Below are 1,153,433 nucleotides of genomic sequence, written 5' to 3' on the forward strand. Positions count from 1 at the left end.
TGAGGGCAGGGGATTTCATTTTATTATGTATTTTAAGAAATTGAGGTGAAATTTGACATACAATGTTATATTATTTTCAGGTGTACACCATAATTATTCGGTAACAGTATATATTATGAAGTGATGAGAGCATACTATTTATTCACTATTGCGTTGATGACAGGCAAATGAGTCTTTATGAAAATTTTGCCTAACTTTAGGCATGTGAACTCCAGAGGACAAGGGAGGCTTTAAACTCAGATTCCTTCCAGATTAGGCAAGTAACAAGTGTGAAGTGAGCCAGGTGTAAAACAAAAACGCTGGGATAAAGCCTACCATAAACCATAGAATAAACACCCCATAAAAAAAGCAGCAGCTGTTCTTCCAGCCAAGTGTTGTCCTGCAGGAGTTCTAGATCTTTTAAGAAAGCCAGAAATCCCAGGTGGATGTGTGTGTGAATATTAAAATGTTGGCCAATCACAACACTTACAGAAAACATTTGGCCAGTAATTTGCATCTTTCACTACAGAAAGAATCTATCATACACCCAAGCTCTGAGTGAGCATAAAACAAGGAACAAGTTGGTAGCTAACAGTCTCAAAAGTCTGGAAAAATTCCATCTTGCGTTATGACCTACATTTTTTTTTAAATGGCTACTCGAGTGGGGATGGTCCCACCACCTTTGTGGTAGTGTGCAATTTAATTTCCTAGGGCCATCTGAGGACTGAATGAAAATATATTATATGACATCACCCCCCACTTCCCACCAAGGCAAGCCCTGCAACAATGTAAAACTGGTGAGGCTGTCTGCTGCTCCTTCTATGCCACCCCACATACCAACTTTTCAGTGTGTGCCTCCAATCTGCCTTCATGGCTCAGCTTGCTAACTGGGCCACTGCCTGAGTCCATCTTACCAGTAGCAAGTAGTTCTCAGCTGCACATTGGAGTCATCTGATATGATAGGTAGAATAGTAGTTCCTGGAGATGTTCTTGTCCTAATCCCAGAGACCAATGAATTTGTTACTTTAAATGGCAAACGGTAATTAAGGTAGAAAAGCCAATGCCAGATTGATGTGATAAAGACGGTTGCTGGCTTTGAAGATGGAAGGAACTCCGCAGCCTCCAGAAGCTGGAAAATCTAAGAAAACTTTTTCTTCCCCAGAGCCTCCAGTAAGAAATGAAAACCAGTCAGTAACTTGATTTTAGCCCTGTGAAAAGTTAAGAAAACCTTTTCTCCCCCAGAGCCTCCAGTAAGAAATGAAAATCAGTCAGTAACTTAATATTAGCCCTGTGAAAAGGTAAGAAAACCTTTTCTCCCCCAGAGCCTCCAGTAAGAAATGAAAATCAGTCAGTAACTTGATTTTAGCCCTGTGGGACTCTATTTCCAACATATGCACTATAATAAGATAATGCCTTTTTTGCTGTTTTCAGGCATTAAGTTTGTGATACATTGTTACAGCGGCAACAGGAAACATACTGGGAAAGGTGGGGGGGTTAAGAACATCTAAAATCTACTCTTTTGGCAACTTTGAAATATAAAGAATAGTAATATTATCTATGGTCACTATGTGTACATAATATCCCCATGACTTGCTTATTTTGTAACTGGAATTTTACATCTTTTGATCCCCTAGACCCGTTTCACTACCACTGCTGCCACCCCCTCCCTCTCCCCCCTCCCCTGGTCCTCTGACATCCACATAGAAACAAGATTATACGGTATTTATTGCTCCTAGATTTATTTATTTATTTATTTTGCTTAAGCATAATGCCCTCAAGGTCTATCCTTGCTGCAAATGGCGCTGCTTTGTTTTTTTTTTTTCATGGTTGAAAATATTGAAAATATTCCTCTGCATGTGTCTATCTCACGTCTTCATTCATTCACTTAAGTTGTTTCCATGTGTTGGTTATTGTAAATAATGCCGCACTGAACATGAGAGTGCAAATATCTTTTTGGGTTAGTGTTTTCATTTTCTTTAGAAAAATATCCAGTGGAATTGCTAAATTATAGGTAATTCTGTTAACATTATTGAGGAACCTCTGTGCCATTTTCCATAGTGGCTGCACCAATTTGCATTCCCACTGGGAAACTTAAAAATAAGGCCTGGGCCCTACTATCAGGTATTTTGATTTAATTGGTCTGGATTCAGCCTGTGCATCAGAATTTTTAAAAGCTCTCTAGCTGATAATGTTGTGTCACCAAAAAGTTGAGGCCCATTGAGGTAGAGGTTCTGTGAGTGGCTATGGTCTTAGGTAAGGAGAATGAAGTTGCTATTCCCATCAGTAAATAGCAGCTTGGCTCTGAGATGGAAGCAGTAGCAGTCACTTGTTAATTTTGTTGTTGTTGTTGTTGTTGTTGCTATTTCTTGGGCCGCTCCCGCGGCATATGGAGGTTCCCAGGCTAGGGGTTGAATTGGAGCTGTAGCCACCGGTCTACGCCAGAGCCACAGCAACGCGGGATCCGAGCCACGTCTGCAACCTACACCACAGCTCACGGCAACGCCGGATCGTTAACCCACTGAGCAAGGCCAGGGACCGAACCCGCAACCTCATGGTTCCTAGTCGGATTTGTTAACCGCTGCGCCACGACGGGAACTCCTCACTTGTTAATTTGAATATGCTCTTCCACGTTGTCTAGGAAAAATTGTTGAACCTTTACTGACATTCACAGTTAACTCGGAACACTCTCTGACACCAACTAGGTATCACACAATTCAATTCAAATTTGACACCACCTGCCTGTGGTTAGTGCAGACCACACAAGGCTACCTCCCCTTCTCCCCCACCCCGCCCCAACTGCTTCAGATGCCAGTCTCCAAATTTCAAGTCCAAGTAGTCGCCTGTGCTTTTGACCAACTGGCTATAAATCCAAGGTTCCCATGATCCTCTCCTCAGGTTTGATAATTTGCTAGACTGGCTCACGGACCTAAGAAAAACAGTTGGAGATTACCAGTTTATTATAAAAGAATACAACTCAGAACAGCCAGATAGACAGTGCAAGATATGTGGGAAGGGGTGTGGAGCTTCCATGCCCTCTCTGGGCACCTCCATGTGTTCCCCCATCCAAAAGCTCTCAGAATCCTGTGCTCATGGGAGTTTATGGAGGCTTCATCATGTCGGCATGATTGATTGATTATTAACTGCATGTCCAGCCCCTCTCCCGTCCTCAGAGGATGAGGGGGTGGTGATAGGGACCAAAATCCTAGCTACAATCATGGCTTTGCTACTGACTCAGGTTCTTGAACTTTTTAATCAATAGGTTGTTAACAGGCCAGACAAGAAATTCAGGCAAGGCTTTATTGGGACTCAGTGCTGTAGCACGAGGGAGTAAGAAAAACTACCAGGTGCTCTTGCTTGTTCCCTGTGGTGGGTGGACCAGTTGGTCCCTTAAAGGGGGTGTGAGGGCAGGGGCCAATTGGTGGGTCAGGCCAGAGGGGTGGCTTAGGTGGTCTGTGTGCAGGGATCATGCTCAGTGCCCTGCTTTTTCTCCTGGCATCTCCGAAGTGGCTGTTGGTTTCTGGTCTTTTTGTATCTTGTTCATAATTTGTCCCAACTGCCCATGCGTGTAGTTATTTTTCGTTCCTTATAGTTTCTTTATATTCTCCTGCTCGAGGAGACGTTTGTCCAGGTGCAAGCACTACAGTAAAAGTTCCTAGATCCCAGCGTATCTCAGCTGGGTCTCTTTGGTGATCAGCTCCCAACCAAGAACCTACCAAGAGTTGCCTCTTAGAACAAAAGTTGCTCCTATCATCCAGAAAATTGCGGGAGTTCTGTATCTGGAACTGGGGTCAGAGACACACATGTATATATAGGTATATTATTTCACACACCTATACGCTGGTGCACACCTCAGCTCTTTGCCCTTTGAGTGGATGACAGTAGGGTGAGGAGTTGGCTTATGGTATGTGGTGATTTCTCCACATGGCAGCCACACTTTCTATTACAACTAGGCCCTGGGGTACGTCCTAAGGACTGCTTATTGAAGTTCAAAGAGTTTGGTAGAGTACACCATAGGTAAACCAGTTTTCCTCTTGTAGCTTGGCTTGCCTCTTTGTTTCTACATGTTTGTCAACAAGTAATGGTCAATAGGAAGCAGAATTCTTGAGGTTTTCTTTTTTTTTATATTCAATAGGCATTTTTGTTTGTTTGTTTATTTGTTTTGAGAGGCTGTTCTGTGCCAAGCACCATGCCTGTGCTGAGGATATAGATGGAGGAAAGAGCTAACAGCTCCTGCTCTTATACAGCTCTCTGACAAATTGCAACACCTTAAGGAGTTTTGGACTCCTCCTGCCCACCCAACACACACAAGTTTGGAGGAATGCATAGAAGATGGTCAGGTGTTTGCTAAGAGTCTTTTTAGATCCTTGTTAGGGGTCAAGTCTCAATAAAAACTGCCTCCTTAAAGTGATTGAAGGGGTGACAACTGTTTTGCTTTTCTGGCTCAGGTCTGAGCTGGTTCCTATGCTTCCCAGTAGATGGCACTAGAAATCACACATTTTGGGGTGTCTATAACATTTCCTTGAGAGGGGCACAGCTCTTTCAAGGACATGTTTCACCTGAACTATATTTCTTGCTTCTTTCTCTCATGTCTGAGGACAAACTCCTAGTTTGGCTATTTTTCTCTCTCTACCCAATACCCTACCCATTCTGCTCTGTCATCATCGATCTTTTTTCCGTCTTATGCACATAGAGGATGATTTTTCTCCAGTTGAGGACTACAGGGGGGAGCATTGCTTGGAGGCAGAGATCCTTTTGCCCCACATGCAAAGAGCAATGGGATGATGCTAACAGGATGTGAAAGAGTTTAAATCGAGGAAGTGCATGAGAAGCAAAAATATAATATATATCTGGGCCTGAGCTGGCACCTCAAATTTCCTGCCAAAATGTAAAGCCATTTCTAACACAGTAGTGAATCTGTAGGTAAGGGAAAGGTTGGCAAAAACAAAATTTGATTGAAATAATGGATTTGGGTATTTTTAAATGTAAGCCTGCCTGAAGTGGGTTGAACAATGGCTTCCCCTCCCCAAGAAATACCCAAGTCTTAACCCCTGGAATTTATACTTGTGACTTTATTTAGAAAAGGGTCTTTGCAGCTGTAACTAAGAATCTTGATGTTCCTGTCATAGCTCAGTGGAAATGAATCTGACTAGCATTCATGAGGATGCAGGTTCGATCCCTGGCCTCCATCAGTGGGTTAAAGATCCGGCTTTGCCGTTAGCTGCAGTGTAGCCTTGGATCCCGAGTTGCTGTGGTTATGGTATAGGCTGGCAGCTGTAGCTGTGGTTTGACCCCTAGCTTGGGAACCTCCATATGCCTCGGGTGCAGCGCCCCCCCCCCAACAAAAAAAAAGAATCTTGAGATTATTCTGGATTGGGAGCACTAAATCCCATAAGACCTTAGAATCGAGGGGGAAACAAAGACAGGAGAGACTCACAGGGGAGGAGACCATGTGAAGACGGAGGCAGATTGGAAAGATGCGTCCACAGGCAAGGACCTTACTAAACCCACCAAAAGCAAGGAAAGGGGCATAAAACGATTCTCCTTTAGAGCCTCCAGAAGGAACCAACCGTGCCAACACCTTTAACGGGCCTTCTGGCTCCATTTTTGTAAAAGGATAAACTTCTGTAGTTTTAAGCCACTTGGTGATAATTTGGTTTGGCTGGCTCTGGAGAGGAATGCAATTGCCTAAATGGGTCTTGTTTGTGTTGCTGCACAGAACCAGAGATTGTTTGGTCTCTGGACCATGTACTACCCACAGATGTGTTTAGTTTAGCCTTCATAGGACCTTGTATGTAAAATCTGGATTTCTGGCTTCTTTGGAAAACTTAGAAGCTCTGGCAATGCCAGACTCACATTCTCACTTGGCGAGAACAGGTGACCATCTATCCCTTTTAGATCAGTCATATTTGCTACAATCGCCACTGCTCCCTATATACCTCCTTCATGCATTTATGTTACACACCTGGTCCTGTGGGCATTCAAGAATGTAGCTCTGATCTATGCATCAGGGCTGGCAGGTTAAAAGACCCAATCCTCTCCTTTAGAATAAGAGAAAGTAAGCCCCTAGCTTTTGTAGTCAGTACTTAGGGAAGATTTTTATAGAGTAGAACTGGGTAAGAGATGGTTCTAAAATTTGGTTGTTTAATAAAACCACATGGAAACCATTTACCATTTACCTATTCTGAATCACATCCCAGACCTACTGTATCAGAATCTTGGGTATGTGTTAGGAGTGATAGAGCAGGGCAGGAGAGGAGACCAGGAATCTGCATTTTTTTAAAGCTCTCAAGTAATGCTGATAATAAACAGGCTGTAGAACAGCTGCCGTAGGGTATTCTAGATCGAAAAAAATGGAGTGTCGATTTCTTATTCCACCGGAGATTTTTGAAGCATGTTGTTTTTGAAAGTCTTTTCTCAATAAAATTGGGATGATTTGCAGTGTTTTGCAGAGCTAAGGGCTTGAATGTATTAAATTCTTTGTATCTAAGTCTATCCACATGAAAAGAGGCCAAAGTAGATCCTTTAATAAAAGCACAAAAACTAACAGCTGAGAAGATGGTCTTGTGGACTTGTTGACCTGCTGAGGGGGCCTGCAGAGTATCGTCTTCCAGGCATAGTACTGGTTGGGTTGGGATGTAATTTACAACTCTGAAACAACTATTTCTAGCTTTTCTGCCTTAATATAAGGCCTGGATCTCTACCAGCCTCCCGGGAATGATAGTAGATCACCAGAAGGAATGAAAAAGGAAATGTGAGTGTATTTAAAGAAAGTTACTGGGTAAAGTGAAGTTACCATAATTATGATCAAGGGAGGTTACATTTGGTGATTGTCCATTGCATTGCATACAAATTTAATTCACTGATAACTTATTAAATGATTTTTCAGTAAACATCTATTGACTGCCTACTATGTGCCAGGCACTGTTCTATTGCACTAGAAACACTGCAGAGAATAAAAGTTCCTGTTCTCATCAGTGTTATTTGATGATAAAAAAAGCAAAAGATAGTTTAATTTGTATGTGTTAGATGCTTTTCATAGAAAGCATGATTTTTATATAGATTATATTAATTAATTTTAAGGCACCTATGTCAACATGTCCTGCAGAAAATTCATGTTGACCTCGCACTGAATGCTATTAGTTCACCAAAGCCAAGAAGGGCAATTTTCAATTTTAAATTTCAGGGGTAGCACCAATTGAATATTTACATACCTACTGCTCTCTGTGGTGTCTTATAGCTATCTCAGCATCTACTTCTCCACGGGAGAAAGAATAAGCCTTAGCCATTTGGAAACTGTACAACAGAAAAATTTGCTACATAAGGCCCTCTAAATGGGCTTGGGTCTCCAAAGCACCTTCTGGTTATCACATGGAAGATCCAGGTCTTAACTTCCAACCCAAAGCTGGTGATGTTACTCTTAACGTTGGCAATCGCAGCCAAGGTGGGGAAGGCTGGTTAATGTGTTACAAGTATAGACTGGACTGATTCCAGGTCATTCATTCATGAGAAAGGGCAGAACCAGGACTAGAACTTATAACTCTTGGCTTCCATTCTTGTTCTCTCTGCAATACCACGCCCACCATCTTCTGCCTTTGAGCATAAGAGTTTAGAACCCTAACAGCATGAAGATCTTACAACGTTACTACTTTGCTATCAAATCAAGATTAAGAGACTGGAGTTCCCGTCGTGGCGCAGTGGTTAACGAATCCGACTAGGAACCATGAGGTTGCGGGTTCGGTCCCTGGCCTTGCTCAGTGGGTTAACGGATCCGGCGTTGCCGTGAGCTGTGGTGTAGGTTGCAGACGCGGCTCAGATCCCGCGTTGCTGTGGCTCTGGCGTAGGCCGGTGGCTACAGCTCCGATTCAACCCCTAGCCTGGGAACCTCTATATGCCGCGGGAGCGGCCCAAGAAATAGCAACAACAACAACAACAAAAGACAAAAGACAAAAAAAAAAAAAAAGATTAAGAGACTGAGAACGGTTGTGATGCCCTGGCAGAGTGCTTGATAAGCCCAAGAAGTGAAGCAGTAATGGAAAGGCATTGGTGTAAAAGTTATGTGTTATCAAGACCCAGAGCTGTATTGGCTCCAGCTGTTGCCAGTCAGAGCAGAGCTCAGCTCACTCAGAACCAAGGCTTCAAGTAAGCATTTCAAGGCACTTGTTCCCTCATAATTAAAGTCAGCCCTTTAGGAGTTCTTGTCGTGGCTCAGCAGAAACGACTCTGACTAGCATCCATGAGGACACAGGTTTGGCCTCGTCAGTGGGTTAAGGATCCAGCGTTGTTGTGAGCTGTGGTGTAGGTTGCAGACACGGCTTGGATCCTGCGTTGTTGTGGCTGTGGTGTAGACCAATGGCTACAGCTCTGGTTAGACCCCTAGCCTGGGAACCTACATATGCTGCAGGTGTGGCCCTAAAAAGAGATAAAATAAAATCAGCCCTTTAGGATTTTCCTGAGCATTATGTTCATGTAGTTGAAATGAACTTATGTGACAGCCTACAGAACATTGTGGTCTTTTTGGACGCTTTTTGAAGGTAAGAATTTAGGAAAATACTACAAACTCACGATAACCTTATTTTCAAGCTATCTGAAAGTGATGAGAACACTCTGAAAAACCAATGTTTAAAGGTGGTGGGGAGCCACAATCACAAGATAACTTATGTTTTCCTAATGTGTGCACTTAGATTGCTCTCTTGGAGATAATTCTCAGAACTCTTTTAGCTTCTTATGATGAGGTCTTCTTCCAATGGATGTACCCCAAACCTCCTCTTTCCCACCAGTCTACAAGTTCAAGTGAGGCCATAATAATGAGATGCAGATTCCCCCTTTACTTAATCATAGGGTTCTATCCAATAAACCCATCGTGAAAAATATCATAGGTCAAAATGCATTTGGAGATTTCCCGTTGTGACTCAGGGGGAATAAACCCGATTAGTATCTGTGAGGATGTGGGTTTGATCCTTGGCCTAGCTCAGTGGATTGGGAATCTGGCGTTGTCAAGAGCGGTGGTAGAGGTCAAAGATGTTTCTTGGATTTTGCATGGCTGTGGTATAGGCTGGCAGCTGCAGCTTCAATTTGACCCCTAGCCTGGGAACTTTCATATGCTGTGGGTGCAGCAAAAAGTGCAAAAAATAAAAAGTGCATTCAGTACACCTAACCCACCACACATGACAGCTTAGCCTAGCCTACCTCAAATGTACTTAGGGCATTTATATTTAATGATTTTGCCCAACTGTAGGCTAACATAAAACCTATTTGATACTAAAGTGTTTTCACCTATGTAGTTCACTGAATGCTGTACTGAAAGGGAAAGACAGAATGGGTGTATGAGTGCAGAATGGTTGTGAGTGTATGGGGTTAACACCATGATGGTGAGAGCTGTGGTTTGATAACCTTGCCCAGCATCATCAGAAAGTATCTTACTACCTATAGCTAGCTTGGGAAAAGATCCAAATTCGAAGTCTGGTTTCTATAGAATTCATAGCATTTTGCATCATCGTAAAGTTAGGATATCATAAGTTGAAACATTGTAAGCTGGGACCACCTGTAACCATTAAAATTTCCTAAACTTCTTTCTTCTGTTTGTATAGTGAGTCTAAGCCCCACCCCACACCATCGGCTGGTTTTTAACATCGTTTCTTAACCTTCTGCTCTGGTCTCCCTCAGTCTACTCAGCTGAGGGTGGTCTGTACCCATTCTCCTGTTCTCTCCTTGAGAACGCTGGCCCCTGCCTCTCAGCACTCATGAAGCTGCAAAACACTCAAGATGCCGAAATGGCAAGGCATCGCCTCCCACCCTCTCTGCACCTGAATCTCACTGGATCCTGTGCGGAAATGGGGAGGATTCCTCTCTGTCTCCTATTTGTGGCTGTATTTCTTCATCTTCTAAAACAGTGCTGCTGGGGTCCGGGCTAGGTCTTTCAGGGGCTCCTCAGCTTCTGCCTGGGGTGGCTTGGGGTGGTACCAACTTCTCTGTACCAACTTTGCCTTCACAGACTCTACTCTTGCCTCACAAGTAAAGCAGCGTCTGCAGCCTTTAGATCTAGGCCTTTATCTGACATACTGGGGCCTCTTGGTTTCCTCTTTGTCAAGGTTCACCTGGGACCTATAGCAGATGGGGAGCCAGAGGTCACCATGCAGGTAAAAAGGAACAGGAATAGAAACTTTGCTCTTTCCCTCATATCTTCCTTCTTTCAGTGTTTATCAAGTACTAGCCACACGCCAAACATTAAGCTGGGGCAGTAGATAAAACCAAGAACCTTACATTTTGATAAGCCACTGAATTGGGTTAGATTCCCAAAGACAATTGCTCTGGGAGTTGAGGGTGGAGAGGAGAGATGACAGGCTGGCTTCTCTCACTGCCTGGCTCTCAGGAGATATTGATGATACAGAGCTGCCAGCTTAGGAAAATTGAAAGCCAGGATGACTAAGCAGTTTAGCTCTTCAAAAATGGTTTCTGCCTTTTTTTCTGGTGAGAAAAGATCCCTGCCCCCTACCCCAAGCCAGGAATTAAAGTCCTATTAGTTTATAGCTGTAAAACATAGTTCTTAAAGAAAACTAACATTTACCTATGACCTTCTCTGTGGGAGTACCATACAAATATTTTGTAATTTTTTTAAGAAGCGGCTTTATTGAGGTATAATTGACAAACAACTAACTGCACATGTTTAATTACACAATTTGATAGGTTTTAACATCTGCATACACTCATGAAGCCATCACCACAATCAAGATTATGAGCATGGCCTTGACCCTCAATTTCCTTATGTCTCTTTGTAATCCCTTGGTCCCAAGTCTTTCCACCCTTAGTCTTCTCATCGAGCAACCAATTGTGTTTTCTCTCACTATAGATTAGTTTATATTTTCTAGAATTTTAGCAGAATCATACAATATGCCCTCTTTTTTGTTTGACTAATATCACTCAGTGTATCTTGAGATTCATAACGTTATTGTGTGTATCAATAGTTAATTCATTTTTGTTGATGCGGAATATTCTATTTGGAAGTTGTTTATCCATTCATCTGTTGACAAATATTTAAGTCATTTACAGTTTTGGTGATTAAAAATAAAGCTGTTATGTTTAAGTTTTTGAATGGACATATGCTTTCCTTTCTCTGAGGTAAATACCTAAGGGTAGAGTGTCCTATAGTAAGTGTACATTGCACTTTGTAAGAAACTACTAAACTGTTTTCCAAAGTGATTGTATTATCTTACATGTTCACCAGCAGGGTATGAGAGCTCCAATCACTCCACATCTTTGCTACCACTTAAGTTTGGTCAGTTGCTTAGTTTTGGACATTTTAATAGGTACGTAATGGTAATAGCTAATGATATGGAACATATTTTCATGTGTTCATTTGCTGTGTGTGCATCTCCTTTGATCAAGTATCTTTTTTTTTTTTTTTTGGTCTTTTTGGCATATCTTGGGCCACTCCCGCGGCATATGGAGGTTCCCAGGCTAGGGGTCGAATCGGAGCTGTAGCTGCCTGCCAGCAACGCAGGATCTGAGCCGCGCCTGTGACCCATACCACAGCTCACGGCAATGCCAGATCCTTAACCCACTGAGCAAGGCCAGGGATTGAACCTGCAACCTCATGGTTCCTAGTTGGATTCGTTAATCACTGAGCCATGATGGGAACTCCTGATGAAGTATCTTTTCAAATCTTTTGCCTATTCAAAAAGTTAGCTGTTATGCAGTTTTTAGAGTAGTTTGCATATTCTAAGCTTGTGTTTTTATCAAATATTAAGATTGGCAAATTTTCTCTCAGTCTGTGCTTTATCTTTTCCTTTTCTTAACAGTATCTTTTAAAGAGCAGACATCCTTTATTTTGATGAAGTACAGTTTATCAATTTATTCTTTTATGGATTGTGTCTTTGATTCATTTCTAAGCAATGTTTGGCAGCTAACTCAAGGTCCAAAGATTGTCTTCTCTCTCTAGAAGTTTTATAGTTTTAGATTTTATATGTAGGTCTAGGATTCATTTTGAGTTAATTTGGTATGTGGTATGAAGTACAGATCAATTTTGAAATATATATTTATAAATATCCAATAATTTCTGCACTCTTTGGTGAAAAGACTATATTTTTCTTCCAAAATTGCCTTTGTACTTTTGTCAAAATCAGTTGTTCAAATATGTGTGGGTCTATTTCTGGACTCTATTCCATCGACCTGTTTGTCTATCTTTATGCCAGTATCACTCAGTCTTGATGACTATAACTTTGAAATTAAAGTCCTGAAGTCAAATAGTATTAAGTCCTCCCAAACTATTCTTTTTAAAGTTGTTTTGGCTCTTGTAGGTCTTTTATGTTTCCACATGAATTTTAGAATCAGATTGTCAGTATTCACCCACAAAAGTAAAGTCTTCTGGGATTTTGATTGGGATTATGTTGAATCAATAGACCAATTTAAAGAGAGTTTACATAATTAAAATACTGAATCTTTTGATCCAAGAACACAGTGTATCTTTCTATTGCTTAGGTATTCTTTAATTTCTCTCAGCAATGTTTTATATGTATATATTTGTCTTTTTAGGGCTGCACCTGTGGCATATGGAAGTTCCCAAGCTACGGTTTGAATCAGAGCTGTAGCTGTTGGCCTACTGCACAGCCACAGGAATGCGGGAGCCAAGCCATATCTGTAACCTACATCACAGCTCGCAGCAATGCTGGATCCTTAACCCACTGAGTGAGGCCAGGGGTCGAACCCTCAGCCTCTTGGATACTCATCGGGTTCATTACTCCTGAGCCATGACAGCAACTCCTGTTTTATAATTTTTAATACACACTTTGGTCACATTATACACTTTTGTCAGATTTCTCTCTAAATAGTTTATATTTTTAATGCTATTAGGCAATATTTTAAGTGTTAAATTTCTGTTTTTTGCCAGCATAGGGAAATACTTAGATTTTTGTATATTGGGCCAAAATATCCTGAAACTTTGTTAAACTCATTTACACCAGTGGCTTTTTTTTTTTTTCTAGATTCCATAGGATCTTCTTCATAGACAATCATGTCACCTGTGAGTAGTGAGCTTGACGTCTTCTTTTCCAATTTTAAGCTTTTTATGTTTGTATTGCCTTATTGGACTGGCTAGAATCTCCAGAACATTGTTGAGCAGAGTTGGTGAGAGCAAATGTACTTACCTTGCTCCTGCTTGTGGGAAAAACATTCCGCCTTTCAACGTTATGTATAATGTTGGCTGTAAGTTTTGCAGAGATACCCTTTATCAGGTTGAGGAATTTGCCTTCTACTCAAGTTTACTAAGATTTTTTAAAATAGCAGAAATGGATGCTGGACATTTTCAAATAGTGATTTCTGTTCCTTTTTGGTCTGTTTAATATGACAAATTATATTAGTTGATTTTTTTTTAACCAGCCTTGCATTTCTGGGATAAATCCCACTTGGTTGTGATACCTTATCCTCTTAAAATATTGTTTGATTTGTTTTACTAAAATTTTCTTCAGAATTTTTACATTGATGTTCATGAAAAATAGGAGTCAATACTCTTTTCTTCTAATGTCTTTGCTGTTTTTGCTGTAAGTGTAATGCTGACTTTGTATAATGAATTGTGTACTCTTCCCTCCATTTTAATTATCTGGAGGCATTAGTATAGAATTAGAATTTTCTACCTCTGGTACAACTCATTGGTGAATTTATTTGAGTCTGGAATTTCCTTTTGTGGAAGGGTTTCAACTACAAATTAGTTCCATTTATTTAAGAGATATAGGGATATTCAGGCTTCAAAAATTTTTTTTTCAATTTTTTAAAGTTTTATTGAAGTATAGTTGATTTACAATGTTGTGATAATTTCTACTGTACAACTAAGTGACTCAGTTATACATGTACAAACATCCATTCTCTTTCAGATTCTTTTCCCACATAGATGATCACAAAATATTTAGTAGAGTTCTCTATGCTATACAGAAGGTCCACTTTGGCTAATCATTCCATATACTTTAGTGTGTAAATGCTAATCTCAAACCCCTAGTCCATCTCCACCCACTACCCCCCCCATCCCCATCTCTCTTGGTAACCATAAGTTTTTTTTCAAAGTCTGAGTCTATTTCTATTCTTCAGATAAGTTCATTTGAATCTTTTAAGATTCCACATATAAGTGATATATGATATTTGTCTTCCACTGTCTAACTTCACTTAGGATGATAATCTCTAGGTCCATCCATGTTGCTGCAAATGGCATTATTTCATTCTTTTTATGGCTGAGTAATATTCCATTGTATATATGTACCACATTTTCCTTATCCATTCCTCTGTTGATTGTCATTTAATTTGCTTCCATGTCTTGGCTATTATAAATAGTCCTACAGTGAACATTGGGGTGCATGTATCTTTTTCAAGTTATGGTTTTCTCTGGATAAATGCCCAGGAGTGGGATTACTGGATTGCATAGTAGTTCTATTTTTAGTTTTTTGAGGAACCTCCATACTGTTTTCCATAGTGTTTGCACCAATGTACATTCTCACTGACAGTGTAAGAGGGTTCCTTTTTCTCCACACCTTCTCTAGCATTTATTATCTGTAGACTTTTTGATGATGGCCATTCTGGCTGGTGTAAGTTGGTACCTCATAGTAATTTTGATTTACATTTCTCTAATAATTAGTGATATTGAGCATCTTTTCATGTGTTTTTTGTCCATCTGTATGTTTTCTTTAGAGAAATGTCTGTTTAGATATTCTGCCCATCTTTTGATTGGGTTGTTTGTTTGTTTTTTTTTTATTTGAGCTGCAAGAGGTGTTTGTATATTTTGCAGATTAAGCCCTTGTCAGTTGCTTGATTTGTCAATATTTTCTCCCATTCAGTGGGTTGTCTTTTTTGTTTCATTTATGGTTAGGTTTGCTGTGCAACAACTTTTAAGTTTAATTAGGTTCTATTTGTTTATTTTTGTTTTTATCGTCATCGCTCTAGGAGATGGATCTGAGAAGATATTGCTGTGGTTTATGTCAAAGAGTGTCCAGCCTATGTTTTCCTCTAAGGGTTTTATAGTATCTGGTTTTAAATTTAGTTCTTTAATCCACTTGAATTTATTTTTGTGTATGGTTTTAGAGAATGTTCTAATTTCATTCTTTTACATGTGGGTGTTCAGTTTACCCATCACCACTTACTGAAGAGACTTTTCTTTATTGTATATTCCTGTCTCTTTGTCATAGATTAATTGACTATAGGTGCTTGGGTTTATTTCTGGGCTTTCTATCCTGTTCCACTGATCTATATTTCTGTTTTTTGTGGCAGTACCATACTGTTTTTGATGACTATAGCTTTATGTATAGTCTGAAGTCAAAGAGCCTGATTCCTTCAGCTCCATTTTTCTTTCTTGGGATTGCTTTGTCTACTCAAAAAATTCTTCTTAAATGAGCTTTGGTAGTTTGTCTTTAAACAAATTTCTCTCCCCTGCTATGGAGACTCCAGTTATATGCATCTTAGGATTCTTCAGGTTGTTCTATAGCTCAGTGATGCTCTGATCACTTTTTTTTTTCATTCACTTTCTGTTTTATTTTTTACTACTCCTATTGTTAGGCCTTCAAATTCACTCACATTTTTTCTGCCGTGTGTAATCTGCCATTAATCCTATCCATCATATTTTTCATCCCAAATACTGTGGTTTTCGTCTTTAGAAGTTTGATTTGGGTCTTTTATATCATACATATGTCAAACATATTTAACATTCCTCTAACTTCTTAAACATGTGAGGTATAACTATAATAATTGTTTTAATGTCCTTGTCTATTAATTGTATCAGCTGTCTTTTTTTTGGTATTGATTTTGATTCTCCCCCACCCATTTTATGAGTTGTTTTTTTCTGCTTCTCTTCATGCTCGTTAATATTTGATTGGATGCTTCCTTCACATTGTGGATTTTACATTGTTAATATTTGATTTGATGCTTCCTTTCACATTGAATGGATATATAAGTATACCTATAAATATTCTTGAGCTTTGTTTTAGGACATAGTTAGGTCACTTGGAAATAGTTTGATCCATTTGAGTCATCTTTTAAGGTTTGTTAGTCAGAAACACAGAAGTATTTTAGTGGAAGTTTGATTTTTTACCTTACTATTTAGGTAATATCCTTCTGAATAATTTACCTACTGCTCTGTAAATTATGAAGCTTTCCTTTGGGATTAAAGAACTCTTTCTGATCCTATATGAACTCTTAGGATTGTTTTCCCTAATCTTCACAGTTCCATACTGAATACTTGAAGGGCCTATCTGCCTTGCAAACTCTGGTCACATGATCTCTCTGGAGTCCCATTTGTATCTTGAGCTCACAGAGTTGACCAGCCTGCACATTGATGCTGTGGCCTAGGAATGCTCTTAAAGCAGTAAGATGGTTCTATCCTAGGGCTCACATCATTCATTTCCCATCAGCCATGAGTGGGTGAGCAGGTGGGCGGGCTGGCCCTGGCTGTGGTCAGAATGTTTCTGGAATGGATTTTTTTCTCTTATTGCCTGATGTCCAATGTCTTGAAAACCATTGTTTCATATATTTTGTCTTGTATTTCAGTTGTTTGAAGTGGGAGAGAAAATTTGGTCTCTATTACTCCATTTTGTTGGAAATGAATATCCACAATGTATAACTTAATCCTGATAACCTTACTTTACAATGAGTATTTTTTTTGAATGTTTGTCGTATCTTTATTCATAGTAGTCCCAAACTGGTAACAACATGAATTTTTTCCACAGATGAATAGATAAACAAGTTGTGTTATATTCATACAATGAAAAGTGGAATGAACTACCAATACATGCAACACCATAGATAAAACTCAAAAAAACTATACTCAGTGATAAAAGCCAGACACAAAAGAGAAACTACTAGATGATTCCCTATCTGCTTGAAATCTACAGTAGATGGAAGTAATATATATCACTGTTTTCCTAAATCAGGGGAGAATTGGGATTAACTAGTAAGGGGTGAAGAGAACTTTGGGGAGTGATTAAAAAGGGCCTATATCATGAATTGAATGATGCATTTTTCAACTGTACACCTAAAATGGGTACATTCACTTTTTCAACTTTATTGAAGTCAAAATACTGTACCATTCTCCCTTTATACATTTATAGTTTTATGATTTTGAGTAAGTTAAACAACTGAGCAACCATTACCCTAAAAGTTCCTCTCCTTCCCATATGTAGTTCACCCTCACCCATCCCCATCCCTGATGAATCACTGACCATGTTTTCACCTCTACAGTTTTGCTTTTTCTTGAAATTTCATGTAAATGAAATCATGAAACACATAGACTTTTGTATCTGACTTCTTTTCATTCAGGATAATGTTTTTCAGGTTCATCCATACTGTGGCCCACATCAGTAGTACCTTCCTTTTAATAGTTGAATAGTACTCTGTTGTATGAACATAGCACATTTTGGCCATCCCTTCTACAATGATTATTTTTTTAATCCCCATTTTTTTTTTGGTCTTTTTGCTATTTATTGGGCCGCTCCCGCGGCATATGGAGGTTCCCAGGCTAGGGGTCGAATCGGAGCTGTAGCCGCCGGCCTATGCCAGAGTCACAGCAACGCTGGATCCAAGCCGCGTCTGTAACCTACACCACAGCTCACGACAACACTGGATCGTTAACCCACTGAGCAAGGCCAGGGACCGAACCCGCAACCTCATGGTTCCTAGTCGGATTTGTTAACCACTGCGCCACGATGGGAATTCCTAATCCCCATTTTTTACATGAGAAAATTTTGGTTCAGAGAGGTTTAGTTCTGAGCTAACTAAAGGTAAACCTGGGGCTTAAATTCAGGTGTGTTTCTTTCCAAAGCCTGAGTTCTTTCTACTCGGTCAGGCTCAAAATATTGTCTGAAAGGCACTCAGGTCAGTCTCTGACTTCAATGATAAGTACGATCTTGGCAAGTCATACAAATTTTCTGTGTCAAGGGAACCTCTTACTTGCTCTGTTCCAGAGCTCCTCTTTAGGTCATGACTGACTCGTCTTCCTATAGGCCACATATTTTCAGGCTGGTTTCCTGTGCCCTTTAGAGCAATAACCCTATCCAGTAAAGTTATTTTCCTTTAAAATTCATCCTCCCTCAAGAGCTTAGTGCAGTGCCTGGCACAAAGAAAGGTCCTCAATAAATGCTTACTGAGTGAATAAATCAATGGGTACATGCATGATTGACTGGAGAAAAGGGTTCTGTCCCCTTTTGGCCTTCTCCCAACAATGACAGCAGGAGGGTCCCAGGCCGCTGCAGTCCCTGGGCACCAGTGGAATCACATTGACATCAGCCGGCCCAGGGTCTGGCTCCATTACGTCAAGCAGGACCTCTAGTTCTCTTAAAACTCTTCCTCTACCCCAGTAACAGTACTTTTGAATCTTAGAAGTGTTCATGAAGGAATAACTGCTAAGTATTTTGAAATTTTGGGGAGAAAAGCATTAACTAGCGTTATATAAATAGAAGGCAGTAGTTTTTTGTTGTTGTTGTTCTGTCAGTTCATAAACCAAGGTCTGAAATTCTGATTGTACTAGTTTTGGACTGTAAACGTCACCTGTTAGCAACAAAGTCATGCAATTCTGAAAAGGATATTTTTCTTCCTAGGATCCCTCTGGCTTAAACAGCACCTGCTGACCAGGTGATGAGATGATTCAGGGTCCCCTTCTGCACACTCAGCCATTACAAGGAACACTTGCCTCCTAGGAGGTTCTGAGCAGTCCAGTTGGACAAAAAGAGGAGAGGCCAGTAAAGAAAATTCTGCTTAATTTTCCCCATGCGTTTCTTTTTTTCTTCAGGCATGGTGACATCCCCATTAATGCTTGATACCATAGAATGGTTAGTTTCAGAGGCTCACTTTTAGAACCCTTGGGAATCTAGTTAAATTTAGCTGCTGTTTATGGAGGATATGCTGCATGCCCAGATTAGTGCTCTTATAGATTATTGGTGGTCTTTGGCTTTCTGTTTGGAGGATGTCTCACTCCTGAATTCCTCAGTCTGAGAAGAGAACACTGAATAACACCTTGGGACCTGGGAGGGTCAACTTTGGAAAGAGACTGGTATCTTAAAAGCTGCAGATAGTTTTAGAAATGCCCAAAAGATTCTCTGTCCTTTCTGATTTCCTGAAAGGCTTGAAGATGCAAGTGTTTGGAAATTAGTTCAGGTAAATCCAATAAAATACATACTATGATATAGGTACTTCAATTTGTATTTTAATTGCTTATTATAATTGATTCTTAAAAGTGGATATTTAATGTGTGTTAGTCATATCTACATGTTTATGCATTTCATACTTATAGTAGTTATTTGACATAGATGGTAGCATTTTCTCCATTTCCCTCAGATGAGGAAACTGAAAAGTGTTAAGCATTTACCAAACAAGTTAGAAACTGATATTTAATTAAAATTTGGTCTTCTGATTCTAGTTCCAATGTTCTTCTTGCCATACCCCTTTCTCTCAGTGGGATCTCTTTATGGGCCAGTAACGTTTGCTTTAGCTCTGGGATTTACCTAACCATAGGGGGCAGTACAGGTAGAAGATAAAGCACTGACTTTGGCATTAGATAAACCTTATTTAAATCCTGGATCCATCACTTAAAAGCTTTGTGACTTTGAGGAAATCACTTAACTTCTCTGACTCTGTTTCTTTACCCATAAAGATACAAGCACCTGCCTTCCAGGATTGTTTTGAATATTCTGAGATATTATGTATATAAATACTTGGCACGCTAAATACACCGGGAGTAACAATTACTAGCCCTACAGTTCCCATTTTTTCCATGTGTCCTCTCTTTCCACTTGAAGCTTCATTCCATAAAATCTTCCCTTAGATTCATGAAGTCTGAGATAACCTCTTTTTTTCTGAGTTACTTCAGCATTTACAACCTCTCCTGTTCAATTTAACAATTGTTTTATAATCTTAGTCTCAGTCTCTGACTAGTTTGGAAACTTTGGGGAACCACTGGACTAGGTCTGAGATCTCTGTATTGTCTAGGTGTTGAATACATCCTAGGTATGCAATAAATTCCGGAGTGCAATGGCCTAGATTCTTTGGTGAGTAACTCTGGTAGTCACAGCAGAGAGCAGAAGGCAAGCTGTCCCAGTGCCATCCGTTTGTACTAAGATGTCCAGCTCCTGTTGTTGTAGAGACTAAGAGGATAGAAGGCAGCCTTTGTGTGTCCCAGCACACCTGGATAGGTGATTTGGGTTCTCTGTCTCATCTCTAGGTTTCTCAACCCATCATGACCTATGCACTGAGGCAAGATGGCAGAGAAACCAAACCATGAGTTTCAGAGCATCGGACTTTGAGTCTCACATTCATTCTGACTACCTTTGCATCCTGGGGCAAGTTTTGTCAGCTCTCTGAATCTATTTGCTCATTTTGAAAATGGGGATAACGGTCCTTTCCAGGGCTGTTGTAAAGATAAAATGAGCTTTACTTGGTGGAAGTGTTTAGTAAATGGTATTGTGCTATAATATGTTTTTTAAAATTCGTTTTTATTAAGGATTTGGATCCTGTTTTCACTATTATAAAAAGACAGGGAAGAATAAAATGAAGTAAATAAAAAGAGAGCTGGCTTGGAGGTAATCAAGTTGAGCTTATCTAGAGTCAGGGAAAAAAGGTGAGACCATTTTGGGGGAAGGGCACCCAAGGATACTAGCAAGTTTATGAGCCAAGTGCAGAGAAGGTCCCGGTCAGAAAAAGGCTTCTTTTTACAGAGGCCTGGAATACGGATGCAGCTAAGATGGTTTGAGGAATATGAGGTGGAAGAGCAAGAAACAGTCATGATCTTGAGGGTCAGAGCTAGAGAAAGAGCCTGTGGAAGGAATAGAACCTGTGCTAACCCAAGGGGCCACGTGCCAGTGAGTGGTTGATATTAACCAAGCATATTATATACTAGGCACTGTGGTAAGTATTCCACAGGCTGCATCTCATTTAAGGTTCACAGCCACCTCTGCAGGCAATACTGCTGTCCCTGCTTTACTGGTGAAGAAACAGAATCTTAGAGAAGTTAAATCATCATAAAATCTGAATCTTGTTCTGCCTGAATCCTAACCCTGAAACATTATGTCCTACTCTCTTGAAACATGTGAACTCATATCTATACTTAGTTTGTTTCCCTACAAATATCTTACTTTGGAGTGAAAACGACGTCTGTATGTGAACTCACCAGGGTATGCAATCTGGCAACCTGGGTTGGGAGGTTGTTGCCCTGGAGAAGAGGAAATGCGGAAAGCCACAAGTCTAGAGATGCACACACACACAGATGCACAGACACACATGTATACTTCACTTCATTTTTGTTGATTCCTTGGTCATCGTGGCAGCAACAATTTACCAAAGGCAGTGATGAAAACGCTGATTAGCAGAGAGCAGGTGGAAGGTGGTGAATTTTGGACCGGGGACTGCCCTGTAGGAGCCCCATTTCTTCTCAGCAGTGTGGGTCAAGATCACAAGCTGTTCCCTGAGGCACGTTCACCTCTTCCTGGAACAGTGATTATTTCCAGAGCTCTGCAGTTCTTCTTATACATCCTGACCATCTCCTGGGATGTGACCCTAATATTTCATTCTTCGTACTGTTTATTAACTGAACATGACAGCATAGTTGGATAGGATGGGCCTCGGAGAGAAAGATTTTCTTTTTTAAAAGAGCTGAAAGAATCATTTAATCTCCATGTGAAACAGATTTCTCGATTTAGGCCTCAAATCTTCTATTGAATTTCCTCTTTATGGAAATCAACTGAACCAGGTACAGAGATGAATAAGAAACAGCCCCTAAGGCTAATGTGAAAATGTAAATGCAATACATTGTGATTATGACTAGACTAGAAGTTTCAACAATTAACCCTCCTTCAATTAGAATAGATAACAAAAATAAAGTCATGAGCTTTTCTGTCTCTGGAAGTTTGAAGCAGATGCTGGTCATGACTGGATTCTTGTGTCAGATGGGGACATGGACTACATGACCTGAAAATCGTCACTTTCTGGGATGCTAAGACTGTTGACACAGGAGCTACAACATTGCGGTAGTTCTGGGGTTAAGGCAGAAGCAGTATGGCAGATATTCCTGCTTACCTCCCCCCAGTTAATTCTCTTTCCTAAGAGATTTAACTTTGTTCCATTTATGCCCACCTTAAGCTACTCAGCTTGCAACTAAGGCTGGCCTTGTTACATAGTTCTGACAGTGAGTTGCAAGATCAAGTCACCAAGGTGGGGACTTCTGAGAAAGTTTGTTAAACGGGGCTGAGTCATGTGGTAAATGCCTTTACAGCTTTTACTTCTTGTCTTTTGTCCCTTCTCCAATTTTTATTTTCTGCTAGGAGCATGACTGATGCTCAGAGGTGGAATAGACATTTTGTGACAAAAACTACTTTGCTAAAGGTAATGGGACAGAAAAAGAGGAGAAACCTGTGTCTCTAGTGCCACCCCACATCCTCCTGAGCAGCCTCGATTCCACATATGGGAATGTTTTGTCAAGGGAAAAAATAAACCACTATTTAGTTAAATTGTTGTAATTGAATGTGTTACTTTTTGCCAAAGAAACTCTTCACTGATGTACACAATACAGCAAAAACTATTACCTGGATTTGAATTCCTTTTTTCTTTTCAAAGTATTGTTAACTTAAAATATTGTGTTAGTTTCTGGCGTAAAGCAAAGTGATTCAGTTACACATATTCTTTTTCATATTCCTTTCCATTATGGTTTATTATAGGATATTGGATATAGCTCCCTGTGCTATACAGTAGAGCCTTGTTGTTTATCTATTTTATGTATAGAGGTGTGTATCTGCTAATCCCAAACTCCTAATTTCTCCCTCCCCCACCCCTCATCATTTTGGTAACCATAAGTTTGCCTTTCATGCCTGTGAATATGTTTCTGTTTTGTAAATAAGTTCATTTGTGTCATATTTTAGATTCCACATACAAGTGATAGCATACAATATCCGTATTTCTCTTTCTGACTTCATTTTGTATGATAACCCCTAGGTCCATTAAACTCCTTTTTCGTCATCTGTTATCTTTGACATTAGGTAAGTTACATGCATCTCATGAAATATCCATCTCATCTATAATTGACATAGTACCTATCTTAAAAGGCTACTGGAAAAATTAAGTGAGATAATGTAAAGTGGTTGAGTACATTGCCCGATACATGGAATGACCTCAATAGATGTTTCTTTGGCTTTTATAGTTGAGTATTTCCTCAAGTTAAGCCCTTAAGGCTATTAGAAAAGATGCTCATTTTATGGATGAGAAGACTCCATAGCAGGGATGTATCCACTGATGTATGAAAAGAATTTATGTTTTTAACATTTCTATTTCGAGTGCATTTTATCTATAAGCACTAAAACACACAATCTAATTTATAAGTTAAAAAATTATTTTCTGTGCATAATTTAAAAAAAAGTTTGGAGACCCCTGCAACCATTACTTGTGCTGCTTATGAGAAAAAGAAATTTCTGGACCCCACTGAATCAGCAGCTCCATGATTCAGGTACATTCCTAGAAATTTTATTAAAAAACTGTCTAGGTGATTCTTACATTCACTTAAATTTTGGAACAATTAATAGAGGAATTTATCTTTATATCCCTGAAACTTGTGCCAATCTTCTCTAGAAGACAGAGCCCTTAATATTTTGTTCTTTTCTTGGATGCATATAGTAGCATAAGGCTGGCAGCTGCAGCTCTGATTCGACCCCTAGCCCAAGGAACTTCCATATGCCATTGGTGTGGTCCTAAAAAGAAAATAAATAGAGTGCTAATCTTAATTGAAAAAATATAACAGGATGTATCTTGCTTTCTTTTGATTTTTTGTCTGGAGGTAAAGAACTATAAAAATTGAAACTTAAGTGATGAAATAGACACATCAGCAGAAAAATGGCTAAGGGTACGGAATTGAGGGACAGGTAGACCTAGGCTCAAATTCCCTTTTTACCAATAACTGTGTGACTTTGGCTAGGTAACTTAACTTCTCTGAGCCTCTTTTCATCTGTAAAACACGCATGTGTGCATGTGCACACACACAGTTTCAGATTTTTTTTAAAGGGCCGTACCTGTGGCATAGGGAAGTTCCTAGGCTAGGGGTCAAATTGGAGCTGCCTCTGCCGGCCTACACCACAGCCACAGCAATGCCAGATCCAGATCCAAGCCACATCTGCGACCTACCCTACATTACAGCCTGTGGCAACACCGGGTCTTTAACCCACTGAGCAAGGCTGGGGATCACACCCACATCCTCATGGACACTAGTCAGGCTCTTAACCTGCTGAGCCACAATGGGAACTCCCAGATGACTGATACAACAATTGAATGGGGCAACCAAAGTAAAGGTCTTAGAACAATGCCCGACAGCTAGTAATTACTTAGTGTTGTTTCACTGAACATGTTAATATTCAACATGCTCTCTAGTCATCACAACAAAATTCCTGCAGTGGTACAGGAACTTACCAAACTTATAAAAACTGAAAGAGCCTCAACTAAGAGAAGAATTGAGGAAGAGAGACTGGATTAGAAGCCAGTCAGCTGAGAGTCCTTGCCTCTCAAATTGAATTTCTTGCTGAAGCTATAATTGGAAGACCAGAGAAACAAAGCTTTGGAGTCCTGGATTCCCTGTAAAATGATTAAAGTAAAGTGCAGTGTTGGCTGATGGCCGCATGCTTGTTATCTCAGAAGTGCAGCCCTTGTGAACCTCTATCTGATTCATTTTCAGCAATATGTTTTTTTTTGTGGGTGAGGTGGAAAGAGGAGAGATGACAGAAGGACATTGGTTGTATCCTCAAGTATTCTTTCCCATCAGTCCTCCAAATAGAATCCTAGTGCTTTTTAACTCACTGATTGCCAGGGAGCTGGGTGAAGAGGGGCATTGGCTTATTCAGCTTTTATGCAGCTCAGCACCCTGTTGACAACAATACGTGTCTGAGTCACAGGGGGTCAAGTGACTGCAGCTTCTCTGATGAGTCACTGTCTTGATTCCACTGATGTCTCAGTGGCTGGGGCTGACTTGTTTATTGAGAGCAATAGCTGTCTGCAGGTACAGACTCTTATGCTCCAGACCTCACCAGCAGAGCTAGCAGGCTTGATTGAGAGCTTTTGCACTCTTGCAAGGTCCTGATGCAGAACAGGTGGTAGGGGGGAAGCCCTATGTGATTGATTATGCCCCTTCTTTGGATTTGGTATTGCAGTGAGCAAGTGTTTTAGATTGGAAAACCAAAGGATTGAGCAAGAGGTTGAAGATGTGAACAGTACTAACAGACATTGCTTAGGATCCTAGCAAGATAGATGGCACGTTCACATTGGGCAACTGAGCAGCACTGAATAGAAAGACTTTTTACAAAGTGTAGGTGGGGTTCAGGGAAATAACACAGGATGGTGTGGGGTCTCTTGGAAAGCAAGAGTTGGGAGACATTACTAGGCTGAAGAAGCAAGGAGGAATTGAGAAGAGGAAAAGTATCGAGTGGGTCACCTGAGAGGAGCTGTGACCATCATTTAACGGTTGCAGTTGATGTTTGGTCAACCAACGGGAAGGAGTAAGAGGAGTAAATACCCAACCTTACTCTCCTTCCACTCTCCCTTCTTAAGTCCTTCCACTGGCCAAATCTAACTGGAATCCAGCGAACAAGGGGGCTATTGAAGTAGGCTATAGAGGTCAGCCTCCTGGGGAAGGGGACAGTTGGAAAAGGAGGCGAATGGATCTGGGGTAGGGGACAAACAAAATAATTAGAACAACTTGAAAGCTAGACATCCTAGGTTCCTCTCTGGTTCTCAGTTTTGCTCATTAATAAAGTGCCAAAATGACTCGACCTACTTTCTTGTGAGAGAGAAATGAGATAATGTAGGAAAAAGGTTTCTGAAAAAGCTCTGAAAAATTTTGTGAATATAAAGTTGTTGAATAGCTCCTATGTTTCAGGGAAGATAATGTCATAGTGACCAGAGTAAATTCCTTATTTCCAAGTTGGTTTACCAGCCTTTCCTGACACCCCAAACATGGGGCAAAGGTGGGTGGGCTATAAAAAAGGTGATGACAGATACAAGGCATGCCACTTCTCCCTCAAAAGCCTGTACTATAGTTAGAAAGATACAAAGGTGTGTGTGTGTACTTCTTTACATACATATGAAATGTAAAGAAAGATACTATGTGAATACATACACAATCCGGTTACATACGCGAAATGAAGCAATACAGTTAGGAATGGTTAGAACTGGTTGGGGAAAGTCAGAAAAGGTATTCCGAAGAATGGAGTTTGAGTTGGAAATTGGATCTTGAGGGTCCAGTCTTTGACTTGTCCAGGTTATTGAGTTGTTATTCTCTTCTCCTGTCTAGAAATAGGCTTTTTCAAAAAGAAGATGAAATATTTGAGTTCTTTCAACTTATAGCTTTGTTCTTATCTCCAGTGCTGGGCATGGTATTCTGAAGGTCCTCAAGAAGTGTTTGTTAATTGAATCAACAAAAGTATCTGTTATTTGTGCTTTCTTTTTTTGGGGGGGAGGAGGACGCCACACATCATGTGGAAGTTCTCAGGCCAGGGATTGAACTCAAGCCACAGCAGTGATAATCCGGATTCTTAACCTGCTGTACCACAAGGGAACTCCTGTGCTATCTTTTTAAGTGAGAGGAGAGAATATGACAACAGTGCCTCCCTTTAGCATTGGTCTCTACAAGAATTCTTCCAAGGGTGTTGCAAAAAACCACTGCAGGCAAAAGAGGAGCCACAGTGAGTGAGCTTAGCATATGCTTTTGATAAGTGATTTGCATAAGATTAGTGTGTGCATAGACTGCAATCTTAGAAATTTCCAGACAGAAAACAACGGCTCTCTGGAAGATGTTTAGTTTTTTAACGCCTATGATATGCCAGACATGTTTCTCTTCGTCGTCTTTTCTGGGACTCCATAGAAAGAGATGATAGTCTCCTCAAATAGTCATCAGGTTATTAAAAGCTTAAAAACAGTGTTCAGCGCTCAAGCACTTGTCACATAAATATTACTAGTCAAGGACTCAGGATGTAGCAGTAAAAGGGAATGTTAAAGTAACATTGTCCCAACTTCTTTGGGCAAATATCAGTGGCAATGATACTGGCATGGGACTGCTCAGAAACCCTGCTGTGAGTGCAGAAATCCTTGGCTCTCAGCCTATGGGGCACAACCTGGAGAACAGAGCCCTGGAGCAGTGCCGAGGCTTCTTAGGCTTTGAGATTGAGTCCACAGCGGGTAGGAGCTCTTGACACAGACTGTAGGTTGTGGCATAAAAGCAGTCTGTACCTCCTACCATCTCCCTGAAGAAGAAAGAGGAGAGTGTTATCCACTCAGAAGCCCTAAAGCTGCAGAGGGAGTTTGTTTTGACTTCTCCTCTCCCCCAGGCTCAGGGCTAAGAGTGTGCAAGGCTGAAGCCAGACTTCCTATGACCAAAGAAAACTTGTGTCACACCTCAGCATTAAACACAGGACTTCCAAGGCCTGGTAAATGACCGTAAATGATAGGGAGTATATATGCCAGGCAGGCCCTCCCTGTTGAATTTTTTTCCATTTTTATTGAGGTAAAATTGACATAATGCAGAAGTTACTATTCAGTACAATTCAGTGGCATCTAGGACATTCACTATGTTGTATAACCATTACCACAATCTAATTCTAAGACATTTTCATCCTAAAAAAAAGGAAAATACTCCATGTCCATTAAGCAGTCACTCTTTTTTCCCCTCTGTCCAGACCCTGGTAACTGGCAACCTAGGTTTGATCTCTATGGAATTACTTTTTTTTTTTTTTTTCCATTTCTTGGGCCACTCCCGCAGCATATGGAGGTTCCCAGGCTAGGGGTCGAATGGGAGCTGTAGCTGCTGGCCTACGCCAGAGCCACAGCAACGCGGGATCCAAGCCACGTCTGTGACCTACACCACAGCTCATGGCAACGCTGGATCCTTAACCCACTGAGCAAGACCAGGGATCGAACCCACAACCTCATGGTTCCTAGTCGGATTTGTTAACCACTGAGCCACAATGGGAACTCCCTGGAATTATCTATTTTGGATATTACAAATAAATGGGAATCTACAACACATGGCCTTTTATGTCTGGCTTTTTTCACTTTGCATAAAGTTTTTGAGGGTCATCCATGGTGTGGCATATATCATTACCTCATTCCTTTTTGTGGCTAGATAATATTCCATTGTATGGTTATACCGCATTGTTTTTATCCATTCGTCAGTTGATGGAAATTTGGGTTGCTTCTACCTTTTGGCTATTGTGAATAATGCTGCTATGAAATTTGTATGCCAGGTTTTTTTTGTATACCTATTTTCAGGTTTGGGGGTATATATATCTAAGAATTGAATGGCTTACTAATATGATAGTTCTATGTTTAGCTTATTGAAGAAACACCTAACTATTTTCCATATCAGTAGCACTGACTTAGAGTCCCACCATCCACGTAGGAGCGTTCCAATTTCTCCACAAATCTGCCAAGAAATTTCCCATTAAAATTTTTTAGCCATCCTATTGTGAGGTTTTTATTTGCATTTCTGTAGTGACTAATAATATTGGACATCTTTTCATTCCCTGTTTTAACTCAATGGAAATATTTTAAAGTTATACCTTTCTGCCTTTGAGCTGAACTATAGTATAATTTAGATGGTAAATTTTCATGAGTAGATTTCTTTAGCTCTCTGAGTCTCATGAAGTAGGCTATTTGAAAATAAATCCTAATAAAAACTCCCGGATGATGGTGTGGTTATAGAGATAGATGAAGAATATTTTCAGAAGCAATATTTATTAAAACTATGCTATTAATGGACCATTAATTTACTTTTTTGCTCTGAAGATTTATTTTAAATTCTGCCCTAGGAAAATAAATGAGACAAATAGCAAATCTCCCACTCCATGGGCTTGAGTATCTCTTCAAATGGGAAAACTTAAACTGTTGAGTTTCAGTCCTGCCTTTGTTGCTGAGTGACCTCTGACACTTGACAACACTTCTCTGACTGGTGTTTTATATCAAGACAACTTTCTGTGCCTCATTTCCCATTGGCTCTAGTGTGCGGGATGATGATGAGCTGCCACAAGTGTTGGCAGGTCCCTTGGGAAATTCCAAGAAGAAATTCACAAGTGAAATCATTGTGAGTTCTGAGGATCTTTCCATATAAGCCATTTGTTTTGATACACCTGGCTGGGACTGGATTCCTCCTTCATTAGGGCCTTTCCTTCTTTTTATGCTAACTTCTTGAGGCAAATGGACAGGTTAATGTGTTTCCAATTAGAAGAAGAGAAAATTGAGCATCCCCAGAATAGTCTCACATCACAGCTAGCTCTGTTAGCTACGAAAATAGGTCTACATTAAAACAGAGAAATGTGAAAAATGATATGAAAATAGAAACCATATTGTGTGCCACCTTCTTTGATAAGTAGGTTAACTCTTTAGAATTCTAAAGTTTAGAAGAGATAAGAAACTAAATAATATGCCACCAAGTTTCTAAATTGATTTAATATTGGCTTAGATATAGGGGTCATGTCTGTAATCAGGCCCTGATGGAGTTTTCTTGCTTGTAATTTTTTTCTTACTGCTAAAGCTCAACCTCTCATCCTTAATATTTAGCTTTTTCTCCCCAAATTGGGAAAATTCTGAAAAAATTTTTCAAACCCATGCCACAGCAGTGACCTAGGCCACTGCAGTGACAACACTGAATCCTTAACAAGGGGACACCTGAAGTATTTTTCTTTTTATCTGGCTTTTTAGGGTTGTACCTTTGGCAAATAGAAGTTCCCAGGCTAGGGACTGAATTGGAGCTGTAGCTGCTGGCCTACGCCACAGCTACAGCAACATGGGATCCAAGCTATGTCTGTGACCTACACCACAGCTCACGGCAATGCTGGAACCTTAACCCACAGAGCGAGGCCTGGGATTGAACCCATGTCCTCATGAATACTAGTCAGGTTTTTTACTACTGAGCCACAAGGGTAACTCCCTCATGAGATAGTTTTAACTGACTTTATACAAAAACAATTTCAGTCCCACTTTCAAGAATAATGATACTTTACTCATCCTGTCAATCGTACTCAGCTTTCTCTGAGTTAATCACTTGGTCATTAGGGTCTTTGGCTGGGGGCCCCTGGAAAGCTGAACATGCCTGCCTGAATGGAAATTATCAGAATAATTGTTTTTCCTGGAGACCCAGATATGTCAAAATGGTTATCTTTTTAGTCAGGAGAGAAGACTGATAAGGAGAGTTGATGGTGTCCAGGTCATAAGAAGTTTCCTAAAATCTGTTGTCTCTTCCCTGCCATCTTTTAACTCCTTTTAGCGACATTCTCTGGTCATTTTGCCAGGGAAATAAATCAGATCGATAACTAGTCACTGGATGAATTTGCTTTAGATGGTTAAATGTTTTTCTATGGATGAGTTACAAGAACTTTCCAGCTATGACCATTATATTTAGCAGAACTAGAAATTTCATTTCTGTAGTTTGCCACCTCTGGTTTTGTGTGTGTGGGCGTGTGCGTGTGTACGTGTGTGTCTTTTTAGGGCTGCATCCATGGCCTATGGAGGTTCCCAGGCCAGGGGTGGAATCAGAGCTGTAGCCACCAGCCTATACCAGAGCCGCAGCAATGCCAGATCCGAGCCGCATCTGTGACCTACACCACAGCTCAAGGCAAGGCCAGATCCTTAACCCACTGAGCGAGGCCAGGGATCAAACTCACACCCTCATGTTTCCTAGTCGGATTCGTTTCCCTGCTATGCCACGACGGGAACTCCCTTTTTTTTTTTTTTTTATCATCCGCCTCTGTGTTATCATAGTTGGATCTTACCATTCCTCTCTGAGACCTCAGGTGAAGTCTGCAATTGCACTGATTTTGAGCTGTCATTGGTCTTGAGTATTGTAAGACTGGGGCATATATTAAGAATCTAAACCAACTATAATAGAAAGAGTAAAAATCATTATTTTTAAAAAGAATATATAGTGAGGTCTCATTCCTCCTTCTTATTGGGATATTGCTTGTTCAACAGAAATGTTCTCTTCTTCCTAGTAGGGTTGCAGATAAATACAGGCTACCCTGTTTTGATTCATATTTTACCTAAATCTGGCAACTCTCCTGGGCACTTAGCTAGATTATACTTCCCAGTATTTCTTGCTGTTGGGGGTGGCAGTGTAACTGAGATCGACCAGTAGATCATTTGTAGAAGTGATGTGCCATTTCTAGGACTGGCCCATAAAAACGTCCCATGTGTGCTCCTGCATGTTTTTTTTCCTTTTTGTAATTGGGCTAGGATGTAAGTGGGCTAAACTTCTAGGATGACTTTGGAAACCAGATGTTGAATTTAGCAGACTGACTGCCTCGAGGAAGACCATCCCATAACTTACTCACTTTTCTGTGCTGTGTGTGCAAGAAATACATTTTTATTGTATTTGGACAGTTATATATTTGCAGATCTATTATATGTGTCACCTAAGTAGTTTACTAAACCAATATATATATGCAGTGGGTTAAGTAATTTTATTGGTAACTAAATTGCTAGATAGAGAATTTAGTATGGAACAGCTACCTTAAGACAGGAATTATTTATAACTTCTAAAAGCAATGCTGTTAAGTGTGTCCCAATAGGCTTTTGCTATGTAATCATTGACTCTAAACACTTAGTGGGTTAAAAGAACAACAACCATTTTATTATTTCTCTCAGGTTCTGTGGGTCAGGAATTTGGGAAGAGCTTGGCTGATCAGAATATTATTATACTGATGTTCAGGTCAATTGGTATTTAATGTGGAAACCCATCTTTTTTTTTTTTTTAATTTACATAGCTATGTAAGGCAAAGGGGATGGATGAAGGAATGGAACTTTTTTTTTTGTCTTTTTGTTATTTCTTGGGCCGCTCCCGCGGCATATGGAGGTTCCCAGGCTAGGGGTCGAATCGGAGCTGTAGCCACTGGCCTACACCAGAGCCACAGCAACGCAGGATCCGAGCCGCGTCTGCAACCTACACCACAGCTCACGGCAACGCCGGATGGTTAACCCACTGAGCGAGGGCAGGGACCGAACCCGCAACCTCATGTTTCCTAGTCAGATTCGTTAACCACTGTGCCACAACGGGAACTCCTGGAAACCCATCTTGTGGAACCCATAATTTATGCCGGGGAGGGAGGTTGGAAAGGTAGATGGTGTGATTCTGACCATCAGGAAGCTTATAATACTACTAGACTCTCTCACATGGATAGGTACCAAATAATATAAAATTCCTAGTTAAGGTGTTAAAATCATTCATTCAACAAATGTTTAAACATCTACTCTGTCCCAGGTACTCTACTGGGAACTGGATATATAACAGTGAACAAAAATAGACAAATTCCTTTCTTCATGGAGATTACTTTCAGGTGTGTGTGTGTTTGTGTGTGTGGAACAGATAACAAACAACTTTAAAAGTTAATATAGGATATTCATGTTATGCAGGAAAATAAAAGAGGGAAAGAGAATAGAAATTATGTGTGAGGGAGTACAATTTTAAGTGCAATGGTCAGGTAAAGTGTTCCTGAGAAAGTAACTTTTGAGCACAGACGTAGAAAGAAGTGAGAGGATAAGCCTCAGCATCATTTGAATAAAGAGTGTTTCTAGCAGAAGGAAGAGCAAGTGAGAAAGCGCCCATGGAGAAATGTGTTTGGTGTTTTTTAAGGAAGAATGAGGAAGTCTGTGGCTGTAGCAAAGTGAGTGAAGGAGAGAGCTGGAGATAAAGGCAGAGGGGAAGAAGGATATGGGGGTGGGGGAGTCAGTAAAGAAGGGCCTTGTAGGTCTCTTAGTCTGAGTAATATGGGATACCACTGGAGAGCTTTTTGAGGTAAGGGGCAACATATTGGGATTTATGTTTAAATGGATCACTTTTGCTACTGCATTTTGAGAATAGTTAGTAGGAGGATCAAGATAGAAGTAGGACGTTCAGACAGGAGGCTACGTAGTAATCTAGGTACTGGATGGCAGTACCTACACTAGGCTGTAGCAGCAAAGATGGTGAGAAGCAGTCAGATTCTAGATCTATTTTGGAGGTAAAGCCAGTAAGATTTCTTGATGGACTGACTCTATGTTGTGTGAGATAAAGATGAAAGTCAGGGATGACCATGTTTTTTGCCTTAAGCAATGGGAAGGAGGGAGTTTCCACTAACTGAAATAGGTAAGAAAAAAGATCAAATGCTGAGAGAAAGATAGTATGTTTATATGCTGATGGAATGATCCAACAGAGAAAGAAATTAGTGATGCTGTAAAGAAGAGAGAATTGTTGTAATTGAATAAAGAATAGAGTAGAATCTAGTTCATACATGGAGATCCTGTCTTAGGAGTTTGGATGGTCCATTTATAGAGAAACTAGGGAAGGCGGAATATATGGCCTAGAAGCTGGGAGGTTGTCTTGATAGGAGCTAACAGAATTTCTCTTATTATTGATATTTTCTGTATGAAATGGGATATAAATCATCATTTTAGAATAGGATGGGGAAGAGACAGGGAGGTCTGATGAGAAAGGAGAAAATAGGAGATTGTCATCTAGGAGATTGAGTGAATGGACCATGGAAAGGCAAATTACCAGGTATATTTGAGGGTCAGTTTCCTTATCAGCATCATGGTGTGTATTTTTTTTCTAGCCATGTTCATTTTTCTTGGGTATAGGTACAGGGTAGGAGGAGAGTTGGATTTTCCCAGGGCTGGGTTTTGCTAAGTAAGTGTGATAAACTGAGAGAGCAGCAGAAGGGCGGAGGGTATAAGCAAGAGAATGTTTATATTGATGAATCACGGCATTTAAACAGGATAAGGGAAGTGAGGACACAAAGAGGGTGAAAAACTGAACGAATGGTAGAAGTAATTGATTGTAGTTTCTAGTGAGTGAAGCTGATGGATTATTGCAGGTGGGCACTATTGTGACCTGGAAAGAGAAGTGGGTGTAGGTCTGAGTGTGGGATGTTTGCATCTGAGCTTATGGGTGTTTGTAGATTTTGGTAATGACAAGGCCTAGGGATTGGCCCAAGGGAGGGAGATGGAATGAGATCCATTAGAGGACAAAATCACTTGAGGGAGGAGAATGAGAACAAAGAGGACAATGTTGAAATTGCCATCAACTTGGAAATCACTAAGAATTAAGATAAGCATGTAGTAGAGTGGCAATGAGTCATGAACTGAAATCTTGAAAACATGAGGGAGAATGACCAAAAAGTTGGTAGATGCCTACAACAAACAGAGGTGGGGGTGTTAATAGACATGATGTAGATTCAAAGCTGGAAAATTTTAGGTAAAGACAATGGTTTAGAAGCCATAATGAGGAGCACAGAGCATACCTGTCTCACTTTTGCTCTGCAGCATTTAGGGTGCCTGGGGAAGACAACAGCTACTCCTTGAGACCTCTCCAGGAGTGACAGGGTCCTCAGGGGTGGACCAGGTTTCTGTTAGTAACTTTGGAGAAAAGTTGAGGATAGAAGAGAATTTATTACTAATAGACTGTGGGAGGGGGCAGATGGCACAGTGGAGGGATTTCAGGAGTAGGGGGGAGATGGAGATGAAAGAGACGACCAGACTTAGGAAAATAAGAAAGGCTCTATATTTAAAGATTGTTAACCATAGTAGGAGAAAGTTCTTTCCCTTGGCTGCTTCTGACTGATGGTTCTGTGAACTAGGGCTCTGCCTGCAGCAGGTAATGTGTGTCCTAGTTCTCTCCTGTCTAAAATGGATCTAGCTCTTAGAACAGAGAGGAGAAGCAGGTAATAAAAGAGCCCTGAGCCAACAAGGCATAATTAGACATTACTGTCCATCAGCTCTCTAACCAATTGCTCTAAAAGAGATTTCTGTGATTTTCTGGTTCTGTTTGGATTGAGACATCCGGGTAGGACAGAAAAATCATTGAAGAGCCCATCCCATTTGCTTGAAAGACTTGGCAGTGGAGACTAGCCTCTTTGGATTGTGAGAGAAATTGTGTCAGTGGATAGAGGTCCAACACCGACAGTTAGATCCTTCTCTGACTAGCCACTGCTGAAAATAGGTTTTGAAAAGACAAAGAAGGAAGATTTCCTTGGTGGCCTAGCAATGAAAGGATCCGATTGTTGCTGTTGTGGTGTGGGTTCAATCCCTGGCTCAGAAACTTCTGAATGCTGTGGGTGAAGGCCCCCCCGCCCCAAAAAAAAAGGGAGGAGAAAAGAAAAGGGATTTTTATTAGGTTAGATGATAAATGGCTCATCTGAAACATGTGCACATGTATTCACAGAAAACGTAACTGGTTTTTTTTGTTGTTGCTGTCATGGCCTCCTTGGCAGAGCTGTCATTTTGCAGATGTCAATGGCCTGAAGGAGGCTGCATCAGTGTGAGTGTGTGTGACAAATTCCTGTTCTGCAGCAGGATGTAAGTGGAGCATGCCCTAATGGAATCAGAGGCATTGTACACTGAGGTTGGAATTCAGTCTTCTCAGTTGAGTTTTTATTTTTCAGAACATATTTCTTCAGCAATAAAGTATTTTCTGGAAATTTTCAGCAATAAAAATAAATAAATTGCGTAAGAGTGAGATGGGGTTTTACCTTTTATGTGATTTTTTTTCCCTTTCTGTTCTCTCAGCATGTATCAGCCAGCATTTGTACTTGTAAAGTAATTGTTGTGAGAAAGGAAGAAATACAGAAAAAAAAAAATTTCTCTAGCTACTCAAAAGGAAGATTTTGAAGGTCATATAGGAAAGTACAGAGAAGATTTTATCAGAATGACTGGTGCATGAAATAGTGATGTGATCGTAAAATCCTGGGTCTGCCATTTTGATCTTGTTTTTCCAGGTTCAGCTATGACACCTCGGGGTGTTGACTTCTCACAATGAGTTACTCTTTGGCAGACTTGAGAAAGGACTCCTTCTTAAATCTCAAAATATTTTTTGAAGACAAATGAGAATGCTAGCTGGGGAGGAGGGTCAGCAGGCTGAGGAAAACAGGGTAGAGTGGGAGTTCCGCCTGAGTGGTCTTCAAAGAGAGTAGAGAGATCTCCATAGGGAGTGGGGATTTTTAGAGATCCTTGGTTCCAGAGATACTGGGTTGCTTTGCATAAATTTGACCAAGAATCTGAAAATTACGCTTGTGTCACTGGCTGCCTTGATTCTACTTTAAGCCCTTCTTAGCTATACGTGGAGAATAGCAAAAGTTATAAAGGAATTAAGCTTTGTTGTAATTTCTCTGTGAAAGTCAATCTTGGCCTGTTTTTTTTGCCACCTCTTAACATGCTGCTTTCTGGATATTTTTACTTATTTGTGAAAACTCATCTTGCTTTCCATTAATTTGTCATGCTTGATTTCTAGTGAATTGTTACTTTCACCTACACTTTCTGTTTGTTTTTTTCTGGGCTGATCCTAAGAGTGAACTCTTCCACAATTCTAATCTACCAGATGAAAGAATCCTAAAATGGATGAGCTATAGAAATTGTAAGATACTTGAAGATATTTTCACAAATAAATCTTTATCACATAAGTCACTTTAAAATTAGAGTTAATAAAAACCTTTTGGTAATTAATAAATTTAAAATTCCTATGTAGGTTTGGATAATTATAAATAAAATGTCTAATAGTCACTTGGTACTATGAGGTTTATAGAATATTTTAGCATTCATTATTTGATTTCACAATGAAGTCTATGAATTAAGAGGAGTGGACATTACTATACCCATTTTACAGGTGGAATAAAAGGACTAGGAGGGTGAATCACGTAGCCAGTAGGAACTTGTATCCCAATCTGCTGACTTAAGGTCACTGTAATTGAAATAATCTATAAAGATAAAACCTAGTCTTGTTTACAAGCAATATTTTACCATACATTCTAAAAAATTTATTTTTTAGAAGTTCTCATTGTGGCTTAGTGGTAACAAATCTGACTAGTATCCATGAGGATTCGGGTTCAATCCCTATCCTTGCTCAATGGGTTAAGGATCCAGTGTTGCTGTGGCTGTGGTGTAGGCTGTATAAAAAATTTTATACAATTTTTAAAGGTTACGCTCTACTTACAGTTGTTGTAAAATATTGGCTATATTCCCTGCATTGTACAATAAATCACTGTAGCCTATCTTACACCCAGTTGTTTATGTCTCCCACTCTCCCACCCCCTATACTGTTCCTCCCCCCTCCACTGGTAACCACTACTTTGTTCTGTCTGTGAGTCTGATTCTTTTTTGTTATATTCAATTTTCATTTTTTAGACTCCACATATGTTTTCCTTGCACTTTTCAGTCTTAATATTAGGTTGCAGATGCAGGTTCTACATTTTACTTGGTGCAAGATTTTCACATGGGGATCCAAGTACGGCCCCCTGAAGCACATCAGAGAACATCTCTGGAGGTTCTTAGCTGTGTGGCATTGGCCAAGCCACCTCATCTCTCTAATTTCCCTGTTTCCTTAACAGAAAAGAGGCTGGTGATGCTATCTTACTGTTAATGCTTCAAAGGTACATGTGTTTGTCCGATGAAATAACTGATGTGAAAAGGGTTTGTGGCTGTAGAGCAGTACCCAAAAGCTGTCAGTGTTGTTTGTCACCACTGTCTTTGGCAAAAGGTACAGGAGGGAGGGAACTGGAGTTCAACTGGGCCTCACATGTATGATCAGGGTTGAACTTTTCTAGGGTTTGCACTTGCTCTGTGAAATGAGAGAGGAGACCTGGTGAAACAAGCAAAGTTGTCTTAGGGCATTCTTACTCTGGCTTTATGAGGCCCTTTCCACTCTTTTCCCTGCCCCCTCCCCAATCCCCTCCCAGAGCTGGCCCTGTTGGCATATAATTTTTTCTAAGAGATAGTTGATAATAGCTTAAGGTATTTTTTTGCTCTTCTCCAAGGGATGTTTTCCCATTAACATAATACTTAGAAATCCCCTTAGAAGGACTTTACATTGACAAAATCTTAGAGTCATGCAAGCTTCTTTCGGGGGTGGGGGGGTAGGTTTTATATATATATATATATATTTTTGTGTGTATGTGTGTGTGTGTGTGTGTGTGTGTCTTTTTGCCATTTCTTGGGCCATTCCCACGGCATATGGAGGTTCCCAGGCTAGGGGTCTAATCGGAGCTGTAGCCACCGGCCTACACCAGAACCACAGCAACGCGGGATCCAAGCCGCATCTGCGACCTACACCACAGCTCATGGCAACGCTGGATCCTTAACCCACTGAGCAAGGCCAGGGACTGAACCTGCAATCTCATGGTTCCTAGTCAGATTCGTTAACCACTGCACCACGAGGGGAACTCCGGGGTAGGTTATATTTTTATGGATTATGGCTACCTACAACTAAGGTTGTCCCCAGACTTGAGACCATCATACTTTGTATTACTGTTTAATGTATTACCATTACATAAATGCCAGAGATTATTTATTTTTATTGCCATATATTTTATGTAAAACTAAATGCATCATACAGTTCAGTGCGTTTTGAGAGACATAGACAAGCACATAACCACAACCACAGTCAAGACGGTTTCCACATGTCCCCTCGCAGTCAATCCCTTGTCCCCACCTTCGACTCGAGACTACTTTCTGTCACTGTAGATTAGTTCTGCTTTGTCCATAATGTCATATAAATGTATTCACATAAGATGTAATGTTATATCTGGCTTGTTGATGCCATAGATATGGCCTAAACTTTAGGCAAACAAAATTCCATGCCTGTAACTACTTTCCTACAATTGTGACTAGACTGCAGTTTTGTGTACTTAATGAACTCCTGGCATATGATAGTCGATGGTGGCCTGGGCTTGTGACATTTTTGCTCTTTAAATCAGAAAGAAATGTTTCCTAATTTACAAATCTTAGTTATAGTTAACCAGTTATCTGCTGCCAGTGGGTGGCAAGTTTTGGGGATGGGGAGCTTGTGGACTCTTGCTTTTGCAAAGGTCTTTTAACCTTATGTTCTGCAACACCTTTTTTTTGTTGATAAGCTTGTGTGTATATAAACCATTTATGGTTCAATAAAATGTCATTCATTCACCTTTTTAAATTGTAAGAGTAATTCATGCTCTTTGTAGAAAGTTTGAGACATAAAAGGAAAAGGACAGTAATTTTTCCCACCAGACATTGTCATAGAGAATAACATTGAATTTCTTTTTTTCATTTTTAGGGTCGAACCCACAGCACATGGAGGCTCCCAGGCTAGGGGTCCAATCGGAGCTACAGCTGCCAGCCTACACCACAGCCACAACAACTCCAGATCTGAGCTGCATCTGCAACTCACACCACAGCTCATGGCAACACTGGATCCCCAACCCACTGAGCAAGGCCAGGGATAGAACCCACAACCCCATTGTTCCTAGTCGAATGTATTTCTACCATGCCATGATGAGAACTCCAACATTGAATTTCTGGGCAGATTTCTTTCTAGTTTTTTTCCCTAGACAAGGTCTTTTATGTAGATGTGATTATACTTTATGTAAAATTTTGTACCCTGCTCTTTAATATTTCCTTCACAGAATCTCTGTGTCATTAAAAAGGCTTCATAAACATGATTATAAATGGCTATTTATAGCATACCCTATATATAATTTTAATAATATATACATATATATGAGAGAGATTCATAATTCAATAAATGAGAATTAAAAAGCACTAGGGAATCTTCTCCTTTAAAAGGAGTCCTGTGTGATTTCTGTTCTACTTTAGTATATATGGATTATATTTATAGCAGAACAGTTATATCTACTTGATAGAAGGAAACAAAAACTGGCTGCTAAATCAGACTTAGGTGATATAGAGAGTTCTTCATAAACCTTCTCTCTTCATACTTGAAACCTGCCTATTGGTATTTCTGTCCTGTCCTGTGTAGATTTAGCTGTGCTTCCATGAGACTACTGGTGAGTTTCCATCTGCCACATCTCAAATTGACAGAAGTGAGGGGGTAGGAGACTGGAGTGACACTTTCAGACCTATTTTGCTTTTTGATGACAGCTGATGAAAAATAATGGACAATAAAACTGGGAGTCTTGACCTTCTCACCACTCCTCTAGGCTAAAGGAAAGAAGTCCTGAGAGACATAAGTGTCAGCTGCAATGGCTACACTATGGAAAGTCTGTATATCTATATTGGATGTTCACTGGGTTAAACAGTACTCAAAAGATGCCTGCAGACATTGCAGTAAGATATATAATCTATCCATGAGATAACCTTTGGAGAAAGAACTGAAGGACATGAGTGAGTCCTAAAAAATAAACAAAATACTATTGTCATCCAGTGATAATAACAGAGGACAACATGACAAATGCTTACATTTCCGTTCAGTTCTACTTCATGCATATTTATTAACCACTGGGTCAGGCACTGTGAGACATATGTGGAATGTGCCTGATTAAAAAAAAAAAAAGAATCCCTGAATTCATATATTCAAATGTACTGTTCTTTGATAGGTGAAATTATTGTTTCTGGGGATGTTTTTACCATTCCAAAATTTTCTTTTTCACTAATCCTATAGGATCAAAGCTCCACCCGTTATGGTCTTATTTAATCTTCCTTCTTCTTTTTTTTTTTGCTATTTCTTTGGGCCGCTCCCGCGGCATATGGAGGTTCCCAGGCTAGGGGTCCAATCGGAGCTGTGGCCATGCCAGAGCCACAGCAACGGGGGATCCGAGCCGCGTCTGCGACCTACACCACAGCTCATGGCAACGCCGGATCGTTAACTCACTGAGCAAGGGCAGGGACCGAACCCGCAACCTCATGGTTCCTAGTCAGATTCGTTAACCACTGTGCCATGACAGGAACTCCTAATCTTCCTTACTTCTTTAAACACGGCCACACTGGGGTTTAGGGCTTCAACATGTGGATTTTAAGCAGACACAGTTCAGTCCATAGCACGCTTGGAACACTTATTACAAATTCAGATCTTGCCGTCAAGGAGTTTGTCATTAGTTTTACTAGTTTTCTATGGCTGCTGTAACAAATTACTACAAACTTCATGGATCAAAACAACACAAATTTATTATCTTATAGTTCTGTAGGTTACAATGATTTGGGAACCAAGCTGAGATAGGGGATGAGGAAGAGAAAAAGGGAGTTAGAATGATTTCCAGATTCTGGACTGGGACTGGGTGGTAGTCTTACTGAGACAAGGGCCACACTGGAGGATGTATTTATTGGGATTCTTCTTTCTTTGATTACAGGTCAAACAATAAACAAATGAAATCAGGTTAGGCAAAGAGGGGGGTTTATTTTAAGTTTATGAGGGGAGGCTGATTCATGGAACTCATGGCAGGATTGTAGCTGAGCCTCAGAGATGAAGTAGAATGAGGACACAAGTATATTAGGACTTCTCTTTGTTCCTCTCTCTGTCTTATTTTTCTCTTTCTCTAAAGACCAGGATCTTTGCGTCTCCTTTCTGTTGATGAAAACATTACTAACCATAGTTTCAGATTTTACACTTTATCTGTAGTTCTGTCCTTCAAAGACTGATTGCCCCCCAACCCCATGAATTCCATAGTCCTTGGAAATAGGGCTCTGACTGATACAGCTTGGCTCAGTGCTCCCTTGGTGCATCAGGTTGTGGCCATAGCACAGTTGCCCTAGTGCTGTTTTATTGTCATGACAGCTCTGGCTTCAACCAAATGGTAGCTGGAGGAGTGATTCTTGGAAAAAGCATGCAGGGAGATATTCCAATAGGTGTCCACTTACCTTGGAGAAGATTATGTGTTCTGTTTTGTCTTTCTCTTCTAGCACTTTTTTTTTTTAAAGTTGAGGTATAATTTACAGTGAAATGTACAGATCTTATACGTTTAGTTTGCTGTGTTTTGGTAAATCTATACTAACACCCCGATCAAGATAGAGAACATTTCCATCACCTCTGAAAAGGTCTCTCATGCCTCTTGCAGTCGATCCCTATCCCTCAAGGGCAACCACTGCCCTGACTTCTATCACCATAGAATAGTTTTGCCTGTTTGAGAACTTCATATAAATGGAATCATATAATATGTACTTTGTCTGGCTTCTTTCATTCAACATAATGCATCTGAGATTCAGCTAAGTTGTTGCTGTATTGAAGTCTGATCCCCTTTGTTGCTGAGGATCTATTACTTGTATGCAGATAATCATACTTGTTGGTTCATTCACCTTTTGATGGACATTTGGGTTCTTAGTTTACTGGTTATTATGGACATTTTTATAAGTTTTTGTGGTCAGAGGGAAATTTATAGCATTAAATGCTTAGGCTAAAAAAGATGAGTTCAGCTTTGCATAAATTAAGTCAGAAGTACTTGTGGGACATTCAGGCAGTGAGGTCTAGCACAAACTGGATTTCAGTCCAGGCCCAGAAGAGAGGTGGGCAAGGAATTTAGATTCTGTAGTCTCTAGCCATATGTGTAGTTAAAGTAACCGGGAAGTCCTCATGTAGGTAGAAAGGCCCGTGAATTACATACTAAGGAGTATTTGAAGAGGATCCCTCTAAGGAGGCCCGTGGAAGCATGACTTAGTCTTTGTCTCTCCATCACCAGTCACAGGACCAGATATACAGTCATTTCTTGGTTTGCTAAATCTAAGAGAATAAGTGCGGAGTACATGGTTATGGAGCCTGTAGAAGGAGATTCAGTAAGAGGAGAAATGGCACGAGAATTTTCAAAGGACAGAATGAGTTTGGTAGACTGAAGAGGAGGTGTGGTGCGGAGCAAGAGGCGGCGCTAGGAGGACCAAACCTGTAAAGTTAAAAGATTAGGTAAGGTCAGACTACGCAGGTCCTGAAATGGAAGAATTTAGACCCCATCCAGCCCGCAACCCCGAGCGTGGGCGTGAGAACAGGCGTGTTTCCTTTTGGGAGGTGCACTCCGGAGGGCGTGCACTGCTGGTGGCAGCTGAGGTGCTTTTACTGCCGCTGCCACTGCGACAGTGCTGAGTTGTTATTGGTGGCCGTGCTTTCCAGTGGACTTTGGCTTCGTAGCTGTTGAAAGGGAACAGCGCCGCCGACTATTGCTGATTTCATGTTGTTTCCTGACCAAGTGTTGTTAACTCAGCCTATGAGTCTTGGTACAAAAGACAGAGGCGGTGGCATCTGGCCGCAGCTGGGAGGCAGTGCCTGCCCGCCGGGTTGGGACGTAGGGCTCGGAAGCTCAAGTCCGAGCAGCCGCCGAAGGCAGCGTGGCGGGGCGGTGGCGGAGCTGGAGCCAGGCCACGCCTCCACTCGCCCGCGCAGGCGCGTTTCGGGACCGTTGCTGTCAGGAGCGCACTAGAGGCCAGACCGCGGCGGGATCCGACGTCTGAGCTGGAACCGGCGGACTGAACGGAGCACGGCAGCTGCAGCTAGGGCGGCGCGGCCGGGGCTCCCCGCCAGGTCGCAGAGGCGAGCAGGGAGTAGCGGGCAGCCGTCGGCGCAGGCACAATGGGGAACCGAGAGATGGAGGAGCTGATTCCTCTGGTGAACCGTCTGCAGGATGCCTTCTCCGCGCTGGGACAGAGCTGCCTGCTGGAGCTGCCGCAGATCGCTGTGGTGGGCGGCCAGAGCGCCGGCAAGAGCTCAGTGCTCGAGAACTTCGTGGGCAGGTGAGGGCGTGGGGGGTGGGGGCGACCCCGCTCCGGGCCGTTGGAGCGTGGACAGGCGGCGGGAGCTGGAGGTTAAACTGCGGGCTGCGGCGTAAAGGAGGGCTGAGCAGCGGTGTCCGTGAGGCGGGCGGGGTCGTCCCAGCTCCGGGCATCCTCCGTCCCTCCCCGCCTGGTGGCCCTCCTGTCTGCCTTTCATCCTGCGATACAAAGCCATTTCCTCCCGGTCCTCCGGTTGGAGAGTCGGGGGAGGGGGTCCGCCCTGAGATCGACTTCCCCCGCCCCGTGCGCGTTGCGCGCCAGCCTCGGGCAGTGGGGCAGCCCTGATGCGGAGCGCACCCGGGGCGCTTCCCAGTCCTCCTCTCCTGTTTTCCCGGCTCAGCATCATCCTCCTTTTCCTGTCAGCCTCCCCGACCCCCTCTCCTAGAGGCTGGGGGTTTATTCCCCCGCCCCCCTCCCCCTTGGAGATGCTTTCCTTCTCACCCTGCTTCTCGGCTCCTCTCAGCTGTCTACTGTTCGAGACAGTCGTCGCCTGCCTCTAGCAGGGGAGGCGGGGTGGGAGGAGAAAGGAACCGTTTGTTGTGGTGAAGCTTTAACGGGCCGACGCTTCCCCACCATTCTCCTCTTTAGGAGTGGGAGAATAAAAGGTTGTGTGTTTGCGTGTGCACCTAGCCACAGCTCCAGGCATATGTCAGAGAAAGCGAGGCACAGATTCGGCGGGGGGTGGGGGGTGTAGACGTGGACATGTGTTGTCCAGGTGCCATGTCATTCCTGCATCATCTCCGAATGGACCAGCCAGCATCCTTCTCGCACTCTCTTCGCCCCCTCCCCCAGCATCATCTTCGGTTACCTAAGCTAGCTTTTATTTGTCCTGTGAGTCTTCAAGTTAACATGCTGTATCTAAATTGCAGTTACGTGTTTTGAGTGACTCTTAATTCAGAAAAATCTAAATAATTAATTTTTTAAATTGGGAATCAGCGTTTCTTCCACTGAACAATTCATGAGGGATTTTTACCTTAATGGCCTTGCCTGAGGAGTGCACACGTTTGTTAAGAAAAGCCCATCGGAAAGAATTAAGAAAGCTGAAATCTGTTTCCTAGTAGTTAGCAGGTAGAAATGTACAGCAGCTGAGAGAGTGGGCTGGAGAGGGTACAATACAGAGATTGTACTTCACTCTTTTTATTTGGCTGGTTAGTGATTTAGGATTCAGAAGGTCGCTGGGTTTTTGTTGTTGTTGTTGTTAAGGTTTGGTGATGTGCAAGATTTAGATAATTCATATCTCCTTTTGGAATGCTAGTATCCATAAAGTGTATATTCTTTTCTCTCAGATTATGCTCTCTCAGATGATACTCTTAGGGTTTTTTTTTTTTTTTCTGTTTTAACTGGAAATCTAAGAAACCTAATTAAGAGTGAAATTGCTGACAGTTGGCTAATGTCTTTAAGTCACAATCACTTTGCTTGGTTTTTATCATTAATTTGAATGATGAAAAAGGGATCATAAAGCATTTTGCCTTCGTCATCATAGACTTATGGTGAAGTGATAGAGGAATATGTGATTTCAAACATGTTCACACAGCAGTTACATACTCAAGGATTTTACTTTTTTAATGTATTGCCAATGAAATTCATTAAATTTAAAGTGGTATCCATAGGGATAGTGAGGTTTGATGACATTGTATTTTTGGGTTTTTAAATTCCAGAGAATTTAACAGGGTGCTTTAATAGCTATTTGAATACTTTTGTCTTTTAAACTAATACTTAAAGATTAAAGTTGTAAGTAATTCAAATGCATTGGCCATATTTTATACATCTTTTGTTGGATGAGTCTGTATATTAAATGCATTGTGGCAAGAGCATTTGAACCTAATGTCAGTTTTATGCACGTATCTTAATTCTGTTTTCCAGATTTTGAAACCCTAACACATCCCTTAATGTGATAATAAAATTGTAAACATTTTTCTTCATTAGCTGTACTCCTCAAATGAGAATTTAAAAAAAAAATCTGGAGGAGTAAAATATTTTAGCTTCAGCATATTTTTAGGATAGAATGAAAAATAGGAGCATCATAAATATATAAATCAGAGCATTTACCAGAATACATTAGTCATTTCTTATATTTTTTAAAGCTTTACCAATAATTACTGGTAGAATGTCAAATCAAAGAAAAGGATGGACATAAAGGGGAAAAAACTCATTTAAGAAATATAGCAAGGCTTTATTACCATAGAGATGACGCCTACCTAGCAGAGCTTGTATATTAGGAGAAAAATTTAATTAAAAAGGTCATTTGACTTTAATAAAGACTTCAATCATTGAATTATTGAGGAATCTAGTTTCTAATTATAAACCAACCTTAGGGAAAGAGGAATTCTCTACTTTGTTAGGAGATTCATTCTAGATGGAAAAAACTACTAGTATTATACTATAACCTTTTATCTTTTTGTTAGCCAGAAATTTTTCGATTAAGATAAGATCCTTTAAGAATGAAACTTTCCTCTTTTACATATAGCTGTTTCATTTGAAGACTGACCTCTGTGCAGTTAGCTAATGCAGTTATAAAACAAGGGGTCATTACTCGTGTAAATTAATAATGTTTGCTAATCATTTAAGCTTGTTCTCTTCAACATAATGATACATTTTCTCAACATTTAACAATCCATGTTTAGTGGACTAATCATCTCTTCTCCTCTCTGTTTGCTTATATTGATTTTTTTGATACCACCGAATGAATTTGCATGTGAATACGTTACCTCATTTAACTGTAGCTCTAAAATTAAATTTTGGGGTGATGTGTTTGAGATTGTATGAATAAAACGAGTTGTGAATGTACTACTTGTTTGTGATTTTATTGCTGAAGTGATGAATTTACATATTAATGTGATTTAGGATGAGTAATCAGATTGTTCTTTTGGATGTTCAGGTCAGATATACTCAGTGAGAGGCAGCTTAAGGTCTAATGAGTAGAAGCTGAGACTCATGGTCTGAATATAGGGGTTCACTAGATGGCTTGGGGTCTGCCCATTGATCTAGTGTGTACAGAAGAATTTATTCAACTACTTTTACATCCCTTTTTTTTTTAAACAGTGCAGTGAGATGATGGTGATGATAACAGCATTTATGGAGGGCTTCTTATGTATCAGGTGCTATTCTAGGTGCTGTAACATAGATAATCTCATTGAATCCTCATAAAACCCTAAAGAGGAAGGTACTCCTAAGAGTTGCATTTTATAGAAGAGGAAAGTCAGATTTAGAGAGTTTGAGTAATTGCTGAAGGCATATTTAGAGAATATGAATAACTTGCTGAAGGTGAATTTAATTTAACGTGAAAACAGTGGCACTACGATTCAATCTGAGGTATTTGGGCTCTATTCTTGTGCTGTAAAACCTCTGTACTATATTGAACCCCCTCCATATTGAGATTTGCCAATTCCTCTGATAAATACTTTGAACTTCTTTCTTTGATCACACTGAAAATCATCACCTAAATAAATAAGAAACTGCTATTATAAATTTTTTCGTGTTTATTTATGTATGTCTGCTTCATTTCACAGAGGGTTTGAGGTAACCTTTTAGGCAGAAGCAACACTAGTAAAAAGATAAGTATATTTCTTTACCACATTAGACATTCTTGAAGGGACCTCTAGGATGTAATTGGGTTTTTTATTTAAGGATGTGTTTAGAGGGAATATAACTTGTTTATAGAGGTGTTAAGTGAGACCGTACTAGTTGCTAATGTGCAAACATTTTTTTAATGATATACTTGTTAGAAACATTAGTTCTTCAGTGCTAATTTTATAGGCAGAGGATTCACATTATTTTATTCTAGCCTGAATGATAAATAGACTTTCAGTTTTGTACAGATAGGATAGGTTTTTTTTGATTAATGGGGGCCAAATAAAAAGTTAAATTGGCTGTGTTGAGAGAGTTCGTTTCCATGAGGAAATGTCAAATAATGTATATTTGATTATGAGGTTTCTAAAGATAATTTGCAGGAGAACCTTAAAAGAGAGCCATTTGATGCTGTTGTTGAACGGATATGACCAGATAATTTTTTTTTTTTCCATTTTACAATTGCACCTGTGGCGTGCTCAAGTTCCTGGGCTAGGGGTGGAATCAGAACTGCAGCTACAGGCTTGTGCCACAGCAACACAAGATCTGAGCCACATGTGTGACCTGTGTAGCAGCTTATGGCAATGTTGGATCCTTAATGCACTGAGTGAGGCCAGGGATCGAATCCATATCCACGTGGACATTGTTAGGTTCTTAACCCACTGAGCCACAATAGAAACTCCAGATAATTTATTTTTTGGTCTTTTAGGACTGCACCCAAAGCATATGGAAGTTCCCAGGCTAGGTGTCGAATCAGAGCTGTAGCTGCTGGCCTGCACCACAGCCACAGCAATGTGGGATCTGAGCTGCATCTGTGACCTACGCTATAACTGACGGCAATGTCAGATCCTTAACCCACTGAACAAGGCTGGGGATTGAACCCGTGTCCTCATGGGTACTAGACGGGTTTGTTAGTGTTGAACCATGACAGGAACTCCCAGATAGTTTTAAAAAAATCCAAAGACATTTATATGACTTGGACAGATACGACTTTATTCTTAAATCTTTTGACTGCTTTCAAGAGAGTATTTAAAAATTGAGGAGGTAAGAGTTCTCTAATTGCAAATAGGACTAAGTAGAACTAAGCACGGAAGCATTCATATTAATTAGTAAACTTCTTAATTCATAATTAGGTTGGTATTGAGGGGAAAAGATTATTTAAAATAGCAAAGCATCTGAATTTGTGTGTGTATGTGTGTGTGTATATATATATTTTTTATTGGTTGTGCCTGCAGCATGTGGAAATTCCCAAGCCAGGGGTCAAACCTGTGCTATAGTTGTGGCAATACTAGATCCTCAACCCGCTGTGCCACACAGGAACTTCCTAGTGAATATTTTTCAACAAATGGCTTCCAAATATTAAAGTTATTAGATAAATTGGTCCTAACAATAAAATATGATAATTGTTGAAAATCATACTTCATAGTCCCCAAGGATCTATTTAAATTATCAGAAATATAAACTTTGTTTCATCCAATAATGAATTGCTAAAACCTGAAGTTATGAAGATATTTTTGCCTAATTCACATTATGTAGGTTATCACAATTTTACAGTTGGAAGGATTTATAACAATCAATTTAATTATTAATATCTGACAAGCAAACAATTAGTAGAGGACTGGGTAGGATATCTGTTTTGAAATTTATATGATGAACAAATATCAAAAAATGCACTGGAGTTCCCATCGTGGCTCAGCAGTTAACAGATCTGTCTAATATCCATGAGGATGTGGTTTTGATCCCCTTGGCCTCGGATCCAGTGTTGCGCTGAGCTGTGACGTAGGTCGAAGACACAGCTTGGATCTGGCATTGCTATGGCTGTGGTGTAGGCCAGTGGCTGCAGCTCCAATTCACCCCCTAGCCTGGGAACGTCCATATGCCATGGGTGCAACGCTAAAAAGACAAAAGACAAAAAAAAAAAGCATTGGACTAACTTAAGAGTGAAGTTAGGCAAGCATAATTCAGAACTTTGAAGGAATGGAAACTTAACAGTGGGTTATCAACGGGGACCTGCTGTATAGCGCAGAGAACTCTACCCAGTATTCTGTGATAATTTATGAGGGAAAAGAATCTGAGAAAGAGTGGATATGTGTATATGTATGACTGGGTCACTTTGTTGTACAGCAGAAATTATCACAACCTTGTAAATTAACAATATTTCAATAAAACTTAAAAATAATGAGCCATGATAGAGTGTAGGCTATTGAGTTCTCTATCAACGAGACCTACATTTAACATATTAGGTATTTGTCTTAGGTAGTAAGTACTTTGTGCTGGGGCTAATAAGTAGAATTAAATTATGATGTTTTACTTATTATGATTAATTTTAAGAGAGGAATGCAAGCATCTATAGATGAGTTTTTCCTTTTCACCATAGCCAACTCAAGAGAACTCTGAGCCTAATGTACTGTATAAAACGATCTAATTTATTTTCTGTATGGCCACAGTTTTGCCTATATCTGATTCTGCTTTGCATTTTCTCACACTCATAATTAATTTTAAAATTCTGATGGATTATGTTAAACTAAACACATTTTTATAAAATGGAAGGAAGAAGGAGGACAGTGTTTGTTTAGCCTTACTTGATAGTAGGCATGGAGGCTGTTACACACTTTCCATGCCTTCTGAACCTTTGTTGTTTTCACATCCCGGTGTCAATAAGGGAGGAAACTCAGGGTTAGAGAGACAAATAATTTGTGCAGGGTCACATGGCTAGTAAGTGGCCAATCTGGGATTTAGTCTTGGATATGACTCTTGCTGATACTCTTGAGAAATATGGGCAAGTAAAGTCAATGAGTATGTATTATTGAGTTCTAAGTATACTGGATAAGAATATAGAAGGAAGTATGAATGTTTAGGAAGTGATGTCTATGTAAAAAGAGGCATGGCAGCAGAAGGAATAAAACCACAACTTTCAAAGATCTTGTAAAATGAAGGCAGTTGGGTATAATGCAGACTTAATGGAACAAAATATATTTCGTCAGTTTATTTTTCCAAAAAAGAAAACAATTATTAAAAACAACAGTTCTGAAATTGAATTGTGATATGATGGAAAGTAGACAATATTTGAGATACCAGTGTCATTTGGCAGCCAGTATCGTTTTAGCTCAAGGCTGCGTGTACTGAAGTATCGATGTCAAAGCAGGAAGGTGGTGATCTGTGTCTCGGTGTTTGACTTGATAACAAGGCATTGAATTTAGACTGTCACTTTATCACAAAGAGACACTGTATAATGGAGAGGGCCTGAGAGAAGAGGAGCAGGGGAAAAAAAAAAAAAGGTTGGAGAGATTACAAATATAACTGGATGCATTGAGGGCAGGATAGATCAGACCAACTAAGGACCTTTAAGGCACTAATACTTAAGGGAGGTGAATTGCATGTTCTTTTTTAAGAATAAAGTGTTCAGTTAAAGTGGAGTAAATGGAAAACAAAACGTCAAGGAAAACGTTCTAAAGGCAAACCTGAGGATAGAATATATTTAGAAAGAGAAAAGAGTAAAGGCAGAGGGAAGGTTGACACTCGATTTGCATTATTGAGTTAAACTCTGTTCCACAAAACGAAGAGTTTATTAATACCAGATTGGTGGTTTTTTTTTTTTTTCTTTGTCCTGGTTGGCTTAGCTTTTAAAAAATTTTTTATATATATTTTTAAAATCAGTAGGGAATACTGGCCGTTCACTAGGTTCTGTAACAAACTTGCTTAATTTTTGCTAACTTCTTGGAGCTACAGTAAGATACAGAGAAATGAGATTTGCCCAAGGTCAGAAATAGAATAACAGTTGAGTCCTGGAACTTGGTGTTCAGAACTGGGAGCCCTGTGGCATTTCATCCTCTTTTCTTCCTCCTGTTATTGTTTTAAAGTGACTGCCTTTCAGCCTCACCACCTCTCTTCCCATTCCCTTCCATTAGACCAGTCTGTCCTCTCCTTGATACTCCTCTCCATTACTTTATTATTTTTCTTGATGGTAGGCCAGCAGTAATAGTTTTTTTTTTTTTTCTCCTCCATACACAATAGGGTATGGAGACAGGGAGCAGGATTTTTCTTAGGCTTAGACCAGGAAATTTGGCTGAGATAATATACTCTAGAGTAAATTGTGACTGTTAGGAAACAAATGGGCTCAGAAGACTACATGAAATATTGTGGATGTTCTTGCATATTATTATTATTTTCCCACCAGGTAGGCTTATCTAGAAAGTTGTGCCTGGAATGGTCACTGATTGGCTTTGCTTAAACCAGGAAAAGCTTCTTAAAAGTTGTGTATAAGTAAATTATAGAAATGGAAAAGTTAGTGTTCAAAGAAATAGGTGAGATTTTTGGTAAATTAAAATACATATTTGAGTACTAAATCCTCACCTTTCAGTTTGCCTGTTTCATATCCTTACTTTTTTGTGTTTGTATTCTTTGAGCCCCATTGATGTCATAGAAATTATTTTAGCAATTTTAAAAAGCATTAATGTGTTAAATTCTTAGTGTTAATAAAAAGACAAAATAATTGTTGAGGAAAAGGATGATTTATTTAATCCATGATTATATAAATGTTGCAGGATTGCTTTAGATCTTGTTTTTCCTTTAACACGCCTGCTGAAGATGCTCTATATTCAGGAGTTAAAAGTGTGTGTCTGAGTGCTTGTGTCTGTCTCATTTTCTTTTCCCTTAGTTTCAAGGTCATGATATCCCCAGGAATAATACATACATACCTATTAGGAATGCACAGGGCTTCTGAGGGACTTTGTTGTCTGTCATTTCAATGGCTCGAAATTGAAAAGACTAATCCATTTAAATAAGTGATTTGGGTGTCTAATCTTATTTATGATATTTGTTTTCTTAGATCCTCAAAAAACAGATATTTGAAAAGGAGTCATATTCTGGTAATCAAGTCCAGGCTTTGCTGACTGGTGTTTCAGTCCCACTTCTGACTCCAAACTGGTTACAAACATGGGTTCTCAGCAAGACATTGAACTTCACTGGGACTTAATTTCCTAATTTGCAATATAGAGACAATAATATAGACTTCATTGTTTTATGTGTGAGTTCCAAGAAAGATGATGTAAAGTATATGGCCCAAAATAAGCATGTAGTAAATGATTGCTATAATGTTGTGATTTATGAGAAAAAATATATATTTTGTTGTTCACATGGCTAAATTATAATTCTCAGATATATTTGGTCTTCGTTCAAGGCTTCTGGCTCATAGCTCCCCAAAACTGTAGAATTTTCTAAGTGTGGAGAGTGATAAAGGCGTATTTTTTAGGTTAGTGAGGTGACTTTGGGGAAGCACCCAAGGATGGGAGCTGGTTGCCAGTGGAGCCAGTTTTGTGAGTAGAGGGTTGGAACTTTCAGTTTCATCCTCTCAACCTTTAGTGTGGGGAGAGGGGCTTGAGGCTGAATCACTTGCCAATGGCTAGTGATTTAATTGATCATGACTGTATAAAAAGTTCAAAAATACAGGTCCAGAGAGCTTCCAGGTTGGTGAACATGTAGTACACCTGGAGAGGGTGTGGAAACCTCTTGGCCTTTCCCTGTACCTTGTCCCATGCATCTCTTCCATATGGCTACTCTGGAGTTATATATATATCTTTTTATTTTTATTTTTTATTATTATTATTTTTTTTTGTCTTTTGTCTTTTTTGTTTTTGTTGTTGCTATTTCTTGGGCCGCTCCTGCGGCATATGGAGGTTCCCAGGCTAGGGGTTGAATCGGAGCTGTAGCCACCAGCCTACACCAGAGCCACAGCAACGCAGGATCCGAGCCGCGTCTGCAACCTACACCACAGCTCACGGCAACGCCGGATCCTTAACCCACTGAGCAAGGGCAGGGACCGAACCCGCAACCTCATGGTTCCTAGTCGGATTCGTTAACCACTGCGCCACGACGGGAACTCCTATATCTTTTTAAAATACACCACTAATAAGTAAAATATTTCTTTGAGTTTTCTGAGCTGCTCTAGCAAATTGATTGAACCAAGAAGGAGGTGGTGGGAAACTCCAGCCTGTAGCCTGTTGGTCAGAAACATAGGTAACGACCTAGCCTTGGGATTGGTGCCTGATGTTGCTGGAGAGGGCGGTTTTGTGGAACTGAGCTGTCAGCCTCTGGAATCTGATTTTTTCTCCAGGTAGATAGTGTCAGAATTGAGTTGAATTGTAGGACACCCAGTTCATGTCCAGAGCCCTGCTTGTTGTTTGGTGTGGGAAACTACCTCCCCATGTGGGAATTGGTGCCGGAACTCCTTTAATGGTTATTAGTTTTAGTCTTTTATCTAGAATGGACATTTCCAATTTTTTTTAAAACAAAAGTGAATTTAGGGAAGAGGATAGATAGTAATGTGTAATGTGCCCAGTCTGTAATAATGTTTTCAATAAAATGTTGCTATTAGTTTAAGAGGGTTTTTTTTTTGTTTGTTTGTTTTTTTGTTTTTGCTTTTTTTTTAACAGACTGGATATTTTCTATTTTGAAAGCACAAGTAAATTCAGGAGAGACAATAGATAGTAATGTGTATTTGCAAATTCTCTTGTGCATGTTGGAAAATTACATCTAACATCAAAATACTAACTCTTAGATCAGTCTAACAATGTATATTTGGGTCTTTTTTAAAGAAAGCATCACCCACATTTAGCAATACCTAGTGTGTTTGTTTTTTTTTAAACAGATATACACAACATAAATCCAGTTTGTTAACTCTTCCCTCCCAAGAGTTCCAAAGTACTTTTTCATTTACTCTTTTTTAATCCTTACAGTATCCCTGAGAGCATATTGGGGCATGTTTTGTTTTGTTTTTTTTCGGCTGTGCCCTTGGCATGTGGAAGTTCCCAGGTGGAAACTGAACCTACGCCACAGCAGCAACCTGAGCCACAGTGGTGACAATGCCAGGTCCTAAACCTGCTGATCCACCAGGGAACTCCCAAAGCCATGTTTTACTAAGCTTAATTTAAAAATGTGGGAGATCGAGCCTCAGAAAAGTGAAGTGATATGCTAAGGTTTAAATGGTGATTATTGGAGTTCCTGTCGTGGCTTAGTGGTTAACAAATCCGACTAGGAACCATGAGGTTGCAGGTTTGATCCCTGCCCTTGCTCAGTGGGTTAAGGACCTGGCGTTGCCATGAGCTGTGGTGTAGGTTGCAGACGCGGCTCGGATCCTGCGTTGCTGTGGCTCTGGTGTAGACCAGAGGCTACAGCTCCGATTCAACCCCTAGCCTGGGAACCTCCATATGCCGTGGGAGTGGCCCATGAAATGGCAAAAATACCAAAAAAAAAAAAAAAATAAATAAATAAAAAAAATAAAAAAGTAAATGGTGATTATTGGAGATAATGATCATAGTAGAATTATTAGCAGAGATAATAGAATTAAAATGAATTTTTCTGAAATTATTTTGATATTCTCCTGGACAATGAATTTTAAGCAAAGTATTTGATTCTGTGATAATGGAATAAACAGTTCTTAGCCTGTCTTTATCTTTTGAAATGTTAGATGAAGTTGTAGGCAAAGATGGGGATGAAAGTGGGAAAAACAACTGAGAGAGTCTGACTGGAGAAGCAGGACTACTTAGCAGGAGTATAAACTAAGGCTGAGATACAGAAATGTTCTACAGCCAAGGGATCAGGAAGTTAAGACAGAAAAATAATAGTGTCTGCAGAGTGTTATTAGACCTTAGGTACCAAAATCCTTGTAGTAGATGTCGAAGTAATACCCCATGGCTTTCTTTTCATTTAAAGATTTATATCCTGACTTGACTGACGTTTCCACAACTTGTTGACCTGCAGTTTTAGCTCTGAGCTAGTTAACTGGTTCCATTTAGCATTACATTATTTTTTGTGTTACTAGGTGTGCCTCAGAAGCTTTGTGTAAGAATAGCTTTGGATTATCCAGAGGAGGCTTAGAACTTTGTATATATGTGTGTTTGTTTCTGTTTTCTAGTTAATAAAACCGAGGTCCATTCTTTTCATTTATTTAACGGAGAAGAAAAGACCCAGAATTTATTTTCATGGATCCTAGCATTCATGATTTGTGTCCTACTTCTTGGACAGCAACCATTATGTGGTGAGACTTTTACACAGTCATCTAGAAATACCAACATAATTAACTGAGTACTGACTTCAGTCCTTGTAGATTCAATTTAAGAAACTTCATCTAGTCTCTTTACTTTATCCTAGAAAATACTTCATCTAGTCTCTTTACTTTATCCTAGAAAATACTTCATCTAGTCTCTTTACTTTGTCCTAGAAAATACGAAGTTGATTTTACTGATTTACTTCAAGTATTATATTCTCCCAGAGGATTTTTTTTTTCCAAGTCAGCGAAGAAGGGAAGTAGTGGAAGGATCAGGAGTCTCTTGCCTCAAGAGCAAGAGGGAGGATGGGAAGAAAGAAGCCTTGCTTAGTTGAGTGCCTATACCATACAAGGGAGATTGGAAGAAAAAACACAAATGGAATCTTACTGCTAAAGGAGTTAGGAATACTTGTGAGTTATTTAGTTTGAGGTGGATTTGATTTATACCCATGGTAGGTGTTTGTTAAAGAAATATCTGTTAAGCCAAGGCAACATGGCAGAAAATGAGAGCTGGGGTCGGAATGGTCTTTACTGTACAACTTTACTGTTGGAATGGTCAAAGAATGGTCTTTACTATGCTGGTCTTCTCAGCTCTCCCTTTCTGATTTAGAGGCCCCTCCTCAGTGGCCCTTGTTCATACTTCACTGTATGGGAATCTTATTATACAGTTGGCTGCCTTGTCTGTCTGTTCAACTGTTTGTATCTGTGTTTCATTTGTCATCAATAAATTGATTGAGAATGGGGTGGATGTTGTACTTAATCTCTGTTTTTCAAAATGTGGATGTGACCTATTAGTGGTACGTGATAACAATTTTTTTTTTTTGGCTGTGCCCATGCATGTGGAAATTCCTGGTCCAGGGACTGAACCTGTAACACAGTTGTAACCAGAGCCACAGCAGTGACAATGCCATTTCCTTAACCGACTGAGTCACTAGGGAACTCTGACATTTATTTGATTTTTGAGGGCAGGGAGTTGAATAAACTTGTTTGGTTGTAGGTAGAAGGTTAGATCAGTTGAGAAAGAATATGCTTGAAAATTCTATTAGCAGGCAAATTTATTCACTCAGTCATTTACAGTCATATTTTAAGAGTCCACCACATGCCAGAAATTGTGTGAGGCTCTATGTACATAGTACCTTCTTGAAAGAACTTGGTGACCTAGAAATGCATAAGGGTTGATATACACTGTGCTGTTGTCAGGGTAACCAGGCTAACAATTTTTATGTAAGGCATTTGTTGGAATGTAATTGACTGGATTATGATGATGTCTCCAAATATTTGAAGAGTTGTTAATTGGAGAAGGATTAGATTGACTCTGTATGTCCCCAGAAGACAGAATTAGAACACATGGATGAGAGTTATAGGCAGACAGCTTTAAACTTAACATTGGGGAGACTGCTCAACCCTGTGAAGCAGTAAATAAGTGTTCCGTCACAGAAGGATAGAGGCTGGGAATTGAAAGACTGACTGGCTTCTTGGTATGGTATAGATGGGAGGCAGGTTGAACCTTTTTGAAGGTTCTTTGAAGGTTCTTTTTAACTTAAAAGTCTGTGATTTGGCTTGCAGGGTGTCAGAGAGAAATCTGGCTTTAAAAAATGTGTGCTTTCTGTAGACTATTGCTGGGTAAATAAGAAATGCCAGACATATAAAAGGGTTAAGAACTCCCTGGGTCTAGACTTTCTGGGCCTTCAAAGAATAGTGTGAATGTAAAGAAACTAGAATCTCTCACTGAATGGTGAATTCCATGAAGCAGCTGTGGAGAGTGATGTTTTAGTGGTAAATTGTATTTATTCTTTGGAAAAAGAATGGACTAACAGCTTGATTTTAACGTCGTCTTTTCCTAACAATCCCACTTCCTCCTGTGGCATACTAGTATGGAAACATTAAAAAAAGAAAAAACCTCCATCATTTAGTGTTCTTTTTTATTTGTAAAATCTTCTGAGTCTAATACACATTGTAATTTCCTTATTCAGAACATCTTTTAGGGTCACACTTTCCTCTGTTCTCATTGTGAATATTGTGGCCTAGGTCCTCCCTTGACACGTGGATAACTGACAGCATCCTGCTCTTTCTGTTCCTTCATTTATCATTCATTCATTCCATGCTGATATTGTTGCTCTCGGTTTAATCCTCCAACACACAACTCTAATGCCTCGGTCCTTCTCAAGAACCTGCAGTTGTCACGCACCTTTCAAAATCTCTGGTTTTTGAAATCTTCTACCTGTCTAGCTTTTGTTTTCTGTTCCTCCCAAAAGTGTTTTCCTGTCACTTTTCTCATCTTTTCCAAGAAGATGTGATATCAGACAATTTGGGTGACTTTAGAGGTATCGTGCTTTGGATGGTTAAAGGAAAATATCCCATCTCCTTGGAGAGTCCAGGAAAGATTACATGAATGAGGTAGGGTCTGAAATGAGCATGAAAGAATAAGAATTTGATAAGTTGAGATGGGGGGACAGGGAGAGGTCAGATGACAGCCTTCTCTGACCTCTCTATGACTGAGGGATTGTTCACTAGGTTTAGTTCCATGTTTTTTTTTTTTTTTTTTTTTTTAGCACTTCAGAGTTTCTGACTGACTTCTTATGGTTTTTGATCCCAGATTCAGACTGCAAACTCTTTATTGGTTTGTACTATAGTACCTTGTGCAATTCTGTTTTAGGTACTAAATTTGTATTGAGTTTTCACTAATCAACTTGCTGACCCAGCTTAAGATGGGCTGGTACTGGGCATAAAGATCCTGGCTTTTAGAAAGATATTTCTATATAACCCTTACAGTATTGACTGTGTTTGATAAACTAATGCTCTTAGCTTCATTAAACTAATATTTGTAGCCCATGTGCCTTAGTTTTTGAGTTATTCATTCTCTCACTTGTACTTCTCCATGAAATTTTAATTTTTAAAAATTAGAATTGTTGATTTATAATGTTGTATTAGTTTTCAGATGTACAGGATAGTGATTCTTTTTTTTCAGATTATATTCTATTATAAACATTATATGATGTTGGATATAATTCTTTCATTTTCTTAATGATATAAATCTATGCATGATTCTCTTGTTTTAACATCTGTCCTCTTCAGCTGTTGGCTTAGCTCTTTCCCTCACTATCTTTCCAACCCTCACTATCTGAACTCTTGCTCTCTGAACCTAGAAACCAAATAGATTTGAATTAGAAGGGATAATTGTATTTGAAAGACTGGTCCACCCCAGCATTTTCCAGAGCAAATATATATGTGTACGATTTGCCTTTGTGTATATATGTGTACGATTTGCCTTGAGGAACTTGTCAAAATAAGGATTCCTGGGCTCCATTCATGGACATTAACTCGGGGGGTCTGGAGTTAAGTCAGAGGATTCCATGTTTTCAAATGCTCTTATGGTGTTCCTGATAAGCAGCCAGATTTGGGAGCTACTAATTATCATTTCCATCATTGCTGTTACTTCTGCAGCTGTGGGTAAGGAGTGAAAGGTCTTCATTTCCCATCAGTACACTGAAACTGCCTTTGCCAAGGTCACTGATCTTCAAACAGCTTAATTTACTTTCTAAGTATTTCTGAAATTGATTGTCTATGTTTAATTCCTACTACCAGTGATACTTAATTCCTGCAACCACTGGCCGAGTTTAAGTTGTCATCATTCATCTTCTGGACTATAGCAGTATACTTTATGCTTTCCCCATCTGTAACCCCAATCTAACTTCCGCATGACCATAGCATGATTGATAGGGAATTACAATTAAGTGGTGTCACTATGTTGGTGAAAACATTTAGGCTCCTAATGCTAACAGCATAAAATTTAAGATTCTTGGCATGACATAAAAGGTCTTGCATGGCCCAGTTTCTCCATTTTATCTGTTATGCTTTGATCCAACAGTGATTCACGCCCTGTATACATTCACCATGTCGTTTATACTTCTTTGCCTTTTTCTTGTGGATCCTTTTATAAGAATGGTATTATAATCCTGGAATAACAAAATAAAAACAATGAAGTTGGAAGGACCCACACTTCCCAATTCTAAAACTTGCTATAAAACTGCGGTAATCAGAACAGTGTAGTTCTGGCATAAGTATAGACATTTGAATCAACTGAATAGAATTGAGACTCCAGGAATAAACAATTACATTAATGGTCAGTTAATTTATGCCTACTTGGAGTGAATTGAGAAGGGAATGGGCAGTAAGTAGGGACAGAGTCTATAGACAGCTCTTCTGAGAAAAAGTTGGAGGAGGGTCTGGGGCTAAGGGAGGATATATTTATATATATTTTGATGGGAGATATTAGAGCATTTTTGTTTGGTAGTGGGCATGATCTAGGAGAAGACATAGATGATGCAAGGAAGAGATATAGGAGAGAGGGTCAGAAAAGTCTTGAGAAAATGCAGTGGGATGGAATCCAGAGGTTCTGTGGGGAAAGGCTTCTTTACAAGAGGAGGAGGCTTCCTTACAAGAAGCAGCAGCTATTCTTCTCTATTCTGTAGCTACAAGAGGTGCATAGAGTTGATAGGGGAGGATCAGGAAGTTCCAATTTGATAAGATGACAGCTTTAGCTAATGGTAGAGTGGGAAGGAGAGGGAGGAATAGAGAGAAGATAGGAAAATGTGGGCAAAGACTATCTGAGGAAATGGGAGTGTGAGTTCAGTGGAGAAATATATTCAGAACATATATGAAATTGCCCTTTTCATAATTCAAATACAGTTAAGTGGATTTTCTAAAATGAAAGTTTTATCAAGTTACTCTACTGTTAAAATCCCTGTTACCCAGCTTTTTAGTGTGATATACTGTTTCCCTCATGGTCTGCCATCTGCTTCTGTCTATTCTCCTCTCCTGCTGCTCCTCCCATTCACTGTGGTGTTTAGTCCTGCTGAACTATTTAAGGGTCCCTAGAAAGCATCAAGCCTTTTCATGTCTCCATGGCTTAACACATGTTCCTATCTACCTGGAAAGCTCTTTGGGTTCTCTTTTGCCTGCCTAACTCTACTTACCTTTCAAGACACACCTTTCATCTTTGTTGGAAGCCTTCACTGGGCTTACAAGTAGAAGCAATTCACTAAATGTGTGTGGAAAGAATGGAAAGGCTTAGAGCTCTGTTGAACTGATGATGAGCTCTTTGAATACAGAATTATCCAGAAAGGCAGTGTTGTGTGCACAAAAAGCCAAGGGCTTCTGAACTGAGTGGCCTTCTGAGTTTGTTTCCTCATTTTCAGAATGGGGTTAATATACATTACCTCAGTTCCTCTTCCAGAGTCTGAAAAGTGGGTTCTAAATGTCTAGGACATAGACTTCTCAATAAGTGATAGCTGTAAATCTTTGGTTAAGCACTATTTTTAAATGTAGCAAAACATGCCTAAGAGATTGTCTCCATTCAAGGATCACAAGGTCCCCTCCTTTATTTAAAGTGCTGCATTTTCTTGGCATGACACTTAAGACAGGTTGTGAAGACCTATAAGAAGGCTGTTTTTCCAAAAGGTAATATTTCTTCAGAATGACTTGTAGTTCTTCTGGTTAGGACCCGTGGGTGGGTTAATGGGGGAATGCATTTGGTGTAGAAGGAAAATTTGAATATTCACACTCTACCCTACATATTTTCCATTAAGGTCTCCAGCTGCCTGCACATTAAGGAGTTGTGCCAGTTAGGAGGACAGGACCTGGTAACTGGTTAAAAGAAGCTGACAGAGCTTATGATAAGGCTTGCCAGGGTGGAAGACAAACTCCCTGTGGTCTGTAGAACAGACAGAACTTGTGGAAGCATAGTGTGTTAAGTGGAGGCCCCTAAGCTTGGAAAAGGGGCTTTCCTTTTAGGCTGAAACTAAGAAAAGCGCAAAAAAGATCATAGTTTCCATACACAATATACTTTCACAGACATCTGTATTGGGAATGGGGCATAACATTTATTGTTGAATCGTCATTGTGTAGCTTGTTTATTAAGTAGCTTCTCTCTTTATAACTGATAGTTAAATCAAATACTTGTAAGTAGTGGTTTTTTTTTAAACACTTTGCATTATTATATTAGAGATGGTTTAATTTTCAGATTTTGTTTGCCAAAACTTTCTAATTCTTATTTGAAAAAAATTTTAACGTGTAGCTTGGAGTTTTAGAGTGAGAATCTTTGTGAGGCTAAATTTTGCTATAATGAAATAAATCATTCCTTAATTTCCTCTTTAAAACACTGATTTTAAAATTTAGCGGGTTATCTTAATTGGAGAGAACCATTCCTTTAATTCATACGAACTTAGCTATCACCCCTGCAAATAAAACCATTTTAAGCTTAGATTTTAAAGATTTTCTTTCCCACAGAGGATTTGAGATGGTTTCCTACAAATCATATTTATTTATTTATTCATTTTTTTTTCCAACAAATATTTATGGAGGTATTCTACACATAACATGAAACAATAAAGAGTAGAAGAGGCATGACCAGGAAAAAAAAAAAAAAAAAGAAAGAACTAAGATAAGACCAAGAAATGGAGAGGAGAAAATTTCCAAACATAAATATAATAGCGGAGTTGAAGACATGAAAACATGGGGAAAAGTGAAATATCACTTCATTTTATTAGAAAGGAGGAGGAAACATTCATAATCACGCAATGTCCCCTAGAGCTGAGTCAAGAGCAATTTCCTCTATTTTATAACAACTGATAGTAACTTTCTTTCTCTTTCTCTGTGATCCCGCCCATTATCAGGGTTCAGATTGCCAGGTGACTTTGGAATCTTGAGCCTGGATCCCATTCCCATATTGCAGATGCATGCTGGAATTTCAACTTAAATGCTCATACTTTTACTAAGAGATCATCATCTTCCCGGATAGCTCATTTCCTATGTGTGCTGCTGATTTCTCTTAATCAACAAACCTTAAAACATTCATATTTTCCTCATCTCTCCTGTCTCCACACCTAACTAAATGTGGGGGTTCTACTGCACCGGTGCCTTGGTATTCTGTTGGTGCCTTTTCATTTCTGTTGCTGTGGTCTCAGTTCAGAACTTAATATTTTATAGCTTGTTTATAGCCTTGGTTCTTCCACTATCATCTCCTGTCTAAATTATCTTGAATCCTCTTGCAAGAGTTTTGTTAAAGGACAACTCTAGTCATCATCAACTCCTTTTGCCAACATAATAAAATCCTCACTTCTTGGCATGACATTTAAAGCTCTCCATGGTCTGGCCACCAACTGCTTTCCAGCAGAGTCTTCTATTCCCTTCATTCATACACTGTAGATACCCTTCTCTGGAACATTCCTTGTACAAATTTCTTTCCATTGTGTCATTACCGATACTATTTCCTCAATCTAGAATGCGTCTACTCTTCCTGTTTTCCTCATTTAACTTCCATGAATGAAAACCTCCCTGAGTGTTTACCGTAGACAAAGGATGTGCTCGCTGTTGTGGATTCAGAGCTGAGAGTGATTACCCTTTCCCTCAAATACCTCATGGCTGTATCCAGAGGAATTAGTAAGTTGAAGTTAAAGTATTGTTTCCTCTATGAAGCCTTTCTATTTTCCGAGTTTAAACTGATTTTACTCTTTTTCATTTTTTTTTTTTTTTTTTTAAGCCCTATCTCCTATTTTTACAGCAGGCCCTATGGATATCCTGAATATTACAGTTTTATATGCCCCATGATGTTAGAAGCTTCTATGCACCACATTAGCTGCATACCTGACTAGTTTGTTGTGCAAATTGTTACTGGTTAACTAAGTGAAGAATACCTCTCTTCCTGCCTCTCCCATGATTACTTTATTTCACTGAAAAAAACCCAGGTTTTAATATGGATGTTTATGCTTTGAACCTAAAATATTTGGAATATAGAAGTCACTTCTGTTCTAGGCTATAATAGATCAGATCCATGGTTCATCCAGTCCATGATTCTTCTGCTAATTGATGCTAAAGTAATGTACAATGGGGAGATGCTGGGTACATGGTTTTACTTTCATACGTTAATCCTAAACTAAACACCAAAGTATTTTTCATATATATGGTAGTGTATTTTTCTGCCTTTCCTTTGCATTTATTTTTATTTAAAACTTTTTATGGCATAATATATACTTCATGTCTATAATCCACTTTGGAAATTATTAACCAGCCCCGTATTTACACGCTTGAGTGTCAAAGGGAATTCTTACTGTTCTAGTACTGGCATTTGTGGGTTCTACTTAAACGGTACCTTTGGTCATAAATCACATATTTATGTATCTATACTTACCGTATTTTATTTAGCAAAGTTGTCACACTTTTAAGACAGACCATTATTTTATATATAGCTAAGAAAGAAAGAAAATCCACTGTCATTTAAACATATGCTTTATCACTTAGAATTTTTGCTTTATACTTGCTAGAAAAGCTCTCAGACTTTAGAAAGATTTTTTTCATATGTCACCTTATGCATAAGTTGCAAGATATTAATAAATTGGATAATTACTTAACAAACTTCTTCACATTGGGTCTAACTCATTAATTACTCTTCAGTGCATGATGTTCGTGTTTTTCCACCCAACATCATTCCCCCTGCTGTGAAGAGTGTTGGTGGCAAACCTTTGAAAAGCACTTCTTGGTGGAATTAGAGTAGTGTTATTTCCTAAAAGATGGGATCTTTTAGAGCTGACTAGTTTTAGAATTCTTTGGTTCATGCCCTGGGACCCACCCTCTCTGGTGAGTGTGTCAAGTGGTGCCCTGAGCACAGCTCATGGCATGCCAGGCATTCATTTTCTCTCTGGTCAGCCCAGGCCAAGGGGCAGAAAGTGAAACGCCCTGAAGTACTTGGTACAAAGCCAAGTGATTTTTCCTGTTTTCAACCTCGACACTGTAGTCTGCGCATTGCGTGAATGAGTGGAAAATTTTGAGCAAGAAATAGCTTCTTGCCAGATCCATTTGAAATGCTCAAATCCACCTATTTAATGGCATCTTCATAGACATGCATAATTGAGTTAGAGGTGTCACACCTTAGCAATTTTTTAGTCAGAAAGAAAAGAGAATTAGCTCTCTTCTAAGTCAGCTGTGACTTGGCAATTTTAGTAAGCAAGGAGTAGCCTCTTTCTATTGAAAAACATTTTTAAAAAAATTTTTTCTCTTTCATTGATAGAGCAATTGCAGTATAAGAAGAAACAGAAGAAGCTTCTTGGTGTCCTTTATATAATTTTTCAGACTACAGTTGCAGGGCTAATTGTTCTTGCATATGCTTTTTTTAGGGCTGTGTATTTGAACATCCTATGTTTGGTCTTTGGAGAAAACCATTTTGTGAATGCTTTTAGGCACAAACTACTTACTGTTTCCCCCTCTGAATTAAGCTATGTGAAAACACCTGGCACATAGCCCAAGTGTTATTCCCTTTGTATTCTCCACCTGGTGATACCCTCCACATGCCTGAGGAACGGTCATCTCTTTGTTCACAGCCTGGCCACATAGGATCTTTGCAGAGTTCAAGTTTCCTGAGATCTCCAGTGTGTCCTTTTCACTCTTGCTCAAGTTTGCTTCTTCAGAGGCATTTTCTCATGAGGGAAGGAGGTCATTATATCTGTCACTTGTAGTTAACTGTTAAATTGTGCTGCTTTATTGTAGAATTTCTCTTCTCCAGTTTATACTAATCATGTTTTTTTTTTTTTTTTTCCTGTATGCATATCCACATAGAAACTTAAGTAAGCTCTTGACCTGAAATTTTCTGGTTGTTTATTTTCTCTTTATCCATTTACTTAATTATAAATGGATTCATGTCATGATTGATACTCATTAGTTCTCACTGAGATATGATTCTGGGTTATTATCACTAAAATATTTTACTGCTCTACCTTATTTTTATTGTTTGAGAAATTAAAACTAACGCTTATAGGGGACAAATTTTTCATGCTACCTTAGGATGGAAAATTGGTTTATTACCAGTTACTTCCGGTTTAATTTAACCTTCAACTAGTTAAAGGTGGAAAATGATAATTTTTACATGGGCTCAAGTTAAAGTTTTTAAATTGAAGTATAATTGATTTACAATATTGAGTTGGTTTCTGGTGTACAGCAAAGTGATTCAATTATATATATATATATATATGTATATTCTTTTTCTTTCTTTTTTTTTAACTGCACCCATGGCATATGGAAGTTCCCAGACCCAGGACTGAATCTGAGCCACAGCTGCAACCTACACCACAGCCACTGGGGATTGAACATGCACTGCCATAGACACAGTGCTGGATCCTTAACCCACTGGGCCACAGCGCGAACCCTGATAAATTATTTTTCATATCTGCTAATTAAAGTTAATTTTTAAATATGGGAAGTTCTGACATGTCCTGTAATTTGTTACAGTAGCTCATATCTGATATTCAGCTTTCTTCACTAGTCATTTAGATTTTAAAGCCATAATTAGGCACTATTGGTGGGAGTTACTAGAAGTACAGATTGTAGTGCCTAGGAAGACATAAATAGGCATTGAAAAGTTTACCTTGCAGTCAGGGTTCTGATGGCTTGCTTCTGGGCTTACTTAAATATTGGTACATTTGCTAGTATTTTTTCATTATTATGAAAATATTAAATTATAATGTCTGTTTGACATGAATTATCCCTTATATTCCTTGCTGGTTTAAAGTAAAATTTGGTGACATAATTTTTATGAACACTTTGTATATATTCATTAATAATACATGACTGAAGATAGACTTTAGGTAGCACCAACTGAAAGCTAATGTTTGTATTTTCATTGTCAGTTAACTGATGAACAGGGAGTTTTTAAAAACTCACTTGGAACTTGTAAACTTTTGAATTCTTTCATGCATTGTTCACTATTCTGCAGAAAGTTAACCTTAGTTGCCTGAAATAAAAAGTGAAGAGTTGATCTTCAGTAAAATGGTTTCTATTGAAATCTCACTATATACCAATCACTTTGCCAAACAGATTATGCATCAAAGATATATAGACTTATAGGCTAACAGTCAAAAGTTTGCAGTAGATATTCTTATAAGCGATGGGACAGAGAGGGCCATTTGGGGTGGAGAGAGGTCAGGGAGGACCATTGCTTAGAAATGGAGCCAAATAATACACAATCATGTATGTTCTCACCATTCTACGCCCAGTGCCTAGAGCCACAAGAACAGATAGATACATTGCTGTTAGGAGTCTGTTTATCAAATGCTGAAAAATTCTTCATAAATTTCCAACAAACAAACTACAGTCTTCTCTCAGTGTACATGGTAGTTTTATCTCCAGAAAATTCAATGTGTTGTCTAGGTTCTTGTTTATATATAAAACAGAATTAGACTCCACCTCAGATAATTTCACCTATATGCTTGGATAATTTCACCTACATGGATTTGTAGCAAAAGATGGGAAAATTATGCATGATGCAGGGTAGTTGTTTCGTGTGTAAGACTTCTAAAAATTTAGGATGTTTAACATTCCCAGTTCTGCAATCACTCTGAAACATTTCCATGAATTTCCAAATTGTACTCCCTTGACAACCAGTGCCCTAATGTTGTATCTGTGACTACGTAGCCTGTAAATCCTAATTTCCTTTTTTTGTTTAAATATTTTTGTTGTTGTTTTGCTTGTTTTTACCTACCAAAGAGAACATTTGAAATGTAATCTCCTAATAAGTCAGAAGTCATGCATTTATTAAATGTTTTCTCCGGAAAGATAGATTCTGTGGGTTTCAGAAGTATTAAATTCTTTGTTCCATTCAGTTTAGCCAACATTTGTTAAGCTACGTACCATGCAGGTCTGGGCTATGGCTTTTGCCCTCATGTAGCTGGCTGATAGCTCATCGGGAAAGTCAGTTGTATGGAGAATTTGAGAGATGATAAAGCCTGTAGAGAGGCTTGAGGGAAAGTTAGGGGAAATGACAGAGATAGTCACATATGAGTTAGGTATTGAGGAGTAAATATAATTTTAATAGGATTTTAAGAGGGTACTACTTTGTAACAGAAAGTTGAATTTGACATGACCTTTCAAATCTGTATAATTTATACAGACTTTGCAATGAGTTACCAAATAGATAAAGCTTCTTTGCTATTCCCATTTCTACTTTTTTTTTTTCTTTTTGCAGTTAACTTTTCTGTTTGTAGTTAACTTTTCTGTTAGTCTTTACTTCTTTGTATCTTGGTCTTCCCAACTAGCTTTTAGGAATGGGAACCAAGCTTTAATCGTCATTGGATCTCCCATAGTGCTGAGCACAGAGTAGCCACTCAGTGAATATTGGACACATAATTTATATAGGAATGAAGGGATTATTCTTAGCTAGTAAATTTTTCTGTTTATTTTCCTATTAGCATTTTTTAGGAAAAGTGAAGTCAAGATGCTGTATTGGGACAGTAAAAGATCAGCCGTAACCATTTTCAGCATGAAAGCCAAGGCGCAGTGGTACTCCGTCTCAGTTTGTAAAATCATGTTTTTTTTTTTTCTCCTAGTCTCTTTAGGTAACAGAGCATTTGGAAAGCTAGTATCTGCTCTGGAATTTATAGAAAGTGCCACTCAGGAGGTCTCTTTCTGAGTATCTGTTTCTCATTCAGGTCTAATTTGGACAAGATGTTCTTTCTCACTTTGGAGTCAGTTAAAGAGCAAGAATTATAGCTGTGCTTTTTAATAGTTAGGTAAATTTGATAATATTTATAAAGCATGTTATAAACTGTAACAAAAATGATTATTCTTTGGCTGTTATTAAGATTGAGGGAGGAGTATAATCCTAGCAAGGAGGAGCAAAGTAGTTATATAGTTACTCTTAGGGCCTGAGTCTTGTGTTTGCCATAATTTGTGAAGACACTTGATAAACTTTATGAACTCACATTTTATTGTTGTAGTTATTGGATGTGTTTGGATATTTAAAGATGTAATGGTGTTAGTCCTTTAAGGAATCAAGATGAATCATACTTAAAGATGGAAAGATCTTAAATGAGATTCAATTGCTGTGACATGTGATCTCTGTAGGTGACACATTTCTCATTAGTGCAAGGGTATGTATTCACAGGCCTGTTATAAGTTTTAAGGACACAGCTTGGCTTGTGATAGATTTGCCATCTCCATAAATGTTTGCTATAAAATATTAAGTTATTTAAAACCCAAAATTCAGCAGATACTTATTAAACACCTATTATGTGTTAGACACCATTTTAAGAGCTAGAGAACAAAGACCATAAAGGAATCAAAGATTCCTCTTCTCTAGGAACTCAAATTCTAACTGCAGAGATGGATAAGTAAGGGGTATAAGTAATTTACATGGCAGCTTACAGGATGTTTAGGACTATGGACCCAAGAAAAGATAAAAGCAAGGCATGGGGATCAGTACTTTTCCAGGGGGAAGAGACAAAGACTTGGAGATGACAAGATTATCTGTGTCTCCAGAGTTGAGAACTGGCATTGCAAGTGCCAAAATAAATTACTTAAATTGGCAGAAACTGGTCCCAGACAAAGAACAAATAACTTTGGGAGTTGGAAGCTGATGTCTCTGCAAGAAGTATTCAGCCCCTTTGGTCTAAAGAACAGCTATTATGCTGTGAAAATGCCTGATGTTCTTAACTCTTAGGCCTAAAACATGTGAAAAGTTACTTTCTCCAGAAAGTAAGAAAAATTAATATTCTTTTATCTTCAATGACGGTAAAATAAGCATTCCTAATCGTATTATCAAATCTTTCTTTAGGAGCTATTTCCTTTACTTCCTGATGGATTTTGCTCTAATCCAAACCAGAGGCACATTTATACACCTCTCATTATATGACATTATTATAGTGTTTTTTTTTTTTTTTTGAAAAAAGTTTCAGTTTTTCTCTTGAGTGTTACTTGACTACAGGAAAGGAATGTGAGAAGGCCTCTTACCACAGCTAAAGTAGCTATTAGGTTACCTTATTTATAAATGATAGACAGTTCTTGTCCTGGAATTCATTTGAAAACTTAACATAAAATGAGCTCAGTTTTTTCAGTTCCTAATCAGATGGCAGTTTTTCTATATTTTTAATATTGGATGTCACATCCATATACATAAATACAAACACATATGTATTTTTCAGGTCTCTAGGTTTTCAGATATAAAATTTCAGGTATAAAATAAAAATGCTATTAATTTATGCATATATATATTTTGTATAGATATGTTTGTACCCATGCAAGCATTTTTAGTAATTAAGTTAATTTGTCCTCTTAATTGTGTGAAAGAATTGGGGAAACCATCAGTGTTTATAATTAAAGTTTCCTTAAAATTAAATTAATTATGGCATCTGTGAAGTCAAAATCGTTTAATGTATCAGTGGTATCTGGGATAGTTCTTACATTTTTGATGTTGCAGTGAAAGAGTATGCAGTGAAAGATTGGATTTTCAAAAATAATTCGAGAGCTCTGATTTTATAATCAAGGTATGATACTCAAATGGATCATTGCTTGTCAAATTCACATGTGTGATTAGTGAGCCTAGATGACTTGCTGTCTTGCATTTATTCAGTGATTTCTAGAGTTCACATTTGCTTTGTCTGAATTGTGCATACTAAAGCTACTAAAAAAGCCAGTGCTATTCCATTGGACCTTCCCCCCTTGGCTGAAGTACTAATCGTGTCTCTTTTTGAAGACAAGTTGAAACATAGGATGTAAAAATCACACTTGCGAAAGTTAAGGCTGGACTTGGAAAGAATAGATGGAGCATTTACTAGCAGAATAGTGTTGTGCAGTGTTCAAGAGCATAGATCTGAGCCTGAACACCTGGTTCAAACCTTGCCTTGCTACTTACTAGATGTGGCCAATCTTGGGCTAGTTACTTAACCTTCTGGGCTTTAGTGTTTTCATCTGTGAAGTGATAATAATAATGGTAATACCTTCTAGAATCATTTTGAGGATTAATTGAATTGTTATTTGTAAAGCCCTTAGGACATAGTTTGTTAAATAAATATAAAAATAAATATCATAGTAAAAGTCTAAAAAGACAGACTTCATGTTTTAAAGAAGAATACTTAAATATTTACTGATAAAAACGGTGTGGTATCTGGGATTTGCTTCAAAATAATCTGGTAGGAGAGCGAGACATGGGAGTGAGTGAGAAAAGGGACGAAACAGGATTGTTCATGGGTTGATAATTTTCAAGTGGGATGTAGAAATGTTGGTTTATTACACTATTCTTTCTACTTTAAGCTTGGAATTTTCCAAATAAAAAGTCAAAACAACAAAAAAAGGCAGTTTTCTCCTTCCTATATCCTTTCATTCGTGCTTACTTTCCTTTCTTGCTTGCTTGCTTTCTCATTTTTTCCCCTCCCTCCCTCTTCATCATTCCTTATCTAAATCTGACACACTGTTGCTGGCTTTTTTGGTATCGCTCAAATGCCACCTACTGTGAAGCCCTCCTTGATAACCCAGCCACATCCCATCTCTCCTCTTCTGACTAGCCTAGCCCCAGGCCCTTCATGGGCTCGCTGTACACTACAGCTTTGGGATTATCCCCAAGTGTTTCTTTTTCTTCTTCTAGGCGTAAGCTCCCTGGGGGCTATGGATCATCATGTAATTCTTATAGCAAACACCTCGCACATCACATCTTAGTGGAACAAATGGCATTTGTTGACTGTAATTCAGAAGGAACATAAAGTTTGTGTCATAGTTGTTACTAAAGTACCATATTTCTGGATGAAAGATTATTAAGATTTTATAATGGTAGTTCCAAATAGAAATACTTGTGGCATTATATGATGTTTAGGGTATTTGATCTTTTCAAGGACTTCATTTGGAAAGTTAATGTTGCTTCAGGTTTTTAGCTAAGTTACAGAAATATCTTTTTAATTCTGGCATATCAGGGATCTGAACATGTGTGATATTTGTTTTTTATTGTACGGTTATTAAAAGTAAGATTTTCTTTTCATCTGTCAATCCACATTATTTTCTCCATTTAAAGACTTTGGTGATGCAAAGAAGAGTGTAGTGTAAAGTTGGAAAAAGTTAGTGTTGAAAACCTAAATCATAGAACTTTGTTTTGCTTCTGGGTATGCCTTGCAAACATAGAAATGCAGTAACCATACTTTTAGTCACCCAGCTCTCCCCAGTAGCACAGGTAAGGTTTTCATTAGATGTGTTCTTGAAACAGGGTATGTAAAACACATTTTGCTAAGTTAAAGTATATTTTAAACCCCCAAATTTTATGTCTATTAAACATGATTGTAACTGGAACCATTTTTATAAATCAGAGACTCTTTTAAAGCAAGAATTATAGTTAACCTCTCATTTAAATGTTTTGTAACTCTCCTTGTTTATAAGTTGAACTTATCCAGTCTTTTCTTTACACTAAATCTTTTTTTTTTTTTTTGGCTGAATTTAGTGAAATAAAACTCAAGGTAGCCAAGTAGTGAAATTGGGCTACCTTGAGTTTTACTTACATCTCCTTTCTATTTAGGTCCTCTATGGAGGTGCTAATTGCCAGTGAAATAGTTAAAAGATAATGCTAACAGCAAAGAGGAGTGCTAAAGGAAGGACACAGTCAATCTTTAAATAATAAGGTGTCTTAAAAAAAAAATCAAGAATGAGGTTATATTGCCTAACGGCATTATTGCCATGACTTTCTCAGTCGCAGTGGAGAGTGAGTCTCTGACTTTGATTTTCTCAACTCCCTGCTGCATTGCCTCCCCAGTGGCATGTTCTCATTAACCCAGTTCCTTGACCTTTAGCTACTACACTGAAGAATTCAAATTCACAAGAATTGAATTGCCTCATTCATATCTGCAAGGTTCGAGTCATGGTTAAGTTTTAGGCGGGATGTCTGATTATGAACAGGCTGCAAGTGAGAGTGGGTGTTCTTTAGTGAGGATGTGCACTTGCTAAGCCATATTGTATCATTCACTCCTTTACTCATTTAGCTTTTTCGTAGCACTAAGGACAGTAATTCCCAGTGTAGTCATTGTGACACCGTGTGCTGTCTTTGGCTGACTAATGAGATTCTGAGACAATTTAAAAATAGATTTTTCATTTTAAAAAATATGCCGCATGAAATTATTAAGAAGAATGGAGGAGTAGGTATTAAAGATAAGATGTCCAACATTTCTTACAAATAAGGATTACTAAATTTGCAGAAGCTTTAATGAAATTTTTTTTTTTTTGGTTTGTTTTTTACATGGATCAAGTAGAGGTATGAGAACTTTTCTTCCTCACACTTTCTTTGTGATAGGGACCTTGTTCCCTATTCTTCTGTATCCTTCCTTGGCAGTTAATAAAGTATTTTGTACAGATTAAATAATCAGGAAATATTAATTTAAAATTCTAATACATTTTTTGTAAGTTGGTTAAAATTCAAATTTGTTGGCAAATTGATAGGACTGTGGGAGTTTATTCATGAAAAATGCCTGCAACTGAAGCAGACTTCTCTCCTATACCAAGCATGCTTCTAGTAAAAGGATCTGTGTAACCACCTCTGTTTCTCCCATGAATTAAAGAATAGACTTGTGTTAAGTGACAGAGATAAAGGCAAACCCTGTTTATTCTATTGCTTTTCTGCTGAGTTTGAACCTGGAATGTACCATTGATCATCCAGGGCAGAATCAGATCGCCAAGGCTTTATTTCTTTTATATTATTATTATTTTTTTGCATGGAAAGGTATATCATTTGTACTTCATGGAAGGAAGAGTATTGCATTGATCCCTAGAGGTAATTGGTGCTGTTGGGACCTTTTATCAAGCAGATTCTTTTTTTTTTTTTTTGTCTTTTTTGCTATTTCTTGGGCCGCTCCCGTGGCATATGGAGGTTCCCAGGCTAGGGGTCGAATCGGAGCTGTAGCCACTGGCCTACGCCAGAGCCACAGCAACGCAGGATCCGAGCCGCGTCTGCAACCTGCACGACAGCTCACGGCAATGCCGGATCGTTAACCCACTGAGCAAGGGCAGGGATCGAACCTGTAACCTCATGGTACCTAGTCGGATTCGTTAACCACTGCGCCATGATGGGAACTCCAGATTCTTGATTAAAAAAAAAATTCTTGGTATATTTGTGACCTTTAAGGTCAAGTTATTTTTTTTTAAAATGAAAACAAACAAACATATATAAGTATATGAAAAAAACAGAAACATCCTAAGGAAATTTTCCAACTGAGGAGATCCTCTGTCATTATGGGAAATTATACTCTTCTGACCTTTATATAAATTTCCTAAAATTTTAACCTGGAGCCCTCTATATTTTTTTGTCAGAGTGAGTCTAGTTGTACAATAAAAAAAATAGATTTCGTGCTAATACATTTAATCTTTAACATTTTAATAATTCAGTTCCCCCAAATGAATGTACTTTTGGCTTATCTAATAGTTTGAATCACCTATATCATTCTGCCCATGCTCAGTTGATAACATGTATTCAGAGACTGGTGAATGAAAGGCACTGTTCTAGTTGTTCAAAGAAGAAAGGGTTGGAAGTAGTTAGAATGTCCTTTCTTGACTGCAGCTTTCAAACTTCAAATCATAACGAGTTTGAGTGAAAAATGACTCACTGTGTTGAGTAGCTGTGCTTTTAAAATCTAGGGTTCTTTTTGTTACTGCTCAGAGACGAGAATGAGGAATTACATGGTGTATGCAGTTAGTGCTGTCTACTGAGAGACCACTTTGGATTACTTTGGATATTTGAAAGCATGAAAGTGTTCAGACAGGTGTATATGTTTCCATGTAATTATCTTAATATTGTGTACTCAGGAGTCGATTGCAGATGCACATAATGGAAAGAAACCACTCTAGCTATATAACGAGAAAAAACATCTTCCAAGGGAATTGCTACCTTTGTTAAATTTAAGAAGCCAGGTACTCAGGAAGTCTCTTTGCCAACTTCTGGTTTCACCACCACTTTAACCACAACCAGGAGTCATGGAGCAAGTGTCGTCTTCTAGAACATTCTACCTTAGTTGTGATTCACAATCACACTGATGCCTGCCCTGTAAGCTTCAAAGCTGTTTGCTGCCTGTTGGATCTCTGCCAGCCAAAACACACCTTGAGTGCTGCTTCTCTTCCACTAAACTTGATTCTGAATTCAGGTCTTATAGAAGTGCATCTGAAACCTAAACAGCACTGAGAATGCTCGTTACAAGGGAGTCTGGAAAATGAAGATTTTGGCATTTTAGCCTCTGTATTATAAGAAATCAAAAGAGGAGACTGGAATAGAAGTTGAGCTAGCCAGTTGCTGTCTCTGCCACAAATTGTCTTTGTGTTATTCCTTATGATTTCTAGGAAATAAACTTAGAATTTGACTGATTAAATGAAGGAAATGTTTTTCAGATACAGACCTTGTGTGTTTCATTTAGATATCCGTGTAGACTTTTAAAACAGATTTTTTTTTAAAAAATAATCTTCTTCAGAATCTATCAGTAATTAGTAATTACATGGTCTGATATGACAGCTGGAACCCAAGTATCTAGGTATATTTATAGTTTGTATTCCATATGTCTCCTTTTTAGATTGTGGCTGTCTTTTGAAATTGAACTTTTCCCATTGGTGCTTATGCTAACGCATTTAATTGAGAATATTATTATTATTATTTTTGCCATAGAGAGCATTAAGTAGAGCAAATGGAGCACAAGCGGTATTAGTTTACTAACTTATTTAATTCTGTGACTTATGATATTGAATAGACGTTAAGTACAGTGTAGAATGTGTATAAGATAGAGCCCCTTCTTTAATGAATTTAGCATTTAAGTAAATGGACAATTATCATGCTATTTAACATGAAAATTCTTCTGTTCAGTTTTGTCTTTTCATGTAGAACTAGGCAGAGGGGCTGAGGGGTGTGGTTTTCAGCTATACTTGGAAATACTTATATGACTGGGGAATTTTCAGGTGAGATAATAGGAGACTCCAGGCAGAGAGCCAGGCTGGGCCACAAGTGGCACCATAGAGTTAGGCAGGGCCTCGCAAGAGCTGGAGAGTCAGATCGAAGGCCACGAGTGAGTTATTATTTTGTGTATGTTGCTAAAATGGCAGCTTTCTCCATACAGTGTAGGTATGCAAATTCCAGCACGCAGAGAGGCCCACTTTGATGTGTTGCCAAGCACCTTTGGCCTCTAGTGGGTACTGAGTGGGAGAGATTCCAGCCTCAGCCAAATCATCTGTTAGGAGAGCAACAGGATTAATGAAGGGATTTGTCCATCTCCTACCTTGATTTCTCCAGGGAGACAGTTGTGTTATTTGACCTGAAAACGTCACATAATGTTTTAGGAACCACATATTAGAACTTTCTAGAAAATAAATTTGTGGTTACCTATCAAAGATTATTTCTTTTTAAATATATTTTTTTAGGTCTAGAATTATTTTTGACCTTATTTATTTATTTATTTTTGCTTTTTTTTAAGGGCCGCACCCGTGGCATATGGAAGGTCCCAGGTTTGGAAACTTAGTAATTCTCTTGGGGTCTCTCATCTTAAACAAGCTACTTGGGCTTTTTTATTTTTTTTTGTCTTTTTTGTTGTTGTTGTTATTGTTGATGTTGTTGCTATTTCTTGGGCCGCTCCCACGGCATATGGAGGTTCCCAGGCTAGGGGTTGAATCGGAGCTATAGCCACCGGCCTACGCCAGAGCCACAGCAACGCGGGATCCGAGCCGCGTCTGCAACCTACACCACAGCTCACGGCAACGCCGGATCGTTAACCCACTGAGCAAGGGCAGGGACCGAACCCGCAACCTCATGGTTCCTAGTTGGATCGTTAACCACTGCGCCACGATGGGAACTCCTACTTGGGCTTTTTTACAGTACAGCCACAGGGGTTCCAAGAACACCAAGAGGGCAAACCTCTAATGTGCGAGAACTTGTCAAATTTTTACTTCTGCTACATTTGCTACTGTCTCATTGTCTGAAGCAAGTCATATGGCTGACCCCAGAGCCAGTGTGGGAGGGACTATCCAAGGGCAAGGATATGTGAACAAATGGGGCCATTACTGCAGCCTATCTACTGCAAGTTCCTTGGCATCAGAGTTACAACTTACCCATCTTTCTACCCTTAGCTTGTATTGTGTGTCAGGTATAAGTTAGATGCTTGGGAAATGTTGAACTGATCCGTGCAGTTATCTGATGACTCTAGCATCCCCCCCGCCCCCAAACTTGACTAATATCTAAGGTACAGTGACAGCATTAAAGCAATGCTCTGGGGTGCTAAGCTTTTGGAGATTGGCTGTTGATCAGTTAGTTGATAAGGAAAATCTATGGAGAGAAGGCGGGTGTACACTTGGCATTTTTTAAAAAAAATCTTAAATGGAATCCTAATGACCTTTATCTCCTAGGCAAAACATACATACTTTTATAGTTATGTTGTACCCTTATTTTTTTTTTTTTTGTCAAAGGATGCCCTTACTGTTCACTTTAATTTGATTTTATTCTGTGACACAATTAGGGAGAGAGCACACCGTTGTGTTTAGATTGTGTTCTCTAGAGTCAAGGCCTCTCTGAAGAATTCTTGAAATTTCCAATAACTAGCAATAGCACCTCCCTTGGATATAAGCAATGGGGACCTCTGTCCTAGTGCTAATACTTTAGAGGATCTTACTGTCTTTTCTCTGGCTTCATGGGGCTAGGCATTGGAGGGGTAAAGGATGTGCTGAGGTTGCGGGGGGCACATGCCCACCTAGAGATTAAACCCTCTCTCCTTCTAAATTATGTTCCAGGTATCTCACTACAAAATCCCTCTGCCTGAATGGCCTTAAATTGCTTTCAGAACCAATGTGGGCCTCTGCTTTTTTAGTAGACTTCTCCAATGTGAAGTACCTACCCCTCTGCCCCCACCCAGGCCCAAGAGATGGCCAAGGAGTAGCATTTGCTCAATGAGGGTTATGGAGCAGATGGATCTTGGACTTTGAGTTGGGGGCCCATGACCTGGCTTTGGAGGCTCCTAAGAGTGTGGGATGGAACGGAGAATGTGACGAAATGTTGACAGACCCTAGGATAGGGGCCACTTTGCCTTGGACTACAAAGATGGTGAGTGGTCTGATCAGGAATCTCAGAAGGCTGTTTGTTAATAATATGGAATCTTCCAGGGGAACAAGAGCTAGACTTTCCTCTGTGTTTTCTCTGTTTTGTTTTAACTGAAGTATATTTGATGTACAGTATTATGAATTGCAGGTGTATGATACATATACAGGTGTACAATTCATAATTTTTATTATTTAAAATTTTTTATTTATTTTTTTGGTCTTTTTTTTTTTGCCATTTCTTGGGCTGCTCCCGCGGCATATGGAGGTTCCCAGGCTAGGGGTCCAATCGGAGCTGTAGCCAGCAGCCTACACCAGAGCCACAGCAACACGGGATCTGAGCCGCGTCTGCAGCCTTCACCACAGCTCATGGCAACGCCGGATCGTTAACCCACTGAGCAAGGCCATGGATTGAACCCGCAACCTCATGGTTCCTAGTCAGATTCGTTAATCACTGTGCCACAATGGGAACCCCTACAATTCATAATTTTTAAAGGTTATACTACATTTATAGTTATTATAAAATATTGGCTCTATTCCCTGTGTTGTACAGTATATCCTTACAACTTATTTATTTTATACATATCAGTTTGTACGTCTTAATTCCCTACCCCTATCTCCCCAGCCCCGTTATCTCTCCCCACTAGTAACCACTAGTTTGTTCTCTGTATCTGTGAGTTGGCTTCTTTTTTATTAATTTCACTAGCTTGTTATATCTTTTAATATTCCACATATAAGTGATACAATATAGTATTTGTCTTTGTCTGGCTCATTTCATTTAGCATAAAACTCTCCAAGTCCCCATGTTGTTGCAAATTTTCTTTTTTTTTTATGATGATTTTTATTTTTTTCCATTAGAGCTAGTTTACAGTGTTCTGTCAATTTTCTGCTGCACAGCAAGTGACCCAGTTACACATACATGTATACATTCTTTTTTCTCACATTATCATGTTCCATCACAAGTGACTAGACATAGTTCCCAGTGTTATATAGCAGGATCCCATTGCTTATCCATTCCAAAGGCTATAGTTTGCATCTATTAATTCCCAAATTCCCAGTCCCTCCTACTACGAAATTTCATTCTTCCTTATGGCTGAGTAGTATTACATTGTGTATAAGTATCACATCTTTATCCATTCATCTGTCAGTGGACACTTAGATTGCTTCCATATCTTGGCAAATGTGAATAGTGCTGCTGTGAACATTGGGGTGCATATATTTTTTTGAATTAGTGTTTTTGTTTTTTTCAGCTATCTTCCCTGAAATGGAATTGCTGAATAAAATGGCAGTTCTATTTTTAGTTTATTCACAAACCTCCATTTTGTTTTCCTCAGTGACTGCATGGACTGGTATCTTCTGAATTCTGGGAGTTTTGACTTCTGAAATATAATGAGCTAAAAACTGATGCTTAACTTACCACATTTTAGGGCAGTAAATTAATTTGGTGTTTCTTTTTTGAAACACCAAAAATCATATGACTTCTGGAATATAATGAGCTAAAACTTGCTAAATAGATGCTTAACTTACTATATTTTAGGGGAGTAAATGAATTTGGTGTTTCTTTTGTGAGATTGAAAACTTGGTTCTTATTAATAGCTGAAAAGGAGCTGAAAAGTTGGTTCCTATTAGTATATGACAAATATTATGAAATTGTATTCTCTCTTTTAGGAGAACTGTCATGTTGTTAAGCTGCTTCCTCTATACATGGTACAGTCTTTGATTTGCAGGTTAAGGATTAGTGTCGAAAGCTTCACAGATAGTAATCCAGCAGGTACCAAGTACCTGAGACTTTAATGTTTGCTTATAAATCAGATGACAATTTAATGGGTACTTATGGAGGATACTACTAGAGGTTCATCATAATGAGGCATTAAAATAGTTTTAAGAAATGGAAAGCTTTGAGGACAAAGCAGATGCAGGAAACAATTTGGAGGACTGGTGTTACTGTGGCTAAAATGAATTTTAATGCTGCCTTTTTTGTGTTCCTGCCTCTCCTCTGCTCTTAATTTTTTTTTTTTTGTCTTTTTGCTATTTCTTTGGGCTGCTCCCGCGGCATATGGAGGTTCCCAGGCTAGGGGTCAAATTGGAGCTGTAGCCACTGGCCTCACCAGAGCCACAGCAACGCGGGATCCGAGCCGCGTCTGCAACCTATACCACAGCTCATGGCAACGCCGGATCGTTAACCCACTGAGCAAGGGCAGGGACCGAACCCGCAACCTCATGGTTCCTAGTTGGATTCATTAACCACTGCACCACGATGGGAACTCCTTTTTTTTTTTTTTTTTTTTTTTAAAGGATTCCCATGGTCAGTCACATCCTGCCTGGAAAATTACCTTTGCCTTCATCATTTACTTTATGCCTTTAGGAATTTAGATGATGTGGGAGATCCTAATAGAAGAATTGGACTCAAAGCTCATTGTTTTCTGGATGTGGCTTAAATTTGAAATAAGAAAGGGCAAACATAAATTTCAGTCTTTATAATGTGAGGATTAGGTTAAGTCATTAGTGGTGAACATATGTCTAGTAATTTCATTTGCATGGCATTTGATTAATGGCTTCATTATAAACATTTCCTTAGATTCATATAGCTCTCTTTAAGTCAAATTATTTTTGCAAGTTAGCACACAGAGTTGTCATCTTTTCTGGTTTGCTGTTTGAAAGAGTCATTACACATCTCCTTACTAGAAAGTTATTTCCCATTGGCTGTAGTAGAATTATATTTTACTACGTTGTGATTGGATAATAACATATTATCATTAAATACATGAGCAGGAGAAGGTAGATTTATCAGGCAGTTAAAATACTGGATATGTAATTGCTCTGAGGGAAAACCCAATTGCTTGTGGGTTGTAGACAAGGTGCTTCCTATTTTCTGCTGGAGATTCTAAACTCGATTAGATTCAGGTCAGTAGACTTTTGCTGTTACTCATAGAATCAGAATTATATAGAGAGAAGGGCTTTAGGAGTCATCTAATCCAACACAACACCCTCATCAAAAAAATAAAGATATTGAGGTGTAAGGTCCCTTGTTCAAGGTCACACTGTAGTCAGAATCCAAGGACTATAGCCATGAGTTAGTGATCATTACTTCTAAATACAGAGAATATCTGCTCTTTGTTGATACTAGGTATACATTCTGGAGGCAGAATCTTTTAAATTTTGTTTATTTTTTAAATTAATTTTTTTTTGTCTTTTTGCCATTTCTTGGGCCACTCCCACGCCATATGGAGGTTCCCAGGCTAGGGGTCTAATCAGAGCTGTAGCTGCTGGCCTACACCAGAGCCACAGCAACGCGGGATCCGAGCCGTGTCGGCAACGTACACTACAGCTCATGGCAATGCCGGATCCTTAACCCACTGAGCAAGGCCATGGATCGAACCCGCAACCTCATGGTTCCTAGTCGGATTTGTTAACCACTGAGCCACGACGGGAACTCCTAAATATGGTTTATTATTTAAAAGGTTTCACAGATTCATGAACAGTAAAACCAGTTCATAGCCTGTTGTTACAAGTTCTGTGGTTTGCCTTTATTATTATCAGGATATCTCAGGGTAGAAAAATCACCGCATTCTTTGTGAATCCTTTGCCAATGATTTGTGGGACCCATAAAAGATAGGTAAACTTTATATTTGTTTTGTTGTTAAACAGGTAATTCTTTCATAAAATCTCTTCTGTGTTTTATTATTTCTTTGATAATTTATAAACACTTTTATGCAGCTACATATACGTAAATGTGCATGCAGCCTGTTGATGTTAGAAAAGACTTGGATTTATTTCATTCACTATTATTCTATTATAACCAGATTGTTAAGTATCATTAGTATATATTGTCTGATACATAGTTTTTTCCCCTTTGTCTTTTATTTTTCAATAGGAACACATGAAACCTTCAAGATATGTGTAAAACAATCCTTATAATCTGATTTTTGGAAGTCAGAAAGGATTGTGATTCCATTATGCTGTCGGTAACCTGTTTTTGTTGTTGGTTTAGGGCTGCACCTGCATCATACGGAAGTTCCCAGTCTAGGAGTCAGATTGGAACTGCAGCTGGCAGCCTACCCCCACAGCCTTAGCAATGCCAGATCCTAGCCGTGTCTTTGACCTACACTGCAGCTCATCACAACACGGAATCCTTAACCCATTGAGCGAGGCCAGGGATCAAACCCACCTCCTCATGAATACTAGTCAGGTTTTTTACTGCTGGCCACCATGGGAACTCCTGTAATCTGTCTTGTATTTTAAGACATGGTAAAGAAGTTCTAGGTTATCTCCTACTTAAGATTTTTCTTTTTATCCATTAGTTTTCCTTTTTTCTTATTCTGTTTATATACTTAGAAATCAGCTAGTTATTATCATTATATACTAAGAATTTAGAGGAAGTTTTGTTTTTCTTTATGATTAGGAAAAGCATTTGTGAAATGTGAAAAAATAGTAATGTTATATTTGCAGTAGAATTTTGAAGTCGGTTCCCAGGGCTCTACAGTGAAAAGATAGTGGAGCTGGGAATAAAACCAAGGTCATATGAAATTCTTTTTTTTTTAAGAGAAAGGAGAAATATTGTCATTTCTCCAGAGAACAAACTCTGTAGCTATTAGAAACAATTAAGAGTTCTTAATATAGATTATAAAACTGGCATAGATGCAAGAAATAATAGTGATGGGGAACTTTTAGCATCCTGATGTTGGCTAGGAGTCTGATTCTGCTAAAAGAAGAGGAAGGCAGCTTAATGGAAAGGACCTTGAAATAGGTTACAATTTCCATTTGCCTGACTGAGGAAACTTAAGTAAAAATTTAACTGTTCTCAGCCTTAGGGTGCTAAAACCTCTCTTTCCAAACTTCTAAGGTTATTATGAAGTTCAAATGTGGTAAGGCATGTGAAAGCACTGAAAATAGTACTGTACAGATGTGAGTCAGCATAAAGCCAGAGCATCTGATGTATTCTTCTCTTATATGGTCATTACTATCCCTCTTTGAAAGGGTAAGAAATAGTGGAGAGAATTGCCATTGTGTATCTTTTAATGGCTGGCACAGAATGTATTGTACTCTGGCCTTAAAAGGAATTCTAGGAGAAGGTGACTTTAATAGACTTGATGTTAAGGCAAGACAGTACTGAGTATCATTTTTTTAAAAGTAGATTTTAAGAAGTTTAGAGAAAAAGTAGATATTTTAGAAGGCATTGTGAGTCATGAGGGCTGATGATACAACATGAAATTCTGATAACTTACTTGTGAATGATCTAAACAAGAGAGAAAGGTGTATGGACAAGGTGGTTATCTTAACAAAATCAGTGATATAGACAACTCTCTGAGCACAACATATATGGAAAATATACAAAATATCAGTGGAGGAGCATATAACTAAAGAAAAGTACAAGCATGGCATTTATTTAAAATGGAATTGGTGACTTTCTTGTGGTAGAATTGGCTTTAAAATATGCATTTAATAGCACATATTTCAGAGTTAAAACAATGGCTTTTGGCTACTTTTTTACTCTGACTGGAAAAGAATTTCATATGCAGGTTTAGGCAGGATAGTGTCAGGTAGGCTAAAATTGAGAATTAGCTGAAATTTATGAAAAGATTGGAGCAAACAAACTAGGAGAAAGCGCTCTTGTTTGCTTTTTAAAATTAAAGCTCCTTCCAGATGATAGAGAAGGGGATAACGCTGCTTATTAGGAGGATGGAAAGCCTCCTTAAAGCTATTCTTCACTAAAAATATATTAACAAAACAAAACAAAAAAATATATATTAACAGAGACTCTGCATACAAAGGATAGTTGTAGAAGGTGAAAGATTTGAATTTGAATATCTTATTTCTAGCATTACTATTTAATGTATTAAGTGTAGATGCTGTGCTTGCACCGCTATGTCGGTGTGTCATAACCATCATGATCTGAGTTTAAGTCTCATTTTATGTTCCTCTACTTAGGATTTACCAGCCATTTGTAGTGAGAATGAGCTCTGAGAACTATGGTATATGAAAAAATTTTGGTGAGAAAAACTACAAGTGTACCAGCCTCTGTTCTCCACATCATCCCTAATTCTTTGCAATAGGATCAGTGAATCTAAGGTACAATTCTTCAAATAACTAATCTTGAACAGTATGGAATTTGCCAAGTGGAGGACCAGAGAGAGAGGTAGTTGAACATTAAGGGTACCTTGTAATTTGCCTGGGAACCCCTAGTAAAATCTCCCTTCCAAAGCTGATGTGTGGTGCCTTAAGGTGAGCTGTTGACTAGGCTGTGCTTTCTCATTTACATTTTATGTTCAAATTCTTTACAGCTCAGGTCAAAAGAGAAGAATGGAGCCTGGGTAGCAACCCCTTTTGTGAGGATGTATTTAAAGCTTAGTTTGATATTGTACTGTAAGAAGGAAACTAAAAATAATGTTCAGAGTGGATCTATTTTCCAGTTTTATTTTAAGATTTGGCTTGTTAAAAGTTTCTTCAGTCTTAAATGGGAGTGCTTATTCTGTGAATTTATATCGAAGTAGCATTTCTGGCCAACCAGGAAAAAATGACTAGTTTGTTCATTTTCCTAGAAAACTAACAGATGCTTTCCTAGAGATAAAACGTAATGAAATTCATTTAAAATTGAGTTAGTGACTTTCCTATAGTAAAATTGGCTTTAAAATATGCATTTAACAGAACATATTTAAAAGTTAGAACAATGGCTACCAGCTGCTCTTTGAGCCTCTTGTATTAAAAAGAACTCATATGCAGTTTTAGATGTCAGTTGAATTAACCTATGAGCAACTTCCAGTGGGGAAAGACATCATTAAATTGGCTCTTTTTATCTTTTGACACAGCTCCTGCAAAGTGAGTTGGAGAATTATGAAGGTGACATAGTTGATGCTAGAATAGTAATAATACCTTCTAGTTTTGTATGTGTGTGTATGGAGGGGAAGGGTGTGTTTAAATCTATTTAGAAGGACATCTTTTTGGTCTTGATTATTAGACACCAGTCGCATAAGCAAAAAATAAAGTCATGAACCCTGAATTAAAGGTAAAATAGCAATGGATGTAGTTTCCAAGAGTCATGCCACATGGTTATTGGAAAATCTAATCATAAAAATATATTGGTTTCTGAAAATTTTCCCGTATAGTTGACTTTATATGTTTTGCAGCCAAATTGTGCTGAGATGGCCAACAACCCCCTCAAGAGAGGAGCATTAAAATAAAAAGATCACCGTGGTCAAAACATGAGATCTAAGAGCTTCCCATTTAGAAAGCTGAAAGTGGTTGATGCTAATGGATAGAATTAGAGCTAGGGCTGGTGATGATTTTGGTAATAATCATCATATGCAGTAAATTATTTGTCAATAAACTTAGAATTTTAGAACAGTTTTAGCTTTATAGAAATATTGCAGGGATAGTAAAGAGAATTCTCATAATAGTTTCCCCTATTAATTTTACATTGGTATGGTATATTTGTTATACTTAACAAACAATATTGATTTTTAAACATTAAAGTCTGTGTTTTATTCAGATTTCCTATTTTTTATCTCATGCTCTCTTCTATTCCAGGATCCCATCCAGGATAGCATTCTGCATTTGATCATTGCGTCCGTTTAGGCTCCGCTTGACTGTGATAGTTCATTAGACTTTCCTTGTTTTTGAGAATACTGATAATTTTGAGGAGTAGTGGTCAGGTATTTGGTAGACTGTCTCTTAATTGGGATCTAGCTGATGTACTTATGTGTTTTGGGGAGAAAGACTGCAGAGGGAAATTGCCGTTTTCATCACATCATGTCAAGGGCACATAATATCAACATGACTTACTACTTTTGGTGTTGACCGTTATCACCTGTCTGAGACAGAGCTGGCCAGGATTCTCCCCTTCCATACTGTCCTCTTTGGAAAGAAGTCACTTAAGAAGTAGGAGTTTTGTTTCACTTCCCTGAGGGTGGATTCTTTGTATAAGTTATTAGAAATTCTTCCGCATGGCAGATTTGTTTGTTCTTCTCCCTTTATTTCTCCACTCAATCATTTATTTAAATCAGTATGGACTCATGGATATTTATTTTATACTTAGGGTTTCAATCAGACACTACTTTATTTTGTGGCTCACTGTTCCCTTGGGAGCTCTTTTAGTTGGTTTCCATGTCCCTTTGACTCATCATTTGTCCCATCATGTTGTGTGTGTGTGTGTGTGTGTGTGTGTGTGTGTGTGTGAGTGTTCTGAGCACTTCCTTACTTTCTATCACTGTAAAATGCTCTAGGGTCGTCTTTTATATTTCCTGTTCTAGTCCCAGAATCAGCTATTTCTCCAAGAAACTCTGGTTCCTATTATTTGAAAGTGGTATTAGAAAACAAGATTTGGATGTTAGGTGTGCTCATTGCTACTGAGTTGCTTCTAGCCCTTCTCAACTGACAGAACGGGGAGATATGTATGCCTTTACTAACGCTTGTAGATGTACGTATCTATAAATATTTCTGTATGTGACCATCTGTGTCTATTTTAAACTAAATGAGTTCATACTTATGTCTTCAGCTCTAATCCATTACCACATGGATAATTGACCCTTTTCTCAATTAAGTTTTAAGTTATAAATATAGCTCATAATCCTAAATATGCAGTTATATTTTATATACTTGGTAAAGACTGTGACAGAACTGTAATTTTTCTCATAAAGTAGTTAAATGTTTACATTCCTTAATCCTCACCAAATGATTTGCATTTGCAAAGAATATGTTAATCCAAATATATCCTACCCAGCGTTAGACTTACAGACAGTGTTAACTATGCATTAAAACCTCATAGACAGTGTAGGGAAATCTTGCTCTCTAGGGCCAACCTCTCTTAATTATACTTAATGTACTGCTTGCTGCTTGACTTCTTAGAGTCACAGGTCTTTTGGACCATCTTAAAGTTATCTTTGGATCACATCTTCTTTATGAAATAGGATTACATTTCTTCATTCAATAAATATACTTTCGAGCATCTTCTGTATGAGTAAAGGGCAGGGTTCCAAATGGTAGCTCAGCCATCTTCTGGGTGGCTAAAATGCTCTTGGAACCCGTGACTCCCAGACTGCTAAATTTTAAGAGAGAATTAAAGAAAAATGACATGGATGTAGCATTGTCACCTTTTTATTTTGTCAAGTCTGGATATTAAAAATGAACTACCAAACAAATAAGACTTTGATCAGGTAGGATTTGTTTTGCCCCTTCCAAATGTCAAATTTAAATTGCATATTATGTTCTTTTCTCTAATTAATAAAAGCTTTCCTCCAATCCACTTTTATTTGAAGTCTTTTTTCTTAAACAACTTTAGCTATTATCCTACTCTACAGATGTCAAGGATAGACCTTTAATGAGTAGAACAGATGTCAGAAATTTGACAGTAGTGAATAATCATGTCTATCTCTTGTCAATCTTTTGATTCTAAGTAAGGGAAGATCTGTGGAGAATTGCTTCTTTGGGTGAAAAACTAGATTGGCTTATGCTATTCCATAGAGAATTATGGAATAATAATAATACCTGCTAAGTTAAAAAATGAATTCTCAAATCATCTTATTCGTTAATGTGAAGATACAGGATCTAGCATCAGACAGGAACTTCCTTTACTGTAACAATCTGGCATTTTCTACATTTTATAGATGAACATAATAAAAATAAGATATTCACCCTAACTGGCTAGTGGTAGAATTTAACCTTTGGCGTTCTGACTTTGTCTTAACCTTTTTATATATAATATAAAATATAATACATTGTTTATAATTTTATAAGAAATTATTTTAAAATCAGTACATTTCTCATTATCATTTTCATTTTGAACCTAGTTTCACAAGTAAGCATTTTTATCAGGTATGACAAGACAACATTTTCCAGACCTAGTGATCCAATAGATCTTGTACCATCACCTCTGAGACCTAGTAAGACTGAAATAAAAAAATTGTTCTAGGTCTTTAGGATAGAAATAAAAATTGAATATATTTATGAAGATACAGAGATTTATAGAATTTAATCAAGAGATGACCACTTTATTCTCTGAAACTAGTTTTTTCCTTATTAAAGATGTTCATTCAAGAATATTTTAGGAGTTCCCATCATGGTGCAGTGGTTAGCGAATCCGACTAGGAACCATGAGGTTGCAGGTTCGAACCCTGCCCTTGCCCAGTGGGTTGACAATCCGGCGTTGCCGTGAGCTGTGGTGTAGATCGCAGACGCGGCTCGGATCCCATGTTGCTGTAGCTCTGGCATAGGCTGGCAGCTATAGCTCCGATTCGACCCCTAGCCTGGGAACCTCCATAAGCCGTGGGAGCAGCCCAAGAAATGGCAAAAAGACAAAAAAAAAAAAAGAATATTTTAAAAACACAGATTAAGTGATAACACAAAAATCGGTTCTAGTCAGTTAGAAGTTAAGTATTTTTAACATTTTGGCCTAGATTTAGCTTATATTATACTGTTATGCTATATGATTTAAAAATGTAGGGATACATTTATTTTATGTAGAGAATACATTTTTTCATGTTATTAATTCTGTTATACTATATTTAATAATTATTAGTATTCAATGATGTGATGTCTCCTCTTTTTGACTGTTTGTATTATTTCCAATCACAGTTTCACTTTAGCTCTTGTTAATTCCACAGGAGGTTATGCTATTGACTCCTCTCCTGCCCCATACCAAGTATATGTTGTTTTAAAATCAGTTTTATAAAAACATGAAAGAAATTCTGTGGAAACAAAAAGGGAGAAGTATCTCCATATCGTAGTTTGTATTTCCAGTGGTATACCTAAAGGCATAATTGTTAACAAAGCCTTATAAAATTGAAAAATAAACCTTTATGTTAACTGCCTTTTTAGGCGGAAGGGATGATGAGTTGCATTTGAAGCTACAGTGAAGCTGTAGGGCAGCAGTGCCCTTAAGTGCAGGGAATCACTGCTCTGGGACATGGTTCGCTTGCCCCGCTAGGGTGCTGGCCAAGGCCTGTTTGCCATTAGCCCAGCTGAGATTGCAGTGGCCTCAGTTGTGTCAGCAGGAACAGAGCGGGCTTCATCTCTGCTCTTTGTCTCGGATTTGGTGCTGGTGTGCTGTCCTCGCTGCTGCCATGTGATGGCTCGTAAGCAGCCCTAGACACAGGATCTGTAACTCCTTTTGAAAGCTCTATTGTGAGATGCTGCTGAGTTTTAATGCAGAGGAGGTTTTTGCTAGCGTGTTACTTTTGGTTTCTTTCAAATGTGAATGTGCCTCCCTCTAAAGAATCCTAAGTAAGGAAGGCTCCTAAAGGTTGAATTAAACTATCCTTCCCTTCAAGCCTCCTATAACAGAATAGTAGTATAATAGAAAAGTAAATACTCAGATTTTTTTTTCTACTTTGCATTGCAGTTAATTACCCCGAGAGAGGTGAAAAATAAGAGAGTAGGGTGGGAATCAGGGAAAGTTTCATAGATGAAATGATATTTGAATGGGGCCATAAAGAATGGGCAGGAATTTTGAGAGTAGAAACAGATGATAGGAAGCACAGAAATGTGAAGTTACTTAGGGTTTTTTTTTTTAATTCATTCATAAAATATTGAGGGCCTATGATGTACCAGGAATTACATAAGGATGAATTAGATATGGTTTCTGCTTGACAGTATGTTTGGGAAGGTGGAAAATAAACAAGCATATATAGTTGGCTCTATCATATAGATTTCCACAATAGTATGGAGTTCAGAGTTGGCATGTCATAGCCCAGCTTAGGCAGAGTAACAAAAGTCTTGGAGGGCTGATAACTGAGCTGAGTCTTGAGGGACCTGTGAGCCAGGGGTGGGGAGGATACTCCAGGCAGAGGAAACTGCATGTGTAAAAGCGAAGATTCAATAAAGAAGATGGAACCTACCAGGCACTACAAAAAGTCAAGTGTACAGCAAAAGAAGAGGCTGCAAAGGGGAGGAGGATTGGCAGTAAATAATTTAAGGGCTAAAGACAATAAAAGATGGGGGAAAATCAAGGGTAACTTCTAGTTTTGCCCTTGGTTGATGGGTTGGTGGTGCCATTCACGATTGCAGGAGATGAACAAGGAGGAGTAGATGGAGACATGACTGTGTTTGGTTTGGGACATGATGAGTCTGAAGTCCTTGTGACATACTGATAAAAGTAGAAGTCTAGAGTTCAGAAGAGAGATAGAGACTGCAGCTACCTGACTGGGAACCATTAGCAGGGAGGGGCCGAAACTACTGGGAGAATGTGTTGAGTGAGAAGATGGCTGATGAAAACCCAGCAAGGACTAGACAGTGGAAGACACTGTGAGGAGGAGAGCAGTTGGGGGAAAAGCAGGAGGGAATGAAGTGAGGGAGATTAGCTGAGAAGAAAAGGAGAGCTGAAGAGAGGTCAGCTGTATTAAGTGTTGCTAAAAAAAGAAGGAAGAGAAATTCTGGGAGTTCCATCGTTTTTAGAAATAAGGTCATTGGTGATTTTGGCAAGGGCAGTTTTAAGCAGGAAGTAGAAGATGGACTTGAATTTCAGTGTTCCAGGCATGCCTTCAAGGTCAAGGAAGCATGGTCTTAGAATCGTCTTTTAAGAAACTTGGCCGTAGAGGGAGTGGTAAGGGCTAAGAGCAGGTGAGAGAGGACCAGTGAAGAATGGAGAGAGATGGTGGTATTCCTTTGCTTGTTTTTTTTCCCCAAGAATTTTTTTTTAATAAGAACCACTTGAGAGGGGAGGTTGAAAACAGAGGAGTCTGAGAGGATGTAAATTGCTGGATGGCTCAGAGGAGGATGACGGGAAGGCGGGTCTGAACACAAATGCATAATTGTACTGTGATCTTTCTTTCAAAGATGTGTGAGTGATGTTAAATATACATACATCTGTACACAGACTTTATTCTAGGTGGGCTTTAACTCTCTCTTTCGGTGTTTGTAATGTTAGCCCATTTCTAAGTCTTTACTCTTTTTGTGTTTTCCTCCAAAAGAATGAGATATGAGCTGTTTAGTTTTCTGTCATCCCCAAATTCTTCCTCTCCTTCATTTAGCCTATGATCTAAACAAATGTTATTTCCCCCGTAATATATATATATATATAGTCTTTTTGAGGGCAGCACCTGCGGCACATGGAGGTTCCCAGGCTAGGGGTCGAATTGGAGCTTTAGCCACCAGCCTACGCCAGAGCCACAGCAACATGGGATCCGAGCGCGTCTGTGACCTACACCACAGCTGACTGCAACGCCGGATGGTCAATCCACTGGGCAAGGCCAGGGGTCGAACCCGCAACCTCATGGTTCCTAGTCAGATATGTTAACCACTGTGCCATGACGGGAGCTCCTCCCCCGTAATATATTCTGATTAACCTCTGTAAACAACTAGAGGATAAAATTTTTTGACATATTCCTCTCTACCTTTAGGGACATGCTCCTTTCAAGTGCGAGAGATCCCTAGAGAGAGAATCTCATGGGTAAAGCAACTTCTTTGGGGAGGCAGTTTTTTAAGAAAAAGTGCAAGACTGGAAATCAGAGAATCTGACTCCAGCTTCAGCTCTGACACCAGTGAACTCCTGTGAAGGTTTATGAGGCCCTTAACCCCTCTTTGTCTCTTTCCTCACTTGTAACATTGAATACTAAGTGCATTGTACTTATGTCCTTTTCTGTTGAGAGAACTGAAATCAGTAACATATGTATGTTATCAATGCTTTGAAATGTACAGAATGCAGTGTTTATGAAAGAGGATATTATCCTACTTGTACTTCACCTGGCCAGAATTCAGAAATCCCGAAATTCATTGGTCCCTAGTAATGACAGTTTAACAACGTCGTGCATTATGTGTAGAAAGCATTTTCACATCCTTGAGTTTCATAGAGCCCTGAAAGGCAGACGTAAAGAGGCAAAGGTGAAGAATTAAGGGGGCTCTGCATAGCACAGGGAGATGTCGTACCCACTGTAAAACTCCTTCTAAGGGAACAGTAATAATAAAAGCTCACAATTTGTGTGGGATTATCAGGCTTTTTAAATATCTACAGTGGGCATTGCTGTGTTTTGGCATAATACAGTAATTGATGTTTCAAATGAAGACTTTATAAAAGAAATATTTAAATACTTGATAAATTAGTGATAGAGCTGATACCCCTCATGCAGATGGTAGATTGTATACAAAACTTGGTGATAGATGAGGGGAATATCAGGGAAGCATCATATTATCAGTTCAAGTTTACATTTCCATGGCACATTAAAAAAATTTAAGTCTGTACTGCCCTGTGTGTTCATAAAAAGGTTAATCAATTCAGAATTTTTCAAGAATAAAACAACCTTATCCCAGACTCTACCCAGACTCTATCTCTTTTGACCCCGGAGAACACATTATCAGCTTTAGAGTAGCAACTATTTGTCTAATTCTGAGTTACAGTGTTCTTTCCATTTAATATCTTTAATTGAAATAGTAGCCTACAATAGAAATTAATAAAAATCAAATGTGGAATTTTCATCAGATTTCTTACTCCAGTTTTAGATTTCTTTCACCAGTTAAAAGAAATGAGTATTATCCATTGAGAATTGGCATGAATCAAAATCAGACTTTTGTAAAATGAAAGTAAAAGCATTCATTATTGAATTGTGATAGCCCTGTTGACATTCAGGAAGGACAAGCCTTGAAACCACTAAGGTCCAAAATTCCTGACGTGAGAAATGTTTTTGTCTTTTATAAGCAAGCGTCTGAAATTTGGACAATGGATTAAAATCAAAGTAATGACTTGGAATGTTGATTCTGGAGAAGTGTGTTCAGTGGTGATAATCTTTGTTAAAAAGGAGAGACTATTTATTTGATTGATCAAAGACTTAAATATCTCACGATTTTACTAACAATTGTTTCAGTGAACATTTGCTACTGTCTTCCACTGAAACTGACTTGCTGAACATTCCATAGCCTTGAGACAGTCATGTCAGAAGCAACATATTTTGGCGATTGACTTATCTGCTGGTAGTGACAGGTTGTCAGGTGTTTTTAGGGATTGGACATATAAAAGTACTGTTAGTGGTTAAAAACTGCTTGTATTTTCTTTTCTTTTTTTTTTTTCCTGGCCACTTCCATGCCATAAGGAAGTTTCTGGGTCAGGGATCCAATCTTGAGCTTCAGCTTTTGACCTATGCCATAGCTGCAGCAACATCAGATCCTTAACCCACTGCACTGGGCCAGGAATCAAACCCCTACCACCACAGAGACAATGCTGGATCATTAATCCATGGTACCTACAGTAGTTACATTAAGAAAAAACCATTTATAGGGTTGAACTGGGATGAAAATGGGTTGATAGCATAAGGAGAAATTCTAATTGAAAAAAGATAACATTTTAATTTTATTATTGATTTCTCCTTTGTATTTGGTGCTGTCTTTCTGAATTTTATTTTTCCAGGGGTAACTTTTTCATATAAAGTTATGCTCTAAGGCGGATGTTGACAATAATACAGACTTATTTTTTTTTCCTTTATGTGTTACAATTTTAGAGAGCTTTCCTAAGCTCTCTTCAGGACCAAACCCTTATTTTCTTTTAATCTTTTAATCTTTTGTCTTTTTTTTTTTTTTTTTTTTTTAAATGGCTGTACCTGTGACACATGGAAGTTCCCAGGCCAGGGGTGGAATCTGAGCAGCAGCTGCAGCAACGCTGGGTCCTTTCAACCCACTGTGCCTGACTGGAGATAGAACCCACACCTCTGCAGAGACCTGGGCCACTGCAGTAGGATTCTTAACCCACTGTGTCACAGTGGGAACTCCTTAATCCATTGTGTTTTAATTGCAGCACATTGTTCTTTTTTTTTTTTTTTTTTGTCTTTTGTCCTTTTAGGGCCACATCTGCGGCATATGGAGGTTCCCAGGCTAGGGATCTAATCGGAGCTGTTGCTCACAGCCACAGCCACAGCAACACCAGATCCAAGCTGCGTGTGTGACTTACACCACAGCTCCCAGCGACCCCGGATCCTTAACCCACTGAATCTGCAACCTCATGGTTCCTAGTCAGATTCGCTTCCGCTGTGCCATGGAGGGAACTCCTGTAGCACATTGTTAATGTGGGGATGAAGACATTTTGATTGGAGGGTTTTTTAAAAAAATTTATTGGGGTATAGTTGACTTACAATGTTGTACTAGATTCAGGTTTACAGCAAAGCAAATCAGCCATACATATACATATATCCACTCTTTCCCCCCCCCCGTATAAGTTATTATAGAACATTAAGCAGACCGACCTCCCTGTGCTATACAGTAGGTCTTTGTTAATTATCTTTTCCTTACTATAATAATCCCATCCCTCCAGTTTATTTCTCCTTAATACCCATCCCTCCTGTCACCCTAAGTTTGACTTTGAAACCTGTGAGTTTCTTTTCTATAAATAACTTCTTTTGTATCATTTTTATCAGATTCCACTTATAAGTGATATTATAAAATATTTGTCTTTGTCTGATTTCACTTAGTATGATAATTTCTAGATCTGTCCATGTTGTTGCAAATGGCATTAATTCTTTTTATGGCTAATATTCCATTGTATATATATATTGCATCTTCTTTATTCACTCCTCTGTCCATGGACATATAGATTGCTTCCATGTCTTGGCTATATTTTTCTCTGGATATATGCCCAGGAATGGGCTTGCTAGATCACATGGTAGTTCTATATTTAGTTTTTTAAGGAACCTCCATATTGTTCTCCATAGTGGTTGTACCAGTTTACATACCCACCAACATTGTAGGAAGGTTCATTTTTAGCTACCCCCTCTCTAGTATTTACTGTTTGTAGACTTTTTGTTGATGGGCATTCAGACTGGTATGAAGTGATACCTCATTGTAGTTTTGATTTGCATTTCTCTAATTATTAGTGATGTTGAGAATATTTTCATGAGCTTTTTGGCCATCTCTCTGTCCTCTTTGAAAAAATGTCTGTTTAGATCATCTGACCATTTTTTGATTTTTTTTTTTAATGCATGAGATGTTTGTATTTTTTTTTTTTTTTGGAAATTAATCCCTTATCAGTTGCTTCATTTGCAAAGATTTTCTCCCATTCTGTGTGGTTTTTTTTTTCATTTTGTTTATGGCTTCCTTTGCTGTGCAGAAGATTTTAAATTTAATTAGGTTTCATTTTTTTAAATTTTTGTTTATTTTCATTACTCTAGGAGATGGATCTGAAAAGATATTGTGGTGATTTATGTCAGAGTGTTCTGCCTATGTTTTCCTCTAGAAGTTTTATAGTATCTGGCCTTATGTTTAGGTAATCCATTTTGAGTTTATTTTTGTGTATGGTGTTAGAGAATGTTCTAATTTCATATTTTTACATGTAGCTGTCCAGTTTTACCAGCACCACTTATTATAGAGATTGTCTTTTCTCCATTGTATATTCTTGCTTCCTTTGTCATGGATTACTTGACCTTAGGTGTGTGGGTTTATCTTGGGCTTTCTCTTCTGTTCCACTGATAGATATTTGTTTTTGTGTTTTGATTACCGTAGCTTTGTAGTATAGTCTGAAGTCTGCCATATATGACAAACCCACAGCTAACATAATTTTCAATGGTGAAAACCTGAAAGAATTTCCACTAAGATCAGGAATAATGCAAGGATGTCCAATCTCACCACTTTTATTCAACATTGTATTAGAAGTCCTAGCCACAGTAATCAGGGAAGAAGAAGAAATGAAAGGAATCTAAATTGGAAAAGAAAAAGTAAAACTGTTACTGTTTATAGATGACATGATGCTATACATAGAAAATCCTAAAAACACTGCCAGAAAATAAATAGAGCTTATCAATGAATTTGGTAAAGTTGTAGAATACAAATTTAGTACAGAGAAATCTCTTACATTCCTATATATTAATAATGAAAGATCAGAGAGAAAAATTAAGGAAACAATCCTATTTACCATTGCACCAAAAAGAATAAAATATCTAGGGGTAAACATACCTAAAGAGGCAAAAGACTGTACTCTGAAGACTACAAGACACTGATGAAAGAAATCAAAGATGACACAAACAGATGGGAAGATATACCATTCTCTTGGATTAGCAGAATTAATATTGTCAAAATTACCATACCACCCAAGATTTAGTGCAATTCCTATCAAATTACCAATGGCATTTTCACTGAACTAGAACAAAAATATTTAAAAATTTGTATGGAAACACAAAAGACCTCGAATAGCCAAAGCAGTCTTGAAAAAGAAAAATGGAACTGGAGGAATCAGCCTCCTAGTCTTCAGACTATACTCCAAAGCTATAGTAATCAAAACAATTTGGGTGGAAGTTTTAATTGAGCTTTGTATTTGAAAATTTAACTTTTAACATTTGTCATTTTTGGAAAAGGAGGTTTAAATAAGATTAAATTAAAAAAGAGATAATAGTGGAAACTCTACATAGGTCTTAAATACTTGAAACTTACAGTTTCCAAATGAGGCAGGTTGTGGGGGGGGGGATGCACTTAGGGTTTGAGACGGAAGTGCTATAAAATTTGGTTGTGATGATTGTTATACACCTATAAATGTAATAAAATTCATTAAGTAATTAAAAAAATGTTTACTGCCCCCCCCAAAAAAGAGTATAGGAACCAAAGAAACCATGACTTGACACATGTACTCCAATGTTCATTGCAGCACTATATACAATAGCCAAGACATGGAAACAACCTAAATGTCCATCGACAGAGGAGTGGTTAAAGAAGATATGGTACAAGAAAAAAAAATATGTGGTACATATACACAATGGAATATTAGCCATAAAAAGGAAAGAAATAAGGGCATTTTTAGCAACATGGAGGGACCTAGAAATTATCATGCTAAGTGAAGTGTGTCAGACAATGAAACACCAACATCAAATACTATCACTTACATGTGGAATCTAAAAAAAGGACACAATGAACTTCTCTGCAGAACAGATACTGACTCTCAGACTTTGAAAAACTTATGGTTTCCAAATGAGACAGGTTTTGGGGTAGGGTGATGCACTGAGGGTTTGGGATGGAAGTGCCTTAAAATTTGTTTGTGATGATTGTTGTACACCTATAAACATAATAAAATTCATTGAGTAATTAAAAAAATAAAATTAAATTAAAAAAATTTTGCTTAAAAACTATTTAAAATGAAACTAAAAATAGAACTAGCATATGACCCAGGAATTCCACTCCTGGGATTCTCAAATTGATTTTGGGGAGCAATTTCACTCCCCCGAAACATTAATTTGAAAAGATACATGCACCCTAATGTTCACAGCAGCATTATTTACAATTGCCAAAATAAGAAGACAACCTAAATGTCCAACAGATGAATGGATAAATAAGATGTGGTACATGTATACAGTTGTATACTACTCAGCCATAAAAAATAAAGAAATTTTGCCATTTGCAGCAAACGGATGGACTTGGAGCATGTTATGCTAAGTGAAATAAGGTCAGACAAATACAAATGCTATATGATATCACTTCCATGTGAAATCTAAAAAAAATACATGAACTAGTGATTATAATAGAAAATAAGCCAACTCACAGATATGGAGAACAAATGAGTGGTTACCAGTGGGGAGAGGAAAGGAGGAGGGTTAAGAAGTACCAACTATTTATAAAATAAGCTATGTCATACAACATATCCTTGTTTCTTGCTCACAGCTTCCAAAGCCTTGGAATTCCCTAAGTGATGAGAGCCTTAAAAGTACCTTTTGTTAGGTTTATGAAGTGACTTTTGGATTCCACCTAAGGATGGGGAATGGCTGTTAGGGAAACCAACCAGGTCTTAGGGGTTGGAACTTTTAATCACCCCTTGACATCAGAGGAGGGGTGGGGGCTAGAGGTTGGATCAGTCACCAATGGTTAAGGATGTAAGTGATCAGGGCTATAATGAAGCCTCCATAAAACCCCCAAAAGGACATGGTTCAGAGAGCTTTCAGGTTGGTGAACACCTGGAAATTTGGGTAGAGTAATACACCTGGCGAAGGCATGGAAGCTCCATGTCCTTTCTCCATACCTTGACTTTTGCAGCTCTTCTATCAGTCTGTTTCTGAATTATATGTTTTTATAGTAAACCAGTAATCTAGTAAGTAAAATGTTTCTCTGAGTTCTGTGAGCTGCTGTAGTTTGAACCCAAGGAGAAGGTTGTGGGAACCTCTGACTTATAGCATGTAGGTCAGAAGCACAGGTAATAATTTGGGCTTGCAGTTGGCATCTGAAGTGCAGAGGGGTGGGACAGTCTTATAGGACTAAATCCAATTTGTGGAATCTTCCTTGATTTCTAGGTAGATAGTGTCAGAATTCAGTTGAATTCTTGGGAATTCTGCTCATGTCAGAATTATTGTTAGTGTGGGAATCCCCTCATGTATCCCATACACATTAGAAATTGAGTTTCAGAACATTAAAAGATGCAAATCGTTTATATTTTATGGATATCTATTTTATTTTGGAAACTATGTTTTTGATTGGTCTTTTTTTTTTTTTCCTTTCTTGGCTGCCCTGTGGCATATGAATTCCCAGGCCAGAGATCAGATATGAGCTGCAGTTGTGACCTACACCACAACTGTGGCAATGCCAGATTCTTTAACCCACTGTGCTGGGCTGGGGATCGAACCTGTGTGCTGCAGAGACACCAGTGATCCTGTTGTGTCACAGCAGGAACATCTATGCTATTTATATCAAAAATTCTTCTAGAAAATGTCCACCAGATGTGACTTCCTGGGTCTTCTGTTCTTTAAATATGTCTCTAACAAATAATCATAGCAATAGGAAGAAAAGGAGCTCATGTATATACATTATTTAAATTGAAGTATAGTTGATTTTATAATGTGTTAATTTCTGCTGTACAGAAGAGTGATTTAGTTATACACATACACATATATTATTTTTCTATATTCTTTTCCATTATGGTTTATCATAGGATATTGAATATAGTTCCTTGTGCTGTGCAGTGGGAGCTTATTATTAGGAGCTCACGTTTATTGAGGTCTTGCCATGTGCTCTATGCATGTTATTCTTTCAACAACCCTTTACAGTGTGTGATGGTGCTTTTATTTTACAGACCTAGATCTTGAGATTTAGAGAGCTCATAGCCAGGGTAATATAGACTTGATTAGCATAGAGCTGATATTCAAGCCCAATTCTTTTTGGAAACAAAGTTTGTCTGTGTCCCACCACATTGCGCTACAAGGCAGAAAAAATTCCAGGCAGGTCTAGTTTTAAATACCCCCAGAATCTTCCACCTCTCACCACCTTCACTGCCACCACCCTGATTCAACTTTCCATGCTGTTTTGCCTCTTTTATTCTACCATCTTCTGTTTTCTTTACTTCTCTGTTTGACCCCTACAGTTTCTTTTTTAAAACAGTTTTATTGAAGTGTAGTTAATTTACAAGACTGTGATAATTTCTGTTGTACAACAAAGTGACCCAGCCATACATATTCATATATCCATTTTCTCTCAGATTCTTTTCCCACATAGATTATCACAGAATACTGGTAGAATTCTCTGTGCTATATAGCAGGTCCCCATTGGCCAATCATTCCATAGACATCAGTGTGTATATGACAGTCCCAAACCCCCAGTCCATCCCTCCCACTCCCCACCTGTCCCCTTTGGTAACAATAAATTTTTCAAAGTCTAAGCTGAACTGATCCTTTAAAATGAAAGTCACGTCAATAATTCCCAATTTCATAGAGAAGCAGGCCTCTCTTTCTTGCTCTGACCTAATCTCTGATTTCTTCCCCTTGCTCATTCCATTCTCCTTTGCCAGGCACACATCTCCCCTGGATCTGCACAGCTAATTCACTTCACTCCCTTAAGTCATTTTTTCATTGACTTAAACTGACCCGCTACTTAAATTTGCAACCCTGGGAATTCCCTTGTGGTGCAGTGGGCTAAGGATCTGGCTTTGCCACTGCAGTGGCCTGGGTTGCTGCTGTGGAGTGAGTGTTGTTTCCTGACATTGGAATTGCCAGATGCTGCAGATGCAGCCAAAAACAAACAAACAAAAACAAACCTGCAACCCCAATGGGAGTGAATATACAATAATCTAGGACTTTCAAGCCTCTTGATAAAGTTCTTTAAAACTCTAAAATTCTTTGCTTCATTGTTAAACAGTAACTATTTTTTAAATGTTGAAATACAGAATTGTAATATATGTAAAATACCACAAATGCACAGGAAAAATATTTAATAATGAAAAAATAATTTATGCTGCATCATTTTATACAATCACAACAATAATAAATACAAAACCTACGTAGACTGTCAAACATTAAATTTTGTGACATCTTCTGAGGACAGTCCTCATATTTTAAAGATGTAGAAAACTGGCTTTTACAGATTAAATGACATGTTGACATCACAGCTGGAACCTAAGCTGGTTTTTTGACCAGCGCTCTTTAAACCACCTCCTCTCTCATTTTTGTGATATTGCCTGCCAAGATCCCGTGTTGTCATATACTTTTATATGTGGTTTGGGCTGTTAAAGACCTCTTTTCACAAGGACACACTGAACTATAGACTTTTACTATTATTGGTTTTGTTACTTGAAATTATAATTGGAACAATTAGAGATGCGTCAGTGGAAAGGCCATGAAAGAGGGCCATTAAGTGCTAATAAATGCCTCTCCTCATGGGGATGGAGATCTTTTCTTTTCTAAGTATTTGAGCTCTTTTCACTGGTGCTTTTAAGTGGCTAGAAATAACACTTGCCACACGCTTGTGGAATACTCTACATGCCAGGGGATTCATTTCATTCTGTGTTTGAATTGAGTACACTGTGGTTGGAGAACTTTTGTTGGTTTAAGCTTTCATTCCATGTTTTGTATTAACCTTTCTCGTGGAAGCAGTAGAATAATACTGAGAATTTTAAGAGAACATAGTCTTTAGATGGCTCTTGACTTGCCAGGAAGCAGATGAGAAGGTTAAAGTTAAAGGTGTTTTGATATATTTTCCTTTTCATATTACTCAAAACTTTAGATACAGTGTGACAAACTAAATCCAGTTTATGCTAAAGTCACATGTAAGGCTAGGAAAAGTTCATTAGAGATACTTGTGACTATGGAGTATGTATCCTGAAACAAATTTGAGTAATTCATTACTAAATAGATTTCAGAATAACTTAATATTTTTCTAATAATAATAATAATAATAATAATGATAGCAACTAATACTTTTTGACCACTTATTCTGTTCTGTGTGTTACTATAAGTACTTCACTCTTTCTGCCTCTCATTTCAAAATGCAGAATTCAGAGCCCTAGAAAAAGCAAAAAGACAAAAAAACAAACAAAAACAAAAACAAAAAAAGCAAACCAAACAAAAAACCAAAATGCAGGATCCTCTGAAAAACAAATATTTCTGTAATTAATTTGGCAAAACTTATTTTGATCTAAGTGCATTTACTGGCACCTTTACCTGAGTGATATGAGGTTATTCACAGTTTGTCTTTATTTCTGTTAGTATGAATTTTCATTTGTTTTTTTGAAGATGTATAAGTCTGTTTGATTTGGGGGTGCTGCTTCAGATTTCATTTCACAATGTAAATGTCATGCATCATTTTACTGTTCTCAACTAAGAAAAAAGTGAAAAAACTTTTTAATTGAAGTGTAGTTATTTATAATGTGTTAGTTTCTGGTGTACAGCAAAGTGATTCAGTTTATATATATATATTCATTCTTTTTATATGTATATATATTTATTATTTTTCGTATTATTTCCCATTATAATTTATTACAGGATATTGAATATAGTTCCCTGGGCCATACAGTAGGACTTTGTTGTTTATGTATTTTATATAGAGTAGTTTGTATCTGCTAAACTCAAACTCCTAATTTATCCCTCCCCCATCCCCGTTCCACTTTGGTAACCATAAATTTGTTATTTCTTTGTCTGAGTCTATTCCTCAAATTAGAAAAAAATTGAGTTGCATATCACATTTGGCCACCAGCATTTAAAGGATTGTATTATCTCTACCCACTCCCTCCCTGATGCCAACTTACAGTTGAGGAAACTGAGCCAGTTAGGCAGTGGATTCTGAATTTAAACCCAGGCACTTTAGAACTAGCATCTGTGCTCTAAACCACTGCGCTATACTTCCTTAAAAAATAAATATTTAGGGAGTTGCTGTTGTGGCACAGTGGAAATGAATCCAACTAGGAACCATGAGGTTGCGGATTCTATCCCTGGCCTCACTTAGTGAGTTAAGGCTCCAGTGTTGCTGTGAGCTGTGGTGTAGGTCGCAGATGTGTCTGGGATCCCATATTGCTATGGCTGTGATGTAGGCCGGTGGCTACAGCTCTGATTTGACCCCTAGCCTGGGAACCTCCATATGCTTCAGGTGTGGTCCTAAAATAAATGAATAAATAAATAAATAAATAAATATTTAAAAGCATTTCACAGAAATAATTATTACATTATTTACCTAATAGATCTCCATAAAGTTAAATTCAGATTTGAATAGAATCACTCCATTAGAATCTCTGTTCTGTTTCCTATCTTAAATGGCATCTTAAACACTAATGACCATTGCTTTTTTTTTTTTAGTAGATTCTGACAGCTCTGAAAATGTTTTGTCTTCAACCTAATGATCTGTTCTTCTTTGAACTTTAAAAATTTTCAGAAGCTATGTGCTTGTTTTTAAAGCATGTGGGTCTTACAAGAAAGAGTAAACATTGCTGCTGAGACAAATGATATTTTGAGGTATTATATACTCTAAAGAAGGAAGCTGTCAAGCAGTTCAGTACAGCAGATAATTTGGACAGTAAAAAAAACCTGTCACCTTAGTCATGCACTTTCAGTTTGCTGATTACTGGTGGACATGTAGTTTACGTATCATTCATGGTATATGCAAATGGGTAACATAGTCGAATGGATATACTCAGAGAAATGTAGATTGAGAAAGTAATTCTTAGTTTACTCATTAATATGCCTTCTTTAGTCAGCAGAATTTATTGAGAAGTAAGCAGGAATTTTTTGAACTCTGTTATGTGCTTCCACTGGCTACTTGTAGTACATTTCAGGATTTAGAGCTATGAAAATATTTTTCCTAAATGTTCATTGGGAACATGGTTTCAGAGGTAACTTTTAAGATAAGAAATAGCTAAATATTTATGATGTGTATGTGTATTTTAAATGTATATGCATATATATCATCTGTTAGATATTGAGTGCTTTTCTTTTTTCTTTGGTTTACTTAATCTTTAAAATTTTTTATAATCAATGGATATTGGATCACAGAAAAAAGTCAGTTAAATAGACAAGAAAAAACACATTTCAAGTAAGAAAATAAAACAATAAACCACAATACATGATACCTATATCTCTAATTTGGAATGTTTGTGTATCTATTTTTTAAAAATCACCCCTTAAAACTTATCTTCCTAATATGTTGTTTTAATTCCTAGAATGCTGACTTTCTGTGCTTACCAAGTCACCAAGGAGCACCTCTTTGTGCCAGGGGCTGTGCTAAATACTAGCCTTACAGAAATGAGGTTCCTGTCCTAGGGAGTTTGTCTAGGGGAGGGGATATGACTAGGGCTCATGTTACCTTGGAATAAAGAGGAGGAGCATCTAAATATACCATCATACCTTTAAGGGTGAATTGGGTAAGGGCTTTTGTGGTAGAAGAGTCAACACAGGGGTCTGAAATTAGGGCGAAGTTACTTGGGGACCAGGAATAAAAGGTTTGTGAGGGGGGAAAGATTGGGTGAGGATTCTGTAGTATTAGAGAAGAAGCAGATTCAAGGATCTACTTAAATCCTTTCTTGATAGTTGGAAATCTGGTTCCCACTGACAAAAATATTGTCTGGTGTGGCTGTGGCTCTCTGGTCCACTTTAGTGGAGAAACTGACGTGTACCTTTTTGCTTTCAATTAAACACGTATTTTTTTCTTCCATCTTCTTAGAAAAAGTGAAAACAGGAGAGTATAGTATTGGCTAGGGAGACTTCTATTCTTATTCATGCTTTCCTTCCACCCCCCTTCCAAGAAACTGGCAATACACATTCAGGACCAAGGACAGTAATTGGTCAGTTCTCCAAGTTACGCCTTAGCAGAGGAGGGGTTTAAGTGGGCTGCCCAGACCAGCTTTGCCCTAGTCCTTGGATAAGTGTTCACTTGCCATTGTTTCTCACTGGGTAGGTCTTCCACATACAGGCCTTTCCTAACCACTGTGGTGTCAGGGTACAAGGGTCTGAGATAAATGTGTGGGCTTCATGGAAAAGGGGCACAGGGTGCTTTTCAGCTTTTGATAGCCAGGTATTAGGCCTGCTTGTCTTTTTTGTTTTGTTTTGTTTGTTTGTTTTTTTTTTGGCTCTTTAGGGGCGCACCTGCAGCATATGGAGGTTCCCAGGCTAGGTGTCGAAATGGAGCTGTAGCTGCCAGCCTACATCACAGCCATACCAGTGCAGGATCCTAGCCAAGTCTATGTGACCTACACCACAGCTTATGGCAACGCTGGATTGAACCTGCATCCTCATGGACGCTCATCAGATTTGTTAACCGCAGAGCCACGATGGAAACTCCTTTTTTTTTTTTTTTTTTAAATGGCTACACCCATGGCACTTGAAAGTTCCTGGGCTAGGGATTGAATCTGAGCTGCAGCTGCAACCCAGACCACAGTTGTGGCAACAGCAGATCTTTAACCCACTGCGCCAGGCTAGGGATCTAACCCACACCCTTCGCAGTGAGCGGAGCTTCTGAAGTTGGATTTTTAACCCACTGCGCCACAGTGGGAACTCCAGGCCTGCCTCTTAACTAGGCCATGTGAAGGTTACATATGGCCCAGCCTGTCTTTTCATGGTTATGAAGGGAATGTATTGGGGTTTGAGGCAGAGGCCCTCTGACCTTGTCCTTTCCACATACCTCTCTTCTAGAAACTCTGTGGGGAGGAGTAACTGACAGAACTGAATGTTTAGTATCCTGGGTTCTTGTATTCTTTGATCTGTAGCACATGTTCTTAATGGGGGTGAGATTGCCCCTGAGGAGGCAAAAATTGATTCTTGGGAGGCAAAAATCTTCTTTATGTATAAAGCATAGATGTACAAACAGCACACATACTGGTGTACAGGATATCTGTGGTATCGAATTTAATGGGCGGAATTAATGGGGAACATATCTAATAAGGTTTCTTAGGCACACAATAATAAAAAAAAAACAAAGATGAGAAACTTTATAAAGCATAGTGTCTCTCTTTTTCTTTCTCATGCTCTTTGTCAGGCAGTGCAAAGCTGGTTCAGTGGCTATATTGCCATCACTGCCCTGGACTCTGTCTTTTTTGCTTTGCCATTCTTCACCCACAGCTTTTATCTTCAAGGTTGCCTTGTGGTTTAAGACGGTTGTTGCAGCCTTGCTCTCACGTATAACTGACAGGGAGAAGAAAGAGAATGGAGGGGCAAAAGGTACACATCAGCTAAGTCAGACACATTTAAAGGAACTGTGCTGTCACTCAACAGCCTCTAATTATATCTTACTGAAATTTAATTATGTGGACACTCCATTTATGAGGGAGGCTGAGAAGTATAGGTTAGTTTGTTTATTTACCCATTTAAGTTGGGCACATTGCCATTCTCAACAAAACTGGGATTCTGTTAATAAGGAATAACAGGCAAATGAATATTGGGCAGGCAACTAACAGTCTCTTTAGCTGTCTCCTTGTCATCCATTTGCATGGCAGTTACCCAGGGTAAGGTATAATCTGTGATTTGAGATAGAATGACAGCTAAGTGCCTCTACTTGATGCTAGGGCTCATTAATCTGGTGCTTTAAATTCTTAGCAAACTGACTTGGTGAATAAGCAAACAGAATGGATTAAATACGAAAGCATTAAGTTTTTGAGAGTTTCCTAGTGGAGAGAACACGTGGTATTTGTAAACTGAGAACTGGCTTCTTCATTCAGTTTACAGATCTCTGACACAGAAACTTTTGCATTTTGAATGTTGCAATAGGAACCATTAATTATTGGTTAATTATACTTAATGAAAACATATTGCCTAGGAATTTTGAGTTTTGTGAATGAAAGGTAAATATTGAAATTTCTTAGATGTTAGTAAAAAATCATCGTGTTTCTTGTATTTGGATTTACAACTGTATTTTTCAAACAAAATCATGGTGGTATTTATCGAATACCTCAAATTATAGAGTAACTGATAGAAACAAAATGTGATCTTTTACAAAATCTGTAAGTGCCAATATTCTTACTGTGTGCCAAGAATTTAGGGGAAAAAAAGGAAACTGCAGTGGAAAATTTCCAATTAAATGTGTGGATTTTGGCATAATTACTTCCTTCAGCAATTAAAGTGGCATTGTAGTGGCTGGCAAAGCTCCAAGATTAGGGCACGCAAACACAAAGCCATTTTAACAGTGCCATTGTGTTCAGTGTGTGGAATACATGACCTCAGTGTTTCTTCAGGCAGAGGTACGCAGTATTTGGCAGTGATCTGCCTATCTCTGTTTTTCTCTATCCTTCTTTTTCCTCTTTTCTTTTCTCTCTTTCTATTTATTTTTATTTTTTATTTTTTAGTGTCAATATTATATAGGCTATATTTTATGGCTTTTTCATTTTTTAAAGTTTTATTGAAGTATGGTTGATTTACAAGGTTGCGATAATTTCTGCTGTGCAACAAAGTGATTCAGAAATGTATATACACACATCCATTCTCTTTCAGATTCTTTCCCCACATAGATTATCACAGAATATTGGGTAGAGTTCTCTGTGCTATACGGCAGGTGCCTATCTTTCTCTCTTTTTAAAATTAGGTTGTCATTTTTAAGAATTGTGAAATAATAATCCTACAGGAGTTATTTTGGAGGCACATAAAATTATATTTTAAGGATAATTTTTTTTAGGAGAGATGCCTCTGTTTTTAAGGAATGATTTTAAAAAGTGTATTGGCTCTTGGATTTTTAAATATATTGTTTCCTTCAAATTCTATTATGTGTCTTCAGATGTTCTGTACTATTGGCCTACCTGATGTTCTGTATTTTGTACTTTGATGAATACTGTTATATCTTAAGCATTCATAATAAAAATGTTATTAATTTAAATCACCTTGGCAAATGACTGGTAGATTGAAAGTTATTTTAACTGTTCTTGCTGTCATGTAAGATACCACTTCAGTTGCCTGTCTGTTGGGGAATCAGATATGTGAATGTTTTCCTTCCATGTTTTGAACATATAGGGAAATGGGAAAACATCCTGAAAGAGTAGGTGGAAAATGTTAAAAATATTTAATACTTGGGCACTGAAGGAGGCCCAGGGGGGTGGGGAACTGGGGTGAGGGAGTAGACATGTTAAGTAGACCACTATGACAAGTGTTTGCTGAGAGCTTAGGTGGAAGAATGGACGGGGGGACTTCAAAAAAGGCTTCTCAGAGAAGGAGATGTGAGGGTTGAAGACTAAGTAGGTGGGAGACCATCCTGAGCGGGGAGCATGCGGTATGCCAAGGAACATGCGTCAGAGTGCAGGTGCACAACAAAACTTCCACCAGGCGGGCTGGACCTTTTTCTGCTTTGTTTACAGTTTGGATTTCATGCTAAAGACAATGGGGAGTCATGCAATAATTTAGAGTCTAGAAATGATGTGATGGGACTTATGTTACTATTGAGGTTAGATTGGAGGGTGCTCAAATTGGATGTAGGGAAATTAATTGGGAGATTATTGTGGTAGTCTATATGAGAGTTAGTGGCACCTGGAGAGGCTATGGAAATAGAGAAGATGCATTTAAGGGATATTAAGGAAGAACCTGCTGGAATTGGTGACCAATTTGGAGCATGAAGATGAGGAAGATGGTGGATGAATGATTTTCAGGTATTTGGCTTGGCTGACATGTATGGATGCTGATGCTGTGGACTGTGATTGAGAACAAAGGAGGAGAAACATGTCAGATAGATGATAATGAGTTGAATTGTAGAGATTAGGTTTGAGACATCTAAGTGGAGGGTATCTAAGAGGCTAGTGTGACTTTGAGGATACCTCTGACTTCCATTATTTGACTTATTACTCTGGGGGCACCTTCTAGTCTTCTAGTTAGTTCTCCTTCTCTCGGGTGCTCATGAAGTGATGTTATTTTCCAGAGTCCACGTTCATCACTCTTCTCCACTCTGTTCCGACTCATCTATTCTCTTGACTTCAACAGCCTGCTCCATTGATGACTCACAAGTTATCTCTAGACAGGACTTTTATTCTGAGTTCCAGTTGCTCAGTCTAACCATGTACTTGTTGTCTTGATCTGGACAGTCTTCAGCTATCTAAAGATCAATATATCCTTACCTTCTCCCGTTTCTTTTATGGTATTGTATAGTCTGATGCTCAAGAACACAGATACTAAAGTTAGACTTTCTAGGTTTTAGTCCTGGATCTGTCACTTAGTAGCTTTGTGACCCAGAGAAAATTACATAGCCTTTTTGTGTCTCAGTGTCCTCATCTGTGATCTGAGAGTAACAATAATATCTACCTCATATGGTTGTTAAGATCAAATAAAAATGATGCCTGAGGAGTTCTCATTGTGATTCAGTGGGTTAGGAGCCTGACTAGTATCCATGAGGATGCGGGCAGGTTCAATCCCTGGCCTCCATCAGTGGGTTAAGGATCTGGTGTTGCCACAATTTGCAGCATAGGTCACAGGGGAGGCTTGGATCTGGCATTGCTGTGGTGCAGCCCTTAAAAGAGAAAAGAAAAAGAAAAAAAGAATGATGTCTTGCACATGGTAGACACTATATGAACATCAGCTGTAACCAGATCTTTCTGTATTTCCTCTTCTGGTTAACGGCACTGATATTCAAATAGTTCCCCAAACCAGAAATCTGAGATTTATCTTAGATTCTCCATATCATTTCATTGCACATCAAATCAATCATTAAATCCTGTCACCTGTCCATTCTCTCTGTTGTCTTCTCTCCATCTCCACCATCTCACTGCCTTGGACCTAACCTTTATCATCTCCTTCTTCAATGGCCTATACTGGTTGGTGACTAGTCTCCTTGTCTTTTGTCTTTCTCCTTTTCAGCATTCTCTGTGGAGTATCCCATGAACTGTCAATCTGATCACTTGAAACTCTTCAATATCTTCCTGTTTTCATAGGAAGAAAAAAAATACAGAGTTCCTGTTGCATTGTAGTAGACATGAATCCAGCTAATATCCATGAGGACACAGGCTTCAATCCCTGGCCTTGCTCAGTGGGTTAAGCATCTGGCACTGCATGAGCTGTGGTATATGTTGCAGACATGGCTCAGATCTTTCCTTGCTGTGGCGGTAGTATAGGCTGGCAGCTGTAGCTCTGATTTGGCACCTGGGAACTTCCATATTCCATGGGTTCAGCCCTAGAAAGAAAAAAAAAAAAAAAGAGGGGAAATACAAGTGAGGGCCTCTAAGGTCTCTTCCTGCTTCCTTCTTCAGACACTCCACCTCATCCTTTTATTTAATATTTAAAGTTCTTTAATGTTCTGTGTTATATAGATCTTACATATCTCTGCACAACCCAATGCCCTGTGGAATGCCTCCTACCTTATATCTCTCTGAAATAGTTTCTGGCTGGCCCCCTAAGCAGAATAGATTTTTCCCTGCTCTGTGTTGATACTTCATTTTATGTGGAGCTTAACATTGTACCTATGGTTATTGTAATCATTTACACATCATTCCCCTCTAAGACTAATATCATTTGGCTTTGAATGAATTAGCTACATGAATTAACTTATAGGAGGGTATGAGTTATACCTCTTGGCTTCAATCAAGGGCAGATGCTAAACATTTATTTACTGAACAGATCACCTGGTTAGTCATCGTTTACATCTATTTTGAAAAAAAGCATCTCTGTAGTTACTTTATTTGCTGCTAAGGGAAAAAATTCCTTTTAGCTTTGTTAGCACAAGTGTGCTCTCCTTTTAGACTTCCAAAGATCAATCATTTCCCGATGGAGAATAATAGTATTTCTTGGTAACTAAGTTACCAGAAGTGCCAATGAGAAATATTATCAAGGTGATTCTTAGACCGTAGCATGGGAATTGCTCTCTAGTTTTTGTGTGGGGAATCAGGAAACCATAAAAGAACATTGACTTATTGTCTGAAAACCAGCTGTTAAGACTGCATAACTTAATGCTTTATTGCGGTGTGTTGAGAGAAAAGAAAGGCATTTGAATCATAGCTGCTGTGTGGCATAGAGAGGGAAGCACACTATTCTTGACTAAAATCTGAACAGTCCAATCGTAAATGAGGTATTCATGCTAAAGAAGGGAGTCAGTTTAATACTGCTTACTTCCCAGATTGCTCTTCTCACTGTACCTTGAAGCCCATTTTGGAGGAAAATAGCACACAAATTTAAAATCACAGTAATGCTAAAAGTGCAGTCATTTTTCTGCATTAATTTAGCAAAGTAGTTTTTCCATAAGATGTGCTTACAGGAAAACCAACCACTTATTACACAGAAAATAATAAAATTCAAATGGATGATTGCACTCAGTGGCTAATGAATTATTCATAATTGTTTGTATCAGTGCCTTGCCTCCCTGTTGATGGAGGCAGGAAGGTGGATCTGAGCTTTGCAAACCAGTGCAGCTAGTCAACACCAAGGGGACAGTTCAGGTGGGGTTTGAGGTGCCTCCCCTCCAAACAGTATTCATGAAATGTTAAAAATTGTCTATAGGGGCTTTTTTTTAAAAGATGGAAGAATGCTTAAATATCAGGGAAAACACTCTTTGGCTGTATTGTAGCAGTGATAACAGTATGGCATTTTTCTGTGCTGCTTAATTTTCTTAAAAGTTGCCATATGTTGCATTTCATTTGATTCATAGGATTATCTCAGTTTAATAGTAAACTGAGATTTAGAGAATTTTGCCCACTCAGGGGCAGAACTGGGGCTCAAAGTGAGGTTACCTTATTTCATTTGAGGGCTCACTGCCTTAGCTTTTTACAGCAGGAGTGTGCTGGGCATATGGTTTTTATTGCTGCTGGATCACCAGAATGACATGAATCTTCAGGAGGCTAGATTAGTCACTCACTCTTCAGAAGAGAGGAGTTTTTCTGTTATGCTTTGTTGCACTCAGATACTCCTGTAAAGTCAGAAGAGACTTCCAAACAGCAGAATTTGGTTACCAAATCTTTTGACTTTTGGTGAGAATGTATGTGTTGGAGGTGGATTGGTGAGAGCCATGAAGGGGGCCAGTAAGTGTAAGAAGAAGACCGGATACCTGGAACCATTTATCACTCTCAAAGTTCTTGTTGCTTAATAAAAAAAAGTAGGGAAAAGTATTCGCTATACCTGTAGGCTTACTTTCTTTTTCTTCTTACTGCCACATTTGTGGCATATGGAAGTTCCCTGGCTAGGGGTCGAATCGGAGCTGCATCTGCCGGCCTATGCCACAGCCGAAGAAACTTGGGATCCAAGCTGCGTCTGCTACCTATGCTGTAGCTTGCGGCAATGTCAGATTTTTAACCCACTGAGTGAGGCCTGGCATTGAACCCGCATCCTCACAGACACTATGTTAATCCCCCAAGCCAAACGGGAACTCCTGTAAGCTTACAAGTTTATGTTTTAGCCAAATGCATGATAATTACTTGTTATTTAAAATGTTTGATACGTTCTGTTTTACTTTAATAATGTGAAAACGGATTGTTACTAAATCTGCATTATAAATGTATAGTCACAGGATGAGCTGAAACAGATGCAGCACAAAAGCATTAGGCAGCTAAATTCCTTCTTCCTTCCCTCCTTCTTTCCTTCTTTCTTTTCTACATTTTTTTTAAAGAAAATATTCTATTGATTTGTTAATGGCATTATTCAGACATTTAAGAACTTATATTTTTCTTTGGCATCCATACATCCTAAAACCTCATTCATGAACCTAATAACACAAACAGATGGCCTCCAGCTCTTTGCCCTGGGGTTTTGCTTTTTCTTTTTATACATTTTGATTCTCGAATTAACGTCTTTTTAGTTCTGCACACAGAATAGACTTTCTCCTTGTTTTGATTGAATTTTAAGAGAGTAATAAAACCATCCAAACTAGGAAATATTCTAAGATAGTTCCTGGAGAATATTAAAAGAGTATTTAATTATTTGTATTTAGATACTTTGAGAAGAAGAGAGTCGGTATCTCTCTTTTCTGTACTCCAGGATAGTTTATGTGCTCCCATCCTAATGGTTTTCTGTGTGAATGTATACCTTTATCTTCCCATTAGATTTCATACTTGTGCTGTCTAATTAGTACAGGCACATGGCCACATCATCTCTAGCACTTTCTAATTATTTGTTGAATAAATATTATTTCAGTCGGCATTTTTTTTAGAGCAAAAACAAGTCTGTAATTTTACTATTCTCTATTTTAGTCACATACTGTGACATTCCAAATGAAACTGACCCCTGGGAGTCAAGGAATAAGGTCATAACTTAGCCAAGAGGCCATAGAATTTATACTAGCATTTGCAAAATATGTAAGTTGTAAGTAAGGGAAATTTTATTAATTTTATTTCTGTAACTCTCTATTCTGAAGTATCAGTGGAGCTAAAGGCTTGGCTTTTGCAGCCTTCTTACTGGCCTTTACCAGGTGTATAAGTTGCTGTTCACTGAAATCCCATCTGTGTTGAAGCTCCGTTCTGCCACTTTTCCTACAAAACTCATAGTATGCCCCATGCCATTCATTACCCACTAAATTGTTGAGTAACATATCCCAGTTTAAGGCCAGTGATTCTCAAACCGCGGTGAGCTTCAGAATCCCCTGGAGCTTTAAGATTGTAGATGCCACATCTTCCCTAGAAAAATTTTGAAATCTGTAGGGTCAGTATGGATCCTAGGCATCTGTGGTTATAACACTTACTGGTGTTTCTGGAACCACTTTTCAGGAAAAATGCCGTTGAGTCAGACATTTATTTTGAGTGGAATGCTGTGGTTTTTTTAAAAAACGATTCCTCTTAGAAGTTGTGAGGCATTCTAAATGTTTAAAAACCATTACGGGTATGTTTATGAATTCTCTTTGACATTGCAGAATCAAAACCGATTTATGTGGAATTGCAGATGTAATTATAAAATACTTTCTTTGCTCCAGTTTTATTGGTTTAGTGTATATTCATATGCCACTTTAAATACAATCTTTATTAAAAATCTCTTTTTAATAAACTCTCATCTGTCAGGAATGAGAACAAAAAAATCAAATTACGGTATTTTTGTGCTATTAATTTCTGCATACACAGTATTTATCTACACTTTTCTGTATGACCTTTTATTGGAGAAAAATGTTAGGTATTTAGAAGATACAATGTAATGTGCCTTTATTTCCTCTTATAATGGTCACTATTTAATATTACTAATATTGAAGCTGGATGGAGTGCTGAATTTTTTAATTACCAAAGTGTTTAGGATTAATTTCTACATTAAATTTTTTGTACATGTTGGTTATCTGAAAAAAAAAATGAATTGACAATACACAGTAATTTAATGCAAACCTTTATTAATTTCAGATAAATGAATGAGTTACATATTCCAGTGAGGTCATTATGACAATGAAAGTGGATTAATATTCAATATAAGGACCCTTCCCCATCCCCATTTTTATTTTTGCAAATGTTTCTTTTATGAGATGAATTTAGCATTCTTTAGATATGTGATGCTTCAAAAGGTTGGAAATTAGGAGACTTACTGTGGAACTTGACTTATAAACTTATAGGTGATCAGAATTCCTTAAAATGCCTTAATTTATCCTTTTTTTCTTTTCTTTTTTTAGGGACTTTCTCCCTCGAGGGTCAGGCATTGTAACAAGACGCCCTCTGGTGCTGCAGCTTGTTACTTCGAAAGCAGGTAATGAATGTGGATGTTGCCACATGGATGAACATAGCCCATGGTACCTGTTGTTTGCATTCTTGAGTGTTTTTGTGCTGACTCTGCCATGGGTAGCTGTTTGTATTTCTGTCCAGAATGCTCCCTTCTTCATTGTTTTTTAGATTCCTTTTATTACATTAAAGGGAGAGTCTCACTTATTTTAATATATTTATATAATTTTACAGTATGGTATAACCACTAATATCCCTTTTGTATACTTCCTTCCTGTAGGTGTGTGAGTGTGTGTGTGTGTGTGTGTGTGTGTGTGTTTGGGAATTTTTAAAAAGTAATTTATTATTGGAGTTCCTGTCGTGGCCCAGTGGTTAATGAATCCGACTAGGAACCATGAGGTTGCGGGTTGGATCCCTGGCCTTGCTCATTGGGTTAAGGATCTGGCGTTGCCTGAGCTGTGGTGTAGGTTGCAGATGCGGCTCGGATCCCCCACTGCTGTGGCTCTGGCGTAGGCTGTAGGCCGTAGGCCAGTGGCTGCAGCTCCAATTGGACTCCTGGCCTGGGAATCTCCATATGCCGTGAGAGTGGCCCTAGAAAACGCAAAAAGATAAATAAAATAAAAGGTAATTTATTATCTATCTAATATCTGTATGCATATCTATAGTGTATCTGTATTTATATCCATTTCTGTAACTAATGTGTTATTTTTGCCCCTTCTTTAACACCGTGATAATTTGATAGGCAAATGAGCCCTATTTTTTTTTTTCTTTTTTCTTTTTTTGGTTTTTAATGCTTCATCTGTGGCTTATGGAAGTTCCCAGACTAGGGGTCGAATTGGAGCTGCAGCTGTTGGCCTCTGCCACAGCAATGCGGGACCCAAGATGCTTTTGTGACCTACACCACAGCTCACAACCGCTGGATCCTTAACCCACTGAAGCCAGGGATGGAACCCACATCCTCATGGATACTAGTGAGGTTTATAACCCACTGAGCCACAATGGGAACTCCCAATTTTATTTCTCAGTAACTGGCAATGTGGAATTTCTTTTGTGTGTTTGGTATTTGTATTTCTTCTTTTGTGAATTGGCTATTTTTATCTTTCCCAATTTAAAAAAAAATTGAACTATAGTTGATTTCCAATGTTGTTAGTTTCAGATGTTCAGCAAAGTGATTCAGTTATACATATGTATTTTTTTTTCAGATTATTTTCCTTTATAGGCTATTACAAAATAATGAGTATAGTTCCCTGTGCTATACAGCAGGTTCTTGTTGGTTATCTATTTTACATGTAGTAGTGTGTATATGTTAATCCCTAACTCCTAACATAACCATCTTTGTTCCTTTCCTCTTTGGTAACCATGAGTTTGTTTTCTATGTCTGAAGGTCTATTTCTGTTTTGTATATAAGTTCATTTCCCTCTAAGATTGGGAACAAAACAAGGATGTCCACTCTTGCCACTTGTATTCAGTATTGTACTGGAGGTTCTAGATGGGACAGTTGGGCAAGAGAAAAAAATAAAAGACATTGATACCGGAGAGGATAGAGTAAAATTATTTCTATTTGCAGATGATATGATCAAGTACATATAAATTTCTAAGGAATTCACTAAAAAACTATTAGAACTACAAACTAGTTCAGCAAGGTTGCAGGTTAAAAATAAGGATGCAAAAATCAATTGTATCTCAATACACTTGCAGTGCACAATCAAAAAATTAAGGCAAGAAAACACTTCTATTTATAGTGGCACCACACAGAATACACTTCTTAGGAATAAATTTAACAGGAGAGCAAAACTTATGCTCTGAAAACTACAAATTATTATTTGGTAATTGGAAAAATATCCCATGTTCACTGATTAGAAGATAATGTTAAGATGGCAGTACTTCCCAAATTGAAAGATTCAATTCATCACTATCACAATTCAGCTAACTTTTTTGATAGAAAGTATAGATATTTTAAACCATTTTTTAATGTAAAAAAATCTAAGTTTGATCCAAAGGAATGGAGTCAAATGCTATCCTTTGGAAAAAGTAAATTGCTTAAAGATCTGCATACTATTCTAAATTCTGGGGATATAGTAGTGACTAGGATGAAGTCTCTAGTCTGGTTATATAATTTTTAATGTATAGAAGTTTTACTCTTTATGGTTTTGTAAAATCTGTACATTTATGTTTAACAAAAAGTAAATATTTAGCAGAAATTTTTCCCTTTCATACTTTTAAAGTTTAATGTTTAGTCTGAAATTTATTTTCTTTCTTAAAAAAATTTTTTTAACGGCGACATCTGCAGCATATGGAAGTTCTTGGGTTAGGGATTGAATCTGAGCTGCAGCTGCATCCTATGCCCCAGGATTCTTTAACCAACTGTGCTGGACCACGGATTAGACCTGTGCCTTTGCAGTGACCTGAACTGCTGCAATTGGATTCTTAATGTACTGCACCACAGTGAGAATCCTAAAATTTATCTTCATGTGTGCTTAAATAATTTTTGCACAATGTCCTCTATCTTATATTATGTTCTTTCAGCAATCTCTCATTTTTTTTTTTCTGCTTTTTAGAGCTGCACCTGTGGCATGTGGAGGTTCCCAGACTAGGGGTCTATTTGGAGCTGTAGCCACCGGCCTGTGCCACAGCTGTAGCCATGCAGGATCCCAGCTGTGTCTGCGACCTACACCACAGCTCATGGCAACGCTGGATCGTTAACCCATTGAGCTAGGCCAGGGATCGAAGCCACAACCTCATGGTTACTAGTTGGATTTGATCCTGCCACAACAGGAACTCCAGCAATCTCTTAATATCTTAAGAGTTTTACTGCAGTGTTTTACTGGGTTTATAATTTGCTTTAATATCTGTCAGGGCTTATATCCCTCTCCTCATTTTTATTTTTATTTAGGGAGTCTTTTCTGTTTGTGTCAAAGTTTAGGATAATTTTGTAAATACAAAACTATTGCCACTAGAATTATTTTGATTTTAATAGATTCATTAGAAAATAATCAATATCATTAACATATTCATTATTTTTTCCAATTCAGGGATCATGCTGTTTCCTTTCATTTGCTCAAGTCTCCTTTTATTATTATTATTATTTAGCAAAATTCTTGATAGTCTTTATATGGCACCCATGTATTTCTAGTTAGGGTGTTCATAATTTTTTTCTTGTGGTTTGAATACGGATTTTTTTCATTCTGTTTTCTAACCTCTAATTGCTGATCTATGTAAAAGCTGCTGTTTTTAGTTTTAATTTTTAAATTAACTGTCCTAACTCTACATTTGACAGATTAAAATATTTTTAATTGATTCTCTTGGTATTTTAATTATATAGTAATTTAATTTGCATTTCTTAATTTATTCAACAAATACTTATCATGCAAATACTGGAGTAGCTCAGAAAGGACACATTGACCAGAATATTAATAAGTTCATTGCAGTGGGGGCTTTGAGTATCGACAGGGGAAAGAAGTTCTTACATATTGAGCTCCTTTGAGACGGTATGTCACATGCATCTTCCTTATACCTTTTTGTCAACAGTCTCTCAGTCTTGCCTCTTCTAAGCCCTTGACTGTTTTTTCATTATTTCCCATTAATCAGTGAGGATCATATCTCCTCTCCCTCCTGTCTTTTTATGCAAAGTGGACTGGAAGTTCTTCCCTCAGGGAAAACTTACTGTCCCTGTAATCCTTCAAGAACCTCAAAATGGAGCTTTTGCATTGCAGCTGATAGTTGCTGAGAACTGTCTGTACTCCGTTTCTTTTACCCTAAAGGCACTGTTCATAGGAAAGTCTGGGGTATCACTACAGGCTTGGGGTGATGGAAGGCTAACAAAATGAAGCAAGGTGGGGATATATATCTCTTCTCATGCAGTATACTTGTGCCTTGAGATGCTACCTGGGGTAAGTTCCAGAAATAATACTTTCTCTTAATAGATTCATTTATTCAACCAACGTTTATTGATTGATTCCTGTGTTACAGGCAAATATCCCTGTCAACATGGAGCTTATATTCTTGGAGAGAAACCAACAATAAGGGGAAAAAAAAAAGCCAAAACAAACATATGGATGTTAGGTGATAAAGAAAGTGAGCATTTAAGCCATATTTGTATAGGCATAGAGAAATTAGAAAGTTCTAAGATGCTTATATGTTTGGAGTTTAACAAGGAGGCCAGTAGGTCTAGAAGTAGAGTGAATGAAGAGGGGTAGTAGGAGATAGAGTAAGGAGGGACAGTGTTGCTGAAAAAAAAAAAAAAGCAGATTTGGTAGGGTCTTTTGGGCTAGGGACTTTGAAAGGGAACGCGAAAGAAGGATTAGACCCTTAAAGTACATGCCGTTGAACACAAGGGAAAGAAATGATAGAGCGATTCAGGGATTTCAGAGTGGGTTAGGATAATTTCTTTTACTCATGAGGAGGATGAAGGGATACCTGTTCTGTTGCAACCAAATGGGAAGGGAAAAATGTGAGAGAAACTACAGGTAAATTTATGCTTGTAGTGGAATCCTCATTCGGTAACTTTATTTTCTCTAGGAAAACTAGGAGAACAAGTATTTGCTGATAATTATTATTTTATCCTTTTATTTCCATTAGTATGTCACTCTAACGCCGTGTTGCAATGACCAGGACTTCCTGAACAATGTTGTGCCTCTTGTTTGATGAAAATACCTGTGTGTTAAGTTATGCATGTACTGTTTACTATTTGTTTTTTTCCTGGTAAGGAACTGTTTTAGTTCTGATTTTTAAAATTTAAAAATCTAATGAATAGGTATGTAACTTTACTGAGTCATTTTGACACTTACTGAGATGATTTTTTAAAAACTCTTGATATGTTTACCCTTAAATTTACAGACTTCTTATTTAAGATGCTTGTTTAAGCATTCTAGTATTCCTAAGATGCATTTGATTATAGTAACTTATTCTTTTATCTTACTGTTAAAGTAATTCCTCTAGATTACTTAGGTTATTTACATTTCTTTCTATACATATTTATCATTGTAAAGTTATCAAATGAAAGCCATACTCGTCAGCATAAAATAAATCAAGTAACTTTCTGTCCTTTGACTTTTCTTCTATTAGCTTTTGATACTCTTAAAAAGCCAGTGATGCATTTTGTTTCTGTTCCCAATTAAGGAGGGCTGCTAGCTTGATTTTTTTGCAAAAGGTTATGCCTTTGCCTCAAGGGTTCAGAGACAGCAGCCATGGGCAGTGAGAGCCTGGGTTAGGTTAGGCTTGAGGCTGTGGTTGTGCTGGGTCCAGAGGCATATAGGGAATATTCAGAATCATGTGGTTACTGAAAGTTCTAATGCATATATTTTCCTGCCATAACCCCTGAAACGTTCATAAAAGAATTGCTAGCCCAGGACAGTTGACTATAGAGAAATAATAATTTGCTGCCATTTTCGAGCATTAATTATATCTGAACTGTGCAATTTCCCCCCCCTGTCTTTTTAGGGCCACACCCAAGTCACATGGAAGTTCTCAGGCTAGGGGTCGAATTGAATCAGAGCTGTGGCTGCCAGCCTATGCCACAGCCACAGCAACGCAGGATCCGAGCTGTATCTGCGACCTACACCACAGCTCACTGCAACGCCGGGTCCTTAACTCACTGAGTGATGCCAGGGATCAATCCTGTGTCCTCGTGGATACTAGTTGGGTTTGTTACCACCGAGCCACGCCGGGAATTCCATGAACTATTCATTTTGAAAATATTTTAATTTAATCTTTACAAGAACCTTCTGAAATATTACAGTTCCTATTTTAGAAAAAGAGCCCCAGCAAGGTTAAGCTATTTGTCCAAGGCTACACTGTTGGTAGGATTTGGATTTGTTATTAGTATCTTCCTGTCACTGTTAATATTGCATTTTTTTTTTAAATAAGAAACTCAAACTGCTTGATTTATATTTGCAGGACATACTTCATATTTTTATATTGTATTTTTTATGTGAGGGAGCACAAATATGTGGTTATTAAATGTAGAAATTGTTTGGGTAATTCGTAATTATCTTCTAATTTCCAACAAAATGTCCATTCAGTAATATTTAACTGTTGTCTCCATCTTCTGCTGTACTAGTTGTGAAACCAAGCCAAAAATTAATTATGGATACTGTATTTTGTTCTATGTAATTTGTTTTAGGACCTTTAGTACTTAGCACAGAGGGCATTCCAAGAAAACACACAGTGTTGTGAGAGAGGTGAGAAAAATCACTTCTTTCATTAACATTTTTAAGTGAGGTCCTGGTAGTTTGGTTTTTGAGAGAGAGATTTCTGAAGTACGGCTTGGGAGGACAAAAGTTGGACAAAGCATAGGTAAGGTGTTGGGTGAGGACGACAGTGTCGAAAACAAGGAAGTAGGAAGGTCTTCATAAGACAAGAAGACAGTTTTCAGTGCCTAGGGGCTTCCTCTGGTACCATGCTGAAACTCGGTTATGCCAGCTCCTAAGATCAGGCTGTGTACCTGTCTTCCCAGTGATGCCATGGTGGTAGCTTGAAGTTGCTCATGGTGGAGGAATTTACGGTATAGAAATCGGCAAATGTTACACATCAGGACGTTTTCCCCCCTGCAGTGACAGCTGGTAAACATTTACCAGCATACCACTGGTTTCATTCTTTGCAACACCTGATCTTACTGTTTACTGGTTAAATGGCATGTCAGACTGAGAAAGCAAATGTGTCTGAGTGTAATATTTTGATGAACTACTGAGTATTTGAAAAGTTCCCCTACTTTAAGAAGTGGTCCGTTTGGAATTTGATATGCCCCCTGAAGGGGAGGGGTTTTTTTAAGACACCAGAATCCAAGTCATTCTCTGTATTAAAAGTTAAGGACTTATACAAGTAAAGCCTGTAGGTCATGGTTAAGGATAAATGGCTTTGTTTTCTGTGAGAAGTTTTCTGTTAAGATATTCCCCTAAATGCTATTATATTCCCTCACTCTCCTTTACTTCTATGACATTAATGAAAGGAAGGAAGGTATTAAAAATCAGAAGTTACAAAATGAATACATTAAAGGTAATTTTTCAAATTACTGAAATATTCTTTCTTTTGTGAAAGATTTCCTTTTTGCTGACACCTTTCATGTATGTCAAATATAATGTTAATTCATCAAAATTTGATTTACCACCTTGGCATTGCATCTATCAAACAATACAGCATGTTTTAAAAACTGGCCAAGGCTTGTCATTTATTAGAGAATTGTTACTATTAAGTAGTTTGGGTCCTTGGTTAGCATTGCTGTTAATAACCATTTTAATAAAAAACCTCAGTAACGGAAATCTGAAAATTTGTTTATGAGGCACCAGATAATTAACAGGAAGAGGTGGAGACACCAAGTTCAGGCAGCAGGTCTAAGAAGCAGCAGGAAGACTTGTGAAGGTGGCAAATCACTGTGGTCTGTGTCATGGGCTTCATGCTGGGGTCCGTTGTCAGGTCAGCATGGAGAGCACTCTGCGTCCTGGTAGAACTGAGCCAGCGGGCATTTGAGGCGATTACTTGCTGCTACAGTAGCCAAAGAATAATTAATTCTGGAGAAAAACGTTAACTTTTCATTGAGGTGAGATATTTTAAAAAGTTTGTATATTAGTTAGACTTTAAATCCTGATTTATGTGCAATGTCCGGGACTTGTTCTCTAGTTTATTTTCATTTTACTTAAAAGATTTTTTTTGACCATGCCCATGGCACGTGGGAGTTTCCTGGGTCCAGGACTGAATCCTCACCACAGCAGTGACCCAAGCTGTTGCAGTGTCAACACAGGATCCTTAATGCGCTACACAACAAGAGAACTCCATTTTTTTTGTTGAATAAATTAGACCGGCATATACTTAGTGGAAACATTCAAGTACTGTTTTGAATAACAACACTGGAAAGATTTTAAAACTACATACTCATTTTGTTTTACATTTAAGTATCTGAATTTAATTAAAACTGATATTTTAGAGTAAGTACAGTTTTCTACTGTACAGCAAAGTGACCCAGTCACACAAACATATATACACTCTTTTTCTTACATTATCCTCCATCATGCTCCATCATAAGTGGCTAGATGTAGTTCCCAATGCCATATAGCAGGATCTCATTGCTCATCCATTACAAAGGCAATAGTTTGCATCTATTGACCCTAGATTCCCAGTCATCCTGCTCCCTCCTGCTCCCCCTTAGCAACCACAAGTCTGTTCTCCAAGTCCATGAGTTTTTCCCTCCCCCCCCCCCCTCCCGTGGAAAGGTTCATTTATGCCAAATATTAGATTCCAGATATAAGTGATATCATATGGTACTTGTCTTTCTCTTTCTGACTTACTTCACTTAGTATGAGAGTCTCTAGTTCCATCCATGTTGCTGCAAATGGCATTATTTTGTTCTTTTTATGGCTAAGTAGTATTCCTTTGTGGAGATATATATATATATATATCTATATCTATATCTATCTATCTCACTTCTTCCTAATCCAGTCTTCTGTTGATGGACATTTGGGTTGTTCCCATGTCTTGGCTATTGTGACTAGTGCTCCAATGCACATGTGGGTGCATGTGTCTTTTTCAAGGAAGGGTTTGTCCAGGTATATGCCCAAGAGTGGGATTGCGGGGTCATATGGTAGTTCTATATTTAGTTTTCTGAGGAAGCTCCATACTGTTTTCCACAGTGGTTGTACTAATTTACATTTCCACCAACAGTGAAGGAGGGTACCCTTGTCTCCACACCCTCTCCAGCATTTGTTATTTGTTGACTTATTAAAGATGGCCATTCTGCCTGGTGTGAGGTGGTACTTCATAGTAGTTTTGATTTGCATTTTTAATATGCTTAAAGTACTGTGAAGATTCCTAGGTATCATTCAGAGGTTTTGATTCAGCAGGTCTGGGGGTATGGCCCAAGATTCTGCATTTTATTTTATTTTTTTTCCCCTAGGGCCACACCCCATGGCATATGGAAGTTCCCAGGCTATGTGTCAGATACAAGCTGTAGCTGCCAGCCTATACCACAGCCACAGCAACACCCCATCTGAGTCACATCTGTGACCGACACCACAGCTCACAGCAATGCCGGATTCTTTAATCCACTGATCAAGGCCAGAGATTGAACTGCATCCTAATGGATAGTAGTTGGGTTCATTACCCCTGAGCCGTGACAGGAACTCCTGGATTCTGCATTTTAAAGAACTACTTCTGGGTGCTTCTCAAGTTGTTGGTCTTTGGGTCACAGTTTGAGAAACACATATAACCATTTAATTATATCTCTGTTGTTTTCTTTTTCTAGATACTTTTCTTTCCTTCTTCCTTTTAATAGGATCTTTTTGTTGACGAATTTACCTGTCATTCTAAAAAAGTCACCTAGGAGTTCCCGTCGTGGCGCAGTAGTTAACGAATCTGACTAGGAACCATGAGGTTGCGGGTTCGGTCCCTGCCCTTGCTCAGTGGGTTAACGATCCGGCGTTGCCGTGAGCTGTGGTGTAGGTTGCAGACGCGGCTCGGATCCCGCGTTGCTGTGGCTCTGGCGTGGGCTGGTGGCTACAGCTCCAATTCAACCCCTAGCCTGGGAACCTCCATATGCCGCGGGAGCGGCCCAAGAAATAGCAACAACAACAACAAAAAAGACAAAAAGACAAAAAAAAAAATCACCTAAATGGATTTCTCACTGTAGTGCAGTGGGTTAAGGATCTGGAGTTGTCTCTGTGGTAGCATGGGTTTGATCCCCAGGCCAGTGCAGTAGGTTAAGGATCCAGCATTGTTGTAGCTGTGGTGTAGGTTGTAGCTGTGGCTTGGATTCGATCCCTGGCCCAGGAAGTTCTATGTGCTGTGGGTGTAACTTGGAAAAAAAAAGTTGTTTAAAACAACTGAAGTTGTTTAAATGTTTGGTCATGGCGTTTTTGTACAGGTCTAAGCACTGTGCTTTCAGTGTAACAGGTACTCATTCAATGCCAAACTGTTCTCCTGCTGCCTGGGCATCTAGCTCAGATAGCAGCACACCTGGCTCTGCTGTTTCAAGAGCCCCAGGATCTTCATAGACTGTCAGAGGTTGTTGATCTAGTAACACCAAGTTTTGTTGTTAACCTTCTAGGTGTTAATGGAGAAATGTAAAAACCATCCAGGTGAAATCTCTGTAACAGCAGGTGCATATACACTTATCCCTTGGAGCTGGGGTCCTCCTCCTTGATTTTTTGTAAGCTCTGTGGACTGTCACAGAGTTATCAAGCACATAATTTTAATTATGGAAGATATTAATATCAAAAATAAATTAGAAATATTTAGTGGGGGAGTTAGACAATGGGGGGAATGTTAGGTTTTCCGAAAAGTTGGAGGATCACTGGCATGGAAGGTATCAAAGGAATTCACCTTTTTGGAGGATGCTTTGGGTTATTTTTTTCATGAATATCAGACACCATATAATAAGTGAACTTCTAAAAGTCCTAGGTGGAACAATATTCTTGTTAAATGGATAGAGATATTATAAACATCTCTGGATGTTTAGGGAGGCTGTAAGTATATATTAAGTAGGGCTATGTTTGAAATATTTCCACATTTATAACTTATTTCATAGAGAGACCAAATGGTTCTCATAAACCTTGTTTTTGAGGGGAGAAAAAAGGTAGTTAATACTGTTTGGGACTTTTATCCAGACCTGTTTTGAATCTGGTTTGGTTGTTTTTTTCCTAGGTCACTGTTCTTTTATTTATTTTTTATTTATTTTTTATTTTTTTTTCTTTTAATATTTGTGTAACTCAAGAAATTAAACTTGTTCTTATGCATGGTTATTGGAATCTCACTGAGAATGACTGGTTATATTCATTTATTTTCTTTTTTCTTTCTGTTTTGCTTACAGCTCTCTGAAACTTATTTTCCATCAGTTTTCTCTTGTTACCCTCCCCCCTTTTTTCTCAGTTTAATCACTGGCTACAATTTACTCGTAGACTTAGAATTTCTAGTAGCTCACTTACGTCTGTACCTTCCAGTACAAGTCAACAGCAATTTTCACTCAACCCTCAAAATTTAAAGTCAAGAAGCTATACTCAGCTAACCTGACCCAGTCTTATTTCTTCATGGTACATGACTGCCTTTTAACAACACATATCTTTCCATTTAGGACAAAAATGACTAAAAAAAAAGATATTATATATTTCTCCTTAGAGAAATTGAAGAAATAATACATTTCAATAGAATTACCACTCCAGATTGTAAGGTTAACACTTGAGTTAGAAGTAATTTGTTATTTTTTAGGTCTTTCTATTTTAAGGAGAAAGTATTGAGGTTTGTAACTGCCTTGAGTTTCTAAGCCAAAAATTATAATTCTCTAACCTTAGACTCTTTTGGTCCATCAAATATTTGCTCCAGGCTTACGACTACTTAAAGAGGTTAAATGGAAGAGAGAGATAACATTCCTTAGTTTTGAGAGTTTTCTTTCTTTTCTCCTCTCTGCTCCCTTTTAAAAAAATGGATTGTCTTAAAATAATTGATATTGAAGAGGATTAAAAGATAAGCTGTAACATTAATACCTGTTTAAATATGAGAGGAGGAGGTATGATTTTTTTATCACTAAAAAATGTATAGACTTGGAATTCCCGCATTGGTGCAGTGTGTTCGGCGCGTCTTGGGAGCCCTAGGATGCAGGTTGGATCCTTGGTCCAGCACAGAGGGTTATTAAGGATCTGGAATTGCTGCAGCTGTGGCTTAGGTGACAACTGTGGCTGGGATCTGATCCCTAGCTTGGAAACTCCATGCGCCCATGGGGTGGCCAAAAAAGAAAAAAAAATAATTAAAAAAAATGAATAGACTTGTTTTACATAATGCCTGTGGCTACAGTCAGCTAATAATCGTTACTTAACTGCCCCTTACTACTCTCATTGTTTCCCTTTGGGCTTCTAACAACAGAAATCATAAATCACAGATGTCCTCTGTATTTGCATTTGCTAGATTAGTAAAGTAGTTGAGAATGCATTTTCTTTTCTTTCTCCTCCTCTCTGGCTTGTTTGACCCTTCCTGCTGCCATGGGCTGCATCCTCTTCTCTGTGTAACGCTAATGTCAGTAGTCACTTGATCAACAGTGCAGGATGAGTAATCTCATCTACTCTTGAATGATATGGTCTCAAGGTTTAAGAATCTGCTGGTTCTGTTGTCTGAACAGCATAGGAAAAGATCGTAGTTGAGCTATTCTGCTGGTTTATAAGATGGTTTTGTATGAAGTGAAGGTGTTTGTTTTGCAGAATGAACTAAAGTTACTTAGGTATTTTTCATTGTTAAAATTAAACTAATACAATTCAGTCTTCTGCAAGCTTGGTGGAATTTCTTCTCGTTGTTTTCCCAACTTATATTTGTTTTGTAAATTTTTATCTTCATGTTTTTGCCTTCATTCATTCATGTGTTCATTAAACAGATTTTTGGTCTTTTTGCTATTTCTTGGGCCGCTCCCGCGGCATATGGAGATTCCCAGGCTAGAGGTTGAATCGGAGCTGTACCACCGGCCTACGCCAGAGCCACAGCAACCCGGGATCCGAGACGCGTCTGCAACCTACACCACAGCTCACGGCAACGCCGGATCGTTAACCCACTGAGCAAGGGTAGGGATCGAACCCGCAACCTCATGGTTCCTAGTCGGATTCGTTAACCACTGCGCCACGACAGGAACTCCCATTAAACAGATTTTAATGCCCACAACGTGCCACACAGAAATTTCCAGTTTGTCTTGCATACCGTGTTTCTTCAGTTTTTTTTTTTTTTTTCCCCTGTTATTGGACTCTGGTTCGGATTATCAGTGTCGGAAAGTGAGACACATGAACATGGGGAGATCTCGACAAGGCTCTTTACTTCTGCAGAAGGGTGCGGGTACTCAAAAAGCACGTGTGAAGAAGAAAAGACCCTCCCTATTCATCCTTAACGCAGGTGATGTACCTGTCCCCTTCCCCTTGGTCAGGTCAGGGTGCAGATTCTTCTCGGTTGGCTAATTGAAACAAACTGTTGCTGGGAGAAGAGATAAAGAGGGGGTCACAGGAGGGCGTCTCAGCTGAAACTAGAGCAAAGTGGAGTAACCAAGATTTCCTTTGATAGAAAAGACATATGTTACTTTCCACACTGTTATTCTTAGCTTGACTAATATTTAAAGAGAACTTATTTTTTAAATCTTTGCACTGGATGAAATTGTCTCTCCCATTTAACTTTAATTTTTATTGTTCCATTATGTAGGGATTTGAGGTTGTGCGGTATTTTACAAGTATTATGAAAAGTAAGACTGATGCATGGATCTCTGCAAGGTGTGTTTGGAAGAAGTTTGAGTCTCTATTCTTTGGAGGGTCTTTAAGGCATGCCAACTACAATTTCCATTTTAAATGTCCATGTGCCCTTGTTATTCGCAGTCCTTTTGATCAAAACCCTTTTTTGACATGTATATGATATATCTTAACTTTTCATCATTGTATTTAACATTTCCTTTTACTATATACCTTCCTACTGATGTCCATATTAGGTTCTATGTAGGCTTTTCACTGACCAGCAATTAGTGCAGAATTCAAAATAAATATATACATTCTTAAACACAGGTTTATTTTGATTCACCAGGTAGATAGAATCTTGATGAGCTGTTTAAATTGTTGCTGACGTTTTAAATGTCTTTTAAATATATTGTATCTTTGCTAAATTGTTAGGTATTCATAAAAGTAAATGCATAAAGAACACTTATTACACAGATTTTTTTTTTTAGCACCATTTCTCTATTCACATGAAAGCTATTCCTTTAATTTCCCCCTCTGTTGTTACTCTTTCCATCAAGTATTTGACAGTGTGCCTATTCTCACCTGTCACACACCACAGCACAACCCGTTTTGTGTAGGGACAGTGCGTTATATATATCTTTGTACACCCCTCAGTAACCTAAAGAAGTCAAGGAGCCTAAGACATCAAATATCTTTCCCCAATATTTTATTCAGTAAATACTCAAGCCACTTGTATGGAATCTACTCTGTGTAGGATATGAAGAAATTATCTGAGGAAGGTCCACATACTACAGCTACCGAATGAGTGAGAATCATAGGTGTGAGTGTTTAGAGGTTGGGCTTGGGGAACACTCCTCACAGTAAAAATTGGCTGTTCTTTTTTTTTTTTTCCTTTTCTTTTCTTTTCTTTTCTTTTTAGGGCCGCAGCCACGGCACATGGAGGTTCCCAGGCTAGGGGTCTAATCGGAGCTACAGCTGCCAACCTACACCACAGCCACAGCAATGCCAGAGCCAAGCCTCATCTGCGACCTACACCACCCCTCACACCAATGCTGGATCCTTAACCCACTGAGCGAGTCCAGGGATCAAACCTGCAACCTCATGTTTCTTAGTTGGATTTGTTTATGCTGCGCCACGACAGGAACTTGAGGCTGTTCTTTTCTTTGTGCTTCCCTAGCCTCACATATAGACTTCTATCATGGAACTCATCTTGGTGTATTGTTAACTGATATATCAGTGTCCATCCTGCTAAGATCAGAGACCATTGCAGGAGGCTTGTTATCCTTATCTATAGAGCCACACCTGAGGTATTCTTTGTTTTACCCACATTACTAATTAGGAAGGAAATTTATATTATTGAATGTCCTTCACCAACTCACACACTTTTCTTATTTTTATGTCAGTGCTGTCTTTTTATGACTTTTAATAATATAAACAATAAAAAATAAGTAAGTTTCTTGTGGTTAAAGAAAAGCTGACAGGAATAAATACACATGTAATTGCATACATTTTTGCATAAGAAGAATTTGAGAAATGAGATTACTATTGTTTGTATTTTACTTTTTGGTTTTTCTTTTTTTAGGAGGTGATCTCTGTATTTTTGTTATACAAATATATTTGGATTTTTTGTTCATTTATTTGAGTTGATGGATACGTAAACGACTTAGAAGGCAAATACAGAGCAGATTTTGGACAAGTGGCTTGGGTATTTCCTGAGTAAGCTATTGGAGAAAGATATTTGATGTCTTGGTCCAGAATGTTTTCAAATGCTGCTTGCTTGATTTGGTTTTGTTTTGTCTTAAATGGAATGAGGCATCTGGGAGTATTTTTTTGCTTGGAGCCTGAACCTCAGGTGTGCGATCCAAGTTACTACTCCCTAAAGTACTGGCATTGAATTTAGCCTCTTCTCAAGGAACTGTGAGTTCTAGTTAGTTGCAAGTAAAAATGGTAGAGATATATAGAAAACTTTTACGTAAAGAAGTAAGTGGAATGCAAAACTAAAACACTTATTTAAGTAACACAAACTTAAAGAAATAAAATGAGAAGTGGTACCAGTGCAAGGGGATTAGATTAAATATTAGATTAATTGAAAATGTTCATTAATTCCGTGAATACTTACTGGGAGGTTCTCTATAACATGAAGTGAACAAGGTAGGCAACTCTTGATTTTATAGAACAATAAATACAATAAACAAAATTAAATCGGTAAATTACATAGTATGTTTGATAGTGTTAAATGCTATGGAATAAAAGTGCTCAAGGTAAAGGGATTGGGGTCATGGGTTGCAATTTCATATAGCTTTGGAAGGTAACAAAGGAGCCGAGGGGTGAAACATATGGCTGTCTTGAGGAAGAGCATTCTAGGCAGAAGCTAGAGATAGTACAAAGCTCTAAGGTGGGCATATGCCTGGCTTACTGAGGAAAAGTGGGGTGACTGACCAGTGTAGCCTCTGTCAGAGGACATTCTTGTTTTTGTGTGTAATGGTTGAGAATTAGAGGTTTATTGGTTGATTTCTTGTACTGACTAGCAGGGAGTAATCATTTATTCCATAAATGTGTTACCAATTTTTCAAAGAAGAAAAATTCAGTGAAGTATATTTTAAGGAAAAAGTTGCTTAAAACAGGGGTCAGCAAGTTTTTTTCTCTAAAGACCCAGATATTTTAGACTCTGAAGGACATGTGATCTCTGTCTCAACTGCTCAACTCTCCTGTTGTGTCATGAAAGTGACCATAGACAATACATAAATAAATGGGTGTGGCTGTGGTCCAATAAACTTGATTTATGGACTCTGACATTTGAATTTCATAGAATCCTCACACGCCATAAAATATTCTTTTGATTTGTTTTCAGCTACTTAAAAAATAAAAACTATTCTTAGTTTAGGGGCTATAAAAAACTGTTGGCAAATTGAGTTAGGTTCTAAGACCATAGTTGGCCAACCTCTGATTTAAAACACAATTAAGATTTTTTAATCAATATAGGACTTTATAGTGCTTAAGGGATATTAGTCTGAGAATCACTTATTATTGCTCAATTTTGGAAATAGATTGTTTTGGCATGGGTTTATATTAAAGTTCTAATCTCCTATAAGAGTATACTACATCATTGTCTTTTTTCCAAAAAAGGGTGATGCAAAATTAGAAGAAACATCCAATTATTTGCATTTTTTGGCTCATAGGGTTTTATTTAGGTAATAATTGATTAAATGGACAATATACAGCAGAGATGGATGGATGGATAGAAAAACAGTTCATAAATAGAAGAATTAACCATTAAAAAAGTGTTAAACTTGGTAAGATGACAAATTCAAATGTTTTATAAAGGAGGATTTCAGAAAATGAATTCTTGCAACCCATACTTCATAATTGAAGTCACTTTCTTAAAGATCTTAGTAGTTATGAGAGGTTATTTCAAAAATCAAAAATTGGTGATATTTTCTGATTTAACAGTGGAGGAGTATAGGAATTTGACGGTAGAAGCAAAGAAAATGAAGTGGTAGAAGTTGGATTGGTGACCTAAGAGGTTTTTTTAATGGTTAGAAAACTACCAAGAAGTGCATTTTGAAAATTATTTTCATTTTTTATCTTGCTCTGAAACAAGGGGCTAAGATTGGGAACAAAGTTGGCAGTGGAATAGTCTGCAGTTAATAATTTCCATATATTTTTAATTTGAGGTATTGTTTTTCATCTCCAGAAGTTCAATTTGCATTTGAAAAAATATTTCTCATTTCTTCCTCATCAACTTCATGGTTTCTTTTCTTGAATATATAGAATTCCTCTTTTTAATTTGTTTCTATTCCTCTTGATTGAATTTTATCTTGTATAAAGGTCATATTTTTTCTGCTTGTTTCGTGCCCGGTAATTTTTTTTCCCCAGGATTTTTACTTATTTTGTTGTTTTATACGATTGCACCTGCTGCATATGTAAGTTCCCAGGCTAGGGGTCAAATTGGAGCTGCAGCTGTTGGCCTACACCACAGCCACAGCAATTCAGGATCCGAGCCTCATCTTTGATCTATACCACAGCTCACAGCAGTGCCAGATCCTTAACCTGCTGAGTGAGGCCAAGGATCAAACCTGTATCCTCATGGATACTAGTTGGGTTCATAACCTGCTGAGCCACAATGGGAACTCCTGACTTTTTTTATTTTTTATTTTTATTTTTTTTAATTTATTTATTTTTTTAAATTTTTTGTCTTTTGTCTTTGTTGTTGTTGTTGTTGCTATTTCTTGGGCTGCTCCCGCGGCATATGGAGGTTCCCAGGCTAGGGGTTGAATCGGAGCTGTAGCCACCGGCCTACGCCAGAGCCACAGCAACGTGGGATCCGAGCCGCGTCTGCAACTTACACCACAGCTCACGGCAACGCCGGATCATTAACCCACTGAGCAAGGGCAGGGACCGAACCCGCAACCTCATGGTTCCTAGTCGGATTTGTTAACCACTGCGCCACGACGGGAACTCCTATTTTTTAAATTTTATTGGAGTATAGTTGATTTACAATTTCGTGTTAGTTTCAGGTGTATAGCAAAGTGAATCAGTTATACATATATCCATTCTTTTTCAGATTCTTTTCCCATATAGGTTTTTACAGAATATTGAACAGTTTCCTGTGCTATGCAGTAGGTCCTTGTAGTTATCTGTTTTGTACATGGTAGTATATATCTGTTAATTCCAAACTCCTAATTTATCCCCATCCCCATCTTTCCTTTTTGGTGACCATAAATTTGATTTTGAAGTTGTGAGTCTGTTTCCGTTTTGTAAAATAAGTTCATCTGTGTCATTTTTTATCATCTATATCACTTTTTAAATTAGATTCCACATATATATTTGTCTTTCACCATCTGACTTACTTTGCTTACTATGACAATCTCTAGTTCCACTCGTGTTGCTACAAATGGCATTATTTCATTCTTTTTTATGGCTGAATAATAGTGTATATATGTCCTACATCTTGTTTACTAATTTATCTGTTGATGGACACATAGATTGCTTCCATGTCTTGGCTATTGTGAATAGTGCTGCAGTGAACATTGCGGTGCATGTATCTTTTCAAATTATGGTTTTCTGGAGTTCCCGTCGTGGCGCAGTGGTTAACGAATCCGACTAGGGACCATGAGGTTGCGGGTTCGGTCCCTGCCCTTGCTCAGTGGGTTAACGATCCGGCGTTGCTGTGAGCTGTGGTGTAGGTTGCAGACGCGGCTCGGATCCCGCGTTGCTGTGGCTCTGGTGTAGGCTGGTGGCTACAGCTCCGATTCGACCCCTAGCCTGGGAACCTCCATATGCCGCGGGAGCGGCCCAAGAAATAGCAACAACAACAACAACAAAAAAAAAAGACAAAAGACAAAAAAAAATTATGGTTTTCTCCAGAGAGATGCCCAGGAGTAGGGTTGCTGGATCATATGGTATTTCTATATTTAGTTATTTAAGGAACCTCCATACTTTTATTCATAGTGGCTATAGCAATTTACATTCATCAACAGTGTAGGAAAGTTCCTTTTTCTTCACACCTTCTCCAGCAGAGGTTATATACTTTTTTTTTTTTTTTTGGTCTTTTTGCCATTTCTAGGGCCGCTCCTGCGGCATATGGAGGTTCCCAGGCTAGGGGTCTAATTGGAGCTGTATCTGCTGGCCTACGCCAGAGCCACTGCAACACGGGGATCCAAGCTGCGTCTGCAACCTACACCATGGCTCACGGCAACGCCAGATCCTTAACCCACTAAGCAAGGCCAGGGATCAACCCCGCAACCTCATGGTTCCTAGTCGGATTCACTAACCACTGAGCTACGACGGGAACTCTGAGAGGGTGTATACTTTTTGATGATAGTCATTCTATGAGGTTATACCTCATTGTAGTTTTAATTTGCATTTCTCTAATAATTAGTCATGTTGAGCATCTTTTCATGTGCTTTTTGGTCACCTGCCTGTCTTCTTTGGAGAAATATTTATTTAAATCTTCTGCTCATTTTTTTTTAAAATTGATATAGAGCTCATGCTTGGTAATCTTGATTGAATATTGGACATTGTGAATTTCATGTACTGGATATTGTTTTAGTAATTTTGGACTTTGTTCTCATATGCAGTTAAAAGGCATCCATTTGATCTCTTTGAAGCTTCCATTTAAAATTTGTTAGGATGGCTCCAGAGCAGACTTCAGTCTAGGGGCAAACTTGACCTCATTATTGACTTTATTTGAAGTCCCAGATATTGGTGGTATTTCCACTCTTGCTCATTGGAACACCAACTACTGCACGCATTTTGTGTGCAGTGTCATTCCTCCTACTCCTTTCTAGGGGTTCTTTCCTCCAAACTCCATATTGTTGTTATGTGCATTCACCGATGGGTACTCAGGGGACTCTTCTTCGGGTCTCTGGAATATTCTATGTAGCCACCTTCTCTTCAGTATTTCACTCCACAGAATTCTAGCTGCCTTGGCTTCCTTGAAATCCTCTTCCAAGTTAAAAGCACCAGATTCGCTACAATCTTGATGATGCCTCTGAGCTACTATACGGATATAAAGTCCAGATATGTTCAGGTAACTGAGGGTTTTCTGCCAGGCTGTAAGGTAAAGGCATCACCAGGGACTTTGAATTGCAAAAGGACTTGGATTTGGTAGTTGTCATGTTTAGAACTTCACATTAAAATGCACTTCCATTAGACTCTGCAGATGGTTACCACTAAGACGGCCGTGTTTGTCAGGGGATAGGTCAATCTTAGAAGAATTGCATCAGGACTATTTATTGGTGTTTACTTTATCAGCTCTTGGCTGTTGAAAAGACTCTGCCAAAGTTGGTCTTCTGAGCATAATGGCAGGACTAGTAGGGAAAACTCACTTGGTTCATGAGCCCTCTTCTCACTCTAAGGATTATACATCTATATACATCTATCTGAAATATGTGGCCTTGCTGCAGTTATTCTAACCAGAGTGGGAGTTAAATGTTAGCCAATACCAAGACTAAGAACCTCACAAGGATATAAACATATTACATAAGTATGTGGTTCATATCTATAATTTTAAGTTAAAATTAAGCTAATAATCAAGAAAGGGAGTATTAGATGAAAAAGCAAATGAATAACCCCTTGGTGATAAGAGCCATCCCATACAGAGAGTTGATATCTGGGGTACCACCTGTGTATTTCCGCAGGCCTGAAGGAGATGAGGGGAGCTCTGCTAAGCTAATGCTGGTTAATAAGCATCTTTTCCCTCTGACTTGTTGGCTAGATAATAAGGTAGCTATGAAATTCTGATAAGTGTGTGTGTGAATATGCTCAATACTATACAGTTCAGTGACCTGTCCATTACACGACCATTTCAGTTGGTGGCAGTGCTGGGATTACCATGCAATGACATCTATCAGAAGTGGGATAAGAGGAGTGGGGAGTAGATACCTGTTACTCTGATGGCAGCCTGGTGATAAACAGGTGGGGTTTGTGGTTCCTGTGGAGCAGGGGGCTGCATTTGGACTGAGGCTTCATTTCTTTTCTTTATGGCTTTAGCCTTAGGCTCAGCTCAAGAGTTGTAATTGATAGGACTTGTGTGTATGCCTGCTGTACTGCCCTTAGGTTAATTTCTCATGGCAAGTTTTGTGTGTATAGGGAAAGGGGTGTGCTTTAGCCATCAAGCCATCTAATTAGACTAGCCTTAGATATTTTAAAAAAGTGTTACTCATAGGTTGTGTTTTTAATTTCAATATGACAGGATGAGAAAAATCAGTGCTTCACAGCAAAGTCTTTTATTTGACTTTACTTTCAAAAGTTTATCAGTAATAATATTAGGTATATATAAAACAATAACTTTCCTTAGTGTTTATGTAGAATTTCAAAATTTATTTAAGATAAAATAATAAAGTAGTTAATGAAATTAAGTTTGTTTCCTTTGGCCCCAGCCTGGCATATCTATATTCATTTTTACTCCTTATGGTATCTCATATCTCCCAGGTGCCTGAGTTTTTGTATCCTATTTGTACCTGGAAAGGGTTCCCAAGAGCATCTGATAAGTTCATTTACACTCAGATACGAGTAACTGATACAGTTTAAAGTGTTAATATCCCAAAGTTCTTCTCATTTTAACAGAAAAAAAATGAGAAGCCTTGTATTATAGAATTAATCTCTCCTTGAGGAGTTTTCTCTTGGGAAGGAGAGAAGTTTTGTTTATTTGTTTTTAATCTGGAGGGGCTTTTTCAAGCTCTTAAGACTATACCAGCTAGGTGGCTACAGCTGTGCTTCTAGCCAAGGTTAGCAACTAAAGTAATTCCATCTTCTGTTAGTTCAGAATGCTTTGTAAATTATTTCTAACCTTTAACGTATACTACTTGTAGTAAACAGACAGAATTTTAATCTGATGACAGATGATGAAAGGAATATACCATTTTAGAGAAGTAAAATAACGTATTTGAAAATACTTGGAAAAATGTTAATGCGTTGTACAAACACATTTTTATTGGTGAATTGTTTCAGCCTTGACAATTTAAGCAGTCTCACTAAATTTTTAATCAAGGTACTAATTTATAATGGATAAGGAGAGTAGGAGAAGTAAATACTGAAATGTTTTAGAAATGAGTTGGGTTAAGAACTGTGGTACTTTTATTTGAGTGCCTAAGTTAAACCATTTTTTTTGGGGGGGGGGGTTCCGGGTGTTTGGGCATGGAAGAGTAATATGATAGACTGTCAAATGACTAATGCCAAGGTGAAAATGTCCACCTTTATATGTATAAGCTCACATCTGAATGAGCTTCTCATTGATCTGATCATTTTTAGAGAGAAAAAGGAAGGCAGCTCTTCTCTGATAACATGGGGAATTGAAAGAAGTGCTGCCAAGGAAAATAGCTGCTACCTGTTAACTGGTTCTGCTGAAACTCCTGCTAACATACTTCCTCAAACAAATGAGTTTCCTGAAGGAGCCAAATTCTTAAATGGTAATCTGACCAAGACACGCAGTAGCTCCTGTGGATAAAACAGAATCTAGATAGAGGAAGTACTAAGGTCAAGATTTGTAAGCTACAACTAAATTATGAAAACTATTCTACTTCCTAGTATTCAGGCATTCGAGAGCTCTGAAAATATGCTGTATTGTGTGACTTCCTCAATTATGTAATTTGTTTAGGCATATTGGTTAGGAAGTGAAAATATAGCTACCTCACTTAGATTTTATCTGTTTTTTGTATTAAAGAGGATATTCTTATTTATTATGATATTTTCAAAAGAAAAGAGCATCAAAGTTACTAAAAATTCATATCATGTTATTTTTTTGTAATTAAAGGGCAATCGTAGGCATTTACTATTTCATGAAATAAATAGCTGCCCCACTTGTAAAGTATTAATATGGGAAGTTGTGGAATAGGTTTGAGATATCACAAGATATTACTGATTGTTCCAGTAATGGAAGCACATTATTTTACCAATATATGCTCCTAGTTTTAGCTAAATGTGTGAATAGAAATGTTTGAGGTGGTTCTCTATCCAGGGACAAAGACCAGTAGTTAACAAGGGTAGGGTGGGGAGAGTAGAACTGCTAGTGACAGCATAATGAGGGAGGGCAAATAAGCACATGAAGAGATGTTCAACATCAGTAGTTGCTAGGGAAATTCGTATTAAAACCAGAAGGAGATGTCACTCTGTACGTCTTAGAATGCCTAAAATTAAAAAGACTGGCCATACGAAGTGTTGATTAGGATATAGAGGCATTGAAATATCCATACTCTTGGTGTCTAATGTAAAATGGTACAACCACTTTGGAAAACAGTTTGGCACTTTAAAAGTTAAAGGTACGGCTACTTGTATGACCAGCCATTCCACTCAAGAGAAACTGATGTGTTTGTCTTTACAAAGACGCAAATAGTCAAAAAAATGGAAACAGCTAAAATTGGGTTCATCAGCAGGTAAATAGATAAACATGTTGTGACATCCATACAATGGGATACAGCTCAGCAATAAAAGAGAATGAACAGTGGATACACTCAGCAGCATGGATGAATCTCAGAATAGTTATGCAGTGTGAAAAAAGCCAGTGCAAGAGTATATATTATATGATTCAAAAATTCTAGAAAATGGAGACCAATCTGTAGTGACAGCACATTAGTGGTTTTGGAGAAAGATGGTCAGAAGTTAGGCATTTCAGTGAGGAAACTTTTGGGGAGATGGATATGCTCTTTATCTTGATTGTAGCGATGGTTTCCTAGCTGTGTATCCATGTGTCAAAACATCAAATTGTATACTGAAAATGTATGCGATTTACTGTTGTGATGGTTAATTTTATGACATCTTTACTAGGCTAAGGGATGCCTAGATAGCTGGTAAGACATTATTTCTGGCTGTGTCTGTGAGAGCGTCTTCTGAAGAAAAGTTAGCATTTGAACTGGTAGACTGAATAAAGAAAATCACCCTCGCCAGTTTGGGTGGGCATTCCACCTTACCCTGTGTTTCTCAGGCCTTCTGGCTTGCACTGCAGCTATACTACCAGCTTTCCTGGCTTCCAGCTTGCAGATGGGTCTTTTCAGTTTCCATAATTGCGTGACCCAATCCTGCATAATAAATCTCTTTCTTACATCTATGTTGTACTTATCCCATTCCTCTGGAGAATCTTGACTAATACAATTATATATCAGTTTTATCTCGGTAGAGCTGTTAAAAATATGTGTTAATCTACTCAGTCTTTCTCAGTTTGCGGCTTAGTTGTATACAGAAGCCACTGCTTATTTGGGGGATGGGGAAAGGAGGGTATACCATGCCATCCTGCTCATGCTTTGATTTCTGTGCTGTTTCCTCCAAAAATGTTAGGTAATAAACACAATGTGACTAATCACATATATACTTTCCCAAGTTTAAATTCTCTTCAAGTCCCATTATCTGCTGAGTCCTTAGTTCAGACAATGAGACTTGGTGGTTGCTTCATTGGTTGTATTGATCCTGGCAATTGATCTTCCCTCTTGTTTATTTTGTTTTATTTTTCTCTCTTCACTTAAAACATGATGGCTGCTTTGATAGAACTCAACATTTTGTCTTAAGGTAGGCAAATCTTTTATTTCTGCCTATTTTCATGAATATAGGACTTGGTGCCTACTTGGTTATAAGTGGCAAAATATTGAAACAGAAACCAAATTTGGAAATATTTTACATGGAATGCTCTGCATTATAAAAGCTTTATATGTCATCTCTTTGCTTTTCTGTTCCCAAAGTGTGCTTATATTTGGCAAAAGCATTCTGATTCTCTGAAGCTTTGATTTATTTGTAAAGAAAGATGTTTCTGAATAATCAGATTTCTCAAGAGGCAGATTTTCTGCTCAGGCAGCAAAACTTGGCATAAGAAAATGGTATTGCTCATTTGTTGTGTGACCTTGGTCAGTACATTGCATTTGGGGCTTTAGTTTACTGTTCTTCGACGTATATGTGGTGTCCTAGTACTGCAAGCTAATTTTGTGAATTTTTTTGGTAGTAGTTTCCCAATGTATTCTCTTTTTTTGTTAGGTTGTGCATTCTTCATTCAGGGTCTTTTCTTTCTCACATATTGTGTTGTACCATACTGAAATGGCTTGGGTGGTAATGACAGTAATGCCTAATTAGAAAGAAGACATTAGAATAATAAAAAATTTGATGTCCTCTGAAAGTTAGTATACAAAAATCAACAAAAATTTGATGTCCTCTGAAAGTTAGTATACAAAAATCAAGTAAGTATTAATACTTACTTAATAGATTAAAAAATGTGTTTTCTTCTCCCCAGGTCAACCAGAACTATTTGTTTATTTGATGCATCACCACATACTTGTATAGTTTTCCCAGTACTTGTAAGGCCTGATGAGCCTATGGGTCAAGTAAAGCCATAGTTTCTGTAGTTGGGGGGGAGGGCGGCACAGGCAAAATTAACAATTCAGTGATAAGCTGTGTGTCTGCGATTCTAAATATGAAAGGAGTTCAAATTTGGTTTAAGTCACTGGAGAAGTTGCTGTGATCTGATCTGATATATACTTCAAATAAATAGAGGGGATGCTGGATGATGTTGTAGGAGGAGAGACAGAATTAAAGTTAGGTCTTGAGGGTGGGATACCTAGGATTCAGTGAGCAGACCTCTCCTTCCACATTGATGATGGGGCTGACTTGGCAGCGTGAGGCCAGGTTAGGCAGAATATTGGAAACTTGGTAGAGGAGTTTGGAATTTTGTAGCTAAAGGCAAAAAGCCATTCTAGATTTCTGAGCAGGGAAATATATGAATAAAAAAAAATTAAGAATCCTATTGTTAGAGAACCATTGACTGAAACTGCCCACCTTAGCGAGGCATGATAATAACTGCTTGCCTGAGTTGCCTCACAGCAGGAGGCCCTGATAGGGAATATGGTGCTGCTCTGAAAACTAATCAGGAGGGTTTGGGAGGGGCCAGTAGGAGGGAGGAGATGACTAACCTCCCAGAATCTTTGGCCCTGGAATCCATCTAGACCAAATATGGGCGAAGCAAGATGATTGGCCACAGACAACCCAGAAACTAACTTCATTACTATAAAACTTGAGGCTGTGAGCCATGAGGCTAAGCAGTTCTCCTGGGTTTCCTTACCCTGCTGTTCTTTGCCTGGGCACCCCTTTCCAATAAAGTCTTTGGCTTTGTTAGTATGTGTGTCTCCTCAGACAATTCCTTTCTGGGTTTTAGACAAGAGCCCACACTCAGGCCCTGGAAGGGTTCCCCGTGGCATGCTGAAGTTCCCGGCTATGGTTTGAACCCGTGCCACAGCAGTGACCCAAACTGCTGCAGTGATGACACTGAGTCCTTAACCCACTGCTCTACAAGGGATCTCCTGCGATCCATCTTGACCACTTGGGGAACTTGGCAAGTTCACCTGCTGATAGGACCATACCCAGTGGCTACTGCTGGGTAGCCTTTTGTCCCTGGTCTCTTCCTAATGCAGACAACTGACCAGAGTGCCCTGACTGGGTAAGGAACAAAGGACTTTGTTGACCGCTTTCCCGTTCCTTCTCCCTTTCTTTTCAACCCCCACCTATTTTACCCTCTTTCTTTTTTCTGTCCTGACACAGGAGTCTGGTTGAAGGGCTTCAGTTATCAGAGGGCTGGAGTCTGATTGCCTTTGGTGGGCAGAGAACTCAAATTCTGTTTTCTAGTTGGGCCGCGTTCCTGTCCTCTCTTCTTGTAAGCCCACAGAAAAGTTCTGTAATGCCTGGGCATCTGCAGGTAGTTGGGGAGGTCCGTAATGCCACCCTTTTTGTCCCTCCTCCTCCTCTCCTTCTTTCAATCTGACTTCCTTTCCACCCTTTGAAATCTTTGAAGACAGGAAATATTTCCGTTTACTCTGTCAGTATTTGGATCTGAAGTTCTGTGTCTCTGTAGGAGGTGTTCTGAGAGACTGCAGTTTTGTATTTAAGAGAGTGTGTGATTAGGATGGCCATGCCTGTATGTGTTTTGTACTTTGTGTTCTGTGTTGTGATTTGTGATCACATTAGTTTTGGGACAGGGATATTTTATTATAGGTTTATATTGAACTTGCTGTCCAGTACACTGCCCGATCTTTTTTCTTTTTCCTACTTTGCTTGAATCTTCTTCTTGTTATTGATTTAAGAGCGGAACTCTGCATTTATTACAATAGTAAATTTCTTTTGTTCATTTCACTGATGATTCCAGCCTCCTGAGTTAATTTTCGGTCCTGTTTTCTGTTTTCCAGTTTGGTTACAGTTCCTCCTTTGCAGTTGTAATAAGCTTACCATCTAACCATCCCAGATCTCTAGGGGAAATAGTGCTTGTTAGAATAGGTTCTAGGACCTTATGAAATAGTCAAAGACCTTGTTCCCCTCTCATACATTTCTTAACTGTCTTTGACTTCTGGGTGCCTGGTATTATTCCTTAATGACAAAATAGAAAATAAAATCCTCTTAAGGGATAGTGAAGTGGCTCTCAACCCTAATACTATTAAATCACTTTGCTGCTTAGGACTCTCACAGTCCCTGTGGGGGCAGTGAGATGTTACATGTGATCACCTTTCATTTCACTTAGCATGCTTGCTCTTTCCCACAAGAGGAGCTTTAGTCCTGAGTGATGAGTCCAGAAGATTCTAAATCATACCAGTTGGAAAACACTGCTAGAAAATGGATGATTTTTAATGAAAACATTTTCATATTGTGACATTTCAAGTAGGACAACCAGGATTGAGGAAGGGACCACACTTTGTTATGCAATTTTTTTTTTTTCTGAGATACCTAAAAATATGTTCTTAGCAGAGAGTTAATGAATTAACAGTGATTTGATGCTAGGGAGTTCTGTTTTAGTCAGGGATATTTAGCTTACTAATAAATAGTTACCACGATTTGAAGGTGGAGAAGTTCTGTTAGAATAGCTTAAATTGATATTCTCTTTTTTAAACACCTGTCTCAGCATGTTAAAAATTTGAAGTACTTATATGGGTAGTACTACTATGTAATAGCAAACTTCAACTTGTAGTTCCAGATGGGTGGGCTCTTAGCTCTTACTGTTTTATGAGTCAGTGAGTTGCTGAATAATTATCTCTTAGCCAGGGAGAAGTTACCATAAATGTATGGTCTGTATAAATGAATGGCTTAATGGCATGAAGGTTATGCAGAACTGAACTTTAGAAAATTTGACAAATACACATTTATATATAAAACACGATAAACCTGGTCATTTCAAAAATAATGCTCTAACTTTCATAGTTACACAGAATAATTATAGAATAAATTATTTGGTTCAATATATATTGAGTGTATTGTATGTTTCAGGCTCTATGGCAGATACAGAGGAGGCAGAAATGAATATGAGGTAATCTTGGACCTGTGGCAGTTCAGAGACTTAAATAGCACAGAATGGCCAGTAAAATGATAAAGCTACCATCATAACAATGGCAATAACCATAACTATAAGCATATCTAATATGACACTATAAAGTCATATCTCATTTTATTGCACTTAATAGATGTGAAGTGTGTTTTTTTTGCAAAGCAAAGGTTTGTGGCAGCCCTGTGTTGAGCAAGTCTTGGCACTGTTTGTCTAATAGCATTTGCTTACTTTATGTCTCTGTGTCATATTTTGGTAATTTTGGCAATGTTTCAAACTTTTTTTCCCCTTTTTTTCTCTTTAATTAAAAAAAATTTTTTATTGTTATTTCCCCCCAACACATTTTTTTCCCCACTGTACAGCATGAGGACCCAGTTACACATGCATGTGTACATAATTTTTCCCCCCATTGTATCTAGACATAGTTCTGTTGTAAGTATCTAGACATAGTTCTCAGTGCTACACAGCAGGATCTCATTGTTAATACATTCCAAAAGCAATGGCTTGCATCTGTTAACCCCGACTTCCCAATCCATCCCACTCCCTCTCCCTCCCCACCGGGCAACCACAAGTCTATTCTCGAAGTCCATGATTTTCTTTTCTGTGGAAAGGTTCATTTGTGTTGTATATTAGATACCAGATACGAGTGATATCATATGGTATTTGTCTTTCTCTTTCTGACTTACTTCTCTCAGTATGAGAGTCTCTAGTTCCATCCATGTTGCTGCAAATGGCATTATTTCGTTCTTTTTATGGCTAAATAGTATTCCATTGTGTATATATATACCACATCTTCCTAATGCAATCATCTGTCGATGGGCATTTGGGTTGTTTCCGTGTCTTGGCTATTGTGAATAGAGCTGCAATGCTGCAATGAACATGCGAGTGCAGGTGTCTTTTTTTTTTTTTTTTGTCTTTTTTCCTTTTCTAGGGCCGCTTCCTGTGGCACTGGAGGTTCCCAGGCTGGGGGTCTAATTGGAGCTGTAGCCACCAGCCTACGCCAGAGCCATAGCAACGCAGGATCCAAGCCGCGTCTGTGACCTACACCACAGCTCACAGCAACTCCGGATCCTTAACCCACTGAGCAAGGCCAGGGATCCAACCCACAACATCATGGTTCCTAGTCGGATTTGTTAACCACTGCGCCATGACAGGAACTCCCAGGTGTCTTTTTTAAGTAGAGTTTTGTCTGGATAGATGCCCAAGAGTGGGATTGCTGGATCATATGGTAGTTCTATGGATAGATTTCTAAGGTACCTCCATACTGTTCTCCATAGTGGCTGTACCAGCTTACATTCCCACCAACAGTGCAGGGGGGTTCCTTTTTATCCACACCCCCTCCAGCACTTGTTATTTATGGACTTATTAATGATGGCCATTCAGACTGTTGCGAGGTGGTATCTCATGGTAGTTTTGACTTGCATTTCTCTAATAATCAGGGATGTTGAGCATTTTTTCATGTGCTTGTTGGCCATCTGTACATCTTCTTTGGAAAAATGTCTATTCAGGTTTTTTGCCCATTTTTCCATTGGGTTGGTTTTTTTGCTGTTGAGGTGTATAAATTGCTTGTATATTTTAGAAATTAAGCCCTTGTAAGTTGTATCACTTGAAGCTATTTTCTCCCATTCTGTAAGTTGTCTTTTTGTTTTCTTTTTGGCTTCCTTTGCTGTGCAAAAGGTTGTTAGTTTGAATAGGTCCCATTGGTTTATTTTTGCTTTTATTTCTGTTGCTTTGGGAGAATGACCTGAGAAAACATTTGTAAGGTTGATGTCAGAGAATGTTTTGCTTATGTTCTCTTCCAGGAGTTTGGTGGTGTCTTGTCTTATACTTAGGTCTTTCAGCCATTTTGAGTTTATTTTTGTGCATTGTGTGAGGGTGTGTTCTAGTTTCATTGATTTGCATGTAGCTATCCAGGTTTCCCAGCAATTCTTGCTGAATAGACTGTCTTTTTCCCATTTTATATTCTTGCCTCCTTTGTCAAGGAAATAGACCATAGGTGTCAGGATTTATTTCTGCATTCTCTGTTCTGTTTCATTGGTCTATATGTCTGTTTTGGTACCAGTACCACGTTGTCTTGATGACTGTGGCTTTGTAATATTGCTTGAGGTCTGGGAGAGTTATGCCTTCTGCTTGGTTTTTGTTTCTCAGGATTGCTTTGTCAATTCTGGATCTTTCATGGTTCCATATAAATTTTTGCATTGTTTGTTCTAGTTCTGTGAAAAAGGTCATGGGTAATTTGATAGGGATTGCATTGAATCTGTAGATTGCTTTGGGTAGTACAGCCATTTTTACAATATTGATTTTTCCAATCCAGGAGCATGGAATATCTTTCCATTTCTTTATATCTTCTTTACTTTCCTTGATTAATGTTTTATAGTTCTTGGCATATAGGTCCTTTACCTTCTTGGTCAGGTGTATTCCCAGGTATTTGATTTTTTGAGGTGTAATTTTAAAAGGTATTGTGTTTTTGTATTCCTTTTCTAAAGTTTCATTATTAGTATACAGAAATGCGACTGATTTCTGAACGTTAATCTTATATCCCGGTACTTTGCTGAATTTGTTGATCAGTTCAAGTAGTTTTGGGGTTGAGTCTTTAGGGTTTTCTATATATAGTATCAAGTCGTCTACATACAGTGTCAGTTTTACCTCTTGTCTTCCTATTTGGATGCCTTTTATTTCTTTTGTTTGTCTGACTGCTGTGGCTAGGACTTCCAGTACTATGCTGCATGGCAGTGGTGAGAGTGGGCATCCCTGTCTTGTTTCAGATTTGAGTGAGAAGGCTTTCAGTTTTTCTCCATTGAGTATTATATTTGCTGCGGGTTTGTCATAAGTGGCTTTGATTATGTTGAGGCATGTTCCCTCTATACCCACTTGGGTGAGAGTTTTTATCGTGAACGGATGTTGGATTTTGTCAAATCCTTTTTTGCATCTATCAAGATGATTATGCAGTTTTTGACTTTTCTTTTGTTGATGTGGTGTATGACGTTGATTGATTTGTGTATGTTGAATCATCCTTGTGAACCTGGGATGACTCCCACCTGGTCACGGTGTACAATCTTTTTGATATATAGTTGGATTAGGTTGGCTAAAATTTTGTTGAGAATTTTTGCGTCTATATTCATCAAAGATATTTTCCTGGAGTTTTCTTTTTTGGTGGTATCTATGTCTGGTTTTGGAATGAGGGTGATGGTAGCATCATAGAATATCTTTGGGGTTTCCAACTCTTTCATTGTTATTACATTTGCTATGGTGACTTGTGATCTGTGATCTTATATGTTACTATTATAATCATTTTAGGGCACCACAAACTGTGCCCAAAGAAGGCCGACTTAATAGATAAATGTTGTGGGTGTTCTGAATGCTTTACTGATCAGTCATTCCCCCATCTCTCTCCCCTTGGGCCTCCATATTCCCTGAGATACAACAGTGTTAGGCCAATTAATATCCCTGCAGTGGCCCCTAAATGTTCAAGTGAAAGGAAGAATTACATGTCTTTCATTTTAAATCAAAAGCTAGAAATTATTAAGTTTAGTGAGGAAGATATGTTGAAAGCTGAGATTAGTTGAAAGCTAGGTATCTTGTGCCAAATAGCACAGTTGTGACTGCAAAGGAAAAGTTCTCGAAGGAACTTAAAATGGGTTACTCCCTTGAACACATGAATGATAAGCTTGAACACATGAGTGAGAGTGATAAGAAAGTGATGTATCTGATATGGAGAAAGTTTTTAATGATCTGGATAGAAGATCAAATCAATCACAACATTCCCTTGAGTCAAAGCCTAATCCAGAGAAAAACCCTGATCTCTTTGATTCTGTGAAGGCTGAGAGAGGTGAGGAAGCTGCAGAAAAGTTTGAAGGTAGCAGAGATGGTTTCATGAGGTTTAATGAAAGAAGACTTCCCCATGAAAGTGCAAGGTGAAGCAGTAAGTGCTGATGTAGAAGCTACAGCAAGTTATCCTGAAGATCTAGCTGAGATAATTAAGGTGGCTACACTAAACAATAAATGTCAGTGTAGATAAAACAGCCTTCTATTAATAGCTAGAGAGGAGAAGTCAATGCCTGGCTTCAAAGAACAGGCTGACTGTTAGGAGCTAATGCATCTGGTGACTTTAAGTTGAAGCCAGTGCTCATTTACCATTCTGAAAATCTTAGGACCCTTAGGATTTATGCTAAGTCTACCCTGCCTGTACTCCATAAATGGAACAACCAAGCCTGGATGACAGCACATCTGTTTACAACATGGTTTACTGGATATTTTAAGCCCACCATTGAGATCTACTACTCAGAAAAAGAGATTCCTTTCAAAATATTACTGCTCATTGACAATGAACCTGGTTACCAAAGAGCTCTGATGGAGATGTACAATGAGATTCATGTTGTTCTCATGCCTGTTAATACAATATCCATTATGCAGCCCATGGATCAAGGGTTGATTTTCAACTTTCTTTCTTTCTTTTTTTTTTTTTTTGGTCTTTTCTAGGGCTGCACCCATGGTGTATGGAGGTTCCCAGGCTAGGGGTCTAATCAGAGCCTTGGCTGCTGGCCTACACCACAGCCACAGCAATGCATGATCTGAGCCGCTTCTGACCTACATCACAGCTCATGGCAACGCTAGATCCTTAACCCACAGAGCAAGGCCAGGGATCGAACCTGCACCTCATGGTTCCTAGTCGGATTTGCTAACCACTGAGCCATGACAAGAACTCCTGATTTCAACTTTCATGTCTTATTATTTAAGAAATACATCTTTAAGGCTATAGCTGCTCTTTTAGGTGATTCCTCTAAAGGATCTGGGCAAAGTCCATTGAAAAACTTCTGGATAGTATTCAGCATTTTAGATGCCATAAGAACATTTGTGATTCATGGGAAGAGGTCAAAGTGTCAATAATAACACAAGTTTGGAAGAAGCTGGTTCCAACCTAATGAGTGACTTTGAGGGGTTCAAGGTTTCAGTGGAGGAAGTAACTGCAGAGGTGATGGAAGTAGCAAGAGAACTAGAATGTGGAGCTTGAAGATGTGACTAAATTGCTGCAATCTCATGATAAAGCTTGAAGGATGAGAAGTTATTTCTTATGGATGATCAAAGAATGTGATTTCTTAACATGGAATCTACTCCTAGTGAAGTTGCTGTGAAGATTGTTGAAATGACAACAAATAATTTAGAATATTACATAAATTTAGTTCATAATGCAATGGCAAGGTTTAAGAGGATTGATTTCAATTTTAAAAGTCCTATTGTGGGTAAAATGCTATCAAACAGTATTGATGCTACAGAGAAATCATTTGTGAAAGGAAGAGTCGATTGATGAGGCAAACTTTATTGTTATCTTATTTTTAATAATTGCCACACCCACTCCACCTTCAGCAAATAGCACCCTGATCAGTCAGCAGCCATCAACGTTGAGGCAAGACCCTCTAGCAAAAGATTAGGACTCACTGAAAACTCAGATGATGGTTAGCATATTTTAGCAATGAAGTATTTTTAAATTAAGGCATGTACAATGTTTCTTTATTCATGATGCTACTGCCTACTTAATACACTACAATATAGTATAAGCATAACTTTTATATGCACTAAGAAGCCAAAAAATTTGTGTAGCTTGCTTTGTTGCATTATATACCTTGCTGTGGTGGTCTGGAACTAAACCCGAAGTCTCTAAGGTATGCCTCTAGAAGAGAGATACCTGACATAACAGGTAAGGAGAATGGGTAGCATCAAAGGAAAATTTTCTGTTGAAGAGATGCCTAAGCTGAATATTAATGAGTAGAGTCTAAATAAGTGATGGTGTGTATGTGTTTGGAAGACCACAAAAAATGGGTGAGATATTCCTGGAAGTGAGTTGGAGCAAAAGCTCAGAGTTGAGAAATACAGTGAAGTTGCTGAACTATATAGTGTTCATGTAAGTGGGAGACTGGGGGGTAATACATGAGGAGCCTATGGGCAATGGAGAACCCTCAAAGGTGTTAGAGTGAGGTGAGAGAGTGTGGTCAGCCTTACATGCTGATGGATCACCATGATGGTGAAGAGGAGGGTGGACTGAACAGGGCAAGACTCAGAGCAAGACTCCGGGAGTAAGCTGCCCAGGTGACAGATGACAAGGGCACCTTACCTGGGGTTGGTGAAGATTTAGAATGGAGTCAAGAGATTTTTAGAAAATAAAGTCAGATATATCCACCTTACATATCTTTTGTTGTGTGTATCGAACAACATGTATTTCCTATTAATATTATAAATTATATATTTTTAAAATTACTAATTCTTATGAAGGAATATGTAAAACTAAAACTAGTTAATTGCGGCCATATGCTTTAACATGGATGAATCCTACAGGCACAATGTTGATTGAATAAAGCAAGTCCCAGGTAAATGACATCATTTTTGTAAAGCTCAAAAATAAGCAAAACTGGAGTTCCCGTCGTGGCGCAGTGGTTAACGAATCCGACTAGGAACCATGAGGTTGCGGGTTCGGTCCCTGCCCTTGCTCAGTGGGTTAACGATCCGGCGTTGCCGTGAGCTGTGGTGTAGGTTGCAGACGCGGCTCGGATCCCGCGTTGCTGTGGCTCTGGTGTAGGCTGGTGGCTACAGCTCCGATTCAATCCCTAGCCTGGGAACCTCCATATGCCGCGGGAGCGGCCCAAGAAATAGCAACAACAACAACAAAAAGACAAAAAAAAAATAAGCAAAACTAAACAATGTTTTGAGGTATTGTTTAGAGTTGCACACATGTGTAATCAATCAATATAAGAAATGAAATATTAAAAGCAAAAATTAAGGATGATGGTTATCTCTCACGGAGGGGGACATGAGGGAAAGGATATGGAATGGGGAAGTACATAGGTGGATGGAGTGGTATTGGACCGTTCTGGTTCTTGTATTGGAGGTGGGTTTATGGATGCTGGTTTTATTGTTATTAGTCATTATGTGTGTTTCATTAATTACCTATGTATTCTTTTGTATTATTAAATATTATATTAAAAATATAATAAAGGGAAAATAGGTTGAAACAAGAGCATGATATCTCCGAATTTCTAGCTTGGATTACTGGGTCGATGATGGTGATGTCAACTAAACAGAAAGTTGGGGGTTTATTTGGGGAAAATGGTATGCTGTGGTGCTTGAAGCACATTCAAGCAGATGGCTGTTCAAGTCTGCAGCTTGGGGGAGAAATCTCCGCTAGAAATGTAGATTTGGAGGTCACAGATATACAGTTGTTTGTTCAAATCAAAACATGGATGAAATTTCCTAGGAAGAAATGGGAAAAGCAGTGAATAAGAAGGGCATTCTAGGGAGCACCAGCATTTAAGTATCAGGAGAGAGAGAAACTCATGCAGAAAAGAAATGCATTGAAAGATAGGAGGAAAACCTAGAGGGGGCATCCTGAAGGAAGCCACTGGGGTATAGTTTCCTGAAGGATGGGGTTATTATCAGTGTCAGGTGCAAATGGGCCATTTAATAAGATGAAGCCTGGAGTTGAGAGGCTCTGCTCACTTTGGAGCTCTGTTTCAGAGTATTAGGGGCAGAAATCAACTGCAGTGAGGGGGGCACTGGGTACAGAAGGTGTAGAGGAATGTTTGCAGAAATATGATTGTACTGAGTTTAATACTGTCCTCCTAAATTTGTGTCAACTTCAGAATGTGACCTTATTTCAAAATACGGTCTTGTAGTCAAGTTAAGGTGAGGAATCAAGTAAAATCTCGGTTAGAATGGGTCCTAATCCAATGACTTTTGTCCTTACATGATGAGAAAAATTTGGACACAGACACACAGGGAAAATGCCATATGACAACAGCAGCAGACGATGCATCCACAAGCCAAGAGTGCCAAGGATTGCTGGCAGCCACCAGAAGCTAAGAGAATGTTATAGAACAGATTCTCCACTAGCGCATTCAGAGAGGGCATGGTTGTGCTGACTTTTGGAATTCTATACCACAGACCTGAAACAATAACATTTTTCTTGTTTTAAGACACCTAGTATGTGACTCTTTGTTAACAGCAGCCCTAGGAAACACATACACTGAGGGATAGCTGGAGTGCTATCTAGCTAATAAGGGAGCTCTGCTTATTATAGGATGGATGAGATGTGCATATTTTCAGAGCAAGAGAAGGTTCTGGAGAGTGGGAAAGGATAAAGATCAAGGAGAGGTAGGAAACACGTGGTAAAGCACAATCCTGGAGGTCCCAAGAGGACGAGGGGTCAAGAGTCCTGGTAGAGAGTTGACTTTGAAATGAAAACTCTATACTCTGTGACAAGAAGAATGAAGGCAGGGTTGAGTGAGGTAATAGTTAAGTTTGTAGGTAAGAAGACAGGAAGGTAAGAAAGAGCACTTTTGATGACCTCAGTTTTGTTAGAGGTAAATTTTGTTGAGCATGAGGATGTGGTAGGGGTGCAGATGAGGTTGGCTAAGTTACAAGAAGTAGTGGAGATTTGTAGTAGCTGACCAGAGACAACCTGTGATTGACAGTACTTAGCTCAGAGATCATTCATTTGTACCAAAGCTGGACTACACTGCTGTGAGATAGCTTCAGGTAGTGCTCAGACTCACAGTATCACAACAAGAAAAGTAACTTCTGGAGCAGGGGTTTTGTATGATAGATGGAATGAAGGCATAGAAGTGCAAAGGAGAAGGAGGAGGATGCTGGTGAGAGGATGGGTCACCCATTCAGCAGTGAATTTGACTGGCTAGAAAGGAAGAACAGAGGACAGAGGGAGTGAGAGACTTGAAAGAAAGGTTGTGGTAACAAGAGCTGTCATGATAGTAGCTAGAAACATGTGCTTTTGATCCTTCCATTTTCGACAAAGTATGGCCATTGTCATCTGTGAAATTGTAACATCATTATACTCAAAACTGATGTAAAATGGAAAATAATGGGTATTGGCGAGAGCGGCAAAATTGGAACTCTTGTGCATTACTGGTAAGAATGTAAAATGGTACAGCCACTGGAAAACAGTTTGGTGGTACCTCAAAAAGCAAACGCAGGATACAACAATTTGACTTCTGGTTATATACTCAAAGGACTTGAAAGAAGGGACTCAGACACACACTTGTACACCAGTATTCATTGCACTTGCCAAAAGGTTAAAACAATGCAACAGATGAATGGATAAACAAAATGTTTTATATACGTACAATAAAATATTATTCAGCCATAAAAATGATTGCAATTTGATATGTGTTGCATATGGATGAACCTTAAAATGTTATGCTAAGTACAGTAAAACAAAATAACAAATATTTTATGATTCCACTTATATGGGGTACCTAGAATAGCCAAATTCATAGAGACAGAAAGTGGAGTAGAGATTACCAGGGGCTGGGGGAAAAGAGAAATGGGGAGTTATTTAATGGGTACAGAGTTTCTGCTTAGAATGATGAAAAAAATCTGTAAATAGTGGTGATCGTTACGTGACATTGTGAATGTACTTACCGCCACTGAATTGTACAGTAAAAAATGGTTACAATCACACCGATTAGGATAATGAAAATATACTGGCGACACCAAATGCTGTTGAGGATGTAGAGCACCAAGAACTCTCATTCATTGATGGTGGGAATACGAAAGTGTGCAGCCGCTTTGGAAGACAGTTGAGGTTCTTACGTAACTAACCTGTACTCTTACCATAAGATCTAGCAATTACAATCCTTGGTATTTACTCAAAGGAGTTGAAAACCTATGTTCACACAAAACCCTGCACATGATATTTATAACATCTTTGTTTATAGTTGCCAAAACTTGGAAGAAACCAAGGTAGGTGAATGGATACATAAACAGGCACACCCAGATGATGGATTATTCAGTGCTGAAAAGAAATGAGCTATCCAGCCATGAGAAGAAAGATGTGGAGAAAACTTAAATATATCTTGCTAAGTGAATGAAGCCAATGTCAAAATGTTACATACTGTATGATTTTTAACTATAACTTCTGGAAAAGGCAAAACCATGGAGACAGTAAAAAGATCAGTGGCTGCCAAGGGTTGTGGGGGAGGGAAGGATGAATTCAGGCAGAGCACAGAAGATTTTTAAACTATTCTGTGTGCTACTGTAATGATGGATACATGTCATCATACATTTGTCCAAATCCATAGGATGCACACCAGGAAGAGTGAACCCTAATGTAAACTATGGAATGTTGGTGATTATGTGCCAATACAGGTTCATTGACTGGAACAAATGTACCACTCTGGTGGGGGATTTTGCTATTGAAGGGGGGGTATATGTTTGTGGGGATAGGAAGTTTAGGGGAACACCCTGTGTTTTCCATTAAATTTTTCTATGAACCTAAAACTTCTCTAAAGTTAAGGTTTTATTTTATGGTGTTTATTTTAAGGAGTTTCTGCTGTGGTGCATTGGGTTAAGGATCTGACTGCAGTGGCTTGGGTCACTGTGGAGGTTCGATCCCCAGCTTGGCACAATGGGTTGAAAGATCTGCTGTTGCTGCAGCTGTGGCATAGGTTGCAGCTATGTCTCAGATTCAGTCCCTGACCCAAGAACTTCCATATGTTGTGGGTGTGGCCATAAAAAAGTGGTTAAAATGATAATGTTATGTATATATTCTCACACATAAGCAAAACCCCTAAAATATAAAAGAGGTGTTTTTCAAAGCTGTTAATTTCATTAAGAATCCCTTGATTTGTGGCATCTTATCACATAATTAGAAACTATACTTGGTGTTTTGGGGGATGTATTATTTTAAGTGAAACCAGTAAGAGTTGAGTAAGCAGGACACAGGAGGGGTAGAAAGGCCTCATCTCACTGGGTCTCCTCACTGATTTCTCTCCCTTGGGAACCTTCACTGTGAGGCCCTTGGTAGAAGCCTCTGTTTTTCTGACCATCTGGTCCACACAGACACTCCCCGTTGGAGTCCTTGCCTTCCCTGGTGGCCTTCTTGAAGAACACGAAAATGTCTCTTGAGCTGCTTCTTTTCCCGTGCGGCCCTCATCTGGTCCATGGGAAATGCCCAGGCTTCCTGTCCTTTGCCCTGTTGCTGTGGTTGTGCAGCCTGGAAGGTCTACCATGGGATGAGCTTCCCTGGCTTGCCTGAACACTAGGTTCTTGAAAGGTCTGTCGCTTGGTATGAGGTATGGAATAGGGCACCTTCCCCCACTGCCCCTCATGGCTCCTGAATGGGGCCTGGGGGCTTGGTCACTAAGTTTTTCAAAGGAATCTCTTCAAAAATGCTCACTTATCCTCACCCTTTTATTATTATATTTTAATTTTTAATTTTTTTTTACTATGCTCACAGCATGTGGAAGTTCCTGGGCCAGAGATTGTATCCTTGCCACAGAAGTGATCAGAGCTGCTGTAGTGACAACATGGGATTCTTGTGCCACAGAGAACTGCTGTTATATTTTTAGAAGTGTTGAGGGGGCCCAAGAGGTATTAAAAAATCATATCTGAGGTATTTCCTGTGTCATTTCTTCCTATGGTGTTTATCTCATACCTGAAGATTTCCATTGTAACTAAAAATTCTTTTCCATGAGGTTGCAAGGGCTTGTTGCAGTGAAATGAACTAGAGACCAAGGCTCTTATATTTCCACTATGTCCTGGTTTTGTGACTTTGTAAAGAAATGATTTAAGCTTTTTGATGATCACTTCACATAAAATGGATTTGAGGATTAAAGATCGAAAGTACCTAAAGCTGCTTTGAACATTATACATGTGCTATACATGTGCAGAATGCTCTGTTGTTAGTTCAGAAGACTTTCTCTGCTGTTGAGGCTTCTGATGAAAATGATTCTGTAATCATGATACTCAGAACTTAATTTTTTTTTCTTTTTATACTAAATTGTTAGTCTTGAGGGAGTGTTAAGTGGGCATGGAAGTCCATTCTTACATTGCATTTGTTTAATAAGCTATACTGAGGAAAAATGAGAGTCGCTTTACATATTGTTTTAATTTTCCTATTGGAACACATAAATTTTTGCTATATCAAGGTAAATTTGAAGTACCAAATGCACAATTATATTGTGTAATCTAACTGTGCACTTTAGTGATTACTCCCGGAGCTTGTAGGGGCCTGCCTCAGATTCTGTCTGTATTCATGTCATTTAGCTTTGATGGAGGAAAGCCGTAAAACTAGTTAGAGAAAAATAATAACACTTATTATTACAATTATTTTACTAGATGCACTTAGCATATATGTGCTTACCAGGCACTTATCTAAGTGCTTTGCATATACTGACTTATCTTCACAACAATCCTATGAGGTAGCTGATGTTGTTGTTGTTATTATTATTATTATTCCCATTTTACATAGTAGGAATGAGACCCAGAGAAGTTATAGTCCACCCAGGATAATAATACCTACTTTCATTGTTGTTGTGGGTATTAACATGAGATAATGTATTGGTGAATAAAAGCTTGATGTTTGATTCTCAGTAGTTTATAATTTATTCTAAGGGTCAGAAGTTACTAATTATACAAGTCCATGTGACTTTGGACTTGCACGTGGGCAAAACCACAGATTGATGCTGAAACAGATAAAAATAAGCACCTTTTCTTATTTGGCCTATGTGATTCCTTTCTTTTGCATCCTACTCCTGTTTTTACTTCATATATGGATTATTTGGAAGCCCCCTAAATTGTTATATCTTAGAATAATTTTTTAAAGAAATCCAGTAACAAACTCAGAATTAATTAAAGAATAATAAAGGTGAGATCATAAATATTAAAAATTTTAAGGTTAACTTTTAGTAAATCTAATGTAATTAACCTTTATGAGATATTATTCATATTAGTATTACCATTTTACTTAGGAGGAACCTGAGGTACAGAGAAGTTATAGTTTAGCTGAGATAATATTACCTATTTCCCAGGATTATTGTCCTTATTAACAGGAGTTAATGTGTATTAGTTTATTTTTGTGTCTGTATTTTGCAACAGAGTAAGAATATGTGTATAAAATAAGTTTTTGGATTCAAATTCCATTCTAAATGTGATAAACAATTTTTGGTAAGATGTATAATTACCCTCCAAATTGTCTTTGAAATGAGTATGAATTTTATATACAATGCAGTTCCATTTCATATGGGTACAGCATTCAAGAGTTCTCTTATGGTGCAGAAGGTTAAAGATCAGGCATTGTCACTGGAGTGGCTTGGGTCATTGCTGTGGTACAAGTTTGATCCCTGGCCTGGAAACCACTCCTGTCCCCAATAAATAAAAATAAAATCTTTTTTTTTTTTGCTTTTTAGGGCCGCATCCACGGCATATAGAGGTTCCCAGGCTAGGGATCTGTTTGGAGCTGCAGTGCATAGCCACAGCAACATTAGATCTAAGCTGCATCTGCAACCTATACTACAGCTCATGGCAAGGCCAGATCTTTAACCCACTGAGTGAGGCCAGGGTTCGAATCCGCAACCTCATTGTTCCTAGTCAGTTTCGTCTTTGCTGCACCACGACAGGAACTCCTAAAATCAGTTTTTAAGGCCAAGATGGATTATAGTCAAAATCACCATTAGGACCACAAAACACAATACTTAAATATATGCTATTGTGTCCAGAATTATCTTTTTTTTTTTTTTTGGTCTTTTTATGGCCTCACCCATGGCATATGGAGGTTCCCAGGCTAGGGGTTGAACTGAAGCTACAGCTGCTGGCCTATGCCACAGCAATAGCAACACCAGATCTGAGCTGCATCCGCGGCACATGGAAGTTTCCAGGCTAGGGGTGCAATCGGAGCTGCAGCTGCTGAGCCTATGCCAGAGCCACAGCAACACGGGATCCGAGCTGCATCTGCAACCTACACCACAGCTCACGGTAATGCCAGATCCTTAACCCACTGAGCAAGGCCAGGGATCGAACCCGCAACCTCATAGTTCTTAGTCGGATTTGTTAACCACTGAGCCATGACAGGAACTCCCTAATTTATTTATTTTTATTATTCAAATAAATTTATCACATCTGTGGTTATATAATGATCATCACAATCCAATTTCACAGGATTTCCATCCCATAACCCAAGCACATCCCCCCACCCCCCAAACTGTCTCCTCTGGACACCATAAGTTTTTCAATGTCTGTGAGTCAGCATCTGTTCTGCAAAGAAGTTCCGGCTGTCCTTTTTTCAGATTCTACATGTCAGTGAAAGCATTTGATGTTGGTGTCTCATTGTATGGCTGACTTCACTCAGCATGATAGTTTCTAGATCCATCCATGTTGCTAAAAATGCTGGGATTTTGTTCATTTTAATGGCTGAGTAATATTCCATTGTGTACATGTACCACATCTTCTGGATCCACTCCTCTGTCGATGGACATTTAGGTTGTTTCCATGTCTTGGCTATTGCAAATAGTGCTGCAGTGAACATCGGAGTACATGTGTCTTTGCGAGTCGTGGTTTTCTCTGGATAGATGCCCAGGAGTGGGATTGCTGGATCAAATGGTAGTTCTAGTTTTAGTTTTCTAAGGAATCTCCATACTGTTTTCCACAGTGGTTGCACCAATTGACAATCCCACCAACGGTGTAATAGAGTTCCTTTTTCTCCACACCCTCTCCAGCACTTCTTGTTTGTAGACTTTTGGATGATGGCCATTCTGGCTGGTGTAAGGTGGTACCTCATCGTGGTTTTGATTTGCATTTCTCTAATAATGAGTGATGTTGAACATCTTTTCATGTGTTTTTTGGCCATCTGTATGTCTTCTTTGGAGAACTGTCTGTTTAGATCTTCTGCCTATTTTTTGATGAGGTTATTTGTTTTTTTTTTTTTGGTATGGAGCTTCAGAAGGTGTTTATAAATTCTGGAGATTAATCCCTTGTCAGTTGATTCACTTGCAAAGATTTTCTCCCATTCTGTGGGTTGTCTTTTTGTTTTGTTTAGGGTTTCCTTTGCTGTGCAGAAGCAGTCGTGTTCTTGACTACAGAATACTGTGCAGTTGAACGACCCTACAAGAGCATTCACAAGAGGAAACCTACTTTACTTTAGGGGTGATTTACATATAGATTTTGTGTTTGAAAGAGAAAGGATACAGATATTTTACACAGGTTTTTCTAATGTTTTGAAACTACTAAGAGGGGCTATCAAGTAATACGGCATATTTTCAAATCCGTTTTTCGTGTGATGACACATTTGGATGATCAAGTAGTTAATACATTGTTACTGAGATTATATTCCTTTTCTTTTCTTTTTTTTGGCTGTGCCTGTGGCATGTGGAAGTTCCAGGGCCAGGGATCAAACCCATGCCACATCAGCGACCGGAGCCACTGCAGTGACAATGCTGGCTCCTTCACCTACTGAGCCACATGGGAACTCTGAGATTATAATCTTCATTGTGATCCATGTGATATATTCATATTCGAGAACCCTCTGCAATGATTGAGCTTATTTTTCAAGCAAGATGATTTTTTCTCATATGTTTTTACTGATTGTGCTTTTTCTGACTCCTATAATTTTATTTTTTTTGAAAAATAATTGATTCCATGCATGTTTGAGCCCCTTTTAAAGAAGGTGAGTGTCCCTGTGAGTTTTCTATTTATTAAGCTCCTATTGAGATAATTGGTGTCTATTGCAGCTAAACATTAATTTACATGCAATTTGAGTTGGAAAAACCGTAATACTGGGTTTCAGATGAGAACTTTATTTTTTCTTTATAGGTACATTTTGTTTAGCATCATTTAAACTGACCACATACGAGTCTCTGCTGTGGCTCGGTGGGCAAAGAACTGGACATAGTGTCCATGAGGATGTGGGTTCAATCCCTGGCCTCCCTTAGTGGAGTAAGGATCTGGAGTAGCCGTAGATCACAGATGTGGCTTGGATCTAGTGTTGGTGTGGCTGTGGTGTAGGCTGCAGCTGTAGCTCTGATTTGACCCCCTGGCCTAAGAATTTCCATATGTGACAGGTATGGCTGTAAAGAAGAAAAAAAAAAAAACTGATCATATAATGCATTGGGTTTTGCTAAGTTATAAATGTTCTTATAAGAATCCCTCGGGATTAAATAAAAATTACTTAAGGTGGACCTTAAAATATTTTAAATTTACTTATCTCCATTTAGATAGGTCTAAAACTAATTGGCCAGTTCTATTAATTGAGTTTTCTTCATACTAGGGACAATATTTAGTTTTCTCCTTCCCTTCCTCCTTTCCTGTCTCTCTTCCTTTCCCTTTTTAAGTTTTCAAGAAATGATTGGATTGACTCTATTGCTGAGTCATAGAATAATTTTTGCAATTTATGAAGAAAAGGCATCTTGTCAGAGTTACTTTACATTTTAGTTTTATCATCAGTTTTGAATGTTATGCCCAAGAAATTTCACATATTCATATATTCTTTTTCATTTGTTCAGACTTTTATTGCAAAGATATGTACTCTCATTACCAAGCTATACCATACTGACTCTGACTACTTAGTGCTTGGTCCATAATTGATAATAAGTATTTTTGTATTACTCTCTACAACACTGAAGTGATTTTATCTAATAAGACAGAGTTTAGAGGAGATGTAACTCTCATTTACAAGAGTCTGTGCTTTTGTTAACATTTAATGCATTTAGCAGAGCAGGCATTCAGGAGAAAATTTCTGTGCTTTTAGCTAAACATGTTGTGTATGTATATGTGTGTGTTTATGCAAGCTTGGGCCAGAGGAGAAAACTTTGAGTAATGCTGCAAATACTGTAGATAAAAATTAAAAAATTAAATTGTTTTGTAGAAATTGACAGGCTGATTCTAACATTCTTAGGAAATGCAAAGGACCCATAGTAACTAAAACACCTTTAAAATATAAAAGCAAAGTTGGAGAAGGAACACTATCTGATTAAAACTTGTTACAGAGCTGCAGTAATCAAGGTAGTTTGGCATTGGTATAGACAAGTAGGTCAATGACACAGAACAGAGTTCAGAAATGGACCTACAGATATGCAGACAACTGGTTTTTGGTAAAAGTGGAAAGGTAATTCAATGAATAAAGGGTGGTATTTTCAATACATGATTTTGGAAAGATTGACTATTCATATGTAAAAAATGAACTTCTATTTATACCTTTCACCGTATATAAAAAGTTAAGTTGGCTTTCCAACTCATAATGACCTTCAGGAATTTGTCATGAAGACACTTGAGGAGCTTACCAAGTACATAAAGTTTTTTTTTTTTTTTTTGCCTTTTAAGGCCCTACCTGTGGCATATGCAGGGTTCCAGGCCAAGGGTTGAATTGGAGCTACAGCTGCTGGTCTATGCCACAGCCACAGCAATGCAGGATCCTAGCTGTGTCTGTGACCTACACCATAGCTCATGGCAATGCGGGATCCTTGACCCACTGAGCGAGGCGACCAGGGATCAAACCTGCAGCCTTATGGTTCCTGGTTGGATTCCTTTCCGCTGTGCCACGACAGGAACTCCACATTAAGATATTATTAAAATGTTTAGATGTAATAGTGCTGCTGACAAGTTGTTTGTAGAAGCTTATACTCATAGATAAAAGCCTTTAGTCAAGTTGCAGATGTATCTGGCAATATATATTGTAGTTTGATGCTGTCTTTGAGAATTTTTTAAAAATTGCATATTTATGCACTTGTAGTTCTAATACTGCTTAAATCTTACAAACGTCATTCCTTGTTTATAAGATTCTATGGGGAAATATTTTCATTTTGCAAATCTTAGACTTTCCATTTTATTTTTCTGTATAGCGAATTACTTGAACTTTCTGTATTACTCGAACTTTCTGTAGTACTCGAACTTTCTATATTGCTTGAACTTTCTGTATTACTCAAACTTTCATGACAAAGTCTAGTGTTTTACTCTTAATTACATATTTTTACTTTATTTTTTTTGTCTTACTAAAACAAGAAATAACATTGAAATATTTGCTGTTTCTGAAATTGTCCTTTCATTTACTCTTTAATACTGTAATAACTCACTTATTTGGAAACCTCTTTTCAGTTTTGCAACTTAGTTGTTTATCAGGAGAAGCTAAAAGAGCCTTATGCAGTCAAAATTAATATTACAAAGTCTGTAATATAAAGCTCATATTTTCAGGGTCATGACCTTACTCTGGGCATTTCCAGTCTTTATTTATTTATTTTTATTTTTTTATTTTTTTGTCTTTTTGCCATTTCTTGGGCTGCTCCCACGGCATATGGAGGTTCCCAGGCTAGGGGTCAAATCGGAGCTGTAGCTGCCAGCCTACGCCAGAGCCACAGCAACGCAGGATCCGAGCCGCGTCTGCAACCTACACCACAGCTCACGGCAACGCCGGATCGTTAACCCACTGAGCAAGGGCAGAGATCGAACCTGCAACCTCATGGTTCCTAGTCGGATTCGTTAACCACTGCGCCACGACGGGAACTCCCAGTCTTAATTTAGACTCAGACTATATATACTAGGCTATTGGACTTCTCAGTCTAGAGTAAAACATAAAGCTGCAAGTTAGAATGGGAATATGGCTTAAGAACAGATGCATTTTCAAGAGTAAGAAGTGACAGCTATAAACCTGATACAAGGGAAGAGACAATTTAAAAAAACATAAATATAAATTTTAAGTTAACAAGGCAACTGATAGTGAAAATCATTGAAATAACAAGAAATATTTTAATTCCATTATGTATAGAACTTCGTTTAAGGATAGAGGAAATTATATAATGCATACACGATTTCTGTAAGTGCCAGTACTTACTTTGCCTTTTCAACAGATCTTAAGACTATTGATTATTTTCTCTTTGAAACATATACTATTCTTTTGGCTTCCATGATGCCAAATACTCCTGGTTTTTGTTCTGTCTCTTTGGCCCCTTTCTCTCTTTGGCTAATGTGTTACCTTCCCCCCGGCCTTTAAGGTTTGCACCAACCCAAGGCTCCTTTCTGTGTTGTTTGGTATCTTCCCTTTAGGCAGTCTCTTCTACGCCCTGGCTTCTGTTAACAACTCACGCACCTTATGACTCTCATGTTTATAGCTCCTGGGCTCAACTCCAGACACTTATTTCCAGCTGATTGCTTGAAACTCTATTTGAATATCTCAAAGATGTCAAACTCAATATGTCAAAAGCCGTATTTATGATCATTTTCTTCTCAATACCCACAAACCTCAAGTATCTGCCAGGGTTTATTTGTTGATTGATTCATTCAGTTACTTATTAATTTATTATTTAATTATGTGTGTGTGTGTGTGTGTGTGTGTGTGTGTGTGTATATATATATATATATATGCCCAGTAGATGCAATTCACTGTTTTTGGTACTGGGAGTACACAAGGTAATTTTCCTGTTCTCATAGAGCTTATATTCCAGTGAGTGAAGACAGGCAATAAAAAGCAAGTAAGAAAATCTTCAGGTAGTGATTATGTGCACTGGAGAAAATAAACTGGATGATGTGATATAATGTGACTGAGCTGCTACTTTTCTTTGCCTGATCAAGAAGGCACTCTAAATCAGAGATGACATGTTGGATGAGAAGTAAATGACGAGAAGGAGCCACACTTGTAAAGATCTGGGCAAAGGGCATTCCAGAAGATGAGTAGCTTGTAGAGGGGCCCTGGGGTGGAAACAGACTTGGTGCTCTTGAAAAGCAAAAAGGAGGGTGTTATAGCAGAAATATTTTGAGCACAGAGGGTAGAAATAGTGTTACAGATAGAGGTAGGTAGGGGTCAGACTCTCTAGGACTTTGTAGCCTGGGGAGAAGAATTTGGATATTTCTGACTGCTTTGGAAAACTAATAAAAATTTTTATAAAGGGAGGGACAGCTGCCAGATAGAGAATGGATTCAGTGGAGCAAGAGTGGAATCAGGAAGACCAGTGGGATGCTTTTATGGTAGTCAAGGTAACAGGTGGTATCCCCTTAGAAGGAGGATGGTACAGTGGAGGCAGTGAGAAGACAGTTGTGAGAGAGAGAGCTGAGGAAAATAAGGATGTAAAATAACTCTGTCTTTTGAGTGCCTGATTTAGTGGTAGTTTCAGTAATTGAGATGTGGAAGGCTGGGAGGAAGGGTATGTGTCGATGTTTGGAGAGGAAGGCAATGGGGAATTAAAACTTTGGTTTGGGGCAGTTCCCTTGGGGCACAGCAGGTTAAAGATTTGGGGTTGCCACAGCTGTGGCACAGGTTTCAGCTTTGGCGTGAGTTTGATCCCTGGCCTGGGAATTACCACATGCTGTGGGTGTAGCAAGTTTTTTTTTTTTTAAGTGGCCAGAAAAACCCCTTTGGTTTTGGACATGGTAATTTTGAGATATCCGTTAGATGTCCAAGTGGAAATGCCAATTAAAGGTTAGAATTAGAGTGCTTGAGACATGAATTTGGGGAGATGTGCATATATATAAAATTTTAAAGGCCAGTAAATTAAATGAGAGAAAATAGGATATCCATCTAAGAGAGAGGCTAGAGATGACAAAAAAGAGAATAGGTCTAGAAGGAAGTCTAGCTGCACTCCAGTATGTGGAAGTGGAGAAGAAGAGGAACAATGAGCAAAAGATATGGAGAAGGATCCAATGGTGAGGAAGGAGAAAAGTCAGGAAAGTTGGAAGAATGGGAGTTAGAATATTTCAAGGAAGAAGAGGAAAATCATGTCAGATAATGCTGAGACTTAGAAGAATTATCCACTTTGCAATTTTTGGCCAAGTGCTTGATGCACTGCTTATTTGGTTTCAGTATTTAGAATATAGTTTATCTCTTGATTGTGTTTTATGTGGAAACGATGATTATGATATGGAGTTGATTTTTGTTACACTCTGAGCTCCTCCTGAAAAATTATGAAACTAAAATCGAGCTATGTAGGTATTGCAGCCTCTGAGTCTCTGATGATTATTTTGGGGACTCATGGTAGAATGTTCCATACAAATTCTTATTGCTGGAGAGATTTCTGTCACATGCTAGTCTTGGTCTCATGTGCCAGCACTATTCTGAGGCCACTTAATACTCACCAGTAGGCTCTGCCTCACCCATGCTTTAGAACAGCCCAGCTCTTAGGCTAGAAAACTATACAGGCCACCATTGAACAGTAAATATCAGGAAAGCATTGTTATTCGTCTCTTGACCCTGAAGTCTATGTGAGTGGCTTTGTATTTCTGTGTAAAAGGCTCTGCCTTCTATTATTTCATGACTGAATTCTCCCCTTGGACTGAATTCTTCTGCCTTGGACCATCAGGCTCACTTAGGTCTGGAGTTCTGTTTTGGTCCCCTCCTTTGACTCAGGAGTACCAGAGCCCTGATCCCAAACCCTAGTCTCTGTGGCTGATCTCTGATACCTGCTGGACCCACCTTTTGTCTGTGGTGACATCTTGGCCCTACTTGTTCCGACCCCAGCCCATTGTTCTTCATCCTCTGAGACCCCTATCTTTTACCCACTGTTGGACTTGCTCAGGTTGTTTGCTTCTTTAGATTTCTTCTTCCTTTTTTTTTTTTTTTTTTAAACTGCTAAATTCCCCTGTTTACCCTAGGAGACCACTGAGTTCTGCTTTATACCTGGGTCTATATAATTCATATGTAACTTACCCTGTTGATTACTTAACTACAGTTCTAGGCTCTTGGCTTCAATTTGGAAGGACTTGAAGGCTTGATGGAAACATTTTCCCCAAATTGCTCAGTGGAATGCAAAGTGGGCTTTTTTTTTTTTTTTTCTAAAAAAGAAGAAATCTATAGGTGCCCTTTACTCCAAATAGTATAGGCATCAGGGAAACATAGATGAGTAAAATGTAGTCTCTGCCTTTAAGGAAATATGTTTTTAAATGTAGTCATACTAGATGATTTTCATAGCCAGTGGATTCAGCTAGTTGCATTGAGAACCTGTGTCTCATGTACTCCATTTTCATTGGAGCCCTATGCTTACAAAACATTGCTATTAAAACATTTTAGGGGAGTTATCGTTGTGGCTCAGTGGTCATGAACCCAGCTAGTATCCACGAAGATGTGGGTTTGATCCCTGGCCTTGTTCAACAGGTTAAGGATCCGGTGTTACCGTGAGCTGTGGTGTAGGTCGCAGACCCGGCTCAGATCCTGAGCTTCTGTGACTGTGGTGTAGGACAGCAACTGCAGCTCTGATTCAACCCCATATGGGAACTTCCATATGCTGCGGGTGAGGCCCTAAAAAAGACAAATTTTTTTAGAAATAAAATTCTAGCTAAAGTGTCAAGGACCTAAGTTCTTAGAATAAAGATTGGCTAGAGGTTATATGTATGTGTTCCATAGTTATTTTTTCTACTTAACCTTGATTAATTGAAACATATGCGTATTTTCCCCATAGAATGGCCATATTGGAAATATTTAAATTCTTATGGTCATGCTGTGCTTTTCACAGATGACTGGAATGATGCCCAGGCTTAAGCCATATCATCCTTCCCCCAAATAATTTGTCAGCTGTTTAACCTAGTGTTATTTGTTTTTCATGATCAGCAGAAATGACAGTGCTAAAATGTTTTATAGGAAAAAAAGAATAGAGTGGTAGCTTTGATTTTTTAATATCCTCTCCCCCAAAATCATTTTTTGATATAAAAATGTATCTTAATGTTTGTTTCAAATGTAGGCTATTTTTAACATTGGGAAACCAGGAAAAATTTTAAAAACTTGGAGTCTTATTTTGTGAAACTGAAAACACACTATGGATTTCAGCAGAGAGGTTCTACTGACACTCAGTAGAATTTCATGGATGCATTATCAGGCTTTTAATGCTTATGTGCACATAGCCTTCATTCTTTATATGAGCTTGTGGCTAAGAGATTTAATCACTCTCTATTCAGATTGAACTTGGGCTGAAGCCTGGAATTGTTTGAGAAAGAGATCATTTATGTGCCTGACTACCAAGCATTCAGAGTGAAAGGAACACTGAGAACATGCCAAGAGAGCTTGTACCAGTGGAAATTGTACCTTTCTATAAGAAAGAATGTATCTCAGGACCATAAGATGAGATTCGTTAGGCCTTCAGACGTATTAGTTTACTATAGTATAAAAGTCTCAGAAGACACACATTTACCAGCTCTTAAAAAGTCTAGCTATTGAAAAGCTAGTGCAGCCTGTCCCATAGAGTTGGTTTGGGTGTTAGAATTTCCTTCATCCCCCAAATCCTGTGAACATTCTTCTTCAGAGGTGAGTATAGTAAGTAATTAATTGCTCTTGTGATAATCCTTTCCAAGACTTTCATCGATAATTTTGTCTTTGGACAGAAGGCGGTAAAGCGGTGACCTTTAAATTCTGCTTACTATGTTGCTAGTAGCACTCACCTTATTGACAGTGTAATCCTGTAGCGTGAATCGTGAAGTATAGTTATGGTTGCCATGCTTTTCTAATTGGAATGCAGTCTATGTGGTCTGACAATTATCCCTGTACTGTTAGTGACAAGAGGACACAGACCTTTGAGTCCCTGGATTTGGGAGGAGGACATATTAGAGGAAGCTCCTTTCTGTTAACTAAGATTAGATTATCCCTGAATTTTTCTATCCTATAGAAGGTATTATTTCCCAGGAAGCCCTTTGAGATCCATAGCGAAAGGGATTTTGTGGATCTTGCCCCATTAGTCCTTCTGATGTGCTGGGCAGGTGTGAAGGTTTGACTCCCAGTAATGGACATAGTTTAGACCCAAGTTGACATTCCTACTATGGTTATGCTTTGGTCATTGATTTAAGATCACTCTGTGGGTATATGTGTATGTGTGTGATGTATTTTGTGGTATAAACAATACTATTTGTAGAGCTTAACCAGTGAGAATACATGCAGAAATATATTTAAAAATGTTTTATTACAGTTGAAGTACAGTGTTGTGCCAATTTCTGCTGTACATCAAAGTGACCCAGTCCCTCTCTGTCACACACACACACACACACACACACACACACACACACACACACACACACACACTCCCTTTCTTATATTATCTTCCATCATGGTCTGTCTCAAGAAGAAATATTTTTTAAAGATGTAAAATGACTAGAAAATAGGATCAATCCCCATTTTCACCTGATGAATTTCATATGCTTCCCCCACCATCAGTTCTACCTGTTTGTCTCATCCATCAATATTCATTATTGTGTTTCCTTCCTGTTTCCATTGATGAACTGGTATGTTCCTTTCCAGTGCTTCCCATCTCCTCTTCCTGAAGACATCATTTCAGCATGTGTCCCTTCTTACTTGTGCATCATCAGCTCTCCCTCAGGACTGGATGAATACCATCAGCCTGTGAACATGCTATTAGTTTGCTCATCTTTATAAAACCCTCTCTTGACTTCATATCCCTCTCCTGATGCTCTCTCACTTCTTTCCTCTCCTTTACAATGCAACTTCTTAAAGGCATTGTCTACAACCAGTCTCCTTTTCCTTTCCTCCCTTTCTCTCTGATATCTATTCCACCCCACTCCACTGTAACAGTGCTTTTTCAGCATCCTGAAAGTCCCTCAGGTTGCCCAATTTTATGATCCATGCTTTGTTCTCATTCTTACCTGACATGTTGGCAGTATTTGATGGAGTAGAAAGTCTCCTTTCATGAAACATCCTCTTTCCATGACTTTGAGTCGCCTCTCTCTGGGTTTTTCTCCTATCTTGTTGACCACTCCAGCTTACTTTCCATTTCCTGACCGCTAAACGTTGGAAAACCAAGGGGCCAGTGCTCTGACCTCTTCCCTATCTAAGATTCTCACTTAGTGATCTCATCCCCTTGCCTAACTTTAACGAATTCCAAATATATATCTCTAGCTTAGACTTCTCTCTAAATGAGTCGCTCACATTTTCAGCCCCAAAGGCATTTTTGTGCTAATTAGAAAAAGCTACCTTTTCCTCAAGCCCTTGACTGCCATCTTCTGGAAAAATTTCAGAGTAGAAATTTATTACTTATCTCATGATACCAATGTGAATTATGCCTCTTTCAGCTGCTTGATCCTCAGCCATTAGCAGCGGTTCCGTTTCTCCATGTGGGTGGTGTGTAGTAGGTATCACAAGCTCAGTGGTTCCCAAACTGAACTCTTAATCCCCAGTCCCATCTTCCTGACACCTTTCTTTTCTTTTCTTGAATAGAAGTAGTCTTTTCTATTAAAAATTCTTCCCGTTGCTGAGGTCAAACTCCTTGAAGTTAGCCTCAACTCCTCTTTCTCCCATACCCCTCCTTTAATCCTTCAGCAAATCCTGGTGGTTTTTCCTTCAAATACCTCAGAATGTAACCACTTCTCACTACTCCCACTGCTCCCACCCAGGTCCAAGTTCTATCATCTCACTATTATTATTCTGATAGCCAGCTTCTTCTCTTATGCCTCATTGTCTTTTCTCAACACAGCAGTTCAATTAGTTATTTAAAACCTAGTTCACGTCATGTTTCCCCTTTACCCCAAATCCTCAAAGGGCTCTACCATTCATTTAGAGTAAAAACCGAAGTCTTTAAAGTGGCCCACAGGCCCTACACCATCCAGGTCTGTACCACAGCTCTGACCTCATCTCCCACCCCTCTCTCCAAGCTCTGTGCTCAGGCATGTTGCCCTCCTTCCTCTTCCTCTAATATATGCCAAGAGTGCCTCAGGCACCATGCCAGGATCTTCTTATGTAAAGCATGGCTTCTTAAGTCTTTGCTCAGATGTCAATTTATCGTATTGGAGAAGCCTTCCTCGACCAACACGTTTAATGAAGCGACTCCCCTTCCGCAGTATTTAGTATCTCCCTTCTCAGTTTTCTCCATAGCACTTATCGTCTGGCACATACATTATTTACTGTTTCATCTCGCTAAAATCTATGCTTCATGAGGCTAAAGACTAATTTTTCCCCCTGTACTATATCCCAAGTTTCTAAAACAATTCCTGACAAGGAACTCAATAAATAATAAAAGAATGAACACCAACATCCCTAAATCTCTCTGTGGAACCCTATCCTTAAAAAGACACGAAGGTTTGGAATGGTCCTTCACAATTCCAGTTTCTCAATTCCAAGATAAAAGCATTTTCAGAAGTCCCAGAATGAATTTAAAATCTAATTTGAAAACTGCATTGACTTTAAAGCTTTCTGGAAGGGACTTAGTTTCCCATAGAGAAAGCAAGTCGGCGCCATCTAGTGGCAACAAGAGAAGTATACATTTGTGTTACTTGAATTAGTGATTAGAAACATAATTGAAAAAGTAGTCTTTGATCCTTATTAATCTATGAGGATAATTACAGTGCTCTCAGGTTTACATTCTCAAAAGTTTTCATTTTCCACAGATATGTTGAATTTTGAAAAAGTACTGTCTTGTTTCTTCTAAATTATTTATTACTTATTTTTACTTCCAAATTTTTGTTTTTTAGGATCTGACATTCATTGTTCCTCTTTATTTTTCTAAATGTTTTATCCTCTACTTCTCTTTAAACTCTTACATGTTACTGTCCTAGCCACAGAGTGGGTAAATAAAGGCTCTATCTTCTAAGGTTTGATATTCTAATAGAAACAGCACCTCTGAGAGGAAACATCTGAAAGAACATGGCATATAATGCAGTGATCTCTTCAGGCCAGGCTTCTGAAGGCTACTGAAGCTTAATTATTGTGTATGCTTCCACCGTTGAGGCATGAGCTTTTGGGAGTCCTAGCTTGCTGTCGTTCAGGAAGTGGAACATATTACTGTATGGAGAAACGAAGACAGAAAAATATTCATGTCCACCCACATTGACAGGAAAGACAGAAATTAAGTAAAGTCTCTGACTGTCATGCTCACATTCAAAACGTTAGGTCATTACAGTTCTTTGGCAAATTAAAGCAGAAACTCATTAGTTCTACCTCAGGAGCCTGTGACCTTTCTAGTCCTGAGTTAGCTGGAGGGGGCCTGGGAAATTTGTGTCTGCCACCAAGAGGCCTGAACAATGATCAGACAAACTAAGAAAGGATGTGGGATAAGCAGAGGGTGTTGGGGGGGGGTAGGTGTGGAGAGGAACTCTGTATGCCAAAGCTCAGATTAGTCCCAGACTTTTCAAATGGGAGAGGACTTTTTGTCTGAGAAGCTCCAGGGGGTAAAAGTTGGACCAAGGAAATGTGATAAGAAAACAAATCTCATACCAACATTAAGAAACATTTTCCAATAAGGTTTTTTTTTTTTTTTTTTTTTCCCCCCAAAGAGATCAAATCCTCGGTTCCCCATCGGTGGGAAGGTCCAAGCAGAGACTAGATGAAAACCTGCCAGGGTTTTTTTTGACACTATTAAGAGTCTCTGATTCTCTGAATGACCTTGCTTTCTCTGTATACACCAAAACCCTCTTCACTCTTCAGTACTCACTTCATACCCCATTTGTTTTTTTGGACACTGCTTTTTGAAGCCATCTTTCCTATCTTTGTGTTTCCTTTCACTTTAGATCTAGATCAGCACTTACTTCATTCTACCTGTGTTCACTGATGCTAGGCTATTTGAAGACAGGGGACCACATCTTGTAGTTGTCTCCCTATTGGGCTTGCCATGTAGTAGGTGAAGGTTAAATATTTATGGTGGAGAATGGTAGATTGTTTCAGCTGATATCTGGGCCCAAGATACTTCAGCCCAAGATACTTAGCCTTAGTCTAATTTTTCAGCTAGTTGTTAGGGAAATTAAAATATTTGTTAAGTCTGTTCCCTTGTTAAAATTATAAAATTTTATAATTTTATAGTTCTCATAGTATTAGTTCTCTTTTTTTTGAGCTGTGTTATTTATCATACACTTGACACCACTGGAAGCTGATATAGAAGTTGATAGTACAACAGTTTTAAGATGTTTCTGAAATTTAAAAAAAACCTAATTTTATATTATGTAGTTATTTTAGAATTTTTCCTTCTGCCTATAGATACTGACTTTTTTTTTTTAAAAAAAAAAGATTGCAGGTAAATAGTTTTTTTGATATAATATTCTTTTTTCTTGAGAAAATGTCTTTTTAATTACAGAATTTTGTATTGTATTTTGAATAGTATATTTTAAAGCTAAAATGTTCCACATTTTTAAGAAGAATTAAGTGAACTTTGTTTCTAAATCTTCTTTCCTTCTGAAGCTAAATTTATATAATTTATCATTAGTGGTGATATTGAAAACGGACATGCTAATAGGATTAGTAAGTAGGCTTTTTGTGTATCCTGCATCTAATTTCTTTGACAATTGGTTGCTGTTATTTTATCAGAGGCCCCAAATTCTCTTTATTTAATAGGCTAGATGGTTTCAGCACTGCTTATAACACTTAATTGCTTCTCTGCAAATTAGAAAATTTAGCATTCTTAGCATTTGTACTATGTTTAATATTTCTAAAGTATTGTGCTTCTTAGTAACTGCTGTGTTCTCTAATTGTGATGGCTGAAAAGACAATATTAGATACTTTGACTTGTAATTAAAGAAGCATTGTTTCCTTGTAATTATTGCAAGAGTACATGAAATTTAGGTTGTATTAATTTATCTTTGTAGAATATGCTGAATTTCTACATTGCAAAGGAAAAAAATTTACAGATTTTGATGAAGTTCGCCATGAGATTGAAGTAGAAACAGATCGAGTAACTGGGATGAATAAAGGCATTTCCTCCATACCCATTAATTTACGAGTCTATTCCCCACATGGTAAGTAAAATAACGAAATTCCAAATTCTTGTCCTCGAAAATTTTCACTATATTAATCAATGTACATTATTTATGGACTATGGTTTGTTTTCTCAAAAAAATACCAAGTTTCTAGGGTTATGCTTAGTCACTTCTGTAAACAGTATGACCCAACAGCTCATCGATTTATTTATGGGGAGGCAGGAGGAGATGACTTTTAAAAGAGAAATTAATAATTCATTTAAAAAAGGTTTACTTTGAACTTTCAGAAGTCTAAAGAGATATGCATGAAAACTTCCATTTTTAATATCTTCATTCTTTGCAGAAGTCTTAGGGGTGCATGGTTCTATGGTCGAGTCTTCCCTCATGAATCTTCTTGCAGTCCTGTATATTCCTATTTAGTCTCTTCCTGAGGAATCAACTGGGATTTTTTTTTTTCCAGATTGTCAGCAGAAACTTATAAATCAGATAACTAGTTCATAACTCAGATGCATTCAAGAATAGCCTCCGTTCTGACTTATATTTTAGTGGGGCAGATTTTGATCTCTGATCTTATATCCAGCTCTGTTGCTTTTAAAAAGGAGCATGAATGACATACACTCAATTATGACTTCCCAAGAGGATATGATGGCAACATTTTTGTGTGCATAGAGAAGGATAGCCAGGTCAGGGCTGGAGTCACTGACTCAGTAGTGTCCTGCATTCCCAAATGGTGCTACAGGAATCTGGCTCTATAACCTGCACACTAACCTCAAGACCCCACGAGGTTAATGGCTTTCCAACAGACTACGTGGTCAATACTGTAAATAACATAAGATGCTTTTAAAGGGAAGCACAAATCTTACCCTGAGAATTTTTACACCATTTGAAGGCAAGGTGCAAGACTGAGAGACAGCATATTCACTTATTGTTCAGTATTTGAATTTAATCCCCCCCCCCCCCCCGGTTAAAGATATGACAGATCTCTGAGAAAACTATTAGGCATGCAAATCAGTACCTGTTAAATCATGCTGAAATGATCATTTGGCCAAGCACAATCATATCATAAAAACAGAGAAAACTTGCAAAACCATTTTGAATTCTGTTTTTTTGTTCTATGCATGTGAATTAGAGTTCTGCAGATACGTATAAAGCTCAACTTGTTTTATTTCTACTAAAACGATGATTCTGTGTTGTTGATATATTTCAGCCTTGAGGTTGTATGTAAGACCTTTTTTCCCCCTTTCTGCATAGTGTTAAATCTAACCCTCATCGACCTACCTGGAATTACTAAAGTGCCTGTGGGAGATCAGCCACCAGATATTGAGTACCAGATCAGAGAAATGATTATGCAGTTCATTACCCGGGAGAACTGTCTGATTTTGGCTGTTACCCCAGCCAACACCGATCTTGCAAACTCAGATGCATTGAAGCTAGCTAAAGAAGTTGATCCTCAAGGTGAGTGTGTGGCCCATAGATGAAAAGGAATTAGTTTAAAATTTTAAGAGTTGGGGTATAGTGGATATATTTCAAAGTAACACAAATTCTCATAATTTGATTTCATTATTAATTAGCAATTGTTAATATTAGATCTTTTGAATTTGAGTTAGAAAGAAAAATATATTTTTGTACTTAAGATGTAGAAAGAAAAATATGGGGACTATAGCCTAAATCTATATAAGTGAATGTAAAATTAATTGAGATCTAAGAAAATAGACATTTCTAATGTTATGAAGTACTTATTTTAAGATCTGATAAAAGAAATTTCTAATACGGAATTCAGATACTCCCCTTAGTTATTAAAGAGTTATCTGAATCTATTTCCAATAAAAACATCTTTTCTGTTTTTGGGTTTTTTTTTTCTTTTAAAGTAGGAAGTTCTTTTAATGCATGTAAGATTATTTAGTTTATAATTATTTGACATATATTATAAAAGCAAAGACCTACCTGTTATTGGCATTTAAGAATCTAAAGAGTCCCTTATTTATGCTATTGTTTGCTTTTTTTTTTCTTTCTCTGAGCTGAGTAATCATTTATCCACAGGGGACCTCAGTAATGGGTCTTTGCGTGTGTGTTTAAGAAATTATGGAAGGGCTATTAGCAGTGTGTCCTTTCAAGATGGAGATGCATCTTCTCCAAGTCTAGGAATTAAAAAAAAAAAAATAGTTTGCCCCATTTTCTGTGGTCTCTTTATCTGAAATTCTTATTGTTGTCATGTTAAAACACCTAGATTAAACTTTTTTTTTTTTTTTTAAATTTCTCTTTTATCAATAATTTGTCCTTTTGTTCTACTTTTTGGAAGGTTTACTCCTTTATCTTCAGCTCCTCTAATTAATTTTTCATTTCTGATATCATTTTAAAAGTTCCTACAGCATTTTCTTATTTTGTGAATGTCATTTTAATTTTTTAAAATAGCGTCATGTTCTTGGTTTCTCTAGTGCAATATTTTCTCTAAAGATTTTAATGAGAGCTTTTTGAGGTTTTCCTTTTGTATTCTACCATGTCTGTGAGTCCTTTTTTTTCCCCCTGGTTGTTTGTTTTGGTCATTGCCTTTGATGTCAGAGGCCTTTTTCAGATGGTTGGTGGTCTTTTGCTGCATGGGTAGATGTTAAGAGTAGAGCACTAAAAACCTGATAGAAGCTCTGCCTATGCCTGAAAGGGATTCAGTTGCTAATAGGCTTTTCCATAGGGTGCTTGGGCTGGGACCTGGTTGTTTTGTTAGGAAACTTTCTCAGCTGCTGTTAAATTCTTTGAGTATTTTCTCTTGAGCTGGTCTGGTATAAGCCTGATGTCCAGTGGTCTTAGGGTTATGAGGAAGAATTGAGTTCTTGGGGGCAGGTGGTGTGGTTCTCATTATTCAGCATGTAGACTTCTTAGTAATCCCTCTGCTTTCATAATGACTTTCCTAAAGGTCTTCTTGAGTCCAAAGTCCCCTCTGGTTCCTCCTCTTCTGAAAGTAAATATTCAGTGTTCTGCTGAGGTTGAGGAGGAATAACCGTGTGATTATGCAAGATAGGAAAAAGGTTCTGGTGGACCCTTAAATTTAACAGCCAGCTATATAATTTTTCACCCAGTTCTTCTATTTTCAATTCTTCCTACACTAGCCTTGGTGCCCTTAGTTCTTGAACCTTTGCAGTGTTCTGCAATAATGATTGGTTTACTTCTTGTAAACTTACTCGAACAAACCAGAGATTGGTCCTTAGAACGAAACAGGTAGATGTTCCAGATGGCTGGATGGGACTATCACTATGATTCCTTCTTCAGCACCAGTGGCTTGGAAGAGCCAGATGATGGATTGGGGCTGGAGTCTAGTTATAAACATGATGCTAAAAACTCCTGTCCCAGAGGCCTTCTTGTCCTACAAGAAACAAAACCAGATTATCTGATTGAAACAAAGATGGCGCTTCCATCAGTGGTTTTTAGCAAGTGCAGCACAATTCACATCCCTGAAAAGTCCACTCTCACTTCATGGAGGAGTACAAATGATATCTTCCAGTCTGTCTCCCATAAGTCTGTATCCAAAAAGTTAAATGAGGCTTTTTTCCCCCTGTCGTAGACCTGACTTATTTTACAAGCTTATTTTTATTAGCTACCACTTAAAAATTGCCCTGTGGGAGTTTCCACTATGGCTCAGTGGGTTAAGAACCAGACTAGTATCCATGAGTAAGCGGGTTTGATCCCTGGCCTTGTTTAGTGGGTTAAGGATCTGGCATTGCCACAAGCTGTGGTGTAGGTTGCAGACGCAGCTCAGATCTGGAGTTGCTGTGGCTGTGGTGTAGGCTGGCAACTGCAGCTCTGATTCGACTCCTACCCTGGGAACTTCCATATGCTGCAGGTGCGGCCGTAAATTAAAAAAAAAAAAAATTGCCCTGTAAATGTTTGTGAACTTACTCCAAATGACCCTCATTTTTTATGACTCATTGTAACTCCTGCTTTGTCAAAGATAGAACCTCATTACCCAAATTTTTTATATCCTGTATATGGTAGTCCTAAGAACAGATTTTTGAAAGTTTTGCTGACAATTCACAGATAATTTTGCAGATAATTGATAATTTTCCAGAAATAGAGAAAATACTGAATGCCACCATGTGCTACTTTCTTGTCTATTGACACTTATATAGTGATTGCTAAGGAGGACAAATTCATTGCCTGAAAGATCTTAGTAAGTGCAACTTTTGGTTTTGTTATTAGAAGTTCCTTGCTAACCTCAGGGTTAATTATTTATTTTCTCATCATTATTTCATTTCTCACACTCCTGAACACTGTTATATTCAAGAAGCCTGAGGTTTGTATGATGACTAGATCTTCACTAGAGACTCACTTTTGGCATTTGCAATGAGGCTTTGGCTTGTGCTAACATCACTCAAGTTCCCAAAGAAGAGGGTGAATTTTTGCCCAAAGCAATAGGGGTCACAATGTGGTAAAATAATTAAAATAGAGAAAAGAGGAAGCTGTAGGACTCTATGAAAGACGAGTTTAGAATATAATATGTAGAGATAGGTGTATTGGGGTTGACCTTGATGTATCCTCTGTGCCCTCCTAGTCATTCTATGGGAAGACTGAATCATTCTAATGTTGGATTCATAGGTCTAGTTTTCCTTATAATTACAACTTGGGTTAAAAGAAAGAAAATCAGTGACATCATCTTTGGTTATTTAGGTGTGTATTGCTTAATTTCACCATGTTTGTGAATTTCTCAAATTCTCTTCTGTTGTTTTCTAATTTCATTCCATGTGATGAGAGAACATACTTTGTATTATTTCAGTCCTTTTAAATTTATTGATACTTGATTTATGGCCGAACATGTGATCTATCATGGTGAGTGTTCTGTGTGCATTTGAGAAAAATGCATTTTCTTCTGTTGTTTGGTAGAGTGTCTGATAGATGTTTTTTAGGTCTATTTGGTTTGTAGTACTATTCAAATTTTCTGTTTCCTTCTTGGTCTTCTGTCTGGTTGTTCTCTTCTTGAAAATGAGACATTAAAGTCTCACATTATTGTTGATGAATTATCTATTTCTCCCTTCAATTGTGTCAATTTTTGCTCTATATTTTAGGGCTCTCTTATTAGGTATCTTTATACTTCTTATGTCTTCTTGATGGAGTGACCTTTTGATTATTATAAAATGTTCTTTTTTGTCTCTGGTAACAATTTTTATCTTAAATTCTGTTTTGTTTGATGTAGCTACTCTAACTCTTTTTTAATTCTCTAACTCTTTTGGTTACTATCTTCTTGGTGTATCTTTTTCCATCCTTTACCTACTTAGCTCCTTGAATATAAAATGTGTCTCTTGTAGACAGCATATAGTTGGATCAGCTTTTAAGAAACTCATTGTACCAATCAATATGTGCCTTTCGATTTGAGTGTTAATCCATTTCCATGTAACTACTTAATGTAGAATTTATGCCTATCATTTTTCTGTTTTCTGTATGTGTTATTCTTTTCTGTTTTTCTGTTTATTACTGTATTTTTGTTAAAGTGTATTTTCTAGTATATCATTTTAATCACCTTGTAATTTATTTTAGTATTTTGAAGTTATTTTCTTAGTGGCTGGCATGAGATTACAATTAACCTCTCATAACAGCCTGCTTCAGATGAATAGCAATTAAATTTCAACAGTATGCAAAATTTTTGCTTCTGTATAGCTCCATTCCCTCCCTTTCCTTTGTATTATGATTGTTCTACAAATGACGTCTTTATATATCATATGCCCATCAACACAGACATAATTGCTGCTTTTATGCAGTTGTTTGTTAAATTAGATAGAAAAAGTTACAATAAACTATATAGATACATTTATATATTTTTTATATTTACCTCTATACAGTTGTCCTTTGGTATTTATGGGGGATTATTTCCAGGACCTCCAGTGGATACATACCCCAAACTGCAGATGCCCAAGTTCCTTGTATAAAACAGTGTAGTATTTGAATATAACCTATGTACATCCTCCTGCATACTTTAAATTATCTCTGAATTACTTATAGTCCCTAATACGATGTAAATGATATGTAAGTAGTTTCTGGTGTGTGATAAATTCAAGTCTTCATTTTGGGAACTCTGGAAGTTTTTTTTTTTTTTTAGTATTTTTGATCTACATTTGGTTGAATCCATGGATGTGGGAACCATGGATACACAGGGTCAACTTAGTTAACTTTACCATGTTCTTTATTTCTTTGTGTGGATTGGAGTTACTGTCTAGTGTCCTTTCATTTTAGCCTGAAGGGCTTCAGTTAGTATCTGTTGTGGGGTAAATTTTCTAGTGAGGGATTCTTTCAGTTTTTATTTATCTGGGCAATCTCTTAACTTCTCTTTAACTTTTGAAGAAAGTTCTTAGTTGTAGTCTTTCTTTCACCATTTTGAGTATATCCCCTCACTGCCTTCTGACCTCTGTAGTTTTCTGATGCGAAGTCATCTGCTAATATCATTGAGGAGCCCTTGAACATTATGAATCTCTTCTCTCTTGCTCTCTGAAGATTTCCTCTTTATCTTTTGAATGTTTATGATGTTTATAGATGAATATCTTTGATTTTTATTCTCTTTGGAGTTTGTTGTTTTTTTGTATGTGTACATTGATTTTTTGGTCAAATTTTAGACATTTGCAGCCTTCATTTATTTAACTATTCTTTATTCCCCTTCTCTTTATGAGACTCCATTAAATGTATTTGGTACTTTTGATGTATCATACAGCTCTCTGGGGCTATGTTCATTTACTTCTTTATGTTTTTTCTCTTTCTGAGCCTCAAATGGGAGAAACAATCTGAATTCACCTGTCTTCAGGTTTGCTGAGTATTTCTTTTACCTGATCAGATCTGCTCTTGAATCTCTCCATGGAATTTTAAAATTCCTATTATTTCAGTTTCCACTTTCAGAATTTCTATTTATTTAAAATAACTTCTCTATCTTTATTGATACTCTATATTTGGTGAAACACCATTCTCTTCTTATTTAGATACGGCTTCCTTTAGTTTTTTGAACATATTTAAAATAGCTGCTTGAACATCTTTGTCTATTAAATTTGGTGTTTGAGTTTCCTCAGAGGCAGTTTCTACTGAATGCTTATCTTCCTGTGTATGAGACTTACTTTCTTTGCATGTCTTATAATATTTTGTTGAAAATGGAACATTTTAAGTAATATATTGTGGCCACACCCCAAATCAGAGTCATTTCTTCCCCCAGTGTTTGTTTTTGTTGCTGTTTATTATTGCTGTTGTGGTTATTATTAGCTTAGTAATTTTCCTGAATTAATTCTGTAAGTCTCTATTCTTTATTGTGTGTGGTCATTAAGATATTTACTCAAAATCTTCTTATTGGTCAGTTAATTATTGGACAAGATTTTCTTAAATGCTTAGGGTCAAGAAGTCTTCCAGCAAGTGCAGAAGGGTTTGATGTGCATTTTGGAATATGCTTTTAGTGCTCTGGCAGTTTTTTAGCTCTGCCTTAACCTCCACATCCTGCTTATGTAAAGCCTTAAGGTTAGGCAGAGGTGAGAGTTCAGGTCCTTGTGAGGTCTTTCCTGAGAATGTGCATAGTCCCAGACATACATGTGCCCTTCTAGATTCTAGATTATACAAAATTCAAAGGACCTTATGGTTATTTCATTCTGTGATTTTCCTTTTAAGTTTTTCAGTCACTTTTTTTTTCCTCCAACTGTTATTGCTGCCTAAGGCAGCAGTGATATTAAACAGTTACTACTGACTGTTTTCAATATACTTCATTGGAGAAAAGGCTATTTGTACTAAGCTCTGAGTCAGGGCCAAATAAAGAAAAGCTCTATGAATAGATATTTTTAGAGAATTACTAGGCAGGTTAAATAATTATAGTTCTCTAAAAGTCGTATTTTTGGTGTATTTCAACCTCATTTTGTCCCTTCCAGTAGTTGCTGGCTGCTGGCTTTCATTGTGTTTGTGAAAGGAGAGGGGAATGGGAATAAGGAAAGTTAAAACATCATGAATCTCTGTTCTTCTTGTGATCCAGAGTTTTTGTTGAATACATGCCCTTCAATTTGTTGTAATCCTTTGGTTACTCTTGAGAGTTCTGAAAAAGCTGATTTTGATAAATTTTTTTGCCAGTATTCTTATTGCTTTTATGGAGGAATGTTCTTTTCAGAGGTGCTTATTCCACCATCCCTTATTCCATTCCAGTATTCTTCATTTTAATCTTAAATAACTTTAATAATCAGGAAATTTTCATATAGAATACAGCTGAATTAGAATCTGGTTGTGACATCTCTTACCCTGTTAGTCTTCAGCATTGATTTGGCTGGCTTGGAAGTGACCTGTTTTCATCACTTCATGTATGTCTCTCCTGAAGTTTTACCATTAGCTAAAGACGATGACCTATTTAGATAATAGGGGGCCACTCTTTTTGTTTCATTTTGTTTTTCATTTTTTAAAGTTTTATCGAAGTATAGTTGATTTACAATGTGATAATTTCCTGATGTACCACAAAGAGATTCATCTATATATGTACACACAGAGGATGATTCTTAATTCAAGGTATCCGAATTGCAGTCTTATCCACCAAGGTACATAATTATATAGTTTTATGAGGGGTGGTCTATTTTAGGCAGTAGGTACTTTGCACTAAATTAAGCCTATTTGATATAGACAGTTCATTTTCACCTAAGCAGGACTCAAGTCTATTTGAATATATGCTTGAGAAGGATGTTTATGTTGAGATGTTAACTATATATTATTTGCATAATGTAATTAAAATAAAATCTTTTATAAAATAAATGTTACTGTAATGCTGGGATATAGCTATATATGTTTTATATAAAATAAGTTTCATGATGAATTATTCTAATATACATAGAATGTCACAAATTTATAAGGTCAAGGTCATATCTTACATCATTTGTGAAAAATGTCTTTACTGACTAAATGAGCATTTTTAGCAAAACCAAGGTGAATGGCTACATTATTTAAAAGGTCAAATCCCTATTGTTAAGAATTACATAATAATTTATATATATTTTTCCTGGTATAGGGATCTTAACTTTTCAAAGTACTCTTTTTTTTTTTTCTTTTTGTCTTTTTGCCATTTCTTGGGCCACTCCCTCGGCATATGGAGGTTCCCAGGCTAGGGGTCTAATCGGAGCTGTAGCCACCAGCCTACACCAGAGCCACAGCAACGCAGGATCCGAGCCGCATCTGCGACCTACACCACAGCTCACGGCAACGCCGGATCGTTAACCCACTGAGCAAGGGCAGGGATCGAACCCGAAGCCTCATGGTTCCTAGTGGGATTCGTTAACCACTGCGCCACGACGGGAACTCCTCAAAGTACTCTTAACATACCTTGGTTTCACCAGAATACTGTGAAGTTGGTTGGGGTGAGGTCCTATTTTGGGTTGAAGAAATTTACTCAGGTGACATACACAGTGTTGAATAAGATGCCTGCAATCACATCGTGCATTTGTGGTGGTCCCTTCCTCCTTATCTAGTGCTCCTTCTATTTCATCAGACCACACTTCAGTTAATTGCCTTGTTAAAGGGTATAGATGAAAGAACACAGATCTGTTACTTTCTGGTTGTATGTTCTTGGGCAGGTTATTTAACTTTGAATTTTATTACCTCAGCTCTAAAATGACATGAAATTATAATAAATCTTATCTCAAAATGTTGCTATGATAGTTAAATAAGATAAATTTATTTGTAAAGATAACTCTAACGCTAAATGGCTAGCCAAATGCTCGCAATTCTGACTGAAGGCCAGATGGCTGGGACATTACGGGATGTGCGTGTTCAATATTGTTTTGTATTTGAGGAATAAATATTTAAATCAGAATAAAAACCCAAACAAATGCTAGTAATACTTTCCTCTTGAAAATGTTCAAAGGATACTGCTTTGTTATCCCCACCCCCTTTGTTTAGGGCCACACTTGTGGCATACGGAGGTTCCCAGGCTAGGGGTTTAGTTGAAGCTGTAGCTGCTGGCCTACACCACAGCCACAGCAACACCAGATCTGAGCTGCGTCTGCGACCTACACCACAGCTCACGGCAATGCTGGATCCCTAACCAACTGAGAGAGGCAAAGGATCGAACCTGCATCCTCGTGGATCGTAGTCATATTTGTTTCCACTGGGCCACGACAGGAACTCCACTACTTTGTTATTTATTGTATGTAATTTATAGTAATAATAAACTTATAAAATAATGCGTCATTCTGTAATTCAAATTGCTGTCTATACTAATATAAATTAATTAGGCTTGATAATACTTAGAATTAGAATCATTTTGAATATTTTAATAATGTTTCATAAAAATAATAATAATTTCAAATTCACCTTCAAGTTACTAGATTAACTGTAGGTGAAAGAAGACCTTATCTGGGTTGGGGCTGGAAGGAGGGTTGTCCTTAATGTCTCTTGATGTATTTAGGGCATTGTGCCAGCTGCTGCTCATAAATTTAGAGTAAAAGGGGCAGACTAGAATTCTTACTATGGATTACTAGGATTCTCACCATGGAGAGACTGCACTGATTCCCCTAAGGAACATTTCCTCCAGCTATTTACAAATTCTACTCAGGTACATTAAGAATTCAATCACTGCCTTAGTGAGTTAGTTCATTAATTTGTTGTTCAGTAGACATTTATCAAGCATCTATTGATAAAAATGCTCAAGGTCAATAGTGTTAGTTCTAAATGCTGGATCACCAGTGGAGTATTTCGACTAAATAGATGCTTAGTACATATTTCTGATTATTTTTGTTGCTCTCCACTACTTAAAGAAAATGAGCTATTTGTTTGCATGGCATGTTCTCTTATGTGTGAGGTCATACAAGTCCCCAGAAAAAGGTATAGAGAGGATCTGCTTTATGAAATTAACATTTTCATATTTGAGGGATGTGATTTGACTCATAGCATATATTAGTCAAGTGAAATGAGTTGTATAATAACACCTTGTGTCATATATTATAACCTTAAATTAAGTTTCCTGTCAGGTAGGTGTCATTGCCCAGTTTTATATAAGAGGAGCCAAGCTTAGAGAAGCTGTATATAACTTGCTCACAGTTAGACAGCTGGTAAGTAGCAGAATCATGATATGAGCCCACCTATCCCTGATACTAGTATCTATCTTTCTCATGCAACTGTGTTTTAAACACTTTATTTGGGGATAATTATGAAGATGTGTTAGATTTTTGTAAAATTAGAGCTTGATCATGTAGTTTGATGGTACCAAACCTGGTGAAACATTGTTAAGTTGAATTAGGTTTGCTTTATAATTCTTTTTTTTAAGACAGAGGTTTATTAGAATATTCTGCATCAATGTGTTGTGACCCCTTGACAAACTTAAAGACTGAACTTCTAGAGCAAATATTATAAATGCTAGGTAAAGAAATGGTTTGGGAGAGTTCCTGCTTATATTTTCTCATGATTGCTCCTTCATTATTCCCCAAAAGCACTCAGTGAACATTATATTCAACTGGTTTAATGTGATTTTCACTTTTCATATCACTTTTCAGTATGGTTATGTTGCTTTAACTAATTATAAAAGATCATTGTAGTTGCTTATTCATTTATTCAACAAATAGTTAATGAACGACTACTATACGCCATGTACCATTTTGAGCATCATGAATACAGTTCGGCAAAACAAATTCTTGGCCTTGTGGAATTCACATTCTAATGGAAGAAACAAACAAAATGACAGATAAATGATTATTTTAATATCTGGTGGTGATGAGTGCTTCTGAGGAAAAAAGAGATAAGGGAAGAGAGAGTGATTGGGAATTTTAGGCAGACGGTCTGTGAAAGCAGCATTTGAGCAGAGAACTGCAAAGTGATGGAATATCTGAAGGTGGAGCATTCCAGGTAAAGGGGACTGCAAGCACAAAGAATGGGGAGTTGAACTGGCTTGACGTGTTAAGCAACAGCAAGGAGGCCATCTAGGGGAGAGCTCTGTGAGAGGAAGAGAAGTACTTTCAGCAATCAGAGTGGTAGGTGGGCCCAGATCATGTGGAGTCTTCTGGGCCATGACAGAGACTTTGTATTTTGTTCCAAGTGTGATGAGTATCCACTAGAGGGTTTGAGGGTAGAGAGATAAGATCTGATTTATGTTTTCATAGGTCGGTCTGGCTGCTGTGAGAAGAAATGGCTAAAAGAGGGGCCATGAGGGAGTTCCCGTCGTGGCGCAGTGGTTAACGAATCCGACTAGGAACCATGAGGTTGCGGGTTCGATCCCTGCCCTTGCTCAGTGGGTTAACGATCTGGCGTTGCCGTGAGCTGTGGTGTAGGTTGCAGATGCGGCTCGGATCCCGCGTTGCTGTGGCTCTGGTGTAGGCCAGTGGCTACAGCTCCGATTGGACCCCTAGCCTGGGAATCTCCATATGCCGAGGGAGCGGCCCAAAGAAATAGCAAAAAAAAAAAAAAAGAGGGGGCATGAGTATAAACAGGAGATCAGTTGGATTACCCCTTCAAAGAAGTTCAGTGGGGAGAGAGACGATGTGGCTTAGAATAACAGAGCAACAGTACAGAGGGGAAACCCTGTCAGATTCAATATAAATTTTGAAAGTAGAGCTGCTAGTTTACCAATGGCTTGCTGTGAGTAAAATAAAGGAGTCAAAGATGACTCCATGGGTTTTAACTAAAGGGACAGGTTAAATGGTGATGCCATTTAGTAAGATTGGGAATATTGGAAGAGAAACATGTTTAGGGGAGAATCAGGTGTTCTCTTGTGGACATGTGAAGTTTGGAATGTTTATTAGACACCTATGTGGTGTTAGAGACTGGAATTTAAGGGAGAGTGTCAAGCTGGAGTTATGACTCTGGGAGCTATCAGCCCAGACATGGTATAGTGAGTTGAATTGTATCCCCTCAAAAAATGTGTCTAAAGTCTAATCCCCTTGCCTCTGAATGTGTCCTTATTTGGCAACAGGGTCTTTGCAGAGGTAATTAGGTTAAGAATCTTGGGGGAGTTCCCATTGTGGCTTAGCAGAAACAAATCTGACTAGTATCCATGAAGACACAGGTTCGATTCCTGGCCTCTCTCAGTGGGTTAAGGATCTGGCATTGCCATGAACTGTGGCATAGGTCGCAGACACGGCTCAGATCCCATGTTGCTGTGGCTGTGGTGTAGGCCAGTGGCCACAGCTCTGATTGAACCCCTAGCCTGGGAACCTCCATACGCCACGGGTGTGGCCCCCCAAAAAAAACAAAACAAAAAAAAGAATCTTGAGATGAGGTAATCCTTGATTTACAATGCTTCCTAAATCCAATGTCTAGTGTCTGTGTAGGAGAAAAGACAGGGAGGTTTGGGAGAGATACGGAGAAGGCCATGCCAAGTTGGAGGCAGAGATTGGAACTAGGCTGGCAGCCAAGGAACTCCAAGAGCCTCCAGAAGTTAGGAAAGGCAAGGAAGGGTCCTCCTCTAGAGTTTTGTGGGAATGATTATGACCCTGCTGACACCTTAATTTCAGATTCCTGAGCACCAGAACTGTGAGAAAATAAATTCCTATTGTGTTTAAATCACCACTTTGTGGTAATTTGTTGTGACATCCCTAAGGAGCTAATTCAGATAATATCTAATTTTTTGAGACTAGTTGATAAATGTAGATTAGAGTAGGAAGACCAAGGAAGCAGTGCTGGGGCCCTCCGGTATTTTAGTAGTGGTGGAGGTGAGGAGAAAAAGCAAAGGGGACTGAGAAGTGGTAGAAACCCGAGTAGGTATGGTATTCCAGAATCCATGGGAAAAGAGGGTTTCAAAAGGACATTGTGGGAATCCCCTGGTGACCTTGCAAGTAAGGATCTGGCTTTGTCCCTGCTGTGGCTCACCATGATCGCTAGCCTGGGAGCTTTTGCATGCCAAGGGTGCAGCCAAAAACAAAAGCTAGAAGGACACTGTGATTGACTGTGCCAAAAGCTGCTGAGAGATGAAGTGGGTGATTTGGTAGGTCAAGGCCGATTCCATTCCTCAGACATTGTAAGGAAGCCCAATAACACTGTAAGAAATGACACACAGGAATTGGTAAGTATAGGGTAATAGGATTTCCCTTACATCGTAGTGAAGCGGTGCACCTAATAAAATGGCATAAAAGACAGTGAACATCCATATTTCTTTGCCTCTCTGACTTGCCTTGTCTCACAGCTATTACTCAGCTTCAGACTTATAGTACTCCTCTGTGAGGAACCAGGGAAGTGCTGAGAAGCTGAATCCATTCAGGCGCTTGAATTCTTGGTGTATAAATTCTTTCCATTGCTTCCTGGAAGATTAAGTAGTAAACAGAAAGAAAACAGCCTTGAACTGGGTCTAATCATCATTACTTTCAATTTTTGTATCCAAACCAGACTTCCATGTTCTCATCTAATGGAGATGAGGGTAGAAAATTAACCATTGGATTTGGTGCATGAAAGTCATTGCTGACCTTGATGAATAGGGTTTGGGAGGAGAGTCTCTTATGAGAAAGTTCAAAAGAAACTTGGATATAAGGAAGTGTAGACAGAATACAGACAGCTTTTTCAAGTTTTATTGTAGAGGAAAGCAGAAAAATGGGGCACTAATAGTTTAAGTTCAGGGGAATTTTTTTTTTTTTTTTGACCACCCTGTGGCATATGGAGTTTCTGGGCCAGGGATCAGATATGAGCTGTAGTTGCAACCTATCTGCAGCTGCAGCAATGCTGGATCCTTAACCCACTGTGCAGAACTGGGGATTAAACCTGCATCCCAGCACTACAGAGACATTGCCCATCCTGATGTGCCACAGTGGGAACTCCAAGGGAATGCTTTTTGAAAGATTGGGGATAATAATAGCATGATTGTGTGTTGATAAGAATGGACCAGAAGAGAGAGAAAATTGGTAAAGAAAATAGAGATGGCATAAATGTAGGGGAAGCAGGATAAAGATTGGATAAATAGATGAGACTAATTCTTGATTAAGGGAAGTGGAGATATTATATGGGGCACCTGTGGTAGTCCTTGCTGTAAGAGAACTGGATTGTTCTCCATTTTAAGAATAGGAAAGGCAGAGGATATGGTTATAGACAAAGTTGGTTAGATTGATTGGTGGAGAGAAGACTTTTAATATACTGAGTTTATTTATGATGGTGTAATATCCACCTATCCTGATAAGTTCTAATAGTCATATAGTTAAGACACCATGTTTACACTGCTGTTCAACATGATTAGAAGTGACACTAACATCTCTGTGTTTTATAGGTACTGCTATAACCTAGCTGAGCAGTTTGTCATGAAGAGGTACTCACACTTTCTGTATAAAAAGCAGAAGAGTTAGTCCCAACAATGATATTGATTTATTACTTGAGCATGAGTTCATTACCCATGAAGACACTCATTGTGCCTTTTATCTTTTGGGCACAGCAGTATTTTAGCATTTACCTATAAAGCTTGTTGTCTGCAATAACTGTTCAAAGCCCTCACTTAGGAGGCACATGTGTCTGGAAATTCCTTTTATGGTGACTTATTTCACAGCAAATGAATTTCATTTCTAAATCTAGCATGACCAGAGGTCTTCCTGAAGTATAAAAAACACTCCAAGAGGAGAGTTAGACCTCTTTGGGAAAGAGGGCACCATTTTCTCTTGAGGTGAAATTTGTGAATTGGTTAGAATTTACCAGGAAGCTGGAGGCAGACTTTTTTTGTTTTATGGACGTGTGTCCAACCTACCTCCTCGAGGTTTTGCCTTTCCTCAGGTCTCCCTCTTCAATCTGGAAAAAGTTAAAAGTCTGTAGGTGATGTAAGCTGATACTCATTGACCTTTGGCAACACTTAGCAGTTGCCAAAGCATTTACTTTTCTGTCTGGTTATGGAGATGCTAGAGGTGCTGTTCAGTCCAACAGAAGCGCCAAGCTTCCAGCCATTAAGCCAGCATTCAGAATATGGTGAATATATTTATAAAATGCAAATGTAAGAGCAATCCATGGAGAAAATCTATTTTCCAGCCAGTGTCTATGTCTTTGCAGCTCTTTTTTCCTAATTGGATTCCCATTTTACCTTGACATTCTTAGATTAAATTCTTGACCGTATTAAAAAGAATTAATACAGTTGTCGTTTGGTACCCCTGTGGAATTGCTTCCAAGAGCCCTCACAGATACCAAAATCCACGGATGTTCAAGTCTTTACATAAAACAGCATAGTCCACCCTCCTCACCTGAAGGTTTTCATCCACAGATATAGATGATGGACTGTAGATATTAAGTAATTGAATCAAGAGTACAAACCCTGATATTAATTGAGTCAGTTAATATTTGTGAAGCTATCTTATTCTTTAAGAAGAAATAACTTAGTGTGTTAACTCATAGAAGGCGTGTTTTGACTTCTTAAGGGATATGCTTTTGGGCTTATCTTTCACATGAGTGAGACTTAAATTTTCTTTTTCAAATGGAGAAAGTGCTAGAAATAGAGGCTAAAAACAAAACATTTGAACCAAAAACTTTGAAAAAGTTGTTTTACATCAGTCCTGCCCGATCGTTCTCTTAACATCTCCTATGTACTAGGCTTGAACAAGGATTGTGTTGGATGTCTGCTCTAGCAAAGGGGACCACGGATACACATGACTTTACAGTGCGATCAGGACTTTGATAGGAGGTATACGGACTATATCATTATAGTACTATACTCTGAAGTCTGAGAATTATAGATGCATGTTTCAATTTCATGTTTCTATTTTGCATTTGTACTTGAATTTCAGAGTTTCATGCATTCACAGCTTGAGTGAATATGTTGAATCTTATGTTAGTAATCAGCCCCTTTGCAAGGAGAGTAGTTTGACCGAAGGTTAATAAATAGGCTTGCCTAAGTGTAGAGATGAATTTCCATTTAAGCTTTAAAAATGCGTGTTGTCTTAGAATTATATCTAAGATTATATGTATACACAGAAATTATTGTATTTAGATTTATGTATATCATAGAAAAGTAAGTTGAACCCTAGAATTGGAAATGCAACAAAAAATTCATCCTATAGGCTTAAAAAAGCTTTTTTTTTTTTTTTTTTTTTACAAAAATGTGTTCTACTTGGTATACTGTTTTTATTGGGAAAAACAGAATAGCCTTTATTATGAATTTTACTCTGAAAAAGAAAGAGAATAGATTTAGGACTTGAATATAGATATGTCTATAAATATATATGTTTAATTCTTTTTAAAAATAAGAATGAGAGAGAAAAATGTGAAGCCATTGGCAACAGTGAACATGCTATTAAAATGGAACTTATTATTGTCATCAAGATTTTATCAGTGTGACAGACCACTAGTGTGGATTACTAAAACTGACATGTTCAGTGCTTTTACCACTGGGGGTCACTGTGAAGTCGTTGCTTGAACAAAGCTAAAATTTCCCTTTGTGGCATTTGAATGTAGAAATTTGAATGTGGAAAAGAATGACTGTTTATGAAAGACTAAATAATATAGAAGAAGTAAAGCATTCTTTCTTTCCCTCAGTTGCATATTACTGATAATGAATCTTAAGAATTTTCTTTATATTGGTATATGGATAACTGTTGCATTGCTAATCAGAGTGAAAATGTTTAATTAATGGGACTTTAGCTTTATAGAACAATTGTGTTCTCATAACTTTATGTTTCAAAATTCAAAGACATTTCAAACACAAGTAATAGTTACCTATGCAATTGAATCTTACTCTATTGAATATTGAATTCTGATATGGCCCCAGGCTTCTAACATTCCCATTAGCGTAGTAGCTCTTTTAAAAGTTGCTATAGAAACGTATTCTAGAATCCATCACCAGAATATCTGTTCAAACCAGATCTGTATATTTTGTTGTCTATTAAGAAAAATGTGACTATTAAAAGAAAACTCTTCTAAATTTCTATAAGATCTTTATTTTTCCTGGCTTTTGTAATCTCTTTGTTCCACCCTCTCTCCCTCGCTCTATTTTACTTTCCTTTCTCTTCCCTTTTTTTTTTCTGTCCAATATTTCTTGAATGCTTGCTATGATCCTTGAGTAGGAAAACTATTTCTTCCATTGAGACAAGCATGAAGTAAGAAATTTAGTACCTGTAGGTGGAGGTTCATTTTTAGATAACTGGAGTGTCATTTGAATAACTTATTACCTATAGATATAGAGTTTTTTTCTTTTACATAAGAAGCCAGGCTACAGGCTGAGAAAGAACTGGGAGACTGGGGCCGGGGATTGGAGGATAAGAGAGAAGGGGGTTGTATAAGATGTTTGTGGAGAAAGGTATTTTGGACAGCCACTGTGGGAAAAGAGAAGGAGAAAGTGGAACTCATTGAAGACTCCACTGAGGCCAGAGCCTTTTGCAACAAGCCTTAGGACTGGACTGTAGGATTCCCAGAAACACGTAGAAGCCAGGGATTTGGAGAGGCAAATACTCAGATTGTTTTTGGGTTAATGTTCTGCAGGATCAGTTGGATGAAAGACAAAGTGGGCAAAAGAGTTGAGTATATTTGAAAAATAATAGAAAGATGAACTGTGAAATCCTTGGAAGAAGGGAAGAAAGTGAAACCAAAAAGAACTTGTAAGTTTGGGGGGAAAATCGAATGGTTCAGGGTTGAGAATCTGGATAAGATTGAAGAATAGCAGTGCATTATTCATGGTAGGTGAGTGAAGGAATTGGAAGAATCGGAATTTGTGGTTAGAATATTAGAGTTTATGATTTAGAGCTGGAATAAATCCAGGTTATAAATGTCCAGGACGTGGTCATGGAAGGAAATTGCTAAAATGATGTGCAGGTGATAATCATTGAATAGAAGCGCTCAGGAAACTAAATACATGAGAAACGGATACCTCATCCTCATATACATTGATGCTGACTGGATAATGGTGGAACTAAGAGTGGTGAAGAAGACCATGATGCTGAAAGCTTCAATAACGTGTGTATGTGTGTGCATGCGCGCGTGTGTGTTGACAGTGGGTATCTGAGCGTTTGGTAGATGACAGCGGCAAGAACAGAGGGCACTGTAACCAGGTGATATAAAACTCCAAAGCAATATTTTTTATGAAAAGGTAGATGATTTTGGTTTGGAACAGAACTGAGGAGTAGGAAAACCTCATTAATCTTCATTCTCCTTTCCTTCACCTGAGGGGTATGAAGGAAAGAACTGGATTTAAATGAAGGCAAGGAGGTGAGAGCTATTGTTTGGACCAGAACATGAGTATATTGGAGTAATTTGGTAACAATAAAGACTGTTCCAGATGGCACAGTGAGAGGGTTGGCAGAAAGGCAGCAAGGGGAGAAGTGGGCAGCTGTCAAAATGGAAATACAAGCTGTTCTGCTGAAATAACTGAGAAGCATTCTTAAGAAATGTTGCCTTAATAGACATTACATTAATAAAAGCATAAGACGTATAAAAATTATGTTTGAAACAGTACAGCTTAGTGGTTAATTGTACAAACTCTGGAGCCAAACTGCCTAGGTTTGAATCTTGGCTCCACCTCTTACTAGTTTTGTGATCTTGGGCAAATTTCCTAGTATTTCCACACCTTAATTTACTCATCTGTAAAATGGGGATAGCAATGTAAGATTGTTATGAAATTAAATGAATTAATATCTACATAGTACTTAGAAAAGTACCTTGCACTTAAATAAGCTTTATAAAAGTATTACCTAAAATTAGTATGTTCCTATGGTTTAAAAGTATGTTTGTGGCTGTATAATATCAGACTAATAGTTATTTTTCCTACAGGGATTTCTGTTATAAAAGCCAATAGTTGTTGCATTTTCTGGAAGTTTATAGCTGTTAAATTGAAATCTTTCTCAGCAAAGTTAAACTTTGCTTTCTACTTTTTCTTACCTGTCTTTTAGGGTTGCCAACATTATCACTTGTCCAAGGCTCCTTACACATTCATGTGTTGTTACCTTTATATAACCCATGATGACGATGCGCAAAACCAGAGCCAATTGCATTACATGCAGTTGGGTGTATGGCGTGTGTGTGTGTATGTGAACCATGGTTTCTGATAATGGTGCCTCTAGCGATCTATATAATGTGTATCATGTTTCTATTTAGTAGGTCCCAGCAGAGCCCATGGCCTTAATAGAAACTTTTGCTGTAGGAGAAATTCCTATTCAGAAGAGGAGACATGACCCAAGAAGCTTGCATGTGGTTTGAAAGTGAAGGGTGATGTTAAAGGAGAGATCTTGGTGTTATCAACTAGTTCCAAGTTAACCAGCTGGAACTTCCGTTAAGTCTCCATGCGATTGTCAATAGAATCCCTGGATGGTGTTCTGAACCATAACACTTTGTGGTCAGCAGTCAACAGCTTGAGCTATCTGTTCAGGATTCCAAACAGTTTGCTGAGGGTTCTGGGTAGAATGTTATTGGTTATTGTCTGCAGTAAAACCCCCTGTAAGAGAAAGGTATGAGTGGAAAATATGTAATAGTCCCATGTCCACAACAGTGATGGAATCCTACTGGCATGCATTGTGAAGACGTCCTACCCTGGCAGTGAAAGAAGTTTCTTAATTAAATCCTAAATGTGCTTTCTGGGAGGAAGTCCCTTGTCCACTGTCCATTGGTCTCTCAGGGCTCTACCTTCTGGGAGTTTCTTCCTTGCATTTTCCTCCATGACATATCTGAAGTGGAACTGAGGGATTATGATCTTCTCCAGAGATGCACAGCTTTCATAGCCTATTGTATGCTTGTAGAAACTTGGAGCCATAAAAGTTGTTTTAAGTCTCAAACTGTCAAAGACATTTTCAGGCCAGGCTTTTTGTTTCTTTGGGAATGCAATTTCTTAAAAAGAAAAAACTTATTAAGGCTTAACTCTCTGCTTCTAGTTAATTCCACGTACAAATAACTACATAGAAGCTTTCTCCTAGACATAGATCTTAAATCTGTTTTGTTTGTTTGTTTGTCTCCTTGCCATGAGTCCTCTTCCCCCACCCCTCTTCTCTCTCTTTCACCTTGTGGTTACCTTGAGGCTACCTGGGTGAGGCTATAGGCTTGGGTAGGGTGGTATGCATTTTAAGTATAAAGTTTGATGAGATTTGACAAAAATATACATACATACAACTACCACCACAACTAAGATACAGAACGTTTCTATCATCTACACAGGGTCCCTTGTATTCCTTTCCAGTCAGTCCTACCCTAGTCCCCCACTCCCGGCTCCAGGAAACCGCTGATCTGCTTTTCGTCACTCACTATACATTAGATTTGTCTTCAGAGTTTTATATAAAATGGAATCATAGAGTAAGGACTCTTGGTGTCTAGCTTCTTCTGATCAGCATGTTTTTGAGATTCATCCATGCTGTTGCCTGTTTTAGTTTATTCTTTTAAATTGGTTAATAGTATTTCACTGTGTGGCTGTGCCACATATTGTTGATTTATTTACCTCTTGATGGAACTTTAGTTTTCTTTAATTTTGGCTGAGTACATATCAGGCTGCTACAAGTATTTATGTACATGTTTTCTATGTTCATATGTTTTTATTCACTTGGGAAAATAGTTAAGAGTGGATTTGCTGGGTAAGCGCATGTTTAATATTTTTAAGAAACCACCAAGCTCTTCTCCAAAGTGATTGTACAACTTTTATTCCCAGCAGCAATATAGAAGTGCTTCATTTGCTCCACATGTTGGTATTGTTAGTTTTATTTTAACTGTAGTCATTGTAATGCCTATGTAGTGGTATTGATTTGCATTTCCCTGATGATTCATGATACTAAACATCATTTCATGCCCTAATAGGCCATTTGTAAATTTTCTTTGGTGAGGTGTCTGTTCAATTCTTTTGTTTATGTTAAATTCTTCTTAATATTAAATTATGAAGTTTAAAAATTTCTGATGCAAATATTTTATGTAATGCAAATATTTTTCTCAGTCTATAGCTTACTGGTAAAATCCTTGCCATATCTTTTAAAGGGCAAGTTTTAATTTCGATGATGTACAATTTACTAATTTTAAAAATGTAATCTACATTTTTTATCTTAAGAAAGATTTGCCTAATCCAGATTTGCAAAGATTTTTGTCCTGTGTTTTCTTCTAGAAGTTTTGTAGTTTTAGCCTTAAATTTAGGTCTGTGATCCTTTTTTTGGTGTATTGTTTAAAATGAAGAAGGGTCAGAATTCATTATTTTCTATATGTATATACAATTATTTCAGCACCATTTATTTTGAACAGACTTTCCTTTCTCCATTGAATTACATTGGCATCTTTGTCCAAAACCAGTTACTTGGGTGTAATCTATAATACTGGACTCTATTCTGTCCAGTTGATCTGTTTGTCTATTCTGTGTCAATATCACTGTCTTAATGACTATAGCTTTATAATAAGCCCTGAGAGCAATTAATGCAAGTTTTATTCATTATTTCTTTCTTTATAATAGATACTTTGTATTTTCATTGGAATTTTTTTAATCAGCTTGTTAGTTTCTACAAAAAAAACTTACTGGGACTTTGTCTGCAATTACATCAAATCTATAGCTTTTACTGTCTGATATGCTAGCCAGTAGCCATATGTGGCTATTAAAGTTAAAATTAACTAAAACCAAAAAAATTAATTCCTCAGTCATGCCTCACTTACAGTGCTTAATAACTACAAGTTACTTATTGTCTTTGTATTGGAAAGCTCACATATCAGACATTTCCATTATTGTAGTAACTTCTGTTGAACAGTGTTGCTATGGACCAATTTGCAGAGAACTGACTTAATAGCGTTGAATGCCTCGGTCAATGAACATTTATTTTTTTCCATTTATTTAGGTCTTCTTTATGGTGTATTATAGTTTTCAGCAGACATGTCTTGCATGTATTTTATCAAACTTATGCTTATGCATTTTATGATTTGGGATGTTCTTGTAAATAGTTAAATTTTTTTTGTCTTTCCAATTTTTTGCTGCCAGTATATAGATACGTACAATTTATTTTTGTATTTTGACCTTATATTCTGTGATCTCAAACCACTTATTAATTCTGATAGCCTTATATTCTGTGGTCTCAACCCACTTTTTAACTATGATAGCCTTTCGTAGAGTCTTTAAAATATTCTACATGTACACTCTTGTTCTTTGAGAGTAAAGACAGTTCTGTTCTGTTCTTTGTAACCTTATGCATTTGAATTGTTATTCTTGCTTTGTTTAACTGGCTAGAACCTTTAGTATAGTATGGAATTGAAGAGTGAGAGTAGATAATTTTATTGACTTTTTCAAATAATCAGCATTTGGTTTAATTGTTTATGTCTATTATCTGCATTCTATTTCATTTATTACTACTCTTATTTCCTTACTTCTACTTCCTTTGGGTTTAATATATTATTCTCTCTGTAGCTTCATAAGGTTGAAGCTTAGATCTTTTTAAAGCTTTCTTATTTGGTAATAGTAATATATTAAGCTATAAATTTTTATATTTTTTATTAAAGTATATTTGATTTATAGGATTGTGCCAATTTCTGCTGTAAAGCAAGGTGACCCAGTCATTCACATGTATACCCACATACACAGTCCTTTTCTTATATTATCTTCCATCATGATCTATCCCAAAAGACTGGATACAGTTCCCTGTGCTATATAGTTGGACCTCACTGCTTATCCATTCTAAATGCAGTAGTTTATATCTACTAACCCCCCAAATCCCAGTCCATCCCATTCCTTCCTCCGTCTCATTTGGCAACTATAAGCCTTTCCCTTAGGTCTGTGAGTTTCTGTTTTGTAGGGAAGTTCATTTGTGCTATATTTTAGATTCCACATATAAGTGATATCATATGGATATAAATTTTCCTGTGAGTTCTTAATTAGCTATATACTATAAATTTTGATAAGTTGTGCTTTTGTTTTATTTAATTTTAAGTATTTAAAAATTTCCTTGTGACTTCCTTTTTGACTCATGGTATTTTAGACATATGTTGTTCAGTTTCCTAATATTTTAGCATTTTCCAGGTAACTTTCTGATAGTAATTTTGGTATGATTTTATTCCTTGTAAATACTGAGATTTATTTGTTAGTACTACATATGGTCCATTGTGATGTATGACCAGTGTGCATTTGAGAAGGCTATATTCTAGTGTTATTATCTTCTTCTGTAGATGTCATATAGACATCTATGCATATTCTTATTTGCTTATTAAAGGCATAACTTGAAATATTGCAGATTTAGTTCTAGATCACTGCAACAAAACCAATATTTGAATAAAGCAAGTTATACAAGTTTTTTGGCCTCCTAGTGCATGTAAACGTTATGTTTATGCTATAGTCTATTAAGTGTGCAGTGGCATTATGTCCAAAAAAAACTACATACTTTAAAAAATGCTTTATTGATAAAAATGCTAACCATCGTCTGACAATGCAGGGTTGCCACAAACCTTCAATTTATTAAAAAGTACACTATATGCAAGGTACAATAAAAGCACAGTAAAATGAAGTATGTCTGTATTTTCACATTTTATTTAATATCCTTGAATGTTTTCTGCATGTTTTTAATAGTTATTTTAATGTCATCTGTGAATTCAGAGTTTATAAATGAAATACTGTTAACTGATTCACTACCCCTCCCCCATTTTATGGTCACATTTTCCTTCTTCTTTGTATCTGGTGATTTTTGTTTGAATGCTGGATATTTTTAACTTTATTGAGTTCTGAGTTTTATTGTATTATTTTAGAATATATTGGACTTTGTTTTATCAGGTAGTTACATTACTTGCAGATCAGTTACATTTTTTGAACCTGATTTTTAGTTTTTTTTAAAAGGATGGGTCTGCAGTAACCTTTACTGAGGTTTGGCCCTTCTGGTATATAACTAAACAGGTCTCTTCTTTGCAGCATGTGGGGACTTAATGACTCCCAGCTCCGTGTGTGCTCTGGGAATTGTTTGGTTTAGAGCTCCCTGGCAGTTGTTTTTTTCCTAGCCTTGGGGGGTTTTACCTTAGGCATGCATGCATTCTGAGACTCATGGAGACCTCTATGCACATTTGTAGAGCTCTTTCTATTCATAGCTCCCTTTTATCTGGTATGCTATACTATAAATCTGTGTTGGCCTCTTGAAATCCAATTTATGTCTCTTCAACTAAGCAGGACTGCTGGAATCTCTTTGAATTTTTCCTCCTTGCATTGTAGTCCAGAAATTGCCTCTAAGTAGAAGCTGAATAATTGTATGACATATTTTGTTTCTCTTCTCTCAAGTATCATAGTCCTGTACAACCTGTTGTTTCATATCAGAAAACAATTGCTTAATATATTTTATCAGTTTTATAGTTTACAGCTGAAAGGTGAGATGTATGTGAACTGTTACTCTTTTAAGCTAGAAAAAGAAATTACTGAGTTCCATTGCTTAACAGAAAATTCTTAGTGGACCTTTGTTTCTCAGTCCTTTTAATCTATTATTTTCTTGAGTTACAAGAACAGTTAGCTTTTCAACCATTAGAAGACCCAGATTTCTAGTGTCTCTCTAGTCCTTTCTCTTTCTGCTCACACAATGATAAATTTCTTTCGTGAACTCATCTCTTAAATACTTTGTTTTAAGCAGCAAAGAACAATTAAGACAAACTAATATTCTATATTTTATTATAAACTAATATTTATAATTGCATTAGGCATTTAGCCTGCCTTACATGGGACAGGTTTACATAATACACAGCTATTGAGTAACATGAAACTTTCTAAGTTGCTATACTTGTTTCTTTGCTGCCTATCTTGCTAAGCTAGGTTTTCGTTATTGTAGTAGCTCTCTTCTTCTGAGTACCACTGTTTGTACTGATATACAGTAATAAATAGACTGAAATAATGTAATGATGCAAACAGAAGTGTCTATGTTGAGTGGATTTTCAGGGTAGTGTGGTGTTTCTTGTCTGTGACATCATTGGGATGGCCAGATACTTCTACTTGTCCCCCTCAAGGACTGAGGGATTTTGGTTATATCCAGCAAGTAGAAGGTGAAAGAGCTAGCAAGAGAACATGTGGGAAATTATATAGACCAAACCTAAACATGGCACATGTCACTCTGCCCACATGCCACTGGCTAGAACTCAGTTATAGGCATTTTATAAGGGATATTATAACTCAGTTTTAAGGGAGATTTGGAAATATAGTTAAGCTTTGTGCCAAGGAAGAAGAAGAAAGTGGATTGAGGTGGAAAAAAAACATGGAGACTTAAGTATACAGTAGTCCCGCTTATCCATGGGGATACGTTGTAAGACCCCCAGTAGATGATGGAAACCATGGAAAGTACTAACACCTATGTATACTATATACTATGTTTTTTCCTATACGTACATATTTGAGCTGTAAAACTAGCATGAATTTCTTTTTCCTTCACAATTTCATGGAAAAAAGATTGATACCATTGATCTTTGCAACCTTGGCATATTATTATTTTTCTTATTGAGAATTTTTGCCTTTTCATTTAAAGGAAGCACTTTACAGCTTCACTTTGGCATACCAAATTGCCAGCATCACTACTTTTGTGCTTTGGGGCTGTTACTAAGTGAAATAAGAGTTCACAAGCATTAAGATACTGCAACACTCAATCTGATAACCAAGAGGGCTACTGGGTAACGAACAAGTGAGATAAGCTGGACAAAGGGATGATTCACATGGGCTGATGGGGCATGATGGTGGGAGATTTCATCATGTTACTCAGAACAGTACTCAGTTTAAAACTTATAAATTTTTTTCCTGGAATTTTTCATGTAATATTTTTGGACCACAGACTGGTGGTAAAAGTGAAACCACAAAAAAAGGGGGAAACTGCTGAATATGGACTTTTTCTCTTTTGTGTTTTCATGCCTTAGTCTGTTTTGGAGCACAGATTCTCAGTGAAAGACCACTCTATATCTAAATTTTCTTATCTTTGAAGTAATTCTTTTTTCTTTCCTTCCCTTATCTCCTTTCTCCCTTTCTTCTGTTTCTCATCTCCCCTCCTTCTATAAATATTAAATCTTTCAAGTATTTGGGTAGATTCTGGGCCTGGATTGGTGAGCATAATAGAGTCTCTGCTTCCACAGCAACAGTAATTTTTGTGTTTTCTATTTTCTTAATATTTTGCCTATCATCACATGCAATAACATTACCGGATGACTCCTAAAGTGAAAACTGTTATTCAGAATTGTTGGAAGTAACAAGAAAATAATTTTAATGGAAAACTTATAGGAAAAAAAGATGAAACTATTCCCATTCATCACTGATTGCTTTCAGAAATAAAATATTCCACAATCTTTGCCAAACAGAAAGAACATTTACTTCAACTCCCCACTCCCCCAAATCCCACCAAAATCCAAAGCAAAAAAAAAAAAAGCATTAAAAAGGACATCTAATTTCCTAAGTCTGTTTTTAATTTTACTGTATACATGTTTACAGTAACTTTTCATTGATTTTGTTTTTCATTGCTGTTGTTTCAGTGTACACAGCGTTCCAGATTACTTTTCTGGCAACTGCTAATGTGGTTCGTGGCTTGGTTTTGTCCCATTTCTTAATTAGATGAAATAACACACTACTTATAATTTAGTTGCGTATATAAATGGAAGAAACAGCGATGTTCTTATAGGAAAATCACTCTGTTGACAACAAACCTAGGTAACATGGTAGAATGGCATCATATTTCTTTTTTTGGAATTTGTATTTCAATTCCTGTCTAAACCTAAGAAAAATAAGTATGCTTTTTAAACTCATTATTCTTTGATAAATAAACATTTATTGAGTTCCCACACTGTGTTTGGTTACCTATATTAATTGCTTGAAAAATGTAGATTAGATGTTGTCCTAATTCCTGAAGAGATTGTGACTTAGTGGATAAGACAGGCAAATAAGCAGATTCCTAGTGTCATATAAGAAATGTGATTTCACTGTACACAGAGAGCTTTCAAGGTGTAGAGAAAAGGTTTCAAACTTAGACTTGTGGGAGCCTGATTAAGGACATGCAGGAAAGGTCTTTAAGGTATTTCAAAGGATGAGTAGGAGATGACTGAAAAGAGAAGAATAATTGGAGCTGAGGGGGATAGCGTTATGAAAGTGAAGAGGCAAGAATGCATAAACACATGGAGAATTGCAACTCATTGAGTGTGACAGGAGTTTAGGCTTGGAATAGAGTTGGGAGGAAGTGGTGAGAAACAAAATTGGTAAGATCACAACCTTCATTTATTGAGTGTCTTTTTATGTACCAAGAACTTTCCGTGCATTATGTTATTTAATTTTCTTTAATTAATAGACTTTATTTTTTAGAGCAAATTTACAGGTTCACAGGAAGACTGAGCAGAAGGTGCAGAGTTCCCATGTATGTCTTGTCTCCACACATGCATAAACTTTCCAGTTACCAATATTTCCCACCAGACTAGTACGCTTCCTACAGTTGACACATTATTATCAGTCAGTGCTCTTAGTTGATGTTAGGGTTCACTTTTGGTGGTATACACTCTGAGTTTGGACAAATGTATAATGACGTGTATCCATCACTGTAGTATCACACAGAGTAGTTTTCACTGCCATGAAAAATATCTGTGCTCCACCTTTTCATCCCTGCCTCCCCTAACTCCAGCAACCACTGATTTTTTTTTTTATTGTCTCCACAGTTTTGCTTTCCCAGCAGGTCGTATAGTTGGAATCATACACCATATAGCGTTTTTACATTGTTGTCTTTCACTTAGTAACATGAATTTAAGGCTATTTAAATTTTTCATGACTTTTAGTAAGAACTTTCTGTCCCTTGCTCACTTCTTCCAGCTCTGGATTACTGATTTCCAAAGACTACCACTCTTTACCTTTTTAACTTTTTTTTGATATTTCTCTCCATATTTAAGGATTTGGCTGTCTTATATTCTTCTCCCATGCCCATACTTCCCCAATTCTACTAATATATTTTGGCAAATGAATATTATGATTCTGAAAATATTCACAACAGAGCACAGATGTGTTAAATTATGATTAAATTTCCTTTCTTGCATGATACTGCTTGTTTTTGAAGTTGATAGGTTTATTTTTGTTTTTTTTTTGCATAGTATTTTATATATCTATCTATGTGTTTCCAATCTCTCCTACAGAAGGTTGAATCTCTTAATACTTTCAGAAACATTGGGCTTCTGAATATTCTTTCATTTTCTTTCTTTTTTTTTTCTTGACGAGGGAATACGTCTCTTCAATAATCTTTATTCTCTTATTCTGATAGATTTTGATTGCTCTCCTGGCCTTATTCTGGGATCAACAACATCCTGAAAATTCCCATATTTTTCTGGCTATATTGGATTTCTTGCTTCCTGGATTTCATACCTACTCTTTGTTAGTTTATTCCCAGGTTTGGTGCGACACATCCTTTAGAAGTTTCAATAAATAAATAAAAAGGAGAAAGGGAAGTAAATATTTTGAGATTTTTGCATGTCTGAAAATATCCTTTTCTATTGTCCTGTTTTTGCTAGTTTAGAATTGTAGGCTAATCTTTCTCTTGGAATTTTGAAAACATTGCTCTGCTGGTTTTTAGTTTACAGTTTGCTGCTAGAAAGACTGATGCTATAATGATTGGCAAACTTTTTAAAAGAATAGCTTTCTTTTTTGGAGTTCCCATTATGGTGCAGTGGAAATGAATCCATCTAGTATACAGGCTGGATCCCTAGCCTCACTTAGTGGGTTAAGGATCCGCATTGCTGTGGCTGTGGTGTAGGCCGGCAGCTGTAACTCCGATTCGAACCCTAGCCTGGGTACTTCCATTTGCTGCAGGTGTGGCCCTTAAAAAAAAAAAGAAGAGAATAACTTTCTTTTTTAACTTCTTTGGGAGTTTTTTAGGATATTATATCTGTTCCCAGTGTTATGACTCTTATACTGATGTGACATGTTGTGTTGTTTGTATGTGTGAGTGTGTTTCGTGTTGTGTCGGGCACTTGACGGATTCATTCAGTCCCTAAATTAACCTTTCACTTATAGGACATTTAATTGACTAGTGTGTCCCCAAACACCCCCCAAATCTTTCTGCTTAGTGTTTTCTCTCTTATTGGAATACCGATTATTCAGATATCGGGGCTTCTGGATCATTTCTCTAGGTTAAAAAATTTTTTTCCTTTCCTATTATTTACACTTTTTCTTTTGTTTTCTGGAAGGGCTCCTAACTTTGCACTCCAACATTTTTGTTTTTGCACTCATGTTTTTAATTACTGAGAGTTCTTTTTGTTGGCAGATTCCCTTTTATGACATTCTATTTTTGTTTCATAAATGAGAAGACCTCTTCTTTCTCTCTGAGAATATTAATAAAAATAATAGAGTTTTCTTCATATTTTGTATTATCTTTGTCTTCTTCAAGTTCTGTTTTATAATATTTGTTTGTTTTGGTCTCATTAGAGAGTTTCCTTGGCTCTGTATTCATATTTAAAGGTGAAATATTATCAAGTGGTTGGAAGTTCTTTGTGAGTATGCTTGAATTATCGAATGATAGACTTCACAGCAGGATGATTTATTGGACTGTTTTAATTGTTCATCTGAATATCAATATCTGTGTTTTTCTCTTGTAATGGTTAATTTCCTTACATCATTGGTCCAATCTCTTGCTTGCAGTGGTTAAAGTCTGACAGCCATCTCTTTTTTGAAGTCAAATTAGGGAACTGGACTGGGAAGGGGGGGGTCCTGCCATTTTTTACTATGTGGAATTTTACTTAACCACTCTCTTTTAATACCTGATACCCCCTGACTGGGCCAGGTACCCATGAGTTCAGAGTTTTTCTGGTTCAATATTTCCAGAGAGTAAACTTGTACTGTCCTGCCAGAATGGACCAGGGCAGCTCCTTGCTATGTTTTCCATGGAAATTTGACGGAATTTCCGCCCAGTGCTTCTATTTTCAGATTCAACTGCCACCACCACTCTCGAGTGTTTTCAGAGCTATTGGTCTCCTAGTTTTTTTTTTTTTCTCACTTTTTCAAAGTTTTATTGAAGTATATTTAATTTACAGTGTTGTGATAATTTCTGCTATATAGCAGTGATTCAATTATACACATACACACATCCATTCTTTTTCAGATGTAATTGCGGTGTATGGAATGACTGTGCTGACAAGGTCCTGCTCTATAGATATATAGCAGGGGGAACTCTACCAAATATTCTATGATGATCTATGTAAGAAAAAGTTCCCCTAGGTCTTGAATCTTTTTGAGATGCTGTAATGTAAATTATTCAGCTTTTGGGCTTCCCCTATTGTTAGCTTTTTTGGGTATAGTTTTCCTCTGATCTGTTAAGTCAGTTAACAGTCATCCTGCTGGGTTTCCAGCTTCAAAAATTTTCTGCATTCCTCTCCCATTTTCTTCAGCCTCCTTGGTTTAAGCTTTTTAAATTGTAAAAAATTATTTTTACTGTGGAAAGCAGTATTTTGGTTAAAAGCAAGGACTCTGGAACCAGACTGCACAGATCCACTTCTTGTATGACACTGGGAAAGTTATTTAATCTCTCTCTGCCTTAGTTTCCTCATCTTAAAAAATTAGTAGTTGGAATACTTTTTAGGGTTAAATTGCTTAAGACATGTAAAGCATTTAAAAACCACAGCTGGTGGAGTTCTCTTGTGGCTCAGCAGGTTAAGAACCCAACATAGTGTCCGTGAGGGTTCTGGACTCACTCAGTGGGTTAAGAATCCCGTGTTGCCACAGTCTGCAGTGTAGGTCACAGATGTGGCTCGGATTTGGTGTTGCTATAGCTGTGGCATAGGGTGGCAGCTGCAGCTCTCATTCAACCCCTAGCCTGGGAACTTCCATGTCCTGCAAGGTGCAGCTATAAAAAGAAAAAAATGAAATAAAACCATAGCTGGTGTAATAAATATTAGCCATTGTTATTCAGGTGGTCTCAGGTAAAAGATAAAGGCTTGTTTTGAATTAACCATGTTTAATTGGAAATTCAAAGAAAGGCACTTAAAAAGATGAAGGTAAAAACGGTTCTTTTTTTTTTTTTCTAATGATGGAAGCAAAGAACAAATACAATATACCTGAAAGCTACATAAAACGTTTAGGTTTTTACGTTATTTTATTACCTTGGAGATCGTGATTTCCAACCATTTTATTTTACAGATGAGGAAAACTGAGACCCATAGAGTTAAGTGACTTGCCTTGAAACTAGAATCCAAGGTTCAGAATTCCTAGTTCAGTCTTCTTTCTATTAAGTCGTATTTCCTTTTCTAAGGAACAGTGAGTGAATGCTGTGAGACTTGTGATTTGATTTTCGGTAATGCCAGTATCTTATACCTAATTTTTTAATTTATTTATTTTTTTACCTCAAGTGCTCAAAATTGGGTCAATAATAAGCTTTGGTTTATGACACAGCCTCATCAATGGTCCATATGTAGTCTATTTTGGGGTTTATTTGTTTTAAATAATGGAATATATAAAAATTAAAACATCATCCATATTGTGTGCAATCCTTGGGAGGAAAATTTATATGTGTAATTTCCACATGTGTGTGATACAAAAATAAACTCATACATTTAAAAGTATTTTGGTGGTGCAGTTATTTTTTTCAACTGAAGTATAGTTGATTTACAGTGTTTTATTAATTTCTTCTGTACAGCAAAGTGATTCATCCATCTATGTACACACACATATGTATGTACATACATATACGCATTTTAAAAAATATCCTTTTCCATTATGGTTTATCACAGAGTATTGAATATAGTTCCCTGTGCTATATTGTTGTTATCCACTCTCTATATAAATTTTTGCATCTGCTAACTACAAACTCTTACTCCATCCCTCTTCCTTCTTCCCTCCCCCTTGGCAACCGTAAGTCTGTTTTCTATGCCTGTGAGTCTGTTTCTGCTACATGGATAAGTTCACTTGTGTTGTATTTTAGATTCTACATGTAAGTAACATCATATAGTATTTGTCTTTCTCTTTCTGACTTACTTCATTTAGTGTGATAATCTCTAGTTCTATCCATAACTATTTGTATTTTCTCTCTTAAATCAAAAGTTATCTTATGGATGGGTGATTTTGCAACTCTTTGCTTCATCCTGTTAAAATTCACCAGACTGGGGTAGCAGTGAATTGGAAGACAAAGTAAGATGGAGAGGGACAGGAAAAGGACCAGGAATATGAGTTCTTTGCAGTAGCATTGAGATATGTATCTCTGAAATTTGTTAGTCTTATGCAAATTGTGTAATGTTGGATTTGATTGTGATGTAGGTCTAAGAACCATTGGCGTCATCACTAAACTGGATCTTATGGATGAAGGAACAGATGCTCGGGATGTTCTAGAGAACAAGCTGCTGCCGCTCCGCAGGGGTAATGTACTGTGTCCTATATGGGACTTCCTTTGATGATGTGGCAGAGAAACAACTGGGAAACCAATGGGAGGCTGGGTTTTAATGCCTCCATAGTTGTGAGGAATGGATTTATGATTAGCTATACAGTTTAACCATGCATTTAGTTAGCCATTTAACATTAGTTATGCATTTCTACCACAGAATGGCACAGTGTTCCCAGATGACATATTAAAAATTACCCAAAGGGAGAACTATTCTTTAAAATAATAGGAGTAAAAGAACAGGAAAAGGAAGGGGTTTGACAGGAGGGTATAAATATTCATCATAGACTGCATGAATGTATAGTGTTCTGCTTTAAGTCTGACTTATTTACTTTTCCTGCTATATGACAAAACTGCTTAGAGATTTACTCTGTTTAAATGCACACACCTTTTAAGGGTAAAGGACAATATTTTGTTAATGCTAAAAAAATCTACATTAGCCATGTCAGATGGCCTTTGTTAAACACTGATGTTTCAAATTGAGTTTTGTAAAGGGATCCATTTTCCAGGCCCTAAATTAATTTTGCTTTTCTTATTTAGCCTTTAAAATTTCCCCAGAATAAGAAACCAATTTCCCCAGAAATAATGTCCCAAACTCCATTCGTGTGTGTTTTGTTTTAGGTTACATTGGGGTGGTAAACAGAAGCCAGAAGGACATAGATGGGAAGAAGGACATAAAGGCTGCCATGTTGGCAGAAAGGAAATTTTTTCTCTCACACCCGGCTTATAGGCATATTGCTGATCGGATGGGGACCCCACACCTGCAGAAGGTCCTTAATCAGGTAAAAACCTTTTTTAAGCAACAAGAACAATAATAAGATACACAAGCTCCAAATAAAATGTTGGAGCTAATATTTCTTACTTTTATATTCTCTTTTTGTGAAATAAGACATTTAGCTTAAATGATATAAACTAAAAATATGACTATGAATACTTAGATCCACACAGTTACTATTATAAGTAATCAGAATCCACCTTAATATTATTGAAAGAACAGTGTGCAAAACAGAAGTGCATATTTATTTAGGTACAGAAATATGTGTACATTTTAGCATATGTTTACTTATAATATGTAGTTGCTTTAAGGAGTCAAACATGTTTTAGAGACGGAACATGCAAGAACCATGATATTCTCTCAATATATTCGGTACTGGTAAACTGTTCTTAGATTACTGTTTTCATGCCTATGTTGGCATAAAAAAATATGAATAAACTTTAAAAAAGTGAAAAATCACTAATATGATTAGAAAGATAAAGTTAGAAACAAATTCAGTTATGAATACTGGAAAAGTAGAAAAGATATGATTGACCATTTGGTTACTACAGGTGACCCCTAAAATATGATATAATTGATTCTGATTGACTGAAAATTGAATAAATGTTAAACTGAAGATCTTTCATTTCCTGGATAATCATTTTCTCTTTATTGCTTCAAGGATCTTCATACTGTTTTTAAAGTTAGAATAATTTCATTGCTGGTTTAATGTGTACCGACACCTCTGACCCTGAGGGATTGTTATTATGACGAAAACTGGAAAAGATCATGGCATTTTTGACTAATTGAAAGGAATGTTATTATGGCTGGAGGGCAGAGAGTGGGGGAATGTGTTATAACATATGAATTTGGAGATGCAGGCAGCGGCCGTGTCCTGTAGCATTTGCAGGCTCTTATCCTAAGAGCAATGGGGAGTCAGTTATTCAAGGAATCTAAGAAGGTAAGAATCTAGGCATATCTACGGGTTAAAGATTATGGTGTTAGCAGATACTAAGATCAAGAGTAGACTTGAGAAGACTACTTAGGAGTCACAATGAGAATTGATGGAAGCTTGGTCTTAAGGCCAGTAGAGATGAAAAAAAAAAAAAAGATTTGAGGAATGTTTAGGAAAATTGAGAACTTGCTGTAAGATTAGCTCTGGCAGGTGATGGAGAGGTAATGTCAAGGGTAACTCCTAAGTTCCCACATTGTTATGAAGTCACCAAGATGGAAAACCCTGAAGGGAATATTATGTGCTTGATTTCAGATATGCTGAGGTTGAGATGTTGTTGACACTTCCAAGAGGAGAAGTCAGGGAGGTGATCTAACACATACATCCAACAGCAAAGCAGAAGAAATCTGGTCTTTGGATAACATGTTTGCAGCCATGGGTGTTTGATATTTATGGAAACCATGGATGGAATAAGATTGCCTTAGTAGAGAACAGGCAGTGAGCAAAGAAGAGGTGTAGGACCCAGATTCGAGGAATATCAATATTTGCAGATATTGTGGAGGAGGACAGTTTGGCAAAGGAGATAGAGAAGGTAAGTTCAGAAAAGTTAGGAGAAAAATGAGAGGAGCCAGACTTCTGAAAGCTGAGGAAAGAAGTGTTGTAGAAAGCCAAGGGTGGTCTGCGGTATGATTCAGCTATTGAGATATATGAGAAACACGGAAACCAAGCGTTTTGATTATTTACCACTCCCATGGCAATCAGCTGGCTGCTGGTTTCTTGTGGTTACTGTTACTCTGAGATTTGGGGGTCTGTGTCTGTGGCATTGCCACTGGGAATGCCATTGTCTCCTTTCTTTTGTTTTCTGCTTCAGAGCCGTAATAGCAGCATATGCCAGGGGAAAATGTGATAAAATGGCAAGGATAAAATATAGGTATGAACTACTGACAAAAAATTAGATTTCTTGAATAGATATATCCAGGTAACCTCAGATAAACATAAAAATGATTTAAAATCGTTCTTCAGTCAGTCTGAGTCTGTTTACTATTACCCTGACTTTTTTTCTTTTTCCTGCATTTTTTCCAAAGTTTGCATTCTCTTCTTCTCTTGATTCTGAGTTTATTCCTTAAGCAGTTCAAGCAGATGATCTTTTTCCCCCCTCCTTTTAATTTAGACTGTTCCTTAATTGCTTTGTAATAATATACAGAACATCAGGCAGCGAGCTAACCAGTCTGGGTTTATAGTCCTCCCTTTGTTCTTAGCTAATCGTGTATTCTTAGAAAATCACTTAGAGAATTTTTCATCAGATTGAGCTTGAGGTGCCAGTGGATGATCTCGGTGGAAATGCCAAGGTGATGGTTAATTAGGAGACAATCAGCAGTAAAGCTTTTTGTGTGGTACCTGAGGAAGGTGTAAGTCAGTACCACAGTTGGACTGGGGCCTAATGGTGGAAGGGAGAGGAAACACCTGCCTGAGCTACAGAACAGAGAGGAAGTTAAGAGCTGACAGGTAACTCTGAGCTTCACCAGTGGTAAGAGAACTCCGGCAGCACCCATAACTTGCCACTTCCTTCATTCACACCACACTCTAACTGAAGGTTCCTTTTGACAAGGTAGCTGATCTGATAAATCAATCCATGCTAAGGTGTTATTAGGCAGCCTAGTTGGTGACATGAGCTACCTTTTAACAGGGTATCCCAGACATAAAGAGGTAACCCAAGCGGGTGACTTTAGCTGAAGGAATTTTGAACATCATAGGGCAGTGGAGGAGATGGTTGGAGCTACTTCTCACTGCCTACTTACACAATTGGTCTCGTATGTGCGTATGGCCCCCAAAATTTTGAATGATCAGGAAAACAGTGAAGGCTGTTTCTGTCCTCTGAGTTAACCTGCGGTCTGTGATATGTGTGTATGATTTCGTTTTGTTTTATTTAGCAACTTACCAACCACATCAGAGACACCCTGCCCAACTTCAGGAACAAACTGCAGGGACAGTTGCTGTCCATAGAACACGAAGTAGAAGCCTACAAAAACTTCAAGCCAGAAGACCCCACCAGGAAGACCAAAGCATTGCTTCAGTGAGTCACCTTTCTCTTCCTGTCTTGAGCATTTTAAATTGATTTCTTCAGTTTGCTTTCTCCTTAGTCAATTTGTCATGCTGTTTTCTAGGTTTCATAGAAGCAGCAAGTAAAGTGTATGAAGCTTTGTGTATGCTTTATATTGGGCCTTGAATCATTGTTTTCGTGAAGAATAATTGCTGATCTTAATTCTATTATTATAAATTTAATCAATTGACCTTTCCTATACCCAGTTTCATTGTGTTTTTATTTTGGGGGCCAGTAAATAAGCAATACCAACAGTGAAAACTCAGCAGGTTTTTTTTTTTTTTTTTTATCCTTAGTCTTTACAAGTGGGCTAAGTTTCTGCTGAAAATATCATCTGGTCTCACTTTTACTTATTTTTTATTGTTCAGTTATTTCATGTCATCTATCTATGTGTATTTTTCAGTGCAATGAGAACCAAGGATTTAACTTAAAAAATACAGACAATAAGGGGACTTTTAAATTTCTTTTTACTTTTTGGTAATGCTTTTTAATGTAGCCCTTTAAAAGCACAAATGTGAAAATTGCCAAGTATCTTTTTACTTCTTTATGATCGTCCCTTCTTATCCTTGGGTTATTAGATTTATCCCTGAGGGTTCTTAGGTTAGGACACAGAGTTGTTGGAGAATTGCCAGCCCCTTATGTCTTTTACCCTCATTCCTCCTTTCAGCCCCCTTCAGTTCCATCTGTCCTTTTATCCTTGTGCTGCAACTTGCCTCAAGTCTCTCTCCAGCAGAAGACCCCCACTGACCAGCTTACTTTCCAGGACACCTGACGTCCATCTCTAAAGATGATGCTTGTCACTTCTTGTGACCCCTTACTCCTTCTGCAATCTTGTAATCAAAATACCCTTATTCTGGCCTTTAAAATGCACAACATAATTCCTTTTCTTTGTGCAGAGGTTTCTAAATGTTCCAATTACTTAAGTGACATATTAAATGCATCATTGTATCTTCATTAAAAAATTATCATATGTAGAAAAGAATTTTTCTTGGTTTTGAGTGTGTCCTAGTTTATCTTTTTCTTTTACTCTTGGCTTTGGTTAAGCTCCTATTAAAACCTCTTCAAGTTACAGAGAAAGGAAAATTATTTCTGTTTAGGCCCTAGGTCATCATCAAAAGAAACTGTTTTCTTTGCAAAGACTGGGCCTTGCCTCTGTAATTCTATTGGACTCAGATTATAATTTTCTGCAGCCAGATTCTTCCCTTGTAGGGAACTGATTCAGCTCCTTTCCTTTCTTTCTTCCTCCTCCCTCTCTCCCTCCCTTTCTACCTTCCATATTGCCTGCTCTTATCTCTGTGCATTACACTTGATGTCTGGCCCTGTGCTATCCACTGGGGCTTCAGCAAGGAATAAGATTTTTGCCTTCAAGAAGACGTCATAGTATAGCAGGAGAAACAGACATATAAGTAACTGTGTTAAAATCTGATAAGTGCTACATTTCTGGTAATTATAAAATATTAAGGAATCCCAGATGAAGAGCAGTTACATGGGAGTAAGAGTACGAATTCAGAGAGATGCTGAAATATGGGAGGAGTTTGTTAGGTGGCAAAAGGAGGTTAAGAGAATAGTGTGAACCTCTGAGCAGCTTGTTCTAGTCGACCAGGTGGCTGGGATATAGGATATGCAGAAAGCAGTGACTAGAGGTAAATTTTCAAAAGTTTCCCAATGTTCCTTACCTTTCCAGGTGTTTCAAATTAGATTAACATTAGCATATACATGAATATAGCTATATCCAATTATGGTCTAGATTTTCCGACCTAAATATTTGCAGTTACTTTTTTTTTTTTTTTTTTAAAGGGCCGCACCTACTGCATATGGAGGTTCCCAGGCTAGGGATCTAATTGGAGCTGTAGCTGCTGGCCTACTCCGGAGCTACAGCAACACCAGATCCTTAACCACTGAGCAAGGCCAGGGATCGAACTTACAACCTCATGGTTCCTAGTCAGATTCATTTCCACTGTGCCACGACAGGGACTCCCTACTTGCAGTTACTTTTAATTCATCCATGATTTTGATGAAAGAGCATAAAAGATGAAAATTTTAGATGGTTTGAATTGTGTTATTAGGTTTTGAATTTGAAAGTAGTGCCAGTATGTCAAAATTCGAGTTTCTAAAGCTAGTAATCACAAATACAAGTAGTCAGTTTTCCCCTATAATATATGTTTTTTGTATCAACCACCCTGAGGTAATTTATTTCTTCATTGACCTTATTGAATACCTCTTCTATGCTGAGCCAGGGGAAGTAAATAAAATGCATGGTCCTTGCCCTTAGAAGAGGGACTAATAAATGAACAATGGTGATACACTCTGCTAAGTGCTTTGTTGAAAGTATACTGAGGAAGCTGAGGAGGGAGCCCTTCATCCGGGTGGCAAAGAGTGGTGAAGGTGGGTAGGACCATGGGTCATGGGATGTTTCCTGGGAAAACTAATGCTCGAGCTGAGTCTTGAAGGACAGATGAAAGTTAGCCAGACAAAGAAGCACAAGGCAGAGCAGAAAGGAAAACAAGTGTAAAAGTGTAGAGACTTGGTGCATGTGGGGAACTGTGATACAGCTTCTTTATGGCTGGCTTGGAAGCTGAGTAGGGATGAGTGGTAAGAAACAGGGCAAACAGGGCCAGACCATGGAGAGTCTTAGGTGATGGGGTCAGGAGCTTTAATTTTACTAAACTCTGAGGAGTCATTGAAAAACAAGACTGGTGCTAGTTGTAAAGGTGCATGGGTGGAGGCCACAAATGTGCATTGTTTAGCACAGTGAGGTCTCTGATGCTGGGGCCCAGAAAGAGAATAGCTCATGAAGGGAGACTAAGTGATTGTGATGCCACAAGAGTCATGGCTCATTTGACTATTATACATCAAGTTGTATTGCTTAACTTTCATTCTTAATTTAGGTGTTTTTAAATACCATTTCATGTTTGCAACTAAATGGACAGAATGAATTTAATGACACAGATGTTTCAAATATATATTTAAATGTCTAAAATAAATCTTAATAACGTGTACTTCATATTGTTACATTTTGCATGCTGAATAGAGTGCAATGTTAATTCTGCCAGTAGGTGCCACTAAGAACCCCAGGAAAAGAATTTTGAGGGATAACTGTAGCAAATTAAAATGAAAAACATGAAGCCTTGTAACCTTAACTTGAATTTATTTCTCTTTCACAATTATAGGATGGTTCAGCAATTTGCTGTGGACTTTGAGAAGAGAATTGAAGGGTCAGGGGATCAAGTAGATACACTGGAGCTCTCAGGGGGTGCTAAAATCAATCGTATTTTCCATGAACGCTTTCCTTTTGAGATAGTAAAGGTTAGTACCATATATTGTTCTTTTTCCCTTTGTCTCATTTCATTTCTACGTAACTGTTCATAAAATGTTATGTGAGTGGTGTTGGACTAAGGTGATTCTTTAAATGAAAGCCTCCATACTTAACTAATGAAATTTAGAGAGCAATATTTTCTTACTGATTTTATTTAATGGAATTGAATGACATTTGAAATAATTCAACAACTGCTAATTGGTTCCTATGATATTTATTTATTGTCTAATTAATTTCAAAATATTTCTTGAGCACCTACTGTGTACCAGTGAGCTAGGTGCTGGGGATCAAGACAGAGACACCGTCTGGTGGGAGAAGGCAGAAAATTAACAAATAGGCAAAGTAGAAATATATCAAGTATATTATTATGTAGCATAGTGTGAGAGAAATGGGAGATGGATAGCCACTTTGGGTGGAATGTTCGGGCAAGGTCTCTCTGACTGCGGGATCTTTAAAGCATGACCAGAATGACATGAAGAGGTCAGCCGTAAGGATCTGGAGGAAGAAGGTTGTCCAAGGCCAGAAGTCAAAGACAAGGCCCTAAGGCAAGCACCCATATAGCAGGTGAGGAACCCTTGAGGCTGGTGCAGAACTGGTGAAGGAGAAGGTAGAGAAAACGAAATCAGAGGAAGAATGTGCCCAGTTTAGGCAGGGCTTTCTGGGTTGCTGTGAGGTGTTTACATTTAACAATGGGAAGTCAGAGGAGAGTTTTAAGCAAAGGTGTGACCTGATTTGGCTGGTGATTTAAAAAGAACACTATGTGGATTGGATTGTAAAGGGACAAGGGTGGATTCAGGAAGACAAGTAAGCTGAGTTAAACAGCAGGGGCAGAGCTGAGGTGGATCCCTTTCTGTGGGGCCTGAAACCTGTATAATTTTGGGGGCTCCCTTGAAGAAGAAGAAGAATACAAAATTATGAACACACAGGCACAGGTCTTGGAAGGAACTTATGCAAGGAAGAAGCCCTAAAACTTATAAACTTCTTTAGCTTTATAGTAAAAATGCCTCAGAAGAGAGGCTTGAGAGGAGAGGTGCATTTGTGATTTTGATAGTAATGGCAGTAGGAGTTGGTTTGATATGGGAGATGCAAGAAAGAGACGAGTCAAGATGACTCCCAAGATTTTGTCTTGCACAGCTGAGAGTTAGTGCCCAGAAGAGGAGGGGAACTGAGGAAAAGCTCAGTGTTAAGGTATGAATCAAGAGTTCTGTTTTGGGTATGTTAAGTTTGAAAGGCCCAATAGGCAGCCACATAGTTTTAAGGACCATGTTAATTGCCTCACATACGGAGGCAGGTGCTTATGTCTTGGTGTAGGAGGCTGATGGGTAAATAGACAGTTTCATTAAAATGTGCTGATATATAAAGTGATAAACTTCAGTACAGGGTGCTATGGAAACACAGCCCGTGAACATGAATCCCAGCCCAACAGTGTAAGAGAGCCTGGCTCCTGAGCTCAGTTAAGAAGGATGAACAGCTGGTTAAGCAGGAAAGGTGGGTGGGGGTTGGGGGCAAGATTGTTCCAGACAGAAATGGAGGAATAGTAAAGGCTGAGAGGTGGAGGCACAGGATGTGGATAGGGAACTAAAGTGATTCCTAAAGTGTGAGGGGGACAATGGACATGCAGAGGCTGGAGGGGCCAAATCTCAGAAGTCAGCGACTGAACCAAATTTTCTCTTGATGTCCCTTCTAGTTCTAAGTTCTGTGGCACTTTGATTCTACTTCCAAATAAATTTAAGTTACCTAGGACTTCTGGGAAACTTTTATACAGTAATCTATCCTGTATTGGATTGGCAAAATATTATTAATTTCCTCTTATAAAGAGGCTTTGCACTCAGATGGTTAAAATGTCCAGGGAGAAAAGATAACCATTGTTTTTTTTTGTCCTTTTAGGGCCGCACCCGCGGCATATGGAGGTTCCCAGGCCAGGGGTCCAATCGGAGCTACAGCTGCCAGCCTACGCCACAGCCACAGCAACGCCAGATCTGAACCATGTCTGCGACCTACACCACAGCTGACAGCAACACCGGATCCTTAACCCACTGAGCGAGGCCTCAGGGTTGATCAAACCCTCAACCTCAGGGTTCCTAATCGGATTCATTTCCGCTGTGCCACAATGGGAACTCTGAGATAACCATTGTTAATCTCAGCATAGCTGCACTGCTATTGTACATTGGGTGACACTGTTATTTGTGTGTTTGTTTGGAAATACCTTTACTACATTCAGCAAAAGAATGAAGAATTATATATTTCACATGAATGGCCAGCTTTGTGTCCAGAAGGCATCCTTTATGCATAGCACTCCTTATCTGTAATAGAGTTAAAATCCATTGCAGTAAAACTCCCAGAAATCCCTAATGTTCTGTGTTGCCTTGACTTTATGTAAACTGATGTTTTGACCATCTGGGTTTAGGTTAGGAAAGACATGAGTATCCATTTATTAATGATAGAGTCACGTTATTCTCATTCTTTAATATTCAACAATATTATTATTCAAAAGAATTGTGTCATAACTGTGGTTCATTTTACATCTGCAGATGGAGTTCAATGAGAAAGAATTACGAAGAGAAATAAGCTATGCAATCAAAAACATACATGGTATCAGGCAAGTGCTTCACATTTTCCTTGTCTTCAGTTCAAGATACTAAAAAAAAATTAATGTTTATAAATGGCTAGTCAAGTAGCCTTTTCATCATCTGAGCAGAGTAGAGTATTGAAGTTTGGTGAGAAATAGGAAATTCTCATTTGGGTTCAGCGGTAATTTCTAGTATGGTTATACTCCAGTCTTTTTTAGTTAAGCAACAAAAACCCTTTCTGCGCTCACAACACTGTGCTCTGAAAAATAGGAGATTTACTGATGAGCAGAACCTTGTTCTTCAGGGCTGTACATTTTAGGGATGGAGGCCAGATTTGCTCGTAAGTGATATAACTGATCATTACTTACCCAGAGACAGGACAGATTAATTTTGACCGGATTTATGAAGCAAGGTTGGGAAAGATTAATGAAGGTGGTTACAATAGAGTCAAACCTTGCCTGTTTAGAGAACAAGAATGATTTTAACAGGCTTAGGTGCCTGTGTGTATACACATGGGGTTGGGGGTGGGTGGTAGGAGGCAATGTAATGAGATGTGAGAGGATGGAGATTGTTGAGGCTGCAGCAGAAAAGAAGGGGTTGAAAGTGTAGGGATTACTGTGAGCCAAGGCATGGAGGTGGCAAAGGGCAACATGTATTCATTGAGCAGGGAACCATGTGTTTGGACTGGAGTTAGGAATGAAGATAGGGGGGCAGAGGGATGTGAAGCTGGGAGTAGAACTTTTGCCTAAATTCACCTGTGTGTAAAGTGGGATGATTCTTAAAAGAACTGGTATAAGAAAGTAAATGAATTTAAAGCACACATTTCTTGACTTCATGTCCAATGTAATGGAGCATAGGTTAAATTGAGGTGTCCTGAATTCAAGGTAAGAAGACTTAGGCTGCCTACTTCATGATATCTCACATGAAGGAGGGATCCCCAGTCTATTGGCTGGTTGTATCTCAGCTTCTGCCTCAGGGCCAACTCTACACTGTTTTGGAACAGAGGCAGATACAGCAAAGATGGACACTGAGTATGCATGTGATAGTGATTTTCCAAAGGAGTTATTCCATTTTCCAAAGGAGTTATTTCAAACTTTAGAAAGTCTGCTTGACAAGCCTCAAATAAAATAGGTAAATATGCATTCAGAAAGTAAAAAGGAGAAAACATCTACAACTACATCTGAAGCTTTTTTCTTAACTGTCGTCAGGTTTCCAAGTTCCCTCTCCCTCAAATCTAGAACACATTTGATATAGAAACTATGTCTTGCTCTTTAGCTGGGCAGAGCTAGTATTCCAACATGTCAATCTGATAAATGCAGTGGAACCAAATCACATTTTTTGAGGGGATCATAGAGTATTTTAATTTAACCCAAACAGTACTTTTACTTGGCTTTTACAACTCCTTACCAGTAACATTTTTGTCGAATATAACTGCAAAATCCCCATAATTCAGGACTGTAGATTTCAGATTTATGTGCACACTAACAGAAGAGGTTTGTTGTTACTATTATTCTGGAGTTAATTTGCCTACAAGATGATAAGATGTGCACAATGTCCTCTATAAGACCTACTAATAGTGTGATTATTTAAGCCCTTAAATACACTTAATTTGAAAAGTTTTGTTCCCAGTTGATTCGGTTAGATATTTGAATAATAGAAACCATCTTTACTCACTCACAGAGGACCTGGTGATCCTTCTTTGTTTTGCTAACACTGAGTGCCAGTGATGATCAAAGGATCCCTCCTTGTGGGGAAAGCAAAGATAAGTGCAATAATGACTCTTCCTACTACTGTAGTAATAGGTTTAAAATATGTGCCCAGACCACTGCAGTGCAAAATAGGATGTTGGAGTTTGGGGAAGGAAGACCTTGTCAGTGGCAGCACTGGAGAAGGCAAGCTATAGGAAGTGGTTGCTTTTGATCCAGTCTTTGAAGCACAGGTGGAATTTGGACAGACTGAAATTGTGGGAAAAGGTGAAATGAATATCATAGATGAAGGAGACACAAAATATGAGGCTGAATATGTTTGTGGAAAGGCAAATGGCCTGGTTTGGCTGAAACATAGCCTGCATGAAAGGAAAGAAGAAAATAACTACAAAGGAAGACAGGGGAAATTTTTTAATGCCTGACAAAACAAACTTCTTTCCCCAAAGAGGTACCATGAAATTGAATGTTGAAGGAGGAGAAGGTAATCAGATGAGGGGGAGTGAGGAGAGTCTAGAAGGGGGAGGATCAACTACCAGTACCTGGAGCCTGCATGACTTTGGGCATGGCACACATCAGGCGTCAGGGTCCCTCTTATTACAGCTGTTTCTCCATTGACCTTTTGTTTAAATGTGAGTAGTCACTTTTCACTCTTTATGAAACACATACGCACATATACACCTGCTTTCCTGAGCTCATGCACAGCAGCAGAAAAGCATTGTTATGATACCAGTTTGAATTAATTCCAGCAAAATGAAAAGATGCTTGATTTTTGTTATCATTTGTTGTTATTATAAATTCACAGTTTAGGCCTTCTGGCTCCCAAGCTGGTTCTACTCAAATGCCTTATTTTTCCTCCAGAACACTAGGGGCTCAAACTGGGAACCACTGAGCTCACTAGAGTATAGCTCTCCTGGAAAGAACAGATTGTTTAGTCCAGGAAGACTGCTATGTCAGTGTTCAAAAAGTGAGAATCATTTCCTACCTCAGGAAAGTCAAGAGAGGATTGCTTTTGGAATACTTTAAAAATGGAAATGTAAAGATAGGATACCATTTCTATTGTAGCATTCCTTTTTATTGCTGTGGAACACTGAGCTGAGACAAATGACAAATATTAGTTAGACGTTACAATCTGGACTTGAAAGCATTTTAGGAATTGGTTTTAGGTAATGGTAATTGTCTGTAAATGTATTAAAGATAATATTACAAATGATACTGTGGATATGATAAAAAAAAAAACTTTGTAACTTTTAAACAAGTGTATATGTGGAGTTCCCACTGTAGCTCATTGGGTTAAGAATCTGACTCATATCTATGAGGATGTGGGTTTGATCCCTGGCCTCACACAGTGGGTTAAGGATTCGGTGTTGCCTCAAGCTGGGGTATAGCTTGCAGGCATGGCTTGGATCCTGTGTTGCTGTGGTGTGAGCCGGCAGCTGCAGCTCTGATTCGACACCTAGCCTGGGAATGTCCGTGTGCCACAGGTGCGGCCATAAAAAGAAAAAAAAAAGTAAATAGGGTATTATATGCTTACTTTAAGTAGCATGCTAGTTAAAACATTTGTCAAAAGAGTATTGAATATCATTCAGTTTAAAATATCTAACATGCTGCTTTTTTTCTTATACTTAGGACAGGGTTGTTTACTCCAGACATGGCATTTGAAGCAATAGTCAAAAAACAAATTGTAAAGCTGAAAGGGCCTTCCCTGAAGAGTGTAGATCTGGTAATACAAGAATTAATCAACACTGTCAAGAAGTGTACCAAAAAAGTAAGTTTGAGTTACATAACTTTCCAACCAGTAACTACGTGGCTTCCCCATCTTTCCGACCCTGCCTCTCTTTCCCTGACCCCCTACTTTGTCACAGAAGGTTGTGTGTTTGCTCAAGAGGAAGGTAGGGAGAAGTACTCAGTGGGAATTGCTTTCATGATAGATGGGCATGTTGACTTTAACAACCCATTCCAAATAGGGTTACTTAAACCAGAAAGCATATAGAGTATATTTGAATCAGCTACTTGCATCACTGTTGTCTTAATCAGGTAAACGTCACTTTAGAACAATTAGGTGACTGCTCTAAGTCAGTTTTGCCGAAGGTGCACAGATGGGAGTAATTGATGGGGAAAGGGAATCATTGATACCGAATGTATTGAAAGGTAATTCTTTTCATTTTTAAATGAATTCCACTTGAACCTGGATGTTCTGAGAAGGGGTGTGGTAGTGAAGAGCCCAGGGTTTGAGGTCTGGTTATCTAGATCCAAATCCTGGCTCCACTGTTTACTTGCTGCATGACCTGAGTATCATGCTTAATCTTTATAGTCTTGTTAATGTCTCTGTGGAAACGGGCATAGTAGTAATAATTATAATAATAATATCACTGCAGTGAAGATTAAACAGGATGTTGTCTGAAACCGATGGGGCACTTAACGCATTGATTAACCACAGTAAGGGCTCAGTAAATGGTTAATTTCTCAGTGGCTACAGTAGCACTCAGTATTTTCCGTCTTGTAGTATGTATTGACTCTATGATGGAGAGCAGTGGGGGAGAGACTTCTCAATCTGGGGGCTCTTCACTGAGGAGCATGGAGGAATTGTACTGGATTCCATCCATTCCGTAGGGACACGAAAGGGGTGCCCTGTATTGGAAAATATAAAAAGAGAATTAGTGAGGATGTTAGGATAGGGTAGGCCTCTCCTTGTGACAGTTAACATTGTTACTTTGATCATTTTTTGAAAATAGGTATACTTTTAACTTTGTTAGCTTTGTTACGCTTCCCTTTCTGTGTGGCTTCTATGAGTGACCTCCCTGAAAAACTGGTGGTAAGAAAGACAATGAGAGACACAGAGCTAGAAATGAGTATGAATTTTGTTTCCTAGTTACCTGGCAGAAAAACTCAGATACAGAAAAGATGTAAGTACTGAAAGAGGAGAGCAGGTAAAAATTAGGAATTTAGGATTGTTAGTGCTAAAAGAAAAATGAGTTAAACAGAACTAGCTTGGGGACCAGAAGTGGCTCTAGAGCTTCAGACCCCTTTTCTAGACCTCTTAACTATTCCTTATTCCTTAAAGTCCAATTTTCTCTTCTCTAAGATAGGGAAAGCCATAGGTGTTAAGGAACTGAGGAAAGGTGAAAAAATGCAGAGGGAAGAAAAAAAATCTCTCTGCCAGATCTTCATTTGGAGCCTTGAAGCCATTTAATAATATTTCACATCCCCGCTGTCCTTGCCGGTACCTCAAAATGCAACCAGTCTCATCATCTCTGTAGTATTGGCCTCCTTATATCTGACTTGCTGAATTAACCGATAATTGCATTCTCTCCTTAAACACAGGGACTGGCCCCCTGAGCACACAGATGTCTCCTTTAGCTTCTCTTTACGTTGTCCATGCACTCCTGTTCCCACCTGTTAAACTTTTTCCCAATGGCCCATGGTGTTGTGGTTGTCCCCAAACCTGATTAGCCAGTTGTACTTATTATTTTAATTATGTAGTTTAAATGAAGAGTAAATAAATTGACCCACTAAGGAAAGACTTTGAATTTTGTTCCTATAAAAACTCAGCTTGGAAATGATTTGGTAAATGTTTGCTGCAAAGCTTTGCCTAGGTGTGGGTAGAACAAGGTTAAAAGGATGTGGGGGGCATTATAAAGATCTAGATGGGCTCTGCATTCAGAATATTTCCCAAGTGTCTTCAGGTTTCCCCTCTACTTTAAAGAAAGCAAAACTGGAAATCATAGATGAAGGATGTGGTTTATGTAAGACAGAAGACACATAACTACAGTCAGCAGATCCATATGCAGAGAACAGGCCTTGGCCTTACATCAAAAGATTGGCACATGTGTGTACATTTATGTTTTAAGTTATATAAAGTGTTTATGGTATGTATGAATCATTTTTTTTTATCATTTCCCATTGTAGCCAACTTACTGGAAAACCAACAGTCGGTCCTGATGGCATGGGATGAGACAACTTGTTCCCGGACTTTTTGGCTTTTATTCTTTGCTCTCCACTCTTTGAACCTCCCTTTCCATTAAGCTCTCTAGATCAGTGGTGGTTGTATATTTGTACTGTCTTCTCAAAAACATTTTATGTGTTGCCCTGAGTAAAACCCAGCTTTCTCCTTGAGATTATTGTTTATCCTGGAGCTCCCTTCACTGAAGGATATTTATTTGGCCCAAACTCAAAGAACCTAAGGTCCTGGATCAGGCATGGCCTACTTCTCCCTTTGTGGCTTCCAGACATTATTTGTTCACCTTCCTATAAAAGTCTCCTTTAAGGGCCAGGTATTACTAGCTCTGCTACCCTTTTCCCTTCTATTCACTGTCACCATCAAGTCCTGTTGACTCCTTGCATTCATCAAGGTAGTTAGAACATGGCTTACATTTTTCTCTCCATCCTAAATTCACTTTCAACTTGGGTGACTTCAGCAGTGGCTTATTTTTTTTTGTCTTTTTTTTTTTTTTTTTTCTTTTTAGGGCCACACCCACGGCATATGGAGATTCCTAGGCTAGGGGTCAATTGGAGCTATAGCCTCTGGTCTATACCACAGCCATAGCAACACCAGATCCGAGCTGCGTCTGTGACCTATACCACAGTCACGGCAATGCCAGATCCTTAGCCCGCTGAGCACGGCCCGGAATCAAACCTGCGTCCTCATGGATGCTGGTCAGATTTGTTTCTGCTGAGCCATGATGGGAACTCCTTGTTTTTTGGAGATCTTTGATTCCAGTGTTTCTCTATTCATTCCACACTAGCATCACACTTCCATGACTTTTTCTGGTCCTTGTCATTGTGGAAAAATATTCTACAAAGAGATTCTTCAGAAATTTCAAACTCAAAATCTAGGATTTTGAGAATACTGATTATCCCCTTCTACCCGCTTTAAGGTTTTAAATCTGTTGGAAAATTAGTAGAAAAGCTTAAAAAAATTGAAATTTAGTCTCCACTTTGCTGCTGATAAATCTAGATTGGAAGACATGGCTGGGTCTTGCTGCTGAAGTGGGAGCCCCCTGTTAGTTCTTCTCCAGCAATAGACCTCAGAGCCCACGGTGGTGGGGAGTGAGATGTGCACCCAGAAGCAACTCAGCATGTTTTGGCTTATTCACGTCGAGGAGCCTCTATAGTGAGAGTCTCATGTGAGCAGTGACATGGTGTGCCCACCCCACGTGGCAGAGAGCTGTGGGCCAACACCACCTGACCTATCAGCAGGCCATCTTTTATCTTTTCTCTTTTTTCTTTCCTGCAAGGTGGACAAAATAACCAGAGCTTCTCTCATAGTACTTTCTCAAGAGGGCAGAAATATTGGTGGAATTTCCTACTTTGTGAATGAGGCGTGAAGGATGTTGGGGAGAAGGAAGGGAGAGAGCAGTTCTTCCCTGTACCTAAAATTCTGCCACAGGCTCCTACCCTTTCAACTCTCTCTCACTCCTATAACCAGTCATTAAACTCAAAGAGACCTTTAGACCTTTGGCTTCTGTTTTGTTTTGTTTTGTTTTCTAGCTACCTGTTTCTTCCTGATTTTATTATCTTTTCTGACCATTGTATCAGTCTGGGCCCATCCAGAAGAGAGAAACCACACAGGAGTTTGAACAGGGAACACTTACTATAAAAAAAAAAGTATTAACTGTAACAGGAATTTAGAGAAATGAGGGATTGACTAGTAAGTTAAGAGCATGACTGATTATAGGGATAGAAGCTGTAAGGAGCAGGTGCTACGGAACATCCAGGGAAGAGGGCCCTGCCCAGGGCTAAGATTGGACTTCCTTGAGGAGGGCTTTCTGAATCACAGGAAAGTTGCTGGAGTGTTAGGCTGTTGAACATGCTGGAAGTCCGACTGCTCTCTGGAACATGCTGGGAGAGAAAAAGCTGTCCTCAGGGAGGTGTCTCACAGGAGGCACTCTGCTACCAACTGTTCAAGGTGGAAGTAGGGGTGTGGACTGGGGGACTGTGGCTGCCTTGCACTGCAGGAGCCTGCTCCAGCCTACTTTTTCCTTCTGCAGCACCTCTCCTGACAAAGCTTCCCATGGTGCCAGCCAGCAAATGAATACTACTTAAAGGGTCCAGAATTATTTTCACAGAGCGGGCAAGAAGGTTGAATTTGCAGCTGAGAGGCATCACACTGACAAACCAGTACATTTACCTTTAACTTTCTGATCTATTACTTAATTCCACTTAGATTAACTTTGCCACCCATTGAAGCTCTAAGCCTGGTCAAATTTGTTCTTTGTCTTTATGCCCCTATCCCCCACATTGCTGAAGAGCTTGGAGATAATCGCCTGTCTGTGTGGATTAGTGCCACAGTCTATCCAGTCTTCAGCATTACATTAGTTAGTAACTTCCAGTGATCGCCACAATAGTGAGGTTAAACTTTTAACACTCCAAGATGCTTTGCTTATCACTTTCAGTAATGATTTCACAGAGAAGATAGGGGCTACAAATGGGAATGTTGATTTCTAACCCCCAAATTTACCTGTATTCCCAGCCATGCTCCTCCTTTTCTCTGTCTCTGTGGAGGTATTAGTCTCGACCAAGGCTGGGCTTCTATCTGTCCTCTCGCATCCTTAAGGAACTTACTCTTTGGATTCTTCTGTTTTCTGAATCATCACTTTCTCCATCACATTTGAAAATAAATCAATATATAAATAAATTTATGTCTCTCAACTTAAAAGTAACAAAATCATGTCCTCTGCCTTATTCCTCTCCTTTTCTCCATGGCCAACCTTCTTGGGGAAAAAAGTAGTTTATGCTTGCTATATCTATACTTTCTCACCTCCAGTTAACTCCTTAACCCTCTGAAAGTTGGCTTCCATCCACCACTCTATGGAAATAACTTTGGCAAATGTTAACCAGAGACTTGATTGCCAGATCGAGTGGACACTCTTATTCCCCTTGCTGTATTCCACTCCCATTTTGAAGCTGATACCCTTGTCTCTTGGGTTCTCATCCATCTTTATCATGATTCTTCCTTCATCTCTTTCAAGAGTTTATCCACCTTTGCCTGCTTCTAAATACCCAAGTCCTGCAGAATTTGCTCCTGGATTTTCTTCCCTTCTCTTTCCCTTTCCCTTGGCAGATTGTATCTCCCATAGTTCAGCTACCACTTAAATCATTGCCGATTTTCACATCTGTACCCCCAGCCCAAGCCTCTTAATTGAAACTGTCTGCAGTCTACTGCAGCTACTTTCTTTTCTTATTTAAGGCCCTAAACAGTTTTTTCTTCTCAAACTAAATTACTCCAGTGGCCTCTTAAGTGATCTTACTACTTCTAGTTTGGTCATCTTCAAATTCATCCTCCTCACTGTTGTCAAAATGGCCCTTCTAAAATATGTGCACATATTTTGCCTGTCCCCTCAAAATTATTCCAGGGCTCCTTATATCTTAAGAAAGTTAAAATCATTCACAATTATGTTTAGTTTCACCATCTGATCCCTGAATCCAGCTACATCTGTTGTCACTTTTTGCTTGCTTTAGCCATTCTAAATGATTTGCGCTATTCACAAAAATTTTTGGCGCCTTTAACATTTGCACATGTGATTTTGTTTGTTTAGAAAATCTCCTTTCCCCTCTGTTCTTTACCTGCTGTAACCCTTCGATTTTTAAGATACAGCTCAATCATTATTTTTCCTGCAGGGCCTTGGTGAGCCATTTCCTGGTCTCCATGCTCACTCCCTTCTCAGTGCTTTAATTGTTGCCCTGTATTTACTCCTATCATAGCAATTATGATACTGCATTACAATTTGCAATTTATTTGTTTAGGAGAATGCCTCCTCTTGCTGATTTATCTTTGTATCCTAGACACCTAACACAATAACTAACTCTACATAAGAGACATTCTAGGAATTCCCTTCGTGGCTCAGGGATTAATGAAACCAACTAGGATCCATAAGGATGGAGGTTTGATCCCTGGCCTCGCTCAGTGGGTTAAGGATCTGGCATTGTGGTGAGCTGTGGTATAGGTCTCAGTCAAAGCTTGGATTCTGCATTGCAGTGGCTGTGGTGTAGGCTGGCAGCTGCAGCTCCGATTCGAGTCCTAGTCTGGAAACCTCCATATGCCACGAGTGTGGCCCTAAAAATACCAAAAAAGAAAAAAAAAGAGATTCTATAAATGGTTATTAACAATTTTAGATGTTCTGTAGTTATCCTGATACTAAAGAAATCTGTACTTGGTTTAAAAAGAATATTTTAGTCACTCCTTTTAAAATGATAAAGTTTGGACAGATTTTCTTTCAAATATCTATACTCTTCCTTATTCTGCAGTTTGGTGTTCTTGACTTTTGGCCTTACTCTCTTTTCCACTTCTTTTCCTTTAAAACAGGTCTAATTAAAGTCTTCTGCAAAGAAAAATAATCCTAATTAAAGTTGAGTATGCCAAGACTTAATTACTTGACCACTTTTGAAGATGAGCCATAGATAAGCTGACCATATAATTTATTGTCCAATACAGGAAATGACTGAGGTTGAAAGGGGGAGTGATTGATACTTTCACTGGAGTGATATGCCCAGGCAATCTGAAATGTATAGTTACTCTCACTGTACTGTGAATATATGTATAGAAAGAACTTAAACCAGTATTTTCATTTACAGTTCTTCCTGTTGAATTTCTTATGTGTAAAATATTTAACCTTTTTTCTTAAGCCACATAAATAAACATCAGTGAAAAACACAGGATTTTGTGTGTGTTCATATAACAAAGCTAACCTAGGGGAATACACTTTTTGGGTGTTTTCTCACTGTTGTCTCTGGGGCACTGGAGGACAAGACAGGGATATTCGAGTTTTATGAGCCATTTGGCTTCACTCCAGGGACATCTCAACTGTGGAATTTTTCTGGTGGGCATCATCTTTCAGCTGCTTTTCTCTACCTCCTCTTATCCAGAACTTCATTGCAGGGTCTTGAACAGCTTTGCAGGAAGCACTGAAAGGAACATCTTGTTTTTTTTAAACCACAGTTTAGCAACTGTGCCATTTATTGGACTCTTGGGAAGTTGCATTCTCGGATCACCATCATACCAATTAATTGATTTTTTTCCCCCCTGCTTAGAAAAAAGAAAAAGTTTTTGCAAGGAAACAAAAGAGATATGTTAGTTGTCTCTTAGAAGTATTGGGGAAGATTTTTCATTAAAAAGTGCTGTTAGAAGAAGTGCTGAATTTTGTGACATGTTAGGTAAGTAGCTATCTGGCCCTGAGTACACATAACTCGGTGAGTGAATCCAAAGACCTCATCATGGTTTTCAAGGCCCTGCATGATCTTTTCATCTCTCAACTCCTCCCGTCTCCTTCCCCACAGTTCACTCCAGCTACACTGGTTTCCTCGTTTCTTCAACAGTTCAGGGAGATGTGATGGCAAAAGCCTTTGCATTTCTCATTCTCAGTGTTGGAAATGCTCTCCCTCAAGATAGCTACATGGGTCGCATCCTAGCTCCTTTTAGGTCTCTTCTCAAATGCCTCATAATCAGAGTCTTCCTCTGACTTTTCTGTCTGTAATTGTACATGCCTCTCTTTGAGCACACACACACCATTCATCTACTAAACTTTTTCTTTGCAGCATATATGACCACATAATTTACACCATATATGTCTTTTGTTTTTGTTACTGTTATTGGACAGTAAAGGGACTTAGAGAACGTAAACTCTGGCAAAGTAGGGACTTGGTTTGTTAAGCTCATCCCTCTGTTCACAACCCCTAAGCGGCCAGGTTTTCAATAATAACTTTTGAATGAATAATTTAAAAGATATATATATGAATCATATTTCACTGATATGTCAGGTGTTGATCAGTTTGGGTAAAGTAGCCACTTGAGTACCTTCCACGAAAGTTCGTAGGTTGAAGTAGAATAGCTGGAAAGCATCAGGCTCAAGTAGAATTTTCTTTTAGGTCTGGATATTTCTGCTCTGGTTTTCACTCTGTACATAAAGACTTGGATTTCACTTCCTCTAATGCTGGCTGTCCAGTCAAACACTCTGTGCTGTGCTTTGCATACAGCAGATGTCTCCTGTAATGGGCCAAGTACTCGGGTTTCAAATCCAGCTGAGTATTAAAGTTTGAATCATTTATTGGGTTTTATATGAAAATCAGTCCTGGGACTTGACTGTTATGAGATAGGAATCTCACCCTTTAATTTCACAATTCTCTAAAAGATTAGTGATCTTTGCAATTAATTCTTAGTTTATAATTTACCCTGGCCCCTGCCTTTCCTCTTACCGTCTGTATGATTTTTCTTGTTCAGTTTTAAGCGCTCAATAATATGTCTACCAGAGATAAGTGTGGAAAGAATAGCAATGAAAACCTGATTATTGTCTTCAGATATTGTTTTGACCCAACACCAACCCCACCCTGCCCTCCTGGCTGGATGTTTTCTGAATTACTTAGACTATGGCTCTTCTGACTGCCTTTCAGCTTTATTTCACTCAAGGTTGGCCATTTAATTCCTTAGCATCTGCTTAATACCGGTAGCATTCTCTTCATTTCTCTGTTTAGAAGAAATGATGAGATCAGATATGTGATGGAGAACATAATAACTTCCCATATATGTTCTATCACAGACCTCACCATTTCTCTGTCATCTGTAGAAAACATTTAAGGTTTGGGATTTTTCCACTTGGAGAAGGAGGAATACCGCATTTCTTTCTCTCTGAGTACTTTACCCAGGGCCACCTGGATGGGATCTGACACTCTTCCCCTTTTTACCAAATTTACTTGGATCTTCCTTGGCTTACTATCTGCCACTCCTAAAGTATAGAATCCTGTGTAGCACTGGGAATTATATCTAGTCACTTACGATGGAGCATGATAGTGTGAGAAAAAAGAATGTATATATGTATGTGTGACTGGGTTACCTTGGTGTATGGTAGAAAATTGACAGAACACTGTAAGCCAGCTATAATAAAAAAAATCAGTATATATTAAAAAAACAAAAAACAAAACAAATCATTAAAAAGAAAAAAACAGAATTTTCCCAGTTACTCTTGTGCAGTTTCTTGATCTCTTAATACTAGAATTGTTGCTCATCTTTGATCACTTTTGTAAATGTGGATAGTTCTGTTTTTTCTTTTTTCGTAACAAATGTCTTGTGCCAAAATAGGTATTAACTTATGCTACATACAAATTAAAAGTCACCAGGGGTGTTTTGGTCAGATTTTAATGAATGTAAATGGAATAAAATTATTGTATGATTTATAAGCAGTAAAGCCATTACTGCTACTCAGTTTGTAGTGATTGGCCAACGTTGGACTGTTTATAACATTTTGATCAAAATAGAGCCTATATCTTTAGGTCAGCCAAACCAATCAACTCAAGTCATGCACGTAAAAGGTTTGTTCTGATTTTAGTTTATTTTCTCAGTCATGTTTGGTATGGAACTATGAACAGATGGTTACCTAATAACCTGAGTCTCTGCTTAAGGCATTCGACTAGTTACTCTTGAAGATATAGAAATCTTGCCTGGTCTTGTGCGTGTTCCAAAAGAAACCTAATAGCCTGCCTCTCATGATCTGATTAATCAATACTTAACCAATATTATATGTGTATTTTTATTATTGAATAGAAATGTCTTTCAAGTGATTTTTTTTTCCTCTAGGGAAAAATGTGGTCCATACTTAAAATTAAATTTTTATATTGAGGTCCCATCAAAATAATTGAACATTACCCTAAATAATACTTAAAACATTGGATTTTATTAAAACATGTTTTTGTATTTAAAACATTTATGGTGCTACTTTCTCTCAAGACATGTATAGTTAAAATTTTCTCTTAGAATTTATATTTAAAGTTTTGATTCCTAAATATGTATATATTATATTATTGTACCATTGAACCTTCCTTATTATTGAAGAATATTCAATATAACTATAACATAAGTAGATTAAAAAAATTAGAAGTAATTTTTTATTTACTAGATGTTCAGCTTTGTCTGGAAGCTTTCTTGTCATTGGTTAAACATCCAATTGTCTGACTCCCTCTCAGAGCAGATTTAGCCACTTACTGCTTTGTGTTTCTCCTTGCTTTTTATTAAATATTTCTCTTCTATGACAATTTATCTGTATAGCCAACTTGCTCCTCAAGACTGTAAGGTTTTATTATCAGATGCTTTGATGCAATTTGAGCATAGAGCTGGCCTATGGCAGATACCCAATGAATGTTTGTTGAATGAATGATGTGAAATATATTTAGGAATATAAAATTATTATTCTAATAGCAAAGCCTTAATTCATTGATCCTATATAAATCAATTTGCAGAATATTTATATAATTAATAAAGGAATCAAAACCTAATAGTGATTTATAAGTCAATATTATTTTGGCATATGTAATTAAATTTTTTATGACAAAATAAACACATTCTTATTATTATAAGTTTTTAATTCAACATCCAGAGCAAAAGGGACTGAAAATGATAATGACTTAAGTGGTTGAGGAAATTGGTTGAATCTTAAGAGACGTAGAAGAGAGGTGAGGGATTGAAGTGAGCAAATAGTCACCATCTTAATAAAGCTAAGTTGAGTGTCATGCAGACTGAACCAGAACTTTGCTAAATGAGCTAATGAATGGGTGGCAGAAACCCTACTCAGAAATCATTTTGAATGTCAGTAGGATTTTCTCTTTTTTCCTTCTTTCCTTCTATATGTGTTATGAAGACCTGAGACTGGAGAATTACGTTTGGAAGCTGGCAGTTAAAACCAGCATTTTAACTTTTACTCTCCAATAACCTTTTTTACACTTCTACAAACCTTTCAAGATCAACCAGTTAGAAACCATACTGGCTTCATTACTGCCTTTCAGTAATGCCTCCACCTTCCATGGTTTACTGACTCCTTCAGTGTTTCTCCTCCTTTGCCTCCATGAGGGCAGTTGTTCTAGTTTGTTCTCTTTCCCTTTTGTTTGACTTTGGAATTTAGTCTCATTTACTTCCAGTTGTCTCAGTTGTTTATACAAAAAGAGGGCTCTGGTGGGTTCCTTTCCTGGTGAAACTGAACTTTGAAAGATTATGAGACACACACACACAAAATCAATCCTCCTTCCAAGGGAAGTAAACAGGAGGGTTCTTAGATGTTTCTACTTCATGGGATACTTTTGTCATTTTGGTCTTTTCTTGACTTATTAGCAGCTGCATACTAGCTTGGGGTCCTTCAGCTATCAAGTATTTAGTTTTGAATAAATATTTATATTGCCACTCTTTGGTGTTTTAGACATAATCTGCTGTAATCCATTTTCTAAATGCTGCTCGAGGCATAACCATTTTACTCAGTGGACAACTGATTAGTAGTAATTGCTCGTGCAGTCACTTCTCTGCAGGAGTGTGGTTCTCTATTATCATAGCTGTCATCAAAAGCAGGTGTGCACTGGAGTGCAGAGGAGGAAGTTTCTCTGGCCTAGTGCAAACTAATGGTCAGGGTCAGATGTACCACCTCAGTTTGCATTTAGTTGAGGAGAAGGACAAGTATTCATTAGCTATCCCTTCCATACTTAGAAATTTTTTATATGCCTCACAAAAAATAACTCTTATGCTCTGTACTCTCAGAGTATAAGAGGAATTCTGGGATGATAGAGCTTTCCCTGGAGAATGTTTCTGAAACTCGAAATGGAAACTCCATTTGTATCTTGAAGTTATTCATGAAATAATCTCCTAAATGAGTACACATGTCAGGATTCAGCTAGGAGTCTTAGTAAGGGGGTCTCATGAAGAAACACCCGGCTGTGAATTTTGAGGTGACCAGTGCAGCTCTAATGGCGTAGTTATAAAACTACTCTATGTTCATTGTAGAAAAATGTAGAAAATGTATATAGGAAAAAAATTAGGTGTAAGCCCATCCTTCAAAGAGGTTGTCGCTATTGCTATTTTGTAGTATTTATGTAGATCTTTTTCCGCGCCCAGACGGCAGACTTACAGCATTAGGTGGTTTAGTGTTTATATGTGATTTCGATCATGATGATTCCATGAAGTAATACAGTTTGTCTTGCCAAGACACTGATGTGCATCACTCATGCTATAAAGTTGGTGTGCACAATGACCCCGTGACCATGGAGCAGTCACATCTCAGGGAGGCCTAGCTTACAGGTTAGAGGAAATACTATGTACTACAATGTTACTCAATAATTTTGGAATTTGTAAGGTTTTGGGCCTTGTTCTTAAAAGATACAAAGGGTGTGTGGTGGTGGCCTGTGACTATAAGTGTGTGTATACTTGTGTGTAATCTCATTATGTATTTGGTAGCCTGATTATCTTCACCAAATGTCGCATTATATACATTTTACCATGTTATTAGATATTATTTATAAATTAGTGTTAAAAATCAAATATTAGGTATTATTTGGAGTGGCTTATTATATCCCATTAGTGGACCTACCTTAATTTATTTAATATCATTGAATATTTAAAAAGTTTATAGAGTTATGTTTATTTGTATTATTGTTGCTATTCCAAGTAATACTGTGATGCATTTCCTTATTATTTTAGCTCAGAATCCAGAATTAGGTTGATGTATGTGTGTGTTTTAAGATTTTTGATACATATTGCCAAATCGCTCAACAGAAAGTTATTCTCATTGGCATCCCTTCAGCATGTTTAAACAGTGTTAGTCTCAGTGTATCTTTACCTGCATTAAGTCTTATAAAAATAATTATGGCAATTTGACCACATAATACCTATTATCTTTTTTGCATTATTCTGATGATTTGTGGAGTTTAATATTTTTCTTCTGCTTATTGACCATTTCATTTCTTTTTAAATTAAATCATGTTTTTTGCCTGTTTTATGAGACGTTTGTGTTAGTCTTATTAATTCTCAAGTGCTTTTCATAATAAATGGAATTATCTTTGCCCATCGTAAGCCATGGACTTACTCAGTTCTCTCCATTTCAATTGCTGTTGTCCCAATCCAAATCCCATTATTTTCCATCTGAATTGCTCCAGAAGCCAGAATTTCTAACAGGTCTGCAAGGATCTACCTGATCTAGCCCCTGTTTATCTTTCTAAAGACTCCCTCACTGTCTGCACTGACCTTCCTTTAATTCTCTTAGTACTCATTGTCCCTGTCCTTCAGCACCTTCATACATGTCTCTGTGATTGGCAAGCTCCAACTTTCTAACAGCCATGCCCACACAACTTTACCCAACTAAGCCCTCTTCCTAGTTAGGCTTCCTTAAACATCCTCATAGCATCCTTTTCTTTTCCTTCCTTCCACTGAAAACAACCATAATTCATTCATTTGGTTTTGCAGACTGATTTTTGGACACCTGCACAATTTAGATGGAGTAAGTGATTGGCATGCACTGTTTCTATAGTTTTGCCAAAAACATGCACACAAAACCACATCTATTAGAGACTTTTAAAAAATGATCTCTGTGGTTCATGGAATGAATCATCCTCAAAAAGTAATGGATAAGACCATGAAGTCTGGAGTCCAGGAGCTTGGATTGGGATCCTGGACCTGCCTGTTTTGAACTGTGTAGTCTTGGGCAAGTCACTTGACCTCTCTGTGCTTTACTTACCTCTTCTGTAAAGTGGAGCTAATAATCAGATCTATCTTTCATGACTGTTGTGAATTTCAAATGAGGTAATTCATGCAGTGTTTAGCACAGGACCTGGAACATGGTAAGCACTCTATAAATGTTTGTCATTATCCTCCTTTTCATCCTAATTTCTGTCTTCTGCATCTTTGAACTTTATTAAGTGCTAACTCTGTACAGCATAGTGCTTGATGGTGTCTGGGTGTCTGTTTTCTTTGTAGGGAATTCCTCTGCTGGATTTGAAGTGTTTCATCTCAGATAGTGTAGTTACTTGTGGTTGTAGTTTGTGGGGTCTCTCCTGTCACTCTGCTTTTCTTCTTTAGGATATTTACTTCTGCTTATAGAATGGTAATGCACGCCTTTTGGAATATAACATAACTTATCTCTGCTTCTTTTGGGGTGGTATAACTATTTGAGTATTAACACTCAGATCTCTTTTTTCTTGACAGCTGGCAAACTTCCCCAGACTCTGTGAGGAAACGGAAAGGATCGTTGCTAACCACATTCGTGAGCGAGAAGGGAAGACAAAGGACCAGGTGAGGAGAGGTCTTCCCTGGTGAGCAGGGTCCTTGAGGGAAGGATTGTCCAAGGATTCTCCAAGGTTGTCTGGTGGTCTTCCATCCCTGAATGGAAAAAAGAGAGCTGAGAACACCACCACATGTTTATCTTTACTTATTTATGAATTTTATACATGTGTTGCTATACTAACATGTTGTGTTAGTATAAACAAATATAAAGATTAGAAGGATGGCATTTAGAAAGCAGTAATATGCGTTCCATTAATTTTAAAATATAAACAAATATAAAGATTTAGAATATAAATAAAGATTTTAGATGGATGACATTTAAAAAGCAGCAATATGAGTTCCATTAATTTTAAAATATAAACAAATATAAAGATTTAAAATATAAACAAATATAAAAATTTTAGAAGGATGACATTTAAAAAGCAGTAATATGAGTTCCATTAATTTTTTTATTCAACGCTCCATGTATTATCATGTGCACCCCTAGCACGTACACACCCTGCTTTGAAAACCACTAATCCAGAAACATACCACATTTTTTCTTTAAGACAGGGCTTCTTAACTTTTAATGGGCCCACAGATGGGCACCAGGATATTCATAAATTCCTAAAATGTTTTGCAAAATGTTTAGTGTTTTTATTTTTTTTCCCTGAGAATGGATAAAGCTGTTTATAACCTTAACTGAAAAAGTAAAAATGTGTAGTAACAGCTCTTTTAAACATTTATAACTATTTCATAAATGCTTAAGGAGTGACCTTGAAATTGTCTTTGAATCTTTCTGTGAATTTGGAGGTTATTTTCAAGTTAAGAGAATTCATTAAAAGAGTTAAGGACTACATGAAAATAATAAAAGCTTCCTAGATTTAAGTGGATGTTTTCTTAGTTACTTATAAAACACTATAATGGGAAACACAAAGGTTTTCAGATGCTTTTCCATTCCAGGACACAGCTGTGAGTGTGACAGCACAGAGAGGACCCTGGACTCAGGCCATATATCTGCCACAAAATAACAGCATGTTCTTGAGCAAATCACTTCTCAGATGGTGATTTTCTCATGTACAGTGTTGAAATGTTGATCTATATGATATCTGAAGTCCACTATAAGATTTTGTGGTTCTTGGGTGAGTTGGAGAGGAAGAGAGGCAGAACTGGGGAAAAGGAGGAAGGAAAAATAGGATTGAGAGAGACAGACAGACAGACAGATAGACACTAAGCATGGGGAGGGAGAGAGACACATACCTCATGCCTCGGAGGGCATGTGCAGGGTTGGGGTGGGTATGGAGGAGAAAGTGAAGACGTAGGGATGGAGGCCCTGCAGGTTGGGGTGTTTGTGAATGACTGCTAACAATCTGCTGCTCTCTGCTTGAACTTTGGGATTCATCGCTGCTAGTTTTTATCATTGTGTTTTGAAAGTTAACTAACCATTATTCATAGTTTTCGCTTGTTTTTCAACTTTCCCACGCATGGAGTATTCACAAGAGCCAAAAACAGAGAAAATAGGCCTTGTGACTTAGTGGAGATAAACAAATCAATGTTAACTCATGAGCCTGCGAAATCAAGCTTAGGTCCAGATATACAACCTGAGACTAGAAGTTCCCCCCCACACCTAATGTCACAGCCACTGCTGGGCTTGAGAAAACTTAAGTTCTGGCATCAGCTGTACTTCTGACCTCAAGTAAATAAGATAACTATTTTAATTTGTGTTTTTATCCTAAAAATTCGAATGATAATGTATCCTACTTAACTCTTAGGATCCCGTGTAAAAACATTACTGAGGAAAAAGTAGTATAGTTATCTTTATTTTTAAAATTTAAAAAATTTTTTTGTCTTTTTAGGGCCATACCCTTGGCATATGGAGGTTCCCAGGCTAGGGGAAGCCACAGCTTGAATCGAAGCCACAGCAACATCAGATCAGAGCTGCATCTGTGACCTACACCATGGCTCACAGCAACGCTGGATCCTTAGCTCACTGAGCAAGGCCAGGGATCGAACCCACGTCCTCATGAATACTAGTCAGATTTGTTTCCGCTGAGCCATGATGGGAACAATGTATAATTATTATCTTAATAATCTTTGTCTTCATATCTAAATCAGTTGTTAACTTCATGTTTCATGTTTCACAATTTTTGCTTTACTGAAGTGACATATGCAAACATAGTATTGTAATTGACTCTGAGTTTCAAGTGCTTGAGTTCGAATCCAAGCTCTACCATTTACTTTCTGCGTAAACAAACAATTTATTTAATACTTTTACACTTCAATGTCCCCATTTGAAAGTGGAATTACAGTGGTAGTTAACTCATAGGCATTTTGTGAGGAAATAATCCAGTTATAGTTCTTAGTCTTTGTTAATTTTGTTTTTGTTGTTATTCCTAAAGAGGTAGGACACAGTAGATTTCAAGGGAAACTGGACTTTCTTCCATCTGTATTTCTGATATAGTGATTAATTCCTTCCCTAAGTGGGAGGTTAGGGATGGAATGAGCATCTTGCTTCTGTGTGACTATCTCGGGGGGCCTGGTCTAACTGTTAATCAACTGCCAGAAGAAGCGGGTGCTTGCCCCTTCTGACATGGACCTGTGGGGCCTAGTAAAAACATGTCTGTTTTTGGTAATGAGAACATGTCAGTTACATAGATCTCAGATTTGCATTCTGAACTCCGTGCTGCTTTAGGCCATAAGTTACTACTGAAGTAGCTGGTCAGAGAGTGACCCATTTCCTTAGGCCTCTGTACCAGAATTGCTTGAGGTATGCTCGTAGTATTTTTGAAATGGAAGTATTACCAACCTCTGCTCTGGAAACTTTGTGGGGGGAAAATTCTTTAGAATTAAAAATATGGAAAATCATAAATCTGTCTGTGAACTTTTTTCTAAAACAAAGGTTTTTTGAACATGGGTGTGTGCCTTGCTGTTATTCCAGGTGCTTTCATACGTGTAATTGCATACTGAAATGGTTGACTTTGTGGGTGATTACTGCTACCTGGGGTAGCTTTACTTTTCTTCAACTAAATATTCAATAAGCGTGACTGAGAAAAGCAGTGAGAAACTCTGAGAAAATGAAAAAATGAGAAAAAATGTACTGTTTTCCTTTTCATCCCCCACATGCAACGTGGCTTTTTTCCTAGGATGAACACAGACTCCCAGTTTCCAGGAATATGAAAGAGAACAGCCATAGTTGTTATTTTTCTTCCACTTTTTCCCTATACTTCTGTCCAAGTTAATGTGTGTGAACATCCAAGATACCCGTGACAACCTTTGGCAATGTTGAGAATTTTCTAGATATTTTGCTCTTTATGGTGGCAACAGTTTATTTGTGTTTAAATATTTTGGTTTATTGATACAAACTCCTGGCCAAATGGATTTGGGGTATAGTATTTACTAGAATCTGGCTTTATTATAGGGAGCGTAGAGGCAGTGCCACAAATAATCTAATAATGATCACTCCTCCTAAGTCTTCAGTTTTTTTTTTTTTTATTAAGAAACAGAACTCTATGAAACTTTTTCATAGAAATGTGATATTGTTGACCCAGTAGTGACTGGGCCTTGACTTTTTGTTTGTTAGTGAGGATGAGTTCAGGGTGATCCATTTACTCTTTTGTGGTAGGTCCTCTTGGGACTCACAGCAGGCTTTGGTCACATGGACCAACTGAGATTAGCCATAAAAGCAAAGGGTTAGAGCCCATAGCATTGGTTCGTGAGTGAGAAATAGTAGTACTTGGCCACATACTAATTATATGGGAATAAAATGCTCCCTTTAAAGCAACCTGTTCTTTAAGACTAGTAGATAGTTACAAAATGTACAGCCACAAATATTTATTAGGGAGTTCCCATTGTGGCTCAGCAGGTTAAGAATCAGACTGGTATCCATGAGATGTGGGTTTGATCCCTGGCCTTTCTCAATAGGTCCAGCATCGCCGTGAGCTGTGGTGTAGGTCGCAGACGCGGTTCTGATCTGGCATTGCTGTGGCTGTGGCAAAGGCTGGCAGCTGCAGCTCTGATTCAGCTCCTCTCCTGGGAACTTCCTTATGTGGTTGTTAAAAAAAAAAAAAAAAATTATCAGGCACCTGTTATGTGTAGTCATGCCAGATTCTGGGGATAAGATGGTGAACAAGACAAATATAATCTCTGCTTCCTTGTAGCCTATAATCTTTCAGGGAAGCAAAACAAACAAAATACCATACCAATAATTAATTACACATGTGGCAGACATGCAAAGAAAAGTATAGACTGTAATATGTAAAAAATGTAATTATGAAGTATAGACTATCTGAGTGTAATAGCATGATCCAGCTGGGTTTAGGTGAGGATGTGGGGTGAGGATCAGGGAAGGCTTTCCTGAGGAGGCACCATCTGTGGAGCATTTTATAGACTATGCGAGTGAATTGTTACAATGAGTGCTATTGATCCTAAGGAGGCTTTCTATTTATTTGTATATTGCCGTTTGTAGTTGATTGATGAGATGCTTCCCCTGCTTACCTAGAGGGAGCTTAAAGAGATAGAAGAGGAGAGGAAAAACAAGAGCTGCTATTGCTATTTTGTGGCTAATATGTGGTGTCTACAGGGTCAAGAAGCTCTGAGCAGCCCCTCCATGACCTTCTTGCCATATGATTTTTTAAATACACTTGTCTTTTTGAACATCATACCTACATTTCGGGGGAATAGAATAATTCTAGATTTGGTGTTTAAGTTGGCAAAGAGTGCATGCCTAAATGCTATAATGTCATTGTCATCATGTGCATTATGACTCAGATTTTTCACAAAGATTTTTAGTTTCTGAATTTAGAGTAAAAATTATGAGAGCCTAATGAGAAAAATTAATGTAACTTTTCAATCTAACTGAAGCATCCTTTTATTCTTATTTTTATTTATTTTTTTTAGGGCCGCATCCTTTTAAAAATGAAAGATAAATGATTTGCAGGCAATTACTGAATTTAGTGTTTGAGAATATTTAAGAGGGGTTTTCACTGAAGTGATTCTCTTTGACTTATAGGTACTGCTATTGATTGACATCCAAGTCTCCTACATCAATACCAACCATGAAGATTTCATTGGCTTTGCAAAGTACGTGAAACCCTTGATTGTCACACACATTCCTCCTGCTGGTTTGTCTCAAATGAACATTGTGAATTTCTAATACAACCTCACCATCTTTTAAGAGTGTATTCTGTGTCAGGATTAACTCTGAGTTAACCTCCTGAGGAGGTCTGAGCCTCATGGCCGTGGGGTCATACTCTCTGGATAAAAGAGTTGCTTCTTTATAGTGCAGCATGGGAAGTCATGTAACTCAGCATGTAGCTCAGATTCTCACTGTGTTTGGGTGATGATCTGCAGTTTGTGCTTGAGCTTCCATAGATAAGTACTAACTGATGCACATTTAAATATGTTTGGGAAAGAAGTTCCTTTGTGATGCAGCAGGTTAAGAATCCAGTGGTGTCTTTGCAGCAGCAGCCTGGGTCATTGCTGTGGTATGGTTTTGATCCCTAGGCCCAGGAACTTGCACATACTGCAGGTACCACCAAAAAAAAAAAAAATGTTCAGGAACAATTTCTCGCATAAATTTGAAATAGCAAGCATAAGTCATAAGATACAAGCTATGTGGGTATCTCTAAATCAAAATATAGAAGCCTATATTTATATACTATAAATATAGAAGCCTATATTTACATATTATAAATATATTATAATTATATATTATTTATATATTTTATAAAAAAACTGTCCTTTGTGAACTTTAATGTAATCTTTTTGGATGAACATTCTCTTTTCTATAAAGTATATTTTATATATGTTTAACTCGTATGATATTCTCACATACCTGTATTCTGTTATATTCTAATATTCCATTGTTGTATTCACAGATATTGTCAGGTAAACATTATTTAATTATTCAAGGTTGGTTATTTATTGTGTGACATTTTCAAGACCCTGAATTTACTATTTTCCCCTAGCCCTTTAGTGGAATCAATTTTTATTACTTTTAAAGAATTCAGATTCTAACTCTAAAATGTATTTTGTGGCATGTAGGTGGTTCCCACTTCAAGTATATAAAATAGTTTATTTTATATAAAATGTAAAGAGGCCTATGCAGTGCTACTTGTACTGTGCATTCAAGAACAGAGACAAATTAAAAAAACAACACAATGTAAAACTAGACAGATATAGTTTTAAATTTTGACTTAGAAGAAACAGATATTTAGATCATGTGATCTAAACTAAACAGTGGCCTAAGGAATTTATAGGCACGTTTTAGGGAGGAAAGTCTCAATTATCCAATGGAAAATTGTCTCATTCTAAACTTGGCCTAACCAGTAGTGTACATACATTTTGCATCCAAGGATTATTACTATTGTATGGCACATGAGTTTTTCTCAATTGTTTTCTGCCTGTGACTTAATGTGTAAAGTTGTTAGAACACAGTGATGAACAGGTTCCTTTCGTCAGTTGTCTTTAGAGCCACACTGCCCACTCTAACTTCTAGGTAGGTGTTTACTTCGCAGACATTTCACACAGACTTGCACCCCTCTCTTCTATTCCCTATGGCTCTCACTCTCTGCTCTTCTCATTTCCTTCTGGAAAATCACCAGTGGGAAGAAACCTAGACCTTGATATACCTTCTTGTCCCTAGGCCTGGAAGGGGGGGACCTGAGAATTTTCTACCTGGTTTTCTGCATGGTCAGTGAACTCCATGTAGCCTGTGCCAAGCTCTACTCTAGTTGCCATGGGAAAAAAATACAAGAAAAAGAAAAATGTATTTTGGAGATTGCCTAATAATTGAGAAGTATAGAGAAACACATGTAAAAATTTAAACTGACACATTCGCCATTTATTTCACTTGCTTTCTTGCGGAATTTAAAAGAAAAAGAAATCCTTGACTCATTTGAAATAACAGGAATGCTGCCTTTCATGTTGATTTTTATTGGTTACAAATGCCAATTCGATTCTTATAAAAATGTAGCAGATGTAGATATTAACTTGACACCATGACTTAAAAGTGAAAAGTTTGTTGCAGCACTGTCCTGTTGTGGTGTCCTAATTCAAAAAGGAAACATAGAAAAAAATCATAATCACTTTGGAAAGATCCAAGTTTTGAACATGTTTTGCAACCAGAGCTACAGTTTAAATTTCATCCCTATACTCTCCTCGAAATGTTTCCTCCCTAGATTACCCTTTTATTCCTTTTTGAAGATAAGTGGTCCAGAATTTGTTTTCTCCAATAAATTTTAATCTTTTCTGCCTCAGAAGCTGTTGAATCAAAATATTATATTGACTGGGTTTTCAAAGGCATATAATTTTGCAAATGAAAATACTTCAAGCACAGCTCTTTGGTACAGTCTCTCTGTAAGTCCAGTGACTGCCCTGTTTTTCCAGCAGTGCGATAGATGATGAACCTCTGTGATGTTGAGGGACTGTAAGGAAGCATTGTTCAAAATGCTTTAGAAACCCAGCAACTTTGCAAATTTGTCATCGAAACTGCACACCCAAAGTTCATTGTGAAGTACGGGTCTGGGAGTTAGTAGTCTGCATTATTTTTCTAGGGTTTGCCACTGATGAGGTTTGGGTTTTGACAAGTCACTTAGCCTCTCTGTATCTCAGTTTATTGCTCCATCAAATGGAATAATAAAACATTCCCTGTCTTGTATACCTTTCAGGATTGTTGAAAGATCAAATTAACGAAGTTATGTGAAAGTGCTTTTGAAAACTGTGGTGTAGTCTATAAAAGTGAGAAAGTACCCTACACATACACATATGGGAATTTGATTTTACAAGATGCACTATTTAACTTCATTATAGCATTTTTTTAGTGACTAGAGTATGATTGCCACTGAAAGATTTGTTTTTAGTTGTTGATGTTATCTCCAAATGTAATGTTTTGTGCTGAGACTCAAAGGTAAATGTTCTTTGCATTTGTATGCTCAGTTGGAGTACATTTCAGTGTGACATGGGATAATTATGATGATGAAGAAATGTTTATTTCAAAATCACTTTGAAGGGTTGTATTTTTTGTGTGCTTTTAAAAATTAAAAAAATATGGTTGTAGCTATAAATTTTAAAGTTGGCAGGGATGCTGTTTCCATCAAGGAAGAAAAGTCAAGCCATATTTGAAGACAATTATGTAAGTATTTTTAAGTTCTGAAGATAGAAGGTTAGTCTTCAGTTGAGGACAATAAGCGTTAGTCTCATGAGATTTTTAGAAATTTGCCAAAAGAGGAGGACTGCCCCTTGAATTTATAGGATGGTGATGTACAGAGTATTTTACACATGTCTTTTTTTTCAGCTGGGATGACTTTTTGTTCTAAAAATTACCCCCAAAAGGAAAACAAATTGCTAAAATTAGATTAACGGAAAAGTCTCAGAGTAGTGTTCAGATTATCTCCAAATTCTTCTTTCTGCTATTGAGTTTATTCTGCCCTGTTGACTATGTGGAACTTTTTTAATCTCCCAGCTATTTTTGTTAAACATGATCTATAAAATGTGTACCATGTGTCATGTGTCCAAGTAAGTGCTGCTGTGGGCTTGCTCGGAACTTCCAGATTTCTGAAGGCGTGATTTTTTTTTTTTTCAACTGTAATAGAGTTTCCAAACCTGAAAGTTTAGTATTCCATAAAAAAATGTCAACTTTTCTTGTGACTTAAGGATTTTAATTTGTCATTCTTCCCTGTTGGGAAAAAAAAAAAAAGCAACCCACAAAACCTACATTCTATTTTTCTTAACACAACATAATTAGGTTTTTTTTTTTTTATTATTTAAGAAAACAAGCTCGTCCAGTTGTTCCTTCATGTACTTCCCCTTTCTCAGTAGTCCTGTTGTTGGAATAGAAAGGCAGGCTTGTTAGCTGAATGCCTTGGGAAGTGAACTTTCACATTCTTGTGCTCTTCTCCATTTCCATGGGCACAGTTTGCCTTATTTGTTACTTATGAGTTACTAAGATTTATGCAGTCCAGTGGTTTAAGAGAAAAATGGGCTCCAGATACACACTGTTAGAATAACATCTCTATGCCACAAGCAGCCGACCAAGGTCTGTTTTTCAATCTGCTGAGTAGGTCTCAACACCTGTTTTCTCACAGTAGAAAGGATACAGTGTACAGATTTCAGTTCTTGTTACATGAGCACCATGAAAAGTCTATGGGTTGTAACATTCCTTATATCTCTTTCCTGATCCTCTGGAATGCCTCCATTACCATTTTACTAAACGCAGTATATGTGAACCTTGACATCAAATTCCAGAACAATCTTGGTCTTTCCCTTTGCATTCTTTTTTTATGTGTTTGTAATACATAATCATATTCCATTAAATGATGTTTCTAGTTCCTGTTCTTACATGAGAATGTTCTTTCTCTTGTGAAATTAAAACTTAGGTATTAGATTGTAACAGGATCCTTCCCTTTTTGGGGGGTCATACCTATAGCATGAAGTTGTTCCTGGGCCAGGGATTGAACCCAGCCACAGCAGTGACAACACTGGATCCTTAATTTGCTGCCACAAGGGGGTCTCCAATAGGATCCTTCTTTTGAGTCTTTTTTTTGTTTGTTTTTGCTTTTGTTTTCTTTTTTTAAGGGCTGCAGGTGTGGCATGCGGAAGGACCTAGCCTAAGGGTCGAATCATAGCTACAGCTGCTGGCCTATGCCATAGCCACAGCCATAGCAACAGCAACACAGGATCTGAGTCAGGTCTGTGACCTACACCACATTTCACAGCAACACCAGACGCTAAACCCACTAAGTGAGGCCGGGTATCGAACTCGCATCCTCATGGATGCTATTTGGGTTTGTTACTGCTGAGCCACGACAGGAACTCCCTTGATTCATTTTACAATTTAACAATTAAATGCTTCTTTGCCTATTGGGACTGCTATGAGGTAGAAATACAGGATTGAGCAACTTGCAAAGACATCATTAGTATCATTTGTTTAAATAAGATATAAATTCCAATGTTTCAAGTGTTATTTTGAAAATAAGTAGACTTCCACTTTTTCCTTTTATTCTCAAATCTGTTATTTTGAACTTTATCTTCATCCCTAAAATGAATCTTTGGAGATGAGTCATCTTTCTTTTAGAGGCCCCCAAGTTCTGCAGCGTTTTCTTGCATAATATTTAGCCTGAGAGGTCACTAAAGATCCTGAAGGGGCAGTCGATATCATGTAGTTTCAACTCCCTTTGGCTTCAATTTGATTGGATGGAGTCAAGCCTACATATGATAAGTTGCACTCTTGGGACTTTCAACAAGTGTTTATAATCTTCTTGGGATAATATAAAAGAATATTCTAAAAGAGTTTCTTTTCTCCAGAGCAGTGCTGTCTAATAGAACTTTCTGAGAAGATGGAACTGTTTCATAACTTGTGCTGTCCAATACAGTAATCACTAGTTCCATATGACTATTGAGTAGCTGAAATGTGGCTAGTAAAACAGAAGAGATGAGAAGAAAATTAAATTTTAATTCATTAAAATTTAAATTCAGATAGACACATCTGGCTACCAGCTACTGTATTGGATGGCACAGTTCTAGAATATGGTGAATCCAGCTAATTGCTCTGGGTCCTTTAATGAGCCATGCTTTATTGAGAGTTTGGTGGTCACCTACAGTGGTGGCTACAAGAGAAGAAAAAGGAGGTAACTCTGTTAGCTGCTATTAAACAAACCCCAGGGTTGAGGAATATACAGTCAACTCTTCTCTGTCACTGAAGTATGAAAGATAGATTTTCCCTCCCACTGATTTAGTCTGTAGGTTGCCATGTTGCTAGTAATTTCTCCTTCATGGTTACAACTGACATTTCTTTTAATTCCAAGTCTTCTCTACAAACTGAGCCTGGTAGTAGAGGGAGAGGTACACCTTGACCTTTGTCATGGAATCTGCATCTCTTGGGGACTCTATTTCTTTGATTCCTTGATCCCCATTTGGTTTGACTTAGAGTTGGCACTCCTCTTTCTTGTTTCTCACTTCTCTTTCACTTTTCAGCCCACTGTAGTCTTGTTTCTACCACACTACTCTATTGAGCCTGCTTTTGGCCCAGACCAAACATTTAATCCTTTGGACAACTGAGTCCTTCATGTGACACCATTACCTACTCTTGTTGAAGAGACTTAGTCCTTTGCCTCAGTAACCCTCTGCTGTCTCCTGGCTTTGGGCTTTCTTCTCTAGCCACTCCTTCTCAGTTTTATTTTGGGGCTCTTTATCCTTCAATCATGGTTTAAGAAGTACTTTTTTATCAGCATTCTTCTGTAGACTCTCTTCTTTTCTTACTGCACTGTCCCTGCTTGGTGTTATTCACTACGTTGGTTTCAGTTATCAGCTTTATCTGATGCTTCCACATCTGGATCTCCATTCCAGAGCCTTTTCTTGGCCTGTGTACCACATTCAACTACATACTGGTATTTCTACTTGCATATTCTGGGGAAGCCTCAACTCAGTATCCCTAAATTAAATTCATCATCTGATTTTATGATTTCTGCCTCTCTTATTATAATTGTTCCCTCTCTCTGTGGGTGGCAACTTCCAGTTGCTTAAAATAGAAAACTGAGTGTCATTCTTTACTCCTTGTTCCCTCATCTTTGTTTCCTTTCATCTTATCATATCCATTTGTCTCTACCTTTATAATATTTTTTGAATTTGTCTATTTCTTCCTATCATCATTGCTACTACTAAAGTTAGTCTTCTTTTGGTTGAGTTTACTACAGCAGTCTCCTTGCCTCTTGTCATGTTCTTTCTCATTCCTTCTGGGATTCCTGTTACTTTCAGAATAAAGTCTGAAATCATTAGTGTGGTTTCCAAGGCCCTGTAGAATCTGTCTTTTGTTTACCTCTTCAGCCTATTATTACTATTCCTCTCTGTCCCATCTGCCAACTCTGTGCTCCAGCCAGACTGGCCACTTTTGTTTTTTTACTTTATTTTTTTTTAAATTGTAGTACAGTTGATTTACAATGCTGTGTTAATTTCTGCTGTGCAGCAAAGTGATTCGGCTATACATTCTTTTTAATATTATTATCCTATATGACTTATCACAAGATACTGAATATAGTTTCCTGTGCTACATAGTAGGCCTTGCTCTTTATCCATCCTGTATATAATAGTTTATATCTGTTAATCCTAAACTTCTAATCCATCCCTCCCCTTTGGCAACCACAGGTCTGTTCTCTATGTCTGTGAGTCTGTTTCTGTTTCATAGATAAGTTCGTTTGTGCCATATTTTAGATTCCACATATAAGTGATATCATATGGTATTTGTCTTGCTTTCTGACTTCACTTAGTATGATGATCTCTAAGTCCATCCATGTTGCTGCAAATGGCACTATTTTATTCTTTTTTTGCAGGCTGGCCACTTTTGGATTTTGAAATGTAGCATACTCTTGCTATAGCACATGTCTATGGCACATTTCTTCAAATTATTTCAATTTCTTGTTGCAGATAAACATTAAGAATTTGATTATAAATAACCCTGGTATCAAAATACAATTGTATAAATATTAAGAAACTACCTTAAACAGTGCTAAGTAATCTCACTGGTGAGAAAGGTAGAAATGCCAATTAATGCAACATGCTGTTGGCCATCAGGGAGTTAGAGGCCTGCCTATAATATAATCCTGTTTATGGAATACAGACACAGACCAAAAGGTTGGGGAGTTTATGGGAAGGAGAGATAACTGGAGGTTTCTAAGAAGGCATAATTCAGAAATGATACTTGTTTTGACTTTGAAGGCTGGGCAAGACTCCAGCAGTCGGGGGTGGGGGGGTGTCAAGGCTGTCTGCTTCCTGTCTTCTCTGGTTCAGAGTCAATACTGCCTATTTCAGGAAGGTAATTTTTAATAAAACACTGCTTTGATCATGCTGTTTTCTGGCTCAGAAACTTTGAATACTTTCTGCTGCCTTCAGTGTAATGATCAAATTTTCTGTAATTGGCCAAAATATAGAATTATTGTACTAGGTGGCCTTTAAAGTCATTTATAAACCTTAGTCTATGGTCATGTAATTTTTGCCATTATAGTTTTACTTTCTACAACTTCCCTACATGCCCCATCTTTCTACCTCCTGGATTTTGCTTAAATTACACCATTCTCTTGAAATGCAATTGATTTTCTTTCTCTATTAAAATTGTGCTTTTCTTCAAGTGTTCTATGTAAGTCTCAGATCATATCAGACCAAAATGATCTTTATTGTCTCTGAACATTCAGAGTAATTACTATGCATAGAATTTATTTGATAAATGGTCACACACAACCCTTAGCTGTGGTTTTACTACAATCTTCTATTGCATATGCACATGGACATGCATAGAAACATATGTGCAAAAAATCTTTTTTGAAGATAACATGGATTATTTTTTTTTGAATGCCTTTCACTGTGGTCTTATTTTTATAAAAATTTAAACCTCTTGTATAGTTTCAAAATCATTATGTCTCAGAGCATTAAAGTAATTTGGTTTTATGTTTTTTAATGTTCTAATGACGTCTTCTACAGTGACGTGTATAGTACAGTTTTATATGATTAATAATAAGCATACACACACATAAAAATATATGGGGTAATTATATCTCACATTTGAAAGGGAAGCACATTTTTTGACATTCTAATACAGCCTCACATGTTTATTCTTATGGAGCTTATTCTTCATTATTTGTGTTTTGTATATCACTATCCACATTAAGTAAATTGTAGGCTCTGATTACAAGGACCATACCTTATGCATGTTTGTATTTTTCAAGTGCTTTGAAGATATTTGTTACCCTAAAATTTTTTACTTATGTCAAATTAAAATATTATATATAGGTGTGTTTTACAATATTGCAGAGGTAACCAATTAAGGACCGATCACCAAGAATATGTCCAAAGACTCAAACTAACTTGTAAGTCCTTATGTGGCTTTCTGAGAACACATTTTTAAATAAGTATTTGAAATACTCTCAGTTATCATTGCATTCCTAAGAATTATGATAAAGGATGTTTTCTAACTAGGCAGCTTATTTTTACTATGTGACTTATGGAGTAACTTTAAGTGCCTAAATACATCATTAAGAGCAGTGTCTTTGGATTTATGGGGCCTGTTGCTGCAAAAAGATTATTTTTTAGGTGAAAAGTAAAGGTAATTTAGTGTTTGTTCTAATGCTAATATTTGAGATTGGATTATAAAATAAATCTGTTTTCCCCCCGAATATTCTTACAAGTGATAGTTCCTAAATCTGCATTTTTGAGTAGATGGAAATTCTGTCAGTGGATAGTGTCTTCACCTAGTGTATCTCATGAGCTTCTGAGAGTAACTTTGCATCTCAAGGAATCTTGGATCTAAAAGGAACTTAAAAAACAGCTAGTGCAGTTCCCCCACCCCTTGTCTCTGTCTCTCTGTCTCTTAACACACACATGTGTTACAGCCAAGAAACTAAGGTCCATTTAGGTCATACTCTTTGCCTAAGGTGGCACAGGAGTCACAGCAATCTCTGTTTCTGTTGCTTTATATTGAGTTTCCTCTCTCTTATGTGAATTTTAAGGGAATCTGTATATAATTTGAAGGCCCCTAGAAGTTCACTGACTCCAAAATAAGCACCTGTAGTTCTGCCATAGTTTGAAGTTATCACTAGTAGTTAGTGATTTATTTTAAAATACTTCCTCTTTTAAAAACTCTAAAAATACAAGTATAATGCTTGGGAGAGACCGCCATACTCATGAAGAAGATATCACATTTTCATAGTAGTTTTCCCATTTCTTCTGAAAAAAGGGAAAAGCCTGGAGATACTTGGAGAAAGAAAGCATAGGATCTGAAGACTCAGGAAGAGTGGTACTTGAGACACACTCTGAGCATCAGGGCATGGTGGGCAGTCAGAGGGCAGTGTAGGCACATCAGACGCCTGAGCACAGACAGACACAACCTTCACCTCGTTCATAACCTCACCACAAAAACCTGAATAATTTGATTTGGATTATATAGAGAAATGGTTGGAAAAAGAGGAATTTCGTGGTGATTAAGGGAATTAAGCATTTAACTGAAGAGTAGAAAAATAACAAAAAGAAATGAGGAAAGAAGAAAGAAGCTAGATTCTGAAATTAGCAAATTGAAAAAGAAAGATACACACAAAGTATCTTCAGTTATCAAATACAGTGTGACCTTTCAGCACCCACCCCTTACTCACCCTCAGTTGAAAGTACTTATAGTTTTTTATGAGTTTGAGTGAAGGGAAGCAGCTTCAATACATCATGGGAGATTATAAAAGATTGCCATTTTGAACAGCTCTTCTAAGGTGGTGTTGAATTCTGACTAGCTGCTGAGCCATGATATTCCACCACTTTAAACAGCTGATAGATGGCTTTATCTCTTCTCTGTTTTAGATTATTTCATTGATCTGCAAAACAGCTTCTATAAACTGCTAAATTACTAGTTAGAGGGCTCAGTATCACTAGTTTTCTCAGAATAACCAAAATAGGTTGAGTTTTCTTGTGTTTATATGTGTTTACTCATGGACTCACCAAAAGAAACCCTTCGTTCTTTTGAGGGACAGAATAACACAGTGCCTAATCGTGAGAACTCGGGGGTTAAATTGTCAGGGTCATGTATGGCTCTTATCCCCTCTCTGCTCATGTTGTAATGGTGTCAAGCCTCATTGGATTTCTCATTCAACAGGTGATTGTTGAAGCCAACTATGTGCCAGGTAGTTTCTAGGCACTGTGGATATAGTAGTGAATGAAACAGGCAAAAACAGGCACCCCCTGCTCACAAGAAGCTTTGATTATGGAGAGACAGAGAGAAACAATACACACACACACACACACACACATACACAAATCAGCAAACTGTATAGTAGGTTTGAAGGTGAAAGATGACATAGAGAAAACTGGAGTAATATAAAGGGGATGCCAATCCTGGAGGAAGGGAGGGATTCACTTTTGAATAGGTTGGTCATGGTAGGTCTCACTGAAAAGACACACTTGAACAAAGACTTGAAGAAAGTGAGCCTCGGAACCATGCAGATATATGAAGGAAGTGTATTTTTTAGGCTGATGGAGCAGCTGGCATATAAAGGCTTTGAGGTGAGGTTATGCCTGGTGGGTTCAAAAAGAAAAAAAAAAATCAGTATCACTGGACCTTTCTAATGAATGAGGTGGAGAAGAGGAGGAGGTGAGTCAAAGAGGCAGAGAGTGGGGTCAAGGGCCTTGTAGGCCATTGTAAGAATTTTGACTTTTACCCTGAGTGTAATTGTATTGCATAGCAATAGAGGGTTTTGAGCAGAAGAGTGTCAGGAAACCACTTTTAAAAGTATCACTCTGGCTTCTGTGTTTAGAATAGATATTAAGGGGACAATGTATAAGCAGAGACTAAAGAATAAATGATTGCAACAGTGCAAGTGGGAGATAATATGGTTTGAACCAAGGTGGTAGCAATGGAAGTGGTAAAAAATACTGAATTTTAAATACATTTTAAGAAGTTGAGTCAATAGCATTTGCTGATGATTTGATGTGGAGGTGAGATAAAGAGGAACCAAGGATTTTGGCTTAAGCACTTGGAAATATGGAATTACCACTAATTATGAAGGGGAAGAATGTGGGTGGGACAGGATTTAGGCAGGACATCATGAATTCAGTTTTGGCAGATTAAGTTTGGATTACCCATTAGACATCCAAGTGGAAATGTTGAATTGTTGAGCATATATGAGTCTAGAATTGGGGAGTTAGGTCCAAGCTGGAGATGCACTATAGGAGTTTTTAGAATCCAGTGGAATTCAAAGTAATGAGATTATACAAGTTCACAAAGAGTTTGGGACCTGGAGTTAGACTACTTAGTACCAGCGTTTGTTTGAGTAATTTTGGGAAAGCCACTTAGCTTCTCTGTGACTCTCATTCCCTCTATCAGTAAAATGAAAAGACCAATATTACTACTTTACAGGGTTAAAATTAAGATTAAATCATTAATCTCTGTAAAGCACTTAGGACATGGAATATACTCAAAAATTCTTAACCATCAATTTGCAGTACAACTATTCTGTACCTGTGGTACGTCATAAATACTTGCATTGACTTATTGTTATTAATGCAGCAATACAGCATTTCTTCCTGTGGTGTATTATTTTTGGTTTGTGATTATTATTAATTGGTTCTAGAGGTTCCGCTGAGTTGGTATTGCTTCCAGAATGAAACTGACCTGGGTTTTTTAATATGAGCTCTGCCTCAGTTATGGATGTATTTTTATTGTCTATATTTTAGTATCTGTTACTTGTTTAGAAAAAAAAAAACTATGAGTTTCTTCAGTGCTGCTCTCCTTTGCTTTTCTCAGTGCTCAGCAGAGGAGCAGTCAGGTTCACAAGAAAAACACAATTGGAAATCAGGTAGGAATTGTTTAAAGGAATCAGTGCATGCATGCCCCCCCCAAGAATTTGAACTAAATTGCTTGATTGACTCTTTTTTAAAATGCAAATTAATCGTGTGCAAATTTTGCTGGAAATGCAGCTTTTTGCTTTGATTTTGCTTTTAAAGTTTTTGGAGTGAATTGCATTTTTTTGTTTTGTTTTTGTTTTTGCTACTTTATGCAGTTAACCGTATTGATTTATTTTAAATAACTTTTCTGCTATTTGCTCTGCTTTTCAAATTTGACTCTGTGTGTCCTACTTTGCTTGCTTACATTACCCCTAAATTTGACTTAACATCGAATCCCTGAGTCAGTTTAAGGTTAAAATATGGTGAGTAGTTGCATGAGCTTTCTGGTGCTGCTGACTAGTTCACACATTTGCACAGCTTGATAACAGTGAAGGGACAGCTCATAAAGAAGGCAGTTGTTGCATTTAAGATTTAATATCTGCCACACCAAATCCTGTTGGTTAATGAAAACGTTAATTCCTAAGAAGATCTGATCTTTTCAGTTTTTGTGTTTTGGGCTGACCAGCTGTCTCTGACTAATAGCGCTCTGCAGAGATTGCATTAACTCTGACAGTTTGCTGTTTCTTTTATGTTTTATGTGATAATGAATATTTGCATTGTTATTTCTTTTCAAGTCAAAACAATGATGATTTTATAGTTTTTTTTTTTAATTCAGAGGTACAATTATTGAACAAATTGAAACCTCTGCTCTAGAATTTTTTCCATTGTTTTGAAAGGAGAAGAGGTAATAACAGACTTTATTTTAAAAACTTTTTTTCTGAACTAAAGCATATAATTCTTTGCTATTTCAGGGAACCAATCTTCCGCCTTCAAGGCAAATTGTACGAGCTAAGTTCTGTAAGCTTTACTGTTGCTTTTTCATTTAGCTTCCCAAGGGCACAGTTTGTCTTTAACAGATTAACTCAACTAGCGCTTGCTACTAATTTTTTAAACTTAGATTGTCTTGTCATAACACCCTATCATTGAAATATAAATCCTCTTAAGAGGGTTCATCCCTTCACTGCTAATAACTTGCTGTGATTGAAAGGTATGAACTAGTAAATTCTAAAATGCTGTAATAATAAACTTTTAACACTGTGGGTGCTTTGATATTTCTCTAATTTTAATGAGCCTTAAAATAATTAAAATTATTAATGTCCTCCTTCTCTGTCCTTTTATGCTATGTTGTTATAAGGTGTATGCCTTTCTCTTCCCCTTGTATGATAATATTTCCAATAAATGTAGATGCACTTCTAAAAGGTGGGTGAATATTAAACATCTGATTTTGAAGTATCTGTTGACAAATGTATCTAATCCCAATTACTTGTATTTATTTTTTAAATAATAAAACAAAAAGCAAAATTATATCAATTTGTAATTTATATGGTTTTACAGCTGAAGTTTTTAAAATCAGATACAATATCGTCACTTAATGGAAGTGTAAAGATACTGTCAAATTATTAACATAGCATTAAAAAAAATTACACTCATTTCAACCATGGATGAAGCAGCCTCAAAGTCTTTCTTCCAGCAATGCTCAAGTTGAAATGAGATTCGAGGTTGGGTCTATTCCCTTCCTCATGATGTTTTGGAAGAAACAAACTTTGGATCTGGATACTCTTGGGTTCAGATTCTCCTCTGTCACTTAGTGGCCATTTGGCCTTGGACCAACTGAAACAGAGTTTGCCCCATTGTATGATGAGAGGAATAGAAAATAGCTCTGTAGGGTCATTGTGGGACTGGGAACTAGCCTACATAATGAGGTTTGCATTGGGGTACTGGGTATGTACTCTATAAAGTGTAGAAACCTTGCTCTCAGGAGGAAGGTGCTGCTTCTTGAAACTTTGGGGAAAAAACATGAAATATAAGAAAATTAGGAAAGTTATAAAATGAGAACAATGAAACTTTTGGGAAAATTAGAAGCCATGGCAAATTATTCTGAAGATTACAATGCCTAGAAATAGGCCGGGTGTAGTGTAATGGATCCATGTATAAAATTTTCCTCATGGCCAGAAGCTTTAGCTCATAGAAGTTTATACTTATTGGAAAAGTAATAGTCTGGTGGCATAAATGCAGACTTTAAATCAGACCTGAATGGAAACTCAAAACAGTTTTCAGTTGTATTGCTTCTAAATGCTAAAAATCATGCTGCTTGTGTTTCTGTGCCTTTACTTTCACTGAGTACTTCAAAGCCCATACATTATGGAAGTTTTATAACTCAAGATAATAGAATTGGGGTGAGTGTTATAATAGAATACAGATTCCTTTTCCAAAACTTCTGGGGCCAGATGTGCCCTGAAGGTAAGAACTTTCTGGATTTTAGAAGAGTATTTCATGTATCACATATTATGCAATATTCCTGTGGGGTCAAAGGCAGCACCCTGTAATTAAACGCATTGTATTTCTGCAGTGAAACAAATGAATAGGTACACTAAGTAAACTAAATGAAAGACATAAATATTTTCAAATCAGGTCAGGTTTTGCTGCCAGATTTGTTGTTTTAACCTTTTACTTTGCAAGTAAGAGGTTTATGAACCTGAATATCTTATTTTCCAGAATCAAATCCAATAATTAAAACACAATATAAATAATCCTTTATTGTTTTTTTTCCCCTGCTTAGCAGAAATGAACCATAATGACTTGAAACCATTTCTTTATGAATCTGAATAAGTGAGGTTGATTTAGGTTTGTAATAAAAAACAATTTTTGCCTATCAAGAAGCACAAAGCCAGGGAGCCTTGGAACCCAGCCTGCTAACTGATGTTTGCTTTTATGGTTGGTGGGGCTGAAATATTGTGCACTGCCTTGACAAGAGCTTTATCCATTCTGATATCCTCTTAGGGCTCCTGATTATAAGAGATGGCCATGCCGAATCTGTTATGAAATATTTTAGAAGGGTTTAAAGAAAGATAAATTCCTCTTTAAAGTCTAAATCCCCATTTGTTTTTGTCTGCCTAGAAATTTGTCTTCTTTAGAAGTTTTGCAGGCTGATGTCAACAAATGTATGGAAAAAAAAATGTGAGCACACAATTAGCCTAAAGTTGCACTGCCCAGAAATTTAAGCTTAAACTACATTCATCCCTTATCATATGTGTATTCGAAACCTATGGGTGTTAAAAGCTCTGGTAGATGTTAGAAGTGAATGATGAATAAATCATGGGCCCTTCTGTCAGGGCACTCATATCCCAGTGGGGATGATGGTAAGTAATAGAAGTCTGTCCCCCTTTTTTTTTTTTTCCCAAGGCTAACACCTTCTGATCCTTCAAGCCTCACTGTAATATCACTTCTGTAAGAGGCTGGCCCTGACTGTTGACTCAAAAGTGACCTTTCCTCCCTAATATCTTATCGTTATCTGTTATTCTGTTACTTGCTTATAATTTTTTGTTTTCTTTCACTAGGACCTAAGCTCCATTAAAGCTATTTTGTTGTGTGATGTTAAAAGCAGTGGGGTATCACTGTAAGGTTTTAAGTGCAAACAACATTTTACAGAGGTCATTCTGTCTCTAATGTGGAGAAAGGTTTTGAAGAGAGGATGAGGTTAGAAAAAGGAGACTAGTTGGGATGCTGTTGCAGACAAATGATTATGGTGGTCTGGGCTAGCTAAGCTCTGTGAACTAGATTTGAGGAAGAGCTGATGAATTCAGGAGACATGAAGTAAGAGGATTCTAAAGGATGTGTGATAAACTGGATGTTGAGGGGAAGGCTGGGGATTGTCTTCAGTGCTGTCCAGATAGCTGATTTAGGCACAGATGAGATGGTGGTGCTCTTCAAGGAGAAGAGAATCTAGAGAGAGACTTAGATTTGGATTCAAAGTGAGGAAGTGTAGATAAGTTGAGTGTGAGTCACTGTGGAAGACTGGAGTAAAAATGTCCAGTGGGAAGTTAAGTAAAATTGTCTAGACTGCAGAAGGGACAGAGAACTATTTATTTCCAAAGTAGTGGAGAACCACTGAAAGATTTCCAATAGGGAAGGGGTGCCATCTGATTTATATCTTGAAAGATCTGTGTATTATCCATATGAAGTGTTTGGGAGAATAAAACTAGATACATGGAAACCGGTGAAGATGTTTTTGAAATAATTCAGCTAAGAAAATACAAATGTCTGTAGCAGGAGGTATGTGGGAGGACAGATTCAAAATGTATTTAGAGGATGGAAAGAGTTAAAATGATTGTGGAATTGAGGGGAGTGTGTTCAGTTATTCTCCCAGGCAATGACTAAGGAGATCTCAGGACAGAGGGAGTAAAGGCGGAGGAGGAGTGGATTTCAGATTAGGTTGGGAGAGGTGGTGATTTCACTTTCAGATACATTTTTTTTGTGTGTGCCTATTGGAGGCATTGGTGGAGTTTGATGTTCAAGATTTGTCTAGACTGAAGATATGAATTTTATAGTTGTCGATGCGTACATTGTAGTTGAAGCCATGGAATAGATGAGACCACTCTAGAGGACGAGAGCATAGAAGGAAATGTAGGATTTAAAGGATTAAAGGAAAAAGAAGAGTTAGGACAGAACAAGGACCTGAAAAGGAGTCTAAGAAGTGGTAAGAGAGGTGGGAGAACTTGGAGAGTAGTAGAATGAGTGCCAAGGAAAGAGAATATTTCAAAGAGGATATGGTCAAGTAGTATTTCCAAGAACTCCAGAAACATTGGGTAAGTTGTCAAATGGGTGTACTGGTAGAAGATCCTGTGCAGTGTTGGGACCACCCAAAGTAGTACCAGTCTTCTTGGTCTAGTGAATTGCTTTTCTACTCCACAGATGGAAGGTAGAACAAAGTTGAGAAAGCAGATGATGGAATTAATACCCTGAACGAGGTTTTTCTAGGGAGGGAGGCAGCATGAGTTGATGAGTTAAAGATTCGAAATAAAAGGTAGATTGTATAATCTAACACAAATGGCTTTGACTGATATATTAGGGCATTAGTCAGGCGAGGTTAACCAAGTACCAAACAACCCCAGAATTTCAGTAGCTTAATAACAATTTAATTCACCCTGCTGTAACAATCCAGTAGAAGTCATGGGGCTGGAGTGGGGCATCCCAGCTTCACATGGTCAGTCTTGGGCCTTCATATTCTCTTTATTCTTCAAACAGCTGGGAAAAAGAAAGTAGTCTCAGTGAGAACGGTTCGAAAGGAACAGCCCAGAAGTGTCACACATCCTGTCCATTTCCATTCCATTGACCAGAACTCAGTCATATGGCCACTCCTAACTGCAGAGAAAGCAGGAAAAATATAATCTGAGCTTGTGCCTGGGAAAAAGAAAAGATGAAAGATGATGTTGACTGAAAATTAAAAGAAAATCTGCAAACCAGGGCACTGGGGTCTTTTTGAAATTAGAGAAAATTTGTACCGGGATTAAGAGGAAGAAAATGGTAGGATTGGAGGTTGATGTCAGTGAGTGGAATGTTGTATCTCAAGATTTAAGAGGGAAGAGAATGCCACCTTAAAGTCATAGATGTTTTTGGAATAAGAAGGAACAGACACCGGAGGATGGAAATGACAAAGGATAGCTACAGATGTTTTTGGAATGTTGTTTTTCTTCAGGAGGTCTGGGTGGTAAAGAGAAATTGGGATGAAATTTTCTAGATTTGAATGTGCCAGGACTTACTGAGGCCAGAAGAATTGCTGTGACATTTGTGACTGATAATCCAACTGTAAAAATCTAGAGCAGGAAGGCATTGCTGACTTGCTTCTTGGCCCAGACACATCCAACTGCAATTGTGTAACTAGGAAGACCTTTTTCTTAGGCAGGGAGCAGAGCAGGTGCTTTCAGGATACGTTCCAGTTCTGGGCTATCAGGGTATCTCCTAGTATTGGACTTGTTGTCTGTTTTGTTTCCTACCAATGTGCCTTCTGTTGATCTACTTTTAAAATGGAATGTGACTGGCTTTCCCAAACCTGCAAGTCTCCAGATAACTGGATTCTCAACATTTTTGAATTGTTAGACTATAAGTGAAAAAGACCTTTCTTATCAACACAGGATCTGTCCCCTCCCTACTTTCTGAAAGCTAGTTTTAGTAGACACTAGTCTCTTCCTTAGGACCCCCTATAGCTCTAAAATAATCACCATATTCCAACATTCTAAAATTTCCCTACCAAGTCTCCTAGTTCTTCAGTCTCTGAAAGTAATAGTTTGAGACCACTGTTAAAAGAGCTGAGAGTTTAATCAGCTATTTTACAACTGGGTAACAAAGATTGCAACTGGGTTACAATAGAGGGCTCCTCACAGCCCTCCTTCCTTCTTTGACCACTCAGCTAGTTCCAGCTTTCAGAATCTGTCACTTTTAATTCCCACACTCACTTGACTTCCTGGTACCAATATCTGTATCAGGATTCTTTCCGATGTAAATTTCAGAGGATCTCAATTTAAATGATCTTGGAGAAAAGAGAATTAATTAGTTTATAGGATTGAACATTTCAGAGATAAGAGTTAAGTACTGTTTAATGCATGGCTCAAATAGTGTCCAGACGAACTGATTGATTTGATGAACTGTGATGAATTAGATAAACTCCAGTTTTTGGTTTTGCTTCTTTGCTGTTGGCTCCATTCTTGGGCGCCCCCAAATTGCAATATGACAGCCAGAGGATTATCCTTCTAGAGGATAATCCCTAGTTAGAATCCAGCAGAAATAAACAATCTTTCTCCCAGAATTCTCAGAAAAACTCTCAAGGCTCACTCTGATTGGGCAGGCTTGGATCACGTGCTCATTCCTGAACCAATTACTGTGACCAGAGAATGAGATGTACTGATTGGCTTAGGCCAGTTCACGTGGACTAGAAGTCAGGATGGACTCCTTTCCACCTGACCTCAGAGCTCTTGTTAGAAGACAGAATAGATGCTGAAGGAGATGCATCAGAGATGATGGCTACAGGTACTTGTTGAACATTGTTTTCAGAGCAACTTAATTTGGATAATAGGATTCTTGTGTATTTTGTCTTCTTAAAATAATGTAAATTTTTTTTAACATTTCATTATTAAAACCCTATATTCATTTTTTTGATTAAATTTAATAATTTTCCCAATTTGTCCTGTGACTTTCTATCTCCTTCTTCCTCCAATTTCTTTTTAAAAAATAATTTTATGACTATACTAACTTAAGAAGTAGTATAGTGCAATGGCTTTTCAGAGCTGGAGTTGTGAAGCAATTACGTGACCAGGAGGAAATTATTTAATCTTCCTGTTTCTCAGGTTTCTAATTTATAATACGATGATAAGAATAGTAATTGCTTCATAAGGTTTTTGTAAGTATTAAATGAAATAATATGTTAGGTACCTAGAACAGGACCTGGCTGATAGTACATGGTACATAAAGTACTTCCTATTATTTTTGTTGCTGCTATTGTTATATATTTGTATCATTCTGTTAGTCTTCAAGAATGGTAGTAAAATATTTGCTTTTATTTACAAATTCAGATTTTTCCTCCTTGGAAGTGGGAAGAATGCTACAAAGCGACAATGAAATCTGCATATCCAGTAATGCTTCATTGATTAATTTTTATTGAAGCATACCTGATGTACCATATTATATAAGTTGCAGGTGTACAGTATAGTGATTAACAATTTTTAAAGGTTATAGTCCATTTATAATTATTATAAAATATTGGTTATAATCTGTGTATTACAGTATGTCCTTGTAGTTTATTTTATATGTAATAGTTTAATTCCCTTAATTCTCTCCCTCTAGATTGTCCCTTCCCCTTTCTCCTCCCTCTCCCCAGTGGTAACCACTAGTTTTTTCTCTATTTCTGTTTCTTTTTTATTATATTCACTAGTTTGTTGTATTTTTCATATTTTCCAAATAAGTAATATCATACAACATTTGTCTTTTGACAATAAGTATTTGACTTATTTCACTTAGCATAATACCCTCCAAATTTATCCATATTGTTACAAATGGCAAAATTTTGTTCTTTTTATGGCTGAGTAGTATTCCATTGTATATATATACCACATATCCTTAATCCATTGAGCAATTGATGGACACAGGTTGCTTCCATATCTTGACAGTTGTAAATGAACATTGAGGTACATGTATCTTTTCAGGTTAATGTTTGTTTTTTTCAGATATATACCCAGAAGTGGAACTGCTGGGTCATGTCGTAGTTCTAGATTTAGTTTCTGAGAAATCTACATACTGTTTTCCAGTATTTGTGGCTACACCAATTTACATTCCCAAACAGTCTGCAAGCATTCCCTTTTCTCCACATCCTCACCAAAATTGTTTTTTTTTTGTTGTTGTTGTTTTAAATTTTTTTCAAAAATTATTTTATTGAAATAGAGTTGATTTATAATGTTAACTTCTGCTGTGCAGTGAAGAGACTCAGTTATACATGTATATGTGTGTGTGTGTGTATAAATATATATGTATATAAAATACACACATTGTTTTTTAATATTATTTTCCTTCATGGTATATCCAAGGAGACTGGATATAGTTTCCTGTGCTATACCATAGGACCTCATTGTTTATCCATTCTAAATTTAAGAGTTTGCATTTACTAATTCCACACTCCCAGTCCATCTCACTCCCTTCCCCAACCCCCTTGGCTACCATAATCTGTTCTCTATATCCCTGAGTCTGTTTCTATTTTGAAGATAGGTTCATTTTTGCCATATTTTTTTCCCATTTTTTTTATTACTCAAATGAATTTATCACGTCTATAGTTGTATAATGATCATAACAATGTGATTTCACAGGATTTCCATCCCACAGCCCAAGCACATCCCCCCATCCCCCAAACTCTCTCTTCTGGAGACCATAAGTTTTTCAATGTCTGTGAGTCAGCATCTGTTCTGCAAAGAAGTTCCGGCTGTCCTTTTTTCAGATTCCACATGTCAGCGAAAGCATTTGATATTGGTGTCTCATTGTATGGCTGACTTCACTTAGCATGATAGTTTCTAGATCCATCCATGTTGCTAAAAATTCTGGTATTTCATTCTTTTTGATGGCTGAATAATATTCCACTGTGTATATGCACCACATCTTCTGGATCCACTCCTCTGTCGATGGACATTTAGGTTGTTTCCATGTTTTGGCTATTGTAAATAGTGCTGCAATGAACATTGGAGTACATGTGTCTTTGCGAGTCGTGTTTTTCTCCGGATAGATGCCCAGGAGTGGGATTGCTAGATCAAATGGTAGTTCTATGTTTAGTTTTCTAAGGAATCTCCATACTGCTTTCCACAGTGGTTGCACCAATTGACAATCCCACCAACAGTGTACTAGGGTTCCTTTTTCTCCACACCCTCTCCAGCACTTCTTGTTTGTAGACTTTTGGATGATGGCCATTCTGGCTGGTGTAAGGTGGTACCTCATCGTGGTTTTGATTTGCATTTCTCTAATAATGAGTGACGCTGAACATCTTTTCATGTGTTTTTTGGCCATCTGTATGTCTTCTTTGGAGAAGTGTCTGTTTAGATCTTCTGCCCATTTTTGGATGGGTGCCATATTTTTTTTATTTTATTTTAGAGCCACACCCATGGCATATGGAAGTTCCCAGGCTAGGGGTCGAATGGGAGCTGCAGCTGCCAGCCTATGCCACAGCCACAGCCACATAGGATCTGAGCTGCATCTACGACCTATACCATAGCTCACTGCAATGCTGGATCCCTGACCCAATGAGTGAGGCCAGAGATTGAACTTGTACCCTGACGGATATGAGATTCATTTCTGTTGCACCACAATGGGAACTCCTTTGCCATATTTTAGATTCCACATATAAATGGTATCATATGGTATTTGTCTTTTTCTTTATGACTCACTTCACTTAGTATGAGAAGCTCTAGTTGCATCCATTTGCTGCAAATGGCAGTATTTCATTCTTTTTTATGGCTGAAGAGTATTCCATTATATATATGTACCACATCTTAATCCATTCATCTGTGATGGACATTTACATTGCTTCCATGTCTCAGTTATTGTGAATAGTACTGCAGTGAACACAGGGATGCATATATCTTTTTTAATTATAGTTTTGTCTGGATATATGCCGAGGAGTGGGATTGCTGAATCATATGGTAATTCTATTTTTAAGTTGCTAAGGAAATTCCATACTGTTCTCCACAGTGGTTACACCAACTAACATTCCCACCAACAATGTAGGGGAGGGTTTCTTTTTCTCCACATCCTGTTAGCATTTTGTTATTTGTAGTCTTATTAATGATGGCCATTCTGACAGGTATAAAGTGGTATAACCAGGTGTGGTTATGGGTACTTTACACACATTAACCCATTAACTCCTCCCAATCACCTTAAGAGGTAGGCACCCTCATTATTTCAATTTTACAGGTAAGGAAAGTGAGACATGGAAAGGCCAAGCAATGTGTCCAGCCATACACATTCTAGCTGACAGCACCAGGATTCATCACATCCATGCAATTTTATTCTAGACCCTGTTCTCTTAATTACAGTGTTTACTGCTTCTAGTAGTTTGTAAATTGCATCAAGAATCTTATTTATTACTCTCAATGATGGCAAGCCACATCATTTCAATCATTCACTTTTTTATTTCTTATATTTTTTCTTAATCCAAAGCTGATTGATCCTTTGATCATTATGTAATGATCTTATTTGTCCCTTAAAATATTCTTCATTTTAAAGTCTATTTTGTCGGATATGAATATTGCTACTCCAGCTTTCTTTTGATCCCTGTTTGCATGAAATATTTTCTTCTGTCCTCTCACTTTCAATTTGTATGTGTCCCTAGAAGTGAAGTGGGTCCCTAGAAGCATATATATGGGTCTCATTTTTGTATCCATTCAGCCAGTCTGTGTCTTTTGGTTGGGACATCTAGTCCATTAACATTTAAGGTAGTTATTGGTATGTATGTTCTTATTGCCATTTTATTAATTGCTTTGGATTTGTTTTTGTTGCTCTTTTTTCTTTCCTTCTTCTCTTGTTCTCTCCTCTTCTGGTTTGATGACTATCTTTAGTGATGTATTTGAGTTGATTTTTCTCTGTTTGTGTATCAATTGTAGATTTTTGGTTTGCAGTTATTCTGAAATTGTGATATAAGTGTCTATATGTATATGAGATTGTTTTAAGTTATTTTTCTCTTAATTGCAAGTTCATCTCCCATGTCCTGCATTTGTACCCACCTCTTCTCATGATTTCTGATTTTAGTGGTATAATTGTGCATGGATGATTTTATATAGTTACTGTATATATACCTTTACTGGTGAGCCTTGTCATTTGTGGAATTTTTGTTTCCTGTTGCTGTCTTTTCTTTTCTGCCTGGAGAGGTTCCTTTAGTATTTGTTATAAGGCTGCTTTATTGTTGCTGAATTCTCTCAGCTTTTGCTTATCTGTGAAGGTTTTGATTTCTCCTTCAAATCTGAATGAGAGCCTTGCTGGGCAAAGTAATTTTGATTGGAGGTTTTTTCCTTTCATCACGTTAAGTATATCATGCCAATCCCTTCTGGCCTGCAGAGTTTCAGCTGAAAAATCTGCCGATAACCTTTTTGAGGTTCCCTTGTATGTTATTTGTTTCTTTTCCCTAGCTATTTTCAGCATTTTCTCTTTGTCTTTAATTTTGGTCAGTTTGATTAATATGTGTCTCAGTGTATTCCTCCTTGGGTTTATTTTATATGGTGCTCGTTGTGCTTCCTGGATTTGAGTGAGTGGTTCCTTTCCCATGTTAGGGAAGTTTTCAGCTATTATTTCTTGGAATATTTTTTCTGTCCTCTTCTCTCTCTCTTCTTCTTCTGGCACCCCTATAATATGGATGTTGGTGCATTTAATGTTGTCCCAGAGTTCTCTGAGACTCTCTTCATTTGTTTTCAATTTTTTTTCTCTTTTCTGTTTTACATCCGTAATTTCTTCGAATCTATCCTTCACCTTGCTTATTCATTCTTCTGCCTCCTGTATTCTACTGTTAGCTGCTTCTAGTGAATTTTTTATTTCAGTTATTGTATTTTGCATCTCTTCTTGTTTAAGTTTTATATCTTGTATGTCTTTGCTCAGTGTTTCCTGTAAGTTATCCATCTTTGCCTCCAGTTTATTTCCAATGTCTTGCATCATCTTCAGCATCAGCAGTCTAAAGTCTTTTTCCTGGAGGCTGAGAATCTCCTCATGGCTTAGCTGATTTTCTGGGGTTTTTCCTTTCTCCCTCATCTGAGTTATAGTCCTCTGTCTTTTCATTTTTATAGGTTTTTGGTGTGGTGACCTTTTTATAGATAATAGAGTTGTAGCCTCTCTTCCTTCTGGTGTCTATCCCCCTTGTGGCTGAAGTTGGTATGGGGGCTTGCTGTAGGCTTCCTGATGGGAGGAGCTGATGCCTGCCCACTGGTAGGTGGAGTTGATTCTAATCCCTGTGGTGGGTGGGGCCTAGTCTCTGGATGGGATTAGAGGCAGCTATGTGCCTGAGTGGTCTTTAGGTAGCCTGTTTACTGAGGGGCTGGGCTGTGATCCCACCTGGATTGTTGTTTGCCCTGGGGCTTCTCAGCCTGACTGACAGGGTGGGGCCAGATTTTCCCAAAATGGCCCCCTCCCAAGAAAGGCACCACTGCTGAATATTCCCGAGAGCTTTGCTTCCAGTGTCCTTCCCTCACAACAAGCCACATTCACCCCTGTTTTCCCACGAGGTCCTCCAAGAACTGCAGTCAGGTTTGACCCAGATTCCTATGGAGACTTTGCTTTGCCCTGGAACCCAGTGCGTGTGAAAGTCTGTGTGTGCCTTTTAAGAGTGGGGTCTCCATTTCCCCCAGTCTCGTGGAGCTCCTGTGCCCAAGCCCCACTAGCCTTCAATGCCAGATGCTCCAGGGGCTCTTTCTCCCAGTGACAGATCCCCACACGTGGGAGTTTGATGTGGGGCTCAGAACTCTCACTCCTGTAGGTGAGTCTCTGTGAATCAATTAGTTTCCAGTCTGTGGGGCTTCCCACCCGGGAGGTATGGGGTTGTTTATATCACAAAATTTCCCCTCCTACCTTTTGATGTGTCCTTCTCTTTTTCTTCTGGAGTAGGGTATCTTTTTTAAGGTTTCTGGTCCATTTGGTTGAAGATTGCTCAGCCTTTAGTTGTGAATTTTGTTGTTTTTAGCAGAGAAGTTCTGGTTCTATTCACCATCTTAATCCCATCTCCAATTGAAAGCTGATTGATTATGAATAGAATGAACTTGGGCTTGTGAAAATTAATCTGATTAATTTAGTAATATGGGCTTCTAGAGCAGAATAGCAAACACCTGGTGAATTACACAACAAACATTTCTCATAGTTCTGGAGGCTGGAAGTTCAAGATCAGAGTGCCAGCATGGCTTGGTTCTTGGTAAGGGCCCTCTTCCTGTTTATGTTCTCACATGGCCTTCCTTGGTGCATGAAGCGAGGGGTCACATGTCTCCTCTTTTTATAAGGGTATTAATTCTGTTGTGGCATCTCCATCCTCATGGTCTCAATTTACCCTCATTAACTCTCAAAAGCCCTACCTCTTAATATAATACCATCCCTTTGAGGGCTAGGATTTCAACATGTAAATTTTCAGGGATCACAAACATTCAGTTCACTGCCCTCATCAAAGGTGAAAAACTGTAATAGCTGTTCGAATGTATTTCCTTTTTGTCCCTTAATTCTATGAAAATATTTCTGGAAGGACCAATCCATAGCTTATGAAATACAACAAACTTTATTTTAATAAAATAGATGATGGAGTCCATGAAATCCACACTTGGTGACATGTATGATCTACTCTTTGTTCAGTATCATTTAAATCTAGACCTCTACCGGAAGTAGCACTTACTGTATGCATAATGATTTTTTTCCAGAAAATATAAAAATGGGCTTTCTGTATTTTTACAGCTAAGTTGCATCTTAACTGAGGATGTAGGGCTTAAAATCAGGGAGGAGAAAAATATTCTATCTTTTCAAAATTGCCTTGGAAAATCTCTTTCGTAGGCAGACTCTAGCCCCGCCGTTTAGCTGTGGTCTTTCCTTTGGGCAGTTGAAACCTGGTCTTGTTTCACCAGGGAAATGGGCACCTGGGCAAGCTAAGTGTTTCTCCTCCTGCCTCTCTCCTGCTATCTCATAGCCACCCTTTTCCCTTCCTGCTTTTCTCCCTCTGTCTCTTTTGTCCTCCCTGCCTGTCTTCCCTACCACTCTCTCTCTCTCCCTCGCCCGTTTTTTTTGAAACAAAATATGATGTATTTGATTCCAAGTAATTTAAATGCCTGTGTGATTTGAATTCCCTGGAATTTTTGTAACATGTAAAATTTTATTTTCTCCCACTATTATTAACCACTGTAATTTCAGACCTGAATGTTCCCCTGAATTATCAGATAAATGATAACTTAGTGTCTTCCTGTTTATGACTATTTTTAGTGTTTATGGACTTTGGGATTGTGTCATTTCCTTGGTCCGGGCTACGTAGCTCTCACTGGCTTAATTTCCATTTCTGTAATCTTCACTCCACATCTCAGAGAAGAAGTTTCCACTCTATTCCTACACAGTCACCTAGGAGGAGTTCCACATAAGTTCATACTATCTAGGCCATCACCAAACTTGCTGGTTTTCTCCCTCAGATGAATCTGTCTTGGGCAAATCTGAGAGAGACCCATGCAGGCCCTTCCTTCTCTCATTCCTGCCTATACCATCCCTTACTGCTCCTGATTCCAGGCCTGGGATGTGCCAGTGGCTAGCTCGTGGATGTCTTACCCAAGTCTCCTACAACTTCATTGTAGAAGAGCTGCTCCCATTTCCATTCTTTACCAACCACCTCATTGTCTAATACTTTAGCCATGGCTTTTTAAATAGTCAAGGATAGAGCTGCTACTCTAAAACAGCAGAAACCACTCCTCAAGTTTTCTTTAGTTCTTGCTTCAGTCTTTCCCTTATGTGCACCATATAGCTTATGTAGCACAAAATTTCAGCATAATCTGATTTTGAAGCTTTATTTTCATTTATTACACAAGAGATATGTGAACACATTTTCATTGTGGAAAAAAGTAACACAGGTCAGGAGTTCCCGTCATGGCTCAGGGGTTAACAAATCCAACTAGGAACCATGAGGTTGTGGGTTTGATCCGTGGCCTTGCTCAGTGGGTTAAGGATCTGGCGTTGCCGTGAGCTGCGGTGTAGGTTGCAGATGTGGTTTGGATCTGGTGTTGCTGTGGCTGTGGTGTAGGCCGGTGTCTATAGCTCCGATTAGAGCCCAGCCTGGGAACTCCATATGCTGTGCATGCAGCCCCAGAAAAGACAAAAAAAAAAAAAAGTAACACAGGTCAAGTAAATATACCCTTGACCTTTACCTTGTCCCATTCTCCTCCATAGCTATAACTAGTGTTAGCATTTTGGAGCATATATACATATATACATGAACACCCAAATTTGTACATACACAGATAAGCAAACGTTTACCTATGTATACACATATTTTAAAACATAAAACTCGTCACATATTGTACATATTTTCTGCTATAGTTGTTAGCTCCACAAAGGCACCAGCTTGCGTCTCTTCTGTTCATTGATATATCTGCAACATCTAGAACCTGGTGTATAGTAGATGCTCAGTAAATACATTTGAAGATGAACTTTATCCACTTAATGATATGTCTTAGAAATCTTTTCATGTAAGTACACAGAAGAAAATGAGATTTCTTTTACTGACATATAGTATCATTGTATATTCCACAATGTAGATGTGCCAGAGTAAATTTAACCATTCCTCTAAGGATAGGCATTTGTGTGGTTTTCAGTTTTTCCAAAACAATTGAATGAGTTTATAGAGCTAACAGCTATTTATGCAAGTGCCTGGATCCCTAGTACTGGATACTTATCATTTTATGTAATTATATAATTTTGAATAATCTGAAGGAAAGAGTACTATATTGTTTTGATTTTGTTTCACTAATTTCAAGTTATAGAGCAGCCTCTCAGATACTTAATAGACATTCATATCCTCTCATATGAAATGTCTGATTATATCCTTTGCTCATTTTAAAGGGTTCATTCATGTTATTTTCTCATTGATTTTTAGAATTTTTTGTAGTCTAAATATTAGTTTTATATTATGTATATAGTACAAATATGTTTATCACTTGTTTAACTTTTGTATATTATAAAGCAAAAATTATAATTTTGATTTAAACAAATTTAAAATTTTTGTGGCATTTTTATTTTATCATATTTTTTCTAATAGTTTTATAGGTTTTTACATATAGCCCTATGAAAATGAAAATTATTTTCTTAATGATCACATACACATATCCTATTAAAGCTCAGTAACTTGTATGTAATTTACTAGTGAGAGACATTTTTTTATGCATGTTGACCACGTGTTCTTTCCTTTTTTAAATAATTTTTTTTATTTTTAAATTTTTATTAAATAATAGTTGATTTAAAATGTGCCAATTTCTGCTGTAGAGCAAAATGACTCATACACATGTGTATATGTATATATCTACACATACACCACATATATATACATATTCTCTTTTATATTCTTTTCATCGTGGTCTATCCCAGGAGATTGGCTATAGTTCTCTGTGCTATACAGTAGGATTTATTGTTTATCCCTTTTTTTTTTAACTCAGTCAATTTTGTTACATTTGTATTTGTACAATGATCGCCACAACCAGTTTTATAGCATTTCCACCCCAAACCCTTGGCCCACTCCGCCACCCCCAGCGTATCTCCCTTGGAAACCGTAAGGTTTTCAAAGTCTGTGAGTCAGTATCTATTATGGAAAGAAGTTCGTTGTGTCCTTTTGTTAGATTCCACATGTAAGTGATAGCATATGACATCAGTGTCTCACTGTCTAACTTCACTTAGCATGATAATTTCTAGGTCCATCCATGTTGGTGCAAATGCTGTTATTTCTTTCCTTTTAATGGACGAGTAACATTCCATTGTGTATATGCACCACATCTTCTTTATCCACTCCTTTGTTGAGGGACATTTAGGTTGGTTCCATGTCTTGGCTATTGTATATAGTGCTGCATTCAACATTGGAATACATGTATCTTTGTGTGAGTCATGGTCTTCTCTGGATAGATGCCCAGGAGTAGGGTTGCTGGATTAAATGGTAGTTCTATTTTTAGTTTCTGAGGAATCTTCACACTGGTTTCCACAGGGGTTGTATCAATTTAGATTCCCACTAACAGTGTAATAGAGTTCCCTTTTCTCCATGCCCTCCCCAGGACTTACTGTTTGTAGATTTTTTGATGATGGCCATTCTGGCTGATATAAGGTGGTACCTCATAGTAGTTTTTTTTTTTTTTCCTCATAGTAGTTTTGATTTGAGTTTCTGTAATAATTAGTGATGTTGCACATCTTTTCATGTGTTTTTTGGCCATCTGTATATCATCTTTGGAGAATTGTCTGTTTTGATCTTCTGCCCATTTTTTGGTGGGATTATTTGTTTTTCTTGGTATTGAGCTGCAGAAGGTATTTATAAATTTTGGAGATTAAGCCCTTGTCAGTCACTTCATTTGCAAATATTTTTTCCCATTCTGTGGGTTGTCTTTTTGTTTTATTTTGGGTTTCCTTTGCTTTGCAGAAACTTTTAAGTTTAATTAAGTCCCATTTGTTTATTTTTGTTTTTATTGTCATTATTCTAGGAGGTGCATCTGAGAATGTTTATCCTTTTTAAATGTAATAATTTGATCTACTAACCCCACACTCCTTCTTGGCAATTGCATATCTATTCTCTATGTCCCTGGGTCTGTTTATGTTTCATAGACAGTTTCATTTGTCCCATATTTTAGATTCCATGTGTAAGTGATATCATATAGTATTCGGCTTTCTCTTTCTGACTTCTCTTATTGCATTTGATGTTGTGAATGGCATTATTTTGTTCTTTTTTATGGCTTAGTAATATTCCATTGTGTATGTGTTCCACATCTTCTTAATCCCTTCATCACTGATGGACATTTAGGCTGTTTCCATGTCTTGGCTAATTGTGAATAGTGCTACATTGAACATAGGGGAGCATGTATATTTTAGAATTATAAAAGCTTTTATTATGTTGAGACATGTTCCCTCTGTATCCACTTTGTAAGAGTTTTCATCATGAATGGACATTGAATATTGTCAAATGCTTTTTTTTTGCATCTGTTAATGTAATTGTGGTTTTTGACTTTTGTTAATATGGTGTATTACATTGATTGATTTGCACATGTTGAACTATGCTTGTAAACTTGGGATGAAATCCACTTGGTCGTGGTGTATGACCTTTTTTTATGTGTTGTTGGATTTAAATTGCTAAAATTTGGTTGAGAATTTTTGCATCTATATTCATCAAAGATATTGGCTTATAATTTTCCTTTTTTGGTAGTATCTTTTTAGGCTTTGGCATTAGGGTGATGATGGTTTCATTGAATATCTTTGGGAGTGGTACCTCCTCTTCAGTCTTTCAGAAGAGCTTGAGAAAGATCAGTATAAGTTCTTTGTATGTGTAGTAGAATTCCTCTGTGAAGCCATCTGGTCCTGGACTTTTTTTTTTGCAGAGAGCATTTTTTTTCCTTTTTAAATATAGATTCTATTTCACTTTTAGTGGTTGATCTGTTCAAATTCTTTCTTCTTCTGAGTTTTTTTTTTTTTTTTGCATTTTAGAGTCACACATGTGGCATATGGAAGTTAGGGGTCAAAAAGGAGCTGTAGCTGCCTGCCTATGCCACAGCCACAGCAACATCAAATCCGAAGATTTGAGCTATGTCTGTAGCCCACGCCACAGCTCACGGCAATGCCGGATCCTTAACCCACTAAGTGAGGCCAGGGATGGAATATGCATCTTCATGGATACTAGTCAGATTCATTACCAGTGAGCCACAGGGGAAGTCCAGAATTATCTATTCCTTCTTGATTCAGTTTTGGTGAGCTGTATGTTTCTAGAAAGTTGTCCATTTCTTCTAGGTTGTCAAGTTTATTGATGTATAATTGTTCATAATATTCTCTTACTGTTTTTTGTAATTCTGTGGTATCAGTTGAGATTTTTCCTTTTTCATTTCTTATTTTGTTTATTTGAGTTCTCTCTCCTTTCTTTATGGTGAGACTGGCCAGAGGTTTATCAGTTTTATTTACCATTTAAAAGAAACAGCTCTTGGCTTTATTGATTTTTTTCCTTTTGCTTTTAATCTCTATTTTATTAATTGACCTCTGATCTTTATTATTCCTTCCTTCTACTGACTTTAGGTTTTTTTTTTCTTCTTTTCTAATTCTTAATTTTTTTTCATTGAAATATGGTTGTTTTAAAACTTGTCAATTTCTGCTGTATTTTTAAAAATCAATTAATTATAGTTCCTCAAATTTAGTTTGTTTGAGATTTTTCCTATTTTTGGAGGAAGGCCTAAATCATGAACTTACCTCTAAGAAATGCTTTTGTGGCATCCCATAGATTTGGTATGGTTATGTTTTCATTGTCATTTGTCTTAAGGTAATTTTTAATTTCTTTTTTGATTTCCTGGTTGACTCATTGGTTTTTTAGTAGCATGTTGTTTAGTCTCCAAGTAGTTGTTTTTTTCTCATTACTTTTCCTGTGGTTGATTTCTGGTTTCATGCTGTTATGGTCAGAGAAGATGCTTGAAATAATTTCTGCACTCTTAAATTTTCCAGGTTAGTTATGTGCCCTGGAAAATTTAAGAGTGCAGTGTTAGTTATGTAGTCAATCCTAGAGAATGTTACATGTGCACTTGAAAAGAATGTATATCCTCTTTTTTTGGATGTAATGTCCTGAAAATATCAATTAAGTCCAACTGTTCTGTTGTATCATTTAGGATCTCTGTTGCCTCATTGATTTTCTGTGTAGAAAGTCTGTCCATTGATATGAGTAGGGTACTAAAGTCTCCTGTTATTGTATTCTCATCAGTCTCTCCCTTTATCTCTATTAAGTCTTTGTTTTATATATTTGGGTGCTCCTATATTAGGTGCATATAGGTTGACAAGTGTAAAATTCTCTTGTTGAATTGATCCTTTTATCATTAAGTAATGTCCTTTATCTTTATGGCCTCTGTTTTAAAGTCTGTTTTGTCTGATATGATTATTGCAACTCCTGCTTTCTTGTCAGTTCTATTTGTATGAAATGTCTTTTTCCATTCCCTCACTTTCAATCTGTGTGTGTTCTTTGTCCTCAGATAAGTCTCTTGCTGGCAGTATATTGTAGGGTCTTTTTTTTTTTTTTCTTTAGTCTGTCACTCTATGTCTTTTGAGTGGAGTATTCAGTCCATTGACATTTAAGGTAACTATTGATATATTATGTATTTATTGCTGTTTTAAACCTTGTTTTCCTGTTGATTCCATGTTTCTTCTTTATTCCTTTCTTTTTCTTTTTGTGCTTTGATGATTTCCTTTATTTTATGCTTGTGTCCTATTCTTGTGGTTTTTATGAATCTATTGTATGTTTTTGACTTATGGCTGCCCTATTTTTCGATGTTAACCCCTTCCTATCTGTTGACTTTAATCTGATAGTCATATAGGCTCAAACGCATTTTAAAAAAAGAGTCTAGATTTCCTTACTCTCATTCCCCATGTTTTATAATTTTGATTTCCTTTTTAGCATCTTAATGTTTATCCCTTTGCTGTTCCCTAGTGTTTATCATTGCTTTCATAATTTTTTTTTCCTTCTTTATCTGGGTACTGGCTTTTATAAGTGATTACTATCCAATTGTGATTTCCTCCTTCCTATGTCTTCTTATTTCTTTTCTCTTTAGAAGAGACCCTTCAATATTTCTTTTGGGGTATGTTTAATATTGCTGTGTTCTTTAATTATTGCCTGTATAAGAAATGATTGGTTCTCCTCCTATTAAAAATGATAATCTTGCTGGGTAGAGTATTCTAGGTTGCATATTTTTCTCTTTCAGAACTTTGAATATATCTTGCCACTCCCTTCTGGCCTGTGGTATTTCTGTAGAGAAACCAGCTGATAGCCTTATGTGGGTTCCCTTGTAATTAACTCCTTGCTTTCCTCTTGCTGCCTTTAGAATCTTCTTTAACTTTTGCTGTTTTTATTACAACATGTCTTAGTGTAGGTCTCTTTGGGTTCAACTTGTTTGTAGCCCTCTGTGTTTCCTGTATCTGGATATCTGTTTCCTTCTTCAGATTTGAAAATATTTTCACCCATAATTTCTTCAAATATATTTTCAATCCCCTCTCCTTTTTCTTCTTCTGGAATTCCTATTATGTGTAGATTGGCACACTTTATATTATCCCATGGATCTCTTATATTGCTTTAATTTTTCTTTTTCTTTTTCTTTTTTTTTCCTTTGGCTGTCTGCTGTCCTGATTGGGTGATTTCTATTATTCTATCTTCCAAGTCACTTGTTTCTCTGCATTATTCATTATTCTGCTCTTCACTGCCTTTCGCTCAGCCTTCATCTTGTCAAATGAATTTTCTAATTTTTCTTTATTCCTCCTTATAGTTTCTAGTTCCTTTTTACAGTAATCTGCATTTCTGTTGATAGCCTTTCTTAACTCCTTCAGTATTTTCATTACATCCTTTTGAACTTGGTGCATATTAGACTGAAGAGGTCTGTTTCATTGCTTGCTCCTTCAGGGGACTTCTCCTGTTCTTTTAACTCGGAATGGTTCCTCTGCTTCTTTAATTTGCTTATCTTTCTCTTATTCTATGAGTTTAGGGAAAACAGTTATTTACTGTAGTCTTGCAGGGCTATTTATATGTGGAAACATCCCTGGGTACATTGTGTGGGTTTACTAATTTTTGCTGTGAGGGCTGCTTTAGGTTTGGGTGTTTGCTATCTCTTTCCCTTTCTCTTTCCCCAGTGCGTGTAGTCCATTGTATCTGTTATCCCCTTGATAGGGGGCTTGCCCATGTGCACTTCCGGGGAGGTGGGGTTAAGGGGTTGTTCTCAGTTACAGTACCCTTGGCAGTTGTAGTGACCCCCAGGGAGGTGGGGGTTATGGGTGGAGCCTGGTCTCAGGACCCTCAGTAGGGGTTGCAGCAGTGGTATGCTGTACACACTCTGTGGGGAGTTGGCACCTGGTTTTGAGACCTTCACCACTGATTGCAACCCCTGAGGAGGTGGTGGTGATAAGAGGTGCCCAGTTGCAGGTCCCTCAGCAGTGGTGGTTTTTGGGGCATGCACATTCCCAGGGATGTGGGTGCAGTGGGCAGCACCAGTTGCAAGGCCCTTGGCAGCAGCTGTAGCAGCAGCAGGCTATGTGAACTCCCAGGGAGGTAGCAGTGGAAGATGGTGCCTGGTTGTGAGACCCTTGTTGATCGTGGCTCACATTCACCTCTGGTGTCTGAGATGGTTGCTATGGATTGCTCCCACTCCTATAGCCTGGGTACCTGGTACTCTGCTCCCTGAGGGTCCCTGCAGACAGAAAAGTAAGTTGCTATTGCAGTCCTGCCCCCTCCTTTTGCACTCTGCAGTAGCATCACCTTGCTTCTCTGGCAGGCCCAGGCTTCCTCCTACATACCCTACCCCCTCAGGCTGTTACTACACAGCCAATCCTAGTCCTCTCCCTAGAACTGACCTCCAAAGCCCAAGTCTCAGCACCCAGACCCCATCTGCTGTGGTGAATGAGTGTCTCATGCTGGGTGGCAGCACTAACCTCTGTGCAGCTCTCTCTTCATTTTGTCCTCCTCAGCCTGGCTGCTGCAGTTTTCTTCTAGGCTTTGAAACTCCCCCAACTCTGATCTCCCTGCTGATCTCCCTGCCTGTCAAGAGGCTTCCCAGTGTGCAGAAACCTTTCTTCTTTCACAGCTCCCTCCCAGGGCTGCTGGTCCCATCCTGATTCTTTTCTCTCTCTGCTCTCTTTTTTTTCCTTTAGTCCTACTTACATAGGTGGAGATTTTCTTGCCCTTTTGGAAATCTGAGGTCTTCTGCCAGTGTTCAGTAGATGTTCTGTGAGAATTGTTCTATATGTAGATTTTTTTTTAATGTGTTTGTGGAAGGAGAGCTCCACATGCTGCTCCTCTGCCGTCTTGTTCCAATCCCTCCCTAGTATTCTTCTTTTCTGAATAAAACGTTCATGTCTTTGCTTATTGTCTATTTGAATTTTTTTTTTTACTTTTTGACTTTTAACAGTTTTTTTTTGCAATAATGACGTTGATCTTTTGTCACATTTATTAACAATTTTTCTCATTTTCTTGTGTATGGTTTTTTTTTTTGGGGGGGGGGGCACACATGTGTGACATATGGAAGTTCCCAGACGAGGGGTCGAATAAGAGCTGCAGCTGCTGGCCTATACCACAGCCACAACAACGCAGGATCTGAGCTGTTTCTGCAATCTACACTATAGCTCACGGCAACGCTGGATGCTTAACTCACTGAGTAAGGCCAGGGATCAAACCTGCATCCTTATGGATACTAGTCAGGTTCATTACTGCTGAGCCACAAAGGAAACTCCTTTTGTGTATGTTTTAATTTTACTTACCAGGGTTTTTTTAGGTAAAAGTTTAAAACCAAGTTTTGTAGTAATACATGTTACTCTTTTTTTCTCTCACTTTTTCCATTGCTTTTATGTTTTGAGAGGTAGTGTTCACCTCAGGAACAATTAAATGTTCACCTCTGTACTTAAAGCATTTTTTGAAACCAGTATTGACATTTATCTCTGTAATCTATTTGGAATTTATCATGGCACATGGTAAGAGGTAAGGCACTAGCTTGATGGGCAGAGTGTAGGGATTAAGAGCCTGACTGCCAGGCTTCAAAATCTGGCTCTGCCACCCACCAGCTATGGGCAAGTTACTTAACATCTCTGTGCCTCAGTTTTCTCATTTCCAAAAGGGATGTGGTTATTACATCCACTTGTTAGAGTTAATGGGATTAAACACATTGGTTCATGAAAAGCGTTTTGTACATTGTAACAACTCAGTGATTTTTGGCAATGGCAATAATAATTACTATTAATTTGATTCCAAAGGAGCAAATATCTAAATATAATTTTTTCTTCTCCTTTCTTTTCTTTTTAGGGTCACACCTATGGCATATGAAATTTCCCAGGCCTAGGGGTCAAGTCGAAGCTGTGGCCACTGGCCTATGCCACAACCATAGCAGCACCATAGCTGAACTGCATCTGTGACCTACATCACAACTTCGGCAACACTGGATCCTTAACCCACTGAGCAAGGCCAGGGATCAAACCCACATCCTCATGGATACTAGTCAGGATCTTAACCCACTGAGCCACAATAGGAACTCCTAAATATAATTTTTGAATGAGACATACCATCATTCAAATGTGATTATATACTAATGGCAATAATAATAGTAATAATTGTAGCAGCTCACATTTCTTGCAAGCTAATTCTGTGGCCGGGTATTGTATTAAGTGTTCTTACATCAACATATGTAGTTCTCCAACAACCATGTAAAGTAGGTTCCATTATTCTATTTTATAAATGATGGAACAAATTTAGAAAAGTTAAATAGTTCATCCTAAGTCATAGAGTGGATAAATGGCAGAATTCTAGCCTCAGTCCAGGTTATGGACAAACTTTTATCCTAGGATCTGTATCTGGGTTTTTTTTTTTTATTCTGTCCTTCCATTTGTTGATTTTTGTGCGGTGACACATTTCTTAATTGTTGCAGCTGCCTAATACATTTTAATATCTGCTAGGTGATTGTCTTTCATTACTCTTTTTTTAAACAAAATGCATTTTGCTTTTGTAGATTACTCCATTATGTTGTCATGTCCCAAGGACAGTTCTATTTGAATCTTGATGAGATATTTGTATGAATTAGTAGGGGAAAAAGTCACATTTTTTCATGCTTTTTTATTCCATCTAATCAGATGATGATTCCTTCTGTTTATTATAATTCCCTGTTTTCTTCCCTTTAATATAGGTAAATTCACATTTCTTGTTAAAATATAAAATGACTGGGAATACTCTTTTGTTGTAATTAAAGATGGAATGTTTTTCAACTATATTTTCTAATTAGTACTATAAAATGAAAACTATTATTTTTGAAGCATTTATATTTGTGTCTGGAATTTACTAGATTCTCTAGTAGTTTTTAATTTAATTTTTGTTTTGTGAAATTGTATCTTTTATTTGTATTTTAATATAGTATTTTTTCAGAACATTATAGAATTTAGTGATTTTCTTAGCTTTTTTATTTATTTTTTTAAACCCTGTCTCTGCCACTTCAACTGGGCACCAGAGGACAGAGGACAGAGTTTTTTTTTTTTTTTTTTTGACTTTTTACCATTTCTTGGGCCGCTCCTGCGGCATATGGGAGGTTCCCAGGCTAGGGGTCTAATCGGAGCTGTAGCTGCCGGCCTACACCAGAGCCACAGCAATGCGGGATCCGAGCCGCGTCTGCAACCTACACCACAGCTCACGGCAATGCCAGATCGTTACTCCACTGAGCAACGGCAGGGATCGAACCTGCAACCTCATGGTTCCTAGTCGGATTCATTAACCACTGAGCCACGATGGGAACTCCCCAGCTTTTTAAAATCTTGATGGGAGTGTTTATGATTTGATGTTAGCTTTTTGTTTAAAATACATTTATTGTGATAAATTTCTCTATTCTTCTGCAACTGAGAGTTTCAGAAATGAGCCTTGAATTTCGTTGAGATGATCATGGTCTTGCATATTGAACAAATTACACATAATTTGTTATATTGATAGATTTACTAATTTATTATATTGATAGATTTATTAACCATCTTTGCTTTCCTATTTGGTCATTAGAGGGTGATTCTTTTGCCATTGAATTAGTTTTCCTATTTAATATCAGATTAATATATTTTACCTATAAATAGTTATTTATAAGAATAAATATAAATGAATAAGTGAAACAAATGCATGACTATGCAATACAATTAAAATTCCTAGTGAAAGAGAAATGTTACAGAAACTGAAGAGAAAAGAATACTATTGTATGCCTCATTCCTCATTGTCTCAATTTGCTTGCTAAAGCAAGAGGCTGAGCTGTTTGTTGAGAGCCAGGGGAGTGGGACTTACAGGTTACATGGGAATCTTAAGAAGATGGTGAAACTAGGTATAGTTACCAAATAGAATGTAAAGAGGAGCAAAAGGGCTTTTCAACTATTGGCCATACTGTGGTCTCACCACCCGTTCACACTCTGAGGCTCCAGTGTAGAGATGCTAATTTCTTTGATATACTGGTAGAACCCCACTCCTTTCACTTTAGCAAAGTAAGGGATTAGCAAAGAACAAGTCATGGTTCCTTTGTCTTTTCTTTTCTTTCTTTCTTTTTTCTTTTTTTTGTCTTTTTAAGGCCTCACCCATGGCATATGGAGGTTCCCAGGCCAAGGGTCCAATCAGAGCTGCAGCCCCCGGCCTATGCCACAGTCACAGCAACGCCAGATCCGAGTCGCATCTGCACCGGAGCTCACAGCAATGCTGGATCCCCAACCCATTGATCGAGGCCAGCGATCCAACGCACAACCTCATGGTTCCTAGTCGGATTCATTTCCACTGCACCGTGATGGGAACTCCCAGCAAAGAACAAGTCAAAAACCTCACTGACAAAAAAGGTGCCGTGGGATCTTTTGTTAGTGATGATGTCCTTGTCCTCTATCAGAAGATCCTTTTAAACGGATGCCACTGGTTCACTATCACAGTGAAAATAGAAGTAAACAGAAGCTGAGAAATTCTTGTATGTATTTCCAATAGAGCTCTTTTGTTACTTTTGTTCATTACTTCCCATATTGAAATCAAATCCACCCAACATAAATATGTCCCGAATTCACCACAACCAAGGCAAATTGCTATTTCTATCCCTCAAGCACAAATCATTTCATACTCAGTGCAGTAACATTATAGTACTTTTCCTGAGTTATAATATTTAGCCCAGGATCCTCAAAATGCAGAGACATCTTTACATTCTTAAGATATTTCATTGAGAGTCCTGAGATGTGTGTTCACGGAAAAAAAAAAAAAATGCTCGTGCTGACCATGTTGTTTAGACAGGAGGACTTGGCCATTAGCTCTGTGGGTTCCAGTCTAAACATCAGTCCTAGATCACTGCTTTGTTTTGAGTCTAATTGTCATGTACCTAAATGCCAGAGCATCTATCCCAGCATTAGTGTAAATTGCTGGGACTTTTTAATCATAATTTAAAAAAATTTTGTTTTGTAATGGGATAATTCCATTTGAGAATAATTGTATTTTTTTCCTCAAAATATCTGAGGTTCTCAGATTTCCCAGAGAGTAGCTTTACATGTCAGTTCAAAATTTTATTTGCCCTAAGTGCTCCACCTCTTTGTAAAGTTACTACTTGTATTCTCTCTTTAGACATTTCAGTGACGAGATCTCTCATAGCCTCTGTGGAATCAAATTAACTTTTCCTCAGGAGTAGTTTGTGTGGTATGAGAATATTGTGATTTAATCACAATAGTTCCAGTAGATTAAAAGAGTTAATGCTGGTCTCAGATTTATCTGAAAAATCCTGAAAAGAGAAGTGTGGGGTTTTTTTTCTTAGCAGCATATAAATAAAACTTATCAGGGCTGATCACTTGAACAAAATGTAAACATGTAGGGCTTTAGCTAAACTAAGAAATAAAGTGTCTTACCCCTAAAGTTACTATGAAATCTCTTTGACTCGGCACCCAACCCATTCCGACCTCAGGGAATTCTGTTAGGCTGAATTCTCCTGGATGAATGTCCCCACTCCGGGAAATGAGTGTCCTGGTTTCATAATTAAATCTAAATTCCTTGAAACTTTCTTTTGTACTGTGCTCTTGCCTCACCAAATAATTGGCTGGAGTTTTTGTCCTGGTTCCTGGTGAGGTTATTTACACTCTCAGCTTGTGATGGATGGCCCCTGTGGGTAGATTATTCAATGCTCTGCCATTTATGTTGCCTGGATAGAATGCTACTTGGGAATAGTGTACATAAATAAAAATGGACTTGAGAAATGTGAATTTGAATATGAAATTCAGTCATCCTAAGAATTTGTTTCTAATGCCTGTGATGATACTTTGTTTGCAGTATAATATGAATTTTTTACCTATGGAGTTCTACCACCTTCAGTTCCTTTTCTCAGTTTTAATTCAAGTCTCTATTGACTTTTCATAATTTTTTTATGAGAAAGCACTATCATAACTAAAATGTGAGTTTAATAGCAGTCATTTTATCATTTCCTGCCCCAGTTGACTAAATATCATCTTAATTAGGGTAAGAAATTTTTAGTGAACATTTGTGTTCAGTTTTTTTCTTTTCAAGAATCTTTTCCTTCTCTAGCAATTCTGGTCTTCCTGTTGACCTGCTGTAAAGTGGAGGAGGGGAAAAGGAAAAGGAGGATTTGTTTTTGAGAACTCAACTATCTATAAATGACTTCCTCTTGTTTGGTACATCCATTTGCAGGGTTTCATTTTCAAATGCCTGGTTGCAGGATCCATGTCCTGGAGGAAGGAACCGTGTCATCCTTCACTCATCCTGTGCACATAGCTTGACCACTGCTCCGAATATTATCTCCTATCACTTCTGGCATTTCTTGTGCTTCTCCCCTTCCTGAAGTTCATAATTCATGTCACTGATTTCCGGTGCATACAGAGTCAGGTTCTAGAAATATGAGACAATTTTAAAATTACAGATGCAAAGCCTAGTGTTTGAGCCAACATCTGCAACTAGTTTACGGGATTAAGCAAAATAGCTGCCTTGGATGACTGATATTTACCAGGGCCTCTCCATTTCCCATCAGGAATTAGAATGCCTGTTACTTATATGTTCTTCAGTTTTCAACAGAAATCAGGATTTCATCTGTTACATACCTCATTTTATTAAGTTTCCTCACAGAGTATCTTAAGTTACAGCCAATTTTCAATTAGTCATGATTAAGGAAGTCAGGAAGAATATGGGTAATTAAAATCCACAAATAATTAAAAGAATTACTTTAACCAGAATTCAACACTCTCTCCTAAAACTTTTTTGCTGAAATTACAAGCAAGTATAACATCTGATGTGATTTTTGTTTTGTTTTGGTGCAAACAGAAGAATCTGAACATGCCACTCCCTTACTTACAAGCACTCAAAAGTACTTCTGTAATTGAGGATAAAGTCTAAACTTTAACATCCATTATCCAAGGAGTTCCTGTCGTGGCTCAGCAGAAACGAATCTGACTAGGAACCATGAGGTTGTGGGTTCGATCCCTGGCCTCACTCAGTGGCTGGGTTAAGGATCCGGTGTTGCCATGAGCTGTGGTGTAGGTTGCAGATGTGGCTCAGATCTGGCCCCAGCCTGGGAACTAACATATGCTGCAGGTGCAGGCCCTAAAAAGCAAAAAAAAAAAAAAGAAAAAGAAAAAGAAAAAGAAAACCAAAAAAAACCATTATCCACTGCCTGTCAGCTTCTCTTCTCTTCTCTTGCCAGTAGCACTCTTGAATCCTGTGCTCTAGCAACAGTGACCTTGAGTCAGTGCCCTCAGTGGTCCCAACTCTTCCCTGCTGGTGCTTTTGATGCACTGTTACCTGTGCTTGGTGCAGCTTCCGTTTTTGCTTGAGTAGCATCTCCTCATTTTCCTTAGTTTATCACTTCCTTAGGCATGCTTTCTCTATCTTCTGTAGTATTTTCAGCCCTCTGCTGTATGTTCCCATGAGAGTCTGTCCCTTTCTCACTCACTATTTACCTATTTCCTTGTTTAATGTTATTTCCCCTGCTCGCCTGTAAGCTGAGATCAGGACCAGTAGTTACCATGTTCACTGCTATATTCTCCATGTCTAACTTAGACCCTACTCATGATGGGGTGTCCAAAAAATAACTGTTCAATGAGGGAAAGAATTATGTTTTTAAATCTGGAGGTAAATGACCAGAGTAAATGCTTTCTAAAATACTGCTATGTTAACATTCAGGAGGGAATATCTAGAATATATTAAAGGAGCTTATTAACTTTGAACATTACTTTTTGTCACCCAGAGGAAAAAAAATGGCTCTTAATTTATAATCGTTACCCAGAGATGAAATTGCTTATGATGATTATTCAAGTTCCCCCCTAAATACATCACCCCAAAAATGATTACATATAGCTCTAGAGTGTGATTCTGAATATAGTAAATTCCAATCTTATAAAGAAACTGATTTACACTTGATTTTTTTTTCTGTCTTTTTTTGCCATTTCTTGGGCTGCTCCTGTGGCATATGGAGGTTTCCAGGCTAGGGGTCAAATCGGAGCTGTAGCCACCCGTCTGCACCAGAGCCACAGCAACGTGGGATCCAAGCCGTGTCTGCAACCTACACCACAGCTCATGGTAACGCCAGATCCTTAACCCACTGAGCAAGGGCAGGGATCGAACGAACCTGCAACCTCATGGTTCCTAGTTGGATTCGTTAACCACTGAGCCATGATGGGAACTCCCGAATTACACTTGATTAAATTTAGAGCTACCCACTCAGTTTTGAATTGTATTTGCACTCCAGTAGATGCTATTGTCATTTTAGATAGGAGAGTTCTTCATTTATCATCTTTGATCTTTACTCAGTAGATGTCTCCTAGACATTGTGGCAGTACAGTATGCCTGCTACACATTTATAGAAAGCCCTTGGTATTGGTATTCCCCTTGGTTTAGAGCCTTTGACTAACCTGTGATGTACGGAAAGTGTAAGTATTTCAAAGGAGCATAAAGCACAGTTAGTTTCCACTTTGATAATAATACCTATCATTTATTGAAAATATACCAGATATCAAACATTCTGCTGAGTACTTTCATGTTGAATGAATGTTCATTCATCTCACTTAATAGTCACAACATCTAATTTGAAATTGGGACTATTAACTCCAATTCTCAGATTAAAAAAAAATGAGGCTTGGTTAGATTAAGCAACTTGCCCGAGTTCATATGTCTAGTAAATGGCCAAACTTACATATAAATCCCAAAGTCTATGCTTTCAACTTAGCTGTAATCTTATTGGGATAATGAGAGCAAAGCAAACACAATTGTTAGTAATTCAAAACAAGATGATGTAAGTACTGAATTCAGATAATGAATAAAATAAATATTCAGAGAAGAAAGAGATCCATGATGGACTACTGGAGCTTCTTTATTGCTTATTAAAATAGTATCACAAAAAAGGAAGTTCCCTTGTGGCACAGTGGGTTAAGGATCTGGCACTGTCAATGCAGAGGCTTAGGTTACTGCAGTGGCATGGGTTTGATCCCTGGCTTGGGAATTTTTATATGCTGTGGGTGCAGCCGGAAAAAAAAAAATAGTATCACAGATTCCATTTTTTTTCTTGGAATGTTATATTACCCAGAAAACTGATGCATGTTTTTGTACTTCTCCCTGTTACTCTCTGGCACATTTGATTTTTTAAAATAATCATATTGTCAAATTAGCTACCACTTTTTGAATGGCTGTTTTGTGTGGGGCAGTGTGTTAGGTGCTTTGTTCTTCAGAAATTCTTTTTAACTTGACAGGTTGAAGGACAGCACAGCTTCTTGCTTCTCATTATGGGCCCAAATTTCCATGATCTCCTTTAAAACATTATGTCTTTGATGTATATTTTCTTCATTGGTCAATTACTAACTTTAAAAAATTTTGGAAGAATTTTTTTCTACATTTAGAAGATATTTTGAAAGCATTGATTCATTGCATGAAATCGGGGTTGCATGGGCGACCTTCAACTTTGTCACTCATCCGTTGCAATCTGGCTGCTTCTCCTCTCCTTCAAGCCACAGAAACAAGGCTTGGGAAAGTTGTACAGCCAGCACGTATCATTCAAATATTGAATGTTTTCATGCCATTTCTAACTGCTCCCTCAAGTGCCTGCCCGTAATTATAGATGCTGAGTTTCTTCTCTTAGAAGTCCTCTAGCTTCCCCTTTATCCAGAAATTAGAGGCAAAGGTCTGGTTCAGAAAGCGACCTCCAGTACCCACCTCTAGCACTTGACCCCTTTACCCTTTCAGATTGGTTAAGATGATGACATAATAGTTAATTATTTTTAATATTTTCTCTTCAATAACCCCATATTACCCAAGCCAGTGAATAAGCTTTTACTTTGAATGTTACTTTTCCCCATGGTGTAATTTGACCTTTTCAACCCTTTTGCGTTATTAAAACATTCTCTTCTACTGACCTCTGTTCTTTCTCCCACCCTTCTAGGTTCTTTCTCATCTCTCTCCTTTGTAGGTTCCTCTTCACCCAACCCTTATCTGTTGGCTTTCCTTGAGATGAGATTCAGTGCTCAGTCTTCTTTTCTCGAGCTCTCACTTTATGTCATTTTTTTCATACCTATGGTTTCAGTCACAAACACTATCAACCATTTAAAAAATCAGAGTTTTGTTCGTGGCTCAGCTGTTAACAAACCCGACTAAGATCCATGAGGATGTGGGTTCGATCCTTGGCCTCGCTCACTGGGTTAAGGATCCGGCGTTGCTATGAGCTGTGGTGTAGGTCACAGCTGTGGCTCAGACCCCACGTTGCTGTGGCTGTGGCGAAGGCTGGCAGCTATATCTCTGATTAGACCCCTAGCCTGGGAACCTCCATATGCTGCTGGTGAGGCCCTAAAATAGCAAACAAAACAAAACAAAACAAAAAAAACGAACAAAAAAACCAATTCAAAAATCTGTGTATCTGTTGGTAACTTCTCTGTGGCAGTGGTTTATTTCATATGTTCTTTTTTTTTTGGCTGTGCTCACTTCATATAGAAGTTCTGGGGCCAGTGATTGAAGCCACACCATAGCAGCAGCAGGAGCCATAGCAATGACAATGCCAAAACCTTACCCTGCTGAGTCTCCAGGGAACTCCCACGTGTTCACATCTTGACGTGTCCAGACTAAACCCATGACTCGTTCCTTCCATAAAATAGTCCTTTTCCCCTCTCTCTCTCAGAGAATTTGCCTCCATAGGCTGTTCAGTTTCAGAAACTCATCCTTGACATCTTATTCGCTCTCATATTCCATCCCCAATTTATCACTGTCATATTAATTTTTTCCCTAAATACTCCTCAAATCTGTCCACTTCTTTATATCTCCATTTCCACCACTTTTGTCAGAGTCGGCATCATCTATGACTTAAGATTCTATCCTTAGGATTCTGTCTGATCTCCCTGCATCCTTTCTCCTATCTCTAACCTCTTTACTCAACCAAATCTAGAAAAGGGAATGTCTCATGATGCAAATCTTGTGTTGCTGCCCTACTTTAAACACTTCAAAGGCTTCCTGTTCCTCTCAGGATAAAGACCAAACTTCTTCACATAAATTATACGACCAAGCATGGTTTGGCCCCCTCTCCAGGCTTGTCTTGCATTAGGCCCACTCTCGCTTTCTGTGCTATGGCCATCCCATTCCCCACCCCCAGCCCACACCCTCCATATGTTAGTGCAAGGGCTCAGATCTTCAAGGATATACCTCATGCAGTCAGAGCTCTCTTAAAATACTAAACTACTTCTTGTCAGCACCAGCCACAGCTATAATTTCACATTTATCTGTGTGAGTCTTTGCTTAGTGTCTGTTCCCCCATTTGTCTGTAAGCTTCATGAAGTTCTGGGAATGTGCCTGTTTTTTTTTGTTGTTGTTGTTGTTTTCATTGTTGTTCTTTGTTTATCCTTGTATTTTTAGTGTGCTGCCCGACACACTAAATGAACTAATGAACTAATAAATATTGACAAAGGTACTTTTTTCTTCTTAAAGAAGCTCTCTGGATTCTTTTTAGTAAAATATCCAAATTCTACTCAGACCTTGCTAATTATATGGTATCTTTTCCTTTCTCTGTGTGTATTTTCGTCCTTGAATGTGAGAAATAAATGACGGGCTTAGTTCTTATTCTGTTTTGTATCATTTAGAATCTCTTCCACATGGAGGGTTCTCTTTAACTTCAAAGGAAGCTCTGCACATGGAAAAGATACACAGGAAAAAAAGTGAAAAAAGTAGAGCCCTGATTTTCATCATGGTTAATGGCCTGGATCTTGTTGAGGTTTAGGTGAATAAGTTCTGAGAATAAACAGCTCACTCCTTGTGAATTCTTCAGAAATAGCTGTGCATGTGGCAGAAATAATGCATAAACAAGCAGTTGGGAAAATTCTGGGTATCAATGAAAAAGGAAGAAATTCTTTAGGAGCAGTTTTGAGAATTGATGTAATAGCCTAGTGAGCCACAGAGGCATGAAAAATGCACTCATTATGTTAGCATGGGCCAATGTTCTGGAAGTAAGACTCAATGGAATGGGTTTCAGGTGCTTTTTGGGGGGAAGAATGAATGGACACTGATGGAGGCACCATAGAAGTAGTCCTTGTAGAGTTGAGTGGTCCAGAAAGAAAGTGGGAAGGGGGCTTATTTCATGAAACAGTTCTGTTTAACCTACAGAATTTCATTTATGTGGTTATACTTCAAATTTGTACTCGTGTTTTTAGGTGAAGCTTGATTTTTTACGAAGAAACTAGAAATTTCTTATATTTCTGGCAGCTGTATATTCAAAGAAAAAGAGGATTTGATATGAATATTAAATGTCAGCTTATTTACAGTCAGTTTTTATTGAACACTATTATGTGTTTTCACTCAGGTCAGCTCCTTTTTAAAAAATAATCAAGCTTATTTCACGATCATCTCCCATGTAATGTTCCATGTGCTACAGAGTTATCTCATAACCTGGTTATTTGTAATCTACCTCAGTTTTCCAGCACGCTGTGTTCATTATACATTAAAAGGAATCTTAAGTGATTGCCTCTCTTAAGCAAGCAATAACATGATGGCAACTTATTTTTTATTTTATTTTATTTTTGTCTTTTTGCCTTTTCTAGGGCTGCTTCTGTGGCATATGAGGTTCCCAGGCTAGGGGTCTAATCAGAGCTGTAGCCACTGGCCTACACCAGAGCCACAGCAATGTGGGATCCGAGCTGAGTCTGCAGCCTACACCACAGCTCACGGCAACGCCAGATCCTTAACCCACTGAGCAAGGCCAGGGATCGAACCCGCAACCTCATGGTTCCTTGTCAGATTTGTTAACCACTGAGCTATGACGGGAACTCCGCAACTTACATTTTTAATGCTGTGAATATTGTAGGAAAATATAGAAAATACAGGAAAATTGAAGGAGGAAATAAATATAACTTTATATCTTACCACTAATTTTCAGTCACAACTGACATTTTGTTATATACTACAGTCTTTTTTTCTATCTTTATATTAACAACTAGAACCAAAATTATGTGATATTTAATATTAACAGGTACTGATCTAAGATCTTTAAATCTATTAAATCATATTTTTTCGCAACAGCTCTATGTTACAGACATTACTATCCCGTGTTATGTAAGAGAAAATCGAAAGAGACTCACCCAGTGTCACCCAGTTAGCAAATGTTGTAACTAGGAGGCAGCTTACACAGTCTGACTCCAGAGTCCTGCCCAGTATTAGCACTCCCTGGCAAGAATGTTATCTCACATTGTAATATAGGTGTTCATTCTCAGCTTAATTTAACATCAGATGATTATATCATAATATGCTAACCAGTTACCAGCCAGGCAAATAGCTTGTTTCCAGTTGCTTGCTGTTAGAAACAGTACTGGAGCCAATATTCTGGTATTTGTTGTGAATTAAAGGCTGGGGCTCTGAAATCAGACAACCAGAAATGTTCTATTTTATGTGGGTGCTAAGGTGTTGAATCCTCTGAGTGTGCTCTGCAAAATGGGGCAAAATGGAAGGAAGCCTGTTGGCTGTGTGATAGGAGCCTAATTGTAGTTTTCTCATCTGTCACATAAGGAAAATATTACCTCCCTCAGCAAACTACTATGTGGATTACAAGAAATAATAGGCATAGAGCTCTTAGCACAATTCCTGGCACAAATAATGTTTAGTAAATGTTAGCTATTATTTTCCTGGAATTCCTAGAAGTGGAGTCAAACTGTATTCTTAACTTTGCCTATTTCAGATACTTACAAAACTCTGTGCTCCAGTTTCCTAGAAAGTTAGGTCTGTGAGAGGAACATCCAAGCAAAAATGTCACTTAGCCAATTCATTTGTAGTAGTATTTTATAGAGTCTTGAGAAGAAAACAGTATTTCATCAAATATTTGATTAATTTGAGTTTTTATTTGATTATTCTTTAAATCTCTCTAGATAGCCTTCACCTCTTTGTTTCCACAGCTTCTTTATCCTTTTTTTTTTTTTTGCTTTTTATTTATTTTTTTTATTTTCCCACTGTACAGCAAGGGGGTCAGGTTATCCTTACATGTATACATTACAATTACATTTTTCCCCCAGCCTTTCTTCTGTTGCAACATGAGTATCTAGACAAAGTTCTCAATGCTATTCAGCAGGATCTCCTTGTAAATCTATTCTGTGTCTGATAAGCCCAAGCTCCCGATCCCTCCCACTCCCTCCCCCTCCCCCTCCCATCAGGTAGCCACAAGTCTCTTCTCCAAGTCCATGATTTTCTTTTCTGAGGAGATGTTCATTTGTGCTGGATATTAGATTCCAGTTATAAGTGATATCATATGGTATTTGTCTTTGTCTTTCTGGCTCATTTCACTCAGTATGAGATTCTCTAGTTCCATCCATGTTGCTGCAAATGGCATTATTTCATTCTTTTTAATGGCTGAGTGGTAGTCCATTGTGTATATATACCACATCTTCCCAATCCAATCATGGGTCGATGGACATTTGGGTTGTTTCCATGTCTTGGCTATTGTGAATAGTGCTGCAATGAACATGCGGGTGCACGTGTCTCTTTTAAGTAGAGTTTTGTCCGGATAGATGCCCAAGAGTGGGATTGTGGGGTCATATGGAAGTTCTATGTATAGATTTCTAAGGTATCTCCAAACTGTTCTCCATAGTGGCTGTACCAGTTTACATTCCCACCAACAGTGTAGGAGGGTTCCCTTTTCTCCACTCCCCCTCCAGCACTCGTTATTTGTGGATTTATGAATGATGGCCATTCTAACTGGTGTGAGGTGATATCTCATGGTAGTTTTGATTTGCATTTCTCTTATAACCAGCGATGTTGAGCATTTTTTCATGTGTTTGTTGGCCATCTGTGTAGCTTCTTTGGAGAACAGTCTATTCAGGTCTTTTGCCCATTTTTCCATTGATTGATTGGCTTTTTTGCTGTTGGGGTGTATAAGTTGTTTATATATTCTAGAGATTAAGCCCTTGTCGGTTGCATCATTTGAAACTATTTTCTCCCATTCTGTAAGTTGTCTTTTTGTTTTCTTTTGGGTTTCCTTTGCTGTGCAAAAGCTTTTCAGTTTGATGAGGTCCCATGGGTTTATTTTTGCTCTAATTTCGATTGCTTTGGGAGACTGACCTGAGAAAATATTCATGATGTTGATGTCAGAGAATGTTTTGCCTATGTTTTCTTCTAGGAGTTTGATGGTGTCCTGTCGTCTGTTTAAGTCTTTCAGCCATTTTGAGTTTATTTTTGTGCATGGTGTGAGGGTGTGTTCTAGTTTCATTGCTTTGCATGCAGCTGTCCAGGTTTCCCAGCAATGCTTGCTGAGTAGACTTTCTTTTTCCCATTTGATGTTCTTGCCTCCCTTGTCAAAGATTAATTGACCATAGGTGTCAGGGTTTATTTCTGGGTTCTCTATTCTGTTCCATTGGTCTGTCTGTCTGTTTTGATACCAGTACCACACTGTTTTGATGACTGTGGCTTTGTAGTATTTCTTGAAGTCTGGGAGAGTGATGCCTCCTGCTTGGTTTTTGTTTCTCAGGATTCCTTTGGCGATTCTGGGTCTTTTGTGGTTCCATATAAATGTTTGGGTTGTTTGTTGTAGTTCTGTGAAAAATGTCATGGGTAATTTGATAGGGATTGCATTGAATCTATAGATTGCTTTGGGTAGTATGGCCATTTTTACAATATTGATTTTCCCAATCCAGGAACGTGGAATATCTTTCCATTTCTTTACATCTTCTTTGATTTCTTTGCTTAAAGTTTTATAGTTCTTGGCATATAGGTCCTTTACCTCCTTGGTCAGGTGTATTCTGAGGTATTTGATTTTGTGAGGTGCACTTTTAAAAGGTATTATATTTTTGTATTCCTTTTCTAATATTTCATTGCTGGTATACAGAAATGCAACTGACTTCTGAATGTTAATCTTATATCTTGCTACTTTGCTGAATTTATGAATCAGTTCAAGTAGTTTTTGGGTTGAGTCCTTAGGGTTTTCTATATATAGTATCATGTCATCTGCATACAGTGACAGTTTGATCTCTTCTCTTCCTATATGGATGCCTTTTGTTTCTTTTGTTTGTCTAATTGCTGTGGCTAGGACTTCCAAAACTATGTTGAAGAGCAGTGGTGAGAGTGGGCATCCCTGTCTTGTTCCAGATTTGAGTGAGAAGGCTTTCAGTTTTTCCCCATTGAGTATTATATTTGCTGTGGGTTTATCATAAATGGCTTTGATTATATTCAGGAATGTTCCCTCGATACCCACTTTGGCGAGGGTCTTAATCATGAATGGATGTTGGACTTTGTCAAATGCTTTTTCTGCGTCTATTGAGATGATCATTTGATTTTTGACTTTTTTTTTGTTAATGTGGTGTATGATGCTGATTGATTTGCGTATGTTGAACCATCCTTGTGAACCTGGGATGAACCCAACCTGGTCATGGTGTATAATTTTTTTGGTATGTTGTTGGATTCGGTTGGCTAAGATTTTGTTGAGAATTTTTGCATCTATATTCATCAGCTTCTTTATCCTAATCATAAGTTCATCAGATGTGAAAATCTATTTTTCACATTATGTCAGCCCACTAATAACACAACCTGGGCATAGTTATGTTGCTCTCATTTGTGATCAATGGGGCAGGGCAGCTGGTACAGTGTCTGGTCCATCATAGGCATTCAGTCCATATCGGTGACTAACTTATCAACTGTCTTAGGTGAGAAAGACCTCTGAGTGCTTTCCTGGATTAACTTTATCCCTTAAAACTGCAGTCATGAACCCCTTTCTTCCTCAGAGTGTGTGCCCTCTGTGGGCAGGCTAGCTCCCAAGTGGAATAGGGGAGACAATGGGGGAGGGGATGGCCCTGGACTACACTTCCTTTTTATCCTTCTAGATTTACCAGTCTGAGAAGTCACTTTCCTCTGTCACTTTCCTTTACCACGAGTGGAATGAGTGAGGAAACAACAGGAGTGCCTCTTCATCCCCCAGCCATTGGCAGTATTTCTCAGCTTTTCTTCACCTTTTATTCCATTGAGTTTTATCATTAAATCAGTGGTTAACTAGGGGTGTGAGTAGCCCCCTTTGGAGAAAGAGAGTAGCAGTCTATCTGTCCTGCTCCTGTCTTCTAGAAACCTCTCCTAGAAAGCAAATCATGGCTCCTTTGGCGATCCTCCTAGGACCACTAGTGGATAGAGGGCTCTGAGATGGGCCCAAATAGCGCATCAGTAAAATTCACTGCAAGGCTAGGTTGTACCCTAGGTTAAATGTTTCCTCCCTATTTTCTGTTTCAAATTACATGCAGCAGTATTATTTCACTAGCCTATCAGAGATTCTCCAGTGATCACGTGACATCATTAATATATTCTAATATATTATACTCAATAATAAAATGTTAACAAAATAGGCATGTCCTCAGTGTGACTATGAACTCTCTCATAATATAAGTTCTCAGAAAATAAAGTCCAAGGATTACATTCTTAAAGGAGTTTGCAAAGTCTAAGATGCTTCTGGAACATTAAAATCTTCTCCCAATTCTTGCTTTCTGGGTCTCAGCCAGAGGTTCTCTTTCCCAGGTGGAGTTGGGGTTTTTTCAGCAGCAGCAGCACACCGAGCTGGCCTCCATAAGAATGAGTTGTTCCTTCTAGGCTTTTGAAGTTAAAATAGTCTCTTATATTCCTGACTTCATAAATATCTCAGAGAGTGGGACACGAAAGATAATCCCAGCCCTTGTTCCACAGCCAGCAAATTAAACAGGACTAATAGATTCCCTAATCTTTACAATTATCTCAAGCTGCGTTGTGTTCCCAAACCCTTTTCTCAGACAGCCACCAACTATTGCAGACATTCAGACATATCTGAATGAGGAAGAAGGTAGACAGAAAAATATCTTCCTGGTTTTAGTCCTATCTTGCTGTCAGGTTTTTTTTTTTTTTCCTAGTTTATGAACCTATAAATGTACTGTGGGAAATCTCTTCCTAAGAAGCTAATTTTGCCACTATGAACTTACCTTAAAGGGGGAAAGCCACCCATACATATAATCTTTGAGAAGAACACTTAAAACATTGCTATTTCAAAGTTTAGGACTTTGTAGCCAAGGCAGCCCCAGTCACCAGGTCTAATTTGAGTTACCTTCCTTTCCTGTGCAGCGTCTTCAAAACCTTGTACTTTCCTTTTGCTTTTGTGTTTCCCCTTCTGTCCTTGTTACCTAATTTCTTCCTCTAAGGAGACTCTCTGCTGTTTTTATAATTAATATAGAGACAGTTTGAGAAGGTGTGCTGGGGTGGGAGGTGGGGTTGCTCTTGAGTCTGTAACTAGGCAGTACAAGTTAGGATGAGCTCCCCACAGTCCTCCTCACCGCTCCCCCCCCCCCCCCCCCGCCTGGGAAAAAGGATGGCACTGAAGGCAACTAATCCAACCTTTCCTACTTCCTACCTAATGAAGTAAAGCTAGAACCTCAGGAGTGCTCTGTGACATACATGTGAACCTCAGCTGCCTTACAGTTTAAAGGTAGTAAATCTAAATCTGTCTTCTGAGGCCCATCAGGCCCATATATGGAAAGACTTTTCTCCCTATAGTTGAATTCTTGCCCCAGGCACACTCATTTAGGAAAATCCCCGTTGGTCAAATTCAAGGATAAGCAGCCTATATCCAGTTGAGTGGCCTGCCTGACCTGTGCCTTTGCCAGGTCTTTGCAGCTCTGCTGTGATTACCATTAGCCCTGTGGTGTTTGAACTACCTTCATGGAAAAAGTTTCTCAGCTATGGTTAAAGCCTTTTGTAATCTACCAAAGTCAAAATATTTCTGGTTACAACCTCCACACAAGCTGCAACAGTTAAAAGCCAGATGCAGAGCTGAGAAAAACTTGTATGGTCTGCTATAAGTAAGGCCAAGGTCAAAACACCCTGCTTAAGAAGTTCAGGGCCCAGAGCTTTGGCTATATTAGAGCGTTTCCACATGTACTGTTTTCTTCCCATAATTTTATTCCTTGTCCATGTATTAATTTTATGATCCAGTGTGCTGGCCAGATGTTGAAGTCTGATCTTGTCCCTAACATAGATTTTGCCAAACCTAATAAGTCCTGACTTTTCATAGTGAGAAGGAAGTAACTAGAACATATACGCTATAGAGTAGGCTAGCTGATAGAAGGGGCTGGGCTACTCCACTCTCCCTGTTCCACTTTTAATATATCTGTATTTGGCAAAAGAAGCATGGGTGATATTTATAGCAATAAATATTAAAAAATGGTTTGCATCAAGCCTTACAAATAAGACATGCCCTTTTAGCTCTCAAGACCCCTGCCAGTCGTATAATTATGCTCTCGTTTACTTGAATACTTAAGACAGAATTCGATAGTCAAACACTAAGAGGCTGTAATGGCTATTGTGCTAAATGTTAATGGATTTATTTTTGTAGCTTTAAATTTGAATACAAAATTAGCATATCTTTCTCTATGAAGAGATGCCAATCACATTTATCTTAATAGTCTTTTTAAATTTTATTATTCTGTTGTCCATCTCTTCTTCTTTTTCTTCCTTACTTTCTTTTGTTTCGTTCTATTAATTTTCCCTTAGTATTCTTGGGTTCCTTTTTTTTTTCTTTTAGGGCCACACCTGCAGCATGTGGAAGTTTCCTGGCTGGGGGTTGAATTGGAGCTGCAGCTGACAGGCCTATGCCACAGCCGCAGGAATGAAGGATCAGTCTCCTCTGCGACCTATACCACAGCTCACAGCAATGCCAGATCCTTAAGCCACTGAGCAAGGCCAGGGATTGAACTGCATCTTCATGGATATTAGTCCAGTTCATAGCCCACTGAGCCACAACGGGAACTCCCTCTCTTAGGTTTTGACTATTTTCCCTTAATGCATGACTTTTCTTATCTCATTCTATTTTTTCCCTTGATTTTGTGATTTACCTGTCCCTCAGTTCTTTTGTAAAAATGTACATTAGGAATTACTTTTCTCATTTCTTATTTTGAGCTGTTTGTCATTTGGGGAAAAAAAGTCCATTTGTAGCAAATATGCCCACCCCCAGTGGAAGGGTTGGGATTAGACCAGAGCTTCTTAAACTTTTTATGACAGTTACTTGCTGACAGCATTCAGTGCTGAACACATTTCCATGATTCTTATGAAGGGATGTGGGCCATGTGTACTCAGTAGGGTAGCTGTAATCCTCTTTTTCTCCAAGTATGAAAGTTTATTGCAGTTAAAATGACTAATGTCATTGAATGTAATCTCTTCTAATTATTTTTTATGTCAATTCTTTGCAAATTTCATTTTAACCTATGTAAACCCTGTAACTCAATTGAATATAAGCACTGGACTAAGTGATATTTAATAAATATCCTTTTTGGCTATAACATTCAATACATCCAGAAGTAGTGGTGCGTCTTTGAGGGTTGAATCCAGCGTTGCCAATAAGGTCAGGGAATTTATTGCTTCACATCATCTTAAATTTCCAAAACTCTATTCCTGCCTTTATTTAGGTAGTATCTGCATTTTTTTTCCTTCCCCCATTTTCTACCTCCCTATTAGTCCCCTTTTGGCCGCATTTCTCTGCTTGGCCTAGATTAAATGGATAACCACCTATGTTATTCTCTTGCCCCAAACCCTGGACTTGGGTCACTTGGGTCCAAAAATTCAGAAGCCTGGATCATTTTCCAGTTTACCTTGTCTTTTTATACATCAAGTGTGCTGTGTGCTGCTAGAGCCAATAATGCCACCATGTTGCTTGTGTCCCTGCAGGTTATGGTCTTCGTTCTCAGCTTTTAGCCATTATTTTTAAGACCTTGTATTTTTAGAGCAGTTTTATGTTTATGACAAAATTGAAAGGCAGGCACAGAGATTTTTTTATATTCCCCCTGGCCCCACACATGTATAGTCTCCCTCATTATCAATATCACTGGCAGAGTGGTACTTTTTTTTTTTTTTTAATCAAGGATGAACCTACACTGCCACATCGTAATCACCCAAAGACCATAGTTTACCTTAGGGTTTACTATTTCTGTTGTACACTCTATGACTTTGGGAAAAAGTATAAGGATGTATATCTATCTTTTTAATATCAGAGTATTTTTAGTACCCTAAAAATTCTACATGCTCTGCCTATTTGTCTGTCCCTTCACAACTACTAATCTATTGTCTCCATAGTTTTACCTTTTCCAGAATGTCATATAGTTGGAATCATACAGAATCTAGGCTTTAAGATCGACTTTTCTCACTTACTAATATGTATTTAAGATTCTCCATGTTGGAGTTCCCACTGTGGCACAAAGGGATCATTGGTGTTTCTGGAGTGCTGAGACACAGGTTTAACACCTGGCTTGGCACAGTGGGTTAAGGATTTGGCATTGCCACAGCTGTGGTGTAGGTTACAACTGAAGCTCAGATCTGATCCCTGGCCAGGAACTTCATATGCTGTGGGGCAGCCAAAATAATAAAAATGAAAGTAAAGGATTCCTCATGTCTTTTTATGGCTTGATAGCTAATTTATTTTAGCACTGAATAGTATTCCATTATCTGGGTGTGCCATGGTTTATTTATCCATTCATCTACTGAAGAATATCTCATTTGCTTCCAAATTTTGGCAATTGTGAATAAAGCTACTATAAACGTATGTGTGTGTGTGTATATAAGTTTTCACCTCCTTTGAATACTAAAGATTGTGATTGTTGGGTCACATGGGGAGAGTATATTTAGGTTTGTAAGAAAACACCAAACTGTCTTCCAGAGTCCTTCCTCCCAGCTGTGTATGAATGCTCCTGTCATTCCACATCCTCACCAGCATCTGGTGTTGTCAGTGTTCCAGATTTTAGTCATTCTAATAGGTGTGTAGTGGTATCTCATTGTTTTACTTTGCATTTCCCTGATGATATGATAGTAAGCATCTTTTCATGTGTTCATTTGCCCTCTGTATATCCTCAGTAAGGTGCGTTAAAGTCTTTGACCCATTTTTAAATTGTTTTTTTTTCTTAATTGAGTTTTAATAGTTTAATAGTATATTTTGGTTAACAGTCCTTTATCACATATGTCTTTTGCAAATATTTCCCCCTAAATGTGTGACTTGTCTTCTGATTCTCTTGATACTGCTTTTTGCAGAGCAGATGTTTTTAATTCTAATGAAGTCCAGATTACCAATTATTTCTTTCATAGGTTGTGTCTTTGGTGTTGTATGTAAAGAAGCATCATCATACTCAAGGGCATCTAGATTTTCTCCTGTATTATCTTGTAAGAGTTTTATAGTGTTGTGCTTTGTCAATCGTTTTTGTTTGTTTGCTTTTACTAACTGTAGTTGTATTGTCTCTGTCATTTACTTACTGATTTCACACTATCCTCAAGCCTTCTTTCCACCTTCTCACCCTCCCTTTCCTATAGATAATTCAATCTGTTTGCTTATCAAAAGAAATGGAAAGGTGAAATATAACCTTTCTAAACCTTCTAACCTTTTCAACTCATAGGCCTTTATCTAACCTCAGCCTTCTACCCTCCAAAGCTTCACAGGATGAGGTAGCTCCATTCCTGTTCAGGGACAGCCCCTCCTTGTGCTTTTCATGTCATCCACTCACATCTTCTTTGTTCTGTTTCCTTTTTCCTGTATCACCAACCTCTTAGTCTGTACTATTATTTCTCCTCAAGTAATAAATATGGTTGCTTCTTGCCCATACCGAAAAAAAAAAAAGAAATTCCCAAATGAAAAAAACAGCAGGAGCAACAAAAACAACAACAAAACACCTCCTTTGATTCTGTGCCTATTCTGGTTTTAACTGGCTTTCATCCTCTGGAAAGAGTTCTCTTGAGTCATTTTCTCCATTTTTTACTTCTCATTCACTTTTCAACCAGTGGATTCTGACTCATCCCAGCACCTCACTTAGCTGGCATAGCTAAAGACACTGTGACATCTGCATTGCACTTTACATGTCCCTTTCTGTGCTGAACCTGACACTCCAAAGCACAGAGTCCTTGAAATTTGTTTTGCCTTTGGTTTCCATAACCTCACTGCTTGTATTTCTCTGTCATTCTTTTCTAGAGACTTTGCTGACCACCATTTTTTTTTTTTTTTTTTTTTGCCATACCCGAGGCATGTGTAAATTCCTAGGCCAGGGATCCAACTTATGCCACAGCAGTTGCAATACCAAGTCCTTAACCTGCTACACCACGAGCGAACTCCCTGACCATTTCTTAAATGTTAGTATTTTCCCCAAGATTCCACTATGAGCCACTGCTGTATCACACAGTTTTAACTGTCACCTATGTGAATATGCTGATGCCTAGTCTACATGTCCAGTCCTAATATCTCCATTTTGTTTCAGAAGTCAGGTCACACATAGTTGCCTGACGCTCTGTGTTTCCCACATGTGCCTCAGATTCAGCGTGGCCTTGGCTGAATTCATTGTCAATGCCTCCACTTCCAAAACTTCATGCTCTTCCTCTATTCCTCCTGATTTAGTAGCCACTTGAGTTTCAGAATGATTCTAGGACAGCACAATGTCCAATAAATTCAAGTCACATATATAATGTAAAAATTTTTCAATAACCACATTAAAACATAAAACGAGGCAAGTGAAATGAATACTGAGAACAGAACTTATTTAACCCAGTATATCTAAAATGTTATTTGAACTTGCGATAAATCTTAAGACGGAGATAGTTTATGTTTCTTTGGTACTAAGTTTTCAAAATCCAGTGTGCATTTTATGCTTATCACACACTTGAGTTAGAACTAGTTACTAGGGCTCAGTAAACATACTTGGCTAGTGACTACTGTACAGTGCAGTTCTAAAGTCTTTACATTCATCAATCCCCTTCTTGTATAGTCATAAGTCCTGTTGATTTTTATCTCCTAGTGTTTCTCCAGTAGATTTATTTATTTTTATGCTCTCTACATCATGGCTTTACTTTACACCTTAGTCATTTCTTACTTGGGTTATTGCAAATAGGGTACATAACCTAGTTTGTCTCAGGGAGCATGAAAAATTCACTGGAATGCAGGAGGATATAGTAGAACATCTGCATACATATTTTTATCTAGAAAATAAAACAGTTGAGATTTATTAGTATTTAACTGTCATTCTGTATCACAGAGAAGTCAATAATAAAGATATAAATGTAACAAAATATATTTCCCCCAAAATGAAAAAAATTAAAATATTTTGTCTTATATCATACTTTCATATTTCTTTGTGTATTTCTATGGATATATGCAGTTTATTATTACGATAGTCATATATACTTAAAAATCAATTTGAATATGCACTTGGAATTTGTTTTGGAACTGCCAAATTTTATGAACAAAATTTGGGGTCTACTGAACTGGATCCTCTCTGGCTTTACCCTATTCACCACTCCAGACTCAACTTCTTTGTCCCACCTCACATTTACTGCTTCGAAGTTGCTCTTTCATATTTTGTTCTTGTTTCTCCTTCATGGAAAATAAACAAACCAGCAAGCAAACTACTTCCTGACCTAACTGTAATTCTCTTCCAGGCTCTCCTGAGCTACCATGTGTCCAAGGAAACCTCTTAACATTTCTTAAGTTGTGTCCAGTGCTCCTTCTCTTGCTTAGAATACATCTTTTACTATACCGTTATATCGAAATGATCTCTTTATGGATCTCCGTCCCTTACAAAACTGTAAAACTCTTGAGGGCAGGGGTGTGTCATCATCACTCTTTTTCATCTTGACATGTGATAGGTTCTTAAATGTTTGTTTGAGTTCCCATTGTGGCACAGCGGAAATGAATCCAGTAAGTATCCATGAGGATGTGGGTTCGATCCCTGGCCTCACTCCTTAAGGATTCAGTGTTGCCGTGGGTAGTGGTGTGGGTCTCAGATGTAGCTTGGATCCCACATTGCTGTGGCTATGGTGTAGATCAGCATCTGTAGCTCCAACTCAACACCTAGCCTGAGAACCCCATATGCCTCGGGTGTGGCCCTAAAAAAAGCAAAAAAAAAAAGTAATGTTTGTTGAACTAAATTCATGACTCTTCTTGATGAAGCCAGCCTGTTATGTCAATGGGTGAAATAGTGATTTTTCTTATTGCAATTTGTGGAGTACCTGGAAGACTTTCTCTTTATCCAATGATGCTTGATAAAATTAAATAGTAAATACACTTTCATTAAATGCCATGATTAGTACACTCTTTGTAAGCCCTGATGGTGTGGGTAACAGTCTTATGTGGAGATGATCAGTTCCTTCTTACTAAAAATTAAATGAGATTATTTGCTCTAAGGAGAATGTATATGTGCAATAATCTTCAAACTTCTGTATGAATAAGAATCACCTTGGGACATGTTAAAATGTAGATTCTTGGGTTTTCTATCTATGTATTCCGATTCATTTGGACTTGCAGGTATCCCAAGTGTCTGTATTTTTAAAAAGCATCCCAATGATTATAATAAAGCTGGCAGAAACCATACTTGGAGAAGTCTCATTTCCTTTTTTTCTGAAGTAGAGGGAAGAAGGAGTAATTTTGAACATTGGAAAAAATTGCCTTAGTCTAGGCCTGAATGGGGTTTTATTTGGGGGTCTATGAAAGTTATAGAGTTAAAAAGGACACCGGGCACTTGGGAGATGCTGAAATACAGAATCAAGGGTGACAGGGACTGGGAGTGTGGAAAGAGGCTTGTAAGGTCAATAATGACCTCATCTTATTTCACTATTTTCCCTAGAATTGACTGGCCTTCCTTCTTCAACTAGAAAATTTAAAAATAAAACATAAATATAAATATAGAGATAAAATATTATTACTAAGGTACTTTAATTTTCCTTTAGGAACTGATACTTGGTCATTCAGTAGCAATTTTAAAAAATATTTTGGGATGTCTGGGATAGTGAACAATGTAGGTATAGCCTGATTTTTGACATTTTGAACAATATCATACAGTTCCATATAGTATTTAATTTCTATGACAACAGAAATTAGCTAGCATAGAGGAGACAGCGAACTATGCCATATGGAAAACAGAATTCAACTTTACAACAGAAAAAACTAGATTTTCACTTAAATGCCATTTATAGATAATTCCTATCAAATCTGTAATCCAAGTTGTTAATGTTTTAAAATTTAAAGGATGTTTAAAGATTTTTATGAAGATTCTATGAATGTTTTGGCTTGGCAAATAACAACCAGAAGTAGATGGATAAATCTAGACCATTTTAAAAACTCCAAACTTTTAATTTTAGCCAACCGTTTCAGCTTTCTCTTTCATTCAGCCTTCTTCATAGCTGTTAAAAAAGGAACTAATTGGTTGACTTGAGTTTTTTCTTTTCACCGTTTGGTGGCCAGTCTCTGGTGGAAGTCCTAATGAGATGTAAACTAGGCAAACAAATGGGCCAGTGGGCTGGAAGGGGATAAGAGACAGTGGGCATGGAGAGTCTATTGTTGTTCATCCAATCAACTAAGTATATTTTAATTGTAGTAGCCCTGCCATAAATAGGCCTGGCACAAACCTATTAGACTGCCTTATTTTGCTCCTGTCTGTTTCAGTTGCTCTGCTTTTGCCATTCATACAAGTCCACGATTTTGATTTTGTTCACGTGATGGGAGATTTCCTTCCCTCTGGTTGTCTGTGCTTTTGGAAGATATATTATTTTGAATACTGTAATAGAGGTTGAGCTTTGAGGGAACAATGCCGGTTTTTGTTTGTTTGTTGTGGTTTATGCCTGTGGCATGTGAAAGTTCCCAGGCTGGGAATCGAACCCTGTGCCACAGCAGTGACCGGGCTGCTGCAATGGCAACACTGGATCCTTAACCTGCTGTGCCTCAAGGGAACTCCATGCTGTTCTCATTGTATCTTGTATCTTGTTTTTAGCTAAGTGCAAGACTTGTGTTCCACATTGACTCATGTTAAACTAAATGTGCCTGCTGATCTGTGCTCTCTTGAAGGTGATTCGAAAGGGATGGCTAACCATCAGCAACATTGGCATCATGAAAGGAGGCTCTAAGGGATACTGGTTCGTCCTTACTGCTGAAAGCTTGTCGTGGTACAAAGATGATGAGGTAAGCCATGGATGTGATAGAACTTTTTAAATTAAAATGTTTCTATCTCAAATTAATTGATATTGCTGTGATACACAATTTCGAGACACCAGTGATTTTCTTTCAGTAAGACTTAGCTTGGGATGTTTGTTTGAGGAAATGTAGTTTTTTTCTTCAGAGGTTTTAAATTTTACAATAGTCCTGTCAGATATCTTTGATTTCTTTGATGTAGTCACATGTTTGTCTACCTGAAGAAATGGAATTATGGATGAGGAGTTGAAAACTTCCTTTTTTGTAATAATGGCAAAGTACCGATATAGTGAGAGCAATTTTTGTTAAATAATGTGTTGAGTATACTCAAGGTAATAGAGCATCATAAGAGCAAAATTAATAACAGTGATGCAGAATTAATAAAGCATTTCGGAATTATTGCTGTGACATCTGTATTAAATGACAGGCTTTTGAAAATGTCTAAATCACTAGTCTTCAAGTGAGTCCCAGATGATTGTTTATATGAATTTTTTTCTTTGAGAATTTGATATCTATGTAAAAGCATGAATTACGATAATTATGGTGTTCTGGTTCATGTTAGATGTTAATAATTTTGGTCCTGTGACTTATTACTCATTTAAATCTGATAGCTAGACAAGAACACCAAAAAAAAAAAAAATCAGTCTTGCAGAGCTATTAAAGTGCTATATAGTGATACTGGTAAATTTGGGAGGGCATGGATGGAAATTAAACAGGGTTTTGGAAATTTTAATAGCTCTGGCCTGACCTGAGAAGTTTTCGGTGCTTGTAATGCAGCATACAAACATTGGCTAAGGATACTCTGTGATAGCAAAATGATTTACAGGTGAGATTGTGTCAGTTGTATTTGTCCATAAAGGGCAATCCTTTCAGAGTTAAAAGTCCTTCTTCTCTTGGCTTGATTTTTTTTTTTCCATCCTTTGAAAGCTCTGAAACGTGCTTTTGTTGGTTATAGGAGGAAGAGGTTTGTGTCCTATGTAGTTCTTTGTTTCCTAAGTGCTGTAGTGTGTTGAATAAATATCAGATCATCCTTTGATGACCACTAAATTTTCTACAGTAGAGGAAATCTATAGACATGTCCAAAGAACTACTCAAAAGTGTTATTTCAGATTTTTACGTCATATATTTTACTGACTTCAGCCAAATGTAGAATTGGTCATTGTGAGTCTGAGCATTAGTAATGGTTTCTTTCCTGTGCCGGCTGCTTAGATATTTCTGTCTTTCTGTGGAAGCTCCAGTGTTTAAAGACCACAGCTGTAGGAACTCTTGGGATGCCTGCCTAGATAGAAACATCAGTAAATAGATTATCTTCTTTTGTTTTCAGTTGCCCTACTAGATCTTATCTTAGATACATTTTATTTACAAGGATTTAGATCCTCATGTATATACATTTCAATACATATTGGTCTTAGGGCCTTTCTCGGTTATTGTAAGGAAAGCAAAGGATTTTGCTGAGGAATCGTAATAGTAATAGCTAGTATTTTATATTTGTTAATCAACTCATTTAATCCACATTATAACCCTAAGGATAAGTACTGCTATTATTCCCATTTTTAAGATGAGTAAGTAAAGAAAAAAAGTTACAACCTTTTGAAGTCATTTCTATATAACTCAGTATCCCTTATGGCAGAACACTTGGTGTTGATGAGGATAACTAACTTGCCAAGGTCTCATAGCTAGCTGGGGGCAAAGCAGAAATTTGAGCACGGGCTGTCTGGCTCCAGAGCTTATGCCTTCAACCACAAATGAAGGTAAGAATCTCTGAGATGCTGGAGTTTTCCAAGCCAACCTCATCCACCGGGGATTTATTAAGATGAGTTCCAGGCATCCCAGCCTTGACCTTTCCCCGGGTGTTCCTATCAGGGGCTCTGAAGTCTTTGGGATTGGCTACTGCTGATGGAATGGGGCTTCAGGGTGTTTTTATGTTGGCTGTGTGGGTACTGAGACAAGCCCATTGGAAGGCACATGATACTCCCCGCAGGGAAGGAAAAGGCTTTGAGAGCATGGTGAGCTCATGGTCACCAGTCAGCCCTTCCTCTCTGCTATAAATTCAGAATAACTTTTTACAAAACCTCTGCCACTTAAGCTCCCTCATGAGCACTTGTTATAACACAAAGAAAATACACATGTACAGTTATAATATTAACTGAGTGCCAGGGAACATTTTATTAAAGATATATGTGATTGGGTGTGTTGGGGGGAATGGGTGGGATAATAAGGCTCCTCTGAAGAAAATAGGTCAGTGAGCTAGAAATTGATGAGGGAGGGACCTTTAGATTGGGTATTTGGGAGGAAGTAACATTGGAGCCGAGACTGGAATGATGAACTGTGTAGAAGATTGTGTTGATGAGTGTTCCATGGTGAGAGTATAAAACTCCCAGGGTGGAAGTGGACAGGAAGTCAGTGGCTGAGATGTAGGAGCAATAAGAGAGAGAAGTAGGAAACAAAATCAGACGTACTTTGTCAGGCTCCACCCAATGATTTGGATTTTATTTCAAAGATACTTGAAAGCCATTGGCCTGTATCAATAGGATGTGACCTGATTAGATTTATTTTAAAAAGATTATGCTGGGTGCTGGATTGGCCTGACATGTGGGATGGAATGTGTGTATGGAGGGAGTGGGTGGAAAGAATAGAAGAAGGGAGACCAGCTAGGAGATCGTATTGTGGTTCAGGCAAGAGAAGATGGTGGCTTATAGTGGCTGGAGAGGAAAGTTCAGTTTAGGGTAGCAAATTGATGGGCCCCAAACATCTACACTGTGCTCATTAGCTACTGTTACTCATTAAAAACTCTGCTCAAGAAAACAGGAAATTTTCCAAATGGTAATTCCTGACTCATGACCCCTGTCTTCAGGGTATTTGTGTCATCGGGGTAGAGGGTTCTTCCCCTGGAGCCATCTACTACCCCTTGGCTACCACCACTCAGTGGTTCTCTAGTTTTGTTTTGTTTTGTTTTGTTTTTTTTTTGCTTTTTAGGGTTGCACCTATGTGCATATGGCATATGGAAGTTCCCAGGCTAGGGGTCAAATTGGAGCTGAAGCTGCTGGCCTACACCAGAGCCACAGCGATGTAGAAGCCAAGCCACATCTGAGACCTACACCACAGCTCATGGCAATGCTGAATCTTTAACCCACTGAGTGAGGCCAGGGATCAAACCCACGTCCTCATGATCGCTAGTCGGGTTCGTTACCGTTGAGCTATGACAGGAACTCCCAGTGATTCTCTATGCTGCTCCGTTACTCTTGCCGGCGATTCCTCCCATCACAGACCACTTCTGTGCCTGCCATCAGGGAAAAAGGGAGAGGGCAGCACTGTTCCTTGCTCTTTACCAGTATTCAACAACTAGCTATTAGTGTCTGCTGAGCGCGGCTGCTAGAACGGAGGGTATGGGGAAAGGAGGTCAGGAGAAATGTCAGGAGGGTGGGCATAGAGATCATCTCTGGCCTCTTGAATTTGTACCCTGAATCCTCATCCTTTAACAGCAGTGTTTTGAGGATTCTTTGGGCCACACCTGCAGCTTGCAGAAGTTCCTGGGCCAGGTATTGAACCTGTGCCACAGCAGTGACAATGCTGGATCCTTGACCTGCTGAGCCACCAGGGAACTCCCCTCAGCAATGTTTTAAATGATGCTTAGATTTCGTACATATCTGGCTCCCATAGTTTAACTATACATAGATTAAACATACTTCTGTGGGCAACTTTGAAAACCCCAAATTTAGAATTTTCCTTTGTGAAAATAAGCATGAGTTCTTACTCAACTTTTGGAGTCAGTTTGTTGGTAAGTTGAGTGCTTGTACTTTGTTCCCATGGTATCTGTCACAGTTACACCTACATATTTAGGAAATCCTGCTACATGACAATATATCTCTTTTAGTCAAGTAAATATGACACTGTAAATGTTAAGTTAGCTATGGATTTATCATTTATTTAATAATAAATTAATATTAGGTATTCATGAAGGATTTCCATTTGTTTCTGTGTTCTTTCATCTTCCTACTTTCTTTTGTAATTAGACAGATATGTTTTCATTATAACCTAATTGGCTGTTGAATAAATAGCACATATTATGTCACGTTAATAGACAAAGTTTTATTTAACTTATGACAGGTTTGTAATAAGTGACTTATGAAATATATTTGTGATTAAAGAACAATGATTCATGCTATTTTTAGGGTGACATTAATTGAACAAAAGGCCTTATAGACCATATGCTTGGTGCATTGAAAAGGGTGAGGTGTTGGAGAATGTGAATTTGCTGTGACCAACTGTCAATATTGGGACAAAACAGATTTCTCTGAGCCTCAGTCTTTACTTACCAAATGGGGACTGTTGCTGACTAACTCGCCTTCATGGGAATTTGCGAGACTGAGAAATCATATATTAATTAGTATAGTTATAAACTTTTAGGTATCACATTCATATATTTATTCTTGTCATTGCAAGTAATACTATGCTCTGCTACTATAATGTTATTCTTTGACGCATGTCTTCTATTTCCAAATGTCTTTGTCATTTCATATTATGAGATATGATGTGTGGGGTCTGGGAGTTTTTAGCAGAGAATGGTAAGTTTCAGACAGTAACAGGGAACTCTGACCCCATTCCTTCAGTGAGACTTTTCCATGCTGCCTTCCTTACAGCCTGTGGGTTAGGGGTGAGAAAATCAAACTGGATGATTTCCTATCCAAGATCACAGAGACAACAACATGATAACCCTATGCAATAATTTTAAGCTAGAGTTGGCATGATGGTAATAGTAGAGCCCCAGCATTTTCCTGGTTTCTCCTCACTCTTAATGGATCTATCTACCCTACGCTTAAATTTTTGGTGGATTCATGAACACGCTCAAACATCTATGAACTGCACTTTTTGAACCATTATTCTACACTAATGTTATTTGTAATGTTACGGACAGATTATTTTATTTTATTTTATTATTAGGGCCCACCTGTGGCACATGGAAGTTCCCAGGCTAGGAGTTTGAGTTGGAGCTACAGCTGCCAGTCTATACCACAGTCACGGCAACGCCATATTCAAGCCACATCTGTTACCTGCACAGCTCACAGCAGCACCACATCCTTAACCCACAGAGTGAGGCCAGGGATTGAACCTGCATCCTGGTGGATGCTAGTTGGGTTTGTTATCACTGAGCCACAATGGGAACTTCTACAGATGATTTTAATAGAAAGGTTTCCACCTGTGTCCCAGGCAATATTATTTCCACATGTTATCTTCAGAGAAGCCATATAATACAATGTGGTTATAGAAAAAATAACTAAGCTATATACCTAACTATATGTGTTATCCTCTAGCATTACTCTAAAATTGGAGCTCTCTGCAGCACAAAAAGAAGTAGACCATGTTGTACAGGGTTAGATATTTTATGACTAATTACCTAGGAGATTTACCCAAACCTGACTGTCCTTCTAAATCATTCTCCAGTACCACCCAACTCTGAAATTCCGTCTACAAGTGGGCCTGGACACATCTCTAGGGGTTGCATAGGCCTCTTCCTGGGTTCATCCTCTCCAGGGCATTCTGTCACCGTGCATACCCCAATTCAAGGAGGAGCTGTTTATGGGGATCTCATATATCCCTTGGGATCTTAGATGGATGATATTCCGCTCCTTTGATTTTTATCAAAATAATAACATAAGGATATTTTTAGTTCTTATTTTTTACTATGAATCTAAAGAAGAATACAACAATTCAAACAACCTCAAATAGAATGTTAGCTGACCCTCTGCAAAGCAGTTTTTAATCAGTGGGGCATCCCATTTGGATGTGTCACTAGCAGCCCTCGCCTTGTGCTGGCCCAGGCCAGTGGGTGTACAGTGGCTTCTCTTTTTCTCTTCCTCTTCCTATCTCTCCCCTCAATGGTGTCAGTCTGGATTGTCCCAAATCAAGGTGTTTCCTCATTCTATTATCTATATCCATTAAGCTTTTCTTAGCATCTAGTCCAGGCTTCGTTGCAGGCTTAACTTTGTATATCCAAATTAGTCAGAATGCTCAACCAAACCCAATGGGCTTCTGAGTAATAAGATGCTCCCTAGTTCTAAAGTAATTGTGGTTGTAAAGAATATCTCCACTATTCATGCTGCCTGCTTAAACCTATGAAGCCCAGGTCTTAATCTAAATGATAATCTTGATGATGATCATCCCTGGCTAACATTTATTGAATATTTATAGTTTACCAGATGCTGAGCTAGGTCAGTCCTTGATTTACATTCTCCATTTTAGAAATGAAGATTGGAACTCAAAGAGAGTGAGTAATTTAGCCAGCTATTAAGTAACAGTGCTGTGCTCTTAATCACCTGGACATTGCCCAACATATATTTCCTGAGAACCTGTTATGTACCAGACACTGTCCTAGTCAGTAAGGATAAAATGGACAGCAAGGTACTTGCCCTTATGAAGGATATTTCCTGATAAAGAAATGTAAACAATGAGGAACCGCTATGAGATTCATATTACAAACTATGAAAAAAATAAATCCTTTGACTTAAGGAGTGTCTGGGATGGAAAACACATCATGGGGGTGGGGGGGGCAACCTTAAACTTAGTGGTCAGAGAAGATTGGTGTTAATACCTAGGGCAAGAGTGAGCCTGATGGATTTAAGAAACTGAATTGAGGGCACAGGGATGGGAACAAATAGAGAAAAGGACTCTGTAAAGATTAAGGATTTTGATCCTAAGAGTAATGAGAAGCCTTTGAAGTTTTTAAGATGGAGAATCACACAATAAGATTTAAAATTTTTATTGATCTTTTTGATTGCCATGTAAAGACAAAACTGGAGGAGCACAAAACTGGATTGGGGAGTTGTTAGAAAGCTATTGCTGTGGGATATGTAAATGATAATGGTAGCTTGGGCTGGGTGGAATCAAGGAAAGTGATAGAAATGAATGAATTTAAGAGATTTTTTCAAAAGATGAGAACTGACAAAACTTACTACATATGCTAAGTACTGGTTGTGTGTATGAGTTCCTGCTAAACTGTAAGCCTCTTGTGACACAAACCACTGTCTTGTTCCATGTTCTACCACCAATAGACAAGGCTCTGATAAGTGGCACTAAATAAATATTGGCTGAATGAAGATGTGAGTGAGCAAATAAATAATTAGGTACAGCATAATAATTCATCCTATCCTGGTTCTTAAGTGCCTAAACCAAATTATTGAATTACAGGGTAAAATGACCCTGAGAGGTAGATTGTCTTAAAATTTTCTCAATTGTCGTTGTTGAAGGTTAATGGATTTTTTTTTCTTTCTCCTCTGACTATATAACTTCCTAGATTGAAGATAATTTAAGCAGAAAATTTCCTGATGTCATTTTCATATATTATAAATATATTTTGTAGAGTTCTTTGAAGGGATTTAGAAAAGAGCAAGACATTGGAATAAAATAGAAACTATCATTTAAAAGGATTTCGAATTTAGGTAGTTTTATATTAATGCTTTAAAAAGAGATTTGGGAAAAAAGTGATGGCTTTTATTTAAAATACTACAAAAAAAGGGAGTTCCCGTTGTGGCCCAGTGGAAACGAACCCGACTGGTATCCATGAGGGTATAGAATCAATCCCTGGCCTCATTTAGTGGGTTGGAGCTCTGGTGTTGCTGTGATCTGCCGTGTAGGCTGCAGACGTGGCTCGGATCCTGTGTTGCTGTGGCTGTGGCATAGTAGGCTGGCAGCTGTAGCTTGGACTCGACCTCTAGCCTGGGAACTTCCATATGCTGCAGGCATGCCCCTAAAAAGCAAAATAAATAAATACATAAATAAATCCAAAATAAAAATTTAAAAGCATAGAATATTCTGATTCAAGGAGAAAAGAGTCCTATTTTTCTTTTTCTTTTTTTTTGTCTTTTTGCTATTTCTTTGGGCCGCTCCCGCGGCATATGGAGGTTCCCAGGCTAGGGGTCGAATCGGAGCTGTAGCCACCGGCCTACACCAGAGCCACAGCAACGCGGGATCTGAGCCGCGTCTGCAACCTACACCACAGCTCACGGCAGCGCCGGATCGTTAACCCACTGAGCAAGGGCAGGGACCGAACCCGCAACCTCGTGGTTCCTAGTCGGATTCGTTAACCACTGCGCCACGACGGGAACTCCCCTATTTTTCTTAATATCAATGAGAAAGATGCAAATGGTTGTTAAAAATATCTAAAAAAAGGGAACTGCTAATTTATGTATAATGAAAGCACATAGCCAATATTTATTCTCTTTATATAGTCCAGCATGAAGATTAAAATCATAATGGAATACTCCTAGGAAAGTAGAGTAATGCAACAGAAGCATTTCCAGTGGAAATGTACTAACCTTGCAGTATTAAAGAAAATCCAAAGTCTGCATTGAAATAAGGACATTCTTTGGACTCTTAAAAATTTGCAGGCCTCATTTTTGTGGGTTGAAGTGTTTGGATAACTTGATAAGGAGATTATATAATTCCCTTATAGGGATATTTACTTAGTATTGTTTTTATTATGTAGCTGTAACAGATGACAAATGTAACTTCAGTAATAGGAAGCAAAATGACAGCTACATCCCTGGATGGTCAAAGTTGTGAAACTGAGAAGTTATAGAATTCTTCAGCTCTTTCCATTTGCACTTATACTTTCAAGATTCTGTTTCTGGCTAGGTCTGCATGCTCCCCGTGATGAGGTCAGGATTGACCCATGATCACTAGTCACACTTCTTGATGGGTTGTTTTAGTTAGCCAAAACTTAGATATTTTTATTTTAAAAGTCTCAATAAATATAAAACTTTGAAACATTTATGTTACTTAAAATTCTTCATGAGTACAGTTGTGAGTGTGTTTTCTCACATACATAAGCTATCTTATGTTATGCTTTCTAATGTGGGGTTGTTTCCTGTAAACATTTCCACATCTAGTGTGATACGAAGATTTATAATTTTGAAAAATATATGGTATTATTCAACAAACCATAATGGTAAATTCTATTTCAAACATATTAAAAATACGAGTAGACCCAAATGCACTCCCTTATGTACATTATTTGTTGTGCTCAGAAGTTTATGATGGAAGAAAAATACTACTCTTTTTATTACCCTTTCCTGGAGGAGTAAAACTTTGAAATGTGCCTTGCTAAGTAAAAAAAAAAAAAAAAGTAATACCAGTAAGTTAACTTAATACTTTAAGAGAAAATTATTTGAAACGTCATCCTGGAGTGGCTCATTAAAGGATGACTGTGCTGGCCTCCTTAGCTTTCCCTTTGGAGTTCGGTGGAATGAAACAGTCTTCTCTAGGTTCTGGCCCAGCTATTGTGTCATCCCAGGAGCTCTGAAGCACTGTCCTGGCACTGCCTTGCAGGGTCCAGTAGAATGACCCATCTGTGGACTCCTGTCTGAGGCATTTGCTACAGGTTACATAAAGCGTTTAAAATTGAGTGATACTCTGCAAATATTCTGTGAGACATTTTAAAATTGTCTTCCTGTTTATATTTTACATTTTGTGAACTGTTGTTTAGGACTTTATCGCTAGTCATGGGACTCTTATTTAAGGTAAACACCTTCAGTGCACAGTGTGTTTTGCAGTAGGATATTTTAGCAGGTGACTTATTTCCTTAGGCCAGATTGTTAAATGTAAGGTTTTAGCCCTAATCATATTTTTACTTATTAGTTTTACCCAGTCACTGTTGTGGTGGTGGTGGTTGTTTTAAAACAACAGGTTTGGTAAAATATCATATATAATAGTAGAAATTTTGAACCTTGTGGAGATTTTAGCCTTAGGACAAAATCTCTCATTTTAAAACTGAAATATCTGAATAATAAATTTGCTTTAGTCGAAAATATAAACTTGAAGTGTTTAGTTAGATTAAAAAAAAACCAAAATTTTGGATAGTATCATGCAACATTTTTTAAAGCTTGACTAGAATCTTTCTAAGAAAGATGAAAATTAATTTTAAGTACTGAAGTTAAAACATTTTAGTGAACCAAATCAAGGTTGACAAATTTCTAATTTTACCCATCTCCCCACTATTTACCCTCGAGTATTTGAAATATTCATATAAACAAGCAAACCCTGGTTATTTCACTCTGATAGTTCACAATATGTAAACTGAAGTTTGGACGTTTCCTCAAAAGATATGGGAAAATATACACTACATATCCATTAATCCCTTTCCTTGTTTTTTTTTTTTTTTTTGAAAATTATTGAACAGTCTAAACATTTCAAGGATTTGAAAGTTTCCAGTGAATAGGACCATGTATTCTAAGTGAATGCATTGGCCCCGTAAATTCCACCCTTAGAATTGTAGTTCCTTCTTAATGAAACAATGGCAGTAATAAATCCATGTGCATCATGACACTTGGAAATATTAAAGCTTCAGTTTCAGCTTTCTATATATCAAAAGAAGAGAAGCAAACTATCCTGATACATTTGAAAATTATGTTGGAAATACTCTTCTAACTATGTTTTACCCAGAGCCAAACCAGGAGAGTTTAACTCAAAATACATAATCCCTTGAAATATTACCCCTTGGCTCTTTTTTTTTTCCCTTCCTCTTTCTCTTAAAAACAGTAACAAAAAATGGTTCTGGATTTTGTTTTATTTGCTAAAAATGTATACAATGTCAGATATTGACAATTTATATATTAGTATTTTATAGGAACCATAGTTCTTGGTGAATATATATATATGTATATATATGTGCCTATATTCGTGTGTTATGTTCTTGTATACTAAGTGATGTTTCAATGTTACAATCATTTTTGAGTTATTGTAATCAATGTGAATATCATGTTTTTTTCAAATCTGTAAACAAGAAGTCACCATAAAGAAAGCTAAACTGAATTGGAGTAGAATTATTAGAATCACCTACTCTTTGTCAAGCATCAGACTGAAGTTACATTATTTTGTTATATTTATTATGGGGTGCTGCAAAGCTGTGTACAATAAATGTCAAGGGTAATAATTTACTGACAACAATTAGGAAAAGAGAACTATAGAAAGCACAGGAACATTTTCAGAAATGGGTTTTATTATATTTCATAAGCACCACTCACTTTACTTTTGGTGGGTTTCAATATTTGAATCAAAAGAAAATAATAATAATAATACATACGAGTTAAGAAACCAACAGATTAAAACCCCAGGCCCCCACATCCCTCATTTTGGTTGTAGCTCTTGGTGTAGATGCTATGGTGTGAGGGCTGCTTTCTTTCAATGGCTGGTTGTCTTTCAGGCTGGGTTGTCATGTGACTGCCTGTCTGTGCCTGCTGTACAGGTGAGCGGATGTTCTGCACAGCAAGTGTAGACAGGCAGACACATGACAACTCCGTCCAGCCAGGCCCTTGGTTCCTTCGGGTTTCCTTTGGTCATGGGCAGATACAATCAGTCTGTTTTCCAGATTTGGTGATTTTGGAGGGTCAGGGGAAAGGGAGAAAAACACACAATAGAATTAAACATTAAAACATTATAGAACTAAAAACAAGTTAGACTTTTAACTTTATTCAGAAAGTACACTTATACATTTGTTCCAATGTACTAACATGGATAATTGACATAACAGAAAACTCACATTGAAATGTTAAGGAAAAAACAACCAAAAAAAAAAAAAAAACCCCAAACTAAACATAAGGTTTATTCTTAATTCCAATTCATATAACTACTGGCCCACATGCAGTCAGAGTTCAGAGTAATTGAACCAGATGTTTTTCCTCTTCGTAAAAACTCTGCATATTTTGAAACTGAAGTTAAAGATAAAGACTATGTTTATACATGGTTCTTGCAGTAGATAAGTACCACAACCTTGCTCATGAAAAAGAAACTTGTCATTTGCATGGAAACGTCATCCATTCTCAAAGTAATTAATGAGCCTAATGTATTTGACAATTCAACTAGCAGACTTTGGTATCTCATGCCTCGATGGTGGGAATTTTACAAGGGGTTGTATTTTTTTCAATATTTTATTAAGCAAGAGGAACTTATTTAAATTTCTCATATTCTTTTTAATGCCAAATTTTTAAGTATGGATGTGAAAACCAAATAAAGAGCAGTTGTGAGTTTAAGTTCTCCTCCTCTTAGTTAACTACAGGGCTGTACCATGAGTCAAAAAAAAGGATAAAAACTAAAAAGTTGCTACCCACAGGGATGCTCACAATGCATTTTGGACATTGTTAGTGTAATGTAGTACAAAATAATATCTTAAACACAGAAGAGGAAATTTCATTTCATGTCCAAAAAAGCAAAACTAGACCCTTTGGATAATTTCCTTATAATTCATATAAGAAAGAGTTAATGGTGTTAAATATACAGTCAGAAAATTTAATTCTGGTGAGTCGAGGATAATTCCATTGGTTGTTTTAATATAAATGATCAATTCATATAGAAGCGATATTTAACAAATCCTCCTGCCCTTTAAAAAATAAAATATCCAGGTAGTCAAAATGCCAATAAATGGAATTTTTTAAAAAAACAAAACAAAACCTTATCGTCTAAGGAGTATGGACTTAGGGATTTTTTCCTAAGAATTTTAAGGAAAACGCATAGTTTGTTATTTCCCTTTAATTGCAGAATTCTGAGAAAATAGCAAATAGAAAGTTTATAGAACGCAAAATAGTTTTTAGAGACTAAAGACAGTTTTCTACACATCTGAACTTTTATGTAGTGATTAGATATGGTACAGTTTTAAGAAAGAGTTGATCAATGCAACTTTCCATTTATTTGTTTAATTTCAAAAAATAAATGTTGATTCTGTTTCTGGTCATCACTTCTGAGTAGAGGACTTATTTTTTTCCTTGACAGAACCAAAAACATCAGTAAACTTGGCTGCTACTTAAATAATTACAAGGCCAAAGTATGCAAAAACAAATACCTTAAGAAACTAGTTATTGTTGCTGCATTCAGTGCAACAGAAAATGTGTATGAAGTGATTCACTTACAAAGAGAATATCGGTGGAAATTTAAAGTTACTATAATTCTGTATGGCTTTCCCTCTCTTTCCCATAAATAATTTGATCCAGTTAACTCTGTTCAATTAAAGGAATGGTGCATGCAACCTGAAAAAACAGAGAAAAATATTTGTGAGTTATGTTATCCTTTAATATGAAACAGTTCTATTAAACAAAGATACCCCAATATATTTGAGCCTGAAAAACCATAACTGCTTTTCAGGGGGAGAATTCTTGCTGAAAAGTGATTTTATTTTATTCATCAGACTTTTGGACAATTTATGTTTCTAATAGATTTTAAAAACACAATTTTAGTAAATTATGTGGCATACATAAATTTTTGTTTTTGTTGAACTTGCCTCTAAGCTTTTTAAAAATGTAGAAAACTTAAAAAGCATTTAAGATTTTTTTCTATTTTCTAAACGACACAATGAATATTAATTCATCATCACTGAAAATACTAGCTGAAATATAAATGGGCTATTTATATTATTATCATACCATGTAATTTTTAATATGGTTACTATTCCTTACTTCTTTCTTTTATTTATTACTTTAAGAGAGAAATGTTAAAAAAGAATAATTTTCTAAGCCTTCTACAGCAAAATTATACCAAAGAAACTCCAGGAAACTGGCTGTCACAATTCAGGAAATTCAAAATTAAGATTTAATTATTTTCCTTAATTTACTTCATTATCTCTATTTATTAAAACTGATAAAAATCTTGAGATCTTCACAAAATAGGTAAATATTTCTATCTACATGATTTGTAGCACACAACATTAAAAAGACAGAAGAAACTAAGTAAGAAAGTTTCAATCTTTATTGAGGAATTTCCTGCCTTCTCTTAGGTTAAAGACTGACTTCTAGCTATTTTAAGCTACAATTTATGAGAGATGATCTCTTATGTATTATTTAGATATTATTGAGATGGGTGGGATAGTCTCCTTAGAGAAGAGGACAGTGGGTTGTTTTTAAAGAGCAAATCTCTTGTAGAATAAACAAAAGCTTTGGCTTCTCTTTAATAATGATGGACGCTGGTGGATGAGTGAAGTTTTTTACATTATCAAGTTGTATTTTCTTTTTATTTCATGTATAATATCTTTAAGACTTCACCAGGGGTCGGGGGTGGGAAGGGAAGACAGGGAGGGGGGAGAAAATTCCTTCATTAGTTTTGTGCCTGAACCCTTTCCCACAGAGTGAAAAACGTGGGTGGTCTGTAGGGTGAGAAGTGGGGGTAGGTAGTCTATTTTGGTTTTTAAAAAATATAAACACATTATCTCTGCCAAAAGCTCAAATGCCAAGCAGGAAGGGCTTTAAACCAATTGACTGATTTTAAGAAAGTGATCAGTGTGAAATTTTGTCCCATTGTAAATAAACTTTCTTTGGTTTTGAGATCTATGGCTTAAAAAAGGGATGGGAGTTGAAAATGTAAATAAACATTTTCATATTGATCCTTTTCCAATTAACAAATGATTATGTTGAAGCTTAGTGGAAAAAAAATTCTTATAATTCAGCATCTAGTCTAATTTATCAATCACCATGCACTAAAATGCAAAATAGTACTGAGTTTCTATGAAGTACAGTTTGGACAGGCCTTGCAAGCAGTTGTGTTTTTCTGACGATGTACAATATTTAATTTTAATACCAACACTTACCATCATATCCAGGGTGGTTTTAGTTGAAGATATTCATTGTTGGTTAGTTTCCTCTGGAATAGATCCCATGATCCCTAAAATATTTGTATATTTCCTTATAAAGTAATATCAAAATAAAGTTAAACATTATTCTAATTATCCTAGAAATAGATAAAGTTATTTACGACACATGTATATACATGTTGGTATATATACTGGCGCATAAACTACCATCCTTCCTTCAGTCAGCAGTAGTTTTTAACGTGAGCTTTTACTTTTGGTTTTTAATTTAGTTCATACAGTTGAAAAATAAGTACTGTTCCTTCTCATTTATTAAAAGTTTGCATCAAAAATGGGTAGTCAGAACTCCAGGGAGAACGTGCAGGGGCTTCTCGGCTACCCCTCTGCAAGTTCATTCTTATGTTCCTACTCCTGTACTTACGCCAAGGACGCCCTCCGCTCCCCTCTGTCTCTAGACTAAAAGTCATCCTAAGGGAGAAAATAGCTGAGGAACCAGTGGTGGTGGGTTAGTTTCTTTGAAACAAAAGGGCCACTTACTATGAAAAAAGACATGTAAGTGAAACATACATGAAATGAAAGCAAGTGGGGAAATTCAGTCATTTCTATGGAGCAAAAAACTGAATAGAATTCCAATATTTGAGAAATCTTAAATATTGCCAAAGTACCTTATAGCTATTTTCTTTAGTAACTGTATCAAGTAGGAAAAACATATTTCTTGAAAAATAAGCTTCCTTAAGGTTATCTGAGTTTTTTTTTTTTTTCAGTTTTCCTATGTGAAGAGTAGATTTTTAAAATCTCATTTGTTCTATTAAAAATAATTAATATGTAAGTTTCCAAGGGACAATAGGAAAAAAAAAAAGGGATGACATTATTCTATCATCTAAATGGAGACAATAGCTAAAATAAATCCTTTCATTTTATATTTTAACTAAAAACCATGAATAAAATAAAACTTTTATGTTCTTTGTACCAGTTTTGAAATGATCAGAGGAGTAATTTTTAAAATAAATTTCTTTGACCAAAAGATAACTTGGGGAACCTTTGGTAAGAAAATATTTTGCCAAAGAGAACTTGTGAAAATTTCTGAATTGTGGCAAAATGTGTGCTTTAGAAAATGATGTGTTAAGGAACCAGTGTAACTTTACAGAATTAAAAGAGGACAAAAGAGGTTTACCTTCATTTTTCACAAAGGCCTATAGAACAGCCATTTTCATTATATAGAATTGTTTTGAGGGTAGATATAAATAGAGGCTGAGGCAGTAACATTTTTTCCAGAACTTTCTTTAAGGGACCCGTCTCTAAAGTTCAGCATGGATCGTATTGCAACCCAGACTTTCTCTATTATTCTCTCTATTGGGATTTCATTCAACTTGAGGGTTTTCCTCCCTCCCATCTTCCTCCCCCTCTCCCACCCTCCTTCACCCCCAGGACAGCTGGAAACTGACCAAAGAAAACTTTGCTTTCGTTTACAAATTCCTTTTTTATCAGTGGGTTTCTAGACAAAGTACCTTATCATTTTAAGTGCTCCGAGAAATAGATGCATTGTAAAATACAGCCACGAGGACTCAGCTGACCAGCGATTATCCGCCGTTCTTGGATTTTTAAAAAATGTAATACAGAGATATATATTGGGACTATCAGAAGATAGAGGTTTCTATTCCCTGATTTATTTGGTTGCTGACTCAATAAGTTTTGGATTGGTGCTGTTTTCTGGACCAGTCCCATCTGAATTGTCTGGTAGGCAAAAACCTGGCAGCTTCTTTCTTTTATTGTTAGGCACTATTATTCCTAATATTTAAAATTTAAGAAAAGCACTGTTCATATAGCATTTAAAAAATAGCACATATTCTTCACTTTGAGGCAAAATGGATTCAATCCTGGGATGTTAAGAGTTATATTACAGCACTCATCCAGATAAGTTTTTAGGTGTCTGTATTACTAACTTCAACAATTCAAAACTCACCTCATCAAATTATTCTTAAGTGTTTGGAGACCTTTCATATTTCATTCTGAAGTGGGAAAACCTTTCACCTTAAGACAATACTTGACTTAAATTTTTCAGAAGTTGAATAACATCTAGTAAATCTCTATGTACCACACATTATTGCTCTTTTAAAACTAAATGCAGGGCTATCCCTCACACATATACCTCAGCTTCTCTTGCATGTGAAAGCAAATCATTGGCTCCCCACCTAGGTTCTCCTGGTCACAGCCCAGGTGAGCAGTCAAGAAGGCCTTACCCACAGGTCTTCCCTCGAGCAGTCCTTTCTCGGCAGTGTCCCCGAGGGCGTCCTGGTCCCTAGTGTGCAAAACCTGTGAAGAAAAACACTGGATATGAGATTCAAAAAAGGAGCAAACAAATGTCTTCTCCTTGGAAACAGCAACTTTTGTCCCCAGCTGTCCATGGCGTTGCTTTCCCTTGCCCAGTCTAACCAATGTGCAGACTACTGTACAACGGCATTGTCCTGAACAGGTAGTCTGAACACTGGGGCGACGGAGCAGGATCTCCAGAAGCTTCCATCTATGTACTTAAAATCCTCTCCCGGTCTTTGGGAAAAGCCTCCCTTCCTGCAACAGGGGTTGCATTCAGCTTCCCCCCCTGAATTCTGCTGCCCTGACTGAGACTCAAGGGCTGTGATTTCCAGTCTTGACGTGGCACATTTGCTGCAGACTGGGGAACTGGCAATGAATTTAGGACCAGGAAAAGGGGGAGGGCTGGGCTGGAGAGTCCATATATGGGATGATGTCACCCTGGGGAGGTTTGGGTATGCGCTGTGCCGCTGGAGAGACCGCTAGAATCGCCTGCTCTCAGACATGGGTCTGTGCATAAAATGGTACCAGATGTTTTAGTGTAATGTTAAGCAGTCATTTCATCTTCAGGCCAGATTTTTTTCCTCAACTGGGCAGGAAGTGGGCCCCAGTATGGAAAAGCTGTAAAAAAAAAAAAAAAAAAAAAAGAGTCGAGATGTACAGTTCTGCTGTGGCCAACTGAAAGTGAGTTAGTGTAGAAGTACAAATTTGCTGTCCGATCCAGGCTAGAAAAGCAATTTGAAGATAGAGGGTAGATAAAAAAGTAAACAGAAAGTTGAACACTGGAAGCCAGGGCTCATTTGGAAACCTTTTTGAGCTTTCTTGTGGTACTTTATTTTCTGGTATTTCACTCGTCAGAAAGGGCAGATAAGTTCATTTTTTTTTTTTTTTCCTCTCTCTCTCTCTCTCTTTCTCTCTCTCTCTCCCTCTCTCCCTCTCTCCCTCTTTCTCCCTCTCCCCCTCTCTCTCTCTCTTTCCCTCCTCCTCCTGTCTGTTGGATCTGTCAGCGGCTTGCAGGCTGCTCTAGACTTGAACAGTAATTATAGCAACTTCCTGAAAGTGAAGCCCCCATGAAAAGTCTGGAGAAATGTTCTTTGTCATGGCCTCTCCATGAGTAATTAGTTCCACATGTGGCCTTCCTCGTTTCCCTCAGCGATTTTGGCTGGCTCTCCAAATGCTGTGCTATATAGCTTGACCTAAAGAAATGTAAAAGTTTGGATTTCAAGCCTCCTCTGTGAAATAATGACCCTGGTCTCCTAACAAATTGCCTCTGGTAGATCCATGCTATTAGGTACAGCACTGTTTTTCACTAGTAATTCCTGTTTCTGTGTTACTACTTTTGTTTCATTTCAATAGTATTCTGCTGCTTAGTTTTATCGCCAGTTAACTAAATCTGTTGAAATTTGCCAAGAACCGCTTGACCAAAGGTTGTACCATATCAGCCCACTGACAACTAATTTTCTTCTTTTGTTGTTGTTTTCATTATATATACTGTTGAATATTCTGAGTGTACAGGTCTCTGACTTTCCCTCCATAGTGTTCTGATTGAAATTCGAGTTGCCTCAAACAGGAGCTTGATTAATTGCCCTGCCATAAATCAAAATGTGAGAAAATTCCTAGGTAGCTTCCAAATTTGATTTGAGTATCCAAACTAAAAAAACCTAAAACTCTTTAAAGAATGATAGCCAAAGCAATTCATTTCTACTGACCTTCTGCAACACTTTTTAGAAGCAGAAAAATCTCTTTTAAATACATGGTGTTGAATATTTCAAAAGGCTTCAAGTGAGACCTGTCTTATGGCTTTCGTTTTCATTAAATGTCTTCTTTTGAATGAACATACCATTAAAGGGTTCAAAAGTTATTACAAGTCCTGCTTACCTGGAGAGGAAGATTAAGTAAGATAAAAATGAATTATCCAGCAGTTTAGGATGGAAATAAGAGATTAACATTAGGTACATCATTCATAGAAAGATTTAAATCATCACTGGAAATTCAGAGGGATTATCTCAGATCACTGTATCACTGCTTCCAAGCTTGTGTCTTCAGGGCCTATTCCACAGTGGTTGGGCCAGCCCAGTATGCCTCAACTTCTTTTTTTTCTCTGTTCCTGCTTTACAGTATGACATAATACTGGAAATATTAACGTGTGACTACATAGCATATAATAGGCTTATTACATGTGGATACCAACTTCTGTTCTTTTTAAATATCTATATGTTTATTCACAGATCACCATAGAAGAGCCACAAGCCAGTGGAACAATAGTCAGTTAAGAATCCAGCATTTCAGGTGTGGGCTTGTTTCAGCCACAAATAGTGAAAACCTTTCCTCTGGCCTCTTCTGTTTGTATTGATGAAACATGCCTTGGAAATTTTCAGTAAAACAAATGGGTGATTCTGATCAGCCCGCTCCATGATTTTATTTTAGTTCACATATCTATACTTTTTTCAAATATAGGAAAAACTTCTTTCTCAAATAGGGGTTTTTTATGACACTTTATGTAAGAAACTCAATTTTATCCTTATCTTTCCTGCTTTTGAAGCATATCAAGTGATTTTTCTATAAAAGCAATTGTAAAAGTTGTGTTGCCGTTGGCATATATGCCCATCTCACTGGGCTTCAGAGTGAACAGTGTTTTAGAGTTATTTTTCTTCCAAATAGTTCAACAGATGTTTATTGTTGCCTACTCATGTGCTAGTCACAGTGCCAGGGACTGGCATTAAGATTAAGAAGATATTCCTGCCCTCAAAGAGCTTGCTCATACTTACTTCTGTTAGGAATGGTAATCTATGATCAAGTTCAATCTAAAAAGTCTGCCATGCATTTATGGAAAGCCCTTGTCATTTGCTTGGAAGTGGCCTGAGGATTTTCTCTGTCTGTAAATTATTAGTTAAATTCTAAAATGTGATGGGCTCTAAAAAGCAAAGTTAGACACGACAAAGACTTGCCTTTGAGACGTGCCTAATGTTATTTACCTTGGTTATTTCAAAATGTATTGACCAAAGTGATTGTTTGAAGCAGTGGATGGTTTTTGGTGAGTGACTACAAAATTTGCTCTTTTTAAAAATGCCATGGAAGGAAAACACTGTTTTAGTTGGTTATCGTTCCCAAGCTTGGCATAATTTTTTTTTTCTTTTCTTTTTAGGGCCACACCCATGGTATATGGAGGTCCCCAGGCAAGGGGTCGAATTGGATCTGTAGCCACTGGCCTACACCACAGCCACAGTAACGCAGGGTCTGAGCCTCCTCTGTGACTTACACCACAGCTCATGGCAATGCCAGATCCTTAACCCACTGAGCGAGGCCAGGGATCGAACCCACAACCTTATGGTTCCTAGTCAGATTGATTTCCTTTAGAAATTCTCACATCGAAACCAGGACTGAGTCTTGTTTCTTTGTACTTGTAACTACTGTTTGCAACTAGAGTCTTTTGTGACATCATTGTATGCGTAGTTCAGATAGTGTTTATACAGCTTTTTGTTTTGTTTTGTTATAAGATTAGTACATGGGCATTATAAAAGTTAAATAATAGAAAAGATGTGAAGACAAAGTTAATCATCTTTCCCTCCAATCTCCTAACCTTCTCTGCTTTTTCAAATTAATGGCAACAGTTTGGTGTGATTTCTTTTACCCCCTTCTCAAAGCTCATTTTATAGCTTCTTTACAGATTAAAAAAACCTTTTACATACACTCTATCCATTTCTTATAATAACCTTGTGGGCTAAGTTTTATCAACAGTCCCATTTTATTGATGATGAAATTGAGGGTCAGCGAGGTTAAGCATATTACTTTGTGGAATTACAGTAAGCGGCAAAACTCAACTTTTTTCTAATTCAGAGGTGTGTGCTCAGAAGCATATTGTCAGCCCACATAGATAAATGTTTTCCCCTACTGAATGCTATAGCACTTACATTTCCTGTTATAATATGTCAGTTATCTGCTGCCTTCTTTTAGTTTTGTACTAAAATGTTATTATTATTTCACATATTTGGATTTTCCCACCAAATAGAGTATGTTAATTGAAGGCAGGAAAGATGTTTTTATACTTTAACTAGCCTAAAGTAAACTATTCAGTAATACATTCAGTCAACTATCCAAAGAATGAGTAAAGGCTACATAGTATGCCTTTGGTTTCTGATCAAACTTGTATCATGATAGTAATTCAAGAATTAAAGCTGTCTTATTTATTATCTTAAATGGAAAACATGGTGCAATTTTAACATTATATATACTGTAGTTATGTATTAGATTGTGCTTTTTTTTTTTCCCCAGAAGTAATTGCGAATATTGGGCTGGCCATATTTCCTTGCTTATTTTTGGCCTTCTAATCTTCTGGAAGCATCCTGTGTAGCTATCGGTCATATAATCTTGTGTGAAAAGCAGGATCTAACCAAGATGTGGCATTTCCTCTCTTGTTGTTTTCTCCTTCCCACTTTGTATTTGAGATAAAAATCTAGTTGACCCCAGTTCATTGCAAATTAGGGAAGATAGCCCCACTTAGTTTGACTTCATGTTGTGTGGATTAGCACTTTTTTTTTTTTTAATTGGAGGCAATGCTGTTTTCTAATTGCCAGTCAATTTCCTGTATTGTCAGGGCCTGAAAAGACTGGGAGATTTGTTGTAGCAAAGCTTTTCCCTTTTCTCTCCTTCCCTGACTCTCAAACAAATGGCTGCCTTCAGGTCACTGCAGTGAAGTGCCTTCTTAGCCAGAGATGCAACATCAGAGGCTGTAAAATAGAGGAGAAATAGTCCAAAAGAGTTAACAGATTTTTTTTCAGCAACTAAAAAAGAAGTTAGATTAGAACAGCTATAAATCATAAGCTTAATACAACTGATTTTACAGTCTTCAAAAAGCTTGCAAAAGGCAAACATTGTGAGAGAGTTGATTTTAAAACCTACATTTACTAATGCATGTTTTGTTTTGTGTGTCTCTAGAATTTCCATTGCTGAATCTGTTTATTTAGAAACCAGCCCCTCACCAATAGCAGTATATATTTTATGAACGTTCTTTCCTCAAATCAATTGAGAAAGATAAAGTTATGTCTTTGAGTTTTACTAACCAGTGGCGTGCACAGCAGCCATTTCTATATTTCAGTAACATAATACATCCGGCCGACAAACCTTACAAACTCTGGCCCTATTGAAAACCAGTCGCATGAAGGTAAATATATGATTTATGACTCCAGTAAAATTTGAAGCACTGTCTTAACATCTTTAGGGGGAGACAAGATGAAGGGATTGGAAAATTGGTGCTGGCCTTTTCAGGGAGATTTTAAGTGAGAGGCGTACTAGGAATGCAGTTTTTTGCCTGCTTCAACCCCCAAAAGCTGACAAGCATCATCTGAATGCTATGTGCTATGAACTCTCATCGAATTCCACGTTATAATCCGACTTTAAAATGAGTGTTGGCTCACTTGGACGAGAGAAATACGGTGTCCTGGGGTCACTGACAATTTTAGAATATTGACTCCTGATGTCTTTTGGCAACACCACTAGTTTATTTCCTTAGTACAACTCAGAAACGAGCATGCATGATAGCAAAAAGGAAAAAAAAATCTGTAAGTGCATCACATTAAGACTCAGAAACCCCATTTTGCAGGGGTAGAAAAGGTATCCTTTCTGTGGCTGGAGGTGCTAGCAAAGCATATTGGCTCTGTATATTCATGCGGAGAGCTTTCTGCTTTAACCAGAATACCTGCAATAATGCAGTAAGTCATTATAGAGGTTCCGAGTCTTTAAGTGATGGGAGACATACCTGCATAATACATGGCACAGTATCTGTGTTTTAGGCTTTATAATCTTTTGGTTTATCCAGAGGGAAATACAAATTATATGAAGTGCTAAAGGAATTCAATTTAACATAAATCTGTTTAGTTGAGAATATTATAGATGCCTTTACTGGCTTCCCAATTCTGTTCATTCTCTAGAGAATTTAAGGGATATATGAGACCATGTTAAAATACTTCTATGCATGTCACCATGGGAAGTTGCTTTACCTTTATAGACAAACAAAAGCACATGGTGTATAAATTTTAATGCATGCTGAAAATTTATTTATGTGTTTCAATTGAGTATTAATCACATATCTTTATAAGAGCACTTATTTGCATTTTAATCAACCAAAAATTGCTTCAGTTTGCCATGCAGAATGAGATTACATAACTTCATTGACACTGAGGACTGCAGTGCAGAAGCTGAAGAGAAAGGAAAGTGAACTGTTCCCTGTTTTCTTTTTGATGCCACTTTTTTTTTTGGGGGGGGGGTCACTTATTTTATACCAAGCCTCTGTGCTAGAGTTTTTCACATGTGACATAATGTAATCCAATAACCATGAAAGGTAGATTTTTCTCCAAGGTTGCAGATGAAGTGGAAGCTCCAGGAGGAGGCAGTGCAATGTGATGGTTTTGAAGCTAAAGGGCGTGGGTTTGAATCCTGGTTTCACGACTTACTGTTTGGTAACCTTGGCGATTATTTAACTACAGTATTCTGAGCTCTTGTTTCCTCATCTGTAAAATAGTGTTTCTCTGAAGACTGTAAGGGGTGAGAAAAGCTTGGATCAGGGCTGCCTGGAGAAAGGCCTCACTCATATAGGTTAGGTGCGGCAGTCAGGGTGCAGCCTGTCTGTCACCGTGATTCAGATACTGACTTTCTTTCTGTTCAAAACCAGCTCCTGTGACTCCAAAGCACAAGCAACAGCAAGTACTATTCTGGAAGAGAGTGTTATTTTCTTCAGTGCATTTGTAATCTCATTGGATAAATAAATCATTTGTGTGTAAAACAAATAAAAGTAAAAGAAAATACTTGATTCAGAAAGAAAGACAACAGGATTTTTTAAAAACACTGTAGTGGTAGAGGCTTCTTAAGATAACCTTTTGGAGAATCTCTTTGAAAAGCCAAAAGTAACCTTCCTTTCCTTTGAGTTTATCTGCTTTTAGCATAGTTTTGCACACATATAATAAAACACATATGTGTATATGAATGTGTAAGCATGTGTATGTATATGTGTACATATATATATGTATATACTTTGTAAAATACATGTTTTTAAAAGACTTTTAGATAGCTATATCTATATATACTTATAAACTAGACCAGATTTCTATATAGAATTACTAACATCAAAATCAATTCTTTTCCCTTTTTAAAAGCTAGAACATGGGCAGTGTTTTTTGTAATCTTAGATGTTAGTTTTAGCATGTGCACATTTCAGACTTTTCTAAAAAAAGTTGTGCCTGCCTGAGCTTTATAGCAACAGCTGAAGGTTAACAAGTGAAAATTAGTAGGAAATGCCTTCGTAATTTTGCAAATGCAACACATTAAGGGGATTGATTTCTCTACAGGTGAAGGTGTCACTGATTGCTTTAAAAACTGCTCACACACTTTGTGTAATACTCTTTGTTTTTTATTTGGGAACAATCAGTTTACTCCCAACCTTCTGCCTTGTAACAAACTGTTTTCCTCTAGTGCATGCTACTTCATTTCCATTTCACCTTTGTTTTTTCAAGAAAGAACTAGTCTTGCATTTTATTGGTCAGAATGGATTATGATGGCTTTTGAAATGCTGGCTTGTTTTGCTGGGTAACTAGTAGATTTTTAAATGTTTTTTTTTTTTCTTCCTTTCTTTAAGGGACCTGGACCCGACTCAAAATGTTTGGGGGTGGCCTCAGGTGCTGACTGGCTCAGTGTGTGTGTAAAGCTGGAGCCTATTCTTAGAGTTCACTTTGCATTTTCAGGGCTCATGAAATTACTATTGAGAAGCTCACTAAAGAACTAAAAGAACTTAGAGTTCTTTTTATTTTTTCCCTTCAAATTTTCTAAACAGAGAAAACAAGAACCAGAATAAGTGGTATAAGATGAATCCTGATTTTTCTAAAAGTAATTACTTGCCTTCTGCCAGTACTGAAGCAAGTGTGAGAATTGTTGTACTTACCTCCCTTTTTTTCAAAATTCCAGTGCATGAAATTTTCAGTACTACATTTCAGTTAGTTAATTTTTGGAAAGTTGTGTCTCCCCCGCCAACCTTTTCTTTTCTTTTTTAAACCATTAACAAAGTACGAGAAAGCTAATGGGAGTTGATTTTCCAGTGAATTTTGCCCTGTTTTCCAAATCAATCTTAATTTGAATTTCATCTTTGCCTTCTGATCATGAAATAATTGGTGTTAGTCACCCAGTAATACTCATATTGGCTAGCTTGGGTCCAATTTGTTAATGTGAATTCTAACTTCATTTTAATATTGTTTAATATGATTTTGCTTTGACAGTATTTTGTGTATTCAGACTCATTTAGATGAATGCCACTTCTATTGCATTCTTACACTATATTGTTTTCAGTGCATTTATCTGTTGTGTATGTATGCAGGTTCCCCGGATGTTTCAAATCTCCCACTTAAAACTGTTCTTAACATGGTACATATCTCTTTCACATTCAGTAAAGCAGACTTTCAGTGAGTTTTTTGTGTCTGTGTGTGCTGATGGAAAGTGTTTGGAAAGGCCATGGAAAACCTGTTCATTGTAAAATAATTGTCATAATATAGTTCCCTTTGCTTACCTATATCTATAGAAGTTTGGAATTAGCATTTATTGTGAAACCACTAAAGCCAAGTTGCTCAGTACCTAGAGCAGAAGATATTTGGTGATTTAGTATTTGTACAGATTTAATTAATTATACTTGATTTCAAAATTTCACCTTTCTTGTACACATTTCTTTGCTTTCTGCTTTCTTGGATACAACTGAGGTATAAAAGAGGGAGCACCAGGATTGACTGGTTCTAGTTCAGCTCTGACATTTTCTTATTTGTCAGATAAGGCAGGTTGGGAGGAGGTGGTTGGGAGAAAGCCTGAATTAGATGATAGTGACAAAATAAATTGGGATGTTCTTGAAGACATTTCTTTAACAACCCATACAGCAATTAGAGAATGGTCATGGTGCTGCCTTGGAGCTGGTAGATGTGGTGCTACAGCAAATAGCATTCCCACCATTGGTAACTTTTGTGGTGCTGTTGAATGTTTAAAGAGAGGAAAAAAAGAAAAACCCAAAAAACAAAAAAAACCACACATGAAAAGATGTTCAACATCACTCATTATTAGAGAAATGTGAATCAAAACCACTATGAGGTACCACCTTACACCAGCAGAATGACCATCATCAAAAAGTCTACAAACAATAAGCGCTGGAGAGGGTATAGAGAAAAAGGAACCCTATTACATTGTTGGTGGGAATGTAAGTTAGTGCAACCACTGTGGAACACACTATGGAGATTCCTCAGAAAACTGAAAATAGAACTACCATTTGACCCAGCAATCTCACTCCTGGGCATCCATCCAGAGAAACCATGACTTGAAAAGACACATGTACTCCAGTGTTGATTGCATCACTCTATACAATAGCCAAGACATGGAAGCAATCTAAATGCCCATTGACAGAGGTGTGGATAAAGAAGATGTGGTATATATATACAATGGAATGTTACTCAGCAACATGGATGGACCTAGAAATTATCATGCTAGGTGAAGTCAGTCAGACAATGAGACATCCAGATCAAATGCTGTCACTTACATGTGGAACCTAAAGAAAAGGACACGATGAACTTCTTTGCAGAACAGATTCTTATTCACAGACTTTGGAAAACTTATGGTTTCCAAATGAGACAGTTTGGGGGTAGGGGGATGCACTGAGGGTTTGGGATGGAAATGCTTTAAAATTTGGTCGTGAAGATTGTTGTATACCTATAAGTGTAATAGAATTCATCAAGTAATTTAAAAAAAAAGAGGAAGATCAGAGAATATTAATTAAACTAGCTGTTTTGTCAAAAGGCATGTGTTAATGTATCATACTCTATCTCTACCAAGTGATCAAAAGGCATTCAGAAGCACAGGCTTATTGTTAACTTTTGTTCCTTTCCTCTCCTCCTCTTTTCTACTTTTGTGTCTCCCTTCTCTACCCTTCCTCTGCTGAGTGTGAGGCTTTCTGTAGCTCTCCCCTCTTCTCTGCAGCCCCAATTCTTCCTGTTTCTTCTTTAGGAAACAGAATTGGAATTGAGCTACCAGTGAAAATATGTGTTAGACTGTTCAGTGAGATTTTTTTTTTCCTCTCCTTGAATTTTCAGTCAGATTAATTTAACCCTGTGTGTGCATTGCTTAAAAATAAATAGCTCCCAAACCAAATTGTTTTTATACTTTCCCATAGCCTTTAAAATAATTCTCCTCTGAAGCAGTGACTTTTTATTTTTTTTCATCACTGTTAAATGTCTTCAGAAAGGAGAAGAGAGAATGGTGGAGTTTTAGATTGATCACACCATTTTACTTTAAATTGACTTTCTCATGGCTCCAGAGAATATTGCATGCCAGATATTTCCACATAACCTTATAGACCTCATTATCTATTCCATCATTCATCCATTTGTTGTTTGTGATCTGCTGATTCATCTCAGACTTTTGCTTGACTTGTTCTGATGTTTATATTTCATCTTTTTCTCTTGATTATAAACTCCTTGAAGGCAGGGGCCGTGCCTCTAGTTCCTATGCTATACAATGGCTTCCCAAATGAAATAAGGTTAATAAACACATATTGATCAATCAGAGACTTTCTTGAATGTGAAGAGTCAAAGAAAGGAGATTCCTTCTTAAGTAAGAATCAAGGCCACCCCAAATCACCTTCCTAGATTACATTTTTAATGACTTTATTTACCTTTACAAGGACTTTAAATGTAAACTACATTGCAGAATGCTATAATGCTCAGGCCATTTGTAGTGCATTTGAGAGGGTGCTTAGAATGTGCCACAAAATGCTACAGATGCCATCTTACTTAAAAATCACTCAAGGAAGAATTTTTTAGATGAACGTCTGCTGGGAAATGACTGCCAGGAGAAATGTGGAAACCACATGAAATTCACTACATAAAGAAATCTGGTTTCCATTTCTACACTGCATTTTATGCTAGCAGGAAGAAGATAAACAAGCTGTTTAAAACTTAAGTGAATGGCAAAGGGATTAAATTTTAAAATCCTGTATCGTAAATGTATTTTGGAATTTGTGAAATTTAATCCCATCTCATAGGATCTTTTAAGAAAGGAGAAAATATGTTGAGTCTTCTAGTCTTAGATATCTCAACGGAAAGGATGAGTAATTTTGCTTCCCATTGATAAGTAGTAATACAACTGTAACATTTGTCTCAGTTGAAATTGAAACGAAAGTCTCATTCTAGTTTTTGGTAGGCAGACATTATTTTGAGAGTGAGAAAGGGAAGAAAGCAAAACCTCTTTTTGGGTTAGTTTTAGATAATTTCTTCTAGGGATAGGAGAATTTTACTCCACTGTTTTAACTTAGCTATGTAAAACTTGATATGAATAGGTGAGTGAATAGAATGGATGGGAGAAGGAGGGTTGAGTGTTTTTTCAGAAAAATATTCTGGAGGTTCTTTTTTAGTTTTCTACTTAGTAGCCCTTATACAATTTAAATATATTATAAAGTTTGCATTTAAGGATGAATAAACATGATTAAGATAAGTAGATTTTGAATGGTAAAAATGTTAGCATTTAAAGCATAAAGACCAGTCATTCACATTGTGACTTCCTTTTAATAAACATGACCAGACCATACATAACTATGTTTAGGAGGAACACACCTGCATTTCTGAATTCAGTGGGCCTTGTGCTTTGAAAACAAAAGCAAAAACAAAAACATGGGCTCAAGAAGATTATAAAATTAAGTTGATTATATACTTGAGTAGATGAAAACTTTTCCTTCCACAGCTTGTATTTTCTACCTTATGTTTGAAGAGGGAGGCTAAGTTGTTTAAGGTTTATTTTACATAGTCTTCTCTAACAGGGTGTTTGGAGGGGTTGTTTTGTTTTGCTTCTTACTATTTTAACTTCCAAAACTTTTAGCTGGCTCCATTTAGTAACTAATACATAATTTGTCTAGGCCTACATTCATAGCCAAGGTGTCTTATGTCCTTGGAAAGTGCCGTTTTTAAGATAAGATGTAAAAACAAACTTCTAGTCACTCCATTCATTTGTTCTCTCATTCACTCATTTACTCCATACATAAACATTCATCAGACTCCTACTATGTTACAGACACCACTGGAGACAGAAAGATAAATAACTCAGAATTCATGCCTTCAAGGAGTTTGTTTGACATGACTTAAAGGGCAAAAACAGTTATTAAAAAGAGAATGATTTCAGTCTTTTGGGTAAATATATATTAACAAAAATGCTCAGGTTTATCTAACAGTATTATATTATCTGTTTTTTTGTTTGTTTGTTTTTTGTTTTTGTCTTTTTGCCATTTCTTGGGCCGCTCCCGCGGCATATGGAGGTTCCCAGGCTAGGGGTCGAATCAGAGCTGTGGCTGCCAGCCTACACCACAGCCACAGCAATGTGGGATTCGAGCCGCGTCTGCAACCTACACCACAGCTCACGGCAACGCCACATCCCTAACCCATTGAGCAAGGCCAGGGATCGAACCCGCAACTTCATGGTTCCTAGTCAGATTCGTGAACCACTGCGCCACCACAGGAACTCCATATTATCTGTTTAAGTACTACTAAACTAGACTTTTTGTTTTTTGTTTCAAGTTAAGCAGTGGAATAGTGGTTGAGTGCATAAACTGTGGAACTAGATGGCCTGGCTATGTATCCAGCTCCACCACTTAACTTTGCTGTGTGACTTTGGGATTATTACTCGTCATCCTTGTGAGCTGTGGTGTAGGTTGCAGACACGGCTCCGATCCCACGTTGCTGTGGCTGTGGTGTAGGCCAGTGGCTACAGCTCCAGTCGACCCCTAGCACTTAATAAATGTTAGCTTCAGGGATGATTTTCAAGATATTAAACAACCAGTGCAGTAGGGGCACCAAACACCTAGAACTGCTGTTGGCTGTGAAATCTGATATAACCACACCAGTGTGTATGGTCCAGGTCCGCTCAGTTAGCCCCTATTGCTATTATTGTTTCTACTTAAAACTTCTGAACCAAGCCTTATGCCTCATCTCCATCCCATCCTGTGGACCATGACTCTGAGCCAGGCTCTGTGGAGCTCACAGATGTGGAGTTTCTAGGTGCCTGTGGCTCATATTTTTGAAGTCTTTTTATTTTTAAGTAGCTAGATTATGATAGTGTAGGCTTTATTCTTTTGGTTATTTTTTTCTTCTTTTTCTCTGCTTCTCCTTTCCATTACTCCTTCCCTCTTTCTCTTCATCCTTCCTCTCCTCCCTCCCTTCTTATAAGAAGAAAATAATATCTAAAGCTAGCTGCCTCACATTTTTTTTTTAGAAAGGATGTATACCATAAATAAATTTACCTTTTTTATAGTAATTGGTCAATAGTTTGTAGTTTGTAGAATGGACATAAGAGCATTGGGGGAAGTTAAAAGACATGGTATACAAAAGACTTTGTTATTTTGTGGTCATAATACCTGAGTTTAAACATTGCCGCTTACTAATTGCTTAACTGTAGTTAACTCACTTGATCTCTCTGTGTTACATTTCTCCAGCTATTAAAATTTGGATGATAACAGAACCTTTCTTATTGGGTGCTGTGACGATTAAACAAGGTAATACTTATCAAGCATTTAGAACATAAGTTTCCATACATTCATTTAATTATGCTTATTAAGCATTTAGGATATAGTTAGCATTGAATAATTTTACTTAATTTTATTCAGCAGATATTTAGAGTACTTACTGTGCACCGGATACTATTCTAGGCATTGGAGATACAACAGATAAAAATCCCTGCCCTTGTGACAGTGCAGTGCAATGGGAAAAAAAAAATTAAAGCAGGAAAAGGAAGTAGAGAATCTAGGGAATGGGTTTCAATGTAAAATAGGGTGGTTAGGAAACATGATAGTGAAGAAAACATGCACAAGTGGTGAACATGCGGACTGCTGGGGAAAGAGCCTTTCTGGTATAGAAGGAACAGACTCTGAGGCAAGACTATGCCTGAAGGTCAGTGGGCCTGGAAAAGGAAGAGAAAATAGGAGGAGGTGAAGTTGGTGCTAGAGACCTACTTCAGATCTAAGCCATACAATGAGTGACAGGCATAGAGAAGGGGGATCAGAGATGTACCAGAGAAGGCTTCTCAGAAGGGAAAGCTAGAAAAAAGACTTTTAGATTCTGCTGATTAAAAAAACAAAAGTTTTGGCTAATCTGGGAACCTCCATATGCCATGGGTGTGGCCCTTAAAAAAAAAAAAAAAAGGCTTTTGGGAGTTCCCTTTGTGGCACAGCAGAAACGAATCCAATTAGAATCCATGACGATGCGGGTTCAATCCCTGGCCTTGTTCAGTGGGGTCAGGGATCTGGTATGGCCATGAGCTGTGGTGTAGGTTGCAGACCCGGCTCGGATCTGGCATTGCTGTGGCTGTGGTGTAGGCCAGTGGCTGCAGCTCCAATTCGACCCCTAGCCTGGGAACTTCCATAGGCCATGCGTGTGGCCCTGAAAAGCAAACAAAACAAAACAAAACAAAGCAAAAAGTTTTGGAGTTCTGGTGTAGCTCAGTGGCTTAAAGACCTAATGGTGTCTCTGTGCAGAATGTAGTTTCAGTCCCTGGCCTCACTCAGGGGGCTAAGGATCCAACATTTCCATAAACCAAGGCATAGGTCACAGATGTAACTGGATCTGGTGTGGCTCTGGTATAGGCCAAAGCTGCAGCTCCTGTTCTACCCCAGCTAGGGAACTTTCCGTGTGCTGCAAGTGCAGCCATAAAAAGAAAAAAAAAGTGTTTCTCAGAGTTCCTATGTGGGTCAGTAGGTTAAGGGTCTGGTGTTGTCACTGCCATGGGTACAGGTTTGATTCCCTGGCCTGGGAACTTCTGCATGCTGTAGGCATGGGCAAAAAAAAAAAAAAAAAAATCCTAATTAATAGAAGCAAACCACTGATAAAATCTTTTTTTTTTGTCTTTTTAGGGTTGTACCGCAACATATGGAGGTTCCCAGGCCACTGGTCGAATCAGAGCTGTAGCTGCTGGCGTATGCCACTGCCACAGCCACAGCAATGCCAGATCCAAGCTGCATCCACAGCCTACACCACAGCTCACAGCAACAAGGATCCTTAACCCACTGCGCAAGGCCAAGGATCAAACGTGCATCCTCATGGATGCTAGTCAGATTTGTTTCCGATGAGCCATGATGGGAACTCCCACTGATAAAATCTTAAAGTGCAAATTTAAAATTTCTCTATACACTATATAGGTAAAACTCTATGAGGTTTTCAGAGACAAATAAAAATATACAATTAAAATAATAGTTTTGATGTATAATAAAAAAATTGATATTTAAAAAAATAAAAAGTACATACTATTAAATAAAAGATTCCCTAGCACTATAATTTTGAATTACAATTACAAGCATCATGGCTTGATAAACTCAATGTTGCTTTAAATATTAAAGTCATAATCTTTTGTGTGAGTAATCTCGATGTTCCAGTGGTTTTCTTCTTTATGCCCATGATCAAGCTTTAAACATGAGTTGTTTAAATTCAAAAATATATATGCACTCCATTCTTCACAGCAGCACTATTTATAGTAGCTAAGACATGGAAGCAACCTAAATGTCCATCGACAGAGGAATGGAAAAAGATGGGACACACACACACACACACACACACACACAGGAATATTACTTGGCCATAAAAAAGAATGAAATGATACCATTTGCAGCAACATGGATGGACCTAGAGGTGATCATATTAAATGAAGTAAGTCAGGTAGAGAAAGACAAATATCATATGAGATTACTTATTTATGGACTCTTAAAAACTATATGAACGAGCATGTTTACAAGACAGACTGAGAGCCACAGAAAAACACAATTACAGCTACCAAAGGGGATAGTGGGTATGGGGAGGAGATAAATTAGGAGTTTGGTATTAACATATACACACTGCTATATTTAAAATAGGTAACCAATAAGGACCTACTTTATAGAGTGCACACACGCACGCACACACACACATACACACACTGAATCACTTTATACAACATTGTAAATTAACTGTACTTCAATAAAACAGTAAAAAAATAAAAACCATAATCATAAGAGTAGTTTTTCTGGCTGGTGTGTATACCTGATTTCATACTCACCACTAATGGTACAAAATAAAGGGGCATATGAGTCAAGTCATTTGAATGGTCATGTGCTTTCTTTGGAAAATTCTCTTGCCATTTGAGACCCATTGGCATTACTAATTAATTTCTACCTCTTTTAGCTTTCTATTCTATGCAAAGTTATGCAAAACGGTGGTAGGATGGACAAAAGGGGCATCTCAAGAAAGAACAAGGACACTGTTAGGTTCATCAGACTATCAGATGTCCTCATTGGCTCATGTTTTTGTTTGTTTGTTTTATCAGGTAATCTCTTTAGATGACGCTATTGTGTTTCAGCTACAGTAAATTCATCTCACAGTTACAATCCAAGACTGCAGTGGTGAATATGCCCTGCCTCACATAGAGCTAAACTTATTTTTCACATCAATTGGACCTCCTCAAGAAATTAGCATTATGTATAAACCTGTTACTTGACCTTCCAAAAGTGAATGAGCTTCAGTTCTCAGTTGATTTTCATGAAATCTACTGTAAGAAGTGAATGATGTGTTCCTCAGTTGAGTGACACAGCATAGAATATTAGGAGACTTTTGGTTCTACTCCTGACTTCAGTATTATTCTGCAGCAGGAATTTGGCCATATGTGTGCTCTCTGTTAATGAATGTCCTGAGTGTCTCTGTAAAATAGACGCAAAATTTTTTACTAAGGGACTATACAAACTTCTTAGTCTGGTATGTACATTACTTTCAAAAATCATAACAATTACTTTATTATTAATAGGTTGAAATACACTGTTTAAAACAGAATGGATTAATTAACTTGGTTTAGAGACTGGATTATTTACTCTTTTTTATCAGTGATTTTGATGACTGAACTCAGAGTAAGTTCATTAGTCTTTGGATGATAATTAAGTAGTGACGTTATCCTCCTGTATGGTCTGAATAGAAAGTGGCACTTGTTTAGTTAAACAATTGAATAAAAAGTAGAATGCAGTTCAGGAGAAATGAATGTTGACACAGGGCTGAACAGAGCAAACCAAGACCCCATTGTTACTGTGGACCATTTTTTAGCTTAACTTCAGCATTACAGGACTCTTTTTAAGAGGTTTACCACAACATTAGAATGAAATAATAAGGATGTGAACTAAATCAAAAAGTATTGCTGGAATGGGGTGGATGGACGATATGATATATATCAACCAGAATAATGCTTCCCCTCTGCTTGGCATTGGCCACATTTATTTAATGAGACATGATTCCACAGATGAGCAGCTAAAGTGATTGGGCTTGTAATCTGGCAGGATGAAGATTGGGTCAAGGAGTGTAAGTTTAAGAAAGAAGTTGTTGTTTTGACTGGGGAAAAGCTTAACTAACTACCTGTAAATAAATTAGTTCCGTGTAAGAAGGATGTTCACCACACTTCATCTTCCAAAGGGAAAGTAAACAAAATAAATTAATGTAAATTGCTACCAGAGACTTAGATTGAGCGAAAGAAAGAACTCCATGGAAGCGTTTGCTGTTAAACCTCTAGGAAGTACTATCATGATAAGTTATGAATTTTCTCTGTTATTATCTTTTTAAAAATGGAGTTTATCTATCTGCTGGGATGATTACTTACCTTGTTTCTTAAAAGCATGATTTTCTAAGGCAGTTTTTTGGCCAAAGTGTATTAGCAAAGGAATTGAAAAATTGGCTCTGTCTTCATTGTCATTTTGTTAAATTTCTTGCTATTCATGTACTTCAAAGCATTCATTCAGCAAGTATATATTGGGCATGAACTTATGTTAGTAAATGTTTTTGTAGTAGTAGGAAATAGCAACATAGGAAGTTATTGTCATTGAAAAATGCATAATATATTGTCTAAACTCTGCTTTTTATTATTTATATGGAGTTTCATTTAAAGAAAATAGTCCAACCTACTATGCTCTAATAACATATCTGTTGTTGCTTAATTATCAGCTTTCAGATTTCTCTAAGAGAATTCATGATTTATTAGTTCAAAAAATATCATTTTTGGTCCTTTAAGAGACATAAGGGTTGCTTTCCAAACATTTGGCAATAAATTCTGACCTCTTGATAATGTTAGGTAGCTTAATGTAAGATGTTGTCATGGTAGCAATTGCTCAGAAACACAAATAGACAAAACACATAAAAGACGGCTTTCTAATGTATTTCTCCTGCTTTAAAAATATTGTAGTCAGGCGTGAGAAAGATACTTTCTCTTTGGATACCTTTTTACATTTTTTGAATTTTGAACTAAATGAATATATTGTCCATAAAATGTTACCTTATAATAGGAAACAATTTTTTAAATACTTGTTTTGTAATTAAAGTTTCTTACAGATTCTTCTTTCAAAGTGAAAAAAAAAAGGTTTCTCAGAGCAATTCAATCTATCTTAACCAATACTCAGATCATTACATGAGAGTGTTACTCTTTTCATTGTTTTCAGGGCTTCAAGAAAGGTGGCTTGAGTAATAGATGTAGAGGACATTTTGAGAATGAATACCTGTTAACTCTTTTAAATATTTTACCTGATAGAGAAGCATCTATCTTTTTCAAGGCACTTACATAAGCAAGTATCTGGTAGGATTCTCCCTCTTGATGCAAACAGGTGTTCTTTAGACTTTACATTGAATGAACCAATTTTTCAAATAAGAAAAGAAAGTATAGTTAGAAACAATTGAACAGTAGCTCTACTTCCTCATCATGATAAAGGGACAGGGGAGAAACTAACATTCTCTTTTCTTTTCTCTTTGAGAACTTTCTACGTGTCAGGTAATAAAATACAAGCTAAAGCAATAGGCAGTGTTAAGGCTTAGGGTGCTGTAACTTGGTATTATGACTAGAGGACCAGAAATACCCTAATCCTCCAGAGACCACAGCAGCCACTCCCCTAGTGGTTTCTGAAGGAATAATGGCAAAGAAAAGTAAAATAGCACCTCATTATTTGCTGGGGATTTGGCCACAAACCCCAGCACAAAGAACTCTGACCAGCCGGGTCAGACCACCTATCTGGAGCAGCCACTTTCCGGAGGTGGCGAGGCCTAATAGCTTCAAACTAAAGGAGACCTCTTCTAACCTAAAATCCATACTACGTTTTACCTCTTATCACACTCCAACCAGATATAAGAAAGAATCAAGGGAGACTGATGTGTTTGGACTTGGGGGAAATGAACCTTGGCCCTAAAGATGCCAAGTACAGGGGGAGGATGTAAACCAGAGGGAGAACCATGCACGTGCACACTGCTGGGTTCCTGTTTACCCTTTAGCAAGTGTGGCCCAGTCTACCATACCACAGCAACTCCTCCTCCTGGGTGGGTGTGGTGGGGACAGGTGGTGTGGGAGGAAGGTGGTTGGGAGAGTGGTCTTAAAGGGTAAGTTCTCCTAAGGGCAACAGGCTTGGCAAACGCCGACAGTGGTGAAAAGTAAATGAGCCACACTGCTGCTTTTGTTTCAGCGTCCAAGGCACACATCTCTTGTGTTTATACTAATGGCACATGCAACTCTTTGTCCTGAGGCTGAGGACTTGGCACAAATGCAACTTTGTCATTTCAACCAAGTTTACAATGTAGGCTCATGATCCAGTTTCAGTGATTGGCCATTTTCAGTCTATCCAAAGAAGCAATCTTTGTAAGTCTTGTTATATGGAGGTATGTGTTAAAGACCTAGCTGGTCTTTAACCAGATTAATCTTTCAAAAATACAGCTTTATTGGGTGAAGATGGATGGGAACTTTCTGTACTGTTTTTCCAACTCTTAGGTAAGTCTAAAATTATCTCAAAATAAAAAGTGTTTTTTGGTTTTTTTTTTAAAGTAGAAAATGAAAGACCAAGACAGTAATGTGTTTCAGGAGGAAAAAAGGTGAAAGTGTAAGTCTTTAAGGGAATAAAGATATTACTACATGTTTAATATATCAAAAAAAAAAAAAAAAAGCTTTTATGTTGCCACACTGCTCAAAAACTTGAGTGAATGAATTCCAGTAATTTATAGGATTCAGTTCCAGCTCTTTAGCCTTGGGATTCAAAAACCTTTTAACCCATGCCCCAGTCTACCTTTCCTATATGATAAGTTACTGTTACCTACCCTGCTGCAAATCTCTAGCCAAACCGGGCTCCTCGCTGACCTTCAACAGGGATATCCCTATAGGATGACCCCCATCCTTCTATCTCATGAAATCTACAGCAACCCTGTAGAGTACCTAAAATCTCACTTCTTCCAGAAAGCCTTCTCTGAATACCCTCAGTTCAAGGTAATATCTTGTTCTTCTGTACTTTTAAAGTCAATAGTACATCTAAAACTTTAATGCTTCTGTTTATTAAAACCTCTTATTTTTAATATCAATTTTATGTGTATATGTCTCATCTCTCTACTAGAATTTTTAAGCTGCTCGAAATCAGGACTTTATGTATTTTTGAAATTCCCCACATTGCTTAGAATATTTATTCATTCCATAAATTTTTATCAACTATCTTTTATGTGCCAGGCATTGTGCTAGGTGCTGGGAATATGAGGCAAAATTAAAACGTTTCTTAAGGAAGACTTTTTAAAGTCTTTTTAGGTCCTCACCTGTGGCATATGGAGGTTCCCAGACTAGGGCTCAAATCAGAGCTATAGCCGTTGGCCTATGCCACAGTCACAGCAACGCCAGATCTGAGCCATGTCTGCAAGCTATACCACAGCTCATGGCAACACAGGATCCTTAACCCACTGAGCAAGGCTAGGGATCAAACCTGTGTGCTCATGGATACTAGTCAGAGCCACGACGGGAACTCCAAGGAAGCCTTTCTTGTTTCCCCCTGGCCAACTTAGTTTTAGTATGTGCTCAATGAATGTTTGTGGATTTAATAGTTTGAATAATTTGGGAATTCCCATCATGGCTCAGTGGAAATGAATCTGACTGGCATCCATGAGGACACAGGTTCCATCCCTGGCCTCCCTCAGTGGATTAAGGATCCAGCGTGGCTGTGAGCTGTGGTGTAGGTTTTAGACATGGCTCCTATGTGGTGTGGCTGTGGCTGTGGCGTAGGCCAGCAGCTACAGCTCTGATCTGACCCCTAGGCTGGGAACCTCCATATGGTGCAGGTATGGCTCTAAAAAGACGAAAAAAAATTTTTTTTTAATAATTACACTTCCTCTCCCCACCCTACATCATTTTTTCATTTGCCATTTTAATTTCTTATGGTTTTATCTGAGCTTCTGAAAATGGAACTTACCAACTTGAATTTTCTTCTATTCTCCCTACCTTTGTGCTCTAAAATCCTGAAATGACTAATTGGGAGCTCAGAGAATGAATAAGAGCAACAAAGAGTTATGTCATCCAGAAATTAATATTCAGATCTGTATAAATGTCAATGGATGGAGTTTTTACTGGGTTTTAAACTGAAAATTGCTGATTACTTACTAATAGAAAAACCTGTCATGACTCTTTTACATAACTGAGGTCCTCACTTACTTCTAGGAACAAATAGGCACATAGTTTACTTTAGAAGAATTTATCAAAATCAGTGTACTGAAAACTTAAACCCAGCTACAGTTTCTTGGCTCACATTGCTCCAGAATATCTCAAAAGAAGTAAGTTTTTAAACTTGTCTTGATAACTTATATTACCACAGTAAGATTTTTTTTTTAAGTGCAATTTCCTGCAAAGTGCCGATTAATTCATGATGCTTTGAGGGTTTGAGTTCTTCAGATAAAAGACTACAAAGGGAAAGCATGAACATACCATTTCCGGGAATAATTACACTCTTAAGATTTCATGGATGTTATACTGCTTACCTGAACATTAGCAGAGCTTTGCCCTATTTCAGAACAAAACAAGCATTTCCTTATTGTTTTAACCACCTATCTATTATAATTTACTCTGCAATGGCTTGCAGTGGGTGCCAGGTGAATATTCGTTGAATAAATGCATGTCTTTTCTGATTATTAGTTGTTCATTATGATCTTCTTCTTGTTTTTTGTTTTTGTTTTTCTTTCCCAGTCTATTCTTGAAGGGTTAATTACCCTGCAAAGGAAAAAATAAGGAAGAACATCTTTTATTTCCCATTATGCTCCACATAGCTTCCTGTATTTGTTAACACAAAGGCTAGAAGGAACAGTCCATGTTTTAACAAAAGGTTCACTGATCATGGCAGGATGGATGCTTTAAATGGAGCTGAGTACACCGTTGTTCTATTATCAAGACAATTGCCTGATTGAGAACAGTTCTCTGGAAGAATTCCAAGTATGTGTCTGGATTGCCATAGGGTGCTGGGGTGATTAGAGTTGCTCATGAGCAACCCATGCCCTGGCTTGTCTCCACAGTGCAATTGAAGTATATGGGATCCCTGAAGGACATGACTTAGTTGAAAGTGTTCTCTTCCTGTTCTAGCCTCTCTTTGCCTCCTTGGAAATATTAAATGCACAGCAGATCTCTGCACTGGAAGCCCTAATAGGTTTGCAAGGTGTCCCCAGCCTTCTCCATATGGGACTAGCCCTCCATCCCCACAGTCTTAGTGCTCCTAGAGACCTGCATTGATGACCACTTATAGACATTTTAAAATCAGGTATAAGTGTATCAAGTTCTACAAGTCACGTTGCAATAAACGTTGGTGGATGAATTCACACTAGTGCTCCAAGAGATGAAAATTGGCATACGTTTTGGGATGAGTATGATTCTTTTGCATTTGAATTTGAAAAGTCTAGTGGCTCAAATATTTATAAGTGACTGATAAAAAGTCATAGGTGGTAAGAAAAAAAAATAGTGGTAGTCTTTGCCTCTTTTACTTTTAAATGATTATTCCCATAGCTCCGGTTTCACCTAACTGACAAGTTTTTGCCATAATATGTCTTGTTCAGTTATCATCACCATGAAATTTCTGTTATAAGACAGACTCCTTCCCTGTTTCTGCACTTTGTCCAGGGTGAAATTCTGTATCGAGTGGCATTTCCCTCCCTCCAAATACTTTTAAGAAAAAGAGTCTCTTTCAATTCTGCATCAACATGAGTGGGCTGAGGTTAGCATTGAATGGGTCAAACATTCTTTTATTTGCCCCTCAGGTTCCCAGTTACTCAAAGTCCTACCTTCCCTGCTATATTTCTGTGACTGCTGTTTCTCAGAAGAAAAATACTATGTTATTTTCACGAAATCATGAAGAATCATATAATCTTTTCATTCTCTCATCTGAGCTTAAATCTCAGCGAAAACAACTTTTTGCCTAAGGATATTTAGTTTTCAAGTGGTTTAACTATGGCTGACTTTTTGGCTTGTAAACTCTCTAAATGACCACTAATTCCAATAAGCCTTGTCCAAGCTGTCCTTTAAAATATTCTAGTTAATTTGAGTCCTGGCGATAAAAAGTTAATCTGGAGATAGTTACCTTGAGTTTGAGGGTAAGAAGAAACTTTAGAAAAGTCTTACATGACTTGAGAGAAAACTTCACAAATAAACCTGATTTAGTAGGAAGAGTGTATTTGCAGCTATGGATACAGACTCAAATTATTCCATTTACTGACTGGGTGACAATGGTCTAGTTGTTATTTGATGTGAACATCAGCTTTCATAGCTGTGAAATTATTTGTTGTGATATTTAAATAAAATACCTATACTTTTTTTTTTCTTCTTTTAAAATAAATTTGACTTTCAGTTTTTATAGCACCAAAGAACTGAGAACAAAACCAGTAATACATTGTTTTATAGTATGAGAAGAAAAACTTCTTGCAGCTCTGTTTATAAACTTAGTTTGCGTTTTTTCTAAGTATGTTTAGGAAGCAGATTTGGAAGGAGTTAGAAATCTATGTATTGCAGAGAAAATTAGCTTCTCCATAAATGTTTTCAGAGAGGAAGAATTAGTAGAAGAATATCACAAGAAAAGAAATGAGAGAGCTTTTTGGTTTTGTTCTATTTATGTTTAAATTCATATACATTAAACATTTGATTCATGTTAAATGCATTATTTTTTATGTCTTCACAGTAACCTCAAGTGGAGGTACCATTAACATTCTCCCTTGATAGATGAGGAAATAGGCTTGGAGAGTCAGGTACTGTACTTCACGGTCTCACAGCTAGTAAAATGGCAAAGCTGCTATTTGAACATGGGGGTGTTGAACTCCAGCTTTTAACAACTAACTGGGAGTGCAGAGGTGAAGTGGGCCTGGCTCTGAAGCTAGGCTACCACTTACTCACTATGAGACCTGGGACCTTAATCTCTCTGTGCCTCTTCAGTTTCATATCTAAATAATGAAAATAGGATTAACTGAGTTAATACATACAGAGCTCATAACATCTGATTAGCACTTCATTGTTAATTGGTGATCTCATCAGCGGTATTATTACAGTTATTTTCTAAAGACAGTCACATTGGAGTGATTTGTTTAAAATTTATCAGTGGCACATCATAATATTCTTGTTTGTTTTGGTTTTCTTGCTGAACGAGCCAGGGAACATTTGGGTTGGACCTCTACTCTCACATGAATTCTTAGATTCCATATTGGAAGAAGGCTGGTGCATTGTACCTTTTGGTAACCAAATCAGAAAGAAAGAAAATCAAATTTCTGAGTTACAAGGGATCATATCAGCTCTGTCTTCATTTTATGCTGATAAACTAAAATTAGAAAAAGACCTAACTGAGGTGATATTTCTACACTGTTGAGAATATAACAATGTTATTTTTCATCAGCCTGGAGATTTAACTTCTGCCCATCATTGAATGCACAGTTTCTTTCTGTATCTTGGTCTCATATTTCTGTTCCTTTTCAACATAACTTCTGAGAAATAGGGATTGATTAGTTTTGTGCCTCAAAGGATTTACCTCCAGTTGCTCCAATGAGTCCAAAGGAAGCTGTGAGGAACAGCACATAATTTCAGACAGAAGAGAGTTTGGGGAGTTCCCATGGTGGCTCAGCAGTAACGAATCTGACTAGTATCCATGAGGACACGAGTTTGATCCTTGGCCTTATTCAGTGGTTTAGGATCCTGCGTTGCTGTGAGCCATGGTGTAGATCGCAGACTTGGCTCAGATCTGGGTTTGCTGTGGTTGTAGTGTAGTCTGGCAGCTGTAGCTCCAATTTGATCCCTAGCCTGGGAACTTCCATATGCCATGGCTGTGGCCTTAGAAAAAGCTAAAAAAAAAAAAAATTTAAAAAAAAGAAGAGAGTTTGTAACTGATAATAATTAAGTAGTGATGATATTGATTCTTTTGCATCATACTTATTCTGTATTATCTTCTTTATTCAGGTTAAGTATTTTGGTTTTCTGGGAACATATAAATAATAGAATGATTTTTACCTAGTCATTATAATCATTTTACTAAATAATTTATTACTTTCTATTTAAACATAGAATTTAAAGTTATATGATAAATGTATATGAGTAGAATAAAAAAGTGAGGTTACCTGAGTCAAAATTTACCACTTTGGGTGGGATTGACTATGTAGAAGGAAGAGAAATACATTGGATATGTGGGTTTTTTTCTGAAATTCTTATTTATATGTCATTCAAAGTGGTTGAGTAGAGGAACTGTATACGGAATACCACTACTCTGCGAGACCTCAGTACCAGTTTTTCCTTGGTGGCAAGTGAGGAGATGCAAACATACTTTGGAAAATGTACTCATTTCAACCTTAGACAGAAAAAATAGGCTGATGACAATATTCAACAGTGTTTGTTAAATTGACTTAACCAATATTTGTTGTATAATCATCTAGAGTTGTGCTGATTTCTGTATCCAGATGATAGGTATAAGCAAATAGGGCAGTGCCAAGAAAAATCCTATAAATAGCAGTACCTGAGTCTTTATTCTCTCCATTGTAGAGGGAAGCTCAGAAGCGGAGATGTATAGTTATACTCCAGACACAAGAAATAATCTCAAATATAGAGGCTTGGGAACATGAAAGAGTGATATATTAAGGGCACTTTATGTGTGACTAGAGAACAGCACCCAGAGCTTGGAGTAAGAGGTGCTTGCTATTTATGAATGAATAAATATTTGTTGAAGAAATAAAGAGGGTGCCTTGAGAATGATGGGAAACGTGTGTGGAATGTGAAGGCGAGCAGGATAGGGAGCTTTACTATAAGAGCTGAAATTTATTCCTACTGGTAAGTGGTTCATAGCCAGCATATTGCTGCTTCCCAGTGAGGAAGACCACCTTCACAGGTGGGCTTCCAAGACTTCACTTTCTCATTTTTCTACATCTCTGAGTACATGCTGTTCTGCTGAGGTCTGTCAGCCTTAAGCTGAATTGTGGGTTTTGTGATGGAGTATAGAGAAGGATTACAGATGTAAATAGAGCATGTAAATAGATGGTGAGTCACGGTTGTAGGTGGGGGAGAGGTCTTGAGGGGGGTTGAACCAGGAAACAATGTGATCAGGATAGTGTGTTAGAGACTTTATTCTGGTAGACATGTGGAGGATGGATTTAATTCGGTTGAAACTGGACGTAAGGAGAATGTTTAAGAAATGAATGTTATTTGTTTGAAAAATGATGGATGCTGTAACTAAGGCACTGGCAATGATGACAGGGAGAAGGGAAAGGAAGAGATATTAGGTGGGTAGAACTGAGAAACTTTTGATTGTGCCATTGGATGAGGGAGCAGAGAGAGAAAAGAAAGAGTCAAGACTGATCCCAGGGTTTTTGTTTAAGCAAATAGGCAGAATGGCAGGGAATCTAGGAGAAGGTAAAGTGGTAGGAATGTTGGGGATAATAATTATTTTCATCTGGGATAAATTGAGATTCACAAATACATGAGCCATCTAGGTGAAGATGTCCAATTAGAGATTCAGAGTTTGGTCTCAAAGGAGAGATTTTAATACTGAAGGTAACCAGGGAGAAGTATTATATCAAGCAATGATTTCAGGATAAATTAAAAAAGGACTGAAACCATGGTTAGATTTAATGCTTTAAATTAATGATTAAAAGTATTAAAGCTGAGAATTTATAGTTAAGAGAATTCTTAGTATTCATGTTTGCCTTTAAAAGGTTCAATAGTCATTAAATTTTCTAGGCCTACAATTTTATATTTTCAAAATGAATATAAAAATGTATTCATCCTTAAATGGATATAGCTACGGTTTGTCTTCTGGATCATACAGCCGGGACCAAGCCCTCACAACAATATTTAGAGTCCACATACCTCAGAAGAAATTAGTGTCCTAAATGCTGAACTTTAAATCATGATGAAGCAATAGTGGTCTCATAACCTTATGTTATTAGAAAAACTAGATTTATTGATTTTACTGATAGAAATATTTAAAATGATGCGATACTTTACAGCATATGCTCTGTGGAAAATGAAGGGAAACTATTATGCTTTTAAATATTAGAGAATATTTCTTAAAGTACTATGGTTGAACCTTAAACAGATTTGATGATTGAGTATAGAATTGAGGGTTTTGTTTTTTTTTTTTTCATTTTTTTTTTCCTGGGCTTGAGTCCACCAGCTTGGGAAGGAAATATAAATTAATGGAGCATAACTTTAAATTTTAAATACAAGGTTTTGAGACTTTTCCTGCTTAACTGTGGATCCATTGTCAAATGAATATGCTCTGTTTTGAAATAAATGTGTCCATAAATGAATGGAGATTTGAGACCAAAAGCACTTTTTTCCTTGGCAACATCTGAGACTTGGATACCAGCTCTTGATTTTCACTGTTTTGTTTAGAAGAGACTGACAAGTTACACCTTGGTGATTTATCTTCCTTGGCTGACATTTTTGAACAAATCCCTTACTGTGTTATACTTAGAGTAGGTATCATGCTTAATGTTTCCTTTTCTTACTGTTTAATATTACTTGTTAACTTACCTTACATCGAAGAAAGAGTGCTCAAGAGTCCACTAAGAGAAAAGTCTAACGATAAAAGGTTGATAGACTCATAATGGTGGCACACAGACTCAAATAGATAATTTATTTTTTATTTTGTTTTGTGTTTTAATAAATGGGTGAAAGATATTGCTGTGTTCCAGGTTTACTCTAATAAAAGTACTTACGATATGCACTCACTATGGATATCAACAAGCACTTATTAAGAAATGAGATATCACAAAAAGGCTCAAAATGATACCATTATCTAAGTTGCTTTTTTTCTTTCAAGAAGGGATACTTAAATAGTGAGATTATTTACTTATGGAAGTACTGATTTTTTATTTTTTATTTTTAGGGCCTCACTCATGGCATGTGGGAGTTCCCAGGATAGGGGTTGAATCATAGCTACAGCCACTGGCCTACACCACAGCCACAAGAACGTGGGATTTCAGCTGCATCTGTGACCTACACTACAGCTCACGGCTCACAGCAGTGCCAGATCCCCGACCCACTGAGCAAAGCGAGGGATTGAACCCTTATCCTCATGGATACTACTCAGATCCGTTTCTGCTGAGCCACAACAGGAATTCCCTGGAAGTACTTTTTTTTTTTTTTTTTTTTTGTCTCTTGTCTTTGTAGGGCTGCACCCATGGGATTTGGACGTTCCCAGGCTAGGGATCTAATCAGAGCTACAGCTGCAGGCCTACACCACAGCCACAGCAGTGCCAGATCTGAGCCGCATCTGCGACCTGTACCACAGCTCATGGCAATGCTGGATCCTTAACCCACTGAGGAAGGCCAGAGGTTGAACCTGCAACCTCATGGTTCCTAGTCGGATTTGTTTCTTCTGCTCCATGATGGGAACTCCAAGAAAGTAGTGATTTTTAAAAATTCTTGTCTTGGTTCTTATTCCTCAGGATTGCTTTGGCAATTCTGGGTCTTTTGTGGTTCCATATAAATTTTTGGATTGTTTGTTCTAGTTCTGTGAAAAATGTCATGGGCAATTTGATAGGGATTGCATTGAATCTGTAGATTGCTTTGGGTAGTATGGCCATTTTTGCAATATTAATTTTTCCAACCCAGGAGCATGGTATGTCTTTCCATTTCTTTGAATCCTCTTTAATTTCCTCAATTAATGTTTTATAATTCTCAGCATATAAGTCTTTCACCTCCTTGGCAGGTTTATTCCCAGGTATTTGATTTTTTGGGGTGCAATTTTAAAAGATATTGTATTTTTGTATTCCTTTTCTAATATTTCATTGTTAGTATACAGAAATACAATTGATTTCTGAATGTTAATCTTATATCCTGCTACTTTTGCTGAATTCATTGATCAGTTGGACTAGTTTTGGGGTTGAGGTGTTCTATATATAGTCCTTAGGGTTTTCTATATATAGTAGCATGTCATCTGCATACAGTGACAATTTTGCCTCTTCTCTTCCAATTTGGATACCTTTTATTTCTTTTGTTTGATTGCTTTGGCTAGGACTTCCAATCCTATGTTGAATAACAATGGTGAGAATGAGCATCCTTGTCTTGTACCAGATTTTAGTGGGAAGGCTTTCAGCTTTCCTCCATTGAGTATTATGTTTGCTTGGGTTTGTTGTAAATGGCTTTTATTATGTTAAGCTATGTTCCCTCTATACCCACTTTGGTAAGAGTTTTTATCATGAATGAATGTTGGACTTTGTCCAATGCTTTTTCTGCATCTATTAAGATGATTATGTGGTTTTTGACTTTTCTTTTGTTAATGTGGTGTATGATGTTTGATTTGCATATGTTGAACCATCCTTGTGAACCTGGGATGAATCCCACTTGGTGGTGGTGTATTTTTTTTTTTTTTTTTTACATGCTGTTGGATTTGGGTGGCTAAATTTTTGTTGAGAATTTTTGCATTCATCAAAGATATTGGCCTATAGTTTTCTTTTTTGGTGGTATCTTTGTCTGGTTTCTGTTCTAGGGTGATGGTGGCATCATAGAATGTCTTCGGGAGTGTTCCTTCTTCTTCAACCTTTTGGAAAAGTTTAAGGAGGAAGAGTATAAGTTCCTCTTTGTATGTTAGGTAAAATTCACCTATGAAGCCAACTGGTCCTGGATTTTATTTGTAGGAGTGTTTTTTATGAAATATTCAATTTCATTTCTAGTGATCAGTCTGTTCAGTTGATCTATTTCTTCTTGTTTCAGTTTTGGCAGGCTGTAAGTCTCTAGAAAGTTGTCCATTCTTCTAGGTTGTCAAATTTGTTAGCATACAGTTGTTCATAGTATACTCTCATGGTTTTTTATATTTCTGCAGTATCCATTGTGATTTTTTCCTTTTTCATTCTAATTTTGTTTATTTGGGTTTTTTCTCTCCTCTTCTTGGTGATCTGGCCAGAGGTTTGTCAATTTTGTTTACCTTTTCAAAGAACCAACTCTTGGTTTTATTGATTTTTTTTCTATTGTTTTTTGAATCTCTGTTTTATTAATTTCCACTCTGATCTTTATGATTTCCTTCCTTCTGCTGACTTTAGGTTTTGTTTCTTCTTCTTTTTCTAATTCATTTAGGTGGTGGGTTAAGGTGTCTACGTGGGATTTTTCTTCTTTTTTGAGGAAGGCCTGTATTGCTGTGAATTTCCCTCTGAGCATTGCTTTTGTAGCATCCCATAGATTTTGATTGGTTGTGTCTTCCTTATCATTTGTCTTGATATTTTTTAATTTCCTTCTTGATTTCCTTATTGACCCATTGGTTTTTAGTAGCATATTGTTTAGTCTCCATGTAGTTAGTTTTTTCTCATTTCTTTTCCTGGGGTTGACTTCTAGTTCCATGCCATTGTGGTCAGAGAAGATACTTAAAATAATTCCCATACTCTTAAATTTGTTGAGGTGAGTGACAGAGCAGGAGGCATAACTCTCTCAGACTTCAGCCAATATTACAAAGCCACAGTAATCAAGACAGTGCGGTACTGGTACCAAAACAGACATACAGACAAATGGAACAGAATAGAGAACCCAGAAATAAACCTAGACACCTATGGTCAATTAATCTTTGACAAAGGAGGCAAGAATATAAATTGGGAAGAAGACAGTCTTTTCAGCAAGTGTTGCAGGGAAAACTGGATAGCTGCATGTAAATCAGTGAAACTGGAACACACCCTCACACCATGCACAAAAATAAACTCAAAGTGGCTTGAATACTTAACTGTAAGACAAGATACCATCAAACTCCCAGAAGAGAACATAGGCAAAACATTATCTGACATCAACCTTACAAATGTTTTCTCAGGTCAGTGTCCCAAAGCAAAAATAAAAATAAAAGCAAAAATAAACAAATGGGACCTAATCAAACTGACAAGTTTTTGCACAGCAAAGGAAACCAAAAAGACAACTTACAGAATGGGAAAAAGTAATTTCAAATGATGCAACTGACAAGGGCTTAATCTCTAAAATATACAAGCAGCTTATACAACTAAACAGCAAAAAAGCCAACAACCTAACGGAAAAATGGGCAAAAGACCTGAATAGACATTTATCCAAGGAAGATATACAGATGGCCAACAAGCACATGAAATAATGCTCAACATCCCTGATTATTAGAGAAATGCAAATCAAAACTACCATGAGATACCACCTCACACCAGTAAGAATATCCATCATTAATAAATCCACAAATAACAAATGCTGGAGGGGATGTGGAGAAAAGGGAACCCTTCTACACTGTTGGTAGGAATGTAAATTGGTACAACCACTATGGAGAACAGTATGGAGGTACCTTAGAAAAGTATACGTAGAACTACCACATGACCTAGCAATCCCACTCTTGGGCATATATCTGGACAAAACTTTCCTTGAAAAAGACACATGCACCCGCATGTTCATTGCAGCACTATTCACAACAGCCAAGATATGGAAACAACCTAAATGTCCATCAACAGAAGACTGGATTAGGAAGATGTGGTATATATACACAATGGACTACCACTCAGCCGTAAAAAAGAAGGAAATAATGCCATTTGCAGCAACATGGATGGAACTAGAGATTTCTCATAGTGAGTGAAGTAAGTCAGAAAGACAAAGACAAATACCATATGATATCACTTATATCTGGAATCTAATGTACAGCACAAACAAACCTTTCCACAGAAAAGAAACTCATGGACTTGGAGAATAGACTTGTTGTTGCCAATCGGGAGAGGGAGAGAGTGGGATGGATTGGGAACTGGGGGTTAATAGAAGCAGATGATTGCCTTTGTAATGGATAAGCAATGAGATCCTGCTGTATAGCACTGACAACTGTACCTAGTCACTTATGATGGAGCACAATAATATGAGAAAAAATAATGTATACATGTATGTGTAACTGAGTCACCTTGCTATACACTAGAAATTTGACAGAACACTGTAAACCAGCTATAATGGAAAAAATAAAAATTATTATAAAATAAAAAAATAAAAATTCTTATCTAATTCACATGGAGTCAGTTTAGCTTGTTAAAGCTTGCCACATTCTAATAAGACAACTGCCAAAGAATTATATTTGTAATAACAGTCTTTCTGTTTCATTTGCCCCACACTCTCTTCTGACTTTGCTCAGACACTTTCCAAATCATTGTCACTGCTTATACAGGATGTAAGGTAATATGACTAGATTAGCACAAATGTATTCTCACTTTTGGAAAAATAGCAGTATTCTGACTGTGAATCAGTCAGATTCCTTTTTGAATGCCTTTCAAACAATAGTCTTCTTGTATCCATTGCACGTGCATCTTGATTTTCCTCTTTAATTTTAAAAGTGATAGCACATAAACTGATATAGTAGGCGAATCATGTATTTGGTGACACAAAACTTACGGCTAATGATTCATTAATTAATAATTATTGAGTACTTAACTATAGTAACAGGTTATGCCATGGGAAAAACTGAGTAAAAATATAGTCCTTATTTCCTGAAGATCTAACCATATCATATGGAAGTATCCATTCGTGTGTGTGAGTGTGTGCGTGTGTGTGTAGCCAAGTTCCCAGGCTAGGGGTTGAATCAGAGCTGCAGCTTCCAGCCTATGCCACAGCTGCAGCAACACCAGATCTGAGCAGTGTCTGGGACCTCACCACAGCTTGTGGCAACAGTGGATCCTTGACCCACTGAGTAAGGCCAGGGATCGAATCCATATCCTCATGGATAGTAATTGGGTTTGTAACCCTCTGAGCCACAACGGGAATTCCTTCCATTCATATATTTAATTTCAGTGATATTAGAAATGCATGTTATTTGAAACCAAATGAGTGATATACATAGTATGTACAAATAAGAGATTGGAAAGGCAGGATCAAGAAGGAGGGGGAATAAGACATGGTGCTCATCTTCTCCCACACACACATCAAAAAAGATCTACATGTAGAACAATGTGCACAGAACGTCTACTGAACGCTGGCAGAAGACCTTAAACCTCCAAGAAGGGCAAGAAACCCTCCATATTACTGGGCAGAACAAAAGGAAAACAGAGAGAAAGAAATCAGGACGGGACCAGCACTCCTGAGAGGAAGCTGTGAAAAAGGAAAGGAACCCACACCCTAGGAAGCCACCTACTCATGCGGAGATCACCCAAGACAGAGGGACCTCAAAGCCACAGAGAAAAGCACAACAGCTAGACTGAGGAGGGCAAAGCAGAGAGAGAGCCGCAAAGACCATTGGTACCACCATTCCCGGACATCACTGCCTGAGATGCTTGGGCAGGGTCTGGGTGCTGAGACTCAGGCTCCAGAGGTCAGTTCCAGGAAGAGGACTAAGGTTGGCAGAATGTAGATAGCCTGAGGGAGCTAGGGTGTAGTGTGCCAAGGGTTTGGGAGCAGAGCGCCACAGCTGAGGGAACCCAGGAGAAGGTCTGGGCTGGCAGGAGAAGCAAGGTGCCGTTGTTGGTACAGTCAATGATCTCTCTACATGCCCATGTATAATCCCCTCTTACATTGTACCAGGGTTTTGATCTGTGTGACTGTGGTAGATTCAATAAAGTCCTGCTCCCACCTCCTTAGCCCAAACATGTGTGTGCCCTAATCTTTAGATCCTGTATATATGCTATATTATATGGCAGAAGGGACTTCTCAAAAATGATTTGTGAAGAAATTAAGGATTTTGAGCTGGGAAAATTATCTTCAATTATCTGGATGAACCCAATGTAATCACAGGTCCCAGTAAGAGGGAGGCAGTACCCTTAGTGTTAGGAATAAGATATAAGGATGGAAACAGAGGTCCAGAGAGGAGAGAGGATGCTACCCTACTGACTGGCTTTGGAGGAAGATAGAGGAAAGGAGTACAAGCCAAGGAATGTGGGTGGCTTCTAGAAGCTAGCTGGAAAACAAAGAATTCTCTCCTAGTACCTTCGAAAGAATAGTAGTCCTGCTAACTCATTTTAGACTTGTGCTCCCCAAAACTATAAGGTAATAAATTTGTGTCACTTAAAGCCACCAAGTTTGTTACAGCAGCAGTAGGAAAAAAATATATGGGCCAACAGAATATGGCAGAAGTAAAGGTATGTCACTTCTGAGACAATTAGATTATAAAAGACTACAGCTTCAATCTTGGGCTCGCTAGTTCTTGGATAACTTACTGTGGGAGAGGTCAGCTTCCATGTCACCAGGACACACAGGTGGCCTATGGAGAGGCCAATGTGGCAAGGAACTGAGGTTTCCAGCCAGTGGCCAATAAGGAAATGAGGCCTGTCTATCGCCATATGAGCGATCTTGGAAGCAAATTTCTGCCTAGTTGAACCTTCAGAGGACTGCGGTTCCACCCAGCAGTGTGACCGCAATCCATGGGAGACTCTGAGCCAGATTCACCTAGATAAGCCAATCACAGATTCCTGACCCACAGAAACTGTGAGATAATAAATATTATTTTAAGCTGCTTCGTTTGGGGACAGTTTGCTGTGCAGCAAAGGATAACTATATAGCGCTGAAACAGTAGGTTGAGGAGAGATTGTTGAATATTTGAATGCTATACTAATTGCTCAGCAGGGAACTCTTGAAAGTTTTTTTTTGTTTGTTTGTTTGTTTTGTCTTTTTGCTATTTCTTGGGCCACTCCTGCGGCACATGGAGGTTCCCAGGCTAGGGGTCTAATCGAAGCTGTGGCCGCCAGCCTACGCCAGAGCCACAGCAACACAGAATCCGAGCCGCGTCTGCAACCTACACCACAGCTCACGGCAACGCCAGATCGTTAACCCACTGAGCAAGGGCAGGAACCGAACCCGCAACCTCATGGTTCCTAGTCGGATTCGTTAACCACTGCGCCATGACGGGAACTCCTGAAAGTTTTTGATATAGGAAGTAACAATCTCAAAACAATAACAAGATTTATTGGTTTGGATATGTTAGAGAAAGGGGAGGTTGGGGGGAAGAAAAATAGATATAGTAATATTAGGGATAGTGAAATTAGATAGAGCAATGAAAGCCTGTTCCAGGGTTATGAATGTAAGAAGGAAAAGGAAAGAACACAGGTAAAACTATGAAAGAGAGAGAGAAACACACCCTGACATGCTATAGCATCCAATTGATGTTATGGAGAAATCAATGAAAAGTAAGAATAGTTGACTGGGTTTGATCATTAGTTGATCATTAATGATATTTAGGATTTCATTATCAATACGATGGTAAAGATAGAAGCCAAATTGAAGGAGGTCAAAGGGGTGACTTTCTGGAGATGAAATGGAATCAGCAGAATCTAAGTCATTCTTCCAGCTCCCTGGGCATGACTACATCACTGTATGTCTCAGTCCATAAAACAGAACAAAAATACTGATCTCTTGCTAGCCTAAGATACAAGGAGTGCTTTGAGCTGCCAGGCAATATACTATAAATACAGGACATTAATAGTAGATATCAGCGTGTACTTTGAGTGAAACTAGACTTGAGGATTGATGACTGAAATAGATGGTTTGTGGAGTCTACTTTCAGATTGTCATCTCTAATTTTGCATTAATATAAAGCATCCCCCCTTCTGGACTGGAATTCAGAGTTGTTGTTTATTATTAGTGGTGACTGTCATTTGTGACCTTTAGTTTATGTGTCATGAGGTGGAATTTAGTAATTGGTGGTCTTGCAAAGCTTTTCTGACTAGTCCTGCTGGGTCTCAATTTTGACAGGTTGTTATTCCCACTAGGTTTTAATCAGATGTAGAATTCGGCGTTTTATTAGTACTCTCACAGTCACATTCAGAAAACCAAAATAAATTAATAGATATGAACATGCTTTACAAAGTTGAAGAAGTCATGTAAGTACTATGTTTGTCATCATTATTAAAATGATTAGAAATATTATTCTATTAAAATAATATTGCAACTGCTGCATTCGAGATGTCATTGAAAAGCGATGGAGAAGTTTTTTGCTGTGGTTTATTTCAGCTTCTGTATAACTTCGAACTTTCTAAGAATAATATGTGTACAGGAAATATTTATAAATATATGTGCTATAATTATGCTATACTTAATCATTTGGATTGTTGGTGACTTGAATTCTGGACTTACCTTCTCAGCATAGTATGGATTCAATAATTTTTTAGATATAACCTGTACATACTGGGTAAGAAATACTTCTTCATATCTCACCTCTAAATCTCCACAATAACCTTGTCAGGAGGTGCTACTACCTTTTTATATGTAAAGAACTAAGGCTCTAAGGATTAATTACTTTTTGTCTATGGTATATGTAGCAGAGATTTGAATCTATCATTGGAGCACCGCAGTTAGGGAATGCAAACTCGGGCAAGGAAAGTCGGTTTGCTTAGTTAAAATATAATTGTGTCTGTAAATAGTGTATCAATATCACATCATGTCTCAGAGTCAAATTTGCATTGTTTTGGAAGCAGCATTGTCTTCTTTTACCAGATCTCTCTTGCCTTTAGCATGAACACCTGACAGTCTACCATGTAGGAATCTCATTTTTGTGAACTAATTCCAGTAACCTAATATATGTAAAGGGTAAGCTATTATATTTTAGGGGTTTTTAATATAGAGCCAGGAGTAGAGGGTAAGATGGTTAGTGATGTTTTGTGGAATCCAACATCTGTTTATGCTTCATGGCTCACTGATTTTCTTGCCAACCTTCATGTCATTCATTTGATCCTCACCATCATCCTTTGAAGAAGATAGGCCTGATTTTTTCCCTATAGGTGTGCATGTGATTTTCTGGGCAAACTTCAAATATGTCTACATAAAAAAGATTCTGATAGACAAAAGTCTAAGGACAAGCGTATCTAATGCAGTAACTGCAATACCTCTTATTGCTCACATATCTAAGACATCATTGTGGATTATAGTTTGTTTTAGGTGAAACTTCTCATCATTTAGCATAACTGAGGAAAACAGGGGAGTATAAAAAGTTTCTTTCCTTTTCCTGCAGGGATATCATGCATTTATTTGAGCCCTAATTATTACTCAGAGGAATCCTGCACATTTCTCCAGTGGTTGTGTTTTTGTGGAGAGTTGAAAGAGAAGCTGCCCATATCTTTGCCATGGTGGTATTACCAAATGCAAAACTTTGGCCCAGGACACTCTTCTGGGTTATGTAATGAGTGGAAATTTGTCCACCTATGGCATGTGTTGTTTACTTGTGAAAAGGTCACAATGTCTGATAGGCTTGTTTCCTAGTCATGTATGTAAATTATATCAAACAATGATAAATTGTCTAGTTACTAACATTTAAAAATCAGTTTTTCATTGTCAACCAGCATTTACTGAGTACCTGCCAAGTGCAGCTGTAATGCCAGGCTCTGGGAAACACAGCTCTTCCTCCATTTGGCTCATAATCTAGATTGTGAATTTCAAACATCAGGACAAGTGGTTTCAAATTTCATTTTTCATATAGTAGTTGTTTAAGTGTGATTGGTCTACTATTAAAAAAAAGCATAGCATGGTTGGCTTATAAATTACAGAAACTTATTTCTGAGAGTTTTGGAGTCTAGAAGTCCAAGATCAAGGCAGCTGGCCTTTCAGTGTCCTTTCAGTGGCAGAAGGTGTGGGGGAGTTCTCTGGGATCTCTTTTATAAGGGCACGAATCCCATTTAGTGGGGCTCCACCCTTACAACCTAATCACTCCCTAAAGGCCCCACCTCCTAGTACCATCACATTGGGGGTTAGATTTCAATATATTAATTCTGGGGGATACAGACATTTAGATCCTAGCAGTGGTTTTGAAGGCGTCCGAGATTTCTCAATATATAATTTGTAAAAAATGTTTTTTCACCATCTCTCAGATAAATGTGTTCTTTTGGCAAAGGTGATTTTAATTGTTGGAACACTTCCAGGACAAGGGACACACTCTGTTGACACCACGATCAGAAGAAAACAAGGCATACAATGAGGAGCCACAAACTCTTCATTGTACTCTTGACGAATCCTTTCGTATGCTTTAGAACAGTTGAGTTCATACATACATCTTTCTAGTAGGGCAATTCTCTGAAAGATTACACTACTTTCTTTATGTACAATGTCAGTGCCACAATATTAAACAGAAATGAAATATGGGTCTGTGCTTTCCTTCTTAAAAATGTGAATGTATTTCTCCATAGAGTTGGTTTGTAGCTCTCTGGCTATTAAAGCAGTGCCCAGCTCCAGGCCTACAGACCACTGACACACAATTAATCTCACAAATTTATGAATGCCAAAGCATGGAGCAAAATGAAAACAACTGGGGGAATGTTTAAGGGAAATAATTGGACTGTATCCAGATGTGCATGTGTAAAACATCACCCCTTAACTCCGCCCCCATATCCTGTCTGAAGACAGGATTTTTTTTTTTTCAAAAATAAACTGAGATTATTTAAAAGAAGTAGTGGTCTTTGACTGAAACCAAGGTGGCAAAGCCAGGCGGAACATTATCGTGTATGTTTCTGGTGTCTTTGATTTTTAATTATCTCAGTCTGCCTTATGGCTGTTCTTGGTGGCTGTTGCCACAACTTCATGCCTTCCATCTGAAAAATATGTGAGAGTTTTCAAGAATGTTAATTTTCTTGAGTTTGAGGTTGTCATAAACTATAAACTTTTTACTGTTAGAAACAGGCAACATTAAATTGTCCAGTATGGCGAAGGTTGTTAAGATGAGCAGTGAAGTGTGGTTACAAGAGAAAAGAAGTGTGAGAGCATTTATGGATTTTGTTTGTTGATTAGTCGAAGACCAGCCAGAGGAGCTAAAGAGAAAAAATAAAAAGAATTTGTCTCTATGCTGTTTAGCTCACTAGATAAAGCATAAAAATGGAGGTAATAGTGGTCTTGCATACATGAAATTAATTTAGGGCCTGGCATCACCAGGTATGGGAAACTACAGAGCAGGGATGCTCTGAGTAAGAATCTTTGCATGTTGGTATCCAACCATCACGTGTATCTTAAGTGTAAGAGATGAAGCAAGGGAACACCTTTAGTTTAAATGTCAAGAAATAGGTCCTTGAAAACAGTAACCAAATCCAACCACAAATCCAGCTAATTTCACTAAAGGAGTTTTCTCTGTAGACTTACTTTTCTCTTGCTCTTCATAAGAAAAAAGTAAAGATGAAATGAAATGGTAATGAACCTGCTTAGAAGTACTCATTAAGGTAGAGCACATAAAGACCTCCTGCCTGCATGCCTCTCTCTCTGCAGTCCCTGGAGACCTTCCATGGGGATTAGAACTCCCAGCCTCATTTAGGCATAATCTCGAGATTGGATTTCTGTTTTTATTCAGAAAGGGAAAACAAAGTACAGAAATTTTAAATACCTAATTTTTTATTCCACTTTAGAAAGGATTAAGGACCCCAGTTCTCAATGTTTCTGTAGTTGCCAGTAGATTTCTATCATAAAACTTCAATATTAGAATATTGTCAGCCCTTCATTTTTGAGGATAAGCATCGACTATTGAATATTCCAATTGTGCAATAATTATCCAGTCTAAAGCCTAATTTTAATATCATTATTGCTAAAAATAATTTCCATAAAAAAGGAATTTGTTCATTTTCTCAGCTCCTTTACCAAAGGGAACTGGATGGAGAAAGGCATTGTCCTGTGCCAGATTCCAGGGTCTTGGTGGGAAGCAATGGACCCAGCGAGGGAAAGTAGATGAGAAGATCGCTTGTTGATAAATATATATACACATACAGCACTTTCACTATACCATGCCTACTATTTCCCTCCATATCATCTCCACACATACCTGATAGGAATGTATTTCAGTTAGCCAGTTTCAATTTTCAATGTAAATGATTTCTGGGAATATTAGATATATTGGTTTTACCATATGTAAAATCTTACGAATATAAAATTTCATGATGTGGAAAATAATCCTATATTATCCGAAGTTTTTAAAAAAACAGTTAAATTAACATAAATTAAAGTTTGAAGTCTTCAGTGAAAACTTGGTGAATAAATACTCCAGTCCTATGTGTGTAGCAGTTTAAGAAAAATATAATGACTTTGAGTTTCAAAACCCCAATACAGTAAATATTACAGATGTTTTTAGTAAGGGTTGCTTGCGCTTGGTATGGCAGATGATAAAATCTTCAACTCCTGGAATGGCAAAACACATCAGTTGCCTAAAATCACTGGTAATTATTTGATAATTCATTCAAACATATTTCTGGAGAAAGAGAACAATGTTGTAGCAATGACTAGATTATGCTTAAAACAAGGACAACCACAACAACAACAGCAAAATCTGGGTTCTCGTGGACTCAGTCGTACCACTTAGTTGGTAAAGTTTTGCTGTTATTAGTTGCTTTGCTTCGGTGAGCCTGTTCTCTCTGTAATGAGATTGGGAGCTCCTCCTGCTCACTTCACGTATTCAGAATGTCATTACACTTGTTGTTGCATCCCTGCAAAGTCCTTTACCCCTCCCTACCACTCACCTAAATCAGCTCCTGCTGTAGTCTTCCTCTGGAAAACACCACCTTTAATCAGAGTTTTTTTGTTTGTTTGTTTGTTTTTTATTCAAGCCAAAAAGTTAGGAGTAATAAGTTAGGAGTAATCTTCCATCGTCCCCTCATTCCGTCCTAATCCATTGCCAAGTCCTGCTGATTCTATCTCAAAATGTGCCTCAAATCCACCTCTTCAGCCCCACTGTCACTAGCCCTGTCCAAGCTGTGGTCATTGCTCATCTAGATGGCCACAGTGCCATCATTATCTCCCTCCACTCTTTCCCTCTGCACCTGATCACATCCCAGATTGATCTTTTAAATGCAACAGTCAGATCTCATCTCTTTGTTGCTTAAAATATTCCAGTGGTGTCAGTCACCCTTAGGACAAAATACAAAATCTTTAATTTGACCCCCACACCCTTGTCCCTTACTTACTACCTCTTTGCCTTCATCAGCATTTCCTTGCCCCTCTCTCTCCCTACTCTTGCTACACCAGCCTTTTTCCCATTATTCCTTTGAGTAGCACTTCTTCCCACTCTAGGGCCTTTCAACTTTAAGATCCCACATAAATGTGGCCTTTTTCAGAGAAGATTTCTCTGATTTCCTCTTTCTGTCTAAATTAGACTTCCTTTGTCATACTCTCTCATGACACTTTCTTTTTTCCTTAGAGCACTTATTCTAGTATATAATTACTTACTTATTTGTGTATTTTTTTTCCCTGGTGCTAAACCCAGGGGGCTAAGATCCTTACCTCTATTGTTGGCTGCTGAATCTGGAAGGCAGACATACTGCCTGCATGTAGAAGGCTCTTGAATGGCACTCTGCCACGTGCTGGGAATGCAAAGTTAATTTTGCCTTAATGCCTGGCCTCAGGAAACTTACTGTCACTTTATGAGAAAGAAAGGTGAACAAGAATTACTTGGAATTATTCTGTAGCTCAGAGAGATCTTTAAAATGACTTTTAAGATCAGAAGAAATTTCTCTTTTAAGCAATTATACAGAAGTATTCTCATGTCTTAAGAGAAGTCTCTTCTCAGTGGGAAGGGATATTAATACTTCAGGCCATTAATTGATTACTACTGCTGGATTACACAGGAGCATCTATTATATTTTTAGAGTGGAACCTACCACTAAACCAGAAAATTTGCTAGCTGTATTAAGCATTTGTCACTATTTATTCTTTTGTGTGAATCTTTGTGTATATCCATGTGTGTAGGAACTTTATATCCATAAGGTTCTGTTCTTTGAGAGGGAAAACATCCTTTTTGGTGAATGCTGCTCTGGCTTCCAGAATCCCTTCAGAGGACAAAAGGAGAATGCAGGATGTAAGGGGAGGTATCTCAATCTAATATGGATATAGAAATAGATGTAAAGAATAGATTGCAATAGTTGTCTCTTTCAATATAAAGTATGTATAAAGTGAGCTGCTTGAATATACACAGCTCTGTGAAAATTTTTAAAATGCTCCCATTAAAGGATGTTAAAAATGCCTAGGACCTCAAGTGAGCCCAAGCACATTGATATGGGATTTTGATCTATATTCAAAATTTAGCATCAGACAACCTGAATATTAAGTAAAGAAAAGTAGTCACAAAACAAATATGGAGAATATTACATTTATAACAGTTTAAATTGTATAGCTTTTCAAAAACATACCTACTGTGTAAAATAAAACCCATCCATAGAGGTACAACCGTTTTTCCCACAGTGGAGAAGCTGGTCATTGCAAAATGGGGATTTAGAATTGATTTCATTTAGAAATTGAGAAATTTGGAAATGTTTATTCTCCCTGCTAAACATCGCTGATTGCTGTACAATTATAAATATAATAAAATTCATCGAGTTAGAAAAAATAAACATCACTCTCAGCACAGTCTGGCAGCATGGTGGGGAGATACCTCAGAGCATCTCCCCAGGCTAGGTGCTGAGGACCAAATCCCTCTTTCGGAAACTCCCCATTTCCAATTAAACCCTGCTTCTCTTCATACTGTCTACTTTATAAGACAAATCCTTATGGGAGGTGTAAGTCTGGGTGTAGGAAAGAAGGAGAGCATCTTAGAATTTATTGAGTACTGAATCTGGGCCATGCACTTGACATATACATTCCCTTGCAATCTTGTGTTTTCCCCATTTAAAAAAAGCAGAATCCAAGTCTGAGAGAGGTTGAATACACTTCCTGAATCCTCTTTTACATGAGTGAATTGCAGAGCTGAGATCTAACTCCCCAGTTGGTCTGCCTATAAATCCATGTTCTTTCCTTTTCATGCTCTACACTTACAGTAAATTAATTCATGAGATGCTTTCTCAACAGATGAGAGTTAAAACAGCAAGAGAGCACTATACATCTGGAATAGATGTAGCTGTGATTAAAAAAAGGGGGAGGGAGGGGACAAGAAAGCAGAAACGAGGCTGGAGCACCTTGACACAGTCCATAAGGAGTAGTTCCTCTGGGCCCTGCTTGTCAGTGGGTTTTGCTCTTTGCCTCAGGGGGCTCAGATAGACTCTGGGAACCAAGGTAGATGACACTGAAGGAAGCTCCTGATGTATCCTTCTTTATTTGCATAAGTAATGAGATTGAAAGGTTCCCTTGGTATGTGAATACCTGGAATTAAAAGACTACAAATAGGCAGATAGGCTGTTTACTCTAGCTTTCCTGTTTACATTTGTTCCAGCTGTATTCTCTCACTGGGAAGTAAAATTGGACTGAAGAGAAAAAAGATGAGTAGATGCCAAAGGGAAGTGAAACTCAATTTTGAAAGCAGAACCATTTTTACATTTAAGTTAAAAACTGTGGGTTTAAAACATGAAATTCTCTCTTGGAAACCATCATGGGTGGAGTGCATTTGTAACAGAGCTTCACCAAATTCATTCTATATGCTTGGCAGAAATAAGAGCCAAATTCCAAAGGGTCTCTAAGGAAAGCTAGGACACACTGAATTCAGAATTCAAAATCCCCTCCGAATAGAGGATTTTTAATGTTCGTGAACTTTTTTTTTTTAATCATTCTTTTAGAGTATTGTAATTGTTTAGCCATTTTGCAACATTCTACTGTATGTATATTGCAAATACTACTTCATAGCTAGATAAAAAAGACTACTAAATAATTGAGTTAAATCAGTTGACTTTAGAGATGGTTTTGAAACTAAAAATAAGATAATGTGGAAGAGTTTACTGATTAGTTCCATTATCATAATAAATTTATAGAAATGTCTTAAGCCATATTTTGATTTTTTTTGGTCTGAGGAATTTGGCCCATCCTCAAATAAAAATTATGCTTTAATTCCAAGTGCTCTTACTATGAACAGTTGTTGAATTTTACAGTGTTTTATAATTGGCTCTGCCTCTTAGTAAAACTTACTTGCAAGGTAAAATGACAGAGATGTGAGAAGCAAGGAAACCAAAAGTTGTTAATCAGTAAATGCAATAAAAATGAGAATAAGCAAAAATGTCATTTTAACTTGCTTTCTGGGAAGACGTTCCAGAGATTGGGGGATGACAGAACATCTTTTGACTGCTTAGGGTCCAAAAGGGAGTAAGGGCTTCAGACTTTTGAAGCTGTTTTTGCTTACAACCAAATTTACCTCAAAGTGCAGAGTTCATAAGAGTTAATTTAAATGTCGGTTACAAATTCCAAGAAATGTGGAGATATAAACCAGAAAGACAACATGACCTAGAGAGCTGAACGGGGGTTTGGGAATGTGGATTCTGATGTTGACTCTGTGTCAATGTTTTTGTTCTTTAACTTTTTTTTTTTTTAAACCTAGAAGTGTTGAAATACAGCTTCTATTCTGCTGACCCCCTTAACGTAGTTCCAAATGCAGATAAAATTGAGCATACTTACTTTTGTTTTTCTGGGGAATAATACAGAAGGACAATGTCCCCCTTTTTTGAAGGCAGTGTGGGGTTAGAGCAAAGTTACAGGCATTTCTGAGAGGTCTAGGATCCAGGCACCTGCCTATGGCACCTGCCTATGGATGCAAATGCTGCTACCTCCTGCATTTCCAAGGTACTTTTTGCCCTCTGGTGATGGTCATCAGCCCAGCAGTAGAAATCAGATTCATTTGATAAAAGTTTTTGGGGCAGCCTTTGCCAGCTTCTGAGTATACTCTATCTGTACTAGTGGTTCTTAAACTTTAGGTTCACATACCCATTTGAGAACATCATAATAAGAGTCATGGACCTTTTCCTTGGAGCATTGCACCCAGTCACAAAAAGACTTCCAAAAGTTCTCCAGCCTGGAGGCCTGTTTGTGGACCATGGATTGTAAGCCTTAGCTCCACAGGGTTAATTTCCCTAAACTCTGAAAACATCACCATCCAGATTATCTTTTCTAAGCAAAGAGCTACTCCTCTTGGCCATGAAGTCACCTTAATGGAGAAAGCAGACATCTGTGCACTGTAATCTGTTCTCTTCATATTCTGTCAATCTCTGCCTCTCCTCTGAGGTATCAGAAGACTCCCCCCGAGATCGTTATTTTTGCTAAGGTCTGGTCTTAGCTTTGAGCAGGTCTGTTTTTCTTCCTCCTCCTCTTTTTTTTTTTTTTGCATCAGAATTCTATCCATCTTCATGACCTGACCTGCTGTATTCTCTTCTCCCACCTGCCCTCCTTCAGCAGAAGCCCAGAATGACCACTCTGCCAGTGATTTCTAATGCCATTTACACTTGGTACAATCCATAAGGGTGATTATTCTCTTTTTTCTTATTTTTAAATTAATTGTTACTATGAAATATTCTAAATATATTTATATGAATGGAAAACAGAAATGCTACCTGTTTAAATAAATCTTAGCATTATGGCATATTTGCATCAGATCCTTAAAACAATAATTACAGTTATAATAAAGGTCTACTACACTGCTGTTGGGAACCCTTCTTCTTACTTCCCCAGTGGTAACTACTGTTGTTTCCAGGCATGGTTAATCCTTTACACTGACAATTTTTTTTTTTTCCCCAAGTGTAAATCTGATCTCTCCAATGAGACTATAATTCCTTGAGAACTTAGTCATAGTCTTCTTTTGGTTTGTCCCACAGTGTTTGGCTTAGTACTCAGGGTCTTTAGTAAATGACTATAGATGCATGCATGTTGGATTGTTTCGTTCTTGGCACTTCTTCGCTTTAAGGTTCTCCTCCATCTTCTTGGTTCTCAAGGATAGCTTACATCTTTTATCTGAAATTTCGGAAGACAGCGTCTTTCCTATTTTTTTCTCTTGTTTATGGAGAAAAAAACTCACACTAAATTTTACATTCCTCTTGGTATTCTGTTGCTCTTAACTTTTCCTGTTTCCTTATAAAAGGCATAATTCTTATTCTTTTGTCTCAGTTTATTTATTTGTAGGTGTGGGGAAATAGTGTTGCTTTAATTTACCTGGAGCTTTATTCAGATAGTATAAAATATATGTAACTGTGATTAAATAGACAAATTCATTTTATTCCCCCAAATATTGTTGCTTTACCTTTTATGTTTCTATGCTTGTAAAATACACCAGTTTGTCCCTCTTAGCAGTCCTGATTTACACTCATTTGACAGGAAAGCTAAATGGCATCTCAGGCAGCAGAGCTAGGGATGAGACTGTGGTCTCCAGATTTCTATTCTTTTCACCAACCATTATGCATTACTATAGTAGAATATTAGCTATAACAGCTACTAATCATTTTTAAAGATCTGACATTGTTTGGGGGTACTTTACATTGACTCCTCAAAGTAGGTAGTTTATCATCCTAAGTTACAGTTAGTTACCCAAACAGAGGCTCAGACTGAAAGGAATGGCTTAAAGACGTAGCTAGTAATTTGTACTACTAATAAAGACAATGATAACAGCTCACATTTTATAATGCTTAGCAAGTGTGCCAAGCACTAATCTATGGATTTTACAGAAATTAATTTACAATTACATTTTTAGGCACAAACTGCTATCTTCATTTCATAGATGAGGAAAATGAGCAAAGAGAAGTTAAGTTACTTGCTTAAAATGATTCAGCTGGTAAATGTTGGAAGGAATTTAAAATCCTGCTAGCCTGGTACCAGAATCATTGTGCTGTTACCTCCCACTCACGGAAACAGAATTTTAATCTTGAAAGTGAACATGCTTGTCATTGTGCCTCTAGACTCTTCTGCACTATAATTCCTTTTCTAATTTGTTATAAATATAGAAATATTTACTCAACTTTAGAGTTTTATTCTAGTTTCTCATTCTTTTGGCCTGGAATGTCTTTTACCAAATGATTATCTGATTAACCCTTTAAAACCCAGCTAGCCATCTCTGTTACTGTACCTGTGTTCTGGAGCTCTTTCTTCCCTCTCTCAAAGAGTTAACCACTCTGTTAGATATTCTACTTTTGAACCATAAGGTTGCATTTTAAAAAATCAATAGACTTTTTTTTGTCTTTTTTTGCCACATCCATGGCATATGGAGGTTCCCAGGCTAGGGGTGGAATCAGAGCCACAGCTGCTGACCTGAGCTGCATCCACCACACCACAGCAATGTCAGATCTGAGCTGCATCTGGGACCTGCACCATAGCTTGTGGCAATAACAGATCCTTAACCAAATGAGTGAGGCGAGGGATCGAACCTCAACCTGAATCTTTATGGATACTAGTTGGGTTCTTAACCTGCCCACAATGGGAACTCTGGAAAAAAATCAGTAGACTTTTTAGAATAATTTTAAGTCTACAGAAGAATTGAGCAGACAGCACAGAGTTCCCTTATATTTACTTTCCTTACACATTTTTTTTTGTAGTTTTCACATCTTTCATTAGTGTGAAACATTTGTTACAGTTGCTGAAGCAATATTGCTACATCATCAGCTGTATTATTAACTATTTTTATTAACTAAAGTGTATTGTTTACATTATGGTTTCACCCTGGTGTTATACATTCTATGGATTTTGACAAATGCCTGATACTGTGGATCCACCGTTACAGTTTCTGTGTTCTAAACACTCTGTGTCTCACGAATTCATCCTTCTTTCACTTCTCTCCTCCAAACCCCTGGCAACGACTCACTGATCTTTTTGCTGTCTTTATGGTTTTGCCTTTTCAGAGTGTCATTCAATTGGAATCATACAGTATGCAGCCTTCTCAGACATGCTTCCCTCAATTAACAATATGCATTTAAAGTTCCACAAGTTCCATAAATATGGAATCATAAGGTTCCACAAATAAGAAATAACATTTCTTTTTGTTACTGAATAACGTTCCATTGTATGGACATGTACAGTTTATGTATTCACCTATAGGGTAAGATCTTGGATGTTTCCTCACTTTGTCAGTTATGAAAAAAGCTTTCATAAACATGTGCAGGTTTTAGTGTGAATGTAAGCTTTCAGCTCATTTGGGTAAATGCCAAAGAGCATGATTGCTGGATCATAAGTAAGAGCATGATTGTCTGTACCATTTTGCATTCTCACCAGCAATGAATGTGAGCTCCTGTTAGTCCATATCCTCACCACTATTTGATATTATCAGGTTTTAGGAGGGGGTTTTTTAACCATTCTAAAAGTTATGTAGTGGTACCTCATTGTTTTAATATGCAAGTCCCTGAGGACATGTGATTTTGAGCTCTTTTCTTGTGCTTATTTGACATCTGTATTATCTTCATTGATGAGACTGCTTAGGTCTTTCACCCATTTTTATTTTTATTTACTTATTCATTTTTCAGGGCTGCACCTATGGCATATGGAAGTTCCCAGGCTTGGAGTCAAATCAGAGCTGCAGCTGCCGACCTACACCACAGCCACAGCAATGTAGGATCTGAGCCAGAACTGCAACCTACACTGCAGCTCCTGGCAATGCCAGATCCTTAACCCACTGAGTGATGCCAGGGATCAGACCCGCATCCTCATGGATACTAGTCAGGTTCATTACCACTGAGCCACAATGGGAACTCCTCACCTACTTTTAAACTGAATTGCTTCTTTTCTTATTGTTAAGTTTTAATTGTATATTTTGGATACTAGTCCTTTATTAGGTTTGTGTTTTGCAAGTATTTTCTCCTAGCCTGTCCTTTCATTATCTTTATAGTATCTTTCATGTAACAGATTTTTTTTTTAATTTAATGAAGTCCAATTTAGCTTTTTCTTTCTTTCATGGATTATGTTTTGGGTATTGTATCTAAAAACTCATCACTCAACCCAAGGTCACCTGTATTTTCTCCTATATTATTTTCCAAATGTTTTAGTTTTATGTTTTTCCTTTAATTTTATGATCCATTTTGAGTTAATTTTTGTGAAAATGTAAGATCAGTGTATAGGTGCATGTCCAGTCATTTCAGCACCATTTGTTAAAAAGATCATCCTTCCTCCACTGAATTGCCTTTGCTCCTTTGTCAAAGGTCAATTAAATGCTTTTATGTGAGTCCTTTTCTGGGCTTTCTGCCCATTCTATGATCTACTTGTCTATTTTCTCACTAATACCACACTCTCTTGATTACTCTAGCTTTATGGTAAGTCTTTTTTTTTTTTTGTCTTTTTTGCTGCACCTGCAACCTACACCACAGCCCACGGCGAACTGGATCCTTAACCCACTGAGCGAGGTCAGGGATCGAACCCGCAACCTCATGGTTCCTAGTCGGATTCGTTAACCACTGCGCCACAATGGGAACTCCTCATTTGCTTTTCTTATCTTATTACATTACCTAGGAATTCTAGCATGATATGGAATAGAACATTTTGAAAGGAAGTATTTTTATCTGGTCCAGATCTTGGCAGGATTCATTATCTAGTTCTTCTTCACTGAGTATGATGTTAGCTCTATGTTTATTGTAGGTATTTTGTTATCAAGTTGAAAAAGTTCCCCTCTGTTCCTAGTTTGCTAGAGTTATGATGAGTCAGTGTTGGATTTTGTCAAATGCTTTTTCTGCATTTATTGATATGATCATATGATATTTTTTTGCTCTCTAACTGTTGATTCAAGGGATTAAATTAATTGGTTTTTGAGTATTAAACCAATCTTTCGTAACTGGAATAAATCCCTCTTGATCATGGTGTGTAATTCTTTTTGAGCATTGTTGAATTTTATTTACTAATATTGCTTTGAGAATTTTCGCATCTATATTAGTGAGTGATATTAGTCTTTGGTTTTCCTTTCTTGTAATGATTTCATATGCTTTCAGTTTTAAAGTAATGCTGTCCTCGTAGAATCAGTTAGGAAGTGTTCTCTCTCTCTGTTTTTAGCAAGAGATTGTAGGGAACAGACATTATCTCTTCTTTAAACATTTGGTAGAATTCACCAGTGAAATCATCTAGGCCTAGTGCTTTAATTTTTGGGGAAAAGTTACTAATTATTAACTGAATTTATTTAACAGATATTGGTTTATTCAAATTGTCCATTTCTCTTTGTGTGAGTTTTAGTAGATTGTGTCTTTCACGGAATTGATTAATTACTCAAATATTCTATTTATAAACCAAATATCTACTTTTTATATGACATATTTCATACTTTATTAATGTATATATGTGTTTTCTTCTGCTAAAGTGTGGGGTTCTTGAGAGTACAGACTATGATTTTAAATTTTGCATCCCGAAGACTTGGTACAAATGACTGGGCCATTTCACTGAAGGTTGAATACGATGCCTGAAATTCTCCAAAATGGCAAATGGATATAATAACTACACACAAGAATACCACAGCTCTAAGAACATGATATTATATTATTAATGTTATAAACATTTTCACTTTATGATAGACTAAACTACCAGGTCTTTTTAACTGGTTTGGTTCTGTGGTAAATTTTAATGTTATCTACCCAGTTTACTGTTTGAGAGAAGGCTGGCTGATAGAGAAATCTAAAGTTAAAGGAGTGTAATAAAAAATGATAACATTTATCATTGCAGGAAAGATTAATAACATTTTAAGAATGTGATTCATCTCTTAACCCTATTTCTAGAAATTATCTGTTGCATAAAACAGAACACACCTGAATAGACACAATAACATATAACCTGAGCCTTCTGGGGAGAACTGATCATTAAAAATTACAAAACAGGAAGTTAGACTTGTAATTTAAACTTTGGCCTAGTCTTGGGCTATGATCAAATATTATGTTTGGGACAAAAAAAAAATGAGCTGGAAGTTCTCTTTAATCTCTGCTCTGATCTGCTAACTACTATTGTGTAACTGAGGTACCTTGTGTTCCCCAAAGGGTGAGCCACAGGCTGCTTTCTCCAGATCCCATGTTTAGATTGCTTGCAAGCCCTCAAGTGCTACATCCACTGAGACTCAGTGTTGCATTTCATTGATGTGTTCAGGCTCTTTTGGTCAGAGAAACCTAAGCGTAAACATAGTGCTGACAAGTCTGGGTCATGGAGCGGTTTTTGGTCGCTGAACTGCCCAAGCAGGTTATTAGGGAACAACATTTTAGCAGTAGCAGCAAGTTGTTTATGTGATATCTGATCCCAGACATTTTGCATGTGTTCAACACTATATGAATCTATTTTTGAGACTTACGATGATTATGGTAAACAATCAGATTTCCTGAGAAGTTGACTCTTGTTATTATTTCTCTTAGATTTATCGCACTATTCATCTGTATATCTTCTCTGTAGTCTATAAAGTTTACTTTTGTATAACAGTTTTTTTTTTTAAATAATACATGTTAAAAAATGTTTAGTTCCGGCATTTTATTAAATAATAGTATTCTATATGAGCTGGTACCAGAGTATAATGTTTGCGGTTCCTTAGTTGCAAAGCTGTGTGGTATAATTGATAAATTCTGATATAAGTTTGATTGCTAAATATGTTATTTATATAGTATGTAATATTTGCAGGGCTGTTTAACCAGTTTGATTTCGGTCACTATAAACTGGAACAAACTGTGTGCCATGTTTTTAATGGTCATAAAGACCTTTGATATTTTTCAAGTAAAGTGCCTTGTATGAAGGATTTTGTTGCCATTAGACACATATTTTGTAATAAAAAGTAAGCTTGACATGAGGCATTTAAAAAAAAACTAATCAAATTTGGGTTTGTGCCTTCAGTTTTGAATGCTTTTGTGTGTAACATTTCTCCACTCATATTTGTGTTCTTCCTCCTTAGATCTTTACCCAAAAAATGAGTATAGTGCTTTCTTACACTTGGCTCATAGAGGGTTTATGTCCTTCTGCATACTGAGGTTTTATTGTGATGAGAAAGATTTTCTTAGCAGTATGTAATATTTCCCAGTGCTGTGGCACATTTTGACAAGGACCATATGTGCTGCATTTCTTTTGTATAATTGAGCCATGTTGAGGAAACATCACAATATAATGGCCTTTGCGAATTTATTTTGAAATTTGAAACTGGTAAATGTTTTTCATTTTATTGTTTTTAATAACACTGTGTCTTCTAGGACCATAGCTTTTTTTGCATAAACTGATGCAAACAGTGTGTTAATTCTGTTCAAAAACAACACACCCAGTAGTGTTAATACAAGACTGAAGGGACTAATAGTGCCCCTAGAATGACAGTTTGGGGACCTAAGGTTAATTATTTCTGTATTTTCAGACTTGAATTCTTTCTACTTCAATGGAGTCAAATTTCTATTCCCTTGGGCATTGCTACTTGAATGACTTGCAGGCATCTGAAATCCATCGCATCCAAAACTCAATTTGTTTATTTCCGCCTTTACTTCCAGGCCCTGCAAACCTTTCGGTCTCCTACATGTTCTTTCTTAGCTGATAGCCTCTGTAGCTGCACAATTCTCCCAAATTGCAGACCTCCTCAGAGTCATCACGAGTAGATCTTTTTCTGCAGGCCCTACATCAAGTTGTCTTCAAATCTTGACCGTCCTTTCTATCTCAAATACCACCCTTCCTCTTGGTCTTCTGGCTTGGGTCACATTCTTACCATAACTCTGCTGGATAAAAAATAGAACAGCCCCCTGAATGTTCCATCTTCCACACCACCTTGTGATTCTTTTTTTTTTTTTTTTGACCGCCTCACAGCATATAGAGTTTCTGGGCCAGGTGTCAGATCTGAGTCACAGTTATGACCTACGCTGTGCCTGTGGCAATGCAGTTAACCTACTGTGCCCGCCCAGGAATTGAACCTGTGTCATGGTGGCAGAGACACCACTGATCCCATTGCACCATGGTGGGAACTCCCACATTGTGATTCTTAAAACATAAGCGTGATCCTGTCACTTCGCTGGGTAAAAACCTTTGTTGCCCTTTGATTCTCCATAATAAGAGCAGTGTTTTACAAAGTATGGGTTGCAAACTATTATTGAGTAGTGAGTTAATGTTAGCGACTTACGTGGAACTTTTTAAAGTGTCATAAATAAAATAGCAGAGTGTATCACATTTTATAAAGATATTGTTCTGTGAGACTCTGCTCTAGTTGTATTTATATAAACATGCATGTGTTCGGGTACTCTTTTATGATGTAAAATGTATATCTGATCATGGGTTATAGTCATGAAAGTTTTAAAAGTCATCAGCATAGAGAATAAAGTTCAATCCTTTTGTCAAAGCAATACAGTGACTTTTATAATCAGTTCAGTTTACCTTCCTACTGTCACCTCCAGCTGACTCTTCAAAAACACCTATCCTTATTTCTGCTTCAAGAACTCACCATATTTCCCTAGCATGAATTTTGCCTTTACACAAACTAGTTCCTTTAAAGGAAGTGGCAGTTCTAAAACTTTTCAGTTTAAAGAGGTCTAAGGATCCCTTTAAACTCTGAAGAGGAATTCAGCACTTCCCAAAAATCTTTGTGCGGACTATAGACTATATTGGTATATAACACACTGGAAAGTAAAATGGAGTATTTTTTAAAATATGTATTAATTTCTTTAAAGTAATAATAAATCCATTATGTGCTGTCCCAAGTAATATATTTTTGTAAAAAATAACTTTATTTTCCAAAACATATAAAATTAGAAGAATGACATTGTTTTGCCATTTTGCAAATCTCTTTTATGTTTGCCTTGATAGAAAACATGAATTCTCATATCTGCTTCTGCATTTAATCTGTCACTATGTGTTATTTAGTTCAAGGATATGAAGAAAATCCTGATTCTAACAGATATGTAGTTAGAAAAGGTTCAAACATTTTAGTAACACTTTCAAATAATTTTGTAGATATTCTTCTTTAAACTACACCCAAAACTCAACACGTGGTAATTTCTTAAGGTTAGTCATAATGCAGATCTGAAATCATACCAATTAACTTTTTCTCATCTCTAACATTAAAATAGACATTGCTTTATCTCATTTGCACTTTGAATGGATCTTTTACCTATGCATGATTTTGCAATGTCATGCAATGGTTATTTGGGAAATATCGGTTCTTTGAATGGTATGTAGATCTTCCAAAAGTTCATCTATTTTATTACACAATGTCAAGAAATCACTTTGGTTAATATCACCATGGATTGCATCAAATAAGACTTTAAGTCTTGGTAAACTGGCAAGCTTACTGTGGCAGCTGTTTTCTAAAAATTTTTTTTGTCTTTTTGTTATTTTAGGGCTGCACCCACAGGCATATGGAGGTTCCCAGGCTAGGGATTGAATTGGAGCTATGGCTGCCACCTATGCCACAGCCACAGCAACGCTGGATCTGAGCTGTGTTTGCGACCTACACCACAGCACAAGGCAACACCAGATCCTTAAGCCCCTGAGTGAGGCCAGGGATAGAACCTGCATCCTCATGGATACTAATTGGGTTTGTTAACCACTGAGCCATGACGGGAACACCTAAAATTTTGATTTTTACATAAAAGCACTCATTTTATGATTAGCAACTAATGCTATTACTTGTCTTTTCATGAAATGTTGTGCGACTGAATCAAAGTTTCCTGGAACAGTGACCTGACAGCCTGTGATACATTGGAATTACTGTAGTTTGTCTGTCAGTGATTCTTTTAAGTAAAAATTGTGTTCCATGGAAAAAGCACAACTCAAACATTACACAAGTGTTTTTCTTTGAAACACCTGTTGAACTGTGGGATATAGAAGGGTTCTGTGTACACTTCTTCATTTCTTCACACAGAATATTAAAAGGCCCATACTGAACAGTCAGAATTTTTAATATATATTTTTTATATAATTTTAATATATATGTATATATCGTCTTTTTAGGGCCACACCCGTGGCATTTGGAAGTTCCCAGGCAAGGGGTTTAATTGGAGCTGTAGCTGCTGGCCTATGCCACAGCCAGAACAATGTGGGATCTGAGCCATGTCTGCAACCTAAGCTCACAACAAGGCCGAATCCTTAACCCAGTGAGCAAGGCCAAGGATTGAACCTGTGTCCTCGTGGATACTAGTTGGGTTCGTTACCACTGAGCTGCAAAGGGAACCCCATAAAATAATTTTTACTAATTTATTAAGGATATTCCTAAGTGAATCTGACTCTGTTTTTTTTTCCTCAGTGCCTGGCATTGAGGAATATGACTGCTAGTGAAGTTTGGTTCTCAGGCTTGATTTTGGCTAAGGCATTGGCAGTTTTACCAGCATTACTCCTGTATCATCAGTACAAACATCAACACAATGAAAAAGACAATGAATGCATTAGTTATTATTAAAATAATTTTGGCCATGTGGGCCTTTCATGTAGGCATCCTGCAAGGGGTCTTGCTCATTCCCAGATAACTGTGGCTTATACTTTGAGAACTATTGATTTGAAATCTTCTCTAAGCTCTTTATTTGCTTGGAAAATTTGTCCTAAAATCTTAAGATAATGTTCAACACTCATGTCTTTGGTGAAGCCTCCTAAAGTGCCCCAGGCTCATTTGTCACTTCTTCTCTGAATTCTGCTTATAGCTCCTACTCTGTTTCTCTTTACCCATGAAGTACAGCTAGTAGGAGCTAGGGTTATTTCTTTCCCACTCTACAACGACTGGTGGATGCTCAGGGTATATTAACAAGCAGCAAGACTGCTCACTCTGTTCTCTATGCTGATTTTTGTTATTTTCCCTCAAGTCTGTCATGGAGTCAAAAGGGGAATAATTACTTGGCTTCCATTTTCTGAGGCAAGCAAGAACATTTTGCCAACATATCTTTAGTGCCATGCCCACAGGCATTAAAGAAATACTGATAGGACGCTTAAGGTTCCAGGGCCCATTTATAGTATTGATATCATGACGCCGATGTGACAAACACCAGAATCTTTCTGTTCAGTAGGGATGTGAACATTTCCCTGTGTCCTTTGGTGCATGCCTTGATACAGGTCAAGAGGAAATTTGGATAACTCTACCCTAACTGAAGCTATCCTTGGGTCTTCTAGTCTCCTATTAGATCAGTTTAATGGGACTTTATTTGACTATTTTTTAAACTTCTATTCCTTGCATTTATTCAGGAAACATTTAGTCAGCATCTTTTATGTGCCGGACACTATGCTAGGTGCTCAGGATACAAAGGTGAACAGGACATGACCTTGCCCTCCAGGTGATATAATAGGAGAATGGAAGAAAGGCATCTGGTTTTGGTTCTCAGATTATAGTGCTTTTATTATAATTTGAGAGTTAAGGGTTTTTCAAAGTATATTTTGTGAATAAAAGCTTAAATTGTAGCGGTCGTTTTAGATGCTTCTGTTGTGGATGTCCTTCTCTCCTTGTATTTAAACTAGTTTTGAGTTAGTTATTTGGAAATTCAAGGTTCAGAGTGAGGCTTCTAAAATAAAGGAAATCACATTCCTTATCACTTACAAAGTTATATCATAGTATCTCAGGATTAAACTTAAACCTTGTATTGAATTCAGGCTTTTTAGCAACACAGAGAAAGTATGCAGTTAAGTATAAAAAACCTTAAAAAAGAACACTCTACATTTGTTTACATTAAGAATTATATAGTAATATTGCTCAATATATATAGTTTTATGAAGCAAGTGGAAAAAAAAAAATCCTTGCCTGTCCAAAGAGCTCACTATTTATTTAATGAGGAGATAGACCAAGTAGAAAAAAATGTTTGTAAAATTCGAAGTCAGAATTATGATTGAGAGTGACTTAACTACAATTTGCAATTCATTCCCAAGGGTAGAAAGAGAGGAAGCCAAGAGTGAAGGCTACAAAGTAGACACAGCAGAGCTGCCGGCTTTCCTCTTTTGAGTTTAAGGACCTACTTCCAAAGTTAGTCCCTGTGTATTGTTCCTAGATCATATTTTGCTAATGTGATACCTAATTTTATGTGTCTACTTGACTGGGCTACAATACATAAATATTTGGTCAAACATCAGTCTAAATGTTGTGTTGAAAGTTTTTTTTTTTTTTTGAGATTAACTTTTAAGTCAGTAGATCTGAAAAAGCAGGTTATCCTCCATAATGTGGGTAGGCCCCATCTAAGAAGAGACATACAGACTACCTTTGGACTTGAGCTGCAACATCAGCCCTTCCCTGGGTCTCCAGCCTGACACCCTGCTCTGTAGATTTCTGACTTGCCAATGTCCACAATGTTGTGAACCAGTTCGTTAGAATAAATCTCTTTTCCTCTGTCTCTATGCCTATCTCTCCTTGTCTCTGTCTTCTCTCTCTGTCTGTGTGTATGCTTCTTCTCTCTTTCTATCTCTCTCTCTCTACACACACACTTTCAGAGCCTATTGGTACTGTCTCTCTAGAAAACCCTAGCCAATACAGCTGGCCTGTCCACATTTTTGGTCTTATATTAGTCTGGTGAGTAAGAGGCTGCCCTTAAGTACTGTCTAGTCCTTGACCCTGCGAAGCTTAGGCTCATAGAAATCATAATGATGTAACATTTCAAATCACAGTATGGATTTCAAATAACTTCAACATTTGTGCATAAAAACTGTTCCCACAGAAGTATTCAGAAGCGGTGAGCACTAGGGATGTGTGGGAAAAGAAAATATGTTAAACTACATGGACCATGGTAGAAAGGAAGTCCTGGGGGAGAAGTAATAGGAGGGAAGGCCCTCTTATAAGATGAATTAAACCCCCCAATTCATATGTTGAAGCTCTTACCCTAGTGCCTCAGAATATGAATGACTATATTTGGAGATAGTGTTTAAAGAGATGATTAAGTTAAAATGAGTCCATTAAGTGGACCCTAATCCAATATGAGTGGTGTCCTTATAAGAAGAGGAAATTTGGACATCAAAGATACATCAGGGGTACCCACGGAGAAAGGACCATGTGAAGACATAGCAAGAAGTCGGTGATCTGCAAGTCAAGGAGAGAGCCCCAGGAGAAATCAGTCCTACTGACACCTTGATCTTGGACTTCTAGTCTCTAGAACTATGAGAAAATAAATATCTGTTGTTGAAGCCACCCACCCTATGGTATTTTGTTGTGGCAGCCCTAGTAAACTAATACAGGCTCTAAGGGTGAACACTGATGACTTTTCAACTTTGCTTAAGGCTGGGCATGATCTTGGTGTGTCAGACATTTTTGTTCATCCAGAAGCCAAGTCAGTGGATCTCAAGAACTGCCTTGGATGGACTGCACTTGCTGGTCATGACTGGCTTAAGAGAGGCCAAGCTGATCGTTGCTATTTGCATTAAGGCAGGGAGGGGATTCTGAAACCCTCCTAGGGAGGGAACTCCAGTACCTCTCCTAAGAGCCCTGTAGCAACAGACGCTGAGTCTGACCTCCTGCCCAGGTCCTTGCCTACCCGCAGCTGCAGCTCTGGATAAGTCAGCTCAGGCCAGAGGCATCTCAAGCAGCCCAGGGATTTTTTTTCAGCCTAGTATTTTTGAGGCCATTTTTCATCACCTGGAAAATGCATTTACTGAAGTCAAGGTTTAAATAGCTAAAAAAAATTCATAAAACTGGATTTTTTTTTTAATATTTAAACAATGCTTTATTTTTTTAAATTATTTTTATTTTTTCCATATGGAGAACAGACTGTGGTTGCCAAGGGAGAGGGGGAGGGAGTGGAATGGACTGGGAATTTGGTGTTAATAAATGTAAACTATTGCCTTTGGAATGGATAAGCAATGAGATCCTGCTGTATAGCACTGGGAGCTATATCTAGTCACTTTGGAGTGTGATAATATGGAATTATTTTTTTAAAAACATTACTGATTATGAGATGATATAACCATCAAAAATACACTAGTCAATGATCACTTATTTGTTGCTTTGCCGTTTTAATAATAATTACATAACGTTAGTATTGTAGCTAACACTTATATTGTGTTTATCATATACCAAACACCTTTGCATTCTGAGCTCTTTACAGATGTTAACTTAGAAGCATTTTGACATAGACTATCTCATTTGATTCTTGTAATAAAGCTGTAAGTTAGACAAGGCAGGTGTTATTCCCATTTTGTAGATGAAAAAATTGCGACTCTGAAAAATTCAATGATTTCCTCAAGGTCACCCTGCTGGTAGATGGCAGAGTTTGAAGCATAATCCAGTTCCTAAATTAGTGCTTTTTCCAAATCTCTTCTCAGTAAATAGCATCAAATATTTTATAAACATAATCAAGAGCTTGCAAGCATGCCTGTCTTTGCCTCCTTAGGTTCTGAACAAAGAAATGTGAGAATCAGTAAGATAAGGAAAATGGCTATTACCGCCCTTTAAGACTGCTAACTTTCAGCCCTTGCAGGAAGGATTGGGAGTAAAGAATGAATTCCAAGAAGCACACTCTCTCTCACACCAGGAGCTGTATTGATTGGAGAACACAATGAAACTAAGCTGGAGCTAAAGCAAAAAGGGAATTTTAAGCCAATACAAGAATAATAAAGACATTATAAAGTTACATCTGAACAAATCAGAAAAACTATAATGGGAACTATGATAAAACATGAAATAAAAAGACTAAGAAAACTTTCTTTCACTTATTTCATTGGTTAAGATGGATTCGATTTACAGGAGGCAAAATATGTCCCCCTAAAACTATGCCTTAGAGAGAAGAAAAAGAATAACATATGTCTGTGCAAAATCTGAGTCTCTAACATACATCTGTATGTTCTTAATGATAGAAGCTATGTCAGTTGCTATACTCAGGTTTCATTCCCAGCCACAGCAAAAGACTCTTGTGAGGGAGGTTTAAAGCCAGACTAGGCAGAGAAAGAAATGGTTAAAGAGCACTTGTTAAACCCACTGATTTCAGCCACCATCCCTTAAGTCATAACTGCTGAGCAAATTTAAGATTGCTGTTGCAGTAAAAGGGCAGTTGAGTAAGCAGAGCTACCTCTTATTGTTTCCAAAAATTAAAAAAATATGATCATAATACTTTTTGATGATTTCAGTATCTGGGGAAAGGATAGACTCCACTCTGCCAGTAAAGACACTTAGGAAGCAAAATAACATTATTGCTTAACCAAAATCTTGATTAACTAATTGAAGCTTCAGACAGGAAAAAAAAAAAAAAAACCAACAACAGAGGGGGAAACTTTTCTGTTGCTCATCACTTGGTAATTACTATTATTTTCCATAACCTAGGCAACTCGGCTGTCTAAGAAACAAAATCCAGCTGAAACTGAACTTAAAAAAGTTTTCCTTTTACATTTTTTTAAGACCCAGAGCAGGATCGCTGTCATCCTAAAGTCCCTCCTGGATGTCTGGAAAAAGTCTTAGAGTCTGGGAGACATTCCAAAATATGTGCAGTGACCATTGCCACAGGCGTGAACTTCTTAATGCATTTTGCAGAAATCTCCACCACAATGAAAATGATTACTGTCTGAAAGGATTTTTTCCCCTTTTTTAAAATAGCAAGCAGCTAGAATATGCTTTTTAATATTTTATTACATCCTTAAATATCTCATGTGGATTGAATATGACTGGAGAAAGTTGCTGCTCTGAGTTTGATATACAATGTCTAGTTAATTTTTTTTTAAAATTGATATTTTTAAGTGAATGGATAAAGGAGATACTCTAGATCTATGAAGACTACACATCCAAAATTGTATTGATTGCTAAAACTTGAGTTTCTGTCCAGTCTTCTGCTGCAGATACTGAAATAAGGTCAGAGAATACATGTGAAGAAATGGCTTTTCAAGGAACAGGTGGAAACTGAAAAGAAAATGGAACCTGGAGTTTTGTGAGTCTGTCTGTCCTGTAAACATAGTATTTATGAGGATGGAGGAGGGTGTGGGAGGACTTGTTGTCATGTTTTTACATAATCAGATCAAATTGTTCAAATTCTGTAGTGCTTGCTATTCATTGCAGTGAAGCAAAAGAGTGAATTTGTAGGTAACAGGTGATAATATGGGTTTTATTCACCTAAGCAAATAATTGCAGCAGAAGTGTCGTCAGGCTTATTCTAATGTCACATAGAAAAAAGTCTGAGGAATCAAGAGATGGGAAAGTGCAGGAAAGATACTGGAATCATAATAAAGAAGGGAAATCAATTGTGAGATTTCTCATTCTTGTTTTCATGGCAGTTTCCATATTCCTGTGAGAAGCTTGAAGGTTGCTCTGTCTCTGGTATCAATCATACCTTAGCCAGACAGCAAACTAGGGCTGGTCACTGCAGCTGGAAGATTTCTTCCTGACAATGATTCATGCGAGCCAATTGTCAGAAGTTTTAAAGTTCTTAAATAGAAGCTGATGTTTGTCTTTTACTGTTGTGCAGTCACTGAAGAGATTTCATATATGAAATGGCTTTGCAGAAAAATAAGTCTACCCCTTATCTTTAAACAAGGCTTGCCTCAGAAATCTTCTACTCGTTCATGGGACATGACATTTTCTGAGTATTTCATGTTTCATGTACCTGTGTGATGAAATTCTTTTTCTTACAGTTACATAGGTTACCATAGGAGAAGGTATAGGATATGCTATTTCATAAGCCCAAACTTTATTTTACGTTGTCATGAGAGACTAAAAAGGCAGGAAAAAATTATGTATTTAATTTATGGTCTTTGAAATTATTCATTAACATCATGTGCTGATTTTAGTATATAAGAAGGGCTGGTCAAATACTTCTAATCCAGGCTGCACACCTGGGTTCAGAAACAGGAAAGATAAAAGGTGGAAGACCCCCTAGTCAGATTAGTATTGAAAAGTTTTTACTTCTTTATACCTCACCTGTCAACCCAAGCATCCTTCCATATGAAATCAAACATTTTAGCCTTGGAGCAAACCTTAAAGATCATAATAATCAAACATCCTTTTTGATAGATAGAAGAAACTAAGGCTTAGAAAGGTTGATTAACTAAGTTTCCCCAGGTCAAATAACCACTTGGAAGAAAATCAATCTCAGGATATGGGTTTGCAGCCTGCCAAGTCCAGGTTTCTTTCTTTTCTTCCCACACACTGTCCCCTGCACCTAACTTTTCCCTGAAAGGCAGGAAAGTAGTGGCAGTATCTCCACTGTTAGCATCATCCAGGCAGAGCAGTGTGCTCTTTTAGAGGGAACTTCTTGCATACAAACCAACTGTACTTCAGGCCAAGGGAACCAGAAATGACAGGCTTGCCTTACTTTACTCTGTATCTGCCTCAGAGATTACTTTTTTGAGAAAATGCTTTGACATGGTGAATTAAAAGGCATTGTTAGAAGTGGATACAAAGAGGATGGCATTTGGGGTACTGATAATGTTGATTCTTGATCTGGTGCTGGTTACATGGGAACTCCAGTTTGTAAAAATTCTGTGAGCTATGCATTTCTGGACACTTCAATAAGAAGTTTAAACATTTTATAGGATAATTAAAATTTGTTTTTAAGGAAAGCATGTTGGCATCAAAGAAATTGAATATTACTGGAAATTATTTACACATATGTTTTAAAAATTTAAAACAAAAATTTCAACAAAAACAATCATCATTGTTTGACATGACCAGAGTTACTATAGTAAAGGCAAATTTAATCTATTTTTTTTTCTGATAGAAAGTTTTTCTGGATGCTAGATCTTTCCTTCATAATGTATAAATGCTGAAAAAGAAATTTAAAAACAAAATCTGTTAAATACTTACTTTGTCTTCTTTTTATGGGAATTATTCTAAATTATAGCTAGCTCAAAGCTTTTTTCATTAGAACTTGTAATATATGTCTAGATATTTAAGAAATCTATTTCAAAACTTCATGGTATCCCATTATAATTTCTGTGGAGAAAAAGAAAACTTAGAAGTTGGCTTGGCTGGATAAAATATTGTTTTAGCTATTTAACTATTTTCATTAACAAAGAAATGTTTATGTATATATACAGACATATATATGTGTATACACACAACACAGAATTAGAATATGATAATTATACTTTACCACTAAAGCTCCATTGGACATATTTGAGTGACTTTGTGATGAGTCAGAAGCATTTTAGGATATTATAGCACTTTAATTATTGTATACTAGATCAATATTCTATAGCTATGAAAAATGGCCAGGAACAAGATGGAATATAAATTTGGAAGTAAATGTACTTAGTTGGAGAGACAGCAAAAATAAAGACAACTGTGTTTGCATAGTGAAGAAAAAAGCATAATAGTGTGTGTAGGTATAGAGAGACTGTTGAAAAATGAACTCATTAATTGTTGAAAATCAGCTATTCTTTTCAGTAGTATGAGAGAGAAAATAAGAGAATACTTGAAATCAATACATTTGAAATGAGTCTTCTTTTCTGTTTCCAACTTATAGTGGAGGGCATATTAATCAGAAAAATGATCAAATAGACAAAAATCCAAAAAGGATATCTTTAGCATAAGGTACCTGAGTGATCAATCCCTATTTAATATAGATTCACTGATGTTGAGAGGAACTAAATACTGTTAAGAAACTGAGGAAGTTCCCATGTGGTGCAGTGGGTTAAGGATCTGGCTGTAGGGACTAGGGTTCGATCCCTGGTCTGGGAACTTCTGTATGCCATGGGTGTGCCTCCCCCCAGAAAAGAGAAACTGATACCAATTTCATTAACAGTATGCAAATATTTTTATGTTTCAAATATACCTACTCAGCAGATATCAAGTAAGCACATTTAAAGTTGATCCTGTGTTCCCAGTAACTGGCTAATATGAGTAGACTGTTTTAATGGTAATTATTTGCAAGCTTGTTGGGCAGGGACCATTTCTACCACAGTTTTGAATAGCAGCCTGAATCCTGTTGGCTTCTGAAATATGTTAAATAGCAATGCTCTCTGGGGATGTTGGCATCTGGTAACTTTTCTTTGACATGCAAACTGAAATTTTTGGCTACAGTAGTTTGTGCATTTGTCCCTTCCACCCTCTCTATGTACATCAAATAAATCATGCTTACTGGAAGATAGAATGATTTCTGAATGTCCATGAACCCAAAGGGGAAGACGTTGACTTAGGGAATTTTTCAAGCTCCATTCTTTATGAAATATGTGTGTTTTAGATTAAGAAGCAACACAAAAGTTAAAAATCAGGGACCCAAATTTGCTAGAGAAAAATTTGGATGATTAAAGAATGAACTAAATAAAGCCAAATGGGATAGAGTAATAGCTAAAATAATACCACATTTTAAGAAGGATAAAACTGTAAATTTCCCCCTTCAAATTCTACTTTTCCATCGGTCGAGCTTAATAGTTGTTCATCTTTTCTTAATGACTCCTTATGAAACAGAGCCAGGGTGACTGTCTCATTGAAAACCTAGCCATAGAACCACTGTGGGAATTGTTATGCCTATGACTTAATTCTGATTTTGAACACATTGGCTCTTATAAGTCCTGGAGAGTTATAAAACCTTGAGCCATTTTTTCTAAGATACCTGATAATTCCATTGGTAATATACACTTAATGCTGTAGAAAAAAAAGAGGAAGGGCCAAGATCATCTGTACAAACTCTTGTCAGAGAAATAAAGGCCTCATAGGAGGACCTGAATAAAATCAAGAAATTTAGCCATTTAGTTGTTAAAATAAGATGTAGAATTCTAGAATTTACCCAAATATAGACCTTTAATATACTGAGGAATCATATTTCAGAATATTTTCTCCATTCCAAAGTCTTTTTTCCCTTGGAAGATTTGTATATATCTTATACAATTTGACCCTAAAAATGTTCTCCCTTTTTTTTTTTTTTGGAGTTTTTAGAGTCAACTCTGTGATAAAATTTGAAATATTTTGATGCCCTTATCAATAGTTTTATCTGAGACATGTTCAACCATAGCAGTGATTACCTGGCATATATTGTTGAGGCATTGATCTGCTTATTCCTAAAAAAAAAAAAATCCAAAGCTTCCCCCCACCCCAGTTTTAAAAAGCAAAGTCAAAACCTGGCTTCTTCGTTGATAATAGATGATTTAGTATGATCAGACAAAGGCTTCAACTCATCAGATTACATCAGAAACCAGATGTTTATTCTGGAGTCAAAGTTCAAAAGGTTAAAATGACTCGTAGACACGCCAAGCCAAATTAGAGAAAACTGATTAATTCCTGTCAAATGTTTCTTTCTTAGAAATGAAACTTAACTCCTTGGGCAAGTATAACATCCTTTTCACCTTTATGATCACCAAAATTTCGTTAGAGAAGAAATAAGAGAAACAATATATATGTATATACACACATATTGGACACACCCATGTGTGTGTATTTTTTTAAAATCTCATATTCCAACCACTCAAAGCAATTGTTGAATATGTATATCATCTTGATTTATACCCAGATTTCATGTCCAGGATAAGCCATGTTTTTCACATAAATATTTTCCCATATTAGAGATGTACCTAGATATTGACCATAACCGTGGATTCTTAACATGACATTAAAATTTCATTTCACTATTAGAAAATCATAATGTATTATTTTTTTTCACCAAATCCTTTCCAAGTTTCACAAGAACTTCATTTTATTAATTGAGCTGTTATATCTATGATTTTTTGTTTCAACGGACATGGAATCCTTCCTAGAAAAAAAAAAATGTTGAATTAGAATTACAGCTCAGAAGCAGTCACCCATACAGTCATACTAACAGAAGCTGTGAACTTTACTTGTCTTCTTATACCCATTCATATAATGTCACCACTATTCCCTGAAACATGGAGAGGCAGAGACTTCTTTCTAAGTTTAAATACTTTCTTTGATTCTCTTCTTGCTGCTGCAGCCTTTCTTACAGGAGCAGCAGTATAAGAGGCTATTTTTGGAAATCCAAAACCAAAACAGTGGTTGGGAAGTCATGTGTTAGGTGTGGTTAGGGCTTGTCAACCAGCTATGCTCAGTCCTTTACCCTCTGAAATATTTGAAAGCTCCTAGTGGGTCCTCTGATGTAGATGTGAGCAAAAATTCAATAGGACAAAGATTTAAATGTTCTCTGGGCTTCTTTTCTATTAGAGATGTATTCCCTGGTTGAATTTTGGCTTCACACTTTATTTTCTTCTGCTCACTGCCTCTTATTGCATCACTTATTTATTTTTTCATTCTTTCTTTCTTCTCCTCCTTACTAATTTTGTTTTTGAAAATTCAGTTCATTTCTTGCTATAGAATATTCTGTATGCTAGGCAGTGTTCCATTTCTGCCATGTTTTTCCCCCACAATCTGTCAACCAAACCGTATTCTATAGTTGACTTACCCTTGAGAAAGAGAAAAAGAGACAAAGTTTTTCAAACAAGTATATGAAGCAGTAGTGGGGGAATCACCGTGATTGCATTTGGAAACACAGACTTCATGTCTTCATTTAAAAAAAAAAATTTATGGCTGTATTGTGGTATATGGAAATTCCCGGGCCAGTGATTGAAGCTGAGCCACAGCAGCAAGATTCTTTCACCTGCTGTGCCAGGCCAGGGATTGAACCCTCACCTCTGCAGAGACCTGAGCTGCTGCAGTTGGATTCTTATCCCACTGTGCCATAGCAGGGGCTCCCATGACTTCATAATTTTTATCATCTTTTAAACTAGAGTGGTCAACAGTGTATATTTCCGGATGTGTATTGTGTGTGTGTGTGTGTGTGTGTAATTGTAGAATATTTTTCTTATTACCGAAACAGATTCTGGACTATAATGATATCATTTGGTCATCTGCTAATTGAAATAATTCCTGCATGTTTGAAGGCAACAGAGGATCTGTGAACTTGTAAAATTTCTTTATCTTTTATAGACATAATCATCATGGCAAACCATTACAGAGAGATGGATAGCAGGAGAGTAAAAGGAAAACAATAGCATATTGAGCCAGGCTCTTAAGAAAGGCAGTGGGTTAAGAATCTAATGTTGTCACTGCAGTGGCTTGTGTTGCTGCTGTGACACCAGTTTGATCCCTGGTCCAGGAGATTCTACATGCTGTGGGCACAGCCAAAATTAAAAAAAGAAAAAAAGAAAGAAAAACCATTAATAATAGCTATGTAGCTCAATCAGAATTGAATGGTGAGACTGATAGAAACTGGCTTGGGTTTGGATTAAGTACCTGAAGAAGTTGTTTTTGTTTTTATTATGTTACTCTGGTAAGATTAAAATTAACCTGAGTAAGGGTAAGGAGGACTGAGAAATTGATGTAACTTGTTTCATTGTAACAAGCTAAAGAAGATAAATTTTGCAAATTTTTATAAGCAAAACCTGGTTTGCACCTAACGTGAAGTTATTTGTAATCGTTATAGGACTGTTCACATAATTTACTGTGGAAACACTTATGTGTGGGTTTTGCAGCATGTGATATATACATATTACCTTTGTAAATTCTGAAAAGTTCTGAATTCTGAAACATATGTGATTCCAAGAACTTCAGATAAAGAATTATCAACCATTGGAAGGAAAACTGGAAGGGGAATTGTGAGTGAGCTAAAAACTTCAGTAGAGGAAATCAGTAACTATTTTGTAAAATGCTTAAATCAAGAAGTAAAAGTATATGCATGTTATATAGGGTTATGGACCAGACAATTTAGTTAGAAATTCAAATTAATTTCCCTTTAAAGTAGAGTGGAATGGGGTGGGAGATTTGCTTCTCATCCCATGCTCTTAGGAACTCTTTGGACTGTTATTGAATGCATATATTATTTAGGTTTAAATAAATTAATTTCTTCAACAAACTTGCTTTTTTGTACAATATGATAGGTGATATATCCCAAAAGGTAAAAAATTAAAAGCTTCAAGAAATAATATGCAAAATGGACTGTAAACAATAAAACATACTACAAAAAAAGTGATAATTTAGCTATGCAGAGAAGAGAATGACTCCTGTTTTTAGAACTAAGAGTGTAAGTAGCTGAAAAAGACTGTGTTTATGGGGAGATGGACCTGGTGGACTGTCAGGGAAGGAAGAGGGGAGTGAGGCAGAAGAGTCTTCAAAATGATGACTTGTTGGAGCTGAAAGGTCTCAATCCAAGAGATTTAAGAGGGAGATTGAAATGGGGGGAAAGATACTGGAAATTTTATAACGGAGAACATATTTCCACACCTTTCTGGTAGACAGGGAAAACCAATCTGCAGCTCCCTAATTTAGATCTGTCTTCAGACAGATCTAACAACAACAACAAAACCTATCTGAACAGCTTCTTATCTGTTAGGGAGGGGAGAAAAAAATGCATCTTCCGTAGGAAATCTAGGTTAATTAATTTTACTTTCAATTAGAAGACTCTGAAACATAAGCAAGAAGGTTTTTTAAGAAACTGAGTATAAAGTCAACTTTTTCTAGATTGCTAATTAAATGTATGACATAAGTGAAACATGGCTCATCTGACCAGGATCCCAAAGTAGATGAGCTAACTAAATCTCACAGGTGGTCCCTAAGGACAGCCTTCAACCCAGAATTCATTGCCCTAATCCAGCCTAAATATTTTAAGGGCGTGAACAAATATGATGAGGTCATTGATGAGAAAGGGTTCTTTGGTTCCATCCTCATCTTGGCAGCTGTGGCAGCTGTGATATCTCTTCAGACACCCAGATTATAGGTTAAACCCTCAAGTTGAGCCTTTGAGTTTTAGAAGAAGATAGAAATTTCTTGAAATAGCAGGCTTTTGATGCAGCAGAAATAATGGCATAGGACCTGTATGCAAAATGATTACAATGGGAGCAACCAGTAACATTGTCAATTAAAATAATATACAAAGACTTAATTTAAAAAATAGGCAATGAAGACAACTCTCCAAAGAGAACTTAACAACAACACAAAAAAATGCTTCAAGTCCATGTCGAGTTAAGAGTGTACATGGGAGTGGCAGTGAGGCCTCTGACAGGTGGCAGGGGAAATAAGTTGACAGATGAGCTTTACATTTCTTGAAAACTCTGTCTTTATCTCACAGTTCACAGAGGTGGATGGAAAGGGAGCAGATGTCAGAAACAGCAGTGCTTCTCAGGGAAGATTAAGTGGTAGAGGAAATGGAGATCACATTACCAAATAAGACAAGAAGGGAAAGCAGTGTGTCTAAATGGAATTGGATGGAATGGCCAGGTGGAATGTGAATCTGAAATTTGAGGAGATACCACACTAAAGCAGTGAACATCAAGCTATCACAATGTATCTGGTTGGGATTCCATTAATTGGTGACAATTATGGGTGCTTCATTTATTTGTTAATAAAATAGTGCCATGGAGGATAAGACAATTAAATTATTTTTTATTTAAGTATAGTTGATTTACAATGTTGTTAGTTTCTGGTATAAAGCAAAGTGATTCAATCATTTGCATACATTCTTATAGATATTGTTTTCCATTAGGGTTTATTACAGGATATTGAATACAGTTTCCTGAACTCTATCTATTTCATATATAGTAGTTTATATCTGTGAATCCCAAACTCCTAATGTAGCCCTCCTCCTTCCCTTTCCCCTTTGGTAACCATGAGTTTGTTTCTATGTCTGTGAGTCTCTTTCTGTTTTGTAAATAAGTTCATGTGTATGGTATTTTAGATTCTGCATGTCAATGATATCATATGATCATATTATGGTCATTGTATTTCTGACTTTACTTAGTATGGCAGTCTCTAGGTCTGTCCATGTTGCTGCGAATAGCATTAAGGAAAATTAAATTTTTAACTTTTAGACATGTATATTGTTTTACTTCAGAAATTATGGGAAGTTGAAAGTGTTGTTGCAATGTGTTGGAAAGAACTAGGATTTAGGAGGATTTGGGGTTAACATAAGAATTGATTAAATCACAATATGTTACTTTTCATTCATTCTTTCCCCCCTCATTCCACTTCCCTTCTCTCCCTTTATTTCTTCATCTGTTCTTATTGGGATGGGGAAAGTGTGGGAAGTCACAAATGTTATTCAAATACAATTTATTATTAAGGGTATTGCCCACATTATTATTATATAAGTATGGATTCAGTAAGCAAACATTTGTATAAGAAATGTAATCAATTAGATTCCTAGTCCACATATTAAAGATCTTTTCAACTAAAGGAACTTGAGGCTGGAATTTAAAAGACCTGACCGCTAGTTCTTAGATTTCTCCTAGTTAGCACTATGACTTCAGGAAAGTCACATGGCTTCTTTGGCTGTTAATTTCTGTAGATAGAAATTTGAGATAATATCAGATATTGAATGTTCTTGGTGGTTTGAATACCATAGTAAGTGGTGATTCTAGTTAAAGCAGATGGCATTCACTGTAATAATAGAAAGGGAAAGGATGGCTCCAAGAACAGAAAGTTATCTTGGTAAAGGGGTTCCTATATTTTTATCTATTCATTCGACTAATGCTAATTAGACATGAGTGTGATTTTCTATGCCAGGAAATGTGTTTCTTCCAGATATACACATTGCTCATTCTTTTGACTCCTTTAGGTCTTCACTTAATGGCCATCTTCTCATGAGGCTTTTCTTTTTCCCTATTTAAAATTGTGCATATATGCGCATACATACATACACAAACACACCACACCCTTTATCTGGAATTCCCTGTCTCCCCATTTTATGTTTTATTTTTCTCCGTAACACTCCCGATTTTCTTATATTGTGAAAATTCCACTTGTTTATTTCATTTTTTATATCCCCCCCCCACTAGAAAGTAAGATGAATGCAAGGAATCTGCTTTGTTTAGTACTGTGACTTTAACACATAAAATAGAATTTATTGCATATTCAGCCCTCAGTAATATTAAATTCTTGGTCATCAAATAGCTGAGGTATTCTAGACTGGTTGTGAGTATATTGCTTAACTGGGAATGGATAGGGAAACTTGGAAAGTCAGAGGTGGTAGTAGGTCCATAACTGTGATTTTCAAGTGTTCTGAGCAATAGGATCTTTGCTTTAGATGAAAACTTATGTAGAGGCTCTTATAAAAAGAGAGTAAGCACAGACCTAGTCTGAGTGAAGCAGGTGAATGGAATAAGGCCTACCCTGCTGCATCCTCAAGGTGGCCCCTAAAGAGGCTCTGAACAGATTTACCCAAGTTTACCTAATCTCAAAAACACTTGGATTACTTACTAAAAATATAGGTTCCCTGGCACCTCCCCTGGTAAGGAATGAGAGTATAGCAAGAAGTAGATAAAGAGGCAGAGGTTCATATCAAGGAAGGTGACAGTAGGTAACATGGAAGGGTAAGGATTTAAGAGGTCGAGCAGAAAGGTAGGTTAGCAAAAGGGCAGTGGGGTCTAGTAAGTAATTTTAAGGTGGTCATTCACACTTGTCTCCCACAAGAGAAGGATTAAATTAGATCTTGGTTTGGGTTGAGAAGCAGATATGTTTAAAAAGAGAAAAACAAAGCCATATTTAGGGGTTTGTTTTGTTGAATTTTATTATTGACAATGGCGCCAAAGAACCAACATACAACCGCTTGAACTAAATAGAACTTCAGAGCGTTCTAAACATTCAAACATGTGATGGAAAGAAAATTCCATTGGTCAAAGATCTCAGAAGAGACATAACTCACTCATTCATTAAACACTAGTACACAAACATAATCTAGAATAACATGTATTCATATTTTTTGTTTTTTCATATTAAAAAATAAATGTCTTTTTCTATCAGCAGAACGTAATCAATTATCTGATTTAAGTTCTGAAGCCTCTCCAGACACATCTGCAGGTCCCATTGTATACTCATTCTTTGGTGAAAAATTCCCATATATCCTATATCTTTTCACTCATCAATCCTTATAGTTCTTTGCATTCATAGAAATAAGTCTGAGTTTCTTCTGAGAACATCATATCCTCAAAACTGTATAAAATAGAGAATTCTCTTTTCCTCATTACCCTAGTTGCTTTTGGATGTTTCAGACTCTCAGCATCAAAATATCCAAAATGGAACTCATAGCCTCCCTGAACCCATGGCTTATCCCCATCTATTATTCCCTATCTAGTGAACATCATCTCTCTGTCCAATCTATCCACCAAACCCCTGTTAGTTTTCAAAATAGTTTTCCAATAGACACATTCTTCTTCTTACTCTCCAACTTCAGTGCAAACTACTGTTTTCTTCGTCCTTAACTCCTGTAATAGGTTCCTACCTGTTCTACTGTCTACTTCTTGCAGACATTCTCTAAATTCTTGGGAGTCTGCTCTAGGAGTAGCTCTGTCAGTCACTTCTTTGATGTTTTCAATGCCCTTAGGCCATTTCATCATCTTTTTATCAGGACCATTGAAGCATCCAACATCCCAGTTGCTATTCCAGCTTTTAGTCTCTGCCTTCTTCTATTTATCGAATATTCTAATACCATTTTAATCTTCATAGAGCATCCATATTTGCCGACTGCCTTGTTGCTTGTTGAATTAGATTCAAACTTCTTAATTTAGCATTCTCTTCACCAGAAATACCCTGTTCTTATACTTATGCCTATCAAAATACTGGTCACCCTTCAAGACTCTTGAAGCTTTTCCTGTCCTCCCTTCAGCTTGATGAGGCCATTCTGTCCTTTGAACTCATATAGACCCAATATTCTCTCTTACTATAGATGGTAGACGTCCTTGAAAGCAGAGCTTCAGTTTTATATCTCCACCTTGCATTGTCCCTTCCACACAGATAATACTCAGTGCACTTAGTGAATTTTAATGCATTTTATTGGAATGGTTTTTTAGGCCTTGAGTCCCAGAAAAGAGCTAATTATGCTATTCATGTTAGTATTCTGGAGTTCTGTAATAATCAAATGGAAACCACCCCACATATGAAAGCATAGCTTCACTCTGTTTTATTTCAAAGTAAGCCAGGTTCTTTTACCATCAGAGAGGAAAAAGGGGGATTAAGCTGAAATTAATGTTTTAATGAAGATGAGGCAGATGGTAAATTGACCCAAGGGAAGCCAAAAAAAAAAAAAATCAACTTGCCACATGTTAGCAACAGAGACTCTTCATGATTGATGTTCAGTGACTCGGAAATTCTCTTCAGGGCAAACTGCATTTTCACTGCTTACTCACATACATTCTGAGACGTAGATTAATTTCAAAACAAGAATTTAAAGCTATGAGAAACTTAGACATCAACTTAGTTTGTGTTTTTCAAACTTCTCTCTCTCCTTTTTTTGTTTTTAAGCATTAGAACACTTTTTTCAATCAAAATCTTCTGTGAAATTCCATTATATGAAATAAACAAAAATAGAGGGTTTTGGTTTTGGTTTTGGTTTTGGTTAAAGCAGGGTGGGAGCCAGGGATCCAGCCCTCTTGCCTTGGGGATCTCCAGTTTCCATATCAGCCCCTGAAGCATGTCCAAGGAAACCCTGGAATGCTGATGATGTAAATTGGAAAGCCAAGGATCTGCTCTCACCTTATGCTCCTTACGTGAGGATGCAGGTTCAGAGAGATTACATGACATGCCTAGACTTAGAGAATTGTTCTGTGGTAGAGCCAGGACTACAACTCAGTTTCTGCCCTCCAATACAATACTATCCTCCCATTTCACCATGCTATTCTCTTTAGTGGCACATACCTCCTTCTAGTCCCTCAATTTAGTTTTTATTTTTCCCCATGGCAGTACATTTGAACAAAAACTTCTGAAGTTCTTGAGTATTGTTATTATTATTATTAAACTATAGTTAATTTACAACATTTCTTCTGTTTCTGTCATGCAGCAAACTGACCCGATCACACATAGTTCCCTGTGCTCTACAGTAAGGCCCCATTGCCCATCCATCCCACTCCTTCCCCTGTCCTTCTGGGAACCACAAGTCTGCTCTCCTTGGCAGTGATCTGTTTCTGTTTTGTAGAAAGGATCATCTGTACCGTATTTTAGATTCCACAAATAAGTAATGACATATGGTTTTTGTCTTTTTCTTTCTGGCTTACTTCACTTAGAGTGTGAGAATCTCTAGTTCCATCTGTGTTGCTGCAAATGGCATTATTTTGTTCTCCTTTATGGCTGAGTAGTATTCCATTGTATGTATCTTCTTAATCCATTCATCCGTCAATGTCCATTTAGTTTGTTTCTATGTCTTAGCTATTGTGTATAGCACTGCAGTGAACATAGGGATGCATGTGTCTTTTTTCATGTCTGGATATATGCCTAGGAGTGGGATTTCTGGATAATATGGTAGTTCTATGTTTAGTTTTCTGAGGAAGCTCCATACTATTTTCCACAGTGGTTGTACCAATTTACATTCTCACCAGTAGTGAAGGAGGGTACCCTTGTCTCCACACCCTCTCCAGCATTTGTTATTTGTTGACTTGTTAATGATGGCCATTCTGACCAGTGTAAGGTGGTAGCTCATTATAGTTTTAATTTGCATTTCTCTAATAATTAGCGATGTTGAGCATTTTTTCATATGCCTATTGGCTATTTGTATGCATTCTTTGGAAAAGTGTATATTTAGGTCTTCTGCCCATTTTTCAATTGGGTTGTTTGTTTTTTTGCTGTTAAGTTGTATGAGCTGTTTGTATATTTTAGATATTAGGCCCTTGTCTGTTGCATCATTTGCAAAGATTTTCTCCCATTCTGTGTGTTGTCTTTTCATGTTTTTAATGGTTTCCTTTGCTGTGCAAAGGCTTTTAAATTTGACTAGGCCCCATTGGTTTGTGTCTTTATTGTCACTATTCTAGAAGGTGGATCAGATAAGATGTTGCTGTAATTTATGTCAAAGAGCATTCTGCCTATGTTTTCCTCTGAGGGTTTTGTAGTATCTGACCTTATATTTAGTTTATTTCAGTTTATTTTTGTGTATGGTGTTAGAGAGTGCCTTATTTCCGTTCTTTTACATGTAGCTGTCCAGTTTTCACAGGACCATTTATTGAAGAGACTATCTTTCTTCCACTGTATGTTCTTGCCTCCTTTGTCATAGATTAGTTGACTGTAGGTTCTTGAGTTTATTTCTAGGCTTTCTATCCTGTTCCATTGATTTATATTTCTGTTTTTGTGCCAGTACCATATTGTTTTGAAAACTATAGCTTTATAGTATTGTATGAAGTCAGGAAGCTTGATTCCTCCATTTTTGTTTTTCTTTTTCAATATTGCTTTAGCTATTTGGGGTCTCCTGTGTTTCCATGCAAATTTTAAAATATTCTGTTCTAGTTCTGTGAAGAATGTCCTTAGTAAATTGATAGGGATTGCACTGAATCTGTAGATTGCCTTGGCTAGTATAGTCATTTTACAATATTGATTCTTCCAATCTAAGATCATGGTATATCTTTCTATCCATTTGTTGTCTTTGATTTCTTTCATCAAGATCTTATAGTTTTCAGAGTATAAATTTTTGTCTCTTTATGTAGGTTTACTCCTAGATATTTTATTCTTTTTGATGCAGTTGTAAATGCGATGATTTCTCTGATTTCTCTTTCTCATCTTTCATTGTTATTATATAGAAATGCAGAGTTCCTGTCATGGCACAGTGGTTAACAAATCCAACTAGGAACCATGAGGTTGCGGGTTCGAGCCCTGGCCATGCTCAGTGGGTTAAGGATCCAGCATTGCCGTGAGCTGTGGTGTAGGTCACAGACGCGGCTCAGATCCCGCGTTGCCGTGGCTCTGGTGGAGGCCGGCAGCTACAGCTCTGATTAGACCCCTAGCCTGGGAACCTCCATATGCCACAAGAGTGGCGCTAGAAAAGGCAAGAAGGCGGAAAAAAGAAAGAAAAAAAAAAGAAATGCAGTTGATATCTGTGTATTAATTTTGTGCCTGCAACTTTGCCAAATTCATTGATGAGTTCTAACTTAGAAGTTTTCTGGTGCTGTCTTAGGGTTTTCTAAGTATAGAATCATGTCATCCACAAACAGTGATAGTTTTACTTCTTCTTTTCTAATTTGTATTCCTTTTATTTCTTTTTCTTCTTTGCTGTAGCTAGGACTTCCAAAACTATGTTTAATAATAGTGGTGAAAGTGGACATCCTTATCTTGTTCCTGATTTTAGTGGAAATGTTTTCAATTTTTCACCACTGAGAATGATGTTAGCTTTGGGTTTTTCATATATGGTTTTTATGTTGAGATAGGTTCCTTCTATGCCCACTCTCTGGAGAGTTTTTATCAGAAAAAGCTACTAAATTTTGTCCAAAGCCTTTTTTTGCATCTATTGAGATGATCATATGGTTTTTATTTTTCAGTTTGTTGATGTGGTGTATCACATTGATTGATTTATGGATATTGAGGAATCCTTGCATCCCTGGGATAAATCCCACTTGATCATTGTGTATGATCCTTTTAATATATATTTGGATTTGGTTTGCTAGTATTTTGTTGAAGATTGTTGCATCTGTGTTCATCAGTAATATTGGTCTGTGATTTTCTTTTTTTGTGGTATTTTTGTTTGATTTTGGTATCAGGGTGATGATGGCCTCAGAATGAGCTTGGGAGTGTTCCTTCTGCTACTTTTTGAAAGAGTTTCAAAAGGTGTTAACTCTTCTCTGAATGTTTGATAGAATTCACCTGTGTAGCCATCAGGTCCTGGACTTTTGTCTTTTGGAAGGTTTTTAATCACATTTTCAGTTTTGGTACTTGTAATTGGTATGTTCACATCTTCAGTTTATTACTGGTTCAGTCTTGGTAGGTTGTAGCTTTGTAAGAATTTGTCCATTTCTTCTAGGTTGTCCATTTTATTGGCATATAGTTCCTTATAGTAGTCTCTTATGATCCTCTATATTTCTGTGGAGTCAGTTGTAATGTCTCCTTTGTCATTTCTAATTATTTTGATTTGAGCCCTCTCCCTTTTTCCCCAAGGGTTTATCAATTTTATCAATTTTGATCTTTTCAAAGTACCAACTTTTGGTTTCATTGATCTTCTCCATTGTTTTCTTTGTTTCTATTTTATTTCTGCTTTGATCTTTATGATTTCTTTCCTTCTGCTAATTGTGGGCTTTTTCTGTTCCCCACTATGGAAAAGCCCAAGATGTGAGATATCCTGGAGAATGTTCCATGTGCACTTGAGAAGAATGTGTATTCTGCTGCTTTGGGATTGAAAGTTCTATTAAGTATCAGTTAAATCTCCCTGGTCTAGCGTTTCATTTAAGGTCTGTGTTTCCTTGTTGATTCTCTGTCTGGATGATCTGTCCCTTGATGTAAGTGGGGTGTTAAAGTCCCCCACTATTATTTTGTTATCTTCTAATATTTTCTCTGGCCCATTCTCTTTCTCTTCTCCTTCTGGAATGCCTATGATGTGTATGCTGGTACATTTAATGCTGTCCCAGAGATCTCTCAGATGCTCCTCAGTTCTTTTCACTCTTTATTTTTTTTCCATGGAAGTGATTTCCACCACTCTGTTTTCCATGGCAAATATTTCTTCTTCTGCCTCTGTTATCCTGCTGCTGATTCCTGCTAGTGTATTCTTCATTTCAGATATTGTGCTATCCATCCTAGTTTTCTTGTGCTTTAGGTCTTGTAGGTCTTTATTAAACATTTCTCATAACTTCTCTGTGTCTCCATTTTTTTCCAAGTTTTGGATAATCTTTACTATCATCACTCAGAATTCTTTTTCAGGTAGATTACCTATCTCCTCTTCATTAGTGCTTTTGTGTGTGTGTGTGTGTGTGTGTGTGTGTGTGTGTTTGTCTTGTTTCTTTGTCTGAAAGCTTTTTCTTTGTCATCTCATAGTGTCTAACTTTCTATATTTATTGTCCCCTTGGTTATAGGTATGTAGATGCAGCAGTTGGTGTCTCATCTTGGAGTCTCAGGGTGGTAGTGGCTCACATGTACCTAGAGCATGTGATGGAAACAGTGGTATTATGCTAATTCTCTTAAATCCAGGTGGCTATTAGGAACAGGGTTTGTGTGGGTATTGACTGTGGTTTGCAGTTCTCGCTTTTGTGGCAAGGGCTAGGGGTTCAGGGCTGGCTCTTGTGACCCCTCTTGCTTCTAGCTATCTCTCAGGAAGTTTTCCTGTAATTGTCAGCAGTTGATCTTGCAGTCCCTCCCTTTATCAGGGAGGCTCTAGGGACTTCTCTCTGTACCCTGGGGGCATTCTCTGTAGCTCTGGAGGCAGGAGTCACTCCTTAACTGTTGCTAAGAGGCTTTCTCTATAGCCATAAGGCCTGCACCCTTCTGGCAGTCCCTCCTCTACTGGGCTGATGGTAGAGTGCTCCCTGTAGCCATTGTGAAACAAAAGCTTTCAGCAGCAGATCCCTCTCAGCTCCTTTGGCCATGTAACATATGCTGCTTCAAAGTCCCCTGTTTGATTGTTGGCAGAGATCATGGAGATTGTGCTATTCCCAAAATCATTCTGCAAATCTGCTGAGCTGTTTGTGTGTCCTGGCTGTGTGCATTGTTTCCAAGTTCATTTTGCCCCTTCCCTGGGCCTTTTTAGGTTTTCTACCTGTCCATCTGGCCTTTCGTGACTCTCAGGATCCTTTGTGCCATTTCCAAGTTCACTTTCTCCTCCCATTATGCAGATTATGGCTTTATACCCGCCTACCAGGCCTTCTGTGACTCCTAGGACCTTTTGCACTGTTTCTGAAGTAGCTTTACCAGTTCATTGGGTTCTTCACAGCTCTCCACCTGCCCAGAAAGCTCCTTGTGGATTTCCAGGATCCTTCATGCTGCTTCCAAGATATTATTTCTCCATCCCCTAGGCAAATTATGGCACTGTGCAGACTCCCAGGATATTCCCCTGTTTCTGAGGTAATTTTCTCCACCTCATAGAAAGATTGCAGCTCCATCTAGGAGGCCCCTTGCAGAATCCCACCCCTCTGAGCAACTTCAAAAATAGCCTTCTCAACCCCCTAGGTAAATTGTGGCTCTCTGTTAGCTCAGGAGGTCCCTTGCAGAATCTTGGGCAGTCCATGTTGTTTCCACAGTCACCTTCTGTCTGCTAGGCAAATTGCAGTTGTGTGCCCACTCAGAAGGTCCCTTTCAGACTCCCAGGGTCTTTCCCTGTTTCTGAGCTAACTCTCTCTGTCTTAAGAAGATCACTGCTTTGTGTCCGCCTAGGAGGCCCCTTGCGGAATCCCGCCCCTCTGCGCTGCTTCAAAGATAACTTTCTCTACCCTCTAGGTAAATTTCAGCTCTGCACTGGGCCCTATGGTCCTTTGTGGACTTTCAGGATCCAGAATCTTTACGCTGTTTCTGAAATAACTTTCTCCACCCCCTATGCAAATTGTGGCTCACTGCTCAGGGGGCCACTTGTGGAATGCTGCCCATCTGCACTGTTTCTAAAATTGCCTTCTGTCCCCTAAGGAAAACAGGGCTCTCCACCTGCATACTGGGCCATCTGTGATCCCCTGAGCCTTCTGCACTGTTACAGCAGTAGCTTCAGTGTTCCCCTGCCCAGCTGCAGGGTGGTGTCGCACTGTTTGGGCTATTCCCTGGTTCCCTTCTTCCCCAAGGGTTCCCTCTGCTTGCTCCACTTTCTCTGTATTCTTAAGGGCTATGGGCTGCTCCACAACTTCTGCTAAGCAGCTACTGCTAGAGGGTAGAGCCCAGAGCTGGAGAAGCTGGGGTCTTGCAGTCTGAGAGCACTTGCAGGGGGTAAAGCTATAGTGGAGGATCCCACTCCCTTCTCTCCAACACCCCCTAACAATGGCACCTAGCCTCCAAGCCCAACTGGGGTTCCTCAGCTTACAGCTTCAAATGGGGTCACTCTAGCTTCTAGTCCATCCAAGGCTGTGTCTGCACTACCAATCCTAGATTTTCCCCAGCTTTTTGTCTGAGTATGATCTCCAAAGCTGGAGTGTCAGTTCCTGGCCCCTGTCCACACCAGCTTATGGTTGGGGAGTGCAGGGCAGTGACACTGACCATTTGTAGAAGACCGTTTCCATTTTAACTGCTTTGCACCGATTGCTGTGTTCTCCTCCAGTACTCCAAAGTTCTTCTTCTGTCTTGGCTGGTCTCCTCACTGGTTTGGGAGACTTCCCAGGGTACACAGTTTTTTTGTTTTTTCTTTTCTAGCTCCCTCCCAGAGGCGAAGGTCCTGACCTGCTTTGTTTCTCCTCTTCTCTCCTTTCTTCTTTTCCTCCCTCTCCTCCCTGTCTCCTTGGCCCCTGGAAATTACCATTTTCTTCTCTCAGTCTAAGAGTTTGACTGTTTTACATATGTCATATAAGTGGATTCAGCAGCCACAGTTCTGGGGATTATCCAAAAGATTTAAACTCAAGATTTCAAAGAGGTTTAGCATCCTAATGTTCATGGCAGTGCTATTCACAATAGCCAAGACGTGGAAACACGTGTCCATTGATAGGTGAATATGTGTATATGTAATAGAGTATTATTCAGCCTTAAAAAATAAGGAAATTCTGCAATATGCAGCAACATGGATGAACCCTGAAGACATCGTGCTAATCGAGGTAAGCCAGATAGAGAAGGACAGAAACTTCATGATTACTCTAATGCGAGGTATCTATAATGGTCAAAATACTTTATTTTATTTTAAAGTCACTTTTTATTGAAAACATCTGAGATTAGGAAGTCTTTAAAAATTCAAGATCCTAGCATCTAGGATAAACCACTATTAATCCTTCCTTTGGACACTTCTCTTTTGAATGTAAATGCATGAATTTATATAATTTAATATATATATTCTCTGAATATTACAGTTATTAACTTTTAGTCATATGTTGCCAGTTCTTTTTCTCAAATTGTTACGTGTTTTTCAGTCCATTATTTTGCCATGAAGAAATATTTCACATCCATGAGACACTTTATGTCTTTAGGTTTTGTGTCAAATATCAAAAATTAGGTTTGTTTTTGTTTTTAACTCCTATCTTACCAGAATCATCACTTAAACTGTACTCTTGGACTTTGAGTTTTTGACTCATCTAAAAGTTTTTGGGGGAGAGATGGAAGCCAGTTCTTCTAAAATGATTTATTCAAAAATCTGATTTGCAATGCCACCTGAATCACAAACTAAAATCTCAGATATGTTTCACTCTTTACTATGTGCTTTTTCTATTCAGCTGATCTGCTGGTGGATTTTTACAACAGACGTGTGATGTTTCTCACTATAATTTTTATATTAGATTTAAATTTTTATTAGAAGGTTATATTATTTCTGATTACATTTGTTCTTTTTTGTGTTTTAGAAGTTTTCTGGCTCGTCTCAACTGTTTATTCTGCCAATTAAATCTAGAATCATTTTGTCAGGTTACCTCTTCCAAAATTATACTGAAAAATTTCTCTAAGATTATATTATAGTTATTAAATTTTAGGAGAATTTACAACCTTAAGTATTAGAGTTTCCTCTTCAAGATCTGTTTCTCATTTTATTTTAGCTTTGTCGCTCAGCATAATTTTGTAAATTTATTCATACGGTACTGCACATTTCCTGTTAGATTTACTCCCAAGTATTTTCTCTTGAATACCCTACATTCATTTAGTGATTGATTTGAAGTACTATCTGACAAATTGAGTCTGCTGTGCGAATATGAATTTTTTAAAAATTTCCATTAACAGTTGTCACCAAAGACCTCTCCTTTTGTGATTTTACAATATGGATCACAGTTTTCCCAAACAGGTCAAATAGTACCTCAGACTCCTTTAAACAGTGGGTCATTTCTGGATAACATCCCTCACCCATATGTGCCATTAAAAAAAAAAATTTGGCCAAGATTTCACTATAAATTATTCAGAGAGTTAGGTTTTCATTATTTTTCTAGTCTTACCTAAAGAAGAAACACAAGTGGAAAGTCCTTGACTATGCAAACTCACTAGGGCTGAAAAATAAATACTCTAAATTCAGTCAAACAACCATTACATTTAATTCCCATTTATCTAGCAAAAAATTATTGAGGCTTTTATGTTCAAAGTTCTAAAAGTAGAAACATCACTCTGCAGACTCATTGTCTAGTTCTAAAAACAGATGAAACAAATAATTGAAATACATGTTCTGAACAATTAAATCTGATAAAGTTAGTGAGAGCTTGAAATCAAACGGCAGTTAAAAACCTAATGACTCTGTGTGTGCGTGTGTGCATCAGTAGCACTTATTTGTAACGAATAGCACACTCAGACAGAAAGATGCCTGGCTAAGGCAGGTTTCTGTAAGGTATAACTGTTAACTCTTTTTCCCACTCAACAAACAAAAATGTTGTCAGTAATGATGAGGTTAGCCCTACCCTATTTATAAGTTCTAATTCTAGCAATAACTTTTGGAATTTTAAAACTCAAGTGTTAAATAAAAAGATTTGGGGAGAATGATTAAGTTCATGGGTCTAGAGTAAGAGCTGTATCCTTTTTATTACATTGCTATGTATGTACATTACAATGAAGTAGAGTATAATAAAATATACACACTCACGCATGAATGTTGGGTTTCTTAGGTAAACTTCTAGCTTCTCCTCACTAAGCAACTGGTTGGGAGAATACTTCTTTCATTGTCCAAGTTGTGCTGATTCTTCTCTGTAAGCACCACAGTTTTCTCATCCTACACTGGTCTGTGCTAGGACATCACACTCTGTTGTTTTAAGTTCACTATTTCTATATACAGAAAACTCTCATCTTTTGATTTTGTACTTGTTCAGAGATCCATCTCCAGTGTTACTAGAGTTTTGTTTTGTGCTTTACTTCCTTCACTGGGGGAGTCAAAACTATGGGCCTGCTTAACCTGTCACCCTCATGATTGCTTTGCCATGTCGTGATTTTTTTTTTTTTTTTTTTGGTCACTTTCTATTCTGAGAACACTGTGTATGCTGAGCTCTATCCTGTGTGAAAATGAGCCACATTTTTTTTGTCTTTTTTGCCTTTTTTTTTTAGGGCCGCACCTGTGACATGTGGAGGTTCCCAGGCTAGAGGTCTAGTTGGAGTTGTTGCTGTCAGCCTATCCCAGAGCTACAGCAATACCAGATCCGAGCTGTGTCTGCGACATACACTACAGCTCATGGCAACGCCAGATCCTTAATCACTAAGGGATCCCAAGGATAGAACCTGCAAACTCATGGTTCCTAGTAGGATAGATTTCCACTTGCCATGACGGGAACTCCCACTTTTTTTTTTTTTTTTTCTTTGTGGGAATAAAGCTCTTGTTTGGCAAGCAAGCTAAAAAATTGTCTTTTCTCCATTGGACAGAATTATGCATGTGATCACACACCTGTGGAGTTCCATGAAATAATAGCCCCTTTTTAACACAGCAGGAGCTCTTGGTATTAACTATTTAACCCAGTTGATTTTTGAGAATTTTACTAAAGCTCTGCTTCCCTTTCATCTGCACAGTATGTGTATATTTACCAAAATCTGCATATTGTTTTGGGGAATTGATTGCTTTTCTAGGAACCCCCATGCTCTGGTGCTCTATTGACTCCAGGAAAGGACCCTTTGTTTAACCATTTCACTTCCACTATCATGTAGAACACATGCAGTTTGAAAAGTAGAAAAAAATATATGTACTAATGGAACGTTTTAATAAAGTTAGAATGTTCCTTTAAGTGAATGAGTGAATTTTTGCCTTTTCGAGGGCTGCACCCACGGCATATGGAGGTTCCCAGGCTAGGGGTCTAATTGGAGCTGTAGCTGCAGGCCCACGCCAGAGCCATAGCAACGCGGGATCTGAGGCACGTCTGCAACCTACACCAGAGCTCACGGCAACACCGGATCCTTAACCCACTAAGCAAGGCCGGGAATTGAACCTGCAACCCCATGGTTCCTAGTCACATTCGTTAACCACTGAGCCACTGTGGGAACTCCGAGTAAATGTTATTTTATGTGCAGTTTCTTTTTAAACAAAATTGCAGCCTGCGGGTTAAATATCCATGGGAATATCTCTCCCAGACATGCCTATAATATGTCCTTCTGCTTCTACATTCTCTCTTTAACTAATTTCAACCCAGTCCACGCAGGTTCTGTTCCTACTCTCCCCCAAAACACTTCTCATGGTTATCAGTTTCCTATATCTTGGCCCATGTAATGGTTACTTTTCTCTTCACATCTTACTGTGTTTCTTAGAAACAGCAAATATAAGTCACCTTTCCCTCCATCTTAGAACGCATTCTCCTCTCTTCCTGGTTTTTCTTACTAGCTCTAATATCTTTCGACTGCTTATTTCTCCTCTCTGCCTCCAAATGTTGAAGTGACCTGGGCCATCTCTTCTTCTCTGTCTACACACACACTCTCTAGCTGAAATAATCTAGGTTTTTTTTTAGCATTAAATACCACCTATATGCCCTATTTTTATGATTACCGTATCTCTAGGTCTGAACTCCAAATTTGGATATCCAACCACTTCGGGATATATATGTATGTGTGTGTATATATATATACACACACACACATATTTCAGTGTCTAATCAGCATCTTAAATTTAACTTTCCAAAACAGAACTCAACCTATGTTGTCCCATATTCTTTTTTTCCCCTTACTGTGTAATTGTTGCTAGATTCTTTAATATGTAAAAGTTCACTTTAGAATTACAGATGAATTTATTCCTACATAAGAGTTTTACAATTACAAATGATGTATGGGAACAAGAGTCTTTATCTTAGTCGTAGGCAGACATAAAAGTTCGCCTTCGATTTATTTTATTTTTCCCACACCCCTCTTACATCTAATTCAGCTTCCCTGATTGTCATTTTAATACCTAGGTTTTCTTTCTCTATTTTTTATTTTTCATAATGCCTTATTGAAAAGTTTTATTTTTTAATTCCATCCTTTTTCTAATCATCCTCCTAAAGGGATGGATTTTAATTCACATTAAAAAAAATGCTTATAGGAGTTCCCATTGTGGCTCAGTGAGTTAAGGACCTGATGTTGTCTCTGTGAGGATGTGGGTTTGATCCCTGGCTTGGCTCAGTGGGTTAAGGATCTGGCATTGCCTCGAGCTGTGGTGTAGGCTGCAGATGTGACTGAGATCCAGGGTTGCAGTGGTTGTGGCAAGGTCTGCAGCTGCAGCTCCGGTTTGACCCCTAGCCCGGGAACTTCCATGTGTTGCAGATGCAGCCATAAAAAGAAAAAAAAAATGCTTATAATTCCTAAAATGTTAAATATAGGTAAATGTAGAATATAATTTCTTATAAGGGGAACTTATAATTGATAGCTACTGTAATGCCAGTGTATAAGGTTATATTGAGGAACAGAGAGTTTGCAAAAATGGTTTCTAAACTTACATACTAAAAAAACTGGTTGTAATTTTTATGCATTAAAAAATTGATGTTGGAGTTCCCATCGTGGTGCAGTGGAAATGAATCCGACTAGAAACCAGGAGGTGTGGGTTCGATCCCTGGCCTCGCTCAGTGGGTTAAGGATCTGGTGTTGCTGTGAGCTGTGGTATAGGTCACAGACACGGCTCGGATACCATGTTGCTGTGGCTCTGGCATAGACTGGCAGCTGTAGCTCCGATTAGACCCCTAGCCTGGGAACCTCCATATGCTATGGGTGTGGCCCTAGAAAGACAAAAAAAACAACAACAAAAAAAGTTGATGTTATTATCACTACTGAAAATGAATTTAATATATCAGTTCAATTATATCCAGTAGTTATAGAGCGTGTGTCTTATATAAAGCTAGGAGCTGTAAACATAGAGAAAATTTAGAGTTACTTAAGGAGTTCACTGTCAAGGAGGGGAGATAGATAAATAAGTAAATAAAAAAGACAGCAAAAAAAGTACAATAACAAAGACATATAGGAGGTAAAGTGGAGACAAGAGGGTGTGAATGGCTGTAATGGAGAGGGTGTGTCCATCATGCAGCAGCTCAAGAAAAAAACAAAGGTGCTGTCCTTCATTTTTCCCTCTACCCAGTTCAAGTTCAGGATCTGCTTACTCTACCCCACGGGTTAAAAACCTCTTAAGAGACAGATAGTTAATATTTTAGGCTTTGCAGGCCACATGTGGTTGCTGTCACATTTTCTTCTTATCTCTCTTTTTTTTTTTCAAAACCATTTAACATAGTAAAAAATCATTCTTAGCTATGAACACAAGCTAGGGCCAGATTTAGCCCCTGGGGCTGTAGTTTGCCAACAACTGCTTTCCTCCAAAACCTTTTCCCAAACCCAGTCACTGCTCTCTTCAACTGCTATCCTAGTTGGAAAGACCACTGTCTTTTTCCTGCACTACTGCATCAGTCTCTTACTTGATTTCTTGATTCTACTCTTGACTCTTCCTAATTCACACTCCGCAAAGTGGCCAAAAGATCTTTTGAATTATATATATCACTTCCCATGTCAAGGAAGCCTTCCGTGATGAACCTATAAAAAATAATGCCTTGTAATATTAGTATAATACTTAAAACTGAGGGTTTGGTGGAAGAGAGGTGGTATTTCCAGAAGAGCAATATAATTCTCACCATTCTTTTTTTTTTTTAAGTATGTGCTACTGTTACTAGCACAGTTAAAATAAGAAGCAATCTGAGATTTATCTTTTTATATAATGAAATATAATTATCCTGAATAATGAAAGTAATTGATAAAATTGTAAATAACCATTGAATTTAATTGTAAATAACTCAGTAAATATTTAAGCTTAGCAGGACCAAGAGGAAGGTGGAGGAGGAAGGGGGCACAGGGCAGGGAAGAGGAGAGTACATAGTCTTTCATCTAAAGTGGGATAAAACTCAGTGTTTGTATCTACATTGTTTCTCTCTCTTTGGGTTGCTCTGGGTCTTCACTGGTCTGGTCCTGTCTGTGTTAAATTTTTTCTATGTTGTAAGTGAGCTCTATTTGTGAAAATCTCCACAACCCCTACTCCCTTCTGTTACTTTCTACCCAATTTTTGACAATGTCTTTTCTTATCCTTAACACCACTTTTATCTGCTTTGTTCTTCCTTCCTCTTCCTTTGATTCACCAATTCTTCTTTCACGAAGGGCCTAACCTGCTTCTGTCTTTTCCCAGGTGTGTCTTATTCTTCCACAGCACTATTTTTGAACCACACAGCTCAACATTTTACCAACTCACCTTCTTAAAGGAAGCAGATAACTGGAGTTCCCATCGTGGCGCAGTGGTTAACGAATCTGACTAGGAACCATGAGGTTGCGGGTTCTATCCCTGGCCTTGCTCAGTGGATTAGGGATCCGGCGTTGCCATGACCCGTGGTGTAGGTTGCAGACGTGGCTTGGATTCCACGTTGCTGTGTCTCTGGTATAGGCGGCGGCTACAGCTTCAATTTGACCCCTAGCCTGGGAACCTCCATATGCTTCGAGAGCGGCACTAGAAAAGGCAAAAAGACAAAAAAATATATATATTTTCAAGAGTTACCTTTTTAAATAATATATTCTTTTGCTCAAAAGATGAAAATGCTTTTTTTCATCTATTGCCTCTTTGTTCCCATAAAGTTAAGTTTATTTGTTTTAATTTTTCAGTTTAAGAATTGAGTTTGGGGAGTTCCTGTCGTGGCGCAGTGGTTAACGAATCCGACTAGGAACCATGAGGTTGCGGGTTCCGTCCCTGCCCTTGCTCAGTGGGTTAACGATCCGGCGTTGCCGTGAGCTGTGGTGTAGGTTGCAGACGCGGCACGGATCCCGCGTTGCTGTGGCTCTGGCGTAGGCTGGTGGCTGCAGCTCCGATTCAACCCCTAGCCTGAGAACCTCCATATGCCGCCGGAGCGGCCCAAGAAATAGCAACAACAGCAACAACAACAACAAAAAGACAAAAGACAAAAAAAAAAAAAGAATTTAGTTTGGGTCTTATTATGCCTGCTTTACATAGGGTGAAACTGAAGTCCAGAGCAGGAAGGCAGTCCCCTCAAGGACCCCCAGGGTGTGTTCCAGCCAGGGCTGGGCCTCGCAGGTCCTGTGGCCTAGAACTGCATTTTTTCTCCTGATCTTGCTGAGAGCAACTAGAAATTAAAGTAATTTCTAATTTCTGCTTCAAGTTATTTATCAGTCAAGGTCATTTGTTTTAGTTATTTTGACCATATCATCCCTTTGAAGAGAATTCCAAACACATTCCTCCTCAACCCATGTTTCTCAAATTTGAGCATAGGCAAACGATTTTTATTCGTAATATTACTTATGTACGACTACAAGTTTATGTTAACTATCTACAGAGGTAAAAGAATCCCACTCTTGGTTTTTAAAATCCAGTTAGTAGATTTCCCATTGTGGCACAGCAGAAATGAATCTGACTAGTATCCATGAGTGTTTAGGTTCGGTCCCCGGAATTGCTCAGTGGGCCTGGGGTCTGGCATTGCCATGAGCTGTGTTGTAGATCGAAGATGCGGCTCAGATACCGAGTTGCTGTGGCTGTGGTGTAGGCTGGCAGCTATAGCTCCGATTTGACTCCTAGTCTGGGAACCACCATATGCCAGCTCTAAAAAGCCAAAAGCAAAAAAAAAAAAAAAAAAATCCAGTTGCTAATAAACAGGACAAATGGAGTGAAAGGAGGGGCTTGGGATGTAGCAGAGAGAAATTTACAAACTAGGCAGCCAGAAAAACAGCCAGCCCTGGCCATCTTGGTGTGGAAATATTGGAGAAGAGAAACTGTCTGCAGTGGAGAAGTTTGAAGAAAGAAAACAAACCTTTCCTACTTTTTAGTTTCCTAGCCAATCTTGAGACGCTTGCTTATTTTTTTTTTGTTTAAAAACATATCTGTAATAAAAAGTAGATGATTCTTTAGTTATGGAATTTCATTTTCGTATATCTTTCAGAATTTGCACTCCCCACCAAGTTATTTCCTTGATCCATTCTGTGCAATCCAGTGTGGGAGTGAGGGAGAAGAATCAGTATTGCCTCTTGACCTTCGGTCAACATTTCCTCTCTCTAGCTATGCACCTAGTGGCGTAATAGTTCTGGATTTCCTACAAACCTTCCTTGAGTAGGAGAGCATAGTTTTTTATTTTGTTTTTGGTTTTTTTTTTTGACTTTTTAGGGCCGCAGCCTGTGGCATATGGAGGTTCCCAGGCTAGGGGTCTAATTGGAGCTGTTGCTGCTGGCCTACGCCAGAGCCACAGCAACACCAGATCCAAGCTGAGTCTGCAACCTACGCTATGTAGGCATGTAATTAACTTATTATTTTTCCCTCATAGTTCTATAGCTTACGAGTGTAAAAGCTTACTATAGTAAACATGTTGAAGAAACACCTTACTGTGTTTATGGATGGGAAGAGGATGGCTAATAAGGTATTCCCCAAGGGAAGTAAACAAACACCAGGAATCCCTGAATTCATTGACCTCTGCGTGATCTCTAATCCTTACACTCCCTATGAAGATGAATTATCACCTCCATATAGAGATAAAATAAGGCTTAGAGAAGTCAAGTAACTTGCCTGGGTTCACACGGTTAGTATCAGAGCTCCTATGTGAATTGTGCCTTAACTCCAAACCATGTGTGTGTCCTTTCTCCTGACACATTGGTCCTTGTTTCTCAGAGACTGGGAATAGAGCTGTCTGTGCACACAGTGAAAGCAGGGAGCACTTCCAGTTTAGGTAGCTTTAGTTCCTTCTAAAGGCCACTTCACTCTCCTTCTCTGGCTTCCCTCCGCTCACTCCTTTCTCCTTCCCTGTGCTGACTACTTTTTAAAAATCTCCCCTCCCCCACAAAGCAGTGGGGGAGGGTAGGAGTCATGATTAGGATTGAAAAGAAGAGCTATTGCTGATCTTTTCCACTTATCCAAGCCTGTTTCTGGGTAGACACGTGTTTGAGCCAATAGCGGTGCACAGACCACCAGCTGTGCTCAGAGCAACCCAGCCAAATGTTGTCTTAAGTCCACGGCTGCTTCTCAAAAGGCGCATAGAAGGGGCCCCTTTTTTCCGTTCCCATCTTGAGGCTGCACTCCTTGGAGCGCAGTGAGAAGGGCTCTCACTAAAGTACAGAGGGCATGATACTCAGCTCTCCTTTTCAAACAGATTGTTTCCTTCTCCGAAGGAGCCTCCTTGACTTATGTTAATATCAGCACAGGGATAGGGGTGTGCAGCTTAATGGTAAACAGAATTTCAGAAAAGCTTACTAATTTGGTTGACACACTCAGTTCTGTTGCTTTTTTCTTTAGTGCTGCCTCTTTTTGAATATTTCTTTACTGAAATGATAGGGAGGAGAGAGGAAAATTAAGCTTTGATTTTTGTTTGTAGCTTGGTGACAAATGATGGGGGTAAAATTTAAACCATTCATCTACTGAGTTCTGGGAATTGTCAGAGGATTTTATTTATACATGCCTTTCTGACCCCCATTTTCTCAGATAAGTAAAAATTATGCTGCATTTGTAAACAAGGTACTTTTATTGAGTTGAACTTTTACAAGAGTATGGTATCTTTAGCCAAAATAACCCTTTTATTTAATACAGTTATACCCAAAGGGCTATACCTGTAGAATTTTGTGTGATTAATAAGCGCTTGAAAGCATTTAAAAGTAAGCATAATTTCAGAGTTTGTGGGATCTCTTAAATCACTTTGTAATTTAACGTGCAACCATAGATGTCAAAATTGAGGGCTATTACTACGAAGATTTCATATCATATCACATATCTTTTCATGTAAACCAGTGATTATTCCACACTTGAAACTTTCCCTTTAAAAAAAAATAATAAATTGTGTTGCCTTGGAACTCAGAAAGAAGTGAGGAAATGAGACCATGTGGTATTTGAAATATGCTGATTTTAAAGTGCTTGCACTGTTTTGCCATGCTGAGTAAATTTTTTCCTCCCTAGTAACTGAAAAAGTATAAAACACAAACTAAGTCCCTATACTTGGCTTACTAGTAAAATTTGACCTATGAAATTCACTGCTATTGTAGAGATAGTTTATAATAGTTTATGAACATACATGCCACCAGGAATTTTTCTTTCTGTTTTATTCATATCTGTTAACTTAGTTTGTTTCTTACAAAGCTGCTCAAATATTCCCACCTACCCCTTGAATTTTCAAATTAAAATTTCTCATACATGTTATTTCTCATATATATAATTTTTTCCTGGCTAAAGACTCTTCCCTTTAGTGAAAAGTCCTGGAAATTCATAACTACGTGTCCATCTCTCTCATTCTCTCTCTCTCTCTCTCTCACACACACACACACACACACACACACACACACACACACACGCACGCACACACACACACACACACACACACACAACACCACTCAAACTCATGCTCATGCTCACACACATACTAACAGTCACTTCATATAGTTTCTTAAAATGAAGTATTAAAATGAGAAATGCTATTGTTGTGCTTTACTGGCTATTCGTTTTTAACTAAGATGATAATGTACGTTGACGGGATATTGCTACTGTATTTTCAGAGTTCTTAATTGTCAACAACAGAATCAACTCTACCTACTTTAAGCAGAAAAACCTTAAATAAGGAGGAAAGAATTGCTTAAAGAACTACTGGGAGGGAAAAACTATAGATATAGGCTGAGAGTCCAGCAGTGGTTCTCCAAATTGAATTTCAGAAATTGGGTTGTCAGGGAGCCGCTGTCTCCACCAGTCTGGAGGTGACACAACCAGGAAGTCACCCTATATTATATAGCCCCCGATCCAGAGCCATATCACCTCTGTCATGATCCAGGCCAGCAAAACAGGTGCTACAGACTCTGTCTCTCTCCAGTGTGGCTCATTTCTGAATCAAGTCATATATGAGCACAGCAGATTGGGTGAAACTCTGTCTCATCTGGAGCCCTTGCTATAAGAACAAGATTGGGAAGAAAAGCAGAGTTTTGAATTGAATTCAAACTTTACAAGGAGATTGGAACAGGCATTGAGATAGCCCATCCTCAGAATCCACTTCAGTTAAAGGCTGTGATATATCTAATCTGTGGTGATTATGTGCCATTCTGCTACTTAGAAATTTGATGTGTGAGTAAGGCTTGAGGAATATAGGACCTCTCCTGTAAGGTGATCAGGTAGCAAGCTGGCTTTTTCATTGAAATGTTAGGATATAGAGCATTTTCTCCGAGACCCCCAGGGAAGAACAGTCCAATGTCCTCCTATCTGACCTAGGCATAGAAATCAATCTAGTCACTGGAATTCTGGGGGAGGGCAGGAAAGGGAGCTGAAGGACAGCATTTCAGTATAAAGGCTTTCACTAAATTTTCTTGTTTTTATCCCATGTTCGCTGTTCACCCTGCCTGGTCTCCCTGGGTACAACATTTCTTTTGTTTTGTTTTCTCTAAGGAAAGCCTCTGGTTTTCTGCTGGGGGTAAGAAATGGACTGCCATGCTTAGGGAGGGGCCCTTTGTCATCAGTTGTTCTGTGTACTTCTGTATATAGCTCTCTCTGATCCTCCCAAAACTGTGTCCCTTGGTGCCCAGTACCAGGTGCCTCCAAGGGCAAGACAGGATCCAAGTGGGTGGCTTCTCCTCCATTCTCTCCCCCTGTAGGTATTAGGAGGCAATAATTCCTTCCTGTGTGCTGAGTTACTGAATGTTCCTCTGTTGGCTTTCTCTCTTCCAAAGATTTTGGGAAATCTCTTGTCCATTGTTTCCTCCCCTCCCATTTGCTTTCTCCTTGTGGATCAATATCTTTTTGGTCTTTTACCATTATTGTAGTGGGTCTGGGTGAGGGAAAGGAGATATATGCATGCACTCAATCTACCGTGCTTGACCATAAGTCCTTTATTTATTTATTTATTTATTTATTTATTTTCTTTTTAGAGCCATGCCCATGCCATATGAAAGTTCCCAGGCTAGGAGTCAAATCAGAGCTTCAGCAACACCAGATCCTTAACCTACCGAACAAGGCCATGGATCGAACCAGCATCCTCAGGGATACTAGCCGAGTTCATTACCGCTGAGCCACAACGGGAACTCCCATAAGTCCTTTAAATTTATTCTTTAGTTTGCTTATCATATCTGTCTTGTACATTGTTAATCTTATATGTACAAATACTCATGAATATTGCTTTAGATATAAGGATTAATGTGGAGATTAAGTGTAAATATTTAAGAATAAAATCATTAGTGTTCTCACTTTTGAATTATAAAAGTAACTTTTAGTGAGGGCTGAGGGGAGTCCACCTTTTGAGGGTATTAAATATACTTGAAATTATAGGGCAATGTATAGGCTAAGTGAAAAAAATAGTGGTATTGCCCAAGAATGCCATGAGGATGGAGGAGGGAGCCCTCCAGTGGGCTCTTATGGCCAGACAGGCTTCCTGGAGGAGGTGGAAATTTAATGAGACTCTGAAGAGAGAGAAGGAGCCAGGAAAAGAGCAGAGTCTCCAGTTGGGTAATGGCAATGTGACTGTATTTCCCTTACCCAATAGAGATATTCCAGTGTGTAGCTGCAGTTAAGGACCTGTGTGAATGCCAGGGTGGCAGCCATGAGACCAGTGGCGTATAAACCATGGAGTTTTTTTGGACCTACAAGGACAGTCCATCAAAAGGATATGTAGACAGTTTCTTCAGTTCCCAAGAGAAAAATCTAAGTAAGTACTATATACTTGCAACATGCTGGCTCACAGAGGTTGTTTACTATCCAAAATTTAATTCTAATTAAAGCTGATATTAAAGCCCAGCTAAAAAGGTGGGTAGTTTATGAGTTTCATACTTGTATATCTCTATAGTTAATAACTTCTTAATAGCAATAAACACCAGATTTTATTTTTCAACAGCATGTGGAACTAGTAATCTGGTATTCTCAATATTTTTATATCCTTTTTTTCTTTGCTATTTTGATTATTTTATAACTCACTCAATCATATCTGAGTCCTTAATCTAGGCAAAGCACCATGCCAGCCTATGAGGACACTTGGGCATGTGTGCATTCAACACTTTTTGGAATGTCACTATGCAATGAAAAATAATAAGGAAACAGTTGCTTCTCTCAAAGACTTGATGATTTGATAAGGAATTCAGGACACAGAGTAGCAGGGGAGCAAGATATGATTAACACAGAAGGATTAACAGCAGTAATATAGGTAATGATAGTAGTGGATGTGCTCTTTCCTTTAGGAATTTGCCTTGTATTTGGAAAGGCAGAGCATACACACACTTAAGTGAAACTTTTGAACAATCAGAAAATAAGACAAAAGCATACAGTAATGTAGTACAAACGAAGCGCTTGTGTTGGGGGGTCAGACTTGGGTGGGAGGAATCCCAGAAATGGTAGAGGAAGCCTAAGTGCCATGCCTGGCCACAGCAGGGGCTTCTGATTGTTCACGAGCATTGCATACTTGGGTGAGGTTTGGTGGGCATTGAAGTGCCCAATCAGGCGGGCAGGGCGTGGCAGAAGTGGTTTGAACTGGAAGGGTTTGCTATATTGAACCCGTGGTTCTGAGAGAGAGAATTGCTTGGTTGGAAGTGACCAGGAGCTAGATGGAGCTAGTTGGCATAAGGGACTTAAAAGGATGAGGAGAATCAAGTTCCAGGAAAACTGCAGGTGAGAGCATAACCCTGGTACTCTGGGAACATCTGAAGGATAAGGCTGGCTGGTGGACCAGACTCTGGAGGAAACCCAGGCCTGGTGTACTAGTCCTTAGTCCTTGCAACTGCTTTTCTTAGAGGCAACTTCAGGGTGAGAGAATGACTCCTTTTTAAAGGGCAGGTTTTTTTCATAGTCCCATGCCTGCTTCAGCTGAGGAGCAGTGCTTTCCATCTACTTAAAACAGTGGGCTTTGGTGTCAGAGTTTTTTTTAAAAGGATTCCATTGATTTAAAAATAATAAGTCAACAAATAGGATGGGGAAGAAAAAGAAGACAAAAATGAGACCTACAATGCTTGAAGAAAAAATGTCCATTGAGGTAGAAAGAGTAATATTTTGCAGGGGTTTTGAAGGAAGAGAAACAGAGTGGCAAATAGGCATCAGTAGTTGTAGTGGAGGAAATAGTATAGACAAAGAGAAGAAGATACGATTGGATGTGTCCTGTGTAGAAAGTGAAAATGCATTAACTTTCCTAGAAAGCTGGAGTCCCATGGTTGGTGGAGTGAGTATGCTGAGAAATTTGAATTTACTCTGAAGGACAATGCAGCGTCATCCTGGAAGATGAAGCGAAGTGAGGGTGGAAAGCATGATGAATATGTACGCTTTCATAACTCTTTTGTGTCAGTTTCTCAAATCACGACAGGCTTATGTTAATTTATGGGGGCATCACATTTGTCTTGGCCCTGATCCCCACCCAGAAACCCAGGATAATGTCTCCAGTTTCCCTGTTTGCAAACATTCTGGCCACAGTGTATCAAGGGAAAAAGAAAACTTTGTCAGGAAAAAAATATTGATCAACATCATTAACTCTTGAGCAATAAGCAGATTATAATAATTGAATGTCCCACAGTATCTCATGAGCTTTCAGTATTCTGCAAAAACATTTAGAGCCCCTGGATGTGGGATCTTCACAATTTGCACTAATCTATGGGCTACTGGCCTGTTTTTGGACTAGAGTCTTGGGTGCCCATCATTCTGCCTCCTCCTTTGCCTGGCACCTCAGTCCCACCCTTGTGGCCTCCACACATTATTGGTGTGGTTATGTCATAGGAATGTTTCGTTCACTGCTAGCAGAATGGTGTGGCACTGAGGGGGAACAAATAAATGTCAGCTTCTCAACAGGAGAAGAGACGTAGCAAATTAGGAGTATACCATATGGCAGTTGTGATAATAGAGAATATACATGAAATATTACTGAGTATGAGAAAAGGAGTGGTCAAAACTAGGAAACTTTGCTCTAGTGAAGCAGTTATTCTCAGCAGCATGGAAGGTTCTGTTAGTCTGTCATGGAATCTATTTCTCATCTGAGTATTAATTTGCCTGAGAAATATTGCCATGATGTTTTAAAATATTACAGCAAGCCAGTGAAGAATTATAACAAATATTACATATTTTAAAAATAATTTTGTCACCATTATTACATATTTCAAAAATATATTTGAGGAGTTACTTGGTGGCCTAGCAGTTAAGAACTCAGCATTCTCACTATTGTGGCTTAAGTTCAATCCCTGGCTGGAGAATTTCCACATGTTATGGGCACAACCAAATTAAATAAATAAATAAATAAATAAATAAAATATATTTGGTGCCCTTACTGGATTTTTCATGTATTTTCCCCTAATCTTTGTAATTTAATCTCTTTTATATTCTATTTTTAAAAACTTTACAACAGTTCTTACCTGTTCAGAGTAGTATATCTACTGCATTTTGTTTTTGTATTGTTTTAAAGTATGTTAGATTGTCACAGTATATTTATATGTTTAGGCCATGAGGGTTTTTTGTTGTTTTGTTTTGTTTTGTTTTGCTTTTTATGGCTGCACCGACAGCATATGGAGATTCCCAGGCTAATCCAATTGGAGCTACAGCTGCCAGACTATGCCACAGCCACAGCAACATCAGATCCGAGCCATGTGATCTACACTGCAGCTCATGGCAACGCCAGATCCTTAACCCACTGAGTGAGGCCAGCGATCGAACCTGCAACCTCATGGGTCCTGGTTGGATTTGTCTCTGCTGCACCACGATAGGAACTCCAGAGATTTTTTTTTTATGAATCAAACCAAATATATTGGTGTAGGTTAGTAAAACTTCACCTAACAAACTCTGTGATACTAAGCAAAAAACTTTAAATTAATTCAGAATAAATCTTTGAGGCATTAAAAATTTATTTTCATATTCACATCTCGTTATATCATTTTTTTTTTGTCTGTGCCCATAGCATGTGGAAGTTCCTAGGCCAGGGATTGGACCCAAGCCACCGCAGTGGCAATGCCAGATCCTTAACCCACTGTCACAAGGAAACTCCTGCTTTGATCATTTTAACATAATAGTATAGGAAGACATAATAGGAAAAATAGTATAGGTACAACATAGTTGTAAAATTCCATCATGTTGGTATTTTATTTGTGATGCACCATTAACAATCAACAATGTTGTTAAGCAACATCCGTTTATGCAGCAGTCTGACAACAACTAAAACACAAAAGAATTATAACACAATCCTTGCCTTCAGGGAACTTCCAATCTACTTGCAGAGGCAAGCTGAACATAGACTATAAAGGATGACATTTTTAATTTATGACAAAAATTATGGAAGATTTGAGAGCTATACAGAGGTCTATGACTTGCTGTAATCAGAGTAGGCTTCATGGAGGAGGTGGAACTTGACATAAATTTCAAGGCTGCTAGTATTTGCTTTCTTGCAGGCAAGAAGGCATTTTTTTTTTTTGTCTTTTGTCTTTTGTTGTTGTTGTTGCTATTTCTTGGGCCGCTCCTGCGGCATATGGAGGTTCCTAGGCTAGGGGTTGAATCGGAGCTGTAGCCACCGGCCTACACCAGAGCCACAGCAACGCGGGATCCAAGCCGCGTCTGCAAGCTACACCACAGCTCACGGCAATGCCGGATCATTAACCCACTGAGCAAGGGCAGGGACGGAACCCGCAACCTCATGGTTCCTAGTCGGATTCGTTAACCACTGCGCCACGACGGGAACTCCGCAAGAAGGCATTCTTAGCAAGTAGAAGCAATACAAGCAAAGGCAGAAGGGTAAAGCTAACCATGGTAGTCAATCTAAACTTTATAAAGGTTTAATGATCAAAAACAATGCCAATCAAAGCATCTTATACAGGTCCCCCCCCCATGGAATTTTTAATTAATTCTTAAAATATATGTGACTATCAAATATTTTACTCATCATTTGGCTTTGGTTATCAGACTTTCTCAAATCTAACAATTATGTACATTTCAATGACCCTATGCTAGGCATTATAATATAAGGAAATGAGGAAGGAGTTTTTTCATGTGGTTTTTTTTTGTTTGTTTGTTTTTGTTTTTGTCTTTTTTTCTTTTCTAGAGCCACACCCATGACATATGGAGGTTCCCAGGCTAGGGGTTGAATCAGAGCTGTAGCCACTGGCCTACACCAGAGCCAGAGCAAGCAGGATCCGAACCGCGTCTGTGACCTACACCACAGCTCACGGCAATGTCAGATCCTTAACCCACTGAGTGAGGTCAGGGATCAAACCTGCAACCTTGTGGTTCCTAGTCAGCTCGTTAACCACTGAGCTGCAACGGGAACTCTGAGGAAGGAGTTTTGATTTTATCCTTGAAGATTTTGTTGCCTTATTAGTGAGAAAGATGCACAAATAAAATGATTTAATGTAGTTATCAAAGCATAGCCACTCAAATATTCCCCAAGTTATTAAATTCTCTCCACATGAATCACTAATTTCCCATCCTTTGCATATGTAAGAGCTACTCCTTCACACACTTAATCCTCTCCTCATACCAATTTTAGCTCCTTCCAGCAACCAAGTTATATTGATGATGCTCTGCCACTTAGAAGCCATCACTGGGCACTTGCACTACATCTGTCCCTCATTGATTCTTTTGTTTTCTTTCAAGGTCAATGAACACATACTGTGTGGCTCTATCTTAATTCCCACCTCCTTCCGACCTGATTCCTCTGCTTTTACCACTCATAGTTAGGTTACTTCCATCTCAGACCAAACTGTTTCACACATTAATGCCTCCTTTTTTGGCCTTTTCTATTTCTCTTTTGTCTAACTCTTGCCAAGTTATTGCAAGGAAAAAATACTCTCTCTCTCATGTTCCCTCTCTTTGAACAAAGAATCCCGATCACCTTTGCTGCCTCCCATACAAATAGCACTGGTAACATATTGAGAAAAGAAAAGGCACTATGTTTAAAAAATGAAGAGGAGGAAGAGTTCCCATTGTGGCACAGCGGAAACGTATCCAACTAGTAACCATTAAGTTGCAGGTTTGACCCCTGGCCTCGCTCAGTGGGTTAAGGATCCAGCATTGCTATGAGCTGTGATGTAGGTTGCAGACGCGGCTCAGAACCTGTGTTGCTGTGGCTGTGGTGTAGGCTGGTAGCTGTAGATCCAATTCGACCCCTAGCCTGGGAACCTCCCTGTGCCATGGGTGTGAACCCACCCCCCCAAAAAAAAATAAAGAAGAAAAGAATGGTGTTAAATCAGTGATATCAGCTTTTGAAGGTTTTGATAGTATATAGAAATTTCTTTCTGAATCTCCACTAAAATATCTTTCTCTAGGAGTTCCCAATGTAGCACAGTGAGTTAAGAACCTGACTGCAGTAGCTTGGCTCACTGCGGAGGCTCAGGTTCAGTCCCAGCCCAGAACAGTGGGTTAAAGATCTGGCATTGCCACAGCTATGGGGTAGGTCACAGTTGTTGCTTGGATTCAGTCCCTAGCTTGGAAACTTCCATGTGCCACGCGTGCAGCCATTGGGGGAAAAAAAAATTTCTCTAGAATCTTGCAAATGCATCCTCAAATTTGTCTATTAAAGATAAAATGTTTAAAATACCAAATTCTACTTCTTGTTTATTTATAAATTTTGCAACAAACACGCTCAACTTTTTTGCTTTTCTTTGCAGTTGTAACCTACTTCAACAATAAAATTGACAAAACATTCTGAGTTCCACATGACAACCTTGACAGAAATTTTTTTTAATGTAGTGCATTTACAAGATAAAGATGTCTTATATAAGGTGTATAGGCATACGTTATTTTATTGTGCTTCACTTTATTGTGCTTCTCAGATAATGTGTGTATTTTTCTTTTTTTGAACAAATTGAAGGTTTGTAACAACCTTATGCTGTCAGATGATGGTTAGTATTTTTAAACAATAAAGTGCTTTTGTTTTTTATTTTTTAAAATTTTTAATTATTTTTATTTTTTATTTTTTTGGGGCCACCTCTGTGGCACGTGGAGGTTTCCAGGCTAGGGGTCAAATTGGAGCTACAGCTGCCAGCCTATGCCACAGCCACAGCAACGGCAGATCCAAGCCGTGTCTGTGACCTACACTGCAGCTCACAGCAACACCCGATCCTTAACCCACTGAACAAGGCCAGGGATCGAACCTGTGTTCTCATGGATACTAGGCAGATTCGTTTCTGCTGAGCCATGACAGGAACTCCAATAAAGTACTTTTAAATTAAGGTATGTACATTGTTTTTTTTTTTTTCTATATAATGCTATTGCATTATGCTCTACCTTACAGTGTAAACATAGCTTTCATGTGCACTGGGAAACCAAAAAATCATTTAACTTGCTTTATTGTGATATTTGCTTCATTGAGGTAGTCTGGAGATAAACTCTTAATATCTCTAAGGTATTCCTGTAGTAGAAAATGAATAGAATAGACAATACCTATTGTGTGAATTGAAAGGAGAGAGATGGGGAAGTGACACAGACAATTAAAAACCTGGGAAAACTTTTTTTTGCAAAAGATAGAATTTGAGCTCACCTCTGCATTTTAAACTGGTGTGATAGGGAGAAGATGAAAGGGTATCTCAAACTGGCCAAGGTGTATTTGGTTGAAAAGGAGACTTCTTATGGAAGACTAAAGGAGATTTTGACAAATCAGGATGGAACCAATTTATAGGTGTTTTTCAATTTCATATTAAGGAGTTTTGTGGAATTTCTTCCATATATAATGGAGAGCTATGAAAGTTTTGAGGGACTGTAATGAATCTGACAGAGTAGTTTCAGAAAATTGCCCTCCTTGGTGATGTTAGAGGAATTAGAAGACAGGAAGCCTACATCAGAGGTCATTTATAACCACACACTTGTGAGATGCCAGGGACCTGGATTAATGTAGTAGGAATGTCAAACAATGGGAGCTCTGACAAATGCTTCAAACGCAATGCAGCATACTCTTAATGTAATAGAGGAGGTGAAGGAAGACAGTACATTGGAAGTGGTAGTGAGGTTTCTGATTGGGTGACTGTGAGAATGATAAATAAACCTGATGACAGAAACCGGAGGTCAGAAGAGAAAATGGGATGGATGAGAAGAAGGAAAGTGATGATAGGTACATGGGCTCATCACTGTCAGTAAAAAGTTAATGTGAGCCATACTTGTCATTTTAAATTGTCCAGCAGCCACATTCAAAACAGTAAAAATAAACAGATGAAATTTATCTGTTTATTTGCTCCAATATATTCAAAGTAGTATCATCTCAACACCTAATCAATATGAAAGTATTAATGATGTAGTTTGTATTCTTTTTCTCATACCAAGTCTTAGAAATCTGGTCTGTATGTAACACATGGAGTACATCCTAGTTTGACTAGCTGCATTTCAAGTTCTTGGTAGTCACCTGTAGCTAGAGGCTGCCATATTGAACACTGTATTATTAGACATTTTAATAGAACTAACAAAGAATATGTAGCAAATACTTCAATTAAACTGGTGCTAAAGACTCACCACATTTTGGAAATTAAAATACTCTTTATCCTTTTCTGTTTCTTTTGCTTATTTTAGTTATTTCATATTCAAGATGTTCTTTTAGCATAACATATATTCCCAAAAGCACCAAGAATTTTAGAACTATCCCCAGTATGCTGTTTAATTACAGTCTCATTTAATTCTCCATCTGACTTACAACTTTAATTAAACAAATCAGTCTGAATATTCTTATTTCTTTGTCAGTCTTAAAACTTTATTACGAAATAATTTAGCAATATGTCCTCAAAAACCTTGGATAAATGACATTTAGTGCTTTGGAAATGAAACTACATTTTTTGTTTCCCTGTCTGCGTATGTGTGTATTTCTCCAGTGTTTAATGTCTGATGTAAACTTGTGGAGTTCACTATATGCTAAAGAATGCAGTACAAAAGGGAGCCTGCTTCTATAGAAAACATGCCAAGGACATTGTGTTCCATCTTTACAATGAAATGCAGATTTCCCGTTAAAAGGCAAATCCATCATTTCAAAAGGTTGAATAGGATGTTGCTTTAAAAAAATCCAGCTGCGTAAATTTAGGGCATTGAAAAACATTCAGTAAAAAAAAAAAATGTTCCTTGGGTTTCAACCATTTTCATTTAATTATGTATTGAGTAGCTTTTCATTCAGGCTATGATCTTGCCTGTTAGAATTCTATCCTAAAATAGTCTGACAAATCTGTCAAACAAGTTAGACTCAACTATGATTCTTCATTTCTTTAAATTATGTATTTTGCTATTAGAATATCCTTATGTTTGCTAATAGATTGTTGATTTTTATATAACAAATATTGGAATCTTCTTACAGTGCTTTGTGTTTTTATGTTTATTCTTGGGCTTCTCCCAGTCCCATTCAGTTTCTTTTATGTTTCTGGGGGTTTGGTTTTTGTTTGTTATCTTCTTTGAAGAACTTGCCTGCCAGGGAAGCCATTTTGTTCGCTAGCCAGCTTCCTTCAACTTCTTTAGTCATCTGTTTCTCTCTGCCTCACAAGTCTAATATGCTCTGCACAAATTTTCCATGATTAATTTAAAAATAAGAAGTGGCAAAGCCAGTGATTGTTCTTGCAGTGACACTCTCTGATGTCTGGAGAGAGCATGGCCTCACAAGCTGCAGAGGGAGCACAGGAGAGTGATGCTCCACACTACTGAGCTAGACAAATTCTCAAGGAAATGCTATTGGAACTGCAGGAGCAAAAAGGCTTATATCAGATATATCTGTACAATGCATATAGTTCCCACAGCCATTAGTAGTTGTTTATTAAAAGTCCTGGCTAGATCTCCATGCTCTTCTCTGGAGTCTAGACAGGCATTTCCTCAGGACTATCACCAGAAACATACAGAGGACTACTGTTTAACAAGGACTGTGCTAAAGTGCTCCAGGCAATAGATATTGACTAGATTTCTTAAACTGACTGGCTCTCTCCCACTATACTGGTTGTTAGGCATTTATACATATGATAATATTGCTCCTGGGCCAGTACTTAAAAGTAAATATTTCTAATAATTCTTTGGCATCCAATATGTTTTACTAAGATTAACTTGGTCTCATTTGCAGACCTCCGCTCTCCAGTGTCCATATTCTTCCTAAAGAATTAATTCTAAAAAGAGAATTTGTTCTAATTAGTATTAATTCACTTCAAAGGGGTTCTTTTTTTTTTTTTTCCTGAAAGAACTGGACAATTTAACCGAATAATTTTTTTTCTGGACCCACACTTATTCGAGACCCAAATGAAGGAAGTATTTTCTGTGCTTTGTAATAGTTTATAGGGGGTATTTCATACTAGGGTCCTTGTGCTTCCAGTCTCCTGCCAGCTCTGGCTATCAAAACTGCTTAGGCTACAAATAAAATATGAAATGAAATCCATCTGGCATTTCTCATTGAATTAGGACCAGAACATTTTTGTTAAATATTAACAGATGGCTAAATTTTTAATATCAAACTAACATTTTAAAACATCTAAGGGGACCCACATGAGGAAGAAAGGATAGATAACCATGTGTTTTCTCCATCCCTGAGCCCTTTCTTCCTCTGCACTTTCCCTCCCCTCATTCTTCTGACCCACATGTTGAGAACCATTTGTGTCTCCTATCTCAGATAATTTTTATTCCTTGGTAACTTGTATCACAATAGTGCGCAATGGTATCAAAATAACTCAGGTGATTTGTTGGCGCGATGGTATCAGAATAACTCAGGTGATTTGTTGCCATGGACATGCTTCAAGATCTTTTTCTCAATTCTCTCTCTCTCAATAGGAAAAAGAAAAGAAGTATATGCTTCCCTTGGACAATTTGAAAGTTCGGGATGTGGAAAAGAGCTTTATGTCTAGCAAGCACATCTTTGCACTCTTTAATACAGAACAAAGGTAAGAAGATGAAGCAACTCTTGTCTTTAGATTTTTTTCCCTTGAGTTTCTATGTGGTCCAAAGATCATATTTACAAGATTTCTTTTGGTCCCACCTTGAAATTTGTTAACTCTTAAGTTCTCATTTCATTTATTTTGTATTTTTAGATTGTGGATTAAAAAAATTTAAACTTAGAATAAAGAGGATCTTCAGGTACTAATTAGCCTTTCCAGCAGGCACCCAAATCATGATGTTTCCATTCTTAAACTAGATTTTGATACTTTAAAGTCTTCTTTGTCTGGAATTTATTGTTTGCATACATATAAATTACTCAGTTTTATTTTTAATAGTGTCTGTCTAGTATGGATGGATACCCTGAAGACCTTCTCATATATGTTACCACTAAATTCTTGCTTCAGTGAATAGAATTATTCAGTTAATGTGAATACAAATGTATTGCTCTTTACAGTTTTTCAAAGCACTGCTTACGTTCATTGCCTGGTTATTTTAACAATTAGGGTAAAAGAGTACTGTGGTTACCATTTCATAAATGAGAAATGTAACTCAGAGAGGTTGACTGACTTTCTTAAGATCACAAAATTAGCCCTGAAATTTGGACTGATTATCATGCAGTGCCATAGTTGTTCACTGATACTAAACAGTAAAGTTAAATAAACAAATAGGTAGGTAACAGAGGATAGGGTAGAGAGATGTAAAAAGGCTACAGCTAGACACAAATAGTAAAGGAGATCTTTTCCAAATGGAATTGTTAGAGGAAAAAGCTAATTAGTTTCTATGAGTCAGTTATTAAGAGACTGAGTCATCAGGTGGCAGGATCTAATTTTAACCCATCTCTCCAGACCTTTTATCTTTATTTAGCAGTGAAGTTTGTTGATTAGGTTCAGTGACTGGCCCAGGGTCAATCACACAGTAAATCAAAATAGGAACAACAACAACAAAAAAAGCCTCCTTCCTACATTCCCAGTCAGTTGCTCAGAGTGACTCATTATACAAAAATAGTTAGAAAAACCACAAGAGCAGAGCATTTAAAGAATCAAGGGAAACAAAAATTAAATACAACTCCCCTACCAAATACTGAGATGGAATTTTATTAAAGACAGTATTATTTGAGAGCAGCTTGCAAAAAGATACTGAAAATGATAAAGAATAAACAAGTTCCCTGGAGAGAGCAGTAGTGTGTCTTCCTACCAATCTCAGTACTGTTTACATACCTTCCTCAGAGCAGTGGGAATTGGGAGGTCCTAAAGGGATCCTTAGGGGTGTGCTCAGCCCTCTTGCCTGAACACAGGATAGGAAGAGTGATTACCAAACAGGAGGTCAAATTAAATTCGAGTTCTTGGTTAACCAGGAAAATTCAGGTTATAAAAGGGCAGAATATAAAGTGAAAAAATCAGACAATGGTAGAGCATTGGTTTAGACAAAATACAACTGTGAATTTTAAAGAGAACAAAAGACACAAAAATAAAAAAAAACTCTGGGCTTCTAAACATCTAGGTATTCTGGAATCCTAGACTTGTCAGAAGGTATTGAACTCTTTACCCACTTCTCAAGACCTTTCTGCAAGTATGTCCTGTCTACAGGCATTTTTGCCATTGCCTTTTCCTCTGAAATCTCAATTACTTTCAGTTATTTTTGTACTGGCCACGCCCTCCAATACAATGTTGAATAGTTGGACATCTTTGTTTTGTTTCTGATTTTAAGAAAAATTATTGCACAGTTTTATACCTAAGTATTTTCTGATAGGTACTGGTATCAGGTAAAGAAGATCCCTTGGATTCCTAGTTGCTGAGGTTTCTCTTTTAATCATGGATGGGTTTGAATTTTATCAAGTGCTTTTTTTCCCTCTATGATTTTTTCTTTAACCTGTTATGTGGTGAAATGTATTAATAGACCTTCATATATTAAACCATTCTGTATCTTCTGGGATTAAACCTAATTAAGTTATGATGTGTTATTATTTATTACATGACCCTGACTTAAGTTTGCCAGCATTTTATTTAGACTTTTGTGTCTATGTTCATAAATAAGATTTACCCACACATTTTTTTATACTGTCTCTGCCTGGTTTTCATATCAAGGTTCTGTTAGCTTCATAACCAAAGTGGAAATAAGTTCTTAGTGTTCTTTGGAACATTTTGTATAAGACAGGGATTAACTCTTAACTGATTGGTAGAACTCGCCCTTAAAATCATCTGTCTAGCCCTGATGGACAGTTTTAATAAATAGACTTTTAACTAGTGATTTAATGTGTTTAATAAATATAGATTTATTCAGATTTTCTATTTTTTTCCATGAGTCAGTTTAGACAAATTATATTTTTTGTAGGAAATTGTTTTTCTGTTCACTTAAAAATATATTAGCACCAAGTATTTCTTTTACTAAATGATTTTTATTTTTTCCGTTATAGTTGGTTTACTGTGTTCTGTCAATTTTCTGCTATACAGCAAAGTGCCTCAGTCACACACACACACACACACACACACACACACACACGCACACACACACACACGCATATATATATATATTTCTTTTTCTCACATTATTCTCCATATATTCCATCACAAGTGACTATATATAGTTCCCTGTGCTATACAGCAGGATCTCATTACTTATCCATTCCAAATCCAATAGTTTGCATATATTAACTCCAGACTCCCAGTCCATCTCACACCCTCTCCCTCCCCCTTGGTAACCACACATCTGTTCTCCAAGTCCATGAGTTTCTTTTCTGTGGAAAGGTTCGTTTGTGCCATGTATTAGATTCCAGATATCAGTGATATCATATGGCATTTGTCTTTCTTTTTCTGACTTACTTCCCTTAGTATGAGAGTCTCTAGTTCCATCCATGTTGCTGCAAATGGCATTATTTTGTTCTCTTTTATGGCTGAGCAGTATTCCATTGTGTATGTATATGACATCTTAATCCATTCATCTGTTGATGGACATTTGAGTTGTTTCCATGTCTTGGCTATTGTAAGTATATACTGGCACCAAGTATTTCTTAATGTTCTATTTTTTTCAAATCTCTGTTGTATCTAAAAAAAATAAAATATTTTATTTTTAATATTAATAAAACTTACATTTTTAACTCTGATAGCTCTCAGAATTTTATCTATTTCCGGAGAATTACCTTTTGCTTTTAATCCTCTATTGAATATATTTTATCTATTTCAAGAATATCTTCTCTCCATTTCCTAACTTCTATTTTCTCTTTGTTTACTTTTTAGCTCTTTTTTTCTAACTTCATAATTTACATGTGTAGCTCATCAATTTTTATCCTGTCTTTTTCTTATATGTGCTTATGAATGTATAGATTTCCCTCTAGGTAGTCTTTAGATGCTCATCACAAATTCTAAAATGTAATACTTTTGTTATCATTACATTATATTTCCTCTGATCTGTTCCCATAATTTCCATTATGATTTTTTTCTTTGAGTTGTTTAGAACTGTGTTTTATATTTTACAGTGCATGGTATTGTTTTGTTATTGATTTCTTTTTATATATATATTTTATTACTCAAATGAATTTATCACATCTGTAGTTGTGTAATGATCATAACAATCCAATTTTACAGGATTTCCATCCCATAACCCAAGCACACACCCCCAACCCCCCAAACTGTCTCCTCCAGAGACCATAATTTTTTCAATGTCTGTGAGTGAGCATCTGTTCTGCAGAGAAGTTCCGTCTGTCCTTTTTTCAGATTCCATATGTCAGTGAAAGCATTTGATGTTGGTGTCTCATTGTATGGCTGACTTCACTTAGCATGATAGTTTCTAGGTCCATCCATGTTGCTAAAAATGCTGGTATTTCGTTCATTTTAATGGCTGAGTAATATTCCATTGTATATATGTACCACCTTTTCTTGATCCACTCCTCTGTTGATGGACATTGAGGTTGTTTCCATGTCTTGGCTATTGCAAATAGTGCTGCAGTGAACATCAGAGTACATGTGTCTTTGCGAGTCGTGGTTTTCTCTAGATAGATGCCCAGGAGTGGGATTGCTAGATCAAGTGGTAGTTCTATGTTTAGTTTTCTGAGGAATCTCCATACTGCTTTCCACAGTGGTTGCACCAATTGACAATCCCACCAACAGTGTACTAGGGTTCCTTTTTCTCCACACCCTCTCCAGCACTTCTTGTTTGTAGACTTTTGGATGATGGCCATTCTGGCTGGTGTAAGGTGGTACCTCATCGTGGTTTTGATTTGCATTTCTCTAATAATGAGTGACGCTGAACATCTTTTCATGTGTTTCTCGGCCATGTGTATGTTTTCTTTGGAGAAGTGTCTGTTTAGATCTTTTGCCCATTTTTGGATGGGGTTATTTGTTTTTTTGGTATGGAGCTGCAGAAGGTATCTATAAATTTTGGAGATTAATCCCTTGTCAGTCGATTCATTTGCAAAGATTTTCTCCCATTCTGTGGGTTGTCTTTTTGTGTTGTTTAGGGTTTCCTTTGCCATGCAGAAACTTTGAGGTTTGAGTAGGTCCCATTTGTTTATTTTTCTTTTTATTGTCAATACTCTGATAGGTGGATCTGAGAAGATATTGCTGTCATTTATGTCAGAGAGTGTTTGGCCTATGTTTTCCTCTAGGAGTTTTATAGTATCTGGTCTTATATCTAGGTCTTTAATCCATTTGGAGTTTATTTTTGTGAATGGTGTTAGGAAGTGTTCTAATTTCATTCTTTTCCATGTGGCTGTCCAGTTTTCCCAGCACCGCTTATTGAATAAGCTGTCCTCTCTCCATTGTATAGTCTTGCTTCCTTTGTCATAGATGAGTTGGCTGTAAGTGCATGGGTTTAATTCTGGGCTTTCTATCCTGTTCCACTGATCTATATGTCTGTCTTTGTGCCAGTACCATGCGGTTTTTATGATTGTTGCTTTATAGTATAGTCTGAAGTCCAGGAGCCTGATTCCTCCAGCTCCATTTTTCTTTTTCAGGATGTCTTTGGCTATTCTGTGACTTTCGTGCTTCCAAACAAACTTTAAAATATTTTGTTTGAGTTCTGTGAGAAATGTCCTTGGTAATTTGATAGGGATTGCATTGAATCTGTAGATTGCCTTAGGTAGTATAGTCATTTCGATAATATTAACTCTTCCAGTCCACGAGCATGGTATATCTTTCCATCTATTTGTGTCATCTTTGATTTCTTTCATCAGTGTCTTATAGTTTTCAGAGAACAGGTCTTTTCTCTCTTTAGGTAGGTTTACTCCTAGGTATTTTATTCTTTTGATTGCGATGATAAATGGGATTGCTTTCCTAATTTCTCTTTCTGCTCTTTCATTGTTAGTGTATAGAAATGCCATCGATTTCTGTGTATTGATTTTGTATACTGCAACTTTGCCAAATTCATGGATGAGCTCTAACAGTTTTCTAGTAGATTCTTTAAGATTCTCCAGGTATAGTATCATGTCATCTGCAAATAGGGATAGTTTTACTTCTTCCTTTCCAATTTGGATTCCTTTTATTTCTTTTACTTCTCTGATTGCCATGGCTAGGACTTCCAAAACTCTGTTGGAGAGTAGTGGCAAGAGCGGACATCCTTGTCTTGTTCCTGATCTCAGCGGGAATTCTTTCAGCTTTTCACCATTGAGAATGATGTTCACTGTGGGTTTGTCACATATGGCCTTTATTACGTTGAGGTAGTTTCCGTCTATGCCCACTTTCTGAAGGGTTTTTATCAGAAATGGGTGTTGGATTTTGTCAAAGGCTTTTCCCGCGTCTATTGAGAGGATCATATGGTTTTGATTCTTCAGTTTGTTCATGTGGTGTATCACACTGATGGATTTCAAGATATTGAAGAACTCTTGCATCCCTGGGATAAATCCCACTTGATCATGATGTACAATCCTTTTAATGTATTGTTGGATGCGGTTTGCTAGTGTTTTGTTGAGGATTTTTGCATCGATGTTAATGAGTGAAATTGGCCTGTAATTTTCTTTTTTTGTGGAGTCTTTGTCTGGTTTTGGTATCAGGGTGATGGTGGCCTCATAGAATGAGTTTGGGAGTATCCCTTCCTCTGCAGTTTTTTGAAATAGTTTTAGAAAGATAGGTATTAGGTCATCTCTAAATGTTTGATAGAATTCGCCTGTGAAGCCGTCTGGTCCTGGACTTTTGTTTGTTGAAAGTTTTTTAATCACAGTTTCAATTTCAGTTCTTGTGATGGGTCCATTCATCTTTCCTATTTCATCTTGGTTTAGTCTTGGAAGATTGTACTTTTCTAAGAATGTGTCCATTTCTTCTATGTTTTCTGTTTTATTGGCGTATAGTTGCATATACTAGTCTCTTATGATCCTTTGTATTTCTGTGATGTCCGTTATTACTTCTCCTTTTTCATTTCTAATTTTATTGATTTGAGTGCTCTCTCTTTTTTGCTTGATAATAAGTCTGGCTAAGGGTATATCAATTTTGTTGATCTTTTCAAAGAACCAGCTTTTCATTTCACTGATCTTTTCTATGGTTTTCTTTGTTTCTATTTCATTGATTTCAGCTCTGATCTTTATGATTTCTTTCCTTCTACTAACTTTATGTCTTGTCTGTTCTTCTCTCTCAAGCTGCTTTACATGTAAAGTTAGCTTGTTTCTTTGAGCTTTTTCTTGTTTCCTGAGGTGGGCTTGTATTGGTATAAACTTTCCTCTTAGAATGGCTTTTGCTGCCTCCCTTAGGTTTTGGAGTGTCCTATCTTTGTTGTCATTTGCTTCTAGGTATTTTTTAATTTCCTCTTTGATTTCTTCAGTGATCCATTGGTTGTTTAGTAGCATGTTGTTTAGTCTCCAAGTGTTATGATTTTTGCAGTTTTTTTTCTTGTCTTTGATTTCCAGTTGTACAGCATTGTGGTCAGAAAAGATGCTTGATATGATTTCAATTTTCTTAAAGTTACCGAGGTTGGATTTGTAGCCCAGGATGTGATCAGTCTTAGAGAATGTTCAGTGTGCACTTGAGAAGAATGCTGCTTTTGGATGGAATGTCCTATAAATATCTCTTAAGTCCATCTGGGTTAATGCATCATTCAGGGCCTATATTTCCTTATTGATTTTCTGTCTGGTTGATCTGTCCACTGCTGTAACTGGGGTGTTAAAGTCCCCCACTATGATTGTGTTATTGTTCATTTGTCCTTTTAAGGTTGTTAGCAGTTGCCTTGTATATTGTGGTGAACCTATGTTGGGTGCATAGATATTTAAATTTATTATATCTTCTTCTTGGATTGATCCTTTGATCATTATGTAATGACCTTCTTTGTCCCTTAAAATACTCTCTATTTTAAAGTCTATTTTTTTCTGATATGAGTATTGCTACTCCAGCTTTCTTTTGATCCCCGTTTACATGAAATATTTTCTTCTGTCCTCTCACTTTCAATTTGTATGTGTCCCTAGAAGTGAAGTGGGTCTCTTGAAGACAGCATGTATATGGGTCTTGTTTTTGTATCCATTCAGCTAGTCTATGTCTTTTTGTTGGGACATCTAGTCCATTAACATTTAAGGTAGTTATTGGTATGTATGTTCTTATTGCCATTTTATTAATTGCTTTGGATTTGTTTTTATTGCTCTTTTTTCTTTCTTTCTTCTCTTGTTCTCTCCTCTTCTGATTTGATGACTATCTTTCATGTTGTATTTGAGTTGATTTTTCTTTGTTGGTGTATTGATTGTAGATTTTTGGTTTGCAGTTATTCTGAAGTTTTGATATAAGTGTCTATATGTATAAGAGATTGTTTTAAGTTGTTCTCTTAATTGCAAGTTCATCTCCCGTGTCCTGCATTTGTACCCACCTCTTCTCATGATTTCTGATTTTGGTGGTATAATTGTGCGTGGATGATTTCATATAGTTACTGTATATATACCTTTACTGGTGAGCCTTGTCATTTGTGGAATTTTTGTTTCCTGTTGCTGTCTTTTCTTTTCTGCCTGGAGAGGTTCCTTTAGTATTTGTTATAAGGCTGCTTTATTGTTGCTGAATTCTCTCAGCTTTTGCTTATCTGTGAAGGTTTTGATTTCTCCTTCAAATCTGAATGAGAGCCTTGCTGGGCAAAGTAATTTTGATTGGAGGTTTTTTCCTTTCATCACGTTAAGTATATCATGCCAATCCCTTCTGGCCTGCAGAGTTTCAGCTGAAAAATCTGCCGATAACCTTTTTGAGGTTCCCTTGTATGTTATTTGTTTCTTTTCCCTAGCTACTTTCACGATTTTCTCTTTGTCTTTAATTTTGGTCAGTTTGATTAATATGTGTCTCAGTGTATTCCTCCTTGGGTTTATTTTATATGGTGCTCGTTGTGCTTCCTGGATTTGAGTGAGTGGTTCCTTTCCCATGTTAGGGAAGTTTTCAGCTATTATTTCTTGGAATATTTTTTCTGTCCTCTTCTCTCTCTCTTCTTCTTCTGGCACCCCTATAATATGGATGTTGGTGCATTTAATGTTGTCCCAGAGTTCTCTGAGACTCTCTTCATTTGTTTTCAATTTTTTTTCTCTTTTCTGTTTTACATCCGTAATTTCTTCGAATCTATCCTTCACCTTGCTTATTCATTCTTCTGCCTCCTGTATTCTACTGTTAGCCGCTTCTAGTGAATTTTTTATTTCAGTTATTATATTTTGCATCTCTTCTTGTTTAAGTTTTATATCTTGTATGTCTTTGCTCAGTGTTTCCTGTAAGTTATCCATCTTTGCCTCCAGTTTATTTCCAATGTCTTGCATCATCTTCAGCATCAGCAGTCTAAAGTCTTTTTCCTGGAGGCTGAGAATCTCCTCATGGCTTAGCTGATTTTCTGGGGTTTTTCCTTTCTCCCTCATCTGAGTTATAGTCCTCTGTCTTTTCATTTTTATAGGTTTTTGGTGTGGTGACCTTTTTATAGATAATAGAGTTGTAGCCTCTCTTCCTTCTGGTGTCTGTCCCCCTTGTGGCTGAAGTTGGTATGGGGGCTTGCTGTAGGCTTCCTGATGGGAGGAGCTGATGCCTGCCCACTGGTAGGTGGAGTTGATTCTAATCCCTGTGGTGGGTGGGGCCTAGTCTCTGGATGGGATTAGAGGCGGCTATGTGCCCGAGGGGTCTTTAGGTAGCCTGTTTACTGAGGGGCGGGGCTGTGATCCCACCTGGATTGTTTGCCCTGAGACTTCTCACTGCTGACTGACTGAGTGACTGACAAGTGGGCCGTGTTTTCCCAAAATGGCCCCCTCCCGAGAAAGGCACCACTGCTGAATATTCCCAAGAGCTTTGCTTCCAATGTCCTTCCCTCACAACAAGCCACATTCACCCCTGTTTTCCCACGAGGTCCTCCAAGAACTGCAGTCAGGTTTGACCCAGATTCCTATGGAGACTTTGCTTTGCCCTGGGACCCAGTGCACGTGAAAGTCTGTGTGTGCCTTTTAAGAGTGGGGTCTCCATTTCCCCCAGTCTCGTGGAGCTCCTGTGCCCAAGCCCTACTGGCCTTCAATGCCAGATGCTCCAGGGTCTCTTTCTCCCAGTACCAGATTCCCCACACGTGAGAGTTTGATGTGGGGCTCAGAACTCTCACTCCTGTAGGTGAGTCTCTGTGAATCAATTAGTTTCCAGTCTGTGGGGCTTCCCACCCGGGAGGTATGGGGTTGTTTATATCACAAAATTTCCCCTCCTACCTCTTGATGTGGCCTTCTCTTTGTCTTCTGGAGTAGGGTGTCTTTTTTTAAGGTTATGGTCCATTTGGTTGAAGATTGCTCAGCCTTTAGTTGCGAATTTTGTTGTTTTTAGCAGAGAAGTTGAGCTCAAGACCTTCTATTCCACCATCTTAATCTCATCTCTTGTAATTGATTTCTAACTTAATTATATTGTGGGCAGAGAATATGGTCTAGTGCATGATGAATTTTTATAAGTAGTTCATGTATGCTTGAGAAGAATGTGTTTACTTAGAAGTATATAGTTCCATGAAAGTTCATTGAATTATACTTGTTACCTTATCCAATCTCTAGTGACTATCTTTTTAAATCTTGATTAATTCAAACACTTAACAAGTATATATTAGACAGCTGTTACATGCCAAACACTGTTCCATATACTTAAAATACATCCATGAATAAAATAGACAAAGATGATACATTTAGATTACATTCTAGAGAGGGGTGGTGGCAGGGAGAGAGGTAAAAGCCATAAAGAATGTAACTTTAATAGAAGGATGTTAAAAATTTCACTTCATGATGTCAGCTTCATTATTCTAGTAAGTCTGCCATTTTTTGCTTTATATTTCCGAGGCCAGTCTAAGAATCTACTATATTCTTACAAATTTGGGATTCTTTTATCTTCCTGGTGACCTGTAAAAAAATCATTTTGTGGAAACATTTTTTATTTCTAACATTTCTTTGCCTTAAAATTTATTTTGTCTGATTTTAATATGGCTAAACTACCTTTCTTCTGTTTAATATTTGCTTGGTTTATCTTTTTTACTTCCTTTTGCCATTAACTTCTCTGTGTTTTTATTAAGTATTTCTCTTATATAACAGTTGTAGGTGCATTTCTTTGCTTTTAATCTAACGTGAGATCTCTTTCTTCTAACTAGTGAGTTTATCCCATTTATACTTCTATTGTGATTACTAATTTATGGAATTTATTTGAACATCCTGTTTTAATCTTTGTCTTTACCCTGCCTTTTCTGTACTTGTTTCCCCCTTTTCTTTGCTGATTTATTTTTCTTTAATTCAGGTTAACTAAATTTTTCCCTTGGTTTGGAATTTATATATTTTATTTTTATTCTTTTAGACATCCCTTTAATATTTTTACCTTAAAGTTTGATGTTAATCACTCTACACTCTTTCCAAAATGACCTCAAAACAAATTAGCTCCATCAGTTATCTCCTAATCTCCATGTTATTATTACCCAGTATTTGAATTCCACCTTACATTTTACCAGCGTACTGATATTGTAAACTGATTCACACAAGCATTGCTTATTTAGATTTATTGACATGATTGCCAATTTATTTGTTCACTTTCTTCTTGCATCCCAGTGTTTAATTTTCCTTCGTTCTCTTTCACACTGAAGGATAGCCTTTAAAGATCCCTTTAGTGGGTGCTGCTTGATTGTAAATCTCAGTTTGGTATTTGGGTTTTTTTTTTTTTTTCACCCTCAATTTTGAATAATACTTTAGTTGATTATTGTATTATAGATTGGTAGTTCTTTCACCTCTTCCTTTGAAGTCTTTATTCCCTTATTTTCTCACTTCAGCTCGGCCAGTCTAATTACTGCTCGTTTTTTAGCTTCACCTGTGTTTTCTCACTGGATGATTTTAAGATCACTTTTCTCTTTGATATACCGAAGTTTCAGTATGATATGTTTATGTGTGTGTGTGTTGCCTTATATTTCCTGCTTGAGATTCATCATTTCCTAAACCTTAGAATATATGATATTCATAAAATCTGAAAATCAGTACATCATTATATATTTGACTCTTTTTAAAATTGAAGTATAATTGATTTAAAACATTGTGTTAGTTTCAGTTATACAACAAAGTTATTTGGTTTTATGTATATATACATACACGTGTGTATGTGTGTTTGTGTGCGTATATATGTTTATATGTATATATGCAGATAGATACTTTTTTCTGATTCTTTTCCATTATAGGTTATTACAAGATGTTGAATATAGCTCCTTGTGCTATATAGTAAATCACTGTTGCTTATCCATTTTATATGGTAGTGTGTATCTGTTAGTCCCAAACTCCTAATTTATCCCTCCTGCACTTTGCTTTTGGTAACTATAAGTTTATTTTCTCTAAGTGTCTGTTTCTGTTTTCTAAATAAATTCATATGTGCTATTGTTTAGGTTCCATGTATAAGTGATATCATATGATATTTGTCTTTGTCTGACTTAACTTCATTTAGAATGATAATCTCTAGGTCCATCCATGTTGTTTCACATGGCATTATTTCATTCTTTTTTATGGCTGGGTAATATTCCACTATGTGTGCATATATGTGTGTATACCACATCTTCTTTATCCATTTATATAATAATGAACACTTACATTGCTTCCATGTCTTGGCTGTTGTAAATAGTGCTGCTGTGAACATTAGGGTATGTGTATCTTTTTGAATTAAGAGTTTTCTTTTTTCCAGATACATGCCCAGGAGAGGGATTGCTGAACCATATGGTAACTCCATTTTTAGGTTTTTTGGTTCATTTTTTGTTTTGCTTTTTAGAGCTATACCTGCAGCCTATGGAAGTTCCTAGGCTAGGGGTCAAATCAGAGCTGCAGCTGCTGACCTTCACCACAGCCACAGCAACATGAGATCCGAGTTACACCTGCATCCTACACCACAACTCATAGCAACACCAGATCCTTAACCCCCTGAGTGAGGCCAGGGATCGAACTTGCATTCTCATGGATACTACTAGTCAGGTTCATAACCCTCTGTGCCACAGTGGGAACTCCCATTTTGAGTTTTTTGAGGAACCTCCATTCTGTTTTCCATAGTGGCTGTACTAATTTATATTCCCACCAACAATGTAGGAGGGTTCCCTTTTCTCCACATCCTCTCCAACATTTACTGTTTCTAGACTTTGTGATGGTGGTCGTTCTGACTGATGTGAGGTGATACTTCATTGCACATTTCTCTAATAATTAGCAATGTTGGCCATATCTATGTCTTAGGAGAAATGTCTATTTAAATCTTCTGCCCATTTTTCAATTGAGTTATTTGTTCTTTTGATAAGGAGTTGTATGAGCTGTTTGTATATATTGAAAATTAAGTTCTGTTTGGTCACATTGTTTCCAGATTTTTTTCTCCCATTGCATAAGTTGTCTGTTCATTTTACTTTGGTTCCCTTTGTTGTGAAAAAGCTAAGTTTGATTAGTTCCCATTTGTGTATTTTTGCTTTTATTTCTTCTCCTTTGGGAGACCGACCTAAGGAAACTTTGCTACAATTTATGTGAGAGAATGTTTTGACTATGTTCTCTTCTAGGAGTTCTATTTTGTCCTGTCTTATATTTAAGTCTTTAAGCGATTTTGAGTTTATTTCTGTATATGGTCTGAGGGAGTGTTCTAATAACTTCATTGCTTTACATGCAGGTGTCCAGCTTTCCCATCATTTGCTGAAGGGACTGTCTTTTCTCCATTGTCTATTCTTGCCTCCTTTAATGAAGATTAATTGACTATATAGGTGTGGGTGTTTATTTCTGGGCTATTAATCTATCTGTCTGATTTTGTGCCAGTACCACACTGTTTTGATGACTGTACCTTTGTAGTATCATCTGAAGAATAGAAGGGTTATACTTTCACCTTTGTTCTTTTTCCTGAGGATTGCTTTGGCAATTCTGGATATTTTTTGGTTCTGTATAAATTTTAGAATTGTTTGTTCTAGTCCTGTGAAAAATGTCATGGGTGACTTTGTAGGTACTGCATTAGAGTACTTTGGGTAGTATGGCCATTTTAACAATATTATTTCTTTCAATCCAAGAGCATGGGATATCTAAACATTTCCTTGAATCATCTTCAATTTCCTTTATCAATGTCTTCTAGTTCTCAGTATATAACTCACCTCCTTGGTTAGAGTTATTTCTAGGTATTTTGTTGTTGTTGTTTTGATTTAAACAGGATTATCCTAGCTGCATCTGCAACCTGTGCTGCAGCTTGTGGCAACACCAGATCCTTAACCCACTAAACGCAGCTAGAGCTCAAACACTCATCCTCACAGACACTATGTTGGGTTCTTAACCTGTTAAGCTATAATGGAACTCTGAATTTGGATATATTTTATTTCCTTTTCTTGTCTCATTGCTGTGGCTAGGACTTCCAATACTATATTGAAGAGAAGTGGTGAGAGTGGATATCCTTGTCTTGTTCCAGATTTTAGCAGAAAAGCTTTCAGCTTTTCACTTTTGAGTATTATGTTGGCTGTGGGTTTTTCATAAATGACTTTTATTTTGTTGAGATATGTTCCCTTTATACCCACTTTGGTGAAAGTCTTTATCATAAATAGATATTGAATTTTACCAAATGCTTTTTTTGCATCTGTTGAGATGATCATGTGGTCTTTGTCTTTTCTTTTGTCGATGTGGTATATCACATTGATTGATTTGAGTATGTTGAACCTTCCTTGTGACCCTGCAATGAATACAGTTTGATCATGGTGTATGATGCTTTTTATGTTTTGCTGGATTTGGTTTGATAAGATTTTGTTGAGGATTTTTGCACCTATATTCATTAATTATATTGTCATGTAATTCTCTTTTTTGATAAGTCTTGATTTGGTTTTGGTATCAGGGTAATGGTGGCTTTACTGAATGACTTTGAGAGTGTTCCCTCCACTTCAGTCTCTTGAAAGAGTTTGAGAAGAATTAGTATATAGGTTCTCCTTTGTTTGATGGAATTCCCCAGTGAAGCCATCCTAGACGTTTGTTTTCAGGGAGTTTTTTTCATTTGTTTTTTGATTTTTGGTTACAAATTCTATTTCACTTGGAGTGATTGGCCTATTTAAATTATCTACTTCTGGAGTTCCATCATGGCTCAGTGGTTAACGAATCTGACTAGGAATGATGAGGTTGTGGGTTTGATCCCTGGCCTTGCTCAGTGGGTTAAGGATCTGGTGTTGCCATGAACTGTGGTATGGGTTGTAGACATGGCTCGGATCTGGCATAGGCTGGCAGCTACAGCTCCAATTAGGCCCCTAGTCTGGGAACCTCCATATGCTGTGGGTACATCCCTGGAAAGACAAAAAAAAATAATAATCTACTTCTTCTTGGTTTAATTTTGGTGGGCTGTATGTTTCTAGAAGCTTGTCCATTTCTTCTAGGTTGTCCCATTTGTTGGCATATAAATGTCATAGTATTCACTTATGTTTTGTGTGGGTGTATATGTTCTGTAGTATCAGTTGTAATTTCTTCTCTTTCATTTCTTATTTTGTTTATTTGGGTCTTCTCTTTTTTCTCCTTGGTTAGCCCAGCCAGAGATTTTGTTTATCCTTTCCAAAAAAAAAAAGCCCTTGGTTAGATTTAGTTTAGTTTTTCTGTTTTTTTTTTTTTTAAAAAAAACTCTATTATATTTATTTCCTTGCTGATCATTATTTCCTTCCTTCTGCCAACTTTAGGTCTTGTTTGCTCTTTCTCTAATTCTTTTAAGTAGTAGGTTAGATTGTTTACCTGAGATTTTTTCTTATTTTTTGAGGAATACTTATATTGCTGTAAGCTTCTCTCTTAGGACTCTTTTACTACATCCCTTAGATTTTCTAAGGTTTTGTTTTATCATTTGTCTTGAGGTATATTTTGATTTCCTCATTGACCTGTTTTTTTTTTTTTTTTTGTATATTTTTTAGTCTTCATGTAATCATTTTTTTCTCATTTCTTTTTCTCTGGTTGATTTCTAGTTTGATCCTCTTGAGGGTAGAAAAGATGCTTGAAATAACTTCTATTCTCTTAAATTTGTTGAGGCCTAGTATGTGGTTTGTCCTAGAGAAAGCTCCATGAGTGTTTGAAAAGGTGTATATTGTGGTGTTCTTTTAAATGTAATGTAATGTCCTATAGATAGCAATTAAGTTTAACTATTGAATCATTTAGCATCTCTGTTGCCTTATTGATTTTCTGTTTGGAAGTTCTGTTTATTGATATCAGTGGAATGTTAAAGCCTCCTGTTATTGCAGTCTCATCAATTTCTCCTTTTATGTCTGTTAGGGTTTGTTTTATACATTTAGGTGCTCCTGCATTGAGTACATGTATGTTAATGTGTGTAATATCTTCTAGTATTGATCCTTTTCTCATTATATACTATCTTTATCTTTTTAATGGCCTTTTTATAAAAGTCTGTTTTGTCTGATATGAGTATTACTGTACCTGCTTTCTTGTCATTTCCATTTGCGTGAAACATCTTTTTCCACCTCCACCTCACTTTCAGTCTATGTGTGTCCTTTGCCCTGCAGTGGGTCTCTTTTAGGCAGTGTATTGTAGTCTCATGCTTTATTGTCCATTCTGCCACTTTATGTCTTTTGATCCATTGATACATTGACACTTAAGGTAATTATTGATATGTATTTATTGCCATTTTAAATCTTGTTTTCCAGTTAATTTTATATTTCTTCTGTTTCTTTCTTGTTCTGTATGTTTTTTCTTTTGTATTATAATTAAGTTCTGTTTTTGGTTTTTGTGAATCTATTCTATCTTTTTGATTTGTGGTTACCTTGGTTTTCAAGTATGTTAGCCATTATTGTATCTGCTTGCTTTAGACTGTTAGTCATATAAGCTGAAACACATTCTTTAAAAAAATCTAAATTTTCTTACTCTCCTTCCCCAAATTCTATTATTTTGATGTCTTTTTTTTTTACATCTTCGTGTTTATCCTTTTTGCTGTTCCTTGTAGTTATAATTACTGTTAGACTTTTTTTGATTTTTAAAAAAAAATCTGTATACTGATTTAAGTGGTTTAGTTTCATATTGTGATTTTCTCTTTCCTGTAGATTCTTGCTTCCTTTATATTTGGTGAAGACCTTTCAATATTTCTTTTAGCATAGGGTTAATATTCTTGTATTCTTTTAATTTTTGCTTGTCTGAGAAATTATTTTTCTCTCCTTCTATTCTAAATGATAATCTTGCTAGGTAGTGTATCATAGATTGAAGGTTTTTCCCTTTTAGGACTTTGAATATATCTTGCCACTCCCTTCTCTCCTGTAACATTTCTGTAGAAAAACTGATAACCTTATTGGGATTTCCTTGTAACTTTTTCTCTTGCTGCCTTTAGAATTATCTCTTTAACTTTTGCCATTTCAATTATGATATGTCTTGGAGTAAGTCTGAATTCATCCTCTTTGGGACCCTCTGTGCTTCCTGTACCTAGGTATCTGTTTCCTTCTTTAGGTTTGGGAAATTTCAGCCATAATTTCTTCAAGTATATTTTCAATCCTCTTTTCTCGTTCTTCTCCCTGTGTGATTCCTATTATGCATAGATTAGCATGCTTTATATTATCCTTTAAATATCATATGTTGCTTTCATTTTTAAATTTATTTTTCTATCTGCTGTTTTGATTGGATAATTTCCATTATTCCATCTTCCAGGTCACTTATTTGTTCTTCTACATTATTTAATTTGCTATTTATTGCCTCTAGTTTTCTTTTCATCTACGTGATTGAGTTCTCTAATTTTGATTGGCTCTTTTTTATAGTTTCTAGTTCCTTGTTACAGTGATCTGCATTTCTATTGATCTTCTTTCTTAATTCCTTCAGCAGTTTTATTACCTCCTTTTTGAACTCAGGGTTTGTTAGTCTGGGGAGGTCTTTTTCATTGTTCTTTCAGGGGATTTCTCTTTTTCTTTTAATTGGGAATAGTTCTGCTTTTTCATTTTACTCTGACCCTATGAATTTTGAGAACAGTTATTTATTGTGATTTTTAAGGGCTATTTTTATGTGGGAGTGACCCTGTTTAGATTATAAGAGTCTAATATTTCGGGGGCTTTTGGTATGGATGTTTGCTCCATTTTTCCTCAGGGTACGCTGGTCCTTGCCACCTTAATAGGGGATATATTTGGTGTTGTGGTGACCAAAGCCTACACTAGATGATAGGTGGTGTCTCTTCTTTGCTCTGTGGAGGAGGATACCCTTTTCTTGGTGTGGAACTCTTGGAGAAGAGAAACTGCCTGAATGGAGAGGTTTGAAGAAAGAAAACAAACCTTTCCTACTTTTTAGTTTCCTAGCCAATCTTGAGACTCTTGCTAATTTTTTTTTAAAGTTTAAGAATATATCTGTAATGAAAAGTAGATGGTTCCTTCACCCTGGGAAGCTCCATTGCTACCTGGGAGGTCTGGTTTAGTTATGGAATTTAATTTTTGTATTTCTTTCAGAACTTGCACTCCTCCCAAGAAATTTACAAGCAAGGCAGCCAGAAAAACAGGCAGCCCTGGCCATCTTGGTGTGGAAATTTCCTTGATCCATTCTGTGCAATTGGTTGTGGGAGTGAGGGAGAGGAATCAGTATCACATCTTAGCCTGTGGTCACATTTCCTCTCTCTAGCTATGCACTTAGTGGCATAGTTCTGGATTTCCTACAAACCTTCCTTGAATAAGAAAGCATAGTATGGTGAAGGAACCTTTCTTCTTTCACACCTCCTTCCCAGCAGCACAGGTCCTGTCCCAATTCTTCTCCATTTTCTCTTCATCTTACATGGGGATCTTTCTTGTAGCTTTGGTTGCATGAGATCTTTGCAGGCTTTCAGTAGGTATTCTGTGAGATATGTTCCATGTATAGATGTATTTTTGATGTGTTTGTGGGAGGAGATGAGCTTCATGTCCCCCTGCTCTTTCATCTTAATCTCTCTCCATATCTCTCTGACTTTTGTTACTTCTCTGTTCTTTCTTGTTTCTCCTTCTAGAGAAGAATTCCTATTAGACATGTATGTATTAAAACATTTCATCCTGTCCTTCATATTTTAAACTCTCAACCTTGTGCATATCTCCTTGTGGCTTATTTTGGGTTATTTCTTTAGTTCTGCTTTCTAGTTTACTCATATCTTCTTTATCTTTGAATAGGCCAGAACAATCTTGCTAGCAAACTTTCTTTGCTAGTGGACAGATTTTTTTTTTTCTCAATCTTTTCTTTTTCTGAGGATATGGCCTTTGAAGGGTCCTGGTTCTCACATAAATCCCAAGATTGTGTTTCCTATTCTTTTGTGGCTACTGAAATCCAAGCATTTTGGTTACTGAAACTGACAGTGGCAAAGAGATAAAATATATATTTCCTCTAGGCTTGTTTTTCCGCAATTCTAGATGTGTTGTAGGAAAGAATCTTACAATTTTCCATTCTGCCATTTTGGTTGAAATGAAATGGTCTTTTATTACATCAAAACACAAAACTATGTCCCTTACTTCTTTTCGAATGGAGAGTTTCATAAAAGTGAACCAGAAGGTCAACCTAGAAGTTCTCTGAGTTTAAAAACATGAATGTTTTACAAACAAATTAGGGAAGAGTAGTTCTTATTCTCTCATTCATTTTCTCAATAAATACTTATTTTGTTTTCATTCTAAAATGTTAGTCATTTCTGCATTATCAGCTCTGTATATCAGTATTGGTACTCTAAATGAAATATAAGATGTCATCTTGTTTTACATGACATTTGCAATCAGTGAGTGTCATACAATGTTCATTTTTCACTGATCTTAAGATAGAAATTTTAATAAATCAATAAAGAGATTAAAAATGTAGAAAAAGTAGTCTAGTTGAGGGGATCTTATACATGAAACAAATGGGTTATAGTGTATAAGGTAACATTTAAACAAATTTTGTGATCTTGTGTTCCATTCCAGTACTTAAGTGATGGAGGAGCAGAGAGCATAGGTTTTAGCCACAAGCAGTAGTCAACATCATAGTTTATTCTCATTGGGTCTTGGCATGAATTGATGGAGAGGAAATAGAAAGGAATATCCCAAAGAGGGAATAGTATTAGTCAAAGCAAATGGATGGGAAATGTTGCTTACTCTATTGCCAGTCTTTTCTGGATGAGATGAAGTTAGTTTCAGAGGCAGGATAAGCCCTATGTTAGAACAAAATTCCATTTTCTTCCATAGAGTATAATGAACTGGACTTATCCATGTAAGTTTATGTATTTTAATATTTCATGTAAAAGGAAAACCACATCTATCAAAAGCCCATATGCTTAGCAGAATTCTCTCAACTGTACTTGAATAATATTCTTTTCTCCACTTCCATTGATTCTGAGGTTATGTTTCTATTTTTTTTCTTTCTCTGAGATAAACTCTTAAGAGAAGTGTTCTCTTTTCTTGCCTTTAGATGAATTTATCCTTGATTAATTTAGCAGAGATTGTGTATGCTTCTGTTGCTTTGTATTCTTCATCCCTGTGTTCTACTGCAGTGTTTAAGATCAGTTTAGCCCTACAGCTGACCCATGTAAGATGCACTGGCCTAGGACTTAGAGTTTCTATGTGAATATTATTGTTGGCACCCATATAGATGTAAAATACCGTGGCTTTTTAGGGTTTTCTGAGACTTTAGAGATAATCTTGTCTGCCCTCCTGACCTCACAGGTTAAGAAGTTTTCACCTATAAGAGTTAAATGCTTTCCTCATGTCAAAAAGCAGTTGATGATAGAACTGGAACTCAGGTCTAATGTCTGCTGATCCAGGGCTCTTTCTGACACAGTCATTTTTTATATTAACTATGAATAGGAATTCCACCTAATATTTTAATTGAAACTGAATTATTCCTTTTGGTGATGGTATTTCAATTTGCTATTAGGTCTTACAAAATTCCGTGGAACAATTTTGAGTCTTGTTGGCAAAGCCCAACGTAGAACTGATCAGTACCCTTGCTATAGTTCTTGAAAAACTGTGTAAGCCATTGCTCCTTGTATCACAGCATTATTCTTAAGAGCTTTTCAGTTGCCATTTCAGTTTTTCAACATAAAGTTTAAAACAGTCATTCTGTAGCTCCCAATCATCAGGTGTATGAGAACTGACACATTGAACATTCTTTATTTATTTATTTATTTATTTTTGTCTTTTTTTTTTGCTATTTCTTTGGGCCGCTCCCACGGCATATGGAGGTTCCAGGCTAGGGGACGAATCGGAGCTGTAGCCACTGGCCTACACCAGAGCCACAGCAACGCGGGATCCGAGCCGCGTCTGCAACCTACACCACAGCTCACGGCAACGCCGGATCGTTAATCCACTAAGCAAGGGCAGGGACCAAACCCGCAACCTCATGGTTCCTGGTCGGATTTGTTAACCACTGAGCCACGACGGGAACTCCCTGAACATTCTTTTTAAAAAGCCTCCAGTGTCCAGGCGAATTAATATGATCTTCATGAGTCTAGTGACCAGGTTTTTGAGCCATTCTAAACAGTGTTTTAGTGCTAAGATTTTTATAAATGAAAGGAATTGTTACTAGTTGCAGTAACTTCAGCACTTGAAGAGAGTGAATTTCACACCTATCCTGATTTAGCCCACAAAAAATTCAGATAAGAATATGCACCCCCAGCCCTCCTCTGAGCCTTTCAAAGATGGCATCATGGATACCTAGGGAGACTCTAAGTTACAATATTTGGTTCTTAACCTGAATCACTTACAAAATCTAAGTTAAAAGATTCCTAAACTTCTTTATGGCGAGGTCTAAACTGAAGATTAGAATGTTCCCCCAGATTTTTGTTCCATTTGATTTTGTTAGAAATACCATGTTTTCTCTGGTGGAAGCACATCTCGATAATGCATTCACTGTGCTGGTCTTTGCTCTCCCAAGGCAGGCATTGGCTTTTAAGGTCATGCTAAGGTCCATTTGATCACAGATATGTCAGCTCTGGGAGCCAGCGGAGATCTGTGTCTGTCCAGGAGTGTTGTAGCACAAACACGTGGTATTTTCAGAGTACCCCTTGGGGTTGTCCAGCTCTGTTTTCTTTTAAATTAAGGCATTCTTTCTTTGTCGCTCCTTTGTAGCTTCAATTCAGGATATGGTTTATCAGCACTACCGTGTTCCAGTTCACCCCTCCCCCCTTTTTCCTTCAGAAAGTGATTTTAGGATGTTTGACTACTCCCCTCAGTCCCCAGCACATTGCTGACACTCAATAAATGTCAAATAACACTGCACTATAGCGAGTGTGGGCTCTTTAGGCATTCTGAAAGAATGGCTCTTTATTCTCATTGTTGAGTGGTATATTTTTCCAGTTGTTAGCTGCAAAGGAATTGGAGTTAGGTTTTCCATTTATATACCTTTATGGTTATGTTACTATATTCAGACGTGCTTAGAGTTTAAGCTGTTTGGAAAAGTGCTTAATTAAACAAATATGCTGTGAAAGAGGTGGTATGCAATGCCTTGTGTAAAAGGTCATGCTTTGTTGGTTGTGGTGGAGTGTCAAATCTATATTAAAAGGGAAGCAATTACTCTTCCATAAATAGGGATGGCACAAGTTCATATTTACTGGAAATTCAGTAGAGTAAAAACTTGTAGTATTTGGTACTAGGAAATGAAATATTGTGTAAAGAATACAATGCAATTAAGCTTGTGTTTGGAAGTTATTTTATTTTACCCTCGATGGTTGTCAAAAGAATGTTTAAGACATTCCTTATTGCCTCATAGAATACTGAGGATTGTTTATCTTCTGGATATTCTCGTTCAAGAATTCTTTGTCAGATGAAGATTCCGTTAGTAACCTGTCTTTCAGTCCAAGCTGAGTAATGCAGTGTGTGTCATCCTTCACTTTCTCATGGAGTGTAGATGGGTCATCTTTCCACATAGCTGCGTTTGTAATACCCTCTAACTTTGAGTACTTAGTGGAGGGGAAGAAAAGCAGTTTGAGAGTAAAAACTGTCACTCTCAGTTGACTTATCCAGTTCATTTACCCTTTCTGTACTTTTCTTCTACAAGATGTGATATAAAGATGTCATTTTCCCCATACTTAGTATTGAAAAAAATGCCATTCAGTATGAGATCAACTGGAGTCTGATGTGTTGTCCTGAAGGACACATAAGTAAACTGGTATTAATCAAGCATCAGTTTTATTTCTGTGAGAACTGCTTAGTGCATTTAAGTAACAGAATGTGTTAAGGCAACATTTTAACACCGTATCCTTCTTTCTAGTTTTAACACAACGTAAGTAAGTAAATTAATTAAAATGTAATACTATCATTGATATTTATCTCCACTGCTAGATTACTTTCCATGAGGGAGAGGTTGTTTGTCTTGATCATTGCTTTATCCCTAGAGCCTAACACAGCACCTGGTGATTGTGAGGGCTCATGACATGAGTGAATGGAAAAAGTAGATTAATATTAAATTTTCCCCTCTGTTATATAGAGAAAATACATATAATGCCAATTGCCAATAAAAAGTACTCTGTAGGTAAGCTCTAGATAGGCCTGTAGCCTCAGATCTGAGTGGGCTAAAAATGGAGATAAAGATGAAAACTCCTAGAGGAAATAGTTTTAGCACAAAAAGCAATCTCTCATTTAAAAGTAAGAACCTGAGGAGTTCCCTGGTGGCCTAGCAGTTAAAGATCCAGTGTTGTCACTGCTGTGGCATGGGTTTGATCCCTGGTGCGGGAATTTCCACATGCAGCAGATGCAGCCCCCCCCCCCCAAAAAAAAGAGTAAGAATCTGAGAATTTTCACTTATATACGAACTGTATAAATGGATTTTATTTGAATTTAATAGAACAGAATTCCATGGCAATTTAGGAAAAAATATATAGATGTTTTATTGTAAATCATCTCAACTTTGTTCCATAATCGTACTATTATTTAAAAATTTTTGTAGATATCTATACTCAGCTTTCTAAATCACTTCTTCAGCTCTCACAAAGTATTAACAAATTTCTCTTATATACAGAACTTTTGAAAGTTAGGAAGATAGCCAGAAAACAGGATTTTAGTTTTCTATTCACAAGATTTTGGTCCTTATTGTTTCTGCTGGAATTGTTAGGTTCATATGGGTCAGACAGAGATTTGAGGATTTTTGCAGAGTTATTGATTGTGAGTTCACAATATGACAGTAATGTTTATTTCCTCTATAAATTTAAAAAGATAAACCCTGAGCTTTCCCTGTCAAGCAGTTGGATAGGAGTACGTGTTTAGCAAGTCAATAAAAGGACACTTTATATCTTGAAAGCTGTTAAATTCAAATCTTTGAACCAAAGAACTCTGTTTTTGTGGCCATTCTCTTCCTTTGTTCCAGTCTCTCACTGCAAAGATATTTGTTGTCATATGGTTCTGATCTTGCATATTACAATGGTTTCCCAATTCTCGCTACTGCATCTTTTCCCTTTATGAGTATCTCTCTGGTTGTGAAATAGCATCATTAGGAAATCCTAGGTACATCAGAGAGGAGGGTCAAAATGTTTTCAAAGGGGAGCCTAGAGAGAGATGGATTGGAGAACCAAAATTGTCTACCCTTTTGATTTATTTAATTCATCAACTATATAAATACAGAAATCAAATATGATTTGGTAATATTTTTGTGAACTAAGTCTGTGACAATTGATTTCACAGCTAAGATGAATTCTCATGGAAGCCAACATAATTGCTTGAGTATGAAATGTCTGTGGCTTGAAGCAATCAATTTAAATTCTTTTCTTACTTGTTTTTAAATTAAACTCTGAAATGAAATAGGAGTCTGATGCCCTACTTGGATGACTGTTTCTGCCTTTTCTGAGGGAGAAAAATAGTAAGTTAGTGCTTTTCAGCTTTTTCAAATGTCATTAAAAGGCTTTGGAGAAATTCTTCATGCTTAAAACACCTGTGTGTAGTCCATATCCATTTTTCTAGGGGTATTAGGCATTGTTGCTCCCTGGGAGCCTTTGCGTAGTTCAAACAGAGGGATTGCTAGGCTAGACTCTGCCACTTAGATTCAGTTGCTTTCTTCTCCAGGATTTAAACTAGAGTTGTATCTTAAGCCATTGGTAGCGCCAGCAGAGATTTTGCTCAGCTTTTGAGGCATTTGTGTTCAGAAGGTTTCCATCCAAGGGCTGTCTTGATGAATGAGCCCAACACGGCTGTGTAAAGTTCAAGAACAAAAAGAAATTATGTCCTTCACAGCAAGTTTACTCTTCTTCTAGGATTTCAGAACAAACACATTGCCAGCTCCCCACCTACTTCCCGGAACAACTATTTGCTGATGGGCAGTCCCCTCCCCCTAATACCCCCTTCAGACAAACACTGTGGCTTGGGACAGACATGTGCTTCCATTTGGGGACCATAAATGACCCCAACTGGGTTCATTAATGATAGGAGAGCAGCTGCTAGTTGCAGACATGTTACAGAAAAATATATGCTTGGTTCTAAGACACAGCCTTTAAAAGAGACGCTGTAGTGGTTGAGCTGCAAGAGAAAGTCTGACACATCATCATTACAAGAGACGGTACCAATGATTCAATATTTTAAAATATGTGATTGTTTATAAATAAGACTGTATTGCTAGTTTTTGTTTAAAAATTAACATTTCCTTTGAAAACTAATTAGTCATGCTAAAGAAGTGGATTCAGGTATTAACTGGCTTGTCTCGCGCTTTTAAAGAATGGTTTACCTTCTGGTTATTTATGGTAAGAACAGAAATAAAGTGAGTTGTATGCTACAGCTTATGTAGTGTGGTGGTGATTTGGTGACGGTGGGGCATCCACAAGCTGAAGCCAGCAGGGCGATAGCCAAGGGTGCAGATATTTAAGTTAGCAACCTGCGTGGAGTGCTCTTAAGAGGTGAATAAACAGGGGTGTGAAAATTTCTCTAGCTGGGTCTAACTTGGAGGAAATTTCTAAACACTTAAATTTCTCTGGCAGTCTTAGAGGCCTCCCAAGAACAAAAGTAAGGAAAACTATGAGCATGTTTTACTGACTATTAGAATATCAGGTTTTTAGAGCTGACCTATACAATATTATATAACAATCTACACATTGAAGAAGAAACATACATCAAATGAGAGAATGAACAAAAAAAGTCTGAAAAGGGTTATTATTGAAATCTATTGCTACTTAAATCCAGTTACAATGAACAATGCATCTATGGCACTCACTCTCTGGCAGACACAATGTTTTCCATTATTACCAGTGTTACTATATACTATCCTGATTTATTACTGAGGCAGTAACACCTTGCCTAGAGGTTCTTGAATTTGAAGTTGTGGAGGGGGGGGGGGGAAGCCTTTAAATAAAAGTAATACACGGATATTTAAAGCTCCTTGAAAATCACCGATCTCCCTCAAATCATGCACTCAAGAATATTAATTATAAGCCTGTTTTTTAATAATATCCATTTACAAATCAGAAATCTTTTTGCGACCTAACATTGCATGTGTAATATATTTTTATTTTTCCTCAGTTGATTTACTGTGAAACCAACTTACCCATAAAGAATGTCCTTAGTGACTATACCTGCTGAGAGAAAATATTGTGAAGGTTTTAATTATATACCTTGCATATAAATTATATTATTCTTCCTTGGTTTGCTGCATTCAGAGGGAAACTATTTACTGGCATGTGCAATTAATTTTAATTAACACACACAGCCTTAGTAAAGGAAACTGACATGGCACAAGCCTTGGTAGAAAATGTTAGTCACACTCTGCAACTAACTCTGAGCAGATGCATGGTTTCATAAAGAAAATATTTACAAAGACTAACTGGAGCGAGTTTTTTCCTCTTCTTTTCTTTTTCTAATTTTGAAACCGCCTATGTTTATTTCTTAAAACCTGAGGAAAATACTATTCATATAAAGGAACAGTTTCAAAAAATGCAATTGCAGAGAGTAGTTTTGACTATTAAGATACAGTATCTGCCTTTGATATCAGTGTGTTAAATCCTCCTACTTTAAACCTCTTGTAGGTCAAAGAATGAGTGCTATATGTTAAATTACTAGATATTATCCCAAACTCATTTTAGTAATAGAACGATTTCGCATTAGAAAAGAGGTAAATGCTTGAAACTTGGTTGCTCTATTAGTGCCCTAAGGTAGTTTAAACATTTCTGTGTTTTGATGACACATTGTGATCTTTTAAAAACAAATTGGTCATCTAAGACCTATATCAAAGGCCTTCATTTTTTTGTCGATGACCCCTTTCCATTCTTAAAAATTACTGAAGACTTCAAAGAGGCTTTTGTTTATATGGATTGTGTGGATTAACATATCACAAATTCTGTAAGTCTGTTGACTTCACATTATAGCTTAAAATTGGTTATATTGAGAGTATTTATACCATGGAAATTGGCAAATGCTGCAAACCACAGCTTTCTGGAAAGTTAGTTGTTGAACATTTATTAGCACACTGCCAGTTATATCCATTGTTAACAATTAAAATGAAACATTAAAAATATTAAATTTAAATCAATTAAAAATAATAGTAATGAATCTGCTGCATATTAACATAAATACTGTGTTTTTATGGAAAAATATTTTTTAAAGTATCGGAAGAGTGGCATTATTTTTTACAATTTTGCAAATTTCTTTAATGTGTAGCTTAATGAAAGGCAGCTGAATTCTTATATCTCCTTCTGCTTTCAATCTGTTGCAATATATTGTTTTGATTGAAGTATATGAAGAAAATTTGGCCTCACACAGATATATATTTAGAAAGGGGAGAGAATTTTAATCGCCTTTTTGCATACTTGAGGATTTTCTTCTTTGATACTTCATCAAAATTCTACAAGTGATAGTTTCCAAAGTGTTAGTTCCAATGTGGAATCAAGTTATATTGATGAACTTTTTATATTCTGTTACCTTAATCCATTGGTCTGTTGTGCACTTTAAATGGATCTTTTACTTAAGAGTGATTTTGTAACATCATATATTTTGTCATTTAGAAGTTATCGGTTCATTGATTTATGCAGATCTCAATGTTTACACATTTCATTGCATGCTATTTAAAAATTATATTCATTAATATTACCATCAGTCTCATTGAAATGGGGAGCTGTCAAGCCCTTGGTAGGAGATACAATGTTTCCAAAATTCTAAGGCTAAATTTTATCATTGTTTGCAAATATTGTGTTATCTTTCTCTAAATGATGGGCTCATTTTGTTCATTTTTGAGAAAATTTCTGCCAAAAACTCAGGTTTTCTTAACTATATATTTACCATCAGACTTCCAAGTAAAAATAGCATCCTGTGTTTCAAGTACTGAAGTACAGTTTAATTGCACAACTGCCTTTGCTTGAGAAAACCACTTCAGTACGCATCAGAAGTGCTTATTGGACTTCCCATTTTTGACATAGAATATTACAGAGATGTATACTCAGGTTCTAGATTTAACAAAAATCAATATTTTTACTACTTCATTAGGATAGCCTTAAGCGAAACTGGCTTTTTTTTTTGGGGAACTGTCATTTCGTGGCAGTGAAGACTGTAATGATTCTCAGTGATTCGTGACACCGTCTTGATTGGTGCTAAGTCACCCATCCTTGCTCTTGCATCATCAGTGCAAATATTAACAAGCTTGTTGCAAGATAAATCATGACATTCAACAAAAATTAGTCTATATGTTTTACTATTTCAGCAACACTTGTTGATAAGTATTTGTATGAAAAAGCGAAGGTTTTTGAGAGTCAGTTAGTACTGATACCAGACAAATATAAATCATTCTTTAGATTTGTCCACTTTAAGGAAAAAGTATAATTCTACAGATGAGTTTCTTAATTCATTTCATGTTAGCAAACAAATCTTTAATTGGACAAGTTACTCTATCATTGGAAAATGACAGTAATTTATTTTTACTGACTTTTTAATCCAGCTGATGTTTTGTAATATCAAATACAAAATTTTTATTTATTAGCCTCTCAGCTATAGTGTGATCTTCTCTAGCTGTTGCAGTATGATGACTTATCCCATAAAATGCTTCAAGGACTTTTTCATTTCTACTTTGAAAAGCTCTAATAACCAATGTTTGGATTTCAAAGAACATATCATGTCTTTGTTTAAAATATGAGATTTTTTTTATATGTCCAATGGTTGGCCTCAAAATGATGCTGTAACTTAACTGGCATTATAATACTATTCAAAAGTGTTCAGTTGCATAAGACAGGAAGGTAAATGATAAACATCTCTAAAGCCAAAGGAAAGGAGAAGCTTTCGTCCTGCTTTTATTTCCTACTTATATACAACAAAAAACGTGTATTACATGTTTGTATATCTCCACATAGACACGAGGGAAACTTGAGGGTTTCAAATTAACAATTTACTAGATCATAATGAGGTTCCAAAGATTGTAGTGGGTATAAATGAAAATAGCTGTTAATACACAGTAGAAATACTGAGAAAAAAAAAGTTAATCTCTGAAAAACGCACATACTTCCTTTGAAAATTCTAGACATGAGAGTGCACAAGCTCATCTTCCATCACCACCTAAGTGATGACATCATCACAAGTCATCACAGCTTCTGGCAAACTCCTCTGTATATCCATAACAAATGAAAGTGAAAAATAAGCTGATATTATTATAAAAATTTTTTCACCTGAAAACCCCTGGAAGGGTCTCGAGGACTCCAAAAATCCCCAGGCAGTACTCTGAGAACTGCAAGTTAGGCAAAACATGATATAATGATTTAGTGGTATGACACCAATATAAGGTTTATTTCCATGCAGTGATGGTGTTATTTACTGCATAAATATGTCTATTGGTTGCTTCAAAACTTAGAGTTTTGAAGAACCAATTTGCACTGATTACTAGATTAGATTTATACACGTCCTACACAGTGTGTTAAAACAGGTGAAAACGTAACACATCTGGAAAGTCAAACTCGTTTCAGGCCAACTTGATAGATTTACTTTAGCAATCAAAACCACGCCATTCAGTCTCCTCTCACTCACCCCCTAAAATAAAATCCAAAACAGATATGGAATTTCCCAAACATTTGTTTACTCTCCTTATCTACCACTGCTCTTTTATCAGTGATATTGCTGATAAAGATGGTGCCAGTGAGGGGCATTATCAAATAGCTTTGGGTTAAAAAGGAGGTGAAGATGTTGGAAATGTGTTGATTTCTGAGCAGGCTGTGTGGAAATTCAGATGTGACTAAAGAGAATAGCCTTATCACCAAGAACATAGACACTTACCCTGCCCTCTAATTCTGTCCTAAAGTGAAAGGAACCAGGGCCTCAGTCCCAAATGAGAGAACTCCTTTGGTAATCTGGGAAAAGATATCAAATATACCCTTTCTTCTTCCCCTTCACTATGACAAGTTTGAGAAGTGATGAAAGGTAGGAAATATTGAGCTGCTGTTAGACAAGTTTTTACAAAATTCTATGTATGTAAAGGATTATTTGGTCAATACACTTCATCTTGAGTCAAAACACTCAGAAATATAAAGTAGAGAATTTTCTCCTAAAGCACAAATTTTCAAGCTTTCTATAGTAAAACAAAAACAAAAACAAAACTTAAAAATTTTTTTTTCAATCTCTTCAGACCAATATATAATGTCACTGCACAACCAATATTCAACTTAAACTGCGTGTGTCTCACCTCATGAGTTTGACAACAGCCTGACTGGTCTAAATCCTGCTCAATAAAACTCATCTAGCGATCATGGCTTAGATGTCAGGCAGTGTCAGGCTACTACAAAAGCTTCCAGCTGCTTCTTCTCAGGTTCCATACTTTAAATGTATTGCAAACCAGTGACAAGCAGTCACTCAGGCACTGCTCTGATGTTGGCCATCACAAATACAGGGTTGAATTTGCCAGACACACTCCCTTGTAGAGGTTAATTATTGTTAGACAGTTATGGCCTGTCATTTGTGTAGCTGTTGCTAGATACACAGTGGAGCTAGTTATAGTGGATGCTCAACAGATAGAATCATTCGAAGTATACATTATTTATGTCTCAGATTAGTGCCCATGGTCCAGATACTGATTTTGTCTTTTCCTATAAAACACAAAATGATGATAAATTACTGAAGAGACCAAATGCATGCAATGAATTCATTTCTAGTTTTTAAATTTTTTATTGAAGTATAGTTGATATACTATATTATGTAAGTTACAGGTGTGCAATATAGTAATTCACAATTTTAAAAGGTTACACTCCATTTATTGTTACGCTACAATATTGGCTACATTCCCTGTGTTGTTAAAATATATCCTTGTAGCTTATTTTATACATGATAGTTTGTACCTCTTAGTCGCCTACCCCTGTTATTGCCCCTCCCCTCCCCCTCCATCCTGGTAACCACTGATTTGTTCTCCTGTGGTTTCTTCTTATACATGAGTTGTAAATAAAGAGAAAGAAACATGAGGAAGATACTGGTCTTTTCAACTTTCCTAGTCTTTTTAAAACCATATCGCCCTGCTGACTTCTTTTGCCTTTCTCCAAAGAAGCAGTTTTTTTTCTAACACATGCCATGACTGGTGTAAGACTTTGAAAACAAATACTGATTTCTAGTCCTTAGAAATCCAGGTAGTGTACTTAAGCTAGAGGCCTGAGAAAGGAAACTGTCAGCCACTGTTAGTCCTTTAGCGCTCCTGGCTCCCCTGAGGACACCTGTATATAGTTTCTTAAAAATCATATGTTGTTGGAATTCTGATGGCCTAGTGGTTAAAGGAGCCAGTGTTGTCAATGCCATGGCTCAGGTTTGATGCCTGGCCTAGAAACATCCGCATACCATGGTGGCAGCCCCCCAAAATCATGTATTGTTATAAGATAATTTTCACTTCCCAACAGACTTATTCCCAAAGGGCATTTCCTTACCAAATCATTTTATCTTTAACCTGGCATTTTATGGTTTACCATTTATGTCTTAAGAAAAGCATGAAATTTATCTTAGGGAGTTGAATGATTCACATTCGGTATTGCCTTTCTAGAGGGTCTAATTCATAATGGGTAAAAGTGACTCTGAGAAAGATATAAGGTCATCATCAGAAAGATGTGTTTAGTATATTTAATATTTTTATGTATTACATATATTTTATGTTTTATACAGCTTTTTAAAAGTAGAATGGGCAACTTAGGAGTTAGCAAGCCTCCCCCATCGCCAGAGCACTTTGAGCAGAAGCTAAATAAAAACTTATTGGCTCCATCCATTTTGCTGCAAATGGCATTATTTCATTCTTTTTAATGGCTGAGTGGTAGTCCATTGTGTATATATACCACATCTTCCCAATCCAATCATGGGTCAATGGACATTTGGTTTGCTTCCATGTCTTGGCTGTTGTGAATAGTGCTGCAATGAACATGCGGGTGCATGTGTCTTTTTCAAGGAAAGTTTTGTCTAGATAGATGCCCAAGTGTGGGATTGCTGGGTCATAGTTAGTTCTATGTATAGTTTTCTAAGGTACCTCCATACTGTTTTCTATAGTGGTTGTACCAGCTTACATTCCCACCAACAGTGCAGGAGGGTTCTCTTTTCTCCACATCCCCTTCAGCATTTGTTATTTGTGGATGGCCATTCTGACTGGTGCGAGGTGGTGTCTCGTGGTAGTTTTGATTTGCATTTCTCTAATAATCAGTGATGTTGAGCATTTTTTCATGTGCTTGTTGGCCATCTGTATATCTTCCTTGGAAAAATGGATGGAACTAGAGACTCTCATACTGAGTGAAGTTAAGTCAGAAAGAGAAAGACAAATACCATATGATATCACTCATATCTGGAATCTAATATATGGCACAAATGAACCTTTCCACAGAAAAGGAAATCATGGACTTGGAGAATAGACTTGTGGTTGTCAAGGGGAAGGGGGAGGGAGTGGGATGAATGAGGTGCTTGGGGTTAATAGATGCAGACTATTGCTTTTGGAATGGATTAGCAATGAGATCCTGCTGTGTAACACTGGAAACTATGTCTGGTCCCTTATGATGGAGCATGATAATGTGAGAAAAAAGAATGTATACATGTATGTGTAACTGGGTCACCATGCTGTATAGTAGAAAACTGACAGAACACTGTAAACCAGCTATAATGGAAAAAAATTAAAATCTTAAAAAAATTTTTGTAACTTTCAAAAATAAAAATTTATTAGTAGAGGGATCATAATTTATCATCACTTTTGGGAGCAAAAGGGGGCACTATTAATAATTATTATACCTAGCAATAAACCAAGATGGTCTGCACCAAAGGGATGAATGGTCAACCATGTTGATGAGGTCATACACGAAAGTCCTGCCTCATGGGGAAACTTGGCTTAGGTGACCTCTATGGTACACCCCAACTTAACTACATAAAACCTGTTTTATTCAAAATGATTTCCCTTTAATTTTTTACGATTGCTTGTTTTGTTTGTAGTCACTAAATAGGGTGGAATGCAAAGTGCATTATTCAGCAGTAGAGTTTTAACTATGTTTGGCAAGATTTTTGTGTAAATCGTGCTGTACTTCTTTTAAACCTTTTAACACAAAAATTACACACACACAAATATTCCAATGTATATGTAAATTAAATTGCTAATTTATTAATGGCCCATTCTCCAGCTGTCCTTTATGAGTGAGAGTTAGTTTATTATTATTTTATTTTCTAGTTTCAAATGTGATACTTATTATTGCTACTTTCAGTTTGCCTCTGGGATTGTTCTTATGAATTGGAGGATCAGGTTGTTTCCAGTATCAGAAATGGAGATTCTCATTTTCATATTAGGTAAACTGGTGTGAATTATAATAAACAGTGAGAACTGAAAGTTAGACAAAGGGCAAGATAGTTTCTTTGAGAGGAAAGTATGCCAACTAGTCTGTGAGCTTTGGGGGAGGCTAAATATATGGCAATAAAGAATAATAAGTGGATATACAACATGAGGAGTATGGCTAATGTTTTATAATAACTATAAATTGAGTGTATCCTTTAAAATTATATTAAAAATTTAAAAACAAAATTAAAACAGAATAATCAATGGATAACTAAATATTTAAGTTTTCAAATAGCCATTAGGAAAGTTTCACTATAAAGTTTATGAAATTGAGTTTTTGTTTTTTTAACTGTAGCTAGGCAACTCTCTTTAAGGAAGTAGGCTGAGGGTGGAAATTAGCCAATGTGTAAGCACTTTATCAAACTTCTAATGTGCTGGGGTCTATGGTAGGGGTTAGAGGAAAAAAAATGATCCTTGTTCTCTGCATTCATGACTTTCATAGTATATTGGGATGAGGTGAGTATTTACATTCATAGTATAGATATACTATTCTCAATAAATGAGATTTCCCAGCATCCTAATTTCCTAGATTTCCATTGCACAAACCCATCTTAACATCTGTGTAAATAATCTGAAATACATCGCAAAAAAATTCAAATTCTGTAGATCTTTCTCCCTTGGGCAATGAAAAAACAATCTTTAGAAGACCTCACAGGACTTTAGTAATAAGCAGGAAAATGGCAGACAAATTGCAATGTGAGAAAACATGAGGTGTCATGTATTAGAGGAAAATGACCTAAACCCTTAAGACTCTTGGAATCTGGTTAAGTGGAGTGAGTACACAAAACCTAGGAGTCTCTGCTGACTAGCCCTGAAAGTATCTAGCAACATATTGATGCGCTGCAGCAAGTATCATTAAGAATTGAAAATGTCTGGCTTTTATACAAAATCATGGTGTTTTGTATAACATCACATTAAAACATCACATTAAAAACTTCTCAGTCAATTGCACAAAAACATAAAATGTCAAAAGTCGAGGTCTTAACAGGTGAACATTAAAATAATTGATGGGCTAGAATTACCTTGCCTATCATAGCAAAAGGATTAGGATGATGTATTCTCTAAAAATGAGAGATTTTTTAAGGTGTTGATGTCATTAGATTATGTAACTGTGATTTTCTGCCATGAAATTTTAAACGACTAGAATGAGGAGGGACCTTTGGATAAAAATATAGACTGCACGGCAGTCCTGTCAATTATAGACCTTAGTAAGATTACATTCACTTCAAGGAGTGGTGCAGCTACATCTCAAGCAATTTATACAAAATTATGGCTGTATCAAAAATTAGCCTGTTCCTGAAATAATGCATCTCTGAGCTTAGAGACTGATTGTAAGGGAGACCTCTTTGCCTTTTATGATGTTTCCTGCTTTCTCTCTCACAAGTGGAATGCTGTTGTAGATCCTAGATTTGACATAGAGTCATTCTTTTCTTGTACTCTGTTCCAAGTACAGTAGACTTAAAATGGCAAAGTGCTTATAAAAATTATTCTACAGTCTGTTTTCCTTAGATGTGTAAATGATTCTTTTCCTTGCCTAGGGTCGATATTTCCTAAATTTTTATCACAATTTATTATTTGTGGCCACTTTGCCAGGAGTGCATATTACCGTTACTATTTCATAATAAGTAACACATACAGTTGACTTCAGGGAAATGTTCAACTACTCATCCGTTGACATGCTATGGAAGAGAAGGCAAGTTTCTGTGATTCATTAGCCCTTTTTTTCATAAACACCCCTGCTTAATCCTGCCTTCAGCTAAAAATCAGGAGCATCAGCATGTGACTTATTGCATAAGTGTACAGACTCAGCCTTTGTCACATGGCACCACTGGTTTCACTGCCTTTCATGTTCTACTGTGTTTCCATGGTGAACCCTCAGCACATGCTGCCTAGAGAAAAACCCCAGCAGCTTGTAGTGATTGATTTTTTTGGAGGTTAAAATGTCTTTCTCCTGTAGTTTCTGTTATCACTGTGACTTCCTGGGCTATGAGGTCAGTCTCCCCATGCTTAACCTGAGGAGGCAGGCCAGATTTCTTGTTGCTGAGATTTGCTTTGCTTATTTTCACTAGCAATCTGGTTTTATAAACATAATCCTACCAGAATGTGTGTCATTTTTTTCCTTTCAGTGTAGGCACTGAATGAGTGTGCATGTTGAGAAAAGGGTTTTTGCGACATCACCTTTGGAGGGTATGATTCATTTAGGAGAAAGCTTGAGAATGATTATTTTTTTGCTGGATTGAAAACTAATAAGGAGCATTGTAAATTCCTTTTAATATACTGATGTTGATAGTAGAAGCTTATTCACTTGAAATATACAGGTTTTAAAAAAATGTTTAATTAATGAACTATGGTAGTAGTCTACTGTAATACCCAGTGCCGGGGCTTTTATGTCTTTGCCTAGGCAGTGTAGCATGTAGGTGTTTGTACTTGAATAATTTCCAAATCAGCACAGAACCACTAGCAAACTCATGACCTTGGTCCATTTAGACTGCTGTTGTCAATTCAGTCTTGATCTTCAGAGTGAGATGCTGAGTGCTTTGGTCACCAGTGTCACTGTGTTACAATATCGAGAGCATCCTTGCTCCATCCACACACTGGAGATCCTGACTGCATACATCCAACTCTTCTCTTTGTCCAGGACTTCACATTCATATCCTATCACCTACCTGTCATTCTTAATCTAGAACTGAACTCCCAGTCTCCCCAGACATGCTCCTTCTCCAGTCTCCCAGGAACACAGAGTCACCCTTGATTCCTCTCTTACCCACACTTTTCACAACTTCTTCCTCAGAAAAAATATGATGGCCTTCTTTGGAGATATATATATATGTGTGTGATATCTTCTTACCACCTCTGCCTCTCCAACCTCATCATCTGCTGCCTGGGCTTGTGCAGCAGCCTTCTCCTTGGTCTCTTTCTTCTCTTGATGTACTAGAGTTAGCATGTTCATCACACAGCTGCCAGAGAGATATTTCAGGCATAAATGAAATCCTGTTATACACCTCTGATTAAATTCCTTCAGTGTCTTGATATTACATTTAGTAAAAAAATCTAAACTTATTATTATGGCTTATGAGGCCCTTCATTACCTAGCTTCTGGATACTTCTCTGAACTCATTTCCAACTAACCTCCCCTCACCCTTTTTCACCATGCTCCAATAATATTGGCCTTCTTACTGTTTCTTGAATATGTTAAGCTCGATCCTGTCTGAGGGCCATCGCATTTGTCTGGAGTTTTCCTCCAGAAATTCGTACAAGTCTTACCCCCTTCTTCAATTTGTGACTCCTTTCAAATGTCATCACCTCATTTTCTGACTACCCTCTCTAAAAAAGCAATTGCATCATTCTGTCCCCTCTCCTGCTCTGTTTTGTGCATAACACATTACTTACTGATATTTTTACTCTTTTTTTTTGTCTTCCCCATTTGAATGTAAGTTTTGTGAAACAAGAATTTAATCTCGTTTGTTCACTGCTATATCCTCAGTGCCCAGAACAGTGCCTGGCATATAATACTTATTCTGGAGTGACTAAGTGAATGAATGAGTGAATGACTAACTGAATGGATTTTGGAGTTGTTTATTATCATCCTTGAGCTTGCTGCCTGATGAATTATTTCCTCAGTCTTAAGCTTTAGTCAACTTATATTTAATGGTAACTGCATGTTCTGTGAAGGTATTAAAAATCTGAATAATTGTGTAGAACTTTCTAGTTTATAATTCATTTTAGCATATGTTGATTTTGTTGAACATTAGGTAGCTATCTGACAGAGATTCCAGATTAATATTAGGAGGGTACAAAAAATAAATCCATGAAAAACTTGTAAGGAGAGACACTAAAACACGAAATTATTAAAGTTAATAGTATCCAAGTTTTGCATACACACACACACAATGAAATATGAAAGGAATAGTTTAAGTCAAGCGGTATTAATTAAGTTATCATGAAATACTGTTGTGAATGAGCTAAAAGGATTAGACTGAAAGAGAATTCCACATATGAAGACTGGAATATGGGAAGTCTTGGTCAAAGACAGAAAACAGTATTCAGGGAACAGCAAGTTTTGCTTTGATAGGAAGAAACTTTTTGTAACTGGCAGTTATGAAAACTGAATATGATAAGATTTCCTCTGTGTGTGATAATGGGGAGAGAGAATGTGTCAGCAGAATTAAATTGGAGAAAGTTTTGAAGGTGGTCTGAAAAAATTTTGAAGCTAGGAAACAAGGAACTCCTCCACATTTTTAGAAGGGAGTTGATAGTAGCAAGGAGAAGAATATGTTTCTAATGAACCACAGTGTAGACTGAAAGGAGGTGAGTTGAAGCACATGGAAAGGAGCCTGGGATGTTGTTGGAATGGTCTAAGAGATGGTAAAATGTCAGAGTTCCACATGGACCATCCACTTGGAATTGGTTTCCTTTCTCCCAGGTCCACAAATGAATCATCGCAGTGGCAATCTCTCAAGAGTCACTAGGAAAATGGTACCCCATATTGAGATTAGGTAACCTGTGAGCCAGTATCCCCATTTTCCTCAATTTAAGTATGGTTAAAACAGGCTGAGTTAGAAGGCAATGCATTTCCTGGTCCAGTTCTTTGCTTCCACAGAGTGTTTTAGAGCCCAAAGTGTTGCAAATTGTTTAGCACTATAAACTACTCTATAAATAGCTATTACACTTAATATAAGTAATAATGACTAATTTTTAAAGTATAGCAAACTAGATCTTAGTATTTTCTTTCTGAGTCAAACTAGTGTGCAGACTCAACTTCATAATTTACTATAGTACTGTTCTTGAAAGTTTGCTTCTTTATTTGATGGTATTGTAGTTTTTTCTTCATCAGTGATATTTTGAAACATATAATGTATTCTTTGACCGCATTTCTTTGCTCTGAGATTTTAGAATTATATAACATTGGGATTAAGAGACCAAGAGATGTCAGATTTCATCTCTAAGCAAGATCTGTCTAAATATATTAGCAAGATGAAAAATCTATTATACTTGCCTCCATGAGTGTTTATCCTAGTGTTTTTTACCAAGCTCTGGACAAAGAACTATGGAGGAGCTGAAGTTTGTGATTGATCTTGTCCACAGCTCATCCTCCCTGCTCATTCTGTCCACCTTCTTCTTCAGTATTTCTTTCTCTGTTAGTTACATCATTGCGACATTGCCTTGTGAACTAATAGCTTTCTCCAGGAACATTTGGGTTTTAATGGTAATTACTACCAGGTACCATGCTAAGTACTTTGCCTATGTTATTTCAAATCCTTAAAATCCCTCTTAAATAGTACTATCCTCAGTTACCAACAAGGAAATTGAGACTGAGAACTTGCGTAATTTGCTCAAATTTACAAAACTAACACATGGTTAACAAGTTCCAGAGTGAATGATTATAAAGTCTTTGCGTTTTCTGTCATATCATACAATGATTCTTATAGAAACCTAAAGCTCTCAAGAGTCAAAAGAATGAAACTTCCAGAAACAAAACTGGTTGGTGAAAGTTTTAATAGGGGGTAAAAATAAAAAAAATAGGTATAACTGTTCACCTATTCCACATATTTAAAAGTCACTCTGATTTTATTTCTATCAGGAGGCATCTTTAGTTAGACCACTGGGATGTTAGGCTTAAGTCTACCTGGAGATAATAGTCTCAGATTCCTTATTTGCAGATACAGTTCATCATTCTTGTCTGATAACTTTTATAGCCAGTATAAACCCACATGTATCCCTCATATGGAAAGAGAAGAAAAGGACAGTCCTCCAGCCTAGGCACGTGGACAGCTTAAGGGGCTGTCTCAGACTTGAGTTTCATCTTTGGGTCAGACCTTTTTTTATGCCCACACAGCTCCAGCTACATGGCGTCAACCTGTACCTGTTTACTCCAGAGCTTCTTTCTTCCCACCAGCCACCTTATATCCTTGCTAGCTATGAGGGAGACCTGGCTATCAGAGGTTTGCTTGAATTACTGGGAAATTCTTCCTCATGGCTCTGTGCCACATTTTCTCTGTTTTTCTATCAGCGGAAATGGCTAAAATGCAAGGGGCTTTATAGTACTACAGACAATGCTTTGCCTGCTAGTTCCTTGAAAACATTTCTGCCTGGCCTTTTAACCTCATCTGTCTTCTCTCAGTCACCTTGGAGGCTCTCTCAAGCTCCTTCATGGATGGACTCTCTCACTTTAGTTTCATTCCAAAATTGGGCACAGTGGTTGGCAGGACTTGGCCAATGAAGAGTACAGGGCAGCAATTACCTATGTTTTTTGTTTGTAACTGATTCTTGATTCCTACTTCCTGAAAGCTGTTTTAGTTATTCCTGTCTATTCTTATAGAAAACCATCTTAACTTTGATTTTATTGATATTTAGAGGGATCATTTTCTAAGTTTAGCAAGGAAAGAAATAAATCACACCAGGAAAAGGCTATGTTTTCTTCTTCCCCAGCTAAAAAGAGATTTGGGGTTGCCTTTGTGTTTTCCTTGTGGTTAAAAATGCACAATTGCTTGTTTTGCGATAGGGTTTTGTTCTGTGTTATATGCAATTTTCTCTTTTATATCTTTTTTCCTTTAAAATTAAATCCAGTAACATGTGAAAGAAAGTGAAGTAATCTTCACAGCTGCTGAGTTTTCCTGGAAGGCAAAGACATCTCAATTTTAAAGTTAGTCATAAAACATGAAATCATTGTTCTTTCAGACAGCTGTCCACTCATTTGTAGTGTCCATTTTTTAGCAGCAATTTTCAAAAGCCATGAGGAGCTTTGTAAAGATTTCCTTTATCTGGGTTGTGAATTATTTTCAGCCTTTTGAGTAATTGTTAAAATGATGAAACTTACTATACTAAAACAGATGCAAGGTTTTTCTTTTGTTGTTTAGGGGGAAGAGGGGAAATGTCATTGGGAAACTAGGACTTACTTGGTACCTTGATAGTGAACTCTGAATAAATGATTGTTAGTGTCTCAGCATTCCATTCACCATCAATTTTTGTATGTACTGCCAGAATATAAGCTTCATGAAAATAGGGTCCTTGTCTGTCTTACTTGCCAGGTGTCCCTCAAGGCCTAGCACATTACCTGGCACATAGATATTTATCAAACAAATACATCAATAAATTAATACCATAAGAACCATTATACAGAATAACATGTCATGTAACCAGTTACATAATTCGTTCATCCTTCCGTTATATTTTACATGACACCTGATGTGGAAGTCTTCCTTAATAGAAACTTTTAAGTTTGAAGATCTGTCTCACAGTCTCTACCATTTTTATTAGTTTATTATGGATCTTTCCACTTAGGATTTTATGTAAATCAGCTCTGACACTGTTCATATTTCTGCCACCTGTAAGAGTAATAAGTTCTTTAAACAGAAGGTATAGTTCAACTCAAATGATATATAAGTAAGCCTTTAGGGGAGCACAGAAAAGAGGATAATTTATGTAATTAATGTGACCTGGGGAAGATTCAGAGGAGGTAATATTTGAGTTGAGACTAAAGGATGAGTAGAAGTTTGCCAGGTGGTAAAGAAGGCAGGAGGACAGAGGCAACATTACATGAAAAGGCCCGAAGGATGAAAGGGCGTGCTAAGGATTCCTTGGTCATAGAACCACCACCATCATCATCATTACCTTCTGCATAAATATTACTTCTACACATAAGATAGAGGTTGCCATTGAAGCGCTTGATTATTTTCATTCTGATTTATTTTCTCTGAAGGGTCATTTATACCCATTATACTGCAAGTTTTGAGTGTACCTAAAATGGCTTCCCCAGACAATTCACTGAATAGCCAAGCATCCTGCATATCATATTTTTACAAACCCTTTCCAGCAAGGAGACTGATGTGTGTGTATACAATTTTGGGGCCTTAAACAATTTTGTGCACCTGGTTGTATGCTGCTCATCCCAGTCCTAGAGAACCAGTGAGGTGCTGCAGAACCAGGATGGAAGAGATGCTGGCTATCTGAGTGGAGCTACAAAGCATTGCAGAGTTCCCTAGTGCACCCAGGATAACTTTTTGTAGCCTCAGCATGAAGACCTGTCTTTCCATGTGTTAAAGACTCATACAAGGAGTTCCTGTCATGGCACAGTGGAAATGAATCCCACTAGGAATCAGGAAGTTTCAGGTTCTATCCCTGGCCTTGCTCAGTGGGTTAAGGATCTGGCATTGCCGTGAGCTGTGGTATAGGTCGCAGGTGCAGCTCGGATCCTGCATTGCTGTGGCTGTGTTGTAGGCCAGCAGCTGTACCTCTGATTTGACACCTAGCCTGGGAACCTCCATATTCTGTGGGTGCAGCCTAAAAAGTGAAAAAAAAAAGTGTCATGCAAAACTTTGAAAAATGAGTTCATTTGACTTTGCTATAACTAAATGTGATTAAAAATAATAATAACAATGTCAATACATAATACTCTTAGAATAATTTGAAAGACTTATTTTGTGGGGAGCCATTATGTACAACCATGCAAGTCTCTCATCCTTCCAAAATTTTTCTCTATTCTCTTTAATGGCATCTCAATACTGACCAAGTTATTCAGATATCCTCACCCCAATCCCAGTCTCCGAGCATTCTCATCAAAACCTCTCTAGATGTTTGGTGGCTATGAAATGAATCTATAAGTCCATATTATCTCACTTTGTTGGTTTTTGGCTTCTTGGCCCTTGCTATGACTTCTGGGATTAGATGGCACTTCTCCTGTGTTGGTAGTTACTCATAAATCTTATTTTTTATAACTTTTAAAATCTCTTTTTAAATTTATATAATAATTATTATTATTAGTTAGTCATTAACCCAAATAAAAGATCCTACATAAAATAAATCTCAAATAATACATGCTAAAGGGAACGAGACCAGGCTAGTGCAGACTGGGCAGCATTTTCTTCCTAGTTCATGATGACGCATCACATTGGGGACTGATGGCTGCCCTATATTTATCACTCAGATTTTATGTATGTATGTATGTATGTATGTATTTATTTTTAGTGATTTTTTTTCCATTATTGCTGGTTTACAGTGTTCTGTTAATTTTCAACTGTACAGCAAGGTGACCAGTCAGACACACACACACACTCACTCAGATTTTAGAAATGCTGAGCTTACACAGATCACTACCCCAACCTCTTCTGACCTAATAAATGGGCCAGAAAGAATAATTGTGGTTCCCTCTCTGCTTTTTTCACCAGTTGCTTTTTATTCCCTTATGAAGTTTTTTCGTTGCTTTGGGCTAAATGAAATTTGGATTGCAACAGTTTTTTTTTTTTTTTAATGACATTGTAATATTGGCTGAGTTGCCTGCTATTGGTTATGCCCAAGAAGACACATCACCTGTGGCTATTTGGCTTGTCCTCCTATGGGAAAATACTTAATGAGGCTAATAAGATGTAGTAAAATAAAATAAACATTCACATGGCACCCAGCATTACAGCCACATGTAATTTGGTTATTATTTATTATCCTGAGACACCAGTCTCACATCTCCAACTGCCTACTGGGCATTTTCGCTCAGAAGGCCTTTTGTCACTTCCTGTTTAACCCATCTGAAACCAAAACCACTATCCTCTCTTCAAAGCTATCCCTCACTGTTGGAGTTTTAGGAGGCCAATAAATCACAGCCTTTTGTCCCCATCTTCAGTTAAAGTTTGTTGTTGCTGTTGTTGCTATTTTCAGAACCACAGGAAACAAACAGATAAGGCATGAAACAAATAGGTCTAGATCTGTGGCCAGGTGTCTTGCTAATACTTCAGCCCCCAGTAATAAAAGTCACAGCTGAGCAACCATACACTTCTCCCAGGGCAGAGCTCACCAGAACATCTTGGAATGAGAGAGAGAAATGCATGTGTCCTATGGGCACAAGCTTGCTCAATTTCTCTTTTATAACATGCCAATCAAATCAGTCAGTTCTCCTCTTTTGCTGGGGAAACAATGAAGTCTGGGGAAGAAAGGCCAAGAGCAGAAGCACCTTCAAGAAGCCAGGAGATCAGTTTCCTACTAAGGAATTCAAACTTTTCTATTTTTATTTAGATTACATTCTTAATTTGTATGACATCAGATTATTTTAGCATTTGAGCATAAGGAAGAATATTTAGATATTAAATATTCTATATTGGGAGAATTTCCACCACTTATATTGTAATCTGCCTTCTTCATGAACGTTTTCATCACAAATAAGACCCCACAGCTACCACCAAAACTCATACTTTCAGCTTTTATCATGACTGTGATTAACATTGACATGGACTTGGCACCATGGCTATTGGCAGCCAGAGAAAGTCAGGAGTGATGGTGACTCAGCTGATTCTGCAGCTGCACTTACAGTAAGTGTGTTTTGCAATGCTCTTATATTTTAAAATATTTTTTCTAAAAATTAAATTTTTCAGTTTAAATTTTTATTTCTTCATTTTTTTCCTCTTTGTCAAGAAAAGAAAATATCAAAGATTGAACATCAAAGATTTATGCCCTTTATCTTAATACAATGGGAGTCATTGGTGGGACTGGGTTTGGTTGTAGAATGGAGAGTAGGAGAGAAACAAATATAGAAGTTAAGAGTTTTGTGTAGAAATCCAGGTGAAAGGTGATGGTATCCTGAACTAGAATGGAGGCAGTGGAGTTGAAATAAAAGAAATGGTCAGAAAGGACAGATTGGAGCTGAAATGGGGGAGAAAGAGACATCCAGAATGATGCTTATCTAGCACAAGCAAGTAGACAGAGGAAACACCATTTACTAATACAAGGAAACTTTGGAGGAAGAGAAGATTTGAGAGTAATATTTGGAAGGTGGAAATATCCAGAATGCAACTGTAGCTTAGAGGAGGGATCTGTGAGTAGTCAACTTATATTTGGTACTGAATGCAAGTGGTCTCTTGATTGTACGCCTGATAGAAAATTCTTTTAATTCTTTTAGGAAAAACCCTACTTGGTCGTTGTAGCTGGATCTTTTTCCTAGTATTGAGGTATAATTGATGTATAACATTTATATTAGTTTCAGGTGTTCAGCGTAATGATTTGACATATGTATATATTGAGAAATGAATACCACAAGTTGAGTTAACTTCCATTCTAATCTGTGGGAGGTGATAATCTCATTATGTTTTTAATTTACATTTCCCTGATGTTTAGTCATGTTGAGCACCTTTTCATGTACCTGTTGGCCAGGATGTCTTCTTTGGAAAAATGCCTATTCAGTTCCTCTGCCCATTTTTAAAATCAAATTGGTTTCTTACTGTTGAGAATTATGTTCTTTTTATATTTTAGATATTAACCCCTTAATAAATAAATAATTGACAAATATTTTCTCCCATTAAGTAGGAGAAGTCTTGGCTCCCTTTTTTAAATTAACTGGCCATGTCCGTGTGGGCATATTTTTAGACTCACTGTTGTATTGATCTTTGTGTCTGAGTTCCCCCCCACCCCCAGCATGTGGAGTTCCCAGGCCAGGGATCAAATCTGAGCCTCAGTTGCAACCTAAGCCACAGGTGCAACAATGCTGGATTCCTAACCACTGTGCCAGGCTGGGGATCAGCCCTGAGCCCCAGCACTTTCAAGACTCTGCAGCTGCCAACCCATTGTGCCACAGCAGGATCTCCTCTTTTTGTCCATTTTTTTTATGTTAATATTATGCTCTTCAGATTACTATAGCTTTGGACTTAGTTTGAAATCAGGGAGCACGATGCCTCTAGCTTTGTTCTTCTTTCTCAAGATTGTGTTGACTATTTCAGGTGATTCTTTTAAATATTTTGTAACTTTCAATTTCTACAGTAATTTTTAAAAATTTTACATCTTTATTCATAGGTGAGATTGTTTTATAGAGACATATCCCAAAGTTTGGTCCTTAAAGTATATACCTGCCTCATGAGAAGTTCAAGAAATAAAAAAGTCTATGGTTAAATAAACTTGAAGAATTTTGCTTAGCTTGTCCATTTCTTGGAGATTTAAAATGGGTATTGGCCTATTAATGTTTATGAGATGTCTTGCATAAAAGAATTTTCCCTTAAAATTTGGAAAGATAGACCTATAAAACTCTGAAGAAAAGTTTTAATTTTTTCCAGTTTATCATGTGGATATTGGTCAGTTGTGATTTTATGATTCTCATTTCATATTTTCCTAGAAATTGTATCTATCATTGATATTTATAAATTTACTATCATAAAAGTATATTTAGCACCTCTTAAAATAATTTAACTTCTCCCTGTAAAATTATGTCTCATTTCTGATTTTGATGTTTTTCTCATCTTTTATTTACTAGGAATTACAGAGCTCTGTTTTGTTATTTGATTCATCAAAGAACAGATCCTTAAGTTTGCCAATGATAATTCAGTTTTCTATCATTAGTTCCTGGCTTTATTATAGCCTATATTTTACTCTAATTAATTTTATGATTTTTTACCTTGTTAAATTCAATACTGACAATGAATTTTTGCTTCTTGTTTAATAAGATACACATGACTATGATTTTGCTTCAGAATAGAATTTTGGCTACGTATCTTAAGTTTCAGTCTAGCATATAGTGTTACTTTGTCTATGTAGCAGATAGTGTATAATTATACTTTTAAGTTGCTATTTCACATAATTTGGGGGGTCCTTTATTTTAAGTGGTATGTGGTTCTTTTTAACTTTTATCATAATTTCTGGTTTTTATTGCACTGTTTCTTACTATAAGTATATGAAATCAGAAATGTTCTCTGTGAGATATAAGGATAATTTATAATAATAGCTTATGCAATTTATATTATTGAAATTGCAGCTTTGATTCTCAATTTATTACATTTTGGTATCATTCACTCATTGTCAGTAGTTTTTGAAGTATTTTATTTTTTGTCTCTTTAGTGCCATACCCACAGCATATGGAGGTTCCCAGGCTAAGGGTCAAATCAGAGCTAAAGCCACTGGCCTACGCCATAGCCACAGAAACACGGCATTTGAGTCTTTTCTGTGACGTACACCACAGCTCATGGCAATGCCAGATCGCTGACCCACTGAGCAAGGCCAGGGATCAAAGCCACATCCTCATGGATACTAGTTGGATTCGTTTCTATTGAGCCATGACAGGAACTCCATTTTTGAAGGATTTTAGATGCCAAGGAAAGAGCGAAAGAGTAGTTACACAACAATATTATTTTGAGCACCTACTATCTAATGTAAATGCTGGAAATACATTGATGAACACTCAGCAGTCCGTCAGTGAAATTATGTTGCAGTTTTAGGAGCATGAACAAGGGAAAATGAACTTGGAAAAGTAGATCAGTCATGGCAAGAAGTTTGGATTTTTTTTTACTGGTCACAGTGGGAAGTCTCTGGAAGATTATAAACAAGATAGTAATACAATATATGATCACTGCGGCTTCTGTATGGAGAGCAGAGCAAGAGAAGTGTCAAGGAAATGTAACAGTCTTCCAGATGAGAGTCTACAGTTCGGTATAGAGGTCTGGAGTTATCTACATTTAAATAGTATTGAAAACCATTAGACAGAGATCATCTTGGAGAAAGTATAGACCATCAAAGAGCTTGGAGCATTCCCAAATTTAAAAGACTAACAAAGGAAGAGAAGACAGCAAAAGTTATTCAAAAGATGTAGTTAGGAGTTCTTGCTGTGGTGCATTGGGTTAAGAATCCGACTGCAGTGGCTCTGGTTGCTGTGGAGGCACAGGTTTGATCCCTGGCCCAGCACTGTGGGCTAAAGGATCCAGCATTGCCACAGGTATGGCATAGGTCACAGCTGCAGCTCAGATTCAATCCCTGGCCCTGAGAACTTCCATATGTCATGGGAGTGGCCATTAAAAAATTTTTTTTAGAAGTTGTAATCAGTAAGGTAGAAGTGTGGAAAGCAGGATAGCATGCTATTGCAAAAGTCTTAAGATAATGACTGAAGACAGGGAGTGATCGACAATGTCAAATGCTGCAGGGAAGGCAAATCACACCAAGACAAGGAATCAATCATTTGCTGTGGCAACATGTAGATCACATGACCTTGTTAAAGCCAGTATTTATAAAGTAGCAGGATTACAAATCTCACTGGGATGGATTGAGGAAAGAATGGGAGGGGAAAGAATGGGGAAAATGATTCAAGATAACTCGAGGAGTTTTGCTGTAAAAGCAAAATAGAAATGAGACAGTTCTTGGGGGTAAAGAAGGATTAAGAGAAAATTGTGTGTGTGTCTGTGTGTCTGTGTGTGTCTGTGTGTCCTAAGATGGTTGCTTTTGAGGCATGCTAGTATGCCATATGAATGATCCTTAGTAGAAAGGAAGAAATTGTTCAACTAGAAGAAAAAGGGAATGATTATAGGACGACATTAGAAGAGATGCAACCCATTGTATAACTTGAAGGTTATACAAAAGGAAGGCAGAACCTGTGGTTACTAATGCTGGTAGGGTGGTGGATTTGCTGGAAAGAAAATAGATCATTCTCATCAGATGGTATGTTTTTCCTATGAAGTATCAGGCAATATTATTAGCTAAGTGTGAATGGCAGATGGTGTATTAGAAATTCAAGGGAAGAAAAGGTATGAGGTAATCCTCTAGTACAGTGAGAAAGCATATTGATTACAGAATTATAGTAGGGAAGTCTGAAAAAGCTAGGTGCCCATTTGATGTTAGCAGTTATACATTTGAAGTGAGTATAATCATCACAGTTGTATAGTTTTTCTCTTGGATTCTTTAGCAACTTGAATGCAGGAGCTGAGTAAGACAATAATTCACTCTTAGTTTTATTAGGTGAATAAAATGGTGAAGGAATAGAATTTAAGGTTTGCAAGGTAGTAGTTATAATGCTAAACAGAGTGTTCACGGAAGGGAAGCCACAAGGAGGGTGATAACAAGTGGGATGTGGCAGGATCAGTGGATCAATTAAAAAAAAAAAGTCCACAGAGAGGTTGTTGTCCATGTTCAAAAGGGAGAATAAAATGGAAATTTGGTTTATGAGTTTATCATCCATATATTTTCTATAATTAATTATAAAATTGGTATTATATTTATTTAGAAGGGATATCAGTGATCAATAGGAACTTTCTTTTAATCTTGAAAACAGGTTGAACCAAACTCCAAAACTGATTTTTTTTTTTTTGCATTTTAGAGCCACCATACCCATGGCATATAGAAGTTCCCAGGCTAAGAGTCGAATCAGAGCTACAGCTGCTGACCTAGATCACAGTCACAGAAATGCCAGATCCAAGCTGTGTCTGTGATCTACACCACAGCTCATGGCAAGGGATCCTTAACCCACTGAGCAAGGCCAGGAATCAAACCTGCATCCTCACAGGTACTAGTCAGGTTCATTACTGCTGAGCCACAATGGGAACTCCCTAGACTGCAAATTTTAATAGAATGGAGTAGATATAATATACTTAGACCTTATAATAGTCTTCTGATACAGGCATGAAGGGAAATATACATGACTTGGTAGTCCATTTGTGATGGACTATGATTAAATCTTAAGTCTTACTGTTGATTCCGATTGGGTACAAGTTAATGGAACATGTAATTATCATCTAGGATCTTTTTGAGTTTTATTTCTAGGTCTATAATATGATTACTGATGACTCTGATAATGATATGGGAATATTATAAATATGCAGATAATGCAGAATAGGAAGAATTGTGAATATATTATTTGCCAGAATCCAGACTCAAAACATCTGAGCAGACTGATAAATAGGCCAAAACCAACCAGATGAAATGTAATAATGCTAAGTGTAAATCGTACTGTGTTTTAAAAAGTCTATGTGCATTCAGTCCAGGAGAGGTTTAGTTTTTTAGGAGGTCAATTGCAAAGGACCTAAAGGCAGTGAAAATAATGCATAAGAATAATTTTTATATTTTATGTATTTTACTTGTGTATTTACCTGATGCTGGACATGGTGTGAAATAAGATCTTCACGCATATAACCTTGTTTTATTATCATAGTAAGCTTGAGCTAGATATTATTATCCCCAAGTTATAGATGAGTAAACAGAAATTCAGAGAGATTTCCTTACCAATGTTAATATACAATAATAAATGGCACAGACTGGATTTCCGTAGGTGTTAATGATCTTTACTATATTCTACTACATTTTACTTAGTAGAAGTTTACTGTCCATAAAGCAGGCAAAAATTCCACCTAACTTCTTCATTGCTTATGAATAATTATGCATCCAGTGATTTGTGATCAATTGCTGGCATCTCATTTTCAGAAAGTCCATTTAAAATAGAGCAATTTCGCAAGAATGCAATAAGGATGCTGTGTTATCTAGAAACCTCTTCATATGAGAAACATTTGGGAAAATTGGCAAATGGGTTGACTTGGGGACTAGAAGACTTGTGATACACTTAATATCTGGTCTCAGCTGTTTGAAGTCTGTCAGAGGCAAGGAAATTGAACTTCACATTTTTAACATCTTATGATATGAATGAAAGACATACTTATGATATGAATGAAAGTTTTTATATGTAAAAATGTATATATACATACACATATTCAAAAACATGGGCTTATCATATGGTCATGTTGTCTTCAGTGTAATACCTAAAACCTTTTATCTATGGGATAAAATTTCTTATGCTCATTTTCAATATTGAGATGAATTTTGTTTTTTCAAACTGTCAGACACATAGTGCAGCTTGATTGCATAGTGAAATGATTTAGAAGCTCATATCTACATGATTGCCACTGAAATAGACTAAACAAAAAAAAATGCAGTCAGTACAAATTGCTGTGGGTTATCTATACAGCTACAGCATGTGGTGAGAACCTGGAAGCTACATCCACAGAATTTATGAGACTTCCAGTAAATCAACTCAGTTCAGTATTTTAGACCTGTATCCAACTCTCCTTGGATGTCTAGACACAGCCTAAGATGAGGCTTCAAAAATGGGTAAAAATGAAGCAGCCAAAGCCACCAGAAGCCTTTGACCCTCTTCTAATGTTTCAACCAGATAATTATTTTCCCTCTCAAGAATTTGGCTATCCTTTGAGGGGGAAAAAAAAAAATCAAAATTTTCCATGTGAAGAGCCCCTGAAAGGAAATACTCTGGAGAAAGGTCAATAAGAATAGGCCAAAGCTGAATTCTTCAGATCTGCTTAGAGAGTGTGGAAAGACTGTACCCTCTCTACTTTTCTCTTGCTTTCCTGCTGGCCAAAAGCTCCATGGCATTGGTCCAGCTTTGCCTTTACCATACCTTTACATCTTAAAGGAACTCATACAGCATAGCAGAAATGCCTCAGATGGAAACCTAAGCAGTAACTAAAAGTTATGGCAGAGAAGTAATTAGATAATTAAAAACTGATATATTTTGATTCCATCAAGATAATCCATTACCCTTTCTGCTCTGTAACAAATATATGATCTTTCAAATTTTTGAACAATGAACTGTCATGCTGGAGAGTGTATTTCCTTTAAAGATGCCCCACTTTAATTAAAATTACTCATTCTGCTTATTGTGTTTATCTTTCAAACTGTTTTAATCTTAGGTTTTCTGTAAAAAGGATCCAGTCAAAAATGAAAAAGTTGATTTTAAAACTAAGCACAGCCCAAGTTCATTCTGTAGTTCATTTATTCACTGATTCATTTGTTCAATACATTCAACTAATATTTGTTTTATGGAAGCTACATGCCAAGGACTATGGTAGGCTCAGGTTGGACCATATATTACCTGTGCAATTTTGGGCAAGCCACCTATTCTGTCTCAGTTTCTTCAAATGTAAAACAGCTGTATGTCCAACTTTGCAGGGTTGCTATGAAGATTAAATTCGGTGATTTCTCTTATAAAATGGTGAAAAATTAGAAGTTTCTCTTTTGTCTTTCTCTGTCCATTGTTATATTCAAAAAAAAATCATACAGAGCAGAGATAGAAAGTCTCAAAAAAAAAAAAAAGCTGGAAAGTGAAAATGTCAATAAACTATTTGCAAGACTAATGGAGTGAACTGGATTGAAATCCTGTGAGTGAAAAATAATGCTTTACCCTGAGTAAGAAAAATGCGACAAAACCATAAAACAATAAAAATTTCTTTGTTTACTGACTGAATCAATGTGAGAAATGTAGATACCACATCGACCAGAAATTCTTATAGCCAACTCTACTTTGAGACCAACTCAAAAAATGAATCCAAGAATTTACAAATAGGAAAGTTCAGGTGGAAAATGTCTGACGGTAAATATTTATTAAAGTTAAATATATGGAGTTCTATCTAAATAATTGCTTAAGTGTAACAACATTGAATACACAAGAAAAAAGAAAAGGATACTCTTAGAGAAATGTGAAAACAATAATTCAGAAATGATATCCTAGGTCAATATTTCTAAACATATTAGCAAATGTGATGAGATACTGTGGAAAATTAAACCTTCTAGATCTCTCAAGAAGCCAGGAATTATTATTTTATTCCTAAATTTTGTATACAGAAGTTTTGTTTATGGAAATGAATTCAAGAATGATTTGAGAAACTTTAATATAGTCATTTACCTAAAGAAATGAAAACCACTTAAAAAAATAGAAACCAGAAGGGCAATTTCATTTATCGATATACAAAAATGAAACAGTAAAGAGAAAAAAATGGAAACCAGACAGGCAATTTCATTTATCAATATGCAAAAAGCAAACAGTAAAGAGCATTTTAAAAAGGGGGCATAAGTCAAAATGATGAAACTTAACAGCTATAGCAAGAAATGAACATGATTAAAACTTTCTTAATTGTAGGATGTGATTTTCAAATTGGGATAAAAAAATAAAACCCTACCATATGTTAGCATTTATAACATTTTATTTCTTTTTGAAAAGTGGAAAAAAAAGAATGTAAGCAAAAGAGTAAAACAAAGATAAGTCAGGCAGAAGCGAGTTAAAAAATGAGAAATTACTATAATAATATACAAAAAGTATGTAATGAAATCAGAAGAACATTATTTTCATAAATTTATAAAAGTGCTCACCTCCCTAGCAAAAATATTAAAGTTTTGATGGAGAATTACTTTTAAATTACAAAATTTGCAAAGGTATTTTATAGGTAATAGTTACTATTTTTATGGGTGTGATGATGTTCATTATTCAGTATTTATTGAATACCTACTAGCACTTAGTTACTAGGATCTAGGAGTATACTATAATCAAATCAACACATCCAAGTATGCCTTCCGATATATGAAGATCTTATTTCATGCTATTCCATGAGATTTTATAATTTTCTTAATTTAAAAAATTATTTCTGGAGTTCCAGTCATGGCTCAGTAGAAACACCCAACCTGACCAGCACCCACGAGGACGCAGGTTCGATCCCTGGCCTGGTTTAGTGGGTTAAGGATATGGCATTGCCGTGAGCTGTGGTGTATTTTGCAGACATGGCTCAGATCTGGTATTGCTGTGGCTGTGAGGTAGGCCAGTGGCTACAGCTCCAATTTGACCCCTAGCTTGGGAACCTCCATATGCTGTGGATGCAGCCCTAAAAATACAGAAAAACAACAACAAAAAAATTTTCTGTATTGTATAGACTTTCTCCTAATGTGAATGGAGCATTTTCCCATTGCTATATTATTTGGTGTACTGAGAAAATGAATTGATTTTTGTATATTTGTCTTGCAGTCAATGTTATCCTTTTAAACAAGCATCTTATTAATTCCAGTAATGTTTTAGAAAAGCCACTTGGATTTTCCAATTCTTGAGTTATTTTTGATTATTTATAATTTTTAGGATTTTATTAATTACGCCTAGGTTCTTAGTTTTGACATAAGAGTGTATAAAATATTTGGGAGTTCACGTCGTGGTGCATTGGTTAAGGAATCCCACTAGGAACCATGAGGCTGCGAATTCGATCCCTGGCCTCGCTCAGTGGGTTAAGGATCCGGCGTTGCCCTGAGCTGTGGTGTAGGTTGCAGTCGCGGCTCCGATCCCGCGTTGCTGTGGCTCTGGCGTAGGCCGGCAGCTACAGCTCCGATTCGACCCCTAGCCTGGGAACTCCATATGCCGCAGGAAGCGGCCCTAGAAAAGGCAAAAAGACCAAAAAAAAAAAAAAAGTGTATAAAATATTTGATTTAATTTTCTCAATTTCCTATATATTTGGAGGTATGCATTCTGTCCCTTTGTGTTTGTGATCTTGTATACTTTTGTTTTCTCCCCTAATTAGGATTTTAAATGTATTATCTATTAGAAAAAAGGAAAATACTTATGAATGTCTTTATGCTTTATGTTATCTTAACATTTCCTGTTTCATTAACGTTGGCTTTAATATATGATAATTTCCTTGCTTGGCTTATTTTTTCATCATAATTTTATAGTTTCTATAGATGAATATTAACTTTTTTTCTTTTTTCTCTAAATGATGAACATATTCAAAGCCATAAATTTCCTACAGTCTTTGCTGTGTTCCATTGGTTGGATGTGATATGCTTACATTTTTTTTATTACTTTATAAATAATTTACAATTTTATTTTGGTTTCTTGTATAATACAAGGATTATCTAGGAATGTGTTGAAGCATTTTTTTAAGACTTTTTAAGAAATTATTATTTTCTTTTTTTAAGACCAAAGAATGTGATTTATACAATTTCTCTTTTTAAATATTTCTTAAAGCTAATGTTGTATATGTATGTAGATCCAAGTGTATGACAGATTTTTGTAAATGGTTTGTGGATGATGAAAAATCTTTATCTTCTATTTAAGCAATAAAATAATCTATTAAATTTATGTCATCAAATAGTACTGTTTGTTTCTTTTATGTGTTTACTTATCTTTGTTTACTATATCTAATTTGAAAAAAGCCGTATTAAATTTTTTTCATATTTATATTTTAATTAATTTTATGCAATAGTTATTTCAAGTTTATTTTAATAACATTTGCTTTATTTACGTATCTACTATGTTATTTGGTGCAAACAGGTTTATGAGTATTTTTCCAATCTTTGTAAAGTAATATCATTATGTAATATTTCTTTTTGTTCTATTTAGTGCTTTGAAATTGTTTATTCTGCTCAGTACTTTTAAATTCTATCTCACATATATTAATATTGCCATTCATACATTTTTATTTCTTTGTTTTGTGGTTGTCTGATATCTCTTTTCTTACTCCTTTAATTTTGCAAATAACATATGACGAGGCCTTATTTTCTTAAACCTAAATTAACTGTTCAGCTGAGAGAATTCAGTTCATTTTTATTAATTTAGCAATTAATATATTTAATGTTATTCCCATTGCCTTATTAAAATTTCTCATTTTATTTTGTTATTTCATCTTAATTTTTTGTTGATTTTATCAAGGCTGTTTGTTAATTTTTATTATTTTTCTTTATAATCTGGGAGTTCTGCTCTACTTTTAATTTCATTAATAATTACATTCATCAGTACATAGCCCTATTTTTCCATGAGGCAAATTATCAAACATTTCTCTCCCAAGACACTTTCTTCTCCTACCTTTTTTCTTGCCCACTTCTCCCAACAATATGAGACCTCTAGGATCTCTTTGCTTCCCCACTCTTGATCCTTCATTTATCAGAGGAGACCTTGGGAGCATCTTTATTTCTTTCCACGCTCCCCCAAGTTTTGGACTATTTGAATTTCTGTTGCAGTGTATCTCTTATACTTTAAGAGTCTTATTTAGTTCTTATGTTGCAACTCTTAGGTGGTCTATCATTATTTTAATTTGGCTCTATGGATATGCCAAGTTTTGTTGCTCACCACTGTTTTCACTTCTCTTAGTTTTTCTTCACCTTGAACACTCTCTGCAGGTTCACTCAGTGTTGTTACAATCCTAATACTGCATTAGGATCTTCCTCACATTGGCTATGTGGTGATATCCTGACTGGAGGTAGGACACTGAGTCTGTAGATCTAAGAGTCCATGAATATTATTTCATTACTGTCTACCTTTTGAATGTTCAGTCTAGTGCCAGTCTAATTCTTTTTCCTTTGTAAGCAACTTGCTGTTTCTTTACAGAAGACTTTGAAATGTTTTCTTTATCTCAGAGCTCAGGAATTATATTAGCTTATGTCTATGTGAGATTTTTTCTCACCGATTCTTCCTGAAACAGCACTCTCAATGTATAGATTTGGATCTTTCTAAAAATCAGGATGTGTCTTTTTTAAAAAAATAGTTTCCTGGGAATGCCCATCGTGGCCCAGTGGTACTGAACCCGACTAGTAGCCATGAGGATACAGGTTTGATCCCTGGCCTTGCTCAGTGGGTTAAGGACCTGGCATTGCCATGAGCTGTGGTGTATTTTGCAGACATGGCTCAGATTCTGAGTTGGTGTGGCTGTGGTGTAGGCTGGCAGCTACAGATCCCATTTGACCTCTAGCCTAGGAACTTCCATATGCCATGGGTATGGCCCTAAAAAGACCAAAAAAAAATTTTTTTTTTAATTAAAAACAAAAGTTTCTTTGTTTTTAATTATTTTTCTCTTCCCATCTTCCTTTCTTTTTCAAGAACTTCTATTATTTACAGGCTGGATGTTCTGAGTCTTTCCTCCATATTTCTCTTAATTTATATTTTTCTAATCCTCCTACTGGAACTTAAAATCTAATTCTTATCTCATCATTGATCATCTTTTCCTTAAACTTATGTACTCAATATTTTAACTTAATTCCAGACGTCTTTTTAATACCCTTTTTTTTCCTTTTCATATACTTATTATTCTTCCGCTACCCCCAACAGTTCTCTTTTGTTGATGGACTACTCTGATTGCCTTCTTTCTGTCTCTACCTATTAGACCTCTTTAGATGTCCTTTCGTTTCCCTTTGTTCCTTGTGGCACAGATTCAATGGCTGGGTACTTTAAATGCACTGGTCCCATGGGAAGGGACAGACATCTTAGTCATCATGGCCAGAATTAGCAGTTTGAGGCACCTAGAGAGAGACTTTCTTCTGCGTTAGGTTAGAGAAAACTCACTCCCTCCATGCTTCCTTAGGGCCAAAGGATAGACACACTCAGGGTCCTGTGATCATTGAGGGTCAGCTCTCCTAAAGCACTACACATGTTGGTCCTTGCCTTAGAGTTCTGATGTGGTCCAAAAGCTCTTTTCATAATATTGATGACCATTTCTAATTTGAATCTGGCATAGTATTTTAATTTTTTAAGATTATTGCTATATATTTTAAAGCCTTATGAGCCACTTAGACTTTTAAATTAGTTTCAAAAATTAATTAGACAATAACAAATCCATTCCTCTCAGAACAATTCCCCATCTGTTGGCACTCAGTGTATCATGTTTAAAGCATTCGTATTTCCTTCCCTTCTTATTTCTTAGCAGTGTAAATAATTCTAAATTCTTTAATTTTTTTAATTGTATAATACATTCGTGTTGGAATTTTCTAATTATTTTAAATATAATAAATGTGTTTTGTCTTTCTCCAGTTGACTGTCAGATAACTTTCCATTTGGACTGTCATTTTTATTATCATTGTTTGCAGGAGTATTCATTTTGAATTTGGTTCAAAACTGAAAGTATGATTTTTTTTTGACTCCAGGAATGTATACAAAGACTATCGCTTCCTTGAGCTGGCATGTGATTCACAGGAGGATGTAGACAGCTGGAAGGCATCCCTACTAAGAGCTGGGGTTTATCCTGATAAGTCTTTAGTAAGTTGGATATGTCTATTATTTTTAAATTATCTCTTATTTTAAAATTTATTAATAATTGAAATTATTAAGAAAACATAATTCTGCATACTATATGCTGGAGAAACTCATTATCATTTGACTTAATTAATTCATCATAGTTTTAACCAACACTTTGCTTGTTTCTTTTTATCCACTAGATTTCTGTTTTAAGAAGTTTATCAGTATATTCTCAACTTTGCCATAAAACATAACATACGTAGTCTCAAAGCAAGAGAGAGTTTCTTTGTTTTAATGTAAAATTTTATTTTCCTTCATACTCTATTCTACAGTTTGTTATAGTATTCATATAAGCAATTAATAACATTCTTCATATGGTCATAGCATATATGTCAATCATAACACTATTTCATATTCTTTAAAGTGTACTTTTTTTTTTTTTATAAAAAGCTACCTCCTATCATTATGTCTGTAGAACCAGCATCCAAAATTAAACTCTGGTTAATGTCATTGTGAGTATAAAAGAACAAAAAAATACTATATTGCTACTCCCACTTATCTTTATTAATATACTTCAAGTATCTTGGAGACACGTCTCTTCATTTGAGTTAATAAACAGACCTTCTATTTGTATTCTTTGGAAAATGTAATATTACACAGACTAGTCTGGATTTAAACGTCAGAATTCCCACTCAACATTTGTACACACACCATTAAAGAGGCTGCAGATGAGTGGCTCTCACTGCTTGCTTCCTCCTCCTGAGCAGTTGTACTATCCAGGTTCTCCCCAGAAGTTAAGAACTGAGACTTAGCTTTGAGGATTTAGTCCAGCTTGACCCTTGTGGTCCTTCTGTTAGCTCTGGATCAGTGATCATGCACAGGGTGGGTTATTTCTAGGCCCCAAATAGAGATGGAGTCTTCTCACGGGAAAGTCTGAGATGTGGGCACAATTGAAGCAACTCAAGGGGATTTTGGACCTGACCCTCTCCCTGAGGTTACACTGGAATTTAACAAAGTTCCAAGGGCAAAGGACAGAAGATTTGTGCCAAAAGCTTCTCTTCATTGCTGTTATTTTAGCTCTCACATAAACCCTTAATCCCATCTCAACGTACAGTTGACTGGTTACAACTAAAACAATGAACCCTCTATGACACACCTTCTGCCCTCCAAATGAGGTAAAACCAGACCCTTCCAGATGATAACCAGGAACAGAGTTATCTTCTGTACCACTTCTATTTTCTTTGTTAATTCTAATCATTACTTATTACTCTTTCTTATCCAGTGATGGTAGTGTGTTTAATTTCACAAACATGTATATATTAAAAATGTACATATACTTAATTTTTAATTCATTCATTTTGCAAAAGTTCATCAAGCACATACTTTTTGCTAGGCATCTTTCTAGGCACCAGTGATACTGAGGTGAAGAGTGAAGTCCTTTTCCCAAGAAACAGATGTTAAACAAGTGAACCAATAACTATATAATTGTGTAGTATAATTAATACTATAAAAAATCAATTGAAGGGACAGTGAGAGTGAGGAGAAACTGAGCTTTATTTTAAGTAAAGTTGATCAGGGAAGGCCCCTTTGAAGAGCTGACATTTGAGTAGGTTCCTGAAGGATGTGGGGGAGTAAATGATATGAAAGGCTGATGAAGAGTGCTTATGGCAGAGGACTAGCAAGTGCAAAGCCAGCTCAGTGTCTTAGAAGAGCAAGAAGAAATCAGTGTGTCTGGACACAATGAGGGCAAACAAAAGAAGTTGATGATATAGGTCTTGAAGAGAGTGGTGAGCATTTCAGCTTTATTTGGGGTGAGATAGGAAGCTCTTGGAGGGTTTCAAGCCAGTTAGTGACATGATAAGACATTTTTAAAAGAAGATTATGGCCAGGTGTTATGAGAAGCAGTACAACATGTGGGTTGAAGCACACACTTTAGCATGCAGCTACCTAAATGGAAATTCCTGATGCTCATATTACAAGCTGTCAGATTTGGGAGAAGGTTTTTTTCTTTCAAGAGTCCCATGTCTAAATGGAGATAATGAGAATCTCCTGAAGTATGGTTGACAGAGTTAAATGAGATAATGCAGGGAAAAAACTTAACTGGATAAACACAAGTAAGTACTCTATTTTTATTTATAATGATGATAATAAGTATTATATTTTTATCACAGAGTACTTACTTAAAGAAGTAGAGGAGAATTAAAGCACTGTGGACATTATAATACAGCCCATTGAGATTGTAAATACTTTATACTATTTTCTATCTTCCAGATATACTTGGTTATAAAAAATATCTGCCTGTGTGTGTATGTGTGTGTGTGTGTGTGTGTGTGTGTGTGTCTTCCTTCCAAGGAACTGTAATGTTTATGAAAGTGTTTTAAGTCATGATTTTTGTCAACTAAACTTATTTTAAGTGCACTAGACAAGTTTGCCTTTTTAAAAAATTATGTATTGCATCTCTTGTGAGGGAAAACCTGTCTTGGAAAAGCAAAATTACCCATCCCTCTGTGAAATGTTTTTATAAATCTGAATTTTCATGTTTCCATAAACATAAAAAGAAAATGATCAATGAAATATTTACTATTTTTTATTAGAATGCTCAATTTTAAGTAAATCTAGAGTTGCCCTACACAAAATGTTTTGACTATTTTCAAAGTTTTGTTTATTAACACACATTTAGTACAGTTACTTAGAAAATGAGACAAAGGAGCTTTTTACTACATGCCAAAGACATGACAGGAAATTAAGCTTGGCAATGTGCCATGAACGTTGCTTTTCTCAGTTTTCATCATAAACAATATTTGCATTTCTTATGCACCATGTATTTCTACAGGTTATATTACACGATTGCTTGACTTTAAATGGCAGCTAACTACTGAAGGAAATCTAAGTAGAATGCTTATCCAAACATTGCATTTCACGAACACTCTTAGGTTTGGGGAAAGTGATACTTTTAGGTACAGTTATTCCTAATTTAGAAATATTTGATGAAGAAGTCAGAATAACCTAATAACAGATGTCTCTAAGTAAATTTTTAGGACTTCTAGTGTTTTTTGTTTTTGTATCAATAAACCATTGAGTCAACAGCAAATCAATCAAAACCCACCCCAACAATGAAACATTTATGTGTCCAAATTGATATGAGTCTAGACTCAAAAACTACTTTCTACATGAGAAAATCTCTATTCTGACTAGAAAAATATTGTACATAGATCATTTTTCTAAGTTGTATAAGTTTGGCTTCATTTAGATAAGTAACCACACCCAAATTTTAATGAATTGATCTTTTGGACAATTTTTTCCAACTGTTTTCATAATTTTTATAACATGCTTTTCTTCATATCTTTTTCTGTCATGTCCTCATGAGAAATGTTTTTAATGTCGCTCATATCATAATATCCTGCTATCACATTCCTTCTATCTCTTAGGTCATTTCTCAGAGTTTTCTACCAATTTTTTTCTTTCTTTCCTCCCCTTTCACCATCTTCTCCCACTTCCTTTCTTCCTTTCATCCATCATTGTTATGGTAGACCCTAAAGATTCAAAGATAAAAAAGGAGGCACTTCTTACTCTATAAGGAGCTCCAAGTCTAGTGAAAGATAGAGATTCAAATAGATAACTATTGTGCAGTGTGATTTAAAAAAGAAACTACAGTGGAAATCTATATAAAGTACAACAGCCCAGCTATATTCCTGTGTGGATTTTCTAATTGCCTTCTGTTTCACCATGTGCATTTTCCAATTACCTTCAGCCCCTTAAATTCTCTTGATCTAAAGCTAAATGTAGATGTCTTATCTGAGCACTATAATATATGGCCCTAAAATGGAAGTGAGGAGCCCTGAATTCAGTTTTCCATTATGCTACTGACTTATTCCGTGAACTTAGACATAATATCTCTGAGCCACAACTTTAGCATTCTACCTTCGCATTCTACCTAAGTATTCATCACCTGAGGTTTCTGGCCAGCCAGAATACTTTAAAAATATGTTTAAATCTGAACTTGGATTTAGCAGAATTTTTTTTTATTTCACTTTACTTTGGCGATTACATTGAAATCATAGTCAATATAAAATTGTTAAATAAGTGTATAGGATTTTACACAGTTTCAAAGTAAAGATGTTTCTAATGGAATTACTCTTTTTTGGTTTTGTTTTTTACTGATGAGACATTCCCTTAAAGATGTGGGGAAAGTTGAAACAGGAGTGGAGACTGAAACCAAGTCCCCCTAAAACTGAGTTCCTCTGCTAAATTTGTGATTAACCTATCTATCCAAAACTTTATTCGCTTTGTCTTCTGCACCATTTCTCCCTCAAGCTTAAGGAGCATCAAAAAGTGCATGTATGTTGGTGTGTGTGCATGTGTGCATATCAATAGCTACAGGCTACAATTTAAAAACTTTAAAATATGGAGTGGGATCAAGATGACAGAGGAGTAAGACATGATGCTCAACCTCTCCCACAAACACATCAAAAAAAAAAAAACCCGTCTACCTAAAGGATTCTCACAGAACATCTACTAAATGCTGGCAAAGGACCCTAAACCCCCAAAAAGGGCAAGAAACCCTCCATATAACTGGTTAGGACAAAAGGGGGAAAAAAGAGAGAGAAAGGAATCAGGATGGGACTAGCACTCTTGAGAGGGAGCTGTGAAATAGGAAAGGAACCCACACCCTGGGAAGCCACCTGACTGACGGGGAGATCAGTGGATACAGAGGGACCTCAAAGCCACAGAGAAAAGCACAACAGCTGGGCTGAGGAGGGCAAAGCAGAGAGAGAGCCACAAAGACCATCAGTACCCCTGCCCCTGACACCACAGCCTGAGATGCTTGGGTGAGGGCTAGGTGCTGAGACTCAGGCTCCTGAGGTCTGTTCCGGGGAGAGGATTAGAATTGGTGTTATGGAGGCAGTATGAGGGAGCTAGGGAGCAGTGCACCACAGCTGAGGGAAGCAGGGAGGAAGTCTGGGCCCACAGGAGAAGCAAGGGGCTATCGGTGGGGAGGGCAAGAAAAGTAAGGGTGGACCACCATAGGAATATCTTTCTCTGTGCACACACGGGCTGTCAGAGGTAGGGGCCTACAGGCAGCAGGACACCTCTTGCATGGGCTAAGCATGACAGGGCTCTTGCATTGTCTACAGGCAGTGGAGGCAAACTACCAAAGTTATCTTTGACCCCAGAGGTGGGTGTGGTCTGCCATCACTAGGGGTCCATGAACAGGCACCACTTGCAGCCTCAGTCATCTCAGAGGTCAGCACAGAGGAGGGAACTGCAACCAAGCACCACCCATTCTTGGTGTCACTCCCCTGGGAATGCACACACCCTGCTGCTGCCACTGCCAAATGCTCCAGGCATTGCCTAAACCTGCTTGGGCCTCACTGCCACTTCCCAGGGCCCTGCAGTGAGGAGCATGCTGTGCCAACTTCCTTTGGGCCCTTGCTACTGTCAAGAGCCCAGCAACCATGCACAGGCCACAGCCCTGCCCATTGCCCCCATCTCCCTGGAAGAATGTTCAGCACCCTATCAAGGGGATAACAGCCTGTATACACTGAGGAAGATACAGAAAACATCCAAACCCTCACACCAAAAATAAATATTAAGTCATCATAAAATGCCTAGAGGCACTCTTGAATATAAATAGCCTTCCAAGACTACAGTAGTTGGATTCCCTAAACTCACAGAATAAGAAAAATACAAGCAAAATGAAGAAGCTCAGGAACCATTACCAGTTAAAAGAACAGGAGAATTCCCCTGAAGGAGCAAACAATGAAACAGACCCTTGCAGTCTAACAGCGAATTCAGAAAAGGAGTTAGTGAAAATACTGAGGGAATGAAAGCAAATATTAAGGAATTTGGAGCAGATATGAACAGTAATGAAGATTACTTTAGAAAGGAACTAGAAAATGTAAGGAGGAGGCAAGAAAAATTAGAAAATTCATTTTCAGAGATGCAAACTGAGTTAAAGTCACTGAAAAGCAGAATGAATTATGCAGAGGAATAAATTAATGACTTGGAAGATAAAACAGTGGAAATCAACCAATCAGTATAGCAGACAGAAAGCCAAATGAAAAAATGTAAGAGTAATATAAGAGATCTGTGGGATAATATAAAGTGAGCCAATCTACACATAATAGGGATTTCCAGAAGGAAAAGAAAAAGAAAAGGGGATTGAAAATATATTTAAAGAAATTATGGCTGAAAACTTTCCAAATCTAAAGGAAACAGATATCAAGGTAAAGGAAGCAGAGAGGGCCCCAAACAAGTTGAACCCAAACAGGCCCATACCAAGACATATTATAATAAAAATGGCAAAAGTTAAAAATAAAGGGAGGATTCCAAAGGCAGCAAGAGCAAAACAAATAATAATAATTTAACCTGCCCCATAAGGCTATCAGCTGATTTCTCTACAGAAGCGTTAAGGCCAGAAGGAAGTGGCAAGATATATTCAAAGTTCTGAAAGGGAAAAATATGCAGCCTAGAATACTCTGCCCAACAAGAATATAATTTAAAATAGAAGGAGAAATAAAGGAGTTCTCCAACAAACAAAAACTGGAAGAGTACAGCAATACTAAATCCATTGTAAAAGAAATACTGAAAGGACTTCTCTAAATAAAAAAAGAAATAAGAAGTAGTGTAAAAGAAATCACAATTGGAAAGTAATCACTTAAATTAGCCAGTATACAGAACTAAAAGGAAAAACAAACAAACAAAAAAAAAAACAAATGACAATAAACACAAGGAACAGCAAAAGGATCAACATGAAGATGTTAAAAAAGACATCAAAATCATAAAATGTGGGAAAGGAAAGTGAGAAAATCTAGACTCTTTTTTTCTAGATTGTGTTTGAGCCTATATGACTATCAGACTAAACCAAGCAGATATACTTGACAAACAGGGCAACCACAAATCCAAACCAAAAAACTAAAAAGAAGAAGACACAAGCATAAAATAAAGGGAAATCATCCAACCAAAAAGAAAAGAAAAAAAAAAGTAACGAAGCAGAAGCATAGAAGCAACTGGAAAACAAGGTTTAAAATGGCAATAAATACATACTTATCAATAATTATCTTAACTGTCAATGGACTGAATGCTCCAATCAAAAAGCATAGGGTAGAAGACTGGATAAAAAAACAAAAGCCTACAATATGTTGCCTACAAGAGACTTACCTTAGAGCAAAGGATACATACAGATTGAAAGTGAGGGATGGAAAAAGATATTTCATGCAAATGGAAAATGACAGGAAAGCAGGAGTTGCAATATGTATATCAAACAAAATAGACTGTAAAATGAAGGCCATGGAGTTCTGGTTGTGGCTCAGTGGTTAATGAATCTGACTAGGAACCGTCAGGTTGTGGGTTTGATCCCTGGCCTTGTTCAGTGGGCTAAGGATCCAACGTTGCCATGAACTGTGGTGTAGATTGCAGACACGGCTCAGATCCTGTGTTTCTGTGGCTGTGGCATAGGCCAGCGGCTACAGCTCTAATTAAACCCCTATCTGGGAACCTCTATATACCAGGGGTGTGGCCCTAGAAAAGACAAAATAAATAAGTAAGTAAGTAAATAAATAAATAAATAAAATGAAGGCCGTAAAGAAAGACAAAGAAGGACCCTATTTAATGACAAAAGTATCCATTCAAAAAGAGGATATTACACTCATTAATATGTATGCCCCTAATATAGGAGTTCCCAAATACATACAACAAATACAGACATAAAAGGAGAAATTGATAGGAATACAATAATGGTAGGAGACTTTTTACAGCCCACTCACATCAAGGGACAGATCCTCTAGACAGAAAATCAATAAGGCAACAGAGATCCTAAATGATGCAATGGAAAATTTAGGCTTACTTGATATTTTTAGGACATTACATCCAAACAGATCAGAATATACATTAGTTTCAAGTGCACATGGAATGTTCTCAAGGATTGACCACATACCGTGGCACAAAACTAACCTCAACAAATTTAAGAGTATAGAAATAATTTCAAGTATCTTCTCTGACCACAATGGTAAGAAACTAGAAATCAACTCTAGGAAAAGAAATGAGAAAAGACCGACTGCATGGATACTAAACATCATGCTTCTGAAAAACCAGTGGGTCAATGAGGAAATCAAAAGGAAATTTTAAAAATACCTGGAGACAAATGATAATGAAAACACAACCATTCAGAATCTATAGGATGCTGCGAAAGCAATGCTTAGAGGGAAGTTCATAGCAATACAGGCCTTCTTCAGAAAAGAAGAAAAATCTCAGATTGACAACTTAACCCACTACCTAGAAGAATTAGTAAAAGAATAGCAAGCAAAACCTAAACTCAGCATAAGGAAGGAAATCATAAAGATCAGAAAGGAAATCCATAAAATAGAGATTCAAAAAAAAAAATAGGAAAAAACCAATAAAACCAAGAGCTTGTTCTTTGAAAAGGTAAATAAAATTGACAAATCTCTGGCCAGACTCACCAAGAAGAGAGAAAGAACTCAAACAAAATAAGAAATGAAAATGGAGAAATCTCAACAGATACTGCAGAAATACAAAAACCATAAGAGAATACTATGAAGTTATATGACAACAAATTTGACAAGTTAGAAGATATGGACAACTTTCTAGAGACATTCAGCCCACCAAAACTGAATCAAGAAGAAATATATCAACTGAACAGACTGATCACTAGAAATGAAATTGAATATGTCATAAAAAAACACTTCCTACAAAAAAAAAAGTCCAGGACCAGATGCCTTCACAAGCGAATTCTACCAAACATAGAAAGAAGAACTCATACCCATCCTTCTTAAACTTTTCCAAAAGGCTGAAGAAGAAGGATTACTCCCAAAGACATTCTGTGAAGCCACCATCACCCTAATACCAAAACCAGACAAAGATACTACCAAAAAAGAAAATTATAGGCCAATATCTTTGATGAATATAGACACAAATATTCTCAACAAAATTTTACCCAACCAAATCCAATAGCATGTAAAAAAGATCATACACCATGACCAAGTGAGATTATTCCCAAGTTCACAAAGATGGTTTGACATATGCAAATAAATCAACATCATATGCCACATTAACAAAAGAAAATTCAAAAACCATATGATCATCTCAATAGATGCAGAAAAAGCATTTGATGAAATCCAACATCCATTCATGAGAAAAACTTTTATGAAAGTGGATATAGAGTGAATGTATCTTAACATTATAAGAGCCATTTATCACAAACCCATAGCTAATATAATACTCAATGGAGAATAGTGAAACCCTTCCCACTAAAATCTTGAACAAGATAAGAATGCCCACTCTCACTTTTATTCAGCCTAGTATTGGAAGTCCTATTCACAGCAATCAGACAAACAGAAGAAATAAAAGGTATTAAAATTGGAAGAGTTAAAATTGTTACTGTATGCATATGACATGGATACTATATATAGAAAGCCCTGAGGACTCCACACAAAAATTACTTGAACTGATCAAAAAATTCGGTAAAGTAGCAGAATACAAGATTAACATTCAGGAATTGGTTGCATTTCTGTATTATAACAATGAAATATTAGAAAAGGATTATAAAAATACAATACCTTTTAAAATCACACCCAAAAAAGTTAAATACCTAGGAATAAATCTGACCAAGGAGGTGAAAGACATATACTATAAGAACTATAAACCATTAATCACGTAAATTTAAAGAGGAGTCAAAGAAATGAAAAGATATTCCATGCTCCTAGATTGGAAGAATTAGTATCATTAAAATGGCCATACTACCCAAAGCAATCTACAGATTCAATCAATCCCTATCAAATTACCCATGATATTTTTCACAGAACTACAACAAACAATCCAAAAATTTGTATGGAACAATAAAAGACCCAGAATTGCCAAAACAACCCTGAAGGGAAAAAAAACAACCAGGAGACATAACTCTCCCAGACTTCAGACAATAATACCAAGCTACAGTAATCAAGACAGTGTGGTACTGATACGAAAACAGACATTCAGACCAATGGAACAGAACAGAGAACCCAGAAATAAACCCAGACACCTATGGTCAATTAATTTTTGACAAAGGAGGCAATAATATAAAATGCGAAAAAAACAAACAGTGTCTTCAGCAAGTGGTGCTGGGGAAACTGGGCAGCTGCATGTAAATCAATGAAAGTAGAACTTACCATCACACCATGAACAAAAATAAACTCAAAATGGCTTAAAGACTTAAACATAAGACAAGACACCAGAAAACTCTTATATGAGAATTTAGGCAAAACATTCTCTGACACCAATCTTACAAATGTTTTTTTAGGTCATTCTCCCAAAGCAATAGAAATAAAAACAAAAATAAACCAATGACACCTAATCAAACTTACAAGCTTTCGTACAGCAAAGGATATGATTAAAAATAAAAAAAAAGACAACCTATGGTATGGGAGAAAATAGTTTCAAATGATGCAACCAACAAGGGCTCAACCTCCAAAATATACAAACAACTCATACAACTCAACAGCAAACAACCCAGTTTAAAAATGGGCAAAAGACCTAAGTAGACGTTTCTCCAAAGACATACAAATGGGCAACAGGTACATGAAAAAATGCTCAACATCACTATATTATTAGAGAAATGCAAATCAAAACTACAATGAGGTACCACTTCACACCAGTCAAAATGGCCATCATTAACAAGTCAACAAATAACGAATGCTGGAGAGGGTGTGAAGAAAGGGGTATGTACCTCCTTTACTGTTAGTGGGAATGTAAATTGGTACCACCACTATGGAAAACAGTATGGAGGGACCTCATAAAATGAAATATCAACTGCCTTATGATCTAGCAATCCCACTCCTAGGCACATATCCAGACTTTGAAAAAGACACATGTACCCCCTAAGTTCATTGCAGCGCTATCCACAATAACCAAAACATGGAAACAATTTTAATGTCCATTGACAGATGAATGGATTAAGAATATGTGGTACATATATACAACGGAATACTACTCAGCCATAAAAAAGAACAAAATAATGCCATTTGCAGCAATATGGATGGAACTAGAAACTCTAATACTAAGTGAAATAAGTCAGAAAAAAATAATACATGATATCACTTACATGTGGAATCTAATATATGGCACAAAGGAACTTTACAGAAAGAAGCAAACTTATGGACATGGAGAGCAGACTTGTGGTTGCCAAGAGGAGGGGAAGGGAGGGGGATGAACTGGGAGTTTGGGATAAGTAGATGCAAACTATTGCATTTGGAGTGGGTAATAAATGAGATCCTGCTGTATAGCACAGGGAACTCTATTTAATCACTTGTGATGGAACATGATGGATAATGTGAGAAAAAGAATGTATACGTATATATAACTGGGTTACTTTATAGCAGAAATTAACAGAACATTGTAAATCAACTATAATAAAAAATTAAAAAAATTAAAACTTAAAAAATACTATTTTACTTGCTCATGTATATAAATTTTTCCTGCAAGTGTGAATACAAATAAATATAAATTTAATTAAATATCTGAAGAACATGACGTGACAAATGATTGATTTCTCTGGCACAGTTTTATTGCCTTATTTAATTTATATATAACTACAAAGGAATTCCCAATTCTTTGAACATTTTGTGTGCATTTAAAATGAGGCAGACTTTAAGTCAAATCCACGTGCGTTGGAATCTTGATCCTTCCATTTATGAGCCATGTGGCCCAGGCAACTTACTTTACCCTCCAGTCATTTATTCTTCTCTATACTCCAAATAATAATCTCTTTTTTCTGAGTGATTTTATAGGACCAAATGAATACTGTTGCACATTGCATCTAGCTCGGTGCCTACAACTGAATGAATGCAGTCAATGTCATGTAGCCTTCATTGTTGTTATTGTCATTAATGTAATTGTGAAGCTGGAATTCTGAGGTTAATAGTTCTCTTTTCTTTGGAAACTATCAGTGAGAATTTCCCCAACTGTGGGATGAGGACACCAAAATGCTCAGAGGAGTCTCAAAGTTATGCTGTTCTGTGGACAGGCTGGCTTGGAAGGCTCCATCAGCTAGTCAGGAGGGAGCCGTAGAGGCTGTCAGGGGAAATGAAAATTCACAAGCCTATCCTCAGGTGTTGGTTGGCTGGCTATCTGAAAGAAGCAGCTCCCAAATTCGTGCATGTACTGAAGCTAAATTTGGTGCAGATTGTTTTGCATGTTTGTTAAGTCAAACCTCAACTTTTTACAAGGTTTTTTTTTTTTTTTTGGCTTTTGTCTTTGTTGTTGTTGTTGTTGCTATTTCTTGGGCCGCTCCTGCGGCATATGGAGGTTCCCAGGCTAGGGGTTGAATCGGAGCTGTAGCCACTGGCCTACGCCAGAGCCACAGCAACGCGAGATCCGAGCTGTGTCTGCAACCTACACCACAGCTCACGGCAATGCCGGATCGTTAACCCACTGAGCAAGGGCAGGGACCGAACCCGCAACCTCATGGTTCCCAGTCGGATTCGTTAACCACTGCGCCACGACGGGAACTCCATTTTACAAGGTTTTTTAGCTGCATAGATAGATGGTCCTCCCTCTAGAGTATGATTTCTTAATAGATGAAAAATGACAGTAGAAAGTGAAGCACCCTGGAACTTCACTACACCTCTGAATTCAGGACTCTTCCAGGCATAATTCATGATTTTAGGACTGCCTTGGAGGTTGAACCTTCCCATAATAAAAGTCTTTTGGGGACATCAGAAAGTCTTTTTGGCTATATTCTACAACTGGACTTTTCTCTGTGTCAAATGACACTTAGTGGATAAGGTCTGTGTATCACTCAATGGTGAAGAGGAATGGCCTCAGACTCCCATAAATATTTATTAACATGGTAATGACCACTCTCATGCATATACCCATCAGTCTCATGCACAAGGCTGAAGATGCTCTTGCTAGCCCTGCTCTGCATAGCTTTATTCTTAGCTTATTCAGCAGCACTTCCCACAGAAATTAGAGCAGCTACATGACCAGTTCCAAAGACTTTAGTTTTTCTTCAATGGAGATATTTCAAGAATCTAAATATAAATGCTGCCACACAGAGTAGTGGAGGAATTATAAAGCATTTAGTGTTCACCAGTCATGACTATTCTGCCTTTCTCAGAATAGACAATTGGGAAATGATTGAAGGAAACAAAAAAATGGCAAAGCCACCCCACATCCTCTGCTTGTACACTTCTTGTATTTAAGGATTAAGGCCCCCTGCTCTGTGACATCACTGTTGCCACTACAAACAGAACCATCTGCCACGGAGCAGGGAAGCCAGTCATTCCCTAATGTGCAGAAATACTTGGTTGAACTCCTGAAACTTATTTGGTACATCAAAAGCTGCACTGCTGTGGAATGCAATAAACCCCATCTGTTTGAGGTATTTTCAGCAATACTGCACTTCTTTGGAGAACTGGGGTCCCATTATTCTCTAATATAGAACTTTATTCCTGATAAAAATTCCCCATAGGGATCTTTATTGCCTTATTGAATTATTGGCATATTCTTTACAAAAGACCCTTTTTTCCCCAACTTCATTCATCCTTGTACAATTATTTATGTATCACATAAACCAATGGTTAATGGTTATATCATGGCAAATCACTGTGTCAGAAAGTTTCTCTACACTATTTTATCAGTGTCTTTAAATTTATGTTTTTATTAAATATGATGGCCATGATGGTACTTGAATTAGACATTTCCCCAGAGTCATCAATTGACGTTGTTTTCCAGAAAATACACTCTCCTGTGATCATTGCCTAGCTGTTCTTTAGAAGACTTCTGTATATATTACTTCCCCCCACACATGGTCTCTCAAAACTAAATGCCAGATCTCCAGCCCAACCTCTTACTCCACCCTGTGCTCAGGCTCTTCCACAGATGCACACACTTTGCTCACAGCTCTCTGCAACTCTGCATCTCAGCAGAGAGAGAAATTCCTTCTGGGCCCCTTGTGAGAGGAGTTCAGATCTGTTCCCTGCCCATATCCCATCACGTCTCCCCCACAGGATCTGACCTTGAGAGGACTCGGCTGCCCTGGGAGTAATGAATCACTGTTTTATTTTTTTAAGCCATATGTGAGTTAAATTGTTTGATGTAAATCATACTCCTGCAGCTCCAGTTTGAAACAGGAGAGCCATTTGCCTGCCGCCTGTCGCTGTCTGCTCTCTGTGTCTCTATCCAGAGTGTCCCTTTTAGAAATGACTACATTTTTGTGACTAATCTTTCCAAACCCATTTTCTTGAATGTGGACCAGTGTTTATTTTGACTGCCTCCCCACTATACAGTTTTCGCTTCCCATGCCAACCCAAGACAAAACTCATAATTTGCAAAATAAAGGAATGGTACAGATGGAGCGCTTAACTTGGTCTGCTTCCTCTGTTTCCCTTGAACCACCCACTCCTTTCCTCTGCTCTTTTTCTTTCTTTCTTTTCTTTTTCTTTCTTTCTTTCTTTTTTTTTTTTTACCATCTTTTTCGAAGCCAAGGATGCGATGTTTGTTTAAAAATGCATTGGCTGATGAAATTTTCCACTGCTTGGCATGTTGGAGGAGGGACTGTCAGGAAAGGGCAAGCCGACATACTAAATACTTTGCCTTTCATGCTAACAGTTCACTTATTACCAATTCAAACCAATGCTTTTTGGCCAGTTTCCCGTACTTTCAGTATTTCAAGTAGAAAGAAAGGGGGAAAATCTCTGTCATCATTTTGTGCTGTTATAAATGTATGATTTCATTTAGTATAAGCAGATTCTTGTCCATGAGCTCTGATTATGTATGTGTATGAATGGGATGTCAGTGAATGGTTAAATTATTTGTTTGGATTTTGCTCTAGCATGAAAAACCTCGTGATTTTAAAATAAATTTATGTTTAACATATTTCTTCTTCATTTTTTTTTCCTTGCGGCTACATGCACAGGGGAACAACAAAGTAAGTTCTTTGTCCTACTGCAGCTGCTCTATCTTTCCAGCCCCTACCCCCTTTCTGCATGTGCCTGGACGAGGGTATTTCCATGCATTTTGAAATGACCAATGCCTGTGACAATGCACAGAAAATGGAGGGTGTGCAAATGTTGGAGGAAACAAAGCTTGGACTACCATCATGGCTGTTCATTTTTGACCTTTTAGAAGGGAAATATCATATTCCTCAGGATTGGTTATTGGACAGTGCAGAGAGGTTGTTCTTAAAAGGAAATAGATCAACACTGAGAGCAAAGATTATGGAGATTTAATAATGAGGACTCTTCTGCAGAAAGGGTACAACAGTCTGATGAAACAGTGCAGCTGAAGTTTTTGACCAAAAATCAAAGCTCTCATGTTAATGTGCAGTTATAAAAACCCTGAACTAGAGTCTTAAATAGCAGGATGACTGGCTTTGTTGGTGAAACTGAACTAGATCAGTGCTCTGGCTTTGAAGGTGCCTTAAAATGGATGGAGGAGGGTGGGGTCAACATTTGCCTTGGCTTCTGCACCCTTGATGTATTCCAGCTGGATGGAAGCAGGAGGGTGTGGAGAATGGAGGGGAAGACTGAAATGAGTATGATAGATTTGTGAAACCAGGCAACACACACAAATGGTGGAAGTTATTTAAATGTTGTTATAGTAAATAAATGAGTAATTTAGTAGTGCATAGGGTTGCTAGCTTGTTAAAATTTTAATTTAATTTTTTCAAAAGATTAGAACTATGTCTCACTTTAGTTATGTAATAGTAATGTAGTTGGGGAAGTTGCTCTTAAGTTTAGCAGGGTGATTATTTTTCTTTTTTTCTCCCCCTATGGAAAATTATTAGTGCTTCATCCTACCAGGTGGCCCACTTAAAATGGGCCTCATTGAATACAATAAGAATTTAAAAGAATCTGTTATGGAAGGGTCTGCTGGCATATTTAAAACAGCTGGAATTCATCAAAATTGCTATTCATAAGCCATACATATAGAATTTAAAACAAATGTGGGAAATCTTCAAGTTTAATTTGATGGAATGTGCCATTATGGAATAAGTTGATATAGATATTTGGTGTTGAAATGCGTCACTTTATAAACTTATATCTTGCTATAACTGCTTATGACCCAAGTAATAATATTTAATAAAGTTAAAAATAATATAATAAAAGTACAAGATAGGCATTTGTGAAGGCGTAAAGGGGTGAACTCAGCCCACTAATAGTTTACTTTTTAAGACAGAAGGTGACTTATGAAATTGATGAAAAATTTCTTCCACAAAGGAAAGGATCATATTTCTAACTAATATTATCGGTATTGGATAAAACATTTTAGTTCTTATACCATATAATGTATTTTAATTCTGGAGCAGTAAATGTGCCTGATCCTGGTCACTTATATGACACTGACATTTCTCTGTCTAGAATTTCATGTACTGCATCTCTTGTTTGTTTGTTAAGTAGCCTTGAGCTATGTGAGTACACTAAGAGTAAGCCTATGCATGCTGAAGATCACGGAACCAGCTTCTGACATTTTAGGGAGGTGCTAACCATTCAAGAAGCATTTATTATTTGCCTCTTTCACTAGTGTTTCACTGATGACTTAAAGGCATTCATGAAGTTCCCCAAAGAAAACACTTCTTCTCCGTAGAAGGACTCATCTGTATGTTGTAACTTGTTTGGTCAGGTTCTGGGAAAGTTTAATGGAATTTACTGATTCTCAAACCATTATACAAGAGTCAAAACAACTCAAGCATTCTAAGTTGCTGTCTGTTAAGGCTACCTCTTGGATGGTGCAGAAGGCCCTCCAGGTCTCCTGGCACCTGGAGCCACCATCCATATTGGGAACACTTGGTACAATGCTGTGGGAATCTTTGGGTGCCAACTAGAGTTAAAGTGTTGATTGAGGAGTGCCAAAGATGCAAGCACTTCCTGTTTTGATTTTTAATTGAAGAGTTGCTTCTTTAGAGGAGCTGTTGCTAATTGCCCTTATTCCTTAATTCCTTGTTGCTTATGTTATGAAAAAGTAATAGTTTGTAAATATATATGACTAATACTTTTAAAATATCGTCATTATACTGACCTCGGACTCTGGCACAAAAGAGCCTCCTCAAATCACAAACAGCACATCTGAATGCTATTTTCCTTTAGCTTAGAATTTCAGTATAAATGGAAAACACTGGAATACAATCTGTGCTGTCTCCAGAGTATAGATCTGGAGTCTTCAAAAGGAGAATATGAGATTCTTTTTTCCCTTTCATGCTGGAATTCTTGTTCTAAGTTGTCCCCAAGGCAACATACCTGACTTGTTGCCTGCCATATACATGAGCCAGCTGTAAAAGGTGACTCATTTCAGACTCACAAAGGCTAATTGTTTATTTAGTGAATGGCATTTCATTATTTATGATACTAACCAGACACTAAAGAGAATGAAGCCTGCTCAATTCATGTTTCCCCAGATGAAAAAGATGAATGGATTCATCTTCCTACCTATGTTAAGTGTAGTGCACACACACATATATACATATACACACATATATTATAAGAAACATGTAACTATTCATTTTCTCAGTGACAGCTAAATTGATCTGCTTCATTCACCTTTGGATTATGCTTAGAGTTTGGGAGCTAATCCTCCACACTCCAAGAAAAAGAGCATCTACAGAGATAGATAGATTTACATGATAGGACAGAACACCCAGAGTCTTATTCTTCCTTGAACAATTCTAGGTACTTTGTTATTTCTCCTTAAAAGGGAGATTTTCCTGATGTGCGGTGATCGCAGTTGGTCAGGAAAATTTCTCCTTCCAGGCCCATTCCTTATTTTTCCTTTGAAAATGTTTTTCTCTTGGCATAGTGATACCCTAAATTGTTTCGGGTAGAATCTGTCTCCTCCTTAGAGGGGTTTACCTACACCAAGGATTCCAAGTCAGTATCTTCCATGGTAAAACCATAATCTAGGACTCTCTGTATCAGTTCGGGGAATGTGAACAAATACAATACAGTAACAGGGAGGTTTGGGGTTTTTTGTTTATTTGGTTTGTTTGTTGAGCATACATGTAAATCAGAATGTCATTTGCAGAAGTGAGGTCTTCAGGTAAAAAAGAAATCTTCATATTTTGTCCTAGAGAAAAGACATTTAATTTCCTTCAGTAATTTGATGTCCTTGCTTGGTAGCCATTTCTAGAAATTTTTTTTTTGTGTGTGTGTGTGTGTCTTTTTGCCATTTCTGGGGCCGCTCCCGCGGCATATGGAGGTTCCCAGGCTAGGGGTCTAATCGGAGCTTCAGCTGCCAGACTACGCCAGAGCCACAGCAATGCAGGATCCGAGCCGCATCTGTGACCTACACCACAGCTCACGGCAACGCCGGATCCTTAACCCACTGAGCAAGGGCAGAGATCGAACCTGCAACCTCATGGTCCCTAGTTGGATTTGTTAACCACTGCGCCACGACAGGAACTCCATTTCTAGAAATTTAATAAACATTTGGTGTTACTTCTTTATTAAAGACTCTGAGTTTTGGTTAAATATCTCTGGTATTAAATTAGGCAAATTGAAGGTTAAAATAAACCTCTAAAATATAAACAATAAAATACTGTAACAAAAGCTCTCACATTTCTTAATGATGTTGGTGTAGAAACACAAATGAAACCTGAAAAGAATCCTAGGTTCAGAAATGAATACTCCAGGGAATTTCCATTGTGGCTCAGCAAGGTTACAAACCTGACTAGTATCCGTGAGGATGCAGGTTCAATCCCTGGCCTTGCTCAGGGGTTAAGGATCCAGCGTCGCCATGAGTTGTGACATAGGTCATCAATGTGGCTCAGATCCCGTGTTGCTGTGGCTGCAGCTCTAATTTGACCCCTAGCCTGGGAACTTCCATGTGCTACAGGGCAACCCTACAAAAAAGAAAAAAAAAAAAATTGAATACTTGAAAAAATTTTGACTAAGAGCTACATTTATTTAATCTCCTCTCTTGTGAAACTTCTATTACCTTTGAAAAATAAATTTACTGTCACCTTACTTAATTTCAGTCTTTTTAAACTATAAAGAATTCTTGTATGTCCTCTAGCAGAAGTATGAAGTTGAATGCCCTGATTGGAGAGAAGGAGCATTTGAAAAGGAGAAATAGAACTGAAACATGATAAAACATGTTAAAAATATGTAATGTTAAAAATAACATTTTTAACTAAGTTCTAGTTTGGTTAAATGCAATAATTTTATACATAGTGAAAGGCTTTGATATACAAGAAAAGAAGGAAAGAAAATCCATTTTGAACACCTGTATTAACAATATTTTAAAAATACTCTGTCTAGCAATTTTCCATCACTTGATAAGTGGACATTGTCAGCCTCCTTTCATGGGAAAAGTGGTTATTATTATCTAGAGTACTGATGTTGGCGATCCATTAGAGTCTAGCCATCATTTGCAAGGACAGGGTGTGCCAAATCAAATGGCACCAAAATATATGAACACTGAAGAAGGCAGATATTTAATCCATGTTAATTTGTTTTGTCTCTTATGCCAGATCTTCAACTCCTAAATTCCTGTTCTTGGTCATATGTGAGAAAGTATATAGGTAGGCACTGAAAATCCATAATGGAACCTGAAAGTGGCTTTTTGATGGTCTGTTATAACCTTGGTAGATGAAGGGATAAACAGTATAGTGTCAGAAGGTATATTTCCTCTCTAATATTAAGAATGACTAAAAGAGGAGTTCCTTAGTGACTCAGCAGGTTGAGGATCTGGCATTGCCACTACTGTGGTTTGGATTGCTGCAACGGTGTGGGTTTGATCCCTGGCCCCAGAACATGCCATGGGCATGACCAGAAAGAAAAAGATAAAAAATAAAATGACTGAAAAAACATCTCTAAGTAGTTTCGGTACAGTCAGCTCAATTGGGGTTATTTATTTTCTTTGGATAATGTATGTTCTTTCCTTGATTTTCTTGAAGTAGTTTAGCAAATTTATTTCCATGGGATTTAAGGAGATCCCATCTGATCCATTTAATTTATGCACAACCCAGTAAGAATATCACTAAAGTTAAAAGAAGGAATGAAAAATCACTGGCCGCAAAGTGTTATTTTAGTTCTATGTGCATATAAAAATGAACTGTCTATATCAGTCACTGCAACACGAATAAACCCTGGCTTCTTTTTTGGCAAACCAGTCTTAAAAGAGCATTGTTAATGCCTAGTTTTTAAAGCCCCAACGTTTAATTTCAAACACTTGGAGAAAAGAACAGTTTAACTGAGGGCAAAAATCTTAGATAAGTGAGTTGGAATCTATATTATATTCCCAAATTTATTAATCTTGCCAAATAGACTCTATACGGAAGCAAGAATCGAAAGCTCACTGTTGGTGATAGGACAGGAATCTCTGAAGGATGTTCTGGGCTTACTTACGTATTTTTATTTTCTCTCGTTTCTAAAAAGAAGTGACTTCTGAAGTTCCTGTTGTGTCACAGTGGTTAATGAATCCGACTAGGAACCATGAGGTTGTGGGTTCGATCCCTGGCCTTGCTCAGTGGGTTAAGGATCCGGCGTTGCCGTGAGCTGTGGTGTAGATTGCAGACACGGCTCGGATCCTGCGTTGCTATGGCTCTGGTGTAGGTCAGTGGCTACAGCTCCAATTAGACCCCTAGCCTGGGAACCTCCTTATGCCGCGGGAGGGGGCCTAGAAAAGGCAAAAAGATGAAACAAAACAAAACAAAAAAGTGACTTCCCTCTAGTTAATGAGAAATAAGAGAATAATGTCTTACATCACAGCTTTTGACTTATTTTTTCTCACAGTATTTTTAAAAATTTGTTACTGAAGTAACAAATTTACAGTTGATTTACAGTGTTGTGCCAGTTTCTGCTGTACAGCAAAGTGACTCAGTCATATATACATACGCATATATTCTTTTTTTAATATTATTTTCCATCATGGTCTATCCCAGGAAATTGGATAGAGTTCCTGGTGCTATACAGTAGGACCTTTTGTTTATCCATTCTAAATGTAATAATTTGCATTTACTAACCCCAAACTCCCAGTCCACCCCACTCCCCTTTGGCAACCACTCTGCTCTCTATGCCCTTGAGTCTGTTTCTGTTTTGTGAATAGGTTCATTTGTGCCACATATTAGATTCCACAAATAAGCAATAGCATGTGTTATTTGTCTTTCTCTTTCTAATTTACTTCACTCACTGTGAGAATCTCTAGTTGCATCCATGTTGCTGCAAATGACATTTTGTTCTTTTTTACAGCTGAGTAGTATTCCATTGTATATATGTACCATATCTTCTTAATCCATTCATCTGTTGATGGACATTTAGGTTCTTCCCATGTCTTGGCTATTGTGAATAGTGCTGCTATGCACATAGGGGAACATGTATCTTTTAGAATTATAGTTTTGTCCAGACACACACCCAGAAGTGAGATGGCTGGATCATATGGTAGTTAATATTTTTAGTTTTCTGAGGAACCTCCATACTATTTTCCATAATTATTGTACCAATTTAAGTTCCCACCAACAGTGTAGGAAGGTTCCTTTTTCTCCACATCCCTTCCAGCATTTGTCATTTGTAGACTTATTAATGATAACCACTCTGCCCAGTGTGAGGTGGTACTTCACTGTAGTTTTGATTCGCATTTCTCTAATAATTAGTGATGTTGAGCATCTTTTCATGTTCCCTCTTGCCATCTGTCATTATCCCTTTGATAAGAGTGTGCAGGTACATGGCCTACATGTGTTTCCAGAGAGCTGAGTGCAGTGGGCAGTCCTTGCAGATGTCACCTGGTTGCTGGGTCTTTGGCAGTGGCAGCATCCCATGGGGGTGGGCAGGTGGTGGTGGAAGGCCGTCCTAATTTCAGGGCCCTTAGCAGTGGCAGTGGCCCCCAGGGAGGTGAGAGCAGCAGGTGACACTCAAGTTTCAGGGCTTTCTGTGGTGGTAACCCCTAGGGTGACTGGGGCAGTAGGTGATGCCTGGTCACGGGACCCTCAGTGGTGGCAGGAAGCACCTACCTCTGGAGTCTAAGATGGCTGCAGTGGTTTGCATTCATCCCCATACCCTGCACAAGAGGTTCCCTCCACCTGAGAGCCTGTGCATGTGCAGAGAACGTTCCTATGGCAATCCCACCACCACTCCTCCTCTTACACTCCCAAATAGTGGTACCTTGCTTCTCTGGCAGGCCCAGGCCTCCTCCTGCACTCCCTTGGCCATGGCTAACCACTCCCTAGCCCTCTCAGACTGTTTCCACACAGCCAGCGCTAGTTCTCTCCCTGGAACTGACCTTAAAAGCCCCAGCCTCAGCACCTAGACCCACCTAAGTATCTCAGACCCACTGGAGTCTGCCTGGTGGTGATACCAATTGTCTTCATGGCTCTCTCTCTGCTTTGCCCTCCTCAGGCTGGCTGCTCATTTCTCTGAGGCTTCAGGGCTCTCCCTCCATTCTGGTTGATCTCCCTGCCAGTGAAGTACCCTCCCAGTATATGGATTCCTTTCCTCTTTCATAGCTCCATTTCAGGTGTGCTGGTCCCATCCTGATTCCTCTTTCCTCTTCTCACGGAACTTTAGATATCTTTTTTATGCCCTGTGATATTTTTGAAAGGAATTGGTTTAACACTGCCCCCAAATAAAAGAAATTATGTTTCTGTTTTGAAAAAATGCTGTCATCAAGTATGGTTTTGGAACTTTCATTGTGATAAGTTTTACCTTGCAATGTAAGCCCTTACAGAAGCATTTTTAATCAAAAAGTAGAAATTTATTGCTTTCGTTAATGTATCTTAATGTGGTTATCATAGAGTACAGTGCAATCATATAGAATCACTGTAGTTATAAGAGTTTAAAATCCTTCTCCCTATCTTTAGCAGATCAGCTGGGCAAAAATCAAAATGAAAAAGGATGTGATTGGTATAGGAATTAAGGTTGATTCAAAAGATATGTATGTACATACTTAAAAGCTATATAAACACTGGATGTCTAATAAGCTTTAGAAAACTAGAGATACATAGCAAACTTTAAGTGAGAAAACCTATCTACTTAGAAATTTAAAAATACACTCTGAAAATGGATCCAAATGGAAATTAATGCTTAATGTACAGACTTTTTGAAGTATAATAACAAGTATAGTGAAAACACTATATGGGAAATATTATAAGATATATCCAGTGTTATATACAAAGAAATGTTAATAATTTTAAATAGAATTCTGATTTATTTATTTACCTTTTTTTTAATGGCTGCACTCATGGCACATGGAACTTTCAAGGCCAAGGATTGATTCCCAGTCTCAGCTACAGCAACACCAGATCTTTTAACCCACTGTGCAGGGCCAGGGATTGAACCTGTACCTCCAAAGCAACCCAAGCCACTGCAGTCAGATTCTTAACCTACTACACCACAGTGGGAACTCCTGGAATTCTTATTTTAGTAGAGGTAAATAAACCTAAAAGGTAGGAAAGAAAGCAACAACAACAGCAAATCTAAGGAAAGAAAGAAATTAATGGTTAGAGGAAAAATTAATGAATTAGAAAATAGTGAAAAAAAAAGAGCAAGCATAAAACTACATGAAAATTTAAAGTGTTCGCATGGGACAAAAAAGAGTAAACAGTTAAAAAGTATATGACAAATTAGTAAACTATATAAAGGATTAAATGTCCTCAAAATAGAATTGTTTCTATTCAGTTCATTTAACATATAACAAAAACTAGCCTTTTGGGGAAAAAAGAAATCTGGCCAAATCAATAGACATTCAAGACCAAAAAATAAAAAATAAAAGACTGATAACTAGATTTTAAAAAAAGGTTCAGTTTCCATTAACAAGCAGGACTTGTAAATTAAAATAGCTGCCCAGACATCTTTTTTGAGCTTTTAGATTATGAAAAAATGTTAAAGAATGCTTGTGATAGAGGTAATGAAGAAGTTATCCTTATGTACTTATGTACCACATGCGGCGGAGTGTACACACAAACTTTCTGGAGGGTGGCCAGTTTGGTGATATGCATCAAATCAAAGGCCTTTGTTATATGCCAACCTTTCAGCCAAGCAATTTCATTTCTCAAAATTTATTTTTATCAAATACTTTGATAGTTGTAAAGGTATTCGTTAAAAAATGATTTGGAAATATTATTCATAATTACCAGTGTTTAAACTATATCAATATCCATTATAAGTAATTGATTAAATTGAGTCTGGTACATCCATGAAATTCTATGAAGCAAATTGTTTAAAATAAAGATGTATATGTATATGTAAAAATATAAATACATCAATTGCAGTGGATATTTTCATGATAAATTAACTAAAAAAAATAGGATATCATAATCCTATTTTTGCTTTAAAAATTTTGCAGAGGATGATATTTACACGTGTATGTTTGCACGTAGAAGTCCTTCGAAGATGCACACCAAAATGTTAATTGTATAGGCAATAGTAAATCTTGTTCCCATGTCATTTTCTCAATAACTGTCTTTTGTACAGTTTTCAAAAAAAAAAAGATTTTAAGACACACAAAAATGAAAAAGAGGAAGAAATTTAAGTGGAGGATTGTAAGAAAGAAACAAATATAAAATGATGAAAATAATATTTGGAAGGAGCGATATAGAGCATAAACTTTATGGGATAGTAAAATATTAGTAAATAATGGAAATTAATCATCTGAGACTACAAACTTGGCATAAATATGTAATATTATTATTATTCCGTAATGAATACACAGATTTTAACTCCTTTCCCTTTCCCTTGCCAGTGCAATATGTTATTTTCCTCATTGAATTACGTATTGTTGAAGGACCATGTTATGAATCTTTGAACACTCACCTTCCCTTGTTGCCCTATGATTCTCAATCATGTCTTTGTTTGAAATGCTCAGACTCCATGGTGCCCAGCTTCCCCAGCTTCCTGGATCATTCATTCTTCCTTAAGTTCCAGTTTTGTACCTGTCAGCACTGTCGCCCACTATGACTATGTTGTGCATAATGTACAAATAATGTATATTATCAGGGAGCCACACCATAGCCTAATTTCTGGCCTTTAGTCTTCCACTTTTTAAAAAATCTAATTGAGGTTTAAAGATGAAGACATCATATTAGACTAATGAAGATTATTTTGTAAAATTTAAGAGTTGATTAACTTTCTTTGAATCCAGTCATTTATGTAACAAAATGTATAATCTGAAAATTGAAAAGCAGGATGTCTGGGATCACAGTTTGAGTCTGGGATCAGAAGTACTGGGATCAGAATTTGAGGCTCAACTAAGAAATGCTCCTCTTGAGGGTAAAACCATCCTTTTGATTTCAGAGAATCACATTGGTCATTAAATATTGACTCTGTGTTTGCTTGGCTCCCTACCAGACACCTCTCGTTCAAATAAGAACCAAAAGTCTTAGAGATATAAAGTATCTGGTTCCTCTGTACCTGTTTAAGCACAAATCGATTAAGGCTGATGGTAATAAAAGCCACCGACTTAATCTTACTCTAAAGAATAAACAGGATTAAAATAAAAAGTTAAAACTGAAGAAAACATTTCAACATATATGGCAGGCAAACAATTAATATCTTATTTTTGCCCAAGTTAAAGAATTCTTAGAAATCAATAAGAAAATACAGTAATAAAGAGAAAAGAGAAAAGTGTGTTTAGAGGCAAAGTGGGACGGCTGCTTGAGTCAGTGCAGAGAGAGATGATGATGGCTTGACTTAGTGTCATAGCAGTGGTGATAGTGAGAAGCGGTTGGATTTAGGATATATTTTGGTGGTAGAGCCACACCTTTAAGATTTGCTGATGGATTCGATTTGGAAAGTAAGAGAAAGAGTAAAATAAAAAACATTACTGGACCTTGAACAACAGGTGCGTGTTAGTGCCATAAAGTGAGTAGTAAATGGGGAAAGGAGAAAATGGAGTGGGTCGTTTCATTTTGACCATATTAAATTTGGAATCCTAGTACACTTCAGTGTTTAGTCAGAATAGTTTGTTATATTGCTATAACAAAACTCCCAAAGTCTGGTGGCTTAAAACTGCAAGATTTGTTTCTTGCACATGCTACACATGCATCTCAAGTTGTCTGGCCTTCTGCTCCTTGTTATTCTCACTTGAGGGCTCAGCGCTCAAAGGATTACTGTTGATCAGCATAGCTGAGGGTATGAATGAAAAATTACACAGTCACTGATTTCCTCTGCCGTGATGATGACACCTAGACTCAAATGGACAGGAAGTATTACCTTACCAAATACCTTAGAGGAGAATCAAAGCATCAAAATGGAGATGTCTTCTAGGCAGTTAAATGTATAAATCTAAGTTCAGAGAAGAGATCTTCAGAGAGATTTGGAAGTCATTAGATATTTTAAACCTTGGCACCTAAGGAGAAAGTATAGAATCAAAAAGAAGATAGCTGAGGATAGAATTATCTAGTCTTTAGAAATACAGTTGAAGAGGAGAAACCAGTAGAAGAGACTGAGAAAAAACCGGTGTGTGTGGTTGCGTGTGTGTGTGTGTGTGTGTGTGTGTGTGTGTGTGTGTACACATGGGCATTTCTGTATGTGTTTGTAAGAGGATAGAGAAAGGTATGCAACATGGGTTTGAAGAAAAGTTAGGAATTATTTTTAGCTTCTTTAGACATCCATGTGTTAACTTATTTGTTGCTGTACCTATGTATTATCACTACAAACTTAGAAATGCAATAAGGTGAGAAAAGATTTTGTAAAGAAAGTATATGGAGGGAAGTAGAGGTGGGAGCAGTAACTTTTAGGTAGGCTGAGCAAGTGAGTATGAGGCATTTTGTAGGAAGCTAGGAAAAGTCCAGGTGAACATATTCCTGAACCAGTCAGTAATGATAATTACTGCATGGAGGCCATATACTTGCATATTAAAATTTAAACATTTCGGGAGTTCGCTGGTGGTACAAGGGGTTACTTATCCAGCATTGTCACTGCTGTGGCGTGGGTTCTTTCTTTGGCCCAGGAACTTCTACATGCTGAGCGTGTGGCCAAAACATTCTGAATGAATGGAGCGGTTAGATAAGTATTCCAGGACAAAACCTAAATTAAGTCACTGAGGGCAGTTAGGACTCTAGTTTTTTAAGAAATGATAAAGACTAGCATGTTTTAAACTTAAAACTGTGTTCTTTTTCTGAAGCATTTGCATTTTGTGTCCCTCACTATGATGCATATTATTTTAATCTGGAGTTAGGAATGCATTTTCTTTATTTATTGGGATATACAGAATCTAGTAAAAATTTTTAAATGACAGCATAGTAGTATTTAAATGATTATTTAGAAAATATATTTAATTACATGCCCTCTAATTGAATCAGCCCTAAAATAGATAAGGCTAGTGTTATTTGGGGATATAACACAAAATGAGACACTAAAGACTAACTTTACATAATGACAACACACATTCTTCAGCAAAAATTATTATTGACCAAGTTTTTAATTGAAGGAATTTCTAATGTGGACATTTTCATTTTCCTCTTTGAAGTCATTAGCCATTAGTCTCACCAGTTTTCTCATTTTATGTCACATGGCTTCAAAGAGAAGTGTTAGTGACATTTCAAGGAATTAGGCCAAAGGTGGGGGGGTGGGGGTGGAGTTTGATACAAAGAACAAAATAGACCTTAAAAAAAAAAAAAGATCAGCTTGTTTAAATCTTTCTGTCACTGCAATTATTCCCTGAAGTAAGAAATTGAAAAAAATGCATTAGTTCCACTTAGATCAGTGGTTCTGAACTAAGGATGATTTTGCTCCTGGGGACATCTGACAATATCTAGACATTTTTGGTTGTTGGACTGGGGAGGTATGACTGGAATCCAGTGGGCGGAAGCCAATATCCTGTTATTTACAGTGTTGAAGTTAATAAACCTTGACCTAGCTTGAAATAAGTATGCAAAATCCTCTTACCAAATTTAGCCTATGAAGATTCGGACCTATGTATGACCTTCACTAACTGAGCCAAATTCACCTAAGATTGGTTGAAGAACTGGAATCTATTCAGACTGCAAACTCTGGTTATAAGCAGTCCCTACCTCCCATTATGCTTTAGCAGTACCTGCTTCATACGAAAACTATTCCTTGGCCTTTGATTCAATGGGCTGCCTTAGAAAGTATGACAGTAACTGAAAAGATTTTCAGATATGGGCTGGTATACTTGGACAAGTGGTGCAAGGTCAGTAACTGTGTTACAAAGAATTGCCTTCACCAACACTTTTTTTGTGAACATATGTCTTTCATTAAATATGAAAAACCCAATTTTTATAAATTTGGCTAACTTTTATGTGCTTCCACTAAAAGCCTATTTCAAAATTGGAATTCCATGAAAACAGAAAAAAAGTTAAAAATCTTACTATATTTAAGCATTAGAAGAAGACATAAAATTGGGCTCAGTAAAGTACAGTTAAATTCTGAGTCTCTATCAAGAAAAACTTTACTAATGTTCCAATGTAAGCATCATTATTCTTCACTTTCCATGTGGTCCAATGATTATCAAGCAGAAACTTTTCTTGACTAAGGTATGGAATGTACTGTCTGCCAATAAAGTTTTTTTTAAGCCACTTTAAGATGGCCAAGACATCCAGACCCAAAGATAAAGCCACCCACATCAATTTGCTCAGCCCATTTAAAAACAGAGTTTGTCAAGCATTAAAACATAAACCTTGATACTCTTAACTTTTTTTAATGTGACAAAATTACTGAAGTCAGTTACAGAAGCCAAGTTTTATGAAGGCAATTAACAGTTTTACATTTCCATTCATGTGAAGTGCTGAAAGGGTTATAATTACGATAGATTACACAAGTGTAGAAGTATAAATTTTATAGGATTATAGATTTGTAGAATACAAATATCATATCAGAGAGTAGCAGACATCTAAATTTCAGCTTGTATTCTATAAAATGACATGGTGGTTGTGGTCCAGGAATAGGTCCTTAACAAAGACAATGTATTACAACTGCTTAACAAATAGGAAGGCCTCCCAAAAAGTGAAAAGGCAGTATTTAAATTTTAAATACTAGACAAGGAACATTAGGCACAAGTTTGGAAGAACAGCATTTTTATATTGGTTAATTTGTGTGATATTCTTTGTTACATTTCTTGGTTTATTATTATTTTCTGTCTTCCTAACTGTACTTCAGACTCCATGAAGACAAGATCCCCTCTGTGATTTTGTACCATAATATATCCGTAGAACTTGGGACGTAATAGGTAGTGAACAGTATTTGTGCAGTGATTCGGTCAATGAATATAAATGATGGAAGAAACAAGTACAAACTGTGACCTTCAACACAGAGTTTTGACACCAGATGTAGGTGAAATTGCAGAGGAAGGAAATCAGGGGGAAAATAAGAAAAGAGAAGGAAAAGTTTGTGACACTGAGACTGAAATAGCTTCCAAAATCTCTAACCATCAACTTGTTCACCATGATTCATTTACCTCAAATTACTGTAACCGATTTTCCAGTCTACATTTAAGTTTTTATATTGCCAGACTATTTACACACCTCATTCTTCAGGGGTAGGCACAATAAAATGCTAACGAAATAAATTATTAGAGTTTTTCCCCAGTATGTATACATTAAATCCCTGCTCTATCCAGGCATTTTGTATCCTGGGGGAAAAAAAGAACTTCTTTATGTTAATTCTCTCAAAATAAAGATAGTAACATTACTATAAAAAAGGAAAACCCTCAGAATTGCTTCACTTCTTTATCCTCTCTTTTCGTACTCCCAAGTGGCCCTCCTCTTTGATAAGGCTATCTCTTTGGCGTATATTTAGGGCTTCTCTTAGTTATTTCCATGTCTTAGTTTATTCTTTCTTACTTTTTCTTAGATAAATAGGTAGGTAGGTAGTTGGATGCATAGAGATACCGGTAGATTTGTGTATATCTTTGTCTATATTTATATAGACTTTTCTTTTTGTCTATCTGCTTTCCCATTCAAAAAAACTGTATTTATCTCTTTCCTTTCACACTAAATATCTTTAAATCAGCTCATGTAATCCTCACAACCATCCTGGCAGGCAGTGATTCCCCACTGGGGGCATTTGGCAATGTGTGGAGACATTTGTGACTGTCACAGCTGGGTTGAGGGGTGCTACTGGCATCTAGTGGGTAGAGGCGAGGGATGCCACTAAACATGCTATAAGGCACAGGACAGCCCTCTACAATAAAGAATTAGCCGGTCTAAAATATCAGTAGTACTGCTGTTGAGAATCCTTGCTGGAAAATAAACATTATCTTCTCTATTCTAAAGATGAAGAACATGAGGTTAGTAAAGTTGGCAAACTAGCCAAAGATCACATATCCAATAAGTGAAGGAGTCAGGATTTAATTCAAATCCAGTTTTGAATTCAGAGTTCATGAACTTTCTAATAAACACACTCAGTTTCAATCTAATTCTCATTATTGTATGTAAATTTAGAGTAAACATCTTAGTGTCTAATTCCTCATACTCAGTTCTGATTATTTCCTTAGAGCAGACTTGTAGAAGTGGAATTGGTATCAAAAGAAATGAATAATTATACTGTTTTTGATGACTTTCCTCAAAGATTAAATCAATTCCCATTCCTCACATCTCGCCTAACCATGACAATGAGTATTTCAGGTTTTTTTCATACTTAATCTTTGTCAATTTGATCATTTGCCTTAAAAACACAACAAAACAAAACCTCCCTGTTGCTCAGATAATCTCCTTTAACTGCAATCCTATTGACCCTCCTAATTAGAACAAAGAAGTGCAGAGTTTTGAAGCTCCAGTGTGATCTGAAATCCCAGTTCTGCCATTTGATAGCGGGGTGATGTTCTACAGGTTACTCTGAGCCTCTCTCATTTGTTGAATGGAGCTTGATGACAGTCTCCACTTCTCAAAGACTAAATGAGCTAACACTTGTGTTGTAAAACAGTGGTAGGAACAAAGTCAGTTCTTAAAAGGTGCTGGCTGCCGTCAATATTATTTTTGTGCTTGCATGGCCTTTTAAGCTTTGTTAAAGTGCTGTGGGTTTGGACTGAGTAGTTGCACTGACTCCCACTAATTATCCTCTTTTTCCAAATATCACCTCTTTTCTAAGCTGTTTACTAAGGGCCTCATTACTTGCTAATGCCATGAAAAGCATCAATTGGACTACCTATTGCCAAGCTACTGCTTGGCATTTACCTTCAGAATTTGTTCGTAGCCTGTGTCTTTGCTCCTGGGTATTATCATGTCATAGTGTATATCATATCATACTATAAACCATCTCCATCTAGGTATTACAGATTATCATCCTCAGTAGTTCTCTGATGTTTTTATTTTCTTATATAAAAGTTCTGTATAACAGCATTTCCCAAAGTATACTCAGCCTATTTAAAGGAGAAACAAATGTTTTGATGATCAGAAATGTTTGGGTTACATTGTATTCTTTCTCCTCTGATGAGAAACTGAGTACATTAGCATTTTTCAAAATTTGAGAGTCCTGGAATAAGAAAACATGTAGATGTGCTTGACACTGCAATTCTTGAACTTATTTTTTCAAATAATATCCCTCCCCCCATTTTTTAGAAACAACCCCTCTCATCATCTTGTAAAATCAATGTTGGACAAGGAACACTTGCAGAACAGGCAGAAGGACTATAACATAGGGTTTCTCACCATGGCCAATTTGTTTGTTAAAAATGCAAACTCCTGGGCCACCCCAAAGTCTTCTGAATTTGAATATTTGAGGATGACACCTGGGAACATGCATTTTAAATAAGCTGCCAGGGAAATTTTATAACCACTGAAGTTTTGTTGTTTTTTTTTTATTTTTATTTTTTCTGTTATACCTGGTTTACAGTTTTCTGTCAGTTTTCTACTGTACAGCAGGGTGACCCAGTCACAAATACACATGTATACATTCCTTATTTTTCACATTATCATGCTCCATCATAAGTGACCCCAGTGATATACAGCAGGGTCTCATTGCTTATCCATGCCATGCCAAAGGCAATAGTTTGCATCTATTAACCCCAAATTCTCAGTCCATCCCACTCCCTCCCCCTTGGCAACCACAAGTCCGTTCTCCATGTCCATGATTTTCTTTTCTGTGGAAAGGTTCATTTGTGCCATATATTAGATTCCAGATATAAGCGATACCTCTGAAGTTTTAGAATGAGTACTGTAGGTACTAACAATAGCCCTGTGTAAGGTGCAAACGCTATTAATATTTCCCTTCTGTCACATCAAGGAAGATTTTACAACCATAATCCTTAATTTTACTGTGAGGTATATGGACATAATATTGAGAATTGTGCCTTAAGCCAAGGTTTACCAGACATTCAGCTTTCTCATTACATCCCTTCCTGGGTGCCTATCAGCTGTGAGCAATAGCAGATCATTTTGCCACTAGTGAGACAGCCTTTAAATGGATTCTGTTCGCAGCTCTGACACTGATGGTGAGGAATTGTTACTTTTTCTCATTGAAAATGACTGTTGGCGGTCCTGAGGCTGGAAAGAAAATCTAGAGAGGCCCAATACATTTCTTCATGGCACGGAATCAGAGCAGCCACAGGCCACCAGGCGTGCCCTGAGGGCTCAAACCAGCTCACTCTTTTCTGTATATTTGTTTGTTCAGTAAAGTTATTACCATATCTCTTCGTACTTTGTGCTAAGAAGCTCTGAAAATTTCCAGGGAGTTTTCCAGATGAGGCTAAATGTATAACTCATACTTCATTTTGGTTTTAAGTTCAGAATGAAAGTGAATCTGAACTTGACACACATAAATAGTAAAAAGTTTATTTGTACAGGTTTATAGTTTTCATTTTTTTTCTTTTTTCCTTTTACCTTTTGCTTTTTAGAACTGTTCTGCTAAATAACATTAACTTGTTAAAAAGTATGTTCACATTTTCCCTCTTTGGTGATTTCCATACTTTGTACCCTGCCAAGTTCACCTGTGATGTTCATTGACACTTGTTTTTCTGAATAGAATATAAAGCTTGATTGATTCAAAGGAGAGTTGAGGGTAACCTCTGCTTGTGAAATATTTTGGTATGTTAAGTTGTTCCTTTTCAATGTGTAAAAGACTATTCCATTCTTGAAATTATTTTAGAGTCTACCTTTAACTAAATTTCCTTCCTGACTTCTGACTGTAGTGAAAGTTTGCATTTGTTGCCCTTGAAGACAAGTTCAGGGTGATGCTCTTCTTGAAAATTTTTACCCAAACTGTATTATCTATTTCCATGTTTCCACCAATCTGTTTCTAGATGTTTGCATTGGCTTATATTGCCTTAGAAACCTCACCTCTGACACTCTTACCCTTGCCCTGTTAAAATTAGATGGTCATCTGCTGAGAAAGTAATGGTGACCTAGCCTGGGAGGTTATCTGCTCCATCAAAATACTGCAGTTTGAAATAGTCCTTTTCATGCAATCCATAGGGGTCAAGGCATCCAAAGGTGCAATGAACACTTGGCCTTCAAACACATTTCAGAGCAACAGCTTCCTGAATCTTCTCCCTAACTTTAGGGAGCCAGTGTACTTGCCTGGATTTCCCCAGGTAACTTCCTAGTCTTTGATAGATGAGAACAACCTGAGAGCCAGCCTTCTTTTACACATCATTCCTGCTTGTTCTCTCTGTTGGCATTCAATGTCATTTATTATTTCTCTAATTTTACATCAGTTCAGTTCATTAAACCTTTATCAAGAACTTGCTGGGTGTCAAGAATGCAAAAATTACTAAGTCCACGATTTGTGTCCTTAAGGAGCTCACTATCTGAAACTTACAATACAGGGAGGTAAAAGGTGTGCACAGAAATCCTTGGCTCATGAGGAGGATGCAGCAGCCTGTGGGATGGGTGGGGAAGGCAGCCTAATGGGTAAGAACTAACTGGTGAGGCCAGGCATGGTGGGACTGATGCCTAAACAGCAGTCAGGGGATCAAGTCACTAGTGTAGTGTACTTCACTCTATGCCATCGAGAAGCTATGAAAGGTCAGAACAATGTTTTAGACTGTTTAGTCTAGCAGCAGTGTGAAGGATAAATTTAATGGGAGCCAGGAGACCTATCAGGAGATTCTCATTGCAGTCAAGGAGAGAGATTGTGAGGGTCTGAACCAAGAAGAGTTTGAAGGAACAGATGATTAGGTAAATGAAAACTATGCCACCTCCCAATCTTTTGGGTTAGATGCATTCTGAGAATTTAGGTTGTCATCTGAATCAAATGTAGGTTGACACATTTCCATATATTCTAAGTTGTGGGTCGACAGGCTTTCTTCTCAGGGGAAGCACCACTCTGTCCCCATTTCTGGTTCCAACTTTTGTTTGTTCCTGTCTTCTAGACTGGTCTCCTGCTCACCTCACACTGGGCTGCTCTGCAGCTCTGACCATTAAGGTTTATGCTGACCACTTGGATGAACTTTTCCTAATTACAGCCCTTGACAAACTCTGAGTACTCACCATGAGTTTTACCTTCTGTTACAAAGTGAAAGAGAAATTAGAATAATAGCGTTAACCATTTTTCATTGATTTTAAGGGGCTAGGGTTTGTTCTCAATCAGTGCAATGAATGAGGTTTTTTTTTTTTTTTTTTAAAGAATCAAGCATGTTGTAGAAGTTGTGATCCAGTACAGTCTTTTGTGCTTTATTTGTTGCCTCTCCATAATCTGTAAAGCTCTTGTTTTTGTTTTTTCTCCTAATAGAGGCCAGTTCCTTTGTTCTTTTCCCTTTACATTTCTTTTTTTTTTTTTTCCCCTCCTTACCTCTTTTAGGATCCTGAGAGAGTGGTTTAAAATGGGAAATTCTTTGAGACCTGCAAAATATATTTTCCCCACTGAGTTAAAAAACTCCATAGTTATAAACTTGGTTTAATGTGGTCAGTTTTATCACAGATCAGGCCTGCCCAAGGCAAGGGAGCTCAGCCAGTAATTTGGGAAGCCTTTGAAGCCACATGCACATGTATACATTAACCTCCGAAGCTAACCATAATTTTAATTAACATAAAATAATCTAAAGACATGCTGATTAGACACCGTGTGGCTTGAACAAAGCATTCTGGGCAGGGAGTTGGGGATAGAGAACTTTGACCATTCCTATCCCCAACAGACAGGGCTTTCTTTAATCATTTAGAAGCACATTTTATTTTGCTCAACCTTGTTTTTTTCCTTGCAAGATGTTCTTAGAGACCAAAAACAACAAAATTCCTAAAGCTTTTGCTAATTAAAAAGAGAGGAACTGAAACTGTTATAGATTATGTCAGTTAAACCTCAGAGTAGAAAAAAAAAAAGTAGAACTCCAGATCTCTTTCAAAGCATGTGATTTACACCATATTCCAGTAAATTGAAGCAGGCCGAGAACTTTTCATTCATTTCTCTTGTATGTCATGTGGGCCACACTTCCAGCCGTTGGTTCTCCTAGGGACAAAGCAGGAAGAATTAACTCGAGCCAGTGCTGCTTTTTATGATATGTGGTTTTGAGTTTCAGGGCAGTGGAGTGCAGTGTGTATCATGGAGGGAACCGACTGAAAAATCCTCAACCCTGTAACAAAAAGCAGATTTTTTTCCACATTTCTTCCAAGTTGTTATTTCGCATGCAAGTCTGAGATACAAAATATTCTGTAAAACTGTAAGGAAGCTGCAGTAGTTCTTGCCGTTTGGGGTTTCCCAAAGAGAATCGTGTTCAGAATGTTCCCTTTTTTGCCAAAAGATTTATTATGTGGACTGAAGGGCCCAACAAAACAGACAACACCATCTCCATTTTATTATACATGTTATTTACTGGGGTTTCCCTGAAGAAAGCTTAAGAATTCTTTCCCCATGAGTCACTGACCAAGTGATTGTTTTTTTAAAATATAAACTTTCCTTCAGCTGGTCAATTTGGAACACAGTCCTCCCATCCTCTGTTCACTTTGGGGCTGCTTTGCCTTCATCTGTAAATAATCACGTCGATAGCCAAATCGAGCGGTTTGAACATAGCCAGTTTCTTTCTGTTTAACACTCAGGTTTAAGAAATCAACAGCCTGGTCAGGCAGGATTCAGAGGACTTTCTCCTCTGAATATGACCTACATAGTTATATTTTCACTGCTTTGGCAAAACGCCTCTCCTTGGTTTAACTTCTGCTGGAATGACTGGGATGGGAAGTCTTGTTCCTTCTCACCAAGAATTGGTGGTGGTCACTATGCCCAGGTCACATTACCTTTTTACCTTTAGGAGTGGGTTAGATGATGTTACCTTTGACTCTCGTTGTCATCTTCTTGAATAAGACACTGTAATGATTGTCCTTGCTGGTAGCTGAATTTTCTAATTAAATATTGACACCTTAACAAATATGTCAACATGACCGTTAATCAGAGTTAGCTTTTTCTCCATAAAAATAGCCCTATCATTGCAATCATCTCTTCTCAAGGAACAATGTTATTTTAGAGAATATTTCTGAACCCCTTCCCACCCACTTTCCCAGTGGCTATAAGAAGCCTGCTGATGCCAGCTGAGTGGTCTAGAGTGCCTGCTAATTACCTCCTTCCACAGCTTTTGATTTTGAGCCCAACTGATGGCGCCAGAGGCTGAACCACAGTCAGATCTACAGGCCCTGATTTGCCAAATGGAATCTATGCAGTTTGTTTCCTTTCTCACAGTGTTTTTATGATGGACTCAGCTCAAACTGGAAATAGACTAGGAATTACTTCAGGATATTAATGGATGATGGTTTAAATTTTGAGAAAAACAGCCTTCAAAATTCTAGTTCCATTGCCCATGTATGTATGTGTGCGTTCACAAAAGGATACATATAAAAATATCACAAAATTTATTTTTATGCAAATATTGCCATTCTTTTATTTTCCACCAAATACACTAATATCAAAGCCTTTCTGAATACTTTATGTTTTATAGCCAGATAAAGGTTTTAATCCATTGTCTGTTGATGACTAATGTGTAGGGTCTCCAAATCATATGTGCATAGAATTTTTTGCTAAACTGGCATTCTTTACAAATATACTTTAGGAGTTTCCTGATAGCTCAGTGGGTTAAGGATCCAGTATTGTCACTGTGGTTTCAACCCCTGGCCCAGGAACTCCCACATGCCTCAGATGTGGCCAAAAAAAAATTTTTTAAATATATACCTCAGAAAATAAAACATTATTGTACGCATAGAGGGAATAAGAATTCCCTCTCCAAGAGATTCACAGGAGTTATCGCCTGAAACCTTAATAGCTGTCTCTCCATTTCATAGAAAAGAAACACAAAACTAGTTTCATCATCTTTAAAAATGTTTGTTCCTCTAAAAGACTTTTTGGGCTGTATATTGCTTTCTCATTTAAGTTCTCTTTAGAAAGCAGAATTGATTATGCTAAAGAAAATAGTGTTAGAAGACAAAACAGTTCTGAGACAACTGTGAGTTAAAGGTTTCCTAAGTGAACTAATCGCTTTTCTTCCTCTTAATTTGGCTCCAAAGGCATTTGTTGTACAGTGGTAATAAGGCAACCATTTCAAACTCTATACAGCAGAGTGAATGGAAAGTTAGCTCTCAGTTTTCTTTATTGATGGGAAGTTGGAAAACTATGCATCTTTATTTATTTATTTATTTTGCCTTTTTGGGCCATACCTGTGGCATTTGGAAGTTCCCCAGGCTAGGGGCTGAATTGGAGCTGCAGCTGCCATCCTACACCACAGCCACAGCAATGTGGCCTACAAGCCTCGTCTGCAACCTACACCACAGCTTATGACCATGCCGGATCCTTAACCCACTGAACAAGGCCAGGGATCAAACGCATGTCCTCATGGCTACTAGTCAGGTTAGTTACCACTGAGCCACAGTGGGAACACCCAAAATTATGCATAATTTAAAGAGCAGATAATCTAAACCACACCACAAGCGCGAGCGCGCATTTCACACACACACACACACACACACACCCTATTAACCACTAGAATAATTCTTCCTCATCACATTTACCAAACCTTTAAATATAGCTATGCCCACTTGGTTCACTTATTTATCCCATAGATATTTGGTTAGCATCTTCACGTGTCTAGCACAGTGCTTCATGCTGGGTATAAATCCTCAAAGATTCCCTGTTCTCAAAGAGCTCCCAGCCTAGAAGTAGGGGAGGCTGATAAGAAAGCCTTTTATGATCGCCTTTTATGATCATTGCTGTAATATGTCTGTTAGAGAGCATAGATGAGAAGTGCCTAATTATGTTTTCCTGATAAGCAAGGTTGTGGATCAGAAAATGTTTTTAAAAGGAAATGACTTTGGGGGTTCCCTTTGTGGCTCAGCAGTAACAAACCTGACTAGTATCCATGAGGACATGGGTTCAATCCCTGGCCTTGCTCAGCAGGTTAAAGGATCAGGCATTGCCTTGAGCTGTGGTATAGGTTGCAGGTGTGGCTCGGATCCCACATTGCTGTGGATGTGGCTTAGGCTGGAGGCCACAGCTCTGATTCTACTCCTAGCCTGGGAACTTCCCTATGTCACAGGTGCAGCCCTAAACACACACACACACACACACACGCACACACACAAGGAAATGACTTCTGAAATGAGTTTTGAAGGGTACAGTTAAGAATCTGAGAGAACACTGGAGAAAAGGGAGTAGATCCTGGACAGAGGAATAGTATAAGTAAAAATTCAGAGAAATGAGAGTGTGCTAGGAGAACTGAAGGTAGATAGCTATGACTGCATGAAGTTTGAATGAAGATAAGCAGGGGAGGTAGACAGAGCACAAATCTTGCTGGGCTTTGTGTGCCATGGGCAAGAGTTTAGATTTTATCCTAAGAGCACTATGGAGTCACTGATGGAATTAAAACATGGGATCACCTTTATATTTAATAAAAATGTTATACTAAGACTGGGCACATCTGTTAAGATATAGGACTTGAGCTTAGGAAGTTGTTGCAATAGAAAATGAATGGTGAAATGGAGACAGACAGACTTCTATTTTAAACAGGGTGACAGGTCGACCAGATACCCTGATGGACACCCCAACACAATTAGAGTTAAAATGCTGAATGTAATACATAAAATGTGTTTTTAAATACATTGTCAAATGGATTGAAAAGAAAGGATTCACAGAGGCCAGAAAATAAAATGAAAGCAAGAAACCTGGGAGGTGAGCAAATTCTAGAACTGGTTTTCATTCTGAGTTTTTCACCCAAACTCTAGAGATCTTGAGTCTCCATCATGATGGCCAAAGAAGGCCTGGGGAACAAGTGTAAAGTTTAGGACATTACCATTTTGAAGGAGTCTAACAGAAGATGTCATATAGGCTGACATTACCAAAAACTGCAACCTTAGTATAATGACATAACTAAAAATAAACTCAATGTCCAGAATGGTGAAGCAAGGAAATGATCCTTTATAGACCTTGACACTAAAGGGAAGGACAGTAATGATAATGATAAGCCTTTATAGACTATATAACTGCTAATCTGCCCTCATATGACTGTAAAGTCTGAATTGACGCTACCTGTGTTGTGTGCAAAACCTCAAATACTGAATTTAATTTTCCTGGATTAGTAGTACCCCTGAGGAACTAGCGGAAGCAAAAATAAATCATCCCTGGAAAAATACAAGTTTAATCCAGATCTTAACTCCCTCAGACAGAGTTCCAAGGAAAATGAATAGTTCACTAGGAAGAAAGGAATGGCATAGGGAAAACAAGCCACTACTGAGAACCAAGAAAAACAACAGGTAGGGAAATCAGACCATTAAGAAAAGATATTGGAGTTATTAGACACAGAAATAAATTAAAACGTTTGATATGTTTAAGAAGTAAAAGGAACTTGTAAGTATGCACAAGAAAGATCAAGCAGATTGGTGGGGTAGGAGGAGTAACTGCTAGAAACGAAATACAATCCTTGAAATGAAAAATTCAATCAAAAAATGCAAAGAAGCAAATTAGATACAACTGAATAAAGGATTAGTGAACTGGAAAATCTGTAGTGACATGAATACACTGACCAAAATAAAGCTCAGACCAAAATAAAACCCAAAAATTGAGATCATACATTGAGTAGGTCTGTCTAATCAGAGTTCTAGAAACAGAATGGAGAAAAGGCAGTGTTCAAAAAAAGAATGGCAGAATATTCTCAGTAGCACTGTTTATACTAATGAAAATTTGGAAACAGTCTAAATCGCCATCAATAGAAGGGTAAATGAATAAATTGTAGTATATTTTCACAGTGGCATTTTATACAGCATCCCAAACAAGTGAACTACAGTACATTTAACGGTAGGCATGAATTAGCAATATAAGTGAAAAAAGATTATACAGAGAAATTCCTTCTATAAGATTAAAATAACTTATTAAAAGCAGCTCTTTAAAACCACATATAGAGATACAATAAAACAATAATAAAAGGAAAGTAAGGGAATGATGATTGTTTTCACTGATGGTTAACTTGGGTGACAGAGATGAGGATGAGTTGGTAGAAGGAAGCCTATGAGTAGATACAGTTATTTAAAAAGTAGTAGCTTTTGTTCTGAGTAATGAATTCACAAGTGCTTATTACATTATAAAAATAACTAATGTAAAAGCTAAGTAAATAAATAAAATTGGTTCATAGACTGATCAATGATGAAAGTGTGCAATAATCCAATTCTGTATACTGGAAGTTTATTGAGGAAGTTGGGAGGAGAGTGAGGAAAGAGAAAGAGAGGAGAAAGAGAGAAAAAGGCAGAGAATTTCCTAAAATTGTTGAAATCCACCAATTCTCAGATGCAGAAAACACAGCAAATCTTAAATAGAACTGAATAATGATGGTACTAAAAACACACTTCAGTACATCATAATGAAACTATAAGACAAAAAGATCTTAAAAGAGGCCAGAAGACTAGATCACCTAAAAGAAAGTGGAATTAGGTTGACTACTGATCAGTTAACATTTAAATATCATCGGATTGATAAATGGTAGAGCCAAGACTCAAGTCCATATTCTGCCAAAATTTATCACTCAGCTATATATAGAATATTTTGTTCATAGTAATATTTTGTTCATCAAACCAGAAAAGTAACAGAATCAAAGAAGTTAAAAATGTGAAAAGCTGGGGGAAAACTTAGTGGTAATCTGCTTCACATATGAAAATTTCAGTAAAACTTTCATAAGTATAAGAGAGACTAGAGAGTAACATTTGTTTAATGCCTAGATTTGTGTCAGGCATTATGCTGGTGTTTTAAAAATCTCATTCAGTTCTCACAACAAATATTTATGGGTTGCAGTTCTTTTTTTTTCCTTTTTGTGGTAGAAGAGACTACAGCTTGGAGAGATTAAATAACTTACCCAATTTCATAGAGCTGGCAAATGGTAAATTCAAATTCTGAGGAAGTGCAATCAGCCCTGCCCAACCTCCCCATCTTCCCAGTAGCATTTTCAGTAAATAAATCATGCAATTTGTATTAGCTAAGGTGTCAAACAGAACAATTTCTGGGTAACCTTTCAAAACCACCACTCCACTCGCAGTATCAAGGGCTCCTGACCCCAGAGACATGCCTAGGAAGATCAGTTCTCCCTTTGCACTTTCCCACTTGAATACTGTGCCAGTTTCTCTACCACATGTTCAGTTATCCATTTAAAGTATAATGACTATTATCTAAGGGTGCAATGGTTTTGAATCCTGGCTCTTACACTTAGACAAATTATTGAATCCATGTGAGCCTCAGTTTCCTCGTATGCAAATTGGAAAATAACACACACCCCTCAAGGATTGTTGGGATGATTAAATGAGAAAATAAAGTCGATGAAGCCCTTAGTTCACTTCCTGACACTTAGAAGTCTTCAGTAAGTGATTGCTGCTGCTCTTGTTAGATCTTGTGCAGGTACAGAGATGGCTTTTATGGTCAGTGGTACTAATTTTCCCTTCCTAGTTTGCCTCAGAATAAATGAGCCATCTTTATTTAATCTGTTGTTCTGGTCTGATAGATAGTCTTGGCCTAGTTGTCAATTTTAGATCATTTTAATAAGCAAATAATTATAAAATATCCTGTTCTGAATTTCACCTTACGGTAATATGCATACAATGATACATTACCAAATACCCATTTTTTAAATTAAAAAAATTTTTTTAAATTGCAAAGTTTAATCCCCTGGGTTGAATTCTCTATAATGGAATAAATGAAGACAATGTCACTAAGCTTCTAAAGAATATACATGTTATTTAGATGAGTCTGGCTAAAGAGTGTTTTTGCCTTCAGGATTTATTTTTCTGAATTAAATGGTTATGCACATTTAAATGATACAATGATTTATGAAGGGGATTGCTATGCTTCTGGGAGTTAGAAACAGAAAAGCACTAAATCCACTTGTATATAAACAACTCGTCCTAAGGCCAGAAGACAAGAAAAAAAATTAAAATGAATCAGGAAACATGTACATTATGTGATATGTGGCCACAGTATACACAAGATGCTAAATTGGTGTTGATTTCTGAAACTAAAGAAATGCCCATTTTCTCAAATTGTACAAATTTGATAAACCTAATAGGCAGAAAGTTTTATATTTTACCTTTCAACTAATCATTTTATCATTTTTTTCAAAGAAAATTATAATAGCTATTTTAGAATATCTTTCTTCTGGTTGATTAGCGACAGTTGACTTGGCATTTCTGTCCTCCTGTACGACTTTTTGGTATGGTAATAACATCGTGAAGTTTCTTATATTTTTCATACCCTTCCATCTTATCTTATTAGTGTCTTGTGTAGGTGGACTGTTCCTCCTGCTAATGACTTAATATGTTCATGAATCCAGAAAAGTAGATTTTTTTTTCTTTTGCAAATAATATTCTGTGCCGCTTTATTTATGTAGCATCCACCCTTTTAGAAGATTGATTAACTATCACGGTATAAGTGGAGAGGAAGAAAAGAAGTACTTAGTTTTTGAAGAAAAATTAATATAAAAAATAATTCTCCTAGGAGCACAGCCATACTTAAAATATCTAGATTGACTATTAGACTCTCAGAGACCAGGGTATTCCAGAGGACCGATTGGAGAGGAAAAAAGCTTCAGTTCCTACTCATGTTACATTTTCTTTGAAAAAAAGAATTTTGCTCTCTTTTACACAAGATGCAATTCAAGAGATCTTTTTATATCAGCAGGGAGCTCATCTATCTGCATAGCCTCAGTACCTGACGGCTGTTAACAGCATAACAAAACACTGCTGAACAGTTCAGGATGCAGGGATAAGGAATATCATTCTATCATTCCCAACTGAAACAACATCAGAAAATGTAGGCAGCTAAATAGAATTATCCAAAATGGAGCCTGTCTGAAATTCCAAGTCTCCCGGAGACAAAAGTACTATTCACCTTTTCTTCCTTCTTAAGGCTGAAATTCATTTGCATCCACTGACATCCTTTAAATTATGACCCTCCTGGGAAAGGCCGAACCCCCTGTAGAACACTTAAAAACATTCAGTTGTTTCTGATCCGACCTATGTTGTTTGTAGTTCCCCTGACTCATATTTTAGTATCCCAGCAAAGAAAAATTGCTGCCAGAAATATAGCAAATGTTTACTATCTAGATTCTCTTGGTTTTAGGGACTTCCTGTGGCAATTTAAAAATTTTAGATATCTACTTTATGCTTGAAAGGTCATAATTCCAGAAGTCCGCCTTTTATCTGACCCTTGAGAATGATAAATCTAATCGAATTTCTTGTGCCCAGCGAAAATGCAAAATGGAAACTAGCAGCTTCCCAAAATTCAGCTACAGGGAAATGGATGGCTTTCTCCAAATGTCTGTTAAAATTTTACTATAAGAAATGCTAGGATTTATTTTAAGTAAAGTTGTTTGGCAACAAGAATTTAGCACTTTCAAAGCAGCCACATGGTCTGTTACCCAGAACTCCCTTAAAGACTGCTTTGCCGAGGCTGTTCGACATCTGTCAGCATTTTCAGCATAAACCATCGGCTCAAAAAAATTCTTCAGGCTGAAACTTGATATATCAGGTCTCAGCTCAGGAGTTTTTATGTATATTCAGGAAAATAAGTTCAGCTGTTTTTAAGTTAGAGCTTTAGAAAAAAAAATCTAATATTTCAAGACACACTTTTAGTTTATACATAGGTAAAGGAAAACAGACTTCTTCCAAACTAAAATGAATGGGAAACATCTAAACAGTTTGATAGTCATGAAGTTTTTTTCACATTGTATTGCTGAAACAGGATGTCTTTATTGGAGCTATGGTGACCACATTCTTAGTAGGATGGTATATGGAACCCTGCCCGGCATTAATTCCGGAGGTCAGAATGTGCCCACCTCTTGGCAGCTGAGGATGAATGGTTTAAGCGACAAATTCCAATCCTTCAGCTTCCCAGATCATTGTACAGCCAGAGACTAATACAATAAACAGCAGTTTGCCAAGAGGGATCGTGATCCACTGGTGAATTGCGGTTTTGCACAGCTTCGACATACATTATCTTGACATCTAAAATTACTTCTCAGAGTACAGCTGTGTGTGTGATACTGGACTTCATTCCACTGAATGATCCCATGCAGTCCACTTACAACAGGAATGCACTTTTGAACCAAAAACTGTCACTACAAATCTCACTGTGAATGCAAGAATTCACAAAGAGTTTCAGTTTATTGGTTTGCAAGGATTTGCCTATGAAGGTAAAGAGATTGTATCTTAAGTGTGTTATTGCTTACAAGATGGAAAAGTCATTTCAGTGAATGAACTCTTGATATGAATATTTTTAATTGGCTATTTGTAATGTGAATTTTTTTCTTTTTATATGAATATTAATTGAAAATAGAAAGTCAAGGAATGAACCATCCTTCAAGATACCAGTCCTCTGCACCAGGATCAGTGTTGCAGAAATGTTTTGAATTAAAGATTCCTTAAGCCACTACAGCATAACCATCAGGAAAAAAACCTCAAAAACAAACAAAACTCTACTAAAACTGAGTATAGAGTGTATACACACACACACACACACACACACACACACACACACACACACACACACATCCCCCCTGCCCTAATCACAGAGTCTTCTATTCCAATAGAATTTGCTTCCCCATGGAGATGGGAAAATGCCCCAATTTTTTGGACTGATTTGTGGTTATTTAACACTGAACTTAGAGCTTTGAAAGCTGAATTTCAATTCTAGCACTTGAACTTATATTGTTTGCCCTTTGAAAAATTATGCATCTTTTTGGCTCTTAATTTCTGAAAAAGGAGGTAAGCCTACCTATGTTACAAGTTTTGTCAAAACCTCAAAACAAATTATGTGAGTAAAATAATTTCAAAATTGTATACCTCACATTTATACAAAGTACATATCCACATTTCTACAAATAGTACATAGTATTGTTACTAGCATCAGAGGAAACTAGAGATCTAAATTACGTGGAACCCAAATAAAATTTGACAGATGAATGGTGGTTAGGATGTAAATTGCTTTTAGTATCAACCTTTGATTTACTTACTCATGGTTTACAAAAATCTTTTGTAAGGATCAATAACATTGTGAAATAGCTAATAACAGATCAACACATAGTAGTAGCAATACACAATGTGTTGACGTGTGTGTCTGTGGTATATATAACATTTTTGCTATAGAATACTCTGAGGAGGAAGAGAAGATAGCATCAATCAAAGCTCTCCAATGGTTATTATTTTTAAACTCTACTAATCTTAGGATCATTTTGAAAGACATGTGAACTTTGATTTCCAGCAGTATTTTAGACTAGTCAACTTGATTTCGGAACATCCGGAAATATCAAGAACAGTGTGAAAAGTGCTCTTTTTTTATTCCTGATCGAGCTCCTAAGAAATGTGAGAAAACCCTGGGGTGAAGAAATGAAGAGGAGCCTGGAAAGCAGAGGGTAGAGCCTGTGGTGAACCTACAGCTGTCCATGAGGCATTTGCCATTACTGTACCCAAACTTGGGGTTTACATTATCATATTGGGATAGAAGAAAAGCCTTCACCCAGAACCAGTTGGAAAATTGAAACCACAACCCAGGCAGTTAGCAGGGCCCTCAAAGAGATACACCTTCAATGAAATGGTAGATCAGGAAAAATCTATTTGTCAGTAATCTCAGCCTGGGTTCTGGGTCAAAGGAAAGAATATTCTTTTTTGAGAATCCATTTTATCACTGTCATGTGATTTAGAGTTTGAATGTGTACAATTTGCATAATCAAGCAGAACAAAAGCTGAGAAATTAACTTACAGTGGACCCAGGTTGGAAGCAGTTTGGGAGCCTGTAGAAAAATAAATATTCTCCAGCAGAACATGTCCTTACATCACACCTAATAGGATTCACACAAATAAAAAAATATATAAATACACAATCCAGCATTTGAAAGGAAGCCATCATAAATGAATCAAGAGAATAACAAACTGCAGAAAGGATGCTGAACTATGTTTAAAATGTTTAAAGAAATAAAAAAGCAAGTCACAAACTTTAGAAAGGAACACCTTTTTAAAAAAAGACTGCATATTTTTAAAAGAACCAAATAGATGTTTTAGAAATGAAAAATGCAATTATTGAAATTAAAATTTTATGAACAGATTAAACAGTTGATGAGACTAAGTAAAATGGATTGTATACAGTGGTACGCTGATAACTGTTTAATAAGTAGCTCTCCGGGGGGTGGGAAAAAAACCCTGTTATGAGCTTTTACCAGTTTCCATGGTATACCTACTCCCACCATGGCCCATTTTAAGCTGCCAGTGTGACGACAGTGAATGCAGACTTGGGAAGAGATAGCCAAGTGGGTTGCCATAAGCTACTACGAGCCAGTTTCGATGTACAACTGGATGTATAACTAGATAAGTTATGTGGAATATAGCACAGAGAGGCAGAGAAATAGGAAATGTGTATAAGACATAAGGGATAGCATGAGAAAGTCTGACTTAACTGTAATCATTAATGTAATTCATACATTCTAACGTGTATGGGCACCACAGAAAACATGCAGAAACACATTGTCATGAAATTACAGAACACCAAAGACAAAGAGACCATGTCAGAAACATCCAGATAAAAAAGAGAGATCAACTTCCAAAGAACAAGAGTTGAGACTTCTTAAGAGCAACAATGGAAACAAGAAATAATAGATTACTCTTCAAAGTACAGAGAGAAACACAGTTAATCTGTTAGAACTAAGTAACCTAATTATGTTAAATAAATATTATTGTTATTATTATTTAATTTTAGTTTAAAGCAAAAGTATAATAGGAGTTCCCAAGTGGCACAGCAGGTTGAGGATCCAGCATTGTTACTACAATGGCTTGGGTCACTGCTATGCTGTGGGTTCAACCCCTGGCCCCCAAATTTTACCTGTCATGGGTATGGCCAAAAAAAAAAAAAAAGGCACAAAGTGAAGGTTTAATAGAGGCATTTCAAACAACAAAAGCAGAGTTTATCACCAATAGATACACACAAAAGAAACTTCTTAAAGAGGTATTTTAGGAGAAGGAAAATTATTCAGAAGGAATATGGGCAAAGAAATAGGTAAACATTGAGGTAAACCTAAGCTGACATAAAAACAGCAATAATAATAATGTCTGGTAATTAAAAGCCATGTTAACAGTGAGTTTTATTTTCCCACAAATGCTAAACAGCTTTTTATTCTACCACTTAGAAGTTTTAATCATCTTTTGTTTACTTTTGACATGAAAAATCAGGAAAAAAATGTTAAACATTGTGGTAAAAGATTTACTTGTTTTCGTCCAAGTTACACTTTGCTAAAAACATACTAACTCTTTGGGTAGGTTTTTAATTTGTGATAAAAGATCCATAGAACACTCTCTTTTATACTCTCCCACTACTCTGTAGATGGTCTCCAACTTAACGATGGATCTCTTATGATTTCTTTAGGATGGTGAAAAAGCAAAACACATTCAGTGGACACAGTGCCTTGAATTTTGAAGTTTGATCTTTTCCTGCATTAGCAATATGAAATTATAATATGCTCTTGATGCTGGAGCCCCAGAATCATGAGATTGAACAACTCACACACTTATAAGCATTCCACACTCAAACAGCTATTCTGTCTTTCACTTTCAGTACAGTATTCAATATATTCATGAGATACTCAACACTTTATTATAAATTCGGCTTTGTGTTAGAAAATTTTGCCCAACTGTAGGCTAATGTAAGTGTTCTGAGCACATTTAAGGTAGACTAGGCTGAACTGTCATGTTGGTAAGTTAGGTGTATTAAGTGCCTTTTCAACTTAGGATATTTTCGACTTATAATAAGTTTGTCAGGAAGTAACTCCATTGTAAGTCAAGGAAGATCTGCACTTCACTTCTGACGCCAGATGTTTGGGTTTTCCACACATTAAGCAATTCTGTGACACCAGCTGGGTGTGCTACAATTTAACTCAACTCTGACATTATCTACCTGGAAATGGTATCAGATTCCACAAGTTAAGGGCTCAGTTTCCCAAGACTGCTCTCCTTCCTCCACCTTGCACCCCCCAGATGCCAATCAAAAGTCCAAGTTGTCACCTGCTGTATAGATCACAAGTTTCCACAAATCCGTACTCCAATTAGATAATTTGTTAGAGAGGTTCACAGGATTCAGAAACACTTTACTTACTAGATTACTGGCGGGGGGCAGGGGGGTATTGTGTTTTGGTATAAAAGGCTATAACTTAAGAACAGTCAGATGGAAGAGTTGCATAGGGCAAGGTTCGGGGAAAGGGTTCAGAGCTTCCATGCGCTCCCTGGGTGAGCCACAAGGTTGTTTCCACTGATAACCAGTGAAAAACTCCTTAAAAGTTTTACAGAAAGTCCTTAGGAGCTTTACAAAGGTCAGGTGAAGTTGAAAGGGATTTGTTAATGAATAACAAAAGGCACCTTTGTAGCTCTTAACGCATTGGAAATTCCTAAAGTTTTAGGAGCTATACCAAGAAGGAGACTAAAACCAATTGAGTATTTCTTATAAGTCATAATATCACAACACTTCCAATTTAAATGGAGATATATTTATTTATAGCTGATTGATCTTTAGCAATCAACTTTGTTAGTCCTACGTCATCATCTAGAAAGGATTTTCAATTTAGGGTGAACTGGGAAAAACACTATACTTTATTGGAAGTTCAGAGCCTTTGTTTCTTCCTACCCACATGCTGGTGACTTTACCACTATGAGAGTTATGTACACACTCTACTCACACACAAAAAAGAAGGGTTATTTAATTCTAGTCTCCAATAAAAGGATCAGGGCTCCTTGGAGAAATTCCAGGACTGGAGCAGAGAAAGTACAAAATGAGCCTGGAATAGGTATGGTGCCAGAAAGTAAGTTCTCAGAAAATGATGGGGAACATCTTAAGGATGTGGGGGCAACTTGAAGGGGGTATCTGGTGACTAAATGTGGGATAATTTCAGCAAAAGAATAATGATAGTAATGGATTATAACCTGTAGAATCCATACTTACATAAATAAATAATTGAATAAATAATCAAGTGAAAGGGTATGGAAAACTCTTTCTTACAATATAATTCCACGTAATATATTTATAAGATAGAAAATCATCATTTGCAAAACACTGCAATAATAACGGATTCTCTCTAGAATCATCAATGGATGCTCAAGTTAGTAGGTGAAAGTATGGTGAGAAACAGGATATTTACCCACAAAATAGCCTCAAAATATCACCCCAAGATACTGATCCAAAAATACAAAACCGGAAACCTTGCAGTAGAGAAACCTGGTAGATGCCGTCTTCACCAAGCGCTCAAAGTTAACCTTACTAGTAACAGATAGATCACCAGCACATGTCTCCTGATATAATGCACTGAGAAGGATGTCTCACTTAGGTGGCTTTCTTGACAGAAATATATAACCTGCATTAATAATGAAGAAAGCTCAGGCAAACTCAAATTGAGAGATACTCTGCAAAATTACTAGTCAATATTCTTCAAAATTTCCTGACTGACTGTGGTTGTGTGGTTTCATAAGATGTTAACATTTAAGGAAGCTAAGTGAAGAGTATATAGGAATTGATTAATTTTGCAATCTTTTTATGAGTGTAACTATTTCAAGATGAAAATTTGTTTAAAAACTAAAGATAGGGTTAAGCTAGTTTCCCAAGTCCTCTCCAACCTCTCTCATTCTCAGAAAGGCCATTTATTAGGTACCTCCTCTCCTAGCTCTATCCAGAGACATCTGTGCATGGCTTAGGTAGAAGGGGGCCAAGTGCAAGGCTAAAAAGGAAGGAAGCAGTTTAAGTCTGAAGCACAAGGTCCCTACTGTGTTGACTCAGCATGGTAGAGGCTATTAAAATGCCATCTTTTTCTCCCTCCCACTCCTCTCTCTCTTCCTCTACCTCCATACTCCACATCCCAGACTGCTTTTAATCCTATTGGGAGGATGTACAGGGAGAAAGAGAGAAAAAATAATGAATGGCTGTATTCCTTGGCACATGAATAACAGTTTCCCTTTTGGGGCTTCAAGAATAAAAAATGAGAGGCTTTTAATCTTGCTAACTTGTTCGAGTGTGTGTGTGTGTGTATGTGTGTGTGCGTGTATACACATGTGTAGATAAAAATGTAAATTACCACTGTGGGAAGAATAATGCTGATTTTCAGAATCTACTGAAGTGAAAGAAAGCATTATTCCAGAATGAGGTGTGTTAGAGGCCAGTGGGAAAAGGAACAGCAGATGATTTTGTTTAGAGCTGGGTGAATTAGGAAATACCCTTTTCATGGCTAACTCTAAAGAGATGAGCTGTTGTTGCCAAGATGTGTTTATCAAATGTCTGGGCCATCTCACAGGATGTGAAATTTGGTTTAGCCATGTACAATAGCTCTGTATTTTTACTTTAGCCTAATCTCAGCAAGACTCACAGTCAGCTGCCTCCCCACCAGAATAAAACAGCAACAAGGACAACAAAACCGGATGAAAACAGCAGAGTAAATGTTGACAGGAAGCGTGTCGCGATCCAGCATTGCTTTTTAGAAAGAATCTCTCAGTTTGATCGTTCTCACAAGCGAACTCCAGACGGCTTTTCTTAGGATAAAATAAATTGAAGTGAAAAGAGAATATTGCCGTTGGTAATTCCTTCTACTTAAGAAAAAAAAAAAAGCAGGCAAAATTTTCATGTTCCTGTTGACTCCCTCATGGGTCCAACAAGCTATGGAAATGGTGCGAGGCAAAGCCACAGATAGAATATTCAGGTGTGAATTCAGACCACATGCCTCACTACTTGTGCTTCTTGCTGGAGCAGCTTGTTTTCAGTGAGCTGGCCTCCTTCTGGTTAATCGCTTGGCCGGTGAGATTCCACCAGCTTGCCTCTCTTGTGACTCCGACCGAGCCTTGGGGCATGGGGCATCGTTGAATTTATATTAAAAATCAGTTGGGCATCTGTGCACACACACACACACACACACCCTCACTCTCTCTCTCTCTCTCTCACACACACACACACACACTTAATAAGCATCCAGTTGTGCGCTTCCCTCTATAGTGATGGCGCTGCTGGCTGTTTGTGTGTTGTTTTTGGCTTTGAGGTCTGAGAGACCAGCCAGCCGTTGTGTAAGCACAGTCTGTCTGAATTGCTTCAGGGCTAACTGCCTTCTTAGAAGTCCTCTCGCTTGCTGTTCATTATTTTGCCAGCAAACTGTTACTATTGTTAATGTAAGATACCTCAATCTACCTTTTCTGTACCATATGATGGTGAAGTATAGAAAAGAGAAGTCCTTTTAAAATACAAGCTTATTTTTGGTCTTCATTTCTATAACTTGGGATAGGGGTTTTAAGTCAGTGTAGGACTTAACAAATTTGCTAAATTTAATACAGAATTTAGGGCTGGGGTTAATACTAAACTTCTGCTCGTGCTGTTCTAAAAACTTCTGGTGTGTGTGCCTTTTTATTTTTTGCACATCATACAGTCTATTCAGAAAAAAATTTTTTTGAAAAACACATTAAGTAGCTCTTGGCAGAAGGTCAAAACCAGCATTGCAGGGAAGGTATTTAAAAGTCTTTTAAGTGTGGCTATTTGTATAAGCAATAACCGAACATTTCTTATGACTAGGGAGGACTATTTTCACAATCTTTCATGGAAATATTTCTAGACGATTTTTGTGGCTCTTTTCCTTGAGCTCATTTATTTGCTTTTGCTTTAGAACAGAGCATTTTAATGAGGAGTTTTATGAGCCTAACCTGCGTTCTGCAAGCTCCACATGACTGGATTCCTGTTACACATAACCTTTGCCCTATTTTCCGTTAAAACACAAGACTTTCCTATAATCAACTTTGTACTAAGACCTTGGAAGAAAGAATGCAACAGACACTTCAGTCTACTATTTAGCTCCCTAAAAGTAATATGTTGTTAAAATATTTGTTGTTCCTTGTTTTAAAAATTATACAAACTAATAGTTTAATCACAAATTTTGTCCTCTTTTTTTGAAGATGCTTATATCCTCATCTGTTCCATACCTTTACTTAGTCCAATCTCACCATATCCATCTGAGAAATACCTTATTTAGCCTGTCTTTATAATCCACTGAAGCAGGTACAAAGGCAAGATGAACCCCAAGTCATTTAGGAATCATTAGGAACTTTGAAGAAAATAACCGGCATGGTGTTTTTCAAGCTGCTGTATAACTGCCAGTGCCAGAAAGTTCCTTTTTATGACAAAGCTAGATAACCATCTGATACTCCTTGACTCCTTCTCTTTGTGTTTTTCACTCAGAGGTAGAAAAATTATTTTCCATCTTAAACATGGTATCCTAGATATTTTTTGTATGGAAAGACTTTTTTTTTTCTCTGACCTGAAAAATACAAATTCATTTAATTTTTTTCTTCCAAGTCCACTTTCAGTGTTTTAATCAGTTTTATTGATGTCTGCTAAACATTCAAGTTCTCCCTTTCATTTGAGCAGGATACAGAACCCCTGGAAGGGTCTCACCCTTTGGAGAACAATGGAGCCATTGTTGTTGGGCACACTCAGCTCCCCTCTTGGTCATGCATTCCAGCCATGTTTGCCTTTTAAAACTATACTATGGGTTTAAGGTAGTCATTATAACACCTAGCTCTTTTTCTGCCCTCCTTACTTCAGCCAATCTGCCCTCATCTTATAATCTTGTTTACTTTCTCTTTTTAGAACAAGGAGCGCACTCTTTAAAACAGAGTGAAGTAAGTTTTGGGTAAATGAAAGGAAATCTGCTTCACATAGCAAGTTATAAACTTATGGAACTCATTAGTCCCTAAAGGTGATGCTGGCAGGAAATGTAAATGAATTAAAAAACCTCTTAGCCAAATTTATGAATGAGAGCCATAAATGGCTACTAAGAAAACCAGGGCTATGCCTGAGTTTTACAACTGAAGTCACAGAGTTGCTCCAAGGTCCCCCCCACCCCCGCCCCCGCAGCCCCCCAGGAGGTCTCTGACCTTGGGTCTGGCCTGTGATGGGATTTCCTGAGCACCCCTTGTCCTCTCAGCACTTGTCTCTCCTTGGTCTAACTCAGGCATAGAAAGACCCTACAGGTCTGTTCTGGGATGGGCAACTTTCTTTTTGAAATAACTTTTTTTTTTTTTGGTAGCTTTTCCTTTACCCTTCAACCATCTGCCTACCACAGTGCCAATTATGACTGTCAGTTAAGGAATGGTGACGTCTGCCCAGTGGAAACTAGCTGAGATCACATTTGGATCTTAAAACATAGATACTCTCTTTTATGTAAAGTCAGACCCTTCTTTTTCTTGGGAATTTTCAGGCCTGAGACCATAAATAGCATTTTTACTCCATTCTGTACTCTATTCTCCCTCCTAACTTCAATCCCCTAACCCCTTTGCTTTTCCCAGATCTACATCTGCAGAGGTTTTCTCCATCTCAGTCACAGTCTTCTATGCTGGAAATATGGACATAACATTGTACATGTATCTTGCAGTCAATTTTGTATACAGTCTGTCACTTCTTTTTTTGTTTTGTTTTGGTTTCTTGGTTTTTGGGGTTTTTTGGGTTTTTTTGTTGTTGTTGTTGTTGTTTTGCTTTTATAGGGCCAATCCTGCAGCACATGGATGTTCCCAGGCTGGGGGTTGAATCAGAGCTGCAGCTGCTTGCCGCTGCCACTGCCACAGCCACAGCCACAGCAACACCAGATCCGAGCCCTATCTGTGACCTACACCACAGCTTGCAGCAACACTGGATCGAACCTACATCCTTGTGGATAGTAGTTGGGTTCATTTCAGGGAACCACAACAGGAACTCCTTTATTGTTCTTTCTAAGGATGCCTTTAAGATCCTTTATTATTCTCCATTTTTATAGCCACTTACTTGATCCAGACTTTCATCATCTCAAACATAATTTACTACCATAGACAATAATTGGTCTCCCTGCTTCCAGTTTCATCCTCCTTGAATAAATTCCTGTGAGCAGCTGCCATAGTAATCTTCCTAAAACCCCATTTGATCACATTCTTTCTGGCGACAGTACCTGACCACCACATCACATCTCATCTCTTTGGTCTAACTGGAGTTCTCCACACTCAAAGGCCACACATTTCCTTCACTCAGTTCAACCATATCTCCTTCCACTCAACATGCTTGTCACCATGACCTCCCCAATATTTTCCCAAACATATCAAGCTAGTTTCTACCTCCATCCCCATTGTTCCCCTTGTCTGCATGCCTTCTTGAAGTCTGCATGCCCCAGTACAACCAGGTCTTTCTGTTGCCTCATCTGGCTCCTGAAAACTCTAGATCTCTCTCCTCTCTTTGAAAGCAAGCCACACTCAGAGGCTCTATCACACAGCTTAGCACTTATTACATGCTGTTACTGTGACACAGTGTTTCCTGCCTATTAATTGGCTCCTCCCTCAATGGGTAGCAAACTTTTTAGGAGCACACACTGTGTTGTGTTCTTCCCTTTAACCTACCAGGGGGCCTAGTATATTTTTCATTATATATTCTGTGTTTAATAGGTAGTATGAATTAATTACAGTAAGTATCCATTCTTCAGTAAACTGGTTTAGATGAAGATAAAGACTCTACAAGGACAATAGGAAATAGAGTTTAACACTATATATAAGGGGGCATTTTTCACTCTGTAATATTAGTATCTAGTCTACATATTAGTTTTGATATAGATGCCTCTTTCTAACTCAAAAATAGTCAGTTAAAAAAGTAATAATCAAGCCTCTAAATCTAAGTACTAAATTATAGGAAATACAAGGGACATAAGAACACATTAAATGATACACAAGTAGATTCAATCTACAAAATCCAGACTGGGGAGTAGGATAGAACCTACAAGACAAATGACCCTATGTTTTTATAAGACAGCAATGGATTATAAGAGAAAGAAGAGACACCTAAAGATTGAAATAAACCTAAGAGATAAATCTGCAAATCACAGTGAATAGACTTACATGGACTCCAATTTAAACACATAAACTTAAAAACATTTTTTTTACAAAGACAGTTGAGGAAATGTAATGTGAACAGTGACTATTTCTAATGTTAAGAAATTGTTACTAATATTTTAGGTATAGTAATAGTATTGTGGTTATCTTTATAAAGGGTCCTTCTCTTTTAGGGATACATTCTGAAATATTCATAGATAAAATTATATGATGTTGGAGTTTGCCTCAGAATACTTGAGGAGAATGGTGGAACAAGGATGGCCATGTAGTGAATTTGGAGCAAGTAATGAACTTCCACAAGTTAATTTATATTATTCTCTCTACTCTCTACATGTATTTTATTTTTTTTTAATTTTATATATATATATATATATTTTTATTACTCAAGTGAATTTATCACATCTGCAGTTGTATAATGATCATAACAATCTGATTTCACAGGATTTCCATCCCACAGCCCAAGGACATGCCCCACCCCCCAAACTGTCTCCTCCGGAGACCATAAGTTTTTCAATGTCTGTGAGTCAGCATCTGTTCTGCAAAGAAGTTCCGTCTGTCCTTTTTTCAGATTCCATATGTCAGTGAAAGCATTTGATGTTGGTGTCTCATTGTATGGCTGACTTCACTTAGCATGATAGTTTCTAGGTCCATCCATGTTGCTAAAAATGCTTGTATTTCGTTCTTTTGATGGCTGAGTAATATTCCATTGTGTATGTGTACCACCTCTTCTGGACCCACTCCTCTGTTGATGGACATTTAGGTTGTTTCCATGTCTTGGCTATTGTAAATAGTGCTGCAAGGAACATCAGAGTACATGTGTCTTTGCGAGTCGTGGTTTTCTCTAGATAGATGCCCAGGAGTGGGATTGCTAGATCAAGTGGTAGTTCTATGTTTAGTTTTCTGAGGAATCTCCATACTGCTTTCCACAGTGGTTGCACCAATTGACAATCCCACCAACAGTGTACTAGGGTTCCTTTTTCTCCACACCCTCTCCAGCACTTCTTGTTTGTAGACTTTTGGATGATGGCCATTCTGGCTGGTGTAAGGTGGTACCTCATCGTGGTTTTGATTTGCATTTCTCTAATAATGAGTGACGCTGAACATCTTTTCATGTGTTTCTCGGCCATGTGTATGTTTTCTTTGGAGAATTGTCTGTTTAGATCTTTTGCCCATTTTTGGATGGGGTTATTTGTTTTTTTGGTATGGAGCTGCAGAAGGTGTTTATAAATTTTGGAGATTAATCCCTTGTCAGTCGATTCATTTGCAAAGATTTTCTCCCATTCTGTGGGTTGTCTTTTTGTGTTGTTTAGGGTTTCCTTTGCCATGCAGAAACTTTGAGGTTTGAGTAGGTCCCATTTGTTTATTTTTCTTTTTATTGTCAATACTCTGATAGGTGGATCTGAGAAGATATTGCTGTCATTTATGTCAGAGAGTGTTTGGCCTATGTTTTCCTCTAGGAGTTTTATAGTGTCTGGTCTTATATCTAGGTCTTTAATCCATTTGGAGTTTATTTTTGTGAATGGTGTTAGGAAGTGTTCTAATTTCATTCTTTTCCATGTGGCTGTCCAGTTTTCCCAGCACTGCTTATTGAATAAGCTGTCCTCTCTCCATTGTATAGTCTTGCTTCCTTTGTCATAGATGAGTTGGCTGTAAGTGCATGGGTTTAATCCTGGGCTTTCTATCCTGTTCCACTGATCTATATGTCTGTCTTTGTGCCAGTAGCATGCAGTTTTGACGACTGTTGCTTTGTAGTATAGTCTGAAGTCCAGGAGCCTGATTCCTCCAGCTCCATTTTTCTTTTTCAGGATGTCTTTGGCTATTCTGGGTGTTTTGTACTTCCAAACAAACTTTAAAATATTTTGTTCGAGTTCTGTGAAAATGTCCTTGGTAATTTGATAGGGATTGCATTGAATCTGTAGATTGCCTTGGGTAGTATAGTCATTTCGATAATATTAACTCTTCCAGTCCACGAGCATGGTATATCTTTCCATCTATTTGTGTCATCTTTGATTTCTTTCATCAGTGGCTTGTAGTTTTCAGAGTACAGGTCTTTTGTTTCTTTAGGTAGGTTTACTCCTAGGTATTTTATTCTTTTGGATGCGATGATAAATGGGATTGCTTCCCTAATTTCCTTTTCTGCTTTTTCATTGTTAGTATGTAGAAATGCTATCGATTTCTGTGTATTGATTTTGTATCCTGCAACTTTGCCAAATTCATGGATAAGCTCTAACAGTTTTCTGGTAGAGTCTTTAGGATTCTCTAGGTATAGTATCATGTCATCTGCAAATAGCGATAGTTTTACTTCTTCCTTTCCAATTTGGATTCCTTTTATTTCTTTTACTTCTCTGATTGCTGTGGCTAGGACTTCCAGAACTATGTTGAAGAGTAGTGGTGAGAGCAGACATCCTTGTCTTGTTCCTGATCTCGGTGGGAATTCTTTCAGCTTTTCACCATTGAGAATGATGTTCACTGTGGGTTTGTCATATATGACCTTTATCATGTTGAGGTAGTTTCCGTCTATGCCCACTTTCTGAAGGGTTTTGATCAGAAATGGGTGTTGGATTTTGTCAAAGGCTTTTCCCGCGTCTATTGAGAGGATCATATGGTTTTGATTCTTCAGTTTGTTAATGTGGTGTATCACACTGATGGATTTGCAGATATTGAAGAATCCTTGCATCCCTGGGATAAATCCCACTTGATCATGATGTACAATCCTTTTAATGTATTGTTGGATGCGGTTTGCTAGTATTTTGTTGAGGATTTTTGCATCGATGTTAATGAGTGAAATTGGCCTGTAGTTTTCTTTTTTTGTGGAGTCTTTGTCTGGTTTTGGTACCAGGGTGACAGTAGCCTCATAGAATGAGTTTGGGAGTATCCCTTCTTCTGCAATTTTTTGAAATAGTTTCAGAAGGAGAGGTGTTAGCTCTTCTCTAAATGTTTGATAGAAATCTACATGTATTTTAAATACTTTCACATGTATTTAAAGTTTCTCAAAGAAAAAGATTTTTTAAATAGTCAATGCTGTTAAGCCATTCTTTTAAAATATTTTTAGTGTAACAATGGTATCAGGGTTATGGTTTTTTTTTTGTTTGTTTGCTTATTTGTTTTTGCTTTTTAGAGCTGAACCTGAGGCATATGGAGGTTCCCAGGCTAGGGGTTGAAGCGGAGGTACAGCGCCAGCCTACGCCATAGCCACAGCAACATCGGATCCAAGCTAAGTCTGTGACCTACATCACAGCTCATGGCAATGCTGCATTCTTAACCCACTGAGCGAGGCCAGGGATTGAACTGCAACTTCATGATTCCTAGTCGGATTCGTTTCTGCTGCGCCACAATGGGAACCCCGGGGTTATGTTTTTTTGAAAAGGAGGCCTCATCTTTTAGAAATAACCAATGGAAATATTAAGTGCCTGAAATGGTAAAATATAGAGTCATTAGAACATTATAGTTTTTAAAATTATTGTAAAACTAAAACACAACATTTTTACATTATCACTGAAATAATTTCTTTTCCCCAAGAAAAGAAACTACAAGGTGATAAACAATATTTTAGAAAGTTATTTAAACCCTGCTCTGTATTTTACCTACTTTTACCCAAAGATTATGCCAGTTTCCAAGTAAAACCATGAGTTGTACATCCTGTTTATGGGTACATATGGAAGAGTAAAAATAACCCAACACTAGGCTGTGAGTAGCTATAATCCTCAGTGATATAGGATTTGTCACAAGAGTGACAAATAACCAAAGCCATTTGGTTATATTCCAGTTAACATCAGCCTTTGGTGGATATGCATTGTTACATGCTAACACAGTCCTAGATTTAAAAAAATAATAATACACATGTTTTCCCTAGTATCAATTTAATTAGTAAATTCAATCTTAGCCTGCTGATGAATTTTTCAATGAGGCCATGATTGTTAGCAAATATATTTGATTGGGGAAGAAGGAGAGGCTTGTCTCTGAGATTAAGATATGCTTGAGCAACAAAATTTAGTCATTAAGATAAAATCAGATCCCAGCTGATTATCTGGAAAATCCACAAGTTAGAACAATCATTTGTAGATGAATAAGAATTGAATGTGTTACAATACCTTCATCATTTCAAGGCAAGAAGGAAAGAAGGAATAAAGGAGGGAGCGATCTAATGATTTTCCTATTAGTTCTTTATTTTATTAGTTTGCTGGGGCTGTCATAACAGAGTACCACATCCTAAGTGGCTTAAACAACAGAAACTTGTTTTTTCACAATTCTGAAAGATCGAAATCTGAGCTTAGTGTGTTAGCGGGATTGGTTTTGTCTAAGATCTCTCTCATGGGCTTGTAGATAGCAATCTTCTCTCTGTTATCACCTGGTCCTCCTTCTGTGTGTCCTGTGTCCAAATTTTCTCTCCTTATCAGGATACCAGTCATATTGGATTAAGGTGTACCCTTGAGATCTGATTTTAACTTAATTACCGCTTTAGAGAACCTGTCTTCAAATGCAGTCCCATTCTGAGGTACTGGGAATAGGACTTGAACAAAGCAATTTTGGGCGGATATAACTTAGCCCATAAACACATGTCAAAATGATAATATTTTTGATATATTTGGTTAAATAAAACATTATTAAAATGCATTTCACTTATTTTGGTTTACTTTTTTAATGTGGCTACAGAAATGTGGCTTGCATTATATTCCTATTGGAAAATGCTGTATTTTATTTCTTCGGAATGTTAAAACACTGTTTCCAGCACCTGTTGAAGGAGTAAGAAAAAGTTCTAATTCTGAATAAATTTTTCATGTTCTATTTAGTTTCACTTTTATTACTCAGTTTTACCTAAGTACTGCCAATGAGCAAAAACAGTGAGGTGGTACCTAAAGAGCATAAAATGTGCACAAGGAAAATTAGATCAGGGTTCTCTTTGGATCTTAGTCTCCCTATGATCTCAGGCACATCTCTTCCCCTCTCTGTGCCTTCATTTCTTCTTCCTAAAAAAGAGAGAAGAAGAATGGCTAAAATTTATTGAGGTTTTATTGTGTGTCAAGAGTTCTGAATTTCTACCCTGGTGATTTATTTAATCCACACAATAACCCTTTGAAGGATAATAATGATAATAGGTAAAATTATTACTCTATTTGATGGAAATTTGAAGCGCAGAGTCCTACCAAGTTCCTAGAGTTAGTAAGTGGTAAAATCAAGTGGTCTAATTTCATCACATCCCTCCTATACCATCTCTCTTATTATAAGATTGTTTTGAGGATCAACTGAGATAGCGTCTGTGAATGCATTTAAAAATTATTGACAGTTTTTTGGTTTGTTTTCCTAGAAATAATGCAGAAAAAGCTATTGTTTTTCTCTTTTGATCGTCCAATCTATATATCTCCCTTGACTGCCTGGTAATTTCAGGGCTAAAAGAAGTGATTATATCTGTATTTTTAATACATTATTGAATCACGGCTGTTTAATTCAAAAATCATTATATCTATTTTCCTTTGAAAGTGTGATTATGAATTGAGCAGATATAAACAATTGACAGAGGGACTATTATAGTACCCTCTAATCATAGCATTTCTAGGAATTTTGAAGCCATGATTAGGAAAAAGAGAAATTGGGGGGAAATTGTGAATACATGCATTAATACATTTTCTTAGCAATATTTATATTTCTAATATAAAATTACCTTGTTATTCTGTAATGGAACAACTTGATCTGGTCATTAAAAAAGCATTGTTTGGAACCTTAAATTCGTCAATGTTTATTAGTGACTGTAGTCTGATTTTTGCTCCTAAACCACTTTTAAAACAGTCTAGGAGAAGAAAGTTTTTAAGAAACCACATAAATTTTTCTCCGTGCCTCAAGTCTGTAAATAAAATATTTACAGATTTTATTTAAACAACCCTCAGTACAATTTCATGTATACAAAGTTTAAAATATTACAGAATTTTTCTCATAGTAATTGTACCTTTTAATTAAGCTTACCTTAGAATATTTTTACTTTTTGTTATAAATGAAGCCGTAAGTTGCTGATCTTTAAGCAATCCTACCTCTTATAGCTTTTACAACTTTGTGAGAAGTAGAAAAAATTTGATAGCTAAAGCAAACATTAGGATTAAAGTGAAGCAAAGTAAATTTTTTAAAAATCTATGTTCCATCCTCCATATTGTTAACCAGGCAACCCACACACATACACAATTTCAGAAGAGGGATAGACAGAAGTAACAAAAGAGAATAAACTCCAAAATCAATGCCTATAACTTCTGGTACATAGATCTTTGTCCAGTCAATCTTATTTTCAGTATCAGTAGTTTCATTATATTCAGTATATTTTATTTTTATCTTCATAAACCAAAAATTTGCCTAAATTGAGACAAACTTCTCTGCATTTTAGTTTATTACTTAATTGAGAATGAGTATGTACAAAGACAGAAGTTCTGGTTTTTGGCAACTTTGGAAATACCTTTCCAATTCCAGTGTACATGCTGTCTATTTGGTGATCCAGACAGATATGGTCCAGTGCTGTCACCAGAAATGTTTTTTTTGAACATTGGAAACAATAAATTTGCAACAGCTCAACCTGACAAATTTTTCTGATTTCACTTTCATCTGTCATATCAATAGAAATGAACCTAAATTTTCTACAGCAGCTTTTAGATATTTTATCTGTATCATCTGGTAAGGCTCTTGGGCTCTGGAATATCTGAGAAGGTGTCACTAACTCCTCTGTAGGGATGACTGAAAAAGTCAACTCAATTCCTTTGGGAGTTGTGTAGTAGAATCCAGTTGACAGCTTTATCAACTATAGCGTATAGTGGCTCTTAGAGAAAAAAACTGTAGCTGCTTCTTTAAAGGCTTCATCATTTTTTTTCTATACTCTTGAGGGAAGTAATGATTCTACCCAAAGAGTTCTACACATTGGGTGTTTTTAACCCATTGCATTATCTCTTTTTTTGGTCTCTTTTTTACATGTTTTTCCATATTAAACAAGTGATACTGTATTAACATTGAACTTTTAAGGTTTACTCCTACTCTAAGGATAAAGCCACTGCATATCTATGCTATTATTTTATTATATAGTTTATCTATTCTGACCTCCCATGCTGCTTCCACACTATTTGAATTTTATTGTCCCTGCCTTCTCTAAGACTTAACTAACTTTACTATAATGCATCATTCCTCATCCATGTAAACATTTTTGAAGAACAAAACAACAGACAGGTTTTGTTTTACAATATTTATGATTTTTCTTTCATACCTTTGTCCATCTTTCAGTCTTTATGAAAAGATCTAGTGTTTTATTGTACGGACCTTATAACCCCTTAATACTCTGATTCTAAAGTGAATGAGCTTTAAGAATATCTGTTAAATAAATGGCAAGATAGATGTAATAATTTAATATATCTCTGCAGTTATGCACTTTCAGATAAGAAAAGTAGAATGCCTACAGCATAGATTACTCTTGTGAGATGGTCATTTTCCCCCTAATCTTCAGGTATAGTCTTCTTATAAGTGCAGCCACTCATATTTTCCTTGTGATTGTAATATTTGACTAATTCAGTATGAAACATTTGTGCTGATAGTGATGTTATCGAATTAGCAGCAGAAAAATAGTCACTCTGAATTAAAGAAACTTCATCATGATCAGTATCATGAAGAATGGTTTTATGTCTATAAGGCATTTCTCACATGATTTTATTTAGTTATTCTAGTAGCATTTGAAAGCACATGTTTCATTTCAGGATATATACAGATCATTTTTGTGGGTGGGGTGAACATCAACCCCACCACAATCAAAGACAGAGAAGAGGCAATATTACGTAGCAGGGAAAAGGATACATTTTGCCTTCAGAATACCTATATTGATCCCTATTCTACCACTTATTAACTAAATGACTTTAAGCAAGTGAGTTAGTTTTGCTGGCTCCTCATCTGTAAAATGCGAATAACAACAACAATAATATCTACTTCATAAAATTTCCATATAATTAAATGTATTAATATATGTAAATCAGTTTGAAAACTACCTGACATTTTACTGTCATCTCGTGAGATTTTTTTCTCATCATAGCTTTCAAAGTAAAAATGTTTCCATATTTGGGAAATCGGTCTACCAGTTTGGTTGAAGAAAAAAAGAAAAATATAGCCCATTATCTAACATATGTGGTAATGTACTATGAATGCATCAGTGCAATAACAGTATCTTTTAAAAATCACCTAAGCATAGTTTTAGCTCTATGACTTTCACCTTTTTGTTGAGATTTCAGATTTTCCATAAATCATTATGATCCCTGTCTTCAAGAAACTTTCATTTTGGTTAGGGAAATGGACATTTTTATACCTAAGGCACAAGACAGAAGATAGAATGTCTAAACAGAATGTTCAGAGGATACTGTGTTTTAGCTGCAGCATTTAAAGATGTGTTATGTTCCCACCAAACTATGAAGGATAAACCGGGGGGAGTGGAAGAAAACAAATTTTAGACTGAGAGAACATCATGAATATTTAGGTGTTTTATTCATTTGGACTCTTTAGTTTATAAGTAACAAATTAAATTCAAGCATAACAATTTTTAAGTTTATTTTTATTAGAGAATAGTTGATTTACAGTGTTGTGTCAATTTCTGCTGTACAGCAGAGTGACCCAGTCATACATCCTTTTTCTCATGTTATCTTCCATCATGGTCTATCCCAAGAGACTGGAAATAGTTCCCGGTGCTATAGTCTACTCACTGCACAATCCAGAAGTAGATAGAGCTGTCACAGCTGGTTCCAGACATTCCAATAATGTCTTTAAATATCCTCACCTCTCCATGTCTCAACCGTGCACTTTTCTGTGTTGACTTCATTCACTGGCAGGTTTGACCCCTCTTCACTCTGAGACAGGCCTTCCCTCAGGCTTACATCTTTAAAGGCTTTCATCCTGACTGAAAGGGAACTTCTCCTTCCTAACAGTTCTGACACATGTGATGTGATTGACTTTGCTTGGTCACATGCCAGCTGTCCTCACAGAAGCCAGGCTGGTTGGGTGTATCGAGGGATTTGGCCTAATGGGCAGAGTCCCATCTAACTGCTAGTACTGAGAGCTGGGGAAAGGAGGCTTCACAAATATATTTGGTCTACCAACAGAGGATGGATGTCAAGACCTTGTGAAAGAATAGAAAGCATCAAGAGAGATTATTTTTATGCTCATCTCTCTCTCCTTTATAGAATGCTGTAAAGTAAAGGTACGTCGTTAGAATAGCACCATTATAACTCCCCATCACACTCTCCTCTATCTGTCTCTCTGAATTCTTAAGCATCTAAAACTACCCTAGGCAATGTAACATTGAATCACATACCATTTTATAATCTATAGTGAGATTGTGTATTAGGGTTCTCCAGAGAAATAAAATCAATAGGATATATGTATATATGTATGTTTTATGTATGCCTCTATCTATCTATCTAGTTATCAATAGATCGATTGATCTGTCTATCTATCTATGGGCAGGCAGGCTGGAGACCCAGGAGAGGTGGTATTCCAGTTCAAGTCTGAAGGCAATCTGCTGTAGAAGCAGGAAGAGCCCATGTTGCAAGTGAAGTCTGAAGGCAGTCTGCTGGAGAATTCTCTCTTTCTGGGAGAAGCTAGTCTTTTTGTCTTGTTCAGGCCTTCAACTGATTGTCTAAGGCCCACCCACATCATGGACAGTCTGCTTTATTCAAAAGTCCACTAGTTTAGATGTTAATCTCATTAAAAAACACTCTCACAGAAACATCCAGGATAATTATTGCCAAATATCTGGGCATTCCATGGCCCAGCCAAGTTGACATTCAAAATTAACCATCACAGATTATTTTTTATGTTTACCCTTCTTTTATCTGCTCCCATTTTCTAGAGGTTTTTTTTCTCTTTGGAAATATTCTAGTTCCTGTTTTGCTGTTCTAAAGAAATGTTACAATTATTTTTTCACCAAAAAGGAAATTTATATCAGTTGATTCCAATTCTAGACCTTTTTAGGAAAAAGGTTTTCTTTATGACAAAGTTAAATTTTAAGCAGATATTTTTCCCAACAGTTAATACTTGAAAAATAGTTTTGGCCCTTTTGAAATTATTAATATTATCTAAAATTAAAAATGGTGGTGAGAGAAAGAAATCATTTAAATTGTTCTGTTTAGACTGTTTATTGCTGGGATTAAAGGTTGCTTTTTATGGTAAGCAAACTCAGTATATAAAGATGGGAATTCCTGCTATGGCACAGCAGGTTAAGGATCCATTGTTGCCGCAGTTGTGGTATACATCTGGGGCTCAGATATGCTCACCTTCTATATGCTGCAGGTGTGGCCAAATAAATAAAGACTGAAATCTTTTAAATATAAATATACCCAATTGCAGGAAGAATTTTCTGTAAGACTGTTTAAGCAGCAGTATTCAATAATGTGTTTAAAATATTTGATATATTAATTTTTAATATTTATTAACTTCTCTGCTATATATAGCAACATAGGCCTTTAGATTAAAAAGCCTAGGTTGGAATTATTATAACTTCTAGGAGGACCCCAGGACAGAGTATATAAGTTTTCGTATTTCTTGAAGAATCCTCATAGCCACTTCTTTTCAGTTGCGGATAAAAGTAGCTGTTTCAGCGCAACTTAAATGCAAATGCAATGACTGCCAATTGTATAAGGGAAGTCCTCCTACCCCTTATTCCTCCAAATCCATTATTCTTTGCTTTCACTATCCAGGTTATTTATATGGAGACTTAAACATATGTGGCACCGGACAGAAATATACTGTTAGGCAGCTGTTGGGCTGAGTGAGAGCTTTATATACACACACACACACACACACACACACACACACTCACACACACTCATATACATCATAATTAAGATAGGTTTGTATTTTTAATCAGGTAATTGTCTTTAAAATACTGAGGGTTTTTTTTCTTCTTCTTCTTTTTTTTTTTGTCTTTTTGCCTTTTCTGGGGCCGCTCCCGTGGCATATGGAGGTTCCCAGGCTAGGGGTCGAATCAGAGCTGTAGCCGCCGGCCTACGCCAGAGCCACAGCAACTCGGGATCGGAGCCGCAACTGCAACATACACCACAGCTCGCCACAGCAACGCCAAGTCCTTAACCCACTGAGGAAGGCCAGGGATAGAACCTGCAACCTCATGGTTCCTAGTCAGATTCGTTAACCACTGCGCCACAACAGGAACTCCCCTGAGTTGTTTTTTAATGGCTGTTGAATATCACATTAATCCTACCTAGTTTTGTAATGTGTATCATGATGCTATTTAGAGGTGAAAATCTATAGAAAGAATAAAAAGGTAACAATAGGTAAAAGGGAAGAGTCAGGGAAGAATAAAACTGAAAACAACCAAAGCAAAGTCAGGTCCTGCCTGCTACCATAGTGTTTTATCCACTGGATAACCTGGATTGGATTAGGCTCAGTGTTTTCCCCAGTATTAGGGATGTTTCTTACCGATTGGAGATACAAATAGATGCCCCCTTTTCTTCCCAGCATTTTGATTACAAATATGGCTCAAATCTGTGGACATCCTCAGACTGGGTCACTAGGATCTTTATATCCGTTGAAATGCAATTCTCGACACAAATAGTCATTTATCTGTGCATGGAGAACTCAGTTCTAGGAATTCAGGCTCATACCTTGTGATGACACCCCAGTCTCACTTGCTGAGGTTCCTTCTGAAACAGGGACCCAGTCCTTCAGGAAATGGCCTGGGTTGTTTTGTTTGTTTGTTTGTTTGTTTGTTTGTTTTCTCCTTTATTCACAATATTTATGAAGCTCTTGCTATTTGTAGGGCAGTGTGCTAAGTACGTGGGATAAAATAATGAGCATGTTCTCTCAGTCCATCTTTGAAATCTCACCCAACCCTGAAGGTCCATCTCACACATGGGGAAGCCCACTGTACTTGATCTCACCTGGCCTGCCCTTTGGATCACTGACTCATCTGACACTGAGTACTGTGTGCCACAGTAAGGCCTGTGGTTTTAGACTTCCTTTATATCTCTCACAGTCCACATGATACACTCAATAAACATCTATTGAATTAATAATGAAACACCTATCCCGGAGTGCCAGAATATAGCCTAGACTATCCTCAAAAGCTTCCTGGAGCCTGTTTCCCTCATAGTTTTTTTTTCTTTTTTTAAGACTAGTTTGGTTGCCTGACTTTCTAGCCCCTGCAAATTAGAAGTGAACAACTGGGAGTGGGGAAAGATTTTTAGTGAAACATTCTCCATAGTGCAGGACTGGAAAATTCAAAGCAGTGTTACCATGGTAACAGTATTTTCATAATGATGACCTGCTTCACTAAGAAAACTCAAGTGGTATTTTTTACTCTTCGATTAAGGTCATGGAGAACTGTATAATAATCATAAGATGCTTTAAAAGAGGCAAGCATTGGTTATCTGGAAAAATCACTTATGTAGATTTATAGATCATCTCCCAAAGTTCTCCACTGGTGAGAAGAGATGAAGCAAACCATACACCCCGCCTTAGCTCTATAGTATGTTTATGTGCATATTATTGCCAGGATATTTTGGATTTCTATTATTCCACTCTTAAAGAGTTGCAGTCACCAGACTTACGTAGATTGCTTCAATGATCCTCAAAGAACCCTATGAAACAATTAAGAAATTTAAGGAAAGGAAGAAGACAAAAGCAAAACACATGAAAAATAGATAACCTGATCAAGCCCAGAGCTTCTATTTAAGGTATGGTGGAAATTATTTCTTATTTAGCTCCTTCATTCTTTTACTTGTTAAAGTTTCAAGACTTTAGGAGAGAATTTTTGCATTAAAATTTTATAAAGCAGCCTATTTCTTGAGTACTGTGCAAATAATACTAATTTTTAAAAACAATTTTATATTTGTAGTGCTATGTTATTTTTGATTGTTTAAATTGCATTGGATTTCTCAAAAACTGCTTTTTAAAAATTTGCAGTAAGAAGGCCTGTCCATTGTATTTTTCATAAGAAAGCTGGTTTTCACAATATTATTCACATTTTGTAAACAGCATCAATGAACCTGCACATAAAAGGTTAAATGTTTGCAGACTATTCTTTTTTGCCTCAAAGATCAGAGCAAATTACTATTTTTATTTTACATTCCCTTGATGAGGATAATGATAAACAGCTGTCACTTCAGTGCTTAGACTGCAGAGAATCCTATTGCAATCCTATAATTTAAACAAAGAAAAAAATACATAGCCATACACAGTATACATACAGAAAAGAGCATGACAGAGAATTTCCTTAAGGCTGGGCTTAGAGAAAAGGGAGCATTTGCTCTCTGCAGTTACTCAGTTAAAAGAAAATTTTCATGTCTGTATATTTTTCCCATTGATCTTAGACAATTACTCTTTCTAAAATCAGGAAAAAAAATTAAATCTGCATTTTGAATTCTCTGACTCATCATATCCATGGTATCATCAGAGTCGTTAAGATTTGTATGTGACTACATGTCTACTAGTGTTTCCAAAAACTAAAGAGAATTTCTAATTGTTTTACCAGTTATTTTGGAATACTTCTAATTTTTTTTAATGTTTTGAATTAAACTGGTTAGTGTTCTCCATTCATGCTGACACTTTGCTTATAAATTACACCTGATTTCAAAAAGCGGCAGTCAATGTCTTTTGCGTATTTTGATATGTAAAAATTAAAGCAAGGCTAAATATTAAGAATAGTATGAAGTGGGGAAATTCAGTGTTTCTGTGTGATAATAGGGATGGTGATATACTTTTCCTGGTATTTCATATTGCTGGAGATTCTTTTTTCTTTTTTTCACGGCCACACCCACAGCATGTTAAAGTTCCTGGGCCAGGGATCAAAGCCAAGCTGCTGCTGAGACATAAGCCGCAACTGTGGCACTGAGCTGGGGACCGAACCCTTGCCTTAGCAGCAACTCAGGCCTCTGCAGGTTCTTAACCCACTGCACCACAAGGGGAACTCCAAGATTCTTTTAATAAATACCATTTATCTCGATTTTCTCTTTTGGCTCATTTATTTATTTTTACAAATTTCAGTATTTAAATGACATCTTTTTCCTAGAAACTCCTTTTACATTCATTATTTTATCTGTGAAACTGACTTGATATATTATGGATGTTTCCCTGTTTGATGACACTTTTTGATTTTTTTTATACCTAAGAAAAAAAATCAATTTCACATTATATTCATCTTATATTTATTGAAAACATTTCAGCTCTCAGAGCCTCAGAATTCCCTTACATTGATGGTAATAATTCTATTCACCTCTTAAGGTTGTGGTGTGGATCTTCCGTGTAAAGTGTTTATTTAGCACAGTACCTAGAACACGGTAAGTGCTCAATAAATGTTTCTGAGAGAGGTAATATATTGACGCTGAAATGCCATCACCCTCCTGCTGTACAATACAACAGTGAAATTCCAATATGGGTCAGATCAGAGAGACAAACGGGAATTGTATTTTATCCATTATGGAGGTTTATATTGCTTTATGTAGAAGATGTTTTCCTCACAAAGCTATAGATCATGTGTTCTCACTTATATACATATTTTAGTAATCGTTTTATCATTCTCACTGTGGTTAAGTAATAGTGGATCCTAATTCATCAACTTGGGATTTCCCTGGCCTCCAGTTTCTCTAACAAGGAGGCACTCTTGGAGACCCCGCAATGCACTGGGGCAGCTTCCTTGATTTAGGTAAACCCTTTTGTAGTGTTAATTCCTCCTCCTTCTCTGGTGCTTCAGGCTCTGCACTAGGTGCTGAGAAAGGAGAGATAAACAAGACTCCAGAGTCTAATGGGGTAGAAGCATAAAACTATACTACATACTAAATAATAAAAGGTAGTACAAGACAGAGATGAAGTACCGTGCAGCAAGGGGTGAAGTGTCTGGGCACCAATGGGAAGCTTGTCTAGAAGAGGTAATGGTGGAGCTGGATTTGAAAGATGAATGGTTTTCACAGATGAGAGGATCCCAGGCAAAGGGACTAGCTTGCAGAAAACATGGCAGTATTAAAATAAATGGTTTGCCACTTCATGTAGAAGATGTTGAATTGAAAATGTACTTTAAGATTTTTATTTTTTCAATTATAGTCAATTTACAGTTTTCTGTCAACTTCTACTATATGGCAAAATGACCCAGTCATAGACATATATATACATTCTTTTACTCACATTATCCTCCATCATGCTCCATCACAAGTGACCAGATATAGTTCCCGGTGCTATACAGCAGGATCTCATTGCCTATCTACTCCAGAGGCAACAGTTTGCACCTGTTAACCCCAGACTCCCAGTCCATCCCACTCCCTCCTCTTCCCCTTGGCAACCACAAGTCTGTTCTCCAAGTCCATGAGTTTCTTTTCTGTGGAAAGGTTCATTTGCGCTGTATGTTAGATTCCAGATATAAGTGATATCATATGGTATTTGGCTTTCTCTTTCTGACTTCACTTAGTATGAGAGTCTTTAGTTCCATCCATGTTGCTGCAAATGGCATTATTTTGTTCTTTTTATGGCTAAGTAGTATTCCACTGCATGTATATGCTACATCTTCTCAATCCATTCAAGTGGTTGAACATTTAGGTTGTGTCCATGTCTTGGCTATTGTGAATAGTGCTGTGATGATCGTACAGGTGCATGTATCTTTTTCAAGGAAAATTTTGTCTGGATATATGCCCAAAAGTGGGATGGCTGGGTCATATGATAGTTCTATATTTAGTTTTCTGAGGTACCTCCATACTGTCTTCCATAGTGGTTGTACCAATTAACATTCCCACCAACAGTGCAGGAGGGTTCTCTCTTCTCTACACCCTCCCCAGCATTTGTTATTTGTTGTCTTAATGATGGCCATTCTGACTGGTGTGAGGTGGTACCTCATTGTAGTTTTGATTTGCATTTCTCTAATAATTAGTGATATTGAGCATTTTTTTCATGTGCCTGTTGGCCATCCATATGTCTTCTTTGGAAAAATGTCTATTCAGGTCTTCTGTTCATTTTTCAATTGTGCTGGTAGGTTTTTTTGCTGTTGAGTTGTATAAGTAGTTTGTGTATCTTAGAGATTAAGCCCTTGTCAGTTGCATTGCTTAAAACTATTTTCTCCCATTACATAGATTGTCTTTTTGGTTTTTTTTTTGAAAATGTCTTCTGCTCAAATTTTTCATTTTAATTTTTATAATGTGTAGTGAGAATCAAACAGCTTTCTCTCTCTCTCTCTTTTTTTTTTTTTTTTTTTTTACTTTTTAGGGAGGCACCAGAGGCATATGAATGTTCCCAGGATAGGAGTCAAATCAGAGCTGCAGCTGCCAGAGCTGCAGCTGCCAGCCTATGCCACAGTCACAGCAACTTGGGATCCAAGCTGAATCTGTGACCTATATCACAGCTCATGGCAATGCCAGGTCCCCAACCCACTGAGTGAGGCCAGGGATCAAACCTGCATCCTCATGGATACTAGTTGGGTTCATAACCTGCTGAGCCACAGTGGGAACTCTAGCTCTCTCATATTCAGTAATATTCAGAAAAGAAAGAAAGAAGCTAACATTTATTAAACACCCATAAGGCCTTTGGCTAGGTTACTTCCTATGCCTTATCCCATTTAGCTTCCACAGTTTTCCCCATTTTAAATTATATCCCCATATTAATGAGTCTCAGTCACATTAAATGAGTAAGGTGCAACCACACAACCAGTGCATGATAAAGCCTGAGTTTGAACCTAAAATTTTCACTTTCAAATACAATACCCTTAAAACAATGTCACAGTTAACACTGATTCTTAGAATTTGGGCTCAGTGTGGATCCCAGTATGCAGTGGTTTTTATGCCCTGGAAAGAAATTTGGGAACATGATTGGTTTTTTCAATGCCATAGCTCTTCCCTCTATCACTTTTCCACCTCATTAGTTTTTTACCTTTTTATCCCAGGTCCTATTGTGATTAGATCACAAATTAATAACAAAATAAAGAACTATATAAGACCCGATTTAATTCTTTCTTTCAGTGACCAAAGTCCATTTAAAGAGAAATAGTATAGGGAAGCAACTCTCATTTTTGAAACTTCCAATCCTCTCTCTTGCCGTAATGTCAGTAAGATGCCTCAGAAATGTCCTCCAGTCGTCCTCCTGAAGTATGGGATAAGACTCTCAGGACTGGAAAATGACTGACGTGTTTTAGAGTGAGCACATATTATTTTAATATTTTGAAGGTGTTAGAAGAGCAACAGAAGCCTATATAAATGTTTAGAACTAATTTCTATTTTTGTCATGGTTGATTTTGTGGCCTACAAATATGCCTTTCACACACACGTATTGATTCAAAGTTAAATCTTGTCATTTATAGATCCACTTAAGCGATTCAGCACAGTGTTTTGCAGAGAACTGATTGGATAATTGAAAACCTGGCAGATCAAAGCATGTACATTTCCAAAGAAAAGCACTTCATGTCCATATTGGAAGCAATAAGTTATTTCCTTTTTTTTTTTTGCATTCGTAATTAAATCTTTCCAAATGCTAGAAAGTAGCCAGACCACTAACAATATTTGTATCATGTTCTGGGGCTTAGATGGTTCAACCTGACTTGAAATGGAGACCATTTGTTCTAAATTGATTTCAATGCCAAGCCAATAGGTCAGCCCTTAATGATGAAGATGCCATTCCAGCCCAGCCTCTGGTGGATAAGCCAAAATTAATTAACTCAAGTCGCATAGTATAGAAAACAGATGCTTCTCTCATGTTGCACAAATAAATTCTTTGTGTATGGATGTGTTCTGTTTTATTCAAAGAATAACAAGTTGGAAGTTAAAATTATAAGGTTTTCACAATAGAGCCAGTCTTTAGTAGTGATGACAGAAGCATGAATTTATGTAACAAATTCCAGCAAGTGCGTGGAAAAACGAATTATCCTCTATATCTCTTATTTTGGCTCCAGGCCAGGCCTAGGAGATTTAGTTTTAAATCTGGACTGATCCAAGTGCTGATCCATTCCAGAGCAGACCTAGGAGTTCCAGAACAACAGCAAGGTTATTTCTAATCTATAGGATCCCTGGAGACCCCTCCCAGAAGTTTGCATCTGCATCATATGTTTGGATTCAGTTCTTTGGCCAGCTTGCACATGGTTTAAGATTAGATTGTTCTCTAGAGGTATGTTGTTAGGTGCACTGTTTATCTGGTTATTCATCTAAACATTCATTCAGAATTGTAATACTTGCTTTTCCTCGATCATGGGTATGATCTCTTTCAGAATTTATGGCTGTTTGGTAAGATTAAAGATGTTACCATCTAGTATTACCACTCCAGATTTAGTACACAGAAGTCCATCAGCTGATAATGTCTTTTTTTTTTCTTCTGAATAAAATGTGAAATAATCTACGTTTTCTTTCCTTTCTGTTAGACTGAAAATGATGAGAATGGCCAAGCAGAAAATTTTTCCATGGACCCACAGTTGGAGAGGCAAGTGGAGACCATTCGCAACCTCGTGGACTCCTACATGTCTATTATCAACAAATGCATCCGAGACCTAATTCCCAAAACGATAATGCACCTTATGATCAATAATGTAAGTGATTATGAACTGTCTTATTTTAACTTCTAACCCATCCTAGTGTGGAAAGCGCTCACACTCTCTTCGGCTTCTGTGTGGTGTTTTCTGGATAGTTGAGATACTTATTACCCACATTTATCATTTTTCATTACAAGGGGAAAGTGACTGACCAGCGGAAAAGAACTTAGGAAAGAAAACATAAAACTTCTAGCTACAGTGTCTTGCTATTCTCTATTGGCAGTCTCCAGAAGAATATGAATTTGCTTACAATAAAGCAGAGCAAAAAAACTATAGTCAGGGTATAAACTAGTTGCAAAGACAGCAATAAAGCCAGATACCGTGGCTCCTAGACTTTAAATTTAAATTTTAAATTTTTTTAAACTTTAATTTTTTTTGCCTTAAACTCAGAGCAAAAGATATGTACACACAGAATATGGTAATATTATTTTCACCTTCTAAAAACTATGGAATGCCATTTTAATCCGGAAAGGGCCTTTTTGCCCTATCACCTTGGATACAAAGTCCAAGCACCTTTTCTTTTCTAAGGTAAAAGTGATGGAGCCACAGATCTCAATGTTCCTGCTAACATTATAGATCAACTATGATTCAATAAAAATGGGGGAAAAAAGTTCCCGCTGGACTGGCCATCGGTTGATCTGTATTGCCTACAATCTCTCCCTTTTCATGGTTATTTTTATAGCTGTCAGAATATAATACTTAAATTGCATGGTCTGATTTGGTTCTTTTGGTAGCTACTCTGTTAAAGTACAAATAATATCACAATTTGAGAACTTATCTTTTAGATAAGATAGGCTGTAATGGAGTGTTTCATAGCAGGCTTTTCTAGCTCTTGAAAAGTAAGACTCCTATAATTTTATTCCCAGTTATCTTCTAAGGAGGACACCTTTTTATTTAAACTGATGATATATTACGAGCATTTGCTTGTAACAAATAAAAATTAGATGGTAAAGTACTGACAAGAGCCCCACTAGAACTCGAGAAGCCTAGATCCTATACTTGGTTCTGCTGCAGACTCTCTTAACCTAAGACAGAACCCATACCTTCTTTCTATGTCCTCCATAGGTAAAAAATGAATCATAGAAAAAGTATCTGGCCTAGGGATTTGTTCCTAAAGATAGTACATATGGAAGTACAATGAAAAGTATCATTGTGAGAAACTAATATGGTTGCCAAGTTAAGAATTATAGATAACCATTATCCATATTTTAAGATTCTTTTCAAAATTCTATTTCTAAATATGAGAGTTCATTTCTTATTCATGATCTGGGCCTTCCTTGACTTTAAGAAGCCCTAGCCAGGTGAGCAATCTTATTTTTAACTCAGTTTTCATATACTTCTTGTTTATTCAAACAAGGTTAGTAATATGCTTTGAAGTATCAGTGGCAGGTAGACATTATATTGGAAATAGATTAGAAACTATAAATTATATTCTGAAGCTTGGCCTATGGCCTGCTGTGTGACCTGAAGCAAATCTTTAGGTCCCTCTGAGTTTAGGCCCCTCTGAGTTGAAGTCAGTCACTTCTAAAACTATACTAAGAACCCTGAGCCGCCCTGCAGAATTGTCAGAGAACATAATAAATGTGACTGTATGCCATTTTGAAAAATATAAAGTACTAAACAAATAGTCTGTGTATTTTTTAAATTAACCTCTTAACTTCACTTAAATGAGTTCAGGTTGTTTTGCTGTGGTATCCAGGCACTTGCTTGTTTAAACATTTTCCTGATTAAGTATCATTTATCTTTTCACTGTTTTACCGAGAGTCATTAGTGCTGCCATCAGTTCAAACGCTGCTCTGCTCTGCACTATATTAAATCATCAGCACAGGAAATAGCACTTCCTGTCTATAGCTGTGAGGGGTAGCTTGACATAAATTAGTTAAAAAGGGAAAAAAAAAAAAAAACGTATTGCAGATCTATCCTACTTTCACCTTCTCAAGAAAAACACACAACACACAGAGAAAGACAAAGAAACGTGAGGGGGTAATTGCCCTCGTTCCTCACTGGTGCGCTCACTTGCTTTATGAAAGGGTGAACTCCCCACCTACAGGGTATTATCCAGGGAAGTAAAGTTCTGCTAATTGTCTTGAGGGAGACCTCACATATTAGAGTCATGAGAAAGAAGAGTTCAATTAGGATTTTACCTCTAAGGTCAAACCTTGCAGCAGAGATTAATAAGACCATGAAGAAAGCAAAAACATCATGTAATGCTGGCTTCTTATGAAATTATGGTTATCTTTGTTTATATCTTACAGAAAATAGTCATCCTATGTCTAGGATGACTGCTTTTCTTTGAGTATTATTTTATCTGCTTTTTAAGCATATATGTTAAAATATGTAGTTTTATATATTACATATATATTTAAACTTTATATATGTGTAATTATGTATATGTAAAAATACAGATTGCTTTTTAAAAATATGCTTATATCCTTATGGCATCTTGTTGTACAGAATGTCTGAGCCCTTTCTGTTCGTTCCAAAAGTATCCTGTTAAGTGCAGGGAACAGTAACACAGTGAACACTGAGCACTGTGTCATGCAAATATGTTGATTTTTTATTTGACTTAAAGTGAAGAGATCTTCAAGTGAGAGAATTAATCATAGAATCGCTACAAGAAAACAAATACTTTGACTCCTCATTCTGAATTCTATCTCCTTTACCCTACTGTTTCTATAGATGGCTGTGGATGAAAAAGCTAGCTGTTGCTCCAGAACCAATCAGTGCCTAAAACTTGGTCCTCTGTTGGCTATCACTATTGAAAGCAGCACTGTGCCCTTTCCTCTTTGAAATGGGAATGGCTACTCTGCCCTCTGAAAAAGAATATATTTCAGCCAACTTTCATAAATTTCAGAATTTGGTGGGCAGTTTCCTTTGAAAGTTTACATTAAGAGTTCTGCCACTCAAGTCTCCATATGGAATTGTTTAAGAAGTTTAAAGCCAGCAGTAAATGCCTTGCCTCAGACATACTGTAAGCCTTTGTCTATTGAAATGCAGCAGCTGTTTCATTGCTTAAACATACCAGGTAACAGCAGCACAAAGAAATAGTAAGTTTATGACAGGCGGTTGTTCTGGACAGGCTACAGTCAAAGCAGCAGAGTTTTGTCCAGGACTTTAAAATTCATATACACATAACACCCCATTGCAAGAACATTTTGATGGCCTCTTCTCTGTAGCTCACACCACCAGAAGTTCTCCATCATCAGAGAATTGGGGAAGTGGGTCCAGCTTTATTCGAGGAGTGTTGGTAGCAAAGTAGCACATAATTCTATGTTTGAACCCACAGAACAACCACCTGTTGGGTACTCATGATTTTGACCAGATTCAAAATGAAGAAACTGAGGCCGAGAGAGGTTGTGACTTGTTCAAGATCATACAGCCAGGGGGCTGAGGGTGGCAGAGTCAGGACTAAAACTCACATCTTCTCATTCACAATCTGAGAGTCTTTCCACTTCACCATTAGATAGTGCATCTGGCAAAACTTAGAAAACTAGCAGCCCGTTTTCTCAAACTAGGGGCTCCAATCCTCATAGCATGTACATAAAGCTATTTTCCCAGGGGGGGTCATTTTACACCAAGATTTAATTAGGGTCTGTTTGACTATGAGAAACAATGTTTTGAATCTTAACTAGTAATTTAAAACATTGTTCCTTATATTCGAACAAACCCAGATAATACGAAATGTAATGTAAAATTTTTATGGAAATTTTTAAGAACCAAATATGAAACCTAGAGGCATTTCACACTTGGAGCCTGTGCCCCAGGACCCCTGAGTGAGGCCCACATTCACTCTCCTTGGTCACTGGCACTTTGGTAGAAAATTAGTAACATGTGCCCTCGTTTTAAAACTGACCGTAACTTTAATTTGTATAGAGTCATTTTAAATGTTCATTATTTGAGGGCAAAGTACATCTTAAATGCTAGAGCACTCTTTTGTTTCCACGGGCCAAGAATTCTGCATCCTGCTCAAGAAACAGATCCCAACGATGACCCAGAAGCCCATACTTGCTCCCCCTCCCCCCCACCCCCCCACCAAGGATTATACTCCTGTTTTCTTATACCACAGATGAGTTCTGCCTGGCCTTGAACTTTGAAATCAGCAGTAGATGCTTTTTTTGTGTCTAACTTCTTTGCTCAACTTTTGTAAGTCAAAGATGGTACTTTTTAAGAAGGAAAACTTCTCTGGGTCTTTAGCAAAATGAAACCCCTGGGAAATGGAAAGGAGGCCTAAGTAGAAATGAGAGAATTGTGAGATCTCAAAGAATCACAAAGTTCAAACCAAGCCCCCCTCCAAAACTAACAAAATTAAACCTCTCAATTAAATTTTTACATGTGTATGCATGTGAATGAGAGCTATCGCTGCCCAATGCTGTAGCACCCCCTCTAGCAATAAAGAGATTTTAAGCAAATGGTCTCCTTGGTAACTGAATTATATGAAAAATTCTATGTCTGCTCTTTGTGAGACAAATATGATAACCACTACATTACAGAAACACCTTGTCTCTTCTATTTATAAAGGCTTTAAAAGAGTCTTAGTAATAAAGACAAAGAAAGTTAAAGATCCAAAAATACTGCAGGTTGCTAGAGAAGGGTTAAAGTAAGAAAGAGGAAAACATGTGGAACGTTTTTAATGACCTCACATTCCTTTACACTGAGCAGAACGACATGGTGCAGTAATGCCTGTTTATCTTGCCTGTGGAGTTTGAACTGAAATGAGATTTTGTGCATGAGAATTTTTTTGTATGTGAACCATACAAAGATGTATAGGCTATAAGGTGTTATAATTAAAGGATAAATATTATTTCAAATCTCACATCCAAGCATAATTAGTTTATGTCATTTTCTGGTGAGATATTTTCTAAATGCTGTCATCTAAAAGGGATCCACTTGGCCTCCAGTTGTGCAGAGTCCTTGATTTAAATATTTGGACCACGTAAATACAAACTGCTCAGAAAGTCCCTGAAGTGTCTGGAAATTCCCCGAAGTCCCCCTACCTTTGTTCCAGTTGTAGCTTTACAAAGCTAGGCTAGCATAAGAGGAGACTTTCTAAAATATTTCTGAAGTGCAAAATAAAATGTTAACTTATGCTCTAAATTGAACTCACTTGATGTCAGCACTATTGTACTAGCTTTCTATTTGTTCTTCTGCCTCTACATACCCAATGCCAAGTTTGATTGTATACTGTAAAAAGAACAGCTTTTGTTGATGGAGTGCTGACTGAACAATAGGCATCACACTAGCTAATTTATATTCCCCCTTTCACTGAATCCTTGCAACAATTCTTGAGGCAGCTCCTACCATTAGCCTCATTTTACAGATCAAGAATCTGAAACTCAAAGAGGTTATTTGTCTAAGAACAGTAAGTGTTAGCACTAGAACTCAAATTCAGAGCTGTCTGATTCCAAAGAATATGCCCTTAACCACTGGGCTATATTGCCGTTTTCTCTCGTGCTGATATTATTTACATTATTTCAGAATATTGCCAAATCTTTTGGATAGTAGGCAGGTTTTAGTGTGTAACATTTTGATGTAGAAGAGTTGATTCAAGGCAGATCTTTGATCAGAATGCTGAAACAGGCTCTTATTATTTTATTTTGTGGTTCGTTTGACAGTTGCTTCTTAATTCAGATCTGCTTTAAATCTATTCTTGGAAAGACCTTTTTTAAAAAAAAAAAAATTGTGTTTAGTAGATTCTAAGTGATACTCCAGGAAAATGTAAAGTTTCGAAAGTGCTTAACCCAACTGATGGTCAATGCCAGGAAACTTGTCTGGTTTTGAGTTTGGAGTCGCAGCATCTCTCCAAGTGCACACACACACCCCAGAGTGGAAGATTTGTGCAAATGTGCATGACTCCCTGGGTACCTGCAAGTGTGTTTAGCAGTAAATAAATCTTCAAGGAGAGGAATGAAATATTCCTTAAGCCAAATGTACTGTCTTTTCTCTAAATCTGACTTTCTTTGACTTCCACTTACCCAGACCTCAATTCTTGAGATGTCTTTGTTTCTTCCTTGCGCTTCACATCCAAACAGCACCAAGTCCAGTTGGTTTTTCCTTTATAATGTCATTTAGATGCGCCCATATTTTCCATTACACTGCAACCTTGATAAGTTAAACCCTTATTGTTCTCATAAATGACCTGCTGTGGCCTCCTAACAGAGTTCTTTATCTCCACTACCACCTTTGCAAATTCTTTTCCAATCACAGCCAGATTGGTTTCCCTAAAACTCTCTTTTATTATTTTACTTACTTGTTTAAAAGCCTTCCGTGGTTTCCCATTGCCAAATGGATAAAGTTCAAACAGTTTTCCTTGGCATTCAAGGTCGTCACATCTGGCCCTAGATTACCTGGCCAAATTTACCTTCCACAACTATCACACATAAACCTTCTGTTCCACCAGACAGTTGCCTGAATATGTCTTGTAGATAGATTACTTCCACATTTGAATCACTCCTGGTTTACAAAATAAGTGCAGAGAACACTTTTTTTTTTTTTTTTTTGCTATTTCTTTGGGCCGCTCCCACGGCATATGGAGGTTCCCAGGCTAGGGGTCGAATTGGAGCTGTAGCCACCAGCCTACGCCAAAGCCACAGCAACTCGGGATCCAAGCCATGTCTGCAACCTATACCACAGCTCACGGCAACACCAGATCCTTAACCCACTGAGCAAGGGCAGGGACCGAACCCGCAACCTCATGGTTCCTAGTCGGATTCGTTAACCACTGCTCCACCATGGGAACTCCAGAGAACAGTTTTTATTTTATCACAACAATGCCAGGGTTTAGCTGAATTTTCTGATTAGTAATATTATTTACATAGTTTAATACCCTTAAAAAATAGGGAAGCTATGTGTTTTAGAATCTCGTCATCTCTGAGTTACAAATTTAACTACAACCCAGGAATTTTGAGCATGTGACAGGTGTTCTGTTGTCTGCTTGAATTTGTGATAATTAAATTTACTGGCCTTTAGCCTTTCTCAGAGAGACCCAAGGGCTCTAGGTAAGCATTAGCTTTCTCATGTAACGCAGAGACTGAAAAAATCCAAGTTGGTTTCTTTTTCTAGGCTTAAGTTAATTGGTGTGCTTGTTCGCCACTCTAAAATAATGATGCTTAAACATAAATTGTCTTTTCTAAGCACTCAAAGTGAGGCAAAGGGGTAATGGAAAGAACACTAGATTTCAAGTCAGAAGATTTGGAGTTCAACTTAATGTTAAGTGACTTTAGACAAGTTGCTTAAACTCTCTGAACTTCAGTTCCTTCACCTGTAAAATTGGGATATTTAAGTATATTTAATAAGTATGCAGTGAGGATTAGGTCAGATAATATTCAAAGGCACTTGGAATCACATTTTATTAATTCTCACTTTTTTTTCACATTTCTGACACAAAGACTCATGTGACACCCAATGACATCTTGACATTCTGTTGTTGTTTAGTTGATGGTGTTTGTTTCTTTCTTGGTGGCACATAAAAGGGTGGTGTGTCTTAAAATCAGTGCTGTCTTAGACTTGATGAAATGTGGTGATTGGTTCTCTCTCCCTCAAGGCTGCATGACATATGCACCCTCTGCATTCTCATCCTGCCACAAAATGCCCCACCCCTAAGACTCATACAAATTGTTCATATTTTAGTGTGTTTTCATACACCTGTTAACTGTGGAACCTTATGTCAGACCTCATCATGGTGAAGCTCCAGAAAGCAGAGAATGCATCACTCAAAAAAAAAACCCAACTTGCATAATTATATATGATTGTCTTTAATAAATATTTCCCTATTGGTGTTAATTCCATTTTTGAGACAACAATGAAACCTGGGATCTTACTAGTAGTCCAGTGACTTTGGTAAAAATCTATGTGTAGGGCTGAGGATACCAAGGAATGCATAAATTGTGTTACAACATAGGTTTCCCTATGTCACTGTGTCCTCTCAGACATACTGCAGCTTACCTCCTCATACCTTCTGTCCTCTATAAGCCAGGCAGCCTCAGGCAACATCTTGGAAATGCTTGTACAGCCAACAGACCTTGTTCTGGGGATGGCAAAGTTTGGCGCTCTTATCAACTCATCTGTGGTTTTCTTTACTATTGATAGTTGTAAGATATATGGGGAAACTGTTCCTGGCACTAATACTGAGGATTAGGAGGTTGATGAAGAAAATAAGAGTAAACAGATGCATGATGAAAAAAAAAGAATGACAGTAACAACAACAAAAACAGATGCACAATGCATTCCTTTTCCCAGAATGGGCTTTTGTGAACTATCCACAAGCTCTGAACCAGTTTAATCATTCAATCACTCATGCATTACCATTTTTTACTTTTCTGTGGTGACCTGACAGGTTAAAGACTTCATAAATTCTGAGCTCCTAGCACAGTTATATTCTTCAGAGGACCAAAATACTCTGATGGAGGAATCTGCAGAGCAGGCACAACGCCGAGATGAGATGCTTCGAATGTACCAAGCCCTTAAAGAAGCCCTTGTGGTCATCGGGGACATCAACACTGCCACTACGTTCACGCCAGCACCACCTCCTGTGGACGACTCCTGGATACAGCATTCCCGCAGGTAGGAAGGTGACTGGGTCACCTGAGGCCTCCCAGCTTGTCCAGTTCATTTTGTGAATGTGCTTCCCTGAAGTAAGATGAACCTAAAGAAAAAAGAAGGGAAAAGATATTTAAGTCCAGCAGTGAGAGAGAGGGTCAGATGATCCTAACTCCTTTTAAAACCAAGCACAATATATCCTTGCAGTGGAATATTACACAGCTATCAAAAAGAATAAGTTCTGTAAGTACTGAAATTGGTCTCTGTCCCCAGGTCCCCCCCTCCAAGCCCCACCACCCAGAGAAGGCCAACACTGAGTGCACCCCTCCCACGGCCTGCTTCCGGCCGGGGGCCGGCACCTGCCATCCCTTCCCCGGGACCTCACTCCGGGGCACCCCCAGTACCATTCCGGCCTGGCCCGCTACCTCCCTTCCCCAACAGCAGCGACTCCTTCGGGGCACCTCCACAGGTTCCGTCACGGCCCACCAGGGCCCCCCCAAGTGTACCAAGGTGAGTGTTGAGTGCACGGCCAAAATCGGGGTGGGGGCAGGGGGATGCCCTTCAGTTCTCTTCTTATAGCATAACAGACAAAATTGACTTGGAAAAGAAAATGGCAAAGATACTGTTATAACGTTGCAGTTTTCCCCTGGGAGGGGGATCCTAGGAAGATGGCTAAGCCTGTGACATCCTTTAGAAACCGGTATGTGGCCAGAACCTCTCCTTTCTCAACTGGCACAAACTAAATGGGACCAGAGAAACCTGGGTCCAAATGAATGACGTTTTGGCAGCTGTTTGAAACTTTTGACGGAGAGCTTTGAAATGAAAGAGCTGGTGGCTGGGTTGCTGCAAACTTGTGTGCTCCCTAGATCATGAGAGCATTGAGCTAAGGCCTGGCCTTCTCTCTTACCAAAGGGATTCTAGAAAACCACTGACTTCAAGTAGTATTAGCCCTCTGAACTCTGATCCTTGAAACCAATATTATTAAATTTAATGTAGGCCAGATAGAAACATGGCTGATTAATCTGCAATTCTTCTTTTAAAATTATGCATAGAAATTTTAAAACGACATATGATTGCTTTGTGCAGTCTCTCAACCATATATATATATATATATAAGATAGAATATTGTATATTTGAATAATACATTTTGGCATTTGTAAGCAGATTTTCAGGCTTAATTGTGAAACAAAATAGCTAACAAATAGATGGAACTTAAAACATGTATACATATAGTTGAAGCTATATTCCCACCTTCATACATTTATAGTTAATAGATGTACAATATGTATAAATAGAAGATTTTGAAAAGAGGGGGAATTAGGATTTTTTTCTCAAGGTGAGAAATTTTAAAAGGAAAGAAAATAGCCCATACAAAAAGTTATTTTTTTAGAAGTTCAATTCAGAGGATTAAAATATTTGGATGCTCCATGAAGGAAAATCTTACTATACATGTGCTGTAAAAAGAGAAGTGACTTCTGCCCACCCATGAAGCCTGAGTCACCTCATCCTCTGATGATGGTGCTTATGTTTATTTTGATCTTCCGGCTGTTGCATGTAGTAAAAAAGAAGGGCATCTTAAACCACTAAACAAAGGGAGATGTAACAGGAGTAGGGGGGATGTGGAATCAGAAGACCTGCTTTGCCACAGGCCCTGGGCAAGTCCTTTAACTGAGCCAGGCGTTCCTCATCTCTGAAATAAAGACATAACAAGGTTGTTGCCCACATCATATGAGACGAGGTATTTCAAAGTCTCACAAACTGGAAGGCACTGTTGTTGCTGTCATCATCACTTTGTCCCCATCAAAGAGGATGTTATGTATTCTCAAACCTGTATTTTTTTTTTCTTTAACCTCAATAGGTTTGGCTCATAATTTATTTGGAACTGAGCTAAATTTCTAGTAATAACAACAAACACAGTAGCTAATAATAATGTGTGAGCTCTCAACATATGCTAGGCACTGTCCTCAGGGCTTCGCAGGTACATTTTTATTTAATGCTCACAACAACCCCATGCGATAGATTATTATCCATTTTACACATAAGGCACAGAGGTTAAGCAGCTTCCCCAAGGCGGTTCAACCAGGCACTAATAGAACTGGGCTTTAATCCCCAGCAGTCTGATCCAGAGCCCGGTTTCCTAACCACAATATCAGAGTTTCTCCACCTCAGCAGTACTGACATGTTTGTTGTGGGAGCTGTACTGTGCATGCTATGATGTTTAGCAGCATCCTGGCCTCTTCCCACTGGGTAGTAGCCACACTCCCCCAGTTGTAACCACTAAAAATGTCTTCAGACATTGCCTCCGGTGGGCAGGTAGCATATAAAATCTCCCTCCCCTTGAGAACCACTGAACTGCAGTATTAAAAGGTCGTCCCTTCCACGTAAACAAGTATGAAGACCAGCATTGAGCTTCACTACATGCAAGATTAAATGATTGTTTTAGGAAACTTCAAATTGACTGGGAAAGGGTCTGCCGTTGTGCGAAGAAGGTGTAGCAAGGTGTAGCAGCCATGGGGGTAGGGGTGTTGGGAGGAGGAAAATGGGAGTCCCATACAGGAGCCTTGAAGTCAGCTACTTTGTCTGTTTCGCTATTAGAAGGAACCTGAGCAACCTAGTGGCGCATGTCCTCAGGAATGAACATGCATGTCTTTGCCTGCTCGCTTGGCTGCTTTACCTCTTGGTTTCAGATAAGCTGGCTTGCCAGTACCCTACAGAGATACTGCTGAATGCTAAATTGATTTATAAAGCTGGGTGGAGTCACCCTTGGTATTTCCGAGCTCACACTCAGAAGGTGGTGGGCAGGAATCAGGCTCTGGGACCTGTGCTGGAGAGGGGAAGCCGCCAGGTTTCAGGCGTCTTGCACTGGGGCATTTATAGGACAACAGTTGTGTTATTCAAAATTTCAGAGTATTCTCAAGTTAGAGCCAGGCTTAACTTGATCTGGCCTTGCAAAGAGTCTCAAATGTAAAACAGAAATGAGGGTTCAGAGTAAAAGAGGAAAGTTGGTTGTTTTCTGCTGAGCCTCCAATTTTCAGCGCCAGTTCAGCGCATTGGGAGGGAAATCCTGGGGGGGTGGGGGTCACCTGAGAAAGAGCAAGAAAGAAAGACTCTGTCAGGATCCTTGTGCCTATTAAAGTTTAGCTTTAGATGGAGAATTCTGACCACATAAAGTCTGTTTTTAATAAAAGCCAGAGCAGGAATCCTACCAAATGCAAGCCAGAAATAGGGTTTAAGATTTCAAAAAGAGAGAGAGAGAGAGAGAAAAGGAAAGAGAGACAAAGAAAGAAAGAAAGAAAGAAAGAAAGAAAGAGAAAGAAAAGAAAGAAAGAAAGAAAGAAAGAAAGAAGAAAGAAAGAAAGAAAGAAAGAAAGAAAAAGAAAGAGTTGAGGGAAACTCTCGTTGAAACTTCACCTTGTTCTATTTATTTATATACTCTCTTTTCCCTTCATGCTTTGCCTCCATTTTCTCTATTAAAAACGCAAAAAAAAAAAAAAAAACTTGAAATGCCATTATCCATCATCTCCAGAAAAACAACCCTTAGCTTTCCAAGAAGGAAGTTCAATTTTTTTTTTCCAGTTCTTTGCTTTCTTAAGGGCCCTTTCTCCCTTTTATCTGAAACCAGAAACTCATAACGTGACAAGACAGCACAAGCTGTGTCCCGCCGGCTCCCTGCTGGGCTTTAATATCACAAAGGCAAAAACTGAACTATTAGAGGCAAAAGATTCTGCCATTCGGCATGTGCCTCTGCATAGTTTTCTTCTGGATAACTGGAGATTTCATTAGCAAGTTATGATCTTCACTTTTCAGAGTATATATTGATTGTAACCCTATTCTGATGTAATGAAATCACTTGCAATTGTACAGAAACCATGAACATTCTGCTTTTTTTTTAGAAAAAAAGATTATTATTATATCTTTCCATTCCAATAAGAGGAAGGAGAGGGGTTGATGGAGTCATTTTTGGCCCAGTTTTTCTCAGCTGCTCAAGCTGTTCCGGTTTATGTGTGAAGAGTCTTTCAGTGAGGGAGCTAGAAATATTGCAAACTACACGCTTGTTTTAATTAATTCCACCTGAAGTAGGGGAGCATCTCTATCCCAAAAAGACTCACCAGTGTAAATGCTTCTGTCATTAGTAAGTTGAGTGTACGTAAATCTGATTTGTGGAACATTTTCTGTTGCCAGAATGTTTGGTGTGTACCTCCCCTTCTCACCTCCATCTACTTCTCTGAAGGGGCTGAAAACCAGTTGAAAAATCCCAGCCAGTCTCGTCCTCGTTCAGCAAGATGATCTTAAACAGATATCAGTACCTCTTTAGGGGCCCTATTCTCTTACTTGAAGATCCTAATCTTCACTAAACACTAACTGTAGGACTGATGTCACTATTTTCGATTACAGCTTCTTAAAATTAGCTAATTGGGAATCACAGCCTTTGACATTAACAGAACAAATTAACTGAATCAGAGTGTTTTTCCTGGCAACACCCGACCCTGGCATTATTTGACTCATTTGTCTTCCCCCCTTTCCTGGGACTAAGCTATTTGCAAGGGTCAAAAGTGAAGAAGGGAGGGAGGAAGGGTCTCTATCCAATGAAAAGCAAACCCCATTTACCTCATCCCCCAGTCTTCTATTTTTAAAAAAAAAAATGTTTTTGAAAAGTAAAAGTCCTTTCTGTTAACCACCCTTGTTGCCAAGTCTGATAGTGGCTTTTATAATGGCAAGAGTGAATCAGAAGAAAAGTTTGGCTTTTACTCTAGCTCATCCACATGACAGAAGCACAATTTGGAAACCAAGGAATGCTTTACTGAGAGTCTCTGGAGAGCCCCTGGGTGAAGCTGGTGTCCCTGCAGTGCAGAAACAGCCCTGGAGTAGAGTAGCATTAGGATGATTGCAGGGCTTCCTACTTATGCTCCTTCCATGACTCCTAAGATTTCCCTGATTTTACCTGGCACACTTTAAGAGTCTCATCCCAGTCCCACATTCTTAGTCATTTACCACCAAACTCAATGGCCAAAGATACATCAATTTCGCTACACAAAGAGACGAGCCAGGCATTCACGTTCTTTTCTTTACAGAGGCAGAAGCCATTTGGATGTGGTTTTCTTTACAATTTAGGTGAATCTTATTTTAAATGTTTGCCCTTGATGCTCTTCTGTGCTCTGTCTCCTTTACCTATTTTATATGTTGATTTGATTGACAACACAGAATCCCTCTCATTCAGAAATAAGGTCTCCCTGTTTTGTTTTGTTTTCAGCCAGTCCCCCAAATTTTGAGTAAGAACAAACCCATGATTCTTATGAGTGTGTCTTTGCATCCCTAACATCAAGGTTTGGTGCCATGAAGGACGAAGCTGCCGAGCCTTGAAGTCGTGGGCTCAGGGTTCACAAACAGTTAAGCGGCTTGTGTGCCTATCCTGTGTCTGATTCCCCAGCAATCATGTACTGGAAACATCCTGACTTACTCCCTCCTCGACAGCCCTCTAAAAGTATGACTTCTTTTAGCAGCTGAGTGTCTTTGGACAAATGATGAATTCATCTCGTGATTTCTATTTCAGCCATGAGCTTTCTATTTTCCTCAACAGCCTTCCACTTTAAAACAAACACATAAATTTATGATTAGGTGTTGTGATTTTTCAGGGAACAGTTTTTATATTTAGCAACTGGATTTAAAAGTCAAGCAAGGATTTTTTAAAAGTGTAATTGCCGAGAATAGAAACAACTTTGAGGTGTTCTTTATGATTCTTAATATTTAAGGCATCTCATGAGGCTACTGTGTTACAAAATTTGTCACTGAAATCCCAAATGTAATTAATAACTTGTTGCAGGTTTAACATGAATTGTCATAATGCTTAACATATTTTAATGAAAATAGGAATTTGGCTACAAGCTGCTCACTAAAGAAAATGTCCAATTTAATTTGAGCCCCTCAGTTAAATATTTCATCAAAATCCTTCAAATGCCACAATGATTCTGGTTGTAACCTAATAATTCACTGAAGTGAATCGATGGTTAATGTCAAAGGTTTTCATTCTTCAGGTCTTGGTTTCACTCTGGTTCAAGTGAAAACAAAATTAGTCTGGTGGTTTCCTTTTTGGGTCTAGCAAACTTGAGTCTACTTTACACAAACATCTCCATCCCGCCACAGTCCAGAATGACTGGCAGACTGTTTAGGCAAGACCCAGGAATTTGGGAGCTTTGCAAATGTGTCAAGGTAGATGTCAGATTGCCTTTCTCTTTTTATTGTGCCCTTTAGCTTACCTTTCCAAACATCCCAAGTTGCAGGAGAGTACAAGAAAAAGGAAAATAGGAAAGGATCTACATGAGGCAAATACAAACAACAAGAAGTGCAGATAGGCAGGGGAGGGCAGTAAATATAACAATATACGGCTGCTGGCCCACGGTAAGTGGCACTGAGTTATTAACAGAACACAACTGTTTCCACATCCCATGACAAAAAATAGCAAATAGCTCTGTCATTGTTCTCATTTGGGGCTCTAAATTGCTAAGTTTCAGTACTCCAGGGAAAGCCCTTCTGAGTTTCAGGGGACCCAGCCCTGCCCCTGGCTTCACCTGATTAAGGAAGACAGCCAAGACGGGAGTCTGGCAAGAGAGCCACTGACCAGTGAAAAATGCACAGTTGATAATTATTATTCTTCCCGTAGCCAGTCAGCAGCAAACTGTCACCAGTCGGAATCTGCTGAATGTTCCTATATACAAGTTGATGTCAGCTCAAAAAAAGAAAAGAAAACAGTTCTACCCAGTGTAAGCAGACCCATGGTCTTGTAGACGCACGAAGGCTAATACTTCTCTTTTATCCCTGCCCTCTTTTATCTCCCTTGCTGTAAGAAGAGAATGATTTTACAGGGAAAGTCTTCACGTTCAGGCAGTTATTGTCAGATGGCATGTTTTTTAGTGACTCCAGAGATTCATGGCACAACGTGATCCATGGCTTTTGCACCTTTAAATTTTAATCTAAATGGCAAACTCCAAGAGTGAGCTGCTGGGTGCTTCTTCCTCCCTTCTGACTTATCAGCTACAAGGAAAAATGAGAAGTGAAATTTAGCTTACTAGAGCTGCTTTAGCCGATAAACAGCCAGGAAATTAAAGACGAAAATGTAAATGCTGCATCTTTCACTCAGAATGTGCTCTACATGCCTACCTCCAGCAACATAAGAAAGGAGCTGAGGATTTAGCTGAGGGTTTGATGGCTTTTGTCTGCTTGTCATAACTTGATTTCTACTTAAACATAGAATTTTTAAATGCCCGACGTTGAAACCCTTAGCTTACTCTAGCCAACATATTGTAACCCTTGACTAGGGGAGCCTCTGAATCTAAACACGTATTTACACCCTTTAGTTGCCAAATAAAATCCATCTGGCTTACCAAGTGCTGCTGCCAAAAGAATATTACACTTTTGGTCTGGCCAGTATTTTTAAGTGCGGGGGAAGGGGGAGGGCGGCCTTGGAGAGGCCTTGGGTTTGTGAGAATCTGCATGTGTATTGATGCCACATTATCGGTATTAGATCATATGGCAGTTCTGACCAGAAAGAGAATTCCTACAGAGAGCAAAGTTGAAAGCCACAACGAATTGAGGAATTGAGGCAACCTCATCTTGGCATGATGCTTTCCTTTCTTTCTGGCTACTTTTCAGGCATCAGAGCCACATGATAGGCAAACCCGCAAATAGCAAGTACTCTAATTTCTGGAATTATTTTAACCATTCCCATAAACATCAGGAAATGTCCACTCCTGTTTTCCAGTCAAAATTATCTGCTCACATGAATTGTAGAAAGAACACATTCCATCGAAAGATCAGGGGGAAAAAATGCTTAATCAAAATGGCAAATAGTAAAATTCTCAATCACTCATGGTCAATGACAAGACCAGGCCTTCTTGAATTTAATTGCTCAGACACATGGAGAATTCCAGATCTTTACAGAGTCAGCATTTTCCCCCAATGGGGTTAGTTTAAAGCCTGAAAAACAGGGTATTACTGTTCTTGCTGCTCTTATGGGAAGACAGTCCATGAGCAAGTTTATATAAAATTTAGAAATAAGCTGTACTCCCTCCCTGGTTTTGTTGTTGTTGTTGTTGTTGTCGTTGCTGCTGTTGTTTGTAGCAAGGCTGATGAACCAACTGAGAGAGAGAAAGGTCAAGACTAGATAACCACTAATTAGATATACCACCGTAAGTGAATCCCTAACCTTCCTCTGGCAATTTTGAAAACCAAGAGAAAGGAGACCTCAGGTGCCTTTGAATATGATTTGGGAAATAATCTTATTTTATAATCAGATATGTCAGTTGCCTCCACCATGTAAATATTACCTATATTAGGTTTCAGACTTCCATGAGCAGCCTTGTCTAAATTCCAGTATATATTGCACTCATGTAGGATGAGACCTTCGATGAGAGTAAGAGATAAGAAAGCCTTTTTCAGGATATTTTGTAGCCCAGAGAATCTGAAAAGGAATCACTCCACTTGGGAATGGGTAATTATGTAAGATAAATCCTGTACCATGTGTATTTTTAAAGTTTATGTTAGGATTACTCTCAAAGCCAATTTTAAGAGTGAATGAAGTTTTTCCCTCAAATAAATCTCCCCCTAGTCTCATGCTTAAGGGTCTTTGCCAGAAAGTCTGCACCCGGCTTTGCCTTTAGACCACTATTCATGGAGGAAAAGCTATAAAAACTGAGGAAAATGTCTACTTATTTTTAAAACAACTGGAATTTCTTTTTGCTTCTTAGTAGTATTGGAAAATATTTTAATAACTAAAATAATAAAACTTCATGTGAGACAAATTCTACCTTAATTATTGCCTCTTGGGGTGGAAAATTAAAGAAACATTAATAAATGTGTTAACTAGAGAAACCACTGCAGTAATTTCCCTCCACGTATCTGGGTCTAAAGTCAAAATAAAACCCATGCTGTACATATCCTTTGAGAGAACGCAAACTTAGTTTTAGCTCTAACAATGGTAGTTTCAGAACACTCAGGACTGAGATTAATAGACCAGAAAAATCCCTGTGATTCATCAGCAGACTTTGATTAACCTACTTAAATGCTCTATAGTTCATTTTAGGAATCTGTAATGAGGGACGATGATATGATTGCTTGATTTGTTTTAATATTTCAAACACTCTAAATTACCCCCTTACCATCTTAATACTTGAAAACGAATAAGTATTCGAAAACTCATTTTAAACATCGTATCTTTGAATAAACATATTGAAATGGTGTTTCTCACTTTTGCTTAAAACTTTGGTGTGTGATTGATGACTTCTTGTAGGTTTCCTTCTTTTTTACTACACTCACCTCCTTCCATCCGGGACATTTTCTCTTTGATATGCAGTGTTTACTCAATCTTCTAGGTGACCAAACAACACTTGGGGCACTTGTACTAATAACTATTGCTGCTATGTGGTTCCTGTCCCTGTAGAGCAAGAAGTCTCAGTGAAATATTCCTGAGAGTCAACAAGGAATCTTTGCAATTTACGAGTCCTTTCATAGTCTCCGTAGACTGTTCAGTATTCTGTCTAAATGTAGTTATTTTTTTATCATGAAAGTTAGCTTTTCTATTTTCGTCTATGGATTTCATACCACTTATTAAAGCGCATTTTATGTTGTAAAAATATGTGGCTAGAATAATGAAGGTAACACTGACCCTTGTCTCCAGTCCAGAAAGCAAATCAGAAAAGCAAGGCTTTAGGACATTTCTCTTTACGGTATTCTCATTGCACTCCTGCTTTGCACCCTAGTCTTTCTGAGTCCGCTTGTCTCGCACTTGGGCCCTACACCCAATTATACAGGACAGTCTTCCTTTGGTTACTCCGGCCGGACACCTGCCTTCTAGCTGTATTTGGCGGGCCAGCAGGATGAGGTAATAATCAGAAGAAAATGTTCTGGTTCTTTGGCCTCATCTGCACACAACATTATTCAAAACAGTTTTCTGTGAGTGAGAACAGAGTTGCTTTGAGATCCTTCAGTGCAGCATTCTGTGGGGGTTAGGAAGAACAAAACTGTAAACTTTTTTGATACCTTCTAGAATAATAGAAATATAAATTATTTCTGCCCTTGCCCATGCTCTCAGTGATGTTTACAGACAGATAGATGTAGAAATGGAAACCTTTCCTTTGTAAACATTCTGGCTTTACTCTCTTCAGGTCCCGCCATCTCCTTAAGCACAGCTCCCAGGGTCATTACAGCAGTGTTTTCCTAAAAGCATCTTTTGTGGACTATTTCTCCAAGATGATGGCAGTCTTTGTAAGACAGATGCCTAAAAGACATATGGTTTTCATAGATTTTTCTGTCTAGACTAGCTTTATTTAGTGACTTTGGGTCTGAATTGGTCTAGTTAAAGTTTCTGTAGGAGCTTGTATAAAATTTTTAAATGTGGGCACACTGCATTTACCATTAAGGTGTAAAACAAAAAGTTTGACTTCTTATTGGCGAGTGAGTAAAAGGGATGGGTTGAAAATTTCCTTCAGGTTAAGTAATTCTGATCATCCTGTATGCTCAGCCGTTCATTCCTCTCCCACAGCACTGTCCAAAATGAAAAGGCTTACCCTAAAAATCCAGTAACTCTTAAATTCATATGCTTCTCACTCTTTTTTCTGAATAAATTCTTTGTATTCCAGTTGTGTGTGTGTGAGTGTGTGTGTGTGTGTGTGTGTGTGTGTGTTAGAAAGCTCTAATTCCTTCTGCAGACTCTTTACATGGCCCAAGGGACATATGATTCCTTGCCCTTTTAGCACCAGTTTTTACAAACACAGCATTTCCCTCATTTTAAAAAAGCGGCCCAACAAGCCACTGAGTAAAGGAAACGAACATTCAGGAATTTTTGTATGCGCCTTCAAACGCCGATGAAATTCTCGTTTTAAAATGTGGTTTTTGAGCCTGTGTCAAAGACTCATTTAGAAACAATATGACCCTTCAGGAGGAAAAGAATAGTTTCTAGACTTGCCAAGAAATCGGCCTTTTGCTCTCTGTTTTGTAAGAGCTAACACCACACATCCATTCCCAGTTTAACTGCATATCAGAACGAAGAGGCTCATGGAAGGGAGAAAATGTGGGCTGTTCTGTCTCCACCAGTCTCATCATTTGGCTTCACACTAAGCATTTAATTGGACTCGGTCACATATTTATCCACTGACATGGCAGCTTGCAAGGCACACTGCCTCTCTGTTTTTCTGTTTGCTTTCAGCTTTTTTGTTTTTAAATTTTGAAATCTAAGGCATGTTAGAGCTCCTCCTGCTGGAATCTTTCTTTCTAAGTCCCTGGGATTCTAATTAGTAAACGGTAACTCATCTCTGTTTTTTCCACTCACACTGATACAAGTGACCAGAAAAATGCCACGTGGTGCACTTAAAACTGGCCTTTTAATTCATGGTGTATACAGGTCAGGCAGAAATGAAACGCTGGTACAACATAAACTGTAAGTCTTCAAATTTCTCATGCTCAGTTTGTTGTTGTTGTTGTGGTTACAAAAATAAGAGAATTAGAAAGTTAACTTTCACATCAGTATTTATATTTACATATTTACCTTCTAGAGGTAAAACCCTAAGTCACATACTCATGCCAGAAGGATTCTTGCTCTCTATCAGAAAGGGGCAGAGGGTCTTTTCCAGCTTTCCAAAGCAGAAATGAATTTTGCAGTTTTGTACAGAGATCCAAGGTGTTGCCTTTCCCCTCTTTATCTTAGCTTCTCTTTCTTCTTCTCCCTGACTTGAGATGACAAAGGAGTGTGCATCTCCAAAGTGGAAGTTTGCCTCTCCCAGTAGCTAGTCCTTAGCACCTCCTTCCCAACCTCTCCTCCTTCCCCCAAAAGTCTGAGTTGGCCAACCCCTTCCCCTGGTGCCTGGGGTGGGAGTGAGGGGAAGGGCAGGGAGAAGAGGACAGAAGCAGATGAAGAGGGTTAGAAATAGTTTTACCCCAGCTACCATCAATGGGACTAGGTTTCTCCATACAGCATGTAAGTTCTTGGAGATCTCTCTGGGGGTTTCTTGAAAGAAAGAAAGAGGTAGAGAGGGAGAGAGAAGGGAGGAAGGGAAGAGGGTGGAGAAAGAGAGAGAGACAAAATCATCAGAGGGGACACTGCCTAAATTCATCCAACAGCCATGAGCATGTAAATCTCTTTAAAAACCACATCCTTTCTCTCTGTGTAGTTTTCTCATCACTGTATTCTGTAACCTTCTGCTTCTTTGCATATCTTTTAGTCTTCTGTACCCAGCTTATCTGTCGTCAGTGATATAGTACAGAGGCTAAAATACAAAAATTAATCTCAAAAATAATGCTTTTTAGGAATCATATTTTAAAACAACTAAAAACTCTCTAAAGGTATTTGTTTCATGAATTAGGGCTTGGAGCAAAACAAGTAATTTTGCCACTTGTGATAAAGAATAAGACAACACTCGATTTCTCAAACTGACAGTGAGTGCTTTTTCAAATTTTTTTCTCCCCCTTCGTACATACTGCCTCCTATTCCTGGAATGCCATCCCCCTCAACTTTTCCTGTTTTCTTCAAGTCCTCCTAACCCCCAACCTCTTTCTATCTCCAGTCTGAGACTCCAGGTGTCCCTGAAACTCTTGAGGCATAATCCTGCCATGGCGCTTACCCCACTGTGGTCACTGTTGACGTGCCTTTCTTCCCAACTCAACTAAAAACTCTTGGAACAGTGACTTTCTTTCTGTACCTCTCACTCTTAATACAGTACCTAGAATGTAAACAAGGCTTATCGAGAGAAAGAAAGAAAATAAAATGAGTTAGTGTGCAATACTCAATCAAAATTTATTTTTAGAATGAGCCCAATGTTTAATGTATATTAGGGAACAATTTAAACACACACACTTTCTCTCTTGCTGTATCCTAGTGTAAGCCTTGCCTGGCTGAATGCTACTGTAAAATTCTTCTTTCAGATCATAAACTGAGCAGAGTTAATGTGGGCAAATCATCCCTTAAGCTGCCTTTTTTGCTGCAACCATAGAAGTGGATTTATCTGAGTCATCCGTGTGGGTGAAATCCAAGTCAGACATTTAAAATAAAGAAAGTGTGGCAAGGTAGATTATATTACCATTTATCTCAGAGACTAATTTGTACAATATATTATATGTTTGTGTCATCAAATAAAAATTGTGAACTGTTTTTCTCCTTATGTTCTTATTTCAAGTCCCATCAATTGATTCATACTTTCCCAATGACATACATTATAAAATCATGGGTTCATTTTCACAGGGGAAAGAAATCCTGGCTCTAAAATGTAGCAAGAATCATACTAGAGAATTTTTTTTAATCCTTTAAATGGACTCCAAGTTCTATGTTCTTTCCAACTTCTACTGTAAACTATTCTTGGAGAGTATTGGCTCACTCTGTTACTCAAGCCGAAAAGGCCAAAAATATGCTGGATATCATCCTATAGTATTTTTGATAATAAATTACAAAATATCTTCCATGTGGACAAAATCGTGACTGTTTATAACATTTTTCTGAACTTAGCCTTAGACCTTTTAGATATGTCCAACCTGTTTTTTTGAATAAATGCTTAAAATAAGCAAAGTGCAATACAGTGCTGAAATTTAAAATACTGTGCTCCATAATCTGTTCTCTTAGAGCAGGCATTAGCAAGAGGAAGTCCTGGGGCATAGTTAGTTGCCCTTCCATTTCATTGGGGTGCACACTCCTGTCTGATTTGTCCTTGGGGATATTCACTCATTGATGTTCTTGAACTCCTGGTTGGGACACTGCCCCCTGTGGGTGCTGTGGAAAGCTGCAAGAAGGGTAGGGAGTAATAATCCGGTCATAGGAACTTTATAATGTTGTTCAGATGATTAACCATTGTATACATGCCTTAAACTTTGGAAAATGAGCAAGGATTAAATAATTCAAGAGGGTCTTGAAGAAGCATGGCTCTTAATTTCCTGGGAGGGAGACCCCACGCAGCTGACGGATGCTACCAGAGTCATTTTTGCCTAGAGCCACTCTGGATCTGAATGCAACAAGAATGCCTGTGGGAGGCATTCTTCATGATTTTAGAAAACTCAGCAACAATTCTTGGTTTTGTTCTCTTTTGTCTTCTAAATTCATCAGGGAGTTCCCATTGTGGCACACTAGAAATAAATCTGACTAGTATCCATGAGGATGAAGGTTCAATCCCTGGCCTTGCCCAGTGGGTTAAGGATCTGGCATTGTGGTGAGCTGTTGTGTAGGCTGCAGATGTGGCTAGGATCCTGCATTGCTCTGGCTGTGGTGTAGGCCGTCAGCTGTAGCTAGATTCAACCCCTAGCCTGGGAATTTCCATGTGGCGTGGGTGCGGCACTAAAAAGAAAGAAAAGGGGGGAAGTTCATCAGATGTAGCCCCCAAGAAGAGATCATTTACTTCTTGTGCTTAGGTAGACAAAACCCTTCTTTTTTTTTGACCCATTTCATCAATAAGATTAAAAATGGACAAGTTGATATCAGATTCTTATGACTCCTAGAAACCTGAGATGCATAACTCTCATGATCCAAAATGCAATTGCATGTAAGTTAAATTTTGAGACAGTTTTATTTTATTTTATCTTACATTTTACAAAGGATCATAATTTTTTTTTTTGTCTTTTATAGGGCTGCACCTACAGCATATGGAGGTTCCCAGGCTAGGGTCTAATCGGAGCTGTAGCCACTGGCCTATGCCAGAGCCACATCAACGTGGGATCCGAGCTGCTCACAGCAATGCTGGATTCTTAACCCACTGAGTGAGGCCAGGGATTGAACCCACAACCTCATGGATCCTAGTTGGATTTGTTAACCACTGCTTCACGACTGGAACTCCCAGTTTTATTTTAAAAGCTTCAGCTATATCTAATGAGTAGAACTTGTGGTATAAATGAAGCCTATTACATTTCCTTTTTTATGCAAATAATTATCATTTTAGGCAGATATCATTCTTCCAGAAGTATTAGTCTCTGCTGGTTTTTTTTTTTTTTTTTTTTGGTCGCCACAAGGCACATGAAATTCCTGGGCCGTGGATCAGATCCAAGCCACAGCTGTGACCTACACACCAGCTACAGTAACACCAGATCCTTAACCCATTGTGCCAGGCCAGGAATCAAACCTGCTTCCCAGTGCTTCAGAGACACCACTGATTGCAACACAGCAGGAACCCCAATCTTTGTGTGTTTTTTGAGAATTTCCTTTGTTTTCTTAAATTTGGGTCCATCTAGCTAATAAGGTTCGATTTCAGTCACACTCTCTCCAAAGGTAAGAATTTGGAATGCATGGTTAGATATGCTCAGTTTCTATACCTGCTGCCATTTTCATGAACAGATAACAAGCTTCCATAAACAAGTGGTTATTCTGATGATGAGTAACAAGAAGACTACCATAGTATAATATCTTTGTCTTTACAAAATAAACCTAAAATTGATTTGACCATGCTTAATTCTAATTTCCCAAGTATCAAAGTATTTCTACCATTTCTTTGTCTTTCTTAAGAATTTTTCCAGCCCTTCCTATTTTTGCTCTTACTTTATCTGGCAATGAACTGCTCAGAAAGCAAGGACAAGATCTTAAAACAATTTTCAAAGCATAGTCCAGGACCAGCAGCATCAGCATAATCTGGGCACTCCCTAGAAATATCTCACCCCTTTAGAAATTGTGTGTGGGACCTAGAAACCTGCATTTTAACAAGGCCCCCAGGGAATCCTGAGGCACAGTCCAGTTGGAGAACCATAGCCTTACAACATGCCGATGTAACTGCCCAATAGAAAGAATCCTAGCCTGGGAATCGCAATACCTTGGTTTGAGCAGAGGAATGGAGCCTCAGCTACATAGACTCAGTCTGGCTCACACACTTACCAGATAAATAAATCCCACTTTCCGCCTTGAGGAATAAGGAAGAAAGACCAAGCCTTTTCAGTGATCAGTGTTATGCCATCAGGAAGCAAGGAGCTAGAGGAAAGGCAATTTGCATCCTCACCACCTGCTACTGATATACCTCTGCTAAGACTGGTGTCACCTCATGAACACTCAGAAGCAAAGAAGACTGGATGGAAATTTAATTCTTCCATTCTTAGAAGAGAATTGAATGAGAAAATAAGACAACTGTTGGGTTCTCTCTTATCAGCATAGCCAGTTTCTCACCGACCGTACCACCCACCCCGAGTGAGCATTTGACCTTACAAAATTTGTCATTATCCAAAGTACATTTGTCATTGTGCTGTAAATGGTCTATCCCTGCAGCTACAAATGCAATGTCAAGTATTGCGTCTTTCCCTTTGATTTGGAAGTAGAAACATGGCTCTTCTGTCATAACCATAAACCTCCCACATACACATGGTGTTTCAATAAACACTAAGTGATGCAAGATGCTCCATTTCAATATAATAGGTTATTTAATGAAGCCCATCACTGCACAAAGCAAAGGAGAAAAAATTTAGTACAAAACAAATAACACTGCTTGGCCCAAAACAAACTGTCTTATGAGGTGAATGTCTTTGGAAACTCTTTGAATGGTTAGGAACTGAACCAATGAGATGAACCTTAACTATAAACCTTAAATGTTTTTTCTGGTGTTGAAGTTGGCAAACATTTAACATGACTTATTAAGAAAATTCACACTGAACAAAATCATGCTCCTCTGGAATTGCTTTCTATGCAGATTATTTGGGGGTTTATTGTTTTAGAAATAAAAAGATGCACATTTCTTCTGGGAGGGTTGACGGGCTTTTTAGGGTTTTTAATTACTAAGCACCACATAGGTTACTTTAACCTGAAATGAGGCATATTTTAAAGATGTCATAATTATTTTAGGAGAACATGATGGGAATTTTTTACCTTTCACTTTTTTTCAATCATTAGTTCACCACACAAGTGTGCAGTACCAATTCAATACAATAACCTAGGGACTCCATTAAAAAGTTCATGATGGATAGTTTTTCCTGTTTTATTTATTTGAAAGAAAAAATGCCATGAGCCAAAGACAACACTGAGTTCTGGGATATGGTGGTGATAAGACAAACAAAAGGCCTGGCACATAGCAGAAGGGTATATTCTCCTGATCTCCTGCCTTGCTTTCTTTTTTTTTTTTTTTTTGTCTTTTTGCTATTTCTTTGGGCCGCTCCCACGGCATATGGAGGTTCCCAGGCTAGGGGTTGAATCGGAGCTGTAGTCACCAGCCTATGCCAGAGACACAGCAACGCGGGATCTGAGCCGCGTCTGCAACCTATGTCACAGCTCACGGCAACGCCGGATCCTTAACCCACTGAGCAAGGGCAGGGACCAAACCCGCAACCTCATGGTTCCTAGTCGGATTCGTTAACCACTGCACCACGATGGGAACTCCCTGCCTTGCTTTCTTTCTGCAATTGCTCGTTACTGTAGATTTTCTCTTGTCCAGTTGGCATGGTCCAAAGATTGGGGAGGAGATTAATGATAAGTTGCTGTGCCATCAGAATTTTTCAGGCTTTCTGTTCTCTATTTCCACCATTGAACTTGTCCCTTCCATCCTCACCACTTAACTTCTAGTTTCTTTAACTCCATTTAGACCTGAATTCTCTTATGACTCTCAAACTTTACATACCAGAGTTAAAATCATATTTGCCCCTTCTTTGACCACATTATTGTATTTTAAAGCTCCAAGAATATATTCTCAGTGTCTGAATTACAAAATTTTGCCCCATTTTTTTCCACTCAAATGGGATGCTATAGTAAAACTTCTTGTGCACTTGTCTCATCTCTTTCTTTTTCCGCTATGAATAGATTTTGAGTTTTTAAAGATCATGCAGCATGATACAGTCCTCATAATACATGCTCAATAAATAATGCCTGTAGTGCATAACTGGAAGGCATGTTACAGATCATCTAGTTTGAGTCTCCTGTGTCAGAGATGAGAAAACTGAACCTTGGAAAATTTTAGTGATTCATGGTTATATAAATTGGCAATTAAAGCTAGAATTCACACCTTTTGACTTCTGTGCAAAGTTGCTGCCTCAGATATAAACCTCTGGAGTTCCCATCATGGCTCAGTGGTTAACAAACCCGACTAGTATCCATGAGGACTCAGGTTCAATCCGTGGCCTTGCTCAGTGGATTAAGGATCTGGCATTGCTGTGGCTGTGGCATAGGCCAGCAACTACCGCTCCAATTTGACCCCTAGCCTGGGAACCTCCATACGCCGTGGGTGCGGCCCTAAAAAGACAAAAGACTATATATATATCTGACAAATGCCTCAAAAGTTTGCATTTATGGCCTCATTGGCTCACTTTGACTTACTCTATCCTATAACCTGGCTAAGTATCTTTGTGTAGGTACTTTTCAATCATTCATTTATTTGTCTACTAGTTAATGCATATTTATTCACTGCCTTCTAATTATACTAAATGCTGAATATACATAATAAATACAGAGTATGTGGTCTCTGCACTCAAGAAATTTGCAATCTATTGGAAGACAGAGGCAATAATCTAGTAAGTAAGTACATAAGGACAAACATGGGTAAATGCCATTAAATACATAAAACTATGAAGTGATGAGGACTGGTGGTTGGAAACTATAAGATGGTCAGGAAGTGTCGAGGAATGACAAGCAAAGAACAAAAGGAAAAGAAGAGAATTCAATTTGCATTCCTTTTTCTCTTGGCTACAACCCTTGGTTAAAGCTATCACATATGCATGAAAACAGTTTCCAACCCACCATGCCATACTGTATTCTGCCTTTCACTGCACTTGTAGTTTAAGATTCGCTTTTTTCAAATAAAATCCTCTAAGTCCATTCCATTATTGAGCCTTCTGCTAGTTTCTCATTTTCAAGTTGAAATTCTGGCCAATCCCTTACCCCCTTAGCTGCTTAACTAACTTTATTTATTCAGTTGTCAAACATTCACTGGCTGAATGACAGGCACTGAGCTAGAAACTTCGGGAACATGAAGATGAGTAAGACACAGCCCATTTCTAATCAGTAGAAATAAACGTATAAACCTAATTCTAAAATATACTGAGATGCTACAGAAACCACTGTATCAGGATAGGGGAATAGGTCAGCGAAGACTTCACCCAGATGAGTGTTAAATGATGAACAAAAGAACACTGAGAATGTAATTGAAGACAACACCATCCTAAACACTCTGTGAAACAAGGCAAGTAGACATGACCTCTGGCCTCTGGAAACCTCATATCAAAGGAGAAAGTGATGTAGGTTCAAATTCAGGACATAGGTTAAACAAATATGGCCATTGTAATGAAAATGAGCAATATGCTAGTGAAAGGGCAGGTGTTTTTGCATAGTCATAAGTGAAAAGGAAATTATGGGAGCATTTTTCCCAGCAGGAAATTGCCAGAACATTTCAGATAGCCATAGCAGCCAGTAGCCTTTCTGAAGGAATAGGATTAATTTGTTTACTCAAATTAAACAGCTAATAGTGATTGGTTTAGTTTCATAAGTGTGCCTATAAAAAAAAGTATCTTTAAATACACTTTCAAAAATCAAGTGCCCGCTTAGTAATGAGACTAGTATAAGAGGTTAAACTGAAATGTACCTTTCTAAGGAAACCTTTCCTCTAAAGCCTCTTGACATATTTCAAGTGCAGGAGGCAAAAGAAACTCTACTAATACCTATGAGTTTGTGCATAAGTGGTTAGTATTTTCACCATTAATCAACAGTATCTCTTTTGCTTTGATTTTCCGTGACCATCTAATTTTATTTTATAGCTTCGTAATTTTTTAACGTTTCATAGCAGTTTTCCTTAACTTTTCTAATTTCACTCCTTCATCCCAAGAAAGAACATTTGATGTGATCAATTTAGTATTTCCAGCACAGAAGAAAATTGCATGACATAACTGTTTTTCAAGAAGGGGTCTTTCTGAAAAAGTCAATGGAAGAGTTTTATCAAGAAGAAAGATTTCAATTTGTAGAATTTGTTGAATTGTGTTGGTTATAAACATTACTCTCTGAGAGATATGAAGTCAAGTATACACACAAAAAGCTTATTAATACATTTAGGAAATAAATGTATGAGTTTGGGGAATAAAGAGTATTAATTGGTAACATTGAGATTCTCAGGTACAGTAATGTTTCATTATTTGGAGTTTGTTATTCAGCAACCTCAGCTATTAGAAACACTATTCATTACATGAGCAATACTTCTACGAAGAATAAAACTTTTAGGACCCCAATAGGAACCAGAGCCTATGCAGTTTACTCAAGCACTCACCCTGAGCCTGTTTGCACTTATTGCAGAGAATCCTAAAAACCTCAATTTCCTAGTGCCCTGCAAATTAGAAGTAAAATATAGAACAAGTTGGAGAAAGCTACCACTAAAGGCAATGAGAAGTGATAACTAACATCCTGACAGGGAGAAAAAGAGGAAGAATATTACATAAAGGGAAGTAAAAATTCAAACCCCATCAGTCTCTGAGATGTAAATACCTTATTAGTTCCAGGGATAGGCTTAACAGTACAGTTCATATTTTATTGCCTGAGAAATATGCAGTGCATTTCACACGGCTTTTAAGAGATTCAATATTTTTATCATTTTAGTCTTGGGAGCGATGACTTCAGTTTTTAGCAAAATTTACATGTTAAAAATATGTCCTTTTCATTAGAAAATGCTAGATAAATGAAAGGTGATAGTATAAATTATTACAGATGGCAACCACTCCTGCTGGCCTGTCTGTGCATGAGCATGTGTGTGATGGCTCTTTCTCAGTGTCTTTGGGACAACTTTCTGCTAGATATTCTACTTGTTTCTTTACCTTTCTCTTTCTCTCTTTCTAGCCGGAGACCACCCCCATCACCAACTCGTCCCACTATAATCCGTCCACTAGAATCCTCCCTGTTAGACTAAACGAAGTGCTGGCATGGCAATTAATTACTAATGAATTATGCGAGAGCAAAATATTTGATAACTGTTGCAGTAAATCATGAGTAGTCGCATGTGTGGACATCAGTAGGCAAGTAACCAGTTTTACTAATGCATTCACTGCTCACCTTCATTGCTCATGGTATGTCAAACTTTGGGGGTTTGACTCTTGAAAACTGCTGACTCTTTGAGGCTTTATATGTCGTATCGACCAAGGTAGGTTGTTTGACAGCCCTCTGCTTTGAGGACCATTGGCCTGCCCTGGCGTATATGTGGAATTGCTTTGACAAGTTTCGCAGGTTACGTACCATTCGATATAATTCTGAAGAGATAAGAGATAGTGGGCTTATACCTAAATGATACATATTTATTTCCCCACATTCTGTTTTGACTAATGGAAATTATGTTGTCTGTTATTAATGTTTCTGCCTACTCCACAGTTACCTTTTTTAGATACTCTTTCCTTCCCCCTTATTCCATAAGACTACTAGAAAGTGATTTTTTTTAATTTAGAATTCCTTAAATATAAAACTTTTCCAGAAGCACGAGGTAGTTTGCAAAGGAAAAGTTAATATGTTGCTTGCTCTAGAGGGCTTCTCATGCCAATGTGTTTTGCTTCATGCTAGAAGCATATTCAACAGTGAATCAAAGCTTGTTTTTGGTAGTCAGCAAATTTAGCAAGTTAGTTTCAAAGTTCTAGGAAGAAGCAAAATATCACACCTCTAGAAGCATCCAGACAAACGTCATGTCTTTATTCACTTATGTGCTTACCTCCTCATAGGTTATAGTGAAGGCTGATAGGGAAAATATTTAATTTTGTATATGGATCTAATTTGGGGATAACTACACTTTGACACTAATTCCAGTTGGTTTATTTAGTTAGTTAATTGGAGCAAAAATATGTTTCTCTTTCCATGCTAATATGTAATTCTCCCATGTAAAAATTTAGCCTACCTTTAAAACAGGTTTAATGTAACTTATTGTCCATTCTAGGCTTTCTGGATAAATCCAAGTCTTACTGTGGGATAACCATATTGAAAGAATGGAACCTGGAATGGAAAGGAAAGTCATTTAGTATGTGATGCCTTGGTTTAAGAGCAGAGCTCACACTCCTACGGCCAGACAGCTTCAGCGTCTCTTTCCCAGTCATTCCAGAAAATGGTATTAAGACACTGAGATTTAAAGCAAATTGGCAAATTCTAACATTTCTAGAACTTACAAGAGCAGCTTAGCCTGGGGGTTAATAGTTCAGTCTCGAGGCTGAGTTTTGGACTACCTAGGACTTGATGATTAGGTTGTAGGAAGCAGCCAGAAGCCAACTGGAATTCTGTCTGCTAACTGTTCCCAGACAGCACACCAAGTATTCACTGAACAGTTGTATCCCATGACACTATTTCATATTCTACAGAAGTAAATCAGTTTTAACCAGCTGAAATGTCTGCCTTTGAAAGCAGCAAACATGATTTGTATGTTAACTTAACTTTAATTTCCTGTGTGGTTTATATCCAAAGCAGACACCCATAAAGCATGAAGGAAAAACTTTTTAACCGTTATTAAAAAGAGAACTTGCCAAGTTGAATGGCATTGTTTTGAACTTATTCTAAAGGGTTAAAACTAGCCCATTTAGGCAAACATCAGAGAATACAATATTCACAAAAAAGGCATTTCAACTTTTAAATTGCAAGTGATTGTATAAGGAATGCCACCCTAAATCTTCTATCTTATTTTTCCTCATGGAAAAATTAACGGTGAATGAAACGGGTGTGCAAGATACATACTGTATTTTTAAAATAGTATTGCAACTAAATGGAAATATGTTAAGCATACATCCATAGTAAAATGAATAGTCTACAGTGATATCTTTTCATAAAATTTCCTCTTAAGATTCCTTTTGCTTCTTCTTTTGAATTCTCTAAAATAGGCAGCTAACGGGTTGTATACTTCAGGGTTTGGCTTTGTGCTTGCTATATGCGGTTTAGCATTTTGCTGTATTTCAAAAATTTCCTTCGGTTAAAGGAAAATATTGTGGATAACCACTAGTGTGTTCTTAGATCAGCACAAACCATGTCAAAGAAAATTGGAATTTTTTTCCAAGTTTCTTTGCACTAATTTCATGCAGTCATAAACAATGGCATTTGTTACCTTTGGCTTTTGCTCTCAGATTGTTATCCCACAGTTTCACTGTCCTAATTGTCTCTTCTTATGTCTACGCTTTTGTTTTATTTTACTTCTAAGTTATTTCTAATAGAACCCTGCTGCCCCTGGAATTTCAGCCGTCGTGTTGGAGAATATTTTCAGTTTACTGCAGTGCTGTGTCCTATGATTAGTATTAACCCCATTTCCCAAAGGGTTTACGTTCTGCTAAAAAGAGACACCCATGTAAAATGTAAAAAAAAAAAAAAAAAAAAAAAAGTAAAAGTCAGAGGCTCTGGGATGTGCAGTTTGAAGTACAGCATTCATATCAGGCCTTAAGATGGGAGTGTAACTTAATAAGTTTTCTACATGTTTCCCATACACTTCAAATCTTTCGTTTAACTTCCTCCTGATTGCTCTGATGTTGTCTACACAACAGATGTAGCTCCATCATGTCTAGTACAATAAAACATACAGTGCTTTTAGGATTTGGAAAAATAAACTGTATATGTTTATTTGAAAGGTAAATCTATTTTATTGTCATATGCTAAACCTTGCATGCTTATTGACTAATTGGAATAACCATTTACTCAACTGTGGACAGAGGATTGAAATAGTATTGAGTTAGAACAGATATATGACATTTTCAGAAATCGTCTGCCAAGATTACTCCTCTGAATATTGCTTTTAGCTGTGTTTTGTAACATAGAAAAGCAGTAGGGTCTGTTTAATTAGCAAATTGCCTACTTGTTCAGATACAACTCATACTGTTCCAAAATATAATAAAACCAAGTTCCTGTGATATAACTATAAGCCTTCTGGTCTTAGAATTAAAAAGTAGTCATATAGACTCATTTTATGACTTTTAAGTATACTGTAGCCATAATTCTTAAATATGAAATGGGACCCAATACCAGTATGTGATAACTGTTGATGTTTTCTGTGTACATACACATTTTCTATGCATGTGCCTCTATGTATACAGTATATACATAGTAAATTTGTTTCTATAAGTACATGTATTTTGTGCCCCTTTGGGTAAGTAGGTTTAAAATCACTTGTTAAAATGCCACAAGCATGAGTGTGATTGTATGTGTATTGTATATACATGTATGTGTGTAAATATTTATGTATACATGTGCTTCGTATGTGTGCATATGAATATATTTTTTAAACTGTGCCAATATAAGCATTAGCTTTATATCTTCCATAATACATGATAACAGTGGTTCATGTCTCATAACATTCATGAGGTATACAAAATTTTCTCCATATCGTGTTCATTCTGAGAGGCACAAGTCTCAGAATTTCCATGACAACATGGTACAATAACATCCACAGGCATTTATTGACATCTAAATTCACAGCGTTGCTGTTGAAGAAGAAATTATCTTTGCCAATATAGCTCAATATAGTAAATGTAAGCTCCAGAAACCTACTTAAAGATCTTTGATTAGAATTATAAATTATCCTTGGATTGCTGTGCTGCATCTTAAAAAGCCAAGTTGGTCTATATTGTCATTTGTCTCTCTATGGTAAATGTCAAAATATAAAGTAGAGGGACACAGTAGTGGATTTTTCTGAGTAAATTTGCTTAAAATGAGAGGAAGAAGCTATGTGATACCTCAGAGGCAGGTCATCCATCCACTTTGTCAGGTAACCATTTTTAATCTGACCAACAATATATTTATTTGAAATTGACAAGAATCTCCTTAACATTGAGAATAAAGCTTATGTAGTAGATATCTGAACTATGGAACCCAGTGAAAGAATATTTGAGACTCAAGCCCTGAGTTTTATATCATTTCACCAAGACTTCACTCTGTAAGCTCAGAGTTTCATGTGAATGAAGCTAGATGATTTCCAAGAAACAATTATTGGTTCACTGGATCACTCATTCCTTTCTTAACAGCTCAATTGTATCTTCTAGATAATCTTCAGTCATCCTGTCTAGTTGGTATGTTTAAAATTATGTGGTGCTCCGTATTGTGAGAGTTTAAGAATACTTTGAAGCATATGTAGTATATGCATTGCTATTTGTATAAAATGTGTAAGGATTTGTGTATGTATGAGAGCAAGAGAGAGGAACTGAAGGGATTTTCTTGTTTATCTTAAGGCCTGTTCATACTGGTATATTGGTGACACTTCTCACCTTTCTGGTCTGGGGTTTCACACATGGCTCAGCTCAAGGCTTCATTTCTTTTTCATTTGTACCCTCAAATTCTATAATGTAATGTTTTTAAAACTGTGATAAAATTACTATGTTTAACCTCTTGCATCGTCTGTTGCCAATTTGATAAAAATGATACCTTCCAACCAGAAATGCCACCATGACTTGATTTGTGTTCAATTTCATATGTACAGCCTTTGTTTTGCTTGCCTGTCTGTTTCTTTTCTCTCCCTTTTCTGAATCAAACTCCTATTTTGCTTTTTTTATATAAAGAAACAGCCTACAGAAGCAAAATCTTGTCTTCTCTGTGGATTCTTTAATTACTTTGAGCCAGATCACTCTCCACTGTCTTCTTGGCACTTTCAGGATTTCTTAATGCTGATATATGGATGGATTCTGTGAATTGAATTTTTGAAGCAAGTTCCTAAAACCTGTATCATTCTTGAAGGTCACATGTACCTATTGTGAAAATGTGAAGCTGTATTTCTGAACCTGAAATAAATGATAACATTTGAAGGATTCCCCCCTTCCTCATTCTTATATATATTAGAGTCACGTCTATGCTTATCAAGATCTGAGACTTGTAAATATTTATAACTCCTTTGATACAGTTGGCCCAGAATTTCTAATACAGAGAATGTTAGCATTTGGCATTGCTGTCATTAATTTGGGAAAGGATGAGATTTTTAAAGGGAGCAAATTGGACAAATCAAAGGTGAGAGAGTGGGAGACGTTTCATTCCTGTTCAGAAGTCATTGTTGTACTAGGTTAAGAAGGACGCATCTTTGGCCGCCAGAGGGTGCAAAGTGACACTTGCCAAGAAGCACTGTGACATTTTGCTATTGAAAAGGAGGTGATCCTGAAAAACTAAAAGTAGAAGGAGAGAATGCTCTGCCTACCAAAGGCATTTCTTGCAGAAAGTAATTGAGCTCCTGTCTCAACAGTAAGCCTTCATTGTTTACTCAGTGGGCACCGATTGAGGTGAGAAGTTTCCCCAATATTAAGAAAATGGAAGGGTGTCCAGTATCTATACATGTCCTTATCCTGAGTTTCCAGATAGTAGATTAAGATTCCTTGTTATACAAGAGTTTTGATGATGAGCCTCTTTATCACCCGCATAGATCCAGAGTGTGCCATCTAAAAGCAGAAGACAGGAATGGGGGAGGAAGGTGTTTGTTTATTTTCTCTTTGTGTTCAGGATATGCTCTTTGTGAAAAGATAAATTGAAAAGATTGTTGGGCTAATATACACTTTCCTGTTGGAATTTCTTTCCATATTCATTAGTGGAGCAATGAATGCCTTCAAAGGAAGCTTCTTAATGGAAGAAAGAGCCTGTGACTTATGCTGTTCACTTGTGGGTTATGTGTGTGTGTGTGATTATATATTCAGAATAGTTCCTGACAGAAATTACCAAAACCGGGAGTTCCCTGGTGGCTCAGTGTATTTAGGGTCCAGTGTTGTCACTGCTATGGCTCAGGTTGCTTCTGTGGTGCGGTTTGATCCCAGGCCCTGGAACTTTTATATACTCCAGGCACAGCCAAAAAAAAATCCCAAAAACAAAAAATCAAATCCAAACAACCTTATTGTCACTATTTGGCAAATTTCCATTTGTATTTAAAAATAGTTCCAACATCAGTGTTACAAAGGGGAAGACATTACAGAAGCTTTAATATCAGATTGCAGGGTTAGAGTCTCCATTTTTCCCAGACTTTTTTGACCATCATTGCTTTGTTCGTAGAGCATTTCATAGGACTAGTGTTCTGCAGTATATGCCTTAGGAAACACTGCTTAGTGGCTTTATGCCAGAGGGAAGAGGCATTGAGTGAGATTATTCCAGTACAGACTGTCACTAACAAAACCTTGGCGGATAAAATCAAGTGTCATAGCAACCAGAGCTCCCACCTCAGGGCCATCCTCCTGGAGCTCCAGTGCTTTGTCACCACTGTGTCTGAGACCCAGGGAAGTAGGTCACATAGGAGCAGGAGGTGTGAAAGCAGATGCAAGGAGTCCTAGGGAGCCTTGTGGAAGACTCAGATAGTTTTCAATATTACTTTTTCTCTCTTATTCTCCAAAAAAAGAGCTTCTTTAGTTACATTACGCCCATCATATTCTTATAAAGGGAGGGATCTAGGTTGACGTAAAAGTGAAGATCATCAGAAATTCCCCTTGTGGCTCAGCGGAAACGAATCCGACTAGTAACCATGAGGTTGCAGGTTCGATCCCTGGCTTTGCTTAGTGGGTTAAGGATCTAGCATTGCTGTGAGCTGTGGTGTAGGTCCTGCATTGCTGTGGTTGTGGCATAGACCTGAAGCTGTAGGGCCAATTCAACCCCAAGCCTGGGAACCTCCATATGCCTCAAGTGCAGTCCTAAAAAGAAAAAAAAAAAAAAAAAAAGTGAAGATCATCAGAGAAGCATTGAGAAGAATGACTGTTCTTATTGCCTTTCTTGTCTCACTTTCCCAAGCCTTCAGGCTCACCAGTAAGTTATCTAAGTGATGGGCAAAGAAAACAAGCAGAGAATGCTTTGTGAGATTGTAACGGACAAGAAAAAAGTTCTAAGGAAGGCCTTCCCAGGGATCTTGCTCTCGAGGAGCGTCACCTAAGAACAGACTGCAGTGATACAGAAGAACTTATTTATAAAACAGAGACAAACTCAAGGATTTTGAAATTAAACTTAGGAATACCAAAGGAGAAATTTTGGGTGGGTGGAGGGAATGGCTGCATTGGGAGGATAGGATTAACATAAACACCACTATATATCAAGTAGATAACACAAGGACCTATTGTATAGTGAAGGGAGGTTTACTCAATGTTTTTAATAGCCTATGGCGTGGGGAGAATGGATATATGTATATGTGTAACTAATCCACTTTGCTGAAATCATGATGCTCCTATGACATTGTAAATCAGATATACCCCAGTAAAATTTTAAAAAGAACTGATTGAAACATTGAGGTAGAATAACAAGAGTGTGGATAATTCATCGTTCTTATTAATAATGAGTTCTCTGTTTGGCCACACCCACAGCATATGGAAGTTCCTGAGTCAAGGACTGAATTCGAGCCATGGTTGCAACCTACACCACAGCTACAGCAACCCAGATCCTTAACCTGCTCTGCTAGAATGGGGATACAACCCGAGCCTTTTCAGTGACCCGAGCTCCTGATGTTGGATTCATAACCCACTGTGCCACAGCAGGAACTCCAATAATGGGGTCTTTTATATAAGAATTAGGCTCATGTTCCCACACACAGCTTTTCCTGCCATCTTACCTTGCTGTTTTGGCCAAACAATTCTTTGCAGTTATTTTTCAGAAAGCTTAAGAAGGCGTAACCTGAAACTATAATCTTGAGTAGGTAGAGTTTGCTTGTATGATGAATGCTAGCATGTATTAGCAACTTAGTATCCCAACTCAGTGTTCCAAACTCAGTAACATTTTCATGTTAGCTGTGGCCACAGTATAAGGTACCTTTGTAGCCCTTCATATAAAATGCCCTGGTATTTTCATACTTCTAGCACATTTTGCCTTCAAGCACTTCAGCCTTGTTAAGTAATATAGAGAATTCTGGAAGAGAACTAGTGAAAACTCAAACTGCCAAGATCCATAATAAAATTAACTCTGAGCTGCTATACTGCGTCATCATCAACAATGCTCTTTTGGCAGTGAGAGGAAAGTGAGAAACAGGATTGAGTGAGGAGGGAAAGAAAGGAGCTAGGGGATAAATGGCCCTCTGATGTTTGAGGCAAATATTCTAGCTGTCCGTGAAATATATTCCAAGACGTAAAGGTTCGGAGCCTGTCTCTGGACTAGAACACCAAACTGGCTCAAACAGGAAAATGCTTTGGCATATGCTGACAAAATGTCCCTTTAGCACTGTGGACTTGCTGTTCAGTTTAATGGCTCACCTCCCCACCCTGCTGAGGTAATTAAGGTGTTCCAAAGCCCCTTCAGAACTCAAAAATAGTTTCTGTTTGCTGGGCAGGTGATAAATCTCATTGAGCCTGACAGGAATTTAATTACACTTTCTTCATGAAAACACCAGGGATACCCATTACCTGGATCTCTAAAGCTAAAGGCTCGCAGACCCCCCGCAGTTGAAAGGTTACGGACCAATAACAAGTTCTTCATCATTTAAATGGATGGGAGGCCTCCTTAAGTGCAGCCAGCTTAAATTGGACCAAAGAAAAATTGGTCTTGGACTTTGAGGAAGGTAAGATCGTTTTTCACCACTGCTTAGAAACAGCCAGGTCAGTGTGGCTCCATTAACAGCTCCTGGAAGATGAAAAAGCAGTTTGTTTTTGTTTTTGTTTTTGTTTTTCATAGACCTTATTGCTCCACTCACTGAAGTGTTACAGAAGTAGGATGGAAGTGAGTATGTTGTTGCATACCTGAATGGGTAGCCAGAAAGAAGTCTCCCCAGGGAGCAGGGTCCTGAACTAACCTCACAGTTCTGTGGCTTGCTGTAATGTGGGGCTCATTACCAATTGTGCTGGAAAGAGGAAATTAAATATAGACTGCTGGAAACCAGTGGGAAAGCTTCATTGGGCCTGCTGTTTTCCTACTTACAGAGTTGTCCATGGCCACGTAGAGCTTCGTGTATCTTCCTAGTCGCACATCATCCAGAGACATTGATGTCAAAGTGAAGCACAACTCTGGACCCTTATTTCACAGTCAGTGGCTCTGATAAAGTGCAAGCCAGGCGAGGGAGAAAGAGCCAGCAAATGAAATTTCATTTATGCTGGACCCAGTGCAGAATAAATAAGAACTTCAGTTGCACCTTACACTGAGACAGAGGCAAATCTTACAAAATCCTGGGGTCACTGTGGACCAGACAGAGCCTCATAGTTTGCCTGGGCCTGGAAAGACTATCACATCAGGATTTTCACCTGGAGGAAATTCCTATTTACAAATCCTTTTCTCCCAGATTGACCCCAGCTATTTTCTGCATTGTGGTTACATTGCTCCTTTGACCTCTTGCTGCCTTCTACTTTCCCAAATCTTAAAAAAGAAAATTTCACCTGGCATGTTTCTATATCAGCTCTCTCCCACACACAATGGAGACTTCACAACATTTATTGAAATCTTTGGAAATAACTAAATGTCACAAAATCAGGGTTGGGAAACAAATACTCAAGTTGTGAAGGTATGTGGCTCTGGTACTGCTCCCAGTTCTCCTGGATATGATTGCATGGGTTTATCATACCAGGGTACAAACTAATAAGGTTTTGGAGTGGGCTCAAGTGGCCCAGACCTAGCACCTGGCTGCTGGCCAGGAAACATCCTAGGAGCTGCTTACTATGCCGTGTGGTTCTCTCTCACTTCCCCTGCATGTCTGCATGGTTTTTGTCTGATTTGAATTTAATTTTTGTGGGATAGTTTTGCATGCTCTTATTTGGATTTATTTTTCTAATTTAAACATTGTTTTCTTCCTCTGCATGTGTTTTTCTTTTCGTTATTTTGTTTTGTTTTGTTTTCACTAGGCGACCCCCTCCTGCAGTTCCAGAACGACCATCCTAACCCCCATCATTCATCTCCTTTTGTTTCCGACAACATGTCCATCTGTGGTATTTAAAAACCTTCTGTTTGCACTATATGTCATATGTACATAAAAACTTTTATTTTTGATCCATGTCTGTAATAAAAACAAATTTTATTCTATATAAAAAAATGAAATGTGTTTTGTTTCTTTTTCTAAAAAAGACTCAAATTAAGATAGGAGTTTGTTTCACCTAAAAGCAGGTAAAGTGAAAAATAAGTAATTTGATCTTTTTAAGAGGCTCAGATTGAAAATGATTGATTTTTAAGTTCTTAAAGCATTGTGATTTAGGATTCTCTTTGGCAGAGAATAATAATCTATCTTTGATTGAAATGTCTGTCCACTGGAAGGGTAAAAGATGAAGTAAAAATCCTGAGTGTCTAGAAAAAAACACAGGGGGCCGAACAATTTCAAGCTGCCTTCAAAACCTCATTAATAATGGTAATTGCACCAAGACTTTTTTTTCTATTTTTGTTGTTTTTCTAGAAGATAAAAATGTAAGACTATGGGAGAAATTATAAGTTTGAAACATTTAAATCTCATTCATTCTATCTGGCAAATTCAGGGGAGAAAACACATCAGTCAAATAAAAGTAAAGGAACGTTGCCACCTTGAGAAGAAAGATTCTTAATGATGTCAGTAGAATAAGAAGAATTGAGTCTATGTAAGTTTGCAGGCAAAGAGAACATTTTTTAATACCTTAATCCTCAAATAATCACCCCAACACTGAAATTGTAAGCTGTCATTAAAGACAAATCTGAAAGATTTATCCAAATAAGATATTTATCATTAAGGTAATATAGTCCATCCTTTGAAATATGTGATCTGAAATATGTGATCCCAAAGATTCTAGATTTCATTTAGAATTTTCTTTCTGAAGATTTACATGGTATAAATTTGAGTTTAAAACGATGTCCTCTTGGATGACATCACCTCTGATTATGCCTCACCTTAGCATATTAAGACAAAAAACTACAGGACAGGGAATTAAGATGGCGGAATAGAAGGACTGGAGCTCAACTTCTCTCATAAAAACAACAAATTTACAACAAATGCTGAACAACCTTCAACCAAATGGACTGAAAACTTTCAAAAAGATAACCTACTCCAGAAGACAACGAGGAAGCCACATCAAGAGATAGGCGCCGTTACGTGATATAAGCAATCCCATACCTGCAGGGTGGGAAGCTCACAGACTGGAAAGTAACTGTACCACAGAGACTCACCTACAGGAATGAGAGTTCTGAGCCCCATGTCAGGTCCCCAAGCCTAAGGATCTAGCAATGGGAGAAAGAGCCCCCAGAGTATCTGGCCTGGAAGCCAGTTGGGCTTGTGTGAAGGAGCTCTATGGGACTGGGGGAAATGGAGACCCCATTCTTGAAAGGTTCACGCAGACTTTCATGTGCACCAGGTCCCAGGACAAAGCAGTGGCTCCACAGGAATCTGGGTCAGACCTGACTACAGTTCTTGGAGGATCTCCTGGGAAAACGGGGGGGTGGGGGGGTGGGGTGACTATTTCATTGGTGGGGGGGATATTGGAGGCAAAGATCTCAGGAATATTCATCAGTGTGTGCTCCTCTAGAAGTGACCATTTTATGAAAATCTTGCCCCACCCATCAGAGCTGAGAAGCCCCAGGCCAAACAATAATCCAGGTGGGATCACAGCCCCACCCCCTTCAGTAAATAGGCCACCTACAGACCCCCAGGCACACAGCCACCTCTAATCTCACCCAGAGACAAAGCCTCACCCACCAGAGGGATAGAAATCAGCCCCATGTACCTGTGGACAGGCACCAGTCCCTCCCATCATGAAGCCTACAGCAAGCCCCTGTACCAACTTCAGCCACAAGGGGGGAAAACACCAGAAGTAGGAGAAGCTACAACTCTATTGTCTGCAAAAAAGGAGACCACACCAAAAACCTATAATATGAAAAGGCAGAGAACTATAATTCAGATAAGGAAGCAAGAAAAAAAACCCGGAAAAACAGCTAAGTGATCTGGAGATTATCAGCCTCCAGGAAAGACTAGACTGATGATGCTGAGGATGATGCAAGACATTGGAAATAAACCAGAGGCAAAGACTGATAATTTATAGCAAACATGGAGCAAAGAAATAGAAGACTTAAAGCTTAAGCAAGCAGAGATGCAAAAATACAATAACTGAAATAAAAAATTCATTGGAAGCAACCAACAGCAGAATACAGGAGGCAGAAGAATGAATAACTGAGATGGAGGACAGACTAGTGGAAATGACTGATGTGGAACAAAAAAGAGAAAAAAGGTTGAAAAGAAATGAAGAGCGTCTCAGAGAACTCTAGGACAACATTAAACTCACCAACATCCATATTATAGGGGTGCCAGAAGGAGAAGAGAGAGAGAAAGGGACAGAAAAAAATTCAAAGAGATAGTAGCCAAAAACTTCTCTAACATGGGAAAGGAACCACTCACTTAAATCCAGGAAGAACAACAAGTACCATATATAATAAACCCAAGGGGGAACACCCAAGGAGAAATCAAAAGCTTTACATAAGCAAAAGCTAAGAGAATTCAGCAACAATAAACCAGCCTTACAACAAATACTAAAGGAACTTCTCGAGGCAGAAAAGGCCACAACTAGAAACAAAAATACAACAAATGACAAGGCTTATAAGTAAAGGCATATGTACAGTAAAGGTAGGAAATTATCCACATGTGAATATCCTACCAAAATCAGAAATCATGAGAAGAGGAGGGTACAAGTACAGGACACTGGAGGTGCACTTGCAGTTAAGAGACCAACAACTTAAAACAATCTTGTATATGTATAGACTCCTATATCAAAACTTCAGGGTAACTGCAAACCAAAAATCTACAACTGATATACAAATAAGAAAAATCAACTCAAATACAACACTAAAGATAGTCATCAAGCCACAAGAGAAGAGAACAAGAGAAGTAGGGAAGAAAAAAGAGCAACAAAACCAAATCCAAAACAGTTAAGAACATACATATCAGTAATTACCTTAAATGTAAATGGACTAAATGCCCCAACCAAAAGACATAGACTGGCTGAATGGATACAAAAACAAGATCCATATACATGCTGTCTTCAAGACACCCACTTCACTTCTAGGGACACATACAAATTTAAAGTGAGAGGATGGAAGAAAATATTCCATGCAAATGGGAATCAAAAGAAAACTGGAGTAGCAATACTCACATCAGACAAAGTAGACCTTAAAATAAAGAATATTATAAGAGACAAAGAAGGACATTACATAATGATCAAAGGATCAATCTAAGAAGAAGATAAAACAATTGGAAATATATGTGCACCCAACACAGGATCACCTCAATGTATAAGGCAACTGCTAACAACCTTGAAAGGAGAAATTGACAATAGCACAATAATAGTGGGGGACTGTAGCATCCCACTTACATCAATGGACAGATCATCCAGACAGAAAATCAACAAGAAAACACAGGCCCTAAATGAAGCATTAGACAAAATGGACGTAATAAATATTTATAGGACATTCCATCCCAAAGCAGCAGAATACACATTCTTCTCAAGTGTACATGGAACATTCTCTAGGATAGATCACATTCTGGGCCACAAATCAAGTCTTGGTATCTTTAAGAAAATTGAAATCATATCAAGCATCTTCTCTGACCACAATGCTATACAACTGGAAATCATTCACAAGGAAAACACTGCAAAAAACACAAACACGTGGAGACTAAACAACATGCTACTAAACAACCAATGGATCACTGAAGAAAAATTAAAGAAGAAATTTAAAAACACCTAGAAGCAAATGACAGCAAAGATACAACACTCCAAAACCTATGGGATGGAGCAAAACCAGTTCTAAGAGGGAAGTTTATAGCAATACAGGCCTACCTCAGGAAACAAGAAAAAGCTCAAATAAACAATCTAGCTTTACATCTAAAGCAGCTAGAGAGAGAAGAGACAAGATCTTAAAGTTAGCAGAAAGAAATAAATCATAAAGATCAGAGCAGAAATCAATGAAATAGAAATGAAGAAAACCTATAAAAGATCAATGAAACTAAAAGCTGGTTATTTGAAAAGATCAACAAAATTGATATACCCTTAGCCAGACTTATCAAGAAAAAAAGAGGACTCAAATCAATAAAATTAGAAATGAAAAAGGAGAAGTAACAATGGACATCACAGAAATACAAAGGATCATGAGACTACTACATGCAACTATATGACAATAAAATGGAAATCCTAGAAAAAATGGACAAATTCTTAGAAAAGTACAATCTTCCAAGACTAAACCAAGATGAAATAGAAAAGATGAATGGACCAATCACAAGAACTGAAATTGAAACTGTGATTAAAATTTTTCCTGGACTTTCCAGAAGTCCAGGACCAGATGGCTTCACAGGCGAATTCTTTCAAACATTTGGAGAAGAGCTAAAACCTATCTCCTTCTGAAACTATTCCAAAAAACTGCAGAGGGAGGAAGACTCCCAAATTCATTATATGATGACATCACCCTGATACCAAAAACCAAAGATACCCCCCCAAAAAAATTTTATAGGCCAATTTCACTGATGAACATCGAAGCAAAAATCCTCAACAAAATACTAGCAAACTGCATCTAACAATACATTAAAAGGATTGTACATCATGATCAAGTGGGATTTATCCCAGGGATGCAAGGGTTCTTCAATATCTGCAAATCCATCAGTGTGACACACCACATTAACAAGCTAAAGAATAAAAACCATGTGATCCTCTCAATAGATGAAGAAAAAGCCTTTGACAAAATCCAACACCCATTTCTGATAAAAAACCCTTCAGAAAGTGGGCATAGAGGGAACCTACCTCAACATAATAAAGGCCGTATATGACAAATCCAGAGCTAACATCATTGTCAATGGTGAAAAGCTTAAAGAATTCCCACTGAGGAATCTGAGAAAAGGACAGACTGAACATCTTTGCAGAACAGATGCTGACTCACAGACACTGAAAAACTTATGGTCTCTGGAGGAGGCAGTTTGGGGGGTGGCGGTATGCACTTGGGCTGTGGGATGGAAATCCTGTGAAATTAGACTGTTATGATCATTATACAACTACAGATGTAGTAAATTCATTTGAGTAATAAAAAATAAAATAAAAGAATTCCCACTGAGATCAGGAAAAAGACAAGGATGTCCACACTTGACACTACTCTTCAACATAGTTTTGGAAGTTTTAGCTACAGCAATCAGAGAAGTAAAGGAAATAAAAGGAATCCAAATGCGACAGCAAGAAGTAAAACTATTGCTATTTGCTGATGACATGGTACTATACTTAGAAAATCCTAAAGAATCTATCAGAAAACTGTTAAAGCTCATCCATGAATTCGGCAAGGTCGCAGGATACAAAATTAATACACAGAAATCAACTGCATTTCTACATACTAACAATGAAAGATCGGAAAGAGAAATTAGGGAAATGATCCCATTTACCATTGCATCAAAAAGAATAAAATAGTTAGGAATAAACCTACCTAAAGAGAGAAAAGACCTGTACTCTGAAAACTATAAGACATTGATGAAAGAAATCAAAGATGACACAAACAGATGGAAAGACATACCATGCTCTTAGATTGGAAGAATCAATATTATCAAAATGACTATATTGCCCAAGGCAGTTTTCAGATTCAATGCAGCCCCTATCAAATTACCAAGGACATTTTTCACAGAACTAGAACAAAATATTTTAAAGTTTGTTTGGAAGCACAAAAGACCCAGAATAGCCAAAGCCATCCTGAGAAAGAAAAATGGAGCTGGAGGAATCAGGCTCCCAGACTTCAGACTATACTACAAAGTAACTGTCATCAAAATTGTATGGTACTGGCACAAAGTCTGAAATATGGATCGGTGGAACAGGATAGAAAGCCCAGAATTAAATCCTCGCTCCTACAGTCAACTAATCTATGACAAAGGAGGCAAGAATATACAATGGAGAAAAGATAGCCCCTTCAATAAGTGGTGCTGGGAAAACTGGACAGCCACATGGAAAAGAATGAAATTAGAACATTTCCTAACACCATTCACAAAAATAAACTCCAAATGGATTAAAGACCTAGATATAAGACCAGACACTATAAAACTCCTAGAGGAAAACATAGGCCAGACACTCTCTGACATAAATGACAGCAACATCTTCTCAGATCCACCTCTTAGAGTAATGACAGTAAAAACAAAAATAAACAAATGGGACTTAATTAAACTTCAAAGTTTCTGCACATCAAAGGAAACCCTAAACAAAACAAAAAGACAATCCACAGAATAGGAGAAAATATTTGCAAAGGAAGTGACTGATAAGGGCTTAATCTCCAAAATTTATAAACACCTTCTGCATCTCAATACCAAAAAAACAAAAAACCCCATCAAAAAAATGGCAGAAGATCTAAACAGACAGTTCTCCAAAGAAGACATAGAGATGGCCAAAAAACACATGAAAAGTTGTTCGACATCACTCATCATTAGAGAAATACAAATCAAAACCACTATGAGGTACCACCTTACACCAGCCAGAATGGCCATCATCAAAAAGTCTACAAATAATAAATGCTGGAGAGGGTGTGGAGAAAAGGGAACCCTATTACACTGTTGGTGGGAATGTAAATTAGTACAACCCCTGTGGAAAACCGTATGGAGATTCCTCCGAAAACTAAAAATAGAACTACCATTTTATCCAGCACCCCCACTCCTGGGCATCTATCCAGAGAAAACCATGACTCAAAATGATACATGTACTCCAATGTTCATTGCAGCACTACATACAATAGCTAAGACCTGGAAGCAACCTAAATGTCCATCGACAGAGGAGTGGATAAAGAAGATGTGGTACATGTACACAATGGAATATTACTCAGCCATTAAAAGGAAAGAAATAATGGCATTTGCAGCAACATGGATGGACCTAGAAATTATCATGCTAAGTGAAGTCAGTCATACAATGAGATACCAGCATCAAATGCTATCACTTACATGTGGAATCTAAGAAAAGGACACAATGAACTTCTTTGCAGAACAGATACTGACTCACAGACTGAAAACATGGTTTCCAAATGAGACAGGTTGGGTGGGTGGATGCACTGGGGGTTTGGGAAGGAAAAGCTGCAAAATTTGGCTGTGATGATCTTTGCACAACTATAAGTGTAATAAAATTCACTGAGTGATATAAAATGAATAAATAATCTATCTATCTATCTACCTACCTATCTATCTATCTACAGGATAGGAAAGGCAAGCACCTTGATCAGGACTTGGTATTTCACTCACTTCCTGGCTCACCTGGACAAATCCTGGCAAGAGGCAGTGCTGATGACATGGGTGGGAACCTCAGTTCAACCATGGGGACCCCTCTTTCTATGGCCCCTAAAAATCTTTTTTAAGGACAAGGTTCTCCTCCCCAAAATGCAAAACCAGTTTATTTCTCAAGGGAAAAACTTCATAATGGCACATTACCTCCACATATACTTGTATCCAAGGTCCAGTGACCTTGCATTAGAAGCACTAGTAGAGGAAATTCAAAGGTGCCAAAGCAAGGGATCAACTGAAGCTCAAGTTTACCTGGAAGCTGCTGAGTTGATGCAAAATATCGCAGGGCTCATAGTCTGTGGCCCTTTCCTTCACCTCCAGTCCAGGCATTTGATGTTTTTAATCAGTATTCTTATGGTAGTATTCTCATCTGATACCATTCTCAGCTCAATGGACACGGTGTCTCTGGATTATATACACCACCTCCTCAAATGCAGTTGCAGGTGGTCAATGGGAGGGTTTCCATCGATTCATCTTTTTTAAGTGTTTGGTACTTTTCCACCTTGTCTTAAACTTGAACCTGTTTTTATGTGCAGTGTTACACCATTTAGATCTTTAAAATTTTAGATTGACCCGATGACCACGAGAAAGGAAAGCTCAAGTCATAGCAGAATGAAAGAAACAACTTGCTGACAACCTTACTCAACATGCAGGTATGGCCCTGTCCTCACATTTAATATGTGAGAAGAAAGGGGAAAGGAGGAGAAGGGAAGGGAAGCAAGCAGCCTGGCATAGAATTAAACTATGCTGAAGTTTGTTCATGTTTCTTTACTGTTCAGAGTGGTTCTGTGTTTCATAATATCCCCTTTCAGCTCTCCTGCCCCCACCTCCACCCTCAATATTAGATAGAAAGCTGGCAAAGTAAGTTAGTTTTTCAAAGTGGACTCAGGATCATTGGGAGGAAAAAACTAATATATCCTTAATGAACATAATATTTCTAAGTATTCTCCTTTTATGCATCAAATGTATTGAATTCATAAGGATATCTTAGTTATTGGGAACACCAGAGAAGTCATAGGACAAGAGTACCTGACAGAATAGCTAAATAAGCAATTATAGGATAGAGCTAGGACAGGAGAAAATGTGGGTCATTTCTCCAGGAAGAAGTATTCCTGACTTCTGGCTGAAGCAGCTCTTTGAGTCCTAGAACCAGATTATCCGCATGACCCAAAGCCTGCTAATGTTCCAGAACATGGTGACTCTGACCCCTGACAAAGAGAGAAACAATAGAACCCCTTCCAGCCAATCAGAAACTGAATTTTTCATTTCTAATGGAATAAAATAATACAAGACTCCAAATCATAGAAGTGTTGGTTAAGAAAGACATAGTGATATTGAAACTGAGTAGTCTGTTAACTTTGCTTTGGCTTCTAACAAAAAGGCTGTAGGTTCGGAAGGTACTCTGCAGCATCTTCCACTGGATACGGTGAGGAGAGTGAGAGTAACCCAGGTCTCCAGCTCGAAACACCCAGGACACCCTGGAGATGAAGAAAAGAGAACTAAAGGTAGGAAAAAATAAACAAAACTCCCCATCTCTTCCTTAGGGAGTTCCACTGGTAAATAAATGTCTCCAAGCCTTGGGAGCCACATATACACTGAAGGGTGTTTCAGCAAACATCCTATAAGTTGAAAGAAGGTAAAGAAATAACCGCTGCTATTCATGTATGATCATGGATACCTCCAATGGGTTTGGAGGACTATCCTTGAGTCCTCTTTATCCAAGAAATTGAAAAATGCTGTACTTGCCAACATCTGTTTTATAACTCAGCACTAAGTATGATTTAAACAAACAAACAAACAAAAAAACTGAGAAAATTGATATTGGAATACTTTAGTTCAGGTCCACGAGATTCTGAAATAAACCGTTTCAACTGTGAATCCATTTTAAAGACATAAACTTCATCCCAAGAAAGAAAAGATGGCTGAAAAAGAAAAAAAAACTTTCTGTAGGCTTTTATAAGACTACAGAGTCTATATCAGAATAAATCAAATGGAGTATGTGCCAGCACACCACTACATGTCCACATTGAAAGGAACATATCAGCTGCCTCTGCTACCATAGTATATGTCTGTTTTGTTTTTGTTTTTATATACTACAAGTTACTATCAAATTGCAATACTGTCAACATATTAAGATAGGATTTGATGGCAGGTGGTTAGATGAGTCAAGACTATAAACTGCTACTCCTCTACTGTTTTTAATCAAATCCCATTTTACAGTACATTATATTAAGTCCCAATTCCTAGCCCCAGTTTACACCTTCAGTGATCCTTATGAATGAAAACCATGAGCAGGGGCCAGGCCCAAGGTAGAGACAGCCTTAGGAAACCCGACCGCCCAAGGGGACAAGGAGAAGGAAGGATCCTCAAGGCAGTAACAAAGAAGTCACTGAAGCCGGCCCGCCCTCTCAAAACAGCTGTTAACAAAGCATATTTTTGAAGCTCCTTATAACACTGTGAAAAACTAGTCTTTGGGGCTCTTAAGGGCTAGTCCCAGTCCTCCTCCCCATGGGTACATCTCAGAGGCAGCGGAGAGCAAGTTGGAGCCAAGGAGACAGTTCCTTCTGCCTGCTGCTTTTTTCCCTTTGAAAGACAAAAATACTTTCAGCTACATACAAAAAAAGCTGCCTGGGGCCCTAAAGATCTGTTTATTTTGCAATTTAGAAAGAGGAGTTCCCTTCGTGGCTCAGTGGATAGACGAATCTGACTAGTATCCATAGAGACTCAGGTTCGATCCCTGGCCTCGCTCAGTAGGTTAGGGTCCCGTGTTGCCGTGAGCTGTGGTGTAGATTGCAGACAGGGCTCAGCTCCTGAGTTGCTATGGCTGTGGTGTAGGCTGACAGCTTCAGCTCTGATTCGCCCCTTAGCCTGCGAACCTCCATATGCCACAGGTACAGCCCTAACAAGACAAAAAAAAAAAAAAAAAGAAAGAAAGAAAGAGTGAGAGGCCCACAGTGTTCTCACCACCCAGAGTCCAAATGTTCCCTGGGCCCTGCTTAAGGCCACAGGGCCATCCTGGGCATGAGCACTGTGCCAGCAGAGCTTGGGAAAGCAGAAGCAGCTCCCCAAAGCTGGCTTTCTCAGAGGTCTGAGGGATGGGTTTCCCTCACCCACAGCATTGGTGAAATCCACATGCTCCATCACCCAATCAAAATCATGGTCAAGGGACTGGAGAGCTAGTCCTAAAGGAACAAGACCTCACACAGGCTGATCCTGAGTGTCATTTGAAACCCAGGGGCCAGGTGGAACCAGATGGCGGCAGAAAGGGCCATTTGCCTTCCTAGGCTACTTCCTCTGGCACTCTCACCCCGCATTACCTGATGGGCGCAAGGAGGCATCAGTACCATGGTGTTGCCAGGCCCTTGGTGCCGAGTACATGTTGGGCTGTTGAGAAAAAGAGACCACCTCATCTCCGGGGAGTCCTCCTGTTAGTCACAGTACTATACCTGGGAAGAAAATGCTGTTTTGATTTGGCTGATGATTGCCATTGTTTCCCAAGGTAAACAAGCCAATATTAATTTGCACCTGCAAGATGTAAAAGACAAAAGATGCCAAAAGCACTGGCACTTGTCTAAGCTAGCTCGGCTTCCACAGAACTTCAGCTCTTCCCACTTCAGCTCTTCCCACTCTGCCCCTCACCTGCAGCCAAGCTCACCAGAGCCCTCTCAGTGGTCAGAGGAGCCTGCCTCTTCAGGCCCAGTGGTTCACAGGACCTCGGGCAAACTCTGGCTCTCACTTCAGCTCTGATCCCTCTCTCCAGAATCAAACTTTCTAGAACACTACACATGGCACCACCCCACTGTTGGAAGTTTGCATGGTTCTCAGGAAATTTATTATTAGCCCCAAAAGAGTGTTGTCAAAATGTGCATTAGATAGAGAATTAGCACATGAATCCTATTAGAGAGCAAACAAACAAAAACCCTGTTCATGATGAAAGGAGGACACCTACACACTCAAACCACACCTTCCTCAAGCTAAAATGGAGGCCCCAGAAATCTCCCCATTTGCTCCCCACCAACACTCACATTCTCATCCTCTGCCTTGAACCCACTGGGACTCACCCAGCTCTCATCCCAGCTGAGGTCAGTCAGCCGAGAACCTCTAGGTGCTGGGTCACCCTCCTCCCGGGACTCCACTTGCCAGTCTGTATGGAGATTGGAGGCTGCCTCTACTCCATGGTTTTCTCCCACCTCCCAACTTCTGAAACCTTTACCTGGTTCCCTCTATAATTCACTGCCCGTGACCAGCAGACTTCTCAATATCTTCAGCCTCTTCTCTGGGTGTGTCCTTCCCCTTCTTGCTCTAAGGACACTGCTTTCTTTCTGGGCAGCCTTCTTAGGAGAGGGTTCTTGTCTCCCACATCCTTCACACTGCTGAACCTCAGTTGGGGTAGGTATCCTTGTTCTTCATCTTTCAGACCATTCTTCCTCCATCCTCCCTAAAACCCTCAGCTTTGTACCTCATGCATCAAACTATAGTACATACCCCTCATTGTTACATTTATCTACCAACCTCCAGTTCATTTTCCTTTATTCCTTGATTTTAGCTCCTGTTTCAGTGTCACTCACTCCAGTATCATTCCTGTCATAATTCTTGGGGATTTCCAACACCCCACCCCCATCCCTCTTCTCATTTCCTTGGACTTCATTCCTTCAGTAATGTTGCCTTCCACCCTACCTCACCTAGTCACTCCCAAGGTCATAGCTTTGTCTTTATCTATTCTCAGACCTTTACTTCCTATCTTTCAATCCCTTTGAACCACCAATCCATTGACCTTTGCCCTGTCCCTCACCCCCCTGTCCTTCACTCTTGAGGTTCACTCTCCTTCTTAGCCAAATTAAATTCAATGGTCAATCATTATAGTCATGCCCATGTTTATCTACCCTTCTCCCTTGCCCTTCTCTCAATCTCATAAAATCACCGCCCTGAGGAAACTCACTCCATCTACTCTGGTTTGCACTCACATAGCTGTATATGGTCAGGAAAACACACACACACACACACACACACACACACACACACACACCTTAATTAGTTTCACTTTAAATTCATGACTGCTATTCTCAAGCAAGCCCTTACTACTGCTGGGACTTTTACCAAGCATCCCTACTCCATTCGCTCTCCCAACACCCTACACTGTTTCCTACCTCCTCACTCCATCACTTTGCCCTTGCTCTCACAGCTCAGCTAATACTTTTCCTCCTACTTCCCTGAGAAAAATTGAAGCAATCAGAAAAGAATTTCCAAAGAGTCCCATCACCTCATCTCCCCACTAACCATCTACCCACTCACCAGCATCTGTAGCTGTAAACTCTGTCTTTCTATTTGTTACCATAGCCACTTGTCAATTATCCTTCCCCTTCTAAAGCCAGTCCCCCCCGAGTGTGCGCGTGTGTTACGTCCCATCACTTCTCACTTGCTCAAGAATAGCACCCTAGCAATAAAGTCTTCCCTTTCTCACATCAACTTTTCTTTCTACTGTTTCATTTCCAATAAGTATGCAAGCATGCAAATCATTTCTCCCATCTTAGAAAAAAAGCTCCTTGTCCTCACCTCCCTTTTCAATGTCTGTCCTATTTCCTGGCTCCCCTTTGGTGCCAAACTTCCTGCTACTCCAATTTCTCTTCTCTTATTCTCTCTTAAAACCCACTTCAAATAGGCTTTAATTTTCACCACTCCACCAAAAAATGTTCCTTTAAGGGATACCAGTTACCTCCTCCTTGCTAAATCCAATGGTCAGGTCTCAGTCCTTGCTTTCTTGATTTATCAGATTCTAATGTGATCACGGTTGATCACCCCCTCTTCCTTGAGCCATCTGCACTGGCTTCCAGGACTCTAAACTTTCGATTTTTCTGCTGCCTCTGTGGTCATGCTCTCCAAATCATTTTGCTTGTTCTTTTCGACAACATTTTACTTTGGAGTTCTTAGTCCTCTTCTCCGTCTATATAAATGTCCTTGGTGATGTCATCCACTCACATATCATTAAATGCCATTTATATATCACATAGCATTAAATTCCATTTTTATACCAACAAGTCTTAAATTTATATTTCCATCCCATACATTGCTCCTAAAATCCAAACTCTATCTCCAACTCCCTACTTAGCATTTCAGCTGGGATGTCTACAATACATTTCATACCCTACATGCCCCAAACTGAACTCCTGATCTTCCTCCCCAGAATCTTCACCCACATTCCCTTGGCCCCTATCTCAATTGATATCATCTCCATCTTTTAATTTGCTCAGGCCAAAAACTTTACAAGTCACGTATAATTCCTCATACTCTACCTCTAATATGTCAGGAAGCTCTTGAGTCTACTTTCAAATTACATCCAGAATGTGACTATTTTTCACCACTTCCTTTGCTATCACTCTGCTCTGAGACACCATCATCCCCTGCTTGGATTAATATCAGAGCCTCCTAATGTTTCTTCCTGCTTCTACTCTTATCCCACAGCAGCCAGAATAAGCCTGTTGAAATTAATGTAAGATCATGTCCCTCTTTTTCTCCAAGACCCTCCAGCGGTTCCCATCTCAGAGTAAAAGCCAGAGTCCTTTTAATAGCCTACAATGTCCTACATGACCCAGCCTCCCACACCCCTTTCTGGCCTCATCTTTTCCTGTCCCTGCTCGTTCCTCCTTGGCTACTCCTGGCTATTCTGCAAACAGGCAATCTTCCACCAGGACCTTTGTATCCCCTCCTCCCTCTGCCTGGAATGCTCCTCCCCTGAGACTCTGGATAATTCCTTCACCTTCTTCCAGTTTTGGGTTACATGTTACCTTTTCCATGAAACCTACCCTGACCCCCTTATTGAATACCATTGCCACTTTTTTTCTTTTTCCAGTAGTACTTAACTTCTACTTACGTTTATTGTCTGCCTCCTCCTTCCTGAATGTAAGTTCCACTAAGTCTAGGAACTTTGTCCTTTTTACTCATAGATTTATCTTAAGGACACAGAACAAATGGTATCTGCAATAATGTTCAGTAAATATCTATTGAATGAATACATTCCTGCAGCTAAATGTCATAAAATGTGGAGGATAGAAAGTAAACAGAGGTAGCCTAAGTGAACAATAAATGTTTTAATAAATAGATGTTGGGGGAAGAGAATAATGGATAAAGGTGATAACGAAGGGCTTGGCAAAGGATTAAGAGCAATTGCCTACCAGTTAGCCTTCGGCCCTGGATGCAGTTCAACTGTTAGTAAAGCAACGTTTCATCCAAAATTGGCACCAAAACCTTAAGCAAGTTCCTGACTCACTCTCTCAGTCTCAGTACTTGTAAGATGAAAATATTTACAAGACTATTATGAAACAATGTATATAAAGTGCCAAGCACAGTGCATGATACACATTGGGTGCTTGAAAATGTAGCTATTATAATTTATAAAATCCCAGTGTGCAATTTACTTCCCAAATTTATGGGCACCTCAGATGGTATAGTTATTTCCCAAACCACAATTCAGCAAGAATTCCAAGATTTATATTGAATTTCATTATAAAAAGGAATATCAATGACTTCCACCAGATGGCACTGTGTCCCAGTCCTGCTTCCCTACATTTAAAGGGTTTGAAATATTGTAAAATTGTGAGACTGATGCCCTCTGCTGGGTTGTTTTTGTTTCTCTTGACCCTGAACCTTTCGCTTAAAGATGTAAATGATGGCGCCATATGCTTCTTCTAACATGCTCAGTGTAATTCTTACATCCATAATTTAAGCCAGCCCAAAAGCACACTCAAAAGTTTACAGTGTGACATAGCATACAGCATAACACTAACACCAACACCAGTTTGATGGCCACACAGAACCACTGCGGTGTGGCAACACTCAGATCCCTGAAGACATTCTAACCAAATGCCAATCATTCCTCACGCCACAAAATCAGGCATACCTGCTGCCCTGCAGCTCTACCTCTCCTTGGTCCTCCTGTCTCTACTATAATCCCCGGTACCATTTTGGAAGGATGGGCAAAACCTGCCTTCCCATTCCTTCTTCTTGGTTCTTACTTGCCACAACCACACTCCAGCCTTACTTATAACTTAGGGTGATAAGAGAGCTGGGAGTAAAGAGTACAGCTGTTTATGCAAACAAGTATTTGACAGGTTGGCATTTTAATTCCAATACTACTATAACCTTCTCCCTCTCCTTTCCCCTCCCCATCCGCATACACACACCATAATATTCTCTGGAAATTTAAATCATTAATATCCTACTTGTACCCTTTCAGTGTGTTTTTTTTTTTTAATTTTAATTTTGGGCTTTTTAGGGTTGCACCTGCGGCATATGGAGATTCCCAGGCTTAGGGGTCAAATTGGAGATACAGCTGCCAGGCTACACCACAGCCACAGCAACGCCGGATCCTTAAGTCACTGAGCGAGAGCAGGGATCAAACCCATAAGCTCATGGTTCCTAGTCGGATTCGTTTCCACTGTGCCATAATGGGAACTCCAGTGTGATTTACATTTAAAAGACTGACTGGATTAATGTGCCTGAGTGGTAACTTTCCTGAGAACAGTCACATGAGGCCAGCCCAGTCATTCAGGAGGCCTGCATCCCTCTACCAGCAGCCGCCAAAAGAAGCTGCCATGAGCTTCAACTTGCCTCAGGCAGCGACAGCTATGATTTCTTAACTCTTTCTTACAAAACATTAATGGTTTTATTTGCGTTTTTCCCCCAAATTTTTGGAACCCGTTTATATCCATGGCTCATGAAAATTCTTGAAGTTACATGTAACAAATGAATAAAACTATTTTCTCATTTTTTCTTAAATTTGCCCGGCTCAAACTTCAAAGGGTGTCTCCTTCCCCTATAAGTTATAATTTGGTGAGCAAATAATATCTACTTTCACCCTTAACAGGTTTATAGACAATGACTGTATCTCTTTGGAGCCTCCCTTCCAGGCTGTGTGGTATGCTCTTCTCTAATCTGTTTTCATAGGCCAGCCTCCTTTTCCTCTGATTCCTACCATTTTGGTTATTCCAGTTTTCCTTCTGTGACCAATTTCCTTTTTTTCTTCTTCTTCTTTAATGGCTGCACCCATTGCATATGGAAGTTCCTGGGTCAAGATCCAAGCAACACTGGATTCTTTAACCCACTGTGCAGATCCAGGGATCGAACCCATGCCTCCACAGTGACCCACACCACTGCAATTGGATTCTTATGCCACTGCACCATGGTGGGAACGCCTTGTGATCCATTTCTAATTCCACTATAGCCTGGAATTCTATACAAAGAATTCCAAGCACAAAAGCACTGGATTCTGTTTAGATCTCAACCTTCCAGCTAATGCCCAGAAATTTGAGCCAGTGTCCTTCAGAAACTACATATGGAACACCTTAGCTTGGGTATACCATCTCAGGTACCTCGAACTTTGTGTGTTCCATTATTTTCTCATCCAGTTCACCTTCAAACCTATCACTGTTTTCTCATGGTATTGTTATTGGAAACACAAATCCACTCAAGGCAGAAGCCTCCCAGTCATCCTCCTCCCCCTTCCATCTTCCAACATGAATTGACCAAGTTCTGAAAATCCCTCTCATCAGAACCCATACCTCCTTTGCCCACTGTCACCACTCTTAGTCCAGACTCTCATTTTTCACTATTGCCACAAGAATCCCCCATGCTTAGCCTCCATAGTATAGCCTGAACACTGCTCCCAGAATTTTACACACACACACACATTTGTTGGGAACACTAAACCCCTTATCAAAAGCTCCTTAATTTACAGGTTCCAATAATTCAAGGTATTCAGCACTCTCAGACCTCAGCCTCTCACTATGGCCCGTCCATTCTGTGCTTCTCTCCACTGCCAGAATGCACTGAGGCCCTGTGCTCTTGGGCATAGACGCTATTCACTCTGGTTGGAATATCCTTCTCCACACAGCCACCTCTTTTCTATCTGAACTGAATCTGCTGCCCAACCTGTACCCTCACATCCAACCCACAATACTCCATCCCCTGCCACCTCCACACTGAACCTTTACAACCACTAGATTGAACAGAATCAGGACTAGGGTAATTCCAAATACTATATAGTGTGACAGAGCTGAAAATGACAGCAGACACATTAATTCATCCTGCTAAGGAAGTATTCTTGAAAGTGATTCAAATTTGGGGAGCTTCCTGCTCACCAACATGTGAGTTCCCTAAAATTGATCATTGGACACATTCAAATAAGCCAAATGTATTAAAACATTAAAACAATTTTATACAACTCTCTACTACATTCAACCACTACCCCTTGGCCCTGTTCCTGATATGGATGATATAATTATGAGCCAACTCTGGTCAGTCAAGGCATGAGCCAGACCCAACACAGGCAGGTGGATGCTCTGAGTTCTACACGTCAGTCTCTAAAACCCCTCCCTCCACATCAGTCAGTGTCCTTGGACTGTGAAATTAATCTAACTGGCTTTAGGGAAAACTACCATCCTAACCCTGAAACACTACACTCATCAGTCCAAATTAAAACCAGAGAAAGAATGTGAGGTGCCAGATCTGAAGACACAGGTTCCCAATCCTGTTCAAGACTTTTGAGAAAAACAAAAAGCACTACTTCTTAGGAATACCACTGCCCTGATGAAACTTCTGACTTGAAATTAATTTCCAGTGAGAAGGGATAGTACAGGAGTTTGCCTCAAATGAATTTTTATGAAAAACCAGCTATTCCTGGAGGTGTCTGATACATTTTGCACTCTCTGCCCTCTTTAAGTCTCCCTACATGTCAGCTCAAAAACAATAGCTAACACATTTAGAGCTGTGTCTGACATTCTTCAAAGCACTTTTCATACACATCATTAATTCATCACAGTCCTAGAGGTAGTTTCATTCCCATTTCACAGATGAAAAAAAATGAGACAAAGAACACTTGATTCATTGGCTCAAGATATAATAACCTACTCCCTCCTTAGATAAGCTGAATTGCTCATTACTTGCATATAAAGCCCAAATTCCTAAATATTCAGACCCCTGTTAAATCTCCCATTCCAACTTTTCCTCAAATCCTTGTAACTCCCATTGAACTCTTCCCCATCCTCATGCTCCTGCTAAGAGCATACATGGTGCACTGCACAGTGGTAGTTACATTTTGCATACATGTTATCAGGTCTGATTTAAATTTGACAGCACTTACAAGTCAGATTGTAATTGTAATTACAATTACAGCTATGGTGACTTCATTTAAACTTTACCTGGACTCCTAAAGATGATGAAGCCAGGACAAAGTTCTGACTAGAAACAGTCAGCCAGAACAGAGCAGTGGTTACCTTCTTTGGACAGGGCATGCCATTTGCAGTTTTCCAGCTGCCATTAGTCACACAAAGCATGCTAGCTTCACTTGCTCATTGCTGACCTGCCTCCTAAAGGTCTTTGCCACTTTGCCCCCAAATCATCTTTTGCTTAAGAGAATTCCACCTAACCTCCACGACTAAACTCAAATGCCATCTCCTCTAATATTTCCTCATCACTCCAGCTGGCTTTGACCTCCTGCCTCTTTGATCCCCCTAGCATTTTGCTTATGTATTATGATACCTCACACTCCCCTTGCAGTTAATTACATACATGCTTCTAGAACTGAGTAGAAACTCTAGTCAGTTAGGTGACCAATTCTGTGATCTGAGGCAACAAAACTGGATGTAGCATCCAGGGTCCTAGGATTTGAGCTGGAGATAAATAACAGAGCCTGCATTTAGTACACAGAAAAAGGCAGACAGAAGTGACTTTACATGCATACATATTCTTTTTTTTCTCTCTCTCTTTTAGTGCCGCACTCATGGCATATGGAGGTTTCTAGGCTAGGAATCCAATTGGAGCTGTAGCCGCTGGCCTACACCACAGCCACAGCAATGCCAGATCTGAGCCTCATCTGTGACCTACACCACAGCTCATGGCAACGCCAGATCCTTAACCCACTGAGCAAGGCCAGGGGTTGAATCTGCGTCCTCATGGATATTAGTTAGATTCGTTTCCACTGAGCCACGACAGGAAATCCACACACATATTCTTTGTGTCCCTTCTGTCTGCCTTCTGCTTACAGAAAAAATTGTTGAGACAACTTGATGGATGTGTTGTTAATTTTTTTAATAAATAGAAACCACATCACTTCATTTGTTACATTGAATGAGAGGCAATAATTCAAGAGGGCCCCACAAAGCTTTTCCCTCCACAAAATAATAGAAAGGATAAGCACCTTCACCACCCAAGCCTTTGGTTAACTTTTTCTTTTGATCTCTGATCTCCTACCCACATCAGCATGCTGCTTCCAGAATGGAATTCTGCCTTCAAATCTTATACTAGTTGGAGGGCTAGTCTATCAGTTTGTCTTAGTAACAGAATGGAAGTCACCAAACTCAGCTGAGGAACCTGGACAAGTCTTCTTTGATTTCAGCCTCATCCCAAGGCCCATGAATGTTCTCTTTAAACAGCTGCAGGCGAATGAGGTAGAAAGGACAGAGACATGAGATGGAAACCAGCAGAAGGGCAAAGAGTATGGCTCCCACAACACTAATGGATAGGAGGCCTCCCAAGGCTGAAAATGCAAAAAGCAGTGTGACTCCCACGTAACTGCAGGGAGTACATGCCTTCAGTTTTTTCTGTAACATGGGCCACAGGGCAAAAATCTGGATGGCAAATGTCACCATGATGAAGGCATGTAGGGACCGGGGCAGGCGTGAGGCAAGGCAGACAGAAGCAAAGATGGCCATGTTCAAGGACAGTGTGCTGGATACAATGGCAGCATTGGCACCATAGTCAAAGAAGATGAGGTGGCCCAATAGCATGAAGACTGACATGGCATAGATGGTGTCAGTGCTGACAGACTCTGTCAGGGTCTTCAGCACCGGTGAAAAGCCATATGTGAAAGTAATGAAAACTAGGGCACTCTTCAAGTCAGCCCACCGGGTCCGCCCACTCTTCTTCCGTCCTTCACCTCCATCAATGAGATCAAACAAAACATAGCCAATCAATGAAGAGGCCAGGCCAGTCCCGAAAAGCCAGTGGGGTGCCAGAAGACCCTCATCCATATACCACCAGATAACCACAAAAACACAGACACTGCACAGCTGCTGTATCACCACACTGGACTCAAATACTACAGCCCAATACTGGTATTTCCGGGCATAGATGTTTTTCCGGAGCTCTTCCAGGAACCTTCGGTCCACATAGTTATCAGGAAAGGGCTGTCGCTCATACAAGACCTTCTGCCACTTGGCCTCTTTGGTGTTAGTTACAGGCTGTGAACACATTATCCTTTCGCTCAAACTCAGGCCAGTTCAATCTCTGTTGTAGAAGTCCATGTGGTTCTTGTTCTTTATAAAGTTTTGAAATAAGACCTCTCTGGAAATTTCATGTTGAATGTGGTTGATATGGTACCAACCTTCCCTTGCTTTCAAAGGCAGAACCCAGGCTAGACCTTTAGTGGATGAGTTTGTTCTCTGAGGCAGGACAATATAGACAAGTTCCTAGAAAAAGAGAGACTGTGAATCTATGAATGTTGTGAAAGGTCAAGGGTAGGACTGAGTTAAAATCAAACCAACTTATTGGGTTATCATAAACTTATTAGAAGTCTGAACAAAATATATATGGTGGCCATCATGTAACTGAGGACATTAAAATTTCATTTCAGATTTTACATTATAATCCCTTAGCAGCTATCATTTGTCAAGAGTGCATACTATGTACTAAGAGCCTTACGTAGCTTCTTTCATTTAATCTCCACAATCCTGGAGATTAACCCAACTAATAAAGCTGCGATTCAAAGTGCTTAGGTAACTTTAGCCCAAGTTAACAGTGGTAATTAGTGGAGCCAGATTCAAAGGAAACTTCTTCCCCAAAGGCTTCACATGTCTCCCTCTAAACTAGTTCTTAACTCAGGGGTTCACATATCCCTGAGGTCTATGGATGGGCTTCAGACCCTTCAACAACCCTCCCAGTCAATGCATATTTGTAGTTGTAATTTATGCAGATTTCTAAGGCTAGGATCCAAAGCTTTTACTGGGTTCTCAGAGGCATCTGATACTTTAAAAAGTTACCGGTCTAAAAACAGAAACCTCATAATAGTAAGGTACAAGCTCTAAGGTTTATTTAACTAAAGCCAAGGACTGGAGATTCTTAATCCCTTGACCGAGTTTAGCAGCCTTAAAAAGAGTTATCATTCTACTTATTTAACGCGAAACTCTAGGAAGGATCGGAGATAATGATCTCCTTTCCACTACTGCAAAACTAAGAGTCAGAAATACCAAGATCATCCAGCAGGTCTGCGAAGAAAATTCTTATGGCCCGACCTTACGTCTTCCATGGAGACCACGATAGGTTTTGCTTCACAAACCAGACGCCCTGGGAGGCCCCCCTCACCGCAGCAGGGACCCCAGCCCCGGCATCTCACGGCCGCCGCAGGGGGCTGGAGGGTCCCAGGCGCTGAAAAGGGCAACGCCCGCCCGCTGGGTCGGGGACAGGGCTGGGGAGGGGGTGGGACAGGGTAGGGTGTCCCCGGGGGTGTACCCCGCCCGCCGCCACCCCTCACCCAGCCTTGGCCCTGCGGGGGATGGCGGAGGAGGCCCGGAAATACTGGCTCCCACTCGGAACCCACCTGCCCGCGAGTTCCTAGGGGTGCGCGGCCGGGCGAGGGCGGCCGCCCGCCTCCTTCCCCATCCGGGGCGCCGGGGTCGCGCCGGCGGCCGAGCACTTCCGGGGCCGCCACAACCTCTGCGGCCAGAGCGTCCTTCCTCTGCCCGCGCGGCCTTGAGGTCACTGCTGCCCCCTCCTGGCCGCGCAAGGGAACTCCCGGCTCCTCTACCTAGAAGAATGGGTGATGCCTGGAAAGCAAATCCTGGACATGGAGATTGGGATTTGGCACCAGAAAGGCAAAGGACAGAGGCTGGACTGGGAGAAGAGAGATAATAATGGCTACTTTGATCGAGCTCTATTATGAAACCAGACCTTCGGCTAGGGACTTTCCAAGCATCCGTGAATACACTAGACACATTCACTAAATATCTGCAAGTATCAAGCACTGCTGTAGGTGCTAGTGATACAGCAGCTAAGCAATAGAAAAAAAAAAAATTCCTGCCCTCGTGGAACTTTCTGACTCATGCATTGATCTGTGAAGTGATAATAATGTCGTCCTTTCGCGGAAGACAAAACTGATGCTCAGAGAGGTTGTGACTTGTCCAAGGCCATGCTGCTGGAAAGTGGATTAGTCAAGATCAACATCCACTTGTTTTACAGCTTCATTAACCAAGACTGACATCCAATTGTCTGTAGCTTCAAAGTACAGTTCTTTCTTCTTTGTCTCCTAGAAGGGATGAGGGAGAAGGGCCCTGTGACTGAAAGCAGCCAGACACTTAGAATAGGAGGCTGATAAAATTCAGTTGAAGTCATGGACATTTTAGAGGATACATAAACAGCTAGGAATAATGAAGAAGCAAAGGGATATAGTAGACACAAAAGTCATAAAACCTAAATTCACTCACTAGCTGTGTGACTTAGCAAATCACACTAAGATTTGATTTCTTCATCTGTAAAATGGAGATAACACTATTTACTCTTGGGAGAGTCAACAGGGTCAAATACAAAACTTAAAAATGTTTTATAAAGTGTTGACTGCACTGACTCTGGTCATCCTAACAATGGCAATGGTCGGGAGGAATAAATCCTGCAAAATGATCTCTTTCCATTTCTCTCCAGGTTTCTGTTCCAAGATTTGACAAGACTCCCTGGTTTAGCAAGGCCAGCCTCACAAACAAGCCATTAATACTCAGCCTCCCCAAAAGGTAATAGCTCAGCCACTAAGAGCAAAGGTCTCAAGAAAGACCTCGTAGAAGATGATTTCTTAAGAGTTAGGGGCAATTATCCAAGGGGCACAGCTGGTCGGTTGAGGGAAAGAAGTAAAGTGCTGAAAAATCAGAAATGGCCAAGGTTTCTGAGACAAAAGTGAGCCCTGAGAATTGGCCTGGCTGAAGGAGGCCAATTAACCTTCCTCTGTACCACCACAATTAAATAATACAAGAGAATTTTTGGGCATTCCCTTTATGGCTCATTGGCTTGAGAGTCTGATATAGTGTCTGTGAGGATGTGGGCTCAAATCTGGGCCTTGCTCAGTGGGTTAAGGGTCTGGCATTGCTGCAAGCTGCAGCGTAGGTCACAGATGTGACTGGATCTGTTTTTACCATGACTGGTGTGGGACTTCGGTTGCAGCTCTGATTTGACCCCTAGCCCAGAAGCCTCCATGTGCTGCAGGTACAGCCATTAAAAAGAAAAGAGAAAGGGGGAAAAAGGAAGAAAAATATATACGAAAGAATTCTACCCATAGGCACTGACTTTCAAAAAACTTCCATCCTCTTCATCATTTTACCTTTTCTCCTTGCATTAGTTTGAAATTTACAAATTTTAACCATTAAAAGTCTAGAACCATAAATTCCTGTCTTTAGAGAGCTAAACTTTAAGATAATCTCCTCTGATCTCACCAGTCCTGCCCTTTCAAATAAGCTGCTATGAAACACGTTTCTATTTTTGGGAATTGGGGGAATTCAGGTATAGGGATTTGCCACTTGAAATAACTAGGTTTCCCCATGCCTCCCTCTTTTTTCTTTTTTTTTTTTTCTTATGGCTGCTCCCATGTCATATGGAAGTCCCTGGGTCAAGTACTGAATCCCAGCCACAACTGCGAACTATGCTGCAGCTGCGGCAAAGCCAGATCCTTAACCCACTGTGTGGGGCCAAGGTTTGAACCCTCACTTCCATCTGGACCCGAGCAACTACAGTTCAGATTCTTAAGCCACAGTGGGAACTCCTCCTCCCCCAGTTTCGATGCTTGAATTTGGTGACAGACACCGGGATGGAAGGGGGAAATGAAAGGGAGGGTAGGTAAGAGGTTCATGTAGGGGTGAGTGGGAGAAATCAGGGAAGATTAAGGAAAGGGCAGGCCAGGAGACAGGTCCACAGGCACATCGTAGATGAAAAGTTGGCTCCCTGGCATGTAAGGTCATTTGCTAGAAAGACTATACTCTCTGAAAAGAGTTCCCCTGTTGGTAGTTGTCACATACCCTCCTGCCATGAATAAATGACTCTCCATGAGGAATACTCTCTCCTCATCCCCCTTCCAATAACAGGTACCTTTGCTTTGTCTGCTGCACTTTTTAAAAACCACATTCTCAGTAAGCAGCTAGACAGTTCTGTGTATTTTCAGAGCACCTATGAAGTACTTGTTGTTCGGTTTTGTTTTGTTTTGTTTTTCATAGCTTTGAATATATTTGAACTCTAGCTACTGTCTTAGTATAAAGCAGGCAATCCTAGATTGAGTAAACCTGAAGGCTTGTTTATTAAAAAAAAAAAAACACAGATGACTTAGTTCTTATTAAGAGTTAGTACCTCAAGGATCAACATGAGTAATGACAATTTAGCACCTGTTAATTAGGGGCAGGTACAAATTTGCATGACAATGACAGATGGATGACATCTGACAGGTGCTAATGACAATTTAGCACCTGTTAATTAGGGGCAGGTACAAATTTGCACGACAATGACAGATGGATGACATAAATGAGTAGATCTGGCCTAAAGGGGATCACCTCCCTCTGAGAGAGGGACAGTCTGCCTCTACCTACTCAACGTTGCCAGAAAGTATGTGAACCCAGTGGCCAGATCTGCTGGTTTTTCCAGCAGTGGCGGAAATCTGGACTTTTATGTGCAATGGCTAGGGTCTAAAGAGGGTAATATCCCACTTTCCTATCCCACCCCCATACCCCTCAGACCTGCCCCTGCAGCCAGAAGCGAAGCATCTTTGTGCATAGCTCTCTCACCCCCCAGCTACTTCATTCCTCGATTGAACAAGCCTTTGGTAGGAGGTGTGGAAGGGGGCATAAAGTGGGGGGCCCTGGAGTGTCAGAGGGGACAGCCATCTGGGAAGGGACACAGGAGTGTTCCCTCCAGCTAGCCAGACTTGAGGTGGTTGCAAGGAGAAATGACCTCACACAACCTGAGGCTTTACTCATGTCTGTACTGGGAGGACTTGGGGAGTCATCTAAACTCTTGTTAAGAGAAATGGCACTCACCTACCTCACAAGAATTCTAAGACTCCTGGACAGCACCTGTGAGGTGCCCTGAGCTTTCAGAAGGACAAGATAGGAATGGAAATCCTTTGAAAGGATGCTTTAAGTACCTACAATTCTTGAGAACTGTAAACTCATCTGACCAAAGCTCTGAGTCCCAAGCTGTTTATTTTTGGCAAAACCCCTTTCCGAGAACTTGGTTAGAAAGTTCTGAATGTGTCTGAAGTATTACCTAGCTTTGGACAAGCAGTTCCAACACAGAACAGTCTGAAAAAGAGGAACATTTAGTGAAATGTGCTCAGAGCACCCCTAATTGTGAGCTCTGGGAACACGCCTGGGGGCTTAGAGGAGGGGAGACCCAGTTCTGAAGGTCACTGCCTTCAGACTGTTTCCTTCCAGGGGGACTCTCAGTTTGGCCTGATGGTGCTGAAGCCACAACCATCATCAGTCTTGAAAGCCCTCAGGTCACACTGAGGTCCTATTTGTATGAGATGATTATGTGCTGAACTGCTGTTCTAAAGTGGCCTCTGGTCTCTCCTGGCCAGCTCTTAGGTGTCAAGTCCAAGGCCAGCTGTTCACATATCATAGACAAAGGCAGTGAAGGAGTTGGATCAGACCCAACTCCCTGCTCTCCTGGGGCCCAGGGAAATGGTGGGAGAAATAAAACAAATGCCTTGTGCACATCAAACTCCTTGCACATGCCTTTGTTATAAATGAATAATGGACAATGAAATCTTTCCTCATGAGAGAGGAGAGGTGTTCTTGGCAGAACCACCGGCATTCTGAGTGAGTTTCCATTTCTTGGAGGCCAGGGCATGTACAGGGCTGCACACGAGGGCTGTTTACAAGGCCCAGGCCCTGTACACCTTGGCTCCTTAGACTGTAATAAAATGAACCATAGCAGCCAGCAAGGTGGGTCGTGCTGTGAGGAGAACGGGTAAAATCTCTGCAGCATCTCTGCCTCACCTTCTGCCTGGAAAGAAAGAATGTTCTGGAAGAAAACTGGAGGGAGAAGATGTTCCATGGGAGCAAATGGTGGATTGTTTCTGGGTGCGGGGACAGAAACTCTGAGAAAGCAGGCCAGGCAGAAAGGACTGCTCTGGTTAAACACTAGTAACTTCTGCACGAGCTTTCCCAAGAAGGAACTCTGGGGTGCATTTCTCCTTCTACAGCTGCTTTCATGAACACATTTTTTTTCTGGCCTTATTTGCACAGTCTCCAACCATCCACGACTGGCGCTGGTTAGTTCAAAACCAAAAGGACAGAGAAGCCAGAGTGACTAAAGAGAGTGGCAGCTCCAAAATGGCTCGGAGTCCTTCAGGATCAGGGTGGGGAGCAAGTCCTTGGGTGTTCCTGGAGTTTTCTCTGAAACAGCCAGGGACCTGGCTCTCCAAACCTGGACTACGGTTCTAACTCACTCTTGTTTTGATTATTCAGATACCCTCAATCCTCTGCTACTTTTCTGGGTTCATCCAAGAAGGATATGAATTTGCCAATTTTGTTCCAAGTGCCAGATATCGTATCAAAGGTACTCAATTTTTTTTTTTTAATTGAAAAGAAACCCATAGCTGGTTCTAGGATGACAGAGAAAGTGAATGCAAAGGCATTTCCTATCTCCCTAGCACAGCCTGAGTCTGGAACGTCATCATTGTTCAAGAGGTTTGTTCTATGAGATGAATGAACACCCCCTCACGTGGTCCTGAGCATCTTAGGGCTCCCCCCCCCCTCCACTAGAACTAAGAATAAAGGCATCAGGTTAGAATCATCAAAAAGGGAACACCCCCCCCCACACACACACACACCCCTCCCTGCCAAATTCATATTGAGAGATCTTCCCTGAGAACTTCAGAAGCTGCTTCTCAGCCTGTGTCCAGAACCAATCTTCCTTTCTGGAGTCTTTAACCTCCTTTCTGGAGTCTTTAACCCTCTTCCACCACTGCCATGAATCCCTCTGCTTCCCACCTACAACCCTCTAAACCCATGGAAGTTCACATGAGGACCTCCTCCCCTCCCTTTCTCCTCAGAGGAATTCTCCTCCACTGCGGGACACTGACTGTGCTCCACAGGGGTTCCCCACATTAGGGGCTCTTTTTCAGTGAGCACCTACCCCAGGCAGAGAAAGACAGAGGGCACTTGGTGAGCAGTTTCTTCACCGCAACAATCACAGGTCAGACACACAGGACTACCGAAAGCAGCAGTTGAAGGGCATAGGGCCCCCCCCGTCACAGCCAGAGCCAGGCGTGAGCCACGGTTAGGGCGAGCCCTCGTTTCAGTGGCTAAGTGCTTACGAAGCTCTTGTTATTTGGTTGAAGACAGATGCAGAGGTGAGTACGTCAGATGCCACCTACGCGAACGAGTGGGCGGACGGGCCAGGTACCCAACCGCGGAACAAGTGTCAGAGGGAGAGGGGCAAAGTACTTGCGGGAGGAGGTGGGAGGAAAGGTCATCTGCAGGCTGGGGGAGGGGTGAGCGGAGATGGAGTGAGGGAATGATCAAGAAGGGGGTGGCGTCTGCACTGGATCTGGAAGATATTTCCACAAGCGGAGGAAGAGCCGGGGGGCGGGGGGGGGAGCAACGACGTGGGGATTAAGCGTGCGGGGAGTGCTTGAAGAACATCAAAGAATCCGGCTGCCCAGAGCTCGGGCTAAGGTGGGAGGGAACCAAGGACGGGCGTGGACCCCACCAGGACGCGGAGAGGATGTTCTGGTTTACACGCACATGAGTGGCAAAGTCAGGGCTGTGCCTGAGCGTCAAGCACGAATCCCCCTAACGTCCTGGACTGGACCGGCAAGTCAGTAAAGCATGCACGGAGGGGCCTGAGCGGAGACCGCACTGACTCGGCGGTGACTGCAGAGGCCGCAAGAAGCTTTCTAGTCCTCAGTCTCTGAACTTCTTATGGAGGCGGGCTCTCCCCTGCCCCCGAGCGCCTTCTCGTCCCACGGTACACTGGATCTCGGTGTACCGTGCCAGTCTGAGGCACTAAGACTCTAGGCACCAGCCTGGCAGGGCGGGAGGCAGGGGAGAAAAGCATCAATGACGAGGAAGGCCAGTGGGAGGTCCGCCTTCCACAGGGCGTAGCGTTTCATAGCTGCAATAGTCATACGTGGCCGCTAGATGGAAGCCAAGAGCAACAACTTCCGCGGCCTGGCCAATAAATAGGCAGATCCGGAGGCGAGTCTTTGGGTGGATCCAGATGGTCATGAGTCCGTAGCTCCTGCTGGGAAAGGGAACTCAGGTACCTTTACCCCTCCCCCTAACCTTCACCCTCTCTGTCACCCCCTCACCCTCATCGTGTCGGGGCTGCTTGGAAGGGCACGCAGGTAGAGAGGAGGCAAAATTTTACATTAGCCATCTTTGAGTTTGTGCCTGGGCCTGAGCATTAAATTGACCGATTAACGGAAAAGCGTACAAATTTATTTACTGTAAGTTTCCCTGTGAGCCTTCATAAGGATGTGAAGACCCAAAGTGGCAAAACCTGAATGTTTTTATAGTACTTCAAAAAAAAAAAAAAGAGAGAGAGAGAGAGAGGCAGTTGTGTAAAGGTAATTAAACTGTGGGAAGGCAAAGGAGGATAAGGATTGTTTTAACAAGTTCTCTCTGTACAGAATTCTCTTGGCTCCAACATCTTGTCCTCGGTGATAAGAATGTTACTCCTGGTACTGGGAGGACATCTAACATGTAGGGTTTTAGCTCATGCTTTTAAGAAGAAAATGAGGAGGGTGAGAGCCCCCTTCTTGCACCTGCTGGTTTGTCAAAGTGTCTTAGCTCAAAATGATGGTTAGGCCAAAGTGGCAGGTGTGGGGGAGGCATATTCTGCCACCTTCATGGGGACCTGGGATCCCTGTTCTGTTGGGTTTTCAGGTAGGACCCTCACGTCAGATCCTTGCCTGCCGTACAGACCTCCTCAGGTCTGAGTCGAGCCCTCAGAGTCACCTGCGAGCATGAGGCCTGCATGTGTGTGCTGTTCCTTTCTGGAAAGAAAATATGTTGCATCTCATGGAAGTGGAATGGACTATCTCGATCTCTTCCTTACTCTTCCACATCAGGAACCCAGCAGGAGGCTGCAGTAGCCCTGCAGCCAACAAGAGGTCCTAGACCCTGGGCACAGGTACAAAGTTCCTGGCACCTGGCTCCCTTCCTCCTCACCATCCCAGGTCCAAGGGAAGAACTTTGAACATCCACATTCCAAGTGGCTTTTCTCTCCTGTGCTCAGAGGCACAGGAATGTCTGAGTGTTTGGAGCACCATGCCTTAGTGAATAGACAGAGAAGAAACAGAGGCTCAGAGAGGGAAAAACAGAGAGAGCAAAACACAGAGAGAGGTCAGGGGACAACAAAGACCAAAAAAAGGAAGCAGGAGAGGAGAGGCAGAGTGACAAAGAATAAAAACAGAAAATGAAGACAGAAATGATGCCTAAACAGTTCCCCATTTAAACACCTGTGGAGCAGCTTCTTCATCAGGCATGACTTTCACCTGCCTTTTCAAGGTATCGATTCAGGACAACTCAGGATGCCCAGAAAGAGGAATGTGAACCATAATAATTACATAATCAAGGCCAGGAAGTGACTTACTTAGAACTCAAGTCAGGCAAAGCCACCTTGGGGGCAATAGGGAACCTTTGCCTGCTTGCAGGGTTGGCTGTGACGGAGGCCCCAAGAGGGTAGAAAGTATCACCCCCCCATTCCTGCCCCCAACCCCTCCACTCTCCTTGATCTGGCTTTGTCATTCCAGTCTGACGAGTCTGGGGAAAGAGGAGCTCATTGTTGACGTTGCCTTTAGCAGACCTGGGACAAACACTGTGCAGCAGGAGAGACGTGGCTAGGAACACGTACAGGAGGTGACTTCCAGTTTCTCACCACTGAGAGCTTATTTCTCTCATTGGCTCTCAGTTTCTGAAAATTCATGACCACCACGGAATCTACACCCACACTCCCCATTCCTTCTCCTGTTTATGTTGAATAATCACACTGAGTTCCTGTTGTGATGTAGCAGAAACGAATCTGACTAGGAACCACAAGGTTGCAGGTTCGATCCCTGACCTTGCTCAGTGGATTAAAGATCTGAGTTTGCCGTGAGCTGTGGTGTAGGTTGCAGACACGGCTTGGATCCTGGGTTGCTGTGGCTCTGGTGTAGGCTGACAGCTGTAGCTCCAATTTGACCCCTAGCTTGGGAACCTCCATGTGCAGCAGGAGTGGTCCTAAAAAAGAGGCAAAAACAAACAAAAAAACGTGTATAACAACAAATACAACTTTTTTTTTTTGGCCACATCTGCAGCATATGGAAGTTCCCAGGCTTGGGATTGACTCTAAGCCACAGCCGCAGCAGCTGTGATGTACGCCACAGCTGCAGCAACTTGGGATCCTTAACCCACTGCACTGGGTTGGAGATTGAACCTATACCACCACAGCAACCTGAGCTGCTGCAGTTGGATTCTTAACCCACTGTGCCACAGTGGGAACACCCAACCACAAACTCAACTTTTAAAGGGAAGTACTGATGAAAACCATTGACCTGAAATAACCATCTAGATATAATAATTATATACAAAATGAAGTAAAAACCAAGTTTAACAAGTCTGAATAGTAGGTATATGTCTGCCCATCACGTCATGTATATTTGCTATTTTCCCTAGTGAACAGTAAGGGTTTTGAAAATAATTATGTTCAGCTTTATTCTTTAATTGAGGGGTACTGTCAGAGAGCAGGAAAATGTGTAATTATCACAGAGGTTTTTTTTTTTTTTTTGTATTGAATATTGAAAATATCTCCCTGACCACTACAGGCTGTAGTAATCCTATAGGAATCATTATGTCTTCACATAGATCCTAAGAGTCCACTCTCCCCCTGAGGAAAGTTGGTCTTTCTTTGATCCTTTATCCAAGGATCTTTCTGGATGAAGGAAACTAAATATCTGTGCTCTTGGCAAATCTCTTAAGCTTTCTGGGCCACAGTTTCCTCACTCTGTGTTCACTGGAAAAGTTAAAGTAGACCCCCAAGCGGGGGTCTCAGGTAAGGCAGGAGGGGGGAGGAGGAAAGGAATGGAGGTGTCAGGCCAGATGGGAGGCAGACTTGTCAGTGCCCCTCAAATCATGCTTGTGGTGGCTATTTTTAAAATCACCATCTGGTGCTTACATTTTTCAGTTTTTGTTATGTGGACAGGTGTGTGTGAGAGAGAAAAACAGAGGAAAGAGGAAGGAAGAGGGAGACGCATCATTCTGTTTCTCTCCCCAAATTCAAGGAGGCCAAGGACTTGAGCCAGGAGCCAGACTTTAGGAACCTGAGCAGATACTGATCTCAGACATGAGGGTGTTTCCAGCTGTGAAATGTGAAGAACAGGCTTTGGCTTCTGGGGCCTGGCTGCACTCTACGTTGTGGCTTGGCCCAGCTCTCCCTTCATGCTGCCATCTGCTATCCTGGGGACAGCGGCTCAGGAAATTAGAGCCCTGTGAGCATTTTAGAGCCCCTTTTCTTGATGGCCCTGACCCTACAGATGATACAACCAGGGGCCTGTTCTCTGAACTGCTGGCCAGTTCACTCTCCATTCATGCTAGTGTGCTGAACAGGCCTGAAGAACACAGAAAGCAAGATGGGGACGGTGCAGAGGGAAAAGGCCTTGGTTTCAGGGTGGAGGGAGGAAGCTGAGGCCCAGAAAGGACACAGAACCCCAAGATCGAAGTTCCACATCAAAGATGTTTTCACCTCTACATGGAAAGTGTGGGCAGGATTAGAATTGGCCTCTGGCCTTTGGCTGCAGACACCAGCAGCAGCAGGGGGAAGGGAGCCCCAGAGTGGTTCTGTGACTGACCACAGTCAAGTCTCTTTGCCAGGTCTGGAACTGGGCAATTTGCCTCCCAGCCGCTGCTTTCTCTCAGAACTTTATGCAGATGAATTTGTTGTACACGAATGTCTAGCAGTGTTTCCTTGAAGACAGTGTTGTTATACCAGTGATCTTCACACGTGTATCTTTTTTCTTAGGTATTTACATACATGTATGCTGGTTATGTCTGATAGTTTAAAATGTTTACCATAACTCATTCATTCAAACAACACACGGTGAATGCCTGCTCGGTGCCTATTCTGAAATGGGTTCTAGATTCCTGTCCCATTTCAGGGCACTGCTCCCTTTAAAACTTGTGTTTGTTGTTAAATGTGTTTGATTATTATAAGCAGGAGAATGACTTAGGAGTGTGCAGGGTTGTTTCCATAGTGGTCACGAGCTTTCAAAATGTGAGAGTCAATAAGAAAGACGTAATCAAAAGAGTTCTTGGTGGTGAGACAATGGAAAGTCAGCCTCTTATACAACCAAAGGCGTGAGATACGTTTTTACTCTTAAAGAACTCTCATCCTGGAGGAAACAAACAATCGTTTAAAAAGAATTAAAAGAATAACAGTACAGATTGCAACGATGGAACCAGAGAGGCAGGCACCTGGTTGAGGGGTCAGGAGAAAGATTTTCTGAGAAGGAAACATCTAGGGAGCTCCCACTGTGGCTCAGCGGAAATGAATCTGAAGTATCCATGAGAATGTGGGTTCGATCCCTGGCCTTGCTCACTGGTTCCGGGATCCAGCCTTGCCATGAGCTGTGGTGTATGTCACAGATGCTACTTGGATCCCACACTGCTGTGGCTGTGGTGTAGACCAGCAGCTGTAGCTCCAATTTGACCCCTAGCCTGGGAACTTCACTGTGCCATGGGTGAGGCCCTAAAAAAAAAAAAAAAAAAAAAAAGAGAAAGAAACATCTAAGCTGTGGCATAAAGGAAGGGAGTTAATGAGGTCAGATAGGGAAATACATGTGCCATTTTTTCCCTCCATCCTTCCAGGGAATGACAGTCAGCATGGTTGTGGGACTCGGCTCAGAGGTTCGCTGTCCATAACCTAGCAAGCTCCTGCTATGTGCCTTGCATTTCTCTCACTTATGTTTGTTGCTTGGTGTGCAATGAACCCTGTGATTCCAATCCCATAGGGTCTAAGTATTCTCATGCAGAAGCCAGAAGTCTGGATAAGGTGACAGAATCAAATGCAGGAAAGACAAACATCTGGTTCCAACTCTACTATAAACACACCTGCCCAAGGACCCTCCCACCTCACCTCCACCCTCCCAGGTGGTCCACATCCTTTCAGACCAAGCACAGATGCCACTTCCAGAAGCCTGTCCTAATTCCTCCATTGGGATGTGGTCTCTCTCTTTGCTGAAGGCTCAGGAGTATCCCGGCTCCTTCGCTGATATCTAGTCCATCCACCCTTGACTCACCGTTTCAGAGAAATGTCTGTATCTCAGAACTCAAAGATGTGAGGGACAGAGAGGAAAGCCTGGGCCTCAGGAGATGCCACCCCACCATGGTATCAGGGAAGGTGAGGTAGAAGGTTAAATCAACCCAGAGGAGCAGAGGCATCAGGATAGGGTGGAGGGGGTCCTCTCTAGCCTCATTTCTCACCCCCTACCCCTGCCTAGACAACTGGCCATTCCAGGCTGTCCTCACTTACCTGAAGTGGAGTTGCCAGGTCTTTTTTTTTTTTTTTGGTTATAGTAACATTCTAATTTTTTTTACTTTATTGGAGTATCACTGACTTACAATGTTGTGTTAATTTCAGGTGTACAGCAAAGTGAATCAGTTATACATATACATATACCCATGCTTTTTTCCCATTTAGGTTGTTACAGAATACTGAGTAGATTCCCCTGTGCTGTACAGTAGGTCCTTGTTAGTTATCTATTTTATATACAGGAGCGTGTACACGTTAATCCCAACCTCCTAATTTATCCCTCCCCCCACCAGAGTTTCCCCTTTGGTAACCATAAATTTAATTTTGGAATCTGTGTGTTTGTTTCTGTTTTATAGATAAGTTCTTTTGTATCATTTTGATTAGATCCCAGATATAAGTGATGTTGTGTGGTATTTGTCTTTGTCTGACTTCCCTTGCTATGACAATCTCTGGGTCCATCCATGTTGCCGAACATGGCATTATTTCAGTCTTTATTGCCAAGCCATTCTTCCGTGTCGTCTCACAGTGTTCCTAGGTTGGAATGCCCTCCCCCTTCCTTGCTCAGCCTCCCAGCACCTACCCAAGTACTGCCTGTCCTTTTAACCCTCCTCCGACGCTTCCCTCACCCCCCCACCCCCCACCAGGTGAGCTCGACTCCTTTTTTCTGCCTCCCTGAGTGGCTTCAGTACATTTCCACCTTCAACACCATGCACTTCTTGGTACTCGGTCTGCTGGGTGGCGAGCAGCTTGATGTCAGAAGCTGTGTCTTCCTTATCTTAGTGTCCCCAGACAAATACATGAGTCTGTATTCTTCCCTGGTCTTCCTTAGGGCTGGAACCTTCTTCTTCATCCTTGCGATGCCATCACAGCACCCTCCATGTGGCAGCTTCACAATGATGGTTTGTTGTGGAATGAATGAGTCTAGTCATTCCCACGCAGACTTTTACACGCCAACCCATAACATGGGGTTACTGACTTGATTCTTTGAAAATGGCCTATAAATATGAAATGTATTTTAAATATTTCTCAAAAGAACCCAACTTGGTGCATGGTTTACATTCTTCAAGCTCCCAGTAGGGCCTCACCCAAGTGCCATGTCTCTCTCAGGACAGTCCAGCAAAGGTCACCTTAGAAGAAACACCCCGGGCTCACCCCACGCTGCCCAGATATATTCTTCCTCATCCTGTTCTGCAGACCTCCCAGGGCAGCAGGAATGGGTCAGGGTACGACACGCACATCTGCCGTGATAGGTCACTGAGTGGATCAGATGGAAGAGAAGCCTTCAGCTCCTAGTGATCCTCTGCTATCCCTGGGGCCCTCCTAACCCCACATCCCATGCTTCCTATGAAGCTGTCTCACGTTCTGATGTCAGTGTGAATGTAGAAAGAGGTGAGAGAGAATCCCCTGTCAGATGGTAACCTCAAACTGTCATTTGCTCCCTAACCAAGCTTTCACCAGTGATGAGTGAGAACCCTGTGTTTCAGGTGTAAATGCTCTGAGGCCCACCCTTCTGCCCTTTGGCAGAAATTGAGTCAGAAAGAAAGCAGAGGTTGCTTTGAGCGTACAGACTCTCCCACTCTCCCTGCACTGGTGCTTTCTTTGCGTTGCTGGGATGGCCTCCATAGAGTGGGGAGGAGGATCAGGACCCACACACCAGCTGCAGTTCTGCCTGGGGCTTAATCGGTGGCTCTCAGGAGGTTCGGAAGGGCCAAGTGGTGCTGGACAACGTAGGCTTGAGAGCTGATGTCAGGCCAGAGTGAAGGCATCAGGAGAGGAGGATAGTGTTTCAGAGGGACAAGTGGAAGGAGGTTGACAGAAGAGATGTCTTCTCTTAATTTTTCTCAGACCATCAAAAGTCCTCCCTAGTCCATATGGTGGAGCTTCTGTATGAAATGTGAGAAATGTGTTACCTACGAGAGAGCTCAGTCCCTCAGACTGCATGCTCTGGTTGGAAAGAGTGACCTGGCTGGATTTCCACCCACGGCCCCATCCCCCTCTGCCACCTGTCTTATTCCTGTACCACCACGTGCAGGGGCCCTAGGCCACCATGGAGTCTGAGGCTCTCTCCCTCCTGCCTAAACCATCTCTGAATTTACCAGCTGCAGCCAAACCTGGGTGGTTCAGCTTCCACCTGGGATGGCGCCAAGACCAGAGTGTCCCTCTCTGCTTCATGGAAGAAATAACTGTTAGCTTTCTCACCCCTCCATCCCTCACCCACTTCTTGGCTGCCTCGGATACCCCACCACTTCCTCACCTCTCTGTCTCTCTCTCCCCACAGGTTGGGGGGAACCAGAGCGATCCCATGCTGATCAGAAAGAAGCAGATGTGCTCTACGTGTCGAGAAATGAAAGTGGTAGGTGAGGGGATGGCAGATGCAGGTGTAGATCTCCCCAGGCACAGCACTACCCTTTCCCCACCAGAGCCCAGCAGAGAGAGATGATGGTGCCTCCCCTTGCAGGGAAGGCTGCAAATGAGCACTTGCTGATGCTCAGAGCACCGCACCTGACATGATACAATAAACCTCCCCATTTTTAAGAAACCAAAGGTGAAGCAAGGCAGGCTGGGCCAGAGGGGGAGAGATGAGATGAACCACTCTGCTTTGTGTTGTCTGGGTAGCTGCGCCCTGCAAAGGTGCCAGAGGTTATGGAGCTTTTCTCTCCCTTAACACATCTCTAGCCCAACCCATGTGCTCATGACGCCATCTCCTTCTAGCATCACAGCTATGAAACATCAGCTTCACCTTGGGGTTTGTCATAAATTTAGTCATCGCCTCAGGGGAAAAGCTGGGGAGAGAAGCTCTGGTATTTCCTACCTGTGGGTTGTGTTACCTGGGGGTGGGGGATGGGGTGGGGGTGGGTGTAGCGAAAGAAACGCTGTCAAAGGGACATGGGTGCTACAAGGACAAAGCTCTGCCAGAGGTGCTGGAGAAAGAGGTATTTTTCAGGAGGGCTACTGCTCTTGTTGGAGTTAGGAATGGATCAGTCTAGGAAGTGGGGTTAGGGGCCGTCAGACCAAGCACCGGGCTCTGGTGGAAGGTTACTTGAGCTGAGGTTAGGTGTGGGTTTGGGAGGGGTCTCTTCAATTCTAATAGCCTGTGATTCTCCTTTGATTTGGGGAGGAAGGTGGGCCTAGATGTGCAGAAAGAGGAAGAGCAAGGAGGTGAAGACAAACAGGAGACACCAGAGACTCCTTTGATGAGTTCATGGCAAAAATGTTTCCCACCAGCAAGCACCTCCCTGGGTTTGTGAAGCTGTGTGGGATTTGGAAATGTAACTGATGCTGCTGACAGAGGCGTGCCTGGATGTTGCAATCTCTGTTCGTGTCCTGCATGATTAGGATCGTCGTGTTCAGTGTGAGCATGGACTGTGATCTGGGAAATGGGGGTTGAGGTTTCTCCTGGTTTTATTCCTGGAATCACTTGTGTCCCACATTTAGAATGCCCTGACCCCAGCCCTAAGCTGGCCCTGGCCAGCTGGCTTGCCTGAGACCCTGGCAGCTCTTCTCTGTCTCAAAACCTCTTTTCTGACCTTTGCTCTTGCCCAAACCTGCCTGGGGTGAAAGGACACTGTGGTTTTACCATTCGATGCAGATGCCCAAAGGAAGGGCCTTAGACCCCAAATGCCCAAGGACAACATCCCTACTGCTGTCAGAACTGGGGGGCACACAGAGCCTAGTGGGAAACAACAGGAGGTTAGAAAATAAGCATGGGATACCCTTACCTCAGTCTGCGCTGGAGCAGCTCACCCTCTTCCAGACGGGGGATAGTAGGAGGACAGTTCATCTCCTGTGGTCACTGAGACTCCCCCCGCCCCATTCTCAGCTGGGGGCTGAGCAGAGATGCTGGAAAGATATAAAAACACTCCTAAAAATAGAAGGCATTTCCTCAACTTGAAATTGGATATCTACCAAAAAACCCATAGCCAACATCGGACTCTATGGGGAAAGATAGGACGTTTTCCCCTAAGATGAGGGGCAAGACCAGGATGTGCACTCTTGTTGCTTCTGTTCGCCATGGTACTGTGCATCCTAGTCAGGACAGTTAAGGCAAGAAAAAGAAATGAAAGGCATCCAGGTTAGAAAGAAAAACAGGAGTTCCCTTTGTGGCTTAGTAGAAACAAACCCAACCAGTATCCATGAGGATGTGGGTTCTACCCGTGGCCTCACTTAGTGTGTTAAGGATCCGGCATTGCCAGGGCTGTGGTATAGGTTGCAGACTCAGCTCGGATCTGGCATGGCTGTGGCTGTGGTGTAGGCCAGCAGCTGAAGCTCTGATTCAACCCCTAGCCTAGGAACCTCCATATGCCTCCATACGGCCCTTAAAAAAAAAAAAAAAAAAAGAGAGAGAGAAAGTAAAAAAGAAAAAAGGTAAACATCAAACTATATATGCAGATGATATGATTTTATATAAATCCTAAGGGAACCACAAAAAAGTTTACTAGCACTGACGAATGAGGACAGCAGAGTTATAGGCCACAAGATAAATGTGCAAGAGATAATCTTATTTCTATATGTTAGCAATGGACAATCCAAAAATGAAATTGAGAAAACAATTCCATTTATCATAACACTAAAAAATTAAAATAGTGGCTTAGTAGATTAAGAACCCAGTGGTTCCTGGCCTCACTCAGTGGGTTAAAGATCTGGCATTGCCATGGTCACAGATGTGGCTGGGATCCGGTGTTGCTCTGGATGTGGCCCAGGCCAGCAGCTGCAGCTCTAACTCAGCCCCTAGCCTGGAACTTACAAAGACCTCAGGTGTGGCTGTAAAAAGAAAAAAATTTAAAATACTTAGTAATAAATTTAACAGAGAGGAAAAAATGATGCACGAATGACTCATTAAATACAACTTGAGTTTGCTAAGATGGTGTGTTACTTCTTTAAATTAGAATGCAGTTTTGGACATTGTCTACATAAGACTTTCTTTTGTAGGTACAACCAAGAACTATGGTAATCCCAGACGATCTGAAACTATCCTTTGCAAATATTATGAGTCATAGGTAAGTCAAGGGTTTAAGTCAGGACACAGCTTTATTCTGGCTATATCTGCATGGGGACACAGGATAATGAAATGAGAGATGTAATTAGTAAAATGTTTAGGGAATGCTTGAGGGATGGGCTTCGGGAGTGGTTTCACTTTCTGGTTAAAGAACACAGACAAAAAAAAGTTGTTTTATACCTTTTTGCTTGAAAATAGCTGTAGAAACTATAATCTTACTTTCTACCTTTGTAAGAACAGTACATGGAATAGGATAGGAGATTTCTTTGATAACTTAGGCAGAAAGAAATGCAAATTATCCATGTAGATGACATATCTAATTCATAAGGCACAGGAGATTATATATAATTTGACTTGAGTCTACTTTTAGAAACTAAAATTACTGTTATCAGTTTGTTTGGTTGTCATTTGCTCTTTCTTACCAAGTATATCAGAAAAAGGAGTTCCCGCCATGGCTCAGTGGTTAACGAATCTGACTAGCATCCATGAAGTTCTATCCCTGCCCTTGCTCAGAGGGTTAAGGATCTGGCATTGCCCTGAGCTGTGGTGTAGGTTGCAGATGAGGCTGGGATCCTGCAACTACAGCTCCAATTTGATCCCTAGCCTGGGAACCTCCATATGCTGCGGATGCAGCCCTAAAAAGCAGCAAACAAAAAAACAAAACAAAGTACATCAGAAATAAAATTCAGTCATAGTTTGGTTAGGTGGATTTCAGGTTTGTTTTTTTTTTTCTTCATTTAACTACCAGACAAGAAAGAAGGATTCGGTTTTCACTTTATTAAAAGTATTCAAAGTATGGAGTCACCTCAAATAAAGTAGTATATTTATCGGTAAAGCTGGAATTGCCTTGCAGTAGATGGTCAAAATGTAAACATATAGTCACCCTTACACATGACCAATCAAAAAAGCTGTATGTGATTTAATGGCAATCTTAGTTTTTTTCCTCGTACAGAGAGTAATGACTTGGGAAAATAAATAGGTCTTTTGTAACCTTATGATGGACAGCAGTAGATGTTATGTTTCCCTATATGAGCTCAGAGCCATTTGTACAAAGTAAGATGTAGACTCAGATGCATCAAAACCGTGTCCTGGGGAGTTCCTGCTGTGGCTCAGCGAGTTAAGAACCCAACATAGTTGGACTCAGGTTCGATCCCTGGCCTTGCTCAGTGGATTAAGGGTCTGGCATTTCTGCAAACTGTGGTGTAGATTGTGGATGCAGCTCAGATCCCATGTTACTGTGGCTGTGGAGCAGGCTGGCAGCTGTAGCTCCGATTTGACCCCTAGCCTAGGAACTTCCATGTGCCAGGTGCAGCCATAAATTTTTTTTTTAATTTAAAACAATAGATAAAAGATTTTTAAAAAGATAGGGGGAAAAAAAAAAACAAAGTCCTGGCCCAAGTAGACAGGGTCATGGAGGAAATGGGCATTTGATCATGGCAGGCTCCAGCAGTAAAAACATTTACCTGCACCCACTCTGTACTTTATGTGTTCCTATATCAGATCACAATAAAAGTAATTCTCATAAACATTCTTTACAGAACTTTAAATGGAAAACTGAACTATTTAAACTCAAGAATTTCTGAGCCAAAGTTCACTCTGGTATGAAAGAGACTTTTGAAATGTTTTGTCTCATTTTTTTTGTTTGTTTATTTTGTTTTGTTTTTTAGGGCCAAACCCGTGGCATATGGAGATTCCCAGGCTAGGGGTCAAATCAGAGCTACAGCTGCTGGCCTACGCCACAGCCACAGCAGTGCAGGATCTGAGCCATGTCTATGATCTACACTATAGCTCATGGCAACGCCAGAACCCTGACCCACTGAGCAAGGCCAGGGATCGAACCTGCATCCTCATGGATACTAGTGGGATTTGTTTCTGCTACGCCATGATGGGAACTCCTTGTCTCAATTTATTTATCTTTCAAGTTTAGTACTTTAAAGAAAGTCGTACATCCTGAATCATTAATTGGTTTTATTTTAAGCAAGCTTTTATTCCTTTAAAGAAGCTAAGACCAAGGGTTGAACCAATCCTAAAATCAACCGTAGCCAGAATTATTATTAGATTGGTCATTTTTTTTCCCATTGTGATGAGGGAAAGCATAGTACTTCTGTTTTGTTTCAGATTAACTAGTGTGGCTATAAAGTCCTGGTTCTGTTTGTAGCTTCTAAAATCTGTGCTCACAGTTTTTTGGTCTCATCACCTATATAGGTAGGTGGAGTATCCTCACTGAAATAATTGGTTTTTTGCATGACTTTAATTATAGCCATTTTTGGAATTAAATGATGTTTGCTGATTTAAAGGAAGGAAGGAAGAGAGAGAGGAAATAAATATGAATGGATATATGTGTATTTGTTGAATTATAGTGTAGACAGATCTTAACTATTTAGTCTTACAAATACCACATTCCTGTTTGCCCGAAATGGAATGAGACTTTTTCTTAGTTCCAGTGAGTCCTCCAATGGCAATTGAATAAAATAAACTGGTTGGACTGGCCACATTTTTTGGTAGCAAAGTGGAAATAATCTTGGAAAATCTTTGTGGAAATAAATAGCATGAAATAAGTGTAGATAGCCCATCCAAGTTAACAGATTTGTCAGTCCTTAGAAATAAGGCAATTTAAACTAATGTAGAAATGGTTTGAGATTATATACGTTTTGGTTGAGGGTCATTTCTGCAGTCTTAGCCACCAGGAAAAATAGGAAATAGTCAAGATGTTTTCTCTAAAATTGGAAGAGTCTAACCAAAATATTCTCAGTTTTGCATTTGAAGGATAGACTACTGATCTGAAAGAGTTGTTAGTTTTTTTTTCCCCCGAGAACTGGAGGATTTTCTCCTTAATCCCTTCTATTTTCAGACCATACAATGTTCTGACAGTGGGATAAAACATTTTTTTTAATGAAGGCTTTATCAAAATCCAGAAAAATACCACTAACGTAGAAAGAGCTCTGGAAGTAGTGGTCTTTGGCCCAACATCTCACACAGCTGCAAAGTGTTCTGAGCATCCTGGTAACAGGTGCTGGGGTCAAGAGACCATCTGTGTTTTAAAATGGATAAAGACACATTCCTTTCCACCAAGCCCTAGCCAAATCACTAATGCGTACTCTTGCTTCTTCCATACAGAATGATGAGCCTTCATCCACCAAAAGCCCAGACTGTACCCAGACCTTCTTGCGGTGACATCCCAACAGGTTTGCTTTCTTTTGGAGTACTTGCAGGGGGAGACAGACCACCTGCAGTGTCAGATAATGAAAGGTTTATCCCTAAGATAATTTCTATTTTTTAATAATGATTTTTATTTTTTCCATTATAACTGGCTAAATTTTCTGAATGAATCCCCATTCTCTATCACTTCTCTTTCACATACTCTGTTTTAACCTTTTTGATTGGTCCACAGCCCTCCCTTCACTCCAGTTCTACCTGTAAGTTAGGAAGGGAAGTGAATTCCCCATACCCCTGGAATGGCCTCCCCAAGCCTCGAGGCTCCCTAAAAATACCTGCCTTCGCTCAGCAGCTGCTCAGTGCTATTCTTATTTTCACTTGCTGATAATAGAAAAAAGGATAGTGACTCTATCTCCAGCTTCAACACCAAGTCTTATCTTTTAGAGAAGCCAGCACTGGGCTGGCAATGGGGGTAGTGGGTCATTCTTTGGAGGGATGTAATTCCAGGGTTTAGTGCAGTATAGGCTGCCACTTTAGTAACTTTGTCCATATTCTCATTTTTTCCTGTATTAACTAAAGCCACGTTCAGTTTTTCTTTTATTTGATACACACAGTAAGGAAAATCAAGGTCACTTTCTTTACTCTGTACAGATGAGAAAATCTAAGCTCTATCCTGGGAGGTTGCAGGGGATCTAGAGCCAGAACTGAACTGAGAAGTCATCAAGAAACGAAATATGAGGATAGAAGGGATGTCTTGAAGGGGTATCAAAATGGAAGACCAAAAAGTCATGTCACACTCAGGTGACAGCTGAGGTTTGGAGATAGCATTCTAGGGAGTGGAAGACTGCTAGTTACAACCCCTTCTTATATATCCAAAAATATTGGCCTAGATCATGTCTCTCATTTAGCCAAAGTGGACTGAAGATCCAAGAGCAGAGAGCATGCGCCCAGTGAAAGATCCCCCCATCTGCCTGCAACCACCTTATTCTCCTGAATCCCATAGAACACTGGGTAACAACATGTGCAGTTAGCTTCAAGGTTCATTCTGAGTTTCCCTTGAACCTGGATTTTTTTCAGGTTTACCTCACAAAGAAGTGAACCACACATGCACACACATGCACATACTCATACACAATTACATGCCGCTACCTCAGCAAGAATGTTTATTTTTGATTCTCCTGGACACCTTGATAAGATGCCTTTCATCAATTCATTAACCCTGGGAATGGGTAATTGTATTTCCATTACCAATATAAGATCTAGACTCAGTGTGTGTACATTAGCACATAAATGTTCTCGATAGACCTGGTTCCTGCTGATAGCATTAATCCAAAGACAGCAGTCTTGAAGGAGGGGCTTCAGGGAGAGGGCTCTTGGAGCTGAAGCTTAGAGATCTAAGGTTCATTCCAGTCACAACCCTTCTGAGCTGATCTTTCCTCTTGTGTGTGCTCTCTGAGGTCAAAGAAAAAGCCTAGGAGCAAAGGGACCTGGGTTCAGAACTTAGTCTTGCTTGACAGGTTTGGCCACATTGTTGAAACTCCCTGGGCTTCTGTGTTCCCACCTGTAAAACTAGAGAAGCATTTTGCCCACCCTCACCACTCAGTACAAGTAGCTTTCACCTTTGATCGACCCAGAAAAAGTGCTGGTACTGCCCCATCCTCACTGGTTTATAAAGCTTAGACATGTCCTTGTGTAGGATGCATTGCCCATTGCTGCCACCCTGTGTGCTGTGTAGCCTGTGGACATGCTGCAGAAGCCAAATGACTGACTCATCCCAGTGGCCATCACTTCCAATGACTGTCTAACATTTTATTAATCACAACAGTGATTTCTACTATTTTTCTGGGCTGACCTCAATATGTTATCAGTAATTATTAGTGAGAACTCAGTAAATAGAAAGAGCCTATCTCTGCAGGTGATGGAGTTGCTTATGGGTTTGTTTCTCTTGACTTTGGCCTTGAGTCCAGAGTTCCATTACACAGGCTCCGTAAACAATGGTAGAGCTGCTAACCACCTGACATAGGTCTACCACCTGGCCCAATGGTGAGATGTGGTATAAAGAGTTAGGATTAATGAAATCTGGGTTCTGGTCCTCAGTCCACCAGTGCTTTTGATCCTGGACCTCTGTTTCCTCCTCATTACAAGCAGTGAGACTGAATAGGGTCCTAGGTTTGTGATCTTGTGACATGTCTTAGCTCTCAGTCAACTGGACTAAGGAGCTTGTTCCAGAGATTTCAGGCTTCCAATTCCCTTAGTCATTCAGTGACTTCCCATAGGAAGATGTTATTTCATGCACTGACTTACCTTCCTTCACAATGTGTCTTCTGGAAAAGTTGAATATTAACCAACTGTTGTATATAAACTGGTATTCGAAGAAGAGGTCAGAATGGTGAGGATTTTAAGGAGCCCTGAAATAAATTAGTTCATAAAAGAAAGGTTCCTTTTGAAATGCAAGTACCTCTCCCTACTGCGGCCTTGCATATGATCATGTTTGTTTGAGGAGCAGAACCATACACGTTTCCCCGAAAAGTCTTCTGAGGATTGAATCCTCTTTCCCCTTCGACTCGTGGTACAACTCCAGACATACTTTACCTTCATTTATAATTTAATTGGCAATGTCCCCACATATTTGAATTTTGCTTCTAAGCACTCCTTTCTGGCCCCTTTGACAAGATATGTAAAAGCATAAATGTTGTGGGGGATAAGATGGTTCTATTAAAAGGGATTCTCATGTGAATTTTGGAAGCTGTTTTATATGGTTCAAGAAGTCCTTTGTGACTGTAAGTATTTTGAGTAGTTTTTAAAAATAGAATCTAAGAAGCCCTTGTCCTTCCTTCCTGTGTTGTCCTCCAGAGAACATTCAATACAGACTGCCCATCCTGGGCCCCAGGACAGCTGTCTTCCACGGACTGCTGTCAGATGCCTACCAATCTCTGCAGGAGACACAGCTCTCACCCCTGCCCAGAAAGGAGCCAATCGGCAAGACCGTGAGGCAGTGAGTGGCCGGAGCTTATCACCTCTAGACTCTCAGGGAGAAAGCAACCTAACCAAGCCAGTTGTTGACACTGATGCCCTCTCATAACTTCCTCTTAAGCACAAAAAAGATGACTCAATTTTGCCTTCCTAACTGTTGCTAGAATTCTAGCTCTTGCAGTTACCTTATTACTCATTTCTCCTAAAGACAAAATGGTTTAATATACATGATTATAAAGATGAGTTGACTAAAATGAAGCATATTGAGTGCTGCTCATTTTATTTTGTGGAAGATTATAACATGCAACATTTTTCTGTTGCTAAGACATGAATTTCCTGTGAAAATTTTTTTTTTTTTTCTTCAAGGTAGGGGGACAGAGATGACTCTAGGAGGTTCCTCATGAGTTCAGCCTAGTAATAAAGGAGAGATATGGAGGTCACCCTCTGTCCTTATCTCTGTCAGTTAACTCTGGTAGATGACAGAATATACTGTGATGCAGTAACTGGAAAATGGCAGGTGATTAGCTGTTGCCACCTTTGAGGGCAAGAACACTATCTTTCTTTCCTCATGTCACCTTCTTTAGAGCCTGGCATATAACAGATGTTCATCTAGTGTGTGTTCTGTCAAATCCAAACCAAATGCTTGGATTTGGCAGTTCGGTTACTTTGTTGGAAGATGTATAATTTCCAGCTCTGTCATCATCCCTATGTGTGAGGGAGATAAAGGAAGATTCTCGGCTTGTAAATATTATGTTTATGAGCACATATGCTCCATGCCCAGCTTCAGGAGGGCTCATATAAAAAAGGCCCTTTTTGAGTTCTCATCATGGCTCAGTGGTAACGAACCCAACTAGTATCCACGAGGGTGCAGATTCAATCCCTGGCCCTGATCAGTGTGTTTAGGATCTGGCGTTGCTGTGAGGTGTGGTGTAGGTCACAGACATGGCTGGGATCCCAGTTGCTATGGCCATGGTGTAGGTCGGCAACTCCTAGCCTGGGAACTTCCACATGCTGCAGGTGTGGCCCTAAAAAGTAAAAAAAAAAAAAAAAAAAAAAAAAAAGAAAAGAAAAAGAAAAAATCCTTTCCATTGCTTAGGAGGCAGTGGTCTTATGGGATCCCACAGTCCTGACTAAATGGGTATTAGACCAACATGTGAGAATCAACCTCTGTGCTGACTGTGTTTAAAGAATGGACTTTAGAAATCTCTAGCAAATGGCCTGGTGACTAAACTGACCTCATTTCTTGTACACACAAACCCCCAAACCAGAAAAGCTTGCTTGATTGCCCTATATTCCTGGTCTGCTATGGAGATTCTTGGTTTCAGTTCATTTAGAGTTCAAGAACTCCAAAAATAGCACACACATCCTTTCAAGGTGATGGCTATATGCATGAATTATGATCCCATTTCAGCTAATTGTCAGAGGACAGACGAATCACAGACAAAAATGTTTCCTTCTCTCTCTCTCTCTTTTTTTTTTTTTGCAAATTAGCATAGCCAGTAAAAGGGTTTGGGGCACCTATACCTACACATCAGGGGGAGGATATGTACCCCCAGCACAATTATTTAGAGCTTTTGAGGTAATCTGAATATTTTATACCTAGGTAAGTAGAACTCTTCCTAAATCTCATTAAATCCTTATCTATACTACCCGGTGTTTCCAAAAATTTCTTTGGAAAACAATAACTTTCTAGCACTTGCTAGTGTTCTAGTATGGTAACTGAAAATGATGGGCTCTATCATGGTTCTTAAAATATTTGGTCTTAGGAACCCTTTTGCATTCCTAGATATTGAGTAGGTTATATCCACTGACATTTATCATTAGAAATTAAAGTGAAAAAACTTTAAAACACAACAGTATACAAGTACACTGTATACTCTTACAGTTTCTGTCAGAGTGATAACATTGACAGAATGTTATCATTGAGTGATAACATTGTCACGTGTCATGTAGCCTCTGGCAAATTCCACTGTACCCTTGAGAGATAAGAAAAGTAAGAAAGGCAAAGAACAGCTCAGTATTATTAGGAAAATAATTTTGACCTCACAGAAATCCCAAAAAGGATTTCAGAGACTCCAGGGGTCTCAAGACCCCTTTGAGAACTTCCAGGGTGTGTAATATACCCTTGTGTCACCAGCCTTCCCAGGACAGGGATGCAGGATGCTTTATTTACTCACCCACCTGAGAGATCTGGTTCCTTGGCAGAGATATTAGAAAGCAGCGGCAGATTTTCAAAGTTTGGTGATATTAACTTTTAACATCATTTATCTCCCTTTACTCACATCATCTGTTTAACAACCTTAACTTTATTTCTCAGATAGCGACCTGGTGGGAACAGGATGGCTTGACCAGTTGGCACAAGAACTCTAGTTGCCTTTGAACTCTCATTTCTCTATATGAACGCTTGTTAGCTTATTTGCTTTTGGTTAGTATGAACTCATTTCCCAGAATCTGAAGTCCAAACCTGACATTACTATGACCTTAGCCCACTAGTGATGTCCCATCAACAGTTTTAGCCAGCTGGCAAATTTGCTTTACGTTTTACTCCTGCAGCCGTATCCTGGAGAGTAATGGCACCGAGGGCAAATGTCCTAGACTAGGAAGTCCAGCTCTTGACAAACTTCTCCACATGACCAACCCAATACCACCTTTCAGTTTAAACTTACAAAGAGATCTACATGGATGCTGCCTGATTTTTTTCTACCAATAATATGTTTATAAGAAATCACTTCACATGTGCCAAACTTTGCTTCTTTTTGTACTGCGAGAGTGAAGTGATCAACTCTGCCATCTTCCTTAGTGCAATCTTTTCTGTGCTGAGTTGGATCCTTGGAGGTAATAATCTGGACTTGTCAGTTATTATTTTACCTACTGCACGTTACTAAGCTTTATCCAAAAAATTCTCATAAATGGGCCAGGATAATGTCTTCATGGTAAAAACCTACTTGATGTTATTCCTGATTCAAAGTCATGTACAGTTCAGATTAATTTTTAACATGGATAATCTTGGGTAGATTTGTTTGTCTCAAGGCTAAAGCCTGATTTTGCTGTTTTAAAAATAAATGACTCTTGTTGTAATAAAAATCCCCAGACATGAGTTAGACTTACTCCTACTCTTTTATCTTTTTTCACCTCAATTAGGGGACTTAAAAACCAATCAGTCAGCACAATTCCTTTGCTGCCAGGAATGGAGCAGATTGCTATGTTTAGGAGAATCTATGCAAAAAAAAAAAAAAAGTATGTAACACAAAGCCATTGTCACCTCCAGTCCCCAGTTTCACTTTGGAAAATCCTGCAGGCCTTTCCTGCCTTGTGCCCTTCTCAGGATCAATTATCTTTTCCCTGGACCCTGACTGTCAAAGCTCACAGGAGGCCTGTCAGAGGTTTTTTGGCTCCTGGGCCCTGTGGTATCACATCTTTCTGAAAATGTCCAAGAACTATATAACTCCAAGGAACAGCGGTGTAACAAGTTTGGCAGAATGGCCTTGGCTCCTCCTAAGGAAAGCCCTGCCAGGAGTGTTCTGTGGGGGGCTAGTTACTCAGGGAAGGGCTGAGGGACGAGGAGGGCACGTCCCAACAGAATATGGACCATTTCCAAGAAGGGGAGGAAGCATGGACTTGTTTCTATTAATACATTTCTAAACTAAAGCCTTTAAGAATCAAGATTAGAAAATTTAAATTAGAAAATTTAGAAATGGAAAAACTTAAGTAATCTCTAGAGAAAACTAGGATGATCAATCCTGTTTCAACCATGTCCCCTTCAAACCCATCTTAACTTAGCACCTTAATAAGTACTGTGCCTGTTTCATACGTGTCATTCTTGTCTGTCTAGAAAAAATGTGTCACTTCATGAGGATGAGAACAAGATCTCCTGCTCCCACTATATCCCCACGGGAGCTACTTGGACACATATTCAAGACATACTTAGAATTAAGAAAAGTCCATTTTTCAGTTACTAAGTAATAGGAGAAAATAGGAGATGAGATCCTTGCATTTGGGGCTCTGAGGATACAAAGGATTTAGGTATTAGGACCTTGATGTTGAGTAACTTTTAATTTTAATTGAAGGAAAAACACATACACACAAATGAAGAGCACGTGTAGAAGCCAGTGTGGGACTAAGCATGAGTTACTATAAACTGAACCCAGGGTGGTTGCAGCAATAATACTCTCCATGGCACCAACCGTTCAGCTCTCTGGACAGGAACAAAGATGCAATTGTGTGACCTTGTCAGGAAAGTTGGTCAGAGGAGAAAGCCATATTCACCCACACAGGATGTTATCTCTCTCTTTCTTTGCAGAGTCTTTGGCAAGAAGCTTAACTGCCTGGCCAGTGAAGTGCAGTGTAGTGGCATTAGGCATTGGCAAATGTTGGCACTTATGAGGAAAACTTGTTCCTGAACCTCTTGGGATTGGCCTCTACTCAGTCCTGTGTAGCAGTGGTTATGCTATGGGATGTCACATGGCTAGAGAGTCAGGAAAGCTTGCTTCTTAGAGTCTCACGTTGACAAAATTACATGAAGAGTAAGATGTGTCTAAACAACAAGAAAAATTCTGGTTAACATTAGCTGTCTCTCGGCAGTGAAACTGAATGCCTGGAAGACAGGAATTGGCAGAAGTAGATTTTTCATGGTATACCCTTAACTGCTCTTTGAATTTTAAACCACATGAATGTTTCATTGACTCTAAAACAAAATAAGAGGAAATAAATTTAAAAAAAAAACATTGAAAAGTTGACAGGATCTTTCTAACTTTGGAATTAGAAAGTTGATAAACTATCAATTTAATTGCTTGTTTTTCTGATAGACAACGCTGTCCTTGAATACTGCAAATTCAGGCAAGCATCCAGATCAAAGATAAATTTTATCTCTGGCCCTTGAAGGTTTTGCTACTGAAATGCTAGTTCTGGCAAATAGTGACAAATGTCTCATGTTAAACTTTTCAGAGCAGTTCACTTATTTTTCCTCTCTGGAGTTTACCAGTGTTCTCCTACCGTTAAACAGGACCGTACTGTTCCATACAATGCTGTCCATTTAGCAAACACAGTCTTGCCCTGGGCACCTCTGCAAAAAAACAAAACAAAACAAATAAACAAACAAACAAAAACAGTGCTTCATTTTATTACAACATGTGCACCTGCTTCTTTTTTATAGCGTTGCCCACATGGGACTAGTTTCTTGCACAAAACCCTTGAGATTTTCTTTTTTTTGTAAAATCCTTGAAATATTTGATGGTATGGCCATGTTTCCCTTAGTTTATCTGTCTTTTTTTTTTCTTCCTTTCTTTACTTATTTATTGAAGTATAGTTGATTTATAATATTTTGTTGGTTTCAGGTGTATAGCAAAGTGGTTCAGATATATATTCTTTTCCATTGTAGGTTATTACAAGATATTGAATATAGTTTCTGGTGCTGTACAGTAAACCCTTGTAGTTGATCTATTTTACATATGGTAATGTATATTTGTTCATCCCATACTCCCTAATTTATCTCTCCCACTCCCTTTTCCTCTTTGGCAACCATAGGTTTGCTTTCTATCTGTTGAATCTGTTTTTTTATAAATATTGTTGTATTTTAGATTCCATATGTAAGTGATATCATGTGGTGTTTGTGTTTCTCTTTCTGACTTACTTGGTATGGTAATCTCTAGGTCTGTCCATGTTGCTGCAAATGCCTTTATTTCATTCTTTTTATGGCTGAGTAATATTCTGCTATATATATGTACCACATTTTCTTTATCCATTCCTCTGCTGAGGGACATTTAGTTTGCTTCCATGTCTTGGCTATTGTGAATAGCGCTGCTATGAACATTGGGGTGATGTATCTTTTTGAATTAGAGTTTTCACCTTTTCTGGATATTTGCCCAGGAGCGGGATTGCTGGATCATATGGTAGTTCTATTTTTAGTTTTTTAAGGAACTTTGTAGACTGTTTTCCACAGCAGTTGTACTAACTTAAATTCCCACCAACAGTGTCGGAGGGTTCCCTTTTCTCCACACCCTCTCCAGCATTTGTTGTTTATATACATTTTGACTCTTAGTGTTTTTTAAACTTACACTTCCCTGGTTCTTTGGCCCATATGACATGACCTAGTTATCCTTTCTGGACCCACCCAAGTGCCACTCAAAACAAGGTACCTAGTGTAGAATCTAAAACTCCAGATGTGGAGTTCCCATCATGGCTCAGTGGAAAGGAATTTGACTAGTACCATGAGGACGCAGGTTCAATCCCTGGCCTTGCTCAGTGGGTTAAGGATCTGGCATTGCCATCAGCTGTGGTGTAAGTTGCAGATGTGGCTTGGATCTGGCATTGCTGTGGCTGTGGTGTAGGCCAGCAGCTGTAGCTCCGACTCAACCCCTAGCCTGGGAATTTCCATATGCTGTGGGTGCAGCCCTAAAAAGATGAAAAACAAAACAACTCCAGATGTGACCTGGCCAAATGTGGTCATGTGACTGTCACCCTCTCTGGATCTTCTGCTTCTAGAAATGATACTAAAAGGGCAATAGTTGTCCTAGCAGCCATGTCACTTCATTCTCTCACATTGACCTGCCACCAACAAAAGCCTTTTTGTCCTTTAGTGAGAATAGCTGTTCTGAACACTTTCCTCAGGATGCTCATCTTAAAAAAAAAAAAAAACCTGTATACATGACTGTGTTCTTCTTTATTAAGCTTCCCCTGACTAGATTCCAGCCTGACAGTCTGTTTGAATCTCTACTCCATCAATTAGTCCTTACAGGAGTTCCTGTCATGGCTCAGTGGTTAGCAAATCCGACTGGAAACCATGAGGTTGCAGGTTTGATCCCTGGCCTCACTCAGTGGGTTAAGGATCCAGCATTGCCATGAGCTGTGGTGTAGGTCGCAGACTCAGCTTGGATGCTGTGTTGCTGTGGCTCTGGCATAGGCCGGCAGCTCCAGCTCCAATTAGACCCCTAGCCTGGGAATCTCCATATGCTGCAAGAGTGGCCCTAAAAAGACAAAAGACCAAAAAAAAAAAAAAAAAGTCCTTCCAAGTGTGATGATCTGGATCTGTCCTCTTCTTTAATCTGTATTTTATTATGAAAACATTAAAATACACAAGTAATAGGACTAATAGCACAAAGAGCACCTCTATGTCTTCCACCTAGGGTCTAAAATTGTCAATATTTTCCTGCATTTCCTCCATTTAATACTGTTTTGCTGAATCATTTTTAAAATAAAGACATCATGACATTTTACCACTAATAGTTCATTTTAGCACTGGTAGCTTTCTCCTTCCCCCTACCAAAAATTCTCCTTCAAAAGATAATGACAGCCATTATCACACGTTACAAAAATGAATAATAATTCCTAATTGTCTTCTCCATTTGTGCACATTCAAATTTCCAGTTTGCTTCCAACATATCTGTTATGACATTGAGCAAAGCCAAATCAAATTAAGGTGACACATTGTATTTTTGCCTCTTTTAATCTAAAAAACCCCAATATCTCAACTTCTTTCTTTCAATGCATTACCAGTCAAAATCTAATAATTACAAAATCTAATAATTTTGTAGAATTCCAAAGACCTCTTTAAATACTGTCTTCCTGTTGATAATTTCAAGTGCTGCTAACATAAGAACCATTTATTGAATAATTATTAATTTTTCTTTTCTATTAAACAAATTCATATGTAACTACCAATTAGAGCTTCTGATAAGCACAAGATAACATCTGACCATATTGGGTTGATACAACCACAAGGAAAAACCCAGAATTGTGATACTTCATAGTTGTGTAACTTTGGCCAAGTTACTTAATCCCTGTGAGTCTTGGTTTCCTGTAATGAAATAAAAGTATTTGCCTCAATAATAAGAGCAGCATATATACTAAAATTGGAAGGATATATAGATTAGCATGGCTCCTGCACAAGAATGACATACAAATTTGTGAAGAGTTCCATATTTTTAAAGCTAAGCTCATGTATATTTATTCGATATTGTAAAATACCCCTTCATAAGAGTTTTCTAATTTATATTATCACCAAAATGTATACAAGTGCCTGTTTCTGTCAGCTTTAATAACATTCGTAACAGTTTTTACTCTTAAACTAATTTTAGAGATGAGAAATTCTGTGTAATTGAAATTTGTATTTCTCAGATTAGGAGACCAAACATGTTTGCAATGTGTTCAAGGGCCATTTTTATACTTTTTTTTTTTTTTGTAAATTTACTGTTTAGCTTTTAAACTTATTTTACTATCATGACCCATTAATTTTTAAAGAATAAAATATTTAATTATCCAAATGACAAAAAAAAATTCTTGTAAGAATTGATACAGTAGCATGGTTTCCATTTAAAGCCCTCTAACTCAAGGAGAAAACATGTTTTCATTTTACATTTGGAAATCTGACTGTCGAAACTAACATGTATCAAACCCTTACTGTACGCTGGTAAAGAGGGTGATCAGATGAGCATTTATCGTGTTCCCTATTACATGCTGAACACTCTTTGTGTGTTTACATTTCACCTTTCCAGTGACCCTACAAAATAGGGTTATTATCCCCATTATGTGAATGAGGGAATTGAACTCACAAAGGTTAAATAACTTGCCCAGGTTCACACCAAGTTGAGAATTGAACCAAGGTCTTTCTGAGCACATAGTTGAAGCTCCTTTCACTACCCTGCTCTGCCTCTTTGATTGTGAACAATGCTCATTTCTTTCTTTTTTTTTTCTTTTTTCTCTTTTCTTTTTATAGGCATACCTGTGGCAAATGGAAGTTCCTGGGCTAGGGGTCAAATCAGTGCTGCAGCTGCTGGCCTGTGCCACAGCCATGGCATCACTGGATCTGAGCCACATCTGGGTCCTGTGCCCATACCTCACAGCAATGCCAGATCCTTAACCCACTGAGCAAGGGCAGGGATTAAACCTGCATCCTTATGGATACTAGTCAGGTTCTTAACCCAATGAGTCACAATAGGAACTCCCAACAGTGCCCATTTCTTGCTCAACACAGTATATCTAAAATTTCCTACCAGTCAGTCATTTCAACCTTAGTAAAGTCCAAAGTAGCAATTCCTCTGTGGTGAGAGATAAAACTAGCTGCAAACCACGGGCAAACCAAGCCTCATCTTTTTGGGTTTTCCCAGGGTGGGAAATGCTTGCTTGCTCCAGGCCTAGGCTTCTTTTCTCTCAGCCTGTTAGATGACCAGGGTCATTGGCGTGTGTCATGTCGTTGGAGTAGAAGGCAAGGAGGGGCCAGAAGGAGCCAAGTTCTGGGCATGAAACTTGCCCCCCATGACAGACAAAGCTTGGGAAGTGGACGGTAGAAGGTAGGAAGGCAGGCTAGACCCAAGAGTGTGGCAGAGTCAGTGGAGGAGTCTTCTAGCAGTCAACCCTGATGTTCTGGTCCATGGTTGGAACCCAAAGTGGAGGAAAGTGGTCGTGGGGAGGGAGGCGGGGGTATGGGTGTGGTGCAGGAAGGGGGTACTTGGAAACATCAAGAGTAAGAGTTCATCATCTTGGAAGTCTGGCTAACTATGATTAAGCCCTGTCTCTGAACAAGGTTCAGAGGGCTGCGCACAGAAAGGAGTTTGGCCAGAGCAAAACTAGGAAGCCTAAGGCTGCCCAGGAGGAACATATCATGACCTAGGGCAAGGTGTGCAGTTAGAAAGTGCATTCAATATTTTACTATTTTGCAGATACATATATGTAAAAGAAAATAATCTTATTGTGTTAAAATACGAAATAATGAAAGTCGATCTGGCAAAGTCTTTTTAGCTGGTGAGGGTGTACAGAAACTAGAGTCTAGCTAAAAACTATTAGTTCTCCTTTGTACATTAGTGACTTTCAAGGGGGTTGTGAAATTTTTATGTTAAAAAAAAGAGGATGTCAGTTTCAATTTTGAGAAGTGCTTGGAAAATAGATGAGAAATGAGTCCAGTTCTGGGAATAGGCTCTATTGCCCCCAAAGGCAGTGAGTTAGCCTGGGACTTCTCTCCATTTGCTTTACTCTATTCATTCATTTCTATTTTTTATTTGTTTGTCTATTTTACTGGTGCAGCAATAATTTCTTATATCTATTCCAAGGTGGAACTAAAGAAATATGTGCATTTGGTCCAGTAATCTTACTAATGTTCAGGCCTGATCTTTAAATCTTGTCATTATAATTAAATCTCTGTCTGGAATCCAGGGGGAGTTGACAATGCTGTTCTTTGATGCCCTTTGTGTAGTTCTTGGCAGGGAGTTATTATTTTAATATACACATTAAAAGTTACTCTCCAGGTGTTCTCTAACTTGGCTGAGAACCAAATAAGAAACTAAACTTCTATTCCAGCAGGGACTTTGGAGTTATAAGAAAAGTATTTTTTCTCACCAGGAAAAGAGAGATAATTTTCTACACTCAGTAGAATATTAAGTTTTAGAATCTTATTCCCTGGAGAGGTTTAAGGATCTGACAGATGCACCAGATCTGTGCTGTCCATGAGTTCAGTGAGGACCAGTTGATCTTTGGTGATGGGGGATGGTTGGGGTTACTCTTTCAGTCTTTGGGTTCTACAATGAAATGAAGATTCACCAGGACCATTTCTAGGTTATTTAAATGTAATACCATGTAAATTGTTATAATGTATAAATATAAAACATAAAATCAGATGTGCAACATTTTGAACATTTTCTGTTACTAAGACTTTAATGCTTAAAGGACTTTAAATAAGTAAAACAAGATTTTTCCCTTAAATTGAAAGAAAAAATAACAGAGAGACAAAGAAGGAGGAAATGGAGGAAGAAAAGAAGTGAGGGGTCCTAGGTTTATATAGCTGCACAAAGGACAGGAATAAAGTTATCACTGATTTAAGACATTAATTGAGTATCTTTTCATATGCCTATTGGCCATCCATATGTCTTTTTGGAGAAATGTCTGTTTAGGTCTTCTGCCCTTTTTCAACTGGATTATTTGTTTTTTTGTTGTTGAGTGGTATGAGTTGTTTGTATATTTTGGAAATTAGACCCTTGTCAGTTGCATCATTTGCAAAGATTAACATTATTTTTGATCTTGCTGGTTCTAGCAGTCATTACTGATTATGAAGATAATCCAAATGAGTAACTGTATAACCATTTAATGAATACGGTGATTAATCTTTTTCAATGAAAGATTTGTGCATGTATATGCCCAGCAGTGGAATTGATGGATCATATGGTAGCTCTATATTTAGTTTCCTGAGATACTTCCATACTGCTTTCCATAGTGCTTGTACCAATTTACATTCCTACCAACAGTGGGGGAGGGTACCTTTTTCTCTACACCCTTATGTTCATTGCAGCACTATTCACAATAGCCAAGGCATGGAAACAACCTAAATGTCCATCAACAGATGAATGGATTAAGAAGATGGTACATATATGCAATGGAATAGTACTCAGCCATAAAAAAGACAAACTAATGCCCTTTGTAGCAACATGGATGGATCTAGAGATCCTCAAACTAAGCGAAGTAAGCCAGAAAGAGAAAGACAAATACCATATGATGTCACTTATTTGTGGGATCTAAAATATGGAACAGATGATCCTATTTAAAAACAACAAACACAAAACAGAAACAAATCATGGCCAAGAAGAGCATACTTAGGGTTTTCAAGGGGGAAAGGGAAGGGAGTGGGATGGATGGGCATTTGGGGGGTTTTTTAGATGCAAACTGTTGTATCTGGAATGGATGGGCAATGGGATCCTACTATACAGCATAGGGAAATATGTGTGATTGGGTCACTTTGTTGTACACTAGAACTTGAAAAAACATTGTAAATCAACTATACTTTAATAATAGTAATAAAATTCAAAAAATATGGTCATTAAAAATTTTTAATTCAATTTATTTAAGCCCCCCAAAAATCTACCCATTTCTTTTATTCTCCTTTTCCCTTTGCCTCTTGTAACCACCAATCTGTTCTCTGTTACTTATGAACTTGAGTTTTTGTTTTTGCTTTTTTTTCATGTTCCATATAAAAAAGGTCATATGCTATTTGTCTTTCTATTTTACTTAGAAATAGACTTATTTCTAACTTATTTTACTTAGCGTAAGTGGTCCATCATGTTATTGCATATGGCAAGATTTTTATTCTTTTTATGGCTGAATAATAGTCCAGTGTGTGTGTGTTTGTGTGTGTTTGCATGCGTGTGTGTGTGCGTGTGTGTGTGTATAGATCACAATTTCTCTATTCATTCTTCCACTGATGGATATTTAAAGTTGTTTCAGTATCTTAGCTATTGCAAATAATGCTGAAATTAATAGGGGGGGGGTGCAGCTATCTTTTCAATTGAGTGTCTTTGTTTTCTTTAGATAAATACCCAGAAGTGGAATACTAGATCATATGGTAGTTTTATTTGGAACTTCCATACTGTTTTCATGGTTGTACCAATATGCATTTCTACTAACAGTGCCCAAGAGTTCCCTTTTCTCTATGTCCCAGCCAGCACTTGTTATTTTTTGGTGTGTGTGTGTGTGTGTATATGTGTGTGTGTATGTGTGTGTGTGTGATGATAGCCAATCTGATAGATGTGAGGTGATATCTCACTGTGGCTTTGATTGGCATTTCCATGGGGATTAATGATGTTGAGCATCTTCCCATATACCTTAGCCATCTGTATGTCTTTGGAAAAATGTCTTTTCCAAGAAGGATTTTTTAAATCAGGTTGTTTGGGATTTTTTTCTATTGAGTTGTATGAGTTATTCTGTATATTTTGGGTATTAGCTCCTTATTGGATATATGATTTGCAATTATTTTCTCCTGTTCAGTAGGTTGCCTTTCCATTTTGTTGATGGTTTCCTTTGCTGTGCAGAAGCTTTTTAGTTTGATGTAGTCCCATTTATTTATTTTTTCTTTTGTTATTTTTGCTTCTGGTATCATATTCAAAAAATAAGCTGGTGTCAAGGAGCTCACTGCCTATGTTCTCTTATAGCAGTTTTGTGGTTTCAGGTCTTAGGTTCGAGTCTTTAATCCATTTTTAGTTAATGTTTGGCATGGGTGGTATAAGGTAGTATCCGGCTTCATTCTTTTACATGTGGCTGACCAATTTTCTCAATACCATTTATTGAAAAGACCGTCCTTTTCCCATTGTATATTCCTGGCTCCTTTCTTGTAAATTAATTGACCATGAATGCATGGGTTTTTTTCTGGGCTCTCTATTCTGTTCCATTGACCTGTGCCATTTGCTTTACTTTAATTCAGTGAGCATTTTGTGAAAACCTACTATGCAACAGGCATTATGTTGAGTGCCATTGATCTAACCGTGAATATGATCATTTTCTGTTCCTAAGAAGTTTGTGATTTAATTGAACAGTAGAAGTATGTTGACAGATTATCACAATAAATTAATTCACCCTTAGTAGAGGAGATAAATAATAAATAAATGATGTATGAGGGCCCCCACCTCTCCTCACCGGCAACCTCCCTTCCAGGGAGAAAATTTGGACCCACATATACTGAAATGTAGTTACACTTCATAAACATTTGGAGTCACTATCCTAGCTGTGCTTGGGCCTTTGATGTGTTCCCCTAAGGTATAGGTCTCATTGGTATTATACCTCTTCCCCAGGCATTCAGGCTCCAAATTTTCCTGCAGTCCATAATAATAATAATGGTATTATATCAGTCAGGTTAGATTCCTATTCTTTTCTGATTGGCTGTAGAAGATGAACTAGTCTTTTCACTTGTTCCCACATCCTTTGTCAGTGGCCTTCTCCCCAGCTGTGACACCCTCATTCCACATACCCATCTCATGTTCCATCCCCAAGGTGCTAGGCTTTTAATTAATCACTATCCAAGATTCTATCAATGAAAAGACCTACCGTTATTTTATATACTAATAAAGAAAAAATGCCCAAGATGAAGAATATTGGGAGACCCCCATAGAAAGCTGAGACACCGGAGTTCCCGTCGTGGCGCAGTGGTTAACGAATCCGACTAGGAACCATGAGGTTGCAGGTTCAGTCCCTGCCCTTGCTCAGTGGGTTGGGGATCCAGCGTTGCCGTGAGCTGTGGTGTAGGTTGCAGACGTGGCTCGGATCCCGTGTTGCTGTGGCTCTGGCGTGGGCCGGTGGCTACAGCTCCAATTGGACCCCTAGCCTGGGAACCTCCATATGCCACAGGAGCGGCCCTAGAAAAGGCAAAAAGACAAAAACAAAAACCACAACCCAAAAACCAAAAAAAAAAAAAAAAAAAAGAAAGCTGAGACACCAAAGAGCCACATGATCAATACAGAGGTAAACAAGAAATAAACTTACCACACAGAAACAGCAAAAAAATCTTGCATGCCTCAACGTTGGCACCAGTGGAGAGAAGGTGAGAAACGTCTCATCTGAGAAATTAAATGACCAACTGGCACTCATACAAGTGATCTAAATTCACACTGCTAGTGTGGCCCACATACTCTCAATCTGAGAATTTAATTTGGAGTGGTGTCACACTAACCAGGAGAAGCAAAAGTAAATTCTCTCAACTGAGATTCTCACTGCCCATATGATGGCCCACAAACTCTAGCAATAATCAAAATCAGTGCATTCTAATGCGACCAAAGATTACTGGACATCTGGTAGATGTCACTGTGTAAGGATCTAGACTTTCCTGTAAGTTTAAATTTTGAAGGTAATATTTTGTCTATTGTGACCATTCCAGAATTACTGATGGAGAAACCAAGGTTTACATAGCACATCAACCATGGCCCTGAGGTGCTCATTTAGGGTTCCCCAAAGCTACTTCTTTTTCCCTGAAAGATTACAACTTGGCTCTGTCCAGCATCTTAGGCCCTTTCTAAAATGAGGGTGGGCTAGATGGTAAAGTATCATGAGGCCATCTACAGATGTGAAGATAAGCTGCTGGCTCCATGACTTGTACTATTGACAGAACCTCCCTTGAAACTAACTCTGGGCTCTATAACTGGAAGTTAAATGTGCTGGTAAAGGTTTTGAGAGGAACCACTAAAACTATTATAAAAGAGGAATTAGGTAGGAAGGGTAAAATTCTGTTATTTCTTTACTTTTTTTTCTTTTCTTTTTTAACCAAAAGGAATTCCAGAGACCATCTAGCCCAGTTCTTCAGGCCATCTGGCAGGGCTGCTATCATATCAGATTTTTGCATTGCTCAACCTTTTGCATAAACTCTGGTTAAATGCTCTCTCTTCAGAGAAATCCCCTTGATTATCTCATCTATCATAACCTGCCAACAACCCAAGATGCTTAATCCTTTATTCTGCTTCTTGTGTGTATGTGTCTTTTTAGGGCCACACCCAGGGCATATGGAAGTTCCCAGGCTAGGGGTCCAATTGGAGCTGTAGCTTCCGACCTACACCACAGCCACAGGAATGCCAGATCTGGAGCACATCTGCAACCTACACCACAGCTCAGGGCAATGCCAGATCCTTAACCCTCTGAGCAAGGGCAGGGATCGAACCCGCGTCCTCATGGATACTAGTCGGATTCTTTAACACTGAGCCATGACAGAAACTCTTTCTGCTTCTTTTAATCATAGCAATTATCACTCTCTGATACTGTCTGGAGTGATTATTTACTTTCTTTTTTCCCCATCTATCCTACTAGAATATTAGGACCTTGTTCAACCAGCTCCATAAACCCAGAGGCAGAACAATACCCCTAAAATTAAAACTCAAAAATATTTGTTGAATGGCTGAACAGTACATGATTCAATAAAGAAAATAAGGACAGGAGCTGTAATTATTTCAATTACAGACCAATAAAATGCCATATCAGGTTTAGACTAGGTATTAAATGATTTGTTTTCTCTGAGGAGATAGCTGTAATATTTCTGTATCATAGCTCTTAGCATAGTGTCTGCCATTTACAAGGCCCTCAGTAAATGTTTGCTCGATGAAAGAATGTGTGTCATATACTCCTTAATGATGAGCTGCTTTAATTATCTGAAAACAGTGAAAAGGCTAGGAATGGAATTCAGGGGACTTTTAGGGAAGAAGAAGAGATTCAAGATGTCATGGTTGTTTATGTTCCTCTTGTTAAGGAAACAAGGAACATTATAAAATCTTCCAGGAGGGCTTCAAAAATCAGAGCACATTCCCTTGACTGGGGTGCCTGTGCATCTGCCCCAGAATGAGGGATAAACCAACTGGCCTTTCCAGCATCTTCCCGCCTTGTGATATTCTGAATTATTATTGGACACTGAAAAACTACTCGTTTGTCATTCAGCAAGCATTTACAAAGTGCCTCTAAGTGCCAGAGAAGAGCCAGGATCCTTTGGTTGCAAGTGACAGGACCTCAATTCATACAGTTTTTTTTTTTTTAATGGAAATGCACATAAAGGATGCTGGGTTTTCTCCCAGAGCAACCAAGCCACAAAATGGACGGGGAAGTACCAGACTCCAGGAACCTAAATATGGTGTATATTCTTTCTCTACCTTTTCCCTTCTTCCTGGTGTTGTCTTTTTCCTTCTCCTTCTGCAGATGTCTATTTCCACGTAGTGGAAAACCTGACCACAGGCATCTTCTAAACTTTATGGCTTAAAGCTTTTGGCCACTGTGGTTCCAAGCTGAAAAATCCAAGAGAAGGCACCTAGCACAACTTGGAAGGGCACCCTTTCAAATCAAGCCATCAATTATGACCATTAGGATGAGATTAAATAAGAACTCTGTAAAGATACAGTGTGTCCAGAGAGACAGTTTTCAAAGGAAGTGGGTGGGGCTGAGCAGGTGATAGCCATATATACTCACCATGGCTGGGCACTGTGTTGGACACTGGTCAAAGATGACTCAGCCTTTATACCTAAGGCCAAGGTGTCATCAGCTACTGCTCTACACAAAAATGCAGGAAATCTGAATGAGGTGCTGTGTTTGGAAACAGCTGAGATTGGCATCGCTCTAAGAAGGCTGCCTTTCTTTCTTTCTTGGCAAAAGGCACATCCTGTCTCTCTGGTTCAGAAGGTTGACCTGTTCTTTGGAGCTAGTGATGACTGTGGAGGTAAAGGTGATCATTAAGGAACCGGTTTGTTAACACTTGGGAATCTGGAAAAAAGGTCATTCTGACACTCCTGGGGATGAGCATGAGCAGATAGAGTAGACGAAGAGAAGGAGAGAAAGAAAAGGGAGAGAAAACAAGAGAAGAGTGTTGTTAATGGAGTGAATGTAAATTTAATCTAAAATTAACTCCAAATTGTACTTCCTCAGAGCTCTCAGTGTCTTCTCCATTGAAGAATGAGAAAGATAGACTCTCCTGAAAACTCCTGAGACTGTAAAGCTTTCTGGTCTGGGACTCTCTGATCACAGACTGTCCCTTCTACTCTGAGGCTCTGCCTGCTCAGTGCCTCCCGCAGAGCAGTGCCTGGTTGGAAAGGGGGTATGAAACTGAATGAGCTATTTATGTCCCTGCTTTGTTTCCATGACAACTGATCCTCAAGCATTGCATTTAGGCCCCTGTAATTCACACCTTCCCAAGGAAGAATCTGTATGTTTGGGGAAGGGATGAAATTGGCTTATAGTCGCATAGCTGGGCTTTTCAGAAATTCTCCAAGGGGATGACATTTCATTTAGAGATATTTCTGTTTTCAATGCTTAAAGAAACAGTAATTCTTTTTAAATGATTTGAAATCAAAATTCTTCACTTGCCCCATTAGAAAGTGGCCACAACCCAAGAACTCCCAAAAAGGCCTATAAGAACAGCACAGGCTAGAGTATGCCTTGTTAATTATTAGATGGGAAAGTAGGAGGACGTGACACATGGGTGACAGCTGGCTCAGCCAGATAGCCCAAGTCAAGAACCATCTCTCCTCTCCCTAAACCAGAGTGACCATGCAGAACTGGAGCATTTCAGAGGAAGAAGTGTCTTAAGATATCCTGCAAGTCAAGAGACACAGGTGGCAAGAGTCACAGAGACAGAGGTGTCCAGGGAGATAAAGATGGCAAACATCCATATTGTAAGAATTTCAGAGACTGACTCTGAGTTTCTCCATTAGGCTTGAAGGAAGAGGCCATGACCTAACCATCCCCCTATATCTAGCCAGCATGGTGCCTGGCACAGAGCAGGTACTCAGTAAGTTTTGATTGACTGAATGAAAGTAATATTTGATATCTGCAAGCATATCTCAGGAGCTATACACAATCTGGCACTTCCTAAGAACACCAAACTTGCTCTCTAGAAATGAAGTAATTGGAGTTTCGGTTGTGGCTCAGCGATAATGAACATGACTAATATCTATGAGGATGTCAATTAGATCCCTGGCCTTGCTTAGTGGGTTAAGGATCTGGTGTTGCTGTGAGCTGTGGTATGTCACAGACACAGCTCAGATCAAGCATTGTTGTGGTATAGGCCATGTGTATACCAGCAGCTGTAGCTCTGATTTGACCCCTCTCCTGGGAACTTCCATATACTACAGGTGAGGCCCTAAAAAAGCCTCCCCCCCCCAAAAAAAAGAAATATTTTTAAAATTGTTTAAATTATCCCTCATTCAGTGCTGATTGATGAGTCTTAATTGTGCTCTGTGTTAACTAGGAATTTGTTTCCCAAAAACTGGCCCTAAGGGAAATAGAAGAAATTAGTTCTCTCTCTAAAGGAGGAACAACTCATTCTGGAATTCAGAAACTGAGCTGCGGGTAGGAGTTCCTGTGGATTCCCAGCAAAGCTCAAGATTGAAATAAAGAGAAATGCCTTGCCAGTTATCTTTACTAAGGGACCATGAAACCACTGTAGAAAGGCAGAAACAGAGTCTACTCAGCATGGAATTCTCTGTGGTTTCCTTCCTATTTGTAACCCCCCTAGACCTTCTATAATCGAAAGCTGGTTTTTTCACAAAGTCAGACTTCTTGTTTGTGTGTGTGACACTGGCTTAACAACAAGGAAAAAATAAACTCTGAGAACTGACATTTGCTGATGAAGAACAACAAGAGAAGGCATGTTTATAGCTTAGTGGCTGAGAGCAGGGGCGCTGGTGGCAGCCTGCCTCGATTTGTACCCTGATACTACACCTTCCTGCCGCCACACGGCTTTGGGCAAGACCATTGTGAGACTGAAATGCATTGTATCAAGAGAAGTGCTCAAAATATGCCTGGCACATGATAAGTAATCAATATTGATAAATCTTACTGTTATATTATTTTTAAATGCTTCCTAAGCCACAATTTTAATAAGGCCATTCTGCTGCTTAAAATACTTCAGTGGCTCCTTGATTTCCCTAGATGAACTGCAAGTTCTTCAGTATGGCTGCAGACTATTCTGGGGCTGGCTTCCATTTACCCATCCCCTGCCTCTCCTCCCTGATCAAACCCTGAGCTCCAGCTTTACTTCGAGCTCTTTGAAGTGCTTTGTCCTCCTACCACATGTTCTCTTTCTTCTGCAGAAACACCCTTTCCCCACTATTCCCCAGGTAATATCTAATTGTCTTTAAACTAGCTCAGATCTCTCTCCTCTTCCAGGAGGTTCCCCCAGCATAACAGTGTGGCTTAGGAACCCCTCCCACAAGCTCTTTTATCCCCTTCTTCTACTTTATCACATTCCTAATGTACTCAGCACACATCTTTCCTTCTTCCCCTTCATGGACTATGTGCTCCTTTGTGAAAAGAAGTGGCGTCTTATCCAATATATCCTCAGCATGTATCACAGAGCAAGTGTACCCAAAAATGCTTGGTATCTTAAGAACAGAGGTGGTTTACACATGAAATATCCTAGAAAAACCAGCAAGGTTCAAGAACTGAAGCCCAGAAGAGAGATAAATAGAGAAAATCTGTAATTCCCTCAACCCTCTACTCAATCCTGCATTCTCCCATTTGCAGGCCTGGGATTCACTCCTTTTTATTTTCCATTCTCAAGTCCCCCTTAAGAGAATGCCAGGAGTTACCTTCTCTTTGAGAGTTACCTGAGCCTACTTTCTTTCCTGTGAACAACCACAGCAGCAACTCTGATCCTCAATGGAAATTCAGAGCAGTCACGGTTTCGGGTCCTTTTAAGCTGATTTTGGTTCTTAGAGGTAAGAGATCCAAGGCTTTCCATTATCTAGACAATGTAGAGCCTATATTTTGGACTAGCCAGTTCTGAATAAATAATAAGCACTTGCTTTTCCCTTTTCTAAGAGTCTATGAGAGCCACAGTTAATCCTTTAAATGCTCCTGTTACACATTGATTAGGGAAGTGACAGCTCAAGGTCATTCATCAGGTCAGCAACAGAACTGGGAGGTACAAGGGTCATACAATGCAAGTCGGTCTCTTTTTTCCTGTGGCATCTTTCATTCTGGACACAGAACTATGGAATTAAAATCAGAACAGGGGGCAAGCTAATGAGGAAATTATATGTTTGAACAAGGTTTTAAAATAAACAAATGATAAATAAAATTTATGGGATCCCTATGAACCTATTCCCAGCAGTCTGGAAAGCACTAGCATAAGCAATTACCCCAAGTTATCCCAGGGAATTACCCTACTGTGTTCATTTCATTGGCATGAAGGAAAAAAAAAAAAAAAAACCCCAAGGCTCTAGTGTAAGGATTAGGAGAAGAGAAAGAGGAAGAAAAGTATTTCTAAAGAATCAGGGCTTTGATTTTTCTGCCATTTAGCAAAGATTTTATTTTAAGATGAATTGGTTACAAGCTTCTGAAATATCTTTCTTAGGATATTGGTTCAGGGCAAGTGGAAGAGACTTTAGCGTATTTGGATCTCAAGTGTGAATAGACCCAAAGCTTTCTACCTGTCTCTGCTATAGAGAGAAAACTGGTCAGGGAGCTTCTCAAAGTTAATGAAGTCTCTTCTAGTCCAGAGAGCATATGTCGCTTATCTTTATAGCTCTCATTCTACTACAAGGTCTGCCATTGAGCAGATGCTCAGCAAATTTTGCTGAAAAAGTTGTGAACGCATAGCATGTTTAGCAAAGGAATCATAGTCTTTTATTTTTAGTTCTCAAAGAAAAAAGAGCCCTGATTTGTAGCATTTGCCAATTTCTGTGGTGTAAATACTCCAGCATTTACCACTTTCAGCAAGGTTACTTTCACATTACCAAGGGCTTAACAACAAACCCATAAAATTTCTAAAAATTTAATAATTTGTTATTGTGACCAGTAGAAGCCAACTCCAGAACAACCAGGGTTGTGATGGTATAATCTTGGCAGCCTGTGTATACAAAGGCAGGGAAGTGCTGAGGTTTTCAGTATATTTAGCCCTTGGGGTTTTGGGGGGGAAGGCTGGTTCTATAGAAAGCTAGAAGTGCCTTGAGAACAGAAATTCTGCATTGCGATGAGGCCTCTGCATAGGAAAGCACATCGGTCATGTCCTGGGGGAACTGCCAAGGGCCAGACCCCTGAGTGGATGGGGGAAGGTGAGAACCAGGCCAGCAGGGCTCTTTAAAGCACACGCCTCCCCCTACCTCACAATCAGACGTCACTGAAAAGACGGCTCTCAGCCTCCTCGTCTATTCCCAGATTTAGTTCGACATCACTCACCTCAGTCTACTTTTTATGTGTCCCTTGGTCCTACTCTTGGTCTTCCTTGCATTCGCTGCACTATTATTCTTGTGCTCCTTTCCTAAGATCTTCCTTTGGAGTCATCCTGCTTGTCTGGGTCAGCGCCACTCAGTTTAGCATCAGAGGTATCACAAAATCTGAGAAGTCAAGTGGTCAGACCCGTTCGTTCACTTACTGGCTATGTGACTTTGGGAATGTGACTTGATGTCTTTAAACCCCAGCTTCCTCATCTGCATCCCTATTTTATGAGTGTTGCAAGGCAAAAATGAGAACATTCATGACAAATTCCTAGCAAATATCTTGGTGGCAGATGCTTAAATATGTTACTCTTCTCAACATTACTTCTATCCTTGACATTAGTGTTGTTATCAGTAGAAGTGAAGTTTCCAGGGCACGTCTATGGGGTGATGCCCCCATTCCAGCCCCCGCCCACCTTTCCTCCAGAGGTTCCCATGGCCAAGATCCTCACGCAAAGTGTTAATAAAATGCTTAATGTGAAAAGATGCAGTGAAATCAACGCCAAACCTACTTTCAAGCTTAGAACCACATAAAAGTCTGTCCTTTGAGATGCCTGCAAGTTTGTCTTGGTTAAGAAAACCCTTAATGACTTTTTGATTTTTCTTGTGTTGTGCTTTGTTATTGCTAACACACAAGTCTGTCTAGAAAACATACTTCTTTTTAAAAAATTTACCCTGGATGAACACTGATTTCTTGGCCTGTAAAATGAATGATGACCATTGTAACAATGTTGGGAATGAAGTAGTTTTATAGTTTGTTTCTTCTCTAAGAAGCTGAAATAGGGATAGGCAAGATGGCTTGGTACCTCTTTTAATTAAAGATCAGTCTGGAGTCCTGCTTGAAAGCCCTACCTTTTTTCACTTCCCTCCATTTATTCTGGCGAAATAGCTAAGCTCCTGAAATAGGGCAGATGCTGGTTGGATTTGTCAGGTCTGGATGCCCTTGAAACTGCAGCTGAACTCATCTGTCAGGATCAGAGGTTTAAGCTTACCTTCAAGGTCAAAAGTGTTTTTGAATTTTCCAAGATCCATGAAAAGAGATTCCATGTATGCAGTCATATGCTGCCTGGTGTGTCAGGAAGTGAAATTATCCGTTCTAGGTACTCTGACAACAGACTTTATAGGCGTATGAAAAATCTGGAGAAGGCAGGAGAGGCTGGGAATGAAGGCCAAGAGGAGTACTTGGGGTTTTCCACTGGGCAGGAAAAGTCACTGCTCGGGGTCAGCAGTGTTAGGGCTCCTGACGGCGCCATTACCGTTGTGTTCTACTCCATCCAAAGCTTATCCCTGTCCTCCTTCCCAAAGCCCTCCCTCTAATTCTCACCCTCTTTCCTCTTACCCTGTGGACTTTTTCAACGTTCAATTTCAGAATGGTTGAGAGGGGACTACATTTGGCAAAAAATTCCTACAGGCTTTGCACAGGGGTCTGTATTCCATTTCCATCAGATAGTTACTTTGTCACATATTGGATCCTGCCTGTTGCCATAAGGGCAGCACGGAGCTGATCCAATATTCCCACTGTCATCATTAAGTCCTCAGCCCTGCCCTTGAGCAGTGAATCTGGATTTTGCAAGTTCAAATTCAATTTTCTGAAGAACCTTAAGAATCATGACCTGCAGAGGTAGAAGGGGAAGGCCCAGAGATGGAAAGTCCTCAGAGGTCATCTTGCCCAATGCCAGAAGCCCCAGCCCACTTACAGCATTCCTCACAGGGTTGCTGGCCTTTGGTTAAACACCAGATGACAGAGGTTGCCTCTTTAGAAGGAAAAAGAATGTCTGGGAAACAGGAGTGAAAAGGAGACTAACCTTTTGTACAAATTTTTTTTTTTATTCTTTTTGAATTTCATCCTGTTGCATTTATTACCTATTCAAAAAAAAAAAAAGCAAATTAGGTATTTTGAAAATGTCAGTGTGAGGAAATTCATTACCCCATAGAGCAGATCATTCTACTTCAAATGACTGGAACTGGTAGACAGTTGTTTCTCTTGCTGAGTTGAAATCAGTTTTTGTGTGACTTCTGCTTTCCTCCCCTCCCCTCATGGTAAGTCATACAGAGCCAGCCCTCTCCTCTTCGGCATCCAAAAAAATGAAAATAAAACAAAACCAAAAAACCCTCAAATATTTGAAGACAATCATTCTACTTTCTTTTCATAATTTCCTCTTGAATGACAGAAAGGTCGCCTACTTTGCTACATTAGATATCTCGGCTAGAGGGACTAGAGGAAAAGTAAACTAATTTTTGCATTTGTGAAAAAAAAAGAAAAGAAATTGGTCCACAGATGAGTTTACCTCGTGCTGTCTTGTTAAATCTGCCCTCCACTGCTCACTGAGGAGTGATGATTGGTAGAGGCAAATTTTACTCCGAAATAAAGCAGTAGCTCTGGTCTTGTTTACTTCCCAGCCCGAGGGGAGGCAAAGAGAGGCTCCCTTTGGTGGTAAACACCAGCTACCTAGCAGCTACAGAAAAGTTTCATGAGCTTTCAAAATAGATTGCAAAGCATTTGGAGGAGGGGAAATGCCTATTACCATATCACAGAAGTTTCACACGGGCTTTAATCCAGAATTTTTTTTTTTATAAAGCCAATAAAATCAAGGGACTAAATTTAAGGGCACTGTTCTTGGATTGAAAAGACAATGGAGAGGCCTGGAGCTTTGTGCACAATGCCTTTCTTCATTTTTATTATCATTTTAGCAAGTATTTCCTCTCCTACCCCCCTACCCCCCACTCCTGTCAAGTGCCCAGAACTGTGCTAAAATACAGGGGAAGCACCGTGTTATGTACCCTGCCCTCAAAGAGCGTATATTCATCCTAAGGAGGCTATATGCATGTAAAAGCAATGAAGGAAGAATACAAGACTGATTCGACTTGGCCAGAGAGTAACCAGTCTCCCAGGGCAGCACTCAGACCCTGGAGTCCTTCTTTTGCAGAGGCTCACGTAGGCACCCCCACAGACCATGTGCCTTCCCAGGCCTGAATATTGTCTTCATTTCCTCTCTCCTACAGCAAAAGGACCCTACTGACCTATTAGGAAATGATCTTAGAGGTATCTATCCAGTTACAAAAGAGGTATCCTCCCACCTACCCAGACATCCCTTTAACCTGGTTTCCTTTATGGCCAAGGGAATAGAAGAGAAAGTCTGTAATTATAAGGTTTGATAAGTGGGCCCAGAGAGATTTGTCTGCCAGCGGCATATCTTTAAGGCTCAGATGCAGGCCAGGATGTTGCTTGCCCTTAGGAGATGGCAAATCCTACAATGCCTTGCTTAGCCAGCCTGTGGCTGTCCTGAACCCCTCATCAGCATGGGAAAGCCCCGCTGGAAAGCTGGTCTTCTGGGGCGCCTGCTTACCTTATGAGAATTGTAACCACAGGAAGAACTAGGTATCTAGAAAGGCATTACACTGGACAGGGAGTCCTTCTGTGTAAGGACTTTTGTGTCCTTTTGTCTCCACTCAGGCACACCTCTCATTCATCCAGTCTGGACACACTGGCAGGCACCTCTTGTTTGCCCAACTCAATCAGCTCACTCACAGTTTAAGCTGGAGCACGACAAACATATTCTCACCCTAATGTTTACCACTAACCAAGCCAAACAACTCCATAAGCGTCTGTTTCCTGCCTTTTATTGTTCTCCTGGTACGAATTGGGCCTTCCACTTGCAGAAGGCCCGTGGTGCTGAGCATGGCCAAGAGAGGGTGGGCGCACACAAAACACCACTCAGTAAATTTCAGGGATTACCTCCTATCAGCCGGGTGCTGTGCTTGGCACTGAGAGATGATGAGTGAGGTGCTTATGCCTTCACAGTGAGGGAAGGAGGCAGATAAGGAAGCAAGCCATGGTGCCAAATCATGGTAAGAACTGGGGCTGGGCGGGCCCTGGACCCCCTGGGAGGTGAGACAGAGCATGGGTTAGAACTGAATGATGAGACCTTGTCTCTCAGAATAATTTCTTATAGCCAGAGACTTCTGAAGATTTCACTTAATTTAATGATGGTGGTTAATACCAATTCGTATTTCACATTTAGCCCTCTGTCCTGATCTGTGAAAAGACAGCTTAAAATGTGTGGAGGTCAGGAAAAGCATCATCCCAGCTTCTACCCCCTCCCCTCCAGCTCTGGTGGAAAAACAAAGGCCACTAGCAAGTGTCAGTCATGCAGGAATGTGCTGGTGCAGCTCAGGGGCTTGGAGCATCCTTTCTCCTCTCTCTTTCCCTCCTCTTTTGGTCTGGTGAGCTTGCAAACAGTCTGCATTCTCAGAGCTGCCCCTGTCAGGTCTCATACAGGCCTTCTTGCTTAACCGGGCATAACACCGCATTGCTTTCCTGCAGGCAGCCTCCCTGGCTACCCCTGTGCCCGCCTCTTCACTGCGCATGCCCTGGGGCCCTCAGAACTGTGACAGCTCCCTGGAGGCAGAAAGTCTGATCTCCTGTGGGAGGACCTAAACACGAGATGAGATGCAGGATGGGATTGTAGCTTTTTCCATAGGACCCAGAAGGAAGCAGGATGGTTCATCCTCTTAGGCAAGTCCTTACACTCTCAAAAGAAGGCAAAGGAACTTCAGATCTGTGTTTCTATAGCAAAAGTAACTGGAATTCTTAGATGTTCAAATGGAAGTTTAACATGGACTATCTCACTTAATCTAAACTATAATCTTATGAGGCATTGGCAATTTTTTTTTTCTCTGTGCCTCAGGGTCCCTATCATCCTTCTTAGGGATGTTAGCGAACTACCTCATTGTCTCAGAAAGATTAAATAAATAGTAAGTACATGGAACTGTGCCTGGCATATATAAGTTAAAGAAGATGTATTTATGATTGTGAGGAATCTGGGGCACAGAGGCAAAATGATTTGGCCAGGATCACATAGCTGATAAATGAGGCCAGGATTAAAACCCAGGCAGTCTGACCCCTGAGCCTGACCTCCTAATGGCAGCACTACCCACCCAGCAGCTCTGCTCCATAGAAGGATTAAGAATGACAAGAAACCAGTGACTTTGGGTTGCTAGAGAGAAGATGGGAAACCCCTTCGGGTGGGCAAACCAGTGGTCATCAGAATCTGCTCCCCAAGCAGTATCCTCAGCATATTCTAGAGGCTTGTTAGAAATGCATGTCTTCAGGCCCCATCCCAGCTACTGAATCTGAATCTCTGGGGTGAAGCCAGAATGCTCTGTTTTCAGGAGCCCTCCAGGTGATTCTGGGGCATGCTAGAACCCAGGAAGCACCAGTGGAGACTCCCAGCTCTGTTATCTTGCACCTACCATTCGCCCATGCTCCATGAATGAACCACATCTCAACCACATTGTGGTAAGCCATCTCTCCCCCACCCCTGGGGGAGGGGGTTTAGAAGAGGCTTAGCTGAGGGCTGGCTACAGAGAGGCTGGTAGAGGCCTCTGCTGTCCTCAGCCTTTTGTTGGAGAGCAGATGGCAGTGTGACTTTCTGAGGTCTCACCTTGAATATTCCCTCCAGTAAAGAAACAATCCTCTCAAGAAATGAATCTCTACAAATGTGGATTAATTTGGCCTCTTGGCCACATCACACAGAGGCCCCAGTTATCAGAAACACTAGGTCACAGTGGAGAAAATAAATCTGATACCCCGGTTTTGGTGGTGGTTATTGATTTCCCCCTAAAATTGACCGAAATTAGAGTTTAAGAGCCAGAAAAGCTAAAAAGTGACCAAATGCATTCTGCCCCGTAAGGAGTGTATCTATGTGGTGCGGGTGGGGGATGGGCAGAGGTATAAGCAAGGCTACTGTAGGTTTCATAAAGGCAGTTACAGGGAGTTCCCTTCGTGGCTCAGAGGTTAAGGAACATGACTGGGATCCGTGAGGATGCTGGTTCGATAGCTGGCCTTGCTCAGTAGGCTGGGGATCTGGTGTTGCTGTGAGCTGTGGTGTAGGTTACAGACTTGGATTGGATCCTGCATTGCTGTGGCTGTGGTGTGGGCCAGCAGCTGTAGCTCTGATTTGACACCTAGCCTGGGAACTTCCGTATGCCACAAGGGCAGCCCTAAAAAACAAACAAATAAATAAAGGCCCGTGGGTGGGCATGGGGAGCTGTCTAAATTACGTTCTTGAGCAATTTGATATTCTTGAACGCCTTCTGCCTGGCCCAGTCTGCAGCAGTAATGTCTAGAGGGCTGTAAAGAGAATTATTGTGATTACTTAATACTGTCCTTTTTCAGCACATGCCCTGTGCCAGGCACTATTCATTTTGCATGTGTTAACCCTTAATTCTCATAAGTCTTAAAATAGGCATCATTTTTTTCATCTTCCTATCAAAGATGGATTTAAAAATATTGACGCTCAAAGAAATTAAGTAATTTACCTAGGAACAAACAGCAACCCATTGGGGGAGCTGGGGTTAGAACCCAGGTTGGAATACATTGGAATACAGCAGGCCTGATGATGCAATTCCACCTCTTGGGCAGAGTCTGTGCCCATGCCAGGGGAGGGGAAAAGAGGGAGAGTGGGGAGTAGAGCAGATCAGAAACAAAGGCCCTCAGCCCATTCTGGAGCCAGACTCACTCCCTGACGCTGCCTCAGCCAAACTGCCACATCAGTCCTCTGGACTGGAGTTTGACACTCACAACCTATTCATCAGAGTCAGATGACAGTGACACATGCTGTCCTTTGCCAGGGGGCATCCTGAGACAGGTATCGAAGTCCAACCTCCAGCACTGTGCTGCACCTCCCCGGACTGAGACCACAGCTCAGGAAGGTGCCAGCTGGCAGAGCTTCCCAGCTGTGGGGAGTTTTGCTCAGGCTCTGCCTGCCTCTCTGCTCAATAGAAATGGGCCCCTGAGCTGGACGACCTGCCCCAAGGCAGGGGCCTGTGGCTCCTTGGCAGCTATTTTGGCTGAGGAGGCTGGGTTGACGGGTGTAACCACGTGTTCCCCCGCCTGCCCACCCTTCCCAGCAGACAATTAGAGATTTCTCACTGTGAGTCTTTCTTCCTGGGCACTTCATAGGGAGGGGGAACCACCTTCTGGCTTTCTCTGGGGTGAGAAAATTGAAAGCTGACTGGCCTCAAGGCACATGTCAGAGTTCCCAGGACACGGCCAGCTCACCTGGTCTGATCAGTGGCCTCTCCAGACAAGGGGCCAATTGACTTTCAGAACAGCAATGCCACTGAAAGCAAATTGCCTCTTTTTAAGGAACACAAGGTGTTTCATGGGTGGGATTGGTCTCCTTCCTTCTTCAGATGCAGGAATGTGGAGGACTTTCATGCCCTTTTGACAGAGCAGGATATTTGGGTCACCCCTTTGCAGAGGAGCTGACTCATTTATAAAACTCTGCTGACGCTTGAGGGAATTGCTGGTGTGTGTGAGGGGGTGCAGGACCCGTGATACCGTGGTTGCTTTCTGAGCACGGGAGTACGTACCATGGATCAACCCTGTTATTGCTGGGCAGTGAGTGCTCCGATTTGCAACTCCTGGCCTCTGAACAATGTGTGTTTTGTCTCCTTGTTTGAAGCCAATTTTAAACATAAATGTATGTAGGGGAAAAAATCATGTTTTTCCTATTGGATAGGCTAAAAAAACTGGCAAGGATACAAGGAGCCCTTGTAACCTGGACCAGGATCTGAGGAAAGGCTCCTTACCCAGAGGAGGACTGTGGAATAAACTGTTCCTTCCACCAGGGCTGGCCCAGCCCCCAGGCAGAGCTGAGGGAAGAGATGAATAAAACCTGAGGTCTGGAAGAGCTGGTGGGGCCTCCCAGAGTCATCAAGTCCACCTCATACTTAAACCATTCTGGATCATTTAGCCTAAAATCCATCAGTCCTTAAACACCTTCTCTCATCTCCTCAGGGAAGATGTTTTCCTCAGGCCCCGGTTTCCTGGCAGTTTCTGCCTTTCATTTTTGAGGGTTTGTGTTTCTTCTGGTGTTAAAGACGGCCCATTTGAAAAGCAGGCTGGCAGGCTTTCCTTCAGAGTTGGCTTTGAGCCCAGGGAATCCCTGATCCTACACTGGAAGCACCCCAGATTATCCTGGAAACTACTGGTGCAAATCTTTAAGGAGCACCTTCTATACACCAGACTTGATCTGGGCTCTGGAGATACATCAATGAACCAAACAATTATCCTGCCCTCACAGAGCCTACATCCTAGTAAACAGAAATATGATTAAAATTTTAAATATGGTAGATTGGGAAGTGATGATTGCTATGGGAAAAAAAGTGCAACAGGGATGAGAAATAAGCAAGGAGACTGATAAGAGACATGAGGACCTAAGGGGACCCAAATCAGGTGTACGTCATGGGATGAGGTTGTCTTTTGGCCTGAATGCCACTGCTCTCCCTTCACCCAGCTCCTGCACTTTTAGCAAGAGCTCCTTCTAAGACCTGCCTCTCTTGATTCTTCTGTTCCTCTTAGATACCAAATACTATGTCTTTTCCTCTCCACCTCAAATTCTCCTGATTTTCAAGCCCAGCCTCATTGCAGCTCCTCTGATCTGCCCCTTCTCTGAGCTCCATAAAAACATAAGCTGTGCAAGTGCTACTTGATCTCATCTTGTCTTCTGTGGTTCTGTAAGTGTCTCTTCAATAGCCTTTTCAACTTGGTGAAAGCTGTGACAGAAGGAGACTGAGCTCTCAGCCTATGGCTTTGAATATAGGACACCTTTGGTCATCACACTAAGTGGCTTCAGTGCAATTTGCTAGGAGAGGACTCCTCATTCCTTTCCAGGAAGATGCAGCTTTTTCTACTCAAGCCCTAACCACTCTCGCAAGCTCTCTTAGCAGAAATTCCATCTGATATGAATTTACTGTTTTCCCTCTCCTCAAAACATAATCTATATTTTCACCATCTCTTTCCTGCTTAAGAAGAATTAGTGCTAATTTTGTCCAAGACTAATTGCTTCATCTATGCTTTCCTATCATGGCCGCTCATGGCTCTGAGACATTGTTCTTTTCATTATCCAGAAATTCTTATTTATTTTCCTAAAGTAGTGGCTCCCTCTTCTTAGTATCTCAGCAAGTTGAAGTCTTCCCCATTAAAAATAAGAAAAAAACCATGATACTTATTCCTCAAGCTAGGACCAAATCATTCCAGAGGGAAAAGCGAGTTAGAAACTGGACTCGAACTAGATTGCCTAGTTGTTTAAATATCAGTATTTGTTCTGTTGGTAACTGTGGGTTTGGGCAATTTACCTAACCATTCATGCCTTAATCTCCTCATCTTATATGGCACAAATTAATATTTCCACAGAAAAGAAATTCGTGGACTTGGAGAACAGACTTGTGGTTGCCAAGGGGGAGGGAGAGGGAGTGTGATAGACTGGGAATCGGGAGTTAATAGATGCAAACCATTGCATTTGGAATGACTAAGCGATAAGATCCTACTGTGTAGCACAGGGAGCTATAGCTAGTCACTTATGATGGAACATGATGGAGAATAATGTGAGAAAGAGAATGTATATATATATATATATATATATGTATGACTGGGTCACTTTGCTGTACGGTAGAAATTGACAGAACACTGTAAATCAACTATAATGGAAAAAATAAAAATCATTAAAAACATAAAAATAAAAACTGCTGCAACTCAAAAAAATCTCATTTTTAAGAATGGGGATAATCACAAATAACAGCTATGTCATTGAGTAGTGCTGAGGATTAAACAGATATTTTGTAAACCACTTAGAACAGGGTCTGATACATGGTAAATGCTACGTAATTGTTTTTTTAATTAAAATAAATAATTATTAAGTGTTAGCTATTATTACTTCTTTCATTTCTTTGGTCTTATTTCTTCCTAAAGCTACCATCCTGTCTATTGCTTTCAGCACCACATTTCTCAAAAGGATAGCTTATGTTGGAGACTCTCCACTAATTGCCTCACTATTTCCTCATGTCTCTTTCATTCCTCAGCTCATTATAATATTGAAACCACCCTCTTCAAAACTGCAAAGGCACCTTCAATTGCAAATCCAATCTCTTTTCATTTCATACGCCTTCTAGTATCCAATTTAGAGTCTCTTCCTCCCTTTTGTTTCTCTGCCAATCTAGCTTCTACTCAGCCATCCCCTCTTCACGCACTTCATCCTTAATGCAGGCCCTCCCAAAGGTTCTCCTTGGCCTCTTCTTATGCTCCACCCTCTCCCTGGTGGTGTAATCCACAGTCCTGCCTTCAATTATTGCCTACATGCCATTGATTGTCACACTTGCTAGGCCTGATGTTTTCCCCCAGTACCAGCCAAAAAGCCTGACTGGCCAGAGAGATGGCCTATGAAATATTCAATTACAGCATGTAAATCTTCTCCCTCTCATGTGTTGCTGCAAGTCTTTGTTGTTCTCTACCTGTCCATGCCTTTGCAGTTTACACATTTGTTGTCACCTCCCTTAACTCAGTTGTTCCGTACAATGATCCTAAGAGCACTACTTGATTAATGATTTAGTAAGTCTTAATTTAGATGAGTCTTCTTTTCCCAACTGACAAAATGGGCACATTGCCAATTCTTTTTAAGAAAGGGTGATATAGGAGTTTCCTGTGGCTTATTGGGTTGAGGATCCAGCATTGGCACTGCTGTGGTGCAAGCGTAGCCAAAAAGAAAAAAGAAAAAAAGAAAAGAAGAAGAAAGGGTGGTATAATTCCTTTTTAAAAAAGAAGACAGTGAGCCTCATGAAGTCTAAACAACTTGTCCAAGGTGTTGGAAGAGTTAAATGCAATAGAATGTATCATAGAAGCTTCATGGGCCATAAAAACATCATGTAAATACAAGGTGTTCATAATAATTAATAAAACATTAAAATTTTGGTGATACAGCAAACATGGTGAATGTCAAGAGAAGTATTAAGTGTACAAAAATACAGAGGGGAGAGAGATCAATTAGTTAGCGATGATAAGCGTCTTGAAGATTTGTCAAAATCGAGAGAAGAATGGGTGAGTTAGATTTGTTTGATGATCTAGATGACCAGAGGCAAATCTAGCAGTTGTCAACCTAATTGGGCCTGGACGGGCTCCACTCAGAGACTCTGTCCCTGCCTCTTCGATTTTCCAAGTGCTACACTGTCACTAATGATGTCCCACCATTATTTGATAAAGTAATTGAGACAGTCTTAATTGGAAATACTCCTTACCCAGACTGGCAAAATGGACATATTGCCACTTCTTTTAAGGTCTATTGTGAGGATTAGTGAGGTTACACTTGTACAGGGCTTGAGTTCCTACTAAGTAGAATACTGAACAAATACTGAGCATAGTCACTATTTAATCCAACTGACGTTACCTTTAATAGCTACTCATGAAAAGTGATATCTTGAAAACTAGGCCTGAAATTGTAACAGCTATGAGCTGTCCAGCTACAAAAATCAGTGGGTGCACCTTTACCTAAAAATGTAGTCACAGAAGGAAATATTGCCAGTCTACTCTGACAGTTGTGAAATATAACACATTTATGTTCAGATCACTAAGAAGTCCTGTTCCAGGTGGGCTGTAGAGAGGCCACTTCTCTTCCTGAGTGGCCATCAGATGATGTTCAGGCAGTACCCCAGCCTGGGCAGCTTTGTCCCAAGATCAGGGACAAAAAGGCTAGAAAGAATAGAGCTGATACCAACTTCCCAGCAACTTCATAATCTGTTGAAGAGGTAATAAAGCTTCGTTTCACAAATTGCAGCATCTGAATTAGAACATGGGGAGAGGCTTCTCCTAGGGCCCCATATCTGCCTTGTGGGTTGCAGTGGATGTAAAGCACAGGGATTGGAGGTAGAGAACTGAGTCACTAACAGGGAATATTTCATTTAAGGTTCTGGGTTTAAGGCTATAAACATCCAGCCTCTTTGTATAGGACCTATTGGTGCCACTACCTTTTCTTAAGTGTCTCCTGCTTCCTGCTCACTTCCTTGAGCACCCCACCTATAAGGAACACACACCTGGAACAACAGGATCAAGAGACTCCTGAAGCTTCATAGCAGGAGAGCTAGATGGTAGGAGGGCCAGCTGGAGAGGTTCTCATCTCTACAGCCAAAGGGGGTGTGGGGAAAACACCTACAACAAGGTATAGCTAGACAGTGACATGCTTCACCTAGTTTTTTTTTTTCTTTCTTTCTTTTTTCTTTTCTTTTTTTTTTTTTTTTGTCTTTTTGCTATTTCTTGGGCAGCTCCTGCAGCATATGGAGGTTCCCAGGCTAGGGTCCAATCGGAGCTGTAGCCACCAGCCTACACCAGAGCCACAGCAATGCAGGATCCAAGCCGCATCTGCGACCTACACCACAGCTCACGGCAACGCCAGATCGTTAACCCACTGAGCAAGGGCAGGGACCGAACCCGCAACCTCATGGTTCCTAGTGGGATTCGTTAACCACTGCGCCACGACGGGAACTCCTCTTTCTTTTTTTTTTTAATCACTTGCTTTCAGTTGAAAAGGAACATGTAGCCTATGATATCAAAACTATTATTGCTCAGACCTCTGCAGTCAGGGTAATTAACTGACAGCCTCAGCTGCTCCTCTGAATGCCCCACCATCGTCCTGCTGAGGCCATACTTCCTACAGCCTGCTCCCAGCCACTGACAAAGAACATGGGTGTAATGAGGCAAGCCCATTCCTGCAAGACCTAGGACTTTTCCAGTAGGTGGCTCTGGCTCAAGGACATCCTAGCATCTTGACCAAACTTTTCTTGGAACTGTGCTGCCATAGACTCTTCCTACCCTTTTGTCCTTCCTTCCTTCTCTCCTTCACAGTTGTCAGATCTGCATCATGGTCTGAAAGCTCTCCCCACCTTCTGCTCCTTCCTCCTTTATCGTTCACAGGCACTGACTCCAGGGAATCTCTTTCACATCTAATCCTCCCTTGGATCTGCTCAGAGGACCTGAACTAGCACAATCATTAACAATAAAATAGATGTTGCATTCTCTGTGGAGGGTGCTCTACCAAGACCGAGGGATGGAGGAAGCATACAAAGAGATACAGGCCACAGTCCCCACTCTCAGGGAGCCTTTCACTGAATAGGTAATGTGAATCCCACATACATCATGAAGAAAAATAAAAAGAAGCATATACCTCTAACGGGATACTGTAATTGCTTACTTACATGATTATTTCCTTTTCTGTATCTCAGTGGCAACAGTGTTTTTTATACCATAAGTCAAGACTCATTAGGGTTACAGCATAAAATCTCATAGCATTGTAAATTAACTATACTTCAATAAAACTTTAAAAATAAAAAAACGAAACAACAAAAAAAGACTATTGGGGGCTGTAAAATCATGGCATTGGGTCACAACCAGCATCATTTAAAACAAAATAGAAGATATCAGAAGGCAGCATACATAATAAATACTATATTGTGAAACATATCTATTTACACATGTATTTTCACAAATATATGTGTGTAATATATTATGATATAAAATATATTTCTTACTGGAAGAGCATTAAGAAATTTTGAAAGTGAGCAAACTAGACCACAAGCTCTCTAAGGATAAGTACAGTGTCCTTATTCAGGGCTGCAGTCCCAGTGTCTAGAGAAGTACCTGATTATATGTAGGGACTCAATAAATGTTTGTTGAGTGTGTGTGCTTTTTGAGGATTAACTCTAGATGTCAATTTGACTGGGCTTAGTGATGTCTAAATAGCTGGTAAAATGTGCTTTTTGGATGTGTCTGTGAGGGTGTTTCTGGGACAGATTAGCATGTGAATTGACAAAGTTGAGAAAAGAAGATCACGCTCACCAATGCAGGTGGACACCATCCCATCCCTTGAGGGCTTGAATAGAGCAAGATGATAGAGAAAGGGCAAATCTGATCTCTGCTTGAGCTGGGACATCCTTTTTCTCCTGCCTTCAGACTTGGTGGCTTTTGATTCACAGGGCTTTGCAGCTGGATGAACTTACACCAGTGGTTCCCCTGGTTCACAGGCCTTTGGCTGTGACTTCACCATTTGCTTTCCTGGGCCTCCAACTGGCAGACAATAGACTGTGGGACTTCTAGCCTCTATAATCACATGAGCCAATCCCTTGCAATAAATCTCTTCTAAAAATCTATCTATCCTATTGGTTCTATTTCTCTGAAGAAGCCCTCCTAATACATAACTGAATTAAGAAAAAAAAAAATGAGAGTCTCTTCACAGAGGAGAGGAAACCTGAGTTAGACCTTGAAAAAAAGAAAAAGGCTAGGTTTTAAAAAATGGAGAGGAAAAGGAAGAACCAGGTTGGTGGGGGGGGCCTGATATGAACAGAGAATCAAAGGTCAAGATGCTCATGATATAATAGGGAGATTAAGTAGACCAGTTATTTTGACTTAATGTCCATCAGTATGAAAAGAAATAAGGAAGGAAGGAGTTGGCCAGAAATGTATGTCAGAGTGGCCAACACACTGCTCCAAGCATGCTTTTTTGCAATAAGGTGATAAGGATAATGATAATGATGAAATCATACCCAGAACTTGCACAAGACAACTTTAAAAGGTCTCAAAGCATGTTACTATGCTGCATTATCCATCTTGATCATTCTGTGATGCAGGTTCAGGGAAGTTATCAATCATCTCTATTATGTACATAGGGAAACCCAGAGAGAAGCAGTGAGAGTGTCTTAATTCCATATTGCTACAGTGAGCCAGTTGGAGTTATTTGTCTGAAATGCAGTTGCTCCATTTCAGCTACCTCTTCTGGGGCCAGTCTTCATTGTTAATATATGTCCTAATTCCCATTTCGTGTAAGTCCGAGATGCTTATTTCTTCCAGGCAACTAACTGGACTTAAAGCTCCTTCTCTACCTTGTCCCTTGGAAAGGTGAACTAGTTATGTCTTTTTTTCTTTTCTTTTCTTTTTTATTTTTTTTTAGTAGTATACAAGTATTTCTCACTAACATCTAAAATGAAATCTTTGTGTCCAAAGGTAATAGAGCCAAATGTCACAAGGGTTTTAAAGTGAATTTCCGGTATAATATAGATTCATTCTGTTAGTCTACTGGAATCTTTTGCCTTTGAATTTTTCCCATCACTTTCTCTCTCTTTGCACTGTTCCTTTGCCCCTCCTCCCCCTCCTACCACCAGTAAGACATGATGCATAATCTCAGATACTGATCACCAAATTTAGTGAGAAAACTGGTCTACAAACCTCCTCAGCCTCCAGTTACTGCTTCTGATTCTTCATGGCCCACTGTAGCAGACTGGATTTCTAACCCAAGAGCTCCTTAGAGATCATTTTACCTGCTGTAGGGAAGATGCAAAAGTCAGTTATGGCTTCTCTTGGTTTACCCAGAGCTCAGTTGAGTAGCAGCCTAGCTTTGACCACTTCAGGGTCACCTGAGCTTGCCAGGAGTTTCCTAGTCATATTTTATCTGCTTTACAAAGCCAATCAATATTCCTCCCATTGATTGTATGTAGACTTCTATTGTGTCAGGATTATTCAGATTAAGTCGATAAAGATAAGCAATGACATGATCAGCCATGGCTTGTACTTTATTTCCTAGTTCTCTCTAAGCTAAATTGGCCTTTCTTTTTTTTTTTTTTTTTTTTTTGAAATTTGATATGAAATTTATTTATTTATTTTCAAATTCACCTAAAGCAGTCAACAATGAGACAGACCTCTGCAGTCTGACAGACTTGGAGTTCAAAAGGGTGAAAATACCATGAAAAAAAGTGAAAATACGGAAGGAATTAAGAGAAGATATGAACCGTAACGCAGACTCCCTCAGAAAGAAACTAGAAAATATAAGGAGGAGCCAAGAAAAACCAGAAAATTCATTTGCAGCGATACAAACTGAGCTAAGGACAGTAAAAACCAGAATGAATAATGCAAATTTGGCCATTCTTAATGCCAAAAGGGCAACAGAATGTATCAAAAAGAGCATCAACTCTGGAGTCCTGCTGGGTTTCCAGTTCTGCTGCTCCGCCTGGCTTGTAACTGTGGACTTGGCCTTTACATAACCCCTTTGAGTCAGATACCACTTCAGTCTTTCTCTTCATTGCCAAGCAGAGTCCGATACACAAAGTTCATCCTCCACTAGTTCCTGTGGACTTGATGTGACTGACCTCACTATAGGACACTGTAGCAAGTTGAAAGCTTCTCCTTCTCCAAAGCTGTAGCTAGGTCAAAGTCATCAGGGAGCAAAAGGGTCACTGGCCATAGGAATGGTTTCTGCAGCAGTTGAACATTTGTTAATATTTTCCTCTTCCAGTTCTCCTAGGACTTTCTTCTACCTGATGGAGCACTCTCCGGAGTTGAAAGAACTTGGAGGTGGTACTGGAGGATGGGTCATACTCTCAGGGAAACGCAAAGATTCTGTCAGAGCCCTGCTCCTCCCTTATGACACTGACAGTGACTGGAATAGGAAGAAATGAAAAACTGAAACACTCATTTCTTAAAAGCTAAAGCCAAGGGAGAAGGTCCCTAAGGGACATGAGACCTTCTGGTATTTATATGGGGAGCACTGGTGGAAGAGCAGCAAGAATGCTATAAGGATGACAGCATGGCCCTTCCCTTTCTTACCAGCTCTCCTGCCACTTCCCCACATATGTGCCAAGATCCAGACATACTGGACTACGTGCAATTTCCTGAAGTGCCTGTGGTTGTTTTTGTTGTTGTTGTTGTTTTTGCCTCTAAGCTTTTATCTCTGCCATTATTCTGACTTACTAGATGCCCTACTCATGCCTAACTTCCTGCTACTTACCCTTCTGGGAGCAGCTTGATATCAATTCCCCTCTTCTTGTTAGCCTGCTTCCTCATCACCACCTCAGACTATGATCTTATAAGACCTTCTCCCTATATTCATATGCCCAAGTGATATCATAATTTTTATTTTTTAAATTTTCATTAGAATATAGTTGATTTATAGTGTCAATTTCTGTGGTACAGCATAGTGAACCAGTCATACACACACACACACACACACACACACACACATTCGTTTTCTCATACTATCTTCCATCATGTTCTACCCCAAGAAATTGGATATAATACACTGTGCTATACAGCAAGACCTCATCACTTATCCGTTCTAAATGTAATAGTTTGCATCTACCAACACCCAACTCCTAGTCCATCCCACTTCCTCTCCCTCTCCCCTTGGCAACCACAAGTCCGTTCTCTATGTTTGTGAACCGTTTCTGTTTTGTAGATAGGATCATCTGTGCCATATTTTAGATTCCACGTATAAGTGATATCATATGGTATATATCGATCTCTGTATGACTTACTTCACTTAGTATGAGACTTAGTTGCTTCCAGGTTGCTGCAAATGGCCTTATTTTTGTTCTTTTCCATGGCTGAGTTGTATTCCATTGTACATATGCACCACATCTTTTTGATCCATTCATCTGTTGATGGACCTTTATGTTGCTTCCATGTTTTGGCTATTGTGAATAGTGCTGCAGTGAACATAGGGGTGCATGTTAATTTATAATCACAATTGGCCATTCCCAGGATGATGATGATGAAATTCTAGGTGCCATCTACCAAGTGCTTTCTATGTTCCAGTCCTATATTTTATGTCAGTAATTCTCACACCAACCTTGTAGAGTAGGACTGTTAGTCCCACTTTATAGGTGTAGAAAATGAAGCTTAAAAAGGCTTTGTCTGTGTTTTTACAGTTCATAAGAGGTAGGGTCAGGGTGAGAACACAGGTCTGGTTTTCAACCATTGGGCTGTGCACAATTTGAAATTATATCTTTCATCTTTGTATCCTCAGTGTCTAGTAGAAGAGTGCCTGGAGTGAAGCAGCTGCCAATAGTTGCCCAATAATACATTTGATAAACAAGTGAATGAATGGCAATGAATTGCCATTGTAGTCAGATTTGACTCAAATCTGATAATCTCAATATATATTTCCTGTCCTGGGATATACATTTTAGAGGAACAGTTAAGTCTGAATAAAAAGGTACTTCAAGGGCATCAGGGAGAGAATATTTCATAACTTGGCTCTAAGTACATTAGACATGATTGGACAGGACTGAGTTACTGGGATAGATAGCTACATAAAAGCGGGTCAAGTATCCCATGAGGAAATGGATATAGATAAATTATATTTAATCTCAGGAATGCCTCCAAAAGATTTAACAGAGTCTAACATTCTGCTGAGCCAGGGCCTTGGGCAAATAGCTTAGATTTATATGCAATGTAAACAAGCGGCCCCTGGTATAAGCTAAAATTTCCAGCCACAAAGGCTGCTTGTAAAGCAGATCTGAATCTATAAGGGAAAAGAATCTGAAAAAAAAAAAATGGTGTTTGTGTATATGTAACTGAATCACTGTGTGGGAGAGCAGAAATTAACACAAGATTGTAAATCAACTATACTTCGATAAAACTTTAAAAAATAAAGAAAACAAACAAGAAAAGTGGATCTGGACTTAGAACAAGTTTGAAGCAGTTTTTCTGTTGGAGGAGGACAAAAGAACAGGTCATTTTTGGTGGAAATAACAAAACCAGAAGAGAAGAAGCTTAGAATGGCCTTATCTGCATTTCTACAGTAAATAAAAGGCAGAGTCAGGATGAGAACACAGCTCTATCTAAGTCTGATTTTCACCACTGCATCATTCAGTGCCTCCCCACCCCTGCATTAACCCACCCCTGGCACCAGATGATTAGTGGCAGATGGTTGGTTAGAATATGCCAACTTCCCAGAGTTCCTGCCTCTCAAGAAATCGTTCTCCTCTACAGAAGGCAGACCTCAAGGAACCAGTAACTACTTTAAGCTTCCTTGTGGAGCAGTCAAACAAGAGAATATTTCTTCTTGTTCCTTGGGGAAATTCTCCCTACAAAAAAAGAAATATCCCTTTGTCAATTTTTCATGGAATTTGAATTTCCCATTCTGGCTGGGTCCCAAGCGTCTTTTTTAGCACTGACTTCTATCAGAATTAAGCACAAACGGGTCCTAATACAACTCATGAAAATGCACCTTTCCCCACTTGGGCAAAATAGAGATGATAAGACCGACTAAAACTGTCTGCTCTTCTCAAGCAGAAAATAAGTAACAATCCCAGAGCATATCGGTTACCATAGAACTTGTCTTCTCTTTCCAATCTTCTCTAAGGACAGTCCACCTCCCTTGATGCCCTGCAACTTCAGATAAATTACTTTTTTTTTTGTCTTTTTAGGGCTACATCCATGGCACATGGAAATTCCCAGGCTAGGGGTTGAATTCAAGCTGCAGCTGCTGGCCTACACCACAGCCACAGTAATGCCAGATCCAAGCTGCACTTGTGACCTACACTATGGCTCATAGCAGTGCTGGATTCTTAACCCACTGAGTGAGGCCACAGATGGAACCCATGTCCTCATGGATACTAGTCGGATTTGTTACCACTGAGCCATGATAGGAGCTCCATTTACCTGTCTTCTAGTTCAAGGTAGGCAAAGTGTATTTGTGATCATGGTCTTTGTTAGAGATTAAATCTTTCTTTGGGATCTAATCTATTATCCCCGAGTTTGCTATTGTAGCTCTCTTCAACTTTCCTTATTGAATTATAATGATCTTACATTCGGGCTCTAGGATTATAGGCAATCATAAAACCCCAGGCTTGGAAATTGCTTAGGTAGGGGTTCTGAGAGTGAAGTTCTATAGACAATAAAATCATTCATTCATTCAACGTTTTTTAAAAGTGTAGTATATGCTAGGCAGAGTGCTATGGGGCTATGGATATGAATAATATATTTCTCTACCTTCAATTGTTATAATCTGCTGGAGACTTTAGAGGAATTCCATTTTTTTTTTTTTTTTAGGGCTGCACATGTGGCACATGGATGTTCCCAAGCTAGGGGTTGAATGGGAGCTAGAGCTGCTGGCCTATGCTGTAGCAACTCCAGATTCGAGCTGCATCTGTGACCTACACCACAGCTCACAGCAATGCTGATCCTTAACCCACTGAGCAAGGCCAGGGATTGAACATGTGTCCTCATGGATCCTAGTCAGATTCGTTACTGCTGAGCCACAATGGGAACTCCCGAGGAGGAGGAATTCCTATTTTATGGTTTAGTGGACTTCCTACTTTAAAGTCATTTGGAAAATAAATAAATAAATAAATAAATAAATAAAAGTCATTTGGTGGTTGCCAGGGACTGGAGGTGTGGGAATTCTGGAGATGTTGTTTAAAGGTACAAACTTCTAATCACTAGATAATTCATGGAGATCTAATGCACAGTGTAGTTAATATGGACAATAGTATTTTAAAATTCAGAATCGCTAAAAGACTAAATCTTAATTGTTCCCACCATAAAAGAAGTGATAATTATGTGACACAATAGAGGTGTTAACTGATGCTAAGGTGGTGATCATATTGCAACATATAACTGTGTCAAATAAACATATTGTACCTCTGAAACTCACACAGTGTTATATGTCAATCATATTTCAGTTTTTAGAAAGTCTTTTGGTTTCATTTCAAATCACAATACATCCAATCACTGAGGTTGTCTTCTTGGAGGATCACATTGCTGCCATGGGGTTTAGATTCAAATACATATATTTTAATTAAAAAATTCACCTGGAGTTCCTGTCGTGGCACAGCAGAAACAAATCCGACAAGAAACCATGAGGTTGTGGGTTCGATCCCTGTCCTCGCTCAGTGGGTTAAGGATCTGACGTTGCCATGAGCTGTGGTGTAGTTTGCAGACGTGGCTCAGATCTGGCGTTGTTGTGGCTGTGGCTGTGGCTGTGGTGTAGGCCGGCAGCTGTAGCTCCAATTAGACCCCTAGCCTGGGAACCTCCATATGCCACAAGTGTGGCCCTAAAGAGCAAAATAAATAAATAAATAAATAAAAAGATAAATTCACCTAAAGTTTTAGGAAAATTATGAAGTAATTACTGTGATGCAAAGAGACTACATGAGGTAAGCATATTTGCTTACTAGAAAGATCAATTCCTGATCAGTAGAATTGGTGGCATGGAATCTCAGCGATTTATTCCTGGATTGACAGTAGATAATATATATGAAAGTATCTTTACATTTATGAAGGGAAAACATGGCTGTTATTATTACACAATACTCTAAACGTCTGTACCAGTGGGCATTTCGTGTGATTGGATATGAGTCTGGAGACCTGGCCATTCAGTAACTAAGAATGATACTGTGGAATTTTCTTGAACTTTGGAATTTTCTTAAACTTGTTTGCTTATGAGATGTGGTTATGTCTAATCTACCTGCCTTCCTGAGTGGAATTGATGATCAAATGAGATCATGAGAACTGAAGAGGTAGACACCGTCTTTCCCCCCTACCTGGTAATCAGTATCTCAAGTTCATTTGCAACCTCCTGTTCCACAGAGAGCAAGTGCAGAAGGAGGGAAGTGAGATAAAGGGGATCACTTTCTTCTAGTGAGTCTCTGTGAAGAGAGAAGAAGAGGTAGATAATGTGGTTTCTTAGTTCACCATCCTCCTGAGTATGAGTCTCGGTGGATCACTAGCCTTTGACACAACAGAAGCAGGTTTTCTCAGAAACTGAAGCGTATTTCCCCGCTTCTGCCTAGAACATCAACATTTATTGTCTGCCTCAAGAAAGACAATGGGCTTTGAAGATGAAAAATGAACAGACCCTGCCCGCCATTAAAACTGCACAGGGGAGGAGTTCCCGTTGTGGCGCAGTGGTTAGCGAATCCGACTAGGAACCATGAGGTTGCGGGTTCCATCCCTGGCCTTGCTCAGTGGGTTAAGGATCTGGCATTGCCGTGAGCTGTGGTGTAGGTTGCAGACACGGCTCGGATCCCGTGTTGCTCTGGCTCTGGCATAGGCTGGCAGCTACAGCTCCGATTAGGCCCCTATCCTGGGAACCTCCATATGCCGTGGGACTGGGCCAAGAAATGGCAAAAAGACCAAAAACAAAAACAAACAAAACAAAACTGCACAGAGGAGGTGACCCCTAGCAGAGATTTCAGAGAGGAGTGGTTCCCAAGACAGATAATGGGAAGAGAGATCTTCATCAGTTAATTGTGTCAGGATCAAGATTAATTTGGAAGCTTTAGAAGAACAAAGTTGAATGATTGTTCTTGTCACTGGGCAAGGTGTGTCAGGGCTGGCTTTCCTTTCCCCAGAGTGAAACAAAGATCTTGAAAGCAAGGAAGGAGCTCCATTATCCTGGGTGATGTGATTATTCTTGAAACTTCACATCTGAGAAAGTTCAGGAATGAAATCCCAATCAAGATTGGAATGAGATATAGAAAAGAAATAAAATGACAAAGAGAACACTGGAAAATATCAGAAATAGATAGACAACGTCAGGGGAATTTGTAATGGAGGAGGCATGGCAGATCATGGCATGGACTCAACAAATAAGCCATGTATTCACTTTGCAGCAATTATGTTACCAATTAGTATGAAGATGATCTAAGTGAAAGATTTTAAAAAGCTAACATACAGATTCATTTCAAGTTCTTGACTAATGTGTTATTTTGCTTAGATCTTCTTTTATAATGTCTAATTGTTACTATCCAGGGCTCTTGGCCTCCTTAATCAATAGAAATTGATAAGTAGCCAGACAAGAACTTCAAGCAAGGCCTTACTGGGGTCCCTGTTGCAGCAGGAGGGAGCAAAAACAAGCAGCAGTTTCCCTTGCTTGCTCACTCCTCCACGTGGGGGTTTGGGGAGTTCCTTAAATGGGGTGAGGATAGGGGTGGGTCCAGGGGTGGGTCCAGAGGGGCAGCTTAGATGGTTTGCCTCCCCCTTTGATGGTGTTGTATGCAGGGGGCATACATAGTACCCTGATTTTGCTCCTAACACCCTGCTTTGTTCTCAGCTCTTCAGAAGTGGAAGTTGGTCTGTTTGTTTTTTATGTCTTGTTTTCCATAATTTGCCCTAACTGTGCAGGCATGCAGTTATTTTTAGTCCCTTATAGTTTCTCTGTATTTTGTTGCTTGAGATGTTTGTCCAGGTGCAAACACTGCAGCCACTGTAGCAAAGGGTCCCAGGTCCCAGCCTGCTCATAATTATAATCTGGGCTGAGACTAAATCTAGTAACATTGAATATGGAATAGAGGAAAACTTGTAATTAATCTTCTTTTTCTACAACCCTTTTTAGTCCTTTACTCCCCTGTATATTTGGAGACAGAACAAAATCTGCCTACCCTGGTGAAAATTCTGTGTCCAAACCTCTTCCTCCCCTACATACACCATCAGCACTTGGGTTCTGGATCTAATTGCAGCACAGAGCTGAGGAAGAGAACTAGTGAATCAACAGCAATTGAGCCTCCATTAAAGAAGAAAATGGAGCTGATCAAGAGACAGAGATGGATTTAAAAGAAGAGAACCAGGGAGACCAAAAGGGGAATGAGGTTTAACAAAGACATGGCGAACCACTGAGGAGAGTTGGATTGAGTGATTACAACTGATGAGCTGAGTAGAATGAGAGAAAAGACAGAATGCAGCATGTTAAGGAAAAGAAAATCAGCCCCTGAAGAAATGGAGACAGAGGTATAAAAATAATGATGATAACCAGTGTTTATTGGGGAGCTTAGCTGTTTGTCTAGTACACTTGGCACATGTTACGTCCTTACAGAGACCCTATAAAGTAGGTACTACAATCATCCCCATGGTAGATGAGCAAATTGCAGCACAGACTGAACAGTAATTTATGCAAGTTAATTTACTACTTTACTGATAATCTGGAACTGATGAAGCTCAGATTCAAACTCAGATCTGTCCAACTCTTGACTGCAAGTTTATTGTGCTCTCACTCTAGGTTTGTTTGCTTCAGAGGAAATAAATAGTTTCATATGTATCTCATGAGGAGAATGTGGTTTGGGGGAACTTTCTGTTAAGACAAGGATGATATAAGGATTCATGGGGGCAGATAGGAAAGGGGCAGTGGAGATGGAGATTGAAGATGCAAAGAGATGAGTCTAACTGATGGAAACTTGCAACTGATGGAATAAAATTTCCCAAGGATAGAAAGGGCTCTGCTTACAAATGCGGCTGGACAAGTTAAGACCTAAGAAAAGGAAGAAAATTGTTATTGGGTTTGATGATTAGGAAATAATTTTGTTTGAAATAGCTTTCAAACTTAGATTTCACAGAGGAAGCCAGGTATTAACAAATATTCAGTAGTTCCTCAGATGAGTTATGCACCCTGTCAAATAGAGTCAAAAACATCATTGCTTGTCATTTCTAATTATTCTCTAGATGCTGGTTATAATGATGAGAAACAGTTTATCAGTACTCAAAATGTTTACATTGCTCTGTTCATCTGAGAAATGATCTTATTCAGATAGTCTCTGGATAGGTAGGGGCTGTCAATTGGAATTCTTTTGAATTCAAGGGTCAGGAACCCAGTTGGAACTAGCTTAAGTAAAAGAGGATTGCCTTGTCTCATACAGCCAGAACCCAGGAAGGACAGGGGTGTAAGCAGCCTTGGGAGAACTGGAAAATGGGGCTTGACTACCAGCAGAATGCGCTGTCCTTTATCTCTGTTCCTCTCTGCTGCTGATTTCACATACTTCTACTCCAGGATACAAGCTGTCCTTAGGTTCATTCTCTACCCTTTCCCTACCAGAAAGATAGAAAGGCATTTCTCCCAAGCTCCAGTGTGAAAATGCCAGGGAAGGGCTCAGAGTGTGCTAAGCTGGGTCATGTGCCCCCTCATGGGGACAGTCAGTGACCAGGGGATGGAGGTCAGCTCCTATCCAGACCACCTGGGGCCAGGTGCAAGGTGGGGAGATTCACTTCCTCAAAAAGACGGAAATGCTGTTTCCAGAAGAAAGAAGTAGGGATGGTCAGAAGCAAATAACAAAATTCTACTAGTATAGTCAGCTCCTTTACTGATGGGAAAAGTTAAGCACAGAAGCATTAGAAAATTTACTCATAGGTTTCGTGAGTCAGAACTGACAGTAGATGCAGTTTGTTTTACTAATCTTGCTGCAAAATTGTTCTGGCTATTGTGGTAAAAGCTGCATTTGGTTTTAGCTGTAATTGCTGCTCTTCTCCAGTTATGTTCTTTGTAAGCAAGTAACAGTATGTGACGAGCAATATGTATTTCTGGATCTATCCTCAAGAGTCAGCTCCCCTCTTCTCCACAGAAACTAGTAGGAAAATAGTCATAACAAATTTACTCTGGACCAGCAAGACTCTACTTGCTTCAGGCCTGTCTTCACCTGGATTATTCATAGTGATCTCAGACAGAGCCCCACCTGCAGAGTCATAATGAGTGAGCTAAGGGATAGGAAACTTCACCTCCACCTGGTCTGCTGACACAAGCCTTTGAGCTATCAATTCATCTTGCATGGTCCATTTAAAGTGAGAACTTGCTATTGCATTTGGAGTGGATAAGCAATGAGATTCTGCGATATAGCCCAAGAAACTGTATCTGACCACTTGTGATGGAATATGATGGAGGATAATATGAAAAGAAGAATATATATATATATATATATATATATATAACTGGGTCACTTTGCTGTACAGCAGAAATTGACAGAATACTGTACATCAACTATAATAATTTTTTTTTTTTTTTTTGCTATTTCTTGGGCCACTCCCACGGCATATGGAGGTTCCCAGGCTCGGGGTCGAATTGGAGCTGTAGCCACTGACCTACGCCAGAGCCACAGCAACACGGGATCCGAGCAGCGTCTGCAACCTACACCACAGCTCACGGCAACGCCGGATCCTTAACCCACTGAGCAAGGGCAGGGACCGAACTCGAAACCTCATGGTTCCTAGTCGGATTCGTTAACCACTGCGCCATGACAGGAACTCCTATAATAATTTTTTTAATTTAAAAAAATAAGTAAGAACTTACTTTCTCCCCAGACATGAAAATATAGATATGTAGGCACTCTAGAATATGGACAATCATATGTCCAATTTGTACCTCTCAGCTTTAAATATGTTAAAGAAATTGGCATATTTCACATAACTTAAGGGTATTTTTCACCTTGTTAATGAAAGGAATTTGTGAAAGTAATTATTGAATGCTTAGAAGAAAGCCGACCATCAGAATTATCTTTGTAGGCAGAGCTCTTGGAAATGTGTATAAGAAAGGGAGACAACATGGACTTAAAAAATAATGCTTCTGTCTGATTTATTGTGTGCAGATCTTAGGCTGGAAAGCTGAAAAAATTCATTGAGGAAAACTCACTTCTTTGCTTCATTGTTGAGAAAATAAAAGGAACTTTTCTGTTAACCTCCAGATTAGTAAGGACAGCACACAGAACATGTTCCTCAACCAGCAGAATGGCTTTTAGGACTAAAAATAGTCCTAATGGTTATTTTTCAAGCATTTTGTGTTCCCTTCCACCCAGTGATTCAGATTCAGATTCAATTGACTGCTCCCTCCTGGCACTTTGCATGATGCTCCTGTAACCTCGTTTGATTCTCATTTCAACTTCAGTGGCGTCTCAGCATTCTCATTTTACAGAGACATAGGGAAATTAAGAGCCTTAAGTAAGGCCTCATCAGTGTTGACTGAAGGGCTGGGGTTCTGGCATCAGAATCTGTTTTTTTTCTGATACCATGACCTGGTCCCCTTCTTCTGACCCTGGTCTCCATTGTATCAGAGTCAGCAAGTTAAATCAACAGTTAGGTATTCCATAGCAGTAGGAGTGGGAGTGAGAAGAAAAAATAGTCTTTCTTTGCTAGTTTTCATTTTATGAACACAAAATTAAGCAGTTTGCAGAGAAATAACAAAGAATAGCGCAACCATAACTTGAGTAGTCATGCGGCATGATTAAAGACCATCTGTTCTTTCCCACGTCTTTGTGTGTGTTTGCTTTTTGCAGTGTCAACAAGTTCTCTGTGTGGCCAAAAGGTGTGAAAGATGAAACACAGCAGGTTGGAATTACAGGATTGAATAGAGATGGACCATCCCCCTACTCATGGAATTTTATTTACTCATTGAAAACCTCATGTAACACGTGTTCAAAGACAGCTGGGTCTTGGAAGAAGTGATATTACACTGGTGATATCAGAAGGTCATAGAGCTGTGTGGGACCTTAAGATAAACACTTCTGCACAGCCTGTCCCAATCAATACACAATTTGCCAACTTCACATGAAATGTCATTTGGCAAATAAAAAAGGTTCTCTTAGGGAAACATAAGATGGATACATACTGGTGGTTTTACCTACGATTAAAATAGAGTTATTAACTGGATAATTCAGGAAAAAAAATCAGTTATTCCTTATCACAACACCGTAATAATAAAGCTAATTTCACTTTTGTATTTACCCTTCCTGGGGACATCACTGCCTTTAGGATGCATCCCTTTGGCTCCTGTGATCTCTCTCTCTCTTTTTTTTTTTTGTTTTGTTTGTTTGTTTGTTTTTAGGGCCACACCTGCAGCTCATGGAAGTTCCCAGGCTAGGGGTCTAATCAGAACTACAGCTGCCAGCCTGTACCTCAGCCACAGCAACACGGGATCTGAGCCGTGCCTGCGAACTACACCACAGCTCACGGCAACACAGGATCTCCAACCCACTGAACCAGGCCAGGGCTCGAACCTGCGTCCCCACGGACACTAGTTGGATTCGTTTCCACTGTGCCACAAAGGGAACTCTCCTGGGATCTCTTTTGATGAATGACAGTTGGCAGGAGTTGGAATGCCTGACGTTGTGTTTTATTTTGAAGATGGTGGCCCTTGGCAGCAGGGTTGCATGGTGCTTGTTTGTCCTTTTATGCACTCCCTGCTGGTGTCTGAATGTTCAAATAAACATGCTAAGAACAAAGTAAGTATGCTGAGGAAGAACCATTTCTCTGAACCCGGGTGCTCCCCAGTTACTTTTGGTACAAAAGACAGACCCTGGGGACTTGCTTCCTGATTATGCATTTTCAGTTTCTTAATCCACTGCAACAGGAAGGCAGAAGACTAGGCCTTGTTTCCTAAGATGCATTATTTTTGTCAACTCATTGCTCCTATCGCTATTCAGCTTCTAGCTTTTTACATTCTTAAATAAATCCCTTTTTCTAAAAAAAAAAAAAAAAGTCACGCCCCCAAACTGTCCATTTATTGCTGCCAGTAAAAGCAAGTAATTAAAAAGGAAAGAGATGTAGGCTCTCTTCCACTGCTCACTAGGCCTCCTTCAACTATAGGTCAACTCTTCCAAGCTTGTTTTTCTGGAACATGCAGGAGAACAGAGAAATGGCTTTGTGAGGGTTACCACAACAAGTTGCAGAACGGGCCTCATTCCTAATCACTCCTCTTCTCCTTTTCCCCAGGCTCCTCATCTCTCCTCCTTTTCTCTCCCCTTTTCCCTCGTCTATATTCTCCCTCCTTCCTTCTCTCCCTCTAATATCTTTTTACCTGGGCGGGTTTGTAATATTGTAAGAATACTAAGATTAATGAAATAATATTTGAGTGTTCTGATGACCTCAAAGGAAGGCTCTTTGCATTTCCTAGTTCTCTTGTAATTAATGGTCTTCTCTTAGGAGTAAACTGTTTAACCTATCAAACAAATCAGGTAACCATCTGCTGATCTTTGACAGGTAAGAGATGTATTAGGTGATTTTTTTTCAAGATTAAGGCCAAGAATCTATACTGACTTCTCTCCGCAAAGAAATGGAAATAATTCCAGAAGTTCCCTTCATGGCTCAGAGGTTAACGAACCCAACTAGGATCCATGAGGATGTGAGTTCGATCCTTAGTCTAGCTCAGTGGGCTGGGGATCCGGCGTTGGCATAAGCTGTGGTGTAGGACACAGACGAGGCTTAGATCCCCCGTTGCTGTGGCTGTGGTATAGGCCGGTGGTAGCTACAGCTCCGATTCGACCCCTAGCCTGGGAACCTCCATATGCCACAAGTATGGCGCTAAAATAGCAACAACAACAACAACAAATGGAAATAGTTCCACCCAGGAAAGCTTTCCCTGGGCAAAGAGGAGAGCAGTACTACTGGGGGAGGCAGCATTCAAGGCCTTGTAAAATCTGCTTTGTACCTTTCCAGCCTATCATTCCCAGACAGGTCAGCAGCCTGTGAATGAACTTCTTTCTTTTTCCTTAGTGTGAGGCATACCTCCAGACCTTAGCTTGTACACTTCCCACTGCCTGCAGAGCACCATCCCATAGCAGCAACACGACAGGCACACAGGCAGCATAGCGGTTCACGTGCTCCTTCTGCCAGGAAAAGTGCATCCATGCTTTGAGGCCCAGTCGTAGGCCCATCTCTTCCTCTGCCTTCCTTGAGTAGCTCAGCTTGCTCCATCCCTTCTCTTCTTCTCTGATCACCTGCAGCATTTACTCTGGGTCGGGTGAAAGTTCATCTCTGTGATGAAAATACACTGGCACTGAAATGGAATATGACCCGCTTGATAAAATTTAGCAAGTTTTGAAAAAGTGGTATGCATGTGTGTGTCTTAGTGAATAAGCTGAAGGCTGAGAGGGTGGGTAGAAGAGATGGTGAACACAGAGAGAAGTGATGAAAATATCACCTTCTGGTCCTGATTACATATCTCATAGAACCTCTCTCTTCAGAGCTGTGATAATTCTCTCTCTCTTCACTTTGGCCTTTATCCTGCAGCTGTTGGTCTCATAGATGTAGAAACTCACCAGGGCTTCTCAAACCTCAGTTCAATATTTTGAAAACATCTTTCAGTTTGGAGAGAGCCTCTCTCTCTCTTTCTCCTCCCCTCTCTTTCTTTATCTCTCCTCCAAATGCCAAAATGTCCACTAAATTGCACTTACTGTTTAAGTGCTGCTGCATTTGGCTCCTTCTGCATCCTCTTGGCCAGTACTAAAAACTGAATAGTTTATATTCTCCCTTTCCTTCTCCAGCCTTTTCCTGAAAGTTCTAACTTGATGTTGGAACAGTTTCAGGCAGTCTCCATCCCATCCTGCAGTCTAGTATGCCTGTATGCTAAAGCCTTTGACACATCAAACAAAATTGCCTAGTGCTTTCGTTCTCTAATGTGTACATACATACCCTTACCATGTCATAATAATATACTCTGGAGATAAAATGTCAACATTAAAAAGCTGTTTTGAATACCCAATTTTACTTCTATAATAAAGACGTATTTGCAGGGTTCCCGTTGTGGCTCAGTGTTAACGAACCCGACTAGGATCCAAAAGGATCCGGATTCGATCCCTGGCCTCATTCAGTGTGTTAAGAATCCAGTGTTGCTGTGAGCTGTGGTGTAGGTTGCAGACATGGCTCGGATCTGGCATTGCTGTGACTGTGGCTGTGGTGGGCAGCTGTAGCTCTGATTTGACCCCTAGCCTGGGAACTTCCATATGCCGCAGGTGTGGCCCGAAAAAGCAAAGAATAAAAATAAAAAATAAAAAAGACATATTTGTGACAGATAATGTAGGCCTTATGATACATTCTTCAGATAAAATCCTAAAGGTATTCATACTGTATATATATTCATATGTGTGTATATATGTATTCATAGCCATATACATGTTAGATTTATAATAATTAAAAACGTATGTGGTTTTGAGATGAAATAACAATGAAACAAACATCAAAAGTATTAGTAGTGAAACTTTCCTTCCTTCCTTTCTTCTCATCTTTTCCTTTCTTTCAGCAAATATTTAGTGTATGCCACATATGTATTTGGTGTTGTAGGGAATAGAAAGATTGAAATACTGATCTCTTCCCTGAAGTCATTTTCAATCTTGTTAGAAAGATAGGGCATAATGGAAAAATGATATGATGCAGATATCATATGTTAAAAGATAAATACATAAAATGTCCTGAAGTAATTAATATGTGATTGCATAGCAAATAAGTGCTATATCTTGAGGTAGACATCTCTGTGGGTTGGGTGATCCTAGCAGGCTTCCTGGAGGAGGAAGAGCTTCAGTTGGGCAGAAAAGAGTAGCCTGGGACAATTCTGGTGGAGGGAACTAAACTAAATGATGGATAGGGAGACTATGTGGGATTACAATGTTGCATTGATAGTGTGATCTCCATCATGTCCTGAAAATACACATTTAGAAAAAGGAAAGAAAAGAAATATAGAAAAATATTAACCATGGTTGACTTTGAGCAGAGGGATTGTTTGTTTGTTTGTTTATTTATATTCTTTTTAGGGCTGCACCTGAGGCATATGGAAGTTTCCAGGTTAGGGGTCAAATTGGGGCTATAGGTGCCGGCCTATACCACAGCCACAGCAATGCAGGATCCAAGCCACATCTGCAACCTATGTCACAGCTTGCAGCTTGTAGCAATGCAGGATCCTTAACCCACTGAGTGAGGCCAGGTCTCAAACCCATATCCTCATGGATACTAGTTGGGTTTGTTACCACTGAGCCACAAGGGGAACTCTGAGCAGAGGGATTATTGTTTTCTTGGTATTAGTCTGGTATTTTGGTATTTGGTATTTGGTATTTTGGTATTTGGTTTTGGCATTTTTCCAAATTAACTATCATGAACCTAAAAAATGTAAAAATAATATGTAATGAAATCTTGAAAAATCATGCATCAATTTCTGTTGACTTTTTGTTCACAAATATTCTTGTGAGAATACAGGATTCTCTCTCTTAACTTATGTTCATAACAGGCCATCCAATTATTTTTCTCACAGAAATGTGGGGGCAATTTCCATAATTCATGTTCTGTTCTATAGCTTAGGTAACTTTTTTGTTCTCTTCCTTTCATTGTATTAACCATTGTTCCAGTTGCTGTCTGTGTAGTAAAACCATCCCAAAACTCAGTGGTGTAAAGCAATGCCTTTTTGTGCTTATGGATTCTGTGGGTCACATATAAGGACAAGGCACATGGGAGGTTTGGTCTTTGCTCCTCGATGTCTGGGTCCTTCTCTGGAAGATTGAAAGGCTTGGACTGACTTGATAGCTGGTGGCTGGAATTCTCTGAAGGCTCATTCACTCAGACATCTGGCAATGGATGCTGGCTTTTGGCTGGAATCTAAGCAGAGGCTATTGGTCTGAATACCTACATGTGACCTCCCTCTGTTGTCTGGGCTTCCTTATGATATGGAGGTTTTTTCCTGAGGGTGTGTCCAAGTAAGACAGAGAGCCACACAGAATCCCTCTCTCCTTTTATGATCTTTTATGGCATATCCCTGGATAGCACAGAGCCTCACTGTCACCACTTCCTATTTATAGGGGCAGTCATAAAGCCCACCTCCCCCAGTGCTTGCAAGGGGAGGAGAGTTAGACCCTGCTCTTCATCGTGGAGTGGCAAGGTTCCAGAACATGTGGAACTGAAAGAATTTTCGGAAAGTACATTCTACCCCTGCCATTTTCATACTTTCTCTTGAGGTTAAGGCAGTTGTACCCAATTACTGCTGAAAAAGCCAGATAAGCCACAGATTTCCAGGCCCCAGAACTGTTTTAGATGATGAGCCCCCTTCGTTCAGTGATACCAAGAATTTGCTGCAAGTTGCTCTCCCACTAGAGAAGGAAAGGTCTCACCTTCCTTAGGAATGATTCGGTTAAAATAGTCCAGGAACTGCTGTTTATTTTATTAATATGCTGACCAAGACCAAAAAGTTCTATGAAGAGAGTCTCTGTCTTGTTGAAGTTTACATTCTATGTTTTATTTATGTATAGAGCTATAAAGCCATTACTTGAGTGTGGAAGGACAAAACAGACTCAACAGAGGGAGCTTAGAAAAAGAGCAGGGAAAGAAGGAATGTAAGTACATAAGGAGACAGGACTGGTGGAAGGAGCTTTTAAAATATCTTCCATTCATCGTTGCCAAGTGGAAAATCTTCGTTGATAGTAGTTGGGTCTTGGTAGGTAGCAGATAGCAGATGATCCTCATATAATTCTGCTTAGGTCTGTGAGAAGCATTGATAAAATAAAAAAATGTGACTGCAGCCTCAGAAAGTATACTTGTCAGGGAGAGGGGGTGGAAAGAAAATCGTATACATGATATACCTTACTTTTTCTGCTCTCCCATGAGAATGCGAGTTGTCCAGTCATCAGAGTGATGGTGCTTCTAAAACGTTGAGTGAGATTAAAAAGAAATAAAGTTCACCAAGATTCCCTGCAGCCACACTCAAGAGTTCAGTACAATGGAGATGTTTTATTTAGCCTTGGAAAGATAATGTCTCAAGGAGCCCAGGGAAGAATGCTTTAGAACAGTGTTTCCAAACTTATTTGACAACAAAAGCCACCTATTAAGTACAGATTTCAGGGCCAGCCTCCTGGAGATTCTGATTTGGTGTTTCTGGGGCAGGCTTAGGAAACTATACTTTTTTACTTTTACAGAGGAAACTTTGGGAAATCGAGATTTAGGAGAAATTGCAATTGACCCAAAATGAATGAAACCCCAAATACTGCCTGTGCAAGTAAAAGCAAAAATGGAAGCACAGATAAGTAGATGATTTGTACACCTTTCACAAATTGGCTGAATCTACATTGGCAATGTTGCAGATAAATATAATAAAAACTGAATAAATTCAAACTACTCTGTCCATCTGTCAAGATATTCCCAGCAAACATGAGTCTCTGACTGAAAGGTAGATATAAACTTGCAATTGTGCAGATAAATGCATCACTTTAATTTTTTAACCTATAAGTAGGTTCTGGAGAAGGGTAAAATTAAAAACATACAATATTTAAAATTGACTAAAATTATTTTAAAAGTTTCAAAACTTAACTTCTACTCATAGTGATCAAAAATCCCTTTCTTCTTCATCCTTATTCTTCCACAATAAGCCTTTTTTCTTCTTTTCAAACTTCTTAAAGTATAATTTTTCTTTTTTTTTGTTTTGTTTTTCTTTGTTGTTGTTGTTGTTGCCATTTCTTGGGCCGCTCATAATTTTTCTTTTTAATGGTATCTTGCAAGATAGGACTTTACTGACAGTCATAATAAAGTTCAATAAAGGCTGAATGTTTCTAAACCTTGTAAAAAAGTTATACTTTCATGTTCTGTCTCCGAAGTCATATGATAAAGATTGTACTGCTTAATTGTAGTTTGGCTTTTTAAAAAAATTGTAGTTGTAGTTTTAATTGAAAGAGTGCACATAAAAGCTCTAACTCTGAATAAAGGATGCCCGGTAAATTTAAATACCCCACTTTGTGAATCATGGTTGTCATTACTATTGTCATCTTCCTAGTTAGACTTGATTGAATGGCTCCTCTGAGCCAAGAATAATGCTGAGTGTTGTGGGGAATATGGGGTGAAATAAGATACTTCCCGTCCCTCCCGAGAAGGACAACTAACTATTGTGCAAGTCAGAATGTAATAATCCATATACTATGAAGTTCACAAAATGGAGATTTTGCACAGCACGGATCTGCCAGAGTAAAAGACTTTATGGAGAAAGTGGCTTTTGAGCTGTCTGCCTGCAAAAGGTTTCTATAAAAATGCAATATCCTCGCCAGTTTCTCAACCTTCCCTAGACGCATCCTTGTTACTCTTCATTAATTATTTGGTGTTGTGAAATAATGAATGTTTAATGCTTTCCTATGGAACAAACTTCCCTAATGAGTTCAGTTAAATGGTTTGAGTGGTTCCAGTGCAAGGAACGGTAAGTTGTCAAATTTCTGCAATACTAGTTTACCTTGACTATCATGCAGATCCTTCAGAGATCTACAGACTGACCCACTTTAAGATCCCATTGTCTCCCTGTGCAAAATAAAAGAGGAGACATTATTTCATCTTCACAATTCAGGCCTCAAAACAGGATAATGACTGACTGAGGTGAAGTAAGTAAGTAGGCCTCAGTTATCCAGGTTGTAACTTCACTTAGTAGAACCATTAGAAAGATGGTTTAAAAATGTAACAGAAAGGAGAAATTTTCAGGTGTGGAGAAAATTACATTTAAAACGCTAAATAGGTGGTTCTGAAAGCAGGAGCAGCAGGGAGAGGTCTAGTGATGATTTCCTATTCTAAAAGAAAAATAATCATTAGGAAAATGTTCATTTGCCCCACGTCTCTATTTTAATTATCTTCCTGCATTCGACACACGTTTTCAAGTCTAAGTACTGAATGGAACAATTGTGAAATCTACACATTAGAGCAGATAGTTAACTTTGTTCCACATATTTAGTATATACGAATGGGAAAGGAAAAAATATTAAAACATGAAAAATATGAACTTATTTTGCCACAAATCACAAATACTATAAAATTCAAAGTTATACAGTCATAAAAGAATCAAATAGTTCTAACAAAGTTATGAAAAAAAGCAGTTCCCTACTGACTTCCTCCTATTTCTCCCTGTTCAAAATTCAACTGTTTTTATTGCTTATAGTCAGAGTGGTTTTTTTGGGTTGTTTGGTTTTTTTGTTTGTTTGTTTTTTGGCTGTGCTCACAGAATGTGAAAGTTCCCAGGCCAGGGATGTAACCTACCCCATAGCAGTGACAACCCCAGATCCTTAACCCACTGAACCACTTAACCAGGAAACCCCTATGGTCAGTTATTTTGATATTTACTTCCTTGCCCTAAATAGCTTAAGTCATTCTTTATTTTTGTTTTTCCAAGCTTTAGGCATTGCTGGTTGGCTTTCTCCTATGGAACACTGAAGATTTTGCTCTTTTTCCTTGTTCCAGACCAATAACTCTTAACAGAGACCTATAATTCTTCCAAGCCTCCCATCTTTCTGATGTATTTCTATCATAATTTTGATTAAGTTTAACTTCATTATTTGTTATTAAGATCATGTAAATGCTGTTGACAGATGAAACTTTCCTATTTAAAAAAAAATTTTTTTTTGTTTTAGCTTTCTAAGTGCTTTTCACTAATTCAACTATCTTTTCACAAGTGTGTTAATTTCCCAAGTCACTCAGATGCAGTAGATATTCTGTCAGCATCATCTTCTGGAAGAGGTCTCTCCCAGTGTCTTTTGACCTGCTTCAATCCACAGGGGCTGCATCCTAGGCCTGGCACTCAGCTGCCATGCTGGGTTCCTCCTTCACTCTCACCCTGGGGATCCCCTTCACCTTTTTCCTCTAACTGGATTTCCTGTTTGCTACATCCAGTGTCTTCATTTTTGGTGTCCTACCTTATTTTGGTAGAGTCAAATCCCCTTTCATGAGAAATGCTGTATAGCAGATAAATTTATCAAGAGCTTGACTGTCTCAAAATATTTTTATTCCCCCTGACGCCTGGCGGTTGATTAATGGCTTGGATGAGCTTAGAATTCTTGATTGGAAATAACCTTCTTTGAGTATTTTGAAGACACTACTCCATTGTCTTTCAGTTTCTCATGTAAATGTAGAGAAGTCTGAAACTATTAATTCCCAACTCTTTGTGTTTGGTCTGTTTGTCTCTCCTATTTCTAAAACATCTGTGATCGTCTTTTTGCCTCCAATGTCAAATTTCACAATGATGCACCTCAGTGTTGGTCATTTTTATCCAGTGCACTGGACACCTACACTAGAAAACTTTCAATACGGAAACTCTCGACTCTAAGAAAATGTCTTGAAAATTGTTTACCTCATCTCTGTCTTTTCTCTTCTTCTCTTACAGGTATCCTGAACCTCCTATATTAGTCCTTTATTTTTTTGTCTACTTTCTAGATGATTTCTGCAATTTTATCTTCCAATTTTTCTATTGAGTTTTTATTTCATAGCTTTACTTTGCAAGAGATACTGTTGTTCCTGACATGCTCCTTTTTTAGAGTATCCTGCTCCTATGTTATGGCAGTAATAGCAGGCAATGTTAGAATTTCTCTTTTTAAGTTTTCTTCTCACTGCATAGTCTTTTCATCTTCTACTACAAGTTGTTTATTTTTCCTGGTTTGTTTTAGTCTCTACCCATCATGTTAGAGTATTTTCTTATGCCTGGTAGTCATTAGTTATCTGCTCCTTTTAAAGAATGGGGCACTAAAAAGCTGATTGGATACTCTGAGTACATGGCTGGAACTTGACTATGACTTTTCCTGTAATGTGAACCTGTTGGAAGAACTCAGATCTGAGAATCTCTTGGGGCTTTCCTCTTGGGATAATCAAACTCCTCAGAGAACTCTCTTCCAATCTCCCTCTTAGAGAATGAGAGACTAGATGCCAGTCAGGAAGATGGCAGGGGTCTCAGCATCAAGTTTATATTCATACTTCCCCCCAAATTTCTATTATAAAAATTTTAATAGAGAAAAGTTTAAGGAATAGTGTAATAACTACCTGTAGATCCTCCATCTAGGTTCAATAATAGTTAGTAGTTACTCTTATTTGTTCTTGCTCTCTCTCTCTCTCTCTGAACTGCTGAAAGTAAGATGCTGTCACTATGACATTTCAGTCTTCAATATTTTAGTATGCATCTCCTTAAAGTAAGGACATTTCTGGAGATCCCTTGTGGTGCAGTGGGTTAAGGATTCTGCCTTGTCACTGCAGCATCTTGGGTAACTGCTATGGTATGAGTTTGATCCCTGGCCCAGGAACTTCCACATGATGTGAACATAGCCAAAAAAAAAAAGTTAAGGCATTTCCTATATAACTATAATGGTGTTATCATATCTAAGAAAACATAATAATTTATTATTTAATGACCAATCCTTATTCACATTTCCCTAACCAATTGTCCCAAAAGTTCTTTTTGTTTGTTTTTGTTTTGTTTTTGCATGATACTCCTGCCTTAAATTGTGCTAGGTGTTCCCAAGTCCAAGCTTTTCCTCTATCCTCTCCTGTTAATAAATCCATAGTGTTGTGCTGAAGGTGGGGGAGGGGCAGTCATCTAGCCATGTAGAGTGGTAGGGGAGCTCTGTTTTATAATTGGCAACCCCCTCCAACTACCACTAACAAACACATACTTTTAACCTCACTTTCCCTGGTATTTGGTGCTGTCATTTCCTGAATGAGCTCACTGGGGATTCTGTGTTACAAATTGGATCAATTTTTGTATTTCCTATTACAAAATTAGGGTTCAATTTTTCATCTCTGATGCGTTGGGGATTATTATATTATTTACTATTCAAACTAGAATGCATTTGAAGTAAAAGTTGTCACTATTATTAATTATGCCAGGACTATTAATAGGGGTAAACCAGAACTGTCCTTAGAAGACCATATATGGTCACTTTAGGAAGTTGTTTCCTTACCTGTGTATTCCAACTTTAAAGTTTGTTCTTCTGGTTCCCTAATCTGATCTTCCATCCTTTGGGCTTTTTGTACAAGCAACAAATAAAACTTTCCTGTTTAGGAGTTCCCGTCGTGGCGCAGTGGTTAATGAATCCGACTAGGAACCATGAGGGTGCGGGTTCGGTCCCTGCCCTTGCTCAGTGGCTTAAGGATTGGGCGTTGTCGTGAGCTGTGGTGTAGGTCGCAGACGCGGCTCGGATCCCGTGTTGCTGTGGCTCTGGCGTAGGCCGGTGGCTACAGCTCTGATTCGACCACTAGCCTGGGAACCTCCATATGCCGCGGGAGCGGCCCAAGAAATAACTAAAAAAAAGACAAAAAAAAAAACTTTCCTGTTTAATTCAGTGGGGTTTTGTGAGTAAGGTAATTGCCTTTGTTCCTTTGCATTATCTTTACCCAGTTCAGTGATCTTGAACTCACTGTGATCATTTTGTACTTGGCACCACATGTTGTTATTTTAATGTTCTTGAATGCCTTGTTTCAAAGAAGATGACATCTCTAAGCTTAGTCTTTAAAGTATTTTATTCAAGTTTTCAATAAATATCTGTTTATTTTATTGGTTAAAGTTCATCATCACTGTTTACATCAAACATAGAATACCAAACACTTGTCAGGCAAGCCAAAATTAGAAGGCATATGATATTGTTAAGATAGTTTTTAATGAGATTTTAGGGTGTTCTGTTCCCTATACCTGAATTGGTTTCTCTTCACATTTTAATGAAAATCCTACTCATCTTTCATAGTTCACCTCAGATATGCCTCTGCCTTCTTTAGGTCTTTCCTAATAATTTCCTCAAAAGAAAGAAAAAGTCATTTATTTTTCCTCTAAAATCTCATGACACACATGATTTGTTTATTTATATCATTCATAGAATGTCTTATGTATCTTATTTCCCCTAGTGCAATGGCTTTCACTTTGACTGAAACCCACATTAAAACATATATTTTACATTACAACCCACTATGCATACACACACATAAATAACATAACACATGTATATACATATGTACTCATGTATATACACACAACACATATATCACTGAAACAAGAGAATTGAGGCAAAACTACCACTTACTGAGACATATATTTTATAAATTTTACTTTTTACTCTTTAAAAAGTGCTACTGAAGTCCCTGAAATTTGAATTTTGACCCTCTAGTGAATTGTGACTCACAATTTAAAACACAATGCCCTAGTACAGGGCTTCTTAACTTGTGATCCATTTATACAATTCACTGGTCAATGAACTTGGACAGAAAAATAATGATGTCTTTATTTTTACTAACCTTTTCTGAAATTTAGAATTCTCTCTTATTATGAATATTGGTAACTAGTACTAATAATATCTATAACTTTGTCAATAATAGAGATCCTCATATCCCATGATGCATATTGTAGGTATCTTGAAGTATCTTTTAAACTCATCACTCTTTTGGAATTACTAAAGCTACAAGATCTACTTCCAAGTCTTAGTATTTTATGTGTTAATAAAAAAGCATGTGTGTTTCTACATTGCAAATTTGCTTTGTTATATTTTAATAACTGTATTTCAGTTTAATTGGTTTCCTTTGTAATCTATTATTTTATTTTATACCTTTATAAACACTCCAAGGGAGTTACTGTTGTGGCTTAACAGGTTAAGAACATGACTAGTATCCATGAGGATGTGGGTTCAACCCTTGGCCTCACTCAGTGGGTTAAGGATCCTGTGTTGCTGCAAGCTGCAACATAGGTTGATGATACAGCTTAGATTCCATGTTGCTGCGGCTGTGATGTAGGCTGGCAGCTGCAGTTCTGATTAGGCCTCCTAGTCTGGAACTTCCTTATGCTGCAGGTATGGCCCCAAAAAGAAAAAATAATAATAATACAAAATAGTAATAATAATAAAACACTCCCAAAAGGGGCCCTTGGGTATCAACAGACCGCCAAAGGGGTTCACTTTAGAAGAAGGTTAAGAAACCTGCTAGGACATTGAATTTCCTGGAGGCACATATCTGTTGCAGCACCTTTCCTACAAGAAAGATTCAATAAATATTTGTTGAACTCATCATTTCTCCAGGTTACTCATGGTTAATTTAAACTATGACAAATCACATACAAGTCAGAGTGTTATGCTAAAAAGCTAATCTGGCTAATTGCGGTGGAAGGGATAGTTGGCTAGGGGCTCTAGACTAGTCAATTGCATAAAACTTTCCCATCTTAGGGGCTTGCTATTCCCCAGAACTTAAAATATTGGGCAGATTGTAATTCCATAGGGTTAGACAAATGAAATGGTAGTTAAGAATAATAGTTAAGTAAAAAGTTATTCCTTGGGCCTCTGTAATTTTTTTAAAAAAGCATTGTGTGTTACACATGTAATGCATGACCTCTTTGCATAAGGAATTTATACACTGCTTGGGGAGATAGACGTCAATTGAGAACAAAGAACAAGAACTGAGAACACAGGTGTTTAGGAAGATGGCAAGCAGCGTGGTCTAAGGAGAAATTGAGTCATGAGAGGGAATAGTGGGAATGTCTTAAACCATCAACTGAGTTGGATCATGGGAAGTTTTGAATGCAGGGTAGGACTTTATCCAACACATATTTAAGGTCTATTGGGGATTTTTTTTCTTTCTTTCTTTTTTTTTTTTTTTTGTCTCTTTAGGGCCACACCCACAGCATATGTAGGTTCCCAGGTTAGGAGTCTAATTGGAGCTGTACCTGCTGGCTTACACCACAGCCACAGCAATGCATGATCAGAGCTGCCTTTGTGACCTACATCACAGCTCACAGCCATGCCGGATCCTTAACCCACTGAGTGAGGCCAGGGATTGAACCCCCGTCTTCATGGATGCTAGTTGTGTTCACTAACTGCTGAGCCAGGATGGGAACTCCGGATTTTTTTTTTTTTTTTCTTGCATCAAAGCAAGAGTGTGATGAAGGTAATGTTTTAGGGAGCTTCATCTGAAAGCATTATACAGAAGATACTGAAGAACACAGCAGTTAGAACCCCTAATATGTCATCATCATTTGCTTCCTTTCTCTCCCTATTTGGAAATTTGTATTTCTAAATGCTTGCTAGATACTTCCATCAGAACCTCAAGATTGTTTTTTTTAATTTAATTTTTATTTTATATTGGAGTAAAACTGATTTACAATGTTGTGTTGGTTTCAGGTGTATAGCAAAGCAATTCAGTTGTACCTATACATATATCCATTCTTTTTCAGATTCTTTTCCCATATAGGTTCTTGCGGAATATTTAGTAGAGTTCCCTGTGCTATAAGTAGGTCCTTGTTGATTATCTATTTTATATATAGTATTTAACCCCAAATTCTTAATTTATCCCTCCCCCAGCTTTCCCCACTGGTAACCATATATTTGTTTTCAAAGTCTGAGTCTGTTTCTGTTTTATAAATAAGATCATTTGTGTCATTTTTTAAGATTCCATATACAAATAATATCATATGATATTCTCTGACTTATTTCATTTAGTATGATAATCCCTAGGTCCATCTATGCTGCTACAAATGACATTATTTCATTATTTTTTGTGGCTAATATTCTATTGTATATATATACCACATCTTCTTTATCCATTCCTCTTTGATGGACAATTAGGTTGCTTCTTGTCTTGGCTATTGTAAATAGTGTAAATAGTGGTGCAATGAACATGTATCCTTCAAATTACAAGTTTCTCCAGACACATGCCCAGGAGTGGGATTGATGAATCATATGGTAATTCTACTTTTAGTTTTTTAAGGAACCTCCATACTGTTTGCTATAGTGGTTGTACTAATTTACATTCCCACCAATGTAGGAGGGTTCTTTTTTCTCCACATCCTTTCTAGCATGTATTGTTTGTAGACTTCAAGCTTAATATTATGCTTCTAAAACCAAACTAATCTTCCTTACAAACCTGACTTTCCTATTCATGTCATGACCACACTCTCTCTTGGAAATCCTTGATTTCTCCCTCTTGATCACCCACTTCCCAAGTAATCCCTCCTTTGGATGATTCCATTACTAGCCTGACAAACTTATGTATCCTCAAAGTAGACATTTGTTAATCAGTGATGTAAGGTTAAACTGGGAATCATAAAGTAGAAAATTTCAAAGGGGAAATCTTATTTTTTGGTATTTTCAGTATAGACATGTACAAGCCAACATTTCAGTTTGTGATCCTTCTGGAAGGACTGTCCTAGAGAAGCAATTTACTTTCTTATCTCCCTGTGAGCTCTACCTCTATCTCCTCAAGTGGCCACATTATCAGTGCTCTAAGGTAGACTTGGTAAAGTAGTTGAGGCTCTCCTCAGGCAAAGGGTAACTAAATAAAGCAGGTGTGTGCTATCCGATGCACATATCTGCACACACTCAAAGCAGCAGCAGCAGCAGCAAATGGAATGAAGAAAAATAGAAAGCTCTGCCTATATTGTATCTACAGGTAGTTAAAATTTTAAGTCCTGATTGCCAAATTCACCCTTCTTCCCGTCTGGTTTAGTCCCTTTTCTTGTCTACTAGTCTTTTCTCAATTCTCTGACCTTTCTTTCATTGATCTCCAGAGAACTTTCATCCTAACTAGCTTTTCCTCTGGAAGCCTCCAATTTTGCTGAGCTTCAGCAGTTCCTCTCTAAGACACATCGTATCTCAGCATTTTATAATGCTGAAAATGGCAGATAACTTTTCAGCAAATTCAAAATATGTCAAACCTGGATCATCACATACCATAGACTTAAATTAAACAATATTTATTCCCTGGGGCTTTTAATGTATGTGAGATACAGGACAAAGAAGATGGCCAGAGGGGTTGGCTTCTTTTCTGAGATGGACTTGTTCTTTTCCACCATCAGCAAAGATCAGTATCTGATTTTATCAGGGCAGGGACTGAGGCTATTCAGAGTTTGTGTGTGTTAACCTTTTAGGAATGGGAGAACTGTTGTTCATCCTGTAGTTTAGTCCTAGGTGACTTGAATAATCCAAGTTATTGCAAGGCACATGAATTATCATGTGTGTGGTCAGTGCTTTAGGGATTTTATCAAATTGAGAGATTCTGCTACATCAAAGATTCTCAAGCTGGGCACTATTGGCTCTTCGGGCCAAACAATTTTTTGTTGTGTAGGGCATTTTCTGCTGTGTATGATGTCACATCCCTGGCCTCTACCCACTAGATGTAGCACTTCCTCAATTGTAACAACCAAGAATGTTTCCAGATTTTGCCCAGTTTTCTCCCAAGGGGAAAAATTGTGCCTGGTTGATTACTACATTGTTTAGTTGAGAGGTGGTAGTGGTTGTTACTTAGCCTGAGCCTTAAAGATTATATACATATTTTGATTTTTCTATACACTTTCTTGACATTCTTTGGCATACCTTAAACTTTTAAATACGGTGGTATTTTTCTATGCAAAATTTATTTTATATACTTCTTACCGATTTTCTTATTTCTTTATTGCATTATAATTTTCCATTATTTTTTCTCATCATATTTAACAACCATGCAGAAAAATGTATACCAGTTTTTCAAAGGTCAGCTCCACAGAACTTCTCTTATTCTCATGATCTGAAGCCTTAAAACAAAGAAAAATTAACACAAATAGAAACTTGGGTGAAGAAGCTAATTTATAGGGGAGATGAGTTCAGTTTTATGCAGGTAAAATTTGAAAGGATGGTAGAATAAGTGTTCTATATATCCAGCAACTACTTGTAAAGAGGTTGGGATATAGACCTGGGAGTCAACAGTATAGTTGAGAACTGGTTTTATGAACTATCCAAGAGCTCAGAGAACTGAAGATTAAACCTTAACACGAAGCTATGGAAATGAAACTAGCAAAAAGAGAAAAGGATATTTATTAATTGAAATAATGAAAGATACTTATTGATTAATAACTAGGTGGATGACAACCCTACCACAGCGGTAGCAATAAAGCCCCACCTCTAGGAAAAACGAAGAAAGAAGGAAAAAAGAAAGAAAAAGAAGGAAGGAAAGGAGGAAGAAGGAAGAAAAATTCTACCTACTAGCAGTATATTACAAAAGATCATTACAGAGACTTGGTGGAAAAGACTTGTGGGTTTGGAGTGAGAAGCAGAGGAGACAGAAGAGGCACCTAATAACTTGTGATGAGCAAGTTTTCTTCAGAACCTTCTTGGCTGTGATCTTCTGAGGATCAGCTCAGGAGCACCTATTCTCTGTCCTGAGTAACCTAGTTCCTAGAGAGAAAGGAAAAGGTTAACACAGTAAAGAATGTAAAATAATCCCCATCCTTCTACTGCTCCTACTTTCCTTTTAACTTACATAGTAATCATTTGATACTGCTCTTGGGCAAGAGTAGTGAAGTCAGAGAGATGAAGGGATTTTATTGTCAGTCATACGCTAAAAGTGGCATGAACAGATCATTGGAACTGTTAGCTAATTATTGCCAGAAAAATTAGTTTAGGATGAATGCCTCTTAAACCAAAATCACCTGTTGCAGAACTTTTATAATATTCAGTTGACTTATATCAAGAATTTTAGATGAGTCAAAACATTCAGTTACCTGGGAATATAGTAACAACCCTCAATTCAACTTAGAAGGTTTACAAGGAAGTTACATGCCTCAAAATTAGGTGTTGGATGGGAATTTTTCGTCTTTTTCCCTCTGGACACATGTGGAATAAGTGGCTCATGCTTTGCTAACATGTGCTTTGAGCACCTTTTACCCTAAACATTAAGCCTTGTTGCTTGGCACAGACAATTGGAGTCTCCATTCTTCCATTTGTCTGGCTGCTTTCTGGAGAAGATAGTTGAGTTTCCCACAGCCAAGACAAAAAGGGAAACACCATTGAGTTATATTTTTGCATCTTATTTTAGAAAAGAAATATCCCTCGGTAGTGACTAACTCTCTTCTTAGTGTCAAGAGTCTGAAACAAATATATCACCAGAGATAGAAGAAGGAACACATTAGGCCAGAGGCCAGACGTCTTCTTCCTTAAACAGAAGCTAGTGCCCACTTACGAGAGTTATGTCAAGAGGCGCTTGGGAAGAAAAGCAGTCAAGCATTTTGGACTTTCAGGCAGAGGGTCCCTAAACAAGCTTCTGAGAGATCTTTAGAGGCCTCCGTGACATAAAAATCTTGGGTGGGCACACTGCTCTTTTTAAAGGTTGAGAGGTGATCACTTTTTTGGACTGCAGCAATAGACGCATGTAGACGACCATCTTCCCGTTTTCGGTGAAACCCAGGACTTGGTGCTCTCCCAGCAGGAGCGGCAGTTTCCCGTTCTGGCCCCACCGCAGCAGAAGCAAAGTACGAATCCCAGAGAATAGTGACCAATGGAGCAGATCCCAACAGAGGAATCCAGCCGGCGGGGAAATTCTCCAAGAGGCTGAAAAGAAGCGAAAGACTCTTCACTTCAGCCAATCAGATGAGAGGAAATCTTGGCGCACTCTTCCCCCCCCCCCTCCCCGCCCCCGGCTCCCGCCAACCAATCAGCATCTAGCTTGATGGGCCCGCCCCACTGACACCGGGAAAACGCCTTTTAAATTGTATTAGTATAGTTTTACCCCGTCATTCTCAGCCTTTCCACGAAGTTTGGTAAAAAGAGGCAAACTGAGTGTAAATTGCAAAGCTGGTCAGTCTTGCGGTGAGAAAGAGAAACTACACACATTTTCATCAAAACAGTGATACTAGGAGGGATAGGGAAAGGGAAAGGCGGATTCCTGAAGGAAAACTACAACTCCCAACGGCCCTTGCGCTGACGCGACGCGCCCTGGGCGAGGGGGCGGGGCACGGTAGGAAGAAGGCTGAGGGTCCGGAGACTCCTCTCGGACTTCCTGAATTGGGCGGGACTTGAGGTGGGCGGGGCGTCGGCAATCTCGGCTGTCGCGCTTTGTGTCCTCCCACAACGGATTTATCCGCTTGAGACGTCGGAGGGGGCGTGGCCCGCGCGGAGCCTGGTGGGTGTGAGAGCGCCGCTGGACGTGGGTGACGCGTCTCCTTCCAGCTCAGCGGTGTGTGAGGTGTCGCGGCCCTGCTGGCGATTGGCTGTTGAGGGGCGAGTACGCTGCGGCCGTTGGTCGCCGGCAGCACGGAGCGAGAGCCGGGGAGGGCTGGGGGGATATGGGGCAGCAGTGGCGGCGGCGGCTGGAGGAGGCGGGCGCGGACGAGCCGGCGGCCGCGGCAGCAGCGGCAGACCCCGGAGTCCTCCTGTGAAGCGCCCCCGTCGGCGTCCCCGTGGGCCACTGAGAGAGGGCGGCTAGCGCGCGAGCTGCTCAGGAGCTGCTCCTCCAGCGCCGAAGCCCTTCGGACTCTCGGTTCCATCCTCGCTCTCCTGCTCCGGCTCCTCCATCTTGGCCTCGGCAGTGGCGGCTGCTGGGAGGATGTGCCGCCTTCTGGCAGGGGAAAGAAGGAGGAAAAGATGAAGAAGTACCGGCGGGCCTTGGCCCTGGTCTCCTGCCTCTCTCTGTGTTCCCTGGTCTGGTGAGTACCCGCGACAACTCGGGAGTTTCCCGAGAGAGGAGAGGGGGGCGAGGGAGCGGCCCAGGTCACACCCCCAAATCGTCCTGGCTTTTAGGGTGCGGGTTTCTAAGGCTGCTAGAAAGCGACAAACCAATTACTCTGTGACTCTCCCGCGGACTGGCCTGGCAGCACTCTGTGCGGAGGTTTTCACGGTGCATTTTGGAATTCACAGAAACTAAGTGGGAGAGAAAGGTGCCTAGGTGGCTTTGTACCTACCCAGCTACCCTGACGCTTGGAGACGGTGGGGTGTTCGGGTAGTCTTCAGATAAATGTGCTGTAAGTTTCTCGGGCTTAGTACCAGCCACTTGCTTTCATGGTGTGGTAAGGGCATTAAGCAAGTCAGATGTGATGGGTTCCCGAATTGTGATTTTAAAAACGTGACTTGTCATGAAGGTAGGTAGTATATGAGAACTAGTTCTTCTGGTCCTTTCTCGCCTGGTCTTTGGCCTCGGGCACACTTGGATACTTTTGGGGGCGTTATGAAGCAAGTCTTCAAGGAGTAGATAATAGGAAGTTGTTAGTTTAGTGGAGTGTCTTAGGTGTAGTGTGCATAGTGGTTTCTGGTGGTGTGGCTTGGATATTATGCCTTAGTAATGTAAGGATAGTCCTGCCCTTTGAAGGCGGGAAGAGTGCTTTGTCTATAAAGTTTACGGAGTTTCTGTTAATCTCTGGCACAGAGATTTGAAGGGACAGAAAGAGCTTGTCAGTCAAAGGATCACTACCACTGTACTTGGAAAATCCATTTTGTCCTCCAAGGGAATTTCTTCAAAGATGTGTGACATTTGTGACCAAAAAGATGATTCTTCAGTTAAAAGTGATTTGCTGTTATATTAAAATCAAGATAAACTAAGCTTCTTGCTTAGTTTACTTCTGCAAAACGAACAGTTTTTTCATTTATGTATATGACTGATGGTTTCCAAAGACAGTGAAGTTGTTGCTAACATAAAATAATATATAAATAAGAGGAAAAGAAAACACTTGCCTGGCTGAAGAATTTCGATTGGAAGATTGATAGACATTTTAGAGAACAAGAAATTTGGCCTCTTGCCTTCATTCCCAATGTTACCTCACCTTATACTTACTATGTTGAAACGTGCATGTAGATGAGTCCACTTACTTCATTTTAAATTTAAATTTGTACCTGAGGTATGGAAAACATTGTATTCATATCCACTTTTCTCTGGGGGCTGTTAAATTCTTTGTAGATTATGTATCTTTTTTTTCTTTATACTTTCTCCTTCGTCTGGCCCATTTTTAGACCATGTTATTCTTCATCACTTTCTGAATGGTTGATATGGCAAAGAGGTTACACTTTCCATTCAAGTTTTAAAAACACCAGGATCTCTGATTTTTTTTAATTGAAAAAAAAATAACATTGTGTAAATTTCGGTGTACAACATGTTGATACATTTATATATTGTGATATGATTTCCATTGTAGCAATAGTTAGCACCTCTATTGAGTCACAAAAATCTTAATTTCTGTTTGTGATGGGAATAATTAAGATCTAATCTCCTAGCAAGTTGATAATTATCGTACAGTATTGTTGTGTTTATTCTCTACATTGTGATCTCCAGGACTTAATATATCCACCCTTAAACATGATTGTTCTTTTTACTTTATTTATTTTTTTCTTTTGTCTATTTAGGGCTGCGCCTGTGGCATTTGGAGGTTCCCAGGCTAGGGGTTGAATGGCAACTGTAGCTGCTAGCCGCAGCCACAGCAACATGGGATCCGAGCTGCATCTGTCACCGATACCACACCTCATGGCAATGCTGGATCCTTAATCCACTGAGTAAGGCCAGGTGTCGAACTTGAGTCCTCATGGATACTAGTTGGGTTCATTAACCAATGAGCCATGATGGGAACTTCTACCTTTAAACATGATTTTTAAAAACTTAATTGGATGGTGGTGATGAAATCAAACATTACAGTATGGTTTTTAAAATCACTTGTGGATTTAAATTAACCATGTGTTCTGTTACTTTGTTTAATTTCTGGCTGTCTTTTGCTTGAGCTAACCTCAATATGGTTTCTCAACTTTATTAGAAATAGTGAGGTTGTGACCTTTAAGGGGGAAAAAAACCCTAGCCTCATATTGAAAGTAGTAGTCCTAAAGTTCTGTAAAGTTTCTTGATTTCCACAGTGAAAAATCCATCTTAAGGGTTTAAGTAAATAGTAAAAAGTTTAAGAAACTTTTGCTTAAGAAATATTTGGGTTAGTCTGTTTTGAGGTTTGTTTGCACCGCCAAACTTAAAGACATTTTAAGTATTCTTTACTGAAGCCATGGAAAGGAATTAAAATAGGATATTAAAGCTTGAGGATTTTTTGGAAGGGTGATGATAAAAGGAATGGTGTGTGGTGATATGTTCTGTCTTTTGAGACTTCTTCCATGGAAAATTAGAAAAATTATGTCACTGACTCAACCGGAGGTCTAACTCTTGCTGTAATCTGGTCTTTTAGGTCATTTCTCAGCATCTCCCTTCTCCCTTAAAACCTAAAGCCATTGTAGGGTAAGACAAGTTTTGCGAAAGAGTCATTTTTGTCTTGTCTTATAAATTGTTCCAAAATTTTGTGATCCATTTCTTTTTTTTAAAAAAGTTGTACCATTTTTGTAGATTTACAAGTGCTATATGCTTATACTATCATACTGTAGTTTCTAAATTTCCATCCTTCTCATCCTACCAATATTACTGAATTTTGTAATCATCTTATTTATACTGTCATGTATTTATAAATCTTGGCTGTGTCTCCCCTCTCCTTTTGTTTTTCCAGCCTGGAGTCCTAACCTTACATTGCTTTCACAAAAGAGCCATCCAATCCTTCTTCTTATATATCCTGGTTGCTGTTTTTTCCTTTTGCATATTTTGTGTGATACTTTATCAAATAGGACAGTATTTTAGGCATTAATGTACAGTAGCTACAACAAGAATAATTATGATAGCAATTATTTATTGTCAACTATCTCTTTGTCAAGCCTGTGGTATGTACTTTGCACATTTTAGCACCTTTAGTCTTCACAACAACCCTATGAATGTTATTGTTAATTTAACTTGGCATTTTATAGTTGAGGAAGTAGAGATAAGGTTGCGCAGCTCTTAGGTTTTGGAGCTTGGATTTGAACCTAGGCAGCCTGATTTGTAGGATCCTGAGTGCTGTAATTCTTTGACTATAGGTCAGAAAGTCTGTATTGTAGATATGATGTCATTACTTATTAGATCTACATTCTTGGACATGTTTTGTAATTTCTTTGAACTTTAATTCTTATATCCTAAAAGTGGGAAAACATAATTCATTCTCACAAGGTTGTTAGGAAGATAACATGATAAATATGCGCTAAAATATATATATATATGTATATGATACATATGATATAGATCTTTATAAAAAGGAAGGGTACATTATATATTTCATCGTAAAATCATTCAACAAAAGTTTTTCTCACGTTCATTATGTACAAGATGTTGTTATGGGTATTGAAAACCTAAAACTAGGGTGACCAACTTACCCTTGTTTTAGAAGTGAAAGTCCTACTTCCCAGGAATCCCCTATGTTAGTTTCCTGTTGATGCTGTAACAAGTTACCAAAAATTTAGTGACTTAACACACATTTATTATCTTACAGTTCTGGGAGTCAGAAGTCCAAAATAAGTTTAGCTGGGCTAAAGTCAAAGTGTCAGCAGGCTTGCTTCCTTCTTGAGACTCTAAGGGGAAGCATCTGCTTGACATTTTCAGCTTCTTGCCTGCATTCTGTGGCTCCTTCCTCAGCTGGTTCCAGTTCCAGCCTCTTGCTACAGTTCTCTCATCTACTAATGACTGATCCTCCTGCCTCCTTTTACATGGACTCTTGTGATTACATTGGGCCTAGCCACACAATCCAGGATTATCTCCCCTTCTCAAAATCCTTGATTTAATCATATCTGCAAAGACCTTTTTACCATGTAAAGTAACATATTCAGGGATTAGGACTTGGACATCTCTGGGGGACCTCTGTTATGCAGCCTAATATACCCTCCTTGGTCCTAGCAAACTTGAAGAATGGATCATCATGCTAAAGAGGGGGAAAAAAAAGATTTGGTCAGTGCCTTAAACGATGGATATTTAAGATTTTTTGTGTACCACCTCCCCATCAGAAAAATACTGTGTATGCTCTTTTAGTAACGTACTTAATTGTTTATAAGATTTATACATATGCCAACATGGCATTAGCGTATTAGTATTCTAATGATATATTGTTAGAATAATATTAGTAATCAATATAAATATAATAAAATCAGATGATTAAGAAAGATGAAAAGAAAGTAAACAATCTAATACTTTCTGTTAACAGTATCCTTTGTTCTTGTTAAAAAAGTAACAATTTTTGGTGAGAGGTGTGTGATTGACTCACTAGATTATTTTGCATCATGATGCAGGTGAATAATAGCTTGCACTTAAAGAGTTTTAGCCCTGCCATTTTCTTGTTGGCTTGTGCTTGCATTATTATTATCTTTGCAGTCTTTGCAGGGATTTTTTTCAAAGCTACTTATCCATGTTTTGAGAGTCAGTTTAGATAAAACTAAATAATATAGTGCTTAAATCTACTTAATTGGTCATGCATAAACCACAGTGCATTACAACGTGCTGTAAGTAAACCCTACTGTTTGTGGAACTTCCATTCTTTTCTCAGGTTTCTGACTATATAGTCCCTGCTGTTATGACTAGCTGACTTTCAGATCAAGTGTGAACCTTTATATTAACCTTGGTAAAGCCAAATTAATTACAAATCAGTTTTATTTTTGAGCGGTTTTAAGTTCACAGCAAAATTAAGCAGAAGGTACAGAGATTACACATATTTTCTGCCCCCACCAGTGTGTAGCCGTCCCCATTATCAACATTCCTCACCAGAGTGGTTTAATTTATTTTTTAAGACTAAATCTATTTTTTTTTTCTTACTGTGCCTGAAAGGATCATCTTGAAGAAGCACATATTTAGAGCTAATGAGAAGAGTCTGGCATTTAAACAGCTCTCATTCATTTGACAAATAGTTTTCAAAAATAGTTTCAGAGTTCCCATCGTGCTTCAGTGGTTAATGAATCTGACTAGGAACCATGAGGTTGCGGGTTCAATCCCTGGCCTTGCCCAGTGGGTTAAGGATCTGATGTTGCTGTGAGCTGTGCTATAGGTTGCAGCTCGGATCCGCAGTTGCCGTGGCTCTGGCGTAGGCTGGCAGATCCAGTTCCAGTTGGACCCTTAGCCTGGGAACCTCCATATGCCGCAAGTGTGGCCCTAGAGCCAAGACATGGAATCAACCCAAATGTCCACTGGCAGATGTTTGGATTAGGAAGATGAGGTATATATACACAGTGGAATACTACTCGGGCATAAAAAAGAACAAAATAGGAGTTCCCGTTGTGGCACAGTGGTTAATGAATCCAACTAGGAACCATGAGGTTGCGGGTTCCATCCCTGCCCTTGCTCAGTGGGTTATGGATCTGGCGTTGCCGTGAGCTGTGGTGTAGGTTGCAGACGCAGGCTCGGATCCCGCGTTGCTGTGGCTCTGGCATAGGCTGGTGGCTATGGCTCTGATTCGACCCCTAGCCTGGGAACCTCCGTATGCCGCAGGAGCGGCCCAAGAAACGGCAAAAAGACAAAAAACAAACAAACAAAGCAACAAAATAATGCCATTTGCAGCAACATGGATGGAACTAGAGACTCTCATACTAGAGAAAGACGAGGGGAGTTCCCGTTGTGGCGCAGTGGTAGACGAGTCCGAGTCCGACTAGGAACCATGAGGTTGTAGGTTCGATCCCTGCCCTTGCTCAGTGGGTTAAGGATCTGGCATTGCCGTGAGCTGTGGTGTAGGTCACAGATGCTGCTCGGATCCTGTGTTGCTGTGGCTCTGGCGTAGGCTGGCAGCTACAGCTCCGATTCGACCCCTAGCCTGGGAACCTCCATGTGCCGCAGGAGCGGCCCAAGAAATGGCAAGGAGACAAAAGAAAAAAAAAAAAGAGAAAGACAAATACCATATGATATCACATATCTGGAATCTAATATACGGCACAAAGGAACCTTTCCACAGAAAAGAAAATCATGGATGTGCAGAATAGACTTGTGGTTGCCAAGGGGGGAGGGGGAGGGAGTGGGGTGGTTGGGGAGCTTGGGGTTAATAGATACAAACTATTGCCTTTGGAATGGATTAGCAATGAGATCCTGCTGTGTGGCACTGGGAACTCTGTCTAGTCATTTATGATGGAACATGTAATGGGAGAAAAAAGAATGCATACATGTATGTGTAACTGGGTCACCATGCTGTACAGTAGAAAAAAAATAATAAAAGGCTAAATAAATAAATATATTAAAAAAAAATAGTTTCAAAGGTCTTTAGGAACACCGAGGGAAGAATTATATCCTAGATGTGGTCTATCACTAGCTGTGTGTCCTCAGACAAATTATTTTTATACAGCTCAGTTCTCATTGATAAAACGGTTTTCAGAATGGACAGTTAAAGATGGGAGAAATTTGTTTCAGGCAGAGGGAAGATTCCTGTTTGTTGGGAGAGAAGGAAAGGGACCCTAGAGCCAGATTTTTGAAGGGACTTGATTATTGTGCAGATGAACTCTGATTTTAACTTGACTGAAAGGATGAGCCAGGGAGTTAGATTTAAATAGAAGAACCAGAAAGTGAGGTCAGATGGATCTTTTAGTTAGATCATTATGGGGATAGAGTGGGTTGGAATGGACAGACTTTGGAGTCAGGGAGCCCTAAAGTGTGTCCACTTTAGAGCTGTCAACTCCTATCAGCTCACTAGAAGAGAGTTGATAGATATCTAAATCAAAGTGGTCTAAAATTTGTTGGCTTTTTTGGCATCAGAATAATTTTTTTCTGAGTATGTCGTCTTGTTTTCAGGACTTAAGAGGTTCATATTTTGGTTTATAGTTTTATTTCTGTACCCTGTATTTTGCTTTTTCTGACACTTTTGCTCATTTCTTGCTCATTCGTTAATATGCATGTAAGTAGAAAAATAAACTAGAAAGATTTTTGCTTATATTTTTATAAGCAGTGTTTTTTGTTTCTATTCATTTTTTCCTTTTTAAGATAATGATTAGAAACACCCTTGAAAATTCTAACTGTATCTTTCCTCTGGAAATTTTTTTCCCCCTCTGTGTTTTAGTTTCGTAACTTATAAAAGACTCTAAATCTGTTTCTTTTCTGAGGTAAATAATAAATACTTAGAATAAGTAAAACAAAAAAATAAGCCCTCTTCTCCAAATCATTTGATAACTTAATAATACTGTGTTGTATATTTGAAAGTTGCTGAGAGTATAACCTAAAAATTCTCATCACGAGAAAAATGTTTATACTAGTGATGATGGATGTTAGCTAAACTTTTGTGGTGATCATATTGCAATAAACATGCTATATTTATTGAATCATGTTGTACACCTGAAACTGATAAAATGTTATATATCAATATATCTTAGTAGAAAAAATAAAATATTCTTGTGGAACTTTATGTGAAAAACTTTGGGAAGAAAAGTTTATTTTTGCTCTGGGATATACATTCCAAAGAAAGTGTCTGGTACTTACAAGAGGTCTTGGGTTGTTAACAGGCAGTGTCAGATCCCTTCAGACAAGTTAGTTGAAGCCAGATTGCCTAAATAGGAAAAAGGCTGTGAAAGAAGGTGCACAGTGTCTTCGGGTAAAACTCAAACACTTGTGTCCATTAAAAGATTGTGAATAATTTATTTGTAATATCCTTTGGAATTATTTTTTAAAGAGCTGGATGTGTTTCATAATAACCTCTTTAGATTATTAAACATTTGAGGATATATTGGAATGGATGCAAGTAGTAGGGTTGGCAGACATGAAAATAACAAAAAAATGCCAGCAACCTAGTTTACCATTGGGCATTGGTTATTTCACTTTTCAGCTGTTCATGAACTCTTTTTTGTGTGTGTCTTTTCTATGCCCGCATGCACTGCACATGGAGATTCCCAGGCTAGGGGTCCATTGGAGTTGTAGCCACTGGCCTACACCAGAGCCACAGCAACGTGGGATCTGAGCCGTGTCTGTGACCTACACCAAAGCCCACGGCAACACTGGATCCTCAACCCACAGAGCAAGGCCAGGGATCGAACCTGCAACCTCATTGTTCCTAGTGTGATTCCTTAACTACTGAGCCAGGATGGGAACTCTTGTTCATGAACTCTTATTCTTTCACTTTTCTCAACAATCTGAGTAGAGAAATAAGTCAATGTGTATAGCTAATATTCTAGTGCTTTATAATGAAAGGACAGAGAGAAATTTATTAAAAATTTAAATGTTTTATTATTCTCTCAGGCCTTCTTTAGATAGAAACATTTATATGTTTAAAATACTTTTGTTTATTACTTTATAGGTAACCAGAAAGAAACAAAATATTCTTTATTGGAAACAATGTAGTCATGTTGCAGATTATACTTTAGTGCCAGGTGTATGTTACCTGTTTGGTTTTCAAGGCTGTATTTTAAAATAGTTTCAAGAAATTAAATCATACCTGCCTCTGGGGAATGGAAATTGCTTTTGAGTATTTGCCGTATAAGAATATCAATACCTTGGGATACACTTGTTTCATAAATGCAGAGTTTTTTGAAAGAAAGTTTGATTTTATTTTAGGACTTTGTTTTTGTAATGAGTCACTAGTTAAATTTTTTTTTTTTTTACGTAAAAGTAACACCTAGCTTTGTTAGAAAATGTTTTGTAGCATTAACATGGTTTATAAGTACTAAACTTATTTTGTATTTCTTGTTATGAAGTACTTGAAAATGATCATAGGAGAAAGTGTTAAGGGCTTAAAGAGTGCTCTGTTGATAATAAACACTATTACATAATTTCTTACTACTCATTCATTCTGGGTACTTCTACCAGTACTTTGCTAGAAGTAGGATTCTGGGCTAAAGTATCAGAGGTCAGAAATGGGAATCCATACATTTGTTTAAGATGTCATTGGTTGCCAAAAGTGTCTTTGGTGTGATGGAGGTTGCTGAAGAAGTGGAACTGAGCTCTGCCCTCAGGAGTACACAAGCTTGTTGCCAAATTCTGATAGGTGGTAGTGTAGTGGAAAGGACGTAAAACTAAGAGCTCGATTGTAATCCTTTCCTTTCAGTATTAATAGTGAATGTTTATTGGGTACTTATGTCTATTCTAAGTGCTTTATATGCACTCACTCATTTTATACTTATTAAACTCTTGAGATAGACACCCCATTTTGAAGAGATGAAGAAAGACACAAAGAAGTTAATGAACTTGCCTCAAGTCTCAGTAAGCAATGAGATAGAATTTAAATAGGCCAGGTCTGAGCCTGTGCTCTAAACCACCACCCTATGCTGCCTGTAGGCTGGTAGGCTGGAGGCAAGTTTCTCTGTCTTTTGTATGTTACTTTTCTTATCTAAAAAAATGGGGCTGATTGGATTGGCTCAATAGAGAATGAACATTAGAATTATTCACAGAACTTAAAAAAATACTTGCCTAGGGGATTTACCATGGAGACTAGGGGAGCAAATTTGGGATATTCTTTTTTGCATTCTAGTCATTATTACTAAATTAAATGACTTCTGAGTGTTTGTTTTTATTTTTGTTTTGTTTTGTTTGCACTTTCAACATTCTGAGATAGCTGATTTGAACATTAGTGAGCAATACAAAAAGCCAAATTGTTTAGTAGGTACTTAAAGAAGGGAGTAACTGGATTGGAGTTGTCAAGGAAGACTTGGGTTTAAGGGAAAGGACATGTCCTTCATAAAATTTACTTCTGTGGAATACAGGTTCTTCATGAATTTGCATATGTGGGAGTGTCTGCTTGACTGCCTGCAGTGGGAATATAGTACTTAATTCAAGGAGAAAGAGTTATGAGTAAAAGAAACAGTGTATTTGATACAGGTGGAAGTGATAGTAAACAGACAAGCCTGAATAGAAAACAAAAGCTAATGGTGGCACTTGATATCTGTGGGGGATTGGCTCCAGGACACCCCCAGCCCTTGGATGCTCAAGTCTGTTATGTAAAGTGTAGTACACTTGGCTCTCTGTATGTGCACTCCTGGATGCCGAGGGCTCAATGTATTCTAGAGGTTGTGGTGGTTTTGCAAGCTAAACCAAGGAGTTAGGCAGCAAAGATCCCGCAAGAGAAGTAGTGTTTGGAGAACGTTATTTTGACATCATTGTGCTAGATATATCTCAGAAGAGGAAGCCTGGAGAGATGAGTACTAAATGAAAAGTAGCTGAAATAGTTGAGGTTTGTCATAACAAGGACTTAATTCGGCAATAGAAATGAAGAGGGGACATTGAGCAGAGATTTTTGAGGAAGTAAATGATTTGGTTTGGTGATGTGCTGGCGAGTTGACAATGCAGTACAATAGAAATGGCATTAGACTATGATTCAAAAGCATTGGATTTTTAGTTCGGCTCTGACCAGCTCTTGGTTTTCAACACTGCCTTTTGTTGTTATCCATGTCAAGGTCAAGAGACATTTACTGAAGCTTCCGTGTGCTGCATTTTGTGTAGGATTTTGGTAGATAAAACAAAGTATGTGCTTTCTTGGAGCCTGCTGTGCTTGAGAGAATAAATTCTAGGGTCTAAAATTATGAATCTGTGAAATAAAATTTTGAGAGAGGAGTTTTTTCTTTTTTCTTTTTTTTTTTTAACTTGGGCATCTAGAGGAATTGGAGGTTTAAAAAAACCTGGAAGAGTTGCAAAGGGTTTTAAATGAGGAGGAGGTATTAGTTGGTGAGTAGAATATCCTAGTGGAGACCTTATATAGGCACTTAAGTGCAGTGCAAATGAGATTTGGGCTGGAGTTGTCCTCATAAAGGGGGTCATTTTTGAAGCAGAATGTTTGACTAAATATGGATTTCTGCAGATATTTAGAACAAAGAAAGGTGGCAAAGCAAAGTGAAGCTCTGAAGGGGGAAGGAGGAAACTAGTGTAAAGTGAAAAGAGGTTTAAGGAAGTCATTTGGTCAGCAATGTAAAAGTCTTAGATAGCCTGAAAAGCTTGGAAATTGAGAAAAGAACCTTGTTTTCAAGAGAGAGTTGATTGATAAGCTTTCGGGAGTGGAAATAGAAGATATTTGGAGAGTGGTAGGTGTGCGTTTGCAAACATTTGTTTGGTAGCCAGAAGAGATCCAGTACCTGTATGCTTCAACCCATTCAGCCCATTTCCATCTGAGGTTGGTTGAATCCAGGGATGTGGAGGGATGATGATAGCAGCCATGGATTTTGGTTTCCATAGAGGGTCCTGGAACCAAGATACCTAGGGACATATAATGTTTACTCTGCAATTTGATAAATGCAGGAAGAAGGACAGTAGTTGATAACCTGCTAACATTAGAGTGCATATTCTGTGCTAGGTTAATCATTGCATGTGGATTATTTCATTTTCCCATCTTACAGTGTTGATACTGAGGCACACAGGTTTTGCAATTTGTCCAAGAGAATGCAGCTAATAAAGGGGGGACCGTGGATTAACACTTGGGTCTTCTGACCCTGAAGTCTGTATACCCTAGCCACTATTCTGCAAAGCTCCACATTTATTTCTTGTGGCTGCTGTCTAAATCAAGAGGGAAACATTGCCCCTCCTTTGTGGTAGTTCTTATATTTTTATGTTATGCTCTTACTAGTCATGACTATAATGTCCTCAATTCTTGAGGGAATAGATTAGTGTTATTTTCTCACCTTTTCATTTGTCTGTTGAGCAGAGAATATCAAATAAGAAATGCAGCAATACAGAAAGATCGTAGGCTTTGGAGAGATAGGTTTGCAGGCACAAGTAGAGTCACTTTGGGCCAGTTAACTTCTGAGCTTTAGTTTATTTGTAAAAGTTAGATTAATATTTTAATCTAAAGGGCTTGACAAATGTGAAAAAAAAGTGACCAAGTTTTCTTCTAGGGACATCAGATGCTTAGGATCAGATTGATTATTGAGTTTATGCCACATTCTGTATGTGTCCCCCTTACCCCTCCATTTTACCTCATTACTCTTTTATCTTCATTTTCGTTCCTATCCTCCCCCATGTTAGGTATTTACTCTCGAGTATATTTGATGTGTTTTTTCCAATTGACCTTCATATATTTACTTAGATGTGTGTTTTCTTCCAAAATAATGTTTTGTTTATGTATGTTTTAAAATTTACATAAATGGTATAATGCTGCTAATCTCATTCTTTTTCCTGCATTTTTCCACTTAATGCTTTTAAAAAAAACTTGTTTTAGTTTCTAGAGTCATCATAAAAATGAATTCTAAGTAATTAATGATGTGGCAGATGCATCAGGAAAGCCTAATGTCATTTATTCATTCAGTGGGTATTTATTGAGCTCTTTGTTTGTTGGCTGCTTCTAAAGAGAGACGTTATGCCAACAGATGCATTTGGGAGTATTCTGTTCCAGTTGCTTGTCTTTTGCTATCCCAGTACTATAGACTAATTAGAATGGGTTTGTAATAAGTCGTAATTATCTGGCAAGGTGAACCACTTGCCTTTGCTTTTCTGTTAATTATTCTTGACCAGTTTTTCCATATCATATTTAGAATATTAGGATCCTTCAGGTAGTTTGATAGGAATTATATTTGAGTGTTGAATTATTTAGACTTGCTATCTTTACATTGCTGTCAGCAGCATTCCATCCATGACCATACTAGACTTTCATTTGTCTCTTCATTTTGCAGTCATCATTAAAGTTTTTTTCTCTGTGTATGGTTGTGTAACTTTATAGGTTAATTTCTAAATTATTTCATGGTTTTTCTTATTTCTAATAGTTTATTTTCTATTTTGTTATGTGCAGGAAAATATTGACTTTTTTGCTTTTTATATTTTTAAATTGAAATAATTTACATACAGTGAAAAATGCACATGTTATTAACCATGTAGTTCGATCTGTTTTGAGAAATGCATACTTCTATGTAATTCACATCCCATCAAGATATAAAACATTTCCATCACTCCAGATGTCCTCTCATGTCCCTTTCTATGGAATTCCCTGAAGCAACCAGTGATTTGACTTCTATCACCAGGGATTAGTTTTGCTAATTCTAGAAATTTATCCAAATGGAATATGCAGTATTTATTATTGTGTCTGACTTTTTTCACTCAGTGCAATGTTTCTAAGAGATACCCATCTTGTTTCATTCATCAGTTATTTGTTCCTTTTTTATTGTGAGAAATAGTGCATTGTATGAATATACTGCAGTTTGTTTATTCTCCTGCTGTTGAACATCTGGGCTGCTTCCAGTTTTGGCTGTTAAGAATAAAAGCTACTGGGGACATTTTTGTGCACACAGTTTTCATTTCTCTTAAGAAGTAACTAAAAGTGGAATTTCCAAGTACCATAACAGATGGATATAATACTCTGAGAAAGATACAATATCACTTATGAAAGATTCTGTCCAGAAATACATAACCTGAATCTGGTCATAATGAAACATTAGACAGACCCCAAAAAGACCATATTATTTAAAAATGATTATGTCCTTCAAAAATGTCAGTGCCATGTAAGATAAAGGCCAAGAACTAGTCCAGGTTAAAGAAGGCTGAAGACACATAACTGCAGGACATAATTGCCGGGGCCAGCTCAGCAGGATGGAGCTGAAGAACGGGTGCTGTGGAACTTAAGGAAAAGTAGTTAACATAAAACAAGACACAGAGACATTTATCTTAAGTAAAGGTGGGAGCCAGGGAACTCAAGGTCTCAGGGACCAAGTGCGCCGTGCCTCAAGAAACCACACTGCTTTTATTGTGCTCTTTAGATGAGATCAAGTGAGGAGTGGCTATGGGTGGATGATACAGGGTTTGTTTAAAGCCACTTAGGTGGTAAAGAGTTAAGCTCTTACTCTGACCTCTAGGCACATAACAGTTAAGTCACTTATGCCTTTAGGTCTTTGTTCTTAAGCTTAAGTCATTTACCAGCACTGTGACTGTTTTTCAAAGCAGGAAGATGGGATAAAGTAAGTCAAGAAGATAGGATAAAGTAAAGAAGGACAAGATGGAGTTTTCAAGGAAACATGTCTTGCAACACATAATCTTAGCATCGATTCTGTATTTAGGGTGTGGGTGGGGGAACAGGATGCCATAAGGACACTACTAGAGACAAAGTATTGTGTCAGTGTAACATTTACTGAAGTTGATAATTGTAGCCTGGTTGTATAAGAGGATATCCTTATTCTGAGGAAATACAAAGATGTTTAGACAAATTACATGGAGTGAGAAGAGAGGGCTATGTGCTTGTCACAAGCAAATGGCAAATATGAAGCAAATGGGTCAGAATGTTAACAGTAAGTTGATATGGGTAAAGAAAGATACAACATCACTTATGAAAGATCCACTTATGGTGGATGTTCTTTGTAGTGTGTTGGCATTTCTTCTGCAAGCTTAAAGTTATTTCCAAATAAAGAGTGGGGGAAAAAAAGATTGAGAATTCCTTTTTCTCTATGTAAGGTGTTGATTAAACCACTCAAATTTCTTTAACTGTCAATTAATTCTAATCCTTGTATATACTTTGTACCAATTTTTCTGTTTTTCTAGAACATCCATTTCTTCTGTTTTCAAATATATTGCTATTTATATTTAATACCACATTTATAGTTTGTAATATTTTATAATTAAAAAAATCCGTTTGTGGCTATGCCATGCTTTTATAATGTATTTGTTAATTTGCTTCACCAACACTCTTTTTGTCAGTTTTGCAGAGGTTTGTCATTTTAATATTTTCGAAGAACCAACTTTTGGACTTCTTAATCCTCTTAGTCTTTTATTTGGGAGGGGGTTGGTTTTTATTTCAGTGATTTCTGTTTTTATAGTCTTGCTTTTTCTTTAGATTTACACTGTCTTTTATCTTCTTGAATTGAAAGATTAGCTCTTTTGTATTCAGTGTTTGTCTACGAATGTACTCAAAAGCATAGTTTTCTTGTTGCTGTCTTATCTGCATCCCAACAATTTTGACCTGTAGTCTTCGGCTGTAATATTTTGTAATTTGTATTGTTTCCTTTTTAATCAAGGGATTATTCTGCTGCATAATTTTGTTTCCAGGCTTTAGGACGTTATTAGCTATTGGTATCCTAAATGATACTCAAATGTGATTTTTTTTTATAAGACATTTAATTATACCTATTCTGTAAGCTAATACTGTTCTATGTGAATGGTGAATTACAGCCACATTGGTGGGGAAGAATTGGCAAAAAAGAATAAATGTCCTCTTAGTTTCCAGATTCTGTTTATTTGAATTTCCGTATGTGCGAAGGGGTAGTGGCTGGGTAAGTGATTTGGAGAGTCATAGTGGTATGATGGGGGTGATGGGAAGAGGATTGAGAAGTGACTGAATTTCTTTCTGCTATGTGCTACAAAACATTCCCTTCAGAGCCCTCATTCATTTAACAAAATTTATCACCTAACATTTGGAAGTTTTGGCTTTGTAGGGAGGAGTTGAAGTAGTTAGGAATATGGAATTGATTCTTGAAGAGTTTAAGTGTAAGAGAGGATATACTTGGGACAGAATCAACTTAATGAATAGTAAGAGTACTCATTTTGAATTGAGGGAGGATATTAGATTGCCGTTTTTCTTTCTTTCTTTCTTTCTTTTTTTTTTTTCCCTGTCTTTTTCAAGGGCCACACCCATGGCATATGGAGGTTCCCAGGCTAGGGGTCTAATTAGAGCTGTGGCCGTGGCCTACGCCAGAGCCGAGTCTGTGGCTTATACCACAGCTCAGGCAATGCCGGATCCTTAACCCAATGAACAAAGCCAGGGATCGAACCCGCAACCTCATGGTTCCTTGTCACATTGGTTAACCACTGAGCCACGATGGGAACTCCCAGATTGTCATTTTTCTTAAGGTGATTTCTGGTGCTAAACTTCTTAAAAATTTTGAAACTCATTTCATCAGGCTTGGGATTTTCATAGTACAGTTTTTGAAAGTTGCTTAAGTAGTATAGAATCAGACCCATTTGGTCATGCAAAAAGTGCCTTCAGCCGTTATAGTGTGACCCACTGGTACTTAATGAGGGGCATGAAAACTTGGTTTTTGGCTGCGCCTGCAGCTTGCGAAAATTCTGGGCCCGGGGATGGAACTTGTACCACAGAAATGACCCAAGCTGCTGCATTGACAACACCTGGTTCTTAACTTGCTGTGCTGTGTGAGAATTCCTGGGGGAGATTGTTGAAAGTAGGGACCCCGTTGTAGAGATTCATTCTTCTTCAGTCAGGTTGGAGTGGGCTCGGGTATTGTTTCATTTTATTTACTTTAGTGATTTAAAATGTCTTTACAGTTTTTAGTTGGTGATAATTTTTATCTATTTCAGAGTCCTTCTTACATAGAAAATTAAGGTTATCTTTACAGGTCTGCCCTTAACTAACATTCATCTTTATGTTTTATTTTATTTTATTTTTCCTTTTAGGGCTGCACCTGCAGCATGTGGAAGTTTGACCCCTAAAGCTAGTGGTCAAAACGGAGCTACAGCTGATGGCCTATGCCACAGCCATAGCAATGCAGGATAGAAGCCGTGTCCGCAACCTACATCACAGCTCATAGCAACACTGGATCTTTTAACCTATTGAGCAAGGCCAAGGATCGAACCCACATCCTCATGGATACTAGTTGGGTTCCTTTTTTTTTTTTTTTTTGGTCTTTTTTTTGTTGTTGCTGTTGTTGCTATTTCTTGGGCCGCTTCGGCGGCATATGAAGGTTCCCAGGCTAGTGGTCGAATCAGAGCTGTAGCCACCAGCCTACGCCAGAGCCACAGCAACGCGGGATCCGAGCCGCGTCTGCAACCTACACCACAGCTCACAGCAACGCCGGATCGTTAACCCACTGAGCAAGGGCAGGGACCGAACCCGCACCCTCATGGTTCCTAGTCGGATTCGTTAACCACTGCGCCACGACGGGAACTCCCGCTAGTTGGGTTCTTAAACCACTAAGCTACAATGGAAACTCCAACATCCATCTTTAAATAGGGACTGGTATATTAGCGATGTTTAAGTGATGCTAGATAAAGCTGTAATTAAAAGGAAGAATAAAGTAGATAGGTAAAGGATGTATGACATATTAATGGCAGGTGTGTATTAGGGTTCTTCAGGAAATAGAATCAATGACATATATCTGTCTATCTATCCATCTATCCATGAAGCATTGGGTCACATGATTATGGAAGCTGAGAATTCCCATGGTATGCTCTCTGAAAGATGGAGACTGAGGAAAGCCAGTAATATAATTCAGGGCAAGTCTGAAAGCCTATTAATCAGTAGAGCTGAAGATTTAAAGCCTAGTCAAAGGTCAGAAGATGAGATGCCCCAGCTCAAATAGTGAGGCCGGGGCAAATTCTTCTTATTTTTGTTCAGTTCAGGCCCTCAAAATATTGGATGATGCTTGTTCACATTGGGGAGGGCAGTCTACTCAGTCCACTGATTCAAATGCTAATTTAACCCCTCAAACTCCTAACTTTGGATAATATGATTTGATTATATGATAGTAAAAATAAGAATCATGAGATTTAATGTCTTTCAGCCATCTTCACACTAAAGGATGAATGTTATACACACACATGCAGAATTCTTGATAAAACTAGTATGTGCTCATGGTAGAAATTTAGAAAGTATAGAAAGGAATAAAGAAAATAAGAGGGCATAATCATCAAAATTCCAGTACCCACGGTTTTGATTGTATGAAACTTTTTACTGTCCCAAATAGGTGTTTATGTATACACATAAATGCACACACACATAGCTGAGAAACAATGCAGAAGTCTGTCAATAAAGAAATATCTAATAAATAATGATATATCTACATGAAATTTTGAATAGGCAATATATTTTTTGTGGTTCACAATCCAAAAGAGAGTATTGTAGAGTGGAAACTAGCCGTCTGTTGTTCTGTCACCCAGTCACTTATTTTTTCTTTCTTTTAATTCTTTCTTCTTTTCAATTATTCCAGAAAAACTGATGCACACACAGGGGCCTTTAGTACACATGTACCCACATGGTAGCATACCATATTACGCATTAGTATATACTTTGCCCTTCTCTTTTTTTTAAAGTTTTACTTTTTATCAAAGTGATGTGTTCATTTCAGAAAGTCAGATCTAAAAGAATTGTGTTTGATTTTGCAAAGAAGCTGTTCCCTCCTCCCTCTTTCGCCATTTTTCCTTTTCAAGGAAACCACTTTCATCTCTTAGCTGATGAATTTTATGTTTATCTCTGTCTTTAATTGCTTTCATGTCAGGTTTAAGTATTTTACTATAAATCATCAAATTCTTTTAAGTCTATGCTGGTAATAATATAGTTGTGTCATAATTTGAGTTAGATCAGTATTCAGTGTTTCTGTTATGACTATAAATTACATTCACAACAGATTCATGTAGTAAAATATTATCTTTTCCTTCTTCATTCTCCATTTCCTTTTTCTTAGAACTAATATTTGACTTGTTTTATTACATTTGTTTATTTTCTATTTAATTACAAATTATTTCTTACTATGTAAATCTGTACTTGAGATTTTCAAAGACTCTTAAGTTGTGGCTTTAAATTTCATCCTCTTAAAGAAGACTCTTCCAGAACTTTTGATAACCTCCAATTTAGTATGGTGTCCTTTGTTCTATGTACAGCTTCATCCTACGAATTTTCTTTCTAGTCGCCCTGGGGATTCCTTTTTCCTCCCAGTTACAATATTGTTGTAATTATTGTGGTTTCTCAGATGTCTGGTTCTCCCACATTGAAATCTTTTTGACTGTTGGGTTTATATAAAAGTTATAGTCAGTCTGATTTTTAAAAATTTGCCTTTTTTGCCACTTGAGTATGTGCTTTTCACATCTTACATATCAGATCTTCCTTGAATACAATTGACCTTTTTTTCAAGTTAAAGAATTGTCAAATATTGGCAATTTGAAATAGTTCTACTAAGAACATAGAACATGTATATGTGTGAAACATTTCTTGCTAAGTTTGTGTTTAGTATTTGGTTGTTTCTGTTACAAATGAGAACTTCTGTTAAATCTTACAGCTAGTGGTGATGATTTGAATAGAGAGTCTGTTGATTTGTTTCTTAATTTTATACCTAGGAATATAACTTTAGACTTCTTTTAATAAGTAGTTTTCCATCTATTTAAACTGCAATTAACAATAATTTTACTGTCTCCTCTTCCATTTTTATACTACTTTTGTTTTCATATTATGTAATACTAGTGATAGTGGACTTTTTTGTCTTTCAGATAGAAATAGGGGTAGTTTTTTTTTTTTTTTTCGCTAAGTATGATTTAAAAACTAAGGCTTTTAGGCTTATGTGTTATGCATATATATTTCCCATATTAAATATCTACTTATTACTATTCTACTGTCTTTAAAAATCTTTTTATTTTTGGACTTTTAGGGCTGCACCCATGGCGTATGGAAGTTCCCAGGCTAGGGGTTGAATCGGAGCTGTAGCTCCTGGCCTAGGCCAGCCATAGCGCTGTGGCATCTGAGTTGCATCTGCGACCTACAACACAGCTTGTGGAACTGCAGGGTCCTTTAACCCGCTGAGCGAGGCCAGAGATTGAAGATTGAACCCCTGTCCTCATGGATACTAGTCGGGTTCCTTACTGCTGAGCCACAATGGGAACTCCCTGACTTTAAAAATCTTGATGGATGTGTAAGTTTATCAGACGTCTTCTGGTGATGATTCATGAGATATATATACTTTTTTTTTTTTTTTTTTTACTATTTTTGCATGACAAACTGGATTTTATTATATTGATTCACTTTTGAATATCAGAGCTAAATTACCTACTTGATCATAATAGTAGTATGTTTTAATTTTTGGTATGTAACTGGAAACTTTTATTTTTTATTGTTTTCTTTAGCGGTTTTATGTCTGGTTTCTTAAGTTATTAACATACAGTATTTACTTGCTTGTGCTGTTTCTGTTAACTTTTTTTGTGATTGTTATGTTCCCTATATAAAAATAATTTAGAAGCTTTTATGCTTTGAAATCATTTGGGTAGCTTTAGAATTATCTGTTCTTAAATATTTGGTAGAATTTAGAATATCATTGGCATTTGATGCTTCCTGAGGGGATTAGCTGTTTGATAGTTTTCTCTGTTTCATCTGTGCTAATTATCAGATATTCCTTTTGTGAAATTTGTCCTGTTTTACCTTTGTGAGATTCATGATGTCTTACTCGGAGTGCTGATAACACTGTTTTTAACAATATTTTCCTAAGGTGCTAAATGAAAAAATCTTTATCTTATGTACATTTATTTGTCTACATCATTAAGTTCTTAAGGGCACTAGGATAAGAACCATGTTATTACTTCAAATCGTAGTCCAGATTATGGGATATGTTTTCTTAACAAGTTTTTTTCTTTTTTTAATTGGTGGTGATGATGGTGGATATTTTTACAGGCTTCCCAGTTGGCATGTATGTTGTAAAGAGAGTTCTTCAGCTTCATCATATTATTCTCAAGATGACAATTGTGCACTAGAAAAGGAAGATGTACAGTTCCAGAACAAGGTACCTTAAATAAAGTTGAAGTTTTAATTTGGGTATCAACTTTCTAAGACTTCCTCAAAACATTTGGAATAAAAGTATTTCAAAAATATTATGACATAGTTTTTGGTGGAGTACTGTAATTTTCCTAGCTATACTCTGAGGTATTACTCATGTAATTCTGAAATTAACATAACTCTGAGATATTTATATATTTTTCTTGTTGTTTATATTTGGAATGTTGAAATAACATTCTTAGTTCTACAGTAAGGAGAAAAATAGTGCCTGTTCAGAGAACCGAAACCTAGGGTTCTCTTTTTAATGCTTTAACTAGTTAAAGGGTTTCTAAAGAAACCCCAGTGTTACAAATTAAAAACTATTAGAAATGAGTCTTCAGTCCATGACTGTGTTCTTTGTTTTATATAATTGGGTGGAGTGAATAAACAGAGTCCAGAAAACCTGATGGCCTCTAAATAATTTATTATTTTGTCATTTTAAATAATAAAAGGTGAGTATTGACTTTAGCTAGTTTTAGTGTCACCTCCACCCCCAAATCAATGTACTTATTTTAAATTATAGAAGCAATTTATACTAACTATAAAATATTGATATTTATATCCCATTCTCCTCCCCAAAGGAACCACAGTTTACTGTTTCTTGTGAAAATATTCAGAACATTTTCTGTGGGGATAGATATGTCATTTTATAGCGTACAAATTAATGTTTAAATTTTTATTAAAATGTTCTATTAATATTGTGCACATTTACCTCTTTTTCCAAATAGCATGCAAAGGATATAGCCTTTGCATGTTGCTATATCCTTCTGAATGCTACATTTTTATTCTATAATATATGTATATCACAATTTATTAAGCATTTCTTTTTTCTTTCGTCTTTTTGCCATTTCTTGGGCCGCTCCCGCGGCATATGGAGGTTCCCAGGCTAGGGGTCGAATCAGAGCTGTAGCTGCCAGCCTACGCCATGCAATGCGGGATCCGAGTCGCATCTGTGACCTACACCACAGCTCACAGCAACGCCGGATCGTTAACCCACTGAGCAAGGGCAGGGATCGAACCCGCAACCTCATGGTTCCTAGTCAGATTCGTTAACCACTGCGCCACGACGGGAACTCTTATTAAGCATTTCTTTATTGACAGACTTCTGCATTGTTTCTCAGCTGTGTGTGCATGCATAATTGTGTGTACACTTTTGTGTGTGTGTATGTCTGAATGCACAAACTTAAAATTACGTGTCGTACTTGAGTGTACATTTGTGTGTGTGTCTGAATGCACAAACTTATAATTAGGTGTCTGGGTTTTTTTTTTGGCGTGATATTTAGAGAGGATTATTTAAATTTTTGAGTTATACAGGATATATTTCTGGGATGAAGTATTTAAAAATTTTATAACTTGCTGAATATCTTTCCAAAAAAGTGTTTAATTGTATGCTTTTATCCAGTCTATAAGACTTAGAGCTAATCTCTTCTTTGGTGAGAAATTTAAAGACTAAATGTTGTAAGAATGAATTTAAGCAAAGCATTAAGGAAGGGGTAAACATTCTTTCAGCAAACATTTGGGTACCTAGCATATGCAGGCTCAGATAAAGATGAATGTGAACTTGGCTTTTATGAAACTTATATGCTAGAAAATATGTTTATCCAAAATTCTCTCTTGAACGTGAGTGTCAAAAGAGAGATGACACAAAGAGCTATATGTACATTCATTTATCAAATATTTACCGAAGTCTTACCGTGTGTCTAACACAGTGCTGGGTGATAAGACTAAAGTGCTGATTAGGAAATCAAATGAGGTTCTTTTAAAAAAAAAAAAAATTTATTATATTTGATTTATAATGTTCTGTCAGTTTCTCCTGTATAGCAGATCAAATGAGGTTCTCGTGCTCATGTATTGTTCATTTGGAAGGCAGCTATGATCACCACTCTACCACCAGTGTACGCATGTAGTGTATGTACCTTTGGAGTGAAAGCAATAAGGGGGTAATGCTGGAAGGTAGACAATATGCATATAAACAAAAGTTTTAAAAGTCACAATCAAGTATTTTGATCATAGAGAGATGGTCTTTAATATTGCTTTAGGACTGTTTTGTGAAACAATTTTATCAGTTGGCCTTTTCATTGTTGCAATATAGGATGAAAGAGAGGGACCTAAGAATACCGAATCATCAGGAAAAGTGGATTCAAACTTACCTATTCCTCCAGAAGAACACAAATTAAAAGACGACTACATTGTGACTCTACAGGTAAGAGTTGTCGCTTTGATTTTTAATGATATGCCTTTTCAAACCACTTCACAAAATAGAAAACCTCTGTTTGGTCACATTTTGTGTATTGCTCTTTTTTCTTTTTAAAGTACCATGCAACTGGCCTTAATACTAGTCACTTGCTAAGAGTACTGCTTTTGAGAAAATTCTGAATTACAGACTTAATAATAGATGTGACAGTTTTCCTTGTAGTATAAGTTTGGCTATAAATCCTTCTTTCTTCTTAGGTTCCATTTTGATTTATTACAATGTACCTTGTCTCTTCAGATTTTAAGGTGTCTGGAGAATTTTTTTCTGACTTAAAGTATCTGTATGTGGAGCACAGAGTATTTTGATACCAAAATTTTATCACTTAGTGTGGAATATGAATTAATAAATAATAGATTGAGCACGTTTTCCCCCTTTTGGCATATTACATTCTAAATATTATTTTCTACTTTGTACACTAGATTTTATGAAAAATATTAAAAAGCAGATTAGAATGTAAGATGATCAGAATGCTGAAGCATCTGGAAATCGTTTAATATTGGGATTGACTGAAGGAATTAGTGATAATTGATCTGGAGGGAAGAAGGACTAACAAAAAGCTAAATATCTCAAATATTAACAAAAACAAATTTCAGCTTAAAAGGAGGGAGAATTCTCTTTAAAAAAAATATAGCCAGGGTTATTTTATGACTCAATTGGGTTATCTAAGGAAATAGAGTAAGTTTCGTTTTATTGGATTCTGGAAGACTTTTTTTTTTTTGTCTTTTTTGCCATTTCTTGGGCCGCTCCCGCGGCATATGGAGGTTCCCAGGCTAGGGGTCGAATCGGAGCTGTAGCTGCTGGCCTATGCCAGAGCCACAGCAACGCAGGATCCGAGCCGTGTCTGCGACCTGCACCACAGCTCACGGCAACGCCAGATCATTAACCCGCTGAGCAAGGGCAGAGATCGAACCTGCAACCTCATGGTTCCTAGTCAGATTCGTTAACCACTGCACCACGACGGGAACTCCTGGAAGACTTTTGGAAAAGACTTGTACATAATAATAAAAATGATCTCTGTAGCCCTTCAATAATACATTTATCCTGAATAGTCCTGCCATTGTTTATTTTCCTGAATTTTTATCATGGTATTCCTTTGTTCAAATACTTCGAAGTACTTACTGAATCTTACAGATTTATGCTATTCAGTACAGTAGCCATGAGCTACTTGTATTGAGCACTGGAAATGTAGATGGTCCAAATTGAGATTTGCTGTAAATATAAGATACAGCTTGATTTTGGAGACTTAATTTAAAAAAAAGAGTATAAAACATCTTATTAATTTTTTTATATTGAATGCATGTTGAAGTGACAATGCAATATTTGATAGTAATGGTTCTTTTTTCAAAGGCTCCATCGTAAAATGCAAAGTATTTGTATTCCTTTGTGAATTTTTCATTCCAGTGTAAATAATTCTCTAGATCATCACATTTTGTATTTTCGGACTCTGCCTTGTGTTTTCTTTTTGCTCCTGTACTGATCCTCCTTTTCTTTAGTGTCCTAGTTGTTCTAGTCCATGGTAGTCCTTACAGTCTCTCTTTCCTTGAACTGAGCACGAGTACATCTCAGTTTATTCATTTGTCCTTAAATGTAAGCATTAAATGTCTGTGTGCTTGGTACTGTGCTAGGCACTGAGGAACATGAAGATCAAGAAAACATAGTCCTTACTCAAGACACTTAAGTATGGTTGAAGAAAAAGAAATAAGGACAATTAAAGTGTTATAGATGCTGTGATTAAAGTCTCTACAGAGAACAGTGGAGGCATAGAGGAAGAGGAATGACTATTTCTATTTAGGGCTGGTTGTGGGGGAGGAGGTACTGCTAGAATTTGTCAAACATGAGTAGGTACTAAGTACATTTCAGATTGTATTTTGGAGGAGTGAATGGCTCAGAGTATACAGTCCTGGAAGGAGCTTGCAAGAATCATGTATTGATTTGTAATGTTACTTATACATGCCTTTTGGTGGTGTTTGTTAATACACATGATCTTCTCAACTGTTCAGCGGCAAAAACTATGTGTTGTACTATTTTATATATTTACATAGGATTTCTGTATTGCTGCTAACATTAATTAATTACAGAAAGAGGGAAATTTTATGGGTCCTGATACAAAATAGAAAATAGTAAAGAAGAAAGATAAGCTACTTTATTCTAGTTTATGAAATGCCAAGAAAAATGTGTAGAGCCTGCATTTTAATATGAAATATATTCCTTAGAATGGTAATGTTGGAAGAAAGGATTTTTGTAAAAGTCCTTTTTTAGTGAGCATTATTTGTTTTGTTATTTTTGAGACATACTTTTTATAATATCCTGGTCAGATAAAGAAGTAATTTATTAATCTCAACATTTAATATAACTCTTTTTAAAAAACAGAACACAGAGTCAAAAAAGTTAAGTCCATCTGTGATTGAGACACTCCCTACAGTTGATCTACATGAAGATTCTTCCAGTGTCGTTGTGGGCAGTGAAAATACTGAAAATATTTCCAGCTCATCTACCTCAGAGATCACTCCAATCTCAAAGCTTGAGTAAGTCATTGCAAAGAAAAAAAGAATATTGTTAGATAATGACAGAAGAATCTCTTTGGCACTCAGATTTGTTTAGGCTTTGTAACAGATGTAAGTAATAATGCCTGCATTTTGTGTTTTTACTATATTTCTTAATGTCATGATCTTATGTGTATTTATTCTGCTGTGTAACTCAGTGAAGTTGATTGTATCCCAGCCAAGAAATATCTACGTTGTATAGATAAAGTGAGGTTCTTGTTTAAGAAGCAGTACTTATTTGAATAATCTTCCCTATAATTATTAAAGATTCAAATATTGGATTATTTGTTTCCATTAAGTATTGCTGTGGCATTCCATTCATAGTCATGTCTTTGATTCATACAGCTTTTTCAAACTTGGTAATATTCAGAATATTTAGGCTTAAGGTTTCCTTTTAAAAAAATTTATAATATGATTTTTAAAGGTTACTTTGCATTTAGTTATTACAAAATATTGGCTGTATTTCTGGTGTTGTACAATACATCTTTGAGCCTGTTTTATACTCAATACTTTGTATGTCCTACTCTACCCACTGATAACCACTAGTTTACTCTCTGTGTCTGTGAATCTACTTCTTTTGTTATATTCACTAGTTTGTTGTATTTTTTAGATTACGCATAAAAACTATATCATGCAGTATTTATCTTTCTCTATTTGACTGATTGCACCGTCCAAATGTATCCATGGCAAAATTTTGTTGTTTTTTATGGCTCAGTAGTATTTCATTGTATATGTCCTTAACTATCTCTTAGTGGACACTTAGGTCTTGGTTATTGTAAATAGTGCTTCTGTGAACATTGGGATGCATGTATCTTTTCAAATTAGTTTTTTTTTTTTTTTAATATATACCCAGCAGTGGAATTGCTGAATCATATTATAGTTATATTTTTAGTTTTTGAGAAACCTCCATACAGTTTTCCCCAGTGGCAACATCAGTTTACGTTCCCGCCAATAGTGTACAAGGGTTCCCTTTTCTCCATATCCTTGCCAACATTTGTTATATGTGTTCTTTTTGATGATGGCCATTTTGAGACGTATGAAGTGATATCTCATTGTGATTTTGATTTACATCTCCCTGATAATTAGTGATGTTGAAAGTTCCCTTAATTAGAAGATCTCTTACGTACTTCTAGTTGCAGCAACACTGCAAAGAACAAAACAGAATTCCCTTTTCAAATACTTCATTAAGCATTTCTTTTATCCAATGAGCTAATTTATGTAAAAGTTTTAGGACAATATCTGGCACATAGTAAGAATACATGTGTCAGTTGCTATCATTATTTCTGCCATCACTGCTATTTTTCTACCACAAGTACTTTTTTAGATAACTATTCTTTTCAAGAATGTAGAGGAGTGGTTTGAAGGAATTGTGCACAAAGATGTTACAGTTAGCATGTAGGAGTTTGCTCTGGTAAGGGACGAGGGACCAGGAAACATGCTTAGAAGTAATGATAGTATTTAAAAATTTTATGTATTAAATACTTTAGAAAGAATTTAAGACTAGATACTGTATATTCGAAAGTACATCTTATTTTCCCATTCTATTGAACATATGACTGTCTAGTGAAAAGGAGGTGAGATAGGGAAAAGCATTAAAGTTTTGTATTTTTTTAAAATAAAAATTCAAAAAGTTCTTTAAGAACTTTAGTGAAGTGTTTCGAGATAATGATTTCTTGATATTATAGGCAACAACCGTAATATTGGTAGAATGTACTATAAAACAAATGAAACATGAGAGAGTATGCATTTAGAATAAATAATTTAAAATCTTATTTTTGACAAGACCAAGTATTAACCTATAAGATTTTGTTTTACATTTTGGTAATTAGCTATTTAGAGGCCAAGCAAGGGCACTAACGGATCAAGAATCAATAATTTACACAATTTAAAATATGCTAATTCTTGAAAACTTTCTGCACAACTATAAAGAATTCTTCTATGGCTTAGATTTGTTTTGGAAATCACTAATTTCACTTTTAACTTATGCTATATTATGTCCATTAATTTATTGGGTTCTTTTTTGTTTCTATTTTAGTGAAATAGAAAAATCTGGTACTATTCCTATAGCTAAGCCAAGTGAAACTGAGCAATCTGAAACTGATTGTGATGTTGGTGAGGCCCTTGATACAAGTGCTCCAGTTGACCAGCCTTCCTTTGTCAGTCCACCTGAAAGGTGGGTATGCGTAGTTGTTTGCCCTTTTTATGATTCTATAAGAAATTGCAGTGTCATGTTTAAGTAGATTTTGGTGCACTTAGAATCTACTCAATTCCACTTAATGACTGAGAGAAAAGCGACCCCTTTCTTTGTTTACTTTGTACTCATATACACTTATAACAGTTTAGATTGCATACACTTGTTACTCAGCTAAAATTTTTTATTTAATATGTCTTTTGGTTTCAATAGCCTTGTTGGCCAGCATATAGAAAATGTGTCATCTTCACATGGCAAAGGAAAGATTACAAAATCGGAATTTGAATCAAAAGTTGCATCAAATGATGAAGGTGGTGGTGATCCAAAATCTGCATTGAATACTTCAGATAATGTAAAAAATGAGGTAGGTAAATAAACTTGCACTATCTCTTACTTTATTATACATTTTATTATTAGCTAATATTATGATTTGCTGACCTTATTTGTCACAAAGTCGGAATGAGGAGTTCCCGTCGTGGCGCAGCAGAAACTAATCCGACTAGGAACCATGAGGTTGCGGGTTTGATCCCTGGCTTCGCTCAGCGGGTTAAGGATCTGGTATTGCTGTGGCTGTGGCGTAGGCCGGCAGCTACAGCTCCGATTAGACCCCTAGCCTGGGAACCTCCATATGCCATGGGTGTGGCCCTCAAAGGACAAAGACAAAAACAAAAAGAATCTGGTGATGAACATGGAATTGAAGTGAGCTGTGCTCCCAGAGAGCAAATCGTTATGTCATGGTACTATTGCCAGTATTCTGTTTATATATAAAGTTATTTAGTTACATTTAATTATAAATGGTTTTCTGCCACTATCAACTGTTTGATACCAGATACATAAAGTCCTTATTTAAGCAATTTTTTAGAGAGCCATGTAGAAGAAGCTATGATTATTAAACTTATGTCTTCAGAATAGAAGTTTAACTCAATAATATAAGATTAAATTTAGACTCTTGAACAGAAGTATTTTAAAGGAACATTTTACCCTTCATTATTTGTGTGCAAAATACAACTTGACTAGCTTATATTAAAGAATGTAAGTTTTTTTTTGTAATGATTTTTATTTATTCCATTATAGCTGATTTGCAGTGTTCTGTCAATTTTCTGCTACACAGCAAGGTGACCCAGTCAAGAATGTGATTCTTAAAATAAAGATGAGTCTCATTCTCATGTAGCAGTTTTACTTTCTTTTCTCCTTTTGAGTTCTATTTCGGCTTCATTTGAGGCAGGTACAGAATTTCATGAAAAAATGTTGATAGGGAAGTCTGTTCCTTTTACCTAAGAAATAGCTAAATGAAAGAGATGAAGGCCACTCCATGAACTTAACAACAACAACAACAAAAAAACATGTGGAATCAAGAGTATTTCAGAGTGCTATGTACCTCATCTATATTTGTTTCTTTTAAATTTGGATCTCTGTTCCCAAATTTTTCTTTCACATATTTTCTGTCAGTCTTCACTGACAACTACTAAACTTCATTCTGGAGACTTTACATCTTTGGGCCAGCTGTCTGTGGTGCTTCTTATAAACATAAGAGGTCAGCATTTCAAGTACAACATCTTGAAGGAACTAATTTTCCCAGTGAAGCCAAATCAAGCGTATGTGAAAATTCAGGTGACAGGTACTACAGGTGTAAATAAACAAACATTACAAAAATGTCTTCTTTGTGCTATTTAAGCATCGAATGTAAAATTCAAGCATTGCAGCCTGTTTTGTCCAAGATTTGCTTGTTCTCCTTAACCATTTGTAGCAGTGTCTTGCAGATCCTTGAGATAACAAGGATAAACTCTCCCACTCACACAAACTATCTGGGCAAAATTATCCTGAGATGGATAGTATACAAAACTACTGGACACTTTATAATATGCTCATTATCTGACAATTTTTTTTGAATATTATTTAGGAAGTAATTAGTACAGTTAAAAATTCTACCTTTTTGGGAGTTCCTATTGCGGCTCAATGGGTTAAGAACCTGACTAGTATCCATGAGGATGTGGGTGCAGTCCCTGGCCTCCCTTACTGGATTAATGATCCTTTGTTGCCACAAGCTGTGATGTAGGTCACAGATGTGGCTTAGATCGGGTGGCTTGGATCTGGCATTGCTGTGGCTGGCAGCTGGCAGCTGCAGCTCCAATTTGACCCCTAGCACAGGAACTTGCATATGCCACATATGCTGCACCATATGCCACAGGTACAGCCCTAACAATAGAAAAGAAAAAAAAAAATTCTACCCTTTTGCCTGTTAGACTCTACAAAGAATTTTATTGTACTGTTTAGTTTTATTTGTTGCTGAAAGGTGAATAGTGATTGCTTTGCCTGGGCCTCAGAGAGTGTCTGTATATTTTTTTATTCAAATTAGATTTTTATTATTTTTTAAATTGAAATTAGTATAACACTAGTTCTTTAACGTGATTTTCTGCTATGTTTTTTTGCTTTTTAGGGCTGCACCCAAGGCATATGGAAGTTCCCAGGCTAGGGGTTGAATCAGACCTACAGCCGCAGCAATCCAGGTTCCGAGCCACGTCTGCGACCTACACCATAGCTCATCGCAATGCCAGATCCCTAACCCACTGTGCTAGGTCAGACATCGAACTGCATCCACATGGATACTAGTCAGATTTATTTCCACTGCACCACAACAGGAACTCCCTGCTATGTATTTTTTTTAATAAAGCTACGTAACGTTATTTGGTAAGTTAGTGTGTTCTGCAAAACACTCTAATATGGAAGTTGTACGGGAACTATTTTGCTAAGTCTTCCTAAGGGGAGATTATAGGTATCTATATTAGTATGTACACTAATATACTAATTAGTATTAGTAGTCAAAAGTATGCCCTAATATAGCATACATTAGTATTACTGCTCAAAAATGTGCTCTAATATAGCAAATATATAACGTATGAGACTTGTGCTGTTTACCATAGTAAGCTATCAAAATGGATTTTGTACCCTTTTCAAGGTACTGTTAAGAAATGCATTATGCATTGTTTTAGGAATACAGAAATAATTTAAAATGGAATGAACATCCTTGCATATATTATTCTAATTAAGAAAAATTATTGAATTGCATGCCCTTCCCGGTTATGTTTCCTCTCTCTGCTTAAGATGTAACGGCTGTCTTAAATTTGGTGGGTTTTTTTTTTTTTTACATTTTAGAGCATGTTTTTGTTTTTATTTACTTATTTTTTTGTTTTTTAGGGCCACACCCTCAGCATATGGAGGTTCCCAGGCTAGGGGTCGAATCAGAGCTGTAGCCGCCGACCTACCCCACAGCCACAGCAATGCGGGATCCAAGCTGCATCTGCGACCTATACCACACACAGCTCATGGCAACACCAGATCCTTAACTCACTGAGCCAGGCCAGGGATCAAACCCACAACCTTATGGTTCCTGGTTGGATTTGTTAACCCCTGAGCCACGACGGGAACTCCTAGAGCATGTTTTTAAAGTTTTTCCAAGTATGCATTCCAAAAAAATTATTTGGCACATTTTGAAACAATATAAAATGGCATCATTCTTAAGTGTCATTTTGCTCAACATTGTTTTTGAGTTTTGTCTATTCACTGTTTTAACTGTTGTTTTCGGTTCTACCACAATTTACCTATTCTTCAATTGATGGATATTTAGATTGTTTCTAATTTTTTGATATTATAAACTGTACTTCAATAAGTATTCTTAGGCATATTTTCTTAGGCATGTATGTATGTTTTCACTGATATTTATATATATAGGCGTGGAGTTATTGGGTCATAGGGTATGTGTATCTTTTAAAAAATTTAATGAAGTATAATTTATTTACAATGTTATGTTAATTTCTTCAATACATCACAGTGATTCAGTTATACATATATGTTATTTTTTATAATCTTTTCCATTGTGATTTGTTAGAGTTACCTTTGCTATACAGTACCACCTTCTTGTTTATCTATCCTGTATGTAATAGTTTGCCTCTGCTAATCCAAAACTCCCAGTCCTTCCTTCCCCAACACAATTCTGTTGGGGACCATGATTGGTAACCATAATTCTGTTCTTTATAGCTGTGAGTCTATTTTTGTTTCGTAGATATGTTGATTTGTGCTGTATTTTAGATTCCACGTATGAGTGATATCAAATGATACTTGTCCTTCCCTTTCTGATTTAATTCATTTAATATGGTAATCTCTGAGTACATCCGTGTTTCTGCAACTGGCATTATTTCATTCTTTTTTTTATGACTGAGTAATATTCCATTGTGTATATCTTCTTTATCCATTCCTCTGTTGATGGACAGAACTGGCACCTCAACAGAGACAAGTTGGATCATTAACACCCTGCGTTCCAGTGGGAATTCCTGTATCAGCCTTTTAAAAAATGATTTCTTCCTTTGGAGCATTGTTACTGCTGTGGCTCTGGTTACTGCTGTGGTGTGGGTTTGATCCGTGGCCTGGGGATTTCTGCATAATGAGTGTGGCCAAAAAATAAGTAAATAAAAAAATAAATAAAAATGATTTTGTTCTTCATCTTGTTTAATCATTTTATATCCTGAATCCTGAAGATGTTTTCCTTTATTTTCTTTAAAATTTGCTTTTCACATTTAGGTATTTAAATCCACCATAAAATTTTTATGTAAATTGTACCTATTGTTAAGGATTTTGTAGGAATAGTATATTCTAATCTAAAATTAATTAGCTTCCTTTAATGTATTTATCATTTTAATGTAGATTTTTAAGATAGATGCACTACAACTAACTATAGTATTTATTAATTTCTACAGTTTTTTTTGTGGGGAATTACATAATACAGGTTTTTTTTTTTTTTTTTTTAAATAATATCACTAACATGTGAAGGGAGTCATCCTGTGATGCTTAGATAGAAGATTCTAATTCCTTCAAGAGAAACTTTTAAGTAAACTAAAACTTTTTACATTTTTTTCAAAATACTATCATTTGTTATAAAATTGGCCTTTAATTTGACAGAAACATTTGTATTTACTGTTATTAATCAGTTTTCTCTGTATTTTTTGAAATCTGAAATTTGTTTATTTTTGGTATTTCTTTCAGAGTTCTGATTATACAAAACCAGGAGAAATTGACCCTACATCTGTAACAAGTCCCAAAGACCCAGAAGATATACCAACATTTGATGAATGGAAGAAGAAAGTTATGGAAGTAGAAAAAGAAAAAAGTAAGGAGGCACTGTGATTCCTTTCTTTTTTCTTTCAAAGGAGCTAGTTTAAATATGCCATTCTCTTTTTAATTGTTAAAATAAAACTTGAAAAATTTTTAAAGGTAAAACCTAGGAAGATGCTTTGATTACACAGATGGAGTTTATCTTTGTCTTAAACCATTATTTAAATTATTAAATGAGACTAAAATAAAGATGAAATAGGCAGACCAGTGACTTTTTATCTCAGTTTATAAGAGGAAAGTTGAGGCATGGAAAATTCTTTGTCATAAAGCTTTCAACTATAAATAGAATTGAACTAAAGTATTTTATTTTTGTTGTAAAATAAGTCCCAGAGTTACAAATTATTATTGTTGGTATTAGAGGTAGAAGGATAGCTAGCATTCATCCTTAATAGAATAAAATGTATATGAAAAAAGTTTTGATTCTCGTGGATAAGCTTCATTTTGTGGATTATATTACTTAGGCGAAGATCAAGTATTGTGGATTTCTGTAGTTAATTAGTTTATTAGGGATATTTTAAAGCTGTTAAGGCAAAGCATTTTGAATTTCATTTGAGTTTTTAAAATATTCTCTCAAGCATTGAAACCTATTCTCTAGATTGCAGCCTATTGCTCTTGAGATTATTTGCTGTGGGTATTTTCAGTCATAATCAACATGTATATATATATATGTTCACAATAAAGTTTGTTTGCAGGTCAATCAATGCATCCATCTTCTAATGGAGGTCTACATGCCACAAAAAAAGTCCAGAAAAATCGAAATAATTACGCTTCAGTAGAATGTGGTGCCAAAATTTTGGCAGCTAACCCAGAAGCCAAGGTAATTAAGTATAAAATTCTTCTGCACATATGGATGGCTAGTGACTTTATTTAATTTGAGCCATGGTTTCCTGGGAACTATATTTTAACATGAGCTGTTTTCCTAATTTGCTAAGAAATGTAGGGTTATACTTGAAAAGTAAAGACATGTTCTTGCATGAATTCTTAGTATATTGGTTGATACATTGCACCCTGTTTTTGTTTTTTCTTTTTAAAAACTTAATTTTTTAGAGCCATTACAGGTTCACAGTGAAATTGAGAGGGAGGTATAGAGATTTTTCATATATCCCTTGCCCCCACACATTTTAGTCCCCTCTGTTACCAATATTCTCCAATGTACCAATATTGTACATTTGTTACAATTGATGAACTTATACTAACACATTGTTATCACCTGAAGTCCATAGTTTACATCAGAGTTCACTCTTATACATTCTGTGAGTTTGGACAGATGTGTACAGAGTATTTCTACTGCCCTAAAAATCCTCTGTGCTCTGTTTATTCACTTCTTCCTTCCCCTAACTTTTAGCAACCACTGATCATTTTACTCTCTCCATAGTTTTATCTTTTCTAGAATGTCATATAGTTGGAATCATACCGTACATAGCTTTTTCAGATGGACTTCTTTGACTTAGTTGTATGCATATAAGTTTCATCCATGTCTTTTCACGGCTTGATAGCTCGTTTCTTTTTAGTGCTGAGTAATTCCATTCCATTGTCTGGATATACCACAGTTTGTTTATCCATTCACCTACTGAGGGGACATGCACTTTGTTTTTAAACTTTTAAAACCTTTGTGAAATTTACAAGAGGAAATAGCTAATTAAAAAATATAATTTTTCCTCTGTTGCAACAGACATTTAAATGTTTTGTTATAAGGCTAACTTAGCATATTATAGATGTAACTTGTAAATTTTGGCCGCATTTATGCTTTCTTCCCAAATGAATGTTTCTTAGGTGAATTTTTAGATCTAAAAATGTAGAAAACCTAGGAAGCTTGAGAGATGAAATTTTTTTTTCTAAAGTAATTTATTCCCTTCCCCCTTTTTAAAATAGAGTACATCTGCTATTCTTATAGAAAATATGGATCTTTATATGTTGAATCCTTGCAGCACTAAAATTTGGTAAGTAATGTAAAATTTAATAAAGCACACTCTATGTATATGTATTAAGATTTTATATTAGGGTTAGATTGATTTGTTCATATAGTCACTTAATAAACATTTATGATTGATTGGTGCTGGTACTGTACTCACCTTAGGTCCTGGGATACAAATTGAAAATAAAATGCCTTTCCTTTTAAGGATATCACACAAAAAACTGACAGATCTTGTTAAACAATTACCAAATAATATAAAAAGTACTGCTGGAAAGATATTACAGGGAACAGAGATGATATAACTACAAAAGAGGATGAGTGACTAGGAGAAGGAATTCATGAGCTAAATCTTGAAGGATGAATTCCTTGAAGTCACAGGTGATAGAGGCAGAGGTATTCAGGAACTGTAAGAATAAGGGAACAATGCTAAAAGGCAACTAACTACTGTAAGTAGAGGCACTGGGCAACTATAAGTAGAAGTAATTTGATGAAGTTATTTTAGTTATGACAAGAATTGAAGTACAATTAAAGTAATCATAGAAGATGAGACAGAAGAGTCAGTTTAGCAATAACCAGGCCATTTGATGCTTGCTATCTGTACCCAGCTTAAAAGTTTATCTTAAAGATCATGGAAGGTAGTGTTTGTTTTAAGGAAGGAAATGACATGACCTAACTGGAATTTTAGGAAGGCTTGTCCTCAAAAGATGGCCTGCAGTGCAATGCAGTTGGAAACTAGGAAATCAGTTAGGAACCTGTTGTCATAGCTCAGGTATGAGATGAGGCCTTCAATAAAGGCATTGGCAGTTTAGATGCAGAAGAGAAGATGATATGAAAACTATTTATAGGAGATAAAATTGACAGCTCTTGGGTAGTAATTGGACGTGAAGGAGAGAGAAGCATCTGGGAAGTCTCTCAGGATTTTGGCTTCACTGCTTGGGTCTGTGATTCTGCCATTAAGTAAGAATATAGACAAAGGAACCAATTTATAGGGTAAATAATGTATGGTATAATAACTGCGTTATTAAATTATTTGATTTCATTGCTTTAAAAAAGACAAGGTAAATCACCACCGTCATATATAATATATAAACATTGTTTTTAATTTAAAGAGAAATTCTTTAACTTTTAAAGATAATGCTTATTCTTTTCTACTTCTGCCTTTTCCTCCTTTTGTCCATATGAATATTTAAGTTCAGTGTTAAAGTTAAAACCAAAGTATTTAAAGGTATTAAGAGATAATATGAAAAAACTTATTTTTTCCATATGCCATTTGGTCTGCAAATTGAATTTGAGGAAATGGTTATTTGACGTCATAAAGTGTTATTTGAGGGTGTTTTATTTTTGTTTGTAAAAGCCCCTATAGTCAGTAACAGCTCAGTTTTTATGCTCTAAAATTTTACATTTCAAGCAAAGACATGCTGGGATAAAGTTATAAGAACCAGTTATTTTGTTTTATTCTGGCTAGTGATCATAGCTACCCATTTATGTTTTAATGTTTCTGCAAACAACGTGTATTTGTGTACCTGTGTACTATATGTTTTACTTTTTGCTCATCCATTTATGTCTTTTCCTTGTATAAAGAACTTCAGAACACCTTTAACTGATATCACCTGATTTGAGCAGTTGACCCATATAAAGTATATTAAGACCACAGTCTCACTATAATAGTTTTACAAATCTTAGTATCTAGTAAAGTTTATACCTCATCTTCAGAAGAATATTCACTATTCTTACTCCTTATTTTTTTTTAAGTTTTAGAATCATGTTGCCAAATTCTAAAAAAAAAAAAATATGCTGGCAGTTTTTTTTTTGAGTTGTATCAACTCTCTAGGTGAATTTTAGGATAATTGACATTTTAGAATTTTGAGCATTCTTGTTAGTTTCTCCATTCATTCACTTGTTCATTCCTTCCTTCATTCTTTTCATGTTTAGTGAGCATCTGTTTGTGATGTTGCTGGTGCTAGAAATAACACTGTTTCACAAATTAGACTGAAATCTCTGCTGCTTTGGAGCTTTTATCCTAGAAAGGTGTCAGTCCTTGATCACTAATGAGATTGCGCATGTTTTCATGCAACAGTTTTTCCTCCCCTCCGAGATGCCTATCTTAATCTGTGTTTTCTGTGGGTGTCTAATAGAAGTCTAGATATGATTTAGCAGTATATTTATAGAATGGGTATGATGTAATGATTTATCTTAACTCTGGATAGGACTTTCAAATTACATATGTTGCAGATATTTCTCCAGTTTGTGAGTTGTCCTTTCTATTTCTTTTCTTTTTTTTTTGTCTTTTTGCCATTTCTTGGGCAGCTCCCACGGCATATGGAGGTTCCCAGGCTAGGGGTCAAATCAGAGCTGTAGCTGCCAGCCTATGCCAGAGCCACAGCAATGCGGGATCCGAGCCACGTCTGCAACCTACACCACAGCTCACAGCAACGCTGGGTCCTTAACCCACTGAGCAAGGGCAGGGATCGAACCCGCAACCTCGTGGTTCCTAGTCGGATTCGTTAACTGCTACACCATGACGGGAACTCCTGTCCTTTCTATTTCTTAAATGTCTTTTGGTGGATAGAAACTTTTAATTGTAATGTACTTGAACTTAACTGTCTTATAATTTTGGATTTTTAATATCAGACCTTTCTGACTTTAAAAAAAATACTGGAGTTCCCGTCGTGGCGCAGTGGTTAACGAATCCAACTAGGAACCATGAGGTTGCGGGTTCGGTCCCTACCCTTGCTCAGTGGGTTGACGATCCGGCGTTGCCGTGAGCTGTGGTGTAGGTTGCAGACGCGGCTCGGATCCCGTGTTGCTGTGGCTCTGGCGTAGGCCGGTGGCTACAGCTCCGATTTGACCCCTAGCCTGGGAACCTCCATATGCCGCAGGAGTGGCCCAAGAAATAGCTAAAAAGACAAAAAAAAATACTAATTTTTTCTAGAAATTAAAAATCATGCATTTCATATTTAGTTTTTTAATCCTAATGGAACTGCTTTTTAATATGGTATGTTTTCATCCCCCACTCCGTTTTTCTATTTACATAATTGTTTATTCAATATTTCACACTTTTCCCTCTAATTTACAGTGCTGCCTTTACCATAAATTTCTCTTATAACACATGGTTTTGTTTCTGTACTCTTTGTTCTGTTCACTTGTTTAGTTTACCATTACCTGCAGTAATACCACATTTTCTTCAGCTGTATAATTCTTAATACCTGGTAGAGCAAGTTTTCGGACTACATTTTTCAGGACTGACTTGGCTATTCTTCTTATTCTGCTTTTTCTGATAAATCTTAGACTTACCCTGTTAAGTTCCCCAAATGTCCTGTCAGATTTTGTTTGGAATTGTGTCAAATCTTTAGGTGACTTTCATATACTCAGTTTTCTTATCTATAAATAGGGCGTATCATTTTTAAAGTTGTTTTTAATGTCTTTTACTAATGATACTTTTTAAACTTTTCGTGAAAGTATTGTATATCTTGTTAAATTCATTTGTGGGTATCTGTCTTTTGTTGCTTTCAAAATATCTTTTGAAAAACTACATTTTGTTTGTAAATATCCAGTTATTTTTTTATGTATGAATCTTATATATATGATAACATCTACCTTCTTATACTCCCATTTGAATAGTTTATATGTAGAATTTTTGGGGATTTCTACACAGAAAATTATAACTTAAAAAATTTATAATCCGTTCCCGTTGTGGCTCAGCAGGTTAAGAACCCAGCCTCTAGTGTCTGTGAGGAGGCTGGTTCAATCCCTGGTCTTGCTTAGTGCCTTAAAGATCCGGTGTTGCCACAAGCTGTGGCGTAGGTCACAGATTCAGCTGTGGTGTAGGCTGGCAGCTGCGGCTCCAATTCAACCCCTAACTTGGGAATGTCCTCATGCCCGTAAAAAGACCAAAAAAAAAAAAAATTTTTTTTAGGAGTTCCTGTCGTGGCGCAGTGGTTAACGAATCCAACTAGGAACCATGAGGTTGCGGGTTCGGTCCCTGCCCTTGCTCAGTGGGTTAACGATCCGGCGTTGCCGTGAGCTGTGGTGTAGGTTGCAGACGCGGCTCGATCCCGAGTTGCTGTGGCTCTGGTGTAGGCCGGTGGCTACAGCTCTGATTCGACCCCTAGCCTGGGAACCTCCATATGCCGCAGGAGCGGCCCAAGAAATAGCAAAAAGACCAAAAAAAAAGAAAGAAAAATTTTATAAATTTATAATCCATTTCTTGTGTTTTACTTTCTTTTGTCATCACGTGCTGGCTATGTCTTTGAGAAAATTGTGAGTGGGAACAGTGATAGTAGGCAATTTCATCTTATTCCTTATTTTGAAGGCAGTGCATCTAACCTGATACTTACTAGATATTTTCTACATTTTTTTTTTCTTTGTCTTTTCAGGGCCGCAACCACAGCATATGGAGGCTCCCAGCCTAGGGGTCCAATCTGATCTGTGGCCGTCAGCCTACACCACAGCCACAGCAACACCAGATTCCTAGCCACGTCTTCGACCCCACACCATAGCTCATGGCAGTGCCGGATCCCCAGCCCACTGAGCAAGGCCAGGTATCAAACCCGCAACATCATGGTTCTTAGTCAGATCTGTTTCCGCTGCGCCACGATGGGAACTCTGTTTTTGGTTCTTTTTTTTAATTGAAGTATAGTTGACTTACAAAATTATATTAGTTTCAGGTGTACAAAATAGTGATTCAGTATTTTTAGGAGTTTCTATTGTGGCTCAGTGGTAACAAACCCGGCTAGTATCCATGAGGATGCAGGTTCAATCCCTGGCCTCGCTCACTGGGTTAAGGATCTGGCATTGCTGCTAGCTATGGTGTGGGTTGCACGCTTGTCTCGATTCCAAGTTGCAGTGACCGTGGTGTAGCCTGGCAGCTACAGCTCCAATTTGACCCCTAGCCTGAAAACTTCCATATGCTGCAGGTGCAGTCCTAAAGAAAAAAAAAAATTTTTTTATAGATTATACTCCTTTTAAAGTTATTACAAAAATAATGACTGTATTTCCCTGTGCTGCACAGTGTATCTTTGTTGCTTATTTATTTTATATGTAGTAGTTTGTTTCTTGATTTCATACCCCATCTTGCCTCTCCACTTCCCTCTCTCTGCTATTAACCATGAGTTTATTCTCTTTATCTGTGATTCTGTTTCTTTTGTGTTATATTCATTGGTTTGTTTTATTTTTTAGTTTCCATATATAAGTGATAGCATAGAGTGTTGTATCTTTTTCTAACTTATTTCACTAAGCACAGTATGCTCTAAGTCCATTTGTATTGTTGCAAATGGCAGAATTTCATTCTTTTATGGCTAATATTCCATTGTGTGTGTATGCCACATCTTATCTCTTCATCCGTTGATGGGAATTTATGTTGCTTCCAAATCTTGGCTATTGTAAATAATGCTGCTGTGAACATTGGGCTACATGTATCTTTTTGAATTAGTGTTCTTATTTTCTTTGGATGTATACTAAGTAGTGGAATTGCTGGATCATATGGTAGTTTTCATTTTAGTTTTCTGAGAAGCCTCCATATCATTTTAAATAGTGGCTGCACCAATTTACAGTTCCACCAACTGTGTGCTAAGGTCCCTTCTCTATACATCCTTGTCATCATGTGTTATATGTTGCATTTTTCATGTGCCTATTGGCCATCTGTATAAATTCTTGGAAAAATGGCAATTCAGATCTTTTACCCATTTTTAAATTGAGTTCTTTGGTTTTTTTGATATTGGTTGTATAAGTTGTTTGTGAATTTTGTATATTAACCCTTTATCAATCGTATCATTTGCAAATATTTTCTTCCATTCAGTAGTTGTCTTTGCTGTACAAAGGCTTCAACTTAAGAGACAGAGCTCAAGAAATATTGGTATGATTTAGGTCAAAGAGCATTCTGCCTGTGTTCTTTTCTAGGAGTTCTGTGATTTCAGGTTTTACATTTAGGTTTTTAATCTATTTTGAGTTTATTTTTGTATGGTGTGAGGAAATACTCTAATCTCATTCTTTTACATGTAGCTGTGGAGTTTTTCCAGCACCACTTATTGAATAGACTGCCTTTTCTCCATTGTATATTCTTCCTTGTCATGGATTAATTGATCATAAGTACATGGATTTATTTTTGAGCTTTCTATCCTGTTTCATTGGTCTGTGTGTCTGTTTTTGTGTCAGTACCATGTTGTTTTGATTACTTGTAGCTTTATAGTATATAATCTGAAGTCAAGGAGCCTGATATCTCCACTTTTGTTATTTTTTTTCTCAAGATTCAGTATGTTCTAAGGTTGGAACTCAACTGTAAAACCTTTTGGGCCTATGGGAAGATATTAATTTTAAATCAGATTAAGTGGGTGATTTAAAAAATAGGTGGTACATGCACATACCTGAAACCCTGAAAGGTATTTAGAAGAGATAAGGGAGTTACAGTGAGAAAAATCCTCCTAGTTTGTCACCTATCTTCCTATTCAGTGTTAAGTTTTTATATATATTTTTAGTTTCTTTATGCAAAAAAATACAGAGTTTTATTTTTTGTTTCTCACAGTACCATTTTATACATGCTATTTCTTACCTTGAATTAAGTTTTAACATAAAAATATCTGGTCATGTTTCTGTTTCATTCATACAAAACTTTCTCATTTTTTCTTATATCTGCATGAAATTCCATTATATGATTGTACAAGTATTTAACTTGTTTTCTCTTGATGGTATTTGGGTTGTTACAATATTTTGCTATGATAATTACTATAAATCTTGTGCATGCATTATTTTATACTTGTATGAATAGGTGAGAAACTTTAAAAACTACATTTAAAAGAAATGATTATAAGACTAGGTTTTCTTCTTGGTAAGTTCCATTTTCTAGGAATTTGTTTTTAATTCATTTTGAAAATTTTTGTATTAATGTTGTTTATGGTAGTCTCTTATTTAAAATCTTTTCTGTTTTAAAGATTTTTTTCTTTTAAAAAATTTCTAATATTTTAATTTATGCCTTTTCCTTTAAGTTGCAGTCTATTTTGGCTTTACTGATTCCATCTCGTTTTTTTTTTTTTTTTTTCTGTTTGATGGGATTTATGCTTGAATTTCTATTATTTTGTACTTTATTTAGTCTCTTGAACTTAAAAAAAAGTTTATTTTGGAGTTCCCGTCATGGCGCAGTGGTTAATGAATCTGACTAGGAACCATGAGGTTGTGAGTTTGATCCCTGCCCTTGCTCAGTGGGTTAAGGATCTGGCGTTGCCGTGAGCTGTGGTGTAGGTCGCAGATGCGGCTTGGATCCCGCATTGCTGTGGCTCTGGCATAGGCTGGCAGCTACAGCTCCGATTCGACCCCTAGCCTGGGAACCTCCATGTGCCGTGGGAGCAGCCCAAGAAATGGCAAAAAGACCAAAAAAAAAAAAAAAAAAGTTTATTTTGGCATTCCTGTAGTGTGGCTCATCAGGTTAAGAATCTGATATGTGTGCATGAGGATGAGGGTTCAAACCCTGGCCTTGCTCAGTGGTAACATTAAGGATCCGGCATTGCTGCAAGCTGTGACATCAGTTGCAGACGTGGTTTGGATCCGGTGTTGCCGTGGCTGTGGTGTAGGCTTGCAGCTGCAGTTCTGATTCAGCCCCTAGCCTGGGAACTTCTATATGCCATGGGTGCAGCCCTAAAAAGAGAGAAAATTTTTTTCTAATATACACATTCAAGGTTATAAATTTCCCTTCTTTATGTGGTATTAGAGAATGTTTTAATTTCATTCTTTTACACATAGCTTCCCAGTTTTCTCAGCACCACTTATTGAATAGACTGTCTTTTCTTCATTATGTAGTCTGGCCTCCTTTGTTGTAGATTAATTGACCATAGGTGTATGGGTTTATTTCTGGGCTGTTTTTTTGCCCATACCATACTGTTTTGATTACTGTAGCTCTGCAGTTGGGAAACATGATTCTTCCAGCTCCATTCTTTCTCAAGGTTGTTTTGGCTATTGGGGACATTTTTTGTTTCCATATAAATTTTAAAGTTATTTGTTCTACTTCTGTGAAAAATGCCATTGGTGTTTTTGATAGGGATTGAATTGAATCTGTAGGTTGCTTTGGATAGTATGGGCATATCATCTAAATTTTGGTACATGGTATTTTATCAAACTACTCTTATGTTTAGATCTGCTATTTTACTGATCTTTTTAAAATTCCTGACCTATAAATAATTAAGAAAAGTATGTTGAAATTAGATTTGTTAGCCATTATATGTAGTTGTCTTAATTTACATATGGTGTTCTCTGCTTCTAAGAAAGCAAAAGATGAGGCAATAAGATGAAAGAGCATTTTAAAATGAATTTCCATGAGGAATAATTATACATACATAGATACTAATATTTTATATATTGAATCTATTCATTAGTTTCATACAAGTTTAAAATTGTTAGATCTTCCTGGTGAATTGACTCCTTATAGCTGGTAATACATTTACCCAAAAGCTTATTTTATTTTTAATTTTTTAAATTTATTTATTCGGCTGTGACTACAGCATATGGAAGTTCCTGAGCCAGGAATTGAACCTGAGTGATAGCAGTAACCCGAGCCACAGGAATGACAACGCTGAGTCCTAAACTGCTGGGCTATCAGGGCACTCTCATGAAAGCTTATTTTAATTGATAATAATATAGCTTCTGTCTTAGAAATTGAGAGCACTGTATGCAAAAAAAAAAAAAAAAGGGAGGAGAATTAGCTTTTTATTCTTAATGCTCTTTTAGATTTATTTCTCCATTGTCAATAAGAAGCAAAGTCTGAGTCTAATTTTCTTTAGTTCCCTCTTCCCAGGATGTTGTGGTGGTATGGACAATGTTTAGGCTTTGGAGCTAGATAGATGTATGTTTTGACTTTTAGCGTTACTGCTTATTGGCTAAATGGCTATTAGTTAGGGCTTTTGATTCTGCTCCAAATAACCATGATTTAAATAAGAGAGATATTTAATTTTATCTGACATAAAAAGTAAAACTGGTAGGTTGTCCAGAGGTGCAACGGAACAATTAAAGAACCCACATACTTTCTGTCATTTTTTTTTTGTCCATCCCGAAGATGTTATCCCTGCCTGCATTGCTGAGATGATTTATTTCCCTACCATATCCTCATTCTAGTGTATAAGGTAGGAGAAAGCAAATGGAGAGGTGGCAACTTCCTTTTAAAGGCCTGACCCAGAAGTTGCACTGGACGCTTTTGCTCACATCCTATCATCTGGAACTAAGTAATGTTCCAAGTAACGGCCAAGACTGGGAAAAACATTCTTTAATGAATGGCCTTTGTTCAGCTGCATCTTGGAGTCAAGGGCCAGGTTTTGTTACTAAAAAGGAAGAAGGGGACAATGTGAAGCAACCAACTTGTGATTATTGAATGATTTTACAAAATGGAGGTAATGTCCCTTGCTTTTGTAAGAATTAAAGCAAAGGATGGATATAAATTACCTAACATGGTATCTGACTGAGAGTAAGTATTTAGCAAATGTTAGTTTACTTTTTTTCGTGAGCTTTTCACTGAATCATGGCTGTTGCTCACTTCTCTTGCTCTCTAAGATGAACAAAGTATGTTAATGTTACTGCTTTTGATTTATTAAGCACTTAATTGTTAGTATATATAATCTCATTTGATATAAAATTAGTTTATGAAAGTACTGATTACAGTGTTAGATGTTATGAATATATCTTTTCCCCCAATTCCATGCTATATGAAGTTTTATTTTACACAAATGGAACTATACTTTTAATTTTTTTCCTAAACAGCAGTATTTTGTGGCATCTTTCCATGTTCACCAATATGTATCTCAAGTATCATTTTTTCAAAAGTTTCACACACAGATGATTTCATATCATTGCATAATAACCCTTTTTTTCTTCTTTATCCCTACTGCCCCTCCACTGGTAACAACTAATTTGTTCTCTGTTTCTGTGAGTCTGCTTCTTTTTTGTTTTATTCATTAGTTTGTTGTATTTTTTTAATGGATAATTGCGGTGTTTTTTTCATTTTTTAGTTTTATTGAAGTATAGTTGATTTACAGTGTTGTAACAGTTTTTGCTATATAACAGAGTGATTCAGTTATACATGAATACACATCTGTTCTCTTTCAGATTCTCTTCCCACATAAATAATCACAAAATTATTGGATAGAGATCCTTGTGCTATATAGCGGGTCCCCATTGTCCAGTCATTCCATATACCTCAGTGTGCAATGCCAGTCCCAAACCTTTATTGAGGCATAATTGACATAAAAACTACATGTAAAATAAATTGTAAAATATTAAAGTGTACAATATGATAAATTTTTATATGTATACATCTATGAAACCATCACCGCAGTAAAGATAATAAACATATCCATCCCCCCAAAGTTTCCTCATGTTCTTTTATAATTTTTCCCTCCCAGCCCTTATCTCTATAGCAATTACAGAACTGTTTTTTTTTTCTTTTTTTTTTTTTGTCTTTTTGCCATTTCTTGGGCTGCTTCCACGGCATATGGAGGTTCTCAGGCTAGGGGTCTAATCGGAACTGTAGCTGTCAGCCTACAGCAACGGGGGATCCGAGCCGCGTCTGCAACCTACACCACAGCTCACGGCAACGCCGGATGGTTAACCCACTGAGCAAGGGCAGGGACCGAACCCGCAACCTCATGGTTCCTAGTTGGATTCGTTAACCACTGCGCCACGACGGGAACTCCCTGTTTTCTGTCACTATATATTAGTTTATATTTTCTAGATTCTTATGTAAGTGTAATGTCTAGTTCCTAGTAACATTTTTAATAGCTATTTGGTATTGGATTGTCTGAGGAGCCATCATTTGTTAATCAATCTTCTGTACTAAACATCTTTTTTCTTTTTCATCACTCAAATGAATTTATCACATCTGCAGTTGTATAATGATCATAACAATCTGATTTCACAGGATTTCTATCCCACAGCCCAAGCACATCCCCCCACCCCCCTGTACTAAACATCTTGGTTGACTTTTTTTCCCCTGTTCTTATAAACTGTGCTTTGATATATTAGGATGTATATATAAAGGTGATTGTTTGGAGCCATGCGTCCTTCAGTTACATTTCTAAAAGTATATTGCTTAATCAAAGGCTGTGGTTCCTTTTGAGACAGTATGGCCAAACTGCCCTCTGGACTAGTCAGGTTATACTCTTATTAGCTGTTCTTAGTCAAGTCATTCCTTCGCCATGAATGAGCTTTGTCATTAAAGAATCTTTTAGAAAAATATTATAGGACAAAATCAGTATCTTTTTTTCCTCACCAATGAGATGCTTGGGAAAGTTAATACTTTCATCTATATAACTAAGGCTGTGAACTTCCTTCCTTAAATTTTCTAGTGAGTAACTTAATGGAAGTCTAGTTTATGTAAGCTGTTAATAGTATGTTTAATATGAACTGCCATTTTGGTTGGTTTATTTAAATAATTTTCTTGTGTTCTTTTTAAAGGTTTGTTATTGAACTTTGTGAGCCAATTCAAGTAAAACAGCTTGATATTGCCAATTATGAGTTATTCTCGTCTACTCCTAAGGATTTTCTGGTTTCTATCAGTGACAGGTAAATTACAAAGCTTGTTTCTACAGAGTTTATGTTGAATCTTCAGAGTAAAAATTTTAAAATGGGTCACATTTTAAAACTATTTTGTATTTTAATCAATTTGTAAGAACAATAATAATATTGCTGTAGGGCAGGCACTTGCTAATCAGTTTACTTCCATTAACTTATGTAGTAGTTACGAAGTTCCTGTTGTGGTGCAGCAGAAACGAATCTGACTAGGAACCATGAGGTTGTGGGTTTGATCCCTGGCCTCAGTCAGTGGGTTAAGGATCTGGCGTTGCTGGGAGCTGTGGTATAGGCCGGCAGCTGTAGCTCCAATTCGACCCCTAGCCTGGAAACCTCCACGTGCTGCGAGTGAAGCCCTAAAAAGCAAAAAAAACAAAAAAACAAAAAAAAAACCCAAAAAAACAAACACACTTTATGTATAGCAATTCTCTGATGTTTTTCCCTTATGAGATGAGGAAACAGTAGGAGAGATTGAGTAGCTTGTCTAGGTCACATGACTTGTGAGTTGGACACCAAGATGCAAATATAGATCAGTATGACTCTAAAGTGCTTACTTGTAACTATTATGCTCTATTGCTTCCAAACATTTCCTTTTAAAATTAAAAACATACATTAATACTTCATTTTATATCATGAAGTATATCTTTGTTATAGTATATTTTAAAACCTTTGGTGTGTGTGTTTTTATGAAAGAAATAAACATATAAGGAATTTGGTAGAGAACCCCAGTCCTATCCACCAAAGATAACTGTATTAGCATTTTTATATGGTCCTTACAGTCTTTCCTACAGATTTATATATTTATAATTCTACCAGAAAATCATTTTTCAATGCTTACATCTTGACAATATCCTTTTGTGTTTAAAACACTTTTTTTTTGTTTTTTTTTTCAGGGCCGCAACCAAGGCATATGGAGGGTCCCAGGCTAGGGGTCGAATCAGAGCTGTAGCTGCCCGACTATGCCACAGCCATAGCAGTGCGGGATCTGAGCCACATTTATGACCTACACCACAGCTCCCAGCAACGCCAGATCCTTAACCCACTGAGCGAGTCCAGGGATCGAACCCGCAGCCTCATGATTCCTAGTCGGATTTGTTAACCATTGCATCACGACGGGAACTCCAAAATACATAATTTTTAATGAGTACTTTTCCTGCCTATGGAGGTATTTATTCATTCCATAAGTGTTTGGCATGCCCATGATCTACCATGAAGGATGCTGTTATTTATTTAATCATTCTTCTCTTGATATTAAGGGTTTGCTGTGGTGTTCCTTGTCTCCTCCACGCTAGCATTGCATATATACAGTTTTTGAAATGAATCCTCAAGATCTAAGAATTCATTTTTCTTTTGCTAACCTTGCTAAGGTCATTTCCTTTTCTGTAAGCTGTAATTGTCATATATGTCAAATGGACATGTTCAGCTCTACAAGTTACAGTATATTTTTTAAGTTTAATGTAGTAAGGGACCACTCATTGCTTTGAGGGATTCATTAAATATGGTAGTAAGCAAAAATAATAGTTTGGGGGCTCTTGTATATTAGATTTCTTTTAAAGGAGGAACAGCAGGTATGATCTGTGAAATTCAAATATGGTAGATAATAAAGGATTCTTTTCTCTTTCCCTTTCTACCAGTACTTATACTTTATATAAAAGTATAAGTCATCACACACTTACTGGTGTGTAAAGAGTAGTACTTCATTCTTCCAAAACAATCTCTTGGCTGCTTTCTGTTTTAAAACCTCCAGATTACTTGGGAGCTCTTTCCAAAATCCCAAGAAGCTGTCCTGGTCCTACTTTTGTCTTTCCCTTGTCTTGCATTCTATTCTAATGGTGTGGTTTTTTAAGACAGTTTTTTTCTCATAACAAGGAACCTGTCAGAGTTTAGTTGGAAAAGAAAATGTGTTTCCTTAACTCAATACTTAACTCATATTTAAACTTTGTTATGTGCGTGTGTTTATCTAGAGAAGAAAAAAATGCTCAGGATATCTTTTGAAAATGTGCTGAAACCTCTCAATGTGTGATTTATGATTTTGAAAAAAAGAATATATTTTCTATTTTCTAGGTACCCCACAAGTAAGTGGATCAAGCTGGGTACTTTCCATGGTAGAGATGAGAGGAATGTCCAGAGTTTCCCTTTAGATGAACAGATGTATGCAAAATATGTGAAGGTAATCTTTATATATATGGAACTAGGTGCTATAATGAAAACATACCAGCTCTTCATACTCTGTAGCTTATTATCTCACCTGCTTAGAAATAAGAGAAATTAAGAGGAAATTTCCTGCAATATTCCTTTAAATAAAACAGTTCTTACTTGAACATACTATTTTATGGGACAAATATTAATACATTCCATTTTGTATAACTAGAAACCTAGGCCTGTTTTTTGCTGTCTTTGGCTCTGATGAAATTCCAAGTTAAAACTCTTAAGGTTTTTTGAGTTGATATAAAATGTCATCTTCATAGTATATTTCTTTCTATTTTAAAATTCAAATCAGTTAGTGCCCAAAGTCTTATAGCAGGTTCATTTCTTATTAGAAACTGATTGTTAAGATTATTTCCATTTTAATATCCAATTGTTTGTCATAGCTTTTTGCCTTTTGTGTATTTAAGTGCAATAGTATGTCAGAATAACAATTTTGCATAAAGTTTTAACCATTTAAATTCAGTATTCCTGCTGCTTCCTCTACTAATGTAGAGGTAGAATTATCTACCAAAGTAAAATTAATCAATCTTGAATTTGATTTAGACAAAATATGGGAATTTCCTATTCCTCTCATTTCCTCTTTTTTTTCTTTAAAATAATGTAGCCATACTTTTAAAGTACAGCTGTGTTAATAATACAGCCTTTTGGAATGACAGCAGCTCTAATTTTCTTTCTAATCTTTTCTTTTAGATGTGAAAACTTACAGCTACCTAATTGTCTTTTGGGATTTTACTTTCTGTCCCTTTTTTAAAGCATGTATTAAATTGGCTTCTGTAAATGGATAAACTTGTAGTATTCAGTATAAAACTTGTAGTCTCAGTATAAAAATGCTAAATTCTGTTTTTAAAGTACAGTTGATATTCTCAGTGTTTCAACAAGTGTTCAGAAAAATAAAAGAATATATTCAGTTTCTTTTTTTCTTTTTCTTTTTGTCTTTTTAGGGCCCTACCCACGTCGTGTGGAAGTTCCCATGCTAGGGGTCAAATTGCAGCTGTAGCCGATGGCCTATGTCACAGTCATAGCAATGCCAGATCCTAGCCGAGTCAGTGACCTACACCACAGCTCATGGCAACGCCGGATCCTTAACCCACTGAGAAAGGCCAGGGATCGAACCCGAGTCCTCACAGATACTAGTCAGGTTCATTAACCACTGAGCCATGATGGCAACTCCCATTTTCAATTTTTTTTAGAGTGAATACCGAAACAATTAGTAAATGACCTTTTTTATAGCACAGTTTCTACCCTGTGGTGAGTAAAAAAATGTTAAAAGTAATTTAGCAGGTACCTAATTTTACAATTAAGACAATATGTTATGAAATAGTTCAGAGAATCATTCTTTGTATCATCTACTTTGTTAACAATGGAAGTGCATTTTATTGGTGATATAAAAAATCCCTTATAAAACTCCCTTTTTGGTCTTTTTTTTTTTTTTTTTTTGATGGAAGACTATAAGCATTTTGATGATTGGTTTTCTTAAAAGCTTTTTTTTTTTTTGGTAGAATTTAGACTAAAAATCAAAAACATTGACTTTATTTTTTCTTTTTTAGGGCTAGGGATGCGGCACATGGAAGTTCCCAGGCTAAGGGTCAGATCAGAGCTATAGCCACTGGCTAATGCTACAGCAACACCAGGTCTGAGCCGTGTCTGTGACCTATACCACAGCTCATGGCAATGCCAGGTCATTAATGCAGTGAGTGAGGCCAGGGACCAAATCCACGTCCTCGTAGATACTAGTTGGGTTCATTAACTGCTGAGCCACGATAGGAAGCCCTTAAAAACATTTACTTCTGATTCTCATTTTATAGTGATAAATATTATGTGAGTTTACCTGGATTTTCTTTAACCTGAAAGAACTAAACCCCAATTACAAAGTCCTTTTTATATGTTAGAAGTGGATTGATAATGTCTTCTAGGAGTTCCTGTCGTGGGTCAGCGATAATGAACCCAACTAGTATCCATGAAGACGTGGGTTCGGTCCTTTGCCTCGCTCAGTGGGTTAAGGATTTTGTGTTGCCATGAACTATGGTGTAGGTCACGGATGTGGCTGGGATCCTGCATTGGCTATGGCTGGTGTAGGCTAGTAGCTACAGTGCCAATTAGACCCCTAGCTTGGGAACTTCCATATGCTGAGGGTGTGGCCCTAAAAAGATTGGAAAAAAAAGATAAATATCTTCTAGTTCTCTAAGTTATACTTAAAATAACAGAGCACATCAGGAATTCATGCTTTCCCTAAAAGAGTTTGTATACAATATAGTGCAATAATAATTATTTCACATTATGCTACTTATTTTTTTATCAATATGTACATTGATAGATATGCATAGCCACATGTATCAATATATAAGTTTGGATGTAGTTATATATGATATATATCTACAGTGTTCAAAGTAATATGACAGGTTATTTCTAGGTATTCTTTATTAATTTTAAAATGCTTTCATATCTAATGGATAAATAAAATAGAAGCAGTGAATTTTAGGTTGAAGTTAATTTATTTCATTACAGTTAGACTGTACTTTCTAGTTGTGTTGGTAAAAATTTAAATAATTGCTTTGGTTTCTGCGAAGAAGTAAGAATACTATACTACAATGTTGACAAAACATTGTAAATCAACTGTAATACAAAAATTTTTTAGAAAAGAGTACTACAATGTTATCCATCACAGTACATTGCTTTCTATACTTTAATCATACAGTATAATTTACAAACATTAAATGTTGCTTATGGCATGTTATCAGACTTTGGAACTGATTTCTTTTTCTTTTCCTTTCTCTTGCTTCAGATGTTCATCAAGTACATAAAGGTTAGCAACCCTCTCTTTTGCAATATTGAATAACAGGGCATGGCATATTACTGCATGGCAAAAAGCAAAGCTTTATACATACTGATTTTTGGGGAAGTGAGGACTTTATTTTTAGAAATGTTACCATGAAAAAACTGAGTATATGGTTAGATACTCTCACATGCACTGTGCAGACTTCTCATTTCATGTGCTTTTTTATTCTTCAGGTAGAGTTGGTATCACATTTTGGATCAGAGCACTTTTGTCCATTAAGCCTTATAAGGTAATACAGAAGAGAAAAATTTACTGAATTATTTAAAAAGAAAAAAGGGATACATAAAAATTTTAACATATTAGGAGTTCCCTAGAGTCCTAGCAGTTAAAGGATTTGGCCTTGTCACCACTGTGGCTTATCATTGTTGTGGCTTGTGTTGGATCCCTGGTCTGGAAACTTCTGCATGCTGGGGTGCGGCCAAAGGAAAAAAACAAAACAAAACAGTATATTTAAAATAAAGAAATAATTTTCTACTGTTTGAAGTTAATACCATAGAAATATAAGCGCAAAACCTTTTTGCTCTTGAATATGTTTTAGAAAAGTAAAAATTTTCTCTATTAAGAAAAAAGAACCTTCATCTTGTATGTTCTGTTTAGTTTGCTTGCTGTGATGATAATATATGGAAACATTTTAGACTGATACAAGACTTGGTCATTATATTTTTAAATGCCTTAAGTAGAATAACATTTTGATGGAAACAGTGAATTGAGAAAGTCATTATTTGGGGTCTTAGAAGTTAATGACTTTCAAAAAACCAAAATTATTATATTTTGTCATTTATTACGAATAGACAAGTCTTAACAACTGGTTTTGAAAGTCTTTAATGAAATTGTTGTTAATAGGGTATTTGGCACTAGCATGGTGGAAGAATATGAAGAGATTGCTGATTCCCAGTATCAGTCAGAACGTCAAGAACTATTTGATGAGGACTATGGTAGGTGACTTTAAAACATTGACCGTTATGTATATTCTTTTGCTTTTTAAAATCTAATGGTAATGGGTAACTAGAGGTCACTTAAAAAAAAATCTATTTCACAGTTGTCTTTAGACCTAGTTTTTCTCCTTGTTTTTTAACCCTAATAACTAAGTTTTTCTTAAACGTATTTTCTAAAATGATTTGCTGCTTTGTAAGTAGGGCTGTTTTCCAAGTCTGTCAACCAGTTATTTGTGACTGGAACTCCCATCCATAACATCAGTGCTATAAATTTTGATTATTTCCCTAAGCCAGGCCCAAAACCTATTACACTTAAAAGGTAACTGAAATAGTAGAAATAAGCATTAATTTCTTTGATTTACCTTCAGCCTAAGAGCAGGCATATTGAGGTCTGAGCCTCTGAGAAATTCCTATGAACTTGAAGAGGTAGGAGAAGGCTTTATGATACCCTCCATTTGTACATCAAGTTCTTGTTTTAAGATGTCTTATACCATAGTCTGAAAAATCTAAAATTTCCCCTTCTTCACTTTTCTTATAAGTGAAGACATTAGCTAGCGGTTGATAAAGTACATTGAAAGCTTGAATAAAAATGTTACAAATGTGATTAAAACTTTGGTAAGCAGTAGAAATATTTTCTGTGGTTTATTTATCTGTTTGGTGAATAGCTTGTGAATTTCATTTTCTCACTTGTTTTTCTTTTTTTTTTTAGGGCTGCATCTGTGGCATATGGAAATTCCCAGGCTAGGGGTCAAATCAGATCTGGAACTGCCAGCCACAGCAACACAAGAGCCAAGCTGCATCTGAAACCTACACTGCTCAGTAACGCAGGATCCTTAACCCACCAAGCGAGGCCAGGACCCATGATGCATCCTCATGGACCCACTGAGCCACAACGGGAACTCCTTGTTTTCCTTTTATGATCATGTTTTAGATGTATACTGAAAGTATAAAATTGTTTTAAATGCCAGCTGACTTTGACAGGACATAATTTGAGTTTTTAAACTTATTACCTTCATTTTCCTCTTTAAACAGATTACCCACTGGATTATAATACTGGGGAGGATAAATCCTCAAAAAACCTTCTTGGTTCTGCTACAAGTGAGTATTTTGGGTTTTGCTAGTCATTTTTCAAATATTTCTCAGCTTTTTTTTTTCCTGGCACATGTGGACATTTTGTTGTAATACATACAGTTTAGGAGGCTCTTATACCCAGTATTAAACTTTGAGTTGAAATCAAAGGTGCTGGCTATTGGAAAGTATTTCTCTGGGAATAAAATAGAAAGAGTAGATGAAAAGAAGGAAGAGAGGGAAAAATACAGGCACATTTTGGTTCTTCTACTATAATGAAACACATATTTTTAGGCAAATTCTTTAGAGTGAAGAATAGACTATGAATTTACTTTGGGAAAGAATTTTTAAAGAGGTCCTAGACCTTACTCTTATGAGTAAGAGTATCTAGGTAGTAATACTGGGTGGGAAAGGAGTTAGTTTAGAATTGGTGCACATCAGTGAAATCCTACCAAATGAGGAGTTGTTAGTGTATGGGAACATAAAGACTGTTTTAATTCATAATAATGATTCCTAAGCAGTAACAATAATAGTAAAAATAATATACTCTTTGTAAAGTAAAAAATTCAGTGACTAAGATACTAATTGTTTCATTTGTTATGCAAACTTACTATCTGAACTTAGTGGCAGGCTAGCTAAGTAGACTTGTGGAAAGACCATTACCAACTGGCACTTTATTTTTACTCTTAGAATGCAGGTAGGTATATTTTAATGTTTGTTATTTTGGGTTATTCCTGAAGAATATAGAATTTACCAGGAAGAGTTTTCTTTTTATTTGGAGATTAATAACTGAATTTAATGAAAGTAAATTTTAGTAAAATAGAAGACTATTTGTTTATGCATTTCTCTTATTGAGCTTAGTGAGTTGAATTGCTTGAATCATGGTCTCACAGTGTACATTGTCCTTATAGCTTTTTAAGATACTCAACCAGTAGTACATATACTTAGGTAGATATTTGGGTGACTACAGTATATGGAGTTGAGTCACATCTCTTTGTTTTCATTTTTTCTTTTTTCCCTTCCCATCGTCTTCACTATAGAAAACTATAGATTTCAGTGGACTTTTTAAGGAATAGGAAGAAGAGTGTTAAAAATACCTGCATAAAGGGAATGCTTTTAAGTAATTAACTTTGTTACAGATTAGCTCAATATATTTTGTTTTTTACTCTATTGCTCATCAACTGACTTTTTAGGTATTACTGACAATTTTTAAGTAAGATGCTTTAGCTGTAGCTAGCTGGTGATGATATTAAAAACAGGTGCCTCATTCACTTGCTGTGGAGTGTAGTCTTTTAGGAGTGAACGTAATTATTTTATCTATCTGGATATTAATACTGTTCATGTCCTTAAATTTGTAATAAAACATTCTATGTTATATAATAGTCATCAAATCATAGCTCAGTAATGTTGTATTAGCTGTGAGGAGGCATCATTATTTTATAGGGTCAGAAAATAGCCCCTGACTAAAAGTTCCCCTAGCTTCCGGTGGTTACTGGAAAGGAAGGAGCACCTTAGGAAGTAATGATTTAATATAGTTTTAGATAAAAGTAAACTCTGTTGATACGGCTTTCTTTTTCTATCTTCCTATGGAATTAACTCCAAGTTCACATTAAAACCTTTTCAGTCCCTACTTGTAATCATTTCTCTTACAGTGACACATAGAATCTTTTTAGATTCTACTTTTTGGATCTTTTTTCCTTGAAGGTGTATTTCTTGGTAACACATCATTTATTTTTCATTTTGTGGCTCTGTGGAAGGGTCGACCATTTCCCTTCCAGTGTTTTAGATGTTGAAAGATTTTGTATAGTGAGACAAGATGGGTAGGAGGATGTTACTTGAGCTTAGGCATGAAAAATAAGAGTTTAAAAAGATCTCCATTTCTTGAAGTTTGAGAACAAGAGAGGTGGCAGTTGCTGGATGATAAGACTTTGTTGTCATAAAACTTGTAGGCATGACCTAACACTGCTGCCTTCTATACCTGTATCTGTCCTTCTAGTTTTCTCTGATGAATCTAGGACTGGTTTTAAGCCTGACCTAGCTACTACGTCCAGTGTGATGTAACTTTAAGGAGTAAATAGCAGTGTGCAATCAGGCCAAAGGGCTAGTCTCTGACACTAGAATGTCTGATTTTGACTATAATCCTCACCACTTTCTAAATTAGCTTTAGATTGGTCAACTTTGAACCTTATTTATTTTTAATACTTAAAGTGGTGTCTCCAAAACAGAATTCTCCTGCTTTAATCTAAAAAGAAACTCTTTTTTTCCTTTGCAGTTGAGCAATTAGTAGTCATAGGACATATCAGAGTATGATGCTTCCAATGGGACTTGGTTATCAAAGAGCGTGCATGCTGCATATTTAAACATCTTTGATATTATGTAATTTACTGAACTGCCAGAAAGGGAGAAACTGCTGTCTCAGAGCAGCATTCTTGACTTTGTTGTATATGCCAGTTCTGGCCACTCTTCTACCTGAGTCTTTTGTTTACATTCTTGAACCAGAATATTTAAATATTTTACATCTGGAGTTCCTGTCGTGGCGCAGAGGTTAACGAATCCGACTAGGAACCATGAGGTTGCGGGTTCGGTCCCTGCCCTTGCTAGTGGGTTAACGATCCGGCGTTGCCGTGAGCTGTGGTGTAGGTTGCAGATGCAGCTCGGATCCCGCGTTGCTGTGGCTCTGGCGTAGGCCAGTGGCTACAGCTCCGATTGGACCCCTAGCCTGGGAACCTCCATATGCCACGAGAGCGGCCCAAAGAAATGGCAAAAAGACAAAAAAAAAAATTTTACATCAACAGAAATTCTTCATATCACTCTACTTTCCTTGTGCTTGGTCATGTGGGTCTTCCAGACCACTCTCTGCTTTAATATTCTTACAAGTCTGCCTTTACTCCTAAATGTGTTCTGCATTTTATTAGAATCATCTGATTTGCTAAAAGCCAGGTTTCTATTTTTGTATATGTTTAAGACAAAGTATGGTTTTTGTTTTAAGTCAGAGTATTTTTTATGAATGTATATATTTTAAGGTCCTAGAATGAAAAGAGAATGAAGGTCAGCATGCTGCAGAGGTAGCTGCTCAGTACACATGGGAGGAAGTAATTTTTTTTGTTGGTTTGTCTTGTGTTGTAGCATAGGCAGTATGTTTTCTGCATCAAATAGAGCCATTGGTGTGCTGGAGACTGAGTATAAAATGTTGGTATTTGGTCCCTAGGAGAATTTCATTCCTAATGGAATGGGGTGGGATGGGATGAGCTGCCCAACCTACAGATAAAGAAGTTGACTAATCCAGGAGAAATTAAGGACAGGTATCTAATTTGGCACTGTATTCCAAATTATTACTTTACTCTTTAGCCTTTCTAAAGGCTTTTCAGATTATCATGACAAGCAGTCATGCACTTGAATGCAAATTGAGAATGGTCAGAAAGTTCACAAAGCTGCTTTCTCTCAAAAGACAAAAAAAAAAAAAAAAAGACTTCCTTTGGCAGTGTTCTGTGAACATAGGATTATTTCTTATAGATTAGATGGGCTGAGAAAGAAGAAATTTGCCAGATTCTGCTTTTGTTACCAAGTGGCCCCCTTAAAGATGATAATAAACAATATTTTAAAATGATAGCTAGTATAAATCTTCCTTATTGTAAGCACTAATATTAAAATTTAGGTTAAAAATTAATACTTTTTTAATATTCTAAAGCTACTTTCTTTACACAGATTAATAGATATGGAATTTTTAAAAAATTCAATAATAATAATACCAAAAATTTAAATGCAGAAAGTTGAAATATGAGGTAAGATTGCCCTTTGAAACAAAAGGAACTTAGAATATAGACTTGATTCCAAAATTTGGGTTCTGTGGAGCTGTCAGTTTTGACTGAATTTTAGCCATCACGGTAAGTAGAGGGACAGATGCTGCTATTACAGTGTTGGTTGACATTAAAATTGGGGTTATGAGCAAGTAACAGAATTTCCATTGCTCCTTTATTTCATTTGTGAGGAAATACAGGGTTTCCATTCCTGCTTTTATCTAGTGCTAATGCACCTCTTTAGCTTAAGTCCAAGACTGCTTTTCTGTTTATAATTTGCTGTGTCAGAGGGCAAGGTTGACCTATAATCCTAGATATTTAAAAAGCAAGTATAAAACTTTTATGTGTTGTACTAATGATTAGAAACAAAGTACCACTACTTGTCTTTCAGACTATAGAATCATAGTTATGTAAAGATTAAAATGATTAACTGTCTTCTAATTATTATTTTTAAAACAGTTTAAAATCTCCTTCTGTTTTTACTTATCATAAAGTATACATTTACAGGATCAGTGCCAGGCATCAGTGCTTGGCTTATTCTCAACCTTCTCATAGCTCTTCCTCCTTTAGATCCTTTCTTACTTTTCACAACTGTAGCTTTCATGAAAGTATGATGAAAACCCTATGGCCCTCTTCTAGGAAGGGAAACTTCTATAGAAAAAACTGATGAGGCTTAATAAATTTATAGCCCCTGCCTAAAGTTCCAACTGTGGCATAGTGGATTAAGACTCTTAATGCAGCATCTTGGATCTCTGCAGAGGTGTACTTTCAATCCCCCGCCTGGCAGATTCGGTGCCTGTTCTGTGGCGTGGGCTTGCATTCAATCCTTGGCCTGGGGAACTTCCATATGCTGCAGGTGCAGACATAAAATTATATATATACATATACATATATATGTGTGTACATATATATGTGTATATATATATATATATATATATATATATATATATATATATATATATAAATAAATCCCTGCCAGATCTAGTATTTTTTTAGGAAAAATATGTAATACTAGTGAATGAACTCATAGAATTTCAGAGATTAGATTCAAGTTGGAAATTAATTTCCCTTGAAATTAGATTGGATTACTAGAAGGAAGTCTTCTCTTCCCAGCACCAGCTTTTTATGGGGTTCTGCTATTTTATGGTCTTTATGAACCTTCAGTCATTTTTTTATATAGGTATTAAGGTTTGTACCACTTTACTCATCATTTGTGATATCCTGTTTGGAAAGAGAGGAAGAATTAGCAAGTACGCAGATTGCTTTATCTACAACATTTAAGTTTTATGACTGACTTTTAATTCATCTGGCCATGCGCATACTCACCCAATTCACAAAATTCACAAAAGAATTTGTATGATTTATTGTCCATAAAACATAGTTAAAAGTCATCAAAGACATGGTTCTATGCAGTATCAATTTGGGATTTAACCATATTACCAATAGATATTTTATGTTCATAGCTGAAAATAGTCTTTCTTCTGTCCTTTGGCTATAATCTCGATTTATTTTATTTTTACTTGTGATAGTCATGTGTTTAGGAAAAACTTTTGTTTTTTCAAGCTTTTTGTTTTTGTTTTAAACTGTAGAACCTTTTTAAAGAAAAAAAGGCTTTTCTATAAAATATGAATGTTGGTTGTCATATTTCTTTCCAGTACAGGCAAATAAATTTTGAATTATACTTGAATTTTGTAATACGCTGAAGTTAGTGTTTGTTAAAATGGGGAAGTTTTACAAAAAAAAAGTGTAATTAAATTTTAAAATTGTTCTGAGCATAAAAATTCAGATTTATGCTTAATACATTTTGAATGAAATTTGTGACCTATATTGGACTTACATAGTAAAACGAGCAAAAAAGTAATTAGTCCAAAAAATGCAGAAAGACCATTACAAATGGTTTTTGACTTGCTGATATTAAGTTATATGAAAATATTTAGGTGTATTGGTATTTTTTTTTCTGATTGAATTTTGTTTTAGATGCCATTCTAAATATGGTGAATATTGCCGCTAATATTCTGGGAGCAAAAACTGAAGACCTGACAGAAGGTACCTAATCATTTTATGGGTGTTTTAAATATATGATACTCCATTGGTCTTCCTAGTTAGTAAAATTAGTTAGTAAGCCAAGCAATTTGATTTTTCATTTAAAAATATAGAAACCGTCCAAAAGAACTTATCAGCATTCTATTATTCATTGTTAATTTGAATTTTGCAAGGTTTTGTTTGTTTGTTTTTTTAATAATAGGATCCTGGAGTTCCTGCTGCAGTGCAGTGGGTTAATGATCAGCTTGTCTCTATGGTGTTGCTGGTTTGATCCCTGGCCCAGTGCAGTGGGTTAAGGATCCAGCATTGCTGTAGCTGCCATAGGTCACAGGTGTGGCTCAGATTCAATTCCTGGCCCAGGAACTTCCATATGCCATGGGTGCAGCTGAAAAAGAAAAAAAAAAAAATAGGACCCTGTCTATATAAAATCATGAATTTATTTTTTGATTCTCCCCTGCTGTTGGGGTAATGATTTTATCTCTTATCCCTTTCCTGAGGCTTTGATACTCTAATGGTACTTCAGGTATGCTTTTACTTACCAAATAGCTATTCAATTTAGAAAGCAATTTTTCTTTAAAGAATGTCAAATAAGAATATTACTAGAAAAGAGAATCTTGCATTTCCTGTTTTCAAAAAATATGTAGTTCCATTTATAAAATAAGTCAGTCATGGGGTAGAGTAACAGTAAGTAGAGGGACAGATGTTGCTATTGCAGTATTGGTGGACATTAAAATTGGGATTATGAGCAAGTAATGAGTAATATACATGAGTAATATACATCATGGGGAATATTGTATGGTGAAAGATGATAACTAGACTAATTATGGTGATCATTTTGCAGTGTATACAAATGTGAAATTACTATGTTGTGCACATTAAACTAATATAATATTGTATGTCAGATATGCTTGAATTTAAAAAATTCTTAGTTCTAAGTACAGACTTATAGTGATTCCATTTATTTCTTCTCACTCTCTCTAGTAACTCAGGTCTCTTATTAATAATGTTAAGATTACACAAAATTCATAGTCATACTTGCTTTAATTCTCTGAAAAGCTGAGAAAGAATATGCATTACTTGTAGTTGTGACTTTGAACGGTCATTTCTTTCTAAAACAACTTTGATAAAAAAAAGAAAAATTCGCAGTAATAAACATTTAACTTTTTTTTTTCTCCCTCGAGAAACTAAAGTTCTTTGTTATAGTGAAGTATTTTCATGGTATAGCTTTTTAAAATTAAACTCAATGTGGGCTTCTTTCTTAAATAGGAAATAAAAGTATATCTGAGAATGCCACTGCCACAACTGCACCTAAATTGCCTGAATCAGCTCCTGTTTCAACTCCTCTTCCATCACACGAGTAAGTTATATTATGATATTAGAGTTCTAAAAACTAGAGCTAAGTATAATAGTACATAAAAAGGTACTTGTGATTCATGTGAAATGATTATCTATAGAAAGTTCTGGGTCATAGGACAGACATTCCACAGCCATTTAAAACATTTTCTAATTATTTTTTGGGTATTAGGAATTCACTTCACTCCAGACCAAATGTTTGTTATTTTGATATTATGTATTACTTTTATTATTTACTGTACCTAATCTTTTCCTTATTGCAAATGAATTGACATAACTGCAGGTATAAGTTTGAGGACAAATTTCAAAGGCCTCTTTTTATTAAGTTCAAATTTAAAAGCATTGACTAAATATCTGTCCTATGCCTAGAAAGCTATAAAGGGCACCTGAAATGCTTAGAAAAGTGATTTTTAAATATGTTTTGTAACACAGCACACTCTTACAGTGTTCAGTTTCTGAAATTGAATGATAGAGATCTCTCCTCAGGTTGCAGTGAGCACTTTGGGCAGGGATGTGTGTACATAGGTAAAATATAAGATCACCTCATTTTTAAAAAAATCTTTTCTCCCAAAGATGATTAAGGTTTATTGTTACCTCTACTTCTTATCTATAATGGCTAAACTCATAATGATTTGGGTTATTAAGATGATCATTGGGATAATTTGGGTATAATTACTGTGAGTTTAACTCAAGTGTATTTCACTGGGTGTACTCTCTGTAAGCTTTGACAGCCCTTTATCTCAGAGGAACTCTAGCTACTTAATAGGATATGGTGTTTGAATATGAAACAGTTCAAGGTAATAAATAATGAAACCTATAGTGGGTGTGCTTTGAGCTGAAATTCCTAAGAGGTATATTAATTCAGAAATCAGATTTTTGTGTTTTGAAGGGCATACTGTCAAAATTGTATTCTCCTGTATTAATTCTGAAAGTGACTGTGTTTAGACAGAAAATACAGCATTGTGTGTTACTGATTCCTAGAAGGTCCTAAGAAATCTGCTTGGGATAGAGATTCTTGGTGTTTCTAATTATGTGGAGCTGTCCCAGTTTCATAATTAGGTTCTTTAATTAACAACACATGGTGTGTCTTATTTTTCAAAGCTAAACGAAACTAATTTCATTTTATGCTCCCCCTATACACGTATACATATACACATTCATTCCCCATATATATGACTATTTGTTGAAAGATACCACATCAGGCTAATGTAGAAATTTTTTTTTGCTGTCTTTTTGCCATTTCTTGGGCTGCTCTCGCGGCATGTGGAGGTTCCCAGGCTAGGGGTCTAATCGGAGCTATAGCCGCTGGCCTCCGCCAGAGCCACAGCAACGTGGGATCCGAGCCGCATCTGCGACCTACACCACAGCGCAGGGCAACGCTGGATCCTTAACCTGCTAAGCAAGGCCAGGGATCAAACCCACAACCTCATGGTTCCTAGTCGGATTCGTTAATCACTGCGCCACGCCGGGAACTCCCCTAATGTAGAAATTTTTACTTTTTTGTATTATAGTTTGTTTTTAATAGATATTTTTGCATAATTGTTTGGTTTTTTTTTTTAATTTAATGTTTCTTCATGTATGTCTTAAATTCTTTTTGATGATTATATGGCAGTCCTCTGAAGAAAATAAAAGAATTCATAATAGGGTATCACTGTTAAAGTTATTATGAAAAGATGACTTATTTTCTTTCCCTAGGTTTGAATTTAAAAAAATTAACTCTGATTAGGGTATATATAGATGGTATATAACTTAATTTTTACCAAATTAATTCAGTTTAGTTTTTCTCCCTCCCCTCTTCAGAGACTGCTCCTTTTCACTGCCATAATTTATTTGGTAGATAATATGCAATATACCACCTGAATATTTAATAAATATTATATAGAGCCTATATATCTATATATGTATCTATGTCATTTATTTAGGAAAGCATAGCCTATTATGTTTAAGTTTAGTTCATTTACTATTTTACTGTCAAAAAAAATTAAAGTCCTGCTTTTAGATATTGTTTTTTTTATTCCTTCTTTTGTTATTGTGATATTAGTCTTCATTTGAAGAAATTTCCTGGCATTCTTGGTAGTTTTTCACCATAGGAAAATTTGTATGAAGATATTTCTTTTTGGTAGATTACTTTCTTTTTTCAGATTGTACCTTTGGTGTTTTAAGAACTGCACCTGGAAATTCATTATCTTTATCTTGGAAGGAATGACTGATACTATAATTTACAACATTGTTTCCATTAGCTTCATTCTCCACTTCCCCCTACCCCACCCACATACTCCAGAGCCCAAAGATGGGAAGAGTTAGTGGCTCCATTAGTTTGTTATGAGCCAGGATTTTCATTTAAATGGTTAAGTATTTAGCTTCAAATAATTGAAAATTAGCCCAGATGATACTGAGATTATTGGGGGGGAGTGGGGATATTTTTTTTGTCCCTAAAGCAGATAAGTGTGTGTGTGTAACGCCATGTTGAAATTCTGCAAACCATCCTCAGGTAAATGACCTTTGAGAAATCTGTAGTTGACCCTTCAATAACATGGGTTTAAACTGCACGAGTCCACTTATACACAGACTTTTTTCATCAGTACATACTGCAGTATAAGTGATCTTGGCTGCTTGAATCTGAGGGTATAGAACCGTGGATATAGAGGAACTGTGTACATAGAGGGCTGACTACAAGTTATACACAGATGTTGACTATGTGGAGGGCCAGCATCTCTTAACTCCCCTGCATTGTTCCAGGGTCAACTGTAGTTGCCTTTTGAAAGTAGGATGTTCAAGCACAAAGTGCATTCATAATAAGAATCCTGGCTTCTAGTTCTGTTTCTGGGACTTTTATAGCCTTTGGATAGCTTAGTTTCTGACGTAAGGGGTAATGAGACTTGTAAAAATCTGGTGAATGTTTATAGGAGGAAAGGTATGCGATACATTAAATACATGGAAACAGTCATATACAAATAGTTCTTAAACAGAGATTAAAGAAAAATTTGATTTGGTATATATGGTGATTTGAGTCAGGTGACTGGTCACTTGATAATGACCTTTCTGTTACCATAGTGTTTATAATGAAAGTGATTTGAAGGGAAAAAATTTATCCAAAGTAAATTTGAGGTTTTTTCTGTATTTCCAGCCTTCTTTTTATCTTACGTATGACACATTTATTTTCCTTAAACATAATTTTAACTTTATATTTGTAATTAAAGTGATTTGTGGTTATGGATATGTTTTTCTAGGTTTGTAACCACTGAAGAACGTGTTCACGACACAGAGCCATCATTACCAGATACTGCCAAAGAGAGTCCCATTGTACAACTAGTTCAAGAGGAAGAAGAGGAGGCAAGTCCATCTACAGTGACCCTTCTGGGTAGTGGTGAACAAGAGGATGAAACATCTCCTTGGTTTGAGTCAGAGACACAAATGTTTTGCAGTGAATTGACCACAATTTGTTGTATTTCTAGTTTTTCAGAATACATATATAAATGGTGTTCAGTTAGAGTTGCTCATTATCGGCAACGCAGCAGGACTTCTGTGAGTAAAGAAAAAGATTACCTTGTGTCAGCTCAACCACCATTAGTGCTTCCTGTTGAATCAGTAGATGTTTCAGTATTGCAACTTCCAGGTGGAGAATTGGACAGCAAGAGTAAGGAGAAGGAAGTTGAAACTGTTGATCTAGGTGACTTAAGTAGTACGCACCGCGGAGATTTGATTAATCACACTGTAGGTGCAATTGAACTTGAACCAAGCCATCCTCAAACTCTTTCTCAGTCTTTTCTCTTAGACATTACTCCAGAAATTGGTTCATCATCTAAAATAGAAGTATCTGAGCCTATTAAATATGAGGCAGGGCATACACCATCACAAGTGATTCCCCAAGAGAGTTCTGTCGAGGTCGATAATGAAACAGAAAAAAGATCTGAGAGTGTTAGTTCTATAGAGAAGCCAACTGTGATTTATGAAACAAATAAACTTAATGAAGTAATGGATAATATTGTAAAAGAAGAGGTAAACTCCATGCAGATTATCACAAAGCTATCTGAAACAATAGTGCCACCTATAAACACAGCTACTGTGCCAGACAATGAAGATGGGGAACCCAAAATGAACATAGCTGACACACCAAAGCAAATTTTGACTCCTGCTGTGGATTCTTCTTCATTACCTGAAATAAAAGAGGAAGAACAGTCTACAGAAGATGCCCTTTTAAAAGGGTTACAGAGGACAGCTACAGATTTTTATGCTGAATTGCAAAATTCTTCAGATCTAGGATATGCCAATGGAAATCTTATACATGGATCAAACCAAAAGGAGTCAGTATTTATGAGACTTAATAACCGTATTAAAGCCTTAGAAGTTAACATGTCTCTCAGTGGTCGCTATTTGGAGGAGCTTAGCCAAAGGTAAGCTTTATTGGTTTGTTCTTTTTTGTTTTTGTTTTGTAGGGCCACAGGTATGGCATGTGAAAGTTCCCAGGCTAGAGATCAATTTGGAACTGTAACTGCCAGCCTATGCCACAGCCACAGCAGAGCCAGGTCTGAGCTGTGACCTACACCACAGCTCACAGCAATGCCAGATCCTTGACCCACTGAGCGAGGCCAGGGATCAAACCTACATCCCCATGGGTACTGGTTGGGTTTGTTTCCACTGAGCCACAATGGGATCTCCAGGTAAGCGTTATTGTGAATTAGCACAGTCTACTTTCCACAGTGAGTTGAGTGGCAGAGTGTATAATCTATGACTAGAGAGACAGGGAGGCTTTAATTATTTAATGATACAGTAGTAATAAGCACCATTTTAGCTGAAGAGAGAAAGTTACTTGAATGTTGATCAATGATTTTAAGAATTGATTTCCTTTTTTAGAAATACTAAGGGACTATTATTAGGCTAACAAGTTTGAATTATCTGTGTCAGGTTCTCCTTTCCCCTCTTGCTTGACTTCAGCCACTTTTACTGTTTGATTCCCAGAGTGCTTTTGGGAAAATTTTAAGTCTATAGACTTTAAAGCTCTTTGTGAAACTTGGCAAATTATCATTTAAGAGTTTAAATAAGTGAAGACTAGAATAGATGGAACAGGGTGATGAGGCAACATTTGAACTCTTCTAACAAGTCTTTAGAATCCTAGTTCTTAGTTGTAATTATTTATGCTCTTGTGCTCATAAGTGTCAGAAGCAGTGCCAGTGTTCTTATGTAGTGATTCTCTGCTCTTTATATTATTTAGTTTTTTATAATTTATTAAGTGCCCAGTGTCCCTAAGGCTTTTCCAACATTTTGAAACCACTTCTGCACTCAGTGCCTAGAGTTCATGAAGCATTACCTTTTCCTACTCCTCTTAAAGTGCTACTAATGGAAATGTCAGTAAGGTTAACATTGTATCCTAAAAGGGATATCTTCTTAATTCATACATATAATTTATTGGCAGATTTCATATGGGTGTGTTTGCATGCCTTCTTCATACCTGCTGCTTGTACCTCTCTTCACCCCCACCCTGTTTGCCCCATTAAAGGAATCACAGAAATCACTAATAAATCTTTTTTTATATACTTGAGATGTAATTGACATATAACATTATATTAGTTTAAGGTGTATTAAGTAGTGATTTAATATTTGTGTATATTGCTAAATCATTACTACACTAAGTCTGATTAATATCACCACATAGTTACAGGTTTTTTTTCCTTGGGATAAGAAGTTTTAAGATTACTCTCTTCGCAACTTTCAAATATGTTATCCAGTATTCCCAACTACAGTTACCATGCTATTCATTACATCACTCTTACTTAATCATTTAGAAGTTTTACCTTTTGACCCCCTTTGTCAGTTTTGTCCACTTCCACCCCTACTTTCGGCAGCCACTAATCTGTTCTCTGAATTAGAGGGTTTTTTTTCCCTTTTATTTAGTTTCCACATGAGAGATCATATGATATTTATCTTCCTCTATATAACTTATTTCACTTAGCATACTGCCCTCAGGGTCCATCCATGTTGTCACAAATAGCAAGACTTCCTTCTTTTTTTATGGCTGAATGATATTCCAGGGTATATACATATCACATTTTCTTTATCCATTCTTCCCATGATGGACCCTTAGCTTGCTTCCATGTCATGGCTGTTGTACATAATGCTGCAATGAATATATCTTTTCAAGTTAGTGTTTTTCATTTTCTTTAGATAAATACCCAGAAATGGAAATGCTGAAGCATATTACCATATGATTTTATTTTTAATTTTTTGAGGAATCTCCATACTGTTTTCCATAGTGGCTGCACCTATTTACATCCCCACCAACAGTGCTCAAGGGTTCTTTTTTCTATATCCTTGCCAACAAATGTTATTTCTTGTCTTTTTGATAAGGGCCATTTTAACAGATGTGAGATGATAACTCATTATGATTTTGATTTGCAAGCCCCTGATAAATGACATTGAGCATCTTTTCATGTACTTGTTGATCATCTATCTGTTTTACTTTGAAAAATATTCATATTATCTGCAAATTTTTAAATTGGTTTGTTTCTTTGCTGTTGAGCTATATGAATACTTTATGTATCTTGGATATTAACCCTTTTATAATATTAATGATTTGCAGATATTTTCTCCTATTTGATAGGTAACCTTTTCATTGTGGTGATGGTTTCTTTTGCTTTTCAGTTTGATGTAGTTCCACTTGCTTTTTTTTTTTTTTTGCTTTTGTTGCCTTTGCTTTTGGTGTTAAATCCCCCCCTCCAAAAATATGTTGCCAAGACTGATGTCAAAGAGCTTATCACTTATACTTTCTTCTAGGGGTTTTATTGTTTCAGATCTTACATTCAGGTGTTTAATACATTTTGAGTTAATTTTTGTGGATAGTGTTACGATAGGGGTCCAGTTTCATTCTGTTGCATGTGGCTGTCCAGTTTTCCCAGCACCATTTGTTAAAGTGACCATCCTTTCCCCATTGTATATTCGTGGCTCCTTTGTCACAAATTAGTTGACTGTGTATGTGACTTATAAATCTTAAATAGCAGTGAGACAGGTAGAATTGATGTTGAAGTAGCAAATACCTCAAGGGACCTCCTTATGTTACCTCTAAGTTTTGTTGTATTGCACAGCCCTCAATAAGAGTCATTTTCAGAAAAATGGATTTATCTCATATATTGAAATCAGAAATGTGTTTCCAGTAATAATAAGAAATTAAAACCAGTTTAAATTAATTCTTACTCCCTAGGTACCGAAAACAAATGGAAGAAATGCAAAAGGCTTTCAATAAAACAATAGTAAAACTTCAGAATACTTCAAGAATAGCAGAGGAGCAGGTTGGTCATCTTCATGTCTAATTTTTTATATAAATTTCCATTGTATTTTGCATGCTTTTGCCAGTAAGAGGGATAAGTAATATTGGTTCACTTTTTCCCCAATAGCTGTAATATGTTTTCTAGTTACTAGCAGCAATATCTGCTGAAGAGAAAATTTTCTTCAGAATTATTTGTATTACATTTCAAGATTTGTATATGTGTATAGAAGTGCAGTGGACTTTTATGGAACTTTGTTGAACTCTGAAATAATTTGTAGTTTTCTATGTAGATAGTTTTATTGTTTGTAAATAAAAACAGCTGTTTCTTTTTAATATACCTTTTTCTTTCTTCTTTTTTCCCTTTTATCTCTCGCCTAGAGCTGTATAGTGATGCAATAGGAATGCTAATAGTGGCCATTCCCTGGTCTTGTTGGTTTTAAGGGATTGATTTCAGTATTGCATTATTAAATGTGATATTTATTAATAAGTTTTTATAGTGTGTTACATGTTGAAGAAATTTTATACTTAACATTTCTAAAGGGTTTCTTGGGACTAGTGGATGGTGAAGTGAGGAGGCCTCAGATTGTAGAGTTTAGTTGCATCTTACTTTCTTTTTGTGACACATTATAATTGTGGTTCCACGTAAATCCCCCCCCCTTTTAAATTGAGGTTTGAGAGTTGTTTACATATTCTAAGTACAAGTCCCTTATCAGACACATACTGTGAAGATATTTTCTCCCAGTCCATAACTTGTTTCTCATTCTCATTCTCAAATGTATTATTTGAAGAGCAGAAATTTTTGATTTGTTAATAAAATATAATTTACCCATTTTTTTCTTTGTTCTACAGAATCTTTGCCTGACCCAAATTCACAAAGACTGTTTTTCCTGTGTTTTCTTCTAGAATTTGTATAGTTTTAGTTTTACATTAGGTTTATGATCCATTTTAATTTTTATGTGTTACAAAGTAGGAATCAAAGTGCTTTTGGAGGGGGGTTGAGAAACATGAATGTCTCTTCCAGCATCATTTATTGAAAAGATGATTCCCCCCCGAATTTTCTTTGTATTTTTGATAAAAATCAATTCATCATATATACGTGGATTGCTTCTAGGTTTCTCTTGTGTTTTGTTCATCTGTCTTTTTGCTAATACTACATCGTTGTGATTACTGTAGCATTATAGGAGCTCTTGAATTTAGATAATCTGTGAATCCTTCAACCTTGTCTATCTTTTCCAGAGTTGTTTCGACTAATCTAGATTTTAGAATCAGCTTGTCAGTTGCTACCTAAAACAAACAAACAAACAGAAACCCTGTTTGGATCTTGATTGGAATTGTGTTGAATTTTTAGATCGGTTTGGAGAATTGACATCTTAATAGTATTAAGTCCTCTGATCCATGAACATAATACTTAGTTCTTTAATATTTTCTCTTTGCTTTTCATGTAATGCCTATGCTTTATTTGTAACATCTATGCTTTTGAATAATCTCATGTGTCATTAACACTATTGGAAGTATATCTTGATTAGAAGTGTTAACCAACTTAATAAAATTAATACCTACCCTTTAAAACTGTCTAGAATTTATCAGTGTTTGTCAAATGTGAGTCAAAAGAAACAGTTTAATGAATCACATTCATCATTTTAAAAAGATGAAGTAGATAGAAAGTACCACAGTGGATCACAGTGAGCGAAGTAAGTGAAGCTTTTTGTTACAGTTTTATACCTCCACCTACAGTTGAGACTTAAAATGTATTTAAATCTAAATTTGAAAAACTTAGATTTAGAATCATAAGTAGTTATGTAGCTATTTCATGTAGGGTCCTAAATTAAGAGTGGAGATTTCCTCGACTTCTTCTTGTCATCTTTTCCTCCTTCCCAAATTCACTAGTAAGTTGAAATTTTTAGTACAGAATAACTACTGTAGGTTTATAACCATGAACACGATGCATAAGTCTCTAAAAGATGCATGCAAATGATATTTAAATAAAAACATGTTTGTTGATTATTCAAGTTTGAAAATTTCAGAGTTGGGAAGATAGGTATTTTTGATGAATTTCTTTTCACCAGTGATAACTTATCATTGACTAGATGATCAGTTGTAGGTTTTTGACTATGTGACATCCTAAGTTCCATCTTAATATGCTGTAAAATAGAACTTTTAAAACTTTCTTGGTATGAGCCTGCTTCATATCCAGAAACATTCTTCAAATATTTTTCAATATGTCTTTGTACCGATTGCTTTCATTAATAAAAAAAAATACATTTGATAAAGTGACTGTTCTCTGTATAGCTGGTTATATGCTGGTTTATATATTTGGAGCCCATATTATTAACTTGAAAAATAATTTTTTTTAACTTAGTATTCTACATGGTAGCAGTGAGTGGCAAAATCTTTTTTGTGTGTGGGGTTTGTTTTTGGCTCAAGGCAGGGGAGGAAGGTTGAAATGTCGCCCCCTCCACGGAATTTTTACAGTTTTTCCAGATTATTTTACTTGAATGTATAATGTAGTTAATGTACAGATGAAACACAAGGGAAAATAATAACTTATTTCTTCCTTTATTATAGGATCAGAGGCAGACTGAAGCCATCCAGTTACTACAGGCACAACTTACCAACATGACGCAGCTCGTTTTAAATTTATCAACAACAGTAGCAGAATTAAAACATGAGGTAATTGTTATTGATGGTATTGTAGGACAGGTGTCATAAAGACAGGCTTCATATCTAAGAACTTTTGTTGAAGATTATCATTTACAGAGAGCTTTTTCAGAACACCAGAATATAGCATTTTGTGGAAAAATACAAGTTTTTGGAAAGCATCGCTTTCATAGTTTAGGTCTTATCTAAAATACAATTATAAAGCAATTCTATTAAGCCTTTATAAACTTGGTAGTTTCAATACATAGTTCATTTTCAGTTCAAAAAGGCTTACTAAGTTGCTTAACAAAGAAAAATTTCATTGATTTAACAAATATATATTGAGCCACCGGTGTGTTTGAGGCATGAGCTGTCCAGTCCTAGGTTGAGGCGTACAGCAGTGACTAGTCCCTGGCCTCAGGCTCCTGTCACCTGGGGGAGAGAGGAAAAACATACAGTAAATGTATGTGAAGGACAGTGGGGTAGAGAAGGAAACTGGTGGTGCTTTAAGTGTTGCTGCTTTAGCTAGGGTGATGTTGGAAGGGTTGCCTGAGGAGGTGGCATTAGAACTGAGTGCTCAAGAGGAGTTAGCTGCCACCCAGAGCCCGGGATCGGAAGAAATCTGTTAGTAGCAGAACTAGGGCAAAGGGCCTGTGATTAGAAAACATAAAGAAATGTGTTTGGGGTCAGAAAGAAAGCTGGTATGACTAAAGCAGAGTGAATTAGAGAAGTGAGGGTAGGAAATGAGTTCGGGAAATTGGCGGGCCTGGTCATATAGGCCTTTGTAGACAATTTAGAGTTTGAATTTTATTCTAATCACTGCAAGCCATTGGAAAGTATTAAGTAAAGAGGTAACATGGGTCATCGCATTGGCAACACTTTGAGAAACTCCCTGTTTGTTGCTCTGTGGAGAATTGCCTCTCAGGGACCACCAGCAAGAGCAGAATTGGGGAGGAAACCACTTAGGAGGCAATTGCAGTAGCCTGGGTGAGGTGATGTTGGCTGGGACTAGGATTTTAGAAATGGAGAACAGTTTGTGATGTTCTCAATTTGTGAACAATTTGTGAAATATATTGTGAAGTTGCTGAATTCACTGTATATTTAAGAGGTAGAAAAACAAGCCTTGCTGAAAGATTGGATGTGGGTTATGAGAAATTAAAGGTAATCCCCAGTCTTAAATCACTGGGCAGTTGGTGGTTTAGTTTTGTAAAATGGAAAAGACTAAGTAAGAACATGATTTTTTTTCCTCCCAGGAGAAGATAGTACAAATGGAAAAATGAAATATATGTGCCAAAATGTTGATGATTGGTGAATATAGGTGAAAGGCGTACATACCTTTGTTAGAATTTTTTTTAAAAATTAGGAGGAAAAGAAAAAGTAAAACGTTACCTTCATAGTACATTTTCAAAGAGCATACCTTACATTTATGGTTTTGAAGCACATTGAAAAAATATTTACAGTGATTTGTCCTTTGAACTTTAATTCCCATTGTATTTTTTTCTAGTATGATTTTAAAATTGTTGTTGTTAATAAACCTAAACCCTCTTCTCATCTCAGGTTTCAGATCGACAGAGCTATCTTGTTATATCTTTGGTTCTCTGTGTTATCTTGGGACTGATGCTTTGTATGCAGCGTTGTCGAAACAGTTCTCAATTTGATGGAGATTTTATTTCAAAACTTCCTAAAAGTAATCAGTATCCAAGCCCTAAAAGGTAAGTCATCATTGTATTTCACCATTTTCTTTTTATAGTTTTGAGAAATGTGAGCACATAAAGAGATACTGAGATGATGTCTTTCCTCATATAATTATCTTAAAAGTGAAATGTTAAAAACATCATTGGAACTAGAGAGATTGTCCTGTGCCTAGAAGGTTTTATAGACTCTAGTAGAGAAAACACTAATAATACGTGCATAAAAGCTTATGAAATGTTTCGGTTGTGAAAGATGCTTTAATGTGGAATTCAAAGGGGAGGAGGAGAATAGGTATTTTAATATAGCACCTCTTAGAGAATGATCCTTAATTTTTTTTACATGTATTATCAATAACTGGAGTGTTACCTTAGAGATTAGTCCTATGTGGCATGTACAGTTCTCTAGCTACCATATAGCCCCAACTACAGAGTAAATTATATCTATTTTACTCATTGTGCCCAATGATGATTTTTCTTATTAGGTGTTTCTCATCCTATGACGATATGAATTTGAAAAGGAGAACTTCATTTCCACTCATCAGATCCAAGTCTCTACAGTTAACTGGCGAAGAAGGTAGATTTTTGTGGATATGTAATAAGTGTATGGAAACATTAATCTAGCTTCCTTCTAGCATAAGTATAACGTCAATGTTCTGTTTGAGACCACCTGCAACAGAATAGTGGGTATAACTAGCCTTTGTGTTTGTGCTGTGTCAAAGCTACCTTACCATTTCCACACTTTTAATCTATCTTTGTTCCTAAAGGTCCAGAGGGTGGGGTGGGGGTACTTAGTTAATTAGCTATTGGTAGCCTTTGCACATGCTCCTGTTTAGAAGTATTTCTTTTTAGAGAGGGGTGTTTGAGAAAGTTCAGCAGATATGGAAAACCTGAATGTGCTTCCGTAGTATCCTGTGCTTATCTGCCTCCTCTTCCTATACAGGTAGGACCCGTTTTGTCTCTAGTTTAGGATTGTGAGGCACTTTCTGAAAAATAAATCGGATCTCTTTTTTATGGCCCAGGGTCTCCCAGGGTCTATAGTAGTAGTTTATTGTCTAATATTTAATGAATACTTACATTTAAATGAATGGATGTGTACTGAGTGGCCATTTTCCTGTATCAGTACTTTTTATAATTAGTATCGTAATTAGTGCTTATTGAAAGACTTATCTTCATGGCAATATTAAAATAACCAAATTAATTATATATTTCAGTTAGTCTTTCTTAGTAATCATTAGATTTGCTTTCTTTGGGATTTAGTAACTGAGCAGCATGTTTTGATTTAGTGAGTCATTCAAGCAGTCATTCCTGAGCTTCTCTGGTTTACTATTATCACAAAACTACAGACTTAATCCATTGCATGTGGGTTTACTTAGCACTAGTAAATTTTCATCCTACTCCCTGCTTTTTTTCTTTCTTTTCTTCTTTTGGCTGATATGTCTTTTTATAACTGAATTTTTTAAATGAAGTATTATTTGTTCAAGAAAGTATAATTATCATAAGGTAAGGCTTGATGAATTTTCACAAACCAAACATACATGTGTGACCAACACCCAGATTAAGGAACAGAATGTTATCCAGCACCATGCTCTTTTTAATCACTGCTTATCTCCTCTCAGTATAGCTACTACATATTTTGAGATTGTGAGATTCATTCTCCATGTCACTGACGATAGTTTTAGTTTGTTCAGCCTCATTCCTGTGTAGTACTGCATTATACAGATAATGCTAAATTATTCATTTACATTGGATTATTTTATGTTTGAGGCTATTACATATCTTTTAGCAAACATACATGTATGCACATCTGTTGGATATATGCCTAGAAATGAGATTACTAGATCATAAGATTGTGTATATTCTGCTTTAGTAAATACTGTCACACAGTTTTCTAGAGTGTTGTATGAATTTGCCCTCCCATCAGCTATGTTTGAAAGTTCCATTTATTCCACATTCCTAGTAACGTTTAGTATTGTTGGTCTTTTAGCCATTCTGGTGGGTGTATATGTATTACTTATTTGACCTATATTTGTGTGAATAGGAAATATATTGAGATATTTCTCTCAGCATTTCTAATCTTATTTTAAATTTGTTGACTATTTTGCTATTTCTCTTCTCTTGATGTAGCTCCTAAAGGCCAAATAGAATAGCCTTTTGTAACTGATAATAGAATTATTTCTGTTTTAAACAGCTATGTCATCTTGGTTCATCTTTTACAATTAAAAGGTTGAATACAGTAGGTAGGAAACTGGCTTTAATTCTGATTCTGCTATTTGTTACTTCATTTATTTCTTCCGTTTGAATTAAATCTCTTCTTAAGACATTTATTATAGTCTGCTTTGATTTTAGCCATCCTGTACTTGCTTTATTTTTCATTCTAAGCTCTATGAGACAGGTCTATGTCTTATTTTATTTTAATAAAAGATAGATAATACAACTTATCATCTTGAAATTTAAGTTTATCTACTTAGCCCAGTAATGTTAAGTATATTCACATTGATGTGAAACAGATCTCCAGAACTTTTTGTTCTGTATGTTTTGTAAATCTGAAATGTTCTATCCATTCAACAAATCCCCTTTGTTCGCCTCTTCCCAGCCCCTGGTAACCATGATTATGTTTTCTGTTTCTATGAATTTTACTACTTTAGTTAACTCATGTAAGTAAAATCATACACTATATGTCTTTCTGTGACTGGTTTATTTCACTTAGCATAATGTCTTCTGGAGTTCCCTTTGTGGCTCAGTGGTTAACAAACCGGATTAGGATCCATGAGGATGTGGGTTCGATCCCTGGCCTCGCTTAGTGGGTTAAGGATCCATTGTAGCCCTGAGCTGTGGTGTAGGTCAGAGACACTGCTCGGATCCTGCATTGCTGTGGCTGTGGCATAGGCCACGGCTGTAGCTCCAGTTTAACCCCTAGCCTCGGAACTTGCATATGCCATCGGTGCAGCCCTAAAAAAAAAAAAAAAGTCTTCATGTTTCATCCATGTTGTAGCCTGTAACAGGACTTTCTTTTTTTTAAGACTGAATAATATTTCATTTTACAGATATATATCATGTTTTGTTTATTCATCTGTTGATGTGCATTTGGTTTGCGTCTGCTTCTTGGCTGTTGTGAAATAATGGCTGCTTTGAACCTCGGTGGGCAAATATCTCTTTTTTTAATATATATAATGATTTTTACTTTTTTCCATTATAGCTAGTTTACAGTGTTCTGTCACTTTTCTACTGTATAGCATGGTGATCTAGTTACACATACATGTATACATTATTTTTTCTCACATTATTATGTTCCATCATAAGTGACCAGACATAGTTCCCAAGTGCTACACAGCAGAATCTCATTGCTAATCCATTCCAAAGGCAATAGTCTGCATCTATTAATCCCAGTACTCCATCCCTCCCACTCCCTCCCCCTCCCCCTTGACAACCACAAGTCTATTCTCCAAGTCCATGATTTTCTTTTCTGTAGAAAGGTTCATTTGTGCCATATATTAGATTCCAGATATAATTGATATCATATGGTATTTGTCCTTCTCTTTCTGACTTACTTCACTCAGTATGAGAGTCTCTGGTTCCATCCATGTTGCTGCAAATGGCATTATTTTGTTCTGTTTTATGGCTGAGTAGTATTCCACTGTGTATATATACTACATCTTCCTAATCCAATCATCTGTTGATGGACATTTGGATTGTTTCCATGTCTTGGCTATTGTGAATAGAGCTGCAGTGAATAGGCGGGTACCTGTGTCTTTTTCAAGGAAAGTTTTGTCCGGATATATGCCCAAGAGTGGGATTGCTGGGTCATATGGTAGTTCTCTATGTATAGTTTTCTAAGATACCTCCATACTGTTCTCCATAGTGGTTATACCAGCTTACATTCCCTCCAACAATGCGGGAGGGTTCCCTTTTCTCCACACCCCCTCCAGCATTTGTTATTTGTGGACTTATTAATGATGGCCATTCTGACTGGTGTGAGGTGGTATCCTGTGGAAATTTTGATTTGGATTTCTCTAATAATCAGTGATGTTGAGCATTTTTTCATGTGCTTGTTGGCCATCTGTGTATCTTCCTTGGAGAGATGTCTATTCATAGGTCTTTTGCCCATTTTTCCATTGGGTTGTTGGCTTTTTTGCTGTTGAGTTGTATAAGTTGTTTGTATATTTTAGAGATTAAGCCCTTGTCAGATGCATCATTTGAAACTATTTTTCTCCCATTCTGTAAGTTGTCTTTTTGTTTTCTTTTTGGTTTCCTTTGTTGTGCAAAAGCATGTCAGTTTGATTAGGTCTCACTGGTTTATTTTTGCTTTTATTTCTGTTGCGACTGACCTGAGAAAATATTCATAAGGTTGATGTCAGAGAATGTTTTGCCTATGTTCTCTTCTAGGAGTTTGATGGTGTCTTGTCTTATATTGAAGTCTTTCAGCCATTTTGAGTTTATTTTCATGCATGGTGTGAGGGTGTGTTCTAATTTCATTGATTTGCATGCAGCAGTCCAGGTTTCCCAACACTACTTGCTGAAAAGACTGTCTTTTTCCCATTTTATGTTCTTACCTCCCTTGTCAAAGATTAATTGACCATAGGTGTCTGTCTGGGTTTATTTCTGGGTTCTCTGTTATGTTCCATTGGTCTGTCTGTCTGTTTTGGTACCAGTACCACATTCTCTTGATAACTGTGGCTTTGGAATATTGCCTGAAATCTGGGAGAGTTATGCTTCTTGCTTGGTTTTTGTTCCTCAGGATTGCTTTGGCAATTCTGGGTCTTTTGTGGTTCCATACACATTTTTAGATTGTTTGTTCTAGTTCTGTGAAAAAATGTCATGGGTAATTTGATAGGGATTGCATTGAATCTGTAGGTGGCTTTGGGTAGTATGGCCATTTTTATAGTATTAATTTTTCCAACCCAGGAGCATGGAATAGCTTTCCATTTCTTTGCATCTTCTTTAATTTCCTTGATTGTTTTATAGTTCTCAGCATATAAGTCTTTTACCTCCTTGGTCAGGTGTATTCTCGTGTATTTGATTTTTTGGGGTGCAATTTTAAAAGGTGTTGTATTTTTGTATTCCATTTCCAATATTTCATTGTTAGTATTCAGAAATGTGACTGATTTCTGAATGTTAATCTTATATCCTGCTACTCTGCTGAATTTCTTGATCCGTTCAAGTAGTTTTTGGGTTGAGTCCTTGGGGTTTTCTATATATAGTATCATGTCATCTGCATACAGTTACAGTTTTACCTCTTCTCTTCCTATTTGGATGCATTTTATTTCTTTGTCTGATGGCTGTGGCTAGGACTTCCTATACTATGTTGAATAACAGTGGTGAGAGTGGGCATCCTTATCTTGTTCCAGATTTTACTGGGAAGGCTTTCAGCTTCCTCCATTGAATATTATATTTGCAGTGGGTTTGTCATAAATGGCTTTGATTATGTTAAGGTATGATCCCTCTGTACCCACTTTGGTAAGAGTTTTGATCATGAATGGATGTTGGACTTTGTCAAATGTTTTTTCTTCATCTATTGAGATGATCATGTGATTTTTGACTTCTCTTTTGCTAATGTATGCTGTTGATTGATTTACCTGTGTTGAACCATCCTTGTGAACCTGGGATGAATCCCACCTGTTCGTGGTGTATAATCTTTTTTATATGTTGTTGATTCAGATGGCTAAAATTTTGTTGACAATTTTTGCATCTGTATTCATCAAAGATATTTGCCTATAGTTCTCTTTTTTGGTGGTATTTTTGGTTTTGGAATTAGGGTGATGGTGGCATCATAGAATGTCTTTGGGAGTGTTCCTTCTTCTTCAACTTTTTGAAAAATTTTAAGGAGGATGGGTATAAGTTCCTCTTTGTATGTTTGGTAGAATTCACCTGTGAAGTCATCTGGCCCTGGACTTTTATTTGTAGGGAGTGTTTTTATGACATACTCAATTTCATTTCTAGTGATTGGTCTGTTCAGTTGATCTATTCTTGATTCAGTATTGGCAAGCTGTATGTCTCTAGAAAGTTGTCCATTTCTTCTAGGTTATCAAATTTATTAGCATACAGTTGTTCATAGTATACTCTCATGGTTTTTTGTATTTCTGTAGTATCCATTGTGACTTCTCCTTTCTCATTTCTTATTTTGTTTATTTTGGTTTTTTTCTCTCCTCTTCTTGGTGAGTCTAGCCAGAGGTTTTCAATTTTGTTTACCTTTTCAAAGAACCAGCTCTTGGTTTTATTGATTTTTTTTTTCTATTGTTTTTTGAATCTCTATTGATTTACTCTCTGACCCTTATGATTTCCTTCCTTCTACTGATTTTATTTTTTGTTTGTTCTTTTTCTAATTCATTTAGGTGGTAGGTTGTCAATTTGAGATTTTTCTTTTTTGAGGAGGTCCTGTATTGCTATGAATTTCCCTTTGAGCATTGCTTTTATGGCATCCCATAAATTTTGAGTGGTTGTGTCTTAATTATCATTTGTCTCGAGGTATTTTTTAATTTCCTTCTTGATTTCCTCATTGACCCATTGGTTTTTTAGTAACATGTTGTTTAGTCTCCATGTAGTCAGTGTTTTCTAATTTCTTTTCCTGTGGTTGATTTCTAGTTTCATGCCATTGGGGTCAGAGAAGAGCCTTGAAATAATTTCCGTGCTCTTAAATTTGCTGGGGTTAGCTTTGTGTTCCAGTATGTGATCAGTTCTTGAGAATGTTCCATGTGCACTTGAGAAGAATGTATATTCTGATTTTTTGGGGGTCTAATGTCCTGAAAATGTCCATTAAGTCTAACTTTTCTATTGTGTCCTTTAGGATCTCTATTGCCTTCTTGATTTTCTATCTAGCGGATCTGTCCACTGATGTGAGTGGGGTGTTAAAGTCTCCTACTATGATTGTATTCCCATTAATTTCTCCTTTTATGTCTGTTAGTATTTGTTGTATGTATCTGGGTGCTCCTTGGGGCATATATGTTGATGATAGTAATATCCTCTTCTTGAATGGATCCTTTAACCATTAAATAGTGTCCTTCTTTATGGCCTTCGTTTTAAAGTCTGTTTCGTCTGATAGGAGTATTGCCACTCCTGCTTTCCTGTCTTGTCCATTGGCATGAAATATCTTTCCCATCACCTCACTTTCAATCTATATGTGTCCTTTGCCCTAAGGTGAGTTTCTTGTAGACAGCAGATTGAAGGTTTTTGCTTTTTATAAAATCTGCCACTGTGTCTTTTGATTGGAGCATTCAGTCCATTGACATTTAAGGCGATTATTGATAGATGTTTATTTATTGCCATTTTAAACCTTGTGTTCCAGTTGATTCTTTCTCTTTTTTCTTTTTTTGGTTGGATGGTTTCCATTTGTTTTATGCTTGAGTACTTTTCAGTTTTTGTGAATGTAATGTTTGGTTTTGATTTGTGTGCCTTTTTTTAAGTATGTTAATCCCTTCCTATATCTGCTTCCTTTAGCCTGATAGTCATATAGGTTCAAACACATTATTAAAATAAAAACATAATCTATGTTTTCTTAGTTTTCTTCCCTACATTGTGTGATTTTGATGTCTTTTTTTTTTTTTTAACATCTTCATGTCAAGATCTGTATGCTAGCTTATTTAAGTGATTGATTTCCAATTGCGGTTTCCTCCATCCTAATTCTTCTTACTTTTTTTTTTTTTTTTTAATTTAGAGAAGCCCTTTCAGTATTTCTTTTCGAATGGGTTTCGTATTGCTGTATTCTTTTAGCTTTTGTTTGTTGGAGAAATTGTTTATTTTCCCTTCTATTTTAAATGATATTCTTGCTGGATAGAGTATTCTATGTTGCAGATTTTTTTCCTTTCAGCACTTTAAATGTATCTTGCCACTCCCTTCTGGCCTGTAGTGTTTTTGTAGAGAAATCAGCTGATAACCTTACTGGGGGGGGGGGTTCCCTTATAATTAATGCTTTGCTTTCCTCTTGCTGCCTTTAGAATCCTCTCTTTAACTTTTACCATTTTTATTATAAAATTTCTTGGTGTGAGCCTGTTTGGGTTCAACTTGTTTGGAGCCCTCTGTGCTTCCTGTATCTTGATATCTGTTTTCTTTAGATTTGGAAAGTTTTCAGCCATAATTTCTTCAAATATATTTTCCATCCCCTTTTCTTTTTCTTCTCCTTCTGGAATTCCTATTATGTGTAGATTGGCCCGCTTTATATTATCCCATAGATCTCTTATATTGCTTTCATGTTTTTTGATTTGGTTTTCTGCCTGCTGTCCTGATTGGGTGATTCGCCTTATTCTGTCTTCCACATTACTAATTCGTTCCTCTGCATTATTCATTCTGCTCTTTATTGCGCTTAGTTCAGTTTGCATCTCTGAAAGTGAGTTTTCTAGTTTTTTTGCCTCCTTCGTATATTTTCTAGTTCCTTTCTAAAGGAATCTGCATTACTGTTCATATCCTCTTGTAATTCCTTATTTTCACTGTCTCTCTTTTGAACTCAATGTCTGTCAGACTGCAGAGGTCAGTTTCATTGTTTGCTGCTTCATGTGAATTCTGTTCCTTTAACTGGGAATGGTTTCTGTGCTTCATCATCTTGCTTGTGTTTTTGTTTTTCTGTGAGTTTGGGGAAGCCAAACTGTGGTCTTGTAAGGCTACTTCTATGCAAGTGTACCCCTATGTATTTTGGGGGGGTTCCTATTTATTTTTGGTGTGGGAGTTTGAATATTTGCTGTCTCCTTCATTGGTGTGTTATCCCCAGGATGCTCAGTGTGTTTTCAGGGAGAAGGCAATGGGTAGGGCCAGCAGTCAGTCCTGGTCATTGGGCTCTTAACAGCAGCAGCAAGGACCTGCAGGAAGGTGGCACAGGCTATTTCTAGTTAGTGGGCTCTGGGAAGTGGTAATGAGCTCTAGGCAGATCTACAAGGTGACCAGAGCATTTGGCAGTAGCAGCAGCAGGGTGCGTGAGTTCCCAGGGGAGCGAGAGCAACAAGAGCTTGTGTTCAGTTGCAGTGCCCTCCTCTTAGGTGATTGGAACCGCAGGTGGTACCTGTTCAGGGTCCCCTAGTAGTAGCGGGCCACAACCGCCTCTGGGGTCAGTCTTAACTGTGGTGTTTTGACCCCGCCACCTGTAGACCTTGCATGAAGCAACACATCTCAGCCCACATAGGAGGTGTTGCACAGGAGATCAGGTGTGCGGGTATTGCCTGGAGCATTTGACAGTGGCAGCAGCAGGATAGGTGTGTTCCCAGGGGTGCTAGAGCACCAACATGTGGTGTTTGGTCACAGTGCCCTCCTCTGTGGTGCCCTTGAGGTGAGTGGGGCTGCAAGTGGTGTCTGTTCACAGACCCCTAGTGGTGCAAGCCACTCCCTCCTCTGGAGCCAGCGATAACTGGTGATTTGCCCCTGCCTCCTATGGACCATGCAAGAAGCACCTTGTCCTGCTTAGCCCCCCCAGACGGTGCTGCACAAGCTGCTCCTAGTTGTAGGTTCCTGGAAAGGGACTGTGGTCAAGCATCTGGGCACTGCCCTGAGTGTTAGGCAGTGGCAGAATCAGGGCGGGTTTGTTCCCACGGGAGCAAGAGCAACAACAGGTGGTGTTCTGTCGCAGTGTCCTTTTCTGTGGTGCCCTCTGAGGTAGTTGTGACTGCAAGTGATTGTTGTTAAGCTATCACTGGTGGCGGTTGGCCACACCCACCTCTGGAGTCAGAGATAACTGGCGGTTTACCCCTACCACCTGCAGACCACGCACGAAGCACTCTGCCACTTAGCCCATGCAAAAGCTGCTGTACCAGCTGCTCCTAGTTGTAGGGTCTTGGGATAGGACAGTGACCAAGTGGTCTGGGCACCACCCAGAGCATTTGGCAGTGGCAGCTGCAGGGCTGGTGTGTTCCCAGGGAAGTGAGAGCAGTGTACGGTGCTTGGTTGCAGTGCCCTCTTTTTTTCTTTTTAGCCAACCCCTGAGGTGACTGGGGTAGCAGGTGGAGCCCACTCACAGGCCCCCAGTGGTGGCAAGCCATGCCTCCCTCTGGCCTCTGAGACAACCACTGCAGTCTGTCCCTGCCACCTGTAGATCGCAAAAGGCACCACGTCACACTTAATGATGCCCTTAGCCCATGAAGAGGTGCCTGGCCACCGGTAGCCTGCACAAGAAGCGCCCGGTCTCCCCTAAATGAGCAAGAGGCTTCTCGCTGCCCATAGCTTGTGCCAGAGCAACCCTGCCCTCTGAGAGCCCGTGGGCATGCACATGCTCTGGTGCAGGGAGTTTCCTATGGTGGCCTACCCCTCCTCCTCTTGCCCTCCCCAGCAGTGGCACCTTGCCTCTCCTGCAGGTCTAGACCTTCTCCTGGGTTCCCTCTGCTGTGGCTTCCCCTCCCCGCCCTTGGCATACCGTTCCCCTACCTGTAGTACACTGTTCCTTAGCCCCTTAGGCTCTCTCCACACTGCCAGCCCCAGTCCTCTCCCCAGGACTGACCTCTGGAACCCAAGTCTCAGTGCCCAGCCCCCACCCGAGCATCTCAGGCTGTAGTGTCTGGGGCGGTGGTGCAGATGCTCTGTGTGGTTCTCACTCTGCTTTGCTGTTCTCAGTCCAGCTGCTGTGCTTTTCTTGGCGATTTTGAGGTCCCTCCAACTCGGCTGATCTGTCAGTTATGTGGCTTCCCAGAATGTGGGTTCCTTTTCTCCTTCATAGCTCCCTTTCAGGAATGCTAGTCCTGTGCTGATTACTTTCCTTTTTTTTTCTTTTGTTCTACCCATTTATGTCAAGGGTTTCTCTCCCTTTTTGGAGGTTTAAGTTCTTCTGCCAGCATTCAGTTGATGTTCTGTTTGAGTAGTTTCACGTGTAGGTGTGTTTTTTTGATGTGTTTGTGGGAGAAGGTCAGTGTGACCTCTCGCTCCTCTGCCATCTTGCTCCGCCCCCCCTCATTTCAAAAACTCTTAAAGACCTTGCTTTCAAATCTTGTGGGTGTATACTTGACCCTTGAACAGTGTTGGAGTTAGGTACACTGACTCTGTGCAGTTGAAAATTCACATGTAATTTATAGTTGTCCCTCCATATCCATGATTCCTTGACATCCAAGGTTCTGCATCAACAGATTGAGCCAGCTACATATAGTGTAGTACTGTAATATTTACTGTTCGCAGTTCCAGGGTCAATTATATACTCAAGTGGGATTGCTTAATCATATGGTAATGTGTTTTTTGAGGAACCTTTATAGTGTTTTCCCTAGTGGTTGTACTATTTTACAGTCCTACCAACAGTGAACAATGGTCCCAGATTTCTCTACATCCTCACAATACATGTTTTCTATTTTGATAGTAGCCATCCCAATGGGTGTGAGATAGCTCATTTTGCTTTTGATTTGCATTTCTCTGATGATTAGTGATGTTGAGCATCTTTTCATGTGCTTGTTGGCCATTTGTAAATCATCTTTGAAGAAATGTCTATTCAAGTCCTCTGCTCATTTTTTAATCACATTAGTTTTTTATTATTAATTGAAAGAGTTCTACATACATAGTCTGGGTATTAATCCCTTATCACATATGATTTATAGGTTGGATTTTCACTCTGTTGATTGTATCCTTTGATGGACAGAAGGTTTTTTTTTTAAAGTTTGATTAGTCCCGTTTTTCTGTTTTTGCTTTTGTTTCTTGTACTTAAAAAAAATATCGTATCTAAGAAGTCATTGCCAAGGCGCTTGTCATGAAGTTTTTTCCCCTATGTTTTCTTCTAGAAATTTTACAGTTTTAGGTATTATGTTTAAGTCCTTAATCCATTTTGAAACTTCTATGTATGGTGTAAGATAAGGGTTCAGCTTCATTCTTCTGTATGTGGATATCCAGGTTTCCCAGCACTGTTTGTTGAAGGGCCTGTTCTCTGCCCATTGAGTGGTCTTGGCAGCCTAGTTGAAAATTATTTGACAATATGTGTGAGGGCTTATTTCTGGATTTTTTTTATTTTTTGGATTTTTTTTGCGTTGGTCTGTATGTAGGCCTTTATCAGAACGACACTGTGATTACTTGTACCTTTGTATATTTTTTTGAAATCAGTCAGTGTGACTCTTCTAACTTTATTTTTCTTTTTCAAAATTATTTTGCCTATTTTAGGTCACTTGGGATTTGATATAAATTTTAGGATACATTTCAGCAAAAAATACTGTTGGGATTTTGAAGGGGTCATTGTTTAAGCTGTAGATTGTTTTGGTGCTATGAACATCTTGACAATTAAATCTTCCAGTCATGAACGTGAGATGTCTTTCCTTTTCTTTGTACCTTCTTTAATTTCATTGATGTTTTGCAGTTTGTACTTTGATTTGCATCTCTCACTTTTGTTGACCAGCCAGGTGGACCAAAATGCTTTTGATTTTCTTTATACCACATTTTTATTGTGGAATGGAAGTACAAAAAAGTACATAAAATTGAAATGTACAACATGTGGTGTAATTATAAGGTGAATGCCTGTATAGTACCCAGATCAAAAAATAGAACAAGGCCTGTACTTTCAGACATGCTCCTTGTTAAAGGTAACTACTTTGACTTTCGAAATAATCATATTCTTAATTTTCTTAATAGTTTTACCTATTTAGATTTCTCAACAATCTAATTTGATTTTGGCCTGGTTTTGAGCTCTTGATAGGTAGAATCATACCATATATACTCTTTTTTTCTTCTTTCCTTCAGCATTCTATTTGTAAATTCATATACTTGCATATTCAGTATTATATAGTATTTCAGTAACTAATTAAATCACAGTGTAGTTATCTATTCTGCTGTGTTGCTTACAGTTTGGGGCTATTACAAATAATGCTGCTGTAAACATTCCCTTTGTTTACCAGCACATGGTTGCATGAGTTTCTCTGGGAATATAACCTAGATGAAAAATTACTGGGTTGTAGGCTATGTTTTTTTGAAAATTACAAGATAATGGTAGACTTTTCCAAAGTGGTCAGTTTATCCTTCCACCAGTACAATGAGAATTCCCATTACTCTACATTTTTGCCAACAAAAGTGTAGAATTGTCCAGTTTTAAACTGTTAACCTCATTGCAGTTATAATTGGCATTTACCTGACTGCTAATGACATTGAGCATGTTCACGTATGCCTTTTAGTCATTTGACTTTCCCAGACATTACATTTTTTGCCTATTCATTCATTCACTTTCATACTCACTTATAAAGATTTAGATCCTAATTGTTGGTTAAATTTGTTGCAGAGATCTTACTTTACTTTTAAGACTTAATCTGTTTTCTTTTATATGGAATCTTTTCAGTAAAAGCAGCTTTTAATTTTAATGTAATCATATTAAAATTTTTCCTTGTTATGGTTAGTTGCTTTTTCTCTTGTTTAAACTGAATTTTTTTTTTTTTTTTTTTTAGGGCCACCCTTGTGACATAGGGAGATTCCCAGGCTAGGGGTCAAATTGGAGCTATAGCTGCCAGCCACAGCAATGCAGGATCCAAGCTGTGTCTGTGACCTCCACCACAGCTCATGGCAACACCAGCTCCTTAACCCACTGAGCAAGGCCAGGAATCAAACCTGCATCCTCATGGATACTAGTCAGATTCATTTCCACTGAGCCACGATGGGTACTCCTAAACAGAATTTTTTTACTCCAGGTTTATGGATGATATTCGCTTTAAATGTTTGTTTTGGCTTTTATTTTTTGGGTTTTAATCTGTCTGGAACTGATTTTTTTGTATATGGTGATGTCAGGTAGGGCTTCCATTATAAAATTTTGTGTGAAGTTGAGTTGTTTCGGGTTTATTGGCCATTATTGTCTCTGTAAATATTTAGAATCATTTATTAAATGTTTCATCAAAAAATTATTAGTCTTTGGGTTGAGATTACACTGAGTCTACATATCAGTTTGGGAAGAAGATAGCATCTCTATTTATTCCAGAAGGTCAAACTTTGGGGAGTTTTATTTCTAGAATGTTTTTTGAGACTGTCGAAAATGGCAGTGTGTGTGTTTATGGCTGGTATATAGAAATGCAATGGGTTTTTGTGCTTTTGAAGTTTGCCATGTAGTTAGATTCTCTGCTTGCTTTATCTGTCCACTTGATAGAATATTAAAGTCTCCAGCTATAATAGTAGATTCATGTTTCTTCTAGTTCTACCAGTTTTTGCCTGATGTGTTTTGACACTATTGTGAAACATACACACACATTAAGGATTGTTATATCTTCTTGGAGAATTGGCCCCTTTATCATTGTGAAGTATCACTCTTTCTCCTGAATATATTTCCTTCTTCTGAAATCTACTTTGTCTGAAATTAATGTGCCATTTTTGCTTTCTTTGCTTTGTATATGTTTTTTCAGCCCTATACCTTTCATCTGTATATATCTTTATATTTAAAGTGGGTTTTGGAGTTCCTTTGTGACTCAGTGGGTTAAGTATCTGGTGGTGTCACTTCAGCAGCCTGGCCCCGGACCATATGCGGCAGGAGCATCCAAAATGGGGGGGTGGGGGGGAGAGATAATCCTAATTCCTCCCTTCCATTCCTTATATCATTGTTGTCATTTTTTTACTTTTACATAAGCACACTCAGATACATTGTTGCTATTATTGTTTTGAACAATTTGCTAGATGGATTTAAAAATAAGCAAAGTGAAAGCTTTAATCTCACCTTCACTCATTCCTTCTCTGATGCTCTTCATGTATATCTCAGTTTCTGATCTATATTATTTTTCTCCTTTCTGAATAACTTTAAACATTTCTTGCCAAGCAGGTCTATTAGCAACAATTCCTTAGTTTTTAGCTTATATCTTTGATTTTTTGAACTTAGTGTATGATATGCCTGGATGTAGTATTTTTGCATTTGTCCTGCTTGGTTTTCTCTGAGATTCCTGGATCTTTGATTTGCTGACATTGATTTGGAATTCTGTCATTATATTTAAAATATTGCTTCTTTCCCTTTCTCTCATTCTTATCCTCTGGTATTCTCATTACTCTTATGTCACAGCTTTTGTAGTTGTAGTTGTCCACCATAGTTTTTAGGTATTTGGTTCTTTTTGGTCTTTTTTCCCTCTACATTTTAGTTTTGGAAGTTTCTATTGTCATATCCTCCAGCTCAGTGATTCTTTATCAGTCTACTAATAAACTCAAAGGCATTCTTCATTTCTGTTACTGTGTCTAATCTGTCATTTTTCAGTTTTAGAATTTCATCTGTTTACATCATCCATCTGTTCTTTCATGTTGTCAGCTTTTTTCCATTTAAGCCCTTAGTGTATGCTTTTTAAAAATTGATGGGCTAATAATTTCAACATTCCTGCCATATCAAACTCTGGTTCTGAGATTGCTTAGTCTTTTCAAACTGTGGAGTTTTTTGCCTTTTTTTAGTGCTTTGTAATTTTTTATTGAAAGAATAAAACATACAGGTAATCACCAATTTATGATGGCTCAACTTAATATTTCAACTTTGCAATGATATGAAAGCAATATGCATTCAGTAGAAGCTGTACTTTGAATTTTGACCTTTCTCAGGCTAATAATATGCAGTATTATGCTCTCATGGTACTGGGAAGTGGCAGCAAGCTCTCAAGACAAAAATGACTTTTGTGTTCAACTAGACTTCTGGATTCCTACTTTTCCTTCAGTTGTAGCTTGGGATTACTTACTTAGTTTTGCTGTCCTTTCAGTGCTTTTAATGATTTTTTTTTTTAAATTCATATTTAATTGCTTTCAGTGGAGAGGTTACCCTGAAAAACATTAACAACCATTCCTAAAAGTAGACATCATGTTCTTTAAAAAGTGATTTGAATAAGATTAGTAATCTAATAGAAATGACTACTTAAATGGATGTTTGGATATTTTCATATACTTAGTGATTTAACAGATTTCTGGGACATAATGTAAAAAATTGTAATTGGTTGAATCATGTTATCAGTAAATTTCTGATACATGAATTTGCTGCTTAGAACCTTCTGCCTGCATCAGACCATTATTTACTTTTAGTGGGTTGGATAGGACTAAAGTCTCAAAGCCCTTCTTTTGTATGTACATTTATCTTGTGGGGGTAGCATGGAGTTATCTTAGATATGCTTACGTAATGAAATTTTAGAAACTTAGTATTTCTATTTCTATTAGCTAGTATTTCTAATTTACTTACTGTGCCAGAAGTGTTTATTCATTATTGCTTGATCATTTATAGTGTTCAAGCTATTTTGAGATTTTGGAGTTCAGTAGTTTTGATCACAGTAAATCATAGTAATAAACAATTAGAAAAAACCTCCTGGACCCCTTTTTCTGTGTATGTTCCTTTAACTGGCTTTCATACTCAGTCTCATCTGCTTAATTGCATATGGTTAACCTATATTTGCAAGAGAGTATAGAGTTTAGTCTTTCACAAAAATATTAGCTTACCTGGTAATGTTATTTTTCTCACCAGGTAAGAGGGTAGAGCTGTCCCAAAGAAGGATCCTTACTGTGTTGGCTCATAGCCAGCTGTAAGTTAAAAACTTAGGCAAATTATTTGATGATGACCAATCAAGCCCAAAATAAGAATGGTACCCTCTACCTAATTAATGCTTTAATGCTTATTAATTTCAAATGCATAAATAATATGATTAACCTGACAAATATAAATTCATTGGTTCAGTTAAGAAAATCATAAAGAGGTAATACAATATTTACAGTATTTAATCATAGTATAATCTAGTTTCCATTTTACATCTGCTTTTTATTTTTTTTTATTACTTACAGTAGACCCAAATGACTTGTACATTGTAGAACCCCTCAAGTTCTCTCCAGAAAAAAAGGTAATGTTTTGTTTCCTTTTTAAGTATATTGGTGTGTTATGTGGGTATAAAGAAATAGGTTGAAAGTTTTAATACAACTTTTAAATGACCCTTAAACTTACTTTCAATTATGATAATGATATAAATATTTACAGGGATCTGCAAACTATGACCCATCAGGCCTGTGGCCTGTTCTGTACAGGCCTGTAACCTTTTTTAAATGATTGTAACAAAAAAGAATATGCCAGAGAGGGGATGTGACCTGCAAAGTCAAATATTTACTGCCTGGCTTTTACAGATAAAGTGTACTCCTGGCTGATGGTCATTATTATCAGTGCATGCCAGGCACAGTGTACACTATCCTGTAATCCTCACATTAGCCTGAAGATGATCCTGTCCCCAGAGTCTGTGTCCTCTTTAAATGACCCATTTAAATAGGTGGCAAAAATCAGAATATACTCGGGCTTTTTTTGGTTCCAAAGTATGTGATTTTTCCATTTTGCCTCTCTCAGTAAAGTTGTCTTTATTTTGATCAGAGATAATTGTATTTAGGTAAAGGAACTTGGATATTAGAACCAAATAGCCTAGGATTCGGTCCTAACTTGGCCACTTACTGTCTTGTAACTTGGGCAGAGAACTGCACCTGTGTACCTTGGTTTTCTCATTTGGTCATCAGGCTCAAGACACTCACCTTTCAGGGTAAAATGCACATGAAAGCAGCTGGAATAATATATGGCACATAGTAGGTATTCAGATGTTAGTGATCACCCTCTAAATCTGTATTCAGAGGTGGCAGATAGGTAGATTTGAGCATTTACAAAATGGAAAGGTTATTGTATCTGTACAGATCAGAATAGTGTGTTTACACTGTTCATAATACTTTTACTTTCCACCAGGAGATGGCACTTTCCTCCATTAGCTCAGCTCTCTAGATGTTTGTTAAGTAACTTTTGAAGGTCTAATTTCTCCCCTTTCTTTTACTTGTATTATAGAAGAAACGCTGCAAGTACAAAACTGAAAAAATTGAGACCATAAAGCCAGCAGATCCATTGCATCCTATAGCCAATGGAGACATAAAAGGAAGAAAGCCTTTTACGAACCAGAGAGATTTTTCTAATATTGGAGAAGTTTATCACTCTTCTTATAAGGGTCCTCCATCTGAAGGAAGCTCAGAAACTTCATCACAGTCAGAAGAGTCTTATTTTTGTGGCATTTCAGCTTGCACAAGTCTGTGCAATGGACAGTCCCAAAAGACAAAAACTGAAAAGAGGGCTTTGAAACGAAGGCGATCTAAAGTCCAAGACCAAGGAAAATTGATAAAAACTCTAATACAGACTAAGTCAGGATCATTGCCGAGCCTGCATGACATAATCAAAGGAAACAAAGAGATCACCGTGGGAACATTTGGTGTTACAGCAGTCTCTGGACATATCTAAAATTAATCGAACTTTTCATACTGGAGACTTTGTTGTTGTTGTTGTTCTTTGAAGAACAGTCTCTGTGGTATTTGAAGGGTTTGGGGGAGGGAGAAAATATTAATGGGAAAAGTATTCAGAAATTACGGCTTTTGCCTTTTTAAAAAGTAGGTGGGATTGTGTCAATCTTGGTTGATGAGCTGCAGTTTTACAAGGCTGATCACTTCCTACAAGGACAATGGTAGACATTTTATAAAGATGTTTTTTCACAGATTAATTACTGGGATAGAAGTAATTTGGAAGCCCAGTTCCTTGGGTGGGATAGGAATGAAAGCCTAAACCTCTTCCTTTAGCTTTGTTCCTATTTCTTGCACCTTCCCATATTTATGTGCCTTTTGTCTATTTATAATGCCACTGGAAGAGGAGAGAGAACTTTTTCTGTCATTTGATTTCTTTTATAACTTCGTTAGTTTTTTGAAGCTGCAAACACTACAAGGCTTTGAGGTGATCTATGCCTGGAGTTCAGTAAAGACAATGTAAAAATCCTAAAGACTTGGCCAACTAGACCTCTGTTTAGCAAACTCACTTAAACACCTCCTGGAACTTTTAGGTCTGTTCTTTTTAGGTAAATGGTGATACTGTTAATGTTATTTTCATTTGACTTATTCACACTAATTTTCTTTAGCTACTAACCCAGTGAGAGAAAAATACATGATTTTTTTCTTGTAGCTACTAATCCAATATGAGAAAAATACATGATCTTTTCTTGTAAAAGACTGATGTTTGCAAATAATTTTTTAAATTCACCATTTAAACACATTTAGCCATTTGTAAGGATTTTATTGAGCTACATTACATTTTAAACGTTCACAAGCACTAATCCTCCCAACTTTCCCATCATTGTTTTCTCTTCCTACAAATGGAAAGTTTGAATGTTTGTCAAATGAGTCCAGGTCTCCTATGATGTAATCACTGCCTATGTATGTATGCACAGAACCAGCTAGTGAGTTTGTCAAGCCTTGTCTATCTAATTGGTCAAGTCCAAAGGGATTATTATTCCTTGATGTTTGCTTTGTCTTGGCTACAAATGTGCAGAGGTATACATGTGCGATGTCAATGTGTGTGTCTTCATTTTGTTATTCTTTAAAAATAATTGGCAGCAACTGTGTTTGTACCAAATGATTTCTAAGTATGTGTTTTTACAGTAATGAGTGAAAGTGGAAAGTTTCTTTCTGAAAGGGAGTGAATTGACCATTTTGTGTTGTAAGATTTAAGTTATAACTTATTGAGCACTTTTAGTAATAACTGTTTTTAAACTTGTCTAATACCTTTCTAGGGGTATTGTTTGTTAATGTGACTTATTTAAAGCCTTTTTTGTTTAAGTTGCTGCTTTAGGTCGATAGTATGTTTTAGATGATTTAAATTTTTTCCAGTCTGTACAATTAGCCAGTCAAAGCAGAAAGGCCTGATTGTATAGAAACCCACTGAAAAGAGGTCCAGAAGAGAGAGCAGAGGTAGTGTGGGAAGTTACACCACCTATGTGCAGCATCCAGCATTGTGGAAAGATGACTTTCAATATGTAACTACGGAGCTGTAGTGCCATTAGAAACTGTGAATTTCCAAATAAATCTGAACACTTGTCTTTATTAATTACTGGCTCATATGTTCATTGAGGAACCTAACAAACTTGTTACTCCAAACAGATTCACATTTTTGACACTTAAAAATATTAAATAATTGATCACGTTTCAGCCAACTACAAACTGACTGAATTTTCATATAAACATTTTGTACCCTATACAGTCATAATTTCACTATTTCAGAAACGGAAATGAGAATTTAAAATTTTTAGTAGACTATACATATGTGCTTTTAGTAAGTACCGTCCTTAAGATTAATTTTTTATTTTTCCATAGCTAAGTATGTCATAGCATTTTATAATTTGGAGTTTTCTTCTCTGAGATTTTTACTTACATGAGGAGAAAAAAAAGTGAAAATTCTTACCGGTAGTAGATTTGAACCTGGTAAGAAGCAAAGCATACATATGTATGTATGTGTGTGTGTGTGTATATATATATATATAAAATCTCTTTAATAGATTTTCAATGTTCCTTGATTGTCAACTTCATTTTATTTCCTCTAATATTATTTGCAGGGGTACAAAGGAAAGCAGTTCTTTTCCTTGGATTTTTAGAAATATAGTTTGAGGAATGAAATCATTGTATAAAGTAAGGCTTGTATGGAAAGATAGCAGTTCTCTATTCTTGGCCACTACACACCACCCCCTCCACCTTTCCCCCCAGTCAAGGATTTCTTGTTCCCTAGCAGCAATGGTTTTCAACTCTATCCAGTTATTGTGCTTATTTTGCCATTTACTGATTTGCTGGGTTTTGGTGTGTTCCCATTTAAGTAGATAAAACTTGTTGGCATGAATATGAAGTAGAAATAAATTTGTTAACATAGTTCAACAAATTTATTTAAAATCACAGTGTAATAAGCAACATGTTCATTTAGAAATAGTTTTTTGAAAAAATATTTCATAGAACAGTTACTTAAAAACCTCATGCTTTTCTCCAACTTTTTAATTTGAAAAATTTCAAATCCATAGAAAAGTTGAACACCTATGCACCTTTACCCAGCTTCAACAGTTAAAATTAGTAGTTCTCTTTTTATACACACATAACGCACATATAAACATCTTTTGGAGGAGAACCATTTGAAAGCCAGTTAAAACATCATGCCCTTAACCCCTAAATACTTAAGCATGTGTTTTCTAAGAAGAAGGCCATTCACCTACATGACCATGATAATAGTATCAGACCTAAAAAAGTTAATAATTCCATAGTATTTAATACACGCTCATGGGCAGATCTCTCCAGTTGTCCTCATAATACTCTCCTTTCCTTCCCTTTCTCTTCTTTCTTTCCCAAGGGCCAGTTAAGTTTCATTTGATTATATTGTCTACCTAGTTTCTTTTAAAATATACGTATTGGTTTATGACTTTGCATGTCTTACTAGTGTAAAGGCCATTACTTTCAGTCATTCTAGTTTTAGTGTCTGGGCTACCAAAGTAGGTACTAAGAGCTTTTCTAGTCATGTACTGATACTGTCACTAAATTATATCTCAATCCACTAGTATTCATTTATACAATATTAAGACATTAAAAAATAACCTATTGGAGCATCTGTTCATGACCTTTGTATTATACTTAGTCTACTACTTTCAAAATTCATTTTTAGAATGTGTGTTTGTAAGAATGAATCACGTATTTTCAAGGTCATATACCACAGACTTAACTGAGTTCATTTTTCTTTTTGATAAATCAGAGGTCAGAAACCTAGACAAATACCTTCTATTACAAAACTTGTAAAATAAGTATTTGAACAAACAAACATAAGTATTTGTTATTTTTAAGTTTATAAGGGATAAAACAAGTTTTACACCCAGAGTGGTTTAAAACCATTCCCCACGTAGGTAGTGTAACCACACAACTTTAGAGTAAATGTTTTCAAGTCAGACTGCCTAGTTTCATATTTGTTCTGTATCTCTTACTAAGTGTAACATTAGACAAATTACAATCAGTCACACTCTCATTAAGCATCATCTTTTCACCTGTAAATAGGCATAATAGTACCTACTTCAAACAGTTTTTCTGAGCATCAGTCATGCTTATATGTGTAAAACTTACCCTGTGCCTGACCTATGGAACACACTGTTAGCAACTAATGTTTGGATACTCAGAATTTGCTCACATCCCTAGTCTCTGAGCATCAACCAGAAAGTTTAGGACTATTATCTCCAGGCTACAAACTATCTGTTAGCAAAGTCAGCAGGGAGCCTTGAGCTGGATGTACTCTGAGTAAGGTCCCTCCTCTGTGCTTCCATTACAAGGGCCAATTAAGTCAGTCCAGAACTCTGCAGGGCTCTTGGAAAGATCTTGCTACCCCTTAACATAAGGCCTTGCCACAACTTTATGCCTCAAAACCATTAAGGCAAATTTCATATGCCTTTGGTTCCTATTTTATCACAAGTAGCCCCAAATGACTCTTCACATCCTTCTTTCTGGACGCACATTCCTTCAGCAACACCTAAAACACGTCCCCTGTGCCCTCTGGAACTTAGTCAATCGTCAGTAAAACTTCCTGGATTTTTAAACTTCTCTCAACCTTCTCTTTACCTAATTGTTCTAGTTTAAACTATTTCTCTTGAATCCTTTTCAGGAGGTCCATTTTTTCTTCCCAAATGCTTCGTACCACTAGAGTTGCAAACAGATTAGATGTCTCCTTAATCTTCAGTGCCCTAAAATGCCTCATTTTGTATTTTATATCAAACTATAGCATCCACTATTTCCCCTTATTGAAAATGAACTCCTGTTTTCTCCCACTCTCATCTTCATTCTTTGAGTCACTGTCATTCTAAAATTTCGGTCATAATTCTTGATTTCAATGTCTACCCTACATTATTTTTTCCAGTGTCTAAGTTCCTTGTCATCTTTTCCCCAAGATCTTGCTGTAGCCTGTATCAGCCACTTACACCTGTCATTAAATCCTAATTTTTGTCATTACCAACATCCATAATCCTTGATAACAATTTCAAGCATCCACTCTGACCACCACCTCCTAATTTTTTTTAAGCACTTGCCCCCTCACAACCTAATAATTCATCAATCTCACCAAATCCTACAATTCACTCGTCATACCACTTTTGCATTCTCCCTCATTCCCTTGAAGTCTTTACTCCTTACCCAGCTTGAATTACCTGGTCAATCCTTTGTCAATGAAAAAATTAACCAGTCAGTCTAAGAAAAAAATGGAAAATCTTATTTGAGCCAAATTAAGGATTATAACCTGGGAACATCCTCTCAGAAAGTTCAGAGAACTGTTCCATTAGAGGACAAAGAAGAGTTGTTTAAGTTTTTGGAGACAGGGCTGTACATAAAATGCCACCTTATTGACAATCTGCTAAAATCTAACTACAAGGAAGGTCATCACGGCCCCTTATAAGATCAAAAGCAATGTTATCTAGAGAATAAACTTGTGGTTGCCAAGGGGGAAAGGACTGGGGAAGGGGTGGAGTGGGAGGTTGGCGTTAACAGAAGTAAACTTATACATGAAGGGGATAATCAACAAGATCCTACTGTACAGCACAGAGTACTATATTCAGTGTCCTATGATAAATCATAATGGAAAAGAATATTTAAAAAAGTATATAGGTGTTCCAGCTGTGGTACAGTGGGTTAAGAATCTGACTACAATCGCTCAGGTTGCTGCAAAGGCATGGATTTGATCCCTGGCCCAGGAACTTCCATATGCTATGGGTGCAGCCATATGTGTGTATGTGCGTTATATGTAACTAAATCACTTTGCTGTACAGCAGAAATTAACACTATGAATCAACTATACCTCAATAAAAAACACAAATATATGTCATCAGGAAGAATGATGCAAAAAAAAAAAAAAGGTTTTAAAGAGTTGTCCTTTTGATGCTAGAATGTTGTTCTTTATGGTTGAACAGGTATTTCTGCCAATGGGGGAGGTTTGGTTAATGCATAATACAGATACTTAATCAAAAAAGAGGGGAAAGAGGAGACCAAAGGGCAGAGAAAATTTATATTTAAATTTTCCTTGACTTGCCCTAGAATATAAATTTTTATTTCCTCACTTTAAGTTTGCTCCTTTATATACATCTTCAAATCCCTTGTTCCTCTCTTGCTTTGATAAAGCAGTTAGGCAAAAGCACACACCTGGGTAAATCTGCTTCCTACATACCTGCATCCACAAGCTATGGCAGGTCAGGGAAAATCAGCAGGACTGTTCTCACTCCCATTCATGATTACTGATATTGAGTAGGCCAGGGGATGCTACTGGCAATCATAGTACATTTTCCTAGTCCATCTATTGATTCTCTTGATGTATTTCAACCATTTTCCACAAAATGCCATCTCACTTCCTTACTCTTTGCTGATAACCACTAAAAATATATATTTAAGAAACCAAAGATCTTCTTTCAACCTCCCATCTACTGGTCTCAGTCAGTGTTCATATGATCTGGCCTTTCTCCAGCTACTTTGGACGAACTGTATTCCTTAAAGCCAAAGCTCTACTAATGGACTAGATTTCATGCCTAATTTAACCTTTCTGAAGACACTGCTTCATTTTTTCTCTCCTGTACCATCATCCCCCCACCCCTTCAAATAGATCACTCTCAACAGAATAATATATTATTATTGCCTTCTGTTATAAACTGATTTCTCCCTCCAGCTACTGCCCATTTTTCTGCTCCATTTTATAGAAAAAATTCTTGAAAGAGCCATCTACCCTCATTATATCAATTTCTCACTGGTCTTTCTTGAACTCACTCCAATCAGACCTCACTACTCTACTGAAATTGTCCTTGTCACAAGCATCAATGATCATATGTTGCTAAAACCAAAAAACAATTCTCGGTTCTCATCTTACTTGACCATCAGAAGCATTTAATTCAGTTGGTCACTCCCTTCCTGCCACTCTTCCTGGCTTCCAAAGCATGACAATTTCCTTCTACAAGAGCACTCTCTTTTCAGCAAATCAATCAGTGCAATATACCACATTAACAAATTGAAGAATCATCTCAGATGCAAAAAGAACTTTTGATGAAATTCAATATCCATTTATGATTTTTAAACTCTCCACATAATAAAAGCCATATATGACCACCCATAGCTAACATCATATGCAACAGTGAAGAGCTGAAAGCATTTTTTCTAAGTTTAAGACAAAGATGACCACTCTCATCATTTTTAGTCAACATAGTTTTAAAGTCTTAGCCACAGCCATCAGAGAAGCAGCAGAAATAAAATGAATCCAAATTGGCAAAGTAGTAGTAAAATTGTCACCATTTGCAGATGACAGGATACTATAGATAGAAAATCCTAAAGATGCTACCAGAAAACTCCTAGAGCTCATCAACCAATTCTGTAATGTTGCAGGATACAAAATTAATATAAAGAAACCTATTGCATTTCTATACACTAACAGCAAACTATCAAGAAGAGGAATTAAGGAAACAATCCTATTTTCCACATCAAAAAATTAACAAACCTAAGGAGACAAAAAAACCTGTACTCCCAAAACTCAGACATGGATGAAAGACATTTAAGATGACACAAGACAGATGAAAATATATACCATATATATATATTTTTTTGTCTTTTTGCTATTTCTTGGGCCGCTCCCATGGCATATGGAGGTTCCCAGGCTAGGGGTTGAATCGGAGCTGTAGCCACTGGCCTACACCAGAGCCACAGCAACGTGGGATCCGAGCCGCGTCTGCAACCTACACCACAGCTCACAGCAACGCCGGATCCTTAACCCACTGAGCAAGGGCAGGGACCGAACCTGCAACTTCATGGTTCCTAGTCAGATTCGTTAACCACTGTGCCACAATGGGAACTCCTATACCATATTTTTGAATTAGAAGAATCAATATTGATAAAATGGCCATACTACCCAAAGTAATCCATATATTTAATGCGATGCCTCTAAGATTACCAGTGGCATTTTTCACAGAACTAGAACAAATAATTTTAAAATTTGTGTGGAAGCACAAAAGACCCTGAATAACCAAAGAAATCCTAAGAATAAGATAGCTGAAGAATCAGGCTCCCTGACTTCAGAATGTACTACAAAGCTACAGTCATCAGAACGGTATGTTACTGGCACAAAACAGATATATAGATCAATGGAACAGAAAGAAAGCCCAGAAATAAACCCCCATACTTATGGTCAGTGAATCTACAACAGAGGAGGCAAGAATACACAGTGGCGAAAAGACAGTCCCTTCAGTAAGTGGTGCTGGGAAAACTGGACAGCTACATGTAAAAGAATGAAATTAGAACATTTGCTAACCTCTTATTAAAAATAAACTCAAAACGGGAGTTCCCATAGGAACTGTTGCTGTGGCTCTGGCATAGGCTGGTGGCTACCGCTCTGATTGGACCCCTACCCTGGAAATTTCCATATGCTGCGGTGTGGCCCTTAAAAGACAAAAACAAACAAACAAAAAACAACCTAATCAAAAACTAGGCAGAAGATCTACATAGATATTTTTCCAAAGAAGACATACAGATGGTCAGTGGGCACATGAAAAAGATGGTCAACACTTGTAATTATTAAATAAATTCAAATCAAAAGTACAATGATGTATCACTTCATACCAGTCAGAATAACCATCATCAAAAAGTCTACAAATAAATGCTGGAGGGGGTGTGGAGATAAAGGAACCCTCCTATGCCATTGGTGGGAATGTAAATTGGTACAACCACTATGGAAAACAGTATGGAGTTACCTCAGAAAACAAAATATAGAACTACCATGTGATCCACCAATCCCACTCCTAGGCATACATCTGGAGAAAACCATAATTTGAAAAGATAACAGCACCCCTATGTTCATTGCAGCACTATTTACAATAGCCAAGACATGGAAGAAACCTAAGTATCCATTGACAAATGAATAAATATGTGTTGTATTTACACACACACACACACACAAACTGAGTATTATTCAGCCATAAAAAAGAATGAAATTTGCAGCAATATGGATGGATATAGAGGTTAGCATACTAAGTGAAGTCATAGAAAGACAAATATCATACATTATTTAAATACATAAAAATGATACAAATGAACATATTTACAAACAGAAATAGACTCACAGACATAAAAAGCAAACTAATGGTTACCAAAGCGGAAAGGAGGGGAAGAATAAATTGGGAATTTGGGATTAACAGAGATGCATACAACTATATATAAAATAAACAACAGGACCTGCTGTATAACACAGGGAGCTGTATTCAATATCTTATAATAACCTATAATGGAAGAGAATCTGAAAAAAAAAAGCATAACTGAACCAATTTGCTATACAACTGAAAGAAACACAACATTGTAAATAAACTATACTTCAAATTTTAAAAAAAAGAACAACTACATTTGGTCTTTTTTCTCCTATTTTCCTTTAGTATTGGAGTGCCCCAAGGCTCAGATCTATGACTTCTACTCTATATTCACCCATGTCCTATGCTGACTACTCCATTTTTTTAAAATAACTGATTTTCAGGATTTTCTCTTCCATTTCATTCATCTATTTTTTGCTGAGACAATTCTTAGTGTTTTAAATTATTACATGTAATTATATCTTTTAAAATATTCATAGTAGTCTTCTATATCTGATTAACATCAAGAATTACATTGTCAAAATCCTGGCTCTAACAGGTGAAGGCCACTTACCTATTTAACTCCTGAAGAGTCAAATCCCAACCCTCATTAAAGGACACTTTGGAATATTTCCGGGAGTAATGGTCAAATTCCTAAAACCACAAAGAAAATTTCAAAGAAGTTTGATTAAATATATGGATTAATTTGTAGAGAAATGTTTGTATAACAAAACTTCATTTTCCTATCCAGAAATATAGTTATGTTTCTACTTATGCAAGTATTTCTGGTTTTTTAATTCTCTTAAAAATAATGTAATTTGTGTTAATTACTGCTAAGATTTTTGCTACTGTTGCTAGTATGAATGTGGTTTCCTTAACCCTTAATGTATTTTATTGGCTTTTGAGACCTCAAAGAAAAACTAGAGGTATTAGTTAAGCATATTTTGTAACAACTTACCTTATAAATTCCTATTCATCTTATAAAATATATTCATTTTTTCAGTTAGTTTTTTCATGTAAATAATATAGTGTGATGTTGTTACATATATCTCATGCTACCTTTAAGTATGCATTTAGTTCCTTTTCCTTCTGTTTTTACATTTGCTTGGGCTTCCATAACAATGTTAAGTAACAGTGGTGCTAACTTAACAATCCTTTTCTTGATTGTGACTATAAATACAGGAAAGCTTACACTGGTTTATGATGGCTATTAGCTTGAGATATATATTTTAATGATATTACAAACACTTTTTCCTCTTCATTTGGAACAGAATTTGGATTTTATCAAATGCTTTTAAAATTTATCACATCAGTAATTCTCCTATAATTTATCTTATAACACATTCTTATATTTACAGTGTCTAATATTCAACCATTCTTGCTTATACTCCTTGGATAAATCAACATGGTTTTAAAAACTCTTGTGTTTTGGGTTCTGTGGTTGTCTTGTAATGGGCTATGTTTCAATAATAAATAAACTCTTTAATCTCATTAGATTAACATAATGAAATCTATTTCTCACTTATGTAAAGTTCATTACAGATTGGATGGTCCTTCTCAAGACCAAGACCATCCAAGATTATACCGTCTGGAATACAGACTCAAAGATTGATGCAACAAGGGAAGAGAGGATGGAGAAGGCATACGGGTTCTTAATTGCCTCAGAATGATACATTATTTATACTCACATTCAGGGCTAAAGTTAATAACATTGTCCCGACCCACTGCAAAGGGTTTGAGGATGTTATTTATAAAATGGCACACACATATTTACATAAAATATACACATATTTTCCATTCTTATAGCTTTATGGGCATTTTAGCAAAAAAATTGGAGATGCTGTACCTGGCACTAACAGCTGAAGGCCACTTACCTATTTAACTCCTGAAGAGTCAAATCCCAACCCTCATTAAAGGACACTTTGGAATATTTCTGGGAGTAATGGTGAACTAGCCTTCTCAGAGGATTTAGGAAAGATTTGGGTCTGGAGAGAAGTTTTGAGCTGCCCTTTATTATGAAAATTGTGAACTGTTAAGTAGTATATTTAACAAGCAGAACTACAAGTATAATTATAAAAGCAAAAATTTTGTTGACCTGCTCAGTGAGACTAACACTGACCTTGTTCTTGGATTAAAAAAATGAGATGGACTGATTATTCTGGATAGTTTAAATTACTATTTAAAATACCCAGTCCTACATAACAGGGCTTCCAGTTTTATTCCATTTTAAAACTACTCTCCTGCTCTCAGATAAGACATGAGGCAGGTGAGAAGCCTGTATGGAAGGAAGCATAGCTAACATCTTCTTCCTTTTTCTACTCTTTCTCCCCCAGCTAGCTAACTGAAGTTTCAGCACCATCAAGGTTGAAATGAGGGAAAGAAAATGTGGAGGGAGCAAGAAACTTGTTACTTGACTAGGTACTGTTGGTAGCTTCGGACTCTCTGGGTCTGGAAGGCATTTAAAGATTTCTCTCTCCTCATGGAAACTCTTGAGGCGGGCATTGGAGGAATCCCTTACTGGGGTTTTCTTACTTGTATTCTCTTGATTTGGATGATACACCAGTCTCTGGCTTATCTCTTATTCTTTTCCCAGCTCTTAGGAGTCCAGCAATACTTCTAGTTTCTTTATGCTGAATTCTGATGCTCCTTTAGACCACTCTTCTAGAGAGCACCTAGTCCTGTCAAACGGCTCTCATGTGTGGCCCATATTTTGCCTCCAGAAAACTTGTATCCTTGGCAACAAAATATAGGTGTACTGCCCAATACAACATGGTAATAAAATCTTTTCTAATGCCATCAGAGTAGTTATCAAGCTAGTCTTTCAAAAAATTTTTTAGGTGGGATTCAGACACCAGTATACTGTGCTCCTTCTTTCCCCAAATTCAGGGGACACATACTCCTGGGGAGGTGATATTATTCCTAGGTCCGGAGTAAGTCTTGGTTGGTTTAAGTCAATCATGGCAAGTCCATTCTCCTCACCTGTGATTGGTTTAGGCATGGACATGTGGTAAAGTTGTGGGCAGTGGCAAATGAGGTGAAATCTGCTGAGACATGAGCTTCTGAGAAGTTTCTTTTTTGTTAAAAGTGAGTTGTAGTGAGAGATAGATCTTTTCCCCCCTCTGTACAATTTTTTGTTCAGATGATATATGTAAATTTCTCACACAAGAGCCCCCATGAGGAAAAGCTGATCTGGTAAAGATGGAAGAGTAGTAAAAGAAGTTGCTTGTGGCGTCACTCTAAGTCACAGAACCAACAAGTCCTGGGTCCAGACCACATTTTTGGCTCTTTGATAAATAAAATAATGAATCCTTCTTATGTTTAAGCCATTTTTTTGTGTTAATAATTGCTAAAAGCCTCTGATGTGATAGAAGCACTTAATATGTGCCAAGATCCTGCTAAAGCACTGTACAGCATGACTTTAAAAATCTATCTGGAGATTGACGAAGATAGCAGTATAGAATGACCCTGAATTCAGGTCCCCTCACAAGCACATGAAAATCACAACTATCTGCAGAATAACTATTGATGAAAAAGATTGGAACCTACCAGAAAAAAATCAGCAACTAAAGGCATAAATAAGGAACCACAATTAGATGGGTAGAAGGGGAAAACTTGGGATATAATCAAATCCTATATCCCCTGAGTGGGCAACCCACAAGCTAGAAAATAATTATATTGCAGAAATTCTCCCAGGCTGGGAGTCCAATACTGGGAAGATGAGCACCAGAACATTTAGCTTTGAAGGCAGTGGAGCTTAATTGCAGGAGCTCCATAGGAGTGGAGGAAATAGAGACACCACTATTAAAAGCGGCACACAAATCTTACACACATAGACAGGAATCAGTGCAAAAGTAGTAACTTAATAGGAGGCTGTTCTAGACCTACCTGCTGGTCCTAGAAAAGTCTCCTGAAGAGGCAGGGGAAGCAGTGGCTCAACCTGGGGACATAGACATTGGTGTCGGGCATATGGGGGAACATTCAGCTGCATGAACACTTGTAGCAGCTTACATTTTGGGTCATTAGTGCCAAGACCTGGCCCCACCTAACAGCCTATAGGCTGGAACACTTCAGGCCAAACAACTACCTCAGGGACACAGCCTCATCCATCAGCAGATAGGCTATCTAAAGAATAAAGAGCCCTCAGCTACCTCTGGAGACACCCTACACACAGACCAGCCCACAAGAGGGCCAAGACCCAGCTCTACCTACCAGTGGACAGGCAGTGACCCCTCTCACCAGGAAGACTGCACAAGCCTCTGGACCAACCTCACTCACTACAGTGCAAAATCCAGAAGCACGAAAACTACAGTCTTTCCAGACCCTACCCTGAGACCAGCTCAGCCCTGGCCCTGACCACTAGCAGGCCAACACAAACTTGAGAACACCCCTAAGTGTCAACTATGTCAGGAATCTGTCCCCACCACACTAATGATCTGAAATGATCCCTGGTATCCCTGAGGCCTGCAGCCAAACTCCAGAAAACAGTCCTGTCTGTTTTCCAGCACTAACCCAAGGATCAGGCTTCACCTTCCAGTAAGTAGGCAACAGTCCCAGAGTCTTCAGGACCCTAACTCCACCCACTAATTAGCAAGCCCCAGCCCAGGGCCCCATAAGATTCCAACAGCCAACCACCTCGTGACCTGACCCTGCTAAGCAGCAGCAGCAGCACAAGGCAGGGCCTGGCAACCAACCAGATGAGGGGCCATCCAAGCCTTCCAGACTGCCCCTACAGTGAATCCTCCACAACAGAAGGACCCATGCAGCAATTTTAGAGGAATCCCTTAGGGGATAGAGTTTGGATGACAAGGGAGGAAGGTACTCCTGGGATGCACAGTATGCCTCCTACAAAGGGCCATTTCTCCAAGTTAGAGAAATCTAACAAACCTATCACAAACATAAAAATAAAAGTAGCAACTTAGACTAAATAAGCCTGGGGAAGAATATGTTCCAGATGAAGGAATAAAACTCCAGAAGAAGAACTAAATGAAGTAGAGATAGGTAATAAACCCAAGAGAGAGTTCAAAGTAATGATTGTAAAGATGATCAAAGAAATCTGGAGGAGAATGGATGCACAGAGCAACTAGTCAAAAGTTTTTAACAAAGGGTCAGAAAATATAAAGATAAAGAATACAATAACTTAAATGAAAAATACATTAGAAGGAATCAACAGTAAACTAAATGATTCCGACAACAGATCAATGAACTGGAATACAATAGTAGAAATCACTGCTGCCAAACAGAAAAAAAGAAAAAAAAATGAAGACGATTTAAGAGATATCTAAAAAAACATCAAGTGCATTAATATTTACATTATAGAGATCCCAGAAGAGGAAAAGAGACAAAGGGCCTGAGAACAAACTTGAAGAGATAATAGTTGAAAAACCTTCCAAACCTGGAAAAGGAAACATTCACCCAAGTCCTGGAAGGGCAGAGTGTTCCTCAAAGGATTAACCCAAGGAGGAACACACCAAGACACATTATTATCAAAATGACAAGAATTAAAGATAGAGAATACTAAAAGCAGCAAAATGCAAGCAACAAGTAACATATAAGGGAACTCCCATAAGGCTATCAGCTCATTTTTTTCAGCAGAAACTCTGCAGGCCAGAAGCAAGTAGCACAATGTATTTAAAGTGATGGAAGAGAAAAACAACTAAGAATACTCTACCCAGTAAGGCTCTCATTCAGATTTGATGGAGAAATCAAAAGCTTTACAGAAAAGAAAAAGCTAAAAGAATTCAGCACCACTGAACAGCTTTACAAGAAAAGTTATCAGAACTTCTCTAGGTGAAAAAGAAACAGCCACGATGAGAAACAAGAAACTCATGGGAGGAAAAGCTCAACAGTAAAGGTGAACATACAATAAAGGTAAGAAGTCACCCACACACAAAGCTAGTAGGGAAGTTAAAAGAAAAAAGTAATAATATCATCTGTATCTACAATAAGCTGTTAATGGATACACAAAACACTTAGATGTAAAACATGGTATCAAAAATAGTAATTGTGAGGGGAGGAGAGTACAAATTCATTTGAAATTAGAGATCAGCAACTTAACAATCACATATTGATATAACTACTATACAAAAACCTCACAGTAACCACAACAAAGTCTGTAATATACACACAAAAAAGAAAATGGAATCCAAATATAACACTAAAGATAGTCATCAAATCACAGAAAACAAAAGAAAGGGGGAAAAAGACCCACAAAAATCCAAGAACAAAGTGGCAGTGAGAACATACCTATCAGTAATTAGCTCAAATGTAAAAGGAATAAATGTTTCAACCAAATACACAGATTGGTTGAATGGATACAGAAACAAGAAACTCAGGTCAGATCTAGAGACACATTCAGACTGAAGGTGAGGGGATGGAGAAAGATATTCCATGAAATGGAAATAAAAAGAAAGTCAGAGTAGCAATATTTCTTTTTTATTTTTCCTTTTCTTTTTAGGGCCACTCATGTGGCTTATGGAAGTTGCCAGGCTAGGGGTTGAATCAGAGTTGCAGCTATTAATCTACACCACAGACACAGCAACACCAGATCCAAGCTGCATCTGCAACCTACACCACAGCTTGTGGCAACACCAGATCCTTAACCTACTGAGCAAGGGCAGGGGTAGAATCCACATCCTCATGGAGACTAGTTGGGTTCTTAATTCTCTGAGCCACAACAGGAACTCCAAGAGTAGCAATACTTCTATCAGACAAAAACCCCAAAATAATAAAAGCCAAGAAAATCCCACTTTAAAATAAAGACTTAGAAGAGACAAAAAAGGACACTACATATTGATCAAGGGATCAATCCAGTAAGACATAACAATCCTAAATATATATGCACATAGGAGCATCTCAATATACAAGGCAAATAATAAAGATAAAAAAGTAGAAATCAACAGTAACACAATAATAATAGGGGACTTTAGCATCCCACTTACATCACTGGACAAATCATCCAGACCTCCCCTTCCCATCCAAAAAAAAAAAAAAAAAATCCAATAAGGAAACACAGGCCTTAAATAATGTATTAGACTGAATGGACTTAATTGGTATTTATACAGCATTCCATCTAAAAACAGTAGAATATGCATTCTTTTCAAGTGCACATGGAACATTCTCTAGGATAGATCACAGCTAGGTCACAAAACAAGCCCTAGTAAATTGAAGAAAACTGAAATATCAAGTATTTTTTTCCAACCACAATGTTATGAGACTAGAAATGCCCTATAAGAGAAAAAGCTACCAAAACCACAAATATGTGGAGGCTAAACAACATGCTACTAAACAAATGGATCACTGAAAAAATATAAGAGGAAATAAAAAATACCTAGAGACAAATGAAAATAAAAACACAGTGATACAAAACCTACGGGACACAGAAATAGCAGTTATAAGAGGGAAGTGTTTGGCAATATAAGATACAAGAAAAATAATTTCCTGATGAAATAATAAAGATTAAAGCAGAAATTAATGAAATTGAAAAATTTAAAAATCTTTTTAGGGCCACACCTGTGGCATGTAGATGTTCCCAGGCTAGTCAAACCAGAGCTGTAGCCATGGGCCTATGCCACAGCCATGGCAACTTGGATCCAATCCATCTCTTTTTTGTATCTGTTCTCTTTCGTGACAGAAACAAAAGCAAAAATAAACAAATGTGACCTAATTAAACTTATGAGATTTTGCATAGCAAAGGAAACCATAAACAAAACAAAAAGAAAAAAACAAAATGAAAATTCACAGAATGGGAGAAAATATCTACAACTAGTGCAATCAAAGAGGAATTAATTTTCAATATACACAAAGAGCTCAAACAGCTTAATATAAAAAAAAAAAACAACCCAGTCCAAAAACAGGCAGAAGACCTAAATAGACATTTACCCAAAGAAAACATACAGATAGCATATGCGCAAAAATACTCAGTATCAACAATTATCAGAGAAATGCAAATCAAAAGAATAATGAAGTACCACCTCACGCAGGTCAGAATTGCCATCATCAGAAAAAAAAAAAATCTACCAATATTAAGTTTTAGAGAGGGTGTGGAGAAAAGGGAACCCTCCTACGCTATTGGTGGGAATGGAAGCTGGTGCAGCCACTATGGAGAACAGTAAGGGAGTTTCTTAAAAAACTAAAAATAGTTACCACATGATCCAAACATCCCACTTCTGGAAAAAAAACACAATGCTAATTTGAGAAGACACATGCACTACAATGTACATTGCAGCAGCATGTACAATGGCCAAGATGTGGAAGCAATCTAAATGTCCATTGACGGATGGATAAAGAAGATGTGATGCATACACATACACACACACAGGAATATTACTCGGTCATAAAAAAGAATGAAGTAATTCCATTTGCAGCAACATGGATGGACTTAGAGATTATCATACTAATAAATTGTGATATTACAAATATAAGTGATATCACTTATAAGTGGGCTATAAAAATGATACAAATAAACTGATTTATAAGACAGAAATGGACTCATGACATAGAAAACAAACTTACAGTGGTTACCAAAAGGGAAAAGAGGGGGAGGGATAAATTGATAATTTTGGATTAACAAGATACATACTACCATATACAAAATAAGTAACAAGGACCTACTTATAGCACACTGAACTATATTCACTATCTTTTAATAACCTATAATAGAAAAGAATCTGAAAAAGAATATGTATAACTGAATCACTTTGCTGTACACATGAAACAACATTGTAAATCAACTATATGTCAATTTAAAAAAGAAAAAAAATATGAGTCCTTCTTTCAAAGAGGTAGTTTATTTAATGAGGTGGGTATTTTATAAACATTATCTATTAGGGAGGTACTGCTATAGTCCTTAATCTTAAGAGGAAACAAAGCCTGTACAGTCAAATTCTAAGAACCAGGCAGCATTTAGGAGAAATGAGTAGTACTTCTATTGTAAATGAGCAGAACCCCACAAGGCCTTCCTAAAATAAACACTCTCCCTTGTCCCCCACCTGATTTTAGTCTGTAGAAAAGGTTTAACCAAAAAATAAACTAATCAGAAGTGAAACAATGCAGAAAAAGTCAAGCAAGACAAACTAATAATACTTGAGCCTCTCAACAAAATTGTTCTTAGTTCTTCCTCAAGGACTACAGACTTTTAGTTCTTCCTCAAGCTCTAGAGATTTTTAGTTCTTCCTCAAGCTCTAGAGACTTTTAGTTCTTCCTCAAGCACTGGAGACTTTTAGTTCTTCCTCAAGCACTGGAGAGTTTTAGTTCTTCCTCAAGGACTATGGATAATATTCTGATCCATGTCCTTTGAGCTGTTTTGGAGATACTGAAACCCCAATCAGGTGAAAGAAGTTAACATTATGCTGCCCACAAGCACAGAGACCCCAGATGATTGGAAGCAGAAGGTTGATAATGCTGACTCCTGATCACCTCACCACCCACCAACTGGAAAATGTCCACAGCCAATCATGCCCTGCTCCTTGAACACTGTAAGACACCTCCCTACCCCCTCCAGGGTGGAACACACATTTCTGAGGGCACTAGTCTGCTGTGGCCTCCTTTCCCTGGCAAAGCAATACAACTATTCTTTTCTGCTTCACCCAAAACCCTGTCTCCGAGTTTCTTTTTGGCACCTGTGAACAGAGGCTGCTCTTTACCAGAGCAACACTATCACTGGTAAAGAAAAGTCTGCTCTCCCCAAAAGCAGACAATCAGAATTCTTATTTATTGGGGTTTATGGAACTTTAAAAGAGGAAGTACAAAAATGACTCAAAATCCCCACATGAAAAAGAATATTGATTTGAGGGAACTAATGTAGATCACTTCAAAGAGGCTCTGCTTAAAAATAACAATTATGAGCACAGCAGAGAACGGAAATTGTGGCTCTCCTTCCCCCCACCAAGAACCTCTGATCTCCCCCTACAGCCTCAGCGCACCCTTCACATGTAACACACAAGCCCCACCAGGGCTCTGTCAACTCGGATGCATCTGTGCATTTCTGTGAATCCCAGAGCGACCAAGTGTATCAAGTTGCTCAGAAATACCTTAATTATTTACCTCAGGGCCATATTGCCTATCCCAGGATAGCTCTAGCCATGTTTGCCTAATTAGTTATATCAAATAAATAACCCTGGGCATTTTAGAGTGTTTACTTATTTTTCACTCTGCTATAGATCTGTTTAGAGCCATCTCGGCTGGCTATTTTCTTGCAAAAATAGGTAAGCCTCTTTGTTATCTGGAGTGAGAAACTGAGCCTGGTACTAATGAGATCACCCTTAGTTAATTCTATGGTGACCCTATATGTTTATTTACAGACCATTTTTTTTTTACAAAGAAATAATCAACTCATCTATTTTTGGAAAGTGGCTGTGGGTTTGTATTTCCCTTCTGCAATATTCACAAAAGAGGAGTCATGTACCTATAAGCTAATCTATTAAATAAAATTTAAAGAAGTGATTCTCCTTCAAGATTTTCACTGAAGAACATTAATTGCTAATATATTTTATATGTACTAGAAGAGGAATCACAGGTGCACAAACTTCCGCTAGTAATTAGGTGAACTAATTTCCCCCAAACATGCTGATCTATAGGTCTAGGGCTCTTTCTGTGGGATCACATAACTTAACTGACTTATTGACCTTATTTCAAAAATGACCCAACACAGGATCTTTTTTAGTTTGACCCATTTCAATCTTCTTCCTGAGCAGCACAACCTCCAGTGCTTTAAAATCTTCATAGTTCAAGGATATATTCTCCTAAAGTAAAGGAGTCCTTTGGGAGGGCCCAGCAGACCCAGTCCAGGTGCTACGGGGCTGTGTCAAGTCTTGTCTTTTTTTCTTTCGTGGTGTTGAGATAGGAGATATGTGGGCTTCAGTATAAACATTTGCAACTAACTGGTACTTGTCTTTTGTGAACTTTTTAAACAATGGTAATGACAGGATCAAAAGAGGGGCTAAGCCCTGCTTGGGCAAAAGACCAAGAGGTCACATAGTTCCCATCCTCAGGGTCAGGGAGACCGCAAATACACATGCACGGAGACACTGCTCTGGGTCAAAAAGGGAGGGGGTCTAGATAAGCTTCCCACCATGCCTTACTTTGGAATCCATCTTGGCCAAAGGACGAGCTTGCAGACTGGGGAGGGACCTGGGTCTGGTCGGTGTAAAAAATAAAACAATATAATTGGCCAAGGGAAAACAAACACCTGCCCTATACAAGTGGTTTAAATCACCTTTCTGGTATGCTCCTCATTCAGGGTGATGTCTACACCTCTGCTCCTGTGGGTGTGTGTTACTGCTTTGCTTCTGCCTTAGATAATTCTCTCCCTCATGTTGTACTGTGTTTCTAACAATAAATTTTATACCTATTTTAACAATCTTTGCCCCTTGAAACATCCTTGCTTTCAATAGGGGGCAAGAAGCAAGGCAATACTTTTAGCCTCTTGCTAGTCTGACAGCTAGGATTTCTGGTCTTCACTCAGGCAGCCCTGGTTCAATTTCTGAGCAGAGAATTAAGATCTTGCCCCAAGCCATCATTCACTGCCCCAAGCCATCATTCACTGCTGTTTCTCTGAGATCAGTGTGGCCTGAAAAGAAGGTTAGGCCTACCTGACCTCCTGCTGTCGTCTGGGCCTGCTGCCATCTCTCCCATGGGCACAGCTTGGACAAGTCCACGTGGGCATCCACACACATGTACGCTCACACATTTGCTCATGCACATGTGCCTTCCAGGAAATAAGACTCCTAGCTTGCAGATAGAGGCTGTCTAAATACACATTTAGAAAAGTATGTCCTAGCCTTCTTCATCTCTCCATATATCCCCCTAATGTTTGATCATAAGAGTTTAGTGACTACAGCTTGCTTAGACATCCATGTCTCCTCTCTGTCACTACAGCTATGAGGTTTCCGGGAATGAAGTCTTGGAATAATGCCGACAGATATGGGTAGTTCCACTACAAGTCTTAACCAACGTGTTCCCTATTAAGATCTCTGTCTGAAACACCTTTATTTGGGTTACTTTGAAACTATGAAGCTTCCCCAAGAACAAAGGCAGAAACTGAGCAGGGCTGTTTTAACACAACCCCTAATCTTAGGAACATCAAAGGTTAGTGAACAGGGGTAGACAAAGAAATGGAAAGAAACAGCTGTTAATATAATACCATGTTTAAGTACTCTAGTAGTGGTGGGATGGAAAGCTATAGGAACATGGAGGGTGTACTACTGCCTGAGCAGAGCAAATTTCAGAGAAAAACTGTATTGTTTTTTGAACTGTATCTTGAAGAACAAGTAGGAGTTTACCAAGCAATGGAAGAATGGTCAGGGAAGGGTAGGAGTTAGAACTGGGCATCAGGAGGGCATTTCATCTACAAAGAGGCCTAAAAAGCCCAGAGCCATAAATTGCAATGAGTATTCTTAACCTCAGTTAGTCACTAACCAGATGGATTTCAATTTCCCTCCCAGGGCAAAGATCACCAGGCTCTTACCTCTCTTCTCGACTTTCTCTCATCTTATGAAGATGCCATTACAGAAACACCATCATGAGCTTTTCTGCTTATGCAGATTAATTGGCAGGTGTGGGGCCTCCAAACACTGTCTCTCCCCTGTTGTTGTTCCTGAACCAAACTTGGTCCGATTGCCCACACCCAGTAAAGCCAATCTAATAACATGGGGTTTTGGTGAAAGAAGGTGCAGGTAGTTGCACAACACCACACAAGGAGCTCAGGACAGGTAGTGCTCAAGCAGCCTGAACTTCCTGATGGGTTTCAACAAGGTATTTTAAAAGGCCAGGTGAGGGCGGGGCATCTCAGGGCATGTAATCAGCTCATTCAAAGTTCTCTGATTGGCTGATGGTGAGGTATCAGGGCGGTGTCACAGAGGTTAATGTTATCAATTCTTAGGCACCAGCAGATTTGGGGACTATGTGCTCGTGGTCATCAAGTAGTTAATTTCTTCCATTTGGTGGTGGTTTTAGCATCAGCAAAACAACTCAGGCCATGCGCATCAGACACTATTATCTAGGTAGTTGAGAGAGGAGTTAAGCCGAGGATGTGGAGAAAGGGTCTGTCCTGAGAAGGCTATTATGACCATCGGCTTATGTTTGAAATGATGACCAGCTGGGACTAAGAAAGTAGCCTTTGCTGTGAGTGTGGATACTTATGGGTTCTTATTGGTTCTATTCTGGGCTAATGAACTGAATTAACTTATATATCTATACTCTCTGGGCACCCTAGACATTTTTAATCCCTTTCAGGCAAGGGGCGGATAAAAGTGAGTCACTTCCTCATTTTCTTCAATGCCTTTCTCCATAGAGGGCATAGAAAAAGAATCCAAAATAAAATAAGAACTTAATTTTTAAATAGTAATTGGCATGAAAGAAACGAAAGACATAATGACTGGGAATATTGAGTTCAGAAGCCTGAGTCAAGGGTGTCAGGTATTTATTTCAGGAACATCTCCCTCTTCCATAATTACTCTTCCTCACAGAAAAAGTATTTCACATCAAAGAGGTGACCCACATGGAGAAAACAGTTTTCCTTGAGTAACTCAAGACTGAGGACACATGTGGGATCCATTTCTCATTATTCAAAAGTTTTATCAGATTGTGGTGCCAGGGGAGTGCCTTAGAGTGGGAGGAGCTTGTGGCATAGAATTGGAGCCACACTGCCGGAGAGTCTGATAGACCTTCCAGGGCCTCTGGCCTTTGAGAAGCACTGGTCGGAATTGGACATTCTTAATCTGGACTTGGAGAAGTTGTCAGAGGAACCCGAAATTCTATGCAAAATTCGGAGTTTATTTTTATTTATCTTTGACTTTATCAATTCCTCAAAGGGCTCTGTTACTCTGGAGCAGGTTTAAAACCTTGAGTTTGATACAATGTGTTTTAAGTCCTTCCTTCCCAACCTTTTTCGGAGGGAGAGAAATTTGGTGGTGGGAAAAAAAACTGATGTTACTTCACATCCTCCTAAAGAGAGATTGGAAGGACCCTGGAAAAATCACTTCAGAATGCTTTTCACTTGGCTGTTTTCAAAATCTGTCAGTAAATCACAAATTATCCTAATGAAGAAGAAACAGGGAGATAACATCTACAGAGGTTCGTATTTCTACATATGCTTGGTTAGAAACTGAACCTGTACAGAAACTGGTTTTATGCATGAACACAAAAGACTGGCCCAAACAAGTATGATTATGAAAAGAGAGAAAAAAAGAAAACCACGGGGCAAAGCTTGCAAAAATGCAACATCAAACTGCAATGACTTCTTTTTTTTTTTTTTTAAAGGATGATAAACAAGACGACACCAGCAACAAGTGATGAGGTTCACTGATGATGGAGAGCAGGCAGGAAAACTGTGTCACTGCCCAGAGAGGTAAGAAAAGACATCCCTACACAGGGGAAAATATGGCTCTGAAATTGGTTCAATGGGCCAAATACTGGCTTGCTGTTTTTTTCGTTTTTTTGCTTTTTGGTTTTTTTTTTTTTAGGACCCTACCATGGCATACAGAAGTTCCTGGGCTGGGGGGTCTAATTGGAGGCTACAGCTGCTGGCCTACAGCTGAAGCCACAGCAACTCAGGATCCAAGCCACATTTGCGATATACACCACAGCTCATGAGCAGGGTCAGGGATCGAACCTGCATCCTCATTTATACTATTCAGAGTCGTTACCACTGAGCTGAAAAAGGATTCCAACCTGGGGTTTTTATAATCACCAGTGAAGGTGATAATCCAGGTCACAATTTCAGATTCAAATCAGTGGGGCCAAAATGATTTCAAAATTTTAAAATGTTTTCATTTTAAAAAGGTCACATAGTATATATATTTTACTATGATGGAACACCCCCAATCTGGATCCGGTTTCCATGATCAAACTAATATTTGATCAAAAATCCCATCTTGACAGTTATATGAATAGTCGCACTCTTGGGAAAACAGACTCATTATATAGACTCTAGCCTCATGGCAGTTCAGGTCAAATACTCTTACTGAATGAACTCAATTTAGGGCACACCACCAAGTGAGTTATGAAAAATTCCCAGTTTTCAGATCTTTATGGAAGAAGGATTGTAGATCTGTATATGCACAGACACACACACATGCATACACACATACATGTATATATATTATATGTATACAGATCTGCAACTCAGTAAACAAAATATTTCCTAGAAACCATGCACACACTACATATTAATAAAATCTTTGCATAAGTTTTCCAAGTGTTGATATATACTTTTAGTAATATTCAGAATATATTCAACTGAACAATATTTAAAGTTTTGAGGATTTTTTTTTCTCTCAGAGGTCTCCTAATCCTTCCAGTTTCCATTTCCTGAGATTAAAAATTGTCTCCACATTCAAAGCTGCAAGTTTTGACTATTCCAGAATGAAATTAGTCTGAGCATGATGAATGTGATATAATAATAATAATAATAATAATAATAATAATAATAATGATGATGTTTGGTCTATTCTGGGTTCCTAGCATACAGCTCCTAAACTTTAAATCTCTGGAGTGATAACAGCTATCTTTTGTAAGCTGATGAGGTGACCATGGCTAGGGTCCCCTAGGTAGCTTCAGGATGGGGGCTCGTTGCCAGACAGACAAACTCTGATCTTGGAAGGGAGAGAGGCTGGAGATGGAGTTAATCACCAGTAGTCAGTGGTTTGCTTAATAATACTTATGTGTAGAGAAACCTCCATAAAAACCCTTGAACAGTGGGGTTTGGAGAGCTTGCAACTTGGTGAACACATCAAGGTTCTGGGAGGGTTGTGTGACCTCACACAACATTGAAGCTTGAACCCCTGACTTACAGCAGTCAGTTAGAAGTGTGAGAGGCCTGGGACATTCCACTGGTATTGGAAGCAGGGGGCCAGTCTTGTGGGTTTGAGCCCTTAAGCTGTGAGGAACTCTGGGAAATTAGTGTTAGACTTGGATTGAAGTGTTGAACACCCAGGTGGGGTCTGAAGAGTCAGAGTCTTGGTTGTCTATGTCGGAAAATACCTCAAAGTGAGGCTTTCATCACAGTGATCCTTGAACCACGTTCCCATGGGATCGTGATGTTTGTAGGCCTGCATGAAGTCCTCTGTGGTGGTCACTGAATACTAATAGTTTTCAAATTTGCTGAAAAAAAGGCAGAGGTTCTCAAATTGTGCTCCATGAAAACAAAATTCAGAGATACACTTAACACCCAGTCAGAGAGGTGCATTCAGAGCCTGACCTTATATGAAAGAACATCCGACTTAATATCAAAGAACTCTGTTCAGCACCAGAGATTCCAGGTATTCTGTCATAAGTCCAGTATGAAACCCAGATGGATTTCAGTTCTGATCTTGACCTGGCAAATTTACAAACTTTTCTACTTTGTGCCAATGACTGAACATTTCTAAGCCTCGGTTTCTTTTTCTTTTATCTACTCTATCTATCTATATATCATCTATCTTTCTATTTTTTCTTTCTTTCTCTCTCTGTTCCGCTCTTCCCTGCCTCACTCTTCCTTCCTTCCTTCCTTCCTTCCTTCCTTCCTTTCTTTCTTTCTTTCTTTCTTTCTTTCTTTCTTTCTTTCTTTCTTTCTTTCTTTCTTTCTTTCTTTTCTTTCTTTCTTTCTTTCTTTCTTTCTTTCTTTCTTTCTTTCTTTCTTTCTTTCTTTTCTTTCTTTCTTTCTTTCTTTCCTTTCATCACTTATTCAGTATCTACTATCATTATCATTTTCATCTGTCCATCTATGGTAGACAAACTGTTTATCACTATCTATTTCCTTTTGCTTTTGGGCATTTAGGATGCCCCCCCCCACACACACAAAACTTGCTCTGGACAATGCAATATGAGGTGACCTGTGTCCCTTCCAGCAGAAGCACTTAAGATGCATGTGTCAGTTCCATATTTCCTTCTCTCATGCTTCAGATGACCAGGGTGCCTGAATGAAGACACTGTGGACTTTGCGTGAATGAGAAGTACACTATTGTGTTAGGTCAATGAGATTTGAAGATTGTTTGTTGTTTAGCCAAACTTAACTTGACTAATACATCATCTTGCTTTGTCCATCTTGCCTTGTCAAAAAGAAGTTAAAGTAGCTTAAAGAGGAATAGACAACAATAGGTTAAAAAAGTAACCGAGCAAATTAAGGATAACATGTAATAACATTTGACTTGCAGAATCACTGGAAGAAGACACATATATCCATCAGTGTGATGGATAACAACATGAGGCTTCAGCTCTTTTTTTATGTTTGGATCTTTCTCTGTGATGGTCCCTCCCCACCCCAGATAACTCTTTCACTTTCCACCATGCTCAGGGAGGCCTTCTTTGACCCACTTACTTACATTTACAACCCAGTTTCCTCCACCTCACACTCATGATCACCCTAGCTTACCTTATTTTTTTTCCATTGTGCGTATCACCAGCTACATACTACAACTTTTATGTTGATATCTCCTTCAACCCTAGAATGGAAGCTTCATGAGGACAGGGGCCTTCACTGCTATATGCTCAGCACCTAGAACAGTGCCTAACATGTAGCATCAGTGCTCAATAAAGCTTTTTGAATGAGTTATGAATTAATAAATTGTGACTTGATAGGAGTTTCCAGAATCCTTAGTGCAGACACCAAAAGGGGAAAATAGCCAATTGCCAGGCACTTCAGATTTTGGAGAATAAGACATACACATCACAACAAGAATTGTCCTCTCCAGGAATACCCTCTTTGCCCCTGATCTGTCCATCTGTACCTTCCCTGTATCTCCTTCCTCTTCAGTATTCTGGTTTTTAAAGTTGCTACCCACTAGACAGACTTCAACAACAATAATAATGAGAAGTAAAAATAATCGTTAACATTTATTGAGCACTTATGATGTGCTAGTTTCAAGACTAAATACATTCCATTCACGATTTAAATTGAATTTCAAAAACTGACATTAGTACTGTTACTTTTCCTTATTTTAAAGATGAGGAAATGAGGCTTAACAATGCTACCTAATATGCTCAAGGCCATATTCTGAATAAGTGGTGATGTAGGTGTTTGGGTCATCTATTCCTCTGTAACCGGAAACATTGGCATAAAACTATTTATTATTATATATCATCCTTCTGTGGATGGAAAGGGTTCAGCTGTATGGATCTCTCTTATATTCTCTCATATGATGGATATGTTTGTGTATAGTTAGATGGACATCAGCCTGGGTGTCATGACAGCTTTCAAATGTCTGGCATCCCAGATAGCATAGCTGAAACATCTGGGCACTGCCTGGACAGCTCTCTTTCTGTCTATACTGCCTCTCCCCAGTGTTAGCTTGGGCTTCCTCACAGCATGGAGGCCTCAGGGTAGTTTGACTTCTTGTGTGATGACCAGATTCTTATGAACTGGCCTTAGAAGTTACACAGTATCATTTCTGTCCCATTCTATTGGTTACACAGGACCAGCTCAGATTCACTGTCATAAATACTGGGAGGCATGGCTCATTGGGGATTATTCTCGAGACATGTTATCATATTGGGATATTTAAACCAGATATTCTGAACCTGGGCTAGATGTTGCAAACTAACTTATCTAGATGGATCAACAGGTGACACATGAGGAAGGAAGCCCTCATGTAAGATAATTGAGATTGGAAAAGACCATGATGAACTGGAGAGCACAGCTTTTATTAAAGGACCAGCTGCCTCAGCACCAGTTTACTTTGCCAGGCAAGACTACAGACTCCATATTACTGCATCCTCTGATTTTTAAATGGAAGCTAGAAATCTAGTTTTTTTTTTTAAAGATAAAATATGCTAATCTAAATAGCATAGTACAAGTCAAGCAAAATATTTCTGTGTTTGGCCCATGGGCTGCCAGTATGTAAGTGCAGTGCTAGGTCTCCAAGTTCATGTCTGCAGCTTGCCTTGTGATGGCAGATCTACCCTGTCTGTCTGCCCAGCTTCATGTCTCATTCCTAATATCCATGCATTCCTCAAATATGTATGATTCCTACTACATGGTAAGCATGTTATAGCTCCTGGAGGTATAGCAGAGAATAAAACAAAGTTCCTGTCCTCTGGAGGCTTATGTTCTAGTTGGGGGAGCCAGACAATATACACTAAAGGTATAAAATGGCAGTGGCACTAAGTACCACAGAGAAACAAAGCAGGGGAGCTGCAGCGTGGCAGGTTGAGGAACATGATTTGCTTTCCTGTCCCACTCTGTCTGCTGGGAATGACCTTCCCTTGTGGCAGAGCTTTTCCTACCTATTGCATCAGTCTTAGCTAGAGCATCACAACCTATGAAATATTTTCTCTGGCCCCTACCCTGCCTGTGGGAGATTGGTGACCTTCCTTCTGGCTCTAAGGCACTTGTGCCTACTCTTACCATGAGATTAGAGATTTAAAAAAAAAATTTTTTTTGTCTCTTTTCTTCTTAGGGCCCCATTCACAGCACACGGAGGTTCCCAGGCTAGGGGTCGAATTGGAGCTGTAGCTGCCGACCTATGCCACAGCCACAGCAACTTGGGACCCGAGCCATGTCTGTCACCTATACCACAGCTCACAGCAACGCCAGATCCTTAACCCATTGAGCAAGGCCAGGGATTGAACCTGTGTCCTCATGGATGCCATTCAGATTCATTTCCACTGAACCATGATGGGAACTCCTTTTTTTTTTTTTCCCAAGTTTGTTTTTACTTTTCAGTATCTCCTACATGATAGTGAGTAGTAAATCGAGAGCTTCTGTATTTCCTTACAATTTTATAAAGCTTTGATTATTGAAGAAACATCTTTGTGAAGATCTTTAGCGAAGGAGCCACTGGATGAGAGAGGAATTCTCTTGTTCTTTTTCCCTCACGCTCTTTTCTTGTGAGAAAAGTGCTTTTCTCTGCTGTCAAAACAGAGAACAGTGCACCTGGTTACTTGGTAAACCAAGTTAAGGACAATGTTTGTGTCCTTTGGTTTAGAGCAACTTATTATTGTGTATCAAATATTGTCTTGTATCATCAGTGAGTCAAAGTAGCCAGAGCTGATTTTACCTGATGTGAAACAGAAACTGATATATTCACTCTATTTGCATATTCATATCTATACGTTCACATTTGTATATTCACACACATCCATGCATGTAAGAAGATAAGAAAATATCTCCTCTGCCTCCAGGCTAGGAGCTAACCATGTGTACTTACGCTAGGCAACTTATGTAAACAGGATGCATATTTCTGATTGACAAGCCTCAAACCCTAAAAGCTGCTTCTGGCACAGCCCCATCTCTGACCAGCATCTCTGACTTGCTGCGTGGTGTTCCATCTGGCTCCAGCTGCCTAAGTTTCCAGTGGTTAAAACCTCCTTTGTCTCTTTGTTCTGAGAACCTTAGCAAGTGTGCCAGGAGACTGGCTTGATTTTCTAGATGACCCAGGAATGGAGCACCCTCTGTCTATGTGTTGCCACCCCCTGGAACAAGATAAGGGCTGACTTTCTGTTTCTCAGTGGGTGGAGCACACTTGTTCCACTGCACTTTGGAACGCTTGAGTTCTTGAGCCCAGACCACGGAGGGCTGTGGGCAGATCGGCTTCTGATGTGTCTCATTTCTGGAAACCCTGACTTTCAAGCTGTGTCAGAGCTGCCCTAGAAGAAAGTGACCAGGCTTGAGCCCTAAATAAAGGGAGAAGCCGCCCTTGGCAATAGGTGGCTGTCTGGAAAGCTCGTGTATGGAAGGGTAGGTATGGGGAAAGGCCAGTCAACAGGCATCACCTGTGTGTGCTTCACTTCAGAAGAGAAGGGCTGGTGGTGGATGGGGACAGTCAGAATTCCATGTGTAGCTAATGTTGCTGCTCAGGGAATAGGCTGAGTCAGGCTGGCAGGAATGCCAAGAGGATTCTAATCAAATTGAGCAAGAAACATTCAGGCCACATATCAGACTTGCAGTTTATCTTGAATTGTTTATTTCGTATGATCTTTCAATTGAATGGGCTCAAACTTTGTTTTTGAAGACATCAAGTTAAAATAAATGACTGGAGAGAATTCTTCAGGTGCCATCTCAGATTCAACCTCCTCGGTGAACTATTTCCTCCACTCCCAACTCTGTCTGTTCCCCCACCCTTGGTCCAAATATGATTTCTCTACTTTTTAATGCAGTACTAATTTGCAGGCATCTAGAATGTTTATCACACTTTAATGCAGTTGCTGTTACATACCGACTTCTCTGCTTCAACACTGCCTTTCTGACCATGGGCAATCTGAGTTCTAGGACTGGCTTGCCCCTCTTTGCCTCCCTGAGGTGGGTAGTACACAGTGTAGCACACAGGTGCTCAATGACCAAAGGCAGAACCAAAGAACTCTTCGACTTGAAACTTTACCTTGCTCACAGCTGGTGACTGACCACAAGCAGTGGCCACATTCTGGGGAAGGGCTGGCCAGGAGATCTTCTAAATATGTTTCAAATAGATGAGGTTGGTAGAACACACAGCATAACATGAGTTTAATATCTCATTTGACTGCCCATAATTTTAATAGCCATTTTATAATCTGAGAGCTACAAACAAAATCCCTACTGGTAGTTTGCCGTGTAAATTCCCTGAGGACAGGGAATAACTTGTGTTCCACTGTATGTCCACAAGGGTACATGGTGCCTGGTGTTCAGAGGTCCTGGTGGAATGACTGATCACCTCCTGGCTTTGGGGTGGCTCCTCAGCCTGTAATGTGCTCCTTTTTGCTAACTCCAGGTGGGGAGGAGGGACTGATAATTATCAGGAAATTAACCAGTAAAGGCAAAAGAAATTTACTCAAAGAGTAGGACGGTGATAATGAAGGTCTGAGGCTGTGCCCTTGTTAAAGGGCCAGTGTCCACCCTGTTTGTTCTGGGTGAACACAGGGAGGAAACGAAGTTACAGAAAAAGGACTTTGAGATCGGGATGTCTATTGTAAACACCACCATCACCACCACCTTGTGTTTGAGCAATACAGAAAATGTGGCTGGTGATGAACCCCAATTCAGACATTTTTGGGTGCCTTTAAAATAAAAATTATGTTCTGGGGACCTGGAAAGCATTGTGGGAGTCAGAGGAGGTGAAACCTCATCAAAAGCAGTTTCGTATTCTCACATTGAATCTCACTGGAAGATTAAGTGGGTGGAGGATTAGATGTCAGCCCAGGATGAAGTCTCCTCTCTTGGTGAGCTTTGCTTTGCCAACCGGCAGCCTTAGTTATGGCTAGTTCCCCTGTATGGGTGGGTTGACCTTTCCTCTTCTCACGAAAGAAAACTCAGCTAACTCCAGTTTGGCACAAATATTGTCACTGCCCTTTGACTAAAGCTCTTTCTCTCTCTGTTTTACATATTAAAAAAATTAAAGTATAATTAATTTACAATCTTGTGCCAATTTCTCCAATACAGCAAAGAGACTCAGTCATATGTATACATACACTTTATTATATTATCTTCCATCATGGTCTATCACAAGAGACTGGATATAGTTCCCAGTCTACTGTATAGTTTACTATTACTATACAGTAAGACCTAGTCCATCCTACCTCCCCCCTCCACCACCCAACTTCCCCTTGGCAACCACATAATGCCATTTGCAGCAGCATGGATGCTACTAGAGATTCTCATACCAGTGAAGTAAGACAAAAACTATTTATCACTTATATGTGGTATCTAAAATACAGCACAAATGAAACTATCTACAAAACAGAAACATATTCTTACTCTCTTTAAACACGTACCCAGTGTCCTTGTTGTGAGTTTATTAGATCTCTTGGTTTCAAGGGACAGAGATCCAACATAAAAAGGCTTACATTCAAAAAATAAATAAAATGTGATAACCTCCACTGTTTATAAAATTTAGGGGTAGATCTCCAAGATTAAGGCCCCACTGGGGTCAGATGCTTAGACGGTATCACCAAGTCCTTGTCTTTGGCCATCTCTCAGCTCTGCTATCTCTAGATACTCCCAGGGAGATGACTATACAAGCAGGTCCAGACCTCCTTTCTATGTTATTAGCAAACCCCAGAGAATAAGAGTACTTCCTTCCCAGTAGCTCCAAAAAAGTTCCTAGAGCTCTTCAGTAATGGCCCAGTTTGGGGCACTTGGTCAGCTCTGTTCCAATCACCCAGGCCAGCAAGACTCATAGTTTCATTGACTGAGTCTGAGTCCTTAGCCTGTCCTGGAGCAGGATGCCATCTAGGTAGGGTCAGCTGCAACTAGACTACATGGACAGAGAAGTAGGGAAATTTTTTAAAGAAAATTGGACCATTGTTACCAAAAATGGGGTGATGGTTGAAGGGCAAATTTCATTACAGTGAACAAGCACAATCACTTGTTAAGGATTTCTGCATCCTTCCTACACATGAGAGTGTTTATATAGAAGCATTTCTATCTAAGCTTTCAGAACTGGGCTCCTAAAATTATGTTTTCCTCTCCTTAATACCCTCCTGGTTCCATGGTGGTTTTTTTTTTAATTTTAATTTTATTTTTTTTAGAAAGCTGAATATTTTTTTGTGGAGGGCATTTATCAAGAGGGAAAAAAAATTTCATTTTTTTTTCAATCCAGTGACACAATCAAGAAGCACAATCTATGCTCCTCAATGAGGACAAACATAAAGTTTCTAAAACCAGTTATCTGGGGGAAAAAAGAGCATCATATATTTATCTGAATAAAACCAAAATGTCATGTGGTTTGAGCCCTATCTCCAGGGCGATCAGGGTGTTTGGAGCCTACAATAGGATGCACTTGGCCTCAGTAGATGTTGGGAGACTGGAGGTTTTGGCCTTGTCTTTGCCATTCACAACCTGCTACTCAGTGACACTGAATATTCACTTTTTTCCTGGGTCTCAGTTTTCTCATTCTAAAAAACTATTTTATTGGAGTATAGTTGTTTTACAGTGTTGTGTTAATTTCTGCTGTACAGCAAAGTGATTCAGTTGCCCTCTCCCTCCCCCTTGGCAACCACAAGACTGGACTCTGTCTGTTTTTTGTTTTTTGTCTTTTTGCCATTTCTTGGGCTGCTCTTGCAGCATATGGAGGTTCCCAGGCTAGGGGTCGAATCAGAGCTGTAGCCACCGGCCTATGTGAGAGCCACAGCAACGCAGGATCCGAGCTGTGTCTGCAACGTACACCACAGCTCACGGCAACACCGGATCCTTAACCCACTGACCAAGGCCAGGGATCCAACCCACAACCTCATGGTTCCTAGTCGGATTCGTTAATCACTGAGCCACGATGGGAACTCCTGGACTCTATGTTCTGTGAGACTGTTTCTGTTTCATAGATAAGTTCATTTGTGTTATGATTTCGATGCCACTTATAAGTGATATCATGTGTTATTTGTATTTCTTTTTCTGACTTACTTCACTTAGTATGATAAACTCTAAGTCCATCCATGTTGCTGCAAATGGCATTATTTCATTCTTTTTAATGGCTGAGTAGTTTTCCATTGTGTGTACATCTATCTATCTATCTGTCCACATCTTCTTTATCTATTCATCTGTTAATGGACATTTAGTTTGTTTCTATGTCATGGCTATTGTGAATAGTGCTGCTATGAACATAGGGGTGTATATATCTTTTTGAATTATAGTTTCATCCAGATATACGCCCAGGGGTATGATTGCAGTATCATATGGAAAGTCTAATTTTTGTTTTTTGAGGATCCTCCGTACTCTCTTCCATAGTGGCTGAAATAATTTAGTTTTATTATCTTTAATGTTAGGTGTTGAACAACTAGATTTTTTTTCCTTTGTACTCTATTTCTAAAGTACTTGATTTTCAGTTAATATTCAAAATCCATAATATTCTGAGTTGCACTTTCCCCATATAACAAAACTTAGGCACTGTAGGGTTAAAATAAAAAAATCTTTCTGATTGTATCACAAGAGTAATGCAAGTGACAATAAGCATCAACCCTTCCTGAGGACAAGAGATGTCACTAAGGTCATGGATATTTTCAGATCCATTGTGGGCTAGACTTAGTTTCTGGGACACAGTCAACCAACTATCAATTGTCATGGACATGAAGCTGTCCACCAAAATAAGCAGATACCCACTGAATGCCTGTAGCATGAACAAGAGGCAGGGAAGGAGAGAAACATCTATGCACAGGAAAACTCTGAATGTAATATATTTTGTATTTAATTGCTGTGTGATATTTTATTAATAGAAATAATATGCTTCCAGCCATGATGCTCATTTCCATTAGGGAAAATCTTTCATCTAAGATTTCCAACTGAACAATGAGGAAGTTATACTGGATGATCACAGTTGAAACCCAAGGCAGGGTCCATGCCTGGCCCAGGGGCACATGATACCTGCAGAGTGAAAAGAAAGAGTGAATAAATGAACAGATGGCTGAGTGCTAAGAATCATTTCAATTCCAGCGCCATGACTGTGAACACAGGGCTCTCTCTTCAGGAGGGAAAACAGTATCTAGGTCTAGGAAGATGTGAAAAAATGGAGAAGACAGAAAACATGTGTCCATAAACTGGAGAAATGGGGTGTGGGGTAGGAGAAGAGATATTTGAGTAGAGATGTCAGGATGCTTAGCATCTGCCCCCAAAGTCTGTGAAAGGAAGCACTTCCTGTCCCCCTTTGACCACTTCCTCAGTGTCCCACCCAGCCCGCTGGCCCTTACACTTCACTCTGGAGTTGAAGCTGAAACAGAATCAACTGAAGGAGAGTTGGGGAAATGAGGCTGCTTTAGGGATGGAGTTTGATGTCCTTATCTGTGTCTTTATTCTCTGTCCTACCCTCTCCCAGCCCTCCCTCTGTCCTGTGAGGTGTCATGGGTCAACTCAAGCCCAAGGACTTTTGCAGGCTGTTACACATGCTCACGTGTGTGCACTCTCATGTGTCAGAGTGTAGGCTGCACACACACACGTTAGGATGCAGGTGCAAGAGCAGTACTTGCTGCGCAGGAACCAGGAAAGTGCAGAGCTGTGAAGAAAGTTAATTCACAGCTTCGAGGTGAAGGAAACCCCTTCGCCTTTGCTCTCTCAGCTGAAATCTCCACCTTTAGAGGACTACAACCTGAGAAGTGCTGGCCCAGGGATGAGAATTCCCTTTCTTTGCAGTCCAATCAACTTGTTGTGTGAATGATGAAGTGCATTGTAGGATTAGGGTTCCCATTGGTTAGATAGCTGCAGAGAGGAAGCTGCTTCAGCCAGCTGTCAATCACTGTCCTGGGCATGTGTTTAGGTGTCTCAGTGTAAGAAAAAACCAGCTGGGTCAGGGGAAGGACAGATCCGTTGTGAATCGCAAGATGCAAAGTTTAATCTCTGTAGTGGTGATGCGGGCGGATTTCTGAAGGGCAATAAAAAGGCAGGCAGGCTGGCCTCCACAGCAGAGAGCCACGGGAGAGGAGATTGCCAGGGAGGTGACTTTGTAGGCTGACAGGCCTCTGTGAGGGGACTGCATCAAGGGACTTGAGCACAGGTGCCAGGAGCGGGGCCCAGGGGAAGAAACTGGGGCAGGGGAGCAGGCCTTGGGAAGACAGCAGTGAGCAAAGCAGGACCCGAGTGTTCGAGGAATGGGCGCAAGGGCAGGATCTTGGCGATAGAAGAACAAAACCCCATTCCTAGATGTGGTTCATTGGACATCCTGTGTTTCAATCCAGGCTCTTCCATCATCTAACTTTTCTGAGCTCTGGTATCCTTGCCTGCCAATGGAGATGTTTAACCTCACAGGGTTATTTAGAGGAATCCACGTGATAATTCACATAAATGATCTGATTCAGAATCTGGCCAGAATGGGTACTCTGTAAACATTAATACTCATGATACTTGGTTAACATCCCAGGGTCACCAGAAGGTTGCTTGTTGATAAGAACAGTGTACAAAGCAGGGCCTGCAGTGAAGGTGACAGCCTGGTTGCAGGGCTTAGAAGTCAGCCTGGTTGCAGGGCTCCACCAGCAGTGTTAACGTCTGTAAAGTATAGTAAGTTTTGGGCCAAGGGCATGGACTGGTTGTGGAGCTAGGGGATCACCAGAGCTGGTGGCGGGCTGCTCTCTATATGGGCCTGATGCTTGAAGCTTGATGCTCCAGGAGACTGACTCAGGGCTGGAAGGGCCTAATAGCACAGGGCAGTCAGTACTTTACCTGTGCTCCCATGTGACTTAGTTTTTATCAAATGCAGCTGATATTCTTAGGGTTTGGTTTCCTCTTTGGGTGGGTGGAGCATTTAGTCCATTTGCGGCTAATTTCCAAGAGGGGCAGCTTTCAGCATTTCAACTTTAGTTTTCTCTACGGCTTTGTGCCCGTGCCCTGAGAGGGATCATGGGATCTGATCATGCCTAGTGTGCAAGCGCCTCCCTGTGGTTCGTGCAGCCATGCTCTCTCACTTTGTCCTTCTCCCAGTCCCCATTCTTTCTCCAGTTTCCATCCCCTTTTGCTCATTGACCCTTTATTTTCTGCTTTGTGCTGCTTTTGCTTCCACCTTCCTCTGTCGACTACTTTTTCTAGCTTTTGATCTTTTGACCAACCTCTATCTCATCATGAAATGATGGTCTTTGGATCTAGAAAGGACCTCAGAACATCTATTGCAGCCTTGGCTCCATATCTCTGCCAACACGTTGTTATCCTGAGTTTAGGCACCTTCCAGAGTGGGGACCGACCTAGCCCTGGGTGGCTCATGCTCTGTTTTCAGAGTTTTGACTGTAAAGACAGTGGGCATCCACGAAGGGAAGAAGTTGTTCCTCTTGCCTCTGAGGAATTTGGAGTCTAGTAAAGTGGAACTTTCCACTGTTTTGTTCTAGTTCTACTCCACAGGGTCTGTATAGATAAGCAATACTCAGGGGTTATTTACAAAACATTTCCTGTGTGCCAACCTCTGGGTTAGAGATTACAGATTACAGAGTTAACATGAAAGTGCCCCCAAGAGTTAAGATGCTTGGCTTTAGACATAGAGAACAGACCTGTAGTTGCCAATAGGGAAGGGGAAGGAAAGGGATGGACTGGGAGATTGGGGTTAGTAGATGAAAACTATTACATTTAGAAAGGATAAACAACATGGCCCTACTGTATAGCACAGGAACTATATCCACTCTCCTGGGATAGACCATGATGGAAATGAATATGAAAAACAATGTGTATATATGTATAACTGAGTCACTTTGCTGTACAGCAGAAATTGACACAACATTGTAAATCGACTATATTTTAATACATTTTTTTTTACAAAGATGCTTGATGTTAGGAAATAGGAGAGGTTTCCAATGACTTGGTATGGTAAGTACTATAATAATTGGGCTTCAGGAACCTTGAGGAAGGAGGGATTCTCTGTATTAGGGAAGGCTTCTCAGAGGAGGTAGTGTCTGGGTTGACCTCAGAAGGAAGAGTTCACCAGGAAGAGGAAAGAATTTTGTTGGCCGAGAACATTCCCAGGCATAACTTGGGGATATTGGAGAACACCTGGCAGCTAGATTAACATAAAATAAGATTAACTTGAGTGAAGGGAGCAAACCAGGGAATGGGTTGGAATGATGGAGAGATCTCCAGGAGATGGGAAAAAGTCACGTGTGTAACATGACATGGGACCCTCACATACAGGCTGGTACAAGGAGGTCTGGGAACAGGAGCCCTGAGGAATATAGGTGTAGGGGTCCAGGAGTTCCTGTTGCAGAAAGACATAGACTTACTGGGCCCCTGTTACTTCTTTTGTCCATAGAGGAGGTGACAACACCTGGGTGACCTGTCTTGTGGTGGGGGTGGGGAGAGTAGGGGGTGGAGTCTGAGTACCTCAGTCCAAGCCTTAGTCCTGGAATTTAGTACATTTAGAGGTAAGTAGAGCTAGTGGTTGAGAGTGTGGATTCAGTGGCAGGTAGACCCTATAAAATCAGGAGGCTTGGAGGAGTTGGGGAAGGGAGTGTGGGAGTTTGAAAGTGAGAAAGAGAAACTTCTACAGGGAATTCAGATTCCTTCAAATGATAAGCAGGGATTTGGGTGGTGTGGGTTTGGGGAGGGGAATTTATTTGTCAGAGATGTTCTAAAGGCACATGAGACTCTTCAAGGAAAAGGGGACAGCTGTGAGAAGAAAAAGCTAGAGAGACTAGTCTTGTAGGAAGACCTGCATTCAAAACCAAGCTCAGCCTTTTCGTGGGTTCTTCAATTTCTTGGAATCATTTGTAAAATGGAGATAATTGTTCTTATAATGGAAGAGTGTTTAAGAGTCGAATAAGACAATGTATAGAGTAATTAGCTCAGTGCCTAGCATGTAGTAGTTGCTAAATAAATCTTTCTTTCCTTCCCTTTTCCTTCCCTCCTATCATCACAACAAAACATTGAGTTAGCAATTGACCAAGGGGGACAGAAAAGACAAGATGAATTTGAGGGTTTGTGAAGATAATACTAGGGACAGAACCCACCAAACTGGGCACATCTGAAGGAGTTGTACCTAACATGGCCCTGTCTTTGCACCCTCCATGCTGCTTGGCACATATTAGGTGCTCAAAACATGTATGGATGGAATTGAACAGAAAAAAATGTTATTTATCATTTCCAGATGTGTAAGATGTGGTGGGGAGGCACTAGGGACAGGACAGATTTTTCTTCCCAACTCTCACACACACTGGCTATGGTCCTGGTAGAATCCTGCCACCTCTCTCATCCACATCAGAAATAAGGAACATGGAAGAAGGATCGATTCCTTATTCTAGCACTGAGATTCTAGAGCCATCTAAAGTTTTAGATTAGTAAGACAGCACTGCAGCTAGTTTGCAAATAGAGCTCAGAGGGGAGCTTCTCATTTGTCAAATAACACACTGGTTCAAGGCCTAGGGCTCTTCACTCACTGGTCTGGGCTGTCCCAATGTCCATAACAGACAGCAAATCACATTCTAGACTCAGGGGATGTTTGCTAAAAAGTTCCTTCTCATGAGATCCTGAGGACAGAAGACTCTGGAGGCATCAAGCCACATAGCCCTAATATCTGCTAGACATTCAAAGGAAACAGTCGGTGCAAAAAATGACGACTTTGACATTTAGGTCAGTCCTTAGTGCATGTGGCTTTCCCACAAACCCATCATGACACATGTTTCTGCAATGAAATATTTCAAACATCTATAAGGGAAAGAGCCCATAGGACCCAAGCATATCCAGTCCTTTTTTTTCTTAAGGTTTTACTGAGACAGAATTAAAAGGCACAGCATAATGATTTGACTTACATATCATGAAATGATAATTATAATAAATTTAATGAGCATCTATCATATCATACAGAGGCAAAATTAAGGAAGCAGGAAAATTTTTTTCCTTGTGATTACAATTCTTAGGCATTACTCGCTTAACAACGTTCATATATAACATACAGCGGTATTGTCTCAGTGGGCAGCCTCCATGAGCCATATGTGTAGCGTGCCTGGCTGCTCTCGGGACCAGGGTCAGTTGCAGAGAAATCACATCCTCCTGGGAAAGAGGACACTGCCAGAAAGCACGGTCACCTTCTCAATGGTCACTGAACCGCATGTTCCTGGGGAACCTGTTGCTAAACCGTTTCTAGGTAACCAGCTTCTGGGTCAGGCTTTCTTTCTTTTTTTAAAAAAAAATTATTAAAGGAGAGTTGATTTACAATGTTTCATCAAGTTTTGTTGTACAAAAAAGTGACCCAACCACATACATTTCCCTGTGCTGTGCAGTAGGATTCCATCGCCCATTCATTCCAAGTATAAATTTGCATCTCCAAACCCCCCAAAGTGCCCATCCATCCTGCTCCACCCCCAAATCTGCTCTTCTTAGCCATCATCTATTTCTGTTTTTTTTGTTTGTTTGTTATTTTTAGATAGTTTCATCTGTTTCATATTTTAGATTCCACAAATAAGTGATATCATATTGTATTTGTTGTTTTCTTTCTGGCTTATTTCACTTAGTATGAGAGTCTTTAGATCCACCCATGTTGCTGCAAATGGCGTTATTTTGTTCTTTTTTATGGCTGAGTAATATCCCATTGCATATATATACCACATCTTCTTAATCTATTCATCTGTCAATGGACATTTAGGTTGTTTCCATGACTTGGCTATTGTGAATAGTTCTGCAATAAACATGGGGGTGCATGTGTCTTTTTCAATGAAAGTTTTATCTGGAATTGCTGGATCATATGGTAGCTCTGTATTTAGTTTTCTGATGTACATCCATACTGTTTTCCATAGTGGTTGTGCCAATTTACATTCTCACTAACAGTGGAGGAGGGTTACTTTTTATCCACACCTTCTCTAGCATTTGTTATTAATGACTTGTTAATGACGGCCATTCTGACTGGTATGAGGTGGTACCTCATTGTAGTTTTGATTTGCATTTCTCTAATAATTAGTGATATTGAGCATTTTTTCATATGCCTATTGGCCATCCATATGTCTTCTTTGGAGAAATGTCTGTTTAGGCCTTCTGCCCACTTTTCATTTGGGTTGTTTGCTTTTTGTTGTTGAGTTACATGAATTGTTCGTATATTTTGGAGATTAGGCCCTTGTCTTTTGCAACATTGGCAAAGATTTTCTCCCATTCTCTAGGTTGTCTTTTCATTTTTTAAATGGTTTCCTTTGCTGTGCAAAAGCTTTTGCGTTTGCTTAGGTCCCATTGGTTTATTTGTGTCTTTATTGTCATTATTCTAGGAGTTGGATCAAACAAGATGTTGCTGTGATTTATATCAAAGAGCATTCCACCTGTGTTTTCCTCTAGGAGTTTTATACTGTCTGGCCTTATATTTAGGTCTGTAATCATTTTGAGTTTATTTTTGTATATGGTGTTAGTGTTCTACATCAGGGTTTCATATACAGCAGAATAGCTCCTTGCTGTGATCTATTGAAAGTCAGCCCTGGACATAAGGGTTTGTATTTTAACACATATGGCAGTGTTAATTGTATTTATCATGTTGTGCATTACATGCCTAGTGATAATTTATCTTATAACTGGAAGTTTATACATTTTGACTGTCTTCATCTAATTCCCCCTACCCCAAAACCCCACCTCTGGTAACCACAAATCTGATCTCTTTTTCTATGAGTTTGTTTTTGAAGTATAACTGACCTACAATATACTCTGTTAGTTTCTGTTATTCAATATTTCTATACATACCAATAGGATAACCATAAATCTAGTTATAATGTCACCATAGAAAGATATTGCATACGTCTTGACTATATTACCACACTACACATTTCGTACACATGAATCATTTATTTTGCAACTGGAAGTTTTTATCTCTTAATTTCTCTAACCTATTTATCATCCTCTCCCAACCCCCTTCTCCTTTGGCAACCACATGTTTTTTTTCTCTATAACGCTGTTCTGTTAAGTTTTTAAATTTGTTTTGTTTTTTAAATTTCCACATAAAAGTGAAATCATGTATTATTTGTCTTTCTCTATGTGACATTTCGCTTAGGCGAAATAACCTCTAGGTTCACCATGTTATCCAGATGGCAATATTTTATTCTTTTTTTGGCTGTATGATATTCACATATATATCACATCTTTGTCCATTCATCTATTAATGGACACTTAAGTTGCTTCCACATCTTCGCAGTGAACATAGGCTGCAATGAACATAGGGGTCCATATATCTTTTCTAATTAGCCTTTTCCTTTTCTTCAGATAAATACTTAACAGTGGAATTTCTGGATTGTATGGAAATTCTATTTTTAAGTTTTTGGGGAAACTCCATACTGTTTTCCATAGCAGCTGCACCAATTTATATACCTGCTTGCAGTGCATGGGGAGGGGAGCTTCCTTTTCTCTGCATCCTTGCCTGCACTTGTTATTTGGTGTCTTTTTGATAATAGCCATTCTGATGAGAATGAGGTTATATCTCATTGCGGTTTTGATTTACAGTTCCCTGATGTTTTGTGTTGTTGAGCATCTTTTCATGTGCTTTTTGTCCAGCTGTTTGTCTTTTTTGGAAAAAAAGTCTATTCAGATCCTTTGCCCATTTTTTAAATTCGGTTCTTTGTATTTTTGATACTGGATTGTATGAGTTTTTTGTGTATTTTAGATATTAACCCCTTATTGGACTTAATACTTGCAAATATCTTCTCCAATTCATTTCCATTTAGTAGGTCGAATTTTGGTTTGTTGATAGTTCCCTTCCTTGTGTAAAAGCTTTTTAGTTTGATGTAGTCTCATTTGTTTATTTTTGCTTTTGTTTCCCTTGCCTGGGATGTATTAAAAAAAAATTACTAAGACCCATGCCAAAGAACTTACACTTTTATGTTTTTTTTTCTAGAAGTTTTATGGTTTCAGATCTTATGTTTAAATATTTAATCCATTTTCAATTTATTTTTTTGTGTGCATGGTATGAGAGAGTAGTTCCACTTGATTCTTTTGAATGAAGCTGTACAGTTTTCCCAGCACCATTTGTTGAAGACTATGTCTTTTCTCCATAATATATTCTTGCCTCCTTTGTCATATATTCGTTCCCCATGAAATTGTGGATTTGTTTCTGGGCTCTCTATTCTGTTCCATTAAATCATGTGTCTGTTTTTGTGACAATGCCATACTGTTTTGACTACTCCAGCTTTAAGATACAGTTTGAAATTAAGGAGCATGGTATCTCCAGCTTTGTTCTTCTCTCCCAAGGTTATTTTGGCTGTTTGGGGTCTTTGTATTTCTATAAAAATTGTAGAACTATTTGTTCTATTTCTGGGAAAAATGCCATTGGTATTTTGATAAGGATTGCATTGCATCTGTGTACTGCTATGTGTAGTATAGCCTTTTTTTTTAACAGTATTAATTCTAATCCATGAACATGGGATATCTTTCCATCTGTTTGTGTAGCTTTAAATTTCTTTCATCAATGTCTTATAGTTTTCTGAGTAGAGATATTTTATCTCCTTAGATTTATTTTTATTCTTTTGATATGATTGTATATGGGATGGTGTTCTTAATTTCTCTTTTTGATAGTTCATTGTTAGTGTATAGTAATGCAATAGATTTTTGTGTATTAATTTTGTCTCCTGCAACTTTACCAAATTCGTTGATGAGTTCTGGTAGTTTTTTGGTGGCATCTTTAGGATTTTCTATGTATGGTATTATGCCATTTGAAAAGAGTAACTTTTAATTCTTGCTCTCCAATTTGGGTTTCTTTTATTTCTTTTTCTTGTCTGATTGCTGTGTCCAGGACTTTCAATACTATGTTGAATAAAACTGGATAGAATGGACATCTTTGTCTTGTTCCTGATCTTAACAGGAAATGCTTTCAGCTTTTCATTGTTGAGGATGATTTTAGCTTATGGGCTTTATTATGTTCTCCTTATACCCAACTTGTGAGGTTTCTTTAAAAAATCATAAATGGATATTGAATTTTATCAAAAACTTTTTCTGCTTCTATTGGGATGATTTTATGATTTTTATTCTTTAATATGTTAATGTTGTGGTGTATCACATTGATTGATTTGTGGATATTTTTTTTTCTGTCTTTTTTGTTGTTGTTATTGTTGTTGTTGTTGTTGTTGCTATTTCTTGGGCCACTCCCATGGCATATGGAGGTTCCCAGGCTAGGGGTTGAATCGGAGCTATAGCCACCGACCTACACCAGAGCCACAGCAACGTGGGATCCGAGCCGCGTCTGCAACCTACACCACAGCTCACGGCAACGCCGGATCGTTAACCCACTGAGCAAGGGCAGGGACCGAACCCGCAACCTCATGGTTCCTAGTCGGATTCGTTAACCACTGCACCACAACGGGAACTCCTGATTTGTGGATATTGAACCATCCTTGCATCCTTCAGATTTATCCCTCTTGATTATGGTGTATGATACTTTTCATGTATTGTTGAATTTAGTTTGCTAGTATATTTTTGATGGGTTTTGTGTCTATTCATCAGTGATACTGGTTTTTAATTTTCCTGGTTTGTAATTTTCCTTGTTTGTAATTTTCCTTGAGTGTCATCAAGAGATGGAGCAAATGGTATCACTGAGTGAGGTTGCAGAAGAATCTGAATCCCCATTGAAGAATTCTGTTCCTGACCTGGGACATCTATTAAGGTCCTGCTCCCACCTCCTACATCTGTTAATTCAATCAATATGTTTGTTGAGTTTTTACCCAGTGATGTTGAACAGTATAGACACAGTGTACCACATATAATTTGTTAACACTCAGTACTATCCTTGTCTTTTTACCCTCCTCCCTGTCCTCAGGAGACTAGAAATTACAATTACCACACTCCATTGCAAGTGGGATCTCAATTGGATTCCACCAATGAGAAGCAATTGCATGAGATTTGGAGGGTGGTGGAGAAGAAGCCTCTGGTTGTCATGGCAGCTACTGAAAATTATGTGGGAGACAGTAGAAGTACTGTGGGTTTTTCCTACAGTGTTCTGCTGTCCTGAGAATCACCAGCTTCAGTGTTGCTGGCAGCTGAAACTATTGGTTGTAGCATATATTTTGTACTTCAAAGTTTCTTGGAAGTGTCCTTCTGATCTTTGCTTGCCCAGTCTTTAACTCCTGTATTAATCTTTTCCCCACTTTGTATACTTAGAGTTGCTTCTATTTTCCTGACCAGACTCCCAACTGATACATAAAGGAGAGGGAAATGAAGGGAGTAATCTCGACAGCCAATAATACTGTTGCATGGGGTGGCAGGGCTGAAGGATAATTTTGGCCCCATCACTACTGTCCACTACAGCCTCCTGATTTTCCCCCTTTCAACTTGCTGTGACCTGGAGAAACAAGCGTTATGCTTGATCGCTTATCCCTCAACTCATACTTTTGTAGTAGAAAGGAACACCAAAGTTTACTTTCTCTGGGAGACAGGAGATCAAATGGAAGCAAAAATAAACTTATGGTTATTTACCTACTAGAGTGAATTAAAAAGACTTCAACATGCAAATTTTCCTGAGCCAATCAGATCTTGTGAAGTGGGAGTAGAAAAGGACCATCTATAAAAAGAATAGAAAGAGCACATTCTTTGGAGATCACATCGACTTGGGTATGACTGAATCCTGGTTTCAACCTCTTGCCAGGGTTACTTTTCTTCTCTAAGTCCAATTACTTATTTGCAAAGATAGTATACTCATTTTCACAGGATTATTGTATATATTAATAATGATGAAAATAAAAATTATAGCTAATAGTTGCAGAGCACATTCTACATTATGTACATTATTGCACATATTAATAATGTACACATTAACACACTCTATATACATTATTGTATATATTAATAATGATGAAAATAAAAATAACAGCTAACAGTTTTAGAGCAGACACTCTCCTAAGTACCTCACATGAATTAACTCATTTAATCAGTTCCCACAATAATATCAGAGACAACAGAAGTAAGGAACATAGCAGGGCTGATAGGGTGACATATTAACATGAGTTTCTGACTCTGCTCTTGAAGCCAGATCCAAGACACAAGAAGTGCCTTGATGGTTCTGAGAAACTGACATAAGCATGAGAAACTCTGGAGGGGATAAGGGTGGTGTTGGGTATTGGTGTTCATATAGTTGTGTGTGTACAGCAGTGAACAGGGGAGAAGAGTGCCAGATGGCACAGGGAGATAGATTGGGCCAGAGTGTTATGGTTCTGTGTTTTTCTCTTCCCTATATTGTCTGGTTGGCATTTGAGGCAGATAAACATCAGTGACTGCCCAGCAGCAGCAGAGGTCTTGGGTAGGAGGGGTGAATTCAAGATAGTGCTGGAATTTGGCTGAGATGGGGAAAAATCAACAGCAGATATAGGCAGGTGGATCCATGGAGAAGTAAATCTGAAAAAGAGCAATGCCAGGCAGAACCACCCAAGATTATACTAACAGAGGCTCTTCCTCCTAAGGAATGACCTATTGCCAACTCCCTAAGCTCACTAGGAAGGGCATAAGTTACTGCTGGATTCCTGGTTTTTGGCCACACTCACCTCTCCCAGCCCTCAACCCACACACAGATGTTACGTGGTATTCTCTATGATAGCTAGACTCTCAAGAGAGCATAATCTCACAAGGAAAAGTGATCAGATACATGAGGAACACCCTGCTCTGAAAGCAAGACAGCATACTGAACAAGCTATGCCAGCTGAAGAAAATGAAAAGACCAGAGAAAGTAAGTTTAAAATAAGCAGGAAAAATAGCTTCAAAAAATATAAAGGTGAAATACTAAAAACATTTATCAAGGGAAACAATTCAAGTGAAGAACCAATTGGAAACATTGGATTTGAAAAATTTAATAGTTGAAATAAATATCTCAATGGATATGTTAAGTTGTGGAAAAGATACAACTGAAGAGTGTATTTCTGAGATGGAAGATTTCTGAGAGCTGAAAAAATCAGAAAAGTGGAAGAATGTATTTTAAAAGGAAAGCTAAGAGATGAAGATAGTAGAAATGTAAATGCCAGCATTTTTATAATAGGAGTTTCAGAGGAAAAAAATAAGTAAATATAGAGAAAATTTTAAACTATTTCCCAAAATAAAGAAGGGTAAAAGACCTTAGCCTGAAAAGGCTTGTAAAGTGCCGCATAGGCTATATTGGAAACAAAAGGTGGCATATATTCATTTTAGTGAAACTACTAACACAATTCTAAATATTCTGAATATTCTGAAACCTTCTGGAGAGGTAAAAGAAAAATGCCTAAAAAGGAATAGGAGTTGGCTGACCACAGAGTTTTTACTAACTGCCCTGCTGTGAGAGGACAAAGAGTAGTAGCTGCAAAATTTTGAAAAAAAGAGGAAAAAAAAGAATACCAGATTTGGAAATGCACATCCAACTAAACTACCATCCAACTATTAGTGCAAAGGGTACATAAGATTCTGTTACAAGCCAGGATTAAAATTCTAGACAGCATCAACGTGATGAAGGTGTTGGTGGGGAATGGGACTACATTTTGCTGTCTCTCCTTGTGAATTTTGGGGTAAATAGATGCAGAATATTGCCTTCAGGATGGATTAGCAATGGGATCCTGCTGCGTAGCACTGGGAACTCTGTCTAGTCTCTTATGATGGGACATGTAATGTCAGAAAAAAGAATGTATACATGTATGCGTAACTGAGTCACCATTGCTGTACAGTAGAAAAAAATATACATATAAATAAATGATAAAAACAAACAAACAAACAAAAACAAAGGCTTATCAAGCCTGAAGAGCAAAAAACAAAACAAAACAAAAACAAGCAAAAAACAAAACTCTAAAAAGTCAAATGTAATAATATGAAACACTGAAAAACAAATTTAAACATACTAACATATATAAACGAAGGTGAATTTACCTTGTATGTACTATGTCAGTGTGTTTCCTTGCCCCTTGCTTCTAGTTGAATTTGCTTAATGTGAAGCTCCAGCAGGAGGGAAAGTGGAAAGAGGCAGGACAGGTTATTCTCCAGGCTCACTTTGGGTTGGCTGCAGTTCATGCTAGGAGTCACAATTCCTTTTTAGTCTGTCTTCTCCATGCAATTCTGTCCTTCTGAGTAACTTACCTCTCCCCTTGACTAGTGGTCATAGCAACCCTGTTCTTTTAGGTGCTAGAACATTATACTATCCTTTTTGATTTCCCTAAATCTTTACCTATATTTATAAACAGTCCCTTTTATTAAGCCCTTCCCAGCTACCTTAATTCATGTGTTCCATCTGTTTGCTGAGGAGACTCTGATGATACAATAGGAAAATTTTATTAACAAAAATGACATACAAAAACCAAAAACCTTAAGAAAACCTCATACTCATTGTGAGTAACTTTAGATGCTGACTCCTTATGATTAGAGACAAGACACAGATGCCCACAATCACAATTACTGTTTTATATAGTTCTTAAGGTTTGGGGCAATATTTTAAAAAAAGTAAAAGAATGAGGTATAAGAATTGGAAAATAAGATTAAAAGCTCTCATTTTGTCTACTGATAATGAATATTCATATATATTAAAAAAAAGCAACCCAGAGGAGTTCCCGTGGAATTCAGTGGAAATGAATCTGACTAGCATCCATAAGGACACAGGTTAAATCCCTGGGCTCATCCAGTGGGTTAAGGATCTGGCATTGCCATGAGCTGTGGTGTAGGTTGTGGACACGACTTGGATCCTGCATTGCTGCGGTTATGGCATAGGCAGTGGCTACAGCTCTGATTTGACCCCTAGCCTGGGAACCTCCGTATGCCGAGGGTATGGCCCTAAAAAGACAAAAAAGAAGAAGACAAAAAAACCCCGGAAATCAATTGACAGACTATCAGAAATTTAAAAAAGTGTTCCCCATAACCGTTCAAGATTGTTTATTATAAAGTAAAGAGCATTTATGTAAACCAGTTATAACCATCTACATTAGTTATCTACTGCTGCGTAACAAATGATCCCATTTGGCTTAAAATTACAAAATATTTATCTCGACATTTCTGTGGTCAGGAATTCAAACTTGATTTAAGTGGGTATTATGAAACTAAATGCTTGTGTCCTTCGCAAATTCATTAGTCAAAATTCTCTATCCCAGGGTGATGGTATTAGGACATGGGGCTTTTGTAAAATAATTAAATCAGATGATGTCATAGAGATAGAGCCCTCTTGAAGGGGATTAGTGCCCTTTTAAGAGTCAGAAGAGAGCTTGCTTCCTCTCTCCTCCATGTGAGGATACAGTGAGAAGTCAGTCATCTGCAATGCAGAAACCATAGTCTTTTTATAATTTAATCTCAGAAGTGACATGCCAACACTTCTGTAATCCATTAATTAGAAGTGAGTCAGTAGGTCCAACCTTGACCCAAGGGGAAGGAATTAGGAAAGGGTATGGACACCAGGGTGGGGGAGGGAGGAGGTCATTGGGGTCATCTTAGAAGTTACTTACCACATAATCTAAAAATACCACAGAAAATAACAACACTTATAACTGCAACAAAATTATGAACTATCAAGCAATTAATCTAAGAGAGAATGCATAAGACCATCCTGGAGAAAAAAAAAATCTAAGGTTGTAAAGAGCACGTGAAAAAATGTGGATAGGGCAAAATTATTGTAAAGAAAACACTTCCCCTAAATTAGCACAATTACAATTAATAGTCTTGTAGAACATTTTAAGACTATGATAGTGGAAATTAAGCATACTTATATAGCTAAAACAATTTTTTTTTGTCTTTTTAGGGCTGCACCTGTGGCATATGGACGTTCCCAGGATAGGGGTTGAATCGGAGCAGCAGCTGCTGGCCTATGACACAGCCACAGCAATGCAGGATCCAAGCCACGTCTGTGACCTACACCACAGCTCATGGCAATGCCAGATCATTAACCCACTGATTGAAGCCAGGGATTGAACCTGTGTCCACATGGATACTAGTCAGGTTCATTATCGCTGAGCCATAATGGGAACTCCACTAAGACAATTTTGAAAAAGATCAAAGAGGGAAAATTTTGCCATACTAGCTCTCAAGATATTTTATGAAGCCATAATTATGAAAACTGTGTGACTCAGCAGAGAAAGGGAGAAATAGATCAATGAAACAGAAATGAGAGCCCAGAAAAAGACCCAACTGTATTTATAAACTTAATATATGATAAATATACCACTGTAATTAGTGTGAAGGGGGATGGATTGTGTTGGGAAAACTGGTTTATGTGTGGAGGAAAGCAAAGATGGACTTATTTAATATCACAGAGGTAAATTCTAGATAGATTAAAGCCTAAATATGAAATCTGTGATGTTACAAGGAAAGCCATTTGCAATGTCTAAAAGTAACAATGGATCAGTGTTTAGAATATAAAGTGTAAGGAGGTTCTGTGAATCAATGCAAAAGATAAAAAACCCAGTTGAAAAATGGGCATGGTGTACAAATAGGAAATACACACAAAAGGGAAAACCTGAAAGTCTAATGAGAATGTGACAAGATGTTCAACATCACAAAAAATAAGAAAGAAAATTAGGAGTTCCTGCTTGGGTGCAAAGGATTAAGAATCTAACTTCAGTGGCTCATGTTGCTGCTAAGGTATGGGTTAGATCCCCAGCGTGGCACAGTAGGTTAAGAATCCAGCATTGCTGCTGCGGCTTGGATTCAGTCCCTAGCCTGGGAATTTACATATGCTGTGGGTGCAGCCATAAATACAACAAATAAAAATAAAAATAAAGAAAATTAATAAATGTGATAGGACTTTATATCACATTGGTAAAAACTAGACAAGTGGATAATACCAAGCAGAGATGAAAATGTAGGGTAATATCATCATGGTGAAGAGGGATTCCGCCACTTAGATGAGCAGCTGGAGTGCTTAGTGAAATTAAATATGTAAGGTACATGTTTACAAATAAACTCCAGCTAGGAGTGTACTGGGGTCTTTGCTTTCCTCTGGGGATAATCAGAAGGTTTGATCTTTTTGTTTACTTGGCAACTACTCTTAGAATTTTCCTCCAGAATTGTGAAGATTCATAGCTGCTCTTTTCATCATGCACCAGTCTGAGCTACTGCTGAATCATATCTAGAGCTCTGGTCCATGGTCCACTGAGTCAGCTTCCCTGCTAAGTCACTAGAGGAACAGGCAGAAATAGGAGTCACTTCTTTCTACCCCGTCCTAACCTCTGTGTGACTAACATGCTAGGTTGGGGAAGAATACTTAGAATCTGTTTACTAAAGAGTTGGGACAATGTCTGAAGGGAATTACAATGCTAGAGGGACCATAATTAAAGATCATTTGAATTATTGTCTAAGGAGGTAAGATACTTAAAAAATCTTTTTTTTTAATTTTTAAAAATTACTCATTGAATTTTATTGCATTTATAGTTGTCCAACAATCATCACAACCCAATTTTAAAGCATTTCCATTCAAAACCCCCATGCATCTCCCCACCCCCCCAACCTGTCTCATTTGGAAAACATAAGTTTTTCAAAGTCTGTGAGTAAGATACTTAAAAATTCTAACCACTTGTACAAGGATAGTTCTCTAATTTGGTCCCTCACTTAAATTTGCTGCCAAGGCTCATGCACATCCCTTGAAATCTCTATGACTGGCAAGCCTACCCCTTCTCCTGAAAGAAATATCCAGCTCTGAATCTTTTCCCCCATCCATCCTCAAGGAAATCCTGGTTCCAGGATCAGAGATGCAGGTATAAGTAGAAGGGTAAGATGAGAAGGAAAGAAGCTCTTCAATTTGAGTGAGCTGCCAGCCTGCTGGCTCTTTGATTTATTTATCTTTTATCTCTCAAAAGCAAATACACTTTTTTTTTTTTTTGGTTGCACTTGGCAGCATGCAGAAGTTCCAGGGCCAGGAATCAAACCTGTGCCACAGCTACAACTTGAAACACAGTAGTGACAACATGGAATCCTAACCCACTGTGCCACAAGGGAACGCCCCCCCCCTTTTTTTTCAATGATCACAGAGTTAAGATCTAATTTTAAATGATTATTTCTGCTAATTAATAAGATTCTAATAAATTCCAAGTTGTGAAGGACCCCGTCATTGTTTGTCAGGGTATTTTTCCATGATTTTGTCAACCTGTGATGTTTGGTTGCATTGTCAAAGAGTGATATCCATGTCTAAGACTATTCCCTTTCTCTCTACTTCAGTTTAGAACTCACCCGAGGTTTGGAGGGAGGTGAGTAAGTGAGTTGGAGGCAGATATTATGATTCTGATTCCTGCTATCACAGAATAATCTAGAGAAGAAGCAGAGCAGAGGAATATGTGAAACTATAGCATATTTCTTATTGAAGAGCTCTAAAAGTTTCTGTGGGTGTTTGAGATAGAAAAGCAGTGTGATCTTAGCCTGAATCAGAGGGGCCCATCAGTCCATCTGTTCACTGGTAGAATCTCTGGGTATGCTGGCTGTCAGGTAATTACTTTGCTTTTCCCTGCAACATTTTCCCCCACCTCAAGCCCTCCATCTTTGCTCATCCTTGGTGGAAGAAAGTCAATTACATTAAGTCTCTGGGTGAATTATTTGCAGGAAGACACACTGTATTTACAACAAGAAGACCAGCAGCAACATTAGTTGATGCAGAGGACGATTGTAAGTACATCAAATGCTTTGAGTCATTTAATACTCATAATGCCCTATGAAATAGGCACTGTTGTGACCATGTCTATTTTACAGATGAGAAACTGTGGCTCAGAGGAGAGAAATGACCTGCCCAGCTCACAGGGCAGGTCATAATGAATGGATGAGCTGGGATTTGAACCCAGTCTATTTAACTCCAGAAGCACACACCTCTAACCATCATGCACTGCTTTCTTTCTGTCTTCCCCATCTAGGGTATGGTGTATTTTTTCCATTTATTTAAATCTTTGCCATTTTCAGGAAAAATTTTACAGTTTTAAAAATATGATTCTATGCAATTTTTACTGAATTATTTCAGAGTACCTTAAGGGCTTTGTTTTTGGTTGTATGTATGGTGGAATTCTTAAAATTCTGTTTTCTAATTATTAGTTATGAACTTATTATTTTTGATAACTATGAAGCAAGCCGCATGTGAGTTCAAAAGCATGTTAATTCTGCCCAGCAGCAAAAGTGAGTGAAAACATCGTGCCATCATTCTTGTTTCATCTGTCTCCCTGTTTCATGATGGAGAGTGGGATGTGAGCAGAGGTGCCTGGAGAGGAGGCAGTGCCAGCTGTCAGAATCTGACTGCAAAAACCCTTGTGTCTCACACAAAGGAATTTGGAAGACTCCCAGAATCAAACTTTCTAACAGAAGTTTTTAGGCAATGAAGTGAGGTAGTTGGATTTGTTTTTAAAAACATCATTCTTGCAGCATTGTTTAGGGTGCCTTGGGCTTGGGTTTGGGCTGGTGGTAGGGAAACCAGTTAGAATGTCATTGAAATATTTCAGGTGAGATAATAAAAGTCTGATCTCAGTCAGTGACAGCAGAGGGAGGGTGTGCTGATGTGTGAAACATGTCTCAGGTAAAATCAACAGTCCTCGGTGGTTAAATGTTGGAGGAGAGGAAGAGAGTGGAGTTGAATTTGTCACCAGGAAGAGTGACCTCAGGTGACACAGGTTGTATGGAGGGTAGGGTGGGGTGGGCTGAATGCGGCAGGGAAATAAAGTTGGTGTTTGTTTGGTTCAAGTGGAGAAATGCCAAAGCATGGCATAAAAACTAATGAAATGTTAAAAGTAAGGTCCTCTAATAAAATGGAAAATAGGGGTTTATGAGAGGTCTGTATGCTTTCTGTGGAGCTGAGCACTTGGAAGTTATTGCTATGTAAATTGTATCTGAAACCAGAAAAAAGTGTGAAGTTGGTCCAGATAGAGTCCTATCTTTTGTAAACAAATAGGACAATTAATTAAATTTCAACTTCAGATAAAAAATTAATAGTTTTTAGTATATCCTGTGTAATGTTTAGGTTATATATCCTAAAAACTCATTATTATTTGAAATTCAAATTTAACTAGGCACCATGTATTGTATCTGGCAACCATACCAGAGATGGCAAACAGAAATACCTACAGGGATGAGAAAGGCCATTTCACACAGTAAGGTTCTGTGTGAAACATAGTGGAGGGTATATAGGTGGGCAGCCTGGAGTACCTGTGTCCCATCCATGAGGGCACCTGTTGCCCAGCTCCAGGTGAGTGGGTTTGCAGAGAGGGCCTCCAGACTGTCCAATATTCTAATGTCTCAAAACATTATACACACACACACACACACACACACACACACACCTTCCAGTTTTTAAATGGAAAGAAACATTGTGAGGGACAAACCAGGTCTGTGGGCTCCATAAACCATATGGGCCACTGGTTTGCCACTTCTGATCTGATATCTACAGAGTTGGTGGGGTAGGTATTTAACCTGTAAATTATGGTGCTTTATGTCATGGTCCATGCATGTGGGTCAGAAGAAGAATTCCCAGACTCATAGCAGGATGAAAAGAAAGAAGAGTTTATTAAGATAAGGGATGCTGCTAGTGCAGTAGAAAGACTTCCTGATGATCAGGGAGGCCAGACCCCTAGTGCTTGGTCTTGTCTGTTTTTATAACCCAGGGAGAGAGGAGGTCTTATGATACACCTGCTGACCTGCTGATTGGTTGGGGAAACATGGGGTCTTCTGATACATTTGCTGTATTGGTTGGGGAAACATGGGGTCTTCTGATACATTTGCTGTAGTTGGTGGCATATTTTTCCTGTAGGGGCTAGGTAAGGAGTGGCCCAGATACCTTTACTAGTAGGGGACAAGAAGGAGTAGCCCAGGTTGCTTAAAGGGGGCGGGGTGGTATTACAATGGGAAGGGTAAGGCGATGATAAGGGTCTGGTAATTCTTATCTTGGACAGAGGCTTTGCGTTTTATCTCCTTGCAGAGGCCTTGAAGTCTCACATTCCCTCCTCTTTTTCTTGAGGGCCAAGTCTTTGGCCCCTTTGAATACTCTGCTCGTGCCTAACTACCTGCCTATTTCCCTTTATGGTGCATGGGAACCCAGATTATAAGAGAAAAGTGGCAATGACCACTCTGCTCTGGATGCTTCCTGCTGAATGGGGCATTGTAGGGCTCTGGGTTCCTTCCACCTGCTCTCTCTCAGGGTATTCCTAAAGAGGAAGTTGTGGCTCCATGGAACAATATGGCAGCTTGTTCCAATGTGGTCCAGGTGTTAACTTGTTGATATCCCTAATGCACTGTCATTTGGATCCTTGTATTCTAGAAGAAATGAACTTAACCAGCAGATTAAAAGGTCAAGGCCAAAGATCAGTAAGGGAATTATTTTAACTAACTATTGTAACTAATTATTGTAACTAGGGGCCCAAGCAGGGGTAAGAACCAGGTTACTCTTGGTAACATTTTTAACTGTAGATAGAGCCAAGTCTCAGGTTATCCTGTCCAAAGGAATGAAGACATTTAGCATGGTCATATATTTTAATATAGGTGTGACAGACTCAGAAATAATTGGAGAAGGGACAATCAGAACATTAATAAACAAAGTGGATCTCACTTATTTTCAGGAGAAAAAATATGTATGAAACCCAGTCTGGACCTGGCATTTCCAGGAGACTTGTGCTCAGGTAGCCACTTGTATATTTTTATCTAAGTAGGTTTTAACATTTGATGTGGTATTAACATAAATAACAGGAATTATTAGTCATTATATATGTCTCTTCTTTTTGTTAATGTATGATCTAAAGCAATTTCATTGTCTAAAAATGCAGTAGTTACAAGAGGAGACCTTGAAAAAAGTAAAGTTTCAGCTACCAGCTGCCAACTGATGCTGCTTTGAGAATAGTTGGTGGAATCAATCCTGACACAGTGCATAGACCTTAAGCTCTTAGCAATACAAAGACTTGCCCAAAATTACTCACATAATATTACCCAGTACTATCTTGGGTGTCTAAACCACAGCTAATCCATTCTGCCTTTCAATTTTGCTCCTCTCTTTACTAGCTAAAGCAGATGCCTTTATTAATGATTTTAGGCTTTTCTAGATATCAGAAGATGCAAGAATTTGGACTCATAAAAATCCTTTCTTGAAAATATCTAGCTATCGGAAGGCCTGTTCTGCCAGTGTTTTGTTTTGTTTTTTCTTCCCAGAGTACAAAGTGGTTAATTTCTGATCTCCACCCTGAACTCCTTTCAGGGAGGTTAAAGTTCATTAGCTTCAGTGGCTCAAGATTTAATCCTTATGGAGGCAGATAAATTTTTAGTCAGCATAGCCTCCCCATGGTTATAAATTCAACCATAGTTTTAAGAGGCATTTTATGACCATTTCATCCCACAGTGCTAGGAATGCTCATTCTTAGTTCTGGTGAAGATCTCACTAACAGGCCACTCAATGTGCTATTATTAGACTAGGCCTTATTAACCGTAGTCAAAAGTCTCTGGACCACCTGTTTTACTAGTCTCTTATGGTCCAGGAAAATTTTTCCTCTTGGCTCTTCTCATATCTAGTTACACTGTTAAAATTATTAATCTCATATGGAACTGTATGCTATCACTTTATCAGAGGCTCAATCATACATTTGGTTATGCAGGAAAAAATTTTGTTGAACAGGCAATGTAAAAAAATATAGCTATCAGTATTAGTAAAGTCATAAGTAAGAATTTAAATCAAGAGCTTTCACCTCATGCAGTCCACTATATTGGCTTAGTCTGTTCTTGATCTTTAAGGGAAATTATATACTGGCTTTGTCCACAGGGTATTCAGCACAATTTCCTAGTGACACTTAATGAGTTGTCCCTAGATGGTTCAATTGTTCCCAACACAGGGAGCCTTTAAATTACCATAGCCTGGGAAAGTTACGTCTTGGTCGAAGTTCTGCTTCTTGCTCTTATTGAGTTCTAGTAAACTCAAAAGAAAGCATATTTATGGCCAGGGTCAAAGCAGAGTTAATGATTTTTAAAGCAGGTATTTAATTGTCTAGGTGAGGGGAATCCCACCTAGTAATATCAACTGTGGCTTGAACAGAATGATATCTTTCTCCAATAAATTTCTAAGGGGCCAACTCATAAGAGCCTTGAAGGGAAGAAACCACCAAGGTAAATTCAAAGTACTTAGTTGCAGGTAATTGTCTACCTGGATTTCTAAAATTCACATAGGATTGTGCCCATGATAGGAAAACACTTGATTCAAGTGTAAAATGAAAATAAACCAAGAAGAAAACAACCACATGGGTTAGGTCTGTGAATCTTGGGAGAGCTATAGTGTTCTTTTCATCCTGGCATTGGTGTTTTTTTGTTTTTGTTTTTATTTTTGTTTTTTAAAGCCTTATTTTAAGGTGACTTAAAGTCACTCTCTATAGACTCAGTTCAATGCAGAGGTCCTTCTTAAGTGAGAAATATAAATTTAAGCGTTGATTTTCTTCAGTTTCTTTGTGCATGAGGCACTTGAGAATACCTGATAAGAAACCTTTTATCTAGGTTGGAAACAGTGCTTTAAATGATTCTTTTTCTAGTATGTATAGTCCCCTGGTTATCATAGGGCATCTGATATTTACCCAAACATAGATTACAGCAATCGCCTTCAGATACAAGCTTAGAATATTTTTTAAAATAATTCAGTTAAACTTTACAGTAACATAACAGCAAAGAACAATTTGGGAGCTGAGTTTTAGATAAACACTAACCTCAATAAACAAAACTAGAATTTAATGTCTATTGAAACAATTTTTCTTTAAAATTACCCTCATTATTTAAAACCAAATATAGCCAAATTAGGATTGTGGAAAATATACCACAAATGTAAAACACATTTTCTAAACATTTCTTTTTCATTACTGCGTTTGTCAGGGAGCTGGGAAGAACCAAGCAGCCGTCTTAGATTTCCCATAGCCCTGACTGTTTAATTCACAGCTATCATTTACCTATCTTAGTTTCTCTGATTGAGAAGCAGACTGTTGCCATGCTACAAGGGCACCAGGATGGTAACAATCTGACAATGAGGGGTTAATTCTTTTTGTAGAGGTAAAATGCACTTTATCTGCATGTGCCATAATCTTTACGGATTTTGTTATTGTTACCTTTTTTGACAATGTTTCCCCTGTAATTTAATCTACCAAATAATCCCAGTTCAATCATTTTTCTGAGAAGCTTCAGTCACCCTCTGAAGCATACCAAATATAGCTGGAGGAAAACTTTAATTAGAATTTGACATTGAGGAATTTTGTCAAAAAATATAAAGAAAATTTGGAGTTCCCATTGTGGCACAGTGGAAATGAATCCAACTAGGAACCATGTGGTTGTGAGTCCAATCCCTGGCCTCGCTCAGTGGGTCAAGGATCTGGCGTTGCTGTGAGCTGTGGTGTAGGTCACAGAAGCGGCTCAAATCTGGTGTTGCTGTGGTTGTGGCTTAGGCCAGTGGCTACAGATCCAATTTTGACCCCTAACCTCCATGTGCTGCAGGAAAGACAAAAAAAAAAAAAAAAAAAAGAAGAAAATGTTAAAAACACCTGGTCAAATAGAATCATGGATTATTCCAGCACAAATGAACATCTCCTCAGAAAAGAAAATCATGGACTTGGAGAAAAGACTTGTGGCTGCCTGATGGGAGGGGGCGGGAGTGGGAGGGATCGGGAGCTTGGGCTTATCAGACACAACTTAGATACACAAGGAGATCCTGCTGAATAGCATTGAGAACTTTGTTTAGATACTCATGTTGCAACAGAACAAAGGGTGGGGGAAAAAAATGTAATTGTAATGTATACATGTAAGGATAACCTGACGCCCTTGCTATACAGTGGGAAAATAAAAAAATTAAAAAAAAAAAGAATCATGGATTATTGTTAAACAATACTTATTCATCCAACCAAATTATCAAAAGATTTTAAAAGCAAATACAAATTACATAGAAGCACATAATCTGTTTTTGAAAGCAGCATTTCAAGAAAACCTTCTCTTAACAGAGGGAAGTGCCAATTTCAAGTTTTGTACTAGCTTACTTTTAAAATTAATTTATTCGATTAAATTTATTTTAAACTCAGTTCTCACAATGCACAAAATTCTTCTCAGTGTCCACTTCCCATAAACCTTCCATCACTTAATTTAGTACAACTTGAAATTTTCCCATTACCAAATATCTGGAGAGATCATTCTTAAGTAGATACCTAAAACAATTATTCCTAAAGAGTTCACTCAAAAGCTCTTATTTCATTTACATTTAGGTTTATTTACGAAAATTTTATGATACAAAATTATTTTTCTTATTTTTCATTTACATTTAGGTTTATTTACGAAAATTTTATGATACAAAATTATTTTTATGATACAAAATTATTTGCTAAAAAATTTGCAAAAAATTAGCCTAGGTACAATAAAGGTATTATATTTAATGTTGGTGACTCTAAAGATATATCTGTATTAATTAGATCCACAAAATATAATACCAGGTGATAACTTAATACTGAATATTTCCCTGTTCACATGAACCTAAAATCAATTCTGGCCAGTTAGCTTCTGTATTTTGAGAATTTATGTAAAGTGCTTAATTTTCATTTGGGCAATTAAATAGAGGTCTTTTATGAGTTAATTTCGGCAATGTGCATACATCCACAATACACACATAGATACCTACAAATGCATAAAATAGAGACCTCATAGTTCCCATTCCAAAGTTTCAGTCATGAATCAGGTAAAACTGTGTAAATCTCTCAGTTACAAATAGGTTGGATTCAAACTGGGTTTCTGGCACCTGTCTAGATGGCCAAACCCTTTTTACTAATGTTTATAAGAAAAGACTTAGGATTTCTGTTTGTCCCTGAGAATTCAACCTCTAACAAATACCTTCCATTTTAAAAAAGATGTGGAGATAATATTCCAGAAGATCAGGTAGAACATTTGCATCTCAAAGGCACAGGCAAGTTCCTCCTGGGATGACTTTTTTCTCTTAAAGCTAGAAAAAAAAATTTTTTCCCCCATAGTACCTATAAGCCTCTTCCCTGTTATTAGAGACCTTAAAGGCCATGTTAAGTATGACCAGGAATGGAGTTTGTGAGCCCTGTTCTAATTTTCGTAGTTTTCATCTGGTGTCAAAGGAAGCCTGGCTTATAAAATGAACTCCAAGGATGGCTTGTCCTTCATTGGTATTAGGATCTGGACTAGTACAACTTTTTTTTACAGCCTTCTCCAGTCAGGCCTGAGAAAGGGATGGGTTTTCAGAAGATCGCTGTGTGACTTCCCTGAGCTTATAATTATAATCGACAGGCTTGATGCTTGTCTTTTTCATGCCCTCTCATAGATAGGTGTCAGGCCTGGGGAAAGGCCGAGATTCTAGTCTTCTCTCCACAGGTGCATCAAGTGGTTAGGACCACATGGATGTCTCACAAGTCGAAGGCTAGGGTAAGGACTTGAAGTTCTTTGATAAAGGTGGTAGGATCCTGGCTGAAGGAGCCTAGTTTATCCTGGCTATGGAGAGATCAGATATGGGGAAGGGGACGTGGACCCTGATAGTGGTTTTGTCACCTTTGGCAATGTCCCTCAAGGGGAACATATTGGGGCCCAGCTCAAGGCATTGGGCCATCCATGACTGGGTGTGGGGAGGGGAAAGAAGGTTCCCATCTGGGTATTGAGGTGGGAATTGAGGTGTAGAGGGTTGTGCTACAGCCTAAGGAGGAGGACGATGAGACCAGGGGCAGGAGGGGTCATCAAGAACCCCCGGTGGAGAAGGAGAAGGAGGAGAACTAGGTGATAGAGTCGTAGTAGAGAGAAACATATGACAGAAATCCCTCAAACCCAGATTTTGGCAGAGGGCCATAAGGGCTTGAATGTAAGGAATTTCTGACCATTTTGAACAGCAGGTTTCCTCAAGGCCCAGCTGGACTGAGGAAAGCAAAGTGAAAATAACAGGAAGAGAAGGCTGGGGATTCCGTTTTATAGTCCTACTGGGGAGGCAGTGGCCAAGGACGTGGCTCTGTGTTTTGCTTTAACCACTATGTGCCTCATGTACATGGAAATTGTCTTGATGGGGACAGTTGCTGTAATAGCCTGGTCTGTTCCATGGCCCCCTTATCCTGGTATGGGAGTGTGCTAATTGCCCTTAGGTCTCCTGTCCCACGCCTGCACAATATCAATTGGCCTGGTCCCCAGCCAGGAGGAAAAAGAAAAGAGGAACTGCCACCTGTTCAGGTGGCAGTTACTAAGGCCCAGTGAGCAGTGAGGACTTCAGAACACACCAGAGTGTAACCCTGGACAGAATTCCTCAGTTTCCACCACAACGCACCTGTTCACAGAGGGTTCCAGAAAGAGAAAGGGAGAAGGTGGGGGAGAGACCCCCACTAAGTCTCCATACAGGCCACCAAAATGTCATGGTCTGTGCATGTGGGTTGGAAGAATTTCCTTACTCATAGTGGGGCAAAATGAAAGAAGAATTTATTGAGAATAGAAATGCTGCTAGAGCAGCAGGACAACTTCCTGGTGATCAGGGAGAGCTGACCCTGAGCATGTGGTCATGTCTGTTTTCATAACCAAGGGAGAGCGGAGATGTTCTATGATATATCTGCTTATCTGCTGATTGGTTGGGGAAAGATGAGGTCTTCTGATACCCTTGCTGGTTGGTAGGGGTAGTATATTACCCCTATGGGGTGGGGTTAGGAGTGGGACACATATCTTTACCTAGTAGGAGGAAGGAAGGACTAGGCCAGGTTGCTCAAAAGAGGGGTGAGGTGAGGAGTGGGCCATGTATCTTTCATAGTTGGAGGCAGGAAGGAGTATATCAGGTTGCTTAAAGAGGGGAGGTTGCATTACAAGGAGATGGGTGAGACAATGATAAGGGTTTGGTAATGCTTGTCTTGGCCAGAGGCTTTGAGTTATATCCCTTGAAGAGTCCTTGAATCCCACACTTTGCAGTGTCAGAGTGAATAGTACTTGGCGTGGGAAAGGGATCTCATCAGGAGGATGATACCCTCCTGCAAAAGGTAAGACATAGAGGTGATTCTTCTGGCAGTGACTGACTTCATGCTCTTGCCGCTCTTTGCCTGAACATGCCCCACCAGCCACTTTTGAACTGCTCCTCCTGATAATGGTGCTTTCTAGCTCTTATCTATTAGTGCTTTTTGATTCCCTCCCTTAAAGTCTGAGATTTAACTGAGATTTAAGCTTAAACTGGGATTTTCCTTTTCTTAGTTGCCTTTGTATAATGCAATCTTTGTACGAATGAAAGTAAAATGTTGATTTCATTTAAAAACAAACAAACAAACAAAAAACCCCAAACAAACCCCAGGGGCCATGGCCAAAGCCCACAGGATACCCAACGCTGCCAGCTCTTGCAGGGCCTGAGAAAGGCCAGCCTACTCTACCAGGCTTTCAGGTAGTAGAGCAGCAGCAATTGGGGTTTTGAAAGCTTTCATCAGAAAATTGTGGGCGGAAACTTCCCAGGGTTTGCGCTGAGCTTTTTGAGGCTTCTCAGCTTCAGATGCAAAGTGAGTAGGTGTCACTTTAAGAAGTAGAAAGAGAGAAAGAAAGAGAGAACGAAAGAGAGGTGTTTCCCTTGGCTTTGGAAACTCTATAAAGAGAGAGTGGGCTTCTTTCTCTTGAACAGTCAGAAACAGGAGTCCCTTCCTTGATACCCAGGCCTCCACAGGGTTGAGAAGGAGGAAAACCCTTTGCTGGGGGCTGGCTTGAGTCACCGGCTGCCATGCAGCAGCCCTTGAATTACCCATACCCCCAAATCTTCTGGGTGGACAGCAGCGCTACCTCTCCCTGGGCCTCTCCAGGCTCAGTCTTCCCCTGTCCAGCCTCTGTGCCAGGAAGGCCAGGGCAAAGGAGGCCACCACCACCACCGCCGCCACCGCCACCACCACCACCACTCCTGCCATCAAGACCCCTGCCTCCACTGCCACCGCCATCTCTGAAGAAGAAAAGGGACCACAATGCAGGCCTGTGTCTCCTTGTGATGTTCTTCATGGTTCTGGTGGCCCTGGTTGGATTGGGGCTGGGGATGTTTCAGCTCTTCCACCTACAGAAGGAGCTGACTGAACTCAGAGAGGTAAGCTGTGGAATGCTGTGCCCTGGAGGCTTCTGGTGTGAGACACCCTGTCACAGTGGAGGGTGCAGTGCCATGGTGATCCATAGGGACTGCAATCTTGCTTGCAATGGATTCTCAATTTAGTTTCTCCTGTCTCGGAAATGGGTCATTGTAGCCATCCTATTCTGTGTGCAGAAACATGGAGGTTCAGATGAGTGAAAGGAATATTTTCTATCCCTTTGGCCCCTGGGAAGGATCAGGACCAAAATAGTACTGGCATTTAGAGTTCTTCTTTTCTCAGTTCCTAGCCTCCTAAGCTACTACCTGCCTTGTACTTAGTGAGCCAAGCAAGAAAAGGAACTTCAAATTTTTCTTAGAAGTGAATTTGTTCAAATGTACAAGCTAAATTTCCTTAAATATACTTTAAAATATTTCAACTATTCCAAATTATAAAAACTGAAGCATGAAGAGAGGCACAATTGCTTGGCCAGAGTCTGGGTTAGGAGAGGTTTTGAGGTATTTAGATTCCCTTTCTGCTGCTTAGTTTATCTGACAATTCTGCCTCCTTTGATTAAATAACTTCATTTTTATTATGTGCTTTTTTTCTTTCTCTTTGCCAGTCCTCCAGCCAAAGGCATACAGAATCATCTTTGGAGAAGCAAATAGGTGAGTCCTTTTATGCATGTTCCCTGAATTTCTATAGTCCTCAGCTAGAATTCCTTGGATTCCATCTCATTCTTGGGCATATGTATACAATAAGTGGTATCCTAACTAATTCCGAATTTCTGGTCATTTGGGTTCTTTGAGCTGTCCTAAAATATAACGTGAAGTTAATTGTAAAATCATTATAGTTGAGTGTTGTCCACAATTCAAAATAATTTCTACCTGACTTTGGAAAGAAACACACACACACACACACAACCCTGGATCTTTCCCTCTCGGACCTTTGCAACTTGCTCTAGGTCTGTCCCCTTCCTAGAGTCCTCCTGGTTCCCATGCACAGGGCAGTGGCTATAACTCCTCAGGAGAAAAAGATAAGTAAAGGCAGAGAAAAATGCTGCTGGGAAATATCCTTCCTCTCCAGTTTAAACTCTCTAGGAAATTAAACCTTATTAATTTTTTTTCATAGGATATATTTAAGCTTTTAAAAAGTGGGAAAAACATCATCTCCATCAGGATGGTTTTTTTTTTTGTTTGTTTGTTTGTTTGTTTTTTCCCCAGCCACTGGGAAGCTTGGGAGAAGACTTTAGCCATTGTTTAAAGAGTGGTCCCACTTCACTCATAGAGGCAATTATGAGCTGTCTTCAGTAATAAAGGAAAATCCTTTGTATCAGATCCAGGACAGGAAAAAGATGAAAATGGTGAACACTGACCTCCTAAAATTTCAGGACATAGTTTTGGAAATGGTGGACAAATAGATGTATAATACTCCAGCTTATTAAATTATGATTCATTGAGCTTCAGATTTGGTAAAATTTGGAAGAGAGATTAGAGGACATTTGGTCCAGTCATCTCATTTTTCAGAAGAGAAACAAAACACCAGACACCAGACAGATTATGTGATGTGCCCAAGACCACTTCTATGGAACTGGAGCAAGAAGGAATGCAGGCTCCCAATGCCTGGTCACCTGCAGGGCTTCCCAGTACATGCTCTGGTGCCTCATGATATAGGGAAACTCCCATCTCTCCCTGATGGCCATGGAATGAGAAATAAAAATGACAAGCAAGATGCCTCTGCAAAGACAATAGGTAAATCTTATCTTAGAAATTGAGAAGAAAATAGAAAACAACACTGGCCATGGAGTAAGGGGAACCTCCCTTCTTTGTCCCAGGTCACCTTACTGCCCTAGAAGATAAGCTCTTTAGGAACCAGCCTCAGGATTCTTTGGTTTCTAATTCTGGGGCTGAATCCCTCAGTGTTAGAAATTCTAGATGCACCTAAGCATAGTAGAAGTACTTGTTAGAAAAATAAAGCCTTTGGAAGATTTCTAAAATAAAATAGCTTTGAAAATCAGCGGAATGTGGCTGGTGAAATGGGTTCCTAATTACTCATCTTTCACCTACTCTTTGGAGCCATTTTGGTAATTAAAAGTCAAATGAAGAGATGAGTCAAGTCTACCTTTCCCACTGAATATCAAGTATCTTCCCTAGATCAGCCCAGATGGACCAGAAATTGGTCCACCACATGGTTCCACGAATTATCACATGCAACTCAAATGAGAAACTTTACTAATAAGGGATGCAAGTTTAAAAAGGAAGATACCTATTTTTATCCATAAAGTTAGTAAAGTTTAAAACAAAAAACAACCCAGATTGGCAAAAAATGAGAGAAAGTCTCTGTTTAAACAGTTGAAAATCAGTGGGCATGCAAATTGCTGTACTTTTTCTAGAGAGCAGTTTGGGAAAAATATACCAAAGGCTTAAAGCTCTTCATTGACCTTATAATCTCATCACTACACTTTATCTGAAGAAATAGTTAAATATATGCCTAAAAATTTATAATAAGGATGTTCATCATTTCTTTATAAGGCTATTTATAATAAACAATTCAGAAGAAAGTTAAGTGCCTCTTAATAGGAATTAGTTAATACATTACAGTGTATTCAGTCAAAAGCAAAATATGTAGCAATTAAGAACTGTATATTAGAACATTTCATGCCATAAAGACTGTGCATGCTATAGTGTTAGATTAAAAAGACAAGTTAGTTTAATCTTGACTATGTAAATATATATGCATATTTTTATATTCTTAGTAAAGATCTAGAAGGATATGTACTCCAACAGGTTAATTGTGATTTTCTCTGGGAGGTACTATTATGGATTATGAAAACTTTCTTATTTGGTTCTCTTTCATTTTTCCACAATTAACTCATCCAATCTTTCATTCACCTGCAAATGTTCTTGGAGTGCTCCTGTGTGCCAGGCTGAGTGTTGGGTGATGGGCAAGGATAGAACAAGAGAGATAAGGGCCTACCCTCATGAAACTCTTATCATGCTACAGAAGATAAACAAAAGCAGATAAACAGACAACATACTTTCAAATTGTGCTAGGTGCAACTTAGGCTAGAGTGGTCTGGAAAGTCCCCTCTAAGGAGGTAGTGTTAATGTGGGTGTGCGTATGTGTGTGGGTGGTGTGGGCGTGCAGGGAAAGGCATTCTAGCACTGAGATGGCATATGCAATGACCCTGGGGTAGGACACAGTCATCATCAAATTGTGGCCTATATTTCTAGTGTATGTATGGTATTTATCCACCAGATACTTTGAGTACATTCTATGAGAATAACGCTGTACAAGCTTCTGCAAGGGCTATAAAGATATGCAACCTGTGGTTCTCTGTTCCATTTCCTGTCAGTTCATGGCTGATTGCCAAATCAGCTGCACAGATGGTTTGTGGTGTAGGAATATAGAAGAGACTCAATTTTGCCTTTCCTGTTCACTAACACTTCGTTCATGGTGGGTGGTCTTGGGTAGCTACAGAGGTAATGATTGCTCATGTAATGCTCTCAGGTGATTTGGAGCATTCTCATGCCATGTAGAATTTTACAAGCTAATCATGAGTAGCCAGATGTGTACAAAAGCCTTTCTATGAATCTTTCTTGAAGATCTTAGCTGAATTCATTAGCTAAGTGGTAGCTCTATTCCACTGAAGTATCTAAAGGCAGTGAAATAGTTTCTATTCTGAGAACTCTTGTCTATTTTAAATCTTTCAGTCAATTTAATTTAGCAAACATTTACTGATACATGCCCTGTGTTAGAAACTGAGCTAATTACTCTGGCAGTTGAAACATAAATTAAGGAACTTGTCACTTATTTGGGTGAATAAGACAAGTTATACAGTTATACCCACCCCCCTCCAAAAAAGGAGAGGTGCTATAGATTCAGAACTGACAAGAGAGGTAAAGACAGAGTTCTTCTAGGCGTCAAAGGAAAGAAAAATCCTATTTGATTAGAAAGGCTTGGAAGGGTTTTTCCAATGAAAGAGTATTTTAGATGGTATTTGTAGGGTTGATAGCAATTTGGCCCAGAGTTCTGTTTGAGAGGTCATTCCAGGCAGAAGGAACAACATGGGCAAAAGCATGGAGGCAGGGAACTAGGTATGTTCAGAACTGTTGTGCAGCTATGTCCAGTGTGGGCAAGTGAGGTAAAGCTGGACAGCTAGGCAGAGATCACATGATGGGGAAAACAATTATATGTTCAGTGAGGAGCCATTTGAGATGTTTGAGGCTTCAGGATAACTAATTTGGGGCAGACTATAGGATGCCACGGGGGAAGGCCTAGTGGCCTGGAGATCAGCAGTTTTTCTTGGCCTTTGTTCTATAGCATCCTAAGGGCAGCAGTGCCAGAGCAGAAAGAGCCTTGGGTTGGGAGTCAGGAGACCTGAGTTTTTGTCCACTCACTCTGACACTGAGTACCTGGGTCTTCTTGGACAAGTCGCCTAAATTTTAAGCTCATTTTCCCTATCTATAAGATAGGATAATTATTTCTACCTCAAAGCATTGTGGTAAGTTATAAATTCAGTAACTTATATGACAGGTCTTTGTAAGTTAAGCTTTATACTGTTTTATTGTAGAATTATAATTTATGCATATGTCTATCTTAATTTGGTTCCTTTTTATCTCTCTGTTTTTGCCATGCAGGTTGCAGTGAATCCCATAGTTTGGACTTGTACGATTAGTTTACATTAGACAGTTGCCATTAATGCTTTAAAAAAATCTCTTTATTTAAATGCCCAGTTCAGAGCCTCATAAAAAGAAGAGTTGTTATGTCATTTATATATAATTACATCTTTCATCTCTCTATGATACAGGTCACCCCACTCCACCCTCTGAGAAGAAGGAGCTGAGAAAAGTGGCCCACTTAACAGGTCTGTATCTGGAAGCCTCCAACAGAAAGCAGAATAGCTGGCTGGTTTCCATAATTGTGCTCTGAGGGAGTTGTTACTTTCCAGTGACAGTATTTGAAACCCAGGAATAGTCATAACTGTCTAGTCAGATATCTAGTCAACCTCACACACACATTGAGCACCTACTCTGGGCCAGGCCCTGCTCTTAACTGGAGAAATGGAGCTGCTTATCACGTGAGCCCTGCCCGTAGAAAGCTCACTCTTTTCACTTATTCCAAGGAGCTGTAGGAAGTTCGAGGCACAGGTCCAAGGGGTGAGAGCTGGGAAGGTGGGGAATGATTTTAGTTGGCATTTTTCTGGTGTTCTGGAAGAGCTTCACTCTGTTTTGTCCATGAGCAGAAATAGGACAAGGGAGGTCTGGGTCCTAGCACTAGTGGACATGTGGGTGGAATGAAATGATCTGATAGCAATATGGTACAGTAGTCCCAGTGTAAAGTCCATAAATATACGAAAAGTGGATAAGTATCATAGAAAGTGGTGTGCTGCTGTCATGTCCCTGAAATTATTTAGGCAGAGGCTGTAAAATGATCTGATTAGGTCAAGAGACCTTTCTTGGGTGCATGCTGTGTGCCAACCTGGGGGACATGGAATGAATCACATCTCCATGAATGGCTCCTGTCTTCCTGGAGCTCAGGATCTAATAGGGAAAGACAGGTACATGAGCCATCATTTCAGAATTCTCTACTTGAGGTAGGTACATAGTTCTGTGTAGATACTAAAGAAGGGATGTTCACCCCAACTGAAGAATCCTTAGTGTAGATAAAGAGTTGGACCAAGTTATCTCTAGGTCCTTCCCAACTTTACAACTTCAGAGTTCCTTGGATTTGGATTTTCCTCTCCTGAAGGTACCTCAAACCCTAGCAGTTTTGATACTGGCTCTGAATATCATAGAATGTGTTCTAGCAAGCTAAAATCATCTCCATCACTTCCCACTGCAGTTGATTAGGGTATATACTGTTGTCCCAGTTGTGTGACTGATAAAGTTGAGGAAGTAAATTTGATAAAAGTGCCGAGGAAGTTCATTGATGGATTAGATTTGACCCATCACCCAGTTCTATATGAGCTATATCATATGGGTTTAAAAAGAATGATCTTTGCTCAAAGAATGGTCTACAGTTTTGTCTTGGAAATTGGCTTGTTGGTACCTGAGCATTCCTGGCTGAAAGCTCCTTTCTGATTTGATTTCAGGCAAGCCTAACTCAAGATCCATCCCTCTGGAATGGGAAGACACCTATGGAATTGCCTTGGTCTCTGGGGTGAAGTATATGAAGGGCAGCCTTGTGATCAATGACACTGGGCTGTATTTTGTGTATTCCAAAGTGTACTTCCGGGGTCAGTACTGCAACAACCAGCCCCTGAGTCACAAGGTATACACAAGGAACTCTAGGTATCCCCAGGACCTGGTGCTGATGGAGGGAAAGATGATGAACTATTGCACTACTGGCCAAATGTGGGCCCGCAGCAGCTACCTGGGGGCTGTGTTCAATCTCACCAGCGCTGACCATTTATATGTCAACGTATCTGAGCTCTCTCTGGTCAATTTTGAGGAATCTAAGACATTTTTTGGCTTATATAAGCTCTGAGAAAGCACTTTGGGATTCTCTTCACTATGGTTCCTTGTTACAGGCACTGAAAGTGTTGTCTTGAATGAGGGTCTTGAGTCCACTTCTGGTCAAGAGAAAGGACGTGAACCAAGAGAATCTTGAGACTACAGGGTCCAGCAGGTCTACAATTCCTCATCTCTCCTAAGGTCCATGAGCCAGATAGGAGGAGGACTATGGATAATGACTAAGAAACTCTGGGCTGCCAGGTGAAGATGCGTAGGCAGGGAAAAGCAGCTACCAGGGTATTCTACACTCATCTTAAGTTGCCAAGCACATTCTGGCACATCGAAAATGACACCTTTTTAACTCACCTCTTGGTGTGGGTCTGCTGTCTACCTCAGGGGAGTTTGTCTTTCACATGTGTGGATGCAACATGAGTATATAAGGGATGATAAAAGAGGATTGGCTTGTATGATAAGCTAAAGAGACTGAAAGGCCAGTGTCGCCTTGGCAGCATCTTCTAAATGCATATCCTGAACCGCCAGGTGATGATAACAGAGAAGCAAGGGAGATCTGGGGACACAGGCCATTCCCTATACAGTATGCATATTTCCAGTGCAATTGCAGGTGTGTGTGTGTGTGTGTGTGTGTGTGTGTGTGTGTGTGAGAGAGAGAGAGAGAGAGAGAGAGAGAATGAGAGGGAGAAAGACTAGAAGAGTTACGTAAGCAGAGAGAACGGGGAGATTGGGAAGGACATGTTAGGAAAACATGGGTTGCATTTATTTGGTGGTAGATTTTGAATGCTTTTTGGAGACCAACTCTAATTTTCCCCAAAACTCTTTGATTGTCAGTTATTAATGCTGTTTTCCCATAATATAACCAATATTTATATAAATTTTGTGCATTTTTAATGAAAAGAATATATGTAACAAAAACTATATTTTAGAATGCAAACATGAGTGTACTTTTTGGAAATCACTAAGATTTGGGTTCTTTTCTTATTATCTTTCCTCTATGGCTTTCTAATTCATTATGACTTAAGCCCACTTTAAGAAGAATTTACTGGGGTGAGAAGACCTGTGAGGCAAATCTTTCCATCTTTGCTAGGCTTTCCTTCCCTTGCTATATTCTCTCCCCACGTTCCCCATTATTCAGAGTTTCTATGACCAATATTATTGCCAGTTGATCTCACCCAACTACCTGTAGATTTGATAACTATTTGTCTTTTTCTGGGGATAGAGACATGGCATAGTGGAAAGAGAATGTACTTTGGACTAAAATAATCTGAATGTGAATTTTTGTTCTTTCACCTATTAACTATGCAATCAATGGGTATGTCACTTGACCTCTCTTGGGCAAAAAAAAAAAGGTGATATGTACATAAAATATCTAGCACATAGTAGAATATCAAAAATGGTATCTTCTGTTATTAATAAGTCACTCTGCGGCAGCACTTCATTCTGCAGAAGAAGCCCCTTATCTGAGGGATCCATCCAAAATGCCTGGTTTCTTGCTGTCTCACCTTGGTCACTCACAATGAGCATTTTCTATTTTCTCCAAACACTCAATACCATGACCTCTCCCTAGACTTTGTCATTGTTAAAAATAACAATATTTCCTTTGGAATTTGATTTCAGACATCTTATTTTCACAACATTATCTCCTATTGTTTCAACTCAATTGGTCCAAAATTTTCTATCTTAAAATGTATATTTTAACTATATTGTGACATCTAGCTAATAAACACTATTATTTTCTTACATATCCATAAGGTTCTCCTTTATCTTTACTCTTTTCTTTATCCAGCTTAGATTCTATGATCTCTCATTACCATCAATACCTTGGGAAGACTCCAAACTCCAAAATACTCTGTTACTCTCACTGTTTTCCTCTTTCAAAAAATCCCATTTTCTTTATGCTGGCATCCTATTAACTGGATGTTGCTGGAGAAAAATGACCCAAACTGATTGGCTTGTTTCATTTTATTTTTATCTATCATCTGCTGAAGTCATCCAATCAATTATTTATCTATCAGTGAGTTGTTTCTATCTTTATATTGATTTGAATAGGGTAATACATGAACATAGCACAATTTTTTTTAAAGGTATACAAAGATATTGGATGGAAAATGTCTTCTTCTCACCCTGGCCTGTGGCTCCATTTCTGCCCACAAGGAAGGTCACTGTCTCCTGTAGCTTTCCAGAGATCATCCATACATATATATGACTTCACTTTATGTTAGGATTTCCCAACCGCAGTTCTATCAACATTCTGAGCTGGATAATTCTTTGCTATGAGGGCTGTCCTGACAGTGCATTATAGTATGTTTAACAGTATCCCTCCCCTCTAACCACTACGTGCTGGTAGCATTCTTCTTCCCCCATGTATAGTAGCCCAAAATATCAGATATTGCCAAATTTCCCTGGGCTGGGGCTGGGAAGACAAAAGCACTCCTGGTTGAGAACAATTGCTTTACATTAGTGATCACAGACTTCAAAGAGGCATCCAACACAGTCCTGCACTTTTTCTTCAGTGCCCTAGTAAGCATGTTTTTTCATGGTCTGAGACAATTACATCATGTCTATTCCTTTTGTAAACCAACCGCATCCCCTCCTCCCACTATGGGACCTCACTTCTACCACCTAAGCACTAACCCACTGGCATCTGAGTGATCTCTTTCTTCCATCTGACGCAGTGGAGGAAGAGGACTATCTCTGTGTGTGCCAGACTCATTTCCTCTTCCCTACTTTGCCCATTTAAAAATTTTCTTCGTTCTTCTGCATCTTCAAACTAGCTCTGCCTATGGAATAATTACCACATGTACACATGTTCAAGGATGCCCTTTCACTAAAAGGCAAACCAAACCAAAATCAAACCAGAACAAAAAAACCCCAAATCTTTCTTTACTCTTCCTCCTCCTCCGGGAACAGCTGCATTTCTCATTTTCTCGGTAGAGACAAATGCCTAAGATTTTGCCCACATACATGGGTCCCAATTTTTCAGCCAGGAATCTGGCTATATTATTTATTTGACCACTTAAAAATGTATTTTTTTTCCTGCCAGAATAAAAGCTCCAAAAGCAAGACCTTTTCTGCCTTGTTTACCATAGTATCCACATTAGCAAATGCAGTGCCTAACACATATTAGGTGTTCAGTAAATATTTGTTGACCAAATAACATTAATTATAAGGCTAAATCTTTCAATGGTTTTTTTTTCAGAGTAATGAATCTATAGCAGTGTTTATCCAGCTTTGACTAGATTATCCAATGGGAGTTTAAAGCTATAGATCAAAAAAATAGTGCATCTTAATTCATAGTATCAGAAACCAAGAAAATCTACTTGGTCCTTGGCATTATTAGGAGCTTTTGGGGGACTGTTGAGGGAAACTTTTAGGTAATTAGAGCTGAAACTGACACTTGGAAGATACTCTGTCCATATGTGTTGAATAAATTAATGGACAAAACCAAAGATCCAGAGTGTCACCTGCTCTCCTTAAAACTGTTGCTTCATCTGTTTATATAGTCAGGTTTCTGACCAGGTACCTCATGGAGAAAGTCAGAGAGGTATTCACCCTTCTTTTGGCTGATGATCTATATTCCTAACTCTCACAATTAAATTCTCCTAATCTATTTCTTCTTCATATGCCTCCAACCTTCATATGCCATTCAACTCCACTAGTTCTAATGGTCATGGGAAGTTTTTTTGGGTCAATGGACCCTTCTAGATAATGGTATTAGAGCAAAGAGGAAGTAGGAGTGGTGCTGGACATCCTGAGATGATCTCATTCTATTAGCTAGTAGTGGTACTACTGACACCGTTTCCCATCTAAGTCTGAGCTCTATGCAGATGATTTTGGGATTTCCTGAAGTCAGGGTTGTAGCTTATTATGCTTTAAGTATTGGTTTCAGTAGTGAGATAGTAATAGTTCCTTTAATTATTTCTCTTTACCTAAGTAGGAATATAAGGAATGTCAAAATCCCCAAAACTTTTGAATGTGCTCATCAAAAATGGAGTCAGTCATTGTTCCTTTATGACATGTGAAACCCAAGGTAAAACACTTAAACAAAAAAAGGTCACCTCTGGTTCAGTAGTTTGAGGTTTTCCTTCTTTTAAAACCTGAAAACACACAAACCATGGTTTTTTTTTCTTAGCCCCCCAGAGTGACTTTGTGTTCTCTGAAGTAGGTTTTGACTTACCACACTTTAAGAGAAAAAGAACTTTACTGGGACCATCATTGTAAGAATGACTAATTTGAAAAAATAGATCATTGGAAGAAGTTAAACTGGGGAGAGAAGCCTGGCTCCTCAAAGCTATGCTCTCTGATTTCCTTAAAGATGTTAAGCCATAGACATTCCCTGGTCTTTATCTAAGAAAGTGTGTCAGACACTTATCAAGTTAAATTTTTCAAAGGAGTTTGGTTAAATTCTAATGTTAGAGATGAATTTTTTACTTCCTGTGTAAATGTTTTTGTGTGTGTATGTGTTTCTTTCACAGGGTTTTAGATCATCCAGAAGCAGAATGAAGCAATCCTAGGAAATTCAAATTAGAGTCCATGGCTTGGGGTCTTCAGACTCAAACATGGACCTTACTCAGAAATAATATAACTATTGATAGTAGCCAGGAATTTTTAAGATGCCTCTAGAAACCAACTAGCCTTAGAAATATAGACAGCTAAGTAGTTCATCCAGAGAGTAGAAAAACATCACTTCACTGATGACTTTCTTACTTTTGATAAAGATTTTCCTTTGCTAGGAGATAGTTCTCCGTCATTCTAGTTAGTACATCTTTAGGGAAAAGTACAATGCACATTTCTCTCCTCTCTCACCTGGAGACTTTTTCAGCTCTATGGGGTCACCCTTTCTTCTACTTCTCAGAAAAATGATGTGAACCTCAACCTCACATTCTGTTGAACATAGACTTCTATGCAAGTTTTCTGAAAATTGCAAGAAAGACACTCATTCTTTGGGCAGTCCACATGATAGAAAGTTTCCTGGCTCTCACCTGGATTCTGGCAGTGGGTGTTCTCTAAGGTACTCTCATTGTGGAATGCTTGTATTTACCTCAAGGCACTACTAGCCCAGGTTGCTGGGTGTAGACAGGTTTTACTAATGGTTTGGGGGCAATGAAAAGAGATTACATTATACACACAGTGTAAGTTATACCTAAATTGAGTGTTAGACATCACTGTCATCCCCCTAAATTTCCCACAGTTATCTCCTTAAATGTGTCATCCAAAATCTTGGTATTTGAAAGGAAGCATAAATTCATTTATTCATTCACTCAAAAGTGTTTATTTAATGTCTACCATATACCAGAAACTACTCTAGATACTGTGGATGCAATGAAAAATAATGTATCTTATGGGAATTCAAGTCTTTTAACGAAGAGATGGTAAATAGATAACACAAAAGAAGCAAATAAATAGCTAATTAGTCATATGGTGGTAAGTGCTAATGAAGAAAATTTAATCAATGTAAAGTGGTAGAGAGCAGTGAAGAAAGAGAGATTGTTTGATAAGTTGTGAGGGAACACCACTTAGAGCACATGAAGCAGAGAAATTAAAATGCAAACATGTAAGACCAAAAGGTGTTTGTTATGTTTGATATGTAGTTGGAGTGTAGTGAGCTTGATGAAAGGTAGCCAGGGGCCAGAAGGTGTATTGGAAGTTTGGGAAGGAGTGTGGATTTTATTCTAAGTGTCATAGAAAGTCATTGGAGGGCTGAGAACAGAGAGTGACATGACCTCATTTACAATTTAAAAGGAACACTCTAGTTGTTTATGGAGAACAGACTCTGAGTTGGGAGACCAGTAGAAGGCTGCTTCAGCACTCCAGGTGAATGATGGTAGTGGTTCAAAACAGGGCATTGATAAAGAAGGGTTGAGAGTCATTTTGATGTTAAAATTAACCAGATTTGCTGATGAATTAGATGTGAGACATGAGAGAAATCATAATTCTATCATTTTTGTTCTGAGAAGTTGAGTGGATGGTGGTGCCACTTAACTGTGTTAGCGTTTTTTCTGCTGTTGCATTGTAGGCACAGTCTGTGATAGAGGCAGAAAACTGTTTCTTGCTACAACTCCTTGGGTTTGTACCAACAAGAGTACTCTTTACTGATGGCCAAAGGCACAGAGACCAACCAGCCTTTGGGTTCTGCTTAAGTTCTTCTCATGGATACAAGCACTCTACAACATCTTAAGAAGAAAGGGGAAACTGTGTATTAAGATTGCCATGTATGAGCCAGAAACTTCCACAGTTGTCAAAAATTACTCACCTACAGATCTATGGTTCATAAGAAATCTTGGAAATAATATAAGGCAATCTCTTTTCTAATGTAGCAGTCCTCTTTGCCATATTTCCAACAAGTGGAATACATTTCCATATATTCTCTATTTGAAAACTTTTAGAAGAGAAAGCTCACTGAGCTGGGAAGGAGCTCATTTCTGCACTGTCTTGTTACATTTTAGAAAGTGCTTTCTTAGATTTAACTGAAAGCCTCTACAACACTGGCCGCAGGCCTTTGCTGCTCAACACTCCTATCATATTTTATGGCTTATCAAACTCTCTAATGTATCTTATCATGTTCAATTTTCACTAAGCCCTGTGAGGTAGATTGTTATCTCCATTTTATTCACAAAAACGACAGAAACACTGAAGAGTTGTGAGCTTTGCTCAGGTTATGTGTCTAAGAAATGGTAGAAGTGGGTCTGTAGTCGTCTAAGCATATATGTTCTGTTCTTCCCCCGCAAAGAGCCATCTTGGAACTGTGCCTTATGTTATGACACGCAACATGAGCCTTATCCCATTAATTTTCAGTGATTCTTTATCTTGCATTTCAATTTGTTTCACTTTGCTTATTACTCATATACTGCATTATATTATAATTATATTATATTATACATTATATGTGTATATATTGATATAATTCTACAGAGATCATAGAGCTTCAGTGTTGAGGCTTGCTCTTAGGGTCTTCCTTTGTTTCTTCTCTCTACTGTGTTCTACTGAATTGTCCCTCCTGTCCCTCTGCCATCTTGGTTTTAATAAAATGAGAAGAAAAGAGATTGAGCTTGGAGTCAGAGGCCTGGGTGTGAGCCCAGCCTCTGCCACTCAACTAGCTATATGTGAGGCCCTAAGTAAGTGACATTAACATCTTGAGATTCGGTTGTCTCCTCTGTAAAATAAGGATGCCAATTCCTATGCTTACAATTTTATGGAACTAGGGTTCATGCCAAATGGAATGCGGCTCCTTTGTGACTTGGAAAATCAATCCTGATGGTAAGAAGTCAGTGGAATTATTATATTCCTTAGCAACTTCCTCGATAAAGTCACTGTTGAAAAAATTGTTGTTTATAATCATCCATAGTTCTACCAAGTTATATATGAATCCCATAAAACCTAAAAATACTAATTAGAAGCAATATGTTGGTAAATCTCATTTTGAGATAGAAAAATAAAATAATAATATCTTACATTTTTATAGCCTTTATAACATTTTCTCACATGCCTCTTTTATTGTGTCTTAAGAATATATGAAGTAATACACATAAAAGCAGTTGTCGTGTGTCAGATTCTCTATAAAAGTTAGTTGAATATGTTTGAATATATTCTGTGCTCATTATATTCATAGCCTAGTGTGATCCACTTTGATGTCTATTTGTTTAATTCCGAAATATGATTAGAGTGATGTGTAAACTTCTGACTGGTGAGATACAACATTTTAAGCTCTTTGCTATCCTTATCTGTAGCTAAAACCCTCTGCTTAACTCAGGGTTGTCTAAGGAGATGTGAGCTACTAAGGGAATTCACCTCCTCCATCTGCTCTTCATAGAAGGGACAGAACCTCTTTGTTCTTTTGTCGTAGCCCTGGCTTTCTGCTGGTGAACCACTTCAAAGACTGAGAGCTAGTAAGAGGCACCCTTGGTGTTATTGAATGCTGAAAGTGTCCGCACATGTAAGATACCATATTTAAGACGAGAACCTTTGCAGAGGAGACTGGAGAGTTGGGCAGCTACTGGTGTCTCAGATGTCTCTCAAATGTGTCTCAAATGGGCAAGGGGCTTCTCGTTTCATTTGGTTCAGGACCCGGTCTTCTCACACACTCCACCCTAACTGCATCACACCTACACCACTTCCAGTATATGAAAGGGAACTAGGTATACGTTTTCTGGAAGGGAAGGTTCTAAAAGTTGTTCCTGATTGGAAGATAAGGCAGGTGAAAGATTCAGGAAGCTACAAAGGTCTCTGGCCTTAAGTAAATGAACTAAGTTTCTAAACTTTGTAACAGAGAATTAGGACTGTTGATTGAAGAAACTGGGGATTCTGATAATATGAAATGTGTCTAGTTCTCCTTACCCCATGTCTTCATTGAGAAGAGAAAACAGCCTTGACTCAGATGGTGAGAAAGACACAAAGGTGTTAAACAGAACTCTAAAGTGTGAGCTGCAGGGGAAGACGTCTCAAACCTCAGCATCCTCTTTGCATCATTTGGTGGGTTGTATTTTGGCTTCTAAGAAATTGTGGAGGCTTCTGCAGGCATCTCGGAGGGTGGCAAAGAGAAGAATACCATGCAGGTGGCTGAGGTGGCTCATATTTTCTTTAGGATGGTGAATTGGCTTTTTCTCACTTTACAGAACATGTAAAGACGGCTCTGTTCTGTGAAGGGAGTGGTAATATAACCAGTGGCCAGGTAGCTAGAGCTACATTTGAAAGGAAGATGAATATGCTTTTGCTGCCCTACAGCTAAGTCCACATTGTCATATCTTATGTCTCATGAGATGGCTAAGAATATCAACTTTTTATTCAAAAGTAGTGGGATGTAGTGGTGGTAGTAGTAGTAGTTGTCGTCGTCCTTATCACAGGACTTATTTTTGCCCTAAGCCAAGCCATAAAGTACATAAATAGCAATAGTAGTTGTAATTATTGACTCCTTTTTATAAGAATTATGCAAAGCACCCTACATTTATGTTTACTAATCCTCACAACTCCACAAGTCCATTTTATAAGTGACCAAAACTTAATTAGGTACAGAGAGGTTAAGTAATGTTTCCAAGGAAACAAGAGCTAGGGTTCAAGACCAGGCTTTGTTGATCCAAGGAATCTTACCTAAAGCAGGCTCATACTGCCCCCTTATAATACTAATATTCTTCATTCATTCAACAAACATTTATTAAGCACCTACTAGGTGCCAACCATTGTTTAGGGAATAGAATGGTGAACAAGACAGATAAGTTCCTTGCTTCTTTTAAACTTATGTCATAGATGGGTAAGCAGGTAGTAGAGAAAATAAACAAAAGTCAAATAAATAAACATATAAATTATCAGATAAACACCATGCAGAGAATTAAAACAGAGTGATAGTGGGAATTCCCATCGTGACTCAACAGTAACCAACCCAGCTGGTAACCATGAGGACACAGATTTGATCCCTGGCCTTGTTCAGTGGTTCGGGGGTCCCACATTGCTGTGGCTGTGGTATATGTTGGCAGCTATAGCCCCAATTTGACCTCTGGCCTGGGAAATTCCATATGCTGTGGGTACAGCCCTAAAAAAGACAAAAAATAAAAAAATAAAATATGGTGATAAGGTAAAGAGAGACTAGAAAATTACATTAGAGTGAAAGCCTCCCTGAGGACAATTAAAATAACAAGAGCCAGGAATGCAAAGATTAGGCTAAAGAACATGGTAAGCAGAGGCAACAACTTTTTATGGGCTTGCTTTTGGTATTTTGAGACTATAACACTCCTAGCAACATGCTTAGCATTCTTAAGAGCTTAAATACCAGTAGGTCTACTAGTCATTGTGACAACTGTCAACCTAAATAAAGAGGTACAATGAGGCAAGCTTGAGTTACGAGAAATCAAATTTATTTGAGAATAGTGTCAGAATTGCTATTCAGGAAACTTGTGCTATAGCAAGTTACAGGCAAGTGTGTTGAAATTTTTGGAGGGGGGGCTGTGTTTATGAGCAAGGAGTGTTAAGAGGAGGGTGTCCAGACAGAGTCCAAGCAGGAAGTTTTTTGGCATGAGGATAGAGATTTTTGGCAGATATTCATTGGTCAGGAGGTCAGGCAAATCAGGAAATCAATCTTTTGGTTCTTAAGTTCCATTCCTATGATGGCACATGCATGAGATTCTCCATTGCATAACCTCTAGTTCTGTTTTAGTTTAAAATCTTTTTTTCACAACCAAATATCTCCCCCATATATTTTTCCTCTGTCCTTGCTGAAAATCGCCAGTTAAAAGCAATGGTTATAAAACAGGAATGAGCTTGGCATGTAGGGGAAATAGAATGAAAGGCTATGTGGCTGGAGTCTGGGGATGGCAAGAGGGGATGCTGGAGAGGTAGACAGAGACCCATATCACACAGGGCTTTCTACATTGTTGTGAGGGCTTCAGATTTTATTGTTAGTTCTAATGGAAGCCACTGAAAAGCATAGTTGAAGGGGAATTGGAGAGAAGTGGAAAATTTTGATCTGTTAATTTTAGTAGTAGAGTTTTCAGGTCTGTTTGGGTGTTGGGTGCATGGGAAAGAGATGAATCAAGGATTACGCCTACTATTTTCTACTCTGTTTCCTTTACAGCACCTATTGTAATAATTTCCTAGGCTTTTTTTCTTTTTTTTCCTTCATGTATTTTTCCAATTAGATCCATGTCTGTTTTATCCTGGTGCTCAGTAAAGTGTGCTGAAAAAGTGATTGGACATCTTCTCTTACTCCATACATATAGACCTACTTCTTTTTAATGGCTGCATGCCTAGACCATCAGCTTATCTTCGTCATTTCTTTATGAAGGAACATTTAATTTGCTCCCAAAGTTTTGCTGTTTCAGAAAATGCTATAAAGACCATGTTTATATTCAGGCCTGTGTATTTCTGCTAGTATTCTTCTAGGACAGAAAAATAGATTTAGAAGGTCTATGCCTAAACTATATGTTATGACTTTCCATGGGTATTATCAAATTGCTCTGTAAAAGGTTTTACTAATTTTCACCCCAACCCACACCAGGTAGGAGTGCCTTTTCTCTATACTGTAAGCCGTTTTTATATAATCATTTGCAAACATTTTTACAACACTGGCACATAAAAAAAATGGTCTCCATACTTCGCATTAAAAATTTTTTGAAGTTGAAACTCTTATTTTTGGTTTTATTTATTGGCATTTGTTGTTCTTCTTCAGTGAATTGCCTAATATAATTTACTCTTAAAAATTAAGCTGTTGTCTCTTTATTACTTGTTTATAGCAATGCTTTATATGGTATGAATTTAACTCTTTGTCGGTTACATGTATTACAAAGATTTTTTTCCCATTGTGTCATCTGTCTGTTAACTTTTTCCATGTAGAAATGTTTAATTTTTAAAAGCAAATCTACGGTTTCCTTTACAGTTTCTTGTCACACTTAGACTTCCCTCACCCTACGCTTCTAGGTATATTTTAATCTATTTTCTTCTACTATAAAAATTCATTGTGCTTTAGCTCCATAATGTGTTTAAAAATCTACTTTTATGTAGTGTAAGGTAGGTAGTAAACGACTTTTGCAAAATAGCTAACTGATAACATAAGCAATGCTGTCTTTAATTCCCCATTCATTTGAAAGCACAACAAACATTTTCTTAGACTAAGCTTCCCCTTCATCTTGGGTTTGGTTCTGTGAAGGAAGGAAGGAAGGAAGGAAGGAAGGAAGGAAGAAAGAAAGAAAGAAAGAAAGAAAGAAAGGAAGAAAGAAGGGAGGGAGGTGGGGGGAGGGAGGAAGAAAATGAAGGAAAAAGAATCATCAGATCCAAGGTGGAACCACTTACCCCTGGAACAGCAAACCAAGACTTAATGCAGTTTCCACTTCTACAAGGAGTAGAATTTCTGGAAATTTTTGGTCAGCATTAGTGAGGTAACATTGCCCGAAATTTTCTCTCTCTCTCTCTTTTTTTTTTTGCTAATTATCTCCTTGTCCTGCTCTGTTTCTCTGAAAGCCTTCCATTTCCGCATCTCCTGGGAGAGCCCTTCTATTTACTACATGGTATGTTGCAAATTCATGAATCCTTGAAGCTAATTAGATCTTGAAATATATTTTTTAACAGTGCTGAACTATCTTTTCTGTTCCTTCGATCTCTGTCTTTTACTGGACTGGTCACCCTATTTTAATAACTGTGTCTTTATAACTTTTTTTCTTCAAAGGGTCATTGACAATTTTTTATAATCAACTCTTCCAGTGCTTCTCCCTCCACCCGATTCCCTGCCAAATCCTATTGGACCTTTGACTGAAATTACATAAAATTTGTTGTAATTTAATGGGGGGGGGCGGAAATTTGATTACTTTACACTATGAAGTTTACCCTTCTGGGAAAATATGTTATGGCTTGGCATTTATTCAGATTACCTTATATTCCTTCCATCATTTCTTTTCTCCTTCTTTTTTAGAATATATTTGCCACATAACATTGTGTAAATTTAGGGTGTGCAATGTGTTCATTTGATACATTTCTATATTGTAATATGATTACTATTGGAGTGTCAACTGAGTCCCAGCCTAAGTCCCAGAAGCCTCAGGTTGTTAACTTAAAAACGAATATACTGTATTTGAAAGGGTAAAAGATCAGTCAGAAATAGTTTTTCTTTTTTTTTTTTTTTACACCAGACTAGAGAGTTCTTTCAGCGCTGAGGGAGTGATGTACACTGAAACAAAAAATGCTGACCTGTGTTCCTGAGAATAGTCATTTTCCATGGTCCCCGTTCAGGCCCAGGTTGGAGATGGGAGGAACTTACAAGAAGAATCCTGTAAGAATTTGGGGGATCAGACAGCAGAGGGTAACTATGCTGATGATCTAAGTAGAGCCAGGGGAGGTGACAGTTTTATGGTTCCTTCTACTCTGCATAGAGTGGGAGTAGTGAAGTAGAGAGAACCATGTGTAACAGTTAGGCAGAAAGACCTTTCAGGTTTCTTTTCACCCCAGAAGACATGTGAAACAAGTAAATATATCCTGGATGTCCACGAACGCTTATGGAAGTAGCCGAGAGAGAGAGAAAGTCCAACTCCAGGAGACTTCATCAGAGCAAGGTGAATGTGTCCTATATGACATAGCAAGGATAAACCAAGTGGGAATGATGGGGTCTGAGCTGATTCAAAGGCCCCGCATGAAGACCGAGGGCTAGGTGTTTCTTCTCCCACGCCACCTTGTAAGTTCCTCCCATGTCCAGCCTTGGCCTGGAGGGGGACCCTGGAAAATGTCTCTTCTCAGGAACGCAGGTCAGCATTTTATGACCTGTGTTCCTGAGAAGAAGAAATGAACCTTATTAAAGTATGATTGATTTACAGTTTCTTCAATTTCTGTTATTGTGTTTTAAGTAGTGTTAATTTTTTAAATGATTTTTATTTTTTCTATTACAGTTGATTTACAATGCTCTGTCAATTTCTGCTGTATAGCAAAGTGACCTAGTCATACATATATACACATTCTTTTTCTCACATTATCCTCTACTTGAGTGGTTCCATGATGGCTTCTCAGAGGAAAGAGTTTTAAGCCAATACAGAAGAGGTGATTAGGATAGGTGTCCATTTAGATGGAGGGACTCGTATGTGTAAAGGCATTGAGGCATGAAATAGTGTTGGTTGTTCAGGGATGTGCAAATGAATTATTGTCTGAGTGAGAAATGCCAAGATGATAACAGTGTGGGAGCATGTAAAACAAGACAGGGTAGGTCACAAAGGAGCTTAATCATGCAAGTAAACTTTATTTTATTAAATATACTGTAAGAATCAATGACAAAATCTTGGCAGGAGAGTAATAGAGCACAATAACAGATCTGTCTGTTGAAGTAATCACATTGGCAAGATAAGCCAGAAGCTAAAGACAGATTGATAAGAAAGACTTTTCTAGTCACCGTGTTGCCAATTGCTGTCATTTATGAACTTTTACCTTTATGTCAGGCATTTTACACATGAGTTTCATTTTCTTCTCATACTAACCTTTTGAAGTGATATTTATTATGTCCTTTTACAGATGAAGAAATTAAGTCTTAGGTTAATTTACCTGTCCAAGTTCATATAGGTGGGAAGTAAGTAAAATGAAAATTAAATTCCAGTCCAATAGACCATCAGATTTCCAAAACTGGTATTCTTTCCACTCTAATATTTGTCTCCAGTGTCTGCACAGGAAAGGGATGCTGGAAGCATGAATTAGAATATTAGCAGTAGAGAAGAAGATAAGAAGCTTGGCTTGAGAAATGTTTAGGACTCAGTGATTTATTAGATTTGGTGTAAAGGGAGAGCTAAAGCTGGAACATGTAAGGTAGTTGGGTGGGTGGTAGAGTTATTCACCAAGAGATACACAACAGGAGAGGAGCAAGGTATCTGGGAAAGGTTATGAGTTCAGTATGGATATGTAGCTTTTGGTGTCATTCATGAAATCAAGAATAGAGGTGAGTAGAAGTCTGCATGAATTGTGGTAGAAGGATAAAAGGGCAAAGGGAGATGGGAGATGAAGATCTTAATAAAGGAGTTTTTAAATTATCCCCCAGGCCACTAGACCCTTACAATTTTTCCTGATGAGATGGGCCTCTGAATCTTCATGGGGACATCTTCCACCCTCCAGAGTGCATGAGCCTTACAAAAGTCCACCAAATACTTGCTTTTTCTTGCTCATCTTAGCTAATTAACATGGAACCCTCTGACGAATAAACTAATGTGATATTCTGTGGAATGCTCAGGTGGCCCAAGTCTTTTCAGACTATATTATGATAGAGGGAGAGAGTTAATACAGACTTGGAGCAGAATCATAAATGCAGGCTTTTGTCCCTTCCATAGGAATGTGACCTGTTGCTGCTCTGTTGTCTTGCTAAGATGGAGAAGAACTCATTGATCTTTGGCATGCACTTTGTAGCTGAGACAGTGCTAATCTGCTCTAACAAAGGTTGCACATCTGGGAGTGTCTGTTGTGGCTCAGTGGTAACGAACCCTACAAATATTCATGAGGATGCAGTTTTGATTCCTGGCTTCACTCAGTGGGTTAAGGATCTGGCATTGCCCTGAGCTGTGGTGTAGGTTGCAGACTCGGCTCACATCTGGCGTTGCTGTGGCTGTGGAGTAGGCCGGCAGCTGCAGCTCCGATTGGACCCCTAGCCTAGGAATTTCCATATGCCACAAGTGCAGCTCTTGAAAATAAAAGGATGACAACAAAGAAAGGTAGTAGTTCTGTCAACACTTAAAGGGAGTATTGATGGAGTGTGTAGGAGTCCATTATCCTCTGGTATCCACATGGTACCTGTATGAGTCAGACTCATAAAGGTGAATTAAATGGAAATAGGATGAGAACTACTACCCCTGCCATTCCACCCTAGCATGCAAATTGTCTTGATTGTTACCTTGGCTGAAGGGTGATAGTGGTAGAGTTTGGTCTTCCCACCATAACATGTCATGTTGTGAATAACCCTAGGTATTGGTCTAGTGGCTAAGGGGGGATGTGGAAGTAAAGTTTGATCTTTGAAAATATTTTTTTTCTTTTTGTTTTTGTTTTTTTGGTTGCACCCATGGCATGTGGAATTTCCTGGGCCAGGGATCGAACCCGTGCCATGGCAGCAACCAAGCTGCTGCAGTGACCATGCCAGATCTTTAACCTACTGTACCACAGGAGAACTCCCTGAAAGAATCTTCTTAACATCCGAACATTATGGTGCACACTTGAAACTATCATAATGTTGTATATCCATTACACTTCATTAAAAAGTAGAAAAAAATGTTTAAGAAAAAAGAGAAAGTATCTTGTAGTCAGAGACCTGTGTCTTCTTTAATCAAGGGGGACCGCTAACCTTTGAGAGAGAGGGGTGGGTTTCTTCTGCAGGCCCATAAATGTCAAGGGAACCTGATATTTCAAGGTTTTTTGAGTGCATGGACCCAAATGTCCCATTTCCCAGTGTCAGGGTACAATTCTTTTCCAACCGGGGTCCTTTCTTCAGCCTAGTGGACCTAGTAGCCCTGAGATTTTAAACGTCTCTGGAGCCTAGTAATTAAGGCTAGGTAGAACCCAATTCTCCAGTTTTTCTGTCCTGCTACTTCAGGGGTTAGAGTCTCTTGATGCTGCCCAGGAGGACTGTCTCACTCCTCAGCACTATTGATATTTTTGAGCATGATACAATTTTGTTGGGGGTGGTGTTGGATTGTGCACTGTTGGGTGGTTAGCAGCCTCACTTGCCTCCGTGTATCAGAGGCCAGTGGCATCCCCATACTCCCATACTCCCAGCTGTGGTAACCAAAAATGTCTCCAGATGTTGTCAAATGTCCCCCTGTAGAGGCAAGATTAACTGTGCAGAGAACCTCTGCGTGAGATAAAAGGTTGTTGGAGGGACAAGCAAATGTTATGTACCTCAACTGTCCTGATGTAATGTGCCCTTCACTTCTGCCCCCAAAACATGTTGAAACCTGACTCTGTTCAAACCTTAGAGCACACTTACAGACGTAGCGGATAATGTGGTACACTGTGCATGTCTCCCTTCAGGGCTGACTGAGGCACTCCTTTCCCAGCAGCTGAGGATGTTGGCCACTGAGGATTCCCACTTAAAGGAAAATGCCTTGTGCTTACAGGTGTCTGTGTCCAGTGACTGGTTGACGTGATGGTATAGTGTCACTACCACAATTTAAAACAATTTTGAAGGGCCACTCTACTTCCAGAGCTTTGCCATGGGACAGATTGAGGCCTTTGTTGCCACTCCATTGCAGTTCAATTTCTCCCTTTGTCTAGTCCTGCTTTTTTCACTCCCACAAATGTGGCGTTCCTGAGAGCTAACCTAATAAATAGATCCTCCACAAATCTCTCTCGGTGTCTATTCTCAGAGAACCCAACCTAAGAAAGCTGGTCTGAGGAAGCAGACTACAAAAGAGGATTTTATTTTTATTTTTATTTTTGTGCTTTTTAGGACTGCACCTGTGGCATATAGAAGTTCCCAGGCTATGGGTCAAATTGGAGTGACAGCTGCTGCCCTATGCCACAGCCACAGCAATATGGGATCTGAGCTGTGTCTGCGACCTACACCACAGCTCATGGCAACGCTGGATCCTCAACCCACCGAGCGGGGCCAGAGTTTGAACCCGAATCCTCATGGATCCTAGTCAGGTTTGTCAACTGCTGACCATGAAGGAAACTCCCCCAAACAGGATTTTAGTGTTGGACAGCCCACCAACCAGCTGGCAGTAAGTATACCATTGCTGGTGTTTTGATAGACTCTGGCATGTGGTAAGTAGTGCAACTTCACACTTTTATGGAGACTGAGGTGGGATACAGGTGAAAGAATACGCTGGCAGGTACAATGTCTCCAGCATTTGAGAAGTTCAAGGGATGTGAAATTATAAGAACAATGAACTTAGATGGCTGAGTACCATCAACTAATCAAAAACAGACAATAAGTCTGATGATGAGAAATATTAGTGGTGCTGAGGCTGAGAACCTCTGATTGAATGGTTTCAACTGCTGATGATCTTTGCTTGAGTCAAATTGTTCATTAGGGCTTATAATTCCAGTAATTTCTTCCACATTTATGAGATGGAATTCTATAAAAAGAATCTTTTATTGATTATATGGGTTTCCTTGATTTCTTTAATATTTTCATTTTAGGATACTAAGATGACCAGCTATGGAATGGGACAGTAGAAATAGTCTGAAAATCATTATAGTTTTCAATACAGGCCTAAATTAAGTCCAGATGATTAAAAAATGTAGATGTGATATTAATAAGATTTGTTAAACAGGCACAGAGGGTAGGCAGAAGTTAGAATGATTCTTGGTTTTCTAACTCTGTACATAATGGTGCCAGGCATTCAATAAAGGAGAACAACAAGGAGGATGAGAGGTTTGCAGTCATTGAATTTGAGAAGCAAAGAAGATTAAATATCATTCAGCAAATATTCACTTCCTCCTTCTCAGCCTCTGTGAGAAAGAAACTGCTCTTCTCTAAGTCTTTGATGGTGTGCTTGGGTACATGGCTTGCTTTGACCCAGAGAATGTGGATGAAAATGATAGGTGCCTTTTTGAAGCCTAAGCCATCAGAGGTATTGTGTATTTCTGCTGAGGAGAGGAGTGTATAATATATACCATGAAGATAAAAGGCCCCTTCCTTTTGAGTCCCAAAACAAAACACATAAAGAACAGATCTGAGCCTACCCCCACAGTTTGGAGCAGAGCTGCCTAGCTAAGCCCAGGTAGATAGGCTGAACTGTAGTCAATCTGCAGATCCATAAGCATGAGACACAATGTTGGTGTTATTGCTTTTAATCATTGAATATATAGTAGTCTGTTATGTGGCAAGAGGATGGAAATAAAAACCCTGCAGAACACAAACATTAAAATACACAGTGTGGATTTGGGTATGCCAGTCTCAAAACTAGGAGAGGATCATAAAAGGAAAAATAAGAGAAGGACCCAAGACAGAACCCTAGGGAATATCAAGATACTGACCATTTGTCATTTGGACGGGCACACACAGTTCTGAGTGCTGAAGATACTCTTTTTCTCTTTCCTGATATTAACCACTTTAAAGGTATATGCTACCCCATTACTTAGAGCTGTATTATACACATGGACTCTGAGTAGGTCTTTTTTTTCCCCCACACCTGTGGCATATGGAAATTCCCCAGCCAGGGAGTGAATCTGAGCCGCAGATTCTTAACCTACTGCATCACAGTGGAAATTCCTCAGGGTAGGTCTTAATATTTTGATTTTAAAGAGAAATTGCTCTTGCTTCTCTTTTGTCTTTTGTGTGTGTGTGTGTGTCTTTTTAGGGCCATACCCATGGCATATGGAAGTTCCCAGGCTAGGGGTCTTATCAGAGCTGCAGCTGCTGGCCCGGCCACAGCCACAGCAATGCCAGATCTGAGCTGTGTCTGTGAACTACACCACAGCTCACAGCAACAACGGATCCTTAACCCACTGAACGAGGCCAGGGATTGGACCTGTGTCCTCATGGTTACTAGTCAGATTCATTTCTGCTGAGCCACAATGGGAACTCCAAGTTCTTGCTTCTCTTGATTCCAGCTTCTTTGCTTGGCTGGATTTTCCCACCAGAACAAAACATCTCTTTAGACTTCCACGTCAGTTTCCATTAGCAACCCATTCTGTATGTTGAATTTAGAGATGCCTAGTCAATTTCTATTTTTCTTTCCTCAATAGTTAGTTGATAAACTTTTCTCCCCCCTTTAGGGCACTGAAAAGTTAATTTTCCTGCAAAGGGTAGAGGTTTCTGCCTTATTTTAGTGTTTTCTATTTTCCTCTTCTCCCTACTCCCCACTCCCTCTCCTGTCCTTCTTCCTCTATCTTCTCAATCAACCATCACCCTAGAACTCTGCTATTCTGCTCCTTTTTGTAATGACATTTTCTAATTCCCTAATGTACAAAGAGGGTTAACAGCTATTTTTGTTCTTGTGTCCCAACTCCACAAGCATAAAGGTGGGGTTTTTGGTTTCTCAGTTTTGGAGTTTTGTTTTGTTCCTTTTTTTTTTTTTTTTTTTTTACTGCTAATACAGTGTTCATCTTCCTTTTAAATGCCAAGGTTTCTAATAAGTGCCAGAATCACCGTACATCACTGACCACAAAAAATGCTTTTATTCTAATGGGCCTGGAGCTTCTGCTCTAAGTTTCGGTAGAGTCAGACACAGAATTGCATATAAACCAAACCTCATGAAGTGGCTTGCAGACGCTCTCTCTCCGAGACAGTCCTTCAGAGCAACTTCCTGTTCTCATGAGGAACAAACCAGAATGAATTACTTTAGGCAGACAAAATAGATAGGAGAAATACAGTGCTGTTTCCTCTGCTGAGATTGTGACTTGACACTCATTCACTTAGTTCAGACATTTAACACAAAGAGGGAAGTTCTGATAGCTAGTTAAGGGGAAATATGATGCATTTGATGATAGAAACATTGAATTTCAGACTCTAGGGAATTTTTTGGTGTACAGAATCCAGTTTTGAAATGCAGGTAATTGGTTTGGCTTTGAGCATGCTGAGTTTGAAGTTTAGAGAGGGTTTTATGTGGAGGTGTCCAATCGGCAGGACAGACACACAGAAGAATTGTCAGGGTCAATGTTATAGATTTGAGCATTACTTGTACATTTGACGTTTCTAGGGGGGATAGGGACATTTGTGAACTTCAAAACCCACGGGTAAGAATTGAGTCTTGAGTTATACAGAGTTTGGTGGATAGAAGTAATAAGTAAACCAATGAAAGAGAAAGATAAATATCTATGGTATGGAAATTGTGACAATATAGCCTTGTGCATGCCAACACAGAATTCTGAGAAGGCAGATGTGGTTGTGTAATCAAACAAGGGCTCATATGCCCACAGTGCAGAAAGTCAAACTCTGATAGCAGGTGGTTCCAGCAAAGTAAGGGCTTATTTTCAGGGTGCCAAGCAAGGCAGTGGGAGACAAGTTTCAGATCCATCTTGGTCTTTGAGTTAGGAATATTTTAAAGGGGAAGAACAAAGAAACTGGGATTAGTCATCATCTTTTGACATTTCTGTAATATTTTTCAATTGTGATTTTGGAAGTCAGGATGTCTCAAGTTTATGATTCTCTGGCCAGGTGATCTATGGCCAAGGGTCTGTGAGCTCATCTGGTCCTGGAAAAATAACTTGAATTTGTACGTTAACGATGAGATCTATGATAATATCTTTAGCACATTAACAATATTAGGGACAACGGCAATCTTAGTCATCTGACTCTGGTTGATTACTGTTCAGAGGAGAACACAGAATTGAGGTCAGAGAAGATAAGAAAGAGAATAAAATTTTGGATGGAGAGATGAATCATAGACTCAGAGCACTCAGTTTTAGGGGGGTTTGGTTTCAGTTATGAGTAGCTACTGCCAGAGGGATACCAGGAACACAAAGGATGAGCAAAAGTCATCCGATTTCGTGATGAGGAACCACTGGGGACATGTGAGAAGATACTTTCAGTGGAGCAATGTGGACTGGATCAGGGTGCCTATGGTTAGGGAGGAATACATTGTGAGGAAATGGAGGAGAGGAAGATAACCTTTCAAAAAAATGTAGGTGGGGAACAAAGAAGAAAAAGAACTCCAGGATTAAAGTCAGAGTTACTGACCCTGGTGAAACAAACTCCAGGGATCCTCACTGCTCTGGCCTTGGGATGTTTTGGATTTTATGATATTTGTGACATTTATCATCTTTTAAAAAATGTTCAATTTATTATGATTTCTCTTTTCATTCTAAAGAAATGCTCACTTTTGTACCAATTTTACATTTTTCATTTCATGTATTATATTATGTAAGCTCTGGTTGCATAAACCCGGGTCTTCTCCAGCAAGATCAATGTTCATATAACAGATTCATTGATAAGGGAATTTCTTCTCTCTCATCTTCTTGGGTCCAAGAACAGTTTTGGTAGAGATGAGTTCTAAGTCTTCCAGCGAACATGCTAGCATGGTGGTCATGACCAAGCGGAGGCAGCAGTTAACTTACCCTGACACTTGAAAGAATACTTAATTTTGGCTCTTCTCAGTGCTGGCCTTTTTTCTTTTCCTTTAGCAGTCCTTGGACACTAACTGATGGATCAGATTAGCTGCTATTAATTTGGAAGCTACCTTAGTAGGTGGGATTAGATGGTCATTTGTGTTCTTTGTCAACTTGAGTTCTATTTGTTTCAAAGAGCAGAACTTCAAAGGTAAGGGAGGAAGAGCTGGAAGGTTCAATTAGTTATTTGTGGCCAGGTAGGGGGTCCAGGGAGAGAATGGTGCTAGGAAGGGAGTGAGCAGCTCTGAGGAATGATAAAGGAAGGGGTCAGCCAGGAGGTTTTGTCCAGGTGAGGGGCCTAGGGTGGCTGTGGCTGAGTTGTTTTGGGTTAGCCTGGGACACAGGCCCAGACTGACATGACAAGGGAAGAGTCGAAGCTATACCTGAGAGGAGACACAGGAGGGAAAGCATTGCGGAGAGGTGAGGGTGATGTCAGGGATGAGAGTGGCTGCCTCACAGATGCCTCCAAAGAACCCTGCTCACAGGAAGAGCTTGTTTGATCACTGACTCATTGTGTGGCCTGCTCTTCCTGTGCTTCAGTTTCCTCTTCTGTAAGATGTGAAGCACCACAAAGGGCTATGGGAAGGAAAAACTAAGAAAAGTAGACCAAGACGCTGGTGATGGATACATACTTCTGTGGTTTCTATGGTAATAATTCTGGGCTGAAGTTAAAAAAAAAAAACTAAGATGAGTGAAATTCACCCCCACTTATTAATAAAATGTATTTCAAATGGAGAGTTTTCTCTTGCAGGGGATTGTCACTAAAAGAGGTAATTTTCCTCAGGAAAACCTCCAGTCAGGGGGGGGTCTCTGGTTTATCATTGGAATGCAGAAACCGAATTTGGCACTTTTTTTTTTTACAGTAAAGAAAGAAATGGCAAACAAATGATAGCTCTTTCACTCACAATAACATGCATTAAGTACCTATCTTATACCAATGTACTGGCATTATAATAGGTGGGGAGACTACAAAGATGGAAAGGGTAGATTCAACCTTAAATAAGTGTAGAAAGGGATGTAACTAATTATAACCACTTGATATAGAGGCTGTATTCCATGGGCATGTGAAGGGTGAAGGGTGGTTGGAGAGATCAGAGAAAGGAGCCAGGAATACAGGGGACAGATGTCAGCACAAGTTCCACAAAGGAGCTGACATATGAGCTGGTTCCTGAAAGTATTCAATGAGGAGGTGCTCAGGTAGCAAACTAAAGGGTGGGAGGACATGGGAGAACTTTCCTACACTGGCATTAAGTCTTAAGACAGACTATTAGAATGACCCTTCCTTAGAAGCTGACACCATGTTTGATTCATCTTTGTATGCCTGGGGACTTTTCCCAGACCTTTGCCTGCTGTGGAACCCCAGTATACATTTGTGTTTAATTCATTCCCTTGTTTAAAAGGATTCGGTAGTTTCCCACTGATGATGAATAAGTTCCTACCCCCTCTTCTGGACTCTGAAACCCCGTGTGATCTGTACCTATCTTGAACTTTTCTTCCTTGCTGCTGCTTGACTATGATTCATCATGTAACTAGATATTTCTTATCCTCCAGCTTTCCATATAAACCTCTCCTCAGAGACGTCTTGCTTAATCAGCTAAGTAGTTTCCTCATACTTCTTCCTGATTGTCTCTATTATTGTATCCTATTCCTAAAATATTTATTGAGTAAATCAAATGTTGATCAAAATAACTGTAATAAGAATAATAGTTAGAATTTATCAAGTGCTTTTCATATGCTTAGCATTATGCTTTTTTCCTTTTTTTTTTGTCTTTTTGTTGTTGTAGTTGTTGTTGTTGCTGTTGCTATTTCTTGGGCCACTCCTGCGGCATATGGAGGTTCCCAGGCTAGGGGTCCAATCGGAGCTGTAGCCACCGGCCTACGCCAGAGCCACAGCAACACGGGATCCGAGCCGCGTCTGCAACCTACACCACAGCTCACGGCAACGCCGGATCGTTAACCCACTGAGCAAGGTCAGGGACCGAACCCGCAACCTCATGGTTCCTAGTCGGATTCGTTAACCACTGTGCCACGACGGGAACTCCATCCTTTTTTGTTTTCTTTAATGTTTTGTTGTGGTGAGAACACTTTAGAACTACTCATTCCAAGTAGGCAATACATTATTAAGTGTAGTTACCATGTGGTACCTTAGACCTTTAGAAACTATTCATCTTAGAACTGAAAGTTTCTATGTATGTTGTGTGCTTACTTATTTATACTCATTACCTCATTTAGTCCTCATAAGAAACATGTGAAGTAAGCACAATTATTATTTCTATTTTATAGAAGAGGAAACTGAAACTCAAGAGGGACCAAGCAAATTGGCCCAGGAGACACAATTAATGCTGGAGTGATAGCTTTGAAATCAGGATGTCTGCCCTCAGAACCCAAGTTCAAACATACCTACTTAAGACTTTTAAATACTGCCACTTGAATGTGTTTGAAAGCTCAGAGTATTAGCAGAGGATTATCACATATTTATTTCAGATGAGCTTTGTGTTCCATGAATTTTTACTTGATCAAGGACATGGTTTTAGAATCTTCTACTACAATTACTACTATCATCCATGGTGTCAAATGATAGTCATTGTTTATTAGCAGAAGGGAAGAACTGAATTCTATTTTTCCCTCCTCAAATTTTCCGTGGCCACAATTCACATGATACCAATGAGCTTGTAGTCACTGGAGAGCTCCAAGGCAGTGCATTTCTGTGCATAAGAATTACCTGGAGGAGTTCCTGCTGTGGTGCAGTGGGTTAAGGATCCAGCATTGCTGCAGCTGTAGTGTAGGTTGCAGGTGTGGCTCAGATTTGATCCTGGCCTGGGAACTTCATATGCCATGAGTGCTGCCAATATATATATATATATCTATTATATATCTATATATATATATAATATATATTAAATATATATTAAATATATATATTAAATATATATATATATTAAAATGAAGCTTCTGATTCATAAGCCTGAGAAAGGGCCTGTGATCCTATGTTTCTAACAAGCTCCCAGGTGAACTGATGCTGCTGGTTGTGGACCATGCTGTGAGCTACATGTTCTAAGGGGTGAATGTAATGTAAAATATCTGGGATTTTTCTTATGTCCCTTATGGGGGAAATAAGTTCTGATAACTGGCATCCAGGCACAGACGTTAGTATGGATTTAGGATAAGGATATGTAATTACACTAGAATTTAATCCCTAGGAGGTCAGGGTCCTTTCCTGCACTTTTCACTAACATGTTCCTAGTTCCTGGCACAGATTTAGAGCTCAATGATTATTGAAGGGAGAGAGTTTGTCCTTGTTTGGGAGAGTAGATAAGAATTCCTAGCCTCAGTCTTCCATTCCTTTCCAGTTCTGGGTAAGTGAATGGAATCCCTATTTAAGGAAAGTGAAAATTCTTTCCTATAGAGTTACCCACATGAAAAGAGCAACCTCTGTGGGAAAAGGAAAGGGAAAATGAAATCCTCAGGCTTGAACTTCTACCTTGATTAACAGTCAAGTCCCCTTGGGGTTTGAGTTTTCTCATTTAGAGCTCTAAATCAGCAGATGATTCCCTATTGCTCTGGAACTGAAAGAGTTCCTAAACATATTCATCCATCCATTTGTCATTTATGTGGAAGCATCATTCCAGGGACTTGAGATACACTGGTGAACAGACAAAGAAGACCTCTACAAGTACCCATTGTGGCTCAGCAGGTTAAGGACCTGACATTTTCTCTGTGAAGTTGTGGGTTCGATCCCTGGCTTGGCTCAGTTGGGTTAAGGATCTAACACTTCTGTAAGCTGCAGCATAGGTCACAGATGCAGCTCGGCTCCAGTGTTGCTATGGCTGTGATGTAGGCCCCAGATGCAGCTCTGATTTGACCCCAGCCTAGGAACTTCCTTTTGGCACAGGTGTGGCCATGATAAAAGCTCTATCCTCATAGAGCTTTTATTGCAGCTGGTAGAGACAAATAGTAAATTAAGTAAATGAGTATATTACATGTAACACTGTTATAAGGGGTTGAGGAAAAGGAGATGTAGAGGAAGTAGTGGAAATATGGGAGTATGAGGTAGAAGTGGGTTATAATGTTAAATAGGGTGGTCACAGTGAGTTTCATTGAAAAAGTGACATTTGGGCAGAGACTTGATGGGAATAACAGGGCAAACTAGACATATTCAGGGCATGTGCCTATTGCCAAGCCAAGGTGACAGCTGGTGTGAAGGACTTGAGGCAGTAGAGTGGTTGGAATATTCCAGGGAAAGCAAGGAGGCCAGCGTGTTTAGAGTGACATAAAAGATGAGAAAGTCACAGGAAGTGAGGTCAGAGAGGTGAGGGAGCAGGTGAAGAATTACCTTGGTGGGTTGTTCTGGGTTGTTGTAAGGACGCTGGCTTTTACTCTGCCTGAAATGGGGGAGGCTTGTAGAGTTTTGATCACAGGGTGATGTGATCTGACTTAGGTTTTAAAAATATCTGTCTTAGGGGTTAGTAGATGCAAACTATTGCACTTGGAGTGGATAAGCAATGAGATCCTACTGTGTAACACAGGGAACAATATCTAGTAACTTGTGATGGAATATGATGGAGGATAATGTGAGGAAAAGAATATATATATATATTACTGAGTCACTCTACAGAACACTGTAAATCAGAATATATATATATATATATATATTACTGAGTCACTCTACAGAACACTGTAAATCAACTATAATAGAAAAAATAAAAATCTTACAAAAAATGAAAGTATTTCTCTGGCTTCTGTGTTGTAAACAGACTGGATGGGCAAGGGCAAAAGCAGAGAGACCACAGAAGAGCTATGGCAGTAATCCACGTGACCAGGACAAGGGTGTTAGAAGTAGTCAGATTGTGGACAGTTCCTGAAGGTCAGGATTCCCAGACCGGTAGGATGTGGGTTGTGAGAGAAATGGAGGGAGGAGGGGAAATACTTCCAAATTTTGGACCTCAACACCTGGAAGGGTGGAGTAACAAGTAAGTTAGAGATGTGTGAGGGGAAAAACCAGGGGTTCCATTTTGAGAGATGAGGCGTATTTCCATTTCTGTTGAATTCCAAGTGAAAATATGAAGTGCCCGGCAGTTGTGGATGTAGGATTCTAAAGTTCAGGAGAGAGGTCTGGGCTGGATGTAGAAATTTAGGAGTCCTGGCATTTAGGAGATATTTAAAGTTGTGACACTGGACAAGTAACTGTTGGTAGAAGACAGAGGACCAAAGACTCAATCTTGGGCTTGATACTTCAGCATTAAGGTGTTTGGAAGAAAAGAAGGAAGCAGGAAAGGAGGTGTAGAGGGGGTGACCCATGGTGTAGGAGGAAAACAGAGAGTGTGGGGTCCTAGAAACCAGGTGAGGAAAATGTATCAAGGAGTAGGGAAGAATCTACTATATCAAATGCTTCTGATGGGTCAAGTGTGATGAGAGCTGCAAACTGCTTGGAATTGATCAAGGGAGCCAGCCAAGCAGGGGTCATGGGTGACCTTGATGAGAGCAGGTTTAGTGGAGTCATGAGGATTAAAATCTAATTGGAATGAGTTTGAGAAAGAGTAAGAGAAGAAAAATTAGAGATAGTTTATAGAGACTCACTTGAGGACTTTTGCAGTAAAATGTAGCGTATTATCAAAAGACATGATGACGTGAGAAAATTAGAGAGAAGTGAAAAAGAAATCAGTGCTATAAGGCAAGGTGAAGAGTCAAGAGGAATATGGAAATTGATGACATTTATTTATTAGCAGAAAAATAATAGATAGCCAAGGTGATATTAGTGTCATTTTATTGAGCTTTCAGTATGGAATTCCAAACACCACAGCAGAACTTCCTACCTTTACTTCCCCATACCTCTGCCTACCTCCAGTGTTTATAATTCATCAAAGACGACAATGATAGTATTGGATGGAAGTCACTTCTTTGCTTGTAAATGGAAAAACTATATGACAGGACATAGCCAACCCCAGATGCTGGTTCCAATTTCTAAAGATCCTCCTTGGATCAACATTTACTTCTAAATATTACCAAAGGCTCTTATGAGAACAATCAGCACCGTGCTAGGTGCTGTGCCCCTCAATTCCTCAGTAGTTTATAGCCAAGTTAATAAAACAGAATTTACATATAAGAGGTTAGATGACCACTAAAGTGCTGGAATCAAGGCAGTTGCAGGCTTGATCAGGGCCAAGTGCTAAGTAAGAATTTTAGATCAGCCTTGCTCTGAATTATAGGAGGGGGACATAAATATGTGATAAGGTGGTAAGAGCCATTTCTAGAGAAGGGTCAACTCAAGATCTGATCTGCTATACCTTGAAAGATGAACAGGAGTGGACCTGGCAAAGAGACATGGCCAAAGGCGAGGAATAGTAACATTCTCGGTATGGTCAAGAACCAGTACATGGATCCCTCTCTTGCTATGGCTGAGCAGATATTTCATGGGTAGGGAAAGGTGAGGACTCAGGTTAACAGATGGGGCCTACAAATCCTTGAAGATCTCATTTTAGTCAGTAGCTGTGATATTCCCCCTCAATGAAGCCTTAATTGAGTCACTAAGAAGCAGCAAAACTAAGAAATTATTCATCCTTTCAAAGCCAACCATCCTCGCCTCCTCCTTGCTATAAGCAGAACTTGCAGAGAGGGCACACCCAGAGATGGGCAGAGATAAAGAGAAAAAAGTGGATGTAGCCCTGGTCTGGTAGACAGGGTCAGAGTCTGCTGCCTGTCTGGACTTTTTTTTTTTTTTTTTTGCTTTTTTTAGGGCCACACCCGAGACATATGGAAGTTCTCAGGTTAGGGGTCAAATCAGAGCTACAACTGCTGGCCTACACCACAGCCACAGCAATGTCAGATCCTCAACCCACAGAGCAAGGCCAGGGATTGATCCTGCATCCTCATGGGTACTAGTCAGATTCGTTTCTGAAGAGCCACAACGGGAACTCCCAGTCTGGACTTTTAAGAGAGTTCTCCTTGGTCCTGTGTTGTGTTTTACTGCCTTCCTTGTATGCAGAAGGTCAATCAAATGTATAAATGCTCCTATTAATTAATATATGCATAGCATAAGAAATATCTGCAGCTTCTCTCCACATCTGTAACTTCGATGCCTTATATAAAGGAGAAGGAACACAGGAGGAGCTTGATGGCTTGCCCAGCTCAGAGCCACTCAGGCAATACACAAGCAAAATGCTTGTCCCCTGGGATCATGTGAAGAACAAGCATGGGTGTGTGTGGGTGTTGATGGAAAGCAACATGGGCACAATGTCCAGAATAAAAAATGCCAAGAGAGGACTCTGGCTTTGCTTGCTTCCACTGCCTCTTTCCCAACCTGGATGGCACTCTTTGTCATCTCTTTACACCCCTTACCTTGGCACCTTCCAAGTTCATTTTCAGTTACCCTCCAGGACTTCACTTGAGAAAACCAGCTTCTGCTTATCTAATGTAGGATAAGCCAATTGTTAAAACCAACCATCCAGTTTCTGACCTCTCCTTCTATTAGCTTATCTGTCTAAGCTCTCATTCTGAAGGACCAAATGCCCCCTTCCTTCCAGAACAAAAGAAAAGTGTTTTGTGTGAACCCCCTCCCGTGATAATGCATTTCCTGGCAGCTTTCTGTGGTCTAGTCTGAAGATAGACTTTGGTTGAGGTTTCAAAGACATTGGTAACAGGACTATTAGTAGATAGGCTTAGACCAGAGTTGATTTTTGGTAACTTCTGTCAACTCCTGAATAGACGTTTAGGGGGATGGATGATTCATCTTGACACTTTGTGCTGTTTTACCATAATTGCAAGAGATTGTATAGGAAGAGGAAAATAGTATTATTGGAGAAATCAAACAGTCAGACAACCTGCTCTGCCTAATAATGATATGATTACAGTTATTGGACAAAAAGAGTTTTTTAAAAAATGAATCTTACAACTACTGGCCTACACCACAACCACAGCAACACCAGATCTGAGCCACGTCTGAGACCTACACCACAGCTCACAGCAACGCCAGATCCTTAACCCACTGAGTGAGGCCAGGGATCAAACCTGTGTCTTCATGGATACTAGACAGATTTGTTTCTGCTGAGCTACAATGGGAACTCCCATGAATTTTTTTTTTTAAAGTTGAAGTTTTGTTGATTTACCATATTGTGTTAGTTTCAGGAGTACAGCAAAGTGATTGATATACATACATATGTATGTGATATACATATATATATATATTCTTTCTCATATTCTTTTCCATTATAGATTGAGATGTTGAATGTAGCTCCCTGTGCTATACAATAGAGCCTTGTTGTTTATCTATTTTACATGTGGTAGTGTGAACAGAGATTTTTATGTTCATTTTCATTTGATAGAATTCTCCTCCCATGAAGACAACTATTCATTATGTGCCCCTCATCCACTTCGAAAGAAAAAAAAAGAGAAAAACAAAAACCCAGAAACTCCTTCCCTCTCCACCTACTACCACATTAAAAATCCAGTTAGATTCCAAATAACATATGCTGTAAAAAAAAAAGGACATTCCCTCTAGGTGGCTTGATTAGAGAAATTTTGTTGTACTTTAACACAAAAAGTTTGATGGTTGCTTTCCATCTTTTCCTTTTCCAGGAAAACATAATTTTGTCATTTACATGTGCTGTATCTTGTGTATATTGATCGATAGTTATTAAATATACACAACAGCAAGTGAAATAACTTTTTCTCAGCTGAACATATAGATATGTTATTTAATTGTGCCAGTGAGCCCTGTCACAAGACAAAACATGAAGTATCCACATCATTTTCTGTTGCTGCTGTTTCCCTGTATGAACCTGAATAGTAGGGCCAGTGAAATGTCCTGTGCTAAAATGGCCTGCAATGTTCTTTGAAACAGAATAAACGATGACTATAAAGATGTGTGAATTTCATGGAGAGAAAGAACATCTATTGAGCATGAGTAGCTCAGGCAGTGGGCTAGGGCCCTTTTTTAGATTCAGCTTTATTTCTCAGCCTCATTGAAGGTCACTTTCAGTCATCTCAGTAGTACAGGATCCCTCTACTGTGGTCACCCCAATGATCTTCAGGAAAGAGGACGTGCAACATGCTGTTACGTTAGCCGGAAAACCACAAGGGTCAGGTGTGTGTGTGTTGATCTTGGGGGCTCAGTTGTGTGGCTAAATATCCCAAGTACCCAGATTCACTGTTGTTAAATTGGGTCCCCAGATTGCTGAGACTGTGTAAATCGTTGATCAATATGTTTTTCTACAAAGAGAGAAAAACTGCTGTCTTGTGCACCTCTAATGGAACTCATGGTCCTCCTCCTTCTGATTGTCACCTGCTCTACTTTCCCTGTCCTGAATTTATTAAGTGGCATTGCCCTCTCCCTTCTTGCCCAGGCCAGGGATCTTGAGGTCAGTTCTGATGACTGCTTCTCCTTCACCCCTATATCCAACCCATTATCTAGTCTACCATTTCTAGGATTTCCATCCCCTCAGATACTTTCCCCTCTGGTCCCTTTTTACCTGCTCTTCTACCATACTCTCGAACTCCAGCAGTCCATTTATCACCCTGCTATTGAAATATTCTCTTAAAATCACACACCTGATTATGCTGCTCACTCCTTTGCTATGGCTTTTCATTGATGTAGATTAGCTTCAATTTTTTTTTCTTTTTTAGGTCACACCTGCAGCATATGTATGTTCCGCCAGATAGCATTTGAATCAGAACTGCCCCTGCCATCTACACCACAGCAACACCGGATCTGAACTGCAGCTTGTGACAATGCTGGATACTTAATCCACTGAGCAAGGCCAGGGATTGAACCTACATCCTCATGGACACTATATCAAGTTTTTAACCAGCTGAGACATAACAGCAACTCTACTTCACATTCTTAACATAGCCTCCCTACGTCTCTGGCCTCCAGCTACTGTGTTGCTATACTATTACACGCCAGCCCCAGTTGAACCTCCCAGGCTCTCTGCCCGTGGTATCTCATGGTTGTTGGTTCCTCAAATATGACAGATGATAAATAATCTCTTGTTGCTTCCAGGCTGTCCCGTCCCTTTATGTGGAAATTATCAACCATTACTCCATCCCACTCAGCCTCACACACATTCTTGACTTAAATAAACTCCCATTTTCTATTCAGGGCTCAGCATAAACATTACTTTCCTCAGGAAGGCCTTCTCTGATTCCTCAAATTCTGCTAGGTCCCCTAGTGGTGATTAGTTCTCCTAGTCCCCAGTATTGGAACACTAGACCTTTCTGAATTGTGCTTGTGAATTTCGAGTGTATTTTCCCCACTGGACTACATACTCCATAAAGGAGAGTTCCTTTTCTTTTTTTTTTTTCTCTTTTTCTTTGCTTTTTAGGGACACACCGTGTTTTATGGAATTTCACAGACTAGGGGTTGAATTGGAGCTGCAACTGCCAGCCTACACCACAGCCACAGCAATGCTGGACCCAAGCCACATCTTCGACCTACACCATAGCTCATGGCAATGCCGGATCCTTAACCCACTCAGAAAGGCCAGGGATTGAACCCGCATCCTCATGAATCCTAGTTTGGGTTCTTTATTGCTGAGCCACTATGGAAACTCCAAGAGTTCCTTTTCTTTTCACCACTGTGGACTCAGTGCCTGGGGTTGTGGCTGACAAACAGGAAGCAGCAAAAAGACATCTTCTGCCTAATCCTGACTTTCAGTATCATGATGGTTTGCTAGCAAATAGCAGCAGTCCCAGATGCCAACATACCTTAAAGTTTGGAATTCTTTTTTTTTTTTAATTTTACTTTTTAGGACCACACGCATGGCATATGGAGGTATGGAGGTTCCCAGGCTAGGGTCAAATTGGAACTACAGCTGCCAGCCTATGCCACAGCAACACAGGATCTAAGCTGTGTCTGTGACCTACATCACAGCTCATGGCAACACCAGATCCTTAACCCACTGAGTGAGGCCAGGAATCGAACCTGCAACCTCTTGGTTCCTAGTCAGATTAATTTCCTCGGTGCCACGATGGGAACTCCTAGAATTCTTTCATGTACTAGAAAATTCAGGGCAGACTTCAAGGTTTGTATTGATTTTAGTAGCCCACATGGGTCTTATGGGACCTTTTCACTTTGCTTCCTGCCATGCTGGGCTTCTTCTTGGGTCACTTTCCCTGCGTGGTTGTCAGGTAGTTCTCAGGGTCTGCCTCATTGCTCAGCCAGGCTGCGAAGGAAGTGACCACAATCATGGACACTTTACAGGGGACCCAGGCTTAGGAGGTCCAGAGCAGAAAGAACCCCAAATGTTGGCCCTGGTGCTCCCTGCCTCCTGTACTGCTAATTCATCAATGGTTTCAAAGATCCCCAAGATTCTGTAAAAACTAGTACTTAGGTGGTATTCCTTATCTTTTAAATAAAATGTTGACCATCACTTTCTCAGTTCAGTAAGGGCTTCTCAGTCTTCTTTAAAAGAACCCCCCCCCCGCAAAAAAAAAAACAAACTCATCAATACAGAGAACAGATTGGTGGCTGCCACAGGTGGGGGTAAGGGGGTGGGAGAGGAAGGTGCTGGGGGGTGGGGGTGATGGATGAAGCAAGTGAAGGGAGTCAAAAGGTCCAAATTTTCAGTTATAGAATAAATAAGTCATGAAGATCATTTCATAATATATACAAATATCGTCATTACATTGTACACCTGAAACTAATATAATGTTGTATGTCAATTATACTCACATTAAAAAAAGTAAAAAGTGAACGAAAACAAGTGTGACAGCAAAATCACTGCTCAGACTGCTCCCATTCTTCCCAAAGATTCAAATCCAAGTAGCTTTGAGTAATCCCTTTTTTCAGGAGAGCTAGAAATTGGCAGTGAATTCACAAACAGTACTTTTACAGATTGGAAAAGGAGAGAGTGAAAAAAGACACAGAACACTCAGGTTGGTGGGCCACAGGTTTAATCAGCAAAGGAACTTAGGAGGCTTGTCTGGGGTAGCTGCACCTGCCCTCCAGGTGCTATAAATATTTTTAAGAGGCCTTGACAAGGCTCAGTCATGTATTCAATCCAGATGGTCTCAATAACACTTTACTCTCTCAAGACTGCATCCTTGAAAATGGTTCCAACTGTGAGAATGGTCGGCGGGCATACTTTCCAAGTGCAAGGGTGAGAGAGGAGTGCGAGACCTCAGACCTTCCGGATCCAGCGCCCAGGTCGGCCCATGGCCACATCCATGGATGACTTCCTCTGACACTGGTCTGCTCCACCTTTCCTGAAATAGGTATGGATGCTTTCTGAACGTTTGGCTGTTCTAGGAGCTTTTAAAATACTCTCTTCTTTTCATTTTAGAGTCTTATGGAGGTTCTAAATCGAATCGAGCAGTACTTAAGTACTTAAGTATTTTCTCTTTTAAATAAATTTAAAACACTTTGAATTTTAGTATACTGAGTTTAAAATTCATGCCTGAATTTAGAAGAGACTTAATGCTCTTCCAAGAGTTGGTTGGAACCAGTAGTTAACGTTCAGATCCTTTATTTGGCAAAACGTTTAAATCAAAAAAGAAATACAAGGAGTTCGCGTCATGGCTCAGCGAAAACGAATCTGACTAGCATCCATGAGGACGCAAGTTTGATCCCTGGCCTCGGTTGGTGGGTTAAGGATCCAGTGTTGCTGTGAGCTGTGGTATAGGTCACAGACTATAGCTCCTATTCGACCCCTAGCCTGGGAAAGTCCATTGCTGTGAGTGCAGCCCTAAAAAGGCAAAAAAAAAAAAAAAAATTACATATGAGGAGAGAAAGAGGGAGGAGGGAGAGACTATAGATCTATAGAGTAAATAAATCAGGAATTGGCTTTAGGGGTAAAATAGTGGCAAGTATTCTGCCTAGGGCTTAACTCACATCAAATGATTTACTATTGGACAATAACATTCAAATAAATGAAGATCCCTCATTGGTGGTTCTCAGGGGAAAAAAGTATTCCTGGCCAGAGGCATGGGAATCAGGTTCCAAATATCTATAATTAGAGCTTATTCTCTCTGCCTTGTCTGTTTTTTTTTTTTTAAATTTTCCTGCCTTTAACTGGTTTAGCCTGCATTATTTTTAAACCTCTTTTAATTTTGTCATTTTAAAAATGATTCAGTGCTTTAAAGATACTGGAGAAATGTTTCTTAAGTAAAAGTTTGCTCTCCGAGTGGGAGGAAAAGGTGGAGGTCACCATGGGTATTCCCTGCTCTACCGATTGCTGACTGAGAAAACACCTGTTTCAGCTAACGGGCTAAAAACTGAACAGCTGAAGCTTTTTCTTTTGATCTCTCCCATTAGGTAGTGCTTCCCCAGCTTACGTTTGCTGAGTATTGATTTCCACTGCAGATATGAGGTATCTGAGCTTGTCACTCTTTCCCTCTATTTGTCAACTTTTACTTTTTGTTTAATCAGGCAACCCCATGGGGGTGGAATCTTATTCATTCTTCCAAGTGGTGCATAAACAGGTAACTGGAGAATGTTTGCAGAGTCCTTGGTACATAAAATAATTGTCTCCGGAGCTCCTTAGCTGCAGAGCTGATGGGTATTTTCCATGTGAGTTTTGAGCAGGCTGAGCTATCTCCCCTTCATGAGGTTAGAGGTTGAGGTATGAGGGGAAGAAATGAGAAAACTGCTTTATTATTTTCTGTTAACCTAGGTTTTTTTTTTTTTTTCTTCTAAGATAGCTGCAGAATACCTGAGAGGTAATCTGGTTTGAAGTCTGCACCTTTCCCTATACTCACACTCATTGGGATGCCTTGATTCAGCAGGTGGGAGTGGCTGATGGGGGTAACTTCTTCCTTTATACTTGCTCTTGGTATGCCCCCCTGAAGCTTCAGCTGAAATAGTTGAGGCTGCATTTTCTTAATAGGCAAGCTCCATTCTGGGGTCAAGATTATTTAGTACTTGTCAAGTTAAAGGGCAAAATGATCAGAAAAAGGCAAATCTCTATCATCTAGCAGAGAACTCTCCTTCTAGGACACTTGACACCCAAGCCCTCAAAACTGATTAGAGTAAAATGACTTTATACAATTGAAAAACTCAATTAATTCTGAAAAGAGGTTAATAGATTTTTAAGAAAGAAATTGGTTTACATAGTTTGTGGGTGCCTCTATTTCACCCTAGCAACAAGAGTGATGAAAAACCATAAATTAAACTAAAAACCATAAATTAGATCACACCACTCACCTGTATTAAATCTGTCAATAACTTTCCATTGCTCTAAAGTTAAAAACCCAAACTCCTGGTCATGGTCTTCTGGAGCCATATCGTCCAGCCCCTGCTTACCTCCCCAGCCTTATATCATACTTGTTTCCCCAATACCCACCATGCTCTAGCCGCTTCAGTTCCTGGAACTGTCAACCTCTCTTACCTCTGGGCCTTTGCACACACCATTTCTGCTTCTTGAAATGCTTCTCTTAGGGGCTCTTGGCAGAGCTGTTTCATTTTACCCTTTGGTTCTTAGTCTACTCAGAAAAGCCTTTTTACCCTTTGGTTCTTGGTCTATCTTCTCAGAAAAGCCTTCTACAGCCACACAAATAAGGTCCCTCTGTTATTTTCTACTACTGCATCCTCTTCAACTTCATGTACTTTTTTTTTAGCTATTTGCTTGTGTATTGCCAGTCTTTGTTTATTGTGCCACAAGGGCTATGCCTGTTTTCTTCTTTTCTTCTCTCTCTCTTTTTTTTTTTAGATGGGCAGGTGATCCAGAAGAAATAATTCTTTATAGATTAATGTTATGGTATTGTTTACAGAAAATAAGGAGGGGAAGTTTGAAATGTTCAGTATGATGAGTTTTGACAATTATGTACACCCAGGTAACCATCACTTATAATAAGATGATGTCTTTTCCATTATCCATGAAATTTCTCTCATGTTCCTCTCACATTAGTTCTTCACCAGAGGTAACCATTTTCTGATTTATGTTACTACTGCTTTGCCTATTCTTGGCTTTCTTTTCAACATAATGGCCTGTGACATTCATTCATGTTGGTGCAGGACAATTGGGTCACTCCTTTTATTGCTGACTAACCTTCTACTGTATGAACAGACTAAAAATTGTTTTCTTCATTCTCTTGTTGATGGCATTTGGGTTGCTTCCAGATTTTGGAATAGGACTGTTACACACACTCAATTGTAGAAGAATTTTGTGTGTGTGTGCCTTCATTTCCCTTGGGGAGTTAGTTACCTAGAGATGGAATTTCTGGGTCACAGGGTAGGTGTATATTTAACCTTATAAAAAATGACCAAAAAGCCACCCATGTTTGTTCTATTTACTAAAATATACTTAATTTCTCTTTCAGGGCCTGATACACAGTAGCCATTTACTATCTCTTGTTGAATGAGTCATTGCTCTTTTCAGTGTTCTGAGTGCCTGAGAGGCATTTGTCAACTATTCAAGGATTGCATTTTTATTGACAAATTATGACTCTAAGGTAAATTCAAATAGGATAAACAGACTTTGGCAAGGACAGTGTGCAAAGCCAATTTTGAAATTAAGGTATAGCCTTAACATTTTGGTCTGTTTTGCTTTCTTTCTTTTTTTTTTTTCTTCTTTAATTTTTTTCCCTGGTTGACCTCTACTCCCTAAGCCAAAATCATTCCTACCCTTTGTTACCATGAGTCAAGCCCTTAAGTGGGTTTGCTTATGATTTTCCTTCCAAGAGGTCGGGGTACTTTCTAAGGAGAGCTTAGTCATTTAGCACCTATTGGGGAAAGTGATGGGTAAGGTACTCAGAGGGTCAAGGGAAGAAGTGGAGTTACACCACACATCCCTCCTTATTCTTTATCAGGAAGTCACCAAGAAAACTTACTACTTCCTCTCCATAGCAGTGAGTCAGGCCAAAGTCAACATTTAGTGGGTGGAGATTGATGGGTGCTTTATTTAAAGTGAAGTTTCAAGGAGTCTCATTCCTGACTTGAAGTGACCCACATGGGTCACACTTCTCTCTCAGAACCTTTATTCCTTTTATTTTTCCTGGAAGCTTGCTAGTCTCTGGGGAGGGTCCAGGAGTAGGTGAGTGAATCTGGGTGCTATGGGGAGGATTGGGAGAGAGGATGGGTGAGGGTGTAATAGTGCAGTGGGTGGGTGGCAATTACATTGATTAAAAAAATCAGGTGCTGGTTTCATGAGTAACTCCTTAAAAGGCAAAGTCCTGCAGTTCGTGAACATTTGCATAACTGCTCATTAACTCTTGGGAGAACTGAATCACTGGAATGTCATGGGGGCAGTTTATTTCTATCAAGGCTGGTGGAATCTTTCTGTGGTGGGTATGGTCTACTTGAACCCCTATAACATAACAACCCGTAATATCCGGTACAGAAGCTCCTTCATTCTGGCAGTTGATTAGGAGTTGCAGAGTTCATGAATACTGACACAGAAAGCATCTAGAAATTAAACAGGGGAAAGTAAAGACCCTATTAAAAGTTTTCCTTTTCCAAGGATAGGAGAGAACTCAGATAACATAGCTAAATGGAAGGATTTTAATATTCCGTCAAAACCATTAAGAAAAATTTGCTCATAATTCTTACCTTTCCTACTTTATAAAACTGTTTTATGTGAACTTAAAATTAAAAAAAAAAAAACTACACAACACAGGCTAGCTAGAACGGTTATAACAAACTATTTTAAGGAAAGGAGGCAATTTTCACTAAAACTGGGATAATATTGTTAGTAAAGTCAGATAGTAAATTTAGCTCTGATCATCTTGGCAGCTTTAGCAAAACAATAACAATAAAAACAGATACAGTTCTTATTATTTGATAAAGGGAATCATAAATACCCATTTGGAGTATTTTTTGGTATTGAATTCCTAAGAAAAATTAACTTGGTAGGTTTCATTATAAAGGATAATAAAGAAATGGGCATGACTGCAGAGATGTCCCATAAGTAATGTCTCTTCCATTCATGATCCTTCAAAATCTAAGGGCATAATATTAAGCTGTTTTCAGTGAAGCTATCTCTCTGGTCACCTAAGCTGACTTAATTTGACACAGAATATGAATATTGACAATTTGTTGCTGGATTTCTTAATGTTCTTAGGCTATGGATCTCTTTTTAAAATACTAATTTATGCACATGAAACACAGTATAGATATGTAATGAAATCACCTACATTGAAGTACAGATATTGATATATCTGAAATTGATATATTTATATATTAACATATTAAATAAGAGGATATATGACTGGGTCTACAAACTACTCCAGGTTAATGTAGTGATGAGTGTAAACAGTATTTCAACATATTTGTATGATTGTAGGATAATAAGAAAAATCTCTGAGATCTCTAGTAATAGCCACAAATACTGTTAATATTACTGTGGTTTCTTTCCTACATTCATAAAGGAAAATATATAAATACCAGTTCGAAGTTACTGAAAATAAAGATGCATTTTTTTTTTCCATCCGAGTTCATGAATCACCTATATTCTATCCATGGGATCCTTGGGATCTAAGGATACCAGTTTAAAGACTAATGATTTAGAGGTTGAAAATCAGTAAAGTAACTCATCTTCACTTGGTTTTTCTGTCAGGAACTTAATGAGTCAATCCATGATTGATTGAGTGACTTACATAAAGATACTCGTTGTGAATGAAGGGACTCCATCAGTTTTAGAGAATGAGAAACAAAGTTGATGTTACATTATGAAACCATTTTTCAGTTTTCTATTTGATTTTCTTTGATTTCTTGATTTTTTTTTAAACTGTTTCTTGAACAACTCTTGTTAAACAGTGAAAACTATTTGATTTCTTAGACCCTAGCAAAAAAATATATATATATAGATGTTAAAATAAATGAAAAAAGAAAAGATAGTTCCCATTGTGGCTTAGCAGGTGAAGAACACGACTAGTATGCATGAAGACGCAGATTAGATCCCTTGCCTCATTCAGTGGGTTAAGGATCTGGTGTTGCCACGAGCTGGGTGTAGGTTGTAGATGTGGCTTGTATACAGCATTGTTACGGCTATGGTACAGGCCAAAAGCTGCAGCTTCGTTTCAACCCCTGGCCTGGTAACTTCCATATGCCACAGGTGCAGCCTGAAAAAGAAAAAGAAAAAAAAAGAATAAATGAAAAGATGAGTGAACAAATTTGTTCTTGATATTTTCATTCTCTAGCTTCAGTTCTTTTCAGTAATTCTTTCTTGGAGGTGCAAAAAGTAGTAAGATTAGATGCAGTTTCCTGCTACCTCTCAATTTATCGGCTTGTAGAGATTTCAAAGCTTTTAGCTGTGAAAAAAGGTGAAATCATGTATCTGAAAGATTAGGACGCTCTATCATCAGTACCTGACTCAAGGAAAATCCTTGAATTTAAGAAGGATGACAACAAATGAGTCTGCCCCTCAGAAAGTTGAGACAAGTTAGGCCTTTTATGCTGTGCACCCTTACTTCTTCACCTTTCTTCTGATTTACCGAGATTCATAGCTGAGAATACCAAAACGAGGGGAAGGAAACCGTGGACAAAAGGGAAAGCAGAAGGATGGTGAGAAGAGGAGTAATAGAGAGGAGGAGGCGTGGGAGGAGAAAAAGGAAAGGAATCCTGTTTGTGATGAACATTTGCTATCGATCCATCATCAAACATGGACCCCTTGAGCTGTTTTGTGTGTATCTGTGGGGTGATAGGGTATCTTACTGTGTGGACCAGGGAAGGACCACCTCTGCATTGTTTCCAGTGCAGTCTTCTGGGCCTCTCTCCCAGCCTCTCTCAAACATAAATGCCCATGGGACCCAGGACCATGCATATTTAACTAACTTTCCAAGTGGCCCCAGTGCTCCTTAAAATTGGAGAAATACTGATTTTGATGAGGGAGAAAAACTTGATTGACTCTTGCTATGGGAAATTAATCTAATTCTATTCCCCTTGCATTAGGCGGGCACAAAATTCTGCTCTTTCACAGACCAGTACACTGACTGCCCTGGAATTCAGGGATTTTTAACATCTGGCCAAGCAACAGGTTAAATGTTTTCTACTTTCAGGCAATTACTAGAGAGCAATCACAGTAGTCAGCAACGAGTTAATTTTCAGGGGCCTCATGCTCTTTTCTTCAGCTTCTCAGAAAGAGAAGGGCAAAATCAAGATCTCCTGCTGATCCTGAGTTTGTGGGTGTGAGAGAGATTTTTACCCATATGTAGATACTGATCATTCTTAGATGATGGGGAGTAGAGCCAGACATCTAGATATTAAAGTACATTTGTATTATCCAGAGAGAAAGAGCTATAAAACCAACCCCCACATAATTTATATTGGCTTTCAAAAGAAGGCCTCTATGAATTTGCCTCCCCCCCCAACCAGCAAAATTTACTTTGGCCAATGTAAAAATCCATTTTTCCATTTTATGAAGACATTCTGTAAAGCTTGAGCTAAGCAGTCCCAAACAGTTTCACTCACCTAGATATTTTCTAGAGCACTTTTCCATGCTATTTTTAGTCCATGATATTTCTGTCAGTTCCCAGGTCATACCAAATTACACAAAAAACCTCTCCCTATCCAGCCATCTGACTAGTCCTATTGCACATACCATTCCAAATGAAGTTTCTTAAATGTAAATATAAAAGTAAAACAAAATTAGATGGATATGACACTATTTGAACATAAAATGAAATTCATGTGATAGAAGTAAACTATAGACTTCCCCCTAATAAAAAAATAAATTTAAAGCACAAAACTAAACTTTGACAATTTTGCTTTATTTTTGAGGCCAAAATAATTGATGGCTTTAGAGTTTCTCTTTGGTCTCCCTTTTACCTAGAAAGTGAGCATTTAAAACCACACAGGGCTGAAGTTTTCCACCACCATTCAGGTTATCTTTTAGACACAACGGTATGAATTTTTCACATGAAAAGCACTTTCATTGACATTTTAGCAACTTTATTTTTTTATTTTAATTTTTAATTTTTATTTTTTAATTTATTTTTTCCCACCATTTTAGCAACTTTAAAACTGGCTGTAGAGCATTTAACTCAGGCACTGACCATTTTCTTAGTACCATTAAGGCTTTAAAGGAAGAGGCCTAGATCCTGGAAAAACCGTCAGTTCAGAATGATAGTTTCTATCAATCAGCCAAATAGTCTGCCTTCATGTTTTTTTTCAGGTTAAATTCTTTGTCCTAAGAATTTGTCAATTCACATTATTCTATAAACCTTTGTAATTTTTTTTTTTGACTTACTTTTACAGCCTCACTTGGAAATAGATTGCTTTGAAGTGTGCCTTGCAGATTTGACATTTGTAAACTGGTTGGAGAGACTTTGAGCAATCTACCAATATCTGACTTCTTATACATGCCACCTGAATGATCCTGCGCAGATAGGAATTGGTTCATATTTTAATAAATCCCCAGAAGTTACTAACATTACTCTTAGTTACTTCTTTTATCTCATGATGTTCAAAGTTTCTTTGATTCAATTCCTTCATTTATCAACTGCCTAATCAGAGCATCTTTTAACCATGTAAACTTACAAGAGTCTGTCTTGACTGATAAGAGTCTGTCTGTTGACTGGCTTCTCTTTTCTCTTAAAATCTCCACAGACTGCCAGTTCTGCTCTGCTGATCTGGTTTGGGTTGGTCTAGAATTGGAAGATTTCAGACAATTGGCTGTTAGTTTGGTGGATTATGATATTTAGGTATTTTACCCTTTTAGGGGAGAAGGTTGTGGAGGGAAGGTAGAAAGAGAAGTTTTATATTGCTGACCTAAATGTGGTTCCAGGGGCTGCACTTTTGACCAGAACAAGGGAAGTGATCACCTCATTTCTGTACTAGTTAGACTGTAATTGGAGTTCACATGTCATTAAGTCTTGTGTGGGTGTGTCTTGGACAAACTGGTATTTCCAGAGGACACATGAGATTTGGAACCTTTAGGCAGAGTGTTTAAAAGAACTAGGGTGGATAGCCTGAAGAAGAGTAATGGGAGATATTACAGACATTTTTCAGGTAACTAAAGGACATCATGTAAGGTTTAGTTTTGTCCCTATGTGACCCCAGAAGCAAAACGAAGGCCCATGAGTGGATGTTGCAAGGAGCCAGATTTCTCTTCGTGAAAGGAAGAATTTTTAAATCAATTTGAATTATCTCTATACAGAATACTTTGCTTTGGGATATAATAAGTTCCCCATCAGTGAGAGTATACAAGCACAAATAGGACAGCAATTAAGAGTTGTGTAATAGAATAGATCTAGCAAGGAAGGTTTGAACAGTTGACTTCTAAGTTGTTTTCAAAGCACTCAGATTAGGTTTTAGGAAATGGTTTTATAATCTTATTAATAGAAATTGGCCAAAACTGATAAGCAGAGCATGGCGGGAAAAAGTTGTGTTTAGGTTCTCTTTTCTTGGTCTGAAAGATATTAGGATTGTGACCTTAGGCATGTCACTTTAGCCTCTGGGTCTTCAATTCTTTAACTAGGAAATAAGGGTTTTGAACCAAGTGACTTCTAAGGATGCCTGTAGCATTAATACTGTGATTCTAATGGGGGAGGGGTCCACCCTTGCCTTGCTCTTTTACTTAAGCTTTGTCTCCATAGTACCACCTCTTCATGGCTCATCCAGGGGGTTAGAGGCTCAGAGTAACCTCCACTGATACACTCTTCTATGTACCTCCAGAGAAACACCTGAGTAGCAGGTCTAAACAAATAGCAGCTGCTATATTCAGCAGAGTAGGGCTTCTGGAGAGTGGTGGAATCACAACAGTCCTGAAGGTCATCCAGCAAGACAGAGTCTACATCCAGTATTTGTTACAAAAGTTGTTCAGGTTAACTGACTTGCCCATAATTCAATAGTTGAACTTCTTAATATACTGCTATAACTGTCTTTACCACTCAGCCTGTGTGAGTTTAAGTTATTGATTTATAGACCTTCAGATTTATCCCATAGAGCCATGTAAAAACCCTGAAGAGGCATTATTTCTCTCTCTCAGCATAAGCTATGTTGGTGCCATTTAGAGGTTTATCTTTCATCTTCCTCCACTCAACGCCTCTGCAGGGTTTCCCATCCTTGTCCCCTCCTCTCCCTCCCTGGTATTTGCTATTATGCGGTGGAAAAACGCAGAGACTCATCTTGTTTTGCCACTTTCTGAATAGCTGAAATTATTTTGAATAGTCAATAAGAAAACCATGTAGCAAAACCCACATCAAAAGCTCAGATGTTGGGGTATACCTTTCAAATTCTATTAACTGCAGAGGCCATGTACAGGGAGGGGGAAGCATAGAGGTGATGTGTTTAAAGAAAGAAAAGGTCAGATTGATAGTGAATAACAAGTTTGAGAGAGTGAGACAGAATATTTCCATCACAGAGAATAAAGAGTTTAGCTTCCAAGAGGCATATATGACCTCTTACTGTCATTTTACTTTGTGAGAAGATACCTCTGGAAAGTCCTTTTGATGGATCCCACTGGAAAGTGTTTTGATGAGCTTTCCTTCGACAGGCTTTTTTTTTAATTTAATTTTATTTTTATTAAAGTATAGTTTATTTACAGTGTTGTGTCAGTTTCTGCTGTATAGGCTAGCGACCCAGTCATCCATCTATCTATCTATCTATCTATCTATCTATCTATCTCTATCTATCTATATACACACACACACATTCTTTTTTTCATACTGTCTTCCATCATGTTCTACCATAGGCTTTTTTTTTAACATTGAAAAGAATGATTTTATAGGTTTAGTTAAGTGGGTAAAGGACAATTTGAGCATAGTTGGGGGTGGGGACAATGGGAATCTTTTCTGGGTATCTGTAATTAGAGACAGAAGTTCCAAACTGGCATCATGCAGGTGTTTCAGTGATACTGTAGGTTGTGATCACCCTCTTACTCTCATAGTGTGCTATGAGCAGTAGGTTTACATGTCCTCATTGTCACAGTGTTTACTTTGACTCTTCAGTGTCAATGACTAGACAAGTATATCTGTGATGCGACCAGAGATCCAAAAATGCCTGTGTCTAGACATAGAAAACAATCAGAAGTCCAAAGTGAAGACACTTGATTGATTCCTGGGCTAGAAGTCCTTCTAATACCACACCTCTAAAATCAAATAACACTGTCTTACTTGCTCCTGTGAGCTTACATCATCAGTCTAGTAACATCTTAGTCCTGTGAATGCATGATTAGAAGAGGCTATTTAAAAAGGTTCCATAGAAAATGTGAGGATTAAGGAGAAAGACTAAGCTGCATCTCCTAGCTAAAGCCAGAGGAAAAGAGGTATTTCCCTACCTTTGGAATGTTGGCCTGAGAAAGCTGTAATTTGTGATTAATAGCTAAGGTTTAGGGCCAGAAAACATCTTCTTAGAAATGGTATAAAATCAGTTATTTTTCTGTCTCCATATTCTTATTCTTAAAACAAGAATAATGCTGGTACTTACGTGAGTCCATTAAGATGTCTTTGGTTGTGAATAATAGGAAACTTTGAGTTTCCTTGTGGCACAGTTGGGTAAGGATCTGGTGTAGTCACTGCAGTGGCTAGGGTCACTGTAGTGGCTCAGGTTTGATCCCTGGCATGGGAACTTCCACGTGCCAAGGTGAGCCCCCCCCCCAAAAAAAAAACAAAAGAAAGAAAAAAAACTCAAGCTCGTTTAAGGGAAAGGTATTGTCCTGTGTATCTGTGAAGTCTTGAAGTAGATCTAGCTTTAGCTGTGGTTTAGTTCAGATGCATAATTTTATCAAGCCTTTAGTTGCATTTCTTTACAATCCTCTTGCTGTGTCTTCCTTCTCGCATCAGCCATGCCCTCAGGCTGTGTCACCTCAGGGGAATAGCAATGGTCATGGCACTTCTATACCTTACATCCTCATATCCTACTATTTACAAGAAGAGTTTCTCTTCTGGTAGTGCCCATGGAAGGGAGAATAATCTTTCCCAAAGCTGTTAGCACATGTCTCTTTATAACTCAAAGGGTGACTTAGCTCATAAATACACTATGAAGAATCACTGGGCAAAAAAGTTGAGATGATAGAAATAAGGTTTACTTCTAGAGCTGAGAGTGGGATCAAAGCCCCATCGACCATCATACAAAGCGTAGAGGAGAGGCAATTCCCCAAAGGAAAATAGGCACACATTTCTGGAAGGGGAGAGAAACTGACGTTGGAGGCAATCAAGAACAGTATCCTATAGGGTGGTTGTGAAGGTCTTAGCAGAATTTCTGACCATTGGAAGGAATAGACAAGTGCAAACCATGAGTATTATGTTGGTGTCATGCTATAGTCACTTTCTGACTAGAAGTACTGCCTCACCTTTTATCTGTAACGTCTGCCCCTCCTATTTAGCAAGTGTGGAGAACCAGATTAGCCTTATCTCTGTGTCTGACTTGCTGGGTGGTCTTGGCCAAGTCACTGACATCCTGTTTATCAGAAATGAAGCTCAGATGAAATATGAGTTGAAGTAACTTTCTAGAAATAGTGGTTTTTTTTTTCTTCTTTCTTTGGCCCCCGGGAAACCTTAGCTAAAGTTCATCATGATTCAGGGATCCTAGTTTCATGGTTTAATTTAAATCAAAAGGCTTCGAAGTCAGGCAGGTTTTCGATTTGAATTCCAGCTCTGCTAGTGCTATGATGGTGGGCAACTTCATTCTTCAAGCCTCAACCTCCTTCACATGGGAAGGGATGGCAAATAAGATCAGATTTTCATGCTTGACTTACATCAATGTAATAGAATTGGAGTGAGGCACAGGTAACATTTATGCGGTGGTAGATAAATAGAACAGTAACTTGGATTTAGAAATGTATGTTGGTGATTTCATCTACTCTCCTTTTTAATGTCTCTCACTTGCCTGATGACTACATATATTTACCCTTAAGGGATACTGAGACATTAAATTGAGGACCTGGGAAGTTAAATTAGAAGGATGCATGTGTGTACATCATGATCAGAGGTCACCTTTCCCCCTCCCCTAACTAGGCTGATTCTCATCTCATACAGGGCTGTTATGAAGAATTAGTGAATATTCAACCAATTTTGAACTAATTCATTCATACTTCTCCATTTCTTTTCATTTTTTTTTCTTCCCCTACATCCACATTTGGTTTGCTGGTACTACCTAGTGGCAATTGTAGGTATTGTTTCTTAAAAAAATTTTTTGGCGTATAGTTGACTTACAATGTTGTATGAGTTTCAGGTGTACAGCAAAGTGAATCAGTTATGCCTATACACATACCCATTCTTTCTCAGTTTCTTTTCCCATATAGGTTATTACAGAATATTGAGTTGCTTATGCTATATAGCAGGTCCTTGTTATCTATTTATGTGTAGATATATAACATGTATATGTTAATACAAATTCCCAATTTATCCCTCACTTTTGGTAAGTTTGGTTTCAAAGTCTGTGAGTCTTTTTCTATTTTGGAAATTCATTTGTATCACTTTTTTTAGATTCCATGATTCCACATATAAGTGATAATATGATTTTTTTCTTTGACTTATGTCACTTAGTATGATTATCTCTAGGTTTATCCGTGTTACTGCAAATGGCATTATTTCATTCTTTGTATGGCTAAGTAATATTCTACTGTGTATACATACCACATCTTCTTTATCCAGTCCCCTGTTGCTGGATATTTAGGGTGCTTCCTTGTCTTGGCTATTGTAAATAGTGCTACAGTGAACATTGGGGTGCATATATATTTTCAAGTTATGGTTTTCTCTGATATATGCCCAGAAGTGGGATTGCTGCATCATATGGTAGTTCTATTTTTAGTTTTTAAAGCAAGCTCCATACCGTTCTCCATAGTGGTTGCACCTGCTTACATTCCTACCAACAGTATAGAAGGGTTCTCTTTCTCCATATCCTCTCCAGCATTTATTGTTTGTAGACTTTGTGTTAATGGCCATTCTGACTGGTGTGAGGCGATACCTTGTAGTAGCTATTGTTTAAGCTTGATAGTGGCCCTGCACTTTTTTTTTAAACCACTTTTTTTTAATTTCACAGATGTAATTTTACTTTGACTTTTGTCCACTGGGAAGGGTCAGGATCTATGTTCCTCACATTCAACTTTGTATTTCTAGCATCATCCACGGTTTGCATATTTTGTCACATGCAATATGAATTAATAAGAGCTCTAAAAGTTAACAAGGTAGATATTTGCATCATTTTTTGAAGAAGGAAAAGGGTTCAGTAAGAGTATACGGTTTTCCTTAGGTTACATATTTGGTAATAACACATGGAATTTTGAAGCAAGATTTTTTCATTTATTTATTTCCACCCTACAATACTTCTTACTACATTTTTTGAATGTATCCAAGAGTAGCAATATTCATTCATTCCTTGAGATAAATTCTAGTTTTGGAAATAGCTGAAAGTAGTCTAGTATTAAATATAGGGAGTAGAGTTGGTAACCAAGTTAGATAATGCTATTTTGGATTATGAAAATGAGGTATGTCTATAAACTAACACATTTTTTGAGGCTTATAAACTGGCACATAATTCACACCTCTTAAATACATGTTACTTTTATTTGAGAAAATGCAAAAATATTTAAAAACTTATCTTGGGAGTTCCTGTCATGGCTCAGTGGTTAACAAACCTGACTAGTACCCATGAGGATGGGGGTTTGATCACTGGCCTTGCTTAGTGGGTTAAGGATCCAACATTGCCATGAGTTGTAGTGTAGGTTGCAGACATAGCTTGGATCCCATGTTGCTGTGGCTGTGGTGTAGGCTGTCAGCTACATCTCCAACTTGACCCCTAGCCTGGGAATCTCCATATGCCACATGTGCAGCCCTAAAAAGACAAAACAAACAAAGAAAACTCATCTTGACTATGTAAGTATGCAAGTTTTACCTATATTAAGATCAGAACCAGATCTGAGGAAATTGAAAACAAACTAACTAAGAGCAAGAAGTGCATAATGCAAATGATGGGCATGTTTAAAAGCTGAACTTTTGTTTTTAGTAATTAAAAAAAATTTTTTTTTGTTTTTGTTTTTTATTAGGGCCACACCTGTGGCATATAGAAGCTCCCAGGCTAGGGATCAAATCAGAGCTGTAGCCACCAGCCTACCTCATAGCCACAGCAATGTCACATCCAAGCTGCAACTGCAACCTACACCACAGCTCATGAAAATGCTGGATCTTTAACCCACTCACTGAGTGAGGCCAGGCATGGAACCTGCAACCTCATGGTTCCTAGTCAGATTTGTTTCTGCTGAGCCACAACGGGAACTCCCTAAATTTGTTTTATTTTGTGTTGGAGTATAGTTGATTTACAATATTGTGTTAGTTCCCAGATACAACTAAGTTCAGTTATACATATATATCCATTATTTTTCAGATCTTTTTCCCATATAGGTTATTACAAAATATTGAGTAGACTTCCTTGTGCTATACAGTAGGTCTTTGTTGTCTGTTTTATATGTAGCCCAAATTCCTAACTTACCTCTCTTCCCCCACTGCATTTCCCCTTTGGTAACCATAAGTTGATTTCTAAGTCTGTGAGTCTGTTTGTTTTGTAAATTGTTCATTTCTATCATTTTGTTTGATTCCACATAAAAGTAATATCATATGATATTTGTCTTCTGACTTACTTCACTTAATATGATTTCTATGTCCATTCATGTGGCTGCAAATGGCATTATTTCTTTTTTAATGGCTGAGTAATAAATGTATCATATCCTCTTTATCCAGTCCTCTGTCAAGGACATTTAGGTTGTTTCCATATCTTGGCTATTGCGAATAGTGCTGCAATGAACGTAGGGGAGCGTGTATCTTTTTGAATTAGAGTTGTTTTTTTGAATATATGTCCAGAAGTGGGATTGATGGATCAGATGGTAGTTCTATTTTTAGTATTTTTAAGGAACCTCCATACTGCTCTCCATAGTGATTGTATTAATCATTTATGTTTCTACCGACAATATAGGAGACTTCACTTTTTGCCATAGTCTCTCCCAAAAATGCTGTGCATATTTAATGTATACAATCTGATGATTTTGGAGAAAAGTATATGGACTTGTGAGATCATCTCCACAATCAATGTTGTAAACATACATCCATATCCATATATTTGTCACTTCTAAAAGTTTCATCCTCTCTTCTTTGTTTTTTTTAATTTTTTTATGATAAACATTTAACATAAGATATACCCTCAGCAGATTAAGTATACAGTGTAATATGTTAACTATAGGCATTGTGCTGTATGCTGCATGACAGATCTTCAGGACTTATCATCTTGTATAACTGAAAGTTTGCACTCTTTAACTAACACTTCCCCATTTTCTTCTCCCCACTAGATCTTGGCAACCAACATTCTACTCTCTGCTTCTATGAGTTTGACTATTTTAAATTCCTCATGTCAGTGGAATCATGTAGTATTTGTTCTTCTGTGTCTGGCTTACTTCACTTGGCATATTGTGCTCCAGGTTCATCTATGTTGTCACAAATGGTGGTATTTCCTTCTTAAGCCTGAATAATATTCTGCTATATTAAAGCCCTTGTTGTCTTTATCCACTTGTCTGTAAATGAACATTTAGCTTGCTTCCATGTGTTGGCTATTATGAATAATGCTACAGTGAACATAGAAATGCAGGTATCTCTTGAAGATAATGTTTTTGTTTCCTTTGTATATGTGTGATACACAGAAGTGGGGTACTTAAGTTACTTAGGAATAGAATTAACCAAGGAGGTCAAAGACTTGCACACTGAATACTATAAAGCCTTGATGAAAGAAACTTAAAAAGACACAGTGGGAAAGACCCCATTTTCATGGATTGGAAGAACTGATATTGTTAAAACATTCATACTACCTGAAGTAATCCACAGTTTCATGCAATCCCAGTCAAAATCTAAACATTTTTTAAGAAATAGGAAAAATTCCTAAAATTCGCATAAAATCCTAAAGGATCCAAATAGCCAAAGCAATTTTGAGCAAGAACAAAGATGGAGGTGTCACACTTCCTGATTTCAAAATACATTACAAAGCTACAATAATTAAAATGGTGTGGCACCAGGCTTTAAAGGAAGTACCTGATATCTGAAGCTAGAATCCTGGAAGTTGAAAATATGTCTCAACCCAACTCTAGAGCATCAGGAGTGAGATTCAATGCTGAGTAGCTCAGAAGAATCCTGAACAGATCGTGCTTTAATTTTTCAGCCACCTGGAAGCTTAATGGGAAAACCAGGTCCCAGGGGCTTGAATTTTATAAACAAATTCGTAATTATTACCTTGACAAGCTAAAATGAACTGCTCAGATGAGTCTGAAAAACTAAATGAAGCATAAAATGGAGAGTGAGAGTTATTGAGCTGATGGATGAGATTGACAAATAAGACAGCTTCCCAGCTCCACAAGAATAGGGATCATTATTGGTTAGATCCTCAGATGCAACCATGTGTCCAAAAAAGCATTTCTGTGCTCTGGATAAATGTACAAGTTTGATAATATACTGAAGCTCAAAGACTTTGAAATAGCACTTGTTTATGGCATTTCTATCACTTTCAGGAACAGAAATACATACTTGTCCAAGTCTAAGCACTTCAATAATAGAAAGGGTAGGATGCAGGATTGCTCTTGTTTTCTAAGGGAGCACTACTTTTTGCCCTCCAGATGGGAAACACAACAGAGGGAAGTTCTGAGCAGGCCTAGTATTAGCTTGAACTGCTTTGCTAAGAAGTTTCTATGGAACACTAACTCGGTGGAGGCATGAAACATACTGATTACGGGTGTTGCTCTGAGGAGTTTTGGGTCAATTTGTATTGGCCAATCATCATTTGATAAGAATGAGGGTGATGATTTACAGCTAGTTTTAGTGAGATCTTCAGAAGGCCATGGTGTTGGGCTGGTTATGTAGCAGGAATATGTCCAGGTGATCAATAAAATCTTGAGATTATGTTGTGTTTCAAGTTGCTCTGTGCATTTGTTGGAGAAAGAGTGTGTCCAGCCACAGCTCTTAGAGGAGAATAAAAGCCTGCACCTGGCCTTTCCAGACCCCTTCCTGTGAGACCCTAAGACTGTGATATATATCCTACACTATGCTGTATCCTTTGTCTGCCTAAGCATTATCATTTGGGTCCTCTGAATTTTCTTTAGCATTCTAACTCTATTTAACTGCCCCTTGTTCTAAAGGGGTAACTGTGTTGTACAAAAATCTTGGATTTAGTGCACTACCACTTATTAAGTTTGTAACTTGGGTGAGTAATCTCTCTAATTGGGGGTTTTCAGGTAGTGAAATCAAGAATGTAATATTACCTACTATATCTATCCAACATGCTTTATCTGAGAACCAAATGACATATGTGTGAAACGTAACAATTAATTTAAGTCATCATAAATTATTTATTATCGCAATTATTAAAAGTATTATAATAATTTTCCCATTGTGGCTCAGTGTAAACAAATCTGACTAGCATCCATGAAGACGCAGGTTTGATCCCTGGCCTTGGTTGGTGGGTTAAGGATTCAGCGTTGCTGTGAGCTGTAGTGTAAGTCACAGACACGGCTCAGATGTTGCTGTGGCTGTGGTGTAGACCAGCAGCTACAGTTTCAATTTGATCCATTGCCTGGGAACCTCCATATGCCGTGGGTGCTGCCCTAAAAAGACAAAAAAAAAAAAAAAGAAAAAAAGCATTAGAGTAGTCTTAGCAATAGTGTTAATGCTCTGAAATGATAGTAGATTAATTAGGCAGTTGTAGAGTATAGAAACACCTGGATATAAGGGGAAGGTCAAGAAAAGTCACCATATGAAAAAGAATAATGAAAGCCAACTGATGACATACTTTGCTAAGCCATTTGTAAAGGTAGCCCACTCTGCGGAATAATTTCTGTGTTGCTGATGTGAATTCAGAAAATATACAAGTACAAATAAGAAAAGTTAAATGTAAGTTATTTTTACTGATTAAAATGTGTTTTTTAGTGACCAAAGAATTTTAAGTTAGTAAGAATTTTTCTCTTTTGCTATCATGATTCCTGGTGGCAAATAACAGTTAAAAGTATCAAATGTTAGAGCTTGAAGGGGCTGTAAAGGACATCTTATCTATTCCATTTCTTTACTGTAAAGATGTTCTCAGAATGAAGAAACTGAGATTCAGACAGGTGATGAGACTTCTCTGAGATCGGATGAAAGTTATCAACAGAGTAAAACCCAGGCATTCTGACTCCCCATCCCATGTTCTTTCAGATAGGTGGCTTGGTTGGTCCTATCAGGTCCATCAGAAGTTCAGGGGTGGAGAGTAGGGGAGGTCTTTTCCAGTAAGAACTGTATAGTCTAGTGGAAGAAACTAGAAATTCACCAACTAAGTGCATGTGATGAGAGAAATAATACATAAGCACCACACATTCTTTGGGAAACTTTTGAAGAGATAGTTTATTTTTCCTAAAGGGGGTTAAGAAAGACTTTATAGAAAAGCTTCTGAGTGTGTGTGTGTGTGTGTGTACACACAGACACATAGCAATGATCATTTTTAGAACTCTGAAACAACAGGGAAAACTCCCAGGAATCCTCCTGGTGTGGTGGCCCATGGTCCAAGGCCCCTCAGATAACGTAGGGGGTGTAAAAGAGACCATGGTTTCTTAGGGCATCAAGATGGAAATCCTGAGAAGCAGACTTAAGGCAAAGGCTGTCGTTATCCATTTCTGCTGGGGGTGGTGGAGGTGGAGAATTCACCAGGATGTTAAGAAAATCAGGCTGAGGGAAGACATATGTTTTGTCTTGGGACACTTGGCTATCTGTTGGTAAGCAGTGGCTTCTAGGGTACCAGGGGCACTTGAATCCCCTCTAGCCCCAAACCCAGGAACTTAAAAACTTCCACACATCAGGCTGTAACAGATGTGTGCTGGAAGAAAGAAATGTAGGAAGGTAATTGATATTTACTGAACTTCTAATGTGTCCAAACATTGTGCCAGATAATTTATATATGTAATCTTACTTACTAGTCAAGGTAAAGCTTGAGGTAGAGTTAGGTCTGTTTTTCCTAGAATTTCAGCCTTACTTAAATTCCTCCTTTTCATGTGCTCATTTCATGAGTGTTTTGTGGGTGCTTTTAAATACCTTCTTTTAGGGGGGAGCTTCTCAAATTCTTCTTCCTGAGCTAGAACCTTGTTAGGAAATTTTAGGAATCTTTTCCTTAGCCAGAACCTTTAGTCAGAAGACTTAGAAGTGACCTATGTGTTTATCCACAGAGAAATGGATGAATAAATTTTGAAATAGTAGGAACTGTTAATAATAAATACTGACCTAGGGTTCCCCTGTGGTGGTGCAGCTTAAGGATCTGGCATTGTCAATGCAGTGGCTCAAGTCGCTTTTGTGGTGTGGGGTTGATCCCTGGCCCAGGAACTTCTTCATGCCATGGCAAAATAAATAAATAAATAAAATTTAAAAATTAAAAAAGAATATAAATATAAAAACACTGACTTGAAAACCTGACTATGGTATGTTTTTAGCAATTTCAGTTCAGTATGCATAACATGATCTCATTAAAAAGCTGTGTGTGTGTCTAAAATTATATAACAAACTGTTAATTCCTGAAGGAATGAACTTGGAATAAGTAGGGATAAAGGTAGGCTAAAAGGGTGTGGGAATGGGAGGAAAGCAAAATATCTTTTAATTATTTATATATTTTTCATGTGAAATTATGAGTGGCTTTTACTTCATTGTGTTTTTCAATTAAAAAAGGATTATGAAAGATCTCTTTATCCTTGTTTTGTTCCATGGATTTCAAATCAGAATCTTTTTTACTCTCAATGTAACAGCAGAGATTGGGGGAAATGGTTCATTTTTTTTTTTTTTTTCAAGCTTCTTTCCATTAGAGCACTTCCCCCCCGCCTCCCCAAAGACTCTGGCATGACCTGTCACCTGACAAGAAGATTCACGGTTCTGTCTCCTCTGTCCTGCCATTGAAATAGGCTCAGGCACACGGAATCATTCTGTCTTTGGATAACTTCAGTCCCTTATATTTGAGGTTGCTTGATGGAGTCTATAGATGTATTCACTCAGAATTGACTTTCAGCATGAATACAATGGAGGCTATTAAACTGTGACCTCAGTGTGTAGGATTTACTATCTCCATCACATGAATGAAACAGCTAAGAGAAACTGAACAGGGCACTGAAATTAAAGCATTAAAAAAATTGGACAGACGTGTTTACTACCTGTTATACTATCTAAATGAAAATATGTGGTAAAGAGATGAATCAAGAATTAAACTAGAAAAAGATAGGTCAAATAGGATCTTATTTTTGATCATTTTAGTGTGATCATTAAAGTTCTGAGTCATTTTGTCTGATTTATATTTACGATAATGAAGAAGGGCAGTTGTTAAATGTTGATGACTTTAAAACCCAAAATTAAGTATTCTTTTTATTATGTTATTCTTTTTACTGTTATTCTTTTTGTGTTATTCTTTTTATTATGCTATATAAAATATTTAATGGTAAAAAAAAACAAAACCAAAATTAAGACTAATAACTATGAAGTGCCTTGGTCAATTTAATTGAAGCTATCCTGATGTTTTGTATTAGCCTGTTTAAATTCACAAGTGCTTGTCTGTTTGACCTGATTTTTAAAGTTCTGGTTCCATCAATGTGTAAGTCATGTAAGCTTGACAAACCAGTCATTTTCCTTCTCTGGGCTTGTTTTCTGATCTGTAAATTGAAGTATTTGAACCAGATAATCATCAAGGTCTGCTTGATTCTCTATGGTTCTCCTTGGTTCACAGTTGATTTACATAGCTAATTAAATTTATTTCTGAAAACTCTTCTGCATGTCCTCTGAATACTAATGTCAAAACTGTATAAATACCTTATATAAAATAATTAGCTGGCTTTTAATTACAAGTAGGCTTAATGCTTTCCTGAGTTTTTATACTGAGTTCTTATTGAAGTTAATATTTGTCAGTAATTATGGAAAAGCTATGTTGGTCTAATTTATCTCTATAGCAGTATTTCAAAAGTACTATTTAGGAGTTGTAGACTAATAAAATGCTTCCCTTTTTTTTTTTTTTTGGTCTTTTTAGGGCTGCAACCCAGGCAAGTGGAGGTTCCCAGGCTAGGGGTTGAATCAGAGCTGCAGCTGCTGGCCTACGCCAAAGCCATAGTCATGCCAGATCTGAGCTGTATCTGTGATCTACACCACAGCTCATGGCCACTCTGGATCCTCAACCCACTGAGCGAGCCCAGGGGTGAACCTGTGTCCTCATGGATGCTAGTCAGACTCGTTTCCACTGATCCACGACAGGAACTCCAAGAGAGGAAAATTCTTAAAACTACTGGAAAAATTCTACAGAAGGAAGAATATTTTGCTATTTCCTTCCTTCTTTCCTCCCCTCTTCCCTCCCTCCCTCCCTTCCCATCTATTTGTTTAGTCTTTTAAGGGCCACACCTGCTGCATATGGCAGTTTGTTTCGCAGGCTAGGGGTCAAATCAGAGCTGCAGCTGATGGCCTACATCACAGCCACAGCGATATGGGATCTGAGCCGGCATCTGCGACCTACGTCGTTGCACCTTGCAGCAATGCCTGATCCTTAACCCACTGAATAAAGCCAGGGATCCAACCCATATTCTCATGGATACTAGTCGAGTTTTTAACCTGCTGAGGCACAATGGAAACGCTTATCTTGTTATTTTCCATATTCAGCATGTAATTGTACAGGTTCTAATTTTCTCTGGTTAATAAAGACTTGAGTCTGTTACAAAGCATTGCTGTACTTCCTTTACCCAAAGAGAGAATAGGTCATCTTCATCATTAATACTAAAAATAAAACTGGTCATCTCCTTGGTCTGTCCTCCTGCATGATGGCGGGGAGGGGTCTTTATACAATATCAAACCATAATATAATTCAATTTCAGAGCTGAAATGAACTTGAAAGATTATGTGTTCAAACCAGCTCACTTTATTTCATAAAGATTGTTCAAATCCCAGTGATATTTTTTTGCTAATATTGAAGAAACTCAACAACAGAATTACATCCACTCACTTTTCCCCTACTTTATGTGTACATACGCTAACCTTCACCCTATTTAGTATATATTTGTGCGTTTTCACAAATGCATGCAGTCATATCATTACCACCACAGTCAAGATACTGAACACTTTTATCACCCCCCCCAGTTCCTCATACAGTTCATATATTGTCAAACTCTTCCTTTCACCATCAACCCCTAGCAACCCCTCTCTGTGCCTATAGTTTTGCCTTTTCCAGAGTCACAGAAATGGAATCAGACATTATGTAGTCTTTTAAGCCTGGCCTTTTTCCTTTAGCGGTAAATTGTTTTGGGAGAATTATTCATGTTGTTGTGTGTATCAGTAATACGTATCTCTTTGTTGTGTTATACGGATGTATCACAGTCTTTTTATCCATTCAATGCTGTTGAAGGGTATTTGTTTTTTCCTAGTTTTTAGGGATTGTGAATAAAGCTGCTATAAACATTTGCAAGCAGGTTTTAGTGTAAATGTTTTTATTTGGGGAGTAAAGTCAGTATGCTGTCTTTTTTTTGGGGGGGGGGTCTTTTTGCCTTTTCTAGGGCAGCTTCCTGTGGCACATGGCAGTTCCCAGGCTAGGGGTCTAATCGGAGCTGTAGCTGCCGGTTTATGCCACAGCAACTCAGGATCTGAGCCGCGTCTGCGACCTACACCACAGCTCAGGGCAATGCCGGATCCTTAACCCACTGAGCAAGGCCAGGGATGGAACCCGCAACCTCACGGTTCCTAGTAGGATTCCTTAACCACTGAGCCACGACGGGAACTCCAGTATGCTGTCTTTATATTTGTTTAATAGTGTTTTTTGTAGAGCAAAAGCTTTTCATTTTGATTAAGTTCAATTTATGAATTTTTCCCTTGTTTTGGTTAGGCTTTTGGTTAGGCTTTTGTTGTCCTATCTAGGAACTCCTTCGCTAACCCAGTGTCACAAAGATTTTTCTTCTAAATCTTCTTTTAGGAGCTTACGGTTTTATGTTATTTATTTAAATCTTTGAACTTTTTTTGAGTTAAATTTTATATAAGGTATGCTATGTTTGATTTTTCTGGATATGAATATATAATTTCCTAGCACTATTAGAATAAAAGATGTCAAATGTTCTTCTACCTCTGTTGAGATGATAGTATAGCTTTTCTTTTTAGCTTTTTATAAATTGTAACAATTGACTTTCAAAAGCTGAAATATCTTTGCACTCCGGCAATAAACCCCTCTTGTGTATAGTATAAAATTCTTTTTTTATGCTTCCAGATTTAATTTTATAATAGTTGGTTGAGAATTTCTGTGCGTCCATGTTCATGAAGGATATTGTTTTATAATTTTATTCTCTTGTAATGTCTTTGTCTGGTTTTGGTATTAGGGTAATGCCAGCCTCATAAAATGAGTTAGAAAGTGTTCCTTCTTATTCTATTTTCTGAAAGAAATTATATAGATGGGTATTTTTCCTGAAATGTTTGGTTGAGTTTATCATTGGAGCCCTCTGGGCCTGTACAATTCGTTGTTGAAAACTTTTTAAAAATTCAATTTCTTGGAGTTCCCGTCCTGGCGCAGTGGTTAACGAATCCGACTAGGAACCATGAGGTTGCGGGTTCGGTCCCTGCCCTTGCTCAGTGGGTTAACGATCTGGCGTTGCCGTGAGCTGTGGTGTAGGTTGCAGATGTGGCTCGGATCCCGCGTTGCTGTGGCTCTGGTGTAGGCCGGTGGCTACAGCTCCGATTCGACCCCTAGCCTGGGAACCTCCATATGCCACAGGAGCGGCCCAAGAAATAGCAAAAAGACCAAAAAAAAAAAAAATCAATTTCTTGAGTAGAATAGATTATTCAGTTTTCCTATCTCTTCTTGAGTGATTTTTGGTAGTTTATCTTTCAAGAATTCAGTCCATTTCATTTAGATTATTGAAAGTAATGGTTTAAAGTTGTTTGGTGTATTTCTTTAATGTTCTTCTAATAGTGATAGTATCTATAGGGATGTCTACTCTTCCACACCTGAGATTGATAATTTGTGTGTTTTCTTTTTTTCTGACTCAGTCAGTCTGGCTAGAGTTTTATGAAATTTTTAAATCTTTAAAATTGTTTTTTATAAATGTTCCTTATTTTTTATTTTCAGTATTATTCGTGCCCATAATTATATTATTCCCTTCCTTCTATTTACTTCATATTGAATTTTCTCTTATTTTTCTAGTTTCTTAAGTTGGAAGCTTAGAATTAATTTGAGAGCTGTCTTCTAATAAAAACACATAACTTATAATACTTTATAAGTAATTTATACTTTATTTTTTATAATTATATATAAATATATGAAATTATATATAAATATATAATATAATATATACATTATAATTATAAATAACATTTATAAACTTACAATTTATACTTTATAAGTATAAATAAAGTAAGTACTGCTTTAGTTTGCATCCCCGAGCCCAAAACTTTTTGCTATGTGATAGTTTCATATTTGTGTAGTTTAAAATATTTTCTGTTTTCTCTAGAGTCTTCCAGTTTGACTAATGAGTTTTTAAGGGTGTTTAAATTTCCAAATATTTGGGAAATTTTCAAATATATTTATTAACTTTTAATTTAATTCCATTATAGTCAGAACACCCCTTGTTCTCTATTCTTTTAAATTGACTATGTTTTTTAATAATGATTTTTATTTTTTATATTATAGCTGGTTTACAGTATTCTGTCAGTTTTCTACTATACAGCAAGGTGACCCATTCACACATACAGGTAATACATTCTTTTTTCTCACATTATAATTCTCTGTCAATAAGTGACTACATAAAGTTCCCAGTGCTATACAGAAGGATCTCGTTGCTTATCTATTCCAAAGGCAATAGTTTGCATCTATTAACCCCAAATTCCCAGTCCATCCCACTCCCTCCCCTTCACCGTTGGCAACCACAAGTCTGTTCTCCACGAAAATTGACAATAATTTTTTTTGTGTGTGTGTGTTATCTAGAACAGGGGTAAATAATGTTTTTGGTAAATTGTCAGATAGTAAATATTTTTGGCTTTTTCAGACCATATAGTCTCTCTTGAAACCACTCATTTCTGCCTTTGTGGCACAAAAACAGGCACAGATAAAACGCAAACACCTAGGCATGGCTGTGTTCCAATAAGATTTTACTGATAAAAACTGATGGTATACTGAATTTGGCTCGCAGATCATAGCTTGCTGACTCCTGGGTAAATGCTCCATGTGTACTTGAAAAAAAAAAAAAGTATATTCTCTTGTTGGGTGGAATACTTTATAAGTATTAATTAGATCAAGCTGATCACTAATGTTGTTCAGGTCTTTTCAATTCTGGCTGATTTTCTACTGTGCCATTGATTACTGTGGAGTGTTGATGTATCCAAATAGAATTATAGATTTGTGTACTTTTAGTTCTATCAGTTTTGCTTCATGTATTTTGAAGCTCTGTTGGTTGAAGCATACACTAGATTATTATGTGTTCTTGGTGTATTGATCCCTCCTTCTCCCTGGTAATATTCCTTGTTCTGATATATACTTGGATATTAATATAATCCTTCTCATTTTTTTAGTGTGATTTCATGGTTTATCATTCTCCATCTTTTTACTTTCAACTGTAAATCACATTTAAATGAGTTTTGGAGTTCCCTTGTGGTGGAGTGGTTTAAGGATCTGACATTGTCACTGTAATGGCTCAGGTTGCTGCTGTGGCTTGGGTTTGATCCCTAGCCTGGGACTTCCACATGCCATGGGTGCAGCCAAAAAAGGTGAGTTTCTTGTAGACAGCATGTAGTTGAAACTTTTTGTTTTTCCAATCTGACAATTTTTGTTTTGAGTTAGTATGTGGAGACCACTTGCTTTTAATGGAATTATTGCTATCTTTAGATTTAGATCTACCCTCTATTTATCTTGTATTTTCCTCTCTGGTTTTTATTCCTCTGTTTACCATTTTATGCTGTGTTTTAGATTACTTCAGTATTTTTAATATTATATTTAAATTTATCTCTTGGCTTTATGTCTTTGTATTTTTTTAGTTGCTGTTCTGTTTTTCCATATACACATCTCACCTTTTACAGTCTACTTAGAGTTAGTATTTTACCACCTAGAGTAAATATTGATGTTTTAATCATATGGTTTCATCTATTCTCCATGCTGCATTTATGTTAGAGTTGTTGCATATATTACAATTACATACATTGAAAATCCCATTAGATAATGTGTTATAATTTATGTTTTTAATAGTCATAACTACTTTAATGACTCTAAAAGGAAAGAATAAGCTATTATATTTATCTAGATAGTTTTCATTATTTATTATATAATTGCTCTTCCTTAAGTCTTGAAGTTTCAAATCTCCGTATTGTATCATTTTCAGTCAGACTAAAGAATTTCTTTAGCACTTTTCTTAGAGCAGTTTTGCTAAATATGAATTGTCTTGGTTTTCTTTCATCTTTAAATGTCTTCATTTCACCATTATTCCTGAGAGATATTTTGCTAGCTAAGTACAGAATTCTGGATTGCTAGTTATTTTATCATAGGACTTAAAAGATGTTGTTCTATCTCTTGGCCTCCATGTTTTCTGATCAGAAATCCACAGTAGTTTGAATCATTTTTCCTCTCTTTGTAATGTGTCATTTTTCTCTGGTTACTTTCAAAATTTTATTTTTGATTTCCTACAAATTTGTTATGATATTTAGGGGTATGGTTTTCTTTGAATATGACCTATTTGGGATTTTCTGAGCCTTTGGAATTTATAAATATCTTTCTTTCAATAAGGCTGGGAAATTCTCAGCCATCATTTCTTCAAGTGGTTTTTTATGCCAATCCCGTTTTCACATTTTTCTGGGATTCCAGTGACATAAATGTTAAGCTTTTTTTATGTTTTCCTACAGGTCCTTGGAGCTCTGCTTTTCTGATACATTACTATTTCTCCTCTGTATTCTTCAGATTGAATTGTTTCTTTTGATCTGTACTTATTTTCTGACTCTGTCCTCTTTTATCTCCCTTGAGACCACTCAGTGAATCTTTTATTTCAGATGTTTTTTAGTTCTAAAATTTCCTCTTTTATTGTAGTTTCAGTTTCTCCGTTGAGAGCCTCTTTCTCTACATTTACTCTAAGAGTGTTTGCTTCTAGGTGTCTGGTTATAATAGCTGGTCTAAAGTTCTTGTCTGATTCCAGTATCAGCGTCCTCTCAGAGTGGACATGGATTGATGTTTTTCCCACAGAAGTTGTCAGATTTGCCTAGTTCCTTGTTGGTCAGTATTTTCTTTTTCTTTTTCTTTTTTTTTTCATTATATCCAGACATTTTGGATATTGTATTGAGAGATTCTAGGTCTCTTAAAATCCTCTGGAGAATGCTAATCTTTTTGTTATTATTTTATTTTATTTTATTTTATTGTAGGAAATCAGTCTTAGTAAGTTTAGATGGTGAGTTTTCTTTCATCTTCCCTGGATGACCTTTCAAGGCCTTGCTGTCTTGCGTTGGGTCTGTTCTGTGTGTGTGCACTTGGAGATGGATTCAGGACCTGTTACTTTCTCCACAGAATTCAGAGATCTCCCTCTCCAGACCTTTCTTTCAAGTTTATCCCCCCAAACGCTCTGTCTTCCAGAAACCCCATTTCCTAGTCATTTGACTAGAAAGATGAGGTTTAACTTGAAGTTCTAATGACCATATTACCCATAATTTCTGTATAATTGGGGCAACCCTCAGCACAAAGTGGTAAGAAAAGAGAGAAAGGAAAAACATAAAAGTGGTTTCTCCATGCTTGCTCTACCACAAGTTTCCCCTTTTTTGGTTCCTCTGGCCAGAAATAAAGATTTTCTCTCAGGGTTTTTGGTGCTGGAGCAATAGTGACTATATTATAAATTCATGATTTGGGTTGCTCTTGGTGCAGGACTGAAAGAACAAATACAAAAAGCTGTGGGAATTCCTTGGGTCAAAGTGGGAAAACAAAAGAGAAAAAATATTAAGGAAACTCACCTCTGTAAACTCATCTCTGTATAACTTTTTCAAATTTAGTTTCTCCTCTCTCATCTGCTTGCATTCTTCGCTTTGCAGAGTTGTCAGGGAGTTGCTTTTGCATGTTTTGCCCACAGTTTTTAATGTAATCAGTGGGAAATACAGGCTGGAGTGGGCTTGCTCCACTTTGGCTGGCAATGGGAGCCCTTCACATCTATTCACATTTGCACTGAATCTTAATTGTTCAGTGTTTGTCACCTAAATATGATCAAAAAGTATTTGTTGAATGAAAGCTTAAATGAATAAAAATAAGAAAAAAAAGAAAAGGAGAAAAAGGAAGGAAGAAGTACAGTAAAGAAAATGAATGAATGGATTTGGAGTTTTTTAGAGTAATTGGGTATTGGGAAGGTACTTTTTATTATTTTGTAAATAAATTTTATTGGAATATAGCTGACTTAATGAAGTTGTCAGTTTCAATTGCCACAGCAAAGTAAATCAATTATACATGTACATATGTTCATTTCTTTTCAGATTCTTTTCCCATATAGATTATAACACAGTACTGAGTAGATTACCCTGTGCTATACAGTAGGTCCATCTTACTAATTTATATTATATATAGGAGTGTATATATGTCAATCCCAATTTTCCACATATTTGTGATCTCACATGATGTTTGTCTTTGACTTATTTCACTTAGTATCATCTCTAGGTCCATCCAGTTATTGCAAATGGCATTATTTGATTCTTTTTTTGTGGCCGAGTGGTATTCCACTGTATATATGTACCACATCTTCTTGATCCAGTCCTCTGTTGATGGACATGTAAGGTGCTTCCATGTCTTGGCTAAATAGTACTGCAATGAACATAGGGGTGCATGTATCTTTTCAAATTATTATTTTCTCTGGATATATGCCTAGGAGTGGGATTGCTGGTTCATATGGTAACTCTATTTTGAGTTTCTAAGGAAATTCCATACAGTTCTCCATAGTGGTTTCACCAGCTTACTGTCCTACCAACAGTGTAGGAGTGTTCCCTTTTCTCCACACCCACTGCAGTATTTATTATTCGTAAATTTTTATGGTGGACATCCTGAGTGGTGTGAAGTGATAGCACTTTGCAGTTTTGATGTGCATTTCTATAAAAATTAATGATGTTAAGCATTTTTTCGTGTGCTTTTAGCCATCTATCTTCTTTGGAGAAAGGTCTGTTTAGATCTTCTGACCACTTTTAATTTTTTTTTTTTCTGGTATAAAGATGTATAAGCTCTTTGTATGTTTTGGAGATTAATCTCTTGTTGGTTGCTTTGTTTGCAAAGATTTTCTCCCATTCTGTGGAGTGTCTTTTCTTTTTTTGTCTTTTTTTTTAAGTGGTTTCCTTTGCTAGTGTGGCTTTGGAATTTCAGTTCCTACAAGATGGCAATGGCTTTAGGCATAATTCTACATTATGGTCACTAGATGGCAGTAGAAACCAGTGCCTCCTTCATGATCTTTAAAAACTATTCACCAATTACTGACTATCTACTCTGCATGAGGTACTTTGTTAGGAACTGAGAGGAGTGGGTGTGGAGAGGGGGTGGGCACAAAGATAAATAAGAGGCAATTTCTGGCTTTCAAGAGTTCAGGAGTTAACAGAAAGAAAGATTAACCAAATCAAATTGTGGTAATCCTACAGTAGATGTATAAACCAATATTATAGTAAAACAGGAGGCAGGGATTAATTCTGACTACAAAAATTGAAGAAGGCTTCACAGAACAACTTTTGATATGGACCTTGAAGGATGGGCATAGGTTGGACATAGGGAGTGGGAAGAAGCAAGTAGAGGGGGGAAGCATTCCAAACAGAGGGTACAAATCTGGGAAGAATATTTAGAGAACAGTAAATATTGAGGTGTGGCAGCAAATTAAGATATGTGAAGGAAATAGCGGGAATTTTGGGGGGAAGCAAAGTTGGCATCTCGTCATGGGAGTTCTTACATGGGTGCAGGGTGCTGCCTCTGATATCTGTGATCACTTCCCTGTCTATGGGCTGCATGCTGGGTGGGCAGGCAGTTTTTGGATAAAATACTCTGTCCTTTGTGGCAGAACAGCTTGTCCCAGTGTCCTGGGAAGCCACTGCTGGATCAGAAGCTGAGGACACAAATACTCCCAGGGAGGAGGCTAAGTGGGTGCCTTGCCTGGGTGAGCACCAGGCCAGACTCAGCCTCTCTGAAGGGCCTAAGTGACCTCAGCTTGTTTCCATGTGGGGATGTGGGCCAGGTATTACAAGTCTTCCAATTTTTCAAGAGAAGTCGGAAATATTAATTTATGTGACATTTCCTGCTTTTTAAATTCTGGCACTGACTCATGGTTTAGAAAGCACCAAGTGAGCCAAGCAAAACATAGCTGTGGGCTGGAGCAATCACTCTGTGACCTCTGTTTCAGAGAGTCATCTGCGGGTTCCTTTCCTGGTCTCTGTCATGGCTGAGATCCAGACCCCAATGTCCATGGAGGGAGTTCCTCCTTTCCTAATTTCCCCTTTCGTGTGTAGAAAGCTTTCCTAGCAGTGTCTCTCAGATCCACTCTCCCCAGACCTTCCTGCCAGTTCTGTACCAACCCCTGTCCCCACCCTCTCCTCTGTGTAGGATCCACTAGGCTGGCCACCTAGGGGAGATGACTGGCATGCAAAGCACTCCATCCCTGGCATCCTTCTTATGTCTCAAATACATCAATGCCAGCTTTAACAAGGACCTGATGGTTTATTTGTACTCAGAAACTGTCACTCACAAGTTACTCTGGTCTTCAGAAGTAATTTTCCTTTAAAATCTCTTGCTTCTGTAAGCTTTTAGGTTACACTTAAAATAGTATAGTCTACTTGCATATCTACCTATGGGTTTTAAGCCCTTAGTATTTCCTATTAATGAGAACTAGGGGAGAACTGGGATTTTGTTTTTTTCTTGCTGATGTCCTATTACAGTTATCAGGATCGAAGGCAAAGGGTGATCAGTATTCCATGTTTCTTGAGTCCATGGAAGCTGGGAATTTGATTCAAGGGCACAAGAGTACCTGAGAAATTGATGATGGAGGGGCATGGAGTGCAGGCTAAGGAAGGAGGGAGGAAGTTTCTTTCCTTCCCTTTCTCTCTTTTCTGGAGAGCAGAGCTCCAGGTGGCACAGCAGAAAAGAATAGATTCTAAAGCCAGACTCTCAGAAGTTCCATCTCAGTTCTTCCCCTGATAAGAAAGGTGACTTGGGGCACATTCCTTAGACTCTGTCTCCTCACCTGTGAAGTGGTGATATTAATACTATCTCCTAGAGCTGTTTTGAAGAATAAATAAAATGGCCCAATGTATGCAGAAAGTAAATAAATGGGTATTTTTTTGTACTTTTTTTTTTTTTTAATACCCATACCTGCGGCATGTGGAAGTTTCCAGGCTAGGGATTGTCAGAGCTGAAGCTGAGGCCTATTCTACAGCCACAGCCATAGCAACAGCAATCTATGCCCCAGCTTGTGGCAACACTGGATCTTTAATCCACTCAATGAGGCCAGGGATCAAATCTGTGTCCTCATGGACTCTACCCATGAGCCACGATAGGAACCCCTTGTGTGTGTGGTTTTAATATGAATGTTGCCATAGCATTTATTTTCAAAGACCAATTACAGACCTTCAGATTCTTTTTAACTCTCCTTTCTTTTCCTATCTCATTGTGAACTTTTTTGCAGAGAACTGGATTCTGTCCAGTGGTTTCCTGCTTATATTACTAGGGCTTAGAAGAGGGAGGGAGGGGCTGAAGGCTTGTCCTGGAAATCCTAGGGAATGAGTCTCCTCAGGAGGTTTGGATGCCAGTGGATGTTTTGGACTGACCCCAGTGAGGTCTGCTTCCCACATGTGTCCCAGTGAAAATGTATGGAGGTCGCAAGTCAGTGGAAACTCCAGTGTCCTGTTCACTTATGAATTTCCACCAGGTGGCAGCAGAGTATTATGATGAGAAGTCACAAAGATTCAGTGTCCTACTCAGCCCGCAGAGCAGAGGAAAGGCAAGAGAGGGTGATTTGTTCAGCAAAGTTGTTATCATTCTGAAAGCAACTCATTAGAGTTGGCAAGTCCAGCTCCAGTAAAGAGTTCAAAAATACCTTCTCCATATAAAAACTAGCAGAGACCATTTAGCAGGATGAGAGGAGATTTTGTGTGCCAAGGAGAAGACACCTGGTGAAAGCAATCCAGGAAGGAGGGAACATGAAGATGCCTCACTGAGTTGGTTACAGGAAGTTCAGGTGTGGGTGTGAAGTGAGGGGCCACCTCTGTATGTTGGCAGAGGAAACAATTCCCATCTGGTTTACCTGGTGAAGTCATGAAGGTGTGGTCTTCCACAGTTTAGCCCAGTCTCACTATTATGGCTTATCTGAGTCAAATTTTGTCTCTAAAAGGTCACTATTACAATGTAAGTACAAGACATCCCTATAACCCCTTTGGGTCAAAGATTTACATATTTTTTTGTTCCTTATTTTAGGGCTGCACCTGTGGCATATGGAAGTTCCTGGCTAGGGGTCGAATGGGAGCTGCAGCTGCTGGCCTATGCTACAGTCATAGCAATGCTGATCTGAGCTGCATCTGCGACCTACACCACAGGTCACGGCAACACCAGATCCTTAACCCACTGAGCAAGGCCAGGGATGGAACCCGCAGCCTCATGGATACCAGTCGGGCTTGTAACCGCTGAGCCACAATGGGAACTTCTAAAAATTTACCTCTTATTAACTGACATTAATTCTTCTGATTAGCTTATGCCACTTCAAAAGAGTGAATTGTCCCAGCATAAGAATGGGGAATAGAAGGTTTTTAAGCAACAGTTGGCGGGGAGGGTTAGAGTCTATACCACAGGATGAGACTTTAGGGCAAATTCTCACTCTTAATTTGGACTGACAGCCAGGAGCTGCCCTGGCTCTATCAGCTGGGCCTTGGTGTTGCTGGAGCTGGCCTTGTGCTCTTGGTTTGGTCTTGGTGTTCTCTGATGGAACAGAAACAATTTCACAGAACTCTGACATTTGACAAGGTCAGTCTGCAACCACAACAGAGCAAGGCAAAAAAAATTACTTTGTAATCATGTCTGAACACAGATAAAAGTGAGAGCATTATCTAAAAATGACCAAATATGCCACTATTCTGATTAATATGAGTGATGGCTATTTCTTTGCCAGTTAAAGCTTTGGCCATGTTTTATTTCTTGTACTTTTTCTAGGTAAGAATTACTAGGATACCTAATCATTGAATCCTGACAGTATCCCATACAGACCTCCCAAGGCCCTGCTTCCTTAAATTCTCACCCTAAGTCACCCAATACAAGTTTTGGCAAGAGAGCACTAATACTTAGGAAGAGGATATAATTAGAGAAGAATATTCCCAAGGAAAGGGAAAGAAGAGTCAGGCCAAAACCTCACTGCTTCAAAGGGGGCCTTGGGAGGGCCCTTGTTTCCATATGTTCAGTCACCAGAAGCCAAGGACCCTGACTGCATTTGCTGCTGACGTTTGCCCTCTGTACCAAGTCTTAGCAAAGGAACCTATGGGTCCTCCAGAAGGCTGGCTGTCTGGAACAGGGGATAAATTTGTTCAGCCCACTGCCTCTTCTCCTTCCTAAGCAGCTGACTACTTCTTCTGATGTGGTTTTGTGGTTATACAGTAAGCAGCACTGCTCATGTGGACATGGTGTACTTTCAGTTTCTGAAAGTGAGTCATGTTGACTTTCCTCATGGGAGTAAGAGTGACCCTTGCTCAAAAGGACTCTATGACTAGAAAGAAGAAACACCAGAGGCCACCAGTGCCAGAGTGTTTACCACTATAGGTAGTCACTAGTTTCTGGGAGTGGTATGTGTCATCTCTGTAAGCAAGGTAAGCCAGGAATAGGCAATTTGGTTTTCATTCTTGAAATACTGGCCAATATTTGAAGTCTTTCCTCATTGTCACTCATTATTTTGAAAGTGATGCTGATGACTAAAGAGGTTAGGATTGAAAGATAGACTCAAGTAAATTAACAGTTGGTCAGCCGGTACATGTTGGGCATGTTTCCAAGAGAATTATTTGATAATTATTTTTAATTCTTGTATTTATGGACAAGCTTGTGATATTGGACCACTCATCTGGGTCCTAAAAGATCTTGACAGGTCTGTTGACAGTCAAAATTGAGCTCAAAAAGAATCGGCCAATATGGATTTCCCATCGTGGCACAGCAAAATCCGACTAGGAACCATGAGGTTGCGGGTTCAATCCCTGGCCTTGCTCGATGGATTAAGGATCTGGCGTTGCCATGAGCTGTGATGGAGTTTGCAGACACGGTTCAGATCTGGTGTTTCTGTGGCTCTAGCATAGGCCGGAAGCTACAGCTCCGATTAGACCCCTAGCCTGGGAACTTCCATATGCTGTGGGTGCGGCCCTAAGAAGAAAAAAGATTAAAAAAAAAAACCCAAAAAACAAACAAACAAACAATCAATCAGCCAATAGGCAGGAGAGGGGTATTCTTCTAGGCTAATTCTGCTTTGTGGTTCCATTTGGTTAATTTTTCATGGAAATACATAGAGCTGGGATAGAAGTTATATAGCAATCATGCCACTACTTCTGTGTCTTTGATAAGCATTGTTAATTAATTGTGGCATGTTTTCACACTAAGCTGAGAAGTAGCCTTAAGACACTTATCACTGTGCTGCAGACAGCCACTATCCCCAGATGTCAGTGGGCAGGAGAAATGAAGCCTATTTTCCATGTCTACTCTAGAATCCCAATTTAACATTGCTTAATGAGAGTGCCATTTTGGTGAGACTGCCTTTCTTTGTTCAATAAGTAAATCCTTCTGGGTTGAAGACAGAGCAAACAGAATTATTCTTGAATTCTGCGTCACTGACACATCAGGCACTACCTATTCCCTCACTAAGTTATTGGGTAATAGAAGATGATGAGAAGCCCAATAGTAGAGAAAAATACATTAAATAACTAATGAGGTATTCCAAACAGTTTATTTTATAAGTATGTAAAAATTGCAGCCACTTCATGGTGCTGAATTTTCCAGGCAATTTCACATTTAATTCATTTTAGGTATGAGTCCTGTCATTTGGTAGTTGCTTTAAGGTAGGTGGTAGTATTCTATTAGGCCAGATTAGATTCAGTAAGGAGACTTAATAAACTGCTTATTATTTTAGAAGATTTGGCATGTGATAGTTACTTCTGCATTTCCATAAAATATTAAAATCATTGTATATAAACACTAATTAAATACTGTACCAGCCGAGAGTCTTGGTCACATTTAGTAGATTGGAACTGTAGTTTACAAAAGCAGAAAAGGGACTTATTAGAAAGCGATTGCTTCAGAGAAGCAACAAGAAGTTTAGAAACAAAAAGGTTGGAAAGTTAGTTTCTAAGTCAGCCTACTTATGCCAGGCTGGTACATGAGCTCTGTGCTTGTCCGACTTCTCTTCAGACCGAATTGTTAATCTTCTGTGATGTGAACCCCTTTGGCCATTGGATGAAAGAACCTCTTCTCAGAATGTTTTAAAATTTATAAAATAAAGTGCAGTGGAATTACAAAGGAAACCAGTTATAGAGAAATATAGTCATCAAAATATAAAAAACCCAAATATGTGCTATAGACATATATATGTTTCTTTATTAATACATTAAATGCTGTTCTCCACAGTGGTTATACCAGCTTACATTCCCACCAACAGTGCAGGGAAGGTTCCCATTTCTCCACACCCCCTCCAGCACTTGTTATTTGTGGACTTATTAATGATGGCCATTCTGACTGAGGTGCTATCTCATGGTAGTTTTGATTTGCATTTCTCTAATAATCAGGGATGTTGAGCATTGTTTCAAGTGCTTGTTGGCCATCTGTATATCTTCCTTGGAGAACAGTCTCTTCAGGTCTTTTGCCCATTTTCTATTGGGTTGTTGGATTTTTGCTGCTGAAAATCATGGACTTGGAGAATAGACTTGTGGTTGCCTGGGGGCAGGGGGAGGGGGAGAGAGTGGGGTGGATTGGGAACTTAGGGTTAATGGATCCCAACTATTGCTTTTGGAATGGATTAACAGTGACATCCTGCTGTGTAGCACTGAGAACTATGTCTAGCTACTTATGACGGAGCATGATAATGGGAGAAAAAAGTATGTGTATGTGTATGTGTAACTGGTTTCCCATGCTGTACAGTACAAAAAAAATTGTGTTGGGGAAATTATAAAAAATACAAAAAAATATATTAAATAAAATTACCTGGTGGCTCTAGTCTAACTTCAGCAGTGATGAGCATAAATGGATCCACCAGCTCACAGTATATGTAAAGACTATAAAGAAGATGAAAATATCTATGACTTCAGTTGGTGACAAGGTCCCAATTACCCCTAATACTATTGGGGTTAGTTTCTTGCCTACATTTATAATTGAAGGAAACGCTAAATTTTAGTTGGAAGTTAGTGAAAATAATAGTATATATGTTTTCAATTCAATTTCAAGGATTTCCCTTAATTATATTTGTGGACTCCAGATTAAGAACTCCTCTTTTAGACTGTGAACTCCCCGAAGGGAGTTATTCAGCTTTGATTGTACATGTTCTCTTTCGTGAAAGTTCTATATGTGTTCCTTTAGGTGGGTAGGTCATTTAATGAGTGGAACAGTTTTTTCCTTAAGCACTCATAGAAATATCTGATAAATGGAGCAACAGATCCCAACCATTGTACAGATCACCATTCAATACTGATGATTCTTGGCTTACTTTTGTCTGGAAAAGCTCACAGAACTCCCGTAATCATTACACTCTATTCTCTTCCCAGTCACACCAGCCAAACTCTGGAGGAATCTCACCTGGACACTGTCTGGGATTGAATGGCTAGTGATACCCTACTACTGGCCTCTGGAAGGACAAAGGTTTTAGAGTAGTGATTGTCCATCTAACCCTCCCTGAGGAAAGGAAATTAATGCCTTTCCAAACAGTCATAATAATTTTGTTATCATTGTATTTCATCATTTCCTTGATTTATCAGAGGGTTTCTTTCTATCCCCCATTGGTCCATCTTCAGTTTTTTAGCCTTCTAGCTGCCTGTATTTTTTTTTGTTTTACAATCCTGTTAAGTTTGGATTGAACACTTGTACTTTGTGACTTAACAGTTTTATTATGATACTATTATTGAGGGAATTTTAATGAATTAAAGTGTTGCTTGTCCTGCTGATAACCCAAATATCTATTATTTACTTGGATCTTTGTATCTGCATCTGTGATGATTTTGCTCCAATGCCCTATTTTACAGTTCAGTGGCCTCTCCTAATAGTTAGGAAAAAAAAAAAAAAAAGAACTGGAAATGACTTACAGACTGAGCACGTCTTTGTCTGTCTCCTCCGTGCCATCTTTATTTCATCATGAAATATGGAAATAAAAACAAAGTAAAATATTAAAATAAGTAATAGGGAGAAACTCTTTGATAAAAATAGTAAAAACAAAAAAAAAAAACCAAAAAGCTCTCACAATGGGAATTCCATTGTGGCGCAGCAGAAATGAATCCGACTACGAACCATGACATTTCTGGTTTGATCACTGACCTTGCTCAGTGGGTTAAGGATCCAGCATTGCAGGAGCTATGGTATAGATTGCAGACACGGCTTGGATCCTGTGTTGCTGCAGCTATGGTGTAGGCTGGCAGCTGTAGCTCCGATTTAACTCCTAGCCTAGGAACCTCCATATGCCACAGGTGCACCCCTAAAAAACAAAAACAAACAGAAAAACATCTCTCACAATGACCTGAGTGTTCAAAATCAATAGGGTTTTGCAGACTCCTTTTCATCTCATTGATCAGAACATCGACCTCAGAAGAATGCCATAGGTTTTTTTTTTTTTAGGTTCCAAGAACTTTAATTTTTTTTATATACAAATATATAGTTGATTTACAATGTTTCTTCAGTTTCTGTTGTACAGCAAAGGGACCCCAATCACAACAGTTCTCTGTGCTATACAGAAGGACCACATTGCCCATCCATTCCAAATGTTGCTTCCACCAACCCCAAACTCACCATCCATCCCATTATCTCCCCACTTCCCCCTGGTAACCACAAGTTTGCTGTCCATGTTCATGATCTTTCTCTGTTTGTTGATAGGATCATATCTGTCATACTTCACATTCCACATATAAATGATATCACATTGTATTTGTCTTGTTCTTTCTGACTTCAGAAAATTAAGGCAGAAAATTCATTCTGACCTACTCCACTCCATTTATTCCACAAACACTTTTGAGGGGATTGTCTGTACACCAAGAACTGTTGCCAGAGAACTTTAGGAGAAGACACTGTTGAGAATTAGATCACAGACTGGTTTGGAATTACAACAACCCTGAGATAAAGCAGAGATTATTGTCCTTGAAAAGATGAGGAAACTGAGGCACAGAAAACTGATATGACTTGGCTAAAGTCAACAATCTTTTTTTTTTTTTGTCAGTAACAGAACTAGAATTCTAACTTTCTGAACTTCTATCCAGTTGTCTTTCAGAAGTGCAGACACAAGTCCATGTTCACAGTAAATTAACTTCTGAAGATCACTCCCTTTCAAAATTACTTTCTTTTCACTTCTGCTAAAACCAGCTAGCTATTTACTCACTGTGAATTCATTTTTCCTTGGAAGAGTACCAGCAGCAGTTCTGACTTGAAGAGCTGAGTTCAGACTTACCTTCTGTAATTCTAGAGCAGTTGCTGTCTTTTTTTTAACCTCAAGAGAAAATATAATTCCCTTTAGCATAATTGTCTCTTTTTTCAAGGGGTCTTGTGTGACTTTGGTCAGTGTTTATTGAGCACTTGATATATGTAGAGTTTTTGTACTTCCATTCACTTGGATGTCCATTCCTTAGGGCTTTTAGTCTGAAAAAGACCGAAAGTGAGAATTACAGAATTCCCGGATAAGGTGATCTGAGGCATTTCTAAGACATAAACTAGTACTGAGGTTTGGTCTCAAAGGAAGAAAAATTGACCTACTCTTTCTCATATATCACGTGGAAGTGTACTTTGGTTCATTTCAGTAAGCATTTGAACACAAAATGAACTGAATTGCTTGTCGTCTAGAAATAATTGTTTGAATATAAGATAAAGAAGTAATTTCTTTTTTTCTTCCTCCCCTTCTTGCTCCCCTGTTCTCTCGCATTATTTTAGTTTTTCCAAAAGAAATATTTATTGAGTTTAGAACTAACCAAGGAACAGAAATATTACATGAATAAAACATGACTTTTGCCTCAGGGGGATAGACAGAAGTTTCAATGTCATGTGTTTTTCTGTAATGAAGATATGCATAAATTCAATGGCCTACCTACTGAGAGTAGTTAGAGGAATTTCTGTTCTGAAACCTGAACCTTAAGGAATTGAGTAAAAGACTGACAGGTGGATTGTTTTGACCTACAAATTAAAAAACTTTCCTTGAAAAAGACACAAGTACCTGCCTGTTCATTGCAGCACTATTCACAATAGCCAAGACATGGAAACAACCCAAATGTCCATCAACAGATGATTGGATTAGGAAGATGTGGTATATATACACAATGGAATACTACTCAGCAATAAAAAGAACAAAATAATGCCATTTGCCACAACATGGATGGAACTAGAGACTCTAATACTGAGTGAAGTAAGACAGAAAGAGAAAGATAAATATCATATGATATCACTTATATCTAGAATCTAATATATAGCACAAATGAACCTTTCCACAGAAAGAAAATCATGGAGTTGGAGAATAGACTTGCGGTTTCCAAGGGGGAGTGGGAGGGATTGGGAGCTTGGGGTTAATAGATGCAGACTATTGACTTTGAAATGCATTAGCAATGAGATCCTGCTGTGTAGCGCTGGGAACTATGTCTAGTCACTTATAATGGAGTGTGATAATGTGCGAAAATAGAATGTGTACATGTATGGGTAACTGGGTCACCATGCTGTATAGTAGAAAATTGACAGAACATTGTAAACCAGCTATAATGAGAAAAAAATCATTATATATATAAAAAAAACCTCCAAGAAATAATTGTTAGAAGTTACATAGACTAGACTACCTTAATCAGACTTGAGGGGAAAAGAAAACTTAGACTGAGAACTAGAAAATGATAGACAAGCCTGACTACATCTCTAAAACGTGGCCTTAAAGAAACTGGCCAGAGACTGAGTTGGCCAACGTTTCTACCAGAGCATTTCCTGCTTCTTGGTGATCTGAGGGTTCTAGTGGGAGGTCTTTAGAACTAATGCCTGGCAGATTCTCTTCACCAAATATCACTTTTCTAGCTTTCAGGGGGCCCCGACAACCAAAACTGAAATTGCTAGTTTAAACCACAGCTTTGACTATTCAGCCCCCCAAATCTCCAGTCATACTTGTCAATTACCCCTACTCCCACACAAAATCTGCCTTTTTTGTCTGGGTGGTGCCAGTAAACCCACCTCTGACTAGGATCAGATCATATAGGAGGCTTCAAATCCTATGGCATTTTCAGAATGTTTATTAGGGTGTCAAAATGGGGGACAGCCCCTATAGATGTTGTGCCAACCGACCTCTATCTACCCTCATTTCACATATATATGGTGGCTTCCTTCTGAAGTTCACATGCAGTGAATGCTTATGAATAGGTATATGGCTTAAAAGAATAATCCAACTCATTTTTGGAGACATTTTGTTTTTCAGAGAAAAAGCCAATTGACAAAACTAAGCTCCCAGGGGATCCATCCAGATTCATTTCAATTTCCCTAAACCTTTTATTCCCACATGTATGTTCAATATATGTAATTATTTTCAGACTGATGCTCTGCAAAAAATTGTTGTTTTGTACTTCTGAATGCCAGAAATATTAGAGCCATAAAATTAAACAAAAAGGAATTAACTAAAGATTAACTATAGAATTATCTTGGAAATTCTCTTCTCTGTGCTTGGGTTAATTGATTTCTTAATGGTAAAACTTCATGTATTCTCATATATTTTCTTCCATTAAAAATGACTTTGTTTTTTTTAAAGGATGTTTTAGTTATGTTGTGAGTCACACAGTGGGAATGTGAGCTGGTACAACCACTATGTAGAACAGTATGGAGGTACCTTAGAAAACTATGCATAGAACTACAAACATGACCCAGAAATCCCTATCTTGGGCATATATCTGGACAAAACTTTCCTTAAAAAAGACACATGCACCTGCCTGTTCATTGCAGCACTATTCACAATAGCCAAGACATGGAAACAACCCAAATGTCCATCAACAGATGATTGGATTAGGAAGATGTGGTATATATACACAATGGAATACTACTTGGCTATAAAAAAGAACAAAATAATGCCATTTACAGCAACATGGATGGAACTAGAGACTCTAATACTGAGTGAAGTAAGTCAGAGAAAGACAAATACCATATGATATCACTTATAACTGGAATCTAATATATGGCACAAATGAACCTTTCCACAGAAAAGAAAATCATGGACTTGGAGAATAGACTTGTGGTTGCCTAGGGGGAGGGGGATGGAGTGGGAGGGATTGGGAGCTTGGGGTTAATAGATGCAGACTATTGACTTTGAAATGCATTAGCAATGAGATCCTGCTGTGTAGCGCTGGGAACTATGTCTAGTCACTTATGATGGAGCATGATAATGTGCGAAAATAGAATGTGTACATGTATGGGTAACTGGGTCACCAAGCCGTACAGTAGGAAAAAAAAATCTATTGGGGAAATAAAGAAGAAAAAAAAGTTTCCTCACTTAAAAAAAGTAAAATAAATGATGTTTTAGAAGCACCATTTTACTAAACTAAAAAAATTTGTTCAGTTAACAAATGCACAGTAATGATAGGTTATTTCATCCTATGCATGAATTAAGTTTTATTTCTTCAAACCCAATTACTTCACACATTTTTATTTCAAATGAGCATTAAGAAAAATCTGCAAAAATAAATGTGTTGGCTCAGTTACAAATTTTATCTGTACTTAAACAGCATTGCAAATCAAACTCTCTTGGTGGACTTTTAAAAAAATTACACTCCTGTCTTTATCCCCTGCCATTTTTGTTCACTGGATCTGGGATGATGTCTGGTCGGATTATTTTAGTGGTGCTTTCAAAGTGGTTTTAATGTTTTTCCACTTTGAGAATCACAAGTTTAAAAAATTGTTTTACCCCTGTCTTTACTGTTTTACCTCTTCCCAGTTGCTGCTTAATATGTATTGAGTAACTTTTTTCTTTTACTTGATTACTTCACACCTCCTTATTTCAAAATGAACATGGAAGAATTTGGAGGAGATACCTAGACATCCAGTAGAGCCTATTCACCTGGCTAGACAATAGCATAGCATCCCCTAGAAGAAACAGGTCTGAGGTACAAGGGGAAAATGGAGAAACCCCAGGCACCTAGAGACCTGAGTGGGAGGTGAATAGACTGGCTGCCTGATGAAGGTGTAGGAACTAAGTCAAGAGCACTGCTGAAAGGCTAAGAAGGGCCAATTTTTATCGAGCTCCTCCTGTTCATAGGAATAATGCAGAGGATTATGATACTTAAGGTGGAGCTCTTGATATTTTGCCTAGTTGGTTCCTTGGTTTCAGAGAGCGTTGATCATTTCACTGGGACCTGCTAGAATGGATTAGAACTGTGAAAGGGACTGGCAGTCTCAATTCAAATGGTCTCACAGAACTTTAACGTTCAGTGGGATGTTGAATTTCAATCTCTCCATCATTATCACTTGTTAAAAATAGCTGAGGGCTCCACCATGAACCAGGAAGTAAATGCGTATCATTAGTGAAAACTCCAAATAAGTGAATTGTGAAAGAGAGGACTCTTGAACACAAAATTTCACTCCTTACACCAGCACCCTTTTCTACATCTAACTTGAGTGTGCTGTAAACCATGGGTTCGAAATCTGGATGCCTCTCAGTTTTTTGCTTTCCAGCCTTGGAGGAATTTCCCCAGCATCCCAGTGCCCTGAGCTTCACTCCCCACTTGGGCTGCAGCTTTCCAGGAGTTCTATTGCTTCCTCTTCTTTCTTCCCTGTTTTTACAAACACTGTGACACAATGACTGTCCCTTGCCTTTTATGAAACCACATAAAGTCATAACAAGCCAATGATAATTCTCCAGTGTGGATATCAGCGTTATTTTCTTTGTGTCTTGGAAAAGGGTGTAGTAGAATTTGTTTCTAATTCACTGTATTTCTAATGGGGCTCTGTAATCACTATTCATTTTTAAAATTTTTCTTTCAGTCTCGTTGCTACAAAAAAATCAGTTCCTGAAACTTAATGGCAGATTTGATGGAGAAGGATAAAATGAGATGATTTTCAAAATAGTATTTCTCTTTGAAACAAGAACAAAATGATGGTTCTTACTGCACATTGGGCATTAAACATGAGGGGTTCAGACAGAGATGTAAATAGTGGGAGATCAGTAAGTTGATAGATGAGTATATTAAAAGGAAGGAGTAAAGTTCAAGGCAGAAATTTCAGGATAAAAAACTCATGAGCACCAGATCTGTGCAAGAACATACATGTCCCACTGATATGGGGCTATTTTTTACAAGACACCAATTACCCATACGATGTCCACTTGATTCCACGAAATCTGATAGTCACATAATGTTCCTCCTAATCTTTGTGCTAATTCTCTTTAAGTTCTTATAGCTAAGAGAACTTAACTGAACTTACTAAAATAAAATTTCCTTGTCTTCCTCTTTCATAACATTGTAACTGGACACTCCCAGAAAACCAAGAAAACTGCCTTTAAAAAAACAAAACAAAACAAAACAAAAAAACCCTAGTTTTAAAAAGACAATCCCTTGAGAGATTGAAAAGACAAGTCACAGATGGGAAGAAAATGGTTTCCAAACAACTATTTGGTAAAGGAATTATATCCCATGATTGTACAGCAGAGGGTGGTTTCTTTCTTAAAACAGCTTGAAGCACTAAGATTAAATTTTCACTAATTTGGAATAAGACAAAAGTTGCTTTTGTTAGGTCCACTATATGTAAGATGTGTTCATCCTAAGCAGCATTCTAAAATGACAAATATCTTTAAGATTTGTTTCAAATGTAAAATGCACCCTCAAAGGACAAAGGAAAATGGAAATTTGCTAAAGTTTACGAAAATGTCCATGTTTACAAGTTTAATTTTCTTGCCATTAGCTATTGAGCCTAGTACACATACAGGTTTAGGTGTCACTTTTTTCTTTTAAAATTAATAGACTTTATTTTTAGTATAAGTATAGGTTTACAGAAAAATTGAGAGTCCTCTTATTATCCTCCTTCCCACGTGTGTGCACGCACACACACATAGACACACGCAGTCTACCCTGTTACTAACCTCTTGCATTGGGTATGGTATATTTGTTATAATGGATAAATCTATATTGACATTATCGTTAAAGTCTATAGTTCACATTAGGGTTTACTTCTTGTGTTGTACAGTTTGATGGCTTTTAACAAACGCATGACATTTTGGGAGTTCCCGTCGTGGTGCAGCGGGAGGCAACAAGACAAAAAATAAAAAATAGACTGACAAACGCATGACGTCTTGTATCCGCCATTATAGTATCACACTGAATCGTTTTCATCATCGCGAAAATCCCCTGTGTTCCACCTAGTCACCCCTCCTTCCTTCTCACTGAATCTCTGGCAACAAGGCAATTCAGTAAAGATAGGGTTTTCACTGTCTCTGTAAGTTTTGCCTTTTACTAGAGTGTCATACTGTTGGAATGACACAGTTTGTAGTCTCTTCAGATGGGCTTCTTTCACTTGGCAATGGGCATTTAACATCTTTTGATGGCTTGGTAGCTTATTTCTTTTTATTGCTGAATAATTTTTTACTTTATGAATGTACCACAGATTATCCATTCACCTATTTGTGGACATCGAGTTGTTTCCAATATTTGGCAATTAGGAGTAAACCTGCCCCTCATGTTTAATGCTCAGTGTGCAGTACTGAATCATGAGCTTGGGCTTTCTTATCAGATAAGTTGTGCTGAAGCTCTCATCTCCCCAATTTATAAGCTATGTGATTCTATAGAAGTTATTTTCTTGTAGCTTTTTTCTTTGTGTGCCAACCTCACAGGTTTGTTGAGAAGATTAAATAGTATGTGTAAAATAGTAGCATGGTACCTTCCTCTGGTACTTAGCAGACCTGTGTTTTCTTCCCATTCTTTTTATTTTCCCTGTATGTTCTCCCTACATTTATAGGCTAGGGCTTGTTTTCACTTTGGATTTTCCCTGTTTGAGGCCAAATGTTTCTCCAAATAGTGTTGAAAGCACTAACACCCTTCCTTTCTCCCATATGGTTCCTTTCTTTTTAAGTGTCCGGTGGTCAGCTCCATGTGGTCTGTTCTGGTCTCATGGTAAAGACCCCCACCCACATAGTTAATAGAAGGTATTTCTTGACCTTGCAGCTTCCCTTTCTCCTTTAGCTGTTTGCTATTTCTGCCTTTTTAGAGGCACAAGTATCTAGTGATGAACTACCATGTATTTAGCGTTGTGACACAGTGAAGGGCCTCACAAAAAGTATGAATCTTTGCTTCAAATTGATGATTTACTTGGAAAGACAAGATACACACCTAACACAGACCCCTGCAAGAGACGGGATGTATTTAAAGCTTAGATACACTCAGAATATGAGCTGGTGGTTTCATAGTATTCAGTGGAAGGTCTCCCAAGTCACCACCACCCAGGTTTGGACCCCAGGCTCTGACCAAGAGAGATGCCTCCTGGCTAAAGGAATTCAGAGCAATGAGTACAAGATTGATGGTGATGGAGAGTGAAGGGAATAAAGGATTCAGCATGTGAACTGTGTTAGTATTTGGGGATCCTTAGAGGGTTACAGACACCAGCTGCTCTGGAGAGTGGGGAAGAATTTGACCATTAGACATAGGCTCCTATAGTACGAAGATCTCCTCTCTCTCTTTTTCTTCCTGTCAGTTACTATTAGTTTTACTGCTATGGACACATATCCAGTGAGAACTGAAATTTGTAAGACTTCTACTATGAAATAAAATTTAATGTCAGCTTTTGCAATCTCTTTTAGTTCAACATTTATTTTTTTAAAAATACCCAAACTTCGTGCAAAAACTAAGAAAGCTGACAAAGCTTACAAAATGAAGAAAAAAAATGATAAAAGTAAATGAATAAGACAAATAAAACATTGGGAAGAGAAGGGTGGGGACACTTGATAAATCCAAGAATGATGTTGGAAGACAAAGTGCATGCTACAAAGTTTAACTACATTTGTTTTGAAGACAGGCCTGTCTAGGAATTAATCAGAAAAGTAAACATTTCCAAAATTTATACGATTCCTTAGGCCACAATGAATCTGTGGTATAGGAGAAAAGTAAGCATTCCTGATGAGAAGGCCATGGAAAGCTTTTTCTTTGGAGTCTTGATAGATCAGATTCAGAATTTAAAAATGTAACTTCAACTTTTGTAAAATTTCATTGTGGGAAGGAAGGAGGAGAATGTTTACTAGCTACAAACCATTGTCTTTGACTTCCTTACATCAAAATGATAGTTTCTTTTCTATTTGAATACATCCAAGACCCCTCTAAGATTATTCTTTGACCAACAAGGGAGGAACGAGTTCATAACACTCAGAAAGGGAAGATGAGACATCTTGATACTCAGTTCCCTGAATTACCCTCTCTCTTCCCTTACCTTCTGCTGTGGACTAAATTGTTTCCCCCTTAGCATTTATATGTTGAAGTCCTAATGTCAAGCACCTCAGAATGTGACTGTATTTGGAAACAGGCATTTAAGGAAGTGATTAAGTTAAAAGGAGGTCATTAGGGTCGGCCCTAATCTGGTAGGACTGGCATCCTAATAAGAGGAGATTAGGACACATGGAGAAGGGCCTGTCCCTTGCATGCACAGAGAGACAATCATGTGAGGACACAGCAAGAAGGCAGTCTAACCAAACCTACCAAAACTTTGGCCTTGGAATTTGAGCCTCCAGATCTCTGAAAAAACAAATTTCTGTTGTGTAAGCCATCCAGTAGGTGGTATTTTTAATGGCAGCTCTAGTAAATGAATGTATCTTCCAATTGGTCTTATATGCCACTGTAAGATTTTCTTTGGTTGCCAAGGGGGAGGGGAAGGGAGGAGGATGGACTGGGAGTTTGGGGTAGATGCAAACTATTGCATTTGGAGTGGAGAAGCAATGAGATCCTGCTGTATAGCATAGGGAAATATATCTATTCACTCGTGATGAAACATGATGGAGGATAATGTGAGAAAAAGAATGCATATGTGTATATATATATATGTAAATGTATATATATGTGTGTGTGTATGTATATATATGTATGTGTATATATATATATGACTGGGTCACTTTGCTGTACAGCAGCAATTGACACAACATTGTAAATCAACTATAATAGAAAAAACAAAAATCTAAAAGAAAAATTCCCTGGAGTTCCCATTGTGGTGCAGCAGAAATGAATCTGACAGGAATCATGAGGTTGTGGGTTCAATCCCTGGCCTTGCTCAGGGGTTAAGGATCCAGCATCACCATGAGCTGTGGTGTAGGTCACAGATATGGCTCGGATCTGGTGTTGCTGTGCCTCTGGCATAGGTAGGCAGCTGTAGCTCCAATTAGACCCCTAGCCTGGGAACCTCCATGTGCCATGGCTGCGGCCCTGAAAAAAGGACAAAAAAGACAAAAAAATAAAAATAAAAAAATTCCCTCTGCTAAATTTACTTTGATCACGTCAATATTCTTTTGAAAAAATGAAGGTTTAGCTTCATATTCTGGCATTCATGACCTTCAAAAATCTAGCCTCAGTATGCCTTTCTCCACTTAATCCATATTACACAAACCTTTTCTAGTAAAATTTCTCCCTATCATCCTCACAAGCTATGCTTTATACTTTATGTATTCATGTCTTTGCTCATTCCACCTGGAATATTGCAATTTCCATCCTTTGAAATTTTACCCCATCCCTCAGTGTTCATCTTAAATACCTACTTATCTACAAAGCCTTTGGCTATCTTGACTAGAATTTCTTCATCTTCTGAATTCCTACAGCATTTCGTCATTGTGTATTCACAAGTCTTATTCCTCCTGTTTTTAGGATAAGATGCTAAAAAGTGCAAGTTGTATTTTTATGCCTATGTGTAAAGTTTCTCACACAAATTCCAAAGAGAAAGTGATTAATTCATTTATACATCCACATTTTCTCTTAGCCACATGTTTTATTAACTTGCAGAGGGCACAACAGAAAACAAAACAAACTTGGTCTCTGCCCCATGGGACTTATATTGCATTGGAGGAACAGATAAATGAGTAATCAGGTAGTTATAAGTTGTCATTCATACCTCGATAGATAGTAATGTCATGGCCTATTTCAGACAGTGTGCTTGGTGAAGGCCTCCTAAGGAGATGCCATGGAAGCTAAGATTTGCAAAAGAAGAAACCAGCCCCATGAAGTGGGATAAGTGAGTGTAAGGCTCCTGGGTCAGAAATGAGCTTGATGTGCTCCAGCCAGTGTGCTCAGAGCACAGTGAGCAAGAAGAATGGCAGGAGGTGAGGGCCAAGAGGAGCTGAAGACCAGGTGAGGACCAGGTCCTTCAGTGCTTTGAGATGGGGATTATGTCTTCTTAGGAAGCCTCTAAAGACTTTTAGGCAGGGAGGTGTTGTGGCATGTTTTAAAAATCTCTCTGCTGGAGTTCCCTGGTGGCCTAATGGTTAAGGATCTGGTGTTGTCACTGCTGTGGCCCAGGTTTGATCCCTGGCCCAGGAAGTTCAGCATGCTGTGTGCATGGCCAAAAAAAATCTGCTGCGCAGAGAATGAATTGTAAGAGAACATGGAACCTCATTAGGAGGCTGTTTTGGTATCCAAGTTAAAAGCTATTGGTCATAAACAAGGGTAGCAGTGAAGAAAGAGAAGTGGGTGGGATGTGACATTTTGGAGATGGGAAATACAAATGGATAGGATATGGGGAAAGAGAGAAGAAGGATCAGTCCCAGATTTCTGTTTCCATTAACAATGTTTTTTGTTTTTAAATTGTGAAGTAGGACTTGATTATTAAAAATAACTCCTAAATTTGTTAAATCCCACTTGTCAAGGTTGATATCTTTAATGGTATCAACATATACATATTTAATGCTTGTGCACGTTTATAGTGAGGAAGAATGTCATTTGAAAAAAACCCAACTATAACCATTTCTGTCTTCCTTGGGCATGGCATAAGACTGTTTTAGGTAAACTGTCTTGCTTAGGAAAATTACCTTGGTGGGTCTTTTTGGTGAATGTCCTGTGGAGAGAGGGGAAAACAAAGGGAGAAGTGAATTACCCAGAAAAACAAGTCAGAGGATAGCCCTGGCTGTGGGTAGCCTGAGAGAGAGGCTCAGAAAATGAAACATGGGGGACCATCTCTTGAGGGGGGCATTAATAGGGGGCTGAGGAAGTCCTTGACTGGTGGGACATTTTCTGTGACAAAAGTGGTCAGGGAACTTTAGAAAAGCATTGACTAATATTTCTATATTCTCAGCTTTGCTGTACTCCTTCCTAAATTTTCAGTAAACTTCAGTTACACACAGTGGCTTTAATCTGGTGTGCTTTAGCCTTAAATAAAAAGAAATTGCTATTTAGTGTGGGCAGGGCAGTGTTGGAGGAGAGAGCAAGTCCAAGAATTTAGTCAGGTAGTCATGGAGAATCAGGCAGCAGAATGGGCAAACAGAGGGGAAATAGACGTCATTTCTTCTCCCTGTCCTATAGGTGAGGAATTCCCTCAATTTGGAACTTAGGTATTTGTGCTATTTTATTTAACTAGCTAAAAAAAAAAAAGCATTTTATCCCTAAAGCCTGGGCAGCAGAATCTGATTGCTTGTGTGTGTGTGTGTGTGTGTGTGTGTGTGTGTGTGTAATATATGAAATGTATTCATCTGTAGATGCAGATATCTGACAGTAGATCTTTCTTATTTAAAATGTCTCACATCCCTGACAAGGTGGGTAGCAGGCAGGGGCTCTGAAATATCAGGGTCTTGTGTGCTCCATAAATAAGAGTAGGCAAAATTGTTAAATGACTTAAATTTAGGCTTTTCAATTATAATACGTTCAACATTTAATTACTCTGTATTTGAAAGGTCACAAGAAACCAAGAGTTAAAAAAAATAGTGTTGAAACTGGAAAAAAAAAAGTTTAATCAATTTCCATTCAAACCAAGATCCTTCTTGCATTTTTTTCCCTTTGGGGAGGTTATGGGGTAGATAGACGTTGTGGGGAACAAGACGGTTATTGTTTTTGTGAAACTTTTTGGTTTTGACTCTGACCTTTATCTTATAGTAGAAGGTAAAGTGTTCTGTATAAAATGGAAGAAACCTGTGGTAAGGAGTAGAGAAACCATAACTGGGGAAGCTTTGATATGGCCTGAGACGCCCTGTATTCTAGGGAGAACCATTCAGTAGCAATTTAGAACTCTAAGCAGGACAGTAGGGTGGCCTGCAGTTGAATTCCAAAGATCAGTAGTCCAAGGACATTTCATAGGCTCAAGAAATCTATTTGTCTCACCAGTCTTGATCAATACCATCCGCTGTCCTCTTAGCTGTATTTATAACTCCTCTTGTTTCCCGTTTGGTTTAGGAAAACACAGGCACATGCAGATGCCTTCAGAAAAACAAATACCCCCCCCCATATCCTGAGGATTACTCAGGTCCAGCCACAACCACATCCTTCCAGATGTGCCTATTTCCATAAGACCTGCCTCCTAAGAAGGTGGGAGGAAGAAAGAAGAAACATGAAAGGTTTTAGATCCAGTTTACCCTGTAGTATTTCCCAGACTTATGAAATGCATAAATTATAAAAGTGAGATTTTCTTCTTGAGTTGATCTTGGGAAACTTCTAAAGAACCTCGGTGTTTTTTTGGTAATAAAATACCCTGGGGCATTGTCAAGACTAAACTAGTTTCAAGGTTTTCTGTGTTATTAACTTAATATATCACTTTGCTTTCAACCTTTATATTATTGTGCTGTTATGTATTTGCATGCTGAGACAATGTGATTACTTCAGCTTTTTTTTTTTTTTGCCTTTTTCCCATAAAGATTATTGTTTTCTTTGCAGTTAGACCTGTGCTAAACAGAAAGCATAATTGCCTTGGGACAGCAGATTCTACATGAAAGTAATGATCTGGCAACTTGTCAGAAGGGAAAACCAAATAACCAAATGAACAATCTGTTTTTCCCTTTCCTTTGGGCTCAATTGAAAGAATCCACAGTAAAGCTTCAGAAGGTGCTACCCCTAATCCCAGCTGGGGAATTCCTTGGTTCTTTCCAACAATTAGGGTTTACCAAGAACTGTCCTTTGTTCTGTAATCTAGAGCATTTATAACACCTCACTTGCCCAAGAAGTTGCCTTTTCATTGGCGTGTCTGCCTCTGACAGTGAGGCAAGAGTAGCACTGAAGCAGAGAACTCCTTTAGGTCAGGGATAGTATTTGACTCATCTCTTCATCACTGGGGCTTAGCACAATGCTTGGTACAATGTAAAGAAAGACTATTTGCCTAGGGGTCCTGGGAGGATCTTAGTCTCAAGATGGTGTTACTCTATGCATTCTGACCTAGCTTTTGAAAGTATTTCCCTGGTTCTTTGGTAAAGAAACTGTGAATTAAAATACCAGACTTTTGGGGATTGACTCTGAGCTGGGGAAGAGAATCTGCAATGGCAGTAGGGAAGTAGATGTCTTAATTGTGAGAGACTTGCAGCGGCTAAGGGCTGGTCTCTTAGCTTTGGTGGGGGCAAGGGCCCACTGCTAAGTGGTCAGGCTTGTGTTGAGCAGAGCAACAACTCTAAGGGTAGAGCCTGCAGTAAGAGCAGCCAACATTCATTCAGTGAAACAGGAGACCCTGGGGTACCCAGGGAAAGGAAGAGACTTGGGGGCTTGGAGCTCTTGTCAACAAATTTCAGGGGCTGAGGAGATCAAAGTCATGCTAATTGCTACCCCTCAAAGGGGGGGTGCTGGCATATGGCAGGATGGTCACAAAAATCATTCATCTCTTGGGTCATACAGTTGATTTGATGAGCAGATAGAAACAGCAGTCAGCATTCTTAATAAGTCCACGATGGCATCGTTTTAGTGAGAGCAGGCGATTTGATAGTTCCCGAGAGAAAATCATACTCTTGAGCGGAGATGCCATTTTCCCATGAGGGAGGTGTGTTTGAGCAAGCTTGTTCTCTCTCTCAAAGGCCTCTGAAGATTAGATCAAATGTGCACTTGGGGTTTATGTAGGGGCGGCCCATAGGTGAGAGGCACCTCACTTAAGTTTGTGTGTGAGTGGGCTGAGCAAAGGGAGCAGGTTGCAAGGAGCCCCATAGACTTCAGAATATCATCAGTTCCAGTCCCATATCAGTGGTTGGCTGCCTGCCCACCTGCTGATCTGTCTCTAGCATAGCTTCACACTCAACCTTTGAAAGTGTTCTCACATGTAGATCCTGTTTATGTAAGAAGTTTGATCAAACACCCCCACAGTGCTTTAATTACGTACTGAAAGGGTATCCTCTCATACCCGCCCATGACTCAATGCACAGAACAGAAATTCTGCTCTCTTCTCTAGGCTCTGAATCTCTAAAGTGAAATCACCTCATGCAAAACCATCCATTTTTCAATCGGTGCTGCCCTGGCCAACTGACCTGCCTGGCTTGCATTACACAGAATTAGGGGGTTTTGATTAAAGATATAACAAAGTTAATAGAAACCTATCTCTTTTACAGTAGTAGATTTCTTGCATTCTGAAGCTCTCCTTCCTCTCCTCTGTCCATTATTGTCATTCTTTCTCTTCTGTTAATCAGAATGATTTCTTGACAAACTTGTTATTCAAACATGAGAATTTTTTTTTTTTTTGCTTTTGAAATAAAAACTGCTTGAACTACTATACATTTTATCAGCAGGAAGACCAAAATTTCTCTTTTGTGTTTCTCCTACTTATATTGCCTAGGAACTTCAGGGTTAACTTGGTACAAGTAGGGACTCAGGCTGTTTCTAATGCTAGATATAGAGAGAACTGGGGTCAGTTCCTTGTCCACCACCCCTAGGACTGCTGCGGAAGACCAGACCTGTGCATCTCTCCAGCAGTGCTTGTCCACTGCAGCTAGGATGCCTTTGGTGGTCCAGACACCTCCATTGGGTGCAGTGGATCTTTATCTGCACCTGGCCCCTGGGGATATGGCTTTAGCAGAAAGCTTTTTTGGTTCACATTGACAGATATCCTGGAGCACAAGCTGACCAACACTGAGAGTTTTAGCTGGGTTCCAATAACTGCTATCTACCTCAAGGGCAGAGTCAACATACCCCACTTTTCCTGGTGACCATTATCACCCAAAGGGCAGCACAGTCTTTTAAAGCCACACAGAATTGAACATGTCTTTAACAGCGTTCTCCTAGTAAAATAGTACTTCATTGTGTCAGATAAAATGTAACCATCATAAAACTGTTTTATTTTCCTTCTAGTCACATAGGAAGACTTTATTTTCCAGGCTTCCTTGCATCAAGGTGGCACCTGGGATGAGTTCTGCTCAGAGAATGTGGCCCCATATGCCATACCTTTCCCAGACCTTGCCATAGAACCTTTCCATGTGCTCTTTCCCTTACCTGCATGGCTGGAAGTAAAGAATTTCAAGATGGTAGACCCACAGGTAGGGAATAGCCCAAGCCAATCTGTAATATCTCTTATGAGCATAAGAAATACATTTTTATTTTGTGAATTCTTGAGATTTGGGAGTGTGTTATTGTAGAAGAGCCTACTCTTCCTTAACTAATACATGACTCAAGGCAGTTTGCTCTTCCTGGGCAACTTAGTCATTCAACTTATTTTGCATAACCAAGCCTTTTAAATGTATCACCCTTAACACAAAGATATATTTCATGTGGACTGACTCCTAGATATTCAAGAAGCTGGGATTTCTAGGACCACACATAGTATAAGAGTCAGCTTGGCTCTTATACTATCATAACAAACGGCCTCCCAAATCCAAGTGGCTCATATCAATAGAGGCTTATTTCTTGTTCAGTTACATTTCCATCACTGGTAAGCTGAGGCTCTGTTCCATACCATCTTTGCTGTGGGACCCAGAATGGCAATGTAACCTCTATCAGGGGCATTGCCAGGCTTGTGGGAGAGGGAAATGGTGCCCAGTGAACCTCATACTGGCTCTTAAAGCTTTTGCTTATAAGTGACAAACATAACTTCTGCTTATATTTACTGGACCAAAGTGAGTGGCAAGTCATAAGACTAAGGCTAATGTCATGTAGGGTGATATATAATCCTGCAGGGCAGAAGGACACCACAAACTGGGGAAATAGAATATATCAAAGTATAGTAATGCCATCTACCAATATTCTCAGAGGACACCCTTCTTAATGTGTCTTGACAGGCATTCTGCTTTTTGTTTTTGTTTTTGTTTGTCTTTTTAGGGCTGCTCTTGTGGCATATGGAGATTCCCAGTCTAGGGATCAAATTGGAGCTGTAGCTGCTGGCCTATGCCACAGCCATAGCAGCATCAGATCCAAGCCACATCTGTGACCTACACCACAGCTCACAGCAATGCCGGATCCTTAACTCACTGAGTGAGGCCAGGGATCAAACTTGCATCCTCATGGATGCTACTTAGATTCATTTCCACAGTGGGAACTCCCATTCTGTTATTTTTTTTAAAGGTACAGGATAGGACCCTGTTGAAACCTCATTTAATTTAAATTCTTGGAAAATATACTCCTCTCTAGCACTAAGTTTGGAAAGAAAAGGGCACACTTCTTAAAGGAAAGACAAGAGTATGAACTAACCTGAAATTTGGTGCTCTTTAAATAACATTATGCAAGAGGATATATGACCACTTTTCTCCCTTCTCTAGTCTACTTCTCTTTTTGCTAGCCTCATGCTAGAATAAATTTCTTGGACTATATTAGTTTTCTATTGTTGCTGTAACAAATGATACATTTAGCAGCATAAAACAACCCCCATTTATTATCTTACAGCACTGTAGCTCAGGGTTCCAGTCACAGCATCTGAGGTTGCTTTGAGTCTCACAGGGATGAAACAGAGGCATCAGCAATTGTCTGGAGGTTCAGGGCATGAGCTTGCTTCTGAGCTCATTCAGGGTTTGTCCAGATCCAGTTGCACATACTTGTTGGCCTGATGTATCTATTCTTTGTTTGTTGTTGGTCAGTGTGTACACTGGATTCTAGAGGCCACCTGCACTCCCTGATGCATGGCCCCCTCTCTCCACCTCAAAGCCAGCAACAGTAGGTTGAATACTTCTACAAAAAAGTACTTCTCATGTTTCTAATCTCCCAGATCTTCCTCTTCTGTTTCATCTTGCTTCTGCTTACGTATTGTGCTACACCTTTCAGACTTTCCTGTCTCCACTTCTGCTTTTAAGGGTTCCTGTGATGACTTAAAGCTAGAATTGTATAATAATCCTGATTATCCTGTAATTCAGGATATTCTTCCTATTTTAAGGCCAGCTAATTAGTAAACTTAATTCCATTCGCAAAATCTCTTCACAACAATGCCTAAATCAGTATTGAATAGCCTGGGGCACATCTTTAGAATTCTGCCTACCAGTGGGTTTTAATTAAACCTGTACACCAGATAATTACTTGAAAAATTTCCTCAAGCCTTTTCATTTTGTAGCAAAGATCAGTAGGTTTGCTGGTGTACAAATGTATTTCTCAGAGGAGAAAATTCTATAAACAGGGCAAGTCCTGTGCGCAGTGATTTCCCTGATGAGCCCTTGCAGTTGCGGACATAACTTTACGCTTTTTTTCTCCCCAGCACTCTACAATTTGTGCCCAGTTGATGGTTCCTAGATGTTTACTGCTCTTTCTGCTGCTGTTGCTTTTGTGGCTATGACTGCTGCTGAACAAAATAGGCCCAGATCCACTTAAGTTTCAAGCAAATTCTGTGGGTCTGTGTTGTACTCTGTGCACCAGGGTCTTTTACAATAGCCGGCTTCACTGAGCTCATAGAAATGGCCCTTTAGGATGGTTCGCTACCCATCAGCCTCAGCCTATCATGTAACTGCAGCTTTGGAGAGGAGTGGAGTGAAGGTGTTTGCATGTTATTTATTAGTAGAAAACCTGAAAGTGTGATGATTTCAGAAATTAATAACAGAAAACTTAGGTGGATTCTAGCGGAAGACTCTTTTATTCCCCCACTCCATATTCTTCTGTGGCCCATGTGGGAAGGAAGTCCCACCAAAGCTCCATCTTTTCTGGGAAATACCTGAGAGGGGATTTCTGTGTTTCTTTTCATCTCTTACATGCTCATCTCCAAGGGAGGCGGAGTAGCTAATTTTATGGGTAAGGGCCTGATGGCCTCTGGACTGGGTTCATTGTCTTATAGGGTAAGGTTTGCTTTAAAAGTAGGGGAATGAATAGACTTTACACTTTCTCTCCTGCACTGACTACAACATGGGTAGGTAAGGACAGTGTGCTCTCTCCTCTTCATTCTTCTGTGCAAGAGTTTTAGTTGGGTCAGTGCTGGAGTTGGCTTTCTGGAATCAGGCCTGGAGGTACCTTCACTCTCCTGGCCTTTCTTGGCTTCTCTGTCCTACTGTTGACGGGCTATGGAGCAGCTGGCATCTGGGTAAGGATTTGTCATCTTCTGAACAGACTTGATTGACTCTTCCAAACTCTGGACTTAGGAAAACCCTATTTTGGCTTCAGGTCCAAGCTGAGTATTTTAGCAGGGAGCTTGGTACTGTAGGATCTATTGGGCCTTCATTAATATTTGTTCCCAGTTTGGCTCCTTGTGGATTTACTCAAGGATTACATCCCAGAGAGAAGCCGGGGACAATGATTGGCCCATGTTGGTCTCCAGCATTATGGATATTTCTATAATCTTAAGGTAATAATGAGACTTAGGCCTCATGTTATATTCAGAATCCATAGAGAAAAAGATGGCTGGGTTTGACTACCATAAGAGTTATACAATGGATACGATGAAATATGTTTTTAAAAACAATAAAAGTATTTTAAAAACAATACAAAAAAATGAAAACCTTAAATAGATAAATCGGCAAAAAATGAAGCCTTTTGGAATCCGGTCTTGCCTATCTCTCTGACCTCCTCTCCTATCACCTTGATCCTATATCCCAGTTTTTTTCTTTCCTCCTTAGAATGTGCTAGACTAGTCCCTGTCTCTGAGCATTTGCCTTGGCTACCACATCTATGTTTTATTTCCTTCCTAGCAATTTTTACCATCCAAGAATGGGGAGTTTGGGATTGGTAGATGCACACCTTTACATTTAGAATGAATAAGCAATGAGTTTCTACTATACAGCACAGGGAACTATATCCAGTCTCTTGGGAGAGAACATGATATAACATAGTATGAGAAAAAGAATGTGTGTGTGTATATATATATATATACACACACACAAGCAATCATATATATATACATACACAATCATGTATATATGACTGGGTCACTACATTGTAGAGCAGAAATTAACACAACATTGTAAATCAACTGTACTTTAAAAGCTAAAATAAATTTGTTTACATAACATACTAATTTTCTGGGATTGGCAAAACATAGCAATAGAGATGGGTGGCTTAAACAATAAAAATTTATTTTCTCAAAATTCTGGAAGCCAAAGTCCAAGATTAAGTTTTCAGTAGGGTTGATTTCTTCTGATGCTTTTCCCCTTGGATTGTAGATGACCATCTTCTCCATGTTTTTTCACATGGTTTTCCCTCTGTACATACCTGTGTCCTAAACTCTTTTTATGAACACACCAGTCATATTAATTCAGACCCACACGAGTGACCTCATTTTAACTGAATTACTTCTTTAAAGATAGCCACATTCTGAGATACTAGGAGGTTAAGACTTCAGCATGTGAATATGGAGCTGTGGTTGGAGATGAGGGGTGGGGACACAGCCTATAACACATGTTATATGGTTTATGTTCTCACTACCAAAATGTAAGTCCTTTGGGAGGAGAGATCTGATCTATTTTGTTAGATGTTGTGTCCAAAATACTCAGACTGGTACTTGGTATATAGGTTATACTCAAGATGTAAATATTTGCTCAATAAATGAAGAAACTCAAATAGTTTCGATATCTACAGGATTAAGATCATTTGGATATCTATAGGATTTGATGACTGATAATATATGAAGGGCAAGGCAGGAAAAATCTTAGGGGACTTCTAGCTTAGATGACTGAATGTCTAGTGGTGCCCTTCAACATGGCAGGAAACATAAGAAAATGATCAAGGCTTGAGCAAAAAACTGTGGGCATGTTAAATTAGATACTTGGAATATACTCAAGCAGAAAAGTTAAGGAGACCTTCAGATATATAGCATGCGGAGAATGCAGTGAAGAAATCTTGGTTGAAAACATAGATTTGGGGATCATCAGTTCATAGTAAGTACTTCAAGCAGGTTGGCAAACGAGATCATCCAAAAAGAACATGCATAGGAATAGACTTAGTACAGTAGTAAGGAAAATACTATGTTTAAAGATTGAGTAGAAAAAGCAAAGTTTTATTGAAGACAGAATGAGTGAGCAGAGATAGGGTATCATAGAATCAAAGGAAAAAAATTACTGAGAGTAATGGTCAACTGTGTCAAAGGATGAGGAGAAATATTTCTCAAAAGTTGTTCCAAGGAATAATTTTCCCATGAAATACTACTTGGAAAAAGATTATGTGGTCAACTAAGTGTGGGAAATGCTGAAATCTACATACTTCTATTACAGAATCACAAAACAACTTAGCATATTAATGTTTCTGAGAAGTCTTGCAGTTAAAAAACTTGTACATTTTAATTTCTAATGTAGTTTCCAAAACTAATTTGACCTTAAACCTTTCCCTGTTCTTCTTACATAACTACTCTTAATAATAGCACACCAAACTGGAGTCCCAAGGGACACTCTTTGGGAAACAATGAGATAGCATAATCAATTAGGTAAGCATTGAATATATCCCTTGGCATTTGACAAGGGGTTTTGTTGGCATTGCTGGGGTGGTTTTTGCTGAGTGATGGGATATGAAGTGCTAAAACTAAGGCAGTAGGCATAATCTGCTCCTTCAACAAGCTTGACCCCAAAGAGGAAGAAAAAAAAAAAGGGCAGTATCTTGCTTGGACAGTTTGTATGTTAAATAAATATGTTTTGGGTGGGAAGGACATGGCCACGTTCACAGATGACAGAGACATTCAGGAATGGTAGCAAGAGAGGTTGAATCATCAGCAGAAAAAGGTCTATAAGAAAATAGGAGAAACTGAGATTGGAGGAAAAGTTCTCCCCTTTCTAAGGACTGGAGAAAAGAAAAAGAGAAGATGCTATTGCCCACATAGGATAAAAGGTTGAGAATCCCATAATATCTTCCTTTCCTCAGTCAAGAATACGTGCTCAGTTTGTCTTTGGTTCTGAACAAACGTGTTATCTCCCAAATCCCCCTCCCTGAAAAAAAAAAAAAAAAAGTCTGATCTTGCTCATGTAAAAGTCCTTTCCAAATGTTGTCATTATTACTGTTGTGGTCAGAGAGTCACTTCTATTTTGGAGTCTTATGTAGGCATCATTCTCCTCACCTTCAAGTCTCTGCCTCTGGGGCAGACACTTGTCCTGTGCATTTCTATCTCACCATTACCTTTCACACAGTGAGTGCTATAAATATTGCAGAATGATTAGTGAGAGACACGAAGCTCTATGGTTTGCCCGCAATCAAGAATTCAATGAATTGCATTACTATAACCCAAAGAATCCTAGCACCAGAGTGTAGTTACACAATTCAGTTTTGTACACTTTTTCGGTGGTAAGTCTTAAATTGAGAATTCTCCAGATCTGGTTCCTCTCCATTCAGTTGTTCTGCATTCTAGTTCCAGTTGATATTATTCCAGCTTTCTTTGCCTAGTTGTCCCAAGTGGGTTTGAGTTGTAGTTCTGTGTGCAAATCATTTACCAGAATGCAAAGCACATAACTAAAGCTTAGCAAATGATAGCTGTAATTATCATAGATTGAACCTCCAACCAAGGAGAACTTCATTACCAAGATGCAAATTTTCATATTTCTTAATTACATAGGTACTTTAATTCCCTGACTTCTCCACATTTTCTTTCACAGATCAGTTTTGTTAACAATTTAGTTCTTTTCCTGTTCCCTACCTTAATTTTTTTCACCACCAAATCACTTATTTATGCCTATATATTCAATATACTTATTTCCTTATATGCATATATACTTTATATATATATATATGTCTCTTTTCATCTTTCTTAATTTTGAGCTGATAAAACTGTAATGTAATATCCTTTTACTCATTTCTCCTCCAACCATCAGTTGCCAACTAAAAGTCTAAAAGACATCTTTCTTTTCACCATGTATTCAACAAATATTTGTTGGGTACTCACTATGAAATAATTACTGTCCCAGACACTAAAGATACAAACATGGGTAAATATATCATTGTCTTTATGGGGTTTATAGTCTAGTGAAGGACTTAGGCAATGAATAAGTAGATATTAGGTAGTTAATAAAATTGCAATTATTGGCTTCTTATGTGGGTCACCAGACAATAGAAAAATAACTTAAAAGAAATGTGCAGCTTAGGCTAGATGACTGATCAGAAACTATTCCAGGATCTAAGAATATAGATAAGCTATATCTGAAATGCCAGACTGAAAAGGTGAAGGTAATTTATCAGGTTATAGGCGAGATCAAGTCTATCAGGATTCACAATGGAAAAACCCAAATGTGGTTTATCAGACCATGTGTGCATGACAGTGAGCAGATTTTAGAGTTGTAATCTTTTGGTTAATTCCACTGCTATTGTATGAATGCAGCCCTAATAAAGAGTTATTGCTATAACTGTCTAAGAATCTGAGTCTATGCATTCAGATTGGAAGGTAGTCATGAAGCATACTTTGTGATTTGGATTTTCTATTTAGGTTATTCATCAGACAGGCACTTGTCATTGTATCAGTGGAAGCTGTTATCTCCCTATTGGATGTCAGAACCTCTCTTTATTTCAGGAAACAAGTCTATTGGGAAAATAGTTGGTTCAGCTATGGAGATGCTGAGTTTTTTGTGTCTATGAAATCTTTCACAAGAAAAGACCAGTTAGTTTAATGCATCAACTTAGAGTTTAAGAGGAAGATCTGGACTGGAGACAAAATATTTGGTATTTTCATATCCTTTAGGAACAGATGATGACATTGCCCAGGTGATGTGCTGCATTTTGTATTATTTAGAGCAGAGTGCTGGGTAGGGAAAAAAAGCGAGACTGAAAGGGCTAACTGAGAGAAAGTTGAGAGGGTCATTTGATTGGTGGGTCTGTTTAAGATAAAAAGCAGGTATTGGGAGGGTAGCTGAGCAAGAGAAATGGAAGGGTAAGAGAGTGGGATGACTGAATTTAATATTTGAATCTGAAGCAATTCTGAGGGACATAGTTGTAGATGTGCCTGTGGAGTGACTGACAATGAGGAGAAGGATTTCTAGGGAAAGCAAAAAGGAGAGGCTGCACAGAGCCATGGTAATGATGGAAGTATAGAAGATATTAAATCCTGAAGGGGCTTGGATGTGAGCAAGAACTGATTGGTGTGGTGGGCTGCTATATGGTGAATACAATGGCCCCCAGATGCCCTCTGGAGAGACACCTATGGTGTGGAGGCACTCGAGTTCTTTTAGAGTCAGTCACAGCTTGGGATAGGTTGAATTTGTGTGTGTGTGTGGTTTTTAGGGCCACATTTGTGGCATATGGAAGTTCCCAGGCTAGAGGTTGAATCAGAACCCTAGCTGCCAGCCACAGCCACAACAACTTGGGATCTGAGCCAAGTCTGCAATCTACACCACAGCTCAGGGCAACGCCAGATCCTTAACCCGCTGAGCAAGGCCAGGGATCGAACCTTCATCCTCGTGGATGCTAGTCACATTTGTTAACCACTAAGCCATGACAGGAACTCCAGGATAGGTGGAATTTTTGAGGGAATGTTGGTTGTTGAGGATGGGGCAGCTGAGGTTTTTGGGGATCTCCATTCCATTGGTTCTGGGGTCAGAATTGTTGGTGTGTAAATTTACACTGGGCGTTGGGGTGGAGGTTTTTCTAGGAGGGGTCTGTACTCCAGGAGTTGTGCCCAATGCAAGGACTCCATGCTGATCATTATCCCTGATCTTTTCAAGTGTAGCCTCCATCCTATGGGAGTTTCTACAAGCTCAGACAGGGCCTTGGAGAAAAATCAGGGCTCCATCTGACTTTATTTCTGAGTGCCCTAGGAAGTGAATGAAGAAATAAAGTTGAAGGTGGGAAAATGGGAGCTATTTGGGGCATCATGAGTTGAGCTGAAAGATTAAAAAGAGTGAATGAGTACCAGGGACAAGATCAGAGCCCAGTGAAGGACCAGAAGTCACTTGCCAAATCATTAAACCAAGGAGGTGAAATGAGAATAAGTATGTCACATACCCAGATAAAAAAGAGAGTGATAAGATATGGAGTGGATGGATATTGAGATCTAGTTACTAGGGTGAAAGAAAAAGGAGTTTGATTATATGTACATAGTATATGGTTGGTGTGGTATTAACAGTATGTCCCCATTTTTGCATAAGCAATATCATTTAAAAATAAAATATTGCTGCGTTGGAGAACTAACTCTGGGCCACTTCTAACCATTAAGGTGATCTTAAACAACAATGTCTTAAAAAGCCTCTCTATTTTCTCATCTGTTAAAAAGTAAGTAAAGTGATCGCTGAAGTTTCTAGGAGCTCTGTGATTCTATAGCATTTATTCTTCCATCTTTTAGATCCCTGCATCCTCAAGACCCCCTTAAGAACCCCCCAAATCACACTGAAGGAGTCTACTGCTTTCAGGCAAATTGAGCCCTAAACATTTAGCATTGAAGTAACCGCATACACTTGGAGAAACATAGCTCATATTCTGCTCAAATTCAATAAATGACATAACTTCTCTAGAATGAAATATGACTTCATCGTTTATATTTTATTGCGTTACCAGGCAATCAATACAGACTTCACTGGAATATTTTGTGTCAATGGCGTTTCATGCCTCGTTACACCGGGCAGAGAGAAGAGTGTGGTGGCTTCTTTGGAATGGAGAAAGCTGAAAAGAAGGGTAAAGAGTGAAGATGGAGAAATAAGATGGCAGTGGCGAAGAGAACCAGGGAAGAGAGAAGGTCACAGTAGTGCTGAGAAGGAACAGATTTTTCTTTTTGTTGATGGCAGCAGAGGAGAAGACTCTGGATGATCACTACACAGGGGCAACTGGCTCCAGGAATAACAGACCATACACTGTCCTACTCCATCAAAACGGTGAGCTTCATAAACATTCTCATGTATCTGATGTGAACATCACTACCCAGCATATGTATTACATTAGCGTTTCTTGGTGAGAGTAGGCCTAATCAAAGTGAGGCATTCCAAAATAGTCTTTGGGAGGAGGGGCTAAACATGAGGACAATATACTTTTATTCGAGAAGCTGAGATGAAAAGATTTGGATGAGATGTTGAAAGTTATATATTTTTTTTCCTTAGTAATATGAGTGTTGATTTGGATTATGCAAATGATTTTCTTTTCACTTCTATACTACCACACTTTTACCATGTGTTACCAGCTGCTTTTTTTCACTGACTGACTCAATACACAAACAATATCTTACAATAAGGGGTAGCAGAGCCAGAAGAAAATTAAAACATTACTTAAGGCCATGATGTCTCTTAATGGCCATTTATAATAATTTCTCTAGGTGACACATATAGCCATTTCCTCCACCTCCCCACTTTCAGGACTTTATAGTACTCCTTAAGTAAATAGATGATGGATTTGCTTCCTTCTCTTCCCTTTATCACATTCCCATCCTTCTAACCAGCCGAATTTGGGTGTGAGGGTTTTCAGAGGGATTCTTGATTCACCCTAATTTGCCTTCTCTGAACCATACCTGATTTAAAAAAGAAAATTCAAATTCTAACTTTGTAATTGTTGTAACAAATAGCTGTCATGGTGACCTTTATATGCATTGTGTAGACAGATAAATCTCAGAGTCCCCTTTGACTCAAAATTTATTAGATTCTCTGATTCTTAAATAAGACAGGTAAAGACAATGAACTACCTAGAACAATTATTACAAGCAAAGTTTTAAAGAAAATTGCTCATTGTCTTAAATTCAACTGCCAGAAACCATTATTGTTCTTAAAAAGAAAAAAAAAATCCCTTCTGCTATATTGCTCCCTCTTCCACTTTTCCTTTCTTTTCTTGTGCCCATATTTTAAATTATTCAGTTACAACTTGAGCAGTAGTCTGCTTAAATCTTTGGGACCAAAAAAAAAAAAAAAAAAAGTGCCTTCATGGAAACCAGTCCTAGCTCAGTGGGAAAGGAATTCAGTTTGGATTTTAAGACCCTGGAGAAAGTCTGGGATTTTCTTCTTAAGGACTGTGTGACTTTAGGTAAATCATTTAACTTTTCTGAACTTTATCATTTGTAAAATCAAGGCAATAATACTTACTCCATGATGTTCTTAGGATGATTATATAAGGTATTTTTTTAAAAAAATCTTTAGCTAGTACAGTGCTAGTCAGTTCATAATTAATCACATTTAGAAACTGAAACAGATATGTGGTAACTCATCGATGGTCCTCCAAAGCCGAGCTCACATGTAACATATTTTCCTGATATGCCATGGATTACATCACATGGCAAAGTTCTTTTTCGTTTAAGTGCTACTTGTGGGTGTAATCACTTGTAAACTTATGATTACTTTCTTTGTTAGTATTTTCTGGTTAATTCTGGGAGGGAGATGTTTTCTATCCTGGCATCATTTTTCTTTTATTTTGATGCATTTCGCCAGTGAGATACCCTTCCCCCTAAGGTCTGACCTTTATGTTAATGTGGCAGTGAGATATTATGTCAATATAAGAGCTCCACGAGGGTAAATAAATGTCAGTCTTAAAATAGAAACCAGCGTTAAGTTCTAGAAAAGAAAACCAGGAATCTCAGCTGATCACATGATTAAAACAATACACTAACAGAAAGGGCTTCATAGAATAAAACTTAACCTCTGAAAAACCTAACAAGGGATATTTCCCAAGATTATACATCATCAGCACAAGGTACTAGGAACAACTATCATCACTCTGTAATCATCCCTCAGGATCTCAGATGTTAGGAAAATATCAGAAGCCCAGATGATGCTCATCTGAGTCAGGTATAAGCTGTAGCATCATCTCATAGGTGTCAAGAAGACTTTGTCCAAGTTGGAACAAGTCATAATATTTTTCTTAAAGCCAGACATCTTAAAGATGATTTTGCTAAGTTCATTGTTAAGTTTATTCCACTGTGAGTTTATTTTCAAATGGTATTGCACTTGGGTTGGATTTAAGTATTTCTTTACAATTCTTTGATATTGATTTTGGCTTCTCTTACTGTCTGAAGTTTAGGTCTAAGAATGGGCTGTTTCATGGGTCATAAAACAGCATTTAGTATCTATCACCATGGAAGAAATTTAGGCTTTAATGGAAAAGCAGACCTGTTAGAGTCCTGGTGAAAATGAGCTAAACACAATTATACTTTGGAATGTGCGATGAGATGATGTATGTACTTTGTTAACTATAGGTATAGACTTGTGGTTTCCAGGGGAGAGGGGGGAGGGAGTGGGATGGACCCAGAGTTGGGGGTGATAGATGCAAACTATGACATTTAGAATGAGTAAGTAATGAGGTCCTCCTGTATAGCACAGAGAAATATGTCCCCCCCCTTGGTTAGAACATAAAAGAAGATAGTATGAAAAAAAGAATGTGTGTGTATACATATATATGTATGACTGGGTTATTTTGCTGTACAGAATTGAAGTAACATAGTAAATCAACTATAATAAAAATTTGAGGGGTTCCTGAGGTGGCTCAGCAGTTATGAAACCGACTAGTATCCGTGATGACATGGGTTCGATCCCTGGCCTCGCTCAGTGGGTTAAGGATTCCGTGTTGCCACAAGCTGTGGTGTAGGTTGCAGATGCAGCTTGGATCCCGAGTTGCTGTGACTGTGGCATAGACTGACAGCTGCAGCTCCAATTTGACCACTAGCCTGGGAACTTCCATATGCCACAGTGCGCCCCCCGCCAAAAAATGGGTTTGGAGCTGAGACTCCCTTTAAATATATATATATATATATATATATATATTTTTTTTTTAAAAAGAGGTAGGGATCTGAGAATTAATGCTTACTATTCTTAAATTCACTTTGGCCACAAAGATGTACACCTCAAGAAGTAGAACTTTGTCAAATCCAAAGTTCTCTGAGTGGTATTTTCCTTTTTAAGAGTACATAAACCTAAGTTTCTTTATTCGCTTATAATTCTTGTACAATTAAATGTCTGTGAACTACCTAACATCCGTTTTCCTTTTCTGATAGTAAACCCCAGACACAGCTTTGTTCCATCTCAAGATGGCTTAGCAAACTAATTGCTTATACCCCTGGAAATGTGAAAAATTCTGAGGTATCCCAAGTACTCCAAGGAAGGATGTTGCCACTGTCTCTTGGTGGAATCTACTTTTCCTAGATTCTTCTAGGATATCCTTGGTTATAGTTTCCTATAATATGCTCATAATTGTGAAATATGTAGCTGTGCAACAGAATTATGAAAGAATTCCTTCCCTCACAGAGCTTATAGTCTAGCTGGTGAAGTAGGGAGCAAAAGTCTATCTATGAAAATAATACAAATACAAGTCAATACTAATAACACACCTATGGAAAAACTTCAGGCACAAATACTGTAGGTGTTTTGGAGGAAAAGTAATCTCACTTTGTCTTTGAATGCTACATTCTAGCAGTTCAGTCTATGCTGAGGGTCAGAACTGTTAATATTATTGAGCAGTGTTCCTTGAAATTATTTTACCAAATCTTCTGATAGAGTGGGAAGGTGAATGTCAGTAGTAATTCCCCTTGTTCACTCTTCTTTTTTTCTCTAAATCCCACCAGGGAAAACCCCTCCTATCTCTAGAACTTGCACGAAAAACCAGTGAAATAATCCAGTGATACTGCTAAGATTAGTGACCCAGCCCCTGCTTAACCAGCACCTTTCAAAACCACATATGTCAAGGTCTTCTCTACATATAGGTCATTGTGTGGTTTCCTATGCTGTGGCTACTCTGGGGGAGAAAGCAGCATTGTTTTCTTATTTAAAAAGGTCTTCACTGAAGAAAAGACTAAGTAGGGATGGTGGGCTGAGAAAACACAGGAGGACCTGAAGGTCATCTTATTCATCTGGAAATTCTCTCACCAGCCCCTGTTCCTCAACAGGCCATGGCTGTTGTTCTGAGTAAGCTGGTCCTGTTCTGAGCAGGTCCCAGGCTGAGGAAGGATGGTGTGGCTTGGTGGGAGGAAGTGAGGAGAAGGCCGTTAATATGTGTGGGCCGGATACCCATTTCCTTGTGTCTCTAGAATTAAGTATGGCTCTTAAGAGACCCCTGGAGATTGAGAGAAAAAGAAAGAAGCTGTATTATCTTCTTGGTAGAGGAATTTCAGAAGGGATGGTGGGAGATAAAGACAGGATGACGGCTTGTAGGGCATTGTGCTGATTGTCAGCCCTTAGTGGTAGGTCCTGGGAAGTTCATCAGGGCATTCTCATGTCAAAATATTATATTAGGAGAAGGGCTGACTTTAAGTAAAGAGCCTGGTAATTTTTCCACACTTCTTTATGCTCAGGAGAGATCTTGGGTTATATTCTATTAGGTTATTTCTCCTACTTTGAGACAGAATAAGATAATGGTTAAAAGTTCAGAATCTAGAGCCAGAAAGTTCAATTTAAAAATCCATTTCTGAGAGTTTCCATCATGGCTCAGCAGAAACGAATGTGACTATTATCCATAAGGTCGTGGGTTCAATCCCTGGTCTTGCTCAGTGGATTAAGGATCTGGCATTGCCATGAGCTGTGGTGTAGGTTGCAAACGAGGATCCCGAGTTGCTGTGGCTGTGGGGTCGGCTGGCAGCTGTAGCTCAGATTTGACTCCTGGCCGGGGAACTTCCATATACTGCAGGTGTGGCCCCAAAAAGGAAAAAAAAATTCCTTTTCCAAAAACTTAACCTCTCTATATCTCAGTTTCCACATCTCTGTAATGGAGATAATAAAAGCATTATCTCACAGAGTATTGCAAGGTTTGCATGAGTTCATAGATACAAAATGCTTGGAATCTAGTTGGCACTTGGTAATTTCACATGGAAATCACAGGCAAACCAACCCCCAGCCCAGGCTTCACAGACTAGTGATGAGGGTTTACATAGGTTTACATGGGATTTGCAGTTAGACAGGATCTGGAGTTTGCCCAGTTGTGCTCCTTGCCTGCAATGTGATCGGGGCAAGTTTTTAATCTTTCTAAGCATCATTTTCTCCATCTGTAAGCTGGGGAATAGCAGCATTTACCTCATAGTTTGTTCTGAGGAGTGAATGAGATGATTTACATAAAGTTCCTGATGAGATTTCTGACACACAGTAAGTGCTACTTCTCTGATATATGTACATACATCACATACAACACACAGACACACACACATTCTTCCATTTTATGTGATCATCCCTTCCCTTCTGTCCTTAAAAAGAAAACCGGAAAAACCTTCATCTTTACCAGGGAAATGCAGAAAAATGACTCTGATTTGATTACTTAAGGACCTAGAAAAATCTATCCTTTTCAGCTCTCCCTAAAGTTTTCCCTTTCTATCCTCCAAGTCAGGGGCAAACCACAAAAATATGATGGAAAATAGGAGAGGAAGAGAGGACCAAAACTGATTCAAACTGACCCAAACTATCCCCTCTTCTCATGGGTAACTTCCCACCAGGACTGGCTATGTAATTTGTAGGGCTCAGTGCAAAATGAAAATGCATGGCCCCCTGTTTAAAAGTCATTTAATATTTCAGCACAGTGACATCAGAGCATTAAACCAAGTACAGGGCTCTCTGCAATTGCACAGGCCACATACCTATAAGGCTGGCAGTGCTGCCAGCCCTGGGGCAGTTGGAGAGAAGTGTTGAAACCCCTCCCATTATTGGTCTGAAGGTAACTTGTCTATTCTTTGCATCTCTGAACCTAATTAGCCATGTGGGCTTATATCCAGGGCTCCCTGGAAGCCTGTAGACTGGGAATATGAAGTATCAGACATCCCACCCCAACTCTGAGAGGAGGTGAAGAGAGATTGGGTTCGAACTGTATAAATCAATCAATTTGAACAGTTCTTAAGAAAACTTCATTAAGGAGGGAAGGTCATCTACAGGGGATAACAAAATATAGTGATATTTGTGGGTGTGGGTGTGGCGTATAATGATGCAAAATGTTGGCTTTCATGGTCTAAGTATCAGTTAATTTCTTCTGCTTAACAAAGTTTTAAGTTCTTAAAAGGATTTATCCACCTCTTTTATTCACTTATCAGAGAAGTGAGAGCTTGACCTTCCCTCTACCTTTGTTAGGTACTGCTCATATTACTTGAGGGCATGAGGAAAAAGATGAGAAGTATTCAGGGCGATAAAGACGATAAAGACACTTCAGTCTTCAGGAGCCAACAATGTGTATTATCCATTAAATCCATTTCATTGATACCCTTTTGTCCATGCTACATCCTGCAGGGAAATTTGGTGATGGACTTTAATTTCTTGAAAGACATGGCTCAAACTGCCTATACATTCTTCTTCTGTGACCAGAATTGGGAGGGTGGGCCCTGGGGAATGCAGCAGCAGAGATGCTTAGAAGGGATGTGGGGATAAATGGGGCAGAGAAGGGGGTTGAGAAAAGCTGCTGGAGTTAGAGGAAGGACAAAGGTGTGGTGAGAAAGGGTGAAGAGTAGAGGAGAGGTTTGGGGAGAAAGGAGAGGCTGGGGAGAGAGGAAGAGAGAGCCCAGAAGAAGGAAATCTAGGTTGAAATGTTCTGAAGTTAGCTTGTGGGTTAGGGGAGGTCCCAGAAGGAGAGGAGAAGCAGACACTTTCTTAAGTGAATAGAAAGCCCTGAGGGGACATGGAGAGAACTCTGTTCTTTGTAGATCCCCTGACACAGTCACTCTATGGGTTGGTCCCTACTCCTCCCAGGAATTCAACATCCACATGTGCAAAGCAAGGGGGTGCAGCAGAAAACCTTCAAATCCCAGTCTGATCCAGACCATGAATTCCAGGGATGTGAGATGAAAGGAACAGATGAGAGAAAGAGAGAGAAGGAAGCACAACCAGAGCTGGGAGGGGTGAAAAAGAGGGAACTTAGGGGAATGCAGGGACTGGGTGAGGGGGAAGAGTGAAATCTGGGCATTTTTGTCTGTTATGCCTTTCCTGATTTTTTTTTCAACAACCGTTTTAATGATATATTTACATACTATAAATCTTTCCCTTTTAAATTGTGTAATTTAGTGGTTTTTAGTATAGTTAACAGAGTTGTGCAACAATCACTACTGTCTAATTCAAGAACATTTTCACCCCCAGCAAAGAAACTACCCATTAGCAGTCATTCTGCATTCTCCCCTTGGCTCTAGTTCCTAAAAAACCACACATCTCTTTTCAGGTCTTATGTAGTTGCCTACTATTCTAGACATTTCATGTAAGTGGAATCCTATGTGGTCTTTCATGACTGGCTTCTTTCACTTAGCATTATTGTCTAAGGACCCATCTGTGTCATAGCCCATGGCAGTACTTCATTTTTTCTGCTGAGTAATATTTCATTGTTTACATATATCACATTTTATCAATCCATTCAATAGTAGTACACATATGGGGTGTTTTCACTTTTTGGCTGTAATGAATAGTAGTGCTAAGAACATTCTCATGTAAGTTTTTGTGTGAACATGTGTTTTCATTTTTCTTGGGTATATTCTTACGAGTTAAATCGTTGGGCTGTGTGATATTTTGTGTCTAATATTTTGAGCAACTGTAAAACAGTTTTCCAAAATGACTGAAGCCCTTTATAATATCACCAGCCACAGATGAGTATTCCTATTATGATTTTTCCTTTCTTATAGATTTTTTGCTTCTTTTATATTTAGAGCTTTCTATATTTCTTTTTAGGGTAGGTTTAGTATTGCTTAATTCTTTTATAGTTCATTTTTTTTTTTGCTTTTAGTGGAAAGGGCAGAAGAAGGAGGACCGAACACGAACGGGGGAAGAGGAGGGGAAGGAATACAGGAAGGAAGGGACGGGAGGGAGGGGAGGTCTGGCGAGTGGAATTGGCGGGCGCGTGAGGAGGAGGGAGGAGGGAAGAAGGAAGGCAGGCACCGCGGAGGAAGCCATTAGGGCGCGGAAAAAGACGGGAGGGAGGGAGTGTAGTGCGGGAGTTAGAGCGTCTTCGGTCATGGAGTTGATTGGCTATATTTAGAGCAGGAAGGGAGAGGGATTCTCGCGTTATGTATCTATGGATGGCGATACGTCTATTTCTTGATATACTATCTTTCTATTTCGCTCGCTCTCTTTTCTCTACTTTGTGTTCTCTCTCTCTTTCTTTCGTCTTATTTGCTCTTCTTCTACTTTCTTTCTTCTCTCTCTCTCCCTCTTTTTTCTTTCTTTCTTTCTTTCTTTTTTCTTTCTTTTCTTTCTTTCTTTCTTTCTTTCTTTCTTTCTTTCGTTTTTCTTTCTTTCTTTCTTTCTTTCTTCTTCTTTTTCTTTCTTTCTTCTTTTTTCTTTCTTTCTTTCCTGAGAAATTCTTTATCTCTCCCTCTATTCTAAATGATAATATTACTGGGTAGAGTATCTTAGGTTGCAGTTTTTTCTCTGAAAATTTTGAAGAGAAATCAGCTGATAGCCTTATGGGGATTCCTGTATATAACAGACTTTTTAAATTTTCTATTGCTGCCTTTAGAACCCCCTCTTTAACTTTTGCCATTTTAATTATGACATGTCTTGGTGTGGGTCTCTTTGGGTTCATCTTGTTTGAGACCCTCTGTACTTCCTGTACCTGAGTATCTGTTTCCTTCATTAGGTTTGGAAAGTTTTCAGCCATAATTTCTTCAAATATATTTTTTACCCCCCTTTTCTCTGTCTTCACTTGGAAACCCATTACTATTCTAATGCCAGTAACCTATCTTGGTTACTGTAGCTTTGTAGTAAGTTTTGAAATTGTGAAACCTGAGTCCTCAGACTTTGTTCTTCTTTTTGTCTTTTTTTTGATGATTGTTTTTGATAATTGGCTATTCTGATTTATTTTTATTTCCACTTGAACTTCTTGAATCATTTCCTTAATTTATGCCCCGCAAAGGCATTAGTTGAATCTGTAGATTAACATGGGTATTATTGCCATCTTAACAATATTAAGTATTCTTATCCATGAATATGTGCTGTCTTTCAATTTATTTACGTCTTTTACAAATATTTTTCAACAATATTTTGTGGTATCAATGTAAGTCTTACACTTCTTTTGTTAAATATAATCCTAAAATTTTGTTTTTGATGCTACTGTAAATGGAATTATTTTAAAATTTCTTTTCAAATTGTTATTATTAGTGTATAAAAATGCAACTGATTTTCATGTATTTATCTTGTCTCCTACAAATTTTCTGAATTGGTTTATAAATTTTCATGGATTCCTTAGGCTTTTTATATACAAGATTATGTCATCTACAAATATAAATAGGTTTACTTATTCCTTTCCAACTAGATTTCTATTATTTCTTTTTATTTCCCAATTGCTTTGATAGAACCTCTAGTGCATCATAGGATAGAAATGGTGGGGGCAGATGTCTTTTGCAGAATTTCACTTCTAATTACGATGTTACCTCTGGGCCTTTCAAGAAACATATCTTCTGTGCATGGTGTGCTGAATGTTTTGAATATGAATGGGTGTAGGATTTTTCCAAATGCTTTCTGCATCAGTTGAAATGATCATCTGGTTTTTGCCTTATATTCTATTAATATGATGTATTCCATTGATTTTTCTTTGTTAAACCAACCTTACATTCCTAGGATAGATCCAATGTTGCCGTGGTATGTAATTCTTTTTATTTTTTGCTGGATTTGATTGGCTAGTATTATGTTGAGTATTTTTGATTCTGTATTAACGAGGGATATCTGTTTGTAGTTTTCTTGTGATGTCTTTATCTGGTTTTGGTTTCAGGGTAACACTGGCCTAATACAATAATTTTAAAAGTTCTCTCTTCTTTTCTAATTTTTGGAAGAATCTGTGAATGATTGGCATTAATTATTCCTTAAACCCTTTATAGATTTCACCAGTGAATTCATCTGAACCTGGACTTTTTTGTGGAGGGAAGTTTTAAAATTACTAATTTAATACCTTTACTTGATACAGTGCAATCAGATGTTCAATTTCTCTTTGAGTCAGTTTCTATAGTTTATATCTTTCTAAGAATTTGTTCATTTATCTATTATGTGGGTGTACAGTTTTTACAGTATTCCCTTAGCGTTCTTTTATTTCTGTAAAGTTGGTAGTGATGTTTTCCTTTAATTACTGATTTTAGAAATTTTTATTTCTTTGTCAGTCTAGCTAAATATTTGTCAATTTTGTTGATCTTTTCAAAAAACCAGCTTTATGTTTCCTATTGTTTTTCTATTTTCTATTTCATTTATTTTCAGTATAATCCTTACTGTTTTCCTTCTTCTGTGTGATTTGCATGTAATTTGCTCTTTCTTCCTTAGTTTCTTAAGGAGGAAGAATAGATTAGAGAAAAATCGCTTCTTTTTTAATATAGGGATTTACAGCTATAGATTTCCTCCAGGCACCATTTCAGTTTTATCCCATAGGTGTTTGTACGTTGTGTTTCATTCTCATTCCTCCTCAAAGTATTCTCGAATTACCTTTATGAGATTTTTTGACCTATTAATTTTTTAGGAAACCATTGTTTAATTTCCGCATGTTGTCATTTTCTCAAATATCCTTCTGTTATTGCTTTCTATTTTCATTCCATTATGGTCTAAAAACATATTTTGTATAATTTCAACCTGTTAAATTTATTGACACTTGTTTTATGATTTACAATATAGTGTATCCTGTAGACTATTGCACTTGAGAAAAATGTGTATTCTGCTTGATGGCAGGATGAGCAGAGTAGTATTCTATAGATGTCTGATTGGTCCACTTGGTTTGTAGTTTTATTAAGGTCTTCTAATCTATTCAAGTTCTTCTGTCTTACTGTTATAGCCATTATGGAAAGGCTGGTATTGAAGTCTTCAGCTAATTTTGTTGAATTTTCTATTTCTCCTTTCAATTTTGCCAGTTCTTTTGTGTTGTATTTTGCACATTGTATTGTCATTAGATGCATTGATGTTTATAATTGTTATACTTTGCTGATAAATTGACCCTTTTTATTATGAAAAAAGTCCTTTTTCCTCTATTAATTTTTTTACAGGTATATTTTGTCTGAATATAGTTTAGCACTCTAGCTCTTTTTTGGTTATTGTTTGCATGATATATCTTTTCCTATTCCTTTACTTTCAACCTATTTGTGTATTTTAATCTAAAATGTGTCACTTGTCTACTACATATAGTTGGGTCAAGTTTTCATTTTTTAAATCAATTTTTCCAATACCCACCTTTCAATTGGAATGTTTAATCCACTTACTTTTCACTATAACTACTGATAAATTAGGATTTACATCAGTCCTTTTGCTATTGGTTTTTTATGTGTTTTTTTTTGTTGTTGTACAAATATCATCACAACCCAATTATGTGTTATTTTCTAGTGTACCGTTTTAATTTCCTTGTTGTTTCTTTATTATATATTTTCATTTTGTTTTGATATAGGTTTCCCTGAAACTTACGGTTAGTATCTTAACTTAAAACAATATTGTTCAAGCCTGGTCCATTATAGCATCATTCCCTCCACCCTCCTTTATGCTGTTATTGTTATACAAATGACATCTTTATATATCATAAGCTCATCAGTACCATTTTAAAATTATTGCTTTATGCAGTTGTCTTTTAAAGCACACAGGAAAAAGTAAAAATTACAAACAAAAATACATTTATATTGATTTTTATGTTTACCTATGTGCTTTTATACACTTTAATTCTTTATGTAAATCCACTTTACTTTCTACTACCCTTTAAATCATCTTGGAGGATTCTCTTTACTATTTCTTTCTTTCTTTTTTTTTGGCTACACCCATAGCATGCAGGATTTCCTGGTTTAGGGGTCAAATCTGCCACAACAGCAACCTAAGACACTGCAGTAACAATGCCGTAACCTTAATCTGCTAATCCACATAGGAACCTCTTTATTACTTCTTATAGTGTAGATCTGATAGCAGTCAATTCTCTCATTTTTGCTCTTCTAAAAATACCTTATGATTTTTTTAGGAATGTATTGCTGGATATGAAATTCTTGTTTGAGACTTTTTCAGCACTTTGAATATGTTGTCTTACCACTTTTGGTCTTCCATAGTTTCAAATGAAAAGTCTGCTACTAATCTCATTACAGATACCTTCTTTGTGATGAGTATTTTTTTCTTACTACTTTTGAGACTCTCTCTTTTTATTTTATGACTATGATATGGGTTGGTGTCGATCTCTGAGCTTAGCTTAGTTGGAGTTTGTTGAATTTTTTTGATGTGTTAATTACTGTTTCTCATCAAATTCAAGAAGTTTTTGGTCATTATTTCTCAAGTATCCTTTTCTCTCTGTCCTCTCCTTCCAGGGCTCCCCATATATGTATGTTGATAAAATTTATGGTGTCCACAGAACTCTTAGAGTGTGTCCATTTTTATTCATGCTTTTTACTTTCTGTTCTTCAACCTGAAGACCTCAATTTCAATCTCAATATATCTGTCTCAAATTTGTAGATTCTTTTGCTCTTTCTTCTTCTGCTCTGTTCTTTTTCTTCTTCTTTTTTCTTTTTTTTTTTTGTCTTTTTTGCTATTTCTTGGGCCACTCCTGCAGCATATGGAGGTTCCCAGGCTAGGGGTCAAATCAGAGCTGTAGCCTCCGGCCTACACCAGAGCCACAGCAGCAACACGGGCTTCGAGCCGCGTCTGCAACCTACACCACAGCACACGGCAACGCCAGATCGTTAACCCACTGAGCAAGGGCAGGGACCGAACCCGCAACCTCATGGTTCCTTGTCAGATTCATTAACCACTGTGCCACGATGGGAACTCCTCAAATCTTCTTTTAAGCCCATCTGCTAAAGAATTTATTTCTGTTATTGCACTTTTTAATTTTGAATTTCCACTTGATCCTCCCCCAATAATTTCAATATCTTTACTGATATTTCCTCTTGGTTGGCAATCACTCATATTCTCCTTTAGTTCTTAAAATATGGTTTCCATTTATTTTTGAATATCTTTATACTGATTCATTTAAAATTTTTGTCTACTATCTGGTATCATGTAGTCTTTTTTAAGGACATTTTCTATTGGCTACTCTTTTGAGGTATTTGGGCCATAATTTCCTATTTATTGCATTGTGTTTTAATTTTTTGGTGACTGTTGAACATTAAAAATAATACAATTTAGTAATTCTGGAAAGCAGACTCCCCTTCCCATAGTTGGTTCCCTTTTCCTAATACTTCAAAGTTTTTTTTCCCTCCTGTTTCTAGAAGAAAATTTTGAAAATGCATAAAAGTATGTAGAAGTAAAAAAGAAAAGAAAAGAAAAGTCACTTATAAATGTAAATTCATTACCACTTTAAGCATCTTTCCTTCTGGATTTTATTTTATGTATTTCCATACATTCATTATTTTATTTCCTGACCGAAGGAGTCATGCAGGGTGAGCAGTAGAAAAGTGGTTTGAGGAGAAGAAGATATTGTACTTGGTGGCTAGAGAGAAGATAGAGTTGAGGAAGAAATAAATTCAAGTTTAAAACTGCAGAATAATGTAAAATAATAAAAATATTATAAAGTATTTTTATAATAATAAAATAAAGAATAATTATAAAATATATATTTTTAAATATTATAAAATTATAATAAATTTTATAATTTTATTTTAATAAAAATTAAAATAGAATAATTATAAAATATTTTATAATAAAATGAATAAAAACATAATAAAAATATTAAAATTATTAACAATTCCACCCTCCAAAAATACTGGTGATATATTGGGGGTTATTTTCTGTTGTTTTTATGGATATATCTATAAAATGAACACCTTATAACTACATATTCACATGTGCTTTTATATGGGCATACACAGACATACATGTGGCTGGGTATGAGTATTTTAAGCAAAACATTAACACAAGGTGGGTTTATGCCTTTTCCCTATATCATGAACCTCTTTTGAATGTCTTTAAATTAATTTGGAAGCCTAATTTTCCATCAAATAGATCTGTTTTAGTAAGACACAGTTCTGTCATATTGGATAACTACATAATTCCTAATTTTTCAGTATGATAAATAGTATCACCTCATATTTCCCTGTGCATGTTTTATTTGCATATATGATTAGTTCATTAGGGTAAATTCCTAAGAGTTAATTTTATAAATTTTAGTATTAAACCTATAACAATGTTTTCAGGTTTACATGATAGTGAATGCTGAGTTAGAGAACAGGGGTGTCCAAACCTTTCCTTTATTCTAAATATTCTCAGTGCATTTTAATAGAATTATCTCTTAGATACAGAAAAGGACACAAATCATAGGATTGGTGAATTTTTTCACATAGTGAACACACCAGTGTAGCCATCACTAAGATCAAGGTGACAGTAATGATAACAATAATGATGAAAATGCAGTACATTACTATGCCAGATGCAGTAGGAGAAACAAGGAACCCAGAAGGTGTATTTCTTTCATGTACATATGTATAAATTGTTAGCTACATGACCCTCAAGGAGGTCCAGCTATTCTAAAGTTAGGGAACACTGGGTAGGAAATTTTCAAGTGAGGACTGTTGTACACAGAAGCAAAGGAATACCAAGTCCAAATGCCAGTTGTGAGAGGGGCAGCACCGTGGTAGTAACAAGGAAGGTTTGAGGCAGGGCCAAAATATGAGATGAGGTGAAAAAGTTTTGCTTGACTTTACTGCCATTACCTTAAATGCTGGTGATCATTCAGTAAATACCTACCATATGCCTATAACTGGAGTAGTTTCTAGGCAGGTAGAAAGACTAGGAAAGTTGGTTAACCTAGGATGAAATCATAGCTTCCCCATTTTCTATCCAAGTGATCTGGAACAGTATATTTACGCTTTCTGTAACCAAAGTCCTCCTTTATATGATGGGAACAGTATGCCCTTCCTAGGATGATATCAGTATAAAAGGAGCCAACTCAGTGTTAGAGCATATGCAGCATAGTGCTTGGCATATAGTGAACACATAATATGTGAATATTATTCTGTTTTCCCTTCCACATTATATAGACCCTTTTCTCAAGAAATTTATAGCTACTATCAGGCAAGACAAGAGGAGAAATGCAATAATTAGAGATCATATGTAATAAAGTGATGTCATATAATAAAAGAAAGAGTAGTATGGATTGGTATGGAGGAGAAAAATATAGGTCATCCTTCATCTGCTGTACTTCCATTTCTTTTAATAAGAAGTTAGTCACATACCAGCCCACACAGTGTACTCAGAACTCATTAATCATAGGTGTAAGGAGGCTCATAAAATTTTACATATTAGGTAAGTTAATTTAAGAGACAGATATTGAGTTCCCCTAAATGTGCAATTAAAAAATGGAAATATTTTTTCTGAAAACTTTGGCATCCTGTTCTATATCTTATATGGATCTGCAATAAAAATGTTTGCTCTTTTAAGTTCTGATCTTACTCTAGAGCTTCCTCTAGAGTTGATGTCTTGATATCATTGTTCTACTATTTTTTTTTTAAATTTTATTTTTGTTTATTTTTTCATTGTAGCTCATTTACGGTGTTCTGTCAGTTTCTACTGTACAGCACGTGACAGTTATACACACAAGTATTTATCCTTTATTTTCACATTATCATTCTTCATCATAAGTGACTAGACACATTTCCCAATGCTATACAGCAGGATCTCATTGCTTATCCATTCCAAAGGCAACCATCTGCATCTATTAACCCCCAGTTCCCACTCCATCCCACTCCATCCCCCTCCCATTCCCCCTTGGCAACCACAAATCTATTCTCCAAGACCATGATTTTCTTTTCTGTGGAAAGGTTCATTCGTGCCATATGTTAAATTCCAGATATAAGTGATATCATATGATATTTGTCTTTCTCTTTCTGACTACACTCAGTATGAGAGTCTCTAGTTCTATCCATGTTGCAGCAAACGGCATTATTTCATTCTTTTTTATAGCTGAGTAGCATTGTATTGTGTATATATACCACATTTTCCTAATCCAGTCATCTGTTGATGGACATTTGGGTTGTTTCCATGCCTTGGTTATTGTGAATAGAGCTGCAATGAACATGCGGGTGCAGGTGTATTTTTCAAGGAAAGTTTTGTCTGGATATATGCCCAAGAGTGGGATTGCTGGGTCATATTGGTGGTTCTTCATACAGTTTTCTAAGGTACCTCCATACTGTTCTCCATAGTGGTTATACCAGTTATTCCCACCAACAGTGCGGGAGGGTTCTCTTTTCTCCACACCCTCTCCAGCATTTGTTATTTGTGGACTTATTAATGATGGCCATTCTGATTGGTGTGAGGTGGTATCTCGTGGTAGTTTTGATTTGCATTTCTCTAGTAATCAGGGATGTTAAGCATTTTTTCATGTGTTTGTTGGCCATCTGTACATCTTCTTTGGAAAAATGTCTACTCAGATCTTTTGCCCATTTTTCCATTGGGTTGTTGGCTTTTTTACTGTTGAGTTGTATAAGCTGTTTGTATATTTTAGAGATTAAGCCCTTGTCAGTTGCATCATTTTACACTATTTTCTCCCATTCTGTAAGTTGTCTTTTTGTTTTCTTTTTGGTCTCCTTTGTTGTGCAAAAGTTTGTCAGTTTGATTAGGTCCCATTTGTTTATTTTTGCTTTTATTTCTATTGCTTTGGGACACTGACCTGAGAAAACATTTGTATGGTTGATGTCAGAAATGTTTGTTCTATATTCTCCTCCAGGAATTTGATGGTGTTTTGTCTTATATTGAAGTCTTTCAGCCATTTTGAGTTTATTTTGGTGTATGGTGTGAGGGTGTGTTCTAGTTTCATTGATTTGCATGCTTCTGTCCAGGTTTCCCAGCAATTTTTGCTGAAAAGACTGTCTTTTTCCCATTTTATGTTCTTGACTCCTTTGCCAAAGATCAATTGACCATAGATAGGAGTCTGGGTTTATTTATGGGTTCTCTATTCTGTTCCATTGGTCTGTGTGTCTGTTTTGGTACCAGTACCACACTGTCTTGAGGACTATGGCTTTGTAATATTGCCTGAAGTCTGTGAGAGGATACACTGCTTGTTTTTGTTTCAGATTGCTTTGGCAATCCTGGGTCTTTTGTGGTTCCATATAAATTTTTGGATTGTTTGTTCTAGTTCTGTGAAAAATTTCATGGGTAATTTGACAGTGATGGCATTGAATCTGTAGATTGCTTTGGGTAGTATGGCCATTTTTACAATATTAACTTTTTCAATCCAAGGATGGTTCAACATATGCAAATAAATCAATCAATGTCATACACCACATTAACAAAAGTCAAAAACCACATGATCATCTCAATAGATGCAGAAAAAGCATTTGACAAAGTCCAACATCCATTCATGATCAAACTCTTACCAAAGTGGGTATAGAGGGAACATAGCTTAACATAATAAAGCCATTTAATGATAAACCTATAGCAAATATAATACCCAATGGAGAAAAGCTGAAAGCCTTCCCACTAAAAACTGGAACAAGACAAGGATGCCCACTCTCACCACTGTTATTCAACATAGTGTTAGAAGTTCTAGCCACAGAGATCACACAAACAAAAGAAATAAAATGCAACCAAATAGGAAGAGAAGAGGTAAAATTGTCACTGTATGCAGATGACATGATCCTATATATAGAAAACCCTAAGGACTCAACCCAAAAACTACTTGAACTGATCAAGAAATTCAGCAACGTAGCAGGATATAAGATTAACTTCTAGAAATCAGTTGCATTCCTGTATACTAACAATGAAATATTAGAAAAGGATACCAAAATACAATACCTTTTAAAATTGCACCCCAAAAAAATCAAATCCATGGGAATACACCTGACCAAGGAGGTAAAAGACTTATATGCTGATAACTATAAAACATTAATCTCAGAAATTAAAGATGAAAAGAAATGGAAAGATATTACATGCTCATGAGTTGGAAAAATTAATATTCTACTAATTTTCTTTTTTTTTTTTTTGTCTATTTGCCATTTCTTGGGCCGCTCCCGCGGCATATGGAGGTTCCCAGGCTAGGGGTTGAATCGGAGCTGTAGCTGCTAGCCTACGCCAGAGCCATAGCAATGCGGGCTCCGAGCCGCGTCTGCAACCTACACCACAGCTCACAGCAAGGCCGGATCGTTAACCCACTGAGCAAGGGCAGGGGCCGAACCGGCAACCTCATGGTTCCTAGTCGGATTCGTTAACCACTGCGCCACGACGGGAACTTCTGTTCTACTAATTTTCAATACAATTTACTGAGTCTTAGATAAAAATAAGTCTTTTTTTCCCCCTCATTGATTTCTGTCTTTTGTTTTTTGTACTTGCTTTTCCAAAGCTCCATTTATTGGTCCCTACATACATAGGCATATAAATATATATTTAATTAACATGTAATTAGTCATCAAGGGATTGGACTTTTATAATAGTCATTAATCGTCAGAATTCAAATAGATATAATGGCGGCACAATTTTCCAGAGAAAAACTGTAAGGGAAGTAAAAATAAAAGAGGAAGAAAAATGACTCTTCTACAATTCTGTCAACTTTGTCCCACCTAATCTGGTAGGGCTTATATGTATTCCTTTATTATAGTGAATAAAAGTTACAGTGAAGGGAAGGAGCTTGAAACAAGAAGACCTTGCTACAGATTAGTGCTTGTCCATAAAAGAAACTAAAAGAGAAAATCTAAGGGCACAAGTAATGGGCATTTAAGAATTATAAAATTTTCCTTCTCAGTAAGAATGCTGAAGCCAAACTTGATATAATTTGAGTAGGGCAGAAGGGCAAAAGTCACCTAGAGAGAAGAGCAAGCAAGTAGAACTTGGAGGAGGAAAAAAAGGTTTTCATAAAAGGGAGGGAGACTGGGAAAATGATATAAAGAAGAAATTAAGACAAAATATAAGTAATTCCACAAGAAGAACAAACACAAAAGTCAAATCGGGTGAGTAAGAATTAGTGTGTGAAGTAAAGATGGGGTGAACAAACAGGGAAGTGAGGAATGCCCAGGGTAAGAGCAAAAGATGGGGACCCTAAAATGAAAGGAAAAGACAAAGAGTAACTGTGTTCAATTATGAAGGAATGGTTGAGGAAATGATAGGAAGTCGTGATGGAAAGAAATGAAGGCTGAGAGAAAAAAGGGTCAATAGATTATGGTGATAAGAAAGAGAAAAAAAATGAGACTATGCCTTTGGCTCCAGATCTGTGTGAAGTGAAGCTGAAAGCACAGATTTGTTAGGTTATGGAATGAGGTAAAGGATTGTCAAGCGGGAAAGAGTAAGGCCACCTAGTATTTGTTCCTATTATAATTTTTCCAAGATTTTGTTCTATCCAAGGACTTCACTCCCTTCCTACCCTATTCTGTAACACAGCAATATTCTAAGTCTCATGTACAGCCAGGTGATTGTAGATAAGCGTACCTGGTAAGAATAACATATGCAACCTACAGATTCCTGGTTCATGGCATCTCCATAGATGGGCTAGTTAAAAGCATACCAAAAGTGACAAAACAAGAAAACCTATAGACCATTCCTGAAGCACACTCCTAGAACCCATCTCTTTGTCTCATTTATTTACATAAATGTAAAAAATCTTGACCACATTTTCAAAGGAATTGTTGCCCCTTTACTTCCTAGAGAAAGATGACTTTTTGTTTAGCAGCAAATTCATTGAACAGATATTTAGTTATCTATAAGCCAGCTATGTCCTCTAGGCACTGGGGATCTAGTCAGGGAACAATAGGAGAATGGAATTCATCCTTTCCCTCTAATGGTGTCTCTGTGCACTCAGGCACAAAGGGGGTAGGGCAGGAATTGTGGCAGTGCTGATGGTGATAAAATGGGAGGATTAGCACAGGGAAAGCCTTTATTAGTCCCGTATTCTAATGAAGCCCTAACCTGACAAAATTCTAAATAGTAGCTGCAGCTTTGCTGTCTCTGGGGCCCCATGTTTGGTTTTGCCATATTCAGGGAGCATGTGATCAGAGCTGTGTAGTGACTCAGAGCAGCAGCAGAAGGGAAACCGAGGTCGTGGGATCATCTTGGGGAGTAGGATTGGGTGGGTGTTGTGGTAGATAATGTTAGAAAAAACCTAATTGCTTATCTTTGTTCAGCATGTCCTTCTGCTTCTACTGGTATTCAGGCAAGGTAGGATGGCTGAATTGGCTACCTGCACTGAATTCCCTCTTTATAATACAGTATATTAGGTATATGTGTGTTTATGGTTTCTAGTACTTAACATGAGTAAGAGAGTTGATGATGGCTACCCTGGATGTTCATTTAAAGGCAGTAAAGAATGTTTTAAAAAACTTAGCATGACCCTGGCACATACAGATGCTCGGTGATATTGCCTGTGAATAAAAGTACTAACAGTGCTTCATGGTGTGACTTCTCACCACCTCTGTGTTTTCACCTGGCCTCTTCCCTTCCAAGCCTCAGCTGAGGAGGGGACCCAACAATAAGAGATTTGTTTTCTGTGACATTTGCTCTTTGTTGCTGGCTCACTGTTTCAGTGGGGGAGGTGTCATGCTGAAGTCTCTAGGGGCAGTAGACCAGGCACTTTTTGACACTATTACTCATTTCTCTCATGGAGAATGTCACCCACTGTCACTTCCCCCTTTTTTTTTTTTTAGTGTATTAAGGCTGCCCAAGTCCATGTTGTCACTCAAGCGGCAAGTGGCAGACTTCACAGTCTCAGAGAAAGTGGGGGAGGAGGTGTCTCACTTTGTCTCTCCTTCTCTGTTCAAGTGTTTGCATGTTGAGGTGAGCCCTTTAGGCTGCTCTGTCTGTCGAGGGGTCTGCAGACTTGTTTTGCCCTCTGGCTTCTCGGTGGGAAATCTCTTCTTATTTTGGATAGTTTGAGATCATTGCTGAGTTGCAGGTCTCCAAAAGGTGAGCCCTTTAACAGAAATGTCTGTCAGTTTCAGTTTCTGCTCTTTACTCTGTGAAACCAAAGCATGGGGTAAAATTTCTCAGTTTTGTTTTCTCGTGTTCCAAGGCCTTCCCCTCTTCCCTCCACCATTTTCATGCACGAGAGTGCTTGCTTTCTGAACATGGGTTTGAACTTAAATTTAAACTACATGTTCTCATTAGCTTGAGAGGAATCTTGAAAACACTATTGGTTTCCTCCCCATGTGCAGGGCACACCTCAGAGCCATAGACCCACTTTCCCACAGGTCGGGTAGCTTCTGTAATTGACTGTGTCTGAGGCATACTGGATCAACCCAGGTTGCACAGTTTCTTCCAGTGTCGGTCAACACATGTGCATCATGGAGTCTTCCTATTATCAGACCCTGGGTGGACATTGCAGACAACAGGCCTCACACCTACTGGATCGCTGATTTTTCTTTTATTGTATGGCATCTTTATAGCCTGGGATGCTAAGAGGCATACTTTGGCAGGGACCATCTAGCTTGAAGACTTTCTAATCTATTATTTTAAAATCCCCCAATAAAGTGATTCCACATTCACTTTCCATGTCCTGTTTGGGGAGGATTGTTGTCTAGCTGACTTGCTAAGTTTTGTGGATTCAGATTAGTGCTCAGCCGGGCCACCAGATCCAATGCAGATGAAGGGAGCCATATAGTCCTGATTCTGCCTGTGTTTCCTTCTTTTGTTCCATGTATCCATTGGCCTCACTGGTGTCTGAGAACACACCTGAGAGGCAGAGAAGCAAGGGGGGCTAATAATGCCAGTGTCAGGAGCATCTAGCCAAGATTTTGGTGACCTGTAATTTATTGACAGAGAGCTGTGTGTCCATGAGCAAATGGCTTCTCTTTGTCAGTTTCAGTTTGACTTGACAGGGTTATTTGCAAGGATTAGATGACATCAAATAATCTAATATTTAGACTGTGTTTAGCACATAGGCAAAACTTGAGGAATAAGAGTTACTGTTATTACAGAGTGTCACCTTCACAAAAATAGCTCAAATGGTATAGCCTGCTATCCTACTTATCTGCCCACTTGAGGACTTTGCTCTCTTGCAGTTCCTCTTTCTGCTCTTCCTCCTCCTCTTCAACATCACCATCATAATTTGCTGAGCACCCACTATGCCAGGAGAGATGAGCAGTAAGAGCATTTAATTGTTCTGGGTCATGTACTCCATACATCACTCCTTTATGTTTTTTGCTCAACTGTTTTCTTTTCATTGAAACTTACTTTAGTCCTGTTATTTCAAATTGTAAACTAATACTCCTCAAACTTCCAATCCTCTGTTTTTTCTCTCCCTTGGACTTACCTTCTAATATACCTCATATCTACTGCCTTTACTTGGTATTCTTTTTATTTATATCTTCCTTTAGCATCTAAGTACCATAAGGGCAGGGGATTTTTTTCTAAACATCTCTCTCTCTCATTTTAAGTGATATATCCTAAATGCCAACAGAGTGTCTGGCATGTGGCAGAGGCACAATAAGTATTTCTTCAGCACATGTGCAAATGGTATTAATTGAACAAAACAGTGTGTGACCATAACAACCCTTACTCTATAGATAAAGGGAATGAATTCTGATAAGTTATTAAACTGACTAAAGTGAGAGCATAAGTTTTGGAGTCTGGGTTTGAATTAATGTGAAAGCCCAAACTCTTGATCGTTTTTCTCTACCACTCTTTTCACCTGAGTGCACTTGAGCATTTTCAAGACATGTTTCCTATATGTACATACACACACAAATCCCATTCTTGTAAGGTTACAACATAATTAGGACCTTGGATCCCTTAGGTGGCAGAATTAAGTGGTGTATATTGATATGGAGAAGGCCTCTGTTCTCTCTTTGTTCCTCTCTTTTAAAAGCACCTAGAGAGGTGTCACTTTTGGCTTCATGCTTCCCAGAGAGTTGGCTAATTGTTCTGTGTGACTCAAAGTCCAAAGGGCATGGGCTGGATCAAATGATTCTGCACAGCCACTGCCATGATGCACTCATTCACATCTTGACTTTCCTGTGACAACTAAGGTTAATAGTTCATCATTGGTATAAGAATCCATAAATGGTGTGTTGTGTAGTTTTTGAAAATCTGAGTGATAAGCATAAATCTATTTGTGTATAGAGAAAAGCAATATTGCCAGTATCATGTGACTGTTCCCAGGAAATGAAAAGCTGAATAGTCTCTGGATCATGATTTCGTTTAGTTTTTCTGAGAGCTTTTAAGATCCCCTTGGGGAAGTCAGTGGGCAAGATTGTTGCAAGAAGCATGGGAGTCACCACATAGGTGACCACATAGTCACCACCATCTGGCAGGGGGTAGTGTGGACCAGGCTTTGGGCATCTGGTTGAAATGTGGTCAAAGAGAGTGGCTACTTTGTATTTTCTGCTTATCTCACCACCTACGTGCAGCCCTTGGGTATAAGGCAGAGCAGAGGGATACTTTGGAATGAAAGAAGCATCCTCAGTTGGCTTTAGATGAAGGTGTGGAGATCGTAGGCACTTTAATCAGCACAACGTCATGGCAAACCAAGAGTGTATGCAAATGTGGACCTGGGTCCCTAGGATTTTCCTTACTCAAATTTAAAAGATGGTACAGTTGAGGTGAGACTTAGTGAAGATTGTTCTCATCATAGCTGTGCCTTGCATAACATTCCCTCAGTTCAACCAGTTGGCAGGATTCCAACTTCCTGTTTGGAGTGTAAGGGTCTTTCTGCTGGAGTTCTCCATGCAGATGGGGTGGAGGGAGATGCCGAGGATTTGTGGCATTTAGCATTTACTATATACAACACCTCACTCCATGTTTAGGGTCAGGTATCTACACTCTCAGTGGCACTTGCTGTCCTCCAGATCCAAAATCCTTCTGCCACCCTTTTCAGAGAAGAAGTCTCCTGATCTCTTCTAAACTGGGGAAAGAGGAAACATGGAGAAGATGAGCAAATCTATGGTTTCTAACTGCTTCTGAATAGTATTTCCTCAGGCCTCCTTATTTCAGAGAACATGGGACTTCCAGTTCCTGGGACCTTTGCAGATTATGTCATGTTAACTGTGTTTGTTCCCCCCTCCCCTCACTCCCCCAACCCACTTCACTTTGTTTCCTGTCAATATGGGATTCAGTTGTCTCAGACCTAGTAAGTTAGTTACCACTTGCCCATTTCTTCCTAACTTCTAGATTGTGATGCTGGGGTCTCTTCTTCTGTTCTCCTATTCCTGTGGATTTGTGTCTTTTGAAAGCTTCCTTTACTGCAGTTCTGATTTAAGGTAGATCTGATCTTCAGGTAGACTATCTGCTAACTATTAAAGGAAAAAATATTATTTAATCAATTCCTTTAGATAAAACTCAGTCTCTTTGGGGGGAAAATGCAGTCTTTTTTTTTTTCCACTCACTATTTAATAGCCAGTGTTGATTGAGAGCCACTAAGCACCAGACAACGTGATTTACATGGATTAACAGATATAATCCTCACAATAACCTGATAAGGCACATACTATTACTATCCCCATTTTATAGATGAGAAAACCGGGGCACAGAGAGTTATGGAGCTTGCTCAAGATCACATACCTAGTAAATACTTGAACTAGGAATCAAACAAACATATAGGCAATGTCTCTCTGAGAAACCATGATGTTCCTCTCCCTTTACTTTTTAAATTATAGTTGATTTACAGCATTGTCTTCTGCTGCACAATGTAGTGACCCAGTCATAGGTGTGTATACATTCTTTTGCTCCTACTATCTTCCATCATGTTCTACCAGAAGACATTGAATATAATTTGCTGTGCTGTACAGTAGGACCTTTTGCTTATCTATTCCAATTGTAATAGTTTGCCTCTGGTAGCCCCAAACTCCCCACCATCCCACTCCCTCCCCATCTCTGATTACTCCCTTTCCTCATATATTTATCCCAGAGATGGCATCTATATATCTGGAAAAGGAGGTCTCAGAGGAAGACTTTGTCTTTTTGGTCCCGTGTTCTATGGCATCCAGGTGATGTTCCTGTTACCTGGTGTTGTTTGCTTTGTTGACATTTTCCTATGAAGTTGGTGTCTAGTGTCTTGCACAGCCACATTTCTCTCCTGTTTGCTCAGAAGCCTACTGTTTCTCTTTGGTTGGGCTGGCTTCAGCCTGGCTCCCACTGGCCACAGGCCTGTGTCTCCACCATGTCCTCCTGCTGATCGACTGGTCCACAGGTCCACCTTAGTCTCTGTAATATTGTCACTGTCCACTATTATTGTGGAATCAGTGGCTGGTCTGCTTTACTTGCCTCAGCCTCCACAGCCCTTGGGAACCAAGAATTCCTTTGGAAAACTGAACTTAGGAGCTTTCCTCCACTTTGGGCTTCCTAATCATTTTTGTTATATGCTAGGAGGTAATTATTCTCCTAGTCTTCATTGAGAATCAGGCATTAAACAACTTCTCCTGCCCATGGTGTTACTTGACTGTACCTCCCCTTCTGTGAACCAAAGCTTAGAACAGGGCAGTTGGGACACATGTGGTTAACAGTCTTGCTTTATTCTATTAAATGAAGTAGGGTATGGCTTTTTCTTTAAATTCCAGAGCCATATAGTCCTTTATCTTTGAGCATCAAGCCTTGGGTTCAGGTGGGGGTGGCTTGTCCATCGTAGATTCAGAGCTCTACCATTGCCGCAATACAGGTGATCTCTGTAAATGTTGAATCTTAATGTGGGGGAATAAAGGAGTTTGGAGAAGTCCTCTAAGGAAAATAAAAATTGTCCTCTGAATAAATTTATTTTGTGTATCAGAATCTGAATATTTGCTTATTTCCCCCCTTTTCATTCCTTTTGTAAAATATCCTAGTATTCCCCCAGACAGATGGACTCCTTGGGTTGACCTATTCAAAAAAGGCAAAAGAGAGAAGCAGGTATTTTTCAAGATATTACTGCACTTGTGATATAATTATATCAATATAAGCTTTAAAGAATCAGAAAACGTGTGGTTGCTTAAGCCTTGACTACCTGGAAGATGTCTTGAACTAAGGGATTCTGGTTACTGAAATAGAGTTTGGGGCAGAGGCTGACCACCTGGATATTGGTGAGGTAAAACCATTTCTTACAACACTTCCTTGTAAAATAGGGCTGCTGAGATGATTAAATGAGAGGTCTGTAAAGCCCTCAAAAGAGCTTCATATATTGTTGTCACCATTCCTAATATCTTTTCCATTAATGTTGCATTCAGAAGGCATCAATTGCTTTGATTTGCAACATTTCAAATGTTCTACTTTTGCTTATTTAAGGTGTTCTATTTCTAAATAATCTAGAATCAGTTGAAAAATCTTTGGACTGGCAGACAAAAAGATGCAGGGAGAAGCCAACATAGTTAAGGGTTTTCAGAAGTAAAGGGAATGTTGATGAACAAGTGAATGGCTTGACTGAAGATGCCATCTTGGACAAAGTTTGTCCAAACCTTATCAATGATTCTCTGTTTTAACTGTTTGACATTTGTTTAAAGTCTCCAAGACTGTTTTGGTTAGGTGGACTCAAAGGATGAAAAAACTTCTGTAAATATTAAAAAAAAAAATTAAACTCTCAGCTGATCCCATGGATAAATAAAGTGACTAGTTTGACACATTAAACTTAAAACATTAAGTTGAGGGGGGGGCAGTTCCCTTCGTGGCACAGCGGAAGGAACCCGTCTAGGAACCATGAGGTTTTGGGATCTATCCCTGGCCTTGCACAATGGCTTGAGGATCCAGCATTACCCCAGACTATGGTGTAGGTCGCACAAGCGACTTGGATCTGGCGTTGCTATGGCTCTGGCGTAGACCAGCAGCAACAGCTCTGATTAGACCCCAGCCTGGGAACCTCCATATGCCGCAGCTGTGACCCTAAAACAAAACAAAACAAAAAACCCAAAACATTAAGAGGGGATTGAAGGTGCCAAAACTTTAAGAAAAATTATCATTGGGTTATAGAATTTTGATTGATTTTTAAAAATACTTTTCTTCCTTCTGAAATTTCCAAATTTTTGTCATGACATCTGTTACTCATTATCAGGAAAAACAAAAAACAAATAGAAAAACAAAATGATGATATAGAATGGATTTTTATGTCTTAAGACAACAGACATGTCTCCTATTTCACCATTCTATTTGAGCTCATGTATGTTTTAAAAATATAATTTGAAATGTCTCGGTTTATACAAAATGTCATACTAACCTCTTGTCAGTATGATTGTTGCTGAAGATTAGTTTAGAAACAAAGAGTTGTACAAATTGCTGCATTTCATCAGTGTGTTAGACTTAGGGATGCTCTCCTTGGGTTTAAATGAATGCTTAGAGATTGTGTATTTTCTTGTCATTTGCCTTACATATAATCACTCATATAGGCACAGGATATAAATATGCAAATTAAAATAAAAAGAGATTTTGAAAAATTAGGCAAATCCTCATCTGCAGGATAAGGAGAAGGTCCCTAAAATGCTCTTCGAGCTGCAGAATTCTCCTTTTCTGTGATTCAAACCAGAACTACATGGGGAACAATGTTGAGAAAACCTCAAGGCTGGCCACATGGTGGTGCAGTAACTCCTCATAGAAATGGTGGTGCCCAGTTTCCCTGAAAGCAAAATGATTATACCCTAAAGTTGTGTTATTCCGGGAGATGCCTGACCAGTTTGACATGCCTCTGGTTCCTGGTAAAAGCAGAAACTTCATCATTTTCCTGTACACAAAGATGTGGTTAGAATTCTGCCAAAGTCAGTGCCAATGCATGTGACTTGATTCTTTTCTGGTCTTGTGACTGAAAGAGGTAATTGGGTATTGAACTGTATGTTTGTAGATGCTTTCTTTTGTTCTCCTTAAAGCAATGACTTAAATAATGACCACTAGTTTACCGAATGCCTCTATAATCATTTTTCCTTTTGCCTCAGTCAGCTGTCTTTTGGCCCTGCAACCTCTGTAGTTGTGCTCTAATTCTTCTCCTTTTCTTCTCAGCTAAGTTATACCGCATGACTGGAATTCATCTACTTTTCAACTCAGCACAGTTTGGAGTCCACATTCACTTCTACAAGTCACCAGTGAATTTCATTTTGCCAAACCCAAGGATGCTTTCTCAGTCCTTATCTTACACCCCATTCTCACTCTCTGGCCTTTACTTCCTTGACTCTAATTTGTCCTGTTAGTCCTCTTGCTTTGGGGGTTATTCCCTTCTGGTCTTTATTGGACTCTTCCTTTTCTGTATATCGATTAATCAGGGGTATACCCAGTGTTCTGAAGTCTTCATTTCTGTCTGTACACATTTTTCTTGGGGAATCTCATCACTGTCATGGCTTTATCCATCAATGGAATTATGATCAATTCCAAATTTTTATCTTTGGCTTTGACCTCATATATCCTATAGGCATAGCAAATTCTATGTATACAAAAACTGTCCTCATTGACATTCTCTGCTTACCACCTCCAGTCCTCACCACCACCACCCCACCTCTCACAAGGTACTACGGCTTTATCTCTAGTTTAATTATTGGCACCATCAACTAGATGCCCATACCAGAGACTTTAGGGCTCATGTGAAGTCTTCTCATTTCCCTGAAATTTCCACATTTAGGTAATCAGCAAATTCTAAACAGTTTTAGCTCTTAAGTATTTTTTCATATGATATTTTCACCGCTGTCCCTAACACCAGCATCCTCTTGCAGGTCCTTATCCTCTCTTGCTTGGCACACTGGAATATGTGGTGTCTCTTCTTCTGCCCTTCTTCCCTTGAATTTGACCTCTACAACGCAGAGAGAATACCCAACACAGCCCCATCATTTAACCTCCTTCCTTAAACAATTTCAGTGGCTCCACATCATTTATGGATTGGAGCACAAACTTTTAATATAGTTTACATAACCCTACATGCCTGGCTGTTTCCCTGTTTGCTTCCTGCCTTATCTCTCACCAGCTCCTGCTCACAACATTATAGTCTAATAATTCTGCTTCTAGTTCCTCACTCCTTTTCTGCTGTTTATGTCTCTGGCTTTATCTATTTTGTTCCCGTTGTCTCAAACCATCTTCCCACCTTTCTTTCTCTTAATGGTTCTTACTCATCTTTGAACATTCTGTAACCTGCTACTGCTTCTGGGAAGCTTTCCTTGTACCCCTAGGTGGATTAAATGCCACCTCTTCTTACTCCCACAACACTATTTCTGTATGTGTCCACTCCAGGGGGCATGAGCTCCTTGAGTGGAAGGAGAACATCTATTCATTTTCCTCATCCTTTTCATAGCATAGGGCTTTGTGCGTAAGGAATATTTAATACATTTTTATTGAACAGAATTTAAGATTTTTGAGCCTCAGTGTCCTTGCAGGTACTCTGAAGCCTGCTCCAGTTCTAAGAAAACTCAACTATGGTTTTAGTTGGGGGCAACTTCCTGGAAGAGACAAGATGTGAGCTGTGCTGTGAAGAGCCAGGTGGACGGGGTTTGAATAATAGAAGTGAGGGGTATAATCAGAATTGATGAGCAAAGGTGAGGACAGTGCAAAAACAATGCTAACGTTAGGTTTCTGACACAGAATAGCAAGAGGTGAACTAGGATGTGTAGAATTAGCTTCTTAGGAGCTTCATGAGGGGCAGGAGGTTTGGGGGCTTATTTCCATAGGCAGAGGAAGCACTTGGGATTCTTGAAGAGAGGAGTGATATTTTCAGAGACATCCCACAGGAAGAGAAATCCAGCACAAGATAAAAGATGAACTCGAGTGGCAAACCAGTGGGAATCAAGGAGGACAAGAAGTTAAAGCAGTTCAATAGGTGCCTGGTGATGAGGGCTTGGACCAGAATGGCAGTTGTGTGAAAAAAAAGGAGAGTTAGTTTTTGAGCCATTAAAGGAGAAATGAACAGAGATTGATTGATTGCATGTTGTAATAACAGAGAGAAAAGAGTCATGACATTTTTAGATAAAACAGCAGAAATTTGGGGATACAAACTAAAAAAGCAATTGGAGAAGAAGGATGGTTTGTGGGGCAGCTGGTAACTTTGGCTTGAAGTCTTTGAATTTGAGAGTATGAAACATCATGCTTCTTCATAGTTACTGGTATGATTAAGAGATACTCCATGCATTTGAGTGTGTGAAAGGGTTCATCAGGCAGATGAATTCATACTACTAGCTTATAGGGTAGATTGAGTTGGGAACTGTGACATAAATTTAGGAATTATCAGCTTACAACTGTGAGAACTACTGGAGTTCATGAATTTCTGAAGGAAGTTATGAGGTGATAGAAAGGAAAAAGTCCAGGGGTGAACCAGGAGAGGCTTCTATCTTTGAGGTAAACAGAAGAGCCATTGAAAACCAATGATTGTGTAAGATCTGCTAGATATAGATCTGTTGCTCTGAGCCTAAACCATCTATAACTCAGTTACATGCCACTCAAATAGACCAGAGTTGTCTGAACCAATCAGAAAGCAAATTTTCAATCATGAAAATATTTTAACATATATGGCCTATAAGTAGTCAGAATATATGAAAGGTCAATAAGAGAAAATGAATATTCCAACAGAAAAATGGGCAGGAAGCAGAGGAGGAAACTTCTAAAACAATATAAAAGTCCAAGAAAAATGCAAAAAAATGTTTTCCTTTGGACTGGAAATAAAAAATAAATTAAAATAATGTGATATGATTTTGTTAATTAGCACATACGAAAACATTCAGTTAAAAAACATCACTCTGAATTAGCAATAGTATGGGAATCAGATGCTTGGTGGAAAAGTAAACTCATACAAACTTTTCAGTGCCACTTCAGTGATATTGATCATATTTAATTCAAGTGACCTGGTTCAGCAAGTTCTTAAAACTTGAAAGACTAATTGATTTGCACCAATATAAATGTAAAAGTGTTCATTTCAGCTGTGCTTATAGTTGTTATACAAGGTATAACATAAACTCTTTCTTGCTGATCTTAATTATTAAAATGAGTCTATGCATTGAATAGTTTTAAACTTTTATGCTGAATATCTGGCATTGCAGCTCTCAAATTGTAACTTTTTTCTTATGTTATGCTCTGACACATTGAGTATTTTTATCTGGTATTTAAATTGATTAATTTATGACACTTAGTTTTCCTCATTTATAATTGTACTTTCTCTGCTTCAAAATTCTCTCCCAACCTCATTCTCATTGAAACTCATTTTGCTGTGGTGAACTATCTGGTCTCCTCTTTTCTTTTTTTAATTGAAGTATAGTTAGCATACAATGTTGTGTTAGTTTCTGCTGTATAGCAAGGCGATTCAATTATATGCATATATATGAGAATATACATGTATTCTTTTTCAGATTCTCTTCCATTATAGGTTATTATAATATAGTGATTATAGTTCCCTATGATATAGGTAGATCTTTGTTGTTTTATTTTTATATATAGTAATATATATCCATTAATCCCAAACTCCTAATTTACCCCTCCCCCCTTTCCCTTTAGTAACTATAGGTTTGTTTCCTTATCTGGGAGTCTGTTTTGCAAAGAAGTTCATTTGTATGTTTTTTTTTAAGATTCTGCATGTAAGTTATATATTTTTCTTTCTCTGTACGACTTCACTTAGTATGATAATTATTAGGTCCATCCATGTTTCTTTAAATGACATTATTGTATTCTTTTTTATGGGTGAGTGATAGTCCATTGCACATATGTACCATATCTTCTTCATCCATTCATTTGTCAATGGACATTTAGATTGTTTCCATGTCTTAGCTATTATAAATGATCTGGTCTTCTCTTAATGTTTCATGGACATATCATCATAGTATCTCTCACGCTAATGGACTGCACATAAGTCAGTAAATTTTATGCTTCTTAAGCTATAATAAATCTCTGAAAAACTAAAGCAGTGGTTCAGAAATGCAGAAAATACTTTATAAATGCATTCATAAATGCATTCATTTTTTGCAAACACTTTTATACTCCAGATGAAGCTAAAAATAAGTGACTTTACCTGTTTTGAGAATTCTAAATCTAGTTGCTAAAAAATGTTAAGTAAATACAAACTTAGAGGCTTGAACAATTCCTTATAAAGAGTGAATGAGACCATCAATTGCCATGATCAATATTTATAAGGAAATTAGTTAACATTAGGAGTTCCCGTCATGGCGCAGTGGTTAATGAATCCGACTAGGAACGATGGGGTTGCGGGTTTGATCCCTGCCCTTGCTAAGTGGGTTTAACGATCCGGTGCTGCCGTGAACTGTGGTGTAGGTTGCAGACATGGCTCAGATCCAGCGTTGCTGTGGCTCTCTCTGGCATAGGCCAGTGGCTGCAGCTCCGATTGGACCCCTAGCTTGGGACCCTCCATATGCCGCAGGAGCAGCCCAAGAAATAGCAAAAAGACAAAAAAAAAAAGAAAGAAAAAAAAGAAATTAGTTAACATTAAATGTTAGTATTTTAATTTGCTGGGGTGATCACATGCAAACCACTCCCTCATGACTCTTAGGCAGTTATCCTAAGTGTTTTGTAGGTGACGTATGGATGGATGGATGGCAAATATTTGGAAACATTTGGAGATTGTTTAAATAGATAAAAATACATAACAATTATTTTTAACCTTCACTTTTTTAACAACATAGAATGAGGTAAATCTTTATAATTTGTTACTGCTTGTTTGATCAGTCTTATGTTTCTTGGATATTGCTAAGAACCATGAGGGAAAAAGACCAGTTATTAGGCGTTAGATGTGTTAGAACTGGTTAAGTGTTCAAGTTCAGTTTAAGTTTATACTGAAGTCTCTCATTGTTGCCCATTTTCACTAAATTTTTTTCTCCTTAGTATATTTCCAAATGTATCTTAAAAGTACCAAGCAATATGACATGATTATTTTGTACTGAAAGGAACAGGAACACGTATAGAGAGTTCTCAATTTATGATGATTCAACTTAGAATTTTTCAACTTTATGATGATGCAAACAATAAGAATACAGTATAAATCTTACTTTGAATGCTGAATTTTGGTATTTTCCACATCGCCCCTTCAGCTGTGGGTAGACAACTGATGTACTTAGAACCCCCTTACCCATACAGCTATTCTGTTTTTCATTTTCATTACAGTATTCAATAAGTTACATGAGGCATTCCCATTGCAGTGCAGCAGAAATTAACCCTACTAGTATCCATGAGGATGTGGATGCAATCACTGGCCTCACGCAGTGTGCTAAGGGTACAGTGTTGCCATGAGCTATGGCGTAGGTTGCAGACGTGGCTTGGATCTCACATTGCTATGGCTATGGCTGTGGCCAGCAGCTGTAGCTCCAGTTTGACCCCTAGCCTGGGAAATTCCATGTGTTGCAGGTATGGCCCTAAGAAGCAAAAAAGAAAAAAAAATTATATGAGATATTCAATACTTTATTATAAAGTAGGCTTTGTGTTAGATGATTTTGCTCAACTGTAGGCTAATGTAAGTGTTCTGAGTACATTTAAGATAGATCAGGCTAAGCTGTCATGTTCAATAGATTAAGTGTATTAAATGCATTTTTGACTTAGGATGTTTTCAACTTATGATGAGTTTATTGGGATGCAACCCCATAAAAACTGAGGAGGATGTGTACTTTTATACAAATCTCATTTAAGGAACGTTACTGTAATGTATAGAAATGCATTGTTTCTCATAGGTATGCTGGGCAGGGAAAAGATTGCAAATCACTCATCTTGTGTCACAAGGACGAGTCACTGGACAATCCTAGTTATCTGTAGCAGAGAACTATAAAGCTCCTAGGAGACACCTTAGAGAATTTGTTCCGGGTTCATTCTGCCCATCTAGGAATGGAGGTAATGATCTTTATTATCTAGTTGGCTATGTTTTTATCTGTAAAATGACATGCTATTTCTGTTGTGTTTGTCATGTGGATAATAGTGGTATTTGGCCAGAGATCTAGGGTTGCAAATCTTTGAGTTCTTTGTGGCTACAACCACTTCCTGGGATGGTCTCAGAGAAACATATCCATGGAGGTCCAAGTAAGACAAAGCACATTTCATATTTCTGTAGAACTCTTGGCTTAAACCCCAGTAGTGTTACTTGTTAAGGAGTTATAGACTCCTCTTCGCCTAAGCCCCCATCAAAGTCAATTCTGTCTCATGTCCCTTCTCTGACCCCATCTACCCTTGGTTTCTATACCATTTCATTCTCAAGAGCAGGGGAAGCAAATCCAAGGTGGTGCAAAGCAGAGAATATCTTTTTTAGTATCTAGTATATCTATGGTTTAACCTGTAAGCCCCAGGGAAGCATCCTCAGTCACATAGGTGAAAGAGTTAGCCTTGGAGCTTTAATCTCTCAGTTTTATCAAGAACTCTAGTCCCCGGTATAGCAGGTCTGTTAATGTTTTTGAATTTAATCCAAAAATGGTGGGTAGGGGAAATAGAAAGGAAGAGGCCAATGTGTTAACAATTATTGAGAGACAGGATGGAAGAAATATGGCAAGGTGGTCAAGAGAGGTGACTCTGGTGCCAAACTACCTGGATTAAAACCCTATTTCTGTCCCCTATGACGTACTCAAGTTACTTAATGACTTTGTGCCTCTGCTTTCTCAGCTGTGAAATGGGGGTGATAATATGTGACTTACAATAATTAAATTACTTGATAGAGGCAAACATTTATTTGCTCTAAGTGCTTCATAAATGTTTATCCTTATACAGACATATCATGTTGCTATTCCATCAAAACATCACAGTGTTGTGTGTCTAGGAAATGATCCACAGTGTCCTGAAAAACGAAATGTATTTGTAGGGGACTCAGGTAGACTTGTTTGTTCTAACTTGTCATAATCAATTGATTTTAAAAATAGGCATCCAGAAGTTCCCATCCTGGTTCAGCAGAAACGCATCTGACTAGCATCCACGAGGACACAGGTTCAACTTCCTGGCCTCATTCAGTGGTTTAAGGCTCCAGCATGCTGGTGTAGTTCACAGATGTCGCTTGGATCTGGTATTGCTGTGGCTGCGGCTGTGGCCAGCAGCTGTAGCTCTGCTTCGAGCCCTAGCCTGTGAAACTCCATATGCCACAAATGCAGCCCTAAAAAGACAAAAAAAAAAAAAAGCAGCCAATATATTAAGTTATAATGGACAGTACAAATGCTAGTAATCTAGAATGTTCTGTTTAGATTATTTGGTCAGTTCTCTACATGTAGAAAAACTACATGAGGTGGGAAGTAAAACTATGATGAGAAAGCTGAAAGAAAAACATAAAATTAGATTACGAAGAATTAGGTAGGGCATCAACTTTGATTATCAAATGCGCCCATCATCCCTCAGAAAAATGTATAGATTGGTAGGTGAGTGCTATCTTTATTAAATAGTACAGGAGACAGAAGCAAAAAACACTGCTTTTTGAACTTCTCATTTCTAGACTCCAAGCAATGTGTCTCCAGTGCTGTTATTGGTTTTCACTTCCAATACACTAAAATTGTTGAGTTTTCATATTTATTACTTAACAATCATATGTTAATCTTGTTTTCCTGAGTCTACATGCGATTTTCTGTGATTCAATCCAGAGGTTCCGAAATCTTAGGCATCCAATTATAAATACTATTTTAGAGCAATGCTCCTCAAATTAGCATAGGAAGCACCTGGATGTCTTATTGAAAGGGAGCATCTGACTCAGTAGGTCTGGAAGGGGACCCAAGAATCTGCATTTCTAAGAAGTTCCAGGTGATTCCAATGCTGCTGGTCCACAGAGATACTGTGAATAGCAAGTTTGCAGGTTACTAGTATGGATCCTAATGCCCCCTGTTGCCTTTAATTATTTTTCCTGTTACAGAAAGAGGTAATTTTTTAAGTTCTGAAAGTACCATATGAATTGGGCAGGGGGATTTTCAGTTGTCCATAGGGGATTTCTCTTTTGTATACTAATAGCATATAACCTCTCTGAGCACTTCGTATGGCTCTTATTAGAATGTTTGTGAGAGTACTTTGTAAACTTAAGACTTATACAAACTAGGCAGCCTGCTATGCACCATTAACCACTTCTTAATAAATAAATCCTTCTGGCTATGTGGATTGTCCATCTATGAAAAAATTGCATGGCAGAGTAATGTCTATTATGTATAGCATCTACCCTTGTGTTTTGATATGTGTTTTCATCTGAATTATTTATTTGCTTTTTTATTTCCCCAATATATAATTTTTTTCCTTACTGTACAGCATGGTGACCCAGTAACATATACATGTATACATTCTTTTTTCTCACATTATCATGCTCCATCATAAGTGACTAGACATAGTTTCCAGTGCTACACAGCAAGATCTCATTGCTAATCCTTTCCAAAGGCAATATTCTGAATTTATTGTTGTTTTTCTGTCTGTGGTTTCTAGTACAAGGGCGTGCCCTTCTCAAGGAATGGATCTTTTTTTTCTTGTTGCGCATTTATGTGGAGCATGACTCCCTATCTCTTTGAACAAACTGCCAAAGTGTATTTTTTGGTACAACACAATCTCTGTTTTAGGTAAATGTTTCAAACAGATGCTCCATATTTGGTAAAAATCTGGTTTCGCTTGATGGAATAATAAACAAATCATACTTGCTTTATTTTCACACATTACTTTTAGACATTGTTGAATCATCATCATAACAACTACCATTTTTTTGAGTTCTAACTTTGTACCATGAACTCATAGTTTACATACATTTATTTTTTCCAATCATTGAAAGACACCTAGAATGTGAGGATTTTGTATTTGTCAGATCAGTTTCAGTTAAGCTGTAGTAACAAATTATCCTTAACGTTTCAGTGGTTTAGAAAAACAAACATTTATCACCTAATCTTGCAAAATCCAATGCTGGTCAGGAGGGATTCTTACTCTTCTGAGGGCATCACCTTGATTTGTGTCTGAGTCTTAATTTATAAAGGTGACTAAGTGACAACATAAGAGATCAATGCCACTGAAAGAAAAGTTTATTATTCTTCTCAGCTACCCTAGAAATAAGTCATGATATACCATGCAGGGCTAGATTGGGAAGCATCAGAGCTAATTCGGAGGCAGAAATGGGCAAAAGGGAAAGGTCCAGAGCCCTTATTGTGTTTTCCCTGGGAAAGTCAGGGCAGGGCAGGGGAACTGCTTAGGACTGGTATGAATAATATTGGTGGGCTTTGGACTATAAAGATTGTCTCTATTTGTCTGGTATCTGGCCTTGATTGATTTAGGGCAGGGGAAATATTGGCTTGGTATGTGAGATTTAGATAGGAAAGGTAGTTGGGGATATGGACTTGGAATTGGTTGGAGGATTTATAACATGATTTTTGCATGCTCATAAAAGCTGGATCATAAGAACAACATAAGTTTGGCCATTAGTTTGGTTCTGATTAACGGATATCACATGGACAAATACAGAATCTAAGAAAACAGAACACATTTTAACACCTTGCCTGAGTTTATCATAGCTTGAGAAGACAGAGCCATAGGTCCTCATGGGATATTTTTAAAGACCAAATATCCATGTCTACATCATACTTCTAATGACCTCATAGCTCATTCCTTGGAAAGCTGAGAAACAGCTGCTCTGTTGATTAGGAAGAGAAAAATAAGAGAGGGTTTGGTGAACACATATGTTGTCTCAGCCATTCCATAATTACCTCCAGTTTATTAAAGACTAAACTGAGATTCTGATGACTGTGATTTGTCCAAATTATTCATCTTGTAAATGGAAAGGCCAGGGGCTGAGTCTAGGTATTCCAAAGTCATTATCTTTCCCTGTATTACATGACTTCTGAATTGAATATGATAATCATAACCATTATAGATAAAATGGGCTGACTGGTCATTTTTAAAAATGTGTGTTTACGGTGAGAAGGCACTGGGATTGTAATTAGTGTGAAAGTCATAACATAATTGAACTAAGAGTTTAGGAACCATCTAAGTGTTAGTCTGCCATTCAGAGTATTAAAAATACAAAGAAAAGTGCCTGACTTTTTAACTGCATTATCAAATTTGGAAAATCATAGCCAAGGGCTTAAATGAGCCTGGTAAATAACAGTTAACGAAGACCTTCACTTTTTCTCTGAAGAGAAAGATGTAAAGAGCACAGTCTTATCACTAGCAGGTACTTTCTGATGAAGTAGGTTGATGAGAGTCTGGCCACCATTCCCAGGGTCAGCATACCACATTCTTGCCAGTGCCACCTTGGTAACACTCCTGGGGATCCATATACAACATTGCTAATGGTGAGGTCAAGGAAGGTACAGTCCAACACATTGGTGCAGAAAGTCCCCAGTTTTCACCACAATGAGTTCTTGGAAATTATGTCATAAAGCAGACATAAAGTATATTAAGTGGATCTTATATATTTACCAAATAAACAATGCTACACATTGGGGGTGTAGGTTGTCCTACTAATCAAGAACTAAATATCAATTGAGTCAAATATATAACTAGTTGAATTTTTAAAACAAGGATTCATAGACTTTAAAGTTCTATTATAATTTTAAAATAGTAAGGCCACAGTCTAGATTTATAAAATGGACCCAAATCAGAGTTAACGTTGACTCTGAAGAAGACTGTGGTAGAGCACAAACTGTCTCTATAGCACATAAATTATATCTCTACTGTTTTGTACATTTCCCCCCAAACAATCTGCTATTTATAACAATTAGTAATTTTATTTGAAACTTTAGAATGTAAAGTTTTGTTGAGATAATCCAAGTGGCTCAAATATCTTTTAGAATCTGTCTGATGAAGTATGAGCCAAAATAGATGATAGCTAGCTAGCTAGCTACCTAGCTAGCTAGATAGGGACTTTTTTCTTTTATGAAGTTCCCACTATGAATTGTACATTTTCAAAATCATTACTTGGACTTAATGAGTAGAGGGAGAGGTGTACCAGGGAAATATGGGGCAGTCTGCTATAGGAAAATGGCAAGGATTCAACTTGGACTTAAAGCCAGTTGAACCAAGATTGATAAATTCCTCCTTGATGGAATTGGCAGCAATTTACATGACACCTTGTTTCAATTAGTGTGTCCCATTTCCTGAATAAATCATAGAAAATGCCCTGCTAACTAAAATATTTCCATATAGAAAGCCCATCTGTCAATGATCTAGAAATTTCACATCTAGATATATATGCAATAGAAATGAAAACTATGTCCTTGCAAAAAAGGATTCATGAATGTTCATATCATTCGTATCAGTCAAAAAGTGGAAACAACCCAAATGTCTATCAATTGGTGAATGTGCCATATCCATACAATGGAATATTATTTGGCTATAATAAGGAATGAAATACTGATACATGAATAAAATACTGATAAATGAATAAACCTTGAAAACTTTGTGCTAATTGAAAGATACAAGACACAGAGGGCTGCATATTGTGTGCTTCCATTTATATGAAAAATTTAGAATAAGAAAATCCGTAGAGACAGAAAGTAGATTAATGGTTGCTAAGGTCTGGGGCCCGGGGTGGGGTGGAGACAATGACTAAGAGATATAAGATTTCTTTTGGGGGTGATGAAATGTGCACCCATCACCCCAATAAATTTTAGAACAACATTGTGAGTCACTGAATTGTACACTTTCAGTGAGTGAATTGTATGGTATTTGAAAAATATCCCAACAATAACAAAAATAGGAAAACTTTATCTTCCAGACAGATCACCACCCCAAGAAGCAGTACTAAACTAATTTTGTTTGTTGATTTAATGCTTTTGAGGGCTGCAGCTGTGGCATATGGACGTTCCCAGGCTAGGGGTCAAACCAGTGCTACAGCTGCTGGCCTATACCACAGCCACAGCAACTCCAGATTCAAGCTTCATCTGTGACCTACACCACAGCTTACAGCAACACCAGATCCTTAGCCCATTGAGCAAGGCCAGAGATTGAACTCGTGTCCTCATGGATACTAGTTGGTTTGTTACTGCTAAGCCATGATGGGAACTCCCTAAAACAATTTTAAATATTCTCTGATTTCAGGATCAAAAATAGGCCTTTGTAACAACATAACAACGTTTATCGCACTCTGGTTTGTGGGGGAGGCAAAATAAACAAATGATATAATCCTAACTCACTCAGTGTTTAAGATATTTTTGAGGAGGTGAGAGTTACACCAGGGAACACTTAGAGAAATCCTACTTGTTTTCATCCTTATGACTTCTTTTTGGACCATGATTTTAGGTCAGTATATTTTTTTTTGTCCAGCGTGATGTATTGTTTTGATATTTATAAGTGCCTGCTATGTTCTAGATATTATACTTATAAAGGAAGACCACTATTTCATCTCTGTCTCTTCAAAATGTCATGATCCAAGGGGCTAAAGGTTCAGAATGCTGAGACTATCAGGGGTGCTTACAGGGCTTTGGGTTGAGACTCTTGAAACACTGACTCATTTGGGCATGAGTATTCACTGGCTCTGTTGTCCTGAGCAACTAATTTATCTTTGAAATACAGTTTGTTTCTTTTATAAAATGATGGGGCTGGATTCTCTCAGGTTCCTTCCAACTCTGGATTCTACTTAGGTTGTATAGGATAATAATCAGAGTCATTTTAGAAAGACTTTTCCACTTTGTGCTGCTTTTAAGGAAAGAAAATGAATGCCTTTTGAAATAGAAACTCATTTTATAATTTGTTACATAAACAATGTACATTTGCCATGGTGATAGGAAACACTAACATTTTATGGTGAACAGTTATTAACTCATCTCTTACTTGCATGTGTATGAGTAAATCACACGTACAGCTGAAAAGAGCAACTTCTCTTTACTCCCAGAAAGTGTTAGGATTGTATCCTTTGTCTATTGTACTACATTTATTTACAATTTTAGGAAAAGGAAAATTAATAATGAAACTTGAATAATCACCCATAATGTTACTGGTTTCCATATAGCCCATTATTCAAGACTCATTTATTAATCTTTTGCCATCTGTTGGCATTTGATCAAAAACCAAAAGATACAAAAATGAGTCATGGCTTCATGAGTCTTACTCTCTCTCTGTACTTTTTACCTTTATGGCTGTGAGTGAGAAAGAAGTTGTGTCATACCCAAACCCACTGATAGCCAGTAACAGAGGAAATGAAGGGGGCTCTTCAAAGCCTAAGGCAAGAATGTGTGTCTGTTGTGGTGACTAGCTTGGAAAATGAAAGTTTGATGTTGTTTTTCTCTGATAATTATTTTGATCTTCTGAATCCTGAGAGAGGAGAAAAAGCAGGAAGCAGAGAATTTTGTATAGGACACATTCCCTAAGATAATGCGGATTCCATGTGCTCTTCGGAATGTTTTGACATTTGGTGCCATTGGACAAAAAACGATGATGGGTTGAATGTTTGTGTCCCTCTAAAATTTGTATGTTGAAGCTCTGAATTCAATATGTTGGGCCTTTGGAAGATAATTAGGGTTACATGACATTGAGGGGATGGGACCCTCATGACTGGATTACTGCCTTTTTAAGAAGATGAAGGAAGAGCACCTGCTCTCGCTCGCTCTCTCTTTCTGTCCTGTCTCTCTCTCTGTACTGAGGAAATGCTATGTGAGCACACAGTGAGAAGGCGGCTATCTGCAAGCCAGAAAGAGGGTCTTCACCAAGAACTGAATCCAAGGTTACCTTGACCTTGGACTTTTCAAACTGTAGAACTCTGAGAAATAAATCTGAGGGAATCTCTCTGTAATTGAAGTCACCCTGTTTATGGTATTGTGTTATAGCAGCTGCTGAAGACAGGGTTTGCTGTTAGTGAAAGAGCTGCTTTGGCATTTAAATCCCCAGGATATATAGACTTGTTATAAACAATATTACATTCTGACTCTAGGACCTGTTTAACCATATTATCCTTCTTGACACACACCTAATCCACTAGCAGCTGAACTGAGCATGAAAGACACTTTATATTAAATGGAGTATTCCTGTTGCAAAAGGGAAATGAGGGAACTTTCTCTTATGTGAGTAGCTCCAACCTAGAAAAACCATTAAGACTTCTCTGCTGAAACCAGGACCAAGTAGCTATTTCAAGTGAGGGGAGTTGTCCCATAGCACATGTAAACAGTATCACAAAAGCATTTTAAAATTCTTGAATCGTAGATACTCAAATTTGAGAGGAAACCTAGCAGTCATCTAGTATCATCTTTCGTTATAAATGGAGAGACTCAAGAAAATTAAGTGACTTCTCCAGGTCCCATAGTCATTTACAATTATTTTCAGCACCTTCATCTCCTGAAATTAAATCTGGTGTTTTTTTATTTATATATCATTAATTAAACATATGTTTAATTTATACATAATTGTATATATTTTTTGAATAATTATTTCAACCTTTCTAGTCTCCCTTTACACATCATATTAACATTCATATTGCAAGGTATTCCATTCATAATTATTACAGTTTGATAAAAAACTTCACACACATACACCCAAGTCTGCACCAAATTTGGTCACTTTACTAAATCATTAAAATAATAAAAGCAATAAAAACATTATCATAATTACTTTAAAGCAATAAAGGTCTGAGGTACTCTGGGAAGGACGTTCTTACACAGTGTAAGATGTAAATGGCATCAAACTCTTCAAATGAGGTTACCAGATACTTGGTCAGCAAGTACACTCTAATGACAATGACTTTAATATGATATATATACTATGATATATATTACTATATATACTATAATATATAGTATATACTATATATTGTATATAACATATTTACTATACTATATAGTATATCTAGTATAATATATATATGTGTGTGTGTGTGTGTGTGTATATATATATATATATATATATATATATATATATATATATAGCATAGGTTTGCTTTTATTTAAGAACTTGAAATAACAATCGTGGTATCTTCTTATGTGAATATATAAGACCTTAAAGAAAATTAGTATTATACAGTATGTATTCATTATTACCTGCATAGCTCTTCTTACTTTTTTTTTTTTTTAATTTCTTTTTTACTGTGGTAAGGACACTTAACATGAGGTCTACCTTTTAAAAAAATATTTAAGTGCCCAGTACCTTACTGTTAACTCTAGTCACAATGTGTTTTTAGTTGGGGGGTCACTACACCCGTGGCACATGGAGGTTTCCAGGCTGGGGGTCTAATCAGAGCTACAGCTGCCGGCCTACACCACAGCCACAGCAATGCCAGATCGAGCCACATCTGTGACCTACACCACAGCTCACAGCATTGCTGGATCCTTAACCCACTGAGCGAGGCCAGGGATCGAACCCACAACTTCATAGTTTCTAGTGGGATTCGTTTCTGCTGCACCACAACAGGAACTCCTATAGTCACAATGTCAAACAGCAGCTCTCTAGAACTTATTCATCTTGTAGAAATGAAACTTTATACCAGTTGAACAGCAACTCTCCATTTCTCTCTTCCCCCAGCTCCTGGAAACCACCATTCTAAGCTCTGTTTCTATGGGTTTGACTGTTTTAGATTCTTCATATAAGTGGATTCATGTAGTATTCGTACTTTTGTGACTGGCTTATTTCATTTAGGATAATGTTGTCCAGGTTCATCCATGATGTTGCTTTATGGCAGATTTCTTTCCTTTTTTAAGGATGACTAATATTCAATTGCATGTATATACCACATTTTAAAAATTCATTTATTTATCAATGTACATTGTTTTTTTAATTTTCAAAAAAAAATTCACGTGTAGAACAAGAAACTGGGATTTTTTTTTTGTCTTTTGTTGTTGTTGTTATTGTTGTTGCTATTTCTTGGGCTGCTCCCATGGCATATGGAGGTTCCCAGGCTAGGGGTTGGATCGGAGCTGTAGCCACCGGCCTACGCCAGAGCCACAGCAACGCAGGATCCGAGCCGCGTCTGCAACCTACACCACAGCTCACGGCAACGCCGGATCGTCAACCCACTGAGCAAGGGCAGAGACCGAACCCGCAATCTCATGGTTCCTAGTCGGATTCGTTAACCACTGCGCCACGACGGGAACTCCAAAACTGGGATTTTTATTCCTCATTTTTCCTCTCATAATGGTGAGCACAGTGTTTTGTACATGATTGTTACTCAATAGTAATTCACTGTTTTCCTCGTAAAACATAGTTTAAAAAGTTGTTAACTATGCTTGCTTAACCAGTGTAAAAATTAAGGCAGAAACCTGTCTGGGTCTATCAGCTCTCCATGCCTCAGTAGTCTTAGCTGAAGACGAGATGATAGTATCCTTTTCTCTTAGGGTTATTATGTCAGATGGAAGATGGCCATAAATTCTTTGCTACTTTCCCCCATCAAGAGCCAGTGGTAGAATTGCTGCTATGGCTCAGTGGGTTAAGAACCCAATATAGTGTCTGTGGGGATGTGGGTTTGATCCTTTGCCTTGCTCAGTGGGTTAAGGGTTGCAGATACTGCTTGGGTCCCGTGTTGCCATGGCTGTGGTGTAGGCCTGCAGCTACAGCTCCAATTCGACCCCTAGCCTGGGAACTTCCATATGCTGCAGAGGCAGTCATACAAAGAAAAAAAAATTTAGAAGGGTCAGTGGTTATTTCTCCTCCTCTTGAATCTAGGCTGGGCTGTGACTGCTTTGACCAACAGAGATTGAATTAGATGTGATGGCATGTCAACTCTGGCCCTACCCTTTAAGATAGTGGCAGCTTTTTCCTCAGTTTCTGGAGCCTAAGCTTCCATGCAAAAAGTTCAGCTACCTCAGGAGACACCACATGGAGAGAGAGAAGGTAAAGGGTCAGAGAGCTCACCCTCCCAGTCTCCGAGCCATCACTGCCAAGGCATCCAGCACGAGGAATGCTGTCTTAGACTCTCCAGCAATCAAACCACCGATTGAACAAGCCATATAAAATAGGCAAATGCTCAAATTCCTGACCTAAATAATTGTGAGATATAGCTAGATTATTTTGTTTTAAGCCATCTATTTTAGAGATAGTGAACTATGCTGCAGGAGAGAACCTGTGTAGTTTCTTGAGAAATAAATGGGTTTATATATAAAACATTTAGAACATTGCCTTTTTCCATGCTTTCACCTTCTCCTTCCTCTTTGTCTTCCTATTATTATTTTCTATCACTTATAAAATAAGTCAATGAGCAAATCCTGAAGTTTTACATCAACATTCATTTTACTTTTTTGTCCCATGACACTACTATGCAACACAGCCTAGAGGCCTCATTTCTTGTCTTTTCACTTTCATTATATTATGTTATGTTATATTATAATCTGGTAGCCACAATCCACTTGAGCACACGAGATTTCAATTTGGCATGTTATTTATGAATTTCTATTCTTCATTCATTTATTCATCCATTCATTCATTTAACAAATATTTATTGAGCCTCAAATCTGTGCCAGAAGCTGTGTGGGTTGTTGGGAAAACAGGATGAAAAAGCAGACAAGCATCTTATCCTGAGGGTGCTTATAGTTTTATGGGGGTGATTTATTAATAAGTGCATAGAAAAATATCTTTCAGAGAAAAATCCTATGGAGGAAATAAATATGATGAGAGTGAAAAACAGAGAAGCATTTCAGATAAGGAGGTTAGGGAAGACCTATTGGAATTAGGACACCTAAGTTGAGGCTTGGAGAACGAAAAGGAGCCTATCAAGTGAGGAGTATGGGGAATAAGATTCTGTCTTCCAGGCAGAGAAGGACAAATGTAAGTTCCCTGAGGCTGGAAAATTCTGAAAGAGAAAGGGAGCCAAAGTTCCTGGAGCCTGGTATGAGATGCAGTGGGAAAGGTGAGTAGGGACCTGATCCCTCAGGGCTTTGTTTACTCAATCTTGGCAGGAAGTTTGTGTTTTATTCTAGGTGAAGAGGGAGACCTGATTTATATTTTAGAAGGGTCTCTCAGGATGATGTGGGGAGAATGGATTTACAAAGGGAGGAAGTAGAAGCAACAAAAGTACTTAGGGAACAGAAGTCCACAGAAAAGGAGGCAGCTTTGTTGAGGGCAGAGGCAGTAGGGCAGAGGGAGAAGCAGAGGCCTCTGAATGATGGGAGCAGGACAGTGTAGTGGTTGAGATGCAGGTTCTGGAATCCAGGCTCCCTGGGTCCATCATCCCCACCCTAACACGTAGAAGTCACGGGAACGTTGGTGACTTAACCTTGTTCTGCCTCAGTTTTTTTTCTCTGTGCAATTAGACTCACATGATTTCTATTTACAGGAATGTTGTGAGTACTAAATAAATTAATACTTTAAAAAGCACTTGAAAAAGTCTTTGACATGTAGTAAGCATTCAGTAATTGTTCTCTATTGTTAGATTTTGAAGGTGGTACCTAGGGAAATTGCTAATAAATTGGATTTGTCAGATCAAGAAAAAAGACAAGACAAAGACTATGTCTTCCTTAAAATGAATTTCAGAATTCCCAAGCAGAAATACTCTTCCATCTCTGTTAACCTCCTAGCATTTTTGCTTTTTATGGAAGATACTATCACACATTCAGCCTTATATTATAGTTTATTGAGTGTGTGTGTTTGTGTGTGCATGTGCACATGTGTGCACACATGTGCGCTTGTGCATAATTGATTATTTGGGGAGTAAGCTTCTTACAGACTAGAACTATGTCTAATTCACAGGGTATAAGACGGTGATTTCCAATTAGAACAGAAGTGGAGAAGGCCAATGAAAATCAAATCACATATGAATTTCTTCTCAATTACAACCTTCACCTTTGCCCTCACTGGGAAGATTCTGAAACAATTACCAAAACGAGACATTATTGTCAATGGAAGTGTATTTTAGACCTGAAATATTTTTGGGTAGGAAAAATGTTAGGAACACAGATCCTAAGTATAAATTAGTAATTGTAATGTTGCGCATTTGTTTCATTGAATTGAGAATGGTTGTGTGCTTCATGGTATTTCAGTTATAGATATGTAATTATCTGTATCAGATGATGATAAGGTTAACTGTGCCAGTTATTGGAAATAGTGGAGATAATGTGATGTAAGGAACCCAGGTTAAAGTAATATGTATACGATGATAATATTTATTTAAAATATGTGTAAAATATTGAGGGTCAAAGGAGAGAATTTAATACACAATAATCTTTTTTTTTTTTTTTTTTGGTCTTTTTGCCTTTTCTAGGGCTGCTCCCGAGGCATATAGAGGTTCCCAGGCTAGGAGTCTAATCAGAGCTGTAGCTGCCGGCCTACACCAGAGCCACAGCAACACGGGATCTGAGCCACGTCTGAGACTTACACCACAGCTCACAGCAATGCCAGATCCTTAACCCACTGAGCAAGGCCAGGGATTGAACCTACAACCTCATGGTTCTTAGATTCATTAACCACTGTGCCACGATGGGAACTTCAGTAATCTTTTGTTTCAAGTTTAATAGGATATTTTTCCTACAAAGTTAAAAAACAAACCTCAGGGTTGCCCTAAGTACTTTCTATGCAACATTAATTAACTCTCCATATGCTTCTAGTGAACAGAATTTCTTTATCAAATAAGTTTATGAATGGCTTCTGTAGAGAGTCCCTTCTTGGAAATACATAGATCATCAAATCCTATGGGATACAACTTCTCTTTGTACTTCTCAGCTTTCTTCAGACTAATTTGACCCCAAACCCTTTCCACAAGGGACACTTGTGAACATTTCCCAGAACCACTGTCTCTGTAACAACTGCAGGAAAAATATAGGTCCAGGATTCATGTATCTATGTAAATGGGCTTTGGTGACTTTCCCTAAGAGCTGTTCCTGTTAAAACAGATGAGGACCCCCTGTATATGATCCTAAAATCATATTTTCTCTTTACTTTTCAATCTTTTTAAAGTACTTTGACTGTTATGTCTGATGACATTTCAATAGGTATTTCTAAAGATTCTTTTCTTGAAATATGTTGGTCAAAAATGAGAAGATTAAATCATAAGATAGGACAAATACTATGGGTTGTATTATAAGCTGCCAGATGGCTCTCTAAAGGGACTGAATGACTTCGTAACTTAATGTCATATACATGTGCTTTTTACATTAAATCAGTAAATATGCCATCGTGCCTCATACTTGTTCTAAATTGTAATCTTTAATTACTATAAAAGCTGAAATTTTCCCACGTTTCATCACTATGTTTACTAATCTATGAACTATTTGCATCATTTTAGTTTGTGTTAAACTTAGCTATCTTTATGAAAAGTTAGAAATATACTCAGGAAACAGAAATGAAAACTGAGTGCAAACCACTCGATTTCTTTTTACTACGGATGACAGACAGCGTCAAGCCCAGTTAACTGAATCAGACCGAGACAGCCTTACCCCTTCCCCCTCCACAAATCCCATCCTCTCAGCTCTCCGCATAGAATGCAAGCTCCATGAAAGCAAGGATCATGTCAGGTGTGTTTCTTTATGCTATACTTGGCATACAGTTGATTTTTAGTAAGCAGTCATGGAAAGAAGGAAGCAAGAAGGGAGGGTACCAAGTAGGAGCACAGCCAAGCAGACTGGAAGGGGAGGGATGGAGGGAGGCCTTATACTTCTGAAAAATGTCCTCATAATAGATCGCTTTGTCCTTTAATGTATTTAGCATTTAACAGCAGAAAATGTGCTGTATTTCTTATTTTTCATACTTCCTTGATCAAATCACATAATCTCATTGGTTCCATTTTATAGGTGGGGTGGGGGTGTCTGTGAGGAGATTCCCTGAGGTTCCATCCTGCCTTAAAATGATGCTGTGATTATACTCCAAGCAGAACTTTCGTCCAAACTTAGCTGGAGATAAATATATATATATTCTTCTCTCCTTTCATTTCCCAGTACAAGCAAGGGTGACCCTCATTTGTCTCCCCAACCACTTGCACAAACGCACACTCTCAATCACATGGTAATTCCTGCCTTAGAGTAATTGATCAGAGAATTTCCCCTCCTGAAATATCTTCTCCTTCCTTTTCTGCTCCCCTACATCCTTCCGACCCTTCAATGCTTGCTTAAGTCATATTAGAAGCCATAGAATCATAAAAAAAAAACAACTGCTGTCTGTGCATTATCTTCACTTTCTATTTTCCTCTTACAAGTTCCTTGAACTTTTCAGGGAGTCCCTCTAGACTTCTCCAAGTAAGGGCAGCTACCAGCTCCAGCTGTCTGTCTTCACAGGGACCCTGCCTGCTTTTGATAAAACTCTCAAACCTTGGATAGGTCCCTGGCTGTACCCTGGGGCAATCCCCCCAGGCCTGGAGCTGACGTGGTTTGAACTCCCACGCAGAGCTGTTCTGCCCTACTTCTGGATTTTACTGTAACTTGCTTAGCAGCCAGCAGCCGGAGGTGGAGAAGGTGCAGAAAGGCCCTGTGGGTTTGCTTTTGATAATGTTCAAATTGTTTCCAAAACTGTTCAGCATTTCCTGCCCTTGTTAATAGTCTCCTTGAACTCTCTCTCTCTCTCTCTCTCTTTTTTTTTTTTTTTCTGGTCATTGCCTGACCTTCCTGGGCTCCATTCCCTTATTCTTTATTATTCATTTTGATTATTCACACCCCTCTTTCTCAGTGTTTCTCATCAGCATGCTATGACTTTTCCATTTCTCTGTCTCCTTTACTCCATACTAGCCTCCTTCCAAGCACCCAGATGTCCCTTGCCTTTCTTCATGTCGTGACTTTCTTTGTCATCACTGTCACATCTTTCCTCTGGCATCCAGTTATTGGCATTGTCCCTTACCACTATTTAAGTAACAAGCTGCTTTTTTTTTGGCTGTGTCTGTGGCATGTGGAAGTTCGCCAGGCCAGAGATTGAATCCATGCCACAGCAGTGGCCCAAGGCTTGGCAGTGACAATGCCAGATCCTTAACCCATTGAGCCACCAGGGAACTCCAGGTAATAAGCTTTTTAAGACAAAAAAAATTTCCAAGCCATGTAGTGGTTGAAATCAAACCTGAGTTCAGATGTTACTTCCAACCTTAGTTGTTTGACCTTGAGTGAATTACTTCAGCTGATTTGAGTCTCAGCTTGGTCCTTTCTTAAAGAGGGATGATGCATGCCAACTTCAACGTATTATGAGGTTCAGTGAGATAGTTTTATAGACACTGCTTGATGTCACAATAGATAATATTCCTCTTCCATTTCTATTCTCTACCTATTTCATTTCTGTTTTGGTGTTTAGCTTACTACTTGTTCATTTATCCAGCAAATATTTGAGCACTGAATACAGGGCAGGCACTGAGCTGGGACTGGAGATAGAGTGATGAAACCTGCTGGACAATGTCACTGCTCTCACAGAGCTTACAGTTTAGTGGGAGATTCAGGCAAGTAAACTGGCATCTTGCTCTGTTTTCTCCCCCCACTTAGGAAGGGCTCAGTGAGCACGTGCTTCCTTGTGTCAGATACTCTGCTTCATGTTAAAGTCTCCAGGGAGTACTACTTCTGCTGGAGGAGCTGCAGCTTGCCAACTAGCGTATTTGTCAGAGTGATGATTCAGAGAAGGAACCGACCATTTATTTATGGCGTGGGTCAGAGAGAAAAGAGGGGTGTAGGCAGGGCTTTACTGAAAAGTTAGGTCTGGAAGGGACTGCTGGTGGTATTCAGGGTGGTGGAAAATTCTAGAGTGAGCCACAAACATGAAAAAGAGCACTGTGACATGATATGGCTCCACAGAGCAATTATAGAGACTGCAAGGGACTTAGTTCTGCTGAAGTATAAGCAGCAAGGGCAGAAATGGTAGGAAATGTGATGGATAGTCATGAGGGACTTGACCCGAATGTCATGATTGAGAATTGGGTTGTTTGTTTGACGTGCAAGAGAGCCAGTGAGGTACATAGAGAAACCCATTTGAGAAATCTAACTCTACTAGATCTGCTAAGAAGGAGTGGAGGGGGAAGAGACAGAAAGCAGGGGGCCTAGCAAACTAGGATGCTGTCTCCCTTTAACAAATGAGGAAGCTAAGGTGTAGAGAGGTAAGGAGCGTTTTCTTTTATAAAAATGTATTTATTTTTATTAAAGTGTAGTTGATTTACAGTGTTGTGCCAATTTCTGCCACACAGGAACCCATGTGTGTGTATATATATTATCTTCCATCATGGTCTATCCAAAGAGATTGGATATGGTTCCCTGTGCTATACAGTAGGACCTCATTGCTTATGTATTCTAAATGGAATAGTTTGCATCTATTTACCCTAAACGACCAGTCTATCCCACTCCCCACCCCCTATGCCCCTTTGGCATCCACAAATCTATTTTCCTTTTCCATGAGTGTGTTTCTGTTTTGTCAATAGGTTCGTTTATGCCATAAGACGCATTTTCAAGGTCACAAAGGGGTAGAGGTGGGATTTAGACCTAGGTAGTCTGACTCTAGAGCATACACTCTAGCATATTAGATTAAGTGAAAATAAAATAATACAGTGTAATCCTTAAACTTCAGTTTAGTCACTCTTAAACTTTAGCATGCTCAAAATTCCCCAGGGTTTAGTAACGTGAGCATGGCATGGCTGTGGAAGTGGGATGGGACATTAAGAACCGCCTCACAGAGAGGAGGGTTCGTTGTTGGAAAAATGTGGAAGATAGGACTGGGGACACTCCTATCTCAAGCTGGATTCCAGAAGGTATTGAATGTCCACCTACTGAGCTTTAGATCTTATTAGGTAGGTCATTGAAAGTTTAATGGAACTAGTTTATTTAGAACATTCATTTGGGAGTAGAATAAGTTATGAATTGGAGAAGAGAGATAAATCAGAGGTAGACCCCCAGCCTCCACATTCATTGCTTGAGCAGATGTCCTGCAGACCTTCACTCCTGGCAGCTTCCATCTGGCTTCCTCTTCCTCCTTCACCTAGATTTCTAAAGTTTAAACTTTGTGTTCTTATTTACTTCCCATTTTTTTTCTCTAACCTGTTTTTCTTATGTAATTCCTTTGTTAGTCCAATTTTAATTTGCCAGCCCACTTTTTTTCACAATTTAAATATTTTATGTCATTGATGGTGTATCTTTACTTTTAATCTTTTATCTTTTTCTTTCATATTTTAAGCTTCTTAAATCTTTAAGTTTTGGCCTCCTGTTTATTTAAAAGATACAGTTTTTTGCTTGTTTGTTTTGTCTTTACTAGGACCACACCCACGGCATATGGAGGTTCCTAGGCTTGGGGTCCAATCGGAGCTGTAGCCACCAGCCTGTGTCAGGGCCACAGCAAGGCCAGATCCAAGCGGCATCTATGAACTACACTACAGCTCATGGCAACACCTGATCCTTAACCCACTGAGCGAGGCCAGGGATTGAACCCAAACCTGCAACCTCATGGTTCCTAGTCAGATTCATTAACCACTGAGCCACAACAGGAACTTGTAGATTTTTTTTAAATCAACACTTAATAGGGTTTTTTGTAGGAAGGTTTTTTTGAGTTCTCTCAAGTTTAATTCTTGTAACTATTTTTGTTGTTACATTTATTATGTTTGCAGGTTCAGACATTTATTTTTCTATTTTCAAAATTTAACACATTTTAAATTTTAACCATTTTTGTAAGACTTTGAGATTCTTATTTCTCTTATCTTTATTCTCATTCATTTATACATTTTCTCTTTTCTGCAAAGATGTAGAGTATCTTTGATTTCCTAGAAGTTGTACTTTACTGACATCTCATATTTTTCACTCCTTTATGAGTAAATATAAGTCTTAAAAATATAAACCTTCTGACATGTATATTTTATATGACATATATTTGTTATGGAGAAAAATAATATAGGAAAACAGGGATAGTGAGTAGTGGGAGGTCTGCCTATAAAGTGACACATAAGTAGAGGCCTGAATACAGTGAAAGAATCTGCCTTGCAGGTTTTTGTTTGTTTCTTTAATCATTTATTTATATATTTTTTTCTACTGTACAGCATGATGACCCAGTTACACATATATGTATACATTTTTTTTCTCACATTACGTGTTCCATGATAATTGTTTAGACAGAGTTCCCAGTGCTAAAGAGCAGGATCCCATTGCTAATCCATCCCAAAGGCAACATTCTGCATCTATTTACCCCAAGCTTCCAGTCCCTCCCAGTCCTTCCCCTTCCCCCTTGGCAACCACAAGTCTATTCTCCAAGTCCATGATTTTCTTTTCTGTGGAAAGTTTCCTTTTGTGCCATATTTTAGATTCCAGATATAAGTGATATCATATGGTATTTGTCTTTCTCTTTTTGACTTACTTCACTCAGGATGAGAATCTCTAGTTCCCATCCATGTTGCTGCAAATGGCATTATTTTCTTTTTTATGGCTGAGTAATATTCCATTGTGTATATGTACCACATCTTCTTAATCCATTCATCTGTTGATGGACATTTAGGTTGTTTCCATGTCTTGGCTATTGTGAATAGTGCTGCAATGAACATGCGAATGCAGGTGTCTTTTTCAAGGAAAGTTTTGTCCAGATATATGCCCAAGAGTGGGATTGCTGGGTCATATGGTAGTTCTATGTACAGTTTTCTAAGGTACCTCCATACTGTTCTCCACAATGGCTGTACCAGCTTACATTCCCATCAACAGTGCAGGAGGGTTCCCTTTTCTCCACACCCCGTCCAGCACTTGTTATTTGTGGACTTATGAATGATGGCCATTCTGACTGGTGTGAGGTGGTATCTCATGGTAGTTTTGATTCCCATTTCTCTAATAATCAGGGATGTTGAGCATTGTTTCAAGTGCTTGTTGGCCATCTGTATATCTTCCTTGGAGACATGTCTATTCAGGTCCTTTGCCCATTTTTCCATTGGGTTTTTGGCTTTTTTACTGTTGAGTTGTATAAGCTGTTTGTATATTTTAGAGATTAAGCCCTTGTCCGTTGCATCATTTTACACTATTTTCTCCCATTGTCTTTTTGTTTTCTTTTTGGTTTCCTTTGCTGTGCAAAACTTGTCAGTTTGATTAGGTCCCATTTGTTTATTTTTGCTTTTATTTCTATTGCTTTGGGACACTGACCTGAGAAAACATTTGTAAGGCTGATGTCAGAGAATGTTTTGCCAATGTTCTCTTCCAGGAGTTTGATGGTGTCTTGTGTTATATTGAAGTCTTTCAGCCATTTTGAGTTTATTTTGGTGTATGGTGTGAGGGTGTGTTCTAGTTTCATTGATTTGCATGCAGCTGTCCAGGTTTCCCAATAATACTTGCTGAAAAGACTGTCTTTTTCCCATTTTATGTTCTTGCCTCCTTTGTCAAATATTAATTGACCATAGGTGTCTGGGTTTATTTCTGGGTTCTCTATTTTGTTCCATTGGTCTGTCTGTCTGTTTTGATACCAGTACCACACTGTCTTGAGGACTATGGCTTTGTAATATTGCCTGAAGTCTAGGAGAGTGATGCCTCCTGCTTAGTTTTTGTTCCTCAGAATTGCTTTGGCATTTCTGGGTCTTTTGTGGTTTCATATAAATTTTTGGATTGTTTGTTCTAGTTCTGTGAAAAATGTCATGGGTAATTTGATAGGGATTGCATTGAATCTATAGGTGGCTTTGGGTAGTATGGCCATTTTTACAGTATTAATTTTTCCAACCCAGGAGCATGGAATATCTTTCCATTTCTTTACATCTTCTTTAATTTCCTTGATTAATGTTTTATAGTTCTTGGCATATAAGTCCTTTATCTCTTTGGTCAGATGTATTCCCAGGTATTTGATTTTTGGGGGTGCAATTTTAAAAGATACTGTATTTCTGTATTCGTTTTCTAATATTTAATTGTTGGTATACAGAAATGTGACTGATTTCTGAATGTTAATCTTTTATCCTGCTACTTTGCTGAATTTGTTGATCAATTCAAGTAAGTTTTTGGGTTGAGTCCTTAGGGTTTTCTATATATAGTATCATGTCATCTGCATACAGTGACAGTTTTACCTCTTCTCTTCACTTTGAGGTAAATTGAACAGCATGCACCAGGGCCCTGAAGTAGGAGCATGTCTGGTGAGTTCAAACTTCAAGGAAACAGTGGCTGGAAGGGATAACAGTGAGGAGAGGGGTATTTGATAAGGTCAGAGCAGAGTTCCGGGGTATAGAAGTTCATATATGGCCTTGTAGTCATGGAATGGATGTTGAACTTTGAGAAGCCCTAAGATTTATAAATTAGAAAAGGGCTATGCTCTGATTTATATTTTTACAGGGTCACTTTGGTTGCTCTGTTGAGAATAGGCTGGAGAAGGGCAAAGGAAGAAGAAGGAAACTTAGGCAATAATCTGGGCAAGATATCAGGCATAGCTGAGCTAGACTGAGGGTTGTGACGGTGGCAAGAATTGGTAAGATTCTTGATATATATATAGAAGTTTGAATTGACAGAATCTGAGGATACATCAAATGTGGAGTATGAGAGAGAAAGAAGTTGAGGGTGAGTGCAAGATTCTTGGTCTAAGGAAGCAGAACGAATAAATCACCTTATTTTGAGATGGGGAGGACAAAAGAGAAGCAGGCAGGGAACACAGTGGGGGAGTGGCGAAGGGTACTAGGTTTTCAGATTTGGTCATATTACTTTTCAACGCTTGATAGACATCCAAATTGATATATCAGGTAAGTGACTGAATAGGTGAGTCTGTAGTTTAGCAATCAAGTTCCACTGAAGAACTTGTTTATCTGATGCATTAGCATAGAGATGCTATTTAAAACCATGACACTGGATTAGATCACCTAGGACAGTGCTTTTCATACTTTTCAGACAACAGCTACAGGAAGAAATGCATGGCAAGTTACAATGTGGTATATATGCACAAGCACACTCAAACCAAAAGCCAGTGAAATGAAACTGATCCTTACCACAGATGTTGTACTCTGACATTTTCAATGCTATTTTCTTTTATTTCTCTAAAAATATTGGTCATGGCCCTCTAGACAAACTTCACAATGCACTAATGGGTAGCAACCCACATTTTGAAAAGTGCTGATTTAAGAAACAAATATAAGTAGCTAAGAAAAGAGGTCTGAGGACTGAGTCTTGGTGCCCAAAGAAACATTTAGCATTTAGGAAATGAGGAAAGGCCAGCATAGGAGTCTGAGAAGGCACAGCTAGCGGAAAACCAGTCTCTTGGTCACAAAGTGTTCTGTATTTCTGCTGCCAACCCCCATGGTTCTGAATCTCTCTCATCTCACCTTCACTCTTCTCTCCTCTCTCTATATTCATTCCATGGATGGGCAGGAGGCATCCCTTTCACTGTCCAGAGTCTAGTGGATTTAATTGACCTAGATTGTATACTTGGGACTATCACAGTGGCATTACAGTGCATGCAGCTACAACTCACTGTTATATATTTTCTTTTCTTCTTTTTTTTTATTGAAGTATAGTTGGTTTACAACTTTTCAGGTGTACAGAAAAGTGATTCAGTTCTACCTACATGTATATTCAAGATACTGCATGTAGTTCTCTGGACCGTGTGGTAGGTCCTTCTAGTTAAACTCTTTTATGTGGAATGGTGTGTATGTCTTAGTTCTAAATTCCCAATTTATCCATATTTTCTTTCCTTAACATTTCTTGGCAATCCACGTCAGACTTCTCACTGGCTCTTTTTCTTGTTTAGGCTCAGGGGACCAGAGACTGAAATTTCTCTCAAAACTGTTCCCACCTTCTCCTTTCCTCAGGCTTTGTTTTAATCTCCTTTTCAGTGTTTCATCGGAGAGCATGCCGAAGTTCTCTTTGTCTATTAAATGGAGAAATTTAACATCCTTTTGAGCCTTTCTCTTCCAGACTAAACATGGGGGCTATTTTTAAGTAAGTAGTAAATAAAGGCTTATTAAAATGTTTTTTTTTTTCAAACAAAACAGAAGTCCTCTTTCTCAAAATAACTCTGCACTCTCTAAAGGAACCCGACATGAATACAGAGAGCTTTTACAACACCATTTCCCCCTCCTGGCATCATACGTACGTCTATTGATACCTACAGTGTAGTGCTTTCCAGACCTTGGACCCCAAGAATAAAATTAAAAAAAAAAAAAGAAGCCTCCTAGCAATTGGAACAATTTTGTGGATTGCCATAGTTAGTGATAATGATGCTTTTTCTATGGTACTTGGTAATCTTAATTTTGAAATTGCTAATTATGTAATTTTACTATCAAAATGAATGCATAAACAAAGTATGCTTATAACCAAATACTGAAAGATACACTTTAGGAGTTCCTGTTATGGCTCAGCAGGTTAAGAACCTGACTAGTATCCCTGAGAATGTGGGTTTGATCCCTGGCCTTGCTCGTGGGTTAAGGATACATTGTTGCTGCAAGCTACAGCATAGGTTGTAGATTTGTCTTGGGTCTGGTGTTGCTGTGGCTGTATTGGAGGCCAGTAGCTGCAGCTCTGATTCAACTCCTAGTCTGGGAACTTACATATGCCACAGGTATGGCTCTAAAAAGAAGAGAGGAGAAAAATAACTTTAAAAATACAAACCCACTTAAAACTAAAAACCCAACATGATAAACTACATTTAAAGTAGCAACTCTGACATCACATCAATATTAAATTAAGGAGACACAAGTTTGTTGTCAGAGATACAGCTCTCAGGGCTGCAGTGAAGAAGCTTGTTATAAAACTTTCTTTTGTAAATAACTGTAGAATGACTCTTTTTATCACAGAACTTGTGCCAAAGGAATCAGTGGTGATTTCAGAGTACATCATGAAGTAAAATCAAAGGTTAGGACTGTGTATCTAAGCTAATTTCCTCATTGTTTGAATCTAGGGTTGCATCCGCATAAAAAAAAAAAAAAAAGGGTGGAATGATTGTGGAAAATGTCCTTGTTTAGAACAGGTGTTGGTCTGGCCTGCTGCCTGTTTTGTAAATAAAGATTTAATGGAACATAGCCAAGCCCACTTATTTAGTATTGTTTATGACCATTTATAATAGCAGAGTTGAGCAGTCCCTATGGAAACTTTATGGCCCACCCACTACCCCTTAAGACCAAAATATTTACTACCCGCCTCTTTATAGATACTACCTGCTGACTACTTTTGTAGGTCAAAAACTTCTGCTCAAAGTTTTCACTCTATTATAATATCTTCACCCAGCTATAAGTAGGAAAATTTAATTCTTATTTTACTAAGACATTTTGATGAGAGAAATAGAATTATTGTGAAAGTCTTGAATTTGATGTTCTTTCAATATGTTATGACAATTTTTTTCTTTCTCTGTAAAGTGGCATACTTGATAAGTTATTTGGGTAAACCCAGCCACCAAATGTATAGATTTTTAAAACAGTTTTTTTGTAAAAAGCTGGGAAACTAACAGTAACTACTAGTTATAATTGAATGAAATATATTTGCGATAATTCAGTTTACATATTTTGGTAGTCTGCTTGACATGTAAATTATGAAATATTTATGTTTACATAATATATGTGGAGATATAAAAAAATAATGTAATGATTGGCCAGAGAGTAGACAAATAATCTTATATTTGAATAGAACAAGTTTTTCGAGGTTAATGCCAGCTCTCAAAAGAATATTAATAAACTTAATATAACATTATTTTAAAGAGATACTTTAGAAACTCTTAACTCAGAAATTCAATATGTTTTTTTATTTAGCACCAAAAGAGTCATTTTCCTCTGGGAGGAGAATGTCAGAACTCCCTCAACTTCCTATTCTTCCACCTCTTAGCTCATCTATAGAGTCTTCTTCTTTTTTTTTTTTTTTTTCCTTTCTCAGGAAAAGGTTTATCTCCTCCAAGGCTAAATTCCTACCTATAATTACATGCCATTCCCCTTGTTTCTGCTGAAATCTTATTCATCAAGCCCCATTGCCTCCTGTATCTTTGGTCTATTCATCCTCACTGGATTTTGCCTCTCACCTACCAGCCTCTCAGTTTCTCCCCCCCTTACATCTACATCAAAGCTACCTGCCTTTCAATGTACGATGCTTTCAAGAAAGATACTTTCGTTCTTTCACCAGGAATCTTCTTGAACTAGTTGTTCCCTCTAGTGGTTTCTGTCTACTGAACCCTTATTGATCTGATTTCTACTCTCCCATGCTGCTGAAATTGCTGTTCCTTTGATTTCTGCTAACCAAACTGCCAAATCCATTGTTCCATTTTCAGTCTCCATTGTTCCATTTTCAGTCTTCATACTGTTGCCCAGTCTCTGAAAAGTCTCTCTCTTCTTCTTCTTTTTTTTTTTTTTGGCTTCTGTGACTTCATTTCTCCCTGATTGTTTTTCTAGGACTCTGTTTTCTTTCCGAGATCTGCCTCTGGCTGCCTCTTGAATTTTGATGTACCTCAAGGATTTCCTTTCCATTTGATCTTCACCACTTCTCCTTTCCCTTCCTGTCTGTAAACTTTTCGGAGATCCCAGCATTCAGGCCCTTAGGAATTCCTTTTCTCAAATTCTCTCTCCTTTCTACTTAGTCTAGACCCTGGGGTGCATCACTTCAGTTGCTCTCTTGCCAGAAAATTCATCATTCTCATTGCTCTGTTCTTTTCTTAAAATTTCTTGATGTTGGATCTACCGACCACTTTTTCTCACTTTGCTCTAGGCTATTGCATTTAGCTGGAGAAAATCACAACTGTTGTTCTTCAAACTGGCCTGTGTTATTCAGCAACCCATTTCTTTATATTGCTCTGAAGAAATTTAAATATTTTTCATTTAAACTTCTTAACCCTCACTCATCATTCTTAGAGCTGATAGCTTTACCTATGGAGGGTGATAATTTGATATTCATTTAATTTTCATTATCTCATCACCTCAAAACTTCATTACATCCATCTACATCTTTGACTCCATTCTTACTACTCTGAGTAGGAGGTATCTATCTAAAAATTTACCTGATGATAATTTTGCTGCTATATTCTGAATTCCCTCTTCTGCCTCCTCCAGGACTAAGATCTTTTATTCATCAGTCACTTCCTCCCCATCATGCATTTTCAACCTCTTCTTCCCTAACAATTAAATATTCAAAGCCTACAAACATGTTCATATCTCTTTGATATTTAGCTGTAACTACAACCATAACCAAATCCATTAAAGCAGGTTCTCTTATAAATGGCGGGGGTCGGGGGGAACCTTCCTGGAAGGCAATTTGACAATATGTAAATATTCTTAAAATAGTTGTTCTTTTAGTTCCCAACATTTCTCTACTTATAAATATAACTTAGGGAGAAAATGGAAGTTGTATTATTAGAAAATTGCATCTCTTTCAAAGCCGAAATGAAAATGTGTAATTTGTTTAATAAATGATAGTAAGCTATGTTTAAGGAGAATCTCGGTCAGTCAGAGAAAGAAAAATCAGATGGAAATGGTTCATCAAATCCTCCCTAAATCACTGATGTTAGGTATTACTTCATTTCTTGGGACTGAAAATCCAGCTCAAACTTGTTTAAAAATTTAAAGAGATTTGTTCACATAATTGAAAAGATCAAAAGTAGGGGTGGTTTCAGCTGAGGCCTGATACAGTGGCTCAAATTATGTCTCTGAAGAATTCCTTTTTCTATCCTGCCTTCCACAGGGTCGTCAGTTTTTCTTCTCACATCTCACAGTAGTTTTCTACCCAACACATCTATAGTGCAAGTTTCACATCTTCACACTATACAACCAGAGAACAAGGAAGAAACTTTTCTGGTAGCTACTTCATAAATTCTGAATTAATTAATTGGCTTAAGGAAATTAAGTGCTGATTGGCTTAAGCCCATTAGGGCCCACTGCTAGAGCGGGGCTGAGGTCACTCTTATCCAAATAGAATGACGAAGAATGGAGAGACTGGCTTCTCAAGAGAAAAATGAAGACATTCTTTGAGAGAAATGGGGTGGGGGGGGGGAAAGATGAACAAATATCCACCCTTTCCTCTGCATGAGACAATCTCAAATTGAACACATTTCCTTGAAAAAAGGAAGGATTTTACATATTGGGTGTAGTAAAACAAAGAAGCAGTGGTACCAAAGCTCATCATCTTTAATACTCACTCTGGTTCCAGAGAAGAAGGGTCTCCTGATTTGAGGTCATTAACTTTTGGAGTGGATGTGGCTCATACAACATGTGATATTAGTGACCTTTCCTGCACTATATTTAGTCTCCATTGAAAATTTGGGTTCCCAGCGATATCAAAGAATTCATATGTGTCTGAATGCAAAACAAGAAGGGTTCATACTTCAGCAGTCCAAACTTAGGACCAGTGCTTTATATTCTTATGGTATCTCCTTTTCCCGACATTGTGATTTAAAATAAGGGGTGCTTTTTTGTTTTGTTTTCTGTCTTGTTTTATTTACTCATTGAAATGGGTCTCATGATTATTCGTTCAGTTAATTAAACTCATTTAATAGCACAGGCAATAAAACTCTAGCAGTCTAATAGGCAAAGTTATTACTATTATTGTCTTCCTATGGTTCGTCAGTTAGCTTAACACATATTCTCCTTGTCTAATTTGCTAGACCAAGAAAATCAAAAAGTTAACCTAAAAAATTTACGGTATGTACATACATACCATATCATGAAAACTGCAACAACACTCTTAAAATTGTTTTCTAGAAGAATATTTAAAAGTTAGAAGAGTTCTTTTGTGGTGCAGCTGGTTAGGTATCCGGTATTGTCATTGCAGTGGCTTGGGTTGCTGCTGTGGCTCAGGTTCAATCCCTGGCTGGGGAAATTCCACAAGCCACAGCATAGCCAAGAAAAAAAAAAAAAAAGGTTAGAATACATTTTTATATTTAAAATTTTTTAGGGATTTCCCCTTGTGGCTCAGCAGGTTAAGGACCCAGTGTTGTCTCTGAGGATGTGGGTTAGATCCCTGACCTGGCTCACTGAGTTAAGGATCTGACATTGCCATAAGCTCTGGTGTAAGTGGCAGAGGTGGCTTGGATCTGGTGTTGCCATGACTGTGGTATAGGCCCCAGCTGCAGCCCAATTCAATTCTTGGCCTGGGAACGTCCATATGCCACAGGTGCGGCAAGGAGAATATGTGTTAAGCTAATTGATGAACCATAGGAAGACAATAATAGTAATAACTTTGCCTATTAGACTGCTAGAGTTTTATTGCCTGTGCTAAAAAGTTTTCCAAAAGTAATGGGCAAAACAATATAACAAATTTAATCCCAAGTTTCAAATACATACTTACACAGATACATTTTAAAAGACAATAAAGAAATACACCAAAATGCTACCAGTAGTTATCTCTCAATTCTGGTATTATGGGGGATTTCTGTTTTTATCTTCATATTTTTGTGTGAGTAATGGGCACAAATGTCAGTCCACAAATGGAGGAAATAAAAAAAAAAATACAATTTGCTCCATTTTTTCTTTAAATAAACCTAAGCCCTATTATTCCAAGCCTTCAGGTGAATTGAGAGGTAGGAATTTATTCATAATGTTCCTGGATCTATGACTAAGTTCCAGGGCTATTCATCAGACCAAGGCTGTGGACCCCGGGGATCAGTTAGGTCTCTCTCTGCCATCTGTCTATACTGGCAAAAGGTCAGATGGTTTTCCTGTCTGATTTCCAGATGTCAAGGCCAATAGCTCATAGCCCTGCTTTCTCATCTTGCTATGGGGCTTAAGTCTTGTTTTCTCTTGGCTCACTCTCTGGCCTTCTTGGTGCTCCTGAGCCACACAAAGCACAGGATATTTGATAAGGTTGTGTAAATCCCCAGGTCTTGTCCACTGCTCCCAGACTATGTGAGGCACAGCGTTACTCCAGAAAATTTGCCATTTTTTCAGGCTCAGGTTTTCTCTTCTTTGGGATCTCTCACACTCACCTGGATTTTCTATTATGTTCCCTCCCTCAATTCTGAACTAAATGTAGCTCCTGGGGAAGGCCCTGTCTCATGGATTTATCAATATGGGAAGTTCTTTAATTTTTCCCTTCCTTTTTCCAAGTCTAGAAGCTTATCTATTGTGAGGATACATAAAACTGATTCTTACATGTCAACTATTTTTTTTACATTTTTAAGTTACAGTGCAAGGTAGATGTATTGAGTTCTATAAGGTAAAATGTTCTTAAATCTCAAAATATTAGGCACTTAATTTTAAAAAACTTACAAAATTTTGTTTTGAATCCCCAAATAATTTTTCTCCATTTCTACACTATTTTCCTCTCTTAAGAAAATGTATATGTTGTCTTTTTGTTTAAATGAGAAAAAAAATGTAGTTAAACAAGGAGTAGAAGTAAAAAACCTATTGATAATATTTACATCAAAATGTGATCTCTGCATTTATTTCTAAATTTTTCCTTTGTCTTTTTTGAATAAATTTGACATAATGTAAATTTAAGGTGTAGTGTTCTTTGATAAATTTATATATTGTAATATGATTGCCATTGTAGTGACATTTATCACATTACATAGTTATAGGACACTGTCTTAGTCTGTATTGATTATACTGTGCATTAGATCTCTATTTATTTACTGTTCATTGCAAGTTTATAGCCTTAAACAACAATCATTTTGTCGCCCCAACCCCATCCTCTGATAACTACCAATTACTCTGCTTTTTATGAATTTGACTATTTTAGATTCCATTATAAGTGATATCATACAGTCCTTGATTTCTTTGTCTCCCTTATCTCAATATCATAACCTGCTCAAAGTCCATCCATGTTGTTGGAAGTGGAAGGATGCCCTCCTTTATCATGGCTGAATAATATCCCACAATTTCTTTATAAAGCATATTTTGCTTTTGTAATCAGAAAAAAAAAAGTTAAGTGAACATACAAAGAACCCTTCTTTGACTCTTTTCCCCATGTGGATTCTGCTGCTTCTCCTGCCTTCCCTTCATGATTACTCTCTTTAGCAGAATGTTACTCTTAACTTCCCCTTATTTTAAAGCCACTTCTGCCAAACATAATGGACTCTTTACATCTGTTTTACTCACTTCTCTTTCACACTGATGTTGCAGATTCCTCTTACGCTGACACTTTTCTTTCTCCTGGACTCTGAGACACCACTGTATTTTGGCATCTGCATCTCCCTCTCTTTCTATTCATTCTTTCTTGCAGTGTCTCATCTTTCTTTGCTCTTGAGTGTTGGCATTCTTCAGAGTCAAATTGTTTACTTTCTTATCATTTTTCAAGCTAGTCTTTACTAGGTCAACATTGCCTTTACTTACTTACCATTGATATTCTGCTCTTGATAAATCTAGGTCCATACCTATAATCTCTTCTCTGGGCTCTAGAAATCATCCACAACTGATTTCATTACCTTTCTGCTCAATTTGCTCTTCCTCCTACATTTCCTCTGAGAATGGCATGCCATATATGCAGTTATAAAAGGCAAAAATGTTGGAGTTATTATATGTTGCTCTCTTACTTTAATTTCCTCCCTGATTGGTTTGTAACCATGTTGTATCTGTCCTCTTTCCTCTGTTCCCACTGAAACTGCAATCATTCAGTACAGATTATCCTTATTCTGAACTGCTACTATAGGCCTTTAACTAGTCCCTCTGCTTTCCTTGTATCCTGTGACTTCAATCTCTTCTCCTTTCTGGGTATATGTAGAGTGATATTGCATAGTTAAGTTTTCAAAAATAAATTTATTTTTGTGTTAATAGAAGTTACTCACATACACATTTTAAAAGACATAAAAATTTTTAAGACTTGTGGTTGCCAAGGGGGAGAGGAGGCAGGAAAATGTTGGACTTGGGAGTTTAGAGTTGGCAGAAACAAATTTACATATATATATATATATATATATATATATATATATAAAACATGGTAAAACAATAAGGTCTTATTGTATAGAACAGGGAACTATATTCAATATCCTACTAAAAAAAACTAGTGGAAAAGAATATATATATAAGTTTCTGTACACCAGGAACTAATACAACATTGTAAATCATCTATACTTCACTAATAAAAATGATATAAAAATTCTAGAAAAGTGCTTATAAATAAAGTAGGCTCTGACACTCCCTCCTCTAATCCCATTCCTGCTTCCCACAAACTATTCCTTTTGTATTACCTTCATATTTCTAAAAGCACTAATATATAGCTGTTATCTTATTTGTTTCAGTTTCAGACATTATCTATTTACTTTCCAATAGATGAGGAATTTAGTGCTTTCTTACTGAGGCTCCACCCCAACACACACACACACACACACACACACACACACACACACAAATTCTCTTTCAGTTATTTTTGTATTATATTTATATAATTACATCATAATTTTGGTAAGATCAATATTCAGTTTACATTATATGAACACTGCTCAAAGCCAAGCTGTGTCTGGTGTTCTCTCCTTCCTGACACCAGCCAGATCAGATACCCACTCCTGGAGTTAGGGTTGAGTTCCACAGGCCTGAGGGATCAGTACCACAGCACTGTCCCCACTTCAGGTATTTGCCTCAAGTATTGGGTCCCCAAGCCACCTTTACTTCTATTGGTCTTTGCTACAAATCCAGGTGTTCTTACAACCACCTCCTTAGGCTTGATAATTGGCTAGAATAATTGACAGAACTCAGGACAGTGCTTTCCTTACCCTTACTGGATTATGTTAAAGGATACTGCTCAGGAACAGCCACATGGGAAAGATACACAGAAGGATGTATGTAAGGGGAGTGGAGGTGCAGAGCTTCCATGCCTTCCCAGGGAGTGCCGCCCTCCTGGCACCTCAATATATTTATCAACCCAGAAGCTTTCCCAACTCTTGCTCAGGATTTTTATGGAAATTTTATTACCTAGATGTGATTAAATCATCTGCCACTGGTGATTAAACCCAGCCTCTAGCCTCTCTCTCTCCTAGCAGGTTGGGAGGTGGGGCTGAAAATTCTAAACTTCTAATCAAATAGTTGGATCCTCTGGCTACCAGCCCCCATCCTGAAGCTCTCTAGAGGCCCACCAATAGTCATCTTATTAGTATAAGCTTAGGTACAGTTAAAAGGCAATTGTTATGAATAACAAAACATATTCCTACCACTAAGGAAAATTTCAGGAAGCTCTATACCAAGAACCAGGGACAAAGATCAAAATGTACTTCTTTTTTAAAAATTACATTTTCTTCTTTTTCCCCACTGTACAGCATGGGGACCCAGTTACACATACATGTACACATAATTTTTTCTCCCATTGTCATGCTGTGTTGTAAGTATCTAGACATAGTTCTCAGTGCTACATAGCAGGATCTCATTGTTAATCCATTCCAAAAGCAGTAGTTTGCATCCGTTAACCCCAAGCTCCCAATCCCTCCCACTCCTTCCCCCTCCCCCAGGGCAACCACAAGTCTATTCTCCAAGTCCATGATTTTCTTTTCTGTGGAAAATTTCCTTTTGTGCCATATTTTAGATTCCAGATATAAGTGATATCATATGGTATTTGTCTTTCTCTTTTTGACTTACTTCACTCAGGATGAGAATCTCTAGTTCCCATCCATGCTGCTGCAAATGGCATTATTTTATTCTTTTTTATAGCCAAGTAGTATTCCATCGTATATATATACACCACATCCTCCTAATCTAATTGTCTTTTAATGGACATTTGGGTTGTTTTCATGCCTTGGCTATTGTGAATAGAGCTGCAGTGAACATGCGGGTGCAGGTGTCTTTTTCAAGGAAAGTTTTGTCCGGATATATGCCCAAGAGTGGGATTGCTGGGTCATATGGTAGTTCTATGTATAGTTTTTTAAGGTACCTCCATACTGTTCTCCATAGTGGCTGTACCAGCTTACATTCCCACCAACAGTGCAGGAGGGTTCCCTTTTCTCCACACCCCGTCCAGCACTTGTTATCTGTAGACTTATGAATGATGGCCATTCTGACTGGTGTGAGGTGGTATCTCATGGTAGTTTTGATTCCCATTTCTCTAATAATCAGGGATGTTGAGCATTGTTTCAAGTGCTTGTTGGCCATCTGTATATCTTCCTTGGAGACATGTCTATTCAGGTCCTTTGCCCATTTTTCCATTGGGCTGTTGGGCTTTTTCGCTGTTGAGTTGTATAAGTTGTTTGTATATTTTAAAGATTAGGCCCTTGTCCATTGCATCATTTGAAACTATTTTTCTCCCATTCTGTAAGCTGTCTTTTTGTTTTCTTTTTGGTTTCCTTTGCTGTGCAAAACTTGTCAGTTTGATTAGGTCCCATTTGTTTATTTTTGCTTTTATTTCTATTGCTTTGGGACACTGACCTGAGAAAACATTTGTAAGGCTGATGTCAGAGAATGTTTTGCCAATGTTCTCTTCCAGGAGTTTGATGGTGTCTTGTGTTATATTGAAGTCTTTCAGCCATTTTGAGTTTATTTTCATGCATGATGTGAGGGTGTCTTCTAGTTTCATTAATTTTCATGCCTCTGTCCAGGTTTCCCAGCCAAGAACTATAAAACGTTAATCAAGGAAATTAAAGAAGATATAAAGAAATGGAAAGCTATTCCATGTTCCTGGATTGGAAAAATTAATATTGTAAAAATGGCCATACTACCCAAAGCAATCTACAGATTCAATGCCATCACTGTCAAATTACCCATGACATTTTTCACAGATCTAGAACAACCCAAAAATTTATATGAAACCACAAAAGACCCAGAATTGCCAAAGCAATCCTGAGAAACAAAAACCAAGCAGGAAGCATAACTCTCCCAGACCTCAAGCAATATTACACAGCTGCAGTCATCAAGAGAGTGTGGTACTGGTACAAAAACAGACAGACTGACCAATAGAACAGAATAGAGAACCCAGAAATAAACCCTGACACCTATGGTCAATTAATCTTTGACAAGGGAGGCAAGATCATAAAATGGGAAAAATACAGTCTATTCAGCAAGAATTGCTTGGAAACCTGGACAAATGTATTTCTTATTATACCACTCCATGTAGGAAACTACATTTAAACACATCTCTTTTCTTGTACAACCTTTTTTCTGTTTTCCCTAGGGTTAATAATTTTCTTTCTTTGATACATTTGCTTAGTTATCTAAGATCCTCTACCATAAATATAAATCCTCCTCACAACTGTAAACCATCATGTGTTCTATATGTTTTATCTTCTTGGAAATTTCTTCTTGGAGCCCAAATCTGTACTAGTTGTTAACAGCCTACTGCACACCTGCCACCCTGGTATCTCCCTTCCCTATTAGCCTGGGGATTTCCTTCACCTCTTTGCTTCATTAAATTTCTGATTACCATTCATGTCTTCATTTTCTTGTTCTGTTGGAGTATCTCTACAAGGAGCTTCCTGATAAAGACTACACAGAATAAAAGTTATTTGAGACCCCACATGTCTAAAACCTATTTTAATTATTTTACATTCAGCTGATATTTTGGCTGGTGTGGAAGGAATGGCTGGTTGTCCATCAGGAATTTGTACTCTTCTTTTCATTGTGAAGAGTTATTGATAGAAGTTCTCGGCTACCCAGGAATTACATTTTCTTGGTTCCTGGCATCTAGGAGGTGACAGATAACTAGTTTTCACTTAATCATATGTGAAGAAAAGGGATATGAATCACTTCCAGATCAATGAACCTAATAAATTTGTGTGTGTCCTCCATCGCCTCTTTTTCCCTCTTCTTCCCAACCACATATGAAGGTAGTGGACTTAAAAGTCCAAGAAGAGGGAAAAACCTTTAACATTTTACAAAGCTATGTCTCTGCATGAAAAAGTAGAAGGCCATCGACCCGAAAGGAACATATATATTGCTCTGTTAAATGAATAAGATATAAATGTTTATTGCATTAAGTTACTGAAATTTGTGTGTGTGTTACAATACCTAGTACTACCCTTACAAAATTTATACTGGCAATGAAATTTCAGCTTATAAATCATTTTCCCTCAGAAATTTGAAATTACTACTCTATGATCTTCTACTTTCCAGCTTTGTTTTTGAGAAGTGCAATGTTGTCTTAATATTTAAATTACTATATGTGAACCTTGGGTTTCATCTCCCAGGAAGATTTTAGACTGTTCTCTTTATGGCCAGAGGTTGAAATTACATGGTGATGCATCTTAATTTGAATTATTTCCTCTGAAATATTTAATGATTAGTTGGTAGGACTTGTCAAATTGAAAACATAACTTTCTGGGAATATTTTTATTGAATTAAATCTTTGATAATACTCCTTCCCCACTTTTTTCACATTTCCTTTTTACTAGGATTCAAGCTACTCAGATTTTAGGTATCTTTAACTAATCTAACTCTAAACTTGTCTCTCCTGTTTTCTTAATTTATCTGTAAACATTTTATTGCATTTTTGTTCTTGCTATTTCATTTTCAAGACCTCTCCCTGCATGATTTCATGGAGCATGATTTCATGTTTCTTGTATATAATAATTTCTTTTTCCTCTCAGAGAATATTAGTAATGAGCTAAACTGGATTTCTCCAAATTATTTGATGTCTGTTTTGGAGACTGAAGGCTTTCCTTAAATGCCAGGTAATTCTTGGACATCTTAAATTTTAGGGGGACACTAGAAAACTGATGGGAAGCTCTGTAGACATTGATGGATTTGTTGACAGTTGGGCTGCATTTTATGGTGACTTGATCTGGTTGTGTTTTGGGGGACCACTAACTACCAGTACTTTTAGGTCTTTTTTATGGGGTTGGGTTGATTCTTCAGATGAGAATCTTCTCTTATTTCTAGTTGTTAGCCTTTGGAGAGATGTATGGGAAACCAGGATAGGGATTCACTATTCATGATGTGGACCTCTACTCAACTCAGTGTTAGCACACAACCCTCATTGCTGACTATTATCCATCAGTCTAGAGTCTTTCTGTTAATTTTTTTTTACAGAGCATAAATATCTGCTTTTCTTCTGGGAGAGACAAGGGGCAGGCTGCAATCTATGTGCAGTATGAGAGGGTACCTGGCCTTTACTGCTTCTTGAACAGATATTTCATCCAATCCTCTTATATTCAGCCCCATCCTCATCCCCAGTTTTAGGGATAGATAATATCACCAACTTCTAAACCAGTATGCCCACTGCTGGTTTCAGTTTAAGCTTCTTGACTACCATAGATTAGGACTCATTCACCCACTTTTCAGCTCCCAACATTTTGTTCTGCTTTCTCCTCTCCCTTGTCTTTGTCTTTTGGACATGCCTTTTAAAAAGTGTGTGTGTGTGTGTGTGTGTGTGTGTGTGTGTGTCTGTATGTGTTTGTATGTGTTTATAGGTTTATCACATAAGTACGCATTCCTAGATAATCTAATTTAGTCTTGCTATTTAAAAAATTGTCCACATGCCATTAATTTTTTTAAATATAAAGGTTATCCTATTTCTTTTTATTTATTTATTTATTTATTTATTTATTTTTAATTACTCAAATGAATTTATCACATCTGTAGTTGTATAATGATCATAACAATCTGATTTCACAGGATTTCCATCCCACAGCCAAGCACATCCCCCCACCCCTCAAACTGTCTCCTCTGGAGGCCATAAGTTTTTCAATGTCTGTGAGTCAGCATCTGTTCTGCAAAGAAGTTCTGTCTGTCCTTTGTTCAGATTCCACATGTCTGTGAAAGCATTTGATGTTGGTGTCTCGTTGTATGGATGACTTAGCATGATCGTTTCTAGGTCCATCCATGTTGCAAAAAATGCTGGTATTTTGTTCTTTTTAATGGCTGAGTGATATTCCATTGTGTATATATACCACATCTTCTGGATCCACTCCTCCGTCAATGGACATTTAGGTTGTTTCCATGTCTTTGCTATTGCAAATAGTGCTGTGATGAACATCGGAGTCCATGTGTCTTTGCGAGTCATGGTTTTCTCTGGATAGATGCCCAGGAGTGGGACTGCTGGATCAAATGGTAGTTCTATGTTTAGTTTTCTGAGGAATCTCCATACTGCTTTCCACAGTGGTTGCACTAATTTGCAATCCCACCAACAGTGTACTAGGATTCCTTTTTCTCCACACCCTCGCCAGCACTTATTGTTTATAGACTTTTGGATGATGGCCATTCTGGCTGGTGTAAGGTAGTACCTCAGAGTGGTTTTGATTTGCATTTCTCTAATAATGAGTGACACTGAACATCTTTTCATGTGTTTTTTTGGCCATCTGTATGTCTTCTTTGGAGAACTATCTGTTTAGATCTTCTGCCCATTTTTTGATAGGCTTGTTTGTTTTTTTGGTATGGAGTTTTAGATGTTGTTTATAAATTTTGGAGATTAATCCCTTGTCAGTCAATTCATTTGCAAAGATTTTCTCCCATTCTGTGGGTTGTCTTTTTGTTTTGTTTAGGGTTTCCTTTGCTGTGCAGAAACTTTGAAGTTTGATTAGGTCCATTTGTTTATTTTTGTTTTTGTTGTCAATACTTTGAGAGGTGGATCTGAGAAGATGTTGCTGTCATTTATGTCAGGGAGTGTTTGGCCTATGTTTTCCTCTAAGAGTTTTATAGTATCTGGTCTTATATTTAGGTCTTTAATCCATTTGGAGTTTATTTTTGTGTATGGTGTTAGGGAGTGTTCTAATTTCATTCTTTTCCATGTGGCTGTCCAGTTTTCCCAGCACCACTTATTGAACAGGCTGACCTTTCTCCATTGTATATTCTTGCCTCCTTTGTCATAGATTAGTTGGCTATAGGTATATGGGTTTAATTCTGGGCTTTCTATCCTGTTCCACTGATGTATATTTCTGTCTTTGTGCCAGTACCATAAGGTTTTGATGACTATAGCTCTGTAGTATAGTCTGAGGTCAGGGAGCCTGATTCCTCCAGCTCCATTTTTCTTTTTCGGATGTCTTTGGCTCTTCTGGGTCTTTTGCGCTTCCAAACAAACTTTAAAATATTTTGTTGTAGTTCTGAAAAATGTCCTTGGTAATTTGATAGGGATTGCATTGAATCTATAGATTGCCTTGGGTAGTATAGTCATTTTGATAATATTAACTCTTTCAATCCACAAGCATGGTATATCTTTCCATCTATTTCCTATTTCTTTTTCTTAAGAAGAATTTGTTGAAAAATTGAGGCCATTGGCCCTCAAATTTTCCTATAGACTATATTTTGCTGATTACATTCTGATGGTGTATTTCAGTATGTTTTTCTTCTTTTATATTTCTTGAAATTTGATAGCTCAGTCCAGAGGCTTGATAAAACTCAGGTTTGTTTATTTTGCAAGACTATAGATAAGGTTATATTCTTTCATCAAGAGAGACCTAAGCTTTGTTTTTACTCTCTTCTGGTGTTATATCCATTAATGGTCAAATACATATATTCATTAGTACACTGAAGGATGTAAAATGATGATGTTCTAATTATGTCATTTTTGTTTTCATTTTTAGCTGGATTAATTTTCAGTGGAGACATTTACCTTCTTTTATTATTTGGTCACACAATGATTCAGTTCTCCTAGATTGTGAATTATCTTTTCATTTACTTACCACTGCTCTTCACAGAGCAAATTTTTAAATTTTGATAAAGTTCAATTAATTAAACTGTGCTTGTGAAAGAACATCTATAGTAGTTTCTATGTCGTAAAAGTTCAATTGGGGGAGGGTTCTTTTAATAATTATAAAATTCTTTTTTAGTAGTTCCATTTCTTAAAAGATGGAGCAGATATAATTTTCCTGTCCCTCCCTCTGACATAACTAAAATTTCATGGACATTATATATAAAGCAAACATAAATACTCAAAAGATAGAGAAAAGAAGGCAGATTGGTAGAAACATCAGGACTGAAGAAGGTCACAATGCTAAATTTTCAGGGTTTTTTCCTTGCCTTATATATCCCAGACTTGGAACTGAAGAAGGCAGCAACCTGAAAATGCTAAAGGGAACAGACAGAACCCCCCCCCCCAAAAAAAAGCCTGCTGTCTTTAGCCAAAGGAATAGAAAAGGGACAACATAGTAATATAGAAAACTTTCATACAATAACAGCTATGCTCCAGTCAAACATCACAGAAACAAACTATGGCCTTTCTCTTAGCAAAATAAAGCTGAGCCAGGAGTCTGGACTTCAACTCTCATCAGGCTGTATAACAAGGTTCCCTTACTGCCTCACCACCACCATCACCCCCTCCCTGGGGAGTAGGATAAGGAGTTGAGTAGCAGGTGTAGTAAGTAAGTAGGGAGGATGAGTAGTAGGTGTAATAGGGAGGTAGAGTAGGGAGCCAAGACTTTAAGGCCACATTCTCCCCTGTGGTGTCAATGGGGGCCACAAGAAGAGGTGTAATAATGCACTTTACTACTTCCAGCTAGGAAAATATCAGTGGAATCCACTGAGGAGCAAGACTTGTAGCCCTCCCATCAGTAATAGGAGGTACCTACTTGGGTGTCAACAGAGGCCATATGAGAAACCTAAACTTCTCTCTCATGTAGCAATAGTAAGGGTGTGTCCCTCTTCCCCTATTAGACCAATGTCAATGGAAGCCAGCTACACTAGATTTAAATATGATTTATTATAGTCTTGTAATACCCTAAATGGCTGTGTTTTTTTTAAACTCCTTCATTTTTATAAGAACCAGCAAGATCTCAAACTGAATGAAATAAAATCAGTAGATGCAAACACTGAGGTGAAAGATATTAGCTATCTGACAAATATTTTTTTTAAAAATAATGAAAATACTTCAATGCATAGTTTTAAACGTGTTTGAACCAAATTAAAAAATAGCATTTAGGGAAAAAAATTCTGAACAAAGAATTAGAAAGATAAACAAAACTTTATAAATTAAAAGTACAATAACAACAACAACAAAACTCTGTGGTTGGGCTCAGTAACATAATGTAAGGAACAGAAGAAAGAATCAGTGAATTTGAAGATAAAGCAAGAGGAATCACCCAAATCTGAAAAAAAGACTGGAAAAAATCAACAAAAACTTAGACACCTATAGGACTATAGCTAAATATATAACATATCATTAGAGTCCCAGGAGAAGAATGACTACAAATGCGAGAAATTAAGGGAACACTAAATAGGATGAACTCTCTAAAAATTCACATCAACACACATTATAGTAAAGCTTAGTAAAACTAAAGACAAAGGAAAAAATTTAAAAGCTGGAAGAAAAAACACCTTAGCTTTAGGGGAAAAAAATTTTGAATGACAGTGGATTTCTCATCAAAAACCATGTAGGCCAGAAGGAAGTGGTACATTTTTCAAGTGGTAGAAAAGGGCTATCAACCAGATGTCCTATATTCACTGAAAATATTCTTCAGGAATTAAGAGATAATCAAGATATTCTCAGATGAAGGAAAACTAAGAATTTTTTGCCATAGATCTGCTGTACAAGAATGGCTAGGAAGTCATTTAAAAATATATATGTATATCAAATTATCACATTGTACACTTTAATCGTGTTCCAATTTCATTTGTCAATTATGCCTCAGCAAAGCTAGAAAAAAAATTTTAAATATTATTTTATAAACCTCAAAAAAAAAAAGAAGAAGAAAGGATAAGTGAAGTTCTCTAAACATAAAAGCAAAAGCACAAAAAGGAATCTTGGAATATCAAGAAGGAAGAAAGAACACAGCAAATAAAAATATGGGTAAATGCATTAGACATTCATGTTCTCCTTGAGTTTCGTTAAGTTATATTTGATAATTGAGGCCAAAAACATAGCGTTTTCTAATTGGTCTTAAATGTATGGAGAGAAAGTGTTTAACACACCAAACTACACACTAGGGAGGGTAAAGGAAAGTAAAGAGAGATAAGAGTTTGATGGTTAATTTCATTTGTCACTTTGAATGTGGTGGTGTATGCCCAGATAGCTGGTAAAACATGATTTTGGAGTGTCCCTGTGTGGGCATTTCTGGAAGAGATTAGCACCAATGAGGGCAGGTATCCTCCAATCTGTTGAGGATTTGAATGGAACAAACAGGTGAAAGAAGGGCAAATTTTCTCTCTTCTTTAAGGTGGGACATCTGTCCTTGCCTAACATTGGACATTGGAGCCCCTGGTTCTTGAGCCTTTGGACTCCAGTTCTTAAAATATGGCCCCTGTATCTCAAACCTTCAGCTTTAGACCAAATTATTCCACCAGTTTAACTGTTTTTCAAGCTTGCAGACATCAGATTGTGGGACTTCCTGACTTCCATAACTGCATAAGCCAATTCCTACAATAAATTTCCTATTGTATTTCTATGTTTGTATCTGTATATCCTATTGGTTCTGTTTCTCTGGAGAACTCTGCCTAGCATAAAGATTGCCCTTCATCCAAACTGGTAAAATGACTATACCAGTGGACTGTCATACATTATGTTTATATAATGTAATGCTTAAAGCAACTACTGAAAAAGCTATACAAAAATATAGAATAAAAAACTATATGGATAATCAAAATGGAAATGTAAATATTTGTGAAGCAACCTGCAGGGAGATAGCAAAATAAAAACAAATAAATGAAAACAGAGAGGAAAGCAGAAAACAAGTAAAAGGGCAGAGGTAAAGTCCTAAGATAAACAGAAAACAAGTAAAAGGGCAGATGTAAAGCCCTAAGATAAACATGCTTACTTGAAATGTAAATAGTCTAAACACACCAACTAAAAGTCAGATATTTCTGGAGTGTATTAAAACTTAAAGCTCAACTATATGCTGTCTATAAGAAACTCAAATATAGGAAATTGATATATAATGATACAGGCAAGTTGAAGGCAAAAGAAAAAAATCTTGCACATAGTAATCAAAAGAAAGCAGGAGTAGCTATATTAATATCAGATAAATTAAACCTCCAAGCACAGAAAATTACCAGAGAGTGTACCTAAAGAGTCAATCCATCAGTAAGACATAAATAACTAAATATATATCCACCAAACAACAGAGCTGCAATATATACTTAGCAAAAACTGGTAAAACTGAAAGGAAAGAGACAAACCCACAATTGTATGTTGGAAACCTCAACACCTTTTCCTCAAAAATCTGTAGGATAGGGAGTTTCCATCATGGCTCTGTGGTAATGAAGCTAACTAGGATCCATGAGGTTGTGGGCTTGATCCCTGGCCTCACTCAGTGGGTTAAGTATCTGGCATTGCCATGAGCTGTGGTGTAGGTCACAGATGCAGCTTGGATCTGGTGTGGCTGGGGTATAGGCTGGCAGCTGTAGCTCCAATTTGACTCCTACCCTGGGAACTTACATATGCCACATCTGTGGCCCTAAAAATCAAGAATAAACAAGCAAAAAATCTGTAGGATAACTAAGCAGAAAGTCAGTAAAGTTATAGAACTGAACACCATCAACCAACAGGCTATGATGGACATTTATAGAACAATTTACTCAACATACATTCATTACAAGTACCCAAGAAACATATACCAAGATAGACCATATCCTAAGCCTAACAACAAAGCTCAATAAATCTAAAAAAATTTAAATCACACAAAATGTGTTCTCTGATCACTGTGCAAACAAAATAGAAATAAATTACTGAAAGATAAAGGAAAAGTCTTCAAACACTTGCAAAGTAAACACCACATTTCTAAGTAACCGATGGGTCAAAAAGAAATCCCAAAGGAAATTTAAAAAAAAAATACACTGAGTGAAATATAACATATCAACATTTGTAGGACACAACTAAAGCAGTTCTGAGAGATACATATATAGCTCTAAATGAATCCATCCAAAAAGATAAAAGTCTCAAATAGTCTAAGCTTCCATCTTGTGGAAGACAAAATAATGGTTCCCTGGAACCTATGAACATGTTATCTTACGTGGCAAATATGACTTTGTAGATATGATTAAGTTAATAATATTGAGTTGGTAAAATTATCCTGATTGTCCCAATGTAATCACAAGGGTTCTTCAAAGAGAGAATGAGAAGTGTTAGAATGAACGATACTACGCTGTTGACACTGAGATGGAGGAAGGTGTTAATGAGCCAAGGAAAACAGGCAGCCTCTAGAAGCCAGAGAGGGTAAGGAAATATATTCTCCCCTACAGCCTCCAGGAGAAGGCAGCCCTACTGACACTTTGACTTTATCCCATGAAATTTTGACCAAAAGAAGAGTAAGACAATAAATTTGTACTGTGTTAAGTCATTAAGTTTGTGCTAATTTGTTACAGCCATATTAGGAAATTAATACAGGTTTTGATACCAAAACTGTGTTCTTGCTGTAACAAATACTTTAAAATGTGGAAGTGGCTTTAATGTTGGGCAATTGGAGGGGCTGGAAGAAATCTGAGAAACATAATAGGAAAGGCTATATTGCCTTGAATGGACTGTTAGTAGAAATGTGGATGACAGTGACTCCGTTACTGAGGACTCAGAAGTGAGGGGCATGGCAGAAAAAATATTTTCTTAGAGAATATTTAATTATGAGTAGACTTTTTATAGAAATATGAATATTAAAGTGCTACTGGTGAGGGCTCAGATGAAAATGAGGAACCTCTTACTGAAAATTGGAGAAAAGGGGATCCTTGTTATATAGTGACAGAAAGCTTAGCTGAATTGTGTCCCTGAAGTTACGTAGAAAGAAGAATTTGTAAGTGATGGACTTGGAAATTTAGCTGAGGAGATTTCCAAGCAGTGTCGAAGGCACAGTCTGTTTTCTTCTGTCTTCTTACAGTAAAATGGGTGCGGATAGAGATGAATTAAGGGAACTGTTAATTGAAAAGGAAATCAGATTTGATGATTTGGGAAATTCTCAGTTGGTCCAAACTTGAAAATATGCCAAAATTAGAAGAGTCACTGTCAGGAAAACCTACTCTGGTGAGAAAGCCAAGGGTGTGTCTTGACAACCTTTTGTTAATGCCTTGAAAGAAACCAAATATGACATTATTCAGTCATAGAAAGGTCATTGAAGAATTTAGATGTATGATTCATGGAACCCCTCAGCCACCTCAGCAGAAGTCAAAAATAAATATAGGATTGTCTGGGGAAGACCTATGGAGGGGTCTCTTGTAGAATGGAAATCTACACAGGAGACCCACTCGTTTCCAGAAAGTTTTATACCAACAGAAACATTCTCCACTTGGACTGAAATGAATAGATAGAGAATGAAATGAAAGACAGTTGGACTTCAAAAATTCTATAGGCAGGAAACAGGCTGACAAAACAGTTTAGATGAAAACACATGGTACTTTATGAAAATGGACGTAGACTCCAAAGGCAGAGCACCAAGGCCAAAGGGAAGAGCCTCAAACCCGGAGGCTGGAGCCATGAACCATTGAGGATTTTCCTCAGGCCTGGAAACCTACTATAGTCTGCCTGCGTAGATAAGTAAGACCCAGTCACAACTTAAAAAGTAATGAGGAAAATAGACAAATTATAATCCTTTTCAAGTGAAATGACAGTATTAAAAGGAAACTATAAACCTATATAAATAATATATAAAATACGGAAAATATTTTATTTTTTATATCATAGATGGTTTTGCTATAAAAGGAAGCAAAAAAGACCAAAAGTAGAGTAGGATAATCTCAATTTATTAAATCAGTTTGCAATATAATTTTACACTAGTAGCCAATATAACTTTATAATTTATAAAGTTCTAAAATCAATTGCTAAATACCCAATTCAGGTAACCTCGATACTGCATTCTTGTTGATTTATAGGAAAATAATTTTCATTCAGAAAAGAAACTTTCAAGTAGTCTGAAGAAAAGTAATCTCATATAAAATACATTTAGATATCTTTAGATATAAGGCAATTTGAAAGAGCTGTTAAAATTAGCTTTTATAATTAAAATGCAATTTATAATATTATCAGTGACAAGACTTGAAGTTCTCTATTAATATACTTCACAGGTAACACCATGAAACAATCAATATCCAGCCGTTTTTTACATTTTTAGAGAACCTACATTTTTGTGTAGGTTAGTTAATATCTAAATTTCAGGGACTCTCCAAACAAGCTGCCATCTCTAGACATCAACCCAAATCTTGATATTACACAAGGGACTATGTCACCAAAGGCCAACACATTTGGCCATTGTTGAATCAGGAGAAAAATTCTCCCAGGAGTATCCATCTTGCACTTTTCCTATTATTTAAATAAATGGATTATGAGCTAATCAATCCTACAAGCAGTCCTGGTTTCTCTATGGGAAGACAAGGCCTTAAACTTCACTAGCCTTTTGAAGAATAACAGTTTATAGGTGGTGACCCAGCTGTAAGTTTACCTTGCACTCCTTGCCTCTGAGCCTTTGCTAATACAGGGCTTCACAACCGAGACAGTTCCCTGAGTTACTCCCTTAAACTGCAGCCTCTCAGAAACTTTATTTTTCATACATTCTGTGCATTTTCCCTAGAGCCTCAACCAACTCCTTGCTGACTTTCCTCCAATTTCATCACATCATAAGAAAACTCCAAGGCATGAGAATATAGTTTCCTCCCTCCTCAATTACCTTAATGAATGATTTCTCCACTTATTCCCTTAATTGAAACCAAAAATGCAATTCTTATCTGATATCTCTATTTCCCTCTCCCCCATTCTATCTTATAAAAATGGCTTATTAGTCTTCATTCAACAAGTTCACCTCTATCAAATTCTCATTACAGAGCTTCCAGAGCAGTGGTCCCCATACCGGGAACTTGCTAGAAAAGCAAATTTCTTGGCTTTACTACAGACCAGTTGAAACAGAAATTCTGGGAATAGGGTATAGCAATGAGGTTTTGAACAAACCCTCCAGGTGATTTTTTTTTTTCATTCACTTTTAAAAGTTTTATTGATGTATAGTTGATTTGCAATGTTAAGGTAATTTTTGCTATACAACAAAATGATTCACTTTGGTTTGGATTTGGGAATGGCAACATGCACATGGTGGTCTATTGAATGCTTGGCCAGTGGGGACCCACTCCACAGCACAGGAAACTCAACCCAATATTCTATGGTAACATACGTACATGGGAAAAGAATCTGAAAAAGAATGAATGTATGTATATGTACAACCAGGTCATTCTTAAGCACAGCAGTGCTTGAGAATAACTCTTCCAGAGATTTACCTTTCTACATTTGTTTAAATACTTTCCTCATTCAAACTTCATGCCATTTTCTATACCACCCCTACCTCTCCTGGACAGTGTCAGCTACCATTTTCACATTTACCCACATTCCAGGGTTGCATCTGAACTCTCAAATCATACTTAACTTGGGTAACTTTACTGTTCAGGGGATAGCCACCCAGTGCTCTAGCCTCAAAGTACTTGACATCATCTATTCAATGACCTTGACCCACAGCATACTTCAGAAAATGACATCCAATATCACATGCTAAACTTTGTCATCATTTAATGTTCTTCCTCTGAAATCTCTAAATCCAAAGCACCAACCTTAATTGACCATCTCAATTAACATCCTGATCATTTTTCAAATTCCTTACCTCAGTGTTATTTGTTCTTTCTTTCTAAAAATATCAAATTTTTTCAGCTCATCTTTTTCACCTGCACCATTACTCTCCCCTGGCCTCTTTTCTCTTCCTTTCTAATTCACTGCCTACATCTGTTACTTTACAACAACTTAATTTCCATTCTTTCTCTATACCTATGCTACAAAATTTCAACTTGGATCAGTTTTTCATGATAAAATCTGAACTGCTTTCCATGGCAACCACTTTCTATACTTTTATATTTCATCTGCTGGAGAAAATCACAGGAATGATAGAATAATGCCACTAACTTCCTCTACCTGTTAGTGGGCTCTTCCTGCAACGCTTATCAGTAGCAATGCCAGTTCTTCATCACACTTCAAACTTTTGTTCTCACTCTCCACAGCTTAACAGGTCTCCTACACCAAAGGCAAAATCAAAATGCATAAATATTAATTTCCTCACTTTTTCCCTTCTACATCTATGAACTTACTATCTACAGCCACCTTTCCCTATTTCCATTCTATTTCCGAGGATGTGGTGGTTCCATCCATATATAGTATTCCTCTGCCTCCTTTGGGCTCTTGGTCTAGCCATTATCTCCTTTCAGTCTGTTTTTCAGTGACTGTTTGCTTTGAAATACAGAAATACATTCAAGACTTTTCCATTATAAAAACAGCATAATCAAAACAAACACAAATCTCTAAAGCCAGCTAAGGCATCATCTCATTCCTTTAATTAGTAATCGAGTTTTTTTGAAAAATTATCTGTTTTCTGTAAATACTTTCTCAACTTCCTTTCTTGGTTTTTCAATAAAAATAATGTATTACTATAACGTCACTGAAATTGTTCTCTCCAAGTTAACCAAAACCCTTCCACATGTCAGATCTAATTATCTGGAGAACACCTGTGGAACTCTTTCTGGGTCTTTTTTTCTATCTCTCTGGCTACTACTATTTGCTCTTTTTCATTAGATACTGTCCCTTTTTTTTTTCCACTTGTTCATTATATGTGTTTGTTCCACAAGATTTCATCCTGGAGTTCCCATCGTGGTGCAGTGGTTAACGAATCTGACTAGGAACCATGAGGTTGCGGGTTCGATCCCTGCCCTTGCTCAGTGGGTTAACGATCCGGCATTGCCGTGAGCTGTGGTGTGGATTGCAGATGCGGCTCAGATCGCACGTTGCTGTGGCTCTGGCGTAGGCTGGCAGCTACAACTCCAATTGGACCCTAGCCTGGGAACCTCCATATGCCGCTGGAGTGGCCCAAGAAATGACAAAAAGACAAAAAAAGAAAAGAAAAAAAAGATTTCATCCTCTCCTCACAGTCATCACTCTCTGCAGGTGATCTCAATGTCACCTATTCTCTTCACTACTTCCAGATCACTATCTTCAGTGTAAATTCTCCTGAGTGACAGACCTAGCTGTCCTGATGCCCATGGATTTTTCCATCACAATGTCTGTTAGGCACTACAGACTCAACAGATCCATAACTGGGGTCATAGTCTCCTCCCTTGAATCTTCTTCCTGTTCTATTTATCTAGGTGAATGGGGCCACTTGGTCATTCCAGTAAGGAAACCAGAAGTCACTCTTCCTTATCCTTATCCTCCACTTATTTGATTTTTTCACCCTCTTTCATGCCTTCCTTCTTTTATTTCATCTTACATAGAGTCATTGCAATAGTCCCATGACTGTTCTGTTTGTCTCCTGTATATACTGCTTTTAACCTCAGTCTTTCTACTGCTGTCATTTGGTCCCTACTCCAGTCAGGTAAGTCCCAGAGAAAAGCTGTGTTCAAGACGCCAAGATGGAGCTGGGTGATGTTATATAAGGAAGAGCTTCTTACCCCAAAATTGCACTGTATTATGCTAAGTGGTAAATATCAGTACTAAGTCCAGAAGGTCTAAATCAATATCATTAATATAGGCAGAGAACTGAATGATGAGACTCAGAGGATGGGACATGGAACCAAATGGGACAAAGAATCTGAGAAATTTGATGGAAGAGTTTTAGAATGAGGGCTGCATGTGGATAGATGAATTGTAAGGTGGAGCTGTCTATATGGTTTCTATGATGAATAACATGGGACATCTGGAAGCCTTTAAATGATTATATGGGTCAAAGAGTTGGTAGAAAGAACTATATTCTAGAAGGAAATCACATGATGTCAATTTCCTGCTTAACATTACCATTTACCATTCTACATAGTCTCCAAAATTCCTACGATTCACAAGACTCCAGTTTGACCTTTGCATAACTGCACAGCTTCATTTCTATCACTCCCTTAAAACATTTGCTCTAGATATAACAAGCTACTTAGAAGTTAATGAAAGTATTAAGCCATTTGGTAGCTTACTCTCTTATTATAAGCTGTTTTCTTTGCCTGGAATGTGTTTTCTGTCCAGGCAGTCTGCTGTTCACTGGTTTATTCTTTGCAACCCAACTTAAATAACTATTCCTCCTTGACCCCCTACATGTTTTCAGCAGGTTGATGACATGATGAAAGATACGTTTTAGGAAGATAAATCTGTTTCTTTCTTTCTGCAAAGAAAATATAGGGAGGTAGAGACACTAGTCATTCCTGCGATGATTGTAAAATGAAGTAGTTCTGTGTAGCAGTAGAGACAAAGCTGTAATGGACAAATACATTGAAACAAATGCCATAGGTGTTTTATGATTGTTATGTATTAGAGCAACTGTTTAACATCTACCTGGTATAGTTTGCTATATTGATCCCCCACTCATTATCTAAACGACATAGTCATTTTAAGATCTATAGTTGATCTCAGGTACTCTTGATTTTGCAAACCCTCACCTAACATAATACCAAACATGTTAAGTTGCTCCCCCTTCCAACAGTAAGTGTAATATATCAATGATTAAAAAATGGAATTGAAGTTGACTACTGGAAAATACTTCATTTTTTTCTGGATGGAATGAAATGAGATCATTTGTATCCTTTTTTTAAAAAAAATATTATTAGCAGAGCAAAAACGGACTCACAGAATTTGAAAAATTTATGGTTGCCAAAGGGGACAGGTATGGGGGAAGGGATGGACTGGGGGTTTGGGACTGGTGTATGCACACTGAGGTATATGAAAGGATTGGCCAATGGGGACCTGCTGTATAGCACAGAGAACTATCTGTGATAATCTACGTGGGAAAATAATCTGAAAGAGAATGGGTATGTCTTATAACCAAATTACTTTGTTGTATATCAGAATTATCACAACCTTGTAAATCAACTATACATCAATAAAACTTTTTTAAATAAAAATGAAATAAGAAATATGCATAGGCCCAAATTACCATGGGAAAAAAGTGTCTTGTAATGGGGCTTTATTTCTCTATTACCAGGGAATAGAGAACTGGCTAAGAGATGAATGCCTTTAAGGGTTCAGATAAGGCTTTCCGTAGCAACAAGACTTAGTATTGCTAAATGGTAGTTTTCATCTTCCTATATGCTTCCTTTTTTTCCTGTATTCAAACTTTTCAGTAATATTACATATCAATATAGCCTCCCAGAAAAAAAAAACAAATAATTTTTAAACTGACAGGATTTTTAACAAAATAGAACATTTTCCACTGGTTGTTTCCATGTACTCTACTGGGGCTGAGCCTATTGCCCTTAATATGAATGAACTTTTGAGGCCATACCTATTTCTTTTAGTCCTGATTGGGTAGAATAGTTCAAATGTTTAACTAGGCTCTAATTTCCTAGTGGAGTATTCACCATAGAATCATGGAAAAATGTGACTCATGAAATGGTTGTCTAAAATGATTGAAATGTCTTTACTGTTCTTTAATCTCTTGTCTGTGTTGAATGGGTCTATAACAACCAAAGCTGTAAGGCCAAAGGAGATTTACCTAGTGTTTGGAGAAAAAGAAAAATAAACATGACAACTTTGATCTCTGCTCTATGAAACCAAAACACATCTACAAGAAAACCAAGGCTTCCTTTTAAAAAAAATACTGAGGAACAAAACAGATTGCATTCTTGTGGAAAATTCTTAGAGGCACTTGCACATTATAAGCTACTTTCTGAAGTCACAAACAAGATCAAACAACATCCTACAAAGCCCTGAAAATAATGAAAGAAAGACTCCTACTATCTCTCAGGGAGATCCCCAGGTGGAAGGAGAAACCTGACCTTCCTATCTTAATTCTATAACTATCTAGAGAAAGGATGTCATTTGTAGAGATACCTCAGTCTTTTAGCATTATTGGAAATGAAGTATTCCTTTATAGTGAATTTTCCATTTAACTTAAATTTATTCTCTTAAGCATCATACTTTATTTTTATCACTATTAATTAAAAGTTTTCCTTAATATATGCTGTTTTGCCTCATTAAATAATACACTGGGTAGCATTTAATTCTCTTTTTTAAAAATTAAAGTATTGATGATTTACAAAAGTTTCTTCAGTTTCTGTTGTATAGCAAATTGATCCAATCACATACAGTTCCCAGTGCTGTGCAGTAGGGCCTCAATGACCAACCATTCCAAATATAACATTTTTCATCCCAAACCCCAAACTGCAAGTCCATTCCACTCCCTCCCCACTTCCACCAGGAACCATAAGCTTGCTCTCCTTTGCCGTGATCTGTTTCTGTTTTGTAGTTAGGATCATCTGTGCCATATTTTAGATTCCACAAATAAGTGATATCATGTGGCATTTGTATTTTTCTTTCTGGCTTACTTCACTTGGTATGAGAATATCTAGTTCCATTAATGTTGCTGTAAATGGAATTGTTTTGTCTTTTTTATGGCTGAATAATATCCCATTGTGTGTATGTACCACATCTTCTTAATCCATTCACCTGTCAATGGACATTTAGGTTGCTTCCATGTTTTGGCTACTGTGAATAGCACTATGGTGAACATAGGGATGCATGTGTCTTTTTTTTATTACTCAATGAATTTTATTACATTTATAGTTGTACAACCATAATCCCAACCAAATTCTGTAGCATTTCCAACCAAAATCCCCAGAGCATACCCCACCCCCAACCTGTCTTATTTGGAAAATATAAGTTTTTCAAAGTCCGTGAGTCACGATCTGTTCTGCAAAGTTCAGTCTGTCCTTTTTTCAGATTCCACATGTCAGTGTAGCATATTATGTTGGTGTCTCATTGACTGACTTCATTTAGCATGATAATTTCTAGGTCCATCCATGTTACTGAAAATGCCATTATTTCTTTCCTTTTAATGGCTGAGTAATATTCTATTGTATATAGGTACCACATCTTCTTGATCCACTCCTCTGTCGATGGACATTTAGGTTGTTTCCATGTCTTGGCTATTGCAAATAGTGCTGCGATGAACATCGGAGTCCATGTGTCTTTGCGAGTCATGGCTTTCTCTGGATAGATGCCCAGGAGTGGGATTGCTGGATCAAATGGTAGTTCTATGTTTAGTTTTCTGAGGAATCTCCATACTGCTTTCCACAGTGGTTGCACTAATTTTCAATCCCACCAACAGTGTACTAGGGTTCCTTTTTCTCCACACCCTCGCCAGCACTTATTGTTTATAGACTTTTGGATGATGGCCATTCTGGCTGGTGTAAGGTGGTACCTCATCGTGGTTTTGATTTGCATTTCTCTAATAAAGAGTGATGTTGAACATCTTTTCATGTGTTTTTTGGCCATCTGTATGTCTTCTTTGGAGAACTATCTGTTTAGATCTTCTGCCCATTTTTTGATAGGCTTGTTTGTTTTTTTGGTATGGTGCTTTAGACGTTGCTTATAAATTTTGGAGATTAATCCCTTGTCAGTCGATTCATTTGCAAAGATTTTCTCCCATTCTGTGGGTTGTCTTTTTGTTTTGTTTAGGGTTTCCTTTGCTGTGCAGAAACTTTGAAGTTTGATTAGGTCCATTTGTTTATTTTTGTTTTTGTTGTCACTACTCTAAGAGGTGGATCTGAGAAGAGGTTGCTGTCGTTTATGTCAGGGAGTGTTTGGCCTATGTTTTCCTCTAAGAGTTTTATAGTATCTGGTCTTATATTTAGGTCTTTAATCCATTTGGAATTTATTTTTGTATATGGTGTTAGGGAGTGTTCTAATTTCATTCTTTTCCATGTGGCTGTCCAGTTTTCCCAGCACCACTTATTGAACAGGCTGTCCTTTCTCCATTGTATATTCTTGCCTCCTTTGTCATAGATTAGTTGGCTGTAGGTATATGGGTTTAATTCTGGGCTTTCTATCCTGTTCCACTGATGTATATTTCTGTCTTTGTGCCAGTACCATAAGGTTTTGATGACTATAGCTCTGTAGTATAGTCTGAGGTCAGGGAGCCTGATTCCTCCAGCTCCATTTTTCTTTTTCGGATGTCTTTGGCTCTTCTGGGTCTTTTGTGCTTCCAAACAAACTTTAAAATATTTTGTTGTAGTTCTGAAAAATGTCCTTGGTAATTTGATAGGGATTTCATTGAATCTGCAGATTGCCTTGGGCAGTATAGACATTTTGATAATATTGATTCTTCCAGTCCAAGAGCATTGTATGTCTTTCCATCTGTTTGTGTCATCTTTGATTTCTTTCATCAGCATCATATTGTTTTCAGAGTACAGGTCTTTTGTTTCTTTAGGTCGGTTTATTCCTAAGTATTTTATTTTTTTTGATGTGATGGTAAACATAAACATTTCCCTAATTTCTCTTTCTGATTTTTCATTGTTAGTATATAGAAATGCCATCAATTTCTGCGTATTAATTTTGTATCCTGCAACTTTGCCAAATTCATTGATGAGCTCTAACCATTTTCTTGTAGTGTCTGTAGGATTTTCTATGTATAGTATCATGTCATCTGCAAATAGTGATAGTTTTACTTCTTCCTTTCCAATTTGGATTCCTTTTATTTCTTTTACTTCTCTGATTGCTGTGGCTAGGACTTCCAAAACTATATTGAATAGTAGTGGCAAGAGTGGACATCCTTGACTTGTTCCTGATCTCAGTGGGAATTCTTTCATCTTTTCACCATTGAGAATGATGTTATCTCTGGGTTTGTCATTTATGGCCTTTATTAGGTTGAGGTAGGTTCCCTCTATGCCCACTTTTTGAAGGGTTTTTAATCAGAAATGGGTGTTGGATTCTGTCAAAGGCTTTTTCTGTGTCTAATTAGAAGATCATATGGTTTTTATTCTTCTGTTTGTTAATGTGGTGTATCACACTGATGGATTTGCAGATATTGAAGAATCCTTGCATCCCTGGGATAAATCCCACTTGATCATGATGTACAATCTTTTTAATGTATTGTTGAATGTGTTTTGCTAGTATTTTGTTGAGGATTTTTGCATCGATGTTAATGAGTGAAATTGGCCTGTAATTTTCTTTTTTTGTGGAGTCTTTGTCTGGTTTTGGTATCAGGGTGATGGTGGCCTCATAGAATGAGTTTGGGAGTATCCCTTCCTCTGTAATTTTCTGGAATAATTTGAGAAGGATAGGTATTAGCTCTTCTCTAAATGTCTGATAGAATTTGCCTGTGAAGCCATCTGGTCCTAGACTTTTGTTTGTTGGAAGTTTTTTAATCACAGTTTCAATTTCAGTACTTACGATTGGTATGTTAATCTTTTCTGTTTCATGTTGGTTTAGTCTTGGAAGATTGTACTTTTCTAAGAATTTGTCTGTTTCTTCTAGGTTTTCCATTTTATGGGTATATAGTAGTCTCTTATGATCCTTTGTATTTCTCTGATGTTTGTTGTTACTTCTCCTTTTCCATTTCTAATTTTATTGATTTGAGTCCTCTTTTTTTCTTGAAAAGTCTAAGAGTTTATCAATTTTGTTGGTCTTTTCAAAGATCCAGTTTCATTGACCTTATCTATGGTTTTCTTCATTTCTGTTTCACTGATTTCTGCTCTGATCTTTATGATTTCTTTCCTTCTACTAACTTTCGGTCTTGTTCTCCTCTCTCAAGCTGCTTTAGATGTAAAGTTAGGTTGTTTATTTGAGCTTTTTCTTGTTTCCTGAATTAAGCTTGTATTCCTATAAACTTGACTCTTTGAACTGTTTTTGCTACATCTCAGGTTTTGGAGTATTGCGTCTTTGTTGTCATTTGCTTCGAGGTATTACTTAATTTCCCCTTTGATTTCTTCAGTGATGCATTGGTTGATTAGTAGCATGTTGTTTAGTCTCCACGTGTTTGTATTTTTTTCTTGTTGTTGATTTCCAGTCATATAATGTTGTGTTTGGAAAAAGATGCTTGCTGTGATTTCAATTTTCTTAAAGTTTCCAAAGCTTGATTTGTGGCCCAGAATGTGACAGATTCTAGAGAATATTGAGAATACACTTGAGAAGAATGTGTATTCTGCTGCTTTGGGATGTAATGCCCTATAAATATCTATCAAGTCCATCTGGTATAATGCTTCATTCAGGGCCATTGTTTATTTGTTGATTTTTTTTTTGTCCCTTTGTCTTTTCTAAGGCCACCCTGTGGCATATGGAGGTTCCCAGGCTAGGGGTCGAATAGGAGCTGTAGCCTCTGGCCTACACCACAGCCATAGCAACGTGGGATCTGAGCTGCATCTGCAACCTCCACCACAGCTCTGCCAGATCCTTAACCCACTGAGCAAGGCCAGGGATTGAACTTGCAACCTCATGGTTCCTAGTCAGATTTGTTAACCACTGAGCCACAACGGGCACTCCCTCTTTGTTGATTTTTTGTCTGGGTGATCTGTCCCTTACTGTAAGTGGGGTGTTAAATTCCCCTGCTATTATTGTGTTATTGTCAATTTCTCCTTTTAAGGTTGTTAGCAATTGCGTTATATATTGAGGTGATCCTATGTTGGGTGCATATATATTTACAATTGTTATATCTTCTTCTAGGATTGATCCTTTGATCATATGTAATGTCCTTCCCTGTCTCTCGTAATAGTCTTTATTTTGTCTGATATGAGTGTTGCCACTCCAGCTTTCTTTTGATTCCTATTTGCATGGAATATTTTCTTCCAGCCTCTCATTTTCCATCCTTCTCCCTAGAAGTGAAGTGGGTCTCTTAAAGGCAGAATATATATGGACCTTGTTTTTGTATCCATTCAGCCAGTCTATGCCTTTTGATTGGGGCATTTAGTCCATTAACATTTAAGGTAGTTATTGATATGCATGTTCTTATTGCCATTTTATTAACTATTTTGGATTTGGTTTGTTGCTCTTTTTTCTTCCCTTCTCTTGTTCTATCCTCTTGTTCTTTGATGACTATCTGTAGTGTTGTATTTGAGTTGATTTTTTCTTATTTGTGCTTGTATCTATTGTAGATTTTTGGTTCATAGTTATCCTGAATTTTTGAAATAGGAGTCTTTATGTTTACAAGATTGTTTTAAGCTATTGGTCTCTTAACTGCATGTGCATCGCCAGTATGCTGCATTTGTAACTTCTTCTTCACACACTTTCTGATTTTGGTAGAGTAATTGTGCATGGATGATTTCCTATCTTTACTGTATATTTGCTTTTATTGGTGAGCCTTGACATTTGTGGTATTTTTGTTTCTAGTTGTGGCTTTTTCTGCCTATAGAAGTTCCTTTAGTATTTGTTGTAAAGCTGATTTAGTGTTGCTGATTTCTCTTAGCTTTTGCTTGTCTGTAAAGCTTTTGATTTCTCCTTCAAATCTGATTGAAAGCCTTGCTGGGGAGAGTAATCTTTGTTGGAGGTTTTTTTTCCTTTCATCACATTAAGTGTATTGTGCCACTCCCTTCTGACCTGCAGAGTTTCTGCTGAAAAATATGCTGATAACTTTATTGGGGTTCCCTTGTATGTTATTTGTTTGTTTTCCCTAGCTGCTTTCAATATTTTCTCTTTGTATTTAATTTTTGTCAGTTTGGTTAATATGTGTCTCAGGGTGTTCCTCCTTGGATTTATTTTATATGGTACTCATTGTGCTTCCTGGATTTGAGTGAGTGGTTTCTTTCCCATGTCAGAGAAGTGTTCAGCTATTATCTGTTCAAATATTTTTTCTGTCCCTTTTTCTCTCTCTTCTCCTTCTGGCACCCTGTAATATGGATGTTGCTGTGTTTAATGTTGTCCCAGAGTTCTCTTAGACAGTCTTCATTTCCTTTCAATCTTTTTTCTCTTTCCTATTCCACATCCGTGATTTCCACTAGTCTGTCCTCCACCTCTCTTATTCATTCTTCTACCTCCTGTATTCTGCTGTTGGTTGCTTCTAATGTATTTTTTATTTCAGTTATTGTATTTTGCATCTCTGCTTGCTTAAGCTTTAAATCTTGTATTTATTTGCTCAATGTTCACTGTAATTTATCCATCTTTGCCTCCAGTTTATTTCCAGTGTTTTGCATCATGTTCACTATTAGCAGTCTAATGTCTTTTTCCTAGAGGCTGATAATCTCCAGATTATCTGTTTTTTTTTCTGTTTTTCTTCTTGCTCCCTTATCTGACTTATAATTCTCTGCCTTTTCATTTAGTACAGGTTTTTGATGTGCTCTCCCTTTTGCACATGATAGAGTTGTAGCCTTTCTTGCTTTTGATGTCTGCCCCCCTTGTGGCTGAAGTTGGTATGGGGGCCTGCTGTAGGCTTCCTGATGGGAGGGACTGGTGCCTGCCAGCTGGTAAGTGGAGCTTATTCTTATCCCTGTGGTAGATAGGGCTTTGTCTCTGGGTGAGATTAGAGGTGGCTGTGTACCTGGGGGTTTTTAGGCAGTCTGTTTACTGATGGGTGGGGCTATAATCCCACTTGGATCATTTTTTTGCCTGGGGCTTCTCAGTGCTGATGGGTGGGGCCATTTTTCCAAATGGCCACCTCTAGAGGAACACACACTGATGATTATTCTCAAGAGCTTTGCCTCCTATGTCTTTCCCCCACAGTCATCCCCTGTTTTCCCAGGAGATCCTCTAAGAACAGCAGTCAGGGCTGACCCAGATTCCTATGGAGTCTCTGCTTTGCCCTGGAACCCAGTGCACATGAAATCCTGTGTGCACCTTTCAGGAGTAGGGTCTTTGTCTCCCCTAGTCCTGTGGAGCTCCTGCACACAAGCCACACTGGCCTTGAATGCCAGATGCTCTGGGGGCTCCTTTTCTCAATGCCAGATCCCCAGGCATGGGGACCTGACATGGGACTCAGACCTCTCACTCCCATAAGTGAGTCTCTGTGATACAGTTACTTTCCAGTCTGTGGGCTGCCCACCTGGTGGGTATGGGGTTGCTTATATCATGTAATCACCCCTCCTACCATCTGATATGGCCTCCTTTTTGTCTTCTGGATTATGATCTTTTTTGAAAGTTTAGAGTCCATTTGGTTGAAGGTTGTTCAGCATTTGGTGGTAATTTTGTTGTTTTTATGAGAGAAGATGAGCTCCAGTCCTTCTACTCTGCCATCTTACATAAAAAGTTTAAAGTAATAAACTTTTGTGAGTGTACTATATGCAGTTTATACATGCTGATTTTATGTATACTAAATTATATAATGATATAAATAGTGGAATAAATGAATAAATGAGGAAGAATGAACAAATCTTCCTTGTGGAAAAATTCTTAATAATAAATGTGGAAACAATGAAGAAATACAAAAATCACCATTATAGCACCAGCATGATTATTGGTGCAGGCAAGGTCCATTGATGAATACTAGAATTAGTGGGGAAAACTTTAAAAAGAAACAGAATGCTTGTACAAAGTAACTACCCCAAATATGAATCACCCTGGTGGTTTTAACATATGTCCACAAATTCTTTGGTTTTTTTTTTCTCCAGGAAGTTTAGGTTTGAGTATGGATTGGACTTAGTGACTTCATGTGAAAAAAGTATGGACAGGAAAAATAGTCACTTTACAATGGAGAAATGTGGCTGATAACCACCCTGCCAAGTGGTCAAATTTAACATTAATAAGTCATTTTCATATCATATACCAATAATGATGTAGTGAGAAGGATACTTCACCTCTGAATTATTCTTCCTCAAAATTTCATAACTTCATAAAAAATCAAAATCATGAAAAATTCTCAGAGAGACATTCTACAAAATACCTGAGGAATACTCTACAAAAAAAAAAAAATGTCAGTCATGAGAAACAAGGAAAGTCTGGGAAACTGTTACAACTAATGACCCAATGGATTGATTGAATCTAGGAAGGGGAAAAAGTGGGGGGAAAATGGAGAAATTTGGATAAAGCTTGTAGTTAACAGTGTTGAACCAATGTCAATTTCTGGTTTCAATAGTTGTAATATGGTTCGTTATACATGATAACATTAAGAGAGTTGGATGAAGGATATATGTGAACTCTCTGTGCTATCTTTGCAACTGCAAAATAACGTTTAAAAACAATTCAACAGCAAAAATCCAAACAACCTAATTGACAAAGAGGCAGAAGACCTGAATAGACATTTCTCTAAAGAAGACATAGAGATGGCCAACAGGCACATGAAAAATGCTCAACATCACTAATTATTAGAGAAATGCAAGTCAAAACTATAATGAGGTCCACTTCACACCCATCAGAATGACCATCATTAGTAACTTTACAAATAACAAATGGTGGAGATGGTATGGAGAAAAGGGAACCCTCTTATAATGTTGGTGGGAATGTAAATTGGTACAACCACTATGGAAAACAGTATGGAGGTTCTTCAGAAAACTATATATAGAACTACTATTATGATCCAGCAATCCCACTCCTGGGCATGTATCTGGACAAAACTTTCATTCAAAAAATGCATGCACCCCTATGTTCATTGAAGCACTATTCACAATAGCCAAGACATGAAAATAACTTAAATATCCATCAACAGATGAATAGATTAAGAAGATATACATAAGGGAATACTACTCAGCTATAAAAAGGACATAATAATTTCATTTTAGCAACATGGATGGAACTAGAGACTCTCAAAAGCAAAGTGAGTCAGAAAGAGAAAGATTAATACCATATGATAATCACTTATATATGGAATCTAACATATGGCACAAATGAACCTATCTATAGAAAAGAAGCAAACTCACGGACATGGAGAACAGATTTGTGGAGGGAGTGGGATGAACTGAGAGTTTGGGGGTAGTAGATGCAAACTAGTGCATTTGGAGTGGATAAGCATTGAGATCCTGCTGTATAGCACAGGGAACTGTATCCAGTCACTTGTGATGGAACATGATGGAGGATGATGTGAGAAAAAGAATGTATATATATGTATAATTGGGTCACTTTGCTGTGCAGCAGAAATTGACAGAACATTGTAAATCAACTATAATAAAAAATTAAATAAATTTACTTTGTAATCAAGAGTTAAAAAAAAAATCACAAAGTGGCGTTCCCTGTTGGCGTCATTGTTAAAGACTCAGTGTTATTGCTGCTTGGCTCGGGTTACTTCTGTGGCTCGAGTTCTATCCCTGGCCCTGGAGGTTTAAAATGCCACAGGCATGGCCAAAATAAAATCACAGAGCATTTTTAAAGTTATTCCTTCCAAATACTATAACATATTCAACTAAAACACATTTTTAAAATTAGCTTAGTAAATTGTGGTTGAGAGCTTTAAATTTTAACTGTCTGAATTAAACTCTCAGTTCTGCCTTTTATTAGCTGTGTAGCTTGGGCAAATTACTTTTCCAAGTCTCAGTTTCTTATCTGGAATAATACTATATAGATCTTATGTTTTGTGAGAATTAGAGAAGATAATGCACAGTATCTAGCACATAATAACTGCTCAATAGATTTAGGTATTATTACATATTATTACTACAGCTGCTTTCTCTAGACTATCATAGTTTAATTTCCATATAAATAACCAAATATTAATGAATAGTATCTTATTTGCTGAGATTTTTAACCTCAGCCTACAACTATGGAGAGAATACATTTTGGAGGTATCACTGCTATTGACAAAGAAGTCTCAACATGCTGGTTTCCGCTTGGGGGAGGGCTGGATTTTGTGAGAGACAAAGGCTGCCAGGAAATTGTTGTTAGATCATGCCTCAGATAGTAAAATTCCCTGCCAAATACGTAGAGCAAGAGTGGCACAGGAAGATATTGTGATAATAACATTAGTCATGCCATATTTTTATTCTGACTTTCCAGACCCTGCTCCTATTTCTCTCTGGAAAAAAAAACAAAAAGGAGAACTCATGATTAGCCTCTTTCAGTTGCTCTTTTCACTCTCAGCTGCTAGGAGACTTACATGGCTCTGAGTAGATATTGTAACATAGCAAAAGCTAATCCCTATGTGACATGGTACCAACCCTGAACATTTTGATCCAAGCAAGTTGACATTATGGACATGGTGAAATTGAATGCCATCCATGGAACCCTGCATGTTCAGTCCCAGCTGGATAGTTCTGTGAGTGGTTATGAGTGTTCACATGGTTAAGTCAACAAAACCAATGGTATTCCTTCCATGTTAGCCCAAACCTCCTTTTCCTATTCTTTAAGTAAATACATTTACATATACATGCCTTACATGTGAATAAGTTTGTCATGGGCAAAGCTATTTCACAGGCAGCTTATTTAAGCCTTTAAATTACTTTGTTTTTTAAGTTTGTTATTTAAGGTTTTAAATTTGAGATCCTGTATATAATAAAACACTCAGTGTTTTTCTTCCTCCTCTTTCTCCAGTGCCACCTGCTTTTCTTCATCCTTTTCCACTGGGAGCAGAGGTTTTGTTGCCTAGAACTGCCTTATCTCCACAGCTTCATAATCTTATAATAGCATTTAGCACCTACATTGCACTTACTAAATGCCAGGCCTTGGCATCAACACTTTTAAGGCTACAACAACTCCATGAACATTTGGCAAGGAAGCTGGGTGGCAGACTCAGGGAGGTTTGGGTTGAGAATGGCCACCCTTCCCTTGGCCATCTTACTGCTTCCCTCCCCACCTCCACACCATGCTTCACCAGATGACATTCATCTGTTATATGGCTTCATAGCTCACTGGGATATTTGTGCCTTGGCATCAAAATATTATTTCTTTAAATATACTCCTTAACAATGAAAAATACCTCCTAGGAGTATTAGAAATTCAACTGGTATGAAAGATTTTTTTTCTTTCCATTTTTGGCTGCACCTGTGGCATATGGAAGTTCCCAGGCCAGGAACTGAACTGGAAACGTCACAGAGACAAGCCGGGTCATTAACTCACTGCACTACAGCGGGAACTCCCCCATCCTTTTTTTAAGACTGCACCCAGGGCATATGGAAGTTTCTGGGGCCAGGAATTGACTCTGAGCCACAGCTGTGGCAATGCCAGATTTTTAACCCACAGCACTGGGCCCAGGGATCAAACCCGAGCCTCTGCAGCAGCCTGAGCTGCTGCTGTCGGATTCTTAATCCACTGTGCCATGGCAGGACCTCCTGGTGTGAAAGATTTTTGAGGGTGGAGGCTTTGTCTCTATATCTTTTGTATTGCTCCTACTGGCTTGGCGCAAGGTAAGTCCATGATTGAGACATTTTCCTCTACTGGCTGAGCCTTTAGAATTTTGACAAAGAACTGGAAAAGATACTTCTAAGTGGGTCAAGGCAGGGTATACAGAGAGCTGCTGAGAACACTGGATCAGAAGTAAATTCAGAAGACTAAGAAATGGGAAGGAAAATAGAGAAAGAAAACTGAAAACAACCTCAAGTTCTTAATTTTCCTTCTGTGAGCCCTGATGGTGGGGAGCAGCCATTGTGATACTAGCGTTTATACAGCCCTTCCTAAAGAGTTTTCACACCTATGTCTTTTGATGCTCATAGCAAGCACTGAGGTAGGAAAGAGTGGGGGGTGGGGGCTCTTTGAAGGGCCAAGGTCAAACCAGGTTTGAACTTTGCAAACCCAGCGTTGTTTCTCTTCCTCCTCAACTTCTAGAGTCTCACCTACATGGGAATGGGTTCCAACAGGGAAAGACTTTTTAAAAAATTGTTTGTACTGAAAAGATCAGAGGAAGTTCACTTTACCTGATGACTCAGAACTAAAAAGTGCTGCTCTGTACACACATCAGGACATCTCTGCTCTGAAGGCACATAGACGTATAATTCTCTGAGTCTCTGGCTGGGGTAGGGTATGCCGGGACAAGGCTCTCCATCTCTGGCCGCGCTGATGTCCTGTGTCCTTCCCTACTCCATCACCCAGCAGAGTCTCCACTGTCTGCCTTTGTCAGGAAGACCCTTGCCAGCCCCACACATGTAGTATGACTAATTCACTGTTTATTATTTTAAATTTTTTATTCTATATCAAACTTATAAGGAAATTATAACATACAAGTTTTTTTCTGAAACATTTTAAATTGTCAATAGGATGTCCTATTATCCTTTAAAACTAGCATGTATTCCTAACAAATGAGAATAAAACAGTCATGAAAATCAGGAAATAATATGGACACATGCTACCATCCTATCCTCCCATTAAGTTTCAGTCAGAGGCCCAATGATGTCCTTTATAAGGAAAGGATCCAGTTCAGAATCACACATTGCATTTATTGTGTCTCTTTAATTTGCCTCCATCTTTAGTCTTCTCTCCTTGATGTTCATGGCCTTGGTATTTCAGAGGATTACAGATTTGTTGTTTTGGAGAGTGTCCAGCTTGACTTTTCTCTGATGTCTCATCACAGTTTGATTTGGGTTATTCTTTCACAGGCATTGCACAAAAGTGATGCTCTTTCCTTTACATTACCCTCTATCAGATAGCATGTAATTTTGATTTGTCACATTACTAATGGTGCTAATTTGATCATTTTGCTAAGGTGATATCACCCCATCTAGTCCACTGTAAAATGACTGTTTTCCCCTTTCATTCGTATACATTTGGGAGGAAAATGCTTTGAGTGAATATAAGTAAATATCTTGTTCTTCATTAAACTTTATATTTTCACTTATTTATATTAACATAGGCTTATAGATTCCCATTTTACTTGGTAGTCTAAAATACATTACACCATTATTTACTTTAAATGATCAAATTATCTGTAGTTTTGTCAATGGATCAATCTGGCTTCCATGTCCTTTTGCTACAACCCTGTCTTTATTTGAGCACTTTCATGCTTTATGGCATAGCAAGATGTTCCAGGCCCATCTGGTACTCTTCCTACCCCAGCCATGGAATCAGCCCTTTCTCTTAGGAGTTCTGATCTCTTTTAGTAGAAAATGCTATCTAGAATCAGTGATCTGGAAGGTATGTGTGCTCATTGTTCTTGAGGTGGCACTGCTCCCAGGCTCTGTCAATGGATGGAGCTAGATTGTGTATTTCTCTCTGTGTTTGTATATGTACACACATTTTAATCTATATTTCTCTCTCTTTCTCTCTCTCTCTCTACATGTGTGCGCGCGCGCGCGCGCACACACACACACACACACACACACACACACACCCGTGTTTTCAGGCCAATACCTTCAATTCCAATCTAACACCATGTGGTTCATTCTAGTTATCTTCCTTTCCGTATTTATAGCTCTCTTTTCCAACAGTGAGAAAGCATATGATTCTTTATATGATTAACCTCCTTGTTTACAACTAATCTCTTAGTGTCTCTGCCATAATCTTTAAATGAATCCCTGCCTAAAGCCACCTGTGCATGACTATATCTCCACGATGAAGCTCCCTGGTGCCTCAGAGGCTCTAATGCTCCCAATAGGGTCTTCCTTTTCACCTTGCTCAGGTTATAGCATTTACACTGGAATGCCCCTATTCATCTCACTTGGACATGGCCACCTTGTTCAGGGCTTCTCACCTGTGCAGATACTTTCATCAACCTACTAAGACTCTGACACCCATACCAAGCCACCCTCCTGTGTAGATGCTCTCTTTGTCTACACTTGGGCTCCAGCACCTCATTCTATACCACCCTCAGGGTTGACGTGCTCTTATCTTTCTGGGCCTCTGACACATCATGACCTCCCCACCAGGTCCCTGCAAGGATGCGTAGTTCATACCCTTGTCACTCTCACTGGACCATTTTGGAAGCCTTACTAGCCCTGCTTAAGTTCTTGAAACTAGGCCAGGACCCTGTCTTCACTGTCACCCTCCTTACCCTTCTTGGGCTAAGACTTCTCTGCAGATACCACCCTCACCATTCATGGGCTCCAATGTGTTATATTAAGATTTCCTTCTCCACCCCCACATTTCCATGCCTGTCTTGCTCAGCCCTACATAATGCTTTTGAACTACATTGCGCAGGAAGGACAGGGAAAGGAAAAAGGAATGGAAGAATTTTTTTAATTTTTATTTTTATTAAAGCAGAGTTGATTTATAGTGTTTTGTCAATTTCTGCTGTACAGCAGAATATACATATGTGTGTGTGTGTGTGTGTGTATATATATATATATATACACACACACACACACACGTATACACACACACACATACATACACACACATTCTTTTTCTCATACTATCTTCCATCATGTTCTATCCCGAGAGTAGATATAGTTCCCTGTGCTGTAGAGTAGGACCTCATTGCTTATCCATTCTAAATGTAATAGTTTGTGTCTACCAAACCTAAATGCCCTATCCATCCCACTCCCTTTCTCCTCCCTCTTGGCAACCACAAGTCTGTTCTCCATGTCTGTGAGTCTGTTTCTGTTTTGTAGGTAGGTTCATTGGTGCAATATTTTAGAATCCACATATAAGTGATATCATTTGGTACTTGTCTTTCTCTGACTTATGATAATCTCTAGTTGCATTCATGTTGCTACAAATGACATTCTCTTGTTCTTTTTATGGCTAAGTAGTATTCCATTGTATATATGTGCCACATATTCTTTATTCAATCCTCTGTTGATGGACATTTAGATTGTTCCATGTCTTGGCTATTGTGAATAATGCTGCCATAAACACAGGGGTGCATGTATTTTTTGAATGGAAGTTTTTTCTAGATAGATGCCTAGGGCTAAGTTGCTGGATAATATGGTAGTTCTATATTTAGTTTTTTGAGGAGCATCCATACTGTTTTCCATATTGGTTGTACCAATTTACATGCTCACGATTTTATTTTTGAGATTTAATTTTCACTATTTCTTAATTCAGGTTTCATGGAATCCACGTAGAAAGCCACTGAGCATAAAGTAAATTTATTATTAAGGTTTTTAATTAATTGGGAAGGAAAGCAAAATTGAGTTAGAGCCTAAAATGACATTTGAAAAAAAATCTTTAAGGGAGTTCAAGTTTCCAGGATTTTGTAAGAAGAGCAAGTCCCAGAGTTCCCGTCGTGGCGCAGTGGTTAACGAATCCGACTAGGAACCATGAGGTTGCGGGTTGGTCCCTGCCCTTGCTCAGTGGGTTAACGATCCGGCGTTGCCCTGAGCTGTGGTGTAGGTTGCAGACGCGGCTCGGATCCTGCGTTGCTGTGGCTCTGGCATAGGCCAGTGGCTACGGCTCCGATTGGACCCCTAGCCTGGGAACCTCCATATGCCGCGGAAGCAGCCCGAAGAAATAGCAAAAAAAGACAAAAAAAAAAAGAAGAGCAAGTCCCAATTTATTTCTTCAAGCTCCTTATCATATATTTATGCCTGTACTCTGCCTGTCAAAATAGTTGATTTCCAAAATTTCCAAGATTAGTTTAGGTCCATATTCAGAAAATACTTTTTATAAATTCTAGTTTCTGCATCTCTTTAATTTGACTATTCAAACAAGAATTCTGAATCATTTGATCATAACTGACCTTTGATAATAAAATTCCCTGTGCAACTTTCCAACTGTTTCCCATGTATAATAATAAACTTCTCCACAAGTTTGTGAAAAAAAATTTTGAACCCCCCCACAGAGTCTAACAGAGTATTAAACTCAGTAATCTAGGTTTGATGCAAACTGATACTTCAGAGACAAAAAAAAAAAAAAAAAAAAGCTGTGCCCAGAGTTAGGAAGGGGACTTCCCTTGATATCACTTTTTATCTCTCTTCTTTACCACCCTGACCTCATCCCTACCCCCAACCTCTGCTTTCATCTAGATTCATTTGTGGTGTTATTGTCTGAGGCATAGAGGAGGCAGAAGTCGTTTATTTACTGAAGGTATTGCATATTGAGTAATACTTAAATACATGGGTTTCTGACACAGTCACCAGCAAACCAGCAGCTTCTATCACAGTTAATGTGCTCATCTTTGGTCAGTGACACAGACGATCATCGGAATCTCCCTGCACTTCTGAGAGGAATGGAAGAAGTTGAGGACAGGCTGAAAGGAGAGAAACACATTTTTAGGGGTGTAAACTAAAGTCCCTTTTGATAACCAGACATGCCAGCTTCATTTTCCCCTTTGTCTGTATTAATAGAGAAGTTCTCATTTATCAGCTTTGATTGCCCCAAACAGAAATCTTTCTTTTCCAATGTCATTACTTGCCTTGGCCTCATTGATAGTATGAAGGCTTTGTTAGAAATAACTTTGAATATTCCCATGGTGTAACTCCTTGGATACCCCATTTCTTCTAAAATCAGTAAAGGAAATGTATATTCAATCTACTTGAATAGATGTTGTCTTCTCAGAAGGCATGGCCTTCTTAATAGAATATTATTATTATTACTTTCACATATTATATCTATTCTTATATTGTACCTGGTTTTTGTTAGCAATGTTAAGATGTTAAGATATTTAGGAAATATCCTTTTCTGTGAATAAATAAATGGTATTTGTATTTTCCAGGGGCTTTTAAACCACTTTATTGAGGTATGAGTGACATACAAAAAATTGTACATATTCAGTTATACAATTGGTGAGTTTGGAAATAAGTATACGCTAATGAGACCATCACCTGTGCCAGTGCCATAAACGTATCCCTCACTGCTACAAGCTGCTTCCCACTCATTCTCTTTGTTGATAATTGTTATTATCTGTGATAAGAACACTTAACAGAATATGCATCCACTCAGCAAATTTTTAAATACATGGTATAGCATTATTAACCACAGGCACTATGCTATACCGTAGATCTCTAGGACTTATTCTTCTTGAATAATTGAAATTTGGTATCCTTTGACTAACACCTCCCCATTTCCCCCTCCCTCCAGCCGCTGGCAAATCTACCTCTATGTGTTTGGTTTATTTTAGATTCCTCATATAAGTGAGATCATGCAGTATTTGTATTTCTATGCCTGGTTTATTTCACTTACTATGCTGACTCCCAGATTCATCTGTGTCATCCCAAATGGTGAGGTCTTCATTTTTTAAGGCCGAATAATATTCTGGTGTATATACACCATATTTTCTTTATCCATTTATCCATTGATGGACATTCAGGTTGCACTCATGTCTTCATTATTTTGAATAATTATGCAATGAACGTGAGAATAGAGAAATCTCTTCAAGACTCTGATTTCAATTTCTTTGGATATATATATATATATACTCAGAAATGAGATAGCTTGGTCACATGGTAGTTCTATTTTTAACGTTTTGAGAAACTGTCATACTATTTTCCATACTGGCTATATCAATTTACATTCCCATCAAGAGTATACAAAATTTCCCTTCTTGCCACATTCCCAAGAACTCTTGTCTTTTTAAAATTTGTTATTATAGTTGATTTACAATATTCTACCAATTTCCAGTATACATCAAAATGACCCAGTTATACATACGTACATATATATACGCACACACACATATATATATAATTTTTCTATGTTATCTTCCATCATGTTCTATCACAAGTGATAGGATATAGTACCCTCTGCTATACAAGAGGACCTCACTGCTTATCCATTCTAAATAGTTTTTTGACAGTAGCCATTCTAACAGGTATAACGTGATATTTCATTGTGGTTTTGACTTGCATTTCTCTGATAATTAGTGATGTTGATCACCTTTTCATATATTTGTTGCCAATCTATATGTATTCTTTGAAGAAAGGATTATTCAAGTCCTTTGGCCATTTTAAAATCAAGTTTCTTTTCTTATATATTTTGGATATTAACTCTTTATCAGATACATGGTTTGCAAATATTTTCTCTCATTCCATAAGTTGCCTTTTTATTTTATTGATTGTTCCTTTTGCTGTGCAGAAGTTTTTTAGTTTGATGTTATTCTACTTGTCTATTTTTGCCTTTGTTGCCTGTGTTTAGGTTTTGCTTTTTTTGTTCTGAAGCTTTAGAATAGAACATGGGATTTAGGTATAGTTTTGCTTTAACAGCTTCAAAATTTACGTTTTTTTAAATACTGTGAAAACTTCCCAGTTAAATGTATATAATTTAGCAAATATTTATTGATTATAGACTATGTACAAGTCACTATCTTGGGGTTAGGAATAGATAAGGAAAGACAGAGAGGAATGAGACATTATCTGTCTCTAGGTACATTATAATTCAATGGGGAGAAATTTAATAGAAAAGAGCAAAATATAATTAGCACTAAATAAAGGCATTTTGTACTAAAAATGAATTAATTCTCTTGAAATTAATTATTCCTGAGAAAAGTTTTACAAATGAGACTGAATTGTGACTTCTCTTTCAATGGGTTGAAATCTGAAAGTATGAGAGTATAAGAATTCATGGAAAGATGAGCAGTAGACGTAGGGCTTTAGTTAATGATCCATGGGCTATGGTAGGAAATAATTCTAGACATGTAGTTTGGGACTAGATTATGAGGTCTTGGGTTCTAGATTAAAGAATTTAGATTTTATTCTCATAATGCCATGGAAGAGGCTTGTGGCTAAATGACAGGAAATAATTGATAGTGTGGGGACTGAATAGTAGAGTGAATAGGAGTTTTTATCATAAAGTAAGTCACCTATTTGTTTATTCCACAAACATTTATTGAGTACCCAATCATTTCTGCTGATACTGAATCTAATGAGACATGGCTTCTGTGATTGAAAACCTTCTGGCCTAATGCTAATGGTGGATATGGTGCCAAGTAATTATGCCACACACATGACAGTGATAACAGAGGACAGATTTAAATTAGACTGGTGGTAAGACATGATAAAAAAACTATTTGGTCAATAGCACTGAGTTTTTGAGGATAGGTTCACATTAACTAGACTTGCATCAGATACATGTGTGCGGATATGTGTGGCAATGGCAGTGGGGGGTGTGTGTGGAAAGTGGTTACTTCAAATAGAGAGACTTTCATGTATAAATATATGGGTGCATGACACATGTTCAGAAGGAACAGAGCCAAATTATATCACGTGGCTGAACTAAACTCTGTGGTGGATATGGCAGGAAACAAGCCTAGAGAAGTAGGCCAAAACTACATTATGGAAGGCCTTTGCTGGTCCATGAAGAATTTTTCACTTTCTTACTAAAAGCAGTGTAGATCTATGAAACGTAACTAAGAAATGGCACAATCACATTTGACTTTAGAAAGAAAAAACAGAAGCTAACCAAACTAGAGGCAAGAAGTCTAGTTGGGAGAGTGTCATGGTTGCCCAGATGAGGAATAATGAGACCCTGCATTAAGGCAATAATGAGGTAAAACTGATGGGTTGAAGAGATTTAAGACAGTAAAACTATGGAATCAAAAGAAAGACTGGGTGTGTAAGGTTGAGTGAGAGAGAGGGTTCTAGCAGGATGCTTAGTGCTTGGCCTTGAACACATAGAAAAGCAGAGTGTCATGCATTGTGATAGGAAATGGACAATAAAAAAGAGAGGGTTTGGGGAGAAAATGCTATAGTTAGGATTGGACATGTTGAGTCTGAAGGTGCATATGGGCCATAATTCTGTGGCCATAAATGGTGTCCTGTGGGACCCTGGCATTTAAGAGTGGAAAACAGGGAACTATGAAGGAGAGGAAGGAAGAAAATCAATGCATGGTGTCCCAGAAATGAAGGAGACAGAATTTCCCAGATGTGTCAGCAAACAGCAATATCACATTGTGAGTTCAAAGAAAAACAGAGCAGCAACATGCACAGAGCTCGTTGAAGACTTTAGAGAGAAGTGTGGTGCAGACAGGAACTAGATTTCTCTGAGTTGAGAAGTGATGAGATGTATAAATGCAAGGAAGGGGAAGTGGCCATTCCACCCCCTGTGTTTTGTTTTTAAAGAAGCATGGATTATTAGAACAAATCATTGCCATTGATTTGGCATTGCAGAGTGATGTTTAAGTAGGTACATGCTGATTGAGCTGTACCGTTGCTATACCCATGACAGCTTCCCTTACCTGATCTTACTCTGTTCTCTAATTTTTAAATGCAATGCAGCTAAATGAGGGCAGTTGGAGAGATGGGGCCCAGTCACTGGAATGGACTAAGTACTTGCAGAAGGCAGTGAAAGTAAAGTGTTTTGCTGCAGGCAGAACAAAAAACATGGCATGGACAATTTAAGCACTTGGTTCACATCAAGAAGTAGCAATGCTAAAGAATGGGTAGAGAGAGAAGGATCCAGAAACAAGAAACATTGGCAGATTAGACAAAGTGGAACAAAAGCATTTCAGAGCTTTTGACATTAAATCCTAGTTCACATCTGAGTAATACAAAACCAATAGGCCAGGACTTGAGAACCACAGCAACATTCTTATGTAGGAATTCTAGGAAAAGCCCCAGAGTTTATATCTTTGGGTTAGCTGAGGCTGCTCACTTGCAGGCATGCAAATAATAATAAATAGGTTTGATCTTCCACACATTTACTAACTTAGAAGCTTCTGGATGCCAGGAAACCTGGGAGATCTGGGTTTGTTTTTTCAAAAATCATATTCATGTTTTTGATAATTGAAGAGACAGACTTATTGGAAAAAAGAAATGTTTAATTACTGAAATGTGTGTAGAAAGTGAAAGTTTCCCATCAACCACCCCTATAACCACTATTAATCAGTGTGTGTATATATATATATGTATATATATATAAATGGTTTTTACAAAAACAGGATAATGCAAAGTTCTCTCGTGGCTTAGCAGTTAGGATTCAGCATTGTCATTGCTGTGGCCAAGTCTCAATCCTTCGCCTAGGAACTTATAAATGCCATGGGCACAACCAAAAAAAAAAAAAAAAGATAGAATAATGCTATATATGTTTTGTGACTTTGTGATTTCCTTAAGAATGTCTTTTATGTCAGTACATAGAAACAATTTTCAGACTTCATCTTGTTCCTTAACAAACCAACAAAAACAAAACTTGTATTCCAGAGTGTACAGATTGATGAAATTATTTTTAAAAATTCCTGTCAATAGATATGAGGGTTGTTTCTGGTCTTTCACCATTTCAGATAACTATAATAAGTATTCTTCTGTGTTAATGTGCATGGGAATTTCTATTGGATATATGTCTAGGAGTCAAATCACATCTATTTGTAAAAATACATTTATAAAAATTATATAGGTTTTGCCTTACTGCCCTGGGATAGTCATTAAAGGAGCTGAAAGCAGTATCTGTAGCATGGGTTTTTATGGATTATGTGAGCTGTGGATATGATCAGAGTGGCAATGGGAAAAAATTAACATCTTCATTTTCTCTAATATCTAACTGAAACTTAGGTTTTTTTTTCCAATTATTAGTGATGACAACAAACCACAGTAGTATTAGCAGTAGTTGGATTTTGTGACTGTTTGAAATCACAGATCTTGTCATTATTGTTAATATCTTAAGCTATTATTTATGCTTTTCAATACTTTAAAATTATATACTTTTAATTTTTAAATATTTTATGTACTTTAAAATTATTCCTGCCAGTGTATCTTATTACTTAATATGTTTAAAAAAGATATATTTCAATATCACAGATTTTTTAAATTGATAAATATATTTCAATATATTTGCTTCATTTGTAATATTATGTCATTTACGTTTTTAAAAGCTTCATTATAAGAAATGGTCTACAATCTTCCCCAGACTGTCAGAATCTGTAACACAAGAAGATTCAAATTTCTATAACTTAGAGGTACAGTATAAGAAATGATAATTACAATAGAATTAATAGAAAATACTTAGGATGCTATGATATTCCAGAGACTGTTCTAAGTATATTACTTACATCAACTCATTTAATCTTTTAAACAACCCAATAGTAATCTATTTTATTTTATAAGCAAAGAAAATAAAGCACAGAGAGGTTAATTTGCCCACAGTCACACAATTAAGCCAGTTGTATAGCCTGACTGTGACTTCAGCAGTGCACTTCAGGGTCTGTGTACTTACCTACAGATAAGCTGGATTTCAGAGAGAAATATCTGGATATGTAATATGGTAAAGTATGGTTACTTTATCTGATCATCCTGACTTCACACCCTGACCTGAGAAATTTAGGATTCCATGATGCAATTTTATCTCCTCTATTTCAGGATACATAAAGGAGTTAACCAAGAGATTACTGGTTCTGAATACAGTTAATATATTCTTATCTACAATGTTTCCCATTAACTTTTTATAAATTAATTTATTCCATAAATATTAGGAGCCCATAGTATACCAGATACTTTCCCAGGCAATGGAAATAGAGCAGGGATTCAGAAAGATGCAGTTCCTACCTTTTGGGATCTTATACTTTGGTGAGGAAAGAGAGATGGAAAAAGCATCAAACAAAAGGAACAAAATCATTTCATAGAGAGATAAGTGCTCTGAAGGTGATAAAACAGAGTAATGGGATAGAATGACACAGGCAGGAGTGGGGGATGCAGCTTGAGCTGAGTGGTCGAGGAAAACTTGACTATGGGGATGGGAATTGGGCTGAGATGAGAGATTCCAAGGAGCCAAGCTCTGCTAAGATCTTAGGGACAATGATGACACCATCGTCAAATGCCTGAGTGTGTGAAGGAAATTGTTGAGACAGGATAGGGTCATGGGAGAGGAGTGGGTAGCAAGAATGGGCCACCTTCTGGGGAAGATGTCTTCACTGATCAACCAGCAAAAGGAGGCACTCTGAACCTTCCTCTCTCATATTTTCTCAGCAGGAATTTCTCAGCACCGGAGCTGGCACAGCACTTGTGAATCCCCGGTGTTAGCAATGGTCTTGGGAAAGTATCAGATCAGACTGCTCCTTTACTAGCTCTCTGTTTTGCCCATTTTTCACCAGAACATACATGCCTATACATGTGTTCAAGTTGCTCTTCCCTCCCCCCTGAGACTGAGAGAGAAAATACCGGGAAGGAAAGAGATTTACCAGTTACAGGATACTGACAACACACTGTCACCCCAAATAGACAGACTCATCTCCAGAAAAGTGAGTCTGTCCATAGTTTCAAGTTTCAGTTCTGTTATGTTGTCTCACCACTGGCCAATTTTTTGCCAATAGAGGGTGGATTGACTTTAGTAGGAGTAGTTACTTCTACTGTAAATCTCAGAAAATTGAAGTAAAAATACAGGGAAAAAAAGATTTTAGGGCAGCACAGAGAAAATAAATAGAGTAGCAAGGGTGTGGGCTTGAACTCAGAAAATCATTAACTTTCAACTTTGCTGGAAGTCTGCATGTGCTAAAGGAAGGGATGCTGAGCAGCTTCTTACGGGAACACATATTCCCGTGGGGGGTTCATATCATTCCCGGGAACACCCTAAAGAGCTGGCCATGGAGGCATGTGCTGTCTGTGGTTCTTAAAAGCCTGGAGGCATTTTTTGAAATGGAAGAGAGTTTCACTCTGAGTCTTAACTAACAAACTGGGCAAACATTAGAACATTTTCCGCCTTTGTAAGGCAGAGAGTCACTCCCTCTTCTTCCCCCACAGATTTTCAAACAGCCATGTTCGGTGTCTTAGAGGAACACTAAGTTAGAAGATAGGAAAGAGAGGGCAGAATGACTCAGATAATTAAATAGGTACTACCAGGCAAGAAAAGAATAAGTCATTGGGTGGGTGCAGAGAATCCTAGAGAAGCTCTTATAATACACATTTTAGAATTTTTCTTGCTTTTAAAATCCTGTCTACCTAGGCAGGAAGGTTCTACTTAGTCTCCTTTTCCATTCATTTTTGTGTGGTCACTCACTCCTCAATGATATAACCAATCTTGACCTCCTAGAAAAAAGTTTAAGATAAATATATGATTAAGTAAAAGACCATTGGGTCAGTGACACTGAGCTTGATGCGCTTACCTAAAGATATCTAACAAGTGTTCTTTTGCTGATGAAGACCAAGGAAGAGATTTGAGTTTAGGTTTTGAGACCATTAAACACTGTTCCAGGGTTTTGAGGTGTGTATCCATTAGCAGCAGTTCTATGCCTGTTTTCCTGGTAATATCATGTCTATGCCTCAGTGATACTTTGATTTTATTTTGCACCACATTATTTAGGAAATGAATGTATACATATGACATCACTGATGCAAAAATAAAAGGTATTCAACCTTCCTGAGCTTTAAATCAAATGAATAGTATATGGCTAAGTAAAGCCCAGATGAGGGTGATTCCTTAGACAATAAGTCAAATGCCTTTCTCGCAGAGTATCTGTTCTTAGCATGATGCCTTGCCTAGTAGCCTGATCAGATTCCTCTGCATCTCATTTTTCTCCCTAGCCAGCCATGCCAGCCTCACCTCTGTGGTTTTGCACATAGATCTCTAGAGGTAACAGAATGGCTTCTCAGTTTTCTTTTTCTTATATTTGTGTTGGCATAAAATATTCATAATCCTAAATTCCTTCACATTTTACTGCTGTATTTCAGGAAATAGAAATATTGCAAGGTCAGTGGCATTGGATACCTTTCTATTGACCTAGAGAATAAATGCTTTCCCAATACAGTCATCAAAAATGAATTTACCAGGCTACACAAAGACCCTGTGCAAAAAATGTTACTGATACATAATTATTTCATTGAATGACAGTGAAAGCAGATAACTTATCCAATACAGAGCTCATAAATTATTCTTAAACTGACCAAAGTTTAAATGTTTGAAGGAGTCCATGAAAAATATGAAAATTCAAGTGGTCACTGATGAAATGCCAAATATTGAAAGCCAGAGAGAAAGGAATTTTAAATGCACCAGTACTTCACACAAAATGGAAAAAGAATGTTTACACATGCAAAAGAATGCCATTTTAAAAGTAAAGTGTTAGTTAGAAAAGAAACATGTTGATAAGAAAAATAGTAATTAGTGAGTCTGTGTTAAAATAATGATGTTTAGGGAGTTCCCATCATGGCTCAGCAGATAAGGAACCTGACTAGGATACATGAGGATGTGGGTTCTTAAATTCCTCAGTGGGTTATGGATCCGGTGTTGCCGTGAGCTGTGGTGTAGATCACAGATGTGGCTCGGATCTTGCATTGTTGTGGCTGTGGAGTAGGCCAGAAGCTGTGGCTCTGATTCAGCCCCTAGGCTGGTAACTTCCATATGCCATAGGTGTGGGCCTAAAGAGCAAAAAAAAAGTTTAGAGCAGCAAATCTGAGATAGTCTAAGCATCATAACGCATGACAAAAAAATGGAGTTACTGAGTGAGTTTCACTTGTTTTTTGAAAACATGGGGCGAAATAGGAAAGCCAGTTTGGACATTTATTAATTAAGAGTCATATAGTGAAAGGGCTGGAAAATACCTTGGAAATATTTATCCCAGTCTCCTCATTTTATAGATGATGTAATAGAGGTCTGGGGAGCTTGAATGGCTTAGTTATGCTACAGAGAAACTTTATGAACTTTCTGTCCCAAATAAGAATCTGGTGACCTGGCTCCAGCCCAGGTTTCTTGCTGCGGAGATCATTGCATCTCTGCTTGTGCCTTCCTTTGCTTGCCATTAAGTGACCCAGCCGTGTGTGTGTGTGTGTGTGTGTGTGTGTGTGTGTGTATACACACATGCACATTTTTCTTCTCACGTTATCCTCCATCATGTTCCATCACAAGCAACTAGATATAGTTCCCTGTGCTATATAGTAGGATCTCATGGCTTATCCACTCCAAATGAAATAGTTTGCATCTACTGACCCTAAACTCCCAGTCCATCCCACTCCTTCCCCCTCCCCCTCAGCAACCACGAGTCTGTGAGTCTGTTCTCCAAGTCCCAAGGCAACAGAAATAAAAACAAAAATCAATGACACCTAATCAAACTTTAAAGCTTTTGCACAGCAAAGGAAACCATAAAAAAAATTTAAAAAAAACCTACGGAATGGGAGAAAATAGTTTCAACTGACAAAATAGTATGCAACTGAGAAAATAGTATGCAACTGACAAGGGCTTACTCTCTAAAATATACAAACAACTTATACAACTCAACCACAAAAATACCAATAACCCACTTGAAAAATGGGCAGAAGACCTGAAGAGACATTTCTCCAAAGAATATATACAGATGGCCAACAGGCACATGAAAAAATGCTCAACATCACTAATTATTAGAGAAGTACAAATCAAGACTACTGTGAAGTACCACTTCACACCAGTCAGAATGGCCATCATTAACAAGTGAACAAATAAATGCTGGAGTGGGTGTGGAGAAAGGAGAACCCTCCTACACTGTTGGTGGGAATGGTACTGAAGGTATTTCAAAGAACAGTGGAATTAGAGTCAGAAAAATGAAGTCCAAATCACTTGCCATCCATGTTGAATAAACAATTACTACTCTAAACATAGTTCTAAAAACTTTTAAATGAGCTTCATTTATTATTCCTATATACCTCAAAGACTAGGATCAAGTAAGAGCTGAATAATTTCTAAAGTAAAAATGATAATTGAGTAAAAAATTGCCCAGGACTTCTGAGTAGCTAATAATCTCACATTTTCTTTTCATGCCCAGTTAATATAAAAATAAGGTAACTGAAATAAAGAAAAAAGGTATATAACAACATAGAAATTTGTGCATAAAGTGCATCATAGACAATTAATAAATGGCAGTATTAGCTAAAGCAAACCCCAAGATTCTCTTCTAAAAACATTTTAATCCTGAACAAGATTTGCATTTTAAATCAAAATAAACTATTGGATCTTGAGAATAGATGCTCTATGGTCTCATTTCCAGTTTTTTAACATGTATGTGTCTATCCATTACAGTACTTGTCAGAATATATATTATTCACCACATGCTCAATATATGTTTGATGAATTTGTATAAATTAAAGTCAAACTCAAAGGGGCTGTTCAGCAGCTATTCGCTAGTCCTTGGGTATTCGCTTTAGTCCCTAGGGGCAGAGGTGAAAATAAATGTGTAGAATAAATTTTACAAATATATTTTAAATTAATTAAATGCTCATTAATTTTCACTAACTAAAATCAGATTAATGATTTATATTTTGTCCTATTTTTTGACATCTTTATAAAAACAGAGTTCACATACCAAAAAATTCACCATTTTAAAATACACTGAAATCAGTAGCTTTTGGTAGTCACAAAGTTGTGCAATCATCACTGCAGCCTAGATTTAGAGTATTCTTTATCTCTCCAAAAAGAAATTCCATACCCATTAGTAATCCCTCGTCATTTCCCTGATCTGAGCATAGGCAACCACTAATCTAAATCTCTATAGATGTGCCTGATATATTACATGGATTGATTTTCTGCATTAAACCAACCTTGCATTTGGGAATTATCCCAGAAAGATACTCACGTGGTTATGAACTATAGTCCTTTTAAAATGTTGCTGGATTAAGTTTTTTAGTATTTTTTGAGGATTTTTGCATCTATGTTTATAAGCATATTGGCCTGTAGTTCTTTTTTGTTGTTGTTGTTATGTGTTTTTCTGTTTCAAGCATCAGGTTATATTCACCTCCTAGAATAAGTTGGGAACTAGTCCCTCCAATTATATGTTTTTGGAAGAGTTAAGAGTTGATATTAATTCTTCCCTAGGCATTTGGTAGAATTAATGCTGAAACTACTACCTGGGTTCTTTGTGAGACATTTTTAAATTACTAATTTAATCTCTTATTACAGATATATTCAAGAGAAGTATAACAAGAAAGATGTGAGATCTTTATTATGTGTTCAATACAGATATTTATAGCTATAAATTTCCCACTGAACCTTTATTTAACTGCATTCCGTAAGTTTTGGTATGTAGTGTTTTCATTTTAATTCATGAAAGTATTTTCTACTCTGCCCTGTTAATTTTTTTTGACTCATTTATTCAGGAGGCTTAATTTTTTTCACCTATTTGTGAATTTTCAAGATCTATTTTACGGTCTGTACTAGAAAATATTCCATGCGCAACTGGAGAAGTATGTGTGTTGTACTGTCATTGGGTGGAGTGTTTTACAGATGTCTGTTACTGCTGTTTGTTTTATAGTCTTGTTCAAGTCTTTTATTCTCTTGTTGATCTTCTTCCAAGTTGTGTTATGCATTATTTAAACTGAGTATTTAAGTCTTCAACTTTTATTGAATTATCTATTTCTCTGATCAATTCCTTCAGATCTGGCTTCATGTATTTTGGGCCTCAGTTGTTAGAGGAATATATGTTTATTTTTGTTATGTATTCCTGAGGCAATGACGCTTTCATCATTATAGAACTTATCTATTGTCTCTAGTAACATTTTTTTATTTTAAAATTTATTTTGTCTAATATTAGTAAAACCACTCAAGATATTTTTTGAGATATCTTTTTCTACCCTTTTACTTTCAACCTATTTGTGTCTTTGATCTAAGTTGTATTTCCAAAGATAGCATATAGTTGGATCTTATGTTTTTCAAATCCAGTCTGATGAGCTCTGCCTTTTGATTGAATTGTTTAATCTATTTATATTTGATATTATTACTGATATGTTTAGAAATATGCCATTTCCCTTTTTGTCTTTTAATGCCTTATTTCATTTCCACCTCTTTATTTCTCCTTTACTGTCTTCTTTTGTATTAAGGGCATATTTTTTAGTGTAATGTTTTAAAATTTTTAATGACTTTTAATCATACTTTTAAAATTACTTTCTTAATGATTTCTCTAGAACTTACAACAGAACCTTAACTTAGCAAAATCTACTTTAGATTTTATACTGATTTAATTTCAATGAAACAAATTTTACTCATAAAATTTCTTTCCCCTTCTTGTGCTGTTATTATACATATTATGCCTATATATTATGAATTCAATAATAGATTCTTAAAATTATTACCTCATATAATCTTATTTCTATTAATAAAGCTGATCAAAGAATGGAGTACAATTATATATTTGTAGACTTCATTAATCTTATTTACATTTCTGGCTTTCTCCGTTTATTTCCATGGACTCAAGTTATCATATGGTGGCATTTTCTTACTCAATACAGTTTTGTTCCTCTTCACAGCTTTTATGTAGTTATTGCCAAATATATGACGTTTCTGTATGTTATAGGCCCCCAAATACAATCATATATACACATTGTATTTTACAATTAATTCTTAAATAATATTAGAAATAAGAAATGTACCATTGTTCTTTCCTTTGTGATTGCCTGCATAATTATCTTTATCAGTTTTTCATTCTTTCATGTGGGTTTGAAGTACTACTGGTAACAAATGATTCCAACCTGTGAACTTTTTTTTATAGTATTTTTTGTAAGTCAGGTTTTCTGGCAAATTACTGATGTCATTTCATTTTTTTTTTAATTGGAGAATGCTTTTAGTTTGACTTCATTTTTTTTTCCTTTTTCTTTTTTTTTATTGTTACTTCCCTAACACAATTTTTTTTTCCACTGTACAGCATGGAGACCCAGTTACACATACATGAATACATACTTTTTTCTCCCATTGTCATGCTTCGTTGTATCTAGACATAGTTCTCGGTGCTACACAGCAGGATCTCATTGTTAATCCACTCCGAAAGCAATAGTTTGCATCTGTTAACCCCAGGACTTGGAGAATTGACTTCATTTTTGAAAGGTAGTTTTGCTCAATGTAAGATTCTTTTTTCTTCTTCTTCTTTTTAGAGCTGCATCTGTGGCCTATGGAGGTTCCCAGTCCAGGTGTCCAATCAAAGCGGCAGCTGCCAGCTTATACCACAGCCACAGCAACACCAGATCCAAGCTACATCTGCAACCTACACCACAGTTCACGGCAATGCCAGATCCTTAACACACTGAGCAAGGCCAGGGATCGAACCTGCATCCTCATGGTTACTAGTCAGATTCATTTCTGCTGAGCCACAATGGGAACTCCAAAATGTAAGATTCTTAATTGAGAAATTTTTACTTTCACTATTGTCAAATGTCATCCTATTGCCTTTCTGACCTCTATTATTTCTGATGAGAAATATTAGAGTTCTCTTCTGCATAATAAGTTGTTTTATTCTTACTGCTTTCTCTTTATTCTGACTTTCTCTTTATCCCTAGATTTTAGCATATTGCTATGTTGTGCCTGGGTGTGGATCTTTGTGTTAATCTTACTTGGAATTAATAGAGCTTCTTGGATGTGTAGAATGATTCATTTTGTTTTTGTTGAATTTGAGAAGGTAAAAAAAGTTGGAGGACCATTATTTCTTTGAGTATTTTTTCTGTCCTTTTCTTTTTCTCCTTTTCTGGTAGCCTCATTATACATATGTCAGTATTCTTGGTGGTGTCCCAAATCTGTCTGAGACTTCACTTTTTCTTCACTCTTTATCCTTGTTATTCAGGTTGTATAATTTCTACCGATCTATTTTTTAAGTTTGATTATTCTTTCTTTTTTTTGGCTCAGATTTACTGTTGATCACTTCTAGTGAAGTTTCAATTTTGGTTATCATACTTTTTAACTCCAGAATTTCCATTTGATCTCTTATAATTTCTATTGTTTTTTTTTCTCTATTTGATGAGACATTGTTATCATATCTTCCTTTAATCCTTTAGAAAAATTTTAGTTTTTTGAAAATATTTATGATGGCTGCTTTGAAGTGATAATCTGATAACTCTATGATTTGTGCCTCTTCAAGGCAATTTCTATTGCCTGCTTTTATTCCTGTGTGTGGATCACAATTTCCTCTTGTCTTTCCCTGTCTTATAATTTTTGGTTGAAATCTGGACATTTTAAATAATATAATGAGCAGCTCCTTAATACTAATCTTCTCCCCCACCATCCCCACCCAGGGGTTTGCTCTTGTTATTGTTTGCTTGGACACTTATTCGTTTAGCAACTTAGATGAACTAACTCTGAAGTTTACCTCCCTTCACAGTGGACAAAATACTAAGTCCCTGCTTAATTAAAAAAAAAAAAATCTTTTAGACTGACTACCTAAGCATTGCCCCTACTTCAGTATAAGCCATTTATCTGTCAAAAATTGTGCTTAAAGTGTTCCCATCATGGCTCAGTGGAAATGAATCTGACTAGCATCCGTGAAGACACAGGTTCAATCCCTGGCCTCCCTCAGTGTGTTACAGACCTGGCATTGCACTGTGGTGTAGGTCACAGATGTGGCTCAGATGTGGCATCGATGTGGCTGAGGTGTAGGCGGGTGGCTACAGCTCTGATTCTAGCCTGGGAACCTCTATATGCCACAGGTGTGGCCCTTAAAAAGCCAAAAAAAAATTTGCTTAAGCCTCTTTAGCCAGTTAGGTTTTTACCATTTATCATTGGATGCATGCTTAGATGCTACTGTAATGACTCAGGGAATTTACATTTTTGCCCCCACATTCAAGCAGAGGCCAATTGCTTGGATTTTTCCTCTCTAATTACTCCTGAAAGGTCCTGGCCAGGGATTGAACATAGGTTGAACATAAGTTGAAGACTATGGGTATGCACATAATCTTCCAGACTGTCAGGGAAGGGATGATTTTATTTTTAAGCCTGGTTTCCCAAGAGTTGCCTCTGGGTCTTCATAACTTACTGTTCATTCAGTGTTTGGTCAGAGATTGTGCTTTATGCCCCTAGTGTCAATGACACTATTGGATTTGGTTGATTGATCTGTGTGCAGCTTGGAGGAATATTTTTAGGTACATCCCACATCCTGCTCTGATGTTCCTGCATGAGCATGGTCTTCCTGAAGTCCAGAGTTGACTGTAATCCTAGGAAGTTTATTGGATGTTTATTTCCCTGTTTCTCTCTATTAAACTTCTGATTGTTCAGGTATTTTTGCTTGTTTCCACTGTTACCAGGATGTGATGACCATTCAGTTGTTCTTCACCAAGATTCTCATTGTTTTTGACAATACCATCAGGGCTGACATTCTCCATACACTTCTACAAATATTGTTAGTCCCCTTAGGCAGAGCTGTGGAACTGTGTCCTGATAACCTGTGCCTTTCCCCAGCACTAAGGAACTGGAGCTGGTGCTGCCCCCCTTTCTCTAGAAGTAGTAACCCTCTTATAAGCAGATACTTGAGGGAGATTTTGGTCCCTGATCTTGCCCCTCCTGGTGTAGAACATCTGCTCTAAAGAAAATTTGGTGCCCCAATTATGGACATACCTTTCCTAGAGTAGTGCTTCCACCCCATCACTGGGGGTTGAGTAGGGGAAGGGAGCTCTAGTCCCCTTAGACCTGCATGCCTGAAACAGAGCTTTTGAAACAGAATTTGGGGGGGTGAGAAATATAGGCAGCCTACCCCTCCCAGAATAAAACCATAGTCCTAGACTGGCAGCTGTTGGAAGAAGGAGCTTCTGTGTTTTCTACAACACAGAGATGAGGGGTGGGGCAATGATAGGGTGAGTCCTGTCTCAAATGCTATAGTCTCTTGCTGTTCTTACCAAGATATAGTGGATTTTTTTTAATCAAATGTTTTTCCACTTGCTGGATGCTATTAGATAACTTCCAGAGATTTTAAATAATTTTTAAAAATAATTTTCCCTAGTTGCATCCTTTTTCGTTGGGAGGAAGTCTGCTGTGCTCCTCACACTACTATTCTGGAAGTTGGCCCTGGCCTTTTTTTTTTTAACTAAATAAATATGTTTTTATTCCTTTGTTATTAACAATAATATTCAAGGGTACATGACTTCCCTATGTTTCTTTTAAGTGGCAACATTCTTCACTTGTGCAAGGCAATCTGTATTATCTAGGAAAAAGAACAAACTGATCAAATAAGTACTGATTTTAAGGCGAGGGAGTAGCAATATGGAAATGCTAAATTTCTATAAACTCAGGGATTTGAATTAATGCTTCCCTTTGTGGCCCTTGGAAAATAACACAGCCTATTGGGCACCCCATTCATCCAAGTAAGGATGATAATCCTGAGCTACTTAGAATATTATTATGAAGACCAGTTGAGGCTGTTGAAAGATGCTGTAATCCACTTAGACTGACAGGTTCAAAACCTGGGCTCTGCTACTGTGAGCATTATGTCAAGTGACTTATCTTTCTCAAGTGTCTGTTTTGTTGTTTTTGTTTGTTTGTTTAGCTGTGCCTGTGGTATGCAGAATTTCCTGGGGCCAGGTATTGAAAACACACCATAGCAGTGAGCCAACCTGCAGCAATGACAACACTGGATCCTTCCTTAACCCACTGAGCCACCAGGGAACTCTGAGGCCTCTGTCTTTTTAATATGTAAAATGAGAGCAATAACAACTATCTCAAATAGTGGTATTAGGAGTTCCCATATGTGGCTCAGTGGAAATGAATCTGACTAGCATCCATGAGGATGCAGGTTCGATCCCTGGCCTCACTCAGTGGGTTAAGGATCCAGTGTTGCCATGAGTTGTGCTGTAGGTTGCAGATGCATCTCAGATACGGCATTGCTGTGGCTGTGGCATAGGCCAATGGCTACAGCTCTGATTCAGCTCTTAGCCTGGGCAACCTCCATATGCTGTGGGTCTGGCTCTAAAAAGACAAAAGACAAAAAAAAATGGTATTAAATGGAATAATTCATGCAAATGCCTAGTACATTGTTTTATATAGAAGAGAATAAAGGATGTAAATTGTTACCATTTTTATTTTTAGGTATTATTAAGATTAATATTAAGAATAATAATAAGTCCTGCAGGTAGTAAATCATCTAAATAACCCAGCTCTATCAATTAGGATGCTTTGGTTGCTGGTAACAACAACAAAAAAAATCTTCTCAAAAATTTCTTTCTTACAAGAAATCTAGAGGAAGGAGAATTTCAGGGTTAGTTAAGCTAGCGGTTCAAAGGAGCCAGTTTTATTCAGTCTTTCAGTTCTTCTATCCTCAGAGTTTTCCTTGTCGTCTTTGGTTGATTCTTTTCAAGGCACAATATGTTAGCTACAGTTCCAGGCATTACATGAGGGTTGCAATGTCCATAGGCTGAATGGCAATTTTCAGCTATTTTCTGAATGGCAATTTTCAGCTATTTTCTGAAAAGAAAATAGCTCTGTCTCATTCCTTTTTAAACAAATTTTATTGGAGTATAGTTGATTTTACAATGTTGTATTAGTCTCAGGTGTACAGCAAACTGAGTCAGTTATATGTATGTATATATATATATATATATATATATATATATCCATCCATTTGTCTGTCATTCCTTTTTTAAAGACAAAGGCAGCTATCCCCAAAAGTCCCTGCGAGGGTTCCCCTCAGTTCTCATAAACAGAAATTTTGTCATATGCCCATTCTTAAGAAAGCATTAATGTCCCACTGTTGCCTTAAGGAGATTAATAAAGATTACCCTTCTTTTTCAGGCTGATAGAGAGGCTTAACATCTCTGAAAGCAGATAGTATTCTAGTAACTGAACACCATTGTGTTTCTATGAGCAAAAAAAGAAGAGATTTAGGTAGACAACCAGTAGCATCTCTTACATCTGTGGTGGGGATTAGGGGACTTTGAGATGAATAAGATACTTTATCTTCAAGGAAATTGTATTTATTAATAATATCGTGACTACAATTGTCCATGATAACTGATACATTGCCCTGCCAATGTCTGTAAAGCCATGGGTTTAAAAGAAAATGAGCATTAACTAAACTTGTTGGCTCTCATACAAATTCATCTCATTTCCCTCATTCTGAGCAAACATTGTTTAGCCAACATTGTAGATATGATCAATCAAACTGGCTAAAAACAATAAAGGGAAATTTGAAAACTATCCCCCAATGATGGGAATGTATCACCAATACCTAGAAAAGTTAAGTTTATTTTATCTGTAGAGAAACTAATTCATGCTGATTTGAAGAATCTTCAATTGATATTCTAGACTGTTTCGAAGACAACATTTAAGGTCTGGGTAGTAGCTCATACCTCCCAAGTTTCTTACCACAGAGGAACACATTCTGGCAGGGAGGCCTTTGAAAGTTTTGCAGAAAAGAATAATGGAGATGTAGTTCTGTTTTGAATAAACACCTAAGAAAGTCCATTCCTGACTAGAGTTGAGGGTAGATAATATGGTTGAAAGTGGTTTTAATTTTAGTATTTCATACTTGGTAGTGGGAAGGATAGAGAAAAGTGCCAATGTCTAGGTTTATGAAGTAATATATTGTTTGTCCATGTTTCCTATGTTTACTAATTCAACAGATTACACATCTAAGCAGCTAACATATGCTCTATGTTTTTTATGGAAAATAAGCCCACAAAGCAAAACTCTCCATGGACTTTTATATAAACATGTTGTCACAATATGAGAAAGCAAATTATAAGACAGTTTCTGCTATAGGACTTCAACAGAAGGAAAATTCTAAAAAAGAGATGCAAAAAAGGGATAATGCAGATATAAATATAATAATGATACATTCCACATATACATAGACACATTCATCAAATATTTATTGCCTCTTTGCTTCAAAAAAGACACTCTGCTGAAAAGATGAAAAGGAAGAAAACACTCCTGTGCTCAGAAAATTTACAAGATCACAAAAGAGATAATATGCATACTTCAAGTACTACAAACTAAAAAGAAAAACTAGTAATTTTTAATAAAAATAGCAAATGCATACATAGTGACAGTAACCCAGAAATATGCTAGGAGCTACCCTAAGTACTTTGCATATACTAATCATTTCAATGTCACACACTCTACTAAAGTAAGTACTATAATTATCCCTATATTACAGAGGAAGAAACTGAGGCACATAAATGATTTGCATACCTAGAAATCCAGGGAACTGAGCCTATAGCCCAGGCAATCTGGCTCCAGATTCTATGCTATACATGGCACTTTATAATTACATGTAACTTCATAGGCTTTATGTATAGGACAGAGCAAAATAGAGAATTTGGCATTGTAAGGAAAATATTGAGTCTTCAGAGAAAGGAGATACTGTTTCTAGTTCAAAGGATAAGATAATGAAAATGCCTTTCTAGAAGAAAGAGCATTTGGAGGACATGGAGTATTTAGGCATGAAGGATTTAGACAGTGACAGCTTTTGAGGGAGAGTAGTAGGGTTGGGAAAGCATGAGGTGTTATAGGAAAATGAAGGATTTTTTTTTGGTTTAGTTGGAATATAGTTGGATATAGGAGTCTTACTAAAGGTTAAAGTTGAAGGAATCCTAAACTGTTAACCATCAGTTAGTCTAACTCTTTAATTTACTGACAAAGGGAATGGAACCTGGAGAGAGGAAATGACTGGAGCATCATCCCACCGGGGCTATGATTGTCAGGGCCAGGACCAGAGCGCCATTCTTCAGATTTTCAGGCCAGAAGTTTTCATGTTCCTCCAAATTATAGGAGCAGATTATGGAGAGACTTTATATGTGGGTAACAGTAAAATACTAAAGATTTTGAGTAGGGAAGGAAGATCTGAATTTGATTTCCAAGTCCTTAACCTGTGACTTGGGGGATTTTACTTAACCCCTTTATATTCAGTAGGCTTATCTTTAAAGGGGGGATAATAAAATGCATATATCATAGGATTGCTTTGAGAAGTTTATGAGGGTCCTTACATATAGCAGCTGCTAAATAAATACTGAAATCAAAGTTTTCTTCTCTCCCTTTCTCTCTGTACTTTTATTTCTTTTCTTTTTCCTTTTCTTTCTTTTTTTATTTTCTTCTCTTTTCTTTTACCCTTCATTCCTTCCTACTTCCTTCCCTTTTTTGGGTTAATTTTATTTCATTTCCCTTTCCCCTCCTTCTCTTTTTCTTCCTCTATTGAATGAAAAGGTGGGGAAAAGGCAGACACTGACCCACCCCATGCCCACCTGCAGTCTTCTTCTGCCCAGGATATGTACCTCTTGGCTTGAAGCTTTCCTTGGAAGGATGTTCTGCCCAAGTTTGGGATGATAAGTATCAGAATTCCCATTAACCACCCACCCCCCCCCCACACACACACCTGCCAGAAGCCCTCAAGCAATAGCTGAAGGAATTTGGCTAAAGAAATTCATCAGCTTCTTTTTTTGGTATACAGGTAGGGTTCCTCTGAGGCACAGACATGTCATTTCCCAGGGTTTCCCCACAAAATTAACCTCCAGTCCCTTCTGGGATACCTCGTCTTCCCTGCCCTGACTCACTTCATTCCCTTTTCAACTTTTCAAATAAACTACTGTCATGTAACTACTCATCTGCTTTTGGGGATTTCCACACTAAGATAGCTGGGATCATAAATGATGGAATTGGGTCCTAGAAGAACGTAGAAAAATGTTAATAACAGCATAGATTCCCTTAGTCCAGGGGAAGAAAAGGACATTCTACAGGGATAGAACTGGCAGTCTACTGAGCAGACAGGCTCGCTCTTTTACCTATGCCATTCTGCCCTATCATTGTTTCTTGACATTCCAGACCTGAACAGCATAATCTCAGAAGTCTCATTATAGTGTCTACTGGGAAATCCTGAATGACCTGGCTCCTGGGCTGACCTTTCCTTCCCAAGCCTGATAACCTCTCTGGCTTTTTGATAGTAGATTGAGAAGGAGGAAGCCACCAGTGCTAACATGCTCTGTGATTCTGGGAACAAGGGTATTCCCAATACACACACACACCAATAACTGTCATTTTCAGAATTACTGTGGTGGTACTGGTGATAAAGGCAGCCCAGAATAGTTGCCTCCTTATCTAGATGACACTGAGTTTTCTGGAACTCTGGAGATGGGCCTGGGCCAGGAAGAGGCTCTTCTCTGAGACTGCATGAGCTTTGCCAACAAAAGCAGAGAATTCTCGTAGCCTAGCTCTACCTTTGCACTGAGGAGAGTGCTGCCTTGAGCAGAGCAAGCTTGGTCTTTTTTCCCTGCCTAGTGTCTCCAATTTCATGCATCCATCTTTTAATTAGACCTTCTTTGTGCCACAAGGCAGAATCCAAGAAAGGTTGTTGTACCTAAGGCAGACAGGAGGAAGGGATAGCTTTAGCATACTCCCATGAAAACATCCTTTACAAGTCTAGAGCACTAGGAAAATGAATCCAACTGGTGCCCCAAAGGACCTTTTAACATTGCAGGGAAGCAAAGACCTTCAAATTCCAGGGATTGTTAAGGCTAGACTTTCTGATGAGATTACCACTAATATGACCTCTATGTTCAGATGACAGTGAAGTCCTTTTCATGCAGTAAACACCTAGACTACACAAATAATGGGAGAAATATATTTTTTTAACATGTTGAAGTTTGGAATATGATGTGTGTTTGAAATTTAAAATGGTGGTACAAATATGGGCAAATTGATGGGGGATGATTTTCTAAAAATCAGTTGTTTAAAAACAATTGTTAAAATCAGAATGTTGGTCAAAAATGGATGTTTGTAACCTCAGCAACTTTTTACACAATAATGCTGACCATTTCATTATAAAAATCATTTGTTCACAAATGGAGATAGTGCTCATCAAGTATTGAGTATTTAGAGTGCATAATACAATAATGTCTATGATTATTTGAAAACTAACTTTAAAAATATAATCCATAAAGTATTTACAATCTCTTTATTTCTCATTCTACTCTAAACAACATGCTAAACCATAATGCTCTTTCCAAACCAAAAAGAAAAAAGAAATCAGGCATTTGTTTCTTTTGGAAATTTTATTTTCTTTATGAGAATGGTGTGTCATAATTCCTTGTTACAAAAAGTTAGAAAAGTGTAGTTTAATAGAATAGAAAGTGGACAAAATAGCTTTTAAATGTGTTTTTAAATTTAAATTTAAATAATTACTCCAGTTTTCTTAAATATTAATACATGAAAAAGTGATTAGACAATTTAAATGTTTACAAATTTATTTTGGGAAATTTATTTAAATGGAGAAATGTTATATAATTCCTTAAAATATTAACCAGTGGATTTTAAATAATCTTATAAGATTTGAAAAATAAAACACTAAAATATAAATTAATATTTGATAACATTTGTAAGAAGAATGATTCCCCAATCAAATATTTTCCAAAGAAAAGACTTAGCAGGAATCATAGCATAAAAAATTGTAAAATGATCTCATAATACACCAAAAGTACATGTTTTTTTAAAGTAGTGACTGGGAAGGTTTTTGTTTTCAGCCAATTTATGATTTTAAACATTCTGTTTAAGAGCAAATTACTTAGAGGAATTTAAGTCATAAAATCTAAATAGTCGCTCATTTTATCAGATGTTGATACAAAATGAAGTGACTTTCACATGCATAATTTCCAAAATGAGTTAGTGACATCTAGAAATAAAGACTTCGAAGTTTCCGTCATAGTGCAGTGGAAACAAATCTGACTAGGAACCATGAGGTTGCAGGTTCGATCTCTGGCTTCCTCAGTGGGTTAACGATCTGACCTTGCCTTGAGCTGTGGTGTAGGTCACAGATGCAGCTCCGATCCCGCATTGCTATGACTGTGATGTAGGCCAGCAGCTGTAGCTCCAATTAGACCCCTAGCCTGGGAACCTCCATATGCCATGCGCTGGTGTGGCCCTAAAAAGCAAAAAAAGAAAGAAAGACCTTGAGACTGATAATTGGTGGATGAAAGTCTTGATTCCCTTATATGGTGTCCTGTGCCTTTGGATGTCCCTGTGTTTAGGTTAGCATATACAGTATTATATAGTATGTGATTACTTGGCTATTGGACAGAGAAGGCATCAGTGTGGTAGAAAGGTGGTCCTTTAAGCTAGGCAATCCATCAAGATTTCCTTCAGACGACGAATCAGTCCTGAGCAAATGATGCAAGGGAGACTCCCATGCATTATTTAGTACAAAAGATTTGACACTATGGCCTCTCCCTTAAGGAGAGTAGTAAGATAAATCATAATAAAGCATTCTAGTGAACAAAAGAGGGTCCTCACAAGCCTCAGAACAGATCTGAGTGTGTCAAACCCTATCATATGATTTGTCTTCCAAATTCCCTTGGAGGAGACAGAGGTGCAAGGATACTTGCCTTGAAAAGAATAAGAGGCAGAGGCACAGAGAGAGAGAGAGAGACCCGAGACATCTTTATAGATCTTTATGATACTTAGTTCTCCCAGGCTTGATAACGCCAAAACTAGCAAAGGACACCTGGTCAAGATATTAGCAAATTCTGAGTCATAAAACACTTGTGACGAGTACTGTACATTTCGTATTACTAAATTAGAGCCTATAGGAGGTTTTATGACTGGTTCTTGGCATAGAGATCAGAGATCCTTTCATATCTCAGTGCTAAGTAGATTTTTATAAGCAAAGGCAGTGTGTATTTCCTGAAGGGTGCCTTTGACATTTGAAAGTAAAACCCAGCAGTCCGGGGAGTTCCCGTTGTGGTACAGTGGGAACAGATCCGAGTAGTATCCATGAGGATGCAGGTTCGATCCCTGGCCTACCTCAGTGGCTTATGGATACCCAGCATTGCCCCAAGCTATGGTGTAGGTCGAAGATGCAGCTTGGATCCTGCATTGCTATGGCTGTGGCTTAGGCCAGCAGCTACAGTTCAGATTCAAACAACCCCTAGCCTGGGAACTTCCATATGTGGTGGGTACAGCTCTAAAAAGCAAAAAAAAACAAAACAAAACAACAACAACAACAACAACAAAAACAAACAAAAAAAAATCAAACTAGCAGTAGAAGCCTAGATGTATCCAGTGAAAATCAGTCTGTGAGCTGTGAAACTACCAAACAATTTTGTGGATCATTTGGCAAAGCCATTTCTTAATCTAGTCTCCTTCAGTAGTGCTATGATATTGACAAGATTGTTCCATTTGGGTGTTTTCTTACTGTATTTTTTTTTATTCTTTAAATACTTATGAATTAAGTTTTCTGTAAAAAAAAACTTTTGGTGATAGGGATGAATCATCATGGCTTTTATATTTACTAAATGCTCTACTTAAAAAACTTATGACAATAATGAATGCTTGGTGTAGTAGTCAAGAAATACAAATGTGTAAAGTATTGTCTTCTTCATTCATCCTCCCTTCAAAAGAATAATATTATCAGTTTTTTATGTATCGCTCCATGCCTTTCTATGTGTGTGTAAAATGTGCTAGTTTGTAAAAATTAACATGACCTTCTCATCCCAGTATGTATTTTTTTTTTGCAGTGTGACTTTGTAGCTTCTCCCATCAAGAATCTGAGTCTATTTCTTCACGCTTTGGATCTGAACTGGGCAGGGGTGAGTTCCTTTGGTCAGTGAGCATGACTAATGTGACATTTGAAAAGCAAATAATGGAAAGTACTTGCCTTTTGGGGTTTGTCCTGAGTACCGCATGTGTTTTTATTATATCTGCAGTTGTGCCTAGGGTCTCTCCAAATTATGAAACAAATGTAGTATATAAAGAAAAGATTTCTGAAGTCTTTGTTTAATGATCTGAGTCATATATCAAATGTTGTGTAACCTTAGGATTTATATGCTGCAAAATCACTTACATTTCTATCTCAGCATGTGTAAACATATGCTTTATTATTAAGAGGCCAAGCCTACAAAAATACATGGCCCCTTTTCTTGAAAACCTTTTCAATCTAGCTGAGAAGGCAACAGCATTAGAGCTGTCGTATCTCACCTTTCTGTACTCTATTCTTCGTGTCAGCTGGTGTATTTCTTCTCCCACATTTCTGATATTCCCATGTTTGCTTGGTCTTCCTATTCTGTAGGGATCAAGTAGGAAACTGATCTGCTAAATTAATTTACACTAACATGGCAAGAATTTATTGGGTTATCTTTGTGATGTAGGTATTTGCCTTTTCAAAGAAACCTAGAGAAAGTCTTATTAGAGCTTACTCCAAAAGCATGAATTGATAATGGTGGAATTTTAGGTCAGAAATATGTGATAATTGAAAGATCACACACAGCCTCTTTTACTTCACCCAGATTGTCCCTAATACCTTCTCAGATACACATTGTCTCAGGAGCACTATTGTTCTTTATCCTAGGATTCAATCAGATGTAATTGGAAATTGAGTACTTTTCCGTTTTTATCAACAGTGGTGATAAAAGTGTAGAAAGAATTGAAGAGAGAAAGAATTGTAGGAGGTCCCATCATGGTTCAGTGGAAATGAGTCTGACTAGCATCCATGAGGATGCAGGTTCGATCCCTGGCCTCACTCAGTGGGTTAAGGATCTGGTGTTGCTATGAGCCGTGGTGTAGGTCGCAGATGTGTCTGGGATCTTGCATAGCTGTGGCTGTGGTGTAGGCTGGTAGCTGCAGCTCTGATTAGATCCCTAGCCTGGGAAAATCCATATGCTGTGGGTGCAGCCAAAAAAAAATTCTTTATCATGGCCAGCTATTGTATATACGTAAACACTTAGTGGGACTGTAGTATTATAGATAGATAAGATGATAACAGAGATGATAGATAAAGAAAGAAAGAAAGCATCGACTTGATAAGATTCGAACTTATATAACATATATATATATAAAACATATAGATAGATAGATTGATTTATATATCTATCTTCAACTCTTTTCTCTCTCTTTTTATGCCCAGTCTTCCAAGCTAAATTGGTGTCATGCTATAAACATGGTCTTCAACCATAACTGGTCCCTCGTTGTTAAACAGTCAAATATTTCATCAGTTGTAGTTCCCATTTCTAATAGTGATTATTTAAAGAGCTTATTCACTTTTTTTTTGTCTTTTTGCTATTTCTTTGGGCCGCTCCTGCAGCATATGGAGGTTCCCAGGCTAGGGTTCCAATCGGAGCTGTAGCCACTGGCCTATGCCAGAGCCACAGCAACGTGGGATCTGGGCCGCGTCTGCAACCTACACCACAGCTCATGGCAACGCCAGATCATTAACCCAGTGAGCAAGGGCAGGGACCGAACCCGCAACCTCATGGTTCCTAGTTGGATTTGTTAACCACTGCGCCACGATGGGAACTCCTAAAGAGCTTATTCACTTTTCTCAAGCCTCTTACCTGAACATACTCTCCCACAGTCTCAACAAATTACCTCTCTCACCTTCTACTATGCCAATAAAGTAGATATCTGTAGGCAGGAACTCCTCATTTTCTTGTAACTGCATCTATAAGCTTACCTGCATTTGCATATCTTTGCCTCCTTTCCCTGGGTTCTAGGGATACCCTGCCTCCTCTTTGTGTAGTCAGCTTTTTCTTATAAGTGCCCCATCGAATTCCATTTCTGTCTATTCAAGGAACTTGGACCACCAACCTTCCTTTTCTGTTTGTCTTCAATTTTTCTTTCTCTACATGTTTGTCTTTTTCTACTAGCTATATTTTCCCTTATGGTTAGTGCTTTTAGTGACCTCTGATAATCCTTTCTTTACCTTGGTCATGAATGTATTTGGAATTAATTTTTTATATAGTGTGAAGTAGGGATGAAGTTTCACATTTTTCATATAGCTATATAATTGCCCCAACACCATTTATTGAAAATAATATATTTTCCCCCACTTGTTATAAATCAAGTGTCCATATAAGCACCTCTTAGTCCTGTAATTCCTTACTGCCTTGTTAACTCTCTGATACAATGCAGGAGATTTACTTTTGAGAGATGTCCAGTTTTCTGGTTGTCATCAGTGCTCTAGAATTAAATAACTTTTTCAAATTTGCTACTTAATGAAATTCCCTGTTTCTGTGGAAATTGTTGACTTTATTATCTTCCTGAAAATAATAAGCAGACTTATTCTAAATTTGTGTCAAATAACCATAGTATCTAGAACCCTTTATAGGTCTATTTCTTTTTCTTATTACTCAATGAATTTTATTATAGTTGTACAAGGATCATCGCAACCCAATTTTATAGCTTTTAAATGCAATTTTATAGCATTTAAATAAATCTATTTCTATATATGTTGTTTTTGCTGGGTCTCACCTATGTTGCCTTGTTTCCCCATGTATACAATTAATTTTTATTATCTGCTAGACTTTGTATTTGACAAATTTTTTTGTTTCAGGCCTAGGATAGTTTCATCATTCTCCCAAGAGGTTTACCCCCTCTCAGGTTCCTAGAGAATTTGAAACCTGGCTTTACTTAGATCCAAAATCAGGTGTTGACCTGATTTACATCTGGGCTGGATGTTCTATAAGGACAGTTCGAACTTCACCTTTACTCCTAGACCACCGTCCAAATTGGGGAGTTTACAGGAACTATACCCTTGGTGAGAGCCCTGTGTTATTTCCAGAGAAATGGCATTCCTCCACAACACCAACTTCAAAAAAAGAAAAAGTAAACTTTAATGTGGAAATCTCAAATTTAAAATAGATAAAAGCAACAGTGCTTTGGTTGAAACTAGACAGTAGGGCCTGGAACATGGAATTACATCTTGTTGGTCTTACTATGGTTCCAAGATGGTTCCTAAAGTACCTCCAATGAATATGCCTCTTCTAGAGTATCTTTTAAAAAGCACGGAATTTTAGAAAGAAAGAAAAAAAAAACTTTGATCAATTTTTGTAAAGATAGGTGGTTGGGTCAAGAAAATGTGTAAGCCATGCATGCAAGCCCCTTATATCTAATAAGTTTTATTTATACCTATAGTCACAGGCTGCATCTTTAATCTCAAGTGTTTATGAATAAAATCTGAGCCAAGAATAATAGAACCTGAAGGTGAGTAGTCAAACAATACAAGCTGCAGTAGTCAAACAACCCTGAATATCCTATCCACTTACAAAGGGTAGGTTATTTCATTTTTTATTTATTCATTCATTTATGAAATACTTTTGGAGTACTTACAATGCTCTAGACTTGTAAGATATCGTGATTAAAAAAAGCAATGTGTCTTTTACCTTCTAGTCTTCTGCTTAATTATGCAGAAGGCTATTTTTGTATTACATGTGTTGTGTGCAAGCACAAGCTCTCAGTAAGTCTATATTTTTATCTCTTCAGTAACACCTACACTTAAATTTCCCCTTTTTCCACTTTTTAAAAATCTGGATTCTTTATTCACCTCTTGTATCAGCAATGCTACTTCCTTTGAAACCCCCCTCAGAAAGAAGTACTGATTCTATCACAGCCTCTTCTCTTGAGCTTGGGAGGCTGTGTCTTATTTTTTGCTCACCCACAAATTCCTTCTGATTATATAGACCCTTAATTCAAAAGCTTCTATCCACTGAAAGATATGCCATTCTTTTCCCATAAGATTCATGCAACAGCAGTTTCATATCCTATGTACTTTAAGTAATATATTATGACTTGCAACTGAATGTCCCCTTTGTTATTTTTCCAACTGAAGGTTACTCCCAAGAACTGTTACAGAATCTAATAAATGGTTCCCAACATCTCACTCTATTCTTTATCCTGATGGTGTGTCTGACATACTCATGGTTACTTGATCTTTCTTCTCCAATTATCCCTTCTTCTCTACTTCAACAGCACACTTACTTGTGTGGGTATGCCATGGACTTGGTCAGTACCTAAGAGAGTGTGAGTCTTAAAATCTTGAACTCTGAAATTTCTTTTGATCACAGCCTCTTATCCTTCTGTGGATATGTATGTCTCTCTCCCTTATGCCTACTTAAACCTTATCATATAAATAATTTTAAATTCCAGCTCCTTTGATCTGTTTTATTGGAGTTATTTTCCCAAGTCCCTTACTGCCTCCACTTTCCTTTACTTCCAAGTACACTATCCCCATATTCCACAACTTTTCTCATCTCTCCATTATTCTGCTGTGTAAAAACATCCAGTGTATGGCAATGTTCTGATTATTCCTTTTCTGGTTTAGGTCTGATCTAAGCTCCTGGAGAAAAGTTTTTTTAATTTCATTACACATACAGTATCGCTAATCTCAGTTAACCATGCAAAACAGTTCTTTAAGTCTTTCCAGGAAGCTTCTGTTTCTGTTACCCCTAGAGGGTACCCCAAAGTTTTCACTCTACTCAAAGCCTCAATAGATGACCCAGATTCCTATTTCATTGAGAAAGGAAACACTCTGAAGTAAAAATGTTCTTAATTCAAACCTACATCTTCACCCACTTTTCCCTCCTATTGGAATAGAATGATATTTACTCTGAACTGCTACGTTAATTCTTCTGTCTATATTTTTGGTCCCATTTCTTCATGCATCCTTAGATGTTTTTTTTCTATCAGCTTTATTCTTTGTATCTCCATTTCTCACTCTCTGCAAAAGTTGCAAATATTCAACTCACAGACATGTTTATTATTTCCTATTTCTGTAAAACTTTACACCACCCAACTTTCTCCTTCCCTTCACCACCATTTATTCTTTCCTACCCAACTTATTGAAATAAGCCTTACTTGCTTACCTGTGTTTCTTTACCTTTCATACATCATTACCTCTAAAATTTGACTTCTGCCTCTTCTGATCTGACCTTCTCAAAGGTCACCAGTGGAAAAAATCCTATTTCCCAGATCCAGTGGCTTTTATGGTTTCTTCATTCTTTGAATCTGGCTATGGTATTTAACAATATTGACCACTTCTTCTTTCTTGAAAGTCTGTTCGCCTTTAACTTCAAGATAGATTCTGTTTTCTTTTATTATCTTCCTGTCTCTCTTTATCCACTCATTAAACTTCTTCTTTTTTAAAAAAAAATTATTAAAGTATAGTTGATTTACAATATTGTGCCAGTTTCTGCTATACAGCAAAGGGACCCAGTCATACATATATGTACACACATTCTTTTTTAAATATTACTTTGCAATGTGGTCTATCCCAGGATGCTGGATAGAATTCCCTGTGCTATACAGTAGGACCATATTGATTATCCATTCTAAATGTAATAGTTTGCATCTACTAACCCCAAACTCCCAGTCCACCCTACTTGCCCTCCCCTCCCCCTTGGCAACCACAAGTCTGTTCTTTATTAGACCTCTTCCGTCTTAATTGTTGTTTATCAGAATTCCAAACTCTGTTCTCTTCTTGCCCTTCAGCCTTGCTTGGAGTATTTCCAACCATTCTCTCTCAGCTCTCCCATGTATGCCCTAAAGCATCTCTTTTACACTTACCCTTACCCTAGACTTCTCTTGAGCTCCAGATCCACATCTCTAACTACCTCCCAGAAATCTCCTTCCATTGCCTTTCTCCTGCAGATATACCTCTGATCTAACTTAGAACTTCTCTTCTTCTAAACTCTTCCACTTCTCACCATTCTGACGAACCTAAAAAGTCCTATTTCTTTTCTTACATTCTTTCCCTATTACTAATCCCCCCTTACTTCCTCCAACATCTGAGTTGAAAACCCTTGGAATCACCCCAACTCCTCCTACTTCTTCACCCCGTTAAACCAATAGGTCAAGTCCTCTCAGTTTTATCATCAAAGCATCTTTTTATTTGATGTGTCTCTCTACTTCCCCTCTGATTCTCCTCATCAAGACCTCCCTGGCTCTTTTATATGCCTGTAGGTGGTCTTTATGAGTTCTGGCTGTCTTCAGTCTAGAATTCTCTTGCTCCTACTCTCGAGTCACACTTTTCTAAAATCTGACCCAAATAGCATTCAGTTGCTATTGTGCTGGAAGGAATTTTTAACTGAGTGGAGTTATTTTCTACCACTAATAAATAAGTTACTAATGTGCAGATGACAGTTGCTTTTATTGGAATTATTACCTTTCAGAATGTTTTTTATATCTCTGAAATGTTTTTAGTGGAGGATACATTAAGGATGCTTTAATGTCTGTAAGTATAAGATAAAAATGCTTTAGTATGAGTAAGTGAAATTCTGAAGTCATCTTTGATCCTATTCATCTATTTATCTGTCTTCTCTTTCATCAGAATTTTCCCAGTCATTTTCAAAGGAGAGGGGGGAGCAAGAGAACCATGCTCACCACAAATTAGATGATCAAGAGCTAGCTCTTTTGAACTTTACTGTTGCAAAGACTTTAGAATCTTTGTTCTTCTGTTCCTTGTTTGGAGACTTGATCATCAAAAAACTTTAGACCAGCTATCCTGGAAAAAAATAAAAATCATTATATGTATAAACCTTAGAAAGTAAAATGTAAAATGGATTGAAAAGATGAAACTTAGTCAATTTTTCTACTTGTTGAAGTCCTAATTGAAACATATTGTTGAGAGGATGGTGTAATAAAGGACTTAAGATTTTAAGTAGGTGCTAATTACTACTAGCATGAGTGATTGAGAGTTGACACTTGTGGTTCTAATTTTTTAGCTTTGTCATATAGTTTGCACAGATAAAGAAAAGCACTAGGGTTGTTGTGGTGCTGAATTTTTCTAAAAGTTTACTTCCGATGTTAAAAAAAAAATGCTTAACAATACATGCATTAACTGTGGAATCAGAATAACAATCAGTGGTTTTTGCTTTTAATTTTCTATTCTTGTGTTACAGTCAACATACTACACTATTGAATCACCTTGGATCATAATAAAGTCAGGGAAAAAAAAGAAACATAATGAGAGAGGTTTTATTTTGAATGAGATTTAATATCTAGACTTGGAACTGTTAACTTGGTTATATTCATTAACGTGTGTGTATTATGAAGTATGTATATCTAAAATCAATGCATATGAATGTGATTTAAAATGATTTAAGTACAAATAAGTATTTTCATGATGATTTTAATAAGCATTTGGAACTGGTCCTATAGGATTATAACGTGGATAAATGATGTTTCCGCTAAAAGACATCTGACATTCTTCAGCTTAGGAAGGAAGTAATTTCTGGATATTCTATAAACTACTACCAGTATGTTGAGCTCAAAACCAGGTCATTTAGTTCATTTTCTATTAAAATTAAATGTCATAATGAAAACATGGTGCAGCATTGACCTTACAAAAGACTTGAAGATACTATTCCTGTGGTATAATTAAGTAAACCTCTCTTATTCAAATGGATTTTAGAATGTACATTAGCCAGTTTTAAGATCTAGTGACTAACACTGATAATAATTTATGTCTTCCAGTGACAATGTTGTTTTGTCTTTAGATGTGTCAAGATACATAAAGCAGCTGTAGAATTTTTGTAAAACCAAATGTGGCAATACCAGTATGTAAGATGTTTTCATAATTTCATATTTTGTATGATTCATCTAATTATTCAGAAGCCTGAGCCAGTGCAAATGCCAAGTCATTTTCTACTGTATAAGCATGCTTTTTTTTTTTTTAATTAGGTAATGGAGCAGAATTCATGGTTTTTTTTATGGCTTACATTTCATTACAAATGAGGTAGTAGCCACTTTAGAAAATGACTAGATTATTTGAGACAATTTCATGGGATTCACAGAAGACAAAAATGTCTAAATATGCTTCATACTCAAGTCTTCTAAGGGTCATTTAACAGTGTCTGAGATTGCGAAGCTAACATAAGTTCCCTGTCTCAGAATCTAAATAAAGTTAACCTGAGCTCAAAAATGCTTGTAGGCACAATAATATAATTGAAAACTCTATGCTTATATAAATGCAGTATGTTGTACAAACATATGTTCCCCCTTGGTGTGTGTGTGTGACCGTTTCGGTCCACTGGCAACAGTATCCTAGCATTAGTAAGTAGCTTGAGCCAGAGAAAATATAATGTGGTAATATACTCATGGGCTGATATAATTATTTTAGTGAATCTTTTAAGAGTTGTAATTAAACTTCTGAAGATCTCTCGTCATATATTCCTAAATGAGAGTTAATGATAGGTCAAAGTATATAACTCTCTGATTAGAAAGGTTCTCTTGTGACCATTGTTAAATGAATGTATTTTTTCCTTGTATGAAGTGCTTTAAGTTCACTTTTGTGGTTTTCATTAGAACCCTTAAGGATCATTACTTTCCTTTCCAAATCCTTCAATTTTGAATACTTTAATCTCCAGTTAGGGAAAATTTATTTATTAAAACTGAAATGGGGATTAAGAAATTTAGTCACAACACATGAGTCTTTTGATGGAGGAAAATTTGAAGGGAAATTCACCATTAATTTTCAGACTAGTCAAGTCGTAACTCTTTAACCCATGGGAATTCCATTTTCGCCCCTTCGGAGTTTTTACCCAGTCCAATAACATCTTCATTCAGCACTGTTAGTCTGGGTTTGGTTCTTCTTAAATGCCACTCCAGTTTTAGTCTTTCTAAATGAACTGTTGACTAAATATCTTTTGTGTTACCTTAAAGCACATTTATTCCTTTTCTTTCTGAAATGTTGAGCAAATGATGAGTGAGGAAATGAAGTGTCATTCAGTCTTTATGAACTGGAAATAGATTTTTCTTTTTTAATATCCTCACTGTGCCCCCACACTAAAAGTGACATTCTTTGAGTTCTTAAGGTTTTATTTTTTATTTTTTTATTTTTTTTGGCTTTTTGTCTTTTCTAGGGCCACACCTGCGGCATATGGAGGTTCCCAGGCTAGGGGTCTAATTGGAGCTCTTGCTGGCCTATGCCAGAGCCACAGCAATGCCATTTCCAAGCCACATCTGTGAACTACACCACAGCTCACGGCAACGCCGGGTCCTCAAACCACTGAGAAAAGCCAGGGATCGAACCCAAAACCTCATGGTTCCTAGTCGGATTCGTTTCTGCTGCACCAAGATGGGAACGATGAGTTCTTAAGGTTTAAGAGCTAAAAATTGCTAAAAACAATTTCAGAGCATCCCTGAGATACTTTTCTCAGGAACGTGGACCAAGGTGAGGTGAATTTCTCTCCTTTGAAAGGAATCTCTAATCACAGTGTTTCTGAATAATGCCAAAATAGTTTGAGTTGAAGTTTTCATGGTTATTTTTCTAAATGGATGAACTGTACAAACCTATGTCTGAATTACCCAAGATGAAAAATTGATTGTTTATTATTGTGTATTTTAGGGACTTAACAAAATTTTTTTTAAATTGAAGTATAGTTGATGTACAATGTAATTTAAGTTATAGGAGTACAATATAGTGATTTACAATTTTAAAAGTTTATATTCCACTTATAGTTATTATAAAATATTGAATATATTTTTGTTGTTGTTGTTGTTGTTGTTGCTATTTCTTGGGCCGCTCCCGCGGCATATGGAGGTTCTCAGGCTAGGGGTTGAATCGGAGCTGTAGCCACCAGCCTACGCCAGAGCCACAGCAATGTGGGATCCGAGCCGCGTCTGCAACCTACACCACAGCTCACGGCAACGCCAGATCATTAACCCACTGAGCAAGGGCAGGGACCGAACCCGCAACCTCATGCTTCCTAGTCGGATTCGTTAACCACTGCGCCACGACAGGAACTCCAAATATTGAATATATTTTTAAGGGATGTTTTAAATCAAAGAATTTGAAATTCTTAAAAAACAGCAAAAGTTGAGTCCTTTTTGGTGATTTTTCCCAATGTTTAGTAAAAACCAGTTATCTTTCTCAAGTTGGAGGATATTTTTCTTCTATCGCCTCTGCATATGCAGTCCCTTTGTTATAGAAAACTGTCTTTCATCTACATCACCCAGTTAATTTTTGACACCTAAGATTCAGCTTATATATCTTGTACCAGCTTACACTTATCTAGTGTCCCAGGAAAAGAGTTTGCATCCAAGATAATCCTTCCTCTGGACTTGTTTCTTCCCTGTGTTTGGACCTCCTCAAAAGTATAAAAGTTACCTTTCATCTCAGGAAAAGCAGAGAAGGGGGAGGATTTTTGAATCACCAGGTAGGATAGAATCTCTTACTCACCATTTTCCCTGTTCTGTACAAGAAAACCTTTTGTTACAATTTTTGGGTTTTTTGGTGCTTCAGACTTGGAATACATGGTATTTCATATCTTATACTCTGAAAGTAAATCCATTAAATAGTTTAATATAAATGAGGTATTAGGGCTGTGAAACCTCTGTAAACATGTGATGTGAAATTTTGTTCTTTTTGTTGTTGTTTTGCTCCCCTACTTGCCGTTAAAATGACTGGTTGGGGCTAAAAAAAGATTGAGCATATATACTCCTACTTCAGGGATGCCAACCTATAACCCCTAGCCTGAATCTGGATTCTTGTTATATGCCCTTGTAGATCGTTATAAACATTATTCAGGGCACTTACCACAAGTAGTACTTTCCAGTTGTTTTTATACATGTGATTAGTTTTAATATGTCTCCCTCTCTAAAATTTAAATTTCTGTCTGATTTTCTAATTCCAAATGGTTCCAAGAGCCTAGCAGAGTACTTTGTATATATTGCAGATACTCAGTGCATATTTGTGACTTAAATATAAGAACAAGTATAGGGATGCAACTAGAGATTATCATCCTAAGTGAGGTAAGTCAGAAAGAGAAAATCAAATGCCATATGATATCACTTATATGTAGAATCTAAAATATGACACAAATGAACCTATCTATAAAACACAGACTCACAGACGTAGAGAACAAACTTGTGGTTTCCAAAGGGGAGGATGCCATTAACACCCTTTTTAAAAGAATTTAGGTACCTTTTATTTCTTAACTGAATACAGTTGATTTACAATATTGTGTTAGTTTCAGGCATTCTCAACATCCTTTTTAACATCGACCTCTGTTGTATGACTATCTGCACTTGACTTCATTTCTGAAGCTATCATCTACTCATATTAGAAGCTATCTTAGGTTAGATTTCTCAGCTCTCAGTAAGGGATTGGGGAAAATAGGACAGAGAGAGGAGATGGGGTCAAGCAAGGGTACAATTTCAGGCAAAATCCCCTAGAGTCTGGCTTTGGTATGATCCAAAAGAAAACTCTGGGCTAAGAGTTATGTAAGAGAACCAGACTTTCATGCTCTGCACTGGAGAGTCGTTGGCTAACAATGGTGGGGGGAAGGGAGGAACTTTACTAGGACTTTGGCTATACACCCTTGCAAGAAAAACAGCTCTAGTAGCTAGAGGACAATCTGAGAAGAAGCCCCATATATATGGGCACTAGAAGGAAAAACTCACAGAAGCTGATGAGACTGAATAGAAACACTAAAAAAAGACCGGGGGGAATCTGGAAAGAGTGCCAACAGTATCTTCTATAGAAGGTCAGCTTGAAACCTCATTCCTATCAAGGCCGGTAACCATTTCTGTGCTCAGTTGTTTATTCTATAATTTTTGACCCAGCTGCCATCTATTCACAAAAGAATGCAAGTCTACTTATTTATCCCTAAAATTACTGATCCCAACACAGTGTTTAAAATATAAGCTGAGGATACTGGTGATCACCAAAGTGAGAAATGTGGAATAAAAAAGAAAAATTAGAAAAACACCCAGCATCAAAAAGAATGAACTCAATTAAATGGCCCAATTGCGACTCTTGACTCATTCTGTCCACCTTATTAGATACCTACAAAGCTGCCAAGCAATTTTTCAGACCTCTGAGGAAAAGCTATTTGCCTGGGTCATGATAAAGAGAGGCTGAGAAATTCAAGAGTAATTAATGGGCATGTGCTTAATTAATTAAATTAGCCCATTAGAATTTTATATTTAGCAAGGAGAAAACCACACAGACATAATTATAGCCTTTGAGCAGCAATACAAAACAGTTCCCAGTCCTAGAAAATGGAGACTTTAGGAGGAATCTTGTAGGAAAATGTCAAATATTGAGATATAGGTAGGCTGTGACCTTCCAGAAAGGTGTCTAGTGTTGGGAATTGATGGGACAGATAAAAACAAAGGAATCTGAAATCTTGATAGTATTTATCTTGCTGCAGATATCTTAATTATTATCACATTATGTTTTCTAAATTTACATTGATTATGACATAAATTGGAAGTAGAGGAGATTATAAAACTAGGTTGAGAACTGTTTTTACATCTTTACAAGGAGTTGATTTTGACAAACTTCAGAACAAGTTGAGACATAGATAGGTAGTGGTAGAGAAAGGCAAATTCATCCATGAATGGATCATCAGAATATTCTATGGGATGGCATCTCCTTGACATGAACTAAATAATGGGGTAACACAAAAAAATCCTTTATACATATTTGGATACTTTTTTTTAGGGCTGCACCCATGGCGTATGGAAGTTCCCAGGCTAGGGGTTGAATCTGAGCTGCATCTGCCAGCCTACGCCACAGCCACATGAGATCTGAGCTGCATCTGTGATCTACACCACAGCTCATGGCAACGCCAGATCCTTAACCCACTGAGCAAAGCCAGGGATCCAACTTGCGTCCTCATGGAAGCTAATTGAGTTTGTTAACTGCTGAGCCACGACAAAACTCTTTCATACTTTTTAATCAAGTCTCTGGGGAGCAAGTTTGTCTCTTCCCATAGCTGTAAGGCTCAAATGAGATACACGAACATTATGCCCACTCTCTGTGTTGAGTTCCTTCTGTCTTAGCTCTTAAGTCCCTGCTGATCTTCTCAGATTTCCACACCACCAGTACCAACCTATGGGAAAAGAGCACATATTGACTTTATCTTCTGCCTCGGGATGACTGTCTGCTGGGGCCAAGGTTCATTTATTTGTTAGCAGCATTCAGAAATTGTCATTTCCTTTTCTATATGCAAGGCCTTATAATCACTTTTAAAACGCTTGCTTCCTTTGTGTATTTACCACACATCCTGCTCTCAGATGTGAGCCTGAAATCTTGCTGAGAACCTGCTTCCAATTTTGCTCCCTTGACTTCTACTGTGAAAAAACTTTGAAAGAAGCTGGCTATACCTTTTGATGGAAGGACAAGAACCTAGGTAAATTGCTTGACCTTCATAAGCTTTCAGATTTTTAAACTGTTCTTTCATGCTTGAAGGATAAAAATGCTCTCATAGGAATTAACAAAACATCTTATGTCATTGAGGTTGTTCATGGTTGTTGTAATCATATTCCTTTAGATTCTTAGAAAAATGTGTCTGTTGTGGCTCAGTGGTCTTCAGGAATTTCCTATGGAGTTTCTGTTGTGGTTTTCATCGGGTGGGAATTGATTGCTACAGGACTAGGGCTTTTATCTCAAATCCAGATTACAGGGTATGGAAATGAGAAAGCTGGAAAACGGTGGAGGTGTCTGGACAGGGGTGAGGTGTATGAAACACAGAAGGGGACACTGCTATTCTTGGTTTATCACCTCAATTGGAACAAGAATTCAATAGGTTTTATTAACAGTGTTGCCAAAAAAAAATTTTTTTTTTCACTGACAGCAAATCTTAAAACTCTTTGGGTATTAGCAAAAACTCTTCATTCAGACCAGGCATTGTACCTCATACAAATAAACTTATTTGTTCTAACTTGACCTAGTAGTATTGGAGAGGTCAAGACTCGGGAGTCCAGACTTGATTCTTTTCATGCAAAGTAGGTCCAAATGCCACATATTCCAAAAAAGTATAAATGTGAGATAAAAATGAACGTGTACCCCTCTGGACCTTTGAAGTTTAGGAAATTACTAACCGTATCCACTGTCCCAGGAGCCTAGAGGATTATTCAGACAAAACACCCAGAACTCAGTGCATTTGCCAGAGCTGCAAGCAAATTTGCATGGTTTATGCCAAAACCTCAAATACAAGCCTCTCCTATCCTGAGCTATGGAGATTCCCTCTCATCAGTCTCGATCCTTGTTCTACTCATACAAAATTAAATTGAAAAAAAAAATAAACTTCTTTTAGAGGGGGCAAAGGGACAGACATTTTCCTCACTCTTCATGTTTTCCTAGGTGACTAAGTTCTCATTCAACATGGAAGAGAGTGTTTATTCTAGAACCCCCTGTGGTGTAGAATGACTCCAAAATGTTCCACTTATATCTGTGCAAAGGGTTATGCAGTGACCAATGGGCGAGCCTTGGAAAACAATCAGAGGCAGCCACTTGGCCCACAATGGGGTGGTTGGTAGTTGGGGCTGAGTCTTTCTGCTTCTGTTTGTTACCCCAGGTTATCATTAGTCTAGCTCTGTGCTATGGTTGGAGAAGCCTGCAGCCACTGAGAATGCTCACAAAGTACAACACGTATTGCTGTTTATTTAAAAAATAATTTAATACTTGGTATGGACTCTATCCAAATCATTTACCCTGTCAGTTCTTGCGTAGGCATATATCTCTCAGCTTCAAGTTAACTTCATCCACTTTGGGCTTCACCATATTGATATGTTAAGGAAGAGTGGGTATGATTCTGAGCCTCTCAACCAAAACAAAAATGAGCTAATGACTAATGCTTTCCCTTTGTTTCCTGTGACACACCCTCTATTTCTCCTCACTGTGCCCTTATACCTAGTACTCAATTCATTTATTCATTTTCTTGGCATTAGTTTACACTTTTCTTCTTGCTTTGCTAACTGCCCTTGTCCCTTAATTTCTGTTTTATATTAATCTAAATCCAAATTCTCTTCCAAGTTTATCATATCTCTCTACTTAGTTTATGGTGATGTGTTTGTGTATTTGTTTGGTATTGTGGAACTTTTTTAAAAATCAATTTTAATGTAAATTTTTAGTCTTTTTCTTTTGATTTCTGGATTGGATTTTGTTTGGAAAGTCCTGCCCTATAATAAAATTAACTTTTTATTTTCTTCTCCAAAAGAAATTTATTTTGATATAAGGAGTGAGGTGGTAATTGAATTTGTTTGACTTTTTTGTTTCTCTAAATGGCTAGATGATTACCCCAACATCTTTATTGCAATCCATCTTTCTCTACTGACTCAAGTACCATCTTTATCTTGTACTGATTTCCCATTAGGATTTGGGTATATTTCTAGATTCTCTTTTCTGGTCCATAAATCTTTTTATCTCTATTAACATCAACAGTTTTCATCATTTTGGCTTCAATTCATTCTTTTATAATTTTATCCAGCATATTTATTGCGTGCTTACTGTATAACCAGGATTCATCTGTATGTTGGACATATAGCAGTGACTATTTTAATCCCTAGTAGTACTTTCATCTCTCTTTACTTTTGTGGATCAGAATCCTTCTTGTGGATTGCTTTTTTTGTTTATTTATTGTAATATAAAATTTAGAATAAGTTTATCATGATAAAGAAAATTCTCCTGGAATGTTTATTGGGGTTGCTTTATATTTCTATCTTCACTTAGAATTGGTGTTATTTAAACATTTCATATTCCTATCCAAAAAACAATTATTTTCCCATTGATTCAAGACTTCTTATATATTCCTGTATAGAATTTAAAGCTTCGTTTAGATAGGTCCAGCATATTTTTTGTTAAGTTTGTTTCTAGGTGTTTATATCTTTTGTTTTTCTCATAGGTGGTAACTTTTCCTCATTACATTTTGTCATTTATTTTTGTATTGAAAAACTACTATTTTGAATTACTTGACTAGTCACTTTGCCAATTTCTAATGGTTTTTAATCAATCGTAATGTTCTCTAGGTATACATATCTACCTCTTATTTGCAAAAATTATAATTTTACCGCTTCTGTTATTTTTATTTTTCTTTCTCTTGCCTAATTACATGAGATTGTTTTTCCAGTAATGATATTGATGACGGTTATTTTTATTCAGTATCTGATTACAATGGAAACACTTTTAGCACCTCATCATGACAGAGGGCCTTGATTTGAGCTATAAAACTTTATTTTCACACAAGGAACTGATCCATTAATTTTTATCTTCAATTTTATTACTATGAAGTTGGTTTAATTATTTTTCTCTTTTGTCTATGAACACAGTGGATTATATTCATGGATTTTTGTTGTTTGCTTAAAATATTCTGTCCTCTTTCCACTAGTTTTTTAGGCTTAATAATCAGAAAGTAAATTACATGGTTTATTGCCAAAAGTTCCATTTTGGGTTTTTAAAAAACTGACTCAGTGGTGTTGGCTAAAGAGTCTAATATCTCTCCCTCTTCTTGCTTCTTTTGTCTAAGTCAGGAAAAAGAAACCATCTCTGTATATATGCATATATATGTGTGTATGTATGTATACATATATTCTTAAAATATCAGTAATATGAAAAAATGAGTGTATATATATGTACATAACATATATAATATGAAAAATGTATATGTACATATATACATATACATAATATGAAAAAATGAGTGTATATGTATATATACATATATTCTTAAAGTATCAACAATATGAAAAATGAGTATATATATCTATACATACATAATATGAAAAGTGTATATGTACCTATATACATATACATAATAGGAAAAAATGAGTGTATATGTACATATACATATATTCTTAAAGTATCAATAATATAAAAAATGAGTCACAGTAAAAGATGACCAATTTCATAAGCTTGCCAGGTTAAAATATTTAGAAAGAATTCCATAGGATATCTTGCTCAGATTTGCCTCTCCTATAATTAACACCCGACATTTAAATACAAGTGTTTGAAATGTGTGTTTACCCTACTTGAGCTTACATCAAAAAATAAACTTGGTTTGAATGATTATTCAATAAATAGCTGACTGTGTCCTTAAACCAAGTCACTACAGGGATCACTTACTAAGAATTATTATCCCGCTTCTAAAACCTTGAAAGTCTCATTGAGCTTTACTGAGGTCTACAAGGCAGTAGCTGAGGGCTTCTATATAGGAAATCATACAGCAAACTCCCAAAAATATTATTTGGTCATGTCTTTCTCCCTCACAAGTTTCACTCATAGTGGTAATTAGGCATCAGTACTTCCTTCCAAATGCCCTTCCCTACAGTGTCTTCAGAGCAGTACTATTTTCTACTCAGTTCCTCTCCACTTGTCTGACCCAGCAGCCTCTTAATCCCCCTTAAAGGAAAGCCTATCTCAGGAAAGGTAAAACTTCCCACCTCCCTTAGAAAAGACTGAGTTTCTCAAGAGGGATAGTACTTGCCATAATTCTAGCAAATAAAGTCTTTCTCACTTTAAAATTATACTGCTACTATCACAGATGTTTCTCAGGGCTTAAAGATGAAACAGAAATAAATTTCCACATCTTTGGTTGGAGTTATCAAGGAGAAAGAAATACTATGAACCATCAGAGGAAGGAGGAATTTCATACAAGCACCTACTCATGCTTCTTCCTTCCTGGGAGCCCTAAAAACTTTTCAGAGGTGACATTTTGATGAACAATTTGTGTGGAAATTGTCCTGTTCACATAAAAGCATTCCTTCTATAGGCTCCTCACTGAGGTAAAGATATAGCTTTAGAACATAGCATTCTACTTTGACTTTTTTTCCACTTCATCGATGAATCTATTATGAACCAATGCTGACTTTATGCAAATCAATATGTGAGGGTCCTAACTTTGACGCACAGCCTATTTGGAAAATTCTAAGTTCGCTGAAATTTAAGCAAAAAACTTAGTTCGTGAGATCATTTGAGCCCTTGGACACTTAATTAATTGACTAAATTTTCTGTCAGGAATTCATAATTGAAAATAAAAGAAGTTACAGAGAGAGCCTATTTAGGGATTTTTGGATGCTATCATATCCAAGCAAGATCAGAAAAAAAGAGAGTACTTTTCTCCCAATACCTCTTCAGATGAGAGTTTTTCTACTGAAGAGCAGAAAGGGTAACCAAGCTGGCGGGGGCAGGGGGCGGGGGGGAGATGGCTTAGTAAGGAGTTGGGCTGAAGGAGGTAAATTTAGTTGAACAGTGGAGCTTAGCTCTTACTTGCCCACTCTAGAGAAGCAATTTCCTTTCTCACTGGAATTTCGTTACTAAATAACAAGGCTTTCTAAGCAAGTAACTTACTAACCACTTCCCTATGAAAGTGACATAGGAAAGGCCTTCCATGATGTCATGCTGGGTTGTCAGTCAAAGTGATGTTAAGAAATGGGTTTGGAGTTCCCGTCGTGGTGCAGTCGTTAACGAATCCGACTAGGAACCATGAGGTTGCGGGTTTGGTCCCTGCCCTTGCTCAGTGGGTTAATGATCCGGCGTTGCCGTGAGCTGGGGTGTAGGTCGCAGACACGGCTCGGATCTGGCGTTGCTGTGGCTCTGGCATGGGCCGGTGGCTGCAGCTCTGATTAGACCCCTAGCCTGGGAACCTCCATATGCCGAGGGGTCAGCCCAAGAAATAGCAAAAAGACAAAAAAAAAAAAAAAAGAGGTGGGTTTATTACTGCAAAATGAAAACTGGGTATTAAAAGGTGAAGCAGGGGCTGCAAATTGGTCTGTTTTCCCATTTTATTTATTCTCCATATGGGGAGCTTCTATTTCTGTAGTTCCATCAAGGAAGTGAGAATCAGGTTTTACTCTAAATATTGCTCTTCTAATATTAACCAGTTAAAAACTAGAATTACAGGAATTGAAAGGACTTTCAGGTCTGTTTGTTTGTTTTCAGACATCCCCCTAATTCACAGCAGCCTTCCTAAACCCCTCCCCAGGTATATCCTGTTTGTCAAGACCCTGAGGAAGAGACATCCATGGTCTATTTCAGAGCCCAATGTTGCCCCAGTCAGGAAACTGCTTCCTAGCCAATCCAATTGCATTTAGTTCAAGTCTATTTTTTGTTGCGTTTTTTTTTTTTTTCTTCTTTCCCTACCTCAGTGTGAGAGCTAACAAAATAATCTTAAATCATAAAATCTTAGCGGAAGAAGAGGCCTTCAAATGTCATCAAGGTCAGTAATTCCCAACCAGAATTTTACTCCAGGCTGGTAAAATAATGAATTTCTAACATTGGCCCTAAGTACATAGGAGAAGAAAACTTTTGTGGGAGAGGTAGGAAATGATAAAAATTCACCAAGTGGCCAGAAAATACACGTTTTTAAACCAATGGTTGACCAGTTTAGACCACTGGTTGAGAACAAGTTTAGTTTTGGTACTGGAGAGCTGTACATCAGATCTCTTGGGCAACTTGTGAGAAGTCTAGCTTGCTTAGGCCCCCTTCTCCTACTCTAGATCTTAATTCAGTAGCTCTGTATTGCTAAGGTGCTCCTCTGCTTTCAGAATCTGTACTAAACCAACACCCCCACCCTGGCCATTGTAGGAAGGCTGCCTATATAGCCCAGCTCTGCTTAAATGTCTCTAGTGATGGAGAGAGGGGGGTGGTGCTGTGGGGAAGGAGGGAGACAGTCCATTACCTAATGAAGTAAACAATCTCTTTTTCAAGCAATTGTTATACAATTTTCCATGTACTACATTGAAAATGACCATTCTTTGACTCTTATTCATTGGTTTCAGATCTACATTAAAGAACAGACAGCAAGCATGTTAAGCCTCTAACAGATTAACTTGTCAAATCTTTGTTGATCAGATATAATATTTCCTAACTGTTTCCTTTTTAAAACAAACAGAATAGGAATTCTCTTTGTGGCCCAGTGGAAATAAACCCGACTAGTACACATGAGGATGAGGGTTTGATCCCTGGCCTTGCTCAGTGGGTTAAGGATCTGGTGTTGCCATCAGCTGTGGGGTAGGTCGCAGATGTGGCTTGGATCTGGTATTGCTGTGGTTGTGGTCTAGGCCAGCAGCCACAACTCTGATTAGACCCTGAGCCTGGGAACTTCCATATGCCAAGGGTATGGCTTTAAAAAGACAAAACAACAAAACAAACAAAGCCCAAAATCAAAAAATGAACAAATAAAAAAAAACCCAGAATGAAGCAAATCATGATTCTGTGAAATCCAGGAAAAGGGCCTAAAGCACTCAACTAGGACTTTTCATTCCTACACCTTGACCCATGCCCCAATTAATGAACCTGCTCATGGTTCATTTTGAATTAAAACTCAGAATGACTTGCTCAGGATGACTTGGTAAGAGCTTTCCCAGTTCCACTCTTACTGTGCAGTAAAAATCTTCTGGGAAGCCTCAGGTGGCATGTCTCATCCTCTTCTACACTGTAGTTTGCTGTTTCTTAAAGTTCTTGTATAAAATCAAGAGGGAACTTCCCCTGAGAGGTTTTGTGGCTATTAATGATGCAAAATTAGCGTTGCCTCTGCTCAATCGGTGTAAGAAACCCAGGGAGAATCTAAGAAAGAATAAGAACCCTGCTTAGAGTGAGAGTTGGAGAAGGTGAGGGATGCAGTTACACTCTTTACAAAGATTTAATCATTTCATAGTTCTGAAATCTAGCATGTGTTTTCAATGTTAATCTTCATCTTCTTTCATATCTAATCTACTGTCAGGAGTTACTCTCAAGTAATCAAATATCACTAAGTCAGATGTAAAAAAGAAAAAGAGCTCAACTGAAGTAAAAAGCATTTAATGAAGTGCTCTTTTATTTTGTTTTTTTAAAGTCACCTGTGGAGGCCATGTGCTTATTTTAAGAAGATACTATTTTTGAGAGCAAATTAGGAGGTTTTTTTTTTTCTTTTGGATAGCCTTCAGAGATAGCTTATAGTAAAAGAATGTTTATCTTATCTTTTCATAACATAAAACTTGTTTTGAATTAAAAAAGACTCTTCTAGACTCTTCACCCACTTTGTTGATCAGTTTGAGTCCCAAATGACTTTTCAGCTATTTTTTTCATAATTACCTTTATAGACCAAAGATTTGCTACTTTGGGAAATACTCAAAATTTCACACATCTAGACCAGTGTACTAGGCAGGTCCAGATTTGTGAAATATTACTTAGGCTTTTCCCACCTAATTCTTTGCTTCATCTTATCAAGTTGTTCCCCTGTGCTCCGTACTACAACATGCTCTCTGCCTTGACATGTGGATTTGCTCTGCTTGGAATGTTTATTTACATTCTCTTACCTACCAAACTTTACACATCTTTTAAGTACTGGCCTACCTACCCCTTTTTAAGGGAAGAATTTACCATGACTCCAGATTTCACCAATTAACTATTTCAGGTTATTTTTGAAAATGTTTGCATCACCCTGACCTCCCTCTAGATTTCTAGCCTCACTGCTTTGGGTCTGAGTGGATGTTAGAGCCTTGAGAGGCCCCTTGTTCCTGCCGAAACCACCGCAACCTGAACTGAGTTGTAAGTCAAGTAGTTGTAGGTTTTACCCAGGAATGAATAGCACATCCTTGTTTTCTATCAGTTTTCTTCCTTCTCCTCTCTCCTTTGCCTACCTCTTATTCCTTTCACATCTCAGCATGGATATCACCTCCTTAAAGATACTGACTCCCCACTCTGGACGAGGTTGCCCACCCCATCATATCTCTGTGTTCATCATAATAGCTACATGTTACACAGAAATTACCTGAATAATTGTCTGGTGGCTTGTTATTACATTATATACTAAGTCCTGGAAGACATGAACTGTGTCTTATTGACCTGTGAACCCCAGTGAGATACCTGGTACCTACTAAATAAAAAGCTAAATGGATGACTAGATAAATGAATGGGTTGGCCTGAGCAGCAGCTTGAAGAACTCTGGATGAACAGAATTTGCCTTGATCTTTCACTTTGGGGTAATTTCTTAGCTTTTTCTCAAAATGGTTACATGAGAGGTCTCCAGTCTTGGTGAGAAGCAGTGCTCATTGCTTTTATCTGTTTACTTATTAATTTCCTCCAGGCCTGGAGACTCCCAGGGAATACTTCCAGTAAAGTCCCAAGTTCATCTGGGAAAGAATCGATGATGCATTTAGTTTCTCACACTTCAGACTGAAAGTTGTCCTATTTTCCGGTTCGTAGGTACATTGGGAATTTTTTAAAGCTTATCCAAACCCATCTCGGCATTCCTAGCCTTAATGAAACATTGCAAAGTCTCCTATTGCTTGGGAAAATTAGCTTGCCTGAAGTAAGCATCACACTCCTGTGATGAAGATTGATATCTACATTCCTTTCACTCCTGTGTTGCCTAAAAATTCCCAAACATTTAAAAAAGAAAAATCTGGTATTTTCTCATTGGCAAGTGTTCTCCCCATCAGCTATGCTCTTCCCAGAGCGGCGTTCTTCCTCCATGAGTAAAACATTTTTTAATCATGTTCTGCCAGTGAGTCACCAATATTCAATGCAGTTTAGAGGGCAGATACAGAACTAAAGTTGATCATGCAGTTCTGAGTACTTGGATTTACATTTTATGTTGTGACTGCATGGGCTCAAGACACCCTCCAGCAGAAAGCACTTCCATGTTCTATAATGGGCAACTTTCCACCATCTCCACCCAGAAAAATGAAACATGTTTTCTACTTATGCATATGTTTCATACCTTGTATCTCTTTTTGAAAGTAACTTCCACATAATATCTTCTCATATTTAAATGACAGTGCATGGTAAATTACAATCTAAAGTTAATTCAACAGAAGGACCACATGCAAGCCAAAAATGACATATATTGAGAGATTATGATTATGAGGTAATGAGTAATTTCTTAGTCTCATTGGGGATCTGTCTCACTTCACAGTCTCACCTCAATCAGTCTCATTTGTTAATTCAGAAAAAAAATCAAACTTTAACATACATCTCCAGTTTTACTTTTTAGTTCTCTTTTTGAGAGTTAGGCAACATGGTAAACTCAATAGAATATAGAAAAAGATTAAATGCACTCTGTTCTTTGGCTGAGTCATTGGAACAATAAATTGACTATTTTTTGGTTTATTTGCTTTATTTTTTTAATAATGATTTTTATTTTTTCCATTATAGCTGTGTTACAGTACTCTGTCAATTTTCTACTATATAGCAAGGTGACCCAGTCACATGTACATGTATACATTCTTTTTTCTCACATTGTCATGCTCCATCATAAATGTCTAGATATATTTCCCAGTGCTATATATACATCAGGATCTCATTGTTTATCCATTCCTAAGGCAATAGTTTGTATATATTAATCCCAAATTCCCAACCCATCCCACTCCCTCACCCTCACCCTTGGCAACCAAAAGTCTGTTCTCCATGTCCATGATTTCTTTTCTGTGGAAAGGTTCATTTGTGCTATATATTAGATTCTAGATATAAGTGATATCATATGGTATTTGTCTTTCTGACTTACTTCACTCAGTATGAGAGTCTCTAGTTTTCATCCATGTTGCTGCAAATGGCATTATTTTGTTCTTTTTTACGGCTGAGTAGTACTCCATTGTGTATGCATACCACTTATTCTTAATCCAATCATCTGTCAATGGTCATTTAGGTTTTTTCCATGTCTTGGCTATGGTGAACAGTGCTGCAATGAACATGCAGGTGCCTGTGTCTTTTCAAGGCAAGTTTCATCCAGATATACGCCCAAGAGTGGGATTGCTGGGTCAAATGATAGGACTATGTATAGTTTTCTAAGGTACCTCCATAGTGTTTTCCATAGTTGTTGTATCAATTTACATTCCCACCAACAGTGTAGGAGAGTTCCCTTTTCTCCACAGCCTCTCCAGCCTTTGTTATTTGTGGACTTATTAATGATGGCATTCTGACTGGTGTGAAGTGGTATCCTCTGGTAATTTTGATTTGCATTTCTCTAACAATCAGGGATGTTGAGCATTTTTTCATGTGTTTATTGGCAATCTGCATATCTTCTTTGAAGAAATGTCTATTCAGGTCTTTTGCCCATTTTTCATTTGCATTGTTGGCTTTTTTGCTGTTGAGTTGTATAAGTTGCTTGTATATTCTAAAGATTAAGCCCTTGTCAGTTGCATCATTTGAAACTATTTTCTCCCATTCTGTAAATTATCTTTTTGTGTTTTTTATGGTATCCTTTGCTGTACAAAATCTCATCAGTTTGATTAGGTCCCATTGGTTTATTTTTGCTTTTATTACTGTTGCTTTGGGAGACTAACCTGCGAAAACATTTGTAGGGTTTATATCAGAGAGTGTTCTGTCTATGCCATATTCCAGGATTTTGATGGTGTCTTGTCTTACATTTAAGTCTTTCAGCCATTTTGAGTTTATTTTTGTGCATGGTGTGCGGGTGTGTTCCAGTTTCATTAATTTACATGTAGCTGTCCAATTTTCCCAGCACTACTTGCTGAAAAGACTATCTTTTTCCCATTTGATGTTCTTGCCTCCTTTGCCAAAGATTAACTGACCATAGGTGTCTGGGTTTATTTCTAGGTTCTCTATTCTGTTCCACTGGTCTGTATGTCTGTTTTGGTACCAGTACCACACTGTCTTCATGACTATGGCTTTGCAACATTGCCTGAAGTCTGGGAGAGTGATGCCTCCTGCTTGGTTTTTGTTCCTCCGGATTGCTTTGGCAATTCTGGGTCTTTTGTGCTTCCATATATGTTTTCGGATTGTTTGTTCTAGTTCTGTGAAAAATTTCATGGGTAATTTGACAGGGATTGCCTTGAATTTGTAGATTGCTTTGGGTGGTATGGCCGCTTTAACAATGTTGTTTCTTCCAATGTAGGTGCATGGAATATCTTTCCATTTCTTTGAAGTCTCTTTAATTTCCTTGATTAATGTTTTATAGTTCTCAGCATATAAATCTTTCAACTCTTTAGACATGTTTATTCCTAGGTATTTTCAGAGGTGTGATTTTAAAAGGTATTGTATTTTTATATTACATTTTTAATATTTCATTTTTAGTGTACAGAAATGAAACCGATTTCTGATTTTTTTTAATCTTGTATCCTTCTACTTTGCTGAATTTCTTGATAAGTTAGAGTAGTATTTGGTTGAGTCCTTAGCGTTTTCTATATGTAGTATCATGTCATCTGCATACAGTGACAGTTTTACCTCTTCTCTTCCTATTTGGATGCTTTTTATTTCTTTTGTTTGTCTGATGGCTGTGGCTAGAACTTCCAACACTATGTCGAATAACAGTGGTAAGAGTGGGCATCCTTGTCTTGTTCCACATTTCAGTGGGAGGCTTTCAGCTCTTCTCCATTGAGTATTATATTTGCTATGGGTTTATCATGAACAGCTTTTATTATGTCAGGGTATGTTCCCTCTATACCCACTTTGGTAAGAGTTTTGATCATGAATGGATATTGGACTTTGTCAAATGCTTTTTCTGCATCTATTGAGATGATCATATGATTTTTGACTTTTCTTTTGTTAATATGGTGTATGACAATGATTTATTTGCATTTGTTGATATTCCTTGTGAACCTGGGATGAATCCTACTTGGTCATGGTGTATGATGTTTTTTATATGTCGTTGGATTCAGTTGGCTAAAATTTTGTTGAGAATTTTTGCATCTATATTAATCAAAGATATTGGCCTATAGTTTTCTTTTTTGGGTGGTATCTTTGACTTGTTCTGGTATTAAGGTGATGGTGGCATTGTAGAATGTCTTTGGGAGTGTTCCTTCTTCTTGATCCTTCTGCAAAAGTTTAAGGAGGATGAGTAAAACTTCCTCTATGTATGTTTGGTAGAATTCACCTGTGAAGCCATCCGGTCCTGGACTTTTATTTGTAGAGAGTGTTTTTATTACATATTCAATTTTATTTCTAGTGATCGGTCTGTTCAGTTTATCTATTTCTTGATTCAGTTTTGACGGGCTGTAAGTCTCTAGGAAGTTGTCCATTTCTTCTAGGTTGTCAAATTTGTTAGCATACAATTGTTCATAGTATTCTCTCATTGTTTTTGTATATCTGCGGTATCTGTTGTGACTCCTCCTTTTTCATTTCTTATTTTGTTCATTTGGGTTTTTTCTCTCCTTGGTGAGTCTGGCCAGAGGTTTGTCAATTTTGTTACCTTTTCAAAGAATCAGCTCCTGGTTTTACTGATTTTTTTCTGTTGTTTTTTGAATCTCTATTGGATTGATTTCCTCTCTGATCTTTATGATTTCCTTCCTTCTGCTGACTTTAGGTTTTGTTTGTTGTTCTTTTTCTAATTCACTTAGGCGGCAGGTTAAGTTGTCAGTTTGAGATTTTTCTTCTTTTTTTGTGGAAGGCCTGTATTGCTATTAATTTCCCTCCAAGCACTGCTTTTGTGGCGTCCCATAAATTTTGAGTGGTTGTGTCTTCATCATCATTTGTCTCGAGGTTTATTTTTTAATTTCCTTCTTGATTTCCTCATTAACCCATTGGTTTTTTAGTAGCATGTTGTTTAGTCTCTTTTTAGTAAGTTTTTTCTCATTTCTTTTCCCATGGTTGATTTCTAGTTTCATGCCATTGGGGTCAGAGAAGAGCCTTGAAATAATTTCCTTGCTCTTAAATTTGCTGGGGTTACCTTTGTGTTCCAGTATGTGATCAATTCTTGAGAATGTTCCATGTGCACTTGAGAAGAATGTATATTCTGATTTTTTGGGGGTGTAATGTCCTGAAAATGTCCATTAAGTCTAACTTTTCTATTGTGTCCTTTAAGATCTCTGTTGCCTTACTGATTTTCTGTCCAGAGGATCTGTCCATTGATGTGAGTGGGATGTTAAAGTCTTCTACTCTGATTGTATTCCCATCAATTTCTCCTTTTATGTCTGTTAGTATTTGTTGTAGGTATTTAGGTGCTCCTATATTAGGGGCATATATATTGACAATTGTAATATCCTCTTCTTAAATGGATCCTTTTATCATTAAATAGTGTCCTTCTTTGTCTTTCTTTATGGTCTTTGTTTTAAAGTCTGTTTTGTCTGATATGAGTATTGCCACTCCTGCTTTCCTGTCTTGTCCCTTGGCATGAAATATCTTTTCCCATCCCCTCACTTTCAATCTATATGTGTCCTTTGCCCTAAGGTGATTTTCTTGTAGACAGCAGATTGAAGTTTTTGCTTTTTTATCCAATCTGCCATTCTGATAGGAGCATTCAGTCCACTGACATTTAAGGTACTTATTAATAAATATGTATTTATTGCCATTTTAAACCTTGTTTTCCAATTGATTCTATGTTTCTCCTTTGTTCCTTTCTTTTTTTGGTTGGATGGTTTCCATTTATTTTCTGCTTGGGTGCTTTTCTTTTTAGTTTTGTGAATGTAATGTTTGGTTTTGATTTGTGTTTTTTAAGTATGTTAACCCCTTCCTGCATTTGCTTGCTTTAGCCTGATAGTCATATAGACTCAAACACATTATTTTTTAAAAAAAATATATTTTCTTACTTTCCTTCCCCACATTCTATTATTTTGAGTTTTTTTTTTTAATATCTTCATGTTTGTCATTTTGCTGTTCCTTGTGTTTAAAATCTCTTTTATGGTAGCTTTTTTTTTCTTCCTCTTTTAGATCTGTATGCTGGCTTATTTAAGTGGTTGCTTTCCAGTTGTGGTTTCCTCCATCTTATTTCTTCTTATTTCTTTTTTTATTTAGAGAAGGTCTTTCAGTATTTCTTTTAGAATGGGTTTAGCATTGCTGTACTCTTTTAGCTTTTGTTTGTTGGAGAAATTCGTTATTTCCCATTCTATTTTACATGATATTCTTGCTGGATAGAATATTCTAGGCTGCAGTGTTTTTCTTTTCAGGACTTTAAATATATCTTGCCACTCCCTTCTAGCCTGTAGTGTTTCTGTAGAGAAATCAACTATTAGCCTTATAGGGGTTCCCTTATAATTAATGCTTAATTTTTTTCATGCTGCCTTTAGAATCCTCTAACTTCTTCCATTTTTATTATATATGTCTTGGTGTGGTCATATTTGGGTTCAACTTGTTTGGGGCCCTCTGTGCTTCCTGTGTCTTGATATCAGTATCCTTTATATTTGGAAAGTTTTCAGCCATAATTTCTTCAAATATATTTTCCATCCCCTTTTCTTTTTCTTCTCCTTCTGGAATTCCTATTATGTGTAGATTGGCCCACTTTATATTATCCCATAGGTCTCTTATATTGCTTTTGTCTTTTTTCATTTGGTTTTCTGTCTGCTGTCCTGATTGGGTAACTTCCATTATTCTATCTTCCAAGTCGTAATTCGTTCCTCTGCATTATTCATTCTGCTCTTTATTGCCTTTAGCTCAGTTTGCATCTCTGCAAATGAATTTTCTGATTTTTCTTGGCTCCTCCTTATATTTTCTAGTTCCTTTCTAAAGGAATCTGCATTACTGTTCATATCTGCTTTTAATTCCTTGATATTCAGCCTTAATTCCTTCAGTATTTTCACTATCTCCCTTTTGAACTCAAAGTCTGTCAGACCGCAGAGGTCTGTTTCATTGTTTGCTGCTTCATGTGAATTTAGTTCCTTTAAGTGGGAATGGTTTCTGAGCTTCTTAATCTTGCTTATGTTTTTCTTTTTCTGTGAGTTTAGGGAAGCCAAACTGAAGCCTTAGAGGGCTACTTTTATGTAAGAGCACCCCTTTGTATTTCATGGGGAGTTACTATTTATTTTTGGCATGGGAGTTTGAGTATTTGCTGTCTCTTTCTTTAGTGTGAGCAGGCTGTTATCCCCAGGGTGCTGAGTGTGTTTCCAGGGAGAAAGAGGCAATGGGTAGGGCTAGTGGTCTCTACCTGGTTGCTTGGCTCTTAATAGCAGCAAGGACCTGCAGGAAGGTGGTGCAGGCTACTCCTAGTTGCAGGGACCTGGGAAGTGGTAATGAGCATTAGGCGGATTTACAAGGTGCCCAGAGCATTTGGCAGTGGCAGCAGCAGGGTGTGTGAGTTCCTAGGGGAGTGAGAGCAACAACAGGTAGTGTTCAATTGCAATGCCCTCTTCTGAGGTGATTGGAGCTGCACTGGTTCTTGTTCAGGGACCCCTAGTGGTAGCAAGGCATGCCCACCTCTGGAGTCAATGATAACTGCAGTGATTTTCCCCCACCACCTGCAGACCATGCAAGAAGCACTCCATCTCACTTAGCTCACACAGGAGGTGCTGCACAGGCTGTTCCTAGTTGCAGAGTCCTAGGAAATGACAAAGATAAAGCATGTGGGCACTGCCCAGAGTGTTCAGCAATGGCAGTAACAGGGCCTGTGTGCTCCAAGGGTTGTGAGAGCAACAACAGGTGGTGTTCGGCCACAATGTCCTCCTCTGTGGTGCCTTTGAGGTGATTGGGGCAGCAAGTGGTGCCTGTTCATGGACTCCTAGTGGTGGTGGGCCACAGCCACCTCTGGAATGAGAGATAACTGTGATATTTTGCCCCCACTACCTGTAGACCATGTAAGAAGCACCTTGTCCTGCTTAGCCCATGCAGGAGGTGCTGTTCCAGCTACTCCTAGTCGTAGGTTCCAGGGAAGGGACAGTGATCAAGTGTCTGGGCGCTGCACAGAGCATTTGGCAGTGGCAGCTGCTGAGCAGGTGTGCTCCCAGGGGAATGAGAGCAACAACAGATGGTGTTTTGTTGCAATGTCCTCTTCTGTGGTGCCCTCTGAGGTGGTTGAGGGTGCAAGTGGTTCTTGTTCAGGGATCCCCAGTGGCAGTGGGCCATGCCCACCTCTGGAGTCAAAGATAACTGCAGTGTTTTGTCCCTGCCACCTGTAGACCATGCAAGAAACACCCTGTCCCGATTAGCCCATGCAGGAGGTGCTGCACCAGCTGCTCCTAGTTGTAGGGTCTTGGGGAGGGACAGTGATCAAGCATCTAGGTGCTGCCCAAAGTGTTTGACAGTGGCAGCTGCAGGGCAGGTGTGTTCCTAGGAAGCTGAGAGCAATAACATGTGGTGCTTGGTTGCAGTGCCCTCTTCTTTTTGCCAGCCCCCGAGGTGACTGGGGCTGCAGGTGGAGCCGACTCACAGGCCCCCAGTGGCAGCAGGCCATGCCTCCCTCTGGCCTCCGAGATAACCACCACAGTTGGTCCCTGCCACCTGTAGATCATGCAAGAGGCACCACATTGCACTTAGCCCCCCACTGCCCTTAGTCCACACACGAGGTGCCCGGCCACCCCTGGCCTGCACAAGAAGCACTCAGTCTCCAGTAGCCCAAGCAAGTTACTTCTTGCCACCTCAAGCCTGCACCAGAGGCGTCCTGCCCTTTGAGAGCCCGTACATGAGCACATGGAGATTCCTACGGAGGGTGGTCTGGCCCTCCTCTTGCCTTCCCCACCAGTGGCACTTTGCTTCTCCTGAGGGCCCAGGCCATCTTTTGAGTTTCCTCTGCCATGGCACTCCACTCCCCAGCCCATAGCACACCACTCCCCTGCCTGTGGCACAGTGCTCCTTAGCCCCTTAGGCTGTCCCCACACCGCCAACCCTAGTCCTCTCCCAGGGACTGACCTACAGAGCTTAAGTCTCAGTGCCCAGCCCCCACCTGAGTGTCTCAGGCTGTGATGTCCAGGGCAGTGGTGCAGATGATCTGTGTGGCTCTCACTCAACTTTGCCCTCCTCAGTCCAGCTGCTGCCCTTTTTCTGTGACTTTGATGTGCCTCCATCTTGGCTGATCTCCTGTTCGGTTAGGTGTCTTCGCAGCGTGTGGGTTCATTTTCTCCTTCATAGCTCCCTCTCAGGAATGCTAGTCCCATCCTGATTCCTTCTCTTTCTCTCTCTCTTTTTCTTTTGTTCGACTCAGTTATACCAAGAGCTTCTTGCCCTTTTTGGAGGTTTGTAAGTTCTTCTGCCAGCATTCAGTTGATGTTCTGTGTGAGTCTGTTTTACATGTAGGTAAGTTTTTTTTTTTTAATAATGATTTTTATTCACAGTAGATGTGGATGTTGTTTTTTTGATGTGTTTGTGGGAGAAGGTGAGCTCAACATCGTACTCCTCCACCATCTTGATCCACCTCTTGGTTTATTTACCTTAAACATCTGTCTTCCACTAAACTGTAAAGTCCAGGAGAACAGAGGCCACGTTTGTTTACCCAGAATCTACAACAGTGTCCCATACAGTGTAGGCACCCATGAGTAATTGATAGCATAGAATGAATTATTGTTTAGCATTTGCTTGAAAGCAAGCCCAAAGGTTTTTTTTCATTTTTTAAAGTTTTATTAAAATGTAGTTGATTTACAATGTTCTGATAATTTCTGCCATACAACAAAATGATTCAGTTATTCGTATACACACATCTATTCTTTTTCAGATTCTTTTCCTATGCAGATTATCACAGAATATTGGGTGGAGTTCCCTGTGCTATCCAACAGGTCCCCATTGTCCAATCATTCTATACACCACAATGTGAATATGCTGATCTCAAACCACCAATCCCTGCCTCCCCCCACCTGTCTGCTTTGGTAGCCATAAGTTTTTCTTCAAAGTCTATGAATCTGTTTCCATTCTGCAAATAAGTTCATTTGTATGCTTTCTCTTTTAGATTCCACATATTTGTTTTTCTCTGTCTAAAGTGTTCCTTTTAAATCTCTACAGTTATCCCATGGCAGCATTAAAGGGTCGCCCACAGAGTACCACACACTTCCAGTGAAACCTCCCCAGGCTCCCAAGCTTTGTGCTAAATACTTTTTTTATCTCACCACTGCACTTTCCCTGAGAACTAAATGTCTTTAAACAGTTCTCTTAAAACATTGCCATTAGAGGTTATGCACATCACTCACCAGCTCCTAAGCTCTAGTTCTCTCTCTTTTTTCAATAAAAATTTTACCCTCTAACTTACAATGTTTTTCCCTACCACTACTCTTGTCAGAAGTGTTGATACCTCATTATCTACAGAAGTAATACATCTTGTACTTGATCTTTCAGTACCTTGATCTCATTTTCAGTGCTCTTGACCTCCACCCTACCTTACCTCAGTCATTTACTCCTATTAAAAACAAAACAACAGGCCCAAATCAAGTCATTTCTGATAAGCCCCAAGTCACCAAGCTGAGACTTAACATAATTGCAGTTTTGACTCTTCCAGAAATGTAATCCTAGACCAGTCAATTAGGAATCACTTGATTGGCACCAGTGAGCACCTGTGCCTGATAGATGCCTACCCCTGCTATCCCATAAAAGAAAGTGACCATGCCACAACCAGTCCATTCTTTGCTAGTATAACTTTCTTGTTCCTGCTCCTTTTTGACTATAAAAGTCTTTCATTTAATTCAGCTCCTTGGAGTTCCTGTCTGCTAGATTGGATACTTCCTGATTCATGATTTATTGAATAAAGCCAATAAGATCTTCAAAATTTACTCAGTTGAGTACCACCAGGAAGCACATGCATGTGCCTCCTGCCCACTATAGGACTCTGACAGAGGAAAGATGGAGAACATTGCCATACCTTAGACTCACATGTGACTGAGTCAGACACTGCTCCAGATGTCTCCCAGCCTTTACATTTAAGAGGAGAGAGAGGGAAACTCAGAGAGGCAAAGAGGCCCATGCCAAGCAAGGTTCTGGGGGCCCAGGACCCCTGGCTCTTGGTCCTCTGCTTTTCCATCTTCTCTGAGATCCTGGAAGCTGCCCCCTCTGCTCCACTGACAGCAGCCAAAAAGGCTTTTCATTTTTCTCATCAACTCATTAATGATTTTTCAGAACTTAGGTTCTCAGGCCAGCCCCGAAAGCCACTCTGGACTTGGAAATTTGTGAGATACTCTGCAGCCCACTCCCATCTGCTCCTGGGAAAGCCCACTCTAGGTTAACAGCTCTTCCCAAGAGGCCCAAGGTGGCCCAGGCAGGTGGTCACCAGGAGAAGATTATTGAAATCTTGCAAAGAGACACTTCCCCAGAAGAAAAAAAAAAGTGATGACCTGGGATTAAAGCACTCAGCTTCAGCCTTCTTGTTCAAGCCAGCCTGAGCACATGGTATATCTTCCTTCCATCCTTCTGGAGATCCCTTTTAAAATGTGTTGCTGCCAAAGACAAGCAACAGCCTAGAAAACATGGGGGTGGAGGGTACAGTTCTGGGAGGGGCCTCCCTGTCCAGCATGCCCAGACTCTGGATGCAGAGCTCACAAGGAACGGTTGCATGCACTTCCACATGAGGCATAGCATCTTGGCCATGTCATTAAGAATCCAGCTGAGCTCACAACAGGGCTGACTTTACTCCACCAGCTGTTCCTTGGAAGCCTGAGGCTGAACTCACTGTTGGCCAGTTCTGTGTCTGTGTTATAGACATGAGTATGGATGGATACATGATGGACCTCTTTCCTCGCTCCCGTATCTGGCAGGAGTGCAGCCCTGAGCATCCTTAGCCTAGCTAGATTTGGTGATTTCAGCTACCCTCTTTAGATATTACATGATGCTCCAGGTTCCGACTCCACTGATGAAACTGGTTAGGGCACAGTTGCCTCAGTGTGAGGGGGAAATACATACCCTAACCCCCATTCTTCTGGGGAGGGGAACAGTGCTGGAAGCTGACATCTGACCAAGGCCCCAAAAGCAAAGCCCATGGAGTTGATGTCCCCCACAGCTGCCTCACATGCACTGTGTATGATGTCATCAGTTAGAAGCTGGCCAGTAGGAGACATCTGCATACCCTCTGACTGCCCCCTGGCCCTATTCCCTCTGCCCTGTGGGGGCAAGGCAGTGAGGTGCTGGGCAGGTCACCCCAGGCCTCCTTCCCAGGGAACCCTGCCAGCTCCTTGCAGCCTCTGCTTAGCTCTCCAGAGCTCTCTGCAAAGGCTTCTTCTGGGCTTCCTTCCCTCCTCCTGCTCCATGGGGGACAGCTAAATTCTGAGTGGTGGTCCCCCCACCTGGGCATGCCTGGCTGTGTCCCTAAGAAACAGCTCTAAGAGGTGGCTTTGTTCTGGGCAGGGCAGCTGATGGGGTGAGGTGGTGAGAGGCAGGCCATGCTTAGCCCTGGGCTCAGCAGTCCTGCCTTCCAGGCTGCCAAACCAGCTCCCTGCAAAGGAGGATCATGTGAGCCTGTCCTGTGCCCTTCATCCTATGGTGCCCAGGAGTGGCCTGCAGGAAACTAGCAGGGACCAGGGAAATCTTTGAAGTTTTCCATCTTTCCTCCAAGCAGAACAATGTAATTAGCCCCAGTACTCATCATCCAGCCTCCACAAGAATCACCCTACACCCACTTTCATCAGGGGCCCATTGCAGCACCCTGCTGGGTTTTGTGGTCTGTTTGATGACAGGGAGCACAATCTTTGAATCCAATTAAGTAAAATGTCACCCTATACACACCCATCAATTCCAATCTCATGAATACATCTGTATTACAAAACAGAATGCATTCAATTATTCTTGCTCTTCATCCTCAAAATATTATGAAATTTGTTTTCTCTTGCACTGACATCACCTTTTGTATCATAGATTCTACTTCCCTTCCTATTGAAGTGGATGTGTTTCCTGTCCCACTGTGTGTATTCAACCCTTCGACCTGCGCCCTGGATCCTTTTTGTTTTACTCTGTGTGAGACAAATTGATGCTTTGTTATCTTAAGAGGGAACAATCTTCACTGTGAGACTAAGACATAAAATCCTAAACATTTTAACAAAGAATATTTCTAGGAGGATATCCTCCATGAAGGCAGGGGCAGCTACTTAGACAGAGGTGGGTCTGACAGCCCAAGTTTCATCTCCCCCCTTGAGATTTTGTCATTTTAAACTTTGCATCCATTACCTTATCCTGTACTCAGAGGTACACTGTTCCCCTAAAACTTTGATCCATGTATTGTCACAACCAAAATTAATTTTGGTGTTTGTCATAACTGAGGCAGACTGGATTTTCCTATTGCATTTTACCTGAAACTAAAGAAAAATACCTGAATATGTTATGCCCCAAAGTTAGGTATAGAAAAGATGGGGTTTGTTTATTTATTAATTAATTCTTCAGCTATTATTTACACTTGAAATTGAGGGTAAAGTAAGAGGTTTTAGACACAGTATGTGTTCCCAGGTGCTCAGAATCTAGGAGTGAAGACAATTAAAAAGAAAGGAGTTCCTGTCATGGCTCAGTGGTTAACAAACCTGTCTAGTACTCATGAGGATGCGGGTTCGATCCTTGGGCTTGCTCAGTGGGTTAAGAATCCAAGGTTGCCATAAGCTGTGGTGTAGGTTGCAGATGCAGCTGGGATCCCACGTTGCTGTGGCTGTGGCATAGGCCGGCAGCTACAGCTCCCATTCCACCCCTAGTTGGGAACTTGCATATGCTTCACAGATGCAGCCTGAGAAAGAAGGAAGGAAGGAAGGAAGAAATGCATAAAATGTAACAGTATATAAATTAGGTGCAGTGGTAAAATGTAACAGTATATAAATTAGGTGCAGTGGTGGGACATATGTGGGAGTGATTTTTCTCTACTTGAAGAAGTTACTTGAGTACTTGAGTTTGAGGAATGTAACCAATACAGTGAAGCTGGAGTATTGCTGTGAGGGAGGAGACAGATGAGAAAGATTAGGAAGGCAGACAGGAGCCCAGTTGTGGAGGATGTAAACATTATGCAAAAGAGTTAAGGCTTTATCCTGCACACCATTAGGGGATGGCGACTTTCTTAAGCATTGAAGTTTACATGCTAGACAGTTTTCTCTGTCAGGGAGACTGTTTAGGAAGTCTGAGAGAGAGAAGGTGAGTATCTAAAGTTAAGCAATGAGGTAGGGAGTGGAAATGGGTATCTCTTTAAGTGGACATTAAGGAAGAGGATTCATTAGGTCTTAATGACTAATTGGATGGAGTAAGGAAGTGGAGTCAAGGACACTTAGTTGTTTCTAATTTGGATATGTATATGGATGAGGAAAGAAAACAATATTGAAAGGAATGAATAATTTCCAGTGGGAAGTGTTTCAACCACACCCTTTTTGAGGTTAATATTAGAAGCTATTTGGGCCTGCAAAATAATCCTTCATGACCTTTCCTCTAAATTGGATTGATGCTTGATATCATCTAAAATCCATTACGTGTGTATGCTATTATTTTTTTTTAAACTAAACAAAACTATTTCTAGGATAATAAATCCATCCCTGAGAGACCCCCCTCCCCACACTTAGTGAAAATATCTGAAGACACTTTCTGAAGCTCCCATTCAGACTAATATGCCTTGAGAAATTCTATTCAAATTCTTTTCCATCAGTGTTAGCCTAGCAATGTTGACTCCAACTCATTACTCTAGTGAAGACACCATAGCCAGATTTATGCAAACGTGGTGAAATAAGGCATGCCAAAAAGAATACCAATTAGACCCCTTAATTACCAATTAGACCCCTTAATTACCCCTTAATTACCAATTAGACCCCTCTATGATCTCAAGACAATTGTTTCTAATCAAAAAAAAAGCATCCAAAAGATTTTAGGTGTATCTACCATAATTGTATAGATTGGGTCCATATTTTTGGTTTTATGACTACTGATCTTGAATCACATCACTTGAACCTGATAAACAAGTATGTGTTATCTTTCTATCCACTTAGGCCATTACCCTTTATTAGGGAGGAAGAAGGTAATAAATAACTCCATAGTAATTGGATAGAGGCATGAATAAAAGTAAGAAAATGAAGCAGTTATGAAGTTCTTTGAGATTTGGAGATGGTCAAACTGGGATAATCATGTTAATAATATGTTTGCTCTATTCTATGTGATATTCAATACTGTGCCTTTATAATCTCATCTAATCCTAACATCTCATGAGCAAAACATTGTTACATTAGCTTTATACACAAATCTGCTGGGTTTAGAAAGGTTAAGTTACTCATTCAAGGAAGAAGAGCCAGTAAACAGCGGAACTGGGATTTATCTAAAGGGTCAGTGGAAACCATAAGAGTTTAAGAAGTATGGACTTGATCCTAGGCCTTTCTTCCAGATTTTCAGTGGGAGTTGTAACCGAGGATAATCTTAGGGCAATGAAGTTAAGCTCCAGTAAGGACAACAGAGATAAAAGACATGAAGAAGACAGCCATAAAAAAGAACAAAATAATGCCATTTGTAGCAACATGGATGGAACTAGAGACTCTCACACTATGTGAATTAAGTCAGAAAGAGAAAGACAAATACCATATGATATCACTTATATCTGGAATATAATACATGGCACAAATGAACCTTTCTACAGAAAAGAAAAAAAAACTCATGGACTTGGAGAACAGACTTGTGTGTGGTTGCCAAGGGGGAGAGGGAGGGAGTGGGATGGACTGGGAGTTTGGGGTTAGTAGATGCAAACTATTGCATTTGGAGTGGATAAGCAATGAGATCATGTTTATAGCCCAGGGAACTATATGTAATCACTTGTGATGGAATATGATGGAGGATAACGTGAGGGAAAGAATATATATACATATACACACACACACAAACACACCCCATGATGGAGTTTCTTCTAGGAAATCTGGCAACCTTAAGTTCTGGCCAATTTTCAGGCCTTAGCATGACAGATCCTGGTCCTAATACACAAAAAGATAGGCTGCTTAAGTGGGGTCTTCAAAGATTTTGTCCACATAATCCCTAAAATACTCTCATAAAATGATCTAAAGCCATATAGTTGTCTCTAACATTCTCAAATTACCAGATAAAAAGCTGATATTTAAGTTTAAATAGTTGTAAAATATGAAATTTCCAACATATTATAAATATTATTGCCAATTAAACCATGAAGTCATAATTTTAAATATATCCAGTGGAATCTAAATATTGTAATGGTTTGATACTATCACCCACATTGAAATACATGAACATGTTCTATAATATTTGAAATTTTTGTCATTATCTTTGAATTAATATATCCATTCCCACAGAATTTCATCCTAATGTAATCTATTTTAGCCTTAAAAATCTTACATTGATTACCCTATCATTGTCTTTGTAGTAAATACGTGTGTGTGCATATGTGTATGTGTATTCCACCATTTAAAATTTTTTCAGTGTTACATTACAATATAAATTACTAGTACAAAATGGATAAAACATTCATTTTTCATTTTTTTAAAAATGAAAGAGTTAAAAACTATCTGACTTGCAACAATCTCCAATTAGTAGAGTCATTTGCTTTCTCACCACCAACATGGATATTTTAAAATAGCCTTTTTTTGCCATCCAATAGTTTTTTTTTCCCACTGTACAGCAAGGGGATCAGGTTATCCTTACATGTATACATTACAATTACATCCCCCCCCCTTTCTTCTGTTGCAACATGAGTATCTAGACAAAGTTCTCAAAGCTATTCAGCAGGATCTCCTTGTAAATCTATTCTAAGTTGTGTCTGATAAGAACAAAAAAAATTAAGTGGATCTCTTCATGAAATGAATGCTGATTCCAAAAGAAACCATCAAGCATGGTAAAATGAGTCAGTCCTGATCTCTAAGAAATAACAGTGATTTAGTCAAAATGTGTTGATTGACTATCCAAGGAATTATCTCCTGATTGACCAATACCTCTAAGGTTATAAAAAGTAAAATATGGGGCCATGTCATCCTTGCATAGTATGTGAAAACTTTCAGGTTCCCACAAGGTAATAAATATTTCAAGAAATAAATACATGAAAGATAAAAAGATATTTTAAAAGGTCCTTATATGAGCCACTTCTGAAACAATTAGGAAAAACTAGAGATATTTTGAAGCAAATGTCTGGAGAGCTCATCAGAATTTGAAAGGATGGGAAGAATACATCTCTGCCAGCATACAGAAGTCTGTGACAGCCTTTGAAGCTGGTTAGCTGAAACCAACAAAAATGCCTGTTAGAAACTTTATGGAAAACATTTCCAGCTGAGAACAATTGTTTTGCCCTGGAGTTCCCATTCCTTCCGAGGACCCAATCCAGACAGCGGTGAACATCCTCCTGAATTTAGTAGTGACCTCGTTTTCATTTTTTTTTTTAATTTTCCCACTGTACAGCAAGGGGGTCAGGTTATCCTTACATGTATACATTACAATTACATTTTTTCCCCCACCCTTTCTTCTGTTGCAACATGAGTATCTAGACAAAGTTCTCAATGCTATTCAGCAGGATCTCCTTGTAAATCTATTCTAAGTTGTGTCTGATAAGCACAAGCTCCCGATCCCTCCCACTCCCTCCCCCTCCCATCAGGCAGCCACAAGTCTCTTCTCCAAGTCCATGATTTTCTTTTCTAAGGAGATGTTCATTTGTGCTGGATATTAGATTCCAGTTATGAGTGATATCATATGGTATTTGTCTTTGTCTTTCTGGCTCATTTCACTCAGGATGAGATTCTCTAGCTCCATCCATGTTGCTGCAAATGGCATTATGTCATTCTTTTTTATGGCTGAGTAGTAGTCCATTGTGTATATATATACCACATCTTCCGAATCCAATCATCTGTCGATGGACATTTGGGTTGTTTCCATGTCCTGGCTGTTGTGAATAGTGCTGCAATGAACATGCGGGTGCACGTGTCTCTTTTAAGTAGAGTTTTGTCCGGATAGATGCCCAAGAGTGGGATTGCGGGGTCATATGTCAGTTCTATGGATAGATTTCTAAGGTATCTCCAAACTGTTCTCCATAGTGGCTGTACCAGTTTCCATTCCCACCAACAGTGCAGGAGGGTTCCCTTTTCTCCACAGCCCCTCCAGCACTTGTTATTTGTGGATTTCTTAATGATGGCCATTCTGACTGGTGTGAGGTGGTATCTCATGGTAGTTTTGATTTGCATTTCTCTTATAATCAGCGATGTTGAGCATTTTTCCATGTGTTTGTTGGCCATCTGTATATCTTCTTTGGAGAAATGTCTTAAATATATGACAGGACACCATCAAACTCCTAGAAGAAAACATAGGCAAAACACTCTCTGACATCAACATCATGAATATTTTCTCAGGTCAGTCTCCCAAAGCAATAGAAATTAGAGCAAAAATAAACCCATGGGACCTCATCAAACTGAAAAGCTTTTGCACAGCAAAGGAAACCAAAAGAAAACGAAAAGATAACTTACAGAATGGGAGAAAATAGTTTCAAATGATGCAACTGACAAGGGCTTAATCTCTAGAATATATAAACAACTTATACAACCCAACAGCAAAAAAGCCAATCAATCAATGGAAAAATGGGCAAAAGACCTGAATAGACATTTCATCCAAAAGTTTTTTACATTCTGGAGCAATGAACCAAAACAACTATAGGACAGGTGAGAGGTTCCTTACTTTGTAAAGTAGACAAAAAGTTATTGTGAAGAGGCAGGGGGGGAAGAAAAGCCTATGCTTTATTTTAGGCATTTCATGGAAGCAGAGGATAACTTAGTGCCTCAAAACTATCCACATCTGCATATCCCTCAGAAAGTCTTCAGATACCATCAGGAAATATACAGCATTTTAAACACTGCTGCTTTAGTGCCTATGCTTACATACATGGAAATCAACATTTTGGGTCATCTGGGATTTCTTTATTCCTATGTGATAGCTAAGTAACTAATTAATGTGATTTGAAGGGCATCAGAATGTTCTTCTGGATTCAAAATTTCTCCAAAGGTAGTTGTTACCATTACTCGTCTGAATAAAGACCCCTAAAGTGTCTAATTGGTAGTACTGGAAGGAGAAATATGTAGTTTACTAAGTATTATGTGCCAGATACTTTAAATTTTTACATGAATTTAATGCTACTAACAATGCTATAAGGTAGATGCTAATAGCCTTATTTTACAGATGAGAAAAATTAAGGCACAGAAAGGTTAAATAGCTTGCCCATGGTTTCACCAGTAGTTGGTAGAGCTGGCCTTCAAATCCAGGCAGTTTGACTCCAAAAACTACTAAACTTAACCAGTAGTCCAAGAAGCTCTCAATATTACTCCTATCTTCATACAACTAAATTTCTTAGATTAATTCTCTAGACATGTTTTGGTGCTTTAAGAATAAAGTACATGTAACAAATAATGGGTTTGAGTGTTTTGTTTGTTTGCTGCACATATCTATAGGTAATGATATAGAATGTGAGTCTGAGTGGGATCTTCCAGCAAAGGCTGTGGACAACTGAAAGCATGACTGAGGGCACTGAGTCTTGGGAAAGGAAGACAGAAGCTCAGAAGAGGGCCTGTAATGCCAGTCACTTCATTCGTTGGAAACATACTTATTGATAACTTTCTCTGTGCATGGAAAGCAGCCTACTAAAGATATGCAAAAATAATCAAGATTAAATGACCCAGCAATCCCACTCTTGTGTATATACCTGGACAAAACTTTCCTTGGAAGAGACACATGCACTGGCATGTTCATTGCAGCACTATTCACAGTAGCTAAGACATGGAAATAACCTAAATGTCCATCAACAGACTATTGGATTAAGAAGATGTGTTATATATACACACAATGGAATATTACTCAGCTCTAAAAAAGAACAAAATAATGCCATTTGCAACAACATGGATGAAACTAGAGACTCTCACACTAAGTGAAGTAAGTCAGAAAGAGAAAGATGAATACCATATGATTTCACTTATATCTGGAATCTAATATAGAGCACAAATGAACCTTCCCCAGAAAAGAAAATCATGGACATGGAGAACAGACTTGTGGTTGCCAAGAGGGAGTAGGAGGGACTGGGAATTTGGGGTTAATAGATGCAAGCTATAGCCTTTGGAATGGATAAGCAATGGGATCCTCTGTATAGCACTGGGAACTATGTCTGGTCACTTGTAATGCAGCATGATGATGTGAGAAAAAAGAATGTATGCATATATGCGTGACTGGGTCATTCTTGCTGTGTAGCAGAAAATTGACAGAACACTAAATCAGCTATAATGGAAAAAACAAAAATCATTTTATGTATACATAAAAGAAATAATACTAAAGAAAAAATGCCTTAGATCATAAAGTGTGGTAATCAGTAAGTTCCCAAGTTAAGAATGTTTCAGCCTTAGTTTCACACTACTTTCCATTTTACTTGCCAATAGTACATTTAAAGTAAGGCAGGAAAGACCTGAATGGATTAAATAATTTGGTACTTTGGGATGAATATTGAAAAACATGAACCTTAGTGCATGTGTGGCAGGTCAGAAAGCCAGTACTTGTTAGAACAAGAGAAGAAGGGAATTCCCAAAGTCATAGGCAGAAAGTAACTTTGTCCATCTGGAACCACACTTGTGCTGTTTGCAACATTGTATTTCACTCTGTGTTAAAGTGTGGCTATTAGATAGATACCAAAAAAAAAAAAAAAAGAAAAGAAAAGAAAAACAGAATAATTGACACCCAAACCAGGGATATTTGTGAGTTAGCATTTGAGATGACACCTGGAAAGAAAGAAGAGGTTTGAGAAGCTGCTCTCAGGTTCCCTGCAATTTGCTCATAGAAACCCCTTTCCAATACCCAGAGTATTGTAAGAAGCTTTGCTGGTAAAGAACCATCAAAGGCAAAGAACCAGAATGAGGATTAAATGTTAAACTCTTCGACACACCTGGAAAGTAAAACTAGTAAGAGGGAATTCGTGCCTTTATTGGGAACTATACTGGGATCATGAAAATTCTGAACACCCTAAGTCAAACAACCTAATTTGTACAGCCTTCTGTAAAATTTAGCAGAAGATTTAGGAGATCACTAAAGTGAAAGAATTTTAATTTGTATGTTCTAAATATGAGTCAACTGACAAAACTGCCAAAACACTAACACTCTTAGTCTAGGCACAGGACCAAAATAAGGGGAAATGTCAGTGGTTGTGTATTATGAAACAGTCAAGCTACTTGTTTACTGCTGGGTTTATCCCTGGATGTCACATTTTAAGAGGGATACTGATCAATTAGAACATGTACATAGGAAAATAACTAGAGTGATCAGGAACTTGGAAACAACTCATAAAAAACAATTAATGACTGGAGTTCCCGTCGTGGCTTAGTGGTTAACGGATCCGACTAGGAACCATAAGGTTGCGGGTTTGATCCCTGGCCTTGCTCGGTGGGTTAAGGGTCTGGCGTTGCCATGAGCTGTGGTGTAGGTTGCAGACTTGGCTCGGGTCCTGCATTGCTGTGGCTATGGTGTAGGCCAGTGGCTACAGCTCTGATTAGACCCCTAGCCTGGGAACCTCCATATGCCATGGGTGTGGGCCTAGAAAAGACAAAAAAAAAAAGACAAAAAGATTAAAAAAAAATTAATGACTAATGAGAAAATGTGGCCTCAAAAGAGAAAAAGGAAAGACTGATGCAATTCCATGTTTGAAGGAATGTCATATGGGAAGGGGAACAAACTCATTTGTGTTGGTCTGTAGGGCAGATGGACAGGGAAGTTTTGGAGATGCAGATTTAAAGACATGTTTGAAAAGAATTATCTAATAATTAACACGTCAATTGTGCATAAGGTTATGTGAAGTAATAGGCTGAAAATGATCAAGGAGAAGCTCTTGGGGATGTTGCAGTGGGTGGGGTTTCTGCACTAGGTGCGGCTTTGGGCTGGGTGACTCAAACATTGCTAGCTCTTGAATTGTGGAGCTTCTTCCCTCTCACACAGATTTTTTTTTAATGAAAATTGCTCTTGGAAATTCACTTCGTTTTTCTCCTGTGTGAGTCAAGTAAATCCACTTACTTATTGAGTTACATTTATTTATTAGAGAATATAAATGTGGTTTGCAAAGTAGCCCTCTGTTGTGAGGAAAGGGTTGTCTGAATTTGAGTTGTCTCTCATAGTATATTCCAGGTCCCAAAGACTTCATTAAGCAGAAGGATATGGTTGATACTTTTCCTCAAAAAGAAAAGGTTTTTTTCTGTTTGATGGTTGGAGAGTGTTCCTGCCCTAAGAAAAGGAGAATAACTTTTAGTACACTTGTTCATGCCAATGTTCTATATTGAAAATATGTCTAGACCTCCCCTAATTCAGAGTTCCCAACATGATACTAGGTAAGTATTCATGTTTACTTTACTAGAGCCTTACAAATAATTGATTCAGATTTGATTCATTTTTTAAAAAATAACTTTATATACTATTATACTTTGAAATATTCTAAATGGCATATGCATTCATTCACATATATATTCAGAAAATATGTATTATCCTACCATATATGGGAATACAGGAGTGAATAAGACAGAAATATCCCCCTGCCCTAGGTGAACTCAGATTCTAAGTAAAGGGAGACAAAAAAAAAAAAACAAAAAAACAAGTATTTAACACACAACATGCAGAAAAGTGAATAGATAGATGGAGGGATTGATCAATGTTTAGCTCATTTAAAGTGCTACATAAAAGGGGGTGTGATGGTGGCTATGTAAGAATTGCTAATAGAGAATATGTGCTTATGTTTCATGGAGAAGCTAATGTTTGACTTGAGACCTAAATAAACAAAAGAGGGGCTATCCATGTGAAAATATGGAGAGCACCTCTCTAGGCAAGAGAACAGCTGATGAAAAGGCCCTGTGGTGAGAAAGAGACTGACTTGTTGAGGAGCAACAAGTCCTTGGAGACTGAAGGACAGTGAGTGTGGGAGGGAAAATAGTGGTAGAGGAAGCAAGCAAGTACATGGGGGCCAGATCATGAAGGCTCTCCAGGCTTTTAGAAAGACATTGAGATTTTATTTCATGTACATCTGAGGTCATTAAAGAGTTTTAAGGAGGAAAGTAAAATAATGGAATTTTTTTTTTCTTTTGAAATAAACTTGTGGCTTCTGTGTAGCAAGTGCATCAGCAGGAGGCAAGTGAAATCCAGGAGAAGGGTTAGCAGGCCAATGCTGGACACAGACATATAAAAATAAAGTACCCTAATGAATATGTTAGACCAGTTGTTAATAAGATCTATCATAACACTGTCCTCATAAAAAACATAAATATTTGTTGATGAATTAAGTATATGGGACTGAAGCCAAGCTTTTTGTTCTTCCAATGAACTTGTGCTCTTTTTATTTGGCTCCCAAATAATGAAATCATGAGCACTATGTAGACACATATTTTGTAAGGCTTAGGGGAGGGAATTGCTGCCTTGTGAGAGAATTAACATCCAATATAGGGTCATGCATGACCACAATAGGGGACTGTTCAACTGTAAGAAAATCCATGGACACTGAGGAGGCAGAAGAGGTTGGTGGGGAACAAAAGCAAAAAGAGACTCAAGATCCTTTAGGCCCTCTGCTTTTAATGCTGATTATGTTGCTATAGTTATTTAACCTAAAGCATCGTCTGTGTCTTGTCCTAACATCGCCTCCAGGTCCTCTGCACCCCTTCCAAAGGCTTTGTGCTGACTGGTTGGCTTTGAGTGTCATAGCAGAAGGCTTAAACTGCTGTCTCATGGATTTCAGAGCAGTAGTTTTCAAGCTTTAACATGCATCAGCATCACCTACAGTCTTGTTAAAACACAGACTGCTGGATTCCATCCCCAGGGTTTCTGGTTCAGCAGATAGAACCCAAGAACCTACATTTCTGTGTATTTCCAGGTAATATCAATGCCCCAGGTCTGGAAACCATGCTTTGAGAATCTCTGGCCAATATATATAAAGTGACAGGTGAGCCCTTGCACAGTAGATACATATAAGGTAATACCAAGTTAACTTGAACTTCAAAATCATCTTAGGTGAGGAAAATGTCAAAAGGAGGAATTAGAGCTAGAAGAACGGAACACAGAGAAGAATGATTTTACTCTTGGCTTGAAGATAGTAGCAGGACCAGGAGGTTGGAATTCTTAGGATAATTGCATGGAATAAAATTTAATGTAACTTTAAGTTCTAGTTGTTAGGAACTGGAACTTTCTCTTGCCTCTGGCCCAGTAGTTCTCAACCTTGGCTATTCATTGAAATGGATTTTGGAAATACTGATTCTTGGGTTCCATGCCCAGAGATTCTGGTTTAACGGGTTGAGGATGTAGCCTGAGTGCTTGCCATGTCATTGTACAGCCAGTGCTCCAGCCTCATTCTCTATGCAATCACTAGCTGTCTTTACCCAGAGGCCAATTCTTCATTTCTTAATGTGAAGCATGGTAGGCTGAGTGGAAGGGGACACAGGTGGACTTCTTAAGTTTTCTATTAAAATTCCTCATTGACAGCCTAAGAACAGGAAAAAGCAGCCAGGAAGAGAAACTCAGATGCAACCGGACAGCAAGACCAGAGTGGCTTTTAGTTATTAGTGCTAGAAAGTAAGACATTTTGCGATATTAAAGGAGGGAGTCACTTGAAAAAAAATTGCACAATTAACTCTTTAAAGAAATATTTATTTTATAAAAATGATAGCAGGTTAGAATTATTTTAAAAGCAATTTTCTCTGGTCCTGATATAGGTTGTATAATTTTTTTTTTCAGTTGCCTTCAGAAGTCCTATTTTCAGGTTGGTTCTTAGCTTATCAGAATAGAGACAGCAGGCTTGTCCCTGCATTTGATTCTTATTTCCCCCATGACATCACTTTTTTATAGCCAACCATTGGGACCATTTATATTTTGTTAGCCTATCCTTGTGAGATCTCAGGCAGCCTGAAAGATGGAGGGAGGTGGAGGGGAATCATGAAGACCTGGAAGCCCTTTTGGGCGCAGGCTTATTAGAGTACTTGCTAGAAATATACCAGGGAATGGAGAGTGAGTCATAGTTATGCTGACATATTAGCCGGATAACCATCACAAGGATTTCCTGTTTGCTTCTGTGGGATGCAAACCAGAATTCTTTTTTTCCTCTGATTTTACCTATTTGTGTTGCCATAGGTGATGGATCCCTTAACCCTCTGTCAGAATGCTCTTGCTCTGTTCATCCAAATACAGAAGGGAATATGGGCCTCGGGGTCCTTGAATGAGTCTGTGTCTTAATCTGTAAGTCTGACGCAAGAAACTTTGCCCTTAGGTGGAGAGAAATTCCAGGCCTCCTACGCAGAATACCCAGAAAAGGAAGGACTGCTTTGTGCTCTTCCCCTGGGTGTTGGAGTAACCAGGTGGTTAGTAATGGGGAAAGGAAAGCACAGTGATTACAAAGGAGACAGAGTCAGTGTCAAATTCAGAGTTCTGGGAATGGTAACTCTGGACCATCATCATCATCACTGAGTGAACAAGCAAGGGGTCCCCACCAAATTGACTCAGTCTCTAGAAGCAAAGTTTGTAAATTTGGGTGTGCCTAAGAGTCTCCTGCAATACCTCTTACTAAGGAAGATTCCTTGTTTGGATGCACAGACCTGAAATCTGCATTTCTTAAAAACTCTCTCCCTCAGTGATTTTGATACACTTGAAAAACATTGCCTTGGATAACACTCACTTCTAGACATAGTCATTGAACATGCTGAAAATTGTAATGTCCAGATGGTGGAAACAGAGCGCTAAAGCTTACACTGGTGTCCACCTTAAAAAAATAAATAAAGGAATGCACAACCTGAAAGTTGAGAGTTACGTTTTATTTAGGGTGAAATTAGGACTTAAGGCCCCAGGCACAGCATCTCAGGATAACCCTGAGAAACTGCTCACAGGAGATGGTGGGGGGAAGCTAGGATATATGAATTTTGGCAACAAAGGGAATGTAGTAGGAAAAACAGTTTACAGATAAACAGATTTACAGAAAACAAGTTTCTATGGGAAGATGTAAAGGGCTTACTGGAATCACTCCTTTGACATGTACCTCAGCTATGGGCCAGTCTTTGTTTCTTTCCCTCGGGGCTCACAGGCCCACACTTGGGAATGTCTGTTGTCACTGATGCCCCTGACAGCTTTTGTTTTGTCACTTAACTACAGCCCAGAGGATAGCTCTGAAATACTGCCCCAAAGAGGAAAGAGGGAAATACCGAGATCTAAGTCATAAAGGTGAAGGGGGAGATGCATGCAGCCATGCACACATTTTACAGAAGTTTGCTGCTGGTCTTGTGAAAGTTACTTCTAGTCACAGACATTAGTCATCATTGAAGGATTTTAGTGTTTTTCTATATATGAGGATATGAAAGAATTAGTCTCATAGAATCTTCTCCTAAAAATATCTACCTATCTGAAGACTTGTTCTTCCAGTTTTCCCAGAGCACAGAGTGCTTTATGCAGTGGTTTACTTCATGCAGTGCCAAACTCCAGTTCACACTAGAAATGACTTGTACTTATGATAGAGGACAAAGGTGTGGGTGGGAAGCAAAGAGGAAAAGAAGAACACACTGAGATCAACAGAAGAATAATTTTCAGATAGCTGAAGAACATGTACCTTCCGAGACCCACAGGGTACCATGCCACAGAGATTCAAATCACACTTTTGTGTCTGTCCACCATGCCCCAGCAGTACGTCAGATTTAGTGCTTTATCATGGAGAAACTAGATGCTTTAGACTACTCTTGATTTTTTCATGAGATTCACATACCATAAAAACCAGTACTAGGAGTTCCCTTGTGGCACAGTGGATTATTAAGGATCCAGCATTGTCACTGCAGCATCCCAGGTCGCTGCTGTGGTGTGGGTCCAATCCCTGGCTTAGGTACCTCCAACATGCTGTAGGCATAGCCGAAAAAAATCAGTTTTAAAGTGTGCAGTTAAATGGTGTTTGGTATGTTCACAAAGTTGTGCAAATATTCACATTATTATTCCAAAATATTTTCATCATACTCTAAATAAACTCCCATTTTCTCTCACCTCCAATTCCAGAAAGCCACTAATATACTTTCTGTCTCTATGAATTTTCCTTATATAAATGCCATATAAATGGGATTGTACAATTTGTAGACTTCTAGAACTGGCTTCTTTGGCTTGGCATGATGTTTTCAGGGATCATTCATATTGTAGCATATATTGGTGTTTCGTTCCTTTTCCATGGCTTAGTAATAATCCATTGAAGGATATGTCACATTTTATTTATTCATTTACCCCTTGATGGACATTTGGACTAGTTCTTTTTTTGGCTATTATGTGTATTGCTGCTATGAATATTTGGGCATACACTAGATCTAGAATTCCAAGGTCATATTGTTACTCTAAACTTTGGAGGAATTGATAGGCCTCACCCTTTTACATTCTACAGACAATGTGTGAGTATTCCAGTTTCTTCATATCTTTGGCAACACTTGTTTTTGTCTGCCTTTTTTATTATAGCCACCTCAGTGGATGTAAAGTGACAGCTGAGTGTGGCTTTGAATTGCATTTCATTAGTGACAGATGATGTTGAACTTGTTGCCCATTTGTATTTATTTAGAAAAATGTTCAAATCCTTTGTTTTTACATTGGGTTCTCTTTATTGTTGAGTTTTAAGTTGTCTTTATGTATTCTGGGTACAAGTCCCTTACCATATAATATTTGCAAATATTGTCTCTAATTCTGTGGATTGTGTGTGTGTATATATATATGCTTTTTTTTTTTTTTTTTTTTTAGGGCCATACTTGTGGCATGTGGGAGTTCCCAGGCTATGGGTGGAATCAGATCTGCAGCTTCTGGCCTACACCACAGCTGCAGCAATGTCAGTTCCCAGCCATGTCTGCAACCTACCCTGTAGCTCACAGCAACTTGGGATCCTTAACCCACTGAGTGGGGTCAGGGATTGAACCTGCATCCTTCTGGATACTGGTTGGGTTCATTACTGACTCCTGAGCCCTTCAATTTCTTGGGAACTCCTTCAATTTCTTGATGGCAATATTGGCAACACCCATGACTTTTACTTTTGATATCAATTTTTTCTCCTCTTTTCCTTTTCACTTGTGATTTTGATGTTATATCCAAGAAACTACTTCCAAACCCAAAGTCATGAAGATTTACTCCAACATTTTATCTGAGTTTTATTGTTTTTGCTCTTACATGTTTTCCATGTGCTCCACTTGAAGTTAATTTTTAATGTAGAGTGAGAGTTACAGATCTAACTTCATTCTTTTGCATGAGACTACCCAGTTGTCCCAGCACCATTTGTTGGAAATACTTTTATCTCCCCATTCAGCTGTCATGGCGTACTCATTGAACATCAATTGACTATAAATGTATGCATTTCTTATTTATGAGGTTTTATTGGTTTCTCTTATGTGCAGTGATTTATGGTCTAGGATAGTTTACATTTAAAATATAAATATGGAGTTTCCGACATGGCACAGTAGAAATTTATCCAACTAGGAACCATGAGGTTACAGGTTCGATCCCTGGCCTTACTCGTAGGTTAAGGATCTGGCATTGCCCTGAGCTGTGGGTAGGTTGCAGACTCAGCTCAGATCTGGTGTGGCTGTGGCGTAGGCCAGCAGCTGTAGCTCCAATTGGACCCCTAGCCTGAGAACCTCCATATGCCGTGGGTGTGGCCCTAAAAATAAAAAATTTAAAAATTTAAAAAAGAGAGATATGCACTACATTTGAGTCATGTGTTCTTCATCTGGGATGTGAAAAATGTGTCTCTTCTAATTTACTTTTTGTAGGCAAGCCTTTTCTCTGCTTTTTCCTGGGAGATAGAGCCATGAATGACACTTCCTCTCCTCACTTAAAGACAACAGTTTAATCATTCCCAGTTTTTGATTGAGTTGTTCATTGTTGTTGCTGTTGAGTTGTATGAGCTGTTTTTGTGTATCAATTGTAGATTTTTGGCTTGCAGTTATTCTGAAGTTTTGATATGAGTCTATATTTATATGAGATTGTTTTAAGTCATTGGTCTCTTAATTGCAAGTGCATCTCCAGTGTCCTGCATTTGTACCCTCCTCTTCTCATGATTTCAGATTTTGGTGGCATAATTGTATGTGGATGATTTCATATCTTTACTGTAAATATACCTTTACTGGGGAGCCTTGTCACTTGTGGTATTTCTGTCTCCTGCTGAGGCCTTTTGTTTTCTGCCTGGAGAAGTTCCTTTAGTATTTGTCGTAGAGCTGGTTTAGTGTTGCCGAATTCTCTTAGCTTTTGCTTATCTGTGAAGCTTTTGATTTCTCCTTCAAATCTGAATGAGAGCCTTGCTGGGTAATCTTGGTTGGAGGTTTTTTCCTTTCATCACATTAAGTATATCATGCCATTCCCTTCTGGCCTCCAGAGTTTCTGCTGAAAAATCTGCCAATAACTTTATTGGAGTTCCTATGTTATTTGTTTCTTTTCCCTAGCTGCTTTCAATATTTTCTCTTTGTCTTTAATTTTGGTCAGTTTGATTAATTTGTGTCTCAGGGTAGTCCTCCTTGGGTTTATTTTATATGGTACTCGTTGTGCTTCCTGGATTTGAGTGAGTGGTTCCTTTCCCATGTTAGGGAAGTTTTCAGCTATTATCTCTTGGAGTATTTTTTCTGTCCCTTTCTCTCTCTCTTCTCCTTCTGCCACCCCTATAATATGGATGTTGTTGCATTTAACATTGTCCCAGAGTTCTCTGAGACTCTCTTCATTTGTTTTCAATCTTTTTTCTCTTTTCTGTTCCACATCTGTGATTTCCACTAATCTGTCCTCCACCTTGCTTATTCATTCTTCTGCCTGCTGGGTTCTACTATTGGCTGCTTCTAATGAATTTTTTATTTCACCTACTGTATTTTGCATCTCTTCTTGTTTAAGTTTTATGTCTTGTATCTCTTTGCTCAGTGATTCCTGTAAGTTATCCATCTTTGCCTCCAGTTTATTTCCAATGTCTTGCATCATCTTCAGCATCAACAGTCTAAAGTCTTTTTCCTGGAGGCTGAGGATCTCCTGATCACTTAGCTGTTTTTCTGGGGTTTTTTCCTTTCTCCCTTATCTGAATTACACTTCTTTGTCTTCTCATTTTTATAGGTTTTTGGTGTGGTGACCTTTTTACAGATAATAGAGTTGTAGCTTCTCTTACTTCTGGCGTCTGCCCCCCTTGTGGCTGAAGTTGGTATGGGACCTTGCTGTAGGCTTCCTGATAGGAGGAACTAATGCCTGCCCACTGGTAGGTGGAGCTGATTCCTATCCCTCTGGTGGTTGGAGCTTTGTCTCTGGGTGAGATTAGAGGCAGCTGTGCACCTGGGGGATCTTTAAGCAGCCTGTTTATTGAGGAGCGGGCCTGCGATCCCACCTGGATTGTTGTTTGGCCTGGGGCTTTTCAGCCCTGATGGGTGGGGCAAGATTTTCCAAAAATGGCCACCTCCAGAGAAAGGCAGGCTGATGAATATTCCCAAGAGCTTTGCTTCCAATGTTCTTCCCCCACAACATGCCACATTCACCCCTGTTTTCCCAGGAGGTCTTCCAAGAACTGCAGTCAGGTCTGACCCAAATACCTATGGAGACTTTGCTTTGCCCTGGAATGCTGTGCATGTGAAAGTCTGTGTGCACCTTTTAAGAATGCGGTCTACAGTCCCAGTGGAGTTCCTGCACACAAGCCCCACTGGCCTTCAATGCCAGATACTTCAGAGACTCTTTCTCCCAGTGCTAGATCCCCACGCATGAGGGTTTGATGTGGGGCTCAGAACTCTCACTCCTATAGGTGAGTCTCTGTGATATACTTTCCAGTCTGTGGGGCTTCCCACCCAGGAGGTATGTGGTTGCTTATATCATGGAATTGCCCCTCCTACCTCTTGATGTGGCCTCCTCTTTGTCTTCTTAAGTAGGACGTATTTTTAAACATTTCAGGTCCATTTGGTTGAAGATTACTCAGCATTTGGTTGTAAATTTTGTTGTTTTTAGGAGAGAAGTTGAGCTCCAGTCATTGTATTCTGCTATCTTAATACAATCTCGCAACACTTTTTTGAGCTGTTTTTATATTTTGGAAATTAGGCCCTTGTCTGTTGCATTGTTTGCAAAGAATTTTTCCCATTCTGTGAGCTGTCATTTTGTTTTTGTTTTTTTTTTTACTGGTTTCCTTTGTTGTGCAAAAACTTTTGAGTTTAATAAGGTCCCATCAGTTTATTTTTATTTATATTTCCTTATTCTAGAAGGTGGATCAAACAAGATGGTGCTATGATTTATGTGAAAGAGAATTCTGCCTGTTTTACTCTAGGAGTTTTATAGTATCTGGCCTTACATTTAGGTCTTCAATCCATTTTGAATTTATATTTGTGTATGATGTTAGAGAATGTTCTAATTTCATTCTTTTATATGTAGCTGTCCAGTTTTCCCAGCAGCACTTATTGAAGAGGCTATCTTTCCCCCACTGTAAAATCTTGCCTCCTTTGTCATAGATTAGTTGACTGTAGATTCTTGGGTTTATTTCTGGGCTTTCTATCATGTTCTACTGATCTATGTGTCCATTTTTGTGCCATACCATATTGTTTGGATACTCTGGCTTTGAAGCATAGTCTGAAGTCAGGAAGACTGATTCCTCCATTTCTGTTTTGCTTTTTCCATGTTGCTTTGGATATTCAGGGTCTTTTTTGTTTCCATAAAAGTTTTAAAATATTTTGTTCTAGTTCTGTAAAGAACATCCTTGGTAATTTGATAGGGATGGCATTGAATCTTTAGATTGCCTTGGGCAGTATAGTCATTTTGTCAGTATTTGTTCTTCCAATCCAAGATCATGGTATATCTTTCCATCTGTTTGTGTCATTTTGATTTCTTTCATCAGCATCTTATAGTTTTAAGAGTACAGGTCTTTTGTCTCTTTAGGTAGGTTTTATTTCTATGTATTTTATTCTTTTTGATGCAGTGGTAATTGGGATGATTCTTCTGATTTCTCTTTCTCATCTTTTATTGTTAGTATATAGAAATGCAATCAATTTATGTGCATTAATTTTGTATCCTGAAACTTTGCCAAATTCATTGATGAGTTCTAACAGTTTACTGGTAGTGTCTTTAGGATTTTCTAGGTATAGTATCATGTCATTGGCAGTGATAGTTTTACTTCTTCTTTTCCAATTTGGGTTCCTTTTATTTCTTTTTCTTCTCTGATTGCCCTTTCATGGACTTCCAGAACTGTGTTGAATAGTAGTGGTGAAAGTGGACATCCTTCTCTTGTTCCTGATCTTAGCAGAAATGCTTTTAGTTTTTCACCATTTGAGAATGATGTTAGCTGTGAGTTTGTCATACATGGCTTTTGTATGTTGAGGTAGGTCCCCTCTATGCTCACTTCCTGGAGAGTTTTTATCAGAAATGGATGTTGAATTTTTTCAAAAGCTTTTTCTGCATCTAGTCAGATGATCATATGGTTTTTATTTTTCAGTTTGTTGATGTGGCATATCACATACTTTTATCTCTTTTTGGCCATGCCTACAGAGTGAGGAAGTTCCCAGGCTAGGTATCAAACCTGAGCCACAGTAGTGACAATACTGAATCTTTAACCAGTAGGCCACCAGGGAACTTTAAACACTTCAACCTTCAGAATGGATTAGCAATGAGATCCTGCTGTATAGCACTGGGAACTATATCTAGTCATTTATGATGGAGCATGATAATGTGAGAAAAAAGAATGTATACAAGTAAAAAAATAAAACAAAACAAACAGCACAAAAAACTTCATCCTTCTTTGCTGCCAGGAAATCTGAAAACAAAACAAAACAAAAAGCTGAATTCTGAAAAATTCCACAGAAGGAACAATATCCTAATTACTTTTTGTTGTTCTTTTATTTGGGCTTCTGTTTTGAGTTTAAGTATTTTCCCCACAATTTCCCTAATAATATAAAGTACAGATACTTTATTTAATCAATGGACTCTATTATTTTAAAATTTATTCATTTACTCATTTATTGAAATGTGGATGCTTTATTTCAACAAATATTTATTGAGCTCAAGGCACTTGTGATTCAGAGATGATGAAAATTTAGATCAGGCCTGTAAGGAGTGCAAAATTTAGTAGAGATAGGGATAAATAGACACAAAACATGAAATTTTAAAATAATTTGGTCAAGTCAATAATAGCATGAGGTATTATGGATCACTGATGAGGGGAGAGATTACTAAGGAGAAAAACTGAACCATGAGCCAATAGAACATGGAAAAGAGAGGAAGGCAATTGAAGCAGGAATGAAAGACACAGAATACTCTTGGAGCTAGAATTTAAGGGGAAATAGATTATGTTATCATTAGATGCCTGGCGAAGTCTCAGAAATGGATAAAAGGGAGGATTACCCATTATTATGTCACCTGCTTCACAGAATCGTCTTGGACCCATTCAGTGGTCACATTTTTCTTTTGCTTTGTCCAAAACTGTCCTAGTTCAGTGACAAATTCTCAGATGCAGGGTATTCCTTATCTGTAGCAATGCATAGCTTATGATTGGCAACCAATTCTTTTTTTTTTACCTTTTTTATTTTTTTTATAATGATTTTTATTTTTTCCCATTATAGCTGGTTACAGTGGTCTGTCAATTTTCTATTGTACAGCATGGTGATCCAGTTACACAAATGTGTGTACATTCTTTTTTCTCACATTATCATACTCCATCATAAATGACTAGACATAGTTCCCAGTGCTACACAGCAGGATCCATAAAAAAAGAACAAAATAATGCCATTTGCAGCAAAATGGATGGAAGTAGAGACTCTCATACTGAGAGAAGTAAGTCAGAAAGAGAAAGGCAACCAATTCTTATATTCAAAAAAAAAGGAAGGAAGGAGGCATCTTTGCTGAAGCGATCTAATCTTAGGTTCTCCTCAGTATTATTTCCTTTCTGCCACTAGAGGGAAATGTCAACATTTTTTTTCCTATAACCAGAGGAAATCTTCCTAAACACTCTGCCCCCATACAGTTGAAGCCTATTTCTTGTGGAGAGGATTCAACATGGATCTCATTTTCACACTTCTTCCAGTGAGGCTCTTGAAAAAACAAAGTAGCATCTTCATGTATGAAATACCATAAAATAGCATAGCTCTATTTTCATCGGCCTCATTTCTCTTTTTAATTTTTCGAGACCAAATCCCATTGTAGGTGCTGCCATCATACACACACACACACACACACACACACACACACACACACACACACCCCATATCACAGGCTAGCAAGAATATATTTTCTCACTTTGTTTTTTATTCTCTTTTCAAATACAAGGCTGAAAACTCTTGAGGAAAAGAATGGACATTTTCTTTCCCAGGTACTCTTACTTAAAATGAACAGATTTTAAAATATATTAACCTAAGTTTTGAGCATGTAGTAGGGTTCTCTAGAGAAACAGAACCAATAGGAGGTATGCGTATGTGTAAAGTAAGAAATTCACTCACATGATTAGGAAGGCTGAGAAGTCCCAAGAACTGCAAAATAAGTACCAAAAGCTGGAGTCCCAAGAGAGCCTAGGCTATAAGTTTCAGTCCCAAACCTGGCAAGCTCAAGACCCAAGAAAAGTGATGTTTCACTTTGAGCTCAAAGGGTAGAAAATACCAGCTCAAAGCAGTCAGACATGAGTCCCCCCACCCCCACCCCCACAACACACACACTCATGGTGGGAGCAGCCTTTTTGTTATATTCAGGCCTTCAATTGATTGGATGAGTGACAGCGTCATTAAGGAGCAATCTACTAAGTCTACCACTGAAATGGTAATCTCATCAAAAAACACCCCTCACAGGTACAGTCAGAATAGTGTTCAACTAATTATCTGAACATTCATGGCTGAGGCAAGTTGATACATAAAAGTAACCATCACAAAGAGTTTAACTCCTTAAAATTTTCCTGTGTTGTGTATCTGGGGCACTATTTGCAGGAAGGATAGGAAGACGAATGATCTTTCTCAAACAAAGGGACCCCTACTCTTTGAAACTGAATTCTGTCACCTGGATCTTTTCTCCAATTTTAGCATCATCTGTCCTTCCAGGAACAATAGTAGCCATTGCCCATTCAGTATAGTTTTGGGTCCAGTGGGATCATAGGCCCATGCAGAATTGTTGAGTGACCAGATGTCTCAGGACAAGGCAAACTTGAAGTACCCTGAAGTATCTGTAAAATAGATAATCTCAAACATGTGTTTTAGAAGTGATTGTCTTGGTGGCAAACTACAGAAGATGTCTGCCTCACTTTGTGGGGTATGTTGTATGTTAGGAGAAACATCTGGTCACCTTATATATAATATTGAGTAATAATAAATAAAACATAAATTAAGCTATGAGGAATTATCACATTTTTAGAAAACAGGTATCTAAATGGAGGTAGAAAAAAGGAAGAACATATGGGTTGTATGTCTATGTCAACATCACTAGAGATCTGAAGGAAGGGAAATGGCAGAAAAATCAACATTTCACTTCTTTCCTACCATTAATGCACATTTACTATTTGCTATATACCAGTCTAAGTTTATATCCATTATTTAAATTTTAGCATCCACCCTGTGAAGTAAGTACTATAGCTATCCCTTGGTGACTAAGTCGTAACTATAGTGAGGAAATTTAGGTAAGTTTTCACAGCTAATAGTTTCTCCAAATTACTGAGATCTGAACTCAATTTATCTCACCCCAATAGCTATGTTCCCATCTCTCTGATTGTTGCCGTCTATTTCTAAATAAAATTTCCAGACCAAAATCAAAGGGATCTCTGACTCTACTCCCAAAGTGCTCCCAACTGAATCCCTTTGGAGAGGCATTCTCTTTCCACCAATGGGCAGAGGTAGAGAATGGGGAGGTCAGCCAATATTTCAAGTATTGTTCCATCCTACAACTTCCTTGTCAAACTCTTAGCCTTTGCCTGTGATGTAATTAAAGCAATCACTTGCATAAATTCTTGGTCTCACTTTTCTAATCCACAGACTAGACTTAATGCCTACCACTAATTGGATTGCTGTTAGGCACAAATTTTAAAAATTACGTAAAATTCTAGAACAGTTCCTTACTCTACTGTCTTATATGCCTTCCAATATATATTCCTTCAGACAAGCTGCATTAGATAATTTCCAGGTAAGTTTTATAGAATATTCATGGTATCCAATCAAATCTCAGATTTCTGAGAGTCCATTAAAGTATAAAACAGTTTGGAGTTTTATCATAAAACTCAAAAATAGAATTACTATATGACCCAGCAATTCCACTCCTGGGTGTATATTAGAAAGAAACAAAAACGCTAATTCTAAAAGATACATATACCCAAATGTTCATAGCAGAATTACTTATGATTGTCAAGGTATGGATGCAACCCAAGTGTCCATCAACAGATGAGTGTTAAAAGATGTGATATATGTATATATGTGTTTATTTATATCATATATATCTCTATATATAGACTATAGATTATAGATAGGTGGGATATATACAGATGTTATATATACATCTGTACATAGATGTGGTATATACCATACACACACACACACCAAGTAGAATCCTATTTAGCCATAAAAAAAGATTTGAAGTAACATAGATGGACTTGAAGGACATTATGCTAAGTGAAATGTCAGACAGAGAAAGATGAATATTGTGTGATATCATTTTATATGTTTAATCTAAAAATATACAACAAACTAGTGAACAGAATAAAAAAAAAAAGTCTCTCAGAGAACAAACTAGCATTTACCAGTGTGGAGAGGGAAGGGGGGAAGAGCAATATGGCGGAAGAGAGGGGGAAAAAGGCTTACTATTGGAAACTTGAAAATTGTAAAGCACTCTATAGAATTTAAAGATATTTCAATCAATAGAAAAAAAAACAAAGAAAGGTAAAAAAATAAAATGAAATCCCAGCTGTTCTCCATTTAGGTTTAGATGCTTCATAAGAGAGGGCTAACTCACTAAATAGCAAGCCCAAGGAAATTAGAAACTGGAATATAATCCTACCTCTTGAAATACTGTTTTGTCTATTCTGCCTACTATTGGTTGCTCTCTCACAACTACAAGGTTTTGGTGGTCTTCATTTATTTATTTATTTATGTTATGGCTGCACTGTGGCAAATGAAAATTCCTGGGCCAGGGATTAAATCCGAGCTTCAGCTCTGACCTCTGCTGCAGCTGCAGCAATGCTGGATGATTTAACCCACTGCACCAGGCCAGGGATCGAACCCACACCTCCACAGCAATTGGAGCCACTGCAGTCAGGTTCTTAACCCACTGAATCACAGTGGGAACTCCTGGTGGTGATTTTTTTTTAAGGATCTAGTTCTTAAGATGCAGATTCCCATCTTTGAGAATATCATCATTGCCTGTTATTGCTAGTTTCATTTTACAGTCCCCAGAACCTTGACGTGCAAAATTCAATTAAACTTGTCTAAAAATGGAATCTTTGAAAACTCAACTGTTGGCAACCTGCCCTCAGTTGTAATAATACTAAGAGCTCCTGAGTATATTCCAACACCGTTGGAATCCACAGCTTTGGAGTCTCATCCAAAGAAGGTACTTACCATTCTGCATAGTGAAATGATGGCTAAATGTTATTAAGCACAAAAAATATGTCAAACAAGGAATTATTAGAGCCTTGGTCAAAGCTACACATGGGATTGCTGATGTTCCAGATGAAGTGAAAATTTATAGTCAGCTTTCCTTAATGATTATAGAAAGTTCTGATTGTTTGAACCTTGGGAATGTTTTCCTCTGTCCTGATCTCTCTGTTTTCCTTATTTGATCGAGAAATGAAAATTGGGCCTTTTAGTAGGTTATTTCTGCTAGGAATCCAAAGGTAAATCTGTTTTGCTGGGGATAGGGGTAGCATTATAGATGTCTTTGACCTGATTGGGGTTTCTGTATCTGGATCTGGGGGGTATGTCTGTCAATTCCATAGATGAATGAACTTCTAATGGGGATACAAGTCAGAAGAGGTACTTGAACAGGAACCACATGCAGAGGTGTCAGGCTGGGCAGAGTCCTGCCTTTTCCAAACAGCTGCAGAGTACTTGGACCCACCCTGTCCTTGTAGTGGGAGCCAGATGGATCTACCAAGGTGATAAGTGTCTTAAGTCAGATACTGGAAGCAGACTCAGAGACAGACTCTTGAAGGAAGCTTATCGAAGAGGTGCTCTCAGGAGGAGGGAAGGGAGGGATGTGGGATAGAGCAAGGAAAGAAAGTAAGGACATGATCTCAGCTGGAACTAGCTCTAGTCTATGTCCCACAAGGCATTCTGGAACATGAATAATACCATAGTTTAGTTCCACTTTGAGGCAAGGAAGCCAGTACTTTATACTCCCTATCTATTACAGGTGGCTGACCACTTGGGAGGAGATGATTTCTCTGACAGGGCAGTTCTATGGAGTAGGAGCAGCTGGGTACTCTTAGTGGTGGTACCCAATGCTGTTGGGGGATGGGAAGGAAGACTCAATGCAGGGGATGTGTGCAGGCTGGGAGTGGCATTCCCAATAGTAAGAAATGTCTTTCTCTTTTCACTCCATTAAAGAACTGGAAAAAGGGGGGGTCAGTTCCTTTGCTTTTATTTAAGGAATTAAACTTTTTACTTTGAATACTGAATAAACGGTTCTCTGCATTGTCATCCAGAGAAAGCATAGCTTTTGGCTGCAGTTGGAATCAATTTTCTAGTCATTTGTGTTTATGCATATTTAATAATTCCCAAAGCTGCAATTTAGGTTGATTACCACAAAGCCACAGCAAGAATTAGCTGTATATATAAAATGATTTTCTTCATCACCTCCCACCCCTGCCAAGACAAGTTTTCCCATTTAATATTCAACTTTAAACCTCCATGTCCACACTTTTCACTTACAACCACTCATTTTTTGCTCATATAAACCACATAATATTTTCATTAAAAAATTTGTTCTCAGAGGCCAGGAAATAACCAAGGGATGAAATTGGCCTGGAGTAGGAGGATAACTAAAACCTGACACTTAGGAAATGATCAGCTGTGTTGTCAACTGCCCATCTAAGTGGAGACTATCTCTTATCTTTAGTCCAATGTTGTCATGAGAGAGTGAAAAGCAGTGACTCCCATTTTTTTTCAGTTTTTCAAGAGAAGAGACAGAAATTTAGGTTTTCTCTACAACTAACCCAATTCTTAAATGTTAGAATAAATTCATATCTAGAATATGATGTAGGCCTACTCTGTAGAGGTCAGCATAGCCCCAGTCACTGGTTTTGCTTTGCAGGGCTGTATGCCTGCACATTGCTACCAGATTTAACCTCCTAGGATGGAAAATGTGTCTTATTTACCTTTGTAGCATATACAACAAGGAGTTTTTCCTTATGGACACTCAAGTATTTATTACATAGTTGGTTAAAAAAATGTGGAGACTATTAGCATTACCAACATTTAGGAAGATATACAATTAAGCTAGATCACTGTGTTAGGACTGGAGATATAGAGATAAAAGGATTCTCACCCTCCATCAGTTCACAGTGTATGTGACTAGATTAATAGGCATATAGAAAACAGTGACCATTTATGGGGTTGAAAATAAAAATGTGAACAATTTCAAGATCTGTGAGAGAAGCAAATACAGTAAAGGAACACCTAATTGATTAGGAAAATTTATCAAGAGGAGGTAATAGGAAAACAAAGTTTTTCATGACAAATTGTAGTTAGCCTCACAGTGGACATGGGGGAGAAGGAACATGGAAAACCATGGAATTAATAGAGCAGAAATAACTCAGGAGAGTGAACATTTGACTGGACCTACGGTGAAGGATGAGAAGATAAGAGATGAAACATCAGAGGTCCCAGTTTGGGTTGGGAAGTGGGACTTAACATGTCATGCTAGGAAGCTTGGCTTATAGCATGACAGTGATGGCAAGCTACTGAAAATCAAAAAAGGAGGAGGACTGAGCATATTTTGAGGAAAGCATATGAGTAGTTGCAATGTGGCCTCAGCCTCATGCTCAGCTAGTGCTTGTTAAAGGCATTGCCTCTTGACCTCTTATACGGCTGGAACCATATGTCTATGGTTGACACATATGGATGACACATGTCTATGCATCACCAAGCACTTCCAGTTACTCAGGGCCCATCACATGTTCCCTGATGTGACCAGGGTATCTCCATGAAGTAAGAGCTGTCTTTACATCCTACCTCTCTAGAGCTTGGCCTGGCATCACAATCAGTTCACCCCAGTGAGTCAATTTTGTGGTTATTGCTTATTGTAAGCAGAGAGGGAAGACTATTGTGAAATTTTTTGGATGTACCATCTCTGGCAACCTGACATTCTTGGGGATGGCTAGGAGATCATTTCAGTGAATTGAATAGCTGGGGAATAAACCTGAAAGAAAAGCACTCCTCACTGTCTTACACCTTGTACCAGAAGCAACTAAAAATGAATTAAAGACTTGACTGCAAGCTCTGAAAGCACAAAAACCCTTGAAGAAAATATAAGGGAGTAAGCTCCTTGATAACAGTCTTGGTGATGATTATTTGGATTTAACACCAAAAACAAATGCATCAAAAGCAAAACCAAGTAGGACTACATCACACTAAAAAGCCTCTGCATGGCAAAGGAAACCATCAACAAAATAAAAACGCACCCTATGGGATGAGAAAAAAATGTTTTTGAGTCATATATCTGATGAGGGGTTAATATCCAAAATATATAAAGAACTCACAGTACTCAATTAAAAAAAAACAACCTGATTAAAAAATGAACACAGGAACTGAATAAACATTTTTCCAAAGAAGATGTACTAGTGGCCAACAGACATGAGAAGATGGTCAATATTATTAATAATTAGGGAAATGCAAATCAAAATTACAATGATATATCACCACATGTCTGTCGGAATGGCTTTTATCACAAAGACAAGAAATAAGTATTGATGAGAATGAGGAGAAAAAGGAACACTTGTACATTGTTGGTGAGAATATAATCAGTGCAGCCACTATGGCAAACAGTGTGGAGATCCCTCAAAAAATTTTAAAAGGAGTTTCCATTGTGGATCAGCTGTAACAAACCCAACTAGTATCCATGAAGACACGAGTTTGATCCCTGGCCCCACTCAGTGGGTTGGAGATCCAGCATTGCCATAAGCTGCAGTGTAAGTCACAGATGCAGCTCAGATCTGGGCATTGTTGTGGCTGTGGCTAGGCCGGTGATTGCAGCTCCAATTCGACCCCTAGCCTGGAAACTTCCATATGCCATGGGTTCCCCCTCCCCCCAAAAAAGACAAAAAAATAAAAATTAAAAAATTAAAACAAAACTACCATATACTCCAACAATTCCACTTCTGGGTATACCTCCAAAGAAAATGAAATTGCTATCTAGAAAAGATTTCTGTACCCCTATATTATTGCAGCATTATGTATAATAGCTAAAACATGGAAACAACGTAAGTATCCATTGACAGATAAGTGGGTAAAAAAACAGATACATAGAGAATTAAATATGTTATTTATACATACACACATATATACACACAATAGAACAGTATTCAGCCATAACAAGGAAATTCTGCCATTTGTGACAACTTGGATGGAATTCGAGGGCATTCTTCTAAGTGACATAAGTCAGGCAGAGAAAGATAAACACTATACAATCTCACTTATATATGCAATCTCAGAAACTAAATAAGTAAAACCACTCCTCTCTTAAAGCAAAAGTCTCCAGACACCTGAAAGTTGCAAACTGTTGGCTCAGGGGCCAGAGGCAGATTTGGTTGCCCATAAACCCTTGCCTAAAATGTGTGAAAACAATTTTTTAAATTAGTTGCTTTCAGCAGTTCCCATCATGGCTCAGCTGTAATGAACCTGACTAGTATTCATGAGGATGAGGGTTCAATCCCTGGCCTTGCTCAATGAGTTAAGGATTGTTGTTGCTGTAAGTTTTGGTGTAGGTCACTGATGCAGCTTGAATCATGTGTTGCTGTGGTTGTTGCGTAGGCCAGAGGCTACAGCTCTGATTCAGCCCCTAGCCTGGGAACTTCCATATGCCATGGGTGCAGCCATAAAAAACAAAAACAAACAAAAAAATAAATTAGTTGCTATCGAAAGACTAGAAAGTTAATGTTAGAACCCCCATGTCTGTTGCAAATACTGCTGCCGTGAACATTGGGGGGCATATGTCCTTTTGAATTAGGGTCTTCATTTTCTTCAGAAGAATACCCAGAAGTGGAGTTGCTAGATGGTTTGCCAGAGAGGAGAGGCATGGGGGAAGGGGTGAAATAGGTGAAGGGGATTAAGATGTACAAACTACCAGTTGTAAATAAGTCACAGAAATGTAATGTTACAGGAAATATAGTCAATATTACATAAACACTTTCTGTGGTGTATAATCTATAAAAATATGAAGCTGATATAATATGGTAAGTCAACTATACTTCAATTTTTAAAATTGTTTTTATTTTTTAAATTATAAGTGATTAGAATGTTCTGTCAATTTCCGCTATACAGCAGTGGCCAGTTGTACATATATATATATACATTTCTTTTTCTCACATTATCCTCCATCACGTTCCATCACAAGTGAATAGATATGGTTCCCTGTGCTATACAGTAGGATCTCATTGTTTATCCACTCCAAATGCAATAGCTTCCATCTACTAACCCCAAATTCCTAGTCCATCCCACTTCCTCCCCTCCCCCTTGGCAACCACAAGTCTGTTCTCTAAGAACATGAGTTGGTTTCTTTTCTGTAGAAAGGTTCATTTGTGACATATATTATATTCCAGACATGAGATATCATATAGTATTAGTCTTTCTCTTTCTGACTTTGCTTAGTATGAGTGCCTAGTTCCATCCATGTTGCTGCAAATGGCATTATTTTCCTCTTTTTATGGCTGAGTAGTATTCCAGTGCACATATGTAAAACAAACAAACAAACAAAATCTCCATGTCTTGTTCATGTGAAAATCCTGAACTATCTGTAAATACTAGGCCTATTTTAATTAATTGCTTGCCATGCTTAAAACATCACTTAGTGTTTTTATGGAAGCTATAGAGCATATCCTGAGTAAAATGAACACTGGCATGATTCATTTGAAAGAAAAATGTGTGTTAATAATAGAGTGAACCTAGAAAACTCAGGATCTAACCTTCTTAAAGAGATGCTCATAATCTACAATGTCTTTGAGATGAAACTATTTGCCCTTCCTAAATTCAGCTTTCCTATACATAACTTCTTGTGTGTTAAATTTTTTTTTAGCAGCATAAGCTATGTTTAGGGTTAATTTGAATGAGACCAAACAAAATGAAACTTTACCTTTTGAAAAAAAATCAAAGATGGTTGTATAATCCATGTACAAAATAATGTGTATCTGAGACACAGAATAGAATTCAAGGCATTAATGTGAATATGGGAAATATATTGGGTAAAAAAGATAGTCAACTATGAAAGGGCATAACTTGTCATCAAGGGCTATTTATGACTAAAGGATATGATGGTGTGAAATGTAGCTATGCATTAGGCAAGAAAAGTTTTCCTTGAATCAGAAGTGTTTATGAATGATAATTTTATAAAATGGTGTCATTTCTTTGGGCAAAATTTGTACTTATCAGGAATGACCATTTAGAAATGGAAATCTTACCATACTTTATGTTTCTCATCATTTCAAAGACATAACTGAGAATCTGTAGAACAAGTTTTGTGAAAAAGTAGAATAATGTGGATTTTGTTTTTAATTGTGAGATGGGAACACACATTTAAATAATACCATCTTATTTTGTGGTTTTGATGAATACTTTTCCATTACTAAAAAGCTTTTGAAAGAGGCCCAGGAAAGACAGTATTTCAGAAAATTAATTTTTTAAACTGTGTTTGTAATAGCCTTGAACGATTTAAGGCAGGCTATTCAAAACTTCCAAGTGGATGGGAAAGTAAATTGGTACAACCTCTATGGAAAACAGTAGGGAGGTTCATCAGAAGACTAAATATAGAACTACCGTATGATCCAGCAATCCTGGACATATACTGGACAAAACTTTCATTCAAAAAGATACATGCACACCTATGTTCATTGCAGTACTATTCACAATAGCCGACATGAAAACAACCTAAATGTCCATCAACAGATGAATGGATTAAGAAGATCTGGTACATATATACAATGGAATGCTACTCTACCATAAAAAAGAGAATAAAGTAATACCATTTGCAGCAACATGGATGCAACTAGAGATTCTTACCTGAGTCAAGGAAGTCAGAAACAGAAAGACAAATACCATATGATATCACTTATATGTGGAATCTAAAATATGGCACAAATGAACCTATCTACAAAACAGGACATAGGGAACAGACTTGTGGTTGCCAAGGAGAAGAGGGGAGGAAGTGGGATGGACTGAGAGTTTGGGGTTGGTAGTTGCAAACTATTACATTTAAAATGAAAAAAAATAAGGTTTTGGGGAAATAACAATTGATTACAATTAAGACTACTTGATAAGAAAAATAAATAAATGCTGAAAAAATAAATAAATAAAATGGATAAGTAGTGAGGTCCTACTGTACAGCACAGGGAAATATATCCAATCTTGGGATATACCATGATGGAAGATTGTATGAGAAAACTAATGAGATTATAGTGAAACAAATCCAGGTGGCAGTGTTTTACAAAGACCTGGAACTCAAATCTACCTACTCCATTGCTCACAGAAATCATTTTGTGCTAGAAAGTTTAGAATCTCACCCACTGTGGATGTGGTTATAATTCCATGCCCCAATGCTGAAGCCACAGACAGTACAATACTTTGCTTAGGGAATGCAATGGCTGACACCTAATCTGCTGTAGAGCATACAGACTAGGTGGCTTGATCATTCATGACATGGTGCTAAAACATATTTAGACTTCTTGGAGATTAAAAAGCTGACTTATTTATATTATTCAAAGGGAAATTCTAGGGGAAAAAAAAGGTGTAGAGAGGTTAGAGCTCCCTTTTAAGCCTATTTATTTCTCTAAGATATTGTAGGTGTGTACAGATTATTGACATATTATCACTACAAAATGTTGTCCCTTGTCTTCTCCTATTCCTAGACTTAAAAATAGAGATGTTCCAGCACTCATTCCCTAAAAAAAAACAAACAAGCAAAAAATGAAAAGAAAAAAAAAAAGACTTGGCTCTTGTCATTGTTATTACAATATAAATATTTAAAATATTTTCCCATGGGGTATTTATTAATGTACCCAAATATATCATTTCATTTTCTCTTTCCTTTACAAAACTATGTCCTTAGGGAACTCATGTGAGTGCAGAGCTGAGGAATAGTGCCCTAAATGTAAAAACCAGTGTGAAAAAAATCTGTTTGGAAGAACCTCTGTTTACAAAATTACAAAATTTAAAGTGCAATAATTAAAAGTTTCACACATGCACACACATAATCTTATAAAGGATGTTCAATATGGAACACACACTGTCGGTCAGTAAAAAATAGGTATAGCTTAGGCAAAGCATTCAGCTTACTCTGACATGCTTTATTTGTATTTGCTGCCTACTTCTTGGCTTCTGAGTTATAATATCTGATCTAACTCATGCATCTATTATTGTAGCCCCAAGATTCTTTGATTGGTTGTATATATTTATAAACTGCCTTAGGTTCTTTCTGGAGAAAGATGGATGGATGAATGGATGGATAGATGGAGAGACAAATAGCAAAAATGGATTTCAAGCCACAGATAGATGTGCAGGATATATATACATATATTGTTTATATTTTTATATCTTCATCTAATTATTACTTTGAGGTCAGAATTATACCATAGAAAGGAAAACTTAAGCTAATCTATTTAAGATTTCTTCCCCTTTTCTCTAGACCTCTCAGTCCTAAAAAACTTACACAGACTCAGACCTTAGGTTGCAGGAAAACATCATTTGTCCCCACAGGTTTTTACTGAAACTCCTTGGTTCAGCCTGGTCATCAGTTATTCATCCATGGGGACCATGTCTCTGCTGCCAGATCATCCTGGGACATACCGATCTTGTTATTTGTCTGTGACATTCTCTTGTCTTGATCCACCACATAGTAAGTCCTCCTCTCTGGCTCTGCTCATTTTCCTTCAAGGCGTAGATTCTCTGTACTCTCCTAAATCTCTCAGGGGTCTTTCTACCTCTCTGGGACTCTTCCTAGAAAACAGAGTATCAGACCCTTCTCTCTGGAGTCCATCCACTTATCTCCTTTCATCATATCTCCTCAGCCTGGAGAAACTTTTTCTAGTATAGAAAGAATGTTCTCCAGTCTCATTCTTCATACATATTAGATAAACCCAGAACTCTCTTTTCCCTCACAGAGCTGAGGATTTTATGACCAAAGCAAAGAAATGATTATTGGGAGATTTTGGCTTTGTACCCTGTTACATGTCTCCTCCAAGGCAATAAAGACAGGAACAATATTTAGTAAAGAGGATTTATATGTATGGAGACAGGAATGCAGTGGGGGAGCAGGGAGGAGAGACAGACAGAAGAATCATAAAATATGAGGTAAAATAAAGTTGCAAATCACTGTTTTAGGGGGCAGTATTTTATTTTCTTTTTATTTTTTATTTATTTTTTAATTTTTTATTTTTTTTTAATTTTTTTATTTTCCCACTGTACAGCAAGGGGATCAGGTTATCCTTACATGTGTACATTACAATTACATTTTCCTCCCCCCCTTTCTTCTGTTGCAACATGAGTATCTAGACAAAGTTCTCAATGCTATTCAGCAGGATCTCCTTGTAAATCTATTCTAAGTTGTGTCTGATAAGCCCAAGCTCCCGATCCCTCCCACTCCCTCCCCCTCCCATCAGGCAGCCACAAGTCTCTTCTCCAAGTCCATGATTTTCTTTTCTAAGGAGATGTTCATTTGTGCTGGATATTAGATTCCAGTTATGAGTGATATCATATGGTATTTGTCTTTGTCTTTCTGGCTCATTTCACTCAGGATGAGATTCTCTAGCTCCATCCATGTTGCTGCAAATGGCATTATGTCATTCTTTTTTATGGCTGAGTAGTAGTCCATTGTGTATATATACACCACATCTTCCGAATCCAATCATCTGTTGATGGACATTTGGGTTGTTTCCATGTCCTGGCTGTTGTGAATAGTGCTGCAATGAACATGCGGGTGCACGTGTCTCTTTTAAGTAGAGTTTTGTCCGGATAGATGCCCAAGAGTGGGATTGCGGGGTCATATGTCAGTTCTATGGATAGATTTCTAAGGTATCTCCAAACTGTTCTCCATAGTGGCTGTACCAGTTTCCATTCCCACCAACAGTGCAGGAGGGTTCCCTTTTCTCCACAGCCCCTCCAGCACTTGTTATTTGTGGATTTCTTAATGATGGCCATTCTGACTGGTGTGAGGTGGTATCTCATGGTAGTTTTGATTTGCATTTCTCTTATAATCAGCGATGTTGAGCATTTTTTCATGTGTTTGCTGGCCATCTGTATATCTTCTTTGGAGAAATGTCTATTCAGGTCTTTTACCCATTTTTCCACTGATTGATTGGCTTTTTTGCTGCTGGGTTGTATAAGTTGTTTATATATTCTAGAGATTAAGCCCTTGTCGGTTGCATCATTTGAAACTGTTTTCTCCCATTCTGTCAGTTGTCTTTTTGTTTTCTTTTGGGTTTCCTTTGCTGTGCAAAAGCTTTTCAGTTTGATTAGGTCCCATGGGTTTATTTTTGCTCTAATTTCTATTGCTTTGGGAGACTGACCTGAGAAAATATTCATGATGTTGATGTCAGAGAGTGTCTTGCCTATGTTTTCTTCTAGGAGTTTGATGGTGTCCTGTCGTATCTTTAAGTCTTTCAGCCATTTGGAGTGTATTTTTGTGCATGGTGTGAGGGTGTGTTCTAGTTTCATTGCTTTGCATGCAGCTGTCCAGGTTTCCCAGCAATGCTTGCTGAATAGACTTTCTTTTTCCCATTTTATGTTCTTGCCTCCCTTGTCAAAGATTAATGGACCATAGGTGTCAGGGTTTATTTCCGGATTCTCTATTCTGTTCCATTGGTCTGTCTGTCTGTTTTGATACCAGTACCACACTGTTTTGATGCCTGTGGCTTTGTAGTATTTCTTGAAGTCTGGGAGAGTGATGTCTCCTGCTTGGTTTTTGTTTCTCAGGATTGCTTTGGCGATTCTGGGTCTTTTGTTGTTCCATATAAATGTTTGGATTGCTTGTTCTAGTTCTGTGAAAAATGTCATGGGTAATTTGATAGGGATTGCATTGAATCTGTAGATTGCTTTGGGTAGGATGGCCATTTTTACAATATTGATTTTCCCAATCCAGGAACATGGAATATCTTTCCATTTCTTTACATCTTCTTTGATTTCTTTGATTAAAGTTTTATAGTTCTCGGCATATAGGTTCTTTACCTCCTTGGTCAGGTGTATTCTGAGGTATTTGATTTTGTGAGGTGCATTTTTAAAAGGTATTGTATTTTTGTATTCCTTTTCTAATATTTCATTGCTGGTATACAGAAATGCAACTGACCTCTGAATGTTAATCTTATATCCTGCTACTTTGCTGAATTGATTAATCAGTTCAAGGAGTTTTGGGGTTGAGTCCTTAGGGTTTTCTATGTATAGCATCATGTCATCTGCATGCAGTGACAGTTTGATCTCTTCTCTTCCTATTTGGATGCCTTTTGTTTCTTTTGTTTGTCTAATTGCTGTGGCTAGGACTTCCAAAACTATTTTGAAGAGCAGTGGTGAGAGTGGGCATCTCTGTCTTGTTCCAGATTTGAGTGAGAAGGCTTTCAGTTTTCCCCCATTGAGTATTATATTTGCTGTGGGTTTATCATAAATGGCTTTGATTATATTCAGGAATGTTCCCTCTTTACCCACTTTGGCGAGGGTCTTGATCATAAATGGATGTTGGACTTTGTCAAATGCTTTTTCTGCGTCTATTGAGATGATCATATGATTTTTGACTTTTTTTTTGTTAATGTGGTGTATGATGCTGATTGATTTGCATATGTTGAACCATCCTTGTGAACCTGGGATGAACCCAACCTGGTCATGGTGTATAATTTTTTTGATATGTTGTTGGATTCGGTTGACTAAGATTTTGTTGAGAATTTTTGCATCTCTATTCATCAATGATATTGGGCGATAGTTTTCTTTTTTGGTGGTATCTCTGTCTGGTTTTGGAATGAGGGTGATGGTGGCATCATAGAATGTCTTTGGGAGTATTCCTTCTTCTTCAACCTTTTGAAAGAGTTTAAGGAGGATGGGCACCAATTCCTCTTTATATGTTTGATAAAATTCACCTGTGAAGCCATCTGGTCCTGGACTTTTATTTGTAGGGAGTGATTTTATGATCTCTTCAATTTCATTTCTAGTGATTGGTCTGTTCAGTTGGTCTGTTTCTTTTTGGTTCAGTTTTGGCAGGCTGTAAGATTCTAGAAAATTGTCCATTTCTTCCAGATTGTCAAACTTGTTGCCGTATAGTTGTTCATAGTATTCTCTTATGGTTTTTTGTATTTCTGCTGTATCCGTTGTGATTTCTCCTTTTTCATTTATAATTTTGGTTATTTGGGTTCTTTCTCTCCTCTTTTTAGTGAGTCTGGCCAGGGGTTTGTCAATTTTGTTTACCTTTTCAAAGAACCAGCTCTTGGTTTTATTAATTTTCTCTATTGTTTTTTGAGTCTCTATTTTATTGATTTCTTCTTTGATCTTTATAATTTCCTTCCTTCTGCTGACTTTAGGCCTTTTTTTTTGTTCTTTTTCTAATTCATTTAGGTGGAGGGTTAAGTTGTCAATTTGGGATCTTCTTTTTTGAGAAAGGCCTGTATTGCTATAAATTTCCCTCTGAGCACTGCTTTCGCAGCATCCCATAGATTTTGAGCGGTTGTGTCTTCATTATCATTTGTTTCAAGGTAGTTTTTAATTTCCTTCTTGATTTCCTCATTGACCCATTGGTTTTTTAGTAGGGGGAAGTATTTTAAAAGCACTCCAGATGGTTTGAATAATTAACTCGTCAAAGAGAAGATATTCCAAATATCTGGTGGTGATTCCCATGGGCCTTTTCTGTGTTACCTCTACCCCAGGGCATTCTGCAGCATTGTCACAGTTAAAAGCAAAAGATTGTAAATACCCTCACTCGTGACTTGTCTTCCTTGGAAACATATTTCTCTGAAAACCTAAGTGCTTTTTTTAGGAAATTACCCACTTGATTGCCAACAGATATTCCTTAGTCACTTTACCTGAGATGCCTCATGGAAATTCTTTGTGGGGTTAATTTCCCTTCACTGCCAGTTTAATGTTAAACCTTCCACTGCAAAGATTTGAGTTGCTTAACGATGATATGATGATTTGTCTCCATCTATCCACCCATTTACCCACTCAACATATGATGGACACACATGCAAGGAAATGGGATTATAAGTAAAGATAAAATACAGTCACTGTCTCCAAGGATTCAGCCCATTGAGGATGACAGCCACACACAGACAGTTACAATACAATGTGATAAAGGCTCTAATAGAAACTGGCCAAAGATTTTAGGGCATCTTTGAAAAGCTGTACCTAAGTTTGCCTTCCCAGCCTCAAAGTTATCAGAAGAGTCAAATCGCCAGTTATTCTCTCTCTAGCCGTGACTAGAGCTCATCTTCCTAGGCAGTTGCAGCCATCCTAAAGATATTTTATCCTTGTCAACTACCTAGCATCTTTTATTTATTTATCTAGGTAAATTTAAACTCCACATGCGGAGAACTAAGTTAATCATTCGCTTTAGTTAATGGATCATTAATCCATTTATCAATCAACTACCAACTCACTTTGAGAGGGTTATACCCAGCAAGCTAGCAGGAGCCAGGAGCTTCTGGGTTTTTAAAGCTCCTGTCTCATTTAAATCTATTGTTCCAGACATAGGTACTGCAACATTATTTCCTTGGCTTCATTCGTTGATTTACTACTTTATTCCACAAAGGATTGGAGATGGTGAGAGTGATTTAGAACCTGCACTCCCCAAGGTCAAGAGTAATCCTTCCTGGGTTGTCCATTTGCCTTGATTTGAAACATTTGAAAAGAACGCAACTTCACAAACACTAATCTTAAACTACTTTTGACATAATCTTTTATTTCTGAAACTCTAGAGTGTTTCTAAGCAAAAAAGGATTATCCGCTTAATTCTGAACATTTTGGGGCTAAACAGTTCCACCTTTCCTTTCTTTAAAGAGTTTCTGTTCTCATTTTCTGCCTCTTTTTTTTTTCTTTTTTTCTTCTCTCTCCTTCCTTCCTTCCTTCCTTCCTTCCTTCCTTCCTTCCTTCCTTCCTTCCTTCCTTCCTTCCTTCCTTCCTTCCTTCTGTCTTTTTAGGGCTGAACCTGCAGCATATGGAGGTTCCCAGGCTAGGGGTTGAATCTGAGCTACAGCTGTCGGTCTACACCACAATCACAGCAACTCGGGATCTGAGCCAAGTCTGCGACCTACACCACAGCTCATAGCAAGGCCAGGAATCAAACCCCCACATTCATGGATACTAGTCAGGTCCCTTAACCGCTGAGCCACACTGGGAATTCCTCTGCCTCTCTTTTTCTATTTCAGCATCACTTCACCCTCAGAAAATCACCACCTTATGCTTTGAACCACAAATTGTGTCACCACTCTTCCTCCGTTTAGAGGATTCTACCTCCCATGTGATTAATTTCTTAACATCAGTTGAGAAAATAAATGTTTGTCTAGAAAGCAACATCGCTTCCTTTTTTTGACATGTTGTAACAAGTATAACTAAATGAAAATGGAAACTAATGAAATGGTTTTCTATTCTTGATCATTTAATATAGTTACTTGTTTACACAGTTATCAGCCTTGCAGACATGGACTCTGGAGGAAGGAATGTGGGCTTTGGTCACTTTAGATCCCTATACAGTAGTACCTGAGCTATGGATCCTTAGTCAAGTTACTTAATCTATCTGAGCCTCAGTTTTTTCATCTGTTAAAGCCAGGAGTAACAGTAGCCTTGTGCTTTCTGCTTGCTTTTCCCTCCACCCAGCAAGCCCCTCCTTTATCTCAGTTTTCTACTTAATCTGAATCCCACCCACCCTTGAAGACCAAGCTCTAGTCACTATTTCCTCAGTTGCTCCAGCCTACTGTGATATCTGCCCCCTTTGAACTCTTTATGGTAAATAGACACTCTTTGTACTACTCAATTAGCACTTATCATGCTACCTTTATAAACATTATTCCCAGTGGGAAAGAGAAGAGAGCCAAAAAAGTAGGTCTAGGTTAAACTGCTGTTTTTTCACCAGTTTTTTTGGTTCAAGCCTCCTCTAAATGTGTCTCTATCTCTCGGTGGTAAAATAGATTGCTCTGGTACTTCTTAGAAATCCTGCTGTAAGTTCTCTGTCCATTCATTTAGTGCTAGTTTGAAAGAAAACAAAAAGATGTAAAATGCCACCAGACACAGCTACTCCACCAGGAATGTGAGACTTCTGACTCTTTCTTGCCATTTTCCCTATCTCCCACTAGACCAGGAGAATTATGAGTTTTTCCCCTAACAGCTGCGATCAGCATTGACATTGCTGTCAAATGACAAAACAAACAAATTTCTCACCAGCTGTTTGGACCATTTGGCTAATATGAGATCCAGGTTGAAACCTGTCTTTCCATTTCTGCTTGCCTCCAGAAAAAAACTTTCTTCAAATCACCCTTGAAACTGCACTGTTTTCTTGTTCTCAACAGTTTAACCAGGCCCTGGTGTGATTTTTTAAATGGCCATCCAGAAGCTCTACTCCATTTCAAAGCCCTTTACCAGATAACAAACAACTTATTCATTCTGGCTCCACATTTGGTCCCATTCCACTTCCATCTGGGACTGTGTTGCAGCATTAGCTTGAAATACTGAGTGTTGTCTTTGAATCAGCATTCCCCAGGGTGCCTAGACCTTACTTAAATTTTTTTTTTTACTACATTGAAAAGAATGTCACCATTCTACTACCTCTGAATTTTTAGTTACCCATTATTCTGCTTATCATAAAACTCATCATTTATTTCATTTTTATGCTTGTCCAGCAAATGATGTGTCTAGTCATTCACATTTTTTTATGATAGAGTCTGCAGCCTGGGTCTGATTTTCTTTTTCCTTGGGGATTTAGGAACCTGTTAAACATACAACAGGCTGCTATGTATATTTACCAATTGTTACAATGCTTCACTTTCCAGTCTCTGGTTTTAATACTCTGTCCAAGTTTTATGTACATATCCTTATTTTCAGGTCATATTTTGATGTTTGGAAAATAAGATTCTTAGAATATGATCCCAGCTTTCAAGGAATCTTCCATTCTCCCTAGAACCACAAAACAAAAATTAAAAGACTGTAATTAAAAGGGTCAGTCTGGAGTTCCCTGCTGTGGCACAGTGGGTTACGAATTCAACTGCAGAGCTTGGGTTGCTTCAGATGTAGGGGTTTAATCCCAGGCCTGGCACAGTGGGTTAAGGATCTAGTGTTGTTGCAACTGTGGGCTCAGATTCAGCCCCTGACCTGGGAACTCAATATGCCACAGGTGCGGTCACGGAAAAAAAAAAAAAGTTAGTCTGATGAATACATATAAGAGCACTATATCATTTCAGAGCAATATAGAATATAGAAGACAGGGAAATCTCACTCAAAGTGATATCAAAGGCATGGCCTTGTCTGATTTACTTCATTTAGTAATCTCATCCATGTTGCTGCAGATGGCTTTGTTTCTTTCTTATGGCTAAGGAATATTCCATTATATATAGGAGACAAATATCATATACTATCATTTATATGTGGAATCTAATTAAAAATTATATAAAAGAACTCATTTACAAAACAGAAATAGACACACAGATTTTGAAATCAAGCCATGGTTACCAAAGGTGAAATGTGGGGTGGAGGGATAAATTAGCAATTTGGGGTTAACATGAACACACTGCTATATATAAA

At 38.1% G+C, this 1,153,433-nt stretch overlaps 5 protein-coding genes, 2 long non-coding RNA genes and 1 pseudogene across 18 annotated transcripts; 5 read left to right on the top strand and 3 right to left on the bottom strand.

Annotated features, from left to right (window-relative positions):
* Positions 1–43,062: 43,062 nt before the first annotated feature.
* On the top strand, positions 43,063–585,121 carry DNM3 (dynamin 3). Of its 6 annotated transcripts, XM_047751934.1 has the most exons (22): positions 43,063–43,395; positions 112,490–112,563; positions 168,753–168,902; positions 170,115–170,318; positions 201,865–201,963; positions 202,607–202,767; positions 205,623–205,765; positions 208,963–209,098; positions 211,640–211,707; positions 215,011–215,149; positions 229,325–229,411; positions 234,390–234,460; positions 246,648–246,699; positions 247,540–247,569; positions 295,558–295,671; positions 415,492–415,601; positions 472,034–472,145; positions 545,624–545,788; positions 554,124–554,350; positions 554,600–554,836; positions 583,779–583,823; positions 584,936–584,999. In XM_047751934.1, the coding sequence occupies exons 1-21, from the start codon at positions 43,235–43,237 to the stop codon at positions 583,798–583,800; spliced, it is 2,562 nt and encodes an 853-aa protein (XP_047607890.1). In that variant the 5' UTR covers positions 43,063–43,234; the 3' UTR covers positions 583,801–583,823; positions 584,936–584,999. The 6 variants fall into 6 exon arrangements, with proteins under 6 accessions (XP_047607890.1, XP_047607888.1, XP_047607893.1 ...); XM_047751932.1 differs by lacking the exon at positions 583,779–583,823 and having other exon boundaries at positions 584,936–585,121; XM_047751937.1 differs by lacking the exons at positions 583,779–583,823; positions 584,936–584,999 and adding an exon at positions 575,067–575,501.
* On the bottom strand, positions 306,652–313,045 carry LOC125110584 (uncharacterized). 2 transcript variants are annotated; one of them, XR_007130671.1, is made up of 4 exons: positions 312,484–313,045; positions 310,244–310,317; positions 308,577–308,693; positions 306,652–307,031 (listed from the first exon to the last, which is right to left on the bottom strand). It is a non-coding gene; the product is annotated as an uncharacterized LOC125110584 (long non-coding RNA). The 2 variants fall into 2 exon arrangements; XR_007130670.1 differs by having other exon boundaries at positions 306,652–308,693; positions 312,484–313,026.
* Positions 585,122–604,381: 19,260 nt separating the features above from the next.
* On the bottom strand, positions 604,382–607,125 carry PIGC (phosphatidylinositol glycan anchor biosynthesis class C). Of its 3 annotated transcripts, none has more exons than XM_047753547.1 (2): positions 606,905–607,125; positions 604,382–605,777 (listed from the first exon to the last, which is right to left on the bottom strand). In XM_047753547.1, exon 2 carries the CDS (start codon positions 605,559–605,561, stop codon positions 604,668–604,670), a length of 894 nt encoding a protein of 297 aa, XP_047609503.1. In that variant the 5' UTR covers positions 605,562–605,777; positions 606,905–607,125; the 3' UTR covers positions 604,382–604,667. The 3 variants fall into 3 exon arrangements, with proteins under 3 accessions (XP_047609503.1, XP_047609504.1, XP_047609505.1); XM_047753548.1 differs by lacking the exon at positions 606,905–607,125 and adding an exon at positions 606,555–606,898; XM_047753549.1 differs by lacking the exon at positions 606,905–607,125 and adding an exon at positions 606,555–606,898 and having other exon boundaries at positions 604,382–605,792.
* Positions 607,126–607,730: 605 nt separating this feature from the next.
* On the top strand, positions 607,731–630,214 carry C11H1orf105 (chromosome 11 C1orf105 homolog). The gene is made up of 7 exons (XM_047754401.1): positions 607,731–607,751; positions 608,002–608,087; positions 611,802–611,892; positions 621,125–621,199; positions 623,776–623,843; positions 626,960–627,027; positions 629,852–630,214. The coding sequence occupies exons 1-7, from the start codon at positions 607,731–607,733 to the stop codon at positions 629,995–629,997; spliced, it is 555 nt and encodes a 184-aa protein (XP_047610357.1). The 3' UTR covers positions 629,998–630,214.
* Positions 630,215–637,791: 7,577 nt separating this feature from the next.
* LOC125112226 (uncharacterized) lies at positions 637,792–637,892 on the top strand (annotated as a pseudogene).
* A 56,752-nt stretch (positions 637,893–694,644) lies between these two features.
* On the bottom strand, positions 694,645–696,616 carry LOC125110550 (uncharacterized). Its single transcript, XR_007130666.1, has 3 exons — positions 696,200–696,616; positions 695,313–695,415; positions 694,645–694,775 (listed from the first exon to the last, which is right to left on the bottom strand). It is a non-coding gene; the product is annotated as an uncharacterized LOC125110550 (long non-coding RNA).
* A 522-nt stretch (positions 696,617–697,138) lies between these two features.
* SUCO (SUN domain containing ossification factor) lies at positions 697,139–789,379 on the top strand. Of its 4 annotated transcripts, XM_047751863.1 has the most exons (24): positions 697,139–697,661; positions 718,068–718,176; positions 720,301–720,411; positions 722,833–722,987; positions 725,041–725,178; positions 725,410–725,560; positions 730,234–730,357; positions 731,055–731,179; positions 732,235–732,302; positions 743,705–743,812; positions 745,883–745,988; positions 748,809–748,829; positions 749,036–749,091; positions 749,706–749,797; positions 750,830–750,895; positions 756,640–756,708; positions 757,972–758,062; positions 761,289–762,452; positions 765,254–765,341; positions 767,885–767,989; positions 769,514–769,668; positions 770,130–770,221; positions 786,280–786,335; positions 787,307–789,379. In XM_047751863.1, exons 1-24 carry the CDS (start codon positions 697,600–697,602, stop codon positions 787,748–787,750), a joined length of 3,756 nt encoding a protein of 1,251 aa, XP_047607819.1. In that variant the 5' UTR covers positions 697,139–697,599; the 3' UTR covers positions 787,751–789,379. The 4 variants fall into 4 exon arrangements, with proteins under 4 accessions (XP_047607819.1, XP_047607821.1, XP_047607820.1 ...); XM_047751865.1 differs by lacking the exon at positions 756,640–756,708 and having other exon boundaries at positions 697,306–697,661; XM_047751864.1 differs by lacking the exon at positions 748,809–748,829 and having other exon boundaries at positions 697,306–697,661.
* Positions 789,380–849,057: 59,678 nt separating this feature from the next.
* Positions 849,058–865,455, top strand: FASLG (Fas ligand). The gene is made up of 4 exons (XM_047753491.1): positions 849,058–849,622; positions 850,222–850,267; positions 854,410–854,466; positions 855,694–865,455. Exons 1-4 carry the CDS (start codon positions 849,272–849,274, stop codon positions 856,086–856,088), a joined length of 849 nt encoding a protein of 282 aa, XP_047609447.1. The 5' UTR covers positions 849,058–849,271; the 3' UTR covers positions 856,089–865,455.
* The last annotated feature ends 287,978 nt before the right edge of the window (positions 865,456–1,153,433 follow it).

This window comes from Phacochoerus africanus, chromosome 11 (assembly GCF_016906955.1).
Source record: "Phacochoerus africanus isolate WHEZ1 chromosome 11, ROS_Pafr_v1, whole genome shotgun sequence".
NCBI classification, from domain to species: Eukaryota; Metazoa; Chordata; class Mammalia; order Artiodactyla; family Suidae; genus Phacochoerus; species Phacochoerus africanus.

Coding starts and splice junctions, on each gene's coding strand:
- PIGC (XM_047753547.1), bottom strand. CDS start 605,561: ATGTGTTCACAGCCTGTAACTAACACCAAAGAGGCCAAGTGGCAGAAG.
- SUCO (XM_047751863.1), top strand. CDS start 697,600: ATGAAGAAGTACCGGCGGGCCTTGGCCCTGGTCTCCTGCCTCTCTCTG. Junction 720,412..722,832: donor ACTACATTGTGACTCTACAG/GTAAGAGTTGTC, acceptor TTTAAAAAACAG/AACACAGAGTCAAAAAAGTT. Junction 730,358..731,054: donor GGAAGTAGAAAAAGAAAAAA/GTAAGGAGGCAC, acceptor GTTTGTTTGCAG/GTCAATCAATGCATCCATCT.
- DNM3 (XM_047751937.1), top strand. CDS start 43,235: ATGGGGAACCGAGAGATGGAGGAGCTGATTCCTCTGGTGAACCGTCTG. Junction 545,789..554,123: donor TGCACCTTATGATCAATAAT/GTAAGTGATTAT, acceptor GTGACCTGACAG/GTTAAAGACTTCATAAATTC. Junction 554,351..554,599: donor TGGATACAGCATTCCCGCAG/GTAGGAAGGTGA, acceptor CTCTGTCCCCAG/GTCCCCCCCTCCAAGCCCCA.
- FASLG (XM_047753491.1), top strand. CDS start 849,272: ATGCAGCAGCCCTTGAATTACCCATACCCCCAAATCTTCTGGGTGGAC. Junction 849,623..850,221: donor AGCTGACTGAACTCAGAGAG/GTAAGCTGTGGA, acceptor TCTCTTTGCCAG/TCCTCCAGCCAAAGGCATAC. Junction 850,268..854,409: donor ATCTTTGGAGAAGCAAATAG/GTGAGTCCTTTT, acceptor TCTATGATACAG/GTCACCCCACTCCACCCTCT.
- C11H1orf105 (XM_047754401.1), top strand. CDS start 607,731: ATGAAGAAGCAAAGGGATATA. Junction 623,844..626,959: donor GCAAATATTATGAGTCATAG/GTAAGTCAAGGG, acceptor TCTTCCATACAG/AATGATGAGCCTTCATCCAC. Junction 627,028..629,851: donor TTGCGGTGACATCCCAACAG/GTTTGCTTTCTT, acceptor GTTGTCCTCCAG/AGAACATTCAATACAGACTG.